The sequence below is a fragment of the Balearica regulorum genome, chromosome 10 (assembly GCF_011004875.1).
Source record: "Balearica regulorum gibbericeps isolate bBalReg1 chromosome 10, bBalReg1.pri, whole genome shotgun sequence".
NCBI classification, from domain to species: domain Eukaryota; kingdom Metazoa; phylum Chordata; class Aves; order Gruiformes; family Gruidae; genus Balearica; species Balearica regulorum.
Genome location: NC_046193.1, coordinates 14,679,673 through 15,833,105, shown reverse-complemented (window position 1 = coordinate 15,833,105; position 1,153,433 = coordinate 14,679,673). Strand labels below are relative to the sequence as shown.

At 39.9% G+C, this 1,153,433-nt stretch overlaps 2 protein-coding genes across 10 annotated transcripts; one reads left to right on the top strand and one right to left on the bottom strand.

Moving 5' to 3' along the window:
- Positions 1-18,607: 18,607 nt before the first annotated feature.
- PTPRG (protein tyrosine phosphatase receptor type G) lies at positions 18,608-426,851 on the bottom strand. Its single transcript, XM_075762295.1, has 29 exons — positions 426,291-426,851; positions 335,666-335,770; positions 208,208-208,387; positions 203,052-203,200; positions 157,243-157,338; positions 131,631-131,697; positions 119,944-120,101; positions 115,013-115,205; positions 101,204-101,388; positions 98,524-98,632; positions 97,662-97,711; positions 94,472-95,264; positions 86,458-86,590; positions 58,746-58,837; positions 45,916-46,007; positions 35,786-35,882; positions 34,026-34,108; positions 33,671-33,805; positions 33,313-33,447; positions 32,738-32,910; positions 31,550-31,685; positions 31,060-31,206; positions 29,126-29,219; positions 27,777-27,853; positions 27,221-27,349; positions 24,769-24,915; positions 23,834-23,976; positions 20,588-20,723; positions 18,608-19,876 (listed from the first exon to the last, which is right to left on the bottom strand). The coding sequence occupies exons 1-29, from the start codon at positions 426,373-426,375 to the stop codon at positions 19,730-19,732; spliced, it is 4,266 nt and encodes a 1,421-aa protein (XP_075618410.1). The 5' UTR covers positions 426,376-426,851; the 3' UTR covers positions 18,608-19,729.
- A 61,421-nt stretch (positions 426,852-488,272) lies between these two features.
- On the top strand, positions 488,273-1,103,392 carry FHIT (fragile histidine triad diadenosine triphosphatase). 9 transcript variants are annotated; one of them, XM_075762302.1, is made up of 10 exons: positions 488,306-488,381; positions 518,712-518,766; positions 609,062-609,108; positions 650,298-650,360; positions 674,347-674,468; positions 952,385-952,530; positions 953,412-953,441; positions 1,012,009-1,012,077; positions 1,094,271-1,094,374; positions 1,101,930-1,103,392. In XM_075762302.1, the coding sequence occupies exons 5-9, from the start codon at positions 674,369-674,371 to the stop codon at positions 1,094,370-1,094,372; spliced, it is 447 nt and encodes a 148-aa protein (XP_075618417.1). In that variant the 5' UTR covers positions 488,306-488,381; positions 518,712-518,766; positions 609,062-609,108; positions 650,298-650,360; positions 674,347-674,368; the 3' UTR covers positions 1,094,373-1,094,374; positions 1,101,930-1,103,392. The 9 variants fall into 9 exon arrangements, with proteins under 9 accessions (XP_075618415.1, XP_075618414.1, XP_075618411.1 ...); XM_075762300.1 differs by lacking the exon at positions 518,712-518,766 and having other exon boundaries at positions 488,273-488,381; XM_075762299.1 differs by lacking the exons at positions 518,712-518,766; positions 650,298-650,360 and adding an exon at positions 611,497-611,697 and having other exon boundaries at positions 488,273-488,381.
- Positions 1,103,393-1,153,433: the final 50,041 nt, after the last annotated feature.

Below are 1,153,433 nucleotides of genomic sequence, written 5' to 3'. Positions count from 1 at the left end.
AAAATGAGGAAGTATAGAAAAAGCTTTTAGGATAATCAAGATAGTGGAGCGAGCTTGTTTTGTGAGAAGAGATTAAAATGTTTGGCTTATTTATCAAAACAAAAGCAGGAAGAGTATCTGATTGTTTTCTACTACTACATAAGCAGTGTTAACATCAGAGGAGAAAAGCTTTTTAAGCAAACAGCGAGCTAGCAGAAGGACAAATGGATGTAATGAGTAAACCTGCTCTTGAACAGAGAAGTTTGAGGAAAGTGCTTTAGACTCAAAGTGAACTTGTAGGCCAGCCTCCCAGAAAGAATGGGGGTGGGGGAGAGCAGGAAAACAGATTCGTTTTAACACAGACCCTCATCAGATGTTTGTGACTGGGAGTCTGCGACATGGCTTTCTGCCTGACCTTCAGAGGGAAGCCTGACTTGCAGAGCCTTTCCAACGGCAAGCCTTTCGTAGCAGCCACATTCTGCTGAGCAGTGCTGGTGAAATTCCAGAGTCACATCGCCAGTGTCACAATTGTAATCAGCTGCTAGTCGTCTTTGAGAGAAAACTTGGAAATTAAAGCTCCCAGTCACCTGCTGCTCTATGCCTCTGGTTATGAGCAGTATTGCAGAGGGAGAATCGGCAATAAACCACATAACGCAGAACTTCTGCCGTCTGCTTGGCTCTGCCTGCCAGGCCAGCCTGCTTGCAGTTACGCCGATGCTACGTAGCTGTGTAGAGTATTGCTATGCCATTCAGGCGCTGGAAGGAGAATGTTCTTAACCAAATATCTCCGTGTCGTGAAGATCTTTCTGTCCGTTTAGGCTTCCTAGTGTAAACTTCTATTTGCTGTAATCTTACTATGGGCTTTATATCACAAAGTCCTACATGACGTTATTTGTAGCTGGTTGTTTGTCTGAACCTATTTCACAGCCTAAGGCACAGAAAGGCAGGTGAATTTAAGTTTTAGCTTTCAAGTTGGGTTTCAAATGCTGTCAGTTTAAAATATTAAAATAACAGCAAGTTCTAACGACATCCCTAGATTTTCTTGCCCAATTGACTGTCTTTGACTTTACTGAGCAGGGCTCTATTTGTGATCAGAGTTATGGACAGCACTATAGAGTCCAGGCTTTAAAATAACTGGGTAAAAATGTCAGTGCTGCCATTGATGTGAAAAGGGTCAACGCTTGCTTTTCTGTCATTTATGTTTCGGCTTAGTAATAATGTAGTAAAGGAGATTTTCTTTGGAAAGATGAAGCAGTAAGTTCAGTAAGAAATATGAGAAAAGAAATACATTCGAAGGAATGAGAAAATGACTTTCCTTAGGGAGTATCATTTATTTTCTTCATTAAACCATATCACAGAAGGATATCAGTTGATAGCTCTTCAGTTTCTGAAAATGGACATTACTGTGGCAGAGGCTGTAGAGTTACAGCGGTTTATATCAGTTTTTTTAAAGAGCATGTTTTTCTAATTAAATGAGGCTTATGCGGTCGTGCTCTCTGTGTGTGTGTATACACGCAGCTGTGCACACATGCATGCACACATCTTTCATGTCTCTTTTTTTCTGTAATTTTTTCAAATTGACCAATTGCACCTAAATTCAACACCAAGGTTACTTGTCCCAAAAACACTGCAGTTCTAAAAGTTTTGTGAAAATGGATGGTTATTCAGAGAAAAAGAAAGGCTACAAGGAGAGCTTACCACTTGCTAGATGTCAGAGGGTCCATGTAGGACTTTTTCCTACCAACTCAAATCCATAGGAAACCAGGATCCTCGGTTCTGCTATGCATAGAGCTGCTTATCTACTTTTGATTTTTTTCTATATTTAAAGCAAGTGAAATGAAACTAGTTTATATACGCAATCAAGCGATCTGTTGCTAAAATATGGACTGCTGTATAAATCAAGCCGTTAGTGAGATGCCCTAAATTTCCTCTCTGGAAATGGCTCTCTGTAATTGGCTAATCTCTCAAAATAATTTGTGATACCTTTTTACACATTGTGCCAACTGGAATAATCAAACGGGGCTGATTAAAATTATGCTTCCCCAGTTCTATTTAAAAAATGTAGTTCATAACTTTTATATACTTTGACTTGGCTTAGACTGTTTAGACTCTGAGAAGGGACTGTTGTCTCTGCACTAGAACACACATAGCCAAACGAAGAAGTGGTTATTAGTCGCTGTTCATCTATGACATACTGTGGGTGTTACCGGTAGGAAAGATGGTGAAAGCATTGCTGGGGTCCATGGCCTAAATCCCACACAGCAAGCTGAAGGTAACAGGGTACCTCCCAAAAATGTAATCTCTGGCAGTAAAGGATCATTGTCAATGTAACCTGAGTATTATCTATCAAGCACTTTTGGACACCAGAGGAATAATTTCTAGGGCACATCTGTTGTAGATATAGCATAGAATTAGGAGTAACATTCATTTAAAATCAGAGACCATATGAAGAAAAGAAACTAAAGGAATTCATTCTGAAAGAGAACTGAGTATTTTTAAAAATATAAAGAACCAGTTAATTTGGGACAGAAAAGCTGGAATTATACAAGTCAGGAACCATTCAGTCACTGAGTCTTTTTAGAGATGCACTATGAGAGAGAACCAAAGTGGATCAGTAAAGAGAAATTTTAAAGGACTTCAGCTCTACTCCATTGCTTTTGGCTCGTCAGGTACCTGCTCTTTTCCATGTGTCTTCAGTCTTAGCCAGTGGGGTGGTAGGAGTGGAGAGGAGCAGGCACACCAAACCAGATACCCACGCCAATACCCGCTGCCCGTGCTGCCCATGCTGCCCAGAAGCTGCAGCTGGTGACCCACTTTGTCATTCCACACCATCTCACACTAGTGTCTCTGTGTGTGTGTGTGATAAAAGCAACTTAATTGTTCTTGATCTTCATCCTTTTTTGTGCTCTGCATAATACCCAAACCAAGGGAAGCCTTAGGGGCTAACAGCCACCAGTACGATGTGCGGCAAGATGTACTTGGGACCACAACTTGAGCGTCTCTGGCCAGGCAATCCCTATTTCTCCACGGGAGTCTGCAGAACTGAGCGTGTGGCAGACACGCAGATTGTGTGGCAGTGTCAGGAGCAGCTCTCACCATGCACTTGAACCAGCAGCTACTGCAGAATTTGCTCCTCTCAGCTAAGAGAGCATTAATTGGTAGTGTTTAGAATAGAGCAGAAAGGAAATACCCATTGAAGGGTGTGCTCTCCACATTGTTTTGATTCCCCCGCCCCGTTCTTCCAAGCTGAGGTGCCTTTACCGCAGAACCTAAGTGCTCCTGTCTCAGCCCGATAAGTAACCCTGTATAAGGAATTATCTTCTAACGAGCCATGTGTTTGCAAAGCCCACACAAGTTCTCAGAAAGAAGGAGAAATTTCACTACTCCCCTATAGTTTATTGAGAGTTTTTGTTTGTTTGCTTGGTCTCATTGCATATGCTTGCAAGGCTATGAGGAAATACAACCCTTGGAAGGCTGGGAAGTTACGTTAACATGTGCCTGCCTTTTCATCATCCTCCTGGTGTAGTCTCTGTTTAGATCTCATTCACTTGCTTATAGAAAGGCAATTGGATTAGTTTTAGAAAATTACTTAGCATGATACAGGGGTGAGGAGGAAGAGAGGCAATGAAAGATCTCATAGCCACAAGACTGAGATTTACAATAAATGCTGCTTGGGAAAATTATTTGTTTACTTTGAGTAAAACTTCTAAAAGGCAGTTAGATTACTAGCTACTTTCTAGGCCAAAATACATGTCTTAAAACCAGATTAATCTCAGTGGAAACACTAAGTTAGAAATGACATAACTTTTTAAACTGTCAAAATGTTCTACAATGGAAAAGTGAGGCACACATAGAAGTGCTTTAGAAAGAACCATCCATTTGCAGTCAGGGTGCAGGATTCAGGTCTGTTTACCACAACACCACTGATGTTCCAGACATAACGCAGGCAGAAAAACCTGTATTACAGAGAGTGTAGGAATATTCATACTGTATCCTGTTTCTCAGAAGGGACAATAGAGGATAGCCAGGGAAAGTGATAAAGAGCAGCATTCTTACCAGGCTCTGACAGTCTGTCACATCCAGAACCAGAGATCGTTTCCACATCTTCGTGTTTACTCCTCAGTTTAAACTCCTTTGCGTAAATGTCTGAGGAGAAGGTAAAGAGCACCATACATAAATAAAGAGCAAACCTGTCTCTTTATTATGCATCCACACACTGCTACTGATGATGCACATGGGTCCACAGCTAAGGTCCCAGGGTACTACTACAACAGAATAATTACTATTCATCATAAATATCTTTGTCAGAAGATTGAAATAGATATGCCTAAAATTGCTCAGGAAAATATGCAGTAAAGCTGAAAGCCAAGAGATTTAGTGATAATGTGACAGTAAAATCTTGGCTCTGCTAAAGTCAAAATGAACTTTGCCAGTGGCTTCAGTAAAGCCCAGATTTTTGCCTTGAGAATCTGCCCAGACCAGCTGCTCTTCCTGGATGTCCTGAGAGCATCTCCTGCCTGAAGGGGCTCCAAGGAAAGGTGTGCTGTCATGAATTCAGAGAAACGGATTTTAACAAGCATGTGTGCACCATGAATGGCTATGCTAACTCTTTTTGTGAAGAACCTACTGTTTCCAGCTTTGCTAGTAATTTTCACAAAGTCAGATACTGCAGCTGAGTGCTCACGGTTGTCAGTGTTTGCATTCCACCTTGTGAGGGAGAAGTGGCAAAAAACATTCAAGTACAGAGGATTTTGTAAAAAAATTGTTGGCTTGCTATTTAGATAGCACTGGAAAGTGACTGTTGTGAAAAATGGAAGACTTGAGCATAAACCACCTTTTTTCCCCAAGCTTTCCGTCTTCTGTACATACAAATGAGGAAAAGAATCACTCCCACTCCTTCTTTGACAATTTCTCCGGCCATTTTACAGCAAGTGCTTATGCTTGTAGGTTGTGGCCATTTTAGTGAAATTAATCTATTGAGAGCATGGTTGACACAGACGGGAAACATGGTTTAGTGTACTGCCGAAGCTGTACCTGCAGGCACTAGGCAGAACTCCTGGGAAAGGAGGATTGAAGGCGCCAGCTCAAAGACGGGGATGAGAGCAGAGATGTCCATCCACTGCACTCACACCCACAAACCTGGGTAGTAGAGCCCTGCTGACTTCAAAGACTGTTAGCAAACTCTTGGTCTTCTTCCCAAATCTGTCTATACCGATACAACGGCAAGAGCTAAGCTTCTGCTACAGGTGCCAGTTGCCATGTGGGGAAATGCAGTACATGGATTATTGATAACCCCGTCCCAGGAAGAAGTGGAGCCTTCCAGAATTTCAACAGCGTACGATAACTTCTAAACGAAGAATGCATAATGAAGCTGGCATTAGCTGCACACAGAAACTTCTTAGTGCTTGAGTACTGCCCGTTTGTGCTGTGATCTGTCACAGTCCATACTACAACCTTATAATGAGGTTAGTTTATAAATTATTAATAGATAATATGAGCACCTAACAGATAAGAATAACATGGGTTACAAGCTCATCAGCAGATAATGCTCTATTGCAGTAATAATCAACCTGCTGAACTCTGTAATCACCTACAACAATTGAGACCTATTTGTGAAAATGTCTGTTAATTCTTGCTAACTATTACAAAAGGAAGTTTAATACAAAACATGGCAGTAATGGGCATATAATATGAGATCACTTTTTAATACTATTTTGTCTTTCAGCACTTGCGTGACAAGATCCTACTGTAAATAGGAAATGTGTCAGCTAGAACTCAGGTGCGAGGAGAGGGAGAAATTTATTTTTCTTCTACTATTGCATTGTTAGGAAGCTCAGGTTTTGAGCTGGGCTGAGGCAATAATGGTTTCGTGAAGAAATGGTTTGTCACAGCTGTACGTAGAACAGCTGTGCAAGTAAGTTGAGTTACACAAAATGACATCTTCTGGAAGTCACCCCCCTGCAACAACTATTCCATATTGATCAAATTGTATCCCCTAACTGTAGGTGGGTATTCAAGCGGGGCAGTGGCCTCCTGTGCCACCCTGGTCACTAGGTACCTCACACCCACCTTGGATCTCAGGTGCACTTGGATATCTGAGAAAGACTTCAGGGTTTGTGTGCTTAACACAAAAATCGTAATTGCAAGAAGGCTAAAATTCCACTCTTGTTACCTTCTAAATTCCATCAAGTCTGGGAGTCAAAATGTTTTTGGGAAAGCAGGATGTAAGCTGTAAGAGTTGTAATGACATGGCGTGAAACCAATCAGCATCCATTTTACAGAAGTTGAAAATGAATTTTTAAAATCCAGCAAGAAGTTAAGAATAAATTTAAACATCTGCAATTCTTTTATCTAGAGGTCTGCTGCCATTTAGCTCAGGAACACTATGGATGTCCCCAGTGCTGTGGAGGTGCCACCCTGGAGATGCTATGGATTTAGTGTCACTATTTTCCAAACCCAGCATGGAGGAGCTGGCTGGATAGCTTTACATATGTGTGTGTGTGTGTGTATATATATGTATTCTTATCTCCTACGAGAAGCTGAACTGCAAGGATGTTACCTGCTCTGCACTATGGCCAGGGCAGACCCTTGGCAGTGTGGATGCAGCCTACCTTTAGTGGGATCACTGTAGGTCTGTCTTCATATTGCTTTGCAAAAGTACCTCGTATCCTTCACTGGAAACTGAAGTCAACAAAGGAATGGATAGGAAGGATTTTAGTGAAAAAATTGGCTTATCTTTTGATATTATAGCAGTAGATAAAATTAAACAGAAAAAAAAACCTCTAACCCACAAAAACCAGAACAAACCCCTTCCCCCAAGCAATCGCATTTTCAGTCATTATACTGGGAATAACACGCAACAATAGGATTATGATGACTGCAAATGTACCATATTGAAATAAAATTAGTTTAAAAGGCAGGAACAATATCATCATCAGGTAGCTTTCTTGCAAGGTCGAAAATAGCTTTAATAACTTTATTGTTGGAACTAGTCTAAAAAATATAAAGGCTCTCCTCCCACCCCCCCACCCCCAATACAACAGTGATTGTGTTAAAAGCAAGACCTCTGGGTCTAGAGGGCTCTTTTGGTGTTCCCAGCCTATGAAAAACAAGGGCTATGGCATGCAGCTGAAAATCAGCAATGCAGAGTGTTGAAATCTCATTCAGAGATGGGTGTATTTCAGAGTACAGAACCAAACAGGAATATTCATTATATGGAAAGTTAATGCATCATGCTGCCTAGGAAGGATGCTGAGAGGTGGCACAGGAAAATCAATAAAGATTGAAATCTCTATAAGCGCAGGCAGAATGTGGAATAAGAGCTCCAAAGGCAAGGAATCAGAATGCCAAAGTTAATATTACCTTTTTTGGGACATGCTTTTTGGACTTAGTAAGAAGGAAGTAACAAACATAATGGGGCTTTGCTCTCTGTTTTGGAAAGGGACCGCTGTATAGTCTGAGGAAGAAAAGAGAGTGAGAGATGATTCAGGCAGAAAATTTGGGCAGGGTGACTGCATGCTCGGGAAGACATCAGCCCTTTGGGATTCTTCGTTACTGAGGCTGCAATTAAGTGCCTGTTAATGACTAATATCTGGTCAAGGCACCCAAAGTGGTGGGGTTTATGCCAGTTGTGAGAGAACAGACTTTCCTCATCTGCCTTAAAGTCTGTGGGGATGCAGCTGCCCCAAGCAATATTTTGAACAAACTGGAAACCACCAGGAGGGCATCGGACTGGGTCAACACTTTGTGCCATGTGTCTGTGACTTTGTGATCATTTGCAAAATTAGCTTTATAATATTGTGGAACGTCGTCTTCCTCCCAGTTGCGTGCAGCATCAGGAGCACAACCCCAGGGATAATCTGAAAGAAATAAGGGCGTAAAAAGTGTGCATGTGGGGGGACAGCTAATACCCCTTATTTGCAAACTTTGGTGTAATTTGAACAACTTTATGCTATTTATATTAAATCCCCATGTTCTTTTCACTTATCATTTTGGAGCTTGTTCTTTTTCTTTTGTCATACCTTTTATGTGACAAACTCCAGGTTAATGTATTTTTTTTTTGGCAGTAACGTACTTAATCTTCCTGATTCCTGCGGATAGCAGCACAACAATGTGTTTCAGAAACTATTCAAGCTGATGAATCAGAGACCAGTCATTGATCTTTGCTGGGGACTGAAAGGTGCTGAGCCCTGGCTGATGAGGCGGCCGTGACTCAAGCAGGGAATTAGGAGGAAAATTTTGGCAGCTCTAGAAAACCGCGTTGCGACAGGGGTCTGCTCGTCTGACCAGGTTAGGCTGACTCAGTTATTCTTCCTACATGGTCATAAAATATTCTCTCAGTTCACTGGGTGAATATGATAAAGATATGACATGAGAGCTGGCTATGGCACTCTTGCTATTGTGCTGTTGTTATGATGCAAGAAAGATACAGGACATTTTTTAACACATGCAAATTGTGAACACAAATAATGAGATAAACAAATGTTGTAGAACTCTTTAAACTGATACCCTGCATGAAACCAATTACGTATGTTTGTGCTATGCCTCATTCTTACGCAGTAGATTACTATGAGATATGTAAATCTGTCAGATTAATAAAACCCTGCTTATTGCACATGTACTTGTGATAACAAAGAACAAAGATTGAGAAGCATTTAGGTTTTTTTGTTACGTAGTGGCATTATCAATGAATGCTTTCACCTTGGCTTCATAAGACCCTACTGCTACAGATTTCAGGTGTTACATCATTGCTAAGAGGTCAAAAGCATTTCTGAAGTGCATACAGGATCTATAACCTCATAGCAGACAAGCCACCTGCATCCTTTTTATTTCAGAAAAAAAATAGGAAAAAAAAAGAGCAAAGATTTACTTATGGCCAATTTCACAGGCTGCAATCAATTTACAGGTCACTATGAGACTTTCAGGCAAAGGCATAACATATGTCTAACAGCCTCAAAGTAAGAGGCTATCTAGAAAATTGGATTTAAGTAATAAGGAATCTTATTTAAAGCACTAAAATTCAGAAGGCAGAGCCTTTCATGACCTAAGTTATTGAACTTTCAAGAGTTTTCATGATTCCCCCCCCCATGCTGTTTTTCAGCTTGAAGGCTAATATTAAGCAAAACTAAGGACATTCTTTGCTAGGTGCAAAGTGTAATAACCTTTCTATACCTAGCTAACTAAAGTGTTAAATAGCTTAAACCTTTAATTGTGTCACCTATTTTTATACAGCTTGCTATATTACAGCTACAATAGCCAACACCTTGTTTTGGTCACAGTCACACCCATGGCATTTGAACATGCCGGACATTCTGCAAGCTGATGTTCTCTGCTGTGCTGGTTTTGGCTGGAGTAGAGTTAATTTATCTCAACCCACGAGTTTTCTCACTTCTACTGTTCTGATTGTCTTCCCCATCCCACCGGGGGTGTGAGCGAGCGGCTGCATTGGGTTTAGTTGCCACGACATCTGTAAATGTCAATTCACAATGTCATGAATGAAATGGTATTTAATTTAAATGACATTAAATGATATTTTAAATTAAAACTACAACTTAGAATCAGAATGTTCATCTGATGATCAGACTCAGAGTTTGTCCAACAGTTCTGACACTGAGCCAATACCGTTAAAGATAACGATTTGAGCCTGTTAGGAAAAATTCCTGGAGGGCGAAGCTGTGTGGTGCTGATGGTCCCATCAGGCTGCATGTAATGAAGGCCTCAATTTATTGTTTTTCTCTGGTTTTCTATTCTTCTTGATCATCTGCTGATGGAACCTGATAAGCACCTTGTTACAGAAAATTGCCCATTTATCTAGTACGTGCAGGACACCCCCATTCCATCCCTCTTGTGCACTACGTAGGAACCTCTTTGCAGAGAGAAAACAGCCAGGCTTTCTTTAAGAGATCATAATTTTCCTCCTATGCATTGGCTGAGCGAACGCTAAAGATCTCATTTTATCCTGCAATCAAGCTCATCAGCTCTCCCCTTGCTTTTCCTCCTCAGCAAGGAACTGCAGAGGATTGCAGTCTTCCCCTCTTGCAGAAAGATGGGGCACCTTAGAGCTCTGGTGCCGAACTACAGAACTTGCTGTGCCATGTGCTAAATGGATATTATTTGAAATAGAGTTCTCCCTCCCTTAAGTCTCATTCTACAAAATTCATGGTGATTGTCATTGTCACCAGTATTTCCTTCCTCACTAAATGTCTGTGTGAAGGGAGCATCTCAACCAAAGGATGAGAACACGCTGACCACCCAAGGTGACTGTGGGGCACACTGATTTCTTACTCAAGTCTTCATCTATCCCACACACAGCCGACTGATTACCCAGTGTGAAATTAGTGTGAATCAATAGAAAATGGGCTGGTCAGATGTTACTGCTAATTCCACCCAAGTCATTGCTGGAGCTGTCACATGCTCCGTAGCGGCACACGGAGATGTGGCAGGGAGTCGGGCAACGGATGGTGCAGGGAGGGACTGTGGGTCTGTGTGATGCATGGCTGAGAAGACACAGTTTCTCTATTAGGATGGGAAAATATTTTTCAAGAGTCTGTACTAGATTTCTTGTAGTGTCTGGGTTTTATTTGGAGGTTCCCTCTGTTGCCTGTCTCATTCCCTCAGGTCTAACTTGTGAGGGCTAGTGTGACACCAGCTAACAAGACTGCCCGGTACCTTCTGTACATGTGTGGTACCTTTGACCAGAGCAGGAATACATTTTATGGAGCACTACCAAATGTAGTCATCAGCTGTCTCAAACCCATCCTAGGCCAGATTCATGTGCAGGAAAAACTTCAGTGCTCTGCTCACTCCTGGCTGCAGGCATCATCCCCTGAGGGACCCAGAGAAAGCTGGGACCCATAGAGCCTAAACAGTGCAGAAAAACATCTACGTTACATAGAAGCCTGCAGGCCCTCATCTTTCAGATGGGGCATCATTTTAAATCACAAAAAACCCAGCAAAACAGCTGGTGGAGGGTTGTGCCACATTCCCTTCTATCAAGCCTTGGGCTTCCAGCCAATTACGCTATCCTTCCAAGACAAAACACATATACCTTCTGGCTTTCTTCTGATGTTGACTTAGAAACTCCCTCTTTCAGCAGCTCCTTAGATAAAGGAACAAAGTATTTATGATCAGATCTTGTGCAAGAATATCCTGTGATATGGGACATACAACCAACACGGTTTGAGATTGGGAGTGACAGAAATTGTGAGCCATACAGAAAGCATGGCTCACAGACACAAAGACAGTGAAATATGAAATATTGGAAACTGTTCCCATAAGAGACACGGAACTGAAATGCAAAATCTTTTCAAAATTCAAAACCATAACATAAAACCCCAGCAAAGCAGGCATCAACTCCTAAACAAGGATTTCAAGACATAAGGAAGATAACAACTTTAGAAAAGAAAAGCGAGCCCAGTGACTGTCAGATTAATTGAACACAGTGTCAGGAAAGATTGCTTTGTGAAGTGTTGCTTCTTAAAGCATTACAAAGTCAGAAAGACATCAAAAACATTGATTGGCAGCAAAGGGGAAACCGAAACCACTAGTGATCAATAAGGCAGCTGCCAGCAGGTGGGGGTGACACGTCGGTGCATGACGCACTTCGTGGAGCTTGAAGTGGCTAAGTAATAGGACTGGGACCAAACCATTGATCAAAATTATTTTTATGTTGCAAAAGGTCTTGAAAGTACACCTTCTGGCATTTGAATCCATTTAATAAAAATGCCGCTATTATTTGTGCCTGCTTAGCATGACTGCTAGCAGCCTCTGGAAGCCTTAAAGGCTAAACTCATTAGCTATTTATTACAGAAGACGTTGGGATCTCCTGATACCACCAATTAATTCAGGCATATTGTTAGTAGCGGGAAGTGCTGGTAAATCATATCTTTGTTGCCAAAGTACTAATGAACTACTTGGTACATGTTTCCACTAGATACAGGTCTCAGCCAAGCCTCTTCCCCAGCACAACCACAGAATCCAAGCACTTTCTCCAAGGCTTTGCCTTTTCTCCTGTCCTCGTTGCTCACCAGGACGGCTCAGGAGGACCAGGCACGCAAACGCTGTGCTGCCAGCACGGTGACGAGGTTTGCAGGGCAGGGGGCTGCTGCTGAGCTTGGCTCAAGGCGAGGGTCAGTTAAAGAACAGCCACCCTGCGCCCCGCAGCGAGCTCTGCCCCGTGCGTGGTGTGCGCACAGCTAGCAGCATCTGGGGGCTCCACCTCGGAGCTGCTGCCATCTAATGAACACGCAGATGGAGGCGGCCTTAGTGTTTCAAGGGGCTGCCTCGGGCTGTCCTGATTTCTGTAACTGCCACAGACAAATATTTTTTTCTTGCATCACTGTCCTAGGAGATCATAGAATCCTAGAATCCTTTTGGTTGGAAAAGACCTTTAAGATCATCCAGTCCAACCATTAACCTAGCACTTCAAGTCCAACCACTAAGCCACGTCCCTAAGCACCACATCTACGTGTCTTTTAAATACCTCCAGGGATGGTGACTCGACCGCTTCCCTGGGCAGCCTCTTCCAGTGCTCGATAACCCTTTCAGTGAAAATTTTTTTCCTAATATCCAATCTAAAAGATGGATAGATGTTCCTACTGCCCAACCTCTACCTTTCTTGTGGCTGTTCAAGTTCTTTTTTTTGCCATATCTACCAAAGATGTGGGGAGAAGATGACACCCTTCCTTCAGGAGAGGTATTTTAAATACCAGGAGACAAACCTCACAGCCTCTCCTCCACCCCTGCGTCTCCCCGGCTGTCCCTCTCCAGCATTTCCCCAGGCGGCATCCCAGTTCATCCTCTTTGCTCAGAGGATTTCCAGATCACTGACCACTACCGTTGCTCTCATTTGCCTGTCTTCAGTGGGGTTTCATTGTTTGGGTCTCCCTCCCTGAGCAGGATGGGAGGGTTTCCTCACCTGGTCCCAGGTTAGACCTGCCGGTCCTGCCTTCGTCTTTGCCTTGCAGCAGGTGGTGTTGACTCGCGTTCAGCTTGCCGTCGGGTCCATCTTTCAGGCGCTCAAGGACCAGGGGTATTTAAGCAGCTCCTTTCCCGCACTGGTGTCACGAAGCGCCCTGCACCAACCGACCTGTGCGCGCAGGGGCTGCCGTCTTCTCTTTGGAGGTGGGGCAGCCTTGCCGGGCAGAGGAGCCTCCCCTGGGTGCCAGCCCCAGCTGCCCGCCCCTGGCCATGCAAAGGGCACAGAGCTCTCCTTGCTGCTGCAGCATCGCCCAGGGCCGGCCCGGCAGGCAGGGGAGCAGCTCCCTGCCCTCCCGCGGTCTCGCCCCAAGCAGCAAGGCAGATGGAGCCGGCCTCTGGGCCAGCGCTGGGCTGGGGCTGGGCTGCAACGGGGGGCAGCGTCCTGGAGCAAGGGCTGGAGGAGGCACGCTGTGAAGTCAGGGGCTTTGCTAGCGCTGTGATGTCACACTACTCACGGTCCCTGACTAGCGTCCCAAGCTTCCTCTTTCTCCCAGTCAACCAAAATACAGACCTTACCGATAAGAATGCAGCAGCACAAAAGGAGGCAGACATACAGTGTATTGATTTTAACCAGCAATTTTACATCAACGAGCAATTTCAGCTGTTGCTGCTGTTTGTCCACGTGCAGGTGCTGCTCTGGACCTGCCTGCTGCCTTGTTTCTGAAGGCTCCCCCAGCCCCGGCAGCTGCAGGCAGGCGTGCCTCTGCGGCTGTCCGCTGGCAGCAGATCTGAACGAGAAGATATCCACAAACCCGAGTGGTTTTCCCACAAGAACAACAAAAAAGTAACACGTGTGCTCAGCACAGAATCAGCACGGGAGGTGGTACACGTCGCTGCCGAGGTTTTGTTGCAAAACACCGAGCATCGATGGTGTAACGCGCGCCCGTTTCGGTGACAGCTCTTGGCTCGGATGCAGCTGCGGGGAGATGTGGCTACTAATGTGCTCCGTGGGGAATATTTGCTGCTTTATCTCCAGGATTTGGAACATCTGTCCCTCCCTCCCAGTCTGCCTGAGATGGGAAAGAGTACTTCTGCTTTTTCTACCACAGCTCCGGGGTTAGTCGAGCAGTGAGCACAATAAATCCGGTGGCAGTGGCTTGGTGGAAACCCCCATTCCTCCAGGCAGACGGCGTCTGATAAACCAGAATCCGACCGAAGGGAGGGCACACCCGAAGGAGCTGGCAACCCAGCTCCGGCTCTGAGGTCCCGTTCTGCATGGGGACAATCCCCTTTCCTCAAGGGATTTCCGTGGGTGACCAGTCTGGGGGGGACCAGTGGTGGGGAGGGAAGGGGGTTACCGGCAGCTCGCTGACAGTCCCAGACAGTTAAGAAAGGAGCGGCCACCTCCGCTGTCAAGTGACTGAGAGCCAGTTCCCAGCTGAGTCCTGCCTGGAAATTTGAGATCTAATTAAAGCAGGCCCTGGATCTCATCACTCCTCCTGCACGCCTGGGACAATGAAATACTGACTCGTGCATCTGTTCTGTATGCGCATTTGATGCAAATAAGGAAGAAGTCTGTAAATACATCAAAAACCATACTTTATTTTATGTATAGCAATACAATTTACATATTAAATAACACTATAATAGAATGATTTGATATAATTTTAACATAACAAAAAGAAGATTCTTCAAGTTACAAAAAACCCCCAAACAAAAACCAAACCAAACCAAAAATCTCCCTCAAAATACTCCCTCCCACCCTCTCCCCAAACCAAACACCACTTTTTTTTTTTTTTTTTTTCCTGAATGGATCAATGAGACAAACGTATCCAGTGACTGGCTAAGTCTAATTCCTATTGCACACACTGACAATGGAATCCAAAAAAAAATAATCCAACTTTCACAATCACTGCCCCAAAGAAATGACATGTGTGGAAATCTTTTTTTGTAGTGTGATGATGGTGTCTCACTACCTCGATACACAGAAGGTATGTATTCACATAGCCACCACAGAACTAGGAAGGAGGTGAAACTAGAAAAAAATTAGCTTTATATGAAAATATAAAATTCTATGATTATATACCATAGATACAAAGTTCCCAGAAGATGCTTATCCAAGCAACAAAATATTTACAGTTTTAATGACTTTGCTATTTTAAAAATGAAGGAAAAGAAAACAGGAGTACACGTGAATGCTTCGGTCTTTAGAAACAATGGCTGCTTGCTAGTTTCAAATGTTCTAACAAAACAAAAAGAGTCACTACCCCAAATGTTGGAGAGTTGTGACATTGTATAAAATTGACTATCTCCTCTTTTGGAGACACGTTTATTCTTAAAACTCAAGACATTTTTCTTGAAATTAATTATCCTCTGTAGAAAATGCTTCCCTTTGCAAATAGTTAACAAAAACACTAAAAACAGTTTAACAGCTAAGACAAAGTAGAGGCCAAATCTCTTCATTACAGTTCCTTCTCTCTCTATTTTTGCATTCCTTCTCCTTTGATAAGTAAAGCCAATGTAGTTCACATTGTTAGAATGGCAACAAAGAGAAGAAGAGCAAAGGGGTAACAAGAGTTGAATTATATCTGGGAAAAAAAAAAAAAAGAAAAGAAAAAAAAGAAAAGAAAAAAAAGAAAAAGAAGAAAAGCAATGCAGTGTATTAACAAATAGGCATTTTTCCCTTCATAAAAATTCACTGGCACCATTTGAACATAAACTTCAGAACACAAGATCTAATGTCAAAAGACATGAATTTGAGAAAGACTGCTAAATCTTTAAGACAACTACATTTTAATTTTTTTTTAAATTAAGTTGGTTTTGTTTTGCTGAGAATTAGTAGTATGTATCTTTGGTAGAATTGATATCTGTATTTTTTAGCTTTTAAATAAAATATATCAGCTTAAAAAAGATTAAGAAGAAGGCAGTTGTGCTGTGTCATAAAGATTCTTCTCCTAATGTTCCAATGTATCTCTCTGGGTTCAAGCAATTCAAGCAGTCAGAAACTGGGAAAACAACTGAAATTTTGCAGATCCTGTAAATGACTCCACTAACCTCGAACAGACCCACAGTACAGAAACAGTCACACACAAGAAGTAGTTTAAGGGTTTCGGGTTTTTCTTTTTCCTGTTCCTAAATTAATATTTGGAAACAGACACTGTGAAATACTAAGGACAAACGCTGTTTAAAATGAATGTTCTTGAGACCTTGGTCCTGCAGAAGAACCGGTGCTTAGCCTGCACGCCTGAGCAGCGCTACGGGCTCTCCCAGACCTGCCTACCGATGCCAAGTTCACGTACAGGAGAGTTTGTAGGATGGGGCATTCGGCTGAGCCTGTCACCCATTTTAGATGTTGAGATGACCCAGCAGCTTTCCAAGGATTCATTCCCTCTTGGAAAGCTTGGCTGCTTTTATGGGCTCAACGCACAGAAGTCTTTTATGTCTTTCACATGGTCTGTGGGCACAGTACACATGCAAGACATGGAGAAATAATATTTTCTAAATGTAGACACACACATGCACGTGTTCTTCGGTCCTTTATTTCCTTATTTCTCAGGGCTGGTGCTGAGGACCACATTTTATAGCGATGGGATATACTCAGGTTCTCTTAATTTGCAGGCCTGCACATTGGCTGGGAACTTCTGATGCTTGAAAGACACCCCGACCGAATGCCAAGAAGTGGTTACAGCGGGGGGGGGTGGGGGTTGGCGTGGCAAAAGCAAGGTTGCGATGCACAGGGTGGGACTTTGGCCAGAGACTCAGGAGAGCATCTCAGCGGAGCCTTACGAGCGCACATCTCTGAGCACACCTCGCTCCTCCTGCCAGCCTCGCTCAGTCCCAGGGAAAGGGTGTATGTAAGAATCCATGTAAGAGAGCAGAACTGCAGCTGCTTACAGTAGGATAGATTTGGCTCTTCCACGCTCTTAATCCTGACCTTCACAAGCAATTCCTAGCTTCACGCACTTCAAGCCTAATGCACCGCTACCATCTCTTGGCTATCTGACTGTCAGCACAGCACTGAACACGCAGCTTGAGCCCCCTTAAGAAAAAATCCATGGAGGACTCCTAGAACATCAGCGTAAATCATTTCCCCATGGATTAAATCCCAAGCAAGTATTTCAGGTGTGGGAAAATGCCAATGCAAATGCATGGATTTCCAAAGCACCTACCAAACTTCAACCCCCACAGCCTTCTTTCATTGATTTTTAAAACTTGTGAGAAAGTAAGGGATTAAACCAAGGATATTCAGTCAGTGTGTCACGAACCACAGTTATCTTCCATCATGCCAGTGAAATGAAAAGTAATCAGTTGAAAGGACTGAACAAATCCAGCCCTCTTGATGCCTGCAGTAATCTTTATGTCACTTAGCTCTTGTCAGGGTTTGAATTCTTAACTTCTCCCTACACCTCCCCAGGAACTTAAATACTTCAGACTGAACTGATCAACTCATCAGCATCCCTTTGTGCCACCAGCCGGAATGCCTGGGGCCAGGATCACTTCTGGGGGCTCGCAGCCTCTAACGCTGATACACTCTGGCCAGCAGACAGCTCAGCAAAACCTTCCAGCCCTTGCAGGCAGCAGTACTGGAAAAATTACTTCAACAATTCTCGTTACTGGGCCGTAGCGACTGGACAGCCAGTCCTAACTCCTACCAGACATTAGCTGACTCCCTCCTCGGGGCTGGGTTGCCCCAGTGCAAAGGGGATGCAAACTACAAAGCATTCTTCTGAAACATTTTGTGCATTTTTTATTGGGACTAGCTGTTGCTGGACACAGGATTTCCTTACTGAATCCATGGATATATTCCACTGTTCAGCATTAGCAGGTATTTGGATCGCTTGTATGGAGGGATTCAGCAAACTGAGAAGTAAAAGGTAACTATGTAAAAGGTTGCTGATGAATTCTTAAATACTTTGGTGTTGAATTAATCAAGTGTATCCACACTAGGAAATCTTCCCCTTATTAGAAATAAAAGGCCAGATGTTAGCACATACCAGCTTGCACAGCTCCTCTGCCCAGTGAGGCCGTACCAGCTTGTTACCTCGTGAGGTTCTGAACCAAAATACCTACTCTCAATCTCATTTTAAGCAGTTCGCTTTCCATCCCCTTGCGTGTGAAAATGCACAGAACCTTCCTCGTCGCTAAGCTTCCTCCCTGCCCTCCCCTCCAACAAAAGAAGTGGGGTTTGCCTTGCCAGGTGTGTATTTCAGCAAGACTGGACTGGCAGAAATTAATAGATTTACATTTAAATGGAAAAATATGCTGTAACATTTTGACAAGTCCTGAAAAATTACAATGCATGTTTTGTGCAGATGAAATTTAAAAGTAAAGAAACTAATGCTGTATATAAGAGATAGTGCCTTTAACTGTATACCAAACGTCAGGATGGTTAAAATGACATATTTCCTTTTCAAGGCAGATTCAATAACCCCTCCCTACTCAGCCGAGCTATGAAGGACACCGTTAGCTTTAATCTTCATGAGAATTAAGTATGTGCTTACTTCTTTTGTTCAATAGGGATGGACCTTGTTGAGTTGTGACCAAATACAAAGGAAAAGGGAGCCAGTGCGGATGTACACTTAAATGCTCCAAACAATAATTCAATTATTTATATAATCTGGGGGAAACCATTTTATTGGTGTGGGAGGGAAAACACAATAAGCTAGGTTTGTGCTAAAGAATTAGTCTGGCAAAAAAAAGAGGGAGAATGTAACTTTATAGGTAGTTTTTTTATTAGTTTGCTTCACCAGTAAATATGGATCAGTACTTTATGTTTTAGCACTAAAGTATGAAAATTACACACCTGTAAAAATGGCATCTAACAGTTATGAAATTAAGAAACGCCTGTCATCATGTAACATACCATTAGGTGTGAGGTCATATTCAAGAAATAGTAAGGAAATTAATGTGTTTAAAATATTGAATAGCTTAGTAATGTAAAATATTGCTACCTTCAAAATATCTGAAAACAGGTCTGATTTTGGGTTGTAGAAGATTTCTCACTGTATTGGCTCTGATGAGAATAAAACCCAAGTACTTTCCCATCATAGGGCTGGTTAAAAACTAAAATCGACATTTTTCTGAATACATGGGGAAACTTTGAAATTGTAAATTCAAAACCTATCACTGCGTCCCACATATGAATTGCATCTAATTTATACTTATATTGTATGTAATTTATATGTTCCATGTAAAGCAAGTCTTAGGCCTGCAAGTGTACAAAACAGCAATTTGAAACAATACAGAAATAATTGTTTCAGCTCCACAAGGCTATTACACCTTCACTGTAGCTAATAATCACCTGCCACGTTTTGTCAAGAAAGGATGAACACTGCTCACCCACTCCGCTGGAATGCAGAATACCGTTACCAAAACTGTGACGTGATCATTAAAATAATAAATATGGTATGAAGGGGTACAGTATCTGTCGTAGAAAGAATCCATCTGGCCTAGCATTCAAGATTTAAGATTTGAGGGTCACTGTAGTTAGCAAAACTTCACTGCATTTAAACAAAACAGAAAAAGCATATGTTTGTTGTCATGGAATGTCACATCAGGGCTTGTCTTGTATTAGAATATTATAGGCAGTAACACTGATCATATAGTGCAAACTAGATAAAATTGCGTTTCACTGTGTGAAATAAACAGAGGTGCAAATGCTCAGTAGGATACCATTAAGACATAAAATGGCAAAAAATAAATATCAAAACTTTTATCAGTGTAAAAAAGTAATTGGGTTATTGTATAACCTAGAGTCTGGCAAAAAAGGCCTCAAAAAAGTTCACTCAGTCTTCAGAAGTTCTACAAATTAAGTGCCTTTTCAGGTTTCCAATTAGACAAGAGACTCCATGCTTTCTGCCGGATCAGATTCGTCACTGGCCATCACAGCACCGTTTTTGTCCAGTGTCATGGGACCGTTTCCATTTTCCTTAGTGCTGACCAAGCTTAGCATTGCCTTATAAAGAAACTGGTACTGTTCCTGGAAAAGAAAGGACAAGTTATTTCAATCCTTTTGGTGTACATAAGTGAGTGGTGCTTAAATTTGGCATTTCCAGGGAAGACCACGGGTATTCATACAGCAAAGAAAAACACTGAGAGAGCAATTATCTCTGTTAGTCTAGTTTAACCTTGGCAACCCAAAATTCCCATTTTGGGTAGATTATATTATTCCTGATGTATTATTAAACACTACAGGAGGGCAGGACAATAGCTGAGCCCACGGCTCGGCCCCAGGGTGTTCCCTTGTACCGGCAGAGCCACGCACCGCGAGACAAGGGTGCTGCTCTCGCCGCACGCTGAGCGCAGAGCCCCTCGGTTGAAGCTTTATCTCCCCGCAGCTCTACCTGCCCTGCTGATCCCAGCGTGCCAGGTTTAAACAGCAGAGCTTAACTTACAGGGCTGGGAGGGGGATGCCGACGAGCTGAAAGGTCCCTCTCTGCTAGGGCTGCCTGTACGGTGCCCCCCTGACGGTATGAGAAATAAGCCTCACCGCAAAACAAGGACTTACCGTGTGGGTTTGAGGTTTATAAAAAATGACAACTTTACAAAAAAAAAAGCCCAAATGCAAATTCTGCTTGGCAGCAGACGCGGTAGGGCTTGATAACATACAGAATGCGTGTATTAGTTCATGCTTTTGGTCTCAGATGAAAACCTTGTAAATTATCCATTTATATTCCATTTAAAGACTTACAATGTCTGTAAATACTCCAGGCCGCATAAGATTTATCATCTTTGCCACCTGGAAAACATCGACAGCGTTTTCATTCTCCAGCTGCTGGGACAGAGTGGTAAGGGCACACAGCGTTCCCGCTGACACAGCTCCATACCTGAAAAACCACACGAAAATGATAAGTTACTGAGAAAGATACCTGGGCAGCGACACAGAGCCATGAAAACATTGATATCGTCTTATTTGATTACTGTAGTTCATCTTTGTATCTATTAAATGCTTGGTTTATACTGGCTAATTTTTAGTCATTTTAATTTATAGAAGAAATTTGATGGTACACCAGTCGTCTCAGGATATCTGCAGTATTCAGTACAAAGAACTGTATCAGCAGAGGAACGTTAGCCATTTAAAAATACCCAGCCTGCAGACTATAACACTGAAATCAGTTCTCACATGCTACATGTACTGAAAGCATCTGCATTATAACTGAGCGTATTTTAAATTCATTAGTGGGAGCTCAAGCAAAACATAAACGATTAGAAAGAAATGAGACTTCGCCTCTTCCTCCACATCTGACAATTATATAAAACCAACACGGATATGAGGTGCTCGCAAGTAAATGGGGCACATCTCAAAGTCTTCCTTAGGTCTGATTCATAGGTGAAATGCAACATCCCCGAGCTGGGCACCCAAGAGACATTACGGATTCTGAGGAGTTGAGCTGTGCTGTCATTTAATAAGAACCCAAGCAACGGTTATTCGTCAGGAGCAGGAATCAATGTGTCCTTGAGATACTGGTCAGGTAGAAACCTTACTGCTGCTAAATCTGTGGGTATGCTTGAATCGTGTGTGCAGTTGTGGGGTGTGGGATAAAGGATCCTAAGCTCGTGACTGCTTCTGAGGAGCCTCCACTGTCCTCTGCTCTCCCAGTACTCAGCAGACTGAAATTCTGTCCTAGCTTTGCTCTGGCTTTGCTCTGTGACTTTGAGAGTCTGCGTCTAACTGTCCCCACCTATAAAAGGGGACCTTGGCACTGACATGCTCTGTAAACCATTTGGAGAGCTGCACACGAAAACTTCAATAACCGGCAAGTACTGCAATGCCATCTGGTATCATAAGATTACCACGAGGATTTTTTACAACATTCCTGTGGAAATCAAGACATATGCTGACTTAATTTTGTATGATTTTTGCAAACTCAATGTGCCTAGAAATGGGAAACAGAAATCAGATCACAATAGATCTGCTATATTTGATGAAAAGTGTGCAGAAGGAGAAGCAGAGCTTCTGCAGCACTACATAGATGGCTGTGACTGATCATCTCTGGGGATAGTGGACAAAGTGGCCAATGCTTGTGCCTGACAGGATGCAACTAAATGCCTCTGAGGGTCTAATGACCTCATTTTCACTTGGGCCGATAACCGCCAGCTCCCAACAACCTGAAGGCTTTTCTCTCGGACAATTATGCAGCAGATCTTTATCTAGTTGCCTACATATGGGCAGTTATATTTAACAATCTTGTCAACTGTCTCGAGTTGGAATTTCTGGACTTCTTTGAAATGTTCTTATCAAGTTCACCCCACCATGTACTTCCTAAATACCACACGCATTTAGTATCTGCAAATTCATATATTTGGAATTAATCTGCAGTTGTAATTATTAGTGGATTATGTGATATAGTTGTTGCATGTAGTAAAGGGAAATTTTCATTTTCAGCTACATTTGCTTAGGCCCCAATGAAAAGCAGAATCCACATTATGTATTAGGCATAAAAATAAAATCATTGAATATGACAAATAAACCAAAAAAGCAATTTACAGAAAGAATGACTCAGCACTGTTAGGAATGTGATTTTGATTTTTTTTTTTTTTTGTCTAGCATGAAATGCCCAAATCAATAATGGTTCTAATTTTGTAAAACATAATCTTAAATACTGCAAGAGTAGCAAAACCTCACTTCAGACTACCCAGAGCATGAATATTAAAACTAGCCTGGAATTAATCAGTGCTGGCAAAAGGCAACAGAGCTTACAGTGTGCATTAGCAAGGCAGGAGACGGTGGGAGAAAAACTACTTGCTGCAGCCCAAGGCACCGTTTGCAGGAGTCAGTTGGGAAAAACCTGTTGCAGCAGCAACACACCGATGTGAAGTGAAAGCTCTTTCAGCAACGGCAGATACCAGCATGCGACCGCACATCAGCGCACAGGCTGATCTGACCACTGAAATACCGGAGTATGGTAATGTTTTTGCACGAAAGGTGAAGATTTCCAAGACTTTGCCACTAATTCTGTTTTGTAGCAATGACAAAAGGTCTAATGGACTCGAGCGCAGAAGGGTTGCAGGTACAGCAGTTGTTTACGCTGGCTCGGTGTTCGCTCTAAGGGCGACTCAAGGAGTGTCAGAAATTGGGCTTCCTTGGGATCTGAGTGGCAGAATGACTCCAGGAAGTGCTCTGCCCACCAGGAAACACTCCCTCCAAAGAAACCCCATTAGACCCAGGCTCCAGCTTCACTATAATGGCATTTTGCAGCTACGTGTGCAAAGTAATAACATGCGCTGCAATATTTAGCATCTTTTATAACTGGGCATTCAACCAGAGCTGGCAAGACAATGCTCACCACTGCACTACAAAAGAGACAAGTGTTGGGGCATGCTGGCCCTGTGGTAGTGGGCTCCCCCCCTCCCACTTGGCACCATATGGGCCCCTTGGAGTGTTTTTGGGGAAGCAGAAGGAGGAAAAATAAATCTGCTCTCAGAAAACCCAGGCCCTTTGTCACAAGATACTTCTGATGCTCATCCTGAGACACAGCTGAGCTGAGCTTGTTCTGTCTTACACGGCACATTAAACCTGAGCTGTTAGACAGGAGCTCAGGGCTGTTTTGAAACTGGTTTCCATAAGCCCATACTGGGCTGCTTAGAGCATTATCTAAACCAGGGCTCTGCTCGATTCTGAAACAGGTTGTAGGATTTGTTTGGGATACTTCCAGCTGCAGAAGAACCCAAAATTCTTCCAAAGCATACACAGCCTCACTTTCTGAGTCCACCTAAAATTATTACCAACATAAAAACTACACTAAGCAAAATGTATTTGGCCTCAGATGCCAACTGAAAACTCATCCCTGGAAGTTTAAATATTCTGATCCTGTTCCTTAGACCACTAAACCCCATCTGCTGCATGCAAGAATGGACATCAGTCCTAACAAGTGTCCTGTAGCTGAGTAACTCCTTGTACAACCTGCACATAAATGGGAGAAAAGAGATGACATACTCATCATGAACTATGGTGGGGCCATCCCTTGTTAAGGCCTCTTCCTTGATTACATTGATAAGTTCAAAGGTACTGCTTATGGGAGCATCTGGGTTTGGCCATTTAGGACACTGAAAGTGGCGGACTTCCAGAACGTAGTCATCCTGCAATGAAAAACCAGCCTGGGCATTAGCTGCTTTAGTTTCACATTTATCCACTCCAGGTAGAAAGAGGGAAGAGCCTCACTACAAACTGAAGAGAGACCTTCTTCCAAACAGGTCATATAGAAAGATGACAACAGACACACAGCTCTAGCATCTCTGTAACAGTGAATGCCCTAAAATAACGCAACTTTAACAAAATATTTAATTGATAAAAGATTTTGTATTTGAATTCAGGGCTTATATCCATATAAACCTTCTCTCAGAGACTTTATAGCTCAAAAGTCAAGCAAGAGAAGAGCAACCAAGGGATTCTTAAAAGGGCTGCAAACTAACGTCTTGCAGCAAAATCCAGCTGCAATCCAGATAGCAAACTAGAGGCAGGTTTACAGCTTAAAAGAAATGTGCTTAAGTAAAACCCCTTAATTAAGAACCCCCAAAACAATTAAACTATAAAAGCTGAATTTTATAAGCAGAAATAGGACAACGAACCTTGGTGTACTTTACAAAGAATAATTCAGTCTACTTGTGTGATTTCAAAGTCTTTCCTTTCAAATAAGACATCCAATTAATAATACGGCCTCAGTAGCTAGAGGAATCTACCTGGAAGTAGATGATGTGCGAGGGAGAAGGAGCCAACGAGAATACCTTTCCCCTGCGAGCAACATGCATGCACATGCATTTACAAGTCAATCCTTTTCAAAACCGTTTCTGAACTCTTCTTCTTCCATATTTAAATGACATCAATAACATTTTGGGGAAAAGCCAAGACCCACATTTGGAGGTTTATTTTACCTGGGTAGCTTCAAGGATGAAGTCATGGATGATAATTTGCTCTTCATTAGAGAGGCACAGTCTGTCTTTGCTGATAAGGGTCACAGTAAAAGCCTCACAGTTCATGGATTCCTCGCGACTTGGCCAGTACACAAACTCATCCTCTGCCTGGAGGAATGAAACAACACGCTATTGCAACCTTTCAGATACCTTGTGTGTGACTGAAAAATCCAGTGGATCAAAAAATTGGTTTGATAGATAGAGATGATCAGGTGCTGACCTTTAAAAACCATTTCTGTCTAAAACAAATTCACTGTTATGGTAGGCAGTAAGCCTGCCAGACCCTTCCTTTGTGTGTCCAAACAGGTAATGTCTGCTTTTTAATTGGTTTCATAGGGAAATGGTTATCTTAGCTCACTCATACTTAACCTTTGTATTGTATCCTAGGCTTTATTACCTCCTGCCTACACAGTTTTGCATGAAAGTCAGATATGTATTTAGAAAAAACTCATTGACCTTTAAAAACTAATTGCTTATTATTTTTAATTTGTGTTCACTGTGGTCTAATCCAAAACTCAAGGTCTGTGGATCAGGTCTTGGTAGAAGACTGATGGATACTTACATAGCGTTTGAATTTTTAGGAGCGAGGGAAGGAGTAAGGGGGAAGGAGGAAAGAAACCCCAATACTCTTACCCTGGAAAAAAACACTGGCTTAACTTAATGCGCTTTCTCCAGCAAAACTCCTCTACTGAAAGGACTCTATAAAATCCAACTGAGACTATGAATGCTAGAAGCAGCTCAGAGCTGCAGTAGCCTCACTGACAGGGTATAGGTGACATACTGTCAAAGCTATTCTTTAAAAAATAACTGCACATTCCTAATTCGCTGCAGAGAAAAATAACCACACACATGCAAAGTTTGTTTCTCCTCCTGGCTTTGGGGGTCTACTGTCCCTGGAGTGTAAGCACAGAAGCCACCCCAGCAGCATGCATGGCACTGCACGCCTGCATCTCTGAACAACCCGTGCTTTACTTGTGAGAAACAAGAGCTATGAAAGCACTCATCCTGCTGTGGCCATGAGCATGTCTCGAAACACAGATTTACTTCTGTGAGTCCGGAGCCCTTGTGCATGTGATGTGCAAGATACTGGTGAGATTTGGGCCCTAAATGTTTATTGTGAAAATGGGACTTAGGGTCTTAAGTCCTCTGAGTGCTTTGAAAAGTCTGCCCTCAGCGTGCAGAGACGCCAGCAAGCCGTGTAGTATTGCTGAACGCCAGGGCAGTGACCCTGCCAAGCGGCAGGTCCTCGTGCGGCAGCGGTGTGCACTGTCATCTCGTCCTCTGGCATTACACATTCGGCACCTTGACACAGACTCAGTCCCGCGCCACCCCTCCTCGCCAGCCAACAACCCACCCAAACACTGAGCCAGTGCAGGGATGCTACTGGTCTGCTGGCCAACCTCCACTCTGGGAATGGGGAAGATAAAGCAGGGACCAGGCATCCTTGTAAAGGATGTGGCTGAGTCTGGCGTTCCTCCTTTGCCCTTTAATCACTATTGTTCTGCAGAGCTATTTCATGTACTTATAAAGACAAGATCAGCCTCTTCACTTCCACCTGACACACTTTCATTTCATTAGTGCTTTCTGATTCGATCGGATTTCTCTGAACGCTCTTTGCCTTGCAGTGCCTGCAATCCCTTTCATCGCGCCGCTCACAGGAAACGTATCGACTGCTGCCTCTTTAGTAGCCCCTCACGACTGCTATTTTCCTGCTGTAATGAAGGTGGTTTCTCTCCCACTCTCAGCTACAATCGTCTATTCACCTCAGTGATGCGTGCATGAAAAAACGAACCGTTTAGTTCTTAATCCTTTTCAATGCGCCCTCTTGAGACGTGCCAGTAAATCTGGAAGTAGTGATTAGCACTTCACCTCTGTCTCCTTATTCTCTCTCAGTCTGTCTCATTATTTCCACTTAAATTAACATACGTTTGCTTTTTTACTTTTATCAAAAATAGCATTTGTAACCTTGCACAGCCGTAGTCCTGCATGGCCTGAGCCTTAAGCCCCTGGGCAAAGAAGCAACTATCCTGCTGTCCCTGCTTCGTACTTCTGCTCCTCTCAAAGTCCTCACCCGTGGCCCCGGCCACCCAGGAACCTCAGTGCCCTGCATCCTGCCAGCCAGGCGGTCCTCAGGAACTTCGTGGAGGTCATCATCACCGGCGTGCTGCCTGTGAGCACAGGGGTCCATCCAGTTCAGAATGTCTTTTCCCAGGGTGAGGGCAGAAGGGGAGGGCAAAAAACACCCCCCCCCATCTCAGAATTTGTCTTTTTGTAACAACCTTGCGGCAAAGTTTGAGAAGGTGGCTCACAGATTGGCATGCTTTCACCCAGCAAACAGCCACAGCATGTAACTAAGCGACCTGCTGGGCTAAGTGACTGCGGGACCGCGCGGGGAGGGACGCGTTGAACTCACCAGGCTCTGGTTGTCCGGCAGCATGACGATGATCTGTGCGTTGTGATCCCAGATCATTCGCCAGAAATCTTTAGTCGTGTGTGGCAGTGGATGTTGGGTTATGATGAACTCGTTACTCCTGTAGTAGCCCTTTTGCAGCAAAACAAACCACTTGGTTACTTACTGCCTTCAATGCTTTTAAAGCATTAATTTCATCTTTGGGGACACATAATGACCCTACTTCATTTTATTCCACAATATTTTCACACAGACTATAATTTTATAACTCCATTTCCATTCTGCAGAGTCCCTGTTGTTTTCATTTACTCTAAATCCCAGTATTTATTTGACTGCATCTCATGGAAATACACATTCCATCTAACCGCATCTTGTATTTAATTTTTTAGGCAACAATCTTTAATAAAACACAGTTAATAGCTTGACATTATGGGGAAGGTGTTAAAATCTCATCTGTTAATACACAGCCATTACATACAGAATTAAGACAATTATAGGCATCTGGTATTTAGCACCTTAGAATTGATTTTACTTTGTAATTAGGTGTTGGCTTCCTTACCATGATATAAGAGGCATTAATGTAATCTGTTCCTTTCATTCCAGGCAGTGGTGCCAAGCCCACTCTAGCGCGCTCAGCTATAAGATAAAAAAAAAAGATCAAAGTCTGGTCATGGCACAATGCAGAAAGTAAGAATTTCTCAGACGTTAACAAACCAAACACTGTGCAGCTCCCATCTCCCACAGGAGCAGGCCAGCACTTTAACTGCGTTAAAGCATTGCCTGCTAACACAGGATATAAAAGAGAATGTTGCACAATATTCCCACAAGGACAAAGTAATTTCAGGAATCAAATTTTACTATAGTAAAGATTTTCACAGCAGGCTGAATTACCAAATAACAGTATATGCAGTGATAACAGGGGATTTCAGGTAATTCTTGACTGTAGTGTTCCATTTGTCTCCAGCAGCACACAAACCCAGCTGATTTATTTTGTTTTCCCTACCACCCCGTAGCACTACCATCGCTCACTCCTCCCAGTTGGAGGGTGAGATAACCTCCAGAGACAAAACCCTTCCCTAACAGGTAACCACCCAGAAGAGTGAGTGTGAGTGTGTGTGTTGTCTTCAGCAGATCTACACTCCTCCGTGTTTGCAGGCTGGGTTCAACGACATCCTCAAACCAACCGACGGGCTCCAAGCACCAAACCGAAATCACTGCAGCTACACGACACAAAGTGCAAAGTCATACAGGCTATTTCTGTCCCGTTCACGTTTGTTTTTAAGATACATCCTGACGACTTTCCTTTTTTGTTAAAAAACTTCATGATGGACCGTATCTGTGCCATTATTACCTTGTGCTAGCTCGGCTATCATCTGTCCTGTATGTCCTGTACGCTGGGTAACCTGATGGGAATGACGTCGTGCCCGCGCGTGGTCTGGTGCAAATTCATACCGCTTGGCAACCACGCACAGATTCCCTATCAGCGACCGTGAAACTGGCCCGGGCACCAAATACCCTCAAGCGTGGGGAAGGCTCACATGCAGAAATTGAGTGTAGCAGCTGAATTACAAACAACTTGTGCCAATCACACTGGGAGATCTCCCCTGAGCTGGGTGCGATATCACAGTAATTCTCTCAGTATTCCATAGATTTATCCCCCTACCTAATTATTCAAATTCTTAAGCACTTCAAATTAACATTTCACTTGGACAGTATATCTGGCTGACACTGTAACTATTTTCTTTTGTTCAGTTTCGTCAGGGTAATTCTGAAAGACAAGACAGCTTGGTCTGAACAAAAGATTACATCTCTCCTTCCTAGTGGCTACGCCTTTTCATGCATAACACAGGGAGAATTCAGTACAAAAAGTTATGCTAGGCAGTAATCAAACCGAAGATGTGATCTTACACGGCACGACTGATGAGTTCCTGTTCTTCTCTTTGTTGCAGTCTTTCTGAGCACTGAAGCATTCCACGTATTTTGCATTACACTGTGTAACCAGCTGAAAGAGAATAAAGTAGTAAGTCAGTCCTCATAGTGCTCTAAATGAAGAGAGAAGGTTTCTTTGCCAACTACTGCGAAGATGCATCAGTAGAAGAATAAACTGCATTGTTAAACTTGTTTAAAGTACTCAAGATGCCAATAGAAATCATCCTTTTCATACAACATGTTTAATGGATAAAAAGATCTCTGCAGCGCTCAGCTTAGAAACATCCTGAAAATGAAGTTCCATCAAAATGTGTTTTCACAGAACACTACATTTAGTTATCTTTGAGAATATATTTCAAAGACTTGCAGATATGTTCAGTCAGAAGCAGGTCTCAGGGAAGAAAAGCTAGCAAAATAAAACAACAACAAAACTTTTATGGTTTCTTCTAAAGTAATAGCCAGATCATTCCTGCAGAATGCCTTTTTCTGCCAGGTCTTTGGGGAACCCACCATGCCAGCATCTGAGATCTGAAGCCATGGGTTACATTCTCTGGTCTGCCAAGTTCATTCTGGACTGCTTATGAGGCACGAAGTCAGGGATGCAGATTTGTATTTGAATATTCCCCCAGCGTATGGGGAAACTCTACCAGAGCAAAGAGAGTTAAGGTGGCTTTTTCATCCCCTGCACTAGCAACTCATTACTCAGCGCAATTTTACTCTAAGATGGTTGAATCTAAACTACTGAACCAGGGCATGAGCACAAGTTATTTGCTGCTGGCTCTGTGGTAGCAGCAGCAATGAGAGAAAGATTTAATAATTGCTGCTGGTCACATCCCAGTTTCTAAATGCACTCTAAACAACATAGCACTCAACTCATCTATGTACTGGCAAAAGCCCCGTTAGAAGTTATGGGGTTTCCAAATACCTGTGCAACGTTGGCAGAGAAAGTAATTTCTGAAAACGGCACTTACGTTTTTGAAATTTTGCCATGAGTCATCAGAAAACATCTTTAAACATATAATTTAGTATTGTTTGTAAAAGTGCAACACTTTTTTTTAATAAGAAATCTTTTTCTCCTGCTGCATTTTGTGTGTGCGTGCGCACGCTTGTGCTTGTTTCTTTAATTTAGTAATTAAGCATCTGGAATGTCTTGACTGATGGAGAAGTACTGAGATTTCTACAAGTGAATTCAGAAAAGAGCCTGTTCATTTTTTGAATAGCTTGGCACCTGGTATAATTTAACAGTTTCAGTTCCTTAGGTAGTTATTAACTCAGTGAGTTTAGCTGCGAAAACAGATGTCACATATAATCTTCTTATGATACACAGTCTCACAAAATATTTTTAAATGCATTCCAATAAAATCTAATCAGAAAATCTTGGGTTTCAAATAGATCTGGGCAAAAAATTTACTTTGGCCAGGATGAAAGCAGCTATGCCACAGCATGGAAGAGCAGCAAGCATAGTTGTTAGCAACGAGAAAGGCAAATTGTGTTTCCTGGTCTTAAAACATTTTTAATTCTTTATCTACAGTGCTGAAGTAGTAGGTGGTGCTAAGAACCTCATTTCATGTCCTTCTCCATATGTATGCATGAGAACCCCAGTTTGGAGGAAGACTTGCAGCCAAGCTAACCACAGACGCAGGAACATCCAGGCCCCATGGGAACTGGGAGACCAGCAGCACGCTCCAAACCAGTGTCCATGTCCCTCTTCTCACCTCTGACTGCAAGAGTGTCAGCGCTGATTTCCAGCAGTGTAGCTGGGACTGTTGAGGACTGAACTTCTCAAGATGCTGTGCTGTGCTAATCAAGTGTTCTGGTTTGGTTCCTTATCTATGACAACCGACAGTGACAACAGGACATACAAAAGAGAGTAGGGAAATTAAATCCTTCTGGATGGCAGTGATAAGCCTTACCTTGAACTGTTTTTCTAGTCGTGTCTTCCCTCCTATGCCAGGTATAAGGATGCTGTTAACATAACTATGCAGCTGGTTTGCAGATACTTCAGTCTCCTTCCCAAGGATGGCTTCCAACAAGGCATCATGAATAAAAATGTACTGCTCCTAGAAAAACAACAGCATGTCACGTAGGCACTTGGAATAAACTAAACAGCTGGCTTTAACTGAGGGGTAGAGCACACTAAAGGAAAGGGTGTGCAAAACAAGCCACCCATGCAAATACTGCCAAATCCAGAATAAACATTTACAAGCATAGCACGTACAACTCCGAATAAGTCAAAAGCGAAATCTGAAGTTTCTGGTCTAGAAAAAGAAAGACATTCCAGTTCAAAAAAGGCTCAGTGATATGTTCAATTTTTATGGGGATGTAACTGAAACATCCATTTTCTTTTTGATTACAACATAAAAATGAGCGCGGCTTTAAATTCAACCCGGCTGCAATCTTTACCTCTGTCTGGACGAGGTAGTTGCGCTGTGTCCTGATATGTTTCAGGAAACCCAGGACATTAACTGTGCTTTTGTCTTTTATCTGTTGCAGCATACTGTCTATCACAATGTAGGTACCAGTTCTGCCAACACCAGCACTACAGAAGACATAAGAGAAACACATATAATACAGTCGGATGAAAGGAAATGTTTACAACAGCAGAACAGAACTAAGCAAATATTCCTGTTCACAGACTTTAATTTCCCTGCCATCCCCAACCACAAAAGCTTCTAAACAAAATATTTTTATTTTGGTCTTCTGGGAACTTTACCAGGTATATATTTCACGATCTGACACTTGGCTGTCCTGTCTCCACTGCTGCTGTTACTGGTGTTGGCTAGAAGAAGCCATACAGAGATCCACCCTATGCCAAACTGCTGCTATCCTGGACCACCGAGGTTGCTCCAGGCTGTGGGGCTGCCCTGGTTGGCTTCAGTCTTGAGGTAAGGCTTAAGCTTCACAGCGGAGCTGTAATCCTGCTCTGGAAATGCAAGTGGTACCAGCACTATGCAAGGCATAAAATGGGACAAATCCTGTGGAGGTAGGACTCCTTGAAGGGGAGGAGGGTGTTCCTGGGCCCAGCACAGAGGGAGGGGAGGGGAACTGTTCAGAGCTTCCCAATTTCTGCTTCCCAATTTCTGCTTCCCAATTTCTCATCTTCTCCTCTTCACTATGATTCTGTACAGCCCCTCACACACAGTGATGAAGACCACATCCCTTAACTCGTTTAAGGGCAATCCTCTGTTGCCTGCAAGTGCTGGTGAACATGAGTGTGGTTCAGTGGCAATGAACGCCCAGGTGTCCGTGCATTCCCATGGTTGGTGGCCAGCGGAGGTGATCCTGCCCTGCCCACTCACTGAATGGGCAGGCTACAAACAAACTTTGAACAAGGTACTGCACCACCACGTCAGCGCAATGCTCAGCGGCTCAGCATCGTGGCACAGCGTTTTGCTAACGCAACTGAGAAGCTTTTGCATTGGAGCTGCCTTAAGATGCAGGCAAAGCAAGCTCACGTCTACCTTCACTCCATGAGGCTGGCACACTCCTTCTGTGTCACCAAGTTACAGCGTGTGTCTTGGCTGGTGTGTAAAAGCACAGGCTGTGCCCTAGGTATGCTTGCTGTGAAGCAGTTAATCACACCCATCATACCTGCAGTGCACCACCACTGGTCCCATGTCCGGGGTTCTGGCTGCGGAGGATCTCCTAACGAAGGTTAGCACAGGCAGAGCGTACTCCGGCACACCCATGTCAGGCCACTGAGTGTAGTGATACTGAATAACTGTTCTCTCGTTCTGCCGCCCCTTGGGGTTTCCTTTCTGACCCTGCGTGCAAAGTGTGCGCAAAAAGAAAAGATGAGGGAAGAGAAGCATGGAAAGATACTCAATCCTACTGGCTTGCTCAGCTGAAAAAGTGCTGGACTGTAACAGAAGAAATCTTCTGCAGCTCTGTCTTCTGCTAGGTGGAGACAGAGTTCAAGGAAAAATACATGTGGGAACAGGTAATAACAGCAGTAACTGTGACACCAAAGCAGCAGTGAACTTAAGAAAAAGAAATACAGACTAAACCTTTCACCAGGTTCCTTGTAATACTGACTTTGCTTACTTACGTCTAATCCACCTCCTACTTCAAGTTGCCTATGCGAATGCTGAGTTTTGCTCCTGTGTGCCTTGCATCCTACACAAGCCAGAAGGCATCCGGATGAGAACAGCGAGGGCTTTACTCACCTTTTTCATCTTTGTGTTCCTGACTGTGAAGCGGCGCACGGTGTAGCAGGCGTGAACGTTTGTGCTCTTCAGCGTGACGATTATGTTGCCATACTCCTCGCTGTTCTCGGATGGCCAGTACTGATCGCATTTCCTCTGAACAAAGATATAGTTGGATGAGTTGGCTGAGGGTTTGAGCTGGTGCTTTACATTTGTGTTTAGAGCATTTTAAAAAAGTAAAATCATGGCTAGCTATGTTATGTTAGTTATATATTATACATCAATATATATCATCCCAAATAATTTAAAAACAAATTCTGCCCATGTGATGCAGGGAGGCGGTAAGGAGCAACCGCTAAGAAACTAGAAAATCTCTTACTCTTCCTTTTTCAACAAGGTTCGTGATCATGACAATGATTCCAGTATTTTGTTCCCAAATCATCCTCCAGAAATCTTCAAAGGTAGACTTTAAAGGTCCCTGGGTAGCAATGTAGGCTTTTGCTTTGTTGTAACCCTTCAAAGAAAACCATAATGAGATGAAAGCAGTATCATGGCAGACATATTAATATTTTAAAGGTAACAAAGAAAGGTGCCTTTCTCATTCAGAATAGCAAGGAATTTGTAGCAAAATTATCAGGTGAAGTTGGAAAACATGACCACTTCACAAGTGGCAATACTTCCTCCTTGTGGAAAGATTCAGAGTTAGAGAAGAAAAAACAATTTAAACAACTTACATCAACATAATTAGCATTAATGTAGTCACTGTGCTTAGAATCTTTTCCTGGTAAAGGCCTTAGCTTCACTCTGCTGTGATCATCTGCAGGACAAAAAACAGAGCAGAGAAGCATGAAGGAAACACAGTGCAGAACTGCAGGTACACATCCCATTTCCTACGTATTGGAGTAGCCCTTACTAATACACGGAAGAAATTGGCCTTGGATTGGAGTCAGGAGGGAGATAGGAGTATCTGTTCTTAGTCATGGTAGCAGGTCCTCAGTCTTCACATCCCTTAACGTATGTGGTTCGTGCTGGGACAGCTTCTCTTTAAAGGACACCGGAGCCTCAGGAGCAGGATCTCTAGGATCACCCACATCACACAGTGCAGTGTGATTCAAAGAGCCAGGGCACCCCGCGGGGCTGTGTGACACCATGCGGAGACACCGGCTCAGCTCTCGCAGGCAGTAAAGCTGCTTCTGCTTGGCTCAGTGTCTGAGCTCGTTATTCGCTACTTGGTGCTGAGCTCAGACAGCTCCACTGGCTCTGGGAGCTGAGTGAATGTCTTCACTCCTTCACCACCCTCATTACACCAAGAGGATAGACTTTAGGTCATGCTCTTTAGCTCCTCTTTTTTTTTTTCACCCAAATGCTTGGCTTGCGGCTTAAATCAGAAAAAAATTGCAGTCCTTCTGCTCCTAAGCAGCAGCATTGGGCTGGAGATGCTTCCAACACATGCAGAGATGAGACACGTGGGCTAACTTTAAGTATGAAGAATCGTGTATGGTTTCAGTTGCCTTCCTTGAACACCAGTGGAGAGAGACAGGTTCCTCCAGGGGCAATTTGGAGGACTGGAGTGCCTGCTCCAATTCTCCTCCAGTGGCAGTTCTCTCTCTGTGCCTAGAGGGACCAGACATCTATGTCTAAAATCAGAGTTGGGACAACCACAATAAATCCCCTTGCCCAAGGCCACACAGCCAGTCTTTTACAGGTCTGGGAGTCAGTCCTCAGCCTTGATTCCTGCTGCGAGTCTGTTAGAGACATGCATTTCCTTCCTATGCCATCAAAACCAGTCAAGATTTATTGCAATGTTTATCAACATGGTGAACTTTTTATCAGCGATTCTCCATCTTTGTACCTAAACCACAGTGACTGCTGCATCTGCCATTCGTTCCACATCAGTGAATGATATGGAAAAAGTTACGCATTTCCATCCCAGACCTGCAATAATTTGCATTCTAGAGCAGAGTCCAGATTTGCAGTTCACAGAGGAATACAGGCAAAGCCTGCACTGTGCTACAAAGATCACTGTTTGTCCAAGTCGTACACACAGCTGAAGCAGTTTGAAATACAGCAGATACACTCTGTAAGATTTAGCACCTTTGGGATCATAAAGGAATCCCAGGGATCATCAATAAAACTCTTTGCTCCACCATGCACTTCCCTTAGGCCAGTTTTCAGACATTAGTGGGAAGAGCTCTGATCATCAATTTATCCCAGTTATTCCTCCACAAAATTTCATATCAAACTGATACTTCTAAAACTACACTCAGAACATCAAACTGCAAAATATTTTAAAGCAAAAGGTGGAGCGAAATCCTGGCCCCAGAGAAGTCGCAACGTCCACTGCCTTTAGTAGGGAAATGATCTCCCAGCCACACTTTCACGTGTTAATTAATTACTGAGCAATAACGTAACTTGAAGCCACCTTTTCCAGTCACACACAGACATGCTGTGAGAGGAGGATGCCTTTTCGGGTTGATTCATTGTGCTTACTTACAGGCTAGGATGTTGATGTATCTGTTCTTGTGCTTGTTGTCGGGGTGGTTGGAATGCTCAGCAGTGATGTTCATGTCGGCCGTACAGCGCTGCACTTCCTAGGCATAAAAATTATTCGAAAGGAAAATGCGTCAGTACAAAAAATGTAAGCTTTATGTGCTTTTGCAACAGCTCACAGAAACCACGTTTAAAATATCGATATCTTAACTGCTGGATTGAACACAAAGTCCTTCAGTATTGTCCTGTATGGCACGGTCTGCTTAATCCAAGCCGTGTTAGCTGCTCCCTGGCGTGTGGATGTGCTCCCCTCCACAGCCTTGGTGACAGATGCACTTTGGGCACCCTGAGTGCCCACTGTCCCCTCTGACCAGCAGCAGTCCATCCATCCTCTGAACTGCATCTCCCTGCTGTCCCCCCTTGGGGAGGGAAGACAGAGTCCCTCAAAGGCAAGAGTGGCCAGTGCAATGTAAGAAACTACGTACAAAACCCACTTCAACAGAAGACTTTTGACCGCTGGACAACTTATCTGCTTATAACCTCTCGAAACAGGGTTTCTGACATTTAAGCTTGGCACTGACCTTTTGTTAGTTCTCTGCAGAGAGATGCCTTTTATAAAATATAAATAAAATAGAACAGCGAGTGCTTTAAATACCACTGCTTGGACACTGATTAACATTTCACGATATAGTGAAAAAGATAAAAGGTTGCATCCACGGATATATACATTTACAAAGCAGAAAGAGGCCAGGCTTGCCAAGGTGTTCGTGAAACTAGAGATGCAGATTTCTGTCTAGTTGAGGCTGTAGGTTAGATACCTAATTCCCATTGATTTTTCTAGTTCTTAGTCTACCCCTTACTTCCACTCTCCAACAACAGAATATAGGGCTACTGAAATAGGGCAATGGAGGATCTAGAAAAGCAGCTATTCCCCTTGGCCAGACTGTTCTAGAGAGTTACACACTTCCGAGACTGTCTTGCAAACTGAATCACTAAAACTCATGTGTGATATCACCTCCAAGATATATTTTTTTAAATCTATTTAACCATGATCTTCCTGAAAAAAGCTAAGCCCCTTTTTACCACTAGCATAAAAATCTCCTAGTTTAAAAACACATTTTTGAAAAATACATCAATGTTTGGAGTTTACAAAGTTGTGGAAGAAACTATATTTATTCAAATGTTTTGTGAGTCCCAGAAATTGCACCAAACAGAACCAATTTCCCCCAAGGATATATGGGGAAGTGCCAAATTGCTTCGTACTTCAGGCTTTAAAAATAACAGTATAGAACCTGCCTAAGAGGGAAAGTCATTAGGAGCTCACAGCTGCTACAAAGATCACGAGCTAAGTGACAGAGAAAAATTATCAAGAGAAATGCTATACAAACAGCAGATGTAACAGAGTTCAGCATTATGCAGACATTTCACAAAGGACTTGCATAGCAATTTTGATATCTTCCCCAGCATTTACATTTTAAAAGTGCAAAGTATACTAAAACCTCGAACATTTTATAGCTTTTATATCCACACAACACTCCCAAATAACAATTGCTTCTCTCTCTCCCCCCTTCTCCATAGGGAGAAACATACTACGCTCACGGAGATGAGCTGAGCAAAGACAAAGAGGAATCAAGCAAAACTCTCAGCTGGCCCTAATAGAATTTTCATAGTTCAACTTCTATCACAGAAATAAAAAAAATGCATTAAAGTGTGCGCTTCCCCTAATTCTGCCTGTCAGCTCCAGTAAGCAAGGGACTTCTGATTACACAATGGGCAGGATCAGTTCAGCCTAAGTCATAACTGGACAAGCAGCATTACTTATGTGTTAGGTTGATTTAATGTAATTTCCCTTTACCTTTTTTGGCATTTAGAAATCATATAACATCACTGCTGTACCATTGTAGGTCCTAAAATATAACCCCTCGCTTCTGAAAAACCTCATGTCAAACTCTACATCCCTGCATCACTACAGAATTCTTTTTAGAAGTTATTAGCATTGAAACATTTATGCCAAATGCTGTAGAATTTAATACAGATGAATCCAATAAGGTTCTGTGGAGAATACTCTAAAAAGTTATAGAATTTAATAGGGAATTACCTCCCTGCTAAGGAATTTTCTCTGACAGTTTAAATACTACATAGTAAATGTATCACTTTCTATTAAATTCTATAGGATTTTTCCATAAGGGAATTGTTGGTGAGGTTAATCATTTTAATTAACCTTTTTATGTTGATGCTGACTGTTTTCTCAACTGTACATGTTCCCAGCTGGCCAATATAAAGTTAATAGAAGAGGAAGATTAAGCTAAGACGGTGAAAAACACAGCAGTGGAAAAGAAGGTCTGACGCTGTGAGAGCCGATCATCTGAAAATGGCTTTTCTTAACACAAAACATTCTAAATGATTTTTAATACTCTGGAGAGCTGCTGTAACGGTGGATTCCTATGTCTGCACGCTGCAAAGCATAGCAAAAGGAGACTGTTCAAGAAAAGCTCCCTGTTGCCAATGCACCTCAACTCTTTCTGCTTTTTTAAAAATCAATGTAGAACAATAAAAGGCTGTTTTGACCTCACATTCCCCCCCCCCGAGTCCAGAACACAACCAATGCTTTGGGATGCTGAAGCTGTCCAACGAGCAGGGGCCTGAGGACATCCTCCAGCTCCATGCTGACCACTGATACACAGATCAGGCTGGGAGCAGAGGGTGGTTATCCACGCTCTTGTACCCTCCTAGGTTGATCTCTCCAAACTCTGACTGCAAATTACTAACCCACAGGCTCACCCCACCAGACAGTAAGGCATAAGTTAACATTCCTTTGTTATTAAAGTCAAAGTGGTTGTCTTTCATCAATGCACAAAATGCTGCAAGAAGATAAGACTAGTTGCAGCCTGTTATCTATGCCTCTGTTCAGAGTATTATTTAACCCTTGGCAGAATAGGACAGCCTGGGGTTAATCAATATCACCCTAGAGAAAGTTCCAAAAAGTCACCAACCTAATGATGCCTTTTAACCACATCTATGTATATTACATATTTATTTTCCCAGCATTTTCTATTGCTTATGTAATGAGCACCCTGGGATTTCTAAATCTTACTGGCTACCAAGTTTTTCATTCGCATTTAAAACATCACCATGGTTATATTATTATTATTATACCTCAAATTTGCAGGCAGGCCACCAGGTCAGGTCTGATCCCAGGCTGCTCATTGCAACCTAAACAAATTCCTCTCCAATTAACATAGAACCGCTACTGGCCCCTTGGACTAGGACAGATAGTATCCATATCACCACATCTGCAATTAATTCACAAACTTTTCAGCTGTAGTCTCTTTTCTTTGGCTTTTCTTAATCCCGCTTAGTCTCTTCCACTGATTTTAATGGTGGCTGGCTAGCACACTGCTGCTCTTCATGTTTAACTTTGCAGAACACATTACTGTCCAAAGATGAATGGATACAGGCTCTTATTCTGTCCTTTCCACTTATCATTGACAACCCAAGAAACCAAAGTACATGGTTTCAATTGACCGTTAGTTACTGTAAAAAGTGTTCTAGTCTATGCTATTATGGCTAATTTACCTTTTAATTATATTGTCCATGCTAATGCTAATTGGAATTTGATACACCCAGGTTTAACGACCCATTTTCATTGCCTTTCTGAAACAAGTTACAGATTAGTTTCTTCTAAACTTCAAAGAATTTCCATTTAAGTGCAAAATCAAACCGCTCCAGCGTCTTGCTGGCAATATAAGGTTCTGAGCAAGGATTTTTGCTACAGTGACTGAGCAGGAACTCGGTCTCTTGATTTGGCCTTCTGCAGTGCTGCTGTTGTTTCCCATTACTTCAGTCTGATGTCCTAGCAGGGGCTGAACTGTGAAAGCCTATGAATAGCAATGAGGAGGCATCATGAACAAAGAAAAGATCCTAATCTGAAGGACTAAATTAGAGAAGATCCATAGCTCTGTTTTGATATTATTGTGATATTTTTCAGCATGAAAGCAGCTAGTTCATCCACCCCTAAAATAATTTTTGACCTACTATTTTAATCTCAAATTAGAGAATTCTGTGGTAGTGCTCTTGCTGTTTGCTTTCTCACAGCAAACATGAAGACGGCATACCAACAGAGACAGCAAATAGTATTTGAAGATATCCCACAGGAATAGTGTAGATTTTTGTGATAGTTTAGCACTAGTATAAACTCTCTGACGGCACTTGAGAGAGGTAAGCTGGGGACAGCCTAGAAAGAAGGGGAAAATAGGCAAACCAAAAGGACTCAACACAGGAATAACAGTGGAGGAATCATGAATAGATAGCTAAAAATTCACGTAAATGAACGAGAGAGGAGAGGATGGTGGAGGACGGTTCGCTTGCGGTATCCTGTCCTTCATTGGGCAGGGAGGTGTCGGAGCCTGACCGAAACCTTGCATTGCCCGTGCAGGGCTACGGCTCCTCTGAGCAGGGCTTCCAGGAAGAAACTTTGGGTATGGCTGCGGTACTATGGTTAGTAACAGAAAGCCCAGATATCTGAACGTCTTTTATTGCTTCTCTTCAACTTTATCTCTTAATCCACAATGCCAATTTCTCAGGGTAGGTCAAGCGGTGAGATAAGAATTGAGAACCCCAGGAAGATCCCCTTCTGCAGCAATCCTTCCTCCAGCTTTCACAGTGCTGCTTCCCTTTGGTTTCAGTACAGCAATGCACAGGCTGAGAATACCTCTAATTATGGCAGTTTTGGGCCAGGGTTATAAAACATTTCCCAGTGCAGTAATGTCTGCTAGCAGCATGCTTTTGAAATGGCATCTTCCTACTGCCAAATTCCTTGGTGTAGATGCAGTTATAAGCATGTGTCTGGTGTAAGCTGTGTCTAATCTGTAAGGGATGCCAGTATAACTACACAGTGTTTTTAGTGTGTCAAGAAACGTGCAAAGTGCAGCGTTATCTGTCTTCAATGCAGCCCTTCGCTAGAGAATAACATTCTGAGGTCACCGGTTAAAAAGAGCTAGTGACCCCTGCCCCAAGCAGCAGCAATCATGAGAATAACGTTAGCAGATCCCTGCCACATCACTGAAGATACAGATTTATGTGATTTTCTTACATTTCAGGACATTTAGAAGAAGGTGCCACTGGAGTATAAAGATATTTTCAATTTATGTGATGAGGGAGCTAGACAGCCTGCCTCCAAGTTCAGTGAGCCTGTTCAGACTCCAAATTGGCAATGAATCATTACACTCACATGGCCACAGGCAGGAGAGGTCTGCGGAGATTGCATTCACCCACTCTAATCGCTCCCGCAGCAGCACTGACCAACCCACTTCAGAATTAGAGAGGAGGGAAATAAAATTGTCTGATCTCCGAAATCCAAATCCTGCATTATACTATAAAAATTCACAGTTAGCTTCGGGGATGGAGGGTGATTTCTTGGCTTAGTGTTCCTTTCTTAGAGCAAAAGGACACGACTACTCAAAAAACTTACTGTGTTACTCCAGGAACCGGCCAGGGGGAGGGAGTGAAAAGCTTTAGCGTGGGAAGTGGCACTTCACGCTCTTTTTGATACAAGAATTTGGAGGGTAGATGCCCTATATAGTCAGGCTGGCTATCAGGGGAATAGAAGATGGCAAATGTGACATCAGGTTTTAAAATGAGATCCAGAAGGGATTTCAGGCACTACAGCCCACTAAATCTGACTTCTCTATGGGGCAAACTGCTAGACGCTGTAATAAATAGCAGAGCTAGTGAACGCCTCTAACACGCTGCAGAGAGGTCCCTGAAGAAGTCCATAGGTAAGAACAGTCTGGAAGAGAACAGCATATTTGGATTTCCAAAATGTTTGTGAAAAGGCCTCTGAGAAAACATAGAATACTGATCTGTCTTGGAGCAGAAGGAAAACTCGCCCTGTATACTAACAGGTTAAAGGTGGGACTCACCACCCAGGAATTGTCAGTGTTCAGATTTCACCAGTGGGACCTTACGGGGACCTAATCTATTCATAAATGGACTGTAGAGGAGAAAAAGTGTGTTTATGATACAAAATTATTCAGGATAATTAGAACAAAAGCTGTTTGTGAAGGGAAGCAGAACAATCTCGCAATTCTGAGCGGCTGAGTGATAAAACGGCAAATGAAATTCAATGTTGATAAATGCAAAGTGATGTACTTGGGAAAAACAACCCTAACTATACATACATACTGACAGGTTCCCAATTTGCTATTGCCATTCAGCGACAAGACCTTGGGGTCACAGCTGATAGTTTTCTGGAGGTGTCAGCTGAGTGCTCAGTAGTTGTTAAAAAACAAATAGTATGTTAGGAAGGAGGAAAGTAATAGAAAACCAAACAGAAAACGTTACTGTGCTCCCGCAGAACTCCGCGGTAAACCCACTCATTAAATACTGTGCACAGTTTTGGCCTTCCCATCTTGAAAAGGATATGGTAAATGAAGGAAAAAAAGGTACAGAGGGAACAAGGCATCATGAGTCCAGAATGGCTTCCTCAGGCAGACAAATTAAGTAGTTTAGACTTCTTCAGATTTGAAAACAGATGATTAAGGGGAAGTATGAGGGAGGCAGACAGAATCATGTGAGGCATTTAAGTGAATGGGGATGTACTTCGTAATGCAAAAGAGAAGTTATGAGGCATGAGTTAAAAGCAAAAGGAAGTCCGATCTTGTGGAACAAATTGTAGAATTCACTGCCATGGGATGCTTTGGACACCAGAAGTCTAAAAGGGTTCAAGAGGCAATTAAAAATTTGTTGAAGATAGATCTATCGAAGACTATTAAACATAATGATGCCAAGAAAATCTCTGGCTAGACAAGGAGTAGATATAATCTCTGGCTCAGGGAGCCTCCCAGTCTCTGTTCACTCTTGCCACCAAACCCTGTCCCAGTGCTGCCCCGTAAAAATGTGGTACCTCACCCTGTACGCCATAGCAAGAGGGTGCTGGAGCTGCCCGAGAGCAAGCCAAAAAGCCTCTCAGAACTTTTTTCAGTATTAGGTGGGAAGGTATTCCAAAGTGGAATACAAAGAGATATCAGAGACATGCAGGATCATGGACTTTATTTTAAAAAGCTATTTGTTGTTCAGTATTAAATTGAGCCTTATATTTCTAGTTTGTATCAAAACCTGAAAATTCATAGGACTCAAAGGAAATCTTAACAATTCTGTATATACAAGAAAGCCCAGCTATCACCAGACAATAAAGCTGGCTACTTGCACTGTGATTACCCAAAGGGAATAAGGATTCATTTTGAATGTACTTTCCAAGGAAAGATTTGTGAGTTCAAAGTCCTGTCTTCCTTTGCACATAAAACGCTTCCTAAGAACAGTCACAAAATATTTAGCTGTAATTACAGCTCATTTTAAGAGGAGGAGGGAGTATTCACACAATTTACTTTCAAAGGAATCTTCTTCATGTAAAAACCAACTTAATACAACCCACAACACGCTGCCAAAATCACAGGAACAGACTTCCACCAAAAACTAGCAACAAACAAATGGAGAACGTTTACCTTCCACATTGGGCAGAGTATGCGTATGCCTAGCTTAGTCTTTCCTTCCACAGGGTCCATCATAAAACCTCCTCCACAGAAACTTCTGAAGAGAATTTTTGATCCTTTACTCATTTAAAAAAAATCCCATGTGCTGGCTATCTTTGGGAAGATTTATTTATTCTATAGTATTGATCACATTTTTCAGCATCTCCTTTGCCATCCTCTTCTCTCTTCCTTTTAGATGTAAAAAGCAGATATTTTATAAAAAGCTTATATGACTGCAGAACATAATACCTCTTTTCAGAAGCTCCCCAGGGACGAAGGCGTGATACAGCTGTGGTACTTTCCACCCAAAACTAGTCTGGATTTTCTATTTCAGCTGCAATCCTACTGTTTCTCCATAAAACATTAGCTACATCTTCACTGTAGCTAGCAGATACAATTCCAGCACATACACCACAGCTGGATCTGACCAGATGTGAGAAGTTTCACCGCTAGCCAATTCCAATAGCTACTATATAAATGTAACCTCAGGCTCCTCTATTTTATCTGTATTCTGATCTCTGAGTCAGTTTAGGCACTTGAGAAACATTCTACCTACAGGCTCTGTGAAAATTCCTGGGTTTCACTCTTCTGCCCCATCACTGTGAACTGTAAGGAAGAAAATCAGGCCCACAAGGTGTGAGCAGGGCAGAACGTAAGCAATGAAAGGAAGCCATTCTTCCTTCCTATTGCTTCTCCTTACTCTAGGAGGAGATTTCATTTACTCTTTAGGAAGCTGAGACCTCAGCTATGGAGAAATACATCTGGAGTAGCTATATTGACTTCAAAGGAGACGCTCCAAAACTTAAGCCAGCACAAAGAACAGAATTTGGTGTGTGCAGTGCAGTCGGTGGAGTTTAACTTCCCTTCAGAGGGGACCCCGTGCTCCCCAGAAGAGGACTAATCGGCCAAAGCTATCTCTCTGAATGGCTGCCACGACGTGGCACTTGCAGCAGGGAGTTCCAGGAGGACGGGAAAAAATAGGGCTATTAGAGCAGTGTTTTTCTTTGCTAAAACACGGGCGGAAGGTGTCCAACATTTGTTAATAGCAGTGATTTTGCGACAGCTGAAGCAAAGCCTGCTTAAAGCCAGACCAAGTTTACAGATGTGTTGCTGATTATTTTGAATAATTAAATGGTGTAAAACCCAGCTGTGATGAATAGCACTGGGGTCGCAATTCATAAATAATTGAGAAGAGTGAGTCGCATTTGATCATCCTGATCAAATTCTACTCTCTGGAGAATAAATGTTTGTCCTGAATACCATCAACATTGTTAAATGCCTCAATATTCCTGCTCAGCCATCCAGCCAGCAGTCAATTGAACTAAATCACTTTAACACCTTACACATTTGCCTTCCTCATGAATACAAAATGTTTCTAACTCACACAACGGGTTTTGGGCGTCAGACAAAGCAGCCACTCTTTATAGACAGTAACCAAACAGCAACAATAAATGTTTTAAATGATCCCATTAAAAACAATTCCTGCATACAGTCTGGTCTTTACTGCAGTAAGTGAAGAAACTGTAGATATTAGGCCACCTATTTTGTTTCATTGCCGTGTTTGTAAGCAGAGCTGCCTCTCTCATTCAGATGCATCGCACAAACACGCCTCCGATGGCTGGTTGGGAAGCCAGTAGCACAGCTCCATGCAGTTTCCTGGGACTTCTCCTGCTTCTCAATACTTCCAGAAGTTCAGCAGTGACTGTGATTAGACTGAAGGAAATAAATACCTAAAACCTAGCCAGAGAATACTGACTTGAGCTTATTAGGGCCTGACTCCACAGCCCACCCTCATACTGTGTGATGTCTACCATGCTTCCACAATATGGGTTTGGTAAGCCAGAGGTGTAAGACTACTTTCACATCATTGCAATTGCCTCCAATTTATAGCAGATTTATAGGTCAGAATCTGTCCTAAGCAGGTAACAAGATGCAACCTTTAAAACAGTGACATTAGGTAAATACTACCAACTAAATCCTGAAGCCTTTCTCCTTGGTTTTACTGGAACGAAATAACCAACAGCAATCTTTCCTGGCTGAACAGAGCATGAACAAGGACTCCAGGAACTGACCCATAGTTTGGGTTTTCATAAAGCACCAAATTCTACTATTCTTACTCATAGTAAGAATATTTACTATTCTACTATACTATTTTACTCCTTTTGGGCTACTCAGAGGGTACGTGACTTCTCAGTGTGACTACGAGGAGCAAATTCCAGGCCAACGAGAGTAAAATAAGCTGCAGATTAACAGAAAAGCCTGGAGTTAAAAGCAACCGCTTGTATCTTCATGTTGTTCCTGGGAATTGCAAGCAGCTTTTCCTATTTAATACAAACTTAGGAGGGTCCCCCCAGTAAAAAGACCAAATCTGTGGTGATTAGAAAGCATCTGTAAATGTCCAGTCCCAGATTGCTCATACCTGGTGGCACACAGGTATTTCCCCATTTCTTCCGATATATTTGAGCATTGCATTTACCTGGCATGACAGCATCACACAGATGTCGCACAGTCCCTAACTCAATCCCTTCATACACAATTCTTAATCCCTTAATACTCAATTAACTTTAGGAAAACAACATTTTATTGGTGGATCATTAAATTGTACCTCAAAGTCTTCCGAGAAGCCATGCTGGTTATTAGAATACAGCTCACTGATGTGTTTAACGAACTGCTTGACTGGAATTGCTTCCATATCATCTGTAGAAAGAAAGAGATATTCAGAGTTGCTATTTGTCTCATACATCAAACTTCAGGAAAGTCTTCACTCAATATCACTTAGACCTGAGTTCCCAGGGGCAGAGCTAGTTCAGTATGCGATAATAAGAAATCTTGATGAATCTAGCCAATTTTGAAGTAAACTCTTCATATTATATTTCTAATTCCAAGCACTGCAGTTATGAATACTGAGAGTCTATTCCCCCATGATGATAATTTACAAAGTCCAGTTGAAGTTCAAGGATCGTTTAGTTCTTGTTTGCAGTTTGAAGATAGCTGTGGATGGGATGAAGAGGCCTCCTCTCACTCCACACTGTATAAAAAGAACTGAAGAGACCCAAAATATGAAAGTACAGTTGACAATTGCCCCTAGTAAGTTTTTACCAGACTGAGCAGAGACACAGGCTTTTCTCCTGAAAGTTACTTTTTCCTTTTTACACAACGATGCAGAATCCAAATGGACTTATCATGAAACTGTCTCTGAGCACAAGAACAGGCAACACAACAATCACACTGATTTGAGTTCTCTCTCATGCCAGACACTATACATAACATTGAATATGTATTCCACCGGACCATTTGTTCTTGCTCAGCACAGTGCAAATTCCACCCAATATACCAATAAATCACCCACAGATGTTTTCTTAAAAGAAAGAAGTCAAAGGCTTGAATTGAATTAAAGACAAACAGGACTGTTTTGAGCACCTGGGACTCCGGACAGATTCTAATAAAGCTGGGGTGTAGGGTGCCTGCCTTACTTCTCTCTCTTAAAAAAGGCCTAGATGTTGTTCTAACCACCACTGCAGTTGGTAGAAACGCTGAGCTTGCCAAGATTCATTAGTTAATATTTTCAGTCTGGCATTTAGAAAATGTAAATTGCTATACAACTGTGATTACTTTCAGCGTGTGAAATAGTCTATTGCCTGATGGCTACTATTGTCTGATTGCATGATTTTATGGCAATACTCTGGTATTTATATATTCCATTTAATATTCTTCTGAAGATTGCATCCAGTTTATGTTTACTCCCAGTAATTCAATGGTGTATTTTTGCTCCCATTTAGCAGCCATATGGTTTGGTGCTACAGCTGCATTATAATCTGGATTCTTTTCCTTTTAAACATCTACATTATGATAGAAAAAATCCAAATATTTCTACAGATACTTAGCAAAATTTAACGATAAATAAATAGATGTGACATTTACTGTATTCAGAGTGAAAGATCTTTGGCAGCTAAAACCTCTAAGCTGTCACATATGCTTTTCTTAGCAAAGGGTATGAAGATCTGTATGTGTAAATGAGCTTCTACTTTGGCAAGAATTTTATAGATCACTGACAATCTGATTTCTTTCCAGCTGATAGCAGTTAATATTGACCATGTCATTACTTCTCTTCCCTTATTTTATCAGGTAACGCTCTAAGGTGGCTTTTTGCATCTATTGACATTTTCAGATTTCAATCAGCGCTCTTCTGTTTTATTTACAAGAGCCAATTGTTAAAGATATGTTTGCAATCTGATCACCTCCCAGTGTAGTAATGCTACTTTAATTAACCACATGCTCATTTACTGAATAATACAGAATTCAAAACATGTGACAAATGTAGGCTCATCTTAGCAAAAAGCTACAGCATGCAGAAATGCTGGCACTTTAAAATATTTAAGTGATAACATTTATTCTATGTAATATTGAGAACATCATCATCTCATAACAACATTTGTATTAATATTTTTGCAGCCAAGACACTTGAATGGAATGATCTATAGGAACAGCAGTGAACGGTAAGGGCCTGTAAAACAATCTTTCTTCCTGAAAAGTAACCCATACATCCTAGATTTCCTTGAAAATAACTTGTGCTATGATAGCAATTTCACATGCTCTCACAAGAAAAGTTCCATAGTTATCATTTGGGGTTTTTTTCTTGAGTAGTCTAGCTCAGCTGAGACCAACTGAGATCAAGGATTCACTGCAGCAGACCAGTGTGTCCAATTTAATTTTGCAGAAGGCAGAATTTAATTTTAATTGTGATCTGTGAGCCAAAAAATACATTAGAGATAACGTGCTCTCCGGTCCATTGAATTCCCACCAATTTCAAGGATGGGTCTGCACCAGAGATCCATGGCAAAATATGGTTAGTTTTCTTTTTATCCTCATCGCTGCATGGTGGCAGTATGTCTCCACCTTTATAGCCACTGCTAATTCACACTTCTCTGTTGTTCACTATCCCTTATTGTTTCTCCTTCCTTTCTCCTCTTCTGCATTTTCACTTCCAATTCCCTCCACAAGCCTTAACCCAATGCAGTTTCTTACATGATTTGATACCATGGGCAACAATTAAACATTAAATAAGTTAAATAAATAGGAAATGCTGTTGACATATGAGCTCACTGGGTGAGAGGGAGCTTATGCTGCTGAAGCTGCCCATAAACTCAGGAAAGCCATGTTGGAGCAAATGTAGTTGTTTCGCATTAGGAAGATTAAAATCAGAACCACAAACGTTAGAAACTCAAAAAACCGCTTATGATTTCCAGTTTTCAAACTGCTGGGCTAATATGGTCCTACTGACCGTGCAAGATCTGGGAGGTACCGTGCAGAGGCCACCCCTTGAGGGACACCCACAGCCCAGAGGGGACAGACAACCCGCAGCCGGGCAGGACGCGGCTGCTTTCCGGCTGCATCCCCATCCTGCCCCTGCTGATAGCCACATGACAGATCCGTACGTAAGATATAGTCCATTGCACTAACCAATGGAACAGAAAAGTGTTACAGTAATTTGGGCTTGTAATTTTCTATTCCTGACCTCCAACTCCAAACTCCCACCCAGGAACACGAATTACTTTAGCTGGGGTACACGCATGCTCAGCCATGGTGTATCTGCTAGCTTGCTAGACCTCTGGTAAAACATGTACCAATATACTCAGTGCTCTTGAATGATATCTGCTCTGATGTTATCTGAAGATGGCTGTGACCTTCTCTAAGAAAACCAACAGATGTAGCTAAATGCACAGAATATGCTTTTCCTTCCTATTGTCAGTCCAAAGGCTTTGGTTAAGCCTTCTTTCCATCTTAAGACAAATAGACTTCAATGACTATAATTCTTTTAGTCGATTGAAGAGATTAATGGAATCCTATAATGGCTAATTAGGAGCTCTCATAGTCATTCTGCACATATTCCCTTTTGCTTCGTATACTTTTTCCCATCCAGAAGCTAGAGTGACATTTGATATTGTTAGTATGATGCTTAACATTTTGCAAGACCTACACATTATTCAAAGAGAAGAGGGAAATGTTTTAATAACATACCTTCACCTCTAACGCTGCAGATATAATTACAGTTCTGTCTAGCTTGGGTTTAGCCATCTGTTTTATCAGTGTCAATAAAGTGATTCTGGATTTACATCACTACAAAATATGAGCTGAATCTTGCACCATACTAACGTACTAACCCTTTGTGTTATGCAGAGAAAGAAGTAATCTTAGATGGACGGGGCAAAGGTCTCCCTTTAAAATAAAGAACTTTAAAATAATTGTAGATACATTTATTACTATAAGTAATATAACATGTAACAATATTCTTTATAATCAGGCACTACTGAAGCTGACAGGTGGGGGTATGGTTAATTACTATGCTAGATATTTAACACTGGTGGAGTTCCTATCTTCACTTGCTGGTCCAAGACAAGCGTCTGAGAGGAGAGTCAAAACCACAAAACCGAAGGGGACCACAACGGACCTCATTTCCGCCACAAAGGGAGAACGCCAAGAAGAAAGTCAAGTTTGTTTAAAAAAAGTGATAGAAGAGGAAAACCTTCACTTACGCTCATTTTCTAAGAAATGGCAACTGACAATGCAGAATACTGAATACATTCCTTCAGAAGACAGTCACCTTCAAAAGTGTATAGAAGCAATAAGGGTAGAACAGGGTTACCTTTAAAGTTTGGATAATTAGTAGTCCTACCAGGAAGGATTTTCCCCATCTCCCACTTAATAAGGTGCCTTTGTCATGTTAAGGCAATAGGGGCCAATTTCAAAAGAAAAATGGGATATCGTATCAGAGATGGCATTTCCACATAATAAGTTCTCAGATTCATTTTGATTCATTTACAGCCTGAGAGCTCACTGGATAGTTTAGTGGCATTGGATTGGAATAGATGGTTTTGGGTCAGGAATTAATCCCGAAGGTTAAAACCAAAATGCTTCCTCATATTACCTTTGTCTAGTTTGGAGTTTTGGTGTTTCTGAAGACCAGATGTTTGACACACATGAAGAAGTCTCGGTAAGAAAATTCTCCCATGTCTTTCATTCTGTTTGTAAATGCTTTCTGTTTCTCAGCTATTATGTTACCCCATCTACTAAATCCAATATACCTTGTATCTTATGCCTTACTTTTAATGTGAAAGCTTATTCCATTTGTTTGTTAGTCACTGCACTTCAGTCTCTCATTTGCAAAGCCACCTGGATTCATGTGCCATAGCTGTCACGTGGCTTGGCCCATCTGCTCCAACAGCAGCCACTTACTGCACTGCTCAGCAACCCTGTGCCATCCCTTGCATCTCAGAAGCACCTCCATCAATTCTCAGCGTGCTCTTCACAGCTGGCTTCAGCCAAAGGACGAGGGGATTCTCCCACTCCCGTCTCCCTGCCTGCGGGGCTGAGCAGTGAATGGAATCAGCCTGCTGATCTGGCTGATGACTATAAGAAAGGATTAATTGATTTGTGGGGAAGGGGAAGAAGGATTAGTTGTCAGTGGGGTAGATGGGTTGATCCTACTCATTAGCGTGAAGAACAGTGAGGTGACAGGGAAACTGCCCTTTCTGAAGGCAGCACAAACCTAACCTGGCTTACAACAATCATGAAAGCAGTGATGATGTTAGTGGCATTAATCCTGGAGAACCCACTCTCAATAGTGTATCCTCACAGTTCTCATCTTCTGCAAAAAAGTTTTCCCGATTGGAAAGCAACATCTACCAGTAGGATCATAGTAGGACTGGATTTGTCCTCTTAACTCACTGAAAAAAATACATATCTGACAAATGTTCTCCCATATCCATAGGAAACAAGCACCTTTCTGTTCCCAGCAGCACTCAACCCTGGTATGTCGATTCATCTTCCACCCTCTGATTCTCCACTGCTGGAGAGAACACTGAATGCAATCCCAGGATTTTTTTTTAATATTTATTTTATTGTTAACCACATTCAGTGGGGTTCATTGGATTTAATTTTTTACAAAGAGGGACGGAAAAATTCTTCAAGCAGCTGGAATATCTAGCATCGATATTTAGGATGCACATTACTTAAAACTGGGTCTTACAGCCATTCCGTAAGCTACAATATGTATCAGAGTGCACAGCCGTAGCAAAAGCTTGCCTTCACATGCAGCACCGTAACCAAGTAACCATGTGGAGTGCAATCCCAACAGATTCATTTCCACAACCAGCAACAGAGCACTCGTAGTCCAGTTTTAAATAGGATCTATGCAGCTGTACCACGCGATATGAAAGTGCACACAACACACAGTACGCACAGGGGATGTAAAGGCCAAATACACCTGTATTTGATCTGTCTCTAGAACAGTGGCTGATCATAAAGAATATTGCAAGGATTAAAGCATACCCTTGGGTAAAATTCTGCCCCGGTAGAGGTTACTGAAAAACTACTATCAACTCCACCAAGGTGAGGTGTTCACCTCTACAGAGAAGCTTTGACAAAAATCTCTAAACCTACAGATTGAGCATATACTGTGAAGTGCGCACACTTACAGGGGTCAGAAACTTCACATGCAGCTCAAATTTTGGCACTGACTGAATTTGAAATGTTTAAGCAGGCAACTCCACAGGCAGATCCTGCCCTAACTCACACAAACACTGGCCTCCACGAGTAATTCCACATGTAAAAATGGGTGGTGCCCAGCTTTCTTCAAACCATTTTAGATTTAATGCATTTGAATTATACATGTTTATATAGTCAGAGCCTTTAATTCTGCAGTATATTGGCTTTCCTTGCTTAAGCATTTAAAATAAGAATGCAGCTGAAGCCACTGTGTTTCACTTGGAATAATTAATTTTGCTGACTGATCACATTGCTTGCTGTATAAAAAATAGCCAGAAATACAAGAACAGTTTTATTTGCATAATGTGAGTATCAATTAATTTATGATAAACCAAAGTAATTAAAAAACTCTTAGTATTGAGAAGGTGTCTGCCTGTTGTGGAGATCGGCACAAATGCTAAAAAGGCAATACAGTAGGTTTCATTCTAGGAGGTCAAACTACCTGCTGAAACCTTTCAAGGCTGGCATCCTCCTGAAGTCACTGACCTCAGTAATTAAGACAAATTATAAATTAAAATAAATTAAGATAAATAGCAAATTACGAAGAGTTGATTATTGGGGACATTCTTCCTCATTAATGCTCACATTTTTGTAATCATGTGTTTATCAAGTACTGTTTCTAATAAAAATGCCTTTGAAAATGAAAAGGCATGAAAAACACTGTGAACACATTTGAAAGTCCTGGATAGGTGGGCATGTTGAAAGAAAAACACAGAAGTCCTTCCAGCAAGATAATTGCTATCTACTTTTTATAAGCAAGTCAAATGAACACAAGGGCAGTTTTCTGATAAAAGGGAGACACATGAAAAAGCAGAATATGAAAAATCACCTGTGTAATATTGTAGCTACATTCATCTCTCTTGCTTCAAGATTTAATCTACTACAATGCTATTAGCCAGGTGTCAGTCAGGAATATAAAGATGTTAATGATAAAATTTTATATGTGTCAAAATAAGAGCTCGGTTTAAATCTGCTTGTACAAATCTTAGATTAGGTTATCATTAATTATAAATGTAATAGCAATACACTTCTTCCCTTTAAGCAAAAAACCAATTTCAGTCCAAGTGAATGAAATAATGTGAATTTTCCCTTAGCACAGACATTAAACATGATCTTATTTGGTATTGCCTGCTAAGAAACGCAATTTTAATCTCACACATTTCCCTCCTCAGGTCCCAGTTGTGCCATGAAATTACATACATGCCTTGCATTTAAGCACATGGAGGTTCAACTCCAGGGCTCTGCAGCCCAGTGTGATGGCTCTCAGAAAAGGATCTATCTGCATTTCACATGGCCACCACACGAACAAGTTTTTGGGTGATTTAGCCAACTCCTGAAGCCTCCATTACAAGTACTGTGATTAGATACCCTACCACAATTTCTTCTGTGTGCTGCAGGAGCAGCAGTTTGTAGCAGAGGAAAAGGAAGGTGGATGTTCCCTAAAATACCTTGGTATTTTCTTGGCTTCAGAGGATGGCTGTGTTTGCAATACTGCATTCATGAATTTAATTGAAGCTGAAGATAGGTACAATTCACAATATGGTGCTGGAACATAAATCCGCAGGGAGCAGAAAGCAGAAATAAAGTCTTAAACAGCTGAAGAGCATTACCTCTGTGCTCAGTGAAGAGCTTCATGCCCTTGAGAAATAAGTCCTCAGCTGCAGTTAGTACTTTTCCTAGTACCTCGCAGAGAGGATCACTGTGCTCAGTGCACTGGCACCACAGTGGTCGCAGACGTGTCCTGGTGCTCTTAAGCGCTTGCAATGCAACTTGAGACAGCTACATCTTAGCAGAAAACAGTAAGATACCAAGTCTCTGTTGGGAATCTGCAGTTTCCTTGTCAAATGAGTACCTCTTGGTACTGTCTCTTAATAGAGTTTGTCACAGGGTGGATGCTACTAGAAGATATCAGAAGTGCAGAAACTGAGCTTGTAAAAACCACCTCAAGTCTAACCACTGATGTTCGTCAGGAAAGGTTGAAGGCAACCACGGTTATTGAAGGAATAAGAAGGTGTCAAAATTCTGCAGAGATTTAACAGAAGCTAAGAAGGACTCTTGATGGGAGTCCCTGTAACCATGAGAAGACAGAGGGAAATGAAGGAGGGTGATGGCCGCACGTGACTGCATGAGGTGGTCAAGCAACGTACTTGGCTACTCCACTATTTCCTGGGCTCATGCACCCACACCGAGTCATTCTTGAAGAAGCATGAGAGTGTTTCTCCATCAGATTCTGCCACTGGTTAATTTAAATACAGTATTCATAAATTCCAGTACTAGTTAAAAATTTAATTTACTGCCCTTTACATCTAAAACTGCATGCACCTTGATCCAAGCACTGGGAAACGCTCCTGAGCCTTGCAGTCTAGACACAGCTGAAATGACTAGCATCACATGTGAGACATTTTACTTATACTAAAAATGCTGAAAGACATCTGGAATAAAACGCTAAATGAATCAGCTGCATTGGCCAGCCATTGTGTTCTTTATGAGCCATGTGTCCCTGCATTATGGTCAAGACCACGCAGAGTTTTGAGTTTTGCCGTAGGGTCAAGTCTCAACTATGTCTGTACTGATCTCACAACAAGTCCTGCTGACAGGAGTGCCACAGCATCCATTGCGCCCATGGGCTGGGCAAGGAACCAGTAAAGCCACAGCAAGCTCCAGAACAATTCACCACCTGAGAGCAGGAAAGCTCTGAAACAAAGGAGAGGAGGAGGAGGGTAGAAGTGGAATTCGTGCGAGTTCCACTATTTGATATCATCCAAGGTGCACAGAGGTGCACTTCTGCACTGCTGTCGTGGAGCAGGTCTTGCAACGAGAAGAAAGGAAAACTGATAAGGGATGCATTTTGTTTTGCAGTGCTGCAAAGCATACACCTCTGCAGCTATGACACTCCTGTTATTCTTACCTATCCAACTCTACCGAAACGGACCAAGTCCAGAAATGTTTTAACCAGATACAGACCCAGCTATGGAAAAAAAATGCCAAACAGGAACAGGAGCTGGTTTGCTGAGAAAGAGATCTTGCCAAGACCAAATGTTATAGCGAAAAGATCCAGGCAAAGATGATATGGATGTCGCCAAAATTAAGTGAGTGTGGAGGCAAAGAGAGAAGATACGGAGAAATAATTTTGTTGGGCTGAATGGCAGGGGAGTTTCAGAAATCTGCTGTTGATTACAGATGCATTACTGTCACGCGCAGGGCTTATGTGAGTTTAGATTTATTCCTCAGTTGTAATATCCAGTGGGTGACTCAGTTAATGATATCTCCTTTGTCCTGTGTTTCTCTAGATCAAGCAGTACAGATAATTATGAATAATGATAATGATTTGGGTCTCAGAGCAAATTTGCACAGATAAGCACACGCCTATGGGTGATGTGGCTTCATGCACAATAATTAAGCACGTACGCCATGGGAGGTGAAAGAGAAAATGGGTAAAATCATTCCTTTACAAGAAGATTTTTTTAGATTTTGGACCCAAGAAGTTGTACTGTATGCCTATTGCAGGTAGCTGGCAGATTGATTTGAGTTCACAGACCTGAGAAAACTGAGGGTTTGCCTAAACAAGAGCAGAATATGGCGCAGAAATAAACACAAAAGCTACCTCTGAGCATGCCAACATGTCATGGAGCAGAGCGGTGGCATGCAGACACACCAGCGCCGCTTCTGAAGCCTCTCGAGCTGCGTCAGGGCATCGCTGTGCCTGGCTGCCAGACACCTGGCAGAGCCACCCCACACCTGGGCCAGGACCAGCCAACCCAAACCTGCTCAGCTTCCTCTGACCAGCAGCTCACCGCACGCTGTAGATGGGCTTTGGCAAATCCACTCAACGTCTTTAGACACACTGCTCTAAATTGCCATCAGTTTGGCTGCTTGCATGTAATTGAGAGTAGAAGTTGGTCCGTTGAATTGTAGGAGGTAGATGCATGGTTCCACGGGGATCTGTTCAAATTTCTCTTGTGAGGATAGGGTTTCACAGCCTAACAAGGTTACTTTGAAAAACTTGCTTTTGCGAAAATGCCACTTATATTTTGCTTCTAGGATCAACATGGCAAGTAAGATTTTTCTCACACCCTCTGGCAGCTTCCAGAGGAAAAGTTCAGAGGCTTATAATTTCATCAGTTGCAATCAGTTCAAAGGAGAATTTTGTCACTTAATGTTTTTAAGGCATTTCAGTGGGCTGCCTATGTGGGAGCAGCAGCTGACGTCAGAGAAGACTGTCATTTAGCAACAGGTATTTGGGGGAAAAAAGGTCTCTTCTGCATCTCCAAACAAGGAAAATGTTTAGGAGAGCTTCAGGCTCTTTGCTGGCAGTATCTCCCATCTTTGAAAAAAGCCAACATAGCTGGAATTTCTCTCTACTAACTTTGAGCCTCATTACAGACTCCCTGCACAGGTAGCAGTTAATAAACACACAGAGAGGCACTTCCAGAGGGTGATTTGGCTTTTGGTGGCATGAATAGCTTTACTGTCAGTGCCAAGGTCTTCAAGTTCATCAGTTCATTCTCTCTTAAGACCTTCTGGGCATGATTCAGCTTCAGATTAAGGCACCTCCTTTTGGATGTCTGTATGCAGGTGTCTTGTTGTGGATGCCCCATCCCTGGCAGTGTTCAAGGCCAGGTTGGATGGGGCTTTGGGCAACCTGGGCTAGCGGAGGGTGTCCCTGCCCATGGCAGGGGGGGTTGGAACTGGATGATCTTTGAGGCCCCTTCCAACCCAAAACCATTCTATGATTCTATGGTCTAAATGTCCATTATATCCACAAAAATCTTGTCATTACATTGGGAATTCAAGATCTGGATTAATCTTTGCATCCAACTAGACTAAACCTCTGTCTAAGGCCCAGTTCTTCACCTGCCTGAGAGCTCATCAGCAGTCCTTGCATATTTTTAACTACAAAGCTGCTCGAGGTGTCTTGCAGCACTTGCTCAGCAGCTGCCTTAATCTGCGGTGCCCATTATCAGAGGTGAGCAGCTCTTCCTTAGCATTACGGAGCCTGAGCAGACCAAATGTGCACTGCAGTGACAGTAGCATCATGTCAGTCCCAAAGCTGCTGTGGTCCAACAGCTTGGCTTGCTCTAGTCATGTGAAGATGTCCCTAAAAGGCAAGGTTCTTCTGTTCTCAGTCACTTGTTACATGCTAAAACGGCTGCTGGAGAAGCATTAGCGCGTGTGCTGGCCTTACAGTGCCTGCCACCCGCACAGTTTTAATGCAACTTCTTCAGCCTATATTACAATTTATATGAATGCCATCCAGTCTTTAATGGACTGACCATCAAAACATCCCTGTGAAACAGGGAAGAACCACCGTCCTCACACCACAAACCACAGCATGAAAAGATGGAGCTTTCTGCTGGTTTATAAGAAAAATTTGTCTCAATTACAGTAAAAAATCCTATACATTGGCCAAAGAGACTTCTCTCTGAGGGGAGAATTTCCCTTGTGCTCATAATGCCCCAAATTTTGACAGTGCTCTGCACAGAGCCCAGGTTAGCCCACCGTCCCCTTCCTCACAAGCTCTAAGGTTGTAACACACAAGAGCAGGCATGGTGGGACCATTAAACTGACTGCCAAAATGAGCCCCAACAGGGAAGTGCTCCTCCTGGGTTTAGCATAGGGAGAACGAAGTTCTCCAACTGTCTAGGTTCTTTTGTGAAAACTCATCACTGGTGGTCTAAGAATAAAACCTCCTGCGTCATGTTACCCTAAAGGAGAAGAAGAAGAGAGGCTCCTTGCTAAGAAGTGAGGTGGCCAGGACATGCATCTTAGTCTGCCACAGAAAGGAGAGGAGATGATAGCATGTTTTCTTTTGTTTTCAGTGGCACAGCATCAGACTGCAAGGCAAACTGCCTAACATTTTCTGCAGGAATGTAACAGCTAACCTTTCATGTTAGTTCCCATGGGTACTTTGAAAGACTTTCTAGAAAAAGTCACATGTGTCTGCTGAGTAAAATCAAGGAAAATATAACTGGATTCTCTCAGTTTTCTAAGAAGCATGTTTCTTCAGTCTCTTAGAAATGGCTTTGAATGTTTCTTTGGTAAAATGAACCTAATTAGCTGCAGATTTAATTCTAGTTCAATGACATAAATTACAGAATACACCAAGGAAACTTTAAACACCTTGAAGCAACAAATACAAGCATTTGACATATCGAGGTCAATACAACATTTGGGGTATCTTAATTCTGCCTGCGGAACTGACCAACATCAAACAAGGCAGCGGCTGCAAAGGCCACTGTAACACCAAGCTGCTCTCTGTCATCGCGACTTAACGGGAACTGGATCCTGCACTTAATAATTCCCAGGGGAAATGCCTCATGAAGAGAGAATAGCGGTAAACTCTGCTTCCAGCTTCACTCTCTGTATAGCTGAGAGGAGAATTTGACCTTTGGTAACTTGATTAATACCAAATTAACAGATGGCTTTGGACTTTAATTGAGATTGCTTGCTTATCCCTGTGTCTTGCTTTCCTTCCCGAGACCCAGCAGACCCCACCTCTGCATACGCTGAAAATAGGGGGGTGAGTCCCCCCAGTCTCGAGAGAGCAGTGGAGCTGCATATCCCTCGTCCACAACCCGCCCTGATGGAGCAGCTGGTTTCACCATGGATGCAATGTCTCAGTGTTTTTCAGAAGTGTTGCTCATGTTTTTGACATTTTACAAAGGTTATTCTGAAATTTCTATTAAAACCGCGTGGGAGAGGTGCCTATGGAAAAATACAGCATTGGCACTCAGACCCCCACTGCAAAGCACCTTAAATTAAATGAAGCAGCACCGATACAACAAATTTCTACCAAAAACCCATGATTTATCACAAACATAACCTTCTCTTCTTTATGTAATTAAAACAGCATCCAAGTAGCACAAACACAGGAGATTAAGCCCGTCTTACCTGGAATAGGTATAATGGGAATACTTTCATTGGGGACCACACGGGGGGAACTGCTGTCCTCCACATAGAAATGGGCAGTCTGAAAACACTTTCTGTTAAAGGAAAAAGAAAAAAAAAAAAAAGGATTCAGGCTGTGAAAAACTGCCCTCTGAAAAAATAGCTGAAAACTTTTGCACATGTTCTGCTTCTCCATTTCTGCTCCATACTTTCAGATGTTACGGTTTTAAAACATCGATGCGTGAAAACATATGTGCGTTTTCTACAATTACAATCCTAATTCCGGATTCTCATGTGCTCTAATTCATTTGACAACTGACATCCACCCATTGTAAATGCCTCTGTATATTATTGCTACGTACTATTGAATATGAAATTATACTCACAAAAGTTAGTGGTTGCAAAACAGGTTTCAAATACATCATTCAGAAAGAAACTCTGCACATAAGAAACACATTCAGCATACAGTTCAAGCCAAAATCCACCTAAGACACTAGCATTTCCAGGGAAAATACACTTATTGTAAAAGTTTCTGCTGTGTAACAGCCGACAGACAGCAATACCGCATCTGTAACTGCTGCACGTCATGATGTTCTGCTATGAAAGTTATCCTACAAACATTACAGTTTTTTGTTTGTTTGCTTTTTAACACTAAAGCCATACAACCCTCATCCCATCCTCCTCCTGCAAACTTGTATTACATATGCTGCTACAGAAAAACACAATAGACACTTAGCTTGGGCCCCAGGACTCATCTCTGAAAAGGCCTATAAAGAATAGGAGAACTTAAATCCACCTGACTTCTTTTTTACCTGTATTTAATGCAAAGCAGAGAGCACAAGCTGGTCATCACAGAAAAGGTACTGAGCAGAATAACATCAAGAGATCCGAGGAGACTCTGCATGGTGATGTTAACTGAGGCAGGGTTTTCCAACACCAGCGTCACTGCTCATTGCTGACTTAATGAGCTGCTTGAGGCTGGAACTGAATATTTAATGAGTCTTGCTTGGTGCGAGCTGCTATTGTGGCAGGAGAAGGGTCTGCTCTCATCTGTCCGGGCGCCTAACAATAGCTTCCCATTGCAGAAAGATGCCCCTCATTGCAGCCCTTAATGAACTGCTTCAACACCTGGGCAAAGTTTGCGGGCGGCCTTGTGAGCTGTGCCTTTTGTCAAGTTGCCGGTTCCCTTGCTGAAACATATTTGCACATAGTGGCTGCTGAGTTTGTGCCTCGCAGTCTGCTTCTCTGTAATTTGGGCATTGTGCTCTCCACAGAGAGCCCACTCCGCAGAGCCGGCTTTGCTGACTTCGTCAAAGTAATTTGTGCTCCCTTTGTTTACAACATCCACATATGCCAGAGAGCAAAAATGTCACCGAAAATCAAACTGCTCTCTTAGGCAAAACCAGAACCTAAATAATCATGGGTGCTTGCTTTCTATGCATTTGTACTTTCTATTGCACAAACTGCTTTACAATGCAAGCACATGCTATGGCAGCCCAAGTAGAACTTAAGACAATAGAGAAGCAGGAGAGAGTGCATTTCACAGCATGGAGTAATTGTCTCGGAGCAGCTTTCTATTTTCAGGCACGATGTCTTGCATTGTACTGAAGTTATTTATTTAGCGAGTACGCTTTTGTTAAGAAACACCATAAGGTGAATTCACACACGAGGATGCAAGATGTGCAGTACTCTCGCAGCATTTAGAAAACGTCGGTTGAACTCCCCCCACTTGCTCCCTGTTCTCATTTTTTTTGGCAGCCTTTATTTTGGACAATGCACACCCTGGGGGCACGCAGCAGAATAAATCAGTCACACATAAAGAAGAAACTATGAATATGAAACAGGCAAAATGCTCCTGATTTTGATGTATTTGGGACTCTTTCCCTTGAGTCAATACTACAAAAATCCTTGAACGGCTTCTCCTGGTAATGAAGGCCTTAGGAAGGTGTTTGATAAAAAGACAGACCTTTACGTAGGGATTTACAGGATTTTTTTAAGCTGATGATACTTAAGAAAAGCAATTATTTTTTGCAATTTGTTATTTTATACTCTGAGAGGCTCTGATAGGCTGGCATTACATTTTTTTATGCAGTTCTAAGACAGCTTTTTCTTAATAGCCTCAAAACATCTAATTGTGTTGGATAATCACATTGTGTGATATTGTAAGGCCCATGACAGTGACAGCCGAATACTCAGTCCAGCATATCTCTGCCAAGCACAATGTTGGAATAACAATGTATTCAATGAATATTTCACCTAATAAAGTTTTCTGCAATCATTAATGTCATTAACAATTCTGTATTTTATTCCTGGAAGACTTTCTGTAGCTGTTTTACAAAGGCAGTCATCATGGAATTTGACTAAAGGTTTTTTCCAGTCACAAACATGCTGAAAAACCCTCTTGTTTTATGTATATACATATAAAATACAGCATACTCATTACTTTACAATGCTGGATACTGGCACATTAGGTGAAGATGTGTCTCTCAAACTCTTCCCCCCCCCCCCCCCCCCCCCCACTTGCCCATAATTGCTGTAAATATTCCAAGTTTAGCCTCTACAGTTGAGCTCGCTGTGCACAGGCCATCGCATCCCTGTCCTGGCGACTCCCTCCATGTCTCAGGGGCTCCCGGTGACAGCAGAAGGCAGCGCTGAGGGGACTATGCAGGCTCAAAATTGAGAGCAGGATCAAGCGGGTTGATCTTTAAAAGACCTTTTACAGTAAGTTTCACAAACTTGCCGGATGAATTTTCCGGCAAGTTCTGCTTACTGGTGCATTTCCTACTCTTGCACCTCTCCTCTGCGCAGCTCCAGGAGGGAGCACACATCTCGGGGCGCCAGGCAGATGCCCCCAGGCCCCCAGTTCAGATATTGTCCATTTTTCAGCCTGGGACTGACTGGGTGAGGAAACGCCTGGACCCAAGAAGAGCCTTTTGCAAATTCATGTCCAGTTTGTAGTAATAAATACTGATATAGCTGGGATCAAGGATACTGAAAGGCATTTCAGACAATTTAGTGTCTGCCTTCTCCCCCAGTTTATGATGCTCCTTTCTATCCCTGGCATTTCCCCTACCCATTACCTTTCCCTCAGTATACAAACCTTAAGTGGCAGCAGTTGCTAAGGCTACAAGAGGCTGCAGTAAATCTGTGTGCGTGTATGGGGAGGGCTGGGTAAAGGAAAAAGATGAGAGCAGAAAATTGCTTGTTTCGAGCCACTGGAGAAGCAGCCATGGGAGGAGGTGGGAATGGACGCAGGGCTAGACAAGGTGCAAGTCTACAACTGTTTTCACATGAGCACTTCAGCCTGTAACTTTAACCCCAGTGTGTATACAAGTGCAGGTGTTTGCACCTGTGTGCCCATTTGCTCAGGAAACCAACATCAGCAGCAGAAAAAAAAAACCAGATTTTTTTTCTGACAGAAACAGTCCTTAGTGAATGAACAATCAGGACTTGTCAACAGCATAAATGATTATTAAAATCTTAACAACTGAAACACTAATTTTAGAATAATTCTTGCATTTCTGCAGCACTGGTTGAGGAAAAGCAAATCACAGCCTTGATTTCACTTTCAGAAGATTTCAGAGAGCCCACATCTTTTCTGCAAAATACCAAAGAGTCTGTTGTCTCTGAAATACGCCTGTGTGCAGTGAAGCGCACCGTTTTCTCTAGGCCCATATGTTTTTTTGGCTCCCTTTCCCTGGGGTACAATAACTGTGCGAGATTGTGGTGATCAGACACACAGTTGTCACATACGGACCAAAATACAGAAAGTAAAACACTGCGAGATTAGCATGTCCCTGGAGAAGGACCAGAGGCAGGGTCTGGAATGCAAAGCCGACGTGAGGGAGAGCATCCCCCTGCCCAGAATCTTTCTGCAGAGATACCAGCAGCGGGTTATTAAAGCAAACTAACGGGATGCAAAGTCCAGAGCAGCAGCACCTTATTATCAGGCCGCAAGTATAAAAATATGCCAAGAGATGGTCCTGATTAGCTGGGTTAAATGCTTGTTTCATCTCCGCTGAGCAAAATACCAGATTAGCTTCTGCAGAAGAAGAGATGCCTCATGAGATTTTGACACTCAAAACAGGTTTCCTTGGTTATTAGTTAATAAACCTCAAGCAGCTTCTCCTTTATACTCATCTAAAAGCAAGAGGGAGAACCAGATCACATAATGGCCTGAAAGCACGAATGCATTTTATTTTCATGTAGAAGATAGCGCCTTAGTGTTTAGTTAATACTGCCTCCAATACAAACACACAGCGCGCGCCGCGGTCAACGGGAGTGCTGGGAATAGCTCTGAGGGCAGTCTGGGCTTCACTCCTCCGTACTCAGTCTAGCGCAGGCAGCATCCCCTGATCCGTGCTGACAGGCGAGGGATCTGCGCTGCTCCGGAGCAGCTGAGGCAGGAAGAGAAGGAGCAAGGGGTTATTGCAGGAGGGCAAGTGATTGCCTCTGCAGTGGCTGACTTGAAACCAGGACAGTGGCTGAACACAGGAAAAAAATCAAAGGGGAATGCTTCACTTTCCAGGGACACCCAAGAGCCGTGTCCTGCCTCACACACTGAAGCGACTGGCACACTCATTGCTCCCTCGTTCACTAGGGATCTACTCCTTCCAGGCGTTTCTGTTGGCTGAAGCCGCATGTATTCCCTCTCCAAGGCTAGCCAGATTTATACTACTTTATTTCTGTAATAGCATCTAGGAGCTCTAGGCTCCTGGTTTCTTGCAACTATTCTCTCCTTGGGTCATTACCCCCTAAAGCATGACCAATTCAGGGGCAGATGGCTTGAAAGGGTCCTGGAGGCCTATTCACTCCTGTCAGAGCAGGGCAAACCTTGTCCTCTGGGTACCCTTCCTCCAGAAACAGCCTCCCAGAACAGGAGCTCTGCAGAACGTACATTTATTAATGAAGAGGCCAAGAGCCCCTGCAGCCACCCTACTTTCACACACAGTCCGTAGCTGGTGGACAGAACAGGCAACATCGAACAGGAGTCAAACCAGGACCTGTAACGGACCTCTAAACCGGGCTGCACAGGACATGGCTTGGTCTTTATCAAATGCAACCTGGATATAGGCATTCATTCACCATGCTCCTTCATCAAGGGGGAGGTCTGCAAATAACTCCTAAACAAGGATCCAAAGACAGAAAACGATCCCTTTCACTACCTCTGCACATTCATTCTCACTTTCAATAGAAGAAAAGATGCTTCAGATTCTCATTGAACAGTTTTGCATGTTTTCCAGGAGACACAATTAAGATTGGTTTCTGCTGGCACCAAAACCAGAGTATGTATGCAGTCAAGTGTACTAGTAACACATGGCTCTGCACTTTAAACTAGCTTCACTATTCCTTGGCAAGCATTTGTCACTGTCAGAATTGGCAATGACTCCTCAGAAAAGAGCCGCCGACTACGGAACAACAGAAGCGCTGCAAATCACGACCATGTCACCAGCAGAGCAGTGGATGGGAGCCTGGACAACAGCTGTCTGCAGTCTGCACTGCTCTAGCTGGGGTCATCAGTCACTGATTTTTATGAGCAATAAAACTGACTCAAGCGTTAAGAAGAAAAAGAGAAAAGAAAACCACACGAAAAAAGCTGATCTTATGAATATGAATAAGTGACCAGCATGGAGCAGTGATATTACGTTCATTGTATCAGAGGGGCATCTGCATTTACTCTTTTTTGGCCAGAAAATGGCTTATATTGCCCCAATTTTCTAAAATTATTTTCCTTCCCAGGTCTTAATGCTTAATGATCAGAATTCAGATGCCAAGTTATAGAAGAACCTGTGCTACGCCGGAGTGGTAAGGCAGTGAAGGCTGACTGAACTTGAGCTATGGGAGGATACACAAAGCAGGAATGCTTAAAAACCAAGAGAATAAAAGAAAGCTGAAAAAGGAGGAAAATTTCCCCACAATAATGCTGATTCCTCTGCATATTCCACCCGAAGACGATTCACCTTCACCCCAATTTCTGCCTGCGATCTTCTTAAGCTGTGTTAAGTGTCACAGAGGTAAGATAACTGGAGAAGTCTAGATGGTACCTGGATGGGTTTCAGAAGCTCATGGCGTGCCAAGCCCTTGGCATCCTTTCCTAGACAGAACAGTGAAAAGTAGACTGTCCCTTTCAGAGGACTTCCTCTGGGCAAGGAGAAACACTTTTTCACATTAGTGAGTTGTCGTGCACCCACACAGTCCCACAAAGGATCCAAATGCTAATCATCAGTCCAACCACACATTCTGCAGTATCACAGGGAAAGAAAGACAGGGAAAAGGCTGGGAAATGGCTGGTGGAAAAAAAACTGGACAAAACTTTAAGACCGTATTTGTGATGAAGAACACACCACTAGTAAAACTGCCGATCTAAAAAACTAATTTGCAAACAAGACTAGGGATTTCTGACACAGGAAGACAGCTAATTTAATATTTATGGCCTAAATTTGCCAGCTGACTACACAGCTCTCCACAAAATTAAGAATACTCTTCTCCTGATCCTCTGAGATCCTATCCTGCACCAGAGACTAGACACCCATTTACATCACATACGGTATTGTACTCAGACATTATACAAGAAATAATAATTTTTAGAAGGGTATTCAAATAATTAAACAGTTAAGAAACGACAACACACCCCAAAATGAGCTGCTTTCAAGTCCTCCCCTTTTCATCAGCTGCACGACCAGAAAGTGCCCAGGTGGCCAATGCAGAAATGCACTTAGAAAGCTCTTTAACCGCAAATTGTAAGTGGATAAATCTTAGTTTAACTCAGCACAAACATTTTCCACGCTTCCTTGTCCCATCTTCCTGGTGTCCCTGGAGAACAGCGAAGGCAATGGTGAAACCTTATTTGTGATGACTCTTGGCCCTGTAACACTTGGTAGCTAATTACTCTCCTGGTGACCTCTGACAGGGCTAGCAGAGTCAGACCTTCCCCTCCTGCTTTAATCAATACTCATAACAGCTGTGTTGGATACACTCAGCAATTTTACAGATGACTGAATGGGTTTACTCATCAGTATTTTCTACTGCAAGAGAACAAGCTCCCTGGTTATATGCATTACCACTCAAAACTTTAATGTCTTCAGGCAAAAATGGGGTAGAGAAACCTATAGGTGGTATCTTAAAATGGTTTAAAATTAGGCACGGTTTTAAAAACCAAAGGGAAGCCCAACGTTTTCATTTTCATCTCCCTGAGCCAACTATTTAATGCAACATTCATAACAAAGACTAGAAAAATCACAGAGGAAAACAAAGACATGCCTTTTCCAATCAACTAATACCTTAGGCAATTCCTATAAAATGTGTACTTCCAATGCCCTAAACATCATGTAATATTAAAAAGGAGCCTAAAACTTTCTCACAGAAGGAAGCTAAATTTAACCAAGTGAAGAGTTGTTCTGTAATCACAAGAACTGCAGCAATCAATGAAGATTGCCTCTTACCAGAGAGGAGCTTTTAGTAAGCACCTCTAAGAACTCAAAATTGGGCACACTTGATATTATCATTTCAGGACATGAATTCCCTTTGGGATGAATCTCAGGAAAGGAAAGAATAAAAACAGGGTGACACACTGGGAGGTTAAAATACAGGTATTTTTAAACACCTCTTTAGAAGTATAATTCATCTGCACTGACATTGTCTTACAAGAAAAACAATACAGAGATGATCCCACCTAAGAGAATACAGCAGAAACTGGGTCTCTCTTTGGAACATTCACCTAAATGTCCCTAATTACTCCCAGCTAATTACTTTCAAAATGGAAGAGCCCTGCTCTTTCCTTTGAAAAAATATTATTTTCTTCCTCCAAATGGGACGTCAGGACATTCAACTGACAATTATTTTAGGTATCCCAAGTCACGGCCTGAGACCTAACCATAACAGAAAAATGTGCTAAAAATGTAGGCACAGTTTTTTCCCCTGTTTTGATGGCCCTGCCCATCGTCAGGCAGAAATGCTAGTTTGTTAAATATAATGAAATACTCAATGGGAAGCTCCCTCTTTCTCAACAGACATTTCCACGAGCACCTGGACAAAAGCTGCATGGGAGAACTAGGAAGATTTCCCAAAGCTGCTGAAGATATTTCATGTTTAGTTTATTTGGAGCCAGGGCAAAATATTAAAAATGTGATTATTTCCTTTCTTTTCACCACCGTGTATTTGGAGGGTGGGCTTTTTTCACTGGCCATTTAAAAAAGAAATAGCTACTTAAAAATTTTTATGGTCTCTCTGTTAACTCTGTTTAGAACACAATTAGAAATGGCACAAAAAGATACCTTTGGAAGCAGAGCACAAAGGAAAAGAAAAGAGCAGCTGGCGCTAAGAGCAGAGAAGCAAATTATTTAGTACCTGGCAGATAATGAGAACACTGAAAATACACTACTTAATGCTAGTGCTCTGACAGGGCTACGTACGTCACCTCATCACGCTAATACAGACAGACCGGGTGGCAGCCAGCTGGTCCTCCTACCCACCCATCTCCCTGAAAGCAAAGATTTGTAAGCCGCCAAATAATAAACCTGGACAGAAGTCTTGAGGATCATTAATCTCGCTATCAATCAACCCATTTGGAGATTCGCTTCTTGCTGTCGCTGATACTAATCTGGTAGTGACTCGAGAGCTCTGGGGAAGCCTGCAGTATGTGTATCTGGGGAATTGCTTTAATGAGTTCCTTGCATTCAAAGGTTAACAAATGTGACAAGGAAACACAAATATCGGAGACAATAAACTACCATCCACTGAACCAAACCACTGAGAAATACCACGTTGTGTATTCTGCTGTAGTGCGCTGAATACATCTCTAACTAGCTCTGTAGGAACACCCCGGTCAGACCCCAGTGACCTATCTCAGATGCCAGGAGACATGCAGGCACGTCGGTGCGAGCTCTGCCCGCTCCAGCACTCCTTATCTGCTGGGCTGAGTATCTTGGGCATAGCTCTGCATTAATACAGCTACACCGCAGAGAAGCAAGTTGTATTCGCTGAAGGGGTGTGCTGGTTACATCGGACAATCAGCGTGGTGTGAACGCGGCCACTGGGCTCCCTGCGCTGAACACAGCGGACCCACGTCAATTAATACATCAGAATAAAAAGGCCCCGCATCAGCAGGATCCTCCCAGTAGCGTTTGCATTAAACGGTGCAGTATTTTCTGTGAGAATGCTTCTAAAAAAATAAATAGCATCAACAATAGCAATAATACCAAACAAATCCCAAGATAATTAATAAGAAAAACCTAATTAATACCAAAAAGCAGTAAGCAGTATCAAGCATACTTTGGCACAACAAAGAAGCACAGAAAATAAAAACAATGTATGTTTTAAATTGCCGTCTCCACAGACTAAATAAGCCGTCAGAAAAATTCTAGAAATATTATAAGCAAGTAATGGAGATAGAATTCACTACACCATAAGGCAGAAGTAACTAGAAGGATGATCCTGAAAGTGCTTGAAATGAAGTAAGGAAGAGTTCTCTTTTCAAAATATTTATTAAGAAAATGACATCTTTGAAGTTCCGGGCCTACAAGCCATTCAAAGCTCCTTGAATTTTAGCATCAAGGAAAGACGCATTTATTATACAAAAAGGACTCAAAGTATGAGGCATATCAGAAAAGTTACCATGAAGTCTATTAGCAGGGCCCCAATTATATAGAAGAGTCAAGAATTGAAAAAATCATAAAGTAACAGATGTAGAAGAGATTTTGGCTTTAAGAAATCAGTCAAAATTATTCTGAAAATTAGAAACTGCTTTCATTCTCATGACAAACTCTTTTTCAGTAAGTATACACTCGGGCAAATAAACTATTGCTTTCCCGTTGTCTTAATCAGTGTGTAGAAACATCTAATAACAAAACTAATCACAGGAGGAGAACATTTTGATTCAAGATAAAAGTTCATTGCAGATAAGAAATTCAGTCAACCTATGTTAATTATTAGATCCCTTAACACCAGATACAGTTTAATATATTTTCTATTTATAGACTGTTCGCTTTATTTGCACTATTTCCAAAGCTTTAATCTACCTTTTATTAAGCTCTTTATAACCTTTCAGTGTTGATAAAGGTGAGACTGGGGAAAAGCAGAAAAAAGCCCACAAGAATTACAGTTTGCATCTTTGCAAAAACATATTAATGCTTCTTAACGTAGGAAGAAATGCGCCTGGATCCATCAGGCACTTGCTCCGCAGCAGACATGTAAATTAAACACAAGCTCTTGGCTCGGTATTTCCTTTTCTCGAAGCTCATGAAGTGACACGGCTGCACGGGCAGACACACGGTCCTCCAGGAACGTAGGAGATGTCTGCTCCTAGGTGACTTGTTCAGCCCTGACACCGCTAGCAATTCAGATTCATTCTCCTCCCACTGTATTTATGCATTTCATTTCCACGTTCCGATGCGACCTTTGGCGGTGCTTTTACTGCCATTAGTGCAGCAATTAGTGAGCTTAGGAGCAGAAAGGACAGCAGCAATCACCATGGCCAACAAGATGCAATCGGGTACACAGGCAAGGGGAGATCCAGTGGGGACCGAGGTCCTGCTCTTAGACCCACTCCAACGATTTTCATCTCTGCTCCTAACTGGGAACCGTAGTAGCAAGCTCCTGTTTTATTCCAGTACTTTAATTCAAGGAGTTTTATGAGCTAAAAATGTTTAAAATGCAGACTAAACAGCAGAGTATTTTGCCACTATTTCTGGTAGTTTTGTCCCAGACATTTGGTTTCAGATCTGTGATTTCCTGTCGAGAACACACAAGTGTGAAATACTTGTTGATCCGTTTATTCATTTGCCTCCTGGCTGATCGTAGCCATTTTGACAGAATGGATAAATTGACTTGCTCCTTGTTGGTTTGTGGGGTTTTTTTCACATGCTTCTCCATCAGCCTGGAAGCACTGCCCCAGCTTCCCAGGTGCTGGACTTAGGTCTTTATCACTCCTACAGCCCCACCTTACATCCTGTACCCCCCCTTTTAGAGGCTTGCTAAGCCAATATCGCACAATACCCAGGTTGTCTGAAATGCCACAAACAAACTCTCGCCATAGCAGCTTCTGCAGCTCCATCTGCCAGATGAAAATGATACATAATATTTAGAGAAACTATTTTTGAACAATTCAAGCCCAATAAACACTTTACATCACTCTTTAGGGCATGAGATATATCTGTGACAATTGCACTTGGTTACTCCAGGCAGCATTTAACTATTTATCTACAATGCATCTCAGCAAATCATCTATTTTTCCAAGTCATGAACAAACACAGCGATTTGGAAAGGGAACAACTCTTGATCATTCTCACTGAGGAAATGGCAAAGGTAACAGCTTCAAGTGATCAGGCAAAACCCTGTAACATCAGCACGGGATTTTCAATGCAAAGAAATTTCAGCAGGCTAACAAATGAGTCACTTTTCTCCGACAGACGTGTAGCAGAACACGGTGCATTTAATTGATGTGCCCTTTTGTTGCAAAACATACTGTCTCCCTCCAGTTTGGCTAGAGCAATGGGATGCGGCATTGCCAGGAAAGAGCTGAAGAATGCAAACTTGGCACCACGCAGTAACTAAATGTTGATTCATGGAAATTATGAGACATTCAAGGGGACAGGTCCCAGGCTCCAAATTACGCTCCACTCTTCTATTGCCCCCATGTGATTATAGCAAGTTTGCGTAGAATTTGCTGCTCAGTCTTCTAATTGGATTCTTGCAAAGGGCAGTTTGCTGTGCCACGAGCTTGTCACTTTATATCCTGCTTTAACTCCAAACCACTCAATTAATATTAAATTCCATTTATTATAAAAGCATTTGTTTCTACCCATACGATGCTATCAGCAGCCATCTCATTAATATTTATTTCCACAAAGTGGCCCACTGATGTTAAGATCTCGGATACAGCTAGTAACTTTAAAAGGGGAAAATATGTGAAGCCAAGAAGGTCAAAACAGAACATGAGCTGTAACAGAAAACATTCAACCCATATGAATTTAACTCCTTCGCAGAAAGCTGAGTAAATACAATAAGGTTGGTAGAGAGCAATGGTAATGTTTAAAGTTAATCCAGTCACCAGAAAAAATTGAAGAGTGAGGTTGCCAGTGCATCCTTCTCTGGGGTGGGGAGTTGCTGTGTCTGGCGCACCAAGGAAAAAAGGATGCTGGAAAGAGGCATGGAAGGGGAACGCTTGTCCGCTGCCTTATTTTTCCGTGAGCTGAGCTGTCTAATTTCCAGGCTTCAAAAAATAAAAATAAAAATGGAGAACTGTGGATAACCTGAAACCCTAGGCTAGGGTTGGTTTAAAGACCCTTTTCTTCAGCATCCTCTTCTGTGCTCAGCACACAGGGAATTAGCACAGCCTGTCCCAGCTTGGCAGTGCAGAAGTCAATGGGACCCCACACTCACCATCCAAGCAATAGAGGAGCAGAGGGCTGCAGATGCTTTAAGGGGTTCAAAAAAACTGGTATAAAGCTCAGGGATTCTCTTGCACACTTTCAGTACAAGGAAGCATTGCTAAGGAAAGAGAGGAAATCCAAGTGCAGGCTTGAATCCTATAGACAACACTGCAACCCACCAAAATCTCAGAGTCGCAATAACACAGACTTTTCATTTCCCCGTAGGCCTAGCTGCAGCTTGGATTATCACAATCGCTGGCAAAATGGGAGCATTTCTTGTATATTCAGAAGTGCCCAGCTGCTTCTCATGCAGAATGCTCCTGAGAGTGAGATTACACATTCAGACACGGTGAGATGAAGCAGCTGCTGAGAATGTATATCAAATACTGTGATTTCTCCTCTTCTGCTCTCTTATTCCGTGCATCTCGAATAAAACTAAGCTGCAGGGACAACAGGTTTCTTTCTAGTAGTCTCCACCTATTCCTTTAAACTATACAACAGGGAGCTTGTTCCATGTAGCTCTGTGGATAACAAAAACAGTGATGTTGAACTCTAACCTTCTGCTACCACAACGAGCTAAATTAATTCCCTACAGCACATCAGGACTGCTTTTGAAAAGGCCCAGAGTCTGCAAAAACCAGATGGAAACTAAACTTATGGGCCTTTAAAGATGTCAAGCATTTCCTCGCAGTGATGGCATAAGAAACTTTCTTCTTCCCATCAATTTTTTTATTAATCAGAGCACACATGGCAACTCCCTGTGTGGCACCACTCAGGGCTCACCCCATCAACATAAAACCTTGCGAAATTATCACCTCGGGTTTACCACTGGGATAACAATGCTTTTATACCTAGAATTAAAAAGATGAATTGTCACAGCTTGGCAAATCAATATGCAACGGCAGACACCGAACTCCAATGCTATTTCGTTGCCCCTTTTCTTCCCACAGATTGTTCCCACATTCGATCTGGCTCAGAGACCCAGAGAAAGGACTCCTATGGCACTGTTGTCATCTTCATAGTTTTGCTTTCAGAACCACTGTTTTGGAGATTTTGAAGCACAAATGCATTTTGGGCAGCAGCTAAGCCAAGCCTGCAGGCTCCTGCTTCGACAGCCAAATACACTGCAGAGAGGTGCAGAGCCCGTGTAGGTCCCCAAATTCTCATCTCCACCACCACGTTATGTGGAGCAGAAGATTCTTGATCACCCATTTTCTTGGGTTACTTGAGTCAAGTTACTCTTTCTTCCCCAAAGAGATGAACTGGCATTTTTACCATCAAGAGGGTGGTGCGGTTGTGGAGTGCCCAATCATTTCTGAAGAGACATTGGGGACCTGGTGCCAGGTCCTTATTCACAGATGACAATCATTACCATAAACATAAGAAAAAGGGTTCTGCCCTCCTGACTGCAGCCAAGTGCTCCACACGAGTTGGCTTTGCAGTGATAAATGTCACGTTTACAATGGGGTTTGCAACATGAAAGTCCGTAATTTGCTTTCCAGGGACCTATGCTTGATTATCAGGAGAGTTAGAAGCATTCACTGAAGTCTAATGAATAGAATTAACACATCATTTAAACAGGGACTAATATGTATGCAAATTAGAAAAAGTTAAAATAAGAGTTCAAGCCATAATTTCAGAAAATGTAGACTGCATCCTTATGAAATATGAATGTTTCAATTCACCTCATATCTTTACATCTATGTTAGCTGCTTTGCATGTGAACAATAGGGTGCATCAAACCCATTTTGATTTTTATATTTGAACTTGGACTTATAAAATGGATTATATTGAAACATGAATAATATATATGCTAATTAAAGACTCCATTTAATGACATAAATAAAGACGAAGACCAACACAGGCTAATTTCCATTTGCAAATTTCCTAATTACTGTATTTTCCTTTGGAAAGCAGAAACTTTATTTCCACAGTCTCAGAAACAAAAGAGAATATTTTCTTTGCTCAAAGTATTTTAAAAATCTTTTCAACTTTTTTTTATTCTTTAGGATTGATCTCCACAGAGATACAATTGCTTTGCCTAGATATATTCAGAATTAAATATCACCCAAGTCAAACTATTCTGATTTGTGCATGCAAATAGTGTTACTTAATTATTAACTACCATTAGATTTTTCTCTAATAAGGACTTATTGTTGATAAATATAAGGTGTATATACCCCTCAATACCACAAAGCATGCTTAGAGTAACTCTGGCAGATGTAAACCAACTAAATGTCCTCGATGTTTGATAGGCAGTTAACCTCTCCCCTCTCTCCCCTCTTCCTCCTGCTCCCCAAAATTAGACAGACCAAGGGCACAGGACAAGGGTACAGTTGTAGGGAGACGAGGCATCAGCAGAGAACGTGACTACAACTTCTGTCATGCAAAGCCTACAGAAAAGCTTGCTGAAGAATAAACAGATTGCAAGAAAAGCCCTTTTAACCTAAAAGGTTTGTTTGTACCTATAACAGTGAGGAAAGTGGTGAAAAATTGTTCATTCAAATGAATATGAAGCCTGTAATGATATCAGGGCCAGGAGAATCTTTTTTTGCTGTTGTGTAAATGTTGGTTATGTGGATAAAGAAGCCTAGATTCAGCCTTAACTCACAAAACCAGCATTTGCAGGCTCTGAAAAGCAAACTGCAAAGCAAACCCATTTAGTCCCTGATTGAAATAGCACCCTGAATGCTTCAAAAATAAGGAGCTGTATGAATGGGAAGAGACTAAACATACTGGTACATTTATGTCCTAGGCTTTTATTAAAAAAAAAAAAATCCCAAAAGTGCCAGGTATGAGGACTGCATCTTCACAGCTTTCACTTCATGACTGTAATACCAGTTGCTATTACCAATGAACACTGAAATTTAGGAAACTTGTAAGACTCTGAAGAGTAAATGATCATCATTTTGAGTTATCAAGTGGTTGGAAGCCCCCTGTGCCCTCAGCACTGCCAGCACTGTACAACTGCTGCAATCTTCATCCCTACCACGGATGCCAGGGGAGCGCAGCCTGGCACCGTGTGAGAAGAGGCTCTCCCCACTCCCGGCTCAGCATCCTCTGCCTCTGTGGTGCCCATCCCTCCACACTCCTCCTCTCAGCATTAGTGGAACTGGCCTGGGGACATAAATACCTTAACAAAACCTGGAAAGCAGGGGGAAAGCTTGCAGGCCAGTTTCCTTTGACCACTTCTCTAACAGCATAAAAATCCTCTTCACTGACGAACCACTCAGCTACTAATAAACTGTGAGACTGGCAGATGGGTTCAGGAGATGCACTCCCACTGCCTGCCTTGCAGAGGGTTATTCTCTCACTCCCATTCAAACCCCACGTTTATGCCAAATATCCATCAGGAGGGGTAAATTCCATTTCCTGTCTCCATCCACTGGCAGGCAGGGATTTGCTCCAGCTGAGGATCCCTGGATCACCAGCATCATGCCCGTGCAAAAGGAAAGAAGTCCCTTTATACATGACTAGGAGAAGCCCCCATCCGCAGGGATTCGGCATCGTGGCCCTAAGTCCAAGCAGTGGCATGACAAAACACGACTCGATCCGTAATGGCTTAAAATGTGTTTGACATGGGAGTGAATGAGATAAGCTTGTGCTGCTACAAAACGTGAGGAATTTTACCAGTGCTCACTGGAAACTTGCTGACAGTGGTTAAAAAACAGTTTTAGAGAGTGAGTCACTATACGGAAATATATTCATTTAACTGATAATTTGATCAGAAGGAAAATAAAAAACAAATTTGAGCCTTCAGGGAATACGACATTTGTCATTATTGGGAAATGTTTTGATTTCTTTTTTTTTAAACATCAACAATATTTTAAAAATTCAAATGTGGCTTATTTCTATTACTTTATAAATGTCACTTTGTAGGATATTTCAAAACGGTTTTTTGTTCTATTTTGGAAAAGACAGGATTTCCAAAACCTGAAACAACCCACCAATCGAGAACCAGGCATGCCACCCACGCCTGTTTCAGCTTAAAAGTTAGAGCTCAAATGGATTTTAGTGAAATACACGCCGTTTGTAGCGACAGAAGAAATGTTTTCTTTTAAATAAACAAACTTGGTGTTCTACAATAAACGGAATGAATTCACATACTTGCAACATTTGTAAGAGCAGCACAACATGTGTTGTGCATTCCAAGGCGCTGGTTTTTCCCGAATTGCACAGGTTTTAAGAAAAGTAAAATTAAGTCCACCCTTGCTTGTTATTGTTTTACTAGGCTGCTGATTCCTAGTATTTATCCAACCAGTTAAGATTGCTGAATTGATTTAATATTCTTACCCTATAATTTTACACTCAGACCACATCCTGCTGTGAAATAGCTAGTGCTAATGATAGTCCAAATGCTGCTGTGGGACTTAGGACAGCACAGGGCCCTTCAATAGCTATATTTTATGGTTACAAGGAGAGAGAGAAAAAAAAAATAATTTATCTGGTTGCTGTGGTTAATTCACAGTTTCACAGCACAGGTATACTGTTCCCTCCGGGTACATCTACTTGTATTAGAGGATATTTCATTCACAGTTAGTCCAAGACATTCCTCTAGCTCTGGACCTACCAGTTTATGAGAGGAAATCTACTCCGGAGATACCTGTATACACTTTAACACATACTCTTACATACTAAGAATATTATAGAAAAGATATAAACTAGCAACAGATCAATAGAAAACATAAACTAGCATCAGATCAAACAACGACAGGTTGATAATTTGTTTCTTTGAGCCGAGAAGGGGAACACAAAAATAATGCATCCATCTTAAGAAATAGTCTTTTTTCAAAAAAGTGATTTAATTTCACAAAAAGCATTTGTGAAATTTGTCTTTTAAAATACTGGTCATAGCCTTAAAAACCAGAGTTCAAAAATGTTGAAGTTGTATACAAGTTTCCTATAGAATAGCTTACAAAAGACCTAACAGATTGAGTACAAGTCAGTGGTACCTGGCATCCACTACCACTGCGCTTATCAGAAAACACATACTCCTCATGGCCTATTATTTCTCAGCACCTACAAACCAGTTCTTAATGGAGCTTAACTAGAAGATTTGATTATTTTAAAAAAATATTCATTTGAAATTACTCCTTGTAAACTACTACCTTTAATCCAGCTACTGCACAGATAACACCTTGCTCTTTTTTTCCCCAAGACCTCACCATTACAGCAGCACTGAGGAAGGCATTTCCAGCAAAAAATGTCTGCAATTAATCCATGTAATTAGTACCACTGAAACAAAACAGAAAGATCAGTTGCCGCCATGGCACAGATCCCTCCTTGCCTGACCTCAGCTGCCCTTGCCTGGTCCCCTTTGCTCTCTCTGCAAAAGAAAGTATTTAAGGAAGTGTTGGGGAAATGTTGTTATACCTCTAAACAAAGCAGTGAAGAGTGTGTCAACAGCAGTTTTCTAACTTGCTTTCAAGATGTTTGCATAAACTTCATCCTCTTTAATGAATGGGATGGCCAGTGTGGGCCTGTGGGCAAAGCATAACCTAAAGGTCTCAGCTCTTATGGGACACATCGTATAGCAAACTAAAAATAAAAAAGTATACTTTTTTGTTTGGAAGTTTTCAAGGTCACCAACGTGGTATCAGAATTCTAGTCTTCCACAACTGAAACATGTATTCTCCTGTTGTTTGACTTATGATTGCATGCTTGACATTATCTTTTAAAATAAAGGTGATGCAGATCTGGGCTCCCACTGAGTTCAATGGCCACATCCATAAAGTGCCTGCAGAAAAGATGTTCACACAACTGACCCAGATGGTACGAACATCCCAGGAGCTGAGGAACACGCAGGTTTCGGTGAGAGTTCTCATTTAAAGGTACTGTTAAAAATAATCACAATCCAACAGGCACCAGGACTGTTGGCGCTGGGACGGGTGGTTTCACAGCTGTGAAATCTTGGTGCTTCGAGCAATTGCCATTCCCCATCTCCTTTGCAAGAAAATACTTTCATATAACAGCCTCTCCAGGGATGCCTAGGTTTGGCCACCCTGGGTGCTTGCTCGCAGGGTCTTTGCCCCGGCACGAGGGGTGGCTTCATGCTGGCACTCACTGCTGATAACGGGGCAGTATTGACACGTGCAGTACGGATGGTACCTTAGATAACAAGCAACTGGGGCAACAAACCGCAGCTATACCAACCCCTTCTCCTCCGTTTGTTTTTAAACTTCAAATTATTGTTGTACTCTTAACTCTTCCCTACTTTTAGACTCCCTGCTGCAAGAGAACAGATGGAACAAAACTCCAAACAGATTTTTTTCCACCAACCTGTGGGTCTCCTGACACAATTGTCCTCTGCAAGCTGCCTTTGCAGTTTCTTTCCTGCCCTTTTGTATCTTCCTTTCACTCTCTCTCCAAAGCTAGAGCCCTCCCTCTCTTCTCCCCACAATTCTTAGATGTGCTCTTTTATCGGCTTCACATTATTCACTTTAAACATGATGCATTTAAACCGTGTCTTCCAAATGCTTTCTCAGACTTCTAGCCTGTGATTTACAGGACAATTTGTCACACCACACCATTCCTCCTCTTCTCTCATGCTTGCATGTGTGCTTTAAAGCTCACACTGCAAAGCTGTGGAGAACAGGCCTCGACGCTCCCGTACAGGGTCAACGACTCCTGCGGTGCTCCTGACGAATGGCTGCTTAACCTTGTTTTGGAACCTAGAAATGATGGAAACTCTGTAGACCACCGCTTTATTTGTCTAATGTCAAACCTAAATTTCTCAGGTGCTGCAATTTAAGCCAAAGAGTCCTCATCCCCAGCACGACTGGTGCAGAAGATCACGTATTCCTTGCAGACCGTTCTCATGTACTAGAGCACTTGCTTCCTCTCTTCACTAACAACACTGCCCGCCCATTTGTCTAACCAACTTCTTCATAGGAAAGGTATATCTGACAAGAACAACCATAGTCCTCTCTTATTTACACCTGGAGATACATCAGCCTGCTATAAATCTGGATTTGTTTTTCATTTACTGGACAGCTGAGAAGAGAACTTCCCTTCATGAAATGCAGATGAAGGCTGGACATGTGTGACATAGGAAGAAGCTGGCTTCAAATATGTGGCAAGAAGTAACTTGTTACTGCAACTGCGTATTCTTGAGAACCCATATAACGTGATACAGGTTCTTCAGTCATGCAGACTCAAATTTACAAGGGCAAGGTCTCATTTAGCTGATACCGGTTATTCACGAGTCACTATTAACATCAATGGGACTGCTCAGGTTTAAACCTGAAGCAAAATCTAGACTGTGCTATTTCCTTGAAATGGGACATTGCTGGGTCAAAGTATGCTTACTGATTTTTGACTTGCTCCTGATGCTGCATTATTAGGACTAAAAGTACTATTTTCTGAGATTTGTAGATATCCTGACAGTTCTGGAAATCACTACTGATCTGCATTCAAGCTTGGCAAATCCCTCTGCAACTTCTTTCCTTTCTCAAGACAAAATTTGTTGGTTTTCTAAAGCGGCAGCTCACTACTGGCCTCACCAGTGAGGAGACAGAAATCTTGCAGAATTGTGGTTTGCAAGAAAAAGTAAAACTAGTGTTAATTAAAGAAGAGTAAAAGTAACAGGCATATAATGAGAGAACATGCCCCTTTCCACAGTCTAGCTCTTAACAGATCATCCAGCATGCTTAAAAAGCAACTTTCCATCTGCAAATCTGTCTCTCTCTCTTTTTTGTCTAATGAGCATGAGTTAGTCTGTTCAAAAGCCCAAATGGGCATCTCAGGGCCAATTCAGCAGCAGGGGGTCCGTTACTATAACAACTGACGACAACTGTGATTTCTGAAAGGCCCTAAAGTAGCCATTTGGGAAATGGTTATTGAGCAAGAAGTTGGGAAGGAATGGCACAGAAGGAATGGCACAGAAGGAATGGCACAGAAGGAATGGCTGCGTCCCGGCCTCCCCTGCGCACAGCTGCACTTGCCTACCTCAGCCCTTCATGCACAGAGAAAGCCCTGGCGCCCTGCCACCCTTGCAACCAGCCGGGCCGGATCCTTTTCAGCTCCCTGCAAGAGGACAGAATGAAAGCCCATGAGCTGACAACGGGAGGAACAGCAGCAGCACGCCGCGATTCGGCGTTAACGGAGCTCCTTGCGGGCTTTTTCCCCCTCGCCCCAGGCTGCGTGCTGCTGGATAAAAGAGCAGAGATGCTGTCAGAGAAGCTTCCGTATTGATTTTCCTTGTAACAGAGGAATGAGAAGTGCTCAAAGAACGATACCAACAGCTAGAACAAGCAACTGGCAGCTGCCCTAAGCTTCAGGCTTGAAAGCAAGCTGCCTGCCATCGGCACAAAGGATGAGCTCGGTTCCCCGGGCGGGATAAGAGGGAGCTGATGACAGGCCTGCTCCCCTTTAATGAAAACAAGCAGCGCTTTGAGATAAAACACACAGAAGGGCCCAATATTTCAGTACCTTTACCTCCGGCACTGGCAAAATCAAACACAACCTGGATCTTCTGCAATAGGAACTGAAGTGCTTTTCCTGCATTGCCTGGGTTGAAGCAGGGAGATCAGAGGGCTCCGGCTGGGCTGGATCCCACTTGCCAGGCAGGGATCTGCCCCATCCCCATCCCCATCCCTCCGAGGGTGTTTGTAATCATACGAGAGTAGATGTGGCCATTCCCAGAGGAAAATGAAGGCATGCCCTGTTTGGCATGAGCAGGGCATATGAAGTCGGTAAAAAGGAGATGGAAGCTGCATGGGTGTTCAGGCACACCACTCACCTCCACGTTTCCCCTTGTTTCCCTGTGGCGTTGCCCGTCTCCCAGCTCAGGAAATCTCTTGCCCTTGTCGGTTAATTCTCCTCACTGCCTGTGATGACATGGGTTGTGCTCTGGGGCACTGCCATCCCCAAGCTGAGCGCAAGTGCCTGGACGTGGGCCTCAGGCATCACCGGGGGCAGTGTCAGCGTGAGCATCCCCATCCCTCCTGCTCATTCCTCCCTCGTGGTAGTCCCTCAGTTATGCTGGTTCAACTCTATGTCTGGTTACTGTATGAACCAGACTGAGAGCTAATCTGGCTTAAATCAGGGCAGAAGAGCCTCTCTCTCTCTCTTTTTTTTTTTTTTTAAAAAAAAACGTGGATTATTTCTCAATCCAGCTCCTCACATGGTTGTACAAACATTTGCATTGGTATCACGAGGGCAGAACAAGGGCAGGAACAGAAGAGGCCGCTTGAACTGCCGCTGCTGAAATAAATACTAATGCAACTGCACCCGAGGCATTCTTAAAATCAACACGCAGGCTCTCAGCAAGTGTTACCACCTAGCATCCTCTACGAGTGAGAAAATGAGCAGAATCATGAATATTTTGGAGTAAGATGAAAGCAGCTTTTATCATTGGAAGCAAGCAATTTTACAATGGTCTGTAAATTTGCAATGTTCCTTTTTCAATCAGTACAGTAGATGAACAACACATTGTGTACTCATAAAATAAAACCTAGAGATAGGTTCAAATAACACTTTCAGTGCTTTTACAACCTGCTACAGGCAGAAGTTCTTTTTTTTTCTTTTTTTTCTTTCCTTTCCCAATGAAGTTTTAACACTGTCTTAGCTATGGAGCAGTGCAAGTTCCCCAGAATTTAATACCAAAAGACAGTTTTCCAAGGCATGGTTATTAGACATGGTAACTACAACAGTCCTTGGTCTTACGCTGCAGCTTTCATTTCTATATTACAAATTGATTAACAAATACAGCTGACCAACCTTCTTCAGTGCTATTTCACCAGTGACAGAACGCAGATGCTGAAATATTGAACATCTGAGCTTGCTCCCAGTGAGGTCTTTGCCACCAAGTTCAACACCACCACTGTCAAACTGTAAGTGACTTGGCCCTGGGTCACACAGAAAATCAATGACCAAGTCAGAGAAAGAACCTACATTTGGTGCTCAATGCCATTTCTTCTGCACAGAAAGGCACTGCTGCACGAGGCTCTGCCACTGGACCCATCCCAAGGATTCTGTTCAATTCAACAGGTTGCTTAACAAAAACCTAAGAAAACTCTTATTGTCTCCTAATTCTATAGGAATTTTGCCTAAAGAAATTTAAAGGCATCTTCTTCCCAAGCTGTTTCATATACACACATGACTATAAACAAGCAATGCAAGCTTGCTTGCTCTTTGAAAGGCAGCAGCTGTGTTGTTCCAAAAATCCCTCCTGAACGTAAACATATTAGCACTGTATAAACAGCTTGATTTAATAAGAAATGCAATACAATATTCCCGCTTTGTCTTTGGGATCACGATGTTGATGGCAGCAATAATTCAGAGGTGAATTATGATATCTGCTGAAAAGAAAGAAAAAGAAAACTCTCCAGCTATAGTTGTGAATTAATTTCTTTTCCTCTTAGCTGAAAATGAGAAATGACTATAATTTAGTTCCCATTTAAAAGTTGCTGTTGGCTAAACTCTAAAATCTTAATTGCTTCTTAATATTCTCTGCTTATTTTTCCCTTTGAAACCAGTCTATAGCATTGTAGTGTTTAGATTAAAAATCAGAATGGAAAACAAACAGTGGAAGGTCACCAGTCACTCCTAAAATATGTTTTTTTCTTTTTCTAAAATGACAGAACTTACTGCGTATCAAAGTATTTTAGCTGATTTCCCAGCTCTAGTCACCCTCCTGCACCTCTGTGAAAAAGAAAGCGGCACTGACCCTGGGTTTTCCTTACAGTGTCAATACTCAGGACTTGTTCAATTTGCAACAGAATATAGTGGAAGTGCTAGAAAAGACATATTTCAAGCCATATTATGGCTCAGCATACTATAGGAACTTGCCTTGCTGCAAAAAAAAGCTGAAGTCACACTCAATCCCTAAATAGTTTGGAGGTCACTACCAAACACACTCTGCAATTCTCAGAGCTCGTAGAAAAGGCTGTGAGAATAACAGTGGCAAAGACTGCAGACAATCCAAGTCAAATTTTAAACTGACCTTGAAGAACTGCAGAAGGATCTCATGATACTGAGTCTGGGTATAAAATCACAGATGCAAAACAAATGCAAAAATAATGTACTTAGCAAAATGCACCTTACAACGCGCACGTTTTAACGGGCTCTAGATGAGCTAGTAGTGCTCCAGCAAAAGATCCTAAAATCCCAGTGAATAGTTCTCAGAAATACTCAGTGGTTGTTCTCACAGCACACAATTTCAGGAACCAGTACGAAAGGAATGAAAGCAGAAAAAGAAATACCAAATTCTCGACTCGACGCTAAAAGAAATCAGTTTGATGCACTAGAGGTCCTGGGAGCAATAGTCCCCTTTGACGTGCCCACAACAGCACAAGGATCAGCCAGGCCAGCTTTTCCTCAAGAGGAATCAAAAATGCACAGAAGCAAACTTCAGTTACAGCCATCATTGTCCCTCCTGCCCAGGAAGCCTAACTGTCATCCAGCCCCAGCAAACTTCATGGCTCCTGGTCATCCCGCGACGGTGCTCTCCTCATTGTTCTGGGATAAGAGACAGTGCAATTTTTGCAGCTTCATTATGCTGACCTAGTTTATTTTCCACTCTACCAACTTAAAATCACATCGCCCTCTTTGCACAGCAGTGCCATTAAAAGTACTGAATTCAGGAAACTTTACTAGAAGGTAATTCAGAGCTGCTGCTTGCCTGCAAGTTCCCATCCCTTTTCATTACTGAGATGGCCATCATGCTAAAAAAGACGGAAGTGACCCTTTCTCTTCAACATCAATCATATTCTTTTGCCATGTGTCCAGGATCCACATGGAAAAGGAACTGAGAACAGCAAATTACCTCTGCAAATAAGGGAGTCTCATTCAGAAATGGCACAGATCGTTTCCAAATACATTCAATTACAAGAAGTCTCTAATGAACACAGCATGGAAGCTCAACAGATAAAGAAAGGAAAAGCTTCATCAGACAGTGACTGCTTCTTATTGCTCTCCTTTTCAAATAAAGAGAACAAAAAAAATGAAGCTTCCTTGCAAGACATCATCACAAAACTTATTTCATTGATGTATCATAGAATGAGTTACAAAGGATCCAAACAAAGATAAATGTTTTGCCAAACCTTCACAGGCAACCTCCCTAACTCCTTATTTTGGTCCCTGGATAATAGGGCATCCATGCATTGCAAACAAGCAGAAGGCTTCGCTCTGCTTCATCGTTCTACTTATGTCACCTCTGGTCTCAAATCATCTAATCCCACAAATGCTCAAAAATGCAAAAGTGAAAATATCATTTGTTTTACCCTCAGAATGTATTGCCAAAGGGTAACCATGTCTCTTCTGCATTTTCTAGTTCCCTGGCTCTTGTTTTGTGATGCTTTTTCTCACACCAAAACAAAGACCTGCTGTGCAAGAAAAGACCCCTTGGTCCAGCACGCCTGTCCCCTTGAGGGTTATCCTTTCATAACAAGTGTTTCTCTGCTGTGCACTTCAATACCACGTTTCCCATACTGAAAAATCTGTCTCAAACTCGTTTTCATGCCATTTGCTTTGATGGTGTTATTTAGCAAATTATTCCATATGTTGCCCATTACATTTTAAGCTAAGTATTTCTTCCTGAAAATCCAGATCACTGTTCCTTTCAAACTTGTAAATTAGACTCTGCAGTGTTTGAGGATCTGTTTTTTCCTTACTATAAAACACTCACAGAGATAAACATTTTATTTTTCCTAAGGAAAGGTAATCACACTGAAAAGGGCACACAAAATGCTGTGTTGCCACTTCAGTGACATGGTCTGCACAATGTGAAATGTTACTGTGAACGATTTGTGTTCTAGTTGCTTGTTGATTTATCCTAAAACACACGTCGACTTTTTTAATACACTCTCTGTATTTGTCAAAAAATCCTCAGAACTACGAAGGTAGACACAGGGGATTATTTTGAAGCTAGTACACATATGCTCTCAAGTTTGTTTGCTGTTCCTCGATATGTTGCTTTGTATTTTTCAAAAACTTTTGACTGCTACATGACATACTTTCCATGTCTATATTCAGTTTTAATCTCCACCTTTTCTTTTAGTATCAATTATAGACAAAAAATTGATCCACTGCTGTCAAGGGTATTAATGACAATGCTCGTAATTTTACCAAAGCCACTGATGAATGTTAACTACTCAGGCATATTATGGAGAGCAGATAAGACACAATTACAGTCCACATGCAAAATAACAGACATTACTGGAAAAGTAATTTGGTTTCAGTTATAGTCTTTGTTCATGTATCTTCCTTGATTTATGTGCGTGTTTGTTATTACAAAGCAAATAAAAATTATATGAGGTGCATGGCTAGGAATTTTGAAGATAAAAAGTATTTAACTTTAATTAATACATCTTAATTTTAGACTCGAGTAATATTATGATCTATAACAGAAGTCAACGTTTACCAAAATTAGTCTCTAACTATTGGTCACTAAGCCAGTACTTTCCAACTTTAATATCTTCTCAGGGATGGTATTGTTACACTTTGAATGAATTGAACACTAATTTTGCAATTATTCCTCTAGATTCATTAGTAAAATTGCAGGAAATAGAAATGTTTTCCAAACAATGAGAGGTACCAACAATTCTTCTTGATAGTCGCTGTTAGCGTTTCATTTCAAAAACCTTTCCTCCTTAGAAGACCATTTTGTAGCAACACAAGATGAATATTACTAACTCCTCATTACAGTGCTTCAGGATATACCATATCCTTCACAGGCTTTCCTGTTGTGAATGTGACCAAGTTTGGTCCTTCACATGAAGAACATATATATTGAAGGGCAGGACACTACAATGGTGTCCGGACTGTGGCAGGAATAGAGTTAATTTTCTTCCTAGCAGCTAGCATGGTACTGTGTTTTGGATTTAGGACGAGAATAAACACACTGATGTTTTAGTTGTTGCCAAGCAGTCAAGGACTTTTCAGCTTCTCAACTGCCCTGCCAGCCAGAAGGCGGGGTTGCACAAGAATCTGGGAGGGGACACAGCCAGGACAGCTGACCGCAACTGGCCAATACGATATTCCACACCATATGATGTCATGCTCTGTATATAACTGGGGGGTTGGCCAAGAGGCGGTTGGCTTGAGAAGTGCCTGAGCATTGACTTTGAGTGGTGAGCAACTGTGCTATGCATCACTTGTTTTGTATATTCTTTTATCATCATTATTCTCTTCCTTTTCTGTCCTATTAAACTATCTTTATCTCAACCCACAAGTTTTACCTTTTTTTCTTGGTTTTTTTTCCGATTCTCTTCCCCATCCCACTGGTGGGGGGGGGGGAGTGAGCAAATGGCTGTGTGGTTGTTTTAGCTGCAGGCTGGGCTAAACCACGACAAATGGGATCTTCAGAACCTTTCCAATTTCAGCTTTTGTGCACATATCACTGCCATTTTATTCATTGCCTTACTGCAATGATGTTAATTACTTGCAAATGTTAATAGAAATTATTTTCACAAGACTATTGTCATCTATTTATTAATATTCTTTCAAAAGTTGCCAGCCTCAACAATTTGGCCAATTAATTGTCAGTGAAATGGGTGTACTGAAAAACAGCTTGGTACTTTTTTAATTGATTCTGCAAATTTAATGATCATTGGACTGCTATTTCTCATCAAAGCTACTTTTCTGTGTCCCATCTAATCAGATTTTGAAATCATTCCTGAATACCTTCTATGAGGCTAATCCCTGGTTAATTTTCACTACCAGACAAACGAGGCATCTTTGGGTTCTAGTTCTGGCACAAGAAGGTGCTGCAGGTTTTAATTTACTCTAAATCAAACGGAGATGGATTTGTTGATGCTAATCCTAGTCTCCACCTCTGAACCATTGCCAATTGGAGTAAAGGACAGTATCTCTTTGTGAGAGGCAATCTTTACTTTCTGCAGCTTGCACTTCTGAACACCTCACCAACGCTAAAGAACTCCCATTCAGAGCATTGCTATGTAACATGAACCAAGCTTATCCCCCTTTCCTGAAGTACAAAGGAAGAAAAGAACTGCTTAAGATCACACAGGAGGTTGATGGCAAAGTTACCTATGGAACCAAAGTCCAGTCTGGGCTTTTGTCCCACGACCACCTTTCCTGAAGGCCAAGGAAGTTACCTTTTTATAGCTGTATTAGAGGGACTAATAGCGAAAACATTTGTCAGCATTATAGCTGGCTCTACCATTGCTAGACCTCTACCAAGCTCATTTTCATGACACAAAAATAAATATTTAAGACAGCTGAACAGTTAACCAACAGAGCTTTTCTAGCATCCAGAGAGTTATCTATTGCATCTATCACCATAACATCTAATAAAATAAAAAACACAGGACCACATTAAAAACTACCACCTGAAAAGTGTTTTAAATCATAATCAGTTTCCAATCAAAAGGAAACAAGCTCACCTCCAGTAGACAAGCACAGCAATGAGCAGAATGAGGCACACGAAGGTTAGTGCTGAGACCACAATAAGCGGGATGATCCATTCCATTTTACCAGGAGAAGGTCTTGTGGCCATGCTGGAGCTGTTCTTGTCAGCTGTGTGTTAAACACATAACAAAAATAATCACTAAATGGAAAGAGAATTACTGTATGGAAAAATGTGTAAGCAAAACAAATATCTTGTCCGTTTTACATGGTATGAGTATGGTATGAGTAAACAGAGCAAAGATCTTCTAACTGCAGGGTGGGACTCCATTTGTCTGTAGTCTGAGACATGAGAGCACAAAAGTATGGTGTTTATTGCCACATATGGCTTGGATTTTACTACTGCCTGTAATTACAGTCTTATAGACAATTTTAGGACTCTATCGTGCAAGCACCTATTATCAGATGTGGAGTAACCTGCTGAGTCATTTCACCACGGTAACAAAGTAAACGCTTTGCTCGGTCATCGGTGTTTGCAGATAAATGCACTCCGTTTCTCAAGGCTACAGGACAGCCCTGTTTGCAAAGCTCAGTGTAATACTTTCCTTCAGAAATAAATTTCTTGGTAACTATCTTAAAATAAAAAATCCTCAACATGTTGGGTGTCATGTCACATCATTTGCGGAATTGTCACAATCTGGTGAGTTACTGCATACGAAGGCACTTTTTAGCATATGGATTGTCAAGATGGATGGATGAATGAATGGATAGGATGTGTTGTAACTGACAGAAGAAATCATTATGCCACAGCTTTTGAACAAAATTAAAGTTGGTCAATATCCTGAGATCTGGCCGAGTAACTCTGTTTCACTTTTTGCATGACATCTCGTTAAAATAACTGTATGGTATATAAGATGAATACCTAGAGGTTCCGCAAGTACTGGAGCCATTGAGCATAGACATTGTATCAATGTATTTCAAAAGACACCTAATTTGTGCAAATTCATGTAGACTTGACGAATAAATTGTTTTAGACAAAACGATAAAAGAAAAATACAGAAGTGGATTTTGTGTCTTATTCATGTTTCCTAACAAACAGGTGGTAGTTGATCAATACCTGTCAACAGGAGGTAATGGGAAAGGATTAGTGTAAACAGCTTCAGATTTGAATGAGGATTGAAATGTATGCACTTGACTTCTACTTTTTAGCCTACGTGAGTCTTTCCTTACCAATGTGCTTCCTTGCCCTCGTTCAGTATTATCATATCTTCTGAAACTGCTGCAAATCCTACCAGAAGAATATAATTGCCTTTTCACCGTAGGCAGGCAAAACACAGATAATTGGAAGTCACCAGATGTCACATAATATGAAGTCATACTCCATTTTAATAGCATTTAGATTATACTCCTCCATAGGCAGGAGTAAAATTCAACTAACATGGAAGTAAAGGTTAATTGTAAATGCTTTTGCCTGACTGCTGAAAACAGAGCAAGGCTGCAGGCGGCTTGCAAGCCCAGCAAGAAATCTTTCTAGTTTTAAGAACTAGGCTGATGGAGGTAATGCCCTTTAGCAAGCAGCCTAAATGAGTTGCTAATCAGAGGGATGTTTGGGGGAAGTGAATGTGCACCGCGTATAGAACTGATCAAAGGAGAGATGAGTAGCCAGTTGTCTCCAACTTCAGTAAGAAAGGCTACGGAGGTTACCAACAGTGCCACTTTGCAGAACAGGCACACAACGTCGTGCCTCGAGCCCGTGGTGAGCTTTCTTCTTCACAGCATACTAATAATACACAACATAGCATTTTTAAGACAGGTCTTTGATTTCCTTGACTAGCAAAGAATATGGAAAAGAACAACCCCAAAATTAAAGCAAAGGCTTACTCTCTGTATTTGCCAAACTTGCAAAAATCATGAGCCCTGAGGCACCGTTTTTTATCAGTGCACTTCAAATAATTTAACAGCATGAAAAAATTAAGCCTGTGAGGTAAGTGTTACTAATCAGAATGGTGAAAGGGACAAAGCAAAAAACCATGCAATGTAATAAAACTTCGCAGGAGAGCTGAACAGTCCCACCACCTTACATCTATTGGGCTGTTGCTTCATTTCTCTCCAAAGACAATATTCTGTTTAGTTTCACCTCCACATATTTCAACACAAAAACATATGTTTCTGTTTGCATGGGAAGAAAATTAAATTCCATTGTAAGCACAGCATGGGCTGGAGTCCCAGTGCAAACTATTAAATTCTGCAGTGCTTACGATGCTCCTCTTAGTCTACTGTGGAGAACACACTTCTCTGACCCTGCCAGCTCCCTATACCGCAGATGTGAGGATAAGAAAGCGTTCAGTATGCTGAGCGCCAGAGCAGCAAATGCCATTCCTGCATGCTGATGGCTGGCCCCGAAATTCCAGTTGGGAATGCCCAAGCAGTGATATGCTTCAGACAAAAAGAGACCGTTCCTGTGCTGGCTTTGAAGACAAAGTCTTAGGTGTTTTCCACTGCTTGAGTAAAGTGTTGAGAGAGCTTAAACAAACCAATGCCAATAAAAATTGTACTAGAATGACAGCTGGGGCCAGCAGGACAGCTCGAGCGCTGGCGCCTGTCTTGAGCGTCATGGCAGAAGAGCCTAAGAAAAGGCAGCACGCTGGGTAACTTGGAAAGAGAGCTGAAGAAAATACACACAGAAAAAGGCAGATATGGGCCTTTATAGCTTCCTGTTCTCCTACATAACAAAATATTATAAAATAAAAAATAGTCAGCATTTCACTCTTTTCCAAAGCAAGAATGTTGAGCCTTGATAGTGTCAACAGCATATCCTTGCAACCGTGCCCACCATACGCTGTACTTTGGGCTGGGGGGGCGGGGGGAAGCTTAAAAAATGGACCAGGAAACACCATTTTTGCTAAGAAATATAAACAGTTTCCAGTGGCATATGCCTTCGTTGAATTAATTCAGTTTGCCTTTTACTGGCTTGGAATTCATCCCAGTAGGAAGGAATAAAAATTATTACAGCATATCTGTTTCAGGAGGTCCCACACGATACAAGCCCCGGCACCGCTAAATCCACTCCTGCGTCTGGAAAAATCCGTAACTCCTGTGCACCACCTATTCAGCAGTTCCATCCAGGCCCTGGATGGATGAGGCCCTGGCACACAGTATTAGAGGGCATTTGGCAGCGAGGGAGGCTTTGGCAGCGCAGCTCTTGCACAAAGGTCAAGGCAAGAAAGAGGCATTCTACAATTTGTGAAATGTACTGGTTTTCTTTATATTCTTGGTAATTGGTTCCTGTGAATAGAAACATGTTTATGACCCTTAAGTAAGACTGCTTGCTATAATAAGCAACCATAGCCGTAATACATAACTTATCTACCTTTATCATCCATTGCACAAACTGCCAGGACAAAGTTCTGTTTGTTGTACCGTTACAGATACCGTTAACTATGACAACACGTGTGTTCTGCAGGCCAAAAGAAAACCCCCGCTGCTGAACTGCCTCAGATCATTCCGGTCACTTAAAAGAAAGTCACCTGCTCATCTTTCCTTTGAGTAAAGGAAATTATGGACTTATACAAAGGTATCAATTAATTCTGGAAAACACTATCAGCCATATTATTAAACAATGAAAAGGCATGTTTTTAAAAAAAAAGTATTACCTTCGATACAAGCTCATGCCACTGTGCAGCTGTTTTCTCCCTATTTCTTCAAAGGCATTCCTGCGGTAGTCATACTTACAGGCTGTGCACAGCTAAGCATGGCTTTTCACTGTTTTGTAAATAGATGCCAATCATATTTAATCCTGATGTCAGATATCTGAAATTCATCCTGTTTGCAAACATCAGATATAATTCAATCCTTTCATTTTCAAGCCATTCTGCTGATTTCTCCTGTAGGTTGCCATGCAAAATGGCTCAAGTGCCACATGAAAATACAGCTTAATAATCCTTGCCACGTATGGAGAAAGAAAGAATTACACAGATGTTTAATTATCCTAATGAGGTTATTCCCCAAAAGGCTTTTGTAACCTCAGACCTGGCAAAGACTGTTCTAAAACCCAAAATTCAGTCTCTGCTAAAAGCATAAACTAGGCTTGAAATTTAACCCTGCACGTCATGATCTCTCTACAAAGCTCTTTCGTGGGAGGAACTCGGCAGAAGTGGGTGAACACTGAGGGGTGGGAGAACCTGGCTGAAGTTCGGATCAAGGGCCAAACCCACGACTCTGTTCTCAGTCCCAGCTCATGACTCAGGCAAAAGCCCCAACTGAACAGCTATTACTTTGCTCACAACAGCCCATTTGTTATCTCCTGTCAAATACAAAGGATCTGTTTAACCGTCCGGCACAACAAACCAATATTCTGTGGGATAATATCTGCTCTGGCGTGATTAAACTGAATCGTGCTGGGGTTGGGGGTTTTTTTTCCCCCTCCTTTTTTTTTTTTTTTTTTTGGTAGAGCATCATTCTAATTGCTGTTTTTCTAATTTTCAGGTTTCAGAGTCACAGACAATGCTGAGCAGCTGCGTGTGTAACAGTTGCAGATCAAAGGTACAATTAGTCTAATGTGGGCACCAAAACAGAGAAAAGGATGATCAGGAAAATGAAAGAGGAGAATGCAAGCAAGCGTTCAGTGACAGAAGAAAATCATTAGCGTTGGCCGATACCACCAGACAAGAAGAGGCCAATGCCATTTGGAAAATAATGACATGGCCTCGGGAGAGGTGTGTGTGTATGTGCGTGTGAAATAAGCACTAAAAGAAAATGAGCCTTGCTGTACTAATTGGCCTCGCACTTTCCCCGTAATTTCTCATGTGTTCCCTGTTCTCTAATCATCCACACTCATGAGTACTTCCCCATTCAGTTATCTCCTTACAACTGCTAATTTGATGCTATATAATTAATTTTACAAGTGTACATTGTTATGAAACAATTTTCTACTCTTTAAAATGATTAAACTTTCTACTCACAAAAACATTTTTGAAACCTTGACAGCTTTTAAAAAACTGCTTTCCTGGAGAAAAGGTGCATCCAAAAAAGTTTCTGCCCTCAAGGGGACACGGTAAGCTGCAGGGGTTCTTTCTGCCCACTTTGGAAGTGGCCTTCACCCTCTTTTAACTGTCCTGATGCTCAGGAATGCTTTCAGCCACCTCTGGCAATGTTCTCTTGGCTTCACTGGTTGTTCTCTTAATTTCAGGTTTACCTTGTTATGGAAAATCTTCCAGGCCCTTTCTCACAGGAAGAGGTCTTGCTTATGTCTGGAGTTTCACTGAACTCAACTCCTTGCATGAGCTGGGTCAGATCTGTCTGTATGAATTACAAATTTCCATATTACTGTGGAAAACCATTAAGCTGAAGCAACTAGTCTTAGGCTTCGTGCTGGTATTTGATTGATGGGCCAGTTCACCATCTGTGGGTTTTGCTGGCATATTTCTTTGATCTAGCCTGGAGGAAAGCTCCTTCTCCTGCATTCTCAAGAGTCTTCTCACAGGGGTAGCACTCCCAGCAGGCCAGCCAGGCCTTACTCAGACACATCTAGTGAAATATTTGGGCAAATTCCAGGTTATGTAGACCTCAGCTATCCACTGCAGAAGCCTCGGGACAAAAGATCCAAAGAAAAGAAGGACTTGCCTGAAGAGACTTTGAAGGACAAGAGCCTCACACCTGGTACAAAGAGATTCAGACTGTCCTAAAGCCCATAAGAAACTTCTCAAAATGTTCTCAGAGCTGAAAAACACTAGCCCTTCCCAATGTCTGGACAAGGTTTGTAACCAATCTAACCTCCTCCACCTGGAGGTCAAGAGCAGGAAATGAACCTCTACCCAAGGGGCCCTTCTTCATCTCTGAATAGTCATTCCCTGCCCTTGTGCTGCCGACTGTCCTCTTCAGTACAGCGAGAGGCCTGGGAGAGGCTTGTCTGGGAAACTGAAAACATAGTACAGTTCCTTCTCCTCATCCCAAGTATGTCACCAGAGTTTTAACTAAGATTTAACTAAGGTTAATTTGGGTGAAACAGGCAACTCTTCCACTTATCTTTTCCCTTTTTCTGCAAGTGAGCAGAGGTCTTAAAAGAGGCTGTCTAGTAGGCGGCAGAGCAGCACCGAACCACTTTCAGTGATAGTTCTCTGCATGCTAAAAAGAGACAGAAATCACTACAGATTAAGGGGACAGATACAATTCACAACAACCAGTATTACTTAGCAGTACTAGCAATTATTTCCCCATGCCATTGATTTTCATCTTTTTCATGTTAACTTCACCATGGAATAAAACCCAATCTAATAACAACCCTTTGTTACGGGCTGAGAAACAAGACCAACTACCCATCTTTCCTCCAGTTTATTAGGCTGAGACTAAGCCATGAGGCCCTTTCTAGGTCTTGTATAAGGAATACTGTACTCGGGCCATCTAAGAAACTGGCACATGAGAACCAGTGAAGCAGAAGGCAGGAAGAACCAAAGACAACTATTTCAGAGGCAGTTTTACCCAGGGAGATTGAATTGCTGGGGTTTGAACCTAAATGGTGCTGAGTGCTTACTCCCAACATTGCAAAGCGTGGCTAGGACACGTGCTCTTCTTCCTGATAAAAAGGTGATTAGGGCAAGTGGGATGTTGAAAACTACCTGACAGGCAACTCTGACCATATTCAGTGGGAGCACTGGACTTCAAAGAAAATTTCCAGTTGAGGAGTAAGAAAACCAGCAGTGTATTTTAAAAAAGTCAGCACAACTTGGTGCAGGTTTCTTGGCTTCTGCATTGTTAATCTGTTCTCTTACAGAACAGTTATGATTCACACCACTAGAGGTAGGTCAGCATTTCTGTAGCAAATGTTATTAAAGATTGGATTTATCTTTGTTTTTTAAATTGGTTCTGAGCTATAACTGAGTGCACAATATCTGCATTTTTGTGTTTATAAACGTAGGGAAAAATAAATATGTAAGGTTTTTCCACAATAACTCTAGAGCGGCTTTGATGGAAAAACAAAATTACAAAACAGTCTATAGATTAGCAAAATAAACAATAACAGTAAAAAAACAAACAAAAAATGCGCACTATCTTATAAATGCTGCAGTAATACACATAATCACTCAGATAAACTCATCGCCGTATCTAAATCTCAGTCCTCCTTCTGCAAATAAATCCATACGCAGCACTCCATTTGCTCCTTGCAGTTATAAGATCTGTTTTCCTCACCAGTGCCTGGAGCTCCCCAAGCAGAAACACGTGCGTACGCGCTGTGCTTTCTGCACAGTGAGTTGGGAACACCGTGAGATACCTGTTTGCATAGGCCTGTGCAGCAAATCCTGACGGCACGGGGCTGGGTGCACACGCAGATCACCCGGGCACGCTTCCAAAAGGTTGTATTTGCTGTGTACATACTGCGGAGTTGGTATACACATCCAGAGTTGGCGTGTACAGGAGTATCAGTAATTCTCATCAGGACAGACACAGAAAATACACGAACTCTGCCCAGCTAAGATTTCTATTTTTTTTTCTTTTTCTTTTTACAGGAAATAAAGGAGGTAACCCTAGTGCAAAAGGTGCCTTGTCTTGGAAGATCAGAGCATGTAGGTTTTGTGGTGAGAAATAAACCAGCGATGATCCTGTGTTTGAGAGAATCTCTCAAAGCCCAGTCAGGGAGAATCCTGCAGATAAACTAAATTAGCTTACAGCATATATAGCAACCTTCCCATGAAACACCAGCTCGGCACAGCAACCGCTCTTCCAAATTAATTTCACAGCTATAGTTCACTGCACTCCCCTCTCTTTTTATTTTTTTTAAACAAAATTCTTAATGCAGCATGTTGGGGGTTAACATTTTTCCAAATTTTCTCTTCTAGTAAGCTACAAAGACCGCAAATCTGTCCCAATAAAATAAAAAGATGATCCTTCTCCATCTACTCTCCCCAGTAACAATTTGTGGGTTGGGTCCTGTGATGACCTGCCCATCAGGTGAAGCCAGGCACCCCAAAAATGTTGTATCTACTGGAAATTAGTACAGAATTTGGATTGTGTCATTTTCCAACAGTCTTAAAAGCAGTTTCCCTGGAGGTCACTCACCTGGGTTAATGGTGATGAATTTGTTATCTGAGGGGTATTCCTCTGGAAACCTGTCCTCCTTTGGAGGAGGTTTTCTCGTTGTCTCTGGTCTTCGTGGGATCTTCCCCAGGTAAAGTTCGTTGGTGAACACAGGCGGCACTTGGGTGGAAGGAAGCGGCTGGGGCTGAGTGTCCGCTTTGGCAAAGCTCTCCTCCTGGGGACCTCCAGCCGTGGGGGCAATGTTTTGGTTTGGCTCTTCACCCGATATGGTTTTATTTCCTTCCTCCTCAGCAGTCCGGTTGGGGGAAGCTGTGGCCACGTTGGGCTCCGTGCTATTACGGGCCTCCGTGGCCACCGTTGCCCTGTGCTTCTCCTTCTTCTCGGCATCCTTTTCTTCCTCTTCCTCATGCTCCCGCTCCCCGTCCTCGCTTTCACTTTTTTCATCCTTCTCCCCCTCCTCGGCTCCCTCGCTGTCCTTTGTCAGCGCCGAGTCACGCTCTGGCCCCGGGGAGGCAGCAGCCTCGGTGGCGGCCACCACCGGCCGTCCCGCCTGCTTGCTGGGGGCGGCTGCCGCGGGGAGCCGGGTGGGCCACACGCTGCTAGGGAAGGAGGAGATGCCACCACCGCTGAAGCCCAGCCCTGCCAGCAAGGTGCTGGTCACCACTGAGGCAACGGTGGCCTGGCTGCCGCTGGAGGAAGGCCCCATCCCTGTGGCCATGGACACAAAGGAGAAGGGGAGCCCTGAGGAGGTCCAGGTGGAGGAGCCGGAGCTGATGGGAGCCATGTCAGCTGAGGAAGCAGGAGATGCTGTGGGCTTGAGGAGGTCACCAGCAGCAGAGGGGAAGAAAACACAGCAGAGAGTATCAGCAAGGGCCCCAACATGCTATCTGGGGTAATTTTTCTTTTGCTTTTCCCTCCCTTTCCACACACATGCCATTCTGGTTGCTATTCTCTTAAAATGGGACTTATACCAGCAGGATGCAAGGCCAAGCCAGGAACGGGACATGCCACAGAGCTACAAGGCAAACCACGAAGGGAGAAACCTCCCTGCATTCACCACTTCCAAACAATCGCTATCATCAAAAACCTCTTTATCCTTATCTTTATTTTACAGGAGGACCTTCTCCACCCACGTCACTGGTGACTTGTGAGTAATGTTTCCTCTCAGGGGTGAGGAGGATGTAGAGGAGTTTAATGAGTTTAGCTGCATTACTCACAGTGCTTTAATCCTCAGAATACAGAAGTTTAAAAATACAGCGTTACATAAGGGCTGTCCCAAAATAAGGTCTGTGCTGCCAACGTGAGCATCTGTGGCTGGTGGGTCTGCTCTGACAGGGAACTCTGGCTCTTCCCACGTACATTGTAAGGACCTTGAATGGTACTATTTTTATTTCCTTAATTTACCTATCAGCATTATTCTCCTAAGGACTGGTGCAGCAGTGAGGCATAGCTCTCCTTAGAAAAGACCTGCAGCACGGCCAGCTGGGCACTCCTGAAGGACTCGGAGAGCATCAGGAGACCTTCAGCAAGTCACCACAACCTCTACCAGGACCACCAGGCTGTGGCACCCATGCATAGACTCAGCTTGCCCCATCCACAAGCCCTTCCCTGGCCACCACTAGCGACCCAGAGCCAGTGCTGGCACTGCCCACTGCCCTCAGGGAGCTGAGAGGAAGCAGGGAATGAACCACGGACTTTGCATCCTCTGCACCCTGTTGCTGTTATTCTAACGCCAACACAGTGCACGCATGCTCGCACATGGATTTCTGCGCACACGTGTGTATGCTCTACCGGAAATAAAAAACCTTGGTATATACTTAAAGAACTAGACAAGTAATTTCCCTTCCTGAATTACATGTGGAAAAAGACACTGAAATGAGTTGACTGCGTACAAGGAATAATTCTGTGGAAGAGCCGGGGTCAGCAGTTCTGCCTGGACAACCTGACCATGCTCCCTCTCTGACTTACTGAAAAATGTTTCATGTTACTGAATTCACCAGCAAGAGGAACATTAGCTGGAAAGGTATGCATCAGACAAGGACAAACAAGGGTTAAATAGGTGCTACCGAGCACTGAACAAAACTGTAAAATGTTTATTTTTGGCACTGTAATTTATAACTTAACACTATTTCTGCATCTCTCTGCAATTCCCAGTTTCAATCAGGCCGTATAGTTGAAATGCTGCAGGAAACCAAGAAAGGCTGCTTTCTCACGTTATTTTTGACCAGCTGCAATCACAGAGAACCTGAGATCTCAGAAGAAAACCTGTGCTTTAGAGATTTCAAGCCAAAACTTTAAATAAGCATCTAAACTTTCGGATACTTATCAGTGTGAATCCCTAAGGCACTGTGAGATTTGCTTTTCGTGGGCATGTACAGTCTCAAAGCTGGACTGAGTATTAAAACTTGACAGCAGGTTTTATATGTCTAGAATACCTCTATACATCATTAAACAAACATTAATAATTCAAATTCAAGCTTTATATGTGTTACTTGCATACTAGGGAGTATATCAAACTGAAACAGAGTAAAAACAGAAGCAATATACTGACAGTAAATTCAATAGTATGAATGCAGTTTATAAATTTGACTGAACAATTCAGTATACCAAATGCCAAGAAATTTAGGTTATGGGTAGTTTAGGTTAAATAACCTAATGAGATGCTTTCAAAACTGAGACAGCGTATTCCAGTTTCACTGTGAATATATCAACATTTCTGATTCTGGAATACAAAAGTCAGCTTCAGTGACTTGTTACAGTCTCACCTGAACCAAAATTAAAACAAAGAGCTTGTTAAGGCTTTATTCACACAGTAGCAGGTATCCTTAAAGCACTGGAAGAGCAAAGATGCTGCGTGTGAAGCCTTATTCCTGTTGCACATACTTCTGGTCATACAGTTAATAAAAGAAATTAAATTTATTTCCACAGTCATCATTAGGATTATAAATCCCCTCTAAACGAGTTCAGTACATATTTGGGAAGATTTTTGAACACTCGATTCTCCAGTGGTCAAAGGAAGCTAGAAAACCAAACCCCCTCCAATATTTTAGGTCTGTTACAAAACCTTCTGCGGTGGATTTGAACCACCACCTCCCCCGGAAAGCTGGGTCCAGCCGCAGATGTACAACATCGTGCTGCCACCTGGTGGGAACGCCACCCCAAATTCCCGCTGCCCACCCGCGCCCCGCAGCGATTTATGGCCATGACTTACCACTCCTGTTTTCACAATTCTGGTCCCCTCGAAAATTCGAGTAGTGTTAGCTGAGAAACAAAGAACAACAGCGAGTCAGCGGACTGAAGGCTTGTCAGAAGACTTGTTCCATACACAGCATCAGACCCAAGTGACTTAACTCTTTGCTTCGCCATAAGGATTTACGTTTTTAACTCTCTGCTTGTTTTGGTTTTCCATCACCCATTCTGAGGTTTACATATCTGTAAAACTGGAGTGGGAGGGAGAGCTCTCAGCAGAGTTAAATTTTGCCCTACTTAATAAAATTTCTAGGAAAGAGTAAAGCTTCAGCACTTAAAAAAAACTAAAAAAGTTCTACCAAATCTCAGCTTTACCAGATTTCTCCAATAAACTTTAAAGGAAATCCATGACAAAGGACAGCTTAGCATCCAGTTCTTTAGCTCTCATTTAAATATGTATGTTTCGGAAATCACTGAGGTTGTGTGCATGGTAAAACCTGAACGTCTCCACATGTGGTTGTCAAGGTAGGACTGATCTCCTTTCCTCTTTACATAAAACAGACATTGCTCAGACTCACATTCTGCTATAGCTGTGCCTCTGATGCATAAATAGTCTCTGCTGAATTTGTTTTAGAAAATCAGTACCAAGAAAAGCTCTGAATTCTCCTAAAACCTGACAAACCCTGCCAGCAGAGAGGCGTAGGCAAACCCCCATCACTAGAAATTGGATTCTGATATAGTCACTGGCCACAATCTGAAATTAGCATTGTCCACAAGCAATCAAATATCTTCTGAAATCATTCCACACCATATTGCACTCTGCAAACAAAATGTTAAACACACAGAGAGTCATAATGAAAAAATACGTATGTGGGTTTTTTTACCTTGAAAGAGCATAGTCTGGCTAAAGTCACTACGCATTTCATTTCGGCAAACTGCTTGAACTCTGAACAGATAAAGGATGTCAGGTGAGACATGGCTAATGATGGCCTTCTGTTTAAAAAAAATAGATATTATTCAGTTTTTTACCCCCACAGTACTGTCCACGATCAGTTTGAAATATATAAAGCATTGCGCTAACACAGGACATCTCTGCCATGTAAGACAAACTTATTTCTAAACAGAAATATTCACTGGTCCCCTGGAAGAGGGCAAGGCCAAGGTCAAAGGACTTCCCTGGGATAAAAGTGATGCACCCAGACTCTGCCCACGAGAAAGAAATGAACATGTCCCATATCTACTCTTGTGACAGCCTTCATGCCTGAAAATCTCTGTTCTCTTCAGAAAAACCTAAACCGCAAATCATTTGACCTTACAGGAATTAAAATGAGATTTTTATAGGTGGAGACCCGAGTCCCCAACATGGGATAAGCCCAGAAAAGTCACTGTATGTTCAAACTGGCTATTTATTTTGCAACAAACTCGCTATGGCAATTTGATGCCGGTGGCCTGTATAATGTGACGGCTCGACAACCTGGACTGGCATGTCTCTGTGTACTTTTACACCTGAGACACTGCCCTGCTGCCTGCCAGCTATTCTCTTGTGCTGCCTTACATCCTGGTTTTGGCAGGGATAGAGTTAACTTTTTTTCCTAGCAGCTGGCATAGTGCTGTGTTTTGGATTTAGGATGACAATAATGTTGACAACACACTGATGTTTTTAGTTGCTGCCAAGCAGTCAAGGACTTTTTAGCTTCTCGTCCTGCCCTGCCAAGGAGAAGGCAGGGGGCAACCAAGAATCTGGGAGGGGACAGCCATGACAGCTGACCTAAACTGCCCAATGGGATATTCCATACCATAGTATACCATACTATGCTCTGTATATAAGTGGGGGTTGGCCGGGAGGTGGAGCGGCTCAGGAACTGGCTGAGCATCGGCTTCGGGTGGCGAGCAATTGTGCTGTGCGTCACTTGTTTTGTATATTCTTTTATCATTATTATCGTCTTCCTTTTCTATCCTATTAACCTGCCTTTATCTCAACCTACAAGTTTTACCTTTTCTTCTTTCTTTTTGATTCTCTCCCCTATCCCACTGGTGGATGGGAGTGAGCGAATGGCTGTGTGGTTGGTTTAGCTGCCGGACGGGTTAAACCACAACACCTTAGTCCATGATCACATCCGTTCATATTTTGCAGCAGACAGCAGCCGTAGCTGTGTGGGTCACTCGAAATACCAGTGATCTCTTTAGCAAAACACTGGCTACCTCTGTTTCAAGACAGGACAGCCCAGCTGTCTTTGCCAGAGCACTGAAAGCAAATTGCATTTTCCTCTGAAAAAGAGTTTCCTCCTTCTTTTGCCCCTAAAATAGACTAAGCTGTCAATGCTTTCTTAACCTCCAAGCTCTGCTGCACAGCACAGGGTCTCACTGCAATTTATTTCCAAGCTATCACTCCATCACATCCACTGCACTTTTAATTATTTCTTTTACATAAAACAGGATGCTGTGCCCACCTCATTTTTGCTGATTAAGGCTCTCCTCCTTATACCTGATTAAAAAAAAGTCTCCCTTAAGAGTGTGAAGTTATGACAAGAGAGAGGTTACAATACATCATAACCTTGGGTGCCTTTCAATAGATTCCTTTCTGATTTCGTGAGGCACATCGTTCCCTAATGTGACCCAGATAACAATGTCTAGTGGGGAAATTGAAAATATAAATGGAAATGAAGTAAAAGAATCTTCTTCTAAGGGAATAAGAGAAGTATTATTGTGTAACTGATTGAATGGGCCCAGAGGACTGTGTATTTGAAAAAAAAAAAACCAAAAAACGATAACAGTCATTAGGAATAACACTCTGTGCTGCTGCATTTTTCATGTGCATATACAATTACTGATTTCATTATTCTAGAGGCTTTCTTTGATTAACAATAAACGGAGGCCTTTCAAACCTGAATATGTCACTTTGATTTTATATGCAGAGAATGTTAAAGACCAGTACAATACTTGCTTCCACTTAGACAAGAATGACAAGCAGATCAAATCCTAAATGGAGGAGATAGATCAGTGTTTCCATCTGTGCTGGAACTGTCTTGCTCTTCCCTCTGCTTTCCCCACTGCCAGACGCAGGCAGCGCTTGTACGGGGCCACTCCACAGTAATCTTCTCGCCCTGACCATGCAACTCCTAGTGCTGGCAGCACTTACTGATCAGAAACTGCTCCAAAGTCTGCAAGGGGCTACGCACAGTGAAAAGCCTGAGCCCAGGAACAGATTTTGGGGGATCGGGCTTTTAATGTGAAAATCTGTGAGCTGAACACAAGCCTAAAGGTATTCAAAGCCTAACTATTTCCCGAGCCAGCTGCTTCTCAGCAACAGTATATGCAAAAGTGTCTGCAGACTTAGTCCTTTATGCACTCGCATAAACTATAAATTCACACTCTGGTGTTTTGGGTAGTCTGTTAGGCAACGTTCAACTAACGCTAAAGGTTTTCATAGCAATTCATTGTGAGTCAAATGCTACCCTATCTGTAAGGTAACAACTGCTTTCCTCCTCTACTTCCTTCTACTGAGAAAATAACAATATAAGGATAGCTTGATACATATGTCTGGGGTTGATGCTGTGGTTTTACCAGGTCCTTGTCACTGTCCTTGGTGAAAGTCTTCTCCTTTTCATCTTCATTTTTAGTCCAGCTATAGGAGATCATGTAGTTCATGATCGGAGGGTGGTAGATGGTTTCTGGTTGGTTCCAGGTTACGAGCAATGCTGTCCTGTTCACAGGCTGCACTTTCATGTTGACCGGGGGAGTGCTGCAAGCTGAAAAACAGAGGGAAAAAAAATGAAGCTTCCTAAATAACTGAGAGAAAACAAACAGGAAGAACTGTGCCTCACTCTAAGAGCCAGGTTTTTTTCTTTAATGCCCTTGCCTACAGTAATAGCTTAGCCTGCAATCCACTGAGACCAATGGGATTTAATACCACCTGCAGCTGCTTTCTGCTCTCCAGAGCAAAGGGAACGAGAGAATCCATTCTCTGCAGGCAGGTTGCTTAGTTCTCAACTTAGTTTCAGTCCTGGCATTTGCACGTACACTTTAACTTGGTCACTTAAGAACTCCGCTCTGGAACATCAAGAAGTCCACCTGAGCAGAGCCCCAGCTTCCCTGGCCCACAGTCTCCTGCCATATGAAGGGGGTAAATGCTCCAGTGTGCTCTGCAGGCCCTGGAAATAGTTGGAACCTCTGAAAATGTGACACTGTTGGGTCAGTAAGTGTTTTCTTCTTAACCCGGTACATTTTTGCACATAAGCAGCAGTTACTTTATACTCCTATGAATTTTCCTTCATAGATTCTCAACTGTTTGTCAGTAATGTATCACCAGCACAGGGAGAAGCAGCACTTGGTGGCCCTTGGCCATCTCCTTCCCATAACAGGCAGGGGAAGCAGTCTCCAAAAGCTGTGTCTTCCTAACCCTGCCTGCAGTGGGGAGGCACAAGTTACTTCTCACTCAAGCTTAAGTAGGTGGAGAGGTCAGCATAGGAACAGCTTAACCAGCGGACAAAAAAATACAACTTCTGTGTACTGCAGACACCAAACCCCAAATTTCTCCAGAGAAGACCAAACCCAGCCCGAACACTTCAGGAGGAGTGGGGTGTGCACAGCCCACTCGCAGCCACTGAAGAAAACACTTTTCAAGCCATTGCAATGTAAAGGTCTGGGTATTAAAGAAGAACGCTAGATGGCACTCATATGCTATCGAAAAAGTACATCACACACTTCCCAACTATTCAGAGTTCAGATTTTTTCCAAGCTTAAAACATCGTGTTTAAAATACACAATTCAGGACAGATTCTCACATTCTCGTTCCCAATATAAACTCTGAACCAAGAAAAATCACTTGCCTAAACCCATGTGCTGTGGCAAAGGAATTGGTCTCTTCTGCCAGTGAAAGTCGAAGCGTCACCCAGCCCATCAAGCTGACACTGTTTGCAGAATTATTTTTCCCAATACAACTTTTCCATTTAAAGCCAACACATTCAGCTTGTTTGCACTCTGCAGGTATGTGACTGCGTGTATATTTGGCCATTATTTCACTTCTAAAGAGTCCTGGCAGCACTGAAGGAGAGAATTGTCTATTTCTCTGCCCGGACTTGCAGGTTGGTCATGTAGCTCTGCTGTTACATTACTGAAATAGCTACAAGTTCCTAAATAAAAATGATTAAATACTGTAAACACCAGTGTTACCAGTACAATAGAAAAATACCTGTCAACTGCATTTGTGCAGTTATAACTCACATTTTGTAGCTAGTCTGAACAAGAGAACGTATGTTGCAGATATACGCTTGGGCAGGAAAGATCTTTGGTGTTTGCTCCTGCCGTGAGTGGTGACAATATTGCAGTTTTGCAGTAGATCCTTCTGCTCAGCCCAGAGGGATGATCCAGCAAAGCAAAGAAACCCTACAATACCTCAAATCACTTCTTTATTGACAAACCGAGTAAGAGTTTCTATTTATGCTGAGCAGAAGGGACCAAAATGGCATTCTGCTGGCAATACCACAATGTCAGAAGCAACACCTTGGTCTGCTGCCCGCAGCCCCCTTCCCTCCTGGTCTCTGTGAGGAGCATGGCGTGAAGGTGGCCAGGACCTGGCCAAGAGGGTACCGCTGAAAGCAGTTGCTGTTGTCGGTATTTACAGAGCTTCACAATCCTTGGTATGCCTCTCCATGCTCACCTCTTTCCGCTGAGATAGTCAGATCAATTCTCACTGACATCACTGTTTATTGATAACTGCACCAATAAATCATAACTGCCCCCTTTGAAGCCCTTTGTCATCACAGAATTATGCTTCAAAATGCCAGGCCAGCCTTTACTGCTCCACCTAATCAAATCCCATCAGAGATGGGAGCCCAGGGTGAAGGACTACCCAGACCTAAAAGTCCTATCCAGTCCTCCTCCTCCAGGAAGACATGCAGAGATTTATATATTTAAAGTAATCATGCATCAAATTGTTTTAGAAATAATTCAACTAGGTAACCTTCACGACAGACAGAGAGATCGACCTTAATTGCAATACCCCTCTGAACCATGGGCTAGTCAACTGTTTTTCGGACAAGGACCCCAAGCCACCCTGGGGAGCGGGGACTGTCACCTCCTCTATGCCACGCCACTCTTTGCAGCCAGCTCTGATGCCATTCAGAACAGCTCATGCCAAGCAGAGGAAAGAAGCGGGTATTTCCCAAGGGTACATAGCAGACTCACAGACCTTCCCTCCATGACCCTGCACCTGGATCCAAGAAGGACACGAGCACTTTTAAGCAGCTGAGTGACTTCACTGCGACAAGTTTTGATGAGGACAAACCTCATTCAGTCAGCTAGAAGGAGACCGAATTTACAATTCTGCTATTTCACAGTAAATATTCCAAAATTTTCATGACTTAGTATCACTTTGTTCCAATTACTCCAAGACACGTAGCAGTACCTGATGTAATTAAGAAATAACCAACCCTTTCTGTTCAGCCACGTTTTTTTTTTTTTTAACAGCTTATGAATGGGCAAAAAAGAAATCTTTTTTTATAAAAATGAAACATATGGTTTTATTAATTTAACCAAACCTGCTCAGGACACAATGGAATAAAAAACCATTTGATCCAATAATTCAATTTGATGATTTAATTAAAGTGATACATAATAACGTAGCAAATGTCTGAAAGGCAAGAAAAAAAAGCATAATGATTTGACCATCTATAAAACAACTGGCATTTTCCAGAGATCTAATTTTCCTTTCAATACTCTGTGCGCCTTGGATTTTTGAAAGAAGATTAAAAGAATCGCAGCCTCCTTGCTTTTTTTTTTTTTTTTTTTAGGTGCTAAAGAACCTCTACTGATTTTGCAGAATGTGCAGCTGAAGGACAAATAGAAATGCAGAAAGAGGTTGGGACAGGGATAGAAAAATGTGCGTCTTCCTCTGAATTGAATCTGGACACACTAAAGAGAAACACAAGCTTTTTTTTTTTTTTTTTTTTTAAACCAGGCTAAATAAGCAAAAATGTCTGCAAATTCATGATTGCCTGAGGGAAAAAAAAAAAAGAACTGAAACCAACAACCAGCATCATTTCACATTGAAATAGCATCTCAGCTATTTTTAGAAAAAATATTACTAATGCTCTCTTTTAAATCCAGATCCTAAGGGATGATAAAAATATTGAGGGGGCTTTCAGGATGTCTTTCTGTGGTGTAATGCAATACTGAGCAGATACCTGAACTGGCCCCTGCATCGGTCTAGCAGGGCACCAAAGCCGCTATGTCCTGGCTAGCAGACGGCCCGTGCCAGGACTCCAGGAGGCAGAAAAGCCTGGCAGGGCCACAGGGCTACGTCTTGGAGGCACCCAACAGGCAAGCGCGATCGCGGTACCATGCACACGCCTCGCGGCAGGCAGCGATGCCCCAAGCGTGGTGTGCCTCGGACCTCTCGGGGTGAAAACAACCCCCCCCTCACCCTCCTGTTGGGTGGTGGGAACTGGGAAGCTGGCAAACACGCTGGCTCCTGCCTTATGGAAAAGTCCTGCAGAAGAGGGAGGGTTGCACGGGTGCATCTGGAGGAAGCCCTCTGGCCTGACACAGGGCAGCCTCAGCCGGCATTTCCAGCTGTTGGCCATGCCCAGGGCTGTCTGGGAGCCTGACACAGTCCTTTCTCCGCAGATCAGCCCGCCAGGCAAGGCAGGAGGCAAGCCGGCATCTTGGCTAGCCTTGTCTTTCAGGACTCGCTCAAGCCTGGAGAAAACCTGTTTGCCACTTGCAGACAAATGCGGCATGCTAATACAGTGCTCAGCGCTGGCCAGGCCAGCCGTACAGAAGAGAATTATTTTCTTCATGTTAAAAACATTCCAATGGGCTGGAACAAACAAAATTAATTTAACAACTCTGCATTCATCTCTCCCATAATTTGATTTGTATGTTGTATTTGGCTACGTAACCTCCACGAGGTTTTCCTAACTGAAGCCTGATAAAGCTTAATCCAAAAGCTCCTGGCAGCTCCATTTCTGAGAGCTGAAAGACAAAAAGGGGGCTTATTGTTTTGCAAAAATTAACCACTGATATTACAATACACCCATGAATGTAGAAAGGGCATGGAAGATAAAATGACAGCTGCATTTTTAAATTTATTTTTTTTTAAAGCAGCCTACATTTCTCTTTCAAAGACAGAAATGCAAAACCAGCCAAACTTTCTGGTTTTTATCATGCTTTTTTTGCATATGCTACCTGCGGTTATAAAAAAAAACTGTTTAGGGAAAGTTTGAGAGAGCACAAGAACCGTATATTCAGTTATTTCTTGTATACCTTCTCCCTGTAAAACAGGTGCCTCCTATGATGAATCCAGTGGCACTGGGCTCAGAGGGATTTATAAAATCCTCTAAAAATGTTCTAAGTTAGCTCTTCCATGCATAAAAATGTCACCACTTTAAAGGCAGTTATTTCTAGCTGTGCTATGCCCTCCTTTGGAAAATCCCACTCTCTCCCTCCTGCTGCATCTCTCAGCAATGCAAAACTGCCGTTCCTTTCCCTGGTACCGTGGGATATACGTTGTGTGATGAAACCCTGACAATTTTCAGCACAGAAAAGCAACGTGCCGGTGAAGTCCTCCATCCCTCCTGGCGAGATGGGCAGGGGTCTTCTAGGGCAATTCATACGTGGAGGGAGGCAACGTTGGCATCAGGATGTGCCCATAGTACGTTACTGGCTCAGGACTGCTCACAAGTAGCTCAAAGACAGGGACAAGGGTCTTGTCTTGCTCTGGGAGGCAGCTCCTGGCCGTAAGGTGAGAGGGGCTTCACTTCTCCTTTTTCTCGCTGATGTGGATATGGATGGGACGAGTGGCAGGGAACAGTGTTTCTCCCGTACAAAGGAGGAGCACAGAGGATGGTAGATGGGCCATTTCTTCCCACACACTCAGTACGAGAGGAACTGAGAGGTCAATATGGGGGTTTCGTGCCTTTCTTCCCCATAAGGGCAAACAGGTTGGTGACCAAGCTCTTGAGGAAGAGAGGGTGTTTCTTCCCCCTCTGCCCCAGCACGGGGAAGGAGCTGGAAGGGCCAGTCCTGCGGGACAGACGGACCACTGGCTGCTGTTGCTGTAATGACACTCGACTCAGCCACAAGTTTCCCAGCTGGTTTCAGAGCAGCCTGAAAAATGTCATCGATGCCTGTGCTCTCAGCAAAATACTGCACCAAGCTCACTCAGCCCTGCAACCCCCAGGAACCTGACTGCAGACAAGACAAAAGTGATGCCACCAACAGAGAAGAGAAGAAATATACTTTCAACTATATGTATATACACACACACATATTCCTTCTCATTATTAGACCCTCAAAACTTCAAATAAGCCCTGATATTCAGAAATATGGGATATACTGCAGTGAGAAAACTCACACTTGCTTTCAGTGCCGTGCCAACAGTGCCACGGGAAGGGAGGTGACACAGTGCCAGATTCAGCAACCTTGCATTGGCGTGACTCCGCGGAGACGCTTGGGAAGAGACTCCAATCCATAACAAACAGCAGCATTCTTTAGGCTGTCGGATTCAATCTCAGAGTTCAGTGAGGGCTGTGCTCCCAAAGGATAACAAATAGACTACGAGGATCATATGCAGAGACAACACAGGCTTTAATACATAGGAAAGTGCTAAGAGGCATACTTACACCATTTTCCCCCTTCTCCTTTTACTAAACGTTTGCAGGTTTTTTTTGCTTTGCTTTAGTGTACGTTGTTAACTTCTCAGAGTGCTTATAAATGACATTATTAATATATAAGGATAATTGCTTTAAAGACAAGCACGCATTTTTCCTTTACCTTTGCCTGCACTTTGCCAGCAGGCGTTTGCAGGCTCCGGAGCATGCCGTACACACAAATATTCGTGTTGATCTACTTCAATCCACAGGCAGAACGTAGCTAGGAGATAGACTATTTATCTTCCCTGTTCTTCCCTATGCTTCAGACAGACAGGGTTGTTTCTTAAGGTGTGTGGGACACCAACAGACCCCGCATTTGTTTTATGAGCCTGTGAAATAACCTCATGAGCAAACCGGCACGTGGGGCACTTTGAGAGAGGGGCTCTGGGCAAGCTGGGCTTTGCCCCTCTGCTGCCTGCCCCTTTCCCGAGGTGGACGCACAACCAGCATTTGGATTCATTCCTGTATGGTTTTCTTTGTAGCATTGGAGTTTCCATGGCATCACAGCAACAGACCTTGTTTTACTGAAAGGCATGGACTGTGTGTTTTACTACATTGTGTTTGAGCCCAAATATTTCATATATTTCACAAATAGTGTTTCTACAGCTGTGGCCTGAATCCTCAGCGGGTGCAGATCAGCCTTGCACCATCAGATGCCATGCTGGGCTAAACCGCTGTCTGCCAAGGGTCTGCCCGGCAAGTTTTGTGTTTATATTGCACACATGCACGCGTACATGCAGAGGGTGACTTGTGTTTAAAATGTACACCTGTGTCCTTATTTATACAGCGCATCTGATGCAACACATATGATCACACTGAACGGCACGTGCTGCGTCAACAGGGGGAGAAAGGAGGGTTTCCTGCCAGAAGGACACGTATTTGCCACGTTAGCCAAGCTGCCCTTTCCTATGCGCTGGCGAGGGTTGTTTGGATCGGGGAGCATATGAAGAACAAGCCAACAGGGCTGGTAGAGCATCCCAGTACGTGCCTGAGGGATGCCCACAATCAGACTGGCAAAGCAGCTTCCCTTTCACAGCTTCTGGAGGCTTTTTCAAACAGAAGGGATGCGCTGCAGGTACTCGTGGTCCAAAGTACTGTCAGGACTGAAATTAAAATCAGAACTTGTGTGGGCCAAACAGCCGGACCGGCAGGTAGGCAGTGCAGAAAGACATATCCTGCAGGTGTAAATGGAATAAATCATCAAGGTCCCTTACAAGTACTCAGCTCTTCCAGCTTTAGGGGCAGCTGTGAACCCAAATCATGCTTAAACTTTCACACTGAATTCCTCTTGCTCTTTTGGTTTGGGCCCTTTATAATCTCTAAACAAGCGCAAGCAGTTACTATTAATAAATCTACTGGTAAGCTGTCCACTGCATTCAGGCACAGACACACATGCTGCTCACGTTACAACCACACGGAAGTTACTACAGGTGAAAACAGAACCCTGCAGAACAGAGCCACTGCGAGAGGAGGCATGAGACCTATGTCAGGTATATCTACCACATCTTTTTGTACCTGATTCCCCCTCAAAATGGGTCAGTTTTTTTCCTGAAATGCTTTGCCTTCCACCTGCCTGATCTGAGACTCTTCGGAAGGCAGCAGCCTGTCCTTCCTGCTTTTGCACGACGTGCTCCAAGACGAACGCGTACACGAGGACCCAGCATTGCAGAGCAAGACACGGATGAGATGGAAGGGATGAGACATGCAGAAGGAGCACACTGATTGCTGCCTAAAATGTGATTACAACAGGTACTCGAGGTGCACGTGAAAAGAGACTCTCGTAGCAATAGGTGAGTATGTTTACTCGGAGCGCTGAGGCATAGTGGCAGCCGGGCAGGTCTACGGTGAAAGAAGACGCAGCAGGGCAAGCAATTAGCAGCACGGTGTTACCACCCTCAAGTGCAACCTTACGCACCGAACCAGGCTGCTGCACCAACAGAAATCCTAATAATGATACATAGATTCATCTGCACCAGCCCACTGTAGTAGGGCGCTGACCTGATTAAAGGGGAATGGAATAGGGAAAGGATAATCTTCATAACAAAATGAAATAAGAAAGGAAAGTAGGAGAAGTCTAGTTATCCAAGAAAATTGGGAAAGAGTTGTTAATCTATGAAGAAATCTTCCAAGATTCTTTCAAAGGACAAGAACAATCAACTGTAATGGTAAACATATCGTAAATTAACTAAAAAAGGTTCTTGCTTATTTTTGTTTTCCCTAAGATATTTTAAAAAAAAAAAAAGTTATCATTTTGCTTTAGCAATCCCAAGTTAAGATTTCAATAATGTATCATTTAAAATTTACATTTACATTTACTATGTTACTGTTTTGGATAGGTTACACTTGTTATAGAGTATTTTGTGGTCATTTAGGTTTGACTAAAATATAGACAAAACATTTTGCAAGAGTAGAACTTTTCTGCCTAAGACTCTTTTTTGGCCTCCCAGAGAGAAAACCCGAGGGCATGAAAAGACTGCAAAGTTGTTTTGAGAGAGTTCTCATAAAACATGGGCATTTAGAAAGCAAAAACAAATTACTAGGAGTAATAACAGAGGCTATAAATGAGACAAATAACTTGTTCTCATTCAGAAATGCTGCCGCCAATGCTCGAAACTATCTGCCTCAAAATGCTGATGTCACTGCACTGACTCTCCAGAACTTTGGATGCAGCTGCAGAGGAGGTGCACTCCAATGCAAGGACACCACACCACGCAGAAAAGGCAATACCTTCATAGGAGGCCTTGGTTTCCTTTCTGGCATCAGGAGCCATGAAACAGTGAATAAGAACTAAACTGCTTTGTTTGAGCAGTGCTGTACCGTTGCCTGCGGGTGGATAGCTGGAGCCATGCCTCCCGTGCAAAGCATGCAGGAGGGAAAATCCAGATATCTTCTATCCACGTTTTAGCGGCATTAAGTTACGAGGACTTCCAAACTGTGTATCGCTGCCACATAAGGCAGAACAGTAAGGAAAATGATCGCCTGCACACTCCTAGAGAAATGTCCCAGCTGTTAATTTAGAGTCCAAAGCTAAGTAAGTTTTACTAGACTGAATTTATGACTGCTCATTATTTAACTTAGTCTAGGATCATAATTAAAGATGGTACTCCAAGGCGAATTCCCACTGATGGGAAACAGCATCATTTGAGACTCCAGCAAAGAGTAATCAGACACCTTTGGGGAAGTAATCAGGCATCTGTGAAAGAAAACTCTGATGTCAAGAGCCCCTCACATGGGATGCTAGTTTAAGTGTTGTAAGGCTTGCAGCACGTTTAATGAGACAGAAAGGTTAAAGTTCCTCCCCCCCCCCCCCGAATTAAAAAACATAAAGAGAAAGAAACAACATTTGATAGTTCTAATCAGCAGCAAAATAAAATGGGCAAATATTGTTGCACATGGGGTACATCCTGAAACAAGGAAATGAAACACCTTTTCCTCCTGAGTTTCCATGTCTACACCTTTACTGAAGCAGGTAATGTTTTGTAAATACATCTCTGCTCGATGGGACAACATGTGCAAGTAGTAAGGAACATGCAGACTCAGGTCCTTGAACTGGATGGACTTTTATGTAAGAATTCTGTCTATTTGTCCCTGAAGAGCAATGCACACTATTAAGCTGATAAATAATTAGCAATCCCTCTAGCGTAGCTGCTTGAAAGCAGCCCACAAAAAGGCAGGAGCACAATATGTGATGTGACAGAGCAACACAGTCCTGAGCCACAGAGGACAGGCCAGAGAAGAAAGGAGGCAATTTTAACAGAGATGGTCATGTGCAACAAAATCAAACACTGTCACTGATACTTACAGTACCTGATGAATATTTTACAAATACATTCCCTCTTTAACATGTCTGTACAGAGAACTTCTAACTTTTCAAAACTTTATATAAATCAGTACTGGAAGACTGGTGAGGCCTCTTAAATTTTACAGGCCTGATGATCTGCATGATTTCACAGCATGATCCACTGTATACCTTGAATCTCTGAAAATTTCATCTTCTTAAAAAAAATGTTCTATGATGGTTTATTATTAATCCACCAGTTGCTATAATTACACAGCTGAACAATATTTATCCTGAATAGTATATTTCAGAAATAAGATATTTAAAGATGATGTGTACAGTTTCTTGAAACAGCTCCAGGGTCAACTTAAGAATTAAGCTCAGCTCGTGGGCTCTGATTCAGCAAAGGTCTTATGCATGCGATTTTATTGCAGGCATACAAGCAGTCCTCAAGAGAACTGTTTTAAATCAGCTTTTGCCAACAGGAGGAAGGAATGAGATAATGGAACCAAAGAAAACTCTTCTTGCTAAATACTGACACAAAAAGGAAAACTGGAGTTTGCACTCTCAAGTGAAAAATTAGCCCTCTACACTATTTCAAATTAGCTAAAATATTTTCACCATCTTGTACTCTGATGATTGAAAACACTGCTCCTTCCTTCGTTCCCTCTTTTAAAAAAAGAGGAAGGAAGAGGAGAATAACTGCAAAACAAAAGGCTGGTAACATTCACACTGGCTAACAGACTGGATCCAAATGCAGCTTTGATTGACCTAAAATAGCCTTTCCCAGAAGACATTTTATTTACCAACTGCCACCACTTCCAGGGCTTTGCCAAGGAAATATTCAGAGGACTGGTATAAAGTGAGAAATAGTTTTCCTCCAGTGTATCTGCAGGTTATGCTACTGGTCACGGATGTGTGACCTGCGATAGCTTTGATAGCTGGGAGAAAAGACATTCCTGTCGGGTGCCAAGCTGTTCAGGATAGCACGTTTGTCAACGGACAACTGCAGAGCTGCATCGCTTTGTGCTGATCTGAAATTCCCTATTCACCAGGGAATTCTGAAAATTATTCTGAACATTATGCAAATTGTTCTGGGCACATTTTCCTCCAAAATAAGAAAGGCTTACATAACGAACGCTACACTGTTTTCTAGATTAGCAATACTGCCCACAGACTTAATAGAGTGTGACAGAGGAAACAAATTGCAAAAATTCACACCGACAAACAAACCCAAACTTCCCCTCCAGAGCTGAAGACCATCACAAACCATATCACCTTGCAGCAAGTAAAAGACACATTTTTGTGACCTTGCCTTTTTCTACAGCACACAAATCTGAGCATGGGGAGGGCAGACAAGAGCCAACATGTGACAGCCATTGGTCACATCGCTTAATGCAATGTGGAAAGCATTGAGATGCAACCATGAGGTGTGCAGAAGAATCTGCATACAATAAATTTGTTATGCTAATCCTATACTCTTATATTTGTATGCTAGACTGTCTGGCTGAGAAGCGCTCCGTGCACTCGGCTCCTCAGTACTTTTGCATGAATGACACTATATAAAGAGGTACTGTATTTACTAGCTGAATAAACAATAGGTTTTGCTTTCACTCAAGTATTATGACTTCAACTCATTTTATTTATATGTCAGTAGTTCAGAATGTGCAGTGGACCAGGCACATCATCACTGTTCACCTTTGTCAAAGAAGGGGCCAGAAACATCCACGTTGTTATATCTCTGGAACAGCTATAACTCATCCCTGTAACCTTTGGAGGATACACTACAATCCATTTTGTGTTAGCAACACTGCAGCAACCTATTTATTTTTAAGTTCATGAAAAAAATGCACCTATTTTCAGTGACTCCTGGTGTGCATACAACCCAAAAAGTGACAAGTTGACAGAGCTGGTACAAAAAGACTAGCTGTCCAGCCATTAGCCTCCTATAGAAAAAGCTCAAGGGGAAAAAAAAAAATAAATCACCAACTCTAGCATCATCCATGCCATCAGATGGCACGCTGAATGTTCTCAGATCATGGGAAATGCATGTCCCTCACCTGAGGGTCTCTCTTTAGCACGTGGTAAGCTCAAATTCCCAGGCAGGCATGAGTACAGAGCATTACAGTACCTGGACATGATGGGAGAGGACCTGGAGAGAACCAGTCCCCAAGCATGTGAGGTGTCAAGCACCCAGGCACCAAGCTATATAAACACGGACTAACGGTCGTGCAGCTCCCTTGCTCCCATAGACTGGCTCACATCATGTTGACTAAGCCACGTGTGCCTGGTTGAATCTGGGCCTTAGAGTTCTTAAAGATCAAAGTCCATGCAAATCTTTCCAGTTATTCCAGCGCTCCTTTGGTATCAACACTTCCAACTTCAAGATCAGCCCATTAACTACAGACCTTAGCGTTTGTAATGCTCTGTCAAAATTGTGGGTTTCAGCTATTTACTACGGGGGTGAAAATCACCTAAAGCATTTTTATAATCTTAAAAACCATTCAGTGAGGCGAGGAATATGCAGGCATGTGGCCAAAGCAGTAAAATCTTCTTGAATATTATACCACATGTACCAGAGGTACCTTGGCTGCACTCAAAATAAAAACTAGTCAGTTTTGTCACTTTTAACATAACGTAACCTATTAACTTTCATCACTGTTCTGGGTAAGTAATATGTGCACAGGATATAACTGACGAAATAAATATTGACACATGTTGCTGTTAAAACACTGATTGAAAACTGCAGGCCAGAGCATCAGAGCATAGCAGGGTTTCTTCATTCTCAAGACCTCCTTCTCACTTCTGATGTAAATTCTCCGTCCCAAGGCTGCCTTTAACGTACATGAGGTTTGTGTACGTGTATATTATATATATATAAATAAGCACGCTCACAGAATAATGAGCCCTGAGAAATACACTCTTCCAGCACTCTCTTGGGAGGGGGAGGTTGCTGAACGCAGCTGTTTTCATGATTCACGTCCTCTAAAAACTACACTCTCTGTGCCTGGCCAGGTGAAAGTGCCAGGTAAGAAAGGGAAGCTTGTAAATCTGCTGAGCTGTTTCCTTCTGGCAAGCTGCCCCCCTCTTCTTTACCTCTGCCCAAAACTGGTTAAGCACCAAGCACTTCTCGAGCCTGAAGTCTGGGAAGTACATGTCATTCCTCCTACCTATAAATAACACCATTCAATAAAATAAAGGCAAATAAAGGTAGTAAAGGATATTTATTTCTAGTCTTATTTTATCCAGTACACATTTCTCAGAATTTCTGATGTGCTCCTCTAGCCAGGCCTGCCTGTGCCAACATAGCGACTGCAACCTCCCTCCCACCCCCGCTCCATCCAGCTCATTATCCAGGGTCTGACAGAAGCGAGTGCCAGCTGCTCTACAAAAAGGCACATGAAACACTTCAGCAAGACATTAGAAAATCACCTCCCTGTAAGGAAGAGGGTTTCCCCCCCATCATCATTACTAACAAATTGATACGAATGTGGAATTAAAAGGTCGACGGTTCTTCAAAATCTTGTTACTGTAAAAATGAAACCCAAAACCACATCTGGATACTCTATTCCCATTCAAACACCCAATGAGTCAGTGCTAATGGGGCCGAAATTTTGCCTCTGACCTTGTCCCTTCATGTTTCCCTTTTGTCAGGCAACCCTAAGGCCCCACAGCCAGTCAGCAGAAACAGGGACATCGCCAATTTGAGACTCTCGTATTCTGGGGCTTTACTGCCATGGCACCTTGTGACTGCCAGTTTCACAGGCAATCGCAGGCACTCACAGGATTAGTTAAATTCACTGACACACACCAACAAGGAATGCCTGCGTAACCTGCGTTATTTCTTTGGTAGCTCATGGCTATCCTTGGCATCATTTGATGACAAAGTAGACAAAAAAATTCTCCTATTGTTCAAGTGCAAAATTCATAAGTGTAATCTACCTTTGGAAGCTTCTGTGCCGAGTGGATTTTCCAAGATGTCTGTCATATCTTGGTTCCAAGCATCCTTCACGGCGGACTTAGACACTTTCCTGTTGTTCAGACTTTGCTGTGGTCTAAAGTTATTCCTCAGGTACTCCACAGACTTGACATGATCTTGCTGTTCAGTGGTGAATATGGAGTAGAACGCCTCCAGCTGATCGCAGCCGTCATGGCAGGGGAGAGAAACAACGTTAATTAGAAAAAAAATGTGGTGAAATCTGGGTGGCTGATAAGAAAATAAAATGGCAGGAAGTAAAATGTTGATGCCAAGACTGATAAACCACACGGGAAGTCAGGCTGCCCACTGAAATCACTGCCAACCGTCTTATCTCGGCATAGTGCTTATCCTGCCCGACAAGGGAGAAGGTCTTCTAGCGACCTGTGGACGCCTGTCACGGGCAAGGAAACATTTGCCCTTAGACCCCTTGTCTGGAAGGATTTTGTGTGTGACACAGCCACACCAAACCCTACTCACTGCTGGCACCATTTTGTTTCGCAGTATCGCGTCAAAAAGTGCTTTCAGGTCATTCTCCCAAGAGCCTTCTCCAGGACAGGGTAACGCTACCGTATCTCTGAGTACCTTATGAAGTTTAGTTGCCAGGCTAAGCTTCGCAGACAGCTCTTGCAGCCCTTTCATGGGAAGGTCACTGCAGTTGTCACACCTTTATGGGATGGACACCCAAACCCACGAGAGCAGGTCAGCAGCAAAACGGGGCAACCTCAGGACTACCCGCTCCAAGTATCCTGACCACCCTACCACCTACTGTTCCCTCTGGTACCTAACTACAGGGTGAGAAAAAAATAACACAGAATAAATGTAGTTAGGCACAGTTAACATATACTCCTCTGGGAATAAGCTTCTTCCGTTGGATTCAGATCTGAGCTATTTTTAATAAAATGTATTAACCTGTAAGAAAGAACTGTAATTGGAAAACTTTTCTGTTACTTCGTATGTTAGTATTTCTTAGAAAGAAATTTCTAGCAAATGAAGGTGAAAATATTTTCAGCTAATGTTTTTCTCACAGCTATCAAGGTCAGTATAGCATTTACTAATAGCTTGTTATCATTCAGGTCAAGAACTAGAATTAGTTATGTTGCTGCTGGAAAGGCTGAGCAAGACAGAGCTGAGAAGGATTCAGTTCTGATACTGTTTATATCAACATCAATTACATATATTGATAGTATGGATTTTGGGGGTACAGAGCCTGGCCCAAGACTTTGAAAAGGGACTTGAATTACATTCATAGCTTAATGACAGGTCACTTTGAAAACTACACCCTTTTCATTAAGTGCATCTGCTCTAAAAGCTATGGAGTGTGGGAGAGTCCTGAAACTTGCAGCTGGGAAAAATTATCATTGTAGCCTCAGTTGATATGCTGATCAAAATAATCAAAGGAAGGTGTAACAGAGCAGTTAGGCATCCTCCACTGAATGAAGAGGCACTCACTACCATTATTTAATTTCCCTTCCAACCAGTAATCTGAACCCCTTTTGCTGCTGCTGTCCCGCTTACCCAGTCTGCTGGGCTTGACAATCCTGCTCATTGGGCTGAAATCTGTAAAACTTCTCTAACCCCCAGAGCAGGAGAGTGCCAATTTTTACACATTTCGTTTCAAAAGTAAATCCCCTTGGAGTGGGTGGTGCATTGAGGCAGCTAATGGAGATACGTATAGGAACGTGATCACTAGGAGCAGCTCACGGACAGTGGGAAAGGATGGACCTCACAGCCGTAATCCTGCGTTTGGCAGCTCTGCCCTGAAACACAAAAACAAGGGAGCTGACTCCCGCAATCACATCTGAGATAACAGCACAACTCAGCCTCGTATGTTTTTAGCAGAAGTTTCCCCCTAATCACAATTACTTTCACTGTACAAGCAGGGAAACTGAGGCAGGTGACCAGCAGGGAGGGGTGACAGCCAGGGACCAGATCTCATCACAGGCAGGGAGCTCAGGTACCACTTCCAGCCTCATGGGTACTGGTGGTGGGATTTGGATTGTACTTTTTCTGCATCTTAGATGAATGCCCTATTCCCTGGTTCTCAACAGCAATTCTCTCTCTGATTCTTCAGAGCAACACCTTGAAAAAATCTTGAAAACCATTTCCTAATTATTAGCAGGAGCCCCTCAGAAGCTTTGAAAGATGGGTTAAAAAAGGGGTAAAGGGACTACTATCTTAAATTTTTGTCTTAAGAAAAAACCCCAACAGACGATCCTGCTATGCCCTGTTGTGAAAGCGCACACCAAAACTCTTGTGAATATTTACATATCTTTTGCACTTCGTGCACTGGAAGCGGTTTTGATGAAGCCAGCTAACAGGGCTTAAGGTTACTTTATAAAAGCTCAAGAACTTGCGTAGCAACTGCTTCTCTGAAGTCAAGTCTCTAGGCTTATACATCCATGACATTAATTGAATTTTTAAACTTTCAGAGAGAACTTTTAAAATATTTTCTTCTGCCATGCTACCTTGGGGAGGTATAATTGCATTTTAACAACTGCCAATTCAAATATGATTTTTAACCTTCCCCCTTTTATGTGTTGAAGTATATATAAGTAATTTCAACTTCATTTTTACTATAAAAATATTATCTACCACAAATGAGAAATTAATTTATCTATAGCTGCCAGAAAAAAAAAGAAATTATAAGAGCTGCAGCCAAGGAGCTACATTCATGCTCTTCAAGGAGTACAAGAGCTCCTGTTCAGGAGAAGAATTTAAAAGCTGTTGTAAGACTATTGTAGATACAGGAAAACCCGATCTAAAGCTCCAAGTCATGTAATTACAAACCATTAATGCCTGATGTGCACAGTTTTCTAAGGGTTGGATATACAAATGGCAATTAAAAATACTGAAAGCGTTATAAGCACAATGAGATACTCTGAGGTACGTATTACGAGAGATAATGCCATGCTTTGGGTCACTGAATGCACTTAGCTTTACAATGCATCTGTAGGGTGACACGACTTGTCCTGTTTTGTTGTCTAATTATCAGGAAAGATGACGATGATGGAGCACTGAGAATAAAATAGAGAAGCCTCCACAAATGGACCACTTCAGTACTGTCCTTTTTACAGCAAGGTATTTTGCACAAAAACAAGGATTTAATTGGAACAGCAACAAAGCTTAAACAATATCACTTTCCTCCTCTGGGATTACAGGCTGCTTCACGGGGTTTGCGATAAAGAAGGTTAAACTATGGCAATGGATTATGTTGCACTGTTTCTGTTAGAGGAACAAATAATAATCATAGCAATGGCAGGGTGGCGGGCTCTTAAAATACACCCATCTAGAGCTGCCAAGGGGAAGAATGCTATTATTTATTCCACATGTGTTGTAGTATCAATGAAAGTCTGTCTACACGCAGAATTCCCAGCCCTTCAACCGCACATGCACGCATAAAGCAGCGCAACGCCAAATTTTAAAGGCTTGACTTGGCACAGCTACTATGGTACAGCACAGGAAAGAAGCTATGCCAGGATAAAGTACCTTTATACCACTATAGCGATGGCCATAATTGGTATTTACCAGTTTATTTGCATTTGTTAAAAAAGAATATAGAAGTCATGACCCACCTGATGCCTATACAGGGTATAAAACTGAGCCCGGGCCAGGCCTCGCAGCCACCAAATAATAAACAGTAAACTTATTGATGTAATGAAAAGCTACAAGGGATTGCAAGTACCCTGCAGGCAAGGACAGAATTCAAAATGATCTCGACAATCAGAGAAATAGCCTGAAAAAAACAAAGGGTCTGATTCAACCGGGACCATGTGCAGAGCGTCCCACGCTTCAGCCAGAACCATGGGCTGCATGACCGCACGACGTGCTCAGCACTGCTAGAGAGTGCTCTGGGAAAAGCCTCCAGCAAAAGGGTTCCTGCTGACCGGGACCTGGACACGGGCAATAACGTCACGCTTTCGTGAAAAAGGCAAAATCACACCAGCACGGGCGGCTGGTCGCATGAATCCCACCATGTCCCTCGGCCTCGGGAGGGCCCCAGCTGAAGGGCTGCAACCGGTTTTGAACACAGCGCTTCAGAAAAAGATGAAAGAGTCTATGGGAGAAGCAACGGGATCTAGAAAACATTAAAAAAAGGCTGGAGCAGGGGCATGGTGATTGCCTACCACCCTTTTGAAATCTTTGAGAACCAACACCTGTCAGTCATGATCACCCAGTGAACTATTCACTTATGCTTTACAGAATTAGTGTCTGTAAAAGTTTGTTTTCAGTGGCTTAAGCCAGATGAATAAAAGGGAAGACTAACTTCAGCAGGATGGCTTTCTAAAGACAACAATCTTATGTCGTCAGAATACACTTAACTGGTAAACATCTGACTCCATCTCGCCATTACTTTATTGGGAGCATTCTGCTCCAGACAAATCCCAGACATTGCGTCTATTTGCATTAAAAGCTGCTATGTGCTAATTTTAAAGATTTGTGCACCAGCTCTCTAAGCACATAATGGCAGCTTTACTGTGTTATAAAAACAGTTAAGCATGGAGAATTAATGGGAAGACGTCTTTTCTAATGTAATTAGTTCAAATTACTAAATCTGAGCAGAACTGAAATCACTCACTTTACTTTGAAAAGAAAATTAAAAAGAATAAAAAGGAACTCCATGTAAATATTTACACCATAGCTTAATTTAATCTTAACAAAAACAATACCAAATAAATCATTGAAAGGAAACTGGGTTTCATGTTGTACTGTCTACTTAAGACTGATGGCTCATGTTCAGAAACAATATTACTTAAGAAAAAAATAAAAATCACCGACACTTCCTTTTTTGTCAACAGAAGCATTTCTGTTCCCAAAATTAAAATGTCGGGGTTTGAAAACACTGTCTTAAAGAGGGCAAATCAAGAGATGGACTTCACTAACAAAATAAACACACCTGATGGTAAGAAATGGGAACGGGCTTCCGAAAAACGATCCACTCCACAATCTCGCTACATGGAGGAGTAGTCAGAGAACCTGCGTAGCGGTAGTAACTCCCCAGCGACGTCGGCAGAAGGTCCCTCAGCACAAAGGGATCCAGAAAGGTCTCCTTCTCTGCGGGGAAGATTGACAAGCAGAATTACACTTTTTTTTACGTGTCTTTAAAACAGACATCACATTGATAGGCAGCCTAACAAGGTGTAATGGCAACAACATATTTTATCATATATATATATATATATAAAATGAATGACGAAAACACCCCATCAGGAAGGCTCTGTAAGAGTTGATGTGTTGATTATTAAAAGAGCAGCCAAAATGCTAGTCAAACCTATACTGAACGCTCACGCTCCTATTTAGAAGGCGTGCAGGTGTGAAATGCCCTTGTTATCCCACCGGTTTGTGTTAGCACAGAAATAATACCGTATTCAGTGGTTTCAGCACTCAGTAAATGGCTCTTCAGCTCGATGGCAGTGAGGGTTCGCCAAGACCCAACGAGGACACAGCCAGGCCCCAGCGGTCCCACGTGCTGCTGCTGCCTGACCAAAGAGCATTGGGCAGCGTATCCGTCCCATCCCCACCAGTGGGGCAAAGGGATGCGGGAGTGGGGTTGACCCCTCCGTGGGTTGCTGAGATGGAGGACAAAGAGCCACGCTGCCCAGCCGAACCCCTCTGGGAGGTGCTGGGGGGACGAGCTGAAGAGCAGGGCTGCAGGGCAGCAGGACACCTCTGAAGCTGAGCTCCAGCTCCATGCGGTGCTCGAAGCAGCGTCCAGCCGGTGCTTGTCCAGCCACGCAGGCATTGCCAGGGTGCTGCTGGGTGCAGTCAGCACAGCACCAGAACCATGTTTCAGAGGTAAAATCGCTGCCTCTTCTCCCTAATCCAAGAAACTCCTTGCCAGGGTCCAACAGCCTGGGGACAAACTCTTTCCTCTGAGAAGCTCCCTGGACAGCTTGAAATGCAAACCTAAGCACTGAAAGCATTTAGCTTCAAGTAACAGTGACCAGCTGGTAATATTTAACACTGTGAAGAAAAATAAATAAATGAAAGGAGGGAACAGCTGTAGGCAAGACAATTTCCCTGCCATCCCTGAGCATTTATCCCCTGCAATTTATGTTGACTCACAGGCCGAAGTTCCCTCTTAGTCTGTGCAAAGGTGTGCACTGCCTCAGGGCATGCTGACATGCAAGGCTCTCCCATACGTCTCTATTCCTCATTTTCTATGTTCTTTGGGCCTCAAACAAGAGTCCACATTTGGGCAGCAGGAACTCCTCTCTCTGTCTCATCAGACCTGCTAGGCAAGCCCGCTCCCCCCGTAGCAGAGCGGAGCAGCAGGTAGGCTGGTGACTGACACACACATCTTCCAAAGTCAGAAGGAAAAGAAAAAGGATGAAGCCTGCAGAATTTGCTCCCACAGCATCCCACAGTTTTCATCAAATCAAGGGTTGCCTATACCTCTGAGCAGCAGTCTGATAACTAGGGGGATTTTCTTTTTCCTGCACTGTTGCTGCAAGGTGCAAATACATGATGCACTTCAGACATCTTCTTTTCTTCTGCACAATATCAACAGGTATGCAATGTTTTCATAGCCTTTAGCGTTCCAAAATATAAGTAATTCTATCAAAGTATACATTGTAACAGAATACTGCAATCTCTTCATTAACAATTTCTTTCCTTCTAATCCAAGCAGATATGAATGATTTCTGCATCCCCAAAAAGGAAACGAACAGATAATAAACCACTTTTTTTCCTCTTCATAGCATACCTCTGGGAAAAAAGTGTACTTAGATAATAAATAGTAAAATATATACGATTGGCCAAAGTTCAAAGAGATTCTAATCAAGAAGTCATAATCACAGCAAAAGGTCGTATTTAATTTGATTGGCTTATTTTTATGCAGGAAAAAATTGGTTGGAAAAAGCGCAAACTCAGTCACAGGATTTGATTTCCAAATGCAGCACACATACATCTTCACAGCGAAATGACACGGGTTTTCTATTTAAGAAACAGCCTGTCTCTATATGGAAGCTGAGCACACAGTGGACCGCTACGAATCTGAAAGAGTATTTGAACATGCAAACATCCTCTGCACGAACAGCCAATGACTATACGTGAAATAGATGGAAGGTAGAGGCACATTTTGAAAAGAGCTTTCCTCTTGTATTTAAGAAAAAACGTTTCAGTTAAAATTAACAATTTAACTATTTTTAACTTTTATAACCTTTTATTTAGAATGATGGAATCGCTTAAGATGCTGGATAAACATTCTGTGAGAAACTGAGAATATGGAGTATCCCTTTATCAAAGGATGGCAGGAGAACGAAGCTCATTTTACACTTTCAAGGATTTTTGTGCCATATGCTGACAATATTATATTTTAATAATTAATTGTTCATCAAAGGAAAAGATGAAGAACAGGGATGCTAAATTCAAAGTTATTCAAATTGCAAAAATGAATAATGCATGACTTTTATATTAAATACACACTGTATTAAGTAGTCTACATTTCATCCAACTCTGTCTTTCATTTTTAAACATTTTGAACTACAATATGAATAATCAACCAAGGGAAGCTTATTTAGACAGAGAAATACCTTATTTGAATGCAAACTGGAAGTATCTGACTATGATTAAATTTTGGTTATCAATTAGGGAGGGTTTTTTCCTAAGCATTTGGAAAGTCATAGTCAGCTGTGAGAAAGAATATTTCTTGAGGAAAAAGTAGCTTTGCTAATACACAGTTTAAGTAGGGCAGCGTGTACTTGATCTAATTTTTCATGGCTACAAGCAATGTTGTAAGTTTTCATTAACGAATTCCAAAGATTAAAATAAAAAAATACATATAATTGGATTAAAATGACTACTAAACCAGATGATAATCAATTGATTATGCTTTAATAACCTAACACTTCTGAGAACAGACCATTCATTTGTATCGCTTCCATCTAGATGCACAGTGCAGAGTTTTAGAAACCAGAGTCACAAACAGATCTTCACGTGAAGCTTAAAAGACAGGAATTTCAGGACCTTACCTCCCATATCCTTCAAAAGCATATACAAACAGTAAACGCTATGAAGCTATGTTCCTAAGAGCTTGAGACAATTTTGAAAATGGGATTTTTGAAGTCATGTCACTTTTAAAATTTCAACCTTAAATTGGTTCTTGTTGCTGGTAAAACTGTACAGAGAATAATTTGCAAGCTAAGCAGCAGCACTCCCGAACGTGGTAGAAATATTTTATATACATATACATACACACATATGTGTGTATATATAAATTCCTACAAAATGGGAAAGAACAAGGTTGGAAATAATATCAAACCTTTCTTCACCGTCTTTTATGACCAGCTCCTACTTCCCATTTTCAGGTCCTGGGATGGGCACGAGTTGTGGGAACAGACTGAGCAGGGTCAGGAGTTTCTAGGAGGGGGAAAGCGGACAAGGCTGGGAACTACATGATCTACAAGACAGCATTTGCTGCCAGGTACTAGGAAATAACTGGCAGACAAAAGCAAGAGAATGCACCAGTGAAAACATACGTTCACCTGCAAATACCTGCGAACCACTGCAATCAATGCTGCAAAACTGATCCGCGAGCCACCTGCTCGTTCTGAAACAAGAGCCCCGCAAGGAAGCAGTCGCTTCTGCTGCTCCTTGTCTGACTCCCATCTCAGCAGACAGACACCCAAGCAGAAAAATAAACCACCAGGAAATTGCAGCCCCAGAGATCGTGATCCTAACGACAGGCCCTCAAACCAGAGGGCATTCCTCTGGGAAAGCAACAAGACGCGTGCTGCTGCCGCCCCAGCTCCCAGGCAATGCAGGAAAGAGCAGCACCCAAAACATCCACTGAGATGCCCCACTAAGGCAGTACAGCCAGTTTTATCGACAGTTAACAAACAACGATTCTTTGTTTACAGCACCAAGGCTCGTAAAAAAAGCGTTCACTCTAATATTTCCAAAGGAAAAAATTAGCAAGTACCACAGACTCCTTGCTGACAATTAAGACAATGAATGTGACATTTAAACTACTGAGGGTTGCACAGCATAAAAGGACAATATTGTACTTTAAGTCTTACATTCACAGAAAAGAATTAACAGAGCCAGCTGGTAATATATCTGACCCTCCGATACAATATTCAGGCCTACATCCCAGAACAGCAATGTTAAAAGTAACGCCTGGAATATGCTTTGTTTGGGCTGGGAAATCTCCCCACTATTTTGCACGGGACCAAGGGCCATTTTTTGTACAACCCAACCCAAAGGCAGAGCAATTGCAGGCACGCTTTAAAAAGCTGACCTATTTACACTCTATTTGTCAAGGCATCACCACTAGATGTGAACTAATACTGAATTGTGCACAATAGTTTTCCAAGCAGAGGAGAAAAATCAGATCTTAAACCAGATACCAGTAGTGGATGTCCACCAACTATTGCAGTCTTCACAAGCTGATGCCAACAAATATTATATTGCAAGAGCATCAGTTGAATGTTTTGAGTTCAAGGACTGACTTGCTAAAAATATATTCTGTAAAACGCTGGATAAAGATAGACCTGAATTTTAACCAAATCACTGTAGTGTAAGAGGCTTCTTGAGATATGCAGGTAAACAGCGCACAACTATCTGTGATCAAAACCCTTTTTAAATCTAACAGGAACTTGGATCGGAGATCACAAGAAAATAACTATATGCCAAGTCCATTTATATCTCATGGAATGCTTTGGGACTTTCATCATGCTTTTCTGTAAGAAAACAGGAACTTGGCTGCATTGAAAACAATATCTTAAAATGAGCTTATTTCCAAAATTAACGTATGTGCAATGCCTGATAGGTGGAAACGTTACCCAGCTACACTTTGAATAACTGAAATCTGCAATACCAATATGAAGAGCTTTGAAAGTCTCCCAAATTTGTTAAACAATGTTACTGCCAATTTCATTTGCACAATGAGCCAAGTCATTCTAAAGCTTCTGCATTCAAACATTTAAAAAGCAAACACACAAAAATAATCAAAAGGACACCATGCTGCACACCCACTGAGCTAGAACTCCCCCAATAAAGCAGGCTGCACACCAGAGCCAGGGACCGGACCCACGGTGGTGATGTTAAAGATGAGATTACAAATATTATATGTTACTTCAATTGAAAACACCAGCGGATGAGTACTTGCTGCGTAAATCCAGCACAAAGAGCCATTTCTGACAGTCCTCTGTACTCAGGGTAATTCTTGTCATTTATTGTGCTATTATTTTTCTCACTTTTATTCATTTTTTTAAAAACCAGTGCCTCTGCTGAACAAGGAACCGTAAGGACACAGAAAGCACAGCATGGTGGGGAGGAAGGGAATGAGATAACACCACAGTCCTGCAGACTAATTTAATCTAAGACAATCAGTGACTGGTACAAAAAACAGGAGGAAAGAAAAAAAGCAAGTCTCCCATGCAGGGGGAAAAAAAAAATAGAAATTGAGCATTTCCATGCCAGGTGTCAGTCTCAGGCTTAATTTTTCTCACTCCCTTTCTTAAAACAGCTTAGGAAGAACAGGTTGAGCTGGGGAGGAGAGGTCTTAACTCTTTAAAGAAGTAAAAAATAATTTTGAACCTTTAATGCTTAAACACTGCTGAGGCAGGCTTGGCAGAGCGGCTGTTGCCATTCCAGACCGGGTTGAGACTTCTCCAGGTTTCACAAAACCTAACTGGAGGCAGAGGTACATGTGGAGACAAGGCTGGAGGGACACAGAGACTAAGAAATGCAAAATGGGCACCAGTGACAGGAGGAAAAAGAAACCGTGATGAGGAGTTTAGCGGGGAAGAGGATCCCTGGAGCAAGCTGGACCCTGGCAGAGGTAGGGCAAAGTGAGGCAGAAGCAGCCAGAGGAGCACAGGCTCTTCAGGTACATTCTGACTTCACCACCACTCTTCTTGGCAGATGTCCTCAAAACCCACCGGCAAAGCACCCAGCTCCCTCCCCCTGCAGAATGTTCACATTCCCCATTAACCTTAATTCTTAACTTTTGAGTTCTTATCACTGCAATCGTCTTTTTATTAGTTTGAATTAGCTTTTTCCTGTGCGATACATTAATTCTGTGTCAGCTTGCTGGTCTTTGCTCAGCTGTGACCAGCTTTCCGCAGAGCAGACAGGTAAAGGACCAGAGATTTCCAACACTTCCATCATTTCTTCTTTTAAATGATACAGACCCCTGCAGCTATGCACAGAGCTGCCCTATATAAAGGTGTGAACTTATCACCTCCGCTCTCATCTTCATTTCCCACTTCCCTCCTCCTCCCCTTTGCTCCACAGCAATCGTGTCCTGGCCCCTTTCACATGGCTACTCTGGCTGTGAACACAAGAACAGATCAGAAAACAAAAGAATATATCCAGATCATCCCCGAGGAAAAAGGAATGCTCCTCCACATTTCCTCCTCAGTTTAACACATCGCGCTGCTCTCCCTTTGATGGCCTTCCTTGTTCCAAATTGGGCTGCTGCTTTCTTCAAAGTTTTTACTTTAAAAGACAAGGTCCCACGGTATCACATCTCACCCTCACCTCTCTCCCCTGCCTTTCTTCTCTACAACCCCTGGATATTTGGTGCAGAAAGCAAACAGCTTGTCAGGTGGTGTTATGGTTAAAGTTAAAAACAAAAGAAAAAACCTGTCATGCTGCTAATGGTGTTTTCTCGTTATTATGCCTTCTGGTGTGACAGATCCGCAGGGTAACTAACACTGTCTGGATTGCTTCCTTTTTGGTGCTGATTTATTTTAACAGGTTATTCACTGCCTTTTTGCCTAGGACAACTGGAGAGATGTGCAACATATTTATTCTCTATCCTTTTTCATTATTAAAGCAATTCTGTTTCTACTGGATTTTGGTACAGTCTCCCCAGCAGCCCCTGAAACTTTGGTGGTCACCACCAACTTGCCTGAATGCCTCCCACCCATCTCGAGGGAGACCCAAGATCACACTCTGCTCCACGCTGAGCTTAAGTTATGGCATTTTAATAATACAAAGGCAGAAGAAAAAAGCAAGATTTTTTTCCCCAAATTCCCTTTTAAATAAACAAAGGTTCCTCTCTTCCCCTCACCCCACCCCACGTTCACAAACAAGCAACAGATGCCATCGATTCACTTTGTACCTAAGCTTTTGATCTGGCTGCACTTTGATTTTCAGTGCTCGCTTTTGACAAGGAAGGGAATAAGAGCCCCTTTTTTGTGACATTAATAGAGGCTTTTCTGCTGTGGTAATTTATTTGTGCTCTGCTAATAATTTTCTGCTGATCCGTGTAGATTCTTGGTGACAGACACAGAGAACAGGACAGAGCGACAAAACATGGTTTCCATCACCCTGAAAGATTCTCCGGGGGCCTGGGGTAGCGTGGGCTGGGCTGCTGCTCCCTCTGACAACCCTTTGCCTGCAGGGTAAAAGGGGACGGTGCAGAGCATCCGTGCCCAGGCTGGGAGAGGGCAAATCCTGCACAGCCTCCAGTACCGGGCGCTGCCCTCAGGACTGATGTCGGGGAAGGAGATTCATTTTAATGCCTTTCAGGCAGCTGGTAGGAACAAGGAAAAGGCATCTCTAAGAGGCTTACATACAAAACGGTACTAAAAAGGGCAAGTCAAAGACAGCAGAGGTGGGAAAAAGCAATGTTACCGTGCAATAGCTCCATCCCGCTAGGTGCTCCTCTGAGATCTTGCTGAGGCATGTGGCAGACAAAAGCTTTAGTAGCCATTTTAATGCAAATCCACTGTATGAGACACAACTTGGTATTTCATGTTCCCCTATTCCAACAAGGGCACAATCGTTCTCTCTGAGGCCTCAGGAGCTGCCTCAGCCCTTGCTGCTCTGTCCTGCCCCGTGCTCCTCAGCATCACGAGGAAGGATGAGGAGCAGAGAGGGCTCAGGGCAGGGCACCCAGCTGAGCACGTCAGCAGCAAAACAGAGGCAGAAAAGTCTGATTTGCAGCACCTCGACCAGGCCACGTGTGGTGCAAGTGCAGCCAGGCACTAGTGACTTTAGTACTTTAGCTAACGATCCAGCTTCAACTAAGGGTGTGCATCATCCCACCAGCGCCAGCATCGCTGGAGACCCTTCCCACCAGCTTTTGTGATGAGAAGAGCATTTGAAGAGGAGCTAAAAAAGACCCCCAGCGGTCAGAGCGGAAAGACACTGGCAAGTCGACATCAGAAAATTCGTACCACGCCTGCCCGTACTCCACGCCTGCTGCAGAGCGAGGGCTGCACGCTCCCAGCTGTCAGTCCCTGGCGGGCTCCGTGGCAGACGCACGCTTGTGGCAGGGAAAGCAGGAGTGAGAATAGCAGGCACCTCGCTGGCGGGAGGTGTGACAATTCCTTGGCAGAGCACAAAACCAAAAGCAATTTTAAAATCAGCAACAGGCATCTGACAGCTCCGAAAACAGCCTCCTTGGCGCTCGTGTGCCTTTACAACGCTCTGCGAGGGCAGGTGCAGGAGTTGGGGAGCACTGACGCGATGGGAACGTACTGTTCGGCAGGAAGATGCGGGGCAAACCCGAGAGCATTATCATTGATCCAAACATTGTTAGGCTGTTTGGTACATCACTTCCTTTTCCTTCCAGCTAAGAAACTTTATATGGTTGCTCATGTAAAATTAAACTTAATGTGGCATTAAGATTCTACAGAATTATGCCTGGAGATGAAGAAACAAAGTGAACTCTGAGTAGCGACTAAGCCTGTATTGATTTTTATGCATGTGTTTCTCTGTCATTGTTACTAAGGCTGGCGACACTGTGAAGGGCACAATTATTTACGTTCCATCAAATTAGTAAGTAATTCAAATCCCTGACGAAATCTCAAGCAAAAATTGCTTTCATTTCCGCAGAAAGTCGTTCTGACACTTAAATTGTTCACTTACCCCCGGAAGGGCACTGTAAGTATATGAGAACTTCATAGAAAAATAAAAAGCTATGCAAGAAAAATGAAAAAAAAAAAAAAAAAAAATCAGCTAACTGAGGGTCACTGGATCTGTCACCATCACGGGGACAGTATGGGTGCTCTATACTGTGTGGTGCAGTGTGGAGTCCTCACACAGGACCAGGCCTTCTGGTGCCAGCACAAGGCAAATGAAGAAACGAGGATGAGTGTTTCTCTGGGTGTGTAATTTCCTCTTTGAAAACTGAATGATTGCAAGGAAGGGGTGACCGTCCAGCCCAGCTCAGCAAGGATCCTCTGCCAGTTGGAGGGAGAGAGATATGGAAAACCAAGGAACTTTACTGAAATAGGCACATTGAGATGAAGCACATGGGATGAGCAAAGCTGAGAGGCTGGTGATCTCTCCAGCCAGCAGAGGATATATGAACATGGTCTAATTTAAGAGAGATGGTTATCTCAACATTCATATGTATTCTTGATTTCTACATTATAGGCACGTGTCTCCGTATTGTGAAGATCACCTAAAAATAACGTGGGCATGAAGATGTTATAAAATGCAAAGAAACTTCAGGTTTCAATTTTGCCTTTCTCCAGTTCCTGTTGTTAGATCCCTGCTTGTTCTAACCACTCTATTCAAAACACACAAGAGTTTTCCGCTATATTTCAGCCAAAAAGTCTGTGCTGCCTTAGGGTCCCAGTTGAATGTAGCCAAATTGAAGGCAGGAAGAACCTTTTCGGATAAATTCATAAAAATATGCCCATGGAAGATGTAAGTAAATTACATCAAGAAAAGAAACGAGGATGTCTGGAATAAAAGCTCACATCTTTACTATTATGCTATATAATAACATTAAAAGAGAAATATGATACGAGAATTCTTCACTGAAGCGTTCCATCAATATTTAACTTAAAGAGAACAATTTCTTTGAACAACTACTTTGTAGGAGGAAATTCCCTTACTCTAGCCACCAAAAGAGCCTTAGAAAAGGCCTTTAATCAGGGCCTTTGAAACAGGAAGGAAAGCAAGATTTTCCTCTTTTTCTTCCTTAATATTTTGAAAAGGAAACAAGCTATTGAAATATATCAAGCGATTTCCTTTACTTGAAACACTAGCTGCCTTCTGTGCATTGTGAGCAAAACAAAAATAAACGCCTTTTATCCACCCAGCTTTTGCTGTGGGTAGGCAGCACCAAGACGGACCAACCATTATGTGGTCAGGGAATCACAGCCCCGGGACAGTGTGGCATCCTACCAAAACCATTATTTTTGGGAAAGGAATAACACTCTTAGGAGACACCCTTACGATTATCCACTAGTGACCATTTTGGCTGCGGCAGTGAGGAGCAAGAGAAGGAGCAGAAAAAAAAAAGACGACGAGATGGCCAAAACACTGTCGCGCTCGCAGGGGGTAGAGAGTCTTGAAATAGAAGGCAGGTAGAAAACAAAGCTAAAAAGAGATCCTGGTCCAGTTAAATGGCAGCTTGACTTCAGCGCCAAATTACACAGCCGCTGAAAAAGCCTTGCAGCCCAACTCGTCCTCACTTTATTTTTGCTAGCCTGTTCTGTTACCCAGTGGGAGCTAAATAATAACATCTATTTTTGTGGAAAACAACACAGTTTTTCAGCTCAGTGTGTTGTTTTTATTTCACAGCAGAACACTGCAATTTATAAACAGCAAAACCTATGGAAAATTCTCTAAATGAAGGACTTTATGGTATGTTATCATTTAACCCCTATTTTTCACTTTCATTGGATTTATTGGTGTTCCCAGTTGCAATGTTAAATGACTCTGAAAGTAGAGCAATTAATCCAAAATCCTATTTGTTTTAATCTAACACTGTCAACTAGTTTTAGGTTTGCAGTCAAGAGAAAAAAAATGTTTGTTAAGCTCTACGGCACTAGCTAATGTCTAAAGACAATCCTCAGGAAAGGTGCAAAGATGTTTTATCACAGCACTATAGATGGGACGGAGATTTATTACAGTACCTAGTACCATTCCAGCAGATGCCTTTTGAATTACAATGAGATTATTAAAACTTTACAAATCATTATATTAAAACCTGACAAGAGTACTTTGGGAACTGGAGCATCTTGATGTCACTGCTAATGATGCATTACCCATGATAAGGTTTCAGGAAAATTCCTAAGTAAAAACTGGTTATAAAAGTATAAAATATATTAATATTTATTTCAGTACCTGCTATAAGTTCAAGGATAATAGGTTTATATGCATCAGAACAGCCGAACAATCGTATTTATGTCAGCATTAGAAAGATGTTCATCTGCTGCAAAGTTTAATTAATTTTCACAGATAGTTAATTTTCTGTTTCATTATCAGCTCCCTAAATTTGAAAGACAAATAATTTATAAACAAATAGAAACTTCAGAGAGGAGTATTTTTAGAGCAAACAGAAGATAAATAGCAGGAGTGAAGCATCAACGCTGCCTTCGAAGTACTAATATGAATGATATATTGTAGTAGGTTTTGATTGATAACTTACACATTCTAGAGCACTGACTGAAAAGAAACAAATTGTTTACTGTTAACCCCAACCCATTTTCAGGTAACAAATGACTCCGATCTTTACCAATCAAATAATGGCTCTGATGCCCTTAAACATCAGTGAATGAGGAATGTGCAGGCACGCTGCGTCCTTCCAGGGGTGACCTGATCCCTTAAGGACAATATTCCTGCCCTTCTCCCCTTCCCAGCAAGAAGAAAGTTTAAGCAGCTACTTACCGTGATGTACGACGCCCTTCAACCCATGGATAATGGGATCCAGTGCTGAATTGTCCCTCTGACTGACCTACATGCAAAGGATACAGGATTGGTTACATCTATTCTGGCATCAGGCAGAACAGTCTCAGTTTAATCTTCTAAAGAGAAAAAAAAAAAAAAGATGTTATCTAACAAGCTGCTTAGTTCTCACAGTTACAATGGCTCTTCACCAAATGCCAAAGATACATGGCATAATAAAATAAAGTAAGGAAGGTTAAATCAAAAGAAAGCGTCCTCTGAATTCATTAAGACATTAGGCATATTATCAGCCCAGCAAAGCCTAAAAAGAGAGAGCTGATTTTTCTCCATCTACTTCTGCTCTCATAGAGGAAAACTGCTGTGATAAACAGAAGTTATCTCAGACCAGTTCATCCCTTACTGATATGGGAATAAATCTGGTGCTGCCACTGAAATCAGTGAAGCTGGACCCCTTTCAGCCGTAATGGAGCTGGGCCTTGGCATCTCTTTGCTATTTTTTACCTTTATTTAATTTAGTGCCACTTGGACAAAGGGGAGGGAAAAAAAGCTTTGTGAGAGGATCTAGAAGAAATCTCTGATTTTTGACAAAGCAACTGCCTGCACTGCCAGACCAAAAATTGGTATCCTGCAGTATTTCTGCCATCACCCAGCCATCGCCCATGTCCTCTTCAATGGTGAGACCCAGCACCAGTGAGAGGAGGGGAAGGACGCAGGGAAGATTAACCCTGATGATCTCCACAACTTCCAAATTAAACCTATCACTTCAGTCACTTACTTGTAACACAGCCAAGGAATTTACAATAAATAATGAAATTTTTTTTTAACCGTTTGCCTCTTCAGAGGTATTGAAGGAATAATTCACAATTTCTGTGAACGTGTTCCATTATTTAAGATACTTGCCAATTTACTTTTGGGAAATAAATACTGGCGTGTACCTCGTTTGTGTGGTACGTCTTTTTTTTTTTTTTTTTTTTTTTTTTTTTGCCACCAGTCAGTATCAGAAGCCTGAGCAGTGTTGATCATTTTTGGATGGACTGCCCTCAACAGGCAAATACATCGAATGCAAAAGAGCTCCTCTGTACTTTGCTGCCTGCCCACAATCTTGATGTCATGAGGAAAACCAGAGTTTAATCACTTTATGGCCATGTGTTAATACATGAGGAAAGGAGTGGGGACAAAAGAAGTCGTCCCTGAGAGAGGACCTCATACACAGCGGGGAACACACTCGTGTGAAGCGCAGAACCAGCTTGGAGCATCCTCTTAGGAAGAGGACATCGTTGACTGCAGCACATCCAAAAAACTGTTATTGTAAAAAAATCACAAATTTTAATGGCCTGAGAACTGGAATCCACTGGCCCAAGTTTCACAAGCACAAGCATGTCTCGTCCTTCCTCGCCATGACTAATTAGGAATCTCAGAAACCTCATTATCTTCTTAGCCAACTGCATGGAAAAAACCCACAACAAAACACCTTTTTTTTTTTCCTGTTTATTTGGCCTTTGAACTACTCTGCTGCATTCAGGACACATTTTCGTGCTCTTGTCTAGAGACAACATGGTTTGTTTTGGGTTGGTGTTTTAAATGGAAATTGAAGATCCTTTTCTCATGACAGTACTCCAGAACTTGCAACGACCAGGTAGGGCAAGATATGCCATAAAATTTTGAAAGTAGCAACAGCAGCTTTGAAATATATATGGCTTAGATGTTACTGGCAATAATATTATTAGCCCTGAAGGCTGTAAGCTCTTTGAAGCATGAACTTTTATATGCCCAAAGGGGTGATTTGTACACTTTGGATTCTGTATAAATAATAATCATCGTACACTGAACCCAATGACCCACTTTGTAGGTTCTGCCTGGCTTCTGGCAAATCGACAGCAAATACTAAAAATGCAAAGCTGTTCCTGCATCTTTTCCATTTATTCAGGTTTCTCCAAGCCATGGCTACCTCTAAACGCCCCCCCCCCCCCAATCATTAAAAAAGCTACCAGCAATTTAGTACAAGACTGTAAGAAAAACTTGCACTGGACTTGAACAATACTTTATTTATTGCTGCTTAACCATAAATTGTAAAGAGTTTTATTTTGTTTGCTTTGTTTTTATTTCTGGTGACAGCTGCAATCAGTTTGCAGAAAGCAAACAGATGGAAAAAATCCTAAAGGTTAAAACTCTTCCTTTTGGGATTTTCTGTCAAAGTAGATCAATTCTTAACCTCCGCCTTGGCAGCACCCCTTTAATCTGCTGAGGTGGTATGCCTATACAGATCCAGCTACGCAATCTTTTTGATAGCATATTCTGCACATGTGCTGTGTTCTTCAATAGCACGAAATCAACAGCCACATATTTCTTTGGGGGCTGGAAAGCAAATGCTCCATGCATCTGTAATCATGTTTTCTCCGAGGGTACAGGGAGTGGGATCTCATGTTTCTTCAAAAATCACATGCAAGCAAGTACCACTTGCGGAGATGTCCATTCAGACCTGTATGGGATACAGTATCATTTTCCTTCCAGATGCTTTTCCCCTTTTTTCCTTACATCCGCATGCTGTTCTCCCACACCTCACTACAACTGGTTCAGGATCTTGGCAATACCATTAGAAAAGTGCCCCAAAGTTTCCTCATTTCATGGAATGGTTCAGGCTTCAGAGCAAAACTTTTCTTACATCTTTTTTTCTTCAAGCTCTTAAAAAGCCCCTTGAATTTTTATTTTTTTTCCTCCACTTCTCTGCATCCTTTTTCTGCCTGTGTTCACAGAGAAAACGAGGTTTCTGAAACCCAAAATGTCAAGTTCTATCCCCACTGCTGTACATCTCTGGTTTAACTGGCCTGGAGCTACCATGCTGGTTGAGATCAGAGATTCACCCACACAAGAGTCCTGTCTCTGACAACAGCTGATACTTAAAAGAAGGAAAAAAAGGACAAAAATCTCTAGAATAAGAAGTGTCCTTCTGACCTCCTTTATGATTCTATGCCACGAAGCTTAAGCTTATATCCTACAAACTGTTTTTATCTTTCTCTGTTATATAATCTGTATTACAGCAGTGTGTTTGTTACTATCTTATGAATTTATCCTGAAGGAAAACAGCAAGGGATTCTTCAGATTGACTCTACATGCCATATTTCTCATGATGCCTTGGCTGCAGAGTTAGAGAAAGACCATACATCTGTAACCGGGTCTCAGCACCTAGGCTTCGCCCAACTCACGCCTGCCAAAGCTGAGCAAAGCTTTGCTTTTCCTGTGAGAGGAGAGCACAATGAGTTTCCCCTTCCTCCTTCAAGAGGCTAACACAGAAGAAACCTCACGAATGAAAAATTCTCAAGCACAGAAATTTCATGCACCAACACAAACCTGCTATGGTGCTGGTCCTGAGTGCTCTGTACAGCAAGAATTAATGGGACAGATGGAAAACCATCCTGAAATTGCCTAAAATACCCACAGTACCACTACTACAAATGTTGTTTCCTGAACAAGATGCTTTTGCTCAAGACTGACTAACACTCTATAGGTCTGCAGTAAACAGGATAAATAATGCTTGCGTGCATCATTTATAATTGAAAAATGCCTGTAATCCTCTTCAGCAAAAATAAATAGGTAACTATCATGCTAAGCGCAAGGGAAAAATAAACACAGAGATATCATTAAGCAGTTTCCTGTGTTAACAGAGCTCTCACCATAGGGTAAATATGGGATGAACATGACATGAGGAAGCAAAATCTCTTTGTTTATCATACCCTTTGGGTGACTTCGATACCTAGTGCACATGCCATTCCGAATAGAACGAATGGCTTGATGTTACCACAATGAATATAACAAGCATTTGTAGGAAAAGGTAAGGCACAAGTGACCCCATTCTGCAGTCATAAACCAGAGATGTTCAAGTGAAGTCATGGTGGAAATCATTACCCTAGACAGGTTGCATTTACTTACAGCTCCTGCATCTAATGTGGGGACTGAGAAATGATTCATTCCTCAGAGAACAACAAGGCTGATCAGTCGTGAACTCTATTGACAACAGCATTAACACCTTTCAACAGCACATCTTGTTGTCCCCTTGCTTGAAAGTGTTGCTCCTACAGCCTTACCCTCACAGTCGACAGGGTAGGAGGCAGGCCAGGGAGCTAAACACCTTCTCATAATAATGCCATTAATACTCCAAAGAGGAAAGTTCCAGCGAAGGAGCAGAGCAGGAGTGTGACGAGAGGACAGATACCACCAGAGCCAGGCTGATCATGCTGGTACAGTCACCAAGCCACAGCATGTAAAAATAGACTTTACTGTGCAAGGTACTACTCTACAGAAAGCCCCTGCATTACACCAGTACTAAGCTCAGCATGTCCTAGCGAGTTTCAAGAAAACCCAAGCAGTTCTCACTCTCTACCATTCATTGTACATCAAGCAGCTGAAGCGCTCTGCTCGTCTATCATATAGGACAAACCCAGAACCTCCTAAAGTATCTGATTTTACAAAAATCCGCAGAGTTGTAATGTGTTAAAATTTGTACCACATGCTATATAATTTAAACCATATGCTAAAGTCATATAAGTAAACCATGACCTGTCTTTCTGCTGGAAACAGTTCAACAAAGCAGGAAAAAACCAAAAACATCCTAGGCAAAAATTTTGAGCTTACAATGCTTATTTTAGGAACAATAACAAACAAAACCAGAAAAACAGGGGAACCCCCGAATACACATCCAGGCATCACAGAGGCCACACAGCAACACCAGACCTTACCTTGGAGACCGCTGCCCAAAGGGCCAGACTCCCCTCGCTTCCCATTGCTCTGGGCAGCCTGTCCGAAAGCCAGGTTATCCTCCCACCAACCAAGACTAGAAGGGCTGGGGGAAGCAGCACAAACTCGCTAATGATCCCTGGTACCAGTCACCTTGTGAAGAGTGGGTGTATAGTAATAGCTTGAACAGCTCAGGAATAAGGAATACACTTTCCTTTTAAATGCATAGTTAAATAGATCTGTTACATTGAAGAAAAGGGCCTGGGTGAAAAAGAACAGAAGAAAACCCACCTATCGGGAGTGATAGGAAATACAAATTTCTCTCTCATTTCCACCTTAAAAAAAATTTGGCATTTACACTTATTAAACTGTCATAAATTTGCAGCAACTGCTTTCAAGCTCATTAAATGGGCTCACAGACAGTATTGCACAGTATCTCAAAACGAAGGAGAATGCCACAGTCGGCTATATTGAAAGGTAAAATGACATGCATTTTGTGCTAGTCAGAGGAAAATGAATGGCAACAATTTTGTGATACAGTACCTGAGCCTTTCCCCTCCGAATAGTGATATAATTTACTTTTCTTTCCCACTGCAACATTTGGCCCTTGACTTGGAAACTAAATCTTCAATCTATCAAGCCTTACCCATCTGCTAAGTAAAATGGCCAAGACAATCTGCATGCCTTGAATTCGATATAGCCAGCTGCTCCCAGAGAGCTGTGGCATTAACATCCAGAGACCATCCTCTTGTGCTGTAAAGGACGGTGTCTGCCAAGGATGAATGACTACATACTTAACCGTGGCAGCTGAAGCCAGTGACAATGGCTGACACAGAGAGATGCCAATGTGTCAAATTCTACTTTCAATTACAACGGTGAAAGTCAGGGGTAATATTCCCCCCGACCACACGCCTTCAGCTCCCATTCAGCTTGTGGTTTAAGATCTACAGCTCACCAGCCAAATACTCCAGTCTCCAAACACTCTGTACAAACAACTAAGAAGAAAAAGAAAACTATTATAAATTAACTAGGTTGCAGAGATTAAATTGTCCTGCAGGGTTTCAGGACAATCAACACGGTTAAACAATTTATTCTCTTATCAGCTCAGTAGCGTTGGACAGACGCCAGTCCTCAACCTCTACGGGAAAGAACCTGATTTTCACTGTTTTAGAACAGAAATGAGAAGAATCCCATTAACGCGAACATTATGCCACACAATATGTATTTTAACATCACAGCAACAGCATTTCAAAGAATCCAAGATAATCACAGTCGAAAGAAACGTAGTTTTCTCAGCAAAGGGGAAAGTACTCGGCATATTGCTTGTGAAACTCTTCAAATTCATGTCTTTGGGGCCAAATTATTTTAGAGCTAGCTTATGGGTTGGGTAGATCCTACTCCTAACCCTTCTGAACAATGATGCTTTAACCCTGCATTGGTCTGCAGCACTGAGAAAGGATATACATCCTGGCTTTGTGGTGTGCACTCTTTTGCTCTGCGCAAAGCTTATTGTCTCACCTCTCCCTCCTCTCCCTTTTGAAGTCCATATTGCAAAAGCTGGTTGTGAATAAATATCTCATTTCTTAAACATTTCTGAATAAAATGAAGTGAAAGATTTCAGCCAGATCTGGAATGTGGATGAACAGATATGAAAAGTTTACATGTGCTTTGCTCTGAAATACTGTAGGAAGTATTTATTTAGACCTTTTGGGGAGAACTGATGGGTGAGAAGGGATACTGGTCAACACTACAGCACACTGAGCTATCTGTGAAGGCAAGAAAATGCCTACAGAGCTCCCAACACAACGATAAGCTAGATTTGGTGCTCTAAGTTTTTCACCTTCACAAGCACTAAATGATCCAAGAATGATATATTCCTGCTCCTCCACAGATGATATTTTCTTCCATCTCCCCCATATATGCTATAATTGCACATCTTCCGTACGAGCTGATGCAAAAGGACAAATCTGGCCAAGAGCCTGCAGCCTGACAGAGGTGAGCTGGGAGATAGGAAGCATTTGCCGTGTAATGAATGGACTGCCCAAAGTAAGTATCCTGCAGAATATATTTGTAAGAGAAAACAAGAAATGGAAACAGTCCCCTTAATACTTCAAGTTGCTGCTCATGTGTAAAATCAAAGAGAATAACAGGTACCCAGGCAAGATGTGACACTGAACCTTATGCTGGCACACACACTATTTCACACAGATATTGCCATGACCTTTGATTTTTTTTAAAAATGTGCATTAGAGCTGAGATCGCCTTTGCCTACGGCACCTGGTTTCAGGTTCAGTGATTTGAAGGCAAATTCTGTTGAGTTAAATCTGGGTTTTGGCCTTCAGGTGTTAATAATCTTCCTATGAATGAAAATACACTGAAGTCAGAGAGGTGCATGCGCTGGCAGAGGGGATGTTCCTAGATGTCTCATTCACTATGTTGTTTGAAAAGGGGAAAAAAAAGTTAATGAATCTTCCAATGATTATTTTAAATAGAGTAATGGGTGTGCATTGATCCTTCTAGCTAATTCCACTTTGAATAATAGATCATTCTGACTGAAAGCTTGCTAGTGATGTATTAACTTCATATTTCAGCACAGCTTTGGAGGGTATCTACAGTGAGATATTAACTAGCAGTGCCAAAACCTGCACTTTTTCCTTTTTTTTTTTTTCTTTTTGAAGTCCAAAATAGTTTTAAAAGCTATTGAACTGACTTTGGGGTCGGGCATTCTGGCTGCCCCTTGTCTTTGGTAGAGTGTAATGCAACTGCTCACAACCGCAGCTCCTCTCAGCCTCAGCTCACCCCCTCTGGACCCGAGTTAGTTACAGACATCCTGGGACAAGGGTGGGACAAGCTAGGTTATAGATCAGCAACTTCCACTTTCATTATGTCCAGTAGGGATCCTTGAAAAGACAAGAAGCATCAACACTCACTTTACACCAAAGGTTGGCTGAAATATCAGTGTTGGATCTTAATACACATATATCTGAGGAAAAACAAAAGGTACCTGCAGCCCAAAAGCACCATCTGATTAGCAGCAACAGAATATCTAAGATACAAAGCTCTGTAAAAGACAAAAATGTAATTGCAACACAGAGGAGAGACAGCTTCAGTGGCAGATTCTCAAAGCCGGGAAAGCTTGATTGATAGACTGTACCATCTGCAGCTGCGCAAAAAAAGGCTAGAGTAGCTGCAAGTTTATTTAAAGCAATTTTGGTGCACTGAGCCTACTTGTTCTCCTTTGAGAAAATAATATGATTTCTTCATAGAGCATGTAGTCTACTTATTTAAGCAGCACTGTGCAAGATCTCTCAATCCTACCAGCAGTTCAGCTGGAAAAATGACACACCAGGGGGTAACATTTTATCAGGATGGAGGCTATTTTATAAAAACTGCCATCAGTTATAAACTGTTCTCACCATCTGAGTTTTTTAAAAAATATATAAATAAAAAATAAAAAAAGGAGTTGGGTCTCTCTTAGAGTTTCCACAATCTGTCCAATTTACGGGAGTTTTTAGGTAAAAATAACCATTTTGACCTAAGTAGGGAGGAAAATGAAATGGTGTAATGAAAAAAATATAATGAGCACTACAGCCAGATCATCCCACAGCACCCACTCTTTGATATACAGCTTCACACATTTGGAGAGGCTAAACTCAAAACTGTGAAACCAAGAATGGAAGTTAGCTTTCATTTTCTTCTGCTCCTGACGAATTCGGTACAAACGTGTGCAACTGAGAAAAAAATTTCTTCAGCTTTTTTTTAAAAAAAAAAAAAACAAAAAACAAAAAACAAACCACAAACCAACAATGAAATCTGTGGCTAAACAAGAAAATAAAATGTGCTGGGCAAAACGCAAAGGGTGGAAGGGAACAGCTCAGATGGGCTTCAGGAACCCCAGCATTTTGCAGGGGTCTTAAATTTAATTGCTCCAGCTAAGCTTGCCTAGGACGCAGCAGAGTTTTCCAACCTTTTTCCTCTCATCCAGCCAACACAAAGGATTTTGGTGAGAGAGGTCACGACAATCACCCCTTTAAAATGAAGAAAAGGAGTTATCTCAGCTTCCCAACATCTTTCATTCATTCCACATGAAAAGTTCTCCTTTTTTTCTCTCCCAGCATTGCCTTCGGCTCACTTCCCCACAACAGCAGCGGCTCCCTCCAGCCCGCCAGTACAAGATGACTCAAGCTGGCGTCTATGAGTCACAAACACAAAGGATGCAGAAATGTCAATTAAGTTACACAGCCACTTCCCCAATGACAACCACACCTCAGTTCACAATTAAATTAGAAATCCTGTTGAATTAGAAAAACTGTTGAAGGGCAGAATTTTTATCTCCTGCTTTGAAACATCAAACACCAAAGTAGTTTGGCTTGCTGTTCCTTTTACCTCATTTTTAAGGAGGTTGGTATGAACTGACCTAGTGAAACTGCTGCAGGAGTTTTTGCTACAGCAAATTCCCCATGTCTAATGTAGCAGCTGCGGGCTGGAAGGACTCTCGGGCTTCCAGGCATCTTTGCAGTATGAGAACCCAATGTTAGACCAGTGGCATTCATCAACAGCCTTCTGGCACAAGAGGACAAGCCTGTCAACTATGATACGTTTTTGTATTTGTAATTCTCTTTCAAGCAAGTTCTTCCATTTTTACTTATCTTTTGTAAATTTTCAGTGTCATTTAAGCTCTTGCAGATGTGTGCAGTTTTGCAAAATGCTATGAACTTGCACAGTTCAGTGCTCGTGGTACGTAAGGCAGAAAGCACCAGCTAATCCTCAGAGTTTCCTCACTTCTGCCTCCACTCTCATTTCTGAGTTTCCTCCCTCTTCCATCGCCCACCTGCCACATCCTCCTCGCTCTCTCTTCCCACCCAGCGAGCTGTTTCTGTCTCCTCCAACGCTACAGCATCCCCTCTTCCCAAACCGTTCCACATACCCCCTTGCGCAACTCCGCCACCTCCTCCTCTCCACCCCCCTGCCTCCTGCATCACCAAGGAAGTCCCTGTGCCTTTCCACTCCCACCTGGATGTCCTTCATGGAGACAGGGAAAGAAGTAGCCTCAGCTACCGAGTGGGCTCGTCCACGGGAAACTTGGACACCAGCAGCCAGGGTGCCAAGGACTCCACAGCTAGTGGGCACAAAGTGCAGGTGCACCAAGAGCCAGGTCGGGTACCAGCAGCAAGGCAGTCACAGCAGTAGAGCTCCGAGAAGCAGGTAAAATGAGGTAATCCTCATCTCAATCTCCTTCAAGCCACTGAGTTAAGAGTGGCAGGATGTGGCCTGCAATTTTCTTCTCAGCTGCTTCTAAGCTACTCAAGTTCCTGCAGCAACAAAAGTACAAACAACAAAGTACAAACCCCCCTATTTCACCTGGTGTAACACTACACACAATGGTGAGGATCATATGTCAAGCTGTTTATTTTTCACGTGGTTAGAATGACCCAATAACTCAAGTAGTTCCTTACAAAAACATTTCAACGGGTATCATGGCTAGTGTTTAGAGGAAATGGGGAAATTATTGTGCAGAAAAAAAGCACTTAGAATACAAGTGCATTAAAAGCCCAGGAAACATTCAGTTTGTGGCAGCAGTCTCTTCCTCTTGAAATACAAAGAAATACAAAAACTAACATGACATGTACGCTTGTTTCAAGATGTTCTACATTTCAGCAGTGGCAAAGTGAATGCTATTCAATCACTGCGAGTAGGTGATAGTCTTAAAGCCACAGAACTCCTCAGGATGCTCTAGCCTTCATGCCTCCACTCCACGGGCTTCTTACAGCTTTCTGGTGCTCCTGTGGAGCGTGACCCATCTATGGAGGGAGTTTTCAAGCTCTGTCTCTGGTCAGGAAGCCCTCCTCCTACACAGGATATAACTGCAAAATCGCAGAATCTCAAAATCTCAGGGAAAGATATGAGAGAAAAAATAAAATGCAACTGAATCTGATTTAAAACAAAATTTAAAACACGGTTAGAACAAAAGGTGCTCTTTGAACAAGTCTAGTCTGACCCAGAGCAGTGAAGATGCTTCCTGCAGATGGGTGCACACAGGAATGCTCTCAGAAAGAGTCTTCCATCTCCTCTTCTCTTACACACTCTCTGAAGCTGCTTGCCAGAGAACCTGCCTATTAATTTGAGGTATTTACTTCCTTCTTTTTAACCTCTTCTGTTCACACCTCAGCACTTTAACTCCTAGGTGTCCACAGATCACCTACACTGGTTATGATCCTATCACCAATGCTGCGGTCAGTCAGCTGGACCAGCCGGGCTCCTGGCACATGCTTTGCCATGACCCCAGCTTTGGTATCCACCTCTAGAAAAGTCTCCTAATCTCTCTTCTCAAAACCTGGCAAGCTGCACGGTCCTTTGATGGCACCACCCTCATATGACCACCTATGACTGACACCGAAACCTACGTTAGGCTTTCCCTGCCAAATGCTTGAGCTGGTACGGAGTGAGCTGAAAAGCCAATGCTCTGTAAGGGCAATCCTCAGAGGGACACGTTCACTGCCAGCTTGCACAGGCAATTCTCCCCAAAATGCCTGAGACCCAGTTTGAATCCCAGCCCAGCTGTAACATGCATACGAGGAGCACTGCACTGACAGCTGCTGGGAGGATGAGAGGGTTTCCAGAGCTAACGGCAGCAAGCACCAGCGCTTGAAAGCTTGATGCTGCAGCATCCCTGTAACCCCAGCACACTGGTAGGACACACCCGCATTTGCAGCTCTGTCTACACAGATTTAAGAGGAGCAGCAAACGTTTTAATATATGGCATGATAAGGAAGGCTTAAAAAATCTTCTATTTTTAGGGGTAAAACACCAGTCGTATGCCTCAGATGCAACGCAATCAGTAATGAAGGAAGAAAGAGGGTATTTTCTAAAAGGTAGGCATAGGCTGGGCACTTACGACATAAACTCAGCATTAAAAATATTGCTTCTGGTACAAGAACAGCTGACAGAGATAATCTCCATAGCTCAGCATGAATTTATATAGCCTTTCAGCAACTCTATTAGACAGGTGTGGTAGCAGCCAGCTGTACTGCATGCACAGACCAAGTTTCTCCAAAACCCGAGCCCATATGGCCCCGCAGCACACCGAGGTGGTGCCACCTGCCCGAGCATCACCCCCCTCTCCCACCACCATCTGTCCGCAGAGGGGTATCAGCATCCATCTGAGGGGTAGTGCAGAGCACGTCTAGAGAACGAGCAAGCTCAGACTCAAAAATTATGGATGTTTCCATCCACAACATGGGGACCACCAAACGGCTCTACCTAGACAGGTTTAAAAGCCAGCTTTACTTCCGGCCTTTAATTCTCTGCCCAAGTTATGAGAAGAGACAAGTCTAGCCACAAGGCGGGGTGGGCCGCGTGCTATCAGAGGAGGTAAGCCTATTAGCTGAAATATAATAAATCTCTGAAGATATCTGGAATAGCAGAAGGCAACAGTTTGCTTAGCCATATCACTGGTAATGAGTTGGCAAGAGGAAAACATTCCAAAATGTTAACCTAAAGTTTAATTTGACTGGTATGTACTTTGGGAGAGTACTTAACAAGACCGGTTCATTCAAGATGGGGAACTATCTGTCTGCTCATGTCTTCCACGAAATGCAGCAGGATATAAAAGCACGTGTTTTTAGCAGTTTGGAATACAAACTGCAGGAAAAAAAATAAATCTTTGAACAGTGACTGATGTAGTCTAGCCATGTTTCACACAAGAGCATTTCAAACTATGTAAGATGTTTTTATAGGATTTAGATATGATAAATAAGGTTTGCCAGGTGGCAAGGTAGGTGGGGGGGGGAAGGAGTAAGAAAACAATTTTATGTTGACTCCTTCTACTACACAGGCATGTGCATAATGCCATACAAACCACAGATAAAATACACACAAAAAATTACTAGCTTAGCTGTTAGGGTTATGGAGCTTTGCTTTCTAATCAACGCTTACCCATACAGCTGTTTTTAAATATTGATCTGGTAGCACGATCCTGAGGGAAAATAAATCTCAAAAGGGGTGATTTAATTCAATCATCCTGATTCCTGCATAACATGATCCTATTTCTTCAAAAACCCAGACAGCAGTAACTTAAGTGAAGCTTACAGATCAGCTAATATATTTACAGCCTTAAAATAACATGAGACAGACTATAAAATACACTGAGATCCAAAGTTAATCTGGTTTAGCAATATTCTTGCAGCAAGTAAAGATGAATTTTACGCTGAAAAAAATCCATTTTATCAGCAGCAAGACTGAGCTTTCTAATAATCAAGCTACTTTCTAATGTGGTACCTCATTTTACTTTACTCATAAGGAACAGCTTGCCAAATCTCCAGTTAGGCTTCATTTGATACAGTACAGATGTTGCAAAACCAATACCTTCTTTCAGAAAGTCTCTTTACTCTTGATAATGACTACATTACAATGCATTTTTGATGCGCAGAAATGGTACGGTTACAATCAGCAGCTAAATACTTTTCTGATGGTATCAGCCAGGCAGCTTTTCTTTGGCTTCTCAGTGCTCCCAGAGCTGTGAAACAGTTGCAAACACCGTAAGCTCATAGGAAAAATCCTGCTCCATCTTGCAAGCCTCTGAAAAACGACTGTTCAGAGGTGCTGTGAACAGATTTAAGCAATCTTTATTTAACACACATTTCAAGTTTCGGCATAGATTAAGATGGTGATTGGCATTCTTGACTCTCATCTATCTCCAGTAGAGCTTAATGTGTGTAAAAGCACATCCCAGCTTCTATGCTGGTTTTGTTCTGGGAACTCTGACACAAGCACACCTGAAATTAAAACAAAGGGGGATTTAATATTAATCAAACCGGGACCATTTAGCTCATTTCAGACTCATCACCTCAGCCAGATTAGCATGCTTTTCAGTGAATCTCAGATGTAGAAGATATGTCTGAAAGCTACTAAAATTACACGGTGAAAGGGTTCCCAGGTTTACACACCCTCATCCCCACCCTATGAACTCAAAGATTTCTGATTTAGATTCACAGGAGGTAAAACATCAGATACAAGGATTGCTCTGGGCAAGCCGCCATATCGGCTGCAGAATTATTTTGGGGGGCGATACGCCATCAGCATTATCAGTTAAGCCATCAGCCATACATACAAATGTCTACCTCTGTACAAAGACATAAAGAAAAGGACCAGACTAGACTCTGATTTACTTTCATTGCCTTTCTTTGACCCCTGGAAAGAAAACTACCGGCTCAGAAAACCCTCGATAATCATCTCTCCCACAGTTGTCCTGCAGCACAGAAACTACAGATGACAAAAACCAGCAACAACTCAACCCTCCGGCAGTAACCTGTAACACTGCATTTACAGTAATTTAGGATAGATTATAATTAAATTACTGAGGGATATTTTCCTGCATGCTCACTCTGCATCACGTGTGACGTACAGGAATGACACAGGAAAGCACACACATCATTGGTAGTAACTGGGGTGGTGCCCACACGGACACACCAGCCTGACACCAACCTTGCTGTCCCCAAAAGGGGTGGGCAGCGCCCTCTGCTCCCAACCGCTCCTCTTCCCTCCCTTGCACGCTTCCATGCCTTCACCTCACATACGATCTGGGAAAAACATACTGGCATTTCAGCCAGACCTGTTCTGTGATTTGGCTAAGGATGGACGGAGTGGGCACCGCACATGATGGCAGAATTAGGATGACCATGTAACCACCTCGCCGATCGTACAAAAATGGCACGTTCCATTTATTTGTACAACGTGAGCCCTAAGTGATTCTTACATCTCACAGCAACCCATTAACAAAAAGAGACTTTGTGAATGGAGTATCTGGGTAAACACTTCAAACAAATACATAAATTATGCATAGTCGGTATACTTTTTCTACCTTAGGGATCAAACTGAAAGGAAACTAAAGAATTATGTTTTATTTGTATTAAAAATGTATTAGCTGCTGTCCGAGAAGGTTTTCTAGAACATTTGGTATGCTACCCAGGAAATTCTGTCTGAAGTTTGCATTGTTTATTATTGCCAATACTAGGAGAAAGTTGGCACTGTTATATCTGAGAACTACAGTAATAATTCTTCAGGCAGAACAGCTTAAATTTAATAAGAATAACTTTTTCATCTGAGCCAGAAGATCTAAAGGCAAAGGAAGCCCCAATTTTACCCATCTATTTTATATATTCAGACTTTACAACCAATCTCCCTTTTATGGTACAAAGTGAAACTAGGCAATCATTTATGAATAGATCCCGTGCTCACCTTCACTTAAAATGTGCCATAACACTAACTGGTAACCAGAAACATATGAAGACTCTACAGTTTCATGGAAGAAACAGAGGATGAAAACAAGTGTAATTTTTCTAAGGGGTACACAAATCCTCTGCAGCGTCCTGCAGAACTGGGCAACATGGGGCCTGAAGAGCTGGAGTTTCCTGATTGAAATTAGATTACTCCATCTACGTCCCATGAATGTAAACCACATGTAATATACTTGATTAGTCCTCTGAGAGACAAACAGGGTAGGAGTCCTGGATGGCTACAGAGAATGGTATTTGCAGAAAAAGAAATCAAATTAAATTTAAAAAAGAGGTAGGCAGACAGGCATAAAAAGAAAAAAAAAAAAGTCTTCCTGGAATCCAGGCTGGATGTTTTAACAAGAGGCAGAAAACAGGGACTCATCAGAGGCAGCTGCTGTGTTTGGGAGAGAGGAGAAGGGAAAGGACATGAACATACAGCTTTACGTCTCCTTTGATTCTGTACCTAAGACCACTTCCAGCAAAACTCTCTGAAGACTTAGATAGAAAAAATAGATGCTTTATTTCCAGTTTCTCTCACTCTTCTCTTTTTCTTAAACAAAAAAGGTCAAGTCAAAATGCACCAGATTTGGAACGTGTCAGAAGGATGGGGATGAGGCAATCGTTGCTATCGCAGAGCAGAGCAAAGGTACTTACACCGCAAAGAAAACAAGCCACGTTCAACAGCTTCTCAGTGCTCAAAGACACAAAGAGAGACTCTGCAAGGGGCTGTTGTGCCCCCCCAAAGCAGACAGCAGGCAAGGGACAGGAGCCTGCCTGAAGGCTGGGGGTCCCTCCACTTTGAGCCAGCTCTCACGGCACCCCACTCTACGTCTGCTTTGAGATGTTTGATACAGGGACAGAGTGATGCATCAACAAAGCACGCCAGAGTAAAATGCAAAAAGCATTACTGTAGTTAGAGAACTAATTTGTTTTTTAGTCTAATGGTTATAATCAGCAGACTTCCTGAGTATCAATCTTCCTGAACCACAGAGGGGGTGAGATTATAGACTGACGACTGTAATTTTTACATATTAGACATCTAAGTGTCATTTTCAGGACTCTGGTAATGAAAACTCCGCAAGATATTTTTCTATCAATTTAAAGATTTTACAGCATGGCTACAAAAGTGATTATTTATTTTTTTCTAAGACAGGATATTTATAAATCACAGAGAAGTAAATTACTGTGTTTAAGAGACTGACATTAGACACTATAAATATTCCTAAACTGACTCCACTTTTGAACATCAAGGGTGAGAGGAAGGAAATGGAGGCAAAAGAATACACAAATACATGCTGATCAAGTTCTTGGGGCAAGTTATTCAAATAAAAACACTAAAATATAAGGGGACAATTATGAAAATTAAAGCTAACAAATTGGTATGCAATTTAATGAAGCAAGTTAATAATGGCATCCCACTTGGGATTAATTGTAATACGTTAATCAATTAAGAAGCATTGGGAAAGCGAAAAAGCTGCAAGTCAAAAACATTTACAATGTTGTAAACTAAAAGATAGTGATCCTGACATTCGAATGAACATTAAACTAGAAGAGCGCAGAGATCTATTCCCCATGCAATACGCACAACGAGCTCTCATTAATGGTTACGACAGATAGCTCAAGATATTGAGGAGAGACCCCATAAAATACACAGAGAGTATTTTTCAAATTCGTAGCATTGCACAACTTTGGAGTCCAAGTCCTCTTAACAGCAAGAAAGTTTACAGTTCCTTCCTAGTATTAATAATTGTGATGTTTTCATTAAATAAATTGGAGCAAAGGATTGTGATTTATCACCAGAAGCAAAGTCACTCGATAACCCACCACCTTTGTTAGCCACTCTCCTTGCTACCTGCGTCCAAACCAGAGAAGTGACAGCACAAGTCCTGAGTTATGATCTCAGACTCTGCGGTGAAGAAAGCATTTACAGCACATTTGGGAAAAAAAAGAAAAGGTGGCATCTCATTTTTACCTTCAATTAAACTTTTTTCAGACCCTTTGGAAGTTGCATTTCTCTAGATATATCTGAGATTTAAAACAAAATATAAGTCAAAGACTCTCTGTGAATTCTGGTATTTCGCTCTGCACTGTAAAAAGAACTGCACAACACCGCTTTCTGTACAGCCCATATCCTTTAAAACTCAACCTAACAAAAAGGCTTTAATTGAAAGTATTGCATTTTGGAGGTCATCTGACATAAAATCTGGCTTCCTGCTCTTCTGCCTTATTGGAAAATACCATGAACAAGTTCATAGAGCTGAAGAAAAGAAGGGAAAGGAAGATGATTGCTTGGGCACTGAAGAAGATAAGTGCACATAAGGTAGATTATCTTTTTACACTGCACAGTCAGCCTGTGGATAGAAAAGTTTCAACACAGCAGGTTGCAGCCATCATGATCTAGAGACTGCAAATGCCTCTTGGCAGAACACAGGCAAGCAGAAGCGGAACGATGTGTTTGCTTCCAAGAACGATCTGTTTCAGCCGCCCTGTCAGTCTGTCTGCCTCCAAATCCAGCCCCCCTTTCGCTCACGCATTTGTACCTCATTCCTCCAAGCACGCTTGCTCAGGATGTTCAGGCTGCTGTGTGAACACCTCTGCTCTTAGCAGTCCTAGATTTAGCCACGTGGGCTCCTTCTCCAGATAAGCCATGACAAATGTACGGCCACGTGAATGAGAAAGCCTGAACCCACGGTCCTCTGCAAATCAAAGACACTTTGCTGAAACGAGGGATTACCAGGAGCCCAGGCTGTGCACAGTGACCCCAGCAGCAGAGGTGTGTATCCGTGCTGTTGTCAATGGACTGAAAATCCGGAGTGCTGACGATTACTCAATGCTGGGGAAAAAAATATCCAAGAAACAGATGGAAAGAAAAAAAAAATATGCCACAGGTAAAAGGGCCAGCCTTTCTTCAGCTGCAATTCAGCTTGCTAACAAAGTCCTTGTTCCCTGAGCCTAGCAGCACCGGGCTCCCAGCCCCGACCCCTGCATTCCCCAAGGTGCTCGTGGCTTTTCCTTGGTGAAGTCCCAGGGCTCAGCCCAGCAGTCTGCCGCTTCCTTCCCTGCTCCTCTGCCCTGCTTCCAGCAGCGATCTTCAAGACAGACATGCAGCTCTGCCCACCTCACAACAGCATCTCACTGCACAGCTACAAACGTTCGGAAGCTTCTCTATTAAACTCCAGACTTCATCAGGAATTGTTTGCTTAGTGCTTTCGAGAGTCAGCCTACCCATTTACGTACCAAAATAAAGGATGAAGAACCTTATTCAAAATAAAGGATGAAGAACCTTATTACGGAAACCTTTATTTAAAAAAAAAAAAAAAATTCTCTGCTGTAAACCACAATTTTACTATTAAACAACATCTGAAACATGACAAATCTGGACAAAGGTGTGGATCAAAATAAAGTTAAAGCCTCATCGTTAAGCACTTGAAACTCAATAATCACCAAAACTGAAACTAGATATATATGTATTTTTACTCACAGAGCTATTCCCCATCTGTTCTCTCCTTTCTTTCTTCTTTTACATAAAATATTCAAAAATATTCATATTTCCCAAAGAAACTTTCAACAGAAGTTGAAATAAATCTGAATTTTGGCCTTAAGTTTAAAAAATTCTTTTTGTTTTCTTTAATGGAACGGTAGAATATATTATTTAGAAACAGACACTTTCCATGAATTTTTGTCTTCTACCCAAACTCAACTTCCAGTCAAAAGGGTTTCAGTGCAAGTTTTTTGGTCAGCACAAATATTTATTGTTAGGCACCCAAACTTGCATCTTTTGGCTTTTGATCACCTCTGGAGGCTGTTCAGTGCCATTTACATACTGAACCCAAATCTAACAGACTTTAAAAAGCTCTCATAATTTTATATTTAAATTCTCCATGACTCAAGATCACTTTTGTCTTTTGATAATTTTATCTCCACTTACTTACTAGAAAATCAGGGGAATCCTTTTCTGCTCCAGAGATGCTTCATATAACTATACATCATTACAGTATTGTACAAGTTGTTTCTCAGAAAAAGGTACACTCAGTACTGTATTTACCATATCTACCTACTCTGATTTGCTCATCCTTTATGTGTCGGAGTAGCTACTCTGTGCCTCTCCATTATTCTTCAACTATTTAAAGGCCCTGGGTAGTGCTTTTATTAGTAACAACTGATAGTTTTAAATAGCTGCCACAATTTCAAAATGCTGAGAAACTGGACTTCAGTGAGTACGAACAGATTTCAAATTGTTTTGCTTGTCTTCTATTGCACAGAGAGTTGCCAGTAAACGTGCATACACTTTGACAAATACAAATTATACTTTCCAAAGGCATTGAATAAGTAGCTTTAGCCTGCACACATTTTCATGTTATGAAGATAATAAAAAAAATACCTGTACTAATTACTAAATAATACTGCTAATCAATAATAATAGTTTTATTATTCATAAACTGCTATTAATAAAACACCATGGGTTCTAATGTAACCACTAAAGAATTAATACTGTAATTTAATTTTAAGGTCTTTACATGTATCTGAAGTCTATTAAAATAAATGGAAAGCTTCTCAATGACTCTGGATGATGCCCTGCATGTTAATGATGCTACATGTTATTTGCACTACTACAAATCACCTTTAAGATATTGCCTAAACAGTGAAGCTGTGATTATGCTTCACGTAGGTGGATATAATGTTTTCGGAAACGTGCACACCTCCCACTCCGTTCTCATTTTTACAATCAAGCTAGTTTTGCACAGACTTTCAAAAAGCATTGTAGTAACGGGGAGGTGGAATTAGGGAATTGCCAGGAATCGAGATGGGGACACAGGAACTTGATCTCCTACCAGCTATAGGCTTTCTCAATAGCTACTGCATTTAAAGCACTTAGTCACCAAATTTATTTGGCTGACAGAAAACATATGAAACAGTTAATGAAAGGGAAGAAGGGGGGAGGATGCTTCTAGGGAAGTTAAAAGCCAAATTCTGTTATTTGAGAAATATACATTAAAAAAGCGTATTTGTGCCAAATATTTACTGGCTTTGATGGTGTCCCACTGATTTGTTCTGTGTTTAGCTCATTTAGGTCCCTGTGAAAAGTGAGCTATTGATCGCCTTCAGGAAGCACACCAAGAACTACTACCAAAAAAATCTTACAAAAAGACAGGCCACAATTACTATTTGTTTTACTGAAGGATAAATCTCTGCATACATGAGTTAATGGTAAATATAAAGACATTTACACACAAGTAACCCACACTTAGATCTAAAAGTTAAGTGCGACACAGTATTTTTTCCAACAACCTTAAAAAAAAAAGTTAGCATTGGAAAAGAGAATTAAGAATGGCATCCCAGAAAAAGAGCTGTTTAACCCTTGATTTTTATCTCACATACTTTTGAAAATACCATTAGTTACATATTCTCTGCCAAGTACCTAATTACCTTTAAAAATCTAGCCCTGCACTGCTAAAGCTCTTGAGTGATCAAGGTATCAACATCACTCATCATTATGAAGATAATTTTAATGATGAAAGCATTGCTAAAAGTTATTTTAAAATTCATTTTTACTTTAACTTCTTTAGAGATGATTTGTTTGAGTACCTGAGATACAGTAACTAATCACTGATGGTTTTCTTTGCAAATAATAAAATAGATTTATATGCCCTCCCTGTAGGAACAAGAACTCCATCACCTCCTCCTGAATTTCTGAGCTATCGAATATTTGATGAGTGCTTAGGGAATCAGTATTGTGTCTTTTCACAGCAGTAATCAAAGAATGAAGTATTCTCTGCTGTAATGAATCTACCGCAAGCCCAAAAGATGAATATTTCAAATGCAAAAGCAATATGTTTGTTTTGAACACATTTAAGTTTGGCTTTAATAAAGCAAGTAGTGAAGTGTGCAATGAATTATATTGTTAGATGGTTAAAACAGAGCCGTGCAATATGTCTGAATGCATTTAATCCAAGTAACTACTCATTTTAAATGCGACTTGTAAATATGTATTACATGTACATATACGAACGGATGACTCAGGAACCAGCGAGAGATCTGGGCCTTCCCTTCCATTCCTGGCTTGCTTCAAAACCGGCTCAGCCTGACAATTAACCAAGGCCCGGAGCCAGAATATCATTAAGTACAAGTTGAACCTTAGGAAGGCTGAAATCAAGCACGCGCACCAACTATTCAAGTCAGGATCATTTAAATCGAGACTGAAGCGCCTTGCTGGACTGGGAGCTGCTAGGGGTTTCAGCGCATCGGTGGGTCTTCAGACAACTTTGAAGAGGTCCACAAAACAGTTAGCCCTGCAGACGGGTCCCGGCGCTGCAGCGTCACCGTTCCTGCACATCCAGCAGCCTTTACTGCAGACCAAGGGGCTCCTGCTGGCGGGAGGCAATGGGCATCTGAAGTTAAGCATCTTCCACTAGCACTAGTTTCACTCTGAGAAACACCAAGGAACCCCAGCACTGACAGGAATGGTCCTATTGTTTTCTCCTGAAAAACTTGTTCAGGAGGCAAAGAGGAATCATTGGCATTGCCTCATTTGTCTGCAGATTTGGATTTTTGCTAAAATAACAAGTGAGTTCTCTTTAACAACAAAAAAAAGCTTTTTGACTCACGTTGCTGCTTAATACTCTGATCCCCTCTCCCTCTTGAAACATGCTGACTTTTTTCCACAGACATCCTCACTTTAAGCAAAAAGCCATTTTCCCCACTGATTTCCCCACCTCAATGGGCTTTAATAACCATTATATACCTGACACCAGCAGGCTGGAGTTCCCTTCTCCCCCTTTCAGCTTGGTCCCGCTGAATAGCTTTTAAAATAATTGGAACTAAAAATATCAGAGGTTCCTAAATCACTTTGTGCCTCTATTACACTCCCTGTGGCCTCAGTGAGGATGAGAAAGCATCTTGAAGGAAACACCACAGCGTGGTGCAAGGTTCTGTATGTTTGCTGTTTGGTTTTTGCACAGTGAGGCACCTCATTCTGCCCCAAATACACAGCTACAGAACAAAAGTCTGCACGAATTTTCAGCAGAGCCAAATCATCTGTTGCTTTCTTATTTGCTGCACTCCCCTGAATGTACAATAGTCCCCAGAACGATGCTTGAAGTGATGCTATGGTCAGAAAAGGGACCAAGCATTTATTATGGGACCCTTTCCTTCAACGTAACTGTTCACTTTACAGCTTGTACTCCAATGCAAAAAGCAGCTTTAAGAGTCCAGTTAGAGATTTCAGGCCAGCTCATCTCATTAGCAAATTGAAAATACCTGCTATAGAGTCACCCCAGTGCTATTTTATGTGAGACCCTCCGAGTGTCTCTCCACAATAAAATACAGAAATGAGCAATTATAGCAGTTTGTATGTGCAAGAATTGTTTCCTGATTTTAACCAGTAACATGTTTTTATTTGTCAACTGACCTGCAGTATGTAAACAGAAAAAGACTTTATCAACAGAGTTTACAATAAAAGCATAGATTTAATTAGCAATTATGACAAAGTTCCAAGTGCTTCAATTATCCAAGTTCAGAACCAATGTACTTTACCTGGAAATTGCCCCTGAAATAGTGAATTCAATAAGGAAAATTCTTATATAGTCCAAGTTAAATTATTTAAAAAGGAGGAAAGAGGGTTCTTAATTATTTAATGTTTCACCAATAATTATATAGTTCAGTATAATGCTCACTCACTGGAGAACCTGATTTTCAAAGGAACATTTGTGAACATCAGTCAAACAAAAAACACCTGCCAGACTATAAACTCAGTCAGTGCAATACACATTCATTCCAACACAGCATTAATGCATTAGCGAAAATCCAAGTCTTGACTTAATGGCAAACCTATCCAATAATTTCTCTGTTAAAATATTTACATAGAAAACCATGCACAGTTCAGTTTCCTAATGTATTTGTAAAAAACAGCATGACCTCTATTGCTACTATTTTTTAAAGCTGTGTCCTAGATAAATGAGTTAGAGATGGGACTACAGCTCTGGAAAATAGCAAACTATAAAATCAGTACTTGAATAGTCAAAGCTGCCAATCTAAATGTGGCCATGGACATCTTAGGGACATTTCATTCAAAGGTTACTAAGAATCAGTTTTAAAAGACAGCTTTTAAATTAGTTGCATGAAATACTAGCCACGGTAACCTTATCGGCATGGTGCCCTGGGGAGCAAGGCTAAAAGAACACCAAGTATTTCTGAACAAAACTGTAAAGGTTTTTCCAAGTCGTGGTTCACCAGCTCCAGCACACGATATGCAGCTGAGGCAACTAAAACGGCACCTTGGTCAAACACAGTATGGATCCGCAAAGGATTATCACCATCAATTAATAACCCTACGTACAAAACCTCAAGCTCTACTGGACAAACTCTGGAAGACCCTCATGATGGCCAAAACAGTAGTTGCCGCACTGACGTCCTTAGAGTTTACTTGCACGGGCCAAAATTCAGCACGCGTCCTTCCAGAATGGGGATTCTGGGCTCAACAAATCTTCCTCGGCAGCCTTCCTTCTGTCTTGGAGCAGAGCTACCCAGAAGGAAGACCTGATACACTCAGAAGTTTAATGGCACGCCATAGATTTATCATTTCAACCCAAAGGCAAGGAAAAAAAATACTGAAAAAAGAAAACCATTTCCTTGCTGCCACAAAACAGGTTTTTCCTGGGTCACTTTGCCAAAGAATGACCTTACCCCCACTCTCTGGAAGAGATCAGAGACTGTTTGTCAGTAATGGCTTTGGATTTCACAGCTCCTGGAGCAGAGGAGCCCAGCTGCACCATCATCCAGACTTTACAGCCTAATGTCCTGTGGCCTGCAGGGCTAGAAAGGATGAAAAGTATAGATTTCTGCTTCCCTGAGGGGACTGCAACACTCGATTGTGGTCTTAAAGAGCCTGAGGTCTCTTACAATCAAAGGTGGCTTTTTAAACAGCATTACAGGCTATTTTAGGTTATTTTTAGTGAGTCTAATGGCTCCCTCAGAATCGTGCAAAATGGGACTTGCAGTAAGCGCAGCACCTGGCTTTGCAGGTGGGGAATACAAAACACAGTCCCACTACAATTTTAAGATCCTCTAAAAACATGGTTTATGGAATAAATGTCACATAAAGACTAGGAAATGGTGTGGTGCTTCACATGGCTTATGTGAAGCACATCAGGGCAATTTAGCAATTAAACTCCAGACAGACGATGCCACAACACGCACTGCACACCATGGCGTAACACACGCTCCTCCTGACACAGCACACACACACACGCTGCGCAGCTCTTCGCTGTGGTATAAACCAAGTAACGGTGCCTTTGGTTGTTCAGTCTCTAAAGTTGCGTCTTGCAAGGCCAAATTCAATTTGCCCAACGCTTCCCCCAGCACATCAAGATTACGAAGTCTGGGGAATCGTCCTGCTATGCCACTGTAAATTATCACAGGTCCACCAACTTCACCCTAACATGAAACGCCACAGAAGTGCTTAGAATTCAACAGTGATGAATTTAACATGCCTACTTCCACTAGCCTGATGTCAGCAGAGTTACAGCAATTTATGCAATACAAGGATCTGTCCTTTTCTCCTTATCAAAGCATTTGATCAAAATCAGTGACATGGAAAAAAGACAACCTTACTTAATTTGAGCTGGAGAGTCAGCTTGTCACTCTAACATCATAAGAAAAAGGGAGGTATTTACATATGGATACTTGCATATTCTTTTTTATCTGACTTCACAAAGATAACAACAGTAAGATCATTTTCTTCCACAGTAAAAACTAGTGTGAAACCTCACAGAGGACCAAATTTTTCCCTTGCTCTTCCCTCTTTTTTGAAAGAGCAAGACCTTGAGAGATATTTCAAATCTTCATTAGCCGCTTCTCTGCCTGTGACAGCCTGGTGGTATGGAGTTGTTCCAGCTCCCTCCGTTCAATTCACCCTCGAGTCAGAAAGGAAAAAAAGCTCCATTTCTGATGCAAAATGACAAAAAGCCCACATTGCTGGAGAGCACTGCCACGTGGCTGGACCTGCCAGCCATCACAAGCAGCAGTCTCTACCCCACGCCGCAGTTCTCGAGCGTGTCGAACCAACAAATGAGCTAACCGAGCAGTCACGCTCTTGAGGATGCATTTTAAAAAAGGGGATGCATAAATTCACTCATTCGGAAACCTGGTCTGTTACAAGAACTTGTTACTATGACAATTTAGAAGAAGCTGCTACAGATAAGATTGATGAAACTTATTGATTAATTTTCTCTCAAGCTATGTTTGAATTTTAAGTTTTCTCTAAACAGAACCAGTTCACGTTGGTTTGTTAGTATTCCAGGGACCGCAGCAATGTGCTTCAGCAGTGAAGGAAGTTCCATGATAAATGTGTTCTCCAATCTGCATCTGTAAAGTAGCTATAAAATCAGAACAATTCATGCAAAATTTTTCATTATGTTTTTAAATATACTTATTTACATTTTAAATCACACATAGACAATATGAAATATTTTTCACTTAGACAGGTGGGAACAAGAAAACAGATGCATCCATTAAGCTTGAAACAATTCAATGAATTAAATAGTACTTGGTGAATGCTTTGGTTTATGGATATAGCCCTTGTTTAAACTTACTTGAAAAAACACGGCCATGGCTCCTACTACCCTGTTTTCTAGAACTGCTGTTCCAAAACTGTCAAAGTCATCAGGATTGTAGAAGTAAATCTGCATCTGTAAAAATTAAAAACAACAACAAAATCACATTAGCGTTGATTCACACAGCTTTCAAATGAGGTAATGCATACATGTCATATGTAAACCCAGTATTATGAACCTGAGATAAAGAAATTCTGCTGAACAATATTTTTTAACTAGCATCTTGATTAATTGCATTACTGCCCTACTGGGACAGTAACCAGGGAACAGAGTCAATGCAAAGCATTTTAATACCAAACCCAAGGATAAACAGTATGGTCAGTCTGTTTAGATGGCAAACTTTGTGCTTTCTGCCAGGATCTCTTCATTTCTTTGCTCGTTGCAGGCTCATCTCCTGCTCTGTTCAATGTGCTAAACATATTTATCTCAAAAACCATAGAGAATTTTTGAAAAGGATTTCAACGTTTAGAGTTATTCCTTTACTCCTAAAGCAATTTGTAAGATAAAAGTCTGTCTCTGTAGCAATGCATTTTTATGAGCCTCTGATATTCAGGACTATCAGTTAGGGTCAGACTTCTCCCTGACTTCAGTTAAATTTCGTGACTTTTATTTCCAAAGCATTAGCACTTGGCAAAACGTATGAGACAAAACCAGACGTTTTGATGTCATTTTAGGATGAATAATAAATAGTAATAATTAGGCAAACCCAAAATGAAAGCAGGCAAGAACAACGACTACCCCAAAATAGCAGATGTCCGAGTTACACAAATATAGGACCACCGATAACAGATTCCTTCATACGCTCTGCAATTGAACAATTCCACTTTACCACACACACGCCACGAATAAAGGCAACTCAGAGAGGCCTGTGGGCACTACTGCTCTTAATTTCCTACACGGTTCTTGTTCCATTTACCGCATTAGCTGAGCTCCCGCTTCTGCCAGCCACCCTACCACACTGCTGCTTCTCCAGCAGCTGCTCAACCTCTCCATTCCCAAAGATGACCCTAGTGTTAGTCCATCTGTATCAGCCATCATTTGCTCCAAAGGATCTGGTTTACATCCAAAACATACAACACTCCCTTCTCAGCGTTACACTATGCAGGTGTGTACGTTTTCATAGAATAAATTCGGTATCGGTAACAGTTGTATGCGTGCTCTATACAATGCAAATTAAAAACTTGTGCCTGATGGTAACAGCCAAACACAAGAACTGGACTTTACAGCAGTTGCTCTTGGGGCCATTTAGGGATCCTCCCGGAAGGATTTCGCCTTCCAAACCAGCGCTGGGGGCAACACTACTGCGGGACAGTCGGCCAACGCATATGCTCGTTCATGCACATTGACTCCAGCAAAAAAATCCGGTCCAGGCTATGAAACAGGAATGGACTCATCAGGCTTCTCTGCCACTGGCCTCTTGCCTGAACCTGTGCATTCACTGCTGCTTCTCTGCTGCCTGACCTATTACCTGGCCTGTTCAGGCTTTTCACAGCATTACTAGGTGATAACAAATAGCCACACAGTACATAGTGAAATGAAGACATAAGGTCAGAGACTGCCCATGCCTCCTGACACACTGCCGGCCTGACCATCGCTCCCTCCTGCAAGTCTGTCTGCAGGCAAACGCTCTGCTGGCACCAATAACTTATTTGGGGCTGTTTGGGTTTTTCCAAGATTGTGCTGCATGTCAAATCCTACCATATTCACAAATGCAAGTATTTTTCCCATATTCTGAAATTTTGTATATGGCCAGATGAGATGATACCCTTTTATCTTGCTCAGATATGTCCCTACTCATATTTACTGATTCCCAGGCTTCTGACTGTATATATTGGCTGCAATGTATAATACTGGCAAAGTACCTATATATCTAATAAAACATCACCATATAGAGAAAAGGCCAAGATGAAGATCAGTCTCTTCAGAGGTAGAGGTACTTTTTTCAGCAGGAGGATAAAATAAGACCACACTCCAAATGGCTCACAAAAAATGAAAAAATTGTCTGGCACTCACTCTAGCTTCATAAAATTTGAAAGCAATTTTCTTCCCCTGTTTCGGCCTTCCTATTCCCAGCGTATTCCCAACACACACAGAGATGCTGGCAATATCTCACAAAGCTGGTGGTGCCTCCAGGTTCTGACAACTCGTGCTTTGAACAAACGTAGACCGAGGTACAGCCATGCCTTGACGTAGAAATTAGAAACAGTTTGTTTCAGGTAGAATTGCTTTAAACTTCAATTTAGCCAGCACAGACAAAAGCTCACAAAACACTCACAAATTACATTTTACTCCCCTTTAAAATAAAGTCTACCATTAGGTATGCCTTACGTAAAACACTTTACTATATAGTCCTCATAGGAGTTTATGAAGAAAATATCACTGAGTGAGTTCAGCATATGCCAAAATCATTTTGGATCAATTTTGCTCACAGCATTTTGAGGAAATTAATTTTTACAATACACTTTTGGATAGCAGTGCAAAGGGCTTTGGTAAAAAAGTGCTTAATTCAGATCCCTCGTCTCAGCAGTGCAATTTCACAGACTAATCAAGAACCACACTCTGCCTTGATTACCATACACATTGAAACGTTTTCCCACTGCTCCCCAGTGTTTTTCCAGAGAGCGTGGTTCCTCTCTCTGCATCCATCAAGTCAAGGGGAACTGTCTTGTATGAAAAATTATCGTCATCTGTCATACGGTAGCTTCCTTATGTGTTCGTACAGCTAGAAGGAAGATTTTAGTAGAATCTCCCAGGAATTGCTATTATATAATTTACACACGCATATGCTGCAAAAACAATGTTAAAAAGATGGTAAAGTTACATCCTCAAAGCGGCGTGGTTCAGGCTGTTCACAAAACCACACCTGGACACCGCTGAGCATTAGTATTACAACAACTTTCTAATTATGTGATCACATATTGTTCTCTTCCATAGTACAGTCTCATCTGTTTTCCTCCAATTTACAACAAAATGTAAATGTATCTAGTTTATTTCTGTTCTTTCATACATAATACACATAATCTTGACCGTGTTTATCAGTAGCTATTTAATTAAATATTTTCTATGGATGGCATAATGCTCTTTATGTACAAATCAGTAATAAGACAGTTAACCATAAAATTAATTTCACCTAAACATGCCAGAAAATTTCCATTATTACTCCTTATTATATAATTAGTATCTACAATACAAGGTGCATTTTGCATATAAATGACTTCTACTGTCTCTGCCCAGTACGTACAAAGCAGTAGTATAGAATGCAACAAAAGGGCATTTAAGCTAAAGAAAATTTGGATCTTATTATGATACGTTATTTGTGAAATGCAGAATGGAGTGTCATCCAAACTTGTGCATCCAACCTGAATTGTGGCACTGCCTGACTTCAGCACCATAACCCATCATTTTCTTGTGCATCGTTGCATGTGATTTCACAATAGCTTCCAGTTGCCAAAAAAATTTATTTTTATTTTTTAAATATTTTTAAAGGCTCTGGATCCCTTAGCAATGGGAAAGCCTGAAATACCCTTTGCAGTTTCTATCGTGTGACACTGTCTGCAGTCAGAATTCTCTGCTCCACACATCCCTGCTGACAGTGCTCCAAATAGCCTTCCCAGTGGCATAGGTCCCACAGGGCATGAGAGTTCTGTTGTCTATGGCACAACATACTAGATTTATAAGTCTTTCACATCTAGCCCCATTACAACTAAGAAGGATGGGGAAAGGCTTACATGGGCTTCCTTAATCTCAGATGTGCAACACAGCGGTATGCTTGCGTGTACCTTCTAAAGATCTATTATAAAAAAACATGTGGTGTCCAAGCAACTTGAAATTTTCAGTATTTTGATAAGTCTAAGCTGAAACAAACCATCCCTAGCTTCACAAAGGCACTTTCTTGCAGGAAGACTCTCTCCACCCTAAAATGCTGCCAACAACTACCGCAGCTACAGAGCTTTACCGAGGCAGGCAGAGGGCAAGAGTTTGTTTTTAATGGAAAAACTTTATGCTTTGACACTCTTCACACTCTAAAAGAGTAGAATTGTTTTCACTCAAACTTGAGAGAGATTTGCTGTACAGCACAGATTAAGCCTGAAAAAATCTCAGTGAAGGGGAAAATCTTCAGAATGTTACAAGTGCCTTAAAACAGAGGATTAGAGAGAAAACCCTCACTCCGCCATAACCCAGGAGATAATTGCCAGTCACCCTATAAAACCACGTCATGTTTTCTAGTCTCTTCTGTCCAGGAAGATCCAGTGCCCAGCCATTACAATTTCCAAGCACTCCAGGCCTTTTTCCAGCTGACAACGCTTACACAAATGAATACACCACATACATCAACACCTAAGTAATTCCCCAGCCTGGAGCGTCTCTGCCTCCACGCTCCTACCAGCTGCACCACCCCTCCGCCATGCCATGGGACAGGCAATCCCCTCATCCTCGGGGTCAACCTGCTCTCTGCAGTAACACCTTTCTTCAACAGCATCCTTCCAACCTCTACAGAAATCTGGTGTTCTCCAGAGCTGGCAACACGTCAGGCCCTGCTCTCTGCTTAAGAGATTTTGACTCAAAACTGGGCTGCCACCACGCCAATCTTGTAAGGACAGGCTGTCCAAAATGTGTGTGTGTATTACTGAGAAACACTGCTCACCAGAGATCAGTTCTGATTTTATTAAGTCCAATTGCCTCTGAATGGCTACACCGTCTTTATGAAATGTCACTGGCTTGCAAAAACTGAGCCTGATTCAAATGAATGACTTCTCCCTGCCGCAACTAAAAGGCTCCAGCTCTCTGCTCAGATGCTCCTCCTCTGCTTGGCAAAACAGACATCCAGACAGAAATCACCATTCCTGTGCATGACATCTTTTTGCTCTTATTACCCCACTACAAAGACAGAAAATTCACATCCAATACAGACTATCACAGCTAAACTCATTCAGCACTTAAGAGAGAAAAGCCACAATGAGCATTTGATAGATCCCAGAAGATGTAAGGAAGTTCAAAGCAATTCTAAGAGACTGGGAAGCAAGCAAGTACATTTTCCACAAACAGATGCCAAGTATTTTAAAAATAAATAATTGAGACTTTTAAATTGGACTGCTATCACCCTGTGCAACCTCCTACAGCAGATTTCTCTTCAGATTAAAAAAAATGAACAAAGGCTCATTGTGCTGTCACAGATGTGGAGTACAGAATATTCAATAGTATCAGGAATTCTGGTGGAAGGGAAAAGATCATCAGAATTAGCTTTCTGCTCATTTCCTTCCAGCAATCCAAGGGCTACCATGCAATTTAAAGCTACGGGGGGGGGGGGGGGGGGGGGGGGGGGGGGGGAAGAAGGTTTTATAGGCCAGCCAGTTTTTTGATGAATCAGGCGGCAAGATGCAGAGGCAACAGATATGTGGTTTATTATGTACTCTGCTTTAGAGACTGAGTATTTTCAGAGGAGCAATACACACAGGCATTGCAGGTAGATTGCAAATCTTTGCAGAGTGGTGGTGAAACAAAAATTTTGAACTGTTTGCTTTGAACGATGGAGTTAATCACTGAATATACTAATTCTTAATTAGTACCTTTGCTGCTTAAATTGTAAGAATAAATTATTTTCAGCCACTTTTACAGCTGGATTTAAAACCTTCTCAGACAAAAACAAATTCCGTGCTAAGACTATGAATCATACATGATTTTTCTTAATTGAAAGCCTGTATGTAACTTGCTTCTGCTTTAAATATGTGCATAGATTTCTAGCAAACTGGATGATGCGATCCATTTAGCTGGAATAAAAATTTTCTACAGACATAATGTAATCTTCACTGCAGCACTGAAAATTCAGAATAACTGTCCTGCAGTCTGTGTGTTTACTGGAGTGTGAGATGTACACTGGGACAATAAAGTCTGATGTTTGACTTCTCATTATATTCTCTTAAAAAACCCCCTGAAACTTATCATTTATAACATATTCTAAATCTGCTTAGAAAAGGCGGGGGGGAAGAGCGAATCGTGATGTTTTCCAGTTCTCTACTAGAGCTTGATGTAATAACATAGAGTATACTGCATTTTTTTTAAAAGATAAAGTTGAACAGGAGCAGATAATGGCATGTTTTTCCTGCCTAGTCTATTATTCATCAGTGAATTTTTAACTATAGTTAGGCAGGTACAGAGATGTATTTTGAATGTCATAACTCAGTATTTTACAGTGCTTAAAAGTGTGCTGGGTAAATTGCAAAACAAAGAGTCAGACAGGGTCTTTGCCCTAAAGTAATTGCAACTTGATAATGAATACAATGCTAGGCTGAAAAAAAAATGGAAGGAGTTGAAACAACAGGAAGAGCAAAGATCATACAAGTGAAATAACAGAATTTAACTCAATTTAGACATTCGCATGGCTTAGAAGTATGGTAAATTTCCCTTTAATCTTTTTTAATAGTAAACATTAATTATTGCTTTGTTGTCTACAAACAACACAGTAGGCGTGTCTATGTTATAAGTCAAGACTAAGCGATTTCACAGTCGTTTTCAATGTGAAAGTTGGTAGTTGTTGCACGTTCTGCCCCTAACTCTGACCAGCGTTTAAACCTGTGAGTGGTCCAGTAGCTGCCCAGTAGGAACAACGAGGCAGCATGATGCTCGTAGGATCGCCCTGGGCTTCAACGCATTGCTGCATCACAGCCGTACCACTCAGTATCTTGAGTGATAAGTCCTAAATGTTAAGAGAGAAGTACCTTGGCAAGCCAGAAACTTCCCTTATTTCTACCACCAGAAATAAATACCCCTTAGGCCTGCTCCCGTCCCAAACAAGAAAATCCATCTCATGTATACACACCGAGTCATTACACAATGAAGGCAGACTTGATGCTAAAAAGCTGTATGTTGCATTCATTTGTATTTCCTTAATATGAAAATAACAGTTTCAGTGTTTACGCTTTCCGTAACATGAAACTTTCTTGCAATTGCTTTGTACTCCGAGTAACAGCCATATGATTCACCATGAAATGAAGTCTGGAAAATCGTTTTGGATAAATGGAACTATAAATTCAATAGAATTTCCATGACAACATAGATTGCAACACTCCGCCACAAGTAAAATGTTATAAATCATTCAAAACCAACAAAAAATCAGCAGTAAGTCTTCTCTTTCACAACACACAAGACCCCTGAATTATAGAGCTGTGGTTATTACCTCCCCATGCAGCGCCTCTCATTTCTGATCCTCTTCCTTGTTACAAGTGTTGTTTCATATCTGACCTCCTTCCAAACCCAGGAAATTATAACTAACACTTTAATACTAAGATGTAAACAAGAATTGAAGCATAATGAGCAGGAGGCTTTTTTGCATCTTTCTCCCCTTTCTTATTTTCTAAAAAATGTTTAAATATCTTCATCCTGTGCTAATTATACCTGTGTATCCAGATACATCACAGCATCTTGTTAGATTCACAAATTTAGGAGGCTCTTTTTCTGGAAACGTGGGTGGTAAGTGTACAATAGGGTGCTCAGTCAGCTCATAAAATGGATGTGAACCACATGTCCGAGGGATGGAAGAGATCCAAGGAGAGGAGGAGGTAAAAATAAAAAAAAAAAGGATAAAAGATTACACCACACATTATTGCTCATTTACACTGCTCCATCAGAGGATTCCTGATGTAGGGTATTTCACTTAAAGTCCAAGGATCTGGAATGAAGTGATTCCAGGAGGACCTTCACTGCAATTTAAAAATCACTGTGGCTCTTGCCTTCGTGCCTGTGAGAAAAACCTTCAAAATGCAAAGCTCCTTCCCTCCTGAAAAGATTATAAGCCTATGAAATCAAATGGGAGTCAAATAGCTCAGTATTCTGATTTTGGGGTAGAAGTAGGAGTATTTCTTACAAATCAGGTCTTTTGGTAACTTGAGAAGAAGCAGCAACCTACAAGTTCTTGGACTGCAAAGGCTCATCTTCCCAGGCTACTAGAGAGTTTCTGCTATCTTGCATAAATCACTGCCCATTTCTGGGCCTTGTCTCCTCATGTGCAAACTATGGTCATTGCCCATTCCTCCTTTAACTGGATGTTTTATGAAGAAAAATATGAAAGACTGGGAATAAACAGGAAGAATGACGAGCAATTGAAAACCACATGAAATAAACCATCATTTGGAATGGTGTTGGAGAAAAAACAACTTTGGAGTTCCTGTTCATTTGCTTGATATTGCAATAAGAAAGCATCTCATGGAGACAGTACATTGCCTCTTAATACTGGCACTAATTTCTAAACAGCTCCTATCTGACAGAGAGCTGATGTTGTGGGAGTTCAGTGCAGACACTTATTGCAAGGCAAGACACACACGTACCCCTGAAGGCATCTTCCCAGGCTCCTGGAGGTCAGCTGGGGGCTTCCAGTGGTCTTTACCAGACTGACTCTGCCAGAGACTTTATTTATCGAATAGTTCTGAGTCTCACCCACAGTGGTTTTGCCTAACCACGGCATATTCCAAACAAGACAGCAAGCGCATGCGTGCAGGAACACGCAACGCTGAGACTCCCATTTCAGCAAGAGGCAAACTTTGCTTGCTAAAACCGTCCAAATGGAAAAATTAGAAGCAATACTTAGCTGCTGGCAAGGGTGAAAAACTGAAACAGTCAATTTAGGAAGTGGCTAAGCACCAAATGCCACAGCAACTCAAAACAAGCTGGATGGACTGACTGCATGTGCAGAATAGCGCTGAACTCAACCCAAAAGTGACTGTTTCAGATTTCTTCTTCATCTGTTTCCCATGGTCTTCCTACAAGGAGAACTAAACTACTGAAGAGTTTCAAACTCCAATACCCGAACTGTCCATACTTCAGCTTGTCTTTCATTTACTTTCTTAAACATCAAGAAGTGCTGCCAGAATGAAGAGAACTGCAGGGATTTCCTAGCAAAAACACTCCAGCGCTCTTCAGGGAAAAGAAAGGAGCTGCACTTTAAAAATAAACCCTACAAAAGCACACTTTTCCTAGCATGTGTGATTAATACAATTTCATATACCATTCACTTTAAAGACGCACTAGCGCAAGTATTCATTCCTCTGAGAGCTCACATCTTAGCGCAAATTATTCTTTTTGTACTGTGGAATTCAGAACGTCCTGTGTGGTTTGTTTGGGGTTGTTTTGTGTTGTTTTGTTTTGTTTTTTTTTTTTGAAATGGGAGAAGGCAAGCTCTTCCATGAGGTTTAATGATCTTCAAAATGCCTCAGAACAAATTTTGAGATATTTATAGTTTTGTTGCATCTCTAGATTCAAAGCCATGCAGCAGATGGGGCACGTTTTCAGAAGCATTTTGCCAGGCGAAAGGCCATTCCTATCTCTGAGGGGATGTGAAATCCTCCGGGCTGTACACTCGCAGAGTTATTTTTATTTATGAACTGTGAAGTATACGGGCAATTACAGCAGAACCAGTCCATGAGAAGAGCTTACTTGGAGGGCTTCATAACAGAGGATAAAAATAACATGGGCTTTCCCATGTTTTGCAGAATAGACATCTATCTAACACAGCATCGTAATCCCAAAGATAAAGCAAGCAAGGTTCTCAGCATCAGAGGTCTCAGTAGCTACTTGCAGATTACTGTAGGAAGGTGAGACAGCCCTGTGCTGCAGGGACAGCACTAATTCTGCCACAGCCTTCCCATCTGAACACAAGAGGGATTTTTCCAATGCTGCTGCTTAACATGGGTGTTTTACTTCAGGTTTCTCAAAAGGGCTTAATATGTAAGGAGCGGGTACACTATATCCCTTCTAAAGATCTCTTGAAAATACCTCAAACTGAAATCCCACCACCATCACCAAGGGGTGCCTACCCAAATTCCCCAGTCTCTTGGAAAACCTTGCATGTAATATCTCCATATTCTGTTTCTCATTTTCTTGCATGCTGCACAGCTTTCTTTACCCTTATCCTCTGTTTTACCAGCGTAGAAAGCAAAGTCTGCACACATCTGGAGTGCATCATCCCATCTTAGCGACTTTGTGTATGGACACACAGAGTAGCTGAATACACCACCCTAACGGCACCAGCTGGTTAAGGACATGATTCTGTATTAACACTAGCAAATCACAAAGAACTGGACTTCAGCACAGCAAGAAGAAAAATATTCAAGTAAGCAGCAAAATTGACAGAAAGGTTAAAGTGCTAGAAATTGTGTAGCCTTTTAAAGTTAAAGCCTTGTCCACTGTCACATCTGCAAACCCATTTGCAAACACATTCTGTAATGGTCCTTTGCTAAATGTCAAAGTTATTCTGCCATGCCTATGAAACAGAAACGCAAATCTAACTCTGCCCCCCACACGCTCACACACGCCGTGTCGAGACTCCCCTGATGCATCTGACTGCTGCTCGCTCGTGGCATCACCTTATATAATGTGAACAAAACAACCTCTCAGCTTTAATGCTTCCAATATTTAAGGGCTCATTGATGTTGAAAGAAAAGCACGTTGAACTTCTTTGGGCTCCTGATGAACACAACAGTGCTACCACATTGGCATTTGAGTCCAAATTTTACAGGCTTTGGGTCAGTACAGTTTGCAGTACACACTCCTGGTGGGAGGTAGGCACAGTTGTGCCCCTGCTCAGCCAGGCTCCATGCCAGCATCATCCCTTCCCTCTACTCTGCATTTTAATAATAAAAACGAGTCTCAAGCCAGAGAGTCACATTTCCACCATGGCTCACATCTGTGTATTTCTGAAAGCACCTCTTCTGCCTCAGCATCTCACATTTGAACAATTCACCTGGGTAATGGCCACCGTATAAGTTCTGGTTTTCAGTATGACAGCTGCTGGCTTTTCCCCAGACTGTTGGTGTCTCTGGCTCTAGAAGTGTCCAACCAAATTCATTCCTGCTCATGCCAATGCTGTCTCCACCAGTCCCAGACACTCGGGTTGTGCCTGCAACCACGAACGGAAACTTGAAATGCTGCAAAATGGTGGAGCCTCTGCCCATCATGTAACAGGGAGAGCGTGCCCCATGCTGCCTGGGGCCAGGGCTGGGGCTGCGAGGGCAGGGAGGGCGTCACCTGCGATACAAAACCACGCCGTTGTACGTGCTGCCGGTACATTCACCTCTCCTGGCGTTGTTCTGTCACAGCATGAAATGCCTCAGTGGAACTTTTGAAATATGGGAGTTGCACAAGTAAAGTCTTTATCATAAATCTGATAATTAACCTGCATAACTAATTTCCCTTCTGGCAGCAGGCATAGGTTGGAATAAATAGTCTATTCAATACCTACTGAGAGAAGACTCCTATATTTCATGTTTACTTTAAGCAAGTATAAAAACCTAGGGACAAAGGGCCTCAAAGAGTCAAATTCCTCGCAGTTTCTACAGAGTGCCCTGAATAATACATAAAGCAGCTACGCTCTTATCCCTAAAAACCACAGGTGTGAGCCAGATGTCATGCTTATCTTCTCTTGAGATTACAGCAAACAATTGCACGCCTTCAGAATATAAAGTAAGCTTTGGATCAAGAAGCCTGAAATATATTAAAAGTGTGGCACTGAAGTTAAAAAATTCAAATATTAACCTACAAATCATTGATTCATTTAAGAGTCTGTTTATAGCCTATGTACTATAAAAGTTATATTTCTTTTATTTAACCTTTTTATAACAAGAGGTATTATGAATCACAAATCTGAGATAAAACTGCTTGCATAAACCTCAGTCTTGGTCACCAAGGTATTGCCAAACAGATTGTTCAAATATACCACCGCCTATTTAAAAAACACCATGGCTCAAAGAACAGAATTAAAGTTAAAGCCTTGATTTAAATTTTAACCTTTCCTATTATTGTAATAAAGGTTTGGAAAAAGGTGAGCATATGCTGCACACAAATATTGAAAGGAGATGAAACCTAAAATGGTATCTCAAAAAGAATTTTAAAGTTAACTTACTACATAGTAACAAGACATGGTGCAAATGGTGCTCTAACCATACACCCTTGACCATAACCAACCACCTACAAGTGCATAGCCAGAGGATACTCCAAAACGTCCACTTTCAAGAAAATAACGATTTCCTCACTCAACTAGTGAACGTCACTCATATGCTACTATTTGTTACTGGGAGCATTTTGGAAAAAGAACAACAGGATCCTCCTCACCAGATGCACAAACCAATCATGCCCCAGCATGTTTTGAAGGCCATACTCATATCGCAGTATTTTCTCTCTTAAATTAGGTTCAGGTACCACGTCCCGACTTCTGCATCGACACCTCTGGAGCAACAGTGCTTGCTGCAAGGCTGAGGGTCTGTGGTATCTAATAGATGGTCCATGTCCTATCCCAGTTTTTTCTTAGCTTTCCTCTTCCACCCTGGTTAGCTTCATTCTTTAATCCAGTGTGCTTGATTTCCTTCCACAGCATCCCCCGTCAAACACTCACACTCCAAAGGCTGTCAGCATCTAATGCTAACACTTCACTAAGAGAAGTCTTCCAGGTCAATTTATGACAGAAATATTGCAGGTTTGTAATTAGAGCCCTAGATAAGAAAGTCTTGTGTTTACTCGGTAATCCCCATATTCACTCAATAAAAGCATACATCGCGCTCTCTCAGCTGTAGAGAAAAGGTGGTGAATGTGACTGGAATCCAACAGCTGTAACATCATCTGCCTGATCCTGAGGGAGTTGAACTACCCTGTTCACATACCAGTATTCACCAGTGACCCAGAGCCTCATCCTGCCCTCCAGCAGCAGAGCCTGGGACTCCGGGGGGAAAAGCATCCAACATCTCGGCTCATTCATGTTAATAAAATGGCGTACGAAGAGTCATAGGCTAAGGTGTTAACATGACCCTGTCTGTAATACTGAACAGTCAAACTTGGTTTGACTTGAGAGCACAGACCCAGGCTGCTCAGCTCCATGGCAACACTAATGATTTAAACATCTTTATAACCTTTTATTAAAGATATAGGACAAAAGTTAAGAACAGTACAGAAAAATAATGAATTTCAAATATAAACAATTAAGTCTTCAAGCTTCGTCATACGCCTTATCCCCATCTCTGTTAGCAAATGGGTTTGTTTTTTTTTTTACAAGGACAATCTTTGGATGGTATTAAATGTGGTGACAAATATTCTTCTTCAGAAAAACAGGTGAGTCCAGTCCTAATTTCTGCAGAAAAAAAATGTAACAGCCAAAAGAAGCGCACAGACAGATAACACAGCTTCTGCAACTGATACTTGCAACTTCATTCCCGCGGAAAACAGGCAATGGAAGCAGCTGTTATCAGCCACTCCAACACCTGGTAACTCCTGTGAGGTGGCACAGGGCACAGCTTCTCCCTGCCTCACCGGTCATGGGATCACAGCAGAGCTGTCTGGGCTCACTTTGCCAGGCTCGTATTAAACAGAAGGAAAAAAGAGATAGGAAGGAAAAGCAGTGAGATGGGGGAAGAAAAGGACAAACAAAGAAGAGACAGCGCCCGTATCTCTCATGCCAAAGGGCTGCTGAAGATTTAGGTGAAGTCAGTGGCAGCTCTGGTAGCTTCCCACACTGCTGCTCTGAGCAGGTCAAAACACGTTCAGGATCATGACTGTCTTCCCAGAGCACCCAGTCACGTTGGTGTGTTGGTATTACAGGGTGCAGAGATCCCAAGAGATCATGAAATTGCAAGCATTGTGTTTTATCTCCTTCTCTTCATCAATACATCATCTGGCCTCTTCACTCTCAAGAGCTTCCTTCACACAGACCACCAGCCAAGGGCTACAGAAGGCATGAGTATATCCATTAATTATGTCCACCAATGATTTACAAAACACCAGTTTTGACCTGCTAGTTTCCAGGTCCATTCCCTTCTCATTTAAGCACGTTCCTTGGAGGATATCTCAATGTTTTTTAGATTATTTCAATCTGCCCTCTTTCTGTGGAATTGTGGAATTTCTTAACAATGCCACGCACTGATCTTGTCTAGACTAGTGTTACCATGGATGTTGTCTGATACCCAAGGCTGCATTAATATAGCCCTGGAGAGCCCTCATAAAAACACTTGGTTCAGGCCACAGGTGCATCTAGCTCCGAATCCTGACTCAAGTACCAAGCATTAATGGAAAGTAAAAAACAAGACTGTGTGTGTTTACATGGACAAACAGCAACTGCCCCCTTAGCTACACCCCTGCAGCTTCCAGCAATCCCCAGAGGCCTTTCTGAGCTGGAAGCTGCACAAGGACCAGCCTTTGATCGGTTTGTCCAAAACTCTGTTAAATCCTCTTTCCAACCTGTATTTACTGCTGACCGCTTGAAGATCATTTCATGATGGGTTCCACAAATCATGCATACTTCAATGCAGTGCATGAAAAGTGTTCCTTTCTGTTCAATGTGCACCTTCTGTCTTTCTGGGCTCAGACCCTTAGCTATATCGTGAAGCATAACAGGTAACATTTATTTAACTTCTTTGAGATTTCATGGACCTTTGTAATCACGTGCCAAGCTGTCACAACTATTGAGATTCTTGTCTCATGGAAGGTGTTTCGTATCACTGAAGGTCCTCTATGTTTTTGGGAGGTACAAAGCATTTTTGCGGTTGGGCAATCACAACTGCCCATGTCATATGTACCACGGAGCAAAGATTTTTCCCCTGATCATGCCCATTTCCTAATTATTTCTAACCTGCCTATTTGCCTTTTTTGCTACTGCTGAGCATTGAGCTCATGTGTTCAGAGACTTCTCTGCAAGGACTCTGGGAACACTTCCCTGAGTGGCAATAACTAATTTAATGTTCATTACTATATGTTCATACTTGGAATCTTCTTTTTAACCTAGTTAAACTAGAAAATGAGATTTATATGATCCTACTTTGTGTGTGTGTCCGCATATGACATGTTATTACAAGGGACTGACTTTAGAGTGCATTGACCAATTTCATCCAGACCTGAATGCTCACTTGGTTTCTCAAAGACTTTACACCCATCCAAGTTCCTTTGTGATTAAGTGAAGTTAGAGAGAGACTCTATTAGTTTCACTGGCATGGATCAAATATTGAAGACTCTCCCTGTCCTCCTTCACAAAGCACTTCATCAACACGCCCGGCATGGGCAGCAGCTGCCACGTTCCCTCTGGGGCTTTTTTTTTGACTTGAGAGTTGTACTGCATTCATTTCTGCACCTGGGGATGTACCGGGACACACAACTTACCTCCTTTCTTTTACTGGGTGGGATTGACATCAGTAGGTGAGGATTCCCATGAGTCACTGGGAAAATACCAGCATTTGGATCTAAGCACACACAATATTAATGGAAATCCACCATTCTGTTAAATATTGTAATATGGTAACTTTAATCATAAAGCCTCTCAGTATTTAAATACTTCAGGCACTGTAGACATTTATACAACTAGCAGTAGATGAATTTTCAAATAGATACTTCTGAGTAATTATCCTCTTGAGACAGCACCAATTGCTAAATAATGCCTCAGTTTAATAGCACATAGCTCTTAAGAAATGAACAATTCTGGGGACTATTAAATCTCTCAGAAATGTAACAAAGATGGTAATAAATACCCTGCACTCAATTTTAGTCCTTGTGTGGATGAGGAACAGGCCATTTTTTTCTCACCTGTTAGCTGGACTTCAAAGACAACTCCTTAGAAAATTAGGGGACAGCCCCTCCTACTTGTGCAAATAATGCAGGGGATGCAAATTTGTTCTTCCAGGCATCAGCAAAAGTTCCTTACAAGCAAAATTAGTACTCATACTCACAAGGAGAACCGTCTTAGCAAAATCTATCAGAGGAAGAATAACTGGGTGGGATAGCTGAGTGGGAACTCCTGAAAATGCCGTTGTCCTTACGGATTAACTGGCGAGGAGTAATTGGTCTGTCCCTGCAGAACATCCCGCTGTCATTCCAGGGAAGAACTGCTGAGCACAAAAATACAGGGAACAGAAAGACTATTCAATCCAAACTCCCACTAGTGAATCGAGGCACAACTAGGGAGAGAGTTTTCAGATGAACCTGCTTTTACATAACACACAAAGCTCTAAAATATCAGGAAAATGCAGACCTCTTCTTCATATAAAATGCTGGCCTTCGTTCATGTTCCCCAAAGATGTTTTTCCTAAAACTCCGCCTGCTTGCATATTACTTACTGCTAATAAAAGAGCCTACGGAAAGAAATTTGCATTCTCTGGTCACCAGAGGTCTGTGAATAGAGCAATTCAGCATGTTGCTCCATAGAGGAGAAGGTTGCCTTTTCACAGTCAAGAGCAAAAAGATGGAAGCAAAAGGCATAAAAATACTTGTCTCCTCATCCTGACACCATTTTACCTCTCAGGGGCATTCAGAACCCTTTAGAGATGACAAGCTCTCCAAAGCAAACCATGTCAGATTGTGTTTACCTTCATGCTAGTTCATTCAATGTCCCAGCTTCATTTCAAAAGCAGCTATCAATAATACATAGAAGAGGCCATCTCCTTATACAGAGAAAGCAGAAGTTAAAATTACTGCAATAAAGCCAATTTGTAGCAGCTGACTATCTGACCCCTAGTATCAAGTAGTTTCATCATCATTTGACAGTGCGTCATGAAATGCTCCTGTACTTAATTCTGCTTTGAATGACGAATGAAAATAAGATGAATGATTTGATAACTTGGTGATCAAAAATTTCCATTGTACTTTCTTCCTCGTTAGAAAAAATTACATTAAAAAAAGAGAAAGATTAATAAGGAAGTGCCAGATTTTAAGCAATGATTGAGGACTTTACATAAAAAAGCTCAAAAAGTAAGGACACGGAAGTATTTTTAGGTGTGCAATAAAACACAGCATTTAAACATATATATATATGTCACTTTGCGTTCAGCGTGCGATAAATTTCCATTAGTCTCTTGCTGACAATCGAAGCCTGGCTGAATACTAAATAAAGCAGCGTGACTGTTCCACTGAGCCCTGTTGTGCCAAAGAAGGAAGGTCTTGGCCGCTACAGGAATAGAACTGGAGGGGCATGGCCACCCAAGAGCACACTCTCACCCCACCATGCAATCAGGTGTCCTGGACCTAAAACGTGGCCTTCACCTTGACCTGTGAAGGGTTTCCCTCCAAACAACTATATTATATCTGGCATCAGTTTCTGCGGGTCAGTAAGTCATCAAGAGAAACAGAAGCAGCAACTCCCTGTGTCCTCCTATCCTGAAGTTAACTGAGATTTAATAAATGCATAAGATAACTTTCAGAACTTTACATGGAAGAGGCTTCTCGAGCCATTGTGCTAAGACCTGCTGGAAAGAAGCTCTGGTGTATCCAGAGGTAAGTTTGTACAGATGAAGTCTTCTTTCAACGCTATCTTATGATTTCAGTTAATGATGGTTCCGTAAGAGAGGATATGAAGGAAGACTATGCCCTTAATAAATACAGTGCCTTTATTATTCCGATGTCTGGACCCACCCTGTGAGGTTTCAGATCTGGGATTTCTGTAGCTACAGGTCAGTCCTCAGAAAGCCACACTCCCATCTGGAGATGTTCAAAGGCTGGTAACACCAACAGCCTCCACACAAAAAAATCACGCTAGCTATACTACGTGATACCAAATTTAATCTTCTAGACAAATGCAAGAGTGTTCATGGACACATATACCGAGTCCTGCCTCTATTTAATTACCTTTTCGGAATGTAAACCATTTGACCAGTGCAACCTGACAAGTGCCAGATGAACGCAGTAAGTTACATGCCTAGTAACACAGCACAATTGATAGGTTTAGGTACATTGTCTTAATTGTATCTCTTAGATATTCTTTTTTTACCCACACACAAATAAAAAAAGTTAAAACAGTGCTATGCTAGACAGAGATTAAATCTTAAAAGTTGGATGCTGAGAGTAAAATCAACGGTTGGTGAGAGTGAGGAAGCTCAGGCTGAAGCCACCCACTTGTAAACTACTCAGACCTGGGGCAGCCTCCTTGGTGTTTGTACAAGATCCAGCCTGACAAAAGACACTACAACTGCAGAAGCCAGCAAACCACAGGACTTCTGCACAGTATTTTCAGCTCTGATAAAAGAACCTTAAAAAAGAGGCAAGAATAACTTGGATTTTCTCCGGCCTAACTAGACACGCAAACATTTCTGGGGGAAGATGGTTTAAAGAAGATATAATGCATAACATAAACTATTGGAGCTGACTGAGGTAAGATTTCCTCCTCCTTCCTTCCACATCACAACCCGATTACAGTCACATACAAATCTGAGTTTGTAATCACTATCATCTTGCTCTTTTCCATGTTAACAGCAGCAAGGCATAAATAAGCATGAACTTTTCTCAACAGTAATAATGTCAGGCATTTTACTAAATCCGTGATATAAAGGAATTTCACCCACTGTTAGATCCTCTTTATCACACACAGAATTTTGTCATATCTCACCAAGAAATAGTAGCTATATGCATATGGTTTTAAAAGATTCAGATCTTCCACATAAACACAGGCACACATATACACCCACAAGCTTAGGGAAACAAAGGATTCTTTTGCAGCAGGATGCTGTGAAAAACAATGTTTATTTCCCCTTAAATGCGTGAAATTACAGTAACTGATTGTCAGACCACCACACTTGTAAAACTCTGAGAAATTTTAGCTGTTTGCAAACTAGTCTTGAACAACTTCCAAAGGCCGTTCTTAATGCCTGTCCCCCCAGAGAGGATGGAGATAATGCAGGAATCCTGCCTGCCACAGGAACAAATCGATATTTTAACATTCTTACTGTGATGTTGCTGATCCAGACCTCACAAAGAGCCACCAGGAAGGTTAGCCACAGCATATTCTATAATTTTAAACCCATCGCAGACCAAGATAAAGCTGTATACCTGTTATTTTGGTTATTTTTTGTCTATATTTTCCTAGCATATTTCACAGATTGGCATCCTGGTCACTCCAGGTTTTTAAAAGAGCAGTAACCGGCAGTGATTAGTCTGACCAGACCTTAACTCCTCCAATTTCAAAATTTGCCTTTTCTAGGAGTTCTAATTATTGAGGGCAAGAACTAAAATGAAGTTGTCAAGCGACAGTAATGGGCTCGCTCTCTCCCTTCGCCTCTTCCCCAAGACTGATCCTATTCATTTAGAGCAGGTCTATACAGAAGACCATCTAATCTAATCTGCTGAAACCTCAGTGAGACCTGGCAGTATCTCAACTGGAAAATAGTTCTAAAATTAATAATAAGACGACCTTTCAGTTTAATGCCTTGGCTATCACAGATACCTAATGGTGCACTTTGCACAAGTCATACTCGGACACTGGCAGCAGGAGAGGAACAAAGACAAAAATGACAGTAGCTTCCTCACTGCCATGCAAGCACAGCCGCTTTAAATGCGGAGTTACATACCAAGCAGGCAATTTTATTTCACAATATATTTTGTTTCTGTGAGGCTTGATCTCGGTCTTTGCTCATGTAAAAAAGTCTTAAGACCATTCAGCAGGAGCAAAGGCTCCTTTTTTTGCTCTTAGCATACAGATGAAAATGAGTTGAGGCTTGTCCAGGGACTGCAAGACTGAGGTGACAGGGCATCACTTCTGAACCTCACCGTTTCCTACTAAGTAGGAAGAAAAGAATGAATATCTTCATTTGTTAAATTCCAATTAATTATAACTCTATTTGGCAAGCCCTAATACAGGAAAACGTCTTTACTTTCCCACCTTGTAAGTTTTTAGAAGAATGTGAGACTTTATGATTGATGGAAGCTTCCAAGCTTTTAAGTAGTGGATACTATAACATTTTCCTTAGGATAAATGATTTCCCCAATGTGGAAACATTACTTTTAATGAAATGAAATAGCCTTAATTGGTTGTGATGGGAAGTAAACCCTGAGATAAACATTGCATAAATAATTCACATCCTTCCATCTGGGGAACTTCTTCCTGAATTGCAAAGTGTCTCAAATCTGAAATGCAATAGACATTATTTTAGCAGCAGCTAAAAAGACGCAGGCTTCTTCCAATACACTGCATCTGGAGTGGAGAGCATGTGACATTCTGGAGTTAAGTGCATATTTTAAGACATAGATTTAGAAAATTTTTTTTGATTCCAGACTAGAACATTTTCTCCTAACACATGGTCTTCCACAGAACTGGTCTCTGCTGTAACTGGATCTAACTTTAACACCTTGATCTATCTGTGGAAATTCATATTTCCCATGCTGTCCCAACTGGAATATGTAAAAGCTTTTCCTCTCTTTTCATTTACACCAAGCTGTGGCCAAAGCAGCATCTAAAAGACATTTGGAGACAAAGCTGGAGCATTTTTTCATACTGGATTAGGGTATATGACCCTAATGCTCTTATATCTGCACTTACTGCTTATTCGTTTTAAGAGTTGGTCTCCTGTCCAGGAACAGCTTCAGGAACAAGTTTTTCCCCAAGGACTGGCTGCCAAGATCTATCGCTGGCAAAGGCACTCAAGGGGGGCCCCCTTCTTATAAAAGAAAACATGTCTGATTGCAAATTCTCTGCAGAATTTGTGGCAATTACTGCACCCTGCACAAAAACCAGGGGAGGGGAACATGGAAGCAGTGAAACCACAAAACTCATTTACACTATTTGATTTGAAGCTATAAAATTCACCATGGAGAACATAAGCAACCGTAGCTTCTATGCAGTGATCTTCCGGGTGTTCTGCAAATTAAACCTAATTGTACATCACAAATTATTTTGTTCTGATCACATCTCTTACTCAGGATAGCTACTGACTTTCCCTGAAGGAAACTTAGACATTGGTGCAAGCTCCAAAAAGTGAAGTTTTTCTTTAAAGTTATTATTCAGGAAAGGTCACAACCTCTGATGAAAACAGTGTTGATTTAAAACATTAATGCGTGAAAGAAAACCTTCCGAAGTGAAAATATACTATCTATACACAACTTTTTTTTTATTAAAAAAATATTTAAATCAACAATAATATTCTCAAAAAGGGAAACTGCTAGAGACATACTTATTTTTTCCTGCCTATTATACAAAATAAATATGGAAGCATAATGAAAGAATATATTATGCTTGCTTGTGTTCGTTGTCACGATTTTTATAGGATCAAATCAAACAGACAATGGAAATGAGTTTTGCAGTTTCACTATGCCTTCTGGTTATCAAGTGATAAGTTCCTAGCTGATGACCATTTTTTTTCTCTTTTAATGCAGACTCCAAAATAAACGATTCCAACACACAGAGCGAAACTTTCAAAAAAAAGATTTTCTTCTCTCTCTGCAAAAGCTTACAAAAACGATTGCACTTACAGAACAGGGTAGGATATAATTTTTGTAAAGGATTTCATACAGTAAAGCACAAGATACCCTGGGACTGGACTCAAACGGCAGAGTTTGCTAAGCCTGTCCCTACCCACTCTGAAGTCTGCTACGCTTAAAAGGTTTCTCCAGGCTTGGGTAGCTCTTAAACTTTGAATACAGAGAAGTGCTACTAGATGAGTCACAAATCATTTAACAGGACTCTGCTCTGCTTCCAGAGAGTTGCGAGCAATGCTCGCAGCTTTTTATACCTGTCCAAGAGCATCAGAAAGGTGCTGAGATTCTCCACCCATGGAAGGACTAAGAAAGACAACAGGGATTTGACATGCGAGGATTTTTGGTTGCTTGCTCCCACTGAAGCCCATGGAGAAAGGCACCTAAAACGCCAGAATCGTTCACGTGTCACTCCATGCAATTAGCAAAAGGCACCCTGAATTAATTCTTCTCTATTATTTTCATGCAAGATGGGAAAGGGGGAAAAGACAGGAAAATGTGATTTTCAAACCACAATAGTGAGTCAGGGTGACTCAGAAGAAGTACCAATTAGAAACAGCAAGTTCATGTTTTGAAACTGCCTCGATTCCGCTTGGCGACGTCTGTATTAAAACAGCTTGCCGAGAGAGGATGTGCGTGGAGCCTCTTTTAAGTTTCTTCATTCTCAAAATCTAAATCTTCAACACTCAGAAATGCTCAGCGGTTTGGAAAAATAAAAAAAAGGGGCAAGCAAAGAAAGTCTTCCATGCTCAAGAGTCACTTTGCAGAAAATACCCAAACCACAGAAAAACAATTGCTTAGAACTTACATTTAATGTTAAGGGCTATTCAGGAAATGCAAAATGGGTTTTTTTAAACGTTTAACCATATAAACAGTGACTGAGAATGCATTTCTTATTAAGCATTTTTATGGTTACAGCTACTCTGCTGCTGAAAAAGCAACTACTTATAAAAATAAAGCTAATATTTATTGGCACTATAGCTCAGGAAGGGACCTCTTTTATAAGACATTTACTGCAGCAGCCATTGCAGCTGAATCATGTTATTGCACAAGAATGAGGGTTTTTTTTTTTAAAGTCAGGCTAACATTTAACAACTTTAAGTAAATGATAACATATGAAATTAACTTCCCACAGTACTAAAAAACAGAATAGCAAGGACCAAATCTGGGAGATGCTGATCATCCTCCCACCGTGTAAGTGCCTGCAACGGGGCCAAGCAGTAGGGAACACTGTGACCACCACAAAAGCAGATGATTTACAGAGCTGTGCAGATAATTAGCAAATTACTGCGCACAGGACACCTCTCCTTGAGTGACTGCAACCCTGGCGAATTCAAAACTCCCCTCCTCATTACTCTCCCCCAGTATCAAGCACTGGATAGAACACATCTGGTTTTACAACCATCATGAAGTCCTCAGGAAAAAAACAACCCACCATCGCTTTTCTCTAGGAGATCTGGCCTGATGATGTTCTCCTCTCCTTGGTAACTGCCGGCAGCCTCATTTGTGAAAACCTCTGTTCTACAGCACTCATTATAGAAAAACCTAATTACAAAAGTAGGGAGCTACCACCCTTCCAGACCTTGATGGCATGACCTTTAAAGTACAAGTTCAAGGTCATACTTTAATTCACCCAAAGTCCCCACGATGATTATTTTACAACGTATACACTAATCAAAGCCATGCTTTAGGATTTGGCAGACAAGCTGTTCTGTCTATCAGAATAACTCACAGATGGTATGTATGTGACACAACATATTCATCATGTTATATTCTTAGTATATGCAATTTTCCCCCTTACTAAATTTTCCAGCATTCAGCAAGGGTTCTAAGAAACTGCTGGTGCCTTGGAAGAGATACCCTTCCAGCCTTGTTGCCTTTAAATTAACTGAATAAAGAATCTAAAGGTTGAAGAAACTCATTCTCCTGTGTAATTGTAAAACATACTGAATTTGATTTTTTACCTTAGGTAGTATTTTTTAACTTCTATTTTGTAGCTCATGTTTGTTTTCTGCTCTTCAGTTAACATATTGTACTTTCTTTTTTACTTGATGTGTGCCATATTGTTTTAGCTTTTGCTCTTACTTCTGCTTATTTATGATCCTTTTTTACCAAAATCTCAGTAAGATTTGCTTTAGGGGCATTTTTTTATCTTTTTTTCCAGGTAGTTGCATGCATAAGTGAACCATTAAAATTGAATCAGTTCAGTGAATCAAACTGAATGACAACAAACTAAAATGAGCAGAAACATGCCTAAAGCAACAAGCAGATTACTTATTTTACTTATTTGTAATGTTGCTTTCTTTTTTTTCCTCTCCTCTAGTTCTCCTGATGAAATACAGAACCACAGATTTTTTTTTTAAATACCAGGATGAGTTTTCAATCCTGAATGCCATGTAGATTTTATAAAGGAAAATGCACAAATTGAAGATGCACCCACACAAGGTTAGGTTTCGGATGCTAGCCCAGCAGCCTATTTTAAAACTCATCATTTGGAGGAGTTAACCAGCAAGCGCGGGCAAGAGCTCGTGAAAATAAACTTCCTGCTCCCAATTTCTCTTGCTCCCGTTACATCTGTCTATCATTTACTCCCGTTTTGCTTCTGGTTTAGGGCTTCAAGAACACACAAGTCACCTCCACCTGATTTTTGTGTTGTACAGTATGCCAGCTTGGATTAGTCCTTGTTAAATGAGGACACTAGTTGAGAGAAAAAGAACTGAAAATTAGGTTCTCTGCCTTGGAAAGAGCCAGCCAACAGCCAGCGCACAAGCTACCACACTTTCTGTTACACAATGATAAATGTCACTGCCATGGTCAGAATTTTTCAGTGGTTTTCAGTGTTTTAGTTTTTACACTGAAAGCCAAAACATTAATAAAGCAATTGAAGTAGTAGGCATATAAGTCCATGAATGTCAGTAGCAAGGTTTCACATATGTCACTTTGCAGTAATAAAAGACTTCATATCTAGTGCTAACACTGGATGTTACTATTTTTATTTTTTATATGAGGAACTAAGGACAGGAATGCAAGCAAATGGAGGAGAAAAATGAAGGCAATTCCAATTAATCATTTTCCCTAGTGACATTTTAATGCATTATTGTTACAATTATTCTAAAATGTCCTCAAAGGATCATCACGCCAGCTTTTTCAGCCTTCATTTTTCACCGAGTGAAATTTTAACAAGCAACCTTTCTGAAAAGTTTTGATCTCTGAAGGGGCAATACCCGTTCATCCCTCTCCCTTTGTGGGAACAGGGCTACTACATGCACTGAAGTATCAGGTGTGTTACGTTACAAGGGCCTCTTTTCATTTCCTTGTATTTTCACTGGCTTGAGGCTTTCCCTGCTTTGGTTTCTTTCTTATTCATTCCCTAATGACCTTCTCAAATTCTGCATTTTCAGAAACTGACTTAAAATATGGCAAGACAAAATGTAGCAGCCAGGCTGTAGGGGGATGGAGGAGAGGTGGTGTGGGTTTTTTTAAGCTATAAAGTTACTTTAATATTTTTTCCATTTTACAACATATGAGTAAAATAACCTCTTCTGTCTCAGCATAATTAGTTCCCCAGTCCTGGCATGCCTAAGAGCCTCGTGTTGTTTGGGGTGCTGTTTGCCAGGGAACACTTAATATTCTCATCTATCACATGAATCAATAAAACGCAACCCTGTTTTTCACAAGGTGGCAGTGTATTAGGAAGAGTCATATGGGCTGAGTTAATTTAAAAGTAATAGACTGAAATTGTCCACATTACTTTTATTGAACTGACAGAGCAGGTCCAGTGCTGCTAAGAAATTAATCCTATTTCAGGGAATCACAGAGCAAGGCCATAAAAGTTACTGGTTTATCTTAAAAAATAATAATAAAAAAAAATTAAACTCAAGCTCGGATTTTTACTTCCAGACTATGGAGATTTTTTTAAAGACACTACTCAGGAAATGAACAGGAGAACTAGAGCTACGCCAGATCAATCATACAGCCGTTGGGTTAAATTCATGTTCCTCACCAAAAAAAAAAAGTCTCTCTGCTAATTACCAAGAAGTCAAAGCCTGAAAATTAACTTGAGACAACTCTGACACACGTGAAAGCAACGATCAAAGTTACCATAAATTCCCTTAATACTCAGTGGAAGGAGAGGGCCAATGATCCCAAGGGCTGGTGATCCTCGGGAACGTGCAAGTCATCACTGAATGAAGACGAAAACCAAGGTGAAGACTCCAAAGTCAGGGACCTTGGCTCGGTCCACCTACCTGAGCTGGTCCTAAAAGGACAAAAAACCAGCAACAAATTCTCCCCCAAACTCAGAGCGGGCAGGATGCTCAGTGCCGTATCAGGCTTGCTGCCTGCAGTAACAACTCAGTCCCCCGTCCCAGCTCCGTTACGGTTCGTTAACACTTTTGTACCTTTAACATGTTTTAATGTTTTGTCCTGAACAGATTTTTACAGCGCAGGAGATGGAGGAGGCACAGCGCTAGCGAGGAGCGTGGCAAGCACTGCAGGACAGAAGCGTTATCAGGATCTGTGTCAGCAAAGCAGATTTCACCTTTGATAATACCTGTTTTATTGTGACTGGACCCTGGATAGGAGGCTACCAGGCAGGAAACCTTTACTACAGCATATAATGATGCATTCGTTATAGCTGCATCCCCACACCGTGCCCTGAGACTCTGACCCTTGTTTTCCTAAAAGTTTAGTCCTCAAATTGATAAATTTCCTCAGACATGAAATTAAAATCTTCAGCACCAAAAATATATTTGCATCCAAGGATACATGTCATTTCTCATATCCCGCTATTTAAATCATTTGACTTTGAGTGAGATATGGGAGAAATTTAAGTTTCAGTACATTTTAGTTTCCATCATGTCAAATTTACAACCCTGGAGTAAATCACACTGCCAAGACAAATGTCTTCACTTAAATCAGATTTGTTGCTTCCTTCCATACTTCAGAACATTAATAAAATTGAAGTTCTAGTTCATAATAATAGTTTCATCCTCACTGTGCCAGGAAAACCACAAGAAGTTCATAGGAACCTTAATTCACCCACCACATACTCACTTCTCTAGGTTAAGCAATTATAGGCCCTGATTTTTATTAGCTATGCAAACACACGTGCATCTGACTCAAACTCTTACAAGTGTATCAGCATGCACGCAGTCAGTCCAGATATACTAAGATTTGCTTTAAATGTCTCCTCTAAATGCTGTTCTTATCTTCAGACTTCCTGAAGATTGCAGGCATTAAAAACAAGAAAACAGCTCTCTGGGAAAGGGGCAAAGGCACCTGAAAGCAAGCAAAATGGCAGGAATGTTTACAGCTCACTGAAATGACTTGAAATTTCTCCCCTAAGTAAAAGAAATTTCTAACAATTGTTTTTCCCTGTCATCTTTCCAACACCTCTTACATCTGTGCTCTCAAAATAACCAAAGTCTCTCTTCCACTTCTGGATCTGATGCACAATTATAGGAGCTGCTACCGATGCGGATTACAGATCCCAGTCCCTCCAGTAAATGCAAAGGATACGATCGTTTCATGTTTCCCCATTGCAGCACCACCCTCAGACTCCAGCCAGAGGCCAAAGCACATTGCTTTGGTCTTTATCCGAGATTACAAAGACCCCCGCCGAGGCAGACAGCAATGAGACAGGGGTGGCAACAAGGGTATCAACTGCACTCACGCACCAGCAGCGTGCAGAGCAGAAATCTCAGCGCATTAAAAAAAAAAAAAAATGGACGCTACTTGAAACAGTCTTTTTGACCCACCGCTTGCCTAATCATTATTCTTAAACCTCAAGACTAACATAGATGGGGTGAGCGATGCAAACCTGGATTTCTATCACAGAATAAGGAACATGAACGCATCTCTCTAATTGCCACCCATCGAAAGCCCCTTTGACACATGTGGCTCCGGCGTTACATATGGCTTGTCAAGAACCCTCCGTAATGGGAGGCACATGTCAGTGGAATGTTGCTGGGAGCTCTGTGTGATTCAAAACGCTTACTGCAGCATTATTACAGTAATCTTTCAGCATGCTTTTACTCCCCAACCTCTCCCCATTTTAACAAAACAATCCTAAGCCTGTATTAACAACAGGGTTTAATGAAAACCATACATTTCATGATGAGTGTTTGGTCATGCATGGGAGATTTGTTTGGAATCAGGATCACTTCTCTCTAGGAATATGACAAGAGATTAAATCATTAAAAATGTATAGTCTGTAATTAGTTTATCATTGCCAGAATTGCAGAAATATTTTCCAGCATAAAACTGATGCCACCAGCAAGAGATCATTTTGAAAGATCAATGTTGCTGAGATATCAGAAAACAAAGTAATTAGGAGACAGCATGCACGCTGTTCTCCTCTGTACTTTTACACACACACAAGCATATACATAAACTGGGTAACCCCCTCCTTATAGATCCAGCCAGTGATGGGACGGAGTCTGTGGGCCACAGAAACAATATTAGTGATTGTCTTAGCTGACGTGGTGATGCGAAACTATTGTGAAGCACCACTATCTTCTGAGCCTTGAGGATTTATACTAACTGCGTATTTCTGGAGAAAGCAGCACAAAGCGCCACAAACAGGATCTTGGTATTAGTTAATTATGGCACTGCAATATTTTCACCGAAGGCATTTTAGAAATAAACTGCAGTACAGTGATGCTGTTTGTATTGCAATAGTTAAGGTGGTTTCAGACCATAAATTATAAACCTCATTTTTCAGAGTTTATGACAGGACTATAAAAAAGAAACCAGCCCTAGCCAGTTTTCTTTTATGACATAAAAAAATTAGCTATTTGAAAGCTATACATTTATGCATGAGTTCAATGGTTTCAAATGATTTTTCCCCTCCCACACTCTCCTGTTTTCAGTAGGTACAAAGCCATGGTCACATTTGATGGCCATTCTCCTCTTCCTCCATACTGTGCCCCATGCCCTCAGACGTATTACCGCTTAAAAGTCAGGTTCTTTTGTTTTTCAGTGGGAATTAGCAATCTTATGTGAGTCAGCATCCCTGGACAACTCTCTGTAAGTATTTAGTAAGGAAATATTAAAGCTGTCATTTTCAATATGAGGTTCACAGACCCCTGGGGGACTAATTTAAAGGGGTCTGGAGAAGATAATTAAGAAAAGTCAGTCTACTGTCAGTAGGCTTAAACTGACTGAAAAAGGGCCTGCACTTCAGCAGGAAAATGTTTAGGAGACTCACAAATAAAAAAAACCAGTTCAAACCCGCACTGAAATACTAGATTATTTTTTTTCCAAGGAGAATATGAATTTAAAGCAGCATAGAGGGTTGATGTCAGCTTCCAGCACAGAGAGTTTTATTCAAAAGCAGATGTCAGCCTTATAGGCTCAGAGCTTATATGCAGCAGTCATAGCAGCACATGCCAGCAGCCTTCAAATGCCAGCGCTGCCTCCGAAAGGACCGGTGAATTTGCACCATACCCACTCCTCCACTGCCAAGGTCACCACTTCACCAAGCTGTCACAGAGCGCTCCACCTCCTGCTTGTATATACGATCAAGCGGAGGTAAACATGTCAGCTTAACACCCTTTTGAATTGAAACGGAGTTACCTTCTGGATCTCAGTTTCTTTGGAGTCACATATCAGAGGAAGAAAACGTCCTCCACTTTTAATAAAAAAAAAAAAAAAAAAAAGAGTCTGTGTCCTTGTCTCATCTCACCCATCCTTCGTCCCTTTAGGCGGTGGTGGGACAGGCTGTCTGGGAGAGATCTTTCTCTTTTTAGATACCTCTTTGCAAGACAGAGCTCGGCTATGAACACAGACGCGTACCAAAGGGGTACATGGTGCCAGAAGTTGAGATTGAGCTCTTTCTGGATTAACAGCTGTGTTGATGCTTGTAGGCTTGACTTCCAGGAACAGAGGAAGCCACCATGTATCGACCTGAAAGTATTCAGAGCCACGTGCCAAGTCACTTTGCAAATGGGACACAGGATTCTAAGTCACTTAAACACTTTTTTTATGTTCTTCCCACTGCTCATTAATATTGCCAAAGAGCTCTGTGATATTCAGTTGGAAAGCTCTACAAATGCAAAATGTTTTATGATAATCAAGCAAGTCTTCTAGTTTGATTTTATACGTGCTTTTCACGCTCATAGCGTTAAACAGCTCTAGGCAACAATTAATTTGTTAAGCTAAAACAGTAGGTAACAATAAAAATACAATCATTTTTCCTGACCCAACAGCTGATCGTTAAAGAAAACCAGTTCAGTTGAGAGCTTGGGAACCCTCTTCTGCTGAACTGGGACGAAACGCAACAGTTTTCCTTCCTCGCAATGACATTCCACAGCTACGTACTCTTTCAGGCATGGCCTAAGCCTGCTACCATTATACACACACACCCAGGGGTGCAGCCGCCAAGCCTGGCCAGCCTTTCTCCCCCATTCGCTCCACGCAGTTTCTCAGTGTGGTGGTAAATCACTACCAGGGCGTCAGTGTACGTAAGTGTTGTATCTTCACCTTGCAGCAGGAAGCAACCAAGCTCAGTTGTCTTACTTGCCCCTCTGTCAGTGGAGACCCCGAAGACCCCGCAATGGGTTTCCGTTTGGGCTATGCATTTCAGAATTTGGCGTACGCAGCGGTGCCAGTCTTGGTGGGCACAGCGGTGCCCTCCTCTCCAGCCTGTAGGCTCCCCACATTCGGCGGAGCTCTGCAAGAAAAGGCGCTTGGTAGACATGGGGGGAATCTGCTTGTTTTCAGAAGCCGCATCTCTGCTCCCGCTCACTCAGCTGGGTACCTGAGATAATAACGCCCATGTTTATGTGGATATTTCTAATAGGAATAACTGAATCCATTAGTGAACTTGTAGAAACATTTGCAGTTTAAAAAAAAAAAAATTTACACTCAGCAAGAAAATCATCCTCCTTGTTGTGGCAAATGAATCACTCCCATTAACCCCAGTGAAGTCACATGTGCTTTGAGAAGGGTGAAGCCCCGCGTGTTTGGCTATAGCAATATCTTTTTGCTGTACAGATACACAAAACTATAGAAACAGGAAAACTTACCAGCCCAGGCTGACGCTGAATGCGCCACCAAGACTTTCTAGATGCACAAACATCCTTAATTTATATACAATGTATATGTATGCATATATAAGCAAAAGAGAATGTAGAGCAAAAATCACTCATCAGATATTAGTCACAACTTCTTGAAAGGGATATGATATTTCTGTTTGAACCACACTTTAAGGACTTTAAATAGAGATACCGAAACCTCTTCAACATTATTAACCTGGACTGAAAATAATCAATAAATAACAATTTTGCACGTAAGTATGAAAGGCAAATGTCTGCTACATTAATTGTGAAACCCCTTTCTGTACTAACGGTTGCCATAACCTAAGGGATCGATTCCATTATAGATATTTACACAGTGACCTATTAGGAATACACGGAAGTATCATTTTTTACATTGATTATCCATCCTTAAAACAGATAGTAATGTATACTTAAATGCATGAATTGCAAAAATCATTTTTAACCTTTATTATGTACTCTGTTGAAAAGGAAATCGTTTGAGCATCATGGTATGAAGGACGCAATTTCAATTTATGTCTTAAGAACAGAGGACAATTCTGAATGCATACAAGCAAAAAAACCAAAACAACCCAACTCTTACATGTAACAGTTGAGCAAGTGAGAGCTACCTAGAACACAAATGTTTCAAATCTGAACCCAAGCAAACAATACAGAAATTGCAGAGGAACCAGAAAATAAATACAATTTGTAAAGGTTTAATACGTATCGCCTTTCAGAAATGCCTGAAGCAAAATCCCCCTTCTGAATAGCTCCAACATAAAGCAGCATAACTCTAATAAGTGTGCCTGACGCTGGAGGCAGTGCTTTTTAATTTGACAGACTTGTCCTGTGTCAAGTTTTCACGGTAAATAGCAGGGCTACTGGGGAGATAACTGCAAATCCAACCAGGAGCTGCACGAACAGCCTCAAGGTTACACCGAAAGGTGCCCGAGGGAAATCCCCTCCAGCCAGAGCGGCCTGCATGTTGGTTTGCATGGCAAGGTTTTGGTGGCAAGGGGGTGCTACAGGAGTGGCTTCTGCAAGAAGCTGCTAGAAGCTTCCCCTGGGTCTGACAGAGCCAATGCCAGCCGGCTCCAAGACGGACCCGCCGCTGGCCAAGGCCAAGCCAATCAGCGCCTCTGGGATAACATGTCTAAGAAAGGAGAAACCAGTTAAGAGAGAGCTTTTGCAGCTGGAGAGAGGAGGGAGATGATGTAAGAAACTCTGCAGACACCAAGGTCAGTGCAGAAGGAGGGGCAGGAGGTGCTCCAGGCACTGCAGCAGAGATCCCCCTGCAGCCCATTGGTGAAGACCATGGTGAAGCAGGCTGTCCCCCTGCAGCCCATGGAGGGAGGATGAGGGGGTGTAGAGATTCCACCTGCAGCCCATGGAGGACCCCACACCAGAGCAGGTGGAGACACCTGAAGGAGGCTGTGACCCCATGGGAAGCCCGCGCTGGAGCAAGCTCCTGGCAGGACCTGTGGACCCATGGAGAGAGGAGCCCACGCCAGAGCAGGTTTGCTGGCAAGACTTGTGACCCCCATGAAGGGCCCACACTGGAGCAGTCTGCTCCTGAAGGTCTGCACCCAATGGGAGAGACTCACATTGGAGGTGGTCATGAAGGCCTGTCTCCTGTGAGAGGGACTCCATGGTGGAGCAGGGGCAGAGTGTGAGGAGTCCTCCCCCCCCGAGGATGAAGAAGCAGCAGAAACAACGTGTGATGAACTGACCAGAACCCCCATTCCCCGTCCCCCTGTGCCGCTGAGGGGGGTGGAGGTTGAAGCCAGGAGTGAAGTTGAGCCCGGGAAGATGGAAGGGGTGGGGGGAGGTATTTTAAGATTTGATTTTATTTCTCATTCCTCTACTCTGTTTTGCTTAGTAATAAATTAGATGAATTTCCTCTCTAAGTTCAGTCTGTTTTGTTTGTGACGATAATTAGTGAGTGATCTCTTGACCCATAAGCTTTTTGTTGTACTTTTTCTCCCCTGTCTAGTGAATGAGGGGAGTGCTAGAGCAGCTCTGGTGGGCACCTGGCCCCCAACCAGGGTCAACCCACCACAGCCTGCCAGCCGGGGCTCGCACCGCAGCACCGGTCGCCTGTGCCACTACGGAGAGGAAACCTCCGCGTTGTGCTCCAACTGGAGGGGAAGTCCATGGGCTGGAGGACCAGTGGGGAAAGAGCCGCTGGAAACCAGAGCAAGGCAGTCATAAAAGGTTGCCCGCGACACCGATGCTCTCCAGCTAGAGAGGGCAAGGGTGATGAAATGCTATAGCTCCATCACGGGGACACAAACATTACAGACTTGACGATGACGATCACCACTATCTGGGCATATCTGGAGAAAATGGAGAGAATTTAACCCTGGATAGCAGCTTCTTCGTACAAGTGAGGACTGGTCACCTTCAGGCTAGTTTTACAACCAAAGAGGAGAAATAGCTTCTTTTATTTGGCAGTAAGTCTGTGTAGAGCTCTTGCCGGGAAAAAAAGAAGGGAAAATAAACTAAAACCGCCTAGTACATTTAAAATAAGCTGTCACTAGGTTAACCAAGCCCCAAAGAAGGCACATAGTACCTGCTCTTAGCAAATTCACTTACTGATTATCAAATCAATTTAGTGATTCACCGAAGTGCCCATCATCCCTCAAGGCCATCACCACACCTGTCAACAAGAACCAGGCACCGACTCCTCTCTTAAGGACGTAACGTGTCAAATTGAAGGTCCTATTCAAATCACAGCTTCCTGCCAGTCCTGATCTCCTCTTCTATCTTTCACACCATAATCTGCTTAAAATGAACAAAACCCACTGGTTTTGAAAGCGCTGAACTTTCCACCACCACAATGGCACAGTGGGGGTGGTGCCAGTGGTGGCACGGCGGGAATGGTGCTGGCCCCTGAGGCTGCTGCAGTAAAGCACCCATCAATATCAAAAGACAGAGGTACAAATAATTCCTCCCGGGCGCTCAGAGGGCAGTCACTGATCTTTCCAGTCTTTATCAGAAAGAGGATTTTTTTTTTTTTTGTTTTGATGTTGTTAGATAAATAGGTGTTTTTCAACATGAGCTTCTCCCTTGCTAGAGACTGAATACATACGTGGTGCAATCACGGAAACAATACTGCCCTGCTGTACGTCTCCTGTCCTTCACAGCAGCACTCATTAAAAATAAAAGTTCCTGTCCCATTTAAATTCTTTCCAAATGCACGCATCTAGGGGAAACCAGTGAGTCTATGCAGATGAAGCATAGATCCAAATCTCTCTCCATACTTACACACACATTATGTATCTGCATGAACATTATTTCAAGCATGCACATGCTGTTTCTGTGTCCTGGGGTGTGCATCACAATCCCACAAATGCTTTCCCACAACGTAAAGAGATGCGGACCAGAAAGAAGCAGCATTAGGTTTAACCCAGTGAAATTTTGGCATTATTAGCCGTGTCAGAGCCTGGGCAGAATCTGAATCTACAAAAGCAAAATCTCAGCTGTGCCCAGCTCCCCCTCCTCTCCTCTCCATGAGTTATACAGAGCCAGCACCGCAGAAGTTTTACATTCAAAATACCTCTTGCATGAAATACCCTGCCATTGTAAGCACTGCAGACTCTCAAACCTGTTCCATATGAGGCTCCAATTTAATCTTTTGAGCATCCTTTCTTTTTAAAGCATAAGCAGATTAAGCTCACTGAGCATCTTCCTTCAGCAATCACGGTAGATGCATTAAAATACAGTAAACGAAGAAGGGCCGATAAGACTGTAATGAATGCATTATCTCAAATCCCAGATTGCTATAACTTTACAGAAGTAAAGAAATGAACCTAAGAACAGACTTTAAATACTGTTTCAAGGATAAAGTATCGATGTATTGATCTTATGAATGCTATTATCAGATGGCTATCTCTGGGTGTCAGGTGAATCCATTCACTGCTAGAAAGACAACCCAGGTTGTCAAGGCTTGAAAATTATCCTTGCTAATTATTTGTCTCCCACTGCCCTTTCCAGTTCCAATTTCTGGCTGCTGCCAAATTATTCCTTGCAGTGTTACCAAAACCAGCTATGTTTTCCACTTCTGTCTGACTCGATTATGATGGGAAAACATCTGAACTAACTCTGCTGCTAATGCAGCAATATTATGTCAGAGATCACACGTGGATGTTTTGCTACGCCAAGTGTTAAACAGGCCAAAACAGTTTGCAAGGAAGCTTTCTTTGAAACGGGAGCTTGCTTTTCTTCTACAGAAAACATTCATTTCCTCTTAAATAGTCTCACCTTCGAACTCCTCAGAGTTGAGTCCAACATTTGAGCTTTTATATTTCTTTTCTTTAAAATAGACCAATGCAACAACAATTTGAGCTGCAAGCATCCAGAAACTGCTGTTCATAGAATCATAGAACAGTTTGGGTTGGAAGGGACCTTAAAGCCCACCTAGTTCCAACCCCCCCTGCCATGGGCAGGGACACCCTCCACTAGCCCAGGTTGCCCAAAGCCCCATCCAGCCTGGCCTTGGACACTTCCAGGGATGGGGCATCCACAGCTTCTCTGGGCAACCTGTGCCAGTGCCTCACCACCCTCACAGGGAAGAATGTCTTCCTAATATCTAATCTAAATCTACCCTCCTTCAGCTTAAGGCCATTACCCCTTGTCCTATCACTACACTCCCTGATAAACAGTCCTTCTCCAGCTTTCGAAACTATTCTCAGTTTCTTGAAAGACCAACTTGTAAGATTGTAATCCTGTACCCTGAAGATAGAGCAACTCCGCTCCAGGCTGTGCCCGGTAAGGGGACACGAGGCTCAGCATGCACATCTCCTATGCCTCAAAGGGAATAGGAACGGGAACATTTTATCAGAGGCAATATAAGGAATATCCATTTTTAGTTTTGACCAATTTGGGTCTTGGTCTGCTACTACTAAACTGTCTGATAAATCACCATATGGTTCAGTGGGAGGGCTAACAGGCCTTTCATAAATGGTATGCCAGCAACAACAGCATGTAGCTTTCAGCATTACTTAGTAAACAGCATGTGGTTTAACATCAGGGACTGATATGATTGAAGGTATCTACTTTGGGTATTTCCTCGAGGCAAAGACCCCTTGTTAAACCAGGAGCAAGGGGAATATTAGATGAGGTTGAGGAGAAAGACACAACTATGGATTTGAAGGTGGGTAACTCCATTTATGTTCAGGAAATAATGGGTTTTACTTTTATCCTCTCCAAATTTTTGAAATTTCATCTTTTGAATGCAGCTCATTAAGTGAGCGCTCACATTCCTGCCTCCCAAACAGAATGAGACCTCTCAAGCAAAGAATTTCAAATTAATCTTTTTTAAAACCTTCCCATTATGTCCAATCTCCTACTCTGAACTGCATGTAACGACATTTCTTTTTCTTAAGGGATATTATGGTCCTGCCTGGTACACGCCACCACAAGATTAAATGTGTCACTCAACTCTCAACAAGCCACCTTCTCCTCAAGAGCACTAGTCTGGCCTCAGAGGATGTAGACCACAGAGAAAGAATAGAATTTTCCCCTCAATAAGAAACTAAAGAAAAGAGGTTTCCCTCTTCTTTTCGGATGAATTTTGTAATTTTGGCTACTCATCCATGGAGAGTTTTGCGTTTTAAAAAGTTTAATCTGCTACTCTGAGAACCCTTCAGCACTGTATGCAGGCATTGAGAGCTGAGCTCATCTTAGTTGTAGGCACTACCACCCTGAAGGAATGGAAATGCTCTATGTAGGAATAAAAGTCACCTGAAATCAAGTGAAATCACACTTACAGCAATCCAGTTACACTAAAAAGCAAACACAAGCGGTGTTACAGGCATGAACATCAAAACACAGAATATAGTTAAAAGCTCTATAAAGACAAAAATGACAAAATTCAAGAAATTTAATCCATCCCTGCCATGATCAAATCACAAAGATTTCTCTCCCTTCCATAACCAAATCTTGTACTAATGTGTATTTTTAATTCTCAAGTTACATTCAGCACCCAGGGCGAGCAAGGTTGCCTGTCCACCCTTTTTGTGGTGTCTGAATCTGTTAAAAAAATTGAAGTTGCTCCCAATCCCAGAGAAGAATGATTCATCCTTAACTTATTCGGTAGACACTTTCAATCTTATTTTCCCGGACAATTAACAGCCCCCTCTGGAGACACTAGAGTGCTCTTGGCAGACCAAGTGCCATTTTCTGTGCTTGAGTAAACTATTAACAAACTGTTAGCCCACTGCAGGGGGAAAAGCTCTTTCTCCACCTGGTAATGCTATTTCTAATTCTGGTGGGAAGCCAAAATTTGTTATTTCTTACACATGTGTATATCAGGAGCTATGTTTTATTAAAAAACCAACCAAAACCCTCCTGAATGGTCAATGGATAATGATACCCAAGCCCTCTTTGAGGGATACTATAACAAAGGCTTTCCTGCCGAGGCAGCGAGTGCGCTGGAGGCAGCTGCAGGCAGGAAACAGAAGGGGCTGCAGATTTCCTGGAAATACGAGCCCACTTCACCTCCTCTCTGAAGCCAGAAGATAAATGAAAGCCCCCTCTGAGGACAGCCAGCCTGATGGGATGGTGATAGGAAAGGACGTTATTGGCCTTTTGAGGCATGTGCTGAAAAGCCCAGCTAATTAGAGAACACAGAGTTTTCTTATTAACTTGGGTAGAAAAACAGGGAGCAAGAGGACACACGCATTCAGGGATACAACTATTTTTCCCCAAATTGTTTTTTATTTACAGAAAGATGAGTGTTGTGTGTCTCGAGGCATGAGCAAACACATACCTTTTTTTCTCATTTTCAACCACTTGATTGTTATTTCATTTCTACCAGACTGTAAACTCTTGCTGTGTTTTAGATCCTTTTTCAACTTTAGTTAACCTTCCCATCCTGTCTGGAAATACAATGCCTGTGAACTGGGGAAATAACAGGGACTACGCTCATATTGCTGCCTGATCTCTTACATCATGTGAAGCTTTATCATAGAAAAAACAAAGCAATTCATCCCTGCAAAGCCTGCGGTTATAGCAGCAGCACTGCTGTATCCCAGAGCAGGAATTCCGCTGGGGCAGGCGCTGCGCAAACGCAGCAGAGAGACACTCTTTGTCCCAAAGAGCTTTTAAACTCGATATAAGAGACAGCAGAGGGATTCAGGTGGGAGGGCAAGAACAAAAATACAATACTACTGATCAGCACAGTCTGCAGCAAATGCATTTCATAGCCTGCCTCCCCCCAGAACTAAAAAGCCTTTCGGTGATTCACATTATAAAATCAATTTTAGTGAAAATCTTCTTGGACATGTGAATAACCAGACAGCAAGATGTATCTTCCTTTCTGGTTTACACAAGCTTTTGGTCATCATCCCTTAGAAAATAGTTCTTTAACATTTGATAAAACAGAAGGAAAAAAATAAAAAAAGAAGTAAAACCTGATTAAATGTACTGAGTTTTCTAACTGCGAAAAACATGTCTGACGTAATTTATTCTCTTGGCATGAAATTATAGCAACTGTTTAGAATTCTTAAAAAAAAAATACAAAAATGCAATCAGTAAAGCACCAGTATAATAGACAATTTATATAATTTCCTGCTTGCTGCCTTAAATCATGATTAACATTGGTGAAATTTATTCCCACTGTTTGAGACCCAGTGAAATGACTTCCATGGGAAATACTGGCAGACAAGCTACCAACAAGCCCATTAACCACATTAAGGTTTTGTTTTGATTTTTTTGTGTGCCAAAGAAACATTATCACTTCTTAACACATTTGTGCAATGTTTCTTCTTCCCCCCCCCCCCCAAATGTTATCTATATTTGTTATTTCCAGAGGGCCTGTTGGAAGGGTCGTACATATCCAGGGGAAGATGTCCCAAAGTCCCAGGACTGTTGGACTTGCCTGAAGGAAAGAGGCAGTGCTGAGCACTTAGCGAGCTTCACGACCCCTACGTACAGCCGACCTGGCGCAGCGCGGCATGCGAACACACCTGACCTGCGTACTTGGTGGATATATACGTACGTACACGTGCTCGGAGCCCCCAGCCCAGGGACACTTGACTGACCTGCAGCTCACCTCTCTAAGCCTCACGCACTTTGTGACTGTGCATTTGACTCTGAAACAATTGCCTTCCTGCCTCTAAGTTCCCAAACCTAAAAAGCTATGAGCAATTTTTGGAAAACTGGGCTCTTCTGTTTAAGACTGAGGTGGCCGTTTCCGCCCAGAGCAATAAAATGACCCTCTAATAGCTGCAGGAGCAAGTTTCTTTCTGCAGTGTTACTGAAGGCCCCAAATCTATCCACACTTAAGGAAGTGGTGCTTCTGTCCAAGATGTATTTGCACAGAGGGATGCCGAGGTTCAGCTGACTCCTCACCTCCAACCCGGTTTAGAAAGCCTCCACGCACAGCCATCCCCACCTGCACTCACCTCTCGCCATCACACTGGGGGAAGGAGGCTGACACGGACATACTGAGAAGAGCTCCTGCTACACGTCCCTTTGAGTCTATCAAAATCCTAGCCTGTTCCTTACAGCTAGGGCCAAATAAAGTCACCTCCTCATCAGACACTTCATTATGCAGAGACCTACCAGCTACTCTAATGTGGTAGCTACCTGACATGGTGAAGCAGCAGAAACAGCTACCACCTGCTGTCCCCTTCCTTCTCCTCCCATAATCAAGTAACTATTCCAGAAGAACAGACTTTAGCAAGCTCTCCTACATACTTTTTCTCCCTTTTCTTGCCACACTAGGTGTCCAGAGTGAATGCCAGTAAACCCAGTAAGCTCAGCACGTAAAGCTCACCTTTACAGCTGGGGAGAGACAGTCCCATTTCTCTAACTCAGCCAATCCCACATTTCAAGTAACAATCCTATTGAATCTGCTACCTTTCATTAAAGTAGCTCTTATAACTCTGTCAAATTCTCCAACCTTTGTATTGATTTTTTTCTCCTATTCAAAATAACTCTCCTTTACAACAAGAGCTGGCTGTCAGCCTCTTATCTCTTATTTTCACCCCATCTGATCCTCCTTCTCCTTGTCAGTCTTTCCAGATTCCAGTTAATCATGTAGAAAATCAGGGATTTATGTTAAGAGGAATGTACAACTCTTAGCTCATCATTAACATACTGTAATTGCAGTGTAGTGCTACTGCCTCAGACCTTTTCAACAAGGCAGTGGAAATCCTTTGGGGAAAGCAGGACATTTCCATCCAACGTGAAGAGTTATATCTGGTTCATGTTACTGGATAGTTATTTCAAAATAAAACTCTGGATGCATTGTAACATTTACAACTCACTCTAGAAATTACTGGGGCCTGGCAGGTAGCAGGAAGATGCTGCCATAAAACCAGACTGCTGTTACGTCCCTAAATTTTGTCTGGGTGTCTACACGAACAGTCCCAAGATATGCTCACCCCTCCACTAAACATATTTTAATTTCAGACCATTCTCTCATGTTTCTTCTTAATTATCACGGGGCATTCATGGAAAAGATCAGCCAGATGGAGACTAAATATTTCACTACTACAAGATGAAGCATTCTGCACTAAAATGGAACCTTGATTGCAATAAAGTCATTAATTAAAAGTCTCAACTGATCCTCCTGTCAGTATATGGGAGGCACTAAAGACAACTGTGAGGAGACAGTGTATCAGCTACACTAAGGAAAATAAAACAGTAAACCAGACAGTTATAAGATGATGTTTAACTTGCACCTCTCACAGTCTTTGCAGTGATGGAAACTCAGCCATGTGTTCAATATATCCATTCATTTTATGTTTTTAAGTTATGACACACTGACTTCCTGACGATGAAAAACCTGAACAAGTTTTAAAAGCAGTGAAGAGCAAAGGGGATTGAAGCCTGGAGACTCCTGGAGTAAAATCTTACTTTACTAGAGACAAGACAGAGCAGCTTTTTTGGCTTTTTTTAGCATCTTGTATTTTTACAGTATTTTATGGCTACCTGGACCCCCCAAAGACTGTGGGGAAAGGGGAGACAGAAGACAGTAAGAAAACAAACTGAAAAAAACATGCTAATTGTCAGTTTGGAAAAAAAAAAAAAGAAAAAAATAATTAAATGTGAAAATCCCCAAGCCATCTCCTTGTCTGAATGATTAAGTCAGGGGTGCTGCAAGAGACGTAGATGGAATAAGCAGTGCGTGCTAAATTCCCTGGACACTCTACAGCACAGACAGCACGAGTATGGAGCCAAATCCTCACTCAAGAGTTTCAGCAGCACATCTCCCATCAAAGTCACTGGGCGCTCTAAATATCCCCCTATAAGTGTGGATTTGGCCCTTGGAGAGAATATTATAGTAAAATTACTTCAGACAGTCAAAGTCTCTCATTGCAATATATTCCCACTGGCCCCCTTTAGGTCCCTCCATCATTTATTGACTTCTACTTTGCTACATCCTGCCAGATGGAGGCAAGGAAATTTAAAGAACAACTAGTAAACAAAATATAAGGAAATAAAACCAATGCTGGCTCCCTGTTTCACAATTAGTCTTCACTTGTACTTAAAGCCAACACCAGAGATCTTTGCAAAATTACAATTACCAGATATGCTGGATGCCAGAAGTAATAAACCCAGCTGCAACGCAGCAACGTAGGGTGTTAGTTCTCTCCTCTATATCAAGAATATACTGATATGTTCATCTTTTAATATGTCAAAAACACACGCACAAATCTAAACAGACTTAGAAATGCACAACAAGTAATACTAAGTAACAGAAAATGCCCCAATTCTAACATTAAAAAGCAAATATTCCCTGCCATCCACAGGTGGACAAAAGGCTGGACATATACTGTAGATTACTCCAGCAGTGATAGAAAGACAAAACAAAACAAAAACATAAAAACATCCCAAAACTTTGTCTCACTTTATTCACTAGTAAAGGGTTTTGTGCACTGAATGCCATGCATTTCTTCTACATTAAAAACATTGATCGTCTTCTGCCTGTGATAATATAAACCACCAAAATTTAAGTGATATCATGAGAGGTAGGATAGCATACAGTGATAAACTTTGGCAAAGAGATCTGAGCATTCAAATTAGGGCAACTAGCTGTAGATCTAGAACACGGTAAAGTTAGTATGTATATTCAAAGGGCAAAGGAAGAAAATCAAAGCAGCAGCAAGAACAAAGACACCATAAGAACCTGGAAAGTCTTCTGAGAAACACACTTAAAGAAGAACAATAATTGTTAATGCAAATGATTGTTTTGTAATAATAATTTAGTAAAATGAATCTATCAACATAACGTAAAAGCTCGTTAATTGACATGAAAGGGTGTTAGCTCTTAATTTTCTGCTGGGATGGTTTGTGGGGTTTTGTTGGTTGGTGGTTTTTTTTTTTCAATGGAGAAGAACTTGAGATGCCCAAAAACATGCATGTTGGCACTTGTGGGTACACAATCACATTGCTATTTCAGAAGCGAAGTTGATGTTCCTATTACCAATTTGGCCTAGACAGTGCAAGTTTGTTCATGTAAGATTAAAGGGATGAGGTCTCTATGGCATATTGCAGTATGGTCCTTGGAATAAGATTCTCATTTACTAAATAAATTACTGTATATTACTGTATAATGGTGTTCACATTATAACTGACAATTAGCACCATTAAAGAGAAAGCTCATAAACAGCCAAAGCTCACATCAAATTAACACAGCCATGATTAAAATCACTCTTCTGATTTCTGCTCTTCACAGAAATAATCAGCATTTTGCATAAAAATGAGTACAAAGCAGCTCGAAAAAAATCGGTTATGCTGGGACGGTGGTACCGAACTCCACCAGCACAGGCTTGCCACGTCAGCTGTTCACTTGCCTATGAAATATTAAGTGCCGGGTTTCCCTCCTAGCAGGGAGCCCGCACGGCGTGCCCTGCCTGCCGCAAGCTCTGCGTAGGCAGGGCTGGTAACCGGTGCGGTGACACTGGAGATTAAAGCACTGCAGTTACTCCTCTTGGCTTTAATGAGGGGAACCTGGGTTCTCTCCTGGCCTGAGGGAAGCTCATCATCTTTATTTTAATTTTGTCACTTTGCCATTGAAATGGTTTCTAGCATTTGCATGTTCATTTATAATGCTTCGACTTCAGAAAGAAAAAGAAAAACCTGAGTAATTATAGCAGAGAAGAACAATAACAAAATACAAAGGAGTCAGCAATTCATTAAAATATAGAGAATGCGATGTTAAAAACTTTTCTTAACTTGAAGAAAAAAGGAGAGAGACTTTTTCTAAACTGGCACAGAGCCCACGTCCTCATTAGGATTCGCGCTCCACTCACACAGCAATACACTAATGGCATCGCTTTAATCTTCAGCATCGCAGCACTAGCTCCGAGCTTCACCCAAGATGATTGTGCTAAAATGGCAAGAAGGAGGGGAAAAAGAAACTTCAAGCCAATGCTGACCAGGCCTGGTATCATGAACTGGAACCTGGCTGTGGATGAAAGTTTGAGGCACATGGACATCTCCGTTCATAAATGCTACTTCAGAGACAGCCAAGCTCATAATGGCTTCATAAGGCTCAAGTATCACCAAGGAAAATCTAATCAATAAATAAGCAATCAAGACCACATCATGAAAGAATACCATTACGTATGCCATGGTTTCAAAAGGAATCACAATATGCTACATATGCATAAAAGTACTGCAAGATAATACGCCTTTGATCCAACATGCCTTTAAAGCAGGAAACAAAAGGATGTTCTCATATATCTTACCAAGTAATTTAACATATAAATCACAAAAAAAATATGATCCAGATGGGCTTCAATGAAGGAAACCAATTAACGTAGACAGCCTTACCATCTGACACATTAGTTGTAATAATAAAAACCAAACAACATGGTCAAACAATAATGCTCTGTATTATATCTGACATTTCTAATTAGTTTCTGCATCCTCTTCAAGAAAAAAGACTACCAGCAAGCACTTTGTTTCCCAGAGGAAAAACCATCTAAACTGCACGGGCACAGAGCATAGTCTATGGCTAAGCTGATCTATCTGCATTCCCTTGGGATGTGCTTTGGAACTAATGGGTTTTGCATACTCCACATCTGGTTGCACAATTAGACTCAGAAAATGTTTCCTCTTGGCTGTATCACCACTGTCAGTGCTGCAGACCTGGAATGCCAATACCTGCACGCTCCTTAAAAGCTTTACCTATGTCCACGGGCTCAGAATAACGAGTGATTTAGGCCTTACTTTCTGTAGGATAGGATTTTGTTTTTTCCTTCCACAGCCTTCCTAGAAATGCCACTTCGCAAATGAAGTACAGTATTTCTGGCACTGACCTCCCCGCATCAGGCAATTAAGGTTGTATCAGACAGTTGCAAGCTGAACTACAATTAGCATTACAAATTAAAAGCTTTACTATGCATATATGTACAGTAACTGTTTGAGAGGTCTAATCCCAACTATGAGGACGATTTTTGCATGTATTGGCAAGAAGGACTCCGTTTCATCACCTTAGACCTCCCGGACTCTTCAAAATCCATCCATGAAAATCCTTTTCAGCACATGATGGAAATTTGGAATTCTTGGGCAGGAGGTAGATAGCATCACAACGGGGAAAGGCTTGATTTATAAAGTGCTCTTCCTTTAAAAAATAGTAAATGAAAGGCTGTGGGAATTCTGCTAATGCTACCATACCCAGGAAGGTCAGAGAACTGAGGTTCATGTCATTGCAATGAATACAAATCACTCAGAAAATTACATTTTCATTATTAAGACTAACACTAAACCTATCTGATACAGGAATTTATTTTGCACAGCATTCATAAATAAATGACCTAAATTCAGAAAGGCAGTCTCCTTTTTTTTTTTTTTTTTTTAATTTTAAAGTAGTAAAAATTAGTATTCCAACCAATTGAAAAGAAAATGAAGAATATTTAAACCAAAGGAAAATTATTTCTTAGGAATTTGCTTTTTTCCAAAGTAAAATAGCTTCCATTCATTAAGCCGGCATCAAATAGCCTTGGCATCATAAGAAAGAGTTTGTGAAGTGGAAATACTATTTCTGACACAAACTAGAAGGCCCAGGCTTCTTTACCATTTCCACTCCTTGAAATTTCAAAAGAGGACTTGACCAGCTCTGCAGACTTCCTGAGTGCTCCTTCTGCCACCCAAAACCAGGGTTACAAATATCAGTATTGCCAACTGAGACGGACAGGGCAGCATGACAATATTTGGGCCTTTGCTCCATGTGTTCAGGGGTGGCCCCTTGTAAGAATTCACAGCTACATCTAGCCAGAAGCTGTTGGAAAAGCTCATTAAAAAGTAAGAAAATAATACATAAAAAAAATAACCTCTGCCTCACAGAACATCCAATGTACAGGTTCAGAATAACAAGATGAAAAATGGCTTCTGATGCTCATGTGATAGGGCAGTTGGAGCAGCGAGGTGAAAATCAGAGGTTTTGGTCATGCACCAGAGTCTATTACAACCTCCCTTTGTGCTTTGGAAGCCCCTTTCCACCTCCTGAAAAATGACTTGGCTGAAGCCACATGTGATGAATTATGGCAAGCTGGGGGCTGAATCAAGTTCTTGCAAGACCCAGCTCACAAGACAACCATTTCTGCCCACACAAGAGCTTCCTAGGCAAGCACAGCTCTCCACACCCCGCTCACGTCCACGTGCCACGCTCTAAAAGTGCTTATCTGCTTACCGAAAGGTAATCCCAGATAACATCTGCTTTATCTCACCATGCAAAACCTTGAATATAAAGTGAAAAGTATCAACAAACTCTATTGACACAGAAAACACTGCCCTGCCAACAGGGCGACCCAGGACTGTCGCTCACAAGCCAAGACCCAACCAACACCAGGCTCCACGGCAGCCTGCGGCGCCGGGACTCTCCCTGCCATCGAAAGGCACGTCCTTTGCGGTCAGCTGCAGATGGTTGCCCAGCCCCGCGCTCTGAACACGGCCGCATTTGCAGGGTGCCGTGGCCGAGCCGATACCTCGCTCCCGCTGCGGCACAGCACCCTGCTACGTAGCCGGGCGGCTGGCAGAGCGGGGCTGGCTCGGCTCCAGCTGGCTCCTGTGCAGGCAGAGCAAACGCACAGCTGTTTGCACAGATCTGTGCAGACGCCCTGTTAGTACAAGGCAAGGGAGCGCAGCTCAACGCAGGCAGAGGGCCGTACACGTGCAAGGAAGCAATATCGAGGAAAGACAGTGGTCTCGGTACGGCAGCTCCCAAACTGCTGCTATTTGTTTGTAAGCGTCATGGGAAAGAAAAGATTTGGAGGACAACGAGGTCGCTTTGCAGATATTTGCAAGGAGATCCTCCCACACATGAAAAGCTTATGGGAGAAACCAGAAAAGTGGCTGTTGCAACTTAACCCATGGGACAGGAGAGCTGGCAACGCTAGCAAAGCGGAGCTCAGAGCTGACATTGCAAAAGCACATAAGAGATGATAGATAGAGTGCTGCGAGGGCCGGAAGGGCCTTGAAAGTGATATGTTCGCTGAAGGAAACATTGCCCTATTTCACAGTCGTCTCAAACTACAGCAATACATTCTGATTTTATTTTTTTTCAAGAACATAAGCGCATGTCTCTCCACTCACCTCAACGGGGAACCTCTTGCCATTGATGCTGTGCTCAGAGCCAGCTGATCCGTTGCTTTGACCCCAGTGAAACTCCACTTTCTCTGCCTTGAATCTGCCCGGCAGCCCAGCACCACTGACAAAATAATCGTCCTTCAGCAGGATAGCAACTGCACACACAGAACAAGGAGAAAGATGTTCTTAGCACAGTTTTTCTGAAGCATTTACAGTTTTTTCTCATTATATTAGAGTATTTCTTCTAATGCAAGTAAAATGTCAGCTCATGATTTTCCTCTTTACAGGGATTGGTTTAAAAAAAAAGTCTACAAGTAATTCTGGCTAATTATGGAAGTGATTATGAAGTTACATAGACTACAGAAAACCACAAAGTCCAAATTTCTCAAGGACTTTTTGCCCTTCTCATTAGACTTTGATTAAACTTTAAATGACAAACTCCATCAAAACCCGTTTAATGTGGTTCCAGGGACTAATGGCTGACCACGTTCCTTGGCCTTGCAAACCACTGAAGCTCTGTAGATCACAAGTTAGGAAAAGAATGGATCCTACGCTTGTCGTATTTCCTCTGTTTTGCTGGGGGGGAACTGGGGTAAGATGGGACAGACCCCTGTGCCCTGTCCCACCTCTACTGCTGGACGTGGCACGTACTTTCCTTAACCTCCCTGCTGCTCCTTCCTGTAAAATGGGGAGAGTGACAATACCTGTTTTGAGACCCACTCATGAGAAGTCCTCCATAAGAACTTGGGTTTTATTACAGTAACTCTGACATTATTATTATGTGATTCAATAAGGGTCAAAAAGATTTTCTGTGTATTTTCTTTACATTTCCAAAAGCCTTCCTATTTTATGTAACAATAAAAGTCCAAATAGAGGGCAAAATCGTATGGTGGAAGCTGGTACACGTTACTGTCTGCTACTCTCACTACAAGATCACCTGTCTTTCTAGCATGTTCCATTTTTAATATGCATGATTGCTAAAAATTTCTCCTTACAAAATCCTTTCTTCTCATCCTTTACAAAACTTGCTTGAAAACAGAACTAAAAGTAGAATTTTTTTTCTTGTAAATGTCATTGCAGACCACTGCTTGCTGTGCCCAGAATCCTGTGATTAAAGTTTTTGGGTTGGTTTTTTTGACTTTTTTTTTCCCCCCCTAATGGGAATAGCATAACCCACATGGATTTCTCTGTGTTCTCAAGCCAACTGTATCATCACAACGGGAACGTTAATATAAATCCTATTTTATTATGTAAGAGGGAGGTTTTTATTCACTGCTGAAAAAACAAAAAGGGCTAGTTGTGCAATAGAAGTTATTCCTCTGTTGGTGGATCAGCGGCAGGCTTCGCTGCAGGCTAGGCTTTCTGCCACACCAGGGCTGCCCTCCCATCAGTACGGACCGTTGCCTACAGCAGCCTCATCTCAGGTGCAACTGTGCGATTTAGAAACATCTCAACTTTAAATTGTTTATGTTAAAACCATCTAAATGTTAAATTGCATGAGATGTTCAGATCTTTCTAAATTGTGCCAGTGACATCACGGGGCTATTTTCTTCCATCATTTCTGGTTCTTTCGGCACTCCCTTTGTATCCAAGTGTTTGTGTAGGCAGACGACGGGTGGTGCAGGACTGGCTATAAGGATGCTGCCTGTGTCAGCCAGGGCACTACTGGTGGCCAAATAAGTGAAACATGAGCGACTAAAAGCACCACTGCTCTCTTCCTCCATCAAAAACTTCTCAATGAGCTCAGCTGTATTTTAAATACTGAAAATCCCACTCCATTGGTTGTAAATTCCATAGAAAAAATTGTAGGAGGTGAGGAATACAGGAAAGCAGATTTGTGTGCATCTGTTAAAAACCTCTGTGGGGATTCAGTTGCATCTAATAAATATTTGATAGTTCCTAAATCTTTTATGACTCTGTCAGGGGTCATTTTACTTGTTTTAGATGAATAATTAAAAGGATAATTAGGAAGATGTACAATCTGAAATGTTCATCTAATTGTTCAATTTACAGTATTTCTTACACTGCTGAGCGGTACGACACATGTTCCCATCACCTTCCTATCTCAGCAGCATCCCCTTACTGCCAGTGATTTGGAGGCTTCCCTCCCCTCCGTGTGATTTCTAGTATTTGGGACTGGAGTAACCAAACGTCACCTTACTGGGCTTCGGGAGCCACTGCATTTATCCAGTGGTTTCTGTAGAGTGCACAGCAAGGAAGCAATCCCCAAAGCCCGCTAATTTAAAATTCTGTATAATTGAGATTACAAAACCAAAGGAGGTGGTCCACAGCCACCAAGACCACAATTGCACGATGCCATTTGCAGAATCATGGCTGGAGCCATATGCCCGTCACCTTCTGGAGATCAAAAGATACCTAGATACAAAGCAGCTCTTTCCCTGCCTCAGCAGAGCCGCTCTGATGGTCAGGACCAGCCAGAGTGATGCACATCACGTAGGAAAAGCACTTAACAAAAACACACCTCTGGCAGAAAGTGTAGCAGGTTTTCTAAATGGAAGGAGTTTTCAGAAGTTCTCAGTGACCTAAAAAGGGGTAAAGTGGCAACGTCTGTGTAATGCTCCCACGGGTGCTCTTCCCACAGGGCAGGTTGGGCTCAAAGAAGCCTCATCAGCCTCGGGCCTGGCTGACACCAGCTAACACTTAATTATAAGGTGGCATAAGCAAAAACAACTAATGCAAATACAACTATGAAATGTGCTTATGCTCTCCAAGTGATCTTTACCACTTGGGAACCAGCTACTACAGTGATGAAATTGAACCCACATTAGTGCCTTTGCCAGTGTAATCATGCACAAAAGCATTTCTAGTTGAAACAGGGACTTAATGAATCCATTCCCATTTTCTGAATGAAACGCTGTTTTCTATACATTGTCTGCCCTTTACCTAATATGGGCGAAAAAATAAAAAAACCCCAAAAACCAAAAAACCAAGAAAGATCACAACAAATCTAAAGAGCAATAACCTCTTTACCTTTTAACATTTCAGAGCAAAAAAATAACTAATTGTTGTATCCTAAAAAAAAATTACTAGGTCCAATAGCAGTAACAATAACCCAAGCAACACTTTTCCTTGCAGTTAATGAGCATCAAGGTTAAGAGGCTTTGGCTTTCCCTCGGACCCTTGTCTCTTTTAACCAGTCATTAATTGCTGAGAAATGCCCTCTACATCCATCACCATTGCTTAAACAGATATTTAGTTTACTGTCTTTGTCAGTCTGCAATATGAAGGTCTCATGTGGCCATCTGCTCCAAAACTCTGCTGCCAAAATGCATCGCAATTTATGGCACAACCTGCCTCTACGTTCTACTCACAAGCCAAAACATCCTACTTGGTTTGCTACCGCTTACCACCTTAAAAATTAATCCCAGGCAAGTTTCTTCAAGAGGTCAGAAAACCAAGAAAAAGAATGGGACTTGATAAGATAAGGGAGGAGTTAAGAGCTCAGCAGAAGAAATCAGGGATGACAGCAAGGCAAAAAGAGTCTTCACGTTACCAGTAAAAGGCCGTAAGTTACCAAGAAAAGTGACAGTTACTGTTGCTCTGCGAAGCAATAACTTGTCAGCAAAAATCCATACCCCAATGGGTGAGGAAATCAAATATAGCAGCAGTGCTAAAATCACCCAGCAGAGGAGACTGAAGACACGGCTTGCTTTGCCAACTGCGTGGAGACTGGAAAATCTGCTGGCACGTTTTGGTTCAACATGGTTTCCTATTATATGTGCAGCAATGTGTTCCTATTGCATATACAGTATAGCATTAGCACCTTTCTTAGAAGAATTATCACCATCACTTTGTCGTGGTATTTCTAATTACATTTATTACTGGTTACTACAAACACCCCTCTGTGAGCAAAAGGGCAGGGTGCATAACGTGAATAGGTTAATTCAGCACCAAATTTCCATAGCATTCAGTCTTACCTGAACCTCATGTGGCTACAAAGGGCAACAAAGTCAGGATTTCAAAGCAAACAGGAGCATTTCTTAGCAAAGCTGGAGAAAACCCTCAGTAATGCATCAAAAACCCAGGCTATGCTTGGTGGTGGTTTGCTTTTAACTGGATTTCCTTCGTGGTGAAAGAAAACAGGATCACAGCCTGTCACTCCATCTCATCGGAGGGGCAATAACTCTGAATTCCTGCTAAGATCCTGAACTGCTGGAACAGGATCTGAAGCGCTTGCTGGACTCCAGGTTGCGGCTCAGATCCGACGTCCCCTGGACGCAGCGGGTGTATCTGAGGTCCTGCTGTGTGCACAGCTGTGTTGCAAACTCCCGGAGCAGGTACATGCCCTGGGTTTTGTTGGCAGACCTCTGACTAGGGACACGTTACATAAAGCACTAGAGAGATGCATGTCGAATGTTAATAAAGATAAAAATATACTTCCAATAAATAAAATTGAATTAATTAGTGGTTTAATCCAATTCCCTAAAAATATTTGACCTTGTCAAATGAAGAGGGTGGCCTTATAATTTCTGCTTTTTACATATTTAGAATTAAAGAGTAATCAGATGCATGCGGCTTTGCATATAAATCAACCTTGACCTTCCGGTGAACTGTTTTGGTAAAAATAAGCAGTACTCTGACTGTTCTTTTCTCTAAAAGCCAGAACAGACAAAGCAGAAGAGGATTCAGTTCAGTGAACACCACAGTGCTATAATCATATCAGAAACACATTAATAAGCCCCCACTACTCTGTGCAGTTATTGCTCTTTCTTCTTAAAAACCTTCCAATTTCTAAGACTTCCCCTTTCCTACAAAAGTCTGAGCCTTGCGTCTCAGCATTCTTTTGGATTAGATGTTACAGCCTCCCAAAGCTGATAATTCAAGGTTACACCTTGAAACACTTATACAGCTTTTTATTCTGAGGAACAACTGACTACCAAGAGAATTATTTTATACTGAGAACCTAGAAAAAAATCCCTTTAAAAAAACGCCCTTAAAAATCAATCTGCAGAACTAGCTTTGTACAGAATGCAGAGGCAGAGATAGGTGGCTGCTGCTGGAAAATTATATTTAAAAAAAAAAAAAAAAAAAAGGCAGCAAAACCCAAACAACAGAACAATGAAAAAGGAGGAGGGTGGAACATGGCTTGAATTTTTAATTGACTGCAGGCAGGCTATGGAGACAAACAGAAAAGAACATACCCGTTTTTCCTGTGTTTTTCATCCAAGTCTTGTTCGAAGATTCATTGTCAAAACCATCAAGCTGCAGTTCTTGATACTCATCTCCAACATGTGCCTGATGGTCTATGATGTCTATGGGAGACTGGTGAGACCCTCCACACTTCTCGCTGGAAGTAACCCAGTGCTCGGGACCATAGGTACCTGTTAACAAACACCAATCCCAATTAACATTCCAGTGGCTCAGTAGTACCGGATAACTCTTAAGTAAGAGGATGAAGCACTTAAGCTCCCCAGGTAACTCCACAGCAGTTACACTTCCAGCATCTGAAAGAGGTTAAGACTTGTAAACTTTTGAGGAGATTGAAACCCACCAGCTTTGCGCAGTACTCCAACCTTGCCTCTAGCAGTAACGAACAATGGCCTTTTTTTTTTTTTAAATTACTATTCTATAAAACTATCTGCAATTCCCAAGTTCCCCTTGTGCGTATGTTATGAATTAGCATGGTGTTACGCAAACTTTCCTAAAGCTTCAGCCTTAATATATTAATATATTGTTTACCTTTACATGTGAGATAAGTAATGTACCAGCTATCCATTACCTCGTGTTTGTATAATACTCTGCTTAGATAATATAATTTTTATTAATGATCTCATTTCTTCTGGAGGTTTTGAAGCCAGAAAAGATGAAAAGAAAGAATTAAGCTAAATGTGTATTAGCAAATTTGAAGAAAACAACAAAGGGGGGGGCGGGGGGAAAGACTCTGGATGGAGGAAGTTGAGAAGGACAATGACCTGTCAGGAAAATACAGCAACTTTCTTTTGCTGCTGCTCTTACATGAGTTTTTAGTTTTCCTTGTTAGCACAGCCTGTTCTCATCTGATGTAAACTACTCTCTCCAAACAAGTCAAGTCAAATATTAGCAGTGAATGAGAAGCTCCAAGGACTGACAGGCAGTGTCTTGCATGTGCATCTGTACCTGGGCACATTAGAGCCATCCATGTTGGATGACAGCTAGCCAAAAGCAGACACAAACACTGTCACCTCTCCTCCCCTCCACACCTCTCTACTCTCTTTTTTGATTAAAAAAAAAAAAATTACAGGCAGGGGTTTAAGTTCTGGAAAGCAATATAGGGTTCAGTAATTTGTGAGCCCATCACTAGCCACCATGCAAGGTCAGGAAGAGCAGAGCATGCTACAGCTGCAAAAAGAAACGACACCAGCAGCCTCTGTCCCCAGCACATCAGGATCCTCACGGGCTCAGCATAACGCTTCAAAGTATTTTTCAGTAGTTTCAGTTATCTCTGTCATCACAGCTGTCCACCCAACTCACAAGGCACAGGAGGAGGAGTGCATCCTGCTCCTGTTCCGGAGCTTTCACCAGCTCCAGATCGCTTTTTGGTGTGTTAACGAGTCCTCAATCTCCAGATTGTTTAACTGAATTTCGTGACAGGATTGCACCAGTACTGCTACTGGGAGCAGGACAGCAGTGGCGTCTTACGGTGTGGCAGTGGAGCTGCGAGAGGTAGTATCACAAACCACCACCAAATCTGCCAGAGGTTGTCTGCCACGGCCCTAACTCACCCTGCCCATTCTGCAAGGTTCTCCAGAACAAACAGTCAATAAAAATAATATGTAAAAATAAAAGGTTTCAGGCAAAGACCTTGTCATCCCCACCACACACCAGCTCCAGATGCAGTATAACACCAGCAACCCTCAACAGCACACGCAGGAGGATCTCCAGTGAATTTCAAGTTTTTCTTATGACCTCCCTCTCCCACTCCTCAATTGTATTAACAGAGACTAAGAGATTATCTTCCTATGAGCCAAACGGTGGTTTAAGCTCCTGAAATAACAGCACAGGGTTCTTGTAAAGCACTTTTTGATCACAGTTCTTGAAGTGCTTTACAGCAGGGATCAGCACCGTTATTCTCATGTAAAAAACGGGGAAACCGATGGCCTGAGAAAGGAAGCAATTTGCCCAAGCTCATCTACCAAAACCAAGTTACAACTCAGAGCTGACCTCTGCTCTCCCGAGACCCCTGATGTCATACCCGTGTCATACCTCCCAACTACACAGTCAGCACGCCTGTTCGATAAGCGGACAGCAGTAAACGATGCAGCAATATGCATTTATTACGTCTGAGAAGCGTATGTAAATTCAATTAGTGCCAGCCAAACCCAGCAGTTGTGAAGGCCAGTTTTTTTGGCCCCTGGGTTTTAATCTGTCTAGTTGCAAAATGCATTCTTCCTATCTTCCCGTGGGCTAACGCAGGACACTTAATCAATAGCAAGCTTTTGTGCTATACGCATTGCACACAAATGCTGTACGGTAACCAAAACAACAACAAGAAAGTGTTTTACTTTCAACTACAATTAGGCAAAATCAGAACATCCTTTAAAAATAATTTATATCATCCACCCAGGTTAAAAATCAGTTTTGTTTATCTCATGGTTCAACTTGTATTGTCAGCAAAAGCCACTTTCAGTTAATTTCCCACGTACCACAACCAAGAACAGAATTATTAAAAACCCTACATGGGGAAAACCAAATGCGTTCCACTCAAACACAGCTATTTTTCCTGATTCAGGATGCTCTTAGTAATTGGTTTGCAGTGAATTAATTGGCAATTCAGATTTGCTTTTTCATATAACCTTGCATTGACTCCATGAAATTTGGGAATTTGCTTTAAAATGTTTAGTACTACACATAATCATCAAACCTGCCAGCTCTTGTTTTTTGGCTTTGTTATAAACATGGGGTGAGCTTTTCAAAAGCACTCTGCTCACAGAGGTTTATCGCAGTGGTTTCAGCTGTGCATTCAAAAGAAGCTGTGCACTCAAATTTTTCTTTTTTAAGTATTTTGGTGACCCTTCAAGTCAATGGAAAGACTTTTTTTTTTTTTTTTTTTTTTTTTTTGTTGGCAGATTTATTTTAACAGGGACTGTAGGGTTCCTTCCATGCATCTTGTCACAAAGACTTTAGAAAAAAAAGTATAGCCAGCTCTCAACCAATTTGCAGTGAAAACTGTCTTGTCAAAATGAATAAAATAAGCCATAAGGGTAAACAAACAAACAATCCAACCACCATGTGGAATTAAAACCTCAAGTGACTTAGGTACCTGGACTGACTCTTGCTGAAATGTAGTTTTTCACAGACCTCTAAAGGCTTGTATAGCTTTGTATCATTTTAAAAAACATTAAGTCTACTTTTTTTTAAAAAAAAAAAACAAAACAAAAAAACTTGTTTGGATTAATTTACTAGGAATACATCTCTTCCTATAAATACAGTAACTTCACTTGGTTCTACATCTATAATTTACAAACAAAGCCTAGCAGTATCTGCTCTCTTCATGTGATATTATCAGGTTTTGTGCATAAAACGCTTCCGTGTTGGTGCTGAATTATCAAGGACAAATCTAATGCAATGAAACTCTCTCAGCAATTCAAAACCCCAACTTAGTGCTGGTGCGGTGACTCCAAGTCCTGACATCCCAAATTACAGTCATAAGGCTAAACTCTGATTTAGAGGTTCGAGACCTGCTAGTTAAAATCAGCACAGGATTTTATAAACGGCTAGGTTTTCCATTAATTTCTTTCAGAAGTTTTTGATATGCAAATTATTACATGCAATACGACCTACACCATTATGGCAGCAATTCTAGACAGAAATAGAGGCCGTGACCCCAACATCTCCATTCCCAGCGGTGCAGGTTAGGGGCCACCCCAGCTTTAACAATTAGCATGAAAAGGCAAAGCAGAGCTAGGGGGGTGAGAAACAAGTTTGTATTTTTGAGTTTGAGACCAAAGTAAGTAAATTATATCCCCTACCCAGAAAAAATAAGCTCAACAACCTATAAAATGTAATCAAGAGTAGTGCAGTAGGATTCATTTATTCACTGGTAGCCATCAGAAGGTTTAAGCCTAACTGCCTGCCTTTTTCCATGGACATTCAAGTGCAGTTTTAATTGAAACTGATCTTCCACTACAGATTTCAAATTAATTCTTCTTCCAAGTGTCTCATGCTCCAGACATCCTTGCCTTGCAAAAACCCCTATATCATTAGAGGAGGAAATAGAACACTTTTTCTAAGCTTGCAGGTATTGATTACCTATTCCTTCCATCAAAGCACAATTGCCATTCTGCACTGTATAAATCTCTTCAGCGTTAGACACTTTATAAAGTACTGAGAATTATGTCATTAATCATTTGCAGTTGCACCTGTCTTGCTTTATTGAATTCTTTGTTTTTTAGAACTTTAAATAAATGCTTTTAAATACAAACATGACACTAAATAAAGACTCTGTTTCACTTAAACCTAGTAAAAAAAAAAAAATCCCTTCATTCTGTGTGTGACATTCACCCATCTGAAACAGGATAACTTAGGGCTATTTGTATTTCATTTTTCCAGCAGTAAGCATCCTGTCTTTAATCAAATAAAATTTGGAATGAATTTGAATTGGACTTTTAAGGGCTGACAAATAATTCAGTTTTCAAAACCCGAACAGGTTAAGAGCCCTCACCTATGTTAATAAATAATACACGTTTTCATTGAGATAGAGGGACAACCCGCAAGCAAAGGTGAACATCAGACAGCCCCATGCTGGACCAGGAGCATTTGATGCGTGAGCAGCACAGAAACAGGACAGGCTGATAACATTTGGCATCCTCAGACACTGAAGTCAGCATCCTGCTCCCAGGAAATCAGGCCATTGGGTCCAAGACCTAAGTCCACACACTGGGGAAGGAGGGCTGTGTTCAGCCTCAGGTCAACTGAAGGCACAGCAGCAAGGCAGGATGGTGACTGGAGAGCGCCTGAGTGACGGGATGGGGCTGAGGAAAGCCATGAGGAAAGGGAGTTTGGCCACAGTGATCCCCTGAGCATTGCAGAGAGGAGGCTACCCTCTCCCAGATGCCGCGGGGCATTCTTTCACCCAGCCCCACCGCACAGACCTACACGGCCACTTGTTCCTTGGGTCGGGCTGGCGCACAGGACAGAGCTCCTCTCCACCGCAGCTGTGGTACCTCCAGCCCCACCGAAACCTGCCCTGCATCCACTTGCGGCTCAAGGAGCTGCAGAGCCCATCGATCTCCTGGGGCTGGCGACCCCACGAGCTCATCTTGGATTGCAGCCAGGTCTCTGGGGACTTGACCTTATCTCTGCCGAAATCGGGGGCAAAAGGGCCGCTGGCTTCCAAGGTGTGAAAGCAGAGCTGCAGTCAGGAACCTCAGCAGCGCCGTGGTTCCTTACACGTGACGCTTCCAACAACGCATAACTCCAGAGATGTTATCACCCATCCTAGTCTGAAATGACTCGATGCTTCCTAGATGGGTTCTGCATTCTTTTCTCATGCAAAATCTTTCTGTCAATGACTGCAGTATCTTTAATAGATTTTTAATACACAGGCTGCTCTTTAAATAGAATCTGAGATTACTTTTTTCTTCTTTTTACTGTCCAACCAAAACAATGAGGAGTCTTCATTAATGAAAAACCATTAAAATAATGTATTCCACCAAAATCTAATTAAAGCTTGTATAAAAACTTCCACTTAAAAAAAAATCAAATATATTTATTTTTCTTCCACAATCTTTTGTTTAAAGCATCTCTTATTAAAACCAGTGACATTTCCTTCATTTTAATTCATTTTTCAATTAATGGATCAGCTACTCTGATACTGACTGGTGGGTAATACACATGCCTTTACACGACATCCAGATATAGTTTAACAGACATTAGCAATTTTTAAGTAATGTGATTTTGATCATTCATTTACAATTTGGGAAAGAGGTAGAAATATCAACAATTTTTATTTTTTTTTAAAAAAACAGGACAATTTAGTTTTAACATTTTCACAAAAATCTGACTTTAAATCCCAGGCCTGGCATGCAAAGAACTGGTTTAGGGGGTTTATTTTTGGAGGGTTTTTATTATTTGTTCTTATTGTTGGTTTGTTGGGTTTTGTTTTTTTTAATGATCTCAGACCAATCTTTGTCTGTATTTGATGCCTCTTAACTTTTCATTTTTGAATGAAAATGGTAGTAATGATTGCAATGAAACCAAAACCGCTCACTTCTGCAATTAAAGCAAATTAGCTTGGTCACTTCATGGGGACATCCTATCCCATTATCTTAATATGGGAGATCATTCATCCGTGATTGTGTGCAAGGCAGATATTTACAGAGCTGTAAGAAAAAGGGCACTGCAGAAAGGCTTATATCCCTCCCCCATTTCCAGCCCTACTTTGTGCTCCCTGCCCCACGTGCAGACAGCTCTTGCTGCTCACTTGCACGATCAGTTTTGCAATGCTAACAGAAGCTATCCTCATTTGAGGACATGGTCTATACTAGAGGCAGCACATGCCCATAGTTTACGTAAAGTAGCAAAGGCTCTTTTCTTGCTGGGTTAGAAGGATGTGGGACCAGCTCATCCAAAATGGGGCAAAAGACCTGCTAAGCAATGGCTTGGTATCTTCTTGGATAGCAGTTGTATTTGGTTGAGTGATGCCAAACAAGCTGGTTGCTTCTAGCATCTACCACAGACTGCCTTCCTGCTTAAAGCACAAGAAACAAAATCAGAAAGGATTCAAGTGCTTAAAAGCCAGATTTCACTTGAAAGACAACGGGGCCAACCTCTGACACAGAATTTCCAAAAGCATCTCACTATTTCAGCAGTGTGACAGTATCGTGCCATTCAGCACAAGTGGGTATCAAAGGGAAAATTCCAGGCTTCCCTTACAGCAAAATCCAACCAATTATTAAGGATGGATGGAATGAAATAGCATTTCCTCTTCACACAAAAACCTCCCAACCTTTGCTTGCACAGCTCTGGATTGGTAGCTTAACTTAACGGACCACAGCAGGGAAGAACCTCTGCAAGGTTTGCAGGCTCTAGATAAACAGGGATGCTTTACAGCACGGACTGCAGCTACGACCTGCCCAACCATCTCAGCATTTAGCTGAGCAACACCAAGGAGGTGAATCTCTGCCTCCCGAGTCCCTGTCATAGTGGAACTGCTCCATCATGAGCCAAATCTCAAGAAACACTGAAAAGAAATGTCACCACCAGCAAACAAAACCCGTTCCTTTTTTCACATGGAGAAAGAGCAAGGAAGTGGTGCCCTTGCTCAGCTACAAAGCAACGAAGGCAGCAAAGAAAGGTGCTTGTGCCACGTGAGTTACGACAGGAGGCAAGGCACGTACTGCAGATCCAGACCAGCCTAAAAATCTGCCACCCTTCACCCTCTCCTCTCACCTCCTGTTCCCTCCTACAAAGAAGAAATAAAGTGAATCCTGTAGGAAGAAGCCTAAAGACTGCATTTAGATATAAGGCAGAGAAGAATGATTTGAATGACGTATCTCTTGCTGAGTGATTTACTATGAGGCTGCAGGGGTAAAGGTATAAAAATCCCTGAAAGCCTTGATAAAAATCAGTGGCATCTTTCAGGGGCCTTCCCATTGCAGAGAAAGCAATCAAGTTGTTGAATCATTATATTAGGGGGACAAGTTGCTGAAATTATACTGTCTTGCTCTAAAATGATGGCATACCCAACTCAAAGAGATGGAGAAGGAGAGCCCGTAGTTAAGAGTTCACAGTGCTGTTAGGAACAAAGATTTCAGGATTTCCTACCCTGAGGGAAAAGGGCTTTTCATTTTATTATTCTCTGTCATCACTCTGTTTAACATGAGACACTCATGCTTGCAAAAAATTCCAATTACTGCTTGAAAAATGAGACCGAATACCAAGAGCAAGATCCTGAAGAGCTTGCTGAGAACCAAACAGGTCTAAGCATCACCCAGTCTGCAAGCTCAGTACAGAAAAAAGCGTGCAAGACATGTGAGAGTCATAAACAGCCAAGGACAGGTTTTTAAAGAACTGAAAGACGACGAAAGAAATTTTCCCCAAGAACAATCTCTGATAAGGGATATCTTAACCGGCAGTTGTTGGAACAAACACAAATACAGGAAGACGGAACAAAAAGGGTTTGGATTTAGATAACCTTTGAGCAACCGCCAGCAGCAACATCAGAAACACCGATGCCACCACACCTACAGAAATGCCCAGCCATGGGGCTGGAACAGCAAAGCTGATCTCCAAAACCGATTTTGTCAGTGATACGGTCTCACTGCCAAAATGTGGCAGATGCAAAGAAAGGCTTTAAACCATGCTCCTAAATATAAACTATCCCGTGATGTCTGCAGCTTTTAAACCTGAAGACAGAGCGAGATGCATGTTCTCCTTAAATTTTCATATCCACAGATGCTACAATTATTGCTGGATTCTTTAATTAAACATTCTAACCTTCAATTATCTTTGGCAAAATTTTTATTGCATATGTTTTCAAAACCTTTGTATTCCTTAGTATGTATATGAACATCTGTATTACACAGTCACAGTGTTTTTTAAAACATATAGCCCACACACACATATATATACCTTCTGCATCCTAATTTTGTTCCTTAAAAAAGTATGAGGCTGCCATGAATCTTGTATGAAGCTCCCACTGTACCTATCAACCTGCCAGCGGCACAAACGTATGATAAATATCCAACACCAGGAAACACCAGGACCTCAAGACAAATGTTGCAGGAAGCTCACAATAAAGTGGAGTAAGTGTAATTACTAAAACAAGTTTTTCCATAAACATTTCAACTTTTAGCATTTGTGAGTTGAATAATTTACCACCACACAAAAGTGAAAACGGTACTAAGTTTAGCTGTGCTGGCAAAATAGTTTGGGGGTCTTTAACGGGTGTCTCACACAATAAACTCTTGATAGACACGACTAGTGAGCTGTTGAGTTTTGTAACTAATATTTCAAAAATATTTATATTGAGCACAATGATATCAATGAAATTATTATGCAGAACTCACTGAGTGGGAGGATAAATTGTGGTATAAAAGGTGCCTGCTGGTGGCAACTGACTGAGACAATATACATCTACATCCTCTGTTTTTTATCATTTTCTGCATTTTTAATAAATGTATCTGACATCTCACACCATTCATTTCATAACTGTCTGAGGCCTTTTTAAAACTGCTCACCCCTGAGCTGCATATAATAAACGAGGTGATAACTTACATTTATAAGGAGAAAACAGGAGATTAATTTATATGAAGACATTGTAAATTAACTTTCTTCTATTCCTTACTAGTTGAGTAAAGCTCCATGAAGGCTAAGGACAGACATAAAAATAGATTTTTTCCTAAATATAATTTTAAAAAGTATAAATCCTAATGGAAATTACTGAATGAAGATGTATTATGAATCAATGCAGTAGCTCCCCGACAGCACTTCGTGTTGCTGGGAGGAAGACATACGTTTCAGTAATGGGTGCCTCGGACAGGGCACGTCCAGGACGACTTTCTCTGTGGAAGGGTCTCTCTCTCTCACTATCCTTTTTTGCCTTTACAGGGTAATAGCTGTAAAATGATGGACCGTGACAGGAGAAATATGTATATTGCTGTAGTGCTCGAATACAGCAGAAGAAAGAGGGGCTCCATTCTTCCATGTACACAGCAGCAGACAGCTCCTGCCTTGACAAGCTTACAACCCACCAACATAAGACAGAGCTGCCTGCAACCCAGCATGAAGCACCTCAAATTTGAAAACATGCAGCCCTCCTCCCCGATTCTGTAACAACCTTGCTTCAGGCTCTCTTCTCCAAAAAGCCATTTCCCTGAGCTGCATAACCCACTAGCACACCAGAAAGGCGATGAACCTTCCCATGGGACAGAAAAGAAACGCCAAGTCTTCCAAAGAGCAAAGATAAAAGAAGAAATGAGTCTGGTGTTTCATGGAATTGAACAGATGAAGAAGGAGCACAAGCACATATAATGCTGATGTAAACCATGGTCCCATCTGGGCTACTCCAAGGAGAAAGGCACAGCATGAAAAAAACTCTGAGAAAATAAAACAGAGGAAACAAGAGGAAGAAACTGGGCAGGAAACTTTCCCACCCAGGAGTTGTTAGATGCAGATGGAGGCCTGGGGGGCTTCAATAAGACTTTGTTGAAAGAAGAGGAAGGAAGAGGATCTGAATTTGGTTTGGTGCTAATTACAGCATCCCTTGCCAACCCCCAGAGCAGGCAGAAGTGAGGGGGCCAAGCAGACAGCTTGCCGCCCTGTGCCTGTGACCTTACCACCAGACTGTGGGTGATGGCCCCCATAGGACCCAGCCCGAGCTGAAACCAGGCAGCAGCCTGGCAGCAGCTGCTGAGCTGAAACCCTGGTAGAGAGACCTCAGGCTGCAGGAGGAGTCAGGCAAGAGGAAAATCTGCCAAAACAGGCACGGTGGGCTAAGGAACCCTTTTAGGGGAATGTTTTGTCTTTAAATTGGAGATCTTGGCTTGTTTGAGGGCTTGACTGAGACCCTGCTGAAGCATCAAAGCTCCTGTGCTGCTGAACCTGCCCAGCGGCTCAGAAATGAACATTGAACGACAGTGACAGTAATAAGCAGTGACATTTAAGTCAGGAAATCTCAAATTCCCATCTTGCTTCTCTGTCTCCTTCCTACCACCAGGAGCAACACGCTCCATTTCACTCCCTTCCTTTATAAAGGGAGAAGTTCACCTGTCTCATCAGAGCATCTGCAAGGATTGCTCAAAACTTAAGGAGAGCCGCAGAGATAAAAAGCGCAGTAACTAACTGCGCAAGACTCAACTGTCCCACTACAGACCTCAGTGCCAGGCTGCCTGCAAACACATTTAGGAAAAACACAGTTCCAATTATTTGTCAAAGCACCACAGACTTGAATCCTACTACTTCTCACATGTACCCTTAATAGCCTTGATCTTACCAAAGAAACTGCTAACGTAAATGATGCCTCACTGTAACTTAATTACCTCCAATTTAGGAGGGTACGGGAACAGAAAGTACCTTTTCTTGATTCCCATCTGTTCCTCGTAACTAACCAAAGGAGCCTTCCCCAGAGCTCTGTCTCTGAAAGCCAGCATGAAAACAAAAAAAAAAAGGAGGAAAGAAAGGAAAAAATTGTATACTTTTATTGAATTTTTGCAGGATGCAGGTTAATAAAACACCCACAGAGAGCACAGAGCAATATAGAAAGGGAATAAAGGGAGGGAGGGCTGGTATCAATAAAGCCTATCCAGAGGATAGTGGTGGAGTGAAAGTACTCACGATTTCAAAAGAAACCTGCTACAAAAATGATTTTCACTTGTTGCTTTGGCTCAGGTTTAAAATTCACAAAAAAACCGAAGTGTCCTAAGCAGAGGGTGGCTTACAAAATAAAACCGAGAAGATTAAGTTATCTGTTGCTGAAACACGTCACCTTCAGCTTTCCAATACCCCTTGTTGATCTTAACCTGACCAGGAGATGGCCACCGTACTAGGACCTTACTGTTCAATTATATCACAGACAACACTGCAGTCCCCTCAAAATCACTCATTAAACCTTGACAAACACTGGCTTTGCTATGATATTTCCTTTTTCGGTGAAAATCAGCTTTTGCCCAACTAAGTTCTTAATAGCATCCCTGTTACAACAGCCTTCTCGATCCAGCTGTCCCTTTCACTAATATGCACCAGTAAAATAGCTCCCGGGAGAGTTTCTGGGAGATTGCCAGCTTTTACTTAACAACACATCGTGAACCCTGGCCTCAACTTCCATTAACATTCAGTCTATGTTTCTACCATTAATTTGAGAGCATCAGGAGTAGGAATAAATAGGAAGACAATAAGCAGCCGTAGCGTCCAGCCTGAGGTACTCTAGCAGACAGCACTGCTTCTGTAGCTGAGGCAGAGAACACTTAATAGCTGTTTTTCTCATTCTTGTTCCATATCTGCTATTTCCAGTATGTTACGCTAAATGGCTTAAACTATTCAAAACCAGCTTTAGTTTTCCAATTAGGAAAGTCCAGAGTTTAAAAAAAGAACACACAAAAACCCAAAACCAAAAAAACAAACCAAAACCCGACCAACCAAAGTCATGAAAAGGTCCTGATGTTCCTAGGGTGGATCTTACTCCATTACACCCCTCTTGCCTGGACGAGTTATAGGTAGAAGCACATCAGTGCTGCAGGAGAGAACTAGCAGTATTCCTTCTCCTACCCTGCTGTCTCCTGGCCCCGCAGCCTTGCCCAGCCAGGACAGGCAAAGGCTCTTTCCTCCTGCCCTGCGGCGGGTAACCTGCACGCAAGCCGCCGAGCAGCTGCTGTGGGGAAAAACCAGCTGCTGCAGAGAGCTGGCAGCAAAGCGACTGCCGTGATGGATGGAGTCAGGGCGAGCGTTGCAGGAGATTCACTCCCACGGTACCGGTGGTGCACATTCAAACATCGAGTTAAACAAAACAAACCAAAAAAGGCTAGAATAAATGTTCTTTCCTCCAGCGCCGCAGGAACATTTTGTTTAGGGACTGTGACTTTAGGGACGGTCACCCCAGCGTGCAGCTTGCACGCTCCTCCGCCACAGCTTGTCACTGAGATGAATTTTACCCAGGGCAAGGTAAGAGCATCACCTGTCCCTTCACCTCCCTGCCTGCAGCTCACGCAGCTGCCCATGTACCGCTACCAAGGATGCTCAGGAGCACGGCAAGCGCATTTGCCCAGTGCTCCCCACGCCTCTCGGCCCGATGCGAGGAAGGCAGCAGACACTTGGAACACGCTTCCCTGTGTTAGTCACAGCAGCGTTTGGGCAGCCCACGGTGACATATACCATAAAATGGAATCTGGAGTGTATCACTTAACTGTGAAATCTGTAAGATATTGGATTTATATGGTGTCTGCAGAGCACATTAGAAGATCATCATCATCATGTCTTTTCAAGACAGCCATAATTATTCAGGCTGTTATTCTATCTCACCGGTGCTTTTGAAAAACTATTTAATATTAGCAAACCCTCACTAAAAACAATGTTTTGGTTGAGGGACTAATCTTCGTATCAGTACACAGCCATACCTGGCCTTATCTACATTACCAATTCCCTGCTGATTGAGCGGATTCATTAACAACACAATCTCTAGCGACTGAAATGAAGTCTCATTCTTCGTATCACTGGTGCCTTGCTGTTTGCTTTTCCTTCACAGTATGCACACAAGTAATTAACTTACTATGCTCCACTAGCTCCTGACACATTACTTGGCATAGAAAAAATCACCAGCAGGTAGTTAAGCATGCAAAATATTTTCAGTCAAATGAACTTCATAACAAAGCGCTACTTTGGAGAAGCGTGGCGCTCTCTGATACGATGCTAACACGCACCATACTGCCCGTACCAACAGGAGCTTCTCCAGTGGTAGGAAAAAACCCATCATTTTTATCACTTTTGCTCAATATATAGGAAGTTTCTTTAGGGGGAAAACTGGTAAGAAGTAAAGATGTTTGCTGAAAGGATGAGCATGGAGATCAACCATGCTCATCAAGGTGACAAGGACAGACAAGAGATCCACATGGTATAGAAGAAAAAAGGGGAAAAAACCCAAAGCAAAGAGGAGATTCACTTCAATGCAGCATTACTGAGACTACTGGTGTCTGGAAGTACAGAACAACAGTGCATTTCAACTTTTATGTCAAATAAAACCCTGTAATTTGCTATTTTAAGCATAGAGTGTTTTTAAGCCTAGAGTTCAATGACAGTGAAAACTCCCTAAGTAAAAATATGCTATTTATTATAGACCCCATCTAAGAGTCCACCCAGAAACATGACTTGAAATACACAAGTCATCTCAGTAATGTGGAGATGTAGAACTGGAGTAAAGTTAATCCTGTACTTATCTATCTCTAGGATGGAAGGTTATGGTACAACAGCTGGTGAATTACTCCGTGCAGCAGCAGTGCCGGGATACCGGGCTGACCACAGCGCAGACTGGAAAGATGAAACGTGAAAGGCAGTCTTTGCCTGAACTGACAGGACTGGCACCGACTTTGATAACACCAGGACTTTCCCTCGGGAATACAAAGACACCAGAGTCTTTGTGGAGCACTCCTCTGATCTGAACGTGCTCTAAACTATGACTTTAATTGCCTTAACAGTTTGCTCGGTACCAGAGAGCACGTGATCTTCGTGCCACGCTGGTGTAGTCTGGCTAGCGTCGTACAAAACAGTGTCACTCGCTCTGCACTATCCCAGTCCTTCCTTTACAGCAAAAGTAGCTGAAACTCCAAAATGTACACAAAAATACTTGGCAAAAAGCAGGAACTTGGCTAGGATAAAGACCCATTCACAGTATTATTAATCCCAACTTTGACCTTTTGTGACAAATTCTTGCTCAGAAGTTCTATGACTATGTTGACCTAAAACAGCGGAAATTGTGATCTTTTAAGTTTCCTTCTACATAAGGAAAAATCTTTCTGAAGTCCTGGAAAATGAAACTTTCCTTTTGCTCATTTTTGTCCAGAAGACATTTGTTCCTTTCCCCTTCATGTGCCACAAGGCATGTAACTTTGCCAAACGCAGCCTGTTGTTTCAACTCATTTGGTCACAGAAGTTAGTTCCTCATGTTCCATCACAGCAATCTTTGCTCGTGACAAAAGAAATAAATCTGCAGAGGACAGAATTCACCGTGATTTGTGTATATCATTTTCCTCTATACTTGCACTGCTTTCAACTCAGCTCATTTAAATATAGCTCCTGTCATACCCATCATTTTCAGTTCACCTGTTATGCAGAACTACACACTCCACCTCCAACAGAACAGTCTTCACCCTGGCTGCGTAGTTTATACAGTTTATTCTCTAACTCTACTCCAGGCCTGGAACCCTTATTTGTTTACAAACTAGATGTTCCTTAAATAATATTTTCATTTGCTTGACAGGTATATTAATGCATAGAAGAGAAATCAGTTTTTGTTATTTCTAATTTTTATCAAAAATTAACAACTTCACTTAATAGCCACTGGCATCCTTGGTAGTTATTCAGGTCTGTACACAGTTCACTACATCAAGGAAAACCTTGTCATATCTCCAAAAGGCTGTTGAAACCTGCTGTGTTCCAAGGGATGGAATCTCAGGTTTTGTTTGGTTTTCCATGCTTACGGTATCAGTAAAAAGTAACAGATTTTCATGCCAGAAGAAACAGTTGGATAACACATACTGACATGATGATCATGATGAGTCATTACACTTCATAAAGTTGCCTCTCTAAAGAGCCTTAAAAACAGTTGTCACCTCATTCAGAAAGGTATTCAGCATTGAAGAAATCACACATGAGAAATCCCTGTTTGGGGGTTGTTTGGTTTTGGTTTTTATTATTATTATTATTATTGTTTTTTAAAGATAGTTTCCATGTTTAATTGCTCTCCAAGTTTCAATTTGCAGCTTACTTCTAATGCCAGCTCATCAGGTTTCCAAGCCCAGTCCTTCTTTGCCTTCTAGTCATAGATCGCAAGAGGCCTTCAGGAGACAGGATTTTTGCTCTACAGAGATGCACGCTTCTCCAGGGACTTAACCATGCACTCACAGAGAGTCTTGATTAGTAAAAGCAGCTGGGGCTGGACAGCTTTCCTCCTGGGCAAAGGTCATACACTGCCCAGAACTATCATCTAGTGAGGAAGTAAGCCCTCTACTACCTTAGTTAGAGGATGTTCCTTGGATCAGAGATGAGTAAAGGAATCCTGCCCCTCCTAATCACAGATATCCTCCAAAAGCCTAGATTGCTTCTTTTGGCTCTGATGGAACTTGCCAACGGACTTGCAGCAGCCAAAAGGCAATGGAGAGGTGGAAACAGATAAACAGATCCAGACTAAGTATCACTTAAAAATATTCTCAAAAGTTGTTGTTTTGTTTTTTTTTTTTTTAGGTCAACCCGTAATAGTTTCACCTACAAAAATCCAGATGACAATTAAGCTTGCTGTGGGGGTGAGATAATTTCCTACTACACTAAGCAATGCTGTTCCACTGCACCGTTGCACTTGTCTGTATCCCTGCATTATCTATTATCTTACACTGAAGCCAAGAGCTTTCTGAGGAACTGACTGACTTTCTGTTCTTGTTCTGTTCAGAGTAAAATATAAAATAGATTTCAAACCATGACTAAAACCTCTTGCCAGTACAAACCTATAGGAATGACTTAGAATATTCTGAGTATTGTAGGGTAATCGCAGCAGCAGTGATTGGAAACATGGACCAAAATAAGTAATTAAACACAATCTTCCTGATTATAGAGCATGTCTTAGGTAATTTAATGCCTTTATTAAAGTTGTAGTTAGTGGACTTGAGAGACTGCAGCCTTGGTCTCACGAGAATGAATTATGTCCTGCTTTTTAAACTAGAAAGTTTCCAGGCTCTGTGGCTTCAGAGGAAAATTTGAAAACACAAAAGAAGAAAGGTCCAGGAACCAGAAGGCAAACAAGAACCTTAAAATTACTATCTTTTTTCAATCTCACCCAATTTGGTTTTGGCCAGTCTTATTACTTTTGACCAACTGATCCAGGCAGTACGCCAGTGTACCTGAGTTTACTGACAAATACCAAACAGAATCTAATGCCAGGGGAAATAACAGAAAGACACCAAACCCATCAATACCTAAAGCTGGGCTAATACACAGGATCCACACAGGTGCCCAAATCCCAACCGCCCTTCAGCGCTCGGCTCAGAGCCACTGCCCTCATCTTTATAAGCAAAAGGGCGAAAAAACAGACTGCTATTTACTTCAGGATGCCTTTATTCTAGATGACACCTATATACTTCGTACTATCTAGTAAGAAAAGAGCTGGGGGTTTCTGGTAAAATTGGAATTATTTCGATCTTTCCCAGGCCTTTTTTTTAGTGAACATTTTAGAAGCACATATAGCACTCCTGTTTCTTCTTTGGTTGTGCGGTGTCCTGCACAAGCGCCTGCTCTCAGAAACACGCCTTTGGGTGAAGATTATTTTCTGAGGGACAGAAGCTCATACAAGTAGTAAGATTTTGTAAGAGTGGTTGCACCAATTTTTTGTTTGTTAGTTTTTAACTATTGGTGAGTGATGCTAGCTGACTTTTGCCTGCATACCTTCTGATCTCACTGGTCTTGTCAGGTTTTCACAGCAGCAAAAATGCAAGCAGGGCTTATTCTGAAGTAAATTCTGGATGGAACCACTTATAACTCCACTAATACAGAGAAGCCAGTAAATCAGTAATAGAAGTTTATTAATTTAGTAGTTACTGAGACAGATCTTATTGATCTTCTTTACTCACACTCCAGAGTTTACCTCACAGCTGCAGTTTATGCCTTGATTAAGTGCTTCAGAGAAGCCTTGCATTTTATAGTATGCACATCATGTAGCATAATGCTCCTGGTATGATGACTTGCAAACTAAGCAGTGGATTTATTGCCCTAGAAGCGACTCCAGTTTTACTCACCCAGGGCAGCCAGCACAAACACTCAAGAGCAAAGCTCACAATCAAGAGCTTTGCTGTGAGACGTACAGCGCGCTAACTCAACCGACAACGGTCTCGTACCCAGCGTTACCTCACTTGCGTTTGCGACACAATATCAGTTAGCTAGCGATTAGTTTCCATTTTCAGCGTTCGCATGTTTTTGTGAACATTTCTTTTTATAGGCTCTGATTCAGCAAAGTACTTAAACACACGCTTTACTTTAAATAGCTGAATAACCCAATGTCTTTTGAGCAAATGTTTAACTTTAATTGTGTGAATAGTTCCAGTTCAAGGGCTCCTCATATCTTGGACAGCGAGCTCTCACTTATGTGCTCTATTCATTGCACAGATATAATATTATTCATGGGCTTCATATTACACATTTACTTAAGTGCTTTGCTAAACAAGGTCCTAAAGCAAATATGCCACAGTCAAGAGTTTATTTAATAACGATTCTAAAAATTCAGTTCTAAACTGTCAAGCATTTTAAAAAGGAAAACTTAATAACCATAGGATTCACTGCAATTTCTTTCATATCCGTACCTTGATTTAGCACTGACTACAATTGTGGCGACATGGTTCAATAAAGCATTAAGATTTCTTTCCCCCCACCCGTTTTAGGAGACATGTTTGGTCCTTAAACTAAATAAAAAAAAAATGTAAATTTAAAAATCCTGGCTTAAAACTACATCTGCAGAGGCCCTTCCCCATGGCCCACAGAGCGCCACGCTCCCGCGGGGGCTGCAGCCAGGGCCAGGGCAGGGAGAGGAAGGCGCCTCTTCGGAGAACCTGCCTCTGGATTTACAGTGTCCCCAGTCCCACCGTGCATTTCAGTCTCCAAATAATAAGGTCTGATTACAAAAATATGACCAGAGTGTTCTGAAGGTCTTTTCACACGACTGTTTTGTTTTCAGTCAGAAGGAAATACTTGAGACAGACTTTCAAGTTCCTCTCCCATAACCACTGCTGCATTTTCACATGGAAGCTGATGAATTTTCCTCTCATTAGAAGACTCCTGCAGCTGTGGCTTTAAGGAAAACACCAAATACTGTGAGACTAACAATAAAACTACCAGACCTGGCAGTGCTGCCTTACCCCTTTAGGGCCATTTCCATTCGGAGTGGCTCCCTACTGAACCACACAATGCAGGGCCCCTCACTAGTTTGTTAGCTACTGCTTCAGATGTTTCAAAATGCAGTGGTTTAAATTATTAGAAGGCAGCATGCCAAAAAAAAAAAAAAAAGAAAAAAAAGAAAAAAAAAAAAAGGCTGCCAAAAGCACAACTGTCTGAAAAGCCAACTCTCTAGATTTGTTAGACAAAAAGGCAAAGAATGAAGTTCACGCTTTACAGGCATCTGGTCCCAGAGCAGAACGCCTGCCTTGCCCGGCGTCAAGTCCCACGTTTTCAGATGAAAGCCCCTGCCCCGGGCCTGCAGGTAAAGCAAGTTTATATCCTAAACTGGCTGGAGAAGCCAAATAAAAATGGGTAAAAAATGTAAACAGAACCAGATGCACCTGAGAAAAGAAAGAAAATAAAATTGCCTTAGACAATAAAAGGATTAAACTCTTCTGACCAGTAGCTGTAAAACGTGTAATGAATTTAGACATTTCTTTTCCGAAGGAAGAAAGCTATTTAATGAGATAAGTGTTATTAAGATAGAACAGAATAACTATAATGTAGAAAACTGCTCATTAGTTGGGGTTTAATTGCTCTTATAAGTTGGCAAAGAAGCAGTAATTACTACACCAAAAAAAGATCTATATATGGAGATTATTTGTTTTTATGCATGGAACAAGAATACTACTTCAACATTAAACCAAAATTTAGCCAGAACATATCCAGCGTTATCCCTTTGGAACTGAGCACTGACAACTGTACAACTCTTTGTGAAAGGAAAAAAGAAATATCGATTATAGCAAGGAATGTAACTGTAGTTTGTTCTGAAACAGGACTTTGACACATTTATAGTTATTTATTCACTGTGGTCTCACTGTTTGCCTGTTTTGTTTATAAATATTTACCATGCACTATCTTCATAAAATAATTATTATTCAATGTGCACAGTAAAGCGAAGACATTAGAGATCTGGCTGTGTGTTTTCCCATTCTAATCTGTATGACAATATTTTAATTCAGTTTTAACACGCGAGTTCTTACAGCTGAACGTCCTGAGCTTTCTCTGCCAGGTTACACATGCAAACATTTACAGAAGCGGTATCTCTGCTCATGCGGCCGCCCATCTGACACAGCTCAGAGGATCATGCAGGGATCCCCGCCGCAGTTCATCGATTCCTGTAGGAGAGCTGATGTTCTAGGACGTTTTGGTGACATTATAGAGGATACCAGTGACTGCAACATTTTCAATCCCTACAAACACTCAGTAATTCTTTACAGGAGTATTTAAAGAGCCACTTAAAAGGCAGCTTCTTAATTGATACACAAATTAAATCTGCATGCAAGTGCCAAGCAGGGAAAGGCTTCACCCTGCGATGCTCCCATGAGCAGCTCCACCAAAGTTCAGGCTGAAGAAGAGTCCATCGTTCCCATGCTAACGGGGCTTTGATGCCAGATTCACATGGCGCAATGTGCCTTCAAGTGATGAAGAACCTTGTGCAATGCTCTGCACTCAACAAGGCAGGCATAGGTCTGCCTTCTCTCGTAGTCTCACAAAGGTTTGGGTAAGCACTGCAGACTCAATCTCTTACAGGTGAGCAAAATGCTTCATCAGGAGCTGCAAGCTTCCTCCACAGACATTACAAGGACACAAAGCTGAAAAAGCATGCCCCTATCCCACTCCGGTCCCAAACAGCATCCAACTTAACTAATGCTAAAAAAAAAAAAGATAAGAGGAAAATTTCTCTGGATTTATCATCAGTATCTGGCTGGGATCAGCAGCACCAAGATGAAGTACAACCAATTTGGTGATATATGTATCACCTCATTCTCTCATAAATCATGGTTATAAAACAAGTACTGGCAGGACAGCCAAGGTTAGAAACAATAAAAGACTTTTAGGCCAGTTTTTATTTAATTTGATTGTATTTCAAGATAATGATACCCCTTTAACTATGGGAAACATGCTCCATCTGTTCTCCAAAGCCTCTACGGGCTTGCAATTTCCTTCCATGTGCAATTCCAGATGTTAACCAGGACCCTGAAAGGCCCCTACAGCCCAGGTTCCTTGTTCTCGCTCCCTCAACAGCACAGGGGAAGACTACAACAGTGATGAAGACCGCATAAAGCCCCAAGCACCACACCAAAGATTTAAATAAGATTTTAGCAGCACAGAGCACCTTTTGCAAATCCTCATTTGGTGCAAGCAGGTGAGATGAGCAGCATTCTGGTGTTCTGAACCCCAAGGACCAGAGCAGGGTCTTCTAAATGCCAGAGCACCAAGCCCAGATCTAGTGCTGTCTTCCTTCAGCAAGTGTAACAAGAATAACCTCACGGATATGGCCCAAGGCTTTTCCCTAGATGGAAATACATAAATATGTTTTATAGAAGCCTGGAACTCATGTGAGCAGTATCTCTCTAAGCAGCTTTTGGTAACCGATACCACACAGATACTTGGTTTTGATTTTTTTTTTTTTTTTTTTAAAACCTTGCACATATTTTTATCAATTGAAAACAATGTTCAAGAAAAATGAAATGCTGGAGATTTCCTCTGTGATGATATATGGAAATGCATAAATATTATACACATTAAATACCATTAAAATATCTTTAATGTAGATTTTGCAATCTCTCTAATAAAAAAATAAAAAAATAAATCAAAGCTCTGATGTGCAAAACTATCAATTTTAATTCCTGGAAGATGATTCTGTGATAATCACTAATCCCCTTCTAGCGCTCAGGTAAACTTAAGTGAAGAATATTCCAAAGGAATAGGTAACTGCAGGGTAATTTGCTATTCTGTTTTTACAAAGTAGGAAGCTTTTCTAGCTATATTCAGCATCCAAACTTGCATATAAGTAAATTCCAGTCCAAATAGATTCTCTATACTGCTTTCAATTTCATATTGCTTGCATAAATCACACTTATTCCTTTATAGAGGTTTTTTTTTTTTTTTTTTTTTAACAGAATCACCATTAATAGCATAGCAGATCAAATATTATTCAAAATTTAAATAAAATCTGTTCATCATTATGGTCATTAGCTAATGGTTTTATCTTCCTTTGGGACCATAGTAAACATTAAAATTCAATTTATTTAACATTTACTTCTCATAAAACAAAAAAGAGCATCATTTCCTTGCTACAATAACAAACTCTTGGGGTCCTAACACTCATGAGAACCAGGTTTAAAAAAAACACCAAAACCAAGACTAATGAGGTACTGAAGAAAGGATGTAAATATACACAGGAGCTCTTATATGGGCTACATGCCTAATCCTGCAGCTACTAATTTTCCTACCACTGCAAAGGCTGCAACGCCCACGGTTTTCAACCTTTTTGATTTGTACGCTGCAAAAGGTCTCCCAAGGGGGTGTGGGTCCCAGTAACCGTGGATTTAAGCCCATTGATAATCGGTTTTCTTTTCTTAGATACCATTCATGGACCCCTTATAAAAAACCTACGGGTCCTCGAGGGCCCACGAACCCAAACCTGGGAGAGATTACAGCAGGTACACATCCCTGCGTGTCCAGGACACCAGAACACACATAACACAGACACCAGCACACACAACTGTCCTCACGATGACCACAACTTTTAAACAGCTGTGTGAAAACCTTTGTTTTCCCTTTGATATATTTGCATCATTTAATCAAACTCTGATAAATGCATTCTTTTCACCTAAATTGATTTTCTCCTCAAAGCTCCCTTTGTCAGCTGATTTGTTAAGTACTACAGGACTGCACATCTCGCTGACTGGTGCTCCCCTGTGTATTCATTCTCTGTACAGGTTCCCCTGCAGGACTACCATGATTTCACCGATTATTTTTCAGTAGACACTTTGTTAGACCACTTATAAACATACTGACCTAATTGCTTTTAATTATTCCAGTGCAGTCTGCTTTTACAGTGGCTGTTTGCTTCCAAACAAAAGGAGAAATACTATTGTGAGAGGCATTGAAAAATCCATATCCTGGGCTTCTCTCCGAAGCCTAAATCAATCAGAAGTTTAATGCACATTGTAAATGTTTATGTGCATGTGTATCTATTGTGCATGTATGCATGCATTATATAGGCCTATTTTACATCTACACCCATCTGTATATCACATAAGCCAAATGGGGCTAAGAAGATAGCAAATCCATTTAATTCTCAGTTTCAGAGACAAAGTGTTTTCTTAACAGCTCTGTGAAGGATCCAAGCAAATTTGGTGTTTTCATTTTCTTTCCTAGCACATGTTTAGAAAATTGTTTAAATCTTAGATGCCCATCCGGCTTGTTAGTATTCACATATAAATTTCTCATATGCTACCCATATTAACAACGCTTCTTTGAAATAGAAAAATGAAATAGAAATGAAAAGTAGAGCTACAGAGAAAGCCAGTTACTCTACATCATCTACCCTTTTAGCAGACAACCCACCTTCAACTGCCACAAAATCTGCAAAATATCTCCCGCGAGCATCAGGATGGGTTGGACTGTTAATCTAAGTGAATAGCTTTACGAGAAATAGTTCACCAGCAAAGTGAAGATGATGCACAGTTCAACCGGGAAATCCACGAGGGACAAAACTGGGAAGAGATGATGCACGGAAGTCTGTCCCATACACGCTCCAGAGTTCGCAGCAGGGAGAAATCTCACTTTATTTGGAGCTAACCATTAAGAACTTTTTTTTTTCTTCGTTGAAGTTTTTTAAAACCCCAATAAAAAGAAAGAAAAACCAGAAGAAAACAAGTAGAAAAGTGAAAATGACATCAGATGGTGGAGGCACCACGTAACTTTCTGCTAACTCCTCATTTTGCCTCCAAGGGCTGCGCAGTACACACAAGACCGCAAGATCTGAAGAGGAAATACCTGTGCTGATAACAGTTTGCTGCCCAGAAGACAGCAATATGCTGAAAGTAAGCCTAAGCTTTCTTCAGATTTTATATTCAAATACCAAAGGAAAGTTGGTATTAGCCATCAATAGGTAAAAGCTCAGTTTTGAGAATCTTTTTCAGCCACAGAGTTTTGTGAAATGAGCAGCTTGTGTGTTATTCCTATCATTCAGTTTAATATTTTTCAGCAAGGCAAAGAAAAGAGGCAGAACGTAGCATTTCAATTAAAACAAACAAATGAAAACAAAACAACACCCACAAGATGTCTGTGAAACTGTCCCTCCTGGTATGGAATAAGACAAGGCTGAAACAACCTGCTAGCTAAGGTTTTCCAAATCTTCTTTTTTTTTTTTTTTTTTTTAAATGTTTTACAAAATAGTTTTCTTGCAACAAAGCAAATTCTTGTCCTGACAATTACTGAAGCATTTTCATAGCATTTGAATTCTTAAGTAATATTGTTCTGGTAAGAATCTTCTCTTAAAGTTGCAAATAACCATTTCGGCACAGGACAGCACCGACAAGTTGACCGTTAGACCAGTTAGTGTGCTCTCCCAGTGGCTGGATTATCCCCGGCACATAGCTCAACATCTTGGAAGACATTTCCTGAAATTCAACCAATGTCATTCCACATACCTATTGTTCAGAAGTCCTGTCGAAAGGGGTTTTGCTATTTGTACATACCAAAAGCTTGTATCTAGCCACCCGGACAGCTCTGTTAAATGATGAGATGAATGTTCATATCTTCAAGTATCTATAGTGAAAGGATTTCTTGGAAATTCAGCTGCTGAAAGCTTTGCCAGATACTTAAACTGGGCACTGAACACGGCCTGACCCCAATCTACTCACTCGCTGTGCAACCCCACAACACTCCAAACATCCTCAAAACCAGTTTTTCAGCAGCCGTTCACTGCAGCTCTTAGCCTCGGTCTTCAATTCTAGTGTCTGACGTGATGCAAGATCAACTGAATAAAAAAAAGTTCCCTTTCACCAGCACACAGGCTGCAGGAGTATAATTCACATTTAAGATGCAAAATGTGCTTTCTCATTAGCGCATCTTTTGGGTCTCAAGCCTTTCATAACTGGCATTATTGTACTATTGATCACTGGCCAGCACTGTAATATACAGTGATCCTTCAGGTTTGAAGAAAGGTATGTGCCAGTCAGGTTTATGAAGCCTATAAACTTTTACTGTGCTTGTAGCATAACCAAAAAGAAAAAAGTCATCCATAAATTTAATTATTTCTGGCTTCTGTTCTTGGAGACATCTCTCCAGGGCATAGTCTAAGATTATTGAATACCACTCGGTTTCCTGGATCAAGGTGATACAAGTTTTTTAAAACCTCAATAGCAATTAATAGAATGATTTCCTCCTATACACGAGCCTTTCCTAAACACAGTGCTGTTATTCCCTGACCTCGGTGCGAACAGGCAGATTCAGAGGCGGAAGAAATGCCAACAAATCCTGCAGGGCTGCTTCGCTGTGGCTGGCTCTCATCACCATCCGCTGCCTCCGTTAAGCCACCGGCAGGCAGTGACTGATGCCTTATTTCAGGCATTTCTTGCAGCTCTCCTTCTAATAGGGGAACAGATGGTTCCCTTTAACTATACTACTTCCACCCTGCTACCAAAACCACCTCCACCTGATCTGCAATTAGAAACACGGGATTGCTGAATCCCTCTATCCCACACTGTATACCCTTCACTTGGATCTTCTTTCTTCCTTTTTAAATGTTACTTTATTCTCAGCAGGAGACAAGGGCAGAAGGATTTGCCATGGATGCACACAAGTTAGTCTGTTGGGTTTGCTCGCATACAGAGTTTATGTGCTTAAAAAGGCCCGTTTGAACTGGACCTCAACAAATCCGATTCAAACTAATCTGCTGAGTATTTTCAGCTAAAAAAAGAAAACACAAAATTTTAAAAGCTAACGTCCACTTGGACCAGTCTTAAATGTTTTATTTTTTGGTTTGAAAACATACTTATTTTTGCAGTGAGCTACATTTTAGAAAAGGATTAAGAACACCCTTTAAAGGAATATTTTCTTCAGCTGAAAACTTTTTCATTTGTTTGACATTTCAGCATGAATAGACAGTATTCTTCTTTTAGGATCAATCCAATACATTTCCCACCTCCAACCTCCTCTCCCTTATTTTCCTGTTTGGCCACTGTCTCAAGAAATGAAGCACTGACACAGCTACCCAGAGAAGAGATAATCCCAGCTATAAAAATTTAGTCTAAAGACACAGCCAGATAAAAGATTAGGGATCTTCATTCAAAAAACAACCCAACAGGCATTATGAGGAATGCACACAGATTTGCTACATGGATTACAACGGATTCATTTTAAACAGCCTTAGTGTTTAAAAAAAGAAAAAAAATCATAGGGAAAGCATCCATTAAAATCAGGGATTACAGAGGGAAAGCGCAGTAGGAGACCACGCATTTGTTGCGCTCTGAGGACACAGCTGACACGGTCCTGTCCTCGTGGGCTGCGCTCCTCCTTCCCATCCACCGGACCACAGCCTTCTCCTACCAGTTACACTTTTCCCCTCATCCCACAACAGGAGCCCCAGCACCAAAAAGTTACAGGTTTCTGCTATGACAACTCAATAGCAGATGAGGGTATCAAGCAACAAACAGGTTTACCAGATCTACAGTAATTAACAATTGCAAAATTGCCACTAGCTGCAAAGTTCCTCGTATGTTGGCTTTCTGGCAAAGCTTAAATCATGGTTTCCAATAAAAAACCAACCTAAAAGAAGTTTTTCTGGCACACTCTGAGTCTTTCTGTTCCTCAGCAACATTACCAATAGTTTAATCTCATTTCCTTAGAAATAAATCACCAGGCTATTTAAATATTAACTAGAGGAAAATATTAACACACTGTTGGGGAAACAAGACAAAACTGATCCCACACCCAGTACAGCTTCCTGTCCTTAAACAATCCTAAACCCTATTACACCCAAATCAGGATTCTGAATTTGCAGAAATATACTCAGAGGGCAGTTAAATGACCCAGCAGAACTCATCTGACATCTGGGTACTGTTAAAAAACATGGCCCCATTTCTCCCTCCTCCCAGTCCCTGGACATTTGCTCCCGCAATGACAGAAACCCTGTACGTGCTTCCTGCCCTTCCAATTTCACAGAGGCATCTACATTCCCTAGTAACGGGGAAGATTTCTGACATTCTATTGCATCAAGAGTCTCATCATGTGAAATCCTTTTACGACATCAGAATCTGATTCTCACATAAGCTGCTAAGGTATTTTCGCAGATTAATTGAAACTGAATAAATTTCCTTGACATTTTAAGCCCAGGTACTTCATGTGGCAGTTTGCCATCACAGAGCACAACTAAGCTTCCCACCAGCGGTCAGCCAAGGTCTCCGGCCTGGCTGAAGATTCCTATTTAAGATTCGAAATACAGCAAGAGGCTGCAAGAGCAGTGTGGCTCTTAGGGCAGCCTTGGTGTTGCCGTCCTCCCCCCTAAAGGAAAAAGAACAAAAAAGTCTTAGATGCCGGACCAGCAGTGGCAGCCTGCACGGCTCATAGACAACTAGGAAGAGAACCAGAAGACCGTGGCAGAAAGGGAACATTTTATAGCTGGGAAGGAGCACCTGGAAAGGTGACACTAGCATGCAGAAGATGATGGGTAATTCCTGAACAGAGGTCTGATGGGATGAGGTTTGTTTTGGTGGGGAAGAGGCACCACCAAGAATGGGGGATGATGCTAGTGCTTGGGACGAATAAATCTGTGACCCTAAGAGGATTCTCCTTTGCTCTTCCAGTTACACAGGGTAAAACACAACACACCTAATCCTGCTTCCACCTCCTTGCTTTACCCCCAAACACATCTGCCCCAGACAAGGTGACATTCAGTGTTTGTTGTTCCTTCAGGAGCTGCGTTATCACCTGAGCTTTCCAATCTTCTCTTCCTGCTTATTCTCCAGCGATGATCATCTCACTCATATTAGTGCTTATATTTTTCGTTCTCGCATAAGTGGCACAATACTGTCAAGTTTGTCTTTGAAGATGGGAGATAAGTCCCTTTCTCACAACATAAATGCCGTGAGGAATTCTCCCCGAGAAGCTTCTAAGATAAATTCTCTCTCTTATGGTCCAAAGAAAAAAAAAAGGTTACCTGACAACAATGCAGCTTGTGTTTGCACATACTGGTAGGAAAAGGGAAGGAAAACCCCATCCAGACACAAGTGATGTCTATTTTTGGCTTACAATTTTCCAAGCAATAACTGCTCATGCCAACAATACCAGTACATACTGGTATGAACAACAGCTACCTATATTGAGAGAGCACTCCATATTTCAGAGGTTCAAAAGCTCACATAAAACATCCACAAAAATTCACACCAGCAGTCCCTTTGAGAGCTAGGTTTTTTTCCTCATTGGAGGTCATTTCTGACTTACTTTCAAGGTCTTATGAGACCAAAAGGATGCACACACAGAGCATCATGTGGTATTAAGGTTCAGACCTTCAAAAAAACCTCATAGTCTTAGCGCTAGAAAGCGGATACACCCCAAGCTTGTACATGTATGTATTTGTATACTTGGAGGAGTTACTAAAACAACTATATCACCTTCTAAAAAGTGTTCAAGATGCACGAAAGGAGGGAGATCTGGGGACAGGAACGTTGGGTTTTGTTTCTGTGACTCCACCTTGTTCATCAGACACATTCAAGCCAGCGCATCTTTCTCTCCCAAGTGAAATCTGTTTCTATAATTTTGCCAAAACTTTTATATATGGCAGTGGCCAGCTGGCTGCTTGGAGAGCCATGTGTCAGTGGTCCTGGCGAACGCTTAATGTGTGATATGGATCTGCGCAAACTGCAAGCACTTGGTTTGCAAACATTCCTGTTTTATGCATTTACAAAGCAGCTACCAAAAGGAGAGGCTTCTGAAGCAAAGTCATGCAACATGGCAGACAGCTTATATATTAAGGCAATTCCTCAATATACAAATAAATGACAGTAACTCGTCCCTCCTCCCTGGCATGCTGTGTCCCCATGGGCTGCAGTCAACCTATCCTGTCTCTCCCTACAAAATACTGTCACCTCCTCCTCCACCACCATTTCTACAGAGGCACGAATTCAACACCACCAAAGTCTCTCCAACAAGACGATGTCGGAAACCTCTGCAGCCTCTCTCCAGCCCTGCAGATGGTTGGATCCCAGGAGGAGCAATGCCAACAGATGTGACCATGAGGGAGTCTCCTCCTGTACCCCAGCTGACGGCACCCTGGCTCCTGAGCTGCTGCTAGAGATGTCTTTGATGAAGCCGACATCCACCCATGGAGGGGTCAAGCAAGTCAGCCCACATGACTGTGGGAATCAAAGGGGGAAGCAGTAAAGCAGGACAGAGGCATCCTTTGTGTCAATGTATTTCTGGGCTACGTACTTCTGACACTACCATCCCAGAGCAGACGTGAGAAATGCATCAAGTGATGTGGGCTTTACAGAAAAAAAAGCAGCAGCTGACTATATTGAAAGAGGTCTGTGGTTATATTCCCCACATATATAAAAAGTGCTCATTAAGTTTAAGTCAAGCCATTTATTTAGGGATTTGTTAACGCATCATCCCATGTGGTCTGTAGGCCTGTTTACAAGAATATATATGGCTTATTGACTAATGTCAGGCAAAATAGACTTCCCACCCTAAATTAAGTTTATCACAATCTCTGCAATCAGTCCAGTGAGCAAAAGCACAGGTGATAGATGAGCCTGCCACAGTCTCCCAAATGCCAGCAGATACCAGCCGACAAGCCACCGGGGGAAGGTAATTCCAAGCTAAGGCTGCTTGAGTGAACAGACCCTCCTCCTGACATACAGCCAACGGGCCTCCCATTGATCTCCTCCACCCCAACAGCTCCTGGCCCCACAAGCAGACTCGCCAGCCAGGCCCCAAACTACAAAGACCACCACAGATCAGTATCAATGCCGTGACTTGTCCCCAGGGATGAAGAAGAAACCAGGCTGGTCTCCAAATCACTGCCAGCACAGGCTCTGTACAGCTGCAAACAGCTGCCTTCTGCAGTTCTGCCCAGCCATCGCATCTGGGGTGAAGCGTTTATAATTTGAGATGAATTTGACAGATATTTTGACTGGAAGCAGGCAAGGGGAGGCTGGAGTGCAATAAAGTTTCTCCCTTTCCCCACAAGTAGAATCAGTTGATTTTAACATTTCAAAACAGGTATTTCAACACTTCAGGTCAAAATTACATATCAATTACAAAAGCATAAAAAAATCATAATGCAAAATTGAAGCCAGAAGTTTTAGTTTGTCCCAAATGTTGTAGTCCAAATCAAAGTTTCCACAACCTGTGCACCAGAGTGGCGCTTATGTCCTCTCCTCAATATTTGCAAAATTTGGTGACACTTATTTGCAGAATTCTGGTGACACTTCAAGTGAAACTCATAGTTGTTTCCAAATCCACCATAAAAAAAAAAATCAAATCTAAACCATAAGAACCTAACAGTAACTGTAAGGACACGGATAAGCAGTTCGTATAAACTTAACTGTCTAGAGAAGGACACAGAACACTATAATAGACATCCCGTCAAAATTAATCTTGATTTAAACAGGGAACCAATATGGGATAGTGAGTAGGACGAAATGCTGGTGTCCTCCAGGTTATCATTAAGTACTTGGTGCAAAGAATCTGTTCTTCCTCAAAATTAAGATCAAGGATTCCTTTTTCTTTCATTACATTGCCTGAAAGCTTCTTAGTAGCACCAGCAGTTTATAAAGATGAAAAAACGTGTTTAATCAGTAATTGCAATGGGTTTAGGAACTGCTAATAAATACGCAAGGAACCTTGGAAGAGGAATACTCGCTCATTCAAAGCCACTAGTGCCACAAAAGTCAATTCCATATGTAGTTGTCAGCTGTATGACCAAACGGATTTGTCTCAATTCAATTATTATACAGAAAATGTTATTTGTTGAAACTTTTTAAAAAATCCAGCTACAAATGGAGACTTGAAAGGCAAGAGTGTCTAGTGTCAAGGTGGAATTTCAGTCTCAAATCTAATTATTTCATTGTTCCTACCTTACATTTGCACAAAATTCTGGCCGATCCCACTACAAAAGTCAACCTGATAAACACATTCAGCACTAAATCCAGCTGCAGTCTCGAGAGGAGCTGTAATTCATGATGTTTATGAGTTGTATCTATTATGTGACATTCTCAAGCCAAAAGTGTAAATACATGCAGAAAACCCAAAAGGAGGCTCTTGCAGATTAAAAATGACATTCAGCAACATAGAAGATGGGTCGCTAGAATTGGGAAAAGTACAAGAATGAGCTACATAATAAAACAGATCAACAGCGGTGACACAGGCAGCGGGGATTACAGCTGTCTGCTCAGCCTCTGCTACTACATCTGGTTACTGTTATGTGTCCTATGGAGGAGAACGAAAGAAAAAAAAGTCTACATCTGATATGACTGCTCTGCCTGTTTAAGATTCAAAAGCTCCACTAAAAGCTTTCACAAAGCTGAAGGCAGCATGATTTATACAGAGCTACAAGCCTTTTACAGTCCATTTTGAGCAGAATGGACATCAGTGCTACCCATCTTTTGAGAATAGCGTTTCCTATTTTATTTACATTTGCTCTTCATTATGCTTTTAGAGTAACTTACCAATCCAGCCAATCAATTCAAACTATTTTGCAAGCATTTCAAGTAATTTCTTAGCATCACCCCGTAGGCACTTGCTTCTACGTAATTATAATCATTTTTCTGCAGAGATTTTCTTCATTCAAGTGGCTTTGCCAAGCAACAAGAAACAAAAGAATAACCATGTCTAAAAATAGGTAGGAAAAATTGCAGGAATCCCATAACTATATTGAATAGGGTCATCAGGAAGAGAGCGGGGGATGTGTCCTTCATGTTTTTGCTAACAGCCCAAAAATAGTGCTGTTCAATGTTTGATAGGTATAGCTCTATATTATAGTTTAAACTTATTATACAAAAAAAAAAAAACCCACAAAAATTTGTCTTAAAATTCAGCATTGTAAACTCTTCTTGGGAGACCAGAAATAATCTGGCTAGTTGGTGCTTTTTATCATCCTTCTGTTGCAGAAGCAAATTTAACTATTTCTTTCAAGAAAAAAAAGAACAAATCATGTACAAAAAGTGCCTTACACACAGAAGTATTAAAATTCTGCCCTGTTCAGGTAGTGATCTCAGGTGTGAACTCTTTCCTTCGTTTTAACAGATAAGGTGGCATTGGACTTGAATTAACCTGTCTGTTGAAAGGGGCACCGCTGGTCTCACACCTGACCAAGACACTGAAATACAAAGACTGGGATTTTAACAACATAAGCTCAGAAAAAGGGGACTTGAAAGAAAGCTGCAAGCCTTGAATCCCAATGATCTCCCAATGGAAACAAAAGATAATTCTTTTTCAATTCGACAGATGTGAGTTCCCAGCTGCCCCATGATAATTTCAAGTCCAGTGTTTTTCTTAGAAGTAAGAGGTATTATTTCCTTGCCGGCAGCTCCCCTCTCTTTCACATTTATTTGAGACTGACTTAGGCAAAATCTTGTAAACTATCGGCAGCACCCAAGTATCACGCAGCACCGGCATTGTCACTAGTTTTAGGGCTGCTTTAAAATAAAAGCAATCGGAGCACTTCTTAAAACTGAATATCCTCCCTCCACCCTACATGTTGACATGGTCACTAAATCCCGCTGGGTAATCTCCAGAATCCATCTGTTCCTTTTCATTCGCATCCTGAGAAGCCTCCCATAGCCCCTGATTATTTCTCAACTTGTCTGAAGAAATATCCTGTCTTCTGGCTTCCCAGACACTTGCTTCAGCCCCCTCTCCCCAGAGGTTTGCTGAAAAAGGCAGCTGCAAAGATTATCCACTCCAATGCTGTGCCCAGGCTCTCTTCAAATGCCTTGAAGGAGGCGACATTTTCTCTAAAGGGAAAAAATGTTTAACAGAGGAGAACAAATGTCCTTCAAAAATGAGTTTCTTCTCAGTTTCATCCTGAAAGCAAGACCCAGCTACAGATGCCTTTTAAGCAAGCATCTCTCAAAGCATGGTTAATAGAAGCAGGAATTAGAGCCCTACACTGATCAAACACATCTAGACCCTCCATCAACAACAAGATGGACCACGCCTGGGCCATGCTGCAGTAAAGCACTGCATTGCACAGCAGCACACATTAATGGGCTGAGAGACACTAGGAGCATTCACCAAAGGTCATCATCAAATAGCAGATGTAAGCATAAAAAGGATGACATTTTCCTAATGACCACAAAGCATTTACAGGAATTACAGGAATGCATATCTTCTCCTTTTTCAGGTCAATACAGCCAGCATGTCTGTGCATTTACTGTATCAAACGCAGCTGCACAAAACACTCTGAACGCTTCTCATTTAACTTGGGGGATGTTAAAAGTGGTGGAGGAAAAATATATCTATTACTTGTGTTGTTGCATAAAATCAAAACACAAGAACCAAAGTCACAGAGGACTTGAGATTTAATTGTTCAGTTGTATTTTGTTATTGCTTTATTTGTAACTTGAAGCTCCCGCAGGACTACAGCTATCGTACTCTTTATAGATTCCCACCAGCCCTCTACGTGCTCCTGCACCAATCAAAGGTACCAAAAATCTAAACAGCAAACCATAGTCCACAGAAGGTTTTTAGTTTCCTTACAATTTCAACATGACTGCTGCTCAAGTTTAATTCCAAGATTTATAGGGATGCCAAAGGGTTAACTTTGCTTGAAATTTCCCTATTTATCGTCATTCACTTCAAATAAGGCAAGTACTGAAGGAATTTATGATGCCCAAACTTGACAGTCACTGACTGGCTAACAAATCTTTCCTTCTGTTTCCAAAATAGTTTTGTGTTAATCTCTCAGGTCACTATCAAAGACAGTTTAGCATCTAATTTATCACCTTTCGGGCAGAGATCCATGCCGAAAAATTCACATCCAAACTGTAATTTGGTTCAGTTAATGATCTTTTCTCAGAGGAACTGGACAATTAAAAACATATGGAAATGGAATAAGCTACTCACTTTTCAACTAAATGTTTGCTCTATGTCTTGGGAAATAAATTTAGGATGAACAAGCTGAATTCAACCAATGGATTAAAAAAGAGGATTGGACTACTGTTATAAATCAGTCATCCTCTTTTCACAAGCGACATTTTATATTCTTTTCTTTAACAGAACATCATGTCCAACAATGGAAAAAAATCCTTCAAGAAATTACAGGTTCAAACAAGATTAGTGCTATTTAAAAAAAAAAAAAAAAAAAAGGAAAAAAGTTCTTTACGCACTATAAACATTTGACATATTTAGGCACCTAGCTACAGTAATCAGAAATGTCAGGTTAAACAAAAAAAGCATAAAGGCAAAAATAGTTTAAAATGTGTGCATCAATGTACACTGGCTTTCATTATAGTGGCAATCAATCACAGATTTTTGGTAGAACTATGACATTCTATTATGTCTTGAAAATATCATGGTACAGTTGACACCTTTATAGAAACACAAAGCTTGGAAACATATATGGCATTTCAGCAGTGTTTCTTTCTCTTTTTTTTTTTTTTCCTCTCCCTGAGAAGTGCCAATGCCTATGTAACAATTCACAAGTGACATAAGCCCCTGACACACATCCTGCTGAACTTCTCCCGAGGGCTTTAGCTGGTGCTGGATGAGGACAGAAGGAGAGTATCAATGCCACTGACATTCCTTCACCGGCTACTTATTTTCCTGTGTTCACTGCCCTGAATGTTTCTAACCTTCAGGAAAATTCATTCAGCATGAATTCATTTATTCATTTTGTACCTCAAAGTGAGGAACAAAATTTAACCCTGGTCTCCTTCCCAGCCTTAGAAACATCCCAAAATGGTAAAGTCTTCCATTATATTCTAAAGATGTTCTGGGTCACATACCCTCTCGCTTCTTAGCGATACTCCTGCTCTCAGTCATCATGCCCTGCGCTTTGTCAGCTTCATTAGCAGTTAAAGCTACTGAGCACAGCTCTCCACCACCTGTGGGAGAGAGACCCAAGGAACTCCCAAGTGAGGAACATGCGCTGAAGGTGAAGGCCCGGGGACTACACCTTGTTGCAACTGCACATAGTCATTATTAGAACAAAAAGAAACTGGAAAAATAAGTGATGCTATCATGCTATTTTGCTTCTAACACTGTTTTGGCCAAAACACGGGACTGAACTAGTGGCTTCCAGAACCAAACTGATTATAGTTGTATATCTTGAGCTAAAGACCTAACATTTCTGGAGCGCAGCTATGGCAGGCCAGTGTTCTCCAGCAGCATGGCAACAGGGACACACCAGCGCATGGGTTCCACTGAATTTTTCAATTAAAACCAGAAAATGTAGCCCTTAGCAACAACAGACATAGGATAAAAATAACTAATTAAAAACAAAACACCCCACACAGCAAGAGAGTGGAAGGTACACCCTTGAAATGCCTTTTGATGTTAATACACTGCAATGAGTCTTAGCGTAATCTGCTTCACAAAATACTGAAAGTAAATAAAAACTGGGAACACAAGCTTATCTCCCCCACCTTTCAAGAATACCTAATGCCTTCAGTCTTCTTTACCACTGCATGGGGTTTTTAATTCTAGCCAGTATGAAAAGGTCCTCAAAATGCCCTTTTCAATTCTTTTCTTCAATGAAGAATTGCCAATAAGATCAATTAAGTGAAATGAGAAACAAACCCCAAGCTATTGGTTCAGTAAGTCCTCTGCTTACTGTATATTTCATAAAGACCAAAGGTTTGATGTTAATTTTCCGTGATGCATTTTCCAATAATCCATGAGTATGAGCTTGAGCACTGACAGAAAGAAGCGCTGTATTTCACAGCCACACAGGAGCAGACAGTTTTAGGATCATTTATTTAATTATGCAAATGCTACTCTTGTGACAACAAGAGACAGACTCAAGCTGAAACCATACATTGGATAATAAAGTTCATATCCAACTGAAGATTCATTACCTGCTGCATCAACTCCAGCTATTACCACATTATTATAGCTTATGCTACTGTGTAGTTAAAGTTGAGATAACACTTCCAATCTAAACCTCTATTTTTAGGACAGTTAAAAGTAAGTGTTCGTTATGTTTTCTTTAATTGGCTATTCTATGAGAGATTCTGAACGTACAAATTAAAAACAAAACCCAACCGCTGCTCTGAAGCTAATCACCGTTGAATAAACAAAGAGGCTTTTTAATCAACATAAACTTTGCTTCTTTCTTGCATTTTACAGCAACATATACCCAGAAGACCCGTAGTGTTTTCCCCAGTTCTCACCAACAGGTGCATTAAAAGCAACCACAAAATACCACCTCAGCAGAAGACCCACGCACATCCCAGAATACACGTACTGTAACCAGTCCTGCACCAAACAGACCCTGCTTGGCCAGCACACTGAGCAGGGAAGAAAGAAGCAGGTGCCAAGTTCATTTTCAAACCAGCGTTCCTTCAACCTGGCAATCATTTTACCACCTTTCCCAGCGCCGTGCTGCCGTCAGCAACAAAGTGCTACAGAAACGCTACTCCTTGGCCCTACCCACTCCTCTCCAAGCGTTATCCTGACCCAAACACAAAGCAGATAATTTACACCGTAAAAACTCCACTTTTTTCCAGCTCCACAGGGTTCCTAGCACAGTGACGAAATACCAGTCACGACAAAACACCAAGACAGCAGGGGCAGCAGTACCTAAGGGTGATACCCAGCCATCCTAACCAGGGACTACTGCTAGAAGGACTGGACCTTCCTCTCCTATGTACCTACCATCCTCTTCATTGCTCTGGCTGCTGGGCTGATCCCATGGGGGCCTCAAACTATCCCTTTCTTTTTTTCCTAGGGTGAATTCTTCCTAAAGACACTACACAAGAGGGTCAGACGAGCGCAGCCAGCAGAGCCCAGGGACAGACAGCAGCACGTGGCTGGGGCAGAGGACAGAGCTGTGCTTTCCAGGGGTGGCACACGCTTGAATTGGCTCAGGTGCACCACAAAACTCTGACTCTAAGGTAATTATATTTTAAAATCTTCCTGTTGAACAAAAAAGCTTTTGCATGTAATGGAACACTCCTTTACAACTGATGGACCAACAGAGGATAGGAGGCATGCCTCAGCCACGCTTAGGTGTTTAAGGCTTAAAAGCTAAAGCACTTCATCTCAGGTACCACAAATACCATGGGCATGGGCAAGAAAACTAGTCTAACTTCTGCAGCAAAATGAGTTTGTCCAAATTAAAGAGCTATTTCTACCCACAAATTTTGAGCTGCTTAAATTACAAGATTCAGGATACTCAAATGCCATCTTTTTAATTAGTACATTAAAATACTACTTTTTAATATGTCACAGTGTATAAATGTCATACAGTAGATATATACACTTGGCTTTTTTTAATAGAAAAAGGATTTTATTGTCAAAATGCTTTTGGTACTATGCAGCTAATGCATGCCACTGTACATGAAATAGCTTCTTTGATAGAAAAATTAATGTGCTTACTGTTATTCTGTGGAGAATTTCTTTAATGTGGAGAATTTCTTTAATGTCACCAAGGAATAAGGCAAGTACTTCAGTACAAAAAATCTATCCCTGTCTACGTTTTTCAGGACTGAGAAAACGTTATTATATGCATGTATGTAAAGATACAGTCAGATGTAAGGCACATAAAGAAAAACCTTTCAACAAGATGAACAATATACAGAACACACATCTGATCTCCCTGCTTGAAAAATGCTCTCACTGCCGAACTCCCTCCTCTGCTCGTTACGAGCTCCTTGTGTCCTCGCTGCCCCTGCTCCGCACAGCGGTATTTAACCCAGCGCAACGGCTGCTCAGGATGCAAGCGCCTGACTTCACGAAATCCAAAGGTAAGCAGATCCAAATCTCACCAGGGCTAATGGATTTGGCCCTTATCTTCTCTTGCTAAAGCATCCTGAGTGCCAAGAGACTTATCTATGCATTAGGAATCAATATTAATATTATAATGTAATATTCATGTATTATTCTCTCGTCAGTGTTTTAGTTTACGTACAACGCTTTAATATAGGCACTTGCTCATATATATTTTTCATCTACCTTATTACACTTTTTCTACTGAATACAAGAAAAATATCTGAATGCATTAGCTACGTCATCTGTCAAAGTTTGATTAAGAAAAGAGCTATTTTTAACCTGGGACAGTTCCCAAATCAGTTCATTGCATAGCTCTAAAAACGGCACAAGAGGAATGCACATGGCTGGGTACAAACCACTCGCACCCAATTTGTCACCAATAAATACAACCAGAAAACCATGTCCTAAAGCAGAGAGAAGCACAGGCCCAGCATAGGCACTCAACAGCACAGACACACATCTAGTTGGGATTTCCAGTGCACCTCTGCAGCTCAGGCGCTGTGTCCAGCAAGTCCGTGGGATTTAAATGCCGCAATCATTCAGGCGGTTTGTGAATTCCCCTACACACCTTACTGCACCTCGTTCAAACCTGGCCTCTGTTGACTTTCAAGGTCAACAACAAAATTCATAGCAGAACGTGGGGCTTCCTGAGCCAGGGACGGGAAACAGCCCAGCTTAGCCCAAATTTCACCAGCCATAGTGCTCGCATCACAGCACCAGCTATTTTCATTTGTCCACCTCGACAGAAAGAAAAACGCTTCGAAAGTTTTACGTATGAACAGACAAAAAGATTAAGCACCTCAGGTCTCTCTCAAGACTGGGGGTTTCCCATACATACATCAGCAGATGAAGACACAGCTTGCGACCAAGGGCTGAGGGGGAGCTTCCCTCTGTAAGCATCAGGCACCGCTTCAGCACAGCACACGAGACCTGCAAGACTAGGGGCAAGCTACAGGAAGCGCAGGCGGCTGTACGGCACGCTCATCGCTTAAACACTCTATTTCATCCCAAGGTTCCAAAATGATAATAGACTTTATTCTAATTGGATTGTCTGCAATGAGCCAATTTAAGTGCTAAATGCTGCGAATTATTCAGCATGACATAGCAATGCAACGATCTGAGCCACTGCAGGGCAGGAGGCTTGTTGAAAGCTACAGCTCCTGAAGCATAATAAGGAGATGCAAGTCTTGCTTGGCATGTCTCCACCAACCAAATTCATATTGTTTCAACAGCTGCAGCGTGCCCACTAAGCATTAACTAATGCTTTGACCTAGAACGCAACTACTGTCAGCCAGCACACCTGATTAGAAGATGATTTTTCTGAACACACCCTTAAAGTCCGTATCACTCTAATTGCTGGCTTTCAAAGAGACTAAGTACCGACGACATCATACATACACTACACAGGGCTGTGAAATATTGATCTAACCACAAGCTTTAAAATATTTAACCGACTGAGTCTGTACCTTCGTCGTCAGGGTAAGAATGTCACATTTATTCACAAAGATTTAAGGCACAGGAAAAGACAGATATTTAAAGCTTTAGATTTTATTCAGGTGCAATTACAGCAGCATGAATTACAAATGCAAATGAAGGACTCCGGTGTTACTGCTTAGTCCTGCACATTGCACACAGTTCAAAAGACAATTATTTTTAGTAATTATGTGTAAAGTGGTTTTCAACATATAGTTTCACTGCAAAATGTATTAAAATTCTCTTGTGGTGTTAGCATGGAAGAAAAGTAAAGTATAGGGCTCTCTTCTGATTTAAAATGGCAGATTATACCAATGATTCACAAAATGGAAAGAAAAGAAGAAAAGAGTAATCCATGAAACATATTCCCACCTCCTCATACACCCCTATCATTCTCCTGCGCAACCACCACAGGAGACCATCCAGAATTCCCCGGAGACTTGAGAGTTTCATAGAACTTGAGGTTAGTTGCAATTAAAGTCCAGACTCAAACAACAACGCCTACATTGTCACACTTACCAGGTACGGAGTTTTACACCTAATTTCTGGTCACCGAACTCCGAACCTGAAGCACTGGACGTCCAGTCCCACAAAGCCTCAGAATAGGGGAGAGCATCTTACATCTTGCCTCTCAGTTGGCTCTGTGTCTCCTTCAAAACAATTCAGCAGCGCTCATCCTGAGTGGAAATCAACTCCTCAGCTCTGCAAGAACTCTTGGATACAAGTTATCTGTCCCCACTGATATAAGAATGACGGATTTTAATACCTTCTGTCCAATATCATGCCTACTTGTCAGTGTGATAGTACGTAGTTAATCACCAACATCTAATATGAATACATCATCTGATTTACTGAACAGAAATATTTATTAAAAATTTCTGCCCTAACTTGACTTCGCTTCTTGGCTTCTGGATTTATTAGAATTAACTCCAGTAGATGAGCAGTTTACTGTATTTTATTTTCCCACATATTTTCTAATCCACAGTGGCACAGGAACATTAATTCAGGAATTGGCTGCAATTATTTTTTGCTATTCAGCTAGGGGCAGTAAACGCAAACAGAATTGGCTGCAGTTCAATGTCATTGCATAAGATTTGCTCTATTGTTCCCTTAGATGCAGATGTTAGGGTATATAACGCTAAATCAAAATAGCAACAGTGTCATCCTATGCACTTTTTAATGGGTTCCCAGTAGGTTAGGTTTTCTTGCTGGAAAATTAATTTCCTTTTACCTAAAAGGCAATCATAGAATTACAGAATTAAGACCACTTCTTCCAGTACCAAAATTTGAAAAGGTAAGAATGCCTCAGCTGTTCATTTTTCATACAAAGCTCAGAGCACACTGCAAAACGAAGACCACAAGCTTCAAGCATTCACCTTAATCATGAAGGCAGTGAAAATAAGATAAATAAGATATTTCACATTGCTATTTAAACAATGATTCTTTCTCTTGCAAATGCCAATTCCTTTCACATTGAAAGCACTAGAGAGGCGTGAAAAACTTGTGTGTTAATCAGGATTGCAGCACAATTCTCCAGGTTCTCAAACCAATCATCAAGAAATTCTCTTGCTCTTTAGAAACACTGAGGACAACAAAAAACAAGCAGAGGCAGCTTGTCCTTTTCTGCCGTGTTTGTTAAAGATCCCTGTTTTGTCTTTTAAAAAAAATGCAGATGACACACTGCTACTGCTGTTTGTTGGGGGTTTTTTATTATTATTATTTCTTATTTGGGGGTGGTGCGACTAAATTATCTGCAGATCAATACTATTGCTGTTTCTCACACAAAAGCCTCTTCTCCAAGGAGCAAGCTGTGTGGGACAGCACAGGATTTGAACAGGTATTATAGGTCCTTGCTGCTGTAGACATAACCACAATTGAAAACACCAATTATCTTCCCAAACAATGCTCCTTTAGAACCTGCAGTTGCCCGAAGAGGGACATACAACACCCCTGAGGGCAGCCAGGCATCTTTTACTCATTTCTGTTTGCTCGTTTTAAATGCTGAGGGAAAATTAAAGGAGGAAATAATGAGATTAAAAAAGGCTTTCACTGCTTGCCCCTCCCCACAGAAATAAAGATACAAGCAAACCAATTCCATCTATCTTCTCTCTGCTGGGATGCTCCCGACAACAGTTATTATAGCTCCCAGCTGGGAGCTCACTCTTCACCACCTTCTGAAGACTGTCACTGCCACAGGTTCCTACCAGATTAGCAGGAGTAGGAAAAGACTCTGCCAAAATTTCGTACAGCACACTGTACGTACAATCCTTCACATGCTGGCTGATACATCCCCAATGTCAAAAAGAAGCCCATGTAAAGATGAGCACACTCAAGAGATAATGAGCTCCCCAGGGAAGAATTGAACATCCTAGCTTGAAAGAGGTCCGCCAAGAATAAGTTTTTATTTACACTCATTTCAAATGTCCACAGTTTTACTGCAGGAAGCTATAATCCTGACGTTCTCCAGTGTCAGCTCCCACCCTTCCCAGCCTTTTACTACTGACCTTCAGTGGCTCTTTAATTGCGACTAGCACTCTTGATAACATTAAAATATACGTTTTAATGGATCAATCTAGCTTTTTAAAATGAAGATGAAAAGCCATGCATTGCAATTGAGAATCATGGCCTGGCTGCCCAGTCTGATCTTCTTGGTAGTTATTTTCCACTGCACTAATGCAGAGAAAGCTAATGCTTTCAATAAAATTTCATTGCTGTTTTTTACTTAATCTTAAAAAAAAAAAAAAAAAAAAAGTCAAAGATTTGAAAGCGGCTGCAGCCCGAGCAGAAGGGAAGGCACCAAGCTTCCCTGCCCTGTGCCAGGTGAAGCCCCTTCCTCCTGAGGAGCACCACGGCTGCGCTCTGCGCACAGCATCCTAGGACAGTCGCAATGCAGCAGCATGAATTCAGCCATAAGGACATCTCTATACCACAAAAAAATAATTACTCATCTTCCATGTCATTAAAAGGTTACAGGGCACAGCTCATTTCAGGACTAGTCCTGAACTCCCCCTACAGACTTTTGCAGCTCCGAGCTGTGAAGAAAGGGGCTATAACTGTTCAGTATCTTCAAGCTCTGGCCTCAGCACAGGGAAAGTTACTGCACAGAACAGGAAGAAGAGGAGCATCCAAGAGAAAACCACCTAATTCATTAACTATGAAGCTAGATAAAATTCACACTAACAAGATTAACCTATTACACTATATGAATAAGCTACCTCTTAAGAGTCTGCTTATTATCAGACTATTAGAGAAGAGTCAATTTTTTGCACGCAACATGTTCTAGTCCAACAATACATTCAGCAGGTAATAAAACAAAGCTGTCTGTTAGAAGCTGTACTGTGCCCTTCCACACAGTCCTCTTCCCTGAATGCTACAAGGGGTTTTCATTTGTTTATTTAAGGCTCCAAAAGAAAGTGTGTTTATCAGGCATCAGCAAAAGCATCTAGCAAAGCAGGAGCAGCGCTTCAAGTGGGCAATTACTCGGCAGTGAGTGCCCTATGGCAGAACCAAAGGCTTGCTTTAGGGAACAGGGCGTAGAAGGGAAGAACGCGCAGGCAGCAGCAGGTCAAACAGGAGTCCACCCAAAGTAAATCTCAGGCAGGGACACACGGAACACTAACAAAACATGGGTGAGGGTGTGAACTTGGGAAACATCAGCTGCCAGTGTTTACAATCTTTTTGGAGGCCAAGCGCAAAGCAAACAGGTCGCTCCTTCACTGCCTCCTAAACACACCTCATGGCTGCTGTAAAGGCTGTAAATATAATAAAACCATAGAGCAGATGACTTCACCTGGGCATTTCCTCATCACTCGTGTCCTGAGTTCCCAAGAAACACTTTTGTTACATACTGGTGGGGACCAAGTGTGCTAAGGATATCTTTTATCAAGATGATTATGCAGATACTAAGAAAAATCTAACCAAGACAAAGAGAAACTGTAATAGTATACAGAGGTAAAGTAACTGAAAAACCAATGCTAATAAATAGTATTTATTGAATAAATAATAAAGAAACTGAGAGTTTAGCTAAACATAATTCTAAAAAAAAATCAGATCAATATAGGACTCCCACATCTTTAGGCATTTTGTTTCAGAATCTCCATTATGTTCTGCATTGCAGAAGTCATTCTGACTGTGTACTCTGCCAACTTCTGTAATGATTCAGAACTTTACAGATCTATGATGATTTGTTAAAGAGGAAAAAAAAATGATTACAAATGTTTATTTGTCTTTAAAGCTTCTAGTCTTGATTTAATGTTAAGGATAGGAACAAAAGAATGAAAATTGTCTTTATTGTTTTATGCACCACTCAAAGAGGAAATACAAATATCAAAGTGTCTTCAAATCCTGCTGGGTTTTAGTACATTCAAGTTAATCATAACGACAAAAATCTGTAATCTGAAATTAAAGGGCAATTGTTTTGTCCTTATGTGAAATTTGCGGTTACAGTTTAATAAGGAAAAACTAATGCTAAAAGACAACAAACTCTGGAATGTGAATCTGTAATTCAATTCTAATTAAAAAAAAGTAAGGAAAAAAATCTATAATGTATTAGTTTGCTTTACAGACAAATATTGTTTTTCTAAAAACCCCACAAAATTAAACATTTACCTTCTCAGTAGTGCAACAGCATCAACACTTAAATATAATCACTAGCTGATAGGTAGGTAGAAGCAGCATGAAATTCTGCAGTAAATGTTTCACCTCACTTAAGACAAAGACATCCTCAAATTCCTCCCCTGAACGTGGTGCTTTCCAATATTGAAGGAAACCTCTTGAAGAACATTAACACATAAATATTTGAGATTTAAATGCCACTGGGTCAGAAGGTTAGTGTAATACAATATTACTGTTACACTTTGCATTATTATCCTTACAGCTATGCTTGGTTTGCATTTTTACAGCATATGAAATCAAATTAGTTTGCTCTTCTGCTAAGTGCACAGTTCCTGGTGGCCATTAGTGTGACTTACAGGTCAGGAAGAACCTGGAATTTGGCAAACAAGTATCTTATTTCCAGAGGCTCCTACCACCTATAAATCTGATTGAAAAGAGTGAAAGGGAGAATAGCTCAACATATTTTAAAATGAAGCTACTGCTACCTGAGAAACTTGGAACTGTAAAGTTTCTTGGAGCTGTTGGATGACAAAATGAAACAGATTCAAAGCATCAAAACCGTTACAGAACGAGCATCTCTTACGTACCAGAGCAATGAAATTATCTGGCATGTTTCCTGATGAGCTTTCTTTGCATATTATCTTGTGCATAGAAATGCTGTAGAATTCACAGAACCCTTGCTACAGAAGTTCTGGGCAGTTCCTGCTGAGTTCACTAATGACTAACCACATATATACAAAACTTCCAAATCAGACCTTGTGAATACACCATACAACTATTCTATCCCTGCCTGAGATGAGCAGATACAATGGTATGACCTCAAAAGGAATTTAGTATTCAGATCACATTGACATTGCTAACGTTATTTTTATATCAGTATCATTCATTTTTAGGTAGATTAATTATAATAAATATGTGCTATATCAACAGACTTTTCATTATGGTCCATTTAACCTCATAAACCATAATTGATTCCTATTTGCTCTATCTGATCGATGCTTAGGGCTCCGTGTTGAACTGTGTTAGCAAAAAAGACAAGGCAGAAACGGGCCATCCCTCTGTAGGATAAATAGCATGGTTGATATCCCATGTAGCTCTGATTGTCTGCAGAAATACATATCTATGCACTTATGAAGAACAGAAACTAATACTGATGCTTTATTAACTCAAAAATCACATCCAAGAAACCTGTAATTTATAAATCTTCAGTATTTACTAGCTTGCATCTCCAAGGCATGAGCACTAGAACTGGACTTCCCACGCTACGTAATTAAAAGGAGTATTAGTACAACATTTGGCTTAAAGACCCTCCTTTGGTTCACATCTCCTGCAGTTCTTGGGAAGATTGGTCTGAAAGGAGGTGTAACCTCTCGGTTTTCAGAATAGGTCACAAAACGTAAGATGGGAAAGGGAGAGGAAGATATCTGTTTCACACTACTGCACCATGCCCCTTCCTACAGACTGCTGTGCTCTCAGTAACTGAAAAGCTCCAAATTTAATTTATGAATAAAAGAATAGTGATCACTGCCCTACACGGACTCACAGTGAAAAGCAACGCAAAGGGTGACGTTAATGAACAAACTGTGGGACGGGATTCGCACAGGCTGCATTGCTGAAGTCTGTCCTTCCACATTTGGGTTTTTCTGGCAGATATTTAGATTCTGGGAGATCAACTCAGTGTTGCACGATGAGCAACGTAGGAGCTGGTAGATGTGAAAAAGTACTCTGATTCAGGCAAGGCTGAAAGATATTATTTGCATTACTAGGATCACAGTCTGACTTTGATCTGTCATAGACAGACATATGGAAACGTATAAAATGTGAGTGCTTTTCCTGAAAGAATACAACAATGGCACATCCCTTTGATTCCTCAATTACTCAAGAACATGTACAGAATTCAGCACTTCTGTAACTATTACTAAATAAGAAAATGTTAATGTGTATTAATGCTGGAAGTAGAACCTTCCAAAAATATTTTACTACTAAGAAACAAGATACTAACTTCACATCACTGAACTTAATTGGATATTCAGCTCACTACTTTTAAAAAAAAAAAACCAGCAAGCAAAAATTTAAAGTTTGAGATAAAAAAACCGTTTTTAAAAAAAAACAAAGAAGTTAGTATAATGCTTTTAGTAGTGGGTAAATAATTCATAGCCAAGTTCTTAACATTCATATTTAACTATGAAAGAAGACTATTCAATATTTTAAGGAAGAAATAATATTTAATGGAGCCAACTGATTTACTATTTGTTGCACAGAATTTTTGTGTGACAGATGGGAACAAAATGAACAAATAGATATATAAAAGGAAATTTTCAAAATTGTATTTCCAACTGTTGCTTTCCATAATCTCTCGATTACAGAGAGGAGGATGCATATTTCTTGTACCAACATTTGGAGTAGAGGTTTGCCCTTTGGGTCAGTTAAAACCCATTTAATTGAAATCTGGAATGATTTTTAACTTAAACTAACATGAAGATATACTTACATTACTAACGAAAACTTGCAATTAAACAGGTACGTCAACCAAATAATTCTCAGTCAGTTTTACCACATGAAAAATAGTCTCCAGCACATATAAAATATACTTAATGTTTCTGAGAAACCATCATTTGAAAGCTCACCTGCCCTGCATTTCTTTTAATGGGTTTATCAATTTTTAGAACACCCAGGGTACAGTAATATTTAATACTACGTACTAAATGTTAAACAACATTTCAAAGCAATAAAAAAATGCCAAGAGACAGTTTCAGATTTCAAGATGCCAAGCTTGTCCAGTCAGCTAATCATCTCACAGCACAAGAAAAACAACAGGAAAACAGCTACGGCACCGGGACTTGGCGATTAATTTAACTCTTCCAGGTAAGCACCTCAGGAGGAAAGTCTGACGGCACAATTAAGGGATGCTGAAGCAGGATTTCTGAAGAATCCTTGCTGTGAGATGATGCTAGACCCAAAAGCTTTTACTTTCCTCTCCACTAAGGCAGAAGCAATTTCCTTTGATTGCGGACTCCGACAGCCCCTTAGGTCAAGATGAAAGATCCATTTTTTCCTGGGTGAATCTGACATGCCAATCACCCAGTCGGCCTCAATGGAATAACATTTGGCAATGAAGGCACAAATAAGTAGACACAGCTGGCCAACAGCTCTTCAAGGGGGGAACCTGGGCAGGGTCTAGAGACAGTCGGTCTCCAACCATGACGATACCTGCACGCCCCCTCAGCAAACCGCCACTACATTTCACAAGGGCCACAGGCAGGGAATTAGCAACAAATCCTGCTGGTGTGATAAGCCTGGGCAGGATTCACTCTCATAAATCAGGAAATCAGAGTTAGTCCAGCAGGATGTGAAGATGAGGTTTGTGTCTCTAGACATCAGAAGAATAAAAATATGAATTTCACATTTGCTTTTACAGAACCCTGGCCTATTATGAATGAGAAACAGCTATCCACAGCACCCTTTCCTTGCTGTAGTCATAGCCCTAATGTCCTGTAGCAGCTATAGGATATTAGGAAGCTCATTTCTCTTTGGACATTGAATTACTCTCACACGTGAGAGAAGCACAGGTATCCACATTCACACGCTACAGACTCAGCCAGATGCACGAACCCTGCAGGAATGTACTACACATCTGCAGCTATACTTTGCTCTTAACTCAGGCATGGATTTTACCATCTTTCTTGAAAATCTGCAGTCCGAAGAGAGCAGTGTTTCACCAGCATAATGCCGCTATGGGTCGTGAAAGGCAGCCGCAAAGGTTGTAAGGGGTTAGAAATTGTAGGTGTTAGGCAACTGAAAAAGCAGTGTCTCCTGTCCTCACTGCTCATCTACCCTTGCCCTTGAAGAAAAGTATTTCCTTCCAGCTTCTCAAATAACACTCAAAAATAATTCAATACTGTTATTACTAAGATTTTTCCCCCTATGATTTCTTAGGTAGATAAGCATGGAAGGCACCCTGTACTCCAACATCAAAAGAAGAGAAAAGGCACTGATAGGTTCGAAAACTCCTTCCATTTCCCTCTCTCATTGCTGCTGAGCTAGTTATCTGCCATTCCTTATCCCAAAGCCACCCAGCTAAAAAACTTGCATCCACCACGTTAAAAACAAACAAAACCCCATTCCCACCCTCTGGGTCCGACGCTGTTCAGAACGGTCCCTGCCTGAGAAAGTCCCTTTGCAGCCGGAGACAAGCAGCACATCAGGGCTAAGCCCAGGTCTCCTCGCAGCATCTCACACACCGGTGCCCACCTCCGGGCAGAGCTCAGTGCTTGCCTGGCTTGTCGCAGCCTGTACTTGAAGTTTCCCACGTCCCACATCCAGTGGGTGTGGGAACTAACACCAGAGCGGCAGAACTCATCTTCCGGAATCATTTTCCATCTGCATGGGGTCAGGAAGTTGTATACCAGATTATGGGGTCATAAAACTGGATTTTATCTGAATCTACAGGGTTCACCTCTCTATCTGCACAGTCTATTTGCCCTAATTGCTGCTTTGACTCAGAGATATTCCAGCATTTGTCAGTTTAAACAAAACTTTTAACATTGTTTGAATGTATCTAAATGCATTCAGGAATGTAATGAAGTCCCACTTCCCCCAAAAGTCTGTGTCTATTGCCCCTAAATAGTTCAGCTGAGGATTTATTTGAATTTATAGGCAGCAACCAAGTCATATATTGCTTTCTTAAATACCTTATATAAGCAAAAACGCATAACTGAGACATGAGAAGTTCAGCATAATAGCAAGCCAATGCTTCATAAAAAGCAGTAATTTTCTAAAGCAGCTTTTTAAAAAGAAGCTTTCAAAATAAAATACACCTTTTTTTTCCCTTCAATAACTGAAGACGATCAAAACCAACCTAATGAATTCCCTGAGCCACAGTATTTCTCGCACAGCACCGTCTGGCTATCGCCTCTACCTTCCTGTACACCCCAACACATGTTGTGGACCTGCCCTTAGAAAGAACTGAAAGTGCCACAGAGTCCAGAACTTAAATTGTAACAAATTTACTATGTGTGATTTTCTGTCAACAAGGCAACATGCTAACTCTCTACCAAAGCGAAGTCAGCTCTTGAAATATGGTCTACGTTTTGTAGGCTTAGGGTTTTTGTTGAGAAAATGCAAGGTCATGCACTGCGGTTCAATTTACAAAATTAGCTACTGATTGTTATGTATTTGCACTGTATCAAAATTGAGAAAATATGTGATGACTCACATCCATGCATCTGAAAGCCATAGAAAATACTTTAAATTTAACATCTACAAAAAGGAACAAAATACACAACAATTTTTTGATTAGTTTCCAAGTTCATGATAACTTGCAAACATAAAAGACTTGGAGATGGAGTGGGAAGTTAAATGGGACATAAAACTTGCCAAGATCAGCTAACTTTATGTAACATTTTCCAGTGCTGGTATTTCATGTAAATGGATACATATGTTTTTTCTGGGGAGAAGAAAAGAAGAAAAAAGGGGAAAAAAAAAAAAGTCCTGATAACTCAGATAACAGCTTTTAAATTTTAAGCACACAGAAATGTAAGCGTGTTTCAAAAGAAGGCTTATTCACCTCTACAACATCATATCCCTAGGGTATTAAATGCTCTTAATCAACAGTTGTTGATAATGATGTGTCACCTATCAAGATAAAAGTCTGAATGCAAAAACATCTGTTACATTCCTTTGTTAGGAAACTGGTAACATGGTTTTTGAACACATAAAATTTGACTTTTAATTACCCTCTTAAACCTTCTGTTCAGTTATTAACCAGCATTAACCCAGAAGGACATTTAACATATTAAGAACTATAAAACTTACTCCTATATAATGTTTCAATCTTCATGTTTCCATATGAACAAAATAGAGAAATTTTAATATAAATATCAATAGAGAAATTTTAATATAAATGTTATCTATTTTGTAGGTTTTGAATCGAGTTATGGCTTCTGCTTTTACATTAGGCAAAAGAATTGAAAACAACTGGACAAAAATATTAAACTATTCCAATTAAAATTTCCTACAAGTAGCAGCACATCCCAGTAATTTAAATAGCACAGGGTAACTTTTCATAGTTTTCCTTAATAATAAAGACACCTTTTAGAAACATATTCGGCAAGCAGGAAACCAAACAACTAAGCATACAAATTAAGAGTGGCATGTGTTATAATCACGGCCCATGTTATTCTCTTTCTTTCTACTCGAGCTGAGTTCTGCATTCATAATTATAGTGGTAACGGATAGATAACTACACAAAAAACTTTTCTTCTCTAACACCTGCTTGTACCGAGTAACATTTCACAAAGACATCAGGAAAACGCATTGCCTTAAAAAAATAACATTAAAAGCACATATTTGTGTTTCAAAAACATGATATCTGATAGCAGTATGAGAAAAAAGATTTGCTATCCCATTTCCTTCACATGCCCGCCAGGACAGAACCATTCCGTAGGATCTCTCTCTTCTATCACCCTGTTCACCCCTATTCTCATGTGCCCCAAACAATACGACTTTTACCAAAGACTTATGACTTGGGCTTGCTGTTACCCAGAACATATATGTCTTCTCAGAAGATGACATAGTATGACTTATTTTTCCATCATGTGACCATATGCAATAGTCTTTGAAATCAATACATGTATAGACAGAAAACTACCCATTTGGACCATAGAGACATACCAATGTTTAGAATTAAGGGATAAAAATATTCAAGGAAAAATAAAGACAACAAGTACTTCACATAAATATAGCATTTTCCATGTTGAAATGCCAGCCATTCTCAGTCCCATTAGTGCTGTAGTAATTAGGCAGCAGTTATTCTGTTCTGCTGAGCGGGGAACTGCTCACTGAGACCACATCTACACTTTTCTGTAGCCCAGGCAGTGAGGGTAGGTACTGTAGTTGGGTATTTCAAACTCTGATATGTCCAAGACCTTACATTGGACAGATTTAAACCTCACCAGTCTTAAGTCCATGGATGTATACAAAGAATGGAAATAAAAATTGACATCATTGATAATGCCATTAATAATATTTTGGGGTTTTTTTTAAGTGGAGATAATAGTGTTACTAACCTCTTCTCCATGCACAGCAATTCTGTCTATTGATAGCTCCTTGCTGCTTGACAAAAAGCACAGTATGTTGCAATTTCTAAAACTTACTCCAAGCACCTAATCCCTCAGTGATTTCACACAAAAAAACCTCAACCACATTCCAGCATTGCCAGCCAGAGAACGCACAAAAGAATCATCTTCCACAGAAGCTGCTGAAAAGATTGCTACGCTGCAGGAACACAGAGCCCACAACCACCCAAAAGATCTACCATGAGCTGTGCAGCAAGAAAAGCCGGAGCATTACAAGTATGAAATATCTTGGATATATACATGTCCACTTTTATTAATAATGCAAAAAACATGAAAGCCACTTTTACTAGCCTTCGCTTATTTTTCAAAAAACTCTCAACAGCAGAAGTGCATGTTTTCACATGTTGGAGCATTACTATTACATTTCCACTACCAACTACAGCCACAGTCTAACACCTGTAGAACTATATAGACTTTTCATCAAAGCTAAAATAAGAAGGAATATTACCGTGAGATTATCAAAGGACATAATTTAAAAGTGCACTGCAGTTATATTTCCAAGCAGAAGGCCAGAAACTACTTTTCTGGAATTAAAAATGACAGCTAACATTCCTATACAGTCATTTGACAATTCAGAAATGAGAGGCTGCAAAAAACAAGGATCAAAATCTTCACGTAACCAAACTACTTCTAGTGAAAAAGATGAACATGCTTATCCACTAAACCTACGCAGGGGCAAGAGGGGGTCATCTGCTGGACTTCCAGATACAGAACAACAACAACAACTTGCTGTGAAGAATTCGGAAATAACTAGGCAGAGTATAAAAAGTTAAAGGAATTTGTAAATTTATTTTATTTTATTTCAATTTTAATACTATCTGGGATAATCAGTAAGAAGATAAAAAGGCTTTGTATTTAATACCATATTAGTTCTTAGAGGACACATCTATATCCAAGCAGTCTGTGGCTGCTTTCAATGTTTCTCTAAGACTGCAATCTTAAGAATTCACAATCTCTTTGCCGGAAACAAAATGATTAAAAAGTGTCAGAAAAGAGCAGGGAAGAGGTCTCCAATTTCTGCTGTACCTTCTCTGTCAACCTCTCCGCAGACTCCAATTCCTGTATAAATCTCAGCCCTACGTTGAGATCAATGGCTCGTGGCCAGCACAGCCCGCATTACCCAGCGAACACAACAACAGATACATTCTTCACCCTCACAATACACTTAAACTTGGGCTCCCAGAAATTTGGCCAAAGGAAGGCTTGCATTCATCCAACTTCTCAAGCAACTCCTTGTCATTTTGGCACAAGCACTTTACAACTCAATTTACAAGAAAAGTGGCAGTTTAGTTCCAGCTGCAAAGCTCCAAGAGTAATATTAGGAAAAATAGGAACCATATTTCACCTTTTATTGGCAGGATATGCATAGCACTTCATTAGTTTACTTAGCACCCAGGAACTGTGTGCATGTATGGATTGGTGCTTTGATCAAGCTTTCACTTATTTAAAAGAGGCCACTCCCTTCACAGATCAGTGTTCTAGCACAGAACAAAAGCAGGCATGTAAATAAACAAATAAAAGCACAGAAAAAGAGAAAGAGAGAGAGAAAGAGAGAGAGAAAGAGAGAGAGAGAAAAAGAGAAAGAGAGAGAAAAAGAGAAAGAGAGAGAGAAAGAGAAAGAGAGAGAGAAAAAGAGAAAGAGAGAGAGAAAAAGAGAAAGAGAGAGAGAAAAAGAGAAAGAGAGAGAGAAAAAGAGAAAGAGAGAGAAAAAGAGAAAGAGAGAGAGAAAAAGAGAAAAAAACAGGCAATCACTTGTTTACACTCTAATTAAGCATAAAATAATTCCCCTCCTCCTTTGGGAAGGATGTAGATAAAATATGAATGGAAATAAAAGAGTGGCTGAGTAATCACTGCAGTTCAAACAATATTTCACAAGCAAAACAAGTGTGATAAGATTCAGTAGCCTGTGGCAGGCGTTTGTTTGAGCGAACAACAAGATCATATTTTCATACTTTTGGCCATCTCTGTAGTCCGAGGCAAACCGCCAATTCCTACTCTCTACTGTCAACCCCCAGACCTAATGGAGTTGAAAGGCAAAATATAGCTCAGCTCCAACTGCATTATTGATTCCAGCAGGGCCAGATTCAGGCTGACAGGGCTGAGGTCATAATTTAGCCATTAGCACTAGGAACGGCAGGATTCGTCTACCCAGAACTGCAGGACTATGGGCCATGCTCTCTCTTTTATGTCTAATCAATATTATATTTTGCAGTTGTCTCACTGGGCTAATGGAAGAACAGCCACAGCACTGGTTTGAAGATCCGTTCTAGCAAAAGGCAAAGACAAGATTCTCCTTGTAGACTATCAGTAGTCGCAAACCTAGTACCACTTCTGGTTTTCTGCTAGAATCCCTTGGTCACATTAAACTCTGTTTTCTCTCTACAAAAATTCAAAAAGAGCGCACAATACATTAAAAAAAAAAAAGTGCTGGTAAGAACAGCTCTACCTACACCTTGGGGTTTTCGTACCTCTGCAATGCTGCAGGCAGCTTCTCACATCTAAACATGAAAAATCTCAAACATAAAATACTATAACCCAAAATAAGCCCTCTTGCTATATAACATAATGACACAAGTACAATTTATCACATGATCCTGCAACTTTTACTTGCCTGCGGGCAGCCAGACCTACATTTTCCCTGCAAGGAGCTGTTTCCACAGCCATTCCCACGCTTGACATGTGGAGCAAAAGGCCTGCAAACCCACCTTCAATGATTTCCTCCTGGAACTACATTTACATTTTCATGTTTTCCAACAACTTTCAGGTGGTCGTTATAAATTTGTCCAAATACAAAAGTATTTCCTTCCCCTTTTAAATGGGCCTTCCTTACCAGGATGTCCACTGGAGGTAGAAGGTCCCGTGGGAAAACGACTCTTGCATTCATACGCTTTTTTTATCCTTGGCCTTGGACTTCACTTCTCTAAGGACTGCTAAGTGGACTACATGTACTGAGCTGTACCAAGGTAGGGAAATTCAGTTTTTCTCTTCTACAAACTGTGAGATGATACTTGGTTTTAAATACCCACTTAGGATGAAAGCTGTATCTTCTTCACAGCTCCTCAACTCACAGAGCTTTCTAACTTTGCAGTTTTCTTCTGTGATTTCTCGGAGGACCTTTCATTTCCCTCCCCAACCTTCTCAGATCCAGTCTGCTTCACTGGCTAAATCAGAGCCTGTAAGCAGGCAGAGCTGAAGATTTTAAACATCCATGTGTCATTGGTTTTTTTTGTTTGGTTTTGTTTTTAAAATAACAATATAGAATGACCAGCATTATCCTGACTTCCAAACTGGCTGCTGTAGTTCATTGCTCTTCATTATTTGAAGAAGAGAAAGAGATCTCTAAATGACAGCTCCCAAGATCCTTAAAAAATAATATATGGTAGGGTTTTATTAAATGTTGAAATATTTAGCTGAATTCAGTGACTCAGACAAATCTAGAGAATATAAATTCAGAGCTGTAACTTTATATATTAAACAGCTGCCTTAAGGCCCCAATTTATTTAAAAATAAATTTTATTGATTTTTTTTTTTTTTGCACATTTTGGAATTAAATGTTACTGTCAGCTCCACACATACTCATCTCTGTAAAGGTTTCTCACATACTATGATATCAACTCAAATTAAATTCTAACCCATTCGCATTAAACTGGTACAAATCCTGGTAGGGAAAGTATGAGGGTGAATGAACTTAAACATGTTCCCACGCCACTTAATTTGCAAAAATATAACCTACTTTTACCTAAAATAAGCATATCCTAGGTGGGGCAGCACTGATGTATCAAAATACAGTCATGTTCACATATGGCATGTTAAGTTGATGCAATCCTGTTTAAAAATAGGAAACAAACAGCGGTAATAAATGGCCAGGTTTTTCCCTGGAAGGAAGTTGACACTGAAGGGATTCCCACTCAAGACATGCTCAAATCTTATTATTATTCCCAGTTAAATTAACTGGGAAAAGAAGTTTAAAAGTTATCTGTGAATAAATTAAAAACAAACAAATCTAGTGATCAGCAGATCTTGCCACCTGCCTTGCACCAAAAATGACTGCAAAGAGTTGTACAAGGATCTCACCACACTGCGCAATAAATTGCAGTTGAAATTCAATGACAATCAATGCAGAATCAACTCTAATTATATATACAATGATGGACTTGAAATTAGCTGTTAATATTCAGGGAAGACTTCAGAGTAATCATTTAGGCCGGCAGTTCTCTATGTGTCAGCTCCACGCTCCACAGCAGCCTGAAGGCAAACAGAACCCAAGGAATTACTATGAAAGAATTAGAGAAGAGTGAAAAACCATTGCAACCATCTTACAAACCCACGTCCCGAACACTGGGAGTGGTTCTGCTCACTCCTCTCAAAAAGGATGGAAAAGAGTTACCAGGAAAGGCAGGAAGGACGAGCACAGGTATGCAATGGTTTGTTTCAAAAAGGAAAAAAAAAAAGTCTGGGCCTGAAAAAGAGATGATTCAGGATGGAGAAAGAAGAATACACTAGTAGTCTTTAAAAATCAGAAATTGCATGGAGAAGATGAACACAGAGCTACTGTTTGCGTTTTGTGCCAACACCAGAGCTCCAGAGCATCAGGTGGAATCACGAAGCAATAGGTTTACAGCAAACAAGTGCTTCTTCCTTTTGCCTAATGCACGCGTTGCCACAGGACATCGCAGAGGCCAAAAATATTAACATGGTGCAAAAAGTCAATTAGACAGATGCTTGGGAGAAAATCCAATCAAGGGCTACTAAAAACAATTATGTAGATACAAGAAGCAGCCCCTCAGCCACAGACCATCACTGTCTGGCAGGGCACGCCGCAGACCCATCGCCGCCGCCTTACGCTCTTCCCGAATCAGTAGACCATCATATCTAGTTACCAAATACACAAGATGCTGGGCTAAACAGATCTCTAAGTTTGACCTCTATGGCCCTTTTCGTATTTTTCCAAAGATGAAGCTGAGACACGTTTAATTGTGGTGCAGTGGGATCGCACACTAAAATCCTGATACCCGCAGCTCCGTCACCTGCACTGGAATGCGCAGAAAACGTAAAGAGCCACCTTGAGGCAACGTGTAATTCACGCAAATTTTGCGGTCTAAGCTCTTTCGGCTTTTCTTAAATAAACAAATAATTCATCTTCCACATCCTTCTGCAGTCCGAAGCCAGTACTAACTATGTTGATATTCTGGTAGAAGGTAGAGGCCCAGCTGAGCCCAGGGTGCATCGTGTCCCCTGCAACGGAGAAAGAGACAGTTCCTGCCTCACAGACCCAGCAAGTAATATTAAAAAAATATAGTATAGAAGGATCACAAGGAGAAGAAAAACAGAGAGGAGGCAGCTCTTCCTCCTCCAAACCACAGCATCAGGAACAAAATTCAGTTTTTTTAAATTGATACCTGTACACTTCTCCTAAACTGTCTCAAAGAGACAAAATGTGATTTTGCCATGCAGACGTACTAACTACTGTGGAAAAGCATTTGAGAATCTCATGCAGATAATGTGCCACATCTGAAGAAATGTGATCCACAGAAACATTTTTATGTATTTCACATATACATAAACCATGACAGGCCTCAACAGTAACTCTCCTGTATGTTTCAGGCAATTTAAACGGAAACCATGTCCATTAGTCTTGGGCTAGCGCTGTGAAATCTCATGAGATAGGAAACATAAGTCAGCACGACGAAGTACAAGATGTATATGTAAAGACATCTGGTATAGCTTTCTGAAATTTCAGACTTCAGCACTGTCAGCAATAAACACAGTAAGTTTCTTTTCTTGAGGGGTCTGATTCTTCACTGTTTTTTTTATCATACGATTTCTACTGTTCTGAGTCTATCACAAAGCACATGATAAATGAACAGACACCGCCTGCTCTATAAATCAAAAAAGATCAGGCTTCAGAAAGGAACAAAATATCAAAATTCAGAGAAAAATAATAGGGTCCATAGACATGTCAGTTGTTTTTTCAGGGGCTTTTTTCCTTCACATCGGCTTGTATTTACATAGCTATCTTACACCTTAAGCAACGGGCAACACGGCCAAGGTCCCAATGGTGTAAAGCAGCACACGGTTCTGCCTCAAACTCTGCAAACCTGCTGGTTGGCTTTTCATATTTTTCAAACATTTTTGGTACAGCCTTTGACATCTAGTTTCAAACAGTCTAGAAGTGACATGAAGTAGCACTGTTAGTATTTTAATCTGAAAAAAACCCAGAAATATGAGATCCATCAAGATGATGCAGTCTAGCATTGCTTTAATTTAGGTGACAATATGAATGAGTCACGGGTAATTGCCAGGTAACACGAGGAACACAATTACCTTCAGTCAGCACTGTGGTCCCACTGCCAGCTACGTGCATCGGAAATAGTTTTCTGCAGCAGGAAAACAACTCAGAGAGCCAGAACAGAGATAATCAGAGTCAAGAATTCATATTAAACTGATGTTTAATATGAGTGAAAATATTTGATGAAAGGATTTCATTACTACAAATAAATCACAATAATATTGTACTGTAAGGGTTCCTATTCTCCAAATTAAGAAGAGCAATCATTTTGCAACTATCACTGGCAGAAACGGATACACACCCCTCCTTAGAAAAACCTTCTCTTTCACTGCTCAAGGCAGTACTAATTACACAGTGGTTTTGTCCAGTTTGCTCTGAAAGATTTGCTAGATTGCAAATACATATCTGAGCAATGTGTGACGTCCAACTTCTAGCATCTGGTAGAAAGATGCAGCAGTATCTCTTTAAATATTTAGTTTTCTGCCTAAAATTAATACTGGAATATCAAAAAGAACCCTGTGACACCTCCAGTGAAAATTCTCCCATACAAGAGTCCCAATTTTAACAACAGAGATCTCAGGAACTACTTCTCTAACTTAATGAGCCTTGGCAGCCATTCAAATTAAACACTCTATTGTGCAAGGAGCTAATTATGCTGAGATTAAACCCAGAGAATGATAGGGACATTTACTGTACTTCTGGCAATTATAAGAGCTCTCAGTATTGGAGAATACAGCTTGTATTTCATAATTTTGAAAGATGTCCCTACTAATCCAATAAAAAAATTGCATGTGCATGCAACATACAAGATTAATTAAATTTTTAAAACATTTTTCAACTACTTCTAACACATATACATTCACAAATTATTATTATTAATATTATTTGTTTTGCCCTATTTCTCCTGTATCTGAATGTTCATTCTGTATCCCACATATTCATTTGTCATAATCCTCCGCCATTTCTCTGATAGGCAATTAATGTTATCTCTTTTCCTAGAAAAGCTTAAGTAATGACAGTAAAATATTTGCTCATTTAGTATTCTAATTAACTTTTCCAGTATCTTCCCTGATAATGCCCCTTTCTTTCCCAGAAAACCAAGTGGTCAGTTATCTTTTTCATTGCTACCTAAAGACAATGCATGCAAATATATGGAGCTTTCCTTACTTGGCACACAGAGGCAAAAGCACTTTTGAAATTTCATGACTAAAACCTGTCAGAGGATGATTTCCCATGTCCTCTTCACTAACGCCTACTCAGGAGAGGTTCCATTATGCAACGTAAAACCCTTTAAATCCCCAAAGAGTCAGGAGAGGCCGAAGGCAAGTGAACAGCAATGATCAGACTTGACTTTAGCTAAAGGTCTTCTGTATCTCATAGGAACAGCCCCTTGCACACACAATAGGAAGCTGGGTAGTAAAACAAATAGAAGTTGGATGTCCAGTGGGGTTTGTGTCTTGTGGCTAGCTTCACCAGTGTCTAACAGTGTGTGTAATCTGATTTAAGGTTCCCCCATCCCTAAGTCAAAGCACTCACAACAGCTCTTTCCCCAGAGGATTCGCTGATGTCCAATGAAAGCACAGTCCCTGCAGCACCTCTCCTTCAGGGAGAGGCATTAACAGAGCTGTGTTTCTCTACCCTGGTTTCTGTTTTCATGAAAGTTGTCAAACTGCAATGGATTCAACACTCCTAACCCCGCTTTTCCTGTCCCATCACATTCAGGAGCATTGTCAGCAGATAGAAAGATTCATGGGTGTGGTGGGTTGACCCTGACTGAGGGCCAGGTGCCCACCAGAGCCGCTCTATCACTCCCCTCTTTCATTAGACAGGGGAGAAAAGCTACAATGAAAAAAAAAACTTACGGGTCGAGATAAGGACAGGGAGAGATCATTCTCTAATTATCATCACGAGCAAAACAGACCGAACTTAGAGAGGGAATTCATCTTATTTATTACTAAGCAAAACAGAGTAGAGGAATGAGAAATAAAACTAAACCTTAAAAACACCTCCCCCCACCCCTCCCATCTTCCCGGGCTCAACTTCACTCCCGGTTTTCAATCTACTTCCCCCTCAGCAGCACAGGCGGACGGGGAGTGGGGGTTACGGTCAGTTCCTCACGCGGTGTTTCTGCCCCTTCTTCATCCTCAGGGGGAGGACTCCTCTCATCATTCCCCTGCTCCAGCATGGAGCCCCTCTCACGGGAGACAGTCCTTCACGGCCTTCTCCAACGTGAGTCTCCTCCACGGGGTGCAGACCTTCAGGAGCAAACTGCTCCAGCGTGGGTCCCCCACGGGGTCACAAGTCCTGTCAGCAAACCTGCTCTGGCGTGGGCTCCTCTCTCCACGGATCCACAGGTCCTGCCAGGAGCTTGCTCCAGCGCGGGCTTCCCACGGGGTCACAGCCTCCTTCAGGTGTCTCCACCTGCTCCGGCGTGGGGTCCTCCACGGGCTGCAGGTGGAATCTCTACACCCCCTCATCCTCCCTCCATGGGCTGCAGGGGGACAGCCTGCTTCACCATGGTCTTCACCACGGGCTGCAGGGGGATCTTGCTCCGGTGCCTGGAGCACCTCCTCCCCCTCCTTCTTCACTGACCTTGGTGTCTGCAGATGTTCTTACATCTTCTCCCTCCTCTCTCTGGCTGCAAAAGCACTCTCTAACTGTTTTTCTCTTTCTTAAATATGTTATCACAGAGGCGCTGATTGGCTTGGCCTTGGCCAGCGGCGGGTCCGTCTTGGAGCCGGGTGGCATTGGCTCTGTCAGACACAGGGGAAGCTTCTAGCAGCTTCTCACAGAAGCCACCCCTGTAGCCCCCCCCGCTACCAAAACCTTGCCACGCAAAACCAACACAATGGGACAACAGACAGGTGGACAGAAGCATCGGCCTGAGAAATTAAGCCACTGATCTGCACTTCAGGTTGTCATATTGGCTGAAAGCAGTTTTTCAAGTTTTCAGCAAAAACAAACAAACAAAAAAAGATCACCTAGAAGGAGGAAGGCAGTCCCTATTACCTTGAGCCAGCAGGGATCCCCTGAGGAAACCTCTCCAGAAGTTGAGGCAAAGCCCTTGCTCCTGGGAGCAGCATTCATACCCAAATCCTTCAGTAATTCTTTTTCATATTCTGTTCTCTGTCAACATATTCTTTTGCTTAAAGATGGAAAACATAAATGTGAAAGGCCTGACCTCACCGGGGCTGGATGGGTGTGAATCAGGGCACAGATGAGCTGCATCTGCAAGTAATTATTACTTAAGCAAGTCTCTAGAGGGTTGGAGGCAAAGCAAGGTTGCTATTATTAAATGTAGCTTACTGTAAAACAAGATAAATCAGAAAGAGTTACAGGTAATTATTAGTATGTTGTCATTGGTCAATCAACAAACTGCATTTAAGAAACTGTGATAAAGTGATTTTATAATTAACTGCTCATCACCAGCACTTTGAGAGTGAATAGTGGGGGTGAGCTAATTGTTTTAATAAAAACAGAAGACAAACACATTACAAGTGTCAAGAAACAGATAGCACAGCAATACACTGAATGAATGCATTTTCTAAGCTTGTGCTTTCCTCTGTTCTTTATATAGTTTCGTTTCTATTGCAATGCAGGCACATATAATGCACTCACTAAATCTCATTCCATTTATGAGAAATATTCACACTCAGAAGCACTCAGGAAGCGGTCACTGCATTTTCCCTACGGTGGTATTATAACCCAAAGAACATTTCATATTTACTTTTGCTTTCCCTCACGTCACCTCCTGCTAACCCCCCTGTTTCCATATTTCTGATGACACTAAGTGCTGGGAACAGAGCAGGGACAACAGAACCCAGGCAGCACGACCCTGGGCGTGATACCATTTTCCCATTCCAGGCTGGGGCTCTGTTACAAGGGAATCAGTAATTACAGAAGCAGCATTAAGCCTCCCACACCAATGGACAATCTCTTATTTTAAACTTGTACCTTTTACAATTCTGGAAGAGCCGTGTCCAAGTGGGTGCTGAGCCACCATCCATGCTCCTCCTGCTCTGCCAACAGCCTTCTCAGAATACACATTTCAGACCCTTTGGCTACTATTATAATCATGATCGTATTAATACCACCTGGAAAACTCTGCCCACAAAGTTGTCTCAGCTGAACATACAAGTTTTGCTAGTTTTTTCCCCTCCCAGGTTTTAAACATTTGCTTTTAAAATAAAGCTAAATGAAAAATGTGTAACTTGAAGATGACAAGTATCTTAACAGGTTAGTTGCATTTTAAAAAGCCAAAAATGGTAGAACACCACCACTCTGGAAAACTTTCCTCTCAATTATGTAGTCAAAAGATTTCAAAAAAGGAACAAATTTGCTAATTAAAAATTTATAGAACCCTTACTTGTCACCATTCCCAACAGTTGTTTCTCCTGCCAGGATGCAATATCTGTGTCTGAAAACCTTTACATAACTTCTGAATTTTTCCACCTAGCTCCAGCAAGCTAATATAATCTAAGTACATAGTCTTCTATGTCCCTGTGCACATACTTGCAGTGAAGTGTGAACGCTGCATGGGAATAGTTTAAAATATTTCTTTAATATTTTATCATAACTTTGGTTGATGTTTGTTTGTGTCCCCTCCGATCCCAGGTGTTGGCAATGGAATTTTTTCCTTTTTAACTACCAGGAGATAGAATTTTCTGGTTTGTTTTTCTCTACAGTGGGTGTATTCTTATCTAACTATATTGCTGTAATTTTTCTATTCCTCACACCTTCCTTGGAGATTGACTGCTTGCTTGCCTGGTAGTTTTTAAATAATAATGCTTTATTTTTCTCCTTGGATAGACAGACAGGTTCTAACACTCTTCTTTATATGACTATTACATGTCATTTGATAATTACCTAGTAAGAGATAGGTAATTCTCCTGTATCAGTACGTGGATTTTCAAATAATATTATTTTTTTAAAAAGTACATTAGAAAAAATACCAAATTAAGTAAAACATCTATATTCTATCAAAGCCATATGCCAATAAAACTTATCTCTTCATCCATTCTCCAGTCTGCTGTAATTGAAGCACAGTTTCCCAGATTAATGGATACAATATCACTATTTAATCCTCTCCTCAGAGACAGGGTATAATGGTCTGATGAACATGCTACTTAATGGACTACCTGAAAGTATTCAAATACCATGGTGATGAACACAGGCTAGAAAACTATAGAAAATATACTAGAATAGAATGAGAGCTAAGAAATAAATCAGCACATAAGGAATAAGATTTATTCAGGGGTGTATGGGGCTTTTTCTTTTCCATAAGCATTCCCATTTTGAAGTCCTTTAATTAATATTTTTGATTATTCCCACAGCTTCATGTGAATGCATTGGAATCGTACAAGGAATAATCTAAATTATCTTGCAGAGCAAGGTTGATGTCTCCCACAAATTAATATTAGCTCAGTAACTTGGCAGATGGTGCACATAAATCACCAAAGATACATGGTGCCTCCCTGTTTCAGTATAAATATAATTTACCATGAATTTATTAGTTATAATATGATGCACCGTAACCCAGTAGTAATTATTTATTTGTTTTTAATTTCAATAGAGCAGAAATTAATTTGCCAGCCATACAGGCTCTTTGAGCAATAGCTGACTGGTGGGCTTTAAGCTCCCGGACGACATCCAGTTTTAACCTACCCCAGAGTGGCTGGGGCAGAAATCAGCTTAACCTAGCAGCAAGGGGAATTAACCAAGCTATTGTAAAGTCAGTCTGTAGATAAAAACCTGTGTTTACACAAAGGACAAACATTAGCAAGGACTTCTTGGCTTTGAAAGTGCTGATACACTTTTACGCCTGTCCTACGCAGGGTCTCAGACTACACAATAACCTCCAGTATCCCTAGAATTTATATGAATAGGAAGATATTGGCATCCAGTCTCTTGTGCAACAGCACAGTTCTGTAGAGTTCATTACACAACCACCTGCAACCATCTACTTCAGGATAGCACCAAAAAAAAAAACCCCACCTTAAAAAAAGTTCCACAGCTGACTGCATGGCATACAGTAAACATAGTCAGACCTACGTGGATCTTGCTACCCTGTATGCTCAAGTCAAAACCACCTTATCCAAAGAAAAAAAAAACTTTAAAAAAAACTCCATGGATATAAGATTCAGATTCCTGGCATGACTGTGAAATGCTGACATAAACCAAACATCCAAAATTTTAATGTTCTAGAGAGGAAAACATTGAATTACCAACATCCTTACATCTCAATCAAGCACCAAGTTAACTTTGTTTTTAATTACTGATGAGATTAAGACCATCAGGACTGATTTAATATAGAAACAGTACCAATTCCCTTCAGATTTTGACTGTTCCTATATAAAATTATAAAAGGACATATAAAATAAAGTCTTTACACCCAGACACTAATCAAAAGCAGAAGAGAGTTCATGTAATAAAAATCTAATCATTAGACACATTTTGTAAACCACAGCTCATATGAAAAGCCAATTTATTTTTTAACACATTCACAGTTAGATCATCAGTATACATGCATGCACACATGCTGCGCCATGCAGAACTCCTACCCAAGGACTGCTGTGTGTCTTAGCTTCTGATTCAACCGTTGTTTAAGAGGAAAGACATGCATTAATTTCAATGGACACTACACCACTTCTCACGGCCTTATCCTTACATACTTCACTCATAAAACATCCACCACTTTTCCCCCACAAGCTCAGAAGACTTCATAGAGATGAGCGAGAATCCATTTTACCAATATGAGAACCAGGACAGGGAGTGGAGAAGAGACTCGAGGTCAAGGTCCCAGTACAGGAAGGACCATACACCTACTGGCAAACATCCCTCCACTGAAACACATCTTTCTATCAGGCACTAAAAACATCATCCTGGACGCACTAGACCCACTTTAAACACTCCTCTATCATACTTTTCCAAATTAAAACGCATGAGCAAAAATACTCATTTAAACAGATGGGCAAAATATTTTCAAATTACAGCTCCTACAGTTGAAAGTTAAAGATGTTATATAGGTGATCCATACTTTGTACTACAGGAATAACCTGCAACTTAAAGCATTCGATTTAGAACTTTAACTCAGTTCAAAACAGGACTATATATTTGCATGGTTACATCTACATGGTACTTTCTCAATATAATCTTCACTTTTCTGCTCTAAAAACTAAAAAAACCCAACAAAACCCCCCAAAAATAAAAAGCCTAACAAAACAAAAAAAAAGGAAATCCACCAAAAAAGTTAAAATCAACAAGGCTTGCAAACCACAGAGGCGATGAAAGGCTGCTATCTTCTTCTTAACCTCATCCTTTCCTACCTAGTAGAATGCATTTGAAGAATCAGCATTTTAGCCAAATTTATTAATGGAATAAAAACACGCTTCGTAATTTGTTTTCTATTTTAGTCACTAAAACACATAATTATTCTAATTCACTTGCAAAAATGGAAACCATAGTTGTTACCAAATCCTTTGCTTATTAAAAATATCATAATCACTTCACAGCTTTACTTAGAGTCATTTTGTTATAAATAAATGTGCTTAATTTATTTTGTAGATATATAGCCAGTGATAAACCACTTAAACATAGCCATGGGTATAAGGTTATAAAAAGTTACTGTCAATAAAGTGTCTGGAATATGACTCAGTATGCAGAGTCATGTTATTTGCAAACAGACAGAGGGCAGAAATTAAACTGTACAGCTGGCCTGGCATACAACTTATCAATGATTAACAGCAAATGCACGATGTTGAATATGGGTGTGAATACACGCAATTCCTTCACGTGTTCAGTGTCTGTGTTACGAGGTGAAGTTGCAGCAATAGGGTTGTGTCCTAATGCAGAAACATACTATGCGTTTTCATGAAAATGCTTACAGACGTGAGAATTGCTTTTTGTCAGCTCATATATATTTGGTAAGTTAAAATAGTGACAACCCCAAGTTTTATTTCCAGTAACAGATGCAGCCTGAGGGTAACAGTACAAGTTGTGTCTTATGTCTTACCATCCCGTTTACCAGTCTCCACGCTGATCTCCATCTGCTTGGCCCTTCCATTAAGGGTCTCTTTAGATTTTAATTTGTGCCTTTCAGTCAAGCTTCTCACCAGCTGGCAAACAGACAAAGAAAATCCCAGACGCGGCCGTTGGTTCAGGACCTAGGCACTCCCACCAGGCAGCCAGCTCGCGTGTCAGGATTAGCTAACCCAGAGCTACCGGGTAATAGGGAGGCTTATTAGCTCAAGGGCTTCACAAACAAATGGTCCTAAACAGGAACTCAGCTCCCTAAGACCGAAAAGGGCAGGGAAGAGATACCCAGCTCTGTTCTGCATTGAATTAGCTGAGGTAACTTTGCAAACTGTTCCCTAGTTCTTCCAGGTACACGGTGCTGTTGGCACACAGTCATCCTCTGGTGCGTCCACCAGCAAAAAAAATGCATCCAGAGCGCTGACGTGGCTGCTCCTGGAGAGATGACATGAGAACTCGGGAACATGGAGAATGCTCAGACCAACAGTCCACAACTGTGCATCTTTTTTTATTTATGAGACTTCAGCTTCCGAGTGCTAGTTTTCTTTCCCCCTCTCACAGATTAAAAGCTTTGCAGCGTTTCCTCCACGAAGAGTTGCATTCATGGAAAGTTATTGTCTGCTCCTTTGGAAAGGGGGCTAAAACACCAGCCCATTTCACACAAGTCACTGAAAGCATCAGAACAGCAGAGCTAACATCAAAGCCAAAATTAAATCAGTGACAAAGTGACAAGAAATACATGATTTCGATACAAAGCAAAAAAAATACTATCATCATAGCCTACTATAGGATCACATTTCATTCTGAGAAGTTTGAAAACATCTTATCAATACATAACAGATGACATTAAGGTAGCACATTTCATACAACTCACAGTTCCCATCTCATCAAAAAAGTCGACTCTATCACAAGCCTCTTTTGATCAGAGAACAATGGCTTGAACAGAAACAGCTTCCAGGGCTGTTTGTCCATATGATTAGAAGACTTAACTCAATTTTCAGTCAGCTGCATTTAATGACAAAACTTGTATCCCTGTTCAGCTAGTTAATAACTCGGATTATCTTTGCAAAAATATTCTGAACAAAGGTTGCCAATACGTTAACCCACTTTGCAATATTTTATTTAATTGGTAACCCCAATGGTTTTGGGTATAGTATGATACCATCCTTTGAAATCAGATGCAGAGACGTGGAGATAATTGGGATTGATTACAGCACTCAACAAAGTAGGAACAAAGACAGACAAATTATGGTCCAAAAGAAAAAACTGGAGCTTTTTCTGACTAGACCATGAAGTCACACAGAAGTGGGAAAGATATATTCTGGATTGAGAAAGATCACGTTTTCATCTAAGAAGCATTTTCTGCTGTACAACTGTGTGACTGAGGTACAGCAGTATCATTTTGTACCTGTAACAGGGATGCTATTTATTATATTTTATTGACTTGAATTTTATTTATTTTTACTCATACAGACTTTAAGCACAGCCAAGTCACTGCAGTGAAGGGGGGGGGGGGGGGGGGGGAAGTGCTGCTCCAGGTGATTCTGCAGGAGGTAGAGCAGGTAACTCTGAGGCAGATCAGCAATGCTCAACGCCCAAAGAAGTGTATGGTGTTCTGAACAACGCAAGAAAGAGCAGGCCAAGACAAACTCCTATATATGCTCTCTAATTTCAATAGTATTTTTACAATAACCACCTACTCTAGGAAGTCACCCAGAGGATTTGTTCCATTGCATTAGAATTCAACTACACGCACGGGCTTTTCAAATCTCTCAAGAGTGGGCTAAGCTCAGTTTTGCCTATGTTTGGTTAGGTGTTGTGTTAATGGTGGGCTTGGCAGTGCTAGGTTAATGGTTGCACTTGGTGATCTTGAAGGTGTTTTCCAACCTAAATGATTCCATGATTCTATGAACTTGTACATCTCGCGTGTGAGGCAAAGATAATTGTTTCTTACAAACACTGTTCTATCCAGATCGCCATTTACCTGCACTTTTGTTAAGCATTCCTGATCCCTTCTCAACTTCATACAGGAATAGATTCAATTGTAAAGCAAGCAAACACCACAAATAAGCAGAACAAAGAATAAATCCATCTCTAGCCAGCTTCACCTGTCATACTTCAAGCAAACAGCTACAGAGCAACTCAGCAAGAGAGTGTCTATCAGTGGGAGCCCATCTCTCCCTCCATACAGGTACAGTTTTCCTTCTGCCAAATTAAATTCTCAGGTAGTAACACTTCAGCTAAACTGCAAAAAGGAGGATATTCTGAATTATAAGAGATTTGCAGCAGTTTAACTACAGCGGTATGATTAAGACAATAAACCTGCCGCACTTTCTTAAATTTGCTAGGCAGCTCCTGTTGTTAGCCATGCTACAGGACACGTGCTTAAAGGATGACGATGACAACAACCCAAATACTAAGACAGCAACTAGTTCCCAGGTTCCTCCAGCAAACCTAGGAGTGTCAGCAGTTCGTGTTTTCAAGGGCTGTTTCAGCAGAAACGAGGCAGAAACTTGAATAAGGCACATAATCAGCTTGAAAATTTCTTAAGTTGAGTAAGTCTATCAGAAGCTATCATCCCTCCTCTCCCCTTGTCTGGCTGCTGAACTGAGTATTTTTCCCCTGGAGAATCAAACATCAGTGACCTATTTCTGACTTAAGATATCAAAGATACTAGACACGTTTCATCCACACTATATTGCATAGAACATGGCCTGAAATGACAGAGATTGGGAGAGGAAAAGTAACTTAGGTTCCTAATGCTGGAATCAGACCAACGAACTTACTCCAGATTTATAGCAGCATAACTACCAATGAAATTGGACCGTTATCTCTGGTTTTATAGCCATTGGAGTGGCACAGCAGGTATCGGGCCAGCTGCCACAGACCATATTTGTTAGGGAGGGCTTCTTTCCCTCATAAACCATATGAACCAATTTCATTAGTCAGAAAATAATTATATGGGTTTGCATACTTCAAAAAGCCTGTGGAAAAAATTATACGTGGCTGTCAATTTAGAATTTGAGTCTATTGTTTTACTTTATTTTGCTCAGAGTATAAAGCCATTACATGACTAAAATTAAACTGTTTCCTTGAGAGCTGTTTAAAATATTATAATGTATTTGTCTTAGAGCTTCATTAATCCATTTCTAATTCATTCTGCAGGTTTACTCAACAGCTGTGCCTGATGTAAACTACAAATCTGGATAAAATTAAAGCTGCTCTACCACTAAATCACTTTATTTTCAAAGATTCAGAAAAATCTTCTGCTACTTTGGATCACAATGGCTTACAGGTTATTCTACCTATAGGCAAGAAAAAGTATCTTTGCTGTAACAGATGAACAAACAAGCACAAATACTAGAGCTGAAGAGAGAAATTAATTTAGATATCAAGTACAGAAAGTATTCTCTCCTACCGTCTATGCCTATTTTTAGGTGGAGATCAGTTTTCACCTTTAAGCTTTTATGTGCAGTATTAGAACAGAGCTGGAACCACCATTTTATTATTATTTATAGCGTTGTAGCAGCTATCACAATCTGCAGTTTTTCTTAAGAGACTGGATTTCAAAGAACAGTGAAAAGCAGCTGTAACTAAGTATTGTTTATGTCAAAGATGATTTACTGTAACAACCACCCATTCCTCTTTCTGTTTAAGTAAAAATATAATTAAGGAGCCTAGTTATATAACATTCTCTAAATAAAAGGAAATGCTGCCTTTCACGCATTTTTTGATGATTCCCAGCACCGCAGTACCTACAACAGAAAATCACTCTGGGCTCACCATTCAATAGTGTCTTGGGGTGCAAGTGTTCGAGTAATGAGTTAAGGTAGTTCGTTACGAATTGTATCTCTGCACCCTTCAGGCTTTGCTATAGTATTACAGTATGGCAGAGCTCCTTTCCAATTTAGGAAATGTTACACTAATTGAGTATGCAGGCACACGCTCTCCCCATCTCTGATTAATTAGCACCACTCTAGCTCTTCACATCAATCTTGTGAAAACCACTGTGACTGATCTTGTCTCACTTGGAGCTGAAAATTACTTTGCCAATAGCATAACATAATACTTTGGTATAAACAACAACAAAGACGGGACTCTTTGGTGGCCCCATGATCGTTTCTTTTATGTTGCACATCTCTCCAGTGCTTTTGAAGACAAAGGACAGGACTTTACTAACAGCAGACAAATGCAAGTCAGAAAAATTCAGACAGCATACTGGATGCCCTTTATTTTTACAATGGTGTCTCTGATCAACAGCAACGCATTTTTTGCAACCCCCGGTTTGACAAGATCACTTCAAAGGTCATTTTTGTCTCCCCACCCTTCCTTGGGACTAGGAAAAGGCCAGTTTAGGAAACCATTCAGGAGCTTCAGGCATTCCAGAGTAACTCCTGGAGGATTACTGCTAACGCTTGACACAGCCAGACTACACAGCATGACCCAGGGCCGCTCTGCTGTGCTTCCCTTTCTTAAAGTTTGGAAAAAGACTTTCTCTCCCTTGCCCAACAGCCATTTTGAATGAACGCAAAGGAACAACATGAATTGCAAAATGTTTTTTCTCACGTTGTCTTCTGCTACTGACAAGTTAAATCGTCGAGCCAAGAAATGTCAGCAATACAGAGATGAAGGCTGATGATTTCAGGGCAGAAGTGAAGTTTTCAGGCAGAATTTCCCTTCTGGACCAGGCTCCTTTCATCACACGTATCAACTCCCAGGCTAGCCTAAGGCTGCGCAGCTCAGCTCCCGTTCCCAGCCTGCTTCCAGCCCCATTGTTTTACACATTCTGTGTTCCCACAGTCATCAGCCCAGATTTCACAGGCCATATTGTCTGCCTCTGAATTCGCTTACTAGTTTTAACCCAGGATTTACTAAGCTCCTCAAGCTGTATGTTTCCGAGCAAAACCGCAAGAACGGTTTTGCAGCTAATACCAGCCTTTCTCTAATCTCTTCAGAGCTGCAGCCTTCTAGCTGAGCGTCCTTCTATTAGAGGCTCACGCTCCAAGATATGAAATATAACAAGTCAAAGGAGATGAAATCTACCCCAGTTCTTAAACCACCGTATTTCAGCAACACCACCAAGAATTTCTGTGTGGCGCTCTGCACGGGGAGATGTGAAGGTGCAGCACACCAGTGGGAGCCACGGCAGTCCTCGCTGGCTCCCGAGCATTGGGTTCCTTCCGTGTCTGCAAACTCCTTCCCTCCCCTCGGTCCCTGTGAGAAGCAGCTCATTTAGAGGAGAGGATGTGCTCTCTGCCTGCTGCACCGCAAAAGCAAACCGAGCTCCCTCCCAAAGACGCATCAGGATCTCAGCGAGGTTGTCGCTGTGATCCTATTTGTGCTTGTTTTGGCTGCCTCCCTTGCCCAGAACTCCGAGGAAAGTCCTATGTTCCTTTTATAGTTGTAGAAACTGGGTGAGAAACAGATTTGCCGTAAAGTTGAAACTGAAAAGATTTTTAAAATAGCCATTACCAGAAGGTTTACAAAGGCTGCGATTTTGAAAGTGTCCTGAGGGAAGCAAAGAACCTCTCAGAAATTAATGGGAATTAAACGTCCAAAACCCACGGGCGATTCTGAAAATCCTATCAAAGTATCTAATACTTCTATCTCCCAAAGACACTAACATTTAAAACAAAAGTGATTTTATCACTGGCTAAGAATCAGTTTTCAGCTGAAAGAATTGCAAAATATTAAACCAATTACTCTGTTTGACAACTTGACATGATTCTTCCCAGATGATGAGAAGGCTGCAGCATGGCAGGAAGTAGTAAGATCATGACATAAAATGAGAAGTAACTTCAAAGAAGTCTCAGAAATCTATAGGTCAGAGCTCAGACTTACATGTGAAGAAATAAGCATTTCTTCGTATTCAGCAAGTATAATGTGGGTATTTACTACCTAGACATAAGATTTATGATCCCCTTAACTACTCATTAACTTCCTTTGAAGTGTTTAGGTTTTATAAATGACATGATAGCTAATCACTTTTTTGTGCTTCTATCTTCTTTTTTTGTCACCTAAAAAAAAAAAGTCTCATATATGCAATATGGATATTTTAAAGTAGCATGTACTAACCCTTCTTAGAGCCTTTTCTCATTACTCACTTGATACTCGTTCAGCTTGTGTAAGACCAAGCCATGCCAACATGAGTGGTACAGAAAAGTTAATTTAAGCTTCATTTTACATGGGGGAAAAAAAAACCCACCACATTTGAGAGCTATATAAAAGGTCACATCAGTAAACAACAGGGACTCAGAGACACAAGTGTTAAGCATTCCCTATGCAATATAACACATAGAGTTTCTAAAAGAAAAGGAAAAATGGTGACATTAAGAAACACATTTCCTGCTACTTCAAACACTATGGTTAAATTCAACCTCGCTTCCTTATTTGACCTATGAAATTAAGCTATGTGCCTCCCAACCCACACACGCACATTTTTATACAGTCAAGGTTTATATGAAAACGCCTCGTTTGCTGCTAAGAGCGACTTGCCTACAATTGGTTTCCTGGGGACCCAAAGCAGAATCATCACCAGCCCAGCCCGCCAAGGAGAAAATGCCAAAGCAGCATTTTACCACAATTCCCCAGACCTCTATTTTCGACTGCTGTGACGTTGTAAGAAAGAAGATTCAATTAAGCAGATTCTTTAGGCTTACTCATCCAGCATTTTATGAACCATCTCACCTCTTATCAGGCTAAACCAGATATTTATTATAACAATAAGGACATTTCATACTAATGTTTCACATTCACTGAAGCCCAGAGATATTAAACAAGATCATTTACCGCTGTCTGCTGCCATTTAAAAAACCGCATTCAGAAAACGTGAGGCGTTCAAAGGTTAATTTGGATTAATGTCAATGGATTTTGCTAACTTCTCCCAATCCTTGACTCCTATGCTTCCTCGAGGCCACAGAGGCCTTTCCAGTTCAGCGGAACAGAGCCTGGATATACGCGGAGACAGAAATGGCTCTGCCCCGACTACGTGCCATAATGCTCTCGTCCAACCCAACCCACTCAGTACTTCCAAGCAGTCTCTAAATTGTACCTGCGTTTTCAAGACATTCAGGTGGAATAAAGCAGGTGTCTTTATAAGCCCTCATAACCTGGATCGCTCCTCCCAGTGCAACTGGAGGGGATCAGTCCAGGAGCCATCCCGCCTGCTCCTGACCACCTTCACCCAACACCCTCTGCTTGGAAGGGTTTATATCGCAGCCACGGCTCTCCCCTCCCCTGCACTAAAGGAGGTTAACACAGCCTTCAGCATGGGCAATTGCTGTCATTGCCTTGTTCCTGCAGAGCAGAGTCACAGGGAAACCTCACAGTCAGGAGAGTTTCTGGGACCACAGCTCCTGAACACAAACAGGCGGCTCCACACAAAGACCAAGACTGGCCAGTTCATGAGCTGCAGCTCCTGAACCTGTGCTCGAGCCACAGAAAAAACGTGTATTTCCCTGCTGCACAAAGGGTTAAAAAAACCAAAGTTTAGCCAACAAGCAAAAAAAAACACCCCATGCAGCACACGTTTCCTCCACACTGAGCTAGCAACCATCAGCAGGCACTGACGCATAGTACAACCAGGCAGGACCAAGAAATACGTAAAGAAATATAAACTAAACTCTGACTCCAAATACGGAATGAGTAACTATGCAAAATTAAATATGGAATTTCTTTGTCTCCACTTCCTTAGAGAAAGCTAGACTGACAATATACAATGGGCCAGATAATGAGAAAGCCAGATGGCTGGATCTTGTGGAATTTGGGAAACGAGAAATGAGAGAAGCATACAGAGAGGAAAAGGCAATAGTATTTAAAACCCATTCTGCTGCTGAAGACAAATTTTAACATATTAAAACCATATGTCTTTTCTTCCTAAAACAGTACCAGTCACTAGGCCCCTGAATATAAATCATGCTATACATGCTTTAAGAACTAGCTTGGCATCTATTGTTATAAAATATTGAGTACTCGTGATAAGACGACACTATTTCCATGTAAACCAATTGCTACCTTTATATTTATTTTCCTTTTGTTAAATCTTCTAATGCCATCATTACTTTCCTCCTATCAAACAAAACCATCAATGTATAAGCACCCATACCATCATTTGCCCCACTGTATCTGGGTTCTTAGTAGCGCTCCTGATGACAGCAGTTATTTATGTGAAAACACATTCTTTTTCCCTCCAGCTGCTCAGCCACAGCACTGCAAACAGGCTGTAGGAAAGATATTATTCACGAAAGTTGATTTCAGTTTAAAAATAAGCTGCACTTTACTACCAGAACCCATAACCAGTTTACAATGGCAATTAAACTATGTATTTAGTAACAAATAAACAGAAGTGTTTTTCTAAGCTTACACTTGTAATTAAGTACAAGTTTCTTCCATGGGATGTACAGGTCAGGCTGCCTGTATGGGAGTGCAAGATCATCACCATTTTATAGCTCCCAACACCCATTAATCACAAGAGAGAGGGAACCACATGGCGCTCTCCCTGCGCGCTTTGTGCCCTGCAGCACCATGCAATCCAGCTGCTGCGGGTGCAGCACGGAACGTGCCAACCTCATCGGAGAGGAGCAGAGGGAGAGTCCTTCAGGAACAAAGGTCAGTTCTGCAGACATCTCCAGCTAGAAAGCTTATTTCATAAACAGTAAGTGTAACTGGGGAGGAAAATTGTGGGAGGAAGGTGGGGCAATACGCAGGATTTCTGTTTTGCGGGGAGATCTCCTACACAGCAGGGTGGAGGAAAGAATGCATTTGGCTGCCCAGCGCATAAATTGCTTTGGTGGCTCCTGAAGTGCTTAAACCATGGAAGTGTCCTCAGACAGCAATGCAAATTACACTAGTATGCGAGCGCTGTCCCACTGTGGCAATTGCAAAAGAAATTCATGTTCAAGCCGTCTTTCTGAGCTTGTGAGCAGTGAAGAGAGTCTCACTTTTGCAGGGAATGGAAAGAGGAAAGTAGACACTTAAGTGAATTATCTAGCTAAGAGGGTAATTCCATAGCACAGAAAACATAATGTAGATGTGGGAGCATAGCATTAATATTATCAATATACTGCAGCCTATATGCCTCCGTTAGCATTGGGCTTCCGTGGGCTAGATGCTCTGCAAACGTGCAAGAAGAAAACTCTAGTAGAAGGAAGTGCAAGTGTGAGGTAATCTGTAAGGTATTACTCCTTTGTTCATTGGTGGTGTCTTTTAGAAGGCAAGAAATGACTGATGACATCAGAAAGCAACTAAAAACCAAAGTAAAAACAGCTTCTCTGTTTCAAAGCCTTTCCCCTCCCCATTTAGAAATAGTCTTTTCTTCTTCCCTCTGCAGAAATGCCATAATATAAATCTATGGCAGCAAGACACATGTCTGACCATCCGGGAAGGAGCTCAGCCAGCACAGCAGCTCAAACACCACATATTCCAACCCCATATTTTTCATTCTTAACTTAGCCATCAAATACTTTCCAATGCCAGAGAGTATTTACTGCCAGAAAGCTATTTTCTGGTTTGTACTCATCATTCAAATAAATAATAGAAGAAAAAGAAAAGGAAAAAAAGGTTAGCATAAGGTTTTGGAACTCCAGAAACCAGCAAAAAAATGATATGCTGTTTTTTAAAATATGCTTATCTAAACATCATATGACACATTTTAGTGGTTTGGGTGGGTTGTTTTCTTTTAATTTTTAAACTAACAGAAAGCAGGGACTCTCCTTAATGAGTCTTCCATGGAATATGATGAACCAAGAACATACTGGAGGCAAAGTTCAAAAGATTACACTCCACTTCCCTCAGAACTGGTTCTTAGCAAAAAGTTTCTGGCTGTCTTGGACCTGTCGCATATAGCTAACAGTCTTTTTAATAAACCAGTACCATTTCTCCTAACTCTGCAATCCTGAAGATTTTCAATAATAGCACTTTTATCTTCATATCATTCACTGCATGTCCTCCAACCTTGACCTCACACTTCATCATCAAGGGCATCCACTTTGACTAAAATTGCTAGTCCAAACTTGGCAGATACTAGGAATTTGGTTCAAGTGCTGAACCATGTTATTCTACCGTACAAGCTAAGAAAAAAGGCGTCACAATTATTTGTCATCCTATTGACTTAAGACAGAAACTTCAGACTTAGTCCTTGTCTAGTCACTCACAGTCCTCAACACCCAGAACAGCAAGAAGAAATATGAGGTCTTCTGCCCACGCAACACCACTTGGATGTCTGTGTGTATCAGTGTGCATTACATGTACTTAGTACTTATTACTCCTCAGATACAAACTCGAGTTTTTTAGAAATTAGATAGGCATTTATATCCTTTCTCAGACCACACTGCATGATTCCATGCACAAAAATGCTTTGATATTTTGTAAAGTTGTGGTTATATTTAGTTTGTTAAGTTGCGGTTACGTTTAGTTGGCATTCCTGAAACATCGTCATGAACTACACTCATCAGAAGATTCAAAATGAAAAGATTCAGGAGAAAGTTCTAAGTGTTTTTGTGCAACACAACTGTGAATATTTAATATTTAATTCCATCACTTCTTTCCTTAGGGGTCCATACTATCATTTCTAACTGAAGATCTTACCTTCTTGTAACCTATGCTTGCAACCATTACTCTCAACACTAAACACTACATCTACTTCCAGACCCATTTCTTAGGAATGTTGTTTTTACAGAAGGAGCTGGTTGTCTCAGACATTCTTTGTAACAAAACATCTTGCAAGTTCAAACACCATATGTTCACTAACAAACTTCAAATTGGACAATGAACTATAATCATTCATATAAAAAGGGTAAAAGGGTAAAACAATTTATAAATTACTATCATAATCTCAAATCTTTAATTGCAGCTAGTGATTTAAACCAGGAATGTTACCTATTTTCATCTTGAAGAAATTTAGGAGAAGCCATGGTTTCCTGTTATAGGGTGTTGTCCAAAACTGCTCAACAGAAGTCGGCAAAAATAATCTTTCTAGTTTGGTTTGAAAATAAATGCTTGGAGGTTTTCCCATTAAAAAAGGAAATGGGCTTGTCTGAAGTGCAAAACCTTCATATTCTTCAAAGACTACAAACAACTTAAACCTTTTTTGGGGGAGTAGAGGGAAGAGAAGGGAAGTGCTTATAACATGGGATGACTGGATTTTTTTCTTGATGCTGTAAGTAGACTTAAATATGCAGTATGACTAATATTTGTTTAACTCAGCTTCACTAAAGTAATTAGTTTAATATATAGCACAGTTAGATGACAAAGCAGCAGGAATGTTCCGGTTTAAATACAACAATGAAATGAAACTTTCCCAAATAACTCCTAATCTTTAAAGATAAAACTGCTATCTAGGTTTACACTAGCAGAATACAAAATGGTTTCCTGAGATATTCTGGACAGTAACTATGTGTTATAAAGGAGCTGCTAGACAAGAGCCATTTTTTATTTTAAATTACCCCAGCCAGTCACCTCTCTGCATTCTGAGGTTTCTCTTGCTGCTCTTCATTCTCTTGTTTAAAATGCTGTAGGTGGTTTTCATCATTCTGCTGCTGCTCTTCAGAAACACAGGATGCTGCACAGGATGGAAGATGACACCAAGTCTGAAAAGTGGCCACCACCCATATGGTCCTAGAGAATTCTGCTGCTCAAGCACAAAAGAATCGGTCCATGTACACAGATGTCTGAGACAGAGGGGATGAAACGGTTCTGCCTTTCACAGAAGTATGCACATGTGAGGGCTACGTGGTGCAAGATAAGACTCAGGACGCAATTCCGATTTCTCATGAACTGTCCTCCTCAGTCAGGCTTCCCTCTTCATTAAGAAAAAATGTATATGTTTTCTGCCAACCACCCTTCCACCCAAAGGAAATCCCAACACATTCATACCACTACATAGGAGAGATCGGGTCTTCTGCAATTAAAAAAAAAAAAAAAAAAAACAACCAACAAAAAAACCACCAACACAGGAAAAACTCAGCAGAAGGAGACTACCTCTGTAGGGTGTAAAATGACTAAAAGAAAAGCTAATGAGTGCCCAGGAAGAGGGCCAGCCATAGCTGAGAAGTATAATCTGGAACTTGGAATCAGGACTACTTTTGCTGCCAAACATATGTCACGAGCTGTTCCAATGACTGTCTGTCTGTTCTTCTATAGGAGCCAGCTAGAAAAGGCAGTCAGGTCTCTGCAAACATTCTTCCAGTTTTGACCTAAAGACTGCAAAGTAAAGGGATTACTCCATTTGCATGAAGATTGTGCTTGAAGCAGTTATGAAAAAGTGCAGCAATGAAATTCTAATCTGCTGATGTATTTATAGCTGAAACATGGCTTGCAAATAAGAATTCCAAAACATTTCAGGAGAGTCTTGCAAACAAGGACAATTTCATATATTTCATATGATTTCATAAAGACACAGCACCATAAAAATGAATCGTAAAACCGATGACAAAGACAACCAATTAGTTCATCTTCTTCATTTCCTGCTATGGCAAAATTTTTCTCCAGAGTATATTTAAAAGCACGTTCTAGATCTTAACAAAATTAGTTAACCCAACAACTATGTGCAACATAGCAAGAATAAGTTGTTTTCTCACGCAGAAATGGTCTAAATATTAAGGGGGGGCGGGGGGGAAGATCTTGCTTGCCATGGATCTCTCTATGCTATGAAATCCCAAAATGCACAATTCTGGGATACTGGAGCTGCCAGAAAGTCTGTTCAGGTTGCAGAGCCAGACCATTTCACAAGGTTATAAGAAGCATGACAGAGGACACCAAAACAGCAAAGGACTTTAAAGGACTCCAGTGAATGGGGAGTCCAAAATTTTCAGAAAGCAATATATTGGAAGTTATCTGTTTTAAACAACTGGTCAGACTTCTGCATCTAACTTCAACCCATTACTCCTAGTACATATTCTACTCGCTAAACAACTCTTTAAACAACCTATAAAAATCCCTATATCGTGTAGTGGCCCTTCCTGATCTCTTGGTCCACAGAAGTTACAAGATCACGTCTACAACCCAGGTTTTCTATTCTTCCACCTTTTGGATGTCACTGTCTTCTGAGAATAAGAGAAGGATCTGACTCCATGTGCATTTAATCACTTCACCTGTAAGCATCTTACTCATCATCTTTGCATTGTTTCAACCTCCCCTGCACTGCTATGCAAGAAAACATTATCTAACAAATAGACCGGACAAGGTCTCTGTTCACAAGTGCAATGCAGAGATGTCCCCGCCTCACTCTCCAAATACACGAGGCTGATTAGACTGCGCGACTTCTTTGGGGTGCCCCTGCCCTTTCCGCAGGACCCATGAGATTAATGAAACACGGTTTGTACTTCACAGCTCCTTCCTTAGGCAAAAGCTGTAAAGGAAAGGGCTCGGTCCGGCCTGACTTTGAGTCGACAGGAATGCAACTGCTTCACTGAAAGGGAAAACGCACAATGCCAGATATCGTCTCCTCAGTGCATTTTTGACAGTGCTCTCATACATCTTTATTGGGTTTCCACCATGCACAGAAATGATTTGGCATATTCTGGAAATCCTGTGAACAAAGCAGTTCTAACATTTTGGCTTTTATTGTGACAAAGCAAAGCCAGAGGACTGGCAGCTAAAAGAAGTTAAAGGTATTTATGAAGGAGGTATGTCTGGGATATTTCTGTTGTCAGCTTTCATTTAAATCCCTAGACGCAGCTAAATAGCAGGCATTCTAGTATGTGAAAAATACATACAAGATATGAATGTTTTTTCTAAGCGTGTAAAGGGTTCACACTCTCTTTCTTAAAAAGAACATTCTTGCTGTCTTTGATGTTGTAAATCTTATTATGTAAAACAGACTGTTGTGTAAAATAAATGATGGTGCACGATCCTGCAAGAAGTTTAGTACCCATAAGTCGTTTTAAAGCCAATAGGAGTAAAGGGCACTCAGCATCAAGCAAATTTCTACCGTGAACTTGTGCTAACCAGTTACTGAATGAAAAACCTGAGAGAATAAAAATTAACGTGAACGCAACTTGCCCAAATCACAAGTAGGCATGCTTGAGAAAAACCTCGCATTCAGGAAAAATTACACCAATTTTTTAATTGCTCAAGAAGTGTCTGAGCTACCAGCAAGACTGCTCCCCTTCGAAACTGCAGCAGTAAGAAACTAGCACACCATTAGCTTTGCACTGTAATCCTTAAGAGACCCAATGAGACGATATGGGTCTCGTGAACATGTGCAGTATATGAAGTCACTGCCAAAAGGACCTCACAAGGTGAGCAGCATTCAGCTCCATCAATAGCTGTTTGATGACTAAAATGAAAAACCTTAAATTTCAGACCCACAGATGCCAGTGGAAAAGCTTCCATTGGTGTATGGAGGACCAGGGGCCATGAGAAAAGCCTTTAAAGAAAGTGCTATATTGCCTGTGAAAAGTGATGGATTGATTTCACTCTCAACTGATGCTGAGCTTGGAATGCAAGCTGTTGCGTGGCAGTCTTGCCTCTAACATGCTCATGCTCTCCTCGGAGTCAGTGACTTCCAGTGGCAGAGGACTAGTTAATCCTCTATGTTCTGCCAAACACTTCTTCTCTATAGAGTCTACAAAAAGGCACAATTAGAGCAAGATGCTCTATTAGGAAACAGAGTAGAGCCATCAATTCATTTTTACTGTCCCCACAGAGCCAGCACCGATAACGACTGCCCCCCTTCTGCTGCAGGTGAGCCAGCAGCCCAACATGGGAAGACTACTTGAACAACCTACCAAGTTGTCCATCTTTTTCTCTTTCCTGTAACAGGACCCCAGACACTTGCTGAAAGGATAAATATTGTGAATCTTCACCTTCCAATCTGGGCCACAGCAGGAGACCATGACCCTGCCACAAGCAGCAAGCTTGTATTTATCCTGCTCCATGGAAACGACGTATGCCAAGCAGATACTTATTTTTAGCTGGTCACTTGGCATAAAAATGATCACACCATGTTTATTTGCATTTTTAGCTTAATTACCTCTAGCCTCCTGTTATACTTGAGAGAGTTCTAATAAGATGTTAAGAGAGAAGCAGTTCCCTACATACATTGCCTCAGGTTAGTTCAATGCCCCATTAGACCCTCTAATGGTTTCTCATCTGCAAGCTTGTGTGTGGGTGTCCTGAAGTCAATGTAAAGAAAAGCATGGAGGTTGAGGGAATATAACTTGTCTACCTGGACTTACCTATTTAGTCATGCATGTTGTAGCTATCAACAACATTGTTGATCAGAGTTAAAAACTCAACGCCAATTAAGTTATCAATAGAAATCACCTATGCAGAAAGATAAAGAGTTTCAAAAAACTGTAGTTGCTTTTGCAGAAAAAACAGAAAACCAAAACATAAAACATCATTTACCTTGGAAGAGGACCTTCTTCCATGGTGTTTTTACTAGGTAGTAGAAACTATCATACATATTTTGTTATTTGAATTCTTACATGGCAGCTTCATCGCATTGCTCTCAGATACAAGAAAAGCACTGGGTTTTTTCACTGCTTTTTGTAAGGGAATCCTTTCTGGTTCTCCTGTGGTAACAGATCCCATTCTATGGTGCTTATGACCAAAACTTAGCTGCTTATAACTGACATTCCCCACAAAGAACCAGAGTAGGAGTTCACCTAGTTCCTCATCTACAGGTCTGTGAAATAACTTCCAATCCCTACCACCTTCTCATCTTTCACTGTACAGATCAAGTGGGAACAGCAGAAAACATGACATGTTTAATGTCCACAATCCTGCTGTTCAGCAATGAATAACTGAACTGTGAGCTCAGATCTGGAAAAAGCAAGGAGGAGATTCTTCACAAGCAGGGGACTAGAACATCCTTGCCATCGATCACTGCAATGCAAAAAAGACAGCTGTGCTCTGACTGTTGTCCTTCTGCAAAGTTTGAGATGTTATTGCACTGTCCCTCAGCTGGATGTAAGAAAAAACGGCAAGATGCCTCAGAACTCCAGTTCGTGACTTGGCTTGTTAATACAAATATGCACTATTGCTGCCAGTCAAAGCCCAAGCGCCATGGAGCAGCCAAGGAGCAGTCCTGCTGCCTTCTACCCAGCTCTGGGACAGGACTGATGGTCACCAAGAGAGGAGAAGGGACAACCCTGCCTTCAGCTCCATCTCCACATTTAGGGACTATATCTGTGCCACAGCCCACAAGCCTGAACAGCGAGAGCTGTGGCTTCCATGCTCTGCAAACCGGGCTGTGAGAAAGGAGACAGAGGTATGCAGCAGCGAGCAGCATGTTGGCAGGGGACAATTTTCTGAAAACAAGATGCAGTGGTACAAATATTCTCTGGGTTCTGACAAGGCTGGTAACACCACCCTGCTTCCCAAATTACAATATAAGTAACAGTACATTCCCTTATTTACAAGCTCCCTCGATTTCAAACAATTTTTAAAATAACTATGATCAAGAATGTGAAAGTGCATTTCTGAACCTAATTAGATGCTTGTCCCTCTTTGAAGGCATATGTCTTTCCAAAGAATTCAGCTTTTACTGAGACATTACAAAGAATCAAAATGAGCAGGGACATGCCAGCCGCAACTTACTTTCATTCATTTGAAACAAAACCACTTCCAGAGTTACATATTTAAGCATCACTTGTAGGACAACCCAGTTCATCCACATAAAACACTTATTAACTGCTGTTAAGTCAACAGATTTATAGATTACTGGTTCATTATTTATTCCAGCAGGAGAAAAATAACAATCAAGATGCATTCAACAATCAAGATACATTTATTCAAAGCATAATTGCACACATAGGGTGTGACCTTCACAATAAGAGGCAGTTCTAACTCCAAGTGGTTTGGGTGTGAGCAAAAAAATAAAACCAAAACATCCCGATAAACCAAACCACCAGCAGCATGACTCCCCCTAGCAAATAAGTATTTTTCCTGTTACAATCAGTTACAAGGAATGAAATAAAGCATTAACTCAAATCATACTGAGGTTTGAAAATACACATTTAATCTGTATCAATCCAAATGATCTCTCCATCCCCTCGCAACCCCAGATATATCCATGTTTTGTGTTCTCCCACAAATCTTGCACGTTACTACTTCTTGAGTAACTGAGGATGAAACCTAAAAAACAGAGTATTTTGCTTCATTGAAAGTACCTCACATACCCCAAGTAATGTTTTGGTAAACTGCAACATGTACAACCCTCTTGAGATAAAACCCAGTAACAGAAAAATATCCCTGTTCCTTTTTAATTCCCCATTTCTTCTGACTCAGAAGTAGAAGGAATGGTGTAGCAAGAGAAATACTTCCTAAACATCAATTCATAACATCATTTAATTTCTTTACGGTGTTTTTGAATACACAAACATGTAAAATGTTGCAAATAGAGACTAGTCACATTATCCAATGCATTTACTGAAAAACAACGCAAACTCAAACTCAGAGTTACTCAAAGGAAAAGTGAAACATTAAAAGATACACTTCAAATAGCAAATACTTTAAAGTTCCTCTTTCTTGAACCAGTTCTGCTGGATATTTTGGCAGTAGTAGCAGCACTACAATTTAACTTTAAATATGGCCAAAGAAAAATATTAGTTTTTTTTTTTTTTGACAAATAAAGGAAAAAGGGCTCTGTAGTAGATGTTACACAAATTGAGGTGAAGACAGTAAAATACTATGCTTTTCCGCAATACCTGGCACAGAGAGGCTTTAATATAATACAAAAATCACCAGTTTAAACCGATGAATATAAAGCAGCAGACTTGTTGAGGTTGGCAGAAATAAGCATAGATGAAGTAAGAGCCAAAATCCGTTTAGTTCCTGGGAGCTGGTCAGATATTTATGCTAATGTGGAACAACCTTGGGTATCTGAATGTCACAGTGACACAGGATGTGTGTGGAGAGTTGAGGTTTTGGATAACTGAGGTAATTTTCAGAGTAATTAACTAATGTCAGGGGACATGACCATGTTCCAAGTAACACGGAAGGTTAGATAATCGAATGCTGCTGCCTTACCACTTATCTTACTGAATACTGTAAAGGTTTTTATTGAAAAGCTTTTACTGAAAAGGAGTTCAAGATCAAATGAGCAGAGAGACCATTAATTTCACATGCAAAAAGCACTGCTACAAGGTATTTTGTGCCAAACCACATACTGCTCATCTGCCAGACAACAGAGAAGTGGTTTGTACCTTGAAAAGTGAATTCCTCCCTCTGAAGAATTTGCCGTGTCCCTCCTCCCTTCAGCAGCAGGAGCTACAGCAGCATCCACCCAGCTCCCTGAGTCCCAGGGCAAGGTCTGAGGATAAGAGCCCACCAGCTTCTTTTTTATCTCCAAACCCAAGCCCCTCTAGGTCATCTTGACTGTAAGTCTTGAATTTGCTGGTCTCGGCCTCATAACGTCCTTCAGAAACACCTCACAGACTGGAATTTGCAGGGCCAAGACAATGTTATTTTATGTAAATGTTATTTAGAATAACAAAAGCTTTCCAGGAACAAGCTGGGTGATACACCTTTGCCAACAGGCAGGTTGTAAAAACTTTCCTTAGTATTTGCTCTAACCCTGCAAAATTCAGCCTGGGCCACGCTGCTGCAACTGCAAGCATGGCCTCGAGACCAAAATTCTCTCGGTAATCTTTCCAATCCAATGGTCTGTGTTGAATGAAGTGTGAGTGCCTCCTGGGTCACATTCTTACAGTGGAGAAGACGTTCGCATCCATGTCTTTACACATGTGAAATGTTTTATGTAGTTTTCAGTCCACTTACATGGCACAGGGTGAATGCTGCTCTGTTGCAGTCTCCCATCTCTCTCTCGTTTAGTGTTTCTGAAACATTTGCAATAATAGCAGCATAACAGCACCAACGCCATTGTGCCTATTTTATAAGGCAATAATACACTTCCCTCCTTTAGATAAACTACTAGGGGGAAAAAAAAGCTGGGTTATTGGCTTGTAAAACAGTGTGATGATAGTATTATTGTCTAAATTAATGTCATTTAACACTTTATACCACAGTTCCAGAGGTCCCACCTCAAGCATTAATAATGCATTTTGCTTTTTAACATGCCATATGGGAAAAGACTGACTTCTGACTTGCAGGGATTGCACCAGTAAAACATAACTAATTGGTGCAATCTGCAAGAACAAAATAGGAGACCTTGATTGTTCCGAAGAAGAGTTCAGTTACTTCACTCTCCCACCCCATCCTAACCTCTCCTCTGCCCTCCCCAATGCAATCTTTTTTGTTCTTTACATTATTCATTTCTGAACAGTATGGGGAGCTAAAAACGTAACTTCTTCATATACCTTTTCTGTGCTAAAAAGTATATGCATTACCTTTTCTGACCTACTTCATTCTCATTCATATATTCTATCCCATTTATCAATGTAAGAAATTGAAGCTTTACAAAGGAATCACCTAAAAAAAAAAAAAAAAAGACAACAAAATAGGTCCTGCATTGCTAAGACACAGTAAACAAGCCCTTGGCTGATAAATTTGCTTATGACAATATTGGCAGTAATTTGATTCAAAATCCAGTAAAGTCAATTTTGAATTTAGCAGCCAGGGATGGAAAATAGTTGCTTTTCTTAGCTGTTAACCCCATAAAAGCTCCTTTTTTGAACCATAACATAAGTCCAAGATATTTCCCTGGTGGTGCAGCTTAAACCAGTGATCAGTATAAGTGAAGCATGATAAATAGCTCCTGCTCTACACCCCCATCAGCTGAAGTCTGCACAGGTCTAGCTGTGGAAACAGAAAGGTCATTCATTACTCAGTGTGAACAAACAGACGGCACATTTGTGATAAATAATAGCTATTACAGAGCTACAAAACACACTGAGGCTTTCTGCTCCATAGCTGCGCATGACTTCCCCTGTATTACTCTTTAAATATAATTATTTAAAATCAGCTTCCTTGATAAAGACCCCCCTACTGCTATGGATTAAAGTCATAAACCTAAGTATGAATATATATATGTGTGTGTATATGTATCTATACACACACATATATTTTTAAAACCATTTGTTTGATTATGGTAAGCAGGGTAAGTCATTTGTCTCATCTACTGCTACAAAAAAACCCCAGGATACAAGTGGCATATTTGCCTTTATTTTCACTTCCCTCATCAGTCATGATGTGGATCTCAGGATCGTAATAGAAACAGTAATTAGTAAGCCAACCTCTGGTCAGGAAACTCCTGAGATGTCAGTCAGTTCTCAGTGGTTGCTTTAAAAACCACATCCAGCAAGCAAATAACCTCCACGCAAGGTTTTCTTTCCCTGCCACCATGACCAGAAGGGCAGGTTATGCCACCCAGTTTTCACTTGCTGGTCAATCTTCTAAATAAAGCATCATTTCTTAAAAGTATGAAAGGCTTTAACATCAGTTCAAACCCGGTAAGCACAGCAGGTCACAGCAATGCAGAGAGTCATTCGTTCTGACACCGAGAACGAACGGATCCTAACTCTCACAATACAACCAATTGCAAAAGCCATAGTCTAAAGAAGTCTCACCACAGTGAGAAACACTGTACTTCCCAAGTGTTCCCAGTAAAATAAATGGATTGAGACGTTTTTGTAAAGTAAATCACTGCCACAGAAAGTTAATATACTAAAATACATTTTCTACTTATTTACTTCTGTCCAGCATGAAGCAAGCAGAAGCATCTGCAATGCCTGCTGCTTGCTCTTCCTTGCTGGGGCACAAAGAGAGAAACTCCCCTTTAATTATATCAAATTAATTTACAAACCTGCTAGCTGTACTGGCTCCCTGAACGCCCCGCCTTGCTGGGCTTCTGCTATCTGTGCCACAGTTTGAGCCTTTTGTGGGAACGCAGCAGTAGAGGGTAGATTGATAACCAACTGTTTTCAAACTATATTGAAAATATGGAAGGATTTTTAGAAGTGTTTAAGATCAAATCATTCTCTCTCTCCAACGTATCTAGTCACATGTGTTCAACCACACAATACCACTTAAAGCAGCATTAAGTGTAATCTTGCAATCTCCGCTGGCTTCTACCCTTGCACTTCGGTTTGTTTTTGGTTGAGGATGACTTGCCCTGCTCATGAGGAGCACCTCCAGCCACACGCACGCAAGGGAAATTAACTGGTCACCGCATGAATCCAAGGGCATGAACGCTTGAGTGCGTGAATCTGATGACATGAAGAGTCCAAGCAGCTATGTGCTCCGATATTCAGCAGGAAATTAACTCTCCTGCATTTCCATCCCAGGTCTCTGCTGAATATGCAGCAGTAACAATTAACTTTTACAGAGATGGGGAGGGAGGAGAAAAGGGGTGAAAGTTTTGAACTTCCACCAAACTTATACCATTAATCACAATCTGTAAATTCAAACGAAGAGACCAGAGAAGCAAATGATTCCCTGTAAATTTCAATTCTTCATTTACATGGCAAACAGAAAACACAGGTCGTAACTCACAGCAACTGGAGTGCAAACTATCAAATTAGCCCAATAGAGTATGTCATTGTGCAGCTTCAGAAACAAACAACAGCCAGCAACGAAGCCTCCTGAAAGTCAGAGATATTCAACTGAGCATACTACACAGTGTGCTAGGATGAGTGTGGTGATTACTGGGAGTAATGACATGAATAGCAAAATGATACAGAGCATTTATTTCAACCATGGAAATCAAAGAAGCCTGCAGCAATTTAAATTTTAGGCTTTACAGCTAAAGGCAAAGCAAGCTCTATAAGAAAAAATTCCTACCACAAAGAAAACTAGAGCTGCTTACTTTCTGTTAGGTATATATTTTTCTAGTTCTCTGTGGAAATGGTATAAAACATTGAAAAACAATGTTCAATTACAAAACTTTCCGATAGCTCCATATAACATTTTCTATCTTTATGCAGAACATACATTTGATATACTGTATGCATATAGCATGTCTGCATATGTGTGTATATGCACAAAAGTGTACACATTTGGCTTACTCTTATAGCTTTTTTTTTTTTAAAAAAGGCAAAGCATATATTTTTTGATGTGTAACTGATGGAAAGCCTTTCAAAATTTTTTTCTCCTCCGTTCCCTTCTGCACCTCTCTGCAAATGATGGTGTAACAGGAGGTTCAAAGGAAAAGGAACATTTGCCCAAAATACGGAGACTTCCGGCTCCATATTCAGCCCCTGCAGCCTGGCCTTACTGCTGAACCTGTCACAACTCCCAACTTTAAAGCACCAGAACTTCAGGAGTCCGAGTGTCCATTTCCAGTATGATTTGTCCTGCAAAAACGGATGGATGCACTGGCAACAGCTTCTGTTGCAGCTCCCCAAACCAGGCAATAGCTAGTTATCACAGTGGGTTGGTACCTCTTCCCTGGCACCTTAGCCCCAGTACGTCGTAAGAAGCACATGGCACTTACTGAAGAGCATCCAGTCAGAAAAACTCAAAGTCAGAAGGCAAAGGCTGGATCCAGCTACAGCAGCAGCTGTTGCCCATGCAGCTATCCCTTTTTAAGGGTCAAATCGTACCGGCAAAAGAGTAGAAGCCAAGAGTGGCTCCACTGGATGTCCACTGGACATTCAATGGGAGGGGGCACTGTGACAATCTCATTAGCTTCTACCCAAAAACAACTTCCCATCCTGTAGGTGCTGGAAAAAAAAAAAGGTACATTGAAAATTCTCCCATTGAGACTCTGATTTCTTCAACAAACTAAATTTTGGGAACCTTTGTTTTTCCAGGCAAAAAGATCCAACTGTCTCACCAGAGCCAGGCAACTGTAGCAGAGTGTTGCTCACTCTAGTTCAGAGTCACAACTGAGAAATCCAGCTCTGCATCCACTGGTAAGTAAAGCCAAAACATGGCAGTTTTTAGGACAAATGTATAACTGCAGTAAAAGCACAAATTAATTGTTGTTCTAGAAATTCCTCTCCCCTCTGCCCCCTTTCTTAAAGCTGTAAAAAATATCAGGGAAAAAACAACAAGCACAGGGGCTAAATTATTCTTCATGTGGCAGGTCAGCCAGGAAGCGTTTAGAAAATACTCATCCACACAATTTAAGAGTAACGAATCTCCAGACCACCAGCTCTAGTGGCACTCGTACAATATACAAACACCTTTCAGGATCGCTCACCTGAACTATCTCCTTTCTCGTAAATGCCTGATTTTAGTTCCTGTCCAGCTGGTCCATGGGAAGATTCTTTGGAAGCTACAAAGGATGCTCCTTTCATTTGCTAAAAAAAATTATTTGTAGAAGTAATGAGATGCCGTTCTGAGAGGGCAGTTGTTTGTTGAGGATTTTTTTAAAAACTCTTTAGAGGTACAGTTTTAAGGGTCAGAGCTGCAGCCCTGATACACACTTTGCAACCACATTGACTGCAATAAGCCTCAGGCAGCAAAATGCAGAGAGCAGTCTGGCAAAGTGTGGACCTTTAGGGTTGGGCTCTCATTTACATTAAGATCATTTTAACCCACTCCCAAAGGGCAAAGAGCAAAGTAAATGGCTTCTGTGTGGGAGTAAATTACATGTGTACAAAGGATGAAAACAATGCCGACACTATGCATACAAAGTGACACACTTACTCAGAATTTGAAATTACTTTAATCTGTACCTTGTTCAAAATTCCTTGTAACAGTCTTTTTTTTTTTTTCCAAAGGAACTGTAGACATACTTCTGCAGAAACCCTTATTTAATGAGCGTATTCACTTGGTTTTCAAACCTTTGGTAAAAGAGGGGAGCTGAAACATCCATACAGAGTTTCTGATGGTGCTCTGGATCAAAACAATACCATTCCAGGAGACTTTGATTCCATCGCCTTTCAGGCTATTGCTGGGCACCACAGCCAGAGGCATGTTTATAGACTCCAAAATACTAATGTCATACCCAATTTCTACACACTCCAAGTCTTGCAAAGTTTCCAAGCTTTTGCGCTTGTTCTACAAATCTGTGTTTTCAAGACCTTAAACAACTCAGCCATGCTCTGCTTTAAAACAAACTGTTAAACATGAATCCTAACTGAATTAATTTATTCCATTAGCTCAGTTTTTAGTTCACAACATAAGCAAAACTGAGAGGACTGATCCCTCTGGCCCCCAATTCAGAGAAATCCTTCTAAGTATGCGCTTCGACTGCAAGCATATGAGCAGCCCCCTTAGTTCAATGGGATTTACCATCACCACAAATACTTGTTTAGTCACACAGCCAAGGATGAGTCAGTTTACCTACTTCAAAAGTCAGGGCCAGAATGCCCAGGTGAGGCGCAGGTAATACACTGGAATTACGTTCTGGGTTATTAGTCTGATCTTAATGACACAGCTGGAGCAACACAAAAACACAAGCATTTAGTGGAAAAGTTAACAGAGACACACAAAAAAAACCCTGAGCCGTCCAAAACTGAAAACAATTTTCTCCAAGGAAGGTGCATGCCACAAAATTTAAGTGGGTTAGGTTTGCTTATTCCCAAATCCTTTCATTCAACAATCAAAATCTGGAAGAAAAAAGCTTTTTTGTTTGCCATTAGTAGGGGTGGTTTGTTTTAGGAGTAAAATAAATTACAGTGTGAAGAACAGTGCCTGACCACGAGCTGGCATACCACCAGCTTTTAATGGTAGTCTGAATGGCTCACACACTTTCCTTTTAGTCCAAGTCTCTTGGTACTCCTTTTGGAGTTTGTTCACAGATTTCTTTCTTTTTTTTTTTTTTTTTTAAAAAAAGGCCTAAGGATTTAAAAAGTTTGCTATCTGAGTCATCTCTACATGATTTGGGTGAAGAAGTCTTTCATTTCCAGTCCTTTTTAGAAATAAAAACTCCCTAACGGAACGTGGTTACATCTGGAGTGGAATTTGCTGTTTGATCAACTGGAGATGTAGAATAGGGAGGTCTGACAATGGCAAATTGACTTTCTGCTTGGGGTAACTCAAAGTTCAAATTAGCACTGAAAGAAGCTGAAGTAAGGTGCAGAAGTACGGTGTACGGTTAAAGCACAGGCCTGGGAGACAGCCCTGCAACGCTCAATTCCCAGCCTTGGCAATGACTCACTAAACCTGATTCCACAAAGCGCTTGCAAATGCTCAGGATGTGGATAAAATTATTGCACTCCCTAAAGAACCTCACCGGCTCCAAGCCTGGATGACTTGCATTTGATTTAACTTCTCTGTACCTCAGCCTGTGGTGTATGCAGTAATTCATTTAATCTGTAATACGATTTGAGATCCCTGAATAAATATGCAATTCTCATAAATATTAATACTTTATTATTAAGTAAGTACTTCTTGCTTGTAACTGACCTAGTAAGTTCTGAAATATCTGTTGCTGACATCAGTGAGGAAATTTTTGAATTTACATTAAAACCTGTTAGCAAGTTCAAAAGGTATGAAAAATCCGCCACTTTGCTCCTTTTACAGCAAATTTTACTACACTGATGCAAACCCCAGAACCATCCATTTTCCATGCTGCACTTTTTCTCAAACACCCTCAAACCTAATTCTAAAAACCCAAGACGCAGAAACAGTTCTGGCCCTCCAGACCACCAACAAATCTGATGAAGAGCCAAATCTGTTGGCACTCCTTGTTCTGTCCAACACACCAGGGTGTCCCAGGAATAAACCAGCAGATGAAACGCATTGACAGAGTCTTTCATTCCCCTCACTTCACGCCGATTTCCAGAACAGCACAACACATTTGAGCAGCAGCTGGAGGGTTGCTGGACACATAACGGCACTTCATAAAATAGCATCTGACCTCCTGCACTCCTACCACTAGAATGCTCTTAATTAGCTGCAGCCTGGGAATGGCTGGAGATTCCTAAAATAGTCAGTTAATGAAGACTGACACGCACCAAACCGTAACAGCGAGGAGAGCAGAGAATACAGCAGCTAGCTTGGGGTTAACGCATTGCACGTGTCCAGGACTGCTGTCAAAGCTCCAACACTTTTCCTGAGCTATAAGAGTTCCATAAAACTAAAACAAACAAAAAAACCCACAATAAAGTTTATTTCCTAAGCTACTTTTGTGACATTAACAGTTTATGTATAATGACTCACTGGGTACAATGAAATCACTTATAGCATCCATGTGTTTACATAACAGTCACTCTGTTAAGCATGTTTATTGCCAGAGGTAACCAAGAACCTTTATCTCAGTATCTCTTACTACAAGAGGCAGCAGATTTAAATAGTACCAGTGTAAACCATAATCATAAAGGCAAAAGCAAATAAATAAATGAAAAAAATTAAAATCAAGGGTCACACTGGCATGTACCGCTCAAAACTTCCCACTGAGATTATTACAATTCAGGACATGACAGCGCATAAAAAGAAATATATAATTTCAAAGTACTGCAACTGCAAAGTGTGATAGTAACAGACACAGTAGATGAGAGAAAAAAGTCTCTGTTATTAATCAGAATTCATATTTAAGAAACAGTGGTTGTTAAGTAACTCCTCTGAATCCTAATCACAACCAGGAAGGTACCAATTATTCTGACTCTCTGTTACTATTCATTAGTATCACGCTGAAACCTTATTTGCTTTTACAAGCTGGGGGGTAGCTGTGAAGGAAGTCAGCTTTGAGGGGGTTGCTTTTCTTTCTTTAAACTGCATCTGTACCTGAAGCAGCTGAACCCACTGAAATCAGGTAATCAGGATACAAAGAATCCACATTTGACTAATTGGAAGGTCAGGTAAACAAAGTGCCATTATCATAATAACAAGATACATACTGCCTTGCAGACTTGCCATTATTTTTATGCATCTCTCACCCTGACAAGTAAAATCGCTACTGAAATGAAAGAAATATTATAATATCGTTCCCTACATACTGCTTTATGAAAGGCTTTCCCCCCTTCAAGATTGACCTAATGCTTAAAGCTACACAGAGCATCAGAGAAAGATCTAAAGCTCCAAGTCAGTGATGACTAGAAATTGCTAGGCTGGATTTTCAGTATAATGATAGTCTCTTTTAGGCATAAGAAAAAAACCAAACAAACAAACAAACATGAGCTGTAATAATGGTCAAGGTGTGTTAACACACTTTGGAGAAGGCTTTTTGTTTTTGAATTTAAGCCTCTGCCATTTTGGAAGGTAGCCAAAGTATAATTCTGCCTCCCTTGATTAACAAAACCTGCTATACCTTTAATTAAATCTGTGACTGTACGCCACCTTTTTCAGTAAGTATAAGGAATTAAAAATTAATTTTCTAGAGGAAGAAACCCTTCTCCTTACAGACAAACAGTATTTTTAATATATATATATATATCATGATTAGCTGAGATTGTGTGTATGGCATTTCCAGAATAAAACTAATCAGTGTTACCATGCACTCCACCACACTGCTCTATTTGCATTTTTTCCTGGAAGGCTTCCAAAGAAAGAGGAAAATCTGATTAGGAAGAGGCAAAATGCCCTGAATGTACCATGAGGGGGACAACCAGCAGAGAACCACATAACCGGAGCCTGCTAGACCTAAATTCTCCTTCCATGCTACAAATTCTGCCTATCTGACTCTTTTTATGAGGCTATCGCCAGACATAGGCAGATGACCTTGACCTGCGGAACACATGCAACGACAGCAGGTCAACATAGGAACACATTTTAGAAATGCAGCTGGCATTCTGGGGTCTTGTGGTTACAGGAGAATCTTATCAACTTCTAGCCAGAAAATGGGGTGAGGGAAATAAAAGTCAATGTTTTCAGGTTTCACAGAAAAGCTAAAGAAATACCACCCAAGAAAAATTAGAGAAGATTTCAAAAGAAAAATCAGAGGATTAATTTTTTTTTTCCTTCCTCTCAATAGTGTGATTTTTAATACCAATCTCCTGATAGACTGGGCTTTTCAAGGATTAGGCTGAGAGAACTGCCAGAATCTGAATACTTTCAGCCTCACTGGAGAGATGGGCTAGATACCAGAAGGAGGGTGAAAAATTTCAGGCATCTTTCACCTTTATTATGGGATTATCAGGTCTGCAAAAATCCCTCTGCTTCCATGAGTACCTAAGGGAATAAACAAGCTAAAGACAGGGCAGGAGAATCCTGTGCTACCTAAATTGAGGGCTTGTACCTGTGTCTCTGCTACTACTGGTCCTCTAAGAGATGAAGTACTTACTGCACCAGACTACACTGCAGCCTCAAAGTGAGCATCTTTTGAAGCCAGAATTGCAGGGTTTAGGGAAAAATACTCATCTGTAGGCCCATCAGAGGCACGGATGGAACAAAGTCTGGTGCTTCAGCCACGTCCTGACAGTGAACATTTGCTCCTACAAGCAATGGCAAGCAGTTGTCAAGTGACAAATACGCTCATGAGGATCAAATGTCAGATTCAAAGGGTGTGAAACAAACCTGACATCAGCTTTAAGTATGAAGTTCCCTAAGGCATGTTCTGGGGGATCTTTTGAGCTTTTCTTGCTGAATTTTGAACCAAAGTACTGCTCTGGGAAGCTTTAGAGGGGGCATTGAACGGAACTTGTACCTGTAAAACTGTTCTCACTCAACAGCAGCTACATTTCTGCCCATGGCAGGGGGGCTGGAACCAGACGATCTTTAAGATCCCTTCCAACACAAACCATTCTATGATTCTGTGACAGTGTTTGTACTACTTTATACATGATACAAACACAGGGGAATGAAGAAGTTAAAAACAAACAATGAAAATTAAAAACTAATCCACACAAAGGAGGTGAAGAACCTCAGTTTGGCTCTTTAACTCATACTAATACCCACGGAGCCACCCCCACTCATCAAGATTCTGTGCTAAGCCTACCCGGTGTTGATCCCATCAAAATCCACAGCAACAAAATACTCTGCCACTATTCACCACTGAATCCTAAACATGGCTTATTTTCATCCTAGCAAGGTTGATTACCTGACTCCCTCCAAACATCTTTGAAGGGAAAGAGGTTACCACCATGGTACTGAAGATCTGACCATCACCCACGTGAGTTAAGAGATCCCACTAGCTTACACAGGTACCTGAAATCCAGACTGTGAAAGCAGAGCCCTTTGGCATTCAAAACATTCTCAAAACAGCAGGAAAGCACACTCACATAATTCGCAAGTCAAACGTTGTGTCAGAAGTTGCCTAAAAATGTATCTGGACTTGCACACCTTGCTTCCTCAAGTAATCAGCCACCACATTTTCCAAATGATCTGACAGTCCACTTTAATATTCAATCCAATATACATAACATAATTAAATTCCCAACCTACTCTCTCTGGAGTGATTAAGCTCATATGCTGTAGCCTGCAATGATTTACAAACTACAGGACGTACCTACTATGGAGAGGCTACTAACCGATCAATTGTGGCAAGTATTTTTTTCCTGAAAATAAGGATTTTGAGTCCCTTCTCTGTGCTGGCAGCTGTCACCCTTGAGCACTGCCTCCAAAAGGTGCAGACTTCTGTCTAGATAGATAATACATCAAATCTAATAAGCAAAAATGACAAACACTAACTTGTTTCATTACCAAATTAATATGCACATTTGTGAAGCTTAACACACATCCTATCATCATGTCCAAAGCATTTCTGGCAAGTTCAAAATAGTCAGAGCAGATGATCCACTGGTCAGAGGGACATACAGGAGAGCAACAATTAGCTCCAACACTCAGAGTCCCTTATTACCACTGAAGCTAATGTCAGGGCAATAAAGAAACAGATTCAGATTTCACGCGTCTCACCTTTCAAACACATATGCACATGCATAATGCAGTCAGCACAACTGACATTAGCAAAGTTGTACAAACACTTGAGCAATTCCAGGATCAAGCTCCTAGTTAGCAACCTGACAAGATGAGGTTTTATGTACTAGTTCTCAACATTTCTCCCCTCCGTTTCGCTTCTCTTCTGTAAGCTACAATATTTAAAGAATAAAAGTTTCTCTTCTTTCACTCAACAGCCCATTACTACAATGACCCGTTATAAGCAATGAGAATCTTCAAACAGCTAAAACTGTCTTTTTTTCAAGAGGTTGGCAGGTTTTGATTTTTGAAATCAAACAATTAAGTTTCTACCAGAAGCTCTTTGCATGCAGGAAGGCAGCCAGCAGGTCATTTAATTATTTATCTGCTAGAGGTCTTTTAAGGTGACTCTTTGAATATCTGAGCGTCTCCATTTGAGAAAGTATTGATTAAGACAAAGTCGTTAACACGTGAATGTGTAACTGCAGGAAGAACCTTGGCAGGTCTGTAATGAACACTCAGGCACTAAAAAGAGCTCTAAAGAGTATTTTAAAATATATAAACAAATATATTTCTCTTTAGGTATAAGACTTTTTCAAAAATAATAAAATTTTTATTCTTTTTTTCCCCCCTAAAAATTGTGACACAAAACTCCTTAAAGTCAGGCCCATACTTCTATGCTAGTTGCCAAATATTATACATTATATCATTAATCACCCCAAATGTTCTGAAATATTCCTATGTGTGTATGACTAGGTAATGACATTTTTTTCCCGGAATTTATGGAGAGCAGTCTTCTATTTCCACAAAGGTACTGATGAATTAAATCAATGATATCTTCAAAGATAGTTCTGAGATACAAGCTAGGATACTGTTTTTCAGATTGAAAGACATGGTTTCTCTGAAGCTGAAAAATTTCTTTAATGTGTGGCACCACTTAAAACCAAAGCTAAGAGTTGAACCAAGGAAAAGAGAAATGTTTCAAAACAGGAAAACACACCAGGCTGGCATCTATGAACATATTTAAACACCTAATTCTTATTTACACATTAGTTGCTGAAATACACCGAGGATTTAGATTTCAGGGACCAGCTGGGAAAGGGCTACCAGCAGCCTCCAACCAATACACCTCTTTTACAACCATTCAAGAAAATGTTGCATTGAGTTTTGTACATCTATGCATTAGAGTGGGCTGCTTTTTATAAGTCCTAACTCATGGACATCTCATTTCATAAGCTATCAAGTGGTGTAACAATGCTCCTTCACTGGTGACAACGCAGCCTTGCCTACTGGGCATGACAAACCGAGAGAAAAATGCAGGATTTCTAAAAAATTGTGTAGATACTTGACAACAAGCCAGTTTGAAACAGAAGGGGAAGTCGTGTAGAAGAGATGCAACTTTCCCCTCCCAGATTTCCCTCTGTATGTGAAAATTTTATCAAGAGTTGCTCAAAAAGACACAAGTATTTTGGGAAAATAATAACCCTGCTTCTTGCAAGGACTTTGGAGGATACTGCAAGGGTGAAAACTCAGTTTACTGAGACAAAACAAATATTTAATGTGGTGATGTCTCTATCTTTCACACTCCTAAACTTAGCTTTTTTACTAAGATGCACCTCATCTGGCATATGACCTCCACCAGAAGAAACCTCCTAAACTCCCCTCGAGTCTGCCCCAGCAGCATCTGTAGATGAAGGACTCGATTCTGTGTTGTGACCATAAGTCATTGCAGCTCAGGGCAGAAAGAGAGGCCTGTCTGCAACATAACTCTCCTCTGACATTCCTTCATTTTGTGTTGCAATTTCCTGGCAATCAATGCTCTTCCCTTCTTTGTTTTAAGCCTTTCCTATTTGAAACGGGGACAGGTAGTGGGTGTGTTACACAGAGGAACCACACGGGGTATCCACCCATTAGTGAAGAGGCTTTTCATCAAGAACAAATCCTAATTACTGTCCTAATTTGAAAGATCCTCCCTTTCGACCCTAACAGCTTCCTTTGCAGACAATGGGCGTTTAAAAAAGAAGATACATCTCTCAAATTTGTTGAAAATTGCCGAAGCCTTAACTGCCCATGCAGATGCTCCCAGATAGGGTGCACAATACTGATTGTTACCACGTGTATCTTGATTTTGCTCATGTTGTCACTCAACCAATTTACCAGCACACCCTGCAGCCATCTATTTTAGGAAGATGTATTACTGTCTCTTGACACATAGAGGCAGCATATATAAAGGTTAGAGAAGGCGACAAAGTCACCACTGCTGGGCTCCACCGGTACCTTTCTTGCTGCCTCTTTAGTGGTAGCCGGGTCAGGTACTTAATCCAGTGGTTTTAAATTGTGGTCGGTGGAACATCAGCTGCAGAAGGAACATTTGCTGGTTGATGTTCTGAGAAATTGGCTGGACAAGTACTGCCGGCTGTCCTTGTTCCCACACATGTACGTGGGATTTATTGCCAGGGCAAAGGCAAGAAGGCATCAGATATTTTCCTAATTATACTCCACATAAACAGCTACTATTGTTGTTTGAGTGTCACAAAATGGCAAATGGCTAACGCCTGGAATATGGGACTTCAGAACTAATATATTCAGTCATTGGGGAAAAGATCTCAATTCTTCCTCTAAAATATTCCAAGCTTCAATTTATTTGTACAGGAAAAAAAAAGGGTACATTTCTGACATGCCTAATGGGAAGCTATCATTCTTAATTGAGTTCTGTTTGCTCTATCCTTAGAAAACCACAGGATTTGCTGAAAGAAAACAAGTGTTTTGTGACCATAAATGCCTTCCAAAAGCTGAACTGGGAAATAAAGCAAAGATCCGACTAGGATTCTGCTGAGCTGATGTTACACAAGGGCTCATCTGTGCTGATGTATATCAGCAGTGCTCTATTGATTACATTGATTTTACCCAGCTAAAGGTTTGACCCACAGTCCCTGAGGAAGAGCTAGAGCTAAACAACCTCTAACTAACTAAAACCAAACAATAACTATCGAAGCAATAACTATCTTTAAGAAAATAAGAGGGATCAAAAGCAATGACCATGCAACAACAGCAGCACAGGAATAAACAATACACATGCCTAACCCATATGGACAGAACCAAAGCAGAAAAAGCTCAAAGCAGGAAAAAAATACAATATGCTGAGAAAACATTAGAAAACTCAGGGGGGTGGAGAAGCAAATTGCTATCTAACACTGATCCTGAACCAATACAATTTCATCTACTACTGAAGTACAACGTACATCTTCATTATGTTTCTCATTCAAACCAGGAAATCAAGACTAAGGACCACAGTATCAAAATCCCTTTTGATACATATTTTAAATCCCCAAATTACTTTCCATCTATCAAACTTTCTGCCAGTACGAGCATCAGCCCTCACAATTTACAGACACATTCGTACCCTTTTAGGGCTTTAGCAGATGCTGCCTGTGTCCACCGCTGCGCCAAACGGCTTATTCCTCCAGGGGGTCACCCGGTCCGTGCCAATGCACAGGACTTGTCCAAGCCAGGTTCAAGACTCCCAGTACCAACTTTGCAACAGCAGCTTTTAGATTAGCTGTTAATTCACTACCAGCACCTGCCCAACTGTGATCTGAGGAATTGTTGAATTTGAAGCGATTTGGAGAGTTTTTCCCTTATACATATACAGGCTAGTTCACATACATCAACAGCATAGATACGATAGGAATGCAGCTTTACGCTTGCACATAAAATGATTGTCCTTACTCCTGCTAACTTAAACGCTACAAATCCATGCTGTTATCCTGTTAAAAAACAAAAAACCCCAAACAACTCCCCTCAATACCCCCAAAACCACTATCTATATTCTATTTGTATTTAATCTCTCCATAATACAATAGAATTCCTTAACACACACGTGTACACAAGAACATTTTCTATTGAGATAGTGCCATATATCTTTGTTCTGAGATGAATAACTGATTGTACCCAAGTCCTGTCACATCTCTTCACAGAAAAAGGCCTATCAGTAAAATCAGCCTGTATTCTGTGCTCCGTCAGCATGAAATGCCATTGCCAGACACATTTGCTGACCATACAACTGTATCTTCAAAAATACTGAGATGAAATAGATGATCAAAGCAGCCTAACGTTCAAACATAAGTTACTCCCTGCTGTGTCTTCTCATTTGGCTTTGGTCAAATTTTACTGTGACTGGATTCCATCACAACACTCTTTAACAGGCTGCATGGACAGAGGAAATGTCCCGGCAGGTCAGAGCAATGCCTGGCCAGCCCACTGTTACCTCTCCAGCAGCAGCAACTGAAGGAGCTATTTAGGAAGTACATGAAAGCATGTCAGATTGGGAACAGTAAAAGGTGCATCTGACAACTCCAATTAACTCTTCTTCACAGGTCTGTTCTTTTAGTTAGTACTATACCTCTCTTTGGTGCCAATACCAGCACTGTATGGAGCACTCAAGATACAGGCGTACCAAGGTTTCATGTAGCAGCAATATAAAGTAAACACAGATAAGTCTTTCAGAGACCTCCTAGGCTGGCCATACTTCACTATCAAGAGATTATAATTATGTATATAGCATTACTATGCTACAATAACGTCTATCAACTCATGGCTCTACTGCCATCTGATGAGGACTACTGGCACAAAGAATGGTAACCACTAAGCCCATTGCATCAATCATCTTCATCTTAAGGGGTCTCTGAGAACAGCCTTTAACAGTCCCACGGGACAGCGATGCTGTATATTCTGCCCATGAGCCAGATATTGAGGCATTACCATTAAGGATCATAGAGCTCTAAAGACGCTGTTCCAGTCCATGGTCTCAGTGATCTGGCATTAGAGAGTTCCCAGACAGGCCTTAATATGAGCCTTTAATGAGCAAGTCACAGGTTGTTGTGTCATATCCTACTTGGGGACACTTTAGTTCACGGATCACTTAAGTGAAAGGCAGTAAAGGCAACTCTTTAGAACTTCTATCAACCAGCCATCCATGCATGAACGCCAGCTCCTTTAACCCTTACTGAAAAACTTAAAATCCTCCCTGTTCTTGCTATCGTTTTTCTGCTGGTAGAAAGCAACCTATATTACAAATGAAGCGTGCCTTCCCCCATCCTCCTTCAGCCACCAATAGATGACAAGAATGTAAAAATACCATTAATAACTAGTTTGCTCACTGTAATTAACACCTTCACAGTCTTCTTACCAGGGAGAAATTGGCACACTTAAATAGGGCTCAGCAAGGTGTTATTTACTTAAGGAAAAAGAAAACATTAGAGCTTTATGCGAAAGAAAATTATCTGTTATCTCTCATGGCTCTCAAATACGTTTACAGCAGTGACTTTTCAGCCTGCATTTTAAAAAAAATAAAAAACCCACCAAAAAACCTTTTTAAAAAATCCATTAGGAACTTAAATTATTATCTACCACTTTGCTATGCTCTCCCTATTGAAACTGCCATCAAGAAATTCACAAGATTGTTTTTTGGGTTGTTTATTTTTTTCTCCTGTGTTGATGACAGAGACAAAAAGCATCAACCATCCTGGTGTTTTTAATGTCTCATAGGCAACGTCAGCCTGCCAGAGTTCCCAGCTGCCCCACCAGGTACAGAGAGCCCACATACAGAGGTGGTACCCTCAGCCTCCCCCACAGGGACGAGTACGGCAGCTGGGATGCAAAGATTGCAATGATGAGTGGGACGTGATCCTCTACCACCAAGACAAGAAGTCTTCACCACTGTGGGGATCCTCACTGGACCACCAGAAAGACACTGGGAGAGCACCACCAGGCTGGTCACACCAAAGGCCTGACTCCACACCAGTTTTCTCCCTGTGCTGCAATTACCGATTAGTTTTGTTTACAGACAAAGTGAGAATGGAGGAGTCAAAGAGAGGAAACTATTAATCTCCATCCAACATGGTCACATCAGACAGATCCCACCGGAGGCTGCACCTTGAACTCTCATTCCTCACAGTAAGTGGGAGAAGGAATTTCCTTATTCTAAGGGTTTCTTACTTTCAGTAAGCTTTTTCCCTGTTGGAATTAGCATCTCCTGTTGTCACGGGGCATACATCTGCCACCTACTGAGACCCATCTTTCCTCTACACCACAGGTATGACGAACCTCTCATGTTTAGTTACATATACAACTTGCCTAAGCCCACGATGGACATCTGTTAATCAATTAAGACCAAACAAACAGGAAGATGACAACCCCTTACATCTGAGCTTCCACCAAGGCAACCAACACATCAAGCCATCCACGGACACAGCTTTCCCATGGCTTGGAGCAAAAGCATGTATGTCATGGACAGGCTAAACTGGCAAACCAGGGAGCCTGGGGCAAAGCTGCTCATTTCTTCCTTCTCTACTGGTCACTAGAATCTCAAAAGGACATTTTAACAAATCTCTTGTTTTAATTTTAAATCTGTCTTTGCTGTATAAGAATTGTGGGTTTTTGAGACAGAGGTCTGTTTATATAAATCAAGAAGATAAACCCCCAGAGATTATTATAATTTCAATGCTGTTTTTAAAGTAGCTGTCTATCATTTTTTAAAGGAAAACACCATCTTCCTCTTGTTGTACACAAAATATAGGACATTAAAATTTTTTTTCAACATATTCATACAAATAATGCAATTCCATACTCATCTCAGTAATGGCATGAAAACATAAAAACTTCCCCCCCTTTACTGCTGCACAATTATAAGTGACAGGAATTTGATCATTATTGTAACCACCCGTCAAATATCACAATGAGTTTTCCCCCATTTCATGAGTTAAAAGGGTTTATAAACTACATAACTGTGCAAAATACAAAGTACATTAAAAAAATCAATATCTATCTAGATAGCCTCTTAAGGAAGCTTATTTTTGATTAATTTTCTTGACTCTTGAGAAATCTGGGAACAGGAACAGAGAAAGAACACTTGTATTTATAAATTGGTTTGTCTAACAAGTTTGAAGATTTTCTTTTTTTCGGCTCTCATTTTGCATATAAGTGCTTCTCCTCCTTTGCAGAAGATCCTCTGCCATATGTTCCTGTAAAAGGTGCTCTTTTGAAAGCCAGAAAAAATAAATCATCTCCAATTCAGGCAGTGGATCAGCTCTTACAGACTACCCTTTATTTGTCAAGATAGCAGAGAGGTGTCATGTTTTTAGCCTGCAATGACAACATTAATGTAGTACGCAATATAACTACACAGAGACATAGGCTTTTAAAGGAGCCTCAAGATCTCCCAAGTACACTCCCAAATTCCCAAAGATTTAAAAAGAAAAAAACAAAACCAAAACCCCCACCATTACAACAACAACAAAACACCAGCAAAAAAACCCCTCAACATAAGTTTACCTTTTGCCCTGAATATTTAGAAGCATATCAAGAAGGGGATATCAAATCCTGATCCCACCACATCCAACTCAGCTAATCACTCCAGCTCCTCTCTCAAGAGATTTCAGCTCTACAGTTCAGACCTTTGCTAGTGTAAAGAGTAAAGGACTAAGTGCTCTTTGTGGAGCAGGATAGTGTGCATGCATACAGAACGTTCATCTAGCCAGCTACAGGTTGAGCGTTTATTGTTAATTCAGGTGCTAAGTCTACTTGGTAAGCAATTCACTGGAGTTCACAGATAAATGCTAATTTTGGTATGTTTTTCCCCAAGTAAATGTTTGCAAATACAGTTGCAGTCCCTCCTCATTCTTTAGTTGGCAACCATGGGATCCAAACTGACCCTGTCATATAGTCTCACCTTATGCCTCTTCAGGGCAAGGCATGCTCCTTCCTTAAAACCAAGGGGGCAGATCATCATCATTTGACTGACAGGTAACAATTCACAGACCTTATCACATCTTTTCTTTTAGGATGACAAAAGGTAATCAAGATTTTGAACACTAATTTGAAAACTTCACTAGGCAGGCAACATAGCTCAGAGAAGATAGGGAGAGATAGCAACCAATGAACCAGTGCCCAAGAAATCCTTGCCAGCACAAACCAGACCTCTAATTCATAAAACATCCATGCATGAATTTTTGCTTCTCAGACCTGGAATAGATTGAATGCTGACCTGTATTAGGCTAGTATTCAGTGTATCCATATCTCATTCATCATGTTTGATTTGGTCCATCCATATTGGAGAGACAGCAATAATTTTCAGTCCTTAGGACACATTTTTGATTTGAGAACCAAGCCCACTAGAAACAAATCAGGTATTTTCCACCTTCCCAGTTCAGTGCTTTTTTAAAAAAATGAGGTATTAATGTGGTGCACAGAGTCAGCTGAAGGATGGTCTGGGCAATTCTACTGTGGCAAGTATTGACAGCAGTTAATACTTAAACAATATAGTTTGCTTTAGTCAGAAGAGAATAATGGTTCATGACCTATCAATTCTTTCAGGTGCCTCACTCCTGAATTTTCCTATACATTGTCTGTATAATACCCTGTCTCTTTCTCTCTTAGATATCTGTCAGTGCACAAATGTATTTCTACCCTATATAATCATGGCAGACAGGGACAACATATTGATATACTGCACTACTTTAGACTAAGGTATGAATATTACATTAGCTGAGTTATCACTATAGGGTTCTGACCTTCAACTATCCCATTTTAAATTCATTCATTTTCAAACTATTAAACTCAACTCTATCACATCACAGAAATCAACACTATGATGGTACTTTTTTTGACAATTTTTAAGTCAAAACAAACTATGATGTATTAGTAAAATCTGTAAAAATATGTTTGTGCTATTAAAAATCTGGAAGGACTCTAGCCTGTAGTCATGGTTCGACCCTGCGTAGTCAAGCAGAGAAGTGCCAGGTGTGAGACCAGTTCCTGTTCTTCCAACCCCAGACCTGATTTGGGATCAGAAAGCTCAGTTGTTCTACCAAAGACAGAAATCTGGGCACCGTTACTATTCCCTACTCCTCACTGAAAAAAAAATAATAAATAAATAAAAAAAATGCAAGGGCATGTCCTGTTCTCAGGAGCAAGTCCCAAACACATGAACAAACTAGATTAAGAAAAGGGCACGGGGAAAAGGTTAAATGGAACTTTTTCCCTATACATTACTAGCAAGTAGTGGGAGGATGAGGGAGCTGAGGAAAGCCTTCTTCCTCAGTTTGCTGCCCTCAAATCTCCAAGCAAGTTCCCAACCTGGTAATGTGTCTCGACATACTCACTTTTCCCCCTAAGACAAATTAAAACACAGAGAAGTTATTTCTTACAGAAACTGATATGCTCTTCTGGCATTTAGCTAGAAGTGGCTATATTATCTTTCTGAACTACAATGCATAAATTTAAAATGAAAAAGCCAAACCAGTGTAAGATCTCTCTCACAACAATACCAATTGCTTGCAAAACAAGCAGCAGGGAGCATTCGATTCTGTCATCGGCAACGTAAGAGTTAAAGAGGAAAGGAACAGCAGCATCACTGCTTAATGCAGAGGAAAATGCCAATATAACACTTAAATACAGCTACACATCCCCTTGGCTTCTCAAGCCCTCCTACCTATGCAGGCCACTGAAGCTAATTGTTAAATACCAGCAGGCTGCCACCGCAGCATGCAGACATCCCTTAAAGACTATGCAGGAGACCTGCACAAACATTTAGATGCCAATTAGAGAGAATTTTTGCCAGGTTTTTAAACATGCTTTAAACAGCCAGCACCTACATCCATCAAAAGTTTAAACAGTGAAAGCCTAATAAAAAATAAAATAATGTATGCAAAATACAAGGAATTAGCGTAAAACGCTCTGACAAGCAGCGGAACACTACAGACAGAATTACACAAAATTTTTGCTTCCATTTCACTTCCAGAATCAAAAGAACTCAAAGATACAAGCTACGGGGAACAAGCCACAACTGCTTTCAGCAGCTTTCTGAGGGCCGTAGATCAGATGACCATTTCTCTCCATTCAACAAACAGTGCCTGAAAAGACAGAAATATATCCACATGGAAACAGAAGTCATTATTTTATCAAATCGATTACTGCTGAAACCTTTGAGCTCTAAACAAGTCTTCACTAAAGTCCTATTGGCATCTAGGTTAACAATTATCTTTTTACAACTTCTGAAGACATAATGAAAGTAACAGCACCCCCTGGTTAACAGAGAGCTAATTGATGCAAGAAATATAGGCAAGGGGATTCTGGGATGCTACTATTAAAAACAAATCAGTCCATCGGTCTAACTTTGTTCTGAACAACAGCAGAAGGAAAGAGATTTTCAGGATTGCCTTGTAAGGAAGGTACCACATACAATAGCAATGGGAAACCTTCTGAAATCCTAGACAGCCTAGTGAAAAAGGAAACCAAAAGCAATAGAAATGTCATTCTAGTTTAATTATAAAGAGAGAATACAAACTCAAGAGAGGTATTTCCCTTTAAGAATTCAGGCTCTAGGCACAACAGAATTCTAGTTATCAGGTTTAGGTGGGTGGCCATTTTAATCAACCTGTTTAGCATATGTTTTGCATGTCTATATTCAAAATATGAATTCTTCCCAACTGCTTTCTGAAAAGCCCTTTTAATTGAGACACTGTCTCCTCTGCATGTCTTCTCTCAAGAGTCAAAAGTCAATGCCCTAGAATTACAGGAATCTAGGCTAAAAAATAAACTCTTCTACTCAATGCCTTTCCATAAGCACAGGAAATTAATCTCAATTCAGAAAACAACAGCGATTCTTGAACTTCAAAGTATGGCAACTTAAATTTCTTCCTCAGCTGAAGATTTATCAGCTCTTAAAACTACAAAACTGTCTTCCTCAATCCACTTTTCTTTTTCAACATCCTCCTCAGACAACACAGCTTCTTCCAATTTTTATAACCTTTTTCTAAGGGGTCTTAATTTATGCCAAGAAAAACACTGTCTGTTAAATGGCATCATTAGACTCACATGATTTCTTGTGGTGCATGTGAAGTTTTTGGTCTCCTGCATACTAAATGATCCTTACAGTATGAAAGAAATTGGTATAAACAGCTGCTTCACTTTGTGCTCTGATAACTGAGGAAAAACAGCCCGCAATGAAGAAGTCATCCTTCGCTTGGGGGAAAGTAAATGGGCAAGTAAGAAGTACATGAATAAAATTAGCAGATCGGGGACTGATTTCTGCACCAAGGTGCGTGTGGTCTGAAGGTGGATATCCCAGCAGACATTTTCACAAGCAGAGCTCTACCTTTTCTCACGGATTAATGTAAGATAAGGCTCTGCACCTGCTTTATTTCATTGCCTACAAATACTCTGTAGATCAAGAAAGAGGCTGCAGAATGAGGAAATAGATGCAGGTTTCTTCTGGTTTCTGTATTCGGAATGTGTTGACAGCAAGGCCAAAGCTTCCAGCCAGCCACAAAGTCACAGCAAATGAGACAACAGCCAGATATCAGACATCTAGCAAACAGCCTTGCGATGATGTCCATTTGCAGTCTGATGACATAGGTTCAAAGATATCTGCAAGAAGTTTTCAGGGTTTAAATAAAAATAACTGGGGAATCACTTCCATGAGTCACTATGTTATACGTTCAGTGCCAGTGAGCAAACTGGGAAAGGAAGCGAAAAAGTGGGAGCACAGAGTAAGGAACAATATGAAGTCAATCCACTGCTTGCTTAGGAGACTGGAGGTGACAAGCAGGGAAGAAGTAGTCATCTCTCTTTCTACCTCTTTGAACACAGGGGCACACAAGAAGTTAAGAAATTAGAGGGACAGACCCAAACTTCTCTGCAATATTCTGCTACCAAGGAAGTAGGTTTCTCAAACATCTAAACCTTTTTTTTTTTTTTTTTTTGGCATGCTTTGGGTCTGATCCAAAAGCCTGACAGAGCCACTAGAAATGGTTATTGGATTAAATTCTTAGACAGCACAGAAAACAGCAGGCTAAAGAATCTTAACAGACTTTCCAAGAGTATTCATTCATCTCTGGCTTGGGAAAAGCTTGTGAAGTGTCAGACTGAAGGAGAATTTTGCCAGGAAAATCTGGGTTTGAACCACAAGACTGGCTGGTTATATTGCCCAAAGAGGTATCAAACAGGTGCTATAAACCAAAAAAAAATGACAACTAAACAAAACAATAAAACAAAATTATTTGGTGCCCTGTGAGTAAGTTTCTCCATGATGCTTAACAAAGCAACAACTCAGAGGAACTTCTGAGAGGCAGAAATGTCAATTCAGCACCCAGCTCAGGCTGACAAAAGCTTTTTTTCATTTTCACAACCTTTTTCTATAGGAAAAGAGAACTCCTTTGAAAGCCTCCTCCTGGAGACCGCTGGAGAAGCACAAGCCCTGGGAAAAGAATAAGATGGCCTAATATCCCTAGTAGTCATGGATTTCCAAATGAGCCCGGCTAGTTGCAAACTTTGCTAGTGATTTGGAAGTGATTTTGCAGGGGAAAAGCAAGCCTCCCCCTTCTTGTCTGCCTCTTCAGCTATCCCACTCTCCGCACCTGCTAAGCGTCTCGGCATGGCTGAGCAGCATTACACCCTGGGAAGAACTTGCTCCAGTGAGTCACGTTTCTCCACAATTGCTAGCAAAGGGTGAAACAACGACAGCTTTCAAAATTCCCATGGCAACAGCTCCTTCTCCCTGCAAACTCTGACTGCACTGGCAGCCTTAACATGGCACAACATAGCAGCATACAGAAGCTATTTGAAGCCTGTAGTCTGGTAGCGTTACTTTTATTTAATAAAAAAAAAAAATTTCACAAGCACTAACCACTGACCACAGCAGGAGATGTAACCTTGAACTAAGGTACCTAATTGTTGCTCCAGTATGGATCCTTCTGTGTTCCTATGTTTGCAATAATGGGCTTATCTAAAATGTTAGAAATTGGGTTTTTAAGGTCAGTAGGAGACCTTTAAAAGCTCTCCAAATAGAACCGAGGTCGTGACTACTTGTGGTCATTGACGTTACAGCAATTTTTGTAAGTACAGGGATATTAATCCCAGGAGCCTGACAATTTCAATTTTTGTAATGACATTCTGTCCCCCTAAAACTTTTAGTGAAATTTAATATTCTTCACTTCACATACTGATCTGGTTTGTGCTGTTCTTAAGCAGTTGTTTCTTTTCACTGTGGAGTTGCTGACCAAATTTCAGCTATGCATGGAGTGAACTATGCTGTAGCATCATTACTCTCAGAGGATCCTAGGTAGTTGGAAAATATTGTAGTTGGATTTATTATTTTTTTAAACTACATTTTGTAAGAACAGCCAATTATTTCTCTCCCTGGAAGAAATACAATTAAAAAAATTAATTATGCCATGCCATATTTAATTGAATTTTAAAATGGAAAAGGTCCACTGTAAAAACACCTACTGTATCAGTAATGGTGTTACTTGGGTTGAATCAATAATTTTTGAACAAGCTTGAAAAGGATTACAACAGTATTCTTATTTATTTCACACACAGTTGGATGCCAGTGCCCTGACATTTTCAAGAGCATATATGCAGTGTAATTCACATGAATAGTTTTACAGAATTATTTATATGAATTAAGTTTCATGATTGCTTAAGTAACTGCAAAATTTGAGCTCACATATTTATTCCACATAAGTAGGATTTGAACCAAAATCCATAGAAATTTTTCCAAATTTAAATACTTCTGTAGCAAGAAATACCTCCCCTGAGACACATATTTGGCTGGAAAAAAAGGTGTCCTCAGCACAGTTAACAGCATCAGCATGGGCATCTAATCTCTGTATCATGCTAAATATTTTCTTCTTTGAAGTGATAAAAATCCAACTGTAAGGCATTGCTTGATCTGACATAACGCCGGGGGAAAGCTAATCAAAAGGAAGTCTTATAGGTTCCCCCTGCTTAAATCCACCCACCCGAATAAGCACAAGTTAGAATTTTTATGAGGTAAAAGAGACTCTGCTGTCACACCCCAGTGTTAATTGGCACAAAGGTTTGAGAATACCTTAGTTTTACTGAACTGCTTTGATTTCAAGACTTCTGAGCTGAATTTTCTTGCTTCTTTATAATCCTGTCTTAACTATCACTGAGTTTGAAGTGAAAAAGGAGCTTAGACAGATCTATATCAGTGTTCATTCATGCCAGACTCTTGCATTTTCATGGCAAACAGGGTTTGAGAAAAATTCAGATTGAGGGCAGTAGTAGCAGGGGGAGCAGAGGGAATGCGAACCCACTGTTCAGCTCCTGTGGGAGCAACAGGTGATGAATAGTCATCAGCCATGAAGTCAACAGCCTCTTATTTTCTTCTCTGACTCTTCCAAACAAGGGGAGAGAAAAAAAAAAAAGATTTTTAAAAAAATCTCATCCCTTTCCCCTCCCTCTCTGGGTTTGTACAGCAAACCAGGACCATCTCCCAGGACACTTCCCAACTGCTATGTGAAGTAGGAACATTCACAATTCAGCAATGAAATAAGCCAAATACAGGAAAAGAAGATGCAGAGCTCTGGTTTACTTCCATCCCCCAGCTTTGTTCCAGTGGCCCTTGATCTCACACCTCTAGCCTTACAGCATTTCGTCTGTGTTAAACACTCCTTTGCTGCTTCAGTTCCTGGCCATGCCAGGGTACTTCAAAAGTCTGGATGTCCTCTGTTTTCATCAGGTGAAAATATTATCATCGAGACTGTAGAACATAAATCACCACAGGTCTCCACCTCTTACTGAGCAAGAAAACCCAAGGTGCAAAAGCACTGGTGAATGCTACACCCAGGTGTGTGCTTCTATCTGGTATTAACTGGCTTCAGAAGAGGCGACGAAACCCCAAATTAACCTTGCACTACAATATGAGCAGGAGGAAATGTCACTGCTTGAGGACTGACAGGTGTTTTGCAGATTACCTGGAAAACTGTCAGTGATGAATAAAGAACCATATTTCACATGTAGCACTCAGTTTCAAGAGCTGTCTTGTTTTTTTTTCTTTTACATTTTCAGCTACATATAGACATTTTATATTATAAAATTCCCCCTGCAATTACAAATGAGCTAATGCCACTTGGCTTGATCCTCATGCCTATGACTAATCAATGCAAGATTCGAGCCATCTCTAGGACTAAGAATAGAAGTTGTTATTTTCATAAAATCATTTCCTGTGGGATTTTTTTTTTTTTTTTAACTTAATGTATCTGATGAAAGGAGTTTCGCGGTCACACTTCATACCATTTGCCATGTGGCTTTCAGTTTGTTTCAATTTGGTTTTATTTAAGCACTGAAAGGGATAGATTTTTTTTTTCCTCCTTAATTGCATAGAGCTGCTTTTACTAACAAAATATAAGATCCCAACTCTGCCAGCAGCCTTGCTTACCAAATTAGAGGCAAGTGTAATAAAAAGGCTGTTGGACAAAGATTTTAACAAGGTACCCAAACATTGTCATTTTCATAATATTATGCTCCACTAATACCTTTCTCCCAATATTTTCTCAAAAACTTATTTAAGCCATAAAGCCTTGCAAAGATTGCCAACGTTTTACAACACACAGCACACAAACTTTAATCTAATTTTACCTTTTTCTTTGTAAGTACTTATGCAGCTTCCAGTGTCTAGTAAATATTATGTCTTGTCACAGATAACCAACCGTTCAACTAATTGGAGATTTCTATTAAGATTTCTCCTAAATTATTCCTTCCAGTAGCATTTATTCATCCAAATTCATCTCCCTGAAAATGAAGTCCTACACTTTCTCTGTATTATCAAATTCTGTAGGAGATACTGGTATCATTTTGGATTAAAGTAGTAAAAAAAGCTTTAAGTCTGCAGAATTTATTTATACCATGAGGTCTTGAAAGCGCCTTCTTAAGCCATTGAAGACAAAACTCTCGATCTATTTTAGTGCTGTGGAATACATATTCCTCTTTTCCATCAGTTGGCTTTGCTTTAATATCCATATTCAGTTAAAAAAAAAGCAGGGATCACTGACTATTAGGAGACAAACTGACTATCAAAGGAGGAACTTCATTTAAAGTCATTTATAATGCATTTCCTGTATAAAAGTTTCAGTATTTAGTTCTTTATCCGAGCATTAAACACAGAAAACCTCATTTCACATTCATCCAGGTTTGCTCATGAGTCACCTGTACAAGAAGAAACGAGTTAAGGTGAGCACAAAACCGAACAAACATGCTTTCACTGGCTGTCTATCCAGGGACTTCCATTCACTGTGGCAATGTTACGTTATACCCATATCAATCCTATCAACACTAATTAATCTAACAGTAACCTTTTCCTGAATCCTCCCTTCAGTATTTTAAACGTAACTGTTATCTCATAAATCAAAATCCTTGTCTGATTGTCCTGGAGGTCTGTAGGTAATAAAACTCCGCTTATAGAAGTTGCCTGCGGGAGATGCTTCTTCCTTTATCTGTCCTTTTTGTAAGTGAAGATGGACCCAGTTTCTGAGAGTTCAATCCGTGTGCCGTCTAAGTCTACAGTCTAACGGTTTCGTATAAACCATGTGGAGTTTTGACTCGGGGTTTTGGGTTTTTGCCCACCTCCACGTAGTGCAGGGAGTGAAATACTCCTAAAGCACATCTTGACACGGCCCCGCAGCCCAGCCTACTGTAAAACAATCTCTATCAGCATACATTGGCAGACTGCACAGGTTTAAATCACACCAGGAAGCAGTCAGGACAGGTGGCTGCAAAAAAAATATAGGCTTCCCAGGAGCCAAAACCTGGCTTTTTGGAACTGATTTTGTTTAAGAAGTAAGCTTTCCCTGTCAGCCTCCGGGAGCGTAGTTCACCTGAGAAACACCTCTCAGAGGCACTGGCTGGCAGGACACTGTCAAATTGTTTCCAGTACTTTGGTTTAAAACCATACAGGAATGGCATTTATAGTTTCATTGATTAAAAATAATTTGCCTGTCATTTAGGGAGACAATGTCTTTGCATCAAGATAATAGGATCTAGTGTCTAAAAAGTCAGCAATATATCCTTTTGTGAAAGCGACTCTTGGGGAGAAGGGGCACAATTATTCAAAAAAGTGTTTGCAGAAGAGACTGAACAGCATAGCTGGCTGGAGATCTCTGCCTTGTTATGGATATTCAAGGAAGAAAGATGTGTGGAGACAAGGAAATTGAGGATTGATGAGAGCAGATAATGAGACCCAAGTCTATCACCTCTAGCTGAAGTCTGACCTAAGCTGAGCAGCAGCAGAAAGCTGAACTGCCAGGTGCTGGAAATGGAGGTCACCTCAGCGGATTCTGCTAAGCACCCACATCTCCAAAGACATCAATAAGGCCCAGGAGGCCCATGTGAAGTCTGATCCGTCTCTCCGCCAGATACAAAACCTCTAATTAGGACAAGCCCCTTCTGACAGGGCTACAAAGGTGACACTTGGACTGCACACCTAGTACGGAGAAAGGGGTCCCCCACCCATTTTCTCTTCTTCCAGACTTGGTAAAAATGCTTCTTTTCACAAGCGTGAGGGTCTGAATGGGCGCTCCCTGCTTCACACCATCGCTGCTCTCCCAGTATGGGTAAGTTCAGCCAGCAGCACATTATCATATGATTTATTCTTGCAAACACTCCACTGCAAGGGGTCACAGAAGTCATGATCCTACAGAAATAACATGAGACTGTGCCCGTATATGGCCATTGGCATGAGGGGGTGTATTTGCTTTCCCCAGACAAGCCAGAGGATGTTGATAAGGGTACTAGGCTTTTCCAGGCACAATAGGAAGATTGGTTTCTTTATTTTTATTTTTTAAAGACCTGAACTATGCATAACCTCAAGAGTGATTTAATGAACAGAGGGTTTCTAAGAGCCAAGCAGAGTACAAAAATATGCTTTTAGAAAAAGGTATTAAAATTCAGTGATTTGCAAAAGATGGATAGATTATCCTAACCCGCACTTCTACAAGGAAGAAACAAAAGTAGTTGAGAGCTTAAAATGAAAACCAAAAAACCAACAAAACTACCATGAAACTATTGCAACATCTTATGAAAAAAGCTAAAAGTTGCAAACGCTAAAGCAGTCCTGCCCTGCCTGCAGAACCACCCCAACCCTTCCCACGTCCCCACATTCAACACTACCAGGCAAGAACCACTCTACTGCACTGTGAGAATAACAACAGTTCTGCTCCAGCTAGCTGGGGCCTCCTCGATTAGAAAATACATCAAGAACCTCCCACTCTGGGTGGATCAGACAAGTGCGCTACCACACACGGAAGTAGCCTGAGTCTTGAAAGGGATGAAGGCCATCTACAAACCCCAATTTCAATTCTAGTCTCTTCTTTCTCAGTCTTCCGAATGACTCAAAGACAGATAATGGCTTTTTCTCCCTTACAATGATGGGGGGGGGCAATAATCTCTGGCCTTACAAAAGCACTTCGAGTAAGGATATCGTAAGCATTCCCCCAATGAAGTCAAAAGTTAAGCATAACAAATGCAGAAGTCACTGTGAGCTCAGTGTGATTTTTACAGCCCAGACTCTACCTGAAGATTTAATAGTAAGACACAAATATTTTCCTTATGAAGCAGCACACTGGCAACAGAAGTCACAGATGCACTAAAGATCTTTTAAACAGCATTACTGTTGTGTTCTGGGCTAATCAGGCCCATACAATTTGGTACAAAATTAATCATCTAGGACTGTAGTAATAAAGTCTCACTTGGAGGCTGCATCTCTGCTTGGCACAGGCCCAGGCATGCACACTATGTCAGATTGCTGAAAAACCATGGGGAAGAAACAGAAATAGTCATCTTCCCTACCCAAGTGCCTCAGGCATTCTCTCCATCACACCAAACAAGGAGACGCAACATCTCCCATCACAACTTCTCTGGATTTAGTGCAGGTACAAGACATTTTTCCTGTGCTCCTTCAGTCATGCAGCAACTAAGTTTTATTACAATAACGTCTCAAATTTCTATCATAATTAGCTTTATTTGCTCTTAGTTCTTGTTCCCAAAAGGCACACTATATACTAAAATAGATAAGACTGGTCTAAAATAAAACATTAACTCTTATTGAATGAATAATTTTCTCATTGACAGTGAAATGAATGCAAACTATATAAAGTTAAACAGTGATGACTTTTCTGTAAAACTTCTAGTAAATTAATATTGGTGCTGTTAATTGCTATTAATTCTGGCTTAGTTATAATTTGTGGTATAAGCGACTGTAGTAGTTTTTACCGAAAAATGCATCAAACTCAAGACATGCTCTGTTTCCTATTAATGTCATCTCTCGTAGAGCTGGGGGCACACACAGACTGGAGGCATCTGTTACACACTGAACAGGGCACTGCATGCTTCTCTGGTTCAGGCAGCCAGTGCACAGGGGTAGGCTGCTGAGGGCAAAAAAACCCACCACATTTCAGTCTCACTGTGCCTCTTAGCCCCTTCCAGCTCCTCTCAGGATGCCAGAACACCCTTGCCTTTGCATTTCAGGAATGTCAGGAGGATGAGAGCACTCTGCATTATCACACTGGTAACAAAATATTTGGTAGCAGAGGAGAGAGGAGTATTCATGCCTTCTTCCCTTCTTCTCATCATGAGTAGGACTAGACGTAGGCTAGTCCCAGCTCTGCACAATAATTTAAAATCAATATAATCACAGTGAACTTTGTCACCTTTGCTTCAGCTGAGTAGGTTTTTCATCTGGGTTCCTTGCCATTTTTCTCCCTGAAATTAAGTTCTTCAGTTTCCAGCCTGCCTTGAAATAAAATAAAGCCATCCTTGGCTTCAACATAGCACATGAGCAGTCTCTCAAGAAATGCAAGACACAGACCACACTTCTATCTTCTGCACATCCCTACATTCAAACACAATGATTTCCATTAAATATTTAGGACTCAAATATTTATATCCAGCCAATTAAATTGAGCATTACTTACCCTCCCTGGTGCACAGGACCAAAGTGCACTTCCTATACTTACAACACAGTAATGCCTAAGGCTATAAAGACATTCTTCCCACTAGATTGCAAAGACCTTGGAAGCAAACATACAAATCTAGTATAGAAAAAGATATAAAGATTCTGTTGCTAGCCAACATAAACAAATGACCATCTCTGCCCCAAGGAGCTTACAGTCCAAGAAACAGTAAAATGCTGTACTGGGGGGGGGGGGGGGGGTGGCGGCGGCGGCGGGGGGGGAAGAGACAAGATGAACAATGTAGGAGACCTCTTCCACAGGCAATTAGCAATCTAACGGGCTACAAAGTCATGTCCCAGGAAAGGAACCGTTACTAGTACCAGAAGATCCTACCACCAGACCATCACTGTAGATTCTGTTGGGAGGATTTACCGCTAGCATTTTGTACAGAAGAAATCACCAGCTAGACTTTGTTAATCGTGTTATCATGCGCACTAATTCATACATCTCTCCTACAGCAAAACCTTTTTATTACAGAATTTCAAAAACCAATACTTGAATTTTAAACTTTAATGTGAACTTACATTTAAAACATTAAATTATCCAGCGAAGCGGACGTGAATGTGAAAAAAGGCCATTTCCTCCATCATTTCATTAAATTTGAAAGTACTTATTTATTTTAATAAGTCGAGATGTCCATATGCCAGGAAATTAACATCAAAGAATGTTAAATATGCCCAGTATCACTTAAAAGCCTATGGAGTATTATGCATTTTCAAAAATAGCATAACTCAGCAAAACTACTTTACCAGCAGTTACTTTTTATTACCATTTCCAATAGTACTTTGGGGAAAAAAGCTAAAAATGTTTACCATACTCTGCACTCCAGTTCATACAAAAATCATAAGATGCAATGTTGAATCACATGTTCAGGTACCGCACTACAACCACCATCCCTAATTCAAGGTCTTATGTTAATACCAAACAGATAGTTGTCTACCATGTGCTCTTCCAAGAGCTTCTGTGTAACCTCCTTCATCAGCACATATGATCAAGACAATGGATGGCCTCAAATGCAAAGGTTGCACGGACTTGGACTGTTTCCTCTGAACAGTTATACTTTATTTAGTACAACGGGACAGCATTGTCGCTAATATTTTGCTCACTTGAACTACCCAGACATTCTCTAGTCTTAAAAACCCATCTGCTGAAATTGCAGGGACTTTCTCGCAGAAGCAGGACTTAACTGGCATGTACTCTGACAAGCTACTCATGAGAACTTGCAGTTTTCAATAGGAGCCCATAATGGATTAGCCTAGTTTCCTAAGGAAGCACACTTATGCATTGGAGCTTTCTACTGCATCTGGTCTACCAATTCCCCTTCTCTCTACCACCACCTTCAAACCTGCTGGCTAATCGACCAAATTTGAGAGAAGTCAGTGATCTTACAGATACAGCACAGTAGCTGATTTTGTGAAGCACAAGCATCAACACAGGGAACAGTGGCAGGGAGCACTACTGAAGGCCACAAACGAAGTTCAAAGCTTCTTAGGCACTGCAGACTTTTCACAGGAATATGAAGCATTTAGCTGCTCATAGAGCGATACAGTTCTGGGTTTTTTAACAGCAGAGAAAGGGAAGGCTCTTGGTGCCTTCTCCAGATCATAGTCCTCACCTCATTACACCCTGCTTCAGCCATTCATGCATTTAACACCAAGCCATCTCTCAGATGGCTTGTACAAATTTAAGGTAGAGGTAACTCTGTGTTTGCACTGACAGCAATTAAGTCCTGCAGACGTCTGGGGAGCCGTTGCGCAATATAAACAGTAACTGAGCTACATACACCAAACCCTTCTTTACAAAAGTCACATCCAATTCTCTCTGCAAACTTACCTTCACACAGCAAACCCCCTTCTTCAGAGATCACCGCATGATAATACTGTTTCATACAGATAAGTGTCTCAATTTCAAGTCTCCAGCAACAGAAATACAAATTAAAAAACACGATCTGAAGCGCCACAGAAGCTTCCAAGTTGAAATCTATCTGAAAAGTTCATGTCACCTCTGGTTAGGAGCAGACTAGCATCTGGCACATAAATGGCTTTTCATACCCCAAGGCGCTAGAAGTCTCCAGCCTGAGCCTAGCAGCCTCACACAACCACACCTCAGAAGCAAAAGACGACATGTAAAACTGAACACGAAGTGATCTAAACTCCCCATGACTTCACTGCTGTTGTCACCTCAGGGTAAATCTTATTTCTGTACTTGAGAAATATATTCACAGAAGCGCAAAGCAAGTCACGTAACATTCAGTTCTTCCTTCTGAATGTGGCCACTTACCGATTTGTTCCTACAGGAGCTTGGGACGTGGCGTGGACTCCAGTGCTCAAGGGCCAGATGATGTGAAATACCGCAAAGGAGTCCTGTGAGGTCCTGATCCGGCATGGTGCAAATGCACGTGATCAACATTTAAGGGACCTTCGTCACAGCTCTAGCTGTGAATCTATTACGGCCAAGTTGGGAAGAAGAAAGGAGACATTTGTTTCACTATTGGACATAGGAAAAACAACAGAAACTGCAGTCCACGTACCAATACCCATCACCTTCAGGCAGGCATTCAATTGCAGGGACGTTTCCTCTTTTGTTCGTTTCTGAAGAAATTTATACACCATGACAGTTGAGAAAGTCTCAGAAGTGAGTCAAAAATAAAGAATCCTATGTGAAACTGCTCCTCCTGAGCTTTTTGGCAGCTGGACAATTTAGATGTTAGCCTGAATGCTTTAATTACAGCAAGGTTAGAAAAAAGAAGCAGTACGGGCCAGTTTCAGAGACCTCAGTTCAACTCTCCACTCAGTCACACTTGGGTAATCCGAGACAAGGCACCCAGCCTCTCTGTGCCCTCCTGGTCTTTACAGCTGGGATCACACCAAGACCTAACCCTATAGCAGCTATGCTAGGATAGATGCATATCTGCGTGCACACCTGTAGGCTGTAATCCTATAGCAGTGTGGAGCAAACATGCATGAAGTAAGACTGCATTCAAAGAGAGAAATGTAGGGGAGAAAGGATTTACTTCACCTACGAGTAGAGTGGACTGGCTTAGGTGAAACTCAGCAGTACTGTTTGGAAGACAACAGGCAGGATTTTCTTTGAAATGGAGAAAGATAAAAGGCCTAATACTCATGGCAGCAAAGACTCCTGTGGTGGACGAGTTGCATGCTAGTCAAGTCAGTCCACTTAAGCATTTTTAAAGCAGTTACATGTCTCAAAGGTATCTCGCTCTGCTGAAGGTTCAACCATAAGGACTCTGAGTCAGTGATGCCCACCAGTCCTTACAGCTCAAGTCACAATCTTCATCTCTCTGCAACAGGGACATAGGGATGATAATTCCTCATGAATTAAATCAGTCATCTCACTAACTGTCCTGAAAACGTTATCAACCCACAGTCCTACTCACCTCACAACCGGGCAGCGTTAAGAGATGGGAGTGGGTGGGAACACATACCTAGGAAACATTCATTCAGGGTTCAATTGAATTAAACCCACTTGCTTTCCCAGCTCTACAAAAACAGAAGCTTGATACTCAGGTTCTCTGTAAGGCTTGACATTACTTTTATACCGCAGAGCGACATACCTCTTCAATAAATCATTCCAGTGCCAATAGCCTCCCTCAGATAGCAATGCTACAGAGATGACCCTAAAGAGTTCAGAGGAGAGTTAAAAACATTTCCAGAAAATCATTCAAGTGCTGTTTAAAGATGTAATTTATATGCACAGCTCTGCACTCCATTGCAGGATTTCATATTTATTTAATTTGATAGTTAAAAGTGTGCTCATCCAACTTTTTGGGCACATGCAGTCTTTAATAAAAAACTTTACAATTTAGAGCCAAATGTTCAGTGTATTGAAGAGGAAAAGAATGTCGTCTTACTCAAGCCTAACACTCCCAACCCCACTAGAAAAAACAGAGCACCAAACAGACCAAGAGCTTCAACAAAGCAGCCAGCACAGGGAGAAGTTCGGTTTGCTGCTGAAGGAAGAACTAAGCTCCATAGCTTCCTCCAGGAAGGCCTCCTGTTAGCTCAGGAGCTTCATACCACCTGTGCTCATGACATGGTCTCCACCAAGAGCAGCCAGTCTCCAAGGCAACCAAGATCTCTTCAATTACCATTTGATAAGGTTGGATGCGTGGCCTAAGAAATAGTGCACAGCACTGGGACTTGGGCTGAATTTCCAACTCTGCTGTACACTGCATGGGGTGTATCAAAGAAGTTAGTTAAACTGCCCTGTCCTCCAGCTTTCAGCACGTAAACATATTACCTCAGAGATATTACAAGAATTAGAACTCCCTCAACTGCTAAGCACTCATACTGCATCACCAGAGAACACCTCAGAAGATACAGAGATGAGACTCTCTAATTCTACCTTTCTCTCACAGGCATGTGACATTCCACGTGGAAGAAATGCCCTGCCAGCAGCCCACCACAGCACCAATCTGCTCACTCTTCTCCTCACAAGGAACCCAGCAGGACAGATGTACTCCTCTTGCAGGTAGGGGCTGCTTTTTCAAGGATCATAATGATTAAAAACTGCAAGTCTTCAACGCCACATTCTGTAAGATGGAGACACTTTCTGGGAAAGGGGAGCGGTGGGGCAATTCCTGGGGCAGAGATACTGAAAAGAAGATTATCTTCTGAACAGTGACTGAAATGACGCAAAGCAGCCATTTGATATCACAAAAATAATAGAAATAATTCTACATCTACTGCATCAACTGCAGTACTGGCCTTGTTCAGTTCTTTCATACAAAGACTCCACTTATATCCTCCAACTAGAATCCCGATTCATTCCTTGATTATTTCATGCTTGGACTATTGCAATAATGTTTGTGCCAAGCTACTTTTTTTTAATCCACACACTACAAGGCTATTCAGATCTTCCCTGCTTGTTTTGTTGCTCACTGCAACATCCTTGCTGCTCACATACTTTTTCCCTCTATTGTTATTCTCCTGTATGTATTCACCTACCTATGAAATCAAGATTGGAAGTTCAATGTATTACTGCAATCATTCAAGAATCTCAAGGCAACAGCAGACTCCAACCTTCTGTGTATTCTCCAGTCCATTTGCTGAGCTTGTATCACAGCTGCTACCCAAATACTCCATATTTCTTTTGTATGTTTAAAATAGAGGCGTTTCACATGTTTTTTATGTCTAAAGAGCTTGAAATATTTTATACTGTTTCCTATTTCAATGCCTAGAAATCAGCTAAATTGACAACTTTTTACTGCACTTCAGCACACTTTCAGTTTCATGAAACAGTGCACTGGTTGTTGTCATTCCAGAGGTTTTCTACAAATGTCCCACTGTTCACATTCAAAGAAAATGCGACAAAAAGCACAGTACATTTAAAGAAGTGAGAGCTCCCCCCTCCCCAGCAAAAGCATCTCTTTGTGCTTCCTCATTTCAGCATAGATAGCTGGAGCTGTGATTGCAGCAGTGCAAAGTAAAAATACTTTGATGTAGTATTGGAACAACTGTATCTGAAGCTCTGAAGATTTCATCTAGCAGCTGTTGTAGTTTTATACTTTTTGTGCTGTGGTAGGGAAAAGCTTCATGAAAGAAAAGTTGAGGGAACGTCTGGTTCTTTGCACCTCTTACATCTAAGCTTCTTAAAGCTGTTCATCTGCCAATGGCCTATCTACTCAAAAACACTAAAGAAAAAGTTCAGAGCATTCAAAAAAATTGGAGATTGTTTTTCATGACTTAAATACATTAAAGCAAATCAACTTTCAGAAAGAACCTTGCCAAAAGAAAAAAAAAGGCAATTTCACCATAGCTGTGTCCAATATCTAAAAATTCAGTCAAGCATTTCATTATGGACTGAATACCAGGATTGACTGTGGCAGTACTTGGAATAAACTGTAAGCGTGGCGTACAAGAAAAGGTGGCAAGAAGAGAGAGTAAACAGTATTAATGGTATTCAATAAGGAAATCGTGTCTGTGTCTAAGTAGAAACTAAATTACTATCTGAGGTTTTCTTAGCAGATTATTTAGAAACTTGCCAATAGACAAACAAAGTAAATGACAAGACTCTCAATCAGAGCTGTGTTCCCCAGCAATATGGCTTAGTAAAAATGATACAGACTACTTGGACTGCTTCTGGCAAGGCTGGCTCTCCTTAGAGGACTGCTAATGTTAAATACTCAACACAAACATGTGATTATGAATTCCTTATTCACATTACCTTATGTTTAGGAATATATATCTTGTTCTCAGGGATAAGGACTTGAAACTTACTTCTTCATTCTTACAACAAACCCCAAAGATAGTATTTTGTATTTGTTGCTTCATAATGCAGAATAGCTAAAGAAAAAGAAAAAGCTTTATCCTTGACATCCTCCTAGTAAGCACACATTTCAATACAGCTTCTGCAGACAAGTATGTGTGTAGTGCACATTTGTACAGTGCCAAGCTCATGGACATGAGGACCCATGACCCAGTACCATCAGAATACAAACAATCAGAATATACAGATGGTATTTCCAGTTTATTTGAGAAAACACACAGTAATATACCACTTGCTTTAGCTGTGCATATTAAAAATCAGGGTTCGTGCTTAGACAGTAACAGCAAACTCTCAAGGTATGGTTTTCCATGTTTCTCTTATGAAAGAGTGTAGCATTGATTTCTGGAACAACTGTTACTCTAACAAGATTACACATGGAAACGAATGCATCACAGCTGGTTTCAGCAGGGTTCAGTGCAGACTAACATTCATCTCTGATGAACGCAGATAAAATATTCAAAGCTCAGTTTACTGATCAGATCAGATATTAATGGGAATATTTTCCTAGTTCTCTCAGCTTTAGAAAGTCAGCTTAGAAGAGTGAGGAAGGGTGAGCCAGAACCTGCTCATTTTTACCACCCTGCATTTAACAGAGATGAGCGGAACAATAACCGTGCACGCAGTTTGCCAGAGTTTTGGTCAATATCAAGATTTATTATTCCGAGGGACAGAAAGAGTGAAATACTGACCAGGGCAAATAGGCCATTATCTACCTCTCAGTTCAATAAGTCTTGATGCTTTCCTTACTATGTGCTGATTATTTCCTGTCCAATTCACATTAGCAGCTTATTTAATGAGAACAATCTAAGCAAAGAGAGAGAAATTCACACATTTACAAAGGACATCACCAAGTTACATTTCATCACAGTTAACACCATTTGCTATTCTTTCAGGAAATAACCTTTACTGATCTTTCCTGTTTTACTGCCAGCAATTGCTTTTGAGAACACCATTCAATTCTTATATTCACTACCAGTTATATTTTAAATAATAGCATTTTAAAGAACAGCAATAACTGCGTAAGTGTTGTAGGACAAAGCGTTCACACACTGATAGCGTCCACTAACATGACAGCGTGGCCACAGTTCCTATTCTTAATGGACACTTTTCCCCACTCACAGGGTCATCCCTACTCTTGTGAAGCCTATTTTTCTTCTATTAACTTCTAATGTTCATGGTAGTGCACACAATCTTGGAGAGAAAGGATCCAACATTTTAGACACGAAAAAACATCAGTAAGGACACGCATAAAGAACAGAAGCATCATAAGCAGCGCTAATAATTTCACACGAAAAAATGAGAGATCAAAGGTACAAAGAGGAAAGAGATGCCTTGAATACACCTTAAGATTAAAGGGAAAAAACAACTGGATGCATTTTCTACATAAGGTTCTCTTTACAAAGCCACAGTTAAACAAACAAACAAACAAACAGTCTATACACCCTTGGCCAGTGTCTGCTTTTTTATTCCAAGAAGCCTAAATGGTTTTGATTACTTGAGAGAGTATATTCCTTGAATGAGTCAGCTTGCAAGACTGAGGCTGATCAGCAGAAGAGCCATCAAGAGCGCGGGGTGTACCAGCCCCACCAGTGCCAGGACCACAGCTCAAGCAGGAAACTCCAGGGACAAAGGCACCATTGCCTACATCATCCTGCCCCAGGACAGCACAGCCTCCCTTTCTATACCACTGATCACACATCTTAATACTGGGAATAATTAGACATCGCATCTTATATCTGAAGACTCCAAGAGGAGTTTCCCAATTTGAGTTACAGAGTAAGAACCAGTATTTTCCCATAGGCACTTCTGGTTTTCCACAATCTCATGCAATGATTGTCACATTAATTTTACATGATAGTCCTTCAGAAAAACAGACATGAGTAGGTATAGGCCCTTCAGAGCTACTATCACTTAAGGTACAAGCATCTGTGTCAGCATCTCATACTGGAGCCTCCTCCTAATGTCCTGACCCTCTCGCTACTCATTTTTTGGGCTACTGTAAGGCAAAATAGGGTCTGCTCAGGTCACCAAAGAGTTCTCAGCACTGACATGCAACACTTGACATTGCGAGGCATCTTTAAACGTCTGGAATATTATGCTCTGCGAAGTAGCACACCTTACACAAGGGATGGCCAGTCAGAAAGCCCTGGACCTGGTAAACATTTCAATTGCGTATTTCTGTAGGATTTCAAGTTTTGGTTTGTTTGGTTGCTTTGTTTGTTTGGAGTTTTAGTTTGTTTTTAAAAGCAGCTTATTTGTTTACAGAAATACTTCCACACTGATGACAAGGCACCTGAACTACTATCTGTCACAACGGGTATTAGAAACATACTGGGTTCTCTGACAATTATAAGGATGTGCTAAAAATCATTTCAAACTTGTCCATTCAGTGGTTAGCCTAACAGAAAAGATTCTTTTGAAAAGACAAGAGTGCACTGAAACACATTTGGGATCCGCACCTACTTCTTGCTTTGTGGTGTGCCTATTCCACATTCCTGGTACGCTGCAAGTCATGCGGCGCAGTTTAGGAAGTCTTTGGCAAACCATAAGGCACGAACATGGAATAAATACTTTGCCAAAACATACACGAATACACACGCGGAGAGAAATTCCCTTAGAAATGTAGTTTGAGCTTCCTGAAAAAAACTAAAAAGAACATCTAGGAGATCTCAGTCTCTGTTCAGTCTTGCAGTTCCTATTTAAAGACAAGTTAGTCTTCTCTTTTCAGTGTTTGCTCACTTCTGAATTTGGTTTAAAGAGCTGCTAGCGTAGACTTAACGAAGTTTCTTCTGAAAGGCTGATTGTGTTTCCTTCTGTCTTTTTGACAGAACTCATTTAAAATGGGCCTTCCTCATTTAATTATCGAGTCTTTATTTTTGTGAGTTTTATTTCTGAACTGGAATAAATGTTATAGTCAGAATTGTGTCTGTAGACAACAGGCTTATTTTATAAGGCTTAAAAAGCCTTTCCTTTACAGTCAGACAGCAAAGCAGAAGCTCTGCGGTGCCAGCTCCGCAGCTTTGCCCAGGGCACACGCAGTACGAGCAGTAGGAGCTCCCAGGGTCTGGCCGCAGGGACATTTAAGTATGTAGGTACCTTGTGCAAATGTTACAGACCCGAGGGTTGTCTGAGTCCTGATCAATAATTGAAGTTTATCCTCTCTAAACTCTCGTGCCTGAGAGGAGCAACATTACCAAAGCAATACATGGTAATGCTATAGATCACTCACGAAACCAGGGAAATTCCTGATCTCCAGAGTTTAAACCAGCTCCTGGACCATTCACCCTCCACAAGAGGATGGAGAAGCAGACATGTTTCCTACAGGTTACAGAGGAATTACTCTGAAAATAGAGTATAGGACAGATCTATCCTGTGGAAGACAAAGACTTGAGGGCTCCCTGCAATACGGCCGTGCCCTTTTTCCACCCCCAGGCAGGCAAACCACAACTGGCTGGCTGCTTCCAGACCGCTCCACCCACACCTCAGGATTTATTACAGAACACTTAAGCCCAAAAATACAAAGCTCTGCAAGCAGGCAGGCACAGCCATAAATGTAAAGAGGCCTCTGCTGCTATAAATCAGCACAACTCCAATGAAATCAATATCAAGCCATAGTTCAGCTTAAGGCCCAGCAGAGACAGAGGAGCACTAGTCGATATTGGGGTTCAACAGATGGCTGTCCACTGATGGCTGGCAGAAGCTGCCCTGGTCTTATTTACTCCAGCTGGCAAACTCCCTTAGAAGAAACTTGAGATTCACCAGCACACAGTCTAGCATAACTTTCTTCCCTGCCCATAATTGCTGGGGCTGGGCCAGCAGATGTTGTACAACTAACCAGAGGGGAGCTGGCCTAACCACTCGAGGCTAGGGAAGGGAAGCAGCCTACCAGATAATGTCTGTAAAAGAACTTAGAAACCATTGACACAGGCTAATTGCTTACTGCAGAATAAAGTTTCCACTCTCTGTAGGCTCATTTGATGTAAACTTCCTAGTCATGTCCAAAACCCTACCCGCAGGACAAACGTTAGTACATAAACTGCTTAGCTGAGCCCTGCTCAGGGTTCCTGGGAAATATTCTGGGGAATGAGGAAGCAAGGAGAAAGAAAGAGATAACACGATCATCCTCCTCACTGTGCTCAGCTAGAAACAAACATCTGTCTGGCATCTGGGCTCTGCCACCCACCATTTATTCCCATCTTCAACCTGAACACAGAAGCTAGGCATTTTCATTACCTCTGGTCCCCTCAGTGAGCAAATGTGGACAAAAGACCTCAGATAAGAGAAGCTGAACTGGCTGAAAATCCTGCATGGAGCTGGAAGGAACCAAGTTGGGGGGAAGAAAAAAGAGAGAAACTCCTACATATAAAAAGCCATGACAAAGCAGCAGCCTGTAGAAACGTCCAATTTCTAACACAGCACAGGCCTCTTTCCTCACCAAATTGCTCATCTCAATTTCCTCCCTTTCTCAGGGAGATGCTGGCAATACTGAGACTCCTACAGGACATCGCATCAACCCTGGAAAAATCCTTTAGAAATAACCATGCCTTTCTACCTGGCTTTGCATTTTCCCTCTCAGACACAACCCAAATCATTGCCTGTATCTCGGTACCCACACATAGTGCATGGCCCTGCCCCTATGCAGATCCCCAGGTATCGTGTGGGGCTCGGTGGGGCAGAGCTGCTCCTCCTCACAGGCAGAGACCACCATGGCCCAGGAGGATACCAGATCTCCATCTGCTTCCAGGAAGGGTTGCTCAGATGCAGTATACGCACAGCCCATAGAGCCAGGACACGCAGGCTGTTGGCTCACAGCTGTATTTCACATCACAAAACCTCTGGTGGGGACCCAGGTTCTGCAGCTGGAATACTTGGGTCCCAAACCACGTACTCCTGGAATGGCATTTGGAGTCACTCTGTTCAAACAGGAGCCTGACAAAGCATCCTGAGAAAACAATGTTATATCCTCTTCTGGTTTCTTGATAAGAGCCAGTAAATATATCGTTTCCACCTTTTCCATCTCCTAATTTACTCCTTTTATCAGCAATAGTGACAAAAAGGTTTTAATTAGATAGCAGTAATCAGGTAGAATGGTATGTGATTGACAACCGAAAAGTCACTATCTGTTCTCTGAAAAAACATATTGGCTGTTTTCCTCATAGAAGCAGGAGATTTATCAATAGACAAAAGGATGCAAAACCCCAAAAGGTAAGATATAAAATATATAGTCCTGATGTGTGATTATTTTGACATAAACCTAAAAGGATTTGTGGGTGGTAAAAGCGTTTTTGGAGGGGCAAACAAGTGATATTACTCATAAAGGAAGAACACCACCACTATCACCAGATTAGAATTAGGAAGACTGTCATATGCACAAACTGCTGTGTGGTGGGTTTGGGGGTTTTTATTGCTTTATTTGTTTTGGGCTTTTTCAGAGGGGGCGGGGTGTTTGTTGTTTTGTTTGGTTTTTTTAATCCTCTTCCCCCTCTTTTAAACCAAGACTGGTTAAAATAAAATAATAATTTTTAAAAAAAAGTCCAATAACTCAAGCAAAGACTTTTGACACATACACCAGAATAATTCCCACTAGCGTTTTTCCTTTTTAAAAATATTTTCATTTAACTACCTGCAATGAATATTCCAACTACATTTTTCAGTAACAGAAACAAAATAAACCTGCCAAGTAGCACTTAACTTGTAATATTTTACACAAGACAGGAGATAGAAATAGACCATTCATTCCAACATACAAACCTTTCCTCTATTTGTTTATTTCTATTCTTTATGAGTTTAGAGGCTTAAAATCTAAAAAAAAATTATTTTAAGCTGCAATATGGAAGTATATCTTGTGGCAATATTTGTCCATCTGATAACCTCAAAGTTTAACAAAAAGTGATCATTTGTCCTACATTATTAAAATGTTTAGATTTATTTTACTTGCATGACCTCATTTGCAAATGAGACGGCTTGTATTTTGAGATCCAATAGAGAAAACTTGTGACATCTGGTATTTTATGTATTAATGGAAAAAACCTTTAAGCTTACCTATAATCATTCATTTCCAATGAAATGTATGGTCTGTATAAAAGAGAGGCATTAGCAGTCAAAAATTAACATTTGCCTGGTTAACCTGGTATCAATATTCAGACTTCTTACTAATATTTTTCCTTCAGCTAAAACTAGGCCTGCACAACATTCTCCTTGGACCAGCACCAAATGTTTGAATCTTACAAAAAAGCACGCACAAGTTCATTATGACGCTTGAAGCCTTCATAAAAAATGTTCTCAATATTAGACATTTTCCACAGAGCCAATGGCTATTAACATGATTTTGAGTTGTGGTTTTGGTGGGTTTTTTTAACAACTTCAAATACAGACCTGGAATTTTCTAGACCTAAACCAACTGTCAAACCATACATCAAAGACATCATTCTGAAGTATATTTTGATTTGTGGCATTTCAAAATTGTGCCGACACATCAGGTTTTCCATAAGACTTATAAAAGCAGCGGGACAAACAATGAGATACCCTCCCAATATCCTACCTTCTCAGCATCACACATCCTCATGTGATGCTGCACTGACAGGTCTCATTGTCGTCATTATACACTACTGCAAAAATACATGCATACAAAGAAACAACTGTAAAGTTTCTAGTTTGTGGGGGTTTTTAATCTGGAGGTATATATGGATGCTTACAGTCTTCCTGAAGTCTCGACAGAGTAAGCAAATGGTGAACTTGCGAATGTACTGATTGAACAGGGAAAGCAAAAAAAAGTTTGTGGGAATACACCTTGTTAAGGGTGTGTTAAGAAACTAAAATACAACTGAGAGAAGGAGCAGAATAACAAGGGCAACCCTGCAGGTAAACGGCAGAAATGCCAGGATGTGTGTAGAGGGAGTTTGCAAGGAAGTCAGCAGAAGAAAATACACTGTAAAACTAAATTTGAACTATTTCTGAGTGTAGTAATAACAAAAAGCAAGTAAACAATTTGATTTTGGAGATGTTTCATGTTTCAGTCCTCTGAAGGAGACAACTCACCCGAGTATGCCCAGTAAGGATCCCCCGAAGCCTTTCGCCTCCGTATCTGCACAGAACTACCATGTCTGTTTTCATGCAGAGAGCCAACATAACCTTCAGTCAGAGCTGGCAAGAGAAGAAGCAGGAATCGTTAGGAAAGTGGTATTTACTCCCTGGAGTTTACACTATAAAGCTTAAATCTTCGCTGAGCGGAGACTAAAAACTTGGCATTGCTTCAAAAAAAACTTAGCAGGCACGTTCCTCAACCATGAAAACCCACGATCCAAAGATGATTCACAGAAGCCAGGACTCACCAATGCCATTATTCTGATCTGGCACACACCTGCATAACTCCAGTAATTTCCATAAGGAAATTGATATACACAAGCAAACAAGTATGAACCATTATCTATAAACAAATTTTCTCTGTCTAGAGCCAAACGCTTACTTTGCTAGTGACTACCAAACTACTAATTGTAATTTCAACAGAAAATTTATCAAGATCTTTAAAAGAATACAGATGCAATACATGGAATTTGCCGGTACAGCATTATCCTGGTTATCGTAACTGCACCTGTGTCTGAAAAATCCCAGGTAGAACGGTTTTACTCAGGACTGAATGAATCTCCTCCACGTACAGCCTGCAGACCTGCGCCCATAGTGCACTGGGTAACTGTCTCAACACGAGTAAGGCTCGAGTACCATCACCTGATATGATGCAGACACGTAGCACTGCCTTCCAGCCAGAGGAAGGTTGTGTTTGTCAGACAAAATACCCGGTGTGCAATACCAATGCCTTAGGACATGAAATGGAGAGGCCAGTAAAGAAGAAATCTTTGTAAAACTTCACAAGCTAGAAAGAATTAAATTCATCAGCCAAAATAGGAAAAACCCACATCCTAGATCACATCCTAGGACTTTTCTTTTGTTTCTCAAACTATTTTTTTTTTCCTGTTGTAAAGGCATGCATAGCTTCCATGAAGATGTGGGTTGTTTGGGGTTTTTATGTGCAAATTTTGCTTATTGTTTCTGTGCATCTGACTAAACCAAATTGGAGGTGGGTGAGTTCCCAAATGTCGGTTAAAAGTCTGTAATAAATTCAACTACCTTTCTCAGAGCACCACAGCTAAAAACTTTTGTGCTATAATAAACACACACACAAAAATCCTCTTAGACCCACAGCGCAGAGCGTGAAGAACAAAAATGCATCAATTGGCTCTATGGAAATGTAAGTCCAACTGATCCCGAACCACTTATTTCATCAGCAAGAAATTAGCTGAATAATTCAAATTGAAACTTTAGAAAGCCATGTACACTATGGCTACCCACATGCAGTCACCAAGCACTGTATTCCCTTCTATTCCCAGTCCAATTACAGCTGGGCTGAAACGAAGCTTGTAACAGGACTTTATTGAACATCAAGCACCAGTAACTCAGAATTTGGCTTTCTTTCCCTTCATAAAAGCTTCTGGGTGACACCCCCTTCATAGCACAGTAGCAGAAAGCATATTGTGTCCAAGAGCTAGCTATATAGACAGCCTTCACTCTGCAACATGGATCATGGATTTCTGCAGATTTTGGAATCCTCAAGTGGTAGGGAAAGTGATGCAATCTCAGGAAGGGCATTACAGGTCTGCCCTTGCCAAATTTTCTCTTGTGCAAGCAAAGGTACTAATTGTGCAATTTATTATGAGTCTCTGATTTGAATGAGTTTTCCAGATTTCTTGGCAACTTTCTAAATGCTAATTCAGTCCAGGCTGCAAACTAGAAATGCTGAAACATATTATGCTACCAGGATTTGTAGGCAACACTGTATCACGTATCTTATTTTCCTCTCCTGATCTACCCTACTATGTCTGCCTAGTTGGGAGGCAACAGGCGCTCATTTCCACAGGAAAGAACACGTAATGGATGTGGAGACCCAAACCTTCTTGACAAAAAACAACCCTGAGCAAAGATCAGAAACCATGAAAATCCCAGGGAAGAGAACATAGAAATAACCTAGGTGGATGGCTGGAAAGGCGATCAGGAAAAAATGGCCCGATTATTCACTTAAAAATCACATGTGCTGAGAAATACACCTGAAGTCTCTCCTTATTACAAAATGAAAAGCAACAGCATCTTTCTTCCGAGCGTCATTTATGTAGAGAAGGCAAATAGTTGTGAGGTTTTTGTCACCCAGAAAAATTGATTCCTGCAGGCAGAAGAAAATTTCACCCCATCTCTTCCAAGGAATAAGGTACTCCTGCAGGTATCTGCTCTGTGAGCACTTCTGCATGCCTTACCATGAGAAGAAAGAAGCTATGTTCAAATAATCTATATTTGTTGAAGGTAAAAAGGCTCTCAGTCAATGCGAAACATCTGAAGTTGTAAACCCCTTTGTACTGCTAGCTTGAACCGTCACAAAGCCACATGGCAACCATGGTATGGCTGTGAATCATACCACTGATTTTCAGTATCCTCTGTGCAGAAAATTAAATTATGCAAATCCAAGTCTTTATGAATGCCTAACTTTAATGTGAAATTGAACATTTGCTTCAGTCAGCATCTTATTTATGCAGTTAAAAACCTGACATTTTTGTGAAAATATGCAGGTTTAGTTTTCTGCATAGACACTTAATAGATTTGTACATTTATCTATACTTATAAATGGTTAAGAGCCATGCTGTAGACAAATTTATTTCCACCAAGAAGAATGTTACAAACCAAGAGGGGAGCTCAAGTATTTGTCAAGAGAACTGTGGGAAGGAGCTTGGGAAGGAAAGAACTGTGGGAAGGAAAGAACTGTGGGAAGGAACTTGCTGGTTATACTGCTAAATAACTTCTGTAGGACTGAAAAAGAAACAACATCCTGTTCTAAATAAAATCCTGCATCGCTGTTAGGCAGCCCAATGTTAATGTCAATAGTCTCTGTACAATAGTGCAATAATTCAGTAGTCATCAGCAATTTAGAGAAGATACATGTTTACTGGATAACTGCAGAACCTCTGGGAGGAGGATGATAGGTCAAGATCTCTGGCCATGCTGTAAACTAGACAGATAATGGTCTGTCTTGATCAAAAATGATGGCACAACCTTTTTGCCTAAGCTAGCTCCAGTTCCCCAGCCTGTTCACAGTACGGCCATGCATGGGGCCACACAAACACGCCAAAAAACCCACTGTGAGAACAAATAGCTATTGTTGGCAATATCTTAAACTGGTAAAGTCATCAGGAAACCACAGACTCAATCTCATCGTGCTTTTATTCTCTGGTGTCAACTGGGCTCAATGAACTCCCCCATACTGAAGAGGTGCAAGGTACAGAACAGAGCATACAATGGCTTTTCAGATAAAAGTTTGGAAGAGCCAAAGCATTCAAGTTATGTTATTTCAAAAAAGAAAGTGCTTCATATATCAAAACCATCTTATGTTTTAGGCAGAATTGTTACTTTTTCCATATTTGGGGGGATATACCTTCTGGCCAAAACAACTTGATACCACCAATGAAAGTTTAACAGGCATCTCAGTGTTGCTGAATCTTCTTCTTTCACTGAAAATATATACAGCTCAAATATTTTTATCAGCTCCAGTAATCAGAGTACATTTATTCATTTTTGTGAAATGTTCCGATTCCATGGTTTCAGAAGCTATGCATGCAAATAAGTGACTCAAACTCAACTGACATCTTCCAGTGTTTCTAACATCCAAACAAGTTTTGGAGAAAACATTTAAGAAAGTTAAGTTACATTAGTACCAATCGCTACAGGTTTCCACAAGTCTCTCTCAGCTGGGAGACAGTTAACAGCTCAATAACCAAGAGCAGCCAAGTGGTTTCCTGCTCCACTCCTGCAGAATTGGATGCTGGAGAAGAGCCAGCAATTAGATGGGCTGGTCCGGCACAGAGCAAACACGGGGAGGGTCCTCTCTTCTGGGAACCCTGGAAAAGTTGGGGAAGTGGAAATCAGGACAATAGGAGGGGCAGGAACATGCTGCAGGAAGACTCAAAATGGAGCAGCCAAAATAGAGGGGTGGGGTAGAATATAGGCACACACAGCAGGAGGCAGAGAGGAAGAGAAGGGACAGCAGAAGCCCTTGCCCTGCAAGGTTTCATTTGATACATCACGCTAGTGTTGATGGCAGAAGAGTAATAAATACCATAATATATGGTCTGAGACTTGCAGATACACAATTAAAAGAGAAGGGGACCAATCTTACACTCAGATACACAAGCGTGAAATTAAATCCTGAGCAACTCCTCTGGCTGCTGGTGCAGTACTGGTGTCTATGAAGCATAACACCTGCAGCGAGTGGAGTTGTGCTGTGCCTATGAGAACTACTTCTGCAAGGAATAGAGGATCCTTCAGAGCTAACATGGAGAAATCTCTTACACACAATTGCATATAATTTTAATCGGTACTGAACGCTACATGATTTTAGATGATGTGCTAAATGAATCAACCCATGCCGCATATCTGCAGACAGCAAAAGCAATGCAGTGCTGGGATTTGCCTTAGCATTCTGATCAGCTTTCCATTCACTCTGTCTCAATGTATTAACTTTCCAATAAAAATTATTTGATAAGTGCCCTCAAAGGTATGATAAGGTAATTCCTGCCTGAATACCTTACTGGTATTCATAGTTCACATGAAAACACAAAATTTTATCCCCAATCTACCTTAAATATAAAGCTATGATTCTATTCAGAGAGATTATACCCTCGACATTAGTGTTTAAAAGGTATCAAGCCATCAGCTATGTAAGAAAAATCCTTTAAGGTCGATACTTTATGTCTGAATGGTGAAATCATTAGTTATGATGGTAGATTAACTAGATTGTGTGCCAAACTCGGATTCTTTTAAGCCTTCTTTGATGACAAGGGTTGCACACAAATCTGTTTTCAGCTGTTCCGATTAAAACGGTACAAAGTCAAAAGGTACACACATTGCCCAGCTCATAATCATTTTGTGATTTGCCACTGTGGTTTATACTAGCAGTTGAATCAGTTTTAGTCTTAGTTCCTAATGTGGACACACTTCTTAACTGATACAGTTCAACCCGGTGCTACTGCTAGAAAATGAGCCAACCTTTGGAGACAAGAGTCTTGACTATATGAATCTGGAGTAGTGTCACACACTGAAACCACTTAAAGCAGGGGGGTTAAAAATAAAATCTTGTTAGCGTGTAGCAAAAAAGCACTACATCACAACGAATGCTAGCAATTAGTTCTGTATTGAATCAAGGCCTGTAGAAAGGAAACTTTTTAAAAGACAAGAAAGCCATGTTTTCTTGAAGACTGCACAACACCACATTTTAAAGGGGGAGGGGGCATAGAAACGCTACCTGAAGGGCTTTTGTATCATCTCTTAAATGAAGTTTAAAAGATCAGTGAGCCAAGACACTTAGCCATCTGCAAGCCTAAAGCTTCACGGAAGCCTCACACACACACAAAAAGTGCAGCATCTTTAGCTATGTACATTTAGTGTATTTTTAATTGGACTGTGCTAAAGAGAAGCAGGTAAGCTGAAGACGCTGCAATGCTACGCACTAACACACACTGTGCTGAAAAGACATTGGGCTTCTGGGCAATTTCTTAGAATAAATGTTGTCAAATGGGCCAGAAGGAAAAAAAGAGAGGAGAAAAAAATTATGATAGGAAATAAATTCATAATATTAAACAATTAAAATATTTTTGTACAATTAAAATAAATAATGGTTAAATTCATCTCTCTAGGCTCTTTCACAGACAACTTCCTAAACAAAACTAGGCTATTTGCCTTAAATATTTTACCACTCTTTGACAGCAAATAAATCTAGAAATATTTCAGGCACAGCTAATCCATTTTGATAGTGCATTACTTTTAAACAGACTCTTCAGCCATGGATTCCCATATTTTGCAGATTATTTTATATCTTGCCAAAGAAGGATGAAAGTTAAAATAACATATGGTGGTCAGCCAGCATCAACAAATTATATTCTGAATGGGACTTGCTCCTTTGATTATGCTGCAGAGATTTCTTCTGATTATCAGATAAAAGACAAAATCTATTCTCCTATGAATGCACACACCATTTTCACAGCTTTCCGTTAATGAAATATGAGAGTTACAAATCACAAGTTTCTCCCAACTAAGTGAAATAACAGACACCCGGATGCTACACCTGCCAAGAGGTATATAAACCTTTCCCAGATGACAGTCACCCAGGCAGCTCCTTAATTCCTGTATCAGCACAATCCACGGGTCTGTTCCTAACAGTGACACGGGGACTTTTCACACCATTCATTCTCTGTTGTTCACGTGTCTGATAGATGATGTGGTAACAGCCCAAATCTTAAGAACAAGAACACAAATGCAGAGCACAGCAGGCCTTTACAGGAACTAAACCATCAGACTGCAATTTGAAGATGAAAAATAGTCCAGGGAACACACTGTCAAACTGTGGGGATTAAATTAACTAGCGGAATTAAAAGCCCTTATCCCAAACACAAATACACCAGTCACTAGGTGCATTAACCCTTGGTAACCTGTTGAGTTCAAAGCCAGCAAGTTAAGTGTAATGCAATTTTGTATTACTCCAATGTATCAACACAAGTGCAATGCAAGTCCCAAAGCATTAACGCTGATGTAGACAGCAACAAAGAACAGATTTTCAGTGCAGTCTTTCCCTTACGTTACAAGGAATGGAGTTTGAGGGTGACAGGAAAGTCTTGTCCTTCAGAGCAAGCCTTATGCCAAACCAGAACAAGGACACACAGGCGTACAGCGATGCCCGGTGCTATCAGCCACTCTCTCTGGCAGAGCGGATGCCCTCCCAGGGAAAAGCAAACCAGTCTCCTCAGTCACGAGTTCCCACAGATCCTTCTCTCAGCCTGCCTGGCTTTAGAAGCAAGATGAGCAAAGCTCATTAGCCAGACAGTAATGCAACTTCAAGTTGCATTAATGACGCCCCATTAAGGGCACTCAGAAAAAGAAGCTTGGGAAGCCAGGAAGACACAGACACTGTCAGATGATTAGCAAGGGCTTGATTTTGCATTTTCATGGCTTACACTCCACTGGCATCAGCTGTGCAAGATATGACCTGGCTGGTGAATTCGGACCACTGATGTCAACTGACATCACCTGCAGCACTTCTGCTAGGAATTAGCAGAGTCAGCCAGATAACCAACAGTGCCAATAATTTCCATCTCCAGATAAAAACACACAGATTAAAACAACTGCAACATCACCCCTTCCAGGAGGACAGTGCCCTGCTTCTGCCAGAGAACTTGGGGAATGTCCTTAGACTAAGGGTTCTCAGACTGCAGTACATCAGCTCAAATCTACCTCTGTGTGTGAACACATCATAAAAAACCCCTTCAGTCTGTTATCTTCTCCCCCGAGAAAATACAGAAATACTGAGAAGAAAAAAATAGCCCAGACAACTGCACTCCTCCTCCAGGATGGAGGGGCTGCTGTTCATGTCACACTGCAAACAGCACGTGATGGCAAAAGCCGCAGAAACTAAGTTGGAGGACCCCAGCTTCAGAAAGACTCATCCCCCATCACCGAGAACTGTAAAACATATCAAAGCCAGCTGTGTTTGATCCAAACCCAGAGCAAAACCTTCATCCCGCTGAACTGTTCCCTGACACTTCCCTGCATGCAGAAATACACTCCATTTACCTTTAAGATAAAGTTTTCAGACTGGTATTCTAGGCATCTAAGTTGAGTTACCTTAAAGAAGACTAATGCACATTACATCCTAAAAGTCAGACTCCTTTTAGATACTTCTGATATGAGTAGTCAGACAGAAAAATAATTGGGAGCACTTGAAAATTCCGTAACCTTGAAAACTCTTGCTCTGTACATCCTTCATAGTCTCTCAGACTTCTGTTAACCATTATTACCTGCATTTCTTAAAAGGAGAAATCCTCATCCTTGTTCATCGCCTCTCCATGCTGTTCTTCAGAAGGGTCATGTCACCTCTGAATTTTATTCATAACAATGCATGATGCAAACACAGAAATAAAACTTCAGAGCAGAGGTTCATAAGCAAGGCTGACCTCCACAGAAAAGCCGATGCTCCCTCAGCCAGTGCTAACTGATTCACAGCGGATATTAGGGAGAAAACAGATAAACTCAATTCTCCAATATCTAAGGTAGCCTGGTCATAGTGAACCAAGGCAATGAAAACCCAGGTATCGGGGCAAAATGACTGCTCACACTGCCAGCTCCAACGTCTTTGCAGTATTTCCCCAAGGACAAGCTTGGAACAAGCTGAAGTCCAGGTGAAGCACGGTGTATTTGTGCAGGACTTGAATCCATCAGCGCAGGCACACTGAGAAGAGACCATCTTGGTCTCCTCATTCCTGGCACCGTTTATCCAGGAAATGTATAAGCCACACATGTATAATGGAGACTTGCTTGTATGATGAATTAACAATAGCAAAAGGGGGCTTTATTTCATTTCTTGCCTTATTGCAAGTATCTAAACCGTAAGGGATTTACAACAGAAAACACTGTGCTGCAACCACCTGTCTCTCTCATTCTCATATAATCAGGTGCTGCAGTATGCACAGCATTAGAAGAGCAGCCTCTGAATAGCAAATAAAGGTGACCTTAACTGGAGTATTTTGTACCTTCAAATTCCTTGTTTAATGCAGAATCATACCATTTTCGTTTCACTAAAACCAGTGATACTCACAAAACCACACAAATTCATACAAAATCACCAGTTTCACCTTTCTGCTCTGGAAAGAATTTGCTTGCATGCACTGCCAGCATTTGTCATAGTACAGCCTTATTACATTTTCAGAACAGATTCCCCTAAGTCACATAACAAGAAGCATCTTGGTAAAAAAGAAATATTTACTAGGCTCATTCAAATAACCACAGCAAGGATGTTGTGATGCAGACCTGCTCTGTGCATGACTTCTCCCCACCCGGGTAACCACCTTGCCAGACTCATCCATGCTTCCCCATAGGTAGCCTACAATTTCATTTACTCACATCATCATCCAATTAAAGCCACCTTTGCATTATACCTGTAAAGACAAGCATATATCTACAAACCAGAGCCTTCTCTGCTAAACTTACGCAGAGTCCCCAGTTGCGAAAGAGGACGCCAGATCTCTCCTGGGGAAGGGTTCAGCATTGACGCTGCATGGCTTCCTCACTCCAAGGCATCCCTTCAAGCTCACCTGCCTCTAACACTGGAGGAGCAGCAAGCCCAGCTTTCATTCAGCAGAAAAAAACCACAGGGCACAGTGCTGATTCCATTCACACGGAGAATAGCGAGGCACTTTATGAAGCCAACAGAGCTGCTCCCACTGCATGGCATGAGATCAAACTTGCCCCATTATAAAGTCTTCAGAGACACAGGCTCTGTCAGCTAATAAAAATCCCTCATTCTTTATACAAAATGATTTTTTTAACCCATGTCCTTTGGCCCATTTAACAATTTATTGACTGTGGGAAATAAAGTGAGGCCACATCAATCTCTTCCTGGTTATTTGGTTCAGGCTCTCAAATTAATGCAGAAGGTGGAAAGCTCAATAAAGAACTATTTAAGAAAAGAAAGGAGAAATGCTCTAGTCCCACTGTGAGATATCTTCTTCTCAGTTTGCAGTCAGGTCTTGCCATCTATTGCTGCACAATCTCTTGGAGGAAAGATGGAAGGGCATAAATGAGCATGCTCCCCCAGATCAAGCAGAAATAACTTGAGATTTGTATCACTGCACTGAAAGAGATCAGTAGTGCTCAGGTAGCCAGATTTAGTGCCTCCAGCATGTGACAGCAAATCCAGCCAGATCCACAAAAATTATTTTAGGATCAAACTTAAAAGCCGAGTAGAACCAAGCAAATAAGCATTCATTTTTATTTGTGTAAAAATGTATTTAATTTGGCTTATGATCTACAAAACAGGGTTTTTTCATCTTTTTTTATGCTGACAGCTTGCATTACATACAGATTTTGTAGCATCCATATTTATTTCCCAAAATATAAATCTAAAGTGGGAACTGAGATAGAGATGTTTTGTGCTGACTGAACAAGTTACTAGTCAGGGATATACGCCCCAAAAACGTGACCTACCATTTTGAGAACTCTCGCCTTTCCTTCCAAGTAAGTTGCATTGTTCAAAGGGAAAAGACACTATAAATACTACAGAGATGATCTGCAAAAGGAATCAAGCCTCCATCTTTGCTTTGCAGTTCACCATTAGTTTTTCAACCAGGCAAGAATTTTTCTGGAAGTTTCCCAGCAGGAAGGTCTGGTGCTGCTTAGGGTCCAAAACTAATACTTGTTCTTTGGTCATTTGTCTCAGAGAATCCAATAAAGATCTCGATGCAAAACCTCATGCTACTAAGAGGAAGAGCACTAAGGCCTTTGGCAGCAAGAACAAAAAAGCAGTAATAGAGCTCATATGAAGTAAATAGATAAAAATTGCCAGCAATGGTGCACACTTTGTAATCATACAGCAATGGTATGCAGCACAGCCTGAGAAGGCACAGGGTCACTGTTCTTTCCTGTACAGCCAATTTAACCAGCTGGAGGACAAAGCTAACGCCATACTCGGTAAACGTAAATGATGCTAAACCAAGAGGAGGAGAAGCAAGCAAGAACGCCTCAGAAATATTCAGCTGTCTGGCAAGCTCAGCGAAATGGGCTGATGTGAGACATTCCACTGAAGATAGATGTAAGGCAATGCAGTTGGGGAGAAATAATAATCAGTGCAGGAATGAAGTGAGAGACTGCTGTTTAGAAAGCAGTAATGCAGAAAGACTGGAGCATTAGGGTGGATAATGAATTAGACGAAAGTTCATGCTGCAATACCACTGCAGAAAAAGGCAATTGCTATCCTGGGGCACATGCACAGAGATACTGGAAGCAATAACTCAGTTTTAGACAGTCTTTGGCAAGACTGTCACTGCAGTGCCACATGCTGTTTGAGGCCCATTACTCAAAAAAAAATAAAATCATTTTTAACCAAAAATCTAAGACCTGGAGTGGGGGAGGAAGGGATGATGGGAGATGACATACGACACGTGGAATGAATCAAAGCATCTTTAATGCCAACCTTGTACCCTACTCTGCGCTGGCCCGGCTTTGTCTTGGTGTGCTCATATCCTCTCAAGTCTCAAACGCTCCACTCCACTCTCTACCTCCTTGTTTCATACATCAATTTTCATAACAAGCCTCATAAAGAGTTAGATTTTAGAGCACTCAAAAGTGTTGATCTTCAGACAAGAAGTGCTCTCACAGCACAAGAGTGAAAGAGGAGGAGATGAAGAGCTCCGTAAGGAACAAAGGGATGCTTTCACCTTGTAGCAGGCGCGGTGGGAGCTCAAATGCACACCATCTTTTAAGCAAGGGGCAGGTTTGAGAGGAGATGCTCAGCGCACACAAGTGCTAGGAACAACACATGATTTGCTTGAGTGCCATGGTAGATCAGATCTGGCTGAGAATAGAGACCATATCATAAGTGAGCAGCAGCAGCAAGGCATACAACCTTCCTGACCAATTTAAACAGGTCCCACATTGCCAGGCTCGTAAGAGAGAAGTCAGCTCTGGCAGGGGGAGAAGAAAGCTGGAGAGCTGCCCACCTAATGCCCAAGCTTTCCCTTCCCCCAGAGGACCTCTTCCTGGGAAGGCTTGGGCACAGCAGCTCACTCCCTTCCTATTCCAGTCTCAACCACTCTGCACCATTCCCCAGTTTCCAATGTTACCAATCCTGCAGTTATTACAAGCACTTAAAGTACTAAAAAAAACACAGCAAAAACACTGTGCCATGGAAGGTGGATCTAGTGTACAGCCTGCAGCCTGACAAATGCAATTTGTTTGTAATTGTTTTTTTAAGTATCATAAGAATCCTCATGAAGACTTCAGCCCACCTACAGAATGTGAGGTTGTTGACTGCTGCAGGTTTGTCACTTCCGAAGCAGTTTGGCTTGGCTATTTAATTACAATACAGCTTTGTACTTAGTCGCCACTTGACTCAGCCCCAGAATGGTCCTCAATACCCACAGAAAGTTTAATTACTCAAGAAAATAACTCCTCCCCAGGCAAATTAATTCCAAAGTGTGTGTATGTGTTCCACAGTTTCTATTTCCATATCTTACACTACTTCTTTTATGGTTTTGCGGTGAACTGTAACAATAGTCTGTCTCCCATACAACTGGTGTCAGTATTAAAAAACAGATTCATCCTTTCACGCAATGCTTAAAAGATTTCTTCATGGCAATATCATATGTTTTAGTTTGTCCACAAAAAGGAGATATCACAACAGATATTCTCTTTTACTCTAAACAATTTAAAAATACATTATAATAAGGAAATGACTTTTTAAATAACAAATACATTAAACATTGACAGCATGTCAGTGCTTGTTCTGTGACAGCATTAGTCCTATCCATGACAGGGATCTGCAAAGCTGCATCTCACAACTACAAAGAACTTCTATCAATACTGCACAGACTATCAAAACTCTGTTTTCCTCAGAAAAGTTGTTCACCATTAAATATGCTTTTATACTGTTATTCCTTTTTACATTTTCCATATACACCACAGTCCTTGGTAGAGAAATCAAAAGTAAGACTATTCATAAGAAAACCTTATGTTGTCTGTCTTTTTTAACCCCCAATTCATATTTTGTAAACAAGAAGCTCAAAGCAATCAGTTTCAGTCAGGCTTTTCAGCTTTGGATTTAAATCCTTTCATGACTTCTTCAAAAAACATACATTAAAATTTCAGGGAGGGGGAGGAGAGGACTCTTAACATTGTAGTTTTCTCTGATGAACAAACTGATGTATTACAAAGAAGCATCTATGTACTCAAGCTACTTGCCAACGGACAGCCAAATCTGATTTGAACATAGGACTTTAAACAGCTATAAGAAAGTTCACAATGATTAGTAAAATATCATTTACTGTATGTGATTTGATTTAAAGCTGCAGGAAAATAAAGACTGATGTAGAGCACGTTTGGCAACTGATATCCTCCATGTTAACACAGCATATACAAAGAGCATTTTTGCCGACATGGAGTATATCCCTCTCATTACTGCACTGCTCTGACAGGAACTAAGAGATACAAACATGAGATAAGAAGTTAGTTTAAGCAGATCTGCTGAAATACCAAGAAACTGCAAGAAGCTTAGCTTCCAGCAGAGCTGGGTCTAGCCATTATCCTATTAAGATGGATACTAGGACTTGCCAGGATTTTGCAAGTCCAAAACACAAGCACCCAACACCTACAAAAATCCCAGCAAGCAATCCTCATCTTCAGCCCCAGAAGCACAGAAAAGGGGCACAGAGGCTGAGGCTTCAAAACTGAAGAGCAGTAATGGGCAAGAGTCAGCCTCAGCTGAAACCAGAATGTGTGGGACAAGACTGAGCCACAGGGACAGCGAAAGAGGTTGGGGCAATAATAGCGAAAGAGGTCTCAGACTCAAAGAGACAGACTTGAAAACCAGTCTTCCCAGCAGCTTTCTAAATAAACACAAGACCAGCGAAGACCATTCAAACTGCTCAGGGACAAAACCCTGGGGAGGGACGTAGCTGGGTGGATGGAGGAGGACTACTTCTTAGAGATGCCGTGCAGAAAGAACCTAAAATTGTCAGACACGGCACGGCTACGCTGAGAAAGGTCTGGCTTAAAGAACACATTCGGCTGGCAGGTCTGACAGGTCAGCAGGACAAAAGCACTGCTCTCAGCAGTGGAAAAAATAAACTGGGGAGAGGAACACAACAGCCTCTTCTGGCCCCAGGTAGCTGGAGCAGAAGGGTGGGCAACATGAAGCCAAGACTGCAGAGAAGCACTGCCATAGCAGATTGGAGACAGGGCAAGGAGGAGAGTGCCCAAATGCAGGACAACTCAAATAGTAACAGACACATCGCATAGACTGGGCATTCCACTTAGGGCCAGGGACTGCCAGAGTTACTGCTGAGCACCCTTCATGAATTTCTGATGGAACTGTTTACTTTCTTATCAGTAACCCACTCATGTAAGTCTAAATATTGTAATAACAAAAAAAGATACAGAGCAGGAAGCTGCTTTTGCAATTTTTAGCCACTCCACTGCAGCAGAGCAGTGTTAACTGCAAATGAACCAAGCCCCAATTAATCTGGAAACGCTTCATTTAAAAATTTTATTGTAAGCATAAATTTATGAGAGCCCATTAAGCAACATGTAATCAATAATTATTCGTTATTTTCTGTATGGGTAAGGAAAGGAAAAAGGTGCTTCTCAGGTCACAGTAAGGAATATGTCAAGTCCAGAGGAAAAAAATCCTTGAAAGAGCTGCAAGTTCTTAATTGCCACTGAGGTCTAATGCAGCCAAGATATTCAGCACACCGTGCATTCATTGCCCTTAAAATTAGGTAAGTGAGAAGGTGTTACGCATGCACTATGTCATTCACAAGCAAGGACCTTGGGTTGGTATAAGGTTATTTGTACTATGTAAGTCAAGTGACAGTCAAGTTGAGAGTTTTTAAAATAATTTTGTTCCTACCCCATACTTATAAACAATGCAGATTACAATTACGGGGAAGAAAGGGGCAGATTTTTTTTTTCTTATTTATATTTGAATACATTTTAAAGAACTTTTTTTAAGAAAAAATATTTTTAAAATATATAGTGGTGCCAGAATATGCTAGTAAAAGCTTGGTGCTATCAGAAATTGGACTTCTTCAAAATATACCTACTTTAATTTGCTTTTCAAAAAATAACTATGCCCTAGTAAAAATCTGCAATTTCCAGCCAGCTGTATTAATATTTCAACTTGGTAAATTATTCTTTTTAAAAAGTTTCTAATAAAGTAGCACTTGCTGCATGTCTTTTAATAAGATTACATTTCTATTTATGATGTTATAATACATTGTATTAAAAACAAAAGAAAGATTACCATGGGAGGAATAGAGATGTCTTCCTTCATTTTAAATTTAATTTAAAGTGGAGGAAAAGGATTTTTCTTTTAAATTAATATTTCCCTTGCAGTGTTATGAATCCCAGCTTCAACTATTGAACAAGAAGCAGAAGAGCAGACTTTTCCATTTTTATGCAAACTCAAACAAAACGCAAAACTGAAGTTCATTAAGCCTTATAGATACTAGAGAGCCAAAACTTGCATCTTTGCATAGTCTACAGGCAGAGGTCCTAAGCCAAGCTGCACATTCCTCCTGCTGAATTAGAGTATAACAGGTAGAGCCTATTGCTCTGTATTATTACAGCCATCCTTATGCCAGGTGAAGTGCAGAGCAAGGGAACAGAAGTCATCTTCAAATGACTCAAGCCAGTCAAAGGAGAAGCAAAATACCTGCAGCGCCTGTCCATCATACTCCTCTTCCACCTGGAAGGCAGGCATGTCTTGCCTGCAGTGCCAGATGTAAGCTTCTCATATCTGCTAGATATTTACATTTTCTGACTGATGGATGACAGCAATGGGAGCTTACAGACTGGGAACTAGTAGCAGGCCACAGAGTTTCTTTTACTCTACTGCTTGGTCAACAAAGCAGAACCCAAAAAGCAGTGCCATGCAGTACTCCAAGACCCGGCCCACACTTCAGTTGACATGATTGAGCATCACTGTATTCCACACGGTTCACACTTCTCAAAAATCAAAAGTGTCATTCCCTTGCTCTCACCAAGTCATGGAGGTTTTCTATCACAGCTAGATAAAACTGCTCTTACATAGTCCTGTACAACATTAGATACCACAGCATTTTGCAAAGGTGGTCAGCATTGGAAAAATAGGTGCAGAAAAGAAAAATCATTACTCAGTATCATCTGATGGTTATCAGCCAAATCAGGATTAAAATGCAGGATCAGACCTGAATGCCAGTGGAATATTCCATCCAGGCAGTTGCACCGATTTGTCCTTCAAAAGTTAAACACAGGGTGATGACAGAAGTTCAGAGACTGCCTTAGTCCGGCAAGTGCATCCAGGTATTCAACCCCAGAAAAATCTGATAGAAGATGTAGATGAAACAAAGGGGGTTTGGGTGGCAGAGGGACAGCCTTATGCTGCAACACTTGCCTACAAGCAGGAGAAACATTTTTACATTTATTGGCCATATTGTAAAAGATGATACCTTTTTTCTTTTACAAGGTCCCACTATAGTTTATGGGAATCTTCTAGCCCAGATTCAAAATAAAATAAACCTCTGTTAGCCATTCAAAGGCAAAAATGCACACTAAAATAATCACCTATAGACTGAAATGGGACTACGGGCCAGAATGACAGTGTCTGAGTAGAAACCAAACTAGCCCCCAAAACCCCTTCATAACACCTGAGAATTCCCAGAATAAAATAAGCAAGTGTGCTCAGGAATTATTTAGTCACAGCAATATATTCTAGATAAAATGCCCATGATATACACCATACCATGGAAATGACCTTTAAAGAGCCATGGTCTTGGACAGCAGGCCACAACCATGCTAAAAGGAGGGGTGGGGAGGGAAGTACGAGATAAAAGGATGTTTTTCAGATAGGTCTTTACTGGTCCTTGACGGTCAACAAATTTATAACAGATGTGCCTCATTCTGAGTGCAGAGAAATGAGCACTGGTAACTGTTATTGTCAGGACAAATCAATTGGAGCCATATGTCTGCAGCGGCTGACAGCATCATGGAAATCTCAAGCAACACACAGACATTAGGATGCTGCTGAAAATAAGAGCTTTCCCATCGTGTAAAGGGCCTTTGGGAGATGCATCTCTCTTTGAGATAGGTTTGTGAGAATTAGCTTATATATTTTGATTCTTTCAAATGCTTGATTGTATGTGAGACTTTGCCCTCTCTTACCGATTCCCCAGACAGTAGGTTGTAATTAACAAGAGGCAAAATGCTACAAATTAATCATAGGACACATCTCATTAGGATTCTTATTTTATCTAGATTAAATAGGAAACTGTCATGACAGAATGGAGAAGTTTCCTAACCTTCTCTACTACCCCACACTCCCAAACCAAACGTCAGCCATTATTCCCAGTGATGGAACCCAAGAGGAATGCAAAACTCACAGAAAATCATAAATGATAATAAAAAGGAATAAAACACTAAGATCCCATTCTAATAAACTGAAGTTATGCTTTTAGAGCCTTTCCTCCTATAGCACATTTCCTAGATTTTTTTTCAGAATACAAACTAGTCAGTGGTTATCAAATACCTGTACTGTAAAATAGGAATAGACACAGTGGAACAGATCCATGGCCCTTTTTTTTGGCCAGTATGCTAGACCAAAGCAGTGTAATATGCATTACAAGAAAAGGAACTAACTAACATTGTCGAGTCAGCAGGGTCTCATGTAGGTTAAAATGTAATGCAAGATCAGTGCCATAATTACCCACACCAAGCAATTTTTTAGTTTATTGACTATGCTGCAGTTCCTGAATTTATGTCTTGGGGCTTAAATTGCAAAATATTATTGCAACGTGGCAGATACTATAATCCAGATATCGGTAGCTATGCAGGAATGCTTGGTATTTCTCTGAACAGCCAAGTTTCTCCAAAACCACTGCCTTTCTTTTACCAGTATTAATAAGCAAATCTGCCAGAATGCAAGCACGTGTATTTGTCCAAAGCATTCACAGAAAGCAAAAAGGCCAAGATTTTCAAGGAAGAACTAATTTTCAAGAGACTTGTAGATAGCTCAGACATCCACCACTCCTGAGTTATACCATGATGAGTAGCAGCTCACAAGATGTCCATGTTCTCAGTTTCCCTCCGCCCCTTCCCCATCCTCTCTCCACACCACAACTCTTCAAGGCTTTTCCCATTTAGGTCACCATTTCTGACTCAGCCCAGGTCCACCCAGCCAACAGCCTTTACCATTAGATGGCTGCACTACAATGTTTTGTAACAAACAGTGTCAATTAGCATTTGTTGGGTGTCTCATCAGGGAAGCCAAACACACCTTCCAAGCCCTGTGTGCCACCAGGACCTTCACCACTGCCTTTGCTGAGCACAGGGTCAAGCAGCACAAGCAGAAAGCCTCTCCCCTGAGCTTTTCCGGAATAACTAACAGATTTCAGCAGAAAAGCAAAAAGGAAACTGCATTGAAAACTATCCTATCCTGCAAAGACAAAGCCTGAACATAATTAAGCACACACTTTGGATCCTTCCTAAAATTTCAAAAGGAGGGTGAGTAGATGGGCTGACCAGTCTCTTGATCTGAGATTAGCCTGAAACTAAATGCAAGCCAGAGGCAGGGAGACAGTGAAGCTTAGAGGACTAATACAAAGAACTACTGCTAGTTGCTTTTTCCTTCATGGAAGAGTACCACCTCATTTTCCTCATGAGTAACAGTGCAGGTAAGGGTAAGTAAGAGATTGTTTGCCCCACCTCAAACCCTGAGGACATAACAGCTGTCCAAGAGCCCACAGGGTACAAAAGCACCAAAGTGAAAGCGCCATAAAATTCAGTGGATCATCTTGAAAGCAACTATAAAGATTTTTAGAACAAAAAATCAGCATTTTGTTCTTGACTGTTCTCTGCAAGTAAAAAGACGTGTTCACATGTCCCCACGGAAAGCTTGCTATAGCCGTAGGATGAGGCTTGGTTTGAATACTAAATGTATTCTCAGCCTTCCCAGATCTCTATCAGGGTAACTGCAACAAAATATACTGCAGTTTTTCACCCTATCATTAAGAAGTGATGGGGTCAGAATACTGACTGCCACATGCTGTAAAGCAGTCCTGAAACTTGAGGCATCTACAACACATATCTGCTTCAAATGTCAGCCTGATAATACAGGAGTAACGGGGCAGAATACTCTGGTCTGTGCTTCACAGGAGGTCAGACCATAATTTAAAATAATCCCTCTAGCCTTAACTTTTAGTTATTTTGTACTCGGGCAGGCACGTGGGCATACATCATGTCTCAATCTTGCCAAGGAAAAAAAAGCAAAAAAAGAGGGAGGAATAATCAGAACAGACTCGAGACATTTGGTGAAGAATGAATCCACACAAATAAACATTTGGCAGAGGGAAAAGACCACATTCATATTAAGAAACTCAACCATACATCTGCTACAACCAAGTTTTCCTTTCCTTGGAGGGGGAAGTTTCCATCACTTGCACTGGGGGCTTGAGCTATTGACAAAGCTATTTTTCCTCTGCATTCTTTTGTTGACATATGGTTTCAATGCTTTACTGCGGTATTAATCCTATTTTGTCTTTCAGATAATAAGGATATTGTTGTTACTAAGTACTATGCTAATTGTTTTTGTCTAGTATTAAAAATACGCTGCACTGCCTTATTCTAATTAACTTGAGATTATTATTGAAATAATGGTTTTATTACTTTACCACCAGCATTTTACTGCCTTGGAGTCTTAGTTGTACTCAAGCTATTATGACTTTGTAGCAATTGACTAACTACAATTATTCCATTATCCAGCTTCTAACATTTAATTGAGTGAGTGCAGAAAATACTTTCCCATTACAAGATCTTTGCTTTCTGATTTATTAGAATTAACCTTCAAAATACAGAATCTAGATTCAGTTCATTTTTCCTTCTCAAAAAAAATACCATGAGGATCACCATAAGCTTCGTTTGGTTTAATTAGGAGGGAAAAAATTTAAAATATATTATGAGATTTATATTGATGCCCTCCAGCACACATTCTTCATTTCACACTTTGTGTAAGATTTCAATAGCCAATACACTTGCCTCCTCCCCAGATGAGAACACACCGCAGGGCAGGATTGTTAAATGTCATTAGCATGAACTATTTTTTATATTGATTTTTGTTGCTCTGTTTCTCCTCTGTCCATCTGATGCGTTGCAGAATTCAGATTTAAGTTTTAATTGAAATACTTGGAAGCCTTAATATCTTCCCAGGCTGCATTTTTCTCTGAGTTCCAGCTACAGAAATCCATCGAGTTTCACAGTGTTGCGTAGGTACCGGCCGCAAAGTTTAGCTCAGCAGCAATTTAAAAGTGCTTGCTGTTGTTTTTACTGATCGTAAGTATAGATATTCTGAGAGGCTCCAAATAGGCCCATTCAACTTGGTGTGCTCTTACTCCCAGTGGAAAACCAGTTAACCTACCAGCTGCCTTTTAAATATGGGAATAAGTGATTTGCATGTTACGAGAGAACTCAGTCGCTGATTACCAACAGGGGCAGGGCAGGCACTGACTCCTGGCTGAAGCAACTGTGCAACAAGCAGCACGCAGAGAAGGTGCCCAAAGAACAGCTCGAATTGGCAAAGGAGATCAGCATATCAAAATGTTTGTGCACTGGCCAGTGTGAGGACATTTCTCATCCTCTGATGTGGAAATAGCTAGTTTAGAATCTGGGCACAACATGTGCTATTGCGTACAGTCTGGTGCAATGCGGGGGGTTGGAGAGAGAAAATAAATAAATAAATCAGTAAGCAAACAAATAAACCAACCAGAAAGACTGAAGGCTAAAGAGCGCTACACTTTGAACTCCTATACCCTCATTTCCTGCTTTTATTGGCATTAAGTTAGGTCATTAACATTTTATCAATACATTATGTGTATATAATGTTACTGAGATTAATGGACATAGGCAATGCCCTTCTAAAGGCAATCAGAGTTCTGTAATAAGTTACATGCTTGCTCTTCCAACAACCTGCTCAGTGGTATGGATGCATGGATTTTTAAACACCTCGAACTTTAATATGTTAGAATTAAAAGTGTGACTACACTGCAGAAGTAACTTTAAAAGAACAGAGAGCTTAACCCAGATTTGTATGCTGCTCCTGACAACTGAAGTTTTGAAACCCAAGTAGTTCAGACTTCAGCATATGCTCTAAGTCAATATGTATTGAACTCCAAGCCTCTGCTGCAGCTGATTAAGGACAAAGGAAGGACATGATACAATGCTACAGGAATCAAGACCGTTCTTTCTTGTGTTCCCGAAGAAAGAACATTGCTCATTTTTATTAAGTCTTAAACTTTCTGTTATCTGGCTACCTAATACCAGGTATGTTTACTGCCCTCATTCCTGGTTTGAGCTTGAAGTGCATAGCTTCAATTGTCATTCTGCTCATCAACTCTTGTTAGATGCTGCTCTCATTTAGTACATATCCAATTATACAAGTTTTATTAGAAGCCCAGGCAAAAACCCACTGCCTGCCTTTTCCTCCTCCTCCCCACTCTCCATCCTGCTGGTGTAGGTAACTCCTATGAAATAGTTTAAAATTTATCATTAGGATAATTTACAACACCTAGGGAACACCCTGCAGCTTAATATGTTGACATCGAAGCATTTAACTATTAAAAGCCCCACAGTAGCACTTAGGATTTACATTACAGAAATGAGACATAAGCTCATATCTCCTGGTTAGCTTCCACCCACCACTACAAAGGAAGGGAACACCTCTAGTCACAGTGATACAGCATAAAAGGAATCTCATGTCACAGTATAACAGGCATCAGCATGATGCATTAGCTCTTTTGAGAAAGTCTTACAGAGTTTTCTCCTTTGACCACAGTACACATTCACAGAGAAATTTTAATTCAAAACCCTACGGGAGGAGACTCACCATGCTACCAGAAATACTTACTTACCTGTGCTTTTATGGACACCTTAACAGCAGGGACATTCTCCTCATTCCCACTATAGTTGCTAACAAAAACGCTGAACAGACTCCAAAATCTCACGGAAAGCTGTTAATCAAAGCTTCCTAAATAACAGGCCACAAACACCTAGCTCATTTTATCCAGAACTGCCTGCAAATCCCACCTGTGCTCCTCCTCGTGACCCATACCAGCCTACTGGTTCTCACTGAAGAAACACACCAATCCCATTTTCTTACAGTACTGGACAGTTATGCAACTCTGCACAACCATTTCCAAACTGTCTTATCACTGTCCAACTTGTCTCCAACCCTGCCAACCAGCAGGGTTCATACTTTTCATCCACTGCTATGTCCCATTATATTAGCAGGGGAGGAAAGGGAAGAACTAGCTTTCCAGTTAAAATTGTTGCTTGGAAGATAAATTAGGATACTTTTCCCCTTCTTCAACACCCTAGGCCCATTCTGATTCACAAGCTGCATCCCCTAAAATGAATCATGTTGGATAATAAAGGTTCCCAGGCTGACTCAGATAACTTGGAAGAGGTAGTCTTCCCCCTCAACGTTTTTAAAGGCTGAGTTTTTAAAATAGCAATCCTGTTTTTTAAACTTATGATTATCTTAAACGTTCAAGAACAGTTTAATCAGTGAATTGGCTGATCATACCAAGTAAATCACCTAAATTCCATCATCAGTGCTCTCACTGTCCTGACAAGTTTTTCTCAGGAAAGCGTTATGAAAATCAGATTAAGTTTCCAAAAGCTTCTGGGAAGTATTTCCTATGTTTTAAGAAATTACTTCAAAACACTATCCAATATAACGCTGATTTGAAAAGATCTACATACGGCTCTGAAGCAGCCAGTACTTAATCAGCATTCAGTAATTTTACTGTCACAGTAACTCCCTGGTAAGGGATAGGTACTTTTTCTCCCCTCCCTCTGTTTCTCAAAGAGACTCCACTGCCTCTCACCATTTAGTAGCACATCTGACATCCAAGCAGCGGAGGGCAGGTCACTAGCATCTGAAACCACAGCACAAATAGCTAGATGGATTTTTTTCTGCCTTGTCCATCATAATCCCTAGATTTCTTACTATGAAAGAACAAGGAATAAGCAGAAGCAATCAGTCAATGACAGTGCAAATGTATCTCCCCTGTGATCATAATGACATAGTATCTAAATCTGTTCATCACAGCATAGGTGCATTAAAAATATGCACAGATGTGTCTTTCACACCACCACTAGCAAGATACTCCCCCTGTATTTTGTACATTATGAGATGATACCAATTTGCATTTATATTTTGATTACATCTGACTGAATTCTATAATGTTCGGCAATTTGCAATGGATGAAATCTGACACCAAAGTAAGTGGGAGCTTTACCACTGATTTCAACAAGGATTTGATTTTGTCCTAAATGTTCTGATAAACAGAGCTCTAAAGAAAGAGAGGACCATAGCTTTTCTAAACTGTGCGATTTTGAATGGGAATAATGCCACTAAATCTACAGATTTATGCCAATAAGAGTAGAATTCCCCAAACCATTGTTACACGTCAGTTAAAGTTTATCGCGTCACAGCTGAATGGTACTTCACTGCTATGCCTTCTTGCTATGTCAAATGTCATGGATTGCAGGTGCAGCAGGGGTCTCCTCTCATACCTCTGTCCCCTCTGCCTTTGCATCTACCATACTTTGCAGTCATCTTTTCAACATTCCTGAGGATTTTGCATTCAATGCCAGTTGAGAAAATGGAGGAGAGCAACATCAGAGTTTTTCATCAACTAAATCTTGATTGAGTCCCTGAGACCACTGATACATTACAGCCAAGGGCAATCCTGCTATCCTGGTACCTGCTTGCAAAGTTTCAGGTTAACTGTAGCTCATTTTTAGAACATGTTCAAAGTGTACTACTCTGATACAGTATCTGCTATCGTGCAAGTCCAACAGAGTTTTCACTATCTGCACAGATCCTTTGGTAACCTGAGCCCAAGGTCAGGCAGATTAAAAGCACTCTTGCAACACTTCTGTTTAACTGAGAATAAAATAAATTAAAAAAAGATTAAGATGGATATGCAGCACCTCATGTATCTTACGCTTCAGTACAAGAGAAGGTTGACATTCTTTTCAGGAGTATGTTCATCAGCAATATGCTGGGAGCTCACCTGATATCAGTTTACCTACCCAAGAGATGAGATCCCATAGTATGTTACCAGCTTTCAAGAGTAGCAACCTTTCCAAATTCTCATCTGCCATCCCCCACATAAATTATATTGTAATATATATTTTATACATACATACACAGGACATTCCCTCATCTTCCTTTACTGTACTTTTCAGCAGTGCCTTTGACAAAGGGCAAAGACTTGAATGGTTTTAAGTTCTGCTTTGTTTTGCTTTAACCTCAGAAGAGGTTTTTCCCTACTCAGACAAAAAGACCCTCCAGAAGAGCACCACCGTAATTGCCCCAGGCAGCTAGATCCATTCAAGCTTAATGCCTTGCAATTGCTGGTCTTACGACTGAATCCACTTGTCAGGGGGAGAGCTGAAACTGTCTGCTCCTCTCCGACAGCCCAACACATCACCTCTGAAATCCAATATATAAGCCAGCTTCTGAGACCTGAATCAATAACTGCCATCAAGCATTCACCACCATGTTGCACTAAGCAGCTCACCTTAATGCCCAAGTCTTCTGTCCCCATGAGACTACAGCTAGCTAATTCAGAAGTCAACCAGGTTTAGCCATAGGTCTAATTCCTCCTATGCCGAGTGCCCCATATGGTACCCACCAGCCTGCTGCCCTCCCCCCCAGGTCTTCTGGACACTCCTGCCGCTGCTCCTCAATCTCAACATAAGTTCTGCATCGTTTCCTGTCCCCTTTTCCAGCTCACACGTAAAAACTGAATGTACTGCCATAAGGAGCACAGGGATCCCTGCTATCAGCCTCTTCCCAGATCTAAATCTAATTTTCCATTGCTTGGCCAAGTTTCAGTCCTGAGCTGTGAGGTAAAAACACCGTGAAGCTTCAAATCTCCTGGAATATTTAACAAGGTAGGAGTTAGTTATTGGAGAAGAGTTTAAAAGGCAATTAGAGAGGCAAAAACTGGACATCTGCTGGCACAGCAGTGCTTAAGTAGAGGTGAAACAACTTTTCAAGACAGCTTGGCAACATCATACGGAAAATTATTTTCATTAATAAAAACAAAGTCAGACACTCTTTATCTGGGCAGCTTTCAGTACTGTTCATGTTGAAGTCACAGAAAGTAGGCAGTACTCTCCTGTAAGTCACAGTGTTGATCCCCTTTATACAAGGCTTTACGTGGAGGAAGATGAGGCAGAAGGGCTACCCTGTACCAGACCGAAAGGTCAGCATCTTCCCAGGAAGCTGCACTGCATTCATTTATGTTGGAACAGCTCCTGGAATAGCTACTAGGACTGCTGTTACCTCCATGTGGATTCTTATTCTGGAATAAAACCATTTAAATGGGATACTGGTACAACAGCAGCAACATAAATAAACCAGTACAATTGTATTGTTTCACTTCCTTGAGAGGCCTTTAAAATGATAAAAGTCTTCCTGTCCTCCAGAAGACAAGAAGCTGGTGTCATTTTTTAATACATTATGTACACAGAATATTTCTGTTTGGACACTTAGACTTGTCAAGAATGCCTACTTGAAAAAAGCTTCACCTGCTCAAACTCAACACACAGAACAGCTGCATTCTATTAAGTATGGAATATAAATATGTTTTTCTAGTTAGGAAAATACCATGTCAAGCACACTCCTCTCGCAGGTAACAAACACATGAAAACCAAGGTATCTAATAGGGCTGGGACATCTGGGAAAAGCCTATCTGGAGAATAAGCTTGTTTATGAGAATAAAAACCTCACAGAGTATCTCAACTAAGCTGGTGAGAAAATTAGGACAATGGAAAAAAAAACACTGGGATTTTTTTTTTTCCCCCCTAAACAAATGGCTTCATCTTTCAAACAAGTACAGGAGATGCCGGGGGGGCTGGTGACAATCATCACTGATGCGAATGATGGGATATGTCAAGGAAAGAGAAATGTCATGTGGGAAATGTAATTAAGCACTATAGAAGGGGGGCCGACACCTCCCCACCTACTCACGTGCCAGATAGCAAAGCCCAAAATTTATTAGTACAGCTCCTATTAACTCATTTGCTGTTTCATATTCTTGTACCAGGTACATTCATAAACATATCAACCTTCCTTGGAGCACTGCTGCATTCCAGTTACTTCCAGTCCAGGTACAGCCACTGTTTATTTTACCTAAAGACGCTTAACCTAATGGGAAAGAGACACAAGCTGATGACAGAATGGTTTGGGTTGGAAGGGACCTTAAAGCCCATCTAGTTCCAACCCCCCTGCCATGGGCAGGGACACCCTCCACTAGCCCAGGTTGCCCAAAGCCCCATCCAACCTGGCCTTGGACACTTCCAGGGATGGGGCATCCACAGCTTCTCTGGGCAACCTGTGCCAGTATCTCACCACTCTAGAGAATTTCTTTCTAACATCTAATCTAAATCGACCTTCCTTCAACTTAAGGCCATTACCCCTTGTCCTGTCACTACACTCCCTGATAAACAGTCCCTCCTTTCCTGTAGGCACCCTTCAGGTACTGGTAAGCCACCATTAGATCTCCCCAGAGCCGCCTTTTCTCCAGGCTGAACAAGCCCAACTCTCTCACAGCCTGTCCTCATAGGAGAGGTGCTCCAGCCCTCTGATCAGCTTTGTGGCCCTCCTCTGGACTCGCTCCAATAGCTCAGCGTCTCTCTTATACTGGGGACCCCAGAGCTAGATGCAGTACTCCAGGTGGGGTCTCACAAGAGCGGAGTAGGAGGGCAGAATCACCTCCTGATCAATTGTTCCAAATTTGTTTGGGTTACTCTGCAATAAATAAGTTTCTTTTCTCATCAGGGTAACTGAATAGGCAAAAATGTGTCCATGGCCATGAAATTTAAGGGATGCTTCCTATGCAATAGCTTTTTAGACTTAGCTGATGTTACCCACTCATTAACACTGTCATATCATATAAGCATCTTAACAGCAATAACAGAGTGACAGCTGCATTTTCTGTATTAAAAACCCCGACCAAGTTTTCTGATATAGATTCAACGGGCTTGTAGACAGAAATGCACTTGGCATCCTTTGTATCTGCTCAAAACTATCTGATGCTCACAGGGCACAGTTGAGTATGACATACTCATATTTCCATTCCAGGGTGAAGGGGGGGGTGTACGTGTGTGGACAGAAGAGAAGAGAAAAATACCCATACTGACCTTTCAGAGTTAAGCTGGAGGTGTGGGGAGAACTTTTCCCCGAGATGGTTAGGAGGTATCCTGAAATCGAGGTATGCACATGAAGCAGATGTGCTGCCATGACCTTAGAAGCAGCTGAGCGAGGACCCAGTGGCAGTCCATTGCAGCTGTGCCTCTGATAGCTGTCACAAGCTCTGTAATCCCTTGCCCTAAGCCAGTTCCCAGGCAGACCCAGAGAAACTTAACAGATTTAGTAAAATCATCATCTCCAGCATCACAAGAGGATTAGTTGCCATCATCCTCTCTCTCTACCTCCCCTTCCTGATATACTGAAAGAAAACAAGGTTTGAACAACCTCCTGAATTCCTCAGCAGGTAAGCAAGCCCTCAAGTCACCATAATCTTGGTGCACTGAAATACCTACTGATTTCCTCAGTGTTAGCTTTGTTAACCCACTGTGGCCCCAATGCTGTTAAGACTTCTGTGCAGAAGATGTAATACATCTTTCCTGCACCCCATTTCTTTTGGCAGGACTAAACTCCACCCAAAAAGACATCCTCAAAAAAATCAAAATATCAAAAAGATATAATCTCAGAGACATGCAGAAAAAGGTCTTTTTTTACTAGACACTGTAGTATATACTGAAGGGGACATGCTCAACCTTCCACAAGTTTACAGTCTAAATAGTTATAAAGCAAGAGGCTTGTTCAGAGTTGCCCCAAACCCAGGAGCTGGCCCAGATTCTTTGATTTCCATTAAAGCAATTGAGCCATATTTTCACCCTTGAAACTCCTCCTTCCTCAAGAGCACCCCATGCTCCACAGGCACAAGAACACAACATTTATCTCAGTGAGCCTAGTTCAGATTCACCTGTCAGTCAATTCCTGGACATCCTTATGAAAAAAAAAAAAGTAAAATCCCAGTGAAACAGGCTTTGCAGTGGCACAAACACAGCAGAGGCGATGCTCCAACAACCTCAAACCTCTGAATGCTGTGGGTTTCGGTGCAGAACTGCCTCTGCCATGGTGCATAAGGAGAGGTATGAGGAAGGGGAAATCATGCATAGCCATTGAAATGTCATGCAAGTAGCCTCCAGCAGCACAAAGAAGGGATAATTCAGATGAAATGTGTTCTAAAAAGGTGCCTAAAGTTTCATCTCTGAAGAAAACCCTGTGTGGAAATTATCTAAAGTACTCTTCAAATGCTTCAGTGCTCATGTAAAAGTGCACTGCTTAGCAACATCAATGCACTGCTATTTAATCACTTCTTCCTCTTTTTTAAATAGAGACCTTTGACTATTGTGTCCATAATCTTTCTCCTCCTTCCCTTACTACATCTCTATCAATGTTAGTTGATTCCTTCGAGTGTACTTATTTGGGGTCATATTAATTTAGAAATAACGCAAGGGGAAAAATGACTGTAAATAACATCCTTGTAAAGACATTTGCCAAGAAACTGATTACATACATCTTACATGCAGTCATAAAAACTAGTTCTAGAAAATGACCCAAGAAGTGTGAAAATATATATCCGCTCTAAATTTATCTTTAAATTGTATAAACCAAATTGCTCTGTTTAAGTTCTGCACTTCTGTTAGTATGCTGTCTTTTGGGCAACTTGTTATTCAGTGGACATAAACATGAGAAATTGCCTTTCGAAATGCTGCATGTTCTGACAAGACCACACGCAAATATATAGTCCCCAAAGATTCGGGGGCCTTTGCATACAATCCTATTAATTGCTAGAGGAAAGCAACCATATGGCAAGACAGTAGTGTGCTCTAGGAGTGCACAGTGGGAAATATGTAGCTGACTGGGAACTTTTTATAAAGGACAAGGGGAAAGAAGACAGAAGCTGCTAAATCTATAGATTATTCATTAGAAATTCAGTTATAGACTAGTGCATTTCTAATTACTGAGGTTCATTAAAGAACAGGGTTTTTCCTAGATAAACTAGAAAACTTTCAGCCTTATCATTACAAGAATGAATGAAATCTTGTTTCCATTAAAGTTTAGATGGCTTAAAATATCTTCCTTCAAGACTATAACAGCATGTAGTTTAATACTTACATAGGCAACAGAATACAAATTACATGTTTGCTACTTGGCAGACAATATACCTGCATGCTACATACAGCCTCCGTGGCACACCTGAAGTTAACAGCTTCCACAGCTGTTGTATTTCAGCCATTTGCTCTGGGTGTGGGAGCCTTTGGGATGTAGCAAGGCATACTTTTTCTGGCACAAGTAAAAGTTCAGGCAGGCTCCAAGCCCTCCCATTCCATTCATTCCTCTCCCTGCTCAAAAAACCCACTTGGGCTGTTACAGCTGCGTGGAACCACACTTAAGACAAAAAAAGCCTTCAACAAAATAACAGGTTATGTCTGGTTTAGCTCACTTCATGGACTCGGGTCACTGTGTGGGCCTGTAAACATCACCTTGTGCCTACAGAGGTGCCAACACAACTGAAGAGGAGGCAGCAGTACAAGTGAACACGCGCTGCCACCGTAACGGAGAGGCAGCAAACCATGCCCTGAGCAGGTAGGTAATGGACTCCTGCATTTCCTCTTGGCATGCTTCCTTGGAGCTGATGAGAGTTCTCTCCTGCACCTTCATAGCACCGATCCCAGCCACGAAAAACTCCCAAGACAAGAGCTGGCCATCACAGAAACCACACAGACACAAGGGACACCCTTCTCAGTGCTCCAGCACATAGGTACAGACTGACCATAACATCCTTGACACCCAACAGCAGGAGCAAACAGACATATGGATTTCATAAAGTCTATCAACACAACTGTTTGTATTGGGATTGGACAAAAGTACAGATATAGATAAATAAAACATGTACACCCTCATCTCAGTTTGCCCAACACTCACAGTGTCACTTCTTGAGCTCCCAAGACAGTAGGCTTAGGGAGTGCTTGACCAGGAGGCATATGACACACCAAGCACTGCTAACGGGTAGCTTTCATTCACAGAAAGGCAGTGATTCAACAGGGCTATAACACCAACTGTAATTCACAGGAAACACTCAAAGGACACCAAGCTTACCATAAAACCTAACAGACCTCACCTGCCTGTTGTTAAAGGCTGTCAAACAGATCCCATGGCCTCTCAAACTATATAGCCCAAATCTTCCCAGCCTCACCATTTGGCTTTTGCTTGTACCTGACACTTGATTAAATTTAAGCTTCTTGCACCAAGAATACAGAGAACAGATTTCTCTTGAAGCCTATTATCGCACCTCATGGCAACCTTCTTCAGGGTAAGCAGCCTCAAGTCAACTCAGTCACCTCACCTTTTCCCTTGAAGGCCAGTGCCTCAAAACTAGCCACAATAACTTAACTCAGGTCTCAGGAACAGCACAAGGCAGAAGGATAATGCCAGGTGACCTGCACGCAGGCAGCACAGCCAATGCGACTGCTGTGTTTCTCACAACAAGTTTTGATTTCTGTGAAAAGTGTTCTCACAGCAATAGCATTGCTGACTCATGTTCAGCTTGTGACATACCACAGCTCCAGATCTTTTTTTGCAAGCCTTCTGCACAAATCCAAGTGATTGTTCCTACATTTGTCTTCAATGAATCACATCCAAAAATTTTTTAATGTTATTTATGTGATGTATTTATAGCCCATCCCAGCTTCACATCATCTGCAAGCTCAATAAGTACACTCCCTTCTGCATCATCCGAATCATTATGAAAACAAAAATACTGAACGGAACTAGTGCCAGGACAGACCTTTTCCAAGCCGCACTCAGTACATTATCCCATACATTTCTGAAAATAAAACACCAGTAAATAAACGTGGTGCAAGCCTCAGTCACACATTTGCCATTCTGTTCGTCATTTCTTTCTATATGTAGTTTGCAAATTTAAAAATAAAGCAATAAAAAACCCACCGCAAACACAATATTCAAAGAGGAAAAAGTAGCGTGGTCAAGCTACTTTTAAGGCTTTGTACAATATATTTCTTTCCCATTTTCACAGGGAAAGTGGAGCTCACAAGGTGTTTCATGGTACACTGCAGTGAGGTCCTGGCAAGTCTTTCCATACTTCAGCACAATACTGTTACGCACAGATTCACATCCTGTGTTCAAGTCTGGACACACAAATATTCACTGCAAGAAGCCTAAATGTTTAAGCGTATGCAGGATCAGGACTGAATTTCTGGAAGTTAAGATAGCTTGCTACATCTCAGTAGACAGTATGTGTCTCAGTCCCAGGAACTATTCACCTGGTTGATACTCATTCATTTCATATCCAATAATGAATATTTATAAACAATTTAAGAAATGCAAACAAAATACAAAGCCTTAGAGACTGCACGAGCTAGACAAACTATATGCGACATTTTAAGACCGGTCGTGAGCTCTGGCTTCCTGACAGTGCTAGTGCCTGCTAACTGCTTATCAAAGGCAAACATCTTTCTCCTTGACAGGAGAAGAGTTTCTCACACCACTTCTTTACCCAGACGCCTTTTCTCATGTCTTCTTTTGGCTCGAGCCATGCTTTTAGTATCAACGTGGAAAACAGGCAAAGAGCAAGATTAGCCAACTGGTCCAGTTTCCAATAGAGGAACAAAGATGGCAAGAAACAAAGTGGTCAAAAATTGGTTTGGGCCGTGTCTGCACTACTTAGTGATTCCTCCCTCTCAGGAATCTCTTTCCTTCTCTGCCCAACAAGACTTTTGGATGGCCATGTGGCCCCAGATGCTGCCTTCAGGCCCCTTCTTGCAGAACAGAGGGAGCTTTCCTCTGGAGCCCACAAACCCATTCCCCCATGCTTGTTGCCACAGTATCTGAGCCCTGTTGCAGAAGGGAAACACCTCTGAATCTGTTCAGTGTATTAACCTTATTTTAGGAGCCCCTTTCAAGTTGTTACTTGCATGGAAATCACTATGGTCCCTTGTCATCAATGAGACTTTTTGCTGTTCTGATGTTTTTCCTCTTTTGTTCTTTTTTTTGTTTCAGTGAGTTAAGCTTATCTTTTGCTTTTGTTTTCCTACAGTAGTAAAACTCTATTATGATGCTTGGCAGACAATTTAAACTACTGTGACAATCATCTTTGAAAAGGGAATCTGCTTTCATAAACCCTTTCTACATGACTAAATATTCATTTCTGAGCTAGAAACAGGCAAAGATTCTGCCCTCCTCACCATCTAGCTCATGATTTTTAAAGCTACTTAAATAAAAAAAGAGGAGCAGCAGCTGTTTGAGAGGAACGTTTTTAAGATGTGCACCACACACACACCCCCCCCCCCCCCCCGACAACACTTCACTGCAAAGGTTTCTTTGTTATTTCTCCCTCTCTCCTTTTTCTTTCTGAAAAAGGGGTAAAGCAATACAAGACGACACAAATCTGCAGGGTCTGCTCCACACTTACCTCCCAGTGTACACCACAGCCCAGACCTTTCACAAACACAGCTTAAAACAGTCACAAGAGGATTTTTTCTTGTTGTGTGTTTTTATACAGAAATAATACATTATTTTTTAATTTCCCCTTCAGGTTTTGAACCTTACTTGTTGACATTTTTTAAGCTTTTCTCTAAAGCTCTAAGGACCAAGGGATCTATTTCTACTAAAAGGCAAACAACTTGCACACAAATACAAAAAACCCAGACAGGCTTCTCATATAATCCCATGTCTCCAGAACTAGGGCTTTCAGGGAAGCAGTTTCTGATTAAATATCACAAGAATTGGCACAACCAACACAAAGGAGTCAAACCACAGCAGGTCATTAAACCCTGGAACAGATTCCTGCACGTCCCTCTGTCCTGTTCATCTCCCATGAATTGTTCTGCACTAACACATGGGAAAATCACCATGTAGCATCATAAACACCACACCATGGACCTCCCAGGAGAGCATGCAACAATTTTGGCACCAAGGGTGGCCCAAACTTGTCTCCATGACTTAGAAAGAAGAAGCTGCAGCAACATGTGGTAAATAAAACTCACAGAACCAGCAGAAAATTAGTTGGACATACAGAGTGCAGGGAGAATAGAAACATGGCGAATCCCTACTGGTAGCTTATACTGGAAAAGATTGAAAGCTTCACTTAGCGCTGCGCACAACTGGCTGCTTGCACACCAGGCCTTTTCTCAAACTGACAGAGAAGCAGTTGTGGGAGCACCGAGCAGACAGACAAAAGGAGAGAAGCAAACCCAAAAGGAATGGCTTTTACTAGGCCAGAGACCTTAGTAAAGCAAATAAGGTTGTACCAGCGTGGTGAGGAGGGAGGGGAAGGTTCTCTAACTTTGAGAGTCCCACACAGCCTAAACTTAGGTCACATATGAATTAGAAAGGAAAAACAAAACAAAACAAAACCAACCAAAAAACCCCAAGACACACCAAACAGGCTAATCCTACATTAAAATGAACAAACAAAAAAAAACCATTAAAAAAATAGCACTTCATTATACAACTGCCAAGAATTCCTCATTATGAGGAAAAACCCCAAAACTGTCGCCACTGAAATATTAAATTGGCAAGGAAAAACAGAGAAGAATCATCCGTTTTTTCTCCTAGTAGTATTTTTCTAATACTTTGTCACTTGCTTTTGTTCCATTAGTTTTTTCCTACTAGTTATTTCATTTTTGAATAAAACTCATTCTTAAAAAAAATAAAAAAATATCAAAGCTCGCAGGCCCTGCCCATGAGCAGAAATCCACCAGGCTCAATTTAGCATGGCCGGAGGCATGCAGGTGCTCTCCCAAGGAGCTACCACTCCACTTTAAAAGGAAAGGTAAGAGGCAGGGAGGACAGAGAACCACATCATGCAGTTACTTAAGTGCTCAGTTTAAGTCACCAAAATGGGGAAGAAGGGACCTGAACTTGCTGAACATGTTTGGCAATATTGGCTGGAGGTTAAGATTCAACAGCTGATGAATTAGAAAGGGCAGAGTCACAGGTTACTAAAAAACCCAGGCTCAACAAATCTGTCAGAGGCGACTGCCTCTGCAAAAACCCCAGCTCCATAATTACAGTGTAGGTTGAATTCCACTCTAACTAAAATTTACAGAGCTGTTTCATAAAATTTCAGTAGACATCACTGGACACTGCACAATGATTACTCAAAACTTCAGTACCTTTAAGTTGCTACATGTTTATTCAGCCATTCTTTCTCCCTGGAGTGAATATTATCCTGTCTTAAAGGTTTGATGTAAAAATCAAACAGCATGTTGTTTGGCTAGGCTTAGGTCTTCCTTTTAAGACTGCTATTTCTCAAAAAGCCATTTCAAAACACAAATATACCAGGGCATCTAAATATAACTGACCCTACTTGGACATAAGTTCTCCTCACATCTGTCATCTCTCAGATCATTTTAAATTGCACCTACTGGGTAATAAACTATGCTCTCGTGCTGCACAAAGGCGCTGCTGCTTTCTTCCCCCAGTTTGGCAAGAGGATCAGCCATAAGCTGTACAAAGACTATCTGCTGAGCGTATGCTATGTAATCGCTCCAGCAAATGCTTGGCTTAGTCAAACTCAAAATTATGTTTAAATTCCCTTCAAAAAGCCCCCTCAGTGTCATGGTTTTCTTGGCTAATTCTAACCAGCAGCACAGAGCGCTAGCAACCAGCAGCACAAACCTACTAGAGCTCCTGGCTCAGGGAGAAATTAGGAACTGGAAGCAGCCCTGTACTCAGAGCTGGCTGTGCCACAGGACACGCAAAGCCTTTGCTCTCAAGTGCCAAGTTCGTGCACCAGGCAAGATCCTGAGCAAAGCCGCATCTTCACCTTCCAGATGACCTGAGCTTCTCAGCAACTAGCTTTCCCAGTAGTTTAAGCATACTAACCTCCAAAGCATCAAAACAACGCACAAAACCATATGCTTTCTGCTATCTGATGGAGGTTTCTCAAAATAATAAGGCACGAACTAAAGAAAGCAATGAAGCAAACCTGGGAGCATCAGAACCCGCTGTTGGCTCTACAAAGCCGTTTCTAATGCACCAGACTATCAAATGTTAATACAAAACTGAACTGCAGTGTGAATACCCCATTCCTGCTCTGTATCACTAGAGCTTTCACAGCCCAGTTCCCACACTGAACTGTATTTGAGCCAACAGCTTCAAGGCATTTACCAGAGATGAGAAAGTTAAAATGGCTCTGCAAATAAGACAGCTTATCAATTTGTGACATTACGTCATATACTGTTGAATATTAATATAATACCTTAAAACTGTTTCTGCAATACTCTCATCTGTTGTATAAATGAATGCTAAAGGCATTCAAAAGCAGTCTCAGTGAACTGTTCTTATCACTTACTAGTACTGTGGCAAACAAGTTTTCCCACAAGCATTGACCTAAAATTCTCATTATTTTTTATTCAAATAAAGAAGTTCTACCACCTGAACCTAAGTTGCTCCACCTTTACAGATGCTCAAAAGTTCTAGACTAAGCTCCCTTTAATGAGTTTATTAATGTCAAGCATCTCTACCAGGGATCCAGAAAAAAGAGCTAAGAACAGAATTCTGGTTTTGGCTGAGGTTTAACTTGCGATTGAGGAGTAGCTTTAAAAGAAAATGCTTAGTTAATCTTCAAAAGACAATGTTTCAAAACTTGCCAGCTCTGAAACCTCTTCTAGCTTAACTGAATCTACTGAATTAGACGTTTGGTTTGGGAAGGGTTTTTGTTATGTCTGTTATTTCCCACGCCCACTTTGGCAAAACAATTCAGAATTACTGTTACTTTCAGCCAAGATAAATAGATGGTCTTCAGAAGAAAAAGTTTTCTTCAAATCTTTTTGATCTTACGGAAGATATACACATTGTATCAGCACCTTCTTTCAGTGATTGATGAGTCTGAGCCACCGATTTCAATTCAAGGGTATGCAGAAAGAGCAATATGCTTACCAGTATGTTTTATTGTTTCCTGCAGCATTGCTAGCAAAGTGATTGCCAGACTTGCTTGTTCATGGAGGTATATGCTTATCTGCTAAGAAATGTCTATACTCACAGCCATTAACAGGAATAATTAATGCAGAGTAAGATAACAGATTTCAGTCCTAGAAGTCCACGGCTAGAGTGAAAAATATTAGAAGACTATCATCCAATGAAGAATAATTACGACTGGCAAAGAGAAGCAATTTTCTTATATAACCAAGAAGTTTTCCAAGACAAAAAGCCCTGTGGCCTACTGCAGCGTGCTCTGCCATGCACTCTCTCTCTTCAGGTATCTCAGGGCTTTATAAAAAAACCAAGTAAAACAAAATCCCCCACAAACAAGAACTTTGCTCTGTTACTTTTTCCTCAGAAGACTTTTTGTTCACTCTAAGTTAAAAGTTCAGTACTAGCCAGAAGTCATTGCTTGACGAGAGACTGACATTTAAAACACACCTACATAGTGGTAGGTAAAGCAGTAACGTTAATTAATTATTCCTTTTGTATCAGCTAAGAATATAAAACAATAGAAAAAGATTAGCTACTCCTTTTCGATCTAGTTTCTTTTATTTCCCTCTTACTACTTCAGAAAGAAAGGGGTTATGGCAAAGAAATTAATGGCTACAATGGCATTTGACTCTGTACAGCTTCTTCCAGCATATCAGAGATGCCAAGTCATGAATTAAGCAATGTAATTTGAATTATCATATATGGTCCATTCAAATTTTCATGTTCTGCAAAAGAAGTGCTCAGAGTATATTGGAGCATTTTAATCTTATGGGCTTTTGCATTAGCATTTCCCTGTCTTCCAGGCTTATGCAGAAGCAAGGAAGGCCTTAGAAGTACATCTGACTCTTGTAGCATTAGCTGATGAGGTCCAAAATTGTCCTTTTCAGCACTAAAGTCACTCTTCCTCATCCCCCCGAGAATTAAAAAGACAAAAGTGCAGTTTTAAGGAACAAAAATTGTGAATGAACTTAAGTCAAATTTAAATAAGCAATTATAACATTCACCTGGAGACCAGCATGTTTAAATCTCCTTTCTGGCAGATCTGGATCTCTTACCAAGTACCCTTACACTACTGAGCTACAGAATATCCCAAGGGCAGACAACCACATCAAAGCTACTCACTCTGCCTAACTAGTACTTGCAAAAGCTTATACTGGAGCTCTAGCATCATCCTGTTTCCCCACTACCAGTAAACTATAGTAAGCATCAGCATATGAAGTTATTCTTGTTTGCTCGCTCACTCTCAATTAATATATATAGCAAGTATTTGTATAAAATATTTAAATATTCATTGGATCAGGAAAAGACTCAAATTGCCTGGTAGAGGATTTGCCAGGGGCAGAAAAAGGGGAATAGGAAAGAACTAAAGTTCCAGGTTCTGCTAAAATGAGTATTTCAATTAAGCAAAGTAGAACAGCTTCAGTGGAAAGTAACTAACAAGAGACCTAACCTGGAAGAGCAGAAGACACATTTGGTAAGCTTGAAATGCTTCACATCCCTGGAACACTACTGTAGCAATCTAGGTTTTCTATGGATGTGCTAGTTTACACCACCTTCATCCAGACAAGTTGATGACTTCATCCCAATAAGTAAATTAAAAAAAACCAAACAACAGACACCTGTCAAAATACAAAACATTTCTTGTCTCTCTGACGTAGAGAGACCTGGAAATCATGCATAACCCAGATGGAAATTTTGCCAAATCATCACAGCCAGTCAAATCTGCTGACGCTAAAATGCTATTCTATACAGCCTTTCCACAATCTGATCAGAGACCTTACACATAACAGGGTGCTGCAATGACAACGCAGAAGGAATAAGAGATGAGCGAAAGGGTGAGTTTTAGTGCCCAAACTGATTTGCAGTGCCCTCTTGAATAAGCAAAGAGACATCCTTCAAAGCTCCTGATTTTGACAACAGGTTTAAAAAGACAGCAAGGACAAAGGGAATAAGAAAAGATGACTAGTCAGGTAGTAAAACATTTTGAAAAACACAACTAAGTTATTTGACTTACCAAATCATATGGGGGAGGAGGGCAACTTCCTTCGGGGCCAAGGAGGAGAGGAAATACACTTTGTTCTTCAACATAAGGCCAAACCGTATTTTGTGTTCGTTCTTCATTTCTATCCCTGCTCATGGGGCAGCTGTTCACCGTCCCATGAACTCTCAGGCAGCTACGAGGCTTCTGCATGATGAAGCAGAACTGATCCAGTGGACAGTACACATGGGTACTAGGAACTGCATTACGTACAGGCTCTTTATTGTCTTCCCATCATGACAGCCATGTTCAGAAGACACTCCACATCCCCACAGCAGCCCAGATGCTGGAGCGTACATCTCCTGTATCCAAATCATCATGAGCACTTAGTGCTCTGGTTACTCACAATCTCTCAAACTTACACAGTAGAAGACTTTCTTCTAGAAGACGTGACTGGCACCGCAGACATGAGGGTGGATTTTCCCTTGCTATGAGACAGCAAGCCCTCAATCCAGGTATATATTTAGAGGAAAAACAAAGACATGCAAAATCTGGCAGGAGGCAAGTTTAGTATCGCTTTCTCCAAGTTTTTGTTATTCTATCAGGAGAATGCATCCATTAATGTTGCATTGAACAGTCACTGGTGCCCCAAGGAAGACTTTGAAAAAACATTCTATTTACAGAGAAGCCTGTTAATGTGTCATCTACAATATGCCTCTCTCACTCCTGGGAAATTTGCATGAAAACAGGATTGTTATTGCTTTGACATTCCTGTGTTCCTAGTGCTTATTCCTCACTGGAAGAGGCAAGCTACCTACCCCTGCCAGCCCTACATACCCAGGCTCCCACAAAGAAAAGAAAAGGAAAAAAAAAAGGGGGGGGGGGGGAGGGAGTTTTAAGTGCAATCCCACTGCAGTTTCAGCTCATGTTCCTGAAATCCCAGTTTTAGTAGCAGGGAAGCTCGCATGCCAAAGGAAACAGATGCTATAAAAGCCAATAAAAAACAAATAAACATAAATAAATAACATTTTGTCACCATTAGTGAAGGTTTGTGATTATGTGAGTATTCAATAGGAGCAAATACATCTCCAACAAGAAAAAAGCACCAATGAAAAATACATCCAATGAAATTAAATGGAAGAGGCAGATGAAATGCCACCTCAGACAAGAGGGTAACAGACTGTCATTTAAAGCTAGTATTTCCCATGTACTTTTTTCTTCACTACTGTGTGCTGCCACACCTAAAGTCCTTCTCTTCATGGGGGGTGAGAAGAGAAGGAAAGCACCAAGAGGATTTAAGGGGAGTTAAGAGGACAGTGACAGTTTACTTAAGCGTGATAGGTCAGCACTAATGGGAAGCTTCCATGCTTCTTTCATTGTATTCCTATCTCATTTTCACTGTTACCATTAATTTTTTCTGCATTTTCAAAGACATACATTCACAACAAGAAGGGTTTATTGTTTAAGGCTTCATTTGAAACAGACTGATCCGCAACGTCAGTGCAGCTGCCTCATATGCAGCATCGCATTCTAAAAATCCTTATGACATTTCTCTTTAGACATGAATCAGCAGACTAACAGATGTCTCATTCACACCATGTTTGAGTTTCAGTTTTACTAATGAAATTAATTTAGGGCCAAATTGCATCTTGAGTCGCACACAGAACTCTTGTTGACTTGCATGTCAGCCAAATACATGCATGGGAGAATGGAAATCTGACCTTAATTTTAATTTGATCTTTGTAACAGATTGCTAATTTAGAGAGACAGATTGTGATGTCCCTTCCTTGTGTTACATACTACCTTACATCACAAATAATCCCACTGAACACAGCAAGATTTCTGGAGCACCGTATACTCCTAGGAGGTTCAAGATCTCACAACCTGCCTGTTACTAGTGCAGACTGCCTCTGAATCCTGAGGTACCAGCATGCAGCCTTCTGAGCTCTTTCTCTCTTTGTGCAAGAAAGGGTGCAGTCCTGGGAAGACTTGCTGTGTTGTTGCTGGGTTTTGTCATCCAACACTCTGTACAGGCAGTACTTCTCAAAGGGAAATGAAGAAGCAACAGGGAAGTTTGCTCTTCCCCACAGGTTGTTCACAGTCTTTTGTGGGCAGATGCAAGCTTGCCTGGACCAGACCAGAGTCTGTGCAGCCACACTGGCCAAACTGGACTTACTTGCTTTGGCCAATAATCCACTGTGTTAACCGTGTGATCACAACAGCTGCCTGTTAGAGCTCAGAGCGTAGCCACATCTGTTTGAAGCAGAGCATGAATTCACTTCTGCCTGCAAACACGCTCTCAATCTCTACCTAAAGCATTTCAAGAAAGAGCTGCTCCATGAGAAGCAAGCCATTGGACTGAGCTTTTTTTTAATCTCCCAATTTTCTCAAGGGGACAACTGAACCATGCCCTGAGCAGATCTGCTAATGAGTAAATAAAAAAAAAGAAAAAAGAAAGCTTAAAATCATAATGTGTTAAAGCATTGGTATAACATCCAGTGTAACATTCCCTTCACCTCAAATACCTTCCATAACTTGGTAGAAAAGAAACTTCCGTGCAAGTAACACTATGTTAAAAAGGAAACAACAAAACAAGCAGCCACTGTTGGCAGAAAATTCAACAGTTCCCACATGAGTGACTTCAATCACATTACATTTCATAGTGCTCCAGGAACACGTCCACATTTGTAAGTCCCATACTGTCTCCAGAAGTGACAGATGTTTATTTGGAATCAAGAGAAGTGTTTTCACCATTTTTTTTTTTTTTTAAATGAAACTTTTAACTTCAGTTAACTCTAAGGACCCAGTCATACAAAAAGCTAGTCACATTCCAACAAAGTGAAAACAAGATTCCTTAACAGGCAGGATGCAACAAGAGCAGAGAACAATTTCTTACTTGAAAAATAAGCACCTGGAGGGCAATAGGTTGTAACTACTGATAGGGCTAAAGATAATAAGTAAAGCATTAGGTCAGTGAACTCCATGCATTCAGCATCTTAAGTCTCCAACTTTCTCTGGAGTATCAGTGGGTTTTGTTGCTTAAGCCTGGCAACCAGATGTTATTTCCATACTTTCACATTAGGTCTGCTCTTCCTGCGTTTGCATCCCATCTAGCTAATAGCCAATGTTTACGCAGAGAAGAGTTATCCATCCCCTGTTCTGGCAAACTATATAAAAGCCTGTACCGAAAAATATAATACTGTTATTAGTAACATTCAGAGAGTGATTCTTGATTCACTTATTCATTAGGTCAGGCTGATTCACTGGCATTTCTCTGGCTAGCTTCAGCTATTCTCTCCACCTGCAGAGATCACTGAGCCATATTACTGCTCCTTTTCCATATTAATCTGAGGTTGAATTCAACTATGACATTATGATAGATAGCCAAAAGCCAATGGTACCTTGAATTTGTGGTTGGGTTGTCCATTTCACCAGCAGATCCATCTCTGCTATGATTACATAGTTAAAGATGCAGAACATACTGTAGGGCATTTGCCTTCCAGTTACTTTGGGATAGGCTATTTCCCAATGCATATGAGTTTTACCATTTTAGAAAATCATTCTTGATGGTACATCACAAGATGGGAAGCTATACTCTGGTAGCCTACAAGCTGCACTACCACACTGTGGAATTTAAGAATACCAAGCCAGAGGAAGAAAAATATACAAGAAATCCCAGGAACAAAAAGTCTAAACAGTCTGGTACTAAAACTGCTACAGACTCTCCCAAGTGCTCAGTTTTCCTACTGCTTTTGCTGCACTCCTCCTTCCCCAAACTGCCTTTCTTATACTATAACCTTCACTTCAGTTTCATGTCCTATTTTCCATTACATTTTGAATTGTTGCATTTATATTTAAAATCAGTCTCAAATACTTCCAACATATATTAATGACCTCTTAATAATTTAGAAGGCATTCAGAGCATAAGGTGCACCTCTACCAGATACTCCAGAACTCTTTGACAGAAGGTCAAGACTTTGGACAGCCTAAGCAGATACTGTCTCAACATCTTCTTTTCCTTGGCCCATGTTAGTTCAGAAGTGGGTCAAGATTCATCTTTGCTTTTGTACTTTTAAATAATATTAAGTAGTTTTCATGTAATTTTGAACAAAAGGAGTTGAGAGTGTTGTTATTTTCTCAGCTGCACCCAGGCAGACTCAAAGACATACATCCAATTTCAGGTTGTTAACTGATACTCTGTATCTGTAACTCGTCACAAAAATGCGAAGTACAAACAAGTCTTCTTAAAAAAACCAAACATACAGTTGCATATATATGCCTATACATGCCTAGATAAAGTAGAATCCTTTGAGTGTTCATACTGAAGCCTGAGGTCCGTCCAGATCAGTGAAATTTTTTTCTCTTTAGGAACTCCAAGAGAAGCAAAGAATATGTTTCAGAGTTTAGCCAATTTTAGGGATATTATAAGCAAAATAAATAAATTAGGGGAAATGTTAACAAGTGATCCATCTGAAACATAGCTTCTCACATGAGCTGCACCAAACCTTCATCCAAGCTCATCCTGCCATGAAGGCGTAACATCCCAAGTACACTGTTCAGGATTTAGTACACTTCAGGCTAAAAACTCTTAGTTGGGTGGACGGGAGCTGTGATTATACAGCAAATAGCTCTAAGCCCTAAGCATAAGGAAAGCTGTTTGTCTAAAGCACAAACAGCTCACTACAACACAACTGCACAGATGCATAAGACATGCAACATCAAAGTTTTTGCCGTATCATGTAACGATCAATGAATTACTCCTCTCACCTATTTTTAAACATGTGCCGCACATAACTGCCACTGCCTCAGCCCAATAATTGCTGTTCATTACTGCTGATTTCTAGCACATAAGTTTGATCTTTATCATCAGCAAGAGCGCAGAGTTTACTGGAGAGATGGCTTCCTCTCAAAATACACATGTAGTAGTGCTTCAGAGGGTTTTATGGAGGAGACGACACTTGGCTGGGATTGTAGTAAACTGGTAAATTCCCAGTAGGAGCCGCCAGGTATTGTGTGTGCTACAGCATCTACCCAAAAAGCACAAGCACAGCTTTATGGCCATAGTGAGAGTTAGCAGGTTGGTTTGTATTTAATAAATATTTGAGACATAGCTTTGGTTCTTGACATTGTTCCATATGCATAAAAACTAAGAATTTATAAAAGAGACGGCATTGTTAGCCACCCTGCCTCCCCAAGCCAACAGCAGGGAACATGTCCCCATTTTATAGCGTATCCATAATGCATGATCAAGCTGTAAAAGCCACAATAGACACTGCTGAGTTATAAGCGCTAAGCTATAATATACCAGATTTGTCTGTGAAGTTCCACGTGTATCTTGTACACTGTTTCAAAATGTGCCCAATAAAAGTTAAATTTTCATTTACAGTTTAATTTTGTCAACAAATCATTATTTACTATAGCTATCTGTCAAACACTACACTACTCCCCCTCAAATATTACAGGAACTAAAATACAAGTTTCTAATTAACTTTGTCACACGGATAAGAGTTGTTCTAAAACTTCCCTCTTCAAAGTACTGAGATTTAAAGTAATAAATATTCCTTCAGAAGTAGGTCAGTTTGAATTTAATATGCACCAAATAAATATTCCCTCAATTAGATGTGTGCAAGTAAAAAGCTTTATGTTATGGCTTATAGCAATTTCAGATAAAGAGCTTGTGTGATGGAGTGAATCCAGCTACGAAATGATTGCAGTAGTGCAACATATTTTTAGCACAGGATAGCACTCATCTCAAAAATAATTCTGAGTGTTTTTGCGATTTTGAGATCACACTAGGTTTTCAACAAGACTACCATGCTTAATAGATTTCACAAATTACTCCTAAAAAATTAATAAGGCAAATTAAGGGTCCTTGTAATGAATCATGCAACTTCTCATTTGGCAGAATTACACCCTTTTTCTCTTTGCACAGGAACCACCGTCTAAGTCGTACCATTAGCCACAAGGCTGACTAAAGAGAAAAAATAAAATCACCCATTGCTGTGATAAAAACTTCTACATCATCACTACTTTGATATTCCAAACAAAATTTCTACTCATCACTTTGACTGAAATCCAAGTCTGTCTTCACAACTAATGAGGAGTACTGTTGTGACTTTCTACTGCACAACAGCCTTACCACTGACTTTTTTGATTAAAGGGTGCAAGTTCAAAGAATACTTATGAAAATCTTTTAAAAAGTGTATAATCCACAACTGAATATAAGACTTTTCAGGCATCAACTGCCATGTAACTCCCTTCTGTATCACATCTTAGAGTTAAACGCTGACTATAGCATGTCAGATATTATTTGGACTAACATGCTTCTAGCAAACATTACCAACTATTTTTTCTCAGAAGTGTTGTAGCTCTGAATAAGAAAGCACTTGTTCAAGGGGTTACACAGTCCCTATTGTACATATAACCAAAGGTCAGCAAAACTGCAATTACTTAGGGCAACTGCAGGTATCGGTACACAGCATGGCTAGTCTGGGCATGCTATGCTACAAGCCACTGAATAAAGCAATGGTTTTCCAAGTTTTTCACAATTTCACATTTTTTCATTGCTTTCATAAGCAATGGTTTTCAAGTCTTGTCAACAGATCCATAGGTATTGCCAAAAATGAGATCTTGGTTGGAAAAAAAGTGTCTACCTCAGGAGAAAAGCAATGGCAGAATCCTCTGAAGGTCAATAATGGTCTTTTCTAGAACAGGGAATTATTCAGAAGAACAGTGACTACTTCAAGCCATAGAAGTGAATATGCAGCCTGTTGACTTCAGCAAAGATACACACATTTTTACATGAAAAGAGATCAGACAGTCCTCAGCCAACACAGCTTTTGACAGACGGTTGCTGCAGGGAGCAATTGGGCAGCTATTCCGAGCCAATACCTCAACTGCTGGAGGAGATGCAAAACATCTGGATAGACTTGACTGATCAAAAAAAGACAGGAGAAAACATACTGTACCTCTTCGTTTTCCTTTATTTTTCTCCAAGATCTGTTGTGCTGGCCCAGATCACCTTCTCCCTGCAACAGCTAGTACCAGTTTTGCATGTTGAAAATGCAGCACTGAGACAATGCAGCCTTCAATCGGTTATTCGCAAACATCCATTGCTGACTGTCAAAGCATCCCTTCCTTTTTATATTGGTTATGGTTTCAAAGCAAATCACATGAAGACTGAGAGATAATTAGTGCACTATATACTAAAGTATGACATCAAACAAGTCCTAACACTCTGTTTCCCCTAAAATAGTTTAGAGAACCACAGTTCAGTAAACTAGTGGAGGGGGGAATCAACAAAAACATCTAAACACACATCTACAAGGTTAACTATAATAAACTGAGGAATACCATCATTTAGTACTTTCAGTCCTGTGTTACAACAGGGACAGGTTTGTAACTTACCCAGGGACTGCAGACCCCTGCATTTCACTTGAATGCTAGCAGATACCATGCTCTGGGACAGTGGGGACCGCTAGCAAAGTCAGACCAAGTTTACAGAGGTGTCATTGTCAGTAAACATTCCCAAAGCACACAGTTACCAGTATGGCTCCTGACTTCTAAAATATTAAATTTATTCCTCCTGCAGTATCTTCCCGAATTCACAGTTAATGCTGTTTCTTCAAACATCAAGAAACTTTCTGACACAGCATCTAGTGTTGGGTTTGAACATGTCAGTGGAAGAGCTGAAGTGAAAATGATAAGTGGCTTCAGCATTACTTTGGACCAGGGCTTCTGGGTAGAGGCAGAAGATGAATTTCTGGCAATGCTTTTCAATCCCTTCACAGCCTTTTGTTCTGGGGGATCATTGCCTGTTATTAGCCTAATTCAAGAAATTCAGCTTTGTCTCATTTACTCTTAAATGATTTAAAATTCATCTTATAAATGGAGTATAGTCTGCTGTGATTCAGAGCTGCAAGTCTACATCTATGACAGTAAGAAAGATATGACACGAAGTTCAATCTTAGGCCTGCTCATGGCTTCACTTTTCGTAAATTATTTACCATCTGTTCACAGTACTGTCTATTTAGACGAAGATGATTCAGCCATCCATGCCAGGAGTTACAAGTGGAGAAGTTGTACCAAGGAGTCAGACTGATTTCCACTTCAAGTATTATTGCTTTGTGGGTGCTGCCAGCAAGTATAGATGCGAGGCATTTTCCAAACACTTTTCTGAACCTTGATTCAGGGAACAGTCAGCAATTTGTATGTCTGTCAGCTCGGTTCGCTGAGCGCCACAGTACACATAAGTTTTCAAGAGGTACTTACAAAGCAGACAGGATAGGGACCTGTGCAGATGAATGCAGGGAGATCACAAATTAACATATAGGGAGCCACAGAGAAGGTAGCACAAAGATGGATCATGAAACATCTGACAAGCAAGTAGCAGAGCCGAAGTGACAAGAGACTTTGGAAAGCTTAGCAAGTGAAGCTAAATGGAGAGGGTCACAGTTATGTATAGCTTTCAAGAGTGACAAAAAGTATCCATCAGATGCAAGAACTGGATGAGAAGTTTACAGGGGATTTGTAAGAAAGGAAATGCATGGACAAGTAGGTTAGTAGAAGTGTTTTGGCTGAATCAACAGGAGTAATGAGTATGACTGAGGAAACAGATTTACTTAATATATATTAATCAGAACAGGTTAGCAGAGAAAAGCTTGAACAAGAAAATACCGTGGAGAGATGAAGGAAATTCAGAACAACCTGCCTGGTGCGGTCCTGAGCCAAAGATGACATTGAGGCTTTTGTAACACTCTGTTTGCTCTGAGAAGACATTTGTAAGGCATTTTACAGACACACCAATATACAAAGTCAAAAAGCAGAAGCTTAGCAGAGGACAAAGAGACACTTTTACAAATCATCTGCACAGAGATAGATAGCCTCAGCTATGATTTGAAGAAATTACCTGAAGATCAAGGTGAAGAGCAAAAGGGCCAGGAACAAAGCCTTGAGGAACCACCTTTTCCCTCCCAAAATCATTGGGGAAAGCAGCAACTGAAAATAGCAGCATCTTATAGAAGAGGAAAAGTGTCAAGGACCAAACACTTGGCCATTCAAAACAACCCTATTACGATTTTTATTACAACACATTCAACTAGCAAAATTAGATGCCTAGTACCGTCAACAGCAACAGAACATACGACTACAGCTGTCCTGTCTGCCCTCAAAAAAATCCCCACACCAAACACAGCATAAACAGCTGACCTCAAAACACCCTTCCTCCTGGAGGCACTATGCAGCTCTATAACATGGTGTCTCCCTTCCCTTTGCCTAGTTATAGTATGTTATTACTAATCCCACTACTACTAATCCTATGTAGAAAGCACAACAGCAGCAGCTCAGAGGCTGATAAAAGGAGATAACACATATCCCCTCAAACAGAGCATAATTTTCTCAGGGATTTGAGTTTATTTATTAGGCATCCTTATGCTACTTGGGAGATGGCTACATCTGTTGTGTATTGCAGATCTGACTCTGTGCTAAAAGTGTGGCTATCAATTGTCACAAGTTTTTACATTTAAATAAACATGGTTTAGAAGTGTTCTTCCATCTACTAATTATGGAGCAGTCAACAGAGAACAATTCTAAACAAAGGCACATTATCCTGTCCACACAGGATGGCAGTTGTTACCACCACTCCAGGCTTTCTACAGATGAAGTATCATACTAATGCAAGGAATCATTCTAATTCCAGATATGCAAAATAGCCTCTTCCAAGTCTTGTAAATTCCTACTGCCAATTACAAAATGCCACCACAAAGGTGTATCAGGATCTATGCGCACCAAAAAAAAAAAAAAAAAAGAGACAAGTTGCAAAGTTGCAATTGCATAGAAAAAAATGACATAATTAACTGCTGCATATTCTAAGTGTCCTTGGGGACATTGAAAAAACCCCCAACAAGAGAGAGAGATACATAAGAACAATGCTCTATCTTGGCACAGAGCAAGAAGCTCCCTACCAGCAAAAAATTAAGCTCACAGACCCATTTTAATAATCCTGCCAGAAATAAAGCACAAAGAATATTCCTTCCCCAAAGTAAAAAGCAAACAAACAAAAAGTTGAAAGACACACTGAAAGTACAGATACTTGAGAAAGTCCTTAGAGCAACCTGCCATGGGCAAGAAACAAGCACTCATGTAAACAGAAAAGGCCAGTAAAAACATGTATATATTGACAGTACTTCCTGAAGAGGGAAAAATAAAGCTGGAGTATTACCCAAAATTATGCCTTGAGTTAGTGGCCCATTGCCACCCAGATCCCATCAACCGAGCAGCAGAAAAGAAAGCTGGCTTGTTATGAGATGCTGTTCTCATTTATGAAATGCTCATATTGGTACCAAAGTTAATAAAAATGAGCTATGGATGATGAGATTCAATTTTGCTTATGCAGTACCCAAGCTGTGCCAGGTTCATTCTAATATACAGACGAAGATACTTCCTGTCTCCACCAGCACACAATCCAGAAATTGCATGTCTAATGTGGGCAGAAAACACATGAAACTATGGAGTTGCTCATTCACACGCCATCCGAGATGCTCTAAGATAACTCACCAGGGCTCTAGATGATGCTTCAGAAGGACCTGGGTATCCCATAGGTCCTGTATCAGATTTGCTGACCCTGAGGCATTGTCTCAAATACCCTACAGCATTTTGAAAGGTGCCATACACATATCTATGCTCATGCAGCAAAACGGTGCCCAGACTACTGGCTAAAGAGCACACATGCGGTTTAAGACTGGTTTATCCAGAGCAGATCAAACTAAATTTGAGAGCAGCCCCTCTCCATTTTCCTTCCAGCCAAAAGCAGTTGAGAGCCAAATTCCCCCTCCAGTAACGGCACGTAAGAAGGCCGAGGTGATGAGAAGGTTTCAGAGGTTTCACCACAGACTTCCAGCTGAGACTGCACCCTCCCACATCTCTCTGGATGCTGCAGCCAATGTTAACTACAGCATTGCTCTTCAGGAAGTTTCTCAGCTGAACTGGCTCTATCGGTGTTCAGCAAGGATGTATGTAAGCAGGGGGATATTTCCTACTGTCGGTGTATGGAGCTGTTTCTGGGTAGGTGCTTTATTTTGCTTGGTTTTCTTTTAAGCTAGAATCATCTTTAGAAGATGAGAAATACAGCAGAAGAGTAGGCAGGAATACTTACCTTTACACTAGAGCAATGCCTCGGAGCGCACTCACAAGCTCAGGTCTGTGCTGTGCAAGGTGCAGGAGGAACAACAAGCGACACCACTTCCCTTCCAGGAATTCACCAGTTCCTGGCCAAGACAGGTCATAACCCACAAGGCAGACAGGACAAGCTGGAGACTAAACATGCAGAAGGGGTAAGAGGTATTGGGAGGAGGAGGAGGAAACAATAAGGTGAACAGCATCTAACAAAAGAATAAAATAAATTAAAAAACCCCTCATAGTAGTGAGCGCTCAAATCTATTTTTGATCTTATTCAAAGGATGACAAATATTCTCAAGGGAAATAACAGTTCCTGACACCACACCCACACATCATTATGCTAAAGTTTTAGCATTTTCTGGCTGCTCAAAGTCATTCCAGTTTTAAAGAAACAAAACCTGGAAAATTCCAAACACAAAAGTTGGAAGATTCTGGTGCTATTTGTGTTCCCACAGCCCCAGCCAGTTCTCACATCTCATAGTTAGGTCACTCTAATTTCAAATGCCTTTCTCCACCACCGTACAAGACAAAAATACCACTCTAATTAGATAGACTACAAAGAACATTAAATGAAATTGATTACCTAAACTTTCAATGGGTATCGGACTCTTGCATTTTGTAGTACCATTTTAAACTACAATATTGACAATTACAATAAATTTTTTTGTGGCTAAGGAACTGCCTAATGTCAGTGGCACCCTTCGGAAGCAAGCCAGACAGGTTTCAAAAGCTCAGCCCGTAATCCTCCAAGCTTTACTTGGTTTGTAATAACCAGGCAGCAACTACTTGTACTACAAATTGACCCAAGAGCCCAGCCTATTTCACAGATCACAGGGCACCAGAACTTTTCAGCATCACATCTCACAGCAGTCTGCCAAAGCACAGCACTTCCAAGAGCAGGCAGTGACTGAAGACCCAAGTCAGTCCACAACATCTAAACTTCCCATACACCAAATCCCCCTTTCCATACAAAAACTGAGCCCCTCCACCCTTAACCAGTGCCTCCCTTACGTAGTCAATGAAAGTGTTGTGCCCTCTTTACACAGGGACAGGACAGGAAAGAGAAAGAAGGTAGGTGAGAAATCACTCATGGGGCCATTCACTTGCCCTACCAAGGGCTCCCACTGCTGCCCAGCATGAGGCCAAGTAGTCCTATGACAGGAGGGCTTCCTCAGTTCGTCTCCACTAAAACCAGCAGTCTAGTCTACAGAATCAAGTTATACAGTATTTGTTATTGTATTTCACCCAGATGCATGCTTTTCCAATGAAAAGTATGTAAAAGGACAGCCTGCAGAGAATTCAGATTTGTTATATTGGAAGCCATTGTTCAAAAAAAACAAAACACCCAAACAAAAAACCAACACACCCACCAAAAAAATTCAAAATTGTTAACATAAGAGAGATGTAGAGCACTGGTTTCAGCATTGCTCCATATGCAGATGAAGAGGATGAAGTGCTTGGCTCCAGTTCCATCTATTCTCTACCATCTGAAAGACAGAAGTAAATTTCCAGTCTAAAGGAACAAAAATACTCTTGCATCCTAAACAGGATGGAGAGAAGTTAATGCAGCAAAACAGTATGAATTAACTTGGATTTTATACCCTGTAACTTGCATGTAAATAAAGCTAACTTTATTACGACTCTTGTGTTAGCATACAGTCTCTGAATACTCCATCACAGATGAAAATAGAAACAACTTAAAAATCCCATGCACATGATAATAAGACTTTGCAACATACTCAAGGAATACATATTCACAGACTTAGAATCCTTGTTGAAAAACTGGATATAAAGCTAGAACAACCTAGAATTAAGCATCAAGTTTTAAGGAGGAAAGAAAGTCATCATTCTTGCTCGAGACTGCTGTTTGGTTTTGGGCTGAGTATTAGTGTCCAAAAGCAAGGGTTAAGTTCAGAAGAAGGAAAATTGGTTTTTAAAGGCAGAACTATACTAAAGAATCTGAGTTCATATTAATACAGTTATTTACTAATCTAAATCGCTTTACTATCTCTTTCCCCCCCAAAATCATGCTGAGGTAGTCTGTTGAGGTTCAAAAGCAGAATTACAGTAACAACAGTAATTACACTTTGGATGAGACAGAATTTCCTTGCATTCCTTCTATTGCTAGGCAGAGTTCCTTCTCAGATGGGTCAGTTTTGCCCCACTGAGTCACAAAAATACAGCTTCCAATTTTACTTCACATTAAAAATAAGAGTAAAACCTGCAGAAATAAAATCAAAACTAGATCCTGGAGCATTTCCCACTCTTGCCACATGTCTTTTTGCATCAATTAACTATAATGAAACAGTATTCCTTTAAAAAATTCAAAAACATAGGTATGCTTTTTTTATTTCACAGAGTCCAAGATAAACATATGATGTCTACTCTAAATGCAAGGTATTGGGGGGGGCTTTTTGGTTTTCCCCTACATTCTTACTTCCAATACACTCACTGCTTATTATATCAAATTAAAAATTTGTGCATGTGCTATCAGTAACTTGGAGCAGAAAAAGATTTCTAGGCTCAACACTGAACAGTTACTTATACAGCTAAACGGGAAGGTCAGATTTTTCAAACACACTCCACCTCACTTGAAAATAATTGGGTTTACTCTAGGAAAGTAAGAAAACAGAAGTTGTAATCAGATCCCCTGTTGGGCTAATGTATTCCATGTGGAAGCCTGTACTACCAAGTTCAAGCTTAGTGGTAGGTGTGTTACCTACATTAGAGCCACAATGTAAATGCCTGCATATACTGCAATCCGGTTCTCCAGTGCAGCATAACCACAGCCTCTTTTAAGAAGCTGCAGGATTCTCAGCACATTTGCAGAACAGTCCCTGAATATTTCAGAAAGCATCTGTATTAACATTGCTATGCTTTTATATTTTTGGAACTAACACAGTTTTTGATTCCATCTTAAGTTTCAAACTCACGATCTGAAAGTAAATGATGCTGCCTTTTTTTTTTTTTTTTTTTTTTTTAAAGTGAGAAATGTGTTGCTGCTGGCACTTATCTGGAATCTCTGCTCAATGCTGGCTTTAGCCAACGCCAACCGAGATTCCAGATGGGCTGCTGAGTGTTTTTGGTTTTTAAAAAAACATGGCAGCCAATGCACCCATCTGGCTGCATATAGAAGTGATGTAGGAAAAAAGATCAAGCTCTACCCCTGTAACTGAGGTTGATAAATCAGGTACTAAAATTGTGCAGAGCAGGGAAGAAATATAAATGTATATACAGAGAGAAGAGCAAGCACATTTATCTGCATCATTAGAGTGAATGTTACCATAGAGTGACTGCCACCATGTTCCTCACACACATACAAAAAGAAACTTCAGACTGCTGAATCACTGTTCTTAAGAGAATAAGTTTTTACAGTGTTTGTACTAGTATTTTAATATAGTTTATGAGCTTAGACATGCAAATTTCCTACACAAACACAAAGTGCAAAGCACCAGACAGTATGGGTTCCTGAACTTACATTTCAAGAGAAACCAGAGGTCAAATTATCTTTGCACCTTGCATTATTTTTTTTAAACAACGTTAATACAAGATTTTATTATTTTTTTTTAGCCAGTTTACATTTACTTGCAGCAATAAGCAATTCCCAAAAGAGCACAACAGTAGAAACCCCAGCAGGTGTAGCCAAGAGTACATTAACTCAATGGCACAATAGATGAAACCAAAAACCTCAAACCATTTAGCTTTGTATCCACAGCAGTAATTCTCAAGTGCGGCCAGATACTTCACACATGGCCACCACAAAAAAAGCATTAAGAATATTTTGTCATTAATACAGCTTCTACGTACCCTCTATCACCATGTATTGAAAAACTCTTCTTAGGTTCCCTGAAGGTAAAGAAGATGAGGTCTCAAGGAGACGGCAGATCAACAGCCGCTCCCAGTAGGGTTAAAGAGGCCACCAGTGGAGTAGAGAAGCTCACTATAAAGGTCTCTTGCTGAAAATGACCCTGTCCTGACTGAACCCAGATTTTTTTTTCAAACAGTTTCACCAGGAAATGCAGAGCAACCACAAAAAACCCCAAACACACCCCAAAAACGCCACGCCAGTCAATGTCACTGGTCTTTGACCTTCAGTTTCGAAAATACTTCATAGTCTGAGGGAGGTGAAGTTAAGCCTATGATTCAGTTTAACAGGAAAACGTCTATTGTCAGTAGCAAATCACCATACCTGCAAAAGAGCCATGTTAAAAAAACCCTAAGGCTTTGTTATTTTTATTTGTTTAAAATCAAGAAGCACAAGTCTAATTCTCTCTTCACTTAATGCTGATTTAGTTGCTTCAACTTCAGTAGAGTAACTTCTAATTTACAGTGGCATAAGCAAGAGACAAGCGAGGACAAAACTCTCTAGAGGAACACTGATTAAGCGTACTCTTGGAGAGGTCTCTATGGGTCCGAGTTCACCATCAAGGCATACGACCAGAGTGTCACATTCCTTCAGCGGCTGTGCAGCACGATTGCTGAGTGACAGTTTAAATTACGTGGAGTTTGCTTGCTCTTCTCCTTTCCTTGAACAGTTCATTGATAGAAGGAAAAAAGTCATAGCAACCAAGACACAGAAGGAAAAAGCCCAGGCATATTGAAATCAGTGGGAGTTCTGCCATCCAGTTTGCTGGAGCCAGAACTTCATGCATTGTCTCATTCTATTAATATTAAAGAAATAACAAGTATAGATTTACCCAAAAGGACATCTCATTCAAACTCTTAGATCACTGGCATCTTCTACACAGCCAGCCAGATGTTCCTTTGCATCCTAAAGAGCAGAACCATTTTATGCAGCACCCACTGAAGCATTAACATAGAAAAGTTCTGGCCATACTTCTTCCAAGAATCAGATGATTTTGTGTCACTAAAATGGCAGCTTGCTTTGAGGCTGCATAGGCATAAATCTCTCCTGTATTGCTGCACATCAGTAGAGATTATTCTCTTTTCCTTACAGCTTTTTAACAAAGCGCCAAGAAACAAATGAAATTCTGGATCCACTGAAGGCAGTAACAAGGCCTCCTTTTTATATTTTCCATCTAATAAATACTTCATGACAAAAAGTAATGCATTACTTTCCTAGAACCATTAAAATCAGAAGCCAGACAAATACTTGAGTGGTAAGTAAAAGTATCACCCTGCTCCAGCTGTACCTGCCTCATCCTAGAGTTCAGTAAGGCACTAGGGGACTATGGCCTATTGTATTTGTCAAACAGAGCTTCTTTTTTTTTTTCTCTTCTTTTAAATAGTATTGCTTGTTAACTAGGATTCAAGATTACTAAATATAGACTGTTGCTGTATAAACAGAAACAATGCAGCATTGAGTCTACTGTCATTCTGACAACTGAAAACATCCTGCTTAGTTTGGACTGTCAGAGCCAGAACTGGATCAGCATTAGCAGTCGTCTTGGGGCTCCTCCAGACAAAGAGATGACATTGGAACCCACTGTACTCAGTTCATTTTTTTCCTATGTTAATAATATTTTAATATACTTTATCTTCAGCAAGGTCAGAGCACTAACAATCTCTTGTAGGTAGGATATTATTTCCAGGAATTTCAGCAGATCTTTGTAAAACATACTTCGGTATCAATATTTATCCAAGATGAAAATGGAATCAAACTGGCATCTGTGTGCTTTCTCCACTTTGAGGTCACAAATGGATATATAGAGATGTGGGATTTTTTTTTTCTTTAATTGATTTTTAAGTTCCAGTAAGCCTTGGCTGCTCCTTTGTAAAGCCACCACAAAACGAACAGCAGTTCAAAGGTGAACTAGTAACTTTAAGTGAAGCTGGTCCAGAAATAATAGACTTCTGCCCCAAATAATTCCTTTCACTGTGAGAGTATAGTACTGTATATATAACATAACTTAGGATTTATGCTCCCGAGATCACCCAAAAAAATCTCTGCTGGCACTAGAAACTCATTGCAGTGGCTGCAAACAGCTTAGCTAGTTCTACATAAAACAAAACCAATTAAAAAAAGTGTAATGAGATACAATAATTATACTTGTCACCCTGCTCACCTCCCTGACGCATATGGCAGGAGGAGGTCAGGGACCTCATGAAAGAAGAAAGACTTTGCTCACGATCTTCTGTAATCGCTTCACATCACTCAGAGCACTACACTCACATGGGTGATACATGAGAAAAAAAAAGTAGTGCAATTATCATGGAAAACAAATCTTAAGAGTTTAACAACTTAAAAAAAAACCCAAACCACAAAATAGTCAAGGCAAACAAACCTACACAGACTTCTCAATTTCGAGAATTTGGATTTGGAAGTTCTGGGCTTTCCTTGGAAGAAGTGCCCAGTTTTCCCCTGATCTGAATGTATAAGCTTATATACATACATGCATAAGTGCATCAAGTCTTGTTTTTAAGTATATTAATAATGCTTATTTCTAGGGCTCAGACACAGGAGCATCAATTTCATTTTCATTACACAGTACTGCCACTAAAACCTAAAGTTAAATATTATAGCAGAGAAGAAAAAAAATACATTTTCCAACAATATCTTGCAGACTTTAGACATATTTATGCACATTGAAGATGATTGCATTTATTAGCAGTTGATGGGGTACTCAGATGTTTCATGAAACATCTATGAATTATGGTGCAAAGAAAGAGTAAGTCAGCTCCTCAAATACCCATTTCTTAACTGTTAGTTGTCTGGCAGAAACCTGAATTATTGTCAGCAGCAAATTGAGGAACAGCTGGGCTCTTGGGCTGTTCTTAGTTACACTTCCTCAGCACAGCTCCAGTATTCACATTCCCAGTAGCTAAATCCTGGTTTAACATCCGTAGGGTATTAAACACGGGCTCCTCCGTACCAGCACTATCACAACAATCCACTTTCATTGCCTTTGTCCCTGTACTGGCCTGACACAGATACTGTTTGAGTGGGGAAAGAAAAATTCAAGTGGGATGGGATTTTGCTGAGTTCCCAGGTAGCTCTTTGCTATGGAAATAAAGCAACCATTTGAATTCACTACAGGGTTTTATTGGGGAATAACAAAACTAAAGATATTAATTAGTAGCCAAGATAAATTGTTCTAAATATCATGCATGGTTTATTTTACCCCACTCATGCAGAAGGCTAACCCTGGTAAAGCAGTGTCTGTCTGTCAGCTCAGATGCTGAAGGTGCATCCCTCTGCTGCCATTCAGCTACTGAATAAGCCTCCATGAAAAACAAGGGCTTTGCACTCAAGGTGCTCCACAACAGCACTCTCAGTTCTGGTGCACTGATTGAGAGAGATTCCTCTGCCTGGCCTTTCACTGCTGGACAATCCCAACACCATCCCCAAAAGGCATCTGTGGAAAACATACAGCCTTCTTGGGGTAAGCTGAGAAAGGTCCTTACACAAGGGCAGCGAGCACAGAACTGACAAACTGCACGATGAGAGAAACAGAATGAACAGCGTGAGCTCGATTTAACAATGCTTTTACAAATCGAAGGCTGAAGAGCTGGAGGCAAAAGAGGCACATATTAGATGACTGGGTCAACACTAGTCTGATAGCAGGCAATTTCACTGTAAGAAGAAAAAGAAATAAGGAGAACTGTTTTGGAGGTAAGATTTAGTAACATCTAGTTCCCGCACTTAAAAAGAACAAAATCTATCTGAAATGTGTAAGCACATAAAATTTGTCCACCAGACATACAGAAAAGACTTAACACACATCAAGTCCTTTATGTGATTTATCTTCAGCTGTGGCTACTGAAGTCATGTATCAAACCATTCATTCACAATTATCAGGATGTTCCCATATGAAGGGGACTTACTGACATATTAATACAGTAACAAGCCAGGTAAGAACCATCGGTTTTGCAGCACAGTACCTGCTCACAGAAAAGACTTTATACATGCACACACACAAAAACCTGAACAATTAGAGCTACCAACGTCACTTATAAATTCTGCTATTCATCATCCCAAATGTTACATTTGGGAGCTGGGGGAGGAAGGAGCCTACAACCAGTCAGATTTAATCATAACATCTGCTAAGAACTCCCAACCCTCAATTTCATTCCAACGAGAAATAACCTTTAAGAAGAACACACAAAAAAAGCTACACTCTGTTCAGCAAAACCCACTTGAAATATTTAATGTCAAGGCACTGATAAATTTAAGAGAAAAGGTTGTGATGTTTCAGTATCTGCATAAGGCAGTTGGAACAAGTTGCAGATTTACAGTGTCTGGCCAGAGCTGGGGGATGTAGCATTAAGGATAAAGAGGCTCAATCCAATGTCCTGCTGAAATCAAAGCAACCTTTGATTTGTATTAGTTCCTTCTGATTTTAAAGATTCTGTGCCCATCTAATACCTGTCAGTATACTAACTGGCTAACTCACCAGGGAGACACTCCGAGCTGGGAGGATGTCATGGTGGGGAGAGTTATCCTCAACCTACATAAAGCTCAGGAAACCTGTCAATAATCCAGCTCAGATACAGGTTGGGTACTGTCAAGAAAATCAATGAAGAGGCAGAAAGAAAGGAGTACAACAGAAGTACAGAGCAGCGAGTACTCAGGTGGCTATGGCCCCTGGCTGTACCAGTCTTGCACTGACACTTACCACAGGCTTCTCCCCACCCTGTAATTAAGGAAAAAAAAAAAAAAAAGGAGGAGAAAAAAAGTTCAAAAAAGTTCTGCATCTTGGATTGTTCATGGAGAAAAGGAGAGGAAATGGGCTTAAAATTACAGAGGAAGGAAAGGTCTGCAGACAGAGAAGACTGTTTTCTTTTTTTCCTCTTCCAAAAAAACACACAAAGCTGAAAGTATACAGTTCAGAAGTTTCTTAACAGCTTGAACCATACAAGCTTCCTTGGACCCCACTGGAAAGGGACATTCCTTTAACTGAAGCCTTTAGCAACAAACCAGCTCCATAAACTAGTCAAATTTCCACTAGAAATATATCAGGATACACTGCAAATATGGATTAACTGATTAACAAGAAAATCCAATACCACATATTAGATGGCAACACATAGTCTCATCTTCGGTTAGTTCAAACCAGGCGAGGTCTCCTGTGGCCATCATTAGGTTCAAGGTAACACTTCAACCCAGACACATGGGTAACATCACCAGCATGTGGAGGCCAATGGAGAACACCTAATGAAGCTAATTCAGATTCATCTCCAAAAGATTTCACGAGTGTTCCCCACCACCACATTACATTTCCAGTTTAATTCTGTTTCAACAATATGCTTCCCAGACTAAAATATTACACTTAACATTTGACACTAATGTGTTCTAACAAAGTTGACACATTAAAAGGATTAGACATTTACAGATTACTGAGCAGGTTCTTCCTGGATGTCTGCCGAAAAAATCCTGCAAACATTCCGGCTCTAGGCTCTCCCGGTTCTACCCAGTGTTCAATCTTGATAGGTTAGTGTAATCGGTTTGCACGCCACAGAATGATCTGAAGCAAGCAATTGAGCTGCTTTTACTACAGCCAAGCAGAGTTATAGAACCTGAATAAATTAAAAAGGAGGTTAAAGACCAGCTAATTCTACTCACAACACATTGCTGTTTATTCTGGTGCTTTGTCAGTTTAGTAATCCAGCAAAACCATATATGTGACTTATCTTGTATGTGCAAGCAAGAGATTATTAGGAGGGAAAGGAATTTAAATTGTCTGTCTGTAATAACAAGCCTTGAACATTCAGAAAGAAGAGAGAAAGGAAGAAAGGAAAAAGTTACCAGATAAATCAGGGTTGCAAAACCAAAATAAAGGTTTCGTGTTTGCTTAGTTTATTTTTAAGCAGTAGAAATTCACGTTCTGAAGCCAATTTACTTCTGTAGTTATAAGTATTGGAAATGCAAGGAGAGAAAAGCACAGCAGAAGGGCCCGCATGTGCATCTCAAGCTGCTGACTGAAGGGTGTCTCAGACGTAAGGACAGGACTGCAATTCTGAACTAAGTTAATATATATTAACAACTCTCCTGAGAGCTTTCTGCATTTCTATACTTACCATTTCAAACTTTTAGTGTTAATTTGAACTCCTACTTGCTTCAGGGGAAAACGCAAATTTTGAAATGAGTCTTTAATTATATCAGGATACAACCACGTTCCATCAAGAACTAAGTGTTTCTTTCAAACCTGATATGGGGCGGGGGGAAGTATTGTTTTGTGTTAGTAACTTATCTGAGAAAGAATTATGAAATAGTTAAACTCATACACACCCTTCCTGCCTCTCTGGGAAAGGAAGAGTGCATTTATTTATATATTCCATTCAGAAAGCTATATTTGAAAGCTATTTTAAGGCTGCAGACTGATGTGTTCAAGTGGCAACATTAAAGCAATTTGGACAAAAGGGACTTCTTAGCCTGCTGTATTTGCATGATACTATGCTCTTTAGATTAATTACCAAATGACATATTTTCAAAAGATTCATGCCACAATCAATGCACAAGTGGAATGGGAGCACTGAAGAACACACCACCACACCATAAACTACCTACAAGTTTTATACCTTAGAAAAAATATTCTAGCAGAGCACTCCAATGCTGTTTCAAGTTATGCTGCATTTTAGAAAGCTCATTCTTGACAGACTTCACATTTCAGCTTCTTTTCAATTAGTTTCATGACCTTGTCAGTTGAATTTTGACATACTTACATATTTCTTGAAAAAAGAAATTTCTAAAGGCACTATCAGGAGGCACAAAGCAGGAACTCAAATCCTCCCTGTTTGGTGAAAATGTGATTAATGGGAAAATGATTCCTTTGCACAATCCAATGCAGTGAACCGCTCTCTTCCAACACCGAATATTTCCTTCAATGGCACATCAAGTGATCGTGGCAGATCCAACGATCCTGAGTAACTAAGTGATTTTCTTTTGGTTCTAAAACATGCAACAAGTTCTGATTTGACAACTTACAAGCCCTTGGTGTCAACTTCAGTTCATAAAAGCACCCCAAATCCTGCTTGCCTTCCCTCATTCATTCCACCACTAGCCTTTTACTGCATTCTTCAGTTTTCAAGATACTGCATCAACCAAATTAAAAGAAGTGTTCAGAACTCAAACTGCTAATCACCTGCTTGTACTATTGATCAGCAGCTTTTACGACCTACTACAGCTGAATAAGAAAACCACAGAAATTTAACAGCACGCTACATTTAGACTTTTGGAAGCAGACATCCTCCCACGCCTTTACCAGTAGTTAATTCCCCCCACTGTTTTAGCACAGCAGTTTGAACAGCTGTGCAATGCACCAGATAGAAACAGATCCATCTGGAGACAGATGCATTTCTAGAGGTTTTGGTGTTTCTTCTCAAAAATCTGATCACTGCCCTGACATGGAAAATACTTGTGCCAATACAGCATGGAAGACTCCACACTGGGCTAAGAGTGAATAGCCAATACCAGGTAGAGCAGCAACACCTCCAGCAAAAACTACACCATCCACTCTTCTCCTTCAAGACACAAAACAGTAAGTTTGCAGTTATAACTTCTGGAGCTTGTGTTGATCAGATACAGGGTAATCAACTTGAAGACTCTTAAGACAGTTGACATCTATGGAGTTTTGTTTGGTTGTTTTAATTGTTTTCTTGTTTCTTAATAGTCCCAAGAAGGCATAAGCAGAGGGCTTAATGGCCACGTTATTTTCCTCTCCTAGATTGCTGTTACATGTCCCTGGTTCAAGAACAGAAAGCTTTCAAGTGTGCAGTGTTCACCCACTACCTCCAGAATGACAACAGTTAAAATAAAAACAACCCTCAGGGTAGAAAAGGGAGGACAAAACATCCTTGCTTGAATACTTGCCCATAAAGTAGAAGAGAGTCCTTCCTATCATTTCCTCTCTCCTCCAAAGCAGCTTTTTTTGTAACAACAACAACAAAAAAAAACACTAAGAAGCTTACATATTCATGAAAAAGGATGCAAAAAAAGTCTAAAAAAAAAGTGTATGTTTTAAGAAATGTATAGTCTCAAACAGCAGCCAATATATTTTTACTTAAATTTTCAGCAATGTTATTCTGCACTAAGCACAAATTTGTCAAAATGGTACCCAAAAGAAGATATAATGTCCTAGGAGGGACCATTTAGAATGAAACTACAGAGCCTCAGCTGCAGAAGTCACATTGTACCTGGGCTATCATGTATTTGAAAGCAAACAGTTTATCCATGAGGAACAGACTACATGCAGTTGTTTCCCTGAACACATTACCCTACCAAAACCTGCAAAGGAATACTTGTCAGATACAGATGACACAACATGAAAGTCACAATAAAATGCAACTATCTAAAAAATGAAAAAAACCAACCAAAAACACACACACACACAACGTGAACATAAAACTAACTTTTATGACCTGCCAACAACAGACAGACAGTGATTTCACATACTATTAAATAATTAAAGCTAAGCGTGCAAAGGATTCTTGTCACCACGTGGTCTGACAGGTTTCAGGAAGCAGAACTCAATATTTCACTGCATATTCAAAAAAGAGCTCACGTGTGTTTTACAAGGTCTCTGCACTCCTGTGAACCTTGTCTATTATAAATACAGGCTTTAGATATATTCTCACTTTGAGATAACTTACACAGTTGACTATTTGCAGGGCAAACTAATGCAATCAAACACTAAAGCTTCAAGGAGATTAGAGAACTGCCAAGGTCTGAACTATATCAACAGCTTGAAGTCAGCTCATTCAATAAAGCTTTGACAGTATTACACTGGCAAAACAAACAAACTGATGGTATTCGCATCGGACACAGCTTCCTGTTGCACCAGCTCTTTCTACTCTTGTAAAGCAGGGGAAAGAAAAAAAAAGCATCAGTTAATTGCCTTTTCTAGAGAAAGAACGTGATCCTACTATTGCAGGACTACAACAGAGTGCTGTTGGGCCAGCGCCCAAACTCAGTTACAACCCAGTGGAGATACACAGACTAAGCGTTTTTGCCTTATATCAAGACTGAATTTGCCCAGTTTTAGCTACTGCTCCCCTTCTACCTCACCTTTTTTTCCAGTTAAGCTGTCATACAGAACTAAATCAAATGTCTTACAGAAATCAAAGTATGTCATATCATTGTGTTTCAGTCAAACTTGGAGCTCCATCGCAGAAAGCCTGAGTGGTTCCCATAAAACACTGATGATTAGCATGAATTACATTATGTCTTTTATTCACACTATTCATTGCTTTCCACATCTGCTTTTCCTTATTTTGCCTGAAATGGATCTCAGGCCAACACAGTGTCCCTGGTTCATCCATATTTTAGCTACCTGAAAATAATGTTCTCGAATCCTCTCATGCTTCTCAGTATCCTAAAACATACTACAAGTCTTTAGTATTTTGGGGGCGTAAACCGCTATCTAAAAACATTTATTCTTAATAGTGATTGTTTAACATTCTCTTTACTTACTGGAGAAAAGTTATGTTGTTATTCTTGCAATATGGGACCACAGCACTTGGCTCCCCTCTTACTACAAAACAAACGTTCATTGAGTACAATATAGACGAGTGGATATCGGCAAGTTTACCATCCTCATTTGTAACATTTCACGTTTGGTTTGTCTCACTTCATTCAAAATATTTCTTGTCATTAAATGTAAATCCATTGACCAGTAAATTCTTCATTGACACTTACCTTCCTTTATCAGCTGCTTTTACTGCTACTGCGTTGTTTATATTTTTTCCTGTAAGTTTCTCTTTTTTAATTAATTATTCTTTCTAGTCCCTCTAACCAGGACTTATATTGTAAAAACATATGTTATTGTTTCTCTGAAAAGAACGTTTGGTTTTGAAGGGTGTATAACAAAGCATTTTAAATGGTTTCCAACTATATCTGTTTACATTTATTTTCTTACCAACAGGTAAATTCTTCATGGCTCTTTTTAAGTATAGAAATAACACCCCTTCTAAAGCCTTTGCATATTATTATATGCATGTGTGTATACAAACACACACGTAACATCTCTAACTTCGGTTAACATTTTATTTGCACATAAACTTACTGGCTCCAAGCTCATGAGACTTCAAATTCATATACAGAACTGTAGGCGCTCTTACCTAATTTCTTTTGAAAGGTCCTCTATATCTCTCTGGAAAAATCTGCATTCCACCTCCTTCTACAGATTTCACAGATCCTGTCTCCCTAGTTTTTGTGCTCAAGCACACACACAAAAAACCCCTAGACATTTGAGTACCTCAGCTGTTCTCCAACACCATACAGCACACAAGGATCGATACACAGTATTCAATGTTTAGAAACATAGCCTTTCCAAGCAAACCTAAATTGCTCAAGTTCAGTTCCCATACAGTATCTCTTGGCTTATTATCTCTATGTGCAAGAATCTGCTTACTGGAGTGCTGCAGATTTATACAGTGATGGCAAACAAACTTTCATTTTCAGAACTATTAGAAGAAAACTGCAGGCAGCAAAGTTGGGAGCTGGTGAAGCTTTGGCCCCATAGAACATCAAAGCAATATGCTGAACAGCCGTATTCTCCACGACCTGTAACAAGTCATTTTACTTACTGTGTAGAGAACACTTTCATACTTGGGAGAAGGCAGAATCTCCATTTCTATAGCTCATTAGTAAGCAATTTCCATAGTTCATTAGTAAGCAAAAGGAATGTAAGCTGACAACTTGAAAAATTGTTCTGTGCTTAGTAATAAACTTCTATTTCTTTCCAGGGTTAAGGCAAATATGCACAGTACGTACACTTCAGATTTGCATTTCATGAATTTAACACTAGTGTGGCAGAACAAAAATAGAATAGCTTTATTCATCCATGGAAGATAATATACTAAGGTTTAGCCTTCAGTAGAAAACCAATCACTTCTCTATCAGATTTTGGACATTTAAAGCACTTGGGAACTCACAAAATTGTGATTCTTTCCTCTGGAAACTATAAAGCGTAGCAAAACACAACCTACTTAGTACATCATACTTTTTATTTAAAAAAACAAAAAACAAAAACAAAAAACCAACAAAAAAAACCCAAAAAACCCAACAAAAAACCACTTTCATTTGGGGCTCTACGAGCAATTGCCAGGACAAGATCAGACCTTTGAGTGCTCCTGTGAAGGACAGAAGTGCTGGAAACAGATCTTGAGGTAATCATAGTGCCAGGCATGACTATTGGACCATCTCCTATGGTCCAAATATCCATAAGAAATTAAAAATAAAACAAACTGAAAAAATTGTTTATAAAAACTCCTCCATGTTTATTTCTTAAAAACCTCCCTTTTCCATGTAACTATTTTAGTGCGTATGGGTTCATGGAAACCCACGGTGCAATTAAGTGGTATTTCAGCAGCAGAGAACACCAAGAACATCCCCCCCCCCCCCCCCCAAACTCAGTACAGTTCATACCTGAACATCAAAAGCGAACCAGCTGCCAGTTGCTAAGTAGTGAAAATAGGCACAACTCCACCGACTTCAGCAGAAATGTGCTTATTTTGGCTGATGGTAAATTTGATCAAGGCTCTGCGTGCAGGCTCTGTATTCAAACAGCTGCTTATTTTAGGCCTGTCACCATGTTCCTCTAGCAGTTGCTAAGTCAGTTGCCCTCCGCTGTAAAAGAACATATATAGACACATTTCTCCCTTTCTTCCACTGAAAAGCACCCAAACCAACAGAATCGTCACTGATAACACACCAAGCAACCCTGTCACCTTGAGGAAGTGATTCATGGCATGTTGTGGTTTTAAAACTGCTCATCTATACCAGCTGAACCAGACAGTTTTTCTCCAAACATTTCCTAGCAGTATTAATTATTATTTTAACATTTTAATAATAAATTATCATCTCCCCTTCACTTAGAAATAGTATTTCTGCTTTTAATGCTCCTCTGAATCTTTAATCTTGTCTACAAGAACATTATCTCTTCCATTAAAATTATGTGTGCATATATGCACCCAAATAGTAATTCAGTCATTCACGATAGTTATAAGCTTACTATAGTAGAGATACTCCATAAAGGCTCTTTCCATAGCCAAAATTTTTACGTAAAGCAGTTTCATGACAGCATGACACAACATGATCCGTTTAACGAAGCAGCCAAAAAGCTGAAGTCATTTACTTCCATAACACTGGTTAACATTGGAAGTCTCACTGAGATCAATTTTAATCTGCCATTTATTACTACTTCAAGAACTCTACATGCCTTCAAGAGAATCTATAGTAAACCCTTGCCCTTTTTATCTCCTTCATACCCGAGATCACAAAACTAATACAAGTCACAAGCTTTAAGAAGATATTGCTTTCCTGTTGACTCGAATTGCTTCCAAGCAGCTTCGCATACACGGGTATCACTGCATTACATCACACGGACCTTTTAAACTTTCAGTAAGAGGCAGCAATAATGCATACAAAACAGCTGGAGAACAGATTTCAGTTTGGTGATTCTCTTTAGAGGAAAACCTTTGTCTTCCTGTTAATGGACTGCTACCATAAATGTTTCATGAGCATAATGTTTTATGCGGGTGCTAAGTAAGGCATAGACAAAAAATGTTGGTACTTCCAGTAAAACAACAGAACCCGGAGCCATTGAATAAAAGTATTCAGAACAAGCATCTGCACATACATAGATACACTATAAAAAAATACTTTCACTAATCAACCAGAACATTACTGGATTACACTTGACAATTCCATCTTATTAATATGGTATCACCAAACCACCTCATAATGGAGCTGTAGCAGTGGGAGCCTCTACTGAACTGCAGGAGACAGAAGATAGAAGATGTCCCACCTCAGAACAAAAATGGAAACTTCACAAGAGTTCTGTCCGAGCAGATTTGGTTGCAATGGTACGTCAATCTTCTTCCCTTTGCAGTATGTGAAAGGGCATTTGAGGTGTACATGCAGCAAAGTATTAGAGCAAGATATATTTATTTTGCCAAAATAGAAAGGAAACACCAAGCAGTACAGTCACCTACACTGCTTCAGAAAAAATTAACTTAGTTTTTGTAAAAAAAAAAATTAAGACAACAATAATCTACTTGTTTAGTGAGAAACTTCTCACTTTCACCATTTTGGCTCCAATTTAATAACACACTTAAAGAATTCAAGAGTTAAGTTCATGTTTAAGTATGTTCCCAAGTTAAAGCCAAGAGCTGAAAACGGGCTGTTGAGCTAACAGAAGGAACACGGCATTAAGCAACAGGTACCGATGGTTGCAACATAACACACCTATCCGGGCACACACAGAGTACATAACTTAGTATCACGAAATATGGAGTGTTTCTTGCATTAGCTAAGAGCTCCTGCTCCAACAGTCAACAACATAATGGTTCCATCCACTTTTATTTGGCTTTTTTTTTTTTTGAGCACAAAGTCAAAATGTCACATAGGCTATTGGCAGGCTTGCGTTATCTGCGAGCTCTCGTGGCTTCCATCAATGCCTGGAATCATGCTACTCCTGAAGAGACACCCCCGAGCCCCATGTGAGCTAGGCTTCACAGCTGCTGGACTCTATAGCCTTTCACACCACTCACTACACTGGGCTGAAAACACAAAATAACTTTTTAGGGATCCACATACCCCCAAGAGTATGTTTGTTGAAAATGCACATTACATCACAGTCCAGACAGTTCTAGACCACTGCTTCACAAACGTGAATTACTATAGAAAAAAAGAAATCTGCTTGTTTAGCAGTCAGTCCTAAATAAACAACAACAAAAAAGATTAAATCTCTCACAGAAAACATACTGCATTAGAACCAGTGCAAGAGATAAAAAAGGTACAATAGTATTTTTAAAGTAACCATTGGCAAATCTAGTTTTACTTCAAGACTGGAAAATTCAAAGGAGAAATGTTTAGCAATTTCATAGTCAAAACAAAATTATTTGATTCTTTCAGCACTTATCCTTTAAGCATTTTTATAAGGACAGACCCAGCACAGGTTTCCTGGATTCAAAGGTGACTATTAAAGAGTGACGGGCATGTCTCAGAATTTGCAGCTTTTTCTTTAGCATTGTGCAAAACAGACCAAAACAATGGACCAGGAGAGGAAACTGCCATCCTTCACAGAGGAAGGAGACAGAAAAGTATCATCTCTTAATGCTATTTATACTGCTGCAGCACTCAAAAAGCTCTGAAGAGGTCTGCAGCGTGTTGAGCACTGTACAGACAGGGAAACAGTCTCTGGCCCAAACGGTTCGCACAAATGGGATGTCTGACTGACCCAGCCCAAGTTATAAAACAAACCGGCAGTCTCCAAATACCGATATTTAAACAAATGAAACCCCACCCACAGCGCTCTCAGCTGCCTGGGTCTTTCTGCCTTTAGCTTATCAGGACAGCAAAGCCAATTAAAATAAACAGACTTATGATGCTCACAGCCTTTCTGCATCAGGACCATTCATGGAATGCTTAACAAAAAAAATAATAAAACAATACAAAAGCAGTAAGGCCTGTAGCCAAAATAGCTGAAGTTACATTGCAGGAAATACTTCAGCGATGGTGCTCACAACAGGCGGCCGGTTTCCTGCAGCGCAAAAGCAATCCTTTGGGTGCCTGCTCTCCCCCAGGAAGGCCCCACAAGGATTGCATCACCGCTTGGCTTCAGAGCATTAAGCCAAGCTCTTCTTCGGAAAGCTCAGGCTTTAATAAGCAGCAAGAGGAAAATGGGGGCAATATTAACTACAGGTAAATCAGCACCATTTTCCCACACACACTCCCTTTTTGTTTTCTACAGGTCAAGAGCAGATTCCTTTACATGGGCTTGTGTTTTAGCCCTGTGTCTGAACCACTGGCCGTATTGATTTTAAATGGAAAAATTTATAATAAGGAATATATTTATAAAACCAGAAGCACTTTTCCTATACTCCATAATTACTTCTATTCACATGTTTAAATTATATGGCATTTAACAAGGACTATACGCCAGTTAAAATGGAAGGCAGTTTACAAGTGTGACGTTCACTGGTCGAAAAAAAGAAGGAAAAAAAAGAAACAAGCAGAAAACAAAGCCAAAAATCCATCCATACCATTAAATTATCATTTTCCTGGCATCACCAGTTTGTTTTGACCATACGAACACTGGCATGTCATTCTCCCTTTGCTTTCACAGAGGAAAGACAGAGCTCCACTGAAATTAGACCAATATGAAAGTTACTGTACGGCACATAAAACTGCACCCAAGATAGACAGAAAATTCTGCAGTCCCCTGGTAGCCCAAATTATAAATTCAGACTACAGGCTTCAGGGGGGATTGTCACACAGGTACAACTACAGCTTCCAGGAACACAAGTATCTAACACAGCACCTCTAAGCAATGCACATTAGTTTGATCATAGTTAGACTGGAAACTCTTCAGGGCAAAGTCTTTGTTTATCTAGACATTGTGCAAAGTGTCTCATACATTTGCTGAGCTGCATAAAGCGTTTGCTAGGTTGATACTACAAATCTATACATTTTTAAGAATGCATGTCAAGGTACATTTTCTCATTTCTTAAGCCTCACAAAGAAGCACTATCCCAACTGTTTCCACCCCCCCACCCCAGAAAATAAATCACAGCATCCCTTCCTTCACCTAATGAAGTCTGTGGGAACAGGCTCAAGCTCAGACTTTGCATACTTATTATTTGCCATTAGCTATTAACTCCCACTCAGAGTGAACCTATGCTACTTTCCTAGTCACCTGCATAAATATGTTTTGTCAAACCACAAAATTGCAGGGGAAAAAAATGAATGAATGACCATTACAAATCCATTTGGGCTACATCATTATCATTTCAGACTACAACCAAATCCCATTTTCCCTTTGCAAATTCAATTCCCATCAATAGCCCCATACATCAGTGGCTCCTCGTGTTTGTGGCCTCATTTTTTACATTAAAAAAATTGAAAGATTACTGCCAGTGTATAATAGGCAAACTGCATTTTCAATTCCCAACACATGTGCTTCAGGGAAAAAAAGAAGCACAAGGTAAGGGGAAGAAATGCAAATGAATGCACTGCTATCAGCTGTATATTACCCTAGTGACATTACCATACTTCATATCTCTGGTTGCGTACTTCAGAGGAAAAAAACCACTACGTTGTCATTCAAGTAAATACTTTTATCATTTTACTGAATATTAGTTTACTTCTTAGGTTTCTATTTGATGTACCCAGGGGCAACAACACCAAGCAGAAGTATTGCTTTCTGCATATATAGGGTTTTTTCTACTCTGGCAAAATTTTTTTCCCATGACCAATATGAGTAACACAAGTAGATTTCAGCTGAAGCACTGCGTTCCACGTGACAAGACAAAAATCCAAAACAAGAAAAAACCACCACACACATATTGAAAAGGTTACACAACTCCTTGGTACGCCAAACCTTCTTTTCCGCCCATTCTGCAGAATATCACAGAGCAATGAAATCTGCAGGAATCAAAACTCTAGACTTCTCAGGAAAAAAAAATAAATAAAAATTGTAGTGCATCTTTATTACAGCTACAAGTACCCTGCACACTGAGTAACTTGCATTAAATTTCAGCATCTGTGCTGCAAGGGTAATTCAGGCATGCTAACCGGTCGCTTCTGGTAAACATTTGTTTCATTTGTTATGTGCTGCAATGCAACAGAGCAGCTCTTTAGGGAACTGGAGCAGGCAGGTAGCTCCTGTCAATCTCTTCGAGGGTCCATTCTCATACCAACAGACAGAAGATTCAGACGCAACTCCAATTAGTGCTAATTGTAGTTCTCTCCAAGTCCCTCTGCAGTCAGAGATGACAGAGACTTCATACACGGTTCTTAACATAAGTGGCAACACTAATTTTGTTCACTTCAAAATCCTTTCTGGATGCAAAGCTCTAAGCTTGGTAAATAAGTTGAACAAGCTTTCAAATGACAGAAGTAGCCTCTATTTCTAAAAATTCTACACAAATGTTTTTCTTTACCTCAGGTGTCATAGCTATCTGACTAGGAAATGGTGGGATTGTAGGTTTTCATGCTGCATTTCCCTAACACAAGGTTGTAAGTCTTAAGAGACCTTAACAAAGTTTTAACAACAAAAAAAAAATTATAGCACAGAGAAGTTAGGTGCCAGCCCACGGGTCCCCACACACAGCTCCCACAAGCGCCTTTACTCTGGTGCTTTACACAAGGCCAAAGGACCTTCTCCAACAGTGGCAGCAGCACACGCTGCTCAGAACAGGCTGTGTCCAAAATACCCCCGGGGCACAGCAAAATAGTAGGGCTGCTTCTGCACAGACCTGGAGTTTCTTTCTCTCCAGTATCACTATCTTCTTCCTTGGTAGAATTTTGCTGGATGCACTGCTCTACGGAGCTGCAGGAACCCTCTCAGACAAACATCAGGGTTTTGATGTATGGGAGCTGCACACCCCAGGTTCTCCTTCCCTCCTCTGCAGGCATGGATCTGCTCAGCTGTCTGAAGAGCTGCCCACAGCTTCCCGAAGGGCCACGTCAGTTAGAGCACAACAGATCAACAACATCTTGCAGAGTTAAATTCAGGTCAATACAATATTGTCTTATTCATCAATGGAGAACTTTAGAGGCAACAGCCTTTTGGTACAAAAAACCCCCTCATTTTTCTCCAGTGAAGCGTCTCTACCAGCTGTGAAATCCACAGTGAAAGACAAATATGGTTTAAAAAGCACATTTTGGAAATAGAGTTTTTACACCACAATTTAACACCAATCCTGCAAACAGCAAAGTCTGTCTACCAGAGATGATCAAAAGTCCATCCGTACAAACACAACCTCTCAAGTAATTGATAGACTAAAACTGTGTCTGCTGCCAACATTTCATGCCTTAATCATTGTATGTTTAAATATACACATCTACAAAACAAATATCAGTGTCCACAGACTACAAGCTTACAAACAAAAAAGAAAAAAGAAAAGTGTTAAAACTTAACAATTAATTAAACCAGTTCTCATTACCTCAATTTCCATCTGCAATTATAATCATTTCCCATTTAAAATATCTACCACATTTTATTCTTAATTAAAAATGACATCCTTGCAATGAAGTGCAATATGAATTAACAATTCAAATGTTATCTATGCAAATTTGCTAGTCCTTTGATCCCCCCCCCCCCCCCCCTTTATGCAAAGTCATGTGTAGGTTTATTTTTATTAAGCTTGTATAACTTCACTCAACATCTTCTGCTCTGAACTCTATACATAATATTTCAATCCAAGGACTTTGAAATAAGTTGTAAATGGCGCAATCGCTTTTCAAGTCTCATATCATTCATTTAAGAATCAATAGATATGTGAAGAGGTATCTTTCCTAATTTTTTTTTTTAATTCTGTACAATTTTAAGATTTAAAGACACTTTACATTTCCGATGGTTTTAACAACAGCCATTTCCTTCAGGCCCTGCTGTGTAAAGCCAATGGAGAAATTACTGCCACACAATAAAACCCCATCTTTAACTCAGCTTTGTCTACACCTAGAGTTGCAGTGACTCAGCTCCTCAACACGACTCAACCCTCCCACAGGCATCTCTTATCCAGTTTGGTTTTACCTCCCTCTGCAGCGTTTTGAGCTTTCATCCCAGATTTAAAGTTTCTCCCTGCTTCATCAGCCAAGAGAAGTCTCATCTCGGATGGTCTATGTGAACTAACTCAACACACAGTATTAATGCCTTAGAACATAAATCATTTGCCCACATTTATGTTGCTTTCAAAGGAGTTCACAAATAAAGTAGCACTAACATGGTAACTTTTTTCCAAACCTATCTAGATGTTTCAGCAGTGAGAAAACTCAAGAGTTTAAAACCCATTGAATAAGAAAGGGTCATCAAAAGAATATATTCATAATTACATACACATCTTACCAACACTGATCATTGCCTTGCCCAAAGCTGCTCTTCTGTCCCATTCCAGCAGGAAACACCCTTTCAGTAAAGGGCCAGCTGAAACAGTGCTGTACATATACAAAGCCAGGGGATTTTCTCCAGGGGGATCAGCTAGCCCCTGACAAGAGGATGCCTGTGACCAGTAGGTTCTGGCTTCCCTGCCAAAAGAGGGGATCCTGCAGCTGGGAAAAATTAAGGCATCACACAGTAAATTTTCTTCAGCTGTATGATAGCAAAACGAGGTTATTCAGAACAGCAATTAGCTGTGTATACTTAGTAAGGAAGCAACCAAAGGTGGCCAGCTGCTTTGCAGATAAGATCCATACAGAGATTATCATTACAGACCACAAGGTGAATTTCTCAAGGTCCAGAGGGTAGTGCAATGGCTTTAAACTGACTATATACTTATGAGGCAATTACATGCATCAATGTGAGGCACAAGAAAAATGCAGTAGATCGGAGCAAGATCTGCAGTTTACCAAATTACAAGGACATATCTTGAAGTCAAATTACACAAACACAATTACACAAATTACACTGTAACATTCAAAGGAAGAGGTCTTCATTGTATTCCAAAAACCTCAATGTGTTTTTTAATAAATTCTGGCAAGACAAAGTTTGAAGTCATACATTTATTTTACTGGCTAGTTTAAAAACCCCTTTATTCAATGATCTTTTTCTGTCATAATCTCCTTATCTAATTTAAACAGAGTGCATTCTCTTGCTATGAGTGTAATTTTCATTTAAGCTGCTATAACTTGTGCACAAAGGAATATGTCAATTCAACTCACCAGCTAATACGTTCTTCTGTGCTATACGAGAGCAAAAAGTAGACTATTTATACATCCCAATATGAGGGGGGCTTTTTTGGTGGTTTTTTTGGTTTTTGGTTTTTTTTTTTTTTTTTAGTTTTTCTTACAAAAGATGGCATCAAGCCCCACATAACAAACCTGGGAGAAGTCACAGCAAGCTTTTACAAAAATATTAACTCTTTTACTTTCTTTCCCAACCTGCAAAGACTGCTTGAGATTAAGGCAACCAGAAAGGACTAAGATGTCTGAAGGCAGTTCCCTGCTATTGTCTTCTCCTTATCCCTCTCGCTCTTTTAGAAGCAAGCACGTATGAAGTCTCTCTCTCCCCCTCCAATTATGTCATTTGTCCTCTGCTAACTTTTATCCACATTAGAAAAAAATCCTTCTATCCAACATTGTAATTGGAGGAGCTTTAAATAGATAATTTAACCTTGGGAGGATGTTCATTTTCACTGAGCATATCTCTCCAATCTAAGAAACAGACAAACCCTTCCACCTGAGCATGCCATTCTTTAATTGTGACAGCACTGTGAGATAATTCATTTCAAATAGTTGATCAACCCAGGGGGAGTGTGAATGCCCAAATATTTAACAGACAATGATGCCTTTTTAAATGAAAACTCAGGCTTGCAAAGCCAGTTGTTGCATGATCAACAGCATACCAATACTATCACCCAGAAACAATTTATTTTACAAACCAGAAAGAATTGCTTTTTCAGAAACTATTCAGTAATTAGTAGATGTATCATTTTTGATCTGTCTCAGCCACTGCACATCAGTTTACCATCTCCTAGCCTCTCTCAGAAGAGAGCTATCTGATTAAAGAGAAATGGAAAGACTACTGGTATTTGTCCTCTTTGAAAAATTCCACCAGCTCAGTATCAACACTGACTTCATGATTATGAAGCTCATGAGCAAACCGGATTTATCCTGAAGCCAGCCTTACAGAAGCTCAAAGGGTGAAGGTGTAATGTCCTCTAGGTCACAGAAACTCAGATAACACTGAGGACAGGCTTCTTTTTTTCTGAAGTGTAGCATGGTCTAAGACAGGTGCATCCAAAAGGAACTCAAGCCATTAAAGGAAAAAAACAATTTCTCTGTAGAATATACACCATCTCTTCCTCATTGTCATACTCAGCACTGTCAGACATTACGACCCTTAAGGATGTCTCCTAGTTTAATAAACAGTGCCCATGCAGATACCACAGAGTCCTCACAAGGACTCGGGATCCTCCTCAGACCCACTCAAACAGACCAGCCCTTTGCAGTGCAACACACACTTCTTGTCTCCATTTCCAAGGACAGAAGTCAGCTAGGCTGCTACCTGTGTGTATGACTCCCAAGCCAAGAAGGCTGTCTGGCAGCTTAACTTCACTGATGGCATGGTAATGCACCAACAGCCTGAATTCCCCCCCGAAAGGTGCTCTTCTCTCCCAAGATGCAAAGAGCTCCACAGTACCCTGGCTGCTCTCTTGCTCTTTGTCTTCACAGGGATTAAAGCATGAGGAAGCCTTGCCATTTGGTACCTAAATTCAGCTGAGCCCAACAAACTGCAGCACAGGAGTTCACCTTCTCCTTTGCCACAACAGTGAGAGAAGCCATCCTGGCTTCAGCAAGCTGGTTCAGTCAGCCTTGATTGCATATGCCTGGGCATGCAACTGCTCATCCTTGTGTAGCAAGTCTTGATAGCACCATCAATAACTTTGCCAGCACCCTGCTGAGCCAGAGTCTAGGAGGGAGAAAGCACAGCCACCTCCTCAGAGCTTCTCACCCAAACATACATCTTCAGTTATCCAAGCTCCCACAATAACCAAACAGAACCCTCAAGCCACACTCGCGCACCTGGGAGAACTCAATGAGGAATCTCACAATGTTTCTCTGACCAAAACAACCCATGTCACCAGATGCAAGGAAACAAGTGGATGCCTTCTTTAGTGTCTCCTTTCACTGCAATGCTTTAAGCATCACACAAGATACAGGAACATAAGGAGCCAGGACAGACTGCATGTATGGGTGTATTGTGATGAACATGGTCCAAACCGTTCAAGTCTAATTAAATTTAAACACTTTGCAGTTAGGAGTGACTTGGTCTAAGGAGAACAAAGGAGTTCAGTTTACCAGTCACAGGTGCAATGTGTTTGCCCTGGCCTTCATTGCAAAGAAGGCAGGGTATCAGATTTAGCTTTTCTGTAGCTGTTGAATCCAACTCCAGTAACAAAAGCTAGAGCAATTCAACCTGGTTCAACATCCTGGAAGTGATGCAAATGCAGATTGTCATCCGAGAAGTGCTGGTTACACACAAGCTAACTTAAGAAGGTATTTTTAGCATGTTTGTCCAGCTTCATCATTTCAAAAGTAGCTACATCCCACTCCATTGGTGCCCTTTCTCAGGGATACTGGAGCATCAGGAGACATCGAGGTCTTTAGAAGCAACACACCTCATAGCTCTTAAAGGCCTACATTTCTTCAAATGAAGGTTCAAACCAGGACACTACAAGCTGTCAGGTTTAAGATTCTTCAATACATAGTTCCCCACAATCTGTCGGGGGTTTTTTGTTTGTTTGTTGTTGGGGGGGGGGTGTTGCTTTTTTGGGGTTTTTTTTTTGTTTTTCCCCTCAAAACTATCATCAGATCCTCTCGATTACTTTATGCCTTGGACAAGTAACCTATGACCTGGTATATTATACCATGCAATTTCCTTATAATTGTCACTTGCAGAATTCTCACGTGTTGCATGGTGAGAATTCTGGACTTCACAAACAGTCCTGGCATGGAATGGGAAACAGCTGTACTGGGGAAGAAGTTGCAAAGAAAAATATAGCTGAAATTTATGTTAAAACACGTGCTAAAATTAAACTGATTTTGAAAACACCAATATGTATTTTACATAGACTCTGTTGCCACAGTTTCTATCGCTTTTTCAGTCTTTTTCTTGAAACACTAAAGAAAATTTATAGTTAGTAAAATGGAGCATAGATGGGAAAAGGAAACAATCTGACTGTGAACATGATTGTACAAATAGTTTGCTTCTTCACTGGTTTTCCTCATTGAAAAAAAAAAATGTGTCTATAGGCATTAGTGTTTGAAAACAAGCAATCTCCACACATTTCCCCTCCATGAGACAAAGTGCCCAAACTGATGAAGCAACACGTAAACAATAAGACATCAGTGCCACTGTAGCTTTTCAGGGAAGAAACTGCAATGAAGTATCATTGTCCTCTATCAACATATCCTGTGGTAGATAGTTTTTTCTTGTCAACATTGCAATAAATCACTCACTAGTCAGATTCCATCTGACATTGCAGCATCACACCCAAGGTGGAAATCTCCACTGAACTGAACAGGGAGAGGGTTTTCCAGTCCAAACCCAATAGTCCTGTATATTTAATTACCTATTACTATGTAATACAGCCTTTCTCCATACCACTTCAACTCTGGTGCCAAATTAACAGGTCCTATCAGTTTTTATATGCATACACACAACTCTGGCTTCAAAGTTTACAAAAAAGCAGTAGTTAAACATCCTTCAGCCAAAGGAATCACAAGGCCATCTGACTTTAGTGTTTCCTACCCTATAAAGTAGCCTCATCTGTTCTTTGGACAAGACTAGTCTTCCAAAAAAAATTCATTTTGTAATTTTTATCTATAAGCATGGATTCAAGCATACATTATGAATCCAAAATGTGAAGTCAGTTCCACTCTACTACTACAACATCTGATGAATATTTGTTCTAATTCACCTAGTAACTGCTTTAAAAATGGAAGAAACCTATTCAGATATACAATTCCTAAGCTCAATTATTATTATTATGCCAGGTTTTAAAAGCGGTAGTATTCATACATAAATATATATATATAGCAACGTGAATGCAAAACAGCACCTCAGAAGTGCTCAACGGACCAAACAGAGCAGAAGACTGCTCTTAGAGCATCAGAACAACCTCCTTACCAGTAAGGCTGAGATATACAAAACATCTGAGAAATCAGGTTCCAATGTCTGGAAGATTGCTCCAACTGCTCAGCAACAAGGGGATGAGCCTCAGCTTATGCATTCAGACACCACTGAATCCTGCTTGAAGCTCATGTAAGGCTGGAGAGCAAACACTGCATAAGCGTAACAGCCCAGCTACACCAGAGAGGAATGGGGCAAAGAAAGGAGCCCCCAGACCAGATGGGAGCATTCATGAAGATGAGAGGCAAACACCTCCAGCAAAAATAAATACAGTGCTCAGGAAGGGAAGGCAGCACTGCACCTCTTAGTGGATTTTGGTTTTGCAGCAAGGAGAACAGCTCAGGAGCCCACATGGCAAAGGCTACTAGAATAACCACAAAGGCCAGTGACCATCAGAACAATTCATCAGTGGAAGACAGTCAAGATGAAAGAGCAAAGGAATGACAAAGCAGCTTTTTAAAGGCATTGATAGTTCTGAATAATAGACAATTCTTCAGTCTAAGCTCTTTCTGAGAAAGGCTGCAAATATTAAAGATGTATTATCCTTAGAGTCCAGCTGAAAGTTCTCTGGAGGTTGAGGTGGTTTTTGTTTTTTATAAATATATACATGTGTGTATTTTATATATGTGTGTGTATGTATATATATATATAAATAAAACCACAGCATTAGCTCCTTCACAACCAGCTTGGCACCACTGAAGTGTCATCTCACAAGGCAGGACAGCAGAGTCACACAATAAAACACAAACAGGTAAGCAGACCTCTCATATAGCACGTGTGAGGACAGCAAGGGCTTAAGCAGCAAAACAAAATCGGGCTTTCTCCGCTTTACTTGCAAGCATGAGAGCTAGCAGAAGGGTCCAATTTTTGTTAATGCTGCTTGTATCGACCACAGCACAAGTCACCGAAAGGCACCAAGGGAAACACTGAACAATTCATCAGCTTTCCAGGGTAGACGGGACAGTGCTGCTGCCTTTGATCCTTTATTCCACTCAGTATTGTATGGCCCAGACAGTCAGTGATAAGAGCAATGGTGTTCACCAAAACCATGTATTTTATTTCTAGCTCATCAAGAAAAAATACTCTTACTAAGGCCCATGTGCTTCAACATTATTTCCAAGGAATGCAACCAAATGTAACAGACTCCAGGATGGTCTCTATTTCACAAATAGAAGCAAAAAGGTGAATCAAACTGTAAGACCTGTCTCTCATACTCAGCGTATGCAGTTTAGAAACATCTGGTTTTGCAAAGAGAGAGCTGCTTTATTACAGTGGGTGCTCATAGTCCCAGTTCAACAGAAAGCACAACTGTCAGGTAAATTAAAAACCAAAGATCAGAACAGAATTATTTAGCAAGTGAACTTGTTACTAATAGAGTGCAAATGAGACAAGCTAGAGTTGTTACCCATTGACAGCGCACATCTTGCAAGCCTCATCTAGCTCTGCAGACACAGTCTGCACCCAAAATACCTGATGATGTCTCCCAGATACAGAAGCAAATAAGGGAATGCTATCTCAAACTACAGAAATAGAGAGACTCATTGGTCAAGATAGCAATCAAACTGTAAAGCGTGAAGGTGTAATCAAGACTACTGCGAAACTATAAGACTCCCCAGATTCAATGAAAAAAAAAAAGTTAATTTTCTTCCTAAGTTGGTTTTCACCTTGAAAGCTAATTGTTGAAAGAGAAAAGGTCACACTACTTAATACCATGAAATAGAGAAAGCAGTACATGCAGATAGTGTTTGACACAAGGTGTAAATTACCTTTTTGACAGGGAATCTGTTTGTGTTGTAATGTTTTACTCCTTGTATTGAACTGTGGCTTGGAATCCACTTACAATAGGTGTCACTAGCATGTGGACAAGTCACTTTTACCTTATGTTCCTGGATCACTGTGTTCCAGGTCTGCCCATATATTTTTTTTAAACACAGCTGGCTTCTTGGCACATAAATGTAAATTCCTGTGTAGTTTTAAGTGACTAGTTAAAAAGAAATGGTTTGCTGTTTTGATATCAAATTCAAGAAATTCACACACAACTCTTAAGTTGCCTTCAAGGATGAAGGAAATGTGCTCTTCATCAGTGTCATCTAGTTACTAATTACATTTTCTTCCTACAAAACACTGCTTTAGCAGTTTGCTTAAGCAAATAGACTCTTGCTTTGATTACCAGGGTAGTCAGATCTGCCTCTTTTTGGTCTTGGTTTGCCCTCTTCCTTGATTCATTAACATACGCGAATCAAAGCAAGTGGAAGCAAAAGAAAAGGTGAGAGAAAACTGAAACCAAGAGATTAAAGTAGCACGTAGCCCATAATAACTCTCAGGAACTTCCAAGGAAAGTTAAACAGGAAATAAGACTTACACCATCCAAAACATTCTTGTATTTGGAATTAAGAATTCCAGGAATTCTTAAACATTTCTGAAATTATGAGAAGCACTGGCCAAGATCACAGCAACACAAGGAAACTCCTGATAAAAATACTGGCATTCACTTTTCCAGGGACTCAAGTTTCGCCTTGCACAATTTAAAACAAGATGCAGAAGAATATAAATTCTCATATAGACACTGGCTCAACATTGCTGGATGCCAAACTTCACCCAGAAGAGGCAGAGCAAATACCTTACTAAAAGCTTCCATGTGAGACCCAGGTTCACCACCACAGCAGCTGGTCTACCCTGTCTAGACATGCTGTTTCTCAAGACAAACAAATTCTTCCAACTGGATAGCTACATCAGTGACAGGAAGCCTCACCAGTGAAAACTGAACCTTCATAAACTTCATAAACATAGAGGACAAGCATTAAACAGCAACGTGTCCATCTCTGTCCATTTGGGCAGCCTGTACTGCAAACTAAAGAGGATGATTTCCCACACCCTGTGATCAACTCGCCAGAGCAGCAACACATCCTATTTTGGACACTTCCATTGGAGCATTACCTTACTCTAATATTTTATGGTTCATCACTGCCTTATCTAGGAAGTACCAACATTGCTTCAGTCTGAATTCCACACTGAATTTGACCCAGGTTAATTGTTATTGCTGGCAATCTGCTGGCTGTGTGGTAAAAGCCAGCTGACAACATGACAACAGCTTCTTAGGCGAATCAGTGTGAGGCAAAAACATCCAAGCCAAGGACTGAAGGCATAGAGACTCAGGCTATGCTTTTTTCCACTGGAAGTCATCCCTGCAGAACACTGCCCAAATGTGCCAGGGGAAGCCTGTGCTACCTTGCCAGTGCAGGACTCCTGGGTCAACAGCCTTCACCACTGTCCCCAAGCATATGCTTCCCCTCAAGATGTTTTTAAACTACTTCTAACTGCCAAGTATCCTTTCCTGCATTTATTTCTCAGCAATGATTTAAAATAAATGTTTATTTTTAAATCATATTTGACGTTTTGTTAGGTACACTGGAAAATAAAGCCATTGCCACATATGCAAAAATTAGGAATTAATGAGGTCTGGCAATTATCTTGATGGAAAGAACCAAGTGCCTTAGTTGAACATAGAGAGGTTTACTAAAGAAAAAAGGCTGCTCTAGTAGTTAAAAAACAAACGAAATTGCCTCTTATTGATTTTAATTTAGGTTGAAACACTAGCTGTCTCTCCAACAAAGCCAGAAATGGCAACAACTATAAATGAGTACAAGATGCGATAAGATAGACAGATTCTTAAGCAATCTAGTATAGAGATGACCTCTAGTTTAGACAGTATTTAAAATATGATATCATATGTATGGATCAATAAGTAAGTTTGCATTTGTCTCAGCTCCAAAAGCTGGAAAGCTACATGTCTTTTTTTTTTTTTTAGTTACTCTAAAATGTTGTTCAATTAAGCTCTACTGTTGGGGTTTTTTTTCTTACAGATCCTCTAGATTCTAATTTACAAATAAAATCAAGAGAAGCAATTAAATGTTAAGTACTATCAGCATGTTTCCCCAAGTGATGCACATGTGCAACAGAATAGAAGTAGTCCAATCTTGATACAGAAGGCCAGGTTACAAATTGAAATACATTTGTATTACCATTACTTGCAGGCTTCACGCTCTAGCAAGTGATAACATTGGGCATCACGGTCCCCTTCTGTGCACAGCAGAGGCTCTTTGACCATGAGTCTCTCATAGGCTGCAGCAGCTGCAGATACACATTACTCCTCTGGTCTCCAGGCCAAGCATGGCCATGGAGCAGGGACAACCAGGGGCTTGGGGTGCACAGTAAGAGTATGTGCAGCACAGAACAACACTGGAAGGGACTTTTGGTCACGGCCATCTAGTCCATCACTTTAAAGGCTAGTTAAAACCTTCCCGGCAGACTGCCAGGTCACTCCTCTCTGCTCTCCAGGGCCTGCCTGGCTCATATTGTACTCTGTCCTCCTGAAGCACAAGAAAAGTATCAGTATTGATCAAGCACAATTAAGTTTATGATCCTTTCAGCATGCCAGAACTTGATCCAATTTTAGCTAATAGGTATGGATAAGGTCTTCTCAGTGGTTTTTGGTGAAGGCTCTCATATTTGGAAGATTGGAGTCCTTCTCTACTTCCGTCACAAGGATCTCTCCACCTTCTCATCTACCTTCACAGACACCAGACAGGATAATATTAGCTGGGGGAAAAGGGATTGTTTTTCCTCATTTGATGCATAGTGCAAATTTGCCCAAAATAAGCACAATCAAGGTGGAAAGCTAAAAGCATCCAAGGAGGCCACCCTAATGGAAACAGGGCCACAGTAGCAGAGCAGATCATCTAAATTCTTGCAAGTAGCTCAATATCCAGTCCCCCACCTGCATCCAGCAGCAGAAGAAAATGAAACACTTTCTATCAAAACCAGTAGCATGAGTAACGGTAATGGGGTGAGGGAACGGATGGGGAAAAAAATCACTACATTCCTAAGAAATCTATTGCCTCCCTGGGGTTACACCCAAATCATAATCCCCACTCCAAGTTTCCAAGGAAGCTCAACTGCTAGCCACATCAGCATTACCGCACAAGGGTGATAATGTGACCAGAAGGTCACAGCCATGTTCTGGAGCTGTGTGAAGCCTTTCGTTTACAATGCTTAACAGAAGTCAAATCCTAAGACACCCATTTTAGGTAAGTCCACAACAGCGCCCTTGACTATCATGGGATGCACTGAGTACTAGCTACTCCCTTAAAAACTGTTGGGCTACAAAAGGAAACAAACAAAACCAGAACAAAAGATGTATCTAAGACACTAAAATTGCAGAGGACTTAAGTCAAAGAGTCCTGCCTTCCTTTCTATTGCTAAAATTGCTATTGTAGCCATATTCAAGTCATGTAAAAAAAAAAAAAAAAAAAAGGAGATCCATTCAAAGAGTTTATTTTAATAAAGTTAAAAACCCTAAGAATTAGCAATCTAGGCCACATGCACTGAACAGCAGACTATTTTGTTCAGCAGTAACTCCAGTAACAATCTAGAAGTCACACTAGGCAAACAATCAACATGAGCTTTCTTGCTGTGGCAGAAAAATAGGCCACCGAAAATCCTTGGACAAACAGAAAGGCAATAGCATCCCACATTATGATATGAATAAGACCAGTGTTCAGTTCTGGTGTGCACCTTTCTAAAAATAAGTTGGAAAAAAACCTGCAGAAAAGGCAAAAAAGATTAGTACAAAAATTATTCAAGGACTGGATAAAATCTGATAGTAAAAGGCTTGTAGAGTTCAGGTCATTGAGTTAATCAGGACATTGTGACATGGTTTTATTGTAATGTGCAAGTACTTTTCATGGTAACAAAAGATCAGAGGGCTCTTTAAACTAGTAGAGAAAAGTGAAACAGATATAAGACAGTTGTTAAAGTGACTGTATATTTAAGGCAAAGAAGTTGGGTATCATTTCAAAATGGGCAAACAAATAATTTATTTAAAAAAAAAACAACACCAAACTGACAGCTGTTGACAGAAAACCACACAAATTCCTTTGCAACAGCCACAGCTTTGGTCAAAAAACTAGGTACAACCCAACAGAATGATTCCAAGGACCGATACACCTGACAAGCGTCCCTTCACAAAGCCACAATTTTAACGTAAGGACCAGACACCTCTGCTTCACAGCAAGCAAAATCATACAAAGGGGTGGTTTTGCATTTCACCACACAGTAAAAGAAAAACCCTCCATGAAGCATAAAGACAGTATCAAAACTGTGCACCTTTGACACAAAGCCAACCTATAGAAATATTGGAAAGAACGCACAGAGTTGTTTTTCAGAATAATGTCATGATGAGGGTTATGGTGCAAATTCTCACCTGATGAAAGCTGCCACAGAAACAGTAGCATCAATCCTGCTACAGCAATTTGCAGCAGCTGAGGACCTGCCATTATGCCAAGATAAAACATTATAAACTTGCACAGGTTTACAAAGATAACAATGAATTAATTCACAGTAAACAAAAGAGAAGCACTTTACAATGCATAAACAATGTAGTAAGAAACAGTTTAAAAAGTCACAGTTTCTGAAACTGCTGTTACTAAGCCCATACTTTTAACACTTACTTAAATAGCTAAAACTGCACAAAGGTGTTGCTTTGGAATACAAACAGCTATACAGAAACCATATAATCTGATGCAAAACCCTTGGGCAAAGAAGAAAGGAAAAATAAACAACTAATTTTAGAACCTGAACACTCCATTAGCAATTCTCACCAATTAAAATATGATGCAACTGCTGTCAACAGGCAAATTTTAGTTGTATTTTAAGCATGGATTTAAATACAAAATACACAAGCTACTGCACTGTAAGAATAACAAGTAAATTAGTTACAAGTAGCATGGAGACCAACAAGAAAAAATGTTCGTTAGAGTGGTTCTCTCTGCTGACCTACTAAATGGATGCAATGTTTAAGAGACAGTCCTGCTGCACAACCCCTCAGTTCTACTTTGACTGCAGTAAATCTATACCATAATCTCCAGGAGTCTGAAAGCACCTTTGGAATCAAAATACCAGTGAAAGTCTATCGAAAATTTAATCCCTAACCTCACTTGTGACAGCAATGCAGATCTGTACTTAATTATTTGAAAGCTACTAGGTATCTTTATTGTCTCAACTTGGGGTTTCCAAGGGGCTGGGGGTAGGGAGGGATGCATGGACACAACACTCTCATGCTGAGGCCTGCTAAACTGAGGCTTATACAAACATCCGTAAAAAACAAAATCACTAAACTTTTCCTAGAAAAACAAAAAAACCACTCTTAGCCAAAACTTACTTATTTTGAGATGTGTATCACTAGCTTCACTGCCTCCCAAGATATAAAATAAGTTAATTTATAATCCAGAAGGGGAGAGGGGAAAAAAAAAAAAAAAAAGATTTAGCAGGAGAACATTTCTAAGCACACCAAACTGACACAAAGGTAGGCGTTGATCCTCAGTGGTGCAGGGATTACTTCACAGACATCCTTGTTTTAAAAAATGGAATGAGGCCCCAAGAAAATAACTTGTTTACTGTTTAGGATCAACAAGGGTCAGGACGAAACTATTTCTATTTAGCTCTACAGTAGAAAAATGGCTTATCCAGTACACTGGCACAAGTGATTTTGCCTTCATATCCTGCTTATTCACCGTTCACCACTTGTTACAACGAAGTCTTCTTCCACTTCAGGACAACTAACACTGCTTTTCAACCAGTCTGACACACTGATCAAGAAACCCCGGGGCTAAAATTTTAGACAGCTAAAAACAATAATCCAAATTGTAGATGCTTCTATAGGAGTAAGGAAAGGGCAAGGCACTGCTTTGATTAAAGCAAGTATGATAGCATTTTATACGTCTCTTACAAGCCTCCTGCAAGGACAGAAGATTGAAAGAGTGAAGTGTGGGAAAACTGAACAACTGTCCACTCTGCCTGCAAGGAGCTATCAGATAGCTTTCCTTTACTGTCAGCACAACAAACTGACTCCCAACAGAAGAACTTTAACAGCACTCTGTCAGGGAGACAGGCGCATTTTATTTCAAAAAAAGAGAACAAAACAGCTGCCACAAGACCAAATAACATCCCACATTTTGCTCCTAAATACCAATGCAGCTCTTCAGGGCTCAAGGTCTCATTCATTACGTATCTGCAAGCAGAAAAAAGGATTTTTCAAAGCAGCTTTCCTAAGCTAAGCATCCAAGTCTCAAAACACCTAGATTTTCTTTAGAAAGGCCTCCATGCTATGAATACAAAGTCCCTCAAAGCAGGCACTGGCACAGGATAAACATATTCAGGCATCACTGCAGCATTTACGCTTAGAAAATCTGCAACACCCACGTCAATTGAGATTTTATGTGTCAGTACTGCTGGCAGGTGCACGATGCGGTCAAGTTTTAAGTTCTAGAAAATGGTTCATCATTATTCAAATGACTTGATAATTAAGAACGCTAGTACTTCAACTCCCAAGCAAACTTGGAGATGCATAATAAAACCACATTAAAAAAACAACCAAGGCCATGTAATAACTGATTTTACTTTAACCATAGTTCACTTGAAGACTAATTCAAATTGCTGTAAGGTGAGCCCATTCAGTGTAACAAAAACATATCTTACAGTGATTGCACGAACTTCTTAGTTTCCTTACTGCCCTGTGTCCTCCCTCCTCCTCCAGTCAGCTGGGAGTTTATTCACCACCATTTCCTTCAGCTTCCCACTAATACTGCTAGCAATCAGAGAAAAGGAAAAATGAAACAAGAACAGCAATACCCATGGAATATCACAGTATCTTCACTGCTGCATTTGCAGTTTGCACCCTCGTTCATCTGTTTACTTTCTGGATGGGAAAGGCCTCTGCTTAAGCCAGAAATGTGTGACAGCTCAAGGCATAAACCAGGAATCCACTGTGTCCTGGCAGCTGTGCCTCAACAAGACGACTGTACATTGGAAGGCAAGCATTTGGAGACATGGCCAAAGTAGCCCTAACTCATCTAGTACACCTGTCCTCACCAAAATGGGGCAAGATCACTTTGGAGAGCTCTACCACATGTTAGCAGCATTAAAAGAAAGAAGCCAGTTTGACTTGCCCTGGGCAAGTAATGTGGAATCATATCTGTAGCCTGCAACACGGATAACGTGACCATCAGCACTACCACAAGATATTGAGTAATGGACAAATTAACCGCAACCAAGGACCATTCATTCTGTTAGGGGTTTTTGTTTGTTTGTTTTGCTTCATTGTGTTTTGTTTTTTCTCTAAGGGTTTACTGACACAGACATGTAAAAACTAGTTGCTTTCACCAAAAGTTAGTCTCTAGTTGGGCATCCCCAGTTGGCCACACCCCAAGTTCCTCTGCTGAGTACCAAAGCGTGCATGAATTTCTATCTTCCTTCTCTGCTTTGCTTCCAAATGCAGCATGTCTCTACAAAGTTGCTAAGGCCAAATTCTTCATGGAAGTAACTCTGGCAATCGATGAAGTCACATTCCTGTCAATCTGGTGCAAGAAGATGCAGGTCTGCAGTTTCCACTTGGAAGAAACATTGATAGGAGTTTACCTCATGAAGAAGGGAAAAATTTGTAAAGATATTTAGGCACCTAAAGCAGCAAGCAGTCCCCAGAAGGGTTATATAAAACCATAAATTAACCTATTTGATGTACATCTACATCCTCAGATGAGTCCATATCTTTTAAGAACATTTGTCTCTACTGATGAGATTCCACTTCCTAAAATACTTAAAAATTGTTGTTTAGAATTAAACTTGAAGTTTCATGGCATGTAAATATAAGTAATTACAATTTTGTCAACACACAGTAACAACTCTGATCTTTAAAACTGGAAACACAGTAACTTAAGCAAACAGAAATTAGTCTCATTTTTTCATAATTTCTCAGATTAAAGTTATATATTAGCTAGAGTACTGTGTTATTACTGTACCCTTAGGCTTCAGAGCACATCGTGCCACACGTTCATTTGGCTGCTAAAAAGCAGCAACCAAATGACCAGCATTTTTGCCAAGGACAGTTGAGATTAATAGTTTGAAGTAATTTCTTTAATTTAACCATGAAACTTGAACTTTGAAATTAAAGTCAACATTAATAACATTTTATTTCAGAAAATTCTAAGTATGTTAGTCCTTGAGTACTGATCATAAGATGGATAGAGTCCTCACTGTTATCTGTCTCTTCTGTAATTGGAAACAAACCCCAGCTATTAAACTTGCACAACTTTGTAACAGTACAGATTTAACTGAGCGCACGTATGTAACTTCATGCAACACTCGTCCCTGCAGAGACCCAGAAACTGGGAGTGAAACTATCACCCTACAGAAATCAGTAAGTGTTTTCCAGTGACTTTCAGGGTACCAAGCAGGACCTATTTGCTCAGCAGAGGTTCCCAGCGCAGATGCGGGAGGGACAGGTGAATGACATGGCATCTCTGTGCTAGACTCACAGAAGTTCCTCACTGCTCTGACCAAGACATCCATTTTCTGAACAGGATTAAACACCCTTTCATCTCCATTTCCTAGACAAAAAGGAGAGGAGATAGGGGATGGGACAGCAGTAATAGAAATCCTAATTCATACACACAAGCAAAAATCCTCCTCCCTCTTCCAAGCAGGGCAAGCCTGAAGACAGGCTTTTTAGACATTGCAAACACCCCAATATGACCGAGGGAATAATTCCAGTTAGCTTCAACCTGTGTTCCTTTCTTTTTTGGATATACTGAAATCCCTTCCTTCCATGATGCCTCTTCTTCCCTCCCCAACTCAGGAAGCCTCGTACTCTTACTTGAAGACTTTTGAAAGCTGTGTCCTGGCTCTGTTAACCAGAAATCGGCTCCTGTAAACCTACTAACGGATAGCAAAGCTCTCCCTTGAGTTTTCCCCCCAGAAACACACCAGCAAGCTCAGCTCTTACAGCCTGGGAAGGCTCACTTGACATTCTTTATCTGCAAGGACTCTATTAGCAACTTCCCGTAAGGTAAAGCATATTTTTAAAAGGCATGGAAAGTAAGGGATAATTAAAATGTAAGAAGTGTCATCTTCATAAAAACCACAGGACTAAATAAAGTCTTGGAGGGCCCTCTCCTGTACGTTCCGTATTTCTCTACGTGCACAACACACCTTCCCCTGTAAAATCTTCAAGAAACAAAGCTGGTCTTCTCTATACCTTTAAAAATAATCTGAAGTAGCATTTGATTAATTAATAGGGAAAAGCTCCTCGTATATTTTTTTCCTCCAAGCAGAAGACAGTTACATGCAAAATTAACTCTCAATTCAGAACTATTAGGACTCAAAATCCAAAACCCATTTACAGGTAGTTACCAGGTCAGCAACAATTTGATCCATTACCAGAGCCAATCTAGATTTAAGAAAATTACTGTCATTTATGCATCTAGCGTAAGAAAACACTAACAATTGTCACTCCTTAGATTACAAGATTGTCACAGCAACAGCTAAGAACCACACAAATGTGTACTTTTTCCTTTACAAAAAAATATTTATCCTCTCTTGGCAAAGCACTGAGAAAATATGTAGTGAGGGTATCACAGTAATGTTAATATTTATGTCTTACTGATTTTTGGTACTGTGAATTTAGATTAATGAGCAAACGGACCCCATGGAAACAACCTCTCTTACCTTGTCTTACTTTGATTTATTAAGCAATGCAATTACCAGCGACAAGCCCACAGAGAAATGCAGTAAACTTCACACTTCAGAAAGAGCAAAACCTTACCCACATATTTTTTGTGCAAGAATGACTCCTTCCTCTTATTGCAACCAAAGGAACAGCAACAAAAATATCTACTTAAACAGTGAAAACCTACTACAATGCTCCTAACAAAGGAATACTGCAAAGACTTATTTTCTGCATGGTTCATTTATTGTTGCTGAACAAAGAAAAAATAGCCTTTATGTTTCTTCACAAAGTAAAGTGATTTGCAGGGGAGAAAATAAAAAGTGACCTCTCTTTCATTTAAAGAGAGCTAGATATGAAGTGGAAGGAAGAAAGATGCTTGTAAATTAACACATAAAATAACAAATACCTTAATTCTTTAATCCTCTCTAGAAAATGCAATGAAAGGTACTGAAACATTTGCAGTAGATACTAAACAGTTAATATCTGGCCGGGATTCCCCACCAACACAAATTCCGATGATTTGCCATTGGATGTTGTCAGCACCAATGTCCTGTTATAGTCCACTGAGATCCTCCCTGCAGCTTTCCTGCCTCAGGCATCTCTGATGTACCGGATCAGAGTCTGGAGCGTCCCTGTTTATCACCATGTTTCACTTACCACCCCTTGCACGCACACACACCAGGTATTACTGCTTTTCAGAAGAAGGCATAGAAGAGTAGGCAAGTCACTGAGTCTAACGTGGTACCTCTGTACAAAAACTAAATGCGTAAAAGCCCTTCTGGAAAATAGTTTGCTTTCCAAGCAAACCTTCAGCAATGAACAGCCCCGAAACATTCCTAAGTATTACACAGCTGGTTTACGGCTTCTAGCTTTAGAGCGTTTATCTATACGCAGCAAATACGCATAGACCTATTACTCTCTGCTTGCATTTGTCTTTATATTCAAACCATAATGCAAATATTATCTGGTTCAAACAACACTGATGTAAATCAGCAAGTCGTACAATACTGTCATATTAAACCTACATCATAGCTTGTTTTTCTGAAGCGTTCATGGAGCCTGCCTTCTAGATGTAATTACTGCACAATATATATCAGAACCAGAGAGAAAGGCTTCACTCTGAGGGCTGAAATTGAGAAGAAATCAATACAAAGAAGATAAATGTTTCTTCAAGAGCTGCAGAGGTATTAACCCTCTCTCCAACTTACTTTCTTTTTGCTTCAAATCATTGTACCATGTGAGAAGCTGGTAGAAGAACTGGGATAGTATGGGTCTATCTGCTTGTCTCCATGTTTGGGGTTAGAAAAAAAAAAAGAAGGGTATTTTAGTGAAAAAGAAAAAAAAAAAAAAAAAAAGGAGAGAGAAGTGGATGTTCTTATAAAGCTTCCAGAATTTACTTCTTTCTTTTCACGCTTGCACACCTGGACACAGCCGGCGACCCGGGCGGCATCAGGAGCCCACAGAAGGGACAGGAGGACCCGCGGGGCGGGGACCTCGCGGGGGAAGGGGGGTCTCGCCCTGCCCAGGGCTCCTCACATCACACCCGCCCCACCTAGGTCACCCACCGCTCGGCCCCCAGCCCCATCGCGCCTAGGAGCGAGGAAGCCCAGGAAAAAGTAAATAAATAAACCACTTTTGGGGCGTGCGGGGGTGCTACGGGCGATCCTTCCGGCCGCAGACGCGGGGGGGGGGGGGCGGGCACGACCCCCGCAGAGGCGCGCGCTGTGCTGTGCCCAGGGCAGGCGGGGCTCGCGCTGCGCGCCGGCGGAGGGGAGCGCGCGGCCCCGCGGGGGCGCCGGCGGCGCGATAGCGCCCCTGGCGGAAGGCCTGGGGTACTGCGGAGGCGGCGGGAGCCGGAGCCCCGCGCGGGCGCCGCGAGTTCCCCCGGGCCGGGGGCGCTCTGGAGGGGGGGCGGGGGGACACGGGTCCCACCGCGGGGCGCGGAGAGCGCCCACGCGGCCCCGCTATACGCGGCTCCTGCATTTCGGCGGAGGGCGAGGAGCGATGCCCAGGCACGAGCCATGGGGTGCGAAGTGGGGGGGGGGGGTGTGTGTGTGGAAAGCACGGTGGGCGCTGGGTGCTCCGCTGCCCGCACCAGCTCTCTCCCACGGGTGCGGAGGGTGGTTGCACAGAGCCAGCCCCGGGTGCGGAGCGGGCGCTCAGCCCCGCGCCCCCCTGCTCTGCCAAGGTCAGCGCGCCGGCACGGCGAGACACCCACCGCGGACACGAGTGGGGTGGGAAGAGCAGAGAGCCCCGCACAACTAAGTTTTTGGCGGGGGGCGGGGGGGGCTGCAACAAGGGGTCGGAGCGCGGAGTCGCGGTCCCTTCGGGGCGGAGGGCGGCAGTCCCGCAGCACAAAGGGAACCCCCAGGCAGCCCCACGAAAGAAGCGCAGCGCACGAGCAACCCCTCCGCTCGCCCCACGCCGTCGGGGGCTGCAATGCACCGGAGAAAGGAAATACCGCGCCGGGAGCGCGGATCCGGGCCCGTGCACCGCGCACGGCCCCACTCGCGGGCAGCGCTGCCCGCAGCCGGGAGGGTGCTGCGGAGCCGGGGGAAAACCAACGTTGGGGCCACCCGTGCAAAGGGGCCCCCGCGGTCCTTTGAGCATCCTCCGCACTCGCGGGGTGCCCCGCCGACAGCCCACGGAGGTCGCAGACACGTGTGGTGGAGGCACCGGGGGACCACCCCCCCCCAACCCCAACCGCCGCGCTCACTCACCGGGGAAGCACACCACATCATGGAGCACGGAGCTGGTGATTTTCAAGAAAAAGATCCACCAACACGGTTGCAGTAGCCTCCGCATGTCCAAAGCCGCACATCGAAAGGGGAGAGGGGCTAAAATAATTAACACACAGGGAAAAAAAAAAAAAAAAGGAAAAAAAGAAAAAGAAAAAAAAAAACAAAAAGAAAAAACCCACAAACTTGTTGAAAATAAGTTTCTCCCCGCACCCCTCTCCCTGCGGGAGAAAGCGGGGGGCTCCTGCTCGCCTGCTCAGCGGGGAAAAAACCCCACGGCCGCGGGGCAGGGGGAGGACAGAGACGGCGCGCCGGCGGGGCGCGGGGACCCCCCGCGCGGCGTGGCGCGGGGCGGCGAGGCTCAGGCGGGCAGCGGCGGCGGGGCGCGCGGCATGCCGCGGACGGGGCGCTCAGAGCCGCCTCCGCGCACGGGCGGGCGGGCGGCGGTCAGCCGGGGCCCCGGCGCGCTCCATCCTGCCGTACAGGAAGTGGCGGGCGAGCCCGGATCCTGGCGGAGACTTTAAAGCGGGGCGAGGGAGAGGGAGAGGGAGAGGGAGCGCAGCGCGGCGGCGAGGCGAGGCGGCGGCGCGCCGGGCGCCCCGGCGGCGCGCCCCCGCCGCCCTTAAAGCGGCCGCGGCGGCGGGGCGGGACGGGAGCGCGCGCGCGCGCTCGCTGCGGGGGCCCGCTCGTGAGCACGCACCCGTACCGCTGCCCTGCGCCCCACCGCGCCCCGCGCAATCTCCGCGCAATCACCGCGCACTCTCCGCGGAGCGGCGGCGCCGCCGCCCGCCCGTTTGCCTGCGGAGTGTGTGTTGGAGGAGCGGGGGCGCTGCCGGCAGCGGCGGGTTTTGGGGGGAAAGTGTGTAATTGAGCCGCGGTAATTTGCCGTTTGTAATTTCAGGATTTTGCACTCTTATAGGAGCGGTATCGGTTTGAAGTTACTTATGTCATTATGCCGCCCTCTGTGCACGCTGCCGGGGCTTGGGGTTGGGTGTCCGTGTCCGTCCCGTCTGTCACCCCCCAACCCCTGCCCCCAGCTGTGCGCATCGTTCTGTGTGCTGCCAGAGGTGTCCGCCCCCCCGAAATCATATAGTTCTTCTCCATCCCCTTCAGTGCTGTGCAGCACGCGGCGCATTGCCAGAGCTTAATGCTGTGCTGGGTATTGCCAGGAATTCTCAACAAAATCATACAGCTTTTTTTTTCCTCCCCCGGTATTAAGCATCATTCTGGGTATTACTAGAGGTCCCTCACAAAATCGTACAGCTTTTTTCCTCTTCTATATTGTACTGGGTATTGCCAGAGATCCCCTCTGCCCCCCCCCCCATCACATTCTGGGTATTGCCAGAGGTCCCCCACAAAATTTCTGAGTTTCCCCCAGTATCATGCATTGTACTCCATATTTCCAGAAAGCCCCCTCAAAATGAGATAGTTGTCTGACATTTTTGCAGAGTCAGGTGAAGTCTGTCCCACGGCACACTGCATCCAAATCTTGATCCACACCCCCCCCCCGGCAGCAGTTTCTGAGTGATTGATAACTTTGCACAGGAAACAGAAACAAAAAATGGTGTGAATTCAGGATGAAGAGATGGTTGCTTGTACTTGGCATTTCCTGGTGGTGCTGCGGTCTGCTGAAGCTTAAATTTCATTCAGAAGTAGTTTTTGTCTGTTTCTTTGGTAATTATTTCCATTACAGGGATTCTGTTTCAGAATAGAAAGGGTTTGGCAGGGGTTTATCAGTGCGTGCTGTGCTCAGCTCTGGTTCTGTCATTTGCTGTGACCATCTCCTCTTTGCTTACCTGCAAACCTTCCACATCTGTGGTGTTTCCAGAGGAGAGGGGATGGATGGCAGGAGGAGGAACAGACTAGGGGAATTCAGAAGAAGTCGTACTTACTCAGTGGAATGTAGTGATTTTTTTCTCCCCTGGCCTCAACTTAGGGATCACTAGAGCAGAGCCCTCAGGGCTTGGGTACTCACCACTGCTGCGCTCTGACTTTTCTTTGTGTCCATCCAGGCTTACCCCATGCAGCCCAGGGTGCCAAATCAGTCGATTACGCTGCAGCCAAAGGGCCCATAATTAGGAGGCATTGCATTTTCATAGGCTTTCCTTTGACTTTCTCCCCACATCCCAGGTTGTGCCTGCCAAAACTGACAGTTGGAAGTTAGAAGTGCAGCCCTTACTAGGCAAAACTGTTTACCCCAATAGGGATTTTACCAGTGGATTTAAGGACCTGGTTAGATGTTCTCTGCCCTTGAGGGCACCACCCTTTGGGGTGTGCAAAGAGTGGAGAAGGTGCTTGTGTAAGGATTTATCTAAAACAAAGCAAAAAATATATAGGCCCTGAAGAAAGTTCTTATCCAACGTATTGTTCATTAAATCATTTCCCAAAACTGGTGGGGTTTGGAGGTTGGTTTCAACTCTCATAAAAACAAAGATAAAATTTTAAGAGCTAAATTTCCCTGAATTTTTTGTTCTTATGAAAACCAATAAACAAATCCCCACCTGCCTTGACCTTTTGGATTCTGCAGTGACATCTGTGCTCAGTTACTTATTGGATTGCTCCAGAAAAACCTGCAACATATTCCCCTTTCAGCAATTGATTCCTAACTTTTCTGATCCAGTGCAACAGATAGGTAGGCAGGTTCTCCTCCAGTACTGAGACTTAGCTCAGACGACGGCTCCCTGGTATTGTAAGAGGCAATCTTAAAGTGAGTTCCAACAGGTCTCATTATATGACAAAAGTTATTAAACACTATTGCAATCTCACAAAAGAAGAATAAAAGTAATGGATTTTTTTTCAAAGACCAGTTTCCATCAGGATTTTTCTCACTGATTCAAAATCCTTTGCAAAAGCTGTTAATTACACCATTTTATATTTAAAATATATTTTTACATTAGTTTAGCATTTCCTATCCTGGAAAATGACAAATCTGAAACTTATCTTGGAATATCATGGAATTGGAGGAATTCCGCATTTTCCATCTTCAGAGCAAACATGCAAGTAATACACAAAATACATCAGCAGAAAACTGTCTCCTGAGGAGCAGAGATGACTTGAGACATCTATAAGCTGCTAAGGAAGATTTTAGAATGGCAGTGTTCCCATCAAAAACCAGAAGTGTTCAGGCTGGAAAATCACAGTAGTGCCCTCAGGTCTGAACTTCTAAAACCAAATGCGTAAAACCCCAATGTCGGCACGGACGGCTTGGTTCTGCATGCTGTGGTACAACGTGTGCAGTGACCCACTTTTCCCAGAGCGGCAAGTCAATCATGGCATCGTCACACATCGGTTTAGGAGCCGTAGAGGCGGAAGTAGCTTTGTTTCACATTAGCAATTTGGGTGGGCAGGAAAAATGGAAAGATGCATGATGGAGATCCAGAGAACAAAATTAAACATGGTTAAATGAGAATCCATTTCCTGCTGTATCTCTTTGCCTGCGGCACACTGTCTATCAACAATACACAGGTACAAATTGGCCTGGAGATGTATCTTTAGCTATCCAAACAGAGAAAACTGCATTAGCAGCATGCTGCTCTGCCGGACTGGTGCCATGTGACTGGGGAGCGTGTACATTAGATAGGAGGGCTAATTCTTTCCCAATGACTGAAGTACTGTGGTGCAATGAAAATAACTGCCACTGTATGAAGAGATTGTAAAGGGCCATTATAATACAGTGCAGTTAAGCCAGATTGATGGGTGTTCTGCAAATCTTGCAATATTTACTGTTAAACATGGTGGGTGCTGTCAAGGTGAAAGGAATAGGATCGGCATCTCTGCTTTGCATGGAGCAGTGAATAAAAGATAACTTTTATCTTTTTTCCCTTCCTGTTTGAACAGGTAATATTTTTGTGCTGCCTTTGTCAACATATGGGCATCACTCCTGGGAAAGAAATGAAAGTCTGTTAATTTATTTGATCAGACATGAGAAATAATAGAAAACTGAAACGAAGAGTTGCATTTGTCATATGTTTGAATTAGTGGAAAGCTGAAGAAAGCAGAAAAATATTGCAAGTTCAAAGATGAGAGGGTTTATTGAATTAGAAAAATATTAATAGCATTAATCATTTCCAAAACAGGCTTCTTAACATCTATAATGACTATATAAAGGATTGGGAAAATAAAAATCAAAGAAAAAAATCAGATATAGAAAGTTACACTTTTTTGTGTTTAGAATGAGAGAGATGCATTTTCACTGATTTACATCCAGCCAGCCTCACTGAAATGGTTAACCTGTGGGGAAAATACCAGATGAGGATCTAGCCCTGAAAAGATAAATCAGCGTGAAGTACCTGAGAAACAGCTACAGTTCAGATTATAAGTAATGTGAAGTATAAACTTCCAGGTTAATTTGGCAGCCCTAGTACCTGTCTAGCTTCACATAGAAAGAAAAAAAAAAAATAGGATGCTAAACTTGGAGTTTCATAAATTATATTATTGCAGAGTTACTTTCTCATAGCCTCAGGACAGATGCATTCTTCTCAGAGTATGCTGTAAGGCTTTGAAAGTCTTAACAAGGCATCTGAGAACCTGCTGAGAAGCAGAGGTGGAGGGCAAGCAAAGTAGCTGTGAGGAAAAAAAAGAGGGTTTTATTTCAATATAATCATAGCAATGAGCTGAGTTGTTTGATTTATGAAGACATAAGAATAGATTAACCCAGAGATGCAGGTAAAGCAAATTGTGTGAAAAATATTGATGGGTGATGCAAACTCTAGGTAAAGACATACGCTGTAGGTTAGAGATTACTGCAAGTATTAGGCTGCACATCTGTAGCACTACCAGCATTATACAAATGAGGGTGTCTGAGCGCTGGCTTGAGTGATACTCCAAGATGTCCTGGCTGGGCAGCGTCCCACAGGGTTTTGCACAAGCTTCTTTTGGAAGACTAATACATTTATTTTCTTCTGGTCTATAAAAGGAACCTCCACCTTAGGGTACCCTTAGGCTAAATCACTCAGAACAGACACTTGGTCACATGCTAAAATACCTGCTTGAAAGCTCCATCTTAATCTTGAAGTCATACAGCTCTTTTGTCTCCTGAAATGGCCTCAAAATGATTGTGTTCTGTAAAAGTGTGTGTTAGTAATGGGAGCGGTGGAGGGTCAGACTGATCAGCAATGAGTTTCTCTCTTTCAAAAGCAACTGTAGTTCAGAGTCCTGTGGTATGACCTTGCTAGGGCTGTGAGCGTGTGTTTAATTCACAAATCCTCTCTTGTTAAAAGAAAAGAAGAAAAAAAATCTATTATCAGTGTAGCAGTGAGCAGAGTAAGCATGTTAATGACTGAAGCTGAGGGATGAGCATGGAAGACCCAGCTTACTGTCCTGCTTGTCTCTTACCATGTATCTCACCAGGAATACAATGTCTTTTCAGAATTTAAGGCTGAAACTAATGACGCAACAACTTACGAACTTTCATTGTTGGTGAAAAAATTGTTTCTAGGTTTCAGTAATATTTGAGTTCAATGTAAGTCTCAGGAACATCAGTTGCAGAAAAGCAAAATTCCTTCTGACTGGGAAGGCTCTATCCAGCCTCTATGTTTTTAACACTATCATGCAGCTTGCCAGTGAGATAACTGCAACTGTCATTTTTTTCTGCACAGTAAAGTTGACTCAAGGACAGGCAGGGTTTGCAGGCAGCATGAACTCAGGCTGAATATAAGCTGCTGTAAGGAACAGCATGGGTGCAATGTGCTGGACTCAGACATATTATAGACACAGTTAATATCAGCAATATTCTTGTCTCTAATAACCTCAACTTCCAGACCCCTTGTCTTCCAGAGTACTCCAGAAAGCCAGTATCACAGTGAGATATCTACCTTTCTAAAGGCTTCATGCATTACAACCACAACATCAGACTCCATCTTTTCCCCTATAAGTAAATCAATGAGAATTAATAAATTTATTGAAGGTGGAATTTCTGCTGTTCCCTTCCCTCTCTTCCATTTCACTTCTGCTTTCTCTCAAAGGCGCTAGTGCAATGTGCTCCTGCCTTCCTGCATGGATGTCAAAAAGATGTGTCAGAACCTACTTGTGAAGGGTAAAGTCACAGGTGTGCAACGGTCCCAAGAGGGAGAGGCAGTAATGGCTCTGTAACAAGACATGACCTTCTAATATAAACCCATTGCAAATGGTGTCCAAAGCCAGGCCTCTGAAATTGCTCCACAATGAAGACCAATCAAGCAGACTGCAAAAAATACTTTCCTACACAATCCCAGGAGAGTACTTCAAGGAAAAAAAAACAAACTGTTCTACAAATGGTAGAACCAGTCTCCAAATCTGTTCAGGGAAAGAAGAGAAAGTTAAAGAGGAACATTTGCCAAACCCATGTTCTTTCAGAGATACACTCTTTTTGAGTGCAAGTGTAAGATGATGTGCAAACTTTTATGTTCTGGCTACCTTTTTTAGTCGGTAGTATCTTACAACAGCTTGTACAGATGTGAATAATTACATTCCAGAAATGAACGCAGCCCCTGGTGGGTGTGCGGGGGGGAAGGCCTTGACAGCACAAGGAAAGAAATAACATTTGTGTGTTACAGGGACAAGTAACTCTTACTTTATTTTGGTCCCTGTGTGTTGCAATAGTGAAATGCAGGTTGCAGAATGCAGCGTAGTTCTGTCTTTACAATTGCTCTCTGTTTTCACAGGTCTGTGTTTTGTTTTGTTTTCTTATAACATTATCAGTTACTCAAATACAAGCTTGTGTGATGCACTCTGGATTTGAGTGTGGACAGGCAGTACATTAGCTAATATGATTCCATTAAAAAATGGATTCCATAGCCAGTGCCCCAATTAAATGAAGAAGTGTCAATATTAATAAACCTTCCAAAGAAAGGGATAAAATCAGATACCCACAGTGACCCCACAGACATGAGTGCTAGTCAGATCAATACATTCCCATAAGCATAGATGGAAATAGCTAACCAACAGCAACAACAGCATATCTAGGCCACTGAGATTTGGCAGTATAGCACACCCACAAAATACCCTGTGTTTTCTCTGGTTTTACTTTCCATTCCCTTACTCTCCAGCCAAAGATCAGTGTCATGAGCATGTGCTACCTGTCTGCAAACAGTTTCTTGCTGGAGTTCATCCTGTCTCTTCTTGATGCCTGGTCTAAAAAGGGTTTCTTGGAAGTGTTAAGATGCCATCCAAAAAGTTGAATAAGCAGTAATCCAAACCCCTGCCAGCTTACATCCCTAATGCAACTGAAACTATTTTCATTCATCTTTTCAATTGTCATCAAATATAGTTCCACTGTAGCTGGGCATAACTCCACTGACGTAAATGACTGGGCATTCACTTTCTTGGAACTACACCTATTTGGATCCAGGTCAAAGTTTTGCCAGTGCAAGGAGGGATGTGACCAAATACCACAAAAATGCAGTTGTTACTTTCTACAGTGTTTTGCTACTTTGGAAGTGTTGCAAGACTGCGCCCTTATCTTTTCTACCCAGATTTCATGTTCATAATGCATATCTTTGTGCCATCAAGGTCTAGTGGTTACAATGCACTGTGCTCACAGCTACAGTATAGGAGGCTTTAAAACATTTTAAAATTTCAGCATCTGTTTTATGTTGATTTCAGGAGGAGAATGGGAGAAGAGGATGCCAAGTTCCAGAGAACAATAAACACTTTGGGCCAAATTCTCCCTTTGTGCTGGTGTAAATCTAACATCTCTTCATCCAGCTGACAGGTAGATTTGAGCCAGTATAATATAGGGTAGAGTCAAGCCCTTTAGTTTGGAAGAACACACTTGCTTCTTCTGGCCCATGCCCAAGAAAATATATTTAAGATATACAATAGATAGTGGAAGAAATTTTAATTAACAATTTTTATGGGGGTATTGGGTAAAAGCATTCCATTCTGGATGGAAAAATGAGGCTTTCAGAACTGAGCCAAAAAGGGGAATGTTTATCATAAATGCCCTAAAGAGGAGTACAATTAAAATGTGTTTAGAACTTTGAACTGTTCTGTTAATCAACATGAACTTGTAATTCCAGGTTTTAAAATAACTAATAGTGTCCAAATAAATTTTAGCATCTGTTAAAGGTATCGTCTTAAGACACATTGTTGACGAAAAAGGAAACTGAGAATAAAGTTGTAAGACTAATTCATGGTAAAGAATATCAGACCTCATAATTCTTCCCAAAGCATCACAGTTAGTAAAATATTACACTTTTTTTCTACAGAAGAAACACAACAGAACAACATTATTCTCTAGCGGTCAACATTAATTGCAAACTGATGGCCACTTCTGAACATGGGAGTCTTTACTGGGCCACATTTAATTACGTTAACTGCTGACACGTCAGCCTGCCCAGCTCCGCAGCCTGGCTGGTTGAGCCGCCGCTGTCAGTGGCATTGGCCAAAGCCGTCGTACCACACGGGGGAGTCTCTCTGCACACACAGAAGAGTTCATCTTTCATAAATCACTCGCTTTAAAACCTGATTTCTCTCTACTGCAGCTTTGTCGGTTTGTCTGAGAGATAACATAACTGCTACACTTGGTAGGGCAAAAAACAAAGCCTAAACTATGATGTTTCTATAAATGAATTGCTTATAAGTAAGGTGAATAGGATTTTATTGGTAGGTAAATCTGTGTCAAGCACGATTATCTTTGTTAGACACTGTTTAAGCCACTGACTTGCCTGGTATGTCCATATAGAACACTAAGAAAAGTTTGAGAAATCTCAGCCATCAGTTAATAAAACGCTACAGATTTTATTTAATCATCTAGGAAAGTAGAAGGTGTGGCAGGTTCATTGCATGGCATGGCAAGACATTAGCTCAGCACAGTGAAAATGGAACAACAATGCCAGAGCGGGATTCACCCATTGCAATATCACATTTTTCATTGCAATGTACAGCATAGCCTTCTACCGTATAGTTACAGGAATAATGGGCATGGTCCATGGTGTGGGCAGGCTCTGGGTACACATGCCCTGGCATTTGATAAGCCTGGTATCATGATAAAACACCCCTTTCCTGAAGTACAGGCCATGAGCAGTGGGCATATAGCTTGAAAATTATGTAGCAAATCTTGAGGGGGGAACCATCCTCATTCCCCAAGTCCATCTCAACCCAGAGGACACAGCAGTGATGAGGCTCCTGAACAATGCACAAAGGAAAGTACTGACAAAGATCTCTCAGGGAGGCACAGGTTTTCTAGAACTGCATCAGACCATCCCAGCAAGCTTTCTCTTGGAATTTCATACGTCATTTTTATGACCTTAACACGCCACACACGAGACTTACTTTGCCAGCTCATTGTTACCTGCTACTAATACAGACCACTGCTAGCACAATATACTATTATCCAGCAAAACAACATGTACTGACAAACACTGTTTAGGGAGTATTGGCTACCAATCTGAGAAAGGCAGGGTCACTGCTGAACAATACCAACAGAGGTCTCACCAGCTTCTTCTCCCTCCTCCATTGAATGAGCTGTTAATAGACAAGCTGTTATAGAGAAAAAGAACTAAATAGTTTACAAGCTCACATTTGAAGGCCTGTGAATTGCATTAGCTGAGCCAGCTGAGTGAGAGCCAAGGCAATCTCCCCACGATTGTAGAAAATGTGGCATTGAGGCATGTGGAGGCAAAGGAAGAATGACAGTGACCAGGTTTACAATATGCAAAGCCGGAATAATTACCGCTTTCTATGGCATAGAATTTTTAGCTGAACTACGACATGGAATAAGCATCTCCTTTAAATGCACAAGCGTGTGTGTGTGTGTTCTTATTTTAAAACTTTCTCTCTTTTATGGAAATATTAATTTACAGCCTTACTAGAAACTCTTTGAAGTTGACTTTTAATTTTTTCCCCATTGGACCTTTCCCCCTCCTACCCCTCTTTCTCTGCTGCACAGGCCACTCTCAGTATGAGCAATGACCACGGTTCTTTTTTATTACTTGCGGTTTTCTTTGGGCCTAGCAGTTATGAATAGGAATGTGAACCACTTCCAATTCAATTACCTGGACAATTATTTGGGATCAGTGGGACCAGAATGTGCAGCTGAAAAGTTTTTGGAACCCTCCGGTTACCAGCCAAGAGACTGACAGAGTTCTTTTAAAAATTTCTTTCTGTTCTTTAACTTTACCAGAGTCATAAAAGTTTTGAAGAGCGGCAGAACAAGAAAAATTAATAATAGAGAAACAGCAAAATTGAAAAGTAAAGAATGGAACCCTCAGATCATGTGTTTTAAGACATTCAGTGGCAGAAAAGAATGAAGGAAAGATGAAGGAAAGGACAGTTAAAAACCACCCACCCCTGAACAATGGTAATTCAAAATTTCTAACTTTGAGAAAAGCTCAGAAACTTTTCAAGGGTCAGATTTGCACACAAAAGAATTGGTTTGGATCAAATACAATTTTTTAAAGTTTCAGGTTCAAGATTTCAACCTGCTTACAAGTTTCCATCTTTCTATTGTCCTCCTGGTTTTGTACAGTCTTTGTTTAGAAACAGGCCAGGTGACATCTCTAACCCATTGTTACAGTGACAGAAGTCTGAAATACTGCAGTAAGAGCTGAGGCAGCTGGTTTAAGGCAACCCTTACAAACAACCTGAGGAGATCAGGCGATCGCTGAGAAGACATTCAGTTATTCAGCAAAGTATAGCGGTGGCTTTTGCCGTAACCTCCACTAATGGATAGCTATCTTTGATAGCTCATTTACAGTCCACTTAAACCAGACAGAAATCAGCCCAGCAGGAAACACATTTTTGGCTTTTAAAAAACAGATTTCTTGGTACATTATCACATAAATTGTTCACAAACTGGACTAATCTGGGTCAGTGATCCAGATAACAACTTTTCTAGTCAGACTTGAGCTTTGCCCATTAAACATTGTCTCAGAATCTAAGTATCTTTACCACAGAGAAACAGTTTGGTCATGCTAACTTAGAGTACCAGCCATCTATTTCTTACATCTGAAGGCAGAGCATTAGCATTAGAGCATTAGCACTCAGAAATCCAACATCCCTCTACATGGGGCAAGAATTTCTGCCACTATTTTAAGGCCAATGGCAAAACTCATGTTGACTTCAGAAGGGACAGAGTGACTTGCTAACTTGTTAGATGCTCTCTTTGGCTTCCAGTCCTACAGTAACAGTGTAGGTGCATCAGCTTCTGGAATTACATTCACCTGAGATCAGACCAAGTGGAGATTATGCATTTTCAGGTCCTTGGTTATAAAATTTTTTCAAGTACTTGCTGAGCAAAATTCCCTTTAAAGGCTTCAGAGAAACCATCATGTCAAGGGCAGTTTGTTCAGTGAAAAGCTCAGGATTTATCTAATCAAACCTGGGAATTATCCCCTTTCGGTTTTGGTGGATTGGTTTTCCTGAGCTGTTCAGATCACCCTCCTGTTAGATCCTCTCAATCAAGTTAGTATTTTCCTCAGGTTGGCTGATCTTTATTTCTGCTTTTAATATTCTCTATTGATTTTATTGTAGTGCACTTACATGCTGTTCAACAGTCCCCTATTACTGTAAATAAAATGAGATAAATAACTTGGCTTTCTTTCTGCATTTAAAATGTTTGGCAGCAGCCATCTCCACTGTTAACTGAGCATTTGACAGGGTTACTGCCAGTATCTGTGAGGGCAGCTCCTGAGACCTGCATGTCCCTCACATGTCACTAGTATCCATGTTAGTTAGATAAAGCTATCTTGGAGTCTGCTGGTATTACTGGCTGGCTTTATCCAGCAAGCAGAGGTACCAGTAGCATCTGTGCATCTGTTGGATGTGCAGGTGGGGGCAGCTGCCCTCTTAGTCACTGGCAGTAATAGCAGTGTTAATACTATTGTGCATCTATGACCAAGCCAGATATTGTTTATCTGCAGTGTATGTGAAAGTCATGGGGGCTCCCATTTTCAGATCAGGTAGGTGTTATTCCTATCTATCACTTACAGACTTTGGTTTAACTGGTCGCTTAAATAACAGTGATAAGATACAAACCACAGCTTCATCTTTCTTCCCCCTTGTGACTGCTCTTTGCAGGCATTTCTCTGCCCTGGCCTGTTTCACTGTCCTCAGGAAAACAAGCAGCTTAGTCAAGAGTGTAGAAGGTGCGTTCCCCTTGGTAAGCAAGAGTCTGTAGAGCATTCCCAGCACCCACACTCCCTTCAGACTCCTTGGTGTTGGTGCTGTTATCAGCAGAGTTGGAGGTCAAAACAACTACTGAAGGGCTGGGGCAGCTTCTCAAGCGGAGCCTGCAGCCTGTGCTGGGCTTTGCACTGCTGCACATTGCTGAGTCAGTGCTTATGGTACGTGGCTGCGTGGGCTGCAGTACAGACCTACCCCAAGAGTCCTATCTTGCAACAGGCCTGCCCCGTGAGTAGACACGTTACCATAGCTTATTCTAGCTAGTTTGAGTATTGATAGCATAGCAGCTGACTTTGACTGCTTGAATGAATGCCAGGAACTGCTGGAGGCTCTACAGTTTGCTTAAGCCAGCATGGGGCCATCTTCATTGTTATTTTGCTCTGACTGAGGCAGATTAATTTGGGTGCTGCCTCCATGAGTTCCCAAGACTGACTGTACCAGGTCTGAGTGGCTCTGTATTGATGTCCTCTACCTCTGCCAAGGTTAGAGATTTCAGCCTTACTGCAGGTGATGCTTACTCATCTTAAAGCCCCTTCTTTCACACGTACATCTTTTTCCTGTATTGTCTGTAAGCTAGCACTGAAGGTGAAACCTGGGTGGAGGTTCACATCAAGTCTGCCAATAGACAGCTTTATTTGATCTCCAGAAATACACACCCTCTTGCAGATGTGTCCTCCTGCTGTGCTTTGCAAGGCTGCAGCCACAATAGCCTATAAAGCAGACCTTCACATGGGGTATGTTCACATCCAAACATGCTGAAACAATGCCAACGTTTTCTCCAATGTCCCAAATTTTAAAGACTTCAGTGTGGAGTTACTGGATTTGACTCACTTTTACTTAAATACACACATGAGATCTAAAAAGAGTGTGTTCTTTTAAATTTGTTCTTGTAAAAATAAATCTATTCCAGTTAGGTAATACAAGCTGTTTTGAAAAGAGCTGCGGAATATCCTTGTAAGTATATTGTGCAAACAAGTAATTAAAATAGTCAAAATAGTAAAAATGGCATGACTTTAAAAAAGCACATAAAGAGTAATCAAGTAGGGTAAAACCAAATAAGATTAATTTAAGTTAGAGACTCACATACATGGTGTATTGTATTCTTTGGACTGAACAGAAATGCATGCTGTGAAAGGGTGTTCTGAACTCCATTAAAGAGTAATCTTTGTACACAACAGTAGTGCTGTGCAAATAAATGTTGTGAGGCAAAATAAATAAGTTTTGAGAAATGAATGACTTTAGCAGTAGTTTGCCAATTAATTAGAACAAAGAAGGAAGTCTAGCAGATAACACAAAGAGATAAATAAGGAAGAGTTCAAGTTGCCATAACAGCTTTTGCTATTCTCTCACTGTACTGTTTGCTAATTCTTCCTCTCACAAGCTTTGTGGGATTTTCTTTGGAGGGGGTAGGGAGCCAAGAGGATGCAGTAGCAATTTTGCTCACTCTTGAAATGCTGTCTCAGGGTTTTGCCTCAAAAAAAGGTTAACTGTAACTTGATCCTTACCACTATTTGTTCTAACAGGGTGATGGAGTGTGAACTAGAATGGAGAAAGAATTAGAGAAGATTTAGCTAAGTTGCATATATTCTAGACAGCAAGACCTGTTCCCCTACAGCAGTTAAGGAATTAACCAGTGTAATTTCATAATTATTAGTTATCATCTCTCAGAATCTGGAGGATAGGTCAAGTCCCAGAAAACTGTAAGAGGGCAAATATAGTACCTGTTTTCAAGAAAATGGAGAAAGGAAATCTCAAGAAACCATGGATTTCTCAGCCTGACTTTAAACAATCTATAACTGGAAAGAATAAATTAATGATTATAACATTTGTGAATGACACCATTTTGGAAGGGACTGGAGTGCCACAGTTAGAACTAGTGCTCTCGGTAAACCAGAGAAATGATCCAAATTCAACAAGGTCACATTCACTCAAGCAAAATAAGAATTATGTATAGGTAGGAGAAGCCAAACCTCCACATACCAAAAAGGCAGCAGAAGCGTGGAAGATCTCAAGGTGATAACATCAACAGTAAACGAGAAGTGAGATGTTCTTGTAAGAGAGCAAATCTTGTAAAATGTACTAACAGTAGCACTGCTTGTAACTTGCCAAACATTGTTACTCTGCTGTGCTCAGAACTATTCAAGGTTTACCAGTTTATGCTGAATTTGGCTTAAGTACCATATTTTTAAACAAAAGACTCAGGCCCACTGGACAGGAACAGGAATAAATAGAAATCTATTAACACATAAGCTGTGAGAAAAGTTTGGAGAAACCAAGTTTATTTCATTAACACAACTGAGGGGAGTATGATAACAGATTTTCAGTGTGTAAGAAGCTACTAAAGTAAGATAGTAATCCACTACCCACAGAGGTTAGGGCAGGAAAAATTGCTTCAATTTCCAACAAAGGAGATTTAGGTTATCTTTCTAACTATAAACCTAGGTAAGCACTGGAACAGGCTGCTAGAGTGTCTGTAGAATCTCCATCATTTGAGGTTCTAAAGAACAGATTAGATAAAACAGCTGTCAACCTTGTTGGGTATACTTGATTCACATACCTCAGCAGAGGTGGAATTACACCAAACATCCTTTAAGCTCCTTGCCAGCCCTACCGTCCTCACCTCCTGAAATGCTGCAGTTGCATAGTTTTGTAGTTGCAATATACACCCTAATTTTAATTAAAAACAAACATACAAACAACAATAAAACCCAAGAAGAAACTTGAAAATGTGGATCCTAGCATTTCAAAGATCAGAGGTAAGTAAAACAAGTCAGTATCTTTTTGCTGACTCTGATGATTCCAGATTCAGCTGTGTTTTAACAGAGGTAGAGGACTTAGACAAAGAAGGAGTAGAGATGCTGAAGGTGGAGCATAAGCAATACCCATTCTGCTACCCATCCTCTAAGAGCCTTCCCTGTATCTTTATCTCCTAGCAAAGCTGGGAAGTTCTCGTTCTGTTTTTTCTTGTCTCTGCTTTTGCAGAGAGTCCAGGGAGAGTCCAGGAAGGGACCCTGTAAGATGCATGAGCAAGAACTTGGTTGGCGTTGAAAGGAGCACACAAAGAGGTCTCGCTGAACATCATGGCCAGCATTTCCATGTTCTTCTGCAGCACCACCCAGTCTATGTTTTGAGACAGAGGATCCCCAGAAAAGAACTCACAGGGCATGTAAAGGTAGCAACAGAGGAAAGCAAGAGAGTGTCTTAGGCAGATTCCTCCCCCACACTGAGAGAACCCATTCCCCACACAGTGGTGTCCTAACACAGTGAAATTTGGAGGGACAAAAGTGGCAGATTCAGCAAACATTGGGGGGTAGTTTAATACTGCTTCAACTATCCTCAGGCACTATTTTTTTCTGTATGTTCAATTATGCTGTGGATTTATTGATAAATAAATCAAGTCTCTGCTTTCCATTTGCACACTGAGGGAAGCCACAGTTGAGTTGCAGAATTTCAGGAATACATTCATCTAAGCATGCAAAATTCTCTTTGGTCTTTGAATCCTCTTGCAAATAAACTACTCTTACCGTATTTATGGAGTACCGGCTTTTCAATACTTAGTTTATAATCCATAGTCCTCTGCCTTTATTTGCAAATAACTTCTATTTTGCCCTGAAAGGCAGTCTGTCCCAGCTCACTCAGCCTATGTGTTTGTGCCTGTCTGCATTATTTGTATCTCCACTAACGGCATTCCTCTTTTCCATGTTCTATAATGATGCCTAACATGCAATATTTGGACAGCTACTTGTTGCTGATGAGAGTTTGTCCACTGCTCCCACCTTTGTGGTACAAGCTTTTGGCACACAGTTTTGAATTGTTGGCCCTCCAGCATGCAACAGCAGCAGATCTCCATTTCACAAGTGAGTTATCAGAGGTATCTGGTGATGTTTAGAGTTTGATCTCAGCTTTTCTGAATGATGCTTTTTCATTTTGAAAACTCATGGTGTTGATGTTTACTGCTAAGCCACCAGAGTTTTGTAAGTCCTATCCAGCAAGACATCAAAGATACAGCCTACACCATATTTTTCTTGCTCAATTACACTGAGAGGTATGTAGATTCTTTTCAGACAAACTGTAAGCAGTGATTCCTATGTATTAACTCTCTGTTTAAAAATATCTACATTCCACAGCTGAGGGATGAAGACAACAATGTTGCCCTCCTTTTTTTCCCTGATGTATCTTGACCTTAATTAAGAAAGATCCTTCCCAATCCTACCCATGCTGAGGCTCAGAGAGGCGCACCGTGACACCAGGCCAGCAATCACTACCCATTTCATCTCCACCATCAGCCCTGTGTCAATAACTTAGCGCTGACGGCTAAGCGTACACGAGAACCACAAGCTGTCTTAGTGATTAGAATGGCAGTAGGCGATAGCTACAAGTCCTCCTAGAACCTCTTATTTTGTCATGCCCTGCAGAGAGATTGTAACCATATTTAGATTTCTAGCACAGCACCTTCTGGTGAGCTACTTACACATTAAAGTAATGCCCGATCCCTATAGTAGGATACACCTGGGAAAAAGTCTGTTCCCAGGAGTTATAAGGGAAAAGCTCTTGAGTTTTCAATATAAATATTTTAGCAAGCTATACAACCCCAGAGGAGGTGTTTGTTCCCCAATTCAGTCTGTTGATACTTTTGTCTGAACTACCCAACTCTGCTTTTCACTGTCATTTGTAATTACAGTCTATAAATATTTTATATTCCTTTAAAATCAGGTTTTAAAATATTTAAATTAATTGGGGCTGGTGAATTAGATAGCCAGGAATTTGAAACTGAGCTTGTCTAATCCTCTGTGCTGCTTTTTTCAGCTTTTAACTGTAGCCCAAACTCTCCCACTTTCTGTAGGATAAACCAATGGGAGATAATTTTACTTGTAACATATGAATAGATTGATTCAGTTAGCAATGTTTTGTGTTTTCTTCCAATTATTTCAGCTAACTGAAACTGAGCTAACCAGGTCCCCTCTGAGTATCCAGGCTGCCAAAGTATGAATTTGGATGGGTAGGCACCACAGGGGATCTGCCTGAGCCTTGTAAAATTTCAGTTACAACTGGGATTCATCTGTAAAATGGGAACCTGTTGTGATATATCCTGTAGTCGTGCTATGTGCTGTGCCCCATGCAGCATGCCCTGTATTCCCTAAACTGTGCTTCTGCAACAAAAGTATGCCGTGAATTCTCAGAAGATAGCCCTTGCCATACTATGTCAAGTGCCTACATCAAGGACTAGAAAGGATGTTTCCAAAATATTATGTATCATAGATATGCCATGGCAATTGCCAGTATGTCCCAGAAATGTGCTGAGTCCTATAGTGACTACCTGTAGGAATAATCCCACAGACTGCACGCCCAAACTTAAGTTTTTATTTGGCATCTGAGATACATATAAAGGAAGCTTCAAGAGCTGAATGTTATTACTTATTAGTGTGATGTTTCATTTTACCACAGGCTTGGAAGGTTTTGAATGGATTGAAATGATTCTGCGGGTGGTTCATCAGGGAATAACCAAAGCAACAGTTGAAATCTCCAAGAATTTTAGAAAGAGTAAACAAACCTGTTGAAAATGTAATTACTACAGAAGACAACTTAGGGGCCCTGGGTGTAAAAGGTGAGGGAAACTGCTATGCTTATCAGAGTTGGTTTTTAGGAAGTTTTGCTTTTCTTAAGAAGCTCAAACAAGCTATTACCTTTAATAACTAGCTACTAGTCTGAATTTCAAACCAGGTACCATCAGTCTCATTCAAAAAAGCTGTCCATTCATCTACCAGCTTGTGCAGTAAGAGAGTGTGTCTTTCAGGGAGGAAGAGAAGAAAACAATCATAGAAGAAGGTACATTCCTGCAAGCTCCATTACTATTTATGGAGTTACTCACCTCTTATTCTTCTTAATCATGAAGTGCAAGATGATATTTAAGAAACATTTCTCGTATGAAATTCAAAGATACTGAACAGTAAAGAGCAACTGATACCTTTCAATTCTTTTAGTAGAGCTTAAGCAGGTGTGAGGCCAGTGTCTTGTCTCACACACTTGGAACTCCTAGAAAAAGAGGAAGTTTTGGGCAAACACATATTTAGGATCTTCTCCTTAAATCCAGATCTTGCACTAGATTATAACCTTGTGTATTATCCACAGGCTGAAGCAAACTCTGGTTTCCCCTAGCATCCCACTTAAGCCCTAGAAATAGGGTTTATTTCACACACAGTGACTAGATGGGAGCAGGGAACAGTATGATTGATTTTTGCTGTGACAAAAGCCACCTGGTTCTCCTGGAGAGAGGACAGGGAGGAGGAACCAGACTCCCTCTTAGCTGAACTCTTCATCTGTTTCTGCTCTACTAAAGATTATCTAAGGCCATTTTTTCCCATTTTGACTCTGTACAAGTCATGTTTTGCATTCAAAGGAAATTTGTCTCAGGACTGTAATCATGGCATAAATAGACCTATGCAGGGCCTCCCTGAATCTGCATCCACTGAAAAATCCCATACCCAGCACATCTATGAGGAACCATTCAACTAGCTAAGTGCATAAAGCATTTGAAAACACTAGCCTTATCTCCTCAAGAGTCGACAGCAAAATGTATGGCCACGTTAAAGTTTCTGGCAGTTCTAGAAATAGTGCCTGCTGAGCAAATAAGGTCAGAGTGGGTGGGTGAAAATAGATTGTTCTCAAAATTTGGCACATAAAACTTTAAAAGTGCTTTATGAACAGAAATCATTCTCTCAGGTCTTGATCCTGCAAAAGCTCACGTGGGTAGACTTCTCAAGCTCATAAATTTAAAGATCTGTTTAGGTTTTTGCAGGGTGGGGTTTTAGGCTAAATAAAAGAAGGTGAAACATTAGCCATAGGAGGTTTCACCTTCAAAGGAAGATATCCATGCCTTGCTGTTTATTAGTTTTCCTGTGAGCAAAACACTTGACTAACTCATTTTCTTCATTTGCCCACCTTTTCAAAACTTAAGAAGCAGTTCCTCTAAGGCACTTGTTTTGATTTTTCCACTTAGGTATTCTAGGAACTTGCTTAAATCATTTGACATTTGTGTTAATAACATAAAATCTTAGTGATCTGAAATCTTTATATAATTAAGCAAAATAATACAGCTCCTTACATGGAACTAAAGTAGTTTGGGGAAATTCTCAGTGGAAATAAGGATGACTCATTCCTCAAGCAACACCAACAATTAAGTATACATAAGCTATCAGTTCCCAATTGGAAAAAATGGGGACATTTATATAATAAAGGGCTTTCTTAATCTGCGTGGAAAGATGATAAGGTATTTGTACCAGCTGAGACTGTATTCAGGATTATGTTTACCAGTACTCAAGTTTATTCTCAAGAGCAGCATCCAGTGAATAGGACCATACTGGTGGTAATTTTAAGCCTCACATATCTGTGAAATCATTATGCTGTCAGTCCTTTCTGATGCCAAAGTCTGCATGCTGCGCATTTAAGATTTTAGAATGAAGGTCTGAAAAAATTTCTACATTTCGGTATTTAGAACCAAACAAGAGTTGTGATTTGGGCAAAATCCAAGTGAAGAAAACCTTCTAAAGAAAAAGCATCCTTAGATGCTATAAAATCATTGTCTTCCTGGTAGAAGTATATAGTTTTAAACTCTTTTTACCATTCTGCTTCTTCCTTTGGCGTCAGCATGCCCATTTCCTTCACTTCATTTGTTGTGGCTTGAATCTGAGGTCTAATCACAACCATGTCATTGCATGCCTTGTGCTGGGTGACAGACATTGTAAGCAGCCACACAAACCCTTGGATGCATTTAGATCACCTCTGCCATTCTGGTTTTTGCCTGTCCTGCTGACAGAGAGATCCCTGTGTAGAGAAACTCAACAGTTCCTAACTTAAAATGCCACCAGGGGTCTGTTCCAAATTAAGCATGCATTGGCTCCTGTCTCTGCTCCAGATCAAAGCTAATTAGCTGATCCCCACGCTGAAGGCTATGTGGGCCTCAAAGAGAGGTGTCAGTGACATCGGTTAGCAGCGCTGCTTCATGTCCAGGAGCCCTGTTTTTCCCCCAGCACAATTTGGAATCCCACTTTATTTCTCTCTTGTGGTATTACACCCTGTTTCCAGCTGAAATCTCATATTCTTCTCAACAGGTGGGGACCAAGGCTGAGAGGAGAGACAGCCAGGGTCACAGAGAAGGCTGTGAGGGCTGGACAGCCCTTTGGCTCCTGCCTAGCAGAGGTCCGCTCTGCACAGGGGGCAGCAGCATTGCCCCACTGCAGGGCAGTGGGAGGGGACAGACTGTGCTGTGAGACTTTCAGATACTACAGGGATGGGACTGCATGATGACCAGAGCCAGGCACCCTTTTGTAACCTCTCCACTGCAAGTGCTTACATCTAAGAAGTGCTTAGCTGGTAACAGCAGCTTTACTGAACCTATGGTTTTATGAACATCAGCACATCATCTGTTCTTTCATCCTTTGGCTTTTTAGAGGCAGCTTGTCAGGAAGCACAGTGTCTATTAAACATGCAGCTTGACAGATACGGCTCTCTTGATAGCGAACTTCATTACATGTGTGTCTCTTTGCTTACACAATACACCCAGTTACACTGCTTCTTTCCTAAGGAGTGAGATGTTTTTTTAAACTGACGCAGGATTTGATTCACCGTGTTTATAGCACATATTGGATGAACCTTAATTTGCAAGAAGTCTTTACAAGTGGAAAACCTTGCTAAAACACATATTATTGAATGGATATCTCACTGTGCTTGGATCAATGAAGCTTATACTGTGGCTTAGGCCTAATCTTAGGACAATTCAGCAATTGAAACCCCTTATGTTAGGCTACTGGCAATGTTGCAGGACACATTTTGTATCTACTGATTAACTGTGTTCAGTTTGTGCATAAAATGAAAAAGAAATCAATGAAAACACTTGGAAAAATAAAACAGAGAAAGAGATGGACATATCAAAAAGCAAAAGGAAGAAACAGCCCTGCAGATTCTGTAGTGAGATGGCAGATTTCTCTGAATTAGTATCTTTTTCCTGGTATCCTGGAATGATTCTTAGATCATCACTCTGAAAAATTAATTTTTAAACATTTAGTGCTTTAACTCTTAAAATAGCAGCAGCTCTGGAGATGTGGTGGCTTTACATAGGACCAGTGCAAAAAGTCCACTGGAAAGCCATTGGCCAGCAGACAGGGCTGTGATGCTTGGTAACATGGTCAAGCAATGTTTCAGACTGGTTTCCTGGGCTCATGTAATTGTGGGAATGGGCACAGGGATGGAGGTCTCTAACTCCTACAGCTTTCACACACAGTAGTAGGCAGTGAAAGAGGTGATCCTAATGCTAAGGGGAAAAATGTTCAATCACATGTCATGCCTTATTAGATATTGGGAAATACACAGAGGCAATCTGAGTGTAATCCACAGAAAACCAGGCAATGTTAGTTTGGGCTGCTCAGGGAACTACTTGTTATGAATATGGACCTGAGAATTCAACTCCCTCTATTTAAGTATTTTGGAAGTGATTTTTACTGTTGGATTCATCTCCAAATGGAAAACAAAATGTAGGCGCAGTAGCCTAGGTTTTGATCTTGCAAAGCATTCCCAAGGTCTATCGCTTGGTTCTTGCTAAGTGGCTTCATGCAGCTAGGGATACATCTTAGCATGTCTATGTAATGCTTTTGAAAGGTGCTTAGCCGACAGTCTCAGAGTATTCCTGGGTATATTCTGCCTTCAGATATGTGCGAGCTACTCCCCCTTGACATCAGTGAGAATTGCCTTTGCTTATGAGAGATGTAGGCATCTTTCTTACATTTTACTCCTGTCTCTCCTCTGTTACTTTGACATACTGGCAACCCTGAACCTTCCCCTTTTTAATTACAATTTTTAATTCTTATGATGTGATTCTTACACGACTGATCAAAGTGTGCCTACTGGAAGTCAGTGCTGGAACTGCAGCTGTATGAATGCAGCTTGCTTCATCATTTTAATCTTTTTCTTTAGACTAGCCTTAGCATTCCTTGATGTTTTCTATCATTCTCCACCAAATGCTTCTACTGAGTACATTATTCTGCATTTGTGTATGTTCTTACACCTTGATCTAATGCAGAATTATTTCACATTGGATTTGTGTTCTGGTGTCTGGTTTTGTACTTGCATGTCTTCCATTGCTTTCCAAATGTGTCTGACTTGCTAAGTTCCTGTTTGGAGCCCATTGCTTCCCCTCTCAAAGGTCTGAATTTGCTTTTGTTTCTTTGATCTTTGTCTATCTATTTTTGTCCAGAGCTCTGGCTTTCCAGTTCCCTCTGTTTTATTCTGGTATCCAGTGGTGCCTGCAGTGTCATCCAGATCAAGCTTGGGGGAAAAAAAAAAAAAAAAGCAGGTACCTAGAGTGGCAAACAGTCATTGCTGTCAAAACTTCCATGGTGTGACTGTGGGACATCACTCTATTTTGCTTACCCCAGAGCATCACTCTACTTTGCTTACCCCAGAGCCATGCTGACAGCTCCTGATGCCACAGGAGAGGACAGGACAGGCTGGAAGTGAGGCGAGGGAGCAGCACCGACCTCCCCACTCCTCCCACAAAAGCAGAAGGTGCTGCCTTACTGTCCACAAATGTCTCCTCAGTCCCAGCTATTTTCTTCAGAAGAGCAAAAATCAAATTTACCTGCACTTCTGAGAAACCAGAAGATTTTTTCTGATGCCATCAGACTGAAGCATTGTCTGCTCTACACTTTTCTTAATATTCTGCCCCCCCTTCCATTCCCATTGCTTAGGGTTTGTCATGATTTGAATCAGCTGCTCTCTGACAGTAATCAGATTAAAATATTAGGCTTCTACTTTTGAGATTTACTTTCCTGACACTCACAGAAAAGAACTGCAAGATGAGGTGGTTTCTCAAACATTGCTATCCTAAAGTTCGATATTTACCCAAACTAAGTTTAAATTCACATTGCCTGTACTCTAAGCATCACTTCTACAGATTATTTTACCATTACCCTTAAAAGACAATGCCAACAAGCTCTTCTTACACTGTACTGATTTTCTAATTTCTTTTGTATTTTCATTTAAGCTAGAAGCTAACCATAGCCTTCCCACTGTTCAATCTATTGCTTCTCTGCCAGGAAAACGTCTGCAAGTGTTGTATTTGTAACCTAACAGCACACAAACCAGAAAGGAACTTTTGGTTTCCAGAGTTATGCCAAATGGTTAATAACTCTGTAGTGCCAGGCACTTTTTCCTGGGATGTTACTGTGAGCACGCAAGCAAATCCTGCTTTTCTGACTAGAGGAAAAAATCAGATAACAACAAGTGGAAAGCATATCTGCAAAGATACTAACGTGCTAAGAAGCTTGATCAGGCCTTAGATGAGACTAAAAAAGGCCTCTATTTCCTAAGAAATAAAGATGCAGGTGAAGAAGATGAATAAAATCCTATGGATAAAATGGAAAGTAAAAATCTTTCTCTTGTTTCCAATAAAGTGCTGCTAGAGGGTCTCCCAAGAGAATTCTGTTAGTCCATATATTTTAGATACCTGGAATTTAGTTGTTTCAGCACAAAAATAATGAAATAACATAAACTGATGTCACAATATATCCTTTTGCTTTGGAATCAGCTGTCTGAAGTCTTTAATTTTGACCAAGGTACTACATCTCATTATTTGTAGCTTAGTTTAGGTTCACTTCTCATCACGGAGCTAATGGATTCATTCAGACTTGCAAGACTGAGCCGGATGGGTGAGGGCTGGCAGCCACCCCTGGCAGAGGTCCATGATGCGGGTACAACTCAACAGCTTTCCTATAGTTTGATTTTGAATATCGTAAAAGCCCATTCTTTGATAACAGATTAGTGCATCACATACTTAGCGTAATATTGTACAAAATCTGATTAATAATTACTTCTTTATCAGTAAATGTAGCTACATATACGCAAACCTGTTTATACATTAAACAAGGCTGACATGAACATGATTATATAAGTGTATGTGTTCTTCCTTTAGTGCATAAAAAATAATTTTTATTGTGTTTAACTGCAACAGCCACATTTTTATTAATTGGTTATAAATTCCCTTAGTACAGGACTTCTCAATTATTATTAATTGTTCTTATCCTTGAAGAAACAAGCCCATTAGGCTCCAGAGCGTTGTCTCGTTACCACTGTACATCTGTGCATAGATTGAAGCTGGAGGATGACTCAGCAGCACTCAGATGACAGGTGCAGTCAGCCTCAGCTTCTCCTCCACAGTAATATTTATAACCAAAAAGCCAACAATCAAATGGTAAAAGGGTAACAGAAGGTTTCCTCCAGGGTTGCATCCAAACCTCAAACCACATCAATGGCAAGGTCTTCCGCTCCTATTTCCCAAGCAGCTGTTTTACAGATCTTGATTCATGTGTGAACATTTCATGTCGATGGGTTGTGGTAAGTGATAGCTGGGCTGCTGCCCTTCTTCCTGCTCTGCTGGGGAGTGTCCCGGTGCAAAAGGGAGAAGGTCTTTGCTCCTCCTTGTGCATCACAGACATATGAGTTGTTGGGTACCAACTGGGAAATACTTTTGCTCAGGCATCCTAATGCTTGTGAAGTCCACAGGTTTCTGACTGCCCTGCAGCGTGCGTAATTATTCCCAGCACAGGTACACACAAGCTGCCTTCACCCATGCTGTGGCATGGGGGTGCAGCAGATTTGCTCCCCTTTCTCTGTGCAATAGGTAGTAAGTGCTGAAGTGATGTCAAAGTTGTGGCCCTTTCACTCTGTCCAGGCAGTTTTTGCCACTGAGCATGAAGGCTGTGATCAGTGGCTGTCCTGCTGCATACCATGCTCACTTTTATTTGTAATGGTCCTCACCATGTTCATCCACCAGCTGTTGACATAGGTTGACATCAGTTCCTCCTCATTTCTCACAGCTGTACTCTGGGTTTAGCAAAATCTTAGCTTTTGGTCTCAAAGACGATAATTTTCAGAAAGTGTTTCGTAGGCAAGAAACGCTCTTGAATTTTTGGAATTAAGTTTAAGCGATTTCATGTAATTCTCACCTTTCAACTATTGCTTTCAACTTTGCCTTTTATTCTTTTGAGTTGCTCCTTGTCATGTTCCAGTTCAGAAAACATTAAAAGTAACCTTTTCCTAATGTTACAAGATATCAGTAGAGTTGTCTGCCTGAGTAATGGCAGTGTTTAATTTGAAGGGGGAGGGGGAAGTTATCAGCTGACTAATTCAAAGGAATTATTCAAAGTCTCTCTGGACTAAGACACCAGGATTGTCTTCCCATTTCCACTGTGTGAATTTTTTTCTACTCTGTTTTCTCTTTTAAGCTTTCTATATCCCATCTACTTAGGCTTTCATTTCTTTAGGGTAGGGGCTCTACCATGCACCAGTGCAGTACCTGGAACTATGGGGCCCTGAATTTTAATTGGAATGTCTAGGTACTATTATAATCACTAAACAAAACAAAACAAAACAAAAAAAAAATCACTGGTAGAAACTAGTTCTCCTGGATTTCGCTTCTAGCTCTAGTCAGTGGGTCAGCAGGTTAGTGTAGGAAACAGGCAAACCACATAGCCTCTCTGATCCAGACTCACTCCTAAGACACTCTGTTCACCATCTTAGCCTTTTACCACTGTCTGAAGTTGGTTCTTTATATGTTTACACACCGGTAAAGTGTATGCTGAAATTCTCATCTACCTCGTAGGGGTGTTATTAGGTTTAATATGTTAATATTTATAAGCACTTTTATGTGCTTGGATGAAAGTAGCTACAGATATACAGTAATGCTCTGCATTAATGGCAAGGGTTAACATTAATAAAGCACTATGGAGAGGGAAAGGGGCCTTGCATACAAGATACAGACTCTCTGGGGGCTGCATGAGCCACAGGGGCATCCCAGTCCAGGGCTCTTATGCTGGGCAAAGCATGTATTCCTGGAGCTGAATGAGACAGGATCATGCCAGTGAGCAAGACTGGCCATGGTGGGGAATGTGCTTGCCACTCATAACTGTCCTTCCAAACTGTAGAGCTGCAATCATACAGCTACCACACTTCTGCAGAAGTCTAAAGATATTTAATTGCTCCAGTTTTAGAATTGGGTAATTATAGCCGGTCAAAGTGTTTTGGCACTGAAGTAATAATTAACCATGTAGTGCACTGGTTCTCCTGACAGCCCTACAGACAGTCTTTGCAAAGCTGATTTCCTTCTTCTCTATTAATATGCATTTGCAACAAAATCTATGCTACTGACCTTATGTCTTAATGACCATTTGGGTATAGGAAAAGACACAAGGCAGAATCCCAGAGGTTAAACGTATCTAACTGCACAGCAAAAAATACCATTTGGTCTGGGAACTAATTTCAGTTCACTTTGAAAAAGAAAAATCTTCATTACATGAGATGATTTTTAAATGCCAAGATCATCTATTTAGAAAACTCATTTAAAAGATTTTGTATTTCTGAGTTTCTAGTCTATTCACTTTATGAAAACTTCACGTGAAAACCATATAATACAGACACTAAATATGTGATACCAATTTATTTAAATTTCAGATGTCAAAAATTCTTCTTGAGAACACTACATAACTACAAGTCGCTGTAAAGAAATTCCTAGTGTAAACCAAAAGTCCAGTTCCTTGCGGACTGAAAGATGCAGCAGTAACATTGGGTAGATGTTGAGCTATGATGATTTTGAGTAACATTTGCTTTGAGAGAACAAAAAGAAAGAGAGAAACAGAAGAAGGCAGAGCTAACGAAGGTGCCTGGCTGTTTGGGAGAAATCCTGCAGACACAAGATATTTATAAGATGCTTTGTGGTTATGCTGTGGTGGACCCATAGATCAGTTCAATTAGATTAAATACCTGAGATCATCAAAGCCTTTGTGAGGCAAGTAACAAGCACGTGTTGGCTGTGTGCCTACAGGAGGTGTTTGGAAAGCACAGAAAGATCAAGTTGGGCACTTTTCTGCTGATGGTATCCATCTACTCAACAGTGTCATCTGCGTTTTATAGGAGAGACTGCTCTGAAGAATGTGACATACATTCTGACAAAGTCAGAATTTGAACTGATCTTAGGGATTCATGTCTCTCAAAGTATTATATTTTCATTTATTTCATTTCAATTCACGTGAGTCTGCCTCGATAGAAAGAAATCCTCTACAAAAAAGTTTTACAGCAGTTATTAGGTCTCCTGAATCACTTAGAATCCCTTCAACAACAGAACCAGGCCAATTCCAAACTTTTTGTTGTATTTTGGGTCTCTAGAAGCTTGTAAAGGGCAATTGCTCTTATTTCAGCAAGTAATCCAAAACCGCACTGAAACCATCAACCAGGGAAAAACTAGGCCCTGCATCCAGGGGAACTGACACTTTTGCTAGAGGGTAACCTGAGGCTGCTGCTAACAGTAGTAGGCTGTTCTCCTTTGCAGATCTGACAATTAAAGGTGGCATTCACGCTCCATTATTGCCATCGACAGAGATATAATTTTAAAGAAAGTTTGTTTTGTACATGTAGTTGTTCAGAGGTTCAAAGTATTGTGAACCCTTACAATGAAATAAAAGTTAGAGAGTTAAAACATTCTTGAAATGGCTATGCAATGCAAACATATTCACAGAGAATTTGCACAAGTTACATCCCAGTGTTGCACATTGCATTTCTACTTGCAAAAAAAATTCATTTGGAAAAGGAGGACAGGAAATATCACTATATTCAGTGCATTGTTCTACTGAGGAAAAATAACCTATTTAATTAAAGTGAATTGACTAATTTGAAGAGGTCTGGAAGCTATTTCTGGACAATATTAAGGTGAAGGATAAAATGTATAGTTTATAGGAAACATGGCAAATGATATCTTCTCTGATGATTGGCTAGAAGTATTTGATATGAAACATCTGTCACTTAATGAAATTGTTTCCCAAAATAATGATTACAAGGTGCTTCAGGAAATGTGTAAGTCTAATTTAGCTTTATTACTAGTGTTCTAGGTTAATGAAAAGCATTCCCTATGCAGCTGCACATTGCCTGCTGTGTTTTTTCTTACTATATATCTCATGGCATAAGCCATAAGAATATTTAAAAAATACATGCTCATAATGCACTTACAAGCTGGTGGAACAGTGCTACTATAGAACAATCTGGCTACCTGCTCCAGCACTCCTCTCTGATGTCAGTGAGAAAACAAGTACAATTATTTGTGAAGCATTATCTGTGTTCTTCATTTAAGAAAGGAAAAAAAAATAGTGCAACTTCCCAATTAAGGTGCTGAAGCACTGGAGAGCCATTTACCACCATAGCTCCTTCCTAATGGAGATTTTTTGCTTGAAATACTGCATACTGCATTATGTCTCTGCACTTTTCAAAGAACACCACCAAAGGTATCTGTAATGCAAAGGAACAGCCATTGATATGGTAATCAAATGTAAATGTCATAGTAGGTTACCTGAGATTATGTATTTTACAACACAATTACATTCCCATTAAATTAATACAGGAATCTTGCATTAGCAAGTCACACTTGGTAGCAAATGCCTACTAAATAGTTGTCTGTTACAGTGTAGAAAAATGCAAATTTTGACTGATATTGCAATGCACTACTTTGTTTTAATAGACAAACAATAAAATTCTAGCTGATCTAATTCTCAGTGGTTTGTGGGTTTATCTTTTCCTTATCTTATTTCTGGGTGTACAACCTGGATACCTAATACACTGACCTGTATTTCAGTATGTGATTGAAAAAACCCAACCAGTCAAACCTAATCACTAGGACAATGTTTAAGTTTTCATGTCCAAGGGGGAAATGTTTGAATGATTTATGTTTCTAATACTATGTCTCGTTATCTTCAGTACACACCTCTAAGGTCCAAACTTAAGTGGTTTCCTGACTTAGGATTTTGTGTGGAAAGTTTAAAAGTGGAACAACTTACAGTCTTGTTTGCAGTCTTGAGTCTTTCTCTGGCATGGTACAAGGTTCCCTACATTAACGGTTTGCTGCCTCCAGGTGACAATATAGAGCTATGGGCATTTGGTAGTGAGCATGCCAACTGCACTGGATTACATGAGACAAAGGGCTGGAATTCTTTTTTACATTTTTCTTGCCGCAGCAATGGAAATCCTACTTTAAGTCTCCCGACTTGCCAGGAGACATGGAGAAAATCCTGTATCCTCATGAGAACTCCAGGGGGAATTGGCATTCTAAAGATTTCCACCCAGAAGCTGTGTCCTTTTTCCAGAACCCTCCAGGACAAATTGGTCATTTGTTTAAACTCATTATGTCTAACTGGACTCTTTGATACACTGGGAGACATTCTTACTGTCTAACCTTAAAAGCTTTTATAAGATATGCTAGATGTTTTCACCCTTCTCCAGTGACTGAAAAGAGACTGCTGAAACTCATGGGGGCCACTGCAAAATAAAAACAATGTGATGGAAAGTTGGGGCCATTTCCTTGGCTGAGGTAGCTCAGAATAACTTTCACAAAGCCAATAGTGCTACACTTAATTAGCCTGAGTAAAAAATTTTGGTCCATATTTTCATCATCCTTCCCAAGCAATAGAATCATTGTTGCCTACAACATAGCCTTCATGGTGGCATACAACAGAATTAACTATGGCTAGAGCAGCACAGATTGATCACTGAAGTAAAAAGCCCTGTACTTACAAAGACAGACTTGCATTAAGTATGCACAAATCATAGGCTGAGTCAGAAGAGCCTTTCCTGTTGCTATCGTCAAAGGCAATGAAACAAAGTATTTGTGTAGATTCAGTTCTCATCATCGATATTAATGCATCCAAGTTCTTTTTGGATTCCTTTCTACAGCCACAAACCTTAGCTCAGTCCTTAATCTCATGATTTGGCCTCAAACTTAGGAAAAAAAGTTGGTCATGTAGCATTTGCAGCAGGCTGCAAGATAATTTGTAGTAGAACATTCGTTTCTGCTTGATTTATTGATGGTGCTCACTTAAATCTGTACCACGATGGATTGCATCTCAGTAAAAAGGGCCAAACCAAAATGGTATTTGGATGAAGTATAAAGCTTTAGACTCTGACCTGAGCACATTCCTAAGACTCAATGACTTCATCTTCTAGCCATTGCTAAATTAAAGATGAAGAGCGTAGGAAGCTGTGCGTAGCATATGCAAATGTGTTTTATATAGAATATGGTAACTTTGGCTATTTTTTGGTATTGTTTGCACACCCAAGGAAAGTAAGATGAATTTATACAGATTCTCTGTGGGCGTAGGAATTGCACACTCATCTAATAAAGGAAACTATATACATTAAAATTCAGTTTTCTTGGAATTTAACCAAATCCATCTCTGTGAAGTAGACAGTATTTTCATAAATATATATTAATGATTTTTTCTTCCAAGTACAAAAAAGAATCAATCCTCATCACAAATGCATCTTAAGAGATCCATTATATGAGTTAAATAGTAGCAAAATGCATAAACTACATGAAAAACTCTGTTGTGATGTCCTTGTATGGCAAAGACCGAATGTATGTAAAGCCGAAGCTGAATATGTTTATGAAACAGAGAAAAGTTTTAATGTTTGCTCTGGAGCTGAAAAGGATTGGAAAAAAATGTCCTGTATGCTCAGAAAGAGGTGAAACAGAAAGAAAATTTGAAAGCTGCCTCATACAGTAAGTAACACTATCTGTGATCTACATCTTAAGAGCATCTTCGGAAAGAACCAAGTCAAAACAAGGATTATCAATACAAAAGAAGCATCAGCAAGGATAGAATTCTATGGGCCTCCTTCCATGTTTAGACAAAGAGAAATAAACTTGTAAGTAGGAGGCTGAGAGAAGATTATGACATTAAATTGAATAATTATGCTTTTATTTCCACATGTAATCAAATGGAGAAACAATCAAGTCAAACTCAAGACATCCTTGCTTCTTTTTCCTGTTGTCTGTCGCTCTGATGAGGAAATTACAAATTTACAAGTGATGAAAAATAATAATTCACAATTTATTCCTCCATTCAGTGTCAGAACTGCTAAATTGTGCTTATTTATATAGGTATTGTGAACATCTGGAGTGAGGATTGTGGGCAGGGTCTGGATTTGTGAACAGACACAATGGGCCTCCACTTAAAGAAATGAGAACATATAAAGAATGACTGCAAAAAGGATAAAATATATGTACAAATGGTCATTCATGAAAAGCAACATTCAGTGATGACAATAGTATTGTAGTTACTGTGGCAGTGAGTACTGCAGCTCTCATCTTTCTTCACATATTGCTTTTAACTCAGTCTTAGTTTCAAGTGCCATTGCCCATAAAGACCTGACCAAATGTTTCAAGGTGACACTGGAATGCTTTGGATGTCTTTTCCAGCTCTTTTTTGAGGTATGTATGTTAAATCATTCTAAAGTCTTGTTAACAAAGAGCTTGTATTTTTTCTGTTTCTGTATGAAAGCCTAGTTCTCTTTTTTATACAAGCACGGACATTTTTACACATTGTATTTGACCTAAACCTTTCTATTTTTATTTAGCACTTTATTTATATATAACCATTTACTATATCAAGATATTATAAGTTAATAGAAGAAGCATTTACATTATAATGAGGATGCAGCTATTTCAATCTGATTGACCTTGTTACAGCTCATCTTTCAATTCTTAATTAAAAAGATGCAATTTTGTTTCTATAATGCACCTAAGGAAGATGAAATTCTGAGCCAAAAATATACTAAACCTCTTCTGGATTTTATTTATAAAGAAATCTCTTATCATATTCCAATGTGAAAGGTCATTGATTTACTGCCTCTGACTAATTATAATTAATTTGGAAAACAAAGTTTCTTTCCCTCATTAATATTTTCCATTACTATAGGGACAGAGGTCTGTGACTTGGACAAAACAAGAAAGGTCATAAACATAGAGCATCATTCTTTTTCTCTTTTGAGAATTTACTGAAGTCCTCAGAGAGGCAAGGTATTTTAGAATGTGCTTAAATGTCCCCTGTCAGTAAAGCACATCAGCGCATTCTTCTGTTTGCTTGGAGATTTAGGTATCTCTTTACTGTGCTTAGCTGAACTGAGGAATCTTTCGAAATTCAGAGATAGAGCACAACTTGTACTGTAGGAAGACAGGGAAATATAAACATGAATTCCAACCTCCTCATAAAAAGAAATCTTAGCATTATTTGTTGACTCCATTTTGCAGGAATGAAAATAGACCATTTATACATATTTGTAAAATGCTGCTTTGATGACGGTGCTTTGCAGTGAGGATTGCTCATTGATGTTTCCTTTTCAGGGTCTGATAACTATGAAGAATTCACCTTTCGCTGATGGATTGTCCTCCAGTCACTCCATTCATATGAGAAACTCCATCTATAAAGAAGACAGTAAGTTTTGAAAAGCAGCTGCCAGGCTTCCTGACAAAATGGTAACGAGATCAGTGTGTCAAGGAGCAAGGGTTATGCTACAACTGGTTTATATAATCCAGCCAAGCCCAGCAGTGTTCAGTAGGTGATGCCAAAAAGGTGTTACAGAGGTTGTGACCAGTTTGTTAAGGTTCTATTATTTTCTATGTAATTTCATAAGCAGTTTACAAAAAGTAATGCAAGACATTAATTCAAGCATTGCACTTGCAGTTTGAAAATAAACTTGGGACTCTAAATGTGTATATGTGTTAATAATAACATCACCAATGCAAACTAAGGACAAGCAAGTGTAATGTTACCTGGTATATGATATTACAGATCTAAGTGAAAGCCTTTAGAAATCAATGGCAGCTTGCTAAATACCGAACAAAAGTGGGTCATTCTGGACAGTATTTTTGCTTGTTTTCTCCTGGAAAATTGCATTGTGGTACTTTTAATTTTTCCCCAAGAGTCAATTAAAAATGAATACAGGAGGAAGGACTTTTTTGTTGAGGGAAAAGTATCTTCTTGATCTTAGATGATTATAGATTTAATTACTCATTTCATTAGTTGACACCACTCCAAAGGCAGTAGTTAAGAAAATATCAATCACTGTTTAAAATTCAGCTTCAAGTATTTGTCTGCAAAGAGTTAACATACAAGATGGGTGGCAGAAGATGGAGAGGAAGACCGTGTGGGAGGAAGTGCCATGGTTCTGTTGAGCCTGTTGTTTGCAACAAGAGTTTCCATTGCCTGGCCCATTCCACAGGCTCTGAGCAATGGTGATTTTCTGCAGAGCACAAACTGAGGAAGCGACCTTTGTGGTGTTGCTGCACGTAGTAGAGGAGAGCTTTTGAACATCATGCGTTTATCTCCAGCCAAGGGACACCTTGTCGGCCACTGTCACCGAATGACACTGAATGACGTCTAATTCATCCCTGCCACTAGATGACAGCACAGCAACACACATCTATAAAGTAATCAGTATTTTGCTATGGGTTAAGAATTCCTGGAGAAACAGGTTTCAGGAATTTTAGGACTAGCCCCATGGCAAGAAGAAATTATATGAAATTTCTGTCTTTGGACTTTCTAACGTCTTTGGACTTCATCATCCAACATAAATGTTGAGAAGGAACTTGTGTGACTTCTGTGCTGCTGAGCAGGACAAAAAGCCTCACATACAGCTGAATGCTCTGCATCTGGATGGTTTCCTTATGTTTGCATAGATACAGCAGAAAGTATGAGAACGTGGTGGCTTGCAACTCTCAATGCTACAACACAAACATGACTACTAAATCCAAATGTCTAAGGAAGGTATTTGGTACCAGAAGAAATTATGTGCATACTTCTGAGACCAGATGACTTATGATGTTTTAATTTAACAAGTCTTTTCTCAATGCTGATCTGATGACTTCAATGATACAGTAGACTTGTAGTCCACATATTGAAAGACCAGAGAACTCTGGTACTGATGGATGCTTTTGACTGGAAAACACCAATAATTCTGCCATTATTATTATTCTTAAGCCACTGCAATCCTTGAGTTTGAATTAATACAATATCTAGCTATGTTAATCCTTCCCTCCCAAAGGAGGAAGATCTAGGAGTAAGTCAATATTCCCATGTCACAAGATAGGGCTCTACACTAGACTGTAATGAGCAGGGTCTCTCATGGTGGAATAATCTAGAAGTAATAAACTGTTCCTTCAAATGAAGTCTTGGACTGACAGACTTATGCAAGCACCCTACCTTCAAGACATTCTGGGGTCACTCCCATCCTCTTTCCTTCCCTCCATCTCTTCCCAGAAATTTCTGAACCTAAGATATTTTTTCACCTGTCAAAAAATATTGCACCTTCCTGTGAAAACTTTTGCTTTTGACAAATCACTGTTTTCCCAAGAAACACTATTTTGTTTCCAAATCTTTTCCAATCAACGGCTGGAGAGAAGGTTTATGGTTTTCTGTGTGGCAAAAAAGAACTATGGATTTAATTTGAATGTAACAGTTTAAAACCTCAATAAAAAATATATTTGTCCACCTTATCTGTCCTTTCTTAAAGGTGTACATGTATAATAGTAAATTAAAATAGTATTTGCTCCTGCATACCTCCACTTCCAGTCAATGTCCCTGATAGTGCTGCTGCACATGTGTATGTATTCACCACATACAGGTTGTGACACAACAGGTCTGTAATATATTAGCATTTTGTGGCCAATTCTTAAACATGTTTACCATTTTCTTCATAATTCTGCTTTCTTTCAAAGGGCAAAGAGAAATTATAGCCCACTCAGAAAAGGAGGAGAGAATAGCTGTGTGTGTGGGCAGAGAATAAGTATATTCCAGGATTTTGTGGCTTTTCCTTTCATCTATTTCTTTCTATTTGATAATACAGCTGGTGGATACCATACAGGGAGTACTTTATCATTGGCAAAAAATGTGTAGGAGAAAAAAAACACCAAGTATGCCATTAATTGCTTATAAATATATGCTCTCAACCCTAGCAATCAGCTTCCAGGATTTCTAACCTCTAAGTTCTGTTCAATTCTTTCATTTGAATAAAATTATCAACTTGTATCTTTTCTAGCATGATTAAACACATTGCTTGCAGGCAGATTATGATTGAATAGGAAAGATTTGCATTTTTTGTAATACACAGTCTGTGTTTCTCTCTCTAGGTGTGTCTATGAGTATACATGCACCCATATAAATTTACACACATGTACATACACACATGCATGTGTGTGTGCACATCTACATATAAATGGGGGGAGTGGAGAGCAGGAAAAGAGTGAGGGAAAAAAACCCCAAAGCTGAGTTACATGGAGTCATCTAGATGCTAAGGCCAGGTTTTTCAAGCTTCTCCACCCAGTTGCGTCCACTGTGACATTCAGAATTCAGTACTGGATTTCTCAGGAAAATTTAACACCTGAGATGCTGAACCTTTCTCACTCTTCCAACCACATAGCTCAGCTGGAGGTTGTTATTTCTTACCTAGAAGACCTGTGTTTTAAAAGCAAGTAGGAAGAAAACAGAAACTCTCTCAGCCTGCCGAAAGCTTTTTCTTTAGACAGTCATGCCTCGCATACAAATGGTTGCACCTGCAAACACTATAGGCACATTTGTGCAGGTCTGTTGAAAAGCTGGCCATAAAAATAATTTTCCCCAAAGCCATGGCTATAAAAAAAAATTCTTTACCAAAATGTTACGTGCTTTTAAATCTGTTTTTATTTTCCTTACTTATTATTTACTGTCATTCCCTCTCCTGTCTACAGAGTACCAAGTAACCAATACAGCTGTGCTTGCAGAGAGACATAAACATTCTCTCATGTTATGATCTGACACTGTAATATGTTCTGATATTGCAATAATAAATGAGAAAATTAAGTGCCTATAATACAACATATCAGTATATGATAGAAAAAAACACAGGAGTGATGGCAGAAAGGGAGGTATCTCATGTCTGCTAAATGTAATTGGGGTTGAGGTGAGCACTTTTGCTGATCGCATGCCTGTCTGTGGCAACTGAGTCTGAACTTCACTTTTCCATCACTTGGATGGTTTAACACTGATATAACAACAGTGTGGAATTATGGCCAACTGACATCAGTAAAAGAGAGGGGAAAATTAAGCCTTCTCTGGCTACATACCATCCAGTTGATGTTCTTTTCCTCATGGTCTCTAGCTTTCCTCTGCCTGTGGCCAGTGAAGTAGGAGGCTCCTTGTCCTTCTAAGGCAGGAAGCTCAATATGAGGTTACTGTTCGTCTTGCGGTTACAACCGTCAATCAGCTTCAAGAGCTACATTGTCAGATATGGTCCCATAGGGCCAAAATGCAGCGAAATTCCATGTTACGATTTTCACTTGCAGTTTTCTATCATGAGAATCAGGAGTTTATCATGTTAATAAGATTATGGTAAGAAGAATGTTATCAAGGCATGACAAATTCCAATGTCATGGAACCTATATTGTTAGAAAGTACAGCTTTTTTCTTCATTCATAGATTTGCATTACATCACTATAAGAGACTCTACTGTACTCCTTCCTCAGTAGAGAAGCTTGCAATATAAATAGGCAAGACAGACAAAAGTTAGTAAGAAGCAGTCATCATTCTAGACAGATAGACCTTCTGGGTCTCCATAAGATTAAACGATCTGACCAAGACTGCACAAATAGCCTGTGGCAGTGCCAATTTTCTGTATTTCAGGAAATCTTTTGTAAATCTCTGTGCTACACAATCAACAGGTTTTCAAGTTGCCTTTTGACCTGTCTCTTATACCGTGATCTTATGCTTCAAAATAAGGCCATGATTACGATAGCAAATGTAATTTAAAATAGTATACACAGCCATTGTAATTCTTTTGGCCTAATTCTTCATAGAAGTTCCTCTTTCATTCATACCCTATGCAAAAAAATAATTTTAAATGTTCTTTAAAATGAGACTAGTTCTCAGAATTTCTTTAGTCTCAGTAATGCTCGATCTTTCAACAAGGAGTAGATGAATTTCCACAGCTTGCTTTTATTCACACTCTGTGCTACATTTTCCCCCTAGTTTTTTTCCTAATCCAGAACTACTGCAGCTTTAGCTGAAGAATGAACATTTTTAAAATTAATTTGCCAGCTGAGATGCATACCTTTAGGTACACATGGTTAATTTGAAGTTCAAACTGACAACTATGGTCAGAATTTTTCCTCCCTCCATCATGCCACAACTGGACACTTATTGCATACTTGGTTTCTAAGCTACTGAAAGCAACAGTATGACTTTCAGGCAGCCCATACAACATATACTAATAAAGTATATGAAATTAAATTTTCTGCACTATGTATGTGAAATGCCATTGTTAACCTGATGCTTAATTTAATCTCAGTATGTAGAACAGGTTTACCTTGCTCTGTGATTATGTCTTTCTTGGATCAACAATAAAGCTAGCTTGCAACAGAAAAATTCAACTGGGAGGAAGTGTGATGGCTTTTACAATACTTCCAAAACCTAGGAAATACTGAGAAGCTTCATCTTCTGGTTCAGCTTCCCCACAATTTTGTCTGCCTGGGCTCCAGCACAGTTTACCCCCTGAGCATCTCATTCATGCACTCCCGCTGGCTCTGCAACCTGTTGGTGCAAATGTGCCACCTTTGTGATTCTGTCAGCACTCAACAGGAATCAATGATCCTTTGTAGTAAATAAAATTTACCTCATTTTTAATGTGCCTTTCACAAAGATAAAAAGAGAGATAAAGTTAAGGACTAAGAGTAGTTTTAAAAATGTGTTTGGCAGCAACAAAGCAAAAAGACTTCAGTAAAGTCATGTATGCTGTAACACTGCTGATTTCAGAAAAATTGTGCTAAATATATTTGACCCATTCACTTTTCTCTTTATGTGAGGGGTAAGGGATGCTCAGAAAAAATCAGAAATTACTAAAACAACCACAGATAATTCAGATAAAAGTAGCTTAACTGTATAGCTGAACTGTAGCTCATTAGGAAGTAGAAATGGCTGTAGTTGGAAAAGAAAAATCCAGAATTATTTGGGTACTTGCATGGATTGCACTTAAAATGTTTGGGAATGGCATCCATAAGGTGCTAAAATTCTTTAATAAGCCAAATGTGTATTTGGGTATGGTGGAAAATCAGTTGAGAGGACTAAGAAAAGGTGGTTACACATATGGGGCAATGCTAGCATGACAGATGGTATTTGTTTTATTTATGTCTTCACAACTGTGTTTATGTTCTTTTAAGAAGACTGTCTGGGTGGAGCCTTGCAGAGAGGTTGTGCAGACTCCTTCCTCGGGGAAGCTGTTGAGTATGTTGAAACAGAAACAATTCCAGGCTGCATGGGGCAGGCAAAAGATAAACAGCACGAAGACTGATGGCTTGAAGCTCATGTAAAGACACTGCAGGGATGGGAAGGGTGCAGTCAGGCAAATCTCACAAAAGATGAAGAGACCCAGGGACAAGAGGAGAACAGAATTTGCTCAGTGACTTAGGAAGTCATTGAGTTGCTTGGAAGGAATCAACTGCCTGCAAGGACAGAGGGAACATGGGATAGCTGTGTACAAAACATTGTAATGCAGTTCTGTCTTCCCCAGCTGTTTTAAGTAACATTTAATTAAATAGTAAATTTTGGCTTTTCTGAATTTGTCTGCTCTGGGGTGAAGGTCTACACACATGGAACACAGTGCTGTGGTTGACTCCCTGTCCCGTCAACAGTCAAAATATAAAAAGTGTTAAAACAACGTAATTTAATGCAAACACCTATTAAACATTTTCTAACTCCTGGGGAAAACAGAAAGCACTGGAATTCCTCTAGTGATATTCAAAACCCACCTGGATGAAATCCTGTGCAACCTGCTCTAGGTGATCCTGCTTTAGCAGAGGGGTTGGACTAGATGATCTCCAGAGGTCCCTTCCAACCCCTACCGTTCTGTGATTATGTGATTCTGTGATAATGAATCCTTAAATGACTATTTTGGTCTATAAAGCTTTTTTCAAGAACAACTAATTATATCTCGAAAAGTATCTTCAGTAAGTACTGTGCTTCAGGAAGACTCACACTCTCCTAATTGAAGTTTATTTTTGCCAGATGTTTTTAGGAAACAAAGTCACTTTGGCTCAATTGAATTTTCTCTTAGCACATAGTTCCATCTCCAGGTAAGTCTTCGGAGCAGATCACTAAAATACTGTTTATTCTTGTCAGTTCTTCAGATAACTTAACTGCTTCAGGTGCTTTTTGGCAACTGTGAAATAAACCCCTTTATGGTGAAAAGATTTTGGTTTTTTTCAGAACATTCCCAGGAGAACTGGATCATTCGGCTGTCAGTTTCTGTTAGGTAAGCAGCATATCTTGGACCTTGGTGCAGAAGTCTCTCATTGCTACTACTGCCTATAGCATAATGCAAGCAATTTATACTTCCCATTTATGTTAATAGTGATTTATTAAAAATTCATCAGAACAACTGAAGCTGGCAGAATCCCTCAGAATCCCTAAATAATTAATAACTCTTCCACAAAGGTGACCTAAGCTCAGCATGCAATACCTTTTCTTTGGCTTACCACTGGAGTTTCTTGCTCTCTACAAGAATAAATATCTGGTCTCCCTATGCCAGTGCCAAGAAAGAACTAAGTCTTTCAAAGCTATGTTGTTGAATGAGATGCTGCCTAATGCAACTGATAGTAAATGCCAAGGAGAGAAAAAGTTCTTTCCTAATCTCCAGTCTTTTCTGGCATTCCCCCCCCTCAGAATTTTATAGATGTGAATGGCTGGCGCTCTACTTCAGATCTCTTTTCACAAAATAGAGCAAGTAGTGGTGGTGTTGCCACTACCTTCTATCTAGGTGATCAAGGCTTAGAGTGTGAAGGATATGAAAAATACAGACTCAAATCTCTTCTTAGCTTCAGCAAATTTTTTTAAGACACATCTTCATCCTTCTGTTTTCCAGCAGCCTGGTGATTTTGAGAGTTGCTCTCAGTTTTGACTGTTATCATTTCCATTTGACATGACCTATCTGCAATAATATACTTCAAAAATACAAACAGTCATTGGAGAAAGAACATAGGACTCCTCACTTCCCAAGTGGAGAGAAAGTTTTTAGTTACACACACTATTTTTATCTCTATATATACAAATATATTGAATTTTCAATTAATATTCATTTTTTTCCATGCAATGTGCTAAACGTTGAAGAGATGAGTATAATCAATAATTGGGTTTTGAAGACAACATGATGGAATTTGAAGGGTCAAGATCTCCTCAGGAAAAGATAAAACTCAATATGGATCTGTCACATCTTCAATTTGTGCATTCAAACATTTCAGCAAATTTGAGACAGACTCTGAAATGTTCAGCACTGGAAAAAGGCATTTCTGATAATGATCAATTACTACTTGGTTGTTTATGATCATGAATAATTAGTGGTGGACAAGTTTTACACTTGTAGGCTTCAGGTGGCAACTGAAGAGTGAATCTGAGGATTAAATGTGGTGTGAGTGTCAGTTACAGTTAGGCATCTCAGTCCAGTATAAGCACTTTAGAAGATCTTGCTCCTACTGAGTTGTTATCAGGTGAATAACCAGGGCTGTAAAATGGTGTAATTCTATGCTTTTCATACTCTCATCTATGAGTAACTTTAATAATTTCAATTGTACCAGTTGGCGAAAGAGGGGCACCTTCATTTCAGTTCTATAGAATGGGGATTATAAATTATTTAACTTTTTAATATTTTATATTATGATTAGAATAAAAAAATACAATCATTTTAATGAACAATGAAGGTCTGGGGTCTGTTACAACTAACTATAAAAAAAAAATACTTTCTTTTACAGCTGTGCAAGTGAAATAATTTGTGCAAATGGGATTCTAAGATATAAATCAGCAAATCTAGTTCTCCAGTATTTTACCTTTTTTCGTTCCATAAAACATAAGTATCCATAGTCCTTCACAGTTATTTTAAAAAGGAACATTGAAATGTATTCCTTCTTCCAAGAGGTCTGAATTACTAATTCTGTTGGTTTGCCAGTACAATAATGGTGAAGTAACTCAGTAAGTGCTGAATTTGAGCCTGTCACAATGATCAGAGTTTTTTTGGACTGCCAGACAAATCAGTCTTAACAGCATATGTTCATTTCCACAGTCTCTAAAAGCCTATAAGGATGCAATACATATTTTCTTACTCTTACCAGCTTAATGACAATCACCAAACACACAAAATTGTAATGATTACATATTTGAAAGGACATGTATCTGGCCTAGGAGGATTGGAATATTAAATGAAAAATTTGTTAGCATGGAAAATTATTGCATTAAAAAATCTATTGGGCTGAGGGATGTTGTGAGAAGACAAAAGGAAGACCAATGGTGAGCTTTTAATACTCAAAGTAGAGGACTGCTCTATTAGAACCTGTTTACTTAGGCACAGGAAGCATCAACTCGTTTGTTTCTCACATAATCTGCTTTTTATATGCCTCTGTGACATTTCTATTCCCTGGCCTTGCTCCTAGATAGGAATCACAACAGATGATACAGAACTCTAGAACTTGTATCCTAACAGTATGTTGTTCCTATAGTGTGAATTATTTTGAGTGACTTTAATGCTCCTTAAGAGCTCCCTTCATCAGTAGAGCAGCAAATGGAGCTACATGGCACAAAGGAGACCAAATAATAATCTGGATCCCCAAAAGACAAGGACATCTCCTGTGGAAATGAGTAAGTTGCTCTCCTGACTAAGTTTTTTCCCCTTTCAGTCCTTCTTTTAGACTGTGATCTTTAGCTATGTGCTTCTCAGAGGTGTCTGGTTCTCTCTAGCTGAGTACAAAGGTAACTTTAATACTTTTGTGTCACCTTGAATTCTATTCTATTAGAGTGTCCTTGAAATCTCCCAGAGAAAACAAGCCTAACTCCTCATTATTGCTTTGTATCAAAGATTCTCACAAGCTGGAACCACTCTGACTTCCTGCACTGCACCCCTCCAGGACTGAGAGCATCCCATACATGATATGGTAATCAAAGCTGACTGCAATACTGCAAATGGAACTGGATTTTATACACTGTCTTTTTATTAGTATTCTCTGTTTCTGCATTTTCCTCTTTCTATTGATGCATTTCAGCAAGTGTGGGGGTTTTTCCAATTCACCGGGATGATGACTTCAAGTACTTATTGACAATAGCCCTTATGTATTCTTTTTCTGGTCAGTACTCTGCACAACTTTTCTATTTAATAAGTACTTCCTACTTCCTTACACAAGCCCAAATTACCTGTATTGTTGGAGACCCTGAATGTCAGTTGCTCCTAATTCAAATAGAGTTTATATCCCTTGGTAAAAGCCACTGAATGCCCCTGTGGTTACCCGGCTATGTAGCCTTCCATTATATGCCCACTGAGTTAGAAGAATTGCACATCCTGATACCCCTGGTTGATGAGCAAGGAGACAAAGAGGAAATCATCTTCCTTTGTCAGACAATGTCTAGGTCTCAGTGTTATTATTACTGAGCCTGCACTCTTCCTCCCTTGCTGTGAGAGGCAATTTTTTCTTTAAAGAAACTAACACCTAAACAGATGAGATAAAGGATGGAGAAAGGAAGAATATATTACCCATTTTAGAGATAAGTAACAAAGGTACAGGGAAAGTAAGATGCACTCCTGTGGTCACACAGGAGGTCTTTGGCACAGGCATGTTCCAAACAAAGCCTTCACGCTTTGGTGAGGAGTCTATGAACTGTGAGTTGCAAGGATGTTAAAGCTCTTTTGTTAAATCACATTTTCTCTTTTAAGCAACTTACAGCAGGGCTTTTTATGGGAATCTTCTATGACGTTCTAACTAATCATCTTCAGACATATCATTACAGATTCAGTATCTGTATTTTCATGGAGTTGGCATTTAGTTTGGAGGTTTTTTTGGTTTGTACGATGGAACCCTACCTGAATTCCTCCAAGTGCTTTGGTTTGTTTTTGTTAAATTTCACTGTCCCCCTATTGCTAGCTAATGTCCTTGGTTACATTAATACTATCTTTACTATGTATGCAGCAGGTATCTGAACAAAGTAACTGGCTTATACACATAGTGAGCAGAGTTAATGGCTTCTGGTGCAGACTAGCTGTTATCTGCACTAAACTTGGGGGAAAGTGAGAGTGTGAAGCTGGCTGAGTTACCAGCTGTGTGGAAGGAATAAAACTTGTCTCAGACTGCGCTGTGTCTACACAGTTTAACACTGCCCTTTAATCTATATTAGGGTTTCTCTGTCCAGCAAAGGAATCAGTTTTGTCCAGAATGAGGTTAGGCAAGAAACTACTATGTATATAGTGGGGACAATTGGGAGGCTTTGGCTTAGAGACAAACAAGTGAATCAACACAGCAGTATAGCTAACACTAATTGAATCTTTCCACGGAGCGCAGGGATTACTTTTGGTTGATTCTAGCATAGCTTTTTCCCTGAGATCCTCACAGATGTCTTGTCAGCTGAAAGCAGTAGTAGAGGACAAACATGGAAATCCGTCTGATGGCACCATTCCTCTTGTATTCCCTTTTCAATTTGTTCCAACTTTAGAGCATGGCCTGAAAACTACCACTAGGTGGGACAAACAGATTCCCAAACACCATAAATATTTTGCATTGTTAGACATCATCGAAGTCTCCACGGGTTTCCCTGTTCCAGAGGCCACAGCCACCAGGATGGGTCAGGAGCACAGGTAGATGGCAACATGGACCTGATTCAGAATACACTTTTATTTGGGAATGGAGAAAATCAGGGATAAGTGGCAACACGTGATACAAAACCCACTAAAATACTTACAACTGTGCTCTTCTCAGGGAACAGTTTTTGTCTTGGAGGCATGGTTAAAAATGGGACTAAATTTGCGTGTGTGCTTATGATCCCAAGAGTGGGTCAGGGTCTTTCTGTACTACGGAAGCACAGAACAGAAAAGCAGCCACAAAGAGCCTACATAAGAGACAGAAATTACTTTTCTGTTCCAGAATTAAGTGTATTCATCACATCATCACAGCTAGAATTTTTGTGGCTTGGTTTCCTTTGTTTGGTTGCTTTGCATTAATATTAAAGAATGATTTGGGGGGAGAGAAAGAGTGTCTCTCGAGAAACAGAAATGCAAAGGAAAAAAACCTTTTGTTTGCAAGTGCATCAGACCTTGTAAAAGTATATAATCCATGGATCATTGGCACGATCAACTGTAATGGCTCCAAAAGAGCCATTGTGTTAATGTAGCCGATGAGCACGAGTACCGTCTCTGCATACTAAAAATCCTCATGAAAATTTTAACAACATGCAGATAGTGGGTAAGTGCAGCATGTAGTTGTTTTTAAAACTGAGAACACAGTACTGTAAGTTTCATCAAAATGCAGAAGAAAAACTAAAATATATCCACCAGCAAAATGTAACTTTAGTAACATCTGATACTTTCTCAGATAAAGTAACTGATTTTTGACAAAGAAAATGAAGTAGGTCTCATTTATCTGGACTTCATAAAGGTTTTTGATATAATACCATTTGGGAAATTACTAGTTAAGCAAGAGAAGTTGGGGAATAGTATAAGAAATCTAAAGTAGGCAAGGAAATATCTAAAGAAGAGATAACAATTTAAAGGGAAAGCATCGCAATGAAAACTGCATGCTAATGGAGTTCTTCAAAGACTGATTTAATATTTTCATTAATGAGCATGACACAGAAAGGAAAAATGTGGTAATGAAATTTCCTGAAAACAGATAATTAGGAGATATCATCAATACAGAAGAGGACCAGAATATCATATGGGACAACTTAGATGATTTGGTGATCTCAGAAATACAAATAGAATGGCATTTAATACTACACAGTGCAAAGTCATGGGTTCAAAGACAAAAGGGAGAATTTTTGCTTTTAGCTGGTGAAAGTCCACCAAAGGAGATCTTGGAGTCTTAATCAGCTGCAAGATAACCGTAAGGACTAATGCAAAACAGTAGTGAGAAAGGAAAACATAATCTTTGGATGTGTAGGAGGGCATTGGAAACAATATTGCATGTAGACAGTGATGGAAGTCCTGATCTTGAACATGGTAGAGAATCACAGGCGGAAAGAACAGGATTACTAAAGTGATTAGAGAATATGTAACGAATTTGACTTGTTTAGCCAGCAAAACAAAGGCTGAGAAAGGTTCTGATTAATGTCTGCAAATACTGCAGAGAGGTAAACACCAGACATAGAGGGCAGCTATTTAAATTAAAAGTATTGCTGATAATGGACAGTTTCACATGGGCAATGCATACTTTTTGGTTGGAAATTAGAAGGATGATTCTGGTCATTGCATGAGTGACATACTGGAACAACTTCCAATAGGAGTAAGTGTCAAACATCTAATGGTTTATAACATAGGATGTGAACAGTTTGTGAATGGGATGAACAGGAGATAGCGGTGGCAAGCCCACAAGATAGGAACCACCTTTGCAGGCCACAATGTTATCCTATGCGATAACATATTTTGAATAGTAATCTTATTAACGAACCCCTGAGTGAGAAGTGTAATCTTGACACATGATTATGTGATTCAAACAGACAGGTACTAACTCAGACTTATGTCACACCTCGTATTGCTTTCCATGAGAACTAGTATTGCTTACCATGAGACTCATTTATGCTGGGACTGAACTTGTGCATTCAAGAACTTCTGTACTTTACAACAAATGTCTAATTCAAAGTAATTTTATTTGTAGCCCTCTTGACTGTTTCCTTTTATAATCTTTGTTCTTTAACTTTTCAGTTTCTACAAATTGTAGCTAAATTTTCTGTTTTATCGTGTAACTATTTGGTTTATTTCCTAATACGGTGGGTTGAGTTTTTTGAAACTCATTAGCTTTTACTTTTATCCAGCAATGATTAAGACTGAATTACATTAACAAAAAAGAGAGAGATGGACAGAGACACAGAATTTATAGCCTTTAAAAGAGTATTCTGATGTTGCTGTGCATTGAATGATACACTATTAGTTATATATTTACTGTGGTATTTTGCATGGCAGGAAATAGTGGGAACTTGCTTGAAATTTTCCATTTTTTACCTTTTCCTGCTTCCTAAGATTCATCTCTCTTCAATCCTTTGACACCTAATGTTTCTTTTCCATGAGGTCTGAAAAATGTCTGTCAGATCCTTCTCAGCCAATTCCTTAAGATCCTTTGGCTGAATATGATTTGGACTTTCTGAATCATAAATATTGAAATTATCTAAATATTCTTTTACCTGCTTTTTTATTAATTCTGATAGATATTCCAAAAGCCTCATTAATATTTATCTCACTGAGCTTCATGCTTCCCTCTTCTTTTATATTAAATACCAGGAAAAAACGTAGATGATGAGCAGTTCTTTTTCTCTCTGGCCAGTATCAGTTGACCTTTCTTTTGATTTAGGATGATCTTTGTTTTCTTTTATCCACAATGTATTTATTTTTATCTCTTCTCCCAGGTTACACCCTTAACTTGAATTCTATTTTGCTCTTTCCCTTCCTTATTATTTCTATTGTTCTGTATTACAGATGTAGCTGCTTGTATTTTTAGCTCTTGTCTATTATGTGTTCTTTTCGTCCTTTCATTTTGTAAATGGGTTGTGTTGCCATATTTGTAACTACGGGATGTTTTGTGACTGCCTCATGAAAATATTGAAGTACGTACTTTATACATTTTTCATATATAAAGCTATATAGGAATAATATCTGTTCAGTTTTGCTAATCTAAAATAATGGAATTTGAAATAGTAATTTAAGGAGGATTGTTAGATGCAGGTGTTTGAATATGAACACTGTGTGATTAAATGCTGGCACCATCATAGCCTATGGGAATTTTGCCATTGGCTTCAGCTGCATTAGGATTTTATTCTGATTCTGCACTTTATATATAGATTTAACTTGAAGCCTAGAACCAGACCCATGGACTTAGAAGTTGCAATGCAGTAACATTATTCCTCTGCCTAAGAGTTTGCTGAACTGGGATGATATATTCCAGGTAAGAAATGTTTTCACACAGAAAACAAGTTGATGTAAAATTAAGATGTTCCTATTTTAGAGTTAATGAACAACCTGAGTGAATCCTTCATGTGCACCTGCTCAAAAAGCAATATAAAAAGACTTATGGACAAGGTATTCTTTTAAAATATATCTGATATATCCACATTCTCATTTGTACAAAAGCTCTTTTGCAAAGTGTTCCATCCAAAAGGCTCTTCAAAGAACAAAGCAGAACAATTAAAACAATATTTTTAAAATTATCATTAAGTAATAAAAAATGCTTAAATTGTGGCATTAAGGAATGCCTATTCCAAAACAGAGGTACTTAAGTTTTTATTGTTGATCTTCCTTCATACAGGTTCCTATTTTTGGAATTTGGGGGTAATGTCAAACAAAAAAAAACCCTAAAAAATACTACTGCTATGCTATGACTACTATTACAGTATAGGTGTGTATATATATAAGGTTTTTTTAAACAATGATTACTCCACAGAAACAAAACTTGCATCATGTAAACAGTTGGAGTGTCATCTAAATGAAAGGTACAGAGAGGTCTGCTAATTGTAAGGCATTCTGCAGAAGGTCATCCAATTGATGCTGATACGTATTTGCAAGTGTGGCTGTAAGCTAAGGTGGGACTATGTCACAGTATCTGTCTGCAGACTTGTCAGTTAAGGCTGGTCTAAGAATATAGCTTCTTTTTCTCATCTGACTTTAATTTAGTGGTTGGGAGTAGTTCTTTGAACTGTATCCTGAGTTTTTAAAGAAGTTTATAGAATCATAGAATACCGGGTTGGAAGGGACCTCAAGGATCATCTGGTCCAACCCTTCTTGGCAAAAGCTTCATCTAGACAAAAGCAACGTCTAGACAAGATGGCCCAGCACCCTATCCAGCTGAATCTTAAAAATGTCCAATGTTGGGGAATCCACCACTTCCCTGAGGAGACTATTCCAATGGCTAATTGTTCTTATTGTGAAAATTTTTCCTCTTGTGTCCAATTGGAATCTCCCCAGAAGTAACTTGCACTCGTTACCCCTCGTCTACTCCATGTGACTCCTTGTAAAAAGGGAGTCTCCATCTTCTTCGTAGCCACCCTTTAAGTACTGGAACATGGTGATGAGGTGTCCCCTAAACCTTCTTTTCTCAAGGCTGAACAAACCCAATTCTCTCAGCCTTTCCTCATATGGCAGGCTCCCCAGTCCTTTGATCATCTTTGTGGCCCTTCTCTGGACCCTCTCCAGCCTGTCCACATCTTTTTTGTACAGTGATGACCAAAACTGAACCCAGTATTTCAGGTGTGACCTGACAAGGGCTGAGTAGAGTGTGATAATGACTTCTTTTATCACTGCTGGTGATGCCCTTGTTGATGCAACCCAGCACCCTGTTAGCTTTCTTTGCTGCTGCAGCACGCTTGTTCACTCGTTGAGCTTGTTGTCTATCAGGATCCCCAAGTCCCTTTCACAGAGCTGCTCTCCAGCTCTGGACCCCAGTCTGTGCTGCAAACCTGGATTGTTTTCCTAGGTGCAAGACTTTACACTTGTCTTTGTTGAACTTCATAAGGTTCTTGTTAGCCCACTCTTCCAGTCTTCCTGCCGGGTGGCTCTCCCTCCTGAAGTGTCTGCTTCCCCACTCAGTTTGGTATCATCGCAGACTTCACCAGGGTGCACTTGATCTCATCATCCCAACCACTTATGAAAATATTAAACAGCATTGGGCCCAATATCAGTCCCTGGGGGCCCTCCACTTGTGACAGGTTACCAGTTCGAAAAAGAGCTATTTACCATCACTCTTTGGGTGCACTTGTCAGCCAGTTCCCCACCCACCACATGGACCACTTATTGAGACCATAAAGCATCAAGTTGTTTTCTTATGTTGTGTAATTATAAGTCTCTCTATAGATATTACAAAAAAGGACTTACTCTTTCAAGTTCTTTGTGCTGTTTCTTATTGCCAAATCAACAGATATTGAAATTTTGAATTTCTTAAAAATTCAGGTTAACATGTAAAAAAACATATATTATATTAACTGCACTGAAGCCAAAGTTTGTTGTAAATATCATGGGTCTAGCTGTAGCTTTTTTGTTGTAAAAGCTCTCATCTTCTTAACAATTTCATTCAGAATCAATAATGATAAATAAAACAAGACCTTCAGACACTACATAAAAGGACTATATGTAGACTACATTTCAAAGACTCAGTCTACTTTTACAGGTTATTAATATGGATTATGATTACTGTACTTTTGTAATTCAGTTTCCATCTGGTTTTACCTTATGTTCTAGAAAATGCATGTTTAGATAGAGATCTTGAGTATCTGTCTTATTGGCTAAGCTGCTAGAAACTGTAGTGCCAAAAGAATGAATGTGAAAACTGACATGCTATGAAGGCTGATAAATAGAGATGCAATAGCATGAAAATTATGGTTATGAATAAAAGATTTATCCTCAGAACCATGATTTTTTTATATAGTTTATATCATCATAGTATACAATTTTCCACTGTCACTTACTCCTCGCTTGTGAGATTCTTCACGGAAAAGTAACTGATACTTTCAAGTCAGGAATACCAGCAATTGTTCAATAGCTAAAACAGGCAGTTGCATGAGAAATGGCCATAACAATGAGCTGGAGCTGCTCATCTGGGATCATTCTGTTTATATTGATCTCTTGCCAGTGTTTGCATAGAATAAAATATCTTAGCCAGTTTGTACCATGGAAATAAATATAAATATCTAAGGATGTACTGTCTGTATCCTTTCCCAAATGTTGGTGTGCCAGCAGGACACTTTCCAATTTGCTTGTCTTCTTTCTTAAGTACATAAAAGCCCTCTTCTACCAAGAATAATTAAAGTAATAAACAGACAGATTATTGGGGCCCAACTAAATATGAGATGAAGATTCCTAAATATTTACTAAAGGATTGTTGCAAAATGCCAGCGATATTTAAGTAAATCAACAAACATGGCCACCACCATTAACAAATAAACACATACGAAAGATGAACTGAATCACCACTACTTCTCCGCTGCTGTGCAGCTCTAACCCCACTATTGTCTCCCATGTGGCAATGCATTACTGTGACCTACTAGGTGTAATACTCAAGTAAATACAATGAGGGCTCAGAGTCTGCTTCTTTCTACCAGACATTTATATGGCACAGTCACCAAATATCATCAAGCATGTGAATGTGTCAGCTAAAGGTTATATATTACACCTGCTATTGCATCATAAAAAGCTTGCTTCAGAGCTTTCACTGGTTTTACGCTAGTACAACTCCACTGAGTGAACGTTGATCTATGCCAGGCAGAGTCGGTGGAATTTCAAGCCCACCAGCTGCCTGAGGTTCTCTGTTCCTATAAGAGGAGGGAGCAGAAGGAGAATGATGCCTGTAATTCCTGGGTGCTACTCTGTCTCTGTCACAGGTTCTTTGTTAATGTTTAAAATCTCTGATCAAACACTATGCTCTGGTTCTGGACCATCATTTCTTCACTGCATGTCCCTCCACATCTCTGGAAAGTGGGATGGCTCATTGTTACACAGAGGGGAGAACCTGATGCAGGTGAATTCTTACAAATCATCTCTTGCAGCCCCATATTGTATCTTACTGACTATTAAATACAAAGCAGATGATACAATTTATATTGTGCAGCAAAAATGCACCACACCCCATATTTGTTGTATGTTTGTAAGCGGAATATTTCACCGTGATAACAGTTATCTGTTATTTAATACTATTCATGTTTGAGTACAGAAGCAGAGTATTGACTTCAAAGTTAAAACCCCCATTGCATTTGAGTTGTTATGCCCAGCTCATTACAAGAGATACTGCATGTGACATGCTTCCTATTGTGCAAGATTATGAAAATCTCCTTTCTGCATGAAATTCTTCAGGCTTTTCTAAGTCATGGGTGACCGTACTGGATATTTCAGAGAAAGGTAATTTTCTAAAGTGAGTTGTGATACATACTTTAAAAGGCTTCTACATATTCTAAGTACAAAACATATCTAAAAAACCAAACCTGAACTTAACCTGAAAATTCAGGTTAAATTTATCACTCAGACTCTAGTGATGTCTTTTTAACTGGCTTGTTTTTCTGAAGATGGGGTACAAGTATTTGAACTTACTCTAAATCTTGAAATTTTTCATCAGATTCTGCTTGACGTGGTAAAGTTTGTTCTGCATTGCTTAAGCTAATGTCAGTGTGCAGGGCTCAATTATGATTTTTCTATATTTTTTCTATATATTTCATATTTTCTACAACTTTTGAATATTCACTCTAATTAATCTGACAATGATAGCTGCTCTGAGTTTAGTAACACAGAATGAACAGCACTTTACAGGCTTATGCTGCTATTATGGTATCACATGTCTGTGATAAGCATATTATTTGGAAAGGAGACAGTCGTGAAACATAACTGGTATTTGGTAATTTAAAACTTGTTGAGATGGATAACTTGCCGATAACTAGGTTTTTTGTTTCCTGTAAAGCAATTTTTTTAATTGGTTTAAATCAGGGCCCTAATGAATGCCATTATTCCCTGGGCATGACACTCAGACAAAGGCCATACTAAAGCAAAATAAAACCAATTTTGATTGGATCCAACCATTTAATATTATATATAAAATGGCCATCTCAGCTACTGTCTAAGGATTCACACTGTAAAAGCAAAAATCCAGAATAGCTAGTATTTTCTAACCTATCATTCTAATCTTGCTTTTGTGTACTTACACGTGGGGAGGTAGTACACAGATAGTAACTATATAAGAAATTTAAGTAAAGACTCCTGTCATAAAAATCAGCAGTGATCATTACAACTTCATTTTAAAACAGCCTACATTTTAAAATAGATATTTATGTATCTTAGTATTCTTCAGGTATGATCCCTCATTTCATTCAAGTGGAATGTCTGTAGTTTTTGTAATAGGGAAAATACCTGCACAGGGGTAGGCTTTGTATTTGATGCTAAATATATTAAAATGCAAATGACATCTTATGGAAAAGAGACTGAAACCAAGAGCCATTTATTAAACATCACATAAAAATTTTAGAGCAGCCCGGGCTAGATTCTGCTCCCCATGGAGATAGATCACAGTAAAGGGCAGAAGTGAGAAAGTAGGTATTAGGGAAAAAAAAACCACGGGGACTTTCTTTTTCAGCACAATAAGTTGGTTATGATTTTTCCTCAGTGCCCAAGGATAGGGCTGCACTCATTTGAACACTAGCTTCAAGATGGAATAGTCTTTTGCTGACTTTCTCCATATCCTGTTACCTATATCCTATTCCCATGCTACCCAGAGTATTATGTTATGGCGTTACCAGATCAAACTCCATGCTGCTTCTCTTTCAAGCAGTGAGTAGCTACCTGTGCATTGTAGAGATCAAGTGAGGAATGAGTGAGGGCTAGAGAATCCTTCCCCACCCTACAGGAATCATAAAATATAATGGCTAGGATGAGCCTTTTTGTCTACTCACTGCCTGAGTGGAATGCCCATCTACGTTAAAATTCTGCCTATAGCTTTTAGCCATTCTCCTCTACCAAATATAATATTCTCCTCTACCAAAACAAAAGAAACATTTTTCCCACCACTTATTTAGGCAAGCATACTACATTGCATTTAAATGTTCCCATGTGGCCTAATGTTTGTGTGACTGGAATTTCTCTGAACTTTTTTGTTGCCATTCTGTTGGCAATCAGTCTAGGCTTGCTGGCTTGCCAACTAAGTGATCTTAATAGCACTATCTGTTTCTTGAGTATCACCATTTTTCTCTGTAATTCTCTACTTGCTTCTCATGTTAATTTTGCTTTGCTTAGAAGCTTCTTGTGATAGCTATGCAGTTTTGCTTTGTAATGTAATCTTTTTGCACAAAAAGTATGAAAGCAAAATGACAATTTAAAGACCTGTGAATTTCTCTACTGAATCATTATGGAAGACGAGTGACTTCATAATGGATCCAACTGGGAGACTTATAAAGGACTAAATCTAAACCTCAAATATCTTTGTCTTCCTCTTGAATTTAGCAATATAGCTTCTGATTAATTTATGCAGCTTGTATTTTTATAAGGTTATTCTCAGTTGGTTCAGCTCACTTCTGGACAATTGCTAAGGAGCACACAGAAGACACAGCCACAGAATACTGATGAAGGCAAAAGCAGAGTGGCAGCCTATGGTTAATTACTGTAAATCATCCATAAAACCACATATCTTTAGATTCTCCCTCTCTCCAACCAGCACTAGAGGCTACTTTTGCTGATATCCCAGTTTTAAATCCTCTCCTTCCCTAAAGGAGTGCTGTAGGTGGGAATAATCTGACAAGACTGTGCTGAGACTGTGACACTGAGTGCTGCAAATTTTTGTCAGTCTTTGCACAGGGCCGTGCTTCTTCTACTACTGCCTTCCTGCTTGCAGACTACACTCCCAGATTAATGCCAGATGTAAGAGCCATATGCTAACAGAGAAAATTGGTCATGGTCTTATGTTAATCAGGGAACACCTATTCAAAGCTCCATGGGTTTCTTATTGAAAGAAATGTAAGACAGGGTCTTATGTGCTTTATTAAAACTCCCAAGTATAAACAAGAAGATATATTACCTAAACTATTATTAATACTAAATTATTATTAATATCGTTAAAACTAACTGAAATCTCAGCAAACAAATCAAAAGCATATTGACATCAAAGCAACCAGTCAACAAATGACTGTCAGGCTGTAGTTCAATTAGCTAGTTAATTAATACTTAAAGTAACAATTTTTCCACATTCTGAACAGGATTTGAGAAAAACAGCTCTTTAGTTATAGATGCCAAATAAATAATTTACAAAGTGAGTCATACCTATGTTTTATACTGGTTAAGAAAAGACACCAAACCCAAGTTTCTTAATGTCCGCTCATAATTCTGACACAAGGTGTAAAGCCTCCTCTTGTAGAATTCAGCTTATACCGTGTTTGAAATTGTACTGTGTATCTGCACTGTGGTACTTCTATTGTGGAGGCTTACTCTTCCCTCACAGCAGTGATACTGTGATACAGATTATGGGACAAGCTTGGCTGATGGGAAGGGGAGGACTTATCTGGTACTGCTAGCATGATGTACGACCAGGGAGAGACTGAGCTACTCTGTGGACTCCCTTGTCCCCATCTGCAGCCCCACAGATGCAACTGTCCTTGCAACTGTTCAGAACAATCTTGAGAAACAGTAGTTTGATGATTCCCATTTACCAAAATTACAGTAATAATATCAGTTCCTTAAGACTTTAAAGGTCAGAACATGCTGTAATAAAAATGACTATGAGACAGTATTTTAGTACTGTTTAAAACTCGTTACTGTTTTTTCTAGCATCTTTCCTTTGTTGACTGCACAGATGCTCACAGAGTTATGTGCATATACAGTTTACGAAACCTACAGTCACTTCTAAACTTCCCCCATCCCTTGCAAAAAGAAATCACCAGAGAAACCAAAGGAAAAAAGAAATCAAAAAATATTGGAATATACCTTACCTACTAAAATTGGAGCATAAAGAGGAAAACATGAAACATGTAAGCTATCAGGGATGTGGAGACTCTTTAGCTTTCTCAGTTTTCTGTGGTCTGGTCAAGTAAGATTGGAACTGCATTTAAACAGCTGCTGGCACTGTTTGTCACAATGTTTTTCACTAGCACCGAGAATTGTCAAAGGATGAGTTACGTGTTTGTTGATACTTTATCATACTGTTCTCAAAATTTCCTTCAGGTAATTTATGGATTCAAAGGAAAAGTTCTAAGTTGTGCCAGCAGAAAAATTAACTGACTTACATCAGTTTTATGTGATTTAGAAAAAAGTTCCTTAAATGACATTGTGTCACTGGCATATGAAATTTTATAGAAATTACTCACTAAAAGTGAACCCACAGCTATATGTAGTTCTTCAACGTTAGTCCATTGGCCAATTCAAAATACATTTGAGCAAACTTATGACTGGTTTTGCTAAGTGAGATGCTTACGAGAGAAATTTAGAGCATTTTCCTATGCAAAACAAAGCTCTAAATCAACTTATCTTATGGAATCTTTAGGAGGAAAAGATAATTTGAAGCTTATCAAGATGAAACCACATCACATAAGAATAAGAAATTTTAAATTTTATCTAAGTTCTTTAAATCCATATAAGCCATATTCTTCATATAGAGCTTGAGTGGGAAGACTAGAGCTAGCCTGGAAAAAAGCAAAGATCGTAACAACGCTTACCTATGCTGCTTTAACTGATGTTAGTATCCTGCAGCGTTTCTGCCTTTTGTTTCTTCCTTCCTAGTAAAGCACAATACTTTATCAGTAATATACTTCGTAAATTTTGAAAACATTTTCTAAATTCTTTTGACATGCCATGTCATGCCATGTGCCAAACTAAAAGTAATTTTTCCTTGATTTTGCAACAAGTACTCCACTCTGATGTATGCCCTTGATAACATCACCATATGAATAATCTTTGCATTAATATTCCCATACATTGTTTAACAACTTTTGAAGCTAACATATGTGCTGCCCAACCTTTACTTCTATATTTAATTATTGTAATATGTGTTTTAGTTGCTGTGGTTCCTCATAAAATTGCCTTGCAGATTTTGAAGGTTAAATCAGTTTTCTGTAGTACGTGAGAACTTCCTTGCTTTCTTTTTTTGTGATAAAGATCCAGTTCTTTTTATATCAAAATTATCTTCCTTAAGGTTGTTGTTGCTCCTTTAGTTAAACAGGCACCATATACTATCTTTTTTTCAAGCATTGCTAAATAATTAAAATAAAACCTGAAATAAACAGAAAATCTTTACTGTTGTTTTCAGAAAGAGGTAAAGAACTATGATCATAAGAGTAAGGTAAAAACTGATGTCTTTATGTACAAACCTGGGTTTTTTTCTTTTACACTGATATTCTACGTATCATCCTCTAACTGTCTCCGAGGGTATTCATCACATGGTATCTTGGAACAGGCCCTCTGTCCACTCAGGCAAACAGCATTCTGAGAAACCATCACGCCCATGGTAAGTATACTTCATATACCTGTGATTTAGCTCACTCAGTGTGTCCTTTCCCAGGAGCTTACAGAATCATAGAATCATGGAATGGTTTGGGTTGAAAGGGACCTTAAAGCCCATCTAGTTCCAACCCCCCTGCCATGGGCAGGGACACCCTCCACTAGCCCAGGTTGCCCAAAGCCTCATCCAACCTGGCATTGAACACTGCCAGGGATGAGGCCTAGAATTGCAACATCGGCCAAGTTATACAGTTAGTAAGGTCATTTAATAATATATACAACTGAGCTTAAGTGCAATTAAGCTAGTGCATCAGTACTAGCCTTTTTTTCCCCATTTTTATATCATTCTTGGAATTATGAAACAGTTAGCCTTCTGAGATGCGCTTTCATCTCAAAACTGAAGGCCGATATGTGTCAGCTCTTCTTTTCGCATATCACATATTTTTACAGTATCAAATTAATCCAGTCTACATCTTTTGAGGAAGGACTTCATGACATAAACTGTGAGAAAACTAAATAAATCTTTTACGGCTGTAGGCCAGAGCTCTAAATAGGTAACTGTGATATTTTACAGAATAGGTCAGTTTTTACCTGCTTGGTTATCTGCTTTACATATAAGTTCCATAATAAACATACAGAGGGGGAAAAGAGAAGAGGCATGAAGGTTATGCAACCAGTTTCTTCCTTCATTTATGTCCATGGGGGCAATTTTAACCACATCATCAATGTGTGTTTTCAGGCTAGAGACATTGTCCAAAGTGACAGAACTTGGGGTCAGAAAGGTCCCGAAGGTTCTCAAGACTGTACAAAATGAATCTTTAAGAAGAAAAATCTGTTTTCCTGAATGGCATACAAGCTGCTTCACTTAGTGCAGAAGTTGGGGAGGGTGCAAATTTGCCTGAAGTTCAGTGTTGTTATAGAATATTAGCTACATGTTCAGCATATTAACTCTCAACATAGTATATTTCAGATTTTTATGTGAAGAAACATGCTCCAAGGATCTTATATTTCTTGTTTCTTGGAATTCTCAAATTTGACCTGGCTAAGAAATTTAGGCAAAAATTTGAAATAATTAAGCATAGAATGGAAGAAGTTGAAGGAAGTTGAAGAAAACCTAGTCTGGATATTGCCCTTACAACACTTTGTGTCCCTCATGTAAACTGAGTGTCTTCAGTTACCAGAAATATTTGTGTAAAAAATACATTAAGGAACTTAATTGCTCCTTAGTTTCAAACCACAAGATTGGCATATTTGAAAGAGAAGTTTCCCCAGTATCAGCAGACAAAGAGTGGTCTTCGTTCATTCAAAGTACATTGTTAGCCATCTAAAGAATTACCTAATTTATTTAGTCTGTACTGATTAACTTCATTCTTGATAGAGACGGCAGCTATTGCATGGGATGACAAACGAGACTCCCTGCTACGCTGTAAAGTTTTCTGACTAAATTGGCTGGTTTCCTACTAGCCTCAATGGCCACAGAGAGTAAGGAAAAAACAGATGAAAGAAACACCCCTTAATGAGTTAGAAAAATATTAACAGTTCCCAACATTTCTCCTTCATCTTTACCAGTTAGCTGAAGGATTGTAATTTAGGGCTTACTTTGTGTTTTGGTTTGATTGGGGTTTTTTTTCCCCAAAAATTTGAATTCAAGTTATCAAGCTGCGTTGATTTGAAAATTGGTGTTTATACTTTACTTATTGTATTGTATGCTATGACATATGTCTATGACCCTATACCAATTAACCAGTTTCTTTTTCAAGATATGAGTGTTGTTTCAATTATCCTTTTGAAATTTTATTTGTGGCATGCTGTAATTATACCTTGCACATATATTTTGTAAAGTTCCCCATTGAACTGAGAAACTGTGCATTGTGTTCACAAAAACCAGTTTGTTGTGTTCGCTGTATTAAGCATGCTGTGAAAGCTTGTCCCTTGTGCTCAAAATGTAAATTGGACATAGCTAATTGCAGCTACTGCTGGTGATCATGTTCAGCGAGTGCAGATTTCTGGAGGGAAATGTGCCTATGCTTCTCCTCATGCTTAGATATAACTGTGAGTCCTCCTTCAGATATGTTTTATTATTGGCAGGGTTAGACTTCATTGCCAGTGCTTCTTAGGAGAAACAGAAACATTTTGTACTCTACTTGTTGATATAAAACTGGAAATGTTTTCCTGTGTTGGATGTAGAATACTTCTCATTACTTTCTGTGCAAAACCCACTTCTTGAAATCTTAGGTGATGAAACTCTATCCCGAAAGTAAAAGTAACATCATACTCTTACACTGTTTATTGACTCTTTCAGTCAAGAGAGAGGTACAACACGTAACGTAAAGAGAGGCTGCAGTTCTGTGGTCAGCAGCTGCAGCTGCTGAGGTAGTGAAGAGGAAAGTTCATAAAAGGATGTGGTGCTCTTATTGAAAATACAGAATCATTTGTGGATGCCTTGTGGGTGCAGTCACGGGAAATGCACAGGGTCTAAACTCAGCAGACATCTGGTGATGACAAGCTACCAGAGAGGAATTAATGACTGGCTTCACAGAAGGGGCTGTTTTGGTTAGATGCAGTATCATTGTTACTCTGCCAAAAACATGAATACTGTTCCCGGTTTTGAGGAAAAGAGAAATGACTAATAGTGAGTTAGAAGAAACAGCCAATTAGTCTTAAAGAAGTAGTTGTTGAGTTGATCACTGGATACTACATTGTGGCTTGAGGAAAACAGTGAGAATAAACCTGCATCACAGCAATAAAGAAGTAGCCATGAAAGTGAAACTATAAATGCCTAAATCCCAGCCTCCTTAAAATAGTGGTAATCCAGCACAGCATATTCTCTGGATTCCATCTAAATAAAACCAACAAGAGATAGCTTTAGGATTGAATACTAAAAAAAGAAAGCAATGAAAACTTCTTACAAAAGTCCTGTGATGCTTTGGTTGCTTTTCTAACGGCTATACACTAAGGTCTCTTCTCACAGATGTTTGAAGATTGTGAATAATGTCATTTCACATGGAAAGAAGAAATATACACACTTTTTAAATCTCAGGACTCAGCAGAAACAGACCATAAGAAGAATAACCTTGTTATATGAAGGATGACAAAACTGCAAGATGTGGATTTACTAATACCATTGCTACTTCTTCAGAACTACTGTGTTCCTACTTCTTGGATACACAACCAATATTAAGGCAAAAGTCAGAAGAAAATTTGTTTCAAAATACATGCTATGTAACATCACAGCTCTAGGATTTCTAATTTAAGATAATAAAAGTTTCATAGTGGAAACCACAGAATTCATTGAAAAACAAACTACAATTCCCATGCATCACAGAGCCACACAGATTCTCATGTATCACTTTGCAGGTAAAACAGCTTTTATAAGGACTGAGTGAAACATCGAGATTGGCAAAGACAAGATTTAAGGGCTCATGCTCCTGCTAAGGATTAGAGGGAGAAAAAAAAATTGTTTCTGTGTAAGTATAAAGCAGCTCAGTATAAAGGAACAAAGTGAACCGTCCCATTGAACAAATAAGCAGTAGTGAGCTAAAAGAATGTTTTCCTCTACCCAGCTTTTCTTCAAGAGGAGATTTCATGCTCAGTTGAATGTTGGAAGCAGATTATCTAGAAACACACTTCGCTTTTGCTTATGTATTGCATTTGTTTTTCTCTGCTAATAACAGAATATTAAATCTGTTTTTCGTTAAGCAATGGCTTCTGTGGTAGCAGTAACCCACCTCTTCATGTGCTTTTTACATATTTTAGCAGTTGCAAGTATTTATGTAACACATAATCTCTGGTTACAGACAGAGGTTGCAACGTTAGAAATGGAGAATTATGACTAGAGCTATTCAAAGAGATTAGGATTTGCAGTTTGTTTTCAACAACATTTCAGTAACATTCAAGGTTTTTTTTTCTTTTGTTGGTTTTAAAACTTTCTGACATATTTAAGCTGATTTTTCTGATGTGCTGCTTTACTGAAGTCTCAATTCTTTTCAGCATATACTTCAGTATAGTGTTTGTTTTCACAGTATCACAAGTGTGTGCCTGGGACAACAAAACAGTCTTAATTTTTTATCTTTGTCTGTTTGCGGACCTCAAAATAGGGAATGTTTTTGAGTACTATTTTAAAATACTGAGTAGAAAAGAAGGGACAACACAGATAAAAGGATAAATGAGCATATTTTCATCAGGGTGTGATGAGTACATCATCTCACACAGTACCCATTGATTTGAATGGAGTTCCATCTGCAAATGGTGGTGAAACTGTCTATATAGAAGTTAAGTCTGGTGGTCTTTGCTTTTACTGGTGATATAGTCTCCTCAACAGTTAATAGCCATAAAGCATGTCATGAAGGGAAATGCTAAGACTTTATTCTAGGACTTCACGAAAGTACAAAGGAATCTTTAGAGAGTCAAAATTTACTACACAGAAATTAGCATTTGCAATGACCTGGTCACTTGGGTAAAGGTCTATGTGCCACCCAGGGTGTAATTGCAGAAGATAATCATTAAGAAAGATACAAAAGTGACCCTGTGATGGCAAAATACTTCACTTGTACTAGGTATGGGAATTGTACACACTGTCTTTGGTTTTGTAAACAAAATGAGTGCTTAGTATGTTTCTCAGGATCAAGTGGATAAAGGAAGAGCAGCCAGTACCGGATAATCAGTCGCATAATCCTAGAAGACAGGTGTATGCATCGTAAAAGGGACATATCTGGGGTAGCTTTGCAGACAACTGACACAAGGGAGCTGTCACCGTGCACTGTCACAAAGGGCTGGCAAAATGTGTAACAGCAGCGGGAATTAATGCTGTCACTTCAGCATGGAGTGGTTTTTGGGATTAGGCAGGGGACTTTTCTGCATAGAAGTACAGATACTGAGGCATTATCCATGGCAGTGGCATCAAAAGGCAAATCTTGACTCTCTGGTGGCATTAAGAAATAATGACACTTGATACCACATTCATGGGTTGGTGACAACAATGTCTTTGATATGAGTGTACAGGATAAACTATCATACTTGCAGTATTGGTCATTACTGTGGCAGTGTTCATTAATACAGCAATAAGAAGAGTGCCTTGCATTAATTCTCCAGCAAATCCATCAAACCTGTCTTCCATTTGTTATACTCATTTCCTTTAGACTATAAAATAAAGTTCAAGGTTTGGGCTTGAGCCCAACATACCTGATTGCCTGAAGCACTGGAATAACAGTAATGTTCAGCAACCTCATTCCTCTACAGTGGACATACATAAAAGTAGCTACATAAGAGAGCCTTCTTAGATACCAGACTGAAAAAGAACTCTCTTACAAACCAAAGGTCCACTAGAAACCTGGCTTTCTGCCCTAAGACCTTGTCTTCACTAAAAAAAGCTCAGACAAACTGAACTAAAGGAAGCTACTAACCCTGCTTTTTCCCTGTTAGTAAAAGGGTGGAGGGAGAAATACTTAATGGTAGAAGCATATAGCAGTGCCTGCTGCTGCAGAGGGCTTTGCATGACTCCAGTACCGAGCTGAGTTGTGCCAGCGTCCATGGCTTGGCACAGGGAATTCGGGAGGGATATTCCCACTGCCCACACTGAGGAATAAAGTCTCCCTATCACTACATAGAAACTAAAGCTCAAAGCCACATGTGAGGAAAGGAAAATTCATGGCACTGTTGCAACTCTGACTTCAGTGTGAGCCAAAAGCAGGTACCCGGGCAAACAGCGTAAGTGCGAGACACATCGTGACACTAACTTCCCTACTTGTAACGCTGTGACCGACTTGTATTGCTGAGTCAAGGGGGCACCCACACAACTTGTGAGACTTGACCCTACCAACACGCTTCAGGCACAGCTGAACTCGGGCACAGGAAAGCCCCAGCTGCGCCCCTCAGCTCCCCAGCTGCAACTTGCCTCCTGATGGCCGCAGCCCGGGATCAGCTGAGGGGTGGACAGCCGCTCTCCTCACAACGGCAGCGAAGCGGGAAGAATACCCAGCCGCGCGCCCTGAGCTAGTCACCTCCACTCCCCCGCGCGCGCAAAACGCGCGTACACCCACCCTGCGCGCCCCGGCAGCCATTACTTAAGCGGCGGTGCCGCCTCACCGCCCGCCCCTTGGCTGCCACAGGTCGGTGTCGGCGCGCTGCGGTACATCCCTTTCGCCGGCGTCACGCATGCGTGTTAGGAGAGGGAGTGTAAGTCTCCATTTTGTGTTCCTTTTCCTCTCCCTCGTCGTGCTGCTGAGCTTTCCAGCGAGGAGGACGTGGCGGCCGCCAAGGAGGGCAGGGGGAAGTGTTATCCTCCCCCGCCTTACTTCAGGGCCGGCCGGCCGCGGTGCCCGAGGCTGCCGCGCGCTCCCTGAGGCGTCTGCTGCCGGTGCTGCTTTCTGTTCTCTCGGCGCCCGCTGCGCTCGGGTAGCCGAGCCCGCCGCTGTGTGCGGGGCTGAAACCGACTCATCGGCCCTTTCTTTCCCCTTCCCTCCCGGCTGGATATTGCAGAGCCGTCATGGGAGCGTTTCGCACGGGTTTAAGTGGTTTATTTGCTAGGACTGCCTGGCCGTCTCCCCTCGCTCGGCGCTTGCTTTCGGCGGTGTGCTGGGGGGGCTCTTCCCACCCGCTCCGCACACGCCTGCCTTAGGGCTGTCGGTGATGGGCGGGAGAGGCGGGGAACCCGCTTTCTGGGCATAAATGCAGTGGGTTAAAGCAACTTACTTAATCTTTATGTCCCAGCAAAACCAAAGCAGTCTTGCAACAACCTGGCTATGTTAGGATCAGAGACTCGGGCCAATCACTTGAATTTAAATTTATGTATGAGGTAGTAACGCTTAAAATCATTTTAGGTGCTTTACATGCTTTGTCCAAGTGATTGATCTGGTGCTCTTATAAAAGTTCATAAAGGATTTTAGCTGGACCTGGGTAGACTGGGTGACAAGATGATACATGTAGCAAAGGTAGTTGTGTTTTTCTAAGGATAGCATGTGTCCAAGGAACAGATTAATTTTGCAGATTCTTAATAAGTCATTTAGGAAATAATATCTAGATAAAGTCATCTTGTTCTTGGTTCTAGGCTAGAACTGAAAAAAGAGCTCAGGGATGTTCAGGTGAAAGTTGCTTTTGAGACAAAAAACAGTTTAGGCTTAAATTATTTTTGTGGGGTTTAATGTAATTAAAAACCTTAAATGATAACATTCTTAAAAAGAGGAAAATACAAAGTTCAGTTCAAAGAATAATTGCATACAATATATCATCTGTAAGTGGTTTTCTGAGTAATTAATTTTCAAATGTTGGATGTTGGTGATTCAAATAAGACATTCCAGAGCATGTGCTAAGATCTTGGCTACTTAATTTTAAATTGAATCACTGAAATGTCTAATGGAACAAAGACATTAAATACTTTGCGTTTTTCCGCAGGGCAAGATGTCTCTTATCTCCAATAAATAGTAGGCCCCCTGATTTTATAACCTGCTTTCATATTTCCCTTCAAATGCATTTTTAGATCTTCTGAGTAGTTTTAAATCTTTGAATGACAGCAGAGTACCATTTCTATCTTTAAAAGTTACATTCTGGGTGCTGAAAAGAAATTCTACATACACACTGCTTTTTTTTTCCTCTCCTGTGAGTGTTAGGCATAGAGTGCTGGTAAAAGCTGAATTTAGTTCATTTGTCAATTCCACAGCTTACTGTGAAACTGTAGTTGTCTTTCAACTTGTTTATTTTTTCACTTGTATAATATTTGGGCAGAAGTGTTGCTAGTTTCATTCAATGAGCTGTTACATTTCCAAGTATAGCACTTCTGATGCAAGTTCTAATTAAATCTCTTCAAAACATGCTGTTTATTTAATTGGTATTATAGTCTTGAGAAAACTTAGAAGAATTAAGGCAGCAATATGCGAAAACTGTGGAGCCTACCTGTTTTCATTTACTTGCTTATTAAATAGGGTTGTGTGTTAGTTCAGTCCATTTCTCAGATGTTTGTGTTCAGCTGCTTCTAATTTTGTTACATTTGTTATGGTTTGTGTCTCAGTCTCCAAGTGCAGTGAGGAGAGTGTGTTAAACTACAGCTGTACTAGTAGTCAGATATTTTAGTTTGACAGTGTTTGAGTTGTACTTCACAGTTTCCATTGACTTTACTAGTGACCAAGTTAATATTTTTACATGTTGAGAAAACTGGAGGATATAGAGATGATATTGGGAACAATGGCTTGGGTCAACTCATGTAACTTAATGCTGAGCACAGGATTATCCACTTGTCTTGCATAGTACAACTGTGTACATACTTTTATAGGATTTGCCTTTTTATAGTTACAATGTGTAATCCTCTCATTCATTTTGTCATCTGTCACACAAATCCTTTTGTGAACTTGCAGTAGAGTTGTTCAGTTTTATACATGTCAAAGTCATTTTTTCTTCTCCAGTGTCTGCAGCTTCATTTATGTCAATTATGTTTATTTGCATAATTGTATGTATTTATAATTTTGTCTGTTTCTGCAAAAGTTAAAAATATTGCCACTTTTCAACTTTGTATATACAATGTCATTAGTGTGTATATAAACAGCTTCAGGCAAATTGGTAATGTTTACTACACAGAGACCCAAATGTTGATCTATTAAGTCTACAAGAAAACTGTTGCTGACTTCGACAGCTCAAATTCTCATACTAGAATGATTCTGAAATGGAAATTGATTATTTCCAAATAATTTGGTGCTGTATAGGCAATGTTTTATTTGGTAATTAAGATTAGTTGTTTTTAAGTGGAACTTAGGTTGACCAGTATTATCCATAGTTTATAATTTTTTTTAATAATAGTTTAAATATCTCGTTTGCCTTACTATAGATTCTTCACAGTTATATTTAAATTATTCTTACAGGGCTACACATTTTTGTTGCTTTGTTATTTCCATAAACTCTAGGGGAAGATGGACGCTTTAAAGGAGGTCTTAATAAATTATGTTCATTCTTCTTGTCTTTCTCTACTATACCAGTAATTTGTCAAATAAAATTGTCAGATATGTTTGGCACAATATGTTCTTTGTGCATACTTGTAGTTTATAACTCATGTTTTTTCAGTGCAATGTTAAAATGTGTATCTAATGAGTTTTTTTTATAAAAAAAGAAAGGCCTAGCCAAATCTGGGTTTGGTTTATTTGGTGATAAAATGCCTACTAGGTTTCTTTGGGTGGTTGAGCCTACATGAGGGAAATACAATTGTCCCTAAAGCTACAAGGTAATTCTGAATATCCATTGTAAATACTTAATATCAGAATTTAAAGCCTTTCCACTTCTGACTGTTTGTAAGTTTTTTTTTTCTAGTGAAGTAGTTACCTCTTTACATAACAGCATGCACACAAAGCAAAGATAAAATTGGGTTGTATGAGAACCAGCTTCATAATGTTCAGCATTTAGAAAGCTTTAATATTAAAAATGAAACTTGTGTTAGTTGAACTTGATTCCCATGCTTTTTTGGTTGTATATGTAAGGTGGATCTAGTCCTGTTTATAATTAACTCATCACTTTCTATGTTGATGAATTCATATTGGTGAGTAGGTGTGGTCTCCCAAAAGCCAGTAAGTGACTCAGCTGAAAGAGCTTCTGCAGAAGTCTTTAATTAAGACTAATTTTTCCCCCACCCCTTAATTTTCAAAACAGTAGATATGTTAATTGTTTGCCTACAAGAAAGAGATTGGAACGTTGTTAAGAACACTGCTCTACTAGTGCTTAGGTTGCGAGAAGGAATCCTGTACTATAAAAGGACCCTAAATGGTGGTTCAAATCAATGTAATCCCTCAGAGAGGCGTATCTGAGAGAGAGGGCTGAGGTTACCTTCAGAGAGGAGTAGGTATATAGATAGGTTCCTGCAGAGGTTCTGGTAACAGGGTGGAAGAAAAGACTGGTTTTGAGTGCACTGGACTCTTTAATTTTGAAAAATACAACTTCACCCCTGAAAGCTGTAATCAGTAACTTAAGAAATCCCATAGCTAGACAGCATGGTGTATTGAACGTCTATCTTCTATTTTGTTTCCTCTGTCTTCAAGTGAAGTATAGGATATGAACATTGCAAACTTCATGAATATTTTCATGGATATTCAGTTTTACTTATGTTGATCTTTTGCTATTATTTGATACTCCACCAGAAGTGGATATCCTTGTGCTGAATTTCAAGGATTGGGACAGTAATCCCATGGTTCATTAGCTACATTTTAATAGAATTATTATCTGTACTTAGCCATAGAATTTGCTCTGATCGGCAAATAGAAAATTAAGGAATCATCCTTGATTCTTAGTCTGGTTAAACTTTAGCTTGAGGTGGTATTGAAGAGGAGTTTCATCAGCATAGCAATTATTCAAATATAGGAAAACTAGCATTCTGGGGGCACATCTTGCATTAATCAGATGATTATATTTGTGGACAGTATGTTACTGACATTTCTAAGGAAATGCTTTGTTGACCAGACTCCTTTTTACTGAAATAATTAGATGGGAGGAAAAAGAAATGTCTTCTTTCTTTAGATATAGAGTGGTGTCACAGACCAAGGAGAGTTTAAAAAAAAAAAAAAGGCAGGTTTTCATAATGAATAGACAAAATAGCTAACACTATTTCTGAACTTAATTTTTCTTTTTGTTGACTCTTTAGCCTTGTTAGTCAGCTGCTGATAGTGGACCGTTCCACTCTTATTTACTTTTCCAGATCTTACAAGATTACTTCAGGTTGCTTCTGCCAGTAGTTCTGTTTAAGTTACTAGGTTTCAACTTCCTTGGAGCAGAAGACAGGCAAGATAGTGTTCTGATGTATATTTCAAGTGAAATGTTTTTCTTGCAAATATTTGTGATGAAGACTAAGGAGTACAGAATGTATATTTGAAAATATGTGAGGTAACAGTAAATTAGAGCACTGACTCCTGTGAAAAAAGGAAGAAGAGCTTGGGAGTATAAGTAGCTGTATAAATAGTGGTGTATGATTATTGGCCCTGGTGCCACTCTTCTGGCAGGAATCACTAGATTACAGCTTCTTATTGCTTTATATGTATGCAGCACAGATAGGTGAGTGTGTTGTAAAGATTCAGAATACTGATTTGTCTTCATGTAAGTGAAAGCTTTTGAACAGTAATGTGTTTGTAGTATTGTCTTCTCCAGAAGAGCTGCAGATCCCTTCTGTTTTAGAAAAACTGCACAGAAAAACACAGTGCTGTCACATTAAAAAAAAAATAAAAAAAGACAACACCTTAAAATAATTATCAACATGCAACTCCATAGCAAAGTCAAGCATTGGGATTTGCTGAAAATCAAATAGATTGTCATGGTAATTTTTGCTTTCTGCTTCTTAGAAGAACTTGGAAAGATCAGACATTTTAATGGTCAACTGTGAACAGATGGGCAAAATGTAGACTTTAGGCAGATCATGCCTAGCAAGGTGAGGATTAATGAATTCAGGCTAGGTCACTGCTAGCTAATAACTGGTTTTCCTATATTAAAAAACAGGTATGCTGTATACTGTATTTCCTTTGGGGATAAGGGGTTATACTCCTTTGTGCCATGAGAAACAAGAGTATCCTTGGATGGTAGAGACGTTTGGGTAATGCCAAACCTGATTCTTCAAAAACAAACTTTCATTCTCAAACATTTTAAATTACAGTAGAAATTTTCAAAATTATGTAGTGCTTCTAAAGGCCTACTCTTTTTTGAAAAGGTGTGGTTATTCTAGTAGTAAACTAGAAAAATTATATATAGGCCTTGGTAAAAGAACTATTTTTAACCTTGTGGGCAACACTAAAGAAAATGTTCTAATTGTGAGATGTAAATAAAGCTTTTGATTTTAATCAGAATGTGTGCTTTTCCTCTCATCTATTTTCACTGCAATACTGAATATTCCCAGTATAGCTCATCACATTTGCATCACCAACTCAGCAACTACATTTATCAGCTTCACTTTTCTAGATACTCCAAAGTACAGACTTTTGGTGTTGACACTACAGTGCTGCCTGTTACTTTATCAAAATACTGCTGTGGCTTTAGTGCATGAATAATCAAAACCATTAATATTAATACTGAACATTAATGTTGTTTTAACATTAGCATTTGCACAGATTTAGCAAGGTCTTAAGTTGCTAAAAATCTGATGTGTCTGGTAGGTATTGGCCTCAGAAGGTATTCTGTTGTTTAGAAGTCATTGCACACTGACTTGTTGGAATAGTTTACATATGTCATTTTAATTTGTTTTCAAAATAGTTTCTGAAATGTTGAAGAATAAGGCTTTAAATTGGCATAGTGCTGACATTTGGCTCTAAGTATGCATATTATTTGTCCTTTTCAATGGTATTATGCAAATACTGAAAATTAAGTACCTTCTAAACTTTGCTGGATTTGTGTACAAATCTTAACTGAGAATTAAGAAATAATAAAGGCATGTTAGAAAGCAGTAGGTAACATACAAGGCTAAAATTTGCATTTAGCTTATATTAAGACTGGCAATCAGTGTTCTATTAATAAAAACAATATAATGATTTCCTGAATTGATAGGAAGTATTTCATAGTCTTTTGGGGTTTGGAAATAGCTTTTAAATGGCACTGGTGTTACTATTTTTCAAAATGGTCACTAAAATGAAATGGTGCTGGATATTTTTTTCTATTGTCAGTATTTTGTTTTGTTTGATGCTGTACCTGATTCTTGCCACCTTCTTGATATTCCACTTAAAAAAATCATTAATTTTATATACTTTACCCATGATCTTTGGCATCTCAATGAATCAAAACCAGTAGCTTCATTACATGCTTATTTAATATACAGTAGCAGAGCAACCAAGCTGACAGTCTTTAGATCCCTATGTGAAAGGACTTTGAAATTACACTTGCAGAGGAATGTGTATCTCCTTTTTATTTCTTGTGCTGGGACATCTCCTAATGATTTTAGGCTTTCAGTCTCTTTTTAGTGCATGTTGTGTTATTAAATATTTAAGAACTATATGGTTGTGATGAATACTATTTTAGAATACCAGAATTTTATTCATTTTGGAAAAGTTTTCAGGTCAAATTTGGCTTTAAAACATTCAGTTTTAGAAGATGGGGGAAGGACAGAAGGGAGCTTGCCTCTAAATCTAAGGTTTATAAATTTCTTCAGTCATATTTTTGATTAGGCAGATGTTTTGCTGAGGAAAATGTGTAGTCTTGTTTAAAATATGATTAGGTTCATGTATTTATGGAAAAAACAAAATACAGACAAGCACATCTCGAATGAAGACCTAATAGTCTATACAATATTTCAACAGAAAATTTTATGACCCTGGACTTCAGCCTCCATTGCTATGCAAGCTTTCATGGAAAATATATTTAAATTATCATGAAACTACAATGATGTTACTGTTTTGTGAAATGTTGGTTGTCAAACTATTGTGCCCGTTTGCATGTTGCTGCATGCAGATTGTCAATTAATATTTTTGGTTCAGTTATTGTTAGACTCTTGTAAGTGTAGCCATTTAAAAAACTCTATTATTATTTATAAGTATTATTATTTATAAGTATTATTAAATATTTACATAAATAGATTTATAATAATAAATTATCATAAGTTGTACTACTGAATTGGAAGAGGGAAGGTATTCTTGGCAGTTGGACTGTAGCAATTAAACTGTTTGGTGTGGGATGCTAAGTAGTTACCAGTCTGTAACAAAAATCAGGATTAGTCTTTGCAGTTGTTATCTAAGTGGGTACTATGCACAGGATTTAAACCAGGAAAGATTTAGTGGTGGTTGGATGTTCATGCAACACAGTGCAAACAATCTTATTGAGTTTTTTATTTTGAACTCAAGGTACAATTTGAGATACTCTAATGTTAGACGAAGTAGTGCATTTTAGTATAGGTATTTTTATGGAAGTAGTCAAATGAAAAGGGCTTTCTTAGGAAAACAAGTATTTTTAAAGGATTTGTGTACATAAAGATGTAGACAAGTGCTTTAAAAATTGGAAAGAAAATATCAAAATAGAAAGAGGTTTTATTCTGTGTTTGGCAGCTGTTTTTCCCCCTGTATTTTTCTAGCATAATGTTAGTTTTTGAGGTACATTTTGCACATATGTGAGCATTCTTTGTACATTGAAAACAGGAATATGAAGGCAGCATTAGAGAAGATAAAATCACCCTACATTATTGCTTGAATGTTTTCTGTTTATTATCTTAACTAGTTCTCAGTTTTGTGTGTTGAGACTGTATGATGTTAATACCAATAATATTTTCCAATGTTGTAAGAAACCACCTATTATAAAGCTGTTAATTGACAAATAATTTTGTACTACACTACCTTATAAAAACATACGATGGAAGCATAGATACCTCGGGACTGATGGTGATCAGATGATACTATATCCTTTTCCTCTAAGCATCAGAAGTTGAAATCACACTTTAATCGTTCAAATTATAAGAATATGTTTTTGAGACTGCTGTTGCCAGACCAAGTATGTTGCTGCTATAGTACTAGCATCTAAAAGGATATAGCCATACAGGCAATCGAATTGACTGTCAGTTTTGAAGCTGTGGTAGCATGGATTGAGTCCATGCAGAAACCACTGCAGACATGTTCAAAGTCAAGGGTGGGAAAGATAGCTTGATAATGGGAATGAACTACACCTGTACTTGTAAAACTAACTTCTTGCTATGTAGATGAAAAAAATACTGAGCTACTGTTTGAGTCTAGAGATACAGGGGTCTATCTAGAGATACTTATGTAATCATTTAATTGTGCAGTGATTTAAAAAAAAAAAAACAAACCCCAACACCCCCCACCCATCCACCTGAAACCAAAATCCATTTCTAAACTGACTGCTAACTAACAGCATAAGCACTACTGCTTTTTTAGGACAGTTAGTCTTATGAGATTGAACCACTATAAAAAGGAGGACTTATTAATAGAAGGTTTAATTCCTTTTTTTATTTGTTTAATAGCATAACTAGCTCAAGGAATTCCAGATCAAGCAACTCCACCTCAGCTGCTGGTTTCCTTTCCCATGTGTAATGCATTTGTTATCCTGGTACAGCTGTTTCTTGGATTGTGTGGTGAGTCAGACCAGTGGAGACATCTGAGCACATTGGCTATACAAAAAAGAGTTGTTTTCAATCTTGACAAACTTGAAAAGTTCATCATTTCAATTCATTGTACAGCCTACAGACAGTTGTTCACACAAGCTTATGTGAGATCTGAAGAGAGATGGGGAGTTGCTTTAGGTCGAAGAATTGCTAGCCTTAGCACCCAGAAAATTGTGCTTGGAAACACAGTAGCTGGGAGCACCTCATCTTCTGAACCAGTTTTACACTGCAGTAGTATAGACAAAGTGCTGTTTTATTTTTGCATTGTCCCAGCTGAGGTGAAAAGTAACAATTTCTAAACAGCCCTTTAGTGCTAGCTGTATCTGTGCAAATGCTTCCATAAGTTCAACAGGTTCTTTTAAACTAGTTTGATTGTGATCCAGGTGCCCACCAGAGCTGCTCTATCACTCCCCCTCCCCTGTCACTAGGCAGGGGGGAAAAAGTATGATGAAAAGCTTGTGGGTTGAGATAAGGACAGGGAGAGAACTCACTAGTTATTGTCACAAGCAAAACAGACTTAATTTAGAGAGGAAATTAATCTGATTTATTACTAAGCAAAACAGAGTAGAGGAATGAGAAAGAAAATCAACTCTTAAAACACCTCCCCCCACTCCTCCCATCTTCCTGGGCTCAACTTCACTCCTGGCTTCAACCTCCACCCCCGTACCCCTCAGCAGCACAGGGGGATGGGGAATGGAGGTTATGGTCAGTTGATCACATGTTGTTTCTGCTGCTCCTTCCTCCTCAGGGGGAGGACTCCTCACATTCTGGCCCTGCTCCACCATGGAGTCCCTCTCACAGGAGACAGGCCTTCATGACCACCTCCAATGTGAGTCTCTCCCACTGGGTGCAGACCTTCAGGAGCAGACTGCTCCAGTGTGGGCCCTTCATGGGGGTCACAAGTCTTGCCAGCAAACCTGCTCTGGTGTGGGCTCCTCTCTCCATGGGTCCTGCCAGGAGCTTGCTCCAGTGTGGGCTTCCCATGGGGTCACAGCCTCCTTCAGGTGCCTCCACCTGCTCTGGTGTGGGGTCCTCCATGGGCTGCAGGTGGAATCTCTACACCCCCTCATCCTCCCTCCATGGGCTGCAGGTGGAATCTCTACACCCCCTCATCCTCCCTCCATGGGCTGCAGGGGGAACAGCCTGCTTCACCATGGTCTTCACCAATGGGCTGCAGGGGGATCTCTGCTCCAGTGCCTGGAGCACCTCCTGCCCCTCCTTCTGCACTGACCTTGGTGTCTGCAGAGTTTCTTACATCATCTCCCTCCTCTCTCCAGCTGCAAAAGCTCCCTCTCTTAACTGGTTTCTCCCTTCTTAGACATGTTATCCCAGAGGCGCTGATTGGCTTGGCCTTGGCCAGCGGCGGGTCCGTCTTGGAGCCGGCTGGCATTGGCTCTGTCAGACCCAGGGGAAGCTTCTAGCAGCTTCTTGCAGAAGCCACTCCTGTAGCCCCCCCCCTTGCCACCAAAACCTTGTCATGCAAACCCAACACAGTGGGCTAGATAATTAATTTATTATTGGATTTATCTGTTGAAAGGTGGCTGCTGCTTCTTAACTCTTAATGACAGTGGGATGCTTACAGTCAATTTTAGAGATAAGCTGAATGCTGTCCTTTCTTTGCAGATACTATTTACAGACTTCCAGATATTCAGGCACTGCATCAAAACTGGATATATATTCAACATTAGCATGAAACTGGGATGTGGCCATGTTGTAATGGATCAGCAGCTGAGTTGCATTACTGTATATAGAAGTATTGGCATTAAAATATACATTAAAAGTTATGTATTGGCATAAAAAATAGTGTGTATTATGGACAGGTAATGCAAGTTCTGCATTGTAAATTTAAGTAGTCAAATAGAGTCAAATTGTTGGCTTACACCGTTCAACAGATGTTTTTCTTGGATATGCTTTCTGAATAACTTTCCCTATATACCTTTAGCAGCCACACAGTATAGATATTGAATTAAAAGTTTTAAAAAATATTCAAAATAAACACTGCCTTAAAACCTATTGCTTGAAATATATGTGAATATAAATATTTGGTGTTCCTAGGAAAAACTTACTTTAAAACTTGCCTGTCAGTTTAGAACTTATTACAAACTTAGAGTGAATGCATACAGTGAAGTTTCTGCCACCCTCTCCCCCTTCCCCAGTTAAGATGGGTGTTGCTGCTTAACAGATGTTGCTATTACTGTTATTTCCTATTAAAAACAATGAAACAGGTAATTGTCCATTTTGATTTTTAAGGATGTTAGAAAAAATCTTGAAAGCTGTAGTTGAAACAAAGAAAAGCAACTTTAATAATCAGATCAAGGTTGGGGTTTCTTCAGTCTAATTTTTTCTAAATTTGCTTAAAAAAAAAGTCTTGAATAAAAAAAGAGCAGGTTTTGACTGAATGATCTTTTCCTGAAAGTGCAGTTCAACAGAGCATTGCATCTCTTAATATCTTTTTATAGAAACATTCTTTTTCCTTTAATGATGTGAGTGATTGAACTATACTTTTTTCTGCTAGACTATGAGCAGTCCATAGATTGGAGCTTTCCTAAGTGGCAACTGTAGTAATTAGTGGTACATGTAGTCTTCTTTCTCCTATGCCAAACAAAACAAAACTGGAATTTACTTTACAGCAGGGTGGTAACTTCCATTTCATGTTAATAAATTGTAATGCAATAGCATAGTCCTAAGTTACTTCAGTACTTTCTTACAGTTTTTTCAGCTCATTTTAAATCACTTTCAGGGTCTGGAAGTTGGGCCTTACTCAAGTTTCAGTTTCTGTAATGTTCATTTCCAAGTGCAAGGTCCTATATGACTGTTTGCAAGGTCAAATTGCTTTGCCTTGTCAGACTGTGTGTCTGTACACAGTGATCAACTCGCTTTCAACCTTCCTGATAAGCTGAGTAAGTTAAACCCCTTATTAGGAATAGATGAGGCTATCAGATAGCTGTGGCAAAAGACAAGCTCTAGAATAAAATCCACTTAAGCAAAGGAGAGAGAAAGAGACCAAAATAGTCTGGCAGAAGAGGAACATGATTGTTGTCATTATCAAAAAGGGTTGGCTGGCCTACAACAAATTCACATAATGCATTAGTGACACAGAAATGGTGGGTTGCTGTTCTGGAAAACTGTCTTGTTCATGATCTCACCTTAACATGTGTTAACTCTCAGCAATGTTTGTTTTCAAATTATTTATAAACTCTGTTCTGTTGCTTATTGTCTTAGAGGCTATGTAAACTTATGATATTTCCTCTTAATGACCCGAGTGTGGGTAAAGTAACCAAATTCTTAGCAACACATTTGGCTCACCTTGCTGCTTGTAGATATTACAAGGGTAGTGTGGCCTTACAAGGAAACAGCGAATGTATAAAATTCTTTTGTGAGCCATACATAGTTATGAATTCATGTAGTTAACAAATTTGCTTTGTACTTTCTTTCTGGCTGTTCTGATATCCAAGTGGTCTGTTAAACTGGACGTTTCCCTGGAAATGCTAAGAACTTAAACTTTCAAACCAACTAGGCTAGAAGTAAATTGAACTAGTATTGTTAAAGTGCATTATTTGACAAACCTATGTTGTCCTATTGCACCCCTCAAGTAGAGTTTAGTCTTGGGTAAATACTAAATTAATGACAATCTCTGTTCTACTCACTGTTGTTTTTTTCTAAAAGTACCAAAGCCAAACTTCAGCATTTTATAACTGTCTTTGTTTAGCTAACTGTATTTTACTCTCACGCTATGTTTTCCAGCTTGTGCAGAACCCCATTGTCACTGTAAGTGTGGAAGGTCTAATCTGATGGAGGTTACATGTTCTGAATCTAAACAGGGCTTTCAGCTGTCCATGTTTATTCTCTCATTTCATCAGGCATAAGTGATACAACTATACTTGCAGTAAGCTGTTGTGGAGCTTGCATAAAGTATAAGGTTTATTTGTTTTTCCAAGTGTTACAAGCAATAGTCAGCTTTGGTGGCTGATAAGCAGTTTACAACTCTTGTTCTAACATCTGTCCTTCCAGAAAGGAAGGTATTGCCAGCTAGTTTGAACTAAGGCTAATTAGTGTATAGTTCTGACAACTTAGTTTCTTTGTAACTAGAGATTTTTACTAGTCGGTACTGCTTGTCAGGTTATTTATGCTGCAAATCTCTCTTTTTTTTTTATTTTACTCATTATCTCTGAAAATCTAAGATAATAAACATAACTGAGAAGCTTTAAGTAGCCTACTGTATGCTAGGTGATCAAGGAGGCAACTACTGTCCACTCCTACAAAAACAATTTTTAAAATGTGTGTAACTTTAAGGTGTCAGCTCTTCAATTTAACTGGCAGAAAGGGCTTTTCTCCCTCGAGCTGAATTGTGCAGCTCTAGCTGGATACTGAGGGAGTAGAATTTCAGAGGAATCTTGCCTGATCCTCTTTAGGGCTGTTGGCTATTTCAAAAAATATTTGAAGATGCTTTTATTGTGATGAAATGTTGGGTTTTTTCCTTAAGTAGTTTTGTCATCTTTGTGTTGCTACACAGAAACTGAGACACAGTAACATTGTGCAAATCTGATTAAAATTATCTGTGCTGTTTCAAAGGTCAGGCGCACTCAGTGAGTTTGCTTTCAAATTATTTTGTTTATTCTGTGTACGTATGCATCTTGAGCTCTATAAAGGTCAGGAGAGGAGATTCATTTTGGAATTTAAAGAAGTTAGGTTTTTACTGCTGCTAACCCTTGCTAGTTTCATTTGAACTAATGAAAATTGTTTTCCTTTGTTTTTTGGGGGTTTTTTTCTGTAATTTTTATTTCTCTAGTGAAGCTCACTCATAACTGAGATCCATTTGAAAATAAAATGGTATTAGAAATGCATTTTATTTTTTCATATTTTATGTGATCTTAAAAATTAAGGACTGTTTGCACAAATTAAACAGTCTTATTTGGTTTATGGTTTCTTGGCTTGTTTAATTCATGTGGCAGAATAACATTTTCCTAGCTAGAATAACATATTTAAAAGATACACAGTATTTAACTGTCTCTTGCTACAAATGCTTTAATACAATAGGGGTGATGCTGCAATCCCTTAGAATTTATAAGTCCTGCTAATTAATGTTCAGGTTGAATAATATAACCACTAAAGGATTCATGTGTGTGTCAGTGAAGCATAACTAATTGCAGTTTTCAGTCACAGAACCAATGACAATTTGTAAGGAAGTGGGCTTCTATGAAATACAAAAGAAACTGCATCTGTAAGGTGTCTAATTTTTGTCCTAAAAAAGGCTGTTATATCAGTCCCCTTACATTATAGTTCTGTCTGTAGAATGGTAGAAATGTTTTTGTTGACTTTTTTAATGATAGCTCATTGTTTTAAAAATATTTTTGTGCTATAATAATGATGATTTTCCACTTAAAAGATGAATACCTTTTTCAAAGTTTACATTCACTTGCAAAGTCTTGAGCTGTTTAACAAAATCAGATTTTTATGTCAAAACTATTCTGACATTGTTTCTTTTCTGACTTTAGGAAATGAAATCTGAATCAGGCAGGACATGCTTATTGAATGAACCAAAAACTTAACCAGACTTAATAAAAAGCTATGTTTTAGTGCACACATCATAGAAAGGATGGGCATATTTTGCAGCTATGTGAAAGGTTAGAAAATTGTCCTGACTCACTTTGATGGGTAAAAGAATATAAATCTTATCTAGGAAGCTGAGGCTCTCTCAGTAGTAATAGATGTCTTTCTAAGCAGAGCACTAATCTTCCTTGCCAAAGATTAATTTAGTATATATTCAATCTGCAGTTGTTTCGGTTCATGTGGACATAACCAAGCTTGGGTATTAGTAGCAACAGATTGGTCACACAGATTTGTTTTTAGTTTAAAAAATGGCTTTAGTAAATTGGGTATTTAGCCAGGCTCTTAACTCTAATTTCATATGGCAGACAGCTGACCAGTCGGTACGTGTGCTTTTAAAGACACAGAAGGATGGTGAGGCCTAGACTGATAGTGTGTTTGCTTGTGGGAGCTTTGCCAAGATGCTGCTACTGCTTTGAGGCTCTTATTTTTCTTGCCTGCTTCTTACTAATTAGGATAATTTGTAAGCTTCCCTCCACTGATTCATTATTGTTAGTAGCAGGTGCTGTCTTTTCTCTTTACCTTAGTGTCCTCAGTGAGAGAGCTTTCTGTGTCAGTTTTTCCTTAATTTTGCTGTTTGAATCCTAGTCCATTAAATAGCTCTAGTGTTTTATACCTGTTGTGAGGCATATCTTTCCCAGTGCTGTAACTGAAGCAGTAGCTGTTAAGCCTTGACAGTATGATTTAAGAAAATGAAAAAAATGAAAAATTTGAGAAATTTAGGATATTTGAAGTACAAATTAGAATGTGTTTCATAATATTAAGCATACAAAGCTATTGTACGTATTTGATTTACTTGGAACAATTTCTATTAAATAAAGTTTTATCCTTTTTTTGCTTTCCCAGGTATCAGGAAAAAAATTGCCTTTTAGTATTGTGACATTAACACTTTTCATGTCACATTAATTCTGATGTATGACATGTTTTTAGAAGACTTGATTAGCTGGGATAAAATCTCAATATGATGTATGCTATAATAGCTCATCTCCAAGCAATGAGTTTGAGTATCAGAATTGAAGACTGAGTATCAGTATCTAAATCTAGACTTATGTTAGTTCAGGTTAAAAGGGAGGACTAGAAAGGGAGAAAAGGTAGAGTGAGAAAATAGTGTTCTTTAGAGTAAGATTAATAATACTTTTGATAAGAGTGATATGTAAGGCCTGATGTTGCACATAATTAGAATTAGAAATGGATGATTATCCACAGCATCTGGCTTATATAAATACTTTGGATACTACTTAAAGCTTCTAAAATTACTTCCTTATTTTTTTTCTAGAATTGTACTGTAATGTAGAACCAAATTCATATTAAAATGCATAGCTTTACAGTTAATCAAACATTGGTACCAGTAAAGATCTTTTAAACTTTGATATACATAAAACAACTTTCTTGAAATGTTTGGTTTGGTGGATTCCAGTGCTGTTAGATACTGAACATCCTGTGAGATACACTGGGAGTCCTAGAACTTAGTCCTTTGAACTTCTTGTTATTATTTGATACTGAGACTAGAGCAACGACTTTCTGTGTGTATGAAAATTTGGTATATGTGTGTGTAGTCAAATGTTCTTTACTGTGCCCACTACATCACATAGAGACTAATTACTTTCCTGCTTTTGCACATTTATTGCATTGTCATTAGGAAGCTCATAATGGATATTTTTCTTGTGATGTAAGAGTTAATACCTAGACAGAATGCTGTAATGTATGGTTTCAATTTGGTGTAGCTTTATCAGAAAATAATTTGTTTTAAAAAATTTTAATGTATTGTATTTGATCTTTAAGTTGGAAATATCGGTGAAAGCCCATGATATAAGAACTATAATAGAAACAGTAGTCAACTGGCACGGGTAAATCCATGTGCCAGTGAAGCAAATGTTAATGTGTGGCATTGACTTGATTATCACTGAGGTTTATGCCAAGTCATTTCTTTAACCAAAGTGATATTTCAGCAAAAGACCTTTGCAGTTGCTTGGAGAAGTAAGAGTTAGTGGAGCTGGCTTCAGATGCTTACTTCTGAACTAGCAATATTTCTTTGAAAGTTATTGCATATTTTAATTATCTTTGCATACACATTAGATGTAGTAGGGTAGGACTGCTTTGCCCAAGTTACTTCTAGTGTAAATCATAGAATCATAGAATGGTTTGGGTTGGAAAGGCACTCACAGATCATCTACTTTCAACTTCCATGCCATGGGCAGGGAATCAACATTTTGAATAGGGAAATAGCAAAACTCTTAACAGTGTAGAAGAAGGTTTAATGAGCAGTTGATGTTTAACTCGAAACTGTTTGTTGGCATGCTCTGATGGATTGTCTCTGCCTGTAAATTTACATTAGTTCCTCTGGGCACTTTTGCCTTATGCAGTGTATGTACTGCAGGTACGTTGTGCAGCATATGCTGGGACACTCTTACTTTCAACTTGTTGTGGCTATGTACTGCAAACAGTGGAAACTAAGTGTGAAAACAGCTAATGTTTTCTTAAATGGAAAGAATGCAAGTGACTAGCTGTGCATGTTGTGTGTCACCTGTGATGTGAAATATCAGTGGCTGGTATCGTCTTCTGGCAACAACACTGCTGCTTTTGTGCCTGTAAACTCTTGAAGCTGAAAAGTTGTGGCCATATTCTTTCTTTTTTGCTTCAGAGATGTTCCATCATAAACATAAATAATGTATGTAAAACATGGAAGTAAATGAGATGCTGAGTATGAGCATTATTCGTTCTGTCCATATATATTATGTTTTATGCTATTATCCATTTAGAGTTCTGGGCTCATAATTAACTGAATTAGTTACGCATTTGTTGAGTTCCACTTTGTTTTGGAGTATGTAGACTATGTCTTCAGGAAGTTTGAAGAAAAAGCTGGAGAATGCAAAGAATAAAGTATTGTCAGTGTTGATGAAAACGATAAATCAAAAAATTCTGATAACATTGTTTAAATAACGTCTCATAAATGCATAAGACTCTCATTAGTCCAACATCAGAAGACTAATGAATATTAATGAATGGGATCAAAGGCATTTAGAAATCAAAGCAAGTAAACAACAATTATTTTTAAGAATTATGTAAGTTTTTTACTGCACAAAAATATGAATTTTATTAACTGAACAGATCCATGAGAAGTTTTTCTTGAAAATATTTTTCCTGAAAATTTTTGTGTTGGACTAGAAAGGCAATTATGTAATGTAAACAAACCAGAAAAATGTATACATTAAAACTTCAAATTTATAGCATGCTTTGAATATGGTGTATTGAAATACCTATAAATTCAACTGCAAAATCTAATGGACTGAGAATTTGTGCTTGGCCAGAGTCCATGATTTGAGCTTGACCCCAGACTGCCAACACAAATTGGTGAAATATTTAGAAGGAAATTACTTTTGGATGTCTTGCACTTCTGCTGTTTCCTTCTGCATTTCCAGTGCTTTTGGACAGAAGTTACCTGTGCTGAAACATATGCATAGTGTAATTTTGTTAAAGTAGCTTTGTATGTCATTTAATAAAGATTCTGTTGATTGAATGTCAGAGTAAGATTAGAAATATCTTCATTTCAATACCTGCTTTTCCAAATGTTATCTAGATCTACCATGTAGCATGATCTGTATACCACAGTTATTTAAACTTTGAACTGTGCATTCTGGTAGTGTTGCATGGGGTATTTCACCATCACAATATAATGCAAGTGAATCTTCCCAAGATTTTGGGAAATAATTGGAATAGATTCTTAAATACTACTTTTCAGTTACCTTTAAAAATCTACTATCATTCAATTAGTAATTCTTCTATTCCACTAAAATAAAAGAATTTCTGTATGAGATGACAATTTAAAGAAAGTAATAGTTCTAGGCATGAGTCAAGGTATCTTTTATTTCTGCAATTAAAAACTCCCTATATATCTGTATGATCTTTATTCTTTAAAATTCTGTGAGGATTTTAATCCATTTTATCCACAAAGGTCATAATGGAAATATTACTCCAAAGGCGCAGGTCCTCTGGTGTAACACAGGAAAGTGTTCTGGTCCTAAAGTACCCAATCCCTATGGGCAATAGTGACATAATTTGACAGTTTGATTCTTACAAACTTTAATGGCAATGTAGGGCTTGCAAGAGGATTCTTCAAATACTGTCAAAGTAACAGTTTCATTTTGAACCTAGATATAAAGCTAATGGTATCTAACAGCTTTTAGTGTCACCGAATCAAATTCCTCAAGTAGAAAGAACAGTTGACATTCTGTTTTAAAGTGACCGTATGTTTGACCTAGTTCTGCGATCGTAGTGCCATCGCAATTGTATCTTGCTGCTGTAGACTCTTGGAGGCTGACAAGCGGAACAAGTTGCTTTAGCTCACGTAGCTCATCTGTCACACTGAGCAGCTTGCAGATTTCTATTATCTGAATGAAATGTGGAGAGAGTACTTTTCCCCACTCTCTGCCTATCAGCATAGTCAGCAACCTGCTTACCCTCCCTCTGCCCCCCCCCAGTAACAGAGTGAAATGAGATGCTAGAAAAATAGAGAATAAAAAACAATTTCCAGAGATGCAAGTGGACACCACATTTTAAAATTAAAAGATTTGTCATTAAAAAAAAAAGTCCAGGAACTAGATGGACAGCTTTGGATTGCATGGAAAGTTAACTTCGAAAGAAGGCTTGCAATTGCAATTACCGTATATGCAAAGAAAGATGAAAAGCTTTTAGTTGTATATTAAAGATCCAATGCTAAAACCAGTTTGTAGTTCAGTAGGGCAGTGACAGTCATCTCTGTTTTGTGAGCACTTTCTTACTGCTTAAAATGTTCAAACTTTTATGGAGATTTTGTTAACTTTTCCCAAAATAGTGCAGCTGGGAGTTTTGTACACTATGCCAAATCTTACCATAATCTCAACACAGAGCTCTTTGAAGCTCTGTGATGAGAGCAATATTAGGGCACTGAGTTTGTACAGGTTGCTCTTTGAAGTTCATATGTGGCTGGCTGGACTGCTTTACTATTGCAATGACTGATTTTTACCTCTTGTTGTGAGAATATTAGCAAAAGAAGCACAAAACATAATGCTTAGTAAATGTTGATGAGAGGTTTGTCTCATGTCAAACATAGGAAGAAGTTTTTTTAGCCCTTTATGATATGTCTCTTTTTTAAAATGAAATTTTACTCTAGTAAAAGTGAAGTACAGTAAATGTCAAATTGTCTTATCTCACTTAGAATAATCAGCAGTAACACTCCATTTAGTGTTATTGAATTAGCCGTTATAGGAGCCACAGAAAGTACATAACGCTTCAATTTGTGTTTGCTTGAATTTGGTTATTAAGCTTTGATGGAAATTCCATTTAACAAAATATTTTGATTTATAATAGTACAACATTCAACTCCTATCTGAATAAAATTTGAAAAATAATTTTCATTGATCCTTGCTTTTATACATTATAGCTACTTAATATATTTCTAAAAACGTTTGTTGTTCCCCAGTTAGAAGATTTTTAGTCTTTAAAGTACAAACTGATATTATTCACTGTCCTTTTTTTCTTGTATGAACACTGAAGGTAAATTATATGTATCTTTACTGTTAATGAATTTGTATATTTTAGAACTGCATTACAGCTCAAATATAAAAATAATAGTAGTAACAATTGATGAAGTTAAATCTTTGGGGAAAATGATTATGGGTTGAATTTCATAAAGCATTGAACTGAGGTGTAATAGTTAAGACTTGAAATACTTTTTTTTATCATTACTGGTCTTACAGTAATGAGGTAGTTCACACATAGTTGCAATTTTGTTTTAATAATGAAACTTTCTCCTTTGTTCTAGCTTTCTCCTGAGTTAAGACATCATTCTTCCTAATGCATACAAAAATATGTAGTTCCTCAGTACCCCTAATTTTGGTTACTGCAACAAGAATGTGCACATTAAATAGTAAGCTAGCAAGATTGTGACTTCTTAAAGAAAAGGTGTGTATCCTTATAGTTTTTATATTTTTTACTACTGTGAATTACCTATTGTAATTCACATCAACTTACATGCAATTAGATGTGCACTTGACTTATATTTTAAAATAACTGCAAAACTGAATGCAAGTGTAATTATAATATAGAAAAGTAATCTTGCTGTATCGGTGTGGATTTTTTCTTTTCCTGTTTAAAAAGAATTTATTTTCTTTGAATCAACTGTCTCTGAAAACTAGCTATATGAAGTACTGTGGCTACTGGATGTAATGTTTACAGACACAGGATGTAATTTGTTCATAGTTATAGTGCTTGTGGAATTGTCTTATGACTTTTTTATTCAAAAGATTACGCTGATTATATGTTGTTTCTATTGCTGCCATAAACACATAGCACCTTAACCATGTCTGTATTGTGTGTGTCTTAAAATGTCCACGTGCGGATAAAACCTAAGCTGTCTCTATTGTGGCAGTAAGAGGCTGCTTTGGTGGGTTTGCAGGGGTATTTAGAAAGTAGACAAATGTTAGAACTGATGATCATTTAAGTATGATAGTGAGGCATCAGAAGAAACTGTGCTGTTAAAAGGTAGACAGATCAAATCTTTGCTGTAGCTAGTAATAACCACAAACTGTCTTGTTTTTTACAAAAAGGATGATTGTGGCAGTCCACAAGAAAAATGATTCGTATGTGGCACATGTCAGAAATACCCTCTGGTATTTAAGAGTGTGATAGATTACACTGGAGGAAAAGCCTGTTAATAATGCTTTATTCAAAGTGGTGATGTACAAAATGATTCAAAAGGACTACACCAGCTTATATTTTCATCAAGGAAATGATGAGCTGAACTACCGTGAACTAATCAAAAATAGGACTATGGAATGTATGGCATATGTATGAATTAAGAAGATATTTATACCTTTGGGATTTACAGCTTCAGTGGAATAGAAAGGGTCATTCTGTGGTGATAGATGGATATGTAGTGAATTGTACAAGATCTGAGAAAATGAGGATTGCATTTATCATATCTAAGGGGAATGTCAAAGTGTGTGTGTGCCTATAACCCTATCGCGGTAAAATGATTATAATATGCCTTTGGGAGAGACCAATCAATATGACTGTTGTAAAGCTCAACAATGGCTGAACACAATTCAGCTGATGAGTTCTGTGGATGGCTTTGCTATGAAAAAAATAAATGAGGAAAAATATCATTGTTGTACCAAAGACCTGTGTGGAAAAAGTTTGAAATAAGTCTCCTAAAAATGAAATGGGGCATAATGTTCCAGGTTTGAAAAGTTAGATGAAGATGTTGAGCTGAATCGTGTTCAGCTGGTCATTATGATATTGAGTGCAGGTGCTGTCTATAGTTGAGAGCATAACAAAGAACCAGAATGACTTCTGGTGATCTTGAAGACTGAGAATGTAATGAACTTCCAGAATGTGGTTTTTTAGTAAATTCATTAGTTGTTAGCCTCCTTAAAAAAAAGGGGGGGTGGGGAGAGGAGAGGGGAAAAAAATGATGATGATTCATTCAGAAAGCCCACTGGTTTACTTGAAAAAATAAAACCTGTAACTTTGACCAGAATGAATCAACGGCAATGTCACAGATGTAGAAAGAATATCCAAAACAAGCTCTGAAGTAAAAAGTGAACAGGAACATTTTAAAAAGTCAGCAGAAGGCTGTGAATAGGGGAATCTAATTAGCGTATAACAATTTAAAAAAAAAAAAAAAAGAATATAACTTGGCAATACTTGAGTCAGGCCCCACAAACTCAGGCTTCGCCTGTCTCATGCTCCAGTACAAAAGAAAACAATTAATAAAATAGTTGGAATGCAGAAGCAGGATAAGAGAAGCCGTAAATTAGGGAATAGTCCTTGGGTATGAACTAGAAAAGACACAAAGTTTGAGGCAACCTGATAAAGGGAGGCCCAACATGCCAACAAGCCTGGGACCATCTGGGCGGGATGGATAACAAGGTTGCTGAGCTTGCAAAACGGGGATAATGAAGAAGAGGTCACCCAACTCTGTACACTGAAGAAGAGGAGAAAGAGGAAGATTTGAGGAGGATGACCCCTGACGACCACCTGAGAAAGAAACTGCGCAGGCGTATCAGGACATTAGCATATATTCAGGAGTTCCCGGAATAATAATGAATATGTATTAAATGTATCAGAAACCTAATGAATATGTAAACTCTTTTGTAATATAAATCACGAACAATTTGTTTCTCGTCGAGACGCACGTTCGTGGAAATATCCCGGTGCGACTCCCAGCGCTGCAATAAAGGATACCTGCTTAATAGTCACATTGGCTATTGAGTGAATTTCTTTGATTCAGCTGCTTCTTCTGTAATGAACTCTACAACATATAAAGGCTAAAATGTATTTTGTATGGGTTTTTTTTTTTCAGTAAAAGCCTGTGAAACCTGAATCAGTTTTTTTGTGGATAAGAGAGAGGGATTTATGAGAGGATAACCCAAATGTATGCTGATAAACCCATGGATATACAATTTATACATGCACACTTACAGTCTCGAAAAATTTCCAGTAACAGCAAAGATGTACACACCTGAAATCTACATTCCTACTTCCTAAATCCCAAGTTCTTAGCTAAAACATATGCAGCTTTGTCCCTTGACTTAATCCATTTTTGTTGGAGTGGGTATCTTGCTCCTTATGTAGCCATATCTTGCTAGACTAAATAATGTGAAGACTCATTATTGTTTAGGTGCAATTGTGAAATTAAGAGGGAAGAGGGTAGAAATGTGTTTTCTCAGTGGAGCTGTAATGAGGTGAAGACAAGAGGTAACTCTCCCTCACTTGATTCTTTTCTACTTCCATGAAAACTGAAGGAAACTTGTAAGAATTTGATTTTGGACAAACTTGTGTTCCTTATTGTGCTAAAATAAGATTAAAATTGTATGCAGTGTTACAAGGGTGATGTATAGATTCATAGTAGTAAAGATCAGAAGAATCATTTAGGTTGATCTCCTGTGTCAGGAAGGTAAATTTCACTCATTTCCCTTGATGGAGGCAAATAACTTGTGTATCTGCTGGGAAGCTTGTCTTCATTTGAAGAAACTGAGAGTGGGATGAGCATCCACTTTCTTGAGTAATTAGTTCTACTTGTTTGTTAGTCATCTTCCAGATTAAACTTTGGTTTGTACAAATTATCTTTTGGCTGTGTTATCTCACGGACAGACGTGCAGGGCAGTTCCCCAGTAACTTCGTAGGAAATCAGTACTGGCCCAAATGGGTTTAGCCTTGGCTCCCCTCTCTAGGTACATGACTGATGGATGGCTTCAGTGTTAATGACTAAACTATGGTGTCATTAAAGCAGTAGAGAGAAGCAACATCTTATTAGTGCAGACTTTTTTCATACAGTAGTAGTAAAACAAAGTAAACATGATTAATAATGTATAGGTCAAACATTCTTTTTTTACCAATAGACAGGTCATTCATTACTCATATATGTATTTGTTATCCTTTTGTAGCCTTGAAGTACAGAAAGGAGAAGATACTGTAAAGGTAAGTGTATTAGTTACATTGCCTTTACAAACATTGCCTTACACCCTTTGTTGTATTACAGGTCTAAGTGTGCAGATTAAAGATAAAGCTGACAGGACAACTTCTTTAGCCACTTGGCTTCTCTACCATACAAAAATGCTGAGTGATAGAGGGAAAATGTAAAGAAAGTTGATGTGCTGAGGGTCGCCAAATCTTAGAGAATGACTGCTGACTTCTGCTTTGTTCACAGTGGTTAAGATGTTCTGTTGTAGTTATGGTTGCAAAGATTAATGCTACATGTATTTTAAAAAAAATGCACTGGTACTGCTTCAGGTCCCCAGCTGAATAATGCTGGGTGGGGAAAAAAAAAATAATTAAAAGTGGCTTTTTTTTATGGTTCTTCTGAATTTGCATGATGCTTGCTTATGTAGTAGTATGCATCAAGCATTTGTACAGAAAGCAGGAAATTAAGATGCATAATATTGCATAGTGGTGGATTTTTCACTGTTTGTTAGGTGGATAAACACCTAAAATTTAGGTAGCGGAGCATAAGTTGTCTGTGTGTGAAGTATCACAGTAACTTTAGTCTTTCCTCTGAAGATAATTCAGCATTCTGTACTTACACGTTTATAACTTAATTGTTCTTTGATTAATAGTTAAAGTAGAAATAGTCTTTGCTAAAAAGAGATTGGATAATACATCAGGCACCCTGACAGAGACCCATTTTCATCAAGAAGATTTTTTTTGGTTGGATTCAAATATCCCATAATCTCGTATTTGTTTTTGACAACTTCTTTTCATTTAAAGATTTTTTTCAACTTTCAGAAAAGTTGAACTGTGATAATTAAAGCAGCCTGCAACATAAAAGGAAGATTTAGAAATTCAAGATAGTCACATTATGCAGTGAAATTTAAATTTATATGAATTTGTGGTGTCATAAATTGTAAATCACTGTGATCAACTGTTTAAACAGTTGTTAAACAACTTTGTATAATATACTGTTACACAGATTTGTATAATATAGAAGAAATGAATATATGCTATGCTGTTGTATGAGTTCGACGGTTTTTTCTGACAGTGCATTTTATGGTATGGTAAATTCTTTTTTAATATTTATATGCACAGTTAAGCTCTTTATAGGTAGATGAATAAAAAAGAGATTGGAACAAATATTTGCAGAGAAGTATTTTAAAAAGAAAACTTTTAAGAGAAGCAAGAAATTGTGCTTATACGTGACAGCAACAATTTGTAGGTTTGCAGCTGTTTGCACGTGCTTAATCTTCTATTTAACTATAGTTAGCATGGCACCTGCAGTGTTGCCTGTGATAGGTGACCTGTGAACCAAATATCCTTATTACATTTATATTTAATTTAGTTAGCTTTGGCTTCCATTTCTTACACATCTACCCACACAATTTTTTCTTCTGTGCTTTATTAGGGTACAGAGTGAAAATGTGTGTTAGATTCCTTTCAGTGTCTGCATCCTTTGGGTGGCACATCTGCAGAGCTGCTGTCAGATGCTATTACCTGCATTAATTGTCAGACTTGCTTTTCCTTGGAGGGATACTGGTAAGAGAAAAAATCTCCTCTGAGGAGGTGATTAATTCTGCCCTAATATGAGCAGATTTCGGAGATGTTATAGTCCATGCAGATAGATACTCCTCACACCTTCATTGTGAACTGGTAAACATAAGCGAGCTCCATCCTTAAGCTGCTGTCTCACCCCTTTAGCACTGAGCTGAGCTCAAGCTACCATGATTTGCCCCTTAGCATAAGCTACTGATCTGGGTTTGATATCAAATTAAGAGAATCATGCAGCTTTTCTTTGGATTGAAAAGGCAGTGTAGATATGCCATTAGTATGTTAGTAGGATGTTAAGCAAGCAGACTGGGTGAGCAGGAAGAGGTGGTGAAGAATCTTGATTGTAGAACTTTGTACTTGGTGGTAATGGAATTGTATGTGTTGATCTCTGTGTCTCAGTGAGAGCCCAATTGCTTTGCTTTTCAGCCCTGAGCAGGCCTGGTGAACTGGGTCAGTTGGTCTTTTTGTGAGAACATGTGGCTTGAATTCCAAATTCTCTGAGCATGCTTTTGTTTGAATGGTGATTAGTCTAGCTCCAGATGCTGGAAACAGGAGCTCTGATGGCAGCTTTGAGAAGAAAGGAATGCAAGTGTCTTTCCTTCTGCAATTATGTGTTCAGTTTGGTAGTGAGAAAGTTGTTAAGAGCTACAACAGTTCTCTTTCCTGTTGGAGGCCAGTGGTCACTTTCTTTATATCAAGTGTGTGTTTATGTGTGTGAACCCGTAGTCTCAAATAACAGATTAGAAACACTGCAAAATCAGAAATATTTTTTGACAATCAGAACTATGAAAAATCTGTATACCTGACACAGGAAAGGAATTGGTCAGGTAGGCAGAATGCTGTCAAGTCTACTCTTTCCATTCTGCCCACAAGCAGTCATCATTTTGAATTCTGTAAGAGAATTGGCATCCTGAGACAGTCAGGCCTAGAAATTTCAAGAACACATTCTATTGTGTAAATATCTATGCCATGGGAAATTGCTGAAGATGTATGCACAGATAGCTGCACAGCCCAACCTTTTAAACCTAAAAATAACACATATTTAAGTTTGAATAGACTGCTGAAATACCAGGAAAATAAGAATATAATGGTGCATAACAGGTACCATTATACTGCTATGCATATTACAGATGACTCTTAATTTCTTAAGAGATGTTGAAGGATTAATGTCCAGTTGCTCTTCTCAGACCATTCATCAAAAAAGGAAAAATTCTTCAGAGGAAACTGTGACAAGACTATTAGTGAAAACGACTGATGTGAACAAGTTTTTGTAGAGTATTGACCCACCACCAGTAGGAGAGAAAAAAGTTCATCTGGTTTTGAATATTAAAATAAATAGTTGCAGTGTAGCTAGAAAGGACTGAGGGAATCAAAGGGGAGGGAGCACAATACTGTGTCAAAGTTATGTCTGAGAGAGTGGCTATCTGGAAACAGATAATCCGAAATACTGACTTATCAGTGCTTTAAAGCACAAGAGACAATGTTAGTCAGGGCTATAGGACACCAAATTGTATTTGACTATAGGATGTTGATGTATCTAGAATGTATGAAAGGTAGGACTTGCTATCATGTCACTGAGAACAAATTCTATGTACTCATATTTTCCAATAGTTAAAGGAATTAACCAGGGAAGGACAAAAAAGGATGGAGGAAGAGTGATTAAACTAGAAAAAAGAATAATAAAATTTTAATTACTGGCACATCACTACCTGGCAATAACAGTCATGCTTATTAGGTGGAAAGACGGAAGTGTTCAGGAAAAGCAGTCCATTTGCAAAGCAGCAGACTGTGTATTCACATTGTCTTACTGTTTGCATTGCAGTGAATCTAAATTTGATCAGGTATCTTTGTTACTGGGAGGCAGTAAAAGTTTCCCCACTAATTGTTCCTAGTGCATTTCTTTTAATTTATTGAGGACTTGAGAGTTGGAAACACTAATAATTGCTCAAATTCCACAAATGAATGGGGCAATCCTACCTTGAAATAAAATGTGTCCAGTTCCTAGAGGAAGAAGTGTGTTCTCTGAATGCTTTTGTTGTATTTCAGCAAATTAATTTAGAAATAGCTTACTTGGTGAAAGCAGTGAAGACTTGTTTTCCAAACTACCTCCTTCATGTATCTGAAATTTCCAAGACAATTTTCTGTAGTAGTTGGCTTGAGATGATTGATTTTAATATTTTTCCTGCGACAGTTGTTTATGGAGGCCATGACTGTGTTATATCTGTACTTTGAATATATAATTGCATTGAACAGCACAGATTAATTTTTTTAAAAGTAAATTATCTGAATTTGGAAGTAGCTGACTTTGGAAACCTGATTCTGTCCTGTAGAAAGCTGCATGGTAGAATGGGAAGGTATAGTTAATATGTCCTTTTTAAAGAGAGAATATTTATAGTAATAGAATACCAATTATATTATTGATGCATCAGAAGAACTGAAAGGTGATTGCTTGAATTAAGGTGACATTGTATGTGAGTGTGATCAAATTTAGGTTTCCTCTTACTAAACACAATTGGTAAGCCCTTCGAATCTCCAAATAAATACTTGTGCATTAAGGTCAGCCCAGACCTCATGGATTGCTTTTGCTTTCCCTGATAAAAGCAGATGCAAGCATGCCAAATTGCTTTGCTCCAGCTTAACCCTAGCACTGTTTGAATTCATAAATGGTACAAAAGGAAAGCTTATAAATGCATACAACAGTGAAGTGGAAAAATGTCATGCCTACCTAATCTATTTCCTGGGAAGGGGAGAAAAATCTTTTTATTCTTTTACTGAGGCTTGGGGAATAAAATGAGGACTGGACGTTATGCTTATAATCAAGAATTGTCTTTCATATTTTCAGTGGATATAAACCCAATGCTTTTTGTTGTGTTTCTGTTATATTGTCTCTGAAATGAGACAGTAAAGGAACTTTTTTTACTGTATTGAATTAGAATAGTATCCTTTATTTAATTTCTTTTTCATTTTTTTGTACGTGTTTATATGATGGCTATTAAACAGCTGTTTTTCTGAAGCTCTTGTTTGAAGGATAAAGTGTTCAAATGGTAGCACACCATTTAGTAGATGAAACAAAGTAATGCTGTGTAAGAGCTTTATATGGTAACTAGTCTACAGCAGTATTAGAAATGGTATCAATGGGAGCTTTGCTATGAATTGATGACAAATACATAGTTCTAAATAACTTGGACAGAAACAAAATGCTCCTAAAATAGAGTGCTTGAGGGAAAAGTTGGTTTTTTGCACTATAAACAGGGTCCCTTGAAAGCTGGGGGGAAGGAAAAAAAAAAAATGAGGGGAGGGGGAGGAATTCATGCCAACTTTCTATCATCAAGTTTTTGTAATAGCTTGGTGGCTTAAAACAAACTATATTTGCAACAGCCACTTTGTCAGAGCTCCACAGTACAGGAAGGTAAATCATTATATCATTTTAAGAATACTTGTCCATTTGCAGTGGGTGTCTTTTGGATGCCAGTAAGATGAATTGTTGAGAAAGTAAGTAAAAGTGAAGTAGTAGTGGGTAAAGTTCAATGCATGTGTTGCTACTGCATCTTTTTGTATGCGTAAGTTGAATAGCAGAACGGAGTCATTTTTTCCATTATTACTTTCTATAATGGTTTTCTTAGATCTTGTTGTCTTAAATACTTCATATAAAACCAGGATGATATTGCAGTCACGTGGTAATTTTTTAATTCCTTGCTCATAGATGAGGACTAGTAAGTTCTGAGTTGCTTCCTTAGTTTTAGATAGTATGGGAAAATATTTTTGACACATTGGTCAAGATGTGCCATGCTTTTGTCAAGGACAATGATAATGTTGTGCACGTTCTTCCTTTACTGAAGAAGAAAAGGATTTTTACCAAGAATGGAATATAGCTGTATGTAGTGTTTTCACATATATTTCCTTTATATTTTGCATATACTATAGTGATTTTTAAATACGTAAATATATAAATAAAAAAAGGTGTTTCCACAAGAGCCAGTGGTTTTTTGTCCTCTGATATGGAAGAGTTCTTTCTTATTTTTGAACATTGGTACAGAAACAGTGCTTGGAAGGATTTTCTGGTTTCTCAACTAGTCATCTTTACCAGTGTATTTACTGCGTGAGCTTAGCATGCGTTGTCCTTCAAACTTCAGAAGATTAATGCATTTTGCACCTTGAAATTTGAGATTACGCTTCTCAGGCTGTATACCACATTGATTTCTAACTTTAAAGGTTTTCAACATACTAGTTGCCAAATTTATGTAAGAATTTAAGTATGGATGGAGAACGAGATAACAGCAGTGGCAATCTGTTCTCCAGATGACTACATCATATAGTCATAAAATTTTGTATATCAGATAGGACTAAAATACAATGGCTGCATGCAACCAGAAATGTGAATTTATACTGAGATTCAGATTGCATCACACTCTTTTTCTGATCTAGGAGGTTGAGATGATATTAAAAATGCAGCTGTCTCAGGATTAGTATTCCATTGTTAAATCAATATTTCTTGGCTAAGATGGAAATATTTATTGAAATCACTTACAAAAGTTTTTTTTTCCTAAGTGAAACAATGTAGTTAACCTGTATAAACTGTAATTGTGGAAAATGCATTACATTCACTTTCCTGAAGGTGGTTTAGTGGTATTGTAAACTACCACCTGTAATCAAGTTAGTTAATCAACAAACAGAATTCAAGTAACAATATGTTTCTCAAGTTTTAGATAACTAATATCTTGTGCCTTATCAATGGGTCTTAGTTTATTGCATCATAAATGTAACACGAAATGCCTTAGTTGTAAAGTTGAAATTCTGCATCTAATGGGTGTTGAATCTTTCTCTTTTGGCAGGTGCTGCTTAAACTTGAATGTCTCTCATTGTAGTTGCAAGTCTGAAATTGGGCAGGTAATTCTTAAGTTACAATAGTTTCCCAAATCTTATAAATTTTTAAAAAAACAAAACCAAAAGCACTTTAGTAGGCAGTCCGTCAGCCCAATGAGATATCAACAGGATTTTATAGGATGCAGATGGCAAATGAAATCCAGTATTTCACTGCTAACATGCATTTTTAATTTTCTTTCCAATGACTATCTGGTTATTAGGTTGCTAGTTTTCTCACAAACCATAGTATGTGGCTACCTAATTAGATTGCTTTAAAGCCCATTGGTAACGCTGATGTATTTCTCATAATCCTTTTGCCCTCGGTTGCTTTTGTTAAAGGGTAACTTCTCGGTCTTGGGGAAAAAAGCTTGTTCACTGGGCTAAACACGAAAAATGCATTATGCTTGATGTTCTTGGTAAAAGTATGTGCAACAGAATTCTCTCTATACCATGTCTCTTGAAGCTGTAGCTTGTGGGTAGAAATGGTAAAAGATGTTCAGATTACAGATAAAAGGATTCTACTTAATCATAGTTGGTAAGAGATTAAACTTTAATCATTTAATTAAAGCTTTTGGCCTAACTTTTTTAACACTAGAAGATCAGTAACAAAAAACCTTGGTCTGTGTAAGTACGTGTTGCTTGACACTGTAAAACAATGTGCTCTTTGCATTAGCATATTAGATATTTTGCAAAGGAATGGCTTGTATTGAATAAGGTAGTTGAAGAAATCATATAGTAGTAGAGGGTTTTTTATATGCCTTAAAATTGTCCATTAATAAAGCCTACATTGTCAAGGTTTCATCCAATGGAAACTGCAGTACAGTTTTTACTACTAAAACAGTGACTATCACACTTCTGTGTGATGGCAGCAAGACTGAAAGGTGTTATTAGGAAATTGCTTATTTAAAGGTACTCAAACTCAGTTGCAGAGAATTGAAGTCACCAGGAAGATTTAACAAAGAACTTGGAATACTTAGTAGGAAAACTTGACACATTCAAGCCCCTCCAAGGTTTTGTATATACACCCTTGGGGTAAAGATAAAGATAATGTTTGAAACCATTCAGCTGTCTTTTGAGCAGAAGCAGACCCAAAGCTACACTCAAAAGCCTAGGCATGGCAGGGCCATCGTTTGTCACTAACTATGAGAAAATAAACTTTTGTTTTTAGCAAAGTTTTACTTCCTTCAACTATGTATTAAGAAAAAAAAAACAAAACCACAAAAAACCCACAAACACAAAACCAAAATCCCCCACCCTTGGTTGTATAAACTCTGGCATGTATTTATTGTTTTATTTAAACTATTTCTGAAGGAATAGCCACTGAAATACATCATCAACCTAGCAAGGGAATTTTGTTAGGAATAGAAACAGGGGTAGTACATGTCACTGCAGATGTTAGGCACCTTTTAAACTAATTCAGTTAGGAAGATTGTCAAAAGGTTAATGCAAATCAATTTTCAAGAGAGACGTTCTTTATCAAGCACTTCTGAAATTGCAGTTTTGAACTCTTAGTAAAAATTAAATAAGGATTCTAATTTTGTCTTTCGTACTATATAGTCAACATAAAAAGCTGACTTAATTCAATGAGAGTTCCAATTTATATCTAGAAGTTGTAACTTTCATTACTGCTATGCAGCTTAGGCATTATTCCTACTTATCCATACTAGATGTATATAATGCCATTTTTGTACGATGATAAAGTTTAAAATCTAAATAATCGTGCTACTGCAAATGCAGTATTGTATGTTACTTCAGATATAAGAATAGAAATTTATAATAATTTAAATCGAAGTTGCATTTTGTTATCACAAAATAGTTCAATAACTACTCAATAATTCTACAGTAGTCCAACTCTAATAGATTACTCTTCTCTAAACAATTTTCAGAAAGCTTCTGATTGTCATCTTTAAACCTACACCACATTTTTTGTATCTCAAACTATTGTCCTCCATCTTCATTTTGAAAGGAAAAGAGAGTTTCTTGGAATCTCTGCTAATCTTGACGCAATGAGATGAGCAAAGAAGGTGGAAACCAAACCATTTGTTCCAGCTGCTCTCCTGGAAAATGGTGTCTGGTAGCTGTCTCTCCCTGCCCTGAACTGGGTGGTTTCAGTGAGCCTGAGTGTTCAGGAGCAGCTTCACTGTAGAGAAACTCAACCTTGGGTTCAGCACTACAAGGCAAAGGATGACTTTTTGCCATGTCCTTGTTATGAAATGTCATAGTCTTTTTTGCCTCTCAAATGTTGTTACTAATGGTTTGAACTAAGAAGCTGTGGTAGCTAACTGATTCCTCTTTCTCCCAATGTCAGTGTTCTGTGCTCTGCATGAGGGAGCATGAATTCTTACTGTAATTCACATGTACAATTTAAAATATAGGTAAACCTTTTAACCTGCAGGTAGGTAAACCTGATTATTTTTATTAGCATAAAAATGAGATGTTGAGTAAAATAGTGGTAATCTGAATCTATTAATATATTTTATGCTATTAGAGTCATTATTTTAGAAACATTTATTTTAGTATTTTCCTCTAGGTAATTTAGTAGCAATGTAAATTGCTGCTGCTGTTTAAATAGTTTTACAAACTAGATTTCTTCCAGGAAAATATTTGCTGACTTTCAAGTCTGGACAATACAGAAAGGTCTTAAAAAGGACTTGCCCTTTTCTTAGGTATTTAAAGACTAATTGCAAGAATGAAAGTTTAGTGAATACACTATTCTAAATTGATTGGAGAGTATTATAATGCATTTTTGCCTCCCCGAACTTTTTAATTTTTTTCATTTTCCCCTACCTAGCAAAAGCTAATTTAATTAAGCAAACCAGATTACACTTTGGAAGTGTACAGAAGTTCGATCCTATTTAATATGAATATTGCTCCCTGGGTGTATCTCAACTTCCTCTCATAGGACTGATGGATGCTTAAATGGAAGGGATTCTACATGTAGTGGGAGGCACTGACACCAATTCTGTTGACCAGGTTGTTGGTTCTGTCTGATGTTGTCCCTTCTAATGTTACAGAACAAGTTGCCTTTCAAAATGTAAGAAGCATACCCTGTCTGCCTTTACTGAAAGCTGTTTCTTCTGATCTGTCATGTCATGATACCTTGTTTGAACAGTTTACTTGAATAATCTTATGTTCAAGCCAAACTTTCAAAGCAGTTTTCCATTGCGGATTGATCTTGTACGCAGTGATTGACTATGGATGAATATCAAAGGACATATTCACTATAACATCAAAGGATCTATGTCTTGCTACTAAAACATGTTAGATTGTTACAGATGTGCAGGTATCATATGTTGGCAAGAGTGTTCTGGCATAAATCCCTTTGTTCCATCACCAGATAACGAAACTAAGAAACTCGATTTGTCCCATATAAGTGAATTAAAGAAACAGATTTATTAATGGTGATCTTGCTGATTGATTTCACTCATTTGGTTCTTTAGAAGTTCCATCTTTCCTTCATCCAAACATGTGAAGATTAACACTGTATTTTATGCATTATATTTTATAGGTTTTCTAATTGCATGTTATTCAGAAGAGGTTATGTTGTTTAGATTTAAAAATAATGAATTCTTAGCTCTAGCCTTTTTAGGGGAGAGAGTTTTACTGTAAACATTTCATAGCATGCTTACAGTTATATTGAAAGAGAAAGTGATTAGCTATAGCTTCTTCTTGGTTTTGTTAGTATTCCGAAAACTTTACAACAGTTTTGTTTTGTGAATATGTTTATTGTACTTTTTAAAGTATGTTTTAAATAAGCGGTATTATAAATGATATAAGGACAAATCTTCTGTTAGAAGTGATATCTTAGTTGCTAACCCTTATTGAAAAGTAGCTCTGGCCATTTTTTCTTTTTATTGGCTGTCTAACTATTTTCCTCTTCCAACAAATAAATGTTGTAACTTAAAGTCATTTTAAAAAAGAGAGGGAAGAAAAAAAGATGCTTTTGATGCTGTTGGTCTAAGAGAAAAAGTGTTGGGAGAGGAACTCTGCTCTCCAAAGGAGGACATCTGGGGAAGAAGTGTTACCAATTTCAAAGAGAACTTTTGGAACCAATACATGTATAGGTAGCCCTCTCTGCTTGGTAGGGGTCAGTGAGTGACAACTGAAAAAAGGATAATGAGCTATGGAAATTGTTTCCACTGGACCATTCATACTGCTGAATACCATGTTATGAGCTTAAGTTCTTAGAGCAAGCTACCATGTGGGTATGAGGTGTTTACTTTCATTAGAACTGTATTCTAATAAAAGCTTTTCCTAGGTTTTGTAGAATAAGTAGGTTGTAGTTGGGATGTGAAAATAGGATGTTGGTTTGCTGGGGAATGTGACAATTCAGAGCATCCTTGAAGGGTTTTTTCATTACAATGACAATGGTTTTTAGAGTTTTGGTAGGCACAGACAGGTAGAAGGAACAGAGGCCCATAAAGTTGTTACCTTCTGCATTGAGAAGAGCTAGAGTTAGTAATGCATGACTGTATGTGAAAAACTTTTTTGATAATGTTTTCAGAAGGTATTTTGATGAGTTCAGGGAGGAGTTGGTGGTATCATTAAATAAGTTGGCAACTTCTGTAACCAGCTTTTTGGTATTATAGCTCAAGGGAAAGTCAATAAACTTTGATTCCCAGCATTAATGTAATTATTTTGATTTTCCCCCTTTTTTTCTTTTCTGGCTCTTCCTGCAGAAGGCTGCAGTAATATAATATCAGATGGCCAAAAGCAATTCAGAAAGTCAGTGTCCCATAGGATGACGTACAAATGTAGGAAGACTGGGGGTGGAATAAATCATTTCCTCTGATCTTGTTAGGGATGAAATTATTATAGAGAAGCAAATGTAATTTGCTGAATATTCTGGGAGGAAGAGAAGTATGAAGATCCTTTGATTACCAAATGTACTCTTTTTAAAGTGGGTTTTTTCTTCCTCTCACAGTATTTTCCTTACACAGTACACAAAGGTGTTCTCATTGCCACCTGTTTTGGTAGTTCTAATAGACTAAGTCAGCTGCTACTCTTGTATTTTGGTTGATTTAGGATAATCAGACATTAATCTTCATCTTCCCCTGACCTTGACCTGGTGAGAAATTACTTTAAATGTTTCAGTAAGAAAATTTATGTTGTCTTTCTGATTATTTAATTATTGTGGTATTAATTTATTCAATTTCATGCTCCTGTGAGAGAATATGAAGACAGGTGAGATGGTTGAATCATAATAATATAAATTCCCTATTGAATAGTATAGGCCAAAGAACTTGCAAATCGACCTTAAAACAAAAAAGCTTTATCAACTTCTTGTGAAAACACTCTGCTCTGAACAAAAGAAAATTAAAAGATGAGGTACTGAATCTTTAAAATGAAACCTTTCTGTAGGTAAATGGAATGTATCTCGATGTGTCAGTTGCTTAGGGAAAAAAAAGGAAAAGTGGGAGACCTGTGTATACACACTATCTTTTAAACATACTTTGTTTTGGAAACCAAAGTTTGTAAAATAGAGTATCCCAGAAGCCTGTAAGCTTTTCTCAGCCTTGTTTGCAGGATTCAAAGAGTAAGAACCCTGAAAATAGTAGCTTTTGATACATTCTTTTTTCCTTCCCTTTCATTTTTACTATTTCTTCACTGGGACATACAAATACAAGAAAATGATTTTTAAATACCTAAGCTTTATCCTTAGAACTTTATCTGTAGAACTCTAGTAGTGATAAAAACACCAAAGCAGCAGGGCGTTGGAAAAAAAAAAAAACAACCCCAAACCGAAGAAAGAGTTTGTGTGCTGCCTCTAAACAGAAAAGAATAGGTGATTCGTTTAGCGTACATGAGGAGGTTCTTGCTGGGTCCAAGCAGAAAATGCTGGAAGGTATCATTCTTTCTGTATCCCTGCCATACATTCTGGTATGGTGCCAGTCCCTCTTGGACTGTGCAGCCTGCCCCAGGATGGTGCTTTCTTTAAGTACCTGGTCTGCAGGTGGTGCTGGAGGACATTCCTCATGGTTACAGTAGAACTGACTGTTCCAGACCTAGCCAAAATTACCTGTCTGCTGTAACCAATCTTTAGCAAGCCCTGCTGCTGCTATTCCATCACCTGAGAGCTACATCATCTGTGGGAAGCTCTTCCTTTTGCCAGGCAGGCTTTGACCCAGAAGTCTTTACTCTGCTCACCAGCCCTACTTCTGCCAGCACAAGCTGTAAATTATAAAGGTGTAGCAGAGGCTGTGTTCCGGAAGCATTTTGTCTGAAGTGAGATGTGGAGTCTGTAGAACATCCTGTTGGGACAGTGTTTATTTTCACAGCTTCTTACCAAAGATTGCAACTTAAAATCATCATCTGCATTGTTATTTAACGCTGACTGACTACATTCTGTTCATAGCATCATGTACAGCAGTAAAGCTGATCAGGTGCGATTTAGCAGTTCTGGTCACGTAGATCTGCTTTCAGTCACTTGAGCAGCTAGCAATTAGCAGCCATCATAGAAGGTTAACTTCAGTGTTGGTCTCAATGCAAGTCTGCCCCGAAGAGTCAAACCCTAATAACTATAACCAGGCAGACACAATTCCATGTAATTCTCTAAATTTAAGCTGCAATTTGATGTGGAGTGTTTTCTAGCTAAAGCCTGAAGTTGGTTAGAGTTGTCATTGTTAGGGACATGTTATTACATGTAAAACTGAACCTGAATGATGTAGTCCAAATGTTCCTTCCTTGTGATTTGTTTTTGTGGTGTTTTTTATTTCCCTTTTGGTAGAAACTGGTAATCGGAATAGCAGACCTCTGTCTGGTAAAAGCTGTTGTGTATAGCTCTAAATACTACTATGCTTTGAAATGCTGACAGGCCTTGCATAAACCATGATCTGATTTTTCTTGCCTTCTGGCAAGAAGGCAAGATCACAATGCTTTATTATTGAAGCAGGTTCTTGTGTAGTGTAACTAAAGCTTGAAAAAATCTATCACATTGTGATTAAATTTCATTTCTATGGGTTTGATCATGCCAAGCCGATCCCATGATTCTCTACTGCAGAGGCTTCAGTGCACTGACTCACAAGTATATTGAGCCAACATGACAGGAAAACACATAATTTTTCATGACTAAAGAAAACATGAAAGTTGAAACTATAGAGGCTGAGCGAAGACAAAAGTAAAGAAATAGAATTGACCTCACTTGTTGGGTTTTAGTTATTACGTAGTTATTATCGTGCTGAAGTTCTGCAGATAATAAAATTGTTTGTGTTGAACTCTCTCTCCTTTTTTTGGAGTTTTTTTGGTCACCTTCTTAGGAAGTTTTTTTTTTTTTCCTGAAGACATAATTTCCCCTTTCCCAAGCATGTATTTTATACTTTGAAGTAATCACTAGAGTATATCATTTGGAAATATATTTTATTGGAGCATTAACAATGCAGTTGAATTATTGGAAAATGTGGGAGCTGTGAGCACGTGAGGCTTGCCAGGTACAGTTTTCTGTTAGTAGAGAGTAATAGGATTTTTTAGTCTTGAGTAGAGATAACTGTCAATAATGTTTACCTTGGTAAAAACAAGGTATTGCAAGTGGAATAAGCCATAAAGATAGTGTGTAAGTAATATTCTGAATAAAAGTAATCATTAATGGTGCTTATTAGCAGATGACACAGTTGTATGTGAAACAGACTGCATACAGAACTGCCCTGTACACTGTACTTCTGAAACAACTGATATCAGTTGATATATAGGTAATTAATGGGTTTAATGACTTTTTGCATGCTTTCTTGAAAATCTACGTGGGAAGTCTGTAAAATAGCTAATGGTAGCATCACAGAGGATTATTTTGTGTAGTGACTTCTGTTTTATTTATTATTATTTTAATCACAAATAGTGTGATTATTAGTGTATATATGCAGATCATTAGATTCCTATTCATGGTGCAAATATTTGTGTAAGTTCAAAATCCTGAATGACCAAGCAAATTTTATAGTTTGAAGTAATCTTCCACAGGCAGTTGGCTGTATGACTAATAGAATTATGTATGCGTAAAATTGCTTTTACTGTAGAAGCCAAAATGCAGAATAATAGCTTGTCAAACTGTCATTTGCAAGTGAGATCATAGATTTCGTAGTCCAAATTAGGTTGTGTTCTTTTTCTTTTTGTCAGGTCACATTCTAATAACCATATTGTGCATTAAACCCTGTGATTATCTGAACACTTGACAGATGGTAGGCTGTTAATTTATATGTAAGAGACAGTGATTGCCTCTGCAGTAATGGTATTCAGCAAAATATGAAATGTCAAAATCCACTTTTTTGTTATGTTTTTTCTTGACTTATTTCAGCAAGGTAATTCTAGCAGAGTAATTTTTTTTTCTCATAGCTAAACATATGCTTTATTTACTAGTGTTAAAGGGTTTTGGAGTTTTAAATCTTTTTATATTGAGAGATGTTTACATGTTGGTACAAGAATACAAGAAAATTGTAGAGTACAGTGAAAATGAAAAAGTTATTACATTTATTAGTCTAAAATTTTTAATACATATATTACTCAATTTTAAGCAAAATGAGATTAGTTTTAGGATCACTTAAGGTTTAGTATGATACTGATCAATTGGCTTTATAACAACACAACTGTCCTAACTTTATACCAGAGTTCAGTAAAATTGTTATCAAAATGAGTAGTTAATTGCTCCTAATATCTTTATCATCTTAACTCACTTGTATGTCGCAGAAAATAGTCAGTTTAGGCCCATCAGTTTTGATGGACTTGACAGACAAATGGGTTTCTAACGTACAGCTGGAGGGTAAAAAGTGGCACAGATGAGCGTCACACACTTACCTGTACAAACTACATGAATGTCATGGAGGTGCCTCCCAACCCGATGTCTGCTCATCGTCATGAAAGCTGTGTTTCAGAAACATTTTGGTCAGCAATTGTTTGAAGGTGGTAGTGATTTGAAAAACAGAATTTGGAAGGGTATTCCAAGCAGACTGAGCACCACAAAGGAGGTCTTAGAGATAAAAAAAGAACATTGCTGTATTGTCCAGAGCAGTTAACACCAACAGAAGTATTTCCATTGCCAGGTATTTCTTGAAAGCTCTTAGTAGTTACTTGAATGGTTTTGCACATAAATTGTCTGCACTTAGTTCCAGTTCATGGGACTGTGCTTTCTTTCAAATCAACGTAAGGCACAGGGTGGCTTTGCAATAATTGATGGCTAATTGGAAGCATTTGCTTAACCCTTGGAAATCAGGCTTTTTCACAAATAGTGTGATTATTAGTTGTTTCAGAATTCATATGTACTCTATCGTCCTCTGTTGCCACTTGTACCTCTTTTAAACCAGTGTATGAGTTGCTTTGAAGACAGTATGCTGGCCTTCAAATTAAAGGGTAATTTTATTTACTTTATAAGTAAGAAATCACTGATTTATATCTAAAACATTCTGAAAACTAACTTGTTCTGCCAAGAAAAATTGCCTTAATACTAGTACAGAACTAGAGAGTCTTGCTGCCTTATCTTGAGAGCAGGGTATTGTAACTTTTATTAAGAAGTTGTTCCTCAACAACTGATTGTTCAGAGTTAAAGTTTAGAGAAGTGCCTGAAAAAACACTAGACATACTTTGTTTAGAGAAACATCAAATTCTAATATTGATAACACTTCAAATACATAAGGTGCATGATTCTTGAAATAACTCTCTGAAGCTGAAACACAAATCCCCAAAGAAACTAGCTGACATTATAGTTTCCTTTGACAATGCTGTTTTGAGAATTTTTTCTACTTTTACCTCTTGTCAAAGAATTCCTTCCTTCCTTCAGATTATTGAGGTCTCTCTGTTTGTATGCAAGTGCCACAGGATTTGCTTGTTTGTTACTAATTTATGTGCTTAACCTTCAACTGAATTTTAACACCTTTCAGTTGAAAATATATACTTTTTAGGAGACAAAGTCCCCAAAATACTTGACTTTTGAACAAACAGTTAAAGTTTGTAGTTTTCTAATACTGGGGAAAAGAAATCAAGGGATAGACAAATAGGTGGCCAAGTATTTCATTTGCTTGAAACACTTTTCCAACAGAAGAGAGTTGAAGTAGGAACTTCTAACAGTGTTAATGTGTATTTTTGCAGTTCAGTTTGTCAGTTTGGCCGACATTATTATTCATTTATATTTGATCACTGTTGTATTTAGGTATTCAGTAACTCTTGACTTAAAGAAGTTCCTTATTAATGTTCCTTAATCAATAACGAAATTAGTTTTCTGTAAACTGTGTTTCAGTAGGCTGAGAAAGGAGTCATCGAGCTCTAAAGAATGATAATTGCTTCACTTGTATTTCTAAGTGTCACAGTATTGAATTGTCATTTTCAGTGCGTGTGTGTGTACTTCAGCAATGGAAACAGCAAAAATAATTTTTGAGTATATGAGTTACAGGGATTTTTTTTTGTTGGCTTCCAAGCTTGAAGAAAAAGTTTGTCATCAGCATAGTTAATATGCATTATGTAAACACTTACTATAAAAATATTAACTCTGAAGCATAATGTTGTTTAGAAAGAGGAACATGTACAAGAATTTAATAAACAAAATAGGTTCTTCTCTTACAAGATCAATGCTTTTATCTAAATGTTTTTACCGCTTAGACGTTACAAAGATATGTTCAGTCATGGATGCTTGTGACATTTTGAAGAGACTGTGGAACAGTGTAGTATATGATGATCTGTATGTTACGTTATAATGATATTTCTTGTAACCTTTTCCAAGTACATGGAAAAGCATTGTTTTTCTATTTTGAGAATGTTCCAAGTATGTACTACCAATGAGAGAAATTTATATTTAAGTAACAGTGTCCTTGCAGCTATTTAGTTTTTCTGCAGTTTTGCCTGCTGCTTCCTTTAACAGTCCCATTAAAACATATTCAAAATAGAAAATATAATTGCTAAGATGAGCTCTCGCAGTACTAAATAGACCAAAAACCTGCTGGGGCTGTCTATCAAGGCAAGCTGCTGCTTTGTATTTCTTCTTAAGAAATGTACTCCTTAACTATACAGTAAAGTAGTAGCTGCTTCTTTGGTAATTTATTTATTAATTCTCTATTGTGGTCTTGGTGATTGGGCTTGAAGGTGTTGGCACATGGCCAAACAATTTGTATATCTGCCATTTCTGGATAAAAATCCTGCAGTTGGGCATCAGTGAGTTGTTAGAAGAGTTTGCTAATGGTTTTGTGGCCTCAGTTACTTACACTCAGACCTTCTGTCATAGTGATTAAAACACAAGAAAAAACTGGTTGCTAGAAGACATCACAAAAATGATTGAAAGTGTTCCCTGAATTAGGATGCTTGCATGCCGTAGCTGATTAAAGTATGTTAAAACTTTCTGAAAAGCATTAAGAAAATAGTGTACACTATAGCATAAAGGATAACTACGTGAAGCTCATTAGCTAGAGCCTTAAAGATGTGGTACTAACAATGTTTATTTTAATGATTCTTGACAATGTAAATATTTCTATTTGTACTAGAAGTGTTGCATCTGGTTTGGGGGGTTTTTTGGTACCTATTTTCTGCAAGATAGAATACATTCAGGAGCTTTGTTTAAAGCATACCACAGTACTTGTAACATGGTATTATAATATTATTGCTTTTGATTTGATTAATAGACTTGTCTATGTACAAGTGACAAAGTACTGCCATGAGTCATATTATTATTGTTTGCTATTGAAACTTGCGATTGATGGCATGGTTATCAGAAGATTAGAACTTTTAAGAGGTCAAAATATGAAGTTCCCCTGGAGTTTCATTTGAAAAGAAAGGCTTGAACAAAATCTTTTTTTCATTTGAATAATGAATCATTCTAGATGCTCTCTTTATATGAAACAATCTTCTGTTAAATTAGCTTAGGTAAGAATGTCAAATGAAGTGTTAAAAATGCACTGAATGATCCACTTGCAATATTTGTATTAGCAACAGTTTGGCAGGGGGTGGGGAGGGGGCAATATTAGGCATACCTAGTGGATTATAGACATTTTTCCAGACCTTCAATATGTTAGAGATTGTGAAGGCTCAGTGAAACACTAAAGTTGTTGAAATAGAACCTGTTACACAGCAGCAGCTTGTAGTTATGCAATAAAGGAGAAAAAAAAAAAATCATTGTTCTTACTGGAAATATAAAAAAACCCAAACCAAACTGAAAATAAGTGCAAGCATTAATGACTTCAGAAGCAGAAGAGCATGTTTTAATTAAAGAGAGCAAGCGGTGTAAGAAGAATGATGTATGGGTGTTTGGCAGGGAGGTGGGGAGGGGAGTTAGAACTACTTTCAATTTTATATTTTGCAGAATTTTGTGACATAAAACCCACTGCCCTTTAAGATAGACGAGTACTCAGTTAAAGTATGCTGCCAAGAATTTGCCAATCATGACAGATGGAAGAAAAAAATTTTGGTTCTCATAACACTTGCTACATCTTCTCAAAATCCCCATTCTTCCTGAATAACTGTGGTAACCTCTTGTGATAACTGCTGCATACCTTGTTTATTCAGGTTTCATCTCTAACCTCACAGTTCTTGGAATGAACTACTTCCTATTGCACTCTTTTCTTGAAGGCAGATAAGAATCAGGGGGCTAGATAATACATAAAAATCAGGTACAGTGAAATGTTTTAATATTTGCACTGGAGCTACACTGGGAATGAGCTTTACAGCTTTGCAGTCAGAACTAGGTTCTGAATTGAGAAAAATTCTGGTGGACTGGCAGACTGAGGAACTCTTCAAAGTATGTAGTTGCAGCTGATGAGTATCTGATGAATTCTACAAATGCAGAGTAATAATTCTGTGCATAGCTGAAGGAAAAGATGTGATATGTAGCCTTTCTGTTATTTTGCTTGTGATGTTTATATGATGTCAAATATATTTTCAGTGCACTGGAAGTCACTCAAATACTACTTAGGAATTGACATTTTACTTGGAGTGAGGTGTGTTTTCAAATAGGAATTGTTTTCTAAAATACTGTTTGAAATACTAAGCTTGTTTGTATTTCTATAGTATGTCCATCTAAGGATCTCACATCATTTCATAAGCATTAATGAATTAAGCCTCACTGTGAGGTAGGTATTATCCCAATTTCACAGATTGCAGGGAGGTTAATTAACTTGCCCAGAGTCACTCAGTGATCTGTGGTGAAATTGGTTTCCACTTAAAAATGTCTGGATTTTCAGTCTCATGCTTTAAGCATTAGGCTGTGCTTCAAAAATAATTTTTGTGGCTGAAAATAGTTTGGCTTATTATCAAGTTATAGTAAGCTTTGTCTATGCACAAAATAGAGTTGAAGTGACCAAATCAGTTTTAAGTTTATCTAGGTACTTTGCAAGTTTTGACTATAGACAAATGAACAGAGTTGCATTTGAGCTGAGTTTAATCTAAAAGAAACTTAAACTAAGTGAATAGAAAACAGTCTTATTGCAAAGTGTGTGTCTATGTGCACATTTGTGCTAATTTATGTCAAAGTATAAATGAAAACTAGTGTTCCTGTTTGATCTGGGTTTTTAATAGCAACATTCTAATTTCACACGATAACACATGAATTGAAGAGTGAGGGGGGAAAAGAAATTTGTCAAATAATTAAGTCATTTGGTCATATGCCCTGTTGATTCCAATTATTTAAGATGTATAACCACCACTTCTAATTTAAAAAAAATAAAATTGTTTCCTGTTAAATGTTTTCACTCATTAATGTCAGATACAACTTCAGCTGAAGAAACTTATTAGTAAAACTTTATTTCTGTGAGAATCCATCTCTGTAGTTTTGCTGGCTTGATAGGAAAGAAAGTAATTTAGGAGAGAGGATTTTATTTTTGTTTGATTTATAGCCCTGTTTCCCTTGCTGTTATACCCAGGTATGCAGATCTGGTAGTGAAAGTGATGATGCTTTGGTCTTAAGAAACCTGGAAGTTCTTCAGACTCCTGCTGTTGGTTCTTTATGTGTGTTTCTTTGACAGGTCATTTAACTGGTTTTAATATAGTTTCTGGATTTGCAAAATTGGCATAAGACTTGTAAAATGCTTTGAAAGTTTGAAATCTGATATGATCAGAAAAGTATTATTTTTACTATAAAAATGTTAGAAGCTTTTCAAAATAGAATAACCTTTATTTCAAACTTTAGATTTGATCTAATAAAACCCAGTTAAATGCGATTTTGTTTAATGAATGAGGCTGGAATTCATCATTTATTCTCTTAATTAGCAGCACTTGACTTTATGCACTAAAATGCCTGATTTGAAAACTGTTATTTCTTTGCAGTTTGGAAAAAAAAAAAATCTATATTTTGGGGCATAAAGGTTTTTTAAAATGCCATATAAATTTCTCATTGGTATTGCTGATTACCAGTAATGCAACACCAATGTAGAGCATGTAATTGTGGCACATGATCTTGCCTTTGAGCATTGCTGCTTCTAAGGCAATGCAATAAGTCCATAAGTGAGTGTTAATGCTTTAAATAGGCAAATCATGTGCTGTGGCATTGTCATCTAACTTAAACTGATTTTTACAGATTCAAATGCAGTAAATTTTTAACATCCAGGTTAACACATTCAGAAGATTTGCCTTTTTCAGGAATAAGATGACCAACAAACCTTTGAGTACTTTCTCTTCCCTCTACTTTCCCATACCTTGTTTTTGACTGAAGCAAGCATATATTTGTAGTTCAGCAACTCTATACTGGTTTTCATAAACTTCTTTATTTTTGTCCAAGCAATGAGAAAGCTTCTGAGATTATTCTGAAGGTAGTGGTTTACTTAGTGCTGACTTTAACAACATAAAATCTGTCTCTTTGCTTGTATCTAATTTGCATAATGGCACCATGGCCTGTAAGTGCAATATAATATAAATAATACAACATGCTAACCAGGAAAAACAGTTTGATTTAATAAATGGTCCTCTAAGACATTAGTCATTCATTGCATATAATTACTTGGAGGCTCAGAATAGGCACAGCTGTAATATGGCTGGTGTTAAAGTCGAGACTTTTCAATAATGTATTTCATAGGTTACTTTTTCACGTTTCCTTCAAGTTCCCGTCTCTTTCTATTGTGCAGAAAATGACTTCAATCCGAAGTAGATGGACTAGAAATGTTTGCTTTTGCTGCCACTCAGGCTTCTGAGAGAGTAGACTGGATTGTTCAGTTACACAGATGTAAAATGAATAGCAAGTAAAACTTCCTGTATTTGTCAGACTGTTCTCTTTTGCACACAATGTGATGGCTGCTTGAGGCATGGAACCACAATGAGAAGTGGCTGTACATATATACAGACTAACTTCCTAGTCAAATAATTCAGAAATTTCAAGAACATGTTGCAAACAAAAACAGGGTGCCAGCCAAAGGGTATAGTCCAAGAATTGTCTAATTATTTGTACTGTACTAAATAGAAAAAAGAAGTTACACATTTCAAAAGAGTATTTAACATTCTAGTATTGGTAGTCTTGGTCATCTACTGCATTCTTGAAAACATAAATTTGGGTCACTTTTGGTATGTATGGCTGTTTTGGCAAAGGACCTTAATGATTTCAATTGGACTTGTGAAATTGCATACAGCTAATGCTCTTCACTGTTGAAGAAACAGTGTCCTGTTAGAAAATTATTCTCAGTATTTCTTTATCCCACTGGCATGCTGAGAACAATACTAGCTGGTAGCAGCACGCAGCTTTTCTGTAGAGGGAAGTTCAGTCTCTTCAGTTGATTTATTTCTCAATAGAAATAAATCTAATGTGGTATTCTCAGAAAAATTAGATGCAACTGTCCAGGGAATATATATCAAGGTAACACAATGCTTCTATGGGTAGGACAATATTTTAGTTGTGTATTATCTAATAGTAGGGGCAGGATTGTTATAGTCAACTTGTTCTCTTAATATTGTCTTCAAATCTTTTGAACATTGAGGTGTTATTGCCTGTGCCACAGAAATATGACTTCATATCCTAGGTCATCTAGATGCTGTTGAAAATTTACTTGAGGTTTGTGTAGATATTGTTTGTATGTCTCTTCAGGTTGGAAATAAAGATTTGCAAGTTTTGTTTGATGTTTCTTGTTTTTTGGTGATCCTGTTTTGGCTTGGACAGGATTATCTTGGTATTCTTCCCTAAGCGTTTCAGAGCAGACTCAAGTGTGCATCTCTGGTGGCTTAGGTGTGGGTGGCTACCTATTTGTCAACCTAGAAACCTGTGATGGCTAATGGGCAATTACAACAACATAATGTCTTTGTAGTGTGTTGGCCACGGGTTCTGGCATGCATGTGCTAGCCAAGTAATGCTGAAGTACTACACAAACTTTTTTTCATGTAGCATCTGAACAGATTTTGTAGAATCCTGTCATTATGTAACTAGTATTTACTTCATACCGTCATGCAAAAAATAAATGAGGCTTTCATTATTTTTTTTAAGGTAGCTCTTGGTATGTTATTCACTGTTTCTTTGTATTTTCTGGTTAAATACCCACAGTCCCAGTTTCATGGGATTTATGGGAGTGATAGTTAGGGGGCGGGAGGAAGGGAGTTTCATTCTTCTCCTGTGTTTGCTACAGCCCTCAGGGTTTTCAGAGGTACTGGAGCCTTTCCATATTTTGTCTTCATGTTAACATCTTTCCATTGATAATAAGACTTACTAAAGTAGTAATGTAATTAATCTGAGCAGCTTGGGCAAACCAATACCTAGTTACCAAGGGAGTGAGCTTCAGAAGAGACTATGGATTAATGCTGACTCTGAAAGTTTTTCTTTTCTCTAGTTAATCTGGTTTTTAACACATGCCTGTGTTAAAGCATAAGAATTCTTCCCTTCAAAATTCTTGCACATAATAAAGGGATGTGTTTTATTAATACTCAAATTTGTTGTGGTTCTGTCTAGTGACTCAGAAATCATTTTGTGACAGGAATTATAAAGCATAAAAATCTACTAAAAAGAGGTCTTGACAATTGAGAATTTTGGAGGAAAACTAACTTCCTTTTTTCTTATAAAGTAACTAGAAAAATAGCAGAGTTCATACTGTAACTTAAGGGCAGAATGAGAAGCTTCTGAAGGTATGACTGCTCAAATGGCTGTTGAAGATAGTAATTTATGAACAGCAAAAATGCTTAGAAGATTTTTCACTGACTTGCTTTGAGCATAATGTATTGGAAATCTATAATATAGGAGGCAGAACATGTTACTACTTAACTTAAACATGGAAAAATATTAAGTTATACCAAAAGATTTGAGTTTTTGTCTCCCTTTTTTCTCCCCATGGCTCTTGCTTTCTACTTCTGTCGTACATTCCCTCAGGTACTCTAGTGAAGCGCTCTGCGGTCTGTAGGTGAAAAAGCATGGATTTGGAACTAAACAAGGAAAATCAGGGCTAAGAAACATCTGCCTCCTATTTCTGTTTCTAGTTGGAATATAATAATAAAGTGTATCAGTGATAGAAAACTTGAAAGTAGAAATGAACAAAAAAGGTGTTATTCCTGTGGTTTGCCAGTGCATCTAACTTAACGTGGGAGTTATTTTGTGTTAATAAGAGTGTGTTTCATGCCTAAAAGTGATGTTAAACACAAATGAAAACCCCTTCTAACTATTATAACAACTATGTGCCTCAAATTAATGTTGGTTTATACCAGCTGTTACTGCTTCTGCATAACAGCCTTCACAGTGGAATGCCTCACCTGTATCAAGTTGAGTATATGCATAAATCTTTCTAAGACTGGAGCTGTAGCATTTCATTAAATGCAAAATGGTAAACTTTTATAGTTCTATGCTTAATGTTTTTGTAAACCAATCTATAATTTCATTATGGCAGGGGAAATTGTCTGAGTTTTATGGTAAGCTGTCTAAACAATGACATTTTCTAAGTCTTTTTTTTTTTGAAGCGAGGAGATAAAATAAATTGGGCATTTGCCAGTGCTGAAGTAAATCTGTTTTGCTGTGTTTTTTTTAACAGACCTGGGTGTACCCCTGCACACCCTGTAATTTGAGAATGTTTGTTTAATAAGGATCTTGTGTTGCTGCTTTTCTCTCTCTTCTGGCTCAAAGGAGAAAGGCATCAGTGTAGGGAGAAAAAGCTTGTTTACTTACAGGGTCTTGGTAAAGGGCAGAAACTGTGTTTATCCTATCATTGTTCTTCACCATGTGGCTGGTTTGGTACTCTCACGTATCATGTCATGTCTTTTGATCAAGACTCAACGTTTTCTCCTCTTTCTAGGCACATAACTTAGCCCAGTGAGTTGACTAATTGTCCTTGGCTCCCTTCATATTCAGAAGAGTGGAAAAGCTGGCGCAGTGTGTGACTTAGAGCATCTCCAGAGGAGCTAGCCTGTCTCCACTGCTTTCAGATGACATGTGAGAGGCTATAAAAGGTAGCTATGCATGACTAAAGCTACACAGGTTGCTGTTAGAAAGCAAGGAACATGAGATTTTGAAGACCAAGCTCAAACTCTTAGAGGTTTTTATAACAAGTTGATACTTGCCTTGTAAAATATTTTTTCCTAGTTAGAAAAACTGCTTATAAACTTTGGTGCTTGAGTTCAATTGTGCCCAGATTTGAAGCATGTCTGAACTTAATGTATACTTAGTGTATTCACGTAGTGGGCATGGTATCACATTTTTGCATACCTGAGAAGTTCAGAAACTTGTGACTTGGAATTGAGTTCTGGCAGTTCAGGAGGATTTGCTATTCTGTGTTAAGTTATGGTGCATATAAGGAGGTAAAGTTCATAGTGGTAGAATATAAAAAAGATTAAATTCACTCCCCAGTGATGCTTGGACTTGTTCTGAATGTGGTGGCTTGGTTTCTTTTTTTTTAGTGATATCAGTTATGCATCTGAATAGCTATGTTTAGATATACAGTGGTGTTTAGTTCAGCTTCTTACCTGGCTGTGTTGAAGGATGGCAGTCTTCTGAGAGACTGACTCTAAATTAGCAATGGGGTTTGTGGATACTTAACCACTGCTGGTGGGTTTCTTCTTGTGTGCTTGTTTTTGTTGGTGGTTTGGTGTTTTTTCCCTATGAAGAAAAGCAGTAAATAGGAAAGCATGTCTTTTCAGTGACTGCTGAAGTTCTTCATCTGAAGTGAAGATGAAACTTCTCCAAACGTTAAATCAAGTCAATGATGTTAATAGCCTTTCTTTTGATTGGCAGGAAATACTTTGATCTGTCATAACTTGATTAAAAAATCTAAGACTCAAAATGCAATTGTAAATTTTATAGCTTCTTTGCACAAGGAATGAATTACTGATGATAGAATATAATAGGTATTTATTTTGAGAAAAGAAAATTAATTGTTTTTGTTAAATTCTATTGGGACTAAATTTTATTTGAAGTTGTGGTATGTACAGTTTTCTAAGACATATGTAAATGAACTAATTAGTGCACAGTCATATTGAAATCCTGTTTTGGCCCTGGGATAATTTGTCTTTTCAAAGCACACTATGCTATTACTGATTCTTAACAATATTTTTCTGTTTCTTTAAATGTGATATTATTTCTGTTTCTTCTTTCTATCTTATATATGTAGCACCCAACATAAGGAAGATTGAATATCTATTTAAAAATATAAAGAGCAGAAAAGAAAACAAACAGACTTAAAAGTTAATCTTACAGTTAAGCCAGTGGAGAGAGAAGAGTAATCTACGGTTGCAGGCAAAGGGCTAAGGATGGAAAGCATGCGCCCCAGATGCTGGTAGCACAGAATTTATGGACTGATCCCAAGGGAACTACTTGGGTATCTAAAGATAGGCAAGTACGTAAGGAGTTGCAGAATTGACAGCTAAGTGGCAAACAGAAAATTTTATGTGGTGCTGCACTCATTTTGATAAACTTGCTCAAAATAAATCTGAGCTTCATACCTTCATTTTAGATTTTGTTGTTGCTAAAATAAATCTCTGTGTTTAGAAATCTGTACTTTGCACATAATAAAGCTAATTTCCTACCCTTGTACTAATTCTTTTACATAAATAGTTGTACAGAAATAGCACCACTTGCTTTTACTATTACTCTGTTATAGTATTGTGATTTTAAATTTTTTTTTATTTAGTTCTTTAAGAAAAGTGTTGGGGGCGGGGGGGAAGGATGGTATCTGAGTAGCTTAAGAAGAAAAACTAGATACAAATGGTATGCATAAACTGATTATCTCATAGGACCTTCTGGTTCCTGCTACTACAACTGTGGAGTATTAGATTTGCTTATCAATGTTTGTTAATGTTCTGGAGCTGATCTCCAGTAACAGAATGAAGGTCTTACAACAAAGGTGGGTTCTAATGTTCAAGGTGTGAATATAAATGTGACTGTGTCCTCTTACAGTTTTTTGCTTGTAATTGTTCAGTTTATGGAGAGGTAGTCTGGGCACCTAGTCTCTTTTCTAGGATACATAGGCTCAGATTTATAAAAGAAAAGGAAGAAACCTTTATGCCAAATATACTGTATAATTTTGGGAAGTGGCTTGAAATGCCCGTTTTGGGGGAAAAAACCCACTAAGCTTTCTTCACAGTACACAGTATTTTGATTTGTGGTGTTGCAAATGAGATGTGATCCCATGTTCAAAAATCTTTCTCTTCATCTTGTTCTTAAGAGAACTAGTTCATGGAACTAGCTCTGTCATTCTGACCTTGCTACTACTTTTGCTTAATTCTGTGAAATACAGTTGACTCCTTAAAGGCAATTAAAAAAAATATTGGAATCAAACCTGGAAATTGAACGCTGAATTCAGTTCCTGGTTGTGGTTCATTTTGCTTGTAACTTTGACATGGAGGCCAAATTCAGCTGTTTCAGTGTCTTTTAGTATGTAGTAATAGATGTTTTAGATCATTAATTTACTAAAGTATACATTAAATGAATAGTACAGAGTGATTTAAAAAAGAAAAGAATAGCTATAATTCAGAAGTGCTGAAAACAGAAGTACGCTGTAAGATGAAATATTCACATAAATGTTTGAATATTTCCCTTTGGCTTAAACCTTTTTATTTTCTTATTTGCAATAAAAATAAAGATGATAATATTGCATGTTGGCAAACTCAGTTACACTGTATAGTTTACCTAGGAGTAAATACTATCTTCAAAATATAATAAAGTGGTGTCAGCCTTATAACTAAAACTAGAAGCGATTGAAAACAGTTTTTAAGATACCCATGGGGATACAGCACCTTTTTTTTTTTTTAAAGTGTGTGCTTACTAGAATTACTGCATATATCTTAGAAACTTTAATAAAAAGATGAATTCTGTATTCTAGCAGGTTTTCTGTGCAGTTGGGCTACATGGAGACAGAGCTGTGAGATGGATTCCATTCTGGATTAAAGCATTTGACTGCCTTAATTAGTGTATGGAGGTCCCATAGCCATTATACAAATTCTTTGCCTTTTATCTTCAAGAAGCCACTTGCTGCTTTTCTGAACCGAGACTTCTCATATGTAAAAGTGTAGCATTTGTTATTTGATTAATACAAGATTCAATATTCTATCTTGCTTGGATTTCCCAGAGTAATGAAAACTCATCATCTTTTTGCATTTGGTTTAGTTCAGGAATAAGCAAAACACAACTGTGAAACTTAACTGTTACTTCCTCTCCCTTTTTTCAGCTTTATTTCCAGGGCATGACTCTATGTAGCCATACATACAATTCTATGTAGTCATCTATAAGCTTGTCTTTATTACTGTTTTAGTGTATCAGGAGATTTGACCTAAATGGCACAACTGAAAGTTTGTTTTGGAAAAGACCTAGAAGGTTAGTTAAATTGAGTAACTATACCTCCAGCATAGAGTATTGCAATTTTCTTAATACTGTTATATAGGAATTTTTGTTAAATTATAGTTTGTGACATTCTAGAGGAATCTTTCACTAAGAACTCTGGAACATAAAAAGTCTTGATTTAAATGGGACTTTTTTCATCAATGAATGAGATTATATAAAAGGATGTTAATGAGACCGGACTTAGTTAAGCATTCTAGGGGGTCCCTCATCTTCCTGAGTTGTGTAACTTGGTCCCCCTTGTCCTTCATTGTGTTACTGTATCTTTGGCATCCTTTCCTAAATCACAGACCTTATGTAATCATGCTGTGTTTCTGTCTATCAGTCCTCCCTTCAAATTTATGGATCAACATCAAACAAATTTGGAAGAGGACCTCAGATAATTGAGGTCCTGTGAATTTCTGAGGGTATGCACTGACCAAACATCACCTACTTAAGATCATAACCAGGTTTTTGTCCTGACACCAGTCCACAGTTGTCTGTGTAACAAGCTGATGTCTGTGGCTGTTGGCAGTGATGACTCTGAACCATCCTTATCTGCCCTTTTTGTTGGCAGCTTCACAGCAGTAAGTCTTGCAGCCCTTCCCATTTGGGCAGGGTAACCAGTTTAAGAAGGACCTTTTTAGTTCCATTTTGTGCTTATCACTCTAGGTCTTGATTGCTTCTAGGTGTTTGATTGCTTCTAGCTTTCTTCAAGGGGATTTGCCTGTAATTGCACAAAATTGGGCAAAAAGAGTGGAGTGTTAATATATTGAGGTAGCATATTGATAAATCAATGCTGCCTTAGGACCCATTATTGCTCAAGTGTTTTATATTAAAAAAGAAATCATTAAACCTTCAAGTAGCCCTCAGACAACTTAAAAGCATTGGTAGAAGAAAAATAAGTTGAATGAATTAATGAGTTATGGTTACCTGAAAACTTTTTTCTGTAGAGTGCTTGCCCAATGTGACACCTCACTGTAGGACTCTGCTCACCCCAGAATAAGGAGACACATTTTTTTCCTCCACTGTAGTCATGCTCACTGCCTTAAGAGTTTGTCTTCACATGATTAGGTATAAAAGGAGTAAGGTGTTCTCCTGGACCTTCAAAAAAATATATTTCTTAACAGGCTGATAGAGTTAAACTTCACAATATTTTTTGGTTTGGAAATTTTTCTGCAGATTTTAAAGATGCTTTCCTGATTAACAGACGTTTTACTTACCACTTAACAGGAGATGGATGTTGTACTTTGCATGGAGGAACAGTATACTTTTAATGTAATGGGAATCAGTTTATAATAAAGCTTTTTCCCCCCCCAAGAATGTTCTTAGCCTTCAATAAACTTGTACTTAAATGCTGACTTTTTTATAGTATGATTTAGGTTAAGCTGTTTAAAATGAGGGTTAAAAATAAGGTTTTTGTTTCTTAATTCCAAAGCATTAAGTCTGTCTTGTGGGAGGAAGCTTCTCTCCAACTGAAATCCTGATGCAACTAAGTTTCTACAAGTAGCCTTAGTAAAGCCAGTCCAGCAAACTCAACAATTTCACAGCAGCTGAAAGAGAACCTGGGGGAGAAAAGATACCTAGAAAGATGTTCACATTCAGAGTAGTTGGAATTCAAGGTGCTGTAGATGTTGTTGTAATATGTATAGTATAGGATTATTTAATTCAGATCTGCTGTGTTAATTGTTGTTATTCAACTTTTAAGTGTACTAAAAATATGATCATAACATCCCTTTTAATGAAAATTGTATATTCAATTCTCATCATGTCACTGATGTACTGCTAAGGGGTTTTTTTTGCATTTCTTAAGTCCTTCGACTTAATGTCAGCAGCCCCAAAGAAAGGGAACTGACAAGTACCTCTAGAAATCAAGCATTCAGGCTTATTTTAACTTGATATACAGAAAAATATTTCTATAGGCCCCAGCCCAAGTCATCTCAAAGTCAACAACGTCTTTCCATAGACATCTACTGGCTTTAGATCAGTTTACTAAGGAACCTGTTTATTGAACAAAATGAAGTGGTTTATTCTCTCAAAAATGGAAGAGCGCCTTGGGATATGTAGTTTACTGAAGGTGTGATAATAGATTAAAATATATGCCAGGGTGTTTGGGTAGAATTTCTAAAGCTGCATCTCATCTAAAACAACTATGTGTTCAGTGTTGAATTATTTGCATTTTAGATTCTTTTACGTGACCATTGTACTCTGTCCTAGAGTTATCTCCATTTATTGATTGGGGCCATATGCCAGTCTCTAATTTGCCAGTTTCTTTCAAAGAGCATCTGTTTAGTGCAACTCCAGTCAGGTAATTGTTACCCTTCAGACTGTACTGTCCTTTGCCATATTCTGCCAATCTCCATAAGCAGTTCAACGGCCCGTGTACCTGATCAGTCCTAGCCTTTGTCCTACCAAATTCTTTCATACTTAAAGCATTTTGAAACTACTTTTCTGTTGTCAGCAGGTGTGGGGGTTGGTTTTGTTTTGTTCTGTTTTGGGTTTTTTTAACATCTTAGTCTGTGTAGCTATATTGTGGATGTGACTTATGTGTGTTAAAACTCTTCAATATCTATGCCAGATGGAAGCGTTCTGTATGTCACTTTACATCTGAATGCTCTTGTGTACTGTTTTCTTTTCTGCAGTCTAGCAGTCCCTCACTCTTTTGGACAGATTTATGCAGCTCTTTTCCCTGGAGAAACTTTCATTTATGTTTTATGCTGGTTACTTATTCACCCTGCTGCCAGGCCCCCAAACTAAACAAACTGCTTTCCCCCCAATCCCTTGATTTTCTTTTATTGCATCTTAGACTTTTCTGTTTTCATTCTTCTTTCATTCCATTATTTGTAAATAGTTAACTTAGGAGTGTATTAGGGAGAAGAAAGTAGTCTTATTTCGTATATATATGTGTGTGTGCTATGTATAGGCATACATGTATGTAATATATGTATATAGTTTGTTTGAAGAACACTTTTAGATAACTTGTACAGTTTTGGTTTGTGCTATGTACATAGTTTGGGCTGTGGGTCGTGTGTCTGGCCCCCCTTCTCCCCTTCCTGACTTATTCAGTGCTGGCATTGCTATAGGTGTCTTGATCAAATAGTTTTTGATTTTATGATTGGCTTGTTTGGTAAGTCAGGAAACTCCTTGTTCAGCCAGATTTTTTTTCAACTATTGCCTTGAGAATAGACACATAACTCTAAAGTAGAATGTTTGGACGTATTGATGCTAGATACTGTTTAAGTTGTACCTTCCTCTCTATTTACTGCCACAGGTAAGGCTTGAAACTAACTTACATTCCTAGTTTAGATTGGTAAAAGTTTTATTCTGGGCAAGAGGGAAATGAGTGAAAGTTGCTCAGGAAGACTTAAACTGTACAGCTAAGAGTTAAACAAAAGTTCCTTTTATAGTATGGCTTGCCCATTAGCCCTACTGGTAATTGAAGGGTTTTGGGGTTTGTTCCCCTCATCCCACAATTATAATTCTGATAAAACCTTGCCAAAGAGGTTTTAACTCGACCAAAGAAGAAATTTCTCTGTGGCTAAGTCTAACCTGGATTCTGGAATACATTTCTCTAATCAAATGTGACAGACAGCTGTTTGAGAATTAAGATTATTTCTAGTCTTTAAAGTAGCCCTGGGGCTGCAAATATTACAGTGGTGCTGAAGAGTAAAGGAAAGGTTGGGGTGAAAGTAGTGATTTAAGTTCAGCAGATATGAGCTCAGTTCCTGGCTCTTGCTCCTTACTGACTTCCTGCTTTGGGACTGGTAAAATTTGTCCAGTATTTTCAGGATTTTGTTCATAAATCCCACTGACTCTCAGAGTCAAAGGAATTGAGATGTGGAAGTAGATCATTTTGGAAAAAAACTTAACCTTTCATTCTTTGTTCCCATCGGAGAGATGGATGATGATGACTCGATTCCTTTATCTTCTTTTTTAATTACATTAATTTCACTGAACAGGGGATCTGTGCTCCTGCATGTGAACGATAACCATCCCGGTAGGACTGCGGAAGTTTGAGAGGCCCAGAACTCAAAGGAGGCTATAGGAGATCCATTCATGGAAATGCACTGTGCTATGCTAAAAATTCTTTGAGACCTTAAAAACTGCAAATGAAAGGCATTTTTTAAAATGTATTTGTACAGGTCTACAGTAAAAGTTGTTGTTGTGTTGGCAGATTCTTAGAGGTATGCTGAACAATACCTTAGATGAAAAAACCCCAAACAATGTAATACAAGTTTGATGGATATGAACTATTTACACAAAATGTCCTCGTAACTATAGTTTCTGCATGAAAATTTTGTAGAGGAAGATTTTTTTTTTTTAGGTCTTCTGTAGAAAATTAAAACAACAAAATACAAGCCAGCAACAAGAACTGAACTTTCCTGGGTGCAAAAAGTACAAGACAAGTTTTTGTAAGTATTTGGTTGTCTTAAATGTCTTGTCAAGGGGCTAGCCAGAATTGGATTTCAGTCTGTTAATGGCAGAACTGCTAATAAAAGCTCTGAGCGAGGAGCAATAATAATAACCCTGATTCCTTGGCATGTCAAGAATTCCAGGAAGTACTGTGTTTCCCAGAGACATAGTGACTCCTACAGTCATATGGAAATGTGTTTGATGTCTTCAGAAGACTAATAGGTTCAAATCATACCCTGTATGATGCATAAAAAGCTGGAGGCTGAAATAGCCAGTTGGTTGTGCTAACTGGAATGGTACAACTTTCAGCCATGTACCCATCAGCCTATGCTGTTCTCTTTGAAAACATGTCTTCCCAGCTGCTTTATTTTTAAGGCAAAATAGAGATGCGCTTTGCTTGTTGACAACTATAGAATCACTTGAATTTATTTTTCAGTGTGAGAGCTATTAAAATTAGATAAGGATAAGAGATGTAAGGTTTTTTAATAATGGGTAAAGACATTTAAAACATCAAGGCTTTTAGCAACAGAACAAGTAGGGGTCTCTTATTTATGATGATGCACAACAGCTTTATTTATGTTCATCTTACATTGGCTGTTTCTTAGGAAAGCTGTAGTTTAGCATGTGGCTGCTGTCTAGATTATGTGTGTGCAAAAATTAGAAATGCTGTTGGATAATGCTAAAGCTTTTTGGTAAAAAGTCTGAAAACCTATTAGAGGATTTTAAAAACATGGAAAACCATCTCATGGGGCCAGGTAATGAAATTGTTGTAGTAACTTCAGGAATTGTTTATTGGTAGAATTATTAGAAAACATGTATTCAGTTAATGTAGCTTGAAATTCTAAAATGCTGTAAGTGGCATCAAAAACCTGAAGGTTAGAAAGGTTTTCTTTTGTGGGGATGAATAGTACAAAATTCTGCTGAAAAACTGTGTGTGTAGATTCCCTCCCTCCCTTACCCCTTAACTGTTATATACAATGGACAGTTAAACAAGTTGCAGCGGCTATGCAGCTTTGCTGCCTGATTTATTGCACATTCAATTTAACTCACTAAAGGTGACCTTTTTGTATTTCATTAGAGACACAAACTTTTATTACCCAGGCTTATGTTGGAACTACCCATGGTAAAAAGGACATGACAATTATACCCACGTGCCATTATATGACCTGGCTTTTGAGCATTTATTTACCTAACTTGGCGCTATTTTAATTTCCTCATCAGAGTTGCTCACTTCTAAGGGTTTGACTAAAAACTTTTCTCAACCATGTCCTTACACACTATATGCAAGGTACCTCAAATAGCTTCTGCACGGTGCAAAAACCTTTTGGACTGTTGGTGAGAACACAGGATGGTGAGTCAGTGTTGTGCTACTGGTGTTTCTTTGGGTCTCTGATCTACAGAGGAATGACTTTGTGACATATATATTCATAGCATTGAATATATAATGTGAAAACTATCCTCTCAGGAGGAATAGAGGAATGACGACTTGCAAGAGGCAATTTCTTTGAGTGCATTCTGTGGGTAAGTTTAAGAATGAACTGGCCTTCTAGATAGTTCCCACAGTGCTGCAAGTTAGACCTTTGAACAGAGGTGTGTGGAGTATAAGACTGTATCTGTGCCTTTTCCTTTTTTGGAGTGTGAGGGTGGTGGTGTTAGTAGTTGTTTTTGCCAGTCAAGTGTGTTTTGGAAGACCTAGGAGCTGATTTCTCCAGAAGCTTTCCCAAGGGATGGAAATTAAATAATTGCTTAGACAAAGAGGACAAGGCTTCTTTCTTTTTGTCTTTTGCCCATCTCTCCTATTTAAAGATGTAAGAAAAAAATGAATGACTGATAAGCCTTTCACCTGGACAGGATAATCTCCTGTCTAGCTCTAGGTTTTCTTTGTCCTTCCTGGAACTCACAGGGCTTAAGTCAGCCTATTGGAAAGTCTTAATCAGTAAAACTCAGTACTAAATTTCCTTTTCCTCAGTACTGCATTCCAAAAGTAAATCTAGGCACTACTGTGAAATACTGGTGTTTTCTTTTTTAATCTGCCTCTTTTTTTTCTAAATAAGATGTCATAGAGCAGCAGTAATTTTGTTCTATGTTCAGCTCTAATTTAATGTTAGAATTCAATCTAATCGACATATTTCAATTTTCCAATAGAAGTTTGACTCTAATTTGATGTTTAGACGCTGGTTGAGTCTTGTGTCTTTGCATATTAATAAGTATTCCAGAAAGGTATCTGTTTTTTCACAGCAATAAATTTTAGCGACTTCTGTTTGTACAGCATTAGAAAACATCTGGTGTTATCAAAACTCACAAACAAATGAACTTGCTGGAGTGAAGAGAGTCCTTTTCTGCTCATAATGACCTCAGCTGTTTATTTTACCCTTAAATAAAACCAAATTTGTATGTATGTGATAACATTAAGACCCCTGAATTATTAAATCTTGGTATTACGTAAAATTTGAGGAGCTGCTTTGGCTTACACAATGGTTTCGTAATGCAGTTTATTGGTTTGTTGCAAACAGAGATCTCTAAGTGAAAAAGTGCAGTGTAAAAGCTGTTTTCTTCTAACTTGTGGAGAACTCTGTTTTTATAGCTGTTATACTTACGTGTGTCTTGCAAAAAAATACCCAAGAAGCATAATAGTTAACTGCATAAAGGTTTTTTGGAAAAAAAATTGGGAAGTTGCTGTAGAAAAAAGAACAATTATTCTCTTAAGCTTAAAATTTTATTCATGCTTCTATGTGCTGCAGATTTCTGGCATTAGCTCTTCATTAATACAGACCCTCTCTAGGTGAGCTCTCTCACCTGTGTTAATCTGGTTTATACCTCTAATTTTTAAAATATGTACTAATATTTAAAGTAGCAGTGAATAGGAAACTATCTAATTTAAAAGACTATTCATGATGTGTGCCTAATCTTCAGTCTATAGAGTATAACTGATTTTTTTAACCTGTAAAAAATTAGGATTATAGTGCAAAAAAATATTGTTTGAACACTAGTATTTTGTGTGCAATTTATGGAAAACAAGTACACTTAAGTTCTTCTTGCACTTACTGCTGCGACATTTGAGGATTTTCCAAGTTTTAAAAAACTTCAAATGTTCTAGGTCCATCACATAATGAACACAAGATGGAATGGCAAGAAAACAAACTGATGCTTTCTATTTTTAACTTTTTAAAAGCAAAAACCATAATTGTGTTGATATCTTATGATGCAGTGTTTGCAAAATTTTAGTGTTGTGTCTGGAACAAAATGTGGTCACTGCAGTTTAGACTCCTTTCTGCTAAGGTTGACTTTTAATTAGAATAAAAAATTATAAAAAAAAAAAGAAAAATTGTTTGAGGAAGAATTGAAACACTGTGTTATAGAAACAAATATATATTTTGGTCTTAATTTTAAGAATAGCAATATCAAATTAACTCTTTCAGAATAGGTTGATTAGATGGACAAAACTCTGTTAATATTAAAACTAAACTTTGGTATTGTTGAAATACATCTTGCCATCTTTCTTCTCCATTACTGATTTACATAAAATTTAGAATAAAAACTAATTTCCAGTGGGAACTATTTAATTAGAACACACTTTACCATTCTCCTCCTCACAAAGTATCACAAACAATTCTTCTCAAATATATGTATGTTTTTCTTAAATATATGCTGAACTTGAACATGAAGAATTCAAATGTTTTGTTGAAATGGGGAGAGACAGTTTGATCAGTATTGGAAAGTTTGAACTAAATGTGTTTGTGGGCTCCAAAATCAGAAGATTAAAAAGGGAGCCCTGAACCACCCAAAGCAGAGATTTCTTGCTAGATATGTAGACAGATGCATACAAGTTCAGTTTCATTTGATGGGGATTTTTTCCTGAAACCTGTCACTCCTTTCTGTAGTTTTATGAGCAGGAAGATGTAGTTGTCTATAAGCTTGCATTGTAAGTACTAAGACGGATTTGAAGTTAAAGGGTTGGTTGGGTTTTTTTTGGGGGGGTAGGGTCATAGAAATGTTTCAGAATATTTCTTGATTTTTTTTTTATAGTGATTTAGAAGAATATGTTGAAATTGTCTGCTTGGCTATAATATACAGGGGCTCTTTTGATTTGTAGAGTTAATACTACTATATTACAGAAGCTTTATTTTAACTTTAGAAAGTTTTTGCTGTATCAGAGTCAAAGAGTAAGCATCAATCCCTAACATCGTATGTCCCGAGAAATCTTTTGTCTTAAGTGGAAAGTACTATAATATCATACAACCGTTACCTTCAAATTTTCATGTTAAAGGTAGTGGTGTTATGAAGATTCATGCGCACAGTGAAATGGTATCAGTATTTGCAGGAGAGTAACCCATGCCATCTTCTGTCAGCTCCTCTTCTTCCTCCTGCCCGTTTCCTGTCCCTTCTCTAAATTCCCTCTTTCCCCTCCCAAAAGCTTCAGAGAAGCTGATAGAATTATTCAGTCCTTGTGTTCATGTTACATTGTCGAATGTAGTCACCTTCGTTCATGTTACATATTTTCAAACGCATGCTTTTAGAGCTTCTGAAATGCTTCAGTAAGGTTGAATTGCGTTTGTCTGAAAACAAGCCTGTGGAAACAAAGCAAAAAGCAGGCGGGAGAGCTGAATCTTTCTCGAAAGAGGTTAGTCTTCCTATCCAGTTTAATTAAAAAGGAAGCATGTTGGACCAACTGTTATCCCTGTCTCACTATTCCCTTAAATCTGAAATTCTTGTAGACTATGGTAATGTCTTAAATAACATGGCAACTAACACGTCTTGATAACTGCCTGCGGTTGCTTTTTTCAGATCTAATTAGTGCTGCTTACCAACGGATGTTTGTACTTTGTTAAACTAATTTTTGGACTGTTTGAACAGCAAGAACCAGAATAAGAGACATTTCAGACTTTTCCTTTCAGGAACACTGTGTGTGGCTTCCAGAAGTACTGAGCTAGGCTAGGAGTTGTGGTGTTGTAAGGCTGGCGTGTTGTCCTCTAGCTCAGTGGTAGGCTATCAAGCTGGCCTGCAAATATTTTGCCAGGAGAAAATGATGATACAGGTCAGCTAGTTCTTTAATTCTAGCCTCTTCTAGTAAAGTATGCATGCTGCCTTCTCCAACTGTGAGTGTAACAGCCCTCTATGAATGATCCAGTGACTTGGTATGGAGCTGAAACAGCAGAAGCTGCTTTAGTGTATTAAGGAGCGTAAGTGCTCATACCATTTAGCCAAAGAAAGGTGGTTTAGTAAATTAATATAAAAATAATCAAGTAAATATCAGGAAATTACATGAACTACTTCCAGAGCCTAGCTAGTAACTTCTTGTGCTATACTACTGCAGCATAGAAACAAAGCAACTGCTGTCTTCAGAGAAGTTAACGTGCTCAGTGCTGTCCAGGCAATTGGTCTGATTTTGGAAAAAGCATCGGTACCTTTTGCAAAGATATATGGAGAAATTGAGGAAAAATGCTAATTTTCAGAAGACAATACAAATGGTAATTTTCATAATTTATGCATTTTAAAATTTATAATGATAAGAAAGTATTCCATAGTACTTTTCTTTGCAGAGATGAAGATCTAAAATTTTATTATAGATACAACTTATGTTAAAAGCATTTCATTCAGGGAGGTCTTCATGGTTTTTATTGAGCATTTAGATCCGACATATCTTGCCTATTGTTACTGCTAAATTAAATTTCATTTTGACAGCTGACCACCAAGTCACTCTTCCAGGGACTATTTTATTCTTACAGTGAATGTGACATAAGGAAAATGGTTTATCTGTGAATATTATTCCTTGTAGATTTTTTTGTTCTTACAAATATGCTTTAACAGGTTTCAAGATTCTTGGGAAGAATGCTTTTTTCATTCTCTTGACACTTTTTTTGGTGTGAAAGTTGTGAAGTGTTGAAAGCATAGATTTTCCTTGATTAACGTAGCCTTTGAGATTCTCAGCTTCTTGGCAGCATGTCCCTAAAGGTTCTTTTCTTTTTTCTTTTTTTTTCCCCTCCTCCAAGATACAGAGGAGTAAACAGGTATATACTTCCCAGGGAAAAAGAGATGGTTGAAAATAGCAGATTGAACTAGTCTTATCCCTACATTAAAAAATAAAGTTGTTCTGTATTTCCTCCCCCCTCCCCCCATTCCCTCCCTCACACTTTTTAGTGGACTGTTTCCTTGTTAATAGAAAATGAATTGTTTAAATACACATACATTAGGGAAGTAGGGTGTCTGTTGTCTGTGTCATAAGCATTGTCATAAGAGAAGTTTTGTGAAGCATGAAGAAAGGCTGAGATGTATTGGTGCTAAAAAGTTGAGTAAAAATAGTATATTTACTGGCTATGAAGTATTCTGATCTTATGGATAAGGCATACCAGATCTGTGAAGACAATGTGACATAGTTATAGAAACTTGATTTAGTTTAGCAACAGCTGAGTTTCTGTTTACACACTCTTGATTCCGAATTGTTTTCTGTAGACCTTTGCATTTAGAGTGGCTTTAAAAGATGAATCAAACTCCACTGATTCAAAACTGTGCTGTTTTGCTTCAAATCAGGAAGCAAAACCTAGTATCTACTCTTTTTTGCATTCAGAATAAATGAATATCATCAAGTAAAATATTGAAGACAGTGTGCACAGTCTTTTTTAACTGTCTTTCATTTGTGAAAGATGTTTCAAGTTCTAGTTTTCACTTTATGTGCTTGACTGTAGGAATGCCTAGTGTTACGCAAATACATATATACAAAAATACTTGCAAGCAAAATGTGCTATGTTTGATCTGCTTGTTTAAAAACATGCACTAGTATTTAGTCTGAGAGTTGAAAAGTATGAAAAAAGTATGAAAAGCTGAAAAGTATGAAAAGTTCCATGTTAGGTGATTTGTGTATAATGCTGATGAGGAAATGTGAGCACTTGGAAAAGCATTTCTTAAGCCCCTCTAGTCAACTGCTAATAAAAATAATTAACTATTATTGCAGGATTAATTCAGCTTGTTAGATACCACATATCACTGCTATGTTGAAATGAGCTGATGTGGTTTCTGTTGCACTGATAGTGATATGTTTAGTAAATGTGACTAAGAATTTAATTGTATAGGATACTGAATTTAATTAGCCGATAAATTTGTCCTGATAGATCAGATATATAAATAACATCTTTATACTTATGAAGGAAGACACTATGTCCTGAGTTTCCTCCCAAATTCCTTGTCCCTGAAAGATAAATTGTTCTAACTCTTTATGCAGAATTAATCTTGCTTCAAGATGGCTTCAGTAATTAGAGAGTTAGCGACGGAGTTTGAGCCTAGGCCTGAATTTAGACCTTCCTTGTGGGGGCTATTGCTGTGTACAGACTTGCAGAGAGCATCCAGATGTTATCAGTACCAAAGCAGATATAATGTCTGTTTTCTTGAGTCCACTTTCAAAGCAGTCTCGTCTTTGTATGAAGAGAAGCTTTCAGATTAAAGGCTTTGAATAAGTTTGCTGGGTTAGGATCTCATTTATAGCAAACCTAAGCTAATTGTCTGCTTGACTCCTTCAGACTGATCTTAACCAGGTTACAGTAACATCTTGGTCCTCTTCAGTACTGCCCAATTCACAGGTGGACAGATGATGTGAATGAGAAGATGATTGTCTGAGATGTCTTCCTTTGGAGATACTTTTCTGGCATTCGTTGCTCCTTGGGCAAGAGAGGCAGTACACTGGAACAGGGGAGGCTTCCGATGCCTACCTGATGTTGTGTGCAAAGCTCATTTCTAATAAAAGGAGAGTGATATGTTGGCAGGTCTTTAAGCTGACTTTGCCCTTTCTTAGGTGTTGCTGTGTTCTGCTGCTGGGTAGGCAGTGAGCCTGTCAGAGAGAAACCCTGTCCCAGCAGGGGTTTTCTGGGAAAAAACATCCTGCGCAGCTCAGCAGCGGTGTGGGTGGTGGTCTTACTGTAGGGCTGAACTGAAAGATCAAGTTTAAAGAAAGAAGCTGTCTTTTCTCATGATACTGTTCAGCCTATGTGTAGAATGCAATTATCACTGTTTTGATCTTTCAGATGATTTAGTTTTCTGCTTTTAAAATCTTTTGTCAGTCGGGTATATTCATGCTTGGTTTTGATTTGCCTCATTACTGTCTGTGTAGACTAAACGATGACCATTACTTTTGCTATTAGAATCAGCAGTGCAACTGCAGAGGAAAAAGCCACAGCTATCAGGTAGACATTAAAGAAACGTTTCTTGTCTGATCTTCAACTTGTCGTGCCTTTTTTCTCATTGGGTCAAAATCTTCCTTTGTTCTTTTGAACATTTCAGGAAATAGGATACATAGAAATGACACTTGCTCCTGAACATGGGGGTACCCAGCTGCAGCCATCCCTGGAGTAGAACTCACCAATGACATGAATAAATGAGGAGGCTTTTCATATCTGTAAGAAGCTTACAAAGCAGCTTGCACTCTCTGACAATTGATGCCTAATTGGTTGAGATTTAAAGAACCTTAAGACAACACCTATTCATAGCTTTTTTCCCTAGTTTTTCATATTGCTTACCCGAGAGCTTTCTAGCATTAATACACTGATGTTTTGAAATATAAATGGATATATAAGAAAATCACTCTTCTTAATGAAGAGCATTATATATATAATATATATGTGTGTGTGTATATTTAAAAAAAGAAAAAGATAACTAGGTTTGTTTAATCTATATCGTTTGAGGTTTTGGAAGTGGGCAGTTTAGGGCTTGAGTCTAACTGAACTCTGGAATTCAGAGGCTATTATTTATCATAGTCATAACTGCCAGCCTTTCAAAATAGGTATTTTTTTCCCCATCAATATATGTATATCAATTTTTTTTTTTATAGCTAGAATGATGTCATTGTGCTAGAGCATGCCTTTTTTCCCCACCCCTTGCTGAGGCTGAGATTTTGGTTTTGTTTGCTGATATCCTCAGGTGATTCCTCTTCCTTTCTACAGAGCCTTATGAGGCAAAGGTCCTCATTGGGGAAGGGACAGTTTGTGTGGTCTGTGTGCACAAATGTGTGCTTAACTCATCTCGAGGTGTACAATAAAAGTTACCCAATGCTTTCCTCTGATAAGGTTCTGTCATAGATAACTGCTTCTAAGTGTAAGAGACAGTAAAAGCGGGGGTAAAATTTTTCTATCTGGAACCTCTCTACACTAGTAGATGAATATAACCTACTCGAAAGCCTACTACTCTTTAAGTATGTTTTCTACTTGTATCTCAAGTTATTGCAGCTACTGACAATCAAATAAGTCTTTTACCAAACAGTTTTAGGAAATCAAAAGGTGTTTTAAGAGCTGTTGTCAGCTCTGAAATAATGAAACTGGAATACCTATGCATTCACAAGCTGCATTTCTCATGGTTTGTAGAAGATTGTTATGGCTGATGGATAGGTTCTCTCTTAGCAGAGAATGTGATAAACCCTTCTCTCTTGGTCCTGTTCCAGTGTTGGATGATAAGAACATAACTAATTCATCATCTCTTTGCAGATTTCCAGTAATCTGTTATTAATGCTTGTATTCAAGTAAATATAACTAAAGCTGTCAGATGTAAAAACTGTTGCATTCACATCCCAATGCTGCAGTGAGGTGTAAAAAAAATGGCTAGGAACTGTAAAGTATAGCCTTTTGTGAAACCTAATGACAGTGTCTAACTTTATGATGAAAACACATTATTGTGAATGTCAGTGCACAGAGAATTGTTTAGACAGACTGCAACGATGATTGCTAAAGAAATATCAAAAGCAATAAAATATAGAACAACAATCTTCCATTGGTTTTGTTATAATTCAAATATGTTATCACTTCTGTAGTATCATTTCATACAGAGAATCACATTCAGTATGACAGGCGATTCTTTAAAAGGCAGTAATGGTAAAAAGGTTTGCTTTTAATATCTTAAAGACTTAATATGGATGCTGGCTTTTTTTTGTCTAAACGCCAATATTATGGCAATTTGAAATGAAAGAAATGTTGAATTAGGTATTTTTTTTGTGGATGGAGATTGAAGCTCCAATTAACTTTCATTAGTAATTAAAAGATCCACTTCTGAACAGTAATGATTTGAACACTAATCATGCTTAGTGGAAATAATTTATTAACGGCAATGTCTAGTTGTATCCTTTTTGCTTCTGCACAGCAAGCAAACCAAAGGAGGCTGCTTTCTGTTGGTCACCAATAAAAAAGGGTTTGCGCTTATGAACATCGGCAGTTTCTTCAGGATTGTTTCTGTATTCCATTTAAGATATGTTAAAGTATTGTTTATCAAATAAATTACAATACTTTGGGATATAATTATATTTTAGAAAGGAGAAGGTTTTATCCTTTTAAAATACCCCTGTTCTTTTCAAATGTGAGTTACATTATCAATAAGGCAAATGAAAATACTACATTATTGATTTGTTTGTTCTGCTGCAGAAAATGAAATATTTATTTAAAAAAACCCCACAAAACCAAAAAATACTGTAGGATACCAAATTTTACATCATTGTTTAAAAATTACTTTTAAAAAGGTTGCTCTTAACACTTTAATTCAGTGGTAGATTTACAGCGGGATGGGAGGGAAACTAAAAAAGAACTTTGACCCAATCAAATTTTATTTTCTCTTAAGACATATAAATAGTGTAACTGCAGATTGTTTTTTTCTGTCATTGTCTTGATCAGAGTGGAATTAATTTAACCTTTCACTGTTGCATCTGTGGAGAGACAGGTGATTGAAGAGAATATAAAGAATCTATTCTATCAGTTCTTTCTCTTTTCAATGAAAGTGATAGTTAGGTCCCTTGACTGCTTGAACAGAGACACAGAAAACAAGGAGAAATATTGCAAGAAAAAGAGTTTGTATATGAGATTTCATCTAGTGAAAAATAGAACTCCCCTTCCCCACTCCTGCAAAACCCATAAAGCTAAATAACAACAAAATCTTAAAAATTCACGTTGGTTATGTTGTGTGCTGCTGACAAACTAGGATGACTTTTTTAAATGTTAAACTTAGTCATGCACAGTACTTTGTTCTGTCATCTTGAATTTCTATTCATATCTTCAGTTCAGTGATCCCTTTCTAGTGTTATCAAACATGACTTGGTATTGGGAAATACTATGAGAATATAAAATTTGAGGTGGTTGGGTTTATTTTTAAGTTTCATTTGTTGATAGGAAGCATCCCTCTTATATACAGAACTGTTGTTTTGTATTACTTCTTTTATGATAAACACAATTAATGAAACACTTTAAAGTCCAGTCCATCTGAACGCACTTGATTGAAGTCATCTTTTCTTCTGTCTGTGTGTTGGTTTTGCGTGGCAAGGTTTTGGTAGCGGGGGGGCTACAGGGGTGGCTTCTGTGAGAGAAGCCACTTCTTCTCACTCCTTTTCTCCTCCACCTTCCTTTATCTGAACAGCTCACTTTTGTTTCAATCAGTTTTGCATTGCAACAAGGTCAAACTTCTAATTCTTGCTTTTAAAACTGAACCATATATGTTCATAGATAGTCTCTGTGTACATCTATGATTGCAGGTTTTTCTCGTGTTCTCCAAAGCCTGTTTTTCCTACAGAGGCTGGGAAGCAGTTCTGAAGTTAAGTCAAATACAAATGTGAGAAAAGTGGTCAGAGATAAATGCTTTAAAAAATACAAGTTCTGAGTGCGGCAAAAATAATCTCCTAACATAAATAGGGTATGGGGTTTTTTTCCTTTCTTCCAGATGAACGGGATCTGTAGAACAAAGGATGATAGAGGAAGGGGAAGGCTGAGGCCACCAGATCACCTCTGCTCTCCCATTTAAATGTAGCAGTGACCTCTAATTCTTCCTGGCTTGGATAAACACTAACCATTCTCTCCTTTGCAAGAGGGCACCTGCTTCACTTCCAATTTATATTGACCAGGGGCTACATAATCAATACGTGAAGATTAATACCAAAATAGGAACTAGGGAGATGGTAGACTTTATCTGATGGCTACATTGGCCTACCTACTTAAATGCTCGTACTTGACTTGTTACGTGTTATTTCAGCATTAAAGATATGACTAAATAAAAAGGAAATATTTGTCTCTAAACCTATTTACACTGACAAATTCAGCTAAACTACAGAATACTACAGCATAATCTTCTGTATTCCATTTTTTAAATAGTTCCAAAGAACCACCCCATATATCTTAAAATCTATTACTGGATTGCTAAAATGGTCCACAAGCATGCAGTATTCTTAAATTCCGTGTTTGCATGGAAATTCAAATTTGAAGGAAATATTCACTTCCAGTTGTGTGTGACCACAAGATTATATGCAGATATTTTGCACTCAGATCTGATTGTGATGATCCCTAACCCTTTTATTATCTGGCCTTTGCTTCTGTGAAGTTCTGCATTTAGGTGTAAAATTGAGTCCTACACAGTGCTGAACACAGCAACCAGCTGTCTCAAAAGCAGAGATTATTAGGAACATGAAACCTCCATCAGCACTTCTGTTTCCTCTGTGAATATTTTAAAGCCTGTGTCCTATTTTTTTTTAGGTTTCATGCATGAGTATGGCCCTTGATATCCAAAAGACTTTGTTTATATTCAAAATCATGATCTTTATTGACACCTGTTTCTGCTGCTGTCAGCTGGTAGCAGAAGGTTCATCATGAATTACCAAACAATTTTTTTGCTCTGTTGTTTTTAAAAATCCTTTCTTATTCTCATATTTTATATTTGTATTAAAAACCAAACCGAAACAACCACAACAACAAACTGTCTCCTGGTGATAAGGTCAGAAATGATTGCTATCACACAAAGGGAGAGCTTGAATGCTGTTGAAGGGAGCCAGAAAAAGAGCTTGCACAATGAGAGAACAGATGATGCCTTTAAAGGGGCAGTGAAGGAGACTTGCTGAGTTTTTCCAGGATCAAAGAAAAGATTGTTAAAGATAGACATGGTGAAAAGCTAGACAGCCAAGTGAAGGGCAGCTGTAGAAAATGAAACAGGGGTAACTGGGAACAAGAGATGTTAAGGAATGTTTAAGAAGTTCTAGGCTGAAGGTATGTATTGGAAGCTACAGAAGAAACGCATTTGATGTAGGAGATGTGGTAAAACGTGGAGCATAGGGATGATGATAACGCTGTTTCTAAGAAGTAGCTTCCACTTGCATTCATCATTGGACCTGTAATCACTGAAAAATCAAAACCTTTAAAGAAAAAAGTTCAGAAATAGCCTTTTCTATAGTTAATAGCATATCGGCGTGCTATTAACTTAGTATTCCTGCTGTGATTTCTTTTTCCATAATGGAAGAACAGGAAAAAAATACCCAAACAGTTTATGATCTTTTAAAGCATATATTTTCTTCATTGACAAACATGGCCTTTGGCATTCACAACTTGCACTTTTCATAAATGCAGTTCATTGGCAGAGTTAAATGTTCTGATGTTTGTAGGAAGTAGCATTGTATCAGGCTACCTTGAATGCAATAATTACTTGACTGCAGGATAATATAGACTTCCTGTAATGCAAATAAAGTGTTTTTTAGACAAAAACATCACATTTATTTACTTCTAATGGAAATAGTTCCTTTTGGAAGCCTAAATTATATTTGATGTGTTAACATTATTTTGTGCTGCCTTCTACATGAGCTTCCTGCTTAAATTGTGATTAGACCGTTAGTTCAAAGACACAATTCATAATGAAACTTACTCAGCCTAATAGATAGGAGGCTAAAATGCAGCTCCTTGGCTCCAGTTCAGCAAAACAGAGTTTGTTTGGTTTTAAGCTGCAGTAACTGGTATTTGTAACTAATTACACAGATGTAGGTACTTGAAGACAATAGCAGATTAATTATAAATAGATTCTTATAGCTTTCTGAAAATTTATTGAATTAATATACAATATTTTCATAGATAATTCCAGACGAATATATTTTAAGCCTGTGCTTTGTTTTGTAACAATATCCAAGCCATAGTAACTACTGTTCTGGCTATCATTCATGGCTACTGGTAGGTTAAGTTTCAGGTCTATATGACTTCAAATCAAGGATTGAATTTGTCATACTTAAGAATCTGTATTTTGGGGTGTCTGCAAGCAAATTCTATCTTTAAAGTGAATATTGGCAAAATAAGCCTTCCCATGAAGTGTTAAACGTATGTCATTTTAAACTCGAGATGTGCATATTGAAAATATAGTTTTACATTTTTGGAGTAATGCAGAAAGGGCAGTGGGAAATAGGGAGTTCCTTACTCTGTGTTGTATTTGTAGAGATTTTTATTCTCTTCTGTGATCATGGGTGAGCGAAGCAGAAGATATCCATGGGGATATTTTAGAGAGTTTATTTTTAATTAAAAATGGATATGCTTCTTACTTGATTCAGTGTGGTTTTTTGAATCCTATTAAATATTCTACATGAGATATAAAACATTACCTTGCAAATAATCATTCCACGGTCTAGGGGGAGATTGTTGTCCTTGAGGAGCTGACTGCCTGAAATAGGAGACTCTTAACTCTTTTTGGGGTGGAACTCCAGTAGGGCAGAGAACATTGGTTTTGTCTCAGGATTAATAATTATAATAAAATAATCAATGTTCTGTGCATATGTTTTACCAGATGAGAAGAATCAGTCACTTCATTTGTTAACTTTGACCGGAGTGATGATGCTAGAGAGCTTGTATTTGATACCCCTGAGAATTATGGAAGAGAAGGCAAAGTCAAGTCTATCCTAAGGAAGAGAATTGCAAAACAATGAAGAAGCATGTGGGTGGGCAAAACCAGCTGGGGGTAGGGAAGCTGCACAGGACAGGGAAGAGGAAAGACTGGAGGAAATATGAAGCAAGAAGTTGGGCAAGAGGAAATTAGAGGTGAGAACTGCTGTAGGAGAGGAGATGCTTGCTTTGATTATAATGATTAGCAGTTTGAGTGGTAGCAGAGCTTAATTTTGTACCCTTTATAAACTAAAGGCAAAGTCCATTTTGAAGCAGCAGTATTGCAGTGATACAATTCTGTAGTCCAAATGGCTTCAAAATTTTTTCATCTAAATTAGCTGAATAGAATCATAGCCTAACAGTAACTAATGTATGTCACTTTCTGCAACATTAAATAAGATAACTATTATGAAATAAGATATGGTTTTGATTTTTGTATTCACTGCCTTGTGAAGTACACAAAGCATATGCTATGATTAAATGTTGTGAAAGAGCATATAATTGGATTTATTTCAACGATCATATGTAATATTAATGAATTAAATTTTTGTATTGGAATACTGGTTTAGGTCTCACTGTAGGATTGCAATTTATTCTTTTTATCTAATGGAAATTAAAGTTTTGGTGATAGTCAGTGTTGACCTGCAAGCCCTTGGCTAAAGTTTGTGCTTGTTTGTTGCTTTGTTTTACTGATCTTGCTGTCTCGTTATTCCAGTTCTCATTTCATTAATTATAGCAGTGTCATAGTTTTCATGAACTTGTATTGAATGAAATTGATGATAGCACTACTTTAACTGAATCTGGAATTTCTGTTAAAAGGTGTGATTTTGAGGGGTGTGGAATATGATTAATATCTCGGTTGTTTCAGAATTTATTTGGTTAACAGGTTAACTTAGTTCTAAGTGTAAATTTGCTTAAAAAATGGACTTGCTATGTTTTTGCAATGGAGATGAGATGTACAGTTTTCTGAAGAAAACTTTGTAGAAAGCTTTCATTTTTTGAAATGTAAAGGAACAAGGGCTTTAGTTTTCTTCAATTACTAAAATCATGGGCATTGTAGCTTTAAGAAAAACAAATACCAAACCAAAATGTGCTGTGTTTACTTTTAAAAATTTCTTCAACTTGAGACACCTTGGGAAATAATCAAAAGTATTGGCATGATACACATTAAGGCTTAGGTTGTTAATGTTGGCGTTGTTCTTTGTGTCTTCTGAATAAACAAGGACGGTGAAGTAGGTCATGTCTGTAAACTTCAGCACTCGGAATAGATAGGTCTTTCTCATTGTCTCATTTCCTCTGTGAAGGATTCTGCAACAACTGGAAGAGTTGATAGAGTTGGGTGGGTAGTGGGATCAAATATTCCCGGAAGATAACAGAAATCAGTATTGGGCTACTGAGGGTGTGCCGAAGAACAGCGTGCGAAAGATAATTGCCTCCAGGAACAGTAAGTGATGTGTCTGTCTCTAGCCACGCTTTGCCGATCTTTATATAATGATACATAACTGCTAAGAGGGAAAAATTGGAGGCAAACTCTGAGATGGAGTTTCAGCAGCGGAGAGCTGTTTTGTAAGAAGGTGTGCTGTTTTCCAAATACATGTCTTTGTGACATATACTGCAATAAAATTTAAAAGTAAGATTCTCAGCTGCTAAAAACTAGTTTAATTTCAATTATGCCTGTTATCCTCTCAGATTCGTGGGGAGACTGAAGTGTCGTGCTCCACTACCCTTACAGTAAGTGAAGAACCAGCACATCGTAAAATGGTTCTTTAGCAATAATATTACTAGTCTAGTGCATTTGTTAATTGTTCTAATACAATATTATTATATGCTGTGTTTTATTCTGGACAGGTGATATAATGTGAGAAGAAAATAATCCCCAAGTTTTGGGAAATAATTTTTACTGTAATGAGGCAAAAACCCCATAATTAAGAGGTGTGAATATATTGGTGTTCTGTGAAAGGCTTTTCCTCTCAGCTGTTGTGTGCGGTTTGCACTTGTATTTATAAACAAAATATTCTTGCACTCGATGTTTATAGTAATTGCTAGTTAGTCTTACTTTCTTAAATCATACCTAGAAATTTTATAGCTTCAAATGTTCAAAACCCTAAGAATTCCAGAGGGGAAAAACAAACAAAGAATTCCGGAGAAAACTAGAAATGCAGAGAACTGGAATCTAAGCTAATTAATTTACTTTTGAAATCCTGCTTCTCCTGTGAAATAGTGAAGTTCCACAGAAGTTTATTTTTTTTATAGGTTACATTTATATATAGTGTTACATAGATGAGGTAACATTGAAATATATGTCATAGTTTCCTAATATTGAGGAGACAGAAGGGGAGGGAGAGTTTTCAACACTTTAAGAGTTTTTCAACTTAGAAATTGTTTTGTTTGAATTGGCTTAAATCAGATGAGTGTGATTGTAGCAATTGTTCTGGAATGTAAAAAGTATCAGAATTTTTGCAAAGGTTTTTATTTTAAATAGTCCTTCTACTCATGTTCCATTGGCATTATAAACACAATGATAGACTGCTCAATGTTAAAAAGCTTTCAGAGAAAGAAAATGGCCGCAATGGATAGTGCTCATGAGTTTAATATTCTTTAGCTGTCACTATTCATTTTAGCTTTTGATTACTTTGTATATGGTCATCATCATAAGGTACTGCATAATAATTTAATGTCACCTGCAAGAATACATTTATAGAGACAGTTATTTTGTGCTTATTTTATCAGATGGGAAGCTGTTGCAAGTAAGATATAAAATAAAAAAACATAAACCAATACTCATAAGTTTGCATAACTCTGGTAATTTAGTAGAAATAAAATAGATTACAGTAAAAACATAATCCCCCCGACTCCCCCCCAAAAAAACAACCCAAAAAAACCAAACCTAAAAAAAACCAAACCTAAAAAAAACACCCAGAAAACCCTCACAAACAAACTCCCCACCCTAACCCCCAACTCTACCTGTACTGTTGCTTTAAGGTATTCTATGCATCCAAATATATACCTTTTGGTGTTAGAATATGAGGGTTTGGATTTCAGTTTAGCTTCTGTTGGTGTTCTCATAGGTGCAATTCTTAACATTTGATGTGAAAGGAAGGAATCTGAGAAGTGAATAATAAGAAACAGCAATGTGAATGAGTATATTTCAAATTACTGTATTGAAGTTGTTTAAGTTAACTTGTTAACACAATTTCTTTTATTGTACTTAAAAATAATAATAATAGAAAGAAATCCTTGTGGCTTCTTAAAATCTCCAATGCCTTCTAAAAGTCTTATTTACAACCATTTTTAAATGACGTTCTTAAATCCTGAACTTTTATTGACACCAGTAACACTTTAATGGCTATTGACTACTGAAAGCGTATGTCGTGGTTTAACATGTCTGGCAGCTAAACCAACCACACAGCCATTCGCTCACTCCCCCCGCAGTGGGATGGGGGAGAGAACTGAAAAGCTGGGGTGTGGGGACGTAAAACTTGTGGGTTGAGATTAAAACAGTTTAATAGGACAGAAAAGGAAGAGAATAATAGTGATAAAAGAATATACAAAACATGTGAAATTGTAGCACAGCACAATTGCTCACCAATCGCAGTCAATACTCAGCTACTTCTTGTGCTGAACTGCCTCCTGGCCCACCTCCAAGTTTTACATACTGAGCATGATGTCATATGGTATGGAATATCCTCTTGGCCAGTTGGGGTCAGCTGTCCTGGCTGTGTTCCCTCCCAGATTCTTGTGCAACCCCACCTTCTGGCTGGCAGGGCAGGACGAGAAGCTTAAAAATTCTTAACTGCTTGGCAACAACTAAAACATCAGTGTGTTCTCAACATTATTCTCATCCTAAATCCAAAACGCAGCACTGTGCCAGCTGCTAGTAAAAAAATTAACTCTACCCCTGCCAAAACCAGAGCAGCATATTTAATTCAATATTAAATATTCCATTTTAGGACATTGATGGAGTGAAAAGAATACTCTGACTCCTTCTCTGCCCATAATTAATAATTTTGTCATGTGCCTTCTCTGTGCTTCTTCAGTAACCATGACTCACCTTAATACCAATGTTTGACATTAGAAGCCTCTCCAGAGAGGAAGAAAATCATTCAGAAATGAGCTGGATAAAGATTATTAAACCAACACTTAAAATTCTAGTCCTGCACATTTTCCTTTACCCCTAATTAAATGCCAAGAAAAGCAATGTAGAATTTTCAGTATATACATATGCTGAATATACCTTTATCAGAGGAAAAACACCTATAGGGAACTGAAACTTTTCCCAGCAGTCACATCCTCTTGCTTATATATTTGGAATGCTGCTTTTCAAAAATGTGGAAAGAAGTCTTGGAGACTGAGTGTTGAAGCACATATGTAATATGATTCTTTTCTTACCCTTTCTGGTATGAGTCAGGTTTTTAGCTTAAGTTGTCTTACTGGCTTCGGTGGTACTGTTTGTGTAAGTAAAGACAAACTGCATGAGTAAAGTTTTTAACATTGGGTTGATACTGTGTATATACACATCACTACTTACAAACCACTCCTTTGTCATCTCCCAGAAAGCTCTGGGACTAAGTTGAATATCAGTATGACCGATATGTGGAACAGTGTATTGATTTTTCTAAATGACTGAGACCTTTGAATTGGGGGGGGGGACGGGACGGGACTTTGCACCCCAACATTCTGTCTTAATTTAGATTTTTCTATTTCTAAAGCTTCTGCAAACCGTGTAGACTGGGGAAAAATTAATTTTTAATCAACAGAATGTAACATGCTAAGTTACATTCTCTTTACAGGTAGGAGACACTAGCATCTGCAAAGCAGTGATAATTTGCAGTGTTATCATTCTGACTTGCAGTGCATGACCCTGATGAGGTCGGGTCCTTTCAATTAGCAAGATGATGGTGTTAAATCCCATGCTATTATGTTCTTGTTGCCAGGCTCTGCTGCTGATTTACAGAATATTACATAGGTTGGCCATTAAAGTCTAATTTCTTCAATAAAAATTTAACACAAACTTCTTTTCCTAATTTATAAAACTATTTGGGTCTTTTTAACCAATTTTCTCAACCTTGTGCATGTTGAATTAATACTCTGTAAAAGTATGAAAGGTCTCTGGATCTTTAGTCTCTTGAGTTGGCTTTTTCAGTGAACTTTGCATATTAAATGATTTTATTCTCATGAGTGGTAAACAGGTAGTTCAATGTAGCTGAGTACAGGTGCTATTTTTGATATTTAGTGCTTACTGGAAAATTTCCAAATAATCGTAGCATCTCTGAAAGCTTTAGAATCCCCAAAGTGTTATAGAACTGTGCTGGTACTTGTCCAGGATAACTGGTGCTTTTTTCTCCTTTCTTGTGAGAAAACCAGGCTACGTTGTAACAGCCAAGTTAACTGGAGATCACTCTGCTGCTGCTATTTCATTCCATAGTACTGTGATGAAGAAGGAAAAAAAGTTCCTTATTGAATTCTGATAAGTGGTGTTGGTTGTACAGTAAATAGACCCATGTTTGCAAGTGAATAATTTGTTCTATATCAACCACATAAAATCTCTGAATGTATGTTTTACTTTAAAAAAAAGTTTTCTGTAAAATCTCTGGTGGGATGCTTTCTTCTAATGACATTTTTTTAAATTAAAAAACTGCACAGCAATACAGCAAGCCCACATAATCACAAAACAAACAGTACCTGGTTCCATGGAGGCTTATCTCTATAGCAAGGGCTGTGGCTACTAAGGATTGTTGACAGTCATGTTCCTACTATGCTTTTTCTTTGTGATTTTTGTCCTTCCATTTCACTCGAGTTTCTTGGCTTCATTCCTTTGCTGCCACCCCTTGTCCAAGTTTGCTTGGTCGTCTCCCATGATTCCAATGTCATCCTTCTTTTTTCTTTTATTTTTGTCTCATTGTCTTTGTTGGTCCTTGACTGTCAAGCCCTTCTGATAGTCTGTTTTTAATTCTTTGTTGCTCTAAAAGGAAAAGAAGTCAGGAAGAAAGGTTCTGCTTTGAATGGTGGAAAGTGTCTGTGGGAAAGTGGTGTGCTGTCTTGACAAGAGTAAATCAGGTAAAAATAAGAGGTGTCACACTGAATCTACACCTGAAGAACCATTACTGTAATGACAATATTAATGCTTCCAGTCTCAAAAGACATGGAAGAAAAGAGCAAACTGACCAAAAAAGATATTCCTGGATATCTGTTCAGTGGAAGTGAGATGGGATTGAAGGGTTTAGTTAGCAGTGCATGGAAAGGAAGAAGAAAGATTCAGATAGTATGCTGAGTTTTTCATCACTGGGTTTTTAGCAAATTCTTTTCATGCATTTAGTCAGAGGAAGCAGGAAGGAAACTGTTAGTTTTTACACTCTTGTGACAGGTCAGAAGTTTTGTGTTTTATCTCACGTAGCTGAGTCCTGTCCTGTGCATTAACAAGTTCTTGATTGAGAACAAGAAAGTGATGCGTGTTTTTTAGGAGTAAAATACAATAATACTGTCCTAACAAGGTTTATAGGATACCAAGTGCTACTAACGTTCCTATCTCCCATCAGGTAGAAGTGCCGCTGTTATGCAGTTCTCATAGATTAACTGCAGATGATATAACTACCTTTTGAAAAGAGAGTATGACAGGAGTACGTACTGTGGATCAGGGAACAAGAATGAGATACAGTAAGTATAGGAGGAAATAATTTCTGTATACGTACCCCCACTGTACAACTCCTAGTAATAATAAAATTCCTGCATTTGTTGAGATTGACAGTCACAGATACTTAAAATGGGACCAAAGTTTGCCTTTTAAATAAAGCTTGTCTTTCTGCAAAGGCCTCTTGAGCTTCTGCTCTGCAGCCTTATCCTAGCTCTCTTACGTCCTGAAAACTGCATCAGTTTTTAGGATCCCTTATCTGTCCTAATATTACTTCCCATATCGCATTTCTGTTGAGATGCTAATGCTGTCTCTGATGCCAGCTTCTATCCTGCACTTGCTTAATGCTATTCCTTTAGCCTAACCAATTATCCAGTTCAGAAGTTATCAGAAGAAAAGGACATTCAAATTATTAGGAGTAAATCTATTTATTTGCAAGGCTACAGAAATCTGTTTTTCCCTTAATGCACTAGGAATTGAACAGATGACTTTGATTTGCACTCAGCTCCAAGCAACCTGCTCCAGTCACCTCCTAACCTGAAACCCTGATTGATTAACTGCTCTTATGATACTGCTTCCTGCACTTATTCTCACAATGTTCTTGGATTTTACCCCACTTCATGACTATGTGCTTTTTTTCTTTGAAGTATAAAGTTGAACATGGCTCCATAACCAGTAAGTCTACTTGGATCTACTGACATCTCCAGGAAATTGCCTGTGTGTTAGTGACATAGCTTCTTTAAATTTCTGAGGTGCAAGTGAGAATTATGCATGGTAACCTACATTGCTCTATACAAACAGATAGATAATTACTCCTTCTTTGGTCCTGCATGCCAACTCAGCTCTTAAGTCCGCTGGCTTTAGTGAAACTTAAATTACTATATAGAATTAAATTGACTGGTAAGCACCTCTTGTGATTTCTGTCATGCTGCCCTTACACGTAAGGAGCAACTCCCCTTAAATGCATTTACAGTTACCGAATTATCTGTATTGAAACTTGTCTGTATCTCTTTAAATGTGATGTCTCAAAGATTGGAATATTAGGTAGGTTTCAGGTTTGCTAACACTACTCCATGGCTGCAGCAATGATGGTATTTCATAGTTTCTGTGAAACATGTCATCTGCCCTTTGCAGTCTCTTGACTGAGCTATCCTGCTTTGATCCATGTTTACAGAGAATCTGACAGCAGATTTATTTCCTGATTAGGCTTATGGTACTAAAAATAATAATATGGCACCTCAAAGGCAAATTTTGTTTTCTTAGCTAAGAAAACTGATTTTTGGTTTTAGAGGTTTCTGTTTCTTCATTTTAAGAGTACATATCCACATTTGTTTTGTTTTTAGAAGCATATTGTAATCCTAACTTGTAAATCCAAGTAGTCCTGTTTATTTTGAAACACGTTAGCCAAGTGTAGTCACGATGTTCTGCCCCTTGTGTCATTACCATTAAGTGCAGCAGCAATGGTACAGCATTACTGCTGCTCTTTGTCTCTTAAAATTCACATCATTTGCTTAAACATCAACTTTCACGGTGCACAAGAAATGAGGGCATCTGTCCTGAAACTTCTTAATGCTATTTTTAGTTATCTTTCATTTGAATATGTGTTTCTTTTCATATTGTTCTACTTTTTGGTCAAATGATGAGAAAACAGCCATACTGCAGTGTCATCACTATTGATACCTTAGGAGTGTTTATACTCAGTTAAGATGTAAAATTGAGAAACAACTTTTCATTAAAAACATATTTCATTTTGCCAATGTAAAATTTGAGGAAGGCTTTGATTCTGCAACTAGTATTCATATTAATGCACCAGTATCTGTGTTGTGTTCCAAATTTCTTTCTGATTTTGCCTTCAAAATGAGTAGAATGTCTCCTTATATTTCTCTGTTTTCTACTGGATATTTGCTGGCTTACCAGGAGATGTTTAATTGCAAACAAAGCCTATCTGTCATGCAATAGACTATTTTTTAATTAAATCTTACCCTTTGATAATGTAAAAAAAAACCCCACCCCAAACAACTCTTATTATAAGACATCTATAAAACAATCTTTTAATAAGAACAGTGAGAGGTGAAATAATGGAGTGTGAGGATGTGGAACAATTTTCAAAACCATTTTTAATTTCATTATACAATAAGGAGGAGAAGGGCTGACATTTTATGCAGAATAAATATGTGAGAATTTGTTCATAAATATCTTACAAAACATGGATGATCAGATGACATATATACTTCAAAATAAGGAAAAAAACCCTAGTGTTTCTATTCTGGGCTCATCTAAGGAGTTTTGAAGAAGTTGGGAGAGAAGTCCAAGGGAAAACTCTAATTACACTTGAGCAGTAAGTTGGTAAACCAGCACTGAATAATTTCTCATAAAAAAAATCCTGTCCTTTTTTTAAAAAAAAAAAGTCTTATCAAATACAGTATGTATTGCAGATTGAGTACTTGTCTCCCCTCCTTCTATGGCAGTAGTAATGGTAAACTGATAGATATTCTGGACAAGGTACAGAGTGATTTATATAGCTAGTGTACAGTTGCTTTGAGCTTTTTTGCAAAGGAAACTTGTATTACTAATGAAGGTCTGTTCTTCTCATGCAGAGAACATTTTTGTCTTCAAACAATTTTCGCTCCCTTAATTTTTTTTAATGCTATTATTGTTGGAAAGGTGCCGAAGTGTCCTTTATGAAGCCATTTGCAAATGCCATAAATTTGCTAGCAGGGTATGAATAGCCGTGCAGCTGGTGGTCTTCCTATCCCCTCCAAGACTACTGTTGCTATTTCAGTTATAATAGTCTTAAACAACAGCGTTCTGTTTCACAATTCATATTTTTCACCTTACAGTGCAATAAACTCCAATTTTGTTATAAAGCTATAGTGTTCCGTTAAGACTAGCTATTGTGACTGTTTATTTAAATTCAGTTTTGGTAAAGCTGAAAATTAATTCAGTTTCTAAACCAAGTAAATCTGTCCCAACCAATCTCATTTTATCAGTGAGCACTTAGATGTAGCAGTTTCTTTTAGAAACCTCCTCCATTACTGGTACAGATGGGTGGAGTGAAGCAATGTAATGTTTATACTGGAATTGGGGGCGTAGGCGGAGTCCTTCCTGTGCTAGGCAACAGGAATGGGGGCTGGCTATGGAACAATTGACTGTAAGACCTTTCTTTCATTATCATACTAGTAAAAACAAATTGCAGTGGTATGTAATATGCATAGAGACGTCTCTCCTACTTGACCTGAAGCATTTCAATAATTTTTAGAAGAGGAACTTTTTAATTTCTTGTAATAAGAATTTTAGCGTTTTCTCTTACCTTTTTCTGTATTTACCTGTTGTAACAAGTCTGGTTCTTTTATACATTTGCCTGATGTCTAGGAAGAGATTGTAAATTTTCCTTAAAGCCAGTTGACATACCGCAATCAGAATTATTGGTTCTTTGTGCCAATTTTTAACATGTCTTGTGTAACCATATTGAATTCAGGAATCACAATTTGGGGAGAGGATGTTCTTTTTCTATTTAACAGAGGGATAGAAAATGTTCTTTGTTTCATTTGGTAGTAGTAATTCATAGTAGAAAAGATATATATGGCAGACTGTTCTTCTGCTGGAATGTTAAGGAAAACTAGGAAAATGACAAATATTTATTTAGTAATCTTGTAACTGTAGAGAATGACTACTTATCATTATGACCAGGGCAAAAAAACCCCCTTAAGAAATACAAACCTAAACTGCTGTTCTTGATGTAACTGATCATTACTGCAATAAAGGGAGTGGGGTGATTGCTTTTGTTAGATGGACAATCCAGTAACTAAGAAAAGATGAACTAAAAAAGGAATTTCATAAGAAAAAAATTTTAGCATCGTTTATGTACTATCTTCCATTAAGATGGTGCTACTACTGCAATATATTGGATTATTTCAGTTCCATGGAAATTTGCTTTGTTTTCCTTCCTTATTGTGAAATATTCTGTAAAAATACTAATTAAAAATTCCCATGTTAAATCCTGAGTAAAATCATAGTAAGTTAAAGATAAGAACGTTGGGAATGTTAACGCTAGGAAAACGTACAATCTATAAAATCACATAAGCTTCATTTTGTACTACTATCTTTATGACAATCTCTCATGACTACTAGGGGATCTAAATACCTACAGTTGGTTTGTACTCAGAGGTTTTATTTGTGGGAGGGATATCTGGGGAAGCTTTGTAGCCCTTTCCCAAGCAGGATTCTGACAAAGAGAGGTCAGTGCTGAGAGGTGCTGGACAAATAAGTCTTAGTGAAGCTTGTGGGAATAGCAGTGATTTATCATGTGATGGTTCAGATTTTGAGTTGAAGATGATCCTGAAAACTTCTTGGATCAAGATCTTGGAACAGCAGACCAGAAAAAACCACAGTGCAAGCACTTGGTTTTGAGTGCATTGTAGCATTAGGGCTCAATAGGAGGAACATAATTAGAAAAAGTATTATATGGTAGCTGTTTTTATAAAAAAAATTATGTTAAAGCTTTATATTTCTGTTGTACGGCTTGCAAAGAAGTACTGAATATTGTGTTCCATGTTTTACAGATTAATTATACAAAAAACATCTCTTAAAAAAATCAAGCTTCAAGGAACCAGTAGGTGGAAATGTATAATTTTTGATGATGTTATTTACTTCCTGGTTTCTGAGCACTTAGCCTGGTTGGTATCAACTTTCAGGCTTTACTCTGGAAGAAAAGAGATGAAAAGTAGCTTTTTTTTTAAAGAATGGAAATATTTCTTTAAAACTTTGGCTATTCAGTATTTAGAAAAATATCAAATATTGAATGCTGCTGTGCAGTTGTGAGTATGATGCAAATCCCACAAGGGTGTGAAGTGGTTTTGAAGTACTTGTAAAGATAGTGCTAAAAATACTGAACTGTTTTTTTCCCCTTGTATTTGTCTTTCTCACCCAAATATCTATTGGTGTGCTGCCTCATGAGAGTTCAATGATGACTTTCATTCAGCGTAAGCTGTCAGTAGGTCAGAGAGACCTCATATCTTGGATGGAGTTATGAAATTTCCTGAGTTTATTACCCTATTAAAATTCATTTTAAATGTCAAAGTTTCTAATTTGTACAAGGAAACTTAATTTAGGAGCATCTTCAAAGTAACACACCGTTTTCTCCTTGAGTATCAAGTGAAGTATCAGATAAAAATATAAGACCTTTGCAGCATATTACATTCAATTATTTCTGTGTTTTACCCACCTCTGCAAACTATCTAAAGTTATAAGAAATAATAATTTTGTAGTCTTTTATGACTTGCCTTTTATATTAAAAACAATTTGGAGAAAGTCTTACCAAATTTTTAAGAAAAAATACTGATTATTTTTTAAAAAAAAAGCCACCATTCTCAGCAAAGCCCACCTGCCATTTGTTCCTTAGAAAACTCTGTGCTTTACTATATCCTGAATGACTCATTGTTTGCTCTGACCTCAGCTTGTACTCTGTTCTGTAATGTTAATTTAATTTTTCTGTCTTGCAAAGTTCTGGCCTGTCTGCACTAGACCTTGGTCTCTGTGCTGGTGTAGTGGGCATTAGTTTATCTTTTCACCGTATTGGGTGTTTTCCTAGTCAGGTATCTCCAGCTTTAACTACTGAATGAATGTTTTACAGCAGGTAGAGTATTACAGAGCAAATAGATGGCAAGGCTAGATGGTAGTCCAAGTCTAAAATTGTCCAGATGAGCAGGAAGACTATCAGATAATGAGCAAAGGAAATGTTTTTCTGAGCCCTTTCAGTGTGGTTCTGTTTTTGAAGGTGGACGCACAACTGTCCTGTCTATCAGCTGCATGTAAAACCTGAAGCTGGAACTTTGATAAATAGATTTTTCTTGTTAATTAAGAAATGTGTCATTAATGATATCAGATAACATTGGTATTGGTTTGTTGGTCTCTGATTAATGCCTTGTGTGGGAGCATGAGATTAACAATGGAGGAGAAAAGACATGATAAATTAGTTTAGTGATAAGGATTGAGGGAGAGTAATCAGGAAGTAGTTTCCTGGTTTGTGAAGCTTAAATGTTACCTCCTTCACAAAAAATAATAGCTGTGGTGTTTATATCCAGTATCACTAGACGTCTGTTGAGTTTTGAGGATAGTTAATGTAAAGCTAAAGACGGTGCCTGTGAGATAAATAGTGTGTATTGTGTATCTCTCAAATATTCAGGTATCACTTGGTATCACACAATTTTTATTTCAACAGGAAATTACAACAGCATAGGATAATTGTAAAAGGTTTTTAAGTCATGAATTTTGTTTGAAACAAACCTTAGTGGTGGATACCTGCATCATAACTGAGCAGATGTAACATTTGCCAGAGTCCCCTTGTTACTGTAACTTTCTGTCAGTGCATATTTACATGTTGACACACAACCCATGCTAGAGGCATCATTTTTGGAGATGCTGGCCTGCATCTCTAACTGATCATTGCTGTACATGTGGGTCCTGAGTAGCTATGTAAAAGCTTGTTAGTCTATACTAGATGTTAGAAGTCTATATTGTATGCCAAAGTCCTTTTTAAAACAGAAATTGTTTATATTAAAAAATGGAATGATGTTAATGGTAATAAAACTTAGAGTTAATCATCAGATTTTCATGACTTCAATGTCAAAAGCTTTGATTACATCATACTTCTATTTAGAACTGAAATCACTGATTTATTCAGCCACTTAAATGTTAGTCTTCTCAGCTGAATGTGTTCCTCTGAGCAACTGTTCAAAAAAAATACTAGTTTTACTTGTTTCTTGTGACCCCACAGGAAAGAGACTGGGTTTTGTTCTACAACGTGAACAAGAATCCAAACTGTCTTAAATTTGGTTATTGATGTAAGAGGAGTTAATATTGGGAAATTGAATGTCTTTCATGTTCTCCAAACATAGGTTTCAAGACAGTTAATTTCAGAATGGCATATCTCAGCAGATGTGTGGAATTTATAATAGATTTCATCTTCACTATCAGCTGTAATATATAGTTATATAAAAAATCTAGAAATGTCGAGAAGGGAAAAAGTCTCAATACAAATCAATAACAATTTAGCTGTGTTGCCAGCTCAGTTGTATTCTGTGGTTTGTAATTTTTCAATGAATAGATAATGTTTTACATATGTATTGTCATTTCTTTTTGTATTGATTCATCTTAATAGTTCCATCTACTTATTAACATTACTATTATTTGTTTGACAGTACCACCTAGTGAATGTGGCTGTTGTCATAAGCTGTAGCGTAAGTTTCTGCTCACATGTGCAAGATACCTTGCTAATAGTACCAAAAGGAGGACAAAATACTATCTCCCTTTTACAGATGGCATGCTTAGTGTGAGTGCTTGCTTTAACTTCTTGGCAGAATTGTACGATTCATGCTGGAAACCATGCTGCCATAACTATGTTGTTACTAGTACTTGCAATAGTAAATCTGCAGCCATTTGGATTACGTACGTGTAAGCTGCACACATACGTGTTTCTCGCTTTCAGTTGTAGGTGTATGCTACTGCAATGCACCTCAAAGGTGTAAGGTTCTGTCATCTGTCTCATGTTAGTAAGAGGTAGGGACAAAAGAATCTTCGAAGCTGCATCTTTCCATCCTCCATTCAAAACAGCCCAGGTACTTGGACAGTTAGAGCCTTATTTTAGTAGAAGGCTCATGTTTTCAGAATGTCTGGTAGTAAGCTCCAGAAGAGTTGTGTCGAGAGATCAATAGTTACTGCAGATGCCTAACTCCCTGTGGTTTGAGTAGCTCATACTTCCATCTTCTCATGTGCGCCTCTGATGTTTCTTGGCCACTGAATTTGTTCATTAATCTACTTGGTCTCCGTATTCAGGCCCAGAGGTCCCTCTTCTTTTAGAGTTGTGAATTGGTAGTAGTTTCCTAAAAGTGATGCAGTGATTGCTTTTGGATGGGGGAGTGTTGAGTTTGGCAGCATGTTGTCTGTGGCCCTTCACTGCCCTTGTGTGTTGCTGGATTCTTTGTGCAAGTGCGTACATGGCCTTGATTGTCTCTTTATTCAGTATATGAACAGCAGATTTAAAGTTTTTGCCATGGTATGCCATTTATCTTTGGGCTTGTGCACCAGCGTGCTTAAACACAAGCCTAAAGAAGGAAAAAGGATTGTGCAGGTTGAAACATATTTGGACTCTTACTTGTGGAGTTGCTTTCTTTTACCATTGTGTATTCTGTTGTGGGAAAACTCATAGCTAGCGACAGGTGAGCGAGCTGAGAAGAAACAAAATGTGGAGGATGGTGGGCACTTTATTTCTGTAAATCAATTTCCTGAGTGTTTTATTCCTCTGCTCCTGATCCTAACCAACAGGAACTGGAACTGCTGATACTGCCTCTTCCATTGCTCAGGGCTGACTGTGTTCCTGCAAAGCCTCCTTGAGACAGGCAGATTTTCTTCATTGAGCCAGCCCATGAGCAGCCAAGTGCTTGGAAGGTTCATTGCAGCTCAGTCTGCTCTGCTTCTGCTCTTGGCAGAGTGGTGGTTGCAGCTGAGTGGCATAAAACAGTTTCTAAGATACTTTGTTTTCAAGACTGGATAGGAAATATAAGAAAGACTAATACCCATTCAGCAGGGGTTTACAGCTTGAGCTGTGACCCTTGTTTAGGTCATAGATAAGAGTTTATCAATGTAACTGAGCCCCTATCAGAAGGACAGTTTCTTTGTTAATTTAAGAGCTCCTCTATTAATCAGAAAGAAAATCAGGCTGACTTTTTATTCATCAGTGTCAAAAATAGTTCTGAATAAGTACAATGTGTGTATAGTTAGTATGCTTTGTTGTATACTGTTAAGTGTATTTATGTACTAAGGATGATTTGCATGTGTCCATCTTTCTTGAGTTGGGTAACTGTCTACAGCTCTGTTGCTTAGTAGTTGTACTTGTAAGATTGAGTATTGTGATAGCCTCTGTCTGTCCCCAGCTCTGTTTATCTTCTTCCTTCCTTCCTTCCTCCCTCGAGCACACATAGATTTTTGTCTTGGTTGTGTTTTATGGTCATTCCCCGGTTTTCAAGTTGTTGGATTAAAAGCTATCATGATAAAAGTAGAGTATAAAGAATGAACTTAAACTAGTCAAGGAAGTGTATTCACACAGATAAAGACAGACTGTAAAGAATTTTCTGGTCCTCCTGACCACTGTTGTGATCCCCTGAATTTTATTGATGCAAATAATAGTATCTTGATATTGAAGGCCATGTATCACACTAGCTCAAACGATAGATTCTTTTGGTTTATTCCACTTGTGTATTTTTAATATAGGTACTGTTGAGTGAGCACATGTACCCTTTGGGGTGACACAAATTAATTCCATTCCCATCATGAAATCTCTCCATGGATTTATCACAAATTGCTGCAGCTGTGAGTGTTTTCATGCTCTCATGAGAAGTATGAGATTAAATTCTGTCACTACTGTACTATTTTTAATTAATTTAACCTCCAAACTAATCATTTCCCAGTACCAGTTTCTCTATCTTTGGTCAGTAGATTAATTAGTTAATGTCAAATTAATTAGTTAATGCAGTCAACTTTTAAAAGCTTTATAAAAGTTATAAGAATGACTAGTGCAGATTCTGTGTTATGAAAGTAAGATTTTATGTTTTCAACAGGAAAAATAGAAGTTGCATTGTCACATTAGTTGCTTGACTACTGCTGTTGATTTGAATATGGAACACGCCTAGCTACAATAACTAAAACTGTAGTGCCAATAGTTAGATCCTGAAGTGATGTTTTTCTAATAATTTGGAGAATAACAAAGGAAAACAGCAATAACTGACAAATCCGAAAAGGATTGAACTGTGCTGTATGCTAAGGAAGGAGCATTGTGTTTCTTTTGGAACAGGAGTTGAGGAATCTCAGAAATAACCACAATTTTTTGAGCTTTTTGAAGAGTTTGAAGTGCTTAACATTATCGCTAGGTTTAGTCTGTGCATTCTTATTGAACCCTGTCTTTATGTGGTGAATAATGGGGAAATGAATGCAATAAACTGAGAATTGTTGCACATTTACTATTTTAATGAAGAATGCTCATGCATTTGGGTTTCCTGGGAGATTAGCCTTACAAGGAAGACTTTAAATAGGGAGCAGGGCAGTGAGCCTTGAAAAGCACCAGTACCTGAGTTGGTAATGTCTTATCATCCTCAAGTCCTGACCTGTCAGCTTTGCCAAAATTGAGAAATTGGAGCTGATTACAATGTGTGACACTGAAAAAGGCAGAGGGAAGTTATGGAGTATAGCCAGTTACCACAAACTATATTTAGTAGTAGCTACATTCTGAAGCAAGGTATTTGTGACTTGGTACTGGTAGAGCACAAGGGATTAAGACAAAGTTGTGTCTAGCCAGGAGTTTGGGGAAATTGCCACCTATGGGTAAGACAGAATGCAAGCACCTCTGTTTTTGGCAAGCTGAATATACTTTACCTTATGTGGCTTCTTGTCTCCTCTCGAACAGATATATCTGTAGTCTTTCATATATCAGTAAGGTTGGTTCTGCATGCGGTAATGGTTGGAACCTAGGGGTTATAACACAGGCATATTAGATTGATGGATCCCTCCAAAGAAGTCAAGATTGAATCTGAGTGCCAAAAAAAACCCCCCAAAAACCCCCCAAAAAGAACTACTCCAAACAACTTTCTGTAGGAGTAAAAACTTATAAATGCTGTTTTGTTTTTGCACTGTCCAACTCATACCTACTGATTTTTCTGCATACTTACAAAACTGTCAAATACATACATAAACTTTGTGCTCTTGCCTTTACTTGAAAACAGTGCTTGAGTGTGATTTCTTGTAATATCTGAAAAGATGCCAGACTTTAAATACCTGTCACAAAGTAGAATTTTTCTGTATGTCTAAGTGCTTAAATTAAGACTGCTAGATGTAATGGGATAGGTGTTCACTCTGGTAAATCTGCAGTACTCTGAGGCCCCTTGAGATTAATTTTGTGCAAAATGATTATCACCACTATCAGCAGTGCTCTTACAACCTAAGTATTTTGCATTAGCAAAACCAAGGTAATGAAACATAATGCAGATGGATTTTGATAGAGGAAATAACATGTCTGGAAACTTTCATGATAACTCGTGAGTTCTGGGTTATGAGTTAGGTTATCTGACTTCCATCAGTTTTCTTGCTAAGAGTTCTGTTTGCCAACCCCCGCAGTCCCCTCTAGGTGGGGGAGATAAATTTGGGAGCAGGGGGAAAGACAAAAACAGGCAGAAAATATACTGTGGCAATGTATGTTAGGTACTTTTTACATAGAAGTCACCTTAAATTGAGAAGGATAACCTGTACTAGGTGTTGCAGAATCTGGAGATTATTTCTGCAGATATGAATACACTTTTGACAAACCATTTATGTATGAACTAGTTGCTTCTGCATTGCACTTTGAAGCTGGAAGTTGTGAGATCCTTTGTTCATCTAGTCATATTAACAGCCTTTCTCTGAACTTATTCACTGTTCTTCAATTTACATGTCTGGGACTGGATGGAAAAGTCCTGATGTGTCATCAGTGGGCCTGGGATACCGCTTACTGTTGCGTTAGGGATTTTCATGCATTCTAAGGTTCAAAAACACTTACAAATGAACCACAATAGCTCAGTGTTGTCCTGTAATAAATCCTGGTCTTACATCTCTTCTGCTGTTTGCAGTTGATAAGCTCTTAAGTTGTTATGGGCTCCCAAGTGTACAACTTCACATGTTTTACTATATATTTTTAGCCTATTTGCTTTTTTCCAGACCTCAAAATTATTTTATTTTTCTGTCTATAAGTATACTGATCATCTTTATTGACAGTGTTAACCAACTCTAATGTTAGGAGACATCATCAGCACATACCCAATACTAATAAATATATTCAATAACTTCTATTTCAAAAATTTTATTAACTTTTCTTTAACTGGATAAATATCTTTTCAACCATACTTTTTTGCCTTACTTGAGCCATCTACTTACCTATACTGAAGTCTCCCCTGCTCCTTCTGTGTAAAGCTGTTAGGACTTAATCTCATGGCTAAAAATAAGTCGGTATATAAGTGATTATAAGAAGCTGGGATAGAAGGACTTTGTTCTACAGGAATATAAATAATAGAGCAAAGTGATATTCCCCCCCCCCCCCCAATTTTGTCTTCGAGCATCTAGTTTGCTTCAGCATTATGGAATGTTTTGAGGAAGTTTTGAAGAACTTCAAATATTAAATCTGGGTTCATGTATTATGTGCTCATGTGCCCACTACATTATGTGTTTCTGTCTATGAAAATGACTACTGAATTGGATTCATGAAATATTTGTCTATAATATTTTCCACTAAATGAATTAACATAGTATTTGGGAAAGTTGTATGTTGCTATACCAAAATTAATTTTAAATCTAATGAATTAGTTGAATTAGTCTGTTTGACAATCAAATAAGGCATACCTTGCCTTCTGTATTTTGTGAATATTTTCAGGTACCATATTAAGAACTTCAACACTTGAATTTTAATAAAAGTTGCAACTTAAACTGGATTTACTGTCTTTAAGTGTGTCTTTAACAATGTAGATACTGACTCAGCGTGGAGGATGCAATGCGTATTTTGCAATTCTAATGAACTGTTTCCAATGACATTTTGTTCCTAGTTTCAAAAGTGGCATTGTGTTCTGTCATGATTTTTTTCTAAATCAGGTATAGATGGGAAAAACAGCTGAAGTTGTCCGGAAGATGCTCAGATAAGAGACAGCAAAAACTATTTCAATGATAAATACATAGCAAATGGAATTATTTAGAATGAGTGGTTGAATCCTTGCTAGTTAAATGGGTGTCAGAACAGATAATGGTTAACATGATTGGAAAAGAGGTAATTTCTTGAAAATACAGTGGCTCATATAAAACAATTACATATACAAAAAAAGTCAGTAACAATTTTAGAAAACTATCTCTTGTTATGCTGCATTTAATTGAACAGGTTTAATGTTTGTCATTATTTTGAGATACAGAAAGTTCAGAAATTGTACAGCTTGGTGATTTAGTGTGATGTTGATGTTCTGTAGTGAAGACAATGAGATTCATGTTAATGGGACCTTTAAGCCTTTTTTTCATATTTTAAAAGAACACAAAGTTGGTTAGAAATAAAAAGGTTGTATACTGCAGTTGTAGCATGGGCAATAGAAAAGTAAGGCACAAATTTTCTCTCAAACCAATTTTTCCCAGTCTTTCAGGGTTTGAATGAAATGAGTTCTAAATTCAGTTGTTTGAGTAATGCTTATTTAGGTAGTCAAGATTTCTGGGTACTTTTAATTTTGTTTCTGTGCTAAAAGTAGCTCATTCAATTTCTTGTTTACGTGGTATGTAAAGTGATGTGTGTTTAGTCATGAGTGTTAAACTGATTTATCTAAAGAAGCCAGGTAGGCAGAAAAGGTGAAACTTTTGTGCTTAGCATTTTTAATTGTCTTGCTCTCTTTCAAAGTCTTACAACCAGACTGCTGAATTAATTCACTGTTTTGAATGATCTTTCTCATCTCTGGGCCTCAGTATTAACCCTGCCTACTGTACCAGAAACAGAAAAGAAAGGACATTTTCTTAGTTATTGTGGCATTGCCATTTTGCTTGTATTGAAACTCTTGCTTATGCTCTGTGCTTGCAGCTGCTGGCTGGGCACTGCAGACAGCATTATTAAATTACAATTATTGCTCTGTATCGTGTTACGATGAGATGCTGTGTCAGAGGTGGTGATCACTGAGAACATTTTCTCTTCAGACGCTGGCACCAATGCAACTCTGTTGAGATAATTGGCAAAGTAGTGGAGTTTATTGTAAGTATAAGTAATTGTTGTATTGCTACTGATCCTTGCTTGCTTAAAGAATGACTTCAGAAGTAAAGAAGTTCAAACTGGTGCTGAAGATCTGGGTCGTCTTTGATATAAATAATATGAAATTTTATTTTTCCAATTTCTAACTGAGTTTACAAAGTGATCATTGCAATTTTAAAAGTTGCTGTGATCTTTTTCTATGTTGTTTATTAACTAATGAAGTAGCAAATTAATAAATACTATATTTACTACTTCTGTATTAGTATACTATATGATAAAGAGGCTTTAGGGCATTGGAAGATCTTTTGCTTTGAGGTCTGACACTGAAGACAGAAAGTTCACGCTCTGTAAACTAAATCTCATTACTCACATCAAAATTAGGCATTGTAAACCTTGTGTAGCTAACAGGTATTGAATTGGCATATCTGTAAGCATAGCCAGGGACAAACCATGTTCAGTGGCATATTGAAGACTATAAATAATGAACTTCATGTTATACTTGGATCTTAGTCCATCTCCTGCTCAAGGTAGAGCTAACTTTTGACTTTAAATCCTTAGATTCCTTAGAGCCTTGTCTAAGGAATATTTTAAATATCCAATATCTACTGGATATTTTAAATATCCAAGACTGGGAGATTCCACAGCCTGGCTGGGCAGCCTCTTGCTTGGAAGAGACTGGTCCAAACATTTGCTTAAAGCATGATCATTGCCAACAATAGATCAAGTTGGCCATGGGTTTGTTTAGTTAAGTTTCTAAGGATGTTGATCTATTGCCATGCTTAATGCCCAGCTGAATCTCCCCAGATAGAATTTGTAACCATTGCTTCTATTATTGAACTTATTCTCAGAAACCTCCAGTGATGAAATTCGCAAGGTGCTTAGGTAGTCTTTCAACCTCTAAAAAAATATGTTCCAGTTCTTGAATATCCTAATTGTTAGAAATTACTTTCTAGCTTCAGGGGAAGACAAGCTGGTGCAGAAGCTCAGACTATTGTATGCTGTCTCACCAGCTTCACTTGTGTGTTTTTCATGTTTTAGGAGACTTAAATGGAGATTTATGCTCTGTTAGGTCTATATGAGGCTAATTCTACTGCAGTTTGTGTTTAATACTTTATGGCATACTGTTTGTGTCTGAGGTCAGTTTGTTTAATTCAAAGGCTTAAACACTTGGTTTGATGCTCATTAGTGTTGCTTCATGTTAAGTTCTTCTGTCAGCTAATAGAGATGTTCTTCCACTTATCTTAGTCTGTGTTTATTCTAAGTGTTACTATTTGAGTGACTATTTCTGAATGTAAAATTTTCCTACCAAATTTTGTTGGTTTTTTGTGTTTGGTTTTTTTTTTTTAAAACAAAGGTACCTTGTTAAGTGCTAGTGCCCAGTGGAGAGGGCTGTATGCTTGCACAGTTCTTACATGCATCTGTTATTTGAAACTTGCATTGTTTTTTTGGGTTTGTTTTGGGGTTTTTTAGTGTTGTCATTCCCCCCCCCCCCCATTTCCCCCTTGTATTCTGAACTACTCTTTAAGAAATAATGGAATTTCTCCAGTAATGACTCAGATATACTTTGAATTTTGTTGGTGTTTCCTGTATTTCTTGCTTAATCTTTTCAAATGCTGTTATCCATGTGATGTATTATAAGCTTCTGGGGAGAACAGAACATTATAGTTTCTACATGAATAACTTGTAAGAAAATGACTAAGTGGACTTGTTTATAGACCTAAAGCATTGGGTTTCAAGTCTAAAGAGAATATAAGAACAATGGACTCTGGTTAACATTCTGTAAAAGTTGGCGGCTTTGATGTATGTATTTGCAGATGTCTGCAGAGCACAGATAATCAGGGTTTGGAAGTGTAGTACAAATTGGAGATCTACTTGACCAGTCATAATTATAGCGTTGTAAGGACAGAGTGGCACTGAGAAGCAATAAAATGGCCTTTAATCTCTTGCACTGTCAGTTATAATCTGCTTGTGGTTAAGAGAAAATATTTTGGTGGCTTTAGTATACCATTCATGTGACTGCTAGGTGGAGTTTTCCTAAATTATAGACTTTACTCTGCGATAATAAGCATGTGTTGCTTAGGAATTTCTTCAAAGAGGAAAAGCAGCTAAAAATGCACCTTATTTCTTGGTTAACAGTTAATCTGTCACTGGGGTTTGGCTGTTAATCTGATACAAATACTTATTTGGTATTGAAAGACAGTGGAGGTTTACACTTCTTATTTTATGATGTTTTAGCTGCCTGCGTGTTATTGAGATATTGCAGTGTCTTATTTAGCATTTTAAAAATTAAGATGTCGTCTTCTGGTTTAGAGAAAGTATATCAATTTGGTGGTTGTGCCAGTTTTACCCAATTACTGTTCTTCAGGGTTTTTAGGAGCAGTAACTTTACTGCTTTTTCTTATATTTTTAATTTTTATATGGCCCCCCCATCTGAATTTTGATTAATCACTCTGAATGGAAATACCAGTGTTTCTAGTACTTAATCTCCTTATTATATCAACAGAAAGCCTAAAATGTCAGATTAAATGTTCAGAAAAAAGAAAAACATACTGAAGTGTTCTAGAAGGGAAAATAATGACCTTACAGAATTGGGCAAAATAATGCACTATACCATGAGACCTAGCAGTAAACTTTAGGTTGTTTCATTTCACCTTCCATTGCAGAATGAAAGTGGTGATGTTCGGAAACACTGTGTGAATTTCTCAGCCCTTTACAAGGGAATACCAAAATGTAACATTAAGCAACAACTTGTAAATTTTTCTCTGTATAAGAAAAGCAACTCCAGTATACCTTCAGGTATAATAAAACAGGTACTTGACATGTTGTATGAACTATGTGGTACAATCAGAGATGATTTTCTTACACCAGAGGATTAAATTTACGCGTTACTGCTAAACAGCACTTCTGTGCTTTTTGTTTCCTAAGGAAAAGCAAAATTTGTAAGTTGCTACTTAATACCACCTGAAGTGCCAGTTTCTTCATAGCGAATTGTGAAATTTGCAAGTGGCAGTTTAATGATGGCCAAGGCACTGTTCTTTCCCTACGGGGTAGTAAAGCATGTACGGTTAAAAAGAGGCTTTTATTGTGAGTACAGTCCAACATTGCTGACTGATACGGAGAACGTATTACGAGTGCACCCTGTGGGAAAAGTCATGGTAGAAGCCATGACAGTGGGTGGCGATGCTGGGGTTTATTCACAGAGCTGGGTACTCTGGCTGTTGATGCATGTGCAGAAATGTTATGCTGATGATGGTATGTATTCCACTTGTACCAGTTGTTCCTCATGCTTTGAGGTGAGATCTAGACTTGTGAGGTGGTTCTCAGACTATGTCCATAATTCAGCAGGGGTAGTGGGACCCATAATTTCCACTACAGTGAGTACAAGTAAAGCTAAGTGGCAAAGAACCAAGTTCTGTCCAGAAGGTTGCAAGAGTAAATTGCACACAACTGTTATTAACACAATTCAGTATTTTTAGTCTGCTGGGTATTATATTTACTATTACTGTTTTTTTTCTGATTATGAGAATAAATAATTCTTATGCTGACTGTTCTGTAAACACTTTAACAATATTTTCATCTTGAATGATATTTTCAGCAGCTACCTGCTTTTATAGCAATTGTGGTAATATAGATTGCACTGTAACATACTAAAGGAACTTCAGTATTTATGAAGAAGATAAAGTACTTGAGGTCTTAATAGCTGCAGTTCAATTGCATTGATATCAAACAGGAAATATTCTGAAAATAATTTTGAATTAGAAACTTGAAAGATTGGGAATCACTGGTGGGTTTTTCCTTCTCTCAACATGAAGAATGACTTCGCTTTTCTCTTTAGTTTGCTTTGTTTCTACGTAGGCCAAATACACTGAAAATTGAGATATGGTGGGCAGAGTCTCATTTTTAGGTTTGCAGTTCAGGCCGTAAGTTAAATATAGGCAATCTTGAAAACCTCATTTAGTTCTAGTAGCTTTCACAGTAATGTTAACAGAACTATTGTCAGCACCTTTGCTGTATTATTTAAAGTGCTGACACAAAGGAAACCTGAGCTAGATCAAATATAGAAACCAATGAACGACAGTTTTGAAAAGGAAAAAACAATCTATCATACTTTGATCATTATAGTCAAATAGTTTCAAGCATATTTTTTTTCATTGACTGACTTATGTTTCTTTCAGATAGTTAGATCAGTTGCACCAGTGCTATTCAGGAAAAGATGGACTGATAGTAATGCTTCTATGTCTCTCTTGTGACCATGCTAATCTTGCACTGTGTGGATAAAAGCTTTCACCTCCTCTGCTGTTGCCGTGATGCTAGTGCAGCTACCTCACCCGCTGTTTTCATTGTCATTACTCTTTGTTCCTTTGCTGATTTTTCCATTTCTCCTTGTCAAACTCATACGCTTTAATTCTTTATATTAATTTCCGGTTTGTTGTATTTACAGCTTTGTTAGTTCTTGCTCTTCTGCATTCTAAGCATTTTGAGCTTTCTGTTGTTGCTCAAGTCCTCTCCTTGCATTTTTGAATAGTTGTGTGTCTAGATAATCCTTTCTAACTAGATCTTTTATGTTACTACCTTACTTTTGTCACAGTTTTTTCCACTATCCAGATTTTTTTGAACTCTTAGTACAGCAACCATTTTAGTCTAATTATGACTGCCATAGTTATGATACAGTGGCTTTCCAGAGTCTATGGTTGTCATGCAGAACCTGCTGTTGTTTCATTGAATTATAGGATAGTGGAAGTCTTTAGACCAACTGCCTGCTCAAAGCTAAAACTAAAGCAGGTTGCTCAGGACCTTTTCCAGTTTAACTCTGAAAATCTCTAAGAATGGGATATTCTACGGCCCCTCTGGGCTGTCTGTTGCAGAACTGAATTGTTCTCTCTGAATAATTTTTCATGCTACCGTTTGTGTCTATTGACTTTTGTTCTTGCTTCTTCGGATGGAATTTGGAGAGTTGCTTATTGTCAATACCGTAACAATATAAAGGAATGTGTAACGAAGGATACCTGTTAATTTGCACAGATAAATCTGTTCCCATGAGTTTCATAGTCTGAGCCAAACAGCAGCAAAGTGATTGAGTGCAACCTAGTTTGCTAATTGAATTATTAATTTTGCCTACTTTTGCTAAAATAATAATATTAGCAGATCCAATAATAATGGATTGCAGATACAAACAGCTTGCAGGGAGTTTTCCTATGGCATGTGCAGAGTTGGCTAACAACCAGAGAAACAAGAAACTTGCAAAACCAGAAACCATTGCTATGAATTCATTCTCACTTCATTGGCTAACTTTGAAAAATCTGCTAAAATTGATTTCCAGTGATATCTAGCTTGAGAGGTAGCACTGTTGCACAGCAGTTGCTTGCAAATAATTTAAAACAAATACACATCTGGTTTCTTTTCTACTAAAACATTTACCGAGTATAAACAGCTCAAAGGTGTAGCACATATCTTGCCAGTGTTGGCAGAAGAAACTTAACCTTTGTTTTTCCTAAGTGAGCTTTGTAGTCTGTTCTCCTAGTTGTATCCATTCAGTATCAAATACACTGTGAATAAAGAAAAAAAAAAATTGCTTCATTGTCTGCAAGTAGCAGTACCATTAAATGTACCAGCAATGTGATATAATGAAAATTACTTCCAATTAAAATCCCTCTTATAACTTTCTCTCCTTTGGCTTTTTACCTCAACTAGAAATTTTATCTCTGTTACCTGTTGATCCAGCAACTAAAAAACTTGGCAGATCTTTTCTTGAAAAAGATGAGAAAAAAAAATCGTTCAGAAAAACATGCCAAATGCTATATCATCCTCAAATACCGAATGTGAACTATTTCCGTGCTGTTTAGAAAGAGTGTAGTGGGCTTCAATGGGTAGGAGAAAGGGATCCCTTCAAGTTGCTTAACTGGAAAGAGAATGTCTTACCTTGCTGCAGTGGTTTGCACTGAAATGTTATGGGAAAGTTTAGGTGATTTGAGGCTGTGAACTGACGATGTTTTCTAGAGCTGGCTGTACTGGTGGGAGAGGCTGCTTACCTCTGTTCTGCTGGTGCTTATCATGCTTTCAGACTTGCTGGGGAGGGTTGCTTGTCTGAGTGCTTGGAATGAGCATTGTGGTCAACATGCTGTTTTGGTAAGCTTTTTAGGTTAACCTGGCTCAGGAAGAAGGACAAGGCATGCTCTTGTTCTCATTTCTTCTTAAACTTGCAGTTGTACCCGAAATGATTCCATTTAACTTTGGAGCAATTTCTCCATATCAGCCATTCAGGCTAGGTTTGTCATTCCATTGATTTCAGTGGACTATTACTCAAACCACTAGCAGTGTGAACTTTTGCTGTGGTTGTACCTGTTCCCACATTCTTTGGTACATATCTTCAGGAGTGTATCTGTTGTTTGTGCGTCCCCCCTGCCTTCCTGCTGTGATGTTAAGTTCAGTTTGGAATATTTTGAGTGGCCTGTTGTCTAAGGCATAAGCAGTCTTGATTTACTGTGAGAGTAAATCACTGTTCTGTGATTCTTTGTATCTTTCTTGAGCTGAAGTCACCACCTGAAGAGTCTGGTAGTAGTTAAAATGCAATAGATGTTTTTAATTGGTGGTAAGGGTTTATTAGCCTCTAAGTAGAAATTTACAGTATGTGGACAGATCAGTTCTGCCCATTAATTCTAACCAATGTACACACTCCATCTGACAGCCTGAATACATTTGTTGTTGTACTATGCTTGTTCTCAATACACTGAAGCCTGTTGACACTGCCTTGCTGGAAGGTGTTACTCCAGCAGGAAAGAATGATGGAAAACAAAAAAAACAGCAAAGAAAATGCAGGTTTCCCTTAGGGCAGTAACTTTTGCTTTTATGTAGCAGCCATTTTCTGACAGGACACAGAATACCATCTAAGCTTTCAAGTTCCTTGTATTTTTTCATGTGACTTCCCATGTTCCATGCAAGGTATCCAGAGACATTTATGCTCTTTTCTACTTCATTAAAGCACTTCCTTGGAGGAATAGTTCCTTTTCTCTTTGTGAGTCTTTCTACTTAGCTTGTTTTGTGTAGAGTTACAAAGATGGGGGAGGGGGGTGTCAATACTACTACTTTTTTTTCAACAGGAACAAAATATGTGTTTCAAGATTCTTGGACTTAAGCAGGCATTAAGGCAGGAACAGAGAATGTAAGTAAATACAGCTCTTACAGGCATTTGGTTTATGGACACTAAGTATTTGTCAAGCAAGACAAAAGCCTTGACTAACTTTATCATATAAATACAAATAATTGCCTGAAATCTGATTGCTCACAAAAGTGTACTGAACCAAAACATTCTTTAAAACTATAGAAATGTCTATTGTTGACTTTTGTAGTGCCTCCTTAGAACACCTTCATCAGAATCTCTCTGACAGAGATTGTCTTCACTTTGACATATTAACATGGGAAACAGCAATGTCACTGGCAGGAGTGATAGACCCTATGGTGTTTTGAAGATAAATGAGGCAGTGTTACGTATACTAGTTTTCTTTATGTGAAGATTGACTTCCTTAGGTATTATTTTAAAAATAGACTCCCTACAAGATGCCATCAGTAGGGATTTGATGAATTTTATTATTTTGGGCAGTAGAGGTGGTTGTGTTTGGAAAAAAAAATGGCAAAATAGTGCTTCAAAAGAACTAAAGACATTAAAAAATAAATAAACTTTAGATTTTGTACCAACAAATCATTCTAGCATGGTTCTTTTCAGGCTTCTGTGAGCCTGGATTAGCTTTTGAATACTACTGAAAAATATTTTAGTCTATACAACATTTTTATGCTATTTTGTCTTGTTCTACAATAAAATGAGCAGAGGTGATTAGAAGCCTTTTCTTTTTTTTTTTTTTAGACAGTCTCTTTGTCCATGTTTCTTCAGGGAGACAGTGCTTTTGCGCTAATGTTTCTGTGAAACTCTCATTTTTAGTGTTTCAAATGGTAAAGATATCATTCCTGTGTGTGAGAGAGGCATCTGGGCCACTGCTGCTTTTCCTTCCAAAGCAAGATGCCCCTAGACTGAAGAAGGGACACGAGGCACTGGTGCAATGGTTTCAGAACTGGTTTTCAGTTCTGAATTTGCAGCATCAGCTTGAACAAGGTCACCAGAAGCACCACAAGGATTTGAAAAGCAGAGCAATATTTAAAGAAATTCAAACTGTTGCAGATGGTAGAAACAATGTGAAATATGTGCGGGAGAAAAGCTATCTAAGCTCAGAGATCAGTCGTATTCCAAAGGCCTAAGAGACGCACCTTTGAATTTTAATGTGGTGGTTTTATGTATCACATAAGATTGCTGGCTTGGAGGTTTGGTTTTTTTTGTAATGGATGGAAATAACTTCTAGACTCTGCCTATGGCTGCAGATATGTTAAAATCCTATTTGGTAAATCGATTTCAATGTTTTGTGTGAAGGCGTGTGATTCCAGGTTAAGAGGTTTTGACTGATTTCCATTGCCAGGCCCGGGGCTAAGAACTTTTATCATCCTTTAAAATAAACCAAACCTACGTATGAGTCCTTTTCCAAAGAAACTAAATAGTAAGTCCAACATAGACCTAATTCGTTTATCCTTGAATAAGAGAAATGCTAATTGTTGGTGAAATGGCTGCCTAGGCGAGATGGCTACTTATTTTCTTTTGTTTGTGAATTTAAATACATATCGCCTGTAGAAAAATATAAAAAGTGGCAAGTGTACTAGGGATATAACAGAATGTAGACATAATAGCATGTGTAATGAAATTTTACTGAGCAATAAAATAGATATTGACAACATGGATTTCTTTCTGAAAGACAAATGACACATGGCATATTGGAAACACAAAATAGTAGTGTTTTGTGTTACAAATAAACAACTCCCTTGAGAAACTTGAAGCACCTTGTTAAATGGTGGCATTACTTCCACTGTATTGAAATGCACGTTTTTTACTACTTTTCCTCTGCTTTTTTATGACAGCATATTTATATTAGGAAAATGCTTTCTTCTTCTGAATGCAGCTACACCACTGAGAGTTCTCACGTTGGCATAATTATTCCTCCTTAGGAATTACTATCATGTAATACTGGTTTATATTGGTAAAAAGTCTCTATTCTATGGCTTTATTAATAGGATCAAGTTAATACCACACCATTAGTTTTCAACTTATTTCAACTTAGAAAACTCTTAAGTGGTTTACCGCTCTGTTGGTGGGTCTGGATAAGGGAAAGTTTGCTGTAGTAGCACTCTTAAGATAAATGCAACTAAGAACTGTACTGTTGCTGCTACAGTTTATCTATTACCTGTAGAGTGTGCTGTTTGTGAAAAGACAATTTTCCTTGTAAAAATTGTCTCTGCTCAGAAGTCTGATTAGTGGTTGCACCTTATTTCTCACATGACTGATGTAGTTGGGTCAGTGCAGATGTTGTCTTATATATGTACAGATTATATGACTTGTCTGAACATTAATTTTGAATTATGTCTGAACCTGATGTTTAAATCAATTACCTGTGTTCGTTCTTAAGCTAGACTTCTAGGCCTAGTAATGCTTGTATCATGGCTTTAACAAATAAAGAATAATATTTAAGGTAAAAGAGGGTAGCTGAGAGAAAAGACTTTATGGCCAAAGGTTAATAAATATTTTGAAATACTAATTTGATTAATTTTGAAAATGTATCTAAAAGCTTTCTCCTTCTGTATCACAGTGGCTTCTGAATAGGTGGAAAAAGATTTTTTGAAAGATTTTTGAAATTATTCTTGCTTGTGTGAAGCTACTTTGTTCTTACTCAGCTTGACTCTGCCAAGCCTGTATGTCTTATTCCTATAATAATACATGTGTGCCTAATGTGAATTGTGTGTTATGTGAAAAGTTATTGGAATTTATGGGAAGTTATGAAAATATCTTAGGATAGCTTTGCATTTGCTCCAAGGTTCTGGAGGTCAAGATCCTGTCTTTGACAGCATATTCAAGATCTGGAGGAGTGCTAACCCTTCTGCTGCTGTGTTCCAAGAAAAAGGGAGAGCAACTACGTAATCTCCAAGGACTCTTCAACTGTGACTCTGAGGCTGGCTTTAAGCATACCAGCCGTAGACCCATAAAATTATTTGTGCCAATCCTATTTGTATAGGCGCTTAAATATCTGCGTGAAAACCGTGATGTAGTAATTATCTTTGAAACATTTGGACCGAGAAAGATGGTAGTGCAAGCACGGAAACAGAAAATGAAGGCTGCAGTGTTGACCTTGCGCTACCCGGCCATACTGCAGAACAAGATGTTATGTCCTGTTCAGATAAGCTTTCAGTGCAGTAGCAGAACTGCCAGAAGAGGTAATGAGGTTTGCTGAAGATCTTGACAGCAGACTACAGTAAATGGCATAGATGGCATAACATTTCTGTCAGTGTTTTAAGGGAGTGGATACTTCTATGCCAAATGGGTAAAACCTTTTTGTCTCATCTTAATTAATAATAGCATATTTCCTTCTTACCAACTTGAATGAGAAATTCTGAAAGCTCGCTTTCCTTTATTGAAGGTTTTATGCTTGTTTTAGGAATGCAAGGTAAATGGGTTACCTTTAGAGAATTATCAGGCATATGTTTTTTTCAAGTGATTTGAGCACACTGCGCTTTAGTGTAGAAAATCAGATATATGGCTTAGACATTTGTGTATTTAATGATGCTATATACCATATAATGTTCTAGGTGTCATAGTGATCTAGGGGAATTGACACATACAAGCTTCCAAAGGTCTTGCTATGAATTCACGTACAAAGTGTTCCAAGATAACTATTCATCTCACCTAAAGATGTCATATATTGTTTCTTTTTAGTGTGTGATCCTTATTTTTTGCAGATCTTGGTGCAAAATGCTAATTACTTAGTAGACGTCATCAAAATAACCAAGGCAAAGTCAACATTCTTCTTTCCAGCCATACCACTGTGAGTCTTGCATAGACTCACAGATTATTTTTCCTTCAGAAAAGATACTTAGACATTGGTTTAAGCTTACATGACGTGAAAACACTTCAAAGATGTGATTATCAGATTTTTGTGAAATCTCAGTTTGTTTACAGTTGCTGATGCACAGGATGTAGGTGAAGATTAATGGAGAACCAGACTGGCAAGAATCAGAAGTGTCTAGCATTCTGTTACCAGCACTGCTACCTGCTGTGTTGCTCTCACAGAAGATACAGCAGGCACGTTGAACAAGCAGAACAGTAAAAAATACATAAACATGTAAAAAAAAAAATAAATTACTGTGTGGTTTTTTTATAGAGAGCAAAACCATGAGGTTCCAATTTTAGACTTTCTACTTCTGCACTTGTATCTGAAGAGCTTCAGCTGTTCTGAGACTGGTTTTGGTTTTCTTCAGTTTTGAGATGGATTGGAGCTCTTCCCTAAGGAAGCCCTTCAGATCTGCTTCAGGAGATATTCTGAGTTGATTTCCTGGCCTGTTGGCTTCAGAGAGCCGGTTCAGGTAGAAGACTTAAAATAGCTACCACTTCTTACCTACCTGTTCTCCTGGTTCATTAGTTCGCTTACATGAACTGTAGGATCTACATTTCCCCTTTGTTCAATGTGAGTGCAAAGTATCTTTAGCGTAAGAGTAAAGCAGTGCTTTAGCAGTGTTGCTGTTAATTATGATAGTATTAAAGCTTCTATATTAAAAAAAAAAAGAAGGAAATTTGAACTATTTACAGTATCTTGTGTAGAATTTAGTTACTAAAGAACAGCCGTTACTTTAACCTGCAGCATTTCATTAGCAATTTCTATTAAAAAATAAATGAACTACTTTAATCCAATTCCCCCTGTCTCTTCTATCCCAGGATGAGCATCTTGTCTCATCTTATCTTTGCTTATCATATGATCTCTGTTTTTATGCATCTTTGGGCTGACAGATGTGATGGGTGTGCAAGGAGTTCAGAGTTATAGCCAGGCTTTAAGCTTTTTTGACTAAATATCATACTTTCAAACACTTCTTTCTTTGTAAATTATTTTTCAAACTACAAATAACAGCAACAAAAAGGTTCATTAAATAGTTTGAAAATGCGTAATACCAAATCATGCTGATTTGCTACCCACAGGATGCCATTTTCATCTAAAACTAGCTAGGAGTCTTGAGTAAATTACAAATTTTTCTTCTGTATTTTAATTAATATGAGCCATGTTTAATGTGTCTCACCATGGCTTTACCAGCAACCTGATTTCTTTTTCTTTTTAAATGACCCCTTTTATACACTGTGCTATTGGTGAAGGAGCTCAGTCCTTTACAGGATGTGGAATAAGGAACAAGCTTTCAATGTTCCTGTTTTAATTCTCTTGCTCACAAGCAACATAGACTTCTGAAATATTTTGGTAGTTTGTCATGTGTTGATCCTTGGTTTGTAAGGTAGGAAACTTCTTGTTTCTCAGCTGGGGAGACAGGCCACACTACAAAGGAACAAGTGTGTTACAAGTGAGACCCAGAGTAAGGACCTAATGAGCAAGTGTGTCCAGCTCTGTGCTGCCTGTGTGCAGAGCTGGTGAGATGTATCTGCTCCTCGCTACTGGAGTGGGATTGCTGGGGGATACATAGTGCGGAAATAGGTGAAGATCAAGTAGCTTGGAAGGGTGACTGTAGAGCTGGCCACTGCTGTGGCCTGTTGTGAGGAAGAGTGGTGGCTTTGGCTGATATGTAGGGAAAGGGCATGAGGAGTTATAACCCCTTCCACGCACTGAGAAACAAGCCAGGAGCCGCAGGTCTGTGCAGAGGATGGATGTGGCAACCAGTGGGAAACTATGGCACTTCTGGGTTGGAGGAAGAAAATGTGTTTCTGAAGGTTCCTGAAAGCTAAATCCTGTTTTCAGGGGCTGTCCATGTCATCATTTATATCTTTAACAACTGTCAAGATTAGACCATTGACGTGACCCTTAAGACAAATTTGGAAAAATCTCCATGCCCCCCCCCCCTTTTTTTTTTTGCAGTTTTTTTTCTTTAATTTTCTTATGGCAAATTTGTCTGTGTGACTTATTAAAAGGAAAACTGGTTCTCAAGCTTATCTTGTACAGCAAGGTAAATGGACCTGGTCTTCTCTTTGACTACATGTTTTCATATGGCAAAAATACATCTAAGTATTAACTTCTGCTCCAGGTGCTCAAAGTGCCAATTCAATGGTACCTTACCACTGGACATTTCTCAATGTTTCCAAAATAGATGAGACACATAGATGGTGCTAATGTAGTTCAAGTAGCCGAGTAGAATGCCTTTTCTGTGTTAAAATTTTGTCTTGCTCAGTAGGTGATAATACTGCTTTTTGCTCACTGGTCTTTTTTGCTGCATATAAACTCCAACTATTGTTGCTATAATGATAAAAAAAAAAAATGGCCATAGTATGAGATTATTTTTCAGTGTTGTTACTTTTTCATTTAATGTATTTTTACAAATGCAAGAAGCACAACTTATACAACATTGATTCTCAGCAATGACTAGCTTAAACATCCATGCAGAGGTTGGATTCAGTTTAGATTTGTGCTTCTATCTTGTCTACAACCTACACAAACTCCAGCAAATCTTTTTTGGATAATCTATGCAATTGAGGGATTACTTTCTTTTTCTGCTATAAAACTTATTGTAGATTACTGTAGTGAAATATTAAAATTCAGCTTTTGATGCATCGGAATAAAACCCTTGCCACTTCAGTAGCTGAAAAATAATTTGAATATTTGTATAGGTTTTTGCTTGTCTTTGATATCACAAATAATAATACAGATACAAATTTCTTTTTACATTGTTTACTTCTACATTAGTATTTGTGGAGGGAGAAGATTGTTAGGCTTTTTTGTGTTCATGGCCCTGTAAGTTCTCAAGTGTGCATTCAAGCCTGATTTTTAAAACCCTTAGGGCTGCAGGCATCAATGTAAGCATGTGTTTTCCTTTGTACGTTGTATCATTCTGAAAAATTGCTTATTTGAACTGCAATAATGTTCTGAGTTTGCAAGCTGCTGGTATGTCCCCAAGTACTAGTGAACTGGGAACATCCCTGAGTTTACCTATTTTCTTTTCCTACTCTTGACATCTGAAAGCTCCACAGACCTCAGTGAACTGGTCCTCATTACACTCACAGAAAGATCAAGTGATGTGTGAAAATCTAGTCCTGAAGTCTGTGAGAGCGCAAAGTACTGAACTCAGGTAACATGAATCTCACTCTAGTGACTAGATGATAAAATTATGCTTGTTGAATAAGGTCTGGAAGGGAATTTTATCTGAAGTGTAAAATAAACAAAATTTTCTATTTTTTAAAAAAAATCACTTATTTCTAAACAATTTCAAACCTCACAGTTATTTGTAGTATTATTTGAACTTTCTTCTGTGAGTGGGGCAGTTTAGGAAGCAAAACTCTCCAGGAATGTTCTTAAAGAAAACATTTTTGTGGTGTGTCATCCATCCTGTCCCTGCTGTTTTTGGAAAAACTATATATTTATTTTTTGGCATTACATAAAAGAATTAAAAGGAGGGGGAAAAAATGGCGGGGGGGGGAGAAAAAAAGAAAAAGCATGCCTTGGAGCAGTCACTGGGGAGACTATCATTTATATTTAAGATAATTGTAGAAGATGGTAGAAGAGAGTTTTAAAAGGTTGGATGCTACTGCCTGTTTTCTCAGACTTCGTGCTGACTGCTAATGACAGCTGCTTCATTGAGATTATTGGTTGTAGCTTTTGCTATGATTTTTAAAGCTATTTGTATGTAATGTATGAACAAACCAAATGGTAGCATGCCCCTATCTGTGCTTTGTTAGCAAACAGGCTTACAGGAATATACTGACTTTCTAAACTTACAGTGCTTAAAGGCAATCCTTAATGAAAATCTGTGCAACAAATCTTTCATACTTTTGTCTCCAAACTACCCCTCTATACTCCTATGGGTGAGTTTTCAATGGGAAACTTTACATGAAAACAATGGGAAAGAAGTGATGTGGCAAGAATCACGAAATTCCTTGAGTAATTTTAAAAACATAAGTTCCTTCGTAAAGTTTTCATTTTACTGCAGCTTGTATCCACACTGGAAATTCCTGCAATTTTTCGTCAGATGGTGAACACAAGAACAACATGTGGCCTCAAAAGAATCACGATGCCACTTTGTTCTGGTGGCAATGCTGTCTTCGTATGTGGACTCTTTTTTGGTTTGCTTCACATATTCCTTTCCTTCCTTTGTAAACATTTATGTCTTTGTGGTCTCACTCATTTGTGTAATTCTATACCTTCAGTTCATTCATGTTCTTTGTGGTTTTATTTTTGTACTGCTGGTTGACTGGTATAAAACTTAGATCTTTCCTACAGTCGAGTGAACCACTGTAAATCCTTTTTTGCAGATGTAAATTCCTGGGTATAATAATGTTTGCTTCAGTTACAAATCCATTAGATTAATAAAACGTGAACTCTTCATCAGCAGTTAACCATGTTGGCTCACAGTAGGGTGCCTGTTAGGATTAGATTTAGGTCTACTTTGTAAATGGCAAGTAACTTTTTGCAGCTTGCTTATATCTTTAATTCCATGTCTCTGTTAAATGCATAGGACACAATTAGATGTGACTTATTTTTGTTGTTGCATTCTGAAAGGCAAACGAACTCTAAACTCCCAAGAAGATAAAAGTACTTTAGACTGGGGATGCATCCTAGAAGAACTTATTCTCAATATCTTCTTTACTGAAGATATGTGCAATCACCTGTACTGTATCATCTCCTATTTGCCTACAGCTGCACAGTTTCACTGATGTGGAAATGTCTGATGGAAAAGAAATTCAAGATTGTTGTCTTTTTACTGCATTGAAAAATACCTAGACTTTTATAAAGCTTTCAGAAAATTATTTGCAGTCCATTTAGGGAAGCTGGCTGAGCTATCAATAGATAAGTCAGGACTTTGCTTCTCTGAGGTATCCTTGAAAGTAAAGAATGCAGAAGGCTGAATTTTCTACTTGAATTTAACAGCTGCAGTTGTTCCAGAGTGAGCACTGAAAAAAACTACTGCATATTTTTCTCCAGATCTTCTTTGCTGAAATGATAATGAGGACTGCTGAGGGCATTTATTTTTGTTAATATAAAATGATAATTCTACTTTGAAGGTAACACAGTGTTTTAGGAACCACTTTTTGATCTGAGCTTTCCTTGGTTACTCTGCCAGAAAAAATAACAATATTTTCAGCTTTTGAGACTTAAGGATAGATTAGATCTTGCCTTTCTACTTTTATGATTAGTAATTGGATCCTATGTTCCCTGTGGTCCTGGAGGGACAGGAGCATTTTAAACTTTGGGTCTGCAAGTTGTGTGGATCCAGTGGTTAACCTCACAGTGGGGAAGGAAATGTGTGTACAAGTAGGTGTTCATGTAGGGCCTATATCTTACATATTATGCCTCCTTCTTACTAGAAGGTCCATTATCCAAACTTGAGCCTCGTGTTGTGAGAAAGGGAACCTTGAGGTTTTTGTGCTGCATTTAACACTTGCATACATTATTTCTCCTTTCTAAGTATGAAAGGCATAAATGAATAGCTGAGTGCCAGGTGAGGCTTTCAAATGAATTCAGACTTATCCCAGGTAGGTTGTATGTCCATCTTTTAAGCTCCATGGATTAAGCTTTGCACTCTGGGAAACCATAGAAGATTAAAGCTTTGGCCCAGGCTTCAGTTTTAGCAGGGCATGGCGAAGGCTGTTTTATCTAAGTGCTGCATTCTTATTTCAAGTAGTTCTCCAGATACTGTTCTGGGTAAAAGATGAGTGAGACTGGTGTAGAGGTTATGTTGTGGGTTGTGTGGTGTTTTTTTTTTTTTTTTTAATTTCTGGGTTTATCTGGGAAAAAAAAATCTCTTTGAGTTTAGCTTGAGATATGATCCCTCCAAAAGGAGGGCCAAGCACGGGTTGTATGGTATGAATTATGTATTTCTATAAAGATTTTGTCTTTGAGACAAAGGCTAAATATGTTTCAAGTTGCTCAAAGAGCTTTTGTGTTTGGACCACTTGATTGTCTTAACTGGGAAAGTACAACTCTGTGGTGACAGGTCTGAGATTTGCAAAACTCTGTAGAAGATCCTAGAATAGGTAGTAGAAGAACAAAGAATGGGAATGAAGTACATTGACCCCCGATTCTGCTAGGAAGGCGTCTATCTAGACACTGTCAATCAGTGTAGATTTAATTCTGATTAATCAAAGTACAAAAACACTGTTTAGAGGAAGTAAACTGGGAAGTCTTTAATCTGAAAAACAGCTCTTCCTAAAATGGACAGTTTAAAAAAAGCTAACAAAATAGTGTCTAGTTCAAATGGTCTGCAGGCTTTATTTTGAGTTGACATGAAGTAGAAGTTTTAAGAGGGGCTGCAGAACTTTCTGTTGTATCATACTATTTGCTACCATAAATTCTGGAATCCTATACAGAGGTGTAATGAAACCAACCTCAGTTGAAGTTCACTAAAATGCTTAGTAATTACTTTCAGCTATTCACTTATTTCTCCAGTCTCTTCCCTAGCTTTATTTTTACTTATAATCTTATGTGACTTACGTTCAGTAAGCTTTTTCCTCTTCTTCTTAGTTCCAGTTCTAATTCTGGTATTCCTCTAGTTTGCTTCATTAGCTTTTTGGCTGCTAGTTTCCTTTTTTCCTGGTCCAATGTTATTTCCTGTTCTGTACATGGCCTGAATTTTATTAGATTTTTGTGCCTTCATTAGACCCTAGGCTCTTCTCATGAGGAATGATGTCTTATTGGCTATTATGGTATTTACTGGGCTGATGGCTTTTTAAAGGCTCTAGATTTCAGTAATGCATGGAGACCTCTTTGATGTAGAGGTGCTACAAACTATTTTGCCTTTCCCTCTCACCCAAACCCAATAGCGAGGTGGGTAAAATGTGAAAGTGGGTCTGTAAGCAACAAAAACCTCCCCAAGGCTTTTGCAGAATTCCAGAAAAAAAGTAGGATCTTTGTAGTGGAAGATTATTAAAGATTTGGACTATTCCTCTAAACAATCTCTTGGAGCGAATGAGATGGCATGAAGGATGGAATGTAGCTGCTGTAATATTTCACGCATCACCGATTTCTCAAGTACATTCCTGATAATGGTGTGCTTAACCTGCTTTGCAGTTTGTAATGTTAAATTAACCAATCAACACTGACATTAAAATTTGTGTACATGTTTCTTGTTGGTAGGAAAAGAAAGGGTCAGGGATGTAATAAAAGTTGACACTACTCTGCCTTTTTGCTCTATAAGATGTCCTTCAACTGTAGGGTTACTTCCATTAATGTGGAGAAACCTGATGGTATCTTTTTGTGCTCTGCTGTTGGACCTTTTACTCATATTTGTTCTCGTACTTTTGCTGGTTTTCATTCTTTGTTTTTGTGTCCTTCCCTACTTTCCTTCCTGCTGTTTATTTCCTAGCTGTAAAATATTTAATGATTCTTAAAGTTCAGGGCAACTTTGATTGACATAGTCAATGCAGAGTGCTAACAAAGTTCAGAGGAGTTTGGGAATGGTAAAGAAAAGACTGTCCGGGTGAACAGTTTTCTGTTACAGCTGATGGCATTCCCACTGAGAAAATAATTTAAAAGATAGACTGTTAACTCATTTTAGATATTAGAATTAATTGGGTGGTTTGGAACATCTCTGGTATTGGAAGTATGGGGGAGAAGTGGTGTTCTGCATCAGTTTCTTCTCTTTGTCTGTATAAAGATAATGTAGTGACAGCTGTTTCTTCTGGGTTTGTGGTCAGTGGGAGAAGATGATAATATGCCCTTCACCTGGCAGCCCTTGGAGTACAGATATCATTCAATATTTTTGATGATTATTTCAGTGTCTGTTCCCTCATGTTTGTGCTTTTTTTAGGTATGAGTGAAAGTAACATGGACTTTGAGACATAACACTGATTATTTAAAGAATCACTCATGATAAAATATCTCTTTCTGGGAATTTGTGTTCCAGTAGATTAGCATTATTGATCATTCTCTCCTCACGTACTCTACAGATGATTTTAGAAATCTGAAGCTATTATTCTTTTCTTGTCTGATGTAATTACCAGTACAAGGAATAATGTAATTAGAAGACAACAAGGATGCATTCTAATTGTTCTAATAAATTATGTTAATGCTTTATGCTTGCAGTCAGGTTCAGTAAAAAATCATTTGACAAAGTGACAGCTTGTCTTACAGTGCTGGCAATATAACTTCAGCTTTCTCTGACTGAAGCTTACTGATAGTAGACTTGAAACCTTGTATTAGAGGATTTGAGCTCTCCAGGTGCATTGCAAATTCTTAAAAATCTTTTCCCATCTAGTATTGGTAATGCCAGTAAACTGTTCTGTGTTTAGTTTTCAGAGAAATCAGGCAACTTGCTAACTTATCCTATGCAGTTCTTAAACAGAGCAGTAGGACAAGAATTCAAACAATCAGACCACTTCTGAAAGATTTAGTACTAACATATTTAATGCCAGCCTAGCCTACCCACTGAGTCTTTTCCAAGATATGGAACTGCACCTCTAACAAAGTGCCCTTGGATAGTGTGCAGATGTTTAATCACTGTTTAGCTGTTTCTCATCCTTTTCATGGATTAAAGCCATTGTAGTCTGCTCTGCAGTGCTGTAGAGCTGAATCTGTGTAACAGCCACATGCATGCTTCTGGTGCCTATGGGAAACTGTGAGCACCTCTCCTTCTGCCTACCAATTGGGATGGCGTTACTGAACACGAGTGTACATTACCATGTGAGGATAAGAGAGTGCCTACAGACCTGCCAGGCTGTAGGTAATTAAGCCAGGACTGACCTCTTAAAATTAATGAGGTTATGCTTATGGCAACATGAGAATCACCAATATATCTTAAACCCACATGAAACAGAGCAACTGATAGTGGGGATGGGGTTGGGGAAAAAAGATGTCAAATAGATTTTAAGTATATTTTATTCAACTCCTTATATTAGAAATGTCTCTTGCCTGCACACTACCCTGTCATCTGTCTGACAATGTTTTAAATTTATTTCCTTTTGCTGACAAAATATTTCTGGCCACTTAAATCTAATGGGTGTTCTTTCTTTCTCCAGAAAGAGATGCAGTACTTGGTTTGCACTAAACTGATCTCTGCATTCACTCTTAATTAGATGAAGTACTGAAGGTGGCACTGCTTTTTTGTAGTATTATTATGTCTCCAGGTCAGAGATGAGTGCCTGCATGATCTATGATTAGTAGCATTAATGGGCTATTTTACTTCTAATTGTTGGCAACAAAGGGTAACAAGAACTCAGACTATTAATAAGTGCTTTATGATATAATTTAGAAACCTTTTCCCTAGACTTCACTTGTGCTCTTCTACTATTATTTTTTTAAATGGAACACAAGGTACAGATAGAATTATTTAAGCCATGCCTGAACTGCTTATGCGTAGGAAATATGCAATAAATAGTTTAGAGTGAGGTGCTGCCAACCTAAGGTTTGGATTGCCTTTACTGGGTTTGTGCGAAATTGAGGAAGATAGAGAAAGAATTTGTAAGGCTGATCAGTAGACAGAATTCAGGGAGACTTTAAGACTGTTTAACTTCTGTCTAAACACTCTATGTTCAAACTTCAGACTTTACAGTTGGAAGGCCTGCCCTGACTAATCAACAAAACATTTATTTAAACAGACTTTGAGAAGTTAGAATGATGGTGATGTGCTGAAAGTTTGAATGGCAGTGCATCAAAGTAGAAATTGTAATTATCCTATACCATGTTAGTTCCATGCATTAGCTGTGAGACATTGTTACGTATAGGGAGATGTAAAAGGGATGGAATTTTTAAATATATAAGTAAAAACAATATTGGTAAAAGATACATCCATCCTTCTGATGGCTAGATGAAATTGCACTAGGTTACTGTCTGTCTCTATAAGCTGTGCGGGGCATCCTGCTAGTAGGAGTCTTTCTAACTGTGTGTATGAAGAAATACCTTGCCCTTCATTTGCTTAATCTAAAATTCAAATGCTCATTGCAGTGTGCAACTGCATTAGGAGTACTTAGACAAATTAAATGACTCAGTATGATAGCTCTGAAGAATCTAATTTCCATGTGGGGAATCACTTTTATCATCTGGCAAAAAGACAAAACAAGAATTTTACATTGGCTGCTTTTTTGGTAACATTTATGTTGCATGGGGTTTGCTTTATTGTTATTCCAAACTCAAAGGATGGACCTGTTATTTAGCTCATAAATGCTTACAGATTTTTTTAATGCACATACAGATATTAATCTGTCTACTCTGTTCTGAACTTCTCCTTTGCATACAGGTTACTGTGAGCTCTGCTGGAATGATTCTTGTATTGATGCAGTTTTGAACCACTATTTTATTTGTTATTTGTACGTAACTACCTCTCTAGTGCCATTATGGCTTGTATGCATGTACGGCATGTAAAAATATAGATGTGGTGGATATGGTACCTGGAAGATACCTGTGGTGTATTCAGTTTGTCGCTAACCTTTTTGTCATCATCTTCTGTTGCTATAACTATTTATAAAAAAGAATAATGCATCTCTTGAAAAGTTTTAGTCTATTTCCAGTAATGAAGCAGACCTCTGACAACCTTTACTAATATTTGTTCTGAAATACTGAAAAGTCACAAACTTAAGAAGAAAATTGTGTCTAGGTTGCATATTCACCTATCAATAACTAGTATTGACTAGTTGAGTTGGGTGAAGTTGCTTCTAGGATTGAAGCAAATTCTGTGTATGGCTGTCAGTAGGTCACTGCCTCAGGCTCCTTGGGTGGATGAACATAGGTTGTAACAACGGTTCTGAAGGAAAGCTGCAGAAAGCTGCTCGTAAAATGACTTTCTTGTTTGTTCATATTTTCTACCTAACCTTGAGAACCTTAGATGTCATTGTTTTATTGCATTCCTTTTGGACAAAGCTGGGCTGCTTTGAAGTTAACAGAAGCTTTGCTACTGGTTCTAGGAGATCTGCAATTCATTGCTGTGCATGGTTTAGTTCATGAATTTAGATTGTAGAACACTAGGTTTTCAGGTGTAGTTTTTTTTCTTTATTTTTTTCCTCCTTCAATTATAAGGCGAGTAAGGAAAAAATAGCTAAACTAACTCTGCATAAGGCAGCTATCAATCTGAAGTTTTTTTGCAGGGAGGTGATCAGTGCTACCGCATGCTGCCAACAACCTGTTGTAAATCCTTTATAGGCTCTTAGAAAGCTAGTGCATAATTAACCTTTGATTGAAATTATTCTCTTAACCAGAGAAGAAACCTCCCCAGATAAGCATGAAAAATATAATGGATGTTTCTAGATGCTTCTTTCCTGAACATTTTATGGCTTATTCCCAGTGAAATTGAAAACTATCAGGGCAGCAGCAGCCTGCTCTGGGAGGGAACTGGCTGATGAGTATATTAGAGACCTTGGGGTTTCTGTACAGACTTAGATTTTACATACAGGCCAAAAGTGTGTTTGCTACTTTACAGTTTGTAGCAAAATACGGTCTGAAATCTCTGGCGTAGCCAAGACGTGCCGTTAGCTAAAGCAAGGCTTATTCAGGGGAAAAAAAGGCAAGAAAGTAAAAATCCATTAGGTAGTTCCAGGAATGGGATTATAGTAGTGGATGTGGGACCACATGCTGACATAAGCTATATGTCTGAGGTTATCAACTCAAGCTGTTAACTGTACACTTCAGTTGCAGCCTTTGGGCAAACTTGTTGAAACAAAGGCTTTGCTGAGCTTAGCCTGGTTCCTTTTAGTTGATTTTTCATTTCAGTTTCTCTTCTGGTGAATGCAAACCATCAGCACATTCAGGTAGCTTTATACATGGCTCTGGACTCACTGGAAACCATCCTAAGTACAGGAGAAGGTGATTTGTTTAAGCTTTTGCCTTATTTGGCCAGTATTCTGAGCATTAGTCGTCTTTAAAATTCACGTTTCTGCTAGCTGAGGTATAGCAGGTACTTATTTATCTTACTGAGCTAGACTCAGCAGGACTCGTGGGAGCTATAGGTTCAAAGTTCAGCCTACAAAGTTGTGAGTGGGAAGCTGGTTCCTGCATTGACTGTATATGCTCAGGGATGTATTGTGTGGGGGTTTTTTGGTGGTGGTGCTTTTGGTCTCTTTCTAAAAAAGGTGTAGAAAGATGGTGAGAGAATAGGTAGAGGAACTATTTTAAAGAGCGTGGATGGAATTCCAGACCTTTCCTACGAGAAGCAAGGCATGCCCCTAAAACTGCTGGGGGAAGATGAAAATGGGGCATGGATATGTCTCAAGATGATGAATCTTTCGTGTTTTTTATTTTTGATGGTTTTACTATGTTCCCTGGCTATGGGGCTTGCAGCAAATCTGGAGATAAAAGAATGTATGTCTCAGTTATCTGTCTACTTTTTTGGAGAAAACGTTCTTCCCCGAGTACAGGATCCTTGTACATGCAGTGGTTTGATATCCTGCCTATTAGGAAAATAATGGTCTGGGAAGTGCAAGCTAGCTCCTGCCTTACTATAAACAAGAGGAAAGCTGATTGTTTTCACAGGCCAAGCTTTATATCATTCTCACAAATGAATACTATAAATTCAGTGGGCTTTTTTGTGTTGTTGGCTTTTCTTTACAGAAACTTCTGAAATGCAAGAATTTTAGATGAAAATGTAAAATAGCTGTGCCATGATCAAGGCAAGGATCAGACCAGTTCACTATCCTTCTAATTTGTGGCGACAGGTTTTGCGAATTGGCTGTGTTCTTGTTGAGTATTTATGCGCTATTCGGCACCAGCCAAGTACCTTAAACAATGTACTGTTGAATATTGCAAGAACTCCCCAATTTGTCTTCAATTGTCAAGATATTTTTATCTTCCCCATTAAATATTTTTTTTAAAAAATTCCAGGGAAAAATGGTAATACTGGAAAAACTGTTAACACAGAAAACATGTTTTTTGCTTTTGTTCTGCAGACATCTCTGAATCTTGGGTGTAAATGTTCTGGACACAGACTGTCTTCCAAAACTTATGTGTTTTGATATTCCCATCCTTTTGACATTCCCTAAAGACTGTTCCAAAAGTTTTTGTGTTATTGTCAAGAATCAGAATTTTAGGATGGTTTCATAGTGATGGTGTAGTCATTCTTTTATAAAAAGACCTGTCTTGAGGCGTGACAATAAACTGTTATGAGGTTCTTCCAAATGGTTTTGAAATTTCTGTAACTCCCAGCTTTCTTAAATTTTACCCAGATGTCTGATAAACACAACATTTCAAGCAGTATTCTAGACTTGGCAGACACTAAATTCAGCAGAATGTAAATTACGTTCAATGTGTTTATATACCCTCTTGGTATTTTTCTCCTTCCATAGACTCAGCACACTTACCCCAGTGAGTCCCATTTACTAGTAGTCTGGAATTCAACTGCATGAGATACTGTTTAAAAAATCTCAAGCAGCTCACTAGAAACTTTTGATATTACAAAAATTGTTGTACTTGATTTCTTTATTATTTTCTCACTTGATTGTGTATTATAGTTGTTTTTTTAACTGCTGCCAAACTGTGGCAGTAGCTGTTAGTGTCCATCCTAAAGTCTGCTCTAGTCAAAGGTGCTCTTAAATGACCTTTATTAGCAACTACCAGTTTAAGGCTTGTGCATGAGGATTTTAAAAAGTTAAGATTTTCAGTTTTCAAACAACTATTCTGTGTTTTCAACTTGGTGTGTGCTCATCTCACTTCCACATGGTGGTAGAAACTTTACCAATATTTGAATTTCTCAATGTATTTTCATTTACCACGTTTAGATATCATAGGTTTGACAAGCTACATTCTCATAAATTGAATTACTGTAGCACTGAGTACTCAAGCTGCAAACCAGGACCCACTTTGAGACCTGCCTTACAGACCTACAGGGAAAAAGTCTTCTGATCCAGAGACTTTAAGGCCTCTAAGTGGAAGGCTGGAAACAGTATGGACAAATGGGTGGGAGTAAGGGAGCACAGAAATAAGGTGTTGGTCAGCATGCTGGGCAGTCATCATAAATGCCCAAATGCTTATCTGCTGCTAAGGTGTTGTAGGTATAACGTCTAGGCAAAATAACTTACAAGATACCGAAGAGGGTTTTTTTGGTGTTGTGGGGGTTTTGGTTTGTTTCGGGGTTTTTTTGTGGGTTTTTTGTTGGGTTTTTTTTTTTAGATCTATTAAGGAGCTCTCATCCCTGAATTGCAGTGTATTGCTTGGATACTCTGCAGCTAATTCTCTCCTTTAATGACTTGTGGACACCACCTGAACAGAAATGAAGGTTAAATCCTGTCTGACTTGCTTAACTAATACAGACCCATTAGCTGTCACAGGTGTCTATGATTAGCCTTCAGTTTAGCAATTACAGAAAAATCTTAAATACTCCCATTTGACTTTACAGAGTAAAAGCAATTTCAAGTGTTGTCTGCTTGCTAGTGTTTCATTAGAAGAACCTAGTTTTGCATATCTTCATAAAAAAAGCAAACTCTGTGACTAACAGAATGAGAAAAGCATACAGTAAAGCTGCCGCTAAGTAATCTTTGGATTTTTATTTTCTCAGAGCAAGCTACAATTGTGAGCCTTTTCCCAGGAATGAAACACTGAAAGATCTCCATGGCTAAATTTAAACCTTCTAGCTGACATATTTGCTGTGCATATAGGTGATGGACTGAATAAATGCCCTAGATAGATTTGATAAGTTATGTTTGCTCCCTCCTCACAGGAATATCTGACTGGGGTGGGGAGAAGGTTATGTTGTAGGTACTGGCAGTATTTCAGTTGAGATTTTTGATGCAAAATGTAGTATTAAATCAGTGACAAGTTCAAAAGACTGAAATTCATTATGAAATACTTCATAAATCAGTTAAAAAAAAAAAATCATCTGTGGCAGGTATCATGACAGGCTTTCAGGATAGCTTTTAGCCTTTAGGCTCCTGTCTCGTACTTCTGTACGTGTTTCTCAGTGTTGTGGAACTGTATTCATTTTTGCTGGGACTTAATAAAATAGGATGCACCAATGTCAGTATTAATGAAAATCTGTCCACATTGAAATTCAGATATTCCAGATATGGAATATAACTTACTATAAATCACTGGCAGGAGTATAAATCTTAATGTTATGGATGTGTCCAAGGATGAAAATAGAGACGTTAATTTTCAAAATCTACAATACTTCAAACAAACAAATCCTTCTTGTTACTGCATTTTTTAAAATGATGGAATATGAGTAGTCCCATTATGTGGACATGCTTATGTAACAGCTTATAAATATATATGAAACACTTCCTAGAGAAGACACAGTCTTTATTCCAGTGGTCTTATCAACTTGCTGAGATGATAAATTTAGGGAAAAAACCCATACTCCCTAATAAATGAATGTCTCATCTCTTCAACTTTTTAAATGCCAAATCCATTTAAAAACTTCCTGATAGAAATATAAAAATTGTACTTTCTGCTTTGATTTTTCTGTACTTTTTCTTTGAGCCCTCCTCATCCTTGAAGAGGCATGGTAATTAATGATAATAATGATAATTACTAATTTATTGCTTTAGGTTATAACAAAAACCCCACCAAAATCAAGTTTTTTGCTCCTTGTTTAAAAGGCTGTCCTGGTTTCTGCCCTGTAAACCTGAACCTGTACCTTTTGGGTTTTAAATCCTGTGTTCTTTATTCCAAAGTATCAAAATGGTGGGCCTTGAAGCCACACCACAGAATAAAAATTCATGAAACTGAGAACCGATGGAGTTTTAATAAGTTGAAATCCTGCCTGTAACCTTTGCCAGTTATTTTCAAGTATCTTTTGTATGTCTATTTGCTTTAGTCTTAAATAATGATTCTGAGAAATACGCTGAGGAACAAATGTGTGTGATGTCAAGGAACGTCAAATAACTGAAATATTAGTGTAGTTTTAAAACATACCTGAAATACGTTCAAGTATAAAGCTTCTTAATTAGTAGATGACTAGGCTTTTTGTTAATGTTTGTCTCTATCAGTCTCCTCTAAGTGTTGGCTTGAAAACTGGCGTTTATACACGCTATATATATATATATGTATCATATCTAAGTTGACCTCTTAAGTTGCTGTTATGCTGTCAAGTTACTTAGCTGGAAAATATGGGGATGCTTTTTTGCAGGATAAATAATAGGATTTTTAATGGGATTAATAAGGAAGACAAAAAAATTTGGTGTTTCCTTTTATGTCATGAGGAGGATTTTTTTAAATTAAGATTTCTTTTAGCAGCTTGGATTCTAAAATTATAATGGCTTTTGAAAGAGCAGTATTAAATCAGCTAGTCATGAATGGAAAAGGGGGGGAAAAAAAGGCAAACTATTCATTCCTGGAACACCAGTGAAAGGAGCGATAGATGTTTCATAGCTCAAGTGAGGTTGGTCTGAATGCTTGTGGCAGTGCATTTTATCCTTCCATGTTCATATCAGCATAAGGCTGTAAGTTTTCTAACAAAGGTAGGCTTTGCTATCACTTGAAACAATAAAGAATGTGCACAGTAACGTGGCACCCTGTAAAACGATCTCCTTCTGTTTGAATGGCTTTATTAGGTGTCCCCTTCTAGTTGAGAAAAAGAGAATCAGTTTTTATCTTCCTTCCCTTGTTCTTGGAAATGGTGAATACTAAAAGCTACATGTGACTCAACCTTGATCCCTAGTGTTGGGCCATGGAGGGTCTTCAGGGCAGGGCATATTGGCTATTCTGTGTTCATGGAGTATTTAGGATAGGAGGATCCGTTCTAATACTGTGCACATTGTTAACTTTTTGTTTACATTTGAGAAAGGTGCTTTGGAAGGATACGAAACGAAGTATGAATTTCTCAGTTCTCATTCAACAACAGTCAATCCCAAACACTGGATTTACATTTCTGGAACTAAATATTTCCTCTATAGATGCTTACATTATTTTTATGACCCCTAAAGGGTTTTATTGGATGACAGTAAATCATATTGATGGCAAAAAAACAATAGACAAGTTACTGATGAGGAAATGACTGTCCCACAAAACGTGCACCTGGATAGAGGGATTTAATAGAATCAATGAACTACTACTAAGAGCACTTTCCAGTGTTGTTAAACACTCTGTAGGCTGACAAAATGCCACATTAGGTTAATTCTGTTCATGGTGGGTCTGTACTTCTGCTTAGAGAAATCTTTATGTCACTAATTTACAGTAACAGCGTGGATTGTTGCATATACTTGTCTGCTAAACATTGGCATATTTCTTACCCCAGGCTCATACTTCTTAATAACTCATTATCAAATCACATTTGGAAAAGGGACTGCTGAATTACTTAGCTAGAATGCAGTCACAGGTTTGGCTTTACTCATGACCTTCACCAAATAATAAGAGGCAGCTGCATACATCTTGTGCATGACAGGAATGTTTAATCTCCATTTTCCTATAATACACTAGTGTAATTGAGAGTGGAATGCGTAGGGTCATATTGTCCCTTCCTTGCACACTACAAAATCACTCTAATCATCCTCTGGACTGAGCTATAAGGCATGCATTATTTTCTTATCCTTGGAGCTAAAATACTTTTGTAGCTAAAATGGGTCCTAACAATGAGCTCCTAACAGTGTACAAAAATAAAAAATACCTTTGCTTTTCTATTCCCTTCAGACAGTACATGGGTTCACTGTACAGTAGTGGGAAGCTAATGTCACTTCATGTAACCCTTTCAGAAGATCGATTTGCTCTAGCTGTGCTATCTGTAAGGATGGAGTTGTGACTTGTAAAGAGCAGATTTAATTAAAGCTCAGAATTCACAATCTCTGCGCTGAGGCTTAAAAGAAAACTTGAATGAAATTCAACGTAATGTTGAAGCTTCTAACCAAAGAAACATTAGATTTTGTCAAGGTTTTGCTTTCTGGCAAAACTTGTGTTTAGTGGTCATTCTAAAATGTGTGCTATTTATTGTAATTAGAAAGCATTACCATCCTATTTACTAAATAGACATTTTGGCAACTGGAACTTTAACAGGGAACTGATAATTGGTGGTCTAAATATTAACAATAATTGCATTTTTTTGTTTTGGTGGTTTTGTGGCAGAAGTATATACTGTATGCTTTTGTAACTATAGGCAAAAAAAAAAAAGTCAAATAGAAATTTAGTCCCCCAAACCTGAACTGTTCTGTTCTGAGGAGTTCAGTAAGATTCCCATGGATAATATACCTTTTCTCACACAATGAGCACTTATGGATGAATTTCTCCATTGAATAATTTTGTGACCCTCTCTATTAAAAATCTCTAAGTTGTGTTTTCTTCTTTCAGGTAAAGATTGAGTAATACAAAGAAGAGGCCTCCTGCAACCTCCTAATGTAAGTGTGTATTTCTCACATGAACATACTGCTCTGTTCACTGAGACATGAGACCCATCAGTAATTTCTTCACATGGTCCTGACAGCAATGAATGAAGAAACAAATAGCAAAATCCAAATTGCTAATGTATTGTTATGGGGGGATATGTGACACGTGTCCATTTCGGTACCTCTTTAAACAGTGTTTGGAAACAACCTGGGGGAAGAACCCCACCCCAAAACAAGTAAATGATGTAACAGGAACCTCTGCTAGTCTCTAAATCAACATGCCTCACCTTTGAACTGGGAGCACAGCCTTGTGCATCAGAACATGTTAGAAGGAAACAGAAGGATTACAATAGATCCAGTAATGCAAAACAGCTTTAGGTACTTGGGGCACAGGCTGTATGTGAGGCTTTTTGTTTAAATAAGAGATTAGGCTGGAGAGTCCAACCCCCAGTAGACAGAGCTGGGGTGAGGATTATTTCATGATCTGCAATAGAGCTTATTTCTCTGTATCTCTTGCAAAAATATTTTAATCCGATCACAACAGCACATTTTATGAAGCCAAGAGGCTTGGCATCAGTAAACAGAGTACCCAGCTGTACACCCTAACCTCTGAAGAGAGATTGCCTTTCTGCTGAAATCTGTTGTGAGGTGTGCTCAAATACAAACCTTTTCCTGCTCTTTTCTGCTTTCCTGCCTGTAGCCTTCTGCATCTTCTAATTTTTCACCAAGCTAATGTTATTTAATGGGGAACTGAATCGCACAGCTGATGTACCTATGTGAATTCTAAAATTAAACTTTAGTCAAGCCAGAGTATCTCCAGACACTGAAGCCTTCAGCCTTTTCCATTCAAATGCATGTGGCCACAACGGGACCCCAAGTGGTTCTGCTAGTGAGCTGGTGACTTAATAGTGATTCCCTGAAGAAATTAATTATGTAGTGAAATCAAGACTTTTCCAATATGAAACTGGTAGTTTTGCCTCATGAAAAACCTCACAGGTTTTAAAAGCTAAAAGAAAAATCTTAATATAAAGCTATCTTCACCTCTTAAAAGGAGCTACCATGATACTTCTGATTTGGGAATCAAAGAAGGTTCTTACATTTGGGTTTCATTGATCTTGTTATGGTGCTCCTCTTTGATGTGATTATGGATTTGTTTTGGTAAATTGCAGTGGAGTACAATGGAATATGATCCAAGAAAGTATGAGATGTACTGCCAGCCACATAGACTAATGTATTGAAGTATCAAAGCCTTGGGTATATCATCAATTAATCATCTGTGGTCTCAGCTATTGGAGGTGGGGTGAAGTCAACATAAAACTGATCTACTTAAAGAGGAGTCTCACTAGATTTGTCATTTCTTGAGTACATCTCAGGTTCCAAATTCCCAAGAATTGACATTATGCAACAAAACCCCAAACAACCATCAGCAACCTCCAAAGCCAACCAGAAACCTCTTATATGTCCTCATGTCATAATAAAAAAGTTTTCCCCTCTTTGCAATGGTCATTTATTTTTCCCCTCCTAAGCCAAAACAGGAACTGCTAGAACAGAACAGACTAAAATTTAAACAGTTTCAGGTTAGATAAGAAATACAGTAAAGCTAGTTAAGCATGCAAATGGATTAGAAACTCAGTCTTCCCATTATGAATATGAATAGGTTAGGACAAAACTGCTGTCAGGCTACCTTGCAGCTCTTAGGTTCTTTGATCATCTTGGGTGAGTAAAACGGCTAATACAGAAATGACCTGGGTTTATCCCGCCACAGAATGAAAATATGAGCTAGATAATATCCAGATGCCCTTTGACTCAGAGTGGCATAAAATGAACATGCTGCAGGAGAGTAGGATATTGAACTTCTCCCTCTTCCATTTGTATATTTATGAAGACAAAGAGTTACTATCAGTCAGTTTAAGAATAAAGCCATTATTAAATGTGTAATATGAAAGGAAAAATGGTTCATTTGAAAAGCAATGGATATGTTTTGATTATTAAGCATTATGTAAAAAATTGTTTTGAAATTGCTACTTGTTCAGTAGTTCAGCTGTGGAATGAGCAGCTCAAGCAATTGATGTATTGACAGACACATACCTAGTAAATGAGTTCTAAATTACTCACTCTGATAAACAGCAGTTATCACATATGTTGATATTCTTCCCTTTTCCCTTGTATAAGCCTGTGGATGGTCATTATCAACTCTTGTGAGTAGCTATTACTTTTTGGTGATGGGGAGGAGTTGCTTTTTCATTTTGTGTTTTATTTGAGGAATTTCTACTTCCTTAACTGTGACTGAGAATTTTTTTCTTTTTTAAACAGATCACTTGTAAAAGGGAAACAAAACTTAGTTGTACCATTTTCCTTTTCCAAAAATCTTTTTTTCCTCTGTTTTTTTCCCCCTGTAAGGTATGCTTTACTCTAGAGAAATGAGGTCTTGTCCAGTGAAGGGATACTCAAAGCTGACCAAATAGCAGAAGACATTTTCGTTTTAGTGACAGAGAGGAACAAATAGATGTGTCTTCCCTGATCCCAGCTTTACAATTACAGTGAGAAAGAGGCAGACACTAGAGATGGAGTCTGTTAGAGCCTGCTTGTTCCCCAAAAGAGGTAAAAAGAGAGAGTTGAATGCTGAGAATACTGTGGGATTTTTTTTTTTCCTCCCCTCCAAGGTGGTTTTTTGTTTGTTTGCTTTTTTGTTTTCTCCCCCCCTTCCCATGGAAGGTGATACAAGTACTCCTTGCACATGTTTGCACTAGCCGCAACAAGGCAATGCTGGTAACTGAGTTCTATATTTACACTGGAGATGTGCAAGGGTCAGGTGCCTCTAAGATCAGCAGCAGCTGATTGTCAGGGACCATCAATATTGTCTTGCCTAAAATATACAGCAAATTCCAGATAGCCAAGTATATTGGTTTTAGTTTCTATTTTGAATGTGTGGATATGATTGTTCAAATGCAGTGGCCTAAAGGTATCAATCCATTGAAATGATTCTCTTCAACTGTCTTGATCCTCAAAGTACTCTTGACAGATAAGAAATGTACTGTTCCTTATAATCAGATCACCTCTAGGGTACATCTGGAATAGTTGTGCAATATAATAATTTTTTTGTATTTAAATAAATTCAATTTTTTTAAACTAAATTTCTAATATTTTTAAAGTCTGAAAATTTTGATTGTATCACTTTGGATCTTTGCAGGACAGCATACATAGTGTACTGCTTTTGAGACAAAAGTTATATGTGAACATTAGAGATTTTAGTACATGAGGTAGTTGACATCAGTTTGGTGAATCAGATAAGAGATGTTTGCAACTATGTCTGCTTGCTGAGAATAAACCAGCTGGTATTTATTTGAAAAGTATTCAGAAAACATGCTCTTGTTAATGATCTGTTGCATGATCTGGCATCTGGTAAGCTAATACATTGTCATCTTTATGGTGAAAATCACCACAAATCATTAAAGATTTTAAGAACCATTCAACTTCTTTATGCTTTCTAAACTACACTAATTATGGTAAAAATTGTTCTTAATAGCAACATTATTGAATGATGGTAACACAGACCAATCTCCTAGTAGAATCTGTTAGCACAGACAATAACAAATGTTAATTCCAGAAGTAGTTTCCCTCTTAAGCGAGCAGGTGGCTGTGGTTAGTAGAGTTTGTTTTCTGTGTTGCATGTGGTAGGATACAGTGGAGTTAATTTTTAATGGAATCCTGTAATTTAAACTATTTTATTGATTCTTTCACTGAAGAACCGAGCATCTGGAGCCATCTTGACTTGATTATATTTGTTTCAATGAGACTTCTTATGGTGAGAGTTATTTTTCTCTTTTGAAGCTGTATAGGTGTGCCCTTGAATGTTTAACAAAGATGATGTCGAGCTCCTGTTTGAACCTTCCTGAGGACAGAATTCCAAACATAGCTTAGACTTCCTCAGAGGTTTGTCTGCATTATGGCTGTTTCCCTTGTCTATTCAGCAGTTGGTCAGAACTTAAAAAGCAGTATTCAACTGTTCTTTATATTTCATAGAATTGATAAAATTAATATTTTTCCTGATTTTAAAGATGTGGGATTCAGGGTGATGCCCAGATGACACAAGGTGAAAATTGAGTTTTTTAATATGCAATTTCAGTATATTTGTGATGGGTAGCCACTTAAGATTATGCATTTGGTTTAAAAAAAATAAATAAATTATTGAATCAAAACTTGTTAAAGTGGAAGAATCATTAAAAGAGAAATGAAGGCTCTGAAATAGATGGGAGAAGATTTATTCCTTCACTGAAATGAGCAAGTTCAGGCAATAACATTTGGAGATGGAATCTCTAAGACCCATTTCAACTGTCAGGATCTTCTGGTTAGATCGTTCAGTATAGTTAGGTGTCAATTTTCTCTTTTAGTGGCTTATGAGGCAGTAGACAGGGATGTAATGCTGGTGATTTAGAGACAGATGGATGCAAAGCCTATTTTTGAAAAGGCCAGACATCTCTCTCTCTCCCTCTTTCTCTATTTGCACAATAACTGTCTTTCAAATGCTTGTTACCTTTTAAAGTTTATATCACTTGTTGCAAAGGTTGTCATAGTGGCTTATTTTCCATCGTAACTATTTTCTGTGTAAAGCATTTCTTCCAACACTTTCTTTGAAGGTGACCTTTCCTTAGCTTAAGTTCATGCCCTTTGTTGTTATATTTGACACAAGCTCCCATAGTCTTATAAACCATACCTTTTGTTCTTTTACAAAATCTTGTGTAACTTGGCAAGATGGCTGTTTATTTCTTTTTCCAAAGCCTAGACCTCATTCCTCTAAGGTTTTGGGTTTTGTAATTATTATTATCCCAGATCTTCCAGTACCTGCATGATTAGTGATATCTTTATATCTTTATTTTTGCATACTTCTCATAAAGCAGTGATTGGAAATGTGAGCATGTGCTCTGAGTCTCGTACATATGCAATAGATAATGTTCCTTTGATGTACAACATGTTCATAGATGAAACCGTTCAAAACTATATTAATAAAGTAGTATTTGTTGCATTTGAACCCACAGGATTAAATTTTCAGGGTTTGGGTTTTTGTCATGATAGCTTTTACTCAGAAGATGTTCCTGTATAACTGGCAACTAAAGAAATTGCTCCATTTATGGGCATAATCCGCACTAGAGAAAGTCAGTGGCATACCAAAAGCAATCTAGCTTTTTTTTATCAACCAAATTCCTGTACCCTTTGAAAGTATCCGCACAGAATGGTAATTTGTGAAGGTAAATCTACGTGAATTTTCTCTCAACTTTGCAATAATTGTTTTGAGCTATTTTTGGTTCTGTAGGATCGAATTTACCATAGGAAGAGAACAAAAAAAATCTTCAAATTCTTTCTTAGAACCGTTGCTAAACATCTTTTTAACTATCTTAAATTGTTTTTTATATTTAAGGGCCTAGTTAGCTCTTGTGATAAGGAGTCTTGACTATAGTAATTCATTAATAGGGACTAGATGCATGGTGTCCCTTGTTCCATTATGGTTAATACTTTCTGTAACATCAGAATTGTTTATCAAATTACTGGGAACTACTTTTCTCTGGATATCTTTTAGCAAAATTATTTACTTTTTCCTTATTTTTTTCAAAGCTAAACTGCCTGGAGTCTTGAGAAGGTGTTCTGTAGTATAAGCTAAACCCAATCTGATTCCGATAAAGTATATACTTTATGTAGGATGTAAGTCCTCTGACGCGCACTGGTTACTTGAACACTTAACTAAGTAATCATCTTAATAGTACTGTTACTACTTACCCATAGTTTGTTAGTTGTAGTGTATCTTCTATTCCTTACTTTACTACTCCTTTTATGTGCCTCAGAAGTCTATTTGTATCTATACAGCTTCATTGTTTGTCTTCTGAAATCAACTCAACCTATAAAATTTTCTTGGTTTTGGTTGTGCCTTGCTGCAGGGCTCATTGCAAGCATCTGTTGATTTCTTTTGCCTTCCTGTAAGGGAAGGGACCAATTTAATAATTACCACATAAAATTCAGTTTTGCACTGCACAGTATGATAGAAAACAGACTTTCTAAGGAAACTATCCTAAAGGTTGATTAGATAATCATATTTTCTTTAGAATTCTGTAATTTTTAAAATTAACTGTATGGAAGGATTATGAACTTTATTATAAATGGTTTTGAAGCTTTTCATACAACAGTATTGTTAATGTCTGACACATGCTGGTTTTGTCTTTATTAAATACTGTAGGATATTATCAGAAGGATTATTCTTGTGGTGCAACATAAGTTATAATTCTTCAGTGCTTTTTAGCATGCAATCCTTCTTTTTTAAGATATTATTTCTGGTTTTTTGGTTATAGAGAAGTACTTTGGCTATTTCTCATGCCCCATCGATAGGCAGTCTTGTGCATCAGCATTGTAAGCAGCTTGCTATCTTACTGTCACTACTTCTTTTTGAGAACTTTTTAAATCATTATTTAATCCTCATAATAATCCTTCCCTTTTTTTATCCCAAGCCTAGTTGTGAAAACCATAATCTACTGAATGTGATCCGTCTCAGTGTTGACAAATCATCAAGTCTATGCTATGGATACTGAGAATGCAGAAGTACTGTTAGTAAAACAGCTTCAGCATTGAACCACACTGTTAGTTTGTATTTATATGGTGCTGGTTTGAGCAAGCACTGTCTGTCTGACTTTGGCCTTGAAGAAGGTACATAATTTCAGTGTCCATTGTTTGACTATGTATGTGGGTTCTGTGCCATCCATGAATGGGAAGTTGAACATACTATTTATACAGATATATCCAAAAGGAGGTAATGGTGTGTTTTACTTTGTGGGGTATGCAACACTGGATCCCATATCACTGTCACTTCCTAATTCTGCAAAGGAAAGGGTCCACCAAAGTGTACTGTGGTGAAAAAGCAGCAGCATGTAGGAGTCATTACTGACTTCTTTGTGGAGACTATAATATAAACAAATGTCTAAGGAAAGAATGTCCATGTTAAATAATACAGTGGACTTAAGGATTCTTTCTGAAGATGAGGAAGACAAATCCTGACTCCAAAAGATTATTTACGCATACATACGTGTGTGCATACAAAAACCCAAAGGTTAATTCTTAGATCTTTCCTTTGTCTGTGACATGCATTTGGGCTGTTAGGCACAATAAAAATCCAGTGGGGGTTCTACTATATGGGAATAAATAAGACTTTCTTATCATAAGGGTGTAAAGAGGGAGAAATCAAGCCAGACTGGAACCTTGATTTGTATGAGGGAGAAAATGAAAAGTCATATGAAAAGTCTCCCTAAGATTCTGTTGTTTGTTTTTCCAATATATAATAATCTTCACTGACTTGGACTAAAACTTCTTAGTCTTGCCTTATGAAAACAAAAATGCTTTCTAACTATGCTAATATTAAGAAAATTGCACTTTCTAAGTCTTAGACCATAGTTACTTCAAATCTGATATCCCTAGCATGGATCATTTTTCTGCATTTGCTCACAAATAGCTGGCAGCGCCTTTCTGAGCAGAACAGGCTGTGAATACAAAATATTAATAAACCAGAAACATATAGTTCCAATATAAGCAGTTTTTAAAAATCACATTTTGTATACTTAATGCTTAACTGACCTTTTCTGTTGTTTCTTAAATGTCTTAAAAAATCATCTAATTTCAAAACCAGAGTATTAGCCCATTTATATGTAAATTGCCTTTAATTCATGCATTGATTTGAAAGACTAATCCAAAAGATCCTTTACCACAGGTGACCTTTTTGACACTGTACTTCTGGGAAGACTGTAAAGTGGTTTCTTACGACCTCACATCCACCTGTAGCATAACATATGCCTACTTCAGTCTGTATAAATCAGTCATAAGAGGGTGGTTTTCAACCAACATTGAATTATTAACACTATAAGTGTCTTGGTTACAGTTATAGTTACAATAAGTCCTATTTTTAAACCAATGATTACTTTCTGTTGGTATTCTTGCTTATTTTAAATGTTAAACACAATTAGGGTGTTCACTGATTATGCCCCTTGAATAATAAATAGTAGTATAATCTTGCTCTGAAATGACAGTCTCCAAAGACTGCAAATTTCAACATTCAATATCATTTGTCAGAATTTCATGTCACCACAAGAGCTGCTGGAACAAATATGCTAAAGCAGACTTGTACTATTGCCTATAGTAAAGGTGAAACACTTCCCTTTACAGAACAGAGTATACAAAGCTGGGATTATTATGTATTAAGGATTATAAATTTATGTTTTCATTCATTCACGGTCCAGAAAGCAACTCTTGATCTACATCTGCTGCAGTGGACATTTCACTGCAGAGTGTGAAGGCTCACCTAAGTTGATGGGCAGTCTATTATTTATTATTTTGTCATTGTGGCAGGTTATTACTGGGAGGCTCCATAATAATTCTGCTGAATTATTGCAGGTTTTTTATTGCTAATATATAACATTGAAGAAAATAAATGCTATTTTTGTTTGTGATTTCTCTTTTCAAATAAAATTTATTTTTTCCATCAATTAAAGCTTCCGAAGAAAAATGGTACAAAGATCTAATATTAAACATTGTTGCCTACTTGCATAGTCCTCAATAAGACAACAAATGATCTGACGTTATGAGAATGTATTTTAGTTCAATTATGATGAATTTCTTTGAACTAAGGGAAAAAAGTAATCTGCCTTTTAACATCTATTTAGGCAATGAAGTATACCAGACAGTGCATTTCTATATTATTATACAATAAGTGAAGATTATTTTTTGTGTTGCATGCTTCATATGAGAAGACATCAAATACTTTAAACTGAGTTATAATAAAGAAATAATGCTTTGCCAAGTTAAAAAGAATCATGGAAACATGCAGTAACAGGAAAAAAAAAAGTGTGGAGGTAATGAACTCCAACTTGGCCTGCATCTATAATTATCACATACTTTTTCAGTTGTATCAGGATAAATATTAATGGTCTTTGCGAGAAGACAGGCCTGTCTGCTCTCTGTTGACTAAGGAGATTATTTTTTTTTCAGAAGAATGAGAACAAGATGGCATCAGAAATGATGTTTTATCATTTGCTGTTAACAAACACACAAAAATCCCCCAAACCCATCTATCCATCATTGTCTGCAGGATGATGTCAGTTGTTTTAAGATGATGATGATATGATAAAACCACACAACAGAAATGCATGCTGAAAACAAGATGATTTCCTGACATACGTTCTTAATAATGAAACTATCTACTTATTTGCTGGTTTAGCCAGAGATTGTTAATTTTATCCTAAGTTGGCTTGTGGAGATTTCCTGCTATTAATAAACTGTACATCACTACTGGGTATAGTTGGGTTTGGGTTGTCTTTTTCTTCTGAAATATTGATCAAGCATTTAGTTATTATGAGTAAATAGTGTTATCTTGGTATATAAAGATCAAAAGGGGTTTTATTTAATATAAGTAAACATGCAGGAACACTGGCAGAATATATTTGGTGAAAAAAGAAGTTGGCATTTTGATGAGACTTGGAAAGTTTGGTAGAATTGAACAGCTGTATGTTAAAAATGTTTAAAAACAAACAAACCCCCCCAAATCAGCTACCCAAAACCCCTGTAGATGATGGGAGGACATCCGAATGATCTCACTTTGTGTTGAAGGCCTGGATGGCTGTAGCTGTGAAAATCACATGCACAAGGGAACCGGACGAGGATATACATTAGTATCCTTGTCTGGTTTGCTTATGCATGTGATTACCCTTATTATTTGCTATGGTAATGCAGTTGTCTGCTTAAAAATTAGAGATAATTAGGTAATTAAAGGAATGGATGTAGGAAAAGCTACTGAAAACTAGCTGTTCATGCCAACAAATGTGGTGCTGTTTGTGGCTGAGTCAAGACCAAGAACTAAGCTGTCTAATGCGAGACTGGTAATTCTGGAAAATTTTCTGGGTTTGAAGATACTCATGAAAAGCTTGAAATGGTAGTACTGGATTTAATTACCAAACCCAGAAGGTAGTGTCTATGTAGAGGTTACTTTGTTCTGCTGTTATTGTAGTGTGGTATGATAGAGTAGGACATTGTTTACTGTTGCAGAATTTGTCAGCTTTTGGGTGGGTTGAAAGGAAATATTTATTTCAATTTTTCTTACACTGGTGTAAAACCAGACATAAATATGGGTATATATTAGTTTATGTGTATGGGCTTATTACCCAGAGAACAAAATGCAAGAATAGTAACATTAACAAGTGAGTAAGAGTAAGATGGGGGGTGGGGGGAGGAAGCTTTGATTAGTGATAGTATTTAAATATTCTCATTATCTGTTTCCTCTGGCTGGATAACTATGGCTAATAAGAGCTGGTTTTCGTCATGTTCTGGGGTGTACATGAGAAGAATGGAGAAGAAAAAGCACACAGACACCAACTTTTGGGTGTTTTCTGAATTAGTGAAAAATGTGTTGTGCTATGAAGAGTGATGAGTGATAATACTCTTATAGCGTTACTACAGTTTATTATAGCTATGAATCTGTCCCAGTGATGACAGCGTTTCTGAAAGCTATGTCCATTATCTTCTTCCCAGCTCTGGACTGGGGGTTCTGTTTAGCTGATATGAAAAATGTTGGATTTTGATATCGGGTAGTAGTGCAGAGAAAAAGAGACTTGAATTTTTATCTGTTTTAGATGGAAAGGATTCAGCTTCATGTTTGTATGCATGCAAAGATGTGTAAGGTCTAACAGCTGCACATACAAATACTAGTTGCATTTACTATGTGCCAAGTGTGTAAAATTAAGAACTTTATTTTTTCTGTAACTATTTCATTGGTATTTCTATTTAAGTCCAAAAAGGTATTCCAGTATAAAGTGGGAAGTGGTGCTGCACTAAGTATTAAATTAAATACCACTTTGAACAGATGTGAAAAATTAGCTGTAGCTTCCAGTGTTCATGATTTGAACTCCTCGCATCCCCATGTGACTGTTGCTGAATGGCTCTCTTCACCGTAGTAAACAACAAACCTGTCTGAACAATGCTACTTCCAAGTAAAGTCTCTGTTGCAGCAGGTAGCATTTAATGGGGTGGGACTTACAACTTTATGGAAGTCGATTCCCGAGAGATGAATTTATGTACAAACCTAGAAGGATCAAGGAGATTGATAATGATATATTCACAGGGTAACTGTCAGGAGGGACAGGACTGCAATACCAGGGATAAATGAAGATCTTGGCTCGGCATCACAATACTTCACAGAGTGACAGTGAAATTAAGATGGCAGAAAAGATTTATATTGATCAAAAGAAATACTAGCCTTGGGCTAAAGGAACCAAAGGGATTAACAAAAAGTGATGCGACTGGCATTCAGTGACTAAATTCTGACATGATTCAGTGGACACACCTTGGAAAACCTGTGAATTCATGTGTCAAGTAGAGGGTTTGATGGCTGTGTTAGTGCTGAAGTATTCTTCAATTGGAGGTAAACATAAAAGAAAAAAGGTACGTAAAGGGGCATGTGAGACTATGCACTGAGCTCCTTTCCAGTTTTTCTTAGGCTATGGTGATGATATCCCCAATATCACAAGTTGAGTAAGTGCTGCATTAACTGCTGAGTGCCACGGAGACAGCTCGCTTCTGTGACTGTGCTGTGTGCATGCAGGGTGGCATGACTTACTGCCCACCAAACAGATAACTGGACTTGCCTTCATAAAAGATGTTCCAGTTCACCAGGTTTATGTGCTGTGTTAGTGTGCTTATGTTTTATGAGTGTTACACGTATTACAAGGAGAATTGGAGCCCTTGCTGTAAAGATGGATAGATGACTATTGTTCCTATTGTAATTTCCATGGCTGGAGTTGCACCTTCTTACTATAGTGATACACTAATAAAGCAGGAAATGCATTTTTCCTCTCAGGGGAAAGGGGCGATCACATCCTGTTGCATCACCCAGGCGTTTAGTGGTATGGTGTCTTGGCATATGTCAGCTGTTCGGTGGGTTCACTGCTCTCCTTGGTCATCTAGTAAATGAAGTAGTGCTCCGTGCTTCCTGTAAGCTTCTGAAATGAAGGGCTTGACTCTGTAAAGCATTCTGTCTGACTTCTGCTATGTCTCAGAGGAGCAGCAGCAGTATAGTAAATAAGTGTATCAAAGATAAGGTTTAGCTAAATTCAGACAGGTGAGCTGTAGATGAACAGCCCTTTCAGTGCTGTTGGATAACCAAGCCTGAACTGTGACAGGGAGCAGCACATCAATATGGGGATGGGGACAAGATGGACAAGTGTGTTTGAAGTAGTCTTATCTTGCTTAAAGGATACTGTGAAGTCGTCCTCAGGATGTATGTATCAGCGAATCCATGTAAACTGAGATTTGTCTCAGCCTCTATTGCGCTGGAATTTCTGTCCTCTTTCAGGAAGTTTTTAGGATACTCTGGCTGCTACAGAGAGCAGCTTAGATTTTTGCCTGGAATTTTCAAATAAAAAAATAGACTATCCCTGCAAGAATTTGGTGGGCTCTAGGCACTGAACTCCCTTGTTTTCTACATCAGTTTCAATAGTAATAAATGAATTAAACCATACCATTGTTGCCTAAAGAGATCTCTAGCAGAGCAGAAGTCTCTTGTGATATTCACATCTTCAGTATCAGTTTTGTTTGCATATCAGGCAAATGGCAGTAGATGCGAATGTGGAACGGAGCTGACCCGTAGCCTCTGGAGGCAGTCTTCTGTGAAAGTACCTTTTCCAGTCCTCTACAAAGAAATATATTTCTGAGGTGACAGTTGGTTCTAATGATTATAGTTAATCTTAAGGCTTTCTGAACATAGTCCAAAAACATGATAACAGGCTTTGACTATGAAAATTTTTTTGAGTATTGAAATTGAAAATATCTGTGCTTGGAATTTTCTTCTTCCTATCACTTTGCAGCTTCCAGAGTCTTCAATACTGAGTTTGTTTTATCCAGTTCTTAATTTCTTCAAGACAGTTATCCTTCTGTTCAAAAGGAATCGTAGATCATAGTTAGGAATTGTAACAATCTTTTCAGACCCTATGTTAGATGATGACTATTCTGGTACTTCTGGTCCTTGTTGTATACAAATACTCAGCAAAAACCCCATGAAACATTATCTTCCTAATTCACAAGAAATAGTTTCAGAATCTTTATATCTTACATTTCTTTTCCCATTTAAATTTTGGTACTACAGCAATTGCATTGTTTTTTGATGAAGTTCAATTTTGGAGCCTCTTTTATTGTTCTTCAGAAACTTCCTTTCCATGACAAGTGGATCTGATTTTCAAGATGTTTAATTTTTTTGCCTCTTGATATAATAGATAATCTAAATACCATGCAATATTGGGAGAACATTTTTAGCCTTCTGCAAATAGCATTTCCTTGTGCGAATTCTGCAAAGCAAATTGTTTTGCTTGTCCAATTTGTCTTGTGTAATATGTAGTTAAACTAAAGTTTAAGGGTCACTTGTTCTTCCCTTCTGCCGCTTATTTTACAGTTTAGATAGAGTAGCTAGTTTTGGGCTAATTATCAGTATGTGTAGAGCTTTAACCATGAGGCATATCCTTGTCTGATTCTTGAGTTTATTTTTCCTTTGTGGAGATGAAGCAAAATAGAATATTTACTTGTTTATCTCTAGTTAATTATTTTCAACTTTCTTTAATTTCTGCTGTAGCATCTTTTAGTCATCCTTGTAGGGTATGCTGGCTTTGCTGCAGAAGAAAACCTGTCAGACTGGTCTAATGCAAGTAACTTGATACTATTTCAGTCTTATCCCCAAAATGTTTAATGTTACTGGGTTATACCATTCCTTGCCTTCTGTTTAGTTAGGAGATTTGGACTATGTTCCAAATCATAAAGATGTGGTTATCAGCTCTGCCTGAGCAGCAGTTTAGTCTTGGATTTGGATTATAGGCAAGGTAGCTGTTGCTATTGGTAAATGCAATAAAGCTGCTTGAGATCAAGGCAAACAGTTGTTTTCCAGCCCCTTCTTCATTTGGGGTGAACAGAAATCTGGCCCTCAAGGTCTGAGAATGGATTTCTGTTCTGACTTTTGTGTTTTGCTATTGCTGATTTTTTTTTTGAGGGTGTGATATTCACATCTTTCAGTATCAATTTTTTTTAATAGTAAATGTCTAATATTTCCACTACTTTGATATTTTCTCCTCTCTCTTGATGTGATGGAAAAGAAGCATTCCAGTGTCTTTACTATTTGCTTCATGTCAGGCAACTTTCTTGCTACTTAAAATCAGTTTTCCTCAGTTGCATCTTGTCAGGTGATATTTGGGTTTGCCATGGTAGGCGGAATAGATGTTTAATAAAACTGTTTCCAGAGTTATTCTAATGTTCACTGATGATGGAGGGCATGCAAATTAATAGTTATGCAACCCAGCATTGCTCTAGAGCAATTCGAGATCCTTGTGAGTGTGTGAAAGTAAACCAAACAGATAGAAACTATAAAAATGGACTTGTCCTCTTTATCTCAGCTCTTTTTGGTTTTCCTCATGACAATATTTATCTGTTTCTATTCCTTGGTATGTTAAGGGATTAACAGTAAGCCAATTTTCCTCGTACGTTCTTTAGGAAACATTTTTTCAAATTTTTTTATTTATTTTGAAAATCTGTTTTTCTTGATGTTTGAAAAAGCTGTAAAAGGTGGACTGGTTAAAAGGAAAATATCTTAAGGTCAGATCTAATCCTGTAGTTCATGGCCAATTCAAATCATGAATGTTCCTTTGAGATCACAAAATCTTTAATTTGCCATGGATAGTCTGTCTCATGTTGGTATATTTTGGTACAATGACAGGTATGACCTTGTCCGTATGTCTTAATTTTAAGTTTTAAAATCATATTACTATGAAACAACATTTGTTTTAAAAATACTTCTAAAATAACAGATGCTTAATTTTTTCCTATTCTGTTTCTTGAAGTTTGGAAGCTGAAATAATTGTCATTGACTTGCACTTAAGGGGAAGTTATGTGGGACAACCGAGGAGTTCTCACAACCCCCTAGCAGTGGCAGGGAACCTGTTACTCTGCTCTCCCCGCCCTGGTGTGCATTGAACCCATCCCTGAGCTAACTCAACTTGTAATGTAACACCAAGGGTGCATTAGGTTGGGTGTGAGTGTGCTTTCTGAAGGGCATGCTGAGTGCCAGAACTGAGCAGAGGGGGCATGTCTGGAGGATCAGGGGACGTGGAAGAGGAATTCAAGGGGCAGAGAAGGACTGTCCTTTTAGAGGCAAACTCTGAGCTTGCGCGGCCATTCTTTGCAGCTTTGCTCTTATAGATGTTCACGATAGAGTTGCAGCCATGTTTATGCTAAAAGTATCGAAAGGCAAAGGACTTCTTAGATTAAATGTTAATTTGTAGTTTTAAAAAATATGGCAAATCTGTTGTTCAATTTTTCAAAAAGCTTATGTGGTTGTATGTAAATTCTGGGTCAATTTGATTTGACACTATCCCTTTAAGAAGAAACCTCTCATTTTCTTGCTAAAAATTAATCATTGTTTCCTGCTATTTAAGCTGTTGCTGAGCAGATTAAATCATGTAATTTCATTTTTTTAAAATCTTTTTTTGCAATGAGGGCAATCTAAGCAAATGGATAGTTTGAGGGGAAAAGGCTTGCTAGACCTCTCTATCAGTGTGATCTTGTATTCATTTCATATCCTTCTATCACAATGAAACTACTTCATTGTGTGATTTCTATGCATCTCCTTTCTCTTCCCCCCCCCCCCCCCCCCCCCCCCCCCCCCCCCCAATTCTAATACCTGCTTGCTATTGTATTACAAAAGAATTGGGGAACCAGTGTATTTGCATGAAGGACATTTTAAATTCTAATGTCAAGGGTCATTAATCATTTTTGTTGTTATAGGTATAAAGCTCAATTTCTACAGGAAAGACTGGGCTAGGAATTCATTTTTGGAAATAACTTTCATATTAGCCTTTCCCTTTCTGTGAGTTGCCAAGTACAAATTAAAAAGAATACAAAGTCGAAATAGTTCACATATACTTGAATGTTTTGTATTTGTTATCCATAGGATTTGTTTTGAGAACTTATGTTGTCATAAAATTTTCCCACAATTTATATTCCTTCCATTTTTAGAATCCTTTTTCCTTGAAACTTTTTTTAGCTTTCTGGCTGCACATTTTTCCTAGAAAATTACCTTAAAAGCTTTTTTTTTAAAATTGTAAACCAGATATACATATATCTGCTTATTTGAATTACTTCTTTTTTTTTTTTTTCTAAAGGCGGAAATGTATTTGTTCTCAAATGAAATTAGACATTACTTAGTTAATAGCTAAAAGGAGCTGCATGCATGAAAACTTATAATTTACTATCATTACTCTATTATTAATAATAACAATAAAGCTACAGAGGTCAGTTTGCCAATGGCATAAATGGTTATAGATTCTGATGTTTTGAGTAATGTTAAGGACAATTAAACATAATTTTACTGCTCTGAAGAAAGGTGCAGGGTGATCTTAAATGCACTCATTGTTGGCTGGAACCAAGTGCTGTGGATTCCTCCTATGTGCTGCTGTTAAAGGTTACTTGACTTAGCGTTCAGTTATTTATCTGCCTGGTTAACTGCTGGTGGCTGTGGCTCATGAGTGAATGGATTGCAATTTCCACGTTAGCTGAATAATGCTTATGCAACGTGGTGTTTTGAGTGAGAAGCAAAGTTTCAGCACAACATTTGGTCATCACCTTGGAGCATTACTCCTGGCATGGATTGAACCTTGCTATTTGCCTCTGTGTGGGAACTCGGGAGGGATATGTACTGAGGGCCAAAAAGAGAGAAACTCATTTTTAAATGAAAGCTTAGGTATTTTAGATAAACATGTCTCAAAGAATAAATTTTTACATTTAAGTTTTTCATATAACTTTAAAAATAAAAATCCAACAGAAAAAAAATATTGGAAGTCTTCAGCCTGGTTATGAGTTAAATATGTGCTATAGTGTAAGCTATTAAATGGAAAGTAATGTATTGAACATTAATTGACCTTAATTGCTTGTGAAAAATCCCAATACACTCTTTTCAAGCTATATCAACAACTGAGTGCTGACTACAAGTTTACTAAATGTAAGAGGCAGAAGAGAAGTGATTTTATAGGTAAGCAATGACAATTCATTTTGGCAATTTAAAGAAAAAAAGAAAAAGATGTATATAATACTCTCCAGTGCTTCACTCTGGAGTGGATTAGCATCTTTGTGTAGTGGGCAATTATTAATTTGTTTTGTAAAGATTATAATATTAGGTGTTTTTCTTTATCTACAGATGTAGATACTGTTTTGCTTATCAGGTAGGTAAATACATCACAAAGGACTTGAGACTTATCTACTATTTTGTATTTAATTGTAAATAAAGGCATGTTATGCCTAATGTACTTTGCGTTATGAAGAATAAGTAATAGCTTAGAAGTATAAATAAAACCACACTTTTTGTGAAAGGTGAGAAGTGTAAATATTGTTTTGTTTAAAATTTGTTAAAATTATACAGAGATAATATGAATGTATAACTGTGATTAGTGGAAAGTATATATAAGAATCCAGTATTAGACCTCAACATTTTAATTACCAGTTTGGGGGGAATAATGAAAAAGGGGATAACATTAATATGAATATGCTGTAAATAAGTTGGGAGTTCATTGCATTTACTTACTCTTTAAAGGAAGAAGCCAATATCCTGTAGAAACAGCAAAGCTTTGCTTGAATCTGTGGACCAGTATGCTTTATGGAGATACAGCAACTTGCTTACTCTAGTTTGCCAAAAAATATGGAAATCTGCTTTCCCCTTTCATGTAATTCTACTGCATGGAAAATTTCTCACTTTAGAGTCACAGAGAATTAAATTAACAATTCCCATCCCCTTACAGCAATTTCTTTTTTAAATATCTATCTATAGAGTTTCCTCTTGGAGAATTTCTTAGTCTCCTTAAAAATGGCTGCTCTCAGATTCTGTTCTGTGGAAAGATCATCAGTATGAACTCCTGTGGATCGGTAGAGCCCAGCATGGCGATAGTAAACCAGTTTAAATGTTTAGTATGTCAACTAATAATAATTTATTCTAATATCACTCTGGTAACTTTATCAAGAGAGCGCCTGACTGCATTGTGATTCTGTGAAGGTTGGGTTAGAAGGATCAAAGAAATTTGCTGTTCTCTTCAAATGCTGAACAAGAATAAACCCACTAGATCGTGCTTATACTTGACATTTTTCTTCCTGAGCTAGAGGGTTCTTATCAGAAAACACATCTGCCTTCATACAGTCTGAAGCATAGGAAGGCTCTCTTCATATTGATTATGTGGGGTTTTTCCTTCCTTGTTACTGATTGCAGAATTTGTTTCTTGAGGAAGAGAAAATCATAAACTTTCCCCTTTATTTACTGCCTGAACATCTAGACTTCTCAGAACTTCCCTTTCCAGAGGATTCTTCAGAGCACTTTTGGAAATCAGTAGCTAATCACTTTGGTAGCATTCTCACAGTGAGCATGATATAAATAACAGCACAGGTAGACGTTTTATTGACTTAAAAGTAACAACTACTAAAAAAAAAAAAAAAAAAAGGAAAATTCAACATTACACTTGCTTTGCAAATACAACTTTTTTCTTATTTATTTCAATGGCCCTTGGTTGGTTTATTTTGAAATCAGTGAACTTTGGGTCAAACCAAATTATTACCCTTCCATCTTGTCTTTCCTCTTGTCTAAAAAGTGTTTCTTTCCCCATCGCTGACAATCTTTAGGTGGTTTTATATACATACTACCCTATTTGAGCAAAGTCCAGAGCATCTCATAGTGCTGCCTAGGGAAATTTTATCAGCATCAGGATAATATTAAGAGGAGGAATCAAGCAATTAATTTCTTTCAAGGTAAGATCAGCATATCTGACTAGATATTATGTTACTATGTGTAGCAAAATTTCAAAGTTAATTTAGACTATGTGAAATAAAGTCATCCTTTTTCAAATGCATGAGAAGAGATGATTAAATTCCAGATTCCAGTGTAAATTAGCTCCTAAACATAGAGGTTTGCAGCTTGAAGAGTATTTCAGAGGTTCAGAGTGTTAACTATTTGCTGATGGCTTTGCTTGATTCATTTCTGGAAATGATATCTCACTGGGGTTGTCCAATTCACAGTACATAATGGATTAATGGTTTGGAACTTTATCTATAATTCTTTGGCTTTATGTTTAAACAGTTCATAAACTCTTGATATCCTTTTTTCCCTCTTGAATTCATTAAGAAAATACCATAAAGAAAAGCTAGCCCTTTCTTTTCTTCATGTTTTATTATTTAGAAAAATGCATGGTTATATCAGTATTCTAAACCACTGTAATGTAATAATTTAAGGACTTTGGGGAAGGAAGAAAACAGAAGTCAGTCTTTTGTCGAGTCCCTTCTGTCAAGAAGAGCTAAAATGAACAAATTCATCAAATGCCTGATGGATAGGATGGTTTCCTTTTTAAGGCTTAGAAAGCTAATGTACCTTTCCTTTGCAGCTCTTGCAAACATGTAATGCTGGTTTGGTACCATGGGTATGGCAGCTGCTTGCATACAACACCAGGGCAAACATTGTTTTTATGCTTTGACTTCTTTAAGTCTTTTAATACTAACCTTAATTCTAAAATGTGTTCTATGCAAACTGTGATTTCAGTATTTTGAGCTGGATGCAGCTAGGTCTGCGTTTTCTGCCATCAGCTGTTGTCTTGAGATTTGCAAGAGTGATTCTGTGTCATTGTATTCACAAGGAGTTCTGCTCACTTTCCTGTGCAGTGGTTTCCCTCTCTATGCTCTCGCTTTTGTTAGCCCTTACTTTTGTTGTCATATTCAACATTTTAGTTTCAGTTCAGTTGCCTTAGATTATGTGAAATACCCTCCTTTGTGAGAGCAGTGGTACTTTTAGGACAGCATTCTGTCTGACAGCAGCATTGCAGATGCTTTTTAGGGAGAATATCTGGTCCCTATCTGTAGTCCGTCCTTCTTGTCCTCCTAGCATCTGCAGTAGTCATCTTTGATCTTTGCCTAGCAGACCTGGTTCTGGTCCTTCAAATAAAGCAATTTCTTTGCGAATTCTAACATGCATTCACTCTTTCCAGTTCTTTTGGTGCTATGTCTTCTCAATGGCAACACACAACTTTTCTCCTGATTAGCCCTCTGTGAAGTTGGTTTTATCAGTCTGTGCTCTCTGCTTACTTCCAGGGTGCTTCCTACTCTTTCAGATAATAAATAATGCAGTAACGTTAAAGTATGGCCACTAAATCTAAATGTATGCTTTTTCGATGTGGATAAGTGAGAGGGAGTAGGTGAATACTGAAATAGGAAAAAATGGCAGGGAGAAATGTTCAATTTAATTATTCCCTTTGGGTCCACCAAGATAAAAACTTGTTAAGCATAGAATGTGTAATCCACATTCCTGTGGAAAGGTTTACTTCATTGGTAGATGACATTTACTAGCTCATGAGTGTTAATAAACATTTTGAAATATTTTTCACACTTTCAATTTTCATGTTCCTTTCATTACTGTTCTTTACCTCTTTCTTTTAAAAAAACAAACAACTCAACAAAAAAACCACAAAGGGAGCTGACTTTGTCCAATATACACCATGTTTCCAACATCAGCAAATTGGAGACAAGCCTCATGTCTGTGGAAGCAACTCTTCTTGAAATATTCAGCTGTTGGTGTGTAAGTACATTTGATTCAAGCTAAGGAGGCAAAGGGCCAACTGTGGTTTTTCAACATTCCCAGAAGCACCCGTTCTTGCAAAGCAATAGGTTTTTTTGCTTGGTAATGCAAAGCTATTCAGTGATTTTTTTTCAGTGATATTTTCTGATCTTAGTTTTCAATTCTGGAAATTATACTTTGGCAAAGAATCCATATTATTAAGAAAATGGGGAAAAAACCAAGCTGGTTATGTTTTTCCTGGTTCCAATAGTAATATATTTATCCAAATTCTCTGTTCAGTGATATCTGTGTTTCATCAAATAATTTTTACTCTTTACTTAAGCAGTATAGCTTCTTATCTTTTCACTTTTTTTCCTCTTGAAATTCTAAACTGCTGGGAAGCAATGTGAATAATTGATACCTTTTATTACTTATTGTTCATTGCTCTTGCATAAAGAAAAAAATTATCTTTTATAGTTTGCTCTCCTGTGTACTAAACTGGCTTTAGGCATGCAAAAAATAGCAGCTATAGAGACTACCATTTCTGAGGAAGTTTTTCATTTTCTGACTAGCTTGATGGACCTGCATTTTTAATTAACAACTCAAGCACTGGTGTGGCAATAGTAGAGCTTAGGTGAAACGTAATCAGCCAAACCCATTTTAATGAGTGAAATTATACTAGAGATTAATCTGTCTTGATGTAAAATGAAAGTGCTAGGAAAAACAATTGCTATTCCACTTCCCTTGGAAGATACAGCTATTTTCCTTCCGAAATGTTTTAGAAGCAGTTAGAATTTAGATGTTACAAACTTCTATGCTGGGAGCTAGTCAATATTTGAGGTTTATTTGATGTCAGATGAAGTATGAAATAGGACACTGCAATTCTTCTTTTCGAATGTATTAACCACTGGTTCTGGTTCCAGATAAGTTCATCTAAAAAGAATAAGGAATTAATTTTACAGGCCAGTTTGAGACATTCCCACTGGCATGTACTAGAACCTCTTCAGTGAAGGTTTTGCAGACAGCCGTCACGATATTTTTAATACATTTTAACTTTCCTTTGTCACAGAGATACTCTAATGCTAGTAGGCTTTGTATTTTCATGTAAATAATGGGATAAATGTGAAGCTGTGTAGCCTTGAATTAGGATAAGGAAGAGCATGTCGTATGTGAATTCTGTCTCCAGCTTTGTCACTGTTAACACTTGCCATGTTACTTACCCTTTTGTGCCCTGTTCAGTAAAAGGATAATGACACCAGCTTAATATTGTAAAGTGTTTTCAAGATGAGAAAAACTTGTAGTGTGGTGGCATCACTTTTCTAAATGCTTTACTGGTAAGCTTCAGTTCCGAGAACAACTTTGATCTTTTGGGAGGTAACATTCTCAAATCCATATCCTGCATGTAAGACTGGGGAACGACCATGCTTTGGGAGATTTCATGAGAGCCCTATGAAAAAGTGCTGCTACCACAAGAGCAGAGGGTGATCTCTCACCACATTGCAGTGAATTAGTGGCTGCTCCATTTTTTTATTTTTGGTAATGCTCTAATTTCTCGTGATAGGTTAAAGATTTTGAGAAGCTAATCTTTAAGTGGAGTTATTCAAGTTGGAACATCTTGGATTAATCAATCATACAGGGTTTAGTTTGTTTAAGGAGAAAATAAAGGAATTTGAAATGTAGCTGAAGGTAGCTGTTGATGGTTACACCCTAGCCTGGTTTTGTCTCTACTATTCTACTTCTTTCTTAAGCAGCTTATAATGCCAAGCAGCATATTCTGGAAATGGGAGTGTTCTTTCATTTCACAGATCTGTTTCTAGTTTAGAGAAATGCTTTACCTGTGAAGTGAAGAGAATGGGTGGATGGCATTTATCCACAACAACTGTTAGTTCCAATTTAACAGCAACATCTGAATAAATATGGTTAGATACCATGAAGAAAATATTGAAATGCTTCTTCAGTGCCTTTGCAGATCCTGATATAGATCAGACTGTGACAGTTGAGGACTGATTTGAGATAAGGTAGAAAATTCTGTGTGCATTTGAGGTCTTTGAGCCATTCAAGTGTTTTCTTCAGTGACTTGTCTTTTCCCTTATACAAATTGTTTAGATAATATACTTCTAGAGGAAAGTGAAATAGCATAAAATATAAAAACATTTAAAGTGTGTCACTTGGTAAAGTGAATGCACCCCAAGAAGTAGCATATTTCTGCAAAATATTATCCCAAACATTAGCAGAAAAAAGGAAAGATGCCACTATAAAATGACATCTTTGGTTGCAGCAGGGAGTTTGACGGGGTACTTCAGTGATTCCTGAAGTGGTAGAAATGGGATCCAAGTACGTGTATTGATGTAGTGATTTAAAAAAACCAAACAAACAAAAAAACCCCACCCACAATTATTTTTTAAGACAGCAGAGATCATGTGGTGCTATTTTGTATAGGATATCCTTTGAGTCACCTTTTCTGTTTTATGCTCCATGCTGCCAGTCTCAGTATTGTAACTTGTTTTTCAAACAAGGCATTCTCAGGTACCAGGTATATGGGGCCATGGACATCTCCAGAGCTATCCCTCCTAATTTGCACTTTCTTTTTTGTTGTGAAAGTGAAATTGTGGTGAACTACCAAGCTTCTGCAAACATGAGTGTTTTACTATACTTTTCCAATGCCCACAGGTAAACTTTATTAGAATCAATTAAAAGAACAGAAAGTAGGAACTCAGGAATGAGGTGTTTTGCAGTGCAGTTAGGTCTTGTTTCCCCCCGCTTTATGACTTTGTAGAATAATTAAGTAAAACCCACACAGTCAAGTGTGATTCATTGGAAATAAAAGGCACATGCACAGAAAGGAGAATGAAGAAACTTAATATAGCATAAGCACAATGTTATCCTCATCGCACAGTGAACTTTTTTTTATGTCCTAGACTTTACTAGTTATTCTTGTCATGGGAACACAATGCTGTTATCAACACAGCATTCCCTAGCCTTCTTCCAGAACATCTCAAGTTCATTATTCTCTGTTAAGAAATTTAGAAGCTAAATTAAGCAATGCCATTTCATTACAAAATATAATGATTGGAAAGAGGGCAAATGGTTGTATCCTGAATCTTGTTTATCAGTTAATTCTTTATTATAGTATAGCAGCCGTTGCATATGCAAAGTGGAATACTAATTACATTCTGCATTTCTGTATATCAGTGTAGTGTTTTATCAATGCTATTTAGCTGCATAATGCGCACAGCCCAAACTGTGATACAGCAATAAAAATAATCTGTTTAATTTACTATTAATGAATCTACAAAATAGAATGATATTAGTATTTTCAGAACAAGTGGTTAATTACTAACATAATTTGCATATTACCCGATGTTGCTGCTATGTTTATTTGTTGACATTGGTTATGATTCTTTTGAGGAGAATTTCTCATAGTGGGACATGGCAGCAGACTAGCGTCAAACTGTCTAGATTTTGGCTCCCTTCTTTGGGATGCTGCACTAAGATGGTGGTGAAGGTCTTCTGGGGTTTTGCGTGGTTTTGGGTTTTGTTTTTTTTAATGGGTAAGTAGAGAGAAGAAGGGGAGGCTGCTTTTTCTCATCCACTAGAAGCATTGTTTCATCCACTTTCCAGCTATAAAACAGATTAGGTCTGAAAACAGTGATTTATCAAAGCTCAGTTCTCTTGTGTCTCTTTTAAGAAGAATTTTGCTGTCATAAAGGCATAGTGTTTCTGACAGTGCAGCAATTCAGCAGTTTATTCATATAGGCTGTTTTTTACACCTGCTTTTGTGGGAGGAGCAAAATGGAAGTGGGCCCTGAAAACCTAATCAGTCAGCAAACACAGCATGAGGCTTAATTATCCAGTCACTGTGTGTTTATTAGGAAAAGAAGCTAAGTGGTAGTTAAATATACCTGAAAGACTAGCAGCAGAAAGCTCGCTCCCCCAGTTCAATCATTGTCTTAGTGCATGATAAACCATGGTAGAGGTGACAATTATTCATTTATGGCCAAAGCTTTGTTCTGCAAAGGTAGCTGAAATCAAATAATCAATATAATTGTTATTGCCAGATGTCATCTTGTTAGGGAAAAGTACCACTGATTAGGTCTCCTTTGTGGACAAGGAAAAAATTATTGCTAACTGTAGGAAAAAATAATAAAGTTTTAAGCCTGAAGTTCAGATGTGTTGAGTCTCTCTTGAAAATAAATGGTAAATCATCTGTTTGAATGTGGTTTTGTCTGCCTTTGAGCAGACATGGCTTTCACTGTAACCTCAAAATTCCCATTGTTGTCTTGTTTTTATTAAACTTACTGGCATGCCCTGTTAATCATCATCTTTGGTAAACTCCGGTAAGGCTGAGAGCGCAACAAGCAAGTTTCTTTTTCCTCTTTTACCTTTAAGTGGTTCAGCATCTTACTATTTTAAAACTACGTTGTGTTGACGATAAGCTGCTAACCCAAATAACAGTTTGCTTAGAAGCAGCCAAACACTTAAATTATCTAGCTGCTTTCATGTCTATCTCTTCACTGATAACTGAACACAAGATGCCTGAAGTTAAATGGCATATATCTGGGCTGCCTACATTTTTCTCACTCCTGTTGTCTCTGGATTGAACAGTTGCAGCCTGTTAAAATTTCAGTCTCCACCTATCCTGGCCTTAAGGAGCTATCATTTAATTCTTGTGTTATGGCTGTTCTGAGGGATACAGGAATTTTAGCATAAACTATGATTGTGTGCTGGTTTTGCTGGGGTGGAGTTAATTTTCTTCATAGTAGCTGGTATGGGGCTATAGTTTGGATTTGTGCTGCAAACAGTGTTGATAGCGCAGGGATGTTTTCATTACTGCTGAGCAGTGCTTACACAGAGCCAAGGGCTGTTCTGCTCCTCACACCACCCCACCAGCGAGTGGGCTGGGGGTGCACGAGGAGTTGGGAGGGGACACAGCCAGGACAGCTGACCCCAACTGACCCAAGGGACATTCTGTACCATACAACATCATGCTCAGCATTTAAACCTGGGGGAAGAAGGACAAAGGGGGGAAGGACATTTGGAGTGATGGCATTTGTCTTCCCAAGTCACCATTCCACGTGATGGAGCCCTGCTTTCCGGGGGATGGCTGAACCACCTGCCTGCGATGGGAAGTGGTGAAGGAATTCCTTGGTTTGCTTTGCTTGTGTGTGTGGCTTTTGCTTTACCTGTGAAACTGTCTTTATCTCAACCCACGAGTTTTCTTACTTTTACTCTTCTGATTCTCTTTCCCATCCCACTGCAGGGGGTGTGAGCAAGTGGCTGCGTGGTGCTTAGTTGTCAGCTGGGGCTGAACCATGGCAGATAGTTGAGCAGGTCTGATGGACTATTGCTAACTGCAGTTCTCTTTTGATAGCTAGAAAAACCAACATAACTTGTTAGTGGAAATAAGAGAACAATATTGTAGATAACAAGTCAGTGTGCATCAACTTCAACTCAAGGAACAAGTCCAGCTTACCTTGGTTACTGTTCCCTGAGCTTTAACTATTCTAAAATGCCATGACTTCTGATCTAAGACTTCTTTTTTTTGTTTTGCACCAAGCCGTGTTTTTGGTTGGAGACCTCAAAGATACCAAACAATTATCTGAAATGTTATGCCTTAAACTGCTGCAAGCTATTAGTTGTGTGCTTGCATTTGTGTTTTGCTTAGTCATTATATGTGTACTGTCCATGTCCATAATGTCTTACATCTTCTGTTGAGAATACGCAGCATAGGTAAGGACCTATGGTCTTAATAGTCCTTTCTCTGGTGTCAGTTATCTGTTTGCTCCTGGCATCAGCCTCTCTCTCAATGGAGTTATCGAGCAACGACATCAGATATTTTAATTCTTTGTCATCTTGCTCCTTGATTGCTTACTAATAGTTTTTCTTCTTGTTTGCCATCTTAGAGAAGAGTTGCAGTAGCCTGGGGATTTCAGTTTCTTCACATGAAACGTACATATTTGAGGGGAAGGTGAACAAGATACTGAAAACTCTGCCCCTGCTTTGCTCTTGATTCTTACAGAATCTAACATGTAATTGTGCTGAAGTTGTACTTCACTTGACTCAGAATTTGGTGAAGTGACTGAAATTGCTTTGTTTTCCTACCCTGCTTTTTCTACTCTAAAAAGCAGAATGAAGATTGTTGCAGTTGAAATATGTGCACTTTCTGTTAAGCCACATGAACCCACACATCTTTTTGCTAAGATTTGAAAAGTCAGACATTAAGGGGAATCAGAGAAAGGGTACTGGCTGGTCAACAGAAAGATTATCCAATTCAGTCTCATGGTTAGGCTTATTAGGCTTCATGTCTGCTTCTTTGGAAACAGACACTCCAATTTCTTTTTATCAGCTGTGGCTGTAGACCAAGAAAATGGTCTGTCTTCAGTTTACTAGTTTAATTGGGTGGTGGTTTTTTTAATGTTACTACATGTATCTTCATATCTTTCTCTTAGCAGAACTAGCATCTTACTTTCAGTTGTCCATTGTGTATCTTCCACTTGATCCAAAACCACATATGTGTGTATATATATGCCTGCAAATACATCTGTAAAAATATTAGTATATTGCTCTGATCATTTAAAGAAGGAACCCAGTAGGGGGGAATCCGAATAGGTTTGCCAAGAATCATAATTTTCTTTTGCTTTTCAACTTCTAGTTTCCAGAACTTTAAGCTGTCTGGTTTTCCCAATCTAAACAGTTTATGTGCAAAAGCGCAAGACGTCTTCAGCCTCCTAATTGGTGGTTCTGTCTCGTGACTCTCTTAATCAGAGGATTCAGGACATGCCACTTCTAGTCCAGGACGTAAAATTTCCAACCGGTTCATACTAGTTGTGAGTATCAGGCTTCTGCCTGACAGGTTAGAATTTCAGGTTTGGATAGTCACTCCCCACAGACATAGACATTCAATTATCTGCTGCCTGTTAGTGTTCACAGTATAAACTACTTTTTTCCACATGCAGAAGTTCTGGCTTTAAGTTCGTAAATCATAGCTTTCCCAAAGCAACTTAGACTTTGGTGTTTTATGGATGGGTTTTTTTTTTTCCCCATTTCCAGAAATGCATATCTCCTTATGTTGCATCATTTTCCTAATTTCCAAGTAGATTGTAGTGGAGGGCAAAATTTTCATCCACACTTTCTGATAGCTTCCATGAATGAATGATAAAATATCTACACAATTCCACTTTATGAATAGTGTTTGGGGTGATGTGGGAGGTTTGTATATTTTTAGACCGAGGTTGCAACAACACAATTATTAATTGCTTAGGCCCGAGGTGCTTGTACAATATTGATTCTTCACTTTGCTAAAAAGACACTACTGTCTTAGAACAATGGGACCACAGCTGACATAGAAAAAAGATTAATATTAGCTACATCTGACTACTTGGTATTTCATCTTAGCATTTCATTAACATTGTGCGGTTGTTTTGCACTTGGTTTCCTAGGGAGTATGAAGCTTAATGTTGAAAGACACCTAGTCCAGCATTTCTGTCCTCTGGAGGGCTTAGAAACTGCTTTTTCTCAGGACCGACTCCTTTCAGGGTCCCTGCTGTTGGCCCTGTGCTAATTATTCAAACAAAATTTGCTTTTCCTTCAGCAGATATCAAAGGTAATTTTGCCTAATTTATTTTTTGAGGATTTGGCCTGGAAATAGAGATGGCCACTTGGAAAGTAAGAGCTTTTGAGTTTCATCACAGCTGTCCTGCATTAGGCCATCCTTAAGAAATGAATCTTTGAAATAGGAGTTTAAAATGGACACACCAGAAATTATTAATATTAAAAATTTATTAACTGAATTATTCCAATATGGAAATAGACTGATATTTCTACTTGGGCTGCTCTGTAAATCTGTGAGATTTAACTTCAGTTCCAGAGAAAGGATTTGACATTATAATGTGGATGAAAGTAACCACTAAAAGTAAATGTTCTAGAATTCTTTTTAATCTTTTAACTTGCTCTTAATTTTCCAAAGCGTTTTACCCTATAGGTTGAAATAGAGCATCCATAAAGTCCTCTAAAAATGGCAATAGAGAATTCTATTGCTAGTTTTTTAAATCTGAAAAGTATACAGAATTGGTGAAATACAGGCAGGCTAATATTCTTGTTCTAACATAGTTATTTGCTGATGTTGTTGATATTTGTGGCCTCGCTTCCTATGCTGAGCTGATAATTTGCATTAATGTGACTTTTGCATTTCACTGTGTGCAAAGACCAAGGTTTTTGTGGTGCTGAAGCCTACTTGCATTGGTAGGACTACTATATTTCTGAAAACAAGAAATTGGATGTTGCAGTAGGTGATCCAATTCTGTTATGGGACTGAGTGAAATCATAACCCTAAACTACATTAGAAGCAAAATCATTTAATCCATTTTAATAAAGCATTTTCTGAAGTGCTGAGCATCTGTTATGTCTGTTAAGTAGTAAGTTTACAAAATTTTTGATCAGAGTATTTCAGAGGTGTGGCAAGGCCTTTCTGCTAGTCTTGTATTTGGTACTTGATGTTGATACAGTTTTGAACAAACAGGGTATATCTTCTTTGTCTCCCTTTCACCTGTTTCTAAAGACAGAGTTGTAGTTTTTTGGTTTGGTTTTGTTTTGTGTTTTTTTTTTCCTTTCCAGACAGTTAACTTGTAAAGATAGCCTCCTGGCTCAGGAGTTTAGAGTAACAGAAATTGTTTGTCATATATGTAAATTCTGATTATTTTAGAGAATCTCAAGTCTGAGAATGAATCGCTGCTAAGGAGTCAATTCCCTCCCTTTCCTTGGTACCTCATTTAGCTGCCTCAGTGGAAACCATATATCCCTGAGCAGCTGATTTTGAATTATGGTCCACAGTCAGAAAAGCATGGTCTTGTGCTTTGTGGCAACCTTGAATCAACTTGTACCTCCTTATTTCCAGCAGTTAAATTTCATTAAAAGACAGGCAAATTATATTGAGTAGCTTGCTAAAATTACTGTCCAATATAAGCTGTTGCACTTGCAAGTTATGTTTGCAAGTGCTGTGTTTACTCTTTAAGTAATGGCAATTTTAAAATAAATTGACTATTCATGTTCTTGATTATTGTTTCTTGCATTAGGCAGCATCAACCTATTTGTGTCTCAGGTGGTGTCTTATAAAATGGAATGTTCTACAGTAATCATCAGTTGACTGTGACCTCACAAAGTTATAGAATAAGAATGTTCCTGTTTTAAAATAAGTAACTTTTTCAGCTCTTCAAAGTGGTTGTCCATGACTAAAGAATTCTGATTTGGCTTGCTTCTTTCTAATTAGTGATACATGAAAATATGCAGCAAAGAAAGCAAACCAGAAGAATTGAAAGTCTGCGCAGAATTGCAGGGATTTGGTCTCCTTGGTAGCACAGAGATGTAGTGGGGTAGTCTCCTGGCTGGAGCGTTGAAATGTATAGATACAGGACAAACAGCCTGGGAAGTGGGGGCAGTGGTCTGAATGCATGGAGCTTTGCTTTGAAATAGGTGATGAGCCAGCTGAGACCTTCTTGGGTGAAGATCATTCAGTAAAATGATCATCAGTAAAAATCTTTTTCCTTCATAGTGTTCTAATTTGAATACTAAGAACCAGAAATACTTGGCATCAGTGTTTTTAAAGACCTCTTGTCTCAGCCCCTTTGAGACTAGGGAACTTTAAAGGGGAGTATATAAATATACTGTGAAGTATTTTCATATAGTATTAAGCAACCTGCGTATCAGAATTTAGAAGACCTAATGTAAGTTATTCCTTCCCGTGCCTTGATATTACTGAATAACGGAGGGGAAAAGAGTAAAATCATAGACATGGGAGGAAAAAGCAGTTTCACTTCTAATAAGGAGAGATTGCAATAGATAAATTAGAACAATTGTGCTCCTTAAAAACTACTTTTCAGTGTGTGTTAAAGGAGACAAGTAAGGCTGTGGAGGGAAAATCCAAAGAGGATACAATGAATAAATAACTCCACAGAAGTCCAGATTCCTTTTTGGAATCCCGTTATCTTGACTTGAGAAGGGATGTATTTTGGGCTTGTATGCGAGATGTGATTTGCCCAGATTAGAAAGCTGTCCTATAAGACTAATACACTTCTTAGAGGCCTGGTGGATCACACCTCAGCAATAATAGCTAAATATGTGTTTTTTCTAAATGTTGGCCAACGTTTTTAATCTCAGGTACACAAAAGAACTAATGTCATTCTGTCCTTTGGTAGAAGGGATATTTGACATACGTGAGGTCACGCTGCATAGAGTAGCAGAATTAATTTGTGCTAATATGCAGGAAGGGACTTTTCTACGTTGCAGATACGTAAATTTGTAAAATGCAGATTATGTCAACCAACATGGCAGTATTTCTAAATATAGAGACAGAATGGGTGGGAAAATACGTGCAAAGTAAGTAACAGGTCTGCATATCAGAAAAGTCATCTTTAACCATGATATTGAAAAATGGCACACTGGTTGATGGGCAGGAAAGAACAAATTATTATTATATCAGAGTAAGGGTCTAGATGTATCAAATCCTGAGATATAAGTTGTTAAAAGAGACCAAGGAGCTGCACTTATCTTCTGTACTAACTAGAGAAATATGAGAAGAAGAAAAAGTTTTGTTCTTGTTGGTTTTTTGCCCATATTTTTTGTTCTAAGATCAGTGGTCATATAAAGAACAGAAAGCAGCAGATGTGTGGCAGTAACCCTGGGAAGTCATCTCTTCCTCTGTGAGCAAAGAACATCATTTCTGCAGGGAAATTCTTCACATTTTGAGACATCCTGAGGGCTAATTGGCACAAAAAAATAAGTTTTGCGTACTTTGATTTTTGGGGCAGATTTAAAAAAAAAAAAGGATTAAACTTTCTATGTGCTCCTATGAGTTGAATGTAATTTTCAGAAGTGTTCGGTATCCAGTAATTCTCATTAATGTTCATACAGGTCTCTCTCAAGAAAACATGGGAAGATAATCTGTAGTCTGAAATACAGCAAGCTGGAAATAAAATAGATTTTTAGCATGTTGTTTAGTCATGAGATACACTTGCTTTATCAAAATAAACAAAACGGAAGAATAGATTGAGGCAGGGCTAGTGTTTAAAAGAAATCACAGGCCTGCCTGAAAATAAAGAACTGTTCAAGAGCAATTCATCCTTGGGAAGCGATTACCTCTGTCATCCAGCCAAGGTCAGTGGCACATTCAGTTAATAGCTACATCAAAGACAGAAGCATAAATTAAAAGGATACCATAACTCCAAGTCAGTTTGGGCTGAAAATGGAAAGAAAAAAAAAAAGAGGCCGTTTGTAGGGTCTGCCTTAGCCTTTTCAGTTTTTTCCTAAGGTTTTGTGGTCTTTTCTGTGGTAATTTTCATTGTTAATAATTCTCTCCCAAATTGCTTCCAGAAGAGCCCAGGAAAATCAAATCTTGGTTGTTTTCTGGTAGTGCCAGGATGCTGTAGCCAGTAGACAAAGGTCTGATTTCGTGCACACAGTCGGCATGTGAGTAAGCCTGGAAGTAATCCTACTGAAATGAATTTGACTGCTAATAGTTGTCACTAAGTAACAGAGGAAGTCTCTGTCCTCAGAAGTGAAACATTTCCAGTGCTGGAAGCATGTACACATACATATGCCCTGGCAGTTGGACTCAACAACTAGTGCTGTCACAGCCAGTATTTATACATACATGAAATTAGTAATTTTATTTGTGTCTTAAACACAAACATTTTAAAACTTAAAATATAAACTTAAAAGATTTAAATGATCCCTTTTCCTTTTGTGCCCCACTGCCCCAACAGTCAACCAGAAATCCTTACCACCTCTTTTCTTTCAGCTTAATATATAGGTTATAAATAATTTTTCTCAATAGGTTTTGCTTTGCAGTATAACTTTTGAACTTTAATATCCACTACAATACTATATTGTTACATTGGCAAACAATTGGCGGAGACAAGGTAATATTACTTTAAAGCTGTTTGCTCTGGCCTACTTTAATAAAATAAGAAAAATAGCAACAGAAAATGTGACTAAAATAGGTCTGAATGATCTTAAGGCAAGATGATATTGTTACCACATGAGAAACCTTGTTTCGTGTCACATGGGACTATGCTCTTTCTGTCTGCAGCCTTTTAAGGAAAATAAACTATTGTGTTGACTAATGTTTTTGTGTTTCCTTCCACTTGTCTCTGAGTATTCCCCTTGTCCATCTGCTGTATCTATTCAGATTGGAGATGGTCTGGGGCAGAGATCATGCTGCTTTTTCTGTCTGGACGTAATGTAGTGACTCTATACGTGTTTGAGTATTTGAGTATTTAATGTGATAATGTTTAATCACACAATATGGGTGGGGGCTTCTTCCTAGGTACAGACCGTTCCATTTTATGTGGCACAACTTGTGGGGAGTAAAGTTTTAGGTTTATTTTTTGTTTGCTTTGAATTTATAAATAGATGTTTTTTAGAAGTTTCACAAACTTGGAGAAGTAGAATGAGGTTTTATTTATTTTTTAAATTACAATGGGTATGATAGAGGGATAGGAAGGAAATGTGGCTACGTTAATCAAAACTGTTGGCTCTTGTTGCTGAAGCATTCTTTGTATCAATTTTTAAATTGTTTAATAAAACATAGAGACTGTATCTCCTTGTTCTAGTCTGTAGTCATCTGACTGCACTGAAGTCAGGGAAGGCACTTTTCATGTACGCAATAATGAGAAGAAAACAATAGACTCTCTTCTGCTGAAGGTTTCAGCATCTGGTAAGCAGTTTCTCTTCCTAGGTTGAAAAAGAAATAAGCAGTAGGTAATGACCTCTGTTTAAAACTCTTGATGTACCACTGGCAGCTTTTCCTGGCGGGCTCTAGGACACTGATTATCTTTGATATGAATTTGGGGTCAAATTCTATGTAAATTTATTTCTGTAAATCAGATATGGCTCTAAATCAATTTGCTTGTTTAAGGAGTGAGAGGATAATTTAGTCTCTTGGGTTTATTACATATTCTCATTTTGAAATTGTGTATGACTGTATTAAAATTAAGTGAAATTGCTTGTTTTCGCATGAGGTTAGGAAATGCAGTGCCATCCTTTCAAACCTCTGCAGTTTATATTGTGTACTAAATGCATAAGTAGTTCTGCTGGGTTTCCGAGATGTAATCCTTCCTGGGGTAGACATTGGCAACTGCATAATTAAGACAGCCACAGAGTGCAGCAGTTTAGCTTGGGAAACAAGCAAGAGTATTGCACTGAATTGAAATGGAAATGATGAGGGTGCACCTTAGCCAACTCAGGCTATCCAACTACTGTAAGTACAATAGGGAAAGGAATTGTGCAGACCTCATGGATGAAAAATAAAACTTGTTTCACTGTGCTTCTGTAAAGATGTTGAGTACAGGCACCTCTGTGAAAATTAGTGCTGACAACTTTGCAGGAAGAAATAGAAAAGTGTTTACAAGAAACATTTTAAAACTAATTAGAATGGAAAGCAGTTTCTAGGTCTGACACAGAAAAGTGGTCTGCTGAACCTTTTTTTTCTCCTTTTCCCATTTATCAAAGAGATTTTTCATCATATTGCACATCTGCAGCCTTCAGAACAAATTCTGGCAAGAGTACTCAGCGTCACCATGAGAAAGAGCCTTAGATATTTCCCCAGGATAGAAAAAAGCCAACCCCTATCAATTCCCATTTCTCAGACAGAATGATGCCTTTAACACTCTGTAATGAAAGTTTTTATATGTGAGAGGGATTACCAACATCAGTCTGTATTGTTCTTTGATGTGCCCCAAAAATATTACAGCAGAAGGTATTAAAGAATAAATTGTGGGAACTGAGTAGCCCCACCAGCACAGTTTGTCTCTCTGCCCTTAACCAATTTGTGTCAGGGTGAATTCCCTCCTTCACTGGGCTTATTGAGTTTCCCTAAGCTTTTTCCCTGTGTGTTTGTTTTGTTTTTTAGTTTCATATGTTACTCGTGTATGTTGGTGACTTCTTGTTTTCAATTCATTTCTCATTATTTCATATTTTAAGGGGAAGAAATAAGCCAGTAACAATCTTGTGTCAGGCTCCTCCATGCAGTGGAAGCAAAACTTCTCAGTCCTTGAGACGCAAAGAGATGATTTGCACGGAGGTTGTGTTTGTCACTGAACAGGTAATCGTGTGAAAACCACCAGGTCTAAATCTTTAGGTATCAGCTGTTGCCAGTCTCCAGAGAATATGTGCTATGATTTGTGGTTAGATCAGATGCAAGAAAGCCAAGAAGTGCACACATCTCAGTGCACATCATCCTCCTACCCACAGAATTACATTAAAAAATACAAAAATTAAAGAAGTCATGTATTTTGAGTGCTTCTGTAGTTGGTCTGCATTCACCACATGTTGAGATGAATATACAGAACAATAATGTCCCTGATTTTTCTCAAAAAAATCTTGATATACAGAAAAATCAATATTCATTATGTATACTTTAGAACAAATCCTTTATTATGGAAAATTAATTCATACATGACTTAGAATAACACATAAGCATGCACCAAAAGATTAATATCTGCATAAATGATATGAACAGGGAACGGATACATTTGAGGATTAGCCTCAAATGCAGTTCTGGATCCAGAGCTCAGGTCTGATAGGCTTAAATATAAAAATTTGAATAATTAGAAGTTTATCCTTTCCCTTAGGGAACTCTGTACCTTTCTAATTTTTAGTACTGTTGAAATACAAATTAAACAGAGCTCACTCTTTAGCTTTTCTTACTGTTTTTTGTTCTTGACTTGTGATAGATAAGATCAAGGTTTAAGCCTTGCCTAAAGGGCTGCTAATCTATTTGCTCTTGATCTTTCTACCTGTTTGGAAGAAACCAGAATACGGACTCTGAGGCTGATAGGTTTCTGGGTTGTTCTTTTCTTTGCTTTTCAATCCCTAAAGAGTACAGGGCCTCCTGCTAAGACAGTTCTTTTTATACTCTGTCCTGTAGTAGAAAGTAAGCTGCATTTTCAACACAACTTCTGTTTTTAAACAAATGAAGATGTGCCCTGAGCAGAGGTATTTATACAACAGTATAATCATTGTAATGGTTCTCATCAGGCAAAGTGAGACATTTAAAATAAGGTCTTTTCCTATTCAAAACTCTGGAATCATTACAGTGGGAGGCTAATAAAGTTCAATTCTAAATTCTAAAGGAATGTGGGATTTGTGCATGTGTTAGCAGTCACTAGTCTTTGCTATTTTGCCTGCTAAATGTGGGCAATCTGTTTTTGTGGTTCTTGGGAGATCTGCCTCACTGACTTTTCGTGAAGTGGCATTTGTTGTTGGGCAAATCAGCTCTCACTCTTGGATGTCTGTTTATGATTCCAGCTCTTCAGCTTGTTGAAGTAGATAGCAAATTCTTTTTCCTTCCAGTATTTATGCTGAAGCTGCTACCTAGCATTCCTGATTTGGCTAGGATCTTAGTTTTGCTGTAATGCTGAGAAATGACACTTTTTTGTCTCCACATCCTAATGAAAGCAGCATAAAGAAAGCAGGATCCACATAGTGGTCTGCTGGAGATGGCTCTCTGGACCAAAGGAATATTTAATTTTCCTTCAAAAACTTAAGGCTGGATGTGAGTGAGTAGGTCACAATAGAGACGCGTAGATAGTAAGAAAAACCATAGTCTGCTAAGTGCTGGTTTCTTGCAAGAGATTTAGCAATGGTACTTCTGGTTCCCTTTTAAAGGGTTTGGATGTTATTGCTAACCACTGCTAGCTGAAGATACTGACAGTTTTCTGGATTGTTGGTATAACTGCTGTGTTTTATCACTGTCGTGGTTTTACCCCAGCCGGCAGCTGAGTACCACGCAGCCGCTCGTTCACTCCCCCCCATCGGGATGGGAAAGAGAATCAGAAGAGTTAAAGTGAGAAAACTTGTGGGTTGGGATAAAGACAGTTTAATAGGTAAAGCAAAAGCCGCGCGCACAAGCAAAGCAAAACAAGGAATTCATTCACCACTTCCTATGGGCAGGCAGGTGTTCAGCCATCCCCAGGAAAGCTGGGCTCCATCACGCGTAATGGTTACTTGGGAAGACAAACGCCATTGCCCCGAATGCCGCCGCCCCCCCTCTCTCTTCCCCCAAGCTCCTTATAAACTGAGCATGACGTCATATAGTATGGAATACCCCTTTGGTCAGTTTGGGTCACCTGTCCTGTCTGTGTCTCCTCCCAACTTCTTGTCCACCCCCAGCCATCCCGCTGGCAGGGCAGTGCAAGAAGCAGAAAAGGCCTTGGCCTCGTGTAAACACTGCTCAACAATAAGTCCATAGAACAAAAACATCTCTATATTATCAATGCTGTCTCCAGCACAAATCCAAAACGTATCCCCACACTAGCTACTATGAAGAAAAATCAATCCTCTCAGCTGAAACCAGGACATTATCCACCCCTTATTCCATACTATTTACGTCATGCCCAGGTCCCACACAATTCAATACATCCTCATTAAGCACCACCACCCTTCTCATCCCTTGATATAATATGCTGATATCATTCCCTTAGTCTGTGGACCACCCTTTTAAAATGTCCATAAATGTCCACAAAATGTCCATTGGGTTCACTTGGTCCACAACCTTGGGCTCCATCCACCATGGTGGTCACTCAGGACAGGAGAGGTGGTTGACATGTGGAGTTATTGGGCACCAAAACCAGCTCAGGTCAGGTCCACTGCTGCACTTGCGCTGCTTCCTGTAAGGCTTGTTCTCTATTGGTTCAGGTGGTTTCTGCTACAGTAATTCCTGTAACAAGCAACTCAAATCATGGGTTACAACAATTTAAAGGTATTTCCATTACAATCTCCACCCCTGGTCCCTTCGAGTCAGACCATCAAGTTTATCATTGCAATGAACACCTCCCCTTGCCCCTGCTCCAGCTTGAACTTATCCTCAGACTGCGGTCCCTTAGGGGTCTACCTGCTCCAAGCGGAGCCTTATCCATGAGCCACAGTTTCTCCAGGGGTACACCTGCTGTGGCATAGACTTACCCACAGCCACAATCGCTTCGAGGTGCACCTGTTCCAAGGTGGCCTTCTCCATGAGCCACAATGCCTTCATAGATACACTTGCTCCAGTGTGGCCTTGCCCACAGTCACAGTCGCTTCAGTCCTCTCAGAAATAAACCTGCCCTATCGTGGGCTCGTCCATGGCCACACACTTTGAAATGTTCCAGCATGACCCATGCACAGCCACTGATGCTCCCAGGTGTACCTGCTGTAGCATGGACTTATCCTTGCCACAGATGCTCCGAGGTGTACCCTCTCCAGCGTGGACTCATCCTTGGCTCACAGTCCTTCCAGAGGTATACCTGCTGCGGCACAAACGCAACCACGGCCCCAGACACTTCGAGATATACCTGCTGCGGCACAGACGCTACCACGGCCCCAGACACTTCGAGATATACCTGCTGCAGCACAGACGCAACCACGGCCCCAGACGCTTCGAGATATACCTGCTGCGGCACAGACGCAACCACGGCCCCAGACGCTTCGAGATATACCTGCTGCGGCACAGATGCAACCACGGCCCCAGACACTTCGAGATATACCTGCTGCGGCACAGACGCAACCACGGCCCCAGACGCTTCGAGATATACCTGCTGTGGCACAGATGCAACCACAGCCACAGACGCTTTGGGGTGTCCTGCTCCGACGTGGAATCATCCACAGGTCACAGTCCCTTCGACTCAAGTGCACACAGGAGTTCCAGCCTGTCCAGGACAGCAGCACAAAAACAGCAGCGATGCCCTGGCCACCTGCCAGCCCAGGCGCATCACCATTGCTGTTATCAAAATGTTCCCAGGCACAGCACAGTAAGATGATAAGAAGTACAGCAGTACAGCGAGCAGCGAAAGCAGAAAGCAGCCACTAATAAGCACTAGACTCTAATAGATAGTAAGGCAAGCAAGCCCCATGGCAAGCACAGGAGCCTGCCAATTAATAGCTAAACAGCTAATACTAAATAGCTAATAGCAGCTATAAATTCAATCTAGCACATTCCGATCAAATCTGTCATTATCTCGAACCCTTCGAGCCCCACGTTGGGCGCCAAAAAGACTGTCGTGGTTTTACCCCAGCCGGCAGCTGAGTACCACGCAGCCGCTCGTTCACTCCCCCCCATCGGGATGGGAAAGAGAATCAGAAGAGTTAAAGTGAGAAAACTTGTGGGTTGGGATAAAGACAGTTTAATAGGTAAAGCAAAAGCCGCGCGCACAAGCAAAGCAAAACAAGGAATTCATTCACCACTTCCCATGGGCAGGCAGGTGTTCAGCCATCCCCAGGAAAGCAGGGCTCCATCACGCGTAATGGTTACTTGGGAAGACAAACGCCATTGCCCCGAATGCCGCCGCCCCCCCTCTCTCTTCCCCCAAGCTCCTTATAAACTGAGCATGATGTCATATAGTATGGAATACCCCTTTGGTCAGTTTGGGTCACCTGTCCTGTCTGTGTCTCCTCCCAACTTCTTGTCCACCCCCAGCCATCCCGCTGGCAGGGCAGTGCAAGAAGCAGAAAAGGCCTTGGCCTCGTGTAAACACTGCTCAACAATAAGTCCATAGAACAAAAACATCTCTATATTATCAATGCTGTCTCCAGCACAAATCCAAAACGTATCCCCACACTAGCTACTATGAAGAAAAATCAATCCTCTCAGCTGAAACCAGGACAATCACAAAGATGGCTCCATTTCCAGAATCAAAGAAATTATTCCCATGTAAATAATCTGTAAATTGGATTGTATAGTTTGTCAAGAAAGTTGGGTTATTTGGAGGCAATAGCCTCTCTTTAAATATGCCTTTCTTGTTGCAAGGGTTCCTATCAGGTGAAATGTAGCTGGGCTCTGTATGTAGGCTAGTTTTCTTACATGGAACTTGATTTTCCTTTTATACTTTTTAGACTTACCTTGGAAGGCATTGGCTTATACAAGTCTGTAAGAATTGCATCCACCTTTCATCATCCTAACCAGAGGTAGGATGTGGTTGGTATGTGCTAGCATACCCTTATAGTAAGGCTTTTTCAGGAGTAACTTTCTCTTGAGATTCCTGGAGACCTTTATTACACTTTTGCTAGGCCTTGCACCAGCCCTGTAGGATGTGGATATGCATTTCAGAAGTTGGCAGGAACACACTTTCATTATTTTTCTTTTTTTCCCCAGAATCATACAGCCATTGCTGTAATGGAATATAAATGAGCATGCTTTGATCTACATTAAAGATCCAAAAAACGCTGCACTTTTCTGTTGGTTCTGAGCTGGCGTGTCCTTCTCTATGATTTTCAAAGGTTTTCTGTTTAGAATAGTGCTTATATCTTAGTTGACATTGAAATTCATCAGAAGTTTCAACACATGTTTGAGGGTTGTCTGGAATAGGAATAGCCTTTTTTTAAAACAAAAAAAGTGCATACGTGCATTTCTGAATCAATCTCCAGACTCCAGAACTATCACTTTCTTCTGCCTAGAGAGACACTGTGACACATGGTGGTGACAGTGGCAGATGAATCTTTCTGGAAATGTAGAACTATGTTGTATGAATTTCATCTGGAAGCTAATCTTGAAAAAGACCGTTGGAGATGAAAGGCCACTGCTCCAGGTGCTGGTTTATACAACTCTCCCAGGATTAATTAACTTTTCTGGTACTGCTGATAAGCAATTGTACCTAGTGGTAATTTGGTAGCTGGTAAGTTGATGGAATTCCAGATGATACAGACGTTTAACCATCTGCCTTGTTTGTTTTCATTTGAATAAGCTTTGCCCAGTTCAAACTAAATAATTTTGGAAAAAAGAGTCTGAAGAGAGAAAAAGCCAAATACTTGTTTACTTATTTACAAAATTAAATATTGTACTTAGTTTTAAGTATTGTTTACACTGTCATCAGCTTTTAAAATTTAGTTTTATACCTGATTGCTAATAAGGACATATGTATGATTAGTAAGGACCAGCATTCTAATAGTCATCCTAAATGCTTTAAGCGATATTTTGAAAGTAAATGTAAATCACCATTTTCTGCTTGTGGTGGCAGACTTTTTCAGCACTGGGAAAAGAGGCTGCATACCAAGTTTTTAAAAAAGTGCAAAGATAATGTTGATTAATGTGGGTTATTATGTAAGTACTGGACTAGCATTCATAACAGAATCAAAGGTGTAACAGAAATTAAACTTGCATTTAATTTTGATTACAAATTACCTCATTTACTCAGTCCCCTACCACACCTGTCTGCTCAATGATCATTATCTGACACAAAAAGCCTCAAAATATTGGTGAACCTGCTGTGTACAGCAGAAAGATTGCTTAAAGGAACTGTTTCCTAGGTTAGAGAAGCAGGCACCAGTGTGGTTGCTTTAGTCTGGCTTCCGCAGCCACTGGACAAAGCCATACGACTTCCCAAATTAATTTCTAGTTGAATTAGATCTTTCATAAGAACATCATATCTTGATTTGTTAAAAATTACTCTTGATAGAAAATCAGTGCTCTTGGTAATTTATTCAAATAATAGCTTATCCTTAAAAGAAATACATTGACCAAAACATGCACTTAATTTCTAATCTGATCTTTTTTAATAGTTACCATTTTCCATCAATAGAAGCTTTTATACCTTTGCGTTTCTAGATTGCGAAGATCTGCGTGGCTTGTAGCTGCTTTTGCACTCGACACTCCTCAAGCTTCCTTTCAGTAAGTGAGATAGATGGAGTTCTGTGCCCTTCTGCAAATTATGTTTTCTAACGGATTTGTTGTGTTTGTCTCGCTTGAATATTCCCCAATATATCCACCTGATTTAAAAAATTATAAATCCTTGAGTGAGGCCCTGTTCCAGCTGTGGCTGTACCACTGCCAAATACAGGCAGTAGTTTAACATCCGTTTGTGTGCTTAGAATTTCCTTGTGTGCGCGTCCAGTGATGATGCTAAATCTTTGCTGCAAGGTCTGTGAGATTAATTCCGACTCTAGGTCTCTTCGAAACTGCTGATTCTCGGTGTAGTTTCTTGATATGCAAATATGCCAACATACTTTTTGTTAAACTTGATGTTTAGCACAGCCTCTCCTCATCTTTGCTCAGCTCTTCCAGCCAACACATTTTCTTGCTTAGTGTTAGTGTCCTGCTGTATTTTAGAGCATTTTTCAGTCTATTATGCACAAGCCTTATCTGTACTAGTTTAAGTTTCTTTTTAAATACCAGTAAAAATGTTAGTATTGTGTTACATGCCAAATTCTGCAGTGTTCAACTAAAACCAGATGATTCTTATTTACAGTTATTTATTGTCTCTTAATTTTTTTTAAAAAAACCCCTTATTTTGTATATTTCATGTTGACTTTATGTAATTCCAGTTTCCTAATAAAAATGTCGTGGGCTACTATGTTGTTTTGTGGGTACATATGTCATTTTGAAGATGCAGCCTTTTTTTCATCAGTCAAGCTTTCAAATGCATTTAAAAAAAAGCAAGCTACATTCCCGATAGCTAACTTTATTTCCCATAAATCCATCTTGAATGGCATTAGTTTTACTTTGTTTTAATTGCTTATTAATAAAGTAATATATCAACCATTCCGGTATTTTGCCATTAGCTGATTTCAGGCTAACAAGAATATAATTACCTGACTTGCCCAATTTGTTGATTTTGGTTTTGCTTGCTTGGTTTTTTAAAATGTAGCAATGTAATCTTTTTCTGACACTCTTGATGCTGCTTGGCCGGCACTCTCAAAATTCTGGGATGCAAGTTATCCAGATCTATTTAATTTCAGCAACTGTTGATTAATTTTCTCTAATTATTGTTGAAGAAAGCACTTCACCCTGAAACAGCATCATCTAGCTTTTTCCTGAAGACTAATACTTAGTGAATACTTTTGGGTTTTTTCTGTATTGTTATTTCTATTAAAACTTCTGCCACAAATGATGCAGATATACAGTTCACTTAAATTCTGTGTTCTTAATGAAATCTTAGTGTCCTAACTCTGCTGGCCATTCATTTTTCTACATTTTTCTTTTTCCCCTGTTCGGTTATACAGTTTCTCAGTCCTGCCTCATATGTATTGCTGGGAACAGCTTTACGTTCTTCCACTCCTCATTATGTAACTTTCGCTACTCAGTTAAACCAAGTGAGTTTATTTTTTTTAAATCAATTTGACTTAATTTCTGTTCAAGTTATGACTTTCTGTGAGTTTGCAACATGTTCTTAAACAGTACCTGACTTTATACACTGCAAATCACCTGTTCTCAAGTGACTTTTATTATGAACAATTGCCACTGTTTTATTATTCATGTTTCCATAATTGTTTAGTTTACTGAAGGTTTACTTAGTTTACTATCACTTTTTTGTTCTGCTGCGTTGCAGTTAGTTTTGTTTTGTATGTCTGAATCTTTACTTAGAATTTTGGAGAAGGGGTAAGCAAAAGCAAGATGGTGATGTTTTCTAAATGGTCTTCCAAGAACTGTGCCATCATATTCCTTTCTTTTCTTTTTGGTCTAGGATTGGTAGCTCAATCTATTTCTTTGACTATAGCTTGTCATGTTTACTTCCATTTCTTAGTTACTTTTCGAACAGAAATATGTGCAGATACATGCAAATGAAAAGTACTGTTAAAAGTTGGGCTTCATTTGAGATGTTGGTATTGCCAGGTGCTAGAAGATCCCAGAATCCCATGGATCATTTCAGTGTGGAAAGAGTGTATGGTCGGTGGAGCTGGTGGGGATGCTGAAGGGCTTGGTTTCCTGTGCATAGGTTAGAAACAATCATACAATCATAAGAAAATTCCTACAACACTTGTCCTTGTGGACAGACCTTTGAGTGATTAGAGAAAATATTTGTGTATATTCCGTAGAAAAAATGCAGATTTCATTGATCAAGGAAATTAGCCTGGTATAGTCTAGCTTGTTTCTGCTATTAAGTGCACGTTTGATAGATGGAGTTTGGTTTGGAGGTGTATAGCTTAAGGAAAATAGTAATAATTTATCCTAAGTATTTTTAATGCTATAGATAATCTGGAAATTTATTTATCATTTGTGAGAAGACATGTCTGTTAGGTCAAGTATTCAAGTGTTCTGATAGAACTGAATAGAGATTTTTGAGGTACAAGTTGACAGATTGAATACTGAAGTAATACTATCCGTAGATTGAGAGTTTGAGTGTAAACTTGATAAGCACAATCATGGTGCAATTCTTCTTTCCCACTTGAATAATTGCCTAAAAAGAAACTATTCCTGAGTCATCTCGGTACAAAAGGATAATAAGTTTTTGTCTTAAAACATTTTTATTTTTATTTTTTCCAACTGATACTTAGAAATGCAAAAATTCTGCTTTGGTTTGGTCTTGCTCTTTTTGTATATGAACATTTTTCTGCTATTAAACAAATGTACAATGTGCTAGCTCTAACAGTGAAAGAGTATACATACTGCTGAAAGTTAATCAGATGACACAGAAAATTAACTAGTATTATCTTAGGGTTACTTTTGATTGCAGAAATTGCTCTTTGGCCTGAATAGGCAGTTCAAATAAATTGTGCAAATAGACAATGAGTTAATGGAATAAATTAGAAGGGGATTACTAGTAGATGCCCTTTATTCATCAGAGAAATATCAGAGAGCTGTATATACCACTTAAGAATTGTATTTTCCAGTTTCCATGCTATTTCATATGTTTTGGAATACTCATTTTGAAAGAATAGGATGAATCGTGAGTTATGTGCTCTTGAATGGAATAGGTATATCCATTTATAATCCACTTCTTATTCCTCTTCAAGTCTGGGGAACTTTATTAAAATCAGTTAAATCTGGGTCAAATACTAGTCTTGCGTCTGGGAGATCCATACCATTGACTGATGAAATAGACAAATAGGCTATAAATTCTTTCAAATTAATAAAATAACATATGGAAAACTTACCTAGTTTGACTTTATGTAAATGAAGTGGCAGTAAACAATAGCAGAGAAGACTAGATCCACAATACTGATGTGATAAGTAGGATTTGTGAGAACATATCTTAAGTTGATTCTAGTGTGATGGGAATTTTTCCTTCCTGTAAAAAGGCTTTGGATTGCGCCTTCAGAAAATTAAACTGAAATAAACTGAGAAACAAATGTAAACCAGTGTTGATTCAGAAATAATTAAGTATGGCAACACTTACATCTAACGCATTCAAGAATTGTATGTAAATACGTATTGCACTTAAGTTTACCTGGTTATTTACATATTATATGCACTATAGTATAATAGTTTTAAATGTCTTTAAATGCGAACTGCTGCTGAGGTTTGATTGCTGATTTGAGATAATATTTCACTTGTGTTTGGAAAATAAATTCCTCCAGGGAAATCAATATTTGTCATGTCAGATTCCATACCTTCATTTGCTGGGGGACAGGGTTGCCTCTGGGGAAGAGCTGATTGTTCATATGCTACTGCATTAGCAAGATGTTTGCAGAATAAAGGATTGCTCAGTCCACATTCATCTATCATCCTGCTCTCTTCTGTCTTTTCCCTGAACATCCTGCACCAGGGTGTGTAAATTCTACATTCTGAACCTGAGAAAGTAATAGCTCTGGCTCCTGGTTCCTTGGCTTGTTTCCTGTGTACCCAATAAATGTTTGACTGCGTATGTTTGTGTTCAGTAGGGATAGGGAATACCAGTGTATGGAAAAGATAAAGGGGATTGTAACTAGCTGGAGGAACATGCTTTACTCGGGTTTTTCTCAAACTTAGAAATAATGACAAAATGTGTGCAACAGAACTGCCTCTTTTTTCTTGTTTTGTTGAGTGAGTATAGGCATATATATGTATGTGCACCAAATGTTAGTAATTTGTCTTCACAATTCTCCCATGAAGTACGATGCTCCAAATAATTCATTATAGATATATTCCTTCTTCAAATAAAAAGGTGTTTTGGAAATTTAACCAACTTTTCTCTATGGATGTGTAGAAATTGGAGGAAAAAAATTTACCCTGCTCAATAAATAACCTCACTATCCATCTGAGTAGGGTAGGCACAAGCATGGTTCCCTCATTGTGCCTTCTGGAAGGCACAATCTCCTGCAAAGTGGGGTCATTGTGCTCTGTTTGCCCCCATGCACAGAACTACAGCTGGTCACCACGGGGGAATGTGGCTGCTTCCCATACCGCTTTTGAGTTTGAAATCACATTTCAAGAGATGCAATTTCTTCAGGGATGACTTGTGCGATTATGCGACTCTTTCTTCCAAGATTACTCATCCCCAATTGCTAATTCTGCAGAGTAGCTACTTTATCAGTAATGCAAAGATTCCCAAAAGCATACTTGCCTTAGTGCAAATGTCCAGGGCACAGGTACAAACTGAGAAGCTGCATCGGAGCAAATCTAGAGATGTAGTATCCTGTGCTGTATGTTCTGAAGAGATGCATATTAAAGTACTTTGTAAAAATAATAATTTTGAGTATTCAGCTGTAGGAATACAGATTAGCTATTGCTATAGCAACCTGTATACATGCTTCAATGAAAAAAATGACTTACAAAATATCAGTCCTACATCTCGACGAGTAAGGCCCAAAATTCCATTCTTTAAAGTTAACACATAGGTCAGTCACAGCTTGGAACATACGTGCTGCATCTAAAACTACAATATTTTGCTGCACGTTGCTATGTAGCAGTTGAGTTTCACTTTCCATTTAGAATGTGTTACGTGCAAGCAAAACAACAAAAGAAAAACTCCAAGCGTTTTAATCACTTGAAGCATTTTATTCAGGGTATGTTCTGTTTTGTGGACATGGGTGTCTGTGGTGTAACGCTATAGCAGTGCGATACTGGAAGTGAACTCCTATGTTAGGTCACTTGTGCAAGGGCTATTTGAACAGGCCAAAGGGGAGCGTATAGAGAGCATGTTGGATTGCTACAGGGTAAAGGCTTCACTCAATTTGTGCAATGTAAAGTTAATGACCATATATTAAAATAGGAATCAATTATCAAGATTAGTACTAAACTGGGAATAACTCAAGTTAGATTGTTAGTGCAATTACTTCAGAGAGCACAAAGATAAGAGTTGGTAAAGCTTAGCATCAAAGAAAATCTTCCCTTGGAAGTGATTACTTATAAACTGCATTAATTTGTGAAGTTTTACATTTTTTAAGTTTTAACTGGTAGATGAGACAGGATTATATAGATCTGGAAATTTGCATGTGTCGATTCATATACATGTGTACAAAAATCTTGTTGGATCAAATAGCAAAATATGAGCTAGTTTACCTATTTCTACTCCAGAGAAAGGTTTTTCCAGTATCATTGTAAGAGGCAAGTTGGAAGAACTTGATTACAACAGTATAGAAGGAGCTTCCTTCAGTGCAATTGAAGTACTTTCAGTGAAGGGGGTGTGGATACTTTTTCTTGTGCTAATCATGCAAGGAAGCAGTAGAAAGAGGTTGGAAGACGCTGGGAAAAACACAGCCTTCCATGTTTCTAATGATTATTAGGAAGCCAATCTGTGGCAAGATGCCATCTAATAAATTGAGAGAGTAATACTTATCTAATATAAGAGCCTGCTGCCTCATAAAGCTTGTGATAGTTTTGTTGGAAAACTAATCACTTTTTTCTTCAGTGCTCATTCATAATCGCAGGGGGATGTGGAATGGGGGTTACAGTCAGTTCATCACATGTTGTCTCTGCTGCTCCTTCCTCCTCAGGGGGAGGACTCCTCACATTCTGGCCCTGCTCCAGCGTGGGGTCCCTCCCACAGGAGACAGTCTTTCACAAACTTCTCCAACATGAGTCTTTCCCATGGGCTATGGTTCTTCATGAACTCATCCAGTATAGGGGTATCCCACAGGGTGCAGACCTTCAGGAGCAGACTGCTCCAGTGTGGGTCCTTCATGGGGGTCACAAGTCTTGCCAGCAAACCTGCTCTGGTGTGGGCTCCTCTCTCCATGGGTCCTGCCAGGAGCTTGCTCCAGTGTGGGCTTCCCATGGGGTCACAGCCTCCTTCAGGTGCCTCCACCTGCTCTGGTGTGGGGTCCTCCATGGGCTGCAGGTGGAATCTCTACACCCCCTCATCCTCCCTCCATGGGCTGCAGGGGGACAGCCTGCTTCACCATGGTCTTCACCAATGGGCTGCAGGGGGATCTCTGCTCCAGTGCCTGGAGCACCTCCTGCCCCTCCTTCTGCACTGACCTTGGTGTCTGCAGAGTTTCTTACATCATCCTCCCTCCTCTCTCCGGCTGCAAAAGCTCCCTCTTAACTGGTTTCTCCCTTCTTAGACATGTTATCCCAGAGGCGCTGATTGGCTTGGCCTTGGCCAGCGGCGGGTCCGTCTTGGAGCCGGCTGGCATTGGCTCTGTCAGACCCAGGGGAAGCTTCTAGCAGCTTCTCACAGAAGCCACTCCTGTAGCCCCCCTGCTACCAGAATCTTGTGACACAAACCCAATACAATTTCATAGCAGTTTGACTTTGCAAAAGGCAAATTTCCTGGCAGGTGATAACATCTGTGTGGGAACTTTTAAAGATTCTACAAGTCATAACCTTGAAATATGTTAAGATGGCTGCAGTGCTTTTTTGATGCAGTGTTTGTGTGCTTGTGTATTTGTTGCTGTTTACTGAAATTTGGTTTCTTGGCAATTAAGTACTATTCCAATATAGAGAACAAATAAAAAAGCTTTCTATGGCTTTTTTTCCCATTCCTTTATTCCAAAAGCTCCTAAAGTGAGAAATGCATGTCTATTTGATTAATATTTAAGTATAGGTTAAAGGTGATCAAATTGGAAGTGTTTCTTTTTTCGTTTCTTTTTTCGTTTCTTTTTTCGTTTCTTTTTTCGTTTCTTTTTTCGTTTCTTTTTTCGTTTCTTTTTTCGTTTCTTTTTCTTGATAGAAAATACTAGATCATTTAAAAGGCTTCTGGTTTCTGGATAATTTTTTAACTTTTCAAGATGCCAGAGTTTAGGTTTTTCAGCTACATTTTCCCTTTCTTCACATGACCAGATATTATGTGACCCTGTACTCCAGTACAGACTTTAAATAAACCTTATCTAAATTAGTGAAAGAAAATTAGAAAATTTCCAGGGAAATCCCTTGCTAGATAGCACATCTGTCAGAGCATTTCAAGCTGGAGTAATTTTCATCAGCTTCCATCAGGAGTTTTGTTCAAAACTCAAATAAAATGTTTGCTAAAGACAAATACAATTATTTTAGGGCATATTTCAAACTTTGATCAAGTAATGAATATTTTACTGTTGAAACTGTAATGTCCCAACTTATATCAACAGTGAACTAGTTAAATTAAAAACTAAAAGAAGCATCTGAAAGATTGCACAATAGTGTGAAAATTTCTGGAGACATTCTGTAAGGAAAGTGAAATAGAAATGACTCCCCTTTCAAATACTGGTAATATGCAGAGATTTTTCCCTTCATCACTAGCTGAAAATGTGGCATATCACTATGTAAATTTGATTTTAGTCCTAATTAAATATTTAAAATATGTTGGTTTTCTGTTGCCCTTTTGAGAAGATGGAATATTCTAGGTACAACATATTCTGGCTTCATATTACTATAAAAATTGTAACAAATACGTAAGATCTGTTGACTAAGTATAGTCAATGCTGTCAATTTGAACATAGATTGTCTTCTAAGTACTCTCTGAAGACAGATATTCTAGCTGAAATCTATTATATTTTATTTATCTTGGTGATATTTAAGGCTTGATAATTTTACGCCAATAAAATTAGTTAAAAGAGAATATTATTTTCTAAAGGTTTTGTACAATTAATCTCTAGGAAACTGTATTTTTTTCACATGATCAGTAAATATGTGATCCCTTTCAAATGATTTCACATTCAAAAATTTAATTTTAACTTGAATATACTATGCTATTTTAGTACTTAAGATCTAGGAAACTCCTGAACTGAATCTTGCAGGACCTAGTTCTGATCTTCTATTGGTAGGTGTAACTCCTCTTGCTTTTAATGAGCAACTTATGTGTCATCTAAATGAAATCAGGACTGGAAACTGTCCAGCTTCCTAGAGTCAGATGGCAGGGCTTTTTGTTCAGGGGTCTTTCTGTAGGAGCCGTGCTGTCACAGGGCTGTCACAATGATATCCGTGGCCTTGAGAGCCTGGGTATGCGGTCTGGGAGTACCCAGCCTCATTGGGAAGGAGGCAGTTCTCGCTGGAAAAGGACTTGCAAAAACCCTCACAAGATTGTCCATCACCTCCCTCTGCAAGGTGCAGAGGGGCCTTTTTTGGAAAGGAAGGCAGCACTGGAGAGCATGTTGGGGAGATGCTATTGCTCCTTGATTCCCTCGTGTGCTTCTAGTTTAATTTCTGCCTGATTTATTTTCACAAAAACTAGCAAAGGGAACATGTCAGCTGCTGTTATTGTTGAGAATTAAAATTGAATGTCTTTGATAAAAATTGAAAGGACACTCCCCCGATATATTTTCCCTTCCCAATTCTCTTATGGTAATGCATAGTAAGTGTAAACAGAAGTACTACTTGGACCATTTCAAGCAATTGAATAGAAAATTCAGTAGAAGCCCTGCTGAATTTACCAAGCCTAGGCAAGCTTGGTGTTTTATTTTTCTGATGCAATCTTTTTAACCAAGCTTTGTTCATTACCACTTGTGCATGGAAATCAGACATTCACAATGAGATCATCATTCATTCTTTGTATATAACTGTTACACGTACAAACTGCATGGAGAGAACATTATTAAGAATGCAAAAGCAAGCAGTCAAGAGAAAAGGGTGTTAACATTAAGGCTGGCATTGCAACCTAAATTCAGCTTCTCTTACGCATATGTGTTATAAAAAAGTCTTTAACTATGAGAATACATAATACTTTTCCAGAAGAGTTCTTCCTTACGCAGTACACAAGATGAACAGTACTCAATTAATGAGCAGCTATTCAAGTTGTTTTTTTATCTTCAGTGTTTGATATGTGGCCCTAAGCCTTATTTACAGTGCATCATTCAGACCCTGCTCAGAAGTCAGAATTATTAATTTCCTCACAGGCTTTTCTGTGCTGCTCATCACTACTGTATCCAGGTGCTTCACAGGTTTTAAATTAAATTTATCTCCACAAAACCCCAGTGAGGGATGCGGTATAATCTCTGTTTTACAGATGGGGAACTGACAGAGATTAAGGTCAGAAAAATTCACTAAATTTGGATGCACAGTTTAAGACATAAGATTGGATTTTTAGAGCCCTTCAGGTACTGTGTTCAGCAAACAGCACTCACTACTTCAGCTTGAGGTGTGTTTTTCTTGTCTCTAGATATCTTCCCCAGCATCTCAAGTGTGTAAACTGAAAATTTACATGGCGCTATTGATCGCTGAGGAAAAGTTTGTGTTTGATACCTTGTGCAGTATCATACAGGAACTCTGAGCTTTTTCGAAAAGAGGCAAAACTTCAGTGAATCACCTGCAGAGAAGAGGCAATGGGTTCTGCTGAAAACTCTTATGTATAGTTTTTATTATTAGACTGTTTCTCAATGCTTGCATATAAATTGGGATTACACAAGCCATCTGAATGCTCATCCTTGTCGATTTGATTGTTTGATTTTTGCAACAGAGAAGGATTAATTTGGAATGTTGAAATTTATGATCCAGTTAATTTGGGGAATGAATATTAATTGAGAAACCGTATTGCCTAAAAGGTAGTACTATCTTTTCTATAATAAATAGTAAGAGGATCTTTCCAAATGTACTTTATTTTCATAGTATATTCAGATTTCTTTCCTCTATGAAGACATTCTAAATACCAGAAGATTCATGAGCAAGTCTAGCAAAACACTATTCCTCGGTTTAGGAAAACCTTAATTGGTGATTTTTACATGCTATGGCCATGTTTTGTATAGCAAGTACATTTGCATGTACCTGATTTTACTTGTATTTTCTCTGTTGGCAGTTTATTTTATGCTAGTACTTCTTTTAGGCTTGCTGACTGATAAAAGAGTAGCATAAATAATCTAAGATAACACCTTAATTCTTCATAGTCCTTTAAAACCAGCAGTGTGGATTTGAACCAAGGCTAAATATAGGGATTTGTAAGTCTTTCTGTTAATTTTGGAGAATTTTAATTTGATTAGATTGGCCGAGGAAAAAAGATTTTACCGTGTCCTTTTCTGGCAATTTGTGCTCTCCTAAGTCTATCTGTGCTTTGTTTTCTTATCCATAAGGCAGATATTTCTCTACTTTTTTTCAAAGCTGTTTGAAATCTTTAGCTGACAAAGATTAGAGAAGTGAAATGTTTCTTGTGTTCGGTGGGGCTCTGCATGTTATAATTGCCTAGCTAGTTATAGAAACAGTTTATTTAAACTTTTTTAGTGTTAGCCTACACTTAGCTTTTTATTAGACTACATTCCTCATATTGTGCCAAGTGCATAGCTTTTGTGGAACTGGAAGGCTACTCTACGTGTAGAAAGTTGGGAGGTTTTTGTCCTGGCTATGAAGTGCACTCATGTCAGCCAATGCATCTCTTATAACAACAAGAGAAAATGAATTTTTCAGTAGTTTCAGTCAAAGTCTCTTTTGTGTTTATAGTCATAATCATTTCCAGGCTGCTTAGAACCAGCTATTCCCAGAGCTTTATGGTATTGCTGTAGCATTACATACAGAACAACTGCTTGCTATTGAGGGAAAAATGAAAGTTTAGTGAGAACTTTGCTTGACTAAGTATAATTATATACTGGGTAGTTTGTGTAATGCACATGTATCATGTAAATGAACTTTTAAATAATAAAGACCAGGCAAATTAAATCCGTTATTTAAGAGGTGCAATGATAGTCCAAAGTTTTCATTAGAAAGAACCAATTTATGCCCATCTTCCATAAAATATTTGATACTGGTACTCAAGCAGTCAGGGTTGTAAGTGGAGGGCTGTGGAACTGAGCTAGCAGTCTGATTTATGAGTTATCTGTCCAGTGGAAACCAGTGCAGTCTGAAGAATTCACAAATAAATCAGAGCTTCAGCTTGGACAAATGCCAGCCAAATTCTTGCACCTACAGAGGCATCTCCAGTTGAGTTCTCTGCCAGTTTGCTGTGCTTCAGCCTAAACATTCATTCTGCAGATTGTAGATTAAGATTTAATCATGTCCGTAGATTTCTAATTACTCATTAATATGTTATTAGAAAGTCTTGCTGGCAAGGAACTCCAAAACACTTTCAGTAGATTATACAGAAATTTGTTCCGGAATTAGTTGCAGAACAGTCATCTGGCACCCAATTCTTGTTTAAAATGTTATCAGGTTTACTGACAAATGAGAACATAATACTGTCTCTATTATTTCAATTCGCCATGTGACAATAAATGTTTTTTTATCTTGAAAAGTTAAAAGCAGTAACACTACAACATTTTTTTTGTTGATGCCTGAAGTGATGCAGAGCTGGAAAGGAAGCCAGAAATACAGCAAAAACATACAAAATTATTTGCTTGGTTTGTGGCTTGATTTATGTGACTCATGGCATTCTGTATGGTGAGACTAGGTCAAAAAATAATCATATAGAGTATTGTCTAAAAGGAAAAAAAAATCAAGAACTTTAGGATAGTTACAGATAGATTAAAATGCATATTTTTCAGGGTATTTGGTAACCATGAAGTAAAAAGCAAGCTAGAGAATGATGTGCATATACAGTTAAATGTTACAATTAGTACATTCTATGACACACTTATGACATAAGAGCATTAAAATAATACACTTGTAGAAATTATGTGCACTTAAAATTTTTCCTATGTTTAAAGAAACATTTTAAGCAGTCCTTAATCTTTTGCCAAAGATGATGCTGGTTTGATAGTGAGAAAGAATTTGTTTACTTTTCCAAAATTTGCTTATTCTCTCAGTTGACTTGCAACCCAGTTATCATTCAACATTACCTTGTTGACCGACTACCTCATAGCGCACTGTTCAAAAATGTCGAAAGCTGTGATCCCTGCTACAGGTATCTTTGATAAAGACAGGGAAGCAGCCAGAAAGCAGGAATGTTATTTGCTATTTTTTGAACACATAGTCAAGTGTACAGAGAGCATTTGGGGAAAATCAGAGAGAAAATATGTGCGGAGAGGGAAAGTTAAACCTAGAAAACTGTAAACCCTCTTTTTCTCAGATTCCTTTACTCACGGCCACCTTTCTTCAAATAGTTCACTAAAGTATACAGTCTATATTTTTTTAAGACTTGCAAACCATTTTGTGCATTTACAGCTGTTTTCTCAATTTTGTTTCCACCGTTGTTTGCATGCCATTTGCAGTCCTACTGGTTAAAATGAATGAGAAATAGTAAGAAAGTCATGCATACCTGCATTTTGCTGGTGACTATTGTATAAACATTAAAAAAAAAATCTAACAAATTTCATCATTAGAACAGCACTTCGTCTTTTAATTGTGTAGTATATAATTAGATATGTATACAATGGTAGTTATATAATTAGACTGTACTGTTATAACAGTCCAATTTTGAGAGGTGGCCTTGACCTGCTTATCATGATGGGAGTGTCTTTTTCTTGCCATCTGTTGTTTGGCAGCAGCCAACATGCGCCTCTGGGCTAGCAACTCATCACGTGCAGAAGCCTCAACTAACCACTGCGTGCTGCAAATCACCTGGCTGGGGTACTCTATGGGCCATGGGCAACGGCTCTTGTTCTTGTGAGGGAGGAACAAAAAGAGATGTGGGAAAGATGGGGATGTACTTCCTTTGAAACAAGGCTTTGTTATTTCCAGTGCTTATGGAACAACCTGGTTTAAATGGCTTTATTTTGGAGAACATGTACATATACGAGGTGGTAAAATGAAAGCTAATGGGATGTCTTAAAGATTCGAACACGTAGCATTAGACATAAATGTAAAGAACCCACTATCTAGTATTATTAGCTATATATAAATATAAATCTGACAATAAATTTTCATTAAATGACTCAATCTATATGCTTGAGGAATTATTAGGTCAAGTACAGTGTCTGTGTATTCCTCTAAATGTTTGTGTTACATTTATTAATTCAGCAAGATAAAATGCTTGTTGAGACACTTGAGTATCGCAGGAATTGCTCCAAATATAACAAATGCATAGTATTACAGAAGCAGAACCATGGTCTAATATTAATACATTGCATTCAGAATGAAGTTAAGTATGATAACAATAATGCCAGACTTGTTCTTACTGTTTGTTTCTTATTTTTCTTTACATGAGCAAAAAATATGGTCAGTAGTCACTCTATGTGTGTGGCTTTTTTTTTTCTTCGTGAGTTTTCAGAAGTCTCAACTGCCTCACTCTTTCTGTTAATAATTTTCTTTTTAGTAAGGCTGGATTTACTTTAACCCTGCAGTTCTTTAACTGATGTGGTTCTATCTGAAGAATGCCAAACTTCTTGCTTTTTTCAGTTTCTCTGGTGTAAGTATCAAAAAGTTTAAAGCCCAAAAGAACAAAATGCAGAAAATCAAGCTTTAGAAGTGTGTACTGGATCAATAAGGTTTGTTTGAAGTGACGTAACTGGTTTCTCAGTGACAAGTTAAATTCTGGACAGTGGAAACTCACCATGCAACATCTCTTGCTCATTGCACACTTACTTTTGTTTGGACTTTTCTAATCCTGTGCTGGCCCTGAGTTGTGTGGACCATTCTTTTGCCATAGCACACCCTCTGCGCTCTCTCTTCCTGATTGTGCTTTGGTTTATACCATCATCGAATTTTGGGAAGAGCCATTTCTCTCTCCTCCTCATGGACTTTTACTCCTTGAATCTTTTCACCTAGCTCCCTGCACCTTTTCTTCTGCAACTCTATTTGCCCCATCTCTTCTGTCCAATGCTATAGATGTCCAAACTGCATTCACTCAAAGGAAATAGGAAACCACTTCAGGGGAAGGTTTAGTCTTGGTGTGTATTTCTAAAGCCTATAAAGTGACTTTATGTAGTGCTATATAAGTCGTAAATAAGGATGCTAAAACATGACAGCTTTTTCTTCTCTCTGCATTTTTAAAGCCACCTTTTTCCACTGAAAGGTATAGCAAAGAACATTCCTATTTGTTCCATCATCAGCTCTCTTAGTTTTTAGCTTCAAAAGAAATGGGCTTAAACTCAAGTGTTTCGATCTGCAGTGTGCTAGTCTCTATAGCGACCTTCCTCCCTCTTCTCTACCTTTACCAGGGTAGAGTTTTCCTTACACTTATGTATCTCAAGAAATGTCACAATCTTTTATTGTTCCTCTAGCATGTAATGTAGCCCTAGGTAGCCACCCTAGAAAAAAAAGGATTTTTCACAGTACAATTTCTGCCATTTACTGCATACTGTGTAGCATTTTCTTAATTTTTTTCTTTTCTGCCTTTCACCTTTCTGCTTTAAAAAACAGGCAGATTGATATTAATATTTTTCCCTGATAAAAAAAAAAAAAAGTATTTTACCTTGATCTTAGTGTTGTTAATACATTATTCAGTGTTCCTTCTTAATAAAAGCCATTGGTTGTTCCATTACTCACAATAGATATTACAACACTAAAGGTCTCGTTCATCAGAATGACTTGCAGAGGCAAAACGAAAACCCTGACTTCTCCATGCATCAGGATAATAGCTGTGGTGAATGCAAGTTATTAAACTATGTTTAAAATATAATGTGTGTTTTGGGTTTTTTTTCTTTTTTTGGAGATTAACACTAAGGAAAGATTTGTGAACATCATTTATTTTATTGCATATGTATTGCTTGTACGTATTTTGCTCTTTCAGTAGAAGTCAATAAGGAGGTGAAGCTGTTGATTGCATTCAATTTCATAAAACATCGTCCTTAAAATCACCATTATAGTACATGGATTTTGAAAAGCTCTTAGTTATCAGACTTTGGATTCATGTCATCTTCTTGGATGACAATGGAGGAGGAATCTTAATCTTGGATCATCTCTGCTAAAAATGAAGAAAAGTGGGCACAGATGTCTAGCAGAGAAGAGTGTGAAGCTCTAGGTCAAGTCTTGGAATGGGGATTCTGTTTGAAAGATATCTTCTGTAATATTGCAGTGTATTAAATTCATGCTTATGTGTTCTGGCATAAAATGAACATAAACCAACTCTAATATAATGCAAGACAGGAATTTTATTTCATGTTAGTAATCATAAATTTTTTTGAAAAAAGTTGTAGGTATAGCTAGGGTGTCAAAACAGCAAAAAAAAAAAAAAAGTACTATTTAGAAACAAGTCTTAGTATATGAAAAAGTTGAGCTTTTACCTGAGCACCTCTGTGCTCAATGCAAACAAAATTACTTTGTGCAAACAATGAGTTTCCACTGCCAGAATTATTATCTCAGTATGGTTAAATACTGTATGAGTCATCTTCTAGTGAACACAGTATACATATGGACAGTTGAAGGATGCAGTGCATGTTTAGTGCTTTCATGACTCTTTTAAGCCTTCATTTTTCTTGAAGTTTAATGGATTATATGATTCTTTTTCCTCTACAAACCTTTTCATTTATTGTGTCTAACTTTGTACTCTTTACTTGAATTATGAGTTGGTCTACTTTGTATTCCAAAATGCTTGCTATAGAAATGAATTTGACAACTACATCTACATAATTTTAAAATATTTATGCTCTCTACATTTATTAAGGATAGTTTATTGCTTTTGATATTTACCTTGATTCTGCATTTGTTGATTAACTTGTCAATGTTGTGATTGCTTTACAGTATCGCTACAGAGCTGTTCGCTTCCTTTTAGGTGTGTCTATCCTTCTTGGTCAACAACAGCTTGGGTGTCTGGAGGTTTTTGGGGGGTTCTGAGGGTTCTTGTTGTGGGTTTTTTGTTTGTTTTTTGGGGCTTTGGTTTTTTTTTTTTTTATGAAGACTGTAAAAATCGTGACACTGATGGACAAGCCAATTAGGATAGCGGAAACTGAGGACAGACTTATATGCGTGTGCCTGTGTGTACCCACATAGTAGCTTATCAGGTGCAGTAGACAAGCTGTTTAATGCCTGAAGAGGAAGAATTTTGGAAAAAAGTACCAATTTTACTTTAAAAATAAATAAAAGGGAAAAAGAACCAAAACAGATGAAGATCTAAAGGAGGCAGCAGGAAGATATTTTAGCAGCATGTAGGGCTCCTGTTAAAACTTAACTTGTCTATACTGGCATTTAGAATGGATCTGAGCTTTGCTTTACTCTGGGGGCTGTAAGTTCAGATCCCAGTACAACTAGAGTATGCTAGTATTGTATTTGACCTATAGCTTTTAAATAGGTTAACAGTGATTTTTGTGCATCTTCCATTTAAAATATATTATGTTGAGGGCTAGACTGGTTGTGCAAAGGGTGTTGAGACAGGTTGAGAGGCACGCAGCTTTACTATCAGGAGCTAGGGGTGAAGACGTACATCAACTCACTGGTGATGGGCAGAGTGGGAAAAACAAAGCCTTGTTCAGCAATAGCCCAAACGCTGGTGTGTTATCAGCACTGTTTTAGTCAAAATTCCAAAACACGGCACCATACAGGCTACTGTGAAGAAAGTTAGCCCCATCCTAGTCAGCCCCAGTTCAATTGGGAAGTATCTAGTTTTTATCAGGACCTGCTCATCAGGCCTCCCTCAGGTTCCTGCTCGTGATGCTATTAACGTTAACTGGAGCATGTTGTGCACGGGGTTGGGTGCTGCTTGGTTGGTAAGCTTTGTGTAGGCACTTTCTTGGGTCCACTAGTGTAACCCAAAAGCTACAAAGAGGCAGTAGGAGAAAGGGGGTGGAGGAATGGACGATTCCCCTGGTGGTCATAGTCATGCGCTAGGAGAATCTGCTGTAACAGCAATATGGGGGTTTCCAGATGCAAACCAGAGATCAACGCTATGAGAGCAGAATAGACAAACACTGTCCCAGAGGGGTTGGGAAACGCTGCTGCAGCTTGTGTGAAAGGGAACAGAGCTGCAAGGGGAAGGCAGGCTAAGGGATTGCAAATGGATGGCCCTTAGCATCATATGCATTAAGGTACCTAGGTACTATGCAGCAGACCACAGTCTATTTTAATTTTAAGTGTAGATAATTTAGCTTGATTGACCATGCTAAGAAAATGGCAATATATTTAAACAGTAATAATTTTGATGGTTTTTTGCTGCTAGATTAAGCAGGGGAAGCCACGTGTAGTGGATTCAACTCCATCATAATCTGTGTATGACGTGAGAAATCGGTCCTTGTCAACACCACCAGGATTGGTTGCATGCATCACATTTAATGGGCTTTCTGTTCAGTAGCTTCTGTGGGTGGTGAAAATGGAAAATAATCCACACAAGCTTTTCCCTTCAACCCCATGTAGAGCATTAAATACCATCCCCATGGAGAGAACCTAGGCTATACCTGTCAAAGATGCTTGAGCACCTCTTCTAGTTTTGTAATTCTTCTTGGCTTTTTCAGAACAGAAATAGCAACAGCATGCTATATTTTGGCTCAGTGAGAGGGAGAGAGTTTCTTTTAATTAGAGGCCATTTTCTTAAACTGGAAGAACTCAAAACGTGTAGTTAAATTTCGTACAAGGGTGGGAGTGGAGGATGCTGAGAGATAAAGCCGCTCTAGCAGAAAAGTGCTAGTAGAAAAACTGAGTGATTTTAGAATAAAATTATTTCTTTTTGTTAGTGTTTTTAAGTATTCTTTGATCAAAATGGTAACTCCTGGCTGCTAGGAACAAGGATATTCATTGCTATGTGCTTGGGTTAAATAAGCAATACTCTGAATTGTGTGGATTTCATCCTTACAAAGTGGCAGTGAGAGGAGGGAAAGAGTAAAAAAATAATAAAGCATGAAGAGAGGGGAGATGGCATGCAGGGCAGTTCTTCATTGTACATCACTTCTTGAACGTGGTGCAGAATTCAGATGTCTAAGTAGGAATACACTTTCTACATAATCAAGCCTTTCAGATGGAAAAATGTCAAATATACATTCAAGGATATAGTTTTGTAGGATAAAGGGCAGTTTAGAAAATGCAATGGAAAAATCTGAAGTTAGACATAAATACAATTTACTGGAGAGTTACTTTGTTCCCTTAGCTACAGTGCGTGACACAAGATGTCTTATCTTGATGAATTTAAAAAAAAAAAAAAGAAAAGAGATTTTGTAAGACCTTAAAAAATCTAAGTTGTTTTCATTTTGCCATATACATTTGCAATGTTTTTACAGTGAAATAGAGTAGCAGAATTAGGAGTGTCAAAATTAATGAACAGGTGATGTTAATATGGGAAAATGACAAACTTTAAGAATACTCCTCAGATTGTTTCTAAAAATACTCATTTATATTAGCACAGAGAGATAATAGTATTGTAATTGGTTTTCTTTAATATAAACATTTTAAGTTAGCAGCCCATTGTGCATTATCTTGTGTTCTCTTGTTACAACCAAATTCGTAGCTTTCCTAGAACAGCGCTCACACGATTGCTCAGCAAAAACCTTGAACTTGGTTCCCAGCAGGTGGTAATCTCAACACCTTGTCATTAAGGACAAGTAATTGTATGATAAAATAAAAGGGCATTTTGGAGTACCAGCACCATCTCAATTAAACCTAAATCCAATGGGGAGGTCTGTGGAGGCCGAAAGACAGCCTTAAAGAATTAGTGCCGTTGCTTCTTACAGTCACTACAGTGAAAGTAATTTCCAAAGATATTCCAGGTTTTTGGTCTCTGACTCTAGAGATGCCATATAACAAGCAGGCATCTGTCTCAATGTCCTAGGGACCTGTCTTTAGGTGAACCTTAACTTTAGTTTGGGGTTCTCCCTGTGTATTTCACACCAATGATTCTACAGCTTCTGCAAGTTAAAAAATGAAGCGTAAAACAAAACCCCTAGGCCCCCAAACCAAATAAACTTGGAGAACTGAGACCTATGTTTATATTTCCCCTAAAAAATACATTAAATGTATGAGTAGTATTTATATAGGCTGGGAAAATTCAATGTGCTATTCCTCAAATTTTACAAATCTGTAATAATATTTTAAAATATATGAGTGTACCTCTACATTTTTCTTAATTTTTGCATTCTTATTTTTCAGGGTGTGATGTCGAATGCCAGTGTACTATTTGGGGTTTTTTTGTTGCTTTTTTTTTTTTTTTTTGGTATGGGTTATACAGATTTGAGATCTGTTGTGGCTGTAAAATTAGCCTATTTGCTATGTTAGCCTTTAATAGTATATTCCTACCTACAACTGCAGGAACACAGCTTGAAGGAAGTTTAATTAGGAAAATGAGGCAGATGAAATAGGCAATGTAATGTATACGTGCAATATGAAGAAGAGTAAATACACTTTTCATCTGAATAGTCGGAATAGAAACTGTGTGAAACTGGGCTGAAATTTTCTTTTATCAGAAATGGATTTCTTTCATTTTCTAACGTTACTATGTAATTGTCCTCCTTATTACTGGCATTAGAAAGACTACTATCATTAAAGAAGAAACATCTTTCACCAATTATATTTAGTTTCTGTTTTAGCTGGCAATGACCTCCTCATTATGTGAAAAATGGAAATCCCCGGAGGAACGGACTTAGTGAGGTGATTCCAATCAGCTGGGAAACCCTGCGCATGCACTGCCTGCATCTCATGACCTGCACGTGTGTACCTGTACTGTATTGATTCTGCTTGTTTACAGGCCATTCAAGCAATAAACAGGTAGAATTCAGATGGCTGAAAACTTGCTCTGCTGGTAGCAGTTTCCCATCTCCTGCACTCTGGAATATTCCAGCCTTGCTGCAGTGTGTTGCTGTGCGGCCATGGATTTTTCAGTTGCACCCATTACTCATTCCCCTAATGTATTTTTTAGCATTGGTATTGGTTCTGAGCACAGACAATCATGCTTTACAAAAAAACAAAGGATCGCTAGGGCAGAAAGCAGCTTTTAAGATTGTGAATAATTGTTTAAGGAAAAAAAAAAAATCCCATAATCCCCTTTCAGAATTGGAGAGAACAGCACTGGGAAGTCTGCAGTACTACGTAGTGCAACCAATACAACTGACACACTTGTTTGAAATACATGCTATATTTATTTAGTCTGAATCAAGAGATAGAAATACATTATTCAGATATATTATTGTATAATAAGCAAGTAGAAAAAGTTTTAATACATACATTAATTCTGTCCATGAGATTTAAAAATGTTCTCATAATTCTGGGTCACCCAGTTGGACTGTAACCTGATTCTTCAAACTATTGCTTAGGGAGGTGTGAAGCTAGTACTTTTACTTTACTGATCCTTTCTGGACTCTTTTTAACAAGATGGCAGTGAAATAAGTAAAGATGCGTGTGGTGGGTGTATTATGAATACGTGGTATAGTCAACCTAAATTCTATGGTCCACAAAATCTATATATGGATCTGTTTAGCATTTTCTGAAAATGCATTTTTAATTGTTTTTAAAGCATTGAAAATACTCAATATTACAGAGCAGTGGTGACCCAAACTCTGTGGCTAATAATGTTACATATGTTTAATTTGGTAAATTTGAATGTTTGTATACAGGATGTCAACTCAACTGACAAAATCTTTTTTTGAACATCTCTCTTGAGGTATGAAAAAGGATGTATGGCATTGTTCTGATAGGGCCATCCAATATGTATTTTTCCCAATACCATTTAGGGTTAATTTTAATGAAAACATTCCAGTGATGAAATTATGGTCAGTAACTTATAGGGTCTGGATGATGGTAAATATCCTGAAGAGATCCTTCTCCTTCATGGTGCTACGTATTCTCCATAAGTTCATTGGAGGTTGCACAAACAGCCTATGATGATGTAGAGATTTGTAGAGTTCTGGCCTTGGTTTCCAGTTGTGAAGGAGCTTCTTGGGCCAGGGAATTCTGCCACTTCCTACCTGCCTCAGGTTACCTGCTGGAGAAGTACCTACTGGCTACAGTGCTGTGTTCAACTTCAGGTAAACCCAAATGTCAGTTTGGGAATTTGGGCTCTGTTCCATCATTCTGGTATGTTCTGCCCGCTGCTTTGTGATCCTAGCTCTTCCCATTGAACACTCAGGATTTCCCATTAATTTAACATCTCTTGTATGCAGATGTTAAATGGAGGTCTTGAGGCCAGATTAGTAGTCTGCTATCAAGTCTAAATAGGATTCCAAATCCTCAGAGTTAAAGGGGGACAGAGAAATACATTTTTATTGTATGGATAGTACGATATTTGGTAGGATAGTGGAGTATTTAGATATGTAATAGAATATTTAGGATATTTAGATATTTAAACTAGAAGAGAAGATCTTTATATTGGATTTCTTGTTCAAATAAAAATGGTTTTTTATTGCTTATCAACTCTCCAATATGATCCTTGTCTGTCCCAAATCCACCACCTGCAGCGATGTTTTAACTTGGCAAAGCTTTTACCTTGGGGGATACCCTTGTCCTTAACATGAAGCCCTTAACACAAAATTAGCCTTGGTTCTTGTAATTATCAATATTTGTTCCTTTCTGCAAGGAAGGAATTGAAGAATTTTGCAATATACACTTCAGATTGGGATTTGGTTATTTTTTTTATAGTGAGTTTGAGAGTCACCGTTAGACTAGCAAGACCCACGGAAGCCCCTAGTAATTTTAGATAGATGATTAGAACAGAAAAGCACCAGGTCATCCTTTTCCAGTTTCCCTGGAGTCTCAGTTGTCAAAGCATGGAATCCAGGCCTTATTTCCAATGACATCAACCTTATCTTGCTATTGTTGGTTGTTTTTTTGATTATGGCAGCAAACAGTCAGAGGACTTCTCCTGGTGATTATCAAAATCTCAGGTTCTCTCTCAGGTTTCCTTAAATTGAGTTTCAAAGCATCAGATTTTTAAAATCAGCATCTGTTATTTTCAAGTCTTGGTTCTGTGTTTAAGTCTATCCCATGTCTCTGGACAGTGCTTTTAGTTATCAGTAGCCTGGAAGACAGAATAAGAAATGATCGGTAGTACTTTTATTTCTGTCCATAGTATTGCTAGATGCAATGGCAGGTGTGGTAGTACATTTGATTTTCCAGATACTGGAGATAATAGCTTACAGTTAATCACTGGATGGTAGTACTGGCTATTTAATGTGTTTTGCTCCTTTTTCAGACATATTTCTTACACTGCAAAGAGAACCATGTCTCTTTATCAAATCATGTAAAAATATCCTTGGATGTTTTAATCTGAATGAGAAACCCCCACGGGGGGTTGCTGATGGACTGCTTAAGAGAAATAAGGAAGATTAGTTGAAGTTCCTAGTAATTATTGTTTTCAGACATCAGCACAAGGTAGCAGGTGTTTCCTCTAGTAAGCTATTCTTCTGGTAGCTAAAGAGACTTTACTTTTGTATGCTGTCAAGTTTCAGGTTTAATATACGGTAAGGGACACATCTTCTCAGACACTTAATCTTCTGTTGACTTTATGGGGAAAAATATAATTATAGAACCTTTTCAGATCTTTGAAACAGGGATGGTTAAAATCTTCACTCCTTCATGGTCTGCTCAAGCATTTCCTTCAATCTGTGATTTTCAAAAAATAAGATAAGGTGCCTGCTTAGAGAATGTTTATTTTGAACGTGTAGTCATCTGATTGGTTACTAAGTTTTATACTATCTATACTACGTTTTATGTATGTTTTTCTGGTGTGAAGCCTGGCTAGATGCATCTGCTATCCTTAATTTAATTTAGTTAAGTTCTTTTGTGGAATCAGATAGCTGAAAAAGCCAGAATTTCCTTCCAAAGAGCAAGCACTTCTCAAAGACACTTTCAACGTGTGTGTGCACTTAGAGGGGGTTGTTATATGTACTTTTTGTTGGAGCAGATACAAGGAATGGGACCTTAAATTAGAATAAATCTTTTAGATTAAGAACCAGGTCTTACTAAACACAAGGCTTGTAAGATAAGAACTGCAGCAAGAGATCCTACATGACTCTATCAGTATCTTTCCCTATCTGAAGCAACTTAGGAAACTGAATTTTTTTGATTAGTCACTTGGTTCAAGCAAGGTAATGTTAGTGTAATGCTTTTGGTGTGTCTGAAGTATTGTCACATGAAATTCTTCATTACTTCATATTTTACCCTGCAGCACCTTGGATATTTCTGATTGAATTAAATACTTTAAATACTCTAGGGCTTAAAGACCTAAAATAGATACTGCGAGGATTGTGCCTTAGTTATTTAAGAAGGATTTTCATCCTCAGGAGGAGAGAAAATTTTAGTGAATGAAAGTGGAAATCTTTGGCTGGCTTTGAGTAAAATGTTGCACAAAACTATTGATCATCTGCACGTTTCAGTTGCTCAAACTAGAAAGCATGGATAGAAAATGACTAAATATGCTTCCCTTAATTTGTCAGTATTTCTTCAATTGAGGTGTTTAGTGGAGAGAGATTGATTTAGAAAATGTGGTTTCTCTATTTTCTAAGTCCTGTGTGCATTGATTTGCATTGTAGCAAAGGGCACATGTAATACTATTTGTGCTTCTCCAAGCACATGACTCAAATGCAGAACAAATGAAAATGGGATGGAGAAATGACATTCTCTGTCTAGAATTTTGTCACCCTGCCAAGATGATGAGAAAAGCATTTAAGAAATTTTATATAAATTTTTTGCTTTGGAAAGAAGCCCTTTCCACCACCCCTTCAAGAAACGATACTTTTAGGAAAGCGTTACGAACCTTTCCAAAACACCCAACGCCTTGGTGAGCCCTGGAGGCACTTTTCTTTCAGAAGCTGCATAGGCAATTTGGTTGTCTTACTCCTGTTATTTGGAAAAGTGAAGTCAGTCTCTTAATTATCTTAACCGTTGTGTCTTTCAGACCCTGAAGATTAACATTGATCATGCTGAGATTTGGGCAGCACCTCATCAAGCCCTCTGTGGTCTTCCTGAAGACTGAGCTCTCCTTTGCTCTCGTGAACCGGAAGCCGGTTGTCCCAGGACGTATCCTTTTGAGCAGTGGCTCGACGATGGGCAGGAGGAGCTCGGTGCACTTCAAAGGCCAGGTAGGATGCTCTGCGGGTTTATTCTGAAACCAGACAGGGGAACGTAATACGCTTGATCGGTGTTGCAGAACTGCCGAAAACAGTTGCTTAGCAACTGTGACCTTAGAGGTGAATTTCTATTGACCTTTTCACCACAGAAGATGTATAAACAACCAGGTGTTACTAAAAGCATTTTAAAGTGTATCTGAGGTGGTACTGTTTAAATTTCATATTATGCTAAATAACACATCCTGCTTCCCTTGTAATAATGTCACTTATTTTTAGATGTGGTAACTTCTTTATGGAGGATTTTCAACTTCTGTTAGCTAAATGTACACAGTTTGTCAAATGGCAGCAGACTCCTGTATGAAGACTCTTATTTTTTGGGACAGATTGCTTTGATTAATTTAGGTAGGAAAGGATTAAATAAACCATCTGTATAGCACACATTTCCTGAGGTAAAAAATTAAGCCTCGTGTTGTAAGTAAAACTCTCAGTTTAGAAACTGCATGGGGACTTGATTCTGCAAGATGCTAAATGTGCGCCTATTTTAGCGTATTTTGTAGTGTAGAATATTATTTTCCAGTCAAAACTCTGCTACTGTGTAACTTGTGCTGATCTCAGTGGCTGGAGGTGGAACTTTTCAGAAATACTCAAGACTAGTCACTTCATTTCTGTAGAGGTCATGGTAAAATTTTAGCAGGAACTCAGGCAGTGGCTGCATGTGTATTGGGAAAAGAAGAAAGTTGCCTGGAGTTTATTGAAAGTTTTCTTGTTCTCATGTAGTTTTATGTTTTTTCTTTCATAGTTTAAGGTATAATTTAAAATTTAGTAACCTTTAATATATTATTTTTAAACCCATAAATGTGTTTCTTCTGAAATATGGAATCTTCCTCTTCTCCTGTCAGTTCTGTAAATTATAATAATTTTATATAGAACTCTTCTCTACACCTGCTTTGAATGGTGTCTGTACCAGAAGTCAGATCTTTTGGTTATAAATGCATGGCAAAGATGCATAGACTTTATAGAAACTTTAAAGGTGTTACTATTTCATCAATATATTTCAATGAATTAAATGAACAGTTCTTCTCAACTTCAAGTTTCCGAAGTATCTGATATAAATTAATGATTTATAGATTTTTTTCATAAAAGCAATTAGCACTTTCAAAGCTATCTAAAGACAGTATCATATCAGTCACTGTGAGATGCAGAGCCTGTAAATGCCTGAGGAATATGTTCATATGTGCATCGTCCAGATGAGAGAGTAAATAAAATGTTATCTGAATTGTGTGTGGAAGTTTTAAAAAGAATAGTTAATGATTTTTTTCCATTAACCAGTTCAGTGAACAATTGCATCTGTTGTTAAAAATAAAGGAGAGTTATTTTCATCTGAAAGACGCTTGGTTTAAAGTTTTGTGAGCACCCAGTAGTGACAATTTAAGCAGTCTATAAAACTTAATTATTACAAGCTTCTTTCCTTCTTAAATAATTAAAGATTATAAACTCTAGTTGTATAGTTATTGCTGACTGTTTGGCAGATACATTTATTTGCTCAGGATTAGCTTTGTTATCCCATAATGAGTATTGCAGCATATTTTATAGTGTCACATTGTTTTAATAGCTCATGTATTGTAATATATAATGTAGTCTTTGTTTCTCCATTGAATGAATGTTCAGGTAATAAAACCCCAACCCTTTCCCTTTCTCATTACAATAAGAAAAAATTAGAAAAGATCTTGATGCAAAGGCTAGAATACAGTATGTGAAATAGAGCAATTTGCAGTTGTAAGCCTTTAAAATGTCTCTATAATGCAGCATTCATCTTGAGACCTGGCAGTAACAAGTGTATTTTCTTTGTTTTATGGCAATAATTTTATCTGCCTTGTCTTTGGCACACTTCTGACATTCCTTTTCATTTTTTTTTTCAGTAGAAAATAAAATATTAATGCGTGTGAATTAGAGAGACAAAGGAAATCAGTTTGAAAGCCAGCTCACTCCAGGTGGTGGCTTTAATTAACTAGTAAGGTTGAAATTCCATCTTGAAACCAAATGTAGGATTGGAGTTGTGAATTTGCTGTAATAGTTTTAAAATAAAGCCGTGCTCTGGAAAAAATTCAGTCAAAATGATCTCATGGAGTTCAGTGTTCATGATTTGAGCAATGCCAAAGCGTGCTTGTTCAGTTAACACATTACAAAGTTTTGTTTTGTTTATTTCAGCTGCCAATCCTGTGAATTCAGCTTGACACTTGAAAGTCAAACTGTGCTAATGGTAACCATGAGTAGGAATAGCAAGAACATAGTAAGAACATGGTAAGGGAAGAGTTCCCCTCAGTTCCTGGGGAAAAAACTGCCTCAGTTGCCCCAGCATTAGACTTCTGTCTAACGGGTACACGCTAGTTCATGGACTCAGGAACCTGAAAATGTGATTATTGCAGATTCTTGAATAGGAAGTTACTGAGATCTTACTATTGAGAAAGTGGATATCTGGCGTTCAACTAGTATCTTTACTGTGTAAGCTAAAATATGTACGCGTTTGACAGTAGTAGCAAACTCATTCACCTCTTTTGGCACAACCAAATGGAGAGGGAGAGCTACACGTGGTCAATGTGCAGGATTAGTGCGTGCTCCCCTCAGGGCAGCCAGTCCCTCTGCTGTCACCTAATAGGAAAATGGTTAAGGCCCAGAGGTGTCTGGCCACAGTCTGAAGATGGCAAGTCACTCAACTCCCATGACAAAGTGAGGAGTGCGTACCTGTCTGTTCTTGCATATAGTTCAAGGGGGAAAATGGGGCTTCCCTGTCCCTTCTACTTGTCTGTCTTATTTCAGAGCAGACAGGCACACGGTATCAGGGACAGTCTTGATAAATGAGAGATTGTTTTGGGGAGTATGTTTTTATGTTGCTTTTCTATTTTGTACAGAAATGGTATGATTTTGTTTTGCTAGTGCCTGTGAATTGTTATGGAGCCAAGAGTCTAGGTGGGAATACTCTATGCAGTGCACTTCTTAGCAGTTAGCTTGGGAGTGGGGAGGAGGCGAGCTGGTTATTGTGTAAGCTTGCTGGGATTTGTATGCTTATTCAGGTATCAATACTGTTTGCTATGAAAAGTAGAGTCCCTCTTTCTTCTAAGTTCTGTTAGCTTGCTGCTCTGCAAAGAGAGATTGTGAAAGAAGTAATTTGTGGCTCCCTTGAACCACTGCGCAGTTGTTTTAGAGGAGGTGGCTGTTCAATAGGTGGAATAGTGCAGGGATGTGTCTATAGTCAGCGAATACATCGCTTCTGTCACACAACAGGCACAAGACGAACTGAATCAGCTCGTGCAACCAGCATGAGTTGAGCTTCTACTTGTCATGTTGCTTAAATTATTTCTTTCAGAGCCTTGTTGCTTCCGTAGTTCAGAGCAGGATGGTAGTGTCTTTTTAAAGAAAATCCATCTGCTCTTTGACAGGGACTTTTTGTTCTTTAATATGGAAACAAATACTTTGTGAATGACCTACCATTTTATTGATGTTTTTCTAGCAAAACACCATAGCTTTACATGGTTTTGCTCACATCTTCGATAAATATGAACTGTTTTTTTATCACTGCCTTTCTCATTGCATTGTGCAGGGTACTTGCTTTCATCTTGTGTTAAACATGAAAAATGAATTTGAACATTAGTAGAATCCATTCGGGGACTAGGACTTTTATTACAAATAAAATTATTCATTTGTTATGTCAAAATTTTTTTCAGCAGACAAGGTATTGATCTTTGGATTTGTGTTCAGGATGCCATAAGAACTAGCACAACAGGAACACAGCAACATTTGTGAATTGATTGAATGCAATATGTAATGACAGAGACAAACATCAGATCTATGGCAATGCTATATTATACAAAGCATTTTTCAACAGTTTATTGAATTGGTTATTAAAAAGAACAGGCTTTCCAGCTGGGAACAATGAACTGCGGGTTATCAGGACCAAGCAATTTTATAGAAATTTGTGGTGGACAGTGTGGCTCCTTCAGTAAGTGCACATGTACGTGTGCGTGTAATAAATTGGAATAAACACTTTACAATAACTTTTCATCTGGGTTTGATTATGAAAAGGTTTTTCCATTTAAAAAAAAAAAAAAAGAAGACACTGTTTAACTATTATGTACTGCACTTTGCTGAACTATTTGGTATTGCTATTTCCATAGAGATCTAGTGTTTTCCACCAGAGAGAATTCTGATTGTGGGGAATAGACCATAAATAAAAACCTATAGCATGTGATATTTTCTGGCACCTTCATCACTACATGAAGTTAATGGTCATTATTTGTTGCCGAGACAGTGTGCTGTACTGTGAGTTACTGCAGGTTGTTCCTTTTATTAATGAGTAGAGAAAACATTAGTTGAACCAGATGCTTCTTCAAAGACTTGATAACACCCTAAGCTGCAGTGTAATTGTTCTGGGTCTGTTGCATGGGTGGGCTGGGACCCGGGGTCATGCAATGTAAGGATAGCATCTGCTTTGCTGTACGATTTGTCTCTTTGAGCTTCCCTGTCATATGCTGTCAGAATTGTCATATTACTGGAGACTGACATATTCTGTATTGTTCACAAATGATTGCTGCTTCTCTTAAAAGATTTGCAGTTAGAAAGAAGTTATCCTTTTGATTAGTATTGTTTGTTACTATATTTTAAAAGTAATTTTTAGTTTACTTACAGTCCTGACAGAATTTCAATTGAAGATAGCACACTGACTCTGGAAAGAACAGCAGTATTCTCCCACAAGTTTGAGGAAAAAAAAGATAGTGTTTAGCATGTATATGAAATTTTAATTCTTCAAAAAGTTACAGAACTGCTGTTTATTGTGATTTAGTTAGTTTGTACATTGCACATTTATCACATCTGTATTTATGCTACATAATTATGAATTTTATGAGTTTTAGCCTGAATAAGTGTTAATATTTGCCATAAAACTAAGATTCAGAAAATAAAATTCAGTTATTGCAGAATATATAAATTTGCATTTACATATTGCAATAACGTACACTGCACTGTTACAACTACATGTTATACATATCGAATCCTGTGGGAAAGTACTCTGTAGTGCTTATTACAGAAACTTCATATGCCTTACTGTTATTATTGGTTTACTTTAGCACAATGCTAAGGAGCAGTCATGCTCCTTTTAGCTCTTCCGAAAGCGAAAAATAAGGGGGTTTGGTAAAGACTTTGTAACCTAAATATGATCCTGGAGATAGCAAGGGAATCACATAAAGACAGAACATGTTTGGTACAATAAGGACTGAGCTAATGTCCAGTAACTCTAGAAGAAGAGAGTACTAGGAAGAGGATGAAGTACCTTTGCTGGGGTAGAAAAGACCTCCTGAACAGGAAGAACAGATATAAATGATGGATCTTGTGTGAAAATGTGGGGGAAGCATAGAATATATTTCTTCAGCAGGAATGCAGAAGAGATACAGACTTACTTTCTGTATTGTCAGTATTAGATAAGTTCTTTCTGAGATACCTTACTGAAGCTGTTGAGCATCGGTGGAAAGTTTCATTATTTTTTTTTTCCCCTCAGATCCCAAATAAAGCTGTTCCACGACTCTTCCTTATATGAGCAGCCCTGATCCCTCAAGTAGGACTTATTAATGCCATAATGTTTACTTGCACACAAGAGAGTAAGAAAAACAGTTCCTATGCTTGGTAATTTTTAGCTTAATTAAGCTATGTGGCGCAGAGAGTAAGGACTGCACCTTTGGCAGCAACAAGCCAGTAGATCAGCTCTACTGTATTCTCCAGCTACCTTCTGGGAAAGAGGTTCTCCTCGAACAGCCCAAGGAATGAGTGCTCCTGCTCTGTGTGTATGCAAACCACTTGAATCTAGTGGTGATAGAGAGGCCAGTTAATTATCTCAGGGATGGAGTACTTTGTTTGCAGACTACAAACAAAGGGATGGTGTTTGACTCGCATTAGGAAATGCTGCTTCTGAAGCTAATAGATTCAGGGCTCTGTGCACAAAAGCTTGTCTGTCTGTCTGATTTGGGGGGGCTGGTGTTCAACTGTATCATTTGGTCTGATAACAAGGCTTTCTCTGCCTTCAAATCCTGTCTTGCTTGTAAGGTGCTTACTATTAAAGGAAAATATACCTCACAATAAGGATTTACCCACTCTGTTTGCATTGTTATAGTTGAATTAACATAATAGTGTTAATGAAAATCCTATTCTAAATGCTTTGTGCCAGTATTTTAAATAGAAAGAAAAAAATGAAAGTAATGAAATCAAAAGTATTTTTTGCTGATTTGCAAAAGGATTAAGTTACTAGCTAAATTACTCATTTACCTGCATTCAGCAGATTAGCGATAAGAATTTCTTCAGGTTGTAGCACAACCTGGAAGAGGTATTAAAAAAAAGCTGTCTTAGGGCTACATCTGGGAGAGGCAGGAGCTGCTAGGTTGGAGCCTCGTGCATCTCGCCAAATGCCCTGGAGAGATGAATAGCCTCTTAGTGATGTGTTCAACTGACCTTCAAACCTCACTGCATGGAGTGTAACGAGATGTCTGGAAAATGGGCTTGTAAGCTTGTGTGTCGTAACAGGTTGGATATGTGCAATTAAATTTCTTGGCTATATCAGTAACATATGCTGAAATCCAGCTAAAAAAAATCAATTTCATTTTGGTCTAACCCATTTTATTCATGTGTTGGTCATCATCAGTGTTTGGAACTTGTAAATGACTTAAAGAAAACCACGCTATGCACGAACCTCTCTACTGCTTTGTGTGTTTCATGGGCACTCACCATGCAGTTTTGAAGGTGTGTTACTACTGTATGTCCTCTAAAAGTGGAACTGCTTGTCCTTACAAGCTCCAGGGACACACACAAGAAGTTTTGAAACGTAGTCAGTGAGTCCGACCATTGTGGTACTACTTATGCATACTTACACCATGCCCATAAAGTAAAGAACAATTTGGAAAGCCCATTCTTGTCATCATGAAAAAATGTAAAATGTCTAAATTTTAGATCAATTGGCTGATGATTGCTATGGAAAATCACATTTCATAGAGGCTGCCTACTCTCTTGCCAATATTGTGATTTTTATTTTTATATTATTGTTGAGACCTTGTTTTATATAAAAGCAGCTTATTTTTTTGAAAGGTTGAAAATTTTTAATTAAACTTACTTTCATATTTAAAATTACTTCACAGTTACAGCCTCCCATTTTGTCGCGTTTATCCTTGTTAACAATTTGCAAAGCACATTGGCATTTTCACATCAACTTATGGCTATAGTTTTATAGTAACTGACTTAAGTGAATTTGTTTTGAGGCTCCTGTCATTGGAGTCGCAGAGATCATCTGGAAAAAACAGTTTACCCATTTGTATTTTAGCATAGCAAGAAATTTGGCTAAATGTTTACTGAGAAAAGCCTCATACTAAGAAGCTGGAAGAAGTCAAGTTTAAAAGACAGAGGAGCAAAGCTATGTAGAAGGAAGTAAAATTAAGAGGTAGCAAACTTCTATGTGAAAAGTGGCAGGGCAACTGAGATGGGATTCGGAAAAGGTATTGTGAGTGTTTCCTTTGAGCTTTAACACAATAATTGGTATTCTTGTTTAAAAAAACTGTGAAGTCCGGTTCATAAATAATGAATACTTTTAGTCTAGCAGTTATTTTCTAGTCTAGTAGAGAGCCAATTTGTAATTGGTGTGGTTATTGAACAAACCTGTAATTTTATCCTTTTTATCATATCAGTAAACCCAAACAAACTCAACAGCCATAAATGGACAACAGATAACAAATACAAAGGGCGTGTTTGCTGCCGTTGCAATTTTGCCACTACAGAAAATTTAAGTACCTGCATCAATAGCAGATATCTATGTGCTTTGTATTGCGGTACCAATTACCATGAATTTTATACAAGAAAGGAATAAAAATATTTTTTTTCTCAGCACATAACTGGATTTAAATTCAGCTTTTTAAAATTCTTTTTGTTTTAAGTAGTTTCTGACTAATGAAGGAGATGACAGTTACAAGCCGTTCCTGTTACAGTTTCTGCATGTTTAGGACCTTTTGTCCTCAACATAGCCATCAGAATGTGATATGCAGCACACACACAGTTAACTGAGTCTGGGCAAGGTATTGCATGGCTTGCTCTTATGGCGGAATATAATTAAAAGAGATGATTGGAATACATGGTTATTCATAATAGATGTCACACAATTACCATAAGTAATGCAATCCATGCAAAATCTCCATTTGTAATGAAAATAGATTTGCTGGAAAGTCAATTGGAAATTTCATTTATTGCTTATTGTTTCTAGCATATTGGAATATTTTGTGCTATTCAGTGTAATGCAACTATGTTTTCTTGAAGTACATATTTTTGAGAGGCATCTGACATGAATTTCCTGTTGTACCTCCTAAGAGGAGATCTAGTGAGACAATGTTAAACTATCATCTCTTCTGTTTTCTGAATCTAGAATGTTTGCTGTGAAGACCCCAGTATATAGTATTTTTCTGTTAAAACATACATTAATATTCCTTGGTGTACCACAATTATAATCTAAATAAGATATTTCATAATTTCCCAAGTAATCATCTTGTACTCCTTATATTTAAAGGACCTGTGTCATGGTTTAACCCCAGCCAGGAACTGAGCACCACACAGCTGCTCGCTCGCTCCCCACTGGTGGGACAGGGGAGAGAATCGGAAGAGTAAAAGTAAGGAAAACTTGTGCATTGAGATAAAGACAGTTTCGCAGGTAAAGCAAAAGCCACACACACAAGCAAAGCAAACCAAGGAATTCCTTCACCACTTCCCATCGCAGGCAGGTGTTCAGCCATCCCCCGGAAAGCAGGGCTCCATCACGTGGAATGGTGACTTGGGAAGACAAATGCCATCACTCCGAACGTTCCCCCCTTTGTCCTTCTTCCCCCAGCTTTATATGCTGAGCGTGATGCCATATGGTACAGAATGTCCCTTGGGTCAGTTGGGGTCAGCTGTCCTGGCTGTGTCCCCTCCCAACTCCTCGTGCACCCCCAGCCCACTCGCTGGTGGGGTGGTGTGAGGAGCAGAACAGCCCTTGGCTCTGTGTAAGCGCTGCTCAGCAGTAATGAAAACATCCCTGCGCTATCAACACTGTTTGCAGCACAAATCCAAACCATAGCCCCATACCAGCTACTATGAAGAATATAAACTCCACCCCAGCCAAAACCAGCAAAACCTCCAATAGTGGAGAAGGGAAAAAAGGGCATGCTATGTACATTAGAAATAAGCAGGAATGCTCTCTGAAGATACAGAAATGAAGGAATAGCGCAGTGTGGTGTGTTGCTTTAGTACCTTCTCGAGGGCAGAGAGAGTGATAAGTAATGCCATAGCCTAATCTCTTTGGACTACCTGCTGTAGATGTCAATCCTCTGAGGGTAAATCCAATTTACTGTATTCCCTCAGTAAGTGCAGACAAAAGAGGTCTTAAATAGAGTCCAGTCACTGATAGGGATTTTTTCAGAGGCAGCATAAGGAAAACTCTTCACAAAAGGAATATTTTGATTGCAGTTGCTTTACTCTGAAGCAGTACTAGACTTCTGGATACCTGTGCAAAATAACCGAGCTTTGAGATGCAAGGCCCCAACTCTGTTGGGCTTCACCCTTTCTGGCATCTGTTGTTTTTTAGGTAGGACAAAGTCCTTCCCTCCCTCTTTTCATCCTCTCTACTCCTGTAGTACAGTTAACTCATGCCCAGCCATGTACATGCAGTCTCTCCCACTGTGCTGTGTGCTCGAAGCTGCTCAGTTGTGCTTCTTCGTTTGCTTAGGAAATGCTCCTCTGTGGGTTTGAACTGGCAGGTGAGACTATCAAAGACAATGATTCCAAATGGCCTTATAATTGCTTTGCAGAGCTTCAGCTGAGGGTCAAGCACCTTCTTTGAGCAAGGTAATTGGATAAATTATGTTTTAATAAGTTGTCTTGTGTAAAGTTATATATGAACATAGCAGACAATGGAGGCTTTGTTGTAAAATGAGGCTACTGTAGGCAATGGAGTGCATAATTCATTGATACAGATGTATTTCACTTTATCACTCATACTGTGTCTAGGTTTCTAAGATTGCACAACTGTGTATAGTCTGCTATTCATTCGCTAATGTATTTTACTTTTTGCTGTTCCTTGTAACCTGCTGACTTCTGTTTCTGACCAAAACATATAAACCTCGGCACCTCTCAGAGTGAGCTGTCTTGAGCAGATGTTCATGTACAATAAAAGCTGAAAATTCCCCTACTGATATTCTTCAGTTTAACATCATACTGCATTCAGATGAGTGGCCTCTCTACCAAAGCTGCCTGAGAGCAGTTAGTTTTAGTTCAGGATTTGTTACCTTTATCAGTTAATAATTGGGAATGCATTGAGATTACCTCACTGCTGTTTGTTTCCTAAAATTGGAAGTTGTGTGCAATGAGTATGAGTTTAAATAGGTCAATTTGGAAATTCTACTTTTCATACACTCTGGTCTGATGGCCTTCATTGTAGCTGAATACAAGGTTTTGCTCTGATGTGTATGTAAAAATGTAACTATTTATGAATATATTTTACAAATGTGTTATTGTGTGGTTCTGTATTTTCTGTCACTCCCAGGTAGAATTTTGCCTTGTTGCAGGGAAAGAGTATATGGCACAGACTATGTATTTGTATTATGCCATAGAAATGAACGTTGCCAGGATTCAGGCATTGCAATGGAATCACTATAAGCACACATTTCAGGAACGCTTTCTTAATCATCGTTAACAAAACTGAGCCTAAGTTGGAATAGAACCTAGCTTATTTGATATGTAGTTCACTCTACTACATTCCTATGCCAAGGATAAAGTTGAGAAAAAAAATATTGTAAGGATATAGTTCCATAAATAAATGGCATTCCTGGCCAAGAAGAAACCCAGAGCTCAATTGTGAAAACATTACATTTCTGTTGTATTGAATTCTTATTGACTAATAGGAGTTATCTGTAGCCATAAATTTGAAGCTGGCCATACATGAACTATAAGCAGTGATTTTTTTTTTTATATATTTTTTTTTAATATTGAGAGTAACGTAGTGACTGAAACAAATTGCTGGAGTTGAGAAGCATTCGTTATTATTTAGTACTTTGAAATCAAGATTCGGCATTTCTTTAAGGTTAATAGGAAGCTATTATGGAATGATAATGATGGTATCTGTGGGTTGACATGGAGGAAATCAGAATAGTTGATCTCTTTCACTGTCTGAATGATGGGGACTGTTGGTGGGACAACAATGAGCTGTGACATTTTTTGCCATTCTGAAATCTTCAAAATGAAATCATCTTTATAAGAAAGATTGATATAAGAAAGAAGAAAAAGATGTACATTAGGAAGTGAAGATAATTGGATAACCTTTCAAAGAAGAAGTGGATCTGATTTGTGAAGGGGTATCATTTAACTTTGAAAATAGTAATGGAGAATTACAAATAGAGCAGCTTTATTGATCTGCGATTTGATATTCCTGCCAGGAGTTTGAAAAGGAACATAAAATTACTCTATTGCTAGCTGTCTATTAAGAGCTAATTTAGAATTTGTTAAAATTCTGCTTAACTTATGTATTACTGATTGTATTTCGTTAAGTCTAAACACTTAACTTCTGTGAATTGCTTTCAATGTATAGCTAAATTGAATTAATTTGAACTACATCTGAAAAAAAGACCAGTGGTTTTGGATTTTAATTTTGCCTGTTCATGAGGACACAGCAGGATACCTCTGCCAAGCATTGTCTACCTGTTGAATGTTTGGGTGCAAGGACTACCAGCAATGTTGAAAACAGTCTAATGCTTTCTTGTTAGAGCCAAATGCCTTGCATCTCAATGTTCGATTGAAATTTTTGGCAGAAAGTCCACCTAACATATTTGCAAAATGAAATTACATGTTTCCCCTTCACCTGCTCACCCCAGCTAATTCCTTTAGCTCCAGGTAGCGCAAATGAAACAGAAAATGAGAGCAAACTTTTGAATATACTCCATGTTGCATCGCTCCATTGTGGTAGAGGGAAATTGTGTTGCGAGCAAAAACTTTATAAGCACTTTGAAATAGGATCAATGTATTTTTCAAATGACTCCTTCAAAAAAAATTAGTGAGAGATTTCAGAAGTGGCTGTTTACTCTGAGTTGCAGAAGAACTAGTAGACTATTGCAAGCAGGCTCTTTGGCTTGGGGTTTTGCGGTTTGGTGCTTTTTTTTTTCTTTCTGCAGTCATTTTGAATGAACATAAAACATGAAATTGCTACCCTTCTTAGGTAGTAGGAAGATTTAAAAAAAAAATTTAAAAGCAGAAAAAGCAGCTACCTAATTAGTATCCGGTCATGTGGAAGGATGCTAATGATATCTCTGCTCAATTAATGCTTTCCTACTATGACCCTATCAACATTAATAAAATAAGTTATACTTGCTTGTCTTTCAAAAAAAAAAAATTCTGAATTTGACCTGGAGAAAGTTCATCACAAAAATAGTGGAGTTGTATAATTCTATTTTTATCTTAATCTGAAAACAGTGACGTTAATGGAACACTGCTTATTTAGCATAATATTTTCCTGAGGTTATTTTAGCTTTGCAAACGGTGAAAGTATCCCCTTTTTGTTCTCCAGTCCTTAACAAAATAAAATGCAATGCATTTAATGTCAATTATGACTTGCTTATAAATACCACGTGGTATTGAACCATCTTTTAAAAATGTGGAGAAACATGCTTCTTATATGAAGGTTAGGTATTAACTGAAAGGATCTGATGCAAACAGATGTTTGCAGAAAGCAAAACCCAAGAAACAGCTTACAATAGCATTAATGTATTCAGCTGAAAGAGCAAAATGGGAGAGAATTTGGAACTAAACTGAACTGTTTTCTTTAATGCTTGTAACATCTAGCTTGGTTTTTTATCATGTAGATCAACTAGTCATCTATTGCTTAATTTTCTTGATTTTTACACAGTTAAAAGTTGGAGGAAATGTTTTAGTTCAGTTATAGTCATTAATAATAATAGAGTTGGTGAAAAATTTATTCAAACTGGAGCACAATAGAGAGAACAAATTAGACTGTGTTAGAAAGCATATCAGGCTCAGGTTAGCTGCGTGGCAATAGTGAGTTTTGTGTAGGGAGTGAGGGGCTGTAGCACAATGTGCAGATACGTATTTCTATACTGTGCTCCTTCACCTGCATGTGGAGTTCTTTTCTGTGATGATTGTTTTTCTAAAATTTATTACATCTTTATATACAAATCTTAAACTGTTTGACCCATTTTTAAACTACAAGGACACAAAATGTCAAGACTGGGATTGGGTCAGGACAATTTCAAGCACAACTAGAGGCTGGGCGGAGAATGGATTGAGAGCAGCCCTGAGGGGAAGGACTTGGGAGTGCTGGTTGATGAGAAACTTCGTATGACCTGGCAATGTGTGCTTGCAACCCAGAAAGCCAACTGTATCCTGGGCTGCATCAAAAGCAGAGTGACCAGCAGGTCAAGGGAGGTGATCCTGCCCCTCTACTCTGCTGTCGTAAGACCCCACCTGGAGTACTGCATCCAGCTCTGAGGTCCCCGCTACAACAGAGACATGGACCTGTTGGAGTGAGTCCAGAGGAGGCCACAGGCTGAGAGAGTAGGAGTTGTTCAGCCTGGAGAAGAGAAGGCTCCAGGGACACCTAATTGTGGCCTTCCAGTACCTAAAAGGGGCCTACAAGAAAGCTGGAGAAGGACTGTTTACAAGGGCATGGAGTGATAGGACAAGGGGTAATGGCCTTAAGCTGAAGGAGGGTAGATTTAGATTAGATATTAGGAAGACATTCTTCCCTGTGAGGGTGGTGAGGCACTGGCACAGGTTGCCCAGAGAAGCTGTGGATGCCCCATCCCTGGAAGTGTTCCAGGCCAGGTTGGATGGGGCTTTGGGCAACCTGGGCTAGTGGAGGGTGTCCCTGCCCATGGCAGGGGGGGTTGGAACTAGATGGTCTTTAAAGGTCCCTTCCAACCCAAACCGTTTTATGGTAAGATGAGATTTTTTTTTTCTGTATATATGAATGATTTACTTAATCCAAACCTGTCGTGAGAGTGTAGGTCAGGCTGTATTCATCCTTAAGTAAAAACGGATCCATTTATATGGCATTCACAGCAGCATTGTTTGTTTTAGTCTAACTCTGTTATATAGTGTTGCTTCTTTATTCTAGTCGATGACTGTATTTTTTTCAACATTCATTTGTCTCTTAGAAGCCCATGGATTTATCTGCTCATTCCTATACGTTACGGTGCTTGAAGAGTAGAGGATAGTCTGTAAAACTAGGGGAGTGCTTTGTGTGCAAATCAAATGGATGATACTTAGGTAGCTGCCTTAGTTCAGAATTGGGAGAATTATATTACAGATTTAGAAAAGTAATGGGGTTTGATCCTCCTAAATTAAATAACAGGATGCGTAATAATGAGTATTTTGATATGAAATGGATACAAAGAGTCTGGAACTGCTAAATGAAAGAGAAAAAAGTTAATATTTTAACCAACTAGTAGAAATACAAGGACTCCTTCTGTGTAATGGTTGGATTGCTTTTTTGCCTATATATTCCAAAAAAAACCTACTGCTTTTGAGATGTTTCTCCATTTTTCCCAATATGTATGTGGGGGTTCAGGGGAAAGGCAATGATGTGCAGTCCAGCTTTGAGTATTTTCTTATATTCTCCTTGATCTTTAACAGTCACATTGATGGTACCTGAACGAATTTAATTGTACCTCGGCTAACGTGTTGTCCATAGGGGATTATTTTGGATATCAGAGTAAAGAAGATAATGTGATTTGATGATTGCGCTTTGTCACGACTGAAATGGCACAGAGAGATGCTCCATTTGTCTTTTTAAATAATGAAAGCTGAATCAGGATTGTCATCTGATCTGTCAGAGGATTCAGCAGCAATAACTATCTTCCATCTCATTACTTCCCTTTCCCTTTTGAAACTTGTTTTTTTTTGCAAGAAAAATTGTCAGCTGGTGTAGATCTGAAGTGTTTGTTGTGCCCATTTACTGCACGAGTTAAGGATGCATGCTTACTTTTTAAATGTTTTCACTGAATTGGTAATTTTGTGAGAAGGATGGTATTGTTCTCGATTGTCATAGGGACCTCCTATGTTCCTTATTTTTGCAGGTTTGAGGAGAAAAAGAATGGCTTACCTAATCCAATTATGTTTTTAACTCATGTGTTTAAGATTGTTGTTAAGGTTTTTAAAGCAATATATGTTTTGTGGCTTAGATTTTCAAAGCCATTGCTGAGATGATGAGTGACTTCTGTGATAATAGTTTCCACTTGTGGGTGGGGAGAGGGCAGTTTGATTAACTTTGAAAAGATCAGTATTTTTCCTTCTTGAAGCAAGATGTGTGCTCTTGTTATTCTTTACACTGTACCAATTAGTAGTCACAGATTGTTGTGTATTTCTCCTCACAAAGAAGGGTAATAGATAGCTTAAGATACTCTTAAACCAAAGGAATTTGAGAATATTTTCCAGTTGGAATTCCGATACTTGAGAACACGTGACCTTCAAAAGCATGCATTTAAAAGTGCTTCATTTAAAAACTAAAAATGTCAGTACAAATACTGGACGGAAAAGGAAGAGAAATGATGTGGAGGTATAATAATGTTTTGTGTTTTTCTCATGACAGACATTGAATGTTAGAATGTCCTACTATTGGAGGGCTGAGGAGGTTCCTCGTGGATTCCTTGTCCCGTAGTATTGGAAAGCCAGCAGACTCATATAAACCTAATGTTATTCCAAATCTTGAATCTAATTTTTGTTCATTGTCAGTTGAGCTGCTGCAGTCTGCAAAGTCTCTGCTGTCAGAGCCACTGAATATCTGTTTAAGAAGGTCCTTTGTGACTTCCTAATTACATTTTGTGACAGTCCTGCTTTGTTCAGTATAATAATGAAATGGAAAACTTTCAAAATTAGTTTTAATATAAACATATAATATATGCAACACGGTGATAAACCTTGAAAAACTGCCATTCACACTGAGTAATTAAATATCATTACCTTTAGTTACTACTAGATTGTCTGTATTTTGTTTGTTAAGTAAAGAGAAGCATAAGTGTGCTGCATATACTGAAAGCAATTCAATTTGCCCAATTAGCAAAGTTTAAGATTGATTTCAGAGACGTGTTTCATCTTATGATATTAGTTGTTTTATGCCTCTTGATGTAAAAATCTTACATCAAAAAAGCCTTAAAATGTTTTTCCTTTTTATATTGTTGAGGCTTAATTTAACTCTAAAACTTCCTATGAGATTCAGTTGAAAATTAAGTTTAAAATATCCATCTCATAGAAAAGAAAAAGGCAGTCATCTTTTTTCCATCATGGTCCTTGGAATTAGTGTGTTAGGCACGCTGAATACCAAGGATGTAACAATGTGTGCCATTTTCTTTAGAGATATTTGTAGACTAGTGCCTTGAATCTGCTCTGTTAGAAAGTGATGCCCAAGGCCTGGCCTTCACCACTGTGCGGTATTTGGTAATAAAGACATGATGGTGCATTTGCCACTGACAAAAAGGAAGTAGAAAAGTAATTAATTGGGTTTGACTCTGCAGATGACAGTGTAGCTCAGCTCACTTCAGAATATTAAAATAACCCACATGATGGACATTTGGAAGTAGTTTCCAATAACTTGAAAATGTCTTTTACTGAAGCTGTAGAAACAGTAAGGAATAACTCTAAAACTGGAAGGCTGTTATTGCTTATTTTGCAGCTCCCTTCAATACCTTTTGGCAGCTATGAGAGATTTAGAACAGTGAAAGAACAGGTAATCTGAAGGAAAGCAGTATTTTCCCCCAGTTCTTCAGAAAGCAAAGATAGATAGCTTAATGAAAGATAATTAAACTTAAATAAATCCTTTAGATTATCTAGGTCTATATGGTGGAAGTTATTAACCCAATTAATGTGTCTGAATTTATTCTCCAAAACTGTATTGGTTTGGTTGTTTCAACTATTTTTCCACACATTGGAGGTGCCAATATACATACATCGCTGTATAAGTAAGGCTAAGATGGAGAAGGAAACCCTATTATTTACTCAGGTCATGTTCAACAAAATTCTTGAAATTTTGCTAAACTAATGATTCAAACAAAATATTTTTTCTTGAGAATAAGCAAGCATTAATTGCTTTTTTGAACTGACCTTTCAAATCTGATTTCCACCTATGAAGTCATCAATGTTTGTGAATGTACTGTGGCAAGTTCTGGGAGGGAGAGGGGTTATCCTTTTTTCCTGTAGTGTTTGGTTGCTTTTTCTCCGGTTTCATACATGATTGAGTTGATTTTGATTGCTTAAAATCACATTGCCCATCAGTGGTTTGAGCTAGATAAAGAACTGAAGAACACACCTAGCATCTGTGTAATCTAATAAATTTGCTTCTTTTCCCGTATATAAAACACTGTAATGAATTAAAGAGAATCTGATAAAAAGGTTGGTTTGGTCTATTAATATTAGACTCAAAGACTCGTTTAGGAAGCGGCCAGTTTGTAGCTAAGAGGAAAGTTGCATTTTAATAAGCCTTTTGTAAGCTGGTAAACTACATTAATCTATCAAGGTCTTGTCCCTACTCGTACTTTTTGTGGATTTTAAACATTTTTCCTTGTATTCATATTTCCATTTCTCTGCCTATTGTGTGTGTCTCATTTAGAAGATTGTGATTGAGTGGAGACACTCAGTATGATCACAAAAGCTATGATTTCTTAAAAAGTCTAATTAAACCAATACATAGCTTCTGATGGCTAGTTAATGTGACTGTCTTAGAACCCCTTATTGTTTTTCTTGTCAAGGAAAATAGTTTTGATGGGGGGAGGGAAAGTTGTATTCAAGCAAAACAAGTCTTTTAGATTACTTGCCATAGTAGTTTTTTAGCAAATACTTTACACTGATAACCTGGGGTGAACTTAATGTTTTTGAATATTAGGTATTAATAAAATAGTATTTTAATGTCACAGTTGAATATGTTTCTTTTTTCTTATGAAGGTCTTGTGTTGAGGTATACTTTAAATCATTGCTTTCAAGAAGAGGAAAATATTGCTGACAACAAAATTTCTCTTCTTTCCTGCCTGTTTTCTTACATAGATACTATATTCTCCTCTTATGTACAGATGGCTCTAGTCAATAATCAGTTTCCTATATGGGTCTATATTTGACCCCTTGTTAGGGTCATTAAGAAGTACCCCGTAGTAACACAGTAGAAAATATGATAAACTTTCTTAGGCTGTCAAGAACATTGTGTTTAGGTATATCGAGTAAACTCATCTTTACATCAGGATTTGATAGAGCTGAAAAACTATTGTGTGAAGTTTCAATATATTGCATTGTCACGAATGCATATTCAAAATCATGATCCTTCTTTTAAATGGAGATGCATCACATAGAGTTTAAAATCTAAATGATATGTGCTAGTTTCATTTGGAAGTATAATTAAGGTGTATAATGTCATTTAACTGTTTAATGAACTCTGCATAATGTAATGGAATACAAATATTTGACCTTCCTGACAGTGACTGATGGATTGAAGTTGCACAGCATGATATCATTAGAATGTCAAATAACATCATTATTCATGATTATCAGGAATTATTCAGGTGAAATGGCAAATGTAATGGAAAGCTATTATTTGTGTGTGGGCCGCAGATTGACTTTCTTTGTCAGTGCCAGTCTCTTGATGAAACAGGGGGAAGATACTCAGATTTATTGAGCTACAAAGAATTAATGTTATAGGTTAAACAAATGTCAATAATATCAGAAAAGTATTTTCAGTAGGTCAGGTCATGTATTAAGTGTCTAAGAGTAACTACTAGTGATAACGTTTTAACTTCTATTCTACTTTTCTTCTGCTAAATATTGAAAACATCTTTAGATTACAGGAGTTTTCAGCATAAGAATATATCAATAATCACAGTTTTTCTGGATGACATTTTTGATCAGTAGAAAGAAAAAGTACCATACAGACTGTTTGCAGTAGAACTGCAATTTCACCCTCTATTCTCAGAAGTCTAAATGCAGACTCCGGACTTCTGTTCCAAGAGGTCGTTGTTTAGAACTTAAACTGAAATCACAGCTAAGTATTTTTCCTTCACTTAAATCCACAGGAAGTTGATGACCTGTGTGAGGAACTACCATATACTTTCAAACAGGACATCCAGATGCCTAAAGCTGAGCACATGCTTATGCAGTTTGTTAAATTATGGCCTATAGAAATAAATCATTAGTAACTTGTTTTGATTTGGATAATTAAGGTCTTACACCTGAGACATGAATGAGCTGTGAAAATGGACTTTGCCTGTCAGGACGAAACCTGTATTAATGTTTTATGACATACGTTCTGCTGGATCTGAGTCATGCCACAAGATAATTTTTAGGCCCTGACCTGCAGATGCCAGCTGCGTTGTTCTTGTCGATGGGAGGTGACGTGCTTAAGAAGTGCCTGAAGGATCAGCTGCGATGTTCACTGTGAAAACAGGATGAAACAGCAAATTATTTCACTGACTGCACAGAACAGCCAATTTGCTCAGAATTCCTGGAATTTCCATAGGATTTGGGAAGGGGAATCTATAATGCATATTTGGTAAATAAATTGGCTTTTATTGGTAAGAGGTGGTCTATAGATAGGACAGTGGCTGCAGCATGGTATGGCCAAGGGCAGAGCAAACGCATAGTGAACAGGAAAGCTTTGCAGTGGCAGTTGTATGCCATGCTGTAGGATCACACACCTTTATGGCATTTTTATGTCGAGATGGGGTTGGGCCTTGCTTTGGGTTATATGATAGGTGTTTATGGCTTTAGTCAGGGATAGGTTTCCCTACTCACTTCCTAGCACAATTACTTCTTCTGTGCTTTGAAGCTTTAAAAAAGCCATGAGGGACCATGGTAGATGGCTAAGACTAACCACCCTGCTAATTCCTATAGACACTTAAGTAAATAAATGGTATCTGAAGATACCAAAATTATTGCCTTGGTGAAGTACTCTTATAATTTAACCACATACATCGTGGAGTTTAGTAAGATTGGCTTTTGTCTTCACTGTTGAATTTTGCAATTTCTGTTGAGCTCTATACAGCCTCAGCTGAAGTGTCTCTTTTTCTTCCTCCTTTTTTTCTTCCCTATGTATATACTCATCACAGTAATTTAGAGTGCTTCTTGATTTGTATATAACACCTAAGTCACAATCCTAATGATGTAATTTACCTTTTGTTCGTGATGGTATGTCCTAAAAGCAGGCTGAAGTTGGCAGCTTGGGAGGCGTGTTTCCTCTTAAGTCCCTGTACAATGTAAATGTGCTTGAATGGGCTAACAGAAGGCTAGGTGATTTCCAATACTTATTTTCAGGGTGTTAAAAACTTCTGAATCTTCTTTTGCTCCCTGCTGTCTCGGCTTCTACCTCAGTCAACAGGTTTTCAATCTCACCAGAACTCCCACTTCACAAGTTGTCAAATGACTGCTCAAGCAGTAAATGGAAACCTTAAACACGGGGTGCATGTGTGATCTGAAGTATATGTTTATTACCAGGGAGCTGAAAAGTAGCCTATCCTTGAATACGCAAAAGATCATGAGACATAACCCTTTACCAATTATGAAAGTCTGGCAATGGGGAAGAGCGATGTTATAGTTGCCATCATTTATTTATTTTTTTTTAAAAGCACTGGTATATAATTCCAGAACTTTGATGGAGTTTGTCAGTTGTTCATCCCTCCAGCAGCTGGGTGGACAATCCTTTACATACCAAGGGAGCTGCACCTACAGCAATGGTATGACTTTGTAGCAGAATGGTAACTGTTTATCAGATGCTTGCCAGTTATGTTGTGCGTATACACAGCGTGTTGCTCCTCTGAATACAGAGAACCCTGGCTTGTAAAGCAGTTCCAGAAGAAAAATTCCTGTGCCAGCAAACTGCGGTTCAGAGCCTAGGGCTGTGACCCTGGTCATGTATGCAATGTAAACAAATTCCGATGCGATTTTCAAAATCATGTTCAGTTATCTTATTACACTTATCTTACAGAACAGAATAAAACAAACACAAAAAGAGCAGTAAAAGTGGTGCTAATTTGACCTTTGTGTACTGCTCTGAATAGTCCTTACTAATTTAAGCTCTTCCTACTTATTCAAATGAGGTCACTTAATAAAACTAGCTTTGAGTAAGACTTTGTAGGAGCAGATGCTGTATTTATATAGCAAGAATAACATTTTAAAGTTTTATGAAATCATAAAAATAAAAGACCTTATTACATATTACTGTCTTACCCCAGTTGGTAACTAAGTACCACGCAGCCACTTGCTCGCCACCCCCACGGCGGGATGGGGGAGAGAATCGGAAGAGTAAAAGTAAGAAAACTCGTGGGTTGAGATAAAGACAGTTTCACAGGTAAAGCAAAAGCCACACACACAAGCAAAGCAAACCAAGGAATTCCTTCACCACTTCCCATCGCAGGCAGGTGTTCAGCCATCCCCTGGAAAGCAGGGCTCCATCACGCGGAATGGTGACTTGGGAAGACAAATGCCATCACTCCAAATGTCCGTCCCCCCTTTCTTCTTCTTCCCCCAGCTCTATATGCTGAGCATGATGTTGTATGGTACAGAATGTCCCTTGGGTCAGTTGGGGTCAGCTGTCCTGGCTGTGTCCCCTCCCAACTCCTCGTGCACCCCCAGCCCACTCGCTGGTGGCTGTACCGTACCAGCTACTATGAAGAAAATTAACTCTGTCTCAGCCAAAACCAGCACAGTACGTTACTGTTTCAGAGATTCAACTGTCTTTCCTAAGTGAGGTTATCAGTTTGGACTAAATGCGCAGGTAAAATAGAAAGGATTTTGTATGTAAACAACAGTAAGCACTTCTCATGTATGTATTATGATAACGTTTAAATGTTATCATTTATCTTCAGACTGAAAGAACTGCCTGCCCAGTTTTAACCAGATTTGGCAGAGGGGTGGAGTATGTGTCAAATGTAAGCAGGCAGCAGGGCGGAGGAGAGATGATAATGGTAACCCAATGTGAACATTTTGCAGGGTCTTGCCTTTTATTAGGCTGGTAGAGAAATCACACTAAACCAACTACCCAAGGCATAAATCCATAGGAAAACAGTTTGAGTTTGGGTGGGGTTTTTTATTTTGTTTACAGTATCATTAGTGATATAGAAATGAGGAAAATGTGTTACTATTTAAGAATAATATTTCTCTTGAAGTCTCTGAAATATTTTAATTGTAATCACACTATAGCTTAAAATATACCTGTATGAGAATGTAATTCATATATTCAGATATTCCTGGTATTGTTTATCAGGCACATGATTTATTTTTGAGAATCTGCAGTGCTACTACAATATAATTTAATATAGCTGATTCCATTCTCAGGTTAGTTTGTTGTTTTAGTCCGATAGCTTGTGCATATGTTATCTTGCTTGATGAGATGGGGAAAATTGAAATGGATTAAAATGAATTTTAATGAATTATAATTACCTGTATTCATAACATATATTGAAGTAGAAATAGCTTTGTGAGCCATTAGAGTTCTAGGAGCAGATTGAAATTCTATAAGAGTGCAAAGATTTATATTTAGCTCAAATTGAATGATAAGAGAAACTGAGTGATGATACGGAAAATAAGCATGAGATTTAGGTTTAGTCTTTTATCCTTTCAAGTGCAAGTGACTCAGGTTTTCCATAGGAGTATACATTTGCTGTAGACTGTACTTGAAAGAAGACTAATCATGCCAAGGTGTCCTATGTGGTGTCCTTTATCTCTTTTGCAAAGTATCTTAACTTCTTTTCCTTTGGCTACACGTGCCAAACAAAAAGAATAGCCCTAATTTTATGATTGCTTGTTTGCCTCAAAAAATGGTAGGATGAAATTTGCATCTCATCAATTTTTTGTGGATATTGTTAGAGTCAGGCCATGTGTTTGGCATGTACTTTGTACTCTAATTGTTAACAACTATGTTTTTAAGGTTACATAGGCTTGTGTGTAGCACGTGAATTTCCCGCTAGAAAGTATGTTTCTCAGAAAAATCTGTTTATGGATGACATGCTCATTTTAAGGTTAGTAAACCAGCTTGATTAGAATGACATTTGTCATTTATCTATCATTTATCACAATTATTTTTTCGTTTCAGTTGTACCCTGTTTCAAAAGAGCTCCTGTCCCAGAAAGACAATACAGATGCATATGTTTAAAAAAGGAATGACAGAGCCAAATAGTTCTTATTGTCACTTGCAGATGGAGAATTCAATGACCATGAACAAAACTTATGTCCTTAAGGCTCTTAGGTTTCAGCAGGTGGAATTCTTTTGTAAAGCTATGCCTGTTACAACACATCTTGAAGTCTCAGCCTTTTCTACTGTCCTGTAGGGATTCTCAGTTCTATAGCGAATTCCATTGAATGATAATTAGCTTTGATCTAAAAGATGCAGTTCTCCTGTATAATAAAGAAAATCTTCAGTCTCCTAGGACTTGCTTTCTTTAGTTTCCCTTCCTGTATCCAAGTAGAACTTTCAGATATTTATTACAAGGCTATTTATGTTCAAGACTGTTTGTTTCTATACAGAAACAACAAAATGAACTTTTGAATACCTTCATTAAAATGAAATAAAAATATGCTTTTAACAAGTACATTGTTTTAATGTAAATATGGCATAAGAACAACACTGCTTCATCTTAAGGATACTGGTATTTGAATTCACCCGTTTTTATTTGTCTTAAGGGAATGTTGAATTTCCAGTGATGTAGGGCTGGGTATTGTAAACATAAAGAAATACTAGAATTTTTATGCATGTACTACTTCTCATAAACACCTTTTTAGTCTAGTTTGGTCTTTAAAACAAGTACTGTTGTAATGGCACATGTAGTTCTGTTCTGATGTAGTAAATTTTAAGGAAATCAATAACAGCATAAAGACAGAATTAGTAGCTACCTCAAATGTCTCCATGCGAATGTAAAGGCTGTCTTATCTGAAAGGAGCTGATGGCTATAAAATGAAATGCATTTAAATACATGGTTAAAGATTATTAAAATATCATACAGAACCAAAGCACTTCAGCTGTAGATATTCATTAAATTGACCATTAATAACTTGCGATATAAAGGAATATTACTGTATTCATAAATTTTGTATGCAGATTTTATTAAGCTGGCATGTTATATGAATTGATTCCCTGACATCTTCTGGCTGTGGCTGTATAGATAATAGTGTCTTGTATAAGTTTTCTGTAATCCGGGAGTTCTGATTGACTGTTTCTAGCTAGAAATTACAGTTTTGTTCTGGATGGCAATTCTTTCAAACAGTTGGCAATCAAAAACCATAATTATAGTGTTGTGTTTGGAATGGTCATAGTGTTATGTCAGCATTTGTGTCACAAACTCCTTTATTCCAAGGCTTATAACCTGGACATTAAACATGCTCAGACTTGACAATTACAGTTACAATATTTTTAACCTGCTAATTAATCTGTCTTGCCTCCACTCTCTCCTTTTCTCATTGTAATATGGGATTCTATTCCATACATAATATTAATGAAAATGTTAACCCATCAGACCCTTTATTAGGAAAATTTATGAATAAACCCCTAGCATTTTAGAGCTTCCTCCTGTGTATTACTATTTAGTAGTGGACATGTTTTAGGGAAGAGCATGAGAAAACAAGTAAAATTTTACAGGGATGCATTTCATAAATTATTTAAACAGACTAACAACAATGGATTATGCCTGTGGATACGAAACTTGAGAAATCTTGTCTTCCCAATTGTCACTGGTGTAATTTGACTATGGGGGAATCAAGGGGAATAAAACAACACAGTGGAGGTTCCATGACTTTTTATACAAATGCTCGGTGCTTCTTACTGTTGCTAGGTATCCATATCATATAATTTTTAATTGTAAACATGGGAAAGTCAAGGTAGCCTGAAGGACAAGAGATAGAGTTATTACTTGGCAATCCACAGTTTGGGGATCTTTGGTCCAAAGAAAATGGAAGTACAAAAGCAAGTCCTCAGTCTTGGACACAGTTATGTATATACTTAGGTGGTGTGTAGCTCATTTTTGAGGTCCCTAGTGAGTTATTTTTGAGAACTGCTTAATATTGTGTTATGTAGTGTATGAGGAAATGTTGAGACGACCTTCTCCTAAGGACCTGCGTTTTTTGTTTACTACTTATTTGGAAAAGACTTGCAAGTTAGAGCTATGTGACTGTTCAAAATCCTGTTAGTCTAAACATAACTCGGTATTACCCATGAGAGAACTTTCTAATGTCCTGTATTTATTTTTAATCTACAGAACATCGTAGATACTGGAGACTTATGAGTGTAATCCTGATGTCTTTATTTGATCATTCCTTACATTTAAAAAAAAAAAAGTGTTCTTTAAATGAAGTAATTACCATGAAAACCTTTCTTTTCAGGCTACCATTTATATAACAGAAGTGTAGATGATCTTGCAAATAAGAGTGCAAGAGGTTTACTTTCTAATGAATTAAGGCTTAATTGTCCTAAAAGTATGGCTTAAAAAAGGTATTATAATAAGGAGATCTGCAGTTGTAACTGCTTGATTTTTACTAGCAAAAAGGTACTTTCTGGCACTTCTCTAGTTCATATCTGCAGTAGAATTGTTTGTATAAATACATAGGCCTGTGAGCTTAACCGTGACTCAATGTGTGTCCAAACAGGTCTTCCTGTGATAACAGTAAATGCATTTTCAACAAGCTAATGATTCGCGCATTTCTTGCAAAAGTCTGCTTATTTGAGAAGCTGGAGCGTAACAAAGAATGGGTAATAAAGCATCTGAAAACGTATATTCTGTGCTAGCTTATTACTAACACTATCATCAGATGTATTTTGCTTTTGGTGGGAGATCTTGTGTTTTGATATAAACTGAAAATTACAAAACATTCACTATCCCTTAACAGTTTTTTTCAAAGTGAATTATTTAGATTATTAACCAGAAGTACACTATTGAATGTAATATAAGGTACAGTGGTTTATCTGTGTTTATTCTGAAGGTGAAATTTAGTTTTTCTTTAATAATATGTACAAAGCAGCTTTATGGCATAAGTAATTGTGAAAATTTTAACCATGATATAATTTGTATCAGTGGTTCTGAGATAATAGGATCAATAGGTTTGATGAAGAAATTAAGAAAGAGACTTTTGGAACACAGCATTCAGTATGTTTTAGACTTGATATAGTTAAAAGTAAGGATGTTTCACAGATTGGAGCAAAAAGAAAGCTGAGAAAACACTAAGGACTTTGTTCATTAAAGAGTTGCATGCTGCTGCCCATGCTTGACCTTTTCACAAGAGAAATATGAAATAAAAGCTGAAAATAGGACTACCATACCCACTTCTTTTTTTTCTGCCTATTGTTAAAACGCCTATCTCACCAGGCTACTTCCAACAAAATGAGCTTTCCTTTGGTTATTACAGCTGCCGAGAGAAGTGGGTAAGCTCCAGGCTTTAATTATTGACTCTTACTCTCTGAAAATAAATAGAGAAACCATTTCTATTAGCCAGGACTTTATTGCCCTAGGTAGTATCAGGATTTCCTATGAATTTTGTAATTAGACTGGAAACATTATGTTCCAGAAAGCACAGATCTGAAAAGGACATGTTATACCACTTAGTGGGATCAGAAAGGCATTTGTTAAAATGCTATCTCAAGCAGGAGCACCAAGAAAGGAGCTGGTACTTTTGCTACATGAATGGAGGAATGAAAAACATGAAATAAAATTGTACCCATTTCTTGGTCGTGATTGCATGTTTTACCTCCTTCTGGCAGACATGCAGAAATTTCATTTTTGATTCACCTTCTGTTCTCCCTGGCTGTATTGAGTATTTTCAAAGCTATGGGGTACACAAGATAGGTTTTTCAGTAACGCTGTTGATAGCAGCATGCTCGCTCTGGCATGAGTTTCTTTGAAAACTATTTCTGAACCTCTTCTTCAGTCTGTTTTTTTAAATTGTTAGATACGTTGTCAAACACAAAAACCCCCATAATATTTCAAATGATTCTTTATTTGAAAAAAAAAAAAGTATATGCAGAGTCATGTGCGCACACACACAAATGAACACAACCTTAATATTCAGAGAATTTGTAATACCTACCTAGAGTAGTCAGATCTTCAGTGACATTTCTTGCTTACACATGAATTAAGAGCAAATATCCTGAATTATAAAATAAAGAATGTATTTAGAGTGTTCAGTGTAGAATGCTGTTAACACAGTTTAGGGTGAAATCTTGGAAGGAAGTATATAAAAAGTTCTATATAAAGCTCCTATAAAAAGTTCTCTTTATTTAAAAAAAAAAAAATAAAATAGTTGGAATGGTTGGAAATAAATCAGAATGAAAAGTCTGAATCTGAAATTTCCACAACACAGACTGAGGTCAGTTTCAGTTGGAATCACAAAAATGCGATATTTGGATCATAAGGAAAATATAATTTCTGTGGTATGAAAAGATAATTTCTCTGGTTTGAAAATCTCCTGCTGATGATTTTCATCATTCATACAAAGTATGAGTGTTATTCAACTGAAATATGTTTTAGTTTTTAGAAGGACTAAAATAAAATGAACCAAAATGATAAAGTTGAAATGTTTTAAACTTATTGCAAGGTGAGAATTCATTTGAACATTTTACCTGTAGGAAACGTTACTCAAAGCTACCTCCTCTTGCAAAATGTGTCCATTTTAATATGACTCCTTTTTTTCAAATGAAAACAAGTTTGTCAACAAAATAAAATTGTTCAGATTTGCTTAGAAATAGCAGATTGTTAGAAAGGTGGTGAGGAAGTTCCAGTCCTTGTCAAGAGGCCATTCTTTCAGTGTGTCTGTATGCAAATTTTGTACTTAGAGGTTCTTCTGAAGGAAATATTCTGAGTTATTTAGAAGCAGAGACTTGTTATAGGAACAATTTGTAAGATGCAAGGCAGCGCTTACTTAGCTAGACTCGTAGATAATGGTTAAATGCATATTTCTAATCAGAATTTAGACATAGAACAGGGCCATTTCACAGGGCAGAAACAAAAACTACAGTAAAATAGTACTGCAGTAAGAAACTTTCTACATGTAAGCTCTTTGAAAAGTAGTAATTTTTAATTACTTTTCTGTTTTAGACTTCTCACATCAGCATTAGAGACTGATCTCTGTTACTGATCACTGATCTGATCACTGTGTAACATCGCTTTGACCGCATCGGTGGGTACTTAGCATATGCAACCCAGCTAGAGGCTGAAGTCATCATTGGGTGCTCTGGTTGAATGAGGGTGATACGGTGCTTTTGGTTTTATACATCAATTATTCATAATTGTAAGATGCTTACAGAAATTAAAAAACATAACTAGTGCCAACTTCCTTGCATAATTTGGCTGTGGGATGCAGGCTTTTTCTCCAAGCTTCTTTAGCCTAAAATAGACTAAACCTTCTTATCTGCTCACTTTGCTCAATGCAGAATTTCCTGACACCCAAATACGCACAGAGGAACGCTCACAGACAAATTGCCATGGCAACCCTGAAGTCACCTCTCAACTGACTTTATGCTGCTTTTCTGTCCAGCTCTTTCACAGTACTATCACCAATAAATTGAGAATTAAAAGACAGCTTCTCTCAAAGCATGTGTTTGGCAGGTAATTCGTCTGTCACACAGTGATCCTATAAGAATCTGTTGGACTCTGAATGGTTTGTCTAACTTGTGATTTTTAATTAGAAATACATTAAAGTACAGTCATTTAGCGAGACTAAACTAAGAGAAACTAATAGAGAACATTTGAATTCATTTCCAGCAACCAAAAATTTAGTTGGAAATCAGTTAAGAGTGCTCAAAGTTAAAAATGAAAACATAAACCCCAAATGGTCTTATTCTATCTCATAAAAGCAAGTAAATCACAAATGATTTGGAACCTACACCACCCTACGCATGCTTCCATACGTTTTTCACCTCTCGGACAGATACTGTCTCACCTTGCTGACATTAAGGTATTTACTGTTGATTATATGTGCATTACTAAAGCACATGCTTATTGTGTATTGATGGAAAAAAATGTGAGGCTTGAGCTGTTTCATACTCTAGTCTGAGTTGCATACAAGAATTCTGTGTTTTCCAGAGGGTCTGGTTTGTGTTTCTCCCATAGTTCGGGTAGGAAAGTGAAGGAGCTTTGACAATACGGGGGTTGACAATACTGCCAATGTTCCAAACATGCATGGGGGTATTGGGGAGTTGGATATAGGGTTCTACAACAGGCAGGGATTTTAAAAAGTTGTCAAGGACTATCTTGCTTTTTGCAATGAAGGCTTGCTACTTGTTATGTTCTTAAAAAAAAAAAAGTGGGCTAAGCAACCAAGAATTGTGATTTAGTATCAAACTAAAGCATCTAGAGAATCTATTGTAGTCAGCAATACAAATGAAAAGGAAAAATATAAGGAACTCATCATAAAGTTTTGGACATATCTGAATGTAGAAAAAGCTGCCTTGGCCTAATAAACCTTAGTTTGGTGTTGCAGGCTTTTTAGCTCAGCTTTGTTCTTTCTTTCACACCTTTCCTCTGGCTTCTCTTTCCAGTAAAGAAACATTCACACACTTGACAAACAGTACACAAGCAAGTCCCGCTGAACCCAACAAGGTTATTCAGGGCTTGAGAAAAGGACTGTGTGCAATGTATATATTTTTCCTAGGGTTGAAGTGGATGCCTGTTGTGTAGCAGCTCCAGTAAAAAGCTTTAGATTATGTTACTTCATAATTATCCAACATGTAGGTCTCAGAGCTCTTTTAGTTTGCTCTCTTCATTTATTTTAATGCTAAGAGATCCACGTGCATCAACGTTGAAGGATGTGTCTTGGAGTAGTGCATGAGTAGTGCAGGCTAACTTATCTAGAGCTGGTGTCACTGGGATGCTGAATCCCATATACTCTCCTTTTTGCATTGCTGAATGTTAGTCGAGGAATGGATGGATTAGGAAAGTTTCCAAATAATGCACGAGATGCATGTATATCAAGTACATGAGATTGAGAAGTTGATAAATATTACAAAAGAGGACTGTAACTTTTCATTCCTCTCTGATGGGTCAGAATGCTTCCTGCTGTGCAAGTTACCTTTGATATATTGAACTGATATTAGAAAGCCTTATGTTTAATCCTTTTATTTTTGTTGAACTTTGCAAGTAGAAACACTGAATTGTAATTTTGATTAGCTCTTTATACCCTTTTAAAGAAAAAAATGCTGCAAACTAGTTGAACAGAAACCACATTTTTGCCAATCAAATTGATGCTTGCCTTCAAAAAATTCTCATCAACAAACCCATATTAGTGTCAGAAAGTGAAAATATGCAATTGTTTTATAACCTTTTTTTTCAATATATTTAATTGCAATAATTGAAACAGAAGCATAAAAATGTTTGGGAGCCTGTAACCTACAGTGGTGTCTTTTCTTGCCTGCTTATTTTTGCTAATTCCCCTAACCCTGTGATGCTCTGTACAGCTGTTTGCAAAGCTAAGACTAAAAAGCCAGATGTTGGACATGAAGAGACCCATTAAAATACCTAGACAGAGAAATCTGCTGACTGAAAATACAGAACTAAGACAATACTGGCAAAAATCCTGGTCAAACATTAGGAAGTCATGTTGAATGGTGGTCTCCACAACAGTAACCATGCATTCCGCTTAAAACAGTTGACTGGAAACAACATTTTCTTTCTTATGTTTTTCCTTGTTGAGAAGAGACTGAAAATTTTGCAAACATTTTTGTTTCAATTCAATCAAAATGTTTGTTCTGGTCTTGAGCATAAGAAAATATGTACAGTATTAACACAAATATAATTTCAAATTTAAAAACAGTTATTAAAGCATTTCTTTCTGAAAATTCAGAAATATTTTGTTAATAAATACTGTTTTAGTATATCTTTTTAAGGAATGCTTCAAACCAATTTTCCTTGATCTTTCCTCTTTCAAGGGAAAGTGTTCACGTCCCTCCTTTGCTGACAGGCTTCTCGAGCTAGTTATCTGCATTGAATTTCTATTCCTATATCCTTGCGCTCTTCCTTTTTAGCATTCATATCTATAAACACCTGTCTTATTGCTGTTGCATCTCTTCTGGGGGGGCTGTGAGAACGTTGCCCCATGTACTCCCATAAATACAGGGGCAGGAGGGAAGAGAAAATTTATGCATCACTCCTTTTGGTGTGGGAGGAAAATAAGAGATTTGTTTTCCCACACAGTAGCTGTATTTTCCCTTACCTTTCTTCAAGCCCATTAATGGAAGAAAGATGTGTTTTCTAGACATTGGAAGGGCACTGTGTCTCCAGAACAGCAGAACCCCAGGAATGAGAATCTCAAAGTTGTTTTCAGCCTTCTCAAACAATTCATAATGCTCAAAGTTGCACTTTGAGTATTGCAGCCGGAGGAGCATGTTTGAGAATCATTAAGCTGAATTGTGCTAAATCTGTTGTTGCCTCCTGGCAGATAGCAAAAGGCTTTGCGGTAAATTTGTCCAACATTGCTGTGTATACTTCCAGCGGGTTGTTACATGGCTTTGATGGATAGGATACAGGTAGGAAAAATCACCAGAACATCTGGGAAAGCAAGAAAACAGGCATAAATATTCTTCTGGAAGAAGGTGACCACCTAGAGGTAATGACAGATGGTGAAGAAGCAAACTTGTCACGTGATTTGATCAACTAATTATGGTTTTGGACTGCATAGTGCAGTGATACCGAGCCAAAAGCAATCTATGTTTGGTACTGATTTGAGAATACCTGGCATATTGACTTAACTTAATCTTCAGTGTGTAACTTCTTCCACCGCAGCAGTCATGTTTGGAAGAGTATGGTGTTCTGTTTCAGACACTTTGTTGTCATAAATACTGTCATGACCATGTCAAAGTGAATGCTACTATCAAAGGCAGCAGTGAGGTTGTTCTTTGAGGAGAGGTATACCTTACAACCACCCTGCTTAAGACAGTGATGGATTGCTATGGAATGTTCAAATACAAAAGGAGTTTTTATCAAGTCATAAAAGCAATGTGATGGTTAATAATAAGACAAAATGGGGAAGGAAAGAGTCAGCATAAATCTTGGCTATCAGAAAAGTAAGATGTACTGAGAGTAAGATGTACTATCAGTGTCTTCATAGTCTGTTATGCTTTGTTTGTTTAAAATTTAAGGGTTAAAACATCACTGCAACATAATAGGAGAAGAGATCTTTGCTTGTGGAGATGTTCTCTTAGATGATTTAATAACAATTTTTAAAATTCCCAAGAGTCTTTGACATCTGGGAAATTAAGGCCTGAGGGACCTCATCCCTGAGCTCTTCAATTCTAAAAAGTGTTCTGCTTTTATGCAGCATTTTTTACTTGGCTTATTGATGGTAACAAACTAGACTTAATAATCCTGATTTATCTACTTTACTTGAAAAAACAAGACTTGACTGAGTTTTTTAATAATATGCACATATTATTAATGACACTTGATCTACATAAGATAACATTAAGAAAAAAAGAAAGCAGCCTTTTCTCTTGTATGCTTTAGCATTCAATGAGGCAGATGCTAGATGACACTTTTTTGGGAGAAGCAAATAATGTTTATTCAAGTCACTTGATTTTCTTGCAATTTATGGGATATGATAATTGCTGCAATTTTAAGATCAAAAAGGCATTCCTATTCATTTCAACATTAATGTCTTTTGGGGTTTGGAGACTTTCTATTAATCCAAAATGTACAAAGGCTTAAAAAAATCCCCAATTTTGGTAATATGTTTGAAGGAGTGCATGAAATATGACATTTCTCTGTGTGAAATGAAGATCGTGGTGCATTTTGTCAGTAGGGGAGAATTAAGCACACTGGAAATCCATGAACTGCCAATATTGGAATAAAAATATCTATGTGCTGAACTTCAATATAATGCATCTGAAATGGAGAGCATATATGCACATGTATACAAATATGCGGTTAGAGATTAAAAAAAGCTATTATCAAGAAAAAACTATTATATGAAGGTTTCTAATTCTAATGAATGAACTCTTTAACATGCTGGTAATGCTGCTTCATTGAAATTGAAAATAAAAGATGACATAAAAAGAATATTCCCAACGTGGTATCCATAGACTAGAAATAAATGCAGTCAGCAGTAGCACTGTACTTTAATCTTTGTAGTTTCAAGAATCTGCTTTTTAAAATGTCTTTTCATTGTGGGTGTCATACAGGCATCCCGTTGCTGTATCCTGTAAAGCAGAGAAGGTCTAATAGTTTTTTCCACAGCGCTGGAGAAGCGTTTGCAGCCTTTTCCTGGGTAAGTTGCCGTGCCTTGTGAGGCCACGTTGAGGGACAGGACGAAGGCATGCTGGTCACACTTACACTGTCTGGTTTGGTGACAACAGCTGTGAAAAATGCTTTCTCCTCTAGCTGGTTCTGAAGTTTTATCAAGCTGTGACTTGTGCTCAGGACAGCTTACTGCTAGCTGCTCAGTGCATCCTACTTCACATCCTTCCTGAAAAACAGTTTCCATGCTGTGATTGATCCAGTCTTCTCTTTGGTAGTAGTTTGCCATGAGATCTGTTGCCCAATCCTCAGTCTTGCTGTTAGCACAAGGCAAACAGGCTCTTTAGGGTGCACATGGCTATCGATATTGTGTGACTTCCTGGCACCTTCCAAAGGATTTGTAAAGCTACTGGCCAAAATGGAAATTTGTGCAGTATGGCCAGTGACAGACGTGTTAAGGTGATGTGGTTAGGACCAGAGGCCATGCTCTGGGCTGTTGTGGACCATATATACTGTACTTTGCCATCATAGTTGCATGATAGGGCTTTAATATATGCAGTTTTACGTATCTATTCTTGCACAGTCTTTTTTACTATCTGACAAAAATGACTGGGGTTAGGCAATTGAATATTTAATAGAGTCGGTAATACTTCCCCTAGGAAGTGCTTTCACTGTGGTCTAGGTCCGTAGACTGTTATCCTAGATCCTATGTCTGTAAATGTTTGATCACAATTAAATATCTAGAAAATGAGCCCCACTCAGCACAGCCAGATTACAGATTAAAACAATAATCAGACAAGAATGAAAGCATGTGCATCCAAGTCGTTGTACAGGGATGTTTCTCTAGATGATTTTGCAGTGGTTCACAAACTGAGTAAGTTCAAACATGACAAATTAGCAACCTAAATTTATAACTCATTTGTTGATTGCAGTTAACTACAAATTTTCCAGAGTATTACCTCATTTCCATCTGCCTATTTGCCAGTATATTAAAATATCAATTGTGTGAAACTTTACTGTAATTTTCTAGACTACAGAACTCAAATGCCATTCATGTTTTCTCTGAAATGAAAGCTTGTAATTGGTGATAATAAAACCTGAAAAGGTCTTCTAGACTGAAGAACGTTAGAAAAATTAACCAGGGCTAATCTGGGACAGAAAACGTAACAAAAATTTGCCTCCCAGTCTAATGATAACATAGGACCTCAACAGTTTTATGATCTGATTATCAAAATATAAATATGCGTGGTTTTACTTTTTGCAGATAACTGAGGCATCTTTTGATGCCATAAAATTAGAGGGGAAAGTCCTAGGAAAAAAGCTCTGGGAGGAAGGGAAACATATCTGCTAGGCAATTGGAAAGGCGTCCTACAGAGAAACAACATCTGGTAGGTGTCATACTGTTGATAAATTTTCTAGGAAGCTGTGTCACTGCAAAGCAATGGCAAATGAGCGTTCCTAGGTCTAAGGGCTTCCTTCCCAGCCTGAGATAAAGCCTTACACTCCAAACTGAGGAATGAAGGAACAGCTGGCAAGGTTTAAAACTTGGTTAACATAGAAACTCAGAGGAAGGAATGGGTTAACTTCCTACAGAATGCATCCAGGAGTTGTGGCTAGTATGTAACGCTGTTTTTCTGGAGCACATGGAGTGATTTCAAAAACATATTTTTGTCCCTCTTCTATATGTCATATTTATTTCATGCATCTATCATATTTATCCTTTATAAACTAAAGTTATTGGTCCATGTTTCCTTAGTCACTCTGAGTTAAGAGGGTTACATATGGCTGACTTTTAGAGACAGGGAAGCATGAGAAAAAGTGAATCAACATGTTGTTCTGTAGTTGGTGTTGATTTTTGCTATGAAATCAACAGTGAGAGAGAATAGAGCCTGAAAGAAAGGCAGAGAAAATCTGGTTTTGATAATTGAATTCTCCTCAAAGAACTGCACAGATCATGCAACTAGTAAACTGCTGTTACCCAAGATGAATATTCAAGTTCAGTGGTTTATTGAATTATATCAGTTCACTGAATGATTATCTTCTCGGTTTTATTACCAGTGCATGGCATAAAGATAGTATACAAATAAAAACCCCAAAGATGCCATAGAGTTGATGTATTTCCTCATTTCTCTTTTGTGAACTCTATTGTTTAGGTAGAGAATCAAGTAATTTTTCCTTTGCAGCTGTAGTGGAGATTTTTGGGAATAGTTAGAGAGTTCCACTTGAATGCAAAGATTTTTATTCTCTGGTAGGAGGCAGCTGTTCTTTAGAAAACCAACCCAGAAACTTTACCCAGTAGGTTTCTTGCTTTCTCTCCCCCTTTAGAATGCAGAGAAGTACAAAAATTAAGTCTAGGAGATATTTTTGTTTCTACCGTCTTATATATGAAACAATAATACCTTTCCTGAGACACTCTAACAAATGTGGGATCAAGTAGAGGCTGTGCTGCAGGGTGTGAAGAAATGAAGGAGTGATGATATCAGGAGCTAAGTCACAACCTAGCTGTCTTGCTGCCCTGTGGTTTTCTTACATGCTTGTTCTCAGTGGATTCCTGCACAGATATTGAACGGAAAAAGTGCAGGTATATAAACCGTAAAATACTTTGTGTGGTTTTTGAAATTGGAAAACATTTAAGACCTGTTTTAATATGTTCTGCTTTTTACTTTAGAACACATTTCTGTAGTGCCATATAAATATTTGAAAAATATCAGGTAGAAGTGATGAACTACTGGCACTTGGTTTTGAGACATGTATTTTCTAGAAGTTGAAAACAGCCAATTTGTGTTATGAACTGAATTGTGTTCCCCAAAAGTCTTACGTCCTCTACTATCCAAGTGGAAGTAAGGATGTGTGAGTTGTGACTGTGACTCAGTCTGAGAATTAGTCCCTGAAGCTCAGCACTGGCTATTCCCGGCAATCCTTTGGGGAGCAAAGATAATAAGAAACAGCTTGTGGTCTTAGATTGATTCCTGGTCTCAGGAAGCTGATGCAGCCCATGTCCAGCTTCTTTCCAGCCCATTTCCTCAAGCACTCTGTTTTCTTTAAAATGAAAAATACAAAGAAGAATTACTGAATTGCTATGAATATCTTCTCATTTTAATTTCTTGTAGTCTTTCCTGTAACTTTCACAGATCACACTTGTCACACACATTCACGAAATGGGCTGTTACGGCTCTGTGTAAGGAACGGTCTGGAAATCTTGCCTTTGGAGGTTTTGAAAGATATTTCAAGACAGTTTTTTGATCTGTGTGACTGTCAGGAAGACGTGTGGCCTCGGTCTCTAGTCTTAATGGAGTACTCTAACCCTCCACACGTACACATCCTCAATTTTTTTTAAACAATAGAATACATTTGTTTCAGCAAAAATGGAATTTTTGAAGAACTGACGGTCCAAAGAAGAGATGCTGTTTCTGGATACATTTTTATATGTGGTGGGTTTTGTTTTGTGTTTTTGTTTGTTTTTTGGTTGGTGTTTGGTTGGTTTTTTTAAGAAAATAGGATGTAACCTAAGGAAGATAATTTTTAAACTACTAGAAAATAGACACATGCATCGTTTTTGCACTGGTTTGTTGCTTGTCTGTGGTTTTTTTGTTGTGGTTTTTTTTTTTTTTTTAAATTTATGATTCTAGCTTAATTCCATGTGCTATCAAGTAAAAGAGGGGAAAATGACTAGAATTTGCAGGGCTGCAACTGGAATAGAGGCATGAATACTTCTCCTATTTGCAAGTAGTCTTAAATCTCAAAATTTCAGGTGAAGTCACATGCTTCAAAATTAAACACAGAAACCTTTCATCTCCTTAGGAGACATAATTCCATACAGAGGGCGATGCCTTTTTGAGCAGAGTTGAAGACATCAGCTTCACTCTAGCAGCTCAAGCAGTAAGTGGGATTACAGGGTTATAATGCAATGGCCTAAGAGACCTATTTTAATATCACTACGAAAAAAGTAAATTGTAATTTCTTTTAATCCTCTCATAAGAGTTTAATTAAAGGTTTTGTTTTCTTGAAACAGTCTACTGGCAGTACAGTGGGAGCAGAATAAGTCAGCGTGAAACTTGCATGTTACAAAGTGCAAAATATTTTACATTTTTAAAAAAAGTGTATGATTTGATATGTTTTTCTCTTTAGTTGTTTAAAGAAATTTTACTTTAATAATGAGTAAGTATTAAGAACTTGGAACATCTCCAAATGTACCATATTTCTTAAAACCAAGTTATGGGTATCTCATTTGGGGGATGTAAGTCTCATATTTTACAATATATATTTTGATTAATTGCTTTAGATATGAACTTAGAGCTGAAAGAAGGAAAAGAAAATATTTTGCTGATATAAATAACGTGGTATCAAAATACACAGTGCTTTCTTTTTAGCCCATGTCTTTTTGGATAAGTATTATTGACTTTAGTGTTAAAATTAAAGCAAACAAACACTTCAGTAGTTTGAGCATTTAATGCTCAGTGGGCCTGTGAACTGTACCGTGTATGGAGTGAGTAGGTATGGGGCAAGGTGTTGTTTTGGTTGATTGAATGGAATGTAACATATTTTCATCAAAACTCAATTAGTTTACTGCTGTTTCCCTGCAGTACAAATATGAGGAGCTCACTTTTTTACAGGTTTTTGTTTAGCTTCTGGTGTCATCTCGCTGTTTGTTGGGGGAGTTCTTAAAGCATTATTACCATTCAAAGCACAACTGTTGTATTACAGCAAAGAAGCAAATAATCTGAGAAAGTGATAGTCTCATTGTTAAGGCAGGCGATAAGGTCTTCAGAAGGCTGAATTCACTTCCCAGCTCTACCACTAGCTTTCGTGTTCTTTTATCTTTGTCTCAGGAAATCGGGAATTGCAGTGCTGTTCTCACAAGGCTGTGCAGATATTTTCTGATACCAGAATGTTTGTTGTTTGACACCTCAAATAGCAAAGGAACGTTAGTGCTTGTAAGATGTTCTGAGATGCTCATTACTACCTATGATATTGTCATCATAAGCATTCTTAATTACTGGGAAAAAAGATGATACAGTTAAAAATAGCATGGCACAGTTGAACAGGAAATATGAACATTCCTTGAATCTATTCTTTCAGCCAAAACAAAATCAGAGAGAGATGCAGATTGTGAACTACCTTCTGATTCATCCCCAAAGCCTAACATTGGTAGTGCCCTATGTTTTGTATTTTGTTCAAACTTTGCTTTTAGGGAAGAGAAAATATATGTGCGGGTGTTAGATAAGTTCTGCTGCTTGCTGGAAAAGTAGAGTACTCTGCTTTGTATAGCTATGGTTAGGTCATTTCTTATTCTTAGATCCATATGGTACTCTTTAAATATTAAAAATATTCCTGAAGAATAACTTTTAAAGTAAACTTTCACAGATGGGTTTTGGTAAGATGTCAACAAACATGACCTTTCAATCTCTAGTGCAAATGGCAATAAAAACCTAGCCTATCTAATCTGCCTGCAAATAGCTGTAGCTTCACTGATCTAGTCTAATCAAAGGAACAAGCCCACAGGGGTTTAAAGGATTTCTTGCTGTTGCTGCAGCCATTAATTTAATTGCTAGAGTACAGTGAACTCTCAGAGTACAGTAAATGTTTGGATCTGCAGGGAGATAAACAGCTGAACCCTTGGAAAAAAAAAAAATCTAAAGCAAATAGGGTTTTCTCTGCAATTAGTGTTGTCTTAAAGTATGTTTTAAAAGCAGGCCCCAGTGGAGCTGACATGAGTTGTTATCTGTACTTCCGTGTGATGCACCACTAGTTATTCCAACATGTCCTGCAGTAACTCCAGTGAACGGGCTGGAACTGCCAAGTGGAACGCTGAGACATAACTTGTGCCACGAGTGCACGTGGGGGTGGCAATGCTCATTCCATCATCCGCCTTGCTGCTGCCATCCTCCTCCTCTTAAAATTATAGTTTGAATTTTGAGATGCTCTTCCCCCCAAGGATGTATTTTCAAGGTGCTGCTGGACTTTTAATTACATTTAGAGCTAATTGCTAGACAAGGCAGTGCTTAAATTATTAGTGGGATGGAAAGAACTGATGATATGGAGGAAAAAGGACTTCTTGTTGAACAGAAAGTGCTCTTAAATGTGCAGGTCTGAAGCGATTCCAGCTTGAGGAATGTTCCTGAATTTTAATTTTTTTGTAGTGCTTCTCAAAGCAATCAGAGTTGCCTTCTTTTCAGTCTCAAAGATATTCTAGTTTTGGTATTAATATTGATAGAAGCATGACTTCTGCGATGGTTGTATAAGGTGTCTTTTTGTTTCAATCAAGAATAGAAAATGAATGTTGTACTCAAGAAAAAAATGTTCGTCTAAAAGTTTGTGAGCAATTTACTGGTCGGTGAAGTTGGGTGCTTTCCCTTTTGGCAGTGCACATTCCCACTTATGGAATGATGAATCGATTTCATTTAATAATGAGAATTGGCTTGAGGCAAAGCCAAGCTTAGAATAAAACAAAAAAGATTCTTATTGGGTTAGAGTTTAAATTGCCCTCTACTTGCTCTCCATCCCTGCTCTAACACACATCTCCTTGTTTTGTTGTTCTGCTAGCAGGCGTGGGACTTGGGATTGCTGCTGCCAAAGCTGTAGAGTTCGTGTGATAGAGGAGGGTTTTATGTGGATGCAAATGTTCATCTGTTTGGTGGGACAGTTCTCCACCAAAAGGAATAGATTTTAAAATCATTCGTAGGTGGAAACGTGGGATCCTCAGTACAGCTGTCGATTATTAACGTGTTTGTGTAAGATTTTTCGGCTGGTTAGATGAGCAAGGATTGATTTCTAGTGTATGAAACATGGTTGTAAATTCTAACTAATTAATGAGTTATGCATACTGGAGATTTAACTTAATTGTAGCTTGTAGTGACACAAAATATTTAGGAGAAACAAGACTTTTCATGATATCTTTCTGGTGCAGAGCACGAGAGTACAAATGTATTAAGGCATGCATCTGTCTACTTTCTTTTTAACGGAAAATTTAAGGCCTTCTCATCCACAAACCTCACTGGCTTTTCCTCATAATGAAGGACAATCAGTTTAGTGCTCCCTCCCACCTTTGCGATGTCATACAGTTCATTCCTTGCTCTCATGTACTTTAGGCAATTTTATGAAATGTATTTCTCGTTGGGCTTGGCTAATCCAGTGGGAGCACTAATGAGAGGGTTTAGAAAAACGTAAAAATAGTCACATTCATATATAGATCAAATGTGACTACTGAAATACAGGAAAATTCTAAGGAAAACTGTTATTGCCTGACTCTTACAGTGTGGTCCAAATCACGATCTTTTACAAATGTGCACTTGAAACAACCCCCAGCTTGCCAGCAGAACCTCCACACAATGCTGTGGAGCCCTCCATTGAATCATGCACGATTTTCTTTAATGCGAATGACTTTACAGTTTAGTTATTCAAAGAGCAGCGTAGCATCAGTGCGTCCTAAAATGGGGATGGGAAACTTTCTCTGCAGTACGATGCAGTCCTCGGGGGGAGCACGCTTTGTGCCTCACGTGTGTCGCACTTGCAACAACATGAGAGCTAAGGACAGGCTTTAAGAAGCGTGTGGGCACTAAAGATGCAGCTCGTTATCCAATAGCAACTTCAAAATGACTTTGCATATTAATTTCTAATGAAGACCTTTCATAGTTCTGACCAGGCAATATTTTCTAAGAAGAAAAAGTGCTAAGTATCATTTAATGTGTACTTGCTTTTTGTTTGTGTTGTGCTGCTTCAGAAGGGAATTAATTCCTATATGCTGACATTGTAATCTAGGACTGCAGTATCGATATGCTTAAAATCAGTCAGGTATAGAAGTAAGAAAATTCCAACAGTGGTCTCAAATTTTTTTTAAAAAAGCTCGCTCAGGCATACAGTAATTAAACTGTTCATGACTGCATGTAATTACATCATTATGTACACAGTCCTGCTCCTGTAATTTGGATCATTGGAGGGCAAAGTGTCAAAATCTCTGTAATGATGTTTAATTCCGTTTTCACATTTCCTAGAGGAATTGCTTTGAGTTTATTTTCAAACCGCAAAACTTAGAAAACCCCTTGAAGTTTATGTGAACTATGTAAGTTACAACTACTTTTCTAAATCGGTTTGATAACCTTCTGATCTGTCTCTTTGATTCTAACAAACATGCAGGAGTTATAGTAACCTAGTTCTTTTAGGTTTTCTCAGTACTTTTAGGAGCCTAAATATGGGATGAATTTACTTAATTTTCACATGAATACATTCTTTCACTGTTTTAGTTCATAATCACTATACAGAGATGTTATCTGTTGGTGTGAGCTTTTCCTTTGATCTACAGTGTAGGAAGTGCCGATTGACTCTTGATATAAGTCTGTGCAACAGTCATATGTGGCTTTTATTGTCCATGCTGTGCTCTCATTTGTTTAGTTTAAAAAAAAAAAAAAAGAGTGTATTTTAAAAAAAGATGTACCTTAAAAGCTATAAATATACATGTGGGATTTTCCCCCTCAGCTAAGATTTTTTTTCACTTTGCAGAAATGTTTTAAAAACCCCCCATATTCCTAGAATGATAATTCTGAAGGCTTGTGATTAATTACTACTGTACTATCATTAAATCTTAAGATATTTAAAGTCACTTTTTCTTATAGTTGGATTCATCATATGAAATGAGTAAGTGCATAGGTTTGGTGTTTTAATAGAAGATTTCATCTTTGTTGCTCACAAGAGTCTGACCATTGTATTCAGTAGGCTTTGAATCAAGATGTAAAACAGGAGTAAAAGCTGCACTGAATCTTGCAGACATGAGGTCAAGTCTCAGGTCTTCCACTGACTGTCTTTGACCTTGAAAAGATTTTTGTCTCTTCCTGCCTCATTTTCTCTCTTTTAGCAATAGTGAAAGTATAATCACAGTCAGTAGAAGTTCCAAGAACTCAGACTTTACTTAAGTTCTGAAATGCAGCTGTGGAAGAAGTGCCAGTTTCTCCATGGATGATAGAGTGAGCCTAAAGCAGCAGGATTGCTAATTAGGCAAAATCTAAGCCTCTGTCTCAGTTTCTCCATATACCAGGACAGAATAATTGTTTCACTTCCCTCCCATGTTTTTTTAAAAATGTACTCATTAAATTGTAACCTTTTTGAGACAGACTCTCCCTTATTATGCATGAAGCATAATAAGGAGCTATTTTTATATAAATTAATTTATAAATTAATAAATAGTTTGGGTTTAAAAGATGACTAAAACCTTTTAATTTCTTTAGCAGACTCATGCTTGCTCTGGAAGTCAGATAGATGGTTTAAAATTTGTATACAAAGTTTATATATTTCAAAGTGCATAAAATACCGGTTGCAGTTCTCATCAAGAAGAAAAGTTACCTAATAAGTTAGAATACCAGGTAGCTTTGATTCCTTCAAGAATACTGGTAGCTAGCTGTAGATCTGTCTATAATTGACCTCTTGGGATGTCTATTTTTTGTTTGTGTAGTGGACAGGGTGAACGTGATGCCAAATTACTAACTAGCACAACAAGCCAACAGACTAATAGCGTTTAAAAAAAAAAAACTTGATCCTTTTCACAGGCTTAATAACAGTATATGTTCATTGTACGTTAGCTCCTAGGGACCCAGCCTGGAAATCAGGAGTGCTATTATACTAATTACAACATAGACACAGAACAAAAGATGTTCCTGCCCCAAAAAGATGAGAGTGCAAATTATACGCAAATTGCATATAGTTCCTTTAATAGTGCTGTATATAAACAGTAAATGCCCATCGTCCCCTGACCTTTCTATGTGCAGAACTTTGCACATATAAAGACTGAAATAGAAAGAAAATGACTTTATCCTACCAGATTTGAAAGGTAGAGACAAACCAGTGCTTATGGAAAGACAATTTATAATCTAAGTACTAGGAAGATGCTTTCATTTACTAGAACACAGCATCAAAGTGGACAAGAGGTACTGCAGGAAAAACAAGGTTTTCCAGATTCCTTGGAAGCATACTGTAAAATGTCCTAGTAACTTGTTAGATGAGAGAGGACTGCAGGTTTCAAATGCCAAGAAGTCACTGAAATGCCTATTGGCTAAAAGGAAGGAAAATGAGATAGCATGGGCTTTTAAAACTTGGAAAGGTTTTGACTGCCAGGCTTAGAATAATCAAAGACTTTATTTCATAGTGAAAATACTAGTCATACAAGAAGGCAAGAAAGCTTATAAAGACTTTATAAGGAATATTTAACACAAAATGAAGAGTAGATGAGCCAAGTATCCCCGGATGAGAATAATTAGAAGAAAGCCAGCAGTCTAAAGACAAACAATTAGAAACTGGCATACATCCAGCTGCTGTAAAGTCAGGTTATTCTAGGGCAAGAAATATACCACTGTATACTGAAATTACAGTCAGCTTATCTTAAGCAGCAGCTTGTATCCAGGCAGTGTTTGGTGTTCTATTCTGAACAAACAGAAACCATATCTCACTGGCAGAAGAATCAAAGATAAATTCATATGCAAAGGTGCCACTTGTCAGGAATTATGTATTTCAACAGACAAATTCTTCAGGATGTTGATACTGTATGTCTTGGGGGGTGAAGAGAGAGAGAATTTTGAGGTTAGACAAACACTATAATCTTACACAGCTACTTCAAGAATGCACTCTGTAAAAATGTGGAAATGCTCTGTACGAGGAGATCTTTTTTCAGCAGTATTACCTAGTAGCTGTAGAGTCTTTGGTGCAGTGTTGGAGGAAGCTGGCAGCAACTTTTCACTTTTTCAAACTGTACTTAATGAAATACGTTCTTTTAGAACTCTCATACAGAAGCTCATTATTCACTTCCAGAACAGGTTCAACAATATGAAAGCACCTCTGTTCCCCCTCTGCTGCTTCCAGAGACAGCTTCTGGTGTGATGCTTCCAAATATATTTGGCCTTTGACCTCAAAGCAAGATTTACATTACTGTTCAGATTGTCAAGAACCCTCTTGTATGGCTGTGGGGAAGATGCGTAGAGTTACAAGCATGTGGTTTCAGCTGTGTTACAGATAATACAGGCTAACATACTGATCCGATAGTCTTAGTGTTTCATAGTCTTTTTCCAGCTTGTTATTATTTCAGTTCTTAACATATAAACAGTCATTTAAAATAGAAAATGGTGGCTGAAATGATCAAGATGCTCTAGCAGTGATGGTCTAAAAAGAATTGGACATTGCATTATGGAGAGGAGAAGGCTGAAGAGAACATGATGATTTACAAAGTTCATAAGAGGCATGGCAAGTTTAAAAAAAAAAATAAAAGCACATATTTTTCTCTGTTCACTTCTTGCTGAACATCCATATCCGCAGCCTTTCCTCTAGACTTTGACCTGAATGCTGTTATATGGTGTTCCTGGAATTTATCCTCACACAGCTTTTCAGATCATTAATAAATCCACAGTATACATTTTTTCCTGTTTCCTCCGCCCTTTGCATTATCCCTTTGTTTCTGTTGTTCCAAGTAACACCAATGGCAACATGTTTTACAAAAGGTCCAGAATAAAATTGTTCCAGTGGTGTATATATATTTATTTTTCTCTAAAAAGCAGTTGCTTTCTGCAAAGCGTATCAAGAGCAACAGGCTTGCTGTCAGATGTCAACATTCCCTTGCTTTGTTAGTTTTGCAGCCATAGACAGTACATGTTGGAAAGGCACATGCCACATCACCAAAATGCCTTCCCTTAGGGCCAGCTGCAATCCACTTTTGCATGTCCAAGCTTGTTTTCAAGTTGTTTCCTTTTGTTGCCATGATTATTTCTACTTTGCGTGATATCCTTACAGGCAATACTTTAAAAACCAACACACAAATGCACTGTTCTCAGAAATCATTCCTGTATTTAAGAGTGTTTTATTTAAATATGACAATCCTATCATTATGTTCCCAAAATGACAACTGCTTCGAGTCCTTTCTCCCATGTCAATTTTGAAAGCTTTAATTATAATCTCAGCAGCAGTAATCTTGTTCCAATACAGTCAATGCAAGCATATCTATTGACCTGTAAATCACTTGAATAACAGTGGCTTTTTTGTTTAGATTAAGTGAAGCTGCTATTATTACCAGAAAAATAACGCAGGTCTTATTTGCTGGGTGCAGCTTGTCATACTGTGTGAAGTCCAACCACAACTAATGAAGTCTGCGAGGGAGAGGAGTGTTATTCTTCCAAGATAACTCAATCTTATCTATAGTTCTATAAATACAGAAAACCTGGAAAATAACTGACATTACAAAGCCAGTCAGGAGTTGGGAAATCCCAGAATTAGGGTAATTTGTACAGGTTATTTTGGTTCCTGTCTATACATGCCATCTCTAATTACATGATCACACTCTTTCTTTCTTTAAGATCTCTGCATCCTTCAGTATGCAGAAGGAGTTGTGCTAGCTTCAGAAGCAGCTGTTGACAGTTTTGCTTCCCTGCATGGTTCAGTATATGACGCTAGGTTTTATACACTGTACTAGGACTATGCAGTGTTATTTGCTTTATGGACTTTCCTGTGACACTTACACAACTGTATGTATGAACTTCACAAATGTAATGAACTTCTGCTCGCACTATCTCTGCTGGGAATTGATGTGATGGTGTTTATCCTCATTTATGCAGGTGGAGCTGAGGAACAGTGAGCATAAACATCAACTAATTTGGGGAGCCCAATCTGAGCCATGATTTTTCAGAGCTCTGTTTTATGTAGCCTTGTAACATACAAAGTTCATCGCTCCCTTTACTTGCAGCTATGAGAAAAAAAGGAGTAGTTTTGTAAATCAGGACTACACCAGGCTGAGGAATATTCAATGAGCAAAAAAACTGAACTAACTTATGTTGCATCATACCCTGCAGGTCTAGTTTCTGTTGCCCTTTTCTGGATAGTGCAAAATCCTCCTACCTCATTCACATTAGAGAGTCTCAATTCTTTTCTCTTGCGGCCAGTTAGCTACCTGACCAGATTGTTCCTCACTCGATCCTTTTCAAAGTCTTCACACTTAACTCCACCACTAAGTCTCTTGGTCTCTGAGCTCTTAACAGGACAAAAGCTTAAACGTTTTTATTTTTTGTACTGCAGTCCTTATCTCAAGGTACGCTTTTACCAGTTGATTTAATTCTCTCCCCTAGTTTGGGGCGGTTTTTGGTGGCAGAAGAAGCAGTACTTAGGAGTTCCTCCACCTGTGAGGACATGTGGTGAGGGTAGTGTACAAGTGGTTGTATCTCATGACAGATGTGTGAAAAAGAGAAACCTGTGGGTCATTTGTAAGACCAGAGCGGGCCCTTTCATGGTAGCACTGAGCTGTGGAAGTGTCAAACCCCAACATATGGAGGCTGTATGGTGATGCAGTGATTTGACTGAGAATGTTGAAATGGCACTTCTTCAGCGGGCTTTATTGCGCATCCAAACGTAGAGGGATTTTTGGCAAGGGTGCCCAGTGAGCTGCTCTTTCCCAGTACTTACACCTAAAGTGCAGGAGGGTAATCAAGGAAAAGGCCGCCAAACTTTTATAACAGGTAGAAGAAACTTATTCTCCACAAGGCCTGTTCACCAAAATAGCTGAAAGGATTGGTTAAATGCCAGCTGCTTGGAAACAGTGGTGGTAGGCATTAAATGAGAAGGTAGCTGGATAACGATCCGCTTGCAAAAGTGCAACACGTTTCTAATAGCTCTTCATTGAAGAGCAAATGTTCACATGCTCTTAAAGCCTTTTTTTACAAGACTTTGGGGGTGGGGGGGGAGGGCCAATTCCTTTGAAGTTGAGACTGGAAAGGTCTGGACCCATTAATTCTGGGATTTACTGTATAAAGAATGCCTGCACTTCCAGTGAGGTATTAGAACTGTAAAGTTAAATGTTTTATTATAGTGTAAAATTTAGAAATTGGTAGTTTAAGGAACATGACTGAATCTTGCGCATTTTTGTGTAGGCTTGGTGTTATAAGCACTAATTTGTTAAAAAGTGATAGATTTTTTGTAAGCACAGTTCTGCTGAATGTGTTGTGTAATACTGTAATTGTACATGCTTCTTCAGAATTGGAATATGAATCATATTTACCAGTAGGATAAAATAATTTGATTAGTAAATGTATACAAATAGTCCATTTTGCAAAATAGAGTATATACAACAATGAAACTTGGCTTTAATCTGTTTGTTGCAGAAAGCACATTCTAGTTTGTCTGTGCATATTGGACAGTAAATCAATCTTCAGCAAAGATCTGCTTAGGATGTTTTCCCTAGGAAGTTCCTGCAGTCCCTGTGATATTTAACACCCAATGCGGGGAGAGCAGACAGGCCGAGTAATCCAATTCGGGCTTCTGCTAACTTTCTCTGCAGCCCTTTGCGAGCTTCACTGCAAGCTGATGTGTTCATAGGCATCTGTGTGTGGAAAGGGGGGGAGAAGAGTGCAAGTGCGTGCGTTGTATGCGCGCCGTAAATTTTGAAAATATAGCAGCAAAGTGGCAGTATTATTCTCTAAAACAGGAATCACTTTAGTACACTTGCCCTATACTTACTCGTTTAAAAAACCAATAGTTTTTCCTTATGTGAAGTTTGTTCGGTATGTTTCTAATGGTTCAAGCCCCTTGTTGCTTTGCACGTTAGTTACTTGACTCATTGAGATATATATGGAAAATTAAAAACTTTGATTTTTATTTTCTGATTGCATAATTGCTGCAGGAAACAAATTATGTTGAGCATTTAAAAAGAAAGACACTATTTTAAATATTTAAAGTAAAATCCCTGATCTTGAGTGTCATAAAAATACCTGGTCAAGTCACAAGATGATACTATGTAGGCAAGATGTAAAATTTATAGCTTTGGTAACAATGGAAAGTCATTTACAGTCAAAACCGAAGTTCTGCATTTCCCTCTGTCCTTTTTCCAGTGTCGTTGCTTATTTTTAAAGCAGCTGACCAGAGGGCTCATCTAGAGACCATTTCATTAGACGGTAACTAGGAGATTGTTGTCTGTGTTGTATTTATTTGGTACAAGTAATAGAACATTAATCAAGTATTTTTTTTGCAATTGACTGTTCTTCATGGTGGGAATACTGAAGAAATAGCAGGGTTTGGGAGCAAATTGAGATGATAAATTAGTTGAATGCTCATATTGTGTCCCCTAGCCCATTGTTCTCAGTGATTCTGGGTGCTTTTTTTATCTTTAAATGAGGTAAGATTGTTTCTACTGTTTCTGCAGATGTGATTGTCTTTGAGAAGAGCATCTGCATTTATTTCTTACAAATTGCTAGTCCCAAATTTTATCTGCTGCTATAGTTTTGCATATAAACAACTTTTTTTCTATAGAAATGCAGTAACATATGATGCTACTTGTCAAGCTGTATTGTACAAAGAAGTGTGTCTTTGTGAGGTTTGAACAGGACAAACTAGATAAAATGACTCTGTCATGAGGAATTTTAAGAGACAGTCTTAACTGTATTTGCAAAAAAGTTTCAGAAGTATTTTTAAGTGCCCAAAATTCTGAACTGCCACACATAAAACATTACTTTTAAAAATAATCAGTTATTAAATTTTCCTTCATTTGAACAAATGAATAGATGCAAGTCAGAAAATAGTCTCCTAGTTCTAAAATTTAATTTAACATAAAAATAACAAAGTCGTTAAATGGTGGCAATATCTTTAGAAGATACATTTTGTAACACTTTCTTTTCATGTGTTTTCTGAGTTAGAACTTTTCAGTGTATGTAAATATGTATATTTTCCTCATTACTTGTTTTTCTGTGTATAAATATACATATTTATAACTTCTCATAGCTTCTCAAGTCCTTCAATAATGGTAGAAAAACCATTGCTACTAAATAAAACTATAGACAACAATGTTTTACTTTCGTCTTTTGCTTTAATAAGATTGTGTACGCTCTTTTTGAAAATCCCTGTATGATAAGTTTGGAGCGTTGTATAGCTGCAAGCCCTTCAGACCGTTTCAGGGAACTGTTCTACAAGACCTCTGCAAGAAGAACCCAAGTCCCTTCCTTGGACTGAGTACAATAATAAAGCTGAAATTCTGCTTAGGTAAATACCGTAACTATTTGAGCACCTTTGATTCTTTCGGGAGGTGTTTTCTTTGGCTTGAAATACTGAAGTAATCATTTAAGGAGAAAGAATAACTTCTTACTCTGAGGATTCCTGGAGTACTAGGCTTGCTTCAGTGAGCGCCGTAGAACAACATTAACTGTGAGACCGAGAGTACTCCACCAGCAGAGTAGTCTGGAATACACCTCCAGAGAGGTGAAGAGGAGGACAATGAACACAGATCTCTGGGCTCTCTGAAAGGCATTTGAAGTTCTGAACTGTTCTATTAAAAGAGAACTGGCTCTACCTTCAACTTTTTTGAAGCACGCTCTTGTTTTCACTTTGTTTTTCTTGTAGATACCCGCAATAAATATTTTATGTCAGGTTGAATTAACCATCTTGTGCCAAACTGAGAAAATCTTGTGCTGTTTCATTGCAGTCTGTGGAAAAACAAGATAAATAATGGAATAGCTTAATCAAAACCAGTTTGAGGTTCTTTAGTGTGTTTTTTGGTTTTGTATTATTATATTTTTACTTCCCAGTTTCAATGTTCAGCCAGAAACACAGTTATTCACACTGTTCCTCTTATTATCAAATCATGAGCTGATTTGTGACCCAGCTTACTTGCAAAGAATCCGTTCACGGTGGTACACTGCACAGCAACCTCCCATGGATTGCTTGTGCCATAAGTAACGGCATGGGAGAGAAAGCGGACTGCATGTAGCTGTTGTACTTAATGAGATGTCGGTATACTTTGTGATGAGAAACAGGGAATCTTACTACTTCCCCCCCCCCCCCCCCCCCAAGCAGGCAAAATAGTAACCATAGCCTGTGCATGCTTATTCAAACCTGTAAGTTGCAATACTGGAATCCAAGATGGTATCGGAAGCAATGCCCATCTACTTTTTTCAGTTCTGTGTGCCAGATAATATTAGACATTAAAAAAAAAAGGTGAAATTTTTATGTTGACCATAATAATGTCTGTTGCTGTCAGGAAAAAGAAAGGAAAACGTAATTACCTCAATGTATGAGGATGTACAGTCACTCAATGTACTTCAGAAATGCTCTCTACATCTTCATTTATCATCATTATAAAGTGTTTCCAAAAGAGTTAATTTACCTTTGTCAAGTTGTGAAAGGCATTTGCCTTCATGCATCCTTACACATGTAAATTAAAATGTTTGTTTACTTTGATATTTTGAGTTGTACATGTACATTATTCTTCATAAAATTTTAAGTGACAAAATATGGGTGCAGTTTTTTAAACTAAAAATAAAATACTTTAAGCATAAATGAAAAATTTGTATAAAAAGACTAGGGCAAAGGGAAAAAATCAAATGTCGGACATGGTACACTGAATACAGAATAACAGTTTGTTCTATGCACTGGAGTTCAGCAGCAGAAAATGATGTGTATATAGCTTTTAAATAATTTGCACAGTTTAAGAAGATATTTTTAGTAAAATTGGTATCCAGAGTCCCAGCAGGTATAAATAATTGTGCTTCCATTAACCTTGAAGTATTTACATCATCTGATACTTTGGTTATGGAAGAAAAGAGCTGGTCTCAAGCAGAAAGTTTTTCACATCAAGGCTGGATATATTGGAGATAATCTCCAGAGCTATGAAGAATGTTATATACGACTGCAGTTTTCCTGGAATTGTTTACCCTAACCAGTTTTATCCTAACATCTATCAAAATATAAGGAAAGGGATTTCAATTCTTTTGGACACATTTTTTTTTTATTCTGTGTGTTGCTGGGTGTGAAGTAGCAGAAGGTGTTTGTGGTTTCCATGTCAATCTCTCACGGTCCTGGCAAGAAGCCACATGCAAGCTGATGCATCCTGAACTTCAACAAAAGTGATAAACAATCAAAATAAACCAAAAATACCTCTGTCTGCACAAGCAGCTTCTTCATACAGAAGGCAAGTGATAAGTGGTGATATTTCTAATCGTTATGTTTTTGCAGAAGTACCATTGATTAAAACTAGACACAGAAGTTAGGATAGGTATAGAGTAAATTTCTTATTTTCATGTCCTGTGGATAAAAAAGAATATTTTCTATTTTTCAGCTTATTTAGTCTTTTGCTGCTTGTGTAATATAAATTGCAACTGCAAAATGAGGATACTGTTAAGATGAGCAGGTACATCTTCAACAAAGTGCTAAAAGTTTAAAGTGAGCAGGCTGGGTTACACAAATTATCTGATTATTTTGGTCCTCTTTTGTAGCTAACCGCAATGGGGTTACCATATTCTGGTGGGTTTGTTCATGCCTTTGTTACTACTTTTCCATTTTCTTTTATCTTCATAGGCAGCTCTGTCACCTTTGCTCTCAGTCTGTGACTTTTCTTTGTGGTCCATTCAAAGACGTTTCTATTTTCCCCAAACGATTTTAATGGCACGTAGAGTTTATCTAGCTTCTCCAGAAAGGAAAAATATCCTCTGTTTTCTATAACACGTGTGCATGTGACATATTAAATTATATGTTTATTTTAGGTTGTCCTGTAGCATTTAGGTGTTCTTGTGATGTTGGAGGCATGCTGTGCCTCCTCTGCAGTAGATTAGTTCTAACTGCTGCTTCTGTCTCATGGAAGAGTTTTATTTCGTTAGCTGTTTTCAGTATTGAGACAGTGTTTTAGTTTGAGGTTGGTTTTTTGGGTTTTTTTAATAACATCTTTGTTTGCCACTTCCTATTCATAACCAGGCTTGTGGGTTGAGTATTGAAAGGTAATATCTATGCCTGGAATTTACATGATTTTCACTCAGATAAAATAAACATACTTGATTTTTCTTAGCTTGCAATTCCCTTCTTGGTAGCCCCTCTGAAATCCATGCTTTGGAAGAATGATGTGAAGGACATGTAGTTTCAGTGGAGTCTGAGTCTTCTCAAAGATGGGGGCTGATGCTAGGGAGCAGTAGGTCTACTTTCCCCCTGTTCGTTTTTGTTAAAGAAACTTTTTTCCTCCTTCAGCATTGTTTGCAGCCCATTTTATTCTCATTTTTCTATCACTTTTTCTTCATTCTATTTCCTGTAAGGCTAAATCAGCCTTTCCAATAGGTTACAGTAGAGCTTGAGAGTTCCCATCACATTGCAAAGCTGAGACATTAGACGAACTGTACTCTGAGCAGCTATTGGCATTGCTTTTGCTGCCAAAATGAGTTGGATAGATCTGATACTCTGTAAAGGATGACTTTCAAAATTGTGAAAGGAAATGAGGGCTCTTTTTCTGAAAATTAAAAAAAACCCAAAACTGGCAGCATTAAACTGTTTTTCAGACAATCCTTGTCATTTTTTTTTCTGCTTTATGAATATATGTATTTACTAATGAACTGGATTTTTTTTTCTTTCTACTAGTTCTGTCCTCTAGCTAAATCAGCATGGTCTTTATTAGTCTTTACTTCACTTGAAAGCAACGTCTTTATTCTACTGTTTGCCATTTTCCCTTTGTTATGTCACATCTACAAGTGCAGAAGTGCGTTGTGCTCCCTAATCAAAAGCAAATGTTAAACCCTTTTCATTCAGTGGAAAAGACAAATTTATTTTTTGCTTTCTTTTTTTTTTTTTAAAAAGAAAATCAGAATATAACCATCTCATGTAATGTGGAAAGGTAAAGTGGAGGATTACAAGACAACTTCTCTGACATGACCAATTCTTTCTTGTTTCTGCTATGGGTTCAAGTAGGATATTGCCCGTAAAATTGTTGCCTCCTGTTTCTTTCACAGAGGCATAATAATGATGAAAAAGAGCTTCCTCTATTTCACTGTTACCACTATAGCCTATTTCACACCTCTGTGTATTTATAGAGATATATATGCTGTGCAACAGTTCATATTTTCATAAACATGAGGATAAAAGTAGAGTTTATCATGGTTCAGAATTGAGGATAATGACTGAATACTTGGAAACTTTTTTTAAAGAAACAAATGAAGGAACAAAGACAAATGAAAGTGATGATGTCTTTGTCAGGCTAGCTAATGCATGCATTTTGAATGCAAGCCTGGTGGTAGGAGGTAAAATAAAAGGTGACATTTAGACTGGTGACATGATAATTTCACTCCTGCCCCTAGAGCTTGCAATTGCATCTTTTTATGTATCTATGATCTGTTATTTCTGAAAGAAACATGTCTTGAAGTATCATGTGCTGTCACGAAAATCTTGCTGTCGGTGTGAAGTGAATGTGTGTAATGTCTGTATTTACAGACAATCCATAAAATAATTCTTCCTTTTTCTAACTACAGGCTGGAAGCATGAGAAAAATTGCTTAGTTTTTGAAGGGACAGCAAATGTTCCATAATTCAGATAGCTAATATTTGATAATATCAAGATCTGAAATCTTAAATCACAATTCTACATCCTGATGTGATACAAGCAAGAGAAAATTAGAAATGTACTGGAGTGAAGATGTTGCTTATAAAGGAAGAGAATAATAACAAGTACAGTACTGATCTAGCTGAGGGAGAGAATTGATTTAAGAGTTTGTTAGTAAATATATTTATATAAAAGGTACTATGGAAAGGCAAAACAAAACAAAAAATGTTAAGCTGAAACTGATAGTCTGAAGAAAAGAGAAAAGATTTTAATGACTCTATTAGCGGCTGCTGTTAGGAAGTCTACAGGAAATACAAAAACATACAGCTTTCTGATAATAGCGTGATTTATTTTGCTTCCTGTGTTACATCCTTTCATATACAGTTCTTCCAGGAAAAAAAATAATAATACATAAATCTAATGTTAAAGAAGTAATGGCTTTGAATTTATGGAAGAAATCCAAATTCTTCAACTATTCTCTATCTGACTGGTATAAAAAAATATATAATTTCAGAAATATAGAAATCTGTTTTCTTTAATACAAGCAAAAATAACTATAAAAATACAGCTACTTTATTTTTTTGCCCTTCCTTACAACCCATTTCAACCAGTTATTTCATGCCCTGAAAAATGCGCACAAGGCACAAAGAAGGGAAGAACAGAAGAGTCCTGACTGTAGCTGGGTCGATTCCAATAGTATCAAGGGGATGGAATACATAAAAGGAGTATGAACAGATAAAAATGATTGGATATGACATTTAGGATACTAAAGAAATGCTAGAGTAATCATAAGCAATATAATGGTTGCAAGAAGTAAGGTCTTTCATTACATCAACTGCTATTGCTGGGGAAAAAAAACCCAACCCAAACCCATATTTTAAGACAAAAGCATGTTTTCAGCTCTTTAGTTGTGGTCCACTTACTGTATATGTTTCCTGATCTACTTAGTATGCTCTTCTCCCTCAGTTTTTACACAGTATCATTCATCTTTTAGTTTTATTGGGAACTCTTCTTGAAGTTTAATCTTAGGAAATATGGTGGCTGATTGGAATGAATAGCTAATTACAAACTCAGTTGGCTGCTTGGTACCAGGTTTTGTACATTTTTTTTCATAGATTTTTGCATATGTTTTCTTAAAATTTACATGAACAGGTTGAGAAGGTACATGCAGAAATTTCTTCTATTGTTAGGATGAGTTAAGGTGTTTTGGTTTTTGGAGATTTCATGACCCATTAACCCTAAATGATACTAATAATGTAGTTTTAAACCTCTCCTTTCCATTTGAGGTACAGTTGTATATCATGCCATTGTAACATCAATATTGTGATATGTTGGTTTCTCTAAAAGGCAGTTGGCAGCAGGGGAATACTGGTACTTCTGAAAAATACTGTATTTTTCACTTCTGTATGATCTAAAATTGTCACGTCTGCTTTCATTTAGTGAACTGTACAAATGGTAAAATGTCTACAAAATAATACTTTCTTTGCTCATTGACTGAATAAAGAGATTACACTAAAGCTGACACTCCTCCAAGTTACTGTAAGGTTTAGTACAATTATAAGGGAAGAGTTGCAACAGATGCAGCAAGTCAGGATAATCTAATTTGTAGCAGGGCTTTTATCTGAAGAGTGTTCTTGAGTTGCCCAAAGGAAAAGCATACACACTGCTTTTAGTCAGTTTTATATTAAGTCTGTGTCTTCAGTGATTTTAGTGCATAGTGACCCCCTGTTTTTTTAAAAATATAACCACAGTAGACTTGCATGTGAAATTAGGCACCTACATGTATAAGAGTAGTACCTAGATAGTTCTTTGGAATTTTGGATCTAAGCAGAATCACCTTCCAGTTTGGAAGAATCCAGATACAAGCACTTGTGCGGAATGCAAGGAGGTGTATATGTTTGTGGTGCTCTCATTTAAGAGCTACAGGTAACATAGCAGGTATCATCTGTGGCTCTTTGTGTACAATGGCACCTGCACAGCTGAGGAGGTGCCCTGGGATGGAGACACGTGAAGAAGAGCAGTGGGTGTTACTAACACACATGAATCTGTGCTCTGAGGACACCAATACCAGATGAAAGATGTGGCACAGCTGATCTAAAGGCCAGTCACTGTGGGTGCTTGAGAGATGTAAATGTTGAAGGAGGAAGTGACAGCACCCCAGAGGAAAGTGCTGGCACTGTTCCCTCCGCAAAGGGAGTTGGTCCTTAGACAGAAAGAAGGTTCAGTGATGGCAATGAGGCTTACCTGGAAAAGAAAGGAAACCACTAATGTGGTCTGTACAATTTTGTACTGTTTTTTGCAAGCAATACCTATTTAGTGGAAAAAAAAAAAAAAAAAGGAGAATATAATTTATTGTATTACATGTTGTTACGCATCTGTAGAATGGAGTAAAATGTCTGCCACAGCATGACTTGTTTCACCAAAACAGACTAACAAATGTTGGAAAACATTCTGTGGTGCATATCAGGTGATCAGATAGCCAGCCTACTTAAAGAGTGGAAATTGTGTTTGTTAGGGACCCGTGTCCTTTGAAACCTTGTAACCACCAAAACCAGAATCTCTTAATTCATGGACTGAAAGAGTTATTGGTAGCAGAGCCTAACATAAGATTATTCTTAGATCTAGAAAAGTACCAAAACTGGTGTGAAAACTGTTAGTCTAAATAGAGTGATAGTGTCAACTCTACCTTGCTAAGCAGCAGAATTTATAATATGTATTTCTATTGCATTCAGCACCTGGAAATATCACTTATTTTAGATTGTTAGGGAAATTGTGTTTGCCCAAGCACAGAATTTTGAATTTGAAATTAGAACATTTTTTTGTTTGGCTGCCATGACATCTGTTTCAGCTGCTACAGTGCACTTGGCTATAGTTTATTGCGCATTGTTTGGAAACAGTTTTGAATTGCAGGGCAGGTGTGTATTTTGAGCATTTCAAGTCCTGTTGTAAAGCTTTCCTTGCAGGTATGCATCTGAAACTATAAAGTAGGTCATATGAGTGCCAATGGTATTCTACTTAAAGGGTCTTTATTGTTTTCTGGAAGGCGGTTTTTGGTGATGCTTAACGGAGACCTTGTGAGAGGAGACAAACATGTAAATGAAGTCAACTTCTCAGACCTCTGGGATCTGTTACAGCATGAGTTACTCTTAACAGATAATTAGCTGGGGCTGTTAATCAAGTTTAACAGGTGTTGAGTAATGAACCGAGACAGGGCATCTGCTGTGACCGGCCTCTCACTCTAATCTGGTTAGGGAACCTAATGCCAGTTGGAGCCCAGAATGCTTTATAGTGAGATCCAACACTGCATTTTTGTGATGCTTCCATCAGTCTTGTGATTATCAAAGAATGGTGACATTTGCAACAGGAATACATAAGGAATTGGTCCAAAATTCCCAAAGTGGAAACTATTAATGAATACATGTTCTTCATTTTCTTTTTAGATTTGAAAACGTTTATTTGCCCAAGTTGAGCAAGCTGTTGAACTGTTCTCGATGTTTATATGTTTGCCTTCAAAATTGTAATGAAATGCATTTTAGAGCACTGCTTAACTAGGATCTTGTAGACCACTGTTGTCAAAGTGATAGGTAAAGATAGTTTTAGTATGTAATTTCCAAGACCTCTTTGTAATCAGAACTTTGTAACTTATTGTGTTCTATGTGAAATGATTTTATTTATCTAAGAGATGCAGGCTTTACAATTCATTGTCACCAGGTAGCAATTTCAGCACTTTCAGAGGGTATTATAAGCTGCTACCTTGACCATGAAGCTACATAGTTTTCCCAATAATTGGTCTGCAAAGTGGGTGGTGTGAATTCTTAAAGTCATTTTCAGCTCTAAGCATGAAGCCAAGTTTGGAGCTAACAGGATTGTTTGTCAGAGAACTGTTTGGGCTCTCATTGGGTCAGTCAAATGGTTGCCATGGGAGGGGAATCCAGCACTGCTGGGAGAAACATATAGCATGGATAGGTCCTAACATGCCATGTCTGACCAAGGTGCCTGCCTGCGCGTATATATATGTGTATATATATGACAGATACCCTGTCATATCTGCCTCTCCCCTTGCAAGCGTCTCCTGGTTGATGTGAGACAGGCAAGAAGCCCCAGTGTCCCTCCTGGAGGAGCACTGACAAGGGCTGTTGTACAGGTGAACAAGATGCGTATGCTATCTGAATAGGGAATGAGTTCCCATGTTTTCATGTTTTTGATATCACTTTGCTTGCATTTAGTTGATGTAGCCTTTATATCTCTTTCCAACCTTTGCCCAAAAGGAAAAAGTAACCCAAACTTTCATTTCATTCCTCTTACTAGATTAATCAAAGAGGCTTCAAGCAGGAGTTAAAAGCTGGCTCATGTTGTTGTGAATATTGCAATTCTGTGATTCTAACAAACTCTGAAGCTTTTAGATATGTTTTGTCATGAAATGTGGTTGTACCTGTGGCTATTTTGCTCCAGGCATCTTCTATAAAATACTTGTGCTGGTCATTATGTATCTTGCTGATCAAATTCATAGCAATGTTCCCAGCTATTTAGTTGTTAGCGCAACATGACTTACGTATCCAATAATAATTAACATTATGCAAAGAATAGGTATGTTTATTGCAACTGGATGATTCAAACTATGTAGCCAATGTTTCTGGAAGAAGGAACAGCAACACTTTCTCCTGTTGGCAGTGTTTGGCACGTGTCTTTTGGTTGGTGTGAGAGATTATGGTGCTCTTACTTACACAGAACTTAAAATGTGAGGTTTTGATCACAGTTCTCTGAAGGTGATCATGGGGATTAGAAAAGCTAATTCCTTACATGAGAGGTAAAATTCTGATCCAAGGGACTCAGCAGCCAATTCCTAGTGACCTCAGGAGATTTAGGGTATTGCCCAGGAAGTCAGGAGAAACTCAGTAGAATTGATATAACACAAAGCAACAAGTGAGGCTAGAAACAAGCCCAGAATAAGTATACGGGAATTCGGAATGAGGGAGGTAAAGATATTGCACAGCTACCGAGAGAGCAGGAGGAAAACTGAGTGCAATCAGAAACCGTGCTAGGAAGAGGAGGAGAATCACAGAGATGGCAAACTAGGCAAGTGGAGTCTGGAGAAAATGAGGAGAGGAATACGAACCAGCTGGTAATCTGGGGGTGGGGAGAAAGCATTCCCAGTGTGGCTAGTGGAGGAGCAGCACCAGAGCCAAAGAGGCAAGAGAATCTGTGGCTTGCTGTTTTCTTTTCAGTAACAGGCTTGTATAACAACTGATGTGTAATTTTGTCTTCTATAAGGTTGCTGGTATTGAGTGGTGCTTGGCTGTTTTATTAGAGAGATACCTTTCTATATGTTTTTAATAAGGACATATAATTTTTCCTAATGGGAGCCATTCCTATCTATTACGTGCATTAAAAGGTACGGTAAAATTCTTTGGGAAGGCTTTTCATATACATGCAAAGTAGCCATAATTCAAAGCAGCCATAACTCAAAGGCAGGTGTCTGATATTTCTTTTTTCTTTTCGCGTACCCTCAAAAGTATCAAAAGTGATTAGAGCTTATTATGAACTTATCTCTTGCCAAATTTAATTTAAAAATCCTGGTTTGCAGTGCTGTGATCTACTACAAGATCCTCTGGGAAATTACATGTAATCTCATGACAGATATGATACTAACCTGTGTCGTTATTGCAAGAAACAATTGCTAGGGCTGCTAGATGTGTTTTTTCCTTTCTTTAGTTCATCTCTTCTGCCTTGCCCTGTTTAACTTTAGAGACCATTACAGTTTTGCATAACTTTTTGCCATCTTAAGCCATTTGGTTAACCGTGCATTCCTTTCATTTTGCTAGTAACACACCTCTAACTGTCAGAAAGCACAAAACCAAATTTTTGCATTTTTGTATCTCCTCTGGATAAAAAAAAAAAAAAAAAAGGAATAGATGTCAAAACCTGAGATCTCTTTTCCTAGATGTTGTTTTTACCTACATATATAGTACAGGCTCTGTAGACTCCTTTCCAGCATTCAGAATTAACCTGTCTACCTCTCTGAGCCCTTTATCTTTGCTCCAATAGATAAATCACTTCCTGGAAATGTCTGAAAAGTGTTTAAATTTTTTTTCCCCCCACAGCAATGTCTTTTGTACAAATGCTTTTGTTAAGTGGGTTTTAGTAATTCAGAGGTCCGTGATTATTTAGCAAGTCATAAATGATTAGTCACCACTGCCATTTTCTTTCCCTTTTCAGGTTTTTTGCACTTCAAATTTTTGAGGTTCTCAGAGTGCTTTAATAACAGACAGTATTATGTGATTTTTTTTGTCTTTCTGTGAATGCATAGTGATACTGCTTTTGTAGGTAAAGTATATTTTCCATCTTATTTCATACAAGAAAACATATGTTTTTTTTTTAAAGTTAGATAGTACTGTATGTTGTATCACTGGAAGCCATGTAGGCTCCAGAAAGTAGTTTTTGTTGTCCAGTTGTTGCTACTCATTAACTTGCTGATGGAATAGAATACTTAATGCTGTATTTTTTTATTCATAAAGCAGGAGGGAGCTGTAGCAGTGCTATATTTTCTTCAAATTCTGAGGTTTTTAGTGGCAAAGACAAAGCTCTGCAAACTTCTGCAAGGTTCTCCAGAAGGACTTGGACTTCTCTTACGGCTTTTATTAATTTGACTTTGATATCTTTCTGAGAAGTATTATGTAATGGACACAGCACATATGATATGTGTGGTAGCAGGTTGTCATTCTCTGATCTCAAAATGCACACTGTAGTGTACATAAGGGGCACAAACTGAACACAAATTGATGTTCTTTTGCTTTTCAACTGGATTTCAATAACAAGTATTTTTGATTATGCCAGTTCTATCAGGGAGTTCCAGAAACTTAATGCCAGAAGTGCTTCCATATAAACTTTTCAAGTATATTTGAATAATGTTGGGAGTGTTCCACTATTCTCACTCTTTTTGGAGGTGCAGAGCTGCACAGTACCATTAAATGACTCAAAGGAGCAACCAAGTATGTTAAATTAATTGTGTTATTTCAGTGAACAATTACAACATTGTATAGTCACATATAAGTTTGGTGTATGAATTGCTGAGCTGATATCTGTATCTCTGTGTAGATATGAATGCACAGATCAACCAGCCCAAAAAAAAAAAAAAAAAAAAATCACTTCTTAATCAGTATCTGTTGCTGCAAATAGTGAATTTTAATTTCTAAAATTGGTCTATTTGAGTCATCTACCTGTAAGTGGAAGATACAATTTTTTTTTTCCCCAAATGTAACTGTTTCTGCATTACACATTGTGTAAACCAAGTCCCAGTCACTCCACCATTGGTGGTAGGAGTGTGTGCTGATTTGTATGGTTCAATCTAAAATGTCTGCATTGTCTTGATTATCTTGAACATCTGACAGACAGCTGGAAGCAGTGAAAACCCCAGGCTTATTTAGCAACAAGTGTTCTGACAGTTGCCTCTCATATAGAGGAGGAAAGTGTAATGGCTGTAGCTTGGTTGGAATGCTGCTTCTGAGACCCCGGAAAAGAATCCTTTTCAATTAAACTGGGGCTGAGCAAAAGGCTTTTTTTTTCTGTCTGTAAGTTGATGCGCATCTGACAGGCGTCAGCTTCGAAGCCAAGATAAAGATATAAAAGCTTATTTTGGAAAGTCTTTTGGGAGAGGAATTCTTGCAATAAATATTAGATAGTTGCAGTGCTTCAGCCAGACTTGAGAATCTGTAGAGCTTGACGGAGGAAAATTGGAGGTTGCTTGGACTGCTTTGGCTTGAGCCTACTTTGAAGTAACTGTAGTTGGTAGACAGTTACAGGAGTGCTGACTAGTATTGTAGGCATCGAGAAGACACCTCCATTCTTTTCCGATTTGCTACTTACTGTGTTTATGTTAGTGATGATCTTCAGCACTGCAGAATTTGCTTCAGACATGTTTTCTGGACTGCCTTGAACTAAATATCAGTGCCTCAGAAGTTGTCTACCTCTTTTCCACACAGTTGTATGGAACTGAGTGTAGCCTTACTCGGTGGTTCTTATGATGTTCACAGCAACATTCTCCCCTCACCACATTCAGCTTATTTGTACTCAAAAATAAGTTTAGAGTATTCTTATTTCTTGCCTTCCCATTCTATTCCCACTCATCCACCAGATCGCTTTTACTCTGAAGCCAAACAGAATCATAAATATTTTACAACAACGTTTTCGTATTTTTAGACCTTGTTCAGGTTATGAGAAGACCAAGTGAAATTTGGAATGTAGGAACTACTGTTAATGACTGCAACAGTAGTGTAGGTTTGTTTGGCCTTTTTACATGGCAGATTTTGTTTGTTTTAGTGAAGTGAACCATATTATATTTTCCAACAGGAAGGAAGTTTCCATGGATCTTGGTTTTTATAATTCTTATAATAGCATCAAACTGAACATTCTTACAGCAGAGACATCTGTTTTTCACAGTCGCCTTCTGTAGGAAGAGACTTTGTTTTGTTTTGAAATTCTTAGTTCATGTATTTTAGCAGATGATCATATTTAAGCCAGATTCTGATTGTCATCAGTACAAATTGGGAATTAACTCAGTTTATTTCACTTCATCTCTCTCAATTTATGTTAGTGTAAAGGAAAACTGAATCTAATGAATTGGCTGTTCTATTTCTGTATTTAATTGTGTTGACAAGTATTATTTTAAGAGAAATGAGACAATGCAATTGCATATAGCTTAGAAAGCTCCAGTATTTTGACAGATTATTGGTTTTTATTTTGCTATCTGAAAGAGTGACTAGAAGACTTCATTTTGGATTGACAAACAGTATGTGATATTCCAGCCTTCTGTGTGAAGCCTTGAGCATATTGATGCATTCTTCCAATCCAAAAATATTTTTAAAAAATTATTATAACATTTTGTATTCTCTCTGGTCAATTCTTTATCGAGTTTATAAAACACTCAGGTTTTGGTTTTAGGTGGAAAAAAAATCTACTTTCCAGCATGTTGCAGCTACTGCAGTATGTTTCCTAAAATGCATGAATATCATTTGTGCTTCTGAGGTGACAGTATGGAGCAATGTGTGAACCCTTACAAATTATATTCTTAAATCTGTACAAGCAAATGTTTTGACTTTTGAACTTCGTCAAGGCAAATTTGAGTGTCATACTTGGTTTCAGCATGTGGAAGTGGAAGTATATAACCAATTATGTTGGACTCAAATGGATCTGTTTCTCTTTCCGGTTTTATTTAGCTCTTGGAATGGAAATAGATGTCCTTAGTAAATCCTGAGGCTTTTATAGCTCTAGTTTTATCTCAGACGAATTATTGGAAAATGCACAATGCCATTGATCTGACTAGAACTAATAGGAGTTTTAAATAGCAAAGAAAATCAGACCTTTAATGCTGAAAACCTCTTCCTCTCTTCTCCCTTCCCTTCCTTCCTTCCCAAAAACATCAGCAAAAGGAGCTAATAAATGCAATTGATTTATTTTGAAGTGCTGTCTGTCTTTTTCACTTTTCTTCTGAATAGCAGAGTGTCTGTGGCAGCCGTGGCTCCAGATGTCTGAGAGACAAGCCATAATATGTTTCAGAAAGTCCCTGTTTGATTGCATTTGTCTGGGGAAAAAAATGGAATAAGCTTTGTCTTTGCTACAATAATGTTTAACTCCTGAGAACGGCCTCACAAGGAAGGAGGGCATTTCTGAACTAGGATTAACAAATCTCTCTGTTTGCAGTTGTTTCAGCATATTTGTAGTAAGCACAAGCAGTGGTGGTGTTTTTCTGCATCACATGCTAATTAACATCCCTTTAGTTGTATCTTTTTACTGCAAATGCTGGGGCAATATAGCAGAATGCAAGAAGCCATTCTAAAGTCTATGCCTTGAAGAGCTATCTGTCCCGAACATGTTCCATAAGAGCTGTGATGTTCTGCTCACACAGAGTAAATATTTTGAGCATGAAATATTTACTTGGTAGGCTTGGCCCTGTCTACAAATGCAGGCATTCCCGCAAACTCAGAAAACTGCACCCATCTTTCCTGGAGTTATCCTTGAATATTTAATTATAGCAGAAAAACCGCTTAAAGCCAAAAGTGACGGCGCTCCCATACCGTGTTTTCATTTCAGTTTGTGTAACACTTTGCTGGAACCACTAAATAGCCTTTTCAGGATTTTCTTTGCCAGCTACAGTGGTCAGTGGTGCAGTTCAAACTATGCATGCGTACTTGAAACAGAACGTAAGAATCTGGTACCCAGTAATGGTTGTTCTTGGATAGACTACAAGAGATGGGTCAATACAGAGTGATGCTTTCCTGTTATGTGTTCCAGCTTGAGCCACCAGTGATTTACAGACTTCACGAGTCTGCAAATTATTACATCATTGTTAGTAATCGCTGATTACTTATTCTCCATGAATCTATTTAATTTCTCTTTGAATCCGTTTATGCTCTTATGCTACATGCTGTTCTGTAGAGATGTGTTCCACAACTTAACTACATGTTGTTTGAAAAATTTCCCGCCAATATTGACATAACAGTTTTTTCAGATCACATAGTTGCTTTCTGCACATGTAGAGCTTTGGGAAAGATGTTCGGGCTGGTGTTCCTACTTGTGTGCAGGTCTGGAGAATAGAGGATAAACCTTTCCTTCTCTGATTGTCAATACTTTAGCTTTCCAGTAAATTAATTTTTATGTCATTAGGTGGCATTTCAATGCTTTGCCATTCTACACACATTATAAGACAGAGTGAATGACTCAGAGGAATGATGGGGGACATAATAGTTGTAGGTAAATTCTTAAAAACTCAGGTGAATGGTAACAAAGGGATAATTCCACATGAGCTAAAATGTTAGTTTCAGGTGGAGATGTGCACACTGCATTACTACTGACTCACTGTGGATTATGGGGGAGGAGGCACCCTGCTGACAAATTTCAAGGTGTATAATTTCCATGTTGAGAAATGTAGGCAGCATGACACGTGTGTGTGCTTTTCTTCCTGGCAACATCCTTTGAAGCACTTTGAATGAAGAAAAAAAACCTGCAAGGGATTCCACCTGTGATCAATTTTTAAAGAAAGGACCTTCACAGCAGCAATTGTCTAACGTCACCAATCTTGACTTTGCAAGGGGATAATTTATTATAAATGTTTTTTAAGGTTAAGCTTGTTCATGTGTGTCAGGTATAATCTAACTAATTCTGTGTTCTTGGCTTATGTGCCACATTTAATTGCAGCAATTGGAATGGATTTCAGAAAACCCTATTCCCAGTGTCAAGTGGTTACATTTTCTTGTTTGTTAAAAAAGAAAAATCCTCGGAGTTGGATCTTGGCTTTAAGAATATCAGGTGTATTTTTCCTGCACTGTGAGTTTCTCCCAAGGTGGCTCATTTTATTTGTCCTTTATTCAATTTCCAGCAGAAACTTAGTCAAATGTAGCCAGAAAAATGAAGCCAAAAATTGCTAAGGAGATTTTATGGATATTTGATAAGATATTGGAAGGTATGCGTGGATTTCCTTTGGAGAAGAATAGCTTCTGGGTGCGAAGTCTCTAAACATGTTAGAAAAATAAAATAGAAAATTTAATAGACTTGGTTTCCTAGAAGCAGTTATCTTGAAGACTTTGCTCGCTAATTTTTCTGAGGCAAGTACATTTTTAGATTGTTTGAAATGGAAGGACTGAGGAGAGGGCAATGTATAGAGGGGGGTGGTCACTGTATATCGCTGATTAGGGAAAGCATTCATGCTTAAATATAATGACTGAAAGCCTGCACGGGACCTGATTTGTGATCCTGAGGAACCAGGAAAGATCAGAGAAGAGAGGTTTATTATTCTTCATTATTGTTTTTTAAATGGAACCTCCTAAGTATTAACCTTGAAGCTAGCACATATAATCACAAACATGTTTAGAATAACTAGATACTAACAATCATTGAGACAGTACAGCTTCAGAGCAACACGCAGTCTGTCTTACCCTGTTTCTAAATGTATGGGACTTTTCTTATAGGTGCTTTTTGTCCATGTACTAAGTGAAAAGATGCATAATCTTTGCTGCCAGAATGCCTGGATATTGATTAGACAATGGATAGAATTGTAATTATACTCTACTCCTCAGCTGTATCATAGGAATAGTACAAGAAAATTAAGTCTTAGTTTTCCTACATGTTTGTTACAAGTCTTATTTACTTATTGTATTGAAATCTATTTAAAATTGTTTTTCTGTATATGGATTTTCTTTGCTCGTTTATAAATAACAGGTTTTGAACCTTATTTGGCACTGGGTTTCAACCTATGCCCAAATAAATCCAGTTTCCGAAATAAAAGTCTGTATGAATTTTGTAGTTAATGTAAAAAAGAAATATTCTTCTTTCTCTTGATACAAGGCTGGTCGATGAGTCTTGTTGGAGTAATTGTTCCTAATTGTCAGCTTTTCCTCTTTCAGAGCGTCTTTGGTTTATTGGCACTGTAGTAATAATTTCTTACCTCTCCCTTCTCACCCAGATATGAATATGGTTCATATGACACTACGGTGACTTGTTCAGTGATGTGTAACTTGCACCACTCTATATCTTGTTTCTGCTTCCTCTGCTCAGAGGCTTCCCAAGGGACTTGTTAGAATTTTCCATTTAGTGAAATTAGTGTATGATGCACAATCACCAGTCTGTTCTTGGTCTATTCTTTATTGAAGGAGGTTTGCTGTCCACCCATCTGGATCCCGAGGCCTTGGAGAACCCGTTTTCCTGATATTTTTTTCTTCTTTCTAAATAATGGCTTGTATTAAGTGTAGGTACAGAGGAGAAATAAAATTGTTGTAAGAGGAAACTGTCCTGTTACAGCCCCTGATCTTTGCTGGAAGTGAAATACTGCAGAATAGACTAAATCAAAGCTTTGGGAGGTGAGAGAAGACCTTTCGTGGCTTATAAAATATCAAGGGAAGTAAACAAATGCGTTATAGTCTCCTTGCTATTGAAAGCCAGAATGTCCTTTTTCCATTAAGAGTGTTTTGCTATTCTTTCAGAAATCTCTTTTAATTAAGGCTGTATAATATGTTTCCAAGGATATGAAGGAAATAATTCACCGTGGCTCCAGCAGCTACTGTTGCTTTCTGATGAAGAAAAGCAAATATTTCTTATCACTTGGAGAGGCAGCAATGATTAGAAATAGGCTATAGTTAGGAATCAATTTGTCTTTCTCTGGGCAGTTTCAAAATATTGTTGGCTCTTTTGCTATTTAATTCAATGGTGTGCTGATATTGTGCTAAGGTATCGTGATCCTCACTGTGCTGGGACGTTTCTGGCGGTAGCTCTCCAGCGCGTAAACTAATAGAGGCTTGACTGAACCCTTTTAAAGGTTTCTGGCATGCTGCAGGCATGTTTGCCATATCATCACAGCAGTCAGTGTAGTCTGTTTGACACACAGAGTAAGGGCATACAAACAGGACCAGAATTACTATTAACTCCCTCGCTCATATAGCTGCCCACTAGCCTAGAAGTGGTGTCAGTGTGCTTTTATCAAGAATGAATAGAGTCCAGCTTCCGCACTGTCAGATGGAGAAAGAATAATATTTTAAGAGCTTCCTGTACTAACACAGGACTTGCTCGGAGTAATTCTTGGCTAGTCCTTGTCCCAGAAAGAGCAGGAGGTGAAGTGAGAGCCTTGACCACTGCCCTGGTGACCTTGGAACTGAAGAAGAATCTCGTGTGTGCTCCTCAGAAGTGCAGCAGGGTTTCAGCTCCTGCCCATGCTGCTCCAGGACCTGTTAATGCCTGTACAGGCCTCTGCTTGAATCACAGTCTTCCCCTCTTACCTCACCTTCACAACCTGACCTGAATTCCTCTGTCTGCTTTTTGGTGATTATCTTAGTCTCCTTCACAATGTAGGTTCATCAGAGGGAAAATTGCCTGAGAAGAGAGAAGGTGAACTGCTAAATATGACAGTGCTAGGAAGTCAAACAAAAAGAACCTTTTGAATTGCAAAAGGTGATGTCCTTCTAAAAGGCTTCAGTCTGCTTTTTGTTAAACATTTCTTTGAAGAACTGTCAGTCTCATTCACTTCCTCACTGCTTACAAAAAGGAGCAATGACAGCACTGGCTCCAGGTGTCTGTCAGGAGAGCAATAAAAGTTTCAGCCATACCCAGTGTGATTGTATTTGATAGGTAAAAACAGACAGATGCTAATTTCAAAACTTGACTTTCAAGTAGACACTTCTCTACATGTCAGGTTAAGGGAATGAGAGGTATATGTGGCTTACAGAAACAAGTCACTGAGTTTTTATGTGATTAAAAGTATTAAATTAATCTTTCACTTCATAGTGCTGATCAGAATTACTACCAATAAGGCATGTGCATTTATTTTGTGCAGGCACTGCAGTTTTACTGTCTTCCTTCAGAACAGAAATGTTGGAAATGAGTCAAATGTGATTCACTGTATACATGGTGACTACCTTTGAAATAGCACTAATAGCTCCAAGAGCAGGATGTGTCTGGTATCATCTCTGACGCAAAGACCCAGTAGTCAGTGGGGTTAAAGTAGACATAATCCGGGCTACTATGTCTTTTCCTCTGGTTTTCTTCTCCTGTTATTCTCCCTTCTACATTTTATTTTTAACTTGTATTTTAGGTGTTTTCTGAAGCTGCTTTTGTCAGAATTTATTGCTTTATTTATATAAAGGTTAGAGGGTTTGGCACAGGACTGAATACCAATCCCCAGTTGTTGCCCCTTCAGGGCTCCAGGAAAACATTGATCAGGAATTGATGGAGGACTGCTGGACCAAGCAGATTCAACAAGTGTTTGGTGTGAATATGGCAGCTAGTTTAACACTTGAGATACCTCCTTTGTAATGCAAGTAGTAAACATTTTAGGAGCATCCTCAAGTGGCAGAATGAACTGGCCTTCAAGTTCTCAGTGGACCACTGTTAATGGTGAAAAACAATATAAATAAAATGTCTCAACACAGAAGTAAGCAGCTTGCATGTAGCTGGATGAAGTTATTTGTTTACTTTTAAGGTTATTAAGAATTAGATATGAGGGCAGTATTTTTTTCCAGAATGTACACTTATTTCCCTGCACTAGGTGAACTGAAATTGTTCTCAATATGCTGTTCTGTATCATGTAATTGAATGAAAATTTGAACTTGATAACTGGCAATTACATTGATTTCCTTTTTGTTCCTTGGATATTCTTAAAAATGACAGTGCTTGTAGCAAATGTCACTTTATCAACAACAGTCACACAGCACCTTATTTCCAGTTAAAAAGCACCATGAAAGTATTCAGAGAAGCAGCTAAAAGCTCTGAAGACTTGTTAGGATGGACAACTGCAGCACCATCACCATCAAAATTACCCTAAATTCATTACATTGTCTGGGTATTTTAATTAGTTTGCTGGTGAAATAAATGGGGACATATGTTACCACAGGAAAGTAGCAGGAGATGACAATCCGTTAAACGTTGACAGGTATTGTCGGCTTGAGAATGAATAATGAAAAAAGTGACAGTAATTAAAGCATGTTTACTTAAGATGACAATTACTTGAAATATGGTTGCATAGTAAAGACCTCATTATGATCCAGAGTCTGTAGGTAAAAATGATATTTATGTCAAGGGGTAATTAATTTGCTCTTGTAGGTGAGTGATAGGTCACTTGTGGTTCTCTCTCACATTGTTTACATTCACTGGTTCTAGTAGTGGAGATGGTATTGTACTTTGAACTCTTGTATGCTTTGAGGTTCAACCTGATAGTTTTATTTCTGGTTTTAAATGAAAGTATCTTTATATATTCTAATTGAAGACATGGTCACATCTTGAAAAGTATGGTCTTTCAAACAATGTTTTCTTGCATGAATTAGATTTCCTATAGCTGAAATAGTTGTTGCAGACTATTTGCATCTTCTATCTTTCAGTTTTTATTTTGGCAATGTGGAACTATGAATTGTAATTGAACAAACTGTTTCAGGAGAACAAGGGCTTGAGAGATATAAAAAACATCCAAGAAAAGCTGTTGATATGTTTTATCTTCCCTTGCTAAACAGTTCAGAATATGCTTGCACTCAGAGAGGAGTTTCTATGAAGTCTAAGTACTTTGCGGTTTGTCCAGGGCTCACGGAATCACTGGAAAGTATCATTTCACAATGCCCTAAGAGTCCCAAGGATGATTAATTTTTTTTAAGAGTTCAAACATCAGATGTTGCTGAGGTGGCTATCAGTCTTTAACATTTTCAGAGCCTTGTCTAAGGAAATGATATAGATTTACATTTGTGAAGAACTTCAGAAGAAGAGCTGAAGATTTTAAACTATTTTTACATTCACTTTTTAGATGTAATTTTGTTTTCTTTTTTCCTTATTAATAGGTGCTTAAAAAAGCATTAAAAAGGGAGATGGCCATTTCACTCCCCCCCTTTTCTCTTTCCCTACCTGCCATCCAATGTAATAATTTTCTACTGGAGTTCAACTTTCTTGACTCTAAAAGGTCGGCGGTATACAAAAACTGTCTTATTAAGAATTTCTAAAGGATTTTTTTTTTATCACATTTGAAATACACTGTGTATAATGCAATATGGTACAATAATGATAATATACATTACAAAGTACAATACAATGCAGTATAATAATTGTATGATGCTCATATGTTTAATATTTTAGGGACTCTGCAAAGATTTAATGTGGTTGATGCTACATTGCAATATACTGACTTAGTTTGACAGATGTGCCTATGTGACCAGGAGTTTTGTCATCTCAGTGATAAATCTTGACAGCAAAATTAATTCCTGTTGGGGAAGTAATCTCAGTAATACCTCTTTTTATATCATTTAAATTTAAGCATATTTTTTAAAAGAGTATTTGATGCCAAAATAATTTGTCCTCCATTCCAAATGATTAATATCTTATTTCTCACTACCTCTTAGAAATGAAAGATACTGAGATGCCAAAGTGGTATCAGAAACATCTCCCCTGTTCAGTGTGTAGTGTTGTCTCATTTCTCTTGTATGTATTAATTGTTAATCAGTCATGGTGGTGTGAAGTCTGATAAACAAGTTGTGCTTTCAGTGCTTCAGTGAAGAACTGACACATCCTCTTAATATACCTTCGGAATGCAAGAATTGCTTTACAGTATCACGTTAGTGGTCTATCTTGTCCATTATCCTGTTTCTCTAACAGTCCTGAAAATGAAATGCTGAAAGGAAAATGAAACAATTCACTTACTCTATAGCATTATGGAATGAGATGGTCCTTGGTAGAGGTTGGGAAGAAAAATTCTAACATCGTGGCTGGCTTATAGCCCTTAAAATGTGTGCACATACAGTTCTCCCTCTTCTTTCTGTCCTTGCATGTGTGCTTTAGAAATATCTAATCCATTTTTTGTTTCCATCAAAATTTTGTGACCATATCTTCTATGGGCTTTTTATGCCATGGGTGGGGGGAGAGGGAATGGGTGTCTGAGGAAGTTCTAACAATTTAAAATACATTGTTCTTCTTTAATAAGAAGAATGCATTAGGAATATCTTACAACATTTTATGACCTCTCACTTTTGTCTTAATTAGTGTCATCTTAATTAATGTCTGTACTAATTTAGACAAATTTTGACCAAGGATCATACTTCTCATCTCACAGTACTTATTTTCCTTAATAGGCTTTTGTATGGGACTTTGAGGAAAAAAAGTATTTTCAAATAATTATTTGAAACCATGTTTCTTCATGCTAGTATCCATCTTTCAGACACATAGCATTTTAGTTGTACATTTCTACAAGCTTTTTTCTATCATGGGAATAACTATAACTTGATAAACAGATGTAATTGCCTCTATGGCATGACTTTCATAAATACAAATTTTAAGTTCTGACTTGTTCCGTTCAGGCTTTTGTTTGCCGGTTTCCTGCTCTACTTTTCAATTGTTGCACGGAAGAACAGACTTTTCCTTGAAATTCTGTGCCATCTGAAGCAGCGTCTAGCTCCTAAATTGAAAGGCAAAAATTGATCTCGGGATAAAAGATAATGCTCTAGGTTTCCAGGTCTCTGAAGTTAACTGTAGAAATGGGGGTGGAAGAATGTTGTCACCTTTTTATCTCTTCTGCAAGGTGCACAAAATACAGGGTAAAGGGGCAAACCAAAACTGTTGGAAACAGAAGTGATATTTTTAGTTGCAGAATACAGATTATGAATTTCAGTGTTTTGTAAATCTTTGGTACAAGCTTCAGTATAAGCTTTTTCACCAGTGTCAGATTATTTGACCTGACTGCTTACTAATATTTCTAACACTAGAACATTCTTTCTGTATGTTTAAAGGATGAACAAAAGATAGCATATATATAATTCCTATTCTGGAAATAATTTCAGCAGTTAATAGGATAGCTTAAGTTTTTTTTATTTTGTTCTGTGAATTTGAAAAACATTTTTCTCACTATTATTTCTTTGATGGAATTGTATGCTTTCTACCTCAAAGTGTCAGAGTTAGTATAGACAAAGCTCACTATACTAATATAGACAAAGGAACAATATTTTGATCTTAATATAATGACAGACTTTTCTGAGCAATTTATTGCTGGTATAGATCACATTGATCAAGCTCACAGTGAATTTTCTAATAACTTCTATAATTTAAGGCTAATATTTAGTAGAGCTAAGTCTTAGCTAAGAGTGAGCATGCTGTGGTCAGTACTTACCCTGTTTCTACATTCACTCCTATTGATTCAAGTCATTTAGTTCAGAGATCTTGAATTCCCAGAGCTATTCCTTGACCTGCTATTGAAGAACAGGCTGGATTTGTCTTGGCAACACAGCGTTGGAGTTCCTTAAATACCCATTAGCTTTAGGTTTATCCTTGTTTTACTTAGACACACATACACATATGGAGTAATTAGTTCGCTGTTGGCTCACATTTTCTGGATCACATCTACTTCTAAAGACATCCTTACAAAAAAGCAAATACTTATTACTATCTCAGTAATTCCCCAGTAAGGTCTGATTGATTGGCTTGTAGTCCCCAAGTCTACATTGTAGAAAGTTTTATCCTATTAGAAATCGTTCACTTTTCTAGATGGCAGTATTAGCTGGCAAATTGCTTAATTCCCATTGCATGAAAGGGAAAACTGTCCTTGATGAAAGTAAAATTACTGTGTGACAAACAAAACTGACTTTAATAGAAGATTTATCTGCTATGGTTTTGGGATTCTTTTTTTGGTTGGATTAATTTGTTGTGGTTTTTGTGTTCCCCTCACCCCCACTGGGGAGTAAAACAATTCTTCATGTCAATTCTAAGATTTGGTAAAATTTAGTGGGCTTGATCTGATATGAAAAAGAGTCCTTGAACATTGTTCAATTCGGTCATTGAACATTTTTCTTAGTGTGAAATAAGCAAAATTCCACTGTAGGCAAAATCAGACATTTGGCCCAAAGTAAAATTTTACTGGTTTTAGAGAGATTCTTCATCATTTTCACAGCTGGAGAATGGCTTCTGGGAGAGAGAAAGGAAAGCTGGAAGCAGTAAGCCTGTGTTTTCATGAAATCAAAAAGGAAATTTGAGATAAAATTGGCACAAAACATGATTTTCATTTACCATCTTTAAAGGCAGTAGGATTTGGTTTTGACTTTTTTCCTATAACTCTACCAGTGATTTAAATTTCTTATTTGAATAAAGACTCTCAGGGGCATATACAGATCTCAGTCTGTGTTTGAGATTCCCACTGACAGCAGTGGGAGATCTGTGTGTGAGCCAACAGTGGTTTATGGCCCGTAGTTATTCTGTGCCTTAAAGGCACAATACACTTCTGCCACTTAACATTTAATTTACATATTCATAGTACATAGGGTTATCCAATTCTTTCCCATAATAGTTCTACAAAACATGCAGGAAATGAGAATAGCTGCTGTTATAGTGTCCTATTGACCAAATCTACAGAGTGACTTGGACCTTCCGATGCTGAGTTGTCACAGTGCATAATTGCCCTTTGGACTTGATGCGAAGTTAATGTTCAGGCTCCTACAATGTAATGCATGGGAGAGCGGGATATAACAGCCACTGTCTTTGTGACCTGAGCTTATTCATACTGAACACTGAAGAAAAAATGTTTAAATCCTGCTCTGGGAACTTAAACATTGTCTCAGGTGTGGGGTAATGTACTTATTTGACAGAGAATCACAGACCAAAACCTCTTGAAGTTGGACACCCATATCATCCAAAGCTGAACCTGGAATGCGCCTTTCTTAGAAAGGAGACTTGAAGGGGGATAGCGATGGTGCCTCCTCCACGCAGTGGATGAGGAAGGGCTCCTTTGGGATGCCAGGCTTTGTCAAGCTGGTCCATCCTCATTTCTCGTGTCTCAGAAAAGTTCTTTGTCTACTAGGACAGCCTTTGTTCTGCTGCAAAGGCATGCTTTATCCTTTCAGGTGAGTCTGTGCCTGTTGCACAGGAAAGAAGTGAGGATGTATTTATACATTTATGAATATTTTCAAGCTTCAGTCAACCGGAGAGAGGGAAGAGGGAGCCTGATACCATAGTCCAGAGATTGGGGAACTTGGTTATAGACAGGATCCAGTCTCCACTCCAAAGACTGTCTATGCATTTTACATTAAATGAGCACTGCAGAAAATGAAACTTCAAGTGATATTGCCTGTAACAGTTAGCAGCATCTGCTTTTGCTGATTCACAGGGATTTGACTGATGTGTTTTAAAATTGCTTCGAGGTAGTAAAATCCACATGGAGTTGGAGCTCGATATTTATTAAACAGAAACTTGTGGCCAGCTTCACACGATGCACTCCTAGCTCTGTAAATATCGTTCAAAACTGTTCTAAAATTACAAATTGCCATTCTTATATATGTCATTGATGTAGAGATATCCAAAATATCCCAAACATCTTGTTTTCATTTGCTTGTGGCTCTTCTAGGAACTATCTTCAAGGCTAAAGTCTTTCATGCATGATACAGACACATTTTAGATCTTAGGCTGAATGGTTTCATTGCATGTTTGCCCTTTTTTTGTTGATTATATTGCAAAATTTAGATGAAGTTATTAGTCTATTTCCAAAAAGAATATTAAGGATATTGTTGTTTTTGAAAATGTTTTAGTGGCCTTTCCTTTGGAAAATTTTTCCAGGCTCCATGGAATTCTGACACTTATGCTGTGTCAGCATCTCCTAAGGGACAGAGTGTTTCAGAACAGTCTTTACTTCAAGCATTCACACTCCTCGTTCTGTTTGAAAGTAAAGAGGGCGAGAGAGAGAGTCCACTGAAATAAGGTGCAAGAGGAGATGAAGGCTCATTCCATTCTTCACTCCATGCCTTTCTCCTGATAGGTAAGAAGAGCTTTTGCCACTGATGGAAGATCTAGAGTAGCAAAAAGCACATCAGAAAGCTGTTTTAATTTTCCTGCAGTCCTAGTTTTTTTCTTTTAAGTATCTCTGCAATTTCTGTGTGGTTTTGTTGTGGTTTAACCCCAGCCAACAGCTAAGCACCACACAGCTGTTTTCTCATCACCACCCTCCACCTCCCCGGTGGGATGGGGAGGAGAATTGGGAAAGAAAGGAGGAAAAAACCAACAAACCAAACCATTAAAACTCATGGATTGAGATAAAGACAGTTTAATAGGACAGAAAAGGAAGATAATAATAATAGCATATATGAAACGGGTGATGCACAGTGCAATTGCTCACCACTTGCTGGCTGATGCTCAGCCTGTTCCTGAGCAGTGATTGCGTCCTGGCCAACTTCCTCCCCAGTTTACATACTGAGCATGATGTCATATGGTATGGAATATCCCTTTGGCCAGTTTGGGTCAGCTGTCCTGGCTGTGTCGCCTCCCAGCTTCTTGTGCACCTCCTTTGGAAGGCTCGTGCCTCCTTGCTGACAGGGTCTGGGAACCTGAAAATTCCTTGACTTAATTGTAAACACTGCTTAACAGCAACTAAAAACCATCACTGTTATCAACATTATTCTCACACTAAATCCAAACCACAGCATTATCTGTATCAGTTACTAGGAAGAAAATTAACTCCATCCCAGCTGAAACCAGGACAGTTTTCAAACTCTTCTAATAAAACAACTTTCAGCCCCCAAGTGATGCTTCTATGTACAGCCACTGGGGAAAAAAAAAAAGGTGGTTAATGGATTTGGCTGTGAAAGACACAGAATTATGGAAAATGGGAATATTTATAGACAGACCTGCCAGTGAGTTTGTTAAATAATAATGGAAAATTACAGACAGCAAGGTGGTCTCATTATCTTTGGTACGGAATTATATCAAGCATCCAGCAGAATTTGTTTAGCCTTTCCATGAAATTGTACTGAATTGCTCCAAACAGAAGCAACAACTCTTCAGACACTGTTTTGGTTTTTTATTAACATAATTCTACAAGTTAACAGTGAAGTTTCATGCAAATGGATACTGGAAATATTATTCTTTAAACAAATGACCAACATCTTTAAAAAAATGCTATAAATTTTCTCCCCCTATTTTGATTGCACAAGCCCTACTGATATAAGAGGTATGTCCTTGGTAGTATAAGTGAGCATTAATCCCTTTTGCAGAGAAAAGTAGGAAGAGGGATTTTTACATTTGAAATAATAAGGAAGGAAGAAAGCCTTACCAGTAAGTGACTGATTTCTTTTTGGTGCAGCAAAACTTTCATAAGACAATTCCCAGTTCGTGGGGGCATCGTTATCCATCAGTACAGTTTCCACATGCTGGGGGAGCCTGGTTGGAGCCCAGCTTTACTGCCTCCCTGGAAAGAGAAGGGGAGATGCAGACCTTAAGTTAGGAGCAACCCTGAGCAAAAGGCATTCTGTCCGTTCTTCGGGAGAAGCGCCAGGTGCTGAATTTCTTAGACTTCTGTTGCTTTTAAGCTGAGGCAGGGTGTGCTGCAGGCCCTCTGGGAAGCCCTTGGGTGAAGTCAGGTCTGTATCATTCTTTCTTTAAATCTTCTGCTCTGCACTTTGTCAGTAAGAAACAACTGTTTGATAAGAGCATCAGTGCTTGGGATCTGTCTCTGCAAGTCTTTGCGTTACTCCTGCTCTTCCTGGTAATGCTTGATTACTTCTAATGATCATCTTCTGGGGCTTGGAAACAGTGGGTTCCAAGACCTCCAGATCAGTAGCGAAGCCCAGACTCTGAGTGGAAAGCTCTAAGGTAAAATATGCAGTGTAAAGGTAAAACACCCAAACTAAAAGCAGAATCAAAGAGTGAGAATCATTGAATAGTTTGGGTTGGAAGAGACCTTTAAAGATCACCTAGTTCCATCCCCCTGGCTGTGGGCAAGGGCATCTTTCACTAGATCAGGTTGCTCAAAGCTCCATCCAACCTTAGCTTGAATACTTTCAGGGTTGACAACTTCTCTGGGCAGCCTTAGTGTCTCATCACCTTCAACATAAAGAATGTCTTCCTTATATTTAATCTAAATCTGCCTATTTTAGTTTAAAACTGTTACCCCTTGTCCTATCTCTACAGGCCTTGGTAAAAACTCTTTCTTATAAGCACCCTTTAAGTATTGCAAGGCCACAATAAGTCTCCCTTTCTGTTCTCCAGGCTAAAAGGACCCCAACTCTCTTAGCCTTTCTTCACAGGAGAGCTGTTCCAGCTCTCTGATCTTTGATCAGTGACTGTATCCCCGATTGAGGCATTTCTTGAGCCTCTTGGGAAATGAGACTCTTGGGAAGGCGATGAGTTTTTAGTACACAGTAAGCCTTTGCTTCTCGTAAACATCCAGTCTAATGCTAGACATGTGATTTTTGACTGCTGCTTGGCTAGCTTTCAGGAGATATTGTTGCGTGTGGCAGCCTAAAGATGTGTCTATTCTGATAAACAGCATTTGTATTTCTTTATGACTGTGACATATTCAGCCTCTGCCAGCCTGTAGATGAGGGAATACGTGTCTTGTTTTAGCCTCCCACCATGGCCCAAAGTCGAGTACACTGTATCTGGGCCACTCAGTATAGCTCAGATAAAACTCAGCAACAGTGAGTGTGTTTTGAAACAAATATGTTTACAGCCAGTATTATTTGAGGCAAAACTCATCACTGACATAACATAAAGCTTGCCTCTGAGATGTCTTTTATCCAGCCCTTTCATCTTGTTAAATATAGTTCAGTGTTTTCTTTTTTCTGGTGAACAGATGATTGCATTAATTTAAAGAATAACAGTTGGCACACCAGACATGCCAATGGAGCAGGACTATGGAGATAAAACAGGGAGTAATTGGTCCATTAAAAGAACTTGATTTTGTCTGTTTATGAAACTAAATGCTATTCATTAAATATAAGCCTGTAGTCACAGGTACTGTGTCTTTCATTCACTTCAGTATGAGTATGCTTATAGATGGCTTGGAGTTGTGCTTCTGTAATAAATGAGATAGTCTTCAGTGCTTTAAAAATAGATATATTGCTTAGAGAAGGTGGAAAGTTTTCAACTTGCTTTTATTCTCTGCAATTACTGCCTGAATGAGTTCAGTTTAATGAGAAACTGATATTGTAGTAGTCCAAATATATTTTAAAAAAACAAACTGAAGTCATGCTGAGTTCAAGTCAACCCTAATTTTTCCCTCTAGAAGATTGATGAAAGGCAATGACATCAGCATTGCTAATAGCCCTTCCTTTAGCTTATTGTTAACGATCACCATCAAATCAAATGGAGACTTGGTGGAATTCCAGACTTAAACAGAATTGTACTAGAGATAAATTTTGCCCACTTTAGATACTAGCAATACAAGCACTGAGGCCCATGTCATGTCCAGTGAGCCACTTACTGCACTATCAGATGTTTATTCTCATTAGGACAATGGGAATTTTGTAAATCTGTCCTTCCTTCTTAGAAACTACTGTACAAATTGACAAGTTTTACTAATTTCCCTGGGTAAAAGTAGTACATCTATAACATGCCTCTTTTTTTAGCTCCTTTTCAATGTTTTGCCTATGCCAAGAGAAATCCACATTTTGCAGGAATCACCACCATGCTAAGTATATATTGTAGAAGGAACTTCCTGCTGGGGACACATCTGTTGTCTAAATAAGAAAGCAGATATACAATGATACCTATTCTAGTGCAGTGTACTGTAAACAGGTAACACAATTAACAAAGGCTAATTAGTTGCATTTTACTCATGATATTTTATTACAAACGTAAAACTCCCTAAAATTACAGAAAGCTCAGTAAGAAGCTTACTAAGAGAGAATGCTTGGAACAAAGAACAGCCATTTTCCTGATTTCTCTTCCTCCTTTTCTTGTTCTACAAAGCAATACTTCAGCTGGAATTGGTTATTGTGGTGTTACTGCTCTAGTTCCATCAATTGTTGTTACCTGAAGATGATTGATTACTGGTGGAGAACAGGAGAGACTGGATATGCACGTTGGCAGTCTGATACATTGCCCTCTGGACTCTTTAGAAAGAATGTATTGAGTGAAGGAGAGGCAGAGAGATGAGGTTTGTTCAGCCTGGAGGAGAGCAGGGCAAGAGAGGGATCCAGTTGCTGTCCTCCACCACCTGGATGGGGCTGGGGAGAAGGTGGACCCAGACTGTCCTCAGAGGAGGAGCAGCTTGAAGGGACAGGGGACAACAGGCACAAGTTGCAGCAAGGGAAATTTTGATTTGATGTCAGGGAAAACATCTTTCTCAGTAGAAGTAGTTACAAACTGGAACTGAGACTTAGCGATACAGTGGGGTACCCATCCTTGGAGATATTAAAATCTTGGAAGGCTCTTAGCTATGGTCCAATTATTATTATAATATTTCCCTTTTAGCCACTGTAATATTTGCTAGAGATAGATTTATCAGCTGAAGTCCACAAACAGTATTTGTTAGCTATTTGAAATTAGGAGGAATGTAGGTATTCCGTGTGTGAGGGAGGTAATCCTATAATTGAAGCCTGTATTGTAATGAAGGTGTGGAAGGTGTAGAGTTAAGAGATCCTGAACTCTGGAATTTCCTCATCCAAGAATGCTTCACTTTGTCATATTCATTTTTTTTGTGGTAGTTTTCTGCAAAATCTTAGAAGTTAGAGTTGCAGTGAAAGGTTTTTCAGCTCGTACCGGTGAAGTGGGATTGAACTGTGTTATTGTCGTGATGTAGAATGTATAACATTACAAACCCCTGAACTCCTAGTTCATTTAGATGTGAGTAATTTTGTTTGCTGTAGTGCTTGGCTCTCCAAGTCTTTATGTCTATTTGATGACAGGGAACTGATTAAACAAAAGAATCATAAAGATTACAAAGATAAAGTAAAACTCTCTGTAAATTGAGGTGCTTACATAATTACCACAACTCATAAGTAGATTTCAAGCAGCAGACCTGAGTCACACCTGTGTATTAAATAATTATCTACATCACTTAGCAATTACTGCAACTATTTGCCAATAGTGCTTTGTATAAAGAAAAGGAATGCTGAGAACTACAGTAAATAGGTTCCTAATGTATCTTAATTGACAAACATTTTTGAAGTTCAATAAGCTCCTTTTGGAAAAACCTTCTTTCAGTTATTTCATGCTCTGCTTTGTAAGCTGTTTGAGTTTACAACTTATGAATAATTTTGTTTCTGATGTAAGTTTTTTAAAAGAAATGACATAGATTTCGTATTTGACAAAATAAATGTGTAGCTGTTTGAGAGTTTTTTGAGAACTAAATGTCATTATTATGCTTTTCCCTTTTCTTTTTTTGTATAACACCATCTGTTTAGTAAACATCAAAATGGATTGATATGAAACTTAAAAAGTTCATAACGACAACAAAATAATTCATGAAAGATTAGATAAGAACAAGTCATTAAAATGGCCTATAAAAGGACAACCATCTGTAGCACTAAAATAATCTTTCTATTAATGACAGTAATAACTTTCTAAGTCAGTGACAATTTTGGATTTACAGAGTAAATAGTCATCATATGAAGCAAATAATTGGAATGTATTTTTGTAATTAATGAATACTCTTCCCCCCCCATTACCCTTGTGAAGAAACAGAATTTATGCAAAATATATGTGTGTATGCTTAATATAATGGCTTGTATATTATATCCCAAGTTCACAAAAAGCAATTAGAAGCTCATTAAAAATATTATATGTATCTGTATGTCTGGGGAAAATAATTTTATGTTTATAGAAAGTGTGTCTAATGTCCTTTGTCACTCTGAAAATCTTAACAGTAGGCAAGGAGAGTGCAATATGCTGAGGATGCAGTTTCAGTTAAAGATCCAGATTCACGGAGATCCCCCCCTTGGAGAAGCCGGTGGGTATTGTCTGAGCAGAGAGTGGCCAGCAGATGACCCAAGAGGAGGGTATCTGTGCATTGTTTTAATTAAAAGGGTACCTGTTCATAATGGTTTGATTATTCGACCCCTTCAAGGGCATGTTATAGGGGAGCGTCTACTTCTAGTTGCACAGAACCTCTGTCTGGGAACCAGCACCGGCCCCTCTTGCACCAGGATGCCGGGGTCACCTCTGTTGATTTGCATCTTGCTGGAGTTCTCCACTCCCTAACAGACCGATCCTGTTGGGAGTTGATTTAATTCCTTGTACATGAAAATTTATGTTCTTAGACTTAAAGCAACCCTTGTAATTCACTTTCAATGCAAAAAGGAATTCACTGAATAGAAAGTATTACCTTTGCTTCTTTTATTAGGCATATAGTTAAAGCTTTTCATCTCCAAAGTACTTTAAAAATGCTAATTAACCTTCATAAAACTTCCCTCCCCTTAATGGTAGGCGGCACATGAATGACTCCCTGCAACATTATAATCCAGCCATTTTAGTAATTAGTTTTGAAGTATAGCACATGAACTAATTAGAAAATTGTGCAACTACTAGGCACCTGTTGGCTACAAATGCCTGGGAACTATCCAAAAACGTCGCATAGTTTCAAGTGATGTTGTAGTTGTGTACCTCATGGAGTAATAAATTCTTCGTATGCCTTGAGACAGGTCTCCGGGAGTCAGCAATGCTGAAAGTGTTCCTTGAAAGCTTTTTTCTTTCCAGCCCCCCCCCTTCCCCCCCTCAGGCTTTTTCTCCTTGTTGAAGAGCTTTGAGGCTATGGAACTTGCAGGCCTGTGCCAAGCAGGAGTGCCTTTTATTAATCGCATGTGTTGTACACAAGCAAAGCTGTGGCCAAAAGCCTTGCCTGACTGCTGAAAGACTGAACTAGTGTCACAACTAAGTGGTATGTCTGAGCAGATCCTACTTGTGTGTCTTGGGCCATATCACATCCCTGCTTTTCAAGCAACGATAGCCAAAAAGCACGTAGAAAAGCATGGACAGACACTTTGAAGGTCATCTTTCTTTTGTGTGAGGGAAGTTTTACATTCATGTTAGTGTAGAGTCACAATATGTTCACGTTGAATGCTTTTTGATGATAAAGGTATTTTTCCTCTTCATTGTCAACTGTAAAGCACAGATGAAACTTGCAACAAATACTGAATATTTAGATTGTCTGTATATGTATGTATGTGCACATGAAAAAGTACTTCACCCTGTCTATTCTTGCTGCTGAGTGTACTCTTTACTTCTGAAATAAAGTTCCTTGATATTTCTCAAAGACTGCATTGCTACCAAACCACAGAGCTCTAATTTATGCAGGTCAGAATTCCAGTTGAGACTAAGCAATACCCTTGTTTATGTGACACAAGTTTAATTGAAGAAAACTATCTCCGATCAAATAGTTCTAGCCGTAGAAGATACAGCAAGTAAACCTTGATTCATTTTGGGGGTCAGAGTCTTCGAGGACAATAGTCTATTTCTTTGTGCTTTTCATGTTTTCTGTTCAATGCACAACCAAGCAAAACAGCCTGAAACTGGAAATCGAATGTTTCACTACTTCAGATTGGTTTGCTGCAGTGTCACAGTCCTCCTGTCTTACTGAGGATTTTAGAGTCAGTGATGCTGTGATTTTTAATAGTTTCACTTTTATATCTCAAATTTTTAATAGCATAAAAGACAAACTCTGTTGTACAGATAAGCACAGCTGAATTCCAGTTACTTCCCATGGCTGGGGTGATGAAATCGGTTGCCCTTATCCACGTTACAGTATTGTGTACAGTCTCTGCCTAGGATAAGTCCATTTACAGCACTTACAAGTTTGTGGCTTGTGATATGTCAGAATGTCATATCACTTGAATATGACTGAGTTGAAGTTTACAAAGGTCCTCTGGTATTCTGTCCTTTGAAGATATACCAACTTGCCTCAATTTTAAACTTAATTTTGTATAATCATGTTTCTAATTACTATGTCACTTTTAGATAAGTCAACATGCAACCGTACACAGCGTACAACTGTCACTTCCACCATTTTGATATTTCTGTTTTCTCTGCTGTCCAAACATCTCTCCAAAACTCCAGTGACAAACAACAAACAATATTATTAGAATGCTTTTAGGCTAGATCCACCTTGTATCTAACGTATATATGTGTTTAATGAATTTTTCAAGGTGATGACTGCATGTAACAAATAGTGCGTTTGATTTCTTGAGAATCTGCATCCTATCAAAGTTGTAGACAATTTTCTTGATAAACTGGTCTGAATTCTATAAATCACATGATCCATAAATGAATTTATGTAATACTGGTGGGTTCTAGCACATGTTTTTTAATGATGTTTAGTAAAATCCTGCCTTAGGTATTCATGATACTAAAAGTAGAGGTAATACTTGCTGGTACCTGCAGACGGTACTCAGCCTGTAATCTCAGATCATACTCAGAAGTTTCTAATACTTTGTGTGATGGATGATTTCCACCAGCTTCTCTTAAAAGCTTACTAGTTAACAGAATTGTAGGTACTTTTAATATGGTAGACCTTGAAAGTGCAGGAGGAAAAATTGGCTGATTCTTGTGTGATGAGTAATCCTCTAGCATTTCTCATCACAAGTAAAAGTTATCTATAAGTATCTCTTTTACTAATTCACGGTTTGTAGTGTATTTGCAATATGAAGCTTATCAAATTATAAAGTATTGGGTTTGTAGCAGGTAAATTAATGTAAAAATATGTATTTGTTCTACTGCAATAAGCCTGTAGCTCTAATCAATCAATTTATGACTCATCTGTTTTTCTACAATTTTTCATGGTGCTCTGCAGTCTGAGAGTTCCCTTTTCCCGTTTTCAAATGTGTGCAGTCCTTGCTCCGGCAGAGCTGTGCAGAGGTCACTGTGCCCTGCGTTGCACCCTGGCCTGGATTTGCTTACTCCGGAAACTGCCATTTGTGCAAATACGCAGGTGCTGACACTCCACACATTCTTGAGAACTTTATATATTTTCTTTAACTATGTTGTTATTCAGAGAAAAAGACTAATCTGCATTAGCCTGAGGCCAGACTCAGTGCAAACAGCATGATCAAACTGGGTCACTTGCCTACTTGCTTGGTTTATATTTTTCTAGCTTTATTTATGCAAAGACCCTTGGGCATTCTCGCACAGGCTGAGGCCCCAGTTGCACCCATGAATTGTCCTGAGACAAGGAACATCAGGTCTGAAGCCTGATGGCGATTGCCTCAGGCGGCTGTACGCAAACCTGGATGTGCTGAGCAGGGCTTTCCTCGCCCCAGGCTGAAACTGCCCTAACCTGGGGCATTTCCTAGCCAAATAGTTGCATCACACCGTAGCAATTTTTTTCTTGGGTATGATAGTTATTTTCCTAAGATGTATCATTCATGACTGAATTTATTTCTTATGCTTTAATACTAAACAAACAAAATCACTTGCTGATTTATACTCATTTCTCTTTTTGCCTACGCTGTCCTTTAGCTTAACAGCTCTTGCCTCCTTTCGTCTTTCTATCCCATCCCAGTCCCTTACGTTATAGATATTACAACAACTCAGATGTCTTTGTCATCTCTTATTCTGATACACTAAACAAGTCTGAATTTTCCAATAATAAGATATATTGAATAAATACTTAAGTATATGACAATAAATTAAAAAATCAGCATTGCTTTTCTCTAGTCCTCAGTTAATGTTATTTTGTGTATATGTTGGTAAGTCACTCAAAATTGCTTAAACACAACGTCAAATGCTATAACCTCTTCCCTCACCGCCCCCTCCCCTTAAAAAAAAAAAGACATATAACATTTCTTATTTGATTAAGCAGATGTTTTGGTGTAAAATGAAAATGGAAACGCAACTTTCCAGGCTGTGGAAGATTTTTGAGTAAGATTCTACACTAGTTTAGAAGCTGGTGACAGAAGATAACTTGAGGTCAACCTACTTTTTTTTTTTCCCTTGGTTTTGGTTGAGTTCTTAGAAGTCTTTCATTTCTTAGAGGAAAAATCATGTCTTACAAGAAAGAGAATTGATTAGAGAATTCATCTCAGAAGAAAGACTTTTATTTCAGGGTGACCGAGCACTGGAACAGGCTGCCAGAGAGGCTGTGGAGTCTCTATCCTTGGAGATATTAAAAAACCTCCTGGACATGGTCCTGGGGAACCTGCTGTAGGTGATGCTGCTTGAACAGGGGGGTCAGCAGGGGTGGATAAGATGACCTCCAGAGGTCCATTCCAACCTGAAGCATTCTGTGATTCATTGATGGAGCATCAGATCTAGCTTTTTTGCACGTGCATCGGCATTGTCCACTGCAGTGCATGTCATACAATCTGATGGTGTGCTTGCATCTGTCCTGAAAACGTTGATCGATATTGAATCAATGCAATGTGTTGTTTCTGGCCACGAAAACTCTGTGTTCCATGACTGGTGTCGATATCAGTGTTTGATTTGCTGGGGTGGTAGGGGTTCATAAGGTACTATTATACATGTCATGAAAATTTCAGAAAGGGGTAAATTCCGATGTCTTAAACTCATCTGTGTTCAGAAAGCATTCTAGTTGCTTAAACTCATCTAGAAGAATTTTCCACTTTGGAGATCTCTTGTTTAGACGTAAAAACATCAATTCTGTGAACTCTTGTAGTATTTCCTGCTTTGGAATTTTAAGTGAATCCCAATTGTTCTGCTCCTTGTAGAAAACCTGTCACTTAACCCCCTATAGCAGTACACAGCTGTGAGTTTCAGGAACCTCTCCAAACAGATTTCTGTGCTCTGTAGGAATGTCTCTGTCACTTATAAAGGTGCATTTCTGGTTCGGGTGTTTTGGTCCATCGTCCCCCTCTCCCCCCTTTATTTTTTTTAAATTACTTTCCACTAGTTAGTGCATACTCATACATGTAAGTAAATGGCAACACTCCCAGATATCTCTGGTATGATCCAAACTGTCCGCAGCAAGAATACCTAGACTTCCTGTTAATTGCTTATCACAGTGTATAATGAGTGGTCATCTACTCAAGGAGTACTAAATATGGTGTAAGGCTGCAAGATGCAGGGGTGTTGGAAAAAGGTTAATTATTTCTGAGAGAGAATGGGACTAAGAAATGTGACAGGTATTTTTGAAACATGGCAATATTTTAACAGGATAGAACTGAAACCTGTTGATGCTTTCCCTTTTGCTTTCAGAGTAAATCTGACAATTTTTGAGCTGAGCAGCTTTTCAATCTAGTTCTGATTGTAAGACTACTAAAAGAGAGCTTTGTAATAGGAATTGATTGCTGCTTTAACTCAGGAGCTGTTACTTCCTTTCCCTAATGTTCTTTGCTCCCTCCTTCAGTCTATTTTTTTATTTAATCATTCTATCATGCTCCTTTTTTGATGCAGGCACAGTTGTGTAACTGCTGGCCCATAACAAAACATTTGTGGCACAGGTGGTTTTGGGAGCACAAGAGTTCCTCTCAGTCAGCTGCTCTATGTTTTGATGTCTGGAAGATGGCTTTCTTAATTTCATTAGATAGGAGGTGGTCCAGAAAATTAAAGGTGCTGACAGTTCTAAGCAGCTGATTACAGACTAGAGTTATTACTCCTTGTAGTTTCATGACAGCAACAATTGTTTACTTTTTTAAGATTAAAAATTCAGAAAAACAATTACAATCAGGTAGAGCATTTAATATGTAATGAAATGAGGAAAGTTTTTATGCTAATTATATTCTTTATTCCTTTTCCCTCTAGTTAGGCTAAATTTTATTTTAAAATCATCACCAAAGGCAATAGCCGCTTGTCCTGTTTTTGAGAAAAGAGGAACATATTTAAATGGAATGGAACTATTAGCACTATGTTTTGCAAATCTGATTCTGCTTCTGTGAAAGTAAGCAGGCACAAGGGAGCAGAAAGGACCAGTGGGTGCAAGGAGGACATGCTTGTGTACTGATTATTTCTTCTTGTCTCACTGATGGGGAGGCATAGTTGGACTAATTAAGGCATTGCTTTTAGCAACCTTTCTCATTCTAATTTTTTACCAGAACTACAAAAGATGTTATCTTGGCTGCTTAAACCTGAGGCATGCAAAAAAGATCTTGGAGAAGGGAGGACGATAGTAAGGGATACAAAAGGGAAGGGAAGTCACAACGGGTACTGATGTCTTGCACTGTGGATAGACCTGGAGTTTATGTGAAGCAGGTGGAAGTGGTTTGGCCAGATACCTCTAAGGATCAGGATTGTGAAGACCTAGTAGCCTGTGGTGTTGTCCCAAGATGGAACAAACAGCTGAGACAACTGAGCATACTTTTTTCAGTCTACCAGTTCTCCACTGTGCCACTGAAGTGTAGTTTTAAATACCTTGAGAAGGTCCAGCTCAGGGGCAGGGAGGCCCATTTCCTGGTCATTTTGTCTAGGCCTGATACTTTATTTCCATCTCTGAATGTAAGAATAGCTGAACTACGTGAGATCTTGGGTCCATTCAGGCCAGGAAAGTGTCTTTGAGAGTTGCCAAAGCAGATGTCTGTGGAAGGATATGAGGATATGATAGGTTGAACAGCTGGTGGTACTTCACACCAATGCTCTCCTGCCACCCAACCATTTGCAGTCCACAGACTTTCTGAGCCAGAGTATGTCTGTCTGTGTTACAGTTGACAATGAATTTCTCTTCTATGGTCAGCCACTCCTATAAATCATGATAGCTTTTACAATCTTCAATATTGCAGGACAAGACTATCCACAGCTCAACCATCCTCCATGTGAGGAGCTGTCTCCCTTGTGGAACTGCTACCTGATAGCTTGGCATCTCCCCAGTTCTTATGCTGGAAGATACCGTGAACAGTTGAACTCACTCTTTCTACATCACTTGGAAGTTCATAGATGTCTGCTGTGTCCTCACCCAGTTGTCTCTTTTTCTAAACTGAAAACGTCTAATCTTATTTAGTAATTCTTCATAAGAAAAATGTTTTATACTTTTGTGCTTTGTCTTTCTCTAAACTTTTTCTAGTATAACTCTGTCCTGGTTGTATTTGTCCTGCATGATTTCAGTATCACTCTTTTACATTTATGCTTGGACAAATCCATTTTCCCCCTATTTCTGTTTTCCTTTTCCCTGTTAATAGCTATTGAAGTAAATAAGTATAACGCTCAAGAACCTTCATCCACATCTCTGACTGAATTTACCACAGGGGCAAACTTATAACTCTCCAGTTGTCACATGTTCCTACAACCATTGCTGGGTCTACTGGAAACACTTCTATTTCACTGTGGAAGCCTGTGAGCAGAAGGATGCTCTTTGCTCCTGCAATAGTGTGGGGGTATTTTTTGGTTGTTTTGGTTTGGCTTTTTGTCATTTTGTTTTTAACACGATACAGGATGACAATATCTGTAGTTTTCTGACTTTAGTCTAAGGGACTCTTATGAATAAACTTACTTTTACTGTGCTTTATGAACCTTATTGTGCCGTGCGTTCAAGCACGTTGTATTTAGCACAGCATGCTGACCACAAGTCTGAGGACCTTTGATTCAAAACTAGTTACCATGTTTTTGTTGTTTTGTTTAATAAGTTGCATGAACAGCAGTCTCTAAGCTTCATGCCCTGCTTTCTTTATGGTATAATATATTTGTAAACATGTTTCTTAACTTACTTCAAAACATGTTTGTTCTGCCTCATTTATTTGCAGATAACTTACTGTCTCTTGGATCTTTAGCTTCTTGTTCTAATGATTGCTTTGAAATATTATTTTAATGAACCTATGAAACACATCATTGTATTCTTTTTTTTGTGGTTGGACTGCTAATGATACTCATCCATTAAGTAAATGGTTTTGTAAGCAATACAAATGTAATAAATAAAGTTAGTCAGTTCTTTTTACCACTTTTCTGCTGATAGGCATACCACATGCTGGGAAGGTAATGTTTCATGACCAGAATAGTTCAGTCTGTAGGCAGACTGGGAATCTTTGTGTTTAGATTCAGTCAAAGAGCTTCAAAGAACATTGCAAACCATAATTTATATACACTAGGATTTAAAATTTTTAATCTAGTTGCAATGTAAGGTATACGTTTGACTTCAGCAGCGTATTCTGAGGCATCGTGGCTGGCTTAGGCCTCACTTTGTCTAGTCTTTGATGGAAGTACTAGAATTGAACCCCTTATTATGTCGCATTGTTTGAAGCCATCTCTGAGAGTGGTGTTTCAGCTCCTTATCTAAGGGCTCTGAAATATGGGGAGCATTTCACTGGGAGAAAGAAAAAGACGGGTCCTGTGGCTGGGAGATGTAATATGTGCAGTGAGAAACTTGTATTTGTCACAGCCTGCAGCTGGGTAAGTGTCCCCCCATGTTTTCCAATAGGAAATAGTGAGGGAGCTTTTTGGTCTCACAAGGGTGTTGGAGCTTATTTCATTAATGCTGTCATGTGGTGAATGTGGAATTTACACCAAATAACATTAAGGCAAATTAGGAAGATTGTGTATTTAAAAGAATTACAAGTTAGTCAGAGTTAGTTCTAACCCAAGGAGGACTGGAGATAGAAAAAGGTTCCTGTTTGAATGTTGGAACCTGATCTTGAATGGCTGAGAATTAGTCTGAGACCTTCAATGGAGGATGCAAACTGTCTTATTTCAGCACACTGCAATGATTCTTGCTCATCCCTATGCAACATCTGGTGGGGTCATCATTACAGATAACCCACTGGATAGATAGATTGTGGAAGAGAACCAGCCTGGCACATTCTTATCACCCATCTCATAAATGGCTATAAATAACAACATTTCTGTTGACCTACAAGAGTTAGTATTACAGCCAGGTACCTTTATTAAACACACACACAAAAAAACCCCAAAACAAACAAACAACCCAAAACCAACAAACCAAAACAAACAAAAAACCCAACCTAAAAAAAAAAATATAGTATGCAGGTCACAAAAAGATTAAAATCAGTCTGGCTTTCCATTACTTTAATATTTCTAAGATGAGCACTTTCAGGAATAACTCAAGGTGGATGGTAGAGATGGATATTTAGAATGGAGCTGTAGCCCCTGCCATCCTAAATGAAGAATTTTCTTAATGAAGAGAGACGTTTTCTTTGAATTCTTGAGAGATCAATAGCAAACGTCACTGTGCAAAACTTCTAGGGATGTGCCAATGGCATAAAAAAAAAAAAATCAAGCTGGTTATAAGTTATAAATGAGACATTTGGTTGAACTACTAGAGATGATTCCCTAATGAGATTCATGTCTCTTGATTTATTTTTTAATATATTTTAATTCTCTAAGGATATCAGAAATCTGTAATTTACAGCTCTGGAATGTAATCAGACTTAGTCATGAGAAGGCCAGGTCTAGCCATGCATATGGAAATGCCATAATATTTTACTAGGTAATTATAACTGGATAATTTAGGTTGAAAGGATAGGTCAGAAGTCTTCTTTGAAATGTTATTAATGCACTGAAGAAATGAGAGTTACTATAAAAATTATTATTTTATCTCTCTTGGAGAAAGTAGTGCCTTTGCACTGCTTTAAGTGGTTCATTAAGACTTAAGCCAGATAGCACAAGCAAGAGTTCACATCCCCCAAGATTTTGAAGGCACCTGCCGCTAAGGATGAAACATGAATTTCCTAGTGTTTTGTAAGGTCGTCTTCAATCACTACTAATTTTGAAGCAGATAAAGGCAAGAATTGCCAGCAAGCATGCTTCTACTGCCCCAACTTTTTTTTTTAGTAGCATTTTAAAATGATTGCCTCAGGCACTCATTCAGGGAAAGAAGTACAGAGGTGGTGGAAAATGGAGATTTTCATATGACTTCCTCACATTAAGATGATTTGGGAAAATTATCCCATTTTCTAAATGTCCCACCATCATGAAATGCACAAAAGATTAGGATTTACTTTGATTGAATGGCATTTTTCTTAGGCTTTGACTGTGTTCTGAGCTGTAATGTCTGCTTGACTGGGGGTTGAAGTACAGTGCAGGCTGCAGTTGCTGGGTTGAAAGTTTTGGCTTATGGAGAATTTTTTTTAAAACATGCTTTAGCTTCTACAATGCAGGTGTGTATATATTTGCTTAATAAAGCTAAATAGAAATCTGAGGTGGCATTTTGGTTTGTTTTCTACAGGTTGATGCAAATTAGAATGATACGTTGTTACAAAACTTCTGTATTTTGGTGAAGAGAGAAATTAAGGTGAAGTTAAATTAAAACAGATTTGATAATTTTCTTTCATATCGCATGGAGATGTTAGGTCTTGGGCATATCCTGATAGGAAGCAGAAATCATTCAGGATCTTACCCAGATTAAGCTTGCAATGCAGAAGTTTTTGGACTGGTTAGGACATACTTGTTGCTCTTTGAATTTACTCTTCTAAACTTCTGAATCACTAAGTTGTTCTGTTGCAATCCATGAAACTCAGATTTTAATTTGTTTATTTCTAAATACAGCACATCATACGATTTCAAAGAGACTTTAACAATCACTTGGAAAGAACAGTTCCTATCCCAGGAGGTGCATTAATAGCGGAGAAGTATCCTAGTCACTGGGCGCTTCATTCAAACATCTCTAGAAAAAACCCCAAACAGTTGGAGAATATTAAGATACCTCTGAGCACTTTTTGCTTTGGGTTGTGGAGTGAACATATTTTTCTGATCCAGTTTTAAGCTACTAGCTTAGAAGTGCCATCAGTACAGGGACATGAGTGCAGAAAAGTTCAATGTTTGCTAATAAACTGAAATGCATGCATAAAAGACAATAAATGCACTTCACTGAAGACCTTTCCTAAATGATGATTAATTACTCTGTTAAGGGTGGTTTTTTTTCGTAGAGATGTGCTGAACTACTCAACAGTAATTTGAAGTTGGCAGACCACAGACACTTTCCTGTCTGCCCTTCTTCTGCTGGCCAGCTTTTGTTGGAACATTGCAGTTATCCCATTTGGAAGTGAAGTGGGAAATGTCGTCCTTTAAATTTTAGCTGTCGTGTCAAATTAGGTCAGACTTTACAGCATGTCATAACACAAAGTGATGCAGCATGTTATAAACAGAGTCTGCTAAAAGTGTGTGTGTTATATTGCCAGTTGTACGTTATTTGAGAATGAAAGTCACTTTCTTATAAATCTTCATTGGATTCATAGCTCTTCTGAAAAGATGAATAGTGGGAATTACGGGGTCCTGCAATGTTGCAAATCATTTGTGTTGTTTGACTGTTCTGTTGAAAAATCTATTGCAGTCAACAGCACCAGTTTTCTAAAGAGGGCTGGGGTCTGCACAGAGCACTGAATCACTTCATAAAATAATTTCTGTGCAGCAAAGTTAAGCATAACACAGTCTGAAACCCCAGAAGTATAGCAGATGGTTTTACTGGTTTAGTGAATTACAGATATGATTGAATTTCTTTCAAAAAGGTGAAGAAAAGGTAGGCTTTTTTCTTGCTTGTAAGCAGAAGATCACGAAGAACTCCACCCGTTACGAAAAATGAGGTATTGTATTACCAGTCTGTCAGACCAATCTGCTAGGCATGCTGGCAGGAGACACCCATAATATTGCACTTCCGAGTCTGCCAGTTCTGTTACAGGAAACAGTCATTCAGTGTGCCAAGTCTGGACAAAGGAATTTATGAGAAAATATTAAAAAAAATATCTGTCGTCTCTATCTTCCCTTAAGCATTCATGAGAAAATTGTATTGATGTTTGTTATATGGTACTGTTTTGACTAGGTTTTATACAGATGACTCTCATAAATGATTTTGAAAAAATATTGTTGCTTTTTCACTAACCTGGGTATGAAGTGTGAAACCACATCCGGAAAAAGGACCAAATGGCATGCTGTACTTGAAGCACACTATGCTGATGTTGGTCTTCTGCTAGATACAGAAAATCAGTCAGATAATCGTGTTTGCAGTATTAGTTGGGTTTCTTTGTTATGGACCATACGTTGTGCTATGTGCAGTACAATCACAGGTATTTCCTGCCACCACAAGCTGATCAGGAAATACACAAAGCAAGAGGCAACAACTCAACCCAAGCATGCAAAGAAGTACTGAGGGCAATGAAAGAGTATTGGTCAGCCTAGTTATTGGTGCTCTCGAATTAAGCAAAATTTGGAGTGTGTAACACCAGTTGTCATAAAAAAAAAAATTAATGAGTGAATGATTGTGCTTTGCTGTTCTTGACCTGCCTTGGGTGATGGCAGATGACCCAGCCACGTATACTCTTCATCTTGTGTCTGGCAATAAACAGTGCAATGTTCTGGATTAAGCTGCTTGAAGTGCAGCTGAAAACTGAGAGCCTGTCTGCTTGTTTGTCATGGGAGTTTAGATAAATTGGAAAGATAACATGACAGGATTCAGAATAAAAGCAGATAAAGAAATTCTGGCTAACCGCCTCTCTATCACTTAATACTCTGATAAACCAGCAACACTGATTTTCGTGGTTGTAGGTCAGGTTGCTGAGTGCATAATGGCTGCTGTATTTACTTGGCAGCAACAAACACTTTGCTCTGCCACTTGCCACTACAGGCTGCAGTTTTCTCTTTCTGTACTATGTCCATGGCAATTCTATACCTCAAAAAGGCTATTTTTCTTGTTAAAGGGGAATGGAAATGTGTGTACACAAACCAGACAAGCCTATGTGTGCACCCACATGCATATAGCATGCACCATAGACATTTGTCATTCCACACAGTGGACTGAGGAACTGTATAATATACTGCATTTATTTTTTCCAACTTGGGCTATAGTTTCTCTGCATCTCTCTTTAGCCCAGTTACAAAATGAAGAAGCTAGCCACAGAAATGCATATTATTATTTGTATCATGATAAAGTTTAATGGTCCAAACCAAGTATTTGAATTTCATCACACTTAAGTACCTGGAAGGAGATTATCTCCTGCTCTGAAAAATCATACCATCTAAAAAGGCAAAATCCATGAAAGACTGTGAGAGGAAAAGACAGATCTAAGAGGTGAACAGATTTTATCAAGGTTAAAGAGCAGCTTCAAGACCTTCATGGCTTAAGTGAAAGTTGCTCTCCCAAATATAGTGAATTTCTTGGGTTTCCATGCAAATCAAAGGAATTAGAAGGAACGTTTGCTTGAACCTAAGTCATTTGGCTCAAGATATGCTTGATTCCTGGTTGCTGTTTCCATTGATTTTTCAGCTGCTTCTACAGAGTGAACAGCTTCCATGGGCAGTCTCAGTGGTTTGCTCTATCAGGAAACTAGTGACTAGTGGACTGTTCAGTGAAAGAAATTGTGATAGTCCTTTGGCAAATTTGTGATTTTAGCCGTGAAAATACTTTGTGCAGGTGTGTCCTGGTTTAACCCCAGCCAGGAACTGAGCACCACACAGCTGCTTGCTCCCTCCCCCCTTTGAGATGGGGGAGAGAATCAGAAGAGTAAAAGTGAGAAAACTGGTGGGTTGAGATACAGTTTCACAGGTAAAGCAAAAGCCACACACACCTGCAAAGCAAACCAAGGAATTCCTTCACCACTTCCCATCGCAGGCAGGTGTTCAGCCATCCCCCGGAAAGCAGGGGTCCATCACGCGGAATGGTGACTTAGGAAGACAAACGCCATCACTGCCAGCTCTATATGCTGAGCATGATGCCGTATGGTATGGAATATCCCTTGGGTCAGTTGGGGCCAGCTTTCCTGGCTGTGTCCCCTCCCAACTCCTCGTGCACCCCCAGCCCACTCGCTGGTGGGGTGGTGTGAGGAGCAGAACAGCCCTTGGCTCTGTGTAAGCACTGCTCAGCAGTAACGAAAACATCCCTGCGCTATCAACACTGTTTGCAGCACAAATCCAAAACCATAGCCCCATACCAGCTACTATGAAGAAAATTAACCCACCCCAGCCAAAACCAGCATGAGGTGATACTATCAGATATGTTTTATCTGTATGTGCAAAACATGTGGCAGTGACTCGAACAACATTGCTCAGCAAACTCATTAAAACCAATTCCCTCTAGCTCTACTTTTCCCAAGACTTGGCAGGTAGGTAGGATCAACAGGTTGGAAAGATAAAAGTTAGCAGGTCAGCTTAGTCTAATAGGGACTTCTCCTGGTTTATTTTTTTGGTCAGACAGAAATGGCTAAGGATTCCCAGCATTTCTCCTGTTGAGACTTCCAAGTGGAGTCACTTCATTTTGTAGCTTTATATACTAATATGTTCCTTAATAGATTCATTGATGAACAAGTAAATAATTCAACATTATCTTGTGTTTGTGGAACCATAGCTGTTTAAGAGTGTTGTTTCTAAGTCCAGCAAGCCAAAACAAAAAAGATTTTGAAACCAGAGTAACCATGCTTGAACTGGAATTAAAAAATTTGCATGAAAAATCACCCCAAGGACCATAACCCATCTGTTTAGATTATGCTTGCTGTAACTGATTGGCAGTGCACTGCTCTGCCTTTTTTTTAACAGGGAAAAAGTCCACTAAGCACAGTGAAATCCCTGTTCTTAGACATTCCAAACAGAGTAACAGTTTGCTCAAGTTAAGAGCAATAATGAATAATAAGGAGATGAGAAGATAGAACATCCTGATCTTCTTGGGGAAGTTACCAGTGGATGGAAGCAAAGACCTAGGAGCCTTTTGGCCACATCTATTTGGCAGCCCAGTGCAGATAATTTCAGCTATTCATGTGAATTACAGCTGTTAGGAAACAGAGAATTGTCTATTGATGTGTTGGGTTCAGATGGTTGGTTTTGTGGTGTTTATTTATTTATTCATTTATTTTATTATTTCATTCTGATAGGATTTTTCCTCTTACTGTGAGCCATAAAGAAAAGAATGTTGTAAGGAGCTGTGGAGATACAGCGTGGGCTGCTAAGGGAGTTCCGAGGTTCATGAGTAGAGTTGAATGTTGAAGGAGCCACACAGCTATTAGAAACCAACTACTTGCAAGACATGCTGCACTTGGAGAGAAGGAGCATAACTGTAATGTGTGTGCTGAAGGAGTTTGCAATGTTAGAGAACACAGAGCAGAAGACATATCAGGGCTTGTAATTTAGTGTCTTGAGTGCCTGATAGGCAGGTCACAAGTATTCTGTTCTCTTGCACTAAAGGATAGGGACGTTAATACCCAGTGGGTTTAAACACACCTTGACTCAATATTCTGTCAAATAAGATGATTCAGTAGAGCATTTCCTTTAAAAATTTTGCACATTTTATACTGACTTAGATTCTGTGATTTTTTCCCAGTGAGGTAATTTTTTCCCCTGTGGGTCCCTGAGCTGGGAGTGGGGAAAAGAGGATTTAAGAGAACCATGATTGGTTTTTTCCTTTATTGTTTCTTCTTTTCTGTTTTGTTCTAATATGGTATTTGTGCGATATACTAAGAGGAGGCAATGTATGTGGCAAGCTGCCAGCTCAGCCCAGCTAGCTTTAGAAAACATTTTGCAAAAGATTTTGCTTTTCTCTTCCATAGTCACAAACAAGAGCAATGCAACAGAATCTGGCATGTCTGGGAGAGAGCCAGCGGAAGCTCCAGGGAAGGCTTTTGCTCATCTTTCATTGCACTGTACAAGTTTGCTCTTGCTTTGCCTTGACATTAGTTTGCTTTTTTGTTAATTCATGCTGGCCCGAAGCAACTGTTTATCACTCAATGTGATCAGACCTTTTATGAGCCATATTACTCACAAGCCAGAGTTATATGCCCTACATGTACATGCAGTACCAAGCCAAACCTGAGGTATGCTATTTTTTCTACATTATAATCCACAAACCTTTCTTCATAGAGCATTTTATGCATGTTTTGAGTCCAGAATTGATGTCATAGTCTGAAAATGATATTTTAACAAAATTATTACATTTTTAAGCTGTTCCATTTATCATATTATGAGATCACAGACCAGTTCAAAACGTCATCATTTCAAAAGTCTGTTGCCCTGGAGAATTCATAGCTCACCACATATACAAATAGCGTACCCAGAAAAATGACTGTGTTTCCTTTTCATCTCCTCAGGATCTGAGATATAGTGATGATGTGTGATTCTGAGACTGAAATGAACATAAAAGCGAATTAAAGGTGTTTAATAAGCACATCTGAGCTCTACTGAATAGGACAGAAAAAAAGGCAGACGACTCTTTTTGCCTTGCAACATCTGGTGTAGGATGGCATTATGCAATTAGTTAGCTGTCAGGAAAGGCTATTCTCGAACATGCAGCTTGTAGACAGAATCTTGTAATACCTAACAATTACTAAAGCCCCCTTTAAAAACTCTTGAGTTTCATAAAGGGAATGCCACGCATTTGATTTGAACAACTTTCACTTAAAGTTGATGAGGAATCCAAGGCTTCCAGAATAAAATAATGGGGAGAGGTGAAACGAAAGATTCAATAATTCCTGGAGTTGCTCAAGTTATTTGGTTAGTGAAGTCATCTTTTATGCATCATATTTAACTTGGAACTTAGATTAAAACTGTACTATAACCCTATAAACGTTGCAGTACATACCCCATTCATAGTCTTTATCAATAAAGATGCCAAAGACTTTCCAGCTGGAAGATATTCCCAGTTTTTACTGTGTTTTTAGTGCAGATACAAATGGACAGATTGCTGCTGATTTAAAGCATGTGGAAAAAGCCCAGGGAGATTTATATTTCTTTCATGATTGAATGCTGATACTTGGTGTTATGTGGAAAAGCAGTCACTTGGTTTAATAGTTGCACAGCTGGTGTTATCTGAAAAATAATCATTATGATAGAAAGCACACATTTTTCATGTTTTCTGTCAGGTCTGTCAGAATATGTTCTGTGCTATGTCTACACACTTCATCTGACATTCCTTAAATTAATATATTAACATATAATACTTTTAAGAATGTCAAAGTTATAAAATGTGACTGTAATTGAAAATATAACAGAGTATGGCTGTGTAAAACAAAGCAATTTGCAGGACGCATAAAGTGAGAAAGCCACTATGATCCGTGTTTAGAAACAACATGACATTATTGTCTGGAAAGCAAGTGACAATTGCAAGAATTAAAATTATGCATCACCAAGTCAGCTTGGGAATATGTGCTGATTTGAACATCTTTAAATTACAGTGAATATGAAAATATTAATTTGAAGTGCAAAACAGCTTGATTACAAAAGCTGTATTTCTCTTTGCTCCTCTGTACATTTTCAGTCCTTTTAAGCAAGCCAGGAGAGACAGATCAATGAAGTTTTCCAACGAACACACAATCTCACTTCTGAGGGTCTGGATACTTGTTGGATGTCCGTTATTTCTATCTGCAGTAACTGGACAGTTGATCTTTTTATCTTCTCACTGCCAGAGCCAGGGCTCAGACTGGGAAAGAGAAGTTTATTTTCTCAGACTTTTCTCTTTATTGTATGTTAGTGGACAACCCACTGACACATAATTCTGTCCCCTGTGAACTTCCAGCAGCAGGAGGAAGGATAAGGAGAGGGTAGAGTGTGAATGCAAAATGCTTCGAGCAGTGACTGATCAAGTCGCAGGTAGTTCCTCCTCTTCTTGTTGCTTTGTCAAATGGCAGAGGTTTGATCTCCCAAATAAGGGGATTTTGTGAGTTCCAGAAGGAAATGTTTTTATTTCTGAATTTGAACTATCTCCTCTTCACCTCATGAACTGGAATGTGAGTGGCTCCACGCTGAGTTGAAACTCCTTACTGTTACAGACAAATCTATGCCAGGAAAGGAAGCTGGCAAGCCAAGTTCCGTTCGCTGGGTCTGACACCTTCTCCTTGGTTGTTTCCCACATACAGTTCCTACAGGAAACTCTGAAGATTTTGTGGAAGGAGAGGTCCCATAATGTAGGAAGTAGCACACTAATTCTGTACTCAGACAGACCTATAGAATTTACCTGAAGCATAACCCTTAATGTGTAAATGATATTGAATGTAATCTGTTACTACCAGAAAATCCAAAGATTTGACTTACGAAAACTCATAATATATCTATTGCTTGCTTTTGCATTGCCATGACATTTTAAAGCTCTTCCCAGTATTTAAAAGCTTAACCTCATACTAAAGAGGTTGCATTTTTGCCATGAATATTTCATACCAAAGAAGAGTAGAGTAAGCTCAATTCAAATAGAAAAATTCAGGATTTACATGGACGTGCTCCAGCATATGTTATTGTTCTAGTTTAGTTAGCTGCTTTAGTAACAATCCTATAGAAAATTCACCTTTCCTGACGTTAGTAGAACTTTCCATGCACTCATAGCTAGGGCTCATTCATTAAGGTAGCAATGACTACCCACTTTTAGTTTTCATACAGGCAGGAAAAAATAAGGATAATGGCAGAAAATAAAGCTTGCAAGTCACAAGGTTGTCGGCTATCCTTAGTTCCCTGCAGTGCAGCCAGAAAAGAAAAAGCGTTTATGGTACAAAATGGAAGAACTCTTGAATATGTCCTTAATACTGAAGACAAATGCACTCATTCAAACCATGCATTCAAGAAGTCCAGTTCACAGAGATTGCTCTTTTATTTAGTGAGTGCTTCTTTGTAAAGATAAATAGCATTCTGCACTACTAAAAAAATGTTTGGCGTTCAGTTGCCATGGTGGCTTTAATTTTGAAGTTGGGTAGTAAAAGGCTGGCTGTTTGCAAATGTAACTGTGTCTCCTCTCTGTCTGCCCTTGCCGTACTACTTGGCAGTTTTCCAAGTTAATCTGACTCTTGAGCTAATTGCTGATTTTGCGTTAGGTTTTTTTCACCATGTCTCGTTCACTCTCAGAGACACTATGGACGCAAATGGAAATGGTTTGAAAGAGAAGCAAAGTTCATCAGCATGAATTCTGATCTGTTTAAGCAGTACTTGTCAGCAATGCTTACCTCTCTTGTGCTGTTTTAATTCAGTCATTTGCCTTTTCATGACATTTTTCAGTGCCCTTCACACCCAATTTCATAAGACTGTAGTCTTAATTGCTAGACACCAAGTCATGAACCTGTGCAACCGCTCCGGCAGAAAGAGCTGCTCTAGTCCCACAAGGTAGTTGCTGCGGTTGTGCTAATCACTAATTCTCACCTCTGCTCACTGGAAATGGGGATGAATTGGCATCACCACTTAGATGGTTTGCACTGCAGTAAGCCCTCCTATAGCATAGGATTATTGCTGTGAAGTCCAAAAAGGAGCCTGAAGGAGCTGATGCCAGGCAAAATGCAAGTGTGTGAAAACAGTGTTGAGTTGCATCAGAGGCATCAAGCTAACAGACTTCGTGTTTAAATAAATGCATGGGTTTGAGCAGCTGCTTTGTTCCTCTATTTATTTTAGGGTTCATGTTTTTAAATCTTTTTACTTTTCCTGTGTTTTTGCAACATAGCAATATCCTGCTATGCATGGATCAATCCGAAATATTGTTATTAGCTAAGAGAAATGTAACTTGTTTATGAAAAGAAACTTGTAAACTTAATGCACTATTTTTCTATTCAATTATAAGTTTACTAAATACTCCCTGGTGATGCAATGAAATGCATGTTCATTCTTAATATTTCAGTAAAATCTCAAGCAAGCGTATTTTGTTCCTTTATTTTCAGGACACTGGGAATTCAAATACATGGAAAATAAAGATCTAGTGTTATAGTTTCATATCGTAAATGATAGGCATCAGGAAAAAAACCCTGGGTAAAAAAATATTTTCTCATTTTAAAACGCCTGTGTTCTGGCTTGTGGTTTCACATGCAAAACTCTTACAGAATTTTTCCAGAGTTTTCAGGATGCACCCGTGCTTTCCACCTTCCCAGTTGTTCACAGATGTGTTCAGTTAGCATGGATCCAGGTAATTTTGCTTGTATTTGCAAGAACTCAACACAAGACGCTTCCCATGACACGATCCCTATTTACTTTGCAAGAGTAAGTATGTCCCCTTGTCCCTCCTTGTTGCCTGCTTTGCAGCAGCAGCGATGGTCTTCCTTCTCTCCCACCCGATCCAAGACCTCAGGCCTCCTTTTGATCGTAGCACTGGGCTTCGCACTAAAGCTTTTCATGCTTTTGAAGTGAAAGCTCATTTCTCCTGCTGTGTCTGGGGCCTTGCACACACTAGAGAAAGAGCAGAATTTTGCCCTTTTATGTTTATGTGATGGATTTTGTCTCTATAGATCCCAAATCGCTTCACGAAATTCATAGGCTGGAAGAGACCTTGAGAGTTTATCCAGTTTATCCCTCTGCCAAAGGGATGCTCAGCCGAGCCTAAATTATACCAGACTGATGCTTGTCCAGCTTAAACTTCTGCAACATTTCTAGGCTTCTTATCGCTGGACAGTTACAGCTCTTTTCAAATCTGAGGGTTTGGTGGGTTTTTAAAAATTTCTTCTGAATTTTGGTGGAGATCTTTGTCATAAGGATAATCTTTCTCCTCCTACCTATACTGGTTTAGGAAATGAAGCTCCAGATTAGACTGGAAGAGAACTACATGCTCAGATTTATTCTTATAAGTAGTTCTTTTTCAGTAAGTCAGGTTACACAAATACTGTGTAAATCAATCCAGAACTTGCAAACAGTTAAGTCAATCCAAAACTTGTGTACTTTGCTGGACAGGGTTTAATATCCAACATTGCAGTTTTTTTCAATGCTGATTAAATTTTTAGTTGTGTATGATTAGGTGTATAGTATTTTCAGAGCTTTCTGGTGTGGTCACTAAGTATAGAACATTATTATCTATTACTAAATAAGGTCACTGAATCTGTTTATATTAATCTGTCTTGAGTATTGTAAAAAGCTTTCAGATTGCTTTGGGGTTAACTGGTTTTTGTTTCGCATACAATACTTCATTTCTTTTTCATAAAATATAGGGGATTGAAAACACAAATAGATTGATTTTCAGGCCTGTGAAGTTATGGGTATTGGTCAGATCTGAGGTCTTTGAAGACAAGTGTTCAGAAGTGTAGGATCGAGAAGCTTATGTAATAACAGCAATGGCCACGTGAGCCTCATTGCACTGTATTGTGCTGCTGATATTAGTGTTGAAAACAGCACAAGTAGCTTGTAAAACCCCATTATTGAAATACAGCTTCTGATCTGGTTTATCCTGCTAAATGCTACTTTGATTTATGCTTTAATATTTTGGAATATAGTCACGAGATTTTCAACTTAAAACAGTTTTACATTAATAAAATACCTTTTATCCACCTGCTATGTAGAAATTTATTTTATATGTTCCTGAATTTTCTGATAAATGTGCAATGTGAAAGAAATTTGGTTTAGAACTGAAGTGATAAGAACAACTTTCCTGCTTCCAGACAGACAAAAGATTGAGGCCTCTAAGATAGGTGTGTGCGTGACTGTCAGTGTACGAAGGGAACTGATGGGCGCTAAACACAGCGCTCTGACGCGAAAGCAGTTTTAGGCTCATGGGAGTGCCAGCCATCCCTCAGGGACGCCAGGCAGAAATGATGTTCAAGCTTTTCTGTGGGAACATACCTGGAGAAAACAGATGGATCGGTCGAGCCACTGGACCCCTGTTAACTGGAAAAGGTTTGGGGCTGCGTAGATTAACCGGGCTTCCTGGAGACTAAGAGCGAAGGCAGAGCCTGGCTTGTTTCTTGGTTTGCACCAGTGCGTCTGTGAATATGCTGGCACTGAAATTCCCCAGGAAGCCAAGAGGAAACTAGCAGATAGTGGGAGGAGTATCGCTGTGAGTGAAAACAGAGATACAGATCCTGTAAGGACCAGAACCAGCTGGAAAGGCAAGGTTGGAAACCATTTTGGTTTGGTTTTGTTTTCGTTTGGTTTTTTTTTTTTTTTTCCCAGTAAGTTATTTAGGTTGTAGCAGAACAACACCTGATTTATATCACTGGGGGGTTTGTCCTCATGGGAACATGACAACACTCTTATATTGGTTGACTCCGTTGCTGGGGGGAAAAAAAAAATCCAGTCTCAAGTTTACACCTGTGCATATGCAGCTAAATGAGTGAGGAGCTCATTCTGCATGCTACAGCAACTCAAGAAATAAATTATCATGTGTTCAGCTTTACTCTAAAACATGATCTGAACATAAAATCCCTAGCTGTTTATAGCAGTTCAGAGATTCTGAGCTAGATTAAATTTCAGACTGTATGAGAATGGAATTGTGTGGTTGTAGGATGGTGTAGGGAAAGGGAGCAAACCTTGTGTAGAAGGTTTTATAAGGCCAGGCAAGCCTAATGTTAGATTATCACAATCCTTTCCTAGTGTATAACAGTGCTTTTTGCCTTTTTTTTTTCCCCCCTTAATGGGAGCATAATTAGATATGAAAACAGTACAATAAAAACATTGTGTCCCAAGCTGCCGGGATTCTGTTAGGTTTTTATTTCAAGCTTGTAGTGTATTATAGATGCCTTGGTTATATGCCAGGTTATCTGAACTGTTGCAAAAGCAAATGTTTTGAGTTATTCTGATCATTTCTGGATGTTTGAAGACTAGTTTTCTTTTTGTGTGCTTAAAATTAGGGCGTTGAATCCTGACCTGGGTTTTTAATGAAAGATTTCCAACATTCAGGACCGTTCTGCCACATTCCCAGTTCCCATACTCAGCAACCAGGTACTCTGGCACCCCTTTATTCTCAGTAGTGGAGAAGGAGGAGATTAAACCCACATTGCAATGCCTGACTTCAGCACCCAGGTTTGAAAATCTGAGTCTACGTTAAAAAGCAGACATAGTATAAGGACCACCAGCAGAGTTTTGAGAGTGTCTTAAATTACCATCACAGCAGTTATGATTAATATATTTGTCTCTTTAGGGTTTTTGTGGCACTGATAATATTTGCTGTTCCCACTAAGACTCGATTAAATGAGTGCCTAAGACTGACGGGGAGTTTGTCTGTAATGACAAGTGCTTGACTGTAGCAGAAAATGATGAGCTGCCCCAGGGAGACATCACCACCCACTTGAGCGAGATCCATGAAGGGTTTATGACCCGTTTGAATCCTGATTGAGCATCACTGTCTTGACCCTCGGGGAGCCAATTGTCTGGAATACTTGCTCTGTCAGTCTGAGCGATGTGCTCAGAATCCCTCTGAAACCTGTACAGCTTGATTGTGTGTAATACACACAGTGAATTATCAAAATGGTATAAAGATTGGGAAATATTTTATCACTGGGTATCGGTATGTCATGTTTAGAGAGCACGCTGTTTTACTTGTCAAGTAAAATGTACTGTGAGCTTAACCCTTTCAGGAATAAATTATTTCCGGTCTGACATTTAACGTACGAAAAGTTTTCTTTGAGGCAAACATGTCTGATAGGTGATTACTGAATGCAATTAACCTCCTTGTGAGCAGAAAATCTATGCCCAGAGTCTAGGGAAGCCTAAGGCCAAATTCACTTGAGGGGTAGTCTGTACTCCTCCATAGGAGCCCCCAGCAAGATATGGGCCCAGGCTGGTTGTGAGGTTTGGCCTGTTGAGCAACTCTAAGTCAACGCCAGGCTGACGGGGATGGCAGCACTTAGCACGGCCATGACTTTGTGGTTTTTCTAATCATAAAGCAGGTTTTGTAAGTCCATGGCAAGAGTGGAGCTGGCCTCCTGTCTCTGCAGTGGGGAATCTGTGGAAGAGGGAGTTCAGGAGGGCGTCACAGGCTGAGATAACTGTTGTACTCTTTTTTTGAGTGAACATTGCAAGCAGGCACCAAAAACAGCGCATGCCAGCTCTGCAGGGCCCTGGTAGAAGATGCTGTAGTGTAGCCCTTTAGGTGCTTCACCTGGGAGCTCCTTTGTTCTTACTGCAGAGTACAGGCAAATGACAGGTGAAAATTATTTTCTCATTAGTAGCATTAACAGTGGCTACTACACAGGAAACTAAAAGTACCAGGTCAGATGGTTGCTTAAAGTTTCTGACTTTTCCAGGTATTGTTTTTTAACTTTGAGAAAATTTGTCTTTCTATTTAGTAGAATGCTGAAGAGTTGTTTTGTTGTTGTTGTTGTTGGGTTTTTTTAGTCTGAATTACTCTCCTTGCTACCTCTCTTTGACCTGCCTTCCTGCTGTGCCTGGGTGGGACAAGCCTAGCAGTGCAACTTCATAGTAACTTGCCTTTGAAAAGCAGGAAAGCTCTTCAGGAGTAGTCTTTTGCTCTTGATTTTGTCACTGGCCTTTTACATCTAAAGTGCTCTTGTCATACCAAACTCAGAATGGTCAAGTCTTAACATCCTCTGGAACAGGAGGGGAGTCCTCCTATTAATAAATAAACCATCCCTCATCTGCTAGGTAGTCTTTAGATTATGTGTACATGTTGTAGGGAAGAAGGATATAGTCGGACTGTTACTGCAAGGTTTTTGCAGGGGAAAAAACAACCAAAACCCAAGTAAATCCAAAACCCAAACAATAACAAGCCCCGAAAAAGAACCTTCCTCCATTCTACCCTCATCCCACAAAAAGCAGAAAACATCTCAGGACCAGAAATGGGAAAAAAAATTCTCCTTTGTTTTATAGTTAGTATTTCACAGCCAGCTAATCTTTATTATTATGGCTATTGAAGCAATTAAACAGATTAAACAGGATTAACTGTTGTTTTTCTACTAACGTAAAGATAGCCTCTTAATTTCTAATGCTCTTTTTCCTGTGTAAATTGTACTTTCATACCTAATTCCAAGAAAATTCTGGCAGGGTATGTGCTTATGTCTATGCAGGTACTGTTGCTGTTAGCAACTTTTTTTAAAATGACCAACTAGCATATGTAACTAAAACCGTGTTAAAAAACTCATTAAATGTTAAAAAAGGTTAGATAAATTAAAGGAAGTAGTGGCAGAACTCTTGTATAACTCAGTTCAAGAGAACATCAATATTGCTCATTGAGCAGTCTATTCTTCTAATTTGAAAAGAACAACTATTTGTCATGGTTCCTGTCCTTGGGCTGGCAGTTATCTAATTAAATGCATATGAAATTCAAAAGCCTTTACTGAGGGACAGTAATTTTCCTTGGTTGTTTTTAAAGTCACCAAGATGAAAGAAGAATTACATTGAACAGATAATGGATGAATTTCTCCATTGTGCATTAAGGTCTTGGATTGACTAATCATCCCATGGTTATTAATCAATGTGTTATCTTATGGTTTGAAATTAAAGGTTCTGTTCTCATTATTGCTGACTCTAGGTAATAATACTTCCAGTCCTTGATTACCATGACACTACAATGTACTGCCTCGCAAAATACCACAAAACTAATCAAAAATAGATCAGATCTCTAAAGAGCATTCCCAGTGCATTATATTTACATGACTCTTCAGCAAAGTATTTTTCAATCTAGTCATTTCAGAATGCCCTCTGTAATGTTCCTGTAATGTTTTTCACATTTATGTGAGTATGCCCCTTTTCCCTTACTTGCCATCCAAACAGAACGTGCTGATTTGCATATGATGGTATTGAAAGATAGAAATGCTGCCCAAGATTTTTGCTTAAAGGAGCTGATTCCCCCACATCATGCCAGAGTAATTGCAAGTGGTGGATTTTTCCAAGTGCCCCGTAAGTGCACATGCAATGTAGACAGTTAATAGCATTTTAGAGTTATGATTTCTGTACTAAATATAATGCAGTGGTCAAAAGGAGGTTGTAGACACGAGTTAGCTGTGACTGTACCTTGTGAAGGTAGCCTGACAAATTGGAAAAGACAGCAGGATGTAAATATATATAGTTCAGTAACATTTAGGCACATATTCTGGTATTTCTGAATACTTGTTTTTAACCACTTGTATATGAAGACAAGATGTTACAAGACAAGATGTTACAGCAGCAGATGTGAGGATGGATTTATGGGAGAGTTTTGTTACTTCCACCCCCTTAGTGGGTTCCTATTTCTTTACTGTCTCTTGCCCTTACTTGTGCCCTAGGAAATCCTGTGAAACCCCAGGCTTAGTGCACTTGAGGACCTTCCCTTATATGGCTCAAACTGAAGTTATTTTAAAAGAGAGCAAAATAGTCCCTGATTCTGTAATTGAAGTTTATAGGGGCATCATACAGATGCAAAGATCTGACTATTCATGTGCAGCTGTGGAATTGGGATCTTAGAAAGTGGGATTTCATGGTTAATTGCATCTGAAAATAGCATCTGAAAAAGGGCAATGGCAACAGTAATAAAAACTGTATTGAATGCTTATTTCTGACCTAAAACAATCAAGTCGTGATCTGTAGCACAATTATAGTGAACAATCCAGGGGGTGACGTTGGTTTCTTAGCAGATACTATTTGATTTGAATTCAATATTAAAAAATACAGCGTAAAATGTTCCTCATCAACTTCAATGACAGTGCTCTGTTTAAGGATCAGAATGCTGCTTCTAACCCATAATATCATTTAGTGAACTGCCAATAATGATCTCTGCCCAGGGATGTTCTAGTATTGAACCCTTTTGATGGCAGAATAATGCTGCTGTTAATAGACTCCTAGTCCTATTTTTGGTTTTGTCTACATCAGTGTCATGTTCAAAAGCAGTTAAATAATTCTAATTTCTGGGCTTGTTGGTGTGAATACACATTTCCGTTCCGTATTTAAATACTGGGAAAGGGCATTAGAAAGTCTTCTCATGAATAGTGAATGTGCTTTAAAGCTAAATATTTTAGAGTTCTAGCTTTCGACAGGTGAATGATGATAGACTTCACGTTTAAAAAATAAACTATCCATTGTATTGGAGGAAGACTAAAAAAAGCAAATCATTGTGCACAATCAAATGAAACAACCTTTCTGTGGATATTCATATCGTCTACTTTAGTAGATTACATAAGACGTAGCAGAGATTAATCAGTTATTTGCTGTAATTAAATCACAAAAAGTGCTTTGTCAGCCTCCTGATTTCACTGGTCTTTCACTTGCTTATATCCTGGCTGTGCTTGAGCCAACACAAACATAGAAAAAGCTGAACTCTTTGAAAGAAAATATCTCCCAACATGTCAGAGCTAAAAACTCCACAGTATTAAAATTATACTCTGCTGGAGTCTATAATGTCCTAGAGAGATTTCATTATGTTTCGTACGCTGAAGTTTGTACTAAACTCCAACGTACAGTTCACACATCTGATAAAATATTAAAGAAGGACAAATGTAGGGCTTGCCAAGCTGAGCTGCTGTAAACTTGTCCGTGCATATTTGGCCTTTCATGACTTATTGTGCATCTTTATTTATTGTTTCTGAACGAAGTGTATTGTCATGAAAATGACATTGTACTTGGAAAAATTCTATCAGGCAAAGTCAACCCCTAAAATAAGTGTTATAATAAATATGCAGAAATGTCATTCTTTACATTAGCCCAAAGGTTTTGTATAGCTTAAGGATATGTGCAGTAAGCTAACTATAAAAATAGAAGCTTGACAGTGGGGATGAATGTGTGTGTCAAAATAATATTACTCTTTCTGGGAGGATGGCAGAAAAAATGACACTACATCCACCAGCATGATTTTTATAGATCTGCCTCTTTGCCAGATGTCACCTTTTATAAACTACTTTATAAAAACATGACAGCGTAGTGAAGTAGTGTGTTTATAGCTTGATAAACTTTTGTAATAAAGTTAGGATTGGCTGAAAATTAAAGCCTTAGAGCCTACTCATTAAGCATTTGGGAAGCTTGCTCTGACTTAAAAAGAAAAATATTAAAGAAATATGCAGAATGAGTCACTAGCAGTAAGTGGCTGTTTTCAAGAGTGTATGGCTTCTGGTAGTGTTTACCAGTATGCCATGCAATAACCTATCCAGATATATTACTGGGATTTTAGAGAATAAAGTTTGCATTACTTTAAATGTAAACACACACAGACAAAATATACAGCGTGTATTAAATTATATGTTTCCGAAGAGTACTATGAGGACATACAGGATTATGCCATAAATATCTCCCCAGCACACAATTGTTTTATTACATAATAAAGGTCTGTATATTACCCTCTGCTGCACCATGCGACACATAATTCAGATTTTTCATGACATGCCTAATTTATACAAGTCTCTGGCTCTAGAAATCATACAGGAATAATATCTTATACTTAAACTGTTACTAGCCTGAAAGACTTCAATGCTGGAGTTGCTCTTCCAGAACGCACACTGGTCTGTCGAGGCTGGGGTTGCTGCTCCACGTGCCTCGCTAACTGCAGTGCAGAGAGAAAAGTCCCCTCCGGTCTGTAGGAAGGTTTGATGGACACCTTAAAGGCAGAGATACAAAGACATCCTGCGTACCCTCTTACCTCTTAGAGAATTCCTGTCATACCTCCTTCCTTGCTTCTCCACTTGGAGAAACTTTCAAAACTCTTCTGCCAAACTTTAGTCCATACATATTAATAGATGGTGAGGAGAGGCCATTGGCACTACGTGCAGCTGCGTTTTCTGCATCAGCTGCCATGATATGGACGTTCTCACGAAACAATATGAGGTGAAATCCTTTGTGTGCGTGTGGTTTGCTCATAACTGGATGTACTGATGCACTGAGAAGTAGAAATGTGACCGCTTGGAAGAACCCACGCTTATTTGCTCAGCTGCATTCTTTTGACAGACGCAACTTTACATAAAAATCATCCTGTAACATACAGGATCTTGTGCATGGGATGAACCATAAGCAAGCTGCTTTTTCACAAATTATTTCTACATCTGAGTTTTTCAGCAACATGGAACACATTCAAACCCATGCTGAAAATATGACTATCTTCTTGGATCTGTTTGAAGTTCTTAACCTTTCCCACTTCTACCCACCCAGAGATGCATTTTATTTTATATCTTGAAACTAAACACTCTCTTCCTCTTGGGCTATGTAGGTTTGCCTTTTGTGGGGAAAACACACACAAATATAATTTAGAATCATAGAAAAATAGTCTTGAAGGTCTCTCAAGACATAGTTTAGTGTGCCCACTGTCCCAGGGCAGTAACAGCCTGTGTTGGGTTATGCTGATGCTCTGCCTCTCCAATGTTTGTTTAACCTTTTTTTCCCCCCAGATCTTTGGTGATGGAGGCTCCACATCATCTCCAGGACAATCTGTTTCAGTATAATACTATTCATCTCGGGACATGTTGCGGGGAGGATTTTGTTTTTTTCTGGTATCTAACCTGACTTGTCAAATTTCCAGAAGTTATCTGGGGGTTGTTTGGGGCTTTGTTGGTTTGGTGGTTTGGGTTTGTTTGTTTGTTTTTTGGGGGTGCGTGTTTTGTTTTTTAATACGCACAGTTAAAAGAAAGAAAATTGTGTTGTCAGATTTTACTATGCATGTTTTATAGTCCTCATGTAGCCTGAGAAAATGTGAAGTGCAGTAGGTAAAGCACAAATTTCCTAAACAACTTTAAGCTGAAGTTTAGTCTGGTATTTAGTATTAAGAAAATGAATCTAAACCAACCTTTTGTTCTATAATGAGCAGTCAACAAAATATTTCCCTAAAGCACATTTTACCTAAACATTTGTCAATGTGGTAGTGAGGACATGTTGCTATAGAAAACATTAGTTTGGTGTGGGTTTGAAGCTGGTGGATACTCTGATTTATTTGTACTTAAACTGACGAGGCATATAATTTGATGCATAGTCTGTGCTCACTTGCAGTCTTCTGTCTCTGAAACATTGTCAAGGATGATACCTGGCTTCCGATAGAATGATATGGAACTGCTTTTATTGGTGGTAATTTTTATATCATCAATTCTTCTTCTGTAGTTTTATCTCCATACACTTTGAAGCTCTTCAGTATTGAGATGTTCATGTTGTTCAGCCCAAGGGTAGACTGCAGATGACTCACTGACGAACACACTTCCAACCCAAACTGTTCTATGATTCTGTGACTGAAACCCTGGACTAAGCCACACCTTTTTTTGAGTGTTGGGTTTTGGTTTTGTGGTTTGTGGGGTTTTTTGTTGTTTGTTTTGGTTTTTTAGCTAATAAACGCTCTCCCCCATTTAAAACATGGACATCACAAGCTTCTAGCATCCTAATGGGTGAGAGTTCTGCTTTGGATCGCATAATAGGAAAAGTGTCTTGCTTACGTGATTAATGGTCTCTTGCAGGTGTAGTCATAGAGCGGGTGTGTCTGTAAGTCACGTGGCAGTATGAAGGGGATAAGATATTGGGCTTTTCCTGGGAAATACTCCTTACAACTCAGCCCACATCAGCACAGGCTCCTGCTGGGAGGCATCCTCTGTTGTGCTATGTGCAAGGTGAAGAAGATCCCAAATTATACCAGCCCCAAAATGCACGTGAGCCATCAGGTAACAGATTGGTAAAGGAGTCACGTTGTTTGCATTGCTAATACCCAAGGTGCAGTGATTGTTGGGAGGGGGAACATGGCAAACGGTTGAAATGAAGGAGCCTCGTACTTACAGTTTGAGACTTTGCTCAGAAAATAGCACAGAGACTTCCTTCTGCCCTTCCTCAGTCAGGAGCAGTCACAAAGCAGGTGGTTCCAGGGCACATCCTTTCCGTACCAATTTTCTCGACCCTGGTCCATTGATAGCTAATGTGTTTATGAGCACTGCTGAATATTTCTCATCTTAGGAAAAATGTAGGTTATGCTAGAGACCGATCTATTCCTTAAATTCTCTGCCCTATATAACTTGACTGCACAGATTTTGACAATGCTAATAGATTTCTGGGGAAGATACCTAGCTGTTTGGGCCCAGTGTCCCTCCTGTGTCTCTGTATATATCCTGTTATTTATGCAGTGCACTAACTGCTCATGGTACTTATCAGACAGTTAAATAACACAGTCCCTGCCTTAAAGAGGCAAGTGTCTACATTAATGGAGGAATATGAGGTGCTCTGGCAAATATCTAAGTAGTCATTAATGGTTGAAATGGAAACAGAGGAAAATTACATTATGATGTTAGAATGGGTTAGATCTTAGGATATATTTTTAATGTAGTGAGGATTAGGTTTTGTTCCTTTAAGACTTCATATAGCTTTAAACACGTGATCTTAGAAAACATTCCTCTTAACTGTTGATCCTGAGAAGCTGCTGGGAAATCTTAGAGGCTAGTTACTAGTTAGACCTTTTGGCTTTTACTGAGAGGGAGACCAGAATTATAAACAACACTTAATCTTGTTCTTTTGTTCCTGTGATCCAAGCAGAATAAAGTATGATGCAGGTGGTGCTCTTCTGGAAGCAGCGTGCTCTGAGCAAGGCTGCAATGTCCAGGTATTCCAGTGGGTTGGGTGTTGCACAGAATGGAGACTGATGTCTTGCTGCAAAAGGTTGGGTGGATGCTGGAGTTCACCTACCCGCACGGCAGGGAGCGGAGATAGGGTGTGTAATCAGCTGAACTGCAGTGCTGCAGGTGACAGCCGTGGTGAGTTGCTGTTCTAAATACAGTCAGCACACTGGAAGTGTTCAAAGAAGGTAACTTAAGTATGTCACCAGCATGAGGCATTGGACAACCATACCATGGCTTTGACTGCTAGTCCTATGGACATGGGCTTTGTTTTATCCAAGTAGATATAGTAGTGTGCAGGTCACTGCGATCTAGGCAAACAAGTTTTCACTTCGTTCCCTGTGCTGAGCTTTGTGCTATTGCTGCCAAATGCAACTATCCTGAAACTAGATAGTTCAAACTTCAGGTTTTTCAGCTTGACTGGTTTTCTACTGATTTAGTAGATTGCGTGGGCTCCCTGAGGAGTCACGTGAGCAGTGGGGTCAAGTGCACTGTAGTTTCTCATGACAATTTAGTGACCATGCAATTATATGCAGGTTACAATATATCTGTAAATCTCTATATTCAGACGTTGATATTTATAAATTAGGGGATTTCCAGATGCATGTGTTCTACTGATAGAGGGAAGGAACTTCTTGTGCTTCAAATAAAGCACTTGAGAAGCACTGCCTGTTTTCTTCTAGCATGCTTGCTTTTTTTGATCCTTCTCCTGTCATGTTCCTTGTTGTGGGTTTTAGAGTCTTGACATAATAAAATCCTTTGTGGAAAATGTCATGTTCCTACGGATGATTCCAAAGGGACAGGATTGCTTAAGATTTGCTCTTAACACTACATAATACTATGGGTTGTGTAGTCATTGCCTGGATTGTGTATGTGTATCTTATGTACGTTAATTTGCATGAAACTCAGACTGAAGACATAGGCGCTCCTATAAGCAGGAGGTTTAACTCTGGTTCTGTATGTCTCGTGGGCTCCCAGCCGCCTGTTCCCTTTCATTCCACTCAGCTCCTGCAGTTGATACCCCACCCGATGCAAGTCTTTCACAGTGCAAAACACCCCAGGAGGCATCTTGACCGAGTGGGTTTGTTTCCAAAACTGGATTTAAAGCTCAGAGGAATTCAGCAGTGTTTGGTTTGGCTCGTTTCTGTTCAAGATACTCACTCCCTGCCAGCTCTGAATGTCAGCTGTAAAGATAAGGAGTGATTCTGCATCACGCACAATGCTGTGTTTTGTTTCATTCCATTTATTCAATACTTTGTCCTTTATGTTTTCACTCTCTGGTCCTTGACGGTTCCTGAGAAAGCACAAAGTGAAGTTTTGTAGGCTGATTTGGGAAATGGAATTATGAAAAGTTCCGTCAGTTATATGATATGATGATTTGATCTTTTAATACATCTGCTACTTCATTTCTCCAAGTTATTTTTAAAAAAAGCTGAGATTTCTTCAAATTCTACTTGCAAGTTATTTTTAAATTGCTTAAACCCAGAAACATGAAATAATTATAATCATAAAATGCAGTGTGCAGGCTTATATAGCTTTCCATTGTGTGCCTAAACATTAGGCATAAAAGATTTAAGCCAAACAGAATATATACATGGCCATTTCCTTTTTCGAACACTGAATTTTTTTAAAACTTAATTTTATTCCACATTTCTTAAAGTCAGTAGTTTGCATGACTTGTAGCCAGAGAGACCTATGTTTCTGGGTCATTGTCAGGTATACAGGCTCCACTGTTGGGGTTTCTTATGCTGAGTAAGTTCCATCTGAAAATTAATGGGACAATCTACCTTTAGCTGTTACTTCTGGAGTATGTCACAAAGATACATTGAATTCAATTCATCTTAACCCACAAGCCTCACTTCTTTCCCTCAGCAGAAGGGCTCACTCACTCTCTTCATCTTCATCTTCTCTCAATTTTGGAGATTTTACAGCGAGAGGTTGAGCATGAAGGCATGGAAGCAAGGCAGCAATGAAGAAATGTAACTAAGGATCACAACAGTTAGAGGGGGGGAAAAAAAGCTAGAGACATTTAAGTTTTATTAAGATCCAAATATACTTTATGTCGAAGAAAGGTGCTCGATTAACTTTATTGGGCTTAGCATCTGACCTGAAGTAGGTCAGCAGTGAGATACTGTATGGAAGTGTGATGAGATTGTAGAGAATTATCCCAAAAGCGGGATAATCTCTGAATTAGAAAAAGCATATGGAGGAATGGATTAGGAAGGCGTGTAAGTAGAGTGTTTTTCAGAATATTAATAATAAAAATTTTTAGATTAATGTGTCTGATAAAACAGAGAATGTTCTTCTCAAAAGTGAATAGATTTGTTTCAGATGAGTATTTAGTGCTTTGTGGCAACAAATCATTACTTAGTTGAGAAAATCCTGTCAGAAAAAGAAGGATATTGTGATAGAAGGAAAGCTTTTACAAGTGATTCATTCACCTTTTTAACTTCTATAGTTACGAAACTGGTCTCAGGGATGCTGTTGTCTGACATTGTCATTTTAGTAAAGATTTGAGTGACGTTTAGAGATGAGTACAGGATTATGCACGTACCATTTATTATGCATAATTTCTTCTTACTAGTTTATTAAATAATATTTAATGATATATATATTTACATGAAAAATACAGCCAGTAAAATGCCTTATCTTTGCCTCTTAACAGTAGCTGAAATAAATAAGCCTTGTTTGTGGATTACAAAGATTTAGGCTTTTATGTTTTCACAGTCCTTGGCAGTGGTAGACTGGGCTTTCTTTTGACTAAAACTGCTTTTTAAAAAAATAATTGTCCAGGAAGTAAAAGCAGCCATGTAAATCATGGCCATTTACAGTTTGAGAATCTGAGGATCTTGGCAAATGACTTATTTTGACTTTCCAATAGATTTTTGCTTGTGTGGGTGGCTGGATTTTTACAAAGAAAATGCAGTGCAAAAGATCAACGTACTGATTTTCATTACTCTTGTTTTCCTGACTGCCCCCAAATGATGATTGACAGATGTATTTTAACAGCTTTAGCTGAAGGGTCCAGTTAACTCCATCTGCTTTTAATTATATGATGGGCCAAGGTAAATCATCTTTTTCTTGTATGTATAGCCTATCTTTTTTTTGGAGGAGGGGGGAAATCTACTTAAAATTCTATTTCTAAGCGTGGCCATATTAAACCTGTCCAAAAATGCAAACCATGGACATACCAGAAGTACTGACCATAGCTTGCAGAGGAATAAATGTTATTCCTCCGTGTTCCATGTTTTAAAATAAACACTTGGTGGTCTCCATTTCTGCAGTGTGTAGCTATCTTGGATGTTTTGTTGCTCTTGGCTACACAATACAAAGACCATAATTGTTTTCCATGAGGTAATAATTATTTTCTGTTAATGTTATTGAAATTGATGAAAAATATTTTATTCATGGAAGTGTGCTTTTCCTAATTAACAGTAAATTTGTTCCTTTGGAAATATATTATCTTAAAAATGTACAGTAGAAATAGCAAGCTATTCCAGTATAGGTGATTCCAATGTTTTGATAGGCTCTGAGAGCGAGCAACAGGGTACACTTTGTGGAGTTATTGTTGTAATTTCAGGAATGTCAGTTACTGAAATTAATTTTCAGATAAACCTAAAAGAAATACAGACAGAGGGAAACTTTCTGACTTATTAAAAGAAAAAGAGTTTGTAGTTCATCCCAGTAATAGGAAACTAGGCAGCCGGCTAGTATAAACATTTAAGAAGGAATTCAAATTCAGTTTTTGATTGAGGGACTTCTGTTTGGCCTGCAATTCAAGTAACTGTTCGTATAAGAGCCCTGGAAATCCATTGCAAACAGATTTGAAAGAGAAAGTTAAACCACCTCAACTTCAACCTCAGACAGAATGTATCTTCTTAATCATTATGAACTCCTGCCATTAGTGCTGAGGTAGGTGATAAATGGCCTGTCAGAGGTCTCTATCCAGCCGCCTTCCTTTCTATGGTATTGCAAGATGTTGTGTTTCCAATTCTTTCTGATGAGCTGTGAGACCACAGATAATCTGTTCACTTAAGTGGAGTTCATATTAATTATATTGACAGCAAAATGAAGTATCTTAATTTCGCACTATCGATCAGAGGATTCTTTGGAAGATGACAGAGCTGAGAGCGCTTTCTATTGGACCTGGACTTGATGCTGAAGGTCTGTCAAGTGACTAATGTATAACCTTTTGCTGTCCTCCATATACGTTCTAATTTCTCATTTGATAGATGTTTTCTGTACTGACCAGCACTGGTATATGACTTTGTGTGTTTTAGGGGTCAGTTTGTAAGGCACAAAATAAAAAATAACCTATTTATATCAACCTCGAATGTCAGCCAAAATCTCTTGAGGCCAGCGCAGCTGAATGTGTGTGAAACACCGTGAGGGAAGCCCCAGAAATCATCCCGGCCGTGTGGGAAGCACACTTCCTTCCCTGAAGGTGGGAGGCCTTGAAACGTCCCATTGTTAGCAAAGTTAATTCTTGGTTTATTTGTAATTAATCATGTGCTGTTGTCTGACAGTACATAATAGAACTAGAAAACAATCACTTAGAACAGGAAACAACTGTCAATTAATACACTAATGAATCAAGTTTACCAAAGGTGAAACAACTTAGACTCCCAGTGGAAAAGTATGAAGTACATAGCTTCTGTGCACAGAAAATTCATCCTTTTGCTTTTCAGATCTCTTTTGTTTTGTTTTCAAACAGTGGTTCCTAATTATTCTTGCAGTTTTCACGTTGGGACATGGTGATGCTGTACTTGCACACGTTTAAACTTTTAAAATGTGAGTAAATCTTACTTTTGTGTCTCAGAAAAACTATGTGTTTATTTTAGAGCAAACATGAGAAGGGTCTGAAATCAGGGCTCAGCTTGATTCAGCAATTTTTTATTTTTTTTTTATATTATTCAGATGAATAGTCGTCATTGTTTTCAACAGGAAGAGCCACATAATAAATGTGGTGCTGTGCCAGACATTACCTGTAGTAGGTATTGCGAAGATATGAGTGCCACACAGTTTTTTGTTGTGGTTTGGTTTTTGTTTTTTGTTTTTTTTAAATTTGGCATTCCGCTGGTACTTGCAAACAGAGTCCAAAATGTGCTTGGATAATTCTGTTTGCAATTCAGTGTACTCTGCCACAAGGAGGTGAAAAAAAAAGTCTGAGACACTTCCGTTTAAGAAACAGCCTCTTGGCAATTTGGCATTCTGCCTCAAGGTTTCGGTAACCCGTACTTCAGATTTCATTGCACTGTGCTCTGTCATGTTGTTTCACGTTATTTTTGTTCCCAAAAAATTGCAGTATTTTTGTAAGCCTTAAAGGTGTCTTTGCAATAAGAGTTGGCAAATCTCAGCTTTTCACTGGAATCTGGGCATGGAAGCCTATCTTTTCGAAAGAAATCCCATTGAATTGGCATCATGTGAAAAGGATGCAAACAGTGAATCTATGAAAGTTGTCAACGCTCTGTATTGCCCTGTGGGCTGGGGTGTCCAGCAGCGCACAATTTTTTCCATGTCCATGAAGGAGTAAGGCTGTGAAATCCATATATGTGGATTAATCTCAGACATTCAGTTTATGGTTAGCTTCAATTTGAAAGCTGTTGTAAATTTACCCCAGTGTTTTGAATTTAGCTGATTTGTGTCTTCAAGCAGGATTTTTCTTTTTTGTTTGGATTGGGTTTTTTATATATGCATTACAATTTGAGTGCAGTAGCAAAACCTTTTGGAGTCAGGCTGATGGGTTTAAAGGTTAATTTTATCCACAACAACCTTGCACAAGAGGTCTCCATCCCAAAATGCTGGTAGTGCTGCTGCCATTTAATACGTCTTTACTTGGCTATCTGCATAAGCCTGCAAGTTTACCTGTGTTACCTCGTTCACTGTGGTGTCATCTGACTGGGTGATACACTTCTTTTAAATTCCGAATGGCTCTCAGATGGGTTGCTTTTAAATGTAAGAGAAAAAGTGCTATATCTTCAGCCAGACAAGTAAATAAAATATGTCCTGGGGCAGTGCTTGAAGTACCAGTAGGAAGCTGTATGAGAGGAAACCATGTGCATTTCCTAGGCAAATCATTTGGATATTTTCAGCATCCTGGATACTTAGGCTGGCATAAAGGAACGCTGCAGGAGTTCCACTAATGGTGTTTGCCAGCTGTGGAGATAGTGGCCGGCAGTGAAACCCAGGGTGTGGTGTACTATCAACTCATTCTAATTATGGTTTGGGGTTTATTTCACTTATTTTTAAATAATAGAGGTATCTTATACTTGGGGTTTGGGGTTTTTTTTTCCATTTTGATGCAAAATAACTTTCAATGATGCGTACAAATATTAGAGGTAAAAATGACACCTGTAAAATGGGCACAGCCTCTGAAATTGCCATGTAAAGTTATTGGAGGAAGTGCTGTTCCATTGGCTTTACTTAGGAAAATGACACGTGGTTTAAGAGCTGCACTGGTTTGATAGTCTTAGTAAAATGGCTTTTTTCTGACTGCAGTTGTGTGTAGTGTATATTAAAACATTTGGAATTAGGTATCAATATATGTAAAAAAATTCAAGTAAAATTTGACTATATATTGTTGTGGGGTTTTTTTGAGCAGTATCTTTTAAATATCGTACTTTGTACCTGCTTTACAAGTAGCAAAGGTGCAAAAAACTATTTTAATATAAAAGTTTATTTAATTATCTATGCAGATACTGCTGAACAAGTCGACAACACAGCATAAATAGTAAATAATGTTGCTTTTCTACTTTAAATTATATCTAAGTAGCCTTGTAAGTTCTTCTTCTGCTTAAGGCATTTGGCAGTTTATTTCTTATTTCCAGAATATTTCAAGGTGTAAATTTTTTAATGTTCAAAAGAAGCAGGGGCATAAAACACATTGTTTTGAAACTCCAAGATGAATGGATGATTGGAGACATTGTTCCTTTAAAGCACCAGCTGAGAGATGCCATTAACTGTGTGGCAATAACACATGGACCCACATGGAGCACAAGCGCGGAGGAGATAGCTGCAGCCTGAAATATCGTTATTGGCAGGTTTCTGAATAATTTCACAAAGGCACTTCAGGCCAGGAATCTTGTTAGTGGAACCTGGTCTCACTTCAGTCTTTATATCTCCAGCATGTAAAACTCAGTTGTATCCTCCTAAGACTCTGAGTATTATTTTTTTATTCAATTCACTAGCTGTGATTGACAAGGACCTCTTCATGAATATGTTAAGAAAGAACTGTTTCCTGGATATTATGTCCTTTCATATCTGTCATAACTAGAATATTCATGATGCTGTTTTTAACAGGCCTCCTGTTGTAAAAGAAATATCACGGAAACATGTTCTAGTTTTTATAAAGTCCAGGGAAAAATGAATGCCTTAGGGGCTGATAGGTAAGGGGTTTTTTTTAACAATTTAGAAATACAGTGTGACAGCTAGCAGAATATATATCAGCAAGCAGAAAGCTCTTAAATATTGCAGTCACGGACCTAGAATTGATAAACTGGTGGGGAGTTTATATTTCTTTTTTGTTTTCTGATGGCCATAGTTTCATAATAAATTTATTGTACATTTCTCCATCTAAAAATGCAATTATGAAATCAGGTTTTCTTGATTATTTTTATTTCTGGAATCTGAGAGTCTTTTTTTTCAGTCAAATCTTGCCAAAACTTAGACATGCATAGGCATATGTCTTTGTTGTACAGGAACACTGGGCTGGTGAATGCCAACTGCCCTTTGATGGTTCAGTGCTGACATCTCTAACGGTGGGTTTATATGATAGAGAAGAGGACAACAGAGTTGAAAGACTGAAGAGCAGCCACCTCTTCCATGCAGAAACAAGTATACGCAACCCCCCTAGCTTTTTAGAGCAGATTGAATTACTTGTGGAAGATACTTTCTAAGCTAAAATATGATTTTGTCAAAACAAATTTTCTATTTAATAGAAAATATTTATTTGGTCAAAAGACTTCTTCCTATAATAAATAGAAGAGAATATTTTGAATACTACTAGAATACTACTTACAAAGTACTTTAATTCTATTTTTTGAGATTAAAAGACCATTTTATAGTCAGAATTGCAGTTTTAACTTACAGTGCCATGTGACTTTGACCTCAGTCAAAAGTAAGCACATCAGCTTTTCAGATGAGGTAAATAGTTCCTATGGACAAGTCTCTCTTATTTGTTTTCCCTGAAAAACATTAAAGCTTCTTCTAGGGAAAAGAAATATTTTTTCTAGCTGATTCTAGTGATTTCTAGTCCAAGAGGTTTTATCTGTAACTAAACAGTTCAGCTGTGTTACATAACTTTGTTAATTTTGATCCTGGGGACTTGCAGTATATTTCCAAATTACTCATGGAGACACCTAGAAATATGTTACACAGTGAACTACAAGTGAGGGAGTGACTTTTTCCACCACTGTACCTGAGGCTGGTATTGTTAGGGTCTCGCTCAGCTCGTTATTTCCTGGGGAAAAGATTAGTCTAAATAATACATACATACATACATAACTCTTTCCTAACTACTGGATGCCATTAGTTTATTCAAAAGACGTTGAAAAAAGAAACTTAATGTTTGTACAAAGCCCTGAATTTGTGTTATTGGAGCCCCACTCTAGTTACTCTGTGGCTAATCATAGGCATCATCAGCCTTCGGCTGGAGCACGCCACGTGCTGCCCTGCTGCGAACAGATTCTTCGGGGCAGCAGCAGCGACTGTGTCCCCGTGCACGCATACCTGGTGAAGTCGCATCTGTCACCACGATTTTGCGCAACAAATGGGGCAGCCCTGCTGTTTTCTTTTATTAATGTAATAGGAATAAACGTGAGAACAGCACTGTGTTTCACCTAGGTCTCTGTACAGCACGTATTGACTTTTGGTCAGCGGGAGGTTGCTTCTCCCAAGAGCTGAGCGCTCTTGTCCCCTGCCGAGTGCCCTGAGCAGCTCCTGGTGTCTGCAGGAGCTGAGGGCAGTCACTGCGGAGCGCACAGCATGTTGCAAGATCAAGCTTCATAAGCTGGGGTGAAATTGAAGACGCTGACCTACAGGTGAAAGGCTCTGTATCCTATTAACCATCTTAGTATCATACAATCCCCCAAAGTAAATCATTCCTGATCAAAAAGCATGAAAACAGCCCTTCTTAGAAGCAAGTGCAAACTTATTGTGTGGATCAGCATGCTTAGGAAGGTCGTGCCTGTCTGTCTTGCTGGATATTTTCTCTGCCAGAATGAAAAATATGTCTTTTGCAAGAAGGAATGAGATGCATGTACCCCTGCTCTTTTGGTTTGTCTTCAGATGTTTTCTCAAAGCTTTATTTTTCATAGAAAAGTTGTATGGCAGATGGAAGATGTTCCAGTTCACTTTGAATGCTCATTGATCCCAGGGCAATGGGAATTACTATAGGAGGTAAAAGGCACTGGATTTTGCTTTTGCCTCAAAAGATGTTTCAGCTAGGATTGTACTTAACACCTGCCTGTAGAATAAATACACCACAAGTTGTTAAGGGTTCACTTTGCTTCACTCAAGAGATGGAAGCAACACAAGGGAAATGAAAGGTGCTCATTTTTATTATGTTCCCTATATGGACAGGTTTTCCACCCTCATGTTTGGCAGGATCTGTGTCGGCATATGCTAGATGAGATTGACTCAGGGCCTGCAATGCACTGTGCATGTCTTAAGGATGCTTATATTAGCGATATTAGTACCTTATTTCTAATAGCTAATGGACTCTTAAAGACTTTATGAATGTTTTACCCCTTTATGTCACTTTATGTACCCCTTTATGGTTTTGCATCCTAAGTCACTGGTGATTCATTGAGATCTCAGCATATGTTCACAGGATTCTTCTGCAGGCATCATTGAACTAAATATTAAATTACCTTTTCCTTGCTTTTGTAACCTCTGTCTCTAGCTCTCAGGGCTAAAGGGAAAATGGCAAAGCAGAGCCTGGATAAGTTAAATCTGGATTCTGTCTAAAACATGATTAAGTAGAAAAAAAGGAAAGCAATCAAAGTGGTGTTTTAATGCCAAAAGCAGTGGATAAAGAATGCTGCTGGCTTCTGTCTTAATCCATAAAAATCCCACAGCTGGAATGTATATGGAATAGTCCTATATGAAAGAAACACAGGAAGAGAGAGAAGCCACATTGGCTTATAACAATCCATGGGTGTTAAACTATGCTCATCAGCACAATAAAAACAAACCCAAACAAAACCACCAGAAAATCAAGCAATCAAACAAAAAGCCCAACCAAAACAAGCTAGCAAACTTATTACTTGCAGTACTGTATTTGTGGATTTCTTTTTAGGTATACTGTAACTACATTTCTGGTTGTTGATTGACATGGCAGAATTTTGATGAATGAAAAGAATTGTGAACTTATATGCTATTGCTTCTGGTCATGTTGGAGTTATAAATTTTCTCCTGTTTTGAATAATTAATATAAGTTAGTATTAAATGAGTTGTAGAGCAATTAAAGAAATAAGAATGATGAGGATCCATGTGTGTTTGTGAAGAGATTCGATGAAAGTTCCATCATTCGGGCGTTGACTGGTTATGGAAATGTAAGGATAAAACAGTTTGAACGGTTTTGCAACAGTTAGATAATTCACATCCCAGCTAATACAGGTAAATGCCCTTTTGTTGTGTCTGTAATTCACAACGATGCTTACATGGAATGTCAGTACTCTAGGATTAGTATTTATTTCTTCTTAGATCCATGATTTTCTGAAGCTACAGACACCCTGGTGCAGTATCTATATAAAGACATTTGAGCTAATTAGAAGTCTGTTTGACAGGTCTCTGAAAGTATGAACAGCCTGGATAGTTGAGAAGTGCTGACGTGAAGGATGAAGGAGGAGTGAAGCTGGTAACTGAGAGAGGAGAGGATTGGGTGACCTCCTTGAGATAGCAAAATGATGGGGACAGGAAAATTGGGAGTTGGGAAGAAAGGAAATGGCATTGAGAGCTTTTGGGCAGAGGAAGATGAAAGGAAAACATGTTCAAATCATCTTAAAAGAAAAGGTTGAAAGGCTTCTTGGGGTGGGAGCTGTTTTACTGTATAGTAGCTCTTACTGCATCACGCAGACCCAGTTAGGTCACGTCCTGCTACTGCTCCCATGGTGACGCTTAACTGCAGTGTGGATGCTATTGGAGAGATGCTAGATGCTTTTACAGCTCATGCTCCTTTCCATTTTGGAGCTGAAAGAGTGACCCAGAGTGTGATGGCAGAGTGTTCATGTGGGATATGAACCAAATGGTTGTGAATGACGGTGCCTTGCATCCCGATCAGCTGGGCCTCAGTTCCCAGTAACAGCTTGGTGTCCATCCTGAGCCTGACTCCAGGGAATAGTCTAGTGCTGTATTTCTGAAAAGAGATGGAAATATTTATTTTATTTTTACATACTGCAGCATTTTCCTAAAAATAATTATGTGAGGTGAGTGGGGCAGAATGTGAACAGCAAATTAGAGTTGAATATAGCACACAGTGATATCTCCCCTATTGTCTCTGAATAGAAAACATTGCACCAAATAGTTTTTATATTGAATGATCCAGCTCATCAACAATAACTGCCATTCCATAAAATGTTCACCTAAAGTCTATGTTTTGCTAGCCACCATTTTAGATGTTCAAGAAAGAACATTGCGCATCTTTTGTACAGCACCTCCAATTCTGAATAATTAGAATAGAAAGACTTTCAAGTTGGCTTCAAGTTTTAGGTTGTTATATAAATAAGTTCACAGGAATCTCAAATGCTTTACATAAATCTGACAGCAACTATAAAAGGCTTTTGAACATTTTTGTTGCCAAAGTCCCAGGGATTGCTGGAATCTTAAATAGCCTGTTTTAAGCTTCAATTCAGAAGCTTTTTGTCATGTTTAATAATGTGGTGAATAATTCCTTTTCTGTTCGTAGTTTCCACATTTATAATCCACAAGGATCTTTGAGGCATGGAATGGATGTTTTCCAGAGCCATAAGTGTTAGGGGTCTTTCCTACCCCACACTCAAAACTTGCTTTTCAAGTTCTCTTTGCATTAGTCTTTATCTATGTCCATCTTCTTCTAAAGGACTGTCATTAGAAGATGCTAAAATGAAAAGGTTGTCAGTTGTCTGAGGGAACTATATTTGAAATATCAAAGTATCAGACTAACGGTGATGATAAATACATCGTAAAACCAGATGTGCAACACGCAGCTTTATTAGGGAGAAGTCTACAAACAGCAAGATGGTGGGGTCTGTGGCTCAGGCTCCGTCCAGGGAGTTGAGCTCCCATGAGGTGCATCAATATGTTTTTAGGGTGACTTGTATTGCAATGCCACATGATAATTAAAAGCCAAGTATGTCCTGGGAACACAAAGCACAGACTTTCACAGAGGCTCAGAAATGCCAGTACCTGTCATCCATAGATGCCATGGGGTGTTGTTCCTGCTGTCACTGTCAGGCTGGTTAGAGCTGCAGGTTTGGAATTTCGTTTCAGTTTAGTAGAAATGAGCGAAGTTTTGCCTGGCTTTGATGTATTTTGTAATGGCATTCTTAATATGAATAACACTGTTCCTGTGCCCCAGCCTGGTCAAATTTTAAAATTGGCCTCATGCTAACTATTGTAATTCCTTCCATTTCTGTGCATGCTCTTAAATTGCACCAGTGTGTATTTGTTGTGTTCCTAAACCAGGTTGTTAGTTTTCACAGGTAAGCAGAGAGGTTCTCCATATAATTTTCCTCTTGAAATTTGATTTGCAAAGATAGAGTTGTTTGAATATGCTTAACTTTGTGCCTTGTGAATAAGTCTTGGGAATATTAAGATTTAAGAGGGTATTTATGAAAATACATCTGTATTTGAGTTGAACAGTTTTTCTTTGAAGTTCCATTTCTTCCTCTTCATCACCACCATGAAGCAACATTAATTCTCAGAGCACTGTGAAGGAATCACTTGGTAGCAAAATCATTTCAGAAAGTATCTTGCTATATAAATATATGGAATGGTAAATGTTCTTAAAGGCATATCTTTTTTAGGGCTATACATATCAAATGGTATGTACGTTGTTTATTTCTGATAGTTGAAGTTCACACTAAAGCTTTCTACAAACCTTAGAAATACTCACTCTAGCAGATACGAGTGTTCCGAACAGTGTTTTTAATCCAAAGTCATGGAATTTGCCACAGGCATTCATTTTGTAATCAAAAACTTTAAGAAATTGTAAAATAATGAAACATATTTTTAAATTGCTTTAAAATGAAACTTCTTTAATTAGAAAACATGGTATAAATGGAATTTCTACTTTGTGACTGAATAAAAAAAGCTTTATTTGCCTATTTTGAGACCTATTACTGATTCTGCTTCAGTGATATTAATGCCCCACATTGTTGAGCTTTCATCAAAAGACACAATAAAATTGTTTTCTTTTAATGAATAGCTCTGCCGTTTTGCAATCAAACATCTCTCTGCCATTTGTCATTGTATTCACCACTCTCCAGTGTTGCTCTTTAATAAGGTTCTTTTATTTGCTGTTGTACACTTTCCGGGAATAATTTGCCATTTCAGGGAAAAGTTTTGGTTTATTGTAGTTTTTCTAATCTCCTCATTTGATTTTACAGACTCATATAGTGAGGTTGTCTTTCTTTTCTCCCCATTTTATTGTATGGCCTTCTTATTACATGGTTCCTATTATTTTATGATACACTCTCCTACTTCAGTTTGCAGTTATTTCCAACAGATTTAACATTTAGCTGTCCACATCCACTTATGGGTATTTATAATGTATGGATGGCAGTACTGTCCCGTAAATTTTTAATGAATTGGCTCTTTATCCAGTGCTATCTAATAAAGATAATCATCACAGTGCATTGTCATACTGCAGTGCCCAAGAAACTTTTTAATATTCCTTATTGCATATGCATATTTCCAGATTCTCTTTTACTCTCCCTTAGTATACCATGGCTCAATCACATTTCCATTATTTAGTTGAAAATCTGCACGTTTCACTCCTAATACCTTGAGGCTCAGGATGAGCAGTAAATTGGCAGAGGGATGTGAAGAAATTTTAAAAGTTCCAGTGAATAGTGGCTACTTGCTATTATTTTATTCTCTGCTTTTTCCAGAAATGAGAATTACTAACTTAAACTGAAAACCAAACCTAATCGGTGCGGCTGTGCTGATTCGTTAAAGTCTTGGTGTTTCCAATTGCTTGGCTTTCTTACTGGAATTCTTCTGCTGTCCTCCAGGTAACTGTAAAAGCTGACACTGTGGTGAGGCTGGACAGGGGAGGAGGCAAAGTTACATTTTGCTGCGTTAATTGTAGTTCTGCAGATGTGCTGGCAGAGAGACCCTGAGTTCAGAGTAAATAAGTATTTATTCACAAAATTACTTTATTCTGTCTGGAAGCTCATTACGTCTGCCAGGAATGAATGAGCTCCCCCCCCCCCCCCCCCCCCCCCCCCCCCCCCCCCCCCGAAAAGCGGTATTTTAAGTTCTTAAAGTACATAACCTCCTCTTTGTGCTATTTCCCACTCGCTCCGTACCTATCTATGCTGTGCCCGTGCAGGTGTAGATTTAGCACTTTTAAAGGGTGAGAACGAGCAGTTTCAGAGGAGGAACTCTCACTGCAGTCACAGAACCAGCCAGCACAACTGCCGACTCCCTACAAGCACTTTTCATTTTCTTTCCAGAGCCAGTTTCCATGAATCTTGCTTAGCCATGAAACTGCCAAAATGGCTAGTGATTGTAACTGTGCTGTAGACAGGAATGGAAGCATTTACATTACAAATATTTGATTTCTGCCAGTGCACAGGTGCATACAGTAAATGTAAATACTCCATTCAGGTTTCATGTTGAGAATAGGTTGCCTTTTATAATTGAAATTGAAACTTTAGTATTGAAATGTAATGGACTGCTGTTCAAGTCCCTGAAGTCAGTCTTACATCTTCTCTCTGCACTCTGATTTTTTGGTGAGGATAGTAAATTACTTCAAATCTAAGTCTTTAGTGTATATAATTAAATGTAAATCACTGTGCTGCATCAGCTCTTAGACTGTTCTTGTGCTGCTGACTCTCACAGAGTACATCATTTCTCAGCCCTTACTCCATGGCCGGTCCAGAGGCAATCTCCTCTTGCCCTCCTACGCTGCCGTGGGCTGCAGAGCCCTGCCTGTCTCATTCACCTCCTCTTTGCACGTTGCTGAGGCACCCTGTGCTTCTGGCTAGCAAAAGTAAGTGAGACTGGCCTTGAGGCATGCCCGGGAGGGTCATCACCCCTCTTCGTGCTGGTGGCAGCACCTCAGCGTGTCCCATTTTGTGCTCTCTTTGCCCACAGTGGAGGTCCAGGGCCACAGGACATGGTGCTGTGATTCGAAACGCTCCTCTGGCCTGCAGTGAACTTGTTAAAGAAATAGTTTGATTTTATTATGGTAAATTCTAGATGTGATCGTGTTCCAATAGTCATGTGTTTTCATAACTGATCCTCAGATACAGATAATTCTCTTGGGAATAGAGATATTTAAATTGCAAGTTGCGTTCCTAATGTTTCTGAAAGATATTTGAGTCTGTTTCTTTCATAAGAACTAAAGTGCCATCTGTGTGTCAGTGTAAATAAAGCCCCTTCCTCTTAAGTAAGTGGCTCTTAAAACTCAGGAGATAACATTATTTTAATTACTGTCTTGAATGGATGCTGACTCTCATTATTATTAATGTTGACTGGATTCATAGTGCTATTTGAATCATCAGAGAGCAGGTTTTGTTGCTTAAACAAAGGCATTTCAGTTCTAATTTGCTAAAATGCTTTCTAATATTAAGCTTTCTTTATAAAGAAATTAATAATAAGAAAAGTACTGTTAGATTTTTCTATGATAAAAATATCCATATCAGATCCAGCTAAAGTTGGGGAAAAAAGATAGCGATGTTCTTCAACACACATGGTATGTGGGGAAGCCCTTTTGGTAGTTGCTCAGGCTGTAAGAATTTGAATTGCCTTTGGTTTGCCCTTCTGTTCAGAGGGTTTTGTCCTTTTTTTCAAGACACTGTAAGATAATATGAAACATTGCTGACTTTTTTGGTATCCTCTGTTAAAATGGATATCGGAGAATAACATTCAGCTTCAAAGAACAGCTTTGTAACTGAATCTTGACTGTAGGAATGAGACAATAGCAGCTGAAATAGGAAAAACACAGCAGTAGTTCACGGTTTTCTGGCCTAAGAGAAACACAGTCTCTCCTTATAGATCTATATTGTAGTCACTTCTGTAGCTTGCGTTAGACCTATACTAGCTTTAGACTAGTTTAGAGACCTGTCCTTGGCATGGCTCGGACAAGAATGTAATAAATCCTGGGAGCAGTGGTGGGCAACCCACAGTGGGCATCAGGGCACTGCCCCTATCCCACTGGAGCGCCCGGGCAGGGCCAAGTGAGCTGCAGTTCCTGCTGGCGATTCACAGCGTCTCCTTATGCAGTTTACTTCCACAGCTCCTTAGCATGTGGCTTGTCTGGTTTTATCTGGCATTTGCTATTTCTCGTTCCAGTCTCTGCTTCTGCATATAAATCATTGAGGGGGGCAGAGAGAGGGAGTGGGGAATTCTTGCCGTGGTGTTGAATCACAGCTGCTTCTAAATTCAAAGCCAGTCCAACAGCTGGAATGTAAGAGCAAATCTAAAATCTTCAATTTTATCTGTAGTTTGGCTTAGTTATTTTAGAATGAAACAGAATAACCACAGCTATTGAATACTGGCTGTATTGCAAAGATACAGTTCTTTCCAGCAAAGCAGATAAAAGAAAACTCCCCAAACCCACCGGAATACATTTTTTGCCTCTTAAACGGCATTGTTATGCTATCATTATCCTTCCTGTCTTACCCATTTTGCCTAGTAAGGCATCTGCTGTTTTTATATGACCAAAAAATGAACGTCAGGTCTGTCATAATAGTAAAAAATTTACTTGGTATACATGCCTGTATATTAGAGTGAATAAAGATCCTTTGAAGATCATATTCTTTCTCTGAAATTTTGTTTCATTGGCCAAAGAGCTGGCAGTCATAAAGACTGAGATGATAGTGAAGCTCTGAAAATACAGCTATTGATTTCAATAGGGCTAGGATTTCACTCCAAGAAAGAATAATTTGGCTGTCATTCTCAAAATGGGATGAACACGTGATATTCCTCGGCTGCTGAGTATGTAATATGTTCATTTTGTACAAATTTAACCTTGTCTTTCCTGGCTTTAAGTTAGTTTACCTCAAGGTTTTATATTGCTGTGTGTTACATTATTATCTGAACATCTTCCATAGACAATCCAAAGCAGCATGTCCTTAGATTTCATGGAGTCTCTGCAACCTCTATTTTCAGGCTAAAAACTGTTTTAGGGAGTAGGGACCTGGTTAGTTTTTAGTACTTTGGATGGAGGTTTATGCTGTTCTGGGAAATACGTGGCATTATTTTGGTTTCAGAGCGATCTGCTTGGTAAGTACCTGCTGTCTGGTTTGTGTCGAATTTCTGCTTCCTAAGATTATCCCATTAGCTTAACTGTTATCCCATCAGAAGGAGAAGAAGGACAGTTATTGTGAGAAGCTATGTTGATGCTTTATCTCTCTTTAGCAAAGAAAACAGTATTGAGTGCGAATGGGAGGGAATCCCTGAGAATACATTGCAGCCATTTCTGACTGGACGCTGTCCCCATGGGCAGAAGCCTTTATCCAATTCAAGTCTTTTTCATGGAGGCCATATTTATCTCCTTAAAAAAAAAAAAAAGAGAGAGAAAAAAATGTCAATAATTGTGTCACCACCTTGACAATTTTCAAAGTGAATACAGACTTCACAAGAGATGTAAAAATCTCAGTCGTATGTATTTATTTTCGTACCTGATGCCTTCTGTCTTGTCCTCCCCGTTCCCTGATGTCCAACACCCATGGTATTTTCCCAGGCAGCACTAGTTTTACATTTACAAGGTACAGTAAGGAACAGCCTACTTTATTGTTTTCTTAAACTTTCTTCTCAGTATGCCCCATCATCTTAAGAATGACTGTAAAAACAATGGCAAGTTATACAAATTCCTTTTAAAAAGAAATTAAATAAGTTCCTTTTATATGGAGTCAAGTTTTCCAGATCTGGTTACTGGGGATTTTTGTGTGTAATCTGCACTCACAGAGGCTATTTCTGTATGAAAATGTATCATTTGCCCACTTACGCATACAGTCAGTGGTGGCTAGCAAACTTTTAACTCAAATATGTTCTTTTTGAAAAGAATGGCAGATCTCCCATTTGCTCTCATGAGGGCATGAGCCAGGCCGTGGTAAGGCTGAACCAAGTTTAGTCCCTGGCTCGGAGGCCAGCTGGCTCTCGGCAGGTCCTCAGCAGGGAAACTTTGTTCTGGGGTCCAGGGTGGTTGTAAATACCTGCCTGCATGCACCAGCTTATGCTGTTTCAATCTAAATTAGTACAGTTTTCAAATGAGCTGGCAGCGTTATTTGATCAGAACAGCTATGATTTTTCTTTTTTCCTGTCACATATACAGACATCTTTACTCTGGAACTTTGGCTTAGTTTGTAAATTCTCAGGAGGCAAGCAAACCCAGAAACTTCCAGAGCAAGGATGTGTTGAACCAGAAAAAACAGGACCTGCAGCTTTGAGAAACTGAATCTCTCTCTTGATAAGAGCTGAAGCCCTGGGGCATACATATATATATATAGCCAAAACCACAATAAATATCAATGCACAAAATGTGTCACCAGAAAAGAAACTGAGAATTCATTCTGGGAGCAAAGATCTGCAAATCAATAAAAAAGGGGGATAAGAGAGATTTAACAAGAAATCTTACTGTGTTTCAACACCACCAGCACCCTGCTTGCCCCAGTGACCAAGAACTGGGTTTTACATTAAAAGCACTGCAGAGATAAGTTGAGCTGTAACTTGTTCACACTACTTCTGTTTTTCAAACTATTTAAATGCTATGAATATAAAATCATCCTAATGAAAGAAAATTATAGTTGAGCCTGGATATACTGCAAGTCAATAACTACAGTGACAGAAATAATGTTTTGTTTCTCTTACAGATAGATATCTTCAGCACTATACTAGCTTTTAATTCAGCAGGGCTGCCTGTTATAAAAATCACGGCACATCTGCTGTCATGATCTCCGATGGTATTATTTATAATTTGCATGCAATTGAAGATTTGACAGATGCTTTCAAACATGTATGTTGAGATGGTTGCAGCCACGTGTAGCTTATCACACAGAAAGCTGACATGCTGCATGGAGAAGCCGGAGCAAGCAAATTCAGTGATGGTCTTTGCCTGTGGTTTCTTAGTCAAAAATTGTTTGGTTTATTAGTTAAAACAGGAAAGGCATTTAAGTAGATGCCTTTAAGTAGAGGAGGTTTGCTCAGGAAGAAGGGAAAAGCCATTGAAAAATGGGGAGTATCTGTATATAGAAAAAAAAAAAAGAGGCATGAGTGGGAGAAAATAGAGACCTTCATGAGCATGGAGCTGAATTACAGGTGATCAGGAGAACAGCAGGGTGAGAGGAAATGTGTGAAGGCAGGGAGGTAATATCTGAGGAAGCAGAGTAGCCCAGCACACTGAGCAAATGCTCGGTGACAGTTTTGAATGGCGGGAAGGCAAGTATGTATGTGGACATCAACAGGTGTATTGGGGAGCTCAGAGGTCAAAACATGCAATGTTTTTTACAGACCTGGTCTAAAATTAGGCATAGATGTGAAATGGAGATGACAGAGCTGGGGCTGATAAAGACAAAACCAAGACATCTTGCTCTTCATTGTCCTAGGAGAGGTATTGCAAATGTCTGTAACCTGGATTTCTGCCCCCATGGAATTTCCTTTCAGGTAACAAAGTGTCAGCTTGGGATTTGGGGTCAGAGACGCACTGGAGGGGCTCCCTTGTCAAGCTGGGTTCCTGACACCACGTTAGTCTGGTTTGCTTATGGGTAATGAGCTTGCAAATTGTAAATGCACTTGTCAATGTCCCGGTTTCGTTAGTGGGAGAAGTGGCCACAGTAGACAAGTGGGCTGGGCGTCTTTCCCCTCTCTATCCCTCATGGGGAAACGTGCATCTTTAGAAAGCAAGCTCTGGATTTGCGTACTATTTTATGTATCTGCGTTTTAGAATTGGATATGCCAAAGTATTAAACCAATTATGAAGAACTTCTATGGTGTAATCACTTATCAGGTTGTTCTTTACTGACCGCTGTCTATGAGACCAGAATTTATATGGAGCCTGGGCACCTCTTGGGTGTGCCAAGTTCTATACAGACTATTTGTGTAACGCTGGCTTTACAAAGGAAACTAGGGTCCTGCCTTATTTAAGCACTTTCCTATCTGTAAAATACTATCAAAGATCAAATATAACCTGATTCAGGATTTCTTCTGGTCATTGTAACCCAAGATTAAAGCTAATTACTTGATAGTATCATTCAGTCAATCAAACAAGCCTTGTAAAAATCAATACAGCTCGTAACATAATAATATCCTTTGTCCAGGCTCCTTATACATCATCTGCCACCTTAATTGGTACTGATGTAGAGCCACACAATGGTTCAAATCTGGACTGATTTGTTTTAGCAGTGACACTTTACCCAGTTAATACAGGATCATTAACATCATTTTTCCAGTCACTGACCTTGGAGCAGCTGTTCCTAGTTTGCTTATGAAAATTGTCATTACCCTTTACTTGTTTTTATTCTTCTGCTTATTTCTGGATTATTCTTGACAAGAAGAGTCCAGATCTAAGTCTTAACCGATTGGTGAGCTTATATTTCTAGCTGAATCTGAATTATTTTGCAGCAATGAAGTTCTTATGATAACTAAGCAAAATTAAATTTCTTGACTGTATGACCTCCAAAATGATGATACTACACATCATAAGGCTTATGGATCAGCAGTAAGTGCCTGGAAGGAGGCTACTGCTTAACTTATTCACATCTTTGTCCCTATAATCCATATTAATACAGAATCTGACAGTAGTTGTGTGGCCATTCAGAAGTGTGAAGGAGAAATTGTTTTAAAAAATTCTCATTAAGCCCTTTGGATTAACCAGTTTGCTGTCACCCAGTGTGCCAGGCAACTGCTCAGACTACAGCAATAGCATCCTCCAAACTTTTCTGTGCCTGAGAAATTTATCAACTCTGTCACATTTAAGAAATTTCTCTTCCTGCAACATGAACGTTACTCCAGGGATTTACAAATTTAGCAAAAGCTTTGCAAATAAATGGAATAAATTCCCTAGGCCAAATCTAAGTCTTGCTGAAGTCAAAGGAAATTGTGACAATGATTTTTAGAGACCAAAATGGGGTTTTGCATATAGCTGTACATACGCTGGAAGCTGATGGCTACTGGAAGAGGGTAAAGAAGATTACTGAGAAAAATTAACATAGATCTAATTTATGTTTCTGCAGGAAGATTATATGATACCTGCCACATAGACATAATGGTGATTGGCAATTAAATATGTACTGTAGACTATGACCTGAAATAAGATACTTCATGTTTAGTGAAAACTCTTTGCTAGTTGTCACTTAATACAACATACCATGTTAACAGGCAATAAGTTGTTAATTAAATATATTAGCTGGGCATATTTGGTTCAATTCTGCTAAATAATACTCCAGACAGAGCCACCTATTATCATGTTTTAGGTTTTGGTGGCTTCATTTTCTAAATAAATAAGGCTATGTCATATTAAAATGACAGACAACGTCTTACCGAATCTGCTGAGGGTTGAAATACTCTGGTAGTTTATACTCTGGGATTCATACAAGACATCCGAAACATTATTTAAATATAGATATACATGAAGGAGTTTTCCCTTTAGATTTCCTTAAATATCTGTGCCTGCCAGTTAAACAGTAATAATGACCACACTAGAAACATATGATGCTCAGATCAGTTCAGAAAAGAAGTGAATGCAGAGTGCAATGGACCACGTTGTGGGCAGTTTCCATGCCTTCAGGCAGACGAGCTCCCAACATAGTCCTGTAAAGTGATGTTGCTCTCTTTCAAAACTCTCCTTCAATATCTCCTTTTCCATGGTAGATACACCAGAAATGTAATAGTTTAAGGTTATCGGGAGAGGTTGTTAATAACTAGAGACTACTGCAGAGATGCTGGACAGCAGTTTTTTTATTCTGTGTTTCCATCTATTAGGGTTCCTTGTCTTCTGCTGGATTATAAGATTTTCAAGCAAGACGGCTTTATATTCTGCTTGAACTGCACTTAGGCTAGGGGTTGTGGTCCATGACTTGGCTCCCGGGTTCTATGTTAGTGTAAACGATGATGGTGATGAAAATCTTGGGTCAGTCACTTCAGTGCCTCACCTAACTCTCAGCCTTTGAGAAGGATGGGGTTAGGGTAGGGAATCCACTAACCTCCTCGTGAGGATGATTAGCAGTGAATCCTGCAGGAATGTGGTGAGCTCCTCAGCGCTGCTCTCTGCGAACGCTGTCAGGATGCATTAGGACCTCCATCTCCCCACAGAGAGTCACAGTGATGGGGGGGTTTGCTGCTTGCAATGAAAGGATTAAAAATTACAGTAGTGGGAGGGTGGCCATCCTCTGTCCTTCACACTTAGCTGGTGCAAGAAACGAAGGGAATTTGTTTCTTTAGATATGCACAGTGCAGTCCCAAGATTTAATCATGAGATGTAAGAGGGGAAAAATTCCATTAGATCCAAATCTGAGGGAATACAGGTATCTTACTTCATCAGGGTCTATTAATTAGGCGCAATTTATAGGCTTTAAAAGAAAAATAAATATAGCTGGTATTAGTTTAGCATTTAGCTGTATTAAGTAAAGAAAAACAACCTCAAAATAACCTTCCTTTAAGTCTCCCCAGGCTTGTCTACCACATTTCATTCTCATATTTACACAGGATGAAAAAAAAAAAAAAGCAGCCTGAAACAGAATATTGCAGTGATTCAAACCCCTTTCATCTGAGTGTCTCTCAGCATGTTATTCACCATATCACAACAGAAATGATCACACCCCTCAGATTTAATTGGCAAATCCCATTGTTATGAGGCCTCAACATATACTAAAGTGTCTGTATTTTGCAGTGAGCATGCAATGTGCTATTTTCTGTTGAACACAATGAATATTTATATTCTTCCACTCTTTTCTGGGAGATTTAGAATTGTTTTGTGGTAGCTGCATCCTTCAGGACTCTTTCATTTTGTTTTCCATTTCCAGCCTTAATATTTTCAGTGATTGTGAAAGTGTGTCTCGCCAGTTCCTTCTGTCACTGTCAGGTCTTGGTTCCTAGACTGATGCTTATGGTATCTTTCTGGAAAAAAACCCAAACCATTCTTTCTTTGATATTGTTGTTTAACATAACAAGAAACTGGAAGATGAGTGGTGACAACAACAAAAGCCATCTTAAAAAGTAATAATTTCTATTATGTAGCACAAAAATAAAAAGTTTAGTTCTGTGCAAAGGATATTACCGCCTTCTACCAATGTTCCCATGGTGATTTCTACAGCTGCTCCCTGTCATCAGGATAATTTAAAATCTTGCCGTCAGCGTGCGATTTTTGAAGCCACTTTGGTAGAGTAAGTGCTAACAGAAGATACTCGTTTTGCCTTAAACTAACCCCAAAACTGTTTAATTTTCCTTTGATAATGGAAAAAAAGAAAAAAGTCCCATGTACATGTTATCATACAGAAAATATTCACAATAGTCAGTTGCATCTTTAAAGGAACCTATGTATTGTGATTGGGAATATAAGATTAAGAATAACCCAGTCGTCATGTTAAATACTGTACGAGTGCTAGAATAATTCCAAAGCTACCTGCTACCTATAATTCAAATTTTATTTAAATTTCTATTTTCACATAGGTATCATTGTCCTTTCCAAGGGATACAAGGTTTTACTATTGATTTTACGGGTGGGGTTGTCAAGAGCATCTGTAAAGCTTGAATTGATTTAATGTCAAAGTCCAAATACCACATTACTCCTCTGGAAATCTAATTAATTGAAATATATGCCATTTTAACATATTTGTAGTGAACGTACAATACCTGTAACAAATAGTTTAGCTGCATTTCCCAGGGTAATAGAAATGAGGTTCTCTTGATAATGGTAAAGAACACTCTTTCTTATTTAGCTCAGGATTTGCAATGAATGTGAGTTTTATTCTTGTGACTACCTATGAATGGAATTACATCTGGATTCTACATATTCACACTGTCTGTTTTCACATGATTGTACGGCATATCTTGCTAGGCTGTTTACACAATAGTATTTGTATGTAGTAAACCTACTCTCCAATTAATTGAAATATAAGTAGTAAGATAATTTGTGAATGTATTTGATAAAGTCAATTCTGGAAGAAAACTGTCAAAACTGAAGAAAAATGTAAATAAAGATAGTTGGCAGGGGTCAATGTCCCCTCATTACTGTTGTGGAATCTTATGATACAGGGACTGGAAACTTTTTTGAAAGATAGTCAACGCACTGTAGGTTATTTTGTGAATATAACATAGGGCGTTGGTTTTTGAGACTTATTAGAGAAAAAAAAATCACAGTAAGATTTTATTTATCTCAGAACCCTTGTTTCAAAGTGAAACCCTGAAATTAGTGCCTGAGTAGAAATTTTTAGCCTAATACTTTTTCTGATGGCAGTTGTCTACGGACATTTGATGTGTAATAATAGCACGGTTGGAAACCAAAATGGAAATTTTTGAGATCCCTGTTCCTGGAACTCTTTTGCATTGTAGACACTATGTCACTGTACTTTCTAAAGTGTCAAAGTTGATCTTTTAGGTTATCTATTTTTATTCAATAAGATAAATTTTCTTTTTGCCACAAAGTGAGTAGATTTGTGAGTAGATTTTTAATTACACTGAAGAATGTAATTTGAAAGACTCTGGGGCAGAATATACCATGCTTAAAATAATAATAAAACATTTAGAATATTCAGACTTTTTTTTTCAGGCTGTTGCATCTAGATGGCATGCCTGAATCCCACAGGCAATTAATGGTGTTGTCTGCCTACTTCTCATGGGATGCTTTGAAAATGTACACCTCTGGCATAATGATGTAGAAATACAATAGCATGCTGTCATCATCAATAATATTTATATTTTCTTCAGAGTTGATCATACATACTGACAATTTAATGATGTTTCATGGAGACTCCAGGCTGGTGGAAACTATGTATGTATTGTTTAGTTACCTCATTTGGAAGATGGCTGCATACATCAATATTCATTACCCTGCATGCAGCAGACACCCAACATTAGCTTTGGTTGGAAAAAGTAGATAGTTTCCTTCTTTTGACCAACAATGAATTACAATACAGTGGTTGGAGGGGGCGGCCAAAAGGGAAAAATACTCTAGCTACGATGTAGTTACTTTCAGATGAGTGCCCAAACATGGCAGTACTCTGAAATCTATTCCTCTTTCCACAGTTCTCAGCTGTAACTGGTGCCAATTGCCTAAAAGCTTACTGGTGAGAATGGAGCTGTACTGCTGTAAGCAGCATCGCTGCTGCACATGGTTAACAAGTCACTTGTGACTTCAAGAGCTGCTTTTACTTTTTGGCCAATGGGAACTTTGTGAACCAGCTTTTCTCTTTCTAGCAACAGATAATGAAGTAAAAACAGCTGAAGCAGATCTTTTTCTGTGTGTGGAATATAAGTGACTTTCTATTAATATGACAACATGTGCCACATCTTTTTGTTTCTTTGTGGTTTTAATCTCCCTTTTTCTAAATGACATCATCAGGCCCATCAAAATCTTTTGATTTTCTCCATATTGAAACAAGGTGGCATTAAAATAGTGCATATGGAATTTCAAATGAAATGTAGATCTCATTTCCATATCACTGTTTTCTTTACTCTTTTTTTTTTCTTCAGAAAACAGTCAAGGAGTCATTATATTTTCCAGCAAGCTGTCTTGTACACCCTGAAGGGAATATTATAAGATTAAATGCAGAGTAGCATTCCTCTAGCAAGGTGAATGTTTCTCATTACAGAGATCCCTAGTTGATCTCCTAAATATAATTCCCTGTAATAATGTGAAACTTCTGAATTATTTATTGTTTCATATTAGATCAGGAGTATAATTTCTGAAAATAAATTTATTGTCGTGAGCAAATCAGCTTATGAAGGTTATCTATAACCATGGAATGAAAGAGAACAGATGCTGTGTTTTGCAAGACTATCTATTGTAGCTACTTTTTGGCTTTTAGGAGGAAGCTCTAAATGTGGATTTAAAAATTGATGAACCATGATTCTGTTAATGTGCGGGCTTGGAGTCACAACACTCTGTGTCTTTACTATTTTATTCATTTGAATAAAAACATCTTTGAGTGAAGATCCGTGATTGTCTGTGACCCTGTCCTCCTGCCCATGTTGCCTGGGCACTCAGAGGTGTACATGACAGTGCAGAAAGTTAACTCTTAGCACAGTACTTCTAATGCACAAACTACAGATGACTTTATGATGCCATCAGTACTTTACAAACCAGTGAGGTGCCCATAAACTTTTCAGTCGAGTATTTTCAGAAATTATAGGTCTTTTACTTCACACAGTCCCCACTCCTCCAGATGCAGAATGTAGTGGGTCAGTGTGTCCCAAGCTTCCAGCTCCATCAGATGTTTCCTTGCCTTGCTGGTGCACCTTCTGCCAGGATGCTTGAAGTGATCTTTCTCAGATGGTTGTTCCTCATGGCAATTCCAGTTCAGTGCTGGATCTCTTTCACGTGCTGCTGAAGTAACAAAGGGGAAGTGTTGTGGAGTGTCAGGGCACGTCCATAGAGGTCACTGGCCTTGATAAGGATGGAGGTTCTCAGTTAGCTTCTCCTGATTACGGCAGTCAAGGTGCTCAGGGAAATTTGAGCATTGGAGGGAGCATCTTTATGATGGGTGCAAACTTCTCTCTTGTTTTTCCTGTCTCTGCTTTTTTCCAATACGTTCAGCGTCTGTCTGCGTTTCGGTGTATGTTTTCATTCTCCCCGTACTTGTGGAACGGATGAGCCAGCAAATTGTGTGACTCCCTTCCGTTTACCGGGAGAGGTGACAGCCTAGGACAAAAGTTTTGGGTTCTCTTGGCAGAAATGGAGCCCTCTTTCTGCACATGTCTCATCACTAGCAGTTTGCATTTCATTGCCTCTTCTCAGGGCATTCCTCGGAAGTGGTTAATAGCTGCTTGTTAACAAGTCACAAGTACAACTGTGTTTTGGCTCATTAGTAAAATAAACAATGGTGTGCAAAATCAAACTGTTTTGGGGGCTGACACACAGCACAGTAAAAACTCTTCCACAGAATGACTCCTTCCACAAAACCTCGACTGTTATGCAGATCCAGCATTTACTGTTCTAGGATAAAATGTTAACCGTGTTAGAGTGAAGGACTCAGCAGGTAAAGTGTCTGTCTCCTGTCTGGGACAGAGGTTTAAGTCACAGTTGAAGTTTCAATTAACAGGACCTCATGGTTTCCTGCTGTGACTCTAATGGATAATGGTTCACATTAAAAAGAACTAAACATAATTTAGCCCGTTTTGGTGCAGATGGCTGTCTATGTTGAAGAGATGGCCACCTGGTGACTGTATTATTTTTCACCCCTGAAGAATGGTTGCTGAGGTCAAGTCTTCAATCATTGGCAGGGATGTGGAGAGGCACTTGTGCTGTGACTCTGTGTGCCACCTGGCCTCTCTAATTAAGGACTACCATTTTCTGCTTTGATAGCCCCTCTGCCTTGGTATAAACAAAATTCAGTATGATTACAAACATCCCAAACTAATGAATGCTTTCTGGATCTGAGAAGGCAAACGTGGTGATTTTTAGCTTTGTTCATTCTGTTTTGTGATTAAAAAATACAGAAGTGCAGAAAAAAATGTTTTGTTCTGCTCCTGCCTTGAAGTATACTTCTGGGAATTGGTATCAAGTTGAAATCGTGCCTGAATCGTTGCAGCTGAGCTAGAGCGAGCAACTGCAGAACTCCTGTGTGCAGCAGTTTCCTTAGCTGACTTTCAAGTTGCAAAAGATACTTCCAGGCCATTCATGCAAGAATTTTGTTACAAAATGTTTTAATTATGAACAATTAAGTAGTTAGCTGGGAGTCAAAAAATGCATTTTTTCTATTCTTGTGCATCTAATTTCTCACTCTGGTAAAGCTTTGAGCACAAATTCTAGCAGAAGAGTTTACATAATGCATGTGAAAGACCTTTCTTTTTAATATTAAAATACAAAATTATAATTTCAGCACCAAGCTGGGAAATGATTCATTATTTGGATAATCAGAGAAACAAAGATGCGTTGGCTCGGATGTATTATGATCCTTTTTGTGAGATTCATTAAATGGAGCCCCTGACTTCTAGAATCCATATCACTGTTCTCTGTCTTAGGGGGATTAAACTCTGTTATAGATTATATTTCATTCAACCATAGTGGATTAGTTGCAGTTTCTACCTTTTAATTAAACAGCTGCTGTAACTAAACACAAATTTGAATTATTTAAGAGTCCACAGTATTTTAGTCAACTCACAGTGCTTGGATTTTTTAATTATATGAAGCTATACATATTTTATGATGAAGGCTTTAGTCAGATCAATCGACAGTCACTAATAACATATCCTTTCTAGAAGGCTAAAGTGTTTTCCCAAAGCATGAAAATATTTAAGGTAAATTAAAAAACAAGGCTATCTAAGAAAATGTCTGTGTCACCTGAATTTGCTTTGTGGCTTTTGACAAAATGTTTAGGATGTTTTTGTTGGTTTTAAAAGTATTCTATTGCCCTAGTGTGTTGTCCAATTTACAATGTCTGTCTCATATTCAAGTGTAAACCCTGCAGTAATGTTTAAAAGGTGGTAATTGTGGTAGATTAGTGAGCCTCATGCTCAGATCAAAACATCATGATACTGGGAATTTAAGTGTCAAAATGAATATACATTTAGGAGTTTTTCTTTGTATGAAAAACTGCAGTGAATGCACAGAATATTTCTTTATGACATAATTAAAGCAAATGAATTAGTAAAGTATCTGTTATCGACAAGAATTCATTTGTACAACTGAAATAATTCCTTACACATGGTTAAGGTGCTTCCTTTTTCCTTTCTTGAAATAGGAATGGCTAAATAACTCAGAGTATACATGAATGCTGCATATCCTAAAAAGATTCTTAAAGCACTTATGGAAAAACTCGCTTGTTTTGCCTTCCATTGTGTAAGCTTATGCTACAAATTGTACAACTGTCTTTAATTTTTAAGACACTAACTGATGTAAAAGAGGTTCATGGCTGAATTTCTAGGGCTAAAAATATATGGTATGAACAGTAATTCACCAGTTAAAAGGTTGGTGTAGAAATTGGTGTGTTTTTGCACATATATTAGCATTTCATATTTGTGATCCCCACAAAGGGTGACCAGCACAATGAATCGAAGGGGACATATGCTGATAGAAGGTTGGTTGTGGATGTCTGGGAAGACTCTTACATTAAAGGTGAAAATGTCTGACTTCTAGGTAGCTGTGATGCCAAGAGGATAAGAAAATCTCTCTGATCAATGTGAGGAAAATATAGTGAACCACATGAAAATACTATGGATAAAATGTTGTTAACACCATTAAAGCCAAATGGAACACACCTTTGTTATATACATTATCATAAACATTTATGGTGTGTTCATCAGTCCAGAGTGAATGGAAGTGTCCATAAAGGAATTTATAAGCTATGGCACATATTATTAAGCTCAGTGAGCTTTTAAGAATGCTTTTGTTGTGACCAAGGAAAATAATAGTTAAACTTGGGTATTCTCTGGTTATAATGCCTCAGTTCTACAAGGCAGGAGCAGAATTCAGCAATGAGTCTGCAGTCACTGAAGTTTAACAGAACGTAACCTGCATTCAAGGAAGAAAGCCTCAATATGTGTTAAGCATTATACTTAAAGCAAGGGCCAGGATCGATCTTTATTTAGGTGGTAACAGGAATAACCGGAAAAGGAATAGAAGAAAGATTGTTAGGATAAATATGAAAAAGTCACAAGATAGTTCTTTTTACTAAGTAGATAGGAATGAGATAGCTGGTTAGTCTTAAAATGAAGAATGGCTGTAACAGTTAAAGCTTTTCTTAATGGCTAATACATGAGTTCCATTTAAAAAAAAAACAAAACCAAAACAACCACCACCACCAAACAAACAGGCGAAGGTGTGTAAATCTTGTATGTATTAGAATTTTGGAGATTACACAAAACACTGAATTCTTAAGTCTTACAGCAAGCTACAGATGGTGGTCTATGAGCTTGTTCGAAGACCAAGTAGATTCTCATCAGAACCAGTTGCGTACGTTTGAGAGAGAACGGGAAGAACTGTGCATGACAAGAATAGTCCCTGACCTTTGTGATGGGGAGTCTGATCTTGCTTTGACTGGACACGGGCAAGTCCCTATAGTAACCGAAAGCCTTATTAATGTCACTGGATGGGCAAATATTTATCCAAGGTCTACAGCTTGAGCAAGCAGAGCCTCTATCAGTTATTGTAGCTGAAAAGAACTTTTGTGTCAATGCAAAGTGAAAAGACAATGAGAATAGCCAACATTTGCCTCCATTATGTTTTTTAATATACTTTTCATTGTTTAATGAGCAGGTTTTGCCCTTTTACTTGTTCTGATTACCTAGTTAATGCAAACACATTTATGTTCCAGTAAGATATAAGTTAATTACTGAAATGTTTGCCATTATTACTTTAATATTTAATTTACAATTTTAAAAAATTTTCACCAATGTGGCAGACAGCTTTCATTTTTTTTCTCTATCATTGAAAAGAAAACAAAGTAGCAGACATGATTGGTATTATGAACTACATTCTTACAAGTTTATTTTTAATACATAAATGTTTCAGAAGAGCTCAAAATAGCAACTAAAAATCCTTCTGTTTTTTTACTGGCTTGATTTTTCTGAAATGTTGCCATCTTGTACAAAACAAGTCAATAGTTTGATTTAAAAAAAAAAAATAAATCTGTCAGACTGAAATACTGCTTATTAAGTTTTGTCTCAGAAAGAAAGATTTCAGTCAAATTCTCAAGTTTCTGCTGGGTGGACTTTATGATAAAATGATTGTGGAGCCTAATGGTTTTAATCTCCAGTAAAACCCTCAGTATTCTTCATCAAGAAGCTCTAGAAGTGGGTGCATCATGGAGGTCTTGTATGATCCAGCCTGCAGTCTGTGTCACCATGGAATTACTCTCTCACAAATACTATGTTTCCTGTTTCCTTAACTTCAAAGAATTACGAAGCCGTATTTTTCCCATCACTTGATGTTTCTGACACACCTTTGCTGACACACACACATGCCCCCATTCTGACCCTATTTTACTTTCTTCAGTGTGCTGAACTTGAATGTTCTCTGAGGTCCCAGTAAAGTTTAATTATTTCATCAGTCAGGGATTCTGTTATCTTTCAATTTCCTTGCTCATATAGTAGAAGTTGTAAGAAGGCAAATTAGAGGATGCTTCAGGACAAAAAGAAATAGGGAAACTCACTTGGGCTTCTGCCAGAGGGCAATGACTTTATACATCGGGAGAGGAAAAGTGATTGCTCCAGGCTCAGTTGTCTGGTTCTTGACTCTTTAATGTATGATGCATCTAAAAAGAAGTTAGAAATGTATATGGCCAGATTTGGAAAGCATGTGCAGTTTTTTGACTGCAAGTAATTTCCTTAAGAGAAAACCTCTTATTTGATGTTCTGAAATGGTCCAAATGTTTTTCCATGTTAATTTGCTGATTGATCAAAAAGTAAATGCAGAGCTTTCTTAAATCAACTTAGAAAATAATTTTATTAAAACTAGTTTAAATTCATTTCTGGCAAGAACAATAAAAATCAATAAATAGTTGGAATATTAAAATAAAAATCACCGTAATTTTCACTTGAGATTACTTTGTGGTTGTGATGAGAGAGCCTGGACTTTGAGTTAAGAGTTTAAGGGTTGTGCAATTTATAGAAATTCCTGGCAGTTCCTTGTTAACTCTTAACTGTAGGCAAATGAAACCCAGGATCCTAATTCTGAATTCAGATGTTTCAATTCACATTGCCCTAGCATGAGGTCGGTCTGCACACTTGGAATTTTCTAACTTCCGAGCTCAAGAACCTCAATATGTGGGTGGCCTATTACAGAAAGGTGAAGTTCAGTGCTTGGATTTTTAGTTTTTTCTCATGTTGAAAAAAACACAACTGGGAATGCAAAGAGTAGGATAGTCACTCTCACTCCCTTTTTATCTACCAGGAAGGTTTCCACTTTCCTTAGAACTAAACAGAAGGAATTGGCTTTCCACTTGAAACGTGTCTTCCTCTGTAATGCAGAAGGGTCATTACTGAAGGATAACAATACATGGATTAAAAAAAAAAAGGGAAGAAAGTGCATTGATGAGGATAACTACAAATTCTGTCTTTTTGGAAGTGCATTATACTCTGACCCCCTGCGCAGAGGTTGCACAGAAGAGATGCATCACCTGTGACCAAGCAAAATTAAAGTAATTTCTGTGATCATCTCCTTGCAAAATTTCCTGAATTTCTTTTAACTGAGCCTAATACCATATATGTGCACTTATATGAAAATCTCTTTGCAGCATGGACGAACTAGCAGTTCATTCCTCAGGAGGTCACAGGCTGCTATTTCACCCTGCTTTTGTCAGGGACACGCTGCACTGAGGGGCTGATGTCCTTGATGTAGATTTGTCCTGTCCTCTGGCCTAATCTTCACAGATTTTAATTGCCTAAATCCTGAGCGTTCCCACAGCAAAAATACAAATGTTGCCATGGTTGTTTTGGAAGGCAAAATAACCTTGAGATGGTATTGCCGCTATCTTGGACAGCATAGCAGTGTTTTGGTCTTGAACTTTTCCACCTGGGTATGAACATGTCATGTTTACATTTATTGGCTGCAGTTTTTGACTAAACTCAGCTGATTTTCACTGCAGTGTGGTTTCACTGGTGTCAGTCAAGCTGTGCGCATGTGAACGGCTGCACGAAGGTGAACCAACCACATCTGTTGTCCTTTAGCTTGGTAGCTCCATCGGAGAGAGCACTTTGTTAGATGAAGGTTTGGAGTTTGTTTGTTTGGTTTTTTGCCTGAGAATATGTGACTCAGGTACGTTGTTGGAATCCAACTTGGAAATCTGATGTTATGCAATACAAAGGGCGTTTGTGGCAGTGGTGACCTTCAGAGTCTGGAGTCTACGTATGATCTTGGTGTGTGTTTTGGCTAGGCAGGTTATTTAGCCTTTAGGAAGGTATAGTTTCTCTGAATGTAATATTTTTTTCCTCAATACCAAAAAACTTAGCATGGGTGTTTGTGTCTGCACTTTTGGATAAAAATCCCCATAGAGTACAATCAATAGACATTGTATGGATTATTTTTTTTTTTACATTTTTGTATTTTTTTTTAAAACAGTAGGTGCTGAGGCCTTCCTCAGTGCTGTAAAGCCGTGGCTGATGCTCAAGCTAGCTGTTCAGTAGTGCCGTTAGGGTTAACCTAGTGCATTAACACAACAAGCGTATTTTGAAAGGAATGCAAGAAAGAAAAAAAAAGAAAGATGACTAAATATTGTCGGCACTTGAATAAAACAAAAAACATAGAGTAATAATTTCCTCAGTCCCTGCAGTCATTCTTGAATTTTTAATATTGCTCTGTTTATTGTACCTTTACATTGCAGTCATGTTGTTTACCAAATAATTTCAGGCCATTGTACTGGAGAATGATGGCTTCCCAGAGTCATATTTTCCAGACGTCAATATGTGGTAGGAGCTTCTGGCTGGGTTCTGTTCCTGGTTGATTCATTTGATTGTAGGCTGTCAAGTTTGGGGGATTTTTAAATAATTTTTTCAATTGTGAGGTTACAAATGAGTCATTCTGAAATGTTTCCCTTTTGGTGTTTTTAATATCTGGGAAAAGTAAATCTAAAAAGGTCTTTATGTTTTTTCCTCACTCTTTTGTTACCAGATCTTAGAAGTGAAAGCCTTTTTACAATTACTTTCAAGGTATCATTAAGGCCCTGTAAATATATTTAATCATTTTTTTTAGAAATTGTATAAAGTACAAGCTGTACAGACATTTCAAAGGCAATATCATACTATTAAGTTAGGGTTGTACTCTCTTATTTTGGCAGCAGGACCCAGAGAAGCTCATTTTAGTCTCTTCTGCCTAAAGGAGCATAAATGACCTAGTACGGCAATCACGGGTCCATCTGGCCTTGTTCCTGAAAGGGGCCAGCAGAACAAATAGTCAGGTTTCCCCACAATACTTTCCAACTTCCAGCACGGATCTTTCTTTGGTATAGTAGCTGAGTTAGTTGTGTTGTTGAAGGAGAGAACAATCAGGGCCATGCACTATACCTCTGGAAAAAAAGGAAAATTACACATACGTGTTCACAGCAGGAGGAGATGCCTAACCAAAGTCACTGATTGTACTTTTAATTTAACTCCATTGTCTAGATGGGAGACATGATGTTTCTACTTGTCTCTATATTAGACACTGTTTTCACTTAGTTGCTTTTGACACTTTCTCCTATATTTCAAATGTACAATGTGTGTAGGCTGTATTTTATGCTTCTGCTGCAGTGTCTCTTGCTAAAGAAATCCAAGCGCTGGGGAGATGGGTAGCTAAACTGCGTAATCTCCCTGTAGCATACTGCATCCTGTTACTTGTATACCAGGTCCTGTGTTCCTTGCTCAATTTTCACAGTCTTTACAAAAGCAATTTTCCTTTGACCTATACAGGTGTTTGCTTGAGTGAAAAAGGAGTTCAGATGCCAGATTCAGCTCACTCGTGGCTGAGATGACAAATAGACTGAGAATGCTATTATATATGGGGTTATCATGTGGGAGAGGTAGATTCTAGTTTTGCTTACATAGTTAATTTGGATGCACTCCTGTAACTTTTAGAGATATATGTTATGTTTTATATATGTTTTAGATATATGTTAACTGTAAGGAAAATGAGAGTTAATACTCTTTCTTTTCTCAGAGTATGCATATGACTATGAACATGATTCTACTCCAGTGAGTTTTCTGTTGAATCAATCCATGGATCAGGATAATTTGTTGAAATGTTTTTGACCAACTAAGGCAAGAACCTCTGGACTGTTGGCTCTGAGCTGAGCATCCTTTTATAATGTTGAGAGTAGATGTCTATTCTAGGATCACAGTTGATTCTTAGACTTTCAGACTAGAAAGGACCTTTAAGAAAAGGTAGTCTGCTCTTTTGTGTAACAGGGAGTGGATGGATCAATGTGTTATCAGTGGCAGCCTCTTCAAACAGCAATTGCTTGATCTGAGTTAGTTTTCTAGGCTGGAGCATGGTACAAAGCATCTCTTTAAAGAAGGCTTTGGGCAATTTACATTTAAACTTTTGTGAAAGAAATTATGCATGCAAGTAGAAATCTATACACTATGCCTATGTAATTGGAACAGTAACATAAAATTACATTAAAGGAGGAAATTCATTATCATGCAATGTAATCAGGTACTGCAAGCTCCTGATCATTAGTTTTAACATTTAAGATGGAGAAATCATAGTTCAGGAAGTTGCACAGAAAGAGCAATCTCAGAGCTTAAAAGTACCCGCAACTAATCTAACACAAAGAATTAAGTATTTCTCAAAAGATACTGTATATAAAGAAGTGACCACTGCAAAGGAGTAGTGGACAACAACCAGGCATGTAAGTCCATCATGAATCCTCATGATAGCAGAGAATCATCCTCAAAAGAACCTTAAAGGTCAGTGATAAAAATCTTAAAAATCAATTTTTTGAGCGTCATGGAATAACTGAAAGAAAATCAAAGCGTACTTAATATGCTGAGGTTGCTTAACACTAGATAAGGCTGTTGCACCTGAATATAAAGTATGCTGAAGTCTGACAGAGGAATATTCCTGTAAACCTGCAAATACATATTTAATAATCAAGACATGATGTTATACATTTACCGTATGAACAAACAGCTGCCACATAATGTCTTCGGTACTGCTGAAGGGAGCCTATGAATTCTTCTTCATCTTTCTGATTAGACTGAAACCAGACATAGTCATTATAACTGTCTGCAAATGAATGCTTTTAAATATACCTGCTCTTTCTCTGGCTCAAATCTTCTCTGGCTTATTTTAATCTTTATCCATATCTTGGTCAGGCAGAATAAGGATAGTTCTTTTTTTTTTTCTGTGATCCCTCACAGGTATGGAGGAACTTTTCAGCTTAAAGAGGAAGAACTGACCTAGTTTATAGGATGTTATTTATCTCTAAGGGATTTCTCCTTAGTTGGTATCTGCCATATAATGAAGAATTTTGTCATAGATGCTATACTTTGACCAGAAGTCACAAAAGGAGTGTAAAAATTACTATCTTTGGGGGAGATATTTGAACTTTTGTTCTTGTGAATAATGTAAGTAGTTAACAGTACAATAACAAATACTGGGTATAGCAAGAAACTTTAATACAAACTGTAGAGAACCACTGAAAGGAAGAATCATCTTTCTCTTAGCATCTCTAGGCATTTTTAAGCCTCAGTTCATCAATTTAAACTGCTTGAATATAGGTAATTTCCAGTCAGAAGAGGGCCAGTCATTAAAAAAGTATTAAGCATAAGCAATATTTTGCTTTCTTTGCTTTGAAATATTTTATGTGCTTTTTCTAGGGCAGTAGAAGCTACCTTGTAAAAAATTCTGGTTTGGCCCCAAATGTAAACACTTTTAAAACTAAAAAAAAATATGAGAGATTTATGAGTTACGCTATCCTTATACTTGAGTTCCAGCTGGCAATGAAAAGAGGAACAGATAGAATCAGATATTGTCCTCATGATTTTCCAACTTATTTTTCAGTGCTTGCTCCCCCTTGTTGTATTTGAGCCAACTCTCTCAGCACTTTAGATAACCCACTCTTTTTTTTTTCCCCAGAATTATCAGAACATACAGCTTTGGGTCCAGACAATACAGTATCTTGCAGCTGCTTCTGGGCACCCCACCTTGTTTCAGAGAATGGTGCAGTAAGAAGTTGTCTTGATGTAATTCCAAATAGGCTCCATTCATAATCCATGAGATTTTAAATGAGTCTGTATTTTTTTGTTACCATTAACTATTTTGCCTCTCACTGTTAGCCACAGCGAGTCCAGGCCCCCTCTGCCTGTGGTTAAATTACCTTTTTAAATATGCCTGCAGGAAGCCTAGCCTGGCGTCTCGCGGTGGGGCAGCAGAGCCAGCGCAGTTTCACTACGCCAGAGCTGTGATGCTGTGTTGAGTCTCCTGCCTGGCGATGGGGGGAGACAGGTCCCTGGAGAAACACATGAGTTGATGTCGTGTCATGGACATTGTTTCCTTCTACTATACGTGTTGGGGAAGAGATATGTCTAGGTAGGAAGCTTCTTTTTTGCTAAACGTGCTAGCTCGATGTTTGAGCCATGCATAAATGGGAAGTTTGCTCCTGGGAGAATGTGTTACTTTTTGTTTGCCCAAGCGTCAAAGCTGTTGAGTGGTTAATGAAATGCAGTGTCAGCAGCACCTTTAGGAATGGGAAGTTTAGAAACAATAGTGACTCTGCTGATGCATGTTCTCCTCTCTTCAGCTAAAACATGCTTCAAATGAATGAAAGGTATGGAGGAATGAGGAAAGTCTGTTTTTTATTTGTCAATGCATTAAAGACTATGTCTGGTGCAGTGAAACTCATGGGATCAATGGAGGTTGCCAGAAAATTCATAACCTCAGAAACACCATATATGTCAGGAAACAGTTAATACTAAAATGATTGATTCAGTCTTTGACGCTCCTGATACTGTACAAGTCCTCAAATAAGTGAGATATGGAAAGAATTAAAAGAAAGCAAAATAAAACACTGGTCCATTAGCACATGTAACAAAGGGGGAAAGTTATGCTTTTATATTCACCTGTAACCCTATCAGAGAATGCCAGACAATAATTCATCTCTAGCTATAAAAATATCTAGATGTAAAAATATCTTCAACAAATATAGTGTTAGCTTCCCAGAAAAAGACTAATCTTTAAGACAACAATAAAAAGGGCAAAGAAGAGAGAAAGAATGGTTGATGTATGAATATTGTGCAATATATTGTACATGCTGGATTTTAAAACCAGTTAGATCACAAAAGGCATATATACCAAAGCCAAGATTTTCAGGAAGAGGAGCCTAAATCCTACTTGGATCTCAGGGTCTGCTAATGATTGCTCAGTGCATCTGAAAATCAGGCAGGTACCTGACTCTGTATTTAGAAACCTGAATTTCAGTTTTTCTTGTATTTTTTAAAGTATCGTGGTCTTCATAACTCAGCACATACACAACTATGTTGACACAGAGGACTTATGAAGACTCAGGACTCATCTGAGGCCAGTGGCCTGTTGTGGTATTAGGCACTTTGAATCATAAAAGGGATGGAAATGCCCAATGAAGTGGCTATAAATGTGTCTCAGAGACTGAATGATAATGAAAGGAACAAGACAAAAAAATCAGGCAGAGTACAGCATAATGCCAGGGTAACTCCATGCCAGACTGAACTTACATCCAGGAAAGACTCACACATGTATATGCTTTCAGAAATAGAAGAACAGCTTAGCTAGAAGACATTTTGGGTGCTTGGAGTACAATTGTGTCTATTTTGAAATATCATAGTAGTTTAAATGTTGAAGATGGGGAAAGTTCAAGAGTGGGTAGTGACTTCTCACTTTCATTAATGTATTGAAAACTCCAGTGCTCATATGTGTTTCTCCTTGTCCCCCTGACAGTTGCTTTCCCTTCCTTCTGGTGCAGTCTGTTGGCACTCCTCTTGCATGGTTCAGCATATCATCCTGTTATCTATCTTCCAATCCTCTTCATTAATGAGACATTTCTGGGCTATGTATTTCTGTCACCTTCATTCAGCCAGCTTGATGCCTCCTGTGCACCCAAAAGTGTTGGCAAGTCTCAACAGTAAACAGAGGGCTGTTGCCAAAGTAATTTCCTGAAGAGGCTGAGCTGAGGCCACCAAAATGTATCACACTGGTATGGTATGCAGGCATGCATTTAACAATACCTGTGTAGGGTGAGTATTTACTCTTTAGGCTTATCTCAGATAATTAGTTAATTTTATTGAGTACAGTCATTTGCCTCCAACCATGTAAGTATAACGCAATCTAGTGTACTTAGGTACTTTGAATGAAGCCATTTGAAAATATCCAGCCAGCTACCTGGATTTCTGAAAAGAATAGAAGGTGTAATATTCTTAAAATTTTAACTACCTGAACAGAGATTAAACTTATTTTAGAACCAGCAGAGGTTATTGTATCTTTGTAGAAGTGTACAAGGGCTAGATACATTGCCTCTGGGCACAGCAGGTGGAAAGTACCCGCAGAGGAATTTGGGAAGAGTAACCAATATATATTTTGCAGGTATTTTTGTGCTTTTTGTTCCCTTCAATTTTTCCCGGTTTAGTCAGTTATTTGGGTTTTGGGGCTGCCCGAAAGGGAGCACCATGTTAATACATAGCTTTTTTTTTTAATGTGCCTATTTTATTTTATTTTATTTTATTTTTATTTTTATTTTCTCTGCCTCTGAGGTGTCATCTTGCTCTTTCTTGCTTAGCTGTCATTTCTTGGCCTTGACTCCTGCCTTCGTCTTCCAGGTGTTACTGACCAAACCGAATACTTTTGGCACCCTGACATTTTTCTAGCAGCCAAAACCATACTAACCAGCAGTGCTCTTTCTTGCCACGTTCTGTGCTAGCGACAGTGGCCCGCAAGTGGAAGGTGGAGGAAGCTCTGATTTGTATCACTCTGATCTGCACTGTTTTCTTACCTGTGCACTAGAATCCCAAAATTTCTCACTACCTGTTACCCTGTGAGCATGGAAGCAGAAGTGTTTACGAGAGCAGAGTAAGAAAGGCTGTGGTGCAGATGCTGCATTTATGCTTTTACCTATCTAGACTCTTCCATAGTTTCTGAATCTCATGTTTTTACCACTGATAGTAAAAATGCTGTTATTGCTGTGCCCAAGGTTTCACTCAGAGCACATGATGTCTTTTTAGTTGCGTGGTATTACCACGAAGTGACCCTGAATCCAGAGCAGCAGCTGTCGAAGAGCCTGCTCGCTCTGCTCCCTGCTACACAAACCAGCCGAGGTGTACACCAGAGCCACAAGCTAAAACAAGTTTTGCCAGAGCAAATGCTCTATTTTAAGGTTTTGAAAATGCGTAAGGAGTTGTACCTGATGCTGCTTTCTTCTTCGCTAAGCATCTGTAGAAGTGCTTTTGTAAAGGACAAATCTAACGATCTTATTGCAGGACTTTGAAAGATAATTGAGTTGTCTACCGTAAACTAATGTCTCTTATTCACTCTTGTTGAAAGATCACAAATCTTTATTCGGTGTGAGCTAGTTCTTATGTAAATTGCAGTAAATAATAGATGAATGTATAGGCCAGCTAATGTAGGACTATACAGTGTTTGGTTTTGAAGAATTGTACACACTTCCCAATGCAAAGGCAGAAAGGAGGAGCAGTTAGTATTTCATATCCATGCATTGCAGGAAATAAAAGTTACAGCTCTAGTAAAATTCATATGCCAGACAACTGTAGAGCTGAAGAGACAGAGAATCCCAGAGGGTTAACTCCTCCTCACCTAAGCAAAGTAAATTATTTGACTTTTTGAAATGTCTTCTGAAATGTAATAAAATCTGAAGGGGGTAAGGATCTTCATCTCATTAATACAGGGTCCCAGCAAATGTCATTTTCTAAGCTGCTTTGGGAAATGGGATTCTTTTCAGATTTCAGCGAATAGTTCGCAGTCACAGTGCATTACTTTAGCAGCACATTTCTCTTCCTTACACATTACATGCAGCACAGTTTAAACAGTAGAGTGAGCTTATTTTGGCTTCATTCCTTTATATGAACAGAGAGAATTTTGATTTGCTATATATTTCACTGCTACTGTAGATTCCCTCTCCATCTTAAATGGTAGTTTATTAAGATTAAGTGCTTTCTTATGTAGATGTATTGAAAGGACCTTTGATTTGGTTTAAATTAAATTTGATTCAATTAAAATGTAAGATAGATTGAAGCACTTTCGTGAAGAGAAAATGAAAAAGGCCCTGTGAAAGAGAAGCAAAGCTACAATAGACATGAAATCAGGCGATTGCTATCAGGTAGGCAGGTTTTAAAAATTGGATACCAGAAACATTACTTTCGAATGAAGAGTCTAACCTTGTGGTATCTAGGTGGAGTACACAAAGAATCAACCGTGTGGCTCGTACCCTGAGAAATTATCCAGAGTGACTGACTGGGTCAGGTCTCGTTAGCATTCAGCACCACTGCTCGGGCACGAAGAGAGAAAGAAGAGAAGAAACATGAAAGGAGAGAATAAAGGAGGAGAATGAGACAGGAAGAAGAGAAGGATATGTGAAAGCGCTATGAACCGACTCCTTTTTCCTTTGTACTCTCCTCAACCCACATTAAATCCCTATGCCAGACCGGTAGGATGTCCTCTGGACAGGGCAAAAGAGGATTTTGTGTAACTCATCTCCACTGAAATCACTGCTGGAGACCTCTGAAAATTTCCCTTGCTACTGAACCTTTGTATGGGCTTGTGCATGGAGGGGTTTACGAGCTGCCATTAGAGTTTAGAGCCACCATGGGCTGTGGGTTTGGAGCCCAAACACTTCACTAAAACAATCGTTCACTAAAACATTAGTGCCAAGCACCCCAGACTGAACCAAGGATGAGACATGGTCTGGAGAGAGGAGCTGAGCCTCTCCCTGGGAGCTGGCCCTGACTTCCAGCCCCAGTGAGGGAACTTTCCGAGGTGGGAGTCCTTATCCACAACTGCAGACACACATTTTTTCCACACAGACCATGTCATATTTAAGCAGCTTTTGGTCATTTCCAACACAGGCCGAATTTAAATCAGCAATCTTGAAATAGGAATTATTTTATTTTATTGTGAACAGCTAGAGCTGCTTAGTGCTCCGCAAAAAGTTTAGAAAAGCTTTTTTTTAATCCCCCCCCTTTTTTTTTAATTTGCATATGTATGCTTCATTTCAAACCTGGAAATGCATAAAGGCTTTTGCATTCAGAGGCATTATATAGAGATATATATATGATGTTTTACTATTAAGTCATATGATTATAAGTCACTATGACCAAGTAACAATGACTTTGGTTTAGCAATACAATACTAAAGGGCCACCAAAGAAACAGTTTGTTTTGTCAGCTATGTATAAACTGTCTTCTCATTTACATAACTGAAATTCTTAGAAATGCTTGAATATTTTTTTCAGACTGTCAAAGTTAAAAATTTAAATTCTCGTCACTGCTTTAAAGATTTTATTTTCTTCTTTTTTGAGGCAGAGTCACAAATATCAAGTTTAATGTTAAAATATTGATTCTAGAAATGGTGATCTCTAAGAAAGCCAATTTCAACATTTTGTCTTGATTTAGTGAATTGCATTTAGATATTCTGCAGTCTGTTTATTGTGTGATATCACATATCAAATGTAATAATCTGATCATATTGACTTAGATTTGACATTTTTCACATTTATAAAGTTATTTGAACTTGCACAAGTGTTTTCTGCTACTTGGTGGCAGTCAATAAGGGTTTGTCCCTAATTTGACATTAGGGACAAGGCATCAATTTAATGCCATAGTTTTAAAAATATATATTTGTTGTGGTTTAACCCGGCAAGCAGCTAAAACAACCACACAGTTTGCTCATGCTCCCCTCCCCGCCCAGTGGGATGGGGGAAAGAATTGAAAAAAAGTAAAGCTCATGAGATGAGATAAAAATAGTTTAATGGGACAGAAAAGGAAGATAACAACAACAATAATAATACAAAACAAGTGGTGTACAGCACAGTTGCTCACCAACTGCCAACCAAAGCCCAGCTAGTTCCCGAGCCATCCTCCCCGGCCAACTCCCCCCAGCTTATATGCTGAGCATGATGTCATACGGTATGGAATATCCCTTTGGCCAGTTTGGGTCAGCTGTCCTGGCCGTGTCCCTTCCCGGCTTCTCGTGCACCCACTGCAGAAGGCTGATGCCTCCTCACTGGCAGGGCCTGGGAAGCTGAAAAGTCCTTGACTTAATTGTAAACACTGCTTAGCAACAACTAAACATCAGTGTGTTATCAACGCTATTTCATCCTAAATCCAAACTACAGCGCTACCCCAGCCATTAGGAAGAAAATTAACTCTATCCCAAATCGAAACCAGGACAATATTTTAAAAGAAATACAATAGGATTCTGACACCATTTGCAAAAGGAAAGAAAACAGTAAAATTCAATTTTAAAAAGGAGTCACTAGATTCAGACATACGTATATACGCACACTGTTCTTGGAGTAAGTGCACAGATACATGCCTTTCTTAGGAAAAGTAGTATGTTTTCTGAATGCACATTAGGAAGACTAAATAGACTGTGGAAAAATGTGTTAGGTATTATATAGGTCCATAATATATAATGTGCATTTCTGTTAATTGATGTAGCCAATGTACGGTATAATAGCTGCAAAGGAACTGTTATGGTGCATGCTGTGAAGGCATATTAAAACAATACACAATAGTAATTTAAATTCTAATAAGTCCTTTAACATACAGCAGTGTTGGATCCAAGAGTATGTCTATGATTTTCCTGTCTCAAAGGGACGTGTTGTATGTTTTTATTTCTGCAATATTAGAAGAAAAGAAATTACAAGCTTAAGTACTACTAGAGTATGGACTATACTCTGCGTATACGCGTTGCTTTGGTGTCAGGTAATATGAGTTTAGTTTAATGCAGGTTGAATAATCTTTGTGCTTTTAATATGAGCATCTAAACAACAGTTTCAGAGAGTACAGTGCTGTTAACTACTTTGAAGAGTTTTTGCTGATTAAAAAGCAGTTGTGTATGATTCTTTTAAACAACTGAATACCTACTTGCCCATGTAATTCAATGCATTTCATGAACGTGACATGTCCAGAGCTTTTGACCTCTGTAAATGCAATAACACTGGATAAAGAATTTTTCAATTACCAGAGACCAAAACTTTGTGGCTAGCGTAAAGTCAGATACAGTATCTGTGGCACAAAAGGAAAAATGGGCACTGAACAATGAGAAAGGTTAATAAATAAAGGTAAATACAAAGGATGTTATTTCCCGTGTATAATCCTCTGCACAATAGTGTATCTTAAAAAACGTGATGCCCAGAGGCAGTGATCACAAATTAATCAAATATCACCTGAAAAGTAGAACTAGGGCTAAAAAGGACAGAGTTAATAAAGCAAAGGGTGAGATAAAAGGAAGGATTGCATGGGAAATGTTGTTTGTCGCTTGGAATACAGCAATAAAGATAAGGATGAAGAGTGTTTTAAAAATTGCAGTACGTTCATATCTCACAAAGAAATACTGTGATATTTTTGTAGTTCATATATTAAAAAAAAATAAAAAAGTCTCCCTTTAGGGATTTACACTGTAAAACCAAAGAACTAATCCTTTTACAGTAGCACCATAAAGGAAACCTCCTAATCCTTGTCAATGACTGTGTATCCAGTTATTGTATCAGTTCACAAATTTTGACAAACTCCCCTGCAGCCAGACTTGTCTTGGAACAAGATAGTCTTGGATGTCTTGAAATAGGCCATAGAAAAGCTGCTCTTTCGGTATGAAACACTGTGTAGACCCTTTGAAAGTTCATCTAATGAATTTCATTTTATACTAAAGAACCGTTGCTACTTAGCTGTCACCTCCCATTTGTCTTGATTGTACCACAGCAAGACTGAAAGTTCAAAGGTGTGTATCAGAATTTAGAGCAGTGGCAATTCTTCGAGCTGAGTTTAAGGTAGGCCTCCAGGCAAGATTTACAAACGTGTTTTTCTGGAGCTCGCTTTTCACAGTCTTCAAATCGTTGATAATTAGGTATGTTGTCTGTGAAAAGCTTAACTTGAGAATAATTTGTGCAGCAGATGATCTTTCCTGCATTTGACCCCATTTGGCTTTTACTGAGTGGAAAGAGTTCAGTTAGCTGGATCAGTTTTAAGAAGACAAAAGATAATTTGTGCTAGAGCCTGGGCCCAGTCTAAGGTGACATTTTCAGACTCCTACTCTGAAACTACAAACCCTATCTCCATGTTTGATTTCACAGGAAAAGCGGCCCACATCTGCTGGAAACATGCCCTGGTAGTAGCAAGCCTAGACAAGAATTTTGCCTACCTTGAACAAGCTCATTTCTGAGCTCCGATACTTCAGTTTGGAAAGAAGGGAAAGGTCTTTGCTGGTCTCTAACGATGCCTGTCCTCTGCTGTCACTTTCCCTTGTGTTTCTTGTCTTTCCTCCTGCAAATTCGTCTTAGCTTTTGACAGGAGCATATTGAGGATAGCGATGGAAAAATGTGTCTTCCACAATGTTGTACTCTGAACAATCCTTTGTGTTGCCTTTTTGTTTCTGCACTGGGGACAATCCACAAAATGGGGCTTCTTGCTCACATTTAAAATAACCCCAAACCTCTTTGCAAGTTGCAGTTATTTGCAAGTTCTAGCCTTTTCCTTTTTTCTTTATCTTACAGCCCAACAGAGGTTTTTCTGCTTTATGCTGCCCTGCAGATACGCAAGCTGCCAAGCATTACCACCTCTGTGTCTAAAAAAGAGTTGATATCACATGTGAAGGGGAACGGGCAAGTGCTTTCTACCCAGCGAGCAGCAGAATGGAAAAGGGATCACCATGGCAGCAGCGTTATTAAGTGCAAAGCCTCTTTTCAACCATTTTCATTATATACTAACTCCCCAACAGTATTCTTTTCCCCTAAAGGTGGCAACTGTATTGCAAGCTGGCTGCAAGGCACAGATGCCAGGTTCAGAAGTGCATTACAGAGTTAGCTTTGAACCCAATAAAAATACGGTCTTGTAAGATCCTTGCTCCAGGGTGTAGGCTGGTGCAGTGAAGGATGTGGACACAGTTTATGGGACTGGTCTCAGTTTACGTGGCTGCTGGGTTGCTTTCCCCATTCAGGTAACGTGGCTTATTTTTTTCCTCATCCCATGATTGTCAGTGCCTCTTTTTTTCAGTGAGACACAGCAGGGAATAAGCTCATGAGTGAGACACCTTAGGAGCTAGCTACACAAAATGCACTTAGATTTCTCATAAAGTCCTGGAACTGCTGTAGGTTTGAGATAATTACACCACTATTATGCTTGATTGCTTAAATATACTTTAAGAATTCATAAACAAGCATAGACTCCTCATGAAATAATAATGAAATAAACATGGCAGATGGATATTTCCATTTCAAATTTATGAGGTGCGTCTGAGTTCAGTTCATCATTAATTTTACTAAAATACAGTATATGTAATTTGGCTACTTAGATGCAACATGCTTCACTGTACATTCTGGCCTACTCTGTATACATTGCCCGAATGTTACTCACACTCTACTCGCTTCTCTGTGTCTCATGGCATGTTTCAGGAAGACTCTGCTGCGTGTGTGCGTGCCTGTTATGCTGCTGTTTCTTAGTTACTCTTGAGCATTTTATTGGCTCAGACTTTAGACTGAAGCGACTGTGCAACCAGAAGGATATGTGTTACCAGATCCGTAGGAAAATGATAGATCTCATTCTGTCCATACTCCCATCTTGTAAAAGCCTATGCCAAAATGCAAAACAATGGGCTGTTTGGCTCCATCCCTTAGTGTGGCTTTTGCTTATTAATGAACTCTTTATTTTAGCTAAAATAATAAATAAGTAACAGGAACTCAGCAGTTGCCTGTGTTGCCTACCTCCTCAGCTTCAGGAGATAAGATGTCTCCTGGAACAGATTCTACATCTGCCTCTGCTTGTTGATTTCTTCTATGGTGGTGTGTGCAATGAATTATTGCTGGAATTTAATCCTGACACTGCTCTCTGAACAAAAGGACTAAGTCTCTTGGGGACTATGAAAGAGAATATAAAATGCCGTTTCTGTTGTGATAGGAATGATGTGTCTTCTATTGGTTAGGCTGCATCTTTCACCTAATATTATTCTTTCCACTTCTTTCGAGAAGATGGCACTATTTTGAGGAAAAAAGGCAGCAAATTGCATAATAATAATATCACAAGAAAAATGAGCTCAACACTGGTCAAATAAAACTTGAACGTGGCATTTCCATGTGAGTCGTCTTAATTCCTGAACTGAAGCAGATAGAAAGAGTAAATGTGCTGTTGTTTCTATCTAAAAATGAACAGCACTATAACTATTCCTTCTTACTTCAAGGGAGAAATAATTGCAGTAACCTCGTGTTTAATAGCTCGTGGTAAAAGCTGTTTTCTTAAAACAGTAGCTGGTATTGCCCAAGGAAAATAAAAAGAAGTTTCTCAATGAACCAACTGAAAGGTACCTGTTGCTCTCACAAGCTTTCTGCATATCAGTGAGCAGAACAGAAAAAATTACTGGTTGAAATTTCCTGTAAAAGACATGGCAATGGGATAAGCAGGTATCCATCACTAGTATGATATTTAAGTAGCTCAGAATGCTTTGCTTCTGTCGGAATCATGAGGCATGGAGCTCACCTAGGGATTCTTTAGAATTACCAGTGCTTGAGAACAAAAATTACAGATAATTTTCCTTTCATCTCTTCTTCTCCATTTATATTTCAAGGTCATCATCATCCCCTTAATATCAGGACCCCTCCCTGTAGCAATATGCTAAGATTACCCTTATTTTCTTGGAGGTAATGCTATGAAATTACCTATGGTCTTTTGGTAATCTACAGTCATGTGGATGAAATCGTATTTTTCCTAGATAGATTGCTATCCATCAGTAGACTGCTTTTCTGCCATGTTGCACCAGGTTTACTGAAAACTATCTATGAAATTTTTTTAATGTGCCATAAACTTAGTATTTGTTTGTAATATATTTTCATGTTACCTTTATGTATAGTAATAAGCTGTGTTTAGTTGTCAAGTATCAGGGATGACTTCATCCCATGAGGATCAAGAGATCTTTAAAACAAGTTACGTTAGGTTTTTAAAAAGGGGCAAAAAAAGAAAATCACTATATCTTTTAGTAAAATTAGCTAACTTTGTTTCACATTTTAACAGAACAATTACGTTTATTTTTCTGCCCTCTCAATCAAAACAAATGAGTTGGTGCCAGTAGTCACCTGGCAAATATTCATATAACAATTACAAAATGCTAAAGAAAGCACTCCTCTCGTTAGTCGAAGAACAAGGAGTGCTAATAGAATATGGAAAATATCCTCTGTTCAGTACATTCTGCATCTGTTTATTTTCAGAATTTTTTTTTTCTTTTCATCCTTCCTGATTTCCAACACTGATTTCAGGAAAAGTATGTATAACCTCATGAATAAATGGGTATTATGTTTAACAATGGTTATCAGGCTATGTATAGCGCCAAACAGCATGAAATGCTTGTAACAGGAAAGGTTAATGAAGGCATAGAGAAATGAAGTTATTTGCTAATGTCACCCAGCTAAGTTTATGACAGAAGAAAGAAGTTGAAGTAAGATTGCTTCATTTCCTGTCAAATATCTTAATCACTGGATTATCTCTTTTCTTTTGGGACATAACATAGAACATATTGCATTAACATTTTTAGATATTGACTTTTAGGTCATGAAACACAAAACAGTTCATATTTTTGAAAGGGCAGAACTAAAAACACTCCGGTAATTCTTTCGCATCTTCAGCGAGACACAGCCTAATACTTGTAATTGGAACGGAACTTGTTTAGACATATGCAAACCAAATAACTCTGAATTTCTGCCCAACAGGAATTGTATGTCAGGGTCCATTCAAAAAATTCTCCAAAACTTTGCAAAGAGGCTACTTAATCACATTCTATTGTGGGCAGCAGTGCTGAGTTCTGCTGAGTGAAAGTCAATTGCACGTTGTTACTTTCTTATTTTGGTGTTTATAATCCATGGCACGGATTGACATTGATAATGTCCATTACTTAGTGTATATATACACGTCCTCTCATTTGCGCCCACACGCACATGTATGTTCTATTGTTATCTCGCTCCCCATTCCTAGGCCTCTCACTTCTTGCAGGTAGCAAGGTGCGAATGGATTTTCTGATGGTCTAACTACCTCTGGTTTTGGTCCTCCAATATCTTACCAACCTGCCCATTGCAAGAAATTGCTGTGAATGGAAATTAGTATGATTCCATGTAGAGACTCTCTTTGTCAGCCCAGGCAGCAGGAAGGCAAGCTGGCTTCTTTTTAACTCTACAAATTTAGTGATGGAAGAGACTCAGAATAACTGAGCTGGATGGGTGGGAGAGGAGGGGGTAGAAGCTTCAAGGTAGTAGTAGCTTTCCAGGTTGCTTATTATGTTGGCCTTTCCCCAGATCTAATGTAACATGGAGGATGGGTGCCCAGGAGGTTGTTTTATGGCTGGGTTTTGCCACGCTGTTTCTAAGGAAGCCTTTTTTTTTTTTTTTTTTTTTTAAACTGGAGAATTTTAAGGCCCTATTTCAGTTTTCAAAGCACTTTGAAATGCCTAAAGAGGACCAACTGAGAAAGGTCTATAGCAGTTCAAGTTGAAAGATGTTATCTAAGTGAAGATTGTAGTCGCTGTGCTCTTACTACTTTAGATAACTTCTTATTTAAATAGACTTAGTAGGTTTTAATAGGTTTCTGTGTTACCCTTTCAGATTTTGACTTTCACTCCAGGCTACTATCTAATTCTTAAAAACGAGTTTACAAATAAAGTTGTGTGATTCCATGGCACCTTTGGCTCACTTCATGTATGGCAAGCCATCAAAAAAAATTGTCAGGTTTCCAGAAATGGCATATAGTCATGGGGCAGTCCCTATAAAAATGTGATTCAAATGCTTAATAAGGTTGGGGTTTTGCCCAAAGCACTCTGAATTTTTTTTGACTTAGCGCATCTTCAGAGTGACATATTTGGCTTTCTCATCATATCCTTGATGCAGATTAAAGGTAAATATATCTTGAATGATTGATCAGATGGAATCTTTAGTCTTTGACTGTATAATTTTAACAGTTGTAGTTCAGCAGCATGTGCATGCCTGTGGGTGCTAATATATGTGTAGGTACTTATAGATAGCACACTGTCCTCCACCTATCAATCAATGCACAGTCAGAACAGTCTGAATTTCTTGCGCTAAACAAGACCTAATGGAGCAATGCAGTTGTTTCAAACTTTTGGTGATAAAGCATTCTCACTTCATCTTCCTTTACTTGCTTCTTAAATCTCTGTAATTTACAATGTATTTACAAAAACCCTGAAGTTATATGGCCATGTCTGGAAGGTCTGGGAATTAATTGTGATGAGCAGTCTCTGTATGTGTTTTCCTTCGGAGCCTCTAACATACTGTTCTGCTCAGATTCTCTGAACACCTCTGCAGTCAACTTTTAAAACACAACTGTCGCCCCTCTTATCAGTATAACACCTAATTGTATAAAAGGGAGCTGACAAAACGAATTTGGGCCTTTTCCCTAAAAGATGTCAGTTGGCAATCTTTGTTTAAACAAAGTGTGTGAGTTATTAATCTTGGTCTTTGTTTAGTTTTTGATCTTAAAATTAGACAGTCCAACTTTGAAGCAGTTCTCATGGAGCAGTGAAGATTAGGTCTGTGTTAGGAGTGGTCAAATTGTTTTATAATCTGCTGTGTGGCTTGTAAGGCAGTTCAAGTTCTGTGCAGTTATTAACCATGTGGATTTTTCATCTGGATCGTGGATGAACAACTCTGAACATAAATATACATAATATATACCAGATATGTAATTTGTCCTTAGTAGATAAAATTCAGCCAATGCAGATAATGCTTGGACTGCTTTGTCCATCTTGCTAGCAGTTTTAGGAGGATATATTGTCAATTGTCATAGAAATATCCGAGTCTTTCGCATAAGATTCATAGCAGCAGTGAGGTCCATGTTCTCACTTAGCGCTTACAATGGAAATTGAGTATTGCAGAGGTCTTGCAGTGTCTTTCTACAGAGGCATGAATTTTTATCCTGTGTCTAGTTCATGTAATGGTGTAAGCAAAGATTAATTTGACATGTCAGAAGCGGAAAGGATAGCTACATTTAGGACTATAATCTTCTCTTATAACATATTAATGACAGTTTTATATCTCTGTCAAAAGGAAAATGTACCTCTTAATACTCTTAGTAGTGGAGTATATTTTATTTATTTTATTAGTAAGACAAAGAATACAAGATGTGAATTGGCATTTCAGCCAATTGTCTTAAAATTACATAGTGGAAGGGTATAATTGTTACCTTCAAAAAGCTAGCTGGACTTCTTAATGATGCTTAAAGGTTGTGGTGCCACTTGAAGCAATTACTATTGTTTCTTTCACTGCTGCCCTTTAGCATTAATGTAGTAAGGGGTCTAACTGCAAAAGTCAGAAAAAAATATAAACGCATTAAATAGACTATTTCTTCAGTTGTAACTACCAGGGATTTAACTGCTGTCTTTACGAGACAATGGGATTCCAAGGCCGGTCAGAATAACAACAGGCTTTCGTTTCCTCGTTGAAAATCCTTGGTTTAGTGTATAAGCTCGACTTCTTACAATAGGTGGTAAAGGCAGAATGCCGAGATAAAATCAGTTGTTAAAGAAATATTTACTTAACACCTTAATGAATCAATCCATGTTTGAATAATTTAGATCAAGGCTTCTGAGAAGATTAATCCTAAATTGCCTTCAAGGTTTTTGAGAAGATTGAAGGCAATTTCACTTATTTTTGACTGAAATCTTGAAGAATGCTAATATGGCTGGCTGGAAGACACCACTTCTGAGGTGCACAAAAACATGATACTGTGAAATCAGCTTCATTTTCACTGGAATGAAAAGATCTCTTGGAAGGTTTTACAAAATACAAAAGCAAGTAACCTGCTGCACTTCAAAGTTACTAAGTGCTTAGGGCATTCATTTGGCATGAACCAGATTCAACCCACTGAAGGAAACAGCAGAGGGATTCGAAGTTGGGTTTTCTACATCCTAAATGAGTGTTCTTAGTTTTAAAAGGTATACTTGTCTTTTTTTAATTTTTTTTTTCTTTCTGTATGTTGTCTGCTTAATAAATTTATTCTACATGCTGAGCATAGGCAGTTAAAGATGTAGTGGTAACAGTCAAATAAGTTTCTAAAAGTTAAGTGTGTTCAGAGGAACAATTCTACCTGTCCCTTGAGGATTTTCAAACTTTGTTGAGAAGACTAATTGCCCCACTGCCATGCTGTAGCCGTGTGTGCAGTATCGTGGAGCTCCATAACAATACAGTGGCTTTGTTGAGGAGATACTGATTCCCTTTAGCTCCTTCAGCTTCCTCAGGAAGTCTCTCTGGGGTCAATTTTGTTCTGGTATGCCAAGCTGCAAATCCACTGAAGTAGCTGGAGCACCGTCTCTTCACCCTTTTGGCCTTGAACCTGAGTTTCCAAGCCATTAAGGAAAAGAGCACCAGGGATGGGATATTTCGGAAGCTGTCAGGAAGCAAAAAAAAGCCCATCAGGAAACATGTTCACTCTGCAGCTGAACTTTGTTTCTGTTAGGGCATGAGTAGCCTTCTGCACCGGATAGTGCTGGGAGCTGGGCAAATCTTCGGTGTGAAGTCAGTAATATCAACTAAGCTGGAGAATAGTTATGTATTAGAAATGCTCATGCTATGTTGTAACTCAGAAAGGTGGTGGCAGCCTTTGGTTTTTTCCCCTCTTTCTTTGTGCTACTGCCTTATGTGATAGGAGATGGCTCCAGAAATGTGTCCCTTGTAAATGCATATTTTAAAATCCTGTCTTTTGTTTGGTCCCTTAAAAAAATAAATCAAAAATAGTCAGAGCACTGCATCAATTTTTAGGCTTTCTATTCTTAAAGCTTTCCCCAGGCTGCCTTATGATTTCTTAAGTGGCATGGTTCGGTGGCTGATTATACTGCCAGTTTTGCAGTACATAACTTCTAACAGAGAAAAATCTATTATATGGCTGGAGAAAATCATATCGGCACTGCCATTAGCTGCCATATCTATCTCACAGTTGTGCCGCATCAGTTTAATATTAAAGTCCTAGTAGTTTTATATTTTGTGTATAGAGCGCTGATAACAGAGAAAGGCTAAGCTTATCAAGGTGGTTTGTGGTTCTTTTGTGTGTGTGGTTTTTTGGGTTTGTGGGTTTTTGTTGGTTTTTTTGGGTTTGGTTTGGTTTTTTTTTGTTTGGTTTTTTTTTTACTTAATGAGCATCATAGAATGTGTGAGGAAGGAGAAAAAATAGGTCAGTAAGAAATGGGATTGGACCAAACCACATTGTCTGAACTAGGCAGCATGAAGCAAAGGGGAAGACATGGTGTTGCACAAAAGTGCAATGCCAGCATGGGCACAATTTGGCACAGCACACGTGCGTCACCCCCTCCATCAGAGCCACGACTGCACTCTCTTTGGTCCAAATCAAAGCTGCAACTCCACTAAGTTACGTGCTGCACAAACGCAAAGTAACTGATTTAGAAGAGCCTGGAAACTAACTATATATAGAGAAGGAAATATGGCAGGAGAACATGGCATGGAGACAAGATGTCATTTGGAAAAGAGATATGGCACATGAATGGCAGAGCTCAAATAGACTCAGACATCCTGACATCCACACTAACATCCTGTCCCTTTCACTGCATTGCTTCTGAAAATATTCTGCCCTGAAAAACGGCAGTAGGTGTATACTGAAGTAACCTGTGCCAAGCTAGATGTTTCATTTTATTTTCATTTATAATTCAGGAAACACGTTTTGCAGGGGAAATGTCCCGATGGTAATACTCATTACAAGCAGTGTGTGCTGTAGGATTCTCAATCCGGGCAGAGAAATATTGTGCTTGCACTCTGAATCTTTATTCCAGTAAACAACTAACTTAAGTCAAGCTTTGAATTAAATATTTGTGATTACAAATATGTTTACAACTGGAAGAGGCCAGGTAAATAGAAAAAAGATTTCCTTTGTGCAGGACAGGTGATGTCAGTGCAGTCTAAATATTCAGCATTCTTGCTGTGATATGTTCTTCTGACTACAGTGACACCTGCTGAGATTATATTGGATTCTTATTTTACAATATCCTTTTTCTAAATTAATTACCTATCTGTAATCAGTCAACCATGGCTGCTGTTTGTAAACAACATCTCCTGTACAACTCCGAACAAGTGAATTAATGCCAATTAATTTCCAGTTATATTAGAGACAGAATGATAGTTGGGGCAGTAGTATCTCTTGCTGTCTTTACGCATAATCTCTTGAGATCCTTAATGTCCAAGGAAATAAAAAAGTAGATAGGAGGAGAGCACCGTCATATGCTATCTGAAAAATGGTGTCTTGTGATTGTGCACCTTTCTCAGGAAGCAAAACTGTAGTACTGGGTGCCAAGAGAAAAATTTAAAGCAATAATCTCACAGGTTGGAAAATAAACCTAATGTTACACAACACGTAAAGGCTCCCCTTTGAGAAAATAGTTGCATTAATAGTCACATAATGATGTTGCCTTTTGTTACAGGTAACCTTTGCTTTTTAAGCAGATGTTTTAGATATTCCAAACTTTCACATATAAAAATAGGTTATAAATTGATTGCTTGCAGGGATTTTTCTTCCTATTAGGGGATAGTCCAGTTTGCAGAGTTTTTATTCGTTGCTGCTTCAACATAGAGTTTTAAATGAGGCAGTTGCCATCTAATAAGTCCAAAATGTGACCTGTTTGGACACAGCTGGATGCTGGAGGAGAACGTGCTGCTGCAGAGCCAGCCACCAAACGAGGCTGTGAGAGGATGGCTCCACCTGGGACCTAACCGGGACAGCAAAAGCCGAAGTGTCGGGCTGTGCTGTGTTAGGAGCCCTGCTAGGAGGAGATGGAGGGGGCTTGGGATGGGAAGGAAAATCAATAAGAAACAAAGCTTACTGCTGAGGATGCACAAATAACGGAACGTGATGACGCAAGGTAATGAAAAGGAATATATATGCATATATATTTAAAATTGTACAAAGCCTCGTTAAGATGCTGGAATTTATTGTCATGCTGCCACTAAAAAGCACGCTTAGAATTCAAAACAGTCCTCTTGCCAGCAGAAATGAACTGTGCTCTGGAACAATTAGACCATGCTTTTGTGTTTAGTATTTACAAGGCTGAATTAAGCTGCAAAATTAATGCTTTAGCCTTTTACATTCTGGTAGGTTGGTCTCAAATCATTGCTGGGGCTATACTTTTTTAATTATTTTTTTTCTGTCTAGGTAAAGACAAGGTGAGAGGTTTGCTTTGTAAACACTGGTCTCCATATATTCGTCTCACATTCATACTATTGCCCATCAAGGTGTCTAAGATATCAGTATCACCATCTGAGACCAGTGATGGATCACGTAGGGTTGGTTCCTTTGGAGACATCATCTTCCTTTGGAGACATCTTCCTTTCCTGTCTTCAGAGAGCATTCTGCATTTACCTCTTATTCTCATGAGCATTAAACACCCTTCTGATTCTCTGTATCTTGTGGAATGTTTGCTTACAAAGGGTCCAGAAATATGATTAGCTGACCAGAAAGAAAGCATGTATAGAAACATAAAAAACTGTGCAGAAAGGCAGATTTATTTCTTGTGACTCACTTGAACCGTGATATTAAGTGGATTCCTATTTATTATTAAAGTCAAGAATGAAAGAGTTATGTGAGTCTTTCCCTGGGAAAGAGGAGGAGGGGGTGTAAGCAGAACTGATCTGAACAAACTGAGGATAAGGCTGATGCTTTTTCTGGTTCTTACTTAAATTAAAAACAATACTTGGGAAACAAAGTTTGAATGGGGCCATTGTGTGACTATTGTGTTAGAGACAGAATTGGGTGGCATCTATTTTACTCATAGATAATAAATTTTTCCTGTAATATTGTGAGTTTTAATACATATGTCCAAACAAAAATTATTTTCCAAAAAATATTTTAGGCATGTTTTGAGTTATGTACACCTTTTTTTTTTAATAGGCATGTATATATATTTGTGTGTGTAAATTTTGTTAGACCTATTTCCTAGTTTATTGACAAGGTATTCTTTTTTATCAGCCTTTAATATGCTGACACATATGTATCTCTTGCTCTATGCACCAGCTGAGTTCTTCTATCTAAATGTAAAGAGTTTTGCTGGCTAGAATACAGTGTACAGGATGAGCTAAGTCTCCTGGGTCTTGCTCACAATCATAAGCTGACACTGATAGCATTTTGCAGATGGTGCTTGGATGGACAAAAGAAGCGAACATATACAGATCTAATGAACGCACTGAATTGGTTTCTGTTCAGCATTTCTCACTGGACTACCAGAGAAAGGAAATTAAATCAACTCACGACAGCTATCTTGCACATCTCACCTGGGAAGGTATGCATGAGGTAGGACAGGCACTGCTTAACATTAATCAGTCTCCTGAAGTCATTACATTCATGAGGAAATGTAATTCACATGTGATTACTTTTTAATTTACTCTGTAATCACATTCCAAGTGAACAGGGCGAGCTTAAAATGAAATTTAAAAGTCAAATACTGCTTTGTATTAAGAATTCACAATTTTTATATGCACTTAGGTTAATAAAGATTTTACAATAACCATTTGTGACTGAACATATAATTTTTTGATAGAAGCTGGTGCCATACTTTGGATAAAATGTATTTGATTTTTGTCCAAGCATTGTAGTGGACCCTAGGAGTTTCAGGATTATGTTTCATTCTAAATTTTCATCTTGTTTAAACTTTCTTTTTTTAATAATAGAACAAAACAAAACGGCTGTATCCCAGATCTCAGTTTGCATGAATTAATGCATTTTTAATTTCTGCTTTGCCTCTGAGGCAAATTATACGTTTGTTATATCCATCATCAGGAAAGGCAGGCAAGATTTCCTAATAACAGAACTGAGTTCATAGATGAGAAATGCAGATGTACAATCACTTCGTGGTTCCTCAAGAGTTCCTTAAACTTTTGTTTTGATCCTAATTTCAGTGAATCAATTATGAAATTCCTGTATGTCATAAATGGAGTTGGGAGCTTTTCAGACTAACAAAACCCCTTGAAATAATCTAAACTTTTCAGTTGTTCTTAACTCTATGGTTATCAATTTCATTTCTACATAATTGTAATTTAACATGAAGTGTTCAGAAGATAGTTCAGTGTTACTGGATGAGTACTGCAAGCTGGAAGGATGTCTGGGGTAAATTAAAGCAAATTTACCTTGGTTTAGTTTAAAAGGCAAAGTGAGTTCTTTCACGTAACGCTGGATTTTTGTTTTGTTGGTACAAATCTAGCCCCCTGCTCCAGGCAGCCCTGCCCGGGGTGTACAAGTGCCCTTGTTATGCTTTTGCAGAGTGTGCAGAACATGATGGTGCATCCCAGAGAGCCCTGATCTTCTCAGTTCCTTTGCGTGGGGCAGGGGCTACGTCAGCAATAGAGAGAGAACAGAAAGTGTGAAATCACCTCTATAAGCTCACCAAGCTGAGAGCCACCAGAACGCACGCTGGCTGTGGCTGTGGATTTGCTCCTTTGAGTTTTTGGGCCCAGAAAGCGAAGGGCACGCTCCTTCCAGCTGGACGATCCAAGCTGTGGGTGGGCAGCAGGTTGGAAGGGTGCTTCGTACAGGAAAAGGGTTGCAGTTATTTTGTTCTGGTTGTGTCCCCTAAAGGAATGAGAACAAAATTTCTTTTTTTTTTTTCTTCACAGTTGGCTCTGTGAAAGTGATGATTTGATACATATGTTCTAACTGATCTCTTGGCAATGAAACACTATGTATTAAAAAAGGTAGCATCCACCTACATACAAATACATGTGGTACAGGATTTTGGTTCATTTTCTACTACTTATGACAGAATACTCCCTGACTATTTCTGAACAGAGGGAAAGGCAGTTTATGAATTAAGCTAGAGGAATTTCTAAAATACGTGGTACTGTTGCCCCCACCCTTCATGAAGCCAGAAAGGATATTTTGCCACTGGAGCTCATGGTTTTGAGTCTACCAAAGGTCTTATGCCCTTCGGTTTGCTTAGCAGCATCTTCTGGAGCGAGAAAACTAACAGGTAAACCTCGTCCTGGGGGTCCTCACTGGTTTGGTGTAATCCTAGTCCTTTTCTTCAGAAGTCACCGGCTCTATTGAAGCATCACATGCTTCACTGGGCAGTTTGCTTATGTCGTATCACTTGTGACTGGCTTATGTCCTTCTGCCTTCACATGTGTCACTTTGAAAGGGAGGTATCAGAGTAATTAGGGATATTGCTTTTCACTTAGACCTTTTAATGGGAGGGAGATTAATTTGAATCTGAAGATCTCTGTGCTGTTCTGCTTGCTGCTTACTAGTTGGGGATTTCTGATCCCAGAGGCTGGGGCACACACCTGCAGAAAGGAGACCATGCTGCTAACATGTAAAATGTTATCACAGATTTTTATCTTGTGAAGTATTTTAGTCTTTAACAACATCGATACAAAATAGATCCTTTGGTAATATTTTTTAATTGACTAACAAAAACCTAATTTTCCATTTTGAAGGCCCATGATGTAATGTGGTCAACCAGGTAGCTAAGAACTAGTTTAAACTAAGATCTCCAGTCCACCAAAATTAAACTTTTACAAGTCCTGTGCAAAAAAAGAACTGCAGCCATGGTTGCATGATTCTTCTTGAACTCTTAAAGTCTTTGACTCCTTCATGTTAAACAACACACAGTCATGATAGATGAGCCTTCAAATCAACTTCTAGGCCTAACCTCCTTGGGAAGTTTTACTTTCAAACCAGAGATTGTCAGTTTAAATCAGGCCCTCTGTTGTATGCAGGCATTATCCCTTGCTGGCTGCTTGCATGACTTATGCTCTCATGATGTGTTACAAGCTTCAGTACTGAAAAACTTCTGTAAAAGGACAAGCAGAGGCTTTATATATTTCTAAAGCAGATAACCTTCATAAATAAGGGCACTGAGCATGCTGTTGCTAAATTACTTCTAAAATATGGTGAGATAGTTGGAATTAGGTTTCCCATGTGCTTGATCTGTGCCCACCTCTTCATATGGGTTTATGGAGCATGAATAATGAAAGAGACTTTGTACACTAACATCTGGAAAGTCATAAAAGTATATTTATCGCCATCCAAGATAACAAAGCTAAAAAATGCTGTAGACCTTGTATGAGCAGCACTAGTAACTGAGGAGGTGAGCTTAATTGATAAAGCTCTCCAGAGTATCTTCTGAGCTATGTCTCTTGTCAGATTATTAAAATTGCAATTATAATCAAGGTAATTATCGTGAGGTCTTTTGTTCTCAAGGACTGGGTGAAACACAGGTCATTTTCTGCTCGTCTTGGTCAGGACAGCCTCTCAACAGGTGAAGGTGGGGTGTGGGGCAGGCCAGATGTTTTACAATAGTTGCTTTGCTCATCGTTTCTAGTGAAAGAGATGGAAATCTTTTAGCAGAGCCCAGTAATATGTAAGAGCTGGAAAAAAGCATCCTTTATATCAAAAATAGAGATTGTAAGGTGTTGTGGTCAAAATGTAATTGGAAATCACCTACAGTGCCAAGATCCTCATCCCTGAGTTTATATGAATTACCATGGGAATTAAGAACAAGAAGTCTCAGGTCCCAGTTTTCTGGGACCACCTTTCATTGCAGTGCAATCCTACATCTGTAATATCTCAGGGGGCGTGGGGAAACAATCACCTACTGAATCACATTACCAGCGCTTCGTCAGCCCTGGTACTGCTGTGCTGGAAACCTGCCTTGGGAGTTCTCCTATTCCTACATATTCATTTCACTGCAAAGTGAAATGGGCTTTGTTTTTTAAAAAATAAGTTTGCTAGGAAATAGATATCTACAACCGCAGAGTTTGAAAATATTGACCGGTTGTTAATTGCAGGGGACTTAGAGCCGTTTGTATGACTGTAGCACTTTTTCTTTTGATGAATTCGAAGCAGTCTTCTGCTAACAGTGGAGCTGATGAAATGATCTTCTCCAAAGCCTTTCACTTTCTCACGCATCGCATCAGCGAGGCCAGTGCTACAGTACTGTGCTCAGCTCTCGTGCTCACTGGATGATGAAAAATAGTGAGACTGCAGAAAAGAACAATAACAATGAGTCAAGATATGGAGAAAATGCCTAAGAGTGGAGAAGCCATTGTTCAACCTGATCATTCAATCAAAAAGAAGGCTGAGAGATGCCGTGACTACTGGGTGTGAGTGTTGTCATGAGGAGAAAATATTGTGTGCTAATGGGCTTCTTGGGCATACAGAATAAGGCAGAAAACTTATAGGAATGGAAACTAGAGGACCAGCTTCACTCGTTGGAATTGTCCCATCAGGCCAGTGGGGTTGCTTATGTTTAAAGCGGAACGTAGCAAAACTCAAAAGTTTGTCCCACAGTTAGCTAAGACACAAAAGCAACAACAAAACAGTTTCTTGCCACCTTAAGCAAAGATCCGCAGGCAACTGAAATTGTGGGGTTTTTTCAGACAAATAACTTCTCTGCTGCTTAAAATAGTCAACGAAAAAATGTTTCTGTGGCTGGCATGCACAGCTGTAGGAAAATATTCCTTAAATTTGACATGTTAAAAATAAATCATTTGGATTTATGTTCCAGAATAACATTTTCTTCTGAAATCAGTCTGATTTAATTAAGCAAGTGCTATCATCACACATGCAGCATCCCCACCCGGAAATCATTTAGCATATATTGAAGGGCCAGTTCTGGTTAACCTGGAATAAAAATGTGGTGTCATGTCAGATGGTTTGGCTGGTTTTTTTGGTTTTGTTTTAATTTAAAAAAAAAAACCAAACAACTTTTTTTTACATTTTGATTTGTTGTGAAGTTATAGGTTTTTTGCTTGTTCCCCCCCCCCCCCCCGTTTAGCCAGTGATCTCAAGAAGCAACTATTTAACAGCTCTAGACCTCCTTTTCCTGTTAATTTTAGTTGTGGAAAAAAATAGCAGCATAGCAGATGAATATGAATATCAGCATTTTTACTAAGACTTTTGCTGTCATTCATAAGCAAAATATCAAAATGTTGCTTTCCTGTTTCCTTTGGCCTGCCTAGGCTGCACTAGCTGGATTGTACTCTTTCCAGTGAGATTAAGTAGCTGCATTTCTTTTGGGGGCAGAACACAGTATTCTCTAATAAAACACATCTGTTACAGCTGAAGGATCAGTCGTGAGCTGACCTAAATGTGGGTTGGAAGTGCTCCTGAGGGGACACTTCTTTCTTTGGTCCTTTTGATCTTTTTTAAATCCTTAGAAGTGGCAGCCCAGCTATATAAATAGTTCCCACTCCTAATTAACAGCTCTACCTTGCGGATGCAGGAGTATATAGACTTTGCTAAGTAAGTCTTAAGTGAGACAGTTTTGTGTTTACCTTTCATTAGGTCAGTGTCTCTTCCCTTCACAGACACTCTTTTCTTGGAGGGACCAGTCACAGGTAAATGTCAGATAGGTTGTTTGTGGTTTTTTTTTTTAGAGAAAATTCTCTTCATGCAGTTAAATTTAATTAACCCAAATCTGCTTCAAAAGAGTGTTTTTAGTGATTGCTCTGTAGCTTGGCAAGGTGTCCCCAGCAATAGGTCTCTCCCAGCAGTGTGACGTTGCTAAATCCTATCAGATTTATATGCAACCTAGTTATGTAGGTAGTGGAGCAGAGAGAGGAGCAAAGTTGTGCTGCTCAGCAAAACTGTCCAGAACTAGGAAACAAAAGCTGAAGTGATTGATTGTGTGAAGATTTCTGCAAATGATACCAAAATTAAAACATTAAGCTAATGACTTTAAAGAAAATTGCATTGCCATGTGCAATTTATTCAGTACAGAGAAAGCAAATGTGGTTTTACTAATAACACACACACACAAAAAAAAAGACTGAAATCAAATTGAGGAAAGGAACCTTATTTCTTTCCTTCTTTCTCTGTCTCCCTCTCCCTGGAGCTTCAAAACTGAGTGGCTGTCAGAATTTTTCATCTGTTTGACCTGTCGCAGGAGAGGTCAGCACTGATCAGCGACTACACTTTTTAACAGACGGAGGGCTGTAATTGAGAATAATTCCTCTGCAATTTGGTAGGCAGGGTTTGTTTCAAACTGGCTTTCAAAGACAGTGCCAGAATGGAAATGTTAGAAACTCTGTAAGTGAATCAGTTTTTATTTGTGGGGCTGCAGTTTCTTTTTGGTTTTGTTTCTGTTTTTTTTATCCCTAATGAAACAACTGCAGAATGGAAGCAGTCACATTTTAAACAGTGATGTTTCTTCCAGAAATTACGTGAAGTGTAATCAATTTTTACCATCTCCTGGGGTGCCCTGTGGCTAACGTGAGAAGGAGCCCAGAAATGCAGTATTTGCTCCGAGTGACGAAGCGCTGATTGTGAGGGCTCAGATGCCATGGGCTGGACATGTGGCACAGACAGCCGATGCACAAACGCCCAAGCAGCTGCTCTACCGTGGGCTCATGCTTGGCAAGAGGAGGCACGGCTGCCAAAGGAAGAATTTTAGGATTTCTCTGAAGTAGTACTTGGAATAAACGAGTTTATCAGTTCAGCACTGGGAGTCTTTGGTGAGAAGTAGGGAGTCTGGGTAAAGCTTGTCCTGGTGCTTCTCAAGCATAAAAATGGCATAAGCACTGCAGCAGAGACAGTTCTGTTTGCAGGATGAAGGGAACTGTGAGACTTTGTGGAAGACGATGCTTCTGCGCTGGCCTTTGTCCAAGGGTGAGTCAATGGGCACAGGTAGATGTGCCCTAACCCGAGAATTATAAGAATTGCAAGTAAAATGCACAGATCAGTGTTGAGTGCAACGTCCAAACACAGGAGGTAGACGGCAGCTGTGCCAGAGCTTCACAGCGGCCGATAAGAAGCCCGAGTTTCCGCTCACTCAGGCTTCTCTGTGCTGTGCTCCATCTCCTGGGGCAGAGCAGCCCTTGGCCAGGCACATCTGAGCCAGTCCTCTGTGTCCCATGGCCATCGTCTTCCGCAGAGGGCACTCAGCTATGGTGGCCTGCTTGAATACTGATGTGATTTTGGGGTGGCTTTTTAGATGATGAGGTTACAATATCCTCAAGACTTCTGAAGGACACATTCTCCTAAGCACCAATCTATGGCTTTCTCACTTTCGGAAAAAAAAACAGTTTGTCCTTTAGTTAGAAATCTACAAAGCTTTGATGGGTATAAACATTCCAGCTGCTCAATACTGCAACATCTCTAAAGTCCTTTCCTATATTTTTACTCAAAGTACTGTAATTTTTTTTTTTTTTGGGGGGGTGGTGGTGGTGTTTTTTGGGTTGGTTTTTTTTTGGGGGGGGTTCCACAGCAGCTTATTTCCTTGTGAGAATCCTGTTCAGAGTGGTCAGAGATGCTGAGATGCGTATTCATCAGACACTGTCTGTTCAGACACAAAGGAGTGTTAAAGAATTAGAAAATAAAAATTGGAACGTTTGATTCTCTTTAATCTTCCTCCCACTTTATTCAGCAAAATAAATTCCTTCCTTTGTCATGTTAACACTGTGGAGAAATTTTAAATACTTTAGATCATTTGAATACAACTAGTAGACTGCAAATTCTGAATAAGAAATAGGTTTGTGCTGCAGTTACATACCTTTACTGTACTTAGACTTGATTATGCAAATTAATATGTTCAACTTGATTATGTAAACTGAGTTGATTTAGATCACAGCCTGGGCTGAGTACGATGACTGTTCGGGGTTATTTGGCACGATACAGTATTATTCCCTTTCTCTCCACTGGATATGACTGCATACTCCCAACAGGCCAAAGCGCAATTAATTTAGAAACATGATCAAATTCTGCAGTCATTACTGGATGTTGTCCGCAGTCTCTAGAGACCACTGATAGGAACAACAATAGACTAAGACATGGTAGTCCTCTCATCCAAAGTCTAATTACAAAGTTACCCACTTGGGTTCTCAAAGGACAGCCTTTTAGCAGAACTTCAGCATCTTTGGGTTCTCTTTTTGCATTGCATCTATAATTTTATCCATCTATCTTTCTTTCTTTTACAAAGCATGAGAAAGAGAGGCTAAATGTATAATAACTTGAGTCTGGTGTGACAGTATTAAGGGCTTTATCACTGATGGATTGGCTGGTGTGATTTCTGTGAGTGTGTGAGCGACTGAGAAATATTTTTTTATCATTTGTAAACAGGCACAGAGAGGACAGGGAAGTGGTTCAGAATTCTCACTACTTCATTCCTGGTGGTGCCCTCAGGACAGAAAAAACATTTCTTTGACCTTGTCTTGGATTTACTTGCTTCCAGCAGACTCTAATTATGATCACTTTTTTTTATTGAATAATAATAATTCAAAAAAAAGCAGCCAGAGCTCTGGGGCAGATATAGACCAAAATGATCACATAGCTTGAATAAGAGGAGAAGTTTTACTCTTAGAATTTGAGAAATTAACCGAAATCACAATTCAAATATCTACCGCCTCTGGAATATTAAGTTTCAGGTAGCTTTTATTTATGTTAGCATTTTGTTCAGTTAATCACATCTTATTGATGTGTGATAAAATTCTGTTTTCCTTAAATCTTAGTGTTCTGAATACAATATACCATTTTAATCTTTATCTCCAAATTGCCAAATATTAATTTATAACAAATTTCTTCTCCATCTTCAGTACCACTAGGTATGCCGTCCTTACTCCAGATGGAGTAATGACTTGAAAAACAACAATACACTTATTCCTGCTTTGTTAGACATCTGCGATCTTATGAAAAAAAAAAATACTTGTTCCAGCATACAGAATTTAAATATTTTTTTCTGGAATTCAGAGGTCTAATATGAGCTAGTCTAATCACTGCAGCAGAGGCATCTAACAAATATTTACACTGTCTGACTTTAGCTCCATCTGCCCTGATTACAGATGGATTCTGTGCTTTTACCGGGTGGTTCCGGTAATCCGTTGCATCGGAACACGGCAGCCTCGTAAGACTGACTTCCCAAGGAAATACCTGAGTTAGCTTTCTACATGTTGGCATTGTGGATACATTAAGATGTATGTAGAGGATCAAATATAACAGATTTTGACTCCTAGCAGGTTTATATGAATAGTTACTTTACTGTTCTTAGAGTCAAACTATGTTTCAAGTTTCAAAATATCCAATTTTTAAAAAATTGATTAATGACAGTGAATGTAATGATGTGATTTTTCTTTCCACTGAGAAAGTAAAATTGATTCACCTTTTTTTTTTTTTTTCTGGTTGTCTTTTCTCAAGGTTTTTGGAAAGGATTAGGCAGAATTACTGTGCTGTATAATGACACATCCCAGCTAATTCTCTGTGCAGTCACAGAAGAGAGTTCTGCTGGTAATACAGACTGTTAGCACACATTTTGATCGATGTAAATGTAGAAACAATTGGGCTACCTGAAATACATAACAGATGGAATGGAGCAGAGCTTCACTTGGCACAAATGCCAGTTAGCAAATTTTTTAATTTTGTCATTTAACAACAATACAAAACACATTTTGAAACATTTAGTTTTGCCATTTTCTAAATAAAATATTTTCCTTTTTCAGAATAAGATTTCTTTCAAACCATTTTCTTAAAAGTTACTTAATTTTTTTAAGGTCCAGGCTGAAATGTAGCATTTTAATTTTGTCAAAGAGAAAACATTTTTCCTATTTGTGATCTGTCAATAGATTTTAATCATTGTTTTAATTTTCCACTGGAACTAATTTTCATCCTTTTAAATTTTCTTTCAATTTTGTATGATCTCAATATCTGGCTTGTTTTTCCCTCTGATTTCTAATGTGCGATAGTTTATTTTAGCATAGTTTATTTTATCCATGAAAGGATATTCATTCTAATTAAGTTTCTCTCAATAGCTTTATGAGAGAATATTTTCCTTCTAGGGTATCTAGAAACACAAACCTTGTGGAAGCCTGGTTCTGAGGTCCTGCTGTCATGGCAAAAACATTGGTAAATATAAAACATACCATTTGGCCCATCAATATCTCCAGAAGGCACAGACACAAACGCGTGGGATGTCAAATCGTCCTTGGGATTTTGCACTGCAGCTTTAGCTAAAGCTCTATTACTTGTTCTAAGTATTTTCATTGGTAAAGCTGTACACAGAAGTTTTATTTATAGTTTCATCATCTTTATGCTGAAGTGCTAAGGGACAAAGACAAAGGATACAGACAAAAAGAATTTATGTTAATATTCATAAAAATCTTAGCTTGTGTGGACATACTACTGATCTGGGTTTTGTGGAGGGGTTTGGTTTGACTATTCTGTTTTCCCTTCCCCAAAAGAGAGGCATTAGTAAGAAGTGACAGCTTCCTTTCCTAGGTGGTTATATCCTAAAAGGGCTCCAGTATTCTGAATTTTGTTTGTTTGTTTGTTTCCTTTGTGGGTTTTTAGACATAAATTTTAGGAGAAAATTTGCTGAAGTCCCATTGCCACTCAACTGATTTCACAAGTTAAGCTGGAAAAGAACTCAAGATACCACTTGAGCCATAAATGCAGTCACTCCTGTGAAGCTATTAAAAAAGTCTCCTCCTAAAGAAATCCATTGATGCACTATATTCTAATTTACACTTCTGTGATTCACATTTGTAGCTATCAGCACCAGCTGCCAACACAGTCAAATAAATTCCAGCAATTCAGGGTATACTGATTTATGATAAGATCCCTTAGAAGGATGCTCAGGAAAACAGATACTGAAAAAAATAAATGTTACTGTATATTGCAAAATGATCTTGTGTTCATTCCATTTTCCAAATAAGATTACCAAATAGGCAGTAAAATTATGTCAAGATCATCTGCATTAAAATGGCTATTAAAAGTTAAAGGTGCCAAAGTACCTTCTGTAATTTTTCCCTGCTGTTTGTAATAGCACCCTGTGAGGCTTGAAATTGGAATTGGATTGTCATCTGAAATGTTACTGTCTTCTCGTCGTTGTGCTTACGAATGCTGTGGCTGAGAAATGTGTTGAAAAAGACATATTGCATTAAAATCTGCTGCTTTACAATACCATTGTGAGTGAGGCAAAGGCGATGGTAGCTACAGTGTCTCTTCCTGTTGACATTCGTTACAAAGGTGTTCATCAGGTGGACCTGTTGCTGATCTCTCTGATGCATGCACCAAGAAATGAATCTTTACAACCTGTCTTTTACAGCTGAATCCCCAGTTTTTAGTTTTTGTCATTATAAAATTGTTTCCTACGTATATGAGGGGAAAACAGTGGTCACAGGGAAGGGTTAGATGAACAGAACGAAGGTTAGATGAACAGAGCAATGTGCTGAGGAGGAGCAGAACCCCGTGTCCTCAGCAGGGTAATGCACAGCAGGGAACAGGAGTTGCTTGATTGCACTTTAGAGACTTTCTTCCACTAAATCAGCCTTCATTTCTTTTAATCACCACTACTTGTAGTGGTGAGATGCCCTGTAATATTAAAGGGTTTATACAAGTAAGAGTAGAGACCAAGTGAACCAGTACCTTCCAGTGTGGCCATTGGTCATGGCTGTCGGTGGCCAGCGCAGTGCGCCGTACAGGGAGGTACGTGTTCCAGATATGTTCATTTTGGGATGGATTGCTGTGGTGATACTGGTGAAGCCAAAACTGGTTCTGTCCTCTGTTTCCCACTCCATAACCCCAAACAGCAACCTGTTCTCATGATGCTGTCTGAAATGATTTAAAAGATGTTATTTTAGATTTCAGAGGGGTTACTCCATTTTTGCTCATTCTGATTTGCCATTTCCAGCTTAAATCTGCTCTCTGATGGCTTGTTTTCATGAGATAGACTCGGGCCATTCTGAAATTACGATTACTGAAAGAATATGAATCTGTTGTGCAGTTAACATGGACGAGATTTTATCTTCCCTCTTATTTACTGCTGCAGGGTAGTTTCATATATTTCCCCTAGTCATATCCATCATATTATACTGCAGGACTTACTTGCCTTTTCCACATTTTATACTAAAAAGTTGCTATACTCCTATATATATGGGATTAAAGACTCTGTGTGTGGGAAAGGCTTTTCACTAGGGCTCTGATTCTGACTGAGAGCTGTCTGCTGCTGTTACTGTCAACGAGTGAATAATAGCTATGTTATGGACCCGTGTTCATGGGTCTAATTCTGCAGAAACTGAGACAAACCCGCAGGTGGTGTACATGGTGGTAGTGCCAGTATGTACCACCTTTGACTCACTGGTCACTAGATTCATGCCCAGTAAGTTATTTGAGACCAAACCTGTATCAGAGAGGTTACTCATGTGGGAGCATTTGCAGGATCAGGTTTTGTGTTTGTGTTTTGAGGTAATAAATCTCCTAGGGAAAAGTGTCATTTTTACATGGTATTTTAGACATAAAATCTGTTTGATGTTTAGGTTAGAAAATTTGATTAAAAATTGGGAATTAAAAATTTTAGTACCTCATAATTTGATGGTACCTGTCAACTTCCAGCCCAGGCTATGCATTTCAAATTCATCGATGTTTACTTGAAAATAAATGACAAAATTATGTAGTGTGGGTGGTGGGGGGTTTGGGTTTGTTGGGGTTTTTTTTCACTTTAGAATGTAGCTTTTATATCCCTTTATGGAATATTTTTGCCAGCTCCTGATAACCATCAAAACTGGATTTCTGTGTAATTGGTTTAACTGAAAAATAATATGCTAAGATGGAGATGTAAGTTGTGGCTTTCCACGGTAATACCTTAGTTATATCGCTTGGGGTTATTCCTGCTATTTACAGAGTACTTCAAAACCACCTACCTGACTCTGGTTTCTGAAGTTATTTTTTCTTTTTATGCTACATGCATTAAAAGCATTTAAATTCCATTTAGTGCTATGTAAGCTAACACTAATATTTTGTGTTTTGTAGAAGACAGCTGTAAGGCTGCTTATTTTCCTCTTTAAAGTCTTTTACAGTTTCTTTACCTGTATAGTCTTAGAATACTTCCCCCGTTTTCTCCACCACTGAAACGCCTCTGCCACCACTCTGACCATTTTAAGCTCTCCTGGGCTGTTTTCCCTTTCATCAGTTCATTTCCCAAGAAAACATGCTTGTTTTCCACTGCACTTCATGAGATATTGGTGAAATTACTGACCAGAAATAAAAACTGATAGATTTTATTACATTTAATGACACTAGAACATCCCTGCCCTCTATCATTAGCCACGCTGATCTTGATATCATCCAACAAATGATGTCACGGCAGGGTCCAAGTGGATTAATTTCAGCTGAGAAACTGCCCTTGAGCTTGCCTGAAAACAAGCCAGTTATCCTAACCTTCCTGCATGATAACTGAGGAAGGATTAGCATCTTTTCCCCAAAAGTAAAATCATGTGAAAATACGTACCGGGGCAGATAGCAGCCTCAGCTGGGAATTACTGCTCTTCTCATAAGGGAAACCATAAGCATGTCTGGGCTCTTTCAGTGCAAATCTCAGCAAGGTGGCCCTAAATAATTGAAGATAATCAGGTAGAAGTGTTTTCCTTTGCACTGAGCTAAAACTGTTTGCTTCACATGCGCAGTCAGTGTGTCTCAGCTGAAGGGATGTATCTTGTAGCTGGACAGTAACTTCCCAAATTCTCCCTGAACAGGGTTATTACCCCACAAAAGCGGCTGCTACAATGACACAGGGAAAAGAAGCCTGTGGAGCAAAAAGGTTCAGCAGAATGTGACTTACCAAATACCGGTATTTTAAAAGTTCCTGTATAAATATACTTTTTAGCAGCGTAACCTGGTACTTGCGATGACAGTTTGCAAACTACTAGAAATTCTTGTGAGCCCGATCAGTCTCTGCTCTGATTTGCAGCACTTGCAACTCTTTCTCCTATGTTTTCTCAAGTCACCGTGATAGAGAGGAAATGAGGAATGGAGAGAATGTGTCCTTAGCTCGGGCAAACCAAAAGCTCCGGTGTCATTCCATGATGATTCCACTGCAGATGTGAGGCAGAAGGTTGTATTATCTTTTTTAAATTTATTTATTTTATTAAAAACAGCCCCCTTCCAACTTCCTTGTATGGACCATTTCCCTTTGCTGTGCCTTAACTGGTGTAACAATATTCTCTATCTTTAATTAAAAATTAGAATTAATCTTTTTGAATTAAGCCTTTTAACTGATAAGTGTAACACAACTGCAGTTAAGCTCCTGCTGCTTTTAGCTCGTGCTTGTTTTAAGAAGGGTTTGTTACAGAGTGACTTATATTTATATGTATGTGAGTGCATGCTCTATCAAGAAAGGCCTGGTAATTTGATTCGGTCACTGCATTTCTGGTATGGCCCATTTTATCACTTCTGTAAATTCCACTGAAAGGCTTTGCATTGGTCATATACCTATATTTATTGTGAGTACAATATACACTGTGGCATTCCTTTCCAACCCATCACGTAAGAGCAATCAAATTGTACCCTGAAAACAGGCTAAATAATCTTAAACAACATGAATATATCTCATCTCCCAAATCTGAGAGCAGTTGTTCTCCTGCTGTCTTACATGCTCACGGCATAATCTGAGTAATCTTTTTGGCTTTTCAGCCTATTTTTAGTGTGCTGTTTGTTTTGCATTTATCTACATAACAAGTGTGGGAGATTATATAGAAGAGAGGGATGGAGTGCCTTGACCTACATTAACTCGAAGCTGGGTAGCAGCAGCGTTTCTGATTTGATCTGACAACACCTGGTTAAATTGATGCATTATCTGTCCTAGCTGTTATTTTTTGAGATGACACTCTGTGGTCTTCGCAACCTCAGTTGCTCAGAGCATGTTTTTGCTGTGGGAGATAGTGGATGGCTGTTCAGGCCCATGAGCCTTCCCCAACCTATGTAGAAAGGGATTCTGGCTGATGGTAGGCAGAAATCATTTCCTTTCTCAAGTAGCAGTGTCACCTATTTGAAAGCTCCTTTTATTTTGCATGAACTGTTCCCGAGCTTAAGGCAAAGAGGGCTGAACAAAGCCGCGTAGCTTTGGCTCAGGTCCTCGTCCTTGCAGTAGAGATCCCTCCGACTGCAACAGGCAAGAGGATGGATGCGCACCTCCCTCTGGATTTTTCGTGGATCTTTAACCCTTTCTGATAAGGGTTGCTTGCTAGCCCTTTTTCAAATAAGCAGATACTAAGCCTATATGCCTATTTGTTCCTTACTATTCAGCAGCCAGCTTTATCTTCATTCACGCTAGTCACCCATAACCTGCTTTGGAGGACTGAGGATGTCCATATTAGCTCTGGGAGAACCCTAGCAGAGTGAAGCTTAGCGCTGGTTTTATTGCCAGAAAAAAGAGAAATTATCTTCACTGCTTACATGCTGGATGGGCTGTGGTCCCAGCCAAGAGTAAGGTATAGGCAGACAGCTGAGAGTTACAGGAATGGATTGTGTAAATGGCTTTTTTCAATAAGAGATAAACTACAGGTTTCCAGTTCTGAGGGGTGACCACACTGGGAGCACTACCCTTTGAGAACGAAGCTCAGCATTTCTTCTGCAAGTGCTTAAATAGACAGTGTGTCAATCTTAATCTTGGCCTAGTTTAGCTTTATTGGCCTTAACCACATTTGATCTGTGTGAATGGGCTGTTTATTGCTCTTAGAAAAGACAAGGGTAGTATTTGCCTTGTTTTGGCATATCCGTGTACCTGTGACTTTTAAGATGTTCGTAGTTTGTTTTATAAAGCATCTGTCTATGCTGTTGGCACTCCTGTAACTGTAAACACTACACAGTGCATCATACCAGATCAACACCCTCCTACACAGTATAAAATACTGCTCCATCTTAACGAACAACTCTCCTCCTCATTTCACAGCCTTCACCTAAAACTACAGCAACAGATCAGCCCTATAGCATGTCTTAAAAGTCAATTGATGTGGACCAAGGGATTGGAAGGAGGAATGGGTTTCAGCATTCAGTCCTTTACTGCAGACCTCCATGAATGCTCTTGAACTTTCTTCACCCTCCAGAAAAAGTGCGCAAACACTTCTTTCTCTTCCAGCCCCTCTTCTCTCTCTATGTTTCTGCTGTGTGTCTCATTGCCTGCTCTTTTATTCTAGATGAATGCTGCCTCCTCAGCTCTTTGTGTGTTTCTCCTCTTTCTACTTGTGTGACAGCTTCTAGCTCCTTTGAACACCTGTCTTTGTAAATCCTCCTTTTCCCTACAAAATTCTCCTTCCACAGATGTTCTGCTCCTATCTATTGCCCATCATTCTGTACCTCTCTCCACGTATTTATTTTTGTGCTTTACCCTTTTATGTGTCTCTAATCTGTGCAGTGATAAAGCCAGTGTTTCTCTTCCTATCGATAATTGTGAAAAGGAGTGAAAGCTATGGAGATTCACAGATTCACAGAATGGTAGGGGTTGGAAGGGACCTCTAGAGATCATCTAGTCCACCCCCCCTGCTACAGCAGGATCACCTAGAGCATGTTGCACAGGATGGCATCCAGGCAAGATGGGATGACACGTTTGGGGATCCTCCTCACCAGGCTTGATCTGCTGATCTTCTGCTGGTACATGGACATCTCCTGGGCTGATAGCCTTGGCACTGCCTAGTTAAATCCATTTCCCATAATAAACATTCTGTTTCCCTAGTTTGAACTATGTCGTGGTGCACCTCGTCCGGATAGCTGAATTTCTGACGAGCGAAGCCCTTTGAATACAAATTACAGCATGTGTCTGTATTATACATACATGCATTCTCCCCACTGCACGTTCCTCACCTCTTGCCCACAAACCCACATTTTCCTATATCACCTTAGGGACCTCCCTCTGCCTTCCCAGATGTTTCTTCTTTTCTCAGGTGCATTGAAAGCACGTTCGTGTGGCTGATCGTCAAGTGGCTGTCCGAGCCTTGGGTCTTGAGTGTAAGTCAGCATTATTTTCTCTTCAGCTATTGTGCCTTGGGCAATTTCTAGTGCTTTTGTTAATTCTAGATTGGTTTTTTCAAAGATCATCTTTGGGTTCTCTAATAATTTATGTCACAAACTAGTCCTCATGTCTTCAAGATAGGCTGCCCAGACTGCCTATGAATATGGTAATCACTGTCCTGGCCAGGCAGGTCTTGTATTTAAATGGTTGTGCAACTGCTAGCAGCTTAAGGCTACGCTAGTTTGTGTCTTGCTGCTGCAGTGCCTTGAAAGATTTGTAACCGAGATTATCAACTGCTCTCAAACTTTTAATGAGACTGTACGATGTGGGTTGTTTTCACCCTGCAAATTTTCAGCCCAATGTTCCTTACCATATTATCCTCAGTACAACCTATGAAAGGGTTTCTGTATATTAAATCCAGTCCCCCCGATCTGAGCTATGCTGTGTAATTTCACTAATGTTGTAGTCAGATTCTCTAATGTACGCTTAAGGTGATTAGAAATAGTTTAGTGTTCTTTCTCTGTCTCTTACCCTCTTTATTTTTTCTATCACTGTTACCCAAAGGAATTAAGAACAGAAACTGTATGGAAACACTTGCCTTGTTACATCATTGCTTCACATCTTCAAATTCCCTCTATAATGTATTCAATACCCTGTAATTATTCCCACCGTAACAGTAGGAACACACTTTTGGTAATCCCAATGCTCCCTTTCACCACTAAAGTAACATTAGTTTTGTATTTAATATGACAATATATCTAAGTTTAGTGTATCTCACAGTTTTACAACATTGGCATTCAGTGTACTGAGATTATCCATTTTCAACTGCTGCATATTAATGTTGGCTTTGTGTGTATGAACTTTTGTTTTATGAACATGCTGCAATGCACTGTGCTGAAATTTGTAGATAGGCATAACATAGCATTTTGGCTATGCAAGATAAAATTTGAGAGCGTAGTAATAGCACAGCTTTCTGACAAGTGTAAATGCTGCTTGGAAGGAGTGCAGCAGAAAGCTGAGGAGACAACCGGGAAGATTTCTCCTGACTGTTAGGGGAGGTCGGCGAGAGAAATCTTAATCCTTGTGTCACACACTGGCATCCTTTTTGCTAGTTAAAAGAATTGCTAGGAGCACATGCATCTGCCCAGACTCCTGTTCAGGCTGTGGTTTCAAAGTGCTGGTAAATATTTAACCCAAATCCAATGGAAAAACAATTATCCTGTGGTATCACTGTTCAGAGCAATGTTGTAAATCTTTCTGCTTTTCAGCAGCAGCCTAGTGGAGTCCAGTCTATGGGAGGGAAGCATGGGTATCATTAGAGACAGCAGGGTGTAAAGGGAATAAACGTGCCTGGGGTTTCACTTTCAGCTCTATACATCACTCAGTTTCTTTACCATTTGTTTTCTCAGAAAGCTCCTTTCTGGTCTGTCACGTGCGGTGAATGTTGCAGAACGCTGAGGCCTCAAAGCTTGTCCAGGGTTTTCAGTCTAGTGGAGTAAATGAAGACCACCTGGATTCCATTAATTCCTGAAAATTGCATTGCTCTTCTTGCTAAGCCTGCTTAAATCTGATATCCTGGCTAAATTACAAGTTTCAGAATTACATTCTATTTTATCTATATTCCTCCTCCTGCACCACAATTACCATATTTTTCTTTGCTTCCCACCCAAGAATATACGCAGTGGTGTTTGGTCCTTGCACTGAACATTCGTAGCCACCCTCAGTGAGGTTCTGTAAGCCCTGTGATAGTCACTCTCTCTCTGACCCTAGAACTGGCTGCACTTGAGCTGAGGTTGTCACAGTTCTTCTGTGCCCAGTCTGCAGAGCACTTGGAATTAAAGGCATTATGGAGATGTAATACACTACTCCAAAATCTAAGCATGTCTATAAAATCAATACGGTTTTATTTTTCAATTAATTGATAGTGTATCATTCTGGCTATCTTTACCCCACCTGTATTTCTCATTAATGGCTCTTTTGGGGGTCTATTACTGGGAAAAAAAACAGGATTAAAAAAAAAAAAGCAACATCCATGCCATCATCCACCTCATGTTGATGCTGTCTCGATGACCAGTCTAATGGCACACACTAGGCATGTTCCCTACTTTTCTTGTACAGAAATGGTCTTTGACATTTCTAAAGGTTTTCAACCACTTTTCCCACTCCGGTGAATTGTATTGCTTTGGGGTAAAAATAAACCATTGAAAAAATAAATTGTAAAATTTGATTGACAGAGCTTCCTTTCACAATCCCCATGTTTCCAACTCCTCCTCCGCAGGAAGCAATTGTAAAGAACAATCTCTACCTGGCACTTAAAGACCTAGAAGCTATGTTTTCACCCTGACTGCAATTTCCAATCCAGGTTGCTTTGTGGGATCTTCAAATCACATTGTGAAGGCATAGATCATATTGGCTAACCTCAAGGATGTTCAGCTGTCACAACAGTTGATTTAACAACATTTTTCAAACATTTCTCTGATGCTAGCCTCCTACTTAGAGAGAAAATGACATCTGTTTCTTATTAAGTCTGTGCATTCTCTTTCTTATCTCTTTCTTTTTTCTGTGTAAAGGCAATACCTCACATCAGTATGGGCAGTGGATTAAGCTGTTTTTCATATAGGGCCATTAGGACCATTTCACTGTTTAGGTCGCATGCAGGCTTTCACCTGGTGTTACAGAACGTCCTGGCACATGGTTACAAGCACTGTGCAAGGGCTTGATGTCTGATAAATTTTGCTTGATGAATCCCAATGTGTCAAGATGGTCTTTCTAGTTTGATTTCTGCAGGGCTTTTAGTGCTCTTCCTTAGGAGCTTTAAAACAGCATTTGCTTTTTCTTTTTTTCTAAAGGAATTAGAGAACATAACTGTTCGAACTCAAGTGTTTTCTTAGAGAACAGTATCAATTGTTAAAGAAGCACCCTCTGACCTTTAAGCTTCAGATGACTTTGTGTCCAATTCTACTGGCAAGCTGAAGAATACAGAAGTTGAACACAAATACTTCTTTCAGCGGGGAACAGAATAATGTGTGCAATCATTTTGTTTTATTTTCCCTTATTATTCTTGTTTTTTTAACTGAACAGTCAGTAGTTACAACTGCTACTAAAAGAATATCTTTTATTGGGAAAATAAGCTGGGGCTGGAAAAATTTCCAAGTGATATGATTAGCACAGTGATCAGCTGTAACTCATAAAAAGACAAAGAAGAGGATGTACCTTTGTTTTGGATGTGGAGAAAGTATCGCTGGATTAATGACTGGCATTCAAATAGATCTGGAGCAGAAAATATTTTGTGTAATATAGGTGGGTTTGGAAGCTGTGTGCTTGGAAAACATTTTATGCTTGGAATTGTGTTAGAGTGAATCTACCCATTGGACAGTGGCTGGAAGGTCTCTCTCTGGGCATTTGAGAAAAGTCAGTTTCTCATCAGTCCTTGTATGTTTTTTAAAGTTAATATCGTGGCTTGTGAAAAGTTCTTAAAGTTTGGTGATGTCTAGAGAGCTTGAAAAAGACATTTTGAAACATCTAAACTCAAAGGCAAAGGAGTGATTTCCCAATGCATATAAATAGCTGTAAACATTAATTTTTTAAGACTCTTGGCAGTAAGGTCAAACAGGGTTTCTTACTTGGTGTTTTGATGGTCCTCCAAGCTGTCAGTTCTGACAAAGGAAAAAGGCAGCTGGAAATGAGAGGAAACAAAAACCAGATCTTGTCTCAGCTCACAGACATTAGAATGAAAGGCACGCATCCTGCAGGGGAAAGCAGAGCTCTGTTGTTGCCTCGCAGGCTGCTGAGGTAAGTTGGGAGCAAACATCAGTAAAGAATGTTTATTCACCACTGGCTTGCAGGTAGCTCTCTGGAGGACTTTCTGTACAAGGTGTAAAAATCCAAGCAATATGACCTTCCTGGGACACCTTCACAGAGCACTCTTCAGTATAAGCCTCTAAAGGCAGAATAAATAAATTAAAGGAATCCCCTAACATAAGCATTTCTGTACCGGCTAAATCATCCACTAAGTCCCTCCAGAGCACAAGTGTTGGTGTACATTATCATGTCTATCAAATAGGAGTATCTAAGGCCTTTGCATGGTTTCTTCTTAAATTAAAACTAGCCGAGTCATGTCACCATGTGCATATTTGCAAGTATATTGAACGTTTAATGCTTGCAGTGGCTGCTCAGCATCAAAAGGCTGCATATTCAAGGCTTTTTGCAATTTCTTCGTATTAAATGGCATCGATATCTTGTGGCACAGTCTAGTAGAAGTCAGGAAATCCAATATGGTAAATGTTTGTTCGCTTTGCATTTATTATCTCAGAAAAGTTTGAAGATAAAATAAATAAAATGCCCCGCTCTGAACTTTCATAACTCCTTTCATGCACACACATACCTGCAGTAGCACTCACGCAGTGTTTCTCTGACGGTGGTCCCTGTTTTGAAGTAAATAGTGGAGCTCTGTGTTCATAAACTCACAAGCTGTTATCTGCACTTGCTAATGTCTGATTCCTGTGGCTTGTGGGACTGGATCAGGGTTGTAAGTGAACTGGTTTTGGGTCCTATACAAATCCACGGAAGAGACTGCAAATATGAGCATCTTTGCGTTGTGCCCCTTTATAGGGAGACCACTGTCCTTGGGAGTTTGTGCCAGGTACCTGTGTTGTGCCTGAAGGCAGAGAGAAACAATCAGTCAAGCCAGAGGCAGTTTCAGTAGGTCTACATAGGACATGCCTGCGGCTCCAGGCTCTCTCAGGACGCAGGGAGCAAAAAAGGTCCTGCCCAGAGCAGCAGAACAAAACTTGGCAAAAGCAGATGTTCAACCATGTTGAGACTAAAATTGTTTAATATTTTTTTTCTTGGTTCCCCTCTAAAAGGGGTCAGGTTTGAAATGTTATTCAGTTTTTGTACAAAACAAAAATATTGCAGAACTTTTATTTGGAGTAGATGGAATTGTGTATTATGGGTGGCATTTCCACATGCGCTCACACACGTCACAGTGACAGAAGCAGTGTCTGAGCGCTCTTGAAAATCTGGCTCTTAGTCTTGTTTTCAGGTGTTTTCTAGAGCTGTGGAAATAGTTGGATGAAGAGTGTTGGAGTCTCTTAAATCACAGACTAGAAAAAGAAAAGGTATTAGCTAGACAATCTTCTACCCCACTCTTCAGACAGCGTATGGCATAAGGAGCGAACCTAAGCTCTAAGAGGGCTGCACGACTTCTGTCCTTTGTCAACAAAAATGACAATTTGATTTCTCCTCGTTAGAGAGATTATATCATCTCCATTTTAGCTCGTACTTCCCATTGACCTGTTTCATTCTTGTCTTTGTATGTAGATTGCAAACTCTAAAAGCAGGAATTGTGTTTTTCTGTCATTCGCTGACTGACATGATGGTTTCTGCCACAGCAGGAACAGCAGGTGGATGGCAGGGGTAGAACTGCAGTGGCCAGGGCTTTAAATGTGGGATGGTAACAGGTTTTATTTTCTGACGTGCACTAGATTCTGTCCCACCAGGTGAAGAGCTGACAACCACTTACATGCTTCCCAGAAATATCGACTCTTTTGCATTCATGTTTTCTGACATATTTAAGGGTTGAAGTCCATGTAGGAGAGCACAAGAAGTCATACAAACCATTAAATCTTTCTCCTTCCCTAACACATAATAAAATCGGACAACTCCATTAAAATTAAACTTAGTTAAGAAAAAAATGAAAAGGACTTGCATTGTGACTGTATGTAACAAGTCCCAGCCTAGAGCTATTTTGTATAGTTTAATTATAAATTCTTGCAAACTGGGACTTATGCTAGTAGCAATGATACAGCCTTAGCTGTGGAACAGGAGCATGAACAGTTTCATTAACGCAAATAAGAGCAGTTGAACTAATGGAGCAAGGTCAGAGTAGACTCCTTTTACTGGGTCTTTACTTCTGATTACTGAAAACTGCTGAAGTACAGATGGGATACAATCTATGTGGCTGAAAGCACCTGTATCCTAAATAATTAACGTGACATTTACAAGACTGTTTGCTTACTCTTTTCCTCTTTTTTTCTTTTTTTTTTTTTTTTTGACCAATTACTTCCAATAATGATAGCAAGTAGGTTTCTACTCCTGACTGAGTTAGTGATTATAATGTCAAAGGGGCTTGTGTAATGTCTTCTGTGTCTTAATAAACCTGTCAGCTGAGGTTACGTTGCTTTCTAATTTTCACCAGTGTAGCATGCTGCTGCACAGCTGGGGAGAAATGGCAGACTCGTGAGCACACAGCCTGCTGTGGTGTGTATTTTATTATAAGAGTGTGTCCTGATCAAAACATACAAAATGGTTAAGCTTTAAGTTTACAGATTAATTCTACACTTTAAACATCAGTCTGCTGCTGTCTTTTTGTGTGCTTAGTTTTGACTCTTTGATCTGTATTGTCAGCCTTTTGCATCTTTTTTTCTTTGTTTCCTTGACGTTGCCTCATTTTAACATGTGGAATATAAATTCCACTTGCAGCAGGGTGCAAACAATTAGTAATCAATTATAATAGCAGCTGGGAAATCCTAATGAATTGCTATGGAATATGTGTATCTTGATTTGTCTCTCTGTGTATGTGTGATATTTTAGAGCAAGCTAAAGCAAGAGTTTGTGGGAGGAGAATCCATAGCTCTGCAGATGGCTGGAAAGAAAAGCATCTCATTAGTTAGGTGGATGCAGTGGGAGCATTAGATTAATGGTTGCACTGTGTCAGTTCAGTCCCTTATATTTACTGTATGTAATGATTCGCTTATATGTAAGTGAGACCTTGCAAAAGGGTCTGTAGAGACAGTCTATTCAGATAATTGTGGTTTCTACCAGGCAACTCTCACTTTTACTGAAGTTTCCAGGAGATCAGCGGGGACTGTTCGAAGGGAAATCCTAGGCAACTGTTTGCCGTGCTTCCTGTACTGATGCAACAGTTGCATTCCTCAAGTTTGTGTTTAGAAGCATCTTCAAAGGGGAAAAGCCATTCTCAGGTTTGCTTGGCTGTTCTTGCAGAAAGTACAGCCAAACTACGGCAGCCTTCCTCCTCAGCTGTGGGCTGCTGTGCCCTGAGAAGAACTGGCCTCTTCTGGGTGCTTGTGGGTCCTGTCTTCAAGGTTTCCTATGGCCTAGGCCCATGGTAGCAAAACCTTGCTGAGAGCTCTTGTTGGATAGACTAAGCCCCCTTGAAGACCCCTCAAAACTGTTTCATAAGAGCAGAAACCATGTTTTTGTTTTGGACAGTGGGTAGCACAGTGCAGTCGTGGGCTGTCAGCAGGGTACTGGGAGGCTTCATAACAGAAAGTGCTAGCAAAGGTAAAGTCACCTGTCCTGGACAGGGACCAGGCAGCAGATTTGCCTTGAAGCTACCAAGTCCCAACCATCTTCTTCAAACAACTGATATATGCGTATGACCTGCTTTTTCTACCGTAAATGAAGCGATACGTGCACATGGTATTATCAAATTGAAAGACTGGAAAAGAATAATTCTCCTAAATGAAAAAGCAAGCAACCATTGCATGCTGTTTTCCCCACTGAAAAAGAAACACAAAATATTTGCTGTGCTGTCTAATGCACAATCAACAGTAATGTAAACACAGTGATAAGAGAGTGCTGAGTCCAGGCTAGCAGCTGAGCAGACCAGAAAGCCACAACTTCCCAATTCAGTCAATACACTGCTGCTCAGGACATCTGTCTACCTCCTCCAGCCTTTTTTGCTAGTTTCTTTCCATCATCAGGAATCACCGCCACTTTTCTTCCTCCCTCTCTTTCTCCTTGTCTCCCTTCTTTCCTTCCGTCTCCCTCTTTCCACAAGCATAATCTCTGTTCTCCGTGGCATGTTTTCCCCCCTGCTCCTGCCACTTACAGGTTTCCCTTTCTTTGTCTCCCCAGGAGGGATCACCTTGCCTGAGGGTGTCTCCTCTCCCAGGCACCAAGGAGAGAGGACCAGGTCCTCTCCATCCCTTGCAACATGCATCATTTCCAAGTTAGGATTTAATTAGCCACGGGAAAGAGCAATGGCACCTATAGTGGGGAAGGTGCAACTCTGAATATATGACAAAGGCTGGAATAACCCAGTCCAACACGCTGGACATGCATTCAGTCTGCAAAGGGGGCTGGATTCTGCACTTCAGTTATTTGTGACAAATGAGAGAATTTTTTTCTCCTCTTCTCATTATATTTTCAAATTTGCACTGTGCAGAGCTAATCAATTATTAAAAGTGGCTTGAAATCTTCTCAAGACATATGGGGATTATTGGCATCTGTGTGTTTAAGTAAGCAGGTATTTTACAGCTTGAAAATAGCATATGTCTAAGGTTTTAATGTAACAATTTAGTTTTGAAGAGTTGCAGCAGCAACACAAGTGTCTGTAACTCACCTACCATATGCTGTGGTGTGAGGGGACAGCAACAAACACTTATGTTACATATCCTGTTTCTTTGCTGGAGCTGGCTAAAAATGTGTATGGAAATGTGTTTAGGTTTCTTAAATGGAAAATAACATCCATTTTAAAATATTTTAATAAAAATCAACATTTTAGTGGGCTGAGTTTAATATAGAAATGAAAATTATCGTGATGTGTATGTTCAAGCTGGGTTTATGTTCAAAAGCATTGAATCCAGTGGATGCCACCAGACTTCTGTACCTCGGTCACTTAAGGACTACTGGCAATTCCATCTGGAAGCCATTATTCCAGTTTCCATGTTTTTGAGGGTTCGCAAGTTTGCATACATCGATCATGATTTAAAGCATTTGTCCTTTATTTAGTTAACAAGAAGGCACAGCTGTTTGCTTGCTTCTCCCACCAATCTCTTGCAGCATGGCTGTCTCAGAGGACTAAACTTACCTTGAGTTTCTCTACTCACGTAATGCACCGTATGTTTCGGGAAGGCATTTTACCAAACATTTCTGGTATGCATCTTTCTCCTAATTAAGAATATACCCCTTAAATAAGGTCTGCACCAACTGGCATTTAGGATTTCTTTTTATGTGATCTTACCTGGTTGATTAAGATGTTGAAGGCAAATTTGTCCACTTTTGACATGGAGCCCGATTTTAAGGTATAAATGGTGCTATTTGTATTTTGGTAATTTATTTTCCTGCTTCTTTCTTTCCAAGTAATTTTTTAGAGAATGTTAAGGGCATCGGCCCAAATACGCAGCTTAACTGTGACTATAATCTGCCCCTTAGAAGAACACTGGCTGACAAGGCTGCTAATGTGTCACCTTCTAATAATCTGATAATTATAAATGATGCAAACGCAAGCGTGGGTTAGTTGAGCAGCAGCACACGACAGGCATTGCCTGCCTGATGATTACAGCACAAAAGGGCGGGGGGTTTGTAAGCTGCAAGTCCAAAGGCCACCGTATTTTAACCACCTGAGGCATGCTTTAATTACCCTGAAAGGCACAGCCTGTCATGTTCTATTGCTATTATGAGTATATTATGGGAATAAGGTGTTATTTATACATCAGAGGACTTATTGTAGATTACATTTTGCCTTTTATGAATTTAGAAAAGAGGTTGAGTTTTGTCAGTAAATCTGGCATTCTATTCTTTCAGGAGGAAAAAAGTATAATTTGTACTTTAATTAACTTTTTTTTCTAGACTGCAGCCTGTTTTGCAACTAAGAGAGTGTTATTGGTTTGGAATTGATTTTGGTGTCATATGTTGTCATTTGACAAAAAACAGTTTTACTAAGCTGTTTGACATTAGAACAGCTGGTAATGTCACTTTTGTTAATGTCTTTAACCACATTTTTAACAAAACAGCAGATGCTCATCACAAAAGCCATTTTCCTCTTCCATCCAAATGTGTAAAATCAGCTAACTTACTGCTTCAATTAAAGCTGAGCCTTCTAAACAAGGGAACCGACCTCAAACAGACAACAGTTTTAGGAATGTCCGTTAGGTATATATCTGGTTAACATAAAGACCACCCATACCTACACCTATGAACTTTCTTTTTGGGAGAAATATCTTCTCCAATACATATGGCTGCTGTGAAGGGACCCCAAATTTGTTACCTCTGAATTTTGAAGGATCTGTTTCAATGCTGAAATACTCCGCAGCCATGGAAAGGACTTACCATTAGTATGTATACATGTACATATGTATATGTTTTAGCATTATTGTGTCCTGGATATTTGATTTATGGTGAAAACAAAAGGTAATACGGATTTAGTAAATACAGCAAACATAGTCCATTTTTTATGTTATTCTTTGAAGTTTCTCAGACATCTGAAGTTCACTTACATTAGATTTCACTTTGGCTTTTGCTGTCAAGGTGACAGACTCGTCGTCTGTGTCGTGTTTTAGCAACACTTCATAAAATCTTAGCTTGGATGGTGATATGGGAAATGGCTTAATGGGGGGATTATTTAACTCTTTCAGACACTCTAATAAGAAGAAGTTAAAATGAACCTTTAGATATGGTAGCACAATAATTTTGAAATAATTCTATATTTTTAATATAGCAATATTGTCTTCCTCTCTGTTTTAAAATATTTTCTTTTTTTTGAGCTGAAGGTCAGTTCCAGTACTGAAACTGTTACTAGGCAACAATTAAAAATGCTATCTCTACAGCTTTTAAATTCGGTTTATTAAATAGAATATGTTAAGCTTACACATGCTTACTATAAAAAAAAATATTATTGGGTTCTTTTTTTGTGTGTGGTGATAGCAAAAGAGACATATACCTCATGACCAAGAACCATGTAGTTCATATTCTGAAATCTGCCTTTTAAAAAATCTCTACATATGTAACAATCTATGATAATACAAATGGGTTAAACTTTGTTACAAATTGTTATTGACATAGAATAGTAAAATTATCAGTTTCACTTGAATGCTGAAAGCCTTTTTCTAATTTATGATTTTTGTGATAATCTTACAGATTCAACAGTACTGCCCTTGTATTAGAGCTGGTTGTATCGCTCTCCAAAATTTCTGCAGCTATTTTCTTCCATCTGTAGCCAAGTTATGTACCTGTTTGTATGTTAAGTTTTCCTATGACTATTTTAACAAATGCATGTGCTAGGCAGGTTAGCTGTAGGAAAAACAAAATTTACTAGCTAAGGCACTATACTTATAGAGAGGGAAATTTATATTCCTAATGGTGACCATTCAGTCTTTGTACTGGGTTAGAATATGTAGACATTTCAGTTAAAGAAAGAAAATTTACAGGTGGCCTCCAGCTGAGTTACCAATTGTATTAAACTGAGCCCAAATTTCAGGTTCTGAACACTTACTATGAATTACATCCAAACCATCTGCTCTCTTACACTTTAATTCCCTGAAAAATTATACCTGTTTTATTCTTTGAAGATACCTCACTGACTAGCTAGAACTATAAAGTTAAATGATAAACGGTTGATTTAATAACATCACAGGCAAAAATTCCTATTGATTTGCTGTGTTCAGAGTTTCACCCACTTAGACAAATGAAAGGTAAAATGTTTTTGGCTATATTCCTTGTTTCTATATTATTATCTTGAGGATTTTCATGAAGTAGAAAATATTTCAGCAAAATTCCACCTGCAGATAAAGTGAGTTTTTTGTTGATCAAGGACTGGACATTTAGTACCTGTTAAGCTATTTAGGGAAGTAAAACACCACAGTTTGCAAGGATGAAAGGGTTTAATTTGGGGAAGTTGCTGTAAATTACACATATCTTTGACATTTTTCAGAAACTACAGGTTTCCGTAGACCTTCAGCAATTCGTTCATCTGTTACTTTATTTGAAAATTGCCTACATGAAACTAAGAATCAGTTTCAGATTTTGTTCTGGTAGTGTTTTGGTACACTGTACCCTTAGTCTCTCTTATTTTAAATGCATTCGAAAAGTTTTATGAAGTATTGTAAAAATTATGTATTTCCTGCAGGTCATGTTTCTTTATATATATTTGTGAATAGCCCTTAAGTGAAGGGCAAAGTGAAATAATTCCTCTAATAAATTACAGATAGTAGCCTGTTTCAGTGGTTATAGACTACAGCAGAGCAGGTGAAATTTGAGTATGTGCTGGCAGCTTTTGTGTGACTGTATTCTGAGTTTATCAAAGGATTGTCCTTCTGGAAGGGAACTTGGGCCCCTTATTTTCGCATTCCTCTAGAAAGTCTCTCCTCAGTACTTCTCTTCCTTACTGAGTACAGTTTATTCCACTTGTGTCCAAAACGTTATGGCTCAAGTCTTCATCTCCTCCTGCTTTGGCCCAAAAACTAGCCCTGAATGCTGACTAGTTTTTTTCTGCTTGGTGGACATCACAAGTCTTTCCTGCCTTTCTTTTTTACACAGAATTATATTCCTCTAAACAGAGCAGCTTTAGTTGTTCAGTGATCTTTGAGCTTTTCCGAATAGGTTTTTCTAGCAGGTTTTAGGGCCACAGAAATCACATGCTGCTTGCTCTTGGGGCCATATCCATGACTGTTTTCCTCTGCTGCTTTAATTACTTTGAAGTACTAGGACAATCTCTGAGTTTTCAGCCAATCTCCAAGAAAATCTTCCTGTTCTTGCTCTGAAATAGGATTTGCCCAAAACTTTTTAGATGATGCTATGGTGTATGTGGTAGCTCTCACTGCTTCCAGCTCCTGCTATGTAGGAGTTTATTCTCTCCTTCCTTTTTGCCCAGGTAAAGGAGAGTCTGGGTAGAGAATTGCTTCAAGGTACCCTTTAACCCTTCAGCCATTTAAAGCTCCACACACTTAAAATATGCAAAATGTGTACCGTATACCTATGCAGAGAAAGCTAGATATGGATGTTGGCGCACTGTAGTTATTTTACTATCCTTTTGTTAAGGAATCCCTTTCACTCTCTAGAGCCCATGACATAAAGGTTAATAACCATCCTTCCATTGACTTAAGCTTGTGTCAGATCAGTTCCTGATCACTATCTATATCTATAGTTAATCTGATTGAGTTTACTGATAGGTATTAATTTCAAGATCAATATTTTTCTTACAACCTACAAATAAATTATATTTGAAAGTGGGAAATGAAATCCCTAAAGTACATCCTCCAGACTTCCTGGAGTTTTGTCCCTTAATCCATTACAAACTCTGCACCAGCAACCTGTTTGTGTGTGTCAGCAGCAGCATCCCACCATGATGGGCCAGGCAAGATTGACATCCAAATGGAAGGAAAATGGGACTCCCCACTCTCTCCATTTCCTATACTCTGTGTTTGGATCCAAGTAGTGAAGAAAAAGTCTTTTCCAGTAAATTTCACAGCCAATCTTAACTTGAGAATTTCCTAACTCCACTTTGCTACTTTGGTATGTGCTTTTAAAATCATTTTGTGCACTATGTAAATTACATATTTTTTTTTTTAAACCATGCTTTTGATGTTCGACACAGTTTAGTAGTTCAAAAATTCAACTATACTCAAGACAGTGGTTACTGACAACTACCAGCACTCTGCATGTACATTATCAGTTACAGAAATCTGTTGCTTTTTTCTAGATACTTAACAGTTATTTACCAAAACTGTCCTCAAGTAACTACTTTTCAAAAAGGAATTATCATCAAAATTCAGTGAAACAACTTAAATTAATTTCAACTTCCTAGAGAAAGATATACTTTCTGAAAACAAAAGAAACAGTTGGCAATCATTTATGGCAAATTTCGCCTTGACTTCTTGTCAGCTTGCATTTGATAACTGCCCTGAATAGAACTAACACATTATTCAAGGTTGTTTTGGGCCTACTAATCTTTGGTATTTCATGACTTCTGAGTTACTATTATTACAGAAAGATGGATGATACTAATAACTGACTCCAGCGATTGTGTCTACACAATAGCTGTGTGATGGAAATAGTTTACATCAGTTCTGAGGCCAGTTTTATACTGTAGACCTCAAAAAAAATGCAGATTTCCACAACTGGAGAGGAGAGTCATGGTACAAAGGGGTGGTGTGGGGATGGAGAAGAGTTGTCAGCCACTGTTGCAGCCAGAATCTTCATAACATTAAACTGTGGGTGCAGGCAATGGCTGTGTGAAGCAAATAGACAGCAAATTCAGGAAAGTCCATAGCTCCTATGTAGGCACAAGGTGAAGTTTCATACAGAGTGTAGGAAGGAAGGAAGGAAAGAAAATGGTGGGACTCCATGTTCCTTGTGCAGATTGTCTAACAGAGAATCAGACATGCTGATTTGGTCTTTCTTCCTACCATTTCCCTTGCAAGGAAGATTCTAGGGTGCATTGTTGCAATGGTCTCTGTTGTGACCCGAGGCTTGTGGACTTGAAATGCTCTTGGAGCTCACTTCTTTGGAAGACTTGAGAAGCGCTGTTTTCCCAGTACCCATGTGCAAGCATGCCAGGGCTGTTTGCAAAGAATACATATATGTTGTATTCCAAGTTCCATATTTTTTCAAATATTCATAGCCATGTTGGTTACTGCTTTTAAGTTGTTCAATCCATCCTTTTCAAAGAGTTTCTATTGCAAAGATCTCTATTAGAGGTGACAGACATTTTCACTTGGTAAAGGTGAGATAGCAACTGTTATGAGCAGCACAAACTGAATTCTGGATTGTGATAACATGAACTACACTGGATGCTGTTGTGCATTTGTCATGACATTGGTGTGATGTTCTGTTTGTCTCAGCAGCAGCTAGACTTAGTGCTACACTGAAGAGTGCAGAGGAAGATGAATGTCTGTGTTGAAGATGGTAGGGCAAAATATGTAATGAGTGATGCTTGGAAAGAAAAAAGGTCAAAAATAAATTAGTTTTCTGAACAAGTATGAGTATTTACATTATTGTGCAGAAAATGGCAGTGCTAAGATGAGGCTTTACTAGTCACCCAAGACAAACTTTATTATATTACAGCTGGAACCTCCCAGACACTCCAAGCAGAGTTGTGCTACATGGACATGCCTTATCATCATTACCTATGCAGTAGGCCTAATTAATCTCAATGTTTTAAATTCTGTGTTTAGCACCTTGGGTATATCAGAATATATCAGGTATATCTTTGGTGAATGACACAACAAATAGCTTCTTTAGCAGCTTGCATAGCCAGTCTGTATTTACTCTCTGAATCCTCAGTATTTGATTCAAAGTATTTTGATAGATTTAACTGATAACTCAGCCCACAAACGCTCTTCACTGAAAAGGCAGATTCTGTTTCACTGCTCAGTTAGCAGTACCAGCAACAACTTGCTATCCTTCTGTACTTCAGAAAATCAAATAAATTGCATACAATTTTTTCAAGCTGAATTTTTCTTTGATCTGTATGAATTAGGAGTTATTTTGTTAAATGACAAAGTTGAACTAAAAAATACTGGTTCATTTAGCTGAGGGTATTTCAGCTGAAACCTTCCTGGTTCACTGAACTTTTCTGCATATGCAGTGCCACTGGAACTGTCTGATCTGGCCAAAAAAAAATGATAACATCACTTTCCCAACTGCAGCTGCCCATGAGTCACAACTTTACCTTTTTGTCAGTTCCAATGCGGATAAAATTCACATATAATCACAGAATAATTCAGGTTGTAAGGGACTTTACATCTTCAATGGGATCTTGAATTTGTCTAAGCTTCAATGAGAGCCCATCTCTTACTAGACTGCATAGATCCAGGAGTTGAAGGGAAGGATGTTTTTCTTTTGTCCTCCTGTTCATGACATGAACTGGGGATTTGTGGTTTTCCTTTTGTCTTTATCCAAGAATTATGAGTATAAATGATGAAAGGAATAAAAGATGTGTGACACCCCACAAGAACAAGAGATAACAGGGATCCTAAAGAAGGAGGAAGTATATATGTACCCAGAGATGAGGTGGAGTCAAGGATTGAGAGATCCTGGGATGGGCTGGAAGGTGGTACGTGTTGAGGAATGAACGTTGTCTTTGGCACAGGGGAGAGAATAAGAAACCCTTCCTGGTGGCAGAGAGAAACACAAAGGTGAAACAGAGTCCTTGGAAGGAGAAGAGGAAGACAACTGAAAAGGCAGGAGGAGTGTAAGGGTATTAGGGACATGGTGAGCTGCCTCTGTCCTGGGAAGGAGGAGAGAAGGAGGGACAAGTTCCCCAGCCCTGGAGGAGGGGTTGTGGCCTTCAGGCAGCCCTGATGGCAGCATGGGGAAGGAAGAGGTGACTAGCTAGATGGCCAGCATGGAGCAAGGGAAGGAAGCATGGAGAAGCTCTGGACTTCTGCAGTGAGTTCATTTTATGGAGCCAAGACCCACTGTAATCCCATATTTTTATGATAACTTTACGAAAATGCCAACCCCTTAGTACTGACAGGTGAACCCTGATATACCATATTCATTATATTGAATTTAGATCTTTGAATCTGAGCGTATAATTGAGTGTATTTGCTACACCCAAAGCCAGCATCATATTTTGCTTGAATAGCACATAAGACATTTTTACATAATGCAGCTTTCTCGTTCCAAACTTTCAGCTAAATACTGCAAAATAATGACAACAAGAAAATAGTTTCTGCAAAGAAGCAGAAGTATTTTATGACAAAAGCAGCATTTGGAGTAACATTCTAGAAGAGCACAGACACTTTTTTTCCCCTTGTCACTCTCATTAAGGCTCTGAGAGACTTTTTTTACCGTGTCTCGCTGTTGGAATACCTGTCTCCAAACAGCTTTCTGTAGTGGAAAATCCAATTTAATCTCAAACAGTTTTATCAGTTCTGCACTACTTTTTTCTCCTATTGGAAAATAAAATAAAAAGATCATATGTCAACTTGACTACAAGGTGTAAAGCTTCTGAGCTTGCATTAATAAATTTATGCATCAATTATATGTTTGCACATTCATATATGTATAGCTGAAGGCAGCCTCTTTGTAGGCTAAGGTTTATTTATGCTGCATAGAATATATTTTTCCAATTTCCAGCATTCTTGAAAGGCAGATTTTTTCCAGAGATTGTCCAGCTTTCAGGTCTTCATGAGATGAAACTTAATTTCTTTTTCAGGGATAAGGAACCCAAGAAATTAAATAAAATGTCTGTCTGGGAATGCTATATGCATTTATTTACTTTAATTCAAATGTTAACTCATTTTTTCACTGTGTGCTGCTGCTGATGCAGAGGGGTTGCATGTGCTTGCTCATGCTGAGCTTTTTACAAACTAGAGTGGGTTTTGAGAGGAAGGACTTAGAGAAGCCATTTGTTTTAGCTCTGCAATTCTGGATATATTTAAACAGGGAGATCTGAAAATTCCTGCCTCCAGCTTCTTTCTGAGTTGAAGACACAGACACCTGTGCCAAGGCTCTCACATCCATGTGCAGCTATCTCCAGGGCTCTGATTGTGCTAAATTGTCTTGACCAGCCTCACCTGGGACCTCCACCCACACACGCCCAGCTTGGTGCTCTGTGGGCTCCATTTAAGCTCAGTCCTGAGCTGTGCTGTGGTGTTTGCCTGTCTCCAGCCCTGGATGGATTCTGGTCTATTGTTTGCTATTTCCAGGGTGGTTGATGGATTCTTGAAGGAGCATTTTTGCTGCTGTGCCTGGATGCTGTGGGGCTGTGTAAGGTCTGTGGAGCAGCCCCCAATTCATCTTCCCTGTGGAGCAGCTGCTCCCCACTGGTTATACTGGCCTTGCACCAATGACTTGCCTGTGGCACCTTGTCGCCTTCAGGCAACGCTGTGCCAGCTTGGGATTTTGTATCCCTCTCCGCTTCCTGGGTCAGGTACGTCCGTCCACCCTGCGGGTTTCCCTAAGGCTACACTCTCTTTGTGCTGCAGAAGGCTGGAGGGGCTGCCCGTAGGAAAGCCCTTGGTGGCTGCCCGTGGCCTGGTTTGGGGGCAGTTCTCTCACCTCCAGTGCTGGGAGATCAATTCTCATCAATGTGAATTTAAGAAGAAAAGATAGGCTGGAAACAGAAACCCTATTTCCTCTTTAAACAGCAGCTGTGTAGTTGTACCCATAGGAGAGAGTGCTTACCTTGGCTATGAAATAATGCCCATAGCTAAAAAGCTTTCGGCATTGTAAACGATCTCACATTTCATTTCAAGGTATTTTCTCTCCTTTGGGCAGCGTTGTACAGCTCTATTCCTCAAAACATGACACTAGTTAATACTGCATCAAACACTTGAAAATAACACTAATGCAGCACTAAGAATGAAAAGTACCCCAAAGTCAGAAAATACCAAGGGCCCTGCTTCTTTTGGAGCTGTTCGCTTTGCATCCTGTATATTCTTACATATTTTATGATGTACTGAGATAGCGCACTGCTAACATGTTTGATAAGGCCTAGGTTTATGAAGGAAAGAGGAATAGAGAAAAGCATGTGAGGCTTCAGTTAAAATTTTGAAGCTGCTGGGAATTTTTCAATTCTTGTAATGTTGCCCCGAGACAGAGTTGTTTTACCTTTAACCACCTGTTTGAAAGTGGATACAAAGCTTTCTGTGGAGCAACTGCAAGATCTCGGTGGTATAGGTTTGCGCTGACCCCTCGCCACACACGTTTCCCCGGCAGTCTTGCTGCAGCCGTGGCGGGAGGCTCCATGTCCCCAGAGCGGCCTCGGGGGGAAGGAGGTTGCTGGGGGGAGATGCCGGCCCTGCCCAAAGCTCCGGTGGGTACAAGAGGGGCGAATACTGAGAAGAGGACTAAGAACAGAAATTTTCAATCCCACGAGTGAATATGTCAGAAGGGGCCTGAAGCACAAGATCAATAATTTTTCTGTTAGCTTTGCCACTAGTACCTGCCTGTTAATACAGAAACTGCCAGTGGCCCACACTGGTGCTTCCTCATATCGAGCAGTACTGTCTCACACAAATAGCAGGCTGAGCTAAGAGCAGGAGCAACAAAACCTGACCTAAATAGTGATCAAAAATGCTTAACAAAGTGAGCTCAGGGCCGTCCCAGGGATATGGGAAGTCGTGGCTGGAGGGTGGATTACAGCCTCTGCAGTCTTGGACAGTGCTGGGTTTCCTGTGCTGAGCTCTGCAGTAATGGCGGTGTGTGCCTGAAGCTGTAGGAAAAAACCTCTTATGTAGATTTTGGGGGTTTTTTAGCATATGTTGGTACCTGGGACGGGTGATTTGATTGTGCAGGATGGGAAATTCCAGGTCGAGAGGTGTGTCTGACAGTGCCACTCCAGCATCTGCGTTGAGGGGCCTTTTCAAATGGGAGCCCGGGGCTCAGCTGGAAATGGCGCTCTGTGGGTTGCATGTGCAGACTGGGCAAGTCCCATATAGCAGTTGCCAGGAATCAGAGCCTCCAGCTGAATAAAGGTGTTATGTTATTTTAACTTGGATATTAAGTGATAATTAGTATTCTGTGTGCCCGTGTCTGCAACATGGGATGTACTCTGTTTACTACGTCCTTAGAAACACTGGTGGTCTTTCACTTCATAATCTGAGCTATGTTTGAGGTAAAGTGATCTTTGCTTGTGTTATAAATGTTTATTTCCTGCCTCTACTGTTTGTAAATTTAATTTATAATGATCTGCTGCTGGTTATTATCAAGTATAATGTGCTTCTTTGTAGAAAATAATTAGAATAATGTATTAGGGTTAGTTATGAGTCTTCTTGATAATGTGTATGTGGGCGTGCAGTTTGTCATTGGTTTTGATACAAAGGAAAAAGGGAGGTTACAACAGTAATGCAGATGATATAGGCACAAATACTCAACAAGGCTTAGTTGGCTGAATTTTCACATTATTAAATGCTACTGTAAAGCATGCTAGGTGTTAGAACTGTTCTATTACATATCACTCTGAAATCTGTACAATGCCTGATTTGAGAAATTTTTATACAATTAAATTAATTTTCCCCAAGTTGAGCCTGTTTTGCCCGTGATAGAAATTGCTGAATGATCTCTCCTTGTCCTTACCTCGACCCATGAGTCTTTTGATATGTTTTTCTGTTCCCCCTCCAGCTGAGGAGGGGCATGACAGAGCAGCTTTGGGGAGCACCTGGTGTCCAGCCAGGGTCAACCCACCACAAATGATCAGCGTTAGGGGACTTCTGATGTACGAGCACTTTGCAATTCTTTAAAGTGATCTGAGCCCATAAGATTTGCAAAAAAATTATTTAAGATGTTTCATATGATTGAAGGGGACTAAGCAGAAAAGCATTCTGTATGATCCCTGAATAACAGTATTATTTTCATTACAATAATCTGCTTGATTGCTGGGTGTCACTGGGATATGTTTATTTTCTTTTGACATGTACAGCAGAAGTGAAAAGCAGCCATTGATATGGACAATATCAGTGTGTTTAGCTGTCACATCTGACAAAGACCAGCTGAGTCAAATGAGGGGCCTTAGTTCAACAAAATGCATCTGTGTGCATCTACAGTCAAATGTGTGTATAAGTCAGCTTCTGTTTCCTCCTTTGACCTTCACACTCACCTACAAACTTAGGCCATGATCCTGCACCCTGCTCTGCATGGGTAGATTATAGAGAGAGATATTCCACAGGAGCAGATCAGAAGCCACAGTGAGTACTTTTGGTATATCACTCTTACACAGTAGACCTTATTACCCTCTTGTGTCCTGTCTCCTGGTAATAAATGTTTACTTGATTGAATGAAATTACACTTAAGTAAAACTTGCTGTATATAGCTAAAAAAAAAACCCCAAACAACAAACCACCACCAAAAAACTCAATTCGCGCCTGCTTTGGGTTTTCCTGAGCTCTTTTAAGTATATAATATGTTTATTTAAATAAAGCCACACTTTCCTCTGCCCTTTCTCCGTCCAAAGGGTTGATATCTTTCTCTCTTTTAGCCTTATAAACATTTGGTGCATTGGGAAATGTATACACTTCAGTGCTTAGGAACATCAAAAGAGATGTTGTGTTCGCATCAGTGATCAGCACTGAGTATCAAGTAGTATTTGGGAAAGAGTCTGGCATATCCCTCAGTGACTTATCTGGGAAGTGTGAATGGCATTTAATAAAACAGATTTTCCAGCAAATGACAGGCCAGAGCCTTGAAGCAAAAAGTACGTCTGCCCTGTGCCAATCATTCACTTTCTTCTAGCTCAGTGATTTATCCCATGTAAAATGTTCTTATATTTAAAACTGGTCTACAGTGCACCAATGGTAAGGTGTCAAATCCCTCACTGAAGCAATATCATAAAATATGAAAACTTGAACACTAACCAGAGTTGGGTTACTCATCACTGCACGGTCTGCCTGCCTTCCTGCAATTATTGGCAGGCATTAAGACTACTCTTGATGAGATATTACTTTGCATCTTGTTTGTGGAGTTGCGGAGGTTGGTTTTTGTTTCTTTTAAAGATGTATAAAGCAAAGTATTTGTGCTATGGAAGGTGATGGCAAAGTTTACTTTGACTTAACCTGTCCAGAATTTTGCCTGAAGACTTGCACAGGAAGGGTAGCTCTGAATTTCCAGTTTGGTCTCCTGTATGGTGAAAGGCATGTCATTGGTGTGAAGGGATTATACAGCTATGGAAATGTTCTCTTCGGAAACTAACACGCCATTACTGTAGTAAGACGGAAGTTGTGATAATTTCTTTGTTGCAGTTTGATCTACTTTGGGCATAACTTTCCTCTCTGGGATTCCTTTGAATGAGGTTTTGTTTCTTTAGCTGTATTCCCATGTAAATCCACAGCCAATCCAAAGATACCTCTTTACCTTTCCTGCTCCCCTCTGCTCACCCTGTTTTTTAGCTCTTAAGTTTTAATTTCATTCCACTTACCACATTCTTCCTTATATTATTCCTAGTAACAATAGGCTTGTTGCTTAGTATACTTTCCAAGCTTAAAATTGTAGTGTAGACAAGATGCTTTTGAATTTTAATATGCACTGTGTGCTCTAAGAAAGCGTTAGTATTCTGCATACTGTTTGCTTCAACTAATGAAATTATAATAAAACCATAGTTTGCCTTATCTAACCTAAATTTTAACACATTAGATATCTATTAACCAGTGTGTTCCTTTCTCTTTTCCCCAAAAATTGTTGTTCACAGGAGATACCATAAACTACTACTTAGCTAAGTGGGAAATCATGCTTCCCGTTTTAGCTTTCTTGTTGACATAACACTCAATGTAAACATTGTTATAAACACCTTTTCAGAGTTTAAATCATGCTACTGCTAGTTACATCAGCATGCTCCAGCACAGAAAATAACGCCTCATTCTTCCAAGGTCCTACATTCTTTTTTGCAGATCATATTCATTTTCCATGAAAAAGTAACGTATTGCAGAATATTGTGACATTAAGCAAGTTCAGTTGTGTTTTGCAGTTGTTAATTACCCTTACAAGGTGGATAAGAAGTCTATGGGGAATTCCTTAAAAGAGAAGTGCTTTGCCCTTGGGATGTGTATTACCATATGGAAAGCAGGCTTATGTTCTTAGTTAATTATCTTTGTTGTTTCAGTTCATTTAAAGGAAATGTAATAATTTGTTGGTTGTTAGTACCTGTGTATTTTAAAATGGGAAATTGTTAGAATAATAAAGACCCCGAGGGGATGCTTACAGTACTTCAGAAAGACACTTCCAATTATTTTTTCCCAAGGTATTAATTTTTCTAAGCGGAACTGACAAAAATATTAAACAAAGGTGATATATGGCATCTTTGGGAAAGTGCATTTCATTATTATTGCTATTTTTTGCAGATGGTTCAAAACCTTTCTCCTAATAATCACATTCCTATTTCTTCTTTCTGCAAGACTGGAATCACACTGAATTTGATAGCTTTGAGCAACAAAATATCAAAGCAATAATTGAAAGTGGATAGGGTGGTAGTACTTAGTCTTGTCTCATGGAAATGCGAAGGTCATAGAAATAGGTGAGGGAGAAGCTTGGTATTAAAATAAACAAATGGATATGGGTATGATCCTATTGAACAGGGAGCCTGGGATTATTCCACCTGGCTAGTGACAGGATACTGCTTTTATTGTGGTAAAATAGAGTTCCTTGCTTTATAAGGTGTTAAGCTTTGTTGTTCAGTAGGGCAGTGCGTGTCCTGCAGAGCTGTGGGAAGCCAGTGATTTGGCTTTTCTAAAAGGCTCGTGTCAGGACTGAGGCCACTCTTGTTTTTCCGCTCCTACTGTGATTATTGCTGCACAATTCTATTAATGTCTGACAATATTTGGAAAAGCCTTAATTTTTATTTTTTAAGGTAAAATGATGGTATTTTTTCCCCTCCGTCAAACTAAAATGGTAGTTTATTATTATAATTTGTGGCTTTTGCTAGTCAAGTATTTTATATAAGCTTATGAAAACAAAGGGTCAAATCGAAGAGGTCATTCCACTGATTTCAAGTAGTTGCTTTAGATTTACCTCCATGTGACTGAGAGCGAGAAGCCTCATCTAAATAAAAGAGCAATTATTTCCAAAGCATTCAGAAATTAGTAATTTTGTTGTGTTTCATTCTCTAGAAGAAACAAAATCAGCTGTATGCATTTCTTTCCTAAACATTACCTTAGGAAATCATGATTCTCCAAAGCTGAAATCAAGAATGGTTGGGAACTTACTGCATAGGTCCCAGATTTGTTTACCTACTCCACCTGACACTGGGTTGCAATAGAAAGGATAGACCTCATTTAGGAAGAAAGAAATTGAACAGTTGGCATCTGCTGCTTCCATGAATGCTAGGAGTCTATGGCTAAGATGTTCTGAAATGGAAATAAAGACTGAAGGGAAATTAAAGCACCCCATTCCTTCCTGTGTCACTGAACAGGTATATCAGCGCTGTGCACTCTTTAGAGCATAGTCAGCTGCCCTGTGCTGGGTACTGGGAGAACAAATAGACCTTTCCTTCAGTGTTCACAGGCATGAGTAAACACGTTCCAAGTGTTCCCAGAGGAGTTTCTTGGAGCTTGGAATGGACTTCATCTAAAAATCCTTACTTAGATTCTCTTTCATATTGCAGCAATTTTTTCCTCTGCTTGCTGCAAATAACTTGCTACAGACATTGCTTTAAAGTTGGGGTAGATCAGAAAAATCACCCAAGAATGTTACCCTCTTTGCCAACAAACCAGTTTCATGTATATTGTGAGCCACACGTGCTGCTTTTGTCACATTTGTACTTGCTTTGTATTCCAGTTAGCTTCACAGAGCCAGGATTGCACAAGCATAATTGAGGGCAAGATTTGGTCAGGAGAATCTTGTCGCTGCTGCCGCCTCTGCGGTGTGAACCAGAAAGAGCACAGCTTGACTTTCATACGTCTGAGGTTGAGTTTGCAGAAGGCTGAGCAAACTTGCTCTGGAAATGCCAGTCACCCTCCAGAGGAGAACTGTGATTTAATTTGGTGAAATGGCTAGTTCTGACAATATTAACTAGCTCAGGTCAGACAGTGTCTAAAGCCAGCATCTCCTTGCAGTAGCTGTTGCCATTGGGAAGCTGTGCCAAGGCCAGCAATGTTACTGTGTGATTCTAACTGACTTTTTGTGGGGACACTTCCTTTCAACGTTGATATGGACCTTGCTTAATTAGAGCAAGGCTGAGGTGGGGTGAGTACAGGTGTTTCACTGTAGGTATGGGTAGTAAGGCATCTTTAGGAAAAAAAGTTTTATTTTGTGTATCTCCCCTCTGATAATTTGTCATGTCAAGTTATTAATATCATTTAGAAGAAAAGAATGCAAATACATATTATGTGGAATGGAGATCATTCTGCTGTCTTTGGGGAAATGTTTTGGATGTGTGTGGGAGTATAGATTGCATTTATGTATTTCACATTACCAAATCCTTATCAAACTAAGGTTTTGCCAGACTCATGGGGCAGGCATGTGAACTCTATATCTGAAAATAGATGCATCTGGTTCTGAACTGTGGTTTTCATCTAGTCTTTTAATTAAGTGTCTTTACACACCAAGAAGCATCCTGGCTTACGTTGTGAAGCTGTTACCTGCATGATTATATTACTGCTTGATTTCTGTAAAATCTGCTTTTAAAAAAACCAACTGAATGTAAAATTATGCTGGTAATACAGACATGAGTCTTACTTGTCATGAGCTTTGATTTGAGATTGACTGATGGTCATTTTACAGTGCTTTCCAGATAAGGTGGCAAAAGATAAATATATCTTCTGAGCTGCTATTTTAAGCATCACAGCTCCAAATGAGAGTGACAGTAGCTTGCAGTTTAGGTCATTTAGTACATCTTAGCTTATGCGTGATAAAACAAGCACAGGCTGAGCTTCAGCACTGGCCTGCCTTTCTGACTCAGAGCAGCCTATTCTGGTGTTTAAAGACTGTAAGATGCCATCTTAACTTGTCTAAATAGCTATTAGCCATTGGTTTGGTCATTTTGTAATCCCTTCTTCTCAATTAGGAGAGTATGAGTTTATTTTCAGAAATTATTTGGCCTTTTGTTTATAAGTTTCCTGTCAGGTGTGTAAGAAGATCTCATTTGATCCATAGTATCATAACTATAGAAAAAGTAAGGAAGGAGAAAATACAAACAGCATGTTCATTTGAATACCACCCCAACATGGGGATGGAAGATGGGTTGGGCTTACAACCAGGAGTAGTAAAATAGGAATTTTGTTTGCTGTGCTATTTTGTATTTCTCTCAAGTAATGTAAAGGGTTGGTGTGTGCCTCTCATCAGAAGCCAGTGATATGCCAAATGATGCCCAAGTGGCAGTTACGTAGTATGCTTTTCTGTCACAGCCTGCTCCTTCTCCCTGGCCTAGCTATTGCTGGTAGGTTGGTCTGGATCATTGCTGCTGAAGACAGATTGTGTGAAGTAGCCTGTTGGAGGTTGGTGGGCAGCTCAGGCTACTGGTTCAAAGTAGGAGGAATTAGTCTGGGGTGAAATATAATCCTGAGTAGATACCTAGCAGATATTTGACTGAGCGGATAGCTAGCAGCTACATGTGCAGACAATTCAAGCATTTTAAATAGGCCAGAAATAGTAAATATGCAGTGTATAAGCTTTGTTCTAGTCCTCCCCTCAGAGATGAGGTCTGGTTAAAGGTTAAATGACACTTAGTGTTGTTTGAACCGGCATCACCTGGAATCTCTTTGTCTGGTGTGGGAGGCAGCAGACAGAAGAGGAGGCAATATAGCCTTTGTCAGCTGTGCCCACAGTTGAGTTCAAAGAGCGAGATGGAGAAAATAACTGTCATTCAAAGACATTTGGCCATTCATCCGTGTGGACCGGGCAGTGCAGGGTGTCCTTGCTGTGTGCTCAGCTGCCTCTGACAGCCTGCAGGTTTTTCACTTTAGAGCAAAAAGCACGGCAGCAGTTCCAGGAATTAACATTTGCGAAGTTGGTGCTCCCCACCTCCCCTTATTTTCTTGACGGATTGTCTATAGGAGAGGGAGGATTTAGGACAAAAGATTTATCTGAGATGTTAAGCTGTATCACTGAAAAATGGGCAGGAAAACACCTCAACAAGCTGTGTGAGGAACTCAAAGGCTATTTAGCTGGAGAGAAGCTGCAGGGTGTTCTGAGCACAGAGGAGCTGAAGAAATACAATGCATTAGACTTTAATGAGCATTACACAAGATCTTCCTAAAGTATTGATTAACTAGGCATCAGGGACTTTTGAACCTTAAATGCCTGCAAAAGCATGCAGGGTTTAAAAGGCTCATTGCTACTCCACAGAATAAGAATCAGGTTCTGGGTAAAATGACTGAATACGGCAAAGTCTTTGGAACAGCTATTTTGGGCTACAAAGAGCCTTTGAGTGCTCAACAATAGCATTGGCGTTGGAAGCCCAAGAAGAAAAAAAGAACAGAAAAGCTATATATTCTGAAAATCATCTACATGGCATTTAAGCTTGGCTAGGAGAGAATGAAAAGATCCAGATAAAACGTGGTGTTGCACAAAAAAGGCTTTATCTCATTTACATCCTCACTTCCTATTTGGAGAGACCTTTTAGAAGCTAGGTCCATAAGAAGGAAGAGACATCATTAACAATATGTATGCTTAGCAGTTTCAGACCTCACTACTTCATGTTCTGCGGTCTGTGATCATTTTCACAGGCTGGTAGTACTTTACCAGTGGTGCAAATGTGTTCAACTCTTCACCCAAGATGGTAGCCCTGAGTATCCTTAGAATTGATAGGTCCTACTGCTATAAATCATGGGTGCTTATGTCTTGTGATGACTGGGAGTGTAAAGAGGTTAAGGTAGTCCTGCTGAAGAGACACTAGGATGAAGCAGTTGTCAAGATTATAACCTTAGTATCCCTGGTATTTCATGTGTTCAGACCACTAACTGGTTTTGGTTGTCTTTATTCTCAAAAACTCATAAAAACAATGGAGGTATAATCGGATAATTTGAAGTAAACTATCAATCTTGCAGTTCAGAAATTAAAGTGTGTCTCTGTGTGTGTGTATATCTATATATATAGAAAGTATGCCACACCAGGAAGTAGGAAAAGGCTACAGTGGATGTAAAAGAACTGAATGCTAATTAAGAAGTCTATGACAACTTGGCCAAAGATGACTAGTATCAAAGATAGATCAACATTATTTGAGTTTCCAAACACTATAATGAACCAGTCTTTTTTTGCTTCAAATATTCACATGATACCTGTTCTACTTAGAAATGCTCAAGGAGATGGAATAAGACCAAAGTCAAAAGGATAAAGTTCTGGAATAAAATGTCCCCATTGTATGAAGAAAAGAAAGAAAGAAAGAGAGAGAAAAAAAAGAAAAAAGATTAAAACAGTCATACTAAAGGCAACAATAAAACTCTGAAGAAAGAGAAGTAAAATCCACAGAAGGTGAACCCATATCTGACAGTGGGTCTGTCCAGTGAAACATTGCAAGCCTTGCAGAAATACTTTAACAAAGAGATTGTGGTACAGGGATAGTGACCTGGGATGGGTCTAGTACTGGAATGAATGATGCTGGGATAAAGTGTGCTTGAAGCCACAGTTTGCATGCTTAGTATCTTTATGTAAGCAACAAATTGCCATTTAGTGCAAATCTTGTGGTTATGTTTACTACTTCTGTAGGCTTAAGAAAATCTCATTGGTTGAATCTGGTTATCTGCTATTGCATCATTGATTAATTTGGCCCAAGACGTGTGTGTGTGTGACTAACATGTAAGATTTTTGCAAATACCTACTATGTTATCATGAGAAGAGACATAATTTTGATTAATTACAAACTAAGCAAAAGCAATTAAAGATTTTTTTTTTTTTTCCTTAATTCCTGTGCCCTCTGAATATTCAGGGCTTTACCTTTGGACAGTTTATTCACTTGTGAGAAACTGCACAGGATGAGAATCAATGGATAGTCCAGCAAAGCATTAGCAAAACATGTCCATGCCTCCATGGGACTTGCAAATGTCCTTTTTCTGGTGTGGTCTGCTAGGCAGGTGAGTGTAACAGGGACAGCGTTGCGAATGTTGCAGTATATTTTCAGTTAACAGCTTTCACAGCTAACTTCCATCCTTATCTTTCTGTGACATTTAATCACCTGCAGAAGGCACTTTTTTCACTTGTATATTCTAACATGGATGTTATCCTTTAATTGTAAACAAGCAAAGTGAATTACTAGCAGTAGAGAAACTCATTGCAGCAAACCAAAAAAGGGAATATATATTCAGAAGGCTTCACTTAACAAGGCTTGTTCGTCTTTGTACCAGACCTCCTACGTTTCAGCCATGCTTACTTTCTCCTGGGAACTTTTGAATCTGATGTCAGTCTGTAAAATTAGAAAGAACAGTGAGTTAAAACCTATGTAGATGCTAGAATTTTCCTAGTACAAATCATCTCTGCCTCAATAGATTATCTGCATATCCATCCATTGCCAAATGTTCTGAAACCTTTTCATCCTGTCGCAATTTTCTTCTCATACTTCTTTAGTGCATTTAACAACTAGGAAGTTTGCATGAATAGCGCTACATAAGAGAAAGAAAAGACTCACAGAAGAGATGGAGAAAAGGTGAAGCAGGCAAAGTATGACAGTGTCTGAGATGTATGTAATGTTTATGTGCAGATTCAATTCCTATCTAAATAAACAAATGGCTGAATAGAGGTAGTGAATAGGATGTTTTAGCAGATGATTGCATTATGATAATATTTGAAGAGTAAAGACTCAATTACTCCATTACTCTTCTGCACAGTCAAGTCTGTCACATTTCACTTAAACGAGATGGTATTTGGGAAGATGCATGTATAGGAATATGTAAGTTATTAAAGGCCAGATCCTGCAACAAGCTCCAGGATTAGGCCTGTAATTTGTTAGAACAAGATAAAGCTTTTCCTTTAGAAATGTAAATTGTTTCATAAGAAGGGGTAACAGAGCAGCTCAGCAATCCTTTTCCATTAAGTACAAGTCTGGATTAGTTATAGCATATGACAGAGTGTAGAAACAAGTAAAACTCTGTAGAGGTGGGAAATTAAAACATCAGACCTTTACTGGAGTCTATTTATGAGGATGATTTCTAAGCAGGAACCTGGTAGGCCAGAACAGTAAACCTTCCAGTAAACCATACTGCTGGGACTTGTGCTGCCAATATTTTAACGAGGACCAGACTATCAAAACAGGGTGAATAAATAAATAAATAAATATCCTGTTAGTGCTGCATCTCAGGAGAGAAAACAGTGACTTGGTGAGGTATTGATTCAATTATTTTCCTAATTAAACAGAAATTATTGCAAATAACTATAGGCAAGAAAAGACGCAGCAGAAGTGCCCTCTGTGGAAAATGGTGACACTTTGCACATGATAAAGGCATTGAATGTACCAGGTACGCCACATGGCATTCACTCAGTCTCATCGGTGTCCTGTTTTTGTGGGGGTGAAATTCTTGGGGACAGAGTAGGGGAGAAGCTGTTCTGTTTGCTCTTAATTCACAGCAAAATAGTGATGGATCTACAAAAGTATTTTTCAGAAGTCTCTGTGGCCAGGATTGCTAAGCAGAAACACCACTGTGATACAGAACTCAGGAACACAGTTAATTTGGATAGCAGTTCTTTCAGATATACACTCAGAAAATGTCTGCCAGGACTTTATTCACCAAGAAATACCAGTCACTCATTTAAGATGACTCCTTTGTTAAATGTGTATTTTAGTCTGCTAGGATATTTAAAGCAGTAGTATTTCCTAGATGATCAGGCAATTAATGGTCCTTTCTTACCATAGGTTTGATTTTTGTATGAATACATAGTGTTAATAGGGTAACAAAACTCAATTTCTGCTGCTCAGAATTTGTATAGAGTTTGTAATATTTGAATTGTGCAGATGCTGTAACTTAGGACTGCATGCTTTTGTCTCACAGGTACTGCTCTGTACCTACCAGGTACTGCAATGTACCACTTGAATGGGGTTAAGGTGTCTTTTCAGGGAACCTTGGTGGGTTTGCTACATCACCTGAGTGTAGTTTTTCTTGTGCAGAGACTTGATTCAAAGCTTGTTGGTGTTAGTAAAAAGTTATTCTGCTCAAGTGTGGGATGAGCTGTATGTGTATGGAGAAGCTATCCCTGTTTGCACATCAAAGAGGTGCAAGCAGGTCGTGTACCATGTGAATTAGGAAGTCTTATCCCTGTTCACAATCAGATATGCTGTTGCCGTGGTGTTTTGCGTGGGTAGAAGCAGTATCTGGCATACATGCACAGGGCAAATGGCAGGTAGTCTGCGGGCATGTGGGTTTGCTGTAATAGGAGTTGAAGTTTTCTGCTCATCTTCTATTCTTGCTTACCACCATGTGCTTGAGGCATTGTTTCTACCTATAGGTATGCATTTTCTGTAGTGCTAGCATATAGTGTGGCAGTTCTGCCACAATCTGCCTTATTTGTCTTAGGACATAGTAGTTATTTTCTTATCAAAAGATAATTCTTGTGCATTAAGACAATGGATTTGACTTTTCAATGAGTTTGTCTTTAAGAATAGTTTTCAGAGAATGAGTCAGCCATATGTTAAATCAAATTTAACATCCATTATGAAACACTGAATCATACTTTATATCTCTGTAATGATAATAAATGATCATCTCTCCCATGTTCCCCTCATTTGTACTACTACTCATCAATCTTGCTAATATCACAAAGATTTATTAAATGAGTAATCTTCAAACTATAGCTGTTTTAATATTAATAGCTCCATTTTATGTTGTTTCTCTTATGATAATTCCATTTGTGTTTAAGCATGCTGACTTTAAAAGTAATAATCCTTTTTATAGTGAAATTTAATGAATAGAAAACTAGTAAATCAATAATAAAGTCCTCCTTAATGAGATTTTTTAATTATACCAATACATTACAAAATATAGTAAATTTCTGAATGCCCTTCATATGTAGGAAAATCGCAGAAGTAACAAATGACAGAATGAAATCTGAGGTAGTACTTAAAGGGAAGAGATACCATTGTGAGTACATGCAGCTGAATAGATGTCTTTGGTCTATGTTTAAAAGTGTCCTAAGATTGTAGTGTCATGCTCAGTGAGTTATGGCTCAACTCACTTTAACGTAAAACCTCTCTGTTAAAGATACACACTGGGTGTTTTAGCTGTCATGATTCTGTTAACACAGGAGTCCTGGTTATATCTGGGACATATTTGGCCTGTCTTAATTTTTGTTCTCCAAGAGTGTTTGGTATAACTTTGCTATATTTCCATGTAGACTGAAAGTAACTGTACAATCATTTTGTAACCACGATGCCAGGAGATGAGAGTGCAGCTGGACCTGGTTTGCACAACAGCTGTAGCTCAAGCCCATCTGACCCAAGGGTCTCCTGTGAACACCCCCTGTGTGACTCCATTTAGTAGGGAGGAATAGCTGCAGCCCTCTGCTAATGGAGCAAATGATCTGCTCTCAGAGCCAAGTAGTGTTTTAAGCTCTTGTGTGGTTAGTACAGTTTCTCACTTTACATAAATATCTTGGTTTTAATGGCAAAATTGTAAATTTTCTTTTCATAAATGGTTATAGTTCCAAATGAGAGAGTTGGGGAACCCAGGTGAATTGGGTGACATCCAGGGGAACTGAGAAAGCCCAGGTGGTCTGGGGCATTTTCCTTTTGACAAAATAAATAGGTCTGAATAAACAGAGACACACACAGTGCTCAACAAGTCCTGAACTTCTGTCTGCCCTTTCATTAATAACCAAACACCCGGAGGGGCCAAATCTATTTCCTGGGCTCGCTGCTGGTGTGGGTGTGGAGAACTATTATTAGAGGTGGGGTTGGGAGACCAGGAGTGCAGTTTGTTGCCTTGCCTGAGGTTCTTGTTAAGCTCTCAGCGTGGGTGCAGTAGGCTGTGCTCACTGACAGCTACTTATCCCTCCAGCTTCAATATTTTTGCTGTGTTGCAGTTTCTGAAGTGTCTGGTCTGGAAGGCCTGTGAACAATGTGTTTCGATAATCCAGCTGAGATGTAATGAAAGCATGAATGACAGCTTAGCACCCTCCTGAGACAGCCTTGGTTGTAGCCTTACTTACTATCCTTTGCAGATGTAGAAGTTTTTGTCATGAAGCTAAACTGATAATCAAAAGATGGGCTGATATCAAAGATGACCTCCAGGTCATGAACTTTCAAACCAGACACTCAAAAACTTCCTTTAAAAGGAGCTGCAAAGGATGAAGTGCAATTCAAAAGGTTTCAGGCACCAGCCAAAATAAGCTCAACATTCTTTAAATCTAATTGCAGAACATGTTTTTCTGATACCCACAGCTAAACGTCATTTAGGTGTCTCATCAAACAGGAAATTACTTCCCTTGGGTCACCTGTTATAGGAAAATAAGCTATGGCTTTATCAGTATAACAGTAGTTTCAAATTACATCTCTCAGTCATAGTTCCTAATAAAACCCTAGGAGCACACAGCAGACACCTGTGCATTTAGGTCTGAGAGTGTCCACAGGACATTTCTGCAGAAAAAAAAAAAAAAGAAAATCTTATTCTGCCTGTGTCGGTGAAAACACCAGGAAGGCAGTGGGCAAGGGTAGTGCTCTAGTGCATGGAGTTAGAAAGGAGCAGTGAGGGTGAGAAACTGGGCGGAATACTTGAGACTTCAGGATTCCCTGATCCATTATAGACTACATATGTCTTAAAGGCTATGCCACTGTTTAGTTTTGCTCTTCTTTTTCAATTCAGATTTTAATGAGCAGGCAACACCAAGAACAGTGTGGCCTTTATCATGGCTGAGGTCTTCCAGATCTACTATTGTATAAATGATAAAAATAATTCCTCTCTGTGTTAGTCTTGTTGTTTTAGCTTTATGTACTTTCCAGATAAAAATGTCTTCATAAAGGCAGGCATTTTTCCCTTAAAAAGGTTTATCTCTTAGTTCTACTGTCATTACATTATTTTACTCTGAGCTTTAACTGACAAACTGAATTCCTAAGAACTGGGACAATGAGATTATGGTATCATAGCAGTAAATGCTGTGATTTATTTTTTTTAAAGCAAAATCTAATGGAGCATTTCGTGTATAGCTGACCTTACAGGAAACATAGTGAACAATACCTGCCCATTTCTAAAAGCTGAAAAGCTGCTTCCTTACTGAAAGGAATTTAGCGCCATATAAGTTCCCTTGAGCTGCCGCACTGTATACCCAAGCATTAAAACTCCTCACTTGGGTCTTCCACAAGTCTCCCAAGCTTCTCTAACTTCCTGAAATCAGACATTTTAGATGGCTTTGGCCTCTAGGGCTCTCACATTTTGAGAAATAATCTTCCCCTTCTGGACTTCAGAACTACCTACTGGAAATCTTATCATCCATTTAGTTCAGCATGTATTAAAATTTGGCAATTAATTATCTGCAGTTCTAATCCAGCGAGTTCATGCAATTAACATCTGGGATTCAGCACATCCTTTTGCTGACTTTTTAATTTAAGGACTTGGAGACAGTAGATCCCCTCTAAGAGAGCTGAAATAAGTAAAATCTAACCTATACTTTGAATTCTTAATCTGTTTCCTGTCCTGGAACCCATCCCGTTACTCACTGGTTCTCTAGTACCTTGTTACTTCTGAGCAGCAGTGGCTGTTGCTTGTGGCATTTTAACATGTAACAGCAGACTTGTGTGAGCTGAAGTGGTCTAATGGAGACACAGAATGTGGAAATGGGGATTTCTAGGCTCTGTTCTCGGCTTCTTTCAGTAGCCAGCAGGTGACATTGGGTTTTTTTGTCCTTTTGTAAAATAATCTGAATGCTACTTGTGTCCCTGGTGTGACAGATTTAATTAATAAACAAACATATCCTGAAAACCTATTAAAGGATACTGTAAAGGTGAAAAAAACCCTGACTACTGAAGTTAGTAACTTCCCAGTGCCTGGAGCTTAGTTACATATTCATTTAGCAATTGGGCAATTTCCTGTTAAACAGAAATTAAGGAAAAAAAAAAAAAAAAAGGTTCTGCTTGTGCTTGTTCTGCACCTTATTATTTGTTTCATAATAGAAGAGAAAATGATATAGGTAACTCCCTTCTTGAAAGGACTATTCTAGAAATCACTGTAAATTCCTGAGCATTCAAGCACTCAGCCATACCTTATCCTGATAACAGAGCATAATCCTGTCCCTTCACATCTTTTAAAGGCAAGAGCACTGCTCAGGACATAGTCCTATTTTTGCATTATCAAAAACCCCACATTCTGTCTTAAATACATTGAAGTAAAAATGGACATTTGTCCTTCATTCAAGGCCTATGCAAATTGCACCTGCAATATTTAAAATCCTGCTGACTTTCCAACAATGCCCACAATTCATAAATCCCTTACTATTCAGCTGTGGTGAAATGCAGTGACAACAAAGTGTCATTTACAAAATGACGCAGCTATGTCCTCTTTGGAGCAGTCACTAAGGATGACTCAGGTTTCTCAGGGTACGGGCTTTTAAGTTTACTTAATTTATCAATGTAACGTGTCTTTCTTTTGGGAAAAGTTGTTTCATTTTGGTTGTGTATTTGTAGAGATGCACAAATTATTGCTTGTCATAAAGTACTTCCCCCCCAACCCCGCCCTTGGCTATGTCGCTCTTGCACTATTTCTTACGTACTACATCTGTTTTTCTGCAGGATTTAGCATTTAGGATGCTCTCAAGGCAAACTATTTGTGAGGGTGAGAACTGGCAAGTTTCTGTATTTCAAGTACCATTTCTTTCTCCTCTTGCCTGAAATATTCCTGAGCACTGTGGGAAGACCTTGTCAGAACATGTAAAGGCATGACTCGATCAGCCTTCACATCATATGTGTATATGCCACAGAATGGAATATAAAAAAATCTGGAATAGGGTAACTACTTTCAGACATTCAGTGATTTACAGGAGTGTATCTAGAAGCTAGAATGTTGTGTAGAAGGTATGGATTAAATATTTAAGAGTTGAGGGACAAACTGTATCTTTAGTCTCTCTGCTTGGCTGCAGGCATATGGGTAATACAAGGGAAGATGAACTCCAGTGGTTTTATCTCTGAGGTTTTGTAGTGCAAGGTTTCCTGTGACTCATCTATGTGGGCAAAAAGCCAGAGCTTCCTCAAGTCAGTGCAGAAGGGGGTTGGCTGGGTGACTGATGGAGCTGCAGTGCCCACTGTACAGACCCAAGGTGGGGTCTAGACTCCACCGTGCTCAGTGCCATACACACAGCTATGGGCTGGGGCAAGGTTTCCCACTGCTGCAGTGACCCTCTGTAAAAAAGACAGCACAGATAGACAGGTAATCGCTGTCTCAAGGCACTTACCTGTGCAGTCAATTCATAATTCTTAAGCAGAGCCCTAGAAATAACAGAGAGAGGATATTCAGTATAATAAAATTGTTTGAGCCTCTAGTTAACTGGAGAACTGCCCCTTCTTGGTCAGAGAAAGTCCTTAGCTCAGGACATGATAATGTCTTTGCAAAAGAGGAGCTCCCTTAAGCTGTTGTTAAACTGACCTAGTGGTAGGTATGGCTGCCTTCAGGTTTTCAGGAAGCATGAGTTGGCCTCTGAAAATTATAAAATTGGCTTAATAAAATAAGAGATTGAGAGGAAAGAGAAGGACTAACTTTGGACTTATTATTGTTTGTCTTTTGGTTTCTGAACATTTTGGGTGCATCAAGATACGTTTTCAGGCTTATCTCATCCATCAGGAAGATTAAAAAAATTGCTTTATCTTTTTGGTAAAAGCAGGAATGTTCCTGAAAGCCATTGATCCCAGGAACCAAGGGAAAAATCCAGCTGTTGTAACCATAAGTAGCACTCCAGGAAGGTCAAACGTGAGACTGTTCTAGTTCCTCTTCTGCCCATAATATTCTTTGAGACATGCTACGTGAGTGGCCCAAAATGGATTTGACTTGTGTAATGTACATTTGAGAAGTAAGATTGGTGCCAATAAAAACAAAAGCCTTTAAGGGGACAACAAAAATCTCTCTATCAGAGATGGGTGCTTCTACCAAGCACATATGGAGAAGTAGCCTCCTTGTAAGTGACCTGAAGAACACTGTCATCTGGCTCATTGCTTGTTCTGTTTATTTAGTCTTTCACCTTTGTATTTTAATTAGCTCCTTTTTTCTTCTCTTGTTGTGATTTAGTTTACATGCTGTGGAACATGCATTTTATTTCAGTATTTGTAACATTTTTATTTGTATGCATGCAAATAAAACTTTGGTATCTATTCAGCGTTTGTAGGTGTGTGACCCATTTTCTTATCTTAATCTGTTTGGAATGAATGGATATATGTAAAATAATTAAGAAAACAGCAACAGAACCATTATCCAATTAAAAAGGCAGAGGTATTTCAAAACCAGTAGCTTAAACTGAAGGACCTAAGGAGCGATGACCCCTGCTCCTTTTGTTGGCTCTATTATGTTACATATTTGGAAACATGCTGCGTAAAAGAAAACCTGCCTTTTAAGAAAGGGCTCAGTGATTGACTTGTAGCACCTTCTGCTTGTGCATAGCTGCGTGTTATCAAGGACTGAGGATGAGGTGCGGTTGTTAAAGGCTAGAAAGAGAAGGGTTGGCTGAACAGCATTTACCTTCGAATTTAAGACTGAAACCTCCAGATTTATAACATGCTAAATGCAGCACCTAACCTAGTCTTGCTTTAACTATTTATGCAGTAGCAGTGTCATAATACAAGCAGTTTTTTCTCACCCTTTCCCCAGACATTAGCATTTGTAAGCCACCTTAAGCGTTTACCTCTTTGTTTGGAGTAAATAGAGAAATACAGGGAGCTTGAACTGAGGTCAAGAGCAAAGCCCGTCAGCATCTATTTTCATAACGGTACCAACATTGAAGGAAGGAAAGTTTAGCTTGTAAAGAAAGTATTAAATGCAGCTTTGAATCTCTGTAGAGAAAGGCAATGGTTTCCATAGCATGACCAGAAATGCCTGTCTGAATATGGAAGAGGATGTTTAACTCTAGGCTCAGGGTTCATCTGGCTTAGCAGCAGGCACAGAGCTAAGGCACCTCAGTCTAGAATGCTTTCTCCGTAGCCAGTGGACAGAGAGGCACTTCCACAGGATGAAAGGATCTCTTAATTGTCTGTTGAGGGACCCCAGTGTGAGAAGGCTTCTCTTAGGTGCCTGATTTTAGAGGTGGAAAGGAGTGGGCAGTTTTACAAGCATATAATACAACTCAGACACACACATAATGCTACAGTGTCTTTGACTCCTACTTCTTTCCGATGGCAGCCTGGCTGTTGAACTCCTTTGCACTTTTTGAAAGGACAACCATTTAAGTAAAGAGAGGCGGATGAGGAACCTCTCTGCAATGGGAGATGCAGGCGAAGAAATTGATTTCCAGGGTTAGCTGGTAGACTGGTGGCAGAGCTGACAGCAGATCTTGGTGCCTAGCAGAATCTTCCTTCCTCCAGTAACAGGACTACACAACTTTGTGTTTTCATCATCTTTGACGTTAGCAGCCTGTATGAATAGTTCTGGTTGTTCTCTTTGCGCTTCTGCTCATGTTCTGCAGAACTTTGAGAATGGATTGGAATATCTTTTCAATTTAAAATGACTTGTTCTTTGTAAAACTCTGCGTGTTGTGAATGCTAGTTAATCTAATGTTTCCTTCTGGCTAGAATGTTTTAATTATAAAATGCAGAGCACTGGAAGATGGTTTAGGATAACTCTGATTAAAGGATATTTCTGTGTGTTGTAGCTAACATTAGACGAGCTGCAGAGCACAGTTTTGGAGTGTCATATCCTTTTACATTTCATCTGAACTGATCGCTAATGCAGATATAAAAGGTCACATAAGATTTGACCTCTTGCAATTCTAAATGCAAGAACCAACACCCAAGTGCCTTCGTTCTGAACTTTTTGGTAAAAGATTAGTTTGTAAGCGAGCTACCGCTTAGCTCAGCGGTATTGCATCAGACCGCAGCAAGTGCAAGAAGGCCAGAGCCAGCACTGTTGGGAATATGAACTGCTGAGGAGAAAGGGGGCTTGAAGAGACACAGAGGATAGTATGAAGTGTAGTTACTTTAAGGAGGTAATGCCAGCCTGGAAAACAATGCTGTAGATAGAAATAACTTTCTGGAGATGCCACAAATTATTTCAGCTTAAGCTGATTATTTTTTTAACTGCCTTCTTATGGTGTAAATTCATGCAGATTATTGCAGTATGTGGCACAGAGGATGTGACATTGACTGAACTGCAGGTAAGTGTGAGACTAACCAAAGTACAGGAAGAAGGAACTTGGCTTGCAAACCTTTTGGCAAAGGGTGTTTGTTGGGGGGGGGGTGTGTGTGTGTGTGTGTGTACCCAACACAGATATTTTTATTAAATTTTGTTTAGATGTTTAAATATTGCCAGGAAAAAAAAAAAGTAAATATAATTTTTATTTTGTGGCTGGTGTCTCTAAGTCCTGCCAGTAGCAAAGGCATGAAGAGCCTCTGGGAAATGACCACTGTTGGTAACTTTGTACCTTTCAAATTGCATGTGGTAGGGGTCAAGCCTAAGGTCCAGAATCTTGTCTTCTGGGCTGCTGAAGGAGCAGGTGGTGCTGAGCCCAGCTGCTGGCCCTTCTGGCAGGTTACTGAACCACCTAAAGGGAGAGGGAGGAAAAGGGAGGGAACATGCTGTGTGTATATTGATACAGGTGGTTATGTGATATGTATGCATGTGTATATACAACCAACAAATTTGTCTCTTGTTGGGTGTTGCTCTGAGGCCTTTCATATAAAAGTAGTCATTTAATTCCTCTTTGTGGAAAATCTTAGAATTGTTTTACTAGTAGGTATTTTTTAATTTATCAAGCAAATATATAAATAACTGGAGTAGATATATTATTAATGCAGAACACTTACTGTGTAAGTCACTGAAAGTCACAGATGTGTCATAAAAATAGATGGCAATCAATAATCACAGGAAAATGTTATTTGTTTCTTGCAAAGCCGCAGCTATAAACTCCCCTTCCTGCCAGTAGGAGTGTTATTGCCAAAGCCAGGCATAGGTAGTTCAGAACAGACAGTATCATTCACAGTTTTAAAGAAATCGACTTCAAGCAGCAGACTTTCAAGGAAATACAGCACTGTCCTATATTGTAGAATAGGGCTATTTAAAAACAAACCAGAAAAAGCTGACCGGGCTGTGAAAGGAAAGTCATCTTTGTCTGCATGGAAATGAATATTGCCTCTATATAATGTATGTACATCTTTTGGCTACTGTTTTCATTATTTTAAATATAGGTAATGTAGAACAGAAAAGGGGATTTACTGGAGGTTGCTTATTGCTGTAAAGCTAGAATTCCTTAAAGCAGGCTTGCAAGCCAAGATGTGTGCAGTAAGTTATTCTGTGACTGCATCATTTGATAACTTGAATAACATTCAGAAGGCCCATCTGTGTGAAAGTCCCTTCACTTTAAAAAGAACAGATATTAAAACAGTCCCCTCTATTTCCTTCCTGTGCTCATGGACCCATCTACAGATTTGAAAATGTCCATCATCTTGTGATTGTTCCATTGTCCTCAGTGCCGATGCTCAAGTCCAGTTACTGTATTGATAAGACTCCTATAAATGCATTAACTACATATGTTTTTGAGCATATTGGCTTGACTCAGTTGATGGCTTTGACTTTTCTTAAAGGATTTTGTTGTTTTGGGGCAGTGTGTTTGATACTCACTGGGTTCTTTGTGAAGGAAAGGGAGCTTGGATTTGTGGTATGTACTAGGACTCATGGAAAATAGGTGTGCAGGAGACCCCATGGAGAAGCTGCAGCCACAGCAGGTATGGGGTGCTAACTCGAGGTATCGATTTGGCCAGACTTTGGCAGTTTCTGCTGCTTCTGCCATCCCTACCAGGCAAAGCAGAAATTTGCCACTTTCTACTGCCCTGTGTAGGTTGTTCCCACGCGTGGGAGTACGCAGCCTTCTCGAGCATGCCCAGGCAGGACTTTAGGGTTTGACCCAGTCTGATTTCCTGCCAAACAAGAAGTGTTGGCATGTAGCTGTCACCTTGTTTTCATAGGTATGCAGTTTCTGTGACTTATGAATCATGATATATGAAAATGAAAAAAACCTGTTGTGATGTGCTTTTGGCATCTTATTTCTTTTCACGGATTCCTTATTACATTTTGACAGGTGTCTGACACAAGAAGCTGTCAATACTGTGATTTAACCTTGGTGTGCCACCTCCAATTTCAGTGCCTAGGACTGTGAAACAATAGATCTGGTCTGAGCTGTTGAAACTTCAATAAAGTTGCGTTTAATTTTATTTTTTTAAGAGATGCTCTGTGTGCAGGAGAATTTTTTCCTGGTGCTCAGGATATAAGCCTAATTTGCTCACATTTTCTTGATTTGTAGGTTATCTTTTATGAGAATTATTCTCAGAAAAGTCAGCTCAGACTAGCCTGTCATCTTGCAAAGAATTCGGTAAAAGAGATACAGTTGTTTTGCTACTTCCTTATGTAACGGTAATTTAATTCATTATAAATATCTAAGCTGTTAATACCAAAACAATATTAGAGGATGTTACATGGATAAATGTGAAGCAATCCAAACAGGTATTACCAAAACAATATTAGAAGATGTTACATGGATAAATGTGAAGCAATCCAAAGGGGTTGGTTTGTTTGGGCTTTTTTTAGCCAATGTAATCCCTCAGAAACCTGCAGTGAGTCAACTCCAGTTTACTTGGGCCCTGCAACTTTTGTTTTATTTTGTCCAGTTACCAGAATTTGTGACTTACAACGTATATGAATCTTGTTCTGTTTATCACACAGTGGGGAACATGGTAGTGCTCCCCTCTCCCCCCTTGTCTACCTTGACTTAATGTACTGTGCAGAGCTGTTGCTGTTCTATGCAGCATCAAAGAGATGATGTTTAGGAAGGGCTCAGCAGCCTATGTTGCAGCCAGAATCAGGAGAGGGACCATACATTCAACAGCAACACAACTGAGGTCCTGAGTCTTTTCTGTAGCAGAAGCATGGTGGTATGAGACTGAGTCCAAACTCAGCAAGCATCTGGCTCAGATTTCCAACCCAACTTCCAGCATTAGTTCCCACAGAGTGCAAGGCCCTCTGTGCTGGTGGAGGAGCACCTAATACAAGTCATTAGTGTTCCTGGAAATGTGATCCCTGCCAAACTGAAGTCTGGCACTTCAAAAATATGTTGCCGTTTGTCAACTCTAAAGTATCAAAGATGATGTTGTTGTCACCCGACAGTGCTGGTAGGTGTTGTAGAAGGGGCTGTCATCTGAGCTTCATTGATCACACTAAGCAGCTTCTTTACTTTCAATTACTCATGGATGTCAGGAGGAGAAAGAGAACACTAGAGAGGTATTATATGTAGTGGCACTTCAAAGGTGATTACTCTTTCTTCCTATCAGTCATGTTAAGGAAATTCTCCTAGTGCACTTGATAATCCTATTTTCCTTTGAAGAAAAGAAACAGTCTTGATTCCAAGCTAGCCATAGAATTAACAGTGTCATTACACATTTTTGAACTCATTAGAGTGTACTTAGTATGCCTGAGATGTAATAGATTTGAAAAGCAATTTCTCCAATGGTGATATGAAGTGGATAACAACTTTTTTCCAAAACAAATTGCAGATCAAATGTTCAGTCTTTTTTGGTTTTTTTCTAGATTCTTATGTAGCTTCTGTGTGCTTCACAGTTGTCTGGTTGTGTGACTCATGAAGGGTTAAAATTAACAGAAATAAGGACACCATGTAGCAAATAACATACCTAGAATACATTTTGATTGAATGCAAATTTTTCAAGATGATTTTCTAGCCTGTTGTGATGGTACAATTTTCTATGGCTTAAATCATGGTACCTGCACACTTAGATTAAATTCAAGATCCACCGTACAGCCAATCTATACAAAGAGTTCTGTTTACTTTGAAATCAATAGATTCGATAAGTGTGGGGTGGAGCAAGATTTGAATCTTAATAAAGATAAGGGATTTATTGTCAGCCCTTCCTAATAGGTTACGCCTGTTCTCCTGATGTTTTTCAGACAATTGGTTTATTGAGAAAAAGGCACTGGAGTTGTCTGCAGCTAGAACATTCAGGTGATGCATACAGTGCAGATTGAAAAAACTTTGCAAAAGGACTAGCGATTCAGATCTGATGGCTCTTTTCTTACTGCAAATCTCAGCAGAGGCTTCTGGGTTTGCTGAAAAAAGTGGTGTGCCTCCACTAGACCTCAATCATATGTTCCAACTTTTTTTCCCTCTTAATTTCCTTTATTTTACAACCCTTTCACAATTTATTTTACAAATCTGAGAAAGCATGAGCAAGAGAGCCCCATGGGCTTTGTAAAGACCAATAATGACTGTGTAAGTGAGCCCATTCGATCTCCCCTTGGGCTTGATTACACACCTGACAGAGCAGAAGCTTCCCAAAGGGTCAAGAAGTCTGAGGGGGAAAAAAACCTCAGACAAATCAGAGAGCTTCAAACAAATCCCCCCGCCCCACCCCCATTTCCCTCCCCCAGGCAAAACATGCAAATCAGCAGTGTTCTGAGATGGAAAAGGAACAGCTTGCTTTGAGAGATTTCATTTGTTGTTAGTTCCTTCCCAGACTCTGTGAGGTTTGGACACCACAGTCAGGATCTTTTACTAAGAACGTTTGCTGTTCTGAGTGCAGCTGCTGGGAAACATTTTCTTCTTATTCTTGCCTCAAGGCATTAGTAAGCTGATGGAAAATACAGCTGACTGCTCTGTGATATGACCAGGATCGCTAAGATCATTAGATTTCCTGGAATACCTAATCGGTCATAAACCTCTATCTGACTTACATAATTAATTTATCTGTATAGAGGTGCTGCCCAACTGGTCCTTAATTTCCAAAGTCTGTGATTGCTCACCTTTGTGTGCAGGGCATTAGTATATCAGACTGACAACTAAGGATGCTGAGACACAGAGATTAGATGGTTTTCCCAGTGTCATAACAAGGAATTGGAAAGGCTGTGAATAGCACGGAGTCTCCATCCCATGCTCAGACTGCTAGATGTAAAGGCCTAAACAAAGGACAGTGTATGAAGAAAAATTATTTGAGCCGGCGTTCTTGACAGCTTTTGGTTGCAACATGTTGAACTGTTATAACACGAGCACATCACACCAGTTGGGCAGAAGTGTGAGATCTGCAAAAGGTTGCAAATGTTCTCAGTGTATCACAATTATAGCCATCGCAGTGCTAAACAACACTGTGAAAATGCAGGGTTGTGTAACCTGCAAGTTCTCACATCTTCCCTATGCTGGGGTAAATTTGGGGCAAAAATAGGACAGCACACAAAATGAAGATATTTGAATCTTTTCTCTCCTTGACAAGCTTCTATTTGTGCTTTGGTCAACTAACGACAGTCAGAAGTGAGGCTCAAACTCTTGCCTTTGACACGATGGTGAAATGCCTTAACCACTTTCTGATGTATCCTCTGAATATCTAAAATCCATTGTTTTTCAAACTGTTTTGGCTGCCTGTAATTGCTGGGACCAGCCTTTCCTCCAGGGCTGGGGACAAGAACCTGCACCCAGTAATTAGTGGCTGCAGTAGCAAAGACTCATTTGCTATCCCTATGAGCTGCTGCCAGCAGTGGTTAATGTAAGTGCTTTGTGAGCCCTTTTGAATTCTTCTGCCTGTGTCTGGGGAAAACCCATCATTTTTCTATGGTTTGATAAACATCAAATGAATCTATTTTGGGGCTCTATTAACAAGTACCTGGCATTACAGGTGCATGGGGTTTACCAGAAAGCCTATTCTGCCAGCGGGCAGTAGGTCAGTGCTCCCCCAGCTGCCTCTGCAGGAAGCAGAGGAATATGTTGAAGATACTAGACTTGATTCATTTGTCCCATTGGCATATCCTATGTTAGCAGAACCCTCTGTTACTCAAGGCGGTCGTTCCTGGCGTCATGAGTGGTAGGGAAGAGGAAGTCAGACTCTTGACAGGATGCACGTGTCTAAAGGACTATTCAAACACCTAGACATTTAGGAATATTTTGTTAGTGACTTTCGAGCGTGTTTAAAGCTTAAATCTTACATACAAGCTTTAAACTTCTCTTAAAGAGATATGCAGATATTAACCATGAATATATAACACCAAGATAGGTAAAACTACCTACCTGAAGAAAATGTGATTCTGATAGGATAATAAACACTTCCATCTTGCCCTTGAGCAGTTAATTAAATACTTTGTGGGCGGTGAGCCCACAGAGGACTCCACAGCAGACCAGAGATACCTGATGACAAAGTATAAAGTGGTAAGCAAATACCTGCGTGAGCTGTCATCCTGGGTTGTGTTGGAGTCGTTGCCTAAATGTATAAGAAAATACCTGTCTCTTGATTTAGGTGGAATTTCAGAGATAACGATTACTTGCTGATTGCAAACTAATAGACTAGAGGGAAAAAAACGCCATTTAAAGTATCAAGTGCCTGATACTGCTTAAAATGATGGGGAACATGTGTGATTGGAATTATGTATTTTGCTTTCACTTTGTTACGCTTTGATGTCCTGGTACCTTTGAGACAGGCATACAAAAGTGTATCTATTTTCTCCCTCTGTGCCAGTGCTGAATACAATGCTGACTGTTTGCCCTCTCTCAGCAAAAGATGAGAGATGCCTTAAAAGAAAGCACTTAATCACAGGCCTTACTATACAAAATACTGTTTTTATCTCTTCTTTGTTTTTTTTTCCCCCTACTAAAATAACAGAGATTACAATAGGTTTGGGACAACTGTTTCCAGAATAATTATAGTTGCTACCTTTGCTGGTAAATGAATGCTTTCTCTGGAGCTGTGACTATAGTAGTTTCTGGTTTAGGGTTAATGAGAAATCACATTTAAAAAATAACAGAGTAGCTTTTTCTCCCTAGATTTTGCATTTGGGAATTAACCCAGATTGTATTATCAACATAATATATCATTAAAATAATGACACTAAATGATAGTTTACAATGTTCAGTACACACTGAAGTGGAAAAATATAATTAGCACATCTCTGCTGCAACTCTTTATTAGTTGTTATAACACCAGCGTACATTCTGGTAAGGACCCTAAATCACAGACTGTGTCACTGCAATCCTGCTGCCGATAGCAAGTTGCAGCCCTTAGATGAGAATTACCAAGTTTTCTGTGCCACTTGCTTTCCCCACCCTCATAATCAGGGGTTATATTTTACTGTGACTCTTTGATCGCTAGAAAATGTTGCAGGATTCAGGGGGAGCCATAGAAATGAGTTACAAACTGCAGTAGCAGCAATATTCAGCTTTTTTCTATGTCTTTCCCTTTTTTCATTCTTGTCTTTTCACCCTTGAATTAGTGGTTATTTAAAAAAAAAGCAGTAGTGAAGTGAGGGGGTGGGGGTCTGCCACAAGGCAAAATTGACAGATGACAGGAGAGAAATAGATAAGGGATGGAGTAAAGGAGAATGAATGGACAGAAAGGTTCCGGACAGATAGAAATGGAAGAAAGAACGGAATGGAAGCAGAAAGGAGGAGACAGGATGATGTCTTCAAAAATGAAATGAAATAAGGCCTTCTGCCCCCATCAGCATCATGGTGCCCCTGAGCTGCCAGCCTTGTGTTGTTATTTTATAGAGCTTATTTGTGTGACAGGATTCACAAGTACAGGTCTGACCCTGGTCCTACAGGAAGCTGCAGATTTGCCAATGAGCTCAGTAGGACCAGTGCTTGCCTGGTCCTGGTGGATAAAGAAACTACATTTTAAAAGACACCATCAGCTTGCAGCTTGCATTTATGCGCAAAAGTGACATTTTGCACTCCTAGTATCAATAACGTGCCACCAAACCAGAAGGAAATTACTTGCAAAAATATAGTTTTCTCCTTTATCTCGTGCACTTGTCATTATGCAGTGAGGTACTGCATAATACCTAGGCTTAAAATTAGCTATAGGCATAAATCAGTACTATTGCTGAGAAAGTACTACTGAGAAGGTAGCCAGCATTTGGAGCCTAGCAGACTGTTTCCTCAGGGAGGAGAGGCTGATGATGCACTCTGGTATTTCTTTGCTGCCATCAAGTTTATTCACAAAGAAAGCACCCTGTGACCTGTTTCCCCTGACACATTAGACAGCAGATAACAAGACTACTTTTCTTTGTCTATCAGGCCAAGCCTCTTTCCTGGTTAGTGTTTTGCTCAAAGGCTCTGTTTCTGTTCTTGTAGGGCAATTTTTCCAGTTCTGCTCTTATTGTATAACTCTTGGGATGTTTCTCTCTGTCTAACACTTAAAAGGTTCGAGGTGTTTCTGTTCTTTTTCTACTTTCTACATATATATATCCCTCGTGACAGTAATATCTAGCAAAATGTTCCTGTCTGCATAGGCTTATTCCTGAATAACCTTTTCTAGGTTTGTGTTTGGGTGGATGAATGAATATTGTTTCAATTATTCTGCTTTCTAACTACTTCCTACGTTTAGTCCAAATGAAATGGAGCTGCAGAACGCCTCTGCTTCAAACAGATTTCACCCATAATAGTAGCTTGTTGACTCAGTTCCTAGGTTTGTTTTGTAGAGGCAGGCATTTTCTTTCTAGCAAAATATCAAACAAGTAGTGGGAAATCCATTAAAGTAATATCCATTAAAGGAATATAAAAATGCTAATTTAAAAGTGTATTACTTAAAAGGAATCCTTGAAATGGCTCTGCTTTTGTAAGGAATTCAATAAAAAAACCCAAACCACTAGGCTGATGCATTGGACATGGTTAGCTGGACATTATTTCTGCCACTGAGAAGCCTGCCTATGTTGTCTTAGCACGGAGTTTAGAATACAAGCCTGTCTTGGTTCAGATATAGCTGATATACTCTGCTTTTCCTTGATGCCTCTGTGAACTGGCCCAAAACTTCAGTTTTGGCAACACCTATGCTGCCACCTTTTATACATTTTCAGACAATGCAGAAGGAGATGAGACAAAGCACAAAACCTGTCTGGTTCTGTAATTACACGTATGTGGCAGGCCTGGATTGTGCCTCTGTTGTTAAGCATTTCACTACAGCAAATCAATCCTGGTGTTGCCATATTCTCTTGCTGTTTTCCCGTATCTCCTAAAAACCACTGAGCTGGAAATCTGTTCCTTCCACGTTACTTGCGTCAAAACGATAGCACAGTTACAAGGCCTATTTCAGCCATGGTTGGGCATTTCTGATTTAGCTGAGGTTATTTTCATGGCTCATTAGGACAGCACAGGAAAAGAGAGATCCTAAACCTGAGCATAAACACTTATATTCAAATCAATACTGGCTCTTTGGGTTCACAGTAAATATGTTGTTCCTAATAAGATGACCCTGAACCTTCAGAAATGAGCTGGAATTGTACAGCCTCATTTTCTGTCTATAATAATGGACCAGAAACCCAAATATATTACTCAAGTCTCTTTCTGTAGCTTGATCACATCAGACGATCTTTCTTATTTTCCTTTTTGCATTGCAGAAAACTAATTTGAAATATAATTATGTTGCTGCTGGATATCAGCGTGGCTGTTCAGCTGCCTATGAGCACAGTGATCACCATTTGCTAGGTGACATTGTGCGATATTATCTCCTCATCTATCACAGTCTCTTCCTCTCTCGTACTTGCACAATTCAAGCTAATATCCCAGCATCTGCGTGATGAGCTTATGTGGGTAATGATAGTTGTGGGTTTATGCTTTTTTGGTTTTTGTTTTGTTTCTTTTCATCCCAGGTCAGCAACAATTGCACAATGCTACCTTAATACATGAAAAAACACAAGGGTTTATTATCAACCTGTGGTTTTATCAGCACAGAAATTCAACAGCACAGCATTCAACAATGCTTTTAATATTTTATAGAAAGGATTTTTTTAAAAGGTCACATGAACATGAAAGCAGATTTGGTTTTTTTCCTTTTTTTTAAAAAAGTAATGTTGGTATTGACAGAGGGAGAGTATTTTAATGAGAACAGTTCAGTGAGGGTGTCTGCTTTTCCGCAGTGTATTATCTGAGGATTTGATCCCATTTTGGTCTATGAAAACATCACTTATTTGGCACGCTAAAAAAATAGACTTTTTTTGTTTCAAAAAACTGCAACTTTGTGACACCTGTCTATGCCTTGCTGTTTTCTTTTCTTACTTTGTTACACATAAGCCTTGATATTTCAGGTTTTTTTCAGAATATAGTGCTCCGTGACTGGGAGCTCGCATGAGGAACCCTTGCTGCGCTGGTTCTGTGGTGCACAAAAAAGCAGCTGGATGGTGCTGTGTGGGGAGGGTTTGTAGCAGGGAAGAGGGCTGTGAATCTGGGGGGCTTCATTGCCTGGAATATGTTATATGGAGCTCCCCTCTTCAGTTTCCAGGGGTTCTTGAGAAAAACAGGAGACGTTTTCACTTGAAATGCCACTTGTTGTGTGTCCATGCTTCTGTTTGAATGGATTCTTTCTGGCTGATTGTTATAAGTAATTGGCACTGGATTTTAGGATCTTTAAATAAAGGCAAGTCTTTCTTCTCCTCGGGAGATGAAAGCTATGTCTTTGAAAATGAGTTTCTACTGTTGATGGGTCACTTGATGTGGTTACCCTAAGAACCAGCCAAGCCTGTTCTATAGACTGAAATTATACCTTTTTGAAGTTTGAAAAATATGTCAATATGTGTACTAAATTTTGCAGTTGGAAGAAAACAGGCTGCTACTTTAAGCCTTTCTGGGTCTCTGGGGAAGAAAAAAAAGATGAAAATCTTAGATAAAATCATGGGGAAGTCTCAGAAGGAGTGTCAATTTGTAGTCTATCCTCTGCACTTTGCAAAACAATATCGGCTGTCTTGGCAGCTCTGCATGCACAATGTCCCCAATGATGAGACCCTAACTGGGCCGCCTTGCCACAGATGTCAGTTTTATAGCCAGTTACTCCAAATTATGATCATTGTTCGATGGAAAATGGAATATCTTTCCTTTGAATTCTGCTTCTCCTTAGCATCTGCTGTTATCTAGAACTCATCCACTCCTCAACTTGGTATAGGAGCTGTTTGCTGTGGCTTTATCAAATATTACATCTTCCCCATCTGCAACACGTTCTTGTGTCAGAATTACATAAAAACATCTGAAAGACTTTCGGAGGTTGTCTAATCTGTTCCCTGCGCCAGGCCAGAATCACCTATGCCTTTGTCACCAGTGCGAGGTCCCACAGCCTCTTCAGATACATCTACCCCAGAGCCCTACATCCCCCAATAAAAAGATTTTCCTTTCTCCAGTTGCCCCTTCATGCTACAGTTTAATCTCATCATGTTTTCTGGCCATCAGACACAGGGACAACAGTGTCTCTTCTTTGCAATAGATGCATATATATCTCAAGATTGTTATGTTCCCATATTTTCTTCTTTAGTTTCCTGTAGCCCACTACCAGTGATGTCATTTAAGATTTTTTTTTTTTTTTAAATCTATAGCCTCCAGCACCCTCCTTAAGCAGAAGACATTTTAAAGAGCTCAGTGGTCACTCGTGTGACTGCTCATCATAAATGAACATCATCAATATAGACGTTGTACATGCTGACAAAAATGCGATAAAAAGAAGAAAAATTCCGTTATTCTCAAATTTATTTATCTCCTCTACATTAAAGATTTAAATGCTCACATCTTCTAGACCTTCTTTCATATAGCATGAAAGAAGTAGCAGCCCTCATTGCAGTTTCTTTGCCAAGTGAGATTAAATATGTGCAAGATCTCTTTAATTTTGCAATAAAAATCTTTCCCAGCTCATTATGTCCTTTTGTGGACAGTTGCTATGTGGTGGTTGCTTCACCTGTGCCAGGGTCCTTTGTTTCCATTAACAGATATATGAATTAGAAAAGCCATTTCGCTTTCACTAGTGTGTGTGTCTTCCACTTTCTTGCTTACAGGATATCATGCTTATTTGCTGTGATGCCACTGAAAATCTTTCCTACCACAAAAAAACCAGGAACAGCAGCCTACTGTATGCAACTCCCTGGAATTTTTGCTGCTTCAGTTAACTGAGTAACTTAATATTTGAACTTGCACCGCATCATCTGCTGTATTTCTTAGTACTAGCATCAATGTGTTCTTCTTTTTTTTTTTTTTTTTTTTTTCCCTGGGTGCCAACAGAGGATAATGTGCTGTCCTTGCTGTTCTTGCCTACAGCAGAGTAATTTCAATATGCCATTCTTCCTTTGGCAGAACAGGAACAGATGACACTCGTAAAACAGATCTCTGCATTAGTCCTGAGCCCTTCTCCCACATCCCTGGCACCAATAAGATTTATTATTCTTCTGAATATCTCCTGGCAGGCTACTCAGAATGTTGGAAAAATTATAATAAAAGATTTCGGTCTAAGCACAGACAGCATACCACACTGCTCAAAAAGAGTGGTGGACTATATTCTTCTGCCTGTTAGGCAGAAACACAAAGGAGATGTATCATAAAATTATGGATAAGCAAGATGTTGTGTGGACCCTAAGGGATGACCAACAGTCCTGGCTGAAATGGTCAGCAAACCGGTTGTCTAAACTAGTGTAGTATCTTTACACTGCTTAGTTATTGTTGAAGGTGTCATCATGCTATCTCTGTGGAGTCAGAAACTATCTGTAGAGCCCATGGGAGACTGAGAGACAAGTAGATAGCGTGATATGGTCTTTAGCGCTCATCTCCAGTGTCTCTGCTCAGCACTTTAACCAAGAGACCTTCACTTTTCCCTCTGACATTACCATGCTGCTTTATTACTAAAGTTGGATTATTACTTGTTGACAAGACATTATTTCTTTTATACTAAGAAGATAATAAGCAGTCTGGGAAAAATCTGGACTTTCTATAGAGAACAAACAATTACAAATATTCTTGGAGACTCTAGAACTTCCAAATACCGAATCTGGAGCACCCGAAGCAAAATCTAAAGCTTGTATTGCCAGCTACTTCTCTAGATGCTGATATGACAATTCTGCCAGTAAATGCAGTGCTCCAGAGTTGCTATAAAAATAAAGCAATTTTGTAGTCTCTTGAGCGAAAAATTTTGTCAAAATTTAGGATCTCCAGGGGTTACTTCGGTTAAAAGGTATGATTGGTGCTTGATCCAGTGGATCTTTGATCCAATGCAGGTTACTTGGAGGGGAAAAATAAATGCCAACCCTGCACTGAAGGAATCAGCCAGAAATAATTTTGCTGCTCATGCCACCATGACCCCAAATTTTTTGTTTGTTTGTTTCAGGGTTGCTGAAGCTAGGTTACCTTTTAATCTGTTTCTGACCTTTCTCCCTCTCAGATGTGGAACCACAAACTTAAAAACTAGTTTTCTGAATATCATTTGAGTTATCTGGGTAGAGGCATAGCTGTGTTTGAGGGCTGGAACCTGCTATGTTTTTTTCCTTCCGAATCTGTAAGTTTGCTCAGTGATCCGCCACAACTATCCCAAATGAAAGGCAGCTATTATGGTCATCAGTCTCAGCAAGGTTCCCCACAATGCACCATAACATTAATAAGTTGTACTCCTGGGTTATTTTCAGTACCACTGACTCGACGCTGGGTTAATATATTAATTTTATGGGACCCCAGGGGGAAATGAGATAGGGGTGGAGAAAAGCCTCTCCAAATATGACAAGAAGTTGATTCCCACTAGTAAACCTCTTCTGGATATAGTATTAGAGACTGTAATATCCTCCCTGCTGAAATAAAAGAGTTTTCCTGTTTTCAACTGATGTGACTTGAACAGCTGATGTGGGTGGGAGAGCTCCTCTGTCCGGCACCAGTTTGTAGGCCAGAGAGTGTCTGGTCCCCTCAGAGATATTTGTTCAAGATTGCTGCAAAATGTAGGGTGCTCTTTTTTGACAGTGTGAAGGGAGCTAAGAGATACAGTACTGTGTAAAATGCAGTAGTGGTAAAATAAGGTTTCAAGAGCTATGCAAGTATTGTCACCTTTGTAAAGCAGCCTTCAAGACAGGCAAGCAAGTATCAGTGAACAAACAGCCAGATGTTTACTGCACACTGCAGGCTCCCTGGCAAATATGATCAATGGGTTCAGTTTTAGAAATTTCCTTCAGTTGCGTGTCATTTCAAGGGAAATCATAGAGGGAACAAGAGTGGTCCTTTCCTTTTCTAACACCTAATTAGAGAGCGACTGTAGCTTCTAGTGGTTGGGGGAAGATGTATCCCTTTCTCAGAACAGGAATATTGCAATGTATTGCTGACTCACACACCTGCTCTTTGCTCAGAAAACATGGATGTTCCCATTCTCCGGTGGTGTTGGGCATTTCTCTTTAGACCTTCAGATTTTCCAGGTTAGTTGCGGTCCTCCAGGCACTTGTGTTGGCTTCTCCCATAGCCAGAACTAATGTGAGGGGGGAGTTTGAGAAGGTCCTTCTCTGGTCCATGTTTGTATCTCCCCCAACCTTTGCTTTCTGAACCCTAAACTGTATGCTTCTCAGCAGCTGTTCATTCATGAATGGAATAATATATGGTGCACATATCCCATCATACATCTTCTGACATCCCAAATGCGCCTGCAAATCATGCAGCCAAGTGGCCCCAACAACTCTCAGAGGCTGCAGCTACTGAATGTCCACAGCTTTTCTCTGTGTGGCGTTATCTCCAACTCTCTCCTCTCCTCCTACCTGCTGATTTCCTTGTAATGGCTATGAATTTTTATGTTGAGACTGTTCCCAGCTAAGATTTCTAAGACCCCATTGCTCAAGATCAAAACATGTGGGAATAGGAAAGGCAGGGAAGAGAGGCTGGTGCCCAGAGCAAGGGACAGAGGGCAGGTTTGTGGTCTGGGCTTCCTCTCCTTAGGAGACCACTGCTTGTCTGGAGCATGCACTTAGCAGTTAGATCACATAAAAAATTCAGATAAGACTTACAGTCTAAGGGAAGGACCTTATTCTTTTTCTATTGGGCAAAAGAAATGGACCCAATACTTTTGGAAAAGGATGCAATTCTAATGAGATGCAAACTTTTATTCATTTTTCTCTTGTGAGGTGTGTAATACTAACAGGCAGTGCTCGAATCTTCCACAGAACTTCTTCAGGAAAAATGTTTCAGTTATTAGTAAGAAGTGCATAATTTCTAGACATCTGTTAAAGTTTTCCCAGTTTAGTTTGTTGAAAGTGGTAAATGTCACGCTGCCCAAGGTGGAGTAGAAGGGGAGGATTTTTTTCTTTGGAAGTCAATTCTTCCTTAAAACATACTTGTAATATGTTAAGAACATTAACTATTTAATCATATTCTTCATGTTGTGGGTAATTTAAAGAGAACTCAGGTTTGTAATCGTATAGAAAAAATCTTGGATTCTGTTGTTCTGCAGTTTAACAGCATTTAAGGTCAGTGCTTGGAAAGTAAACATTTCAATGGTCAAATCATTATAAAAATGCTTTTGGTTTGCCTTGAAATGCAGTGTATTTAATACTCTTTTGGATCTAAGAAATGCTTATTTAGTAGGACACACTTTCAATTGATTTAAGTGAAAATATGAGGCTAACATACAAAGCAGTCCTGAATTAAGGATTGCTTTCCAACTGTGTGAGGAAAAAAAAAAGTCGCTAGTTAAGGGGCTATTTGTTCTGTGCTAAGAGAAACCCAAATATTACTGTATTTTCACTTCCTTTAGCTCACCCTTTATGAAGAGTGCCCATTTTGCATGATGATGTATGATTAAATTTATAACTTTTTCCCAGTATACCCTGCTGGCACCAATATGGAGAAACCTCCAGAAGGAACCCAGTAGAAATAGCTTATGTGCTGTGATTTGCTAAACTCACCTTCTGTAGCAAAGAAATGTAGATTACAGGGATAATTCAAATATTGAAGAGGACCTTCTATTAGAATACACTGGTGCAGGTTTCCCAGTTTCTGCAGTTTCTCTTTGCTAAGGATCCAGCCCTTCACCTCCCCAAAAAATTGACCCAGAAAATGTTATACCTTTTGTGTTACATTAAAGATGCATTATGGAAAAAATGGAAAAGTGATAAAAATAAAAAATAGGTAAAGCTAGCAGCTGTTGTTTTCCCACCCCAAGATGTGTCTGCATTTGCCCCTCTGTCAGCAGCAGTTGCTTTCCTTGGACTGTAGTGCAACCTGTTTTCCTTGGTGAATATCATTGCAGCTTGTTTACAACAGAGTTGAAATCAGTGGCACGGTGGTATAGAGAGCATGCTGAAAAGCTTCGCTGTGTACTTTTAAAATGCATGGTAGATATTATCGTTTAGGATGGAAGGAAATGACAGAATGGAGCAAAGCAACTATGGCACATTAGTCATAGTTACACTCCTTCATTACTGCTTCAAATTGAAAAATGCCAACCACTGTACAGCTCACTGAAGTAAGTTCAGAGAGAACTGCACACATTCAAAGGTCAGAAAAAGGAAAATTATAAACCATATTGTTTTACTGCCTCCACATAATGATTTATTTTTTCTTTGTCTTACTTTCAAAGCTGAAAAGATAGAGGGATTGTGCTAGGGAATGAAATTCTAGAAATTAAATTTACTTGCAATGTAACAGCTTTTTTATTTGAGTGGAAAGCTTGTCAAGCAGGGCTGTATTTATAGGCATCCGTTGGGAACTGTGCCTCACAAGGTGAGATTTGAGAAGCTTTGGAGGCTGATTTCTAGATATAAGGCCGGATAATTTAGCAGGATAGTGGGAGTATTTGCCTCTCCTAACTGCCTAATTTAATTTACCATTTTTTAAAATTAGCTATAGACCACTTACATTTTATGTTTTATATAATTTCTGTGTTGTGGGATGTCATTACTTTGCACACTTGGAACCTTCCTGATTCTTTCTATTTTAACAAATAACATGTTACAAAATTCCACTATCCAAAAATTGTTCTGGCTTGTTGGATTCTTGCGAGTGATATTTTTGGGGTTTTTTTGTGCACAGTCTATTGCGTGACTGCATGCTCTGGGACTGGATCTACTTAGAAACCTAAAACCTATGTATGACTGTGCTAAGAATATTCATGAGCTAAACATTCATTTGTTTTGGTTTTTTACATTAGGTTCTTCTGGTGAAAATGTTTTTGTTTGTACGAACTTCATAGGTAATGGGTCTCAGTGCAATTTTGTCTGAAATTTGTTATATATCAACGGATTTCTGTTTGTGCATATGAAAAGAGACGAATATAAAATAGACATAAAATGTCTTCTCTTTCGGGTTGAGGCTATTGTAATAATCATGTGGCATGGTCTTGACTTCCACTGTTCTGACTGATGCCAAATGGAAGATGAAAACATGCTTACTCACTGACAGTATCCCTGTGGGATTCTGATACAGAATAAAATAGCAATAATTGTTATTTCAGGGAAAATAACATAGAAAACAAATGGTTTAGGCATTTTGAGAGGTTCCTGTTCAAAAGCAGTTGAGTATATCTTTGTAAGGCACTTTTTATTTCTGTAAGTGTGGTAGATTTTTAGATTAAGAGCTTTTATCATATTTTTCTTGAAGTGTAGCTAATTAATGAAGCCTCCATTATTTGAAAACTCTTAGGTGGATTCAATTCAACTGTGCCCTGGGTTTGTCAGCCAGAGCCTTTCTGACCTGAATGCAAGACTAGAACTGTCTTTGGCAAGGAAAAGCTGCGCGCTCCGTGGCGATGCAGCTTGTTTATGGAGAACAGGTTTTTTTAAGTTTAATGTTGTCAGAAAAGCCTCTTTGTGTTTACCAGTCTTACCCCGTTTAATTTTTTTTTGAGGCTAAGGTGCAAAACAGAGAGAAACAACATATTCTGGCATGATACAATTTATTAACAATATAAATTGAGTGGCAGCGTTCTTTTTATGTAATGCGATTAGTCACTGATAAAATAAGAGATTGGAATGCACAAATACAATGTATGCCGTTTATGGGTTTTTTAGCCGAAAATGAAGCCTCTACTTTACAAAGTAGAAATACATAGTGAAAACTTCTCATACAGTTTCTTTGACTAATTTTCATTTTAAATATACTTTTCTGGTAGAAGGTATAGAGGACCAGTTAGCATCAAAACCCCAGAAAGACTGAAATGAGATGACAAGGAAGCAAGCATGCATTTCATATCTCCAGTTAAGAGCATGAAGCCTATGAATTTTGTAATAACATGCTCTCATTTTTTGAGACTACTTTAATTCCTCATGTAATTTATTCAGCACTGAATTTTAATCAGTACACAGTTTGTTGATTCTTATTGTGTGAATTTGTAAAAAAACCAAGTAATTGTGTGCTGCATAGTAAAAGGACGGTATTTTGGTGGATCAATAATGAAGGATTCAGTGATCCTTAGTTAATCTGTAGATATCGATTCTGTGATCTAAATTCATTTTAAGTTGATTTTTCTCAGGCTGTACTGGAGTGCTGTCCTCTGAAATCTTGATTGTACTCCTCATTTGTTATATTGATATGTATTCTGTATTAAAGATACATCAAATGTATCAAGCAATTTAAGTGACACTTGATTGCTGAGGCAGTTGTTTGGCTTGGGGTGGTTATCATTTCCTTCTAATCATAATAATGAATTTGCTATGAAGCTCCATCTTTTTATGGTTCAAACAAGGTACAGAGTTTCCAAGAGTTATGTTGCAATTTCTTGTTGCTGGTGTCTGTCAACCATAAATAATTGTGACTGTCTTGATTTTTCTTTACACATCTAGATAGGTTGCCCAGTGGAGCAGAGAATACCAATTTAACACTATTTAGGACAGTATTGTGAAGTATGTCTTGAGCTATGAATTATCACACAGGAGATGCCAGTGGGAAACTAAGTTCAAAAAGGATGTTCATAAGAATGTGAATTTCTTAAATACAGTTTCTGTGTATCGATCAGTTGGGTACAAAGTGAAAAGGCTGCATTTTTTTGTGGCCTTTTAACAGAGCAGAGGTTTTCCATGTGTGAGACGTTGTTAGATCCTGAGTTCTTTCTAAAGTCTGCCTGAAAGCAATTACGTAAGAATGAAACAGTTTTAAAAAAATGAAGTATAAGATCCCAAAATGTGGAATAATCAAACTGGTTTTTACAATAGGAAAAATACCAGCTTAAATTAAAACCAAAACTGATTAAGTTTTGGGGAACCTGGAAGAAGAAAGGTTGGACACTGACTTCCAGAAAACTTGTGCACAGCACTTTCAATTGTAGGTCTCTGACGTGTCTTGAAATGAGCCCAGTAAGTTATACAAGTGCTTCTCAAAATAGCTTTCATGGCCATAGCTTTGACTCGCAGTGCTGCTGAAGCCAATAGCTTTAACTCATAACAGTGAGTTACCAGTTACCGTAAGTTAACAGTTGAATAAATTACCTCGTCTCTTTAGGTCCTTAGACAAGGCAATAAAAAAAAAAAAGTATTTTGCTTTGCATGACTTTAAGATATTATATAATTGGATTTCCTTAGTAATGCCCTGAGGCATAGTAGGTACCTTATGGAGCACGTAAGAAGACTCACTTCTTCATCCTTACTATCTGTGGTGAGTCTACATCTTGATTACAATGTTGAAACAAGAATGGCAGCAAACATAGTTATGGGTGTAACAGTAAGGCTGGAAGTGACCGTTGCAGCCATAACACATACACAGGTTGGTCCCGATCCAGCACTGGCATTAAGCGGATATGATTTATCTCACCATTTGAGTGGATGTTAATAAAAACACATAGGGATTCTTGCCCATGCATGTTTAAAATCATCAGACTTTTCTTTATGAGCAGTACCTGTGATAGGGATTTTGAGCAGCACCTCAAGACTAATTGACTGGTAAAGGGATACAAAGTTCCTAATTCCAGAAACTTCCCAATTTGGAGCTATTTACAATTTTTATTTTGCTTATTTAATCAATTGAAACAGGCAGCCACCTGCACCCAAAATACCTGGAATTTTTTCTTGGAAACATTATATTTACAGAATTTTATCAGTCTAGTTTGTGTTGCTGCTATTACACTTAGTGAAGTGTTAGGCACATATGAGGAAATAGATTACTTAGATATACCTTTGAAATGTGAAATGTACTATTTTAAAATAGTTTTTCTCATATTTTACATGATATCCACAATTTCGTTACTCAGATTGGACTGTCTTGCTTCAGGGAGGTATTATGAGCAGCTGAGCTGTTGTTTGTTATATGCATATATTTATACTCCCATCTTGTGTCACGCTGTCTGCTTGATCATGTAAAGTCACAAAATTTCAAAAACTGTTAAAGATATTCTCTCCCCTGCCCCTTAAATCAGTAAATACCATTGCCTAGAGTGAGTGAACTATCATTGTCCGTTGTTTATGTGCTGCTGGGAGCCTGGAGCTGTGCTATGCTTTAGTTGAAAAAGCTCCATAGGACCCGACCTGAAACTCAGGCAATTCATTGAAAGCCTTTCCAGTGACTTTGGAGAACTCTCAGAAAATACTAAGCACAGTGGAAAATACCCAAATTTGGAAAAACAAACCAACCAAACAAAAACACCAAACACCAACAACCCAAACCCCAAGCCCATAGTCAAGCACTAACTAGAAAGTTTAGTCTGGGATATCCGAATCCAGCAGTAGTTGAGACATCTGTACTTACTTATGTGTGCAAGGATTCCATTGTTGGGAATGAGTGTGGTAAGAGAAATCAAATGGTCTGGGGCAGTCGGGAAAGCCACAGCAGTCCAAGACATAACTTTTCATTGACCATTGCCCACTAGACATCTGCTGAGCATTGCTTGTTTAGCCTGATTAAAGAAAACCTTTTGGCTATGTATGTCCATATATGTGTAAATATAATGAAATGGTAGAAAAAAAAATTAATTGCTTTTTGGCCCACTTCTCATTTTTGTGTAGTCATTACTACAGGCTCTTTGAAGTCAGCCTTGAGACCCAATACTCCTACTAGGAAAGTATAGTAAGTTACAGTTTATTATTGCTGAAAGAGAGCCACAAAAAATTGAAGTGAAATTAAATTGCACTGAGATTGGTTCTAGAAATTCAGCATCTTGGGCTGTAAGTTCAAATCTGTGTCATGTGTTATCAGTTCACATTCTGTTGGTTAAGTTTTCACTGAATTGGTTTTTGAAAAGGGAATAAAGAAAAATGTTTAAGATAATTGGTGTCTCATCTTGAGAAACCCACATCTGAATCTGTGAGAGAAAATGTGATGTCACATGTTCTTGACTGGAGGAGCATCCTGTTTACTTTAGTTCTGGATCTGCTGTCTTGGCATAAAAAGAAATCACTGTCTTGCCAAGGAGAACAGTAATGAAATGAATTGCCTTTCAAATCACGTCTGGATTTGAAGAGATGGAGATCACACTGTTTTTAGATGTTATGCAGACCTCTAATACTCTGGCAGTCTCACTGTGTCACCAAGTAGAATTTTTTGTAAATTCTTTGAACCTAGTCAAATCCATTACTAAAATATCTCACTTTTCTTTCACACCTGAAGCCAAACATCCTTCAACACTTCATGAAGTTACAGATGATTGAGCCTAGAGTGTATTTTTTCAGTCACCAGAGGCAATTTTGTGCTGGCTTGAAGAGGAATGGAGAGCAAGGCACGTTCAGGGACATCTGCCTGTCAGTGTGTATGTTATGGCAGGATACCTACCTGCTCTGCTCTACTCATCGCAGACTCTAACAATGTTTAAATCCCAAATGTTCCTAGCAGGTGCTAATTTTGCGCTGTTTTGGGGTTTTTAATCCCGCTAACTCTTTCGCTGTGTAAAATCCTAGACCATGTAATAGTTTTAACTTTTGCTCATGGACTTTAAGTTGGATTTTAGAGATTCTACCTCACTTCTACCTTACAAGCAATGGTGTGTGGTGGTGAGATGAGATGTGGCAGCTCTGAACCTCTGTCTGGGGAAGGAGGAATGCAGTTCCTACTCAGGTTGGAGTTGCAAGTGGTGAAGCAGTGAGGAATTTAGGGTCTGATCACTGGTGTTTGCATGATGGGCAGAAGACAAGGCTGCTTATTGCTGATGCTGGCATCCACCTGGTTCTCCTGTGCACCTGCACAAGTGCCCTGCATTGAGTATTTCTTAATGAGTCACTGGCAGCTGTTGCTTCACTAGGGAAGCAGCACAGTATTTAGTAGGCTCGGCTCTTCCTTCTGCTGCAAAGGAAGGTAGTTAGGGTACTTAGTGCTTTCTGTAGCAATGAAAGGCCACTAAGACTCTTACTGCATTCTGGTGTCTGAAATGCAGCTCCTGGTTGAGCCAGTTAATTGAAAGAGCTTCCTTTACTGCTTGGCATGGCTGTGTAGGTGCTGTATTTGGGTATAGTTCTTCAGTTTTTCCTTTCTGGGTAGTACAGATGTTTAAAAATGTGGGCAGCAGAAGACCAAGCAGGCAATTCTACAAATCCCCCAGACTTACTGTGTGACATGCACATCCCATGCCTGAAGCTGTCTTTGACTTTCTCAGTCAATTTGGTAACCGATCTTTGTGGCCATGTTGTTACTCTATCCATCTCCCGCTTGCCATTCAGTGTGACTAAGCTCCTTGAATCCTAAGGTAGGATGCATTACTGAAGTCCCAATTTATGTTTGTGAACACCACGTTTTTGGGGCCACTTTTGTCTGGGCATCTTTTACCATGCACAGAGGAACAGCAGACAGAATAGATGTAATCTGAGGACACGACACATCAGCTGTTTCATGCAAAATGCACATATATGAGAGCTAGGACAAATGCGCTGCATGGCAGCACATTTTATTTATGTACAACATATATATTTATATGTACGTGTCTATAAGTAGAACATAAAGTATTTAGTATTTGTATGCTCACCACTACCAAGGAGACATTAAGAGTTCCTGGTGGCCAGGAAGGAGGGAGGGGAAGTGTTGACCTCTGTTGTCTCTTGGAAAAGGCAGATCCTCAGTCTTACTGAGTTGCTGTCTTCTGCTTTTTTGTTTGGTGGTGGTTTTTTGTCCTTATAGTTTTATATATTTTCATGTCAGTATTTTTTGCTTGAGTAGCAATGATTATCAACAATTACACTTTGGTCGTCTTCTTCTTCTTCTCTTGCAGGGCTTTAGCTCATGATCTCTATCCCAGCTCAGCAACAGTTTTCTCAGTAAAACTGGACCCAGGGTCAGATAGCAGTGTTGCACGAAAGTAGTTCTTGGGCCACAGGTATTTGAAACCTGGCCTCAGGTTACGTCTTTGGCCAAAAGAAATATCTGGGTAGTTGGCTGGCTATGTCTTGTGCTCCCTTCTGTCATGTAGTTAAAATATCTCTGATTAGCTGAGCTTCTGTTCTCAAGTGTTTGGTTCCTTATTCTGGAATAACCAACACTACCTGGAAGTGAGACAGCCCGTAAGTGTTGAGAAGTTGCAGATGTATTACTGGAGAAGGCTGGGCAGAACCCAGGCAGTACAGGAGGGTGCACAAAGCTGGGTCGAGAGTGGAATTAAGAAAGATTGAGCATAAATGGCAGCTTTGCCTGTGGTCAACCTGTCTAGCTTCTCAGTTTCTTTTTTGTGAAATGGGTTTACTAATATATATTACAGAGTAGACAGTGAGGATTATGTGATTAATGTTTCACATGGCATTTTGTGAATGCAAAGTGCCATCTATCTTCTAGATGAAACTGTTAGGAGCAATATAAAACCTGAAGAGTAAAGATGCTGTTACAAATTTGGTATTAGCCCTTGTCTTAACGTTTTAATTTAAAAAAAAAAGTAAACTTGACTGTATATAGATTTGTCTTCTGACCACAGTATTTACAAAGCACAAATCTTTTTACTATGTCATGCTGCAAATTGTTGATGTTTAAAAATGGGGTTCCAATCATTTAACATCTGGCTTGATTACATTTTTTCAGTCTTACCATCAAGTTTGTATTTTTATTTTAAAATGTAAAAATTAAGCCCCTCAATGTCAAAATTTTGACATTTTATTTTGGGGGAGTTTAATTTTTGTCTACTCAAGGTGGAAACAAGTGGTGAACTTCTAGAATTTCCCCTAAAAGGAAAATTTAATTTTGCAACCCTCTCTAAAACATTTGCAACCTTCTTTAAAACATTTAAATAATTGTGAGGCCAGACCTGTCCTGTCTCCCTGCGACTGACAGTTGTGTCTGTACATGTAGGTAGAGCAGGTCCATAAGGGTTGCTTTTCAAGAGGCAAGGTGGACCACTTTCAATGTCGTTCAGTGTGGAAGCAAGCCAAGTGGTGCTGGAAGCGGGTTCTTGTTCACGTACTGGCCATAAGATATTTTAAAGCCAAAAGAGCTGATTGGGTAATGTAAGCCTTCTTTGTACCAGAGTGAAGGATATTCAATAAACGAATAGCTGCTTATTTTTGTACACTAAGAATTAGGGAACTAGAAGCTTATTCCATGGTAATCATGACGTATTTTCTGGGAGTTATGGGCATCACCAATGTGCAATTCTACCCTTGAGTACTTTCACAAAGTTTTATTTGTTCACAAATATTCCAGTTACTCTGTAGGTAGATTTCTTTATACTTAAGCAGCTACTTTTAGTATTTGTATGGAAGAACAGAAACCTTCAGAGTAATACTACTGGGCTTGAAGATTCATAATCAACATGGAATAGTATCATTGTGCATTACTAACACAGGTTTCTCATTGCCTTTTCTGGTTAGAGGATTTGGTTTTAAAATATTCTTTTCCAGCTAGAGACTCATGTGTCTAGAAAAGTGTTTGACAGGATTTTTTTTGTGTGTGTGCGTGTGTTAAGGAAGGGTAAAGTGACAAGGAGATGCACACTGGAGATGTCAGTTCATAGCATCCCGAACCTGGAATTGCTAATGAAGTCTCCTCTGTGCCTCATAGATGATATGCCAGTGCATTTCAGCTTCAAGAGGATAGAAGTACAAAGCATTCAAGGGTACCTTCCTTATCACATTAGAAGAGAGGTTAAAAATACAAAAGAATGAGACTGTAATTCTGAATGGGAGTGTTCTATTATTCATAAAGTATTTTGTTTCTGTAGAGAATCATATTATGATGTGACATTCAGATCTTATTACTCTTTTTGTTACTGTTGTGCTATGCAGCTGTTCCGCATTAGGAGGCTTCTCCTACATTTGTTTTACAGAACAATCCCTTTTTAGTATTTATTTATATTTTTAGGGTGTGGTAAAAGAAGAAAAGTTGTGCTTTCTTGGATTTTTGGCTATTTAAAAAAAAAAAAATTATTTCTTGCTGAGTCACTAAATAATATGATTGGATATAAGAAATTAATACCAGAATTGAAGTATGAAAGTAGTAGGAAGAGATATATATGAAGGAAAAAATATTGTCCTTCAAAGTAGTGATGTGCTGAGTGTTTGTATCAATCTTCACATGTTTTTACACCATTCTGCATTTTAGTTGTGACACTTCAGGAGTAATACGAATGTTTTCCACAGTTCATTTGTATGTGGTATAATAATTCTTACTATCTCTTCCTAAGTGGTATCTCTTTGTGGGGCTTTTGTTCCAAGTGGGGCACAGAAATTGCCTCTGTGCAGTTGCATGGTGGCAATTGTGACTTCCAATTAGTAAGGATAGTTTTCCTGCAGAAAACTCCATTTTCCATTTTGTCATAAATATATTTGTTTCTTTTCAGTATGATACTGTGATTACCCACTGTATATCCAAGTAGAAATTTGGATAAATATTTCTGAGCTATAGTGCACTGCAAGTCGGTATCAAAAATAGATAATAATCTATGGAGGTGACTGATGTAGATTCACTTAACAGTCCTTAAGGGGGAAAAAATCATACTTCGGGTTTTTTTCTCTGTAGTGCCTACATCAGCATTTGTACTAGTGCTAACTATCTCCAACAAACTTGCTATTTAAAACAGGTGGAAAACAAGACCACACTGCAAGTCTGTTAGTAACACTGGTGAATAAAAAAATAATTAGTCTTAGATGTGATTTCCTTCACTGGAAAGGAAAATGCAACTCTCTCCATGTTGCATCAGCTTAAATTCCCTATGAAAGGTCAAAGGCTGGCACAGAAGGAAATAGTAGCTTTAGCTCCTTCATGCCACTTTGTTTTTCTGCAGAGGTTTTTATGGTCCCACCGGTAAGGTATTTGGATACAAACAGGGAAACAGGGAAAATCATGCATAAATTCATGATTGTGAGTACAAAGTTGTGTAGATGATAGAAATAGGAAATAATAAAAAAGGCAGTCAAGATGCTGTACAACACAGAGCTCCTGCAAGTCCTCTCTTACATATGCAAACACCTAGATTATCTGTCCCAAACCCAGAGATTTTGTCACATAAGCTAACAACTGTGATCTCTATGTGACATTAAACAGCCACTATTTACAGTTTATCGGGCAACTGGGCGAGGGTACATTCTTACACATGGGTTTTAAGCTTGTAAATGGCACAGCTGGTGTAATTGGGAGGTTTCAAGAGCAAGAATTTCCATGCTATAGTACAACAGTCTAGTGTTTGAAATGAAAAAGTAACTTTGTGAGCAGGTAAGAAAGGAAATGCAGCAGGCATTTTGGCATGGACACTTGCACTTTTAAGTACTTCAACTTTGTGGGTTTTTTTAATGTACATGAGTGTTTACAGGATCAAAGTCTAAAGTAGTACAGGAAGAGAAATATGCAATTTTCTGAGTCCTTGTGATCTCTATTAATAGCTCTCATCCCTGATGAGTGCAGGGATTTACATAACAGAGACAAATATACAAGAATTTCTGAATAAGAGCACAATATCCCCAATCTGCAGCCCTCTGAGAACTCTATTCCAAAATAATAGGCGCTAGACAAAACAAGATTTTACTGCATGCCGTGGGCAACAAGACCCTTGTTTGTTTGCCACAATGTTTAATTTGTTTCTTTCCATCTCCTTGGCTGATAATTGGAATACTCAACCTATGGCTTTTAATAAGCTGCCAGTCCCAAGGTTAATAATAGACTGAAGTTCTGTAGATGCTTTGACTTCTTGTGTTTGGAATAAATAGTCTGCAATAGAAAATGTAGATGAGGACCTCAGAAATCAAATTGACTAATTTTAGAAAGAAACGAGAGCAAGAGAGACTGTTATTTACAATTACTGTTTCTCTTTGCACATTTTATCTCTGTTTCTTTTTGTTAGATGAATGCCTATGCAGACAGATACATTTATCAATCTAGACATGTATGTGGTTCCTACAGATATATCTGCCATTCTGCTTGCTTGCTCCTGCTCACGGGCTCTCTCTCCCCTAAGCTTTATTTTCTAGTGATTCAAAATGTAGCTAGGAGTCTATGGCAACTTTGTAAATTTAACATTTTGGGGGGTTAAATTTAATTACTTTCTAAAATTAAAATTATGGTCTGTGACCAGATAATTGGGGCAAAAAAATCACGACCTGTTTCAAAGTTTCATGAAATTTAGATGCTCCAAGTTGTCAATACTTTGGTGTAAATCAGAAGCTAAGACTTGTAGAAATGTGATGTGGGAAGGATAGGGAGAGAAAGAAAGCCCGATAGTGTTATTAGTCCACTTCTGCACGAAAATGATTGAACAGGAATTACAAGTTAGGAAATTAAAATGTTGCAAAATAATTTGGTACTCAAGCAAAAGCCAGCCATGATTTTTTGTTTTGTTTTCAATTATTATGTTTAACATGTAGCTTACATTCTTGAACTTTTCAAGAGTTGGCTGTTAATGTTAACTGTTAATAAGAATCAGAAGGCTGTGCAACTCCCAGAAGACTAGAGCAAATCTAATGTTGTGCCCCTATTTAAAAATTGTAGATTTGACTTTTATGATGAAATAACAAAGCAATTGAGGTAAGATTTCATTAATAATGCTGAAGAAATGAAAGTGGGTAATGCTTATTACTGTAAGTTTGCAGCAAACGGTTCTTATTTGATTCCAAGTTGTGCTGGTAAAGCTGATAATATTAGTGTGAGATTTCCATGTATCCTTCCACTTGGTATCACTTGTCACTTTTAGTATTTTTATCACTGGTCAGGGTGAAAGCACTGGACTGTTGCTATTCAGTTTTGCAGATGGCACAGACCAGACTGAGGCAAGTAGCAGAGAGGATGGCTTGCTGACACTGAGCAACTGGGACACAATACCTAAGCTAAGTGTCAGAAATTAGGACCTACTCCCAGAATTGGTACTGCCTCTGTAGCTCACACTGCCTCCCTAGCTGCTGTCCTGATACACTAGGCTATAATTCAGGACAAGTTCCTGACACTACCACCTTTTTAAGCTTTCTGCTTTCCTCTGTTGTCCCACTACAGTTTGCAGAAGACAGGTATTGATGGCTTTGCCATTCGCCTGGAGTCAGTCAGGTCTGGATCTGCAGGACTTTAAAAGCCAGAGGCAGCATTTCCTTCCTTGATCAGAAAGCAGTCCTAGTGATAAAGCCAGGAACCAGACAGAGTGCCCTCATAACCATGCATTTCCTGGGGTAAGCTGAAATCCTCATTCTGTGCTTGCTGGAAACCTAACTGTATCACCCCCGTGCACGCACACACCTTGTAGTTACCCAGCCCTTTATTTCATATGGGTCAGCCTTGGTCTCTGGCAGTCATCTAGGCTGAAAAGAAGCAGATAATTCCAGGAGGCAATTTATCCTGGTTACCTGAGACAGATGCCATAGGACAGGAAAATTGCATTCTGGAGAAGTCTTTCTCTTTTCCCCGAGGACAGGTTTAAACTAGATTTAAACAAATTTAAACTACCCTAATATTTAGATGGCTAGTTAGGTGAAGTGAGCCCAAGGTATAGCAAGAAATTGGTGGGGGAGTTTATGAGTCTCATGCTATCATCTGTAAGGCCCAGGGAGAATTTTCCCTTGGCTCACCCCACAGCATCTCTTGGATTCAAAAGCAGACGAAATTTTTCTTTTTTAGCATGTTGAGAACTTTCCTCTGCAGGAAGCTGCATGGGCAGGTGTCTACATTTTTAAACAACGCTCGGTTCCTACCCCTGCCCTCGTTAATAGAAATAGTTTTGCTATTCCAAGTGCTACTAGGCAAGACTTGCAGTGTAGCTCTTGACCATCTCACTGACTGTGAGAATAACATTATCTGAGAAGAATCTACATTGCTCAAATCCTTAGATGCCCATAACAATTCCTAAAGAATATTACTGAACAGGGATATCTAAAGACAACATAAAAGATAGTTTGACTACTCCTAAACTTGTGGGTTGCTTTCAAGTAGTGTCTAAAATTAGCTGACAGGTAACAGGTTTTAGGATTAACTATCAGGACCCTGAAGAAATGGCAAGGAAACCTGGTTTTATTCTAATCATGGTTAGGCACCTGCCTACTTTAAATGCCTGCCCACACACATACAGCCTTACTCCAGAGTAACTGCTTGTCTGGGTAAAGGCACTGCACGCGTTTATGTGTTTGTATCATCAGAAACACGGTGAGTATAATCCAAATAAAGAAGTAACTAAGAAGTGTTTGATGGGGAACTGTACTTGCAAGGTATAATTTTCTCTCTGTTCTGATCCCCATGCAATTTATTCTGAAGTCATTATGTAAAGAAACTGCAGGCTTTCCATCAGAAAGGCGGCTGTGAGGAGCATTCATTAGAATAGCAGAAGTAGTGACACCAAGGGTATTTGCCTGCCCTCCTCCTTTCCTCCCATGGAGAACAGGAGCAAGCGTGCCTGTGGCTGGTTCCTACCTTGTGCCACTTCAAAGAAGATTCTTTGAAAGTCTCTTACACAAGTCTTCTGTAGAGAGCTAAATATGCAGATAAAAGTTAACTGAGCGCACTGTGTAAGACAGGATACTGGACTCTGGTAAGTGTTTATTCTATAAACACAGAAGCCCCTGGGAAGTAGCAGCTAATGCAGATATAGCACTGACAGCCAAACCAGGAAAGCCCTGGCCACTCTTATGGGTAGTGTTGGGCCATGTTGGATGGACGCACGGCCTCTGGTGTGGCAGGCTTTGGGGAACTTTCGACTGCTAGGCTTTTGTAACAAACTTCACAGCCTCTGTGAATGGGGCAGTTTAAAGTCTTACAAGATGGCATTGTGGAGTGGTGTTTTAATTCCTTTTGTCCTTGGCTTTCTGCCCATCTCATGTGAGCTGTGTTTCTTGCGTCAGTGGGGAGCTGCAAGTATGAACTGCTGTAGTGGGATAGCGAGTGATCTCTACTTCTGTGTAACAGGAACAGAGCAAGGAGGGGTGGGGTGGTTCATGGGTTTGCAAATCAAAAGCAGGTCTGTGGCAAGATTCAGTGACCCCACATATGGGGGGGGGGGTGTCCACATCAGCATATGGGGGAGTTTCCAGACCTCATTGCTAAACAGTAATTTTCTTTCCTTGAGCACAAGCTAAGTCCCTTGTATTCACTAAGGGCGGATAGTGTGTGCTTGTACAGCTACTGCGAATCAGCTAATGCGTGGTAGCTTCTTATCCCCAGCTGTCATTCCAGCCATATGAGATTGTAATTACTGGCTGTTTGTATGTTATAGAAATTCAAATAATGAGCAAAGATTGTATGGGTCAGGGTATAATCATTTTTTAAAAACCATGTTTAGTCAGCCCTGGATGCTTGGTAGCCAGGCAATCCAAGTAGCAGTCAGGTAGAGAGGTGGCAAGTTATGCTGCCCTAGAGCCATGTAGACTTGTGTGAAAATGTCCTACTTATGCAAATGGATCATAGAAAAAGGACAGAGTCTAGCCTCCGGCACATTTAATAGCATTCTTAGACTTTGCCAGGCAAGTGTTGCTTCCTGCCTCACGCTTTTGATAGATGGAAAGTTGCTGCTAATGCATTTTTAACTCTGAGTATTGTACTGAAAATGTCACCGACTGAAATGCATTCTCTCTTCCACGCATGTTGGCTCCCTTAACATGTCAAATGCCGCTAAGTAGATAAAAGGTGTGTCTGCAATGAGATGAATCTACTCATATCGTCCTGCTTATGGAATCAGTTTTTTCAGCATCTAGCATTTCTGACACAGAGTGATCCATCGTGATACAGATCCTCAGTTGTGCCGGAGCTCAGCTTGGCTCTTTGAGGGCCAGAGGTGACAAAGGTTAAAGTTTGAAAACAACATGACTCCAGGCTGTGGTGCTTTGGCTCCCAGACTCCTCCAGATTACACAGAGCAGCAGTGAACTGGTCTGGATTTGGGGGTGGTTAAGCAACAGCCTGGCGATGCACGTACCCAGCAGCAGCCTCCGGAGACAGACCTCTACTGCCTCGGTAGTGCTGAGAGCTTCCTGTGGCACTGCCCAGGGTGGGTCAGAGCCATGGCCGTGACACCAGTCAGCGTGGCATGGGACCACTGGGTGACACTGCGTGGCTCAATTTGGGCAGGTGTTCAGGGCAAGCACCCCTCTCCGCTCTTGTGCCAGCGGTTTGTGCGGCCGCACAGGGCCCTGGGCTGTTGTCTCTTTGCTCCCCGTTGGGCTCGCGCTGTGCGTGAGCGAGTAGTGCCTGTGATCCCTGTCTGTGTGCTTTCCTCTGTGGTGTGTGCGCTCTGCTCGGTGTGCCTGACTTTATAAAAACGTGGGCCTTGTTATTCAAAGTAGAGAAATGTGTTTCTAAATGCATTTCCTATTAAAGTTCTCCATGGGGATTATTGGAGAACCTACCCATCAAAGCCCTGTTTATCTCCTTTCTTGGGTAAATGTTACAGTTGATTTTTCTGCATACCTGTGATGTGGCATATTTTCTGCAGTCTGCCCTTTTTCAGCTTAAGTCCTCACTTGCGTATCACTTATGAAAATGTTTCATTTATGAAAATAAGGCCCTTACATCCCTGGTTTAGGGCAGACATTGTTCTGCAGACGTTCCTGGATTCGCAGCACTACCTGCTTTTGATTTAGCTGGAGCAGAGCCTGTCTAATCTACTGGGTTGTGCTGTCACACAGGAGCCTTGTGGGGAGCAACTGTGGGGAAAGAAGGCGGCCGATGTGTAAATATTCAAACTTAAGCATTCACTGAAGCGTTTTCTTGACTCAGAGCCCTCAAATCTCGGAGTATGTGATCTGTGTGCTGAAGCCGTGCTGACCAAATATTTACTATTACTCTGCTGCTTCTTGGAAAATGTAGAGAATTCACACGTATTACAAAAAGTAGCATTTTTCGGAACAGTCATCACTGAAAGACATGCTCTATTAGTAAAGTGGTATGGTTTGCACTGTTATAATTAGGGTTCAGCTCAGAGAACATTTTCTCAGTAGCCTCATGTTGTTTGAATAATTCACCTATGAAGAATATTCTGAAATAAACTCAGCTTTAATACCAGCCAATTTATGAACCTTTCACAAAAACACACTTCAGGATGTCACTGTTTTAAAATTAAAATAATTTGGCTTTTTAGTTACTGGTTTCAAATATCTTCCTTCTGCTCTTCTAGCATCCTTTGTTTAGGCATATAACACAGAGTGACATAACATGTTTCTGGCATCATTATCTGATGTAAATAGCTAAACTTTGGTACTGATTTGCTTTCTTGCACTCTTAAAATGACTCCACATGGATAGGGTTTACACTGCAAACACTAATGGGTTTTTCAGTCATCTGCAGCCTGATTTGGCTGAGTTAGATTATGACAGATTTTTAGCAGTTTCCTGAGGAAATGACGTTTATATGCTTGTGCTGTATATCTCTGTTTAGAAAGTGTGTCTTATTTCTTCTCCTTCTGTGTTCCTATCCCCTGTCTGCCCTGTACCGTTTCTGAGCAGGGACTATTTCTTTCTTTGTCTCTGCAGGACCTAGCACCTTGCCTCCAGTTTTGCTTTTGGGACCTGAAGGGATTGGTATTTTATAGTGCGGATAAAAAAAAACAACAACTGATGTTGATAATGAACAGTCTTGTCCACCTTCGAACCATGGGAAAAATTGGATTCAGATCCAAGCATCCCTGGAGCCTGCCCATGCTTTGAACCCAATAACCAACTTTGACAGGGAAGTGGTCTCAAGTGATGAGAAGAGAAAGGGAATATTATGTTCTGAGAGGTTCCCTGGTAACTGGATGGAGATGTCTGGGTGCAGGAGGCAGGCTCCGACTGTCCTCTCATTTCCCCTGTTCTCCTAAACAAGGCTTGAAGCATAAGCTTACAAGAAGAAGCAGCCACAGAACCCTTACAAGTGGGGACCAGCACAGGGGATCTTGAGCCAGAGTTTGCAACCTCCTGCACAGCAAAGGCCAGCAGTCATTGAAACGCAATCCAGAGGAACCAGCCTGCTCCTGTTCAAGCTTTCCTCAAATTTGCTAATAAACCAAATTTGAGGAAATTCTTTCTCACTGTGAGGAAAAAGATAATTTTAGTAATCCTTAAAGTCCTTGCTCCCTTGGCCTGTAATTCCACAATAATTGGTACTTTGGAGGAGAGTCTAACCTTTACGTGAAACTGAGCCTGTAGTCATTTTTAGGAGCAGTGCATACCCACTGAATTGTGAAATATACAGGGATTACTATATAGGTCTTAAACCTTAGGGACACACTTTGGAGTTGTATAGGCAGCTTAATCTAATCTAAAGGGTGAGCATGGTTCTAAATGTATTTTCTTGTGAGCTCTGTGCTCCTAGAAGCAGTAGAGAAAATTGCTTGACCAGCTAATGGGATTAGCTGACCACATTCAAAGGGTTACAGTCCACTATGGAGTAGCTAATCAAGTAAGATGGATATTTCTAATATTCATTCCTTTAATTTTTATGTTTTATTAAGTATGAAAGGCTCAGTGGCTGCTTGGAAGAGAGCTGGAAAGTCTCCTGAGGCAGGGGTTGTTTAGGGTATAATAAACCAGAAAGTCAGTAAGAAAAGGCAAAGAAAATATCTTGAGAGCTTCTGCCACACTAGGGATGTTTGTGCGTGGGCACGTATTACTCAACTAGACAGTATTATCTTACTGCAATGCTGTCATTGAAGGAGGATGCAACTGTGACTTAAGAGGCTAGAAGAAAGGTTTATGGAGATGGTAGTTGTTACTAGAATTATCTCAAAATACAGCTGCTTTTCACTATTTGCAACTGTTGTAGTGCTTGGGGGGAAGCGCCAGGTGCAAGGACCCCAAACTGAATCTTCCTACATATGATTCCAGCAGCGTTAGGAGTAGCAGGCTGGTCCTCCCTGTCCCTTCTTCCTCTCCACAACCTTGGCGTCTGAACAAAATGGAAGTGTACGTCTGTCTCTGTGTCCTTATTGCCTCTGGCATGAGAGTTAGCTCACAGAGTAGATGACGATGTCAGCATTTCTCTGCAGGGCATGGGACTGAGATCGTCGTGCAGCCTAGGTTGTATGGAGCCAGCTGGAAAAGACTGGCCCTGGCTCAGCCAGGTTGTATGACAGTCATTGATAACAGACCGGTATCAAGTCCTCAGCTGTCAGACCTCCAGTCTGAATTATTTTAAGTCTTTTTATAGTTCAGTAAGCTTGTCAAGGTTAACACCCATTTGGACAGGGCCAGCTGTGAGTGGAGAGAAGAAAACCCCACATACAAAACATTTCTCTGTCCTGATAGCAGTACCCGGAGGGGATCAGCCTTTCCCACACGTGCGGTGGGGATGGCCAGAGCTGTGGGAAGTCATGGCAGGCCTGCAGGGCAAGAGGACTTCCTTGTAATTAGCTGTCTCTGGGCCTTCCCAAAGCTTTTGGGTGAGAAAACACCTGTGGCTGACTCTGAGCCAGAGGTCTGTGCGTGCACGGAGGTACTTCTTGCTCAGCACTGAACAACGAAGGCTCCCAAAGAGGGAGAGGGCAGATAAAAACGTACGTTTGGTAACATCTCCAATGGAATGTTATCCAAGTAAGAATCAAAACAAGCATGTTACAAGCCTTAGGAAAAAAGAAAACAGATTTAAACAAAATCTGTAAGACACTGTTAGCCATAAAGGCACAAGAAGTCAGCCTGATCATGAAGATACAAAAGTTTCCAAAGATAGTGGGGAATTAACCCCGTTAGCCTGAAAGGGGGAGGGAAAAAAGCACATGTGTCAATAAATATTTACTCTCCTGCTGGTATTTGAAAGTGTTCTTATTTGCATAGCCAGCTGAAAGCTTTTCTGTGGGGATTTTGTAGAAGTAATATTAATATTAACTTTGTGTCTTTGTTGCTTTATTTTATTTCTTTGAAACAAGTAGTAAATTTACTATTGCAAAATTGAGATTTTTTTTTTCAGTTGTAAAATTTATCTCAGCTCATTTGTCATGAAAATTTGCCCCTTAGGACTAGTTTGAACAGTATCCCAGGTGTTTAATGTTGTTCACCTAATGAAGGCACAACTCATGAAAACAACTATTGAACTGTGGTACACTTCATGAATACTGAGGAGGCATTCAAATTTAAAATGCATGTAGTAGTAACTGGGTCTATAAACTGCTGCTCCTGAAGCCTCGATGCTCTATGCATATTTCTCCATATGAACATTTTTCACTTGTATGTTTTTCTATTTTCAAAGACAGTTTGTATGTCTTCATTTAGCTTCCTCAAGCCGGAGAGAGTACAATTATAATTAGTTTGGCCATGGAGGGCTTGGCAGATTTTTTTGTGAAATACTGTAGTTCATAACATGCCTTACTAGTCACATTTCTGTTCTGGGGAGATGGATCATAGTGGGATGCAAATAACGTAAGAGAAGATGTAAAGAGTAAAGAAAGAAGGCTTTTATATCGAGGTGTTGGGGCCTGCTGTGCATTACACATTGTTACAAAAGCACGTTATATGAAGATGAGGCATGAATATGAGTGGATAAGGAGAAACCTGCTGAAATGTGTCAAAAAGGACATTTCAAAAAAAAAAAAAAAAAGCTTGACCCAGTTGCAGCCCTGAGAGGGGAAGGGAACCAAATCAAGGGATCTGCATAGACACTGAGCACCGTGCTGTCAGCCCACCTGTGGGGGAACAGCTTCTGCTAAGGCAGAACAACAGTGGATCTCCTGCACAAATACGTTGTCGAGATGCTCCAGCGAAGCTGGAGGGGCCGGCAAGAGAGTGTGCCTGATGTGCGTACCCGAAAAATGTCTTGGAGTAAAGCTGCTGTTGAAATGAGGTGTCTCCCTTACTACAGGAGAGCTGCAGCTCTGTCAGTCATAGCCTAAAAAAAGCAAAGTCTGTATTCTGTGTTAGTGAAATGAAATAGATGTGGTTGTCTGCCACCCTGATGACAAACCCACTTTTTTTTTTTTAAGCTTCATTTTGCAATGCCGGGCCCACAGGCAGGGAGAGGAAGGATTCTGCTCTCTTCACTGAGCTGATGTTGCTTAGCTCCGCTAAAAATGCGTCTCAGCGTTTGCCAGAACCAGATCATTGTCCTTGACAGATATGCAACTTGGATTATTAAAATCCTACTTTTTTTTCTCTTGTCTTTCTCTCTGAAATTTAAAACAGAAGTTTGCAACTTGCCAGCGTAGTGGGAAGCATTAGTGTTCTCATTTAATTCTCGGAATTGTTAAAATTAGGCATATTTGCAACTTTACGCTGGCCAGAAAATAAAAGTTCTGTTCTGGGGAAAAAAAATGTTTGATGTCCTGCTATTTTTTGTTAATGAAATGGCTGTTGAATTTCTCATTAAAAAAATCACTGTGAGCATGTAACCCAGCACAGAACAGTGAGGATACTCACAATAGGAGACAGATCTCTGTGCAGAATTACCACACTCCAAATGAATGCTCAAATCCTTATATTGTTCCCTGATCTAAGATCACTTAGACTCTGGAGTCTTTTTAATTTTTTTTTTTTTTTTAAATCTGAAATTGTCTTGTAACCTTGAAAAATCTTTTTTTTTAATAGCAATTTTTGCCTCTGAATAAACACTAACTACGGAAGAAAAATAAAAAAGAATGCCAGATAGGTCTACTTTTCAACTTTTGCTATATCCCAAAATAGCTCCAGACCTCATTCTGTTCGGAGATCTGCAGTGCACATCTCTGCTCTGATATGCTGCTCTCTCTGTATGTCCTGTATTTTTAGTGAAATCAGTGGGAGTTCAGAGTACGTGGGACTGCAGAATCCTCGAACTTCCTTGCTGACCTGAGACTAGATATATTTTCTCTGTGTTTGAAATGGACATGCTGCTGCGAAATTAAAAACGACTGTGAAAAATGTAATTCTTGTTGTAGTCTGGTGATCAGTGTTTTGCATTTAGCCCTTTGTATTTTCATTTGAGGAACAAAGACGAACTCTTGATTCTGGGAGGGTTTTTTTTGTTATTACTTTTGTTTTTATATTGAGGCCACTACGTATGAACACTGTAGATGCAATACATTGTATCACCCCTGCCATGATGCCTGTGGCTGAGATACAAACAGATTTTTATTTAAGGAGCCCACAGTACCAGATTTGAGATCCTCTGGGCAGCTATAAGGATTTTGTGCCATACGTATTGCAATGGTGAAATGTGAAATGGAGAGTTGGTGAAGAAGTCTTACTTGCAGATCAACTTTCTTAGCTGTTGTGCTTGAAAGCCAGACACTTAACATCATTTTAATGCAGTTTTTGTGTCTGAATTAATATAATAAATGTCAATGTTGAATAGCATAAGGTCACATTTTACTACTTTGACCAGAAGTGTAATCTTCCAAGGTTCAGTTTTATTACTATTATAACAGTCATGCTGGATAAGGTCACCAATATTTCTTTCAATATGAAGTAATATATGAAGGCATAGTTTATACCAACTTTATTCTCTGCAACGTGGATTTGTGCTCTGAGATGTATTGACAGAGATCTACCCTGGATATATTTGCATGTAACTCTGGAGCTGGTGTAATAATGTGTTGGTTATGCTCATTAGGGCCTTAGTCATTGCAAAGAAATGAACCTTTGAGGGTTGTACTCTCCTACTTCAAATGAGAAAGGGCATTTTCTTCAGCAGTATAGATATTTAGTCTGAAAGGCGCAGCTATACACTGCACAGCATGATGAAAATGATCTTGCTTTTGCATATATACACTTTGGTTGAACAACAACAGTCACCGGCAGTGCCGGATTTCAAAGGTAAATACATCAAGCATGCGTATCAAAACCTGTGTGCGCCCTGTCTGCTTATAAAGAGATAGACTGCACCGATCTTTAAAGCAGAAGTAATTGGACACCTACCTGCATATTTACATTGCCTGACATGGTGTTACTACTGCTTTTTTGTGGCTTCCAAACTGCATTTGTAAAAGAGGCAATAGATACTCTTGATTTTTCTTTTGAGTTGAGGGGCTGTGCTCTGAGTGAGGCCATCCTCTAACACTAATGATTTTCATCTGTTTGGGATTTCTCCTGGTTTGTTTTTTAAAGAATTCTTTATGAATTTTTATTATGTGAGGATGAAGTGCTACTCAACTTATTAACTTGTATACCTTACTTTCTTAGAGAAAAGTCACCAGAGTTTGTGAAAATTGAGAGTGAAAAAAATGCAGAGGTTAAAAGGTTTTGCAACATTCAGTGCTGTACTAAATTATGTAAAGCAAAAATACTAAATAATAATATATTTCTTATTGCACACAGCCTGTTTAGGGACTATATGGAGCAGGATGGATGGATCCCAGGGTCCATCCTTCTCTACTTTTTTTGCTGGTTTTTTTTAAGCATTCCATTAGCTAAAAAAGTTGTTATCTTGGAAAACTTTTTTGCTTATCTTATCTCAAGGGTTGGCATTTCTGAATAGTAAAACTATTTTGTAAAGGTGAAGTCCCAAAACTGTTTCCGCTTTGTGCAGGTCTGTGTGCAAAACAAACAACATCAGTGTGCCGCTCCCGCTGTCAGTCAAGATCTCCTTTAGCAACTGCAGAAGACTTGTGTGCCCCATGCCAAAGAAACTGGGTTTCAAACCTTGACAGCTGTAGAGGGACTCGTTCCATGCAAGCATCTACTTCTGTATTAAGGATACGTAATGTAGTATGTCGGGTTTTTCGGTTGCGTTTTCCTGATGGCACGATTTGTGCTGTGAGCTGGCCCCTGAGCGCTGGGAGGAGTCACTAGGGCGCTGGTAAGGCGTAAGGCAAGGTGAAGGTTCTGTCCCTGCTGTGCTGCATTGCCTGCAGCAGAGCCGGTGCGTGCTGCTGGCCGCCCGTGCCTGCGCTCCCCGGGCATGGCCTCCCGCGTGTCAGCAGCACAGCCAGCCACCCGTGGTGTTTTCCTTGCACCTGCCCAAGGCAGGGTGAGTGATCCAGATGTGCTATCACCTACCCAGATATGTTGTGGGAGAAGGGGGCTGCAAATGTTCCAGTTGCTCAGCCCAGCCTCTCCTCCATCAGTGTTAAGCCACGTTTTGAGAAAACATTTTGAAACCCTTCTGCTTGAGTAAACTGAATCAAGGTAAAACCATTTTCTTGACATCTGTTTCCACAATGTGGAATGCCATTATGTGCAGATGTATTCTTTTGCATTGTGCTTGCTATTGTGGGAACATTTTGTTCTCTGATGTATTTAAAATGTTGTTTAATGACTTTAGCCTTCATCTATTAGACTCTTATTTCTGGAAGATCTTTATAGCATGCAAACAGAATGTGTGTATGTGCAGGCATGCAAGCTAAACCTCCGAGTGAGAGTCCTCTGGTTGGTAACTTTTGGGGTTTTTTAAGATCAGTGGCAGTCTCAGAAATATCATCCTCTAAAGCACAACTGTTGTGCAGCTATGTGAGTTAAGGCAAGAAAATAATTTAAAGAATGATGTTTTAAGGAGATGTTTGCTACTCTAGTAATCTTTCCTGCTTTGTTAAAACTGATTTACTTTTGTCCTGTAGGTTATCCTAGAGCACGCTTGGGGAGATTGTAGATGTTTTGATATCAGAGTTCTGAACAAGGAAACACACTTTGAGTTTCCATGCACGTACACATCTATATATCTATAGCTTACACAAGTTTAAAGGAAATCAATTAGCAATTGACTATTGCAGAGCAATGGTGATAGTATCTGGAAGTATGGATAGTTTTCTAAGCATAAGCAAGTCTTTTGAATTTTCCAGTACTTGTTGAGGTTAAAATTACTGGGAGAGGAGGAAGCTCCTCCTCACAGGATTTCATTATTTCAGGATTTCTGTGAGTGCAGATAAAAATGCAGAGTGTGTAATTAAAAAGAACGGAGGGGTTATTGAGTGTTTCCAAATTTAAGATCTGTAAGACAGAGTTGCTGACAAGACATACTCTAAGTGGACCACGTGGCTTTGAGCTCTGTCTGCTCCTGCTGACCTTTAACGTGTGCTGGAAGGCTCATCCCTTCCCTGGGACTTGGGGAGGGAGGTATGGCCACTGGGTGCAACTGGTCGTACTTCTTTCCTGCTCGGTCCTTGCTGGCTAGAAGGGTCAGGTGAAACCGTCCAAGATGGCCAAGGGCAAACACACTCTTCTGAACAAACTGAAAGAAGGTTAAAACATGTAAAACAACACCAGTTTGGCCATTCTTTCTCAGCAGCAGAGTGTGCTTTTTATTTTATTCAAACATTGGCTCCCCGTTCCTCTTCTCATTGGAAAATATCAAATTATTGTAAGTAATACATGAGTGTTTCATGCATTTTGCAATACTTCAGGTCATAGAGATTGCCAGTAAGTCTAGTGTTTTACTTTTAAATGTAGGCCCCTTGATGTCTTAGCTGCTGCCACTGGAGGTTTAGGTGTCAAAGTTATGCTACATGTGTGGTGTCAGCTCTGCCTGTGAGCACAAGCTAGAGCTCCATTTTCCATCCTTTTAATTGGTATTAAAGGAGACAGCAGCAACCTCGCAGCTGGCATCTCATTTCATCAAAGCAGTGATAAACTTTATATTAAAAAAAAACCTCTCACTTAAAAATCCTTTAGTTTTGGTGACAAATGTTGGGGTATATTTGCATACAAATCACTTTCTTCCAGGAAAAGGCTGATTTTTTAATTTTTTTTTTAATGCTTTCTAAACATAGTTTGTCTGAAAGTTTTATGAACCAGTTTTTTGTTTTCATATGCAGTCTGATGAGCTGCTTCTGGAACAGAAGAGACTGGAGCAACATTAAATTGCCTTTTGGTTCCTCTTTTGAGGACATCCTGAGCGTGTTTTGCTACAGAACAATTTCCCTTCCCTCTTATAATTCTTTGCCTTCTCATCTCAATTGATAACTTTGCTTATCTTGCACTTCTAAATTCATAGGACAAATATAATTGGATCTGGCATCATGGCTGCAAGGGATTTTTTTTAAATTGTTCACTAAGATTATTTTTTTAAGTGTGGTTTAAAAGGTTAGGGTTTTTATTCAGTAATTTTCCATTCTAATCAAATGTCCTACAAAAGTGGTAGTGAAATGGAAATTTTATTTACTCTTTCTCTTCTTGATGGTAAATATGGCTTAAAATAACTTAATTCTCTCCTACTGAAAATCTATCCTATAGAAGTACTTTTATCTCTTGGTGACTAGTTGCATGGCAAAAATATCTCAGCCTGATCTCTCCTAGTCTTGGACACCATTTTATCTCCTCTGCAATCGACTTTGTCTGTAGTGGAACCAACATTCTTTTTATCACCCAAGGTCTGATCTTCAAGCTTTCACCTTCAAAAGCACAGCCATCCTAGGCAGACTGGTAGCTCAGAATGATTTATAACCAAGGAGGACTTTGAATTTCCTATAAACAACCGAAAAGCAGTGTTTTCGTCCTTTTTTAGTTATACTGCTGTTTGCTTGCTTGGTTCCGCTTAGGTATCTCTTGTGTCTTCTGTTCTGTATCAGTGACATGCAGCCAGGAATGGCTGTGCCACCAGTTTCTGACTGGCCTGATAAGAAGCCTAAGCTAGTAATGCAAAGCCCAGGAAAAATGATTCACAAGTATTTTTCACACCAGTGGTAAGCATCAGCATGGGGTTGCATGTGAAATGCAGACAGGCACATTCAAGGGGACTCTGTAGAGAACATGTGTTTAATTTCCAGAGCAACAAGCATGCACATCACTTTTGTGAGACGGAGTTTTATAACAGTATACACAGCCATCGCTGACATGTTGGGAGGTCGCTGGGTGATTCACATCCAGCAGCTTAACAAGAGGAAGCTGAACAAATGGCAGTGGAGATGCTTTCATTTGGAGGAGTACCAAACGTCCCTGATCTTTCAGCCCCTGGATATGGGATATCTACTTTGTGACCTTCAGAAAGAGAAAGACATCCACGTTTCTCAGCAAGACAGCTTTGATGGTGATCATAAACCCCCAAGAAACGCTGTGTGCTTGTAATTTAAGGAAGAAATCCAGAGATATAGAAATTTATTTGCTGGAGCAAAGTTTGTGATACGAAGTTCAACATCAGTTTTCTCCCTCGCATCCAGGATGTCGTTGGAGTACTGTCATCTTTGTTGGGGGCTTTTTGGCATAAATTTACCTTTTTTTTAAAAATATTGATAACTTGTCAGATTTAAATAATTTTTTCTTCACTCTAGGGAGCTGTCTGCTAGCAACAAGCACAGTGACATATTTTTGTTATCAGCTTGTATTATGGTAACACTGAGCGGTCCAAACCGGAGATCACAGCTCACATCTGTGGGGGTTATGTAGATGTGGTGTGAAATGCTAACAGCTACTCAGGCCTTGCTCCAATGAGACTTTTAGGCCTGTGATTAATCTGGAGTGCACAGCAGTCTTGCAGATTCCCACGCTGGTTCCTTCAGTGGCAAGACAAATATATATTAATCAGAGTCGCATAGGATGTAAGGGTTGAAGGCACATAAAATCAGATGCTTGCCTTGATGGCCTCAGCCTAAAGTTAATAACCTTGAACCCTGTCCTCACACTGTATAGCACTCGTGGGGAGCTTCATGCAGATATTGTGGTTCATACGGATGTTTCTGTTTGGGCCGATGCAACTAAGGCTCAATAAGTTGGAGGAAGGAGTGGAAGGGAGGAGACCAGGTTCAGTTCACTACTGAGCAGAAACCCACGGATGGAGACACCAGAGGTTTCACCTCTGTAAACATCTTTTCATACCCCTTGCTCAGTTGATTTTTTTGTTTTGTTTTGTTGATCTCACAACTACAAGATGTTCAGGGTCTCCCCTTGCCAGTTATGTGACACCACCCACTTGCTTTGGAACATTTGTTTTTCCCAGCAATGGCCCTGTACTAGGGATGAGCATCTCTGGCTACTTTCAGTAGTATCAACAAAGGAAGAAAACATCAATGGCTTTTTACTAGCAACTGATGTTGTGCAGCAGACCATTTTGACACCCCTATTTGCTCTTGGAGACTCCTGTTTCTGTAGAACACTGGTCTGATGATCTTGGCTCCTTGAGAATATGTCCATGTTCTGTGCCTATCCTCAAAGGCTCCTCTCCTCTCCTCTGTGGAGATCAGTAAAGGAGGATCTCCATCCTACTGATTTGTGAAGGTGATGGGCTGATGTGGAAATGCTCCTGTGGGCAGAAAGCCAACATTGTGCCATGTAACTCCCTGCTGCGCTTAGCCCTGTGGGGATTTTGTCACGCTGTGTGTGATGGGGTTTGTGCTTATGGAGCAAGAGGGCAATCAAGAGGGGAGAAATGTCTTCTCCCCTTCTCCTCCTTGAGCACCTGCTAAGGAGCTAAGCATATGCTGGTTCTGGATTTGCAAATCATTATAATGACAGACTGTGACAATAAAAAGAGCCATGAAAATAGATCATGTAAAGAAGTCCTGGATTAAGGATTCCCCTGGTACACTGGGACATGATAAAACCCCACTAAGTCAATAATCTGTGCGTTAAGAACTCCTCTGGTTATGTAAAGGAACTAAACCAGTCTGTTTTTCTCAGTGAGCCAGAGGAAGTGGTAGCTTGGGTATGTAATAGCATGATAAAGAGTGCTTGCTCTTCAGTAGCCCTTATAGTCTAACTTGATTTACAGATCAGATCTCTGTTGATGACAGTAGAAAGACTATAATGATGCCAGTGACCGTGTCTGAGAGAGTCTCAGTTGTGTCTTTATTCCAAGTCCACAGAAAGGAAATAATAAAAACAGATAATCACATTAAAGTAATGGTTTCAGATGACACACACACAAAATAGGGTTATTCAGAGTTAAACTGCTAGTTTGTCTTCTTCATTCTTACGTTCTTGAATATTGCAGGAGTCCTGGATGAGAGTATGAATTTATGTACCGTGCATACTGAAATGCCTAGCTATGATGTGCAGAGCTGGGAACAATAAGCATTAATGACAATAATAGTATTAGAACAGCATCTACAGGGGCAATCATGACACAGGGCCCTGTTGCTCTTATCCAAGAGGACTTATTATGCAAGTGAAAAACAGGAGGGAGACCTGCTTTCTGATTCCCTCCTCCTATATAGCTTTCATTGTCTTGGGTGCTTTGTAAGCTATGTTTTACCATCTCTGCTTGAATTTTATTTTGTATTGAAAGGAGGGCTTTGTACGGATAGGTTTGTGTTGAAGATGTTCTCTACATCTGTTTTACATTTTCTCAACCCTTAAGTATGACTTATCCAAAACTGACTTCGCTGGCAGATAAGGGAAAATGCATCTTTGGGAGCTTTTTTCCCATGCTACATGCACTTTCTGTGAACATTCTTGTCAATATCAAGTTTTTTGTGTTAAAGCAGATATGAAATAAGTTGTCAAAATTAAGTACCTAAAGAATAGTGGCTTAAAATAATTTCTTTTCATGTTGGACTGCCTCTGAGTCTCTGCTTTACACAGGGTCTTTGGTATTTCCACCCCACCTTTCCCTCTCTTGCAGCTGAGTGAAGGCTGATGCCCTGCTTTGCTGCACGAGTTGTTTTAATCCCCGGATATGTAAACGTCAGACAAGGCTATTGCTGTATTCTTCTTCATTTCGAAATACCTCTATCAGCCCCCAGTTACATTTCCGTGTCCTCATCTTCCAACTATTAATGTTTATAAGGGTCACCACCTGTCTTCTGAAAGCATGGAGGTGTATGTGCATGCTCCTGAGCTTCACTGGTGAATAATATCGAGCTCCTTGGATTACAACAGTACTGTTTTCAGTAGGTCCTGCTAAACAGCAGAGTAGTAATAACATTTGCAAAACCAGTAATGAACTCTTTTACTCTCTCTACTACATCCCCTTCAACTGTGTATTAGCCAATGCAGTAAAGATACTCATCTAGGTTCTTTATCATGGACTTTGCAATTTTAAGCATTCAAAGGAACAGATGGAAATACACTGGCAGATTTATTTTTAGGTGAAGCAGCAAAGATGTGATCTTGCAGGGCAAAGGTACTGTGATTTGCCTTTCTGCTGTGCAAGCGTGCTGAACAGCTCTTTCGTAAGGCAGATGGAAGGTTCTCTTGTTTTCCAGATTGTTCCTAACGGTGCTGATGTTCTTGCAGAGGGCTGAGCCATTCCTGCAAGGGGATAGGAAGCATTTCTTTCTTTGCAAGAGAGTTTCTTTCTATCCTTTGTAATTTAGGCTCATTCTACTCTCATGGAATAGTTCCCTGGAACAGCATAGCTCATCTTGTTGCTTTAGAAGCAATTTCAGTAACTAAGCGTGCAAAATATGCCATGAGAGCTTCCAGCTTAAGACAAACACAGCTCTCCATTGACTTTAATTGGAGCGGTTTTCTGAATGCCCTAACAGATCTAGGTAGAAAACCAATTCTGAGCAATTAATGGGAATCAGGTGGTTTATTCCATTTTAAAACTTTTAAAATCCCAGTATACATTACAATATTCTTTGAGGAATACACTTAGTGTAAGACAGTTTGAATTATCCAAATTCAGTTTACCAAAACTCCCTGTTATTCATGTTCCTCATTATCCATCAATTACATTCAAAATTACCTTCATTACCTGAAACCTTGATTATCCAAACGTATTCATTGTCCCCTGTGATACTCTGATAATTGATCTTGTACTGCATTCCTCCAGCTGATGCTTCAGTGGTTATGAAATGAAGGCACTGTTAGTCTGACACGTTACCACAAGCTTGTCTTTCTCTGTGCTGTTCAGCATAGACTTAGTGCAGAATTAAAAAGAATATGCATAAAGTTCTTGATCATGTGCCATCGATACGTAGTTGGAGAGAGGGGATCTGTTACCAGCTTCTCCAGCAGCAGGTCCAACAGAACCTTCTTTGAGACAACTTAATTCTGGAGAAAACAGAGGAGGATGGGAGGAGTGAAACTTCCTAAGCAGCAAGATACTTCAACACTACCATAAAGCACTGGCTTTTCACAATGCTAAGTATATAGTTTGCTCTGTCGGTCAAACCAATTTACCTTCAAAATTAGGCAAGGTAAATCCCAGGGAGATGCATCAAATATTCATCCATTTATTTTATTGCTGTCTCCTGCCATAGATGCCCAGAACAGAAAAAAGATTGTATTTTCAACTGCTATGGACGACAATGTCAATAACGCTTATTGTTTGCATAGAACCTTAATTCCCAACACATTCTATGGTGTCTTTCTACCAGGTTAAAGCTTGTTTCCTATAAAACTTAATGCCTGGAATATGGCATCCAATAAATTGTAAGAAAGTAAATTTGTCATAACTAATATTTAGTAATTAATTATTCCCTCATTATAATTCCTGAATCATGAGCTAGAATATAACTTCATAATGATCACATTATTTTTTTGAATATGATGGTGCCACAGCTTTAATTAAGACTCAATGCTGAAGCATTTTCTCACAAGTTGTTTCTTATTCCCAAATGGAGAGTCTGGATCATGAGCTTACTTACTCTGTTTGAAATGAGGCTTTGCAATGACATGTTGCAACTCCAGCAGGGTTAAGTCTGGTAAATTGAATTCAATGCAGTTTTCTGGTGGTGCAGGTTATTTGAACAAGACTTGTAGCTGCTGAGCTGCTTTGCACGAACATACTAGTTTCTACGGCAAATGCCATTGCTCCAATGTTTAAGCCAAAAAAACCACTCTTTGAGCATTGCACCCCAAGTGTTGTTTGGTTTCTGCTTTCCACTTCAGGCATGGCTGTTTTGTTTCAGTGGTCTTGTATGTTTATAATTTGTGTATGTGCATAGATAACTTTATGTAGTTATGAATAGTTTCATCATATATTTAGAAGTAGGATATATCACCTGGAGCAATACAGACGTAATTCTTAGCTGAAATTGGTTGTTGCACAGCAGTATTTTTTTTACAGGATCTTCTCAGAGCATCACAGCAGTTGTAGATGAAGTCCTTTTATAATGGGACTTCTACATTTCCAATTTGGCCACTGGTTATTGCTTTTGGGCCTTTCAAGATCAAAAGCTGAATGTGATTCTAGAATGTCATCGTGGTTCCTGGTACAAATGTATGTTTAGGTCTGCAGTAAATTTCTGCCAAATGAAACTTGGATCAGAGGCATGTGTCTGAGCCACAAACTCTCCCACGACTATTCTCACTGTGGTTCCACTTAGGCACCTGCTATTGCCTGAAGCTGCCCCTGAGGTCAGTAGCTAGCAGAAAAGGACAAATCCTACAGTAAGATACCCCTCGCTATGAGGAACTGAGCTTTTAGTGACCTGCTTGACATACCCTAAAGGCATTTAAAGGGAATATCAAATATACGAAAGGCTTGTTTAAAATGAAAAGTGCACAGTTCTGAATCTCACATTTCCCTGCTGTGGCCTTCTGTCTTGTGGACTCACTGTACTTTGAGTAGCACTACTTTGTACTTTGCTGTGCTATCTAGCATGATTTAGACTATAAGCCATATCTATATTTAAATTTGATGTATTGACTTTTTTCTACAGAAAAAATAAATTAATATTTATTGTTCATTTCTTGGAACTATTTCACCTTTCATTGACTTGAAGAATTAATTTAAGTAGCTTCAGTGGGGTGAGAAGATCAGGTAGAGTTTAAAAAAACCCACTGTATAGAAGCTGCAGTTTGATCTGAAAACACTTATCATAGTGCAGAGAGATCCATGTCAAAGATTTACACTGATTGCTCTAGGTTCCACTGGAACCACTAATTCTCTGTTTCATTGCATAAATCTAGTCTTCTGTATTAGTGTAAACATGTACTGAGCTGCCTTATCAAGATCAACCAAGTTTAGATAATTTGTATTATCTTAATGACTTTTCTTATTAATGCTAAGATGTGGCAGAGCAAGATCAAAAAAAAATGCGTTGTGTGTGGTTTTAATAGTCTGAAGCAATTTTAAGTTTTTATTGTAATTTTATTGCATTTTCATTGGTTCTTAATCATCTTTATTGTTCACAGCTAAGTTTTCTCCCAAGCTAGCAAGGTCTATGATGTACTATTTCCTGTATTATACCAAAGCAACCTTTTAAAATATATTTAAATCCAGTTCTACCCACTGAAGAGTGCTCCTCCACCTTTCCCTGTTATGAGATGCTCACTTTTAATCCAAATAGTGTCTATAGATTTCTTTCCAAAAGTGAGTCACTCCATCTTATTGAATAAGATTTGTCCTGGGGGCAGACGTCAGTTCTTGCATTACTACAGTTTTATGTACATCCTAATTTAGTGGGTTTAGAGAGGAATGAATGGATGCATTGACGTATCGTTGTCGTAATGAAGCAGAATATGTATTTGATTCATTTTTAAAGGCTTTTTGATGCCTTGTGTGTGTACGTGCGTGTGCTGTTTCAGTTGTTTTTGCTTCCTTCTTAACTCCTCTTATAGTTGGTGTCTGTGGAACCATTATTGTTTTCTTCGCATAGAGAAATTGCTCCTGTAGCCTTCAAAATGGGAAGAATTGTTCAAGGGCAGAAAAAAAGATAAATGACTGGCAGTTGTTTTTCAGTTATATTAATTTTATTAGTCATGCATTCTCCTGTGTTTTTTCTGAGCTATGGGACTTCTTCCTGTTAGCAATTAGAGCTTTTGAACAAAGAAAACTTCTGCTTAGATGCAATGATGAATTCAATACCCCTGCCTACACTCCTCAGTGGAATCTGGGGACAACATTGTGGTGAGTTTTAATACCTGAGGCTTCATCTGACTGATTCTCTCTGCTTGGGGCACTTGATGCAAATTCATGTAAAACAGAGTGTAAGAAAAGAATAATCCCTCACCCAGCTCCCCACAGCGCATTCTTTCTGCATTCCCATCAGCTAGCTTATGGATGTGTAGAAAGGGTCTTTCATACAGATGCATGAGACAGAAATAATAATTTATTGCAGTCTTCTGCAGCTGGTTCTTCTGGCCTCTGAGCTCCCAGCAGCCACACCACAGTACTTTCTTCCCACATCAGTCAGGGCAGAACTGGCCACTGAGCAGCCTCGTGCTCAGGGGACACCATCTCTACGTGTCTCTCAAATGCTTCCTGCTGTTAGAAAGAGATGGTAGCAGTATCCGTGGGGCTACAGGCTGTGTTAATCCTAAAGTGAGCAAAGCCCTGATCTCCAAGGCAGGAGTTCTTGCTGAGAGTTGCTCTGTTAATGATTGGGGTGTTCTCAGCCAGGCAGAGTCTACCGGGCTTTATGTTATTTACCCCAGCTTATGAAATACATGAACCACTATTAAGTTTCCATAGGTACCATAATTTGGGACACATATTGTTTTTTGTTCTTTTAATGAAAACTGGTTAGTCAAAACCTAAATGTTAATGAAAAAGTCAGTTTTGATGAGTTTCCCAAACTTAAATTATTAAGGAAAAATTTTATTAACTAAACTACCTTATGTGTAAAAACATTAGAATGCTCAAATAGATATTTCAAGAGTTTTAAAAGTTTTGGAAATTTTATTAACTGCTACTTTTTCATCTTCAAAATACATTTTTTATTTTTTTTAAAATTTTTTTTGATTTTTTTTTTTTTTTAAAGATTTTGACCCTTGTGCTGTTCTGAGGGGGAAGACTTTTAAAAATCTTTTTAAAAGTCTCCTGAACAGGAACAGTATTTCCATCCCAATGTGAGCTATGGATTCCTGACCATGTTACACCTTGAAAATAAATCATATTCCTAAGTTAAAACCTTTTGTAACAAATGGTTTAGAAAACTAACAATATTGGTCAAACCCAGGAGCTTCATAAAGAAGCAATTACCCTTTCACTTGTAGATATTCTGTCTTTTTCCCCTTGTATTTTGTTCTTTTAAAGCCTCATGTATTAAGAAAACCTGTCAATTGTAATGTTTTAACTGATTCCTCAAAAAGGCAAGGAAAAAAAGAATTTTATTCCTATTGTTAGAATGTCAGTACCTGGAGACCCTTTAATTTTTTCCTTTATAAAGCTTTGAACTGTTCTATTTGAAGTTCAAATTAAGGAATAAAACAAAAGTCAAAATGGAAAGTATGATTTCTATATAGCAAACTAATGGACTTAACCAGGAAAAAGCTGTGTTTAATTCTAAAGCTTGTCACATAAAAGGAATTTTAACCTCTGGGATTTCTTTTTTGGTTTTCTTTTTTTGACTCCCCAACAGCCATTTTTCCAACATTTCAGAACTACAGAGCATGTGTACCTTTATAGTTGTGTGAGAAAATTTATAATGGGCACTTTGCGGGGTTGATCAGAATCCCATTGAAGGGAACACAGAGCCTGGCTTAGACCTTAAATACAGAATTACAGTAATTTAGGTTTCAAAGTCAAAATTCAGATAAAGCAAATAAAAATTGCTACTGTGCCTTTCAATTTCATCCTCCACTCTATGTGTATTAGTGGAAGGAAAGTGGAGTGATAGGATTGTAGTGATAGGACAAGGGGTAATGGCCTTAAGCTGAAGGAGGGTAGATTTAAATTAGATGTAAGGAAGACATTCTTCCCTGTGAGGGTGGTGAGGCACTGGAACAGGTTGCCCAGAGCAGTTGTGGATGCCCCATCCCTGGAAGTGTTCAAGGCCAGGTTGGATGGGGCTTTGAGCAGCGTGGTCTAGTGGAGGGTGTCCCTGCCCATGGCAGGGGGGGAGTGGAACTAGATGGTCTTTAACGGTCCTTCCAACCCAAACTGTTCTATGGTTCTATGAAAATTGCATTTGAAGTGGTCAACATGCAGATGTTGGCCCTGTGTTTTGCTTTTCTTGTAGAATCTGAGCCTTCTCTCTTTGACTTAAAGTCATTAAGCAGTTAACAAATGCTCACTTTTCAGTAGTGACCCATAATCTCCAGCATGAGTATATCCTTAAATACTTAGATGTACATGGGGAATTTGTACACTTGCCTGGTGCAATCAAACATAGCTTTGACAGTGTCCAGGTGCCCATTGCAGAAATACGTTGCAGTAAATACCTCTGAATGCCAGTCTTAAAGGACTCCAGTTATTATGGTCTAAAAAGTCAATGAAAGAGTGAAAAAGATTTACAGAAATGTGTGCAACCTTGACTGCTGAGGGCTGAGATCTGGCACACGTATTTCAGCACGCTTGCTCTGCTGGCGTGTAGAAACTTGTTGAGCTATGCTTGCTTGGCCACAAGTCTGAGCTTTTCCAAACAGGTTACAATCTTAATAGACCAACAGGCAGAGGCTGTTAATTTGAATTATGGAGGAGGCTCACAGGCTTTGGTGCATTAAACAACCCACCCAAGGTTGTGCAAGGAGTGGGCTGCTGTGCCCAATATATAAGGACAAGCGATTTTGTTGAAGTCCTAGGTCATCTGTAGGTTTTAGCTCAGTTGGAAGGTAATGGGTCTGATCCGCTGTTGCTTTACTGCTGCTTTATGGTTATGCATTTCTACTAATATACCTGGAGTTTTAGTCTACTATCTACTGGTAGTCTTTGGAAAATACTGACATTCCTAATTGTTTAATAAATCTTTAATGGAGCTTTTAGTGTGTGTGTGAGGGTATGCATATTGATTTGTGTATGCGTATTTAGGTATTAGGAAAAAAAGTAAGGCTGCTAAGAAACTCCTGCAAAATCTAGAGAGAGGAATGTACGATCACAGATTATAATAAGGTGTAAAGGGTTTCCACTCCTTAAAATGGAGAAGTTGATATATTAAATTGCACATATTCTAATGATGTGGACTGACTCAGAGAATTTGAAGGAAATAACAGCTGTGCACATCGAAGCTTAAAAATAGAAACTTCCTCAGTCAGTAGCAGTTTAGAATGAATGAAGAAATCACAAAATTATTAATTATGGTGGTTAGAGAAAGGAAACATAAAGTTCAAACTTCCTGATGGCAGAATGCTGTCTTCAATCATGCAGCATGTCTGCTGGGTATCAGCGCCTTGTCCTGCTGAGCCACTCCATAAAGGTGGGGGCTGTTGCCCAAACATAGGCACCTACTGCCATTTCAGATACCCTAAGATGACTCAGGCTTCCCACCTGCCTGACAGATATGACACAGGGCATATGGGAAATTCCTGCCCTTCTGGAGTGGCAGCTGGATGCCCCAAGGCGTCTCAGATGGCAGTAGATGCTTCTGTCTAAGGAGTAATTGCACATAGACATAAGTACAGACTCACTTTCACTTGCATCTTTAATACACAGGCACCTGAAGCACATCGGTAGTTCATAGCAGTGTTTGCAGTGGGTAATTGCAGAAAGCAATGAACAGTTTATCTAATTTTAAACTTAGGAAGAACTTTAAGGTGAATAGAGCATTTATCCTGGTTAAAATCTGACCAGGATATAAAGTTAAAAACTATCCTAGTGTTAAAAACTATAGTTAGAAACTATGATTTAAAGTTGCAGTGGATGGTTGTTTTCTTAATGACCTCAAATCCATGAATTCATTCTAACATTTGCCTTTTTATATATTCATAGTTAAATATAACTTGAATGTTGTCCTAATTACATTCTCATGTTAATTTAGCTCTGATTCAGAATTTCTATCATTATTCTTTGTAGAATTATTTTGAAATGATGGAAAGTTCAGTAAAGATGCTCTAGTGTGTGATTGTGCCTTTGAATTATTTATCACATTCAAAGACAGAAATATGGTTAAAATCTAGTTTGAGTTGTAAATGAGTCTTGGTAACGTAAGGAGGAAGTGAAAATCCTTCTTGCAGAACGACATGGTTGATGGGCATGTCGTCTGATATTGCGGGAGCGCTTTGCCGCCCCGCGTGAGCGGAGAGCCTCGCTGCTTAATAAGAAAACATCCCTTGCACCAACTGGCAAATGCTTATCTAAGTAGATAAGACAGATACAGTGTGGAAGAGGAGAGAGAGAAGTACAGAGACAACTTGCCCAAGTGACAGAGCGGATTAGTGACAGAATTAAGAAGAGAAAACAGTTGTCCTGCCTCAGTCACAACCAGCACTCACACTGCACGGTCTTCTCCTCCTGCTCTGTGCTATGGAAACAACAGCTCTCACAAGCAGCATTTAGACCGTGTTTTTCACAATGCATCATGGTGACAAGTAGTACAGTGGTAATATAAGGTTGTACAGACCATGATTAATGCAAAAATTCATACTGGTGGCTGTGGCCCTGAGCTAGGTAGGGAACAAACAATTGCTAGTGAGGCGTGCACAAGTCTGAGAGGGCGAGAAACTGCTGGGAAAAAATTCTAAAAGAGAAAAGGAAACTTGTCTTAATGTAAGCAGAAGTTTTGCTAGAGGTAAGTGAGGGGAAATTCTTAATTTATAAATGGTTCGTTGACCCATGATAATAAAGCAGTGCTGCAGAAGAAGGATAATTATCTACTTAAGTATCAGATGCCCTAAGGGTAAAAGCTTCCCTTCTCTCCTTTTGAAAAATGAACTCAGATTAAACGAATGTCCTTTTTCCTGTTTTAGTGTTGACATGGATTTCCTTTTTATGAGTAAAATTAATTAGTTTTTCTATTCCTTTATTCCTGGTATGGAAATCAGGTCTGCCAAGCAAGTTTCCAGCTCTTCCCTTGGGCCCTAAGTTCAGCCAATAGCATCCTTTATGGAGGTGCTTTGTACAGTGTGCTGGGAAGGCACAAATAAATTACAGGAGTTTTATTATGCCCAGTAGCTTGCCAAGATGCACAGCATTTTAGAACTAAACCCCCACAAAACTAGGATTTTTGTCCCCATCCAGGATTGGTTTATTTCCAAGTACCTGCTTTCTAAATACATATTTCTCCTTTCTTAAATTTTAATACCATAATTTGTAACAAGAGAAAAAGAGAATAGTGGTGGCATAGCTGATGTTGTACTAAAAAAAACCAAGGGACAGATTTTCAAAGCAGATTAACACCTGCAGCTGGGGCCAGTCTTCTGTTCTCTTGGGAGCTGCTAACTGTGGAGCTTGCTTGAAATATCCGCTCCCACTTCAGCAAATATTCATTACAATCTTGTCTGTCTTCATCTGGACTCTGAAAAATTATCAAAACCTGCACCTACTTCCTTACTTTCAGAAAATGTCTGGTTTTCTCTCTAATCAGAATTATAAATGTGATTCCTATGATAAACTTGGTGAATGTAAACATGTTGTGTCTCTGTTTATGGAAATAAATCATCTTTTGCATGTATTAATCTTTCTTTATTTCAAATGTCTCATGTGATTCTTGAAAATCAGGTTGACGTAACCTTTGTGTGAACCTGTTAACTACAGAGCATCTCCTAGTTACCTTTCCTGGAGTATAGAGAATATTCCTGAGTACCTGCAGGCTTCAAGATGCAGTAAAAATAAAGATGACTGTAATACAATGGCATGGAACTTAATTTTCTTCAAATAGTCCTTTGAACACTCATTTTAATACTGAAAAAATAAGAAGTTGTTAATTTTCATAGCCTTTGGTCATGAAAGTCCAAGTGGTGTTAAAGGTGATTTTAAGGTCTTTATTCTGCAAACACAGTACTGTAAGTCAGAAAAAAAATCCTGTCTGCAGGGAATTGAAATGAGAATCAAGTCCCAAGTACTTGCTCGTTCAATTTACACAACTGAGGCTCTGCTAAGGATTCTGGACCCCATTAATAATGTTACAAAGTTGACTTTCAAGAGAGGAATCATAGCAATTATTAATTTCTGTGAACACAGTAGATCAGATGACTGTGAATAGCGTCTGTGTACTTCCATTGTTTACTTTATAGCTTCATTTCACTGACTCACGAAGCGTAGTCACCAAGGTAGAATAAAATCAAAGTATATTTACAGTGTTGTGAACACTGCGCTTAAAAGGGAATAGTCTTAATTATCTTAATGTATTTCTAAAAACATATAATATACAGGTGAGCATGCCTTGTGAATGGTAATTACTGTGATGTAGAAGTAAATGATCTGTGATTATCAGCATACTGTCAGCTTTTCACATTATGTACTTAAAATTAGAGATGTAAGATCAAGATTTTCAAGAATACATACTACATATATAGAAAAGCATTGTGAAACTGCTGTCTCAGATCACACACTCAAACCCATCTTAAATTCCTTTGGCTTTCCCTCATTTTTAATTACAAAACAAGATGTCTCTGACTTTCAGAGGTGTTAAATACGAGTGCCTCTCCATCAAAATGTTCACTTCAAGTCTGTGAAAACTTTGCTTTCCTTTAGAAATCTCAGTAGTAACATACGGACCTTAGTTTACTCACTTTGCCCATGTCTGAGGGATTTGAGAAAACAACTTCTGAACAAAGCATCATATGATTTTCTGTATTTAGCCTTATGTTTTAGTTGCTCTTGCTGTAATCCTTGGAGAGGAAGAGTTTAGGCAATTCAAAGGTGCACAGAAGCAGATTACAGACTAGGGATTCAGACACTTGTCCTTCTGGACCACTCGACTTGTGTTTGTGCCTTGACAATACCACCTTCAGACGTCCTTGTTTGTCCTCTGCGGCCAGTGGAGCGTTTCCGTGACTTGTGTCCTGAGGAAGTGGCCGATTTGTTTCATGTGGCGCAAAGGGTTGGCAACGTGGTGGAGAAACACTTCTGCGGCACCTCCCTCACCATTTCAATTCAGGTTTGTAAACCAGTCAACTAAAAAAGGTTTAATGGTTTGTTTTATCAAGCTTTCAACCTTCTCCTCTAGTCCAATGACAAAAGGACATTCAAATTTCGAGGGGCAATAAATGCAAAATAATAATAATAAAAGAAGCACAGTAACTGCATTGCAGTCTGCCAGATTTGCCATTGAAAAAATCTAAAAGGCAAACCAGCAGAAAAGTGTGGATAATTAATAACTGCAAAACTTTGAAATAAGCCTGCGAATGCTCCCAAACGTAGTGTTTGCTTGTGAGTATTTCAGCAAATACTCTTCCTTCAAAGAAATGTTTGCAGGATTGACCTAGAGAAGGCAGCCACATCTCCCTATTCAGCAAGTAACCCCTTGCTTCTGATGGAAACAGGTAATTCCTGCTTACAGCTATTTATATGCAGGCATAGAGATGTAGCCATGTAAATATGTTATCAATTCTGACCTTTCAGTTATTTGTGCTGGGTGTTTTTACACCAAAAAAAGAGCTCTGTTTAAAGCAAATCAGGAGACTAGGCCCATTTCATTAGAATAAGATTTAAGCAAGCGTGCTTTGATTAAATTCTCACTTACGTGTCTGATTTTGTATTCACAAGGATCAGAAATCTATTGCTAGCTATTAAAAAATATGATCTGAAAGAATGAAAAATAACAACTGTTGTTTTTCTGGTCTAAGATACAGTTTCTCACTTTGCCATGACTTGATATGGAAAGGCGCCTTGTCCAACAACTTTGTGTTGAATGGTGCCCAGGAAAACATGCTAAACATACAGTGAAATTGGATGTAAATGATTATTGAGTAAGATTTCTGAATCCCTGTATGACCCTTGTTAGTTCCTCTAACCTGAGACTTCTCCCTTTGCTTACAGGATGGTCCTGAAGCTGGACAAACGGTGAAGGTGAGTGCTTATTATGCAGAATACAAATTAAGAGACAATTATAAGAACTAATAAAAGATCAAAGCTAGTCATCTGCAGACCATTGCTGTATCATTATTTTATCCTTGAGATCAAAAAATCCCAAGTGCACAATAGCTGTAAATACTTTTTATTGAAATTGCACAGGATAATGTTTACAGGTTTTCTTTCTAGACAAAAATTTTCGATCATGAAAATATATTTTCTAAGCTGCTGGGCGTATTTATGCAAGGAAAGGCTTAGAAAAGAAGCAGCTGTTAAAGTTTTTTTGTTTGTTTTATGTAGAAAATATTGCCCTTCCATTCATAATCTCTTTGTTTGTCTTTTTATTGCCTAATGACTTGTAGCTAATTATAGGAACAGTTAAACTGAACCACATTATGAAAATATACCTTTTGTCTATGCTTTCTCTCTACATATTCATATCACATTCTCGTTACTGAAGTTCAAATGTAATGGAGCCAGCGAAGCTTAAAAACTTTAAGTGTACTTCTGAAAAAAAGGTGGGGGGTTGGAGGGGAAGAGAAGGATTTATGATTATACTCTCCACTTGAGTAATAACATAGATAACATCCAAGATGGCTCTCCAGCCATGTTTCACTGCCTCGTAATGCAAATGCATGTGTAGTTAGATTATATGCCTGAACATTAGATAAAGGCTATTTTTTACATTTGGAATCAAAGGAAAGTCAAATATGGCTATGGGTTAGCACTTTGTAAAATCAAATTAGATGTCTCAGAGAAGCTGTTTGGGTTGATTAACATAACTGTAACAACCAAATGATGGCATATAGAAACATTTTACTTCTTTCCAATTTGCTGTATTGACGTTATTTTTCGTACTCCTTTTTGTTGCCTGCTTTGAATATTTAACAGAGAGGTAATAGGGAGAGAGAAGAAGAAATCAGGAAATCCCTAAGCTTTGGGAAGCTGAGGAGTGATGAAGGGAATGTAATACAATTTACTTCAGTATGGCAGCAGAGCAGATTCCTTGACTTGTGACCTGGAGTGCATTGGGCGGGTTTCACTGGGAGTGCCTGTTGATAGGTGAAAGTCTCAGTTTAAATACTTTCTGTAGTAGTAAATTTTGTCATTAACATCAACATGTTTTAACAAGCAGATCATAGGACTTCTTTTAATATCTTGGACAAATGGGTTTTTTTTCTGTGTAAACAAAAGGTTTATAGGAATGATTATATTAAAATGTGAGAAAATTTGCTAATATGAATTGAGCAAAACTAGATGTAAAACTTCCTATCTTCTGCAATGGCCAGGAGGCCTGCATGGGTGAACAAGAAGCTCCTGGACAAACAAAAAGGAAGCCTACAGAGGGTGGCAGCAAGAACAGGTAGCCTGGGAGGAATACAGAGAAATTGTCCGAGCAGCCAGGGATCAGGTTAGGAAAGCTAAAGCCCTGATAGAATTAAATCTGGCCAGGGACATCAAGGGTGGCAAGAAAAACTTCTATAGGTACATCAGTGATGAAAGGAAGATAAGGAAAAATGTGGGCCCTCTCTGGACTGGGAGACCTTGTTACCTAGGATATGGAGAAGGCTGAGGTACTCAATGACTCTTTTGCCTCAGTCTTCACCAGCAAGTGCTCTAGCCACAGCGCCCAAGATGCCACAGGCAAAGGTAGGGACTGGGAGAATCTCCTCCCACTGTAGGAGAAGATCATGTTCAAGACCATCTAAGGAAGCTGAAAGTGGACAAGTCCATAGGACCTGATGAGATGCATCTGCAGGTCCTGAAGGAACTGGCGGATGAAGTTGCTAAGCCGCTATCTGTCATATTTGAGAAGTTGTGGTAATCCGGTGAAGTTCCCACTGACCAGAAAAGGGGAAAAACAACCCCCATTTTTAAAAAGGGAGAAAAGGAAGACCTGGGGAACTACAGGCCAGTCAGTCTCACCTCTGTGCCTGGCAAGATCATGGAGCAGATCCTCCTGGAAGCTGGGCTAAGGCACATGGAAAATTAGAAGGTGATTGGTGACAGCCATCATGGCTTCACTAAGGGCAAATCATGCCTAACAAATTTGGTGGCCTTCTACAATGGGGTACAGCGTTGGTGGGTAAGGGAAGAACAACTGATGTCATCTACCTGGACTTGTGCAAAGCATTTGACGCTGTCCAACACATCATCCTTGTCTCTAAATTGGAGAGGCATGTATTTGACAGATTGAGTATTCAGTGGATAAGGAATAGGCTGGATGGCCACACTCAAAGAGTTGAGGTAACAATGTCCAAGTGGAAACCAGTGACAAGTGGCATTTCTCAGGGGTTGGCATTGGGACTGTCGCTGTTTAACATCTTTGTCAGCAACACGGACAGTGGGATCGAGTGCACCCTCAGCAAGTTTGCTGATTACACCAAGCTGTGTGGTGCGGTTGACATGCTGGAGTGAAGGGATGCTGTCCAGAGGGACCTTGACAGACTTGAGGGGTGGGCCTGTGTGAAACTCATGAGTTTCTACAAGACCAATGGCAAGATCCTGCGCATGGGTCAGCACAGTCCCAAGCACAACTACAGACTGGGTGGAGAACAGATTGAGGGCAGCCCTGAGGAGAAGGACTTGGGGGTGTTGGTGGGAGAAAAGCTCAACATGAACCAGCAATGTGTGCTTGCAGCCCAGAAAGCCAACTGTATCCTGGGCTGTATCAAAAGAAACGTGACCAGTAGGTCAAGGGAGGTGATTGTGCCCCTCTACTCAGCTCTCATGAGACCCCACCTGGAGCACTGTGCCCAGCCCTGGGGTCCTCAACATAAGAAGGACATGGACCTGTTGGAATGAGTCCAGAGGAGGGCCGTGAAGATGATCAGAGGGCTGGAGCACGTCTCCTGTGAATACAGGCTGAGAGAGTTGGGGTTGTTCAACCTGGAGAAGAGAAGGCTCCAGGAAGACGTTATAGCAGCCTTCCAGTACCTAAAGGGGTGCCCACAAGAAATCTGGAGCAGGACAGTTTACAAGAGCATGTAGTAATAGAATAAGGGGTAATGGCCTTAAGCTGAAGGAGGATGGATTTAGATTAGATAATAGGAGGAAGAAGAAAAAGTTGTGGAAGTGTACAAGGCCAGATTGGATGTGGCTTTGAGCAACCTGGTCTAGAGGAGGGTGTCCCTGCCCATGGCAGGGGGGTTGGAACTAGATGATCTTTAAGGTTCCTTCCAACCCAAACCATTCTATGATTGTGAACAGTAACAAACGCTTATGTAGGTCTTAAAAAGGCAAGAAATTCTATATCATTTTGTATTTGTACTGGAGACAAAGATTATTAAGTGTTAATCTATTCAATACGTTGCAAAATGGTAGCCACCCTTCATGCTTCCTTCTCATACTTTTAATAAGCAATGAGATGAAAATGACCTGCTCTTAACAGCTGTGAACCCCTAGACTCTGTAATAAAGAGCATGTATTCATAAATCAGAGGTTAGCAGTTTGCGTTTCTCTACTTTTCTGCATCATTGGGCGACACTGTAATTTATCATCATCACTTTGGGATGTTTATCATCCAAAAAATGCCAACAACTATTTTCTTTAGAGAACTTAGAGCTTTCAAAACTTGAATTGGGGAAGAAATTACTATGATCAAGATCTTCTTTGAAGTGAACAATAGGGTGGATACATAAATAGCTAGTTCCATTTAAAATGTTTTGAATCAGAAAGTTTGAAAAACCACCTATGTGATCTACAAATAATTTATGAACCTTAAATTCAATGTGTCATGTGTTTCCGTATGTGTTTTTCTTCATGTATCAGAATGCACAATAATCCACTCTTCCTTTAAGAGAACTTTTAATTAAAATTTCTGGAACATACTAAACATTAGAAAAAACATTCTAATAATAAGAATAGCAAAGCATCACAATAAATATCCAAGGGAGTTTGTGGAGACTCTATTTCAATAGGGTAGGCAAGCATATGTCAGGAGCTAATTAGGTGTAGCTGATCTTGCTTTGAATGGGGTCACATACCAGATGGCTTCAAGAGTCCTTTCCATTCGTATTTTGTGTAATTCTGTATACCTGTATAAATGTAGGCTACTGTATGTGCTATGTAGCAAAAGAATTACAGGAAGCAGGGGAAGTGTACTGGCTGTTAAATTTGTCAGTGCAAAGCTTTACTATAATATGGGAAGAGCTCTCAGCCTAGCTGAAGACAAAAATCAACTGAGAAATTTTATCTGAAGAAGATTAAGAAATTCTTTTTTTCTTTGTCAACAAGAAAGAATGGTCATCCATGCACAAGAAAAATCTTGGACCTCAGTTTGAGCATGAGTCTCAGGTCTTTTTTTGCTGTGGAGATACTGAAAATTATATGTGCAATGCATGCACCATGTTTAAAGGGTTTAAATCACCCTTTCAGTGTGATTTGGGATAGAAATCAATGATAAGATTGTCTGCCATGTTCATTGTGCTGATGTGAAACCTGCTGGTGTGTGCAGTTTTCAGTTAGATGTACCATGTACCGCAGTGTCAGGATACTTTAGTGGTGCCTTTGGACTAAAACCTTCCTAGTTACCTAGTGGGAAGCTATTTACAATCTAATATGCAGATCCATTATTCCTGTGTTCTGTTCCTCGTGGATACTGTCCTCTGAAGCTAAGCTAGCAGAGCCTGCAGGACAGCGTTCTAGGGAAGCTTATGGTCCTTTCAAATCCCCCCCATTATTGCAGTCTGTGTGCTTGCATTTGATGGGTCTTTGGAAGAAATTGTACTTATACCTGACCCTCAGTTCATCATTACTTTGGAAGTGTAGATGGGTCTTTTCTTACCCTTTAGCAGCTGGAAATATACATTTGCTAAGAAATTCTGAACTGTGTCCCAGGTCTCAGACCATAAAATAATACAATATATTGCTTCATAATCTTTTTCATAGTTGTTCATAGATTGTGCCTATTCCAGCCCTGTCACCTATTTATGAGAGGGACAAATGTCCCTCTCCAAAGGTGGTCACCAACTTGCACACTTTGTTTTATTGGAAGAGGTTCTTGCACCAACTCACACCAGAGAACCTGAGCATCTCTGAGCAGTGTGTCAGCTATCATGACCATCTTCCAGTATCAAAGACAATTTGAATACTTATTTCTTCTTACTTGAGAAAGGAAGGAAATTATGTTTAGGTCCTCTCTTAAAGAATATTTATCTCTGCAATTTTGAGCTCTGTTTTTCTTGGAGAACACAAAACCCATGGTGTCCTTGTGCCAGGAATGGAAGGTGAGTTTTGTGCTGATTCTTTTCGAGAATGCCTTAAATATCCAGGCAATTTCATGGATCAGGGAAATCAGCCCTGCATCTTAATGCAGGGCTCTTATTGCTATGTCAAGTGAGTGACGTTTCCAGATTTTCCTGGTATATTTTATAGCCTTCTTTTCAACATCAAGTCAGCAAATGCGCTAGCTGCCTTGGTGGATGTATAGCATAGTGTAGAATAAACTCTCAGGTTTACCTTTTATGTGAGATTCAATCACAAGAAACTCCATGTACTCTGTACTCCGTAAAGGCTAAACAAATCAAGCTGGCAGGAGCATGATGCAACTAATTTATCTGTAGAGACAAGATAATATTGCACAGCAAGTATCCATTGCACAAACACACATGAACACATACTCTATTTTGCAGCAGTGTCAAAGTCTCCAGCAGCTCAGCACCTCCGCTGTTATCCATGAGTAAGTGCCTGTTTGCCAATTACAGGTTTACCTAAATAAATAAGAAAGCGAGGCTGATGGTGGCAGTGTAGGTATATGTGCAGAAATTTATTTTATATGTCACACATTCCACTAATTATTTTACACTGAGAAGATCGTCTCACAATTATTTTTTGATGTACATGTTTTTTGTTCCCAGATGTTTTTTTAATGCTATGTTAAATCAATCCACCTGGCTTGCATTCTTTAGAAATCTTAACCTGAACTGTGGAGCCTAGGGTTTATTTAAGCCCACAGCAGACTGCTCTTTCATACTATTTGTCTACTTATCTCTGGACCTGAAGTACTGGACTTCAGGTTTGAGTCTTTAAATTTAATCAGATCGCATTGCAGACTGATTGCATCAGAAGGATCAAATTCACTAACTGCAATACTTTTGATGCCTCAGCCTGCTTTCCCTGCAGACTGGCAGATGTGAGTCCTTGTTTAATGAAGTATTGGAAACCACCTTTTGCTCTTTAAAAGAACAAAAAAAAGCAGGCTTTTGAGAAATGCAAAGATTTTTCTTATCTCTAAACAAATACAAAAACCATGGAAGAAACAAGTTTTTGAAAAACAGATTGTACTGATGTGAACAAATCATCTTTCCTCTTAAGAACTATGATTCTCTTGAAAGCTTTTGGGATGTCCAAAAATGATTTGATGAAGTACAGCAGTCTCTTTGAATTGCTTTGAGAACCACACTAATAGTGTTTGGTTGGAGAATATGTAATATTGCAGATAGATAATTGGTACAGGAAATTCAGTATTCTCAGGGCTGCTGTGTCTGTTTTGAGCTCATAATTTTCTTTCTATTTCAGTACTATACTTAGATTGGGGTAGGTTTTGGTGGGATGTCAGTGGTGTATATTTTTCAAAGCTAGGATTATACCACCCCTTACATAGATGGGGAAAGCAGAAGGGGCATCCAGCTAGTTTACTGTCCCTCTCTTAAAGCCTTTTGCTAGCTCTTTGTTTTCTGCTTACTCTAAATTGTAATTCTTGCCCTTTCCTTCAAGGCCCTTTTCAAAATTTGCCTTGTGTTGGCCTAATTCTCCTTTCAGTCCCTTGAAGCAATTAATGGGTATAGCCCTGGAGTCCCAATTTCTTCTTTTCTTTGTCAGGTCCTTACTCCTGTTCATGGCATGTAACATTTAAGTTTTGACTGAACTATAAACATTCCAGGAAAAGCATCATATTGCTTTTTTATTTGCCGTGCTTATAGTCCAAAGAGGCACTGGTGGATCTGTAAACCCTCCCTTAATACAAATAATAATATGCATGACCTAGAATGAAAGTGGTTCTTAAGGTCCCCATCGTTTGTACAGATCAGCTCTTGAACTTAAAACATGGTAACAGTTGACAAAAGTAAGAGAGGTCTGTGTCCAATATGCACCCATGTAAAGTTATAGCAGTTTTTTGAAGACTGAAGGAGATGAAAGAAAATTGGGAATGTGGAAACAGCCTAGTGATTGATGGACATGACACCATCCTAGCTGAGAATACCAAAGGCTCCAAGGCACTGATAAATTGAAATGATGACCTGGATAATGAAGTCTGATCTAGAAATATTGGGTTGTGAAGTTCCCTGAAGGGATGGAGACAGAAATTTTTGAAAGATTCTCTTTAGCAATGAATTATGATGGTTCTGAATCTGGATGATTTTGAATTTCCAGTAGTGAATGTCATGACATGCTGTACCCTTGACTTGTAAAGTAATATCATTCTCTGTCCCTGCACAAACACAGAGTAGTCTGTATGGACTAGAATGTAAAGAAAAACAAAACAGGATATTAAAAAATGCGCAACTATAATTGAGGAAAGTAAAAGAAATTTCAAACGATGTAAGTCGAAGAATGATAATAAGAAGGAAGATTTTGCTGTTCCATGCTAGAAATTTTACCCTTCTTTCCTGCCATATGGATTTCTTGGATGAATATTCTTTTTGGGTAGTTTAATTCCAAAAATACCCCCAGAGCTAGTCAGAGTTATTGATGCTGTCTAAATTAAACTATAATGAGCAAGTGGGCTCAAATGCTTGTCTAAATTGCATTACTGTACAGATACTAAAAGCCAGGCAGCTCCGTTGGCCGCATCCAGTGTCTAGCTCTTCCCTTGCTGGGCAGAATCCCCTTCAGCAGCAGACCTGCAGAGCGCTGGCTGCTGGCTTTTTTGTTCACCCAAAGGTCAACAGGTGAGAGCTAAACCACGGGTAATGCGTGCAGACCTGCATGTGTGTAACACGAAGGGTGTGCGCACTTTCAGGAACATCCGTGGGAGGACAGATGTGCCTGTCCCCGTCGCCAGCAGCCACATCATGTGTCAGCGGAGCCCTGGAAGCCCGAGGAGAGGCTGGGGCTGCCGGTGGCTGTGCCAGCAGCTAGTCCAAGTGGAAAGCCAGCAGTCATCCCACAGAGCCTTGCTTGTGCTGGGACACTGCTTCGTGCTGCCCACAGTGCCCACCTGAGTGATTACTGCACGGAAGGGTTAAGCGCTGCCAGGGCTCCCCACGCTCTGCCCTTCTGTGTAGCTCCGGGTGAGCCCGTTCCTGCTTTGACAAAAGCATTTTAAATGTACTACATTTTTTGGGGTTTTTTCTGCTATGTGTTAAGATATTTACAATTTTCATGACAGAAGAATCTTGAACAAATCAGTCATTCAGAAGGGTTTATTTGGGAGGTTGAAAGCTCTTCAATTTTTTCTTTTTTTTTTTTTTATAAACAGAGTTACATTTCAAAATGAGAAAGTATTTCCAGATGAAAGGTGGAAAAGTTTTCTTCTGCAAATATTATAACAGGGTATTTTGATAACAAAAACTTTTTCTTTGTGAAAACAAAACGTCTTTTGGAAATGCTTTCTGTTTGTCACAAAATGCCAATTCAGTAAAAAAAAAAAAATACAAGGAGGGGTTGAGAAATCCATTAATTGCTCTACATGCAGCTCTTCATTTGCCCCACAATGATTGAGATTAGTATCAAAAATCCTATTTTAATTAGAAAGTATCTTTCACTTCTTTGTTCCCATGTTACAGCAATATGTTTTGCATTTAAATCATTCTTTCTCAGCGAATGCACAATCAATCAAGTGCCACTCTTGAGTACAGGTCCTACAAATAACCTATTGTACTGTAAATGCAAAACCTCTGGAAATCCCAGACAATGCATGAGGTCTAAAATCATTAATAGCACAGTCAAGGCTGTCTGATTAATTTTTGTGTGGTTAGTGTATGAATTTCTTTCTAAGCTCCATCTCATCCATAATACTTTTTCTCTTCGTCAAGCTCGTATCTTATAAACCTCTTCATTTAACAGGGAATGCTTGCTTTTTTTTTCCTGCCTTTTTTTTTGTTACAAAACATTGCATTCAACTAGAATGTAACTCATCAAGAAATGTGCAAAAGCATTCCTGTTTAATTCAGATGTGTAACTTGATGCTGTTCTGTGTTTTGTAGTAGGTGAAAATTGTTTATTAAGCAAGTGTCGCAAAGCTAGACTTCAGTTTAATAGGTTTCTGACTGACGCTTTCTAAAAATTAATATAATGCTTTGTAACAGAATATTGTGTGCTAGTGCTCTGACCTCATGTGATTTTGCACATTCGTCTTTGCGTTCTTATCTACCAGGTACTACTTTTGCTTCCTCAGAAGAAACACTATAAAATTATTCCTATGCTGACCACAGATTACAGGGGATGTCAAAGGGTCATGTGCAAAACAGACTTCTTTTCTTCATGCACACTGTGCCTTCTAAGCAGGCATTTACCCACACTTAAACTGTTTTGTGGTTGAGTTTATTGGGTGTTCTTGCCCAAAGGCATTTTCAGTTGACTGATCTGTGTTAAATGTTGGTGCCTCAGCTGTCTGGCTGGATGCTGTGACATCCCAGGTCTCCCAGGGAAGGGCAGAATCCCAGTGTTTGCTCCTGTTAATGACCCAGTTTCAGCCAGACAAAGGGAACCCATTTATTAAAGTCCTGCCTGCTTTATCAATGCAATAATAAAGAAAATGTTTTTGGATCCTTTTTTTTTTTTTTGCCCCCTTAGAGTCATGTTCCCTTCTGAAAATGAAAGAGCTACTTAAAGCTGTCCCAGAGAGCCTGCACAGCTTGATTGAGTTTGTTGCTTAAAAATGTCAGTAGGGGAAGAATGTATGTAATGCTTTTGCATGTGATAGCAAAGGAATGGAGACCTTTCCTAGCCCTGTGTTCCTTTATCACGTGAAAGAGTAGGTGGTTATGCTGTCCTGTAACCTGCTGAAATTCTAAGCACATCTGAAATACAAGTACATCTGATCTAGTCCATGCATTTTACTCTGTTCTGGCAGCACCATGCTACCCATGTAGGACTTTCAGAGAAAGAAAAGCCTCTGCTTGAAATTATTTAGAAATGGAAAACTAAGATTAAAATAATAGAATAAAACTTGCTCAGCAAGCTCCAGACAGGATGACAGGGTGAAGAGTATGTAATATTTTTACTGTTTAAAAAAAAAAAAAATCAATCATTCTGGGTATTGCAGGTGTTTTTGTATAGTGCTCATTGCCAGCTAGGCTGGACAAGCCAAGAGCTTCCTGCAAAACAAAGCAAAGTCCCTCTCTCAAGCCTCATTTCCCCATCCTTCCTGATTCTGCTTGGGTGCCCTCTGCCAAGACCACTCATATGCAGGGTTGCTGCTCATTCCATAATGCTAAGCTGTAGTTTGCAAGAATTTGAAATATGCCTTTAAAATCCAGTCTCTGGGAGCTTTTTCAAATGGCCCCTCATTTGGTTAGCGGTAGGAAAAGCCCACACTGGCTGGTGATGGAAACGTTGCTGGGACAGCGGTTTCTGAGGTTGAATGAGGATGCTGCCAGCACACCTCTTGTGTGGTGCTCGCCATTTTGCCTTTCCTTTCACTTGCTCGCAGCTTTTGCAGTGCTGCTCCTGTGGTGAGTCCCCAAGACTGTGTCTCCACTAGTTGTGTTTTTCAGGGGTCTGTCACTCCCCACTGCTGTTTTCTGTTTTACTCTTTTAGTGGCAGCTGTTGAGCAATGCTCTGCTGCTTGCACTGTGGTGCTTTTTTAGGCAAGTGAGGGATAGCACTCCCTGAAGAGCTGAAGAAACACTCTAAACCCCTTCCCTTTTACAGAAACCTGAATGCCGGTGTCTCCAGACAGATTGCACACACACACTTGTGCCAAATGGTGAGAGAGGTATCTTTGAAAAGAGAAAGGAATAATAATGAAACAAAGCCTGATTCTTACTTAGGCGTAGGCAGTTACCTGGTAAAATCAGGTTAGTAGGTTTATCTTCTTCTCAGTTTTGGATCACATAAAAGAAATCAGCATTTATGGATGCAGTTCAGCACAACTGCCAGGACTTTTCTGGAGAGAAATTCCCTGCTTGACTAGTAGATAAGTTGCCAGTCAGGGTTAAGGTGTTTTAAATAAGTTATTCTGTGTCTGAATTAGCTGCTGCTGCTTATGATTTTCTTTTAATACATAAGCACTCTGCGGCCCCTTGATTTTAAAGGGAAAAAAATAAATTGCAACTTCCAAATAGTGAATTCTGTAAATAAAAGCATGTCTAGGTATTTTTAAATTTCTTTTAGTATATTAATGTTTCAAATTTATAGGAAGGATGCTACAATTGGCAATCTTCTGCCTTTAACCACAGGGTATGGATTCCCCCTGCTCCTGGCTGCAGAGCTTTGCTCTGAAGTGCTACCAGGCAGGATTTATTTAGAGGGGACTTGTGCATGGACACACCGCGCTTAGCACTGGTCCTTGCATATGAGTATGGGCAGAAACTTTGTTCTGACTGCATATGACGTTCCCAGTCCAGGAGCAGAAGCAGCCTCTTAGCCCAGACCTGAGCCCATGCTAACAAATTCAGTCTGTTTGCATCACCCCCCACAGACATAACCTTAATGGGCTTCATCCATGCTGAAAAACAAACTAGTTTCTCAGGGTTCTCCACTTGGACATGCTGTCCCTTCTCCCTGGGACTGCCCAGTAGCACTTCAGAGCAAGGCTCTCCAGCCAGGAGCAGGGGGAGTCTATACCCCGTGGTAAAGGCAGAAGATTGGAAGAGCATCCTGTGTTTGCTAGATTGCTCAGGTCTTCTGAAGAAGAAAAATGGTTTCTCCTTTGGTAATCTCCCAGCTTATTATCTCTGAAAAATCAAACCATTTTCTTTTCTTTTTCATTTATATTTTTTGTGAGTTACTTCCTTCATTGCTACCATGAAAATCTTTATTTCATGTTGTCTGCCTGGCATCACTGATCCAAATTCTCCTTGTGAGGGGCTGGAAGAAAATAAGCTAGACCAGAGGGAAAGTGCTTATGTGAACGATTGTCTTGATCTTGCCCATAAAGATGTTAAAATCAGAAATGCTGAATTCCTCTATCTGATTTCATGAATATTGAATTTCTCTATTTGATTTCAAGTCTAGTTTGAGTATTTAAAGTAAATATAATGCCCAGAGGTAGCACTTTTTTTTTTCCCCTGAGGGATCTGTGAATGAGCTTTATTACTTTTCCATTGAGAAGGTATAGAAAAGACAATAACACTGTGATAATACTTGTTTTCTCATCTAGCCCTCCAGCACACCTCAGCCAGAGAGGAGTTATCACTAGGGGGTGGTCACTCTGCCCAGACTGAGGAGTGGATCAGTTCACACCGTATTTAGTGGATGCTTTTTTCATCTCTGAGCTCAACAAAAGCCATTCTTTCAGTTGTCACCTTTTGGTGAGGCCACCCCGAGTTACGTTTAGAATTATGATCTGGCAGAATATAAATCTGTAACCTATCTTCGATTCTCTGAGTCCCATGTAAGTAGAACAACCTTGGTGTCTGGGGCTAGATTCTTCTCTGGTATAAATGGTTCAGTTCGCTTGTGAAAATATGTGGACTAAATGAATGGAGCTTTTGCCATTTCTATACAAACAGTTTTGACCCTGTTTGTGTAAGCAACTCTTTGATTTCATATAGTTTATCTTTTAAACCTACAATTAGTCATGTGTAAATCTAGTAATTCCAACTGCAAAATAGTATTTTGAAAAAATAACCTATGAAGCATAATTCGATATATTGGGGTTTTTTTCTTTAAATACCTTCCACTTCACCTGAAGAAGTTCACTGTTATAATAACTATCAAGTAAAAAAAAAAAAGGGGGAAGAAATCCCAGAATTTATTAGGTTCTAATAAACTCCCCTCAGTGTGCATACATTTAGCATCTTTCATTAACATTAATGAGAATTATGCATGCATCCTGGGGAGAATAGGCCCTGTTGTTTTCTTTCTTTTCCTTGTTTTCAGTATTAAATCTTGTCCTGCAGTCAGTTCTATAGGGCATATGTGCATTCCTGCTGCTCAATTATTTGTTCTACTTAATATATACAGTTTGAGCATCTCCTTTTGCATACAGAAAGTAGAAAGTTCATAAATTTAAAAAAAAAAACTAACAGAATTTGTGGACACACATAAAAACAAGGGATATGCAAATTAATGAATTAATAGATTGCTATTGATTACCAGTAAGGCCTAATTAAATAATAAATTTTCCCCCACACAATGACTTGTTTCATGTTATTAAATGATCAAATCCGTAACTAGTTTGGAAGCTCAGGCTCTTAGAATTAAATGAGGTGCTCAAGAGAGCAAAGTTGTGTTTTGGAGCAACAGAGACAGAGGCAGGGCCCAGTTACATGGATTTATGATTTAATTTTCTATGTAATCTAATTTAGTGTAACTATTGAGTTTCTAAAAAAAAATGAACTTTGATTAGATTTTGTTGACAAAAATAAATACAAAATATAGGATAGTTTATTCACTATCTGTAGCGTATTGAGAGGAGTGACTCATGGATATTTCTGTACCTGAAGGGGGCTTTTTTCCCCCATTTCCTGTGCTTTTAGCTGTATTCCCCAGCAGTCCGTCATCCTCCAGGCCCCATCCAGATGTACATTACAAGGATCCAAAATCCGGAGGATACAAACTCATTTCTGTGGGAAACTTAATTCATTTCATATAAATAACAGCTTCATCATTCCTCATTTCTGAGGTAGACATCAATATTTCATAGAGACCATTAAGTACGTGAAGGTCCTGGGAAGAAGGCGTGTTGGAGAAGGAAAGTAAGCAAATAAAGCTCTTCAGTTTGACGTACTTTCACTTAATTGGGAGTTTTAAGAGCAGATTGTGGGAGCAGGAAATGAGTCTTTCAGCTAATTCCCTTCTGCATGACAAATGCTGCGTGCCAAAACACCGCTGTCCTGGGCGAGAAAACTCCTTGGGTTGTAATTCCTCGGCACAGCGCCGTGCCACAGCAACGCCCCGACGGCATCTGTGGCTCAGGTGTTGCCTACCTGGTTGGGTCTAGAATTAACAGCAGATTGCAGGACGAGCAATGGCATCCCGTGCATTAGCGGTCAGGGCTGTGTTTTGCTTGCATTTGCCGGGCTTGCCTGGCAGCAGATTGAAGCAGGGAGACAGATTGCCTGTTCTGTTGTAGAAAGCGCTGAGCCTACCTGCGTGGGAGTCCGCACATCTGTATGGACCTGGGCATGCATTTAGTTGCCATTGTGCTGGGGAACATGCTATCGCTGAGCTAGCTCGCTGCAGCTAGGCTAGCGGTAGGATTTAGTAGAGCATATTGCCTTGAGCAGAGCGCTATTCTAGGTTGGCTTTATTTGGTGGAGCATCTTTGTGTGATGCCCTGCAGACTTAGGCTTGCAGTTACACATCCTGGCCTTCGCTTGCCTGAGGCCAAGCTGCTGTGTTTGTGGTGTAGAGCCAGCCAAGCGCTCACTCCCCTCGCCGTGAGGACTGCGTGCCAGCGGGTGCTGTTCGCTGGCAGCGTGTGCAGTAACAGCCCTGACAGCAGTGACTGTTCAGAGATACATGGCTTCACTCAAAACTCTCTCAGCTCAGTTGGAGGAATTCAGCACTCTGGAGACGTTGAACTAGTTGTACATTGGAAGAGCCAAGATTGTCCTTCCTTGAGAACTGTAAGGGTTTCCTTTGCTTGTTCTTTATGTAAAATGCGTGGACCCATTTTTTTAAATCCCTCTTCCATTTCTTTCCATTTTCTGATGATTAATATGTTGAATCTCCATGTTAATTTTTCCAAGTGTTTGTTGAACACCTGGATACATAAGCAAAAAAGTTGTTCTGTAGTTGCCTGGCTGGTTGGCTCTATAATTAGCACTAGATTGCAATGAATGACATCCTGTTCCTTAATGGTTAGGGCTGTGTTTTGCTTACGTTGTGTTGACTTGACCTCAGCAGGTCCGGGCTGGCAAACAGATGTCAGCTCTGTTCAGCAGAATATCTTTTGGTCACTCCACTAAAACAGAACGTGTGTGTATAGAAGTGAAAGGCAGAATATTTGCAGTAGTCATCGAGTGGAACACACAAACAAATTTCAATAGTCGGGCAAAGACAGGTTGCAAACCCTGTTGGGAAATGATAAATTGCTGTTAAATGTTATAATTATCCCGTGACATTCAGGACTGAAACTTAACTAAATTTTGCTGAAAACTTAAAAAATAATGGGGAGAGGTAATAAATTAGCCAAAGAGTAAGTGAAAAAATGAGAACACAACAGAAAATTAATATTTATCTTTTACCAGTAGGTAACAGGCTTTGTTAAAAAATGTCTGAAAGCGAAGAAGAGTTTGTTAGACAAATTATAATTTTAATTGCAGACGTAATTGATTATACTCAGCATGCTCATTAGGTTAAGGGAGAATATGAGTCAACTCTCAAGGTCATTACAGTAATAGATATCGTAGGCATGTAATTTGTGATAAGCTGGTTCGTGAACATCTAATTGCTCATTCATGGCAGTGTGTCTGGCACTTTTACTCCCCAAACACCTCTTTGTCCAATTTATTTAACACCCCTTAATATTCCAGGGTCAAATTTACTACAGGAGGCATCAGGCAGTGAATTTTCAACCTCCAAATTATTACACCACTTCACCCTTTTTGTGCCTCAAAGACAGAGCCTGCATTACTAAAAATTAGTGGTCTGGCACTAAGCAGGGTATATCACAAATAGAAATACTCACCCACAGAGAGAAGCTAGAATGTCTCGTGGAAAACAGCTGTTCCCTGCCTTCCCCAATGGCAATCATACGTTGCAGTAGGATGCCAAAAGAGATGTTCTTTTTAAAAAATGCACTAATTAATCAGAACTTTGTCATCTTATTGTTCCTAGGAAGAACATACAATAATAGTCTTCTGTTAACTCTTTCATTATTATTTCATTTCAATACTTTGACTGAAAGTCTTTAATATTAGCTGTCTCTGGCTGAAAATCAATTGAAATGTCACTTATTCTTACAACCAAACAAAATCAAGAACTACTTGCAGGGTGTATCAACTATAACTAAAAGCTGTACCTCACTTTGATATAATGCTTTATATTCCTAAGTCTCAGAGAAGGAATCACTGTCCTAATTACTGAAACAAAAGTACTTGAAGTCACTTGTTCAGGGCCAGGCAACAGCCCAAGGGTGGCACTGGGAATTGAAGCCAGGCATCCTGAGCTGCAGGCTGACTATTTTTTACCTGCTTTCTAGTCATTCTGTTTTAACAGAGGAACAAGCTCTTCTGATTTGTTAATCAGTACCGTCACGTTATGTAGCCTTGCAGAATGGTGGCTGAAGTGAGACAACCAAAGTCATTCCCATTAGATTGAGATGTTTGATTGTCTGCAGTGTAAGGGCAAAATGTAATTTTTCATTCAAATATCTTTGGCTATATTCCAGGAATCAAGGATTTTGCATTTTGTTTCGTATTTGCTTTTTTTGTTTTTTAATAAATAACTAGCATGGCGCTCAGAGCAGCATAGCTTTCCTTTATAATAATTTCATTATTTTCAAGATATTATTTTCACTTGAGATGACATAGTCCATAATTATCTATTGCTTATTCGTGAAGAATGTAATAGGTATAGCTATAGATACTTAATTATATACCAAATGAATTCTAATATTATTTCATAGCCATTCTTTGTTAATATTTTTGGAAGATTCAAAGGTTTGAGGTCCCTCTTTGAAAAAAAATTCTATCTAGAAATGTAATTTTCTGTATACTGGCTCTACTTCAATCTTAGTCCTTGGTAGTACAATTTTGCTCTTTAAAGAATTGTCCATAATTATATATGTTTCCTAAATCTCTCCTTTCTAATATAGAAATTACTATGTTGACTGACTGGCTGTTGGATTGATATTGCCAAAAATATCCCCATGCTTACCAATATATATCAATCCCTATAACCACCTTGTAGATTGACCTGCTGAAAAAAAAATGTTATGCAAACACACTGCCATCTGTTGTGTAGTTATTCTTCAGTAATAGAACATAAACTGGAGATACGTCAAAGTAATTTAGTAAGTCGACAAATGTAAAATGAGACTTGGTAAATATAGTGTGTTACACTGAGTTTTGTTAATCACCGTCATCTGCAAGAATATAACAGGTATACCAGTCTTTTCAAAGTGTAGCTTGTTTTGTTTCATCCATCAAATGCTGATGTCAGAGCTAGTTATGAGGAACGTCATGTGAATTATAATAATTAATTAATTTTAAAACAAGGATTTAAAGAATTCTGTGGTTGATGTGAAGCCCACTAAAAATTCTAGGAAGATCCGAGCAATTTATAAGAATGTCAGTAAGTCCTAATCATCTTCACATAATGAGTTCAGAGTGTACATTCACATTTATGCCGGTGGTTGTGCTACCTCTTCAAGAAAGTATATGTGGAGTTATCACTCACTCCAGAAGTGGATCTAATGGTACCCAAATAAAACAGATACCTTCTAGAAGTAGATGCTGGTTTTTTTAAGTAGAATAATACAGTAAACTCTGCAGAAGAATGAAAAAAAATTATTAGTTGGATTCCTGTTCTATAAGTACAGTTCTCAAAGTGGTGTTTAGACATCCTGATAATTAATGAAGAGGTTTCAAACGAACATTTTCCAGTATCCTATCTCTTTGCTAATTTCCATTTTTTCATTAAGGAAAGATAAATTGTATCCAATTACTGAAAATTATGTAGGTCATTATCATGAATGAAACTGCAATTAAACTCAGTTTTCACAAAGAAAGAAGAGGTTATCTTGTCATAGTGTAGGTGTTAGTGTGCCTTGCTTGGCTGGTACTCCTGCCTTCAGGCCAAGATTGTACTAGGGTCAAGTCCTACATCACACTGAAGAGCTGTATTTGACTAGGACTGTGCTAAGAGACTTTTAAGTGCCCTCAAGAACTGGACTCCAAGTCACAGTGGTGACAGTCTAAGTGTATGCTCACTGTCTCATAGCAGTTTTTATTTAAACAATCAGCAGGGAATAACCCTTTTATCCTAAGCAGATGTGCTGGTTTTGGCTGGGGTGGAGTTATTTTTCTTCATAGTAGCTGGTACGGGGCTATGGTTTGGATTTGTGCTGCAAACAGTGTTGATAGCACAAGGATGTTTTCGTTACTGCTGAGCAGCGCTTACACAGAGCCAAGGGCTGTTCTGCTCCTCACACCACCCCACCAGCGAGTGGGCTGGGGGTGCACGAGGAGTTGGGAGGGGACACAGCCAGGACAGCTGACCCCAACTGACCCAAGGGACATTCCATACCATATGGTGTCATGCTCAGCATATAGAGCTGGGGGAAGAAGAAGAAAGGGGGGATGTATTTGGAATGATGGCATTTGTCCTCCTAAGTAACTGTTAGGTGAGATGGAGCCCTGCTTTCCTGGAGATGGCTGAATACCTGCCTGCTGATGAAGTGGTGAATTAATCCCTTGTTTTGCTTTGCTTGCACGTGCAGCTTTTGCTTTACCTGTGAAACTGTCTTTATCTCAAACCACAGGTTTTCTCATTTTTGCTCTTCCAATTCTCTCCCCCGTCCCACTGGGGGGGAAATGACCAAGTGGCTGTAGGGGGCTTGGTTGCCGTTTGGAGTTAAACCACAACAGCACAGATTATGCTTTCCCATGAAGAACAAACACAAGCCCTGCAGCTGGTGGTGTGTCACGGTGGAGTGGACATGGGGTGATCTGTTCCCCTATACCAGCGGCTCCCCAAAATGCTGTGGGATCCAGAGCCAGCCTCTCTTGTGTGAGGCTGTGCATGAAGACACAGGTTTTGTCCCAACAGACTGATAACTTCACTGCAAATGAGAGGTGACGGAGTGGTGAGAGAGCCCTGCTTGATCCTACCCCTCCTGCTGCTGGGAGCTGTTCTGGGCATCTCTCCCTCCTTGTGCCAGCTGGGGCAGTGGGCAGCAGGGTGGATAAAAAGACAGGGATGGACAATGACCCCAAAGAACAAACTGAGCGAGATTCTCCTGTACTTGCTACATCTTTAATTTGACCCCAAATAATCTTTTTTTCTTTTAAAACAAACAAAACCAACCAAAGAAACCCAAAACCTCCAAACAGGCCAAACCCTCAGTGTCACTACAATGATACTGGCATAAAAGCAGTTGCAGGAAAACAGATCTGATACACCAAAAAGATGAGGAGCAGAAGTGTGACCAGTGGCACATTGTGCTCACCGGCACAGCTTTTGGCTCATGTTGGAGCCATGTTCACGCCACGGCTTTGCAGCTCCAAGGGTGTTGGTGTTTCTGTGTGCTTCACAGAACAGGTGAATTTTATCGGGAGAATTAAGAAGGACTATGGGGACAACATTATTTAACTGCTTACATTACGCAAAATGCTGTACCTGAGGAAATGTAAAGAAACTAAATTCATTCTATTTTCTAGCCAAATTTAATAAACTAACCCTCTAACTTACGTTAAATTACATTACGGTATTCATATTAGTTTCACCCTAGATTTCACTCCAGTTATTATAGGCTTGGCTGCAATCATTGGCAATTACAGCTTTCCATCTTTTTCCAGAAATATATAATGTGAAGTGTTTTGCTCTTTACACTTTTTTCTATTTATTGTTCACATCCAGTTGGATGTACTAATAAGCATTAACATGCAAATAATTATCATCGAGATTTGATATCCATAAAGAACAAATGCTAATACAGTTAATACATCAAATATGAAAGAGGCTTTTAATTCAAAAAAGAAAAAAAAGATTAAAAATATTAGCTTTTTATATAAAAAGCATTTGCAATGTTTATAAATTCTATTGAGCTTGCAGAAATCTTGAGCTTTGAGTTTGCAATATCTCTCATTAATGTTTAGCCTCAAGAAAGAGTTTATAATAAAGGGGCTTATGCAGACAACAGATAAATAGAAATGATACAGCCAAGAGGGTTGAAGAGCCCTGGGTATGTTTGTTGTCACTCTACCATGCTGATTTCCATCAGATGTGCTGAATATGCAAAGGGTTGTATAGAAGATGAAGTGAAATGCAATATACGTTGATAACAGCTAAGGCTAGAATGCCAGGAAATTATTTTCTTTTGATTTTCCTCTAAGTTTGTTTTCCTTGTTATTACTTCCTGTGGGATGGAAGAGGTTAGCCCTGTTCCTGCAGAGTCAGCTGGTTGGCCTGAACCTGCAGATCTCAGTGGAATGGTAATTGGGAGAAATCTAATGTGCCGTAAAGCGGAGGTCAGTGTGGGTAATCTAGTGTCCCCTGCTGGTTTTAAAAACTGCAAGTATTTCCTGCAGATTGGAAGGAAATTTTATCTGTGTAGGCACCGTGTGCCTCACAGCTTTGCTGCTGCTTTGCGCTGGTATCCGGGTCCCTCCGTGTGCGACTGGGACTTTCACGTGGAAGAGGGATAAAAGTAAATCATCCTTGTTTCTAGCAGGCAGCCTGAGCTGAATGGTTTGCTCTAAGGTGCTAAAGCCAAAAAAAAAAAAAGGTACTTCCCTGCTTGCTGTAAGCAGAACAGTAATTTACGCTGGGTGACAGACACTATGTGAAGAGAGGAGGCTCAAGGCACAATGAAGAGGGGCACAGGGTTGAGGTTAGGTGGAAAAGGCTGGCATGCTCTTATCTATGAGTTGGGTTGGATGTGGCATGCGCTCAGCGGGGAACAGAGGAGAAGGGCCGTGATATTTGGGCAAGGTGCACCACCGGTTTAAGCCAAATCCTTAAGTAAGCAGTCCTGGGATGACAGGACTCGGAAATGCTGGGTGCATCTAAGTTGAGTTGAATATTCATCCCTAAATAAAATCTGCTAAAAGCAGACCTCAAATGAAAAATGAAAATGCACCAAAAGTAAGAGAAATATCAGCAGTTTGTTTTCACAGTGTTTGCAATAAATGCTTTCAGTGTTGAGGTTGAACTAGGAGAACTAGGGTTTTTTTAAATAGATTTTTTTTTTTGTATAGCCCAGTCAATAAATGCTAGTAACCTTAATCTCTTTTCCTAAGCACCATTATATTTTATGAATTTTTCATAGAAATTAATCACTGAAATATTTAAGTCTTAATTAATTAATTACAGCAGAAATTTACAGCCAATGCAGTGTGATGTCTGTTAGAAAAATGACTTAATAGGCTTTCAGTCCTGCCATTGTTCTGGCTTGTCAATGAATTACTTAAGTGTCATTTGTTAAATGAGTTAGTCAATAAAGTCCTTTAGTTGTTTTTCAGAGAGTGAGCATTATTTCCAGATAATGTATATCTAATTCTCTTTTCACTTTAGTCTATCTGCATTGGCTAGTGTGGGTTATTATTAATTAGCCCTTCATAGCAGATTAGGCAGGAAAGATCATGATGCAGTAATAAGTAAAGGTTCACAGAGAAAAAATTCTCTAATTAGGAAGTATGGCTTAGTGGTGAGCGGTGTCTTCAAATGGATTGCCATCTGTTAAATTAAAGCTGATTTCCTTCATTTGCTTATATAATGTTTCTAAAGAAAGTGGCTCTTTTTATTTATGGAAATTATATATTCCTTTTCATTATTTTCTCTTAATTGATTCTGCATTCCTGTAATTAGTAAGCAATGAAAACATACAGTGCAGGAGAAGAGACACAGTAATGGACAACATGACCCCATAGTAATTGCCATATGAACTGTGGAACATCATTCTGCTTTAAGATGTTCCTTTTGATGTGCTTAGATTAAATGAATGTAAATTCAAATTCCTGTTTCCAGGGGAATAAGCTACATCAGTTTGTGTCCTTTTTTCGTACTGGTTACAGCAAACTCTAGAGCAGGCCTAGATATGTACCCTTTTGCCTTTTAGGCTAAAAGACAAAGATTCTTGCCTTCTCGTTCTTTCAAAACTTACTGATTTGGTTTGTAAATGAATGAAAGAATTAATGCTGGGTTATATAAATAAGCAGAGTGTATTGGGGACCAACGTAGGCAAGAAAATTCTCATTAGAGAAGCTGATCTTTGTGAAAATTTCCCTGATACTTGAGAACATCCTAGAAATCTTTGCGTTTTCTTGACGCCCTCGGAGTCTGTAGCTGTGCAGGTTTGTTCCTTTGCACAGAAATTTTAATGAAAGAAAACATAGCTAGAAAAAACCTTCTTGAGCTGAAACTCTGTATTTCCCATCTTTCTCTGATTCTTCTTACAGAAGCAGCTATTTGGTCCTGCAGCAAATGGCTGTAGAGGGAAGACAGTTAACACTCAGAATTTGATAGATGGCAACGATAGCTGTATAGACACGCCCTTTGTTCCCAGGGAAGGAAAATGCTGATGTTATTGTCAGTGTCTGCAGTAATGAAGTCAGAAGTTTGTATCTAGTGTTTGGTAGCTCCTGTTTTGAAGGCTAACATCTGTGGTGGTACTAGACAAGTTACGAATTATAGTTAAGTCAAAGATTGTATCTCCAAGTTATGCGCCTATTGATTGCCATGTGGAGATATAAAGAAATCTCTTTTCCTCCCCTGGATAATATAGATAATTAGATGTACTGCTAAAAGATATTCAACTTCTGCTGCGGCATCTGGCAGTTGCCAGTCCCACAGCAAGAGATTGACCCTGATGGATTACTTGGCTGGCTTGGGTGGGTGGTGGTACGTCTGGTGTGGAGGGTGTCACAGGGTGATGCTGTGAAGATGGGGTGTGCTGGATGCCTTTCAGAAAGGGGAGGGGGGTGGTGGGGAATGAACTTAGTTAAAGCTTACCTTGTCCTAAAAATTCCCCAAAGCCTCTTCCACTGCATATTCTAGGGTTTCATGGGGGCTTTCCAGTGCAACCTAGATATGGTAATTTGTGCATTATGTATTGAGAAATGGATCAATTAAAAACATAGAAACAGAATTAATCAGATGTTCACTTTATTTATGAACATATGTTCTGTGTTATATTTCCACCAGGATATCTAATGAAACTTAAGTCGGAAAAAGAGCAGTTCCTAAAATGCTCCTTATATGTTCTCCCCTCTCTGGTTTTTAGTTAGAAACAAAGTTGTTTCTAGTTTCTTTGAATTTCTTTCTAATGCAGTACTCGGTAAAGTTGTAACAGGCAAGGTGGAATATGGATAGAGGAGTACTACAGAAGACTCTGCAGAGCTCACAAACATTTCCTTCAGCAAAAAGTTTGAAAGTATCAGAAGGAAAAGACTCAGAGTTTCATTAAAAACTCAAGGTACAGTCCCTGAAGATACCCCCAGGAGGATAAAGGAATCACTGAGGAGAACAAGTGCTAGGCTGCAATATAAAAATATTCCACTTTTAAGTCATCTCACCACAACAGGTTCTTTAAATTGGAACAGTCAAGTTGAGCCTTTATCAAACTATGGACAATGCATTAATTACAGTGCTTTTTTGGGTTGGTTTTTTTTTTCTTTTTTTTTGGCCTTTTTCCCCCCTTCCTTTCTTATTTGTGTGTTAAGATTTGATGGAGGGAAAATGCAGAGACCTGATATGGAACAGTGGAAACACATGAAAAGGCAAAAAAAGGCCATTCTACTGCCAGTAGAAAGAATGCATAAAAATAGGAGTATAGTTAATATTTTCTCCAACACTTTTTTTCTCAATTTCAAATACCCTTTGCCTTTGAAATAGGCAAGTGGACCATAGAGAGAGAAATATACTGTAATTTTCTTCTAATAGCCCCCAACTCTTCCTGAAAATGCAACAGAAACAACTCAGCAATTTTAGTGCCAGATGGATGAAAAAAAAAATAGCATATTAAGCTTTCTTTGTTAATTAAAAACTGAATACCAAGGCTTAGGTTTACAAATGTCTCCAAACAGGTTTGTGTCTTGGGACAGGGTGCTGCTAATGCATTAAAATATTGGCCTTGGATATTGTTTTGTTTGAATGTTAACAAGGTGGTAATCACTGATGTTATACAAGAGTGAAAAAAGGTACAACAGGAGTAGGTAAAACAGCGTTTCAGCATGTATCAGAGGGAGCAGTCCTGGAGGGGTGGGGGTCCAGACAAGATGGTCTAACAATTTTGTTGTAGGTCTAATGTTTGAACTTGCTATTTGAAGTCTATTGCATTTTTGTCAATTTAATGATGCTTAAGCTTAGCACCCCAAGCAAGAGCTACGCTGAAAGTGCTTGCACATACTCACAGCAAAATTCAATTAGGCTACTGTCTACAGTCCACAGCCCAACAGATACTGCAAGGCAAAATCTCTGTTGGATTTGCATGTGCTCATCTCTGTAAAAATGATTTAGGTGATGCATGCTATGAGCTGCAGTGCTGAACTGATGCTCCTCATCTTTCTCCTGTAGGCCCAAAAGTGTTCAAGGTGATAGAAGTCAGAGCTGCCTGTTTGCTATATCTCAGATAAAAAGGGGAATCTGTTTGATAAAAAGGAGAATTCTTATCACGATACATCGCTTCTTCCATTTTTCTTATATCTCTTGAAAATCACTTAATGGCTTTTCATTTAAGGCATTCAGTTTTTTCCATGCAACTCCATAGTTTCATCTGCTGAGATCTGGCTGCTGTGCAGTCTCCCACACAACGTAGTAGTGAGAGAGCTTGGCTGACAGGAGAGTATCAGGCTTTACTCCACCAAATTTAGTGATAAATGTTAAAATTATATCTGATAAGCATGGCATCAGGCGGTATCAGTTCAGTGCTAGTTTTGGGGGTTTTTTTCTACACAACAGCTGAGTGGGAAATGAGTGGTTTTGCTTGTGTTGCAGCTGCTCCCAGGTGATGGCTCTGTTACCACCCAGCAAGTCTAACAGAGAACTGGCTGCTACAGATTGCCTGTTACCGCACTCCTCAACTGGTAGAGAGCAGTGAATTACTGTATTTTTAGAATAAACGAGGATAAAAGCCACACTGTAGCTTTAGAGGGCAAAATCTGGGGTTAAATTCTGCTGTTAAAGGAAATGTGTGGTATTTCCCAGTAAGTTATACTGTACAACAAGAATGAGGAATGAACATCTGTCATATGTAAAAAGAAGTAATGCAGTTATCCTCTATGCACAGAATAAATATGTTCCATAATACAAATTCAGTGGATGAAAATTGATGATATTTCATCTTCTGCCTATCAGAGATTTCTATATGCCTAGCTCATGTAATTTTGCCTGTTTGAAAATGTTGGCAGGAATTAATTTTTGACTGAAAAGCATAAGTACATCCGTTTGCTTTACTTAAAAAGCAAAACAAAATTATTACCAGGCATTGCCTTTGTCATAGCAGAAGTCTTATAATCATGCTTGCAATTAAACAAATGTTGTCTTAACTTAAAATAAAGTATTTGACAGCAGAAGAGAGTGTGATAGGGAACTGCAATCAGTGATGGAGGTAAATATCTCTCTTGAAAGGAAAAAATTTTTGGTGAAATCAAGAAAACAGTGAGATCATGCAGGGATGCAAAGAGAGAGGTAGAATGGCCAAAATAACAGGCTAGGGGAAGATCTTTACAGGGCTTTGGGGATACGTGTAGGTAGAGGACGTTAAATCTGCCACGGTCTCGGACGATGCCATTGACCCAACAAGACAAGCAGCAGTCGTGGTCTGGTGCAGATATGTATATACCTGTGTGCCTCTGCGAGAGCTGATGTGCAGCTGATTATCAGGGAAAGGGAAGGAGCTGCGGTACCAACAGAGCCATGAAGAAGAAATGACAGGGAAAATGGAAGTTTTTCTAAAGATGTGCTAAGACCGAAAAGTAGAAAGTGACCCAAGAGAAGACTGACTAGCAAAAGAGGGGCAAGATCTCAAGGAGAGCCACGTAGACTGGGACAGAGGTTTTATTAGGAAAAGATGGCTAGAAATACAAGGGTCATGCTTCCTCGTCCAAGAACTCTTCACATTATCATATTTATGTAACAATAAACTGTGTTTATGGCCGGAAGGGCTTGTTAGATATCTTTGTTCTGTGGGTTTGCTGAGATCTGATTTTTGCAGAGAGCTGAACAGGAACATGTCCCTGAATGTTGCGTATTTCCCATAGTGTCTTACAGGCTTTTTGTAGAGAAACTGTCACGATGCATGTCAGAAAACCAACCACACCAGAATGTTTTTAGCTTTACATAAGAAAATCTGCTTTTTGGTTTTGCTAAACAGAAAAACAGGATACATAAGCCTGTTTGTTAAAAAAGGAGCAAAAAAGAGCATGAATTATTTAAAAATAAAATCATAGCAAAAAACTTACTTGACAACAGACCTAACTTAATTTGCTAACATACAGAAATAATCCAGTCTTTTGCTCTGCTTTCTCTGGATATTGCCTTGCAAAGAGCTTTTTATATTTGATTTTTTTTTAAACATTGCCCCCTTGTTATAATAATTTGTCAGAATTTCTCTTTACAGATATTTTTATTTTTAGATTACCAATACTGAAATTTAAAATTCCAGTAAAATTATTGCTATACTGTAGGTATAACAAAGGTATTGCTTGATATTTTTTCCAGAATACTGATATTACCAAGGCAAATGTGAGAAGAGAGATTTGTCTGCATAGTCAATTTATTGTTTCATCTTGTCAGTAAAAAGATCAGCAATGAGTATATCTCTGGTACTAAGTGCTGCCTATTCACAGAGGACTTCATGTCAACTGATTTTTAATGATAGAGTAATCAATAACTTTTTCTGGTTTTGCTGATCTTGCTGATAGTTCACACCATTGAGCAGATACCTATAATCCCTATGGGTTATTAATGCATTACAAGATAAAGTGGTTTTTTGACCTCAGTAACAACATATGTCTGCAAGGCCTTCATGGTTCATCTGTGTTCTACTGGTTTTTTACTTTATGGATTTTTAAGTTAATGTCATCTACTTGTGTCCATTTGAACCGCTCATCTCATGTGTGCTTTATCCAAGTATCTAGTTTCTGGTGACTGGCTGACTTCATGGAAGTCTTTATACTTAGTTTCCATTCTAAGATAGTTTAAAAAAATAAAATTCTAAAAAATTTTTTCCTTTGTTCAGCGAAAATAGTGTCAGGCTATGTCTGTCTTTCCTGTGTTATGAAGCTGTTTTGTCAGTGCTGTGGGCATGAGGTGAAGTCTTCACTCCAAAATTCTCCTGACATTTGTCTATAGATTCATATATAAGTTTAATATTGTGCATGTTTTATGTTGTCTCTGTGCAAAAGTGAGGAAAATTAAATAACATCAGGAAATATAAGCTCACACGAAAATGTTGGGCTTTACATGTACAAAGACTATCTGAGCTGGGTAGTTCTGTCACCTTTATGGATCATACCCTAAGATCCTGGGGCAGAGTCGTCTTTCTCTGCTGTTTAGAGCTGGTTGTACCCTTGGGAACTTGCATCATTAGCAGTAGCAAGTCTGAATTTATCATAGTGTAGCTTCAGAAGGTCATTCCTAATCCCGAAATTTGCTGGCAACTCTTGCTGCTGCTTCATCCCATGCACAGCATGCCCAACGAGTGACAAAAGACAGAAGCTGATCAAAGATCACTAAGAAATAATGTAGGAGCAGTGTGGTAATATGTGCAGCCGGGCTGGCTCGCATCAGTGATTATTTTTGGTTTTAGTCTAGCAATTTCTGACCAATAATGGCCAATCTCACGTGCATCAGGATGAAGCTCTGTTGTAGGTAACAATACAATAACCAGCCCTCTGGATACGTTCCCTACTGCTCTTTGATGTTGGTTTACTCGCTAAAGGGTAAGAAAGTTATCACTGCAGCTCTCTCCAAACAGTTTTTGTTTCGGGGTTGTGGGGTTTGGTTTTGATTGTTTGTTTTTTGGTTTTGGTTGTGTATTTTTTTATAATTACTATTCCAACTCTTAATACTAAGGTTATAAACAACCTTCAGGTTGGGATTTTGAAGAAGATTGAGAGATTTAGATGCACAAATCTTACTGGGAGATACCATTGAAAATCCCAGAAGTAACATATAAGCAACAGTAAGGTCAGGGCAGCCAAAGAGCTTTGTATGCGTTGGTTGGTTTGTCTGGGTTGTGTTGTTTTCTTTTTTCGTGTAACTCCTGAATTTTCCCCCACACTTGCACTGTGGACAGGGTGTGATCAGCTACTGTAGCGCATTAATACACTGCTAGTGGCATGCCTGAATTTTTCTTCTCTATCCCGTGCCTGACGTTGTGAGGTCCCATTGCCTGATTCATCTGCCTTCTCATAAAGCAGATTTTTCTCATACAGTTAATATTTTTGGCTAGGAATGGCCAACAGAGGTCTAGGTGCTGAGCTTGGTGCCAAGCAACTCTGGGGCAGAATTACTGCATTTGTTTTGCCCTCCAGTCACTTACCAGGAGGAATGAAACAGCCTGGCAGCCAGCAAGCATTGCACTGTCTGCTGCATCCTTGGGAAACAGGAAGAAATAAGTGATGCTCAAGTGAACATTATGTTGCAGTGATGTAGTTGTGCTGTAAACTTCTTCAGCTGTCCTGCCTTTTAATTATGCTGCAAGAGCTCCCCAGTGAGACAGGTAAAACAATATATAAAAATTATTCCATCTGTCAGAAAACAGAGCCACATCTTTGGAAAAATACAGTGCTATCATTTAAAAGCAGCGTGTGAAAATGTGATAAGAAAAATCTGATGGCTAGATAAAAGGCAGGGGAGTAGGGTATAAATTAGGTGGGACATTGTAACTTCAGTTGCCATTTGCCCAGGACATTGGTGCCAACCTGTCTGCTTATGCAGAACAGGGGCCTGGGATCTAATCTGAGATCACCAGAAGTCAGCACTTCAGTTTTAGGGCTTTGGTGAGGGTTCTCTACCTTTTTGGCTGTAACTTAAGTTTTACTTCATTCACCTATTAGATGTTAATGCACATATAAATCTCTGGGTGGAGAATTGGGTAATAAATGAGTCCTCTTGGTTCTGTAGAAAGCTGGATGTGACAGATGTTTCACCTCTAGCCGCATTGCAATCCAAGAGCCTTTCCCACCCATTTCCAGGTTGGTTTTTGTTTTTTTTTTAGTCTCTTGTAGCTTATCAGTGCCATGTGTAAGCTCTGGGGACACGTAGCAACCTTTCACCTCTCCTGCTATCCTTTTTAGGGTGAATTAACATTGTTCTGCATGAACAGATGAGCCTAATGAGCCTGAGTCTTTCAGCAGTGAAGGTGATCGAGCTGTTCTCCGTGCTGTGTTCTTTAATCACTGCAGACTTCCACATTCAATCCCCATGAGCAGTAATTGCTCCTTACGCCACCGAGATAGGCATGAATAAATAAATGTATTTTTGACCCTGCCCGGACAAACTTGCAACGTAGGAACTCTGTGAGGGATCCCAAGAAATTTGATGTGTGTCATGTGACATGTATGAAAGCTGGGGGAACTGAGCATCTCACAGGGTGAACCTGTGCTGCTGATCCTCAACTATGGCAGCATATACTCTATGCAACCCCTAAAACCTAGCAGCTTCTCCTCGTGGTTTCAGTGCGAAAGCATTTGAGATGTGGTGGATTGTACGACTGCCACATGAGATCACTGAGGGCAGTGTCTATGCAAGGGTGCCTGTACTCAAAGCACTCTGTACTCCAGGGCCAGGCTGGCGAGTTTGGCTCTTTGCAGCAATCCCATTGACCAGATTTCTATTCTTGAACTTGACAGTGGATTGTTACTTGTCCTTAATAAGTCAGTGGTTAGCAGTGTGACTGTGGGCAAGCCATTTCACCTTGTTATTTCCTCTCCCACCCTTTGTCTGTCTTGTCTATTTAGGCTGTAAATAAAATGTTTCTTCAGGACAGCGACTTGTCTCTGAGGATGTGTTTGTTCAGCAAGTACAAATAAGATCAAGGCCCCATGGCTGGGGTTTCTCTGTGCTCCCACAACATGAATAATAAATAATAGCAGAAGTAAACTGATTGTGTTAGTACCATTTATGTGCAGAGGTATTATTGAATGAGACAACAAAGGAATACACTGGGAATGTTCCTGATCATTACAGTACAAAATTATGGTTTCAAAATAACTTTTCTGGGATTTATGGAGCAGATGCCTACATGCAATTGATGCAAAGATTGCTCTTTGCACTGCATTTGTGTGGTAACCGCAGTGTGTTTAATCTCATGTTTGGAAATTCTGTTTTTACTATTTTAGCAAGAGTAAAAAAAAAAATAATAAAAATGATCCTCCTCTTGACATAAACACAAAAGGAGTCCTCATCATCTAGGAGGGTTTGACAGCAGTGGAGATTTAAACCTTTGAGTATTGTGAGTGCTATCTGCTTGCACAGAAAGACTGCCTCGTTTCCCTCTGGGACTTCTGATATCAGCCACACACTCTTTAAAACTATGCATGGCTGGATGTTAATGTTGCTATGTATAGGCTTTGAAGTGATTGAACTCCCACCAGAACTTAGATTTTAATCATCACTTTGATCTGTGGCTGTGCTACAGAATCAGTTACAAATGTGTCTCGAATCTGTAAACTTAAAATTGTGCAGGACTACTACGTGTCACCTATTTCAGAAACAGTGTGATTGATGGTATATGTGAATTAAAGTCAAATCTAAGGGGAAATGTATGAAAAGTTACTAGAGGCTCTTAAATAATCTCTAATCTATTTGTTCTGTACTGTTTCTTAAGCTACAAATAAGAAAACTCTAAAGACACTGTCAACTTTCTGCATGTTTACTTCCAAATTAAGAGACAAAAATTAAGTTCCTCATAGGACAACCGTCAAAACATTGATATTGTTGTAGATTTTTTTTTATATAAAACAAGGGGTTTTTTTCAAGTATTTATCATCAGCCTATGTCCACTTGCCTGACTTCTGCAATCAAACTTCCAGCAGTAACTGCACAAGCTGAATTAGCTCAGTACTGATTATTTCCTTAAAAGCTGCCATAGAGTTCATTCTTGTCTCCACAGAAATAACTGCCAAAGACCCATTTGATGACTTCAGGGAAGTCAGTAATTCGCTATTTTCCTCCTCCACTATGGCTGATGAGCTAAGTGAAAATTTCATATCTGATCAACCGCAGAAGTAGAGTGTGAAGGTTTCTGTGCTCAAGGTATTGCTATCTACACAAATAAAGCCAGGACAAATATATATTTTCACAAAACTTTTCCTAGTTATAGTAAGCATGGGGATTACTTAGAACTACAGCAGGAAGAAATATTTAAAACAGACTTTTCAAATTAAATCTTTCCTTGGAAAATTCACTTATTTGTTGTTACTGAGCATATTTGTGTTGCAAACAAAATATCCTTGTTGCATGAAGGAACTTTCATGTCTATAGTTGAAACAAGGTGGAAAGACATGAAGGACATATGCTCAGCAATGTGGTAATGTTGTTTGTGTTTTGGAAGTTCCTTGAGGCATAGAGCAGTAATCATGGATGGTAGACAAGCATGCGGTTTACCATTTTAAAGAGGTTTATTTCTACCTTCACAAAGTTTGTAGTTGAAATCCATCAAATGGATAGAGATTTTAAATTTTAACTCTTCTGTACACATTTTGATGCACCAGTGGGGTGAAACAAATAAACGAGGGAGGAGAACAGAAATAGGAGGCTGGATACACTTGTGTCTGCCTAACACACCTGACTCGTACTTTAGAGGACCTGACTACTGTGTGAAATCAATGGCAGAGTCCCAAAGGCTGTAAATGAGACACTGGTTCTCTGCTTCTTTTCGAGATAGGAGCTCTGATGCGGTATCTGCATGTTCTTGTGCTGATTTGTCTGAACCAAGTTGTTTTTTGAGGGAGAGAGATAAGATTGTTGTGCAGTCAGAACATCCATGGTGTGAGCATAGACCTCTACTGTGAGAAGTCCCTTCTGTCTTGTATAAAACTAAGCCCTGAGATTAAAAGAGAAAGGAACAACTGTCCTCAGTGTACTCTGAAGACCACTAGAGTACATCCTGACCAATTCCTTTACTTTAGTGGAGTTATTCTGGATTTTCACCGCTTTACTGAAGAGGCAAGACCAAATATTGGGTCAGTCACTTAGGCCTTTAGTTGAAATAGTGGCCACAGCAAAAAGGATAGAATGAATGTTTCAACTGGCATCAAATAAAACTCCCTATTTTATAATATATATTACAGTTATTTTGTCTTCATCTTAATAGATTTGGCATTCCCTTAGTTACAGTTTTCATGTTTTATTTTGCCAAATCCCAGTTTAAGATTAGCCATATCATCCTTGTTGTTATTCACTCACCTGATTTTGAAGAGAATGTAGCATTGGTGCTCCTTAGCTGAGTCTCTTTACTCCAAAAAAGGGGAGAAGCAGAAATATGATATCGTGATATGACAGAATATTTACCTTTGGGAGATGCTTCCTCTCAGCTGGGATATCATCTGTCACTATATGCCTTGTAGTGTTTATTTCTTTACTCAATATATTAATCACTGATTATTTTTTTTCAGTCTTCGTCACTGACTTATAAACAAGAGTGAAACATACATTTTGAATACTAGAAAAAGTAATAAGTGGAAACCTGATCATTATTAAAATTTCTGTTAGCATCTTCAAATGCAACTCGCTTTATTATTAAATAAATTATTAATATTATATTAATATTGCAGCAGCATTTGAAATCACTGTATGTGCTATACAGCCACAGTCTCGATTCTCTTGAATGCTCACTTCTTATATCAGGAAGTACTTTCATAAAATATGTAACTATACTTAGTGTTTAGAATTGAGCTTAAACAGACAAAGGAGACATTGTTATCTTGCTTTATGGAGGGACACTGGCAGCAAAGTGACATGCTGAAATTTAAAGATGAACCCTAAGGCAGAACTTGAAATAAATTGATACCCTAAAGTCCTGGTCCAGTGCTATACATTGTACATCTTGTCATCCTTTCCAGATTGACTGCCTCTTTCACTTTGAAAAAACAATTAGAGAAGACCAAAATAAGTCACTAAGATCTGTCACGTGGACTTCTGCAATACTGACTTCCCTTCGAGTGTCTTCTGGTGACTGTGACAGCCTCCTAACTGAGGATACTGGATAACCATAGGAATGAGAATAGCTCTTGATACCTATGCCTCCTCATCACGTCAGAAAGACTCTTGTTGCCCTCAGACCCTGGTGCATCTGTGCCATTGCAACCAGAGAGCGGGATTTCCTGGGGAGGTGGTGCGGCTCCAAGCTGTGCTCACTTTTCATCTCCAGAAATTGGAGTCCTGCAGCAGGCAGCACCGCCAAGTGCGGAATTTCATTTGTGCTGCTGCTCTTATTGCAAACACAGTGGGAGAACGATCTTGGCTGTTGTTAGTACTCACATCATTTTACTCTTTTCCACAGACCCATAGGGAAGACCCATAGGGCTTATCTCCGGAAGGTGAAAGGTTCACCGTTCTCATTAGACAGTAAAAAAAAAAAAGAGAGAGTACAACTTCTGTTACTTTGGTTCAAATGTTTTTCAAAAAACCATTATACCTAACATGAAACTATCAGTAGAAATAAGAATTCAGAGGGCCTTTATCTTCCATAATTTAATTTTATTGTATTTTGTAGACTTGAAAGTGGATTCTGGCTGCTGAGGATTGAAAGATGTTGCCCTAAACTTCAGATAGTGAGCTCAAGGAGCCTTTCAAAGAAAACAAACACACACACACACAAAAGCAATATAGTTTAAAGGTTAGGATTTCTTCTCAATTTCAGGGTTTATTTGTATCTTTGCCCTAGTGTGATTGTGTTCCCCAGCTGACAGTGTTTACTCCCCAAATATTCTACTCCTGTGAAAGGCATCTGGCCTCCTCAAGTTGAGCTTGCCTTGCACGGATTTGGGTCTGATGGACTTGATAAACGAACATGAAAGAGGGAAGAGGGGCTCCTTAAAAAAACCCAAACAAACCAATCAAACAGAAAAACCCCAGACTTTTATGTTCCAGTTGGTCCCTTGTTGCGCTCAGCATTACAGCTGGCCCAGGCAGCATGTGCAAAATTGCAGATTCTCTGCAAGAATGTGGAAAACAGCAAATGTCAGGAGGTGTCTTGAAGGGTTAAAAAAAAAAAAAAAAAGCAGCGTATTGCTCATTTGGACTGCAGTTTGGTAAAATCTCTCCACCTTTTCTATCAAGTACAAGCAGGCTCATTGGATAGCATGCTGGACGCTAAGGGATTGCTACCAAGTGTTCAGATGTAAGCTGATCCTTTAAAGTAAGAATGCAGCTGTGCATGACAGACTGAATTTGTTCACTTGTCATAGAGGAGGTAGCAGTTGTGTTGCAATTTCCCATCCTATACTAATAATACCTGAACAACAGTTACTCACATTTGTATTCAGTCAAATACAATCAATAGACATCTGTTTGTACATGAATGACTGTACACTGGTACCTGTTTACTGCTAATTAAGCTTCATTAGTAATTAGTTTGTCTTCAGAAGGGGAAAAACCCTCCATAATTAAGGCCTAGCATATTACGTGGTCCCATATTTTCCCTTTTCAGAACTTGCATTCTAACAGGACCATTAGTCTGCAGTACATTTGTCTGTATTTAAATGTAACTACATTTCCTTGAAAAGACCATCTGTTCATAAAGACCATCTTTTTCATGCTCCCTGCAGTAAACTTTAGAGAGTGGTAGAATTAGCAAAGGACTGTATTTAAATGAAAATATATGTGGATTGAGACTAGGTAAAGCTGTTCTGTACACATTAGAATGGTTCTGTGCTGGAAAGATTGTAATTATCTTCCTCCTTTACTTTTATAGAATTTTTTATCTGCACTGAATTCTGCCACCTTTGACTGAGTAATTTTATTCTTTCTACCTACACCTGAATGGAATGTACCAAGTGGGAAATTACTTGAGCAGTGATTGTGGTGAAGCTGTTTTTACTTTGTAGAAAATGAAGCACTTACATTTTCATTTTGCTTGGATTGATCATAAATAGTCACATTACAAACCTGCAGTGTAAAGGTCTGGATTCCACCCTACCACAGTAACACTGAGTGTGGCTTTATTCTACAAATTGTCCTATTGTAGAGTTAGGTACTATTCATTTTTAGAGTGGCCTGGATGAACAGCAGGTTGGTCTCCTTTAAATAAACAATTCTGTTCAATTTAATCCTGTACATAAACTGACAGAGTAGACTAAACTGAATGTCAATGAGACAGAACTCCACTACCATAAAGATACCCGTGAAAGACTGAAACGCCGCCAGTGAGGTTAGCAGTACAAAAAATGCACAGAAGTGCTGTAAATGTTGGTAAAGCTTTCATATTACACAAAATGGGTTAAGTATTCCTGCTGCTTCAACGTAGATTATGCAAGTACAGCCCTTCGTGACCTGCGCAGACATAACCATGGCAATAGAGAGCAAACATGATAGCATTCTTATCCAGAATCCAGACAAGAGGATAAATGTCAACTCCACACAAGAGTTAAGATAAACTTATTGTTGTTTAATGGTTTATTTCTTATACCAACTAAAGCATGTATACTGGGCTTTCTTAGAAACCTAAGCAAAACACAGAATAATTGCAACCAGCAATAATGAACTGAGCAATGCTGAAGTACTTAGAATGTAATTAATTTTCTCCCCAAAGATGAAGGGAAGATTACAAAGGAAATTCTTGTCATTAGCTAATAGCTTCTTCTGAAGCAGTAAAATCGGTATAACCAACAGTAAGAGAATCCTTTGGCCATTAGCTCTATTGAATTGTCTCACAGAAGTAAATTACTGTATATCAGATGTAAACAAGTCACTGTTGTCTGGAGCGCCTAAGTGACAGCTCTGTACTGTGGGAGTTATCAAACCTTCAATATCAACATGACCTAGTGTATACTCTTATCAGAAATATATGCATCTCTTCTATGACGAGATACCCCTGTATGTCAGAGAGACTGCCAAACGATTTTATTGTCTGTGTTCTCCACATACTGTTTTCCAGAGGAGCTTCACATAGTACATGAGTTATGCATAAATGCAAAGAGTTCCATTTTATTAGTAATTATTTCTTCTATCAAAATATGCAGGGTTAATAAAAAAAAAAGACCTGGGACAACTTATTCACAAATAGTGTATCTCATTAGATTTTTAGGTAGATCACGTTTTTACAAGCCTTTTGTATTCATTCTTTTCAGAATATTAATATGGATATGATTTTTCATGTGAAAACAAAATACGTTAGTGTTACAGTGTCTGATCGAAAGCTCTGGTACAATATCCAATGGTTTTCTGTAATGTTTGAACCAGGTCAACGCTTGAATAAAGTTGGCATACCAAAGCGCAGTTGATATAAAAGTTTGCTAAGGGCGAAAAAGGCCCGTTTAACGCTTCTAAAGCAGGAAGCCACCGTAAGGGTATGTAATGATTTGTCTGATTTTTTTCCTTAGCCATTTGTGAAAGGTGTCCTGACAGATAAACAGCTGTAAGTCACAATCACAGAGGATAACAGAAGGCTTTTGGCTCCCTGTCCTTTACGATAGTTGCAAGTGAGCTCTGCCTGAGCTGTGGGTCAGGAGGATGCGAGGCAGCACGGGTCCAAGAGCCCTGAGACTGTGCTGGCATCGTGGTGAACGCAAGCTAATAAAACCAGCAAGGTTTTAACCACACAAGGCCGTGTGCCTTGTGAACATGGTTGTGGTGCTTGACTCCGTCCTGGCCTGCATCCCACCTCCTGGGCACGCAAACAGTGAGTTCCTGTCCGTCTGCAAAAGACTGTAGAGAGAACCATGGCTGGAGGATAAGGGGTTTTCCAGGGGGAGAGGCTCTGATTTGTCCCTTTTATGGCTGGCGGGAGGTATTTTCTCCCTTTTGAAGTTGGGACTATTTTCAAAGGCATCTATTTCTGTAAGTTGATAAGCTATAGAGTATGGTGATTAAAGTGTGTGTTAATGAGGTTCTGTGTTGCTACATACTTTAAGCTAGAGAGAAAACCATAATCAGCACTCGGATTTCCTCCAATACCTTCTACCTGTCTGTCAGTAATATGGCAGGAATGCGGGGATCCTAATATTGAAGAAACAGTATTAGGGTTTTTGGATTTGTTCAGATTTTACATTTATACTGAAGATACATAAACAAAGGTAGGAAAATTGAAAATGATTAGGGTTTTTTTTGTTTGTTTCTTTTTAAGAAGGGCATAGTTGGATCAAAAGTGGAGAGCATATGGTAATGGTCCTTAAGAAGTGTAGATGGATCTACTGAACGTACAAAAGTCCATGTCTGAGTATGCAATTCAAACGCTATGGAAAAGCCCAGGAAGTGCTGAAATGAAGAAGTGTATCTTTTTGAAAATTCAATGAATTATGAAGTTGGTAGGCCCACCTGTGTTCGCTGTTGTTCAGTCTATGCCTGGAAGGAGTGTGTAAACAAGTGAGGTTTCGTAGGAACATGTCCTTGAGCTTGCCTTCAATTGTTTGGCATTACTAAAAGCCACATCCTTTTTCTGACATGAACTATGAAACCTAAGTTGGTATACAGCTTTTATTTCCATTACCAAACTGTCTATTCATTTCTCTTTATGATGCTGTTCTGCCCCCATCGTGTTGGTGAACAGATGTCTTTCACATAGTGAAAGTTGTGACTTTTTGCTACTGTTTGCTGCCTGCTTCATTCCTCCGTCCTATAGCAGCTTTGTGCATAGGTGAGAATTACAATTACATGCCTCAGAAACATCTCCACAAAGTTGATGTTACACTCTCTGCATATAAGCTCTCCATTGTATAAGCAGACCCCCTTTGCACCTAAACAAATCCTGCCCACCTCTTGTGTTCTCTGTCAAGTGGTGGTGGTGGTGCTCAGAAAACATCACTTGTAATAGGAAAATAAATCAATATGCTATCAATGCAATCATTATTAGACTCAACTTCTTAAAGCTAGCATGAAATTAACTGAAACAAATCTGAAAGCTGAGAGTTTGATGTTGGTGTCCTAAATCAAATTAAAATTGAGCTAGAATCGAGCACAGCATAAAATCTTACTTATACAAGTTACGTATTCAGTTAAATCTTATCTCATTAGTTTAATCTTCCTTGATAGCACCTCAAAATTTCTAATTTTACAAAAAAATCCAATGTTCTTATTTAATGAATATAGCAATTAAATGCAATGCTATGTTATGATTCATGGGATCATTTCATTAGAATTTACTGTGCTAGTATACTGGATGTAAATCATTCTTACCAGAGATGGGTAAACTATCACTGATGTGCAAAAAGTTCTGTTTAAAGCAAGTTAGAACTGTAAAATTAAACTCTGAAGGATTAGGAAAAGGCAGAATTAAGACTGCCTGTGTAGCTTTAATTTGGAACATGAATGTGATACAGTCTTAAAGACTCGATCACAAGCTGCTACTTTATTCTGTGCACAGGGTGGACAAGATCAAGTGTTTATTTTTATCTGCATCGTTCAGTGTGCAGTTCCAGTGCTTAGATGCCATCCTAAGTCTGCCCTGAATACAAGGTTATTAATGTCCTCTGAGCTTTCATACAGAGCCTCTCAGCAGAGTATCTGAAAGTCTCTGAAGCATTAATACATGTATTTTATATTTTAAGTAATGCTCATTCTCTTTGGGTGACAACTTAGCTTTAGAGCTTGATTTATTTTGCATATTTAGTAACTTAAATGACAGATTCAGCTCATGGCTCTTAGACACTACAGTTACACTTGTCATTGCTCAGGATTTCTGCAGACCACCCCAGCGTGGTTCGTGTGGATGCCCAGGAGGTGACCAACTGTGAGATGTTCTGGCTGAGGTGACTTTCCTAGCAGTACAAAATTGTGGCATAGAAAAGGATAGGCTCAGTTCTCTAAAGCGGTGTTTAATTACCTTATCCATGGGTTTTTCCTTAACCTTTTTCTTGTAACAGTCTTATGCATAATTTACCATGCTTTCCCAAATGTCTCTATGAGACAGAGCAAGGACCATATCGCAGAAAGCCTCACTTAACCTCAATCTGCTGCTAGAACACTCTCTTGAGCTTTTGCGTCTTATCTCCCCTTTCTTAAAACAATATGTTCGCTGTTCTTGCTTTTGACTAAAAGTTTTAGCTGATAATTAAGCATCTACACTGTATTATTTATCATCATATAGACTGATTTAAGTTTAATTTTCCAAGGTAAAGCTGGTGCAAAAGCCTGTGGGGACCCTGGTAGGCAGAGGCTCCTAGGAATAGCCCTGTTACAAAAACCCTGCAGTCTGCACTACAGCTGCTGAACTGGATGCTAAATGGCCTACAAAGCTTTCTTGTAAGCCTGCTTGTCCCTTGTGCAAGCACCCTGAGGACCTAATACTCGGTAGGATCGTCCACATCAGTATCCCCTCTCTAAAGGTGTCCCCTTGTGTGCAAGGTGTCTCTAAGCCTGTCGCGGCCCCTGGCAGTGCTCTTTTGCAGATTGCTTTCAGGGTTTGATGGGCCTTGGATCCCTGCAAAAACGTTGTGTCTTGTGCTCTTTGGGAGCGCAGGATCCCTTTGGCTTGCTTTCCTGCCTAGCTGTGATGCAGGGCTGTTGTTTGCTAATTTGATCTATTATGCAGCTCAGGGGGAACTAAACTGAGGGGCACATTTTTTCTGTATTTCAAAGGGCAGGAGGAGTACGGTTAAAATTTCCTTCTGCATTCTGTAATGACTGAGGAAGAGAAAATTCCAGCATTGTATTCAAGAGGCCTTGGGATTAAATTATGTCATTTAAGAACTCATTAGCTTGTCTTTCAAGTATATGCACTTTGGGGAATAATCATCTTTCTTCTCCCGCTTTGCCTTTGCGTTGCTCGTGTGTCATATCTCTCATGCCTAGGAACTGCAGCTTTATGGCACTTTGGATTGGCTAAACCCCCTTAGCTTTGAAATGTTAAATCCTTCAATTAGTTTGAGTTGAAGACTAAAGGCCAAACATTTCAAATGTGGGCACCTGAAGTCGACAGGTGCTGCAGGCATTCATCACCTCTGAAAATCAAACCAATCATTTAGGTAGCTAAATTTAGATACAAGTACCTTGCTTTTTCCAGCCCAGTTAAATTACTGAGTCCTGTAGTATTACTCTGGATCATATGGTCTTTCCCTAGCCCTTTGCACTTCTGTTGTGTTTTCCTTTTCCTTCCAGGAAAAGGCTGGAATTAATGTTTAAATGTTCATGTTATAATGTCCTCTTGACTCTTCCAGCAAGTTGCGCTCTGACAAATGGATCCCTCCCAACCCTTGTGCTCAAAGCACCTATTAGGTTTAGCAATTTAAAGCAAAAGTAGGCCCCGAAAAATTGGTTAGAAAGGTCTACATTAACTTACCAAAGACAAATGCTAGTCTTCCATTGTCTGGGTAAACCTGTGGCCTGTCGTGCTGTCGTTAGCCACTATCCCTCCAAGCTGTGCTCTCTGGCTATCACCAATGCATGTCCCCTGGTCAGGATGGTCCAAAAAAAATCTGCCTTTCAAAATCTGCCCCTTGAAATGTGTTTGGGCACTATGGAAACTATTACCCTACTCATAAATTTCGACGTACTCCATGCTTTTGAAAGAAAATGGGATTGAGTAAGGGTTGTGTAATTTGGACACCTGGTTTTAACTGCCCATACACGTGGAAGGAATTGATTTAAATAATTTTCTGAGTGTGGTGGCAGAACAAGCGTGGACAACAGCAACTTGTGCAGACTTCCATGTTTACTGATACAACTGCCCAAAGAAGTAAATCCACGAGCAGGAGAATTTTTAGAGATTTGTATTCATAAGATGAAAAGCTTCTGAAAGAATGTAACAACTCTGGGACTAAACTGCCTTTCCATTGCCACGATCTTCTACTTCTGCTGATTGTGAATGCTGAAAGTCTGCTCTGCTTCCCCAGGGTCCTGATACAAAATTCATTGTCAGAACTGGAAAGGCAGAAAACTAGCAAAGACAAAACCCCAAACAAACAAAACTCTCAAAACCCCAAACAAGGAAAGGAGATCTCTTAATTATAGTTGCACCCTAAGCAGATGTTAACAAATCTATTTAAACCTTTTCAGAGTGTACTCTGCTGCTGGCCTCCTGTCCCCATCTAACTTGGTGCTTCCCTGATCAGCTAATTCTGCCCTGATTTGCATTTCAGAAATGCACAGGTTTTGTCAAACACAGTTTCAGAAGCTGTTTTGGGATACCCCTTTGGGTGGTTGGGTTTTGCGAGCTGCAGATTACAAAGGATGATTTCCCAGCCTACTCCATTATCTTTGTTCTGTCTTTGATTCAACATGAGAAATGATTAATGGCATTGAAATGCACCACATGGATGGACCTCTCACAGTTGCATTGCCACTGGTTGGATGGTCTCAGCTTTGCTCATTATCTCACTGCAGTACCAATATCAGCCCAGTCCCAGTGTCCTCCTTCCTTGGCAGGAAAATGCAAGTTTCTCCGTTTGGGTGAACAACCTCTGTAAAAAGGCAAAGAAAAGGTTTCTCTCTCCTGTACCTCCCTACCTCTTTTCTCTTGTGGAAAGGGCAAGGATCTGGTTCTGTGCTTGGAGAAAGGAGGAAAGCAAGAGTTTGCTTCCTTCTAGAAATGACCGAGGGGGAAGAATTTCTTTAAGTTGTTGAAAAAACTTGGGAAAAACTCCCCCCTTAAAATGCTATTCAGGTGAGGTTTTTGGTGTAACTGAATTCAGTGCAGTGTTTTTTTTTCTTTGTGGAAAGTGCCCTTTTTTTTCCAGGCCATATTTTGTGCCTTGCTTCAACAAAGAACAGGTGTCTTCTTTCCTTGGACTTCTAAATATGGACTGCTTCCTTTCTCATGCCTAAGAATATGGAATATTTCATCTCTTTCTTCTATGTATGCTCTCCTTCTGCCAGTATAAGAGTCTTTTATGTCCCTTGCAGTATCATGCAGTGCTTCCCCCAACACGTCCTGCTAAGAGTCATCATTCCCACTGCATGGCAGTTTTCCTTGGAGAATATATTCTTACAACCTGATAAGAACTTATTTTCCCAGAGATATCAAGGTTCTTTTAATATACATTGGTCTTTGCTTCTTCTCTCCAGCAGTAGCAAGAGGCTATTTCTTTGCTTGACTGATTTGGGTACAATATAGAGCTAAGTGTTCCTAGCAGCTAAGTTACCAAAGTAGGAATCTGCATAGTGCTATTTTTAAGCTTACGTTTGGCTTCATTTTACTTGTCTAGGATGAATGTCATGTGATGATGCAAGATTTTGTGATAAACAGGCATGGTGGGATTCATCCCAGTTTGTTTACGATTTTGTATAGATTGAACTAGAAAATAATACCCTATGCAAAGGACCTTGACATGTCTCCAAAATAATCAACCTAGAATAGCTTCTGAAGTGCCTGAACACCATTTGGAAAAGACATATAGGTACAAGTTTTCACGAGAGCTTAGCATAGATGAAAGAGAGTTTTCAGAACTTATTGGCAATAATGTAGGTGGCTAATTTCTCTGAAGTGTACTGAATGCTGAAGTGCTTTGAAAATCTGACAAAAACTGTCAATGTCACAGTTGCTGTTCATTGCAGAATGACTTTAGAAATTTGGCTTTAAATTTGGGTGTTTGAAGATCTGGCCTAAGAGCAACCATTACCAAAGAAGCAAACAAACAAACTTATTTTGGCCTTCTTTTCAGATGAGGTGCCTAAAGGAAAGCTCTTAATTGAGCATTTCTAATGTCTGAATTTCAGAATATCTCCGTGCTCTCTAATTGTCACTTTGCATAGCTGAAGGTTCTAAAATATAGGCTGGTTCAGTTCATGTTGTTTAGCAAATTCCAATGTAGTAGGAATGTCCATGGCACCCACTCTTTGTGAGCATAGCTTGCACCTCAGGTTCCTCCACTGATTCAATTTTTAAGCTGAAATTCAGGTTTATTTTTATGTTTACAGTCTGAACTACAAGGTTTTGTATTTATTGCATTCTTATTCTGCTGAGATGCCAAGAGACTACCATGATGTGATTCACACAACTGGGGTTCTGCTCACTTGACTATGTCAAAATAATAGCAACAAAGATCAAACTCATCCCTGATACACCTCCTGGAATTGAGGACAATTCTGCTGAGGAGCAAATATAGCTCATTAGTTGTATCCCTATGCAACTCCTGCTGCTGCTCATTGAAGAGTCAGAACTTCTGCATCCAGCGTAGCATCCCGGGAGTGTTACTCTTCACCTAGAAAGCTAGCCTAAAGCAAAGATGTTGTGGTGTAAAAAACCACTCAGCTCTGATCCACAGTCTTGCAGGTGGTATGCTGGCATCTGGCTAGGAGGAAGCACTGAGCTTCTGACACTGAAGAGAGTAACCAGTAGTTACTCTTAAAGTCAGGCCTTTGCTCCTGGTAGGCTGAAAGAAAACCAAAGATGTCAGACTGATCTGGGGAGCGTTCAAACTCTTGCAGAGAACAGAAAGTTTAGGGGGAGCTTTGGACCAAGTCCCGTATTGTCTGACTTGATTTGCTTATTCCCAGGCAGCACATATCACTCTCTGGCCATCCCTCGTTAGGAGCGCAGGATACATTTCTGGAGCAGCCACTTCTGTACAACTAGCACTTTTTAAAAAAAAAAAAAAAAAAAAAAAGGCCTGAAAGTTGGAGTGGCTGACTCTGCTAATTATATGAAACTCTTTAATATGATGCTGGAGGTGTTAAATAATTGTACCTGCATTAAATATGCTGTGCTTACGCAAACATGGCACAAAGATTGCGAGTTCTAAAATTTATCAGGCAGACTAATTATTTAAATGTGAGCTATAGGTTACATAAATAAATAGCTCTCCCTCAGTAAATGGCAAGGTGTCATGGTGTTAGCCACGTGGCTTGTAGCAGAGTAGAATTAATGTTAACACTTCTGTAGCTTTCTTTCTCTGATTAGTAATTCTTTCGATGTTGGTAGATGAGCTGAATTTATGAAAGTTTTGCCTGCCCTCTAGGTCTCTATTTTGTATTCCTTGTGCATTGCAGCCTGCTTTTGACTCTGGCAGCAATGTTGGATACTAAAACCATGAATAGCTCAGGCTCCCTGCTCAGCTTGTGGAGTAAGGCAGATCCAAACCAAAGTGGGAGCTGCTCCTGGGGCAAGATCTCTGCTCCCCCAGCTCCTGTAACCCAGTCCTCCAGCAACAGAAGCAGCCCGTTTGCAATTAGCAGCGTGTATATCATAGAGCAATGACATAGAATTGCATATACCACAAAATAGGCAGATCACTGTTGTAATGAATAAGGAATTTGCCAGGGTGGGCTCCTTGCTTTTTGCTGTTACGTGTATGCTGCAGAAAAGATGTCTGTTTGTTCACACAGAGGCACAAAGCGATAATATGCTGTCTGCAACCTTTTAGGATGGTTTTTGAGTGTGGAGTTATGAAAGCTCAGAAAATCCTATATAAGAAAAGCTGCTCTAGCCTAGTCAGAGAGAGTTTCATTAAAGTTTCTTGCTGTTACTAGATTTAAATTCACTTATGTCTGCTTCAGTTTTGTTTCAAGAGGCACCTGCTCTGGTGTTTTTCTGGCAGCAATGCTGCAGATGGTGGGCAGTGTTAAGTGACAAGTTGCACATTCATATAGAATCAGGGAATGGTTTGGGTTGGAAGAGACCTTAAAGATCACCTAGTTCCAACCCCCCCACTATGGGCAGGGACACCCTCCAGCCCTCTAGGTGCTCAAGCCTGTCAAGGTCCCTCTGGATGGCATCCCTTCCCCCCAGTGCGTCGACCGCACCGCACAGCTTGGTGTCGTCAGCAAACTTGCTGAGGGTGCACTCGATCCCACTGTCCGTGTCACTGACATCTTTGTCAGTCTCCTGAAGTGGCTTTTTTTTCTTTCTCTAGTCATGCTAATTTATGTGCAGCTTTCAAAACAAATCTTGAGCAGGCGTTCTCCCCATCTGCCCCAATTCCCACTCCTCCTTTTCTGCTGCACCAGCCTAATCGCCTGATTTCACGAAAGTGAAAAACAGGTGAGTCTTTCACTTAGTCTTCATATAAGAGGAATCTGCAGGCCTGATCCTGCAACCTTCAATGGCTGTTCTGGCAAACAGCAGGGAAGGTGCTCAGCACTTTATGGGATGTGCTCAGCCATGTGCTCAGCCCAGACACTGCCGTACACTCCGGCAGCACTGCATCGCGGGGAGGCTCCTGCCCATCCGTTTCGTGGTGGATTTAGGAGGAGGAACCATGGCAGTCATTCAGAAGCAATGTCTGCATTAGGCCCAGTGGAAGCAATTGGATCAACTTAGTGCAAGGGATTAAAAGAAGCCAGATGCTGTCTTAATGGACAAGCATAAGGCAAAGTTGCAAACTTGGCCTTTTGGGGAAATTGAAAGCAGTTTAGTTCAGGTTCAGCTTAGAGGATTGAGAAAGAAATTGTCTATTAGTCTCAAACCAGGCTGACAGCGTGCCCACACCGAGCTCGCAGATGCTCCACAGCCGCCAGGCAGAGCTGTGCATTAACCTGCCGGCAACGCGGGGGCATGCGCTTCCCCTCACAGCCTTGCTCAGGCTTGCGGAGCCGCACAAAGCAGCAAGCAGGTCACTGGGCTGCTTCCCTTGAGACCAACTCTCAGACTGGCACAAATGGGGCACATCTGTACGATGTGAGGTCTGTTTGGTCCGAACCAGACTCCGCAGGGCTGATGTTTGCTCCTCATCCCTCCAGCACTGGGCTGGATGGCGAGTAGGGGCAGGATTCGGTCACCTTAGCAACCCCTCGGCCAGAGCTTCTGGAGAACACGTTGCACCAGGCTTAGGCCAACCAAATCCTTTCCCCAACCCCCAGAGGAAGGGTAAACAGGGAGGCGGGTTGTGAGCCTGAGTTATATATAAGCTGCTCTCAGCTCTGATCCTGGGACAGCGGATCAGCATGGCAAGGCTGACGACGAAACCATGTTGTAAGCCTTCACAGGTAACCTTTGTGTTCAGTGGAAACCAAGGTTGCTTTGCTGGTCTTGCTTTGCTGGTCTTTTCCTAGCCCAAAGAAAGGGAACGGGCACTAATAGAGACTTCAGCTCCTTCTGTTTTCATTTTATTTTGTGACAGAGCCACTGGTGAATCATGAAAGCTGCTCTTAAGGTCCAGTTTCAAACCCTGCATAGTTACGCTGTTTAAAATTATTTAAATTCCTTCACTACGAAATATTTCCCGGAAGGACTTCTTTCTTTCTTTTGTTTTCTGAGCACTTTTTATATTGCCAAGGTGTTTAGCTGCAAGCATGGAAGGCCATACAAATAAGACCAAGCCAGCTGCACAGATTTTGCACACTTTAATTAAGTTGTAGGGCTTCAAATGAATTTGGCTCCAGTTTCTGAAGCTTGCAGGCCCTGTATTCTGTTCCAATGTGGATGTTAAATCGTGCAGAAATGGAGCATGACCTAACTTTCATGTCAGTTGATCTGGCTGTAGCTGTTTTTGTGTAACTAATTTAAAAAGATTGATTGTTGGTTAATTACATTAATGAACTGAACCAACATGGGCACAGACCAGAGCTCAGCAGTCTCCTAAACAGTCATTAAGAATAGACATCTATCTTTTCACCTGCTTGTACAGCCTCCTGTTGGGTGGCAGAGTGTGTGGAATCGTAATTCTGAAGGTTAAACGACTTAGGGACGTAATCACAAACTGTTCACCTCTGCTACCCTTCTGCCCATATGGCCCCGCTAGTCACAGTCAAAGTCCATTTGGACAAACTGTCTGTTGAAAGGTCTCCAGGACAGCAAGTCTGGTGGTTTCAGCTGGGTTCCTGGCAAATGCCAGCGTGCACTACAAATCCACCAAAGTTCCCCGGTTGAAAGGATTTTGTGGATTTAAACAATTTTGAAAGAACTCCATTCTCAATTAGGGTAATTCATGCTTATCAAGGTGAAAGTGTACTAAGCAGAACAGTTCTCTCTTCTCTCTAGCCAGCTCATGAATATGAAGAAAGACTGAATCAATAATACATTTCTGTAATTAAATTGGTAAGTTAAAATGATCAAGTTATTGTTTTAGCAAACAGTCAATGGAATATGCATTTCTGTGTGTTTATCAGTGTTGGCCTTGCAGCCATTCACTACACTTTGGTGGGAGATGTGCAAATGTTGCATGCCATGTAGGGCCTTACAAAAGAAGTACTTTTAGAAGTTAAAAAAAAGTTGGATCCAGGGACATTGTGGTATCTCTTCTAACCTGATTTCAAAATATTAAGTGAATAGAGGTGATGGAATGCATTTAATTTTGTTCTGAAGTTTGGGGAGATACTATTTTATAGCATAGATGCCATTATTAGCACATCTGCTTGCCAGATTTCTTCAAATCATGAAGGACTTAACCTGGAGTTAGTAAGAGTCTTGCCACTGTTTGAGCAGAAAGGGAACCGTAGCAGGGCTGCATATTATGAAAGATGGCAAGAAAAATCCTAGTTACGTGGGAAATCAAGAATGAAAGTACTTTTGCACTGGTAGCCTGGCAGAAGACATTAGCTTGTATAGGTGGTTGTGAAAATCTTCAAAGGTGGCTTGTGTCAGTGCTGATACCATGGTATTCTGCCAGGCCTGATCCAATAGTTGCTGAGACCGAGGAGTCGCTACAGGGATTTCAGTCACCTTTGGGTGATGTTGTAGGTGACCTATGAAGGTTGATTTTCAAGGAGGCTGTTTACTTCTACAAAACCATTTTGTATCCCAAATTCAACAGCGTGTGTGGGAAGCAAGTCAAAGAAAAATAGGATTGACCAGCGGTCAAAAATCTGCTTTCTTGATTCTCAGCTCCCTGACTAGAGGAGCCATTGAAATGCTTTGAGGTGACAAGGGAGGAGACTTACTCCTGTGGGTTGTTTGGAGGCTGGTCCTGCTTCCCCATCATCCCAGAGACTTCGGTGGTTTCTTGAGGGGTGAAGAGCTGAGCAGCTGCATAAGGGATTTCAGGCATTGGTTCATGACAGCTTAAAAATACTTTAAATGTGAGGTGAAGAAGTTGTGGAATGACACATATGCAAATGGCGTTAAATTATAGTTTTATCTAAGATCTTCTGTTTCAAGCTAAATGAAAGACAGAGGCCACTGCTGCAGGAGGAAAGTATGAAAAGAAAACTATACTGAAACATAAAAGTGCTTCTGATCAAGTAAAATTCTGTTTCTGTTGAATGTTTTATTTTGTTCCAGTCACATAAATTACCATCTTTGAAATACTAAAACTCCCACAATCAGCTTTTTATAACAGAAAATAATTTACATTTAAAAGGTTTAACTAAAGCAGCTAAACCTTAGCCATGATTGTGCACATTCGGCAATAAAACAGGGAAACAGCCCATGTTTTGGAACCCATAGCTGCTATATGTATTTAGTTATTTATAATATTAAAATTATAGTCTAGTGAGTGCTATAGGTATGCACAGGGATATTTGCTAGTTCTTGGGAAATGTATCCTTAAGGGTATAAAATGCCTCAGTACTGACACAGAGCCTTGGAAATCTCCCTTAGCACTGAGAGATACTGTGATGGAAAGCACCATGGCTTGAATGCATGTCATCCTCCACAGAAAGTTATGAGGCTTGGTCACGTTACCGTCATCAGAAACCTTTTCTTTCTCCTTGCAGTAGCACCTTTCTTCCATCTTGTGGTGGGTTGACCCTGGCTGGACACCAGGTGGTCCCCAAAGCTGCTCTGTCATGCCCCTCCTCAGCTGGACAGGGGACAGAAAAATATATCAAAAGGCTCACGGGTCGAGGTCATTCAGCAATTTCTATCACGGGCAAAGCAGACTCGACTTGGGGAAATTAGTTTCATTTATTACCAATCAAATCAGAGTAGGATAATGAGAAATAAAACCAAATCTTAAAACACCTCCTCTACCCCTCCTTCTTCCTGGGCTCAACTTCACTCCCGAATTCTCTCCCTCCTCCCCTCCAGCAGCAGAGAGGGACACGGAATGGGGGTTGTGGTCAGTTCATCACACGTTGTCTCTGCCACTCCTTCTTCCTCAGGGGGAGGACTCCTCACACTCTGCCCCTGCTCCAGCATGGGGTCCCTCCCATGGGAGACAGTCTTTCACGAACTTCTCCAACGTGAGTCCTTCCCATGGGCTGCAGTTCTTCACCAACTGCTCTAGCGTGGGTCCCTTCCATGGGGTGCAGACCTTCAGGAGCAGAATGCTCCGGCATGGGTCCTCCACAGGGCCACAAGTCCTGCCAGCAAACCTCCGGTGTGGGCTCCTCTCTCCATGGGTCCATGGGTCCTGCCAGGAGCTTGCTCCAGCCTGCGCTTCCCAGGGGGTCACAGCCTCCTGTGGGCATCCACGTGCTCCACAGGCTGCAGGTGGATATCTGATCCACCATGAACCTCCATGGGCTGCAGAGGGACAGCCTGCCTCACCGTGGTCTTCTCCAAGGGCTGCAGGGGAATCTCTGCTCTGGTGCCTGGAGCACCTCCTGCCCCTCCTTCTTCACTGACCTTGGTGTCTGCAGAGTTGTTCCTCTCGCATCTTGTTACTCGTCTCTCTGGCTGCAATTGCTCCTGGTGTTGCATGGTTTATTTCCCCTTCTTAAATTTGTTGTCCCAGAGGCACTACCACCATCGCTGATGGGCTCGGCCATGGCCAGCAGCGGGTCTGTTTTGGAGCCAGCTGGCATTGGCTCTATCAGACACAGGGGAAGCTTCTAGCAGCTTCTCACAGAAGCCACTCATATAGCCCCCTCTCCCCCCTCCCCCAAAACCTTGCCACACAAACCCAATACATGTCTTTAAAGAAAGAGGAGACAGGGACAGTATTTTAATTCTGCAGGAACCTTGTCATCATCCTAGAAGAAGTTGCAACAGTTGTTTAAAAAGGCAATAACCACTAAAATTAGAGATAATGATTTCACTCTCAGAATAAGAGTAACTGGTATGTAAGGCTTGTCTTTCCCCTGCCACATCCATTCCTGATTTATCTTCTCTTCTTCTCCCTTGCTCCCTGCATTAAAGGGGGAGTGGGCCATTGCTGCTATAATGCTCTTATTCCCTGCTAGTGGAGAGAAGATATATTTCAGTTTTATGTTCTCCTCGAATGTACTCAGACACATGGAAGAAATATCTTACAGGTGTTTGTATCATTGCAGATACTCCAGAGAATTGAAAACCCTCTGTATTCCAACAATAATCTTTCCCTCGACCTTAGTATACTTTATATCTCAGCTGGGGTGCCGAGTCCTGCTGTTATTGAGGTCAGTGAGAAATTGGGTGGAAGTTTCAGCAAAATGGGGATGAGACCCTGGGTGGTAATCCTGGGGCTGTAGGGCTGATGCGGGAGAAGCTGTACACAACTTCGTACGTAACAGCAGTCAACCGCCTCTGAGGGAGCTAGACCTTTCTTGAGATCTACAAGATTTGCCTGGGGGTGGTTTGGTCCTTACTCTTATTAATATCGGAAAGTAAATTAGCATTATATTGCCTTTCATATCAGACCTTTCAGGAGTCTCCCATCCTTTTCATTTAGATTGGGTCTCTGAGGGAAAAACACAGTAGTAACACACTGGTGTGATAATTAGTAAGCACATTCTACATAATTACAATGTTAGCATCTCAGGGGGGAAATGAAAGCTTGTGCTGTCCCTTTAACAGGACAATTTGATAATCCTCTTAGCATTTTCTCTTTTGGCTGATAATATTTCACAGAATTTTACTTTGTAAAATATTCCTAAAGGGAGGCTTAAGCAATAATGCACAGATTATGGAAATGACTCTCATTAAGTATAGGGAGAGACTTCGGCAAAGCCATGAACTGCTTCGAAACATGTAACCCCCATTAGGAGCTTCATTTAAATGTTTATTCACAGAGCAGTAAATGTTTATTATAGAACATTTTATTGAAACATAAATTAAAGAACCCTAATTATACGTATCACAAGTGTTAAAACAATATGCATTTATCAAGACTTAACTAAAGATCAGAGGTGAGGGGAAATGCAATTGCGCTTTCATTTGCATCTCAGCAATACCAAATTTGCACAACAACACATGATCAAAGTGACCCTGAGGGAAGGCAAAGGCGCAGGACGTCAAGGTAGGTCCTCTCTAGCTGTCCCTAAGCCTGCACCACCTTCCTGAGCAGCTTCGGCACCTTCATTGGTTTGTGTATCAGCCTTACCATCTGTAAAATGGGAGTGATACCTTGTGCAGGGGCTGCCAGGGTTTTGGGTTGTTTTTGCAGTTCTTTGGTATTCAGGGGATACAAGATGCTATACAGGTCTCACAGTGTTCTGGTTGTAGTGTTGCTGACATATAATCCAGGAAACATGGCGTAGCAGTTTCCCAGCAGGGTGCTTGGTTGGACCAAGATGTTCTTTCTATTGATTCACTCAGAGTAATGGCTGATGCTCCTGCAGGTCTGCCTGTCCTGTCTGCTGTGAGTGCTGGGGAGGTGGTAGGCACTGCACAATGGCAGATGAGAGGAGCTGGTGATGATCCTTGGCCTGACCTTCCTACCACCATGTGTTGACCCTCATTCCTAGAGTTGTGGACCAGGTTAGAGGTCAGGAAATATCAGTTCAGACGCACCATCCCACCGTTATTTCCATTTAGTTTATTCATTTGCTACCTTTCAGAGAATCTCATAGGAGATGTCCAAATTACATTTGGATCACCACTTCCAATGAACAGGCTAATTACCCTCAGTATTGTGCCAGTTTTCTTGGGTTTGGGGCTGGGGGGAGGGGCTGGCAGTTCTCTTGCAAATGCTGAAGTTGCCTTCAGCCGTGGAAGTTGTAACTGCAGATCTCAAGTGGATTTAAAATCTTTCTATGCATACTTTCATTAGATCTAGGTCTCTTTTCTAGCTCATACACAGCTCATTTCTTTAAAACCTTATAGCAGTTGACAGATACATTATTTATTGAGGATGCTGAATCTGCACATTTCTCAATCTACATGTTTGAAGATGTTCTCTGCTGCAAGTCCCCCACTTGGTTGGGTTTCTGATATATTCATGAATTCTCTCCATTTTGTTGATTTACCAAGTACATGTTTTCTGTGCTGAGCAAGTATCTTGATCCTTACTCTTCCAGAGGCAAATCTATGGCGTAAACATTGGTAGGGGTCAAAGCTTTCTTTTTACCCTCCTAAGGGTATGTGCACAGTGCAGTGCCATACAGAGGTACACAAGGGGCTCCTGAAAAGGTCCTCACGCTGCAGCTTGGTAGCATCTGGACAGCCTGTGTGGCCTCCTCTCCCAGGACTTCTTCCCCTGTTTCTTTCGTTTTCTTTCTTTGCATACTCTTTCCATGTGACGTTTTGGCTTCACAAAACTCCCACCACCATCTCTGTTCCGGCGGTAGCTCCCACCTTTCCTGTTTTCTGATGGCTCTTCTAGTCCATTCCCACCTGCATCTCTGTGGTTTCCTCTGCTGTAACCCTGGGTTTTCTGAGACAAATGTGGCTTTCCCTGTCCTTCCCTTCCAAAGTGTCCCTCTCTCCTCCTGCACATGCTGCTCTCCTTTCCGTCTGTATCACATCCTTACGTTTCTCATGATGGCAGAAAAGCAAGCTTTGGTTTTATGTTTTAATAAACTGGAGCCAAAGCAAAGGTGTTACAGGAGTGTGTTAGTCTGTCTAGCCTTCCTGGCTTTGGACCAACCCCTACCACCAGAATGCCAGAGCTGCCATCTGGGGAGGAGGCACCAAGTGTCTGCATCCGTACAGCCTTGTGCGTGAGGTTTTAGTGAAGCTGGAAAGGAAAATGCTGATTCCTAGAAATGAGGCATTTTTGTAGGAAGGGAATTGTTTCAAGTAGTTTCCTGTCATGCTTTAATATTTTATAAAAATTAGGTGTTTTAAAGGGGTCTTACTTTGTGTAATTTATGACTCCTGGAAATTTAAAAAAAAAAAAAAATAATGTTGGCAATAATTTTGAAGGCTATGAAAACTGAGTATTTTAATTGATGGAAACTTTTCTTAATATTGGATAGGACTTTTTTTATTTTTAAATTTGTTTCTCCATCTCAACCCAATTCAGGACTAGGAAAAATGTCAAGAACTCATAAATACTCACTGAACAGAAATTGCTTTCCCATGAAGATATCTTTGCCAGGGCCTGCAAGTCAAGGGCCCTAGAAATTGCCTTGCAGTGCCTAGAAAGAGCAATTGTACCTAGTCTGCTAGTGTCTGGGTAATGCGATGTATTTTGGGGACAGCAGAGGGAGTGCTTTCTGTTAATGAGCTATGGATATACAGGCAGGGCTTTCCACAGAATAATTTTGTAACAGGGATAATTGAGCAGTTAATCAAGAATAGCAAACAAGGGCTCCATGGAAGCCCAGTTTACAGAGAGGACAAAATTGCCCTATTTTTCATGTGGCTATCTCAGTATTATGGTTGATTTTCTTTATCACCCGCTAACAGTCTTACTTGGAGAATGGTTATTAGTTTGGAATTTCTACAGTTAATCTGGTAGTTTAGAAGAAGCATTATCACAGCCTCCCATAAGAAGCCCATGTGTCTGTAATGGACAGGGGACTTTGCAGCAAACAAGGTGTTATCTGCAACCCACCATCCTTTTTCCCAGCGAACTGGCTGATGGGGGTCTCCTGGCCAGCAAGTCTTGCTGCCTGAAGCCGCTAATGCCCTTCCTGTCCTTCCTCTTGCCTGATCACAACAGTGGCAGGGACATTGGGGTTTACTCTTCCTGTCCCCGATGTCCCTCCGTGCCCCACATCATGGCCTCTCCTGATCTCACCGCACCACGAGACTGTGGAAGCCCACAGCTGCAAAGCTTTGTCTCTGTAGAACGAATGAAAAGTAATGAGGGAAAGGATCGAGCTGCTGAAAGGCATCTGGTTTCGCAGCGTGAAGACACAGCTCAGCCATGTACTGCTTTTGCAGGTGTGGGGGGAACAGCCCTTCCTCTGCCAACTCTTTGGCAGCCCCCCTGTCCTCAGGGCTGTGTGACCTGTTGCTGGTTTTTATGTATTCATCCTATAGCAACATTTATTGCTAATAGACCCTGGGTGCATGCTGAGGAGCTCTTGTACAGGCTATTATCTCCCTTTCTGTTGGAAGCTGAGCTTTGTTGCTCTGCTAACCAGCACAGCAGCTGAGCGAACACAACATAATGTTCGTGAATTATTGCAGGCAACGTCCATGTCCTCCCCAGTGGTGTGTGGCAGGGTCATCTGCTCTTCGCTATTCTGGTCTACCCGGGAAATCTCTTTCAGTGTCTATTTTTGCCTAGTATTTTCACTTTACATCCAGTGCTGTGGTGACACATTGGTTATTCAACCATAATTCAGTATATAAAAACAGCCGTAACTGGGAACATTGCATTCTGCACGGCCTTGAGTGCTGAAGCAAAACTCACCTGACCTGAATGGGTGTTTTTCCAACAAAACAGGCTCCAGTTTTTTTGGCTGAGACTTTTGTGAGCATTTTGCAGCCCTGGTTCACTAGAAATCGACTTTAGATGTATAGTCTCACAAATGCCTGTGCTGCTGCCAGATTTCAGCAGTGGTGGGATGAGAATGCTCCAGAGTGCCCGTCAGCAGCCCCACGCTCCCACAGTCGTGCTGGGAACACTGTGGGGCTCGAGTGGAGCATCCCCTCACTGCGGTGGGAGGTCAGAGATGGCACACACCAGCTCTGGCTCATGATTTCCTCAGGACACTACAGATTTGTTCCTTGTAGTATGTTTTCTAACTCTCTTGCCATTCTGGGTTTAAAGGTCTTGAAAAAAACTTCTGTTAAGAGTGATTTTGCATCACTTGATAATTCTCACCATTAGGAGTTTCTCAACCTGAGATTTCATTTATAATGTGGTAGCCACTGTGAAAACAGAGGAAGCTGCAGTCCCTGCCCTACAAACCTGTCAGTCTAATAATTTTAATTTTGAAGGTGCTATAAAATTCAGCTCCCACAGCCTCCTTCCAGCTGCTGCTGCCCCAGACATCCGTGGCAGGAAACCTTGTCACCAGTACGAGAAGCAACTGCTAGGGCTCAGGCATCTTTGACCCACATGGTGCACCCCACCTGGGGACGTACAGCTGTGTCCTCACATTGTCATAGCTTGTGTGCCCATCTCCTGCGACTGCGCACAGCTTTCTCCATCAGTGCCCGACAAGAAGAGGGAATGGTAGCGAATGCTCTAAGCAATGCAAGCGTGTGTCTGCATTTTTTCGACCCTGATGTGGGTAATATTGATCGGTCCATTAATGTAAATGTCTCGGCTGTTTTATGTTGCTTTTCTTGCTTATTAATCAAAATAATGCAAAATGAGGGGAAAGCAATTTTTTAGGAAAAAAATGAAATACAGTCAGCAGTGATTGAATGCAGCCTGCTGGAATGTGATGGGGCTGTCTGCCACCCAGCAGACATGAGGATACCCACAATAACTGGGGAAAAAGTTGAAACGCTTTATTTTGACATTTTGTATACACAATGTTTGGATTTTTTTGTCTCCAAGCAGTGTTTTGAGGGAAGATTTGCCTAAATCTGTTTGTTTGGTTAAAAAAAAATAAAAAATGCAGCCAAATGTTTTGTTTGTATCTACTGACACATTTCAGTCAACTGCAAATGTCTTTTTTGGACGTGCAGGTTTTTGTTTTGCCTGGAAAACAAAATGGAAGGAAGCAAGTTTAATTTGTGGGCACCTTGAAGTTATTTCTGCTATCCCTAGTTGGGGAGAGCTCCCTGTAGCCATCCGCGGATGCAAAACACTGAGACATATACATAATATCCAGGATGTGAATACTCCCACTGAACCAATTCACAGGTTGGAAATTGAGCTGGTGCTTAAGTGCCGTGGTGGATTGAGGCTTTAGCAATAACAAATAGTACTAAGGAGCAAAAATGATCAATTAAAGAACTCCTAATGAATCCAAATATCAGCATCCCTGAGTCAGGAAGGCCAGAAGCTGAAAAGCAGATTAGAGAAGGTGTGAAATCCCCTTGTTCAATGTTTCCCGCTACATGGTAGCCACTGCTCTGTGCTGCTTGTAGCTCCCCGTGTTTTTTTGGTGAAACCCAAGAGAAGGAAATTACTTGAGACACTATTGCCACTCCTGTTTGTTCCTATTACACAAACAGTAGGGAGAATCCAGATTTTTATTTATGTTCCCTGCACAGAATTAAAAAAAAAAAAAAAAAAAAAAAGGATGTCTGGAAAAAATTACTCGTTTTTAAATTGATTTTAGTTACCTCAAACTTTACAAATACTCATTTGTTTTCTGATACAGCTGACAGATTTTGCTATGCAGCCTGGCATTGTGTAAGAACATAATGCATGTAGTAAAGGTGAGTAGCCCTTGAGGATGTCCCCGCTGATGCCAAGTGGCCCATATGCTGTCATAAACACTTTTTCTTCTTTTTTTCATGCTACCCATTTTGGGTAGAAGATCACATTAGGCTCATTCATTACCTGCTGTGCTGGTCTGTGCATCTGCAGTGCAGCTTCTCTGCACTGAGCTTTGGACTACATCCCTGCGTGCTTTCTGATATTCCAAATTGTCTGTCGTGGGTATACAGATCTTCTCCTGTGTGCATCCTGGAACATTCTGCCACAGAGATAAAAATTACTCTTCAAGGTGACTGAGCTTTTGGGGGATATGGTTGTTGATAGCTGATATTAGGCTCTCTATATATCATCAAGAGAAATTCCTGAAAATTGATATTTGCAGCAAAACTACACTCCTTGTAGCAGAAGAGAAAGGAACTGACTGGCAGATTATTCTCTATTTTTATGAATAAATTTACAATCTAACAAGAACCACAGGTGTCACACAATAGTGAAATTTTACAGTACCACTGCAAACTTTAATCTTCACTTTTATTTTTCTTGAAAGTCTCTGTCCAAAAGCAAAATTTCAGGCCTAGGGCTACCAAAGACCATCTTTAAACTTGCCTTGTGATTTTGAGCAATACGTCACGAGAGCAGTGATGTTCAGATGATACATTGCGCTAATACATCACAAGAGCACTATCGCTCTCATGATATATTAGTATAATACACTATCTGAACACTATCACTGATATATTACTCAAAATCAGTTTTTAACCCTCAAGAATCATCCTCATCTCTAGGCTGAATACACTGAAAACTGTGGATAATGATAGGAATAAGCAATCGCATAGTCGGTTTCTCTAGGGTAAGCTGAGGGGAAAAAAAAGAGTGGTATTCGGAATATTTCATTAACTGAAACATCCTTGTGATTTCATTTTATTCACCGAGCAAATGTTTTTATGGATTGAAGCTAGCACAATATAGGTGTGTTTGAATTTTCTTACAAATAGCCTAAGAAAATCTCTTTTGATTTTGGATTTCATTATAGGCTGGAGCCATGTTTTGAGAATGTTTCAATGAGGTGCACGAATTTCAGCTGATTTTCACCTCATCAAATTGAGTCAGGTGCAAGCTATCTAAGTTCTATGTAAAGCATTTCTGATGTTTCTGTTTCTGCTGTTTCTGATGGAGTCTTCCTTTTTTTTTCTTTTTAAAGAAGGATTTAGGCACCGTCTGAAAAGATCTGGAGATGCATAAATGTGATCTGTCATTCAGAACATGTGCTGCCTCTCCTCAATGAGGTGTTTGGTTTGGTTTTTTTCTAAAGAATTATTCTCAGGGTTTGGTTTTTTTTCTCAAAAGAGAGTGGAAGAGAAAGAGGAAAAGATAAAAGAATGCTTTGCAATGTTGTAGCTGAACTTACTGCAGAAAAGCAGATAGATGAGCATTTGTTTGATTTCCTGGTAGAGTCTGAGTCTCAAGAATCTTGAATTAGCCTTCTTACATGGTATGAAGAGACTGTCATAATCTCTTAACAGACGAAAAAAAATATAGTAATAATATAACATCAAGTTGGCAAGGTGGCAAGGCATATATTTGCTTTCTTGTCCATATTTTTGTTCCTTTTCCCAGTATCTCATCAGCATTTGCGACAAAAACATTACCCGTCACCTCCCTCCCGTGCCAGGTCGCCCAAAGCTGCCTGTGCAGTTTACAGTCCTTAGCTCTGCTACCCCCGGGCAATGGCCCTGCCGTCAGGCGAGTGATGCTCACGCTTCAGGCTCTGCAAAACCGGGCTCATAATTCTTGTGCCTCGTAGGTCTGGGACCACTTGGTGCACTGGAGCCCATGTCCCTGCAGGCGTGTGCCCCCAGCACGCACCTCACACCGCTGGGACCTTCAGTCTGTTGTATTCGGGCTACAGCTTCCTGGGGGGAAAAGCAAAACATTCAAGTCTTTTTAACCTTGTGAAAGACATTGCATTAGCCGTGCTGAACAGCCTCGTGCGTGTCCTTTTCTGGCAGCCTTTCTACCTACATGGGCTCCGTTATGTACCATCGGTTCCTCTGTCCCCCGGCCCGGGGCTGCCCACGTGAGCCCTCTGCCCGTGCCTGCTACAGCCTGTCCCATCACCGGCACCTTCTTTCTTATTCTTGTCGGTTTTGAAGTCACAACACGCAGCTCCGAGGTACATTGTCATTTCAAAGCTGTGGCTAAATACATCTCTGACTGACAACTATGAATAATTCCACAGAGCCCCTAAACTTCCAGGCATTTCACTCCAAAGCTCATATAATACAGCAGAGCTGCGCTCTCATGTTTTTCATCTTTTATATTCTCCAAAGAGTTGAGATACAGTTATGGAACAGGTTAATGTATTTTCCTCTGAAAATAATGCTGTGGGAGCCCATGCACGGTTACTTGTATGTGTGGAGAATAATGCTGACAATCCAGAAAAGTCAGTCATGAGCTTGCTAATCACCATTATTCTGTTTCATGTTTTCAGCATGTTCATGTCCACGTCCTTCCAAGGAGGGTCGGAGACTTCAGCAGGAATGACAATGTCTACGAGGAGGTAAGGGTTGCACTCCATTTCTTGTTCAGAGTTGGGTTTGTTGTTAGAAAATCACCTTAATGCTACAGGCCCTGCCTTGAGTGGAGGAAGTTAATGGGATCTCTGCATTTTTACTGGTGGCAAAGACCCTGTGATGGCACCAGCCCTACACTGGGATTTCCTTGTGAGCTCTGGGTCAAGCCGTGGTCACACAGGGTCCCCAGGGAGGATGCTGGCGACGTCTTTGGTACTTCAGTCTGTCACCACGCACAGAGCGAGGTGACATCTCTACCAATGGTTGTGTTCTCTTACTTTGAGGGCATGGGGAAAAAGGGTGACCACATGGTTAGCCTGGCTTGCAGGGAGCGTGTCCTACCCCGTCTGCCAGCCTGGGGTGCCGAACGTCTCCCTTCCAGCACGGGAAATCAGAGGCAGCTCGTTACAACTCAATCACAAATTACCTTCTGGCCTGCTTTTTGTAGGGCTCTGCTCATGCTCTGGACAAATCACGTCATAGCCCCAAACATAAAAATTAAAGAGCAGCTATGCATATAGATGTAATGTATGCATGTGCGCAGATTGTACGGCAGAGCTGGGGACATAAGCTGTTCCAGTGTGACTGAATTACTGGCTTTTGTTTAAATGAACAATTGTACTGGCATTAACAAAAACTTTTCCCCAGCTTGACAGCTGTCACAATGAGTTAATGAAAACATCTCACTATTGTTAGATTTACGGATGGTTTTAGTGGGTTTGGTAGGATCCTCTATCTCAAATATGACATCTCCTTCTCTTTCTGAAAGTAATTAATAGAAACTTGTTCAGTGCTACTGCAATACCATGTGCTTGAAGGAGAATTCATGACATTTTCTGCTTTTGTATTTTTTCCTTTGTGATATATACATGATGACAACTCCACACTCACAAAAAAAGGTAGTGCATTTTAAAGTTTTCTAATGACTTAACTATGCAAAAGTGGTGAAAAGAGTTGATTGGACCAGTTACATGAAGCGTAGAGACTGAGAACCCCACTAATAAGGTTAAAACCTTGTAATGAGACTGCTGAGCAAGGAGATCAAATGAAAATACCTGATGGCCATCTTATGTGCTGCTATAGTAGTTAGGTGAGTCAACTTGAAAGTTAACTTTTTTTCCTTTTCAAATGCGTTAAGTGGTTTTAGATGCTGCACCAACCCACAAACTCTGTTTCCATTTTTGTTGTATTTACAATTCTATTTTCTTCCTTTTTAACACATTTATTTCTCCCTTGTTATATGTAAATACAAACAGGCAAAACTCTGTTAATGAACTAGACTATACATTTAGTGTTGTTAAATGCAAAAGGGTGACAAATTGGTGAAAAATATTTTTATCTTGTCATTTTCAGTTACAGCAATTGTAGGTGTTGCTTTTAGCAGACATAGGAAGCAAAAATATTTAGACACAGATGTGATAATATCTCTTTTAGCAGAAGAATGCATAGCCTCAGAGTCTAACCAGCTATTCTTGAAAACCACAGAGCTAACTTAGGCTTTTATACAGACTGTAGCTGATAAAGATTTCATTTTTTTTTAGGATGCCAGGGAAAAAAACAACCAACCAACCATACATTTGATGCTATAAAAAGTTTGATGCAAAGTTCTATCGCTGGCTGGATTGGAGGATGGAGGGGCTTAAGCAGTATGCTATCATAAGTGGATAAATCTATTTTGAAAAATACAAAATGCACAAATTATTGAAAATACAACTGACTTTGGAAATAATTTGGAGCTTATGTCAGTAAGGCAAAAATCTTTCGATACAATGCCTCTCTGTTGTATCACCAAGACATATCCCTTTGTCAAGATCTTTTGAAAGATTTAATATACGTAGGTCATGGTGGGGCAACAGGCTGGAAGTCTATGAGGGACAGAGTACCACTAGGTGAGATGTAGGTGCTGGAGAGAGCTTTAAATCTGTCGTCCATGAAATTTGTACTTAGGACAATCCAAAACCTGTTTATAAACAATGCTTCCTCTCCATGTATTTGAATGATAGATAGTAGTGTAGTTTAGGCAGCAAAGACCACCTTCCAAAATCATCCCAACAGCCCGGCCTTTTCCTTGTAGTATGTGGCATGGAGGCTGATCAGCCTCCCTTAAACAATTTGTGTAATCGTAAAGCACACCTGGGCTAAATTTCGCGCGTTGTGGTGCCTGCTTTAAGTACCGCAGCTGAAGGCTTCACAGCTATTGGGCGTAATTTTCACAGATTCTGGATCTCAGCCGTGGTTCAACACATCTATTGCAAACCCCTATCTATCTGTAAATGCCTTTGAGCTCTCCAGGCTCTGCAGTTGTCATCTGTATATGCTCAGCAGATTGCTGACAAATCCCATTGCTCTGTGAGCGTTTGGCAGTGAAGGGAATGCCCAGATGTTGAGACACCAGTACTCTTAGAGTTGAGACAGCTAGAAAGTACTTGCAGTGTCTCACCGTGTGCTTTATTTCTCCCATTCGGTTTGGGAGTGACCACCCATCTGATTGAAAAGACAGAAGAAAGCAGATCAGGTTGATCCCTGCTTAGTCTGTTTACTGGGCTCCGGTGTCTTCAGGCTTTTGGCTATGAAGCTCTGACATAGCCTCGTCTAAAGCCTTGTCCAAAGCAACTTTTGAGTGTAAACAGTATACTTAAAGGTAAGGTATATCTCTAGCATTTGGGTTTTAATAAGGTTACTGATGGACACTAATGTCTGCTGGTTTCTAGGTATATATTTAGAACTTCAATACTGGAACATTAATTGTAGAAGGGATGAAAGAGGGACCGACACCAATTCCACAGCATATTCTCTAAGGCATTTCTTGGTGGAATATGTCACTTAATATTTTAGGTTTCTTGTACCTCAGTGCATATGGAAGAAGTCACTGTGTGATTTTTCTAAGATACAGAGAGAATGATTAATAATGAAAAAAAAAATCTGCACTGAATGTTTTAGATGTATTTCCTCTGCATCTTTGTGGGGCTATTTCTTGGGAGGATATTTCCCAGGGACTGTTAGCTATCCACCCTCTGGGCTCACCACAGTGAAAAGCAAAAGGTATAATTTTTTCAGTTCTTACATTTTCCCGCAATTGTTTGAATCCTAATCCTGCAAGTGTGCACATGTCAGAGTTAAATTGGTCTTACAGGCTTTTTGAAAGGATCAGGCCCTTCATGATTTACTATTGCTGGATTACTTTCTTCATCTACATCTTGAGTAGTTCTTATTCATTGGTTCACTTTTTTTTTTGTTTGTTTTGGACAGCAAAACAATAGCAGCTAAATATTAGGAAAACTTTTAATCAGAATACCTCTTTATTCGTCTATGTTTTCTGTTCAGTTTGAAAGAGATTAATATTTTTTACATTTATTAATCAAGGAACTTAAAGGCCTTCATACCAAGGAGTTGCTTGCTTTGAAGTAGATGAGTTTTTTGCTATTGTATTCACAGTAACTGATAAGAATTTGGTATTAATGAACGTCTTTACTGTAGAATGGCACCCTGTGTTGTTGCAGTCAGCACAAGCGCTGCAGAGTTGTTGGAGGTCATCGTGTCCAAGGCGTTGAAGAACATTATCCTGAAATGTCTCAGCAGTTTCATACACTCAGCCATCTGTGGGCAGTCCTCATGCAGTGTGTGTTTGAAAAGTCCATAGCACAGCCTGTCCCTGGTCTCCACTGAGTGGTTAGCCATTACCGCAATATAAATAACATTCATCATCCTTTAGGTTGGCAGGTAATAGCCGTACTGGGCCAGAGAGTATGGGGCTTTCTCAGAAAGGAAGACTGAATCAAAAGTCCGCAATACTGCTGTTATGAGTACTGACCTCAATAAGTTAATTGTGACGCTGACAGACTCGGATGGGTGAGGGCAGCCTGGCCTCTCAGCAAAACCCGGAGTATCCCTGGCTTGCAGTGATGTCTTTTGTGGTGCAGACCCCAAACTCTGGGTTTCGCTTGGTGGTTGCAGCCTGCTGTAAAGGATGCAGATGCAGCAGTGATGCACATCCAGGGCTGGGCATGCAGGGCAAAGAGTGCCCATCCCCTCACCAGCTTTGCTTTCATGCCCACCTCATTTCCTCCCTTGTCTTCAGTTCCCAGCCTAGGCTGGAGAACACTGAAAATACTGTGAAAGGGAAAGTGTGAATGAGAGAGGTTAACCCAAACCCCTGTGTCTCCATCCCCCGGCTGCCTGCCAGACCTGCATCATGGACCTCTTGTAATGAGCCTGAGTGAAACTTCCTAATGTAAATTCTTCAGTAACTTAGAGATTTTGTAAGATGCAGAAGCCAGCAAAAGAATTCAGTTCATGCTGTCCTCCTTCCCCTCTGGCATTCAGGCACGCAGAGAGAGAGTCACTTAGGGAAAGATATTTTGACTGAGTGATCTCATTCAGCACATTATGTTAAATCATTTCAGCAAGAATACCTATTAGTAATCATTTCCAGTTCCAGGGAGGATGAAGGAGGCATTCTGGCATGTGACTCGAGAACCTGCTGGGCTGCTTTCTTCAGGCTGGCAAAACAGGGGAACCGTGGCAAATTCAGAAGTTTAGTCAAACAAGCCTGAAGTTTAATTCTCCCTGAGTGGCTATGACTGTGACATGCCTTCGCTCTGACCCGCAGACAGCATCTCACGTGCTGCTGGGCGCAGAGCCTGGCGAAGGGCTCGAAACGTGCACAGCTGTGCTGAACTGTTTGGGCTGCTTCCTACTTAAAGATAAGGTATATAATGAACAGATAAATAAGCCCTAATCCAGGTCCTGCTAGACAAAATGGAAAGATGCCCAACAGCTTCTGTGAGCATTGGATTGAACTATTCATGAAAATTAATGGCATGCAGAGCTAATAGGCTGTTCCTTGGCCTCAGAATTATATTGCACCTTCTGGGAACATATTGTAGCCTGCTGCTAGATCAGTCTGCTGCATCTGAACTCCCTTGGGGCCAGACTCTGCTTTCTTTGCACCCTGCATGGGTAAACCCATGGAAAGGGAGGGAAGAAGCACAGAATCTAAATTTGTGTATATATATATTTTTAAAAGCTCTGTTTTCCCCAGGTACAAGTCTATTTCCCTATCTTCTTCTGATGCGGCAGCAAATAAATTCTTCCCAGTAAGCTGTGGATTTTATGCTGGTCTTGCCAGTGTTGCTCTTTCTGACTGACAGAGCTTCAGAGGAGGTTTCTGCTAGCCAAGGAGCATAAGCTGCTCCCAGTTGCTTCGTGAGTCTTGTGATATTACAGCGACTCCAGCAGGGCAAGACAGATCAACTGTGCATGAATATTTCCAACTGAGAGTATTGCAGTAGAAGCTAAAACTGTGCAAATAATTATGTTTTGGATTTGGTAGCTGAACAGACCAAAAGTCATTTTGAGTTGATCTAAACCAAATTTTTTTTCCCCATCAAATGGGTTTCTTTTTTGAGTCAAACAGGATGATTTGTTTTCTGGACCATGATATTTTGTCTGATTATGACTTGAAAACCCCTGGAGACTGCTGGCACCCCATGCAAGCTTCTTGCACGTGCCCAATGTACATAAGGCAAAACTGACAAATTTGTCAGTAGGGCCTAGCAGGAATACTGAGAGACATCCTATCGCCAGTGTGTCTGCCTAGATGGAAACCCCACTGTTTGTGGTATTTTCCGCCCTTCCCAACCGTGTGACGCATTTCTTAATTCGATACCTGAAATCTCTGAGACCTTCCTGTGTGCTGCATACATTGCTGCACTTATTTTAAGATAGCAGGATATCATAATCAGATCTGATTAAGAGCCCTATTCACTGATATCTTCCATTGGATCTAGAGAAGTGGAATCAGCTCAACTATAGGAAAGAATTAGAAGTGGTTAGAAGGGTTCCCATTAAGGCAGCCATCCCTCATGATCACACACGTGCCCTTTACACCTAGACTTTGTCTGGAAGGTAATGTACATTTGGCATTTTATGTATCATCGTGTAGTCCCATTGCCCTCTAGCCTGGCTGTATCTCTGCATTCCATCACTGCTCTTACTGCTTCTCACCCTTTCCTGCCTCAAGGTTTCTACAATCGTTTTACTCATAGGTAAAAAATAACGACTTCCAGAAATCACTTTTATTTAGTCTATAGTATAGCAGATACAAATTATTGTGACCATTACAAAAGATCTCTTGGCTCCTTCTGTAGGATGCTTACTGTGTTTAGCTCATGGCATACTTGCTCTTTTGCGTCCTTGATTGTAGTTCATTGTCAAGTGACTCAGTGACAAAGAGCCTCCAACCAAAGACAAGTTGCTGATAAGGGGATTAAAATGAATATGGTCTCTCAGGCCCCTTTACTCTGTCAGTGCTTGGACTTGCTTAGCTGCTCAGGTGCTTCTTGTGTATTCCCAGTCCCCTGAGGTAAAACTGTCTCCAGACCTCTGCTTATCTTTTGATGCACAGAGTAAGCTGAATTCATGCTGGTGAGAAGAACATGTCCCATTAGTATCCTAGATACTCAGTTTTTTTGGAACTGATGAGATGGAAAGTAAACAAACCTATCAGGAAGTTGGCATTTTCCAAAGAGATATTTTTCTTCTCTGAACTGAAATGTTGCCATAAACTTAGAATCAACTACTCCCTTGCATTCTGTTTAAGGTTCAAATATGGGAGCAGCTAGTTGGTAACCCCCAAACCAAACCCCACTGAAACCCAGTGCACTGCACAACAGATGACTTCAGCAATTTGTTCTGCCAATAGCAGGAATTTGGAGAGTCCCTCCTCAATCCATAGGACTGGTTGTGATACGACCGGTAGCTCACAGTGATCCAACCCTCTGGCCCACGTGCAGCTATGTAAAGATGCTGTGGTTTTAGCTTGTGCTCCCACGAGGAAAGAGCTCTTTGTACCCTGTAATTTGGGGCAGTTCGTTTCTCTGCTGTCTTGCAAATGTGGATCACAGTGTTTGGAAGGATCAGCTTTGTCCAGTGGACGTTCAAGTACGAGGTACCTGGGAAGCGATCATCTCACAGGAGACACCATCTGAACTCCTCGTTGCCGGCTCTTTCGTTGGCTCACCCAGCACTGAATCAGCAGCTTCAGTAACTCGGATGCGATGCTATCTGTCACTTTCTAAATATGACTTTTGTAAATGAAGGTGGAAGTATATTAATGGAGCCAAGTGTTCTTCCTGGTTGGGAAGTAAATAAAAGTCTGATGGGATGGGTTTACCAATATCTGCAAGGTCAAGTTAATTTATTTTTTGAGTCAAAAGAGAGAAAAAATGTATAGATAGGAGAAATAAGCTTTCCAGATATGTGCTTGTATTCTGGTTTTGTTCGCTTTGTGAAAAAAGAAAGCATGCTTTCTTTTTCCTTTATATATTTGCCCACTGTTTTTCTTCTTTTTCTTTTTCTTTTTTTTTTTTTTTCTTCTTCTGGGGAAATAAAAGTGTAGAAGGAAGCTGAACTGAAAAATGGAAAATAGAGAACTGAATGTTTGTGGTTTTCAGAAACCAAAATGACATGCTGACAGTTTAAATCGAAACAAAAATCATCAAACCTCTTATTTAGGCACTTTTAAATATGAAATTATTTATTAAAATAAAAGTGAAAATTATAAAGTCTGCAGAAGAATACTTCTTTTTTAATAAACAGGTATTTATACATTTGCATATATATGGGCATACACTTATAGGCGTACACATACGGACAGAATAGAGGGCTCAGAAGCACGTGGGGTATTTATTTTGGCCCCCTCTAAGATGAGGAATAATGCTGCATTTTTACATTTTCTATTGTAGCATGCTATAGCTCTCTGTTTAGGTTTTATTCATACACTTAGTGTTTGTGGGAACTTATGGACCTTCTATTTTCCGCAGAAATTAATGGGATTTGAGCATCTACATCTCTGAGCAAGATCTGATTATGTCATGCCTTTGCTCAGTATTTCTGCTACAACAATCATCAGTGAAACAATTAACAACATTGAAATATCAATTGCCATCCTCGAGGCTCCAAAGTTAACACCTTTCTGTTACCAGCTCGCTCTGGTTTCACAGTTAACGCCTCACCTCTTACTTTAGAAGACAACACTTTACATTACAGCTTGTGGTCTGGTAAAAAAGTTATAGAGTTTGTCATAGGCAAGTCTCAGTTTCATGCATTTAAAAGAGTAGCTAAAAAATTCATTGCCAAAGATAGATCAGGCCCCGTTCTATACCATCATTGCCATATGTTAAGAAGGACTTAATGTGCATAAAAGGCAAAGGTGCAAAATTATTTTAGAGTACATACTGCAGGAATATGGCTTCCCTTCGTAGATGCATTTGCTCAAAACTATTTTCTGCTCTTTTGGGCCCCAATGATGCAAGCACACAGGCGAGTAGCTGGGATGGCAAGGGCTCAGGTCTCCGTGGGCGGACCTGGCGAAGGATTAAGCCCATACGGTACCAGGAAGAAGGCTGATGGTAAAATGAGTACAGAATGAGAGTGGTCATTAGCTTTTGTTGCAATGTTTTTGCCATGAAGGTAGTCCAAAGACGCTGCAGACCTGTTCCCATACTGGGAAGGAAAATGTTTATTTCAGTTTCAGGAAGGAGATTTTAACAAATCATTGCAGCAGAGTGAAAATTTAGTTTGACAGAGTGTCAGGATAATTATATACAATTTGGTTTTGTTTAAATATGTAAAGCACCATTGTTTCTTTTCCATGTTAAGAATTGACTTGAGTGGTAGGTTGCAGCAGTTTTCCTTAATTGCTTTAATCCTTGGCCTTAAGAAAATGAATACTTTAAATTTACACTTGTTAAGTACACTGCTAATGAAGAAAAGGCTTTAGCAATCTTTGGCAGACAAAACTATATGTAAAAAAAAAAAAAAAAAAAAAAGAAAGCAAAGAGAAGAAAGAGAGAGAAGCTAATCGCCAAACCGTTCTGTTAATGCTTATTTTAATCATCCTGCCTGCCCTTCCTGGCAGCCAGAGCCATTAGGCTGCAGAGGCAGGAGTCGAGCTATCACCGTCAAATGGCGCTGATGTTGAGAATTGGGCCCAGGAGTACAATTTGACTTGTCAGTTTATATAGACATAAAGCTTCATTGTTGTGCAAGACACAACTGGCTTTTAAAAAGTCTATTTCCCTCCTGATGATGTGAGAATCTGCTCCCCTCTCTCCTACTGTTCTCCAGCCCTCAAATTTAGTAGGTAGTGTTTATAACCCTGCACAGGGTGTCTGTGGTACTGCAGGGGGAGGTGGGCTTCAGCCCCGCCACGAGCAGACCACAGTGACCACGCTCCCCAGCTCCCAACCGCAAGGTACCCGTCGGGGTGGGGGGAGCGAAGAGCTTTAACTCCCACACTGGGTGACATCTCGTTGCAGGGAGCGTTAAAATGCCCTTATCGCTGCAAAGTCTTCGGAATTGTTAATTCTCTGTGGAATTAAGTGTGCGTGTTAAAACACACAGGATGCTCAGAAGAAGAGAGGAGCTAACAGTGTTTCCTTGGAGGGCAAAAATGAACTATCTCCAAAATTTAATTAATTACCGGAAATGTATGATCTGTTTTCAAAAACAGCTCGTGTTGCTATTTTCCATGTGTAGGAAACTTCTATATTTCTGACAACTAACTTGTGTGCTAACAACTTCTTTTGGCTGAAAATGCCTCCCCATGTTGCAGGGAGTTACTGAAAGGGTTTCAAGTAGTGCAGTGCAGAATTTTTCCCAAATTTTAGCCTTTGTATTCTGCAAAATGGGCAAAGCGTTTATTGGTGCTCACACTGAGTAGCGGCATTTACTGCTTCAAGAAAAACCAAGCTTCCAAATCCCACTTGACTGAGTTGCAACCTAATTATAGCTATCCAAGCGCAGGTATTCCAATAACCAGGGAAAGCAGGGAAATAAAACAGCCTCTGTACCACATTGCTCGGACAGTTCAGCATCGTGTACGGGGCTGACAAAGAACTTCTCCCTGCATTTAATTGCAACAACTGATCATGAGGTTTTTGGTAAGCAAATCCAACTAAACATTTGTATCTCTCTTTTGCCTACGTAAATTACGTCTGTGTACTGGCAACTTGCTTCTAGGGATTGTAATCTCTGTGGAAGTGGGAAGGTATTGCCATAAATAGAGTTTTTAATGGAAGGCCTACTTTTGGATTTATTTTATTTCTTGAGAGATCACTTTTTTCTTCCTTTTTGCAAAGGAAAAAGTCTATTCTCATTCATTACATTAGTGTCTTTGAATTGGCAAATGCACACAACTGCCAGATCACGTACAACATGGGAGTTATGCAGGGTTTTCTTCAGCTGAAGCATGATTGTGAGCAGTAATTGAGATTAGCTCCCCAGGAGAAGGGACTCTGCTCTCCTCCTGATTTTTTTTCTCAGTAAAATAGTTGCACTTAACGCATTTACGAGTAGACTCTAAGTGCTAACATACTTTCTCTCCATACCCCTGCCATTTCTGTAGCAGTCTTACTGAAGAAATAACAACATATAAAGCTGCATAAACCCTTAAGGTCTTAGGTGTCTGCTTCCACTGGCACTTTCAAATTTTCTATTTGAAGATAATTTCACATTTTTACATCTGAAGTGCCTGTTTTTGGAGACCTCAGAGTATTCTTTTTTTTTACATATGTTAAGTAAGTTTCCTACCAGCTCTGAGTGCAGTAAGTAACAGTGCTCGCAGGTGTGATGCAGAGAGGCGAAGGGACACTGTGAAGTTGTGGAGTGAGACAGGGTAAAGCTGCGGAGTGCAGATACATCCATGAATCTCTGAACAAGCAAGAGGAGGGAGGTGGACTGATCACCCATCTACAGCTACATGGAGTAATCCAGCACATGAAGTTCATGCTTCTTGTAGGAAACTGTGGCCCTTAGGCAGCTGATAGATATGTTGGGATGTACTCCCCAGCTTTGTGCAACATTTAAAACTTGGATGACTTAAAAGAACTTTGCTTCAGCTTTTTTCTGGAGAATAATACTGCTGGCATTTGCAAAGTCAGACTCTCACCCGGGAGTTCACTGGCTGAACTCAACTAAGGCCTGTGAACTGTAGCAATCGCTACTCTCTGGAGATGGACACCTCAAGTATTTTAACAAGAGGTGACATGTTCACCCACCTGTAGATAAGAGTGATTTTCTAGGGCTGGGGGTCTGCCTTTATTGGTGCGATGTCTCCTGGCAAATGCTTAGGGAACAAATTACAAGAATGAACACGTGTATGGAGTATCCCAGCCTTTTTTTGCACCAGCAAGGCACATTCAGGGAGTCCTTTGTCAGAAGTGGATTCTCTGGTGGAGTTTTCTATAAAAAGATAAGCAAAACAGCCGGGGCCTTGCCTGGCATTGACTTTCAACAAGAGTCAGATGTCTAAATGCCTTAAAGACTTTTGAAAAGCAAGCCCTTTATCCTTCTGTATTAGGTTGCGGTGAGCAGTATTGACACTCAGTTGGATGTTATTGGCATGTGATTTTCTCCTCTCGTCTTGCACAAGGGCATGAGGCAGAATTGCCCTCTGCTACGTGTGAGCAGAGGAGCTTTGGATTGATGTATCAGTACTTCGTGTTTCTGGGTTGCTCTCGTGGACATGTGCAGAAGGAAACTAACAGTAGAACAAGGGCAGTTCCCAGGTTAGATAATGTGCTCCATTGATTAACATCCTTTACTCACCTTTAAGTGTGGTAAGCATAATGAAGGTGGGAACAATCTAGTGGTTTTCCACCACTTTTAGCAACCTCTTGGCATTTTAAGCTGCTGATATTTCTTCTCTGCTACTACCTGGTGATCCTTTTTATGCATTTATTACTGTGGCTTCTTCTCAAGAAATAAATTTGCTGAGAGTAAAGTAAGTTGCTCGTTAGGACAATGTAATTAAAGGAAAAGTAGATATCATGCCAAGTTCCGTTTTCTCTACAAAGCGCCACCTTGGAGATCGCCTGAAACTCAATTACTTGTTGCTATGCTTATTAGGGAGAACAATGTGCTGAAATGATCCCTACTCCTAATAACCTTGTTTTCTACATGTGAATCATGTTAATTCTTTTTCTTTAGTGCCTTAATCACCATATATAAAATGGGTCTATTTCTAGAGGGAGAATGGGGGAGGTGGGCCGTGTGGTGGGTGGTCTCTGAATTTCCACTCTCCGTGGAGAATTTCTTGTTTCTTGCTGGTCCATAGTCATTTTTGTTTGTTGTTGGTTTTTTCTTTTAATTACATGAAACAGCATTTATTAGCAAATTACATCTTGACAACTGGTTTTCCTCTGGCGAAATGAAAATGTTCATCCTCTGCCTTGCTCCCTTCCTTTGGGGGAAGGAGTGTGCAGTATCTTCCATGTCTGTCTCTTCTGCCTTACTCCATGGTTTCACCAAGACAAACTTCTGCAACAGAAAGCTGCCATTTACACTTGCTAAATAACCTTGTTCCAATAACTAGTCCAGTACCCAACTTTTCTCCCCAGTGTGAAACCCTGATATCTTCCCACTGTCCTCCTAATATGGTGTCTTCTACTTCTGTGAACAGGGTGATCCTATGGCCCCAAAAATCCTGTGTACCCCTGCATTGGGCTGTGTTACAGGGACCTGCAAATAACAATCTTTTGCTGAAGGCTTTGGAAGAGACCTGAAGCCATGAAGGAAACATGATGCACTCCCATCCAGCCCACAACATACATACCCTCCTTAGCTCTGTGCTCAAGCCTACCCCTCTAAATGTACAGGCAACCCATTAACTGGATATTCCAGCAGAAATGAAGGACAGAAGTCTTAATCACGGTAGTAAGTAGGGCCAAAACTGTCATAGGAAGGTGGGGAAATTGCCTGCGGTTCAAGCTCTTTGGTGGCCAAGCTGATTTGAGTACCAGTAAGTTCCCCTGAAATTCTCAGTCAAAACTGCCACAAGCAATCATAAAATAATTGTATGCAAACCTCACTTTTGATCAGAATTGTGAATGGAGGTGGCTGAATGTTGAAAATATCTAAGACAGTGAGAGGGAGGTCATTTGTTCATAAGCAAAAGAGAGATGAGCTCAACTGAGAAAACTTTGCTCCCAGTGTGGAAAAGAACTGGAGAAACGTAAGGCTCTTCTCTCTTTGGTGCATGTCTGTGCATATGAAGAGGGGTCTAGTCCAAGTACCGCCAGTGTCTTATATATGGTGTTAACTACCAATTATGTATTATATGAATGCAGTGTTCCTAAAAAATGCTGTGTTTTCATCTTAGAAGGCAGTGCAGGGCTGCAGAGTTAACCATTCCTTCTCCCTCTTTCGTGTCAGAATATTTCAGTCCTTTTATGTAGAGCGCAAGGGGATGTGATTGAAAAGGAAAGTCGTACCCTTTGATGTTTATTTGTTGCATTATCCACTTTTCATGGCTCTATTATTCCAGAATCCTACTGAGCCATTCATCACTAAGTGGAAATCTCCACTGCTGTCAGTAGGGAATTTCTGCCTCTAAATCACATAATTTGGCCCCTATTATTTAACTTGGGGCCAGATTATCAAAAGTGGTGAGCACCAGCTTTCCAACGGCTTAGCACCTCCCAGTGAGGGCAGATTTTCAAAACTGCTCAACACAGAGTAGTTCCTGTTGTGACCCTTTAAGGACAGATTTGCAAAAGAACTCAGCAGCTCCCTTTCAGCAAGTTGCCGAGCCCTTTCCAAACTCTATCCAGCTTTGTTTAGTGCCAAGCCAGAAGACAAGGACTTTTGAAAATATGAGTTTTAGCAAACTCTCTGATATGGAAAATACTAAGTTACAAACATCGGAAAGGACTTGAAACAAGTGTTTGAGAAGAAACAAACCTCCATGTTTCAAGACGTGCCAATTTTTATTGACTGATAGAGGGTTCCAGGAGAAAATTTTGAATCTGAACAGGTTTTCCCATAATTGCCCACTAGGAGGTTTCCTGCACGTTCCCCTGCAGCAGCTGCCAGGAAGGATGCTGGAGCAGACCACCGCTGTGCTGAGGCAGCATGGCAATTCCTGTGTTCCCAAAAATGCATTCACTTAGGAAAATGTGATTTGCAAGCAAAATAACACGAAACAGCCATAAAGGAAAGGAAAGGAAAGGAAAGGAAAGGAAAGGAAAGGAAAGGAAAGGAAAGGAAAGGAAAGGAAAGGAAAGGAAAGGAAAGGAAAGGAAAGGAAAGGAAAGGAAAGGAAAGGAAAGGATTAATTTGCACCTTATAAAAATGGGTTGAATTTTTCTTTTGATGTTTTAAACCCGAGATTCCCCTTGCATGCACTACACTGCCATGTTCTCTAGGGAGGCTTCCCTGATGTGGCTAGCAAGAAAAATCTGTGCAGAACAGTCTGTGTAACCTGGGAAGCTTATGGGTTAATAGGTGAGTGTTAGTTCTTGACCTGGAAGACCAGGTGCCAATGGAGAATGTGATGGGGTGAGGGTACTTTGGTGTATAAAAATGCAAGACATTAGGCTTTAACCCTAGGCATCACTTGATCTCCTTGGAAAGTAGTTCTGATTAACTTTTCTGTTTTGGTAGACTGAAACTGCACATCTTGCATGTGTCTGCTGGAAGATGAGTGTTTCAATCACACATGGGAGCATCCAAAGAAACACTAAAGTCACAGCAGCCGGTTCGGGACCTGGCACAGTCCAGTGCAAAACAGCCATTTGTTTTTGATCTCTGGAGCTGCACAGAATACCTAGAGACCCTTGGCACATCTTGCCTTCAGTCCTCTGAGATCCCCTGTGAACTTAGGATGGGCTTTTCCTTTGGTTATCCAGCCCCACTTGTATTTGGTTTCACTTCAACATAAGTACTTTTTAAAATACTGAAGTAGATGAAAAAAGAAATAAAGCAAAGGGGGAGGAGCAGGCTTGGTAAAAGCCTTTATCGTTGTTACAGGACTGTGCAGCTTCTGTGATTATCCCTTGCCTTGTTCAGCAGTGTATAATTTAATGATTGCATCCAGGGCATGCTATTAACTTTCTTTTCTACTTCTGCAACCCCAAAGCTCATTCATTCTTTTTACTATTCCCCACTTGACGTGTGTGTATGTCTAGGGGGAGGGCAGTGGCTAAAGAAGTGTTGTGGATTTCATATCTTTGCTTCATGCGCCACATTATAGCAAATGACAGTTGATTAGGTCTTTCTATAGATCATTACCAATTGTTTTCTACCTTGCAGATACTGGTATTACGACAAATCTATCATATCCTAGAGATCCTATGCAGCTTGTTATTTCTGTGTGATTTATTACACTCACAGTAGAAATGTTGTTAGCGAACATTGGGGAAGCAGTGAATATATTGAGAAATATCAATGTATCCTCATGTTCTGGCTTGCAGTGACAGTCAGTGATCCATCTCACTGACACTTACCTTGTTAACATTTTGATCAGATGGCAAATTTGTCATTTTTCATGGTAACAAGTATAAGTTTGTACAAGAATTGCAGAAACATGGGGAAGATAAAGGGCCCCTCTCTTAGTTTTTCCCAGTGTGATGTAATCAGTAATCTTTCTGGAAAATGAAATAATTACTTTGTGAAAAAGCTTATCCACTGGAAAATGTGCCAGTGTTAGAAAGCTCAGATTTCTCTTCATTTGAGGATTGAATGAGTTCTCTTTGCAGCCATTACTGACACTTTGATTAACACACCAAACCAACATGAAATGATAATATAGAACAAAAAGGTTTACAGTCAGGTTTCCTCCCCTTGATTGTAGTGGGGAACACAAAGATCTTGCAAGTAAAAGTGAAGGCATTATCTCTGGGAACAATGAAGTACAAAATACTGCAAACACGATGTTGCAAATTTCTTCTAATCCTCACAGTCAAAGCTCGCTCTCAGCTCGGCTGTCGGCTCTGCAGCTCTCCCGTTCCAAAGCGTGGGCACGAAAACTGTGCTCAAAGCACAAGTGGGCTACAGAGGGGGAAATTACAGCCCCTAATGTAATAGAGTCGTCTCAAGGTGCCAGTGACTCATCTGCACAGCCCACGAACATAGGGAAGGGGGCAACAAAAAAGAGTGGGATGTTGCCTCTTGGAGCAATACAGCTGTTCCATCTCAGTGCACAGTATTAATAAGGGCTTGTACACGCGAGGGATTGTGCAGGGTGGCACTGATACAAAATCAGCCTGGACAGAGGATGTGTGCATGACTCCAGCTTCAGGTCAGGACCAAACCAGACTAAACCCGACAGAAACAGCCCTTCTTCCAGGACTTGCATGAAAGTTGCTGTCATTCAATTATTCTCTTTCAGTTTCACCCATTGAAAACTTCTTGGCCGTGTTACTTCAAATATCAATGAGCCACAAATGGCAAGTGCCAAATGTAATCTCTCAGTCAACATAAAGGAAAAAAAAAAAAAACACCAGGGGCCAAACAAACAGTTCTTCATGTTAACCTGATAGCTTAAAAAAATACAGATTAGCTAGATCTTGAGAGTACTTTGGACTAGAGTTTTATTGAAATGATACAGCTTTTCATTCTCATCTTCACCTACGTGACTGGGGAGATCTGATCCTCAGCTGGGTTTGGCTTTATCTTCTTGCTGCTTTTCTAACTTTCTTTATAATGCATTGTCAGGATGTAAATGTTTTGAATGTATTATTAGAAAGGCTCAGATTATATTCAGAGAATGCACATGGAAACTGAAAACTGCTTCATTTGTGTCACTTTGATCATAGCAGTACAGGTTTGAATTGTTTAATTCTTCTAATGTTATGCATAGCAATGCAATAGCTCAGGCACCAGAGAACTCGAGCAGCAAGTCTTAAAGCTCTGCAGCAATTTGAGAAAGCACAATGTCATCTACTAGAAGGTCTAATTGTTATGATTAATATTTAGCATAGGGAAGTCTATGTGGAAGGGCACAAGTTACATCTGCTTGCTGAATTGAATGAATTACTGACTTTTCATTTCCTTTTATTTTTAGCATCCTGTTGAATAGCAGAAAATGTATGAGTACATATTTGCTATAGCGATATCTCTTGGACTAAAGGCTCTGCCTCTTAAAAAGCCACTCTTCGGATGCCTGGTCCAAGCGGGCAGGGGGGCGGCAGCACATTTGCTGCTTGCTGAAGTGTGAGCTGAGGATCTCTAATGGGGGGGACGTTTAGGTGTACGAGAGGTGCAGCTGCACCAGAGTGCAGAGACCAGACGGATGCAGGAATAGGGCTGATGAGGTGATGGGAGCCAGGAGTGAGCTCAGGCAGGTGGCAAGGGGTGTCTTTGCTTCCTGAAACCAACAGTGGCAGGGTATCTCACTGATGTGTTAGGGCTTGATGGCATAATCTTTCTTTCTAATATTGCCACGCCATAAATACAACTGCCTGATAATTCTGGTCACTTAATAAGTGCTTCTTCTCACTGAAAACAAAAGGACTTAATTAAAAAATAAGAAAAAATAGTTAATTTCCAGCTAGTACTTCTTAAGGAAGTTGAGCAAAACGTTTTCTGGGAGAAAAACTAATAGTGATACAGATGCGAAGAGAATAGGCAGTGAAGTAAGTTTAAGAGAGCTGGTTGACAAGATATTGCTGCAATTTGTCTTTAAGATCACACAGAGAGCTGACAGATTTCTCTAGGTCTTGGTGACGTTCATATAAAAAAAGTTTCCTAAATCACCAGCTGAAATTTCGGACAATGGTTTCTGATAAAGGGACATCGGAAAGCTTCACCTTCTGAAATTGGTGACTCATTTACCATTATCTCCATTGAACAGCTGAGATCTCCCCTTTAGGAAGAGAGATGAAAAATTATCTTCTGAATGTACCATATTGCTTCCAATTCCAGAGAGGAGAAGAGAATTAATGTTGAGTATGGTGTTGCAGTAATTAGTTTCAGATGCAACGGGCTGAGAGTAAATCCCAACAAGCAGCAAGCAGGGGATTCACCAGCAAATCCTCCACCAGCTGGAGGGTGGTACTTTTTCTTAGGATATGCAATCAGTGGTGTTCATCAGTGTTTTGCTCCTTAATAATTAGAGCAAGATTAAAAAAAAAAAAAAAAAGAAACACAGAGCAGATTATTGCTGGGAACTCATTTGTGGCTGTATGAGGGGTTAATGTTAAACTCTGAAGGTGGTTAACACTTTGGACTGAGACAGCATATGGGGGTGGTTAGTGCCTGATCATGGGAATGCAGACCACCAGCTTTTGTTCAGTTCATTGGGAGATGAGGACATCTGTGCTCACGCAGGCTCCTTGGGGTCCAGTCCCATTCCTATTCAAACCAGTGTGAAGAGATATTAAGCTTGATTGGCATTAAACTGGGCTCTTGAATTAAAAATTCTCCAGTGAGTATACGTGACATAGCTGAACCCTCTCTTTCCTCTTTATCTAAGTGATGGAGCTCCTCCTCTTGGGCTGTTGGTATCTCTCTCTTGCTGTCATTGATACAGAGGAATTTCCTGGGCCTGACTCTTGACCCTCTTGTGCACCCTGCTTTATCAGACCATGGGTTCTTGGCAGATGAGTGTATTATCAGACTGGGTGTTACGTGCTGGCAAATTGCACCCTCTGTCTCTCTTAGGAGTTTTGTTCAGTTGTTTAGGTTTTACATATTTCTAAAATATATTTTTAACAGTCAGCCCAACTTGCTGGGCTTTGTAAGGAATGAACAAACATGTTTGTCTTCAAATTTCCATGAAGGAAGGCTTTCAGGTGATTGAAGGCTTAGATGGCAAAATTTTGCTGCATTTGCATTTCATTTAGCTACCATAAAAAAGAAAAACAAACAAACCCCACCACCACCCACTCACCAAGAAAGAAATCATTTAATTAACATCTGTGGCTTCTGATGGCTTTGGGTAACTGATTGCTGGTGGGCTGGAAAACCTGGCAACAGACTTGCAGTGAGGGCTTGATCCTGTGGTGATCCAAAACAGCAGTTACATCGACTAGCAGGTTGGATATGCATAAAGCTCAGTTGCAATCCATTGCACCTTGGGAAGCAGAGATCAAAATCTGAGAGACTTTGAGAACCAGTAAGGAGGCTCCTTACTAGGACCTCTGCATTTGCAAAAAGTTTTCTTTTGGTTGAGCGCAGCACTGTTAAGAAATCTGGTTGAATGCCTTGTAGTTTCTCAGTTCAGACCTGTGTCTGTAGTGCTGGTGTTTCTCCTCACCCCCCCACCTTGAGGGTGTGTACAAGATAAAAGGGAGAGCAAGCTGGGGGCTTTAGCAGGGTAATTTTGCTGGCTTTGTTGAAGCAGCAAGGTGAAAAGATCAGCCAAGATGCAGCTCCTTGACTTCAGCTCTCAGGCAGTTTGCTGGGGTCCCTGGCTGGTAGGGCTTTTTCCTTGCTTTGGCTACTGCAGCGTTTATTTCACAATAAAGACTGGTTTCATCTCATCATCAGTATGCTAGAAATGCTATGACCTCCTTTTTAATTTATTTGTTTTACCAAGAATTGAAAGATAAAGATTATTTCTGTACAAAACTGTAAGTTGCTGGATTTCTGTGATATCTCCTCCTTCACACATCCTCAGCCTTATTCATTGATATCTGACAAGGAAGTAGCAGCAAGTGTGAAAACAGTACGTCTTGCCAGCAGTAAGGTAAACCATCATCAAAACAATATTTTTGTATGTGTGTTTTTATTTTTTTATTTCTGGCATGCAATATCAGTGAGGAGATTTTAATCTGAAGCTGCAAAAGCCTGAACAGGATGTTTGAAAGCCAGATCCTTACCCAGGTGAGTCAGAAGAACACTGAACTCAAATGAGGTTATAGACAAATGTTGAGGTTTGCTCACTGCGAACTTGAGAGCCCACTGACAGCAGTTCACTGTCCTTTGCTAATGGACATTTGGTAACGTCCCATATCTCTAATAGCTGTGACTTTATTTTTTAATGGATTTGAGGTTGCTGTGGCTGAGAAGTCCATACATTGACTTCTTGCTAATAGTGCTTAACATTTCTATGAAACTCTGCGGTGTTTCTTCATTTATTATGGGAATATTGCAGCCATGGCACTGCTGAAATGAGGATGTAATGCATTACTCCTCTTCCCCCCCCCCCCCCCCCCCCCCCCCGCCATCTTCCGCTGCTAAGAAAACCTTCGCACAGGAAAGACGGACTTACTTTGTTGTGGGCATGAGATTTGTAACTTGGCCAGGATTCACAAAGAAACGAAAATGGGTTTGTGAAACTACTGTGGGATTTATGTTTGCTTGTTTGCTTTTTTGCTTTTGTGGTGGGCTGGCAACTCTGCCTGTGTCTGTGTGGTATTATTTGTCTGCAAATGCCAGATTGTCTTATCAGGAAATCAAACCCACACAATATACTTTCATTGCCAAGAATTATGTAAAGTTCTTTTTGCTTTGTTTTATTTTTTTTTTTTTTTTTTTTTTCAGAATAGGAGTTCTACTACTATCCTTGCTTTGCCAGGATCTCATGCTTCCGTTTCCATTCTGGCAGGACCAGCCTGACTTTGTTTTGCCAAGAATAATGTATGTCACTTCTGGCAGGAATCTGACAGCATTTCTTTCTTGCAGAGCTGTTATCTAAGTTTTTTGTTTGTTTTTTTTTTTACACAACAGGTGGGGAATGGTGGTGAATCTCAGGTGCCTGGTGCATAGATTGTGTCTGTGGGTGCCACAGAGAACCTGCACATTGCCAGTCTTTTCGTCTAAAACTTCAACTAGGTTTGGACAGCAATTTAAGCATGCATTTGCTTAGTGTGGAAATGCACAAATTTGTCCCATTAGAAACTGTTTATTTGACTTGCTTGAGACTGCATTTGTTCCACTAAGATTTTTATTAGGGATTTGGTGCTTTGGTGTCTTTATGCTTCAGGGGTAGCGTTCTAGTGTACTATGAAGATAAGCAAATCTTCTCTGCCACCACTTTTCAAAATATTTACCACTAGAAGATAGTGCTTCATTTTAAAAATGCTGTTGGCTTTGCGTATCAGAGCATGTTGAATTCAAAGGATATGCGGTGTGTACGATGGAAAATAAGGGGTTAAGGCAGAGATGTTCGCTCTTGCTGTAATTACCGGGATATCTGCCTGCACGCCAAATGAATAACCCCAGTTGGAAAGACTTTAAATAGGCTGGACTGGAGACATGAAAAACAAAAAAGATGAACTGATGGGAACATTTTGTCAGGATGATGGACTGAAAAATACAGCAGGTATTTTCTGCCTTTTAACATATAAGGCTGTGCAATGCAGCTTGGGCTCTCCCGCCTGAGGGGCACGCGTGCCAGTTGGCACGAGGCTCCCCCCTTGCTTGGCATGGCTGCCTTTCTGGGCCAGCCCTACTGAAGGAATGTGGTTTGCTATGAAAAATGTGTTGATGGGGCTTGACTTTATGCCACCAGGCAGATTAGCAAATTGCTTCGTCTGCCTCCCGTTGCTTTATCCCAGCCAGCAACATCTAAGCCTTGATGATTTTGCAGGTCTTCATTAAAAATAGCTGTTTCTATATCTGATTACTGAGCCCCATCTGGGGAGAAACGAGCCTTTCATCTGTGTATTATGAGGCCATATCTGAGCGCTTTGATTCCGTAACACAGTAAAACCAAACAAACTTTCTGTTCGATTGCTTTTCCAGCTCATCTCCAAGTTCTCTATGAGCCCTGTCCCTGTCCCCAGCACATAATGTCTGGGGTTAGGGCATTTATTTTGTTTTTAATTGCTCTTTTACTGCTAAATGCAATTTTTGTAATTGGTTACATAACTCCAGGGTTTTATTTTAAATTAATCTAACTTTGCAATCATTCTACATATGTTGCTCTTAACACTTGCCTATTATTTGGATTAATTTCACTAATTTATCACCACTGTTTAGATATGCATTGTTTTCATAACACTTGCAACTGAGTTAAAGCACGCTTGTTGGGCTAAAGGCAAAGTTTGCTTCACTAAATCAAGCAGCCTTCTTCTCCCTCTCTGTTAATATATATTCACTCAGGTCTTTTTTCCTGTGTGCTCTGGTAGTCTGCTGTAAAAATGGCAAATATTCTGGTAAATAAATTCACATTATTTTGATTATAGAGTAAAACTAATGGCTAATGCTGGCAGTTTCATTTTTTTTGGTCAAATTCTAAATTATTCCTCAATATTTAAACACCTAATTAGCAGCCAACCTCTTGCACCTAAGGTTAGCTCTAATATTTGGTGGTGGCAATAGTGAAGGGAGTAGAACTGATGATTAGCTCGTATTTCTGGTCGGTGCCTGGCCTATTCATCTCTCGAGTCTAAAGTCAAATGATCGGGTAGGGATAACCCAAAAGCCAGCCTGTCCTCCCAAGCAAGAGCTGCGTCATCAGGGGCCTTCTTCACACATAGAGAAAAAGGAGACGTTTAATGGTGGTGCTGATCTCTCATCTTTTTATTTTCCCACTAGTGCATTGTACAGAGGCCAAGCAAATTACATAATATGGGAGTTACGGGCAAATTACTTTCTTAAAGGAAAATTTCCTTTGCAAATGGCTCCTGCTGTAAACAGGCTGTACTTCCATGAGTACAAATACAGAATGAGGAAAAGAAACATTGAAATATTTCACTGGATATATATTAAAGCTGTCTTTAGGGACGTGGAAGAAAGGCTTCCTTCTGAATGCGCATGAAGAGAACAGCACACAATTTATTGTTTGACAGCCCTGGCCAAACTCTTTTTAAATGAATACATGCATATATTGCTGGGATTTGGCATGCGAAAAAACCCTTGTGGGATATCTCTTTGGGTATGCTATAGTATTAGCATATAACAGACACCGAGATCAACCATTTCTCAGCTGAATAACTCTTCCATTGACGGTTACGCTGCAAACGATAGAAATTTGACTTAAGGATTTCTCAGATACGCAGTAGAGAAGGTAGGTCAGGTTTTCTGTTGACTGTTAGCGGGGAAAGAGGATTTACATGGTTATGAAAGGAGACAGGCTAGATTAATAAAGGACAACTCACATTCCATCTAAAATGAGGAACAGTCAGGGTTTTTCTCATAGCTGATCAATTCAGTACATGTCAAATGATCTTTTTAAAAAGAAATAAACTGATTCCCTTAGATTCCACTCTTAATCACATGTAATACACAGTGAATTTATTTTGCTATAGTGTTAACAGAGATTGCATATAGTTATTTTTCTTCCAACATGTGGTGCTTTGATGATTTCTCACAAATTAGAATTTTTAATCTTAAATTGAAAATGTGTCCAGAAATTTAACTAGGCCCAGGCTTGCACGGTAGAAAATAAAGAAAAGGATTGCAGCTCTCATAAACCCTTATCCATGAGTAATTATCTTGTTATGTTAAAGTGGTTCTCCTGATTATTAAAATAATTAGGACCAACAATCTCAGCAATACTTTCCTCAGATGTTGTAATTGGCAGGGGGTGTTAACTAATTAAATGTATTTATATTGCTGGCTGGCTAAAGAAAAGGATGAAGCACTTGTAATTGCTGAAATTTAGCAAGAACACATATTTACTACAGAGAATGAACATATAGATTACAGTATTTGCGACGGTCTCCTAGCTGGAGACAGTAATCCAAGCGCTTCCTGTGGGCATTTCTCATTGCTCCAGGGGAACTGGAAAAAGGGGCTTCAGTGAAGGGGTTGTCAGACACCGGTGGAGGGGGCTCTCCCCCGTGAGCGCAGTGGTGCAGCGGCTGCGGCTTTGGATCCTGCAGGATGGATCCTGAAGTCACTGGGGATTGCTGAGGGGTGGAGGGAAGAGGCACGCGGCTCTTTGAGTCTGCAAGGGGTAAGTTTGTGATGGAAACAGACTGGGACTCGGTCAAGGCAGCCAGCCGGCCCCAGATCTGTGTTTGTGTACCAGTACTGGGCTAAAAACATGCTCTGTGTGCTGTATCCCTGGGATCTCGCTCTGGCCCTGGGGCAGCAGGCACCATGTCCAACATCGGTCTGCGCTTCCTTCCCCACCGCTGCTGGTGTCTCGGAAAGCTCTGTGCTCATGGTTACTTGCTCTTATTTCAAGTGTGTTGTTTTTTTGTTTTTTTTTTTAAGTTCATAGGAAAGACTTGAAAAAAAAACCTATAAATCTGGCTATTGTCTGACCTCTGAAGTAATCAATTTTGGATTCAGCCCCCTATAACAGTTTGGCATTTCAGGGTCAGCAGAGCAACTTTCAGGCAGATTGAAAAGCTGTGTTTCTGGGCCCAGGGTAGATTAGAGTAAAACCAGGCCAAATAAAATGAGGCTTCAAAGCATCTCACTTCTATTTCACTGCTATCGGAAAAAGCAGCAAGGGCTGGTTTTAGGGAGCACGGATGATATAAACCTTGCCTCTTTCTCCACTTCCCTGTCTCCCCTTCCTCATGAGTGTTTCCCCCTCATCTTTTGGAGTAATCCTGAGCACAGCCGTCACTCTGGCTGGAGCAACCCAGAGCAGGGTGGATCAGTCCCAGCGCCTCTCCGAAGCATTCCTAAAAACACACGGGAGGGACAGCCCTCTTGGAGGGATGGGACATGAAAACAGGGAGGCACGTCCCCCTCCTCCTGCCTCTTCCTTCCATTCAATTCCTTCCCCCCCTCCACTCTCCTCCCCCTCCAGCTTTGTTCTCTGTTTTTTCATTCTCCTGCCATTTCTTCTTGTTTTCCCTGCCATCCCTCAGTCCATGCTCTCGTGACAGCACGAAACCGCTGCAGTCTTTTTCCCAGCTAGGGGCAAGCGAGAGCCCATTAGCTGCCTCTGACAAAATCCATCTCCCCTGCTCGCTCCTCGTTTTTAGCCTCCTCATAAATGAAAATTCAGTTCACTAGAAGTGACATATGTTTACAATCCCACAGCTGGTAGGTACATGTGTACCGGGAGCGGGTGCCAAGGTTATATAGACACATGTCACTTTTATCCCAGAATCCCATTTGGTGCCTGGGAACATCTTCATGCCGTAATGCTGTGGAGGTCATTACTACACCCTGTAATCCTCCATGAAGGTTTTCCATTTTCATTTATACACAGTAATAAAATACACATCTCAGCATCAGGCATTAGGATTAGTACTGACAAGGCTTAAGCTGAAATGTTTTAAGGATGCATTTCTGATGTGAATAGAATAGCTAGCACACAGCGCGCAATTATACTGGCTTCGTGGAGGGAAGGATTTATGCTTCAACGCTGTTAATATCGCAGTGACACCAACAGCATAAAAGGAATTTTATTTAAAAAATAAAGATTGAATTAATTTTCCATTGTAGTATTAATCTGGTATTATTAATTTATTTTCATTTTCTAATATTGATAACCCACCATACGTGTGAAGAGAAATTTCAGGGTCTCTTCTTTATTTCTTTAAGAAAGTTGAGATGCTGGGAAGCTGTGACATGGGGATGGCTGGCTGGGTTCGGAGCAGGGAATGGTGCTCGATGGCTCTGGACAGAGCTGTCTGGGGGTAGAGCGGGTGCCTGGGCGAGCCCCCCACCCTGAGCTTGGCTTTCTTTGCTGATGCAACTCAGCTTTGAGCTCTGTGCTCAAGGCTCATTGCTTCCAGCAGGGTTTCAGCCCATTCCTAAACGCGTGTGAGCACGAGCACGCACCTTGCTGACCCAGTGCCTGTGAGTTTAGAGCTTGGCTTTGCCTGCTCCAGACAGGTCAAGGTATTAATCCCCAGCACATCCCTGAAGCATGGGCTACACTGCTGCTGTACACTGGGGAGAGGGGAAGGAACGCTATGTTCTGGGAGGGTTGACCTTCCCATCTTCCTTCTTCCCTAAATGTCACAGCCCTGTTTTAGCAGCCAGGAAAGAGGCATCCTCTCCTTGTCATTTTCTGCCATCTGCTGCTTCTCCTCCTCAACTGGAGGAAGAACCCCCTGGAGCCTCCTCAGAGGATGTATAAGGATTGGATGAGATGGAAAGGAAGGGCAGATGCTTCTGGTAGCTGCTTCCATGCAGCAGAGGGGTGTGATGGCTCTTACATTCCTGCTCCATGAACAAAACCTGGGGAAAAAGCTAAGTCAACACAAGTGCATTGCCAGAGAGGGAATACTGCCTCAAAAGCCCCATTACACACCCACATCAGGAGGCTCTAGACCTCTCCTCCCCCATCACTTCATCATGCAGGAATGGGCGGCTTTGCAAAAAACCATAAATTTGCAAAATGAATGAAAAGGAGCAAGCAGCTCCATTACAGGCAATGATCTTTTCCTAAAATTTTTTTGCGTGCGTTGGTTACTTGGGGTGGGGGAGTCTGCCACAAGCATGGTCACTAGGTTATATATTCATTTCTAGTTTCTAGCCATTGTACACTACAATAAGCACAACTGGAGCCCAGCGGGTTCAAACTGCTTTTACATTGCTAGATTTACAGTTGCTGGCATACTGGAGATATGAAGAATTGAGAAGCAATTTCATATATTGCTGTTGCCACTGCTGGCCGTTTCCTGCCCTTCAAGATATTTGTAGTGATAGTAGGGAACCACCCTCTCCAAAGGAAATACAGTTAAAAAGCCCAGGCTGCTTGAAAGAATGCTGTAGCTCAGTGTGCCTGCGTGGGGTTTTGTATGTATGTCACTATTTTCTATTTGCTTTTCTAATTCATATTTGTTTTTTAATTGCAACCTTAGCTCCCTCTGTGTTTTAGCAGAAATAGAAAAAAAAAATCGCTCCACTCGGCCCCTTACAAAAAGGAAAACAGATATGGTCTGAGGGAACCACATGGTCATTACATCCATCTGTTCTTTCCTGCACTTTTGGGGTGAAAAGATGCAATTTGCTGCCTTGCAGGACGGGTGCTATTTTGACAGAACGGAATTTGCCTTCTCCAAAGAGAAATTAAAATGCTAAACCTCAAAAAACCTTAATTCAGCAGTCTTTTGTCCTGTGAGCCCAAGAACACTTACATGGAATTTCCTTTGCTTAAGCGAAACTCATGTGGTTAAGAGCTATGGTGCCGACTACCTTAGATATCCTTCCACGTGTACCTGTCCCACAAATGCAGTGGCGTTAGCAGAAAGTGCCTGAAAAATACTTCAACGTTATAGGGAATGGCCGCCAGACAGACCACCCTGGTGTACCTTTCCTCATGGCTTTTCTACTGAGCACGTCCCAGTGAGACCCAGCAGCTGAGTCAGACCGTGCACCACTGGCCCTACTGTAATAGCACTTGTATTCTGCAGCTGCATAATGCCTTTCACAAAGCACCAGGCAGTAGTGTCGTATTTTATGGCTGGTGGAAATTCAGCCGCTGAGAGGCCAAAGTAAATGTTTTTCAGATGTGGTTGTCTCAAGTCAGACACCTAAATGGTGCAAAGACTAGTTGCAGTTTGTGGATCAGGTCTCTAAGTACATTTATTTAGCTATTAAGCCTGGTTTCCAGTAGGGCATCAATAGTGTTATTAGACTGTAATGTAATTATTACATATTGCATTATTGTTTATTTGTAGTAGGGCAGCCCCCAGATCCTGGAGGGGACGAGGATGTCGGTGTCTATGTGAAGAGCTGGGAGGCAAGGGCAGCCTGGCTCCAGAGGAGACGCTGGCAGTGTCCCATCACGTCTCTGCACGCTGTCCCCTGTCTCGGCTGCCGCTGTCCTGTGCGTTTCTCTCATGTTCTTTTCTGTTTTAGGGCTCAGACGTAATGTCTCCCTGCGTTAGATCAGAGCCATTTCTCTAGCTAAGAAAGCAGGGGGAGACGTACATCCCCTGACCCCGGACAGAGTGTCTGTGCTCATGGGTCTGACATCTCATAGGAGCTGCCAGCAACTGCGTCCTGCTGCTTCCCTCGGACACAATTTCTGTGGATTTCAGGGGTCGTTCCTCCAGGGACCGAGGACCCAGACCACAGGGCCTCTGCGCTCCTGAGACCTCCCGACATATACCCAAGCACGGGAACAGAGCGCTGTCGATCATGCGTACTTCTGATATTTAAGAATCAAAAAGCACGTTATCATTGCAATTCATACTAGTGTCCTGCATGTCAGCTTGTGGTGCGAAGGAAATCTGTGAAAAATACTGTAGAGCAGGTCCCTAGCAGAATGAATATTTTCCTGTTACACGAACTTTTCGTGATGAAATGGTCTCATCTCTGTGGAAAATCGTTGTATTGCCCCAGCTGTTGTCAATAACTTTTATGCATTGACTGCTTTTTCCGCTAGACAATATTTACACTTCTCCACTCACCCCATTGATCTTCATTTTTGCAGGGAATTTTTTGGGGGTAAAATATAACCATTTTTTTAAAAAAGGTAAACATCCAAGAATTGCACTTGAGGGAAGATATACAGTGTAGACTTAGTGACAACTTAATAGCTTGTAGTATATCAGATGTCTTCTATGCTGCCATCTTCTAGGGGAAAGTATTTCTATACCGTGTATAAAACTATGCACACAGAAAGCTATATACACTCTTTCATATTTTCTTTTTCAGGCGTAAGCTTTCTTGGCACTGGCAGAAGCTGTGCAGCGCTGTACAGGAGCAGCACAGTTTCTCTGCTGCAGGAAATGGAAGAAAACATTAATTCTATTGCTCAAACATTCACAACAAGCCTGTAGATTAACTGTCCTTTCACTGAATACTGTTTACTCGTTTCATAGAAAATGCATTATTTCGTTGATTTAGCTTCTATTTGGTATGCTAAAGAAATCAAATTTCCATATAGAAAAGTATACACAAAGGATATGACCTTTTAAGTTTAGCAGAGAAAATAACTGTGTGCGATGTAATTAATATGCCATATAAATGCCAACAACAACATTAATGCACCATAAAACCAGCACAGTTAAAATGATATAGTCTGGAAATGAAAAAGTTAAGTTTCTGTTAGCTTCATTAATTTGCTTACACGGTATTTCTGGGAAAGAAGCACAATCTCTTTATCTAAACCAGGAAAATAGATATGTAGTGAGAATATGCATTTTTGTTAGGACAAAGCAGGCTCTTGCTTAAGGCTCAACCAAACTCCTAAGAGGTGTCAACCCTCCTTATGCTATAGTATAATTTTTCTACTGTTTAAACCCTTTCAGTTTTTCCTGAAGCCTCCTGAATGTCTCGGATACAAAGCCTGTCCACACCTGTAGGTAGGTTGGCAGTAGTGTAGTAAAATAATTTCATTTCTATGGGTATACCATTATAATGTAGCTCTTCCTAGACTAAATATTTTTTCTGAAGTAGTTTTCTCATGCAGAGAATTTTACTGTCATGGTTATAGTCCAGTTTCCTTATGTAGGTAAGGACTTTGCAGGCCATAAATGCTTTCTACTGTTCAGATGGCAGTTTGTACCTAACTCTAACAAAGACATCTCCAGGGGAAAATGTCTGGATTTTTCTGTTGTTCTGGAATGCAAAAATAACAAGCAAATTAATGGCTAAACTTTCCAGCAGAAGGTGGCTGGGGGGGCAGCGGTCAGCCACACAAAATGTGATCCCCACAGCGAGCACAGGAGGACGTTACTCGAGAGCTGGAACTTCAGTGGAAGTTGCTCTGCCACTGTTGTACTGGAGGCTGGCAAACGCTTCCCATCACAGAAACCACGTGTTGTGGGCTCTTCACATGACTAAGGTATGAACGTGTCCAGCTGTTCCTCCCTTGTTTTAGTCACAGAGGTAAAAGGATCAGGGGAGGGGGGAAAAGAGGCAAAGCTTTAGCTTAAAATAAGAAGGGATCTATTCTTCCCTCTGTATGTGCACAAGTCCCGTTAATAATAAAATGTTAATGATAGTTATGCGTTCACATCAAAGGCAGACCAGAGCCTTTCATCTCAGTTAAATCTTAGTCAAATAATTAATGGAAGTAGTTGTCTAGGAAAAAAAAAAAAAAAAAACAGATATGAAAAATTCCTTTGTAGAGCATTGCAAACTTTGCTGCCCCTAGGGAGCAGCTCCTAGAATCGAGGACGCCAACAAATCGCGTTTAAGTGGGTCTGTCCCTGCTTTCCGCCAGCCTTGACTGCACTGCGTCCTAAAAAAACTGTGGAACATGTTATTGGCATTGCAATAGATAATCCAACCAAAATCAAATCAAAAATCCCTGACAAGGCCTATGTTATGAAAATAATCATAAATCTTACGCTGTGGTAGCTGTGCGCACCAGCATTAAGCATTCTGCTCAGGCCTGTGTCGACATAAAGAAAAAAGGAGGAAAAAAAGTCATTTGAAGTTCTCAAATCAACTCTGCAGCTGTCGTTGTCTTCTGTGCACTGCTGCGGCAGGTCCTGCCGAACAGCGCTGCCGGCTGGCCCCTCGCTTTGGTGCACGGACACAAATCTGGAACAACTCCCTTGGTGAGGCAGAGGGATGAGCCCAGTCCGCAGCTCTCATTAGCTGATTAATATCAAGTTTTGTTTCTGATGCATTTTGGGCTTCCTGCAAAGGCTGAAGTGGCCCCCTGAAACCCTCGCTCCTGGGTAATGCAATGGTTTCTGTTACGGGGTTGGTTTTCGTGGTGCTGTGCAAGGGGAAAGGAGGTGGAAATGTGCAGCGAGGAGCAGCAGCCTGGCCAGGATGATGCTCCAGACTCTTGCACAGTGGCTCCACATTGCTTATCCCTGATACCTCAACCTTGCGACTCAGGAACAGCCGTCTGTGTGGGCGGCAGGACTCCAGGCAAGCCGAGAAGGGGCGTTGGAGGCAGTTCCTGCCAGAAAGAGCTGCCTGCACCTAACAGCTCTGACAGCACCTACACAATTTCTGCTCTTTCGGTTTCACTTTGGCTTGCATGGCTCCCACTCCGAGAGAAGCTCCTGAGGCTTAGTGCGAGTATTGATTTCAGGAAGACAGTTTGCTCAGTGTTTTGGTAGACATCTGGAGCTTGCTGCTGCCATCCCCAGAGCGCTCACCACCACGGCTCGCTGACCGCATGTGCGAAGCTGGAGCACGTGGGGTTTCGCTGGAGATGCAGAGGCACAACCCGCCAGGAAATGCTTCCCGCAGATAGCTTTCAGTGTAACTGTCCTTCACACGTGTTGCGCATCTGCGCTCTTGTGTAGAAGACAGTGGTGGCAGGAAACACTTTGCCGTTTCCTACCACATTAATCACGAGTGACAGAACGTACAAAAGTGTCGTGTGGGTCACGGGAGGCAGGGGGCACGAAGGACCGGATTTCTACTCCAGACTTTCATTGCATCAGCTGTCCTGGTCACCTGCTTTGTGTTTCCTTGTCACTATTCATTACATATTAATGGGATAAGTAGTCTGAAAATGATGCCGGTGTGGACAACGTCTCTAACAGAGTGTAGTGTCCAGGGGGGCAGCAGTTTGGTACTTCGGCATGAATTTATCCATGTCTCATGGATCCCTGCCATTTGCAAACCCTGGCTTTTTAGATCTGTGACTTCCACCAAAAAGACCTTGGAAGTAGAGGACAGTAATATATTTTAGAACTTTAGAGACCAGAAAGTTTTTTTTACATAGATGTGCACCATAGAAGTGCCTATAAATAGATATTAAAACTTGCAATTTATAGCCTATCATTTCATGGCCTTTCAAGGCGAGAAATAAAGCCATATTCCACTGGGAAAATGAGATTTGTAGTTCTCCATGGCTTAAAGCTCCCGTTACTAACCCTGATGGGCCACAAGATATTGGACAAGATATCTGTCACTGGTCTGGAATATATATAATATATATGAGTGTGTATAAATTAGGGGAAAATGATGAAGTTTCTACCAGTAAATGAACAAGTTAGGAGATTGTAAGATAACTTGCTGGTGCCTGGGGAGATATTCCCAGTGAAAGTAATTTTTTTTCCTCAGTAATGATAACTTAACAAAGACAATTAATCCACTCTCCCCAGCAAATGGAGTCAATGGCATGGTAACCTCCTAATAGTGCTCCGAGGTAAAATGAGCTCCGTTAATGCACTTCTGAAATCATTTTGAAGCTGCGGTAAGTCCCGTGGCAGGGGTGAGAGGGACCAGCCCGGAGGATCTGCCCGCGAGGTTTGCTCACTCCGGTTTCGCTAGAGCACAGCATGGGACGTGCTCGCTGTCACGCCAAGCTCTCATGCTTTTCGTGGGAAGGAATAGCCAGCATGACTGCAAAGAAAAAGATTAATTAATAAAATGTGGGACAAATAAGCAAGGGACTCAGCTTCATCCTGATACTGGTTTCTAATCTATTTGTCTCTGAGTGTTTCACAGGGCTGAGTGATGTGGCATACTGAGATTATTCTGTGCAAATCTGTTCAAGGCGAGTAAGTGCCCTCCATCGATGGCAGGGACCTTGTCTTGTGCTGATGACAAGGGAAGGGGTGCTGGGCCATGTCACTTGAATTAGATGCCTAAAATCAGATGTCTCACTCGCTGTCCTCAGACCTCCTCCCCTCCCTGCCTCCGATTGTTATGTAGAAGTCTCCAGGATCTTTAGACCCAGTTTCCCTTGTAAAAGATTGGGTTTTGAAAGCATGCTCGGTTGCTAGAATTTTAAGTAAATAATTTAAATAATATATAAAAAATTAAATGCTTAGCAAAAGTATCCCTCTTTTAGCATTACATATTTATTAAAACAATTTGGAGGTGTAAATTATAATCAGTCATACAGGTATGTGTCTGCTGCATAACCCTGAATTTGACTCTTTGAGCTGTTTCCATCCCTCCAAATTAATTTTTAAAATGTATGATTTTCTCATCATCTAAGGTTAGCAAGAACTTTTAATCTGAAGTGGTTTAAAATATAACTGCTCTGTTGCTCTGTCCCAAACCAGGATTGGAAATGAGGTTCTGTCTTTAGCTAAAGCATGGTTTCTGGTCTGAGCATTTTTTTTGGTGACATGGTAGTTGCACAAGTGTTAAGTTCACTGCAACTTTGTGAGACATGATAGGGTTTTTTTAAAAATATTCCTCCTAATTAAAAAAGGCCCGTAGACACATATATGCATTTGAACTGTAGAATAAACGAAAATGTCTTTGTTGTGATTGGGACACACAACAAAGATGTGAAATTGCAGAAGAAACCAGAAACATTTTTGATATAATTAATGTTGAAATGCAGCATCCATTATAATCTTCCTTCCCTTTTCTTCCCAGAACTCACAGCTTCTATAAAGAAAACCTCCTCTTGGGCATATTGCATTTATTATATTTGGGTTCAGTACAGAATTGAATTTTTTGGATGTAGGGAAATTTCGGTGAAATCCATTTGAGCAAACAGCTTCAGGAAAATCCACGTGACTTCCCTGGGAAGGCAGACTAAACAGGTTAAAAAAGTGGGAAAACAAAGATGGGAGGAAATACAGAGATATCTAAAGATCATAGTATAACGTGGAGAGGGTGACTAGGAGATGCTTATTCACTGTTCCTGCAGTGAAAGGGCAGGAGGGGACATGTAGTGAAACTTTGAAGCAATATATTTGAGACAAATGATAGAATTAGGTGATGCATAATTGAACCGTGGAGGCTGGAAGCAGTTTTGGAGCTGCAGTGGCTCTCCCGGCCTTTGGAAACGGTGGTGGTGGAGGGCTGCGACTCGCGTGGTAGGGAGGGCTCAGGTTTCTTGCCCTCAGTTAAATGTGGGGACCAAAGCAACAAAAAGTATTTTTTATTAATGACCTTTATTAGCCCTGGGAGATGAAGCAAAGCAGTGTCCCAGAGGAACTTTAGAGTCAGACATTTGTCCACAGTGGCAAGGATGGATTCACTCTTTTTTCAAGAACATGTCTCTAGTTGAGTTTTTCCCAGATCCGGTTTCCACGCTGCTCTCTGCCGCAGCGCTGCCATCGTGACCCCGGCCAGTGCGGCCGTGCCTTTGGCTCAGCACCCCTGCACCAGGGACCTGCTGCGGTACGGCACAGGCACCGCGCTTACCTTCCCTGCTTGAATCAAAGTGTCCTGGTCTGCAAGAGGTCTGCAAGCGAGGGGTTTTAATGGAAAAATTAAATTAAAAAATTTGCAAATTATGGGCACACTTTCAGTTTCTGACCTCTTAGGGTACTTGGTCTGGGACTGCCTTATTAACTGCAATAGCTCAGCCTCTAGGATCTCCTTATTGTTGATGAGGCAGATATCACATCTTTCCTGTAATTTAGGAGGCAATACATACATAATTTTTTTTATCTGAGGGCTGAGGTCCTCTAGCGTTAGACTGCATCGGAATTTCACTGTAATGCAGCAGCGCCGCAAAGTCACAGGACTCCGCTCACGGGATGATTGGTAGCTCATGGCTTCAGAAAGTTTGTCTGTGAAGCTGGCCATTATGAAAAAAGGTGGACATAAAGGCACATTTTTGTTGTTTGGAAACTTCCTAACAAAATTTTCACCTTAAAACATTTGTCTATATATGATGAAGGCTGACAGTTTTCTTCTGTTTGGATGTTAATAGTCACTCTTCCTTTTCATAACTCACGTGGAAATGCTGATGGCCTTGTGTTAACAGTTACTGTTGGTTTTTTTTTTCCCCTGAAGCTGGACTTCTTCTGTCAGAGAAATTAGTTTAGAAAACTTCATCCTCACACACTATGAGTGCAGTTCATCTCCTCACTTACAGATGCGTTTCTGTGTGTACACGTGCATATTCTTCAGCAGAGAAACACAGACAGTTATTGGAGTGGGTTTTTTAATATAATTCTCACATCTTGGAAAGAAAATCAAGCACTAAAGAGATGAAATACACTTTTAAACTGGCAGAGCAGTATCTAGAAACCTTCCATAGTCATGTCTTTTCAAAACTGCTGGGAAAAAAAGTACTGAAAGCAGAGGATGAAAAATGAATCTCTGAAATTGCAGCAGTACCAGTAGCGAGTGAAGCAGGGCTGGGAGACAAAGGCTCTTACAGTTCACCGAGAAGGACTTTGTACTGAAGAATACAACTCACAAGTCCAAAGAAATGTCTTAGATGTATGAAGGACAAAAAACCCCACATTTCTGGATGCTGTAAGAGAAGCTGCTTCCAAAGGGGGAAAGCCTGCAGGACTGACTGCAAAGAGGAAAACAGAAAATGGACCCGAGTCTTGTGTGGAGGGGGAGAGGAAAAGGACCTGGTCTAGCTGAGCACTTACCAAAATGCACAATGAGATCCGGGACTATGCTGTGTCTGCAGGGACACAGGACCAGGCTCAGGTGCCTCATCTGGCTGAGCCGTTAGCATTAGAGACTGTTCAACATCACCGTTATCACAGCTTAGGCGGTTCATTCCCAGCACCTGGTGGTCTTTCAGAGGATGACAGCACCAGTTGTGGCCATCCATGGCACCATCGAGGTGCTTCAGAATTTTCAGGTGTCTCCAGAACTCACTGATCCCTTTGAATGGCAAATCACCGTTCTGCAGGGTGTGTGGCTGAAGGTGCTGAGGATGGCGTTCTGCAATGACAAGGTGCACACGTGCCTACGTACTCATATATACTAGACCCATGTTCAACTTTCTAACCATAAGAAGAGCAGTCCTGCTCTCAGCTTTTCTTATTAAACCATGCCTATGTTTTTTTCAAAGCATTTGTGCATTTGTATTTAAATTAATGCCCTCTCCACCCCCAAATAAAACTCAAAGCTGAATAAGGACCAATTAGAAATACGTGATACGTAAAGAAAAGAAGGTCCACCACAAGCAGCCAAGCAGGTCTGGAAGCAAAGAAGGAGCATGTGACTATTGGGTTAACTGTGCAAGTAAAGGAAGTTACTCTCAAAATACTTTTCCAGTTTTTAGATCAGTGACTTTTTTCCATCATCATTATTTCCCCAGTGTTGTTGAACCTGGGGTCCTGCTTCTGATTCAACTGCGATACGCTGTTTTGCCCCAGAGTATTTCCTTGCAGCTGGTTCCATGGCAGTAAATCTTTACTTCATTCACTCAGAGCGTGTTTCACAGTGAAAGTCCCAAGCACGTCCAAAACCTGTTACTAGTAAAATTCTGAATTTGTTTAAATATTTCTTTCTGTTCTTTCCTGTTTGTTGCCTATAAGAGAAAATAACAACAAAATTTCAAGTATACATGGTAATTAGGATACCTAAGCTCCCTAAACAAACAAAAAACAAATTTTCACTTTGTACTAAGAGGTGAAAAGACATATAACAAATTTACATGTTCTAATCCACCTATTTATACTTTACAGTTATACTAAAGACTAATTAAGATCTGATGTTAGCTGACCAAATTAATAACTTAAATTATTAACACTTCTGTTTAGATGCATAATTTATATATAAATGGAAAAAGTAATTTAGTAATGCAGTTTAAATTTTAACAGCAGTATGTGTGTATATGCTTTGTTGCTATCCTTTTTAAAAAGGAGCTTTGATAACTATGATTAATCCGTGGCCCTGCATTAAAGCTTTTTTTCCAATCTCAATTTTTTGCAAACAGTTAATAAATGATACGAATCTCGAGAGAGCCAGGGAATCGCACAAGGCGCAATATAACCTCACCATCCCAGAGAGAGAGATCAGGATTTATAAACTCAACAACTGCAAGGATAAGAGTGAAGGGAATGAATATTGAATGTATGAGGAGCATGCCAAAACAGAGCTGAATGTGTAAAGTCTGCAACATATAAATCAAGTTGGTCTCTTGGTGGACAAATCCCATTGCAAGAACCCCCAAATGCTGAATGTTCCAACCATCTTTGCTGTAATATTGTATGAAAATAGGTGATGAGCAAAGTGATGGAAACAGAGTCAGACCGAGCTGTGGCTTAGTAGTAGTAGTAGTAGGAAAGGAAGGCTTCGAGAGAAAAAAAAAATATATCCCTGGCTGAATGAAAAGTACAATGAAAGCACTGATAGCAGAAGTAGTGCTTGGAGTACATGTCATTTCGCAATTGAATTCCTGAATTTTTTTTCAAAGAGTTTCAGGATCCTCAACAGCTGAGAACTGGATTATAAAATATGTATTGGCAATTTCATTGCCACGTGGCAGAGCCCTGTAGATAGCTGAAGGGTCTGATATAATGAGTTTGCATCCCCTGTATGGAGACCTATGGCTGGCGTCTCCCACAGTAGGAATTGGTATTAAGTTAAATGAAGATGAGTTTAGGGCTAGTGAAAGACTTAAATCTGGGAGGAGTACCGGTTAATGTAAGGGTGGAATTGGGGTTACTCAGATTTGCAGCAGGCTGCAGCAAATCGTCAAAGCAAGGGCAGAGGTGGACTGACCCAGGTTTTGTGGCTCGAGCAGGCAGAGTTTAGACAGCAACTGAAGTCAAAGCTACGCCTACTGCCATACTGAGCTTTGCAGAAATATTCGCAAGTTCCTGCGCAGGTTTAGGGGAAAGAAGAAAAAGAGATTGTAGGAACATTTGTTATGGAAAGAGGTAAAGTCTGAGAGGGAAATGAATAGTGATAAATGAACCTAGTATGAAGGCCAATGGAGCAGTCTGCTTGCAGATCTGCAGGAGGATGACTGCTAAGCAGTGTAGATTTTTAAAGATAAACCAGAAGAAAACATAGTGAGAAACTCAGTTTTAAGAAGTGATGCAGCTGTCTTACCAGCTGACACCCATCAACAGGTACAGAAAGATCAGAGTACAGGAAGAGAACAGGAAAATCTCAAGATGGAAGGAAACAACAGGCTTTATATGCTACATGTAAACATTTGTATAAACTCCAAATATCTTAACAACATGATTTCCTATAGGTCAGTAATGAGAAGAAAGAAAGGTTTTAAAAAAAAATAAATTATTGACCTTGAAATGACATAGATTTTCATTAGACAATGCCAATCCTGACATGGAGATGAAAGAGGTTAAATATTTCCCAGTGCCCAGCATTTTGGGAAATACCAGCGTGCCACAGGAGCGCGGCTGAGCGCGGTCAGCTGGGCTGGGGGCTGGGGGACGCCTGGGAGCGGCTGAACCTGAGTCGGGGCAGGAGCAGCGCCGGGGCTGTCGGTGCCTGCACAACTGCAGCAATGCACCTCGCCTGCAGCCGCGGCAAGTTTTGCAAGCTTACGGTAAAGTTTTGAGTGATCTCAGGTGTAAATCAGATTATACCCACAGAGCTATATCCTTAAGGAAACACTCTCGTTTCTGTGATGAAGAGGCAAGGGAGATTATTCCTTCTGATGCAGGCTTGCTACTAGAAGAGCAGCTAAAGATGGTAATTTTTTAATCCCCTTTTTAAAAAAACTCAGAAAGAGGAGACCTTTTTTTGTTTTGTTTTGTGGTTTGGTTTTGTTACATCAAAGAGATTATCTTGAGCAACACGGACGTACTTTGAATAGATTCTCTGCAATACTGCAAAGTTTGGGGATTCAGAGACTGACAGATTCGGAAAATTGCATAGAAAGTATAGGATTTGTAGGATTGGCTGTTAATTGGTCTTCTTCAAGGGTTGGGTGTTCTGCCTTGTAGGGTGAAAATCAGCAAAGCCACACTGTGATTATATCTAGAAAACCACACATGGAGATTTAAAATCTTTAGTCATTTTTAACTTTGTCAATAAGGGCCTCCAAACCATGCTAAGGAACAACTCTGATTTCAAGCTAACACGTACTTGTTATAAAAAAAAATTATTCCAACAAGAATAGCATATTTTATTGAAAACAATAATTTTTAAAAGTAGACTCTTCAATAAATATCTTAAAAAATTGAAGCTGTTAGTTTTCCCATTGATAATCTGCATATTTTAATGTTCATTGAGCTCACACTCTCTAATATTTTTCCGATACACTTGAATAATATGTTGCGACAAAACTAATACAGGTACTTGACTCGTTCTTTAATCTTATTTTTAGGCATTTAAGTAAGGGACTGAATCTTCAAAAATGCTGATCACCCAGAACTTCTGTTGCCTTATGGAGCTCACACCAAGCATCTAAACAAACATTTCCAGTAAATTGCCAAAAATATGCAGAGCCCTTATATAGAGGAAATGATGGAGTTCACAAATGATATCCTATGGTCCATTCTTGTTAGTGGGAAGCTAAAATCTATAGGGTTTATAGTATCTATAGTATACATAGTATAGTATAGTATCTATACTATATATAGTATATATAGTATATATATTATATATAATCTATAATCTATAGTATCCTCTCTCACTCAAAAAAAATATTGCCCCATATTTATTTTCTTTTTTTTTAAACAGTGGTTGCATATAACCCTGGGTAATGGAAATCCAATGCTAGGTGTACACAGCTAAATATGTTCTGTTTGACCCCTGTAACGTACTCAGGAAAGCTGAATGAAATAGCCTGACTCTCGATGAAAAATAAAATAAAGCATGGAAATAAAAATGGACAGGATCACACTTGGGATGAAATTAATAGTTTTAAAATCAAATTATTTTTCCTATGCCTTGTCTGACCTCCCTCCAATCTGAAATATACAGGGGGGAAATTCTTTTTTATTCATGATGTACTGCCTACGCTGTTGGTGGTTGCAAAATTATACACTGATAGAAATAGTGTTTGGAGATGTGCTGTAGGAAACTTAATCTTCTTTATCCAGTCTTTTGGGTATTTACACCGTAGTCTTCACTTTGCAGTAGACATGGATACCAACGCCATTAGTCGTTAATTGGCAGGAGGAAGGAGAGATGCCCCAACCCTGGCAGTGTTCAAGGCCAGGTTGGATGGGGCTTTGGGCAACCTGGGCCGGTGGAGGGTGTCCCTGCCCATGGCAGGGGGGTTGGAACTGGATGATCTTTAAGGTCCCTTCCAACCCAAACCATCCTATGATTCTATGATCTTATTTCAAGGTTTTCCAGGATGCTTGGGGATGTATTTTCAACCAAATTCAGCCAAGCTTCCATCTGGCACTAATTCAGGGTTTTGTCTTAATTATTTTGCATTAATTATAGCAGAAACTATCTGCTCCTTCATTACAATTATTTAGAAGTAACAATAAAAGATGAGATGAAGGCATTAGCTGCATTATTCTGTGAAATAAGGAAACAAATTTTCTCTTTCAGGAAGATACCACCCAAGCACACTGCATACGCTGTGGTTTAAATAAGCAAGCTGCCCATGTCAGTCCACCTCACTGAATCAGAAAATGCATTTCAAGCAAATAAAATGTCACTCTAGTTTCTTGCAAGTCTTGAGAGCTACGATTTTATTTAGCTGTAAATTTACTGAAGAAAGATTTCTTTAATATTTTATGACTCTAGTGGATTAAACCTTGTATAAATCAACAAATTAGCAGTCACACTATATTTACGTTCAGAAGAGGGCTAGGGAAGGTGAAGGCAAGATTACTCCTTCCTGGCAGGCAGACCAAACTGAAAAGCTAAATTGAATGACTTCGGCATGCTTAGAGCAATGCAGAAGTGAGGTGAGCATGATAAATAATACACACTGAGTGCAGTTAAGGCAGGTGCAAAGTAGGAGGATTTTTATTCTTCTTTGAAGTTTTCTTTTTCTCCCCCTTTGGTGTGGATCAAAGACTTCTCAGTTTTGGGGGGTTCTTTAGGAACTCAGATAAAATATGTGAGACAGGGACCTTCATGCAACTTTTTCTGCCCTGATATATATACCTGTAGTCAAATTTTCAAAAGTGTTGCTTGTGATAGCTGGCCAGAAAAGAAGAATCCAGTATCTTTAAAATATTCGGAGATGCTGTGCCTTCTCATAATTTCTCAAGTTTTCCTTTGTTTACATAAATAATTTAAATCAGAAAAGAAGTGAAGATAGATGAAAACAGGTGCTCCAAGTGTGGAGTGGGCTTTGGAGACTGATTTGAAACAGAAGCAAATGGTCCTTGGCATCTTGCGAGTATGTTGAATGTTTTTATTGTACTTTCCACCCACCAGTTTGGTTTTATTCCTTCTAAGCAGCAAAGTAGTGCGATGGCAGAGGGGATGGCTCTGTGGCCAGAGAGGAGCAAATGCCCTCTGGTGAAATGCTGCTGCCGTATTCCACCCTCCTGGTATAAACATAGCATGAGCCCACACCTCTGAGCCTGTTGCCAATTCATTTTTTTGAGATCCAAAAGCAGAACGGCACCTTTGGGAGAGAAAACCTGAGAAAGAGGTGTGCTTACAACACATGAAAACATTTGAAATACTTTTAAAAATTCAAGCCTTAAGGCAACTGGTTTTCTCAAAACAGAGTATCCTACAGTTGGTAGTTTAGAAAATTAATGCAAAAACACCATCTGCTAAACTTCAGATGTATGAATACTATTTGGTCTATAGAGAGTACAGACTGTACAGGAAACTATTGATCCCCCATCTGCTTCAAAATGATCTTTTAAGAATTTCTCTCACTGAATCAAGTACTACATTAGTAACATAACATTATAAGGAGCACAGCATCCCAGTTGCTCTTAGAGGTGCAAAGAGTAGAAATGTACTTCTATCATCCTTCAGCCACCATAACACGGAAAAATGCTCTTGGCTTTCTGCATGTTTATTTCCTGTGGAGCCAAGAAAATATGGTATAAATCTCAATTAAATGCCTTTGTCTGCAAATATCATGGCTTTGGACGTGTGTGTTGTCAGCTGTTCCTGGGGGTAGACCACACCTTATGGAGAGGTAGCTTCCTTCGTATCTTCTGCCTCCTAATTAATAATTAGATAATATCCAGATGGTGAACCGTGAGGAAGTCTATTTTCCGTTGCTGTATTTCATGCAGTTCTTGTCCCTGAGTGCATTGGGGCCGAGATTTGTATTCTGAACCTTCAGCCATAAGTCAAATACTTCGACTTCGACTTGTGCCAATGGACTCGAGCACCGACTGCGGGAGGTGCCTCCCCAAGCACAATGCGCCTTCTTTCAAAATCCAGCCCTTCCTTATATGCAAATCCCAACATATTTCTAGACATTTTCGCTGACCCTCTCTTGGGTAGCCATCAAATATCTAGCATTGTGTTCTGAAAAGGAAAATATGTCCTTTGTGCTTCGTTGTTAACAGGCTGCATATGGTTAGGACTATTAAAGAATAGTCGGTGTAAAATAAGCAGAAAATAATTTACAGAAGTATCCCCCCTCGGCCCCGAGAATGCTCTGTGTGTGTGCATTCACAAGATAAGTAGACACTTAAGTTGTGTAAGTTAAAGGAATACTATTTTATTGTTGTACTAAAAAATGCACAGGTTTAAAAATGCTAGATGTTTCTGTTATTTTACTTCTCCTGGAATAAGAAGATCTGTGCAGAAAGAAAATGAAACAAAATTATCACATTTTCCCCCAAAATTCAAGTTAATTCTTATTTTGAATTTCCAAGACTTTACACAGTGAATGTTGGCTCAGCATAACAGTGATGCTGGTATAAACCCAGAACTCCAGCTTTCCAGCCTTTTGGGCCAGCATCCACTTGTTAGTTCTCATAATTTCTTATGGATAGCATGCAGCCTTATGACGGAGCATGAAATTAAAAATACCCAAAGGGCGTTATGTCTCTGTGGACGAGGTAAGGTTTCCAGCAAGGGCTGCACAGGCTGTCAGTAACCTGTGACCCTTAGCTCAGGAAATGGTGATGCAGAATATCAGTCATTCCTTGTAAGATTCACAGCCCCTTTTGCAGATCAAATTGGCTACACTCCATACTGAGTTCCATTTATAAATTAAAGGTTAATATATTAGTGTTAGCAGTGATATATTTGTTCGTCAGTGAGCCAATTTTTATACAGCCCCACAGCTTCAAAAAACAATTATCACCGTGACTTGTGATCATCTCTAAAGCTTTCTTTTGTTGTATTTGGGACCATGTCTAATGCATAATACTCGTGTCTGTAGTATATGTATAATAACTATTAATCACTTTTAGACTTTTATTAATAACTTTTGAAAGGAGCCTGGTTTGGGAAATCCAGAGTGGGAGAAGAGTTTGGGGAAGAGTCAGTGTATGCTCACACCGTTCTTTTGTGCTTTCCTTGGGACCCGCTGCCGGTCACTGATGGAGACGGGTCCTGGGCTAGAGGGATTTGTAGTTCAACTCATTCCCCTTCAGTTTTGCCCAGGTTCAGTGCAGCCAGTGAGAGGTTAGTTCTCTTAGAGCACACACACATAAATTAAGCCAGTTAATTTGAATTCTTTGGTTATTGTACCCTCCAACCCCCGGACAACTACCAAAGGCGGTTTGTTATCCCAGCCATTGGCTAGCCAGCATTGGTTTTTAATTAATCCCAAGAGAGAGCTGGTAGACATTTTTATAAGAATAGTTCAATAAGTTACACAATGCAGAATTTTGCGCATTGTATTCCATCTTTCAAAATTCATGGTGTGTGGATCCCAGATGTCACACTGGCACATTTCTCCCTGCAGTCACTCTAGGGTTGAGCCGGTTTTTCTAAACGCAGGTTACATCTTCACTGTGTCCACGTGTCTTTGCATCTAACCAGACTGGCCCAAGGTCATCCTGCCTAATTCCAAACACCCTAGCTGTCATAGGCAGGGGCGCAGGTGCCCTTGCCCATGCCCATGAAGACCAAGGGACCCTTCGGCACCCACTCCCCCTCTGTAGGGAGCACGGGTGCCAATTTTGGCCGTTCCTTGTGTTGCTGAATGTCAGGTGGATGAACCCAGACCTGTGTGATGTTGGGATAGGGGAAAATTAGGATCTACAGCTACAGTTACAACAAAGTGAGTGGAAAGAGCCCTGGATAAACTAATTTTACCTCCCAGATATTTTTGTGTTGTCGGCTGTGTACCTGAGGCATTTGTCTTTCTGTTAATGAAACACTAATCAGGACTTGAAGCCATCCATTTGAACAGGTGTAAATAGTAAAAAAATGGCCCTAAGTACTGGACCACACGAAAGTGTTAACAGCAAATGAGGTTGATGATTCCACTTAATCAGAAACTGTGAGAAATTAAATGTTGTGAAATGCTTATAAGCCTAGGGACTGGGGTGCTCAAAGACAATTAGCAACTAAACATTTCATTAATGAAATAATGATTAATTATAATTACTAATTAAAATTCAGGATTATGGTGTTGGTTTTAAGCATTAATAGGAGTAATGACATTACCATTTTTAATGAAATTCCAATAAAGAAAATTATAATACAACTTAAAAAAATAGGTACAGGCAAGACCAAGATTAGGAGTTATTGTTAAGCCCAGAGGCATAGAATTTTCCCAGCTGGTGAACTTAAGTTAAGTAAGTTTAATGCACTGTAATTTAATTACTAATCATAGTTTTTCTTCACAGTGGGAATTGATACTAGGTTTATATTTTACAAGAACAAAAGACAGAATTTGAATACCGGCTCAGTGATGGGTGATGACATTGTGCTACAGGCTACAAATAAAACAATATTTTGCAGACTTCTGCATAACATTTGGATTTAGATATATTAGAGTATGATTTAAATATTTTTAATTAATGATTACTGGATTAGAAATTAAGTGGCCCCTGTAGATTTTGTAATACAAGTATAATGCAGCCTTTGTGAAGAGCATACTCAATACAAGTTTGTATATATATTAAATATATCTTCTTTGAATAATTCATACAGGGGCATATTAGTAAATGTCAAATTCCCACAAGAAGATGGAATTTGACCTACATTAATAAAGCTATTTAGGATTCATTAATTGTAGACAGATTTCTTAAACTATTTGCTATTACTCACCTTTTCATGCATAATGCAATATGTTGGCTTAAATACAATTCCTAATTTGCATACTGTTGGCTGTGTTGCCCTCCTTGCTATTCACTATTTGACTTCTCTTAACCTGGCTGACCTGTTAGTAATTTGTCGTCTTGTGAAGTTCTCAAATGTCAAGGTCAATTAGAAGTCATGTCATAGTTGGTTGTAGCTGAACAATGAATGAAATTTCACTTTTCCCTGAATTTTCTGGGACAATAAAGAAGGATTTAATGAAGCAATTCTAATGAGACCTGATTCATGTTTCCCTTGATGGCGAGGAATTGTTATATTGGCATTACTGAGGGAGGAAGATCCTACAAAAGATTTGGTTCAGTTGGATATGAATGTAAGGAATGTAAATAAGTCTGAAGAGTTTTACCAACACTCAATAATACATTTGTAATTCTTTGAGCTGAGATATGGAAGCCACATATATGCTAAATGTATGTAGCTTCAAAGAGAATTTGTCCTGAGGAATAAAAGGCTTTTTATTGTTATTTATAATTAATTCTTTGTGTTCCTTGGAGATACTACATCCAAGACAGGGAGGAAATCAGCACAGAACATGCCTGAGGACATACAAGTAGATACACAAATGGCTCTGCAGGGTACGTGCAAATCCAATCCAGTGAAAGGGTCGATGGTGTGGCAGTTTAGGAATATTAAAATCTGATCATTAAACTCATCATTAGCTCTCCAGGCAGTTTTGGGCATACTCAGGCAGCAGACAGACTTACAGAGGAGCCATTCTCTAAATAAAGTTTGATATGATGTTGCTGTGGGATAGGGAATGTTGTGAGTTGCTACCCTAAATGAATGGTGATGTGAAAGCCCCAGGTATACTCTGGAAGACAGGTTCTTGAGGAATGATGCTTCCTTCTTGTGTTTGGAAAGTAATCAAATCTTCCTGAGAGCAATGGGCTTTCAATCAAAGCCATGTAAGTTTGTTGGAGTGTTAGAGAGAGATCCTGTCCCAAGAGATGACAACCAAACCTCAATTTCACCATTACTGCTTTTTTGCTTTTTTTAATATCTTTTTTTTTTTTTTTTAAATGTTTCTATCCTAGGTAAAATTCAAATGAACAAACTAATTGTTGTTGTGATTTCAGCAGGTAATTAATTTGAGGTAAACCTAGCACATTGCCAGCTTTCCCTCCTGATGGTACTGCAAATATTGTCACTGTCCTGTTTTGCTGTTTCAAAGAGACTCAGAAACAGCATATCTGTTGCCATAATAAAATATCCCCCATATTGTTAAGATACATAAAATAGCGTGGATAGGCAGCAAAGGAAGGCCAGTTTTGCAAACTAGGCTCCTAGGTTTTTTAATTAGTCTACAGCAAAGATGAAGCTTGACAGTCTTGTTCTTATATTGCTCTCTGGGGTACAAGTGCATGTGTAGTTTTCAGAGAAGAGCTGAAAATCAACCAATACCTGGAATACTAATCTGTTATCCATACCCTTCTGAATGAGAAAAATGTGCCTTCTGGCAGACTCAGAAATGGTTTCGTGCCTCTCCTTTGCTTAGTGGCTGTGTACAGCGGTCACCACAGAGCACCCGGTACCTCGGTAGTTTCTCCTCACATTAGCATTTTTTCATGAAAAAAATTGCACAAAGGCATAGAGTACTACTAATATCTGTGACATTAAATATCAGCTCATTGGTATTCCTTTTTTGTCCCAGGAGTCCTCATCAGGCTGCAGACATTGGGGGTAAACTTTCAGACAGAAAGAGATCTTTGCCTGAGAAAAATACCAAATAATGGTGACATCCCCTTGTCCTCACTGAGCTGAAATAGTCCTTTAACAATAGCAGCTGGGTGGTACGTGCACACATGTTTGGCAGGGTAAATAAATACAAAAGGATCTTATTAATTCATAAAATGGAAAATTTACAATATGTGCTAATCGCAAAATCTTCTAATTAGATATAATTATAATCTTCAAAACATGTTGAACAGGGTAGCGTTTGATCGTGTTGCTGACCTTTTCAGTGTACTTTCAGGAGAAAACCTTAGAAATGAGGTGTTGTGAAATTCATCAGAGAACAGTTAATTTGTGCAATTAGAGGAATATAATCTGAATTAATGCATATGTACATATCAGAACATAAATGCACTTTAACGTGACTGCACAGGCTTCAGTTTGTGCTGAGAATTCATTATCTGGACAACTAAGAGAAAGCATGAATAGGACATGCGAGACAGGCTCAGTGGTAGTCCAGGCATAAATGGAGAACCAGTACAAATTGTCATTGGCTATTTGAAACTCTTTATCTGATATGAAAAGATAAGGTAATCTGTTTTCCTAAGCCCAAGGTCTTGTCGAAAGACACACACATTTAATATTTGTTTAAAAATATGAAGTTTCTGACTCATTTTACAATTTCCAGAGGGTAAGATGCCCTATTTTACTGTGGCCTGTGTGAATTGTGTCCGCCACAGTCACCGCTTTAAAACAGGGTAAGAAAGAGCTAGCGAAGCCTGCTGCTGCTGGCCCTGTGCCTTTGTCTCACGATAACATTAACCGGATAGCAAAGAGCGCACCAAAACTAGAACACTGCATCATTCATGTGACTCAGTTCACTTCAGAGACTCAAATCCAATCTACAGGCACCATCTCTCAGTGCACGGTTGCTCTTAGGTATAAATTTTGCTTTTCAATTAAAGGACAGGAAGAAGGATATGAGATAAAAATTGCATAAAGCTATAAATAAGGAGTAGAGGCTCTCATGAATCTGTTTTCTTTTGCATCGCTCCCTGGGAAAGTGTTTTCTATTACCGCTAACTGGATCAAAGGCACAGATCGGATGTTTTTTTCCTGACACACGTAGTCCAGAAGCACAATTTAAAAAAATAGATATTAGTTTTAATTCAAACGTGATGATCCTAGGTTTTTTTAAAAGAATTAATCTTTAGTTATTAGATATTCCTTTCATATTATATTTTTATATAATCTTTTCAGCCCACTACTCCACTTATTTTTAATTTTGCTTTGTTAGCTGTCAGTTTCTGTAAAGCGTGATCATTCCCCAACATTGGGTATAAATCTTTGATATGAGCCTAATGTGATTTCAAACTCATCAGCTGAAATCAGTGCACATTGGACTTCCCCTCCGCGAGCATCTGACGCTCCTGTTTATCAGATTCTGTATTTTGTAAATTACTGAAGCATAGCTCTGATAAATAAGCCTACCTTAAAATCTGTGCCAGTCAAAATATTTTTCACAGTTTTATGTGAAGGCATACATTGTTTTTATGCAGCTGTCTCTTTCTGAACTAATTTTATTGCCATACATCAAGCTTTAAAGACCATCTCATGTGAAACTTTGCCAATGCTTTAATGGGCTTAAAGTGCTAAGTATTCTTATTTATTTCTCTGTATTTACTTATAGGCACTGTAATGACAAGAAATGTATGATCAGTGCTACAGAAAGCAGTATATTCAGTTTCAACATATAGCATGTGAGCATGTACACATGGTGCGTAAGGAAAAGCAAAGGCAGGCGTAGCCTGGAGCTGTCTCCTTCTCCCCCCATTCTGCAGGTTGGCATCTCCTACAGGCAGGAGGAGCTGGTGGACCCACATACCTGCTCCCCGTTCTCACTGTAAACTAAGAGCCCTGATGCCCAGCTCTAAGCCCACAAAATCCCGCCAAGCTGATTTGGCCTGATAGGGGCAGAGTCTCTTCCTCTTCCAGATGATTGATGGAACCCAAGGGCATGGCTGGCACAGGTGGGGAGCATCAGCCCTGGCATGCACCCACAGCTGGAGTGAACAATAAGCTGCTTTGCTGCCTCATAACAACAGACCTGCGTACCATAGGGTCATGTTTTCACCCAGGTTGGGTAATCAAGTCTGTGCTGCAGGCAGGTGAACCCAGCAGGATCACAGCTGAGTCCAGAGCCAGCTATTTAAATCCTCCTTCAGCAGCTTCAGGTTTTGCTGCTGCTCTCCTGCTGCCTGGAGGTTGTTTCACTTGGCTATGGCTGGGTAAGTGGTTTTTCCTTCTTCCTTCCCCTTAGCAGCTGAAGGTCAGATCTGAAAGCCTCTGCTCCAACTGGAGGTGGTTCCTGTGACTCCTGCCTTGAGCCTTGCATCTAGGATTGATTTGGTGTTTGAAGGGATGCTGTCCTGGTGGATGTTGACTTGTTGTAAATGGGCATTTCAAAAGAGAAGAGCAAATGCATGAGCAAAAATAAGTCATTGAGCCTTTTTAGCTGAAGGAGAAAAAGAGAGGCTTTAGACTGACAGAGCTGCAATAAGATATTTTGTACATCTTGGAAACCAGAAGCTCCTCGCCATGCTGCAGAGATGGCCCCAGGGAGCCAAGCTGACATATCTATGCAGTGGCATTCCCGCTGTGGATAAGGGGTCCCTGTCCCTCAGGGAAAGGTGTTGACCTGGAGACAGCCTGATGGCTATTGCATTCACAGGGTGTCATTTAATATCTGGGCCAGTGAAATAAAACATCTAGTGGGTCTGATAGTTCTGACCATGTTTTCTGCCTATAGTTAAAAAGAAGCTGGTTTTATAGCAAGATTTAAAGCTTTGCTGTGGGTTGGCCAGCATGATTGCGCAGAAAGCAGACACGGGCACTTGCTGTATGTGAGACTGTCTTGGGCTGACTTCACCTGTAGCTCTCCATGCTGGAGTCGAAGGCTTCTCCACAGTTTTCTGTTCTTTCTTGTACCTTTACAATATCTGTATCCCTCTTCTCCTCACCCTTAAACAACTTTCAACATTTTCATTGCATGTCTAACTTAATGAGAAACTTCAGATGTGCCTGGAGCTGTATCCAAGGCTGTGCTCAGATGTTGAAATCACTGCCTGGAAATTGGCTTCCCAGGTAATAACCTAGAGCTCAGTGTATGAAGTGTAGCATGTTGTAGATGTTCTCTCAGTGCAATTTCTTTGAAGAAATAAATTACCACTGTGTTTTGTATTGGGAGAAAGAGTGTTTTGTTGTTAAAAGTGACCCGTAAAGATAACACTTCTAGAATTTGGCACTTTACCTTTGCAGGTCTCTTTTAATAGCTTTAAAAAATGATAAAGGTTTTCTTATTATAAGGGTCTCTGGATTACTTATCTAAATTATGAGTGAGGTGGATGTTATCCTTCAAAGGATAAGCTTTCTGCTTGCTGTGTTCTCAGACAAAGTATTTTCCAACAACGTGGTCTTCAGTGTTTGCCCATTTTTGCACTATAATGAGATGTATGCCACTACAAAACTGCATTAAAAGACTTTTTAATGCAGTCGGGAGCCACAGCTAACAGGCCTTCTATCAGTGTAAGTGCCATAGCTCAAACTGATAAAGAGCTAAATCCCTAACAAGCTCTAACTTACAGTATGGAAATAGAAAGTAGACTTTCTCTGTGCACGTTTTAAGTACCTCATTAGTTCTCAATATGTCTACATGAGCTGAAAGTAATTGATCTCATTACTATGGATATAAATGTAGCAAATTTCTTAAATTTTGCAACTTAGCTCTGTTCAATTAACCGGTTTGTTAAAATGTATGTCTCTTCAATTATTTGCAGGGGTGAGAGTGTGAAAGGGAATATATGCATATGTTAGGGTCTAGAGGACAGACATGCTGAGTCTCATCCAAATCTCAGCTATGGCATTTGGGGATTTTGAGAAATCTGGTCTCTGTGGAAAGCACTATGCAGTAAGGGCTATTTGCTGCTGAGGTGGAAGAGCAGTCGTGCCCTACAGTTTCATGTGAAGAGGTAGACTTGGGACAGTTTCAGTGATGCTGAAGGTTGTTCCCTATATTATTAATAGAATTAATCACACTTTGTTTCTCTTCTGAAACTTGCCTGAAAGGTGTGCTGAGAACTGGGAGAGGCTCACAGAGCCTGTAGCTCTCTACAGAGCTTATCCAAGTCTGTACTGGTGTGCTTAAACCAGCTTGCTTTGGTAGGTTTTTATAATGCACCTGTGGCCCAGGTGTAAGCTGTTGCTGAGTTGAGATCTTTGGTGCTTATGGGGTAAGTGTAATGAACACCCTCTGCTCAGAGGAGAGTTTCCTTTTCTGGTACTACAGAGTAGTAGATTTTCAGTCTCATCCTTCATCTGGGTTTCACAAGCTTGTTGGGCACAAGATGATTCCCCTCTAAAAGCCTGCAAAATAGTCACAATGCCTTCAGTGCTCTGTTAAACAATTGCAATAAATTCCTTTCCACCCTCTGCGTCTCTGCAGGGCAGCAGTTTCTGTAGCCCTGTGGTTTAGATGTTTCCCATCCCTTCCAGGACAGCGCCGCAAGAGGTCCAAGTTGGCCTGAGGTGTGTGATGGGATACACCGGAGGTGTGGGGGACTTGTTTTCATGCACTCTCAGCCCTGGGCAGAGCTGCTGCTCAGCCTTGCAAAAGGTAATGACTTCTGTGGAAGTCATCCTAGTAACAGGGCTTTGGGCTGTGAACACACATGGGGAAAGATCTAGGCATCTAGGGAAAGTCCTGCCCCACAGGAAAAATAGAGATAGAACAAAGAAAAAGTAGTTTAAAGGAAAAATGTATGGAAGATCAATTTCTGGGATACTGGAATAAACGTGAAAAGGCTGGAAAGCCCACAGTAGAGCCTGTTTAATGCAGATCTCCTCCTACAAAACTAGAAGTAAAATGTAGCTCTGTCCTTGAGGCTGTATTTGTTATGTGATGCTCATTGCTGAAAAATGAGCCATAAGGATGGAATAACCAACACAGTGGTTTTATTTTTACCTTCAGGAGTTCTTGAGCTTACTTGGACATCACGTATTACTGGCTAAGGCTGTCCCTAGGCAAAGCTCTCCTTGTCTGCAGTGAAAGTTTTTCTGTGCTCGGAATTACGGCATTTAGTTTTGTGGTTGTTTGCTTCCTCCAGTGTTCCTGACAAACCGTCTTCCCCTCTTTAGAGCTGCTGACTTCTGAGAACTTTTTGAACAAAGCGATCTGTTCAGTTAGTTACACTACATAAAACATACTAGAAATATTTGTGGCGTGCCCTGCTACTTTTTCTTCAGTAATAAAAGAGCATGTACTTGTTCTATTAATTCTGGCTTTTGGAGAGCAGGGGGTTATTTGTTTTGCGAGTGGTTTCTGTGTGTGACTTTACCCATAAACCAGATGTTAACACAAGACTCCACATGTTTGTGATCATTAGACAATATTAAAAGCTATCACTCAATCACCATTTGGGAACAAGAACATTGAGTGTTCTGCTACCTGCAAAGCAACAAAATTATTGTCTGACACATTTACAATCCCAGAACTAGCAATCTGCTTTTACATGGAATAAGGTGTGTTGTTACAATACGGTGTCTTGCTGAGCTGTTCATATATAACATTTGCATTAGATAATTTAATTTAAATACATAGAGAGAGCACAGTTGTAGGTCTTATAAATAAGAAACTGAGTGTGATAATGTTCAGATAGGTACTTCTGTAAATAATTGTGTCAGTCTGAATTATTTTACCTGTTTGCTATTAACCTTTACCGCTTTTGCCAAAGAAACTGGAAAAGGCTGGATATTTGCAAACACTTGAGAACTATATTTTTCTTTTATTTAACCATTCTTTTTAACATAGAAACAGTATCAGCATATTTTCCAGTTTCCAGAGGGTTTTGGAAAGAATAATAGCAAACCATAAAACTCCTGAAAGGACTTTACCTTGGCTGAAGACTTTATATATAAAGAGATCAATTTTCTGATAAGATTCTCTGGAATGAAAGGACATTTTGTAATTTTAGCAAACATGAATACCGAAACTAGGGATGGCCATTTGGGACCTGGAGCCTGATACAAACCTCATTATAGACTACGAAAAGTTTCCTGGAGCTTTTATGGTCTTTGGATCCAGCCCTTTAATGTGTCTGGTAAGGTAATGGCTGAAATAGTTTCCAGTGCTTTGGTCTGTTCTCAGAACGCCTCAATGCTGCCAGTTTCTGTGGAAAGGCTTTAACTCCCTGGCAAGCCATTTCGGGGAGGGGGGGGGATCTTCCAGCATTGGCAGCAATTATGATGTGATATTATAGCTCTGCCAATATCTATTCCAACCTAACTTCGATAACGAGAAGCAAAATCTGATTATCACTATTGATTGTACAATGACAAATAACTTTTGTATAATCTGCTGTTTTCATTGCAGTAAGTCAGTGTTTGGATGGCGTGACTTGCACAAAGGAGCTGTGTTCTTGGTAAAAACTTTTAATGAAGGTGCCCAGCCTGGGAGCTGTGCTGGGTCTCGTGGCAGGTTGATTTTACACAGACAGCGCTCGCCCAGCAACCTTCCCCTTGCCCCTGTGTGATGGGGTAAGGGAGGTGTGGGTGCGATGTGAATTTTTGATTGCTTGGAAGGCATGTGTGTGCATTACCCTGGTGTACAAAACCAGTGCTGGCAACGCCTTTTATAATGAGCTCTGACACGTCAAGAAAACGCACTCTTCTAACCTAAGACTGATCATAATGTTCATAGGGCAATAAAACTCCAAAAGCATTAATTTCAATTGCCTATGTATGGTAACTGGATACTAAATATACAGTGGTTTCATCGGAAATTCATCAGCTTGTTCGTTTAGGAACAGAATCGGAAGCCTACAGAGTTCAATAGGAAGGTAAACTTGCTTCAGTACCCTTCTGTCAGGTCAGGGCTTCCCTCTTCTCCATAAACCCCCTGAGAAATGCCTGTGAGCTCAAAGCAAAATTTGTCTGTGGTTCTGTGGGTTTTAATTCAGGCACAGGCTCTGTGGCTGCTTTTGGCCAAAGTAGCTATATCATAATTTGCTTTCTGCCCACCAACAGGAGTTAAGAAGTGACCAGATCAAGTTTGCCTCCAAGTCTGGGTTTCCTCCAGCTGTGCATGGTGCACAGCACTTCCTGCACCATCCCTTACTATCCTGTGAGCTGGAACATTTTGCCAAAAACTTCCCTCCAGCACTGTGCTTGGTTTTGCAGGATGTGCCATTTCCAGCGCCTTGAATGCTGTCTGCATCTTAAACCATGACAATCCTCTAAGGCTCCCGCTGAGCTCATCTGCGTTGCCTGGTGGATGTTTTAACCCTACAAACAATTAGTCCAATTGAAATATAAAGGTTTCATTCAGCTGCAAATGTGCATAGACCATTGGTAAGTGGTGAGCCACAGAAATAAAGGATACAGGATAACCTGGGATAAACCAAGAGCATAATTGTAAGTGGCGAAATGCCCAGGGAAACATGGTATGAGCAGATATCTGATACCGTATTTGCTTAGTTATCTGCCTTGTGGATTACCCAGATTTTTAATTTTTTATTTTTTGTTACTTGGTTGCTGAGTGAGTTTAATGCTTTCCAACAAGGAGGTGGATTGTATTGCAGGTCGAGGTTCTGGATGGCTGCCATGCAAAGTGCTTTAGACAGAGAGGCTCTGAGTAAGTGCTACAGGAGTTGCAAATTGGCAGATCTTCTGCGCGTGGATGCCAGATAGCCAATTCCCACTTCACAATGTTGAATAATGAGCATTGTTTCTAATTCTTTTAAGAATAAACTCCATTAAGGTGCTTGGAATGTAAATACTTCCTCTTAAAGAAAGTAATGATTTTAATTTGTTTTAATTCTATTATTAGGTCTGTTAGTTTAAATAGACATTTTTATTATTTAAGACATCCACTAAAATTCTACAATATTAATTTTATGGAGAACTTCCAAATGAACTCTATTTGTCTTCCTTCATTAAGGTAACATTATGGACTTCTAATAGAGCTCTTGGCTACAGCAATTTTTATTGACCTATTTAGTAAATGAATTAGTTAGTCCCAGTGTCTTCAAAATATGTGATATACTTTAAAAATTAAAGTATTTAGTAATTTCTCCTTTTCAACAACTCTTACCACCCCTTGATCAGATGTATATATGTGCTGGGTAAATTGTAGGTATGATTTAGTTTTGCTGAAGACTTTCTGGACACCTCAGATAATGATTTTTAGTCTCTACATAACCTTATTTTTTAAGTAAGGCAGAAAAATCAATTCTTACATGATCTCACCCACCAGTTGGTTCCATACAAATAAATCTCAGGATGGGATGTGTTAATTCTTTTAATGCTTTTTCTGCTCAATCAGATTGAATAAATGCAGCTAGGTTACCTACAGAGGATTATTTGTGGTTGATGATTCCTTTTTTCGCCCGAACTATACATGCACCTAGCCATGATTGTATCTTGCTTCTAGATTTGATAAATATTATGTTTTTTCTGTTGTTTTGGATAGCGATTACTCTGAGTTTCATAAGGAACTGCATTGTGGTTTTGCCCATGACTCAGAGAAAGACCTAATATTTTTTGAAGAGTTCAGATCTGGACTGCTCTGACAGCCCAAGCTCCTGCTCGGTCTGAGGATCTCAGCTGGCATTTCAGCAGCATGGACCAAGCAAAGGATTGTGACTGATGGTATCCTAAATTCATTCTGAAAACATACAGTTCTTCTGGTCATGAGGTTGTTCTGTATTTGTATTGCACAGGCATTGGACACGCATGACATTTGCATGCTCTTTAAAGCACTGTGCCATTAAATAGTCAATCCAGAGGTCCCCTAATGAGAATTTTATTTGAAAAGTAAAAGCAAGAAAAATTAATGATACCTGAGTGTTAGTAGTTAAATGAAGTTTATTTAAATGCCAAGATAGGTTATAGATGAATAACATAACTTTTTTCCAAGGTCCATTTCATATAAACCAGCACTGTCCTGTCTTCAACCTGAAGACTGATTATTTGTTTGATTTGTTGTATTATAGTGCATCCATTCATATTGCATTTCCTATTCTGGACTGTCATGTTGATATGAATATGACCCAGTAGCACATCGTACAGCATTTGTGTAATGCAAGCTCTTTGTAATGAACTGTCATCCTCAAAACTGAGCATAAAACAAGTATCTGACCCAAAATGTTTGAGTTATGTACTTGCTTATCTGAGTCAGCTACCCACAGGTGAGAATGCCAAGATGTCTAAAGCAGCAGTTGTTAAAATGAAATGCCTGAGTTCACAAGCTAGAAGGAGGTAGCCAGAAAAGTGAATCTATTTTGCTACCAATTCTTTGCACGCTGTTTTGCTTGGGTGTGCTGGATCGCTTGCATGTATTGCCTTCCATAGCTGACACCAGAGATGGATGTTTAGCCACCATACAGAGTCCCACCACTAATTCAGTAAGTGACTTGAGCTTTTTCTGTGTGCCCTCTTGAGAGCTTTTAAATTACCTGTAGGTTATGTACTGGGTTTCTGCATATGAACGGAGCTCATTTCTGCCCACTGAATGCCCAGATGTACCAGAGTGACTGATTCCATGCTGTAGGAGCTGGAGGTTTAGGTCTTAATCTTACAAACACTTGCTACTTAATTTAGCTTTATTCCTAGGCACATAGTCCCTTCAATTCCTTTTCATTTACGGCTTTATTGGATCTGTCTGATGAATGTTAAGCACAGCATTTATATGTTTGGGTCTTCTGAGGAGGAGTGTAAGACCACATGTACAAACGTTGTAGCTAAATCCTGTTTTGATAAACCAGAATTTTCTTGGGAGTGGGCTGGAAGAGACTGCAGATGATGGGCAAGGAAATAAAGCTGGATATGGAAAGGAGATGAACAAGATTTAAATGTGTCACTGCTGTCATTCTCAGCTTGAAAATGCCACTGTGGAAGCTACATGTGAGCACTAGACCTCGCTAGTCTGAAAGCCTAAAGGTTGTGCAGGCTTCTTAGTGGAGGTCAATGGAGGAATGTTTATTTTCAGCACTGTTGTCACACTGACAACTTCAGAGTGAAATGGATCCACAAATATGGATGCTTGATGACTTCAAGTAGCACTATCATCACTTTTGCCACTTAGTTCAGAGCTGAGTAAATTCTGGCCAACACATCTATGCCAGTTTGCCACTCGTATCGTAGCTTCGGGCCCAAGAGCTAAATCTGAGATTGTTTAATGTTTGTTTATTAATATTTTAAAAACAGTGTAGCATAGCACAGTCATGTTTGATTTTTCAAAATATTAAACAATATGGTGATACTAGTGCATCATTTTAGTCTGTGCTAAAAACTATTCAGGTAGCAGAGTATTTTTAAGGATTGACTTCTATATGCTGTACATAAAAAAAAAAAAAAAAATGTGGAGCCCATAAGGAGAATCTAACACACATGTAGTAGTATATATCTAGTAAGTACTGTGGGGATGTCAGATCAACCATACGTTTGGGCAAATGCTTTTTATGATGTAGGTAAGTAATTTCTTGTGTAGTTGTTGCGTGGGTTCATGTAGATGTCTGTCTGTCCCCGTTGTTAATCAGTGGTTATCGCACTACATGGTAATACGTTCCCTCCTGACCCTCGTGTCTGCAAACAGCCCTGACAGGGCAATGGAGGCTCCTCAAGCACAAGAGCTAAAGGACACTTCCACAGTCTTGGGTGCCTCGGTGTGTACTTTAAGCAATAAGTCCACAGCCAGAACAAGCTCTTCAGTCTTTTCAGGGTCCCTCCTTATTTCCAAAACCAGTGACTGATCTCAGCAATGTGTGCAGCCCTTTTTTTGCTTGCTGTCTTTTTGCAGACTCTGCAACCACCCCGTGCTGCTTTGTACATAGTCTTGCCACTCTAGTGTAGGAACCTTTGCGGTTGTTTTTACCATCTGGAGCAGCCTCCGTGTATCTTTCTGCCTCATCAACTCTCCATCTCTGCAACTTTTGTCTTTTTTTTTAAAGTAGATTTTTCTCATCTGCATATGCCTCTTAATTTTTTTTCGCACTCTTTTATTGGCCTTATGGCTCAGTGCCTTAATTTATTCATCATACAGTGTCTTTACACCACTGGTTTCTATAATTTATACTGTGTACTGCCTGCATCCACTGCTTCCTTGTATTTAATTCTGTTCAGTGTTTGGGAATACAGTTGGTTTGAAAGGCAGTATATGATATAAAGTTGTATTATATTGTACAGAGATACAGCAGCATCTGCTACTATATATAAATATTCTAACTTTGCAACACTTCAATAAAGTAATTTGGGCTAGGTTTAAACAGAAAAAATATTTTGTGACGTGTAAAATTAACTTCTATTCATAAAGGTCCTAAGTTCTCTTCTGAAATTAATCTCCAGCACAAGGTTTATTAAATTTTGTTTTTCATATAAATACATGTTTGTGCATGTGTTTGTGTGCGTGTGTATATATATACACTTCATATGGAATACAGTATTGTTAAAAATCTCTGTTCTTGGAGCCATGTGATCAAAGGAAGCCACTGCTTGCTTTTTTCTTCTTTTAGTGTATGTTTTTGACAATTTTGAAAATTTGAGCTGTCAGCAGGAGAGCTTTGTATCTAGCTGTCCTGGCTCACAGGAGTGCAGGCTTCCTCCAACATCTGCAGTTGTGTGCTGGCAGTTTGCTGTGGGCACACCACCTGAGCTACTCTGAACCAAAGCTACTTGCCTCTCTCTATTTGCAGGTAAGCTGAAGTCCTCCAGTTAGACTTGAGAAATGTATCTTATAAAACAAATACCTGTGGCTTTGTTCAAGTCAGAATTAAATTCAAAATTTGAATTGCAGAATTCTGATCACACTGCTAGTTCTGACGTCCCCGTTGCACGCTCCTGGGACAGAAAGCCTCCCCCTTCTCACACCTCTGAAGGCTCAGAGGTCTTCCAACACCTGCGGTATTGCCCAGGTTGTAGATGCTTGACTTTGATCTAGTGGGTACCTTCTGCTCGCAGGGAGCCCTGCGGGGCTGTGCAGACTTTCTGGCGCCAATCCGTGCCCCAAAGCGGAGGCAATCGGTATTTAAGTGTTCAGCTGACAAAAGCAGTTGTGTGTGGTTTGTGCTCAGGACGAGCAGTAGGATTTTTTCCCAGTACTATCCCACAATGGCAATCCCAAAGGCTTGGGGGTATGGCTAAATGTGACTTTAATTTAACAATGAAAACATTATCTGCTGATTCTGTGGTTTTTTTCACTTAATTTGGTGTTCTTTGTCCAAGCTGTTGCTGTCAGAATTTCCTTCATGAGCTGAACCAGAATAACAAGAGACAACTAAAGGAAATAATTTAAACATGAGGGTGTTGGTAATAAAAAAAGTTCATCTGTGCAACAATATTATATTTGCTGTTATATTTGATTACTAATGAATACAGAGTATTCATCTTAGCAACAAGCAGAAAAGGGGAGGAAAAAAAGCTTTGTATTAAATCAACTAAATGATGAAGTGAGTCAGCAGAGAGGCTGTTCTAGCGTTCAGAATGCAAAATGTGCAGCTCGTAACCATGAAATTTACTGTACCTTTTATAAACGTATTTTGATTGTAAATGTGTGTGAGAGATAAAAATGCTTAGTTCTTAGGTTGAGATGGACAGCTAATTTTTTTAAAAACATGACATTAATGACTGGAACTGTAATGCCCCTGTTATTCAATCTTGAAAAAGTTTGCTTAAAGTTCACTTCTGATGGCTCTTTCATACCATTACCGAATGACTGATAGTCATTGCAAGAATTTTAGCAGCTTTCAGATCTGTTATATTTTTTAATTAAATTGGCTGTGAATTGCATAAGTAGCAAAGGTTGACAAACTAGCACTCAGTGCAGCATTGCTGTTTCTTAGTGTAGCTGTCACAGGATGTTCATGGTCTTGATTTCTTTAAACACTTTATGGTTCTTTTAATCTGTATCAGATGCTGACTTGGAACAGTAAGTGAACAGCTCTGGAGAGCAGAGTGGGATATTGCAGAAATACCCCTGAGCTGCTTTGATGGAAGCAGCCTGATTTAGAGTGCACGGAGCTGCCTGACCTGCGTGCTGCTGGCAGAGGCGTGATGGCTCTGGGTTTGTGGAGAACCTGGTCTCTGTGCTTAAGGCCAAAGGACTGGTGTGTAGCGTACGTGGGCACGCTAACAACATGCCCTACTTTCTAGCTGGAAGATGTCAGTAAGGTCTCTTGAGCTTACTGTCAAACATGTTATTGAAACAACATCCATGGTCCCCCTGAGGAATTGCAGATGTCCCTTAGCCACCTGTAGGCTGGTACTGTGGCAGCTGGTTACTTGCAGAAAGGGGGATGAAAAAATTAGAGTCCTTATCCTATATTCCTGTGCCATCACTTATTTTAAAATATGTTCATGCAAACAGTGCCTTTGCTGCCATTGCCTCTTTATGATTCTTTCTGCTCAGCCCCTCTTCCAATTCCAAACTGGTAGAGCAACACTGCAAAAACACGTTAGCTTTAAATGAGACATTGAAATCTTAGACCAGACTAGTTCAGCCTGCCTGAAACCAAGAGTATCATTAATGGGAAATAATGCTGTGATTTTTAAGAGATTAGTAAAAGCTAAAGAAAAGAAACTAACGTCTGGTATTTTGTATTCAAAGTGCAGGTGATCTAAGGATGAGAAATCTATGGGCCAAATCTTGAAGGCTTTTTATTCTGTTTTGACATGGGAAAAACCATATCAGAGGAAAAGGCTTGGGAAAAGAGATCCAGACTGGAATCTGGTTTTCACACAAGAGGTCACCATTCTTTTCCCATATGCTGCTGTGTCCCTTTGTGCTGTACAATACACTTCACTTTCTAAGGATATGGTAACATATTCTTGAAGAAACAAAAAGCTGCAATTTTTAAGACAAAGAGAATAAAAATTAAGGTGCATTATTTGCATTCTTACCTACTTTCACCAAGACCAACAAAGCATATCTTTGTGGGCTTCAGCACAGGAGGAACCCATGTCACCCCTCTAGCTCTCCTACCATCCTGTGGTCTGAAAACCCTGGGGGCTGCTGGAGTTAATGCAGAGTTACATACAGATGATGTCAACTGCTGCTGGTTTGTTTTGCGGCAAAATGCAAGTCCAGATTCAGATTAATTATTTAGGCTGCTTTCCGTTCATACTGTTTTCCCCTCTTCAATGTTCTTCTCCTGATTGCCCAGGCTTTCAGCTGTTACCCTGCACACTGTGTGCTTGTCCTGATGATGGTCTTTTTAAATCAAAGTACTGTTGATGAAGCAAGAAGAAAATAGGGGATTCTGGAATGGGTTCAGCTTCACTGCGTTTTCTGTTATAAACACGTAAAGCAATAGCCATGCTACCGTGTATTAAAACTACTTGTAAGTGGGAGTGTCACGCACTCTCTGCAATCTAGAGGCTTTTTTTAAACTGTCCATGTTGTTGAACTACATTCGCAGCTGTATCTAAAGGTGTCCTCGTGTTCTTGGCAACCCTTCTTTCCCTTCCAGGGTGGACCTACACCCTTTTCTTCATTTCTGTCCACCTGGATGCTTGCTTTTTGAGGTACTGCTGTTACTTGGCCCTTCTACCTGCTGTCAGTTGGCAACCACAGTTTGCCTGCGGCTTTGATCAAAGAACTGTGATATTTTTCCCTACATGCTTAGCAGGCACCTGACCAACTTCTCTGTCTGCTCTGGGGTGGGTGGTGGGGTAAAAGACACTTGTTCTCCAGTGGCTCAGCCCAGGAAAAATCAGCACTGGAGAAAAGCTCTTCAGAGCCTACTCTCTCTCAGCTTTAAAGCATCACCTGTCAACCCCAGACCTGGCTCAGAACAGCAACGAAGCACTGGAAAATTCAGACATATGCAAACTTGTATGTCTTTGAAGAATAGAGACATTTGAATCTAAATTCAGCCTCTACAAAGGTTGGCTTCAGCAGATGGGGTCAGACCACTCCCTACTTCAGAAGGGTGGTAGTTTGTGCTTAAATGGATTAGCAGCTATCCATATCCTCTTGTTAGCATTGCAATTACAAATTAGTATAACATAAAAGCTTGGTATAATTGTGCTGGAAATGAAAAATATCTCTTTATGTTGCACATTTCACAGCCACATTAGACTTGCAGAGCATTGTGGCAATGATTACTTTTTGCTGAGGGGGAGAGAAAAAGATAAATGACTTCTAAATCACCACATGACTCAGCCTGCAAGCTCTGAGTTTATTTGTAAGACATTTATCTCCTTGTATACTCACCAGGAAAAAAAAAATTATCATTTAATTAATAGACTTAATAGTCTGAGGTATTCTGATCAATAAAAAATAGTATGAGAACAGGGTCTGATGCAATGAAATATTGAGTTGTCTGCAGACAAACCCATGTTTTTCTTTAAAACTGATCATGCTTCTGCCTAGTTAGTCAGGGGAGGCTGCATGGTAAGATGCATTGCTCTGCTGAAAATCAAACTGATAGGCCAGCCTGAACAAAAAAGTTGAAGCGGCTCCTTGTACCTTGGAACAATTTCCCCTTTATGTTTTCTCTGTATGACCTTTTGAGCTTTTTTCCCTGCTGGCACTGAGATGCTGAACTCGCCTCCACTGAAGCCAGTGGGTGTTTTTCCACTGACTGCAGCAGACCCCGGCTGGGTTGAATTCTGCTGCTGATGGGGCCCGACTCGCTGCCTGTGACATTAGATCAAAGCCCCATTACTGCTCCGCAAAGTCAGAGTTGCCACGCTGGCTCCAGGGCTTATCCTGGATAATGCAGAATAACCAACAGCAAGACGTGCCCCAGTCTTCTGTTACCAGTGGCTCAGATGTGAACAGCGGCGGCTGCCTGGCAGGACGGGGTTTGTTTGCTTTATCTGCAGCTCAGCAACGAGCCCCGTTATGATTTCACTCTTTGCCATGGCAGCCAAGGGCTGATCTAATGCACCAGTGGTTGCTGGGGGAAGTACGCAAATGTATCTTTTTTTTTTTCATTCAATCTGTACTAAAAATGTGTCCTTAAAGAAAAGACCTATGGATATTGGATACTTTCTTTGTAGGCACGCGGAAACAGCGGGAATTTTTCATTTCAGTTTGCCTGGCAGCTTTACGGTGGCAGATAGGAATGGAAGCAATACACCTCTTCTCACTGACAAATGCATTGAATTAGCTCCACATGTTGTTTCTGACACCAGTGTTAAATGGTGTACGGGGTTTTAATTTGAATATGCTTTTGAAACAGTCTGTTAGAAGAAACAGTGCTGTGGACACCACGACTTGATTGTGAATCGGTCCTTGTCAAATTGTGCTTCCTGCATGGGAAGCCTCTCATGGCTGTCCTCTCACCGTTGTTGGATTAGGTATCTCCTTCGGTCGTGCCAGGTGCCACACAGCGTCCGGTTGGGCATCAGATTAAGTTGAAAGTGAGAGAAAGAGAAGGTGGTAATGGAGGATGGAGAAACACACAAAGGAAGGGAAGGATGGCCAGCATGGTGGTGGTCTCCTTCAGTAGCAGCAGATTATGGTCCTGACAAATACGCTGCCTCAGCATAGGTGTGACTGAAACTGAGTGTCCGGAGCAAAAAGGAGCACTCTCCCTGCTCTCACAGGAGCCTGTTCACCCTTTTTGTTCTCACACTGCCTCTTTTTGAAGCTTCAAAGTGAGGTGGAAATATTAGAGTTGGTATTATTCACCTTATTTTTTCTCAAATTCAATGTAATTGTGGGTGTGCCAGTTATGATCTACTCCTAATTTATTCTGTGTTAATCACAGTTCTGAGTTTACATACAAGGCTATCTCGTTTGGATGAATGCAGGCTCCTCCCTTTCTGTGCTGTTTTTATCAACAGTGATCATCGCAGATTTCCAGACTATTGTGTGAATGTCACATTTTCCTGTACTGACCTGCAAACCCCAATTATCACAGTGGGTCAAGGGACGTGCTTATGAGTAAACACTGCAAGATGTGGTCCTCCCTTGCTGTGTCTCCTTTTACCCCTTAAGTGTCATGCATATTTTCTATGTTGAGGCACAAGAATGCTATAAATAATATAAAGTGTTCATTAGCCACAATTGAAACATGACAGCAGAAAAGTGTGATAACAGGAGAAGCTTCTGAAGATGTAAGAGAAGAGGTGCTAAGGATGAAGGAAGCATTGTTTTCCTAAAATTTGTCAGAATATTTGATTTTCAACTAGCAGATAACATTTTCATGAATAATTTCAACTAATTTGTCATAATTTCCCCCTGGTTTTAATCCAGGTCTGCATGCAGTTTTATGACTCACACCATGGCTTAATTTCTTGTTCTGTACTGTGCTCACTGCCATAATATGTGCGCATTCAGATGTCTTCAATCAGTCACTTTTAATTAAAGCAGGAGTCCTTGTCCTCAAATGTGGACAATAAGTAACATATAGCCGGCTATGCTTGTTAGTCTCAGAAGGTTTTTTAATTATATATGTGCCTACTGGTATTCAGTGCAATCCCATTTTAGCATTTAAGCAAGTGATCAGCTTAAGTGAGTTCAAAGAGATCTTAAGTATACACTCAGTATTAGAGAATTTGAATGCCCAGCTGAAAGGGGACATGAATCGGCTTCTGATTTACTGACAAAATTGTTATCTAGAGAAAATGTCTTCCCTTCCTAGAATCTTATTAGATGAGTTGGAGTTAATAGCCTGTGGTGGGTTGACCCTGGCTGAGGGCCAGGTGCCCACCAGAGCCGCTCTATCACTCCCCTCTTTCATTAGACAGGGGAGAAAAGGTACGATGGAAAAAAAAAACTTACGGGTCGAGATAAGGACAGGGAGAGATCATTCTCTAATTATCATCATGAGCAAAACAGACCGAACTTAGAGAGGGAATTCATCTTATTTATTACTAAGCAAAACAGAGTAGAGGAATGAGAAATAAAACCAAATCTTAAAAACACCTCCCCCCACCCCTCCCATCTTCCCGGGCTCAACTTCACTCCCGGCTTCAACCTCCGCCCCCCCCAGCGGCACAGGGGGACGGGAAGTGGGGGTTACGGTCAGTTCCTCACGCGGTGTTTCTGCCGCTTCTTCATCCTCAGGGGGAGGATTCATTGTTCCCCCGCTCCAGCGTGGGGTCCCTCTCACGGGAGACAGTCCTTCACGGCCTTCTCCAACGTGAGTCTCCTCCACGGGGTGCAGACCTTCAGGAACAGACTGCTCCAGCGTGGGTCCCCCACGGGGTCACAAGTCCTGTCAGCAAACCTGCTCTGGCGTGGGCTCCTCTCTCCACGGATCCACAGGTCCTGCCAGGAGCTTGCTCCAGCGCGGGCTTCCCACGGGGCCACAGCCTCCTTCAGGTGTCTCCACCTGCTCCGGCGTGGGGTCCTCCACGGGCTGCAGGTGGAATCTCTACACCCCCTCATCCTCCCTCCATGGGCTGCAGGGGGACAGCCTGCTTCACCATGGTCCTCACCACGGGCTGCAGGGGAATCTTGCTCCGGCGCCTGGAGCACCTCCTCCCCCTCCTTCTTCACTGACCTTGGTGTCTGCAGATGTTCTTACATCTTCTCACTCCTCTCTCTGGGTGCAAAAGCGCTCTCTAACTGTTTTTGTCTTTCTTAAATATGTTATCACAGAGGCGCTGATTGGCTTGGCCTTGGCCAGCGGCGGGTCCGTCTTGGAGCCGGCTGGCATTGGCTCTGTCAGACACAGGGGAAGCTTCTAGCAGCTTCTCACAGAAGCCACCCCTGTAGCCCCCCCGCTACCAAAACCTTGCCACGCAAAACCAACACATTCCACCCCTCGCCTCTGTGAATCACATATTTAAGAATTATCATTAAAATATACATTCAACACAAAACTTCACAAACACTAATCACATCAACAAAGGAAAAGAAAAAAGAATTCCACACACCAACATCAAAACAACACTATCACAACACCAAACAGGAGTGGACAATCTACACACAAAATCTACCTCTAGTCCCTTCACCACTATATCACTCTCAAGTTACATTCAGTCAATGTTTTGCCCGTTACCTCTTCCCATTACTATCCTTATCTCGATTTTCTCGTGCCCCACGTTGGGCGCCAAAAAAGACTGTGGTGGGTTGACCCTGGCTGAGGGCCAGGTGCCCACCAGAGCCGCTCTATCACTCCCCTCTTTCATTAGACAGGGGAGAAAAGGTACGATGGAAAAAAAAAAACTTACGGGTCGAGATAAGGACAGGGAGAGATCATTCTCTAATTATCATCATGAGCAAAACAGACCGAACTTAGAGAGGGAATTCATCTTATTTATTACTAAGCAAAACAGAGTAGAGGAATGAGAAATAAAACCAAATCTTAAAAACACCTCCCCCCACCCCTCCCATCTTCCTGGGCTCAACTTCACTCCCGGCTTCAACCTCCGCCTCCCCCCAGCGGCACAGGGGGACGGGGAGTGGGGGTTACGGTCAGTTCCTCACGCGGTGTTTCTGCCGCTTCTTCATCCTCAGGGGGAGGATTCATTGTTCCCCCGCTCCAGCGTGGGGTCCCTCTCACGGGAGACAGTCCTTCACGGCCTTCTCCAACGTGAGTCTCCTCCACGGGGTGCAGACCTTCAGGAACAGACTGCTCCAGCGTGGGTCCCCCACGGGGTCACAAGTCCTGTCAGCAAACCTGCTCTGGCGTGGGCTCCTCTCTCCACGGATCCACAGGTCCTGCCAGGAGCTTGCTCCAGCGCGGGCTTCCCACGGGGCCACAGCCTCCTTCAGGTGTCTCCACCTGCTCCGGCGTGGGGTCCTCCACGGGCTGCAGGTGGAATCTCTACACCCCCTCATCCTCCCTCCATGGGCTGCAGGGGGACAGCCTGCTTCACCATGGTCCTCACCACGGGCTGCAGGGGAATCTTGCTCCGGCGCCTGGAGCACCTCCTCCCCCTCCTTCTTCACTGACCTTGGTGTCTGCAGATGTTCTTACATCTTCTCACTCCTCTCTCTGGGTGCAAAAGCGCTCTCTAACTGTTTTTGTCTTTCTTAAATATGTTATCACAGAGGCGCTGATTGGCTTGGCCTTGGCCAGCGGCGGGTCCGTCTTGGAGCCGGCTGGCATTGGCTCTGTCAGACACAGGGGAAGCTTCTAGCAGCTTCTCACAGAAGCCACCCCTGTAGCCCCCCCGCTACCAAAACCTTGCCACGCAAAACCAACACATAGCATTTTCCTACTGGTGCCAGAATCAGCACAAGATCTGTCTTCACATGGTAAGCGAAGGCTTAGCCCAGCAAGCTATTTTGTTTCCTTTAGTTTATTCTCAGCCTTTCCCTCTCCCTTTATTAAAGAATGAACATGAGATGCTTCACAATGTTAATTTTCAGGAGGCTTTGTATTTGTGAACTGGAACAAATGGTTTTTTGCATTAACAGATTTATCCAAATTTTTACTGATGCCCCAAAACCCCAGAGACGAGTTGGTAGGATGAAAACTCTTGAATTGATCTGTGTCACAGAAATAATCCCTGACACAGTATTTATAGCTTTTCTACTGTTCTCAAGGCTATTTCCTGAAATGTCTCCAGATACTTGGTACTGTCATCTAAAGCAAACTTTTAAAAAAAAAAAAAAAAAATAAAGCAAAGATGCATCAGTTCAGATGGCAGTAAGCTGTGGTAGGAGGCAGTGCAGTGCTACCCTGCGGGCTCAGTCTGGCTGTGAGGCAGCTGATGGTCCTACCGGTGCCTTCCTGGATGCAGGATGGCCCTGGCTGGGCTCCTAAGTGAGGAGAAGGTGCAGAGAGGTCTGGAGGGTGCACGAGCTCAGGTGGAGCGCCATGAAAGGTCTGGCCCTGCATACTTACTCAGGAATGAAGGTGCCTGATGTAAAAAAATTTCTTCCTGGCTTGGCCAAGTGGACCAGACCCATTCCAGAAGCCCAGGGATATTTGACAAGCAGCATGAGTAAAATCAAGCTTGAAACAGGTTTTGAAATAAGAATAGATTCATGTATAAATGCAGTGTGGTATTGGTTATAAATGGTAGTGGAAATAGGATGATAGCAAAGAGTTTATTTTTAAACTACTCTTGAGACTTTCCAAAGTATAGCATGCTATAAAAACCAAGGGCTGGTAAATATTCAGGTAAGGGTAAAATGTTACAGTATTTGGTATTATCTGAGAGTAGATAAAGTACTGGAGACAAATAGTGTGATAAGAAAAAACTTACTCTGTCTAGAAATGTTAGTTTATAATATTAGTGGAATTAAGCAGTTATTGATTATTAATATACACTCTTCTCTCACTGGCTTATTTCATTTTTTTTAAGCTTTCAGAATTTTCTAGGGGTGTCCTCAATTTGAGTGGCAATAGTGAAAGATTTATGCTCTGTAGCCTGCTGGCTGTTCTGCCAGCAAAGTAAACAGCACTTTAGATAAGATTTGGGCTTGCAGCTTTGCTTAATGAGAACATCATCTTTCAGGGCACGGTTTTGCTCATGTAACCAAATAGGCCATGCATATCTCTATTTGTTATAAAAATTAATATACAAAATAAACTCTATGTAGCTATATGGGCAAGTTATATTATGTCTGTGTCCCTATCTGTGTAACTTCATTATAACATTACTCAGCTCAGAGAAGGAATGACAGTGAAGCGCTGTGGCATCACATGGCTGCTTCAGATGGAGAAGAAAATCCAGCAGCCTTGATATGAGAAGGACTCGTACTTTATCCCTACACGTGTCTCTGCTGGTAATGCTCTCCTCTGCAGTGAGCTCTAGATGGTATGCACAACACAAGGTGCTTTGCTCTAAACTGAGGTTAAAATCATTAAGGAATAGAACATAAGAATTTGTACAGTGTGGTATTTGATGATAAAATGAACTGCTTGTGAAAAGAACAGCTATGGCATACTGCATGAGGTCCAGCAGTTGTCCTGCTATGCAGATAGGGAAGCCATTGACCAGTCTCATCCTTAGATGCATTTGATAACTCTTTCAGACCATGCAGTTAGAGATCTGTCATTCTACCCATGCTACATAATACGAGGTATATTATAAAAAAAGTGTTATTTTACAGTAGTTATTTGTGTAACTGTGGTTGCATAGTGGCCAATAAGGCAGTGTATTCTCCTTTCCTTCTAGGCCTATTAATAAATTTGTACTTTTTCCAATTTATTTAAAATTCATATAGTATAGTGATTGAGTTTTCTTTCTTAATATAAAACATTCAACCTAAAATACATTCTGTAAAAACTCTAGTGATGGAAAATTTAAAGCAAATTTTTAAATTTGCTAATTGTAAACCCCTTTGTCTTTAGAGTGCTGCATAGCAGATCATTTCCAAGTAATTACTGTATGAAAAATGTAGGACCTTTTTGGTTCATACATATATCTAAGAGATGCAAAGCCAATATAAAAAGAATTTTAATTGGTTTGAGATAGTAGCAGGAAATTATTTTCCTTCATTTGTAGAATCAAAAAAAAATTAAGGTATCTCAGCTATTAAATTTGGAAAAGGAGTGCATATTTCTGGACTGTAGTTACTCATGTGTGAAATACAGAAAAATGTTAATTGAGGTAGGCTTGTGAAGTGAAATTAGTTGCAAGTGGACTGTAGATGAGCAAAGAGATTCTTAGGATGTTGCACCTCAGCCGTACTTTGAGGTTAATTCATTAAAGATAATTGGAATGTTAAATAGTTTCCTATAAGGAACTGCTGCTACAGTGGCCCTACTACTTTTAGTCTGATGGAATCAAATGCTAATTATTAATATTCAGTTTTATGTTATTTATTTACTGACCACCCTGATTACTTCCTTGACTGCTGTCAAGGGTGACAGCCCTTCAGTCATCTGAAAATAAGGACTTGAATGAGGGGAACTTAAGCAAGAGGAACTGCCTGTTCCTGTGTCTGTACCCACAAAGTCTATGTTAAAACTAGGAGCAGTCTTTGTGCTTCACAGCTGATTAAATCCTCGCCAATAGCTCTAAAGTAAATGCGGTCTTTGGTGTGGCGCTCTGAGCAGGCTTGATAAAACCTATGTATCACTGCACCCAAAATTCAAACAAATGGGCTCTTGGCATGGATGTGACATCGGTGGGTTTGCAGCTCAAATACCCAAATTGTGGTCTGGGTGCCTTTGGGACCTGAACGTGGCTTGTTGGACTCCAGTCAGCATGACAGATCCACTGCCCTTGGGAGCAGGGAGAGGAGGTCTGGCTCTCCTGGCTCTGCCCCATCTCCTGCTGGGCAGAGGCCATTTGGTGTGGTGGGACACAATATCCCTGCCCTCATGCAGGAGAAGGGCAAACCAAACAACGCGGGATATGTTCTCCACCATAAAAGCAGAAAGCCAAATAAAAATCTATAGCTTGTTACAGATTTCTTTTGCTTTCCTTTATTTATTACTGTGACATAAGTGTCCTCTGCATCTATTTACTCTTACTTGGGGTCTTGGGCTTGCATATTTCATTTGCCCAGATGGCCTGCATCACTTTGTGAAGGATGATCTTTCTGTGCTGAAAAGGTATGTGTGCCAGGTCCCATGCATGTTATCACTTATTTATTGCCTCCCTGGCGGCATGCTGTCGCCAACAGGCGTATAATTAGAATAGCTCAGGCTGGAGACCTGTGGAAAGTCTGAGTACTTTCATAATTGGCCAGTAAGTGCTGTTTGTCCTCGAATCCTCTATGATTTCTGCTATCGGAAGCTCAAGTTTTAGTGACATATTTATCTTTTTATTTGTATAAAAAGAGGAAATCCTTGCATTTTTGGATCTGTTCTCATTTGTGTTGACTTACTTGATGACTTGTTATTAGAAACAGACGGCTTTTGCTTTTAGAGAAACTTCCAGTCATTTAAACAGAACAGCAGTGTCTCTCTCTTGTGCTCCCACCCTGTACAAAAAGAGAAAAAGGAAAAAGTGAAAAGTAAGAATAGGAGAAAAATGTTATCAGAACCAGCTAAGCCAACAGCATAATCTGCAAGTTCTGTGTGTAGTGTTATGATATCTGAAACATAATTATCAAGCTTAAGTTAATTAGACTAATGCTTAGAAAATCTGGCATGGCAGATTGTGGTAAGTAATTATATATACTGATTAAAAGATGTAATACACAGTGAGCAAAGGCAAAAAGAAAACTCCATTTGATACAGCCAGTGAACATAGACAATTAAGAAGTCAAGTAGATGAGCACTGACAAAGATACTGAACTTTGTGGAAGATGATGGGCAAGATGCCAGTTTCCCAGTGGAACAGATTTTGTATAGTATCAGTCAAACTTTTGTTTTATGAAAATCCATGCTACTGTTTCCTAACTGAAATATATGAAGGGCCACTTGCTTTTTGCGTTAGGATTAGCTGACATGAATACAAGGGTATGTGCAAACAAGAATGTGACATTGGAGTACTAGTTTACATATATATAGAAGTCGTGTAAATGGCTTTTCTTAAAAGCAATTCACAAGATGTCATATGAGAAATAAAGCTGTGAAGACAGTGTCTTCTGCAATTAAATGTAATGTAATAATGCTCACAGGTCAGAATGAATGAGGAGAGCTCGTGTGCCTTGGTACACCTCAGTACGTGCACAGGAAAACCCTCGAAACAGACTGCTGAGAACATAATGTTTTTTGTGAATTTTGCTTAAAGACTATTTGGAAAAAAAAGACAGACCTAAAGAAAGGAGAGAAAAATGTAACAGTAGACTTTTTGTGGAAGAAGTTCTGCTTGCCAGGTACCCTGCTCTGGCTTTGAATGATGTCTAAATGAATAAAATTATTTTGCAAGTCCTCCACAATGTGTGTGACTGTACAACCTATTCCCCAATCAACTACCTCCTGAAGAACGAGTGGGAAACCTGCAAATTCCTGGTCTGGCAAGGTCTGGCAAATTGAGATGAAGCAAGCCCATGCTAGATCCATTCTCACAGCATTTAATCCACAAGTATTTGACTGAGCTTCAGGAGTAATGTACAACCTTTTCTCAGCCGAGCCATGTGTTTTATTCATATCTGCTGGAAATTGCTTTCGTTTCCGTTGATCTCATTGTTTCCTAAGGCATGAAGAAACTGATTGAACTGAAAGCAAACAAAATTACTTTGTGTCTCTGAAAATTGGGAATGTTTGGTTTGCTTTACTCATCTTTGTACCTTTCATACCCTCCATCCTCTCATGTTCATGTGATCGCCCCATCCATGCAGTGTAGAATTTTCTGTAGCATGTCGTCTGGATTATGGTGAGAAAAGGTGGTGATCTGCTGCCAGGGCATCATCACAGGAACAGAACTTGCAAAAATATTGCAAACAAAGTAAGTTCCTGTGACTTTTCCAGATGAATTAGTCTGAAAAGTATGTGCTCAAAGGTTGGAATATTAATTTTATCCAAAAGCAATGATACTGAAGTCTACATATTAAATAATAATTGTTATGCAAATGCTATCAATTCATGATTAATATATAGAAACATGAGAATGTCTGGGAGTGTGTAGCATGGGCAATGGCAACTGTTTTTTCCTAGGCAGTTTAATAAGATTTTCAATGTATTTTCGTCAGACACCTTCCTACTAGTAGAAGCTATCAGCCTTAATTAACTGCAACATGTATCTAGCTAAAATTAATTCTCCCCAAATTCACAGTCCCTTCACTGAAATTAATTGCAGAATATTATATTCCCAGGCCATTATGCTATCCCTGTTCTTCAGCGTGGGCATAATGTGGGTACAACTGTGGTCTTATTACCTAGAAAAAGAATTTGAACAGAAGGCCAACACTGTAGCTTGGAAGAGGAGCAAATAGATTCCTCCTCCTCACAGTGAAGGCAGCCTGTGCCCCTCCACCCCTTCAAAAAGCTGCTGTTAGCCCAGTCTGAGTTTCACCAATTAAGGAAGGGCTCCTGTATAGGGTCCCTTGTCTGTGACTTTGTGTTCTCATTTGGTGTACCATATGAGTTAAGAGGTTCATCAAAGGGGTGAAGGAGCCTGCCTGAACAATACCAAACTGTTCCTCACTTTCCCTCCTCTGCCCTTGTCTGGGTCTTTCCACTAATGCTGGGAAGGCAATGCAGGCATCTCTTGCACAGCTTACACCTGCATCCGTCCATCCCAAACAGAATCTTGGATCGTGTTCTGCTGTGGGTGGTGCATCTTTGAAGTTTGTACAATAAAATAGGTCGGGCAAAACCCCATGTGATGTCCCTTAAGAGGACTTCCCACGTAAGTGAGGAAGTAAGTTTTACAGCAATACTGACTGAAAAGACTGGAAGAAGTGATTGACCATCTGAAACTTCCAATTCTGCTCCTACATCTGGGTCTGATGCCATATACTGCCATCATAACATCAAGAAGTGTAAGCTTCCACTGGGTTTTATAAATATTCCGGACATTGAAGATATTTTTTTCCCCTTCACTGCTACTTTAAGCGATGAATTTACAGACTCTGGGGCATTTACCCTTGACAAAGCTTGTCTGGTTCTTATGCCACTAGGTCAGTGGAATATCAATAGATTCTTAATGCAGTCTGTCTTTTAGAGTTTCTTTCATTTCTTAGAGCAAGAGTAAATGTCATTCATATTGGCAGGTTATAATGGGAACATTGAGATACTAATTTTTAAAAATATACACAGCTTCTTTTAAGTAGTCTTGGTCTCCCTCTTGTGTGTCTTCAGTGTGTCTATAGCAATTACAAGGTTAGATGTCCCTTAAGATGTGAGAAAAGGTCATTTTGTTGTCTTTTCTACCCCATGCCTCAGTGAAATATTCATGGTGCGGCTCAGGTATTGGGATTGGGTTTAATGTTTCGTTGCATTGCCATCTGTTTTGTTGTTGCAGTTGTTGTTGTTTTTTCCCTTGGTGGGGGGTGAGGGAGCATGGAGGCAGTGGTGAGGGCTGCTGGCATATGGGTCCAGACCTGATATAAAAGATGAGCACTGAATCTGCAGGAACAGAGTAGCTCCTCTGATCTGAGCTATTTTCTTTTTAACATTAAAAGTCTTTCTGGCAAAAATCTGCCATTATGCATGTAGATCATCAGTGGTAGATAGTCTCTGTGTCTCCTCAAAGGCTATGAAACCACATTAAAGTAGGCTTTTATATTATATGTAAAGTTCATTCAGATAACTTAGCACAGGCATTGAAATAAAGCTCCTCACCGAGACGAATGGCATTAACAAGTTCCAAGGATGTATTCAGTGGAGTTGGAGAGTGTTGCAGTGGCTCAGTGGCAAAGGGCAGCACAGAGAAAGGCTAAAACTGCAAGGGGATTCAGAGCACCAGGAGCACTTTGCTGCAGGTGCCAGCATCCCTTGGCCACGGCCAGCCCCAACCACCCAGCTGGTGGTGGCACCAACGGCCCTGGGGACAACCACAGTGCCAGAGATCTGACGTGGAGAACACCTCATAGGAGGGGCACGGTGGGTTTCTAACAGATGAGTTTTAAGCTCCCTTGTGACTTTAGTTTTACTATAATGAGGATGTTTGGCCCATAATGTTTCACCAGGATTTTTCAAATAATTTTTGATGCTCTTGCTCTTTTTCAGCATTTCCCTCTTACTGCTGTTGATTTAAATGTCATGACATTTTAAACATGACTTATTATAACAAAACAGTATATAAAACAATATGCTGCATAATAAATGCGGCCATATTTTTCAGAGTGAATGTTAAATGAGAGCAATTTATTCTTCAACCTATTTTAGTACCTACTTACTAGAGGGTATTGGCTGCTTAAATCCCAGGGAGGCAATCTTGGAGGTGAGGTAGCCTTGCATGTGCAAGGCTGAAAGCTAAAGAAGTATTTGAGGGATGCCGGGGGGGGGGGAAAGGCTATCCTGGGAATGTAGCTTCATCCAAGAGTGCTGTGATCCTGAGTGCTGTGGGGAAAGCAGGCAGGGACTGTCCTGGGAAGGTCTGCTGGTGGGTGAGTGTTCCCCTGAGAGGCATGCACAAAAGCAGGCTTTGAAACCCCAGTGGTTTGTCCTAAGTGTGCAGTATGCATCATGTTAGACATCTGAAGTCTCCTTAAAATCCTCCTACAGTCAGTGGAGAGAGTGACTCAGAGCATGAGTTACTCCAGGACACATTGACTGAATGTTTTCTTCTTAATTTCAGAAAATGTTGGTGGGGATTTGTGGAATAGTAATAAGCTAATTCCCCAGAGAAGAAGAAATCTGCTTTCTGTTCTGACCATGGTGGGCTCTTCCTGCAGCTCCCAGAGATGTGATGAGGAAGGTGAAGGTCCCCCCAGGACACGGGGGCACGCTCACGTCCCCCTGCGCACTGAACTGGCTCTGTGCCGATGCCATGGGACTTGCAGCTGACATCCTTTGTGCTGGCAGAAAAATACAAAGAAAACAAATAAACCAAATCAACCTCCCAAACACATGTGCCTTTCTTGGCATATCATGAATCTTACTGAGTGTGCTCAGGGTACGGCAAATATTTATTTAAAGTTAAGAAGATTAGCAGGGGAAGTTCTGACTTTGAAACTCCCTGTGTTGGGAGCCAGAATACATCAGCCTGATACAGGCACCTCGAGGTTATCTCTGCTCTTGGAGTGGGATATGCACATTGCTCTGCAGCTCTGACCTTTTGGGAAAAGGCTTTCAGTCAAGTAATACATGCACCTGCATGAAATTTTTGAATCACTGACTCTATCCTTGATTAAAGTGCTTTTCCTTGATTAAAAATAGCCTTTTTCCAAATGAGTAATGTTGCATGGCAGGCTGTGCACACAGGATAACGTTTTCTCCAGCATTATCACATTGATGACATTGCCATTTCTTACCCAGGTCTCTATGCAACACATTTCTCTTGTGTAGGCAGCCCTCTCTAGCAAATGCCTTTAGGAAGCTCCTCACAATCATCTACCTTTTCTTCCCAGGTGAGGAAGACTGCAGAGGTGTTTATAAGATTATCTGCTAACTAGGAGGTTAATGGGCATGGTGAGAATATATACAAACACATTTATAGATTCTTGCCTGGATTCATATCAGATTGTAAATAGCAGTCCTCCAAGTCTTTGGCAGGACTTCTTACCCCAGTGGATATTACTTCAAGTATCTCCTTTGTAATGTGCTCACTTTCCAAGAATTTTATCTCAGTTGGAGCCAAACTGGAAGTCTGTCAAGATTTGAGCTCTTCAGAGTGTAATCTACATATTTCACCAAATGGCAAATGTGTTTTCTATACAACTGTCGTTCTGCTTGTGGGCTTACTTGTCTTTTATACTTTCAAAAGCAGATATCTTAGGATGCCTTTTATATTTATTCTTTTTCGTATCATTTTTGTATGCAGAATTGTTAGAAACTAGCATTTGCAGAATTTATTTTAGCAAAGCACTTAAACACATATGCTTAAGGGTTTTACTTAACCTTCACGTGTGTTTCCACAACTCTCTTCATCTAAGTGCTTTGCTAAAAACGATGCAGTTATTCCTATGTCCGTGTGAAGTGTGAGGTTCAAGTCATTCCCCAAAGCACAACAATAAAACTGAGAAAATATTTGCAGTCACTGTGAGAGTTGATAGGAGGATAAAAACCCACGCACAGCTCTGATAAACTGAGATTTCCAATGGAATATATGCTTTGAAGCAATAATATCAGCAGCTATGAGGTAGCAGCATATTTCATGCAGCAGTGGTGAAATAGTTGGGGAAGGGTTTTCCAGTAGATAGTTAAAAAAGTTGTCACACAGAATGCAGGCAACTTGGGCTTCTTCTCCATCTCCTTAAATAACTTGGATTTAATGCAACAAGTTAAAACCACCCCAAAGTTGGGGATTTCTGCTTCACACAAGTGCAGATATGGAGGTACAGATAATAGCGGTAAACGTAACATTTTATTATGTTATGGGGAGGGGTGGAAATGAAGTCTTACTATGAGGATATAAGCTAAATATAAAGAGAAGTGAAAGGAAAGAAAGCACTGGGGGAAAAGAGCAAGGAGGACAAGACCAGGGAAAAGAGGTCAAAGGAGCCAATTCAGGAATTAATTTGATGTAAAGGCAGTACAAAAGGAGGTACAGGCGGCTGGAAGTCACCACCAGGACGTCCTTAGTATCATTAAGGGACTGAGGACACATAGCCAGCTCAGTCCTCGAGTTTTTCTCCTACGTGGTGGGATGCTCAAGATGAAGCCCCACCACATCTGCTTGCTACAGCTCAAAAATAAAGGCAGGGATGCGCTGTGGGTGTGTGTTCTTCACATGGCTCTGGGTTCATAAGGGAGTCAGAGGAACAGGTACATGCAGCAACCCTGGGATTGCTTTTGTCTCTGGAAAAAGGTTGCCACTGGAGAGAGGAGATGTTCAGCCTCCTCATAGTTCACATGTTAATCTGATGATGAAATATCACTCCACAGATTTCACCTGAGTGTGGCAACTAAGTATGGAAAAGATGCCTGGGTATCCCAAGGTGTATTGGCAATAATGAATACCAGCAGCTGGGTAATGCCTAATATCTGATCCAAACTGCTGGCAAAACGTCTTTTTTTTTTTTTTTTGTTAGCTGCTGGTTTTGATAATATTATATAATTGCCAAAGCAGCTGAGTTTTGTTGTGTTGCTGCAGTTTGACATAATTACTCTCCATCACTATAATTTTTCTTTTAGTTAAATGCATTGGAGGTTATAAACTCTTAACTATCAACAGTAAATATTCATGGGGAGTGAGAATAGTGCTAACTACTATAAAAGCTTTTTTCCCCACTACTTTTGGCTAGTGCTCTATATTAACAGGTTGCTTTTCTGCTGGTGTTATGGGATAAGTGGAACAAACCATAATATAGATGTTACTTCAAACAACATCCAGTTGTAGACCTAGGTCCCCTATAGTCTGCTGCATTGAGAATTCTGGGCTCCTCCGCAAAGGGCAAGAAGGAGAGGTTCCCCAATGTGAATGTGTTATAAACAATATTGTGTTTCCCTTAAGAATTGCAGTGATAAAAACATAGACCATTCTGCTGCGCTAACAACTTTAATAAAATAACATAAAGCACAACTGTCAGGTCTGCCAGCATCTCACACTGGGAGACATGAGTGAGAAAATGAACGCTTTTCACAAGCAGAAATATTCAAAGAGCTTCAGTGTTTACAAGTAATCAAGACTGACAGTCATAGATTATTGGTGGAAGAGCATTTTCTGCTTGAGGTGAAAGAAGAGGATAATTTATCAGGAAGCCCAAGGAGTCAGACATCAGTAATGATCTGCTTGAAGAAGGGCATATCTTAGAAATAGTGCATTTATTTGTACTGCAAGGCAAGAAGATGTACTAAGTTATAAACAAGAGTCTTAGTTCTTGAAGAATGTTGGACAGATACAGTGTGTAATTTGCTGGGCAACTGCGATTAGAGAATTGACTAATGTGTGTCTCGGTGCTTATCCAGAATATTAAAAGAAAAAGCTAGCATAATAGAGATTGTCTAAAAGAAATGCGTGTGCTGTCCTATCCTCTCCTTTCAGAGATATCTGAGCTACGCTAATCTCTTTGCTTACCTTTTTTTTTTTTAAATGCCTGCACTTCTGAGACACTCCTGTAATACAACAGGTTAGCATTTGGCTTCAGAGAATTTGCAGCTTTGAGTTTTGCAGTATAACATCTTGTCTATGTGATGTGGTGCTTTTGCATCACCTCTCTCTTATGAAAACAGGCAAAGTAGCAGCAGTTTTAATATGGTAACTAGCTTGGAGCTCTATGGAAATGTTTTAGACCGCTACCTGCTCTGTCCATATCCTGATATGCACTCTGGTCTGCAGCGATGCAAGGCTGCGTGTAGGCAGAACCCGGTTGGAATTGCTGTCTGGATACTGAGAAATGCTGCTTCCTAGGGTGCAGCCTGAGAGGGGAAGGATTTGGTTAGCGTTAGAAGATGAAGCCCATATCAGTATAAAATGCTATGGAGATTCATCCATGTGTAGTATGGTATTCATTGTTTCTGTTCCTGTCAAGCTCACCTAAAGCTTATAGCTTTTCTCTTCTTTTTAATCATTATAGCTTCCTAATTCTTTCTTTCATTTAGTGTAGTGATTGTATATTTTAGTTTGTATTTGGCCAACTTCAGCTAACATTACCATAACATTGCTGAGAACAAGCTGTGCTTCCCCGCTCTTCCACTGCTTCATATCTACGGGGGACCTGGGCTTCAGGCGAGACAAGTCTTCCATTACCCACCAAAGAGTGCTTGTCACGAGAGCCTAGTGTGCCTGCAGAGCTCTGCAAAAGCCCCTGGTCATCCCACAGGTGTCCCTGAAAGATCCTGAGCAAAATCTGTCCCCTTTACTTCAGTGTTTTGCACAGAAGTGACTCTTGTAACCTCACCCTGTCTTATTTTCATCTCGCTTGAAATAGCTGCTTATCACAACTGGAAATGCACACATTTGCCTGGGAAGGGAATCTGAAGGTGAGCAGTTTCTTCTAGAAGTAAGTGTTTGTCGCAAGAAGGGCAGCATTGTTGTTCAGGGGCCTTTGGGTAATATGGACGCTCTGTCCCAGGAATCGTGGAGAAGGTAGCAAAACTGGTTTTGAGAGGACGTGGATCAGTCAGTGTCCAGGGAAATCTGGGCAAAATGTCTCTCACAGAAATCATGGCAGGTAGATGGTGTGGGGCTCTGGGTAAGATTTTTTCCAGAACTTGCGGAAGTAGAATTGTTGTACAGAAAGTATCACAGACTTCAAGCTAGTCTATGTTTTGAATATCTCTATCTGAGTAAGGATGTCAGCTCCAGTTCCCCAGCTTTTTCTGACTGGGGAAAAAACAAGGGGAAAACACTAGTTTTTACAGATGGATAGCTGGCAAATAGAGGTATTTTTTCCCTTTGCTTTGAGCAGAACTTAGGAATGTTCTCCAGGTGCAGGAGAGCATTGCTTCCCCTGTATAATCCAAACTTTCAATAGCATGTCAGATGTTTGTAAAGATGCACGGTTGGGACTTGCATATGCGTATGAATATGAACACACTCCAAGGCACAGAAGTCCCTTAGAAACAAGTATTGACAGTTAGATTTTTCCCACCTGAATTCTAAATCAACACAATTTAATACTGAAATATGTATGTTCCTCTTCCCTGAAAGTAGCTTTCCAACTCAGCCAAAATACTACAGCCTCTTTTAAAAAAAAAAAAAAAAAATTAAATAAAGTAGCTCTTGCTTATTGAGGCCCTCACATGGAGAACCTAGTTGAAAAGTACCTTACATAAGAACACATGAAATAACTGGCTGAAACCTAAACCCGTCCATGATCTTGATATCTTGTCACCATTGGAGACCACTAGCAGATGTGAAGAGAAGATTTGAAGAACTGGGCAGGTTCAGAGATGTGCCTCCGTTGTGCTCTCCAGCCCCCATTGATTTCTGGCATGCAGAATCCATGAACTAGAGGTGGTATCAGTAGCCCTTCATTTATTTGTCTTCTATTTATTGGTACTGTTGATCTTGAACCTGCATAATATTTAGCATCCAGAACATCCCTCTAGCAAGGTTATCCATAATTTAACTATTGTGCTTCAGAATGGCTAGCTATACAGTTTGGTTTGTACTGGAGCTGGAGGATGATGGTAGCAGAGAAGGGTAGGCAGACACCAGAGGCAGTTTTCCAAATGTGCACAGTGGTGGCTAGACAATATCAGAAACTAAGTGCCATTGGGGTGATAATTGCTTACTGCACTTCAGAAATTACTGACGCAGCAAGAGGTTTGAAGGCAGAATAGTCCTGGGGTCTTGTTTGGGGAAGCATAGCAATTTTATTCTGAAATAATATTCATTTATAAGTCAGTTGAACAGTGAATACATTGGCCGTGGCAGTGATTTAACACCACAGTCTGTTTGTCATGCCCAGTGTGTCCGCAAAATGCGGATACATCTTTTCAGTATGAGATGCACATGAACGCCTGCCATGGCAGAGCACAGCAAGGCTGTCTTGTGCGCTGCCGTGCCAGGCTGGGGCTTGCTGTGCGGTACCGCGAGCTGTGTACCAGGAGCCAGGGCTGCTGAGGTAGGTTGAGTTTCCAGGCAAGTTTCAGAATTCATTGCTGCTCCCCATATATCTGTTTTAACCTTAAGTCAAAGATTGATTATTTTTAAAGGTTAGCAGTTATGTAGCAAAAGAAGCTTTCTCCTTTACCAGCTTTGAGAAGTCACTGTGGTCTGCGACTTCACACAGTTTTAATTTAGACAACAACAACAGTCATTTCAGGATATGCCTCCTTATTACTGTTCACTTCAGTTTCTTTGAACAGGGAAAATAAAACTACAAGTCAAATCCCCACTTCGCTAGTCTTCTCCTGGAGTCAGCTCTCGCCTGGGTTGTGCGGAAACAGGATAGCAAGGGAGAACAGCAGCCAAATCACGTCACTAAAAGCACTTCTTTCAGGTTAAACAAGGAGACCTTGAGGAACAGGGGCTGCCCTCCCTTGCCTTCTTGCTGTTGCCTGCTGTATCTCCTGCTGATGCCAGGTCGAATGAGCAAGATGTTGCTTTTTTAGAAAAACAGCTCACACCTTAAACAATTGATTTACCACCACTTGGCTCGTCCTGGTGCATCCTCTTGTGAAGTGTAAGTGCTTGCAGTCCATGGAAAGTACAGCATGTATGCTGTTTCCTCTAACTCCCTTTCATTGCCAGCTCAGCTGTGGTGCCCATGCACCGTATAGGTGTGTACAGCGAGGGAGAGCAGGCACATGGACACAAAGGATGCGCTGTACCTGTTCCTGGCTTTTAAATCTTTTTCCCTAATACTGTGGCGTTATTACAAGATGGATTTATAACACACCTAGAGCTAATGTAACAATGAAGATTAGTCCTCTACTAGTCGAACAGTAATGCACTTTAATTTGCCTACAGCTACTGTATCATATTGGCATGAAAAGAAATAGCTTTCTAATGCAGCTTCATCTGCTGAGCAGGAAGAAATCTGTGCTGCAGAATGTAAAACTACATAGGAGTATAGCTGGCAGCAAAATTCAGAGTAGGAGAAACACAGTACAAATAAAAGTATTTGTGAGTTGGATGTATGCTAACAATCCTAGTTTATTGCTAAACATGCCATATACAGTAATGCAGTTTGCTTGGCAGGTTCAGTATTGCTTCACTTTGTTTTTCACTGCTTCATCTTCTGTCCTAACATTTGTCCAGGAATAAAAGGGGTAAATTAATTAGCTTCCAACTTTGTGATGTTAACAAAAAGTTGATATTACTATTTCTTCAGAAGCACTGATGCTGTTAATACAGTCTGTGCTATGCTCTGTACCTAGAGAGACACTGGAAAGCTCAATATTTAAGCCATCAATGCAAATGTTTTTGCTGTCTGTTGTAAATGTAGTCTTCCCTTGATGAGTGGGAGGCATTCTTTGAGTGGACTTGTATACAGATAGTCACTCAAGTGCTGTCACGTTACATTTACCGTAAAATAGAACTCTCCTCTTCTGGAGAGTTGGATGCTTCTCCCTTGTTCTGGAGAGGCAGAGGATGTATTTGAAATTGTCATGTCTGAGATAATAACACTTAATACTTACTGCATGTGGGATAAACATTTTTGCGAGCATATTATGCAAGCTAGATGCAAAAATTGTTTCATATGCTTTTGATGTTTTTCCCCACTAAATCACCAATGAAATATAGTTGTGCTTAAAAGAACAAGTTTTGTTTCTAGACTAGGGATGTGTCTCACTTTCAACAAGGGCAAGGAAGGACTAATAACCTGCATGCACGGAGGGAATGTATCTCTTCTGAAAACCACTGGTATAAACTGCTGGTGGGAAATGGCTGCAACAGGGTCTTGTTATCATAATAGGTCTTTGATGGGAAAGATGGCCCCATGGGCAGAGGAAAAGCTAGAAAGAAAACTTTACATGAATTACTGACAAGGTGTCCGGGCAGCTTCTGCCTAGCTCACTCCATGGATGTAATGGGCACTTCAAAATACCTGAGTGTTTGTTATCCTATGACCTACCAGCTCTGCATCAAAGACTCACAAGGTATCTGACCGTCCACTCACAAAGGTGAACTCTGTCACTGCCTATCAATCACCCTGGCACCTTGCGGTATCGTCATAAATCCATCAGAGCCAGTTAACTACTGTCACCACTCTAAATGAGTAACCTTCACCCTTTATCTCTTCATCACCAGGTCCCTCCATCCCACAGACATGTGGAATAGTTAGATTAGTTGCATATAGGCATGCCCTGAATTTGACAATAAAACTGGAAAAAAAAAACCAACCCAATAAACTGTTTTGTTTTTTTTTTTCTTCCTCTCAAAAAAGTTGCAACGACATGACAAAGAGGATTCCTCTGACAAGTGGAGGACAGAAGAAGAAATGGCAGCTGAAGCAGCAATTCTGAGGAAGTATTTTCAGGAAAATTAAAGGTAATGATTTACACATTGACTTACTCCTGCAACACCCAAAACTCTGTTCAGTCCTCCATAGGCTTCTTAAGGACAGAGGGGAGAATATGTAAAATGTAACAAAAGAAATGAAAGCTCTTAGGTTTGGGTTGTTTCCAAAAGGACACAGCACTCCAACAGTGGCTGAAATAACATGCTCCTTCTTGAACAAATCAGCACCATCCTAGAGCATTTAGTTTCCAGGCAGCAAAAAAATAACATATGTGGAAATCAGAATCATCAGCAGTCACGTAAGAGGAATGTCTAACCTAATATATTCTCCCTGGGTTTTTAGAACACAAAATAGCCTTGATACGTCTATGATGAGTTAAAAACTGCTTTGCCAGTGTGCACCCAGATACATGCATGCACCTATACATACAAAATCCCAGCAGAGTTCAGACTATAGAGCACATAAGCAAATGCTAACTTCAGCTGGCAAATCTTACATCATCTGATCGGTTCAACTTTCATAATTAAGCCTGCTGGAAAACTGCCTGCTCTGCTAAATCTTCCACTGGCCTTAAAAGAAAAAAAGAAGATTTGCAGGGAGGAATAGAAAAGAGAAAACACTTGGCAAACAGTAACATTGGTGCTCTAGAAATTGAGAATTTTTCATTTTGTACTTGGAGTCCCAGAAGCCATATTCTTCCAGAAGAAATGAACTGGCCCCCTGAGATCAATATGAGTTACGCTGGGATGTATGCTGCAGCAATGATGCCAAAACCTCCCTCTCCCCTGTTCCCCATATGTTGTTTGCCATCATCCAGCACTCTCATTTCTCTGTCATTTCTGACTGTTTCATATTTTTTCCTCTGAAGAACCAAAATCCCATAAATATCCCTCTTCTCTGCCTGTGACTCGCTGCTTGCAGCCCAGCTTGAGAAATCTCGAGCTAAACTACGCAGTGTGTGAGTGGCACACTTATGTGGCAGCTCGTCTCCCATGCCATTCTGTCATCTCCGTCTGGGCTGGTTCCTCAGACTTTCCTTTCTGCTTTTTCTTGCATGGTGACTATACTCTTGTCTTCTCCGGTCAAATTAGCTGCCCACACTTCTGTAGACTAGCACAGAGAAAGCTATGTAACACATGCGATTCTGTGAAGGAAACTTGTCCTTGGCATCCAGGACCTAGGGACCTCCAGGATTTGGAGCAGCAGGGTTTGGACTACACAGTCAAGTTTCCACAGTGGCTGCTGGACTTGTATGTAGACACTCATATATTTTCTCAGAAATACACTTCTCAAAAATGAATGACTCAGCCAGAAAGAGCATATCCTTAGGTAATGCATATGTAAGCACTCCTTTCTACTAACAGAGGCATTATGTAGTACTTCATCTATGGCATAGCAGCAAATGAAGATTACTTAGGATAAAATGATGCATCCCTATTCCAATGTGGTGTTGTTCCCCATTATATATTTGGTAGGTTTGGGGAGGGGTGTGTGTGTTTTAGTCTGGTTAGAAATGCTTTTCTGCAGAGATTCTCAAAGGGCTTGGAATTAAATCCCCACATAGCAATAAAATGTTCTTAGGCTCTTTTGATACTAAACACAAAGCTGGATAGATAGTATAAATTCATTCCTGCAAGCAAATTCATGTGGCTGGACTTTTATTTCCATTTATTATGAAAATAAATCAGCGTGTGTCTGCATGGATGACCTCTTGATAAGTTCCCCATGATATTAAGATCATTACCTTTCCTAGAACAGACTGGTAAATTAAATCTTACTGGCATCATTATCATGAGAGTACTTTGCCTACTGCAGGCAGTCCTTCCAACCCTTGATTCCCAACACAAGGCATCACTGTCAATCTCTTCTCCCTGACATCGTTTTGCTTCTGAGGTTTAAGGCTCTGAACCTGAGATAAAGGTATATCTGAGCACCTTTGGAATTTCTCAACCTTTAGTCTCTTAACCTTGCTTCTAAAGTGATGAAGATTGAAAACCTTTGGCAAATTAACAAGGTTATATGCATCCTTCTTTGAAGCTATTTTTGTCTTTCACCTACAAAGGATTTATTTTGCCATTTATAAGTTTACCTGGATGCTATTTGACTTGAGTTTTTTCATGCGGCACAGGGAAAGTCAGAAAGAGCTGAACATGGGTGTTCTGGAGCCAATAAATGGCATTTTTTTAAGGCCTCATTATTTTTCTACCTAAGTGTTTTGTTCAAAGAAGTCTAGCTCAGCTAGATTAGCCTGGACAGCCTGAGCTGTCTTTCAGAGCTTTCCCAGCTACCCTTACATTTATCACAAGTCCTTCACCAACTGTCACAAGTCCTATAGACTGGACTAGGTACAGTAGCACCTTTTACCTGTATTTATAGACTATCTGATCAAGAAGGACTTGCAGATGACTTTTCTTTTTCCTAAGAAATACTTGTTTAAGGCAAGAAGCTCTTGATTTTTTTCCTAATACATTTGCTGGTGCTGATCCCTCTTGTCTGGTTGGATAGCCACAGCTGAGTGTTTCTGCACCAGTCCTCAGGTGATCAGAAATATCCAGTCACTTGCTTGAAGAACTGAACCCCACTTAGCCTTGCTAAGTTTACACCCTTAAGAAAATACTTGTCTTAAAATAATTGATTTGTGTGTGTAATTGCCTAGAGTGGATGAAACTAAAATCAGTGAGTGAAGTTGTTTTGCACGTGTTTCTAGTCTTTCACTGCATGTCCCCATGCCACTGTATCCCATCCTATTAGAAGGACTTACCACTTTTTGAACACCCCAAGCGTGTGCGGGCTCTGCAGGGCTGCTCATGGTGCTGTGTCAGCAGAGCTGAAGTTCAGCAGAACTTCATGTGGCTCTGGAGGAGGACAAGAAGGGTATTAACATATAATTGCCCCAGTTAGTCACTCTCTTGCTTAGTAGCACCGAGATTTGACCTCTTTAGTAGCCATTCCTTGTTCAGTGTTGGCTGTCACGTGGTCAGTTGTGATACATATAATTACTGGTCACTTTTTGGGGTGGATATGCAGGGAAAGAGTCCTTACTCAAAGAACAAGATTTGATGCAGCAGCTTAATTTCCAAGACTATTTTCAGATGCACCTCTTAAATTTTCTAACTGTCTATAGCTGGGTAAGTGTTTTGATAGTCTGTTTTGTGCATTTTAAATTACACATGCTAGCAAAAAGGCTAAAGATTAAAAGAGTAACCTTCAGATAGTGTATGAAAAATGCTTCTCTTCAAAGGCAGTTTCACTGTGGTGGTGTTGCTGAAGAAAGAACCAGGCTGCACAAGTTTCAGTAGAAGTTTTCCTATTTTTATGCATAACTGAAGTAATACTTTTATGCTATTAGAAAAGTAGTCAGTCTTAAGTATGATGTCAAAATGTCCCTTCACATAAAGGGGGTTGACAGTGATACTCTGTTGCCTAGTGCTTTTTGAGTTACAAATGTTTAATAGCTTTTAATTGCTTAACCATATGAATATTTTGTGTCATTCAACATGCAAAATTCATTTAAAAATCTCTCCAAATCATGCGGGCTGCACAGTGGTGCAGGATTTCTGATGTCAATTCTCCCCTTCATCCCCAGTCTGGTAATGTTTCTGGAGAATACAGTCTTTTCAACATTGTCAGAGAATATGAATTTTATTCATTTTTTCCCCCCACTGTGAAAGAGAGATGATCTTATTCTTTGAGAGCACTCATCCTGCCTCACAGCTGCCCCTTCTGCACCAAGATCTCAGCATGTGTGAAAAGATGCTGTTCTATTGACTTCAGCAGGGAAAGTACCACTGTTAGCAGCAGCTGACCAGAGGGAATTTCAGCTGGCAATTTGGCCTCTGTCTGGTTTTGCTCCAGCACCTCTGACAATCCATGCTGTATGTGTGAGAGCAAGCACCAGAGCAATCCCATCACTTTCCTTAAATTTAGGCAAGTATGACAAGATGGCTCGCAACACCCTTCTGTTGTTGCTTTATTGTAAGAAAAGCCCTCCTACTATTTCTGGTACTTTAAATTTAATAAACATACAAAATAATGACTATGCCTTGGAGTGGATCCACAGAGTGGATCTGGGACACATGCCATGCAGCGAGGACACAGTCTGCCCTAGAAGATGCTGTACCTGCAGTGTGGACCACAGAACAGGTTGTCTCCTGGGTGGGTACCACAGTGACAACAGAGACATAGCCAAGATATTTTCTGCAATAGATGCTCTTCCATTGTAGGCAGCCTGTTGGCAAGCAGAATCACCACGCAGTCAGAGAAAACACAATGTGTTGTGGGCTCTGGTAGGGGGAATAGGAGCAGGGGAGAGGGGCACAAGCAGGCAGGGGCCCCTCAGTTGTGGGAGCCTTGCTTTATAAGCATGGCAATTTTTTGAGTGGTTACACTGGAGTAAGACTCAAGGTGGTGCCTGGTCCTGGGGACTTTCCGGAGAGCTGTTAGTGGCTGCATGTAGGAGCTGTTTGCATATAATCCCTAAGTAAATACGCATCCTAGTAATCAGCTATAGATTTCCCTGCACTCCAGACTTAAGTACTATTAATTATATTTCCCACTCAGAAGCCTCTAAGAACCATTAATCAGAAAGCAGGAGCTGATGGTTTGCTTGTGTCTGTGAAACCATTATGACCTGAGAGTGAAGTATAAGCTTCAAAAGAAACATGTTTTATGAAGGTCACCTTGGAAAACATCATAACAATCTGTCAGGAGAAGAGAATGCAGCATTCCAAGTGTGCGTTTCAGTGTGACATTATGCTTTAAGTAGTTGGAAATAGCAAAAAGAAGGTGGATCAGAGCATAGGGTCTATGCTTTTTCACCCCAAATTCTCTTTTCTGCAGTAACTATGTGTAAAGTAATCTTTTTGTCATTTCAATGGAATGCCAGAAAAGTTAATATCAATGGAAATCCAACAGATGAATGTAATCTGGCCCTTGCTGGTATATTTGAAGTGTAAAACATCCAGAGCCACCACTTCTGCATCAGGGAGAAGGTTTATGCACAGGAGTTAAATTATCTCTTCGAGGGAAGATGTAAACAGCCAGAAGAATCACAGTGACTGTCTCCAGCAGTAATACCCACCCTAGAAAGCTCAGGGCAAAAGGCTTCCCCAAATAAATGTGCTGTGCTAACACACAGCAGCCTCAGCATTGAAGTTGGTTTTTTTTTCTGGTAGAAACATATCATTATTCTTATGAAAACAAAGCTGCAACAGACTTAGCTATGGTTATAAGTGAAATGTCTTCCTCTTGTAGGAGGCCAACATAAGCATAATGTTCCCCTCACACCTATTCCAGGGTTCTATTTTGAGGCTGTAAGTGGTACTGTGCTAAAAGTTATACACCTCATTCTCTGGACTTCCATTTCCCTATAGGTGGCCATTTAATTCAGCTGTAAAGAGTACATGAATTCCATACAGCACTGCTTGGATCCTGTAATTATAGCTACAGTAGAAACGTAGCCAGAGACACAGACAAGATTGTACTGCAAAAAGGCAAAGCAGTGAATGCATTACTGTTAGCAAAGAAAGCTGACAGAGGGTCAGATGTTCTCTTAACTTGCACATCCAGCAGCTTGAATGCTTACCTGGGCTGTCTGTCAAATACCAAGTATTTTCAGTCTAATCTATTCTTGATTCGTCATGAAGCTTTATGTGTGTTCCATTGTGTTCAAGGAAAATGGGGAAAGCCAAGCATAACTGATGGACATTGTGTCCCAGGACCTGGGATGAAAGAGTTGAGGTACAGGACAATGCTGAGCTTCAAACGAGGATAATATCAACTGTAGTCAAATATTTTTATACCCCAACCTATGCTAAAGTGGTGCTAATCTCTTGTCCCCAAAGATACAAAAGGATGCACTTACTAAGCAGCCCGACCCTCCTTCAAGCAGATTCACATAACATGTGCCAAGTAATTTACAGGCTGCCATCAAACTGTCAGTCAAGAGGGGCATACAATGGAAACTGTTGCTCAAAGTGCCATTGAAAGGGGAAACATATGTTTCAGTGAGAAAAGACAATCAAACAAAGAAGTGGGCGGCTGGGGAGTTGCAGTCGCAACAGCAGCAAGGATCCAAGCCTCACGCACAGCCCCGGGAAACAAGTTCGGGGGCCATGCCCTCGTCTAACACTTGGGTAACAGCTTTGTGTTTAATAAGCTGAAATAATTTTCTGAGTGTTGAAGCCAGCTCTAAACGTGCTCTGAAGTGAGGGTACAAAACTGAAGATACCAAGCAAAAAGCCCACTTCAGGCTCAATTATTAGCAAAGGTTTGTATCGTGTTATCCTATTGCTGTAGCTGCTGCATAATAGAACTGCCCAGAGAGACACTCTAACCAGCAACTTGAACGTGACCTCAAAGCTTAAAAGCTGCCTTTGTGTGAGTTTTGGTATCTAGGCTGTGTAGGTGGAAAGGCGTTAATAACTCCTCCGGTAAGTAGTTATTTGAAAAAGGAAGGGGGTGATGGACATTGGAAACATGTTGGACAGAGTGTACTTGAGGCTCTGTTGTTTGCCAGGACATCGGTCTCTACAGGAAAGGACAGGTACGTGCATGGGTAAACCTAAATGCCCTGTTTGTGTTAGCACCTGGGGCTGCTGCAAGCCTCCAGTTAACGCTGCAATAACAATTGCACCAGGGATTTGTGCAGGGATTTTGCACGCAGTTTTCACAGCTGCAGTTGTCAGGCACTCAGCATTTCTATTTCTCTGCTTCAGGAACACCTTCCAGGTCTGTTGTGGCACCTATTACAGGTCTTTTACTAGGATGGACCACCAAGAGATGCATAAAATTGGAGCAGACATGGGAAGAAATACCCCATTCATTCTCCAGCATGTGAGACTGGGGGCATTTTCAGAGTGATGGTCCCAAATCGCTGGTGTGTAATACCTTGGTGTTAGGTAGAGTCCTACTGCAGGGTCAGGATAGATGAGGATATACAGGAGTTGATGATTTTGAAAGAGCATTTGCAGGAGCTTATACAAGAGATCATGTGCCCCAAAGACTCTTGCGTGAGATTATTATAGCAAAATTGATTTGAAGAGTAAGAAACTGGGATTTGATGACACAAGATGCCCTTTCTAATCCTTTGTTCTTACAACTAGCGGTCAACAGAGCTAGGGACTGTGCTGCTTTACTCAGGAACATCAGAGAGGTGGCTTCACTTCATGTTTGTTTTTTGTGAAGTGATCCTGACCTCCTTTGGAGGGTGCTTTGTGAGTTAGGAATGAAAAGCACAATGTGAAAGGCAGCCATTAGTATTATTTGGAAGTGAACTTTACTGAAAAAGTAGATAATAAATGAAACAAATGCTCCTCTTTTTTGCTCTGATACATAATTTTGAAGTAGTTGTGTGCAAGGATTTTCTCCTTTCTGTATAGCACAGGCTGTAATAGGAGCTGAAATGTGCTGTGTGTGGATTTAATACCAAACATTTCCTTTTGCCTGTCACTGTCAGTGTTTCCTGTTGGAACATACTAATGAGCACCTAACTCGTTAGCAATAAACAGCCTTACATTTTGCCTCACTAACAAAGATCAGAGATACTATTATACATAACTATCTGTTATGTTTGATATTTCTCAGGTAACAAAGTGTTTGAAAAACATCCCATGACATAAGAAACTCCCCGGAAAGACAGACCTCGTTCTCCAGTTCTCAGTGGCCCTGGAGCTGCAGCTGAACAATTTTATTGTGTTCTACAAATATGGGATTCTTTCATGAAAAATTTTATTGGACCTTTGGATATCATCAAGGTTGAATTTCAGCTAAGACAACTAACAGCACTGATTCAAAATATTGCTCTGAGTAGTAACTCATATTTTTCTGAATTGTGTACTTGAGAACAAACCTTTTTAAATTGTCCCTTGGCCTAAATTGAAATAAAGTGCTAGCGAAATCCAGTAGCTACTGTGTTTAGGTACATTACAAAGTGTTTAGCCCATGTTGTGCTTTCTGATTCGGTTATTGTATGTGGGCTATTGTATCATAGAAAAATTGGATCTTTTAGCAGTATGACAATTCATAAAAACCAAGGCTTTGTTACAGACTAGCCAAGATAAACCTGGTGAGCTACCCTTATGTCAGGTAAGGTAGTATAACAAGAAATATAACACTTCCTATGATCTTTCCTTTCTCTGTTTCTTTTGAAGTATTGTCACTGCTTCTGGAGCTTAAGGTGATACAAAACATTTCTGCAAATCAATTAATATGTAAAGCTTCTGATGGGATAGTAATCACATTAAGGTTAGACTGGCACGAATGTCCTGCTTGCAGCAACAGCCAACATGCGTGGGAGCCACCCGTGTGGAACGCTCCCTCAGCAAGAAATGCTGTGTTCGGAGCCCTGCATAGGAAGAAACCCGCCATGGGTTAGTTGTTGATTGCTAACGTGATAAAGGAAAAGAACTCAAACAACAGATGGAAGAGAGAAGAAATGAGTCTGCAAGATATGCATGAAAAGAGCACCCCTAATCTTGCTCTTGAATTGCGGGGAAGTGACAACTGAAGCTTTCTGTGTCCCCTGAACTCAGGATGGAAAAGAAAATGCACCAAGTCTTTCAATAAGTCATGCTGAGGGGGGCTGTAGGGTGCAGTGTCTACCTGAAGGCTTGAGGAGGTCAGGGTCGGGTCCAAACCAGAGCCCGGCAGTGCTTTGCATGCCTGGCAGCACAATGTGGTCGCTGTCCAGAACAAATGAAAATGCTCCACAATAGTCTGTCCTGAAGGGTTGCAACCTGACCTGAGAAGTAGGAAAATGCACAACGGATGAACTCCCATAATTTTCCCTAAGTCTGTCTCTGCTATATACTGCAGAGGAATTCAGTCCATTGGTTTGGAGTCTTTGTGCTGGTCAAATATAAATAGAAACACTAGAGCAAAATCACTGATGTTTGATTCCAGATTTTACTGTGGTGCTGTTAAAATACTGCTCCTGAAAAGCCAGATTGATTCAAAGATTTACCGTGACCCAATGTGACCACCACTATCTTACATTAGCCCTTTTAAAAACTGTAGAGATTGTAACATTATTTCTTTTTCCATGGAGAGTAAATGAAAAGTCCATTTTGATTGTGTCTGCACTTTTTAGACCCTGAACAAGGGCTGAATAAACAGGAAATGAAGGTCGGGGGCAAGGAGTGACAGAGAAGAAAAGGTGAGCAGACAGGATGGTCAAAGATGCTGGCAAATGGGCCAACACAAAGGGTCGTTCTTTTGCATTTTAATATTTAAAGTAGCTATGATTTTACATAGAAGGAAGATAATGGTTGTGCTCCTGGGGAAGGTGCTAAGAGGAAAACCTGAGCATCAGTTAAATTTGCAAGGTATTTCCAAACCTGATGCTCAATGGCTTCTTATTAAGTATGGAATATTCTGTACTAATTCTGCAGCCTGTGATGAGCGGGCGCTGCGCCAGCCATTTTGCATGGGGGCTACCAAGCAGATGAGTGCCGAGCTGTATGGAAGATTTCATTTGTGTAAATGAGGAGGCTGTTATCACAGCACTAAGGGTCCTGTTTTTAAAAGCAGCCTCCTGTGGCATTATGCACAAAGCAACCTATTTATGCAGCATGAAAATATTTATGTGCTTCGCTCCAGCTTAAAAAGGGAATTTGCAATAGATGAAGGACATGAGAAAGGATTGGAGTGAGAGATAAGGAGAGATTAGAAAAGGCAGATCATGAAGTACATGACATCCTGCAGCAGTATGTGGAGTAACCCACACCCCCACACCCCCCCCCCCTTTTTTAAGACCTAAGCCTTGAGGATGGTGTCTGGATCATTCATACGCTCCCTATAGACTTAATTTTCTGCACGCAGGGTGCTGCATACAAAGATGCAATTGCTGGAAATGCAAGGATCTGCTGTGCTGAAGGCATTGATGGTCTTTGTAACCAACTTTGTCCTTTCCAACCTCAATCGCTTGCCCTCACTGGGGTCACGCCCAGGGCTTGCCTTTGGGCAGGGGGGTGCTGCAGGGCGCTGAGCTCCTCCACTGAAAGCAGAAAACATGGGGAAAATTGCCAATGCAAGGGCTCAAATTGACATGGTGCTATTGGAGTGGTCTTAATGGGATGGCTTCACAACAGGACAGGGCTAACTGTGCTCACTGTTACATGGCTCGGCCCCTTGTTCCCTGTCCTTATATGCAAGCAAGTTTCCTAGGCTTTTTCAATTACTAAATGTTTGTTTTGCTGAAGCAAGCAGTTCCTCCAAGGGGCTGCAGTGGCTGTGCCTGTGCGCCTTTATTTTCACTAGCAAAACAGCTGTTGATCAGCTACAGCGCTCTTCACTGACTTTTGTAGGACCAAGCTGGGAGTAGGACGTGGCTCCATGTGCCCTCTTCCCCTTGCCTGCCTTGAAAGAGAAATTGCAGAAGAGCTGTCTCGGGCATAGTTAGTCCTGCGGGTAAGAGAATGGCTGGGTTATTGGGAGCACGCACCTGATGGGGACACTCACAGCCCCTGCACCCGGTCCCTGCCATGCCAGGCAACCCAGGTGTACAGTCCCATCTGAAGGCCACCTGGCAGCCATCTGCTCACACGTGTACGTTTTCGAGGCTGGGCAAAAACATTAGGAATGGGCTCTGAAGGCTTTGGCATGGCAGCAGCATGGGCCCATGTTGTGCTGTGCAAGGTCCCGGGTACCTGGCTTCTGCGCATTCCTGCTTGGTTTTCCACTGCACTTATCTGGACCGCAATTATGTTTCTTTGTGCAGAAAGGCAGCTTAGATGGCTAATTGTCTTGTAGCAAAGCTGCTTGCACTAAGGCAGGCAGGTATTCCACAGCGCTCTCAACAAAGGCTGCGAGTACAGCATAAGGATATTTTTTAATTGCCTTTCAGCAATTCAGCATCATTCTTGCTCCAGATGCAGATGCACCAGCCCCTGGTCCTCCATGGGACAGCCAGTGCCACCCTAGGTAGCTCAAAGGGGTTTGTGTCTTGACAGATTGATGGGCTGGGGATGTGCCACGTCAGCTCCTCGAAGTCTTTGTGTGGTATTTCAGAAATCAGCTCCGTGCTGCTTCTAACCTCCCCCAAAACACACGCACCCCACCCCTCAAGTATCAGGCTCTCATTTGATCCTGTGCTCAAATAACACAGTGTTTTGTTTTTAATTAATGTTGCAGAGAGGGGAAAATGATCATTTGGTCTCTGTGGGAGCCTGATTTGACTGCAGACTCGGGACAATATCTAAGACGGAGGCTCCTGGCTGAGATGGGGGGAGTCAAGGTCAGCTCCTGGCTTGTGACAGTACCCTGAAATGTGACTGGGGACTGAGCACCCCCTGAAATAAAAATACCTGAATACATGTTGGATCTGGGGGTGGTCACACCTAAGCCATAAAGCAATAAAAATCATAATGCCCCAACAACCCACGGAGCTAATGAAAAACTTTCAAGTCCAAATACGCACATAGTGACAGCCGTGAAAGTACCTAAATAATTTCCATCTCAGCTTTCTGTGTTGTGCTGTCCACTCCCCATCTCTCGTTGTCACTGCAGTTGATGGCTGCTGAAAAGCCTTGTCCGATTCCTGCATCTGTTCCTAACATACAGGCCAGCAGTGCTGTGAAGGAGAAAACGCTGCTGCTCATGTAAGCTGTCCTGTGTGTTGGCAGGGCTGTGAGTTTCAGAAGAGAGTGATGTATTTCAGCTCTTGTGAAATTTCTGAATAATCAGCTCATCAAAAAATATCATGCAGAGTTCCCTTGTAGTCCTCTCCAACTTGCCACCTCTCCTGCCAATAGCTCTGTAGGGTGACCACAGCTTGGCATAGCCCATTAGCAGAGCTCTGCACAATCACTCCTGAACAGAGCTGGCTGGAAAATACGATTTTCCTTCTTGGGGGGGGGGGGAGATTTGGTCAGGCAGGGGGGGTGTTTGCCTTGGCGTTTCAGGATGAAGATTTTCTCCACTGCTCCCTCCAGCACCCTCTACTGCTCACCCCTGCACCCCACCCTTTTTCATCCACCCCCATTTTTTAGAAAGTGACTCCAAGAAAATAAAAATTCCACTTTTAAAAGTGGAATTTTAAAATTCCAATTTTAAAATTCCAAAGTGGCAAAGACATCGGATACTGTTTGACCTGCTGGCAATCTCCTCCTGGCCCCTAGGGCTAAGCCTCTCGCTGCAGGACAGGCACTGACCCGCCAGCACCTCCTCCAGCTGGGACTCCAGGGCAAGTTGTCCTTGGACCTGCCCTTTTTGCTGCCACTGCCCAGTTTCTTCTGTGGAGTTTCTTCAAGATATTTCCCTCCTCAAGCAGCTCAAAAACTCGCTGTTTAGGCAATTGGGAGCTGGCGACCACGTCTCTGTTCACGAGGAGATGGTAGGTGCTGGAAGGGCCTCGAGGTAAACCTGACCAGCGGTGCTGTGGAGACGAGGGGCCGAGCAGCGAGAGTCGCTGGCCTGCCTTCAGCTGCTCCTCTCCGTCCTGGGTGGCCTCCAGGCACGGCCCCCTGTGCTCCCCCCTTCCTCTCGTCACTGCTGTGGCTGGGAAGAGCAGACTTCCTCGCTGTGTCCTCTAACCATACCCAGAGCTGAAACAGGGGAGGAGGCCAGGGAGGTTGCAGACCCCGTCCTTAAGGCAGGTGGTGAATAACAAGCTGAGTGGAGGAAGGAGGTGTAAAAATCAATGGTTAGTACGTTAGGATTAGAGCTGTGACATGAAAGCCTTACACGGCCAGGATTATTATATTTTTTAGGCCCATGGCAGCTGCATTGATTATGGCACTTGTTGTAATGTGTGCCTAGCACTTGTGTCACTGTGCAAACCCCTGTATGCACACGCAGGACACAACTGCATCCATCAGGGAGAGCTGGCTCGGACACAGTTTTCCAGCTCTGCCTGTCCCCTCCTCGTGCTCTGCCTGTCCCCTCCCCCGACCTGGCCACAGCTGCCAAGCATTTGCTCTGTCCCTCTTTACTTGTGTCACCCTGTCTCGTTCTGCTCAGGCTTTTGTCATTTCTTTTGTCGCCATAGTGACAGGAAAAGAGTGATGATTGCTGGAGTAATTTCCCATATTAGCTAGCACTGGCCTTTCAGCCTAAATCAGCACTTCATTTTCCCCGGGCTCCGGCTGAGCCCCAGTGGAGCGGCATTAAAAAGCGGTGGCGGATGGGCCTCGGCGCGTCGCGGTGCTGCCAGCCGGGACAATCTGGGCAGGGACTGGGCCCTCGGGTCACCGTGGGCCCCACCTCTGCACACCAGGGATGCACAGAGGAAAGGGGAAGGAGAAAAACCCCACTTCTGCAGAGGTTTCTCCCCAAGTGTATTTGCTGTGAGTCTCGTGGTCTGTAAAAGCAGGAGCTTGGGCACTTCTGTCTGTTTTGGGGCACGTGCACGTCTGCAGGATGCATAGGAGGAGCTCCCCAGAGGTAACTGCTCACTCCGAGCCACACAGCAAGTGGACAAAGACCCCCACAGGCACTCCCAGATGGCAGCCCCACTTTGCACGGCCTCTCGCAGCGCTGACCCTTCCCAGGGGCCCAAACCAGGGCTGGGCCCAAACCAGGGCTGGGCCCAAACCTGGGTTGGCAATGGGGCAAGGGGGGGGGCTCAGTACAAAATACTGCTCTCTCCCAGGCTTTATTAGTCATTTAGTGCATCTCAGAGAGACAAACGGGATACACACACAAATGCATACTTAAAAAATCAAGTTCATTAAGTACGCAAACATGTTTAAATAACAAACAGGCTACTGAAAAGCAGAGAAAGGTCACAAAATACGAACTGAAAGCTGCTCTTCTGTTCTCTGCTCCAGCAGCGCCGGTCCCTGCCACAGAGGAGGATATATTAAGAAGAGTCAACTTTCATTTCAAGTGCGCTGCCTTTTGTCCTCATATCACAACATTAACATTATCCCCACATAATTTTGTGTATTTAATTTTACAATAGACTGTGCCAGTGAGTGCTGCCTGTAAATATTTGATCACCACCGTTCCTCTAGGATTATCTTATCAAGAGTAAAGATATTAAAATAGAAATCTTGTCATGTTACTGCCTTTATACTTCCAGCCTGAGAGTTGATTGACAGAAAATGAACTGCCTGAACTAGCTCTAAAGTGTCTTTTCACTGAGAGCTTTAATGCCAGAGGCTATAGAAAAAAGGTAGCTAGTCATCGGAAACTAATGCCTTGCTGTAGTTATGGAGCTTTTGTACTAAAGATTAAAAAATATGAATCTACTAGGGGTATTTTTACAAGTGTAAAATGGTGTTGGTCTTTTTGTATCTTTTTGCCATCTCTAATGAGCCTTAAAAAGAGCCTTCCCTTTTCTTCCTGCACTTGAATATTAGATGCAGCCTCACCGCAGCTCACAGACACAGGCTGAAGTTTTGCAAGAGTAAGCTCTTGACTTATCTAACCTACAAAATTTCTTTTTGGTGATAAAACAGATTGCGAGCCAGGACTGAATGTTCCTGCCTAGCTTGGAATATCAAACCACTATAGACAAGTCAAGGTTTCTATTTATGGCCAGTTAAAGACACACCGGTAATGCTATTTTAATGTTACAAAATTGCCCTGAAATTGTCATGTGTCTGAAGAGCACCGTGCTGCAAATATATAGCCAGTCCCCGAGGGCTTACTCAGCCTGTGCTCCAGCACAAATCAATGAGAGTTTTTGCTGGAGTAAGGACCCAAGCACCAATTCAGAAAAGTACCTAAGCACAAGCAAACTTTAATCACAAGCTCGTGCTCCTTGGAAATCAATAAAGACAGAAGCTGACTGGGCGAGGGGATGGGAAGGGGTGTGGGACCCGCATCCCTGCAGCGCCTGCACCCCAGCGGGCGAAGGGCCAGCGGTTCCTGGCATCCAGAATAAATCTGGCTTTGTCCTGTCATGATCCTGGAGGGCAGGAGAGGGTCGTTAGTTCCTGACCTGTCCCATCGCAATGACAAACTGTAGCCACCGGCATTAAATCACCCCATGCCTTCAAGGCAGTAACAAAAGTGTTATTGTGGGATGACTGAGGTTGGAGTGACTGGAGGAGACGGTGCAACCTGGAGCACTCTGCTTTAGTCAGATCATTCCTCCCACTTTTCTTCCCTCCAACATGAACAATAACTGTATGAAATGAAAATAATTGGACACTGAGCAGTCTATTGTTGAGCTGACGTGAAAGGGATTTACATGGGTGGCTCCCATTAACAGCAATGAGGGTCCCCTCCATGCTTTCCCTGGGCTCTGAATGTAGAAAAGCTTGTCCTAACATTTCACTTACGGGACAGGTCAAGAGCTGTGGTTTTGTTCAGCGTGCTCAATATATTCAATATATTCAATTAAAATATACTGGTGTGTTCATCAGCTATTAACTGTCTTTGCAATAGCTGTAATTAAACAGATACTTCCCTGTGAAAGAAAATCTTTCAAGACAGACTCTGACATGGTGGCAGTGGAGAGCAGGAATTTCCCAGGTCTCCGATGAGGGTTTGCTTTGTGTCTCTGCATGAATCCCTCAGCTGCTGAGAGTTTTCCTTTCGCTGCCGCTGGAGCAAGGATGGCTTCGTGGCCCACTGAGAGCCGCTGATTTCCATGTAGGTAGGGGATGTCAGCAGAAGGCGAGGGGCTGGCCAGATCCAGCTCCTGCACATCCCTTCCCTGGGCACAGAGGGGGTGGGCTGAGCACCAGCGGTGCTGGATGCTTGGCAGCCCTGGGGGAATAAAACCAGCCAGGCAATTTTCTAAACCAGGCAATTCACTTGCAGAAATATCATTTACCAAGTTCCACTTAGAGCCTCAGGGATAAGAAATGGAGAATGAGAGTCGGCTGCTCAGGAGTTTTTAGCAAGCTCAGAGGTTTTACAGGGTTTAGCAGCTGGTGGCCTCCAATTCAATGGGCGGTAGAGTTAAAAGCCACGCACCCTGCTTTGAAAACTTCCTCCAAAGAACCTGCAATGAAGAGAAACCCCAACAAGGCAGACTAGCGCAAAGCAGAGGAAGGAACTGAAGGAAGCAATAAGTAATTACCTGAGCCAACTGTTCTAATTATATACACACAGCAGACAAATGGTGATAGCAATTGTTGGCACTCTTAAGACTGATAGCAGGGAAATGGAGATACAGTAGAAAATAACACATATTAGGGAATTACTATTCATTATGCTAAAGAAGGGGGCGGGTATTTACATTAGTCAGAAATCAGGCATGCAGAGAGATGGGAGACAGCAAGGAGAAGCATAGCAAGAAAACCCAGAGCGCGGTTGTGATGGATTTCCCTGGTAGCTGTGAACAAGGGGGTGCTGAGCCAGGCGTGATGCCACCAGCACCACTGCTTTTCCCCAGACACCTTTCAGGGCTGAGCAGCACACGCTTTTCCCAAAGGCGATGTTCCCATCGGCCAGGTTAGTCTCCTGTATGTACCTTCCCACATGCTTAAATGCAGCTTTTCCCCAGGAGCCCTGGAGCACCAGGTGCACACACCCCACCACGGGGTGCACCCTGCACAGGCAACAGTTGTCTGCTAATGGATAGCCCCAGCATTGCTCGATTGTATCACAGCTTTGTGCAGCTGACGGCATCCACCGTGCAGCTCTCGTGTGTGCTCATGGTCTTGCAGGTCTTTTTGCTAAAATGTCCCGAAGCTCTGTGCGAGTTTGTGCCATTGTCCTCACCAGGTACCATCAGCTAACACCTGTGTTCCTCTGCTGAGGCCCTTAATGAAGATAGATAGCGATCAAAGTAAGCTTCAGCCCAGTCCTTGAAAAAAACCTCTCCTTTCACATTTACTGGGCCCTATTAGGCAGTTCCCCACCCATTTCTGAGGTTTTCAATTAATCCCCATCTTCTCCACCATGGCTTATAATCTTAGATATTCAGAGCATGAAGGTAGGGGATTCACTGAAATCCCAGAGGAGGAGAACTGTTGGATTTCCTTTATCTGCAAGATCAGTTAGGGATTTCAGGTTAATCTAGCTTGGTAAATCATGTTGCATTTTATCCCATTTGCCTTCATGTCTCCAAAAATGGTCTTTCTCTCATAAAAAAGTCACCAAGCTCTGAGTATTGGACCCTGTTCACTTAGCAAGCCCTTCTTAAATAGATGCACTACATTTGCCACAGAGACAGTTCCACCCCTGAGCTGACACAGGTGTTAAGCAACCATCTGTGGGTCCATGTGCCCTTCAAACTTGCAGGACAGAGACTGCCCACTTTCTGCTGTTGGTCACCCAAGCCCACTCCTTAGGTGTCTAACAAACTCAACGAAGTATGTAAATACCTAAAAAAACATCCTGTTGCAAGTTCCCACTGGGCCATCAGGAGCCATAAAACCTAACTCGAGATGGGCTGTTTGGTGTGGGATTTCATTTCTGCACATCTTTCTTAACCTCCAGTCCATTTGCCATGTTACCTTTAGCCCACGCTCCAAAACTTTATGCTTGCCCATATACTCCTACCCTGTGCTACCAGCCAGCTACCAGCTGGCTACCAGTCCTCCAGTCTTGTCTCCTTGGTCCTTCTCTTGTCCTGTGGTTGTAGAAGTTGTGCATTTGAATAGTCTCTCCTAAATCTACCTAAGCATGCTTTTTGGCAAGTCTCTCTTCATCCTTTCGCTTCGTGAACTATTACACACAGCTTGCTTTGTTGCCAGGTCTTCCTTCTTCGTGCTACTTAGACTCTTAATTCTTGCTGTCCTTTCTAAGAAGACATTTTTCATCCAGTTCTGCCTCCAGCTCCTTCCTGAAAGTTTTTTCCCCTTAAACTGAGAGGCACCTTCCAGATCTGAAGCAGGTGGCCGGTCCCCACCTGCTCACCATGTGACAATGCAGATGGCAGAGTTGCACAGCTCCTTGGGTGATCAAGTGCTTTATAAATTTCCAGTCAGAGATATATAAAAAAAAATGGCCAAAAAAATTATAAAATCTTTCCAGGGAGCACAAAATCAGCACAACAACTTAACTAACTACATGCAGGCAGAAACATCGCACTGCCTTAAGTCTGCACAGATGTTTGTGCCCCAGCTCAGTGGGGTTTTCCAGGTAGTGCCCGCAGGCTCAGTCTCTTCCAGCAGTACTCGCGAGCCTCCTGAGCCCCGTAACCAGAAGGGAAGGGAACGCTGAATCCCAAACCTCTTCTGGCATAAACCAGGCTGCAGCTCAGAAGCAAACCATCAGCAAGTATCTGTGCTATAAACACTAAACAGAGAGTTTCTAGTCGAATCCAGCAGCCAAGAAGAAAAGCATCCCTTTCTACCCCTCAGTCTCCTCTCCAAAGACCCAGCCGTCACTGCTGGCCCTGGAGCAGGGCTCTGGCTCTACGCCGTCCTCAGCCGCTCTCTGTGGTGACTTTTTGATAAGGTTGAGGCAATGATTGTCAGTGAAACAAGACAGGAAAATTAACGGTTGCAAGACAGCGAGCCCCGGGGGTGCGGGTGTGTGTGCACACCTGTGTGTGTCCCACAGGACGAGCTTCAGCGCACTTGGTGTGTACCTGGGCTAAACACAGAGAGATGCCTGGCAATGCTGGCGGGGGAAAATGAATCCCATCCTTTCCCTACCAAGTGGCATGAAGGGACAGAGAAACAAGCACAACTGCTCCAGAACAAGCTCAAACCGAGATGCCGCAGGCACCGAGTCGCACTTTGCTGTGCAGGAGGGTGAAGAGCAGCAGCGCAGGCGCTGCACAGCCCATGGGGCCCGGGGCTTCCCCCAGACTTTGGGGCACAGCTGAGCCGGGCACGAGGGCCACAGCCCTCCCAGCAAAATACATACATTAGCGAGAGAGAGGGAGAGAGGGAGGAAGTTTTCACATATTTACATATATAAAGGTCTTTACATATCTAAAACAGAAATTATGATTTTAGTGTTTAAAATGCGTATATAAATAGGTATATTTATACACATACATATATATATGCTGGCTATATATATAAAGACCTTTATATATATACACACACATATTTACATATTTATGTATATATACATATATAAGATCTTTCTGCATATGCACACATATATTACATTATATATACATTTACAGATTTATTATATGTCTCCTAAATATAAGTATATAAAGGTCTTTTAGAAGAACTATATATATGGATGTGCACGTATATAGGTATATTTGTATGACCATGTATATATGCATATAATATATAAAATTAATATAATGAATAAATATAACTGCATATATGATAAATATTAAATGATCTGCATATTATCATGCATATTGTATCATATACTAAGTGTAATTATATGAGAATAAATATATATTATATTATATGTTATTCATTATGTACATTTATATTGTTATAATTTTATATATATATTTAGAATATATGTTTTTAAAGGTCTTTTAAAAGGTCTTTACATATAAGTATAATCAGCATATATATATACACACATACATAAAAATACACATATAGACATATATATTTTATCTATATCTGTTATATTAATGAATGAAAAAGTAAATAAGTAAAAATACAGAAAGAAGATTACGGCATTTCAGTTGCAGCCCCTGGGTAGGCCTGAGGTGAGGTGAAGAGATCGCACAAATAATTTGGCAGCCTTGTAATGAAAACTCTGTTCTCCAACTGCTTTCGTTTAAGCAGTCCTGTTTTAACAATACTTGCTTATTGCCTGGCAGGTACAAATGTAAAAAGATGTGAATAATATCCTGTAATGATCCTAGACAACAATATACATAAATATACATATACATATTCATATATAAAAATATATATATACACAGATGTGTGGGGCAGAAGAGTGTATTACACACACGTATACATGCATATGCACAGACAGAGCCACAGAGCAGCTTGTATTTCTCTCTGGGACCGTCAGAAGGAAGAGCTGCTCGGGGGGGCTCTCTGAGGCTGGGCTGGCACAAACAGTGGAGAAAATCAGCAGCCTGTCACCAAAGATTACCTAAATTGTGGGAGAATAGGAATAATATTGCTCCCTGTGGCTCTGCAGAGTTTTATACATGAGAAGTGTGTAAATGAAGGCAGGTGTAAGTGGCAATGTGTGTACAATACCCATGCCATTGGCTTTTGAGAAGCCCCTGGCACCACAGGAGCCGGGGAGCCAGCGCTGTGGTGTGACGGTGGGCGAGAAAAGTGGCCGGGGCGCGGGTGACATCCTCCTGCTTTGTGCCAGGAGAAACCACCTGAGTGCAGGCACACCGTCTGCACATTTTACTTTTAAATCTGCTGGCTGCTGCTTCTGGGCCTGACAGGTGCCCTGACACTTTTCCTTTCCTTCCCTGCCGCCAGCCTGGCCAGGAGACACGACGGCTGTCTGTCCAGCCCCGGTGCTGGCCGCTGCCAGAGCCCCCTGCTCACACACACACAGCCCCAGCTGGAAAGGAGGACCTGTCACGCCGTGGCATTTCTCTCCTCCAGCAAAGGGATCCTGCTGAAAGAAGAGAGGAAATAACATCAAAACCTAGCCGGAGGCTGACAAGCAAACTGACATTTAATAAAAAAAAAAATAGGCGAGGTGGAAAGAAAAGCCTGGGTGGGTAGTTTAGTGTTTGGCTACAGTTGCAAAGGTTTTGGGTGAGCCTTTCTGGCTGCCCCACATAAAAGCACTTCCAGACACGTTCCTAAAATGCCAGGAAAAGTATTGTCCCCTTCTTTTCTATCCCATAACTGCCCACACCCAGAAGAGCGGCGGTGTTGAGGCAAGCATTTCACCATCCTCAACTCCAGCAGCAGGAGGAGGATGGTGGGCAAGGGTTAAGTGACAGCTTATTTACAAGTGACGAGGGCGTGCAGAAGCCTGGAAGATTTTTTTTTTTCCAATTTTCTTCAGGTGACAGACACTTTACAGGCAGTTCTGCTGTCCCTGGGAACATCAGTGTGAAATGGAGAACTGGTGGCATTTACAGACTGAAGTTTCTCCTTGTACCCAATGACAGAATAAAGGGGAAAAAGAAAAAAAAAAAAAAAGCCAAACACACAAATGTTTTCAACCACCAGCGCCTCCAGCCTGTTTTTATGCCAGCTCTAACTCTGGCTGGTTAGACTCACTGTGCTGCTGCAGCAAGAGGCGGTTTGAGCTGCTGGTGGACAATGCTGCGTTCTACTCAAACAATTTCTCACTCGCTTAATTATATCCTGCACTTACAGTTTTACAGAGAACAGATGTGAAAGCTTACCTTGGGACAGATACATTATGTATACAGCATTAACTTCACACCCATACAGTCCCCATTTTAATTACACAGCCAGTGGGGGACCCAGGATAGTTTGCTGGCAGAGCAGTTGGTTTCATTAGCAATTCCCAAGACCTCAGCTGTCTGCAAGCGTCCTCACCCACGCAGGCTGAGCTGCACTGGAGATCCACTCCATGGAAGGGTGAGCCACCCACTGCCTGACCTCTGGGCTGCAATCGCAAGCCCCCCGCACCAAAAAATTAAAAGACCAACTGCTGGTGCACATCTATGGGCTTGAAGCTCCAGCCTGAGATTCACCTTTTAAACAAGTATATTTTGGAGAAAAGCCTTAATGTGACATGAAATGTGAGGCCAAAGGATATTGAAAGACAACTTGGACGTCCAGCGCTGTAGTAGTTTGTCTGATCTCTGACCCCTGTCAGGGGAACATCAGTACGACAGGTCCCCGCAGGCCGCAGCTCTCTGCTAATAAAAGCCTTTTAGCAACACCGAGAGAAGGGGGTTGATCGCAGCCTCTTGCTGGGTTTAATAGGTGGCAAAGCACAAGCTAGAATTTGGTTTTGTCACTCCATTTGACACATCTCCTCTTTGAACTGAAATAGGCAATGCCCTTACATTTTGTTAGCTTCACAGGAACCCCAAAAATTCCTCCAAATTTTAACAGCTCCAAAACTGGATTAAAATTTTGCTTGTGCTATCGTAAAACAGGGCAAACCGCCCTAAAAGAGCAGTATTTTCTCCATCAAGCCCACTGCATCAAAGCCAGGCAAGGAGGCGGTTTCTGCATTTGTTCCTTCCCAAGGTGAACAGAAAGAAGGGCCCTTTTCCTGCTTTCCCCTTTACATCTTTTCCAGGTGGCAAACGGCTCCGCTGAACCCTTTCCCCACACCACCTTTCATTAGCCGGACTGCCCTTCTCCCTGCCCACGGCACAGCCGCACAGTCCTCCAGTTCCATTCCAGGAGAGAAATCATCAATGTACATATGTCAGGTGAAATTAAAATTGTCCCTATGAGTTATTCTGTGACACAAGCTAGCACCAGCTATATTAAATCCTATTAATTAATATTTAATTAATTCTTTTCCTTGCCTATAAACAGTGCTACTGCAGAGCACAGAGACAATTACTATCTGGGGTGATTCAAGATATTATAACTTTCACAGTTACAAAAGCTGCATATTTGTTAAAAACAGTATGACAAATCTGTCGCTGTTAGAGCTGCTCTACCAAGACTAGAAAAATCCTGAATAAACTGCAATAGGTCAACAATTTGCCAGAAATATCAGCTGAATCAGGAGCCTGAGGTTTCATCTCACTGGAACATTACTTATTATGTGCACAAAGAGCCCTACCTCAGCAGAACACTGTGCATTACTTACCGAAGGGCCAGCAAGGCATGGCTTGTGTTTCGCTAACTTCCACTCGTTCAAGCTTAATTCTTTGCTTAGTTATTTCTCATCTGCTTTCTCAACTGGTAAGGAAGGGCACACGCTGGGACAGGCAAACTGCTCTTGTAGCACAGAAGACCTTTGCAATGGCATCTGGTGAAGCATGGCAGTGGGCAAAACTCAGCCGAAGTGGCCAACTTTCAGCAACCATGGTGCTTACTGCTCGTCACTCGCTTGGAAGTGATGCAGAAAATACGAGAGCACTTTTCTATTTGTTTCTGCTTATTGGGAAAATGCTCTTCCAGCCAGCAGTGCTTTGGGGGGCTGCACAGTGGTGATGTCCTTGCTGTGTGCTACCCCCATGGCTGGCATGGACAAGGGGGATACAAGGGGTTGGGTGGTCCAAGGTGGTGGGCTGCCTTATTTCTGCAGGATCCAGCACTGCTTCGTCCGCTTGTGGCATAAATGGGTCAATCGGGCAGGTGAATAACACCTCACCAGCTACCCACCATGTGCTCACTGTGTCTATGCTTCTTGAAGAGGCAGCAATGCTTTTAGTCTCCATCCCTACCAGAGTGACTGCTGGTGACATTTATTCAGGTGGTGACTTTCTCAGTGGCCTTAGGAGACCTGGGAGGTGAAGCTCCCAAACAAAAGCCTTGGTGGCCTTTTGAAAAATTCATATCTCTGTTTCCCTACTGAAAGTGGAAGAGTGAAAAAAAAAAATAAACTACCCCTTTACTGAAGTTGTTATGCAATGACTCATTTGCTGCCTGACGGGAGATGGGCCAGCGTCCCTCTCTGCGCCGCAGTGATTTGACTAATTACTTCTATCTGCTCCAGCAGAAAAGCAGTCTCCTCCAGCTTTTCTGCTGTCTGGGTCCTGTCTGTCAGCAGCAGAGAAGTGGGTAGCGATGGGAAACAATGTCCTTCTGGTTGGGGCTGTGGCATTTTGCCAGTTCCTTACCCCTACTGGGTACTGAAGAGTTCCCACTCAGTGAAAAGCCAAAGCCTGAAAAGCTGGGGCTGGGTAGACTGGACATTATGGGGCTGGCGTGTGGGCATTCGCATCTTCTCAGCACGTCACGGTTGCCCATTTTCCACAAGCCCTCTTGGCCACGTACCTGCTGGGGTGACAGCTCCTGTGGGGACAAGGAGGCTGCACGGCACAGCCCACTGCAGTGCTCGCGGCAATTAGAGCCTCCCTGGGAATTAAGCGTGGTGCAGAAGGCTAGTTAGACTCAGCTGTCAGGCTTCAAGGGAAACTGGGTTGAGTTTTAAGGTGGTATTTTCTTTCGGCTTGAGGCTGATGAGTTCTTGAGGATTTGGGGACTGAACTGCCATAGATGTCACTCAGATACGTTGCCCACCACGAGGACAGAGCACGGGCGCACGTGGGGATTCTTCCAACGCTTGCAAAATGCTGCTGTCTCCTCTGAGCTGCTAAACGGGGCCCGGGACTTCCACAACTGTTAATTATAGGCAAATGTTATTAAAGTAAATTAGAAGAAAAAGGCAGCTGCGTATGCAAACTGATTATATTTTTATACTTGTTTAAAATCACAACTGTGATTTTTAATTATAGTGGATCAAAGAAAATAACCACATTAATCCAAGGTAATCACGTGCGAGCTGATTTGATAACAACATTGTATTTAATTGGCAGTAAGCTCAGGCAACGTTAAACACAAATGAAAAGCACTGACACATTCTGAAGACTAATTAATATGACAGACTAGTAGCAAATGCATTGTTTATTACTACTAATTTCCAGTAGCTGGTTCAACGCCATTTTGTTACTATGATCCCCAGTGCTGCGTCCATCAATGTATGATATTTAAAACAAAAATTAAACATGATTTATTTTAAGGAGGAACAAAGGAGTTCAAAGATAATTAAATTATGCATTTCAAATACCAAGCTGCAGATAAAGAGCTTTAAAATACAGGGTTTTCCTCTTTCCAACTATAAGTCCCCTTGATATGTGCACATAATTCACATTAATGTGCTACATCAAGTGACAGAAGACACTTTTTTTCCCTGCACATTTTAATGCAGTTAACAAATGATGATTTTTTTCAGGGTCTGACACAACTCTCAGTGAAGTAAACAGAGAGATTACCCTCAGGACCCTGCCAAAGCCCAGCAAGCCATTGGAAGAATTTCCTTTGGCTCCAGTGGACTCTCAATCATATTCTAAGCTTTTCAGATTAGGGCCTGTTATCTTTTTTTTTTATCCTTAGAAAGTACCTAGCAGAAATGAAGAACATTCATTCAGGTAAAGTCTTTTAAATACAGTGTCCTGAAAGTTTGCTAAAGCTTTCCAGAGAGCCGCACACATTAAAATTCTCCTACCTGACTGTGCTACCTTCCACAGTTGGTTATGGACTGTAATGGCACATATTTGTCACACCTTGTTACAGCCTTGGTCAATAGAGTAATGGAATAATCAATCATCTATATTTTAGTGTGAGACATAATAAATACAGTGCATAATAGTCAATCAGGTCTTCACCAAGGAAAAGTTGAACAATTACAGTGGTTGTCAATGGTAAACTGCCTATGATAAGTATGCAAACATTGACCCCAAGTGTTACACTGAGAACATGGAAATTAAAATCATCTATCTTACTTGATTCAAAGCCTCCCAGATAACAAGGATGGTATTTAAGGAAAACCTTGGCTGGATTCAGATTGCTTCTTTCTGTTAGATTAAAATTAAATTAAGTCAAAATTTAGAAAATACTGGTTTAATTAAAGATACTTCACTAGCTCATAAATTATACATTCTCCATCCTGTTGCGAAGTGCAAGTTTGATATTAGGTGTCAGAGCTGCAGAGGATTCCTAAAGGTTAGGAATTCACATTTATGTGCTGTATAAAGCAGACTTCTGGAAACGAATGACTAATTATTGAAGTTCCCAAATTGCTACCCCCGTCTGCTCAGCAAGAGCAGTCTCCCTGATTTCAGCAAAAGCAGTGTTTTCTTCGGCAGCTTAGTCCAAATATGCAAAATAAGATGGCCAAAAGAGACCTTGGCCAAAAGCAGACATTGGCATGGAATCAAGCATGAAAATACTAATAGATAATCATCCAGAAACTAATTACGAAATGTAAAAAGTCCAGCTATCTTACACAGACCACTGCAAGGAAGAGTGTTTCAGTTTCATTAGCACAGCAGCAGCAGGAGAATCCTTGTAAAGTAGTTTTCTGAACTTCCTAATGCTCTTACCAACATACATCTGTTAGCTAAAGCCACATTCATTTAAATTAGAAGGGTAAAAAAGATAATTTAACAGTGAAGGTGATAACTCACTGAAACATACTGTAGATACAAATAAGGAAAAAAAACCAACAAACAAACACAGAAAGATTGAGAATGATGCCTTCCTGGAAATATGCTGGAGTCCAGTGCACATTATTGAGTCGTTTCTAGGAAAACAGGCCACAATGAAATGGCTGGTGATATAAAGCAGGTCAGGCTGGAAGACTTGGTGACTGTTTTTGAACTCAGAACTTCTTAAAATGCACTTGGTCCAAACAAATTAAAACTAAATTTAATGGGTTTGTCCCAGCACATGTGGCCATGGCAGTCATCTTCCTTCCTAATTGCAAGGCTGGGTTACAAAAAGCAGCCTTACCCTGGGTGGAATTTAAGCATGCGTTTAACAAAAAGCTTGTGCTCCTATCACACTGGCTTTGCCCTCCCCGTATCCACCGTGAACGCTCACACTGATGTCTGCTGAATCGACTGCCGCACTGTAAAAGCAGCCGTTACAAACCAAAAGGAGCCTGACAAACGTTCCCTTGGAGAGCGGGAGCACAGATGCTCATCGTCAGCTTGCCACCAGCAACGGCAGCGTTTCAGTCAAGGTGCCTCCAACACAGACTTGCAAATGCTTGGCACTGAGATGGTGGGTAACAGATGCCCATCAGTGCTGAGGAAGACTGCTGAAGATGAAGACAGGGGAGAGGTAAACTCCCTGGCTCCAGGGAATCTGGAGGAGAACTACAGACGTTATTGTTTTGCAGCATTGCTGAGAGGCTCCCTTGCTGCTAGGCAGCGCTGGCACTCAGCAAGATGCGATCCTCCATCCAAAGTGTGTCTGTGATTGCCTGAACCAGCGCGAAAGACACACATCAGTGCATCTTGAAACGGTTAGAAAAGCTCCTTATATATTGACCCAGTCATTAGCAGGGTGCTGAGGGGCAGCGCGGGGAGCAAAGCCCTCTGGCACGGCTCTCGGCTGCATCATACCACATTTTGGACAGCTTTGCAGAACCACAAAAAAAATCCCTCTGAGATGGTTTAGAGACCCCGGAGCTGATTATTCAGATAATCCATGACGAGATAAGCTCTGATATCATCAGAAAGGGTGCACTGTCACAGATGGGAAGGATGTGAACTCTATTTAAGCGGTCCCACGGTGAAACAGCTTGCAGCCAGCGCACAACTTACTGTCAGCTCTCTTTGAGCGGCTCCTTTGATTGCACTGCTCTGTGAAGGAGCACTTGTCACTTTTTATCGAAGGAGAGGGGAAGAAAGCAAGGCAGCCTGTTGCCAGGAGAAAAGATGCCACTCACTTTAAGTTAAAATATAGACAGCTGCAATGCCCTGGCTGCTGGTGATCGAGGACTAGCAGAGGTGTGAAGAAGTATCAATGCAGGGAAAGAGAAAGAAAACAGCAAGAGACTGGAGCGAGTGGAGAGCGGGGAGGGACAGTGCCCCAGACTCCCTGCTTGTAGCTGGTACTGCCTGAAATGCCTGAGCGTGCAGGAGGAGCAAACAGCAGCGATGTGCCCCTCCAAAGCTGCCAGCTCCCCATCAGGCTGAGTCAGGATGCTGCTTCCATGGCCCTTGTATCCAAACAGCCATGGGATGCCTGGCTTAGGATAAAAGGCAGAGTCAGGGTGACCCAGTGCAGAGGAGAGGTTTAAGTCCTCTAATAATAAAAGGGCAATCGGTTGTTTGGCACTGTCTTACTGTGGGCTGGCTACTCCTTACAGCAAGTTATCCTCAGCACGCGATGAGCTCTGATCGAAAAGGAGACAAGCCATAGCATCGCACAGCCTGTCCCGCAGCCTCTGCCTTCCCGCATCATCAGGCTCCGAGGTGTTCAGTGACATCCACCTTGGGGAGCTGGAAATCCCTCGTTTCAGAGCAAGAGTGTTAAAGCACCATGATTGTCTCTGTAACCCAGCTAGCAGAGGAAAACAACCTGGGGAAGGTACAAAAGCTCAAGTAATGCGAGCGCCTCTCCCCCCCCCCCCTTGGTTTGTCAGGATTCTGATTGTTCAAGATAATAATCAGCAAACAGAAAACACTGTACAAAAGGGCTGGGGCAGGGAAAGCCCCATTTTCCCTCAGCTTCTGGTGCTTCTGCTAAGAGTTACTTTGGCATATGAAAAGGCACCGGAGATTACAGTAGTAACGGAAAAGATGGAGAGGATGACTCTGCAGATGGAGAAGACAAAAATACAAGGCACTTTTACAGTATCCCAATTACCATGAGGCAAAGCGTTTCCCACTGGAGCTGGGAAAGCTGATATTTAACAGCTGTATCCAGCAGACTAACCAATTTGCTTCTATGGTTTTGTTGCTTATAGCAAAGCAGAAAATATTTATAGCTATTGTTTTCCTAAATTCAGCTTCATCCCTGCCCGATTTGTCTCAAAAACCTGTGCAATTTCTGGCAAGACTCTTTGGCAGTACTTCCCCACACACACTTTGCAAGGTCTATTGCATTTCCCAGTCGCGGCGCACGCCTGCAGGGCTGCGAGGCTCTGACCCCTTGTCCCACCTACCAGATTTTGAGGATCATATCCCTCTGTGCAAGCCTAGGAATCACAAATGGTGTATCTGTCCTGAACCGATGATGGATAAAGTCACTAAAATCACTTATCCACTCACTTTAGTGGCATTAGAGCACGATTAACTTTGTGTGCTGCAGAGGGTGGATAAGTGGAGGTCTGATTTTTCAGTTGGTTCTAGTTGTCATCAGTCTGCTAAATTTCCTAATGGATGTTGCATATGCTCATGCTGTATTTTTCCTTTAATATGAGCACAGGGGCTCACTCACAGAGTCCACAATTCTGCTGCTAATATCACTCTGTGTCTCATGGCAGCACATAGCCATCCATCCCGGCAGTGGAGAGTAATCACGCTAAGAAATTACACATACATTTGGCAACGGGCAACACCAATGTCACCTTCTAAACGGACGACCAAGGGATGCGGGAGTAAACAGAGGAACAGCCTTTCCCATAAGCAGAGGAAGGCACTGACTCCAAGTCCTGCAATATTGAGTTATCATCCGGACCTGGCTGTATTTCCCTGAGACTCGCTTCTCTTCATCTCAGCCTCTGGCGGATAGGTGACATATGGACGTCTTCATGCTCCTGGCCGCCTTGCCAGAGGTCACAGCCCTTTTCTTTTCCCCTGGTAAGCTGGGGATGGTTCCTGGAAGCATCATGGACTCTTCCCATCCTATCTGCCTTGTGAGCTCATTAGCTCTCCACTCTGCAACTTTGTGTGGAAGGACTTCAGGAGCAACCCTGCCAGCTTCAAAACCGTAGGATACTTCCCTACAGCAAAACCGCCATTGCTGCATAGGGCTACATCGTGCCACGGGCACTAATCCCTCACCAGCACAGAGTGCCCAGGAGCGCAAGGGACCCTCCTGCGTCCCGGGGGTGAACAGGCCAACGCAACCGCAGAGGTGGCAAACAGCATGGGAGCGGTGCTGCGTCGGCAAGGACAGGCCAGCACCTGGGGACGCACAGCCAGAGCCATCGCTGGCCGAGGACACAGCGCCTGGGGAGCCCACGGGTGTGCACCACCCATGGGGCAGGCCTGAGCTGAGACAGCATCTCTGCCAGGTAAAGAAATGAAAATGGTTTTTTTACTGTCTTTTGAGAGGGTTTTTTGGATTTTTTTTTAAGAGAGAAGACTGCAGATCTTGTCTGTCCCGGGAAATACGTTATAAAACTGCAATTTGCCTGTCTTGGCTCTCTCACCCTAGCATTGACCCTAAAGATGAACTCCCATGAATAAGTCTAATCCTGTTTTTCATGGTTCCCTAGGTTAATGAATATTTATGAATTGTTTCTCCAGAGCCAAAGCATGGCCCTTACAACTGGCCATGATAGTTCAATTTGTTTTCTTGCCAATTCTTCAAATTGTTTTTTTTTTATGTTGTTGTTCTTTTTGAAACTTGGGGGGTGGGGAGGTGGAATTCTCATTCCCAGTTGGTTCTTATCAAAGTGTGGGGGTTTTGTTTGGGTTGTTTTGTTGGTTTTTTTTTTTAAAGTCAGCTGGTACTTGGAGACTTTCCAATCGGCTTGAATGATTAATGTGGTGCCACTGACTTGTTTTGTGTTTGTATTAAAAAAAAAAAAAAAAAGGACAATTCATGTTTTCCAAAGAGCCAGTTAGGTATCTCTGATTGACCATGCCATGTAAGTTTTAAATTGTTCTTTGTGTGCACAAAATGTATAGCAAAAAGGAAGCATTTTCACAGAGATGAATGGAACATTCAAGGTTAGAGACAGGCAAAAAGGAAAAAATACCGCCTCTCAGCAAGCTGTGTATTAGACTATAATCATTACAAAGCCAGGTCTCAATATCCTACATTCATTTAAGGGAGAAGATTTGTTCTTTTGCCTACTATTTATTTAGCTAGTCTAAATTCAGTTTAAATAGCAAAACAGCTTTCCCAGTTTAGCTGCATTACCAAGTCAAGGTCATTCCCCTCAGAGAAAGATCAAGATCCTTTATAAGGGAAAAAAAAGAAGAAATTACTCTCCCCCCTATTGATCTACTGAACATCATTAGCGAAAGGTAAGAGATATCTAAACATGCTCTGTGATCCATTGACTTGCACAGGTGCTTTTTGAGTGTGAAACAGAAGGAAGTTATGCCATTATCTTGAGAAAAAAAATGTTCCTTTAGTGGCATTTGGAACTAAAATAGAGTTGTGAAGGGGGGGAGGATCCTGAAGGACTCCTCCAAGCCGCATGTTTGTGAGTCAATAAAGCAGTGAAGAAATGCAGCTCTATTGATTGGCATTATGTGCTGCTTCCCAGGTGAGAGTTCAGCCTTTTATAATGTTTTCCATCCACTGTTTTAATAATTTCTGTTGAATTTTGATAGCATTTAATAGCACATTTTTGTTTAGGAATAATAACCCTTTGTGCTTAAACTCGTTAGACTAAGGCATGCCATTGTAATCCTATCATTCAGAGACTGCTTGGCGAAGCGTGCAGGAGCTACATCCAGCAAGTGTAACTTTCACACCAGCCAAAATATATTGCATTCTAAAACCCCAAACAACAAAAAATATGGCATTCATTTTTGTGATTTTATCCTTATATCAGAGGGAGGGGGGAAAAAAAGTCACTTAAAAGCCTGAATGTGAAGGGTAGCCTTTCTCGGATTTCTTTGCTGCAAGAAGGAAGATCATTACCAGGGACCCAGGAACTGTTCCAAGGGTTAAAATTACTCATGGCATATTAAGGGGGGGCTCCCCCACATGCTCAGCACTGCCGGGGTGGGGAGATGGACAAGCAGGCTCAGCTGTGTGGCCAGGGGACGATGCTCCCCATCCGCCGGCACTGCAGGCTCCCCAGGGCAGGAGCCGCTTCGCCGACTGATTTGAGCAAGACCGATTAGAGCTGAACCCCGCAGAGGTCAGTGACCATGAACTTCAGCTAGGGCGGCACTGCAAACAAGCACTGGGCAAAACCGCCTTGCAAGGATACCTGGAAATGGCCTGGGAGGGCTCAGTTACTTTTCAATTCCAGTTCCTTTTTTATCCACTGAAAGTTTAACCACTGATCTCTGCGAAAATACCCTTTTTATCCACCGTAAGCTCAAAAATCTAGGTGGCTCAGCACCTTTGGAGGACCGAAGATACTCTCTCTGTCTCCACCATGCTCACAGCTAAACGGCACCGGCTCCGCTGGCCCCAGCGGGTGTTGGTGGGGTGGGGGATGGCTCTCGGAGCTGCTCGGGGGGTTGAGGAAGGGCCAGCACACCTCAAACTTGCACATGTGAGAGACTGCAGTGACTGATGCCAGTGTCCTGAAGAGACCACACTGCAGGGGCAAAACAGGGCTAAAACAGTCTCCCTGCTGGCCGCTGCCCTGGCCAAGGAGAGAGCAGCCCTATTATGGTCTGCAATTAAAGAGAAAATAAAATAATAATAATAAAAAACCACTTTATTTTTCCTGTCTCCTTTGTGAGTTCACTCAGATCACCGATACCCCATTTCAGAGGGTGCTGCTCCCCACACCCGCATTCTCCCCCCGCCAGTAAATATGAGTCTGGGCTCACGTGGCCCTTACCCACGGCTGGAGGAGATGCCCGGAGGGGGAGCGATGCTAACCAGAACCCAAACCTTAATGAACCATTACAGAAAAACATTGCAGAAAGCCCCCCGAGATCCCTGCCTGCTCCTCCGGCGCACACATCAGGCAGCTCCAGCAGCGCGTTTGCTGGTTATCATTGCTATAAATCAAAGCAGAATTAACATAATTGTTCGGGTCTGGGGTTTGTTTTTACTGAGGTCATAAACAAGCTGATGACACTGGGGGTTTTTTATAACACGTTGTAATTGTGCTGGCAGCCTAATTTTCAACACCCTGCTCACCTATGCTCAGTCACAATAGCGTTAACGGCAACTTTCTTCGAAAGAAGAAATTGTTCCAGGAACCCATCTGAATTCAGCGATATTTCTGTCAATCCAGTGGGCTGTCTTTACTTCTGCCTTCCTTAGGAGACAATCATTGCCTGCTGGGACTTTATGCATAGATTGCTAACTTGCTGTGCATATGCTGATGCAAAGAATGAGCTTTGTAATTTAAATAGCAGGCTGTGGAATTGATGACAGACACAAACACGGTCATTCACCCAGCTGCAGAAAAATGCAGCTAAGGCTCCAGCAGGAAGGTGGAGAAAACATATTGCTTTTTAAGGACCAGAAACACAGCCTGCAGCCGCGGCTGTCACATGCAGAACACCATATTTATGCCTGCAAAATAAAGCAGAACATAGTGAACACCCCAAACCAGAAGAGCTTATATGGTATCCTGCTCTGAGCAGAAAGACCTTCTTCCATTTGCTCACCCGACTGGATCTTCAGTCCAACTCTGCTGGAGTTGTTCCTTCTTGCAGGTAGCTTAGGGGAATAAAGTGGGATTTGGTAGAGTCCCGGTGGAGGCTTCACGGTCCCTGGGACCGTCAGCTCAAGGACGGCAGCACCTTTCTGCTGGGCAGGGTCATACCCGCCAACACTGCCTGCATCAGCAAAGCAGAGAAGCAAGGAGCTCTCTCAGCCTCCAGACTGGGCTTTTTGCCCCTGAACACACTGTGATTAACCCCCAGGCATGGGCTCCCCACCTGGTGGTGGGTCCCAGAGCTGCCCCAGCACCTGCACTGAGCATCCTGGGGACCCGGTGCATTGGGAGCATCCCTGAGAAGCAGCCCTGTGCAAGAGGGCCATGCTGCAGGAGAAGCTCTGAGAGACCCCGTTAGCAGGCACAGAGCCAGGGAGGGCCCTTCTGAGGATGGCCAGGGCTCACAGGTAAAGGACAAGAGGGTGTGGGTGGACGCGAGGGTAAGCCAAGGCTGGGCAGAGTCACAGTGCCACGAGACAGAGCTGGTCCTGGTGCAGAGCAAGACAAGGGCACTGCAGACAAAAATATGACAGCAAGAGTACAGAAAATTATTGTAAATACCTGTTCAGGTAAAATAAGCCTCCTTAATCTGGTGTGTCTCATTTGCATAACAACAAAGGCTCTTTTTATTTTAAGGGCGATAAATACATTTTCTTTTTGAAAAGAAACAAAGACGCTGACAAGGCCTTTAATCATCAAATCAGTATAAACAACATTATAATACATTAGACTTGGAAATGATAAACTGTTATTATGCATCAACTAATTAAATTAGTACTGACAGCTTTCAAAGAATAGGAGAAAAAGGCAAAATATATCTCCTGCTTACAGGGATGATTTTTTCCTAGAGGAAGCAGAGACAGACAAGCTGTAAGTGCTTGGGACTGAGGATCCATGCAGGAAACACCTACACCTGAAAGACAACCTCTTCTTAATTCTTTTACCAGAAAATCCATTTTACAAGTGGGAGCTGAGCCTGGTCAGCTGTGAGTAATAAGCAATAAGTTAAAGTCAAGTCCTCCTTAAAATGAAATCCAAGAATGCACTGGAAAAGACTAATTACAGCCCCTGTGCCACTGAGCAAGAGCTACCAGTCTTCTGGCAGTTAACTTGAATTTCATTGTTTGGGAAGATGAAAGCCTTCACTCGGCTGGGGAACAGCATAAAAACAATTAATAAACAGGAGTGAGACAAACTGTGTTTATTCATGAGTAGCATTAATACCCTCTTGAGGGTTCTTATAATAATTTAGGGTTGCTTTGCAACACACAGGTCCAAACCTGATTCCAGTAGCAGCAACAAAGCAAATCATCTGCTGGCTTTGGTAGGACCTGGAGAGACCCTGCACAGACGCTGATGACTGCACCCAGCACGGTGTCCCAGCTGTATATTTCCAAGTGAATTGGGACTAAATGCGGCGTAAGCACCCGGACCACCACTGCGCATGGCTACGTTTCCATCCCAGGGAACAATAGCGATTGTGGAAACAGAAATCCCAGCCCAAATGCTTGTCATATACAACACTTGTCATCTTGTCAAGATGTTACTTTCTATAAATGAGCTTAATTTACATGTTAATAACACCAAAAAACATGGTGTGAGAGGGAGAGAGGAGATTGAGGAGAAAGCGAAATGGGGAAGAGAACTGAAAATGCCATTTGAAAACTTGTCAGAATTGTAAATTTTGAAATGTTACAATAAGCTCAACATAAAATCCATCCATTAATTTTACTTGCATTTTGTGGCAGGACTCTCTAGTTATGTACCATCTTTTCATCTTCTGGAGACTCTTGCAGGTGGCTGCATCTTGCTCATGACAAACCTTAACTGTTGTGTTTTTGCTTTTTCCATCACCAAAGTCCCACCTGTGCTTGCAAGAGCCGAACACACTGTAGAGTCAGTGCTTCACCCTGCCAAAACCCCGCAGCACGACATGCAGCGAGCCAGCCCGCAGCCTTGCCAGGATTCGCAGGGGAGACGCTCGCTTCCCAGCATGGAGGAGGCGGCTGGTTGTGATTAGGAAGATGGTGTCTAAATGCATTGGGGAGAAAAGAAGCAAAAGCAGAAATGCTGCTCTCTTAGCTGTGGGAGCTGAGGGCCAAGAAAGCATCAGTGCCATCCCACTCAGGTCAGCAGGGCTGTGGAGGAGCGTGTTCTGGAGGACCAGGCACCACAAACTGAAAAGAAACTCTGGGCTGAACATCCCCAGCCCTGCTCAGGGGTTTTCAGCCCCCATGGATGGAGCTGGGTTGCCCTTAGGCCAGTGAGGTCCTGTCAATCCTCCGGTGACAGAGCACTCCTGCGGTGTGGCAGGTGCCCACGGACACACTGACAGCTCCCAATCCGAGTATTCCCATCCTGACTGCAACCATCACTTTCCTCCTCCTCACCTGTGCTTACACCTCCATGTAAGAATACAGCAACAGGCTCTCAGCCGCCCCAACCACCCTTCCCCTTTCACAGCACAGATCTGGGATTTTTCTGTGCATTCTTGTTTATCACCTTTTGCTTTCAGATGCTCAACTCTCCCTTCTTCGAAAACTTCAATTCAATGGTTGTGTGCAAGCACGTTCCCATGATAACTGGGCTTGGGGTGAATACCTGGAGAGAACTGGGGGAACAAAGCCAGTCAGCTACATGTGTTTATCTGGGAGGAAAGCTGGTGATGGAGGGGAATCACACTGCTAATATCCATTCAGCACCAAAAGCTAAAAAATGAAAAATCAGTTTGCTCTGCAAATAGCAGCAGCCAACAAGCTCATGAATCCCTCACTGTCGCAGGTCCTTTTGCTTTAGCTGCCCATCCATAGCACGGCAATATCAGTGAAGCTTGCAGGATCAGTCCAACAATTCAGCTTAGGAGAGAGAGCAGAAAACAATATTTTCTGTATTTAATTACTTTGTAATAATGGCCTGTGTCATCAGTTCAACATTTGTGTTTGCCACAATGTTCCACTGTCAGGGCTGAAATAAAAGTAAAAATTAAAGCTTTCTTCTGACTCTTTGTATTTGGCCACATCACATCCTTGCAAAGATGCCGAATCAATTCATTTGAGCATGAAAGGACAGATAGCACGTCCTTCCCCCAGGGCCCCTCCTAGCACAGTCAGCGTGGGAGCAGAGGTGACTTGGAAAGTGATAATTAAAAGAAAACTTGACCCAGGACTCACAGGCCCTCTACAGTTGCACAAATTTAGAGATGTGTGGGCAGAGGTCCCTCTTCTTCCCTCTCCTCCTTCCCAGGGCTCGCGGCTGGGTGTTTTCAGAAGCGATGTGGCCTCAGAGGGGAAGCTCCGGAGGTGCCACCGAGCACAGCCAGGGATGCCGTCTGGAGACCCCTTTCCTTGCCGCCTTGCTCTCGTCCAGGCCGTGAGGGGATGTGGACCTGGCAGGTTTACTAGGTACGAAACATTCAACTTTAAAAGCCACCGAAGTCAACTTTCCGTCCTTCTAATACACATCAGATAAACAAACTGATCATCGAATAACAAAGAAATATAACCAGTGCCAGAAAAAGTCCTGCAGCCAGCAAGTCTCTCCTGCATATTTTATCTTATAATCCACTGCACTAATACTTAACCACCACACCAAGCAGGTGGAAGTTTGAGGGCCATTGAGCACTGTGAATTTTCCCAATGCATCACAATTACTAAAACACCTGTGCTAAATAACTTTGCGCTGAGCCACTGTGAAAATTCACATAGTGCTCAATAGCCCTTGAAATTTCTCATTTCTAACCGGCGGTAGAGTGGCTGAGTGCTCACACATCACGCCGCAGCACAACACACGTAAGGACACTGGTTCAAGACCTCATAAAGGCCCTTTTCTCCTCGGCTGGAAGTTATGCTGTCCCTGTGATTTTCAGGCTGCTCCAACTTTGTCTCCGCAATTACACTCACTTGGAGCTGGTGAACTTTTGTGTGAGCAGACTCCAAACACAACCAAGCTCCCCTGTCCCTCTTTCCCAGCCCAGCACAGCTGCCTGTCTCAGGACCTTCCTTTTCTTCTTGCACAACCAGGACAGATGACAAAACAGAGGCACAGAAACCCCTCGGGCCATGACAGGCTGACCCTGAGCTCAGGACTGTCCCCTCCACGCTCCCCATCTCGTTCTCATGGGGACACTGGAGCAGGACTAAGGGCTCAGCCTGACCCTGGACACGGCAGCAGCTGAGGACAAATTCAGCCCTGGGATGCACAGAGCAGGGCAAGGCTCAGTGGATGGCCAGAAGCTCTTTAGCCGTGGTAGAAGACATGAAAGACTGCACGAGTCCCTGCTGCATCTGGCTGGAAAAGAGGACGAGAACAAATTGGAGGGGTTTCGGCAGGCAGAAGCAGGAAGAATGGGAGGCTGATAAACCTCCCTTACAGCGGGGAACTAGAGACATTCAATCCATTTAGTCTGTCCCTGGGAAGGTTAAGAGGTGACTTGAGAGTGGTCAGCAAGTGCCTACGCAGAGAGAGGAGTAATAAGATGAGGCTCTTTAATCTGACAGATGAAGGCATCTTGAGATCCAGTGGCTGGAAACCAAAGGCATTTCTACAGAGAAATAAAATTGTTCTTGGTGCAGAACAGTTAAGGTAATTAATTAACCACTGGAACAATTTATCTGAGGATGCGACAGATTCTCTGTCACTCCAGCTTTTCAGATTGGACCTCTGTGGGATATCTGAACTCCGCCAGAGCATCTGGGTTTGAAGACTGGGGAGAGGAAGAGGGGGGGGTCATGCACGAAAAATCACTGGTGTGTGCTACTGGGGGCTCCTTCTGCATAGCCAGTCCAGAACTGGAGATCTTTGGAAGTCAGATGGCGATAGCAGCCAGCTGCTGCTGTATGAGATACAAATACAGAGGGAAAGTAAAAGCACAGAGAAGTGAGAACGATTTGGAAGATATAATGCATCTCATGAGACGTCCCCATGGCTTACAGGGCAGCCCAGGGCTGTGCCCAGCCCCTGCTCTCTGCCACTTTGCTGCTCAGAAAAGAGCAGAGCAGAAGAAAACCGTCTGCTTCTCCACAGATGGTGGCTGAGCACGGGCCCTCCGTGTCCCAGTCCTGCCATTCCCAACAAGGGCTATGAACTATCCACCATACCGCGTGGCATGCTGGGCTGTGGCTTCCAAGTCTGGGTACTCACCAGCCACTTCCAGCTCATCTGTGGGACTGCAGAGCATCACTTTGGTCTTGCCTCTGAGGGCAAGTGCTTTCCTGAGGAACCATTCGGTTTGGCAGCAATGCAACATACAGCAGCGTGCGACTGCCCTCAGCTAAGGTTCTTTGTCCTTACAAAGAGATTGAAAGAGTTCAGATTAGAAATGCACACTAATAAATTGCCCCGTTTTGTCCACATACAAACGCAATGCATTTCAGATTACATGCACCCACATTCTCACTTTCTGTAGCTTCTCAAGTAGCCCATAGCACAACCTCAGCTTCCCAGTACTGCCCCACCGCTTATTTGTAGCAAGTTGCCATGATAATGAGGTTGAACTACTACAGACAGTCTGTTGACAGGAGTACTGCCAACCTGATTTTCAGGGTTGCTTAGCTCAGTCACTAGAAGGTGTGCTGCATCTCTACCAACCTCCAGCGGAAATCCAGATTATTTTTTAAGAGATGACTTTTTAGAAGCCTGAGGCTTTTATGTGACTTTTTGTATTTTAGAAAAAGCATGTTTTGGAGCCCTTGACACAAATAAGAGATTAATTTCAATGGTTCCAATTTAAATGCATTTTAGTGTTAATGATGTACATTAGCATAGGAATGTTGCCACAAAAGCCCAATTTTCTCGTGGTTTTCTAGCAATTAATACTCTAGACACTTGTGATTAGAAAATAATATAAATATATCAATGGAGCAATACAACATAAAATAATTTTAAAAAAATATCAGAAACAAGCATATCAATCACATGCATGCAAAACACACAGGAAGGATCAAAACCTGGCTGCACAGGCACACCACCCCCACGCCTTTCCCTAGGTGACCTATTACATGCAGACTCATCAAACCACCAGGCAAAAGAATAGAGAAAACCAAGCTCTGGAAAAGTAACTTTCTGCTTAAAACACAATTAATGAGGCTGCCGGAAGAATTCCCATCTCCACAAAAGCAAGTGGAAAACCCCAAATCCCCCAGGCAGTACACTGACATCCTGCGCTGAGCACCAATGAGCCCTACCTGACCCCCAGCTCCCGCTGCCGAGGTCCCGCTCCCCGTGCCGGGATGCTGTGCGGCGGCGCAGGCTCTTCCTCGGGGCACGCACAGCCTGCGTGGGCTCCAGCAGCATCGCCACGAGCGGGGCTTTTCCCAGCATTGCTCTCCTGCGGCGACTGTCGAATTTGCTCTTGCTCCCTGGCGCTGCTCATCCTCAGACAACAGGACTTTGTGACCTCAGTGCTGCTTTGCAAATTGCCAAACTGCCCAAGCAGTAAAACAATTTAAGCTTTCCACATATTTTGGTGTATTTGTTGTTAGCAAATAGCAAAAAAAATATTAACTTACTCTAGGTAGAAGACTTATTTCACTGATTGCCCAGGCTTTATTTTTCTTTAAGCAACTCTAAATGGGTGGTGTGGCTATCAACCATCAAATAACCACATTATTGCGGCCAAAGACCATTGTAGACTGTCCAGAAGTTTCATGACTTTGCTATGATGCACAGAGAAGGGATAATCACAGTCCCATTATAACAAATTCAAAAGACCCTAGCCATTAGGTCAATGTCAATAAAAGTGACTCTCAAATGTCTGAACTGGTAGGCTTCCACAGGTACCGTTTCTTCTCTAGGAGCAAAAGATGACTCCAAATGTCAGTGGAAGGTAGTTTTGTTTTTAATTGGCACCTGAGTTTTATTTGGCTGGCTTCTAAATTATCCCCCCCTCATTTCTGATTAGGAGAGCTTTCAGATCTTTCTCAGAGTGTTCTCAGGCTCTTTGTTCTTCAAGACTTTTTTTTTTTTTTTAACTTTAAAAAAAAAAAAACCAAACCCCCACACAAAAAACCTCACATCTGCAAACAGAAATGCAGGAAGACAGCCAAAAATGAGATCGTGAGCATTAACATTTAACTATCCCAGTATTTCACTGTGTGCCTGTACACGTCTCGTATAAAGGCAGACACCCTTATGCTCCGTGTCCCCTGGAAGCAGGCAAGTACACATGCTCCGTTCATAATTAATGGCCCGGCTTTTCCAAAAGCACTAACAACTGCATCTGCTTCTGTCTGTGGAGGATTTGACCCTCAAGGTTTGGCTTCACCAGACCAATGCTCTGCCTGCAAAATAGCCACCTAGGACACACTGGAGCCAGGCTTTATCACCTGGATCCCAGATGTATCCAAGCCAGTGGCAAACATAACCACACTCGTCCTCTAAAACTGATGCTGGCAGTGGGCTCGGCCTCCAAATACTCAGGTTTCCAAGGCGCTCAGTGTTTAGGATTGGGACTAAGATCTCCTGAAGCCTCAAGCAAGCTGAGAGCCCTCAGCACCCCTGCCAAACTGAATTACTCCCTTATTTCAAGCTGTCGTACCGCCCGGAGGGTAGGCAGGCACACACCACCATTAGTGCAGAGCTGCGCCTGCACCGGCTGGTCAGCACTCCAGCTCTCAGCAGGGCAGCAGCAATGCTCCTGGTAGACAGGTTGCTACTAAAAGGCATCAAAAGCCACCCGGAGATGGTCTGATTGGTTTTATTTGCTATTTAATTTACCCTGCCCATAGAGTGAGATATGCCCTGAGTATATTTGTTTTGCTGAGGCAACCAGAAAGAAAGCCTCCCCAAAGCAGGCTCGCTGCTGCCAGAGGACTGACTCCAGTGAGGTTTTGCTTTTGAAGAGAACACAAAACTGTTGGCTAGTGCAGACTCAACCAGAAAATAACCCTCCATTCCTTTTCCTGGTGGCTTTTATTTGTGCTTCTCTCCACACAGTAAGACAGACCCCTCTCATGCCCCCTTCGGAGGCTTCTCAACAAGGAAAATAAAAGCTTGGCTGCACCAGAAGGCATCGGAGGCTCTGGATGTGCCCTAGGAGAGCCCTCTGCACCAGTGCCTTCCACAGCTGGTCACCCAAAAGTTGCTGCAGATGCTGGCAGCTGCTTGCAAAGGCAGGGACAGCCTTCAGCTCAGCTAGGGACCTTGTTCACCACCATCCATTACATCTCATCTTCACCATTCATCCTGCAACGCAGAACCCATTATAATACTTTAGTGACGTGGAAGGGGAAAAAAAAAAATCAAAAATAAGGTATGTCTTACATCCTCCTTAGACTACCTCCCTGCCATGGAAGTCCACAAACAATATAATCTAAAAGTCAGGCTCTGTAGATCACAAACTGCCTCTGAGGTGATTCCTTCTGTGAATAGCTCTTCACAGCCAGAGGTACTGAAGGTCTAGGACAGATGCTAACAAAATGGTCCCTCCCAAACCCAGCAAGCTGAAATGTGCCCTGGGACTTGGCTATACTCTGTGACATGAAATTTTTCCATAGTTATTCTGCAAGTTTTACTTTACTTTTCCGCCCATCACATGAAGTTACCTTCATCAGCAATAGCTGCCCATAGGCATGCCAATCTTTACTTCCTCAGTTACAGCAAAGCATTTTGCAGAGGGGAGTCCCCTGAAAATAACATCCACAACTGTAGAAACTAAATTTCTTTGTCAGGATGCCCCAAATGAGTCCAAAAGACCTTGGTCACTTTGATATACTTTTTCTGCTTTTACCTCTGGGTTGGCTGTTTGTCTCTCATTCTGTGTGGTTCTTCCTTACTTTGGAGTGATCTGTGAAAACCTCTATAGGGCTGATATAGAGAGAACAAAGCTGGACAAAAACCTAGAGTATTTGCCAAACTGACAAAAAAACCCAAGCCCGCCCTGCCCCTCAAAAAAACCAAAAAAAAACCCAAGCCAAAACCAGAAGAGAAAACATCAAGCCAAGCCAAGTCAAATATTAATCTACTTTTGTGTGCTTTGTTTCATTAAGTTTACTTTATGATTCATTTGTAACAAACCAGGGTGGATAATGAATACTTGCATCACAAACCTCAGTGTGCTTAAGAAATCACTCACGCTCCACAAGGGCTGGATAACAAAAACAGAGCCCTCTCATTTGAAAAAGTGTTTGGTGGTGTAAGCATGAGTGGAGATCTCAAGCAGCGCTGAGCTGATAGCTCTAGCAATAAAGCAGTCATGTCACCGCCAAAGCATTTGAGTCCTGTGGAGACAGCCCAGCCCATTGCACTCCAGTCTGCCAAGATGTCCTGCAAGCACATCTCTGAGAACGCGGTGGGTTTGGGGCAGCTGCCTCCCAGGTGGATGACCCACGAGACACCTATGTGTGGGTGGGCCAACAGGTCTCCCAGAGGATGCTGCCAACCCTGTCTAAAAAGTCACTGGGTGGCAAGTGTCTGAGGCTGCAAAAGTCTAAGCATCTAACATGCTGGTCTTGGAGATGGTCCTTCAGGTCAGAATCAGGTCTAGCTCCACCTGAGTTTACCCAGGTCCCTTTTGACATCACAGCACAAGAGCTCCAGGCTTTACAAACACAAGAAAAACATCCCCTGTTGCAAGCTGCTCACATTTCAGACTGGATGTGTCAGGTGGACAAACACAAAGTGGAAGCAAGCCAAGGGGGTCATCTCACATTAAAACAAAACAGGCTTTGCAGCTGAGTTCATTTCCCATGCAATACTGGCCCCTTATACTGAGAAATTGCAGCATCTTTCTGGTCTACTTAACCTTCTTCATATTTCACTCATAAGTGATTCTACAAGGAGTCAGATCACTGTGAAGACATCAGACTTCCTAAAATTCAAGATTTCTTCATTGTAATCCCTGGCTGTGCCTGTCACCTGTCTCCTTCAGCCAGGATCACAAGACGCCCGAGAGAGGCACGGAGTGATTGCACCTCCCCTCCTGCCGACAGCCCTGCTCGCAGGATTTGCTTCAGTAACAATAACCGCTGTGCTGGAGAGGACATCTCCCATATGACAGGCAGCTAGAAATGAGCTGATCAAGCAGGAAAAAAGCACCCAGGATTGAATTGCAGGCAAGCTGCAGGTGTTACAATAATTATAAGAGTTTGGCAAACCATGGGAACAGCACACGTTCCTAAAACGACAGCACAGGCTTTTATACTTTCATTGCACATCTGTGCATCAGTGTCTCAGCCCCCCTCGCAGGCATTTTGAAAGTACACCAGAGCCACACAAAGCCCTTGGGTGAAGATCCAAACACTCAGCAAAGCAATAAATGGGATCACAACCTGCTCTGCTCTCTCACACTGACTAGACCAGCTGCTGAGGATGGGAACGTGTTGCATGGTGAGAGGTGACTCAGGGGATGCTTCATGGCACCATGGCCATTGCAGAGCTGGGGAACCTGTCCCTGTTGGACTCCTTCAGCTGTTTTGCTTGGTGAATCCCTCCTAGCTACGCAGGAGATAGAGCACAGCACACATTTCATGCCTTTTGCAAACTAGCCCTGAGGTGATAAGGAGCCAACAGGAAAGGTTTCCACTTCTCCACTTCTGCCGACTCCAATTAGTCCTCATCCTTTTTTTTTTTTTTTTTTTTTGTGGCTTCCCCTCCCTGTTTTCTACAATTTCCAATTTTGCAAAAAATTCAGTGTAAGAATATAGATTCTTTTCCACTATAAGGCCCCAGCAACAAAGCAACATTTATTACAGCCTGTATTTCCCCATCTCTGCTGAGGCAGAATTCTCCTGTGGAAGGGAAAGCCATGCAAGTTTACCAGCTTCTACTTTTCTGTGCATCCTATTAACACACATTACAGTTTCCCACTCATTAATCCTGCAAAGGAGCATTTACAGTGTATTTAAAATGGTTTTCCTCCTTTACTAGCTCCCTGCGGTGCCGTCCAGTTTCTGATCTGAAGAGCAATCAATAAATAAGCTCCGCCATCCGCCGGGGTTCCTGGCTGCCCAATTAGAATAGCAAACCTCAACATGCTGTTTTATTATACGACGACAGCAGCCGGCTTTGGCGCGGCTCACAGTGCCTAATGCTGGTTTGAGATGTTTGTATTTGAGTAACAAAGCAGTGTCGGCCTGGGAAGTCAGCAGGGCTGTTCTCTGCCAAACTACATACAAATTCACTCACGGAGGACTGGAGTTTCCATTGCAGAGCGCTTTCGCCAACTGGTTGCGTGGGGGTTGATGGCCATGTCATCATTTTAATTGCTTGAAACAGTGAATGGGCGGATTTCTGGCTTGTCAAGGACATTGTACGGAAAAGAGATATTATTAATCTTTCCAAAGCCTAGCTGGTGAGCAGGTCCTTAAAACAGCTGAACAGTGAGCAAAATACACTCAGCAAGTGGGCAGCCTGCCATGGTGTGGGACAGCATGGACCATGGCTCAAAGGGAAGGTGCTGCCGGCTGGTGAGCTCTTCTCAAGCTGCTAAATAAATAGTGTTAAAAAGCCTGGCGAGAGGGAGCATAAATGGAAGGTGCTGCTCCATCTCATATAGTTTTCAGAAAGAGAGATATATTTTCTTGGGGCACCACAAATGTACTTTGTGGACCCCTGAACTGGCAACACCGACAATTCCTTGTGCCACCTCTCCCCAGTGCCTGGCCAGCCGGAGACAATGGGCATGCACTGATGCTACCAGTAGAAAGAGCTGCTCATCTGGTCTGGATCAGGCCTGAGGAGCCTGTGGAGAAAGCAAGGACCACATAGATGGGCTCTGCCTGCCTCTCCCACAGTCTGGGGACTCATGCTTTCTGGCAGATCTGTGCTGATGAGCACAGCAGTTGGTGGGAAAGGAGCAGGACGTGATAGAAAGAGCCAGTTTGCAGGTAGCTGAGAAGAATCCCATCTCACCAGACTGAGGTTTCTAAATGTATTTGAAATGAAAACGAAGCTAACTCTCCAAAGGTGCTGACAGGCGGGGACTGTGTGGCTTTGCAGGGAAGCACCACCTTCCCATTGGGATTTCTTCTTCCGTTACCTAGGTCCTTGGGTCACTGAGCTCCACGTGCTACAGAGAGCACGCTTTCACAGAAGAGCAGTTTAGTCCACAGTGTTCCTCATCACACTAACGAAGGTACCAAGTTGGAAGAAACAGTTTACTCAATGGATGCTGATGTGGTGGAGGAAGGGGTGGGAATCCCTGAGAGGCAGCAGTGTTCCCATGGTCTAGGCCTGTCCCCATGTCACCATTTCCCTTGCCTTCAACACATCCCTGCAAGGTCTAGCCTGCAGCTCAGCCAGCGAGTCTGAAACCAGGTTTGCCTCGCTGCACTCCCACTGCTGGACCCCATTACAAAACCACCCAGTCAGCCACACCACTCCTCCAAAACAGTAACTTTTGAACTTAAAATCAGATGCATGGCAAAAGCAGCAGCACGTTCAGACCAGCCAGCACGGTGCAGCGCCTCGTAGGTGATGAGCAGGCTCTGCTCCAGCAGGCGGCAAACCCAAACAGCTATCAAATGCAGAGTCCCTTCCCACAGATGTTCTCGAACACTTAGTTAAAATACACTGCTTTGTATCTGGAACACAGCCTTACAGGGGAGGCCTGCGTGTTTGAAGAGCTTGAGGTCCGTCTTCCAGCGCTGCCTTACCCATTGCAGGGCAGGTCCCTGCCTGGGCATTCATTCTGCTCCTCCCCTCCTCTGAAGCCACCCTTCTTCAGTCTGCAACCACGACAAGTTCTGCAGGACAAGGGTTGGTTTTGATGCTCATGGATGCTACGCTAGTGAAATTAGAGTGGGAACTAGTAATTTGTTTGCAAGCTTCAGAGTTGGGGGTGTGTGTGTTGGGTTTTTTTGTTTGGTTTTTTTTTTAAAGCAACATCATCAGAACTGGAAGCATCAAATGCCCAGATATTGGGAGCAGAAGGAATGGCATCCTAGTACAACTGCACACAGGTTTGACAGCTCCAGTATGGACCATGAACAGACATACCTGTGACACTCTGTCATCCAAAAAAAAAAAAAAAATAAATAAAAGGCATTTGGATGTTTCAGCTCAGACCAGCACCCAGAAGGAAACACAACACAGAGCCAAGCCTTTCCCAAACAGCACACTGCCTTTTGCTAACAGCCTTAAACCCTTCTTAACCACAGAAGCAGCTTTAGAAATAAAGGATGATGGTGGTCTCTCAGCAGGGAACAGCATTATCTGAGGTGAGCCTCCTCAGGGAGTGCAGCAGAGATCATTAGAGAATTTGCTTGTCCTCATTTAAGCCTCCCCAACTCTACCAGGAGCCCAGTTGACCTGCTGTTACCTGGTGCGTAAGCACAAATACAAGAGACTCATTACCCTAAGATAAGGCATTGCAGGTCACTATGCCTCCTAAGAAGTAAAGGAGACGAGATTCCCAATTTTCCTGCTTCCCAAGAGAAGCAGCCATTTTGCACATCCATAAAGTAGACCTCATCTGAGCTATTTGGCCTATACAATAATTAGTCAGCACTAACTAGCTGCCAGCTTAACACCAGCAAAATATTATATTCCTTCTTCAGTCCTATTTTTAAGCACTGACATTAGGAGGAAAGACACAAGGGACTTAAATCTGTAGGAAGCCTTTAAGAGAGAACACATTTCTTCCACCTGCATTTTGCAGATAACACCCTAAATTTCCAGCTTTTCTGACTTATTCCCATTAATTTTTCTACTGTAGTACCCACCCAATGAATGGGATGTTAGCAGACACTAGGCAGAGCTGCAGATACCTCCCACAGGTAGCTAGAGCATCCTCCAGTGAGGGTCCCTTTGCATCCCTCCCTTAAGTAGCTGAGCGCTCAGCCCTCAGGTGATGCACATCACACTTGATCTGTCTCCATTAGCAACTTGGCTACTTCTAATAGATGTTTGAATTTTTATTTTTTTTCCCCAAGTCATAGAGTATTCAGATTAGCAGCTGCAGCCAAGAAACAGTCCCAGAAAGTTTAGTGGTAAATGGGCACAGAGGAGGTAATTAAACTGAAGGGAGTCCTGGTAGGGTGGAGACATGCAGGAGAACTAGGCAGCCCCATCAAAACTACTGCTGTCAGCCAAAGACCTGTCCGGAGGAGGGAGATGGCTCTAACTCTTTTGCAGGAAAGCCACATGCAGCTCTAAGGAAGAGCGGCTGTCCTCCTCAGGTAGCATTTTAAACAGGGAGAACTTTTTAGACCTTTCCCTTACAATCTCTGTGCTCTCTGACTGTGCTTTGCTGTATTTTTGCTTGAGACAAGGCTGATGCTCCGGGCCAAACACTGCTGCCAGGAAGTGACACCTCCCCAGGGATATTGCATAGCTGTTTGTGAGGGCCCTTTCACACCTCCCCGGGAAGCAGCTGGTGCTGCCCACGCCCTGAGAAAGGCTCCCAGAGCACATGAATCACTGGCTTGATTAAGCCTGGCAATTCCTACCAAGTTGGACCATGATAGACACATACGCTGGATCCAGAAGGTGCGTAGCAAAGCCTGGGCATGGGGTTTAGGCTAAATCACAGCAGAGATTTGCAGGGTGCAGTGTCAGCTTGAGTCTCTCTGTTGCAATTAGCGCTGGGGCGTGCTAAGAGGCAGTTCACAAGAAAGGTCTCCCAAATTAGTAAGTCAGTTATAGCCACTGGTGAAGTGGCCCCAGGACCACGCTGCTCCAGAGCCCTGATGCTCCCAGGTTGGTCCTTCTCATTCACAAAGCCCGTGCCACAACTCTCCTTCCTTCAGTGTATTGCAGCAAAGCAAATGCTGGAGAGTAACTGAGCAGCCCCTGCAACAAGGGACTGCATCTGCCCAGCGCTGCTGCCACAAGGCTTGGGTTGCTCCCAGAGCCCCAAAACCTGCACTTCCAAAACTCCCCTCCATGCTGCTGTAGCACCTGAAACTCTCACGGTGACTGCACCTGATGGCAGGGCACAGGGCTGTGGGGCTGGGCCCGACGCTGTGCCACGGGTTAAATAAATGCATAGGTGCCGTGCTGTGAGAGGCCTGAAGTACTGGTGGTTTCCTCTGCTGCTGAAATAGCCTCATCTCCCCAACTCATATTAAGCCCAAGCCCCATGGATCTGAATCTTTGCTGAACGGAGCCCTAAATAAGTAAATCAATCATTCTCCAGCGTACAATCCGTCACTGCCTGCTGAGCTGCCATTCCCGCTTCCCCTGGCCTGTCTCTAATAGGCTCATATTGACATTTAACAGTGACCGGTACAGATGGGAGCTGCTGCATGCGGGTGTCCCAGAGGGGTCCGCAGGCCCTGCAGACAGCACCCCATAGCGCCGTGCACCAGCAGGAGCCTGCGGATGCAGCGCCTCACGCCGCGGTAATGACCACGACAAATCGCTGGCGACGCTCGGCTGGTTTGCACCAAGCTGCTCTGACGCTCCCGGCTGATACAAGCAGTGATGTGTCAGTGACAGGGAAACATTAGTCATCTCTAGTCCACAAATGCCAACGAAATCCCTCGTCCCCCTGATCCCCCGCCTGCAGTGCAGCCGTGGAAGGGAAGAATGCTCTGCACTGCCAGGACCACCTACCTGCGCTGAACTGAGAGGGGCGAGAGAAAGAAGAGGGTGCTGGGACACAGCACCCTGCTCCCTCCACTGAAGAGGTACCTCCGTAGAGACTAAGCCACCTGGTAGGACCACTCCATCCATGACCCATGGGTTGCAGACAACCACTGTGAAGAGCTAAGCCACATGCATGGAAATACCAGTCGTCTTCCACCTTTCCCATAGGTGTATTTCAAACCAGTGCAGAGACCTCACCATCCACACAGTCAGGCCTGGAGCAAGAGCTGTCTGGGGTTAGAAGCAGAGACTTGTCTACACTAGGCAAGCTGATAGGTGTTGAAAGCAAAGGCATGACATTGCCACATGCGAAGTCCGTCCATCTCTGGGTTTCATCTAAACTTACACTCTGAGGTGGACCAAACTTGCTGGGAGAGGGAGGGTCATGCTGGGGCTAGCCCAGACTATGGGTTGGCAGCCCTACAGCTGTGCAGTGGCCGTGCTTTAGCTTCCCCCTAAAATTAGTATCTAAGGGAAACACTGATGATCAGCTTACGCATTCTCCTGCCCTACACGTACATAAGACCCTACATGTGCCTTGCTCATTTGTCTTACTCCCTCACCCTACAAGCCCTGTATCAGCTTTTGTCATTGTAGGTGCAATCACATTACATCTATGTATTAATTAAAGTGTAAAAGTCACAAGTTTTCCTCTCCATGAGCTTATAGGAGTTCATTCTGGGTCTATGAGTGTTTCCAAGGTGGAGAGGAAACCACAGCACTCTGCAGGAGAGGGAGGAATACCTGGCTGGTTGGCCAAGCTTCAGTATTTCACTGGACACAGCAAGGAACAATCCAGGGAGATGTGTTTTGTGGCTTTTTTCTAATGAGGTCAGGCGTCATGGTATTTCAGCTGGATTAAGGGTCTGCAATCACATGCCTTTGGTTTTCAAGAGCTGCTCTCTGCTGTGTAGGGCCTGAGGCTGAATCAATTGTTGCTGTACTGGAGCTTCACCTTTTGTGCAATTAGCTCAACATTTCTGGAACAGCACAAATGGCCTCATCAGTGGGAGGGCTTTACACACACCATTAGCCAGACCTCGGTGCTGAAGGGCTGGGTGATGGGATCCCACCACTTTGGGCTGCCCGGGGACCTGGCCCAAGAGCTCAGCGGAGGAGTGCAACACCCCTGATGCCTGTGAGGAGCCAGGCTGGACATCTGCAGGAGCTTCCAGGAGGGTTCAGTGCCAGCTGCTGAGAGAGCACCCTGCAGCATGGAAATCTCCCCGAAAAATGAAGGGAGGCTCCTGTGGGAGAGCTGGGGCCACTCACACTGCAAAGGCAGACATTTCCCCTTCTCCCTGCCCCATAAAAGTTTTTGCCTCAGGGTAAGTCTGGGTCATAAGCACAAGAGAAACATAAACCCTGAGCATTCAAAAGGGAGAAGGGAACAGGACACATGAGCTTTGATCCAAGATGGGAGACGGGGTGAGAGGCATCCTCCAATGAGGGATTTAAAAGAGACAAACTGCAAATACCCAAGAGCAATTTAAGCTCCACATCCCAGACAGTTCAGTCCAAGAGGGCATCGACCATTTCTAAAAATCCCTGGGAGAAGCAGACTGGGAAGGAGCACAAAGAAAACTGCTGATGAAAAAGGCACGACATACACAAGGGGTGAAGGCACACATGGCCCCAAAGGCAGCTGTCATCTTCTCACCCCCCACCTGCTCCCCCTGCAAAAATCTGTGTCAAAGGACTGTGAGATGCGGTATTCTGTGTAAAGTTTTTGGAGTCAAAAACCAAAACCGCTTTCATGGAGGAAAGCTGCTTTGAAAGTGAGAGATGACTCAAAGGATGACACATCCTTAGTGCCTGCTGAGGAACTCCAAGGGGAACCCCAGCCGAGGAGCTTGCTGCATACTGAAGTGTGCTGAGCTGCTCTCACAATGCCACCTGTGCACAAACACGCTCCATATCACAGGGTAACCTTAAGGGGAATAACTTTGAAAATCCAGAATTAGATGTTGCTATTAGACATTACAAAAGAAGGGATGCTGGCTTTTAATGTTGCTTCCACCCTGAGAGTGGTTTGTGCAGGTAGGAAGGAATGTCGTGTTTGTTTGCATTACTCACCAGGGGAAAAGACATCAAGAGCATCCACTGATAGCACATTTCTGCTTTTCACGGGCATGCATCAGCCTTCGCTGAACTCCTCCAACAAAGCTACCAACAACATATAGGCAGCCTCTGGCCAGCATGTTGGTTTGCTAGATTGCAAGACCTTGATCAAGTTCATTTTCAGAGGAAGACATTAGAAAATGTGAATTCTAGTGCAAGACGCAAGTTGTGACAATAGAGAATAACCAACTCTACATCTCTACCTGGAAATCTCCTTTCTGTACACCTCTGTCCCACGCACGATAACCTCTGCACCTTCTATCCTATTGGTAATAGCAGAAAGCAGAGCGTTATTCCAGGAGATAAATCCACATTCGTTCCATAAAGATGGGACACGGTAGCAATTTTAAATCCCAGCACTGGTTTTAAATGGATGACCTGTTTGTGGATGCCTCCACAGTCACTGGGCAGTGCCCTTCTCCATAAATGCTCACAAAAGAAAGAAGGCTGAAAAAAAGGTACTGATCAACCCAAAATCAAAGTGTCCATACATCCATTCATTGACATACCACACTAGAGGCAAAAGCTGTGCCTTATTTGACAATGTCAGAAAAAGAAACTTAGACAGCAGAAAAGGAAGAAGACTTACTCCTGTGCCAAATTATCAGACTGCCAAGGAATAAAACCTTGTCATAGATCATTCATGCACTACATACAGCCGTCTCACTTCTGTAGCCTCTTCCTTCCTTCCTTGGATCTCACAGCTATTTGCAAACATAAATGAATAAAACCTCTCACCTCCTGTGAAGCAGGTAATTTGTTTTTATTAATACATAAATGATAGAGGAAATTAATTAAGGAATAGAAAGGGCAAGAGGCCCAAGATCACACAGCAAGAGCACTTTAATCACTACATTCTGGCCACTTAAGAGTAGTGCTTGCATGTTAATGCTTTCCTGCTCTCCAGCAAGCATTTGCAACGGACCACATTTCCTCAGGCTGAGGACTCCTCCAGTCCCAGGCTAGCTTTGCAACTTTGCAACATCAGGGACATGGAGTTTTTCTTCACATTGACACCATCGCACCTATGTCCCTAGATTAATTATTATTTATGCTGAATATAAATAGCAAAGGAGATGATCGGAAGATGAATAATGAAAAGGCAACAAGAGACAAAAAAACTGCTCTGGTCAGCTAGTATCCTACCTGCTTTATATTAAACACATCTTAGTGCTGGATCTCTGCATACTACAGGAGGAAGGGTGAGTTTTAGGGCCATTGCACAATATGAACTTCCCCAATGTATCACAGTTACAGAACCTCCTGTGCCAAATAACTTTGTGCTGATCCACAGTGGAAATTCACAGTGTTCAATAGCCCTTGAAATTTCTAATTTGTACGTTCCCATCGAGGAGTGGTGCGGTGGGTGCATTTCTTGCTACTGTACCGCACATTGGACACGAGATCAGGTACTTGTTGGAGCCTGACCGCACTCCCTGAAATTTGTGGTTCTATTTTAATTATTAAGCAATGCATATCTATCTGCTTCCCCATTTGAATCTAGCGCTTTTAACGACAAGCAAATACATCCTTTTTAAATGCTAACCTAGTAAGAGGTATTAGGGAAAAGTGAAAGCTATTACATGTGCAAATTTCAGAGCAATTAGTCACAGAGGCAGAAGCACAGACACAAGATTAGTTCTCAGTTCTCCATTCCCATCTGCTTCCCCACTGGAGCCAGTAGTTTTGCGCAGACCAAGGAGGTGAAGGCTACGCTCAGCACCACCATCACATGTCGGACCAATTGCCCAGCATCCACCATGCCATTAGCAAGTGCAATGCCCTGCGGTCAACATCTCCCACAGCTTTGCAAGGCTCTGAACTGGGCACAGGCTCTCACAGAGACGCTGGCCAAGGAGCAGGACTCAGAACAGGTTTAGATATAAAGAAACAAGGGTTTTCTTTCTCCATTTACCTACAGCCAACGTGATCCCACTGAAGAAAATATCCCCTGTGGATAAAATACTAAGTGCATGTAGAAAGGAAACACAAATAGCTAAGTTCTGTTCACGAGAAGATTTCTTCCCCTGACAGTGCTATTCTAGATGCATCACTGCATATTTGCGCTGCAAGATGGAAATACTTCTGGCATTAAAGATAGTGACATTCTTAATTTATCTCACATGTGGGAAGGTGCGTGTGGGAGGAGTGTGAGCGACTCTTAGGAATACATCCTATGTAGTTTAATAAAGAATAGTACACATTTCCCTTAGGATTTTTTTTTAATAAAGCTCAAAATTGTAATAGAAGATTCTTTGTAAGAGTTTAGAAAAAAATAACTAAGGGAAATAAATCTCATACTGTGCTCCATCTTGTAGAATTTTTGAGTGAGATATATATATATATAAAGAGATTAAATTATTAAAAAATTGAATCCAAATTATTCTGTTTTTACAACGCTCTTGTGCACTTACTCAAGTCTGGTCTCTGATCTGAATACCTTTAGACTTTTGGATTGTTCCCAGTTTTGAACAAATGTGTGGCTACCGTTGTGTTGTGGCAATGAAAACCTGTGCCTGAACAGCCTGTGGACTGCGCCTCTGTTCCTTGGAGAGGACCGGAGCTCGGGAGAACCCACCATCCCAGAGAGTTCACACTCAGATCCCTACGAGAAGCTGGTTCTCCTACAAGGCCCAAGGCGATGAGCACCGTTTGATGCGAATTTCTCAGGCCAACTTTGCTGAATACTCTTTCCCTTTCCTGCACAAAATCAAAATCAGCCTGGAGTGCTCTGGCTGGAGCTGCTGCTCCGGTCCCTGCTGCAATCAGCAACCCGTACTGAGGTTTGCCCTGCCTGAGCTCTGGCTACCCAGCAGAAACAGCCGTCCCTGCCTGGGCACTTCAGCACGGACCCACAGCTACGCCCCGAGCCTGGAGGGCAGCCCAGCCCAGCCCTGCACCCGTGCTGATCTATACAGGTTGGCAAAACCATTTCATGGGCAGGGCTCCCAGCTGAAGGTGAGCCCGTGCAGAAGTGCCTTCCCACGCCCCAGGAGCTGCTCGAGTTCTTCATGGGAAATTGCAGAGTAAAGGTGTCGCAGGGCACAGACGGGGGGGGTCCAGACCCGCCCCCAATACAAGAGCTACAAATAGTCTGTTTTCCTCTGGCTGACAATACATTAGCAAACCTATTTTTGTTGTTCATAGATGTTCACGGAAGACCTAAAGATAGTCTGTTATTGTCAACAGAAAAATGCAATTCAATTCCCTAAAAATATCAGGAACATGGGCTATGAAGAGTTTGTTTTTCCCCAGTAATGCACTTTTTCATTATTGCCCTGGATTAAAATTAAATTGCTAACATAAGGACAAGCAGATGAATCCATGGTTATGATAGCATAGAAAAATGTCAATACAATTCTTGTACACTGTATGCTCCTTCAGTATTTAAAGATTCTTATCTCTGGAATAATATAAACCGAAACACATTGTGAGGATCTCACTATTAAATGAAGCAACGCTGCTTGTATTGCTTCACTTCTGGGTGCTGTCGTCACAGAGGCAGCATATAACATTTTGAAAGGAAGTTTCAAGACTGCTTTCTGGGTTGGCCCACATAGGGAGCCAGCATAGTCACTGTTCAAAAAGAGAATAGGACTGTGTTCTGGTACCTGCAAACCCAACGGCAACGTTGGCAAAATACTGATAAAAATGCTAAAATTGTGTACCAACCCTAATCAAAACAGGGCCTTACCAAACCCTGGCTCACAGCATCTTTGTAGCGGGGGCAATGTGCTGTCAATTTTTGGTGACAGAAAAAATAGCAACTCAGGTTCTGAAGCATTTAGTAATATAATAATGACTTAAGAGGTCAAAGGAATTGTAGAATTTACAATTCCATATATGAACATAAAAGTAATTGAGAATTCTGCTGTTTCAGAAAAGGACACATTCATACATTCTTGCAAGACACTTTATCAAGACAACCTTTGCTCTGAAAATATCTTTTCTCAGGGTGCAGCACACTGAGGTGGAGGTTGTAGCCAAACTCCATGGAATTGAATTTAATCTCATTGCCCCATACATTGCCTAGACGAAGAAAAGTTTCTGTCCTGGAAAAGCTTCTCTACAGACCCTATTTCTCCCAGAGCCAGTATTCTCCTTGGTTTCCCTTTTTAGCTGGTGAAGAGTAATTTAATTTGCAAAATACATATTTTCGCACTTGTTTCAAAGTAGTTTCATCACTAAGCCCTATATAAATACATGGGAACAGTGATTGACAGAAAAAGGTTACCAACAACAATCACTTTGAACGAATTAATTGGGAAGCGCTTTTGATAGAAATTACATCCGTAATGATAATTTCATTTTTTTTCTTAGCAACCATTTTCCCTGGGATTATTCCCAGGATTCTGTACAGATGCACTTTCCCCACGAGACCACTGGCCGGTACGGACACTTGGCAGTCCCCGAGAGAGAACTACCACGAGAGCAGGATTAAAGCCTGTGAAGCTGCATGAAATCAGGCTCTCAAGTCTCGGAGCTCAGTGCAAGCCCGATATTGCACACGCCGCAAGCAGCCCTGCTAGCCCTTAGGCTCTCTCAGGAGATCAGAAGGGAAACCAGGGCTTTGTTCTAGGAAAGGCATAAAGGGCTTCAGAAGTCACATTACCAAAGAGCTCTGCAGGCATGGGCCAGAGTGCAGCATTTTGTTATGCAGTCTCACCTTGTTGGAAACACGTTGCTGGCTTCTAAGGAAAAAGAATAGGGATTTGGTTTATTTCTGTAAACTCAATTCTTTTTTTTTCTTTGCTTTCTGGACAACTGTTGAGGTTCACGCTTCCATATATTGCCGCTTGGAAAATATTAATCTAAAATAATATGGACAAAAAATATCACTGGTTGTTGTTGGCGTCTCAGGGGAGCACAAAATGAAAAAATAATTCTGGACAATTTCTGCTCTTCCTGTAATGAAAAAAGTAAATGGAAGTATCAAAGTGACACCTCCATCAATTTAGAATTAAGGAATCGACTTTTCCTATCTTGAGTAAGAACACCGAAAAAAAATTCTGACAACCCCAGTTTAGAAAACTGCCATAAGAAAAGCAACTAATTCATTCCTCAATGCAGCCTTTTAATGTATAAAAACCCCAGTATATTATACAAACTAATATACCTACTGAATTTTACTCTATATGATTCTTGTCTCCCTTTTCAATTCCGTGCTTTTGCTAATTAAGCTTCTGTCCTTCGTTATTTGTACAACACTGTCTCAGGGGATCCTCTTATTCTCTTTATAAAAATGTAACTGAAGTGCTCCCATTAAATAACCATGTCTTTGTATTAACTTGTATTAATGGGTGTGCTTTAACTGCATAGCTGGATCATTTAAAAATACTGGAGAGGACGCACAGAGTGTATAGAAAGCTTGCATAGTGTTTACATAGTCTTCCCACACATTTTACCAAAACTGTATTGCTCCAAGTCCTGTGGCATGCTAAACAAAAACAAATCTGAGCACCAACAAGGGCAAGCCTCTAGCACAGAAACACACAGTATGGAAATACAAGTGTTATTTACCATAAATCATATGGCCGAGATCTTTAAAAGAAGCTCCTTTCCTATAGGATCTTGATGTTACTGAAAGGAGTCACCCTCCAGGATGTGATACTCCCTGCAGGAGAGCTGAACGTTAATGCTCCACAATTACGCTTCATGAGCCCTCACCATATGCCACATGCAAAGCACATGTAGTTTGAAATCAAGGCTCTATCCTGCAAACAGCTATGTGAAAGCTCAACCATATTCATGCAAGTTCTGACAAGTAAAGGAAACTGCAAAATTAATTACCTAAGTCGGAATTTATGGGCTCAGGTGTTTACATAATGATTAAAATTAACAACGTGTTTATCTCCATTTTTATTTTTCATCTATGTGCTTGACATTTATATCAGTCATACAAATAATACATTTAAAAAAGGAAAAGCTAATTCAGTTCAGCCAGGAAAAGTTCTCTTTAGGATCAAACTGGAATGAGAGCTACACAGAACAGAAACTGTCCTCCACGCATTCTGCCGTAAACCAAACCCAGGCACAGGAAACATCAGCCCTCTGAGCACCCGGAGATCTGTCCCTCAGCCCCACGGAAATGCGAAGGCGGCAGCAGACTCGTCTTCCCACCACGAGAGGATGCCGACAGCTGAGAAGGGGCTCACACCACAGAGCAAAGGTGACATCGGGTAGCAAAGGGCTCCTAGGTAGACCAACGAACTTACCCACCCAGAATGAAACCTGCCCCCCTTGAGTGCAGTACACCTGGAGCAGCCTCAGTGCTCCGTGCTGGGGACAGCTCTGGGACATTCTGTGGGCAGAAGTGACCTCCCGACCATGCTCTGCACCAGCTGGGTGCTGCAGAGAGGCACAGCGTAGCTGCTCCCGTGGGGCACGGGGTTAAACAGGTACCCAGCTCCTCATCAGCTCAGAGTAAAGCCCTGCAGGGCAGGAAGAAAAAACCCCTATGAAGTCTGGGGGACACAAGATCCCACAGGAAAGCATCCATTTCTAAAAATATCCTCAGACGGCCGCTCGCTCCCGAGTGCCACCAGAAGCCGCATGGCATGTGCCATGCTCATTCCAGTTCCCCCCGCACCCACCCTAATCTGACGTGTTACTTGCAAATGAAGGCAAAGAGATGCAATCGCAGTGACAGACTACAGGGTTTCGCTGTGCAAAGTACACTCTGTTTACAGCTGCTACCGCTGAATTTTGAATTTATAATCAGAGACACAGCCTCTTCTGAAGCAAACAGTAAGAAAATACCTTTATGCTAATTTTCTGCCCCTCCATGGCAGGTCTCCAAGGAATTCATCACAGTTTTCTGTTAGGAATGCAGTGAGCAGGTTGTGCCAGTGCACATGGGTTGCGGAGAAGGACTTTGTGCCGTAGCGGAGCTGGTCCTGGCGTGGGCGTTCACAGCCCCACGCGCTCCACTTGAACGTCCTTTCTGGGACACATTTCTATGGCACGTTCCTTGGGTTGCACTCATCTTTACATTGCAAATGAGTGTTTTCTTTCAAAGATCAGTTTTTTACACATTTTGGCACCTAACCTATGCATGGCACATCCAATGAAGTTGTATTATACATAACATTAGCACTGTAAGGAAAGGTGTGTGTATATATATATATAAATATATATATGATATTTATACACAAATGCACGCTGTATTGTTTTTTCTAAAGTCTGTCAGATCACTACATTATAACAGAGAGGCTATTACAGACAGGTTTAGTTAGCTGTGCATCATTTCACACCTTCATTACAATCTTTACCGGGAAAATGGATTGCTTTTGAGCCTCTCTCCATTCTCATTAAACTTCCACTCTTGCGAGGTGTCAGAATTGTAAAATGCCTAATATGGCCAGTTAATTATAACACCGCTCACTGCTTTAGCCTTTTCAATTACCCGTGTTTCCACTGGCTGAAGCAGCCAAGCTCCCACCTAGGGTTAGTCAGACCAAAACTAACAAGAGAGACCAAGGGGTGGCCAGCAAGCAGAGGACAACATGCTTCACTGGCCAGCGCAGGACCTGGGAGACCATCAGAAAGGTCTTTCTACCAGCAGGAGATGGTCTTTCTCGGAAGGTGGAACGGGAAGTCTGTGGTCATGCAAGGACGGAAGATGGAGGTGCAGCATGTTTTTCAACTTCCTTTGCTAATACCAGTACCTAGAAATCAGGCAGTAGAAACATAATTAAGGAAGCTGTCCTTGGAGTTGTCCAGGGGAATAGTACTATTGGTCAGAACAAGAATTGGCAGAAATAAGCTTGAAATCATATAAACAACTTTGATTTCTGCTTCAGGATACAAGATGTCAGATAGCGAGGAGTCACCTCTCTCCTTGAGCACTGTCACTTTCTTGCACATATGGCAAGATCCGCAAAAACACTGGCTGACGGCAGCTCTCAGGGATCAGACACTGGAAGTCTCCTCCTGGTCCAGCGGGGCCACTTTCACTCCCTTCTGCAGACGGGAAGAACGAGGGTTTAGGCAGAATCTCTGACGCTTATGCAGAGCAAACTCCTCCCATGTCCCTTGAGTTTCTGGTGATACAGTATTTCGGGGGTGACATGAAGCTTTCTGAAGTTTCTTAACAGCACAGATACGGTGGTGATCAGGAAGCCTGACGTTTATTCAACCGTTGCTTTACGGCTGGATGAAACACTTCTGACCACCCCGTCCGACTCCCCTGACAGAGCCACCCTACCAGCTCCCACCTGAGCTGACACCAGCCTGCTCAAAGAAATCTTGATTTAAAGTTTCTCATAGCAGCAAACCCACTAGGACACAAAGGAAAATTTTCTAAGGATAAATTACCCTCTTACATTGCAGACACGGCATATGCCCACACAAAGGACACTGCTCTTTTTAACTCTTTTCTCTTATTACAAAAACAAAGCTACTAAGAATTGCCCAAGTCACACCTTGCTGTACAAATGAATATTTCATTTTTAACAGGGAATAATTTTCAATGCATTTATGAAGAAAGCATCTTTGCTGTAAAGGAACACCATGTTCTGGCAGACATATCCCAAACACAACTGAGAAAGCCATCTCCCTGATGAGGGATCAGAAGATCAAAGTTGTGTTTTATTAGTTGTATAAAAAGTATCTTTAGCTCTCAGTTGAAAGGAAAAATTTGCATTTAAATAGAAAGATTAATAACTGTAATACACAGAGCCCACACTGAATAATTTTTTGTAACAGAAAATAATTCATATTGTTTTATATAAATTGTGCACCTTTAGTCAA

Bases quoted from the DNA above. Each gene is read 5' to 3' on its own strand.
- FHIT (XM_075762300.1), top strand. From the start codon at position 674,369: ATGCTGAGATTTGGGCAGCACCTCATCAAGCCCTCTGTGGTCTTCCTG. The intron at 674,469-952,384 runs GTATCCTTTTGA...TACCACCTTCAG, and splicing joins GAAGCCGGTTGTCCCAGGAC to ACGTCCTTGTTTGTCCTCTG. The intron at 953,442-1,012,008 runs GTGAGTGCTTAT...TCATGTTTTCAG, and splicing joins AAGCTGGACAAACGGTGAAG to CATGTTCATGTCCACGTCCT.
- PTPRG (XM_075762295.1), bottom strand. From the start codon at position 426,375: ATGCGGAGGCTACTGCAACCGTGTTGGTGGATCTTTTTCTTGAAAATC. The intron at 120,102-131,630 runs GTAAGTAGCTGC...TCTTCCCCGCAG, and splicing joins GAAGGGCGTCGTACATCACG to AGAAGGAGACCTTTCTGGAT. The intron at 31,686-32,737 runs GTATGATGGGTG...TGTCTTCTGTAG, and splicing joins CCAGTGGTGGTGCACTGCAG to TGCTGGTGTTGGCAGAACTG.